This window comes from Cheilinus undulatus, linkage group 12 (assembly GCF_018320785.1).
Source record: "Cheilinus undulatus linkage group 12, ASM1832078v1, whole genome shotgun sequence".
Taxonomy (NCBI): domain Eukaryota; kingdom Metazoa; phylum Chordata; class Actinopteri; order Labriformes; family Labridae; genus Cheilinus; species Cheilinus undulatus.
The window spans coordinates 42505712-43613574 of record NC_054876.1 but is presented as its reverse complement, the minus strand read 5'-3'; the positions used below and the strand labels follow the sequence as shown (position 1 = coordinate 43613574).

At 39.0% G+C, this 1107863-nt stretch overlaps 10 protein-coding genes and 1 long non-coding RNA gene across 29 annotated transcripts; 4 read left to right on the top strand and 7 right to left on the bottom strand.

Moving 5' to 3' along the window:
• Positions 1 to 925: 925 nt before the first annotated feature.
• LOC121518567 (E3 ubiquitin-protein ligase CBL-like) lies at positions 926 to 38938 on the bottom strand. The gene is made up of 15 exons (XM_041800929.1): positions 38395 to 38938; positions 25215 to 25462; positions 23731 to 23877; positions 22203 to 22359; positions 19546 to 19667; positions 19135 to 19272; positions 16889 to 16976; positions 15859 to 15990; positions 15294 to 15503; positions 14978 to 15094; positions 14131 to 14423; positions 13676 to 13843; positions 13231 to 13337; positions 11729 to 11914; positions 926 to 8617 (listed from the first exon to the last, which is right to left on the bottom strand). Exons 1-15 carry the CDS (start codon positions 38536 to 38538, stop codon positions 8271 to 8273), a joined length of 2604 nt encoding a protein of 867 aa, XP_041656863.1. The 5' UTR covers positions 38539 to 38938; the 3' UTR covers positions 926 to 8270.
• Positions 38939 to 39331: 393 nt separating this feature from the next.
• alkbh4 (alkB homolog 4, lysine demthylase) lies at positions 39332 to 45192 on the bottom strand. The gene is made up of 3 exons (XM_041800584.1): positions 45070 to 45192; positions 44468 to 44656; positions 39332 to 42613 (listed from the first exon to the last, which is right to left on the bottom strand). The coding sequence occupies exons 1-3, from the start codon at positions 45184 to 45186 to the stop codon at positions 42092 to 42094; spliced, it is 828 nt and encodes a 275-aa protein (XP_041656518.1). The 5' UTR covers positions 45187 to 45192; the 3' UTR covers positions 39332 to 42091.
• Positions 45193 to 46344: 1152 nt separating this feature from the next.
• lrwd1 (leucine-rich repeats and WD repeat domain containing 1) lies at positions 46345 to 61827 on the top strand. The gene is made up of 16 exons (XM_041800731.1): positions 46345 to 46392; positions 47418 to 47504; positions 47768 to 48002; positions 49990 to 50109; positions 50229 to 50375; positions 50461 to 50553; positions 50774 to 51133; positions 51398 to 51512; positions 51657 to 51760; positions 53284 to 53494; positions 53625 to 53697; positions 54005 to 54148; positions 55411 to 55517; positions 57384 to 57542; positions 57756 to 57865; positions 60228 to 61827. Exons 2-16 carry the CDS (start codon positions 47425 to 47427, stop codon positions 60378 to 60380), a joined length of 2211 nt encoding a protein of 736 aa, XP_041656665.1. The 5' UTR covers positions 46345 to 46392; positions 47418 to 47424; the 3' UTR covers positions 60381 to 61827.
• A 1463-nt stretch (positions 61828 to 63290) lies between these two features.
• bckdk (branched chain ketoacid dehydrogenase kinase) lies at positions 63291 to 95351 on the top strand. The gene is made up of 11 exons (XM_041801228.1): positions 63291 to 63660; positions 68743 to 68811; positions 68927 to 69037; positions 75890 to 75937; positions 79299 to 79418; positions 80372 to 80470; positions 81537 to 81610; positions 81963 to 82091; positions 83338 to 83427; positions 83664 to 83819; positions 86523 to 95351. The coding sequence occupies exons 1-11, from the start codon at positions 63415 to 63417 to the stop codon at positions 86665 to 86667; spliced, it is 1287 nt and encodes a 428-aa protein (XP_041657162.1). The 5' UTR covers positions 63291 to 63414; the 3' UTR covers positions 86668 to 95351.
• Positions 95352 to 99780: 4429 nt separating this feature from the next.
• On the bottom strand, positions 99781 to 112097 carry orai2 (ORAI calcium release-activated calcium modulator 2). The gene is made up of 3 exons (XM_041800594.1): positions 111764 to 112097; positions 103915 to 104147; positions 99781 to 101927 (listed from the first exon to the last, which is right to left on the bottom strand). Exons 2-3 carry the CDS (start codon positions 104140 to 104142, stop codon positions 101361 to 101363), a joined length of 795 nt encoding a protein of 264 aa, XP_041656528.1. The 5' UTR covers positions 104143 to 104147; positions 111764 to 112097; the 3' UTR covers positions 99781 to 101360.
• Positions 112098 to 114308: 2211 nt separating this feature from the next.
• On the bottom strand, positions 114309 to 149860 carry usp28 (ubiquitin specific peptidase 28). Of its 3 annotated transcripts, none has more exons than XM_041801496.1 (26): positions 149707 to 149860; positions 145477 to 145554; positions 143836 to 143956; positions 143176 to 143263; positions 141915 to 142077; positions 139958 to 140044; positions 139630 to 139767; positions 138152 to 138222; positions 137978 to 138054; positions 137738 to 137886; positions 137405 to 137532; positions 137170 to 137265; positions 136921 to 137097; positions 136612 to 136820; positions 134314 to 134384; positions 133806 to 134034; positions 131285 to 131623; positions 126204 to 126346; positions 123248 to 123535; positions 122538 to 122633; positions 121788 to 121966; positions 121238 to 121316; positions 120211 to 120290; positions 119412 to 119535; positions 118226 to 118424; positions 114309 to 116762 (listed from the first exon to the last, which is right to left on the bottom strand). In XM_041801496.1, exons 1-26 carry the CDS (start codon positions 149749 to 149751, stop codon positions 116587 to 116589), a joined length of 3630 nt encoding a protein of 1209 aa, XP_041657430.1. In that variant the 5' UTR covers positions 149752 to 149860; the 3' UTR covers positions 114309 to 116586. The 3 variants fall into 3 exon arrangements, with proteins under 3 accessions (XP_041657430.1, XP_041657432.1, XP_041657431.1); XM_041801498.1 differs by having other exon boundaries at positions 126204 to 126343; XM_041801497.1 differs by having other exon boundaries at positions 145477 to 145551; positions 149707 to 149859.
• Positions 149861 to 152016: 2156 nt separating this feature from the next.
• Positions 152017 to 164455, top strand: htr3b (5-hydroxytryptamine (serotonin) receptor 3B). The gene is made up of 9 exons (XM_041801829.1): positions 152017 to 152050; positions 153396 to 153559; positions 153919 to 153963; positions 154110 to 154219; positions 154732 to 154901; positions 159943 to 160100; positions 161435 to 161645; positions 163332 to 163541; positions 163927 to 164455. Exons 1-9 carry the CDS (start codon positions 152017 to 152019, stop codon positions 164190 to 164192), a joined length of 1368 nt encoding a protein of 455 aa, XP_041657763.1. The 3' UTR covers positions 164193 to 164455.
• On the bottom strand, positions 154100 to 155665 carry LOC121519054. The gene is made up of 3 exons (XR_005992685.1): positions 155534 to 155665; positions 154699 to 154912; positions 154100 to 154197 (listed from the first exon to the last, which is right to left on the bottom strand). It is a non-coding gene; the product is annotated as an uncharacterized LOC121519054 (long non-coding RNA).
• A 7898-nt stretch (positions 164456 to 172353) lies between the features above and the next one.
• Positions 172354 to 181522, top strand: htr3a (5-hydroxytryptamine (serotonin) receptor 3A). Its single transcript, XM_041800882.1, has 9 exons — positions 172354 to 172357; positions 172854 to 173017; positions 173393 to 173437; positions 174954 to 175063; positions 175175 to 175344; positions 176712 to 176872; positions 178524 to 178757; positions 178798 to 179080; positions 181212 to 181522. The coding sequence occupies exons 1-9, from the start codon at positions 172354 to 172356 to the stop codon at positions 181520 to 181522; spliced, it is 1482 nt and encodes a 493-aa protein (XP_041656816.1).
• A 25989-nt stretch (positions 181523 to 207511) lies between these two features.
• Positions 207512 to 517100, bottom strand: zbtb16a (zinc finger and BTB domain containing 16a). 3 transcript variants are annotated; one of them, XM_041801573.1, is made up of 7 exons: positions 516930 to 517100; positions 478808 to 480130; positions 389339 to 389436; positions 320842 to 320928; positions 240172 to 240342; positions 222191 to 222361; positions 207512 to 215004 (listed from the first exon to the last, which is right to left on the bottom strand). In XM_041801573.1, the coding sequence occupies exons 2-7, from the start codon at positions 480043 to 480045 to the stop codon at positions 214775 to 214777; spliced, it is 1995 nt and encodes a 664-aa protein (XP_041657507.1). In that variant the 5' UTR covers positions 480046 to 480130; positions 516930 to 517100; the 3' UTR covers positions 207512 to 214774. The 3 variants fall into 3 exon arrangements, with proteins under 3 accessions (XP_041657507.1, XP_041657505.1, XP_041657506.1); XM_041801571.1 differs by lacking the exon at positions 516930 to 517100 and adding an exon at positions 484138 to 484305; XM_041801572.1 differs by lacking the exon at positions 516930 to 517100 and adding an exon at positions 483414 to 483694.
• A 40294-nt stretch (positions 517101 to 557394) lies between these two features.
• On the bottom strand, positions 557395 to 1070853 carry ncam1a (neural cell adhesion molecule 1a). 15 transcript variants are annotated; one of them, XM_041801697.1, is made up of 25 exons: positions 1070788 to 1070853; positions 1070610 to 1070676; positions 1066685 to 1066797; positions 721906 to 721980; positions 719014 to 719223; positions 717090 to 717233; positions 701693 to 701830; positions 698356 to 698473; positions 691386 to 691546; positions 688844 to 688986; positions 675247 to 675276; positions 661428 to 661578; positions 648711 to 648895; positions 648036 to 648129; positions 639808 to 639975; positions 627018 to 627143; positions 624190 to 624204; positions 617823 to 617870; positions 613732 to 613734; positions 606539 to 606663; positions 602447 to 602627; positions 572378 to 572591; positions 570890 to 571003; positions 567039 to 567488; positions 557395 to 557543 (listed from the first exon to the last, which is right to left on the bottom strand). In XM_041801697.1, the coding sequence occupies exons 3-25, from the start codon at positions 1066734 to 1066736 to the stop codon at positions 557423 to 557425; spliced, it is 3066 nt and encodes a 1021-aa protein (XP_041657631.1). In that variant the 5' UTR covers positions 1066737 to 1066797; positions 1070610 to 1070676; positions 1070788 to 1070853; the 3' UTR covers positions 557395 to 557422. The 15 variants fall into 15 exon arrangements, with proteins under 15 accessions (XP_041657631.1, XP_041657633.1, XP_041657641.1 ...); XM_041801699.1 differs by having other exon boundaries at positions 1070610 to 1070673; positions 1070788 to 1070814; XM_041801707.1 differs by lacking the exon at positions 567039 to 567488.
• Between the last annotated feature and the right edge of the window lie 37010 nt (positions 1070854 to 1107863).

Genomic DNA, 1107863 nt, shown 5'->3' with positions numbered 1-1107863 from the left:
ATCTGGACTAGAGTTCACCAAAAGGCATATGAGAGACTCCATGGCCAGTGGAAGAAAGTTCTTTAGTCTGATGAGACCAAAATTGGTCTCACCTTCACCACTGTGAAGCACGGTGGTGGCAGCATCATACTCTGGGATGCTTCTCTGCAGTTTTCTGCAGCAAGAAAACTATGACTTAAGAGAAGGCTCATTTTCCAGCAATGCAATGACCTTTTTTTACCTTACATATCTTCATCTACTTATAATACTTTGCAGAAATTGGTTTTACTTTGATATAATTTGCCATGCTCTTTCTTGTGTTAATTCAAGTTATCACATAAGAGAGTGGAGAATGACCTGCAGGAAAGGAGCCAGGTCAGATTTGAACCTGGTCCACCTGCTTTGAGAACTACATCCTCCGTACACAGGGTACAACATTATCACTAGGCCATCCATGTCCAACAAACTGGAGGTTTAAGGATTATTTTGGGGGCTTTTGCCTTTATTTGATAGCAAGGCTGCAGAGAGGAAGGATATAGAGGAGAGGTAGAGAGAGCAGGGTTAGGAATAGGTACCAAAAAGGACTTAGAATTGATCCTACAATCAGTGCGTCAAGGAGAAATAAAGCTTCTGTATAAAGGAAATTTTTTATCTGAATATAAACCAAAACTGATGCTCAGTTTGAACTTTCAACTATGATTGCATCCCTGGTTGCTGCCATGTGATTGGCTTATTTTATAATTGTACTAGTGAGCAGCCGAATAAGTGTGAAGGTCTGTGAGTGTATGTGATATTTGCTTTAGTTTGCGTTGCAGTGAACGTGATGCAACATTTATTTACCCCTGACCTCTATTTTAGGGTTTCTAGCCAAGAATGCAAGAAATTACAGGCAGTAATCATGACAAAATAACCACACAGATCAAATGTTAAAGAAAATACTGTTTAATTAAAAATCTTAATGGCTTAGGCATGAAAACATGGCAACAAAACGAATAATGAGGATATTAAAAAGACAATAAATAAAATCATATTTACACAAGCAACAAAAAGCAATGAAGAAGACAACTGTTTAGTAGGCAAGTTGTTGTAAAGGCGAGTTACAATGGTTAAAGCACACTCTTCATTCAGCCGTGGATCTGGACCAAAACTCCAGCTGAGTTTACCCAGTGACTCAGTTATAAGTGAGCGAATGTGTGGGCGAACGTGTTAGACAGACGAGCCTCTGGCAGTGATTCAACACGGCTGCGAGCCTCGAGTGTTTCCTCAGAGTTTCCAAAGTCGATGGAGAGACGACTCTTTCAGGGAAATTAAAGTGGCGGGGTTTCTGTGTAACTAAAGCAGATTCACCGACTTCATTTAGAGCTTTAACTAATGTCATGCTCATTTTTCATAAGGCAATACCTCTTTCTCTAGAGTGGAGATGTATATCATATATATTTAAAAATAAAATATAAATATAGAATTAAATCAACATTATCACTGCCTGACAAATGAACCAGTATCAAGCAATTCATTAAATCCTGTACTGATCAGATGGAGTGATAGCAGAACATAAAGCAGAAATAAAGACAAGCTAATGTGCTATTATTATATAAGTTAGGATTCCTGAAGGGAGTGTATAACTTACAACTCAGTTATGAATATCTTTCAATTACAACCAAGTTATTCACATCAAAAGGCCTTTGTCTTCACTGTGCTATTTTTTAATGTTATTGAATCAGAAATGGTGGATTTAAAGTCGCTGTAAAGCAAAAAATAGTTTGTATTTTAGGTTTGTTGTGGGACAAAGGGCAACGTTACGGACCCACAGGAATAATTCCAATGATGACAAACACCTGAAACTTAGAGATGCCCCTTAGCAAATAATCTCTTCGCCGATTAAACTTGGATGAATCCCGTTCAGCTGACTGAAGCCAGGTAAATTCATTCTCTAAACCAACAATGAAAAGTTGGTTTGTAGAATGTGGCTAACGTTAGCAATGCTATCATCCCCAGCTACAATCCTTTTAGCAGGCTCATGTCCATTATTGTGCTGTATATCATCACATCATCAAAATAGCGCTAAACCGCACTGTTCTCAAGAAATGCTAACTGTGCTATCACCAGTGGTTGGAAGTATGGTAGCAGCTGTTATTTCAAAACTACAGGGGCTACGAGTGGCAGGCGGCTACATTAAGGGTTAGACAGAGCATTCAACTTGAAGTGTAGGCCTGAAATGAGGAAAAAATAATAATTAGTCTATCCGACCCATAATCCTGGTGCCGACTACTGAGAGATTCAACTTCAGTTTAGCCGGCTAACAGTGTGCAGCCCCCACCTTTAATCATTAAAATGAGGCTGTTATATCTGCTCTAGGGTGTTGGTCAGCTGTATGCCATGACAGGCTAATTGTTTCATACTTAAAAGTCTGACTTTCATGATCTTGTCCTGCATTTTAAAACTTCAGGCTTCCTGTTATTTCCTTTTCTAAATGACGTGAACTCACATTTCATTCCCTTCTGAGTTGTTAAGTTGCTGCTGAATACCCTCCTGATGCTGCTCTTCAAAATAAAAGTCTTCTATGAAAATGAGACATGGAGACTTTTTTTGGCCAACTTTGATGGAAAGAGTGTGGCTATCGAATAATAGTGAGAGAGCAAGAACAAATGGCTACTGATTTGAGAGAGACAAAGCCACAACCTGCTTCAAAATGTACTTAAATTTGGGCTTTCTTACAGAATAGCGATACATTCTATTAGAATTTTTGAGATAAAAGTCTAGAATTTCCACAGAAGTTTGAGTAATTTCCTCAAAATGACTTAAGTATTTGCCTTATAATTTTTTCTGGTATTTTCACGAAATTTTTTTGGGGGAGAAGTGTTTGCTTATTTGGAGTTTTGGAGAGATTTACTCTGAGATCTTTAGATACTTTCATGGAAATTTATTAGTAAATATTTGGGAATTTTATTTGAAATATTTTGGTGGAACATCCTTTGACATTTTCCCAAATTTTCATGGAAATCTGAGAGAATGGGTTGGATGTTTGGGAAAATGTTTTTGTATTTTTTCCATGGAATTTGGGAAGAATTTATCTTTAAATTCTACAGGTAAAATTGGCTTTGAAATTCTGAGAATTTGCTTTAAAAATTTGAGTAATTCTAAGGGAGTTTCTTTTGGAAAATTGTGATTTGATTCTTACGGCTTTTTGCAAAAGTTTGACTGAAACATTCTGGAAATATTTTACTATACATTTTTAATGTTTTTTTTTTTTAATGTTAAAGAATTTTCAAACAAATATTTTGGCACTGTCTTACAAATTCTGGCAAATTTGGGGAGATTTTTCATATTTTGGAAATTATTAATCTGAAGGGAAAAGTTCCACTCTGTATGCAATTAAAGAAATGATAACTTTTTTGTGTGCTTTACAGCAATATAAGCCTGCTGTCTTACTTTGTAGACATCATTTTTGGGTGAAAATTACTTCCTGTTCAAAGACAAGGCTCAGGTTTTATACCCACTAATCTCAAATAAGTGGGAGAAACTTAAAATGCATTCAAAACAAAAGCCCAGGTTTCAAAAGATTAATCAATTAGAACTGAAGACAAGTGCGATATTATTTTAAAATCCATTCAGCAGGTAAAGATGTTAATTCCTGCTGTACACAGCTGAACTGACATGAAGAATCCCACTCCAACAATTAGCCTGCACCCTGGCATGACGGTACATTGTGGTGAGGTTGCAGCTGCCCTGCTCTGTCAGAGCAGGAGAGGCAGAAGTCTGGGATTAAGATTATGTTGTTTTCTGTCACAAATTACTGTTTTGTTGCTTTAAATAACCCGTCTGCCACTGTGACTGGTCTGTTTGGCAAATTCAGCCCACAAGAAACAAAAATGCAACATTTAAATAGCGCCTTATTCACACTGAAGGCTTAGAAAATGCCAGACAGTTGGTAAAACTCACATCTTTTATGTTGGTGTACATTGGAGGATGGGATCATTTGTTAGGGGCTTACATGCATCACAAATTCCTACATTTTGCCCTGCTTATAAAAAATCAGTCTTTTCATGTTTACAGAAACTTTTTCCAACACATCTGTGGTGTGTCTGGACACAAATGTCTGATATTGCTTTACTGGGACTTTAAATTAAAGCACATGTTATATTTGTGAAATTAAAGATGTAGTAAATGCATACAGCACAGGGGGATTCTGCAGCACTTTAACAGCTTTTCATGTATTAACAAGTCCTGGATCCTTTTCTAAAACCGATACTACTCAAGACTTTACACTGGTAGGGCAAAACATGTCAGATCTCTACCCATCTCAAGGATCATCGACGTACAAGTTGGCCAATAAGAACAAGAAAATGCAGAGCAGAAAATGTCGACACCGACATTAGAACACTGTCACTTTTCTTTAAATCGGGGAAACTCTGCTGTTAAAATACAGCTTACCAGAGCATTAAAGTGTGACACTGAACTGTAAGAATTAATTCATAATGTTGATGATTTTTGCCTTAGGTGAATGCAGCGTGCCGTCAACATTAAAGCATTTCACCACTTCTGCATTTGTCCAACACAGTCCAAATTTATAGGCTTTAAAAACAAATCTGCAGTGGTTCAACCCTCAAGAATGAATTTTACAGATCAGTAGGGTGTGTGCATTATTAATTAGCTCTTCTCCTACAGTACTAGCCATCTTCAAGTCTCCTGCAGTGTTTCCTGCATATCAAACAACCTAACAACTTAGACTAGAGGAAAAGGGCTCAAATTAAAACCAGAAACTGTGGATTTCCTTTGGCTTTGGTTCGTCTCTATCGTGTGCAGGTCAGGTTTGACAGAAGGCACATTGACATGTTACAGCAGGACCAAAAAAACAAACAACGATTTAGGACCAATTTTTGTAAAGACAACGGAGAAACTGAACCCAGGAGTGCAAGAGGAACATAAAAGAGGAAATGACTGAGACTTGTCTTGCTTCAGTCATTCTTTATATGTTCTAAATGAACAGCCCTCTGACAGCATATGGTGCTTCTCACACATTAAATCTGCATTCTGCTCCTATAGTCCTGGACTCTGATCAGACCCCCTGCTCTGCTCATGACTCACATCTTTTCATCTTTGCTCTGAGCGTGCTCATGATGCTGTGCTTGGCTTTCCATGCAAGAAATGCACTAAAATTTGTGCTGATCAATTCAGTTGATATTAAAGCATGTTTTACTGAACCATAAACAGTTTTCAGGTCATGTTTATTCCAAAGGAAAAGAGCAACTTCCTGGAGCTGCAGTGTCGGCACAGCCAAAATATGATGTTACGCAGGTGTAATGGATGAAAACAAAATATTTAGGTATCATCTAGGGCTGCAACTAACTGATATTTCCATTACCATTTATTCTGCTCATCGATTCATTATGGCAATCAGTAAAACTCCTGGTTAAAATGTCCTGAAACCAAAGTAACTGGTTGCTGCTGTCTAATCAAATCATGAGTTTTGACATATTTTGTTTTAAAAATGACTTTAAGGGTTTAGAACCCAGCATCAGCGCAAAAACACCGTCTATGGACCCGGCCAATAAATAAACAGCTTCAAAAAGCTGCAGATACCGTAGTATCTTACTCTTTAAAAGGGCGTACACCAGCCAGGGATTTTGTGTTTTCATTCAAGCACAATTACATTTAAAAAACTGAACAGCAGAGATGCAAAAGTCTGCATCCAGTCTGTGATATTTGTGGTGTGATAGTGGATTATGATTACTAGACTTGACATCGTAATAGTTCGTAAAAAGAGAAAGAGAACAGATTTCTGGAAAGGGGCAAATTTGACTTTAAAGAGTAACTGAACCCTCATACAGCTTTTATTTCAAATGAAATCTACCAGGATATTCTGTAGTGCTATTGATCAGTTAGGGTCCATATTACTTTTGCACAATTAAAATAACTGCAATTGTAATGTTAGCCTGTGCAACTGCATAACCCTACAAAAGGCTTCACTTAGTTTTGTATTGTGTACTTAAAAGGATAACAAAAATGTCTGCAGAAATTCCTTTAAGTTTACAATAGTGCAACTATTGCACTTTGAAAAGGAAACTATTTTTTTAATTATCCTCTGCGTTTGCTATCATGAGGTGGACTCTTGCACTGAAACCTCACTTTTCCCAATTTGCTTTGCTGACATACTGCATGGATTTTAACCATTGAATATGATAGATAAAAGCCCAAATTTGTGCTCTTACACACATAATAAAGGGGCTGAATTGGAAAAAAAACCTTCTCTCTCCAACTTGGCACAGCACTGTGACGCACAGGCTCATGCAATTAATCTCTGTAAGGAGTGGATAGTCCCAGTGCTTTTTCTTTTTCAAGGAGTCAAAGAGCCACAGAATCATTTTAACTTTTGTTCTTCACAATGCAAGATCGTGAATTTTTGCCATGACTACAAAAAAAAGCACTGGACTGGGCTGGCGTGCAATGTTTGAGCCCATGATAATTTTTTTTATGGGATCACGGATCTGAATAACACCTATTCATAAGAAATTCAGTGTGCAAAGTCCTTAACTTGTGCCATCTAAATGATCATATACCATCATTTCCCCTCTCTTCTGTTGAAAAATGACTGTTGAATTCACTAGTAGCAGCTGAACACTAACGTTACATCGGTAAAGGCAGGCTCAGCTTATCAGGGATGTTGCTGTGACACTTTGGGATTGTGGGTAATGCAGTGCTGTTGCTCTAGATAGTGAATAAACAACATTTTTCTAAAATCCAAGTCTTCTACATGATCATATTTCATCATTTCACACTACATTTGCGAATGGTTATGACATTGTGTCTTTAAATCTGAAAAGAAGCATGGACTGAAGGATGTTGTGGCTGATTGGGAACAGTAGGAAGGAGGAGATGGGTGCGTCTAATCCCCCTCTCTTCCAGCTAAGTTCATGATGATGAACAGGCATTTTTTGGAAATCAGGGTAGATGCATCTCAGTTAAATCTCTGGGTTTAGTTACTCTTTAAAGAATAAAACTGGATGGTGAATGTCAATCCAGTTCTACTGATTTTTTTTGTACTAAGAAATCACGATTTGGCATTTATTATACTACTCATTACATTCAACTATTAATCCAGATCCACCCTCAGGTTTTTGCTCTGATGTGACTTCTCTCTGAATCTGTTCTGGGTACAAATTTGATATAGGAAGAAATCCATGTGTTTCAGAGTCTATTTGTTTTTTAGTCAGAAACTAGAGGAAACTTTTGTGTAAATAAACCAGCCTTCAGAGTCAGACCATCAACAATGACGGCAAGCAACCATGAAACTAAACGACAAATAAACTCCTGAAAACTGAGCCGTTTGTTAGTACTAGACACAGCACGACACCTCATGAGAGTACTTAAACATTAAACTTATTTCATCATCGAATCAGAAATACGGAGTCACATCCGACTTGTCAAATATCATCAAAAACAGAGCGAGCCACAGTGACGTGTACGACATGAAGCCCTGCGATACTGCACCGTGACTGAACATTCACATTCATCAGCATGAGCACACGCACGCCACTGAGTTAATCACTAAGTTCCGTTTCGCTACATATTTTTCGTACGCCACATTTTGCCAAGAAGCCCGTAAAGCACCAAACTGAATGGCTGCCAGCAGCGGGACGAGTTTTAAAAAATTAAAAGGATGATCCCTCCGCTGAGCAAAGTCACTGTAGCTTTAACATATAGCTTAATGAGAGAAAACGATCGTACTGAGACTGAGGAGAAACACCGCCACAGCACAAGAGGACCTCAGCAGAGTACGACAGGGTCATAGCTCGGCTACAGAGGGCTCACATTACAAGGCTTTCACTCTTCATCTATGCTGCGTTCAGGTCATATCAGACATCTATACCTCTATGGACCACATAAAAATGTGTTTCCAGTAGGGCTCACACTCTTTCGGGGTAAAAAAACCCAGATCTTCAAGTGATGATTACGAGTAAACAAGACATTTGGTGGCATTTCCAACCACTTGGCATTAACATTAACAGTATCATGATGATCAAAATAATACATTTTTACAAAAACAAAAAGGAATACATGCTGCACTTCATTTATCATCAGTTAGAAATGACTTTTGATGCCTGTACTTCAAATACCAGGACTAGCAGAGGATCTCTATGTAATCTCATTTGTCTGCATCTTCGGATAAGACTTGAACGCAGCATTTTGCCTTGTGGCCCTGCAGGAAAGTGCTTGGTAAATGCTTAACCGTAATAATGGCACAGAGTGGAGACAGACACATACAGAGAGGGTGGGGTGGGGGCCTGGAGCGACTATGTGGCAATGTGCGCCGTGGAAGGAATGGAGACAAACTCGCGCAGGATGTTCTTGGCCGTCTCCAGGTTATTCTGGGCGATCATCAGGGCTTTCTGGATGTCCTGGATGGAGTAGCCCTGGGACATCAGGCACTCGATCTCCCCGTTTAGAGCCAGGCTTCCAGAGGAGGGAGGAGGAGGAGGGGGAGGAGTAGGGGAGGCAGTGGCAGATGAAGAGGGACCAGGGAGGTCTGGTAAGGGAGAGGAGAAATCACGGTTTGCAGGCCGAGGTCGTCGGTCAGAGTTGGCTCGCCGTGGGAGTGGTTTAGGGGGGCGTTCAGGGTCCACAGTTGCTGCAAACATACCTGGAAACACAGTGAGGGGTACAACAGACATTCAGAGTGGGAAACTGTTGCATTCATAGCTAGGCACTCATTTTATTGGAATCACTTCTTTTAATCATTTGAGTGTGTTTTTATTTAGAACATTTAAAATGATAACATAAGAAAGATTTAGAAAATAGAACAAGAATAAAGGCAACACTCTTCATCTGCAAACATGTAAGCATCTCACTTTACTTGAGCAAGGGGGAGTAGGGGGAAGTGTAAACTTATTCAACTCTACCCCTTTATTTTTTTATTCTTATCAATAACTTCTTTGCTAAAATCTTAAGATAAAATCAGGTTTTTGAAAACCTGGCTTCCTGACACATCGTTTTTGATGCTAGAATTCTCTTGTATCGTGTAATGCTGCTGCACCACTGACTTGCACTGCAGGAGTTGGTGCAATAAATTATGCACCGACTTTATCTACAGTCTTTGTGTTGCCCTGAGAAAGAAGAAGGATCCAAACTGTAAACTGTAGAAAAATTGGACAAAGTCTGAGCGAAGTCAGCTGTTTAATTACTTCAGGAGGCTTTTGAATCCCTGATGGCCGCCATATTTTAAACACTGTTTCAAAATAACCTTAAATCAGCCAAGAAATGGATAAGTAGAGCTGAGGTCTTAAGCCTCTTGAAAAACTTGGAGGTGTATAAAACATGCCCTGAACTATGCAAAACTCGCCTCTTTCCTAAACTATAAAGATATAACTGGAACACTCTGAAAATAAAAGATTATATATATATATGTACATGTTAATTTTGAGAAAAAAAAACAAAAACCACAGAATTTCTGAGGCCACTGTAAAATCTGACTTTATAAACTTGAGAATTTGACGTTTATGAAGTTGTAAATTTTTTAGGAATGATGATGTTGTTCAGAGTCATCTCCTGGCTGCTGTTAGTGTGTTTTTTCCTCTAAACAGCTCAAGTTTAAAGCTTTTCTGCCCAGTCCTAGTAATAAGTTTAATTTGATTAGACTCTGATATGCAGTACTACTGCAAGAAAACTGACTTATTTGGCACTATTTCACTCCATGCAAAAGACTACTTTCCCTCTTTCTATCAGTTCTCTCTCTTAAATTTTCCTATGTTTCCTGCAATTTTACCTTGAAGCTTCTATGTCTGCTCCTCTCTGCTTTGTATTTTTACCTGGCTTGTTTCTTATAGTTACCGTATCTCTTCTCTTCTCCCAGTTATTTTCAGAGCTTTTACCTCCTCCCTCCACTTTCATTGTTTCTACCTCTTACGCTGCTGTGTCCTTTATACCTGATTATTATCGTTATGATTTTATCATGATTAATATTTTACCACTACTAACTTTCTAATTTTTGTATTATGACTCATTTATATCTACACATTTCAATTGTTTTTTTTATTCTGTTTCTTATTGTTTTGATTCATATTCCTTTCTGTCTCTTCCTAATATTTTTAATTCTCTTACATTTCTGGTCCTTGGGTCTCTTTTTATGTAGCTGGGTTCCTGTGTTGCCTGGATTCGTCTAGGTTATTCTGGGTTTTTAGTTTTATTTTCATTCTTGGTTTTTAATTTTATCCTGGAATTTTATATATCTAGGTTTCATGATGTATTTCTGACTTGTCATGTTTTCAGGTTCTATAATGGGTCAACTAGGATGATTATGATGTTGGAGTTACATTGCTGGCTTTATTTTTCATGGGTTTTCCTGTTGATGCGATTTTGTCTTGTAGTTATGATCTTTGCTTGTCTTATGATGCTTTGTTTTAAATGTGTTTTCTTTGTTATTATTATTGCTTTCATCTTTATATTCTCAATAAATAGAAGTTTTTAACTCTCAAGTTCTGAATGTGGTTTCTCACATTTATGACTTTTTGAACTTGAGCATTTTGCGTCTGTTGTCCAAATTTTACAACTTCTTAAGACAGAAAAATGTTATAAACATGAAAGTTCAACTTTACACTCTAAAATATAAAAAGGAATTAACATTTTTAGAAAGACACTGAAATTTTTTGTGACTATGAAATAATACATTTATGAGAACCAAACTCAAAATTATTGAGTTAATAAAGTCAAAAATGGAGGAGAAAGACCTCGACGTTTGAGGCCAGTTTATAAAGACATTAATTCACACCATTTGATATCACCTTGTCCAAATCAGTGTGTTTTCTTCCTAATATCATCTGAATGTGGCAATGTCCCTTTAATTCCAGATGCTAATGATAACCTGATGATTCTGGGCTAAACTATTCCCTTATTTCTCAGTCACAGTAAAAAGTAGAATTTAAATAGGGTCTAAAATGCAGCAGATACGCAAGGCAAACAACTTCATCAGGTATTACTGATTCCAGCCATCAGGCTTTTTTCAGCCTTATAAGCTCACAATTTCAGGTTCTGGTACTCATAAATTTAAGACATTTTAAGCCAAAAAAAAAAGTCTAAAATTCTTAGTTTGTTTTCTTGAAATTAATGACTTTAGTATTATTATTTTCTTGAAAATTAATAAAACATCTTTATTAGTAGACTGGCCCTAAAATACACCATATCAATCTACTCAGGTTGCAAAAATCTGATTTATTACCATCAACATTAACGCTAACTTGTGCTAATTACTGATGGTGATAAAAATGATTATTATTAATTCAGTGAATCAATCAATACCTCTGTGTTAGGTTTAAAACTCCAAAAACAAATCATAGATTGACATTGAGTAGAGATTGTGTTGTTTGCTGCTGTTCTATTAGTCTGACATAAAAGCTGAAGTTATTAAAATGCTTCAAGGACAGCTTGACTGGTGTTTGTTCTCGTCAGTGTGGATGTAAAGTTATTCAGAGATGGCGTATGTGCTGTACTTGTTCCCACATAAAAGAGTCCTGAAGTATTTTCATCAAAGCTCTATACATCACGGTGGTATTTTCCCACCAGCTCTATCCGTCTGCTCAACATGTTGTGAGCTCCATCAGGCATCATGTTTGTTTACCCACAGCCTGAGAACTCGCAGGTAAACATCACGAGTTCTTTGGATTAAAGAGATCCTCTTCACATCTCAGCCCTCTGGTATTTTCACCTCGAGATAGCAAACATTACAGAAAAACTGCACGACTAATTGTTTCACACATACTGGCTTCTACTGGGCCGTCCAGGCTGAGAGTGCTGAAGGCAGCAGAGGGGCCGCTGATCTCTGACATGGCTCTCCTGGTGGGGGCGGGAGGGACGACAGGTCGTGGAAAGTCGTACTCATAAACATCTTCCTCACTGCTCTCCTCCTGTTTGTCCTGGGAAACGACAGCTGCATGCTGAGGGGGGTCTGCAAAAACACACATCAGGATCATGAATACCTGGAGGAAATACTCCAGTTCACAACTAGGTGACCAAAGAAGAAACATCTGTGTGAGGGACTATAATCTGAAATATCAGCTATTAACTAGGAACATTTCCTATTTGTTACACTAATGTGCTTTCATTATCAATATGACATAAAATAAAAAGAGCATCTCCATTTACAAGAATGAGAGGATCTACATGAAGGCAGAAGGCAAGTCCAGACTGTGACCACCCTAATTTATACAGATTTGGATTTGTATGGAAGTTTTCTCCCCAAAATTTTTAATGGAAAATTCATAAATGTTTTAAAAACTTCCTGAGAAATTCCTGAAAGTTCCTCATACTTCCTGTGATACAATTATATCCATTTTGGAAATGGATGTGCAAAATTCCAAAGAGGGAAATTTCTGTAAACAGGTCCTGAGAGTTGCCCAAAAAAATCCTAAAGTTTTGAAAAATTCCAAGAGATTTTTTTGGAAAGTTATATAAAGTTCCTGTGAAAATCCTGGGGAATATAGCAAAAGAAACCAAACATTCATTTTGAAATGCTGATGGTAAATTCCTTAAAACTATCAGGAAAACTACTGAAAGTATCTTTAAATGTTGAGTAAAAGTTCCCTGAAATTCTCTAAAATTAACTGGAAAATTTCCTAGGAAAAAAACAGAAAACACTGAAAGGAAAATATAGGAAAATTTACATTATTATTATTATTATTATTGTGTTTAAGAAACAAACAGTGAAATTCCCAGAAAAAAAAACAATCCAAAATATTCTTTTTTTTGAAGAATAATCTATTCTAATCTATAGAAAAATGAAATATAAAAACATAATATATTAAAATAAATTAAATCAAATTAAATTAAACAAAAATATAAAAATAGCAAACATCCAAAAATCGGAACAATTTCCAGGGAATATTCTCAAAATTCCTATAGAGAATTCCTGGTGAAAAAAACTAGCAAAATTCCCCAAATGTTTAATAAATTCCCAGCAAATTTTCTGGAAAAGTACTGAAATTTCCAAACATAAATTACCTATAAAAAAAATCTTGAACAGTTATCAGATCTCTAGAAAATTCAGAGGAAAAAAAAAACAGAGAAAACACCCTGAAACTACCCAGGAAAATCCTCCTAGCCTTTGTAAGGAAGCAACCTTTTTTTTAATCTTTATTTATTTTTTCTTTTATGGATTTAAGTGCTTCTTCGAAGTTGTCTAATTCCATTAATCTAGTGAATGATATGGGGCAGGAACAAAGATAATGTGTGTTATTTGTGATTATTGTGAGGTTTAAAAGTTACCTATTTCAGGGGACTGTTGCGTTTCTGAGGAACCCGCCTGGGCCTGAATATTACACATGGACTCGTAGACTTGGGGGTCCTCAGAGTCACTGTCCACCACCTCAGTGCTGGGACAAAGATGGAAGAAAAAACATCAAATGACAAAAGTTTAGGCCTAGCTGCATACCAGTAGTTCTGGTATGCAAATCCAGTGCTGCATCATTTTCTGTCATTGTCATGTATGCAAAGACTGTCTGTTTCAAGGACTGCTGTTTTTCACCTCCTTTAGAAATTCAAAGGAGATTTTAAGCAATGCAACAAAGGCAGTGGGTATTTGAGCAGAGAAGTGGGACAGCAATGATTAAACAAACCTGAGGCAACAGAGCCCCCTGGTGGACAGAAAACAACTTCTGTAGCACCAGTACTAAATTTAGGTGCAGCCCTGGACCGTTATCAGCTCTCTTACCTTGTGTCATTGTGGTGGTTTGCCTGCACCGGTGGAGGGGGCACCAAGGATCCAGTGATGACCCAGGGAGCACCTGAGGCGGGGAGGGAGGTGGGACTCATGTACTCGTTCTCCTCACAGTCAGACGTCAGCCTCTCTGCACTCGACATCGCTGATGCTGGTAGAGACCTGGAGGTAAACGGTCAACACAAAGCATGCTGGGATTGTTTCAAGACCTTTTTCAATTCCACAGAAACAAGAAATACAAGCAACAAATAGCAACCATTGATGGGTAATTCTGTTTTTGATTACCAATATTTACATCAAAAGAGTGGCAGACTGTCTGAAATGCACAAATATGTTGGCAACAGTGTTTTTTTTGTATGTTTCTTAGTAGTAACAGCCTCAGTCTAATTTCTGTTATACAGTGTGTGTTATCATGTTTTTATCACTCTCTCTGCAGCAGAGCTCCGTACCTTGCAGCCAGGCAGTAGACCGCGTTCGTAGCTGCCTGGGGTTTGATTCCCTCTCCGCTGGTCCCGTTGCTCTGAGGGATGGGGGACAGGGATGACAGAGCAGCCTTGGATACCGGGCGGGGTACCATGTAGTTGGAGGCCCAGGCGGGCTGGTCGGGGGTGGAGGGCAGGGGTCTCCTCTGGAGTCTAGTGTCCTGGCCAATGAGGGAGGGACGCTCTGGAGGGGGAGGAGGCGGGAGCTCTCTCAGGGCTGGAGGCAGAGGTAGAGGCTTGTCTCTGTGAGTGGCTGATATCTGGAGAGAAACAAGGAGAAGTTACTGGTGCAATAAACCTGAAGACCAATGGAGATGCAAATTCTTTTAACTGTCAACATTCAGATGAATGCGTGCTTCCACATACGTTGTCTGATTCTAAAACTGACATTTAAAAGATTACAAGGTTGAAAATGCATGTGATGACTTTAATAATGAGTCAAATTTTAATTTGTAAGAATGCAATTATTTACAAATAAAAGAGGCTTAGCAATTATGGTCTGCTCGTCTGCTCTTTTCTAATGAAAGCATACATACATAAATATGTCTAATTCATTTATTTTTCCTCTTTATTTTTCCAAACATGCTCTTGAAGAGATGATGAAAGAAGAGGCCTTAAGATTGTATCTCCAGTCTTTCAGTAATGTAGTTTTAGGAAATGACCCCTGCCCTATTTTTACTGAGAGGGAGAACAAAAAGAAAAGTCATAATTGATCTTTAAATTTATTAATGGCAATTATGTTTTGAAACAGACCTGAAATACTTTAAATCAACCTGACATGAAGTCCAAATAATCAGCCCCTGGGTTCTCTTACCTTGGGCGTGGCTCCCTGACTCTGTATGCTGTGTGAGCTTGAGGGTCTCTGCTGTAGGAGGTCCAATCGGGGGGGCACCGGAGGCAGCTGAGAAACCGGAGATGCTGGTCGCTCTACCTGCAAACATAGAAACATATTTACATTTAAAATATTTCACAGGATGATGAAAAAAACATTTAAATGTTGCTTCTATAATCCAAAGTCATATAAAGCATTAAATTCAGTATAAAGTCATCCATCATCCAAAAGAAATACAAGAAATACAGTTGTAAAACAGCTTGTTTTGTCCAAAATTAGTGTTATTTAGACTTTCTACCTTGCTGCAGGCCAGCCTGCTCATGACAAGGTGCTGGTCCTCCAAACGATCGTCCTCCTCATCATCATTCCCGGTAGCTTCTGCTCTGCTGGACCCCTGGAAACCAGCGAAGGAAGCCCCGCTGGCCTTCGGGTGGAACGGGTCCACCACGATAGGCTCTGTGCCTTTAATCTCACAGCGACAAAACGGGCAGCCTTGACCCTCCGACTCCTGATACAGACAGACAGAGAAGTTTCAATTTCAACAGATATCAGACACATCAGTAGATCAGTGGTAATATGACACAACTGCACTAATTTATAAAGATATTTCCATTTACTCACCATTTCTGGTTTGCCTTTTATAGGCAGATTATTTCCAGATAAGCTAATCTTTTCTGTGTAATCTTTTCTTATACAAAAATGCAAAACACAGGATATTTTCAGGTATAATTCAGTTGATAATGCATGATTGAAACCTCAATAACAGGAAGTTGAAGATGGTTTGACTTCCCTTGTAACAAACAGAAAGACCATAGCTTCTCAGAACTGTTGTAATAAAACTTAATAACATGCAGCTTCCTTACCTGCCAGGCTGTCAGACATGAGGTACACATCAGGTGTCTGCAGGGCTCGATCTTCACGTCCTTGTCATTTTCTGCACAGATCTTGCAGAGTTGGAAGGTGGAGCCCATCTCACAGTACAGCTCGTACTGCTCCTGCCAGAGGGAGGAGGAAAAGTGCATAGGTTGTTGAAATATTCTTTATTTAGACGGCTGGAACTATTTGTTTTTATTCACTATTATGGGAAAAATTTAACCTATTCATGATTTAGTAACTCAAACTAAGACATCGAGATGTATCTGCAGGAGTGCATGCACAAAATGACTCACTGACATCAAATGATCCCAGGCTAATGTGATAGCAACTGCACTTCGCAGGAGCTCCAGCTTAGTTCATTTCTCAGTGCATGTAAGAACAATTAAGTAGGCTTTTCTTTGTAATATGTACTAACGCTAACCCTATGCTAAGAGGTGCCAACTTCACTTCCTGTTTGGACAAAACTTGTTTTTATTGTGAAAGAAAACAGGGAGCTTCTGGTAGATTGAAATGATGAAGATAGCTCAAGCCTGGAAAAAAGAACTTGCTATGGACTGAAACATTAATGAAAACAGCTTAAAGTTAAAGGTAAAAAGGGAAATGTTTGATATCATAAAATAAATATTACTTTTGACTTGTCCGCTGATCTGTCTGTTAGTTTTTCTAAAAGTGAAAGGAGACATTTAATGGAGCACCAAAGCCCTTTTTTCTATCACTGAATGATACGCTAGTGAAGGGGGTTACCCACTTGATGATCCAGGCATAGTGCTGGCCTCTTGCAGCCCATCTGTTTGCACGTTTGACTTGTGGAGGCCAATATTAGGACTAAAGTGAGGTTAGGGATCTCTACAGTAAGTGCTGTCAAACTGATTTACGCATTAATGCAGGAAGCCCTTGTATGAAAGACATGACATGGTGGCAGCAGTTTGACAACAAATAAAACAGCTTCCTGAGATTAAACAATGGGGGCTGAGAGGTTTGAGAGATTTGGCACGTGAGAAACAAAGTAAAACAAACCTGAGTGACTTTGATGTGGTCCTGTGGCGAGGGTTCACAAAGCCCTGTGAGGTCTGGGTTCTGTGCACGACCGTCTGGGAACAGATAGCTGGATAAACAAACCCATAGATTTAGGTTAGTATTATAAACAATTTCTTATAAAAAGCTGGAAAAACAAAACCTAACAATAAAAATAAATAAGACTCTGAACAGCAGAGGGAGGAAAAGGCAGTTGAGGTATTAATCATAAGCTCATCGCACCAGAAAGGTTGACTTTCCAGCTTTTTATCTAGTCCTGCAAAAATAAGGATTAAAGCAGCTTTTATGGCATGGGCCTCTTTCTCTTCCTTTACACTGACAACTATCCTGCAACTTCCTGTAAAGTTACACAGCTTATCCATTGTTCCTATTACACATAACTTGTATTATATTGTTATATATCTTTATTTCTACTGTTTATTGTACTCATTTACAGAAGTCCTCTGACAGCTGAAGTAGTCCACCAGTTTCTTACTCTTAAATTACAGGTTTATTGAATGCTTTTTTTTCTCACCAAGACAAAATCCCTGCATTTGTGAACATCCTTGGCAATGTCAAAATATTCAATGTTTGTTCTTTTGGGGCCACGTGCGTAAAATGATAACATTTTTGTAATACTGGTAGTTCTGAAAAGTACTAAAAATTTAAGACCACTATATGTGCAGTCATAGACGTAGGTATTGGCACCCCTGGAATTTTTCCAGAAAATACATTTCTCCCAGAAATTGTTGCAATTACAAATATTTCTGGTATAAACATGTTTATTTCATTTATGTGCATTGGTGCCAACAATTTTGTCCAGCCCATTTTTTCAGTTTTGTGTAAAATTATGTCAATTTTGGCTTTTTTTTAATGTTGTTCCAACAATGCTACAGTAACATCATACTTCATCGACACACTACACCTAGTTATTAGCAGTTAGCAACAACAGCTAAGCTCACCAGGCTAATCTGTGTTTTCCAAAGCAGCACTGAATGACACTGTGAAGTCAGAGTTTCCAACAACTTCTGATCAGGAGGTCACGAGCAGCACGTGATGCTTTATTTGTAAAGACGTAAGCCCAACAGCGGCACTAATAATGGGTACAGGCAGCTGCTGCGGGCAGTGTTCGTAACGGTGTAATCCTCACTTGTCCATTCATTAAAGAAACAGCAGTGCCTTTTAATGCAGAAGTACAGTGTTAAGTTATTCTAGCAAATCAAAGTGGGCTTAGAGCAGTGGTTCTCAAATGGGTGTGCCGTGGTAATTTCTACAACCATGTTGTTGGTTAAAATTTGGTTGTACTTTGGTTATTACAACATGTTAGAAAGAGGATAGTTGGGAAAAAACAGGTGGAAAACCACTGCCTTATAATAAAATAAAACCATTTTTTTTTTTTAATTATTATAAAAACAAGAGCGGTAACAGAGAGGACCACTTAAGTTTAAAAAATGTATTACTGTATTTGAATTAATGAATAGCTAAGTGATTATAAATATATTATTTTCCTTTACTTGGATCTCTGAGGATCTGGATTTAACTCTTCAAAAGTGAGAACATTTAATCTATACCTCTTATGTTATCATCTATAAAAAAATAGAACAGCTGCTAGTGAATTCAGTGTATGACATGTTTATAACAACATGTCTATTAGCCCATTCAATAGCCTGGCCCCTTTTCCTTCCACTTTTTGTAGTATCCATGTAGACCTAGTGCAGGAGTTTGTGTACAACTATTTTGTGATCAAAAGCAGGAGATTATACTAGTATTTCATGGTATTGTAGCAGCCAATAAACCAGCCCAAATAAACCTAAATAAGAGTTGAAACATGACACAATTTTGACGTGAAAAACTCTACTTCCTCTCAGCTTTAAGCAAACTTTAATTTTCTTTAAAAAGGTCTAAAGTTGTTGCAGCACTGATTACAAGCAAGTCCCAGGACTCATTTAGCTCAGCCCTGAACAAAATGAATGATGTGCCAATATTCTAATAGGGTAATTTATGTTACCAATGATGGACAAATGCATCAGTCTGACCCTGTGGTATAAAATACCTGAATTCTTGTTTTACTCAATCATTTAAACATTAAAGACAATAGACCTAATATAATGAATATAAAGGGCATTTTCTGACCTTGTTATAGCAGGTTTTTATCTTTTCAAGCCATCCCAAGAGGCATGTTTGACCTATGACATAATGTCTCCTTAAATGTACAAATTGGTGCATTGACACTGTGTAGTAGCACTCACAATCCCTCTCTGTATCCATCAATGAGGGCTTGGAAGAGAGGCTTGTTATGGGGGATGGTCTGCAGGATGTTCCCATCAGCTGTCACGTAGCCGATCGCCCACTGGCCCAGCCGAGTGCAGCTCAACCTGAAGATGTAGCTGAGAGAAAGACAAAATTATCAATCAATGGAACAAAAGGACAGCTTTTTATTTTTACAATATGTTAAATACCTGTAGGAATTTTGAATTTTGCCTGTCAGAAACATCCGAAACTCAAGAATAACAAAGAAACATCATAAGGAGGATCTATCACTGTAGCATTGCATTCTTCTGATCTGAAACAGGCTGAAGATGCGGATTCGGTGTTTTTAAGTCTTAAGAATAACATATTTCATTTACTGTTCAGTTTCGCAGCTCGTCTCTTTGTCTCACCTGCCAGGTTTGTGGATGAACCGGTGCAGTCGAGCCTTGACCTCGTCGTAGGTTAGGAAGGCCATATAACCCGGATGCGTTACTGCTAAACTGTTCCAGTTCCTTAAAAGAGACGACCACGGCTACACAAACACACACAGAACAGTCTTCATGAGATATCAACTGTTTATGACCCTGCTATAATCAGATTAAGTGATAAAATTAAGTTAAAAACTAGTTATAAATAAACAATATGTGTTAAAGCTGGATTCAAGCCCTGAGGTTTCAATAACATTTTGTTTCCAGTCAGACCGTTCAGGACCAAAATGTCAGCTGAGAAAATAATTCATTAAATTATATGAAAAACTATTTCCCCAGTTTTTTAAAATTTGTTCTTTAATTTTCAATCAGTGTAAGTCCTGATTAAAACTACCAAATATTAAAATATTTTTGGGAATTTAACCACTTAAATATTAGTTTGAATACATGAGGCACCTGTTGTGTTTTGATGAAAAAATTAAAAGTAAATCTAAAAAAAAACAAAAAAAAACGATTTTCCTAATTATTAAATATAATGAATAAAAATAATAAACAATTAAATTAATGAATAAAATAAAATAAAATATGAATAAATAATAAATACAAAATCATAGATATAAAATAAAAAAATAAAAATTTAAAAATTGCAATAATTTGTTTTCTTAAAAATAGCTGGAAGTTATTACTGGGATTTTTTTCAAGCATAGTCCTGATTTTATCCTACTCTACTATGCAAAAACCACTGCAAAAAAACAAAACAAAACAATACAAAAACCAAATATATATATATATATATATATATATATATATATATATATATATATATATATATAAAACAACAATAACAATATTAGTCGTTATAATAATAGTAAATCCCACATGAAAATCATTTTTTGGCTTTGACACATTTAAGACAGTAATTTAAAATAAGTACCCCAACTCCTAGTCAGATATTATATAGAAAATAACTTCTTTTTTCTTATATATCCATAAATCCATATTAATCTGTGATTTCTAGTGTTTTTAAACTGAAAATCTTAAGGGTTAAAATCCTAAAAATGGCTCAATTTTTCATAGTTTTGATCAGATCTTAAGTTGATGTAATAAAAAATGGGGAAATATAAATATAATTTTATCATGAATGTTTTAACAGAGGACATTTTTGTCTGACCACCCTTGACCATAGGCTAATTTAAAAAATTACATTGAAATTTCAAAATCTATCAAGAAAAAAAATCCTGCAAAAAAATAATGGAATCTGCAGCAACACAGAGAAAACTATCACATAATACAAGAAGAAAAATCCCTCTTGAGGACAAAAGTGTCCAGTGATACTGGAGGGTAAATTTTACTTTTGAGGTTTTTACAACCAGTGGCCCTACAGACAAATTCCTGACAATGGATTTTCTATTTTTCCAATTCATAACTGGTACATTTGACATCAGCCTCCTCTCTTTGTTTCAAAAAATGGATAAGTGATAGAATGTCCTGTCTGTATCTAAAAAGAATCTAGCATTTTAAACTTTGTCTGATAATTTAGGAGGGAGAAATCAAGCTTTGTCTAACACTTTACTGTTCTGCACTGTTAGCTGCGATTCTTGATGCTTGCTGGAATTTTACCCCTTGGTTTTTGCTTTGTGCCTCATTCAACTGTGAACAACTAAAGATTCACAGACTCTCCTCCTGACCGTCATTCAGTTCAGAGACATCATTATTATTATCAACTGTTTATGACCTGCTATAATCAGATTAAGTGATAAAATTAAGTTAACAACTATTATTTTTTGTTCTGACATGGACATGTTTCTTTCTCCTCTTAAAGCCATGGGCTGTTTGTGTCCGTGCTGTTAAAACTAAAAGGTTACTAAATAAAACATTAAAAAAATACCCAGTATGCTAACATGTACTGACTGGATGCATGTGCATGCAGTGACAAGTAATGAGTGAGCCTTAAGTAAAGAGGATAATTATTTCAGGTTTTTTTTTAAATTTGATATCTATCTCTCTTGGATGTCCTGATTGGTGCAAACATGAGCACTTTTATCACTTTCATCATGCTTTAGTATCTTCTAACAGTTTTCTTCCTGTATGGTTGTGCTGGTTCATGTTAAGCAGACGTCAGCATTCTCGTCGGCTTCAAAATATTTCTACCTACTGGTAGAAATAAAGTCACCTGAATCTAAACCTGATGTCAACAGATATATGAACGTGCCACCAAAGGTAGACAGGAAGAAGACTATTGACAATAAAAACACAGATGGAAACTATTTTCAAAACAGATTACAAATGTGTTTTGGGTAAAAACTATCACTCAGCAGGATCTCAATAAAGTTGAAAATATGCTGAAAATGATTTTTAATTCTACAGGGTGTTTTAAATTACCAGTAGCAACTAACATAGCAGGACCTCTGTTATTCCCTTAATAAATCAACAACCATGTCAATGATCAATAATAAAAAATAACTTTCAGAGAGAAGAGGACATGTTAGATCTACATTAAAAAAAACTATGGAGCAACATGGAAACACAAAAGCACAGGTATGTGGAGGTCATCTTAATGCTTTATTTAAATAGCCATGAAGAAGTGCTTTCAAATTAAAACATTTACTCCCAGGATGCAATGCTGTTCAGAGCCTTACCTGGAAGAGCCTGGTGAAGATGTCGAACTCAAACACAGAGATGTAGTCGTTGCAGGTGAGGTCGATGGTGGACTTGAGAGCCATGGCCTCCAAACCCGAGCTGATGGGGTGAAACTCATGGAGAGCCTGTCGAAATGTTCTCCAGGGCACGATGGTCCTACAGAACAGAGGAAATAGATAGTAGTCCTGACTTTGATGACAGAGTTAAATCCTGAATTTTAATGGTTTGGGGGGCCTGTAATATTCTTAAGTTATGAAACAAGTTGGTGGATCCTAGTGTGACTGTCTTAGTCAATGCAGAATAACTGGCATACTATTATTATTGTAAAACATTTATTAGACTGTATTGAACTGTATTGTAAGTTATGCATGTGTTATAAGAGGTCAAGTAATAATGTGTCTTTCACTGACAAGCCTGTCCTACAAAACGGCTCTTCTGTCCCAACTATTGCAAGATCCGGTTTGAGAGTCAGTTTACTTTCTTTCATTTTCGTCATTATTTAATGCACATTTAAAAAGTCAAACTGATATCAATTAAGAGATGTTTGGGAGCCAGTTAACCGGCCTTTATCACTGATTAAGATATCTTAAAAAAGTCTGATTTTCATTACAATGAGTGAGGATGTACCAGCTGTGGAAACACAAGCAAAACCGAATTTACTGTACAAAATCATGACAAATTGTCAAGATTTGATTCTTTTGGTGTTTGACTTTTCGCATTGTTAATTGGGACACATGTTGTTTTATATCGCACTTAAGGCTGGGCAATTAATCACAAATAAGATTAAATTGCAATATGGCCAAGTGCAATTTACAAATCGCAGAAGGTGCAATATTTCTTTAACTGAAATATGTCAGAATCTCAGTTTAATGCATTCATTTTTGGGCGGAGCAGAACTTCTGTGCACATTATGCAAACATTCAAGTTTCAATTTTTTTTTAGAATGGTGTACAAAAATCCTACTTTTTGGTTTTATGCATGTTTTTCTTGATCAACACGAGAATGACGTAAAAATGAAAATACCCTTCAATAAAGCAACTGAGATAAAGTTTGCAATAAGAGCAAAATCAACTGCAATTAGATACATTTTTTCAAATCTTCATAAAATGAGGAACCTAATAAAAATCTCATATTAAATCGCAATATTGGGAACAAAAATCACAATTAGATTATTTTTTGTGAATCGTTCAGCCCTAATTGCACTGTATTGTATCATATTGTTTTACATCATATCATATTGAATATAATTGTACTTTCACAAGTAACCCTGCAATTCTCACTCCTATTTATTGTGTTAAAAGCTCAAAATTTACAGCTAAGACCTAAGATATCAGATAGAATATGTGCAACTGGATGGTTAAATCTTTGAGCAATTAGTAGAAAAAAAAGAAACTTTACAGTCAAACTTGAAAATCTGTAAACAAGCTCTATCGATTAAACTCAAGATACAAAATGTTCAAGTTTAGTCAGCACCTGAATTCACACAGTCACATGTTCCTCTTCTGAAACAGTTAATATTTGACTCACTTGTCCCCAAAAGACCTTCTCCAAAATTCTGCAGCATCAGCTTTGGTGATCCTGAAGTTGTCGCCCTGAAATAAGCCATTGGGGAAGATGGCTTTTAGCTCTGCAAGCATGTGACTGAAGATCAGAGACAGCTTGGTGAGGTTTCGCCTGAGTGACAAGAGAGGAAGAGAGAGCGAAAGAAATAAAAACAAGTTAGTGACACTAGAATCAACCAGTAAATCAACGTGATGGACACTAGGTAGCACATTTCCTTTAATACTGGACATTATTATATATGATTATTATTGTTAATATAAATCTAATTTCTCCAGCACACTCCCATTGTTTTGTTTTGTTTGTAAAGCATCTTTGAGTGTCCAAAAAAGCAGTATGTAAATGAGATGTATTATTATTATTATTATTATTATTTTTCAAACTAATACGCACAGAGAGGCAACATGATTCACTAAGTTTCACAAGAGCACTTCTAAGATGTTATATTTAGCTCTAAGCTCTGAATCTGATTTTAACTTGATGAAAAGTTTGATTTATCTGTTCCTCATAATGCCCAGGAGAGTGGTACATCTGCTAACCTTCACAACAGTTGTTGATGCAGAGCATCTGTGAGGAAATGCTTGATAAAAATCTGAGTGCGTCAGAGGAAGGGACTATTGCTTACCAAAGGATTTCTGAGAAGGAGAGGAAGTGGACGTGATTGCGACAGATTAATCTTGACTTTATCAGACATTTGAGCGATTATACTTCTGCTCACTCGCCTGGTCTTTTTTTGGACAAATGATGGAGTTTGGGTTTCATCACAGGGATGGAAAGTGTGAAGAAACTTCTCATAATGTTTCCTTTACACATCAGAAAAAAGGCTGACGGAGCAGAATCCTTCAGTTTCTTTCTTTGGATGTAGTGGTTAGCTGACCTGTTTAAAGCCCACACATGCACTGTAATTATGTCAGTGGGTCGCTGCCAAGTTTGTGTCGACCAAATAGAATAATAGCTGTTCAAAATGAGGCCACTGCAGCATAAATGAGCGCTTTTGCTTTGTTTCTATATTTTGTTTTCCACAGCCTTATTGAAATAACACAGAAAGAGATAAAAATGGACTCTGTTTGCTTACAATTTCCTTTTCTGCTTGGGGATCTTTAAAACAAAACAAACTTGATTTGCACTAAGATTTCCAATTTAGATAGGAACACTTGTCCTTTCTCAACAAGCGCTGAGAGATACCTCTGAACTGCAAAGCCTCTTAATCCATAATAATTTCACTTTAAGACCATACTGCTTTAAACACAGAGGTAGCTCCAGGCAACAGCAATATCCCCAATTAGGCTGGCTTGTACAATCATGATCTTCAGCCAACTCAAACAATGTTAAGCCTGATGATCTTTGCAACATCTGTCACTTAATCAAACGCTTTCCCTGCTTCACAACTATTTTTACCCTGCGGCAAACTGCAGCAGTAGCATAAAAGACATTCATGAGACTGATCCTACCTGGGCTGAGAGTTCTCCTCATACATCCTCTCCTTGGCCTCCTTAAAAAGAGTCATGGTCTGCTTCGTCTTGTTGGTCAAGTTCTCCATGACAACGCGGAAATACTCGTTCTCCCCGAGGATCTCCATTTTGCCCTCGTATCGAGACAGGATGGTGCGTAGGTGCTGGTAGGTATCGGGCAGCAGGTCGAGGATGTAGGGCGGGCTGTTTTTTAATGCTACCTTGGGGTTCTGGCACAAACGCACCACCTGGATAGGAAGAAGGAGTCCCAAAGTTAGAATTAAAGGATTTTCCAAAACAATCACTAACACAGTCTTTGCTTACATGAGTAAGTCATGAAACCCAGCTCCCACATGAGATTTTGTCTATTTTATTTTGCCTTTTTTAGCCAGGTTTGACCCATTTAGGTCAGAGACCTTTTACAAAGGAGGCCTGGTCAGGAATAACAGCTGCAAGTTTCCAAAAAAGAAATAATAAAACAAACAGTAGATTGAAAAAAATGATCAGCAAGAACATCTGCACACAGAAAGCCTGAGCTCAAGAGATTTCCCAGCAGACTCAAAATCATTCAAGGTAACCCAGTTTTGAAATTTAAATCAATCTGCAGATTGTCCAAAGCTGTAGGTGCAGAAAAACCAAAAGCTCTTTTTCCCAACTGCAGTCAGACTTTGGAAATGAAAATTTGCCGCGGCCTACAAAAGCAAGTCTGCTCTTCAATAACAGCAGTAAATGGCATTAGAAAAAAGTTAAATGTAAGAACTTTACTCCTGACTGACTTTAAGCCCCCACCATAAAGCAGACATACTCATCTGAGCGTAGAGCAAATCTGCTCAGCTTCAATTGTTGTAACAGAGTGATGTTTCTTTTACCTGATAAAAATCTTTGGTTCAGAACAGATCGATTAAACCAAACAACAGCAAAGATGTATTTTGGCCAGGGATGCACGAAATTTTCAGCATATCGGTATTTGCATAGATGAAGATTTCTGCTGTTTTTTTACTACTGATTTATTGTTCGTATGTAAACATAAGTTTGTGGAGTTGTAACCTAGAAAACTTTGCCATTTGAAGTCCCTTAATTTTAAGGTTTATTTCCCTTTTTTGCTCTCCATTTAGAAATAAAAGCAGGGAGCGCCAGAAATCAGAGAACAGGGAGAACAAGTTGGACTTGAACCCATGCAGCCAGATTGAAAGACTAGCTTCCATGTAAAGCAAGAAATCTAAATGCTGAGCCACTGAAGCAGTAGCTTAAACTTTAAAGTGCCTTTTAAGGATTGAAGTTTTAGGTCTGAGCTACATGAGTATATCAATAGGAGACCAGGTAAAGTACGGGAGCATATGCCAGTTTGCTGTGTCAGCCTTGGCCTGTACTGCTCTGGCCATCATCCTGTCCCCCACCAGACCCATGCCCCATCTCTCCAGGTATCCTCCCAGCTGCCCCCGAGGCCTCGTCCAACCCACCAGTGCCAAGAAAATTTCCAATATTCCTTACATTTCTGATACTTCAGATATTCTACTTCAAGGCCTCATATACAGTGAGGAGTTGAGGCTCTAGGTGTCTCTCTTCTTCTCCTGGGTTGATAGTCTAAACTCACATTCTTGAGTTAGAAAAGATGCAGTTTGTTCCTATAGTCAAGGTTGTTTCCTCACAGGTTGTGTGTGTGTGAACCTTAGACAGAGACAGTCTGGCTCTAGTACGTGCGCATCACGTCCATCAGTGGAGTCTGCAGGATCATATTTTGAGGTATGATCAAGGGTAAGGTTGACCAAAAAGTATAAAAGGGTGATCTACTTTGGGCTTCGTTGGAAAATCTGGCTTCAACCTCACACTGTGTTGATGTCATTGTTTCTTCTCAGCCGAGACAAAGTAAACAGCTCAACCCAAGTCATCTCAGTCTCATGTGGTTTCTTCTCATCTAAGTTTTGATTTATGAAAGATTTCCCAGGCCGTCCCTATACATGGGGCATGTCTTAAACCACTAGGCCACCTGTACCCCAAATAATATCTGTTTTCTTGGGATCTTGACTTATTTATGTTGTTATTTTGAGTTTATTTCTTTGTATTGTGAGAAACAATGTGAGTATTTGAGTATTAACTTATGGGAATACCAGTTATCTCAAGATAAGATAAAAAAATAATTGAAACAACCAAAATTTGCTTGTAATCACAGGAAAAACAAGTGAAATAAAATGGACGAATACCCGTCCTCCTAAGGCTTGTGTAGCCTGCAAGTGCTCCTCTATTTGTATAAAAAGAAAACACATAGCAGCTTTCTCTGTCGAAGCCTGAGTTTATACCAAACTGTGCCATCGCACTGTCAGAATCAAATCATTTTTTAACTGTGCAGACTTCAATTTCCCTCTTACACACAGAGAAATGCTTACTGTGCAGAGCCTGCATTCACAAGAGGAAAGCAACACCAACAGGCCGAGGTGGACAAAACAAGTTGAGTATGATAAATAAAAGCTGAGTCCAAGAGTCTGGATATCAACACACCCGCAGACTTCAGGGGAATGCGTCCACAAAGTCTGCAGATGCTGAGGGCTTCCCAAAACCACAATTCATCCGGTCTGCAAGGACCCTAAAGTAGACTTACTGCTGACATTCAGAAAGTCTAATCGAGATGCAGACTTCACAGATTTAATTATGCACAGTTCATTTGAATCGGGACGGGACTGTAGCCCACTCCCCTCTCCACCTTAAAGCCTGAGCACAGACGTCACTGACCCAGGCATGCAGTGTGGGAGTTGACAAGAGCCTAAAATGGGACACACTATTGTTACATTACAGACTGCAATGGCAAAATCAACTCTTTACTTAAAGAAACACACCCCACCATTACAGTGTTTATACATACATAAAGCAAAAAAGCCATGAGTGTAAATCTCATGTAGCTATTTGACTGAAATTATAAACAGTGCTTCAACTGTGCAATAAATAGCCCAAAGCCAGATGTTTTCACTTACAGATAAACCTCCTAGCGATCCCCCTTTAGACTCTCCATCACTGCTTTGTTTACATTAAGTGGGGAGCTGAGAGACCATGTATGAGAGATCACCAACAATTTCACTGTGAGCTATGGGCAAGACTTAGAGGCATCTGCAGACAGGCATATTCATGGAAGAGGCTGCAATATCTCCATCGGTATCCATTCCTCATGTATGGAAAATTAACCACTTCAAATGTTGCTTAAATCAGCAGCTTTACCTGCATTAATGACACTCTATTGTAGTGTCAGATTTCAGCAAAGGCACGTCTCATTGTACTTAAAGAGGTGACAATTTGGTGATCACTCAACAAGCCATCAAACAAGCCAAGCTGCAAGAATTTTTGTTCCAAGAGAGGAAAACGTTGCCAAACAGCAATGTGAGAGACTGGAGGAGAGAATGCCAAAATGCATGAAAGCATGGTTTAAATTAGGGGTTATTTCACCAAATATTGATATCTGAGCTCTTAAGTTCAACAGAAGTCTTCTGTTTAAAAATACAAAACAATTTCTTTTATTTGATTACTTGGGGTCTGCAAAATATGGAACATCTTAATATCAAAATACAAATAAAATACAAAAATGTTCATTTTCCTCAAACACAAAACAAAGCTGTTAAATAAAAGAAAACTTTTACAGTGGTCTCTAGGGCTGGGAAACATGGATGAAAAAGTCCCAAATGGAGACACAAAATCTTGATGTTTTTATGTAAAGAAATAAAAATTGATTGTTACAATTAAGGCTGGGCAATTAATCGCAAATCAGATTAAATTGCAATGTGGCCTGCAGCAATTTTCAAATGACAGAGCGTGCAATATTTCTTTTACCTGAAAATTGTGTCAAAAGTTTGCAGCAGAGGCGTTATGCGTTACATATCATGCAATCATTCTAGTGGCATATTTTTGGAATAGTGCACAAGAAAATCCTATTTTCTTAATTTTTAAAATGTTTTTCTTGTTTAATATGAGAATTATATAAAATTATCATTCCTTTTAATACATTTCATATCCAACTTGCAAAATGAGTCAAAAATCATCAAAATAAGATATTTTTCAAAGTTGTTCAGCCCTAGTTTAATTCAATATTTTGTTACTTATAGTTTAGAATTAATTATTGTTTGTTTTTATAGGAAAATAAATGAGATGATGAACTTAAGAAATAATCGTGTATTAAATTGCAATCGCAATATTGAGTGAAAAAAAAAGTCAGAATTTGATTATTTTCCTAAATTGTTCAGCTCTAGTTACAATACACAAATCATTATCTTTGATATGATTCTGAGTAAAAATGTAATGCTACTGAAACTCCTAGACACCCAGCAGTGGGATATTTTTGTTTTAAACTCTCAAAAATTGCAGACAAACTCCTGCACACAGTCTAAACTGTGCAAAAAGACTGGCAACATTTCTGCGTACTGAGACTGTCAGAATTGTATCTACTCAGTCTCATGTGTTTTAAAATAACAAAAGCTCCATTATTTTTCTGATCAGTGGCATCAAGAAATAGAGAAGTTGGTTGATTGTCAATCATACTTTTAACTAAATGGAGAGAATACGGTTTAAACTGCACAAACTGAACTTTGTTTTAAACTGCACAAATACGTCGGCAACATTGGAAAAGTAGGTGGGACTGCAAAGGTGTGAGGTTTCCCTCAACATTAACGTGATATACACTGACAAAAACAACAGCATCATTCCCTTTGAAAACAAACCTATGTATCTGAAAAACTAATATATATATATATATATGTAGAGAGAGAGAGAGAGAGAGAGAGAGAGAGAGAGATAGAAATATAGATATATAGATATATATCTATATCTATATAGATATAGAAATATACATAAGGACCATTCTTTCATGAAGCTTTAGAGCCCGTGTCCACTCAGCTCGTGCTCTGGCGCTGGCAGTGCTCACCTCAGTTCCAGAGTGCTTCACTGGCATTTCTTGCTGCTATTCTGTGAAAGTTCACTTCTGCTTTCTTCATAAGGATGTGTCACACTGTTTTAAAAAAGCTCTGTGTGCTTCATATCATCAAGAAAACATGAAAATTATGTATAGGAATCCTGTCCTGGCGTAGGCAGCAGCAATAAGAAAAATCTACCTGTGTTTCTCTTCTAACTTATTAAAAGCCCCACTCCTTCTTGATTTTGATTGGCCAGGCTTTGTATAAAAACGCTAAGGCTGTGGACTCAGGCCCTTACTTTTCAGTTTGACAGTGGGATAACCATAAACCCACACCAATGTTTAGAAGACATGCACCCCAGAGTCTGTGACTCCATCACCCCATTCACACATTAATCCTGAGGACTTTAAGACATGTGCTGGGCTAGAGCTGGATATGGTTTGGAGTTGGTTCAGTTTAAGGGTTGACCAAAACACTGATGTTGTTTTTCAGGGCTGATGATACTATTAGTAAATCATGAGACTAATATTTAGAACCTGATAGACATCTATCAGGATGAACAAAATGTGCTCAAAGTGGCAAAAGTAAAACTGCATGATCAAAAAAATGAAGGAATATCAATTTAGTCTTACATCTATCAGCATGAAAATCCCAGCAGCAGCAGCAGGAAAAGGGGAAGTGATGCACCCCAGCTTAAATGTTGATTGGCTAGTTCTGGATGTGTGAAGATGATTTGAATTTCAATTCATAGGCTGTGATTTGATTTACTGATGATTCGTTAAAATACGATTTGGTTCAATCTGATTTGATTCAGTTTGGTTCGATCCGGTACTGACCATATTAGATCAAGATTAATCAATTAGTCTAGGTGCCTCTGAGATTATTTGAAAGAGACTTAATCCCAGGCCTCCTGTGCAAACATGACATTATGGCTAAGAAATAAAGTTTTCATAACTGTTCTAATAGCTGACTTCAAACAAATAAAAAGGATTTTCAAATGGTACTTACATCAGGCAGTTGAGAACACATTCAACCACAACATAATACTGAAATACTACTACTACTATTGTGGGTAATTAAATGCATTCCATTTATTATAAAGTAATTAGTCTGTACTGTATATTAGCATCTTATACAGCCTAGCAGCCTCCCTCCGTCATCCTTGAGATGTTGCATGATTACCTTGATTAGGTTAAATTACTGTATAAAACAAATAAAATGTATGAGAGTTCTGCATGCAAGTCCAGAGGCTGAACACAGGGAGAGATTCAGCTGAGGATCAGATTTTGATCTGCTTTATTTAAGCTTATACAGATCCATTAAAATATGTCAGCAGACTATTCCCTGGGATTAGCCCGGGACATCTCTATTATTACTGGTGGAGCTAAAATGTTAGAGTTTGGCTGGATAAAATGATACAAGGTCATTTAAATAAAAAGCGCTTATCCGCCTTTTGGAGCTTAATCGTGCTTGCAAATTTTCACGGTAATCTGCCAAATAGATTATGAGCTATCTTGTGCTAAATTAGGATCTCTGTGCCAGTGATGGCTCATGAGGAAAGGTCAAAAGGTCGCCTAAAATCAAGCACCAAACTCTGGGTATGACTCTGGCACAAGCACAAAAAAAGCACTTGACTCTTATTTCTGAACACCTTTTCTTTCAGCTTTACTAAACCTCATCAGTCATTTCAGAGATTTGGGGGTTTTCACATCTGTCTTGTTTTGCTCATTTAACAATTGGTGAGGGGAGTTTAGTAAAAACAGGAAGGATGGGAGTTTTTCTGCAGAACTGCCAAGTGGTATAAATAAATTGTGAACTTTAATGTTCGCCTTGCTTAACAGGAAGACATTTAAAACAATTACACCAACTTTTATAACTATAGACAACCTGACAGTTTATAGTCCATGAATTCAGTGTTTAAATTAGGTTAAATCAGCAGGATTACAATCATCAATGAGAGAATTAAATCAAAACTGGAGAAAAAATGACAGAAACTAACAACAGTAATGACTGTTTCACTTTTAGACATAAATATGATTAAACTCATCACAAAAATCTTAAATTACTACTTAATCTCCAACTTTTTGGTTATACAATAAATTATAGTTGTACACTTTCACAAATAAAAATGTTTAGGGATAAAAAAACTCTACTAGATTGAAGAATATAGATCTTTAAAAAAGGGCTGTGAAACACTTAAGCTTTCTAAATGCTATTAATCTTGGAATTTCTGCAGTTAATCACAATTAAGCTCCCTAATTTGAATGTTCACTATTTTTTTTACTGTTAAAATCATAACGTTTCATTTTGTTGTTTTGTACTGTGTTGAACTAAAGTTAATCAACTTTCTGTTTGTATACAGACCTGCTTTTATTTTGAAAAGAAAAGGAAAACCAAATAAATTAAGGACTTTGAGGAGAAGATTATGATGTGAACTTAGCTGTGGAAAAACGAACTTGTGAAATAAGAGAACCTTTAAAATGTAAATGTTTGAGAACACAAGGAGTTTTTTAAAGGGAAATGAGAAAGAGCAGTGGTGGAGGTACTGTAAGTCACTGTGGTTGCAGGGATGTGTTGCAGTGGCTCAACAGCATGCAATTAAAAAATAAAATCAATGCAATAATTATGGACCTTAATTGGTCACAAATATTGCATTAATGCTGACAGTCCTGCTTTAAAGCCATCAACAAAATCAAAATCTGTCAGGAGAACATCACACTGCAGGTGTAAATAGGCCGAACACAGCCACCTCTCTGCACTGTAGGCTGCACAGGCATGCACCGTTTTTATTGTACTCTGTCTTATCAGATATATGGCTCTCCTCTTCCTCCAGCTCTCCTGAATTAATCTTTTGTGAAAGCTCTTGTCTCCTCATCTCTCTTTATTCCCTTCTCTCCTGTCTGGCTCGGTTAAGATTGTGCTGAAGATAAAACCAAAGTGACAGCAAGCAATGAGTGAAGTAAACCAAGTCTGTTTTCATAAAAACACACACAGATCTCTCTTGATCCAACACCAAACATGAGATGTCCACCTCCAGGAAGCATCACTAATGTCAAAGTGATCAACAGATTAGCATAGCTGTGACCCATTTTACTGTTAATTGCCCTAATTAGATTATCCATCAGGGACACAGCATACCCCAAATTTGGGGGTTTCATGTTTTAAAGACAGCTTCACGGCTCAATGCTGCGTGAATGACAAAATATATACAGCTTTAAGATAAGACTACGAAAGATAAAGGCTCCCTAGTTCAGGGTTGTTTTTTAAACAGCAGCTCGAGTCAATAAAATAGAGGAAAATAGTAAGAAGAAGACAACACTATGTATTATTTTCTTTAGGGATCCACGATAGTGGATTTTTGCAGATATCCAATCTGACATTGCACTTCATTTTAGCTGATACTAACATACACGTAAATGCTGTCCAGACCAAAAACTTTAGTCCTTAAAACACACTTTAAAGTTTAAGGAATGAGGATGAACAAAGAAAAAGACTCAGTCCTGCCTAAAACTCCACAGTACATCTGGATGATTTTTGCGGCAGATAAAGGCCAATATTTACAGCCGTTACAGTGGTTGTAAATAGTAGCAGAAATGTTCAAATATGCAGAAATTAACTTTAAATTTAGTTTTATAAACATGAAAAAAAGACCACGTCTCTACCTAATCCCATTTCCACTACCCAATGTTTTTTAAGTACGCCTCACTCACCCATATGCCTCTGACTCTGCTTTCACATCCCTCCCATCTAAAAATACCCTTTATTCCTAACTTCTCTCTTTCTGAATACAGGAACCACTGATGGCTCTTTAATGAAAGCAACAAGGAGGTGTCCCCCCAGCCAGAGTCTCTACCCCTCTGGTTCCAGGATGCTGTACCAACAGCAGCGGACACCAGCAAGTCATCAGACCCATCCATCCAGGTCTCAAGTTCTCCAATTTCCTTTGGCTGCAGTTTCGCCAGCTCAAGACAGTCGTTGATCGAACTTAGATAAACCAACAGCACCAACTCGAGTCCCAAGTCTTCAGCTTTCCTCAGATCAGAACAGATCAAGACAGTCTTCCATCATCTCTTTATCCATCTGCTCAGTTCATCATAAATTCATCCTTTCATTCCCTCATCCCTCCATTTCTCTAACATTTCATAATGTCAAAATTAAACTAATCAACTAACAACAGATTTGATTTTTGCTGATATTTACAAATTCATTTTTGCAGACACCAATATTGATACTGATATATAAATGTAGTTCAGACCTAAAACATCAATAATTAAAGAGACACTTCAAACTTGAGGGATGAAAAAAGAAACAAAGTTCAGTCGCTAAAAGGCACTTTTAAGTTTTAGGGTGACAATAAAGAAAGAAAAAGACTGACACCGGTCTGTTGGTGCTGTCCAAAACTCCACCAAAGAAATCTTACACAAGATTTTTACAAATTATACAGGCCAATATTATTATTATTACATTAATATTACAGCCAATAGCCTATCATTGTAAATACTGGCAAAGATGTCCCTATCTGCTGATACCAATATAATGCCCTTAATATGTTGCAGCCCTACTTTTCTTTATACAAAGATACGACTTCAGATGGGTAACTGCACAGATAAGATGAAATCACATGTAAACCTCAAAGAAAAAGATAAAATAAATTGGATGCAGTTCTGCACCGTTCACAAGTACTGCAGTTATTCTGGGCAATAAACTGAATTTCAATTTGGTCATGAAAACAGGATAACTGTGATCAAACAGTACCTTTAGCTACACCCATGATGTCCATAGGCGCTGTCATCTAGTAAATGTTTCCGTTTTTGCTCTAATATTTTGGCTATAAAAGTAATTTTTATGGTCATTTACTGTGGCTGTACATTGTGTTTTTCTATCATTTAATGTCAGCCATTGCTTGTTTTTCAAAGTGTTTGATAATTTTGATCCCAATTCCTCTCAAAATGATAATGATTTGGATATTTTTCCATAATGAAGCAGCTCCAAAAATGGTAATATTAGTCTACTCAGTTATCAGGGAAAATGCACAGAATAATGACAGTTTCAACGTGTATTTCTCTACTCAAAAAATACACATATCAAGTAGGACAAAAGAACAAAACTGAACATTTTTACAGCACTTATTTCAAAATAAACTCCTTTTTATTAGTGTTTACTTTTGGGAAAATAAATTCACTCCTACAAAGTGCAATAGTGGCACTACTGTAAACTTAAAGGGCTTTCTGCTGACATTTTTGCAAACCTTTCAGATATTACTTCATACAAAAATAATTGCAGCCTCTTGTGTGGTTATGTAATTGCACAGCTTGTCATCACGGTTGCAATTAGATTAATTGTGCAGCACTAACTGGATGTGTAAAAGGGAGGGTTGCCAAAATGTACTGTATCCCATTTTCTGTCACAACTTGTTTTAAAACAGTGCAATCCTTCATCATAATGACTGACAGTATTTAAAATACAAAGACTTAAGAGCTCCAGTAGATAGAAAGATAGATCAGCTTTATTGTGTCTGAGAAGTGACAGAAAATCTTCTCTGAAAGGCTCAAACAACACATAAGAACTTAAATAAAGACACACATTTAAAACCACATCTAAAAACTACGGATGCACGATATTATCGCCCTGATATCGGTATCGGCAGATATCAAAATTTCTGCCACTATTTACATCTGATATTTTGGCTGTGAATATCAGCATATATTTATTCTTCAAAATTTGGCCCCATATACTAAAAAATGAGAGGAGTTTTAGGCTGGACCCACAAAGCTATGTAAGGTGAGATCTTTTTCTCTATTCACCCTCATTCTTTAAAATTTAAAGTGTGTTTGAAGAAAAAAAGTTTGTTTCTTTTTTCATCCTCAAACCTTAAAATGTGTTCAAAGGACTGAGCTGTAGATGAACTAACGATTTTACTGGCCTGACTGACTATGTGGAAAAGTTTTGGTTTATTTTTGATGGTGTGGGAGTTGTACCAGGATGAGATGTTGAAAGTGAGAATGGATTCAATGAGTGAGATATAAACCAGGGTCAAATGTGTTTGCTGACAGTAAAAGTCCTTCGTTTCCTCAGCAGGTGGAGGTGCTGGTGTGCTTTTTTTGTAAATAGAGTTGACCTGCTGAGAAAAGGTGAGACAATCATATTTTTAATAAAAGCTCAGAGAGCAATGTTTAAATTGCACAATTAAGTTCCCGGCATTTATGTATTACCTAGATGTTGCCAATCTGTATGTACAATTTAACAGCGGTTGAAAGTAACTAAGCAAATTTAATTAGATTATTGTGATTGAGCAGCTTTTCTGCGTAATTACTTGTTTTTGAGTAGTTTCTTTAATAAGTCAATTTACTTCAGTATATTTTGGGGGAAGTTTACAACATTCTAAAAAGCATTAAGTGCTGAGAAAGAAGAAAAGCCAAAATGTGGAGATCCAAGCTTTCAGTCAGTGACATGAAATTAGACAGTAGTTTGGCTTTGACAATACAGGACTGTCAGTCGCACATGGAGAGAGAATTATTCTACATTTAAACCCAAAACAGCTATTGTCTTACTTAAGCTTAAGTCACACCTTATAATAGAAAACCTTTGTACCTTCAATACTTTGGGTAAACTTGGACTGATGCATTTTTTACATGTACTCAAGCAGATTCATATACTGATACTTTTACTTCCATTTTCATTATTTAAGATACATTTTTAGCCTTTTTTCCTTTATTAAGAGAGGAGGTCAGTTGATAGAGACTCGGGCTGGTCAATCAATCGAACATTAGATTAAATCGCAATACAGCCAGCTGCAATTTTCAAATCCCAGAATAGTTCTTTAACCTGAAATTTGTGTCAAAATACCAGTTTAGAATGTTTTTTTTGCAGCAGCAGAGACATGCATTACATATCAAACATTAATCAGGTGCCATCTTTTCGAATAGTCTGCAAAAAATCCTAATGTCTTCATTTTTGTACTTTTTTCTTATTAAATATGAGAAAGACATTAAAAAATCACTCCCATCAATACAACAATTCATATGCGAATAGATATTTTTTAAAAATTGATCAACCCTTGTTTAATCTAATATTGTGTTGGTTATAAATATAGAATTTATTGCTTTTGTATAATAGAAAACACATAAGATGAGGAACTTGAGCAATAATCACATATTGTATCGCAATCACAATATTGGCGTGAAAAAAAATCGCAACTAGGTTATTTCCCAAATCGTTCAGCCCTAACAGAGACAGAAACGGGGAAGGGAGATTGGGGGAGAGACATGCAGGGAAGGAGCCACAGGCCAGACTTGAACCCTGGCTGCCCAGACCTAACTGCTAGGCCATCTACACCCCTGCTTAAGTAAATTTGAACCAAAGTAACAACTTTTACTGGAGTACAATAGTCCTGTGCTTCTTCCACCTCTGCTAAAATACTTTTATAGAGTTTAGAGCCTCAATCAAATGTTTAATCAAAGGTTTCTGAGAGAGCAATGTTTAAAATGCACAAATAATTTCCAACATGTGTGCACTTCAGTGTTGCCAACTTCTGTTTACAATTTAGACAATGTGCAGGAATCAAGGAATCAAGAATAAACAGTTTCCCATTCATACACTCAAAGGACGTTTTTGCCATGGTATCGAAAGATGTGTTGATAGCAGGGATGCAGAGATACTGATACCAGTATTGTGTCCCAATGCCAAGCCTAAGAACTCATTTTCATAAAACACTTCACTGTAACAGAAATAGTTTCAAGCATGATTTTAGTCTCTTATTATGCGAGGATGTTGTCAAAGCTGGAGCCATGTCTGCAGTTTGGAGATATTTTAACAAACGAGGATGACAAAAGTAGAGGACAGTGAGACTTATGCTCTGAGAAATTGTCAAGCTGAGGGATGAATAACATCTGATGAAGACTAAATTAAATTTCAAAGTAATTCTAAGATATTTAAGAGCTAATGTTTGTACTTGGGATTGGTGAATACCCAAAAGTATGAACTTGTGCTGGTAATGGGTCTGAAAAAAATGTGGTATTGGTGCTTTTCTAATTGATTTCAGTTATGAATGTTAATAGAATAATGTTGAAGATTAAACATCTGGTATTGCGACAACTAAGGGGTATAAATAATGTCAAAGTTAGGGTATAAGATAGTCACACATGAAAACACTTGCCCCATAGCAGTGGAGAAAAAAAGAGGAAAGTGTCAGTGGAAATGTTCTGTAGAATAGATGATAAGAGACAGAACTAAAATAACCCATCTTCAGTTCCTTTTTTCAGTTTTTAAACCCATAGAAACACTGTCATTACCTTATCCATGAGTTTCCAGCATTTCTCCACCATTTTCTTATCGACCACTGCAGGTTGGTGAGGCTGGAGCGGCTGCTGGTGGGGTTGAAAGGCGTCCTTCATCAAGCCGATGAGACCGGCGCCCCTCCTCGGATTTCCGGCCATTAATTCGGTCGGCGACCGGGGGTTAGCCCCGGGGCTGAGGTTGACAACCAGAAATTATTCTTGACGCGTTTTTCCACAAAACAACCGCTGTGTTTTAGCGCCTTGCCTGTACTGAACACTGGTGCTAATTTGTCATGCAGAGGCAGTTGAAGAGCAGAACAAAAAGGCTGTGTATACACTGTACGCGACGCAGCTAGCTAACAAGCTACATCTGAAAAGCCTCTCTCACTTGAACTCCGCCGGATAAAAGCCGCTGACAGACTCGTTATGTCGTTGTGTCTGCTGTCTGATATCCTGCGAGCTCTTCCGAGCGATGGAAAGTTAAACCCCCCTGAGAAATCAACCCGGCTTATAATAAACTCGGGGTGTTAATAAGCGATCAACAAACAGGTTGTGCTGAAGCTCCAGCAGATAGAGTAAACAAGGATGTCCGGCTGAGGCCTTCAAAATAAAGGCATGGTCAAAAGAACAAGCAGAACTGTCCAGGGAAGTGTCATATTTCCAACTGAGACAGCTTTATTTATTTATTCAAGCACTTTTCATGGCACTTTGAAATACTGTATTGCTGAAATGTAATATAAATAACACTACTTCATTTAAACGGGGGTAAATCCAAGTAGGTAAAATGACTAATTTGTAATTGGACAAATAAAATAATTAGCTTTTTGACCTTTATTCGTTCAGAAAAAACTCATTGAAATAAAACAAACTTATTAAAGAAAGTCCTGGTTAAGACAGTCATTAGTAAGGTTTATTATAATTACAAATTTACAAAAAGTCTTTATACCATGGTTATGGTTGTCATATAAATATTATAATTTCTGTGGTGAAATGAATCCGCAGCATATGTCTGAAACAGGTTTTACAGTCTTTTAAAAGTGTGTGTGACATCTGTGAGCTCCAGCAGCACAGCGGGGAGATGATGACCTTCAATTCAGCAGCCACTCCTTTATTAATGATGCTTCTCTCTGCTGCAGCAGCTCCTCCTCAGCTGGAGCCAGCAGTGCTCCTGTGTGGTAGACTTAATATTACAGACAGAAAAGCACTGCTGGGCAGACCAGCTGGTGTATGTTAAAGGCACAACTGAAGGAAGAAAGATAGCTGACGAATTCAATAATAAACTTAAATAAAACAAATAGCAGCTATATGCATGCATATTTAACAGAAAAGAAGGAGTGACTGGATGGATTTAAAATGACAAAATCAATAGAATACAATTGAAAGACTGGAGAAACAAACTAGTAAGATAACTATGTTGATTTTTCTAGATTTTAATTGGCAGCCTCCATGACATTTTTGATTGAAAATACAGTGAAGTACAATTGTGCAAGGTAAAATTTTTCATTTTATCATATAGAAAATATTTATTTTAGCACAAATTATAGCCTGTGACAAACTAATGGACAAATTTGACCTGGATAAACTGAGCTTTGACACCTTTTGGTGGTAATCTAAATCAGTAATTCTCAATGGGACCCTAAAGTGGGCCATTATGCCCCAAAATGTCCATGAATCTATTTTAAAGGGGGCATATTATACAAGAATCACTTTTTCAGGCCTTTCTAATAAAAATATGTGCTCCTGGCCTGTCCACAATTCCCCCCAAGAATCAGAGAAACCCATTCCCTGCCCCCTCTCTATCTCCACCTTTCAGAAAATGTGTGCTAAAACATGCCGTTCTCAGATTTTCCCCTCATGATGTCATGTGGGGAGTTAGCACCGCCCCCAGGCTGGGTTGCCCCCCCCGACTTGGAAGAAAGTTTTACCCTCCTCTCCTGATCTTCCTATCTATCAGCTGCCAGCAGGGGCGGCGTCAGACAGCTCATTAGCATTTAAAGCTACAACCTGTTTTGAGCAGGGCAGAAACAGAGGGGGTTTTTTTAGACATACAAAAATCCTATACTGGAGTGATTTAGCAACAAACTTCACAGGCATGTTTTGGGGAATTCTGAGACCAATATAAACTTGTCTTAAAAGGGTAATCTACGTCCACTTTAAAACACTGTTGACCTGTCTCTGTCTCTTTGTTTTGTCCCATTTTTGTTTTGTACTGTCTCAGATCCAAACTGTATTAGCTTTTATGAAATAAATCTGATTGATCTGAAAATAGAAATTTGGGTCACACTTCCTGCTAAGGAGTTGATGGTGGGTTCTGGGGCTCAACCAGCAAAGAAATACTGAACTGAACAGCTGAATAAAAGCAGTTAAAACATTAAGGTGGGGGAATTTTCACTTCTTTTTTTCTTGCTTAAAGTTTTTTTTTTTAAACACACAATATGCAAAATTCCACTGCTGGGCATATTTACTACAAAGAAAACCATTATTTTGTTTTCATTCATAAATTTGTCACGAGGAATAAATGCACTTAAAAGTGCACTTCTGCATTCACGCTGGAAGCGGTCCCAGAGTGTGAATGTGCTCTGTGATCCAAGGATGCACATGCACTCTTTCATTACTATCAGCATTAATGTAGAAGTGCACTTTTAAATAAATTTCTCCCTCCTCATGAGAAATTTATGAATGAAAACAAGACACCCATTTACTGTTTAGTAAATACGCCATATGATGTGCTGAAGAAACATGGGACTGTGTAGATTTGCATTAGGTTAATTGACAAGATAAAAGTTTTCCTTGAAACTATTTAACCTATCATGTCGCCTTTTTCTCACCAAATAAGGTGTTCACAAAATTAGGATAAAAATGTAGGGATACACAATAGTGGATTTTTGCTGGTATCCAATATTTGCAAACCAATTTTAGCCAACACCAATATACTTATATTCATACCTATATTGAAAGACATCAAGTGAACAAAGAGAGGCTGAGTTAAGCAGAGCTAAAAAAGATGCGGAGAAGTGCAAAGTCTGGCAGTTGTGTTATGTTCTTAAATTTTTCAAGGCTCACTGTGGGCAACCACCTATACCTGATGGTACATTTTATATTCTGCTTGGAACCTCCACATAATGAAGCTATGTCTTTGCTGTTGAGGCACATAGTGGAGAAACGTCTTAAATGTTAGTTAATACTTTTTTCTTTATATTTGGCATCCTTTTGTTTCTGATAGCTTTGTACACTGTGGTAACATCTATACTGAAATATTTCCCAAATACGGAGTACTATCAAAGCTGGGCATTTTTTAAATGATGGTGGTTCTTCATTTGAAAATTTTAAAAAAATAAGGTACAGACCCTGACTTATCAGTGCATTGAGTTTTAGGATCATTGATTGTTCACAGGTATAAAGATTAGGAGCATCACCTGATATTTCAGTGGACAGGAATCTGCCCAACAAAATAAAGCTGCAATCTAAAGTTTGATCAACAAGTCAAACAGCTCCTGGACCAAAATTTAGTTCTGTTTTTGTGTACTAGCCTTATTCTAAGTCTGCAAAACAATACAAAGACATCACAGGATCCCACAGAGGCTGCTTTCTTTAAAAGAAAAAAAATCCTTTAAAATAAAATAAGTTAGGCCTTTTTCTTTAAGTCTTCAAACTGCTCAAGTTCAAACAAGTCAGCAGAGTCTGAAATCCTCCTCTGTCTGATCATTTGAGTCTATATCGGAGTTCCTTTGAAGCTCAAAGCAATGTCCAACAGCTGAGCTCCCATCTCTGCCTGCTGCCCTCCAGGCAGGAACTCTTCAGAGAGCTCTCTGTAGGTGCTGCAGACTCTGCGCTCATTAACATCCTCCCTATGAATGGCATGCTTCCATTTATGCCGTGCCTTGCCGTATAACACCACTAAAGATCTGCGAGGAAGATGCACAGCTACTTGTACTTCCTCAGCCAGTCCCAGCTCTGGCAGACCCTCTTCGAGGGACATGGTTAGTGTGGTGTTGGATAACATGTTGATGGTGACGAGGCGTTCCCCCCACAGCCAGGAGTCATCCAGGTGTGGATCGATGGCTGAACCTCGCTGAGGATGATAATCCAGATTGCACTGTTCCACTGGCTGAAAGTCTGCCAGACTTGGCTCTTGGTGCATTCGGAGGACCAGTTTTTGGCTCAAAGCGGGAAGCCCACAGAAAGCAGCAACACGCACTTTTCTTTTCTTGAAGTTCACCTTTGGTCCAAAATCCTTCAACAATATGAAAGAAATATGTTTTGTCAGACGATAATCACGCATTACAATACAGTAACACTTTAATTCAAAACCCAGGTTTTTATCTCCTTCAGTCAGTGAAATTACCCTGCTCTTATTTGGGACAGGAATCAACATGAACCAGCCTTAAAATTATTCAAACACTGCGCATGTGGCAGCAAAGATGGTATACAACAATAAAACCATATATTAACAACAGAACATTTAAATATCTACAAAATAAGGATATGGATAAATGAGTTTCAACAGCACATCATTGGTTTGATATAGACTTGTAACAGAGTCCATTATGGCAACCTGCTTAGGGGAGAGGGCCCTCTGGGGCAGAGCAAACATTTCAGACTGTCTTTAATTGTTTCAAGATTAAGTTATAGCATGGGTCACATAAGGGTCTAGCAGCCTGGACTCAAGTCCAAATGTATGAACTAAGGTTTTTCAGGGCAGATTTTTTCCCCCTATAATGTCCAAAATAACTTCCATCTCCCAAGTCAGCCCAAGCAGCATGATGCTCTCAGGTAGACAAACTCTGACCTTTTTTCATGGTCAAATGTGAGAAGAAAAGGTTGGCATTCTGGAAGTCTTACACCAAGACAGTATCAGCATCAGGTAAGTTATGTTAAACATCAAAACATCTCTATTTAGAATGTTTACTGTATACACAGTTTATCAAAGAGAGCTTGCTTTGAGTCAAGATCCCAGCCAAGCTTTTGGTATGAAAATTCCCTCTCAGATTGGTGCAAAACAACTTTGATTCAGATCTGTTTGGAATAACACACTGGAAACCAGTCTTAAACAAATAAATACATCAAACCTTGGGATGCACAACTCTGGATTTTGGCTGATATCTGATATGCTGATATTTACAAATGAAATTCGCCAAAACCAAAACCAAAACCAATATTTAATTTTAGTTCAGATATATAACACAATTTAAAGTTTGAGGATGATCAGTTCAAACATTTTCCTAGGGCTGGGCAATTAATCACAAATTATATGAAATCGCAATATGGCCAGCTGCAATTTTCAAATCGGAGAAGGTGCAACATTTCTTTAATTTGAAATTAGTGTCAAAATAAGTTTAATTTTTTTTGCAGCAGAGACATTATGCATTACACATCATGCAATCATTCTAGTGCCATATTTTTAGAATAGTGTACAAAAAAAACATATTTTCTTTGTTTTTGTGTGTTTTTCTTCATAAATATGAAAATAATGTAAAAATGATCCTTCCCTTTAATACAACAGTTCATGTCAAATTTGAAAAGTGAGTAAAAATCATAAACAATTAAATATTTTTAAAAAAATTCTGCTTAGTTTAATTGAATATTTTCTTGGTTAAAGTAAGGAATGAATTATTGCTTGTTTTTTGTTCTAAAATGCATAACATGAGGAACTTAAGAAATAATCGCATATGAGATTGCAATCGCAATTAGATTATTTTCCCAAATCGTTCAGCTCTACTTTAATCAGACTTCCAAGGATAAGGAATTATGATTAATAAAGAAAAAGACTTTGGCTCATGTAGGTCTGTTGGTCCAGCCTAAAGCTGCACTAACTTACTTGTTTGAATGACCAATATTTGCAGCTGTTATAGGCTGACTTTTATGTCCAAAATATTAGCAGTATATTCAGGCAGAAATGATCATATCTGCCAGCATCGCAAGTTACATTTTTAAGCTATCTGCCAATAATACCTTGCATCCATAATAAATCCCATCATTTTGGTAAAATGCATGCAAACTAAACAACACCAAACAGACATTTTTTTTCAATAGTTGAGTTTTGATGTGGTGCAGCTGACATTTAAAAACAAAAGGTGTTCTTTATCACCTGCTTCCTTCGACCAGACTGTGACTCGTTCCACACATCCTGGTCGAAACGGCTTATCAGCTCCTTCTCCTCCTCTTCTGATATGAAATTCTCCCACAGAAAAACACCAGGAAATGGGAAGGACAGACTCTCTGCATTTTGGTGAACTGCAAGCTTTGCATCAGGATTGTAGAGGAAACGATGCACAACCTGAACAGAAAAAAATATGCTGGGTTGGCTCCATATCATTAAGCTACCTTTCCTTACATTTTAAATTCTGGTGATTAATCGCAGTTTGATAGCATGAAATCAAAGTCTGGATATGGCATTAAAATGGTCAAACAATCATAAATAAAGCGTAATGTATATAGCAGAGACGTAATGACAATGTAGCATTATGAAGAGAAACATTGCTTTAATTAGAGAAAACTAATAATGTCGTAATAACGTTATAATACAGTAAAAAAAAAAAAAGAGACCCGTCGAGCTGGTTCACCAGGATGTCCCGAGAAAGCTTCCGTACCTGATTGTGAAAGGCGCTGGCTACCTAGCTGCTAGTTAGCTGTGTCTCTTTTCTTCTGATTACAACTGTGTCAAATCATTTTTCTGTTATATGTAGTTACCTTTGTTTTATTCGCTTCCAACTGTCCCTTTCCTTTTAACTTTTCACATACCAGACACCGTCTAATGCCTTTACAAGCACATGAAGCAGCGCCGTCACTGCTGACAGGAGCCATCATCCTGCATCTTCTTCGGCTACTGCAGCATTCTGTTCTATTTGGTTAATATCGCCACCTAGTGGAATAACTGTGAAACAACAAAGACGCCCTCAAACTACCACCCAAACTCCCTCAGTTGGGACACTAAAATATAAATAAAAACACAATGCAATGATCTGCAAATCTCATAAACCCATATTTTATTCACAGTAGATCATTAACAAAATATCACATGTTGAAACTGAGACATTTTACCATTTTATTTAAAAAAAATATGAGCTCAATTTGAATATGATGGCAGCAACACATCTCAAAAAAGTAGGGACAGGGCAGTGTTTACCGTTGTGTACTATCCCCTCTTTCTTTATTAACTGAAAACATCTGGGAATTGAGGAGACTATAGTTTTGGAAAAGGAATGTTTTCTCATTCTTGTGTGATCTTGAATAATAGCTGCTTAACAGTCCTGGCTCATCTTTGCCAGATTTTTTGTTTAATTATGCGCCAAATCTTTTCTGTGTAAAAAGATTGGACTGCAGGCAAGCCAGTTCAGTGCCTGGACTCTTCTACTGCAAAGCCATGCTGTTGTGATGGATGTGGTATATAGTTTAGCATTGTCTTCCTGAGATATGGAAGGCCTTCCCTGAAAGAGACATTGCTTGGATAGGAGCATTTGTACCACATTTCATTTGTACTTCTCTTTAGTCTGTCAGACAGAGCATCCGAGGAAAATGTTATTGGGAAGAGGGATGTCTGGACCGGCCTGCTTAGCCTGCTGATATGTTGTTTATGTTAAACTGTGAATAAAACATGGGTTTGTAAATGATTGCATTTTTTTAATATACAATATACAAATGTGCAATTCTGAAACAGCTGGCACGTTTTAAACTCACCCGTACTCTGAAGCATTCCTTTTTCCTTGGCGTGCCTTAAACAACTTTTAAACTGAAAATTTTAGCCCTTTCATATCAAGGGTCAAGTATGCATAACCTTCCACTACTGTCACAACTCCTTATTTTCTTAAATACACAGCGTTGACAAAGTTTTTGGTGACGAACTACTGAACTATTAGAGAAACTAAATGTTGCCTGGCAGACTGAATTCAGGGTACGGTATGAAGTTTACGGTAGAATCTATGTAAGCCACACCCACCGGAAGTACGCAGAGTTTCCCCGGGAAAGCTCGGTTTCTACAGCCGTCGTAAGTTTTCTGTTGTTGAGGAAGTGTGGGTGAGTAATTTCCAAAAAATATAAACTTTTTACTATACAAAGTATTTACGTAGATGATGAATATACATTACATTCATTTTAACACCGAGAATCATCGCTTTTTGTCTTAAATTTGTACAAAGTCAGTTTAAAATCCAAAGACGTGGTAGTCGTTGCTTACAACGTGGTTTTCTAACCTCATTGGAAGTTAGAGCTGAACATGTTTACTTACTCAGTAATAGTAACTACATGTTGTTGACATAAACATACCTTTGAAAGGTTAAAATGTATATATAAATCTGGTGTTGATCTTGCCACAAATCTAATGTGGTTAGCTAAAACTTCAGTGTGTTGTTTAGTTGTTGTCTCACTTTTAGAGACATTACATGTTACTGTAGAAATAATGTCTTATAAACTTGACGTTTACGTTTATTGCATTAACTTTTAATTTAAGACAGTAAAAGGGAAGAATATATGCATACATCGTGTTAAATATTAATGTTATAATTATTTTCATAGTGTAATTTTACTCGGTAATATAGGCCTACTGTTACATTAATATGATGCATAATATGTGTGCTTTCCTTAAATTTTGGTTTTGTCCCTTGATAAGATGTAGATATAGTGATATATAAATATTTGTCTATTTTGAACTTCTGTGTGTAAGTGTTGTAGACACACTTTTTCTTCCCTTTACTTTGTAGGTAAAGTAGGCAGGAGAATGCAGGAGGACACAACAAAGATCCCATGCATTTTAAAAACAATCAGATTTCTTCAAACTTTTATGTTTTCAAACCAATATATATTTGAAAAGATGTAAAACCAGGGCTTTATTTCTAGGCATATTTGAATGGCTGCTTCAAAACACAAGGTTATGTGTTAAAACCAACAGTATTCACACTGGGCTGGAAGAGCTGACTGGCCCATCAGTGATACTGGGTCTGTTGAGTTTCATCAGACTTTAATCAGCTCACAGAGGAGGGAACTGGCACTGTAAAGTTCGCAGTTTCCCTGGTATCTTCATTTGTCTTTTGCCCTTTCTACAGTTTAACAATGGAGAAAGTCACAGAGAAACTGATCCTGGAGAAAGCCTCTCCAAAAACCAACAAACTGGAACAAGTCAAGACACTAAAGTAGGCATGGTTTTATTATTCTCTTAGGTCTCTGAAGATGTATTGTTGCCAAAGCTGTGTTTTATTTTCTAAATTTGGGGGTCCTTTTGTGAAGTAGATGGTACGTTTAGGACTCAGATTCTCATTCATGTTCCACCCAGACACACTTGATATGTACATATGTTTTAAATTATTTGATTGGGTCAGTTAAGGCAGAAATTGAAGGCTTTTCCTTTTGATATTTTCTTAATGGATTTACTGACTTTATCCTCTTCAATATTCAGTCTATCTGAGCTGGCACTGAAGCATCAGGACTTGCCAGTCAAGCTGCTTTCCCGTCTTCAGTCTCTGGAGCGTTTGGATCTGTCTAGAAACAGACTGCAGGAGTTACCGAAGAACCTGAAGCTTCCTGTGCTCCGCTACCTGGACCTCAGCGACAACCAGATGGAGGATGTTACGACGCTGGGGTCTCTAGAGGGTTTGGAAGAGCTGAAGATGGAGGACAACCTTTATGTCACTGTAAGGACATGGCTAATCACTAGTTCATAGTTTTGGGTGATTTGTGTCATGGAGTGAATGTGAAAGACAAGATATTTCTAAAAAACAACAGTTGGGATTAATTTCATTAACCCAGCCTCCCTATTGTCCTGTCCATTAAATCCAAAAGGAATGTGCCATTGTGCCAGTTTAACGCCTAAAAACCAGTATAAAGACTCATTGGAGTGGTGGTTAGCACCTTTACATCCCAGCATGTATTTTTTTTAAATTCCTCTGGCTCTGCATGGAGTCTGCATATTCTCACTGTGTCTGTGGGTGTTCTTTGAACAGTGCAGACTCTGCAAAGACATGCAGATTATTCGAGCTGGAAACTCCAGAGCGTCTGTAGGTGTGAATGCTGTTCTATTGTGTCCGTCTAAGGAGAGGTCATCCAGGGTCGTTCCCCACCTTTCACCTGGTGTGACTGTGACAGACTTAAACGGCCAGCATCCTGACGAGGATATTTGTTGTTACCATGCGTAATGGCATTTCTACATAACATTACTGCTGTTGATAATTTTGCCTCGGTACGTTGTCAGCTATACTAGAAGCACATTTGAATAAATTGTAAAAAACAAAGCCATGTCAAATAATGTTATGTATCCATGCAAGGCAGCTAAATTCTTTTTAAATTTTTTTTAGTAAAGCTAATTCTGCTGTATCACTCTAAAAGATTATTATTAGCAGTCATACCCAAAGATTAGAAAATGCCCTTGTTATGTAATGAGTTATGGTTGCACAATATGATTGCCATGATGATTGTCAATATCAGCAGATAATAGCTTTAAAAGTTAATGATCGTATTGACAGATAAAAAAAAAAAAGATGAAGTCCAGTAGATTGTCTAATTGATGAGTTGCTTAATGATAATAAGTAAAATCAATCGAGAAGTGAAAACATACAGAGATACTGGAAAGAAATACGTAAAGCAATAAATAACATTTTAAAGGTCAAAATACCCTTTGGTTTCAAACCATGTATCTTAATTACATCTCCTCTGAAATAAAAGGTATTGATAAATATTTGATTGCTGATATGTTGACAGCAGGTAAAAAGGCTCTTACCAAAAGATGGGTGACACCTGTTGAACCTATAATAAATAACTGTATAGATGTGACAACGGAGATTTACAAGATGGAAAAGAGAGAAATTTTTCTGTTAATTTAAAACTATTTGAATTGCATTGGTCAAAGTGGGTGCAATATGTTAAACCGCTGAGACCTGATTTTGTGAACATTGCACAGTGAGGGAGCGCTTGCCTCATGCATTTTTCAGTGATCATGTCCCTTTTTTTTTCTTCTTTTCCTTAATGCATGATTGTTGTTATTTGCAAATTTGAAGATGAAAACCGCCACTTTTGTTTAGATGGATTCTTATTATTTATTCTTTTCATTATAATTGTTATTTTTCTTTTCTTTTTCTGTATTACTTTCTCTCTGGGTTTGTATAGTTACCTTTACCTGGCTCCTATGAGTAGCCAAAAATGTCCAAGAAATGCATGTCAACAAAGACCTAGAATTTGGATTAAGGTGTTCAAAGGTTTGTAGGAGTATTTGATTGTGCATAATCTTGTGATAATGTACCATTCCTTTTTCTTACCTGTAAATGTAAGGACTGTATCACTGGACAATAAAAAATACATAGAAAAAAAAACAGGCACTGGTAAAGAAAATAAAAAGACCTGTCCCCAATTCACCTTAAAAGGGATCATTAAGTTTGTTGAGTTTTTGATGGAGCCTTGTACATGTCAGTATCCCTATCAGCAAATTTAGTTTGGAAATATCAGCCTATTGGTTATCAGCACAGATCTTATACCCATCCTGAGCCCTGAACATTTTGAATGAAACTCTGTCTCCACTTGACTCAGCCTCTCTTTGCACAGGAAACACTCGGCGTTTTAAACAAAGGTGTGTCTAAATCGACTCACTGGATCTCAAGATATGTGTGTTAATTGTGCTTTCTTCTTTAGGTGAGTGATAATTACAAGATGATGGTGTTGCTACCCAACCTAAGGATTTACAATGGAAAAGACATCACCACAACCGCAAACCACGTACGCTTTGTCTACAGTGAGAACCTAATGACCAGGGTATGGATACAACCTATTCAGACTTTTTTATGATAATAATATTGTTGCATCAGTAATTCAGCTTTAAACATGAGTAATTCTATCGCATGTCTTGAATATTGCTGTTTTGGCTATTTCAGATAATTGCAGTTTGGGAGAAGAGTTTCAGCCTCCCTGATCCGATCACAGCAGAGAAAATGTCCGCCCTGGAAACAAAGTTTGTCAACGATGCACGCCGGCAGGTCAAGTTTGGACCCAGTTCAGTCAGTGATTTCACCAAATGGAGGGTAAGTTCAGGATATAAGAGATCTGGGGATCTAATACCGTTTTTTAGAATTTTTAACCGTCTCTTCTGTGTCATTTGTTTCATAGGTGGAGATTTTGGCCAAGGAGTATCTGCGGTCTCTGACCGATCCAAAGGAGGAAGCAGAGAATGAGAAGTCCAGTAAAACTAAAGAGAACTGTGTAAGATTACATGAAATTTATTTATTCATTCATGTTTTATTTAAATCAATTCAGTCTAACACGCTAAACACACGAAGGCCAAGAAGAACATTAAGGAACTTCAGAAGGTGGGCAAGGAGGGATTTCTGCACAGAGAAGTGCAAAAAGAAAACAAGTTGCTGCGTAAGTACCCTGTGAGGTTGATTTGTTTGAATCTCATAGCCTCCATGTCTTTTCTCAGGATGTCTCAACTCCCTCCAAGAGGAAAAAAACTGGTTCATCTACAGAGAACAACATAAACCTGACACCTCGCAAGAGAACGCGCACAGATCTTCCCTCCTCCCCGGCTGCAGAAAGCCCTCGTAAATCCAGCCTCCGCACCAACCTTCAGTCAGTAGCACAGACCATCAGGTTGAGTCCTCGAAAGCCCGCTCAGCTTCCTTCAACCCCGACCCGAGGACAAGGAGGAGCCTTGACACCCAGAAAAGAATTAAAAGCAGGACAAAATAAAGAAGATGGAGCTCAGATTAAACAGAAGGAGGATGTCGTCAAAAAAGATTTAAGAGCGATTGAGCTGCCGAAGAGCTGCATTAATACACAGGTATTGTAAAAAAGAAGTTAGATATTTAGTCAGGTAGTTGTAGAACTATGAAAAAGGATTACTGGATCACAAAGCAAGTTTCTGATTCCTGGTTGCTTTGGACTTCAATAACAGAAGAGTAAAAGTTGCAATAGTGAAACTTTTTGTATTTGAACGCCTTTTTATCTCCAGCTTTGTGTATGATGTGTCAATCCTCTCTGTATCCTCTCTTCACTATCTCCTCATTCCCTCCTTCCTTATACCCGTGTTTCCTTCCTCTTCCAGCCGGTGCATCTGAAGCCTCTCCATGTCCTCCAGTGTCACAGTAAACAAGACAACTCAGAGGATTTCTCTACTCAGCTGTGGGCCTGTGCTTTCCAGCCTCTGCCGGATTCCTCAGGTACTTTTGAATTTAAAAAGGATCTCTCAAAGCAACTCCAAAGCCTTTCAAATGGTCTTAGATGATCAGATTAAGAATATTTCAAATTTCTAATTAAAAGCTTTGAGTCTGAAATTCAAATACAATCTTTTCTTTTTTTGACAGGCTCTGGAGGAAGCCGACTGGTTGCTACCTGTGGTGGAGACTCTCTTTGTGTGATTGACTGTGAAACAGGGATGGTGTTGAAGAAGTATAAAGTTCCTAGAGAGGTTTGCTCAATTTATCCCCTAAGTCTACAACGTACACTATACAGTGCTGTGGATAGTATTTCTACCTTACAGATTTATTATCTTTTGCATATTTGTCACTCTTGCACACATTTTAAAGGTAGACAAAGATAATGTGACGTAGGCTAAAAGATCTCGAAGAGCAACACATTCTGCAATCTAAAGAAATTCAATAACAGATGAGAAACAAAGTCCCAGATATCTATCAGTCTGAAAGGGTTACAAAGCCATTTCTAAGACTCAAGCAAACCATGGTGAGAGCCATTATCTACAAATGGAGAAAACTTGAATAGCGGTAAACCTCCAGGAGTGGCTGGCCTACCAAAATGACTCCAAAAGTGCATACACGACTCATCCAGGAGGTCCCAAAAGAACCCAGAATGACATCTAAAGACCTGCAGGCCTCACTGGCCTCAGTTAAGGTCAGAGTTCATGACTCAACCATAAAAAAGACACTGGGTGAAAAAGGGCATCCATAGGAGAGTTCCAAAACCAAAACTACTGCAAAAAGAACACAAAGGCTCGTCTCATATTGTACAAAAAACATCCTGATGATGCCCAAGACTTTTGGGGAAATATTCTGTGGACTGACGAGATAAAAGTTGAACTTTTGGAACAAAACCAGCACAGCTTTTCATCAAAAGTACATCATACCAACAGTCAAACATGGTGGTGGTAGTGTGATGGTTTGGGGCTGCTTTACTGCTTCAGGACCTGGACCTCTTGCTGTAATTGATGTTCTCTACCAGAAACTCCTGAAGGATAAAGATTTCTGGCCATCAGTTTCTGACCTCATGCTCAAGTGCACTTAAGTTATGCAGTAGAAAAATGATCACAAACCCACCAGCAAATCCACCTCTGAATGGCTTTACAAGCAAAATGAAGGTTTAGGACTGGCGTGGTCAAAGTCCAGACGTAAATCTGGTTAAGATGCTGTGGCATGACGTTAAACTGGCTGGTCATGCTCCAGAACCCCCCACTGTGACTGAAATATAACATTTCTGTGAGAAAGAGTGGGCCAAAATTACTCCACAGTGATGTGAACGAGTCATTGCAAATTACTGCCAAGGGTGGCACAACCAGTTATTAAGTTTAGCTGGCAATGACGTTTTCCCATAGGGTCAGGTAGGTTTGGATAATTTTTCCCTTATAATTTAAAAACTACATTTTGGATATACTTGGGTTATTTCTGTCTAACATTAAGATTGTTTGATAATGTGAAACATTTAAGTGTGACAGAAGAAGTGACAAGAAATACTTGTTCACACCACTGTAGGGTCCTACCTAGAGAAATCCCTCCTTTTTCTCATGTTCTTGTGCTCGGGACAGTCTGAAGCTGGCATGTTAGAACAGAAAATGTGCATCATAAATAATCTCAAGCTTCTAGAAATAGCTAGATATGTACGTGAGGATGAACAGCCCAAACGGTCTGTGGCATGTCATGATCTTGGTTGTGTTTGAGGCGTTCATACCATGTTGTTCATGACTGTTTTTCCTCAATACAGGAGTTTTTCTCCCTGGCCTGGTCCACAGTGTTGATGTCCAGAGGGGGCGGAGCCTCAGCTCAGCACTGCAGCATTCTGGCAGCTGGTGGTAAGAGAGGACTCGTCAAACTAATCCACCCCAGAAACAACGTGGCCTACGGAGAGTTTAGAGCTAGCCGCAAGTCTCTGTCTGTCCTCCGCTTCAACCACCATCAAGGAAACTTCCTGTTCAGTGAGTTATTATTAACCAGTGTCATCAGTTCAGATATTTGAACAGCCTTTCTTTTCAGAGTTCATGTGTCCAGTAAATAAAAGGATAATCTGACTTAAATTAAACCCTGGTCTTTTTTAACTTCTTGCAGCGGGATCATACGATAAAAAGATAGTGTTGTGGGACATCGGTGGAGTGGACAGCCAGTACAACTTTAAAGTTGTGTGAGTATTTTATAGCAGTATTTTATAGCAGAATTAAGTTTCAGTACTATTTATTTTATCAAATATTTGAGTTTGATAGTTTATTTGGCCCAGATACACAGAGTACCAAACCAGCTACAGTTTCATGAATCAACCTTGTTAATAAAGCTGTGATATTAAGCCAATCAGAGACACTTAAAACTCAACATAAAGTAAAGAAAGGTCTGGTAGAGCATAATTATTCCTGTTTAGTAAAAAACTACTGTGTGTATCTCTTGAGAAGCAGTTATTGATGCTATGATTATTTCTGCTCTGTTTGTCTCTGCAGTCAGCTTCTGATGTTGGAGGTCAGTGCCACCCCTCTGCACCTCTGCCTCCCCCCGAAAACCCCGAACTTACACCTCCTGACGGCCTGCGAGGACGGCCTTCACTGCTACAACACCCAACTGGGAACCAACAACAGCACAAAGAAGTAAAAGCATACTCACTGTGTCCAGATCCTTGTATTTTTTGTATTTTTAGACAATCCCTCCCAGATTTCCCAACAGTGATGTTTATATTGTAGCATTTTGTGATATGGTGCACTGATAGATCTGCTGATAACTAGAATCTACAGATTGATGAACTATCAGACTGCTGAATCATTACCCTATACCAGGAGATCTTCTCATACATAACTGTATTTTTCTTTTGCCGATCCAAGAAGCATTAGAAGTATTTCATGCTGTTAGCACTGTGAGCCAAATGCTAATGCTACGCCAAAGCAGGGGTGTCAAGCTCAGTCCCAGTGGGGGCCAGAATCTGGATTTAACAGTGTCAACATTTTAAACATAAACTGTCATATGGGAAGTAAAAAACAACTTAGCTCTGATGATAAAGGATGTTCAGATTTTAAAAAGTCAAAATGATGTGTTAAAAGGCAAACTTATTAATTCAAAAGTTCAAAACACAAAATTAAAAGAAAAATAGAATGTAAAAAATAATGTATAAGGCAGAGATATGAGACCAAAAGTCAAAATCATGAATGCAAAAAATCAAAATATGAGATGAAATCCACAACTGTGAATTTAAAAGGTGAAATATGAGATTAAATTAAAACGTGTGAGTTTTAAAGGCTAAAATATGAGATAAAATTCAAAATTATGGGTGTTAAAGGTCAAAATATGAGATAAAATTCAAAATCATGAGTTCAAAGGGTCAAAATACAAGATATAAATAAAAAATGTGAATTTCATAGGTAAACTATGAGATGAAATTAAAAATTTTGAGGTAAAAAGGCTAAAATTTGAGGGAAAAAAAATCCCCATCATGACTTAAAAGGTCACAGTATAAGACAAAAATGCAAAAAATATTCATTGAAAAGTTTTAATTTATAACACATTGAATTGAATTTATTTTTTGATTTACTTACATTAAAAACTCCTATTAGTTTTAACAAAAAGGTTAACAAGAATACATGAAATTAAGGGTGACAATTTTCTTGGAGAGAGTAGTTTGAATTAAAATGAGTGAATGTCATGTGACCTGGTACAGTTTGAAAGATTTTTTAAGATAAAAAGTGAATTATTAGTCATTATTTTACCATGAACTCAAATGAATTATCTTTGAAAGACTTTTTTGCTGTCAATGATAGTCTTTTGAAGCAAATGGGTATTTGCAGGTCAGACAAGACAACAAAAAAGGAAAAGCATAACTGGGGCTGACCGGTCACATGGGATGTGTTTGTCTTCTCAGCAGGTCAAAAGAAATGGAGATAACTTTCCCCATTTATAAGAAGGAGGACAAAGACACCAACTACCACACCATAGATGGGCTGAGTTTCCTTACTGAGGACATTGTCGGTAAGTCGATATGGAACAACATGAAAATTTCATATTTTGATTACAGTGACCTAAAGTATCAGGGGTATCAGTGTTATCATGGTGTTGCTGAAATTTGCTGAAAATGTTCAAAAAGCACTGCTGCGTCACTCCAAAATCATTTCATATAGTTTTATTTCAAAGAAGGGGCATAGATGACGTAGTGGTATAAGGTGCATCCCATGCTCCTGGGCGGCCTGGAAGTCCGGTCTGTACAGGGTGTCCCAGGGTCTAAATCTATTCGGTGTAAATAAAGGTTTTTAAAAAGTATGAAAAAGACTTGAATGCAAGGCTATGAAGTCTTAAATTTTGTAGCTTTTGAAATTTTCATTTTGAAACTGTTTTTCTATGTTTGTTTTTTCAATTTTATTTTAATCACTCCAGCTGTCAGTGCATCCTCAAAGCTTAGCTCCGTCTCTAGTTTGAGCTGAATTGCAAAACTTTTAAAGAGGTACTTTAAGACTGCAGTATGGCAATTCTGGGTCATTTCTAAAATAAAAGATCCTGCAATGTCTGTGACCTCATGGTATCAAATTGAGGTCTTTTTCCTTTTCCACATAGTCTTAAAATTCTCTCAGAAAGCTGTATTTTCATACTACAATAACAAATACTACTGACATTTTCTCTTTTCTACATTGTTAATTTTTATCCTACAATCAGCACAAAACATACAAAACTGTGCTGCTAATGAAACTGGTTCGAGGTCTTAAAAAGTACTAAATGTGAAGTCAGATTTTCTGCATGTACCGTGCTGTGGCTGCTGTCCCACATGTCTTTCCCCCACTGTCTCCTCCCTGTTTCAGACTCTATCCACTGTTCTCCTCTATAAGCAAAAGCATAAAAAGCCCAAAAATATATCTTTAAAAAAATTGAAGTTCTATATTAAAGAAGAGAACATCAAAAAAAATTGGCAGCACTTAAATGTTGTTTTGTTTTGTATAAACATTAGGATATTAATATGTATAAGTGAACATGAAAACCGTATCAAATATGCATTAACAAAGCTACTTTGGTGATAAAGTCAAAATTGCCCTTGGGCAGAGTGTTTAGATGTGTTTTATATGTGTTTAGTTGTGCTTGTTTTTCACCTGTTGTACAGTGATCCCTGCTGGGGTTCTTTTGCTCATGTTTTTAGTGGATTGTTATTGAGAACCATGAGTGAAGTAATCCACTGAGTTAGGGTTCTCGCCTGTGACTTTAGATGCTCCTAAAGGATGCATTGTTTCTATTCTTCATCAACTTGCATTGCTTTGAAAAGAGGTTGACTCTCTGCTTTGTTTTTGCCAGAGGAGACCCACCTTGCCACAGGTTTTCAAAAGTACCTGCAGCTCTGTCATATCTTAAAACATTAAATACTGTAAGAGTTTAATTTAACTGTATGTAGTGTTAAATTAAATGCTAGGAGTTTAGTTAACTTTCAATGTTGCTGGTTATTTTACTATGTTGTAGAGGTTTGACTTTACCTGAACAACTAAACCAAACAATCAAAACTAAGCTCACAAAAATGAAACCTCTCGTTGGCCACTTGAGGGCACTGTTGTTTACTTTGATGATAGTTCCTGTATAAGGAGGCTGTGACACGTCTGCTGTTACTTTGACAGTGTTTTTGGTAACTACATTCAGCTTAAACCATGTAAGACCAAGTGTTAAACTCTGTGGTTATTTCGACTCTTCGTTTTGGGTCTAATATGTCAAAACTGTGACAGTTTCCCTTGCTTTAGTTTTCTTTTCTTCAGTTGCATTAAAATTAGGACCAATGCCTCCTTCACATCCTCAAACATCTCCTCTTCTCCTTAAACATTGCCTCTTTTTTAATGATCTTTTAACTCTGATGTGTGAATCTGTCAGCCTCCAAGAACTACCTGCACAGCTGTATTTACTTGTGGAGCTGGAGCAAGACCATGACTCAGCGGCCCGGTAAGAACAAGGAAGTCTGTGCTGTGGTTCTGGCTGAGCTGCAGTGGGCCAGCACTGAGATCCCATACCTAGCTCTCAACACCTGTCCAGGCAAGTTTAATCTAACTTTTGATGTTGACTTTACAAAGCTTATTACTGTAGCTATGAACGTCCTTTTATGGTCCAAACCTCTGTTTATATGCATTGTTTCAGTTTAATTCACTTCAGAAAAACTGAGTCAAAGAAGTTTTGTGTTTGAGTTAATTAACACCCTTTTGTTCTGTTGTTTAAAATTGTACCGTGTGTTCATTTCTTCTTTTTTAGGCCAGGCCTACATAGTGTGTGGTGATGACAAAGGAAGGCTGTGGACATACCACGTCACTGACTTGCAGAAGAAAAATTTCCAGGCTGGAAAACCCATCCGGCCTACTGAGGTAATCATCTGCAGTAATTTTCCTCTATTATCCTGTTACTCTAAAAACCCTGCTTTTACGCGGTATTTTGGGAAATCACATTGCATTGAGTATTTTTCTTCTTGGTAACATTGTACATTATACTCCCTGAGTTATCGGCTGGAAAAGCAGTCCTGAACTGGAAAAATAGCTCATCTGAACTATGGATTGGATCAAAACTACTTAGAACAGTGAAAGTATAACTGTTACCTACTGCTGTAAACAGTCATTACAGTTATTTTACCAACTTTTTTGTCATCTGCTGCACTTACCTTGGTTGTATGTCTTTCTTGTCAGGGAGGATTGCTGATGTTTTGGGTGTGCCCACCTCCCAAACACAGTGGTGTAGATGAGGGCTGTCCAAACTATGGCCAGAGGCCCAAATGCAGCTGGTGGTCCATTTTATTTGGACATCAGCCAATCCTTAAAATATAATAAGATGAAACATTAAGCTTGTGCTTGACTGTATTGTAATTTTTTGTTTTGACACTCAATAAGGCTGCTGTAAACAAACATTTTGACAAGAAGAATTGTCATGCATTTTCAATGACTAAATTTAACCAACAATATAAAACACATTGACAACCAAAATTATAAAAAATACCATGATTCATGACGCCCCAATGAAAAAGCTGGAAAGCTGTAATATAGGCTGTTTATTTATCTTTAATCACATTCATTTCCTGAGCATATTTTAATCTACACTTGATTTTTTTTACTAACTTAAATACAAATAAGATTAAGGTGAGCCATTATCCTTTGTTTTTTCATCATATGGCTCCCAAGAAAAAACGTTAAGACCAAACTGTTTACAGCTCTGATTGTCTTCTTGGTTGTAATGTTGTGGTCACAGACTCACATCTCCACAGCTCTATCCTAAATTAATTATTGTTAATTAGAACTAATTTAAAAAGCTTTTAAATAATGGAAACTAAACCTGGGACTGTAACTCATGCTGGGGTGACATTAAGTTTGTGTGCACACACAAATGGATAGAAAATATTTATCCTTTCAACAACATACCCCCAATTATTAAATCTACTTGCATTAATATGAAAGATGTTAGGCCGCTTAACTCCGTATCTCACCACTCAGGCCTGAGGAGTGTCAATTAGCTTAGTTTGAGTGGTCAAGACCTAACACAACTGTATCTTAGGTCTGAAAATGCTATCAAATCTCTAATATGGATAAATAAAAGTAAAAGTTAAGAGTGTTTTTTACTCCCAGATATATACGGTCCCACAAGGTACACTCAGTGTTTGTGCATCTTTATCTTTTGTGGATAGTTTTTTTGGTCATCTTCTGTATTTTATTTTTTTTAATTTTATTTTATTTTATTTCCCTGAGCATTTGAGTTTTATCCCTACTAAGTATATTACAAAAAGTGAACTTAAAAAAAGAAACAAACCTGCATTAAATCTAATGAAAAATTAAACTAAAATTGAAAAAAAGAAATCAAAGTGAAAAAATTAAGGACAAATTAACAAACAAACTATTAGAACCTTGGGTGACAGACCATCTTGGAGGTGATATATTTATTTTTTATCCCTGTGATCATTTTAATAATTATGCCCCTCTTGATATTTTTATATTCATTGATATTTTATATTTTCCCCAGATCAGCTTTTATTACTTGTGCTAAAGTCTCAGCATTCCCTCAGTTCATTTTTTGAACTTTTTCCCTCCTTTCTTTGCAAAGCGCTGTCAAATTCAGTTATAGCGAGATGCCATGACCCTGAGATTAACTTGTACTTCACATAAACTAAACAAATGCAACTCTGCTTTCTGAAACTCAAAAGTATGATCAGCAAATAATTTTAAAAGGCTTATTTTATCTTAAATATGCAATTGAAATAATAAAAAGATTATTCAGTCATTAAAGATCATAAAAGCATAAATATTTTTATATTAAAAAACATCTGAAATTGCAACATTTCACTAAGATAATAAAATATCTACTTAAATATGTCTGCAGAAAAAAACTCTTTAGACTTTACCCTGTATTTCCACAGAGGGGGAGTGTGTTGCTATCTCATACATAAATGGTCAGTAACACAGCTCTGTTGAGCATTTATTCTAACAAGCTAACACCCTCTGACGTTAAGACCTATTGCAGAAGCCACATATTTTGTTACCATGTTATTTCATCCATTTATATTTATATTTTTATGAATATAATCCTTAATAACTGGGTAGTCCCTTAAGATTAAGATCCCTTTTTTTTCAGGGTAGACCTGAGTAAACTAATCAATGTTGAAATCAAGGCGTTAAGAGAATCTAACTCCACTTTTATCATTTGCTTCTGTCGCCACCAGTCGCTGATGCTTTCTTGTGTTTTCGGCAGGTGTTGGGGTGGCCGGCCCCAGTGAGGAAGGGTCTCGGAAAATTGGAGGGACCCTCCATCAACAGCGTGACAATGGACCCTGAACTCAACTTCCTGGTGGCTCTTAGTGACAAAAACATGGTGATCGTGTGGAAGCGAGAGGAGTCCTCATGAGCTAAATGAACCGAGAGACTGTGAATCATGAACACATTGATACAAAAGAGTATTTTGTTTTGTATCCACAAACATTGGAGAGTTTACCAAGTAATGGTATTTTTGTGGTAAGACAGAAGGTATTGTAGACTGAAGATTGCCTCCTTGGAATTACAGAATCCACAAGAAGACAGACTGTGTTGGATTTTTCCTCCAAATTTCCCCATGATGTGTTGAAGGAAATTTACTTTTATGGGAGTTCTGCTGTCAGGGCAGGAAATGTTCATTCTTTAATGCAGATGTCGACCTATAACTCAATTTTCTGCGGTTGAGATGGACACATGGCCTTTGTAAAAGAATCACAGCTTTGTGACAAATAATTTGATGTTCTGTTTTCGTATCTTTAAAAAAAGTATAAAAATGACTGTTTAAACAGCTGTCAATTTCAGCATCTGATGCGTAGCAGGAAAGCAGCTCTAAATATGAGATAGCTTTTCCAAAGAACTTTTAAGTCTACATTTCTATGATCCTGCACCATGGGTTGCATATGCTGGTTTCACTGTAATGTTCGATTTCTTGTTTATTTCTTTGCTTTTTGTTTTTATTTGAAACTAAAAAAGTGTCATTTGGAAATGTTTTTAGTTTTTCAGCTGCTGTAAAATTCTGCAGGTAAGTATTTGTCAAATTTCTAGAAACATTACTCATAATCAGTTTGCTTATTTACCATAAAAACTCCAAAAGGTCATGAATATGCTTTTATTGCATTGTAAATGTTTTCATTTTTAGTGTACATATTTATGTAAATAACTGTGTTTAAACCCTTCTGCGATTTTAAGGCCAGTGTTCAGACCTTTGTTTTAATTAAACTTGTAGTTTTCTTATGACAATAAGAACTGCATACTGCTGTGAGAAATAAGAAGTTGAACATCAAACCCAGCTCACACTGGTAGGTTTGGAGCAAGATGACAGAGTGTGGCTTTCTTTATTAACCATTGTTATACAGATAAAGTCAAGACTGAGACATGACTCATATTTTCTTGACTCTGTTTTTGTAGTTTTGATGTCTGCTGTAGATCATTTTTAGCCCTACAAGCAGCACAAAACAGTGTACATAGTTTTATTTAGCCTTGCTGAGCCCCCCTTCTTCACTTTGGGAATCACTGTGCATTGGAACACACTAAGTTTTCATGTAAAGCTGTAAAAACACCTTATTCATAAAAAAGCACATTTTTATTTGTAATTCTTTGTGTTGAATCTGGATATGAATTACTGATAAGAAGACCGGTTTTACCGGTCTAAGTATCATGTTTTTAACTGTGTTATTGGTATTGTAAGGGATTTTATTTGTATTTTATTTTGTTTACAACTTGTGAATTAACCTTTGAGAGTTGCATAATGAAGCCTCCAAGCGATGATTAATGCAAGACAATGTGTTCTATGTACTTTTCGATAAAAACACTTCACAGTGTTTCTCTTGCGAGTTAATGGTCTTGGAATATTTCATATGATTACATTTAAGACCCAAATACCTTTAAACCATGTCCTTAATGTTTTGACTTTGTGTTGCTGAGTAATTACTTGATCAAGGTGTCCAATATCTATTGGTAAAACTAGACTTAGACTTCTGTCTAAGGAAACCTTTTAAGCATCTTGAATAATTAAGGATTGTTAGGCCAATTAGCATGACATTTATTTTTAATTAAGAGTTACAATTGTTCAAAAGGATGACTCAAGACACCAGGTGTTGCTTTAGAAATACTAGTTTGTTGCCTAAGAAAATCTGTCATATGCAGAAATTATACCAAGAGGAAGATAAGGCAGGCAAGCCCAGCGAAGTGTTGACTTCTTGCTACCCATTGTTTGGCACAGTTGACTTGTGGAGGGGAACAGTAAGGATTTAAGTGGGGTTAGGGATGTCATCGCTGAGCACTTATCCTTTCTGTACAGTACAGGTATCTTGTATTTGCTTCAAATCCAAATAGGGTAGATTTTGTATGCTTCACTAAATTTTTAAAAGCAAAAAAGTCAAAACAAGGAGGTTCTAGCTCTATCATCAACATGAAACTGGACATTAGTTTGGCTTTGACAACACATGGCATTGCAAGAGAATGATTTCTAATTTTATCACAAACAGCGGTTGCATTATACCTGAAGTCATGCCTTTTAATGACCAAACTAACTGGACATTCATATTGTTTTATTATTGCACATTAAGGAAAGACAAGCTCCTTAGCTATATAAGGAAGCTACTCAGTACTTTGAGATAACTTAAAATAATCTACTTTTTACTTGTACTTGAGTAGATTTATAAAATAGTATTTTACTTCTACTTAAATAAATTTTAACCAAAGTAACTAAGCTTGATTGCAATAGTCTTGTACTTCTTCCACCTCTGCTGATGAGATCAGGGACTTTTGAAGTAAAATTAGATCAGTTAAACCAGCATGCTTCACAAGAGAAAAAATTGACTCAGGGTGAAAAAGAGGGGCCAGTGGAATACCAAAACAATACTTTGTTCTCTGGGTCCTGTGGTTGATTTACATACACCTTTTTATATGCGTTTACATTGTAAGAAGACCCTAGTTAGGGTTTATGTTGCAAGTTATTTGTGTTCTGGGTGGTGAAGTTAAATGGTGGATGCAGAGGCCTGGAGGTTAACACACATGGTTTGTAAACACTCATGTGTACCTACAAACATCTTTAAAAATGTTGCTCCATGTCACTTTGACACAAGTCGACTAAAATACCCGGAATTGTTGTTTACCCACGGAGTTGCTCCCTTGACAGTTAGTTCAGTACAGTGGTGAAGGGGGTTGTTGATGAGGGTTAGCCCCGCCCCGATGTTGCTGATTGGCTCAACCGCCGTGTCGTCACCACAGTTCTCTCTGCCACTGGCCAATACGCACAAAGCCCTTTCTGTACCCTCTCTACTGTATTCAGATACGTGCCTTTGTGCACCATTACGAAGCGACCCCAATGGCCTCGTAGCAACCCTCTAATTTCGCTTTCATACGGGAACAGGGCAGTCCTGTTCGCACTCACAGCTCGTCTCGAAATGCGTCCGGGATTGGCGGGCATAGCGGCGGAGATGCTGAGCGGGGCTACTTGCATGGCCAAGCCGAGGCTCGGCAGCCTCTTGCTGTCTCCCCTCACCAAAACACTGCCGCCGATGTCAAGCACGGGGAGCCGCAGATTTCGGTCCACGTCTTCTATGCAGGGGTTTTCAGAGCTGGCCAGAGAGCGGTCGAAGACTGTCACGTCGTTTTATAACCAGTCTGCCATTGACGTCTCCGCAGAAAAGGTAAAAACGGGACTTTATGCCGGTATACCCGTGTGAAACTGCAGAACTACTACTGTAGCAACGAGGGCGTTAAGCTAGCTCTAGCTTGATGGTACTGCTAGCTATTAGCAAGGCTTGTGCTGCTTTCACTGACGCAGAAAAGGCAGTAAACATGGGTTTCTCCTGCTTTGACGGCCAAACCACGAAAAGATTTTAATAATAATACGCACTTGAATGAAGTTTAAACTTTTAGAGGAAAATTAGATAAGACATGAACCCGGACTGCTCTTTTTTGAATTGGAGAAAAGTGTCGCCAAAAACAGGCATCCTTTAACCGATGCATTTCCAAATAAATAACAATTATTTAAATTATGATTTCATAAAATAGAATAGCCGTTCTAAAAATGAAAATAGCATATTTAAGTTATTGTCTTAGTACAAGATTTACGAAAATTGCCAAGTAAGCCCATTTCTATCGTTCAAACTGCTATTTGTTAGAATGTTCCTATGGACTTGAAGGCACCGCCATAGTTCTTCATAGCAGCATAATGTGTTAGCTGACATTCGTTAATATTACTCATAGTAACACCGTTATATTGTAATTTCTCCCTTCCCTTGCTTCCTTTATCATTGAATTAGCAGCACATTGAAAGGTGTTTACTGTGATAGAACCACAATGCTGCTATTTTTCAGAAAAAATATCAGAGATAATTGTATTTGTTGTAGCGATGAATGTTGACCCAATTAATGGGAACCTTTCTCATGATGTGGCTGTTTCAGTTCTAGCTTTGTTAACTGTAGATATTCATGCCATAATATATTCTGTTCACCTATGATATAGTGAATCTCAAACACCTAGCACTATTTATAAAAGCTAGAAGTAATGCAAATCTATCTGCATCTCTATTATACACATGGAAATGTATTTTGTAATAAGGATGGCACTTTCCCATAACTATAGTTCTGCAACACACTCCTTCCAATTTTTGAAAAAACTTTTCCTTCCTGTTTTTCCCTGTAGAGATCATTCTAATCTAGAGGAACAAAAGTCACATGTATTTCTTTGTTGAAATGTTCTCTGCCTCATTTTGTTTAAAAAAGTGCAAAATTTCTCATATATATTTGCAGCTATCATATTATGCTAAACATGTTAAGCCAATGCACTGGTTAGACACTATGTCTATCACCAGGCAGATCCATTGTGCAAGGCTCAAATCAGAAACTTCTGTGCCCTGACTGAAAAATTACCAGTCCAATCTACATCATTTGGGAACAACAAGGCTGTAGCATCGGGTGTGGTTCAGTTGCAGCTCTGATTAGCCAACATTTCTTTACCAAAAGAAGAGCATAGAACCACACTGAAAGCTTTTCTTGGTGGGAAAGATATTTTTTTGCTCCTCTCCTGACTCACTTTAGCATGAGTTTGATTTGCCACCTGGCTCCACTGCTAGTAAACACAGACAGCGCCTGACTATCCTGCTCACGTTATGTAGTTTAATTGCCTGGGTTGCACATGCCCTAAACATCATACATGTAGTCCTTCTGATAGGCCCAAAATGCATGTGACAGACAGAACGTTGGTCCAATCACCTGCTGAGATGCTTTTCAGAGGTTCTCCCCTTCCCAAATGCATACTATGGGTGGTTTCCCCGATGGATGTAAGACTAATCGCATGGGGTGGATTTATGTAACAGTCTACCTGGCGTGTCAGGTTAACACTACAGGAGTTTGCCAGCAAAATTTGATAATCTCAAAACTATAAATAGCCTATTATTAAGTGCCTCTGGTTTCTATTTTTGTTGTGATATTAGAACAGATACTGATGTAATTTGATTCATACCCTAGTTAAACATTTTCTTATTGTGACAAACCCTTTTCCCAAAAGGTTAAAAGGATACAACTGCATGGTGACTGTGAGTTTAAACAACAATCACCATCTTCTAACAGAAGTAGTTGTTTTATGAGATTGAATCTGTAGAAATGGCCTAAAAATCCAACAGTGTGTTACTGCACGTAGCCTCTGATTTCCAGTCTGTCTGATTATAGTTGGCTGCTGTGTTTGTCTTGTGACTCAAGAGTCACACATTATTCTGGTACAGCGGTTGCAACGCTGGAGCTGGGGCAGCAGGATGAGGATGAGTTTTAGGGTTATAGAAGGTAAAACTGACATTGCAGGTACCTTGATGTCAATGTCATTAAACCTGGAAGAATGAATCCTTTTACTTTTGGTGATATCATGACCTTTTCTCCACACAGACATGGTCAGGTCAAATTTCCACTTAGCTCATTGTGCATTTGTGCGTTCCTTCTCTGCACAGAAGCAAATGTCTCTTCTCTGTTCTTGAGTAAACACTGTCTGAGCAAAGTAAACACAGATTTTGAAATTATATGCTGTGTGATTTAGTCATATCAGTCAGGATGAAATTACATGTGATATAAACCCAGGGATCCATCTTAATGCATGGGTTAAATACTATCACAATGCATTCTGTGTGCATTTATGCTGTTAAATTCTAAGAAAGAGAAATAGAGGGATACATTTCCTTGGCTGGCTCAGCTACACACACAAAGCTGTTAAAAGCTGTTGCATAAACCCGGCCCTAACAAACATGAAACCTCCTCCTCTCCTCATTGAGACATGCCTTACTGATTACTGCAAATTAGGCTTTCTTCCTCAATTAGATTTAATAACTTAAGGCTTCTGCATAATCTTAATACTAAATCTACAGTTTGTTTTTGCTGCGTTTACACCATAGCAGCATCTAACCCCAGGGGAAATCATGCTCATCTGATAAAGTGCTGTCTAGGGATCATTTTGCGCATCAATTTGTCAAAGGTGTTCCTATATTCATTGAGTCAGTGATCTCATTAGAGCCCTCTGATTAAATCACTTTGCTTTGGTTGACTACCTGGTGTTTGGAAGCAGGTCACATGGTTCTCATGAGTATCAGTGACTTTTGATGGCTCGGCTCAGCTCAAATCCCCTAATGCAAAAATCCACTTTTATCCATTCATTCATTTTCCTTTCCAGTCACTATTACAATATCCCAACATTGTGTTTAAGTACTACTTTAGATCTGAATACCTGTGAATAACTCATTGGTTGATATTAATGATGTGAAATAAATATGTGATAAATATGTGATATAAATGTCTTTGATTTGACTCTCCTTGAGCTTAGTTTCTAAAGCTTCTGATCAAGATCTATATGATTGCTGATGATATATTTAGGCATGTAGACAAGGTCAAGCTGATGTGCTATAGTTCAAACTGAGCCTCAGAATGAGATTAAAAGGGGATTTAAGTGACTTTGAATGGGGCATAGTTTTGTTGGTGCTGGGTGGGATGGTCTGAATATTTCACAAACTGCTGATCTACTGAGATTTTTGTATGCACATCCATTTGGGGTTTACAGAGAACTGGAAAAGAAAAAGAAAATATCCAATGAGAACCAGTTTTCAAGGCCAAATTCCCTTGTTGATGGCAGAGGTTGTAGGAGAATTCCCAGTCAGGTTTAAGCTGATGGAAAGGCAGCAGTAACACAAATGACCACTCTTTACAACCAAGGTGTGCAGAGCATCTCTAAACCTGTTAAACCTTGAAGCAGTGAAGCTACAGCAGAAGATTAGACTGGGTAGTACTTCTGTCAGCAAAGAACAGGGAATTAAGGCTACATTTGCATGGGCTCACTAAAATTGGACAATAGAAAACTGATGTCTGCAGCAACATTCAAATGATAAAGCCAGACTTGGAGGTTAAGCAACATGAAAGCCTTCCAGACCACTAACAACCACAGCACGTTCAAAATCAGCCTTTTCTCCATGTTGATGCTCTGTTTGAGTTTGAGCAGACCATTATGACCATGTCTATGTGCCTTACTGCAATGGTTGCTGCCATGTGATTGGTTGATTCGTTATTTGTTGGCAAAATTGGGAAATCGCCAGTCACTGTTAAAGATTTGGGGTGACCAATCATATATCAGAGGGGCCCCGGCTACCACTGGCTCCCTGCCTGCTCACAATAAGAACCACACTATGTGAAGCAGACAGGATAGATGCTCACAGCTCATGTCCACTTTAAGACACAAAATGAAGACAAACTCCACTCCAAACATTAAAGGAGAGTAGGTGTTTAAGAAGGATTATGGCAATATGCTCTATACCGGAGCAAATGTGTGCCTCTAGTGCTGTTTGCTGCTGTAATCCTTTAGTCTTTATTTATCAAGGTTCTAAATAGTTATCCTGTTGTTTTCAGGGTGTTAACCATTAATATTACCATCTTAGTTCAGTCATGAAAAAGGGATGTCAGCAAAATTGTCTTGTCAAAATGTTTGTTTGCACAGTTAACAAAGCAGCACAGCTCAGCTAATGTTAAGATCTAGTAGTAATGCAGTCAAGCACATGCCTGGTGCATATAAGATACAATTTTGGGCTATGATAAAACAAATAAGAAGAGGATGGTGGATAGAATTAGAAACTGGAATGAGAGAGCCGGGGAAAAACATGCTGGAAAGGAGCCATGGGCCGGAGTTGAACCCAGGCCGCACAATGGGGCACAACCTAACCACTAGGCTATCTGAGCACCTCCCCATATTTCATTCTGATTTTTGTTTTACTACAGGCCGTAGTTTGGATACCCCTGATTTAAAACAAATCCCATATTGATAACAAAGTCTCTGAATGAAGCTACCTCTGACATAAAGAAACGCACCTGTGAGTAGCTAGAACACTAATTTATCTGGGTGTGAAACCTGTTTTTGTCCAGTAATGTGTTAAAATCTGAACAGTTCGATTGTTAGTGTTTGCTCTTATGAGGATAGTTTATTCATAAGAGGAATTTTGTTTTCATGAAATGAGTTGCTTATGTTTAAAACAATGGAAAAATAAACACAGGATGAAGCAAGTTCAAGTGTGTAGTAACAGGACTGACTACTTTTTAACATTATAGCTAAGCCTACACATTTCTTAATGAGAGTTTCCAAGAAAATGTTAACACCTGTTTCTTTTGTAATTAATGTTTATGGAAAACAAGTTTTCACTGTTAGTTGACCCCCTGTTTTCACTGTTAATGTGTATGTGATCAGCCATGTTAATATCTCTCCAGGCTTCAGTGCGACTGACCTTAGCGACCCTGCTGTATTCTGGGAAGTCTCCTGATGGACATCACATCTTGGTAAATATTTCAGCCACACTGAGAGAGATGCATAGTCTGTATTTGATGAGAAGCTCTGGTCTCTGTGAATCTTTACTCAACTTCTTTCTGATTTGATGTGTTTGTGTGACCTCAGAGCAGTGCCAAGTACCTACACAAGGAGCTGCCTGTAAGGATTGCTCACCGTATCAAGGGTTTCCGTAGTTTGCCCTTCATCATAGGTTGCAACCCAACCATTCTTCAAGTGGTGAGTACACAATTCAAGACTCACAAACCCACACAACACTACTCTTCCTTTTTGTGGCGTTGCCTAACGTGTCAAAGGGGCAGCATCAGCCCTGCTGTAAATGTTATTATAAGAATGTGACAACTGGGCCACAGCACAGGAGAACAGAGGCTGAACTTTAAATAGATGTCACTGAATTAAGGTGAACGCTCTCCTAAAGCGCTTTCACAAAAGGAGCTGTTACCTATTAGCCTCCATTGTTCCCAAGGATAAAGGGTTTCCCAGGACTCAGAGGCTGGAGCAGCATTCTTCAAAAGTTGTTTTTTATGGTGTTACCCATCATTTCCACATATGTATATGACTGATGTTTGTATATCAGTAAATATACAGTGGATGCTTCAGAGTGTGTGACAAAAGGATGTAAGGCATCTTATTATAGATGGAAATAGGGATGTTCCAATACCATTTTTTCCTTCTCAATACGATTCCAATATCAAAATGTTGGGTATCGACCAATACCGAGTACTGATCTGATTCCAATGTGAACTTTCTGGACTGACTGTGCAGACTAACAAAATATTTTAGACCTATATTTGACTCAGAACATGGCTCAACAAATAGAATTATAATGTACAGCATCTCTGTGACCCTAAAGTTGTTTTCCTGCTGATAAATGAGTTTTACTGCAAAGTATTAAAATAACAATACAGGGGCTGCATCACAGGCTCTCTGTCTCTCCATTATGTTCTGTCGTTATTACGGGAAAGCCTGCAACTGGCTGATAGACCCTCAGAAAGGGTAAACAATATGGCGTTCAAGTTCAAGTTAGCATTTGAGCTAGTAGTAATAAATGATTGTGATTCAATTAGAATAGATAAAAAGACGTTTGATATCAGGTTTACTGGTGTGGATTTAATCATTAAAGTCCCCAAAAGTCGCACAAGTTCCAGGCTCGCTGAAAATGCGGCCGCAATGGATTGAAAGGCATCAAAAGCGTCAATGGGAAGGCACGACGGCTAGCTTCAAGAGGAAAAACAAGTAAGAGGCAACAATTTATGGTTCAAAAGTTATTTAACTTTTAATAAACTGTGTCACTTCTTGTTGTGAACAACAACATTGGTCTTGAAGGCATTTTAACGATTACACTCAGAGAAAAACTGTCCTGCAGCAGCCATTCTCTGCTGCTGCAGTGGCTCCTTTGATTCTTCTTTGCTGTTCTAAAAACGGTAGCTCACTGATGCCGTGTTTTTTGGCAGCAAAGAAGAATTAATTTACAGTTTATAGTGCTAACATTTAGCATGGTTAAACGAAGCAAAATATAAAGCTGAACCAAACTGTATCGGATCAGCGCATGAACTTGTGTACTCGCCAGTACCAATACCTGCATTTTAAACAGTATCGGACGTATTTCCGACACTAGCATCGGAACCAGAACAACCCCAGATGCAAAGAATCTTGACAGAAACTACCTGTAGCCTTGACATGAGGATAATATGGTCTGAGTTTTGCCTCTCACTTGTGTGGAATATGTGTTCAGTGAGGATAAAACAGGACTAAGCCCTTTTCACACCAGATCAGTACTACCTGGGGACCTCTGGTAATTTGTAATAATTGTTTGGGGTGGCTGTGTTTAATTCTTTGTAAATCGAACATGTCTGTAATTTGTAGAGTAAAATTTTGAGGGCAAGTCACCTACCATGTATCAGCACACATAGTCCGCAAATTCAGGGTGGCATTTATGTGTGTTTTTTTTTTTTTTTAAGGTCTGTGCATTTTTCCCTGCTCCTTTTGTGATTAAATAATAAAAGATGCTCTGTAGGAGATTTTGTACAAAGTTTTGACACAAATTGGCTAATGCAGTGCTTTTCAGTTAATTTTATCTTATATTGACAAATGACTTTATTTTGCTTGATTTATTTATTTAAACGGTACTTGCAATGCACCGCTGCTCTCTTATTATGCACAGCGCTCTTGCTCTGCCTCCATCAGCTTCTTTTTATCTGTGCCTGATATTATGTCAATATTATTTAGCCATACATTTCATGCATAACACAACTATGTTTTGAAGTTGCTCAACATTCAGTGACTTCAACAGCTGATCTGCATGTAGAGAGTTGTTACAGGTGCAGAACAACATCAACGGCATCAGCTGCAGAAAATTTAGCAGATGTCAAGGACTGTTTATATTAAACATGAGAGAGCTCACTCTCTCATAGATATAGGGAGGACGGTTAAAAGTACTTGACTTTTTTTTGTCTGATCAGCTGCAGATACAGGTTACACATTCAACCTCAGTGTGTGCTGGGAGAGCCAGGGGAGATTGGTCACTAGTCATGGCTTGTTACAGATTATAAAAATGTAAAAAAAATTAAACTGTGATTAACAGTATGTATAGGATAGGCTACATGAACAAAATATCACCTTGAAAACGCGTACATGGCATTGCATTTTTGTATGGAATTTTGTAGTAAACATTCACCATGGGTTTTCATTGCTGTGCATTGATGTACAGCATCTCCATGTTTTCCTTCAGAAATGTCTGTCAATTCAAGCACTAATGTCAGGGGGTAATTCATTTATTACCCGAGGTCCAGGTAATACTGATCCTTTAGTTAATATTGCAGGTCAGGAATCAAAAGAAGTCGACTGATGTTAAGCCCACACATTTTTTCAATGTAAATCATTTTGCAATATAAATACAAATTAATTTTCTGTTTTTCCCCAAATGCAACAAATTTAGTCTAAAAATGCATCATCTTGAACACATTTTATCAAGCTTTACAATGTCAAATGATGATTTAAAGCTCCTAAGTACACAGCAGACTTGAGTAGATGCTGCAGCAGTCACCTCTTCATAAGAAAAGGAAATGCGTTATGCATTGACAATCAGTCTGTATCCAAAGACAATTGTGAATCGCATTGTGACCCCTAGAATTTGAATTGAATCCAGTCTAATCCACATGTATGAGACTGAAAGATTCACATCTCTAATGCACACCTTAGTTAGGCTCTAGTCTTGGCTCCACCAGTCCTTTAATTTGACTTCTGTCTCTGCCCCAGTGTGCAGGCACCAGGGAGGAGAATCAATTTTATTGAAGTATATCTGACTCTCCTACAGTAGGCTAGTTACTACAGGATTTTCTGCTTGCTGACCTAATGCAAATACCTGATCAGCCAACTTATTGCCAAGTTTATACATTGCATACCAAGGCTAAAATTACTGAGATATTACTGTCCAAAGATATGTGGTTTGTGGTTTTGATGGGCTGAGGCATGCGTTGGATGAAAATCAGTGAAACTGCAGTAATTTGTGTTCTTTATGTACCAAATAAACAGGGATAGAAGGACACTGCTCCTGTGCACAGACTACTGCTTTACTTGTTCAAGCAGGCAATATCATTTAAATCCTTTTGATTTGCAGTTTTATGCCGTGAAACTGACATACCTATGCAAAGCAAGGACTTTAAAGAAGGTTTATTCAGTCCTAGGTGACTGCAGCCGACATTTGCTCTCAGAGTTTAATTTACTCCAGTCTGGTTGCACACACAGCCTGAAAGCATGAAGGACAAAGAGAGTGATAGACTTTTTGTAACAGCTGTCGTTGGCTTTTAAAGGACTAATTGTGTGCTTGTATTATATTTTACAGGTTATTTTTTAATTCATTAGAGATTATGAAGTTTTTCAAGCTTTTTGTGTTGTATTTATTTATGTTGCTGGTATGATGAATGCATGTTTTATAATCGACAACAATAAGAAGTATTCTTTCAGAGATAGAGACAGTTTGTAGAAGCAATAAAAGTAATCTCAAGTAAACAAGTTTGGGAGAAACATCAGTTTTAAGGTGATTATTTGTTTTGAGGCATACATTTTAGCTTAATCTTTCTTCATAAAGTTGTGCAATGAGGTTAGAGGAGGTTGTTCTGAGAATGGGAGGTAGCTGGCGGCTGCTGTGGGTTAAGCTGTACTTTATTGCTGCCACTTATATAGAACATAGAAATTGCAGGGTATGAGACTTGGCAGGGGCAGTTTGTGCCTGATGTGCCTGAGCATGTTTGCATTAATTAGATGAGGCATATTTTATATTTTAAAGAACAGTATTTATATGCTGTCAAAATAATGTGTACATTTGAATGAATTAATCACAGGAAAAGTTGACAGAACAGGTTTATTATAAGGCCAATGCGTTCATTCATAGCTTTGTCAGGACCTGCAGGGTTAAACTGCACACTACTCTCCCTCTCTGTGTACCTCGGAAAGAGTTGAACTGCGGCCAGGAATTCCTGCTCGGTTTATATAATACAGAATAGCATGTGCTCTGGCAGCAGACGTAACCTATAGTAATCAGTATGTGGGTCAGCGTGACATGACCCAATAACGTCAGTCAAAGCTCTTATTCCCTCTGGAGCAGGGATCATCCAAGTGTTTTATGCTCACTCAGTTTAAAGACTTATTAAGACTTGGTACGTCTTAGCAGTTCAAGAACATTCCATGTACCATTCATCCACCTTTTAAACTTTTACACATGCATTTAGAATTCAACCTAATGTCTTTTTGTGACTAGATAGTTTTAATATATATGTCTAATTTCCTGATAAACCCTGGACTTTTCTATATAGCTTTATTTATTCGATATCCTCTGCTTGTTTTATTTAATGCTTTTTTTTTTTAAAAACTCATATTTCTGCTTATATCCCTGTAGTTCCTGCTAATCCCTGGGGATTAACAAAGAAGTTCTGATTCTGATATGCCAGGGTTGTCGAGAATTTTAAGCTCCTGCACAATACTAGTGAAACACAAAACAATATGAAAATGGGATTTAATATCACAACAGCTAAAGTAGAAGTCCTATACACCTATTATTATTTCTTGTTTTAGAGACAAGAAATTGGAAGAAAACTCCTGTGCTGTCTAAAACTAAGACTTTCTGTAGTTATCCTGAAGGGAAATTGAGGTTTTTACTCTGTTTTTGAACATGCTGCACACTCAGAGTTAATGAAAGATCTGTAACTGGCCTACAGTGCTGTGGAGCACTTTTAGTAATGTTTGGGCCAAATATAAAGGCTGAAGGTAGATGTGTAATAACTTGAGGACATCCTCAGCAGGATTGACACAACGCTGGTTGTGCTCTGGATGTCCTTGCACATTACCAGGGGCATGGGAAAATAATATGTTAAAGAAATAATAATGCCTGCACCTTTAGGGCAGAATAAGGGGTGGATATAGCAAGTAAGCATGGCCAAGGGTTCCATCCTGGCAGGTTGCCTCAAGCCCACAATTGTGCTGTGGATTTCCCAAGGGCCTGAAAATTGCTAGTGATCTCCAGGCATATAACCAGGGGTAAAACAGCCTGGACAAAATAAATGCCCTACATGCCAAAAACGTACACACATGATTGTATATGGAACTGCTTCATGTTTTTTCACTGTCAGCGTGTAAAAACATTTATTTGCAAAAAGTTTTCAATTTTGTCTTTATGATCTCAAGAGACAGCGCCCTAAATGGTCCGCTTAGTCAAATAAAGGAGTAGTCAGACACACCATAGGCAACAGAAGTAGATCTTTTTCCATATCGCCCAACCCTATAATCCGATGACCTTTCAGCTGCTAGTTGAAGTGGCTGCCCCACCTTAACTGCAACAGAACATACTGAAACATTGCCAGTATATGAGCTTACATTTGCTAGTGCATCCCTGATTGAAAGTTTTGACAACTTTTGTCTCTGCACAAGATTCATGACAACCCGATTCTGTTTACAATTCACTTCTCTGCACAGCTTGTTCCTTTGTTGCACATTAAATTAATTATATACAACTTATGCAACAGTTCTTCTTCTGTTTCCCTTTTATCCAGGCCCAATGTAATATCTGTTGATACTTAGTGACTGAACTTGTAGTGCTGCCAACTTCAAACTCCTTAATAGGGGCCGTTTCTCTAATGAAAACCATTTACAGTGAAGTCTGTACAAACATCGAGTGCAACCAGGACTCCAGCCACATTGCTTTTGAGTTTTTCAAATGCCTTTCCAGATAAACAAAATTCCTCTGAACCCATCCTGTACCAAAGCGGCCACACAAGCCTTGCATACAGATCTCTGCTCATCATATTGAATTTAGTCAACAAAGCTTTTATTTACTTGTTAATGATTTCTATTCTCCCTGCTTTAAAAGTGCTGTTAGTGATATCCCTGTCCTTAGTTTGCATTGTTGTCTGTGGAGATTACTTGTTGATGCATGTCTGCAATCTTTTACAAAAACAAGTAAAAAGTTGTTCACAGTTGTCTTGATGTCTTGATGTCACAGAAGTTTTTTGCTGTGCAGGTCATAAAACTATGTTTATGGCGAGAACTTGCTGTGCTATTATATCCGAGTGTGCATCTCAATTTTTAATTTATTAATTCAGTGAGTTTGTCTCCAGGGCCTCCATGTTGGAACAGAGATCACACTCCCTTGCTGTTACTTTTCCCTTCAGATCCAATGCAGCACCCTTGCTTGTCTCATTGACAACGAACTTTCACCCAGATTCCCTCCTTTCTTGTTCCTCTGTGCTGATTACATAAGGTGGATCTCCTTTGTGTTCATGTAGGTCATGGTGACTTTACTGAAACTATAAGCTCTTCTGTCAAAAAAAGAAAATGATATCTGAAGCAGGTTTTGAGTTTCAGTTCATTTAAACTTTCTGAGAAACAAAGCTTATTGTTTTGGAGAGGGTTGTGCAAAGATTTCAACATCCACAGGCATCCTGAAACATTAGCCACATATGGTCTGAGGTCCAGTGAGGGGTGGTGTTGTGGCACATGTTAACGCCTGTTTTTATGGCTGATAAATAAGACTCTGTCTAACTTAAGCCCCTACTTTTCCTTTTTTCTGTCTTACAGCATGAGTTGTACATCAGAGCGTACCACATGCTCAGCGACTTTCCTCCGGTGAGTGCTACTTACACACGCTCTTTAACACTCAGGAAACACAAACACATTAGGGTCATCAAGTTCAAGTTCTTCTCCTCACAGGGAGTGTCATTACTTACAGCCATGTACAGGAAGTTCTTGCATTTGCTGCCAGCACTTTTGTCTGGTCTGCATTTTGCAGTAAAAGAATAGGCAGATTTATTTTGTATGTTTCCAATCTAAATGTATAAAGAAATACAACCTGTTTCTGCTATAAAATTTGGTGAATTAAAGCCCCAACTTACATCTGTAAGTTCCAAACTTGGCCCATATTCAACTCCTGTCCTTCAAGCACATCAGATTTTGACGTTAAAGGGGTACTTCAACATTTTGGCAAATTCGTCCATTGCCATAATCCCTGTAGTCTTAGTAATAGGTTTGGTACCTTCAAAGGCTGCAATTGCTTTTTTATTAGTTAAACTTGAAAGGTTTACAAAAATACATGCAGAAAGGCCTTTAAATTTACAGTAGTGCCACTATTGCACGTTGTAGAGGTACCTTTATTTTCAAAACAGGAAAAAATCTGAAATATTAAGTTATTTTAAGAACAGAACTGTAAAAATTTCAGGTTCTGTATTTTTTTGTTCCACATAATATCTAAATGGTTTGAGTTGAGTAATACACACTTAAAAATTTGTATTATTCTGTGCAGCTTCCCCGATAACCAAGTAAGTAGACTCATGATCCAATGTATTTGTTATATAGTTAACACAAAATTGTCCAGTATAAATGTAATCGCATATTATAACCTAATCGTACAGCATTGATAATTTTACAGTCTTAATGGTGATCTCCTTATGTGCAGTAGTCATATCACAGGAAATGTTAGTCATGTGACCAAAAGCATGTCATGCTGCTACTTTTTTGTTAATTTAAAACAAAACTGCGGTTTTAGGAGTAATATACATTAAGAGTCTAATATCACAATCAGCAGTCTGAGAATTGAGCGCTGTGTAGCAGAGTCATGTTTTTTTCAGACGAAGCTACTGCTGTCACAGATACACCAGTGTAACACTCCAGGCAGATGCTCATTTAAGTAAGGCCAATCTTGAGTGCCTGAATTCCCACCACCAGTTGCACCTCGTCCCAGTGACTGTTAATGGCATGAACTGGCTGATTGTTTAATTTACAGTTAAATGTGGGAGAGTTACAGCAGCCTGACACAGCAGGCTTTCCCCAGGTTGTTCTTGTCAACTGGTCGTAACTTTGAAAGATGTGAAAAAAACATAACTGCTTTCTGTGATTTTTCTAATGGATTTTAATTAGAACAGCAAACCAAAGCTATTTTGCCATTAAGCTTAACTTGTTTACCTCATTACAAGAATCCATTGTGCTTAACATGGTGGTTCATGGTGAGTCACTCTGACTAAATAATTGCTTGTTTTCAATGATGAACTTAACCTGCAATATGTCGCAACACAAATGTTTGAAGACCTTTTTAGTTTTTGAGCTACTTTTGACTGAAGTTGTTCAAGCCTTCTAAACAGAAGTATTCATGTAAATGTAAAACAGTATAATTTAATCGACTTCATTAATGAAATCTTCATGATCCCAACTTTCAACAAGAATGGCATTGAGAAACTGTTTCTAACTCTTACTGCAGTAAAGATCCATGTTTGAATCCACAGAAAGCATGACTGTTCACCAAGCCATGCGCACTGATAATGTTAGTATTGGTGCTAGTCAGTGGCAAATATACAGCTCTTTTGACCCCAGAGGTTTCCTCAACATTTTGGAGAATGGGAAGGGAAGTGGAAAATACTGGGAGTCTAACAAAGAAAATTCAGGGGAAAAAAATCAGTTGTCTGCATTTTACTATGTTGCTCATCCAGGATAAATTTAGGAGATTTTCAGGTTTGCAAGCGTGCGATAGACTCATGTTATTGTGTAGCTCAGATGTTACACAAGCTTACACATCACTGAATACTCAGAAGAATAAGAACTTTATTATCTAGGTAATAAAAGTTGTGTAACCTGAGTTTCATAATTAGGAAGGATTAGGTGAAAGAAAACACTAAAAAAGGAGAATGTGGGTCAGTCCTCTCCAGTTATTTTTTGGTTGGCGGTGACAGGATCGTGTAATCCCTCTGTCGCTCTTGTGCCTTTGTTGCATTATTGGCAATATGCCGAGTGTGTCAGCGCGGACTCAGAGTCATGACATACTGCAGGTTGTGACACACCTGGAGAATATGTTCTCTGTTCTGCTGTGTGGAAATAAAAGCACACGTTTCATTAATCACGTACTATCATGTATGACGTAGAAAGTGGCATGTGGCTTTCTACAGCAGCTAAACGCGCATGGGCAAAATGCAGCAATTAGAATCCCTGACTATTTTATCACAAAGTCATAATGGATGTAGTTTACCTTTTTAACCTCTAGAAATAGACAAAGGTTTATATGAAATAGAAATATGTAGAGAGACAGAGCAAACAATTTATAAGTGCCAGACTCCAGAAGGAAAAAAGGCAAGAAAGTTAAGGATTTTAATTACAAGTTTGTATCATTTCTAGTGGCTGTTATAGTTGAGTTCAAATTCATACTGAATTCATTTCAAACAACTTTATTTATTCCCTCGTGAATATAAGTTCAGAGGAGCGTGTGCATGAAAAACACAACATAGCTAAGATATGAGAAAAGATCTAAAAAGATGGCTGATATTAAACACACTAATTAAATAATTGAACTAATAAAAGCAATTGTTCTTTCCCTAGTTTTCAGGGCACTAGTGTACCTTGAGGCAAAGTTTACAACTTTGCTCTCTCTAGTTTCAACCCAAAGAGCCAGCGTGTTCTTCGTTTACACTCCTTTGTCATTTGGGGATTTAAAAAACGGTGTTGCTACCTTGGTTTTCTAATCTACTGCCGTTCAGTCTTGGAGATTGCTTTCACCCAAATGGAGGGGAGGTCACTCTGTTGAGTGGGATGTGATGTTTTACTTCTCTTATCCATAAAACAATGGAAGGACCCGTCTTGATAAAAGGACACAAGGATCAGTGTAGAAGCATTAAAAGTTTTTAAAGAAATATAAAACATAAGGAGCATTTCATAACCATTGCAAAGGGATAAATAATTTGAAATAGCGGTTTGTTTTACAAACAGCAAAAATGTAACATCCCCAGGGCAACAGAGAAAGATCACTCAAAGCGCATGTCAACCAGAATAAGTCAAGTATTCTGACACTTCAGTGTTCTGGCTATGTTCAACTGGCTGATGGATGAAAAGCAGATTTCTTGCTAAAATTGATCGTATTATATTAAAATAAACATGGCCTGTCTTTGAAAGAGCTTTAAAATCAAGTTTCAAAGGCTAAAATGCAGTATTTCCCTTTATTTATTCACAGATCAAGGATCAGGATGTGGAGGCACGTTTCTGTAAGCTGGTGCAGCAGCTGCTGGACGACCACAAAGACGTGGTCACCATGCTGGCCCAGGGCTTCAGGGAGTGTCGCAGACACATCCAGGTAAGAACTGAACCCCCACAACCTGCAGATCATCAAACTGAGCATTAGAATGTCCCACAAGGAAATTATTTCTCACAGATTCAGTCAAAATGGCCAACGTACATAGAATTTTATTGAAAATTGTATTACTCAAATAAGAACAAGGTGGGGAAAGTTTATCTGTGAAGATCCAGCTAGAGCTTTACAAAGTCAGACTCAGACAATAGGCATGCCAGAAGTATTTAAATATGTGACATTTAAGGCCTGTGCCCACTGCTGATGTTTGTAGCGCTGGCGAAGCTCACATTTTCAGAATGCTTCTCACCAGTGCTACTGTCCTTAACATCAGTAGCTCTGTGTGCTTCATGTCTGTATTTTGAGGGAATTTCACCAAGAAAACAGGAAGATGGTGTCAGGGAATCCTGTCCTGCCATAGGCAACATGTGTACACCGAGAAACATTCCTCTCAAAAATATGAGTCGGTTGTGTCACTTCCAATATTGATATTATCAGGAGTCGCGTCACCATGATTGGCTACTCAGTGAGAAGCATCTGCTGTGGACCCAGGCCCAGGCAAAAAGAAGAGCTTTGAATATCCAAGAAAAGAAGTTTGACATAAGGAAATGAATAAATAGTGATTAAATTAAAAGAATAATAAGTGGGCATTTAAAAACCTAATATGTAAAAATGTGAGATTACCATAAAAGTAAATGGATAGCAATCACAGATGCCATTCATTGTCTTACTATCTTTAAAGTATTTCAAGTGCCGTAAATCTCTGTTTATTATGGCACATGTCAAACTTAATGCTAAAACATTGAGTGTTGGCAAAGATTCAACTCATTCCTTTCTTGTAAATTGGGTCTGTATTTAATTGTTTATGGTCATCTGCTTGTTTTGGTGCCAGTGTTTCATCCTGTAGGAAAATTTTGGCCTTCAAGCAGGAAACATTTTTTTATTTCCTACCTCTGCAGGATGAGATGATTCTCCGTAACTTCCTGGATACGACGTTGTGCTCTCGTCTGGGGATCCGAATGTTGGCCACGCACCACCTTGCTCTCCATGAAGACAATGTATGTTTATTTTTTATTTTATTTTTTGCATGGGGCTTTCTGTTTATGAAACAGGATATGTATTGAGCTTAAAGTTATGAATGTTTGGTTTCCAAACACTCTTCACACCTTGTCGGCCAGTCTGAACACCAGAATTTTAAACGTCAGTATTTTAACAGTAAAAAATTAGATATATGGATACCGGGTCGGAACAAAAATCCCAATCCTTAGCACCCAGTACTGGGAGAAAGCTTTTTTTAGTTTAAAATTACACTTACCTTTGCGTTCCACAGTTTTCTGGAAGTTGAACACTGGAAAAAGCTAGAAAGAAAACAAAACAAAGGGACAAGTGCTGGAGCAAAAGCCACACATTTTTGCAACTTATAAGGTCAGCAAGAAGGAGGTCCATGATATCTAGCTAAAATAGGGCATTTGTGATTGCTATTGTTGTTGTCATTGTAAGTTTAACTGAATGAAATGGAAAATTAGACGCTTTAAACCCTTTTGCCCCATGGAAGACTCCAGAAAACAGCTGCAGCTCACATGCTGGGGCGACTGATACTACAGATTTAACTGTATGATTTGGGCAGTGATTTGTCTGATTTAGTGAAGGATATGACTGAAGAACAGATTTTCTTTTATGCTAAGGTGCTTTTTGATTCTACAGGTGGATATTAAAAGGGATTGTATCCTGTAATAATATGTGGCATCAAGAAAGTACCAAAGCATCCAAACTTTGATAATGCTGTGACACCGTTTGGAGCTTACCGTCTGTCTTGGCAAAATGTTTTTCTCTCTTATACATAAATCTCTGTAACAGCATAAAAATCTCACTGTTGTTGTAAAAAGATAGCTTTAGTAGTTCAGTTCTTCAGTGTAGGTCTTTGCAAACACTGCTTTAATATGCAGGAAAAATGCCTTAACCCCAGGGCTACTTTAAACCTTTAGGAAGCTTCAGAAAAGTCGTCTTTGCATTGGCATTTTAAGTAGTTAGAAATTAATAGAATTACCATGTAATGAAGAATTTAAATGATGTTTTAGGATAAATGTCTGAGTAAACTGGTAATTATTTCTGCTCTCATTTCAGCCTGATTTTGTTGGGATCATATGCAGACGTCTGTCTCCTAAAAAAATCATCGAGAAGTGGGTGGACTTTGCGAGGTGGGTATTTTAACACACTCCTTGTTTGTTTAACACGTTTAAATGACTTTGAGCTTCTGTTTGAGCGCTCTGTTGACAGAGAGGTCAGAGTTCAGCTGATAAACATGGATGAGATATGAGCTATCAATACTGTTTACCTTCTATATCTTATCATGTGGGTCCCTGACCTTTATTGACTTCATAAAGTTTACAAAGAGTCTTCAGTTGTTGAAATGTTGGATTTATCCATGGTTATTCTTGGAGCATTTTAGAAGTTATTCAATTGATTGCTTTGAGATTTGCTTCAAACATTTAAGTCACACATTGCAGTTGTTGCTGTAAAAGCTCCTCATGTGTTCTTGATGTTTACCAGGCGTCTTTGTGAGCACCAGTACGGTAACTCGCCCAGAGTGAGGATTAACGGACACGTAGCAGCTCGTTTCCCCTTCATCCCACTGCCTCTGGATTACATCCTGCCTGAGCTGCTGAAGAACGCCATGAGGTTAGACTACTCTCATACTGTATTTATTTGCCATACGTGTAGGTGTCTAATCATTTTCAGCTCATCCAGCTTCAACTTTACATTCAGAAATAAAAAGCTCAAGTTCTTCTGTTTTTCTTTCTTCATTTTTAAGCTTTTGTTTGTAAAGATTTGCTGTTTTTCAAAACATTAGATTTCTACATTTAAATAAAACTAGCACACAGGTGGCATATAATCAATATTTCTTTTTAAACTTGAAATTTCATGCAGACACAGGATTTGTAACCCTCCACAGCCGATGGATTGTCCAGATTCCATGGCTGTCATCAGGCAGCTCCATCTTGTTAAGCCTCAATCTGAGAACTACTTGTTTCAGCACATATTTTATGAGAGGTGGAGAAAGAGAGGTGGGGGGTAAGATTTTTCTGGTACTTGAGGGGATTGTGGACAGGCCAGGGGCACATATTTTTGTTCAAAAATCTTGAAAAAGTGATTTTGCATAATATGTGACCTTTAATCAACAGCTATCTAACATCAGTGATATTGAGAGGGGAAATCCTTGACATAAACATGAAGATATTTAAAGGTTTTCAAGTCGTGCACTGATGAAATGATCTTGGCTTATGGAAAATGAAAACATGAATACAAATCCAAGTTGTCTTTTTTTTGGACGGATGTAATCGATCATTTAGGATGCTCTGGTGACTCTTTAAAACCCTCTGCTCCACCTCATCCTCTAAGGTGCTCCACCTTTCCATCAACAACCATATTTTAAAAAATACTTTACATCTACAGGGAGTTAGATGTAAGATTTAATATGTGATTTCTTCCTGTGTTAGACCTATCAAGTAGTGCAACACCTTAAATGTAAGTAAACCTTTAATTAGAAATAAACTAGTCTACATTTGAAAGTGTTTATCCTTCATTTTTATCGTCTTTACAGCTAGCAGCATGCAAAAAGTGACCAATATCAATCGGTACTATATTTCAATCAGGTTCTGCTCTTTTTTCCAAGTATTCAGTCCTGTTTTCTTTCCCTCCCTGTCATTGTTGGAAGAAAGACTCAACCACTGAGTATTTTTTGCATGAAGAACACAGAAGTTAAACATTAACTCCATTTAAACATTAGTGCAACAGGTGAAAATGTTCTTTGGCTTATTCTGTTTGTCAGGAGCTGCTGGCTCTACAGAAACCTTTTCTGGATGAGAGCATAATGTGCACACTCAACATTTAATCGCCATTTACATCCATCTGTTTGTCCCTTCAGGGCCACCATGGAAAGCCATCTGGACACCCCCTACAACGTGCCCGATGTGGTCGTCACCATCGCCAATAACGACATTGATTTTGTCATTAGGTGAGTGGCTAAATGTCTGTTTGATACTAAGAGACAGCAAGGATGTTATTACAGGATAAAATCCAACATTAAGTCATGAACCACATCCTTAAAGAGCCTCCTCATCTCAAGCATAAATTCAACTTTATAGGGGTTTTATCAGGCAGGATGGTATTTTAACATACAAACATTTAAAAGGACAATGAAGTAATAAAGTTATTGTGAGCTTTTAAGAAGGCCTTGTTCTTCCTTTTAAGGATTTCAGACCGTGGCGGCGGCATCCCTCACAATATTATTGACAAGGTGATGGATTATCACTTCAGCACGGCTGAGGAGAGCGCACAGGACCCCCGCATGAGCAACCTCTTCAACAGCATTACCAACAGTGGAAACCAGTCCAGCCCCATGCATGGGTAGGAGTCTGAATGTGCAGAGTGCTTACTGTAGATTTCAAATTTCTTGTTTCTTTCTGAAACCGTTAAGATGAAATGGAGCTGTCTAAAGCCGAGGTTTTACCATGTTTTCACCATGATTATTGCCTCTTCCTTCAAAGTCATCACATCGGTCGCAAAGCCTGCTCGCTCCCTCCATGCGGTCTGTCAGTCAAGTTACAACACATATGTATGATCATCTGATCTGACACAGTGACTATCATAACAGACAAAAAAGACTGTGTAATCTAGCCTCGGTTTTATACTGCAGTGATGCTTCCAACACCACCAGAGTTGTCCTTTTTGTGAAAGCCTGCCAGCAAAAATAAAAAGATGTGCAATTTTAATATGTGACAGAACTGATAGAAACTAACATGCCACTTGAACAGTGGAAACAAAAGTCCTGCTGCAACATGCATCTAATGCATTACATTTTTAATAATGGCAATCATTGCTTGTGACATTTTCTCTACAAGCTGACTCTAATAAGATTTGGCTAAACTTTTCTAGCAGTGCAAAATGGACTGAAATGTTAAATTTAGGCTTGCTGTGGTCCCCTCAACATAACTCCTTAGAGGTTTGGCCCTATAGGAAAATTACTGGTCTTTGCCAACATGGTGAAATTGAAATGCAAAAATGCCCAGAAATACTGATATGTTTTGACTCTCACCCTCAAATTCAACATACTCCATTTGCACAGCCATCTGCAATCTGGAGCAAATAGCTCCCTTTCTAGTCAATCTTGCAGTTCCACAGCACCTCTCTGGTCCATCTCCAAATGTGGGCTAGGAGTGCCACTATGCTGAATTGCATCAGTCCACATAGGGCAGATTGTCCCAAACAGGAACAAGAACGTACAAAGAATCTAGTTTAAGTATCTTTAGAATGCAACACAATGCACAGACTCCCAAAAGCAAGTCTCATCACTATATAAACACTTTTCCCACCCTCTGGCATGAGCCACAGGTCATCAGTCAGGATACAGGGGTGTTTCAATGCCATGGACAAGGAAAAGTTCAATTTTGAGGTGCAACACCACAGGACTTCATTACAGGAGACCACATACCCTTTCTAGAATCAAAAACAATTAAATTTTCTAATGTACTCACGCATCTAGAAGCGAAATATTAACAGAATACTTTCAACGTGAACATCAAATCAACCTCAAGAAGACAAACTTAACTGCTGTTTACATACTTTTCTCACACCTGACCTGTTATGTTATTTCAGTTTCCATGCAAACTTACAGTTCCCCTTTCAAAACCAGAAATAAACCGAAACTCACAAAAATCTACTGATCTTAAAACTACCTTTTCTCAGTCTTCTGGTTGGCAGTTTCTTGGTTTAGAACGATCTAGTAAAATTACTCCCCAATAAAGGGCACACTGATTACTAAGTATAATTAGTTAAGTATAATTGCTAACATGATGAAATCTCAAGCAGTGTCCTTCAAAGTCATGAGATCTTACTTAACCTGAATAAGCAACTTTTGGATTTTTTAACAGTGTTTTCTTTAAACACCACAGAAAATCTTTTTGAACAATGCTGAACACCCCTACACTGAAATCCAGACACTTTGAGAATCTGCACTGAGAAGCAGTTTAATCCCACCCATCATTATGGGAAAGTGTTGTTGTCTGTGAGCCTGTCACAGCCTGACTTTAACGGCCCAGGCTGCATATACTTTGTCAAGTGTCTGGCTAAAATCTAGTTATAATGTGATGTGCTTTGTTATACTTTGGTGCATCTTTGTCTGCAAGATTATACATTTAATTATGTCTGACTCAGGCTAAGTGAAAATCAGCTGTAGACAAGCCAGGGTTGGTGCAAACGCAGCTGAACCTGGAAAGTAGAGAGAAGTCTAGCAGTTTAGTTACAGTAATGACCTTTTAAGTTTGCAAGCTGGCTATCAAACAATATACATCAGCCAACACACACCAGTGCACACGTTAAGTCATGAATTAACTGCATGAGTAAGACAGAATTATGCTGATCCTCCACTTCAGTTAATAAGTGATTGCATCTAAGAATTGCTTCATCAGCAGGTGATTGTGTTTGCTGAACTGGTTGTAACTTGTTTCTTGTTGCCTCATTTGATGGATAAAACTTATACGTGACATTTCATCACCATTATCCCAGGGAAGAAACAGTGAGAAACAAAAGAGGGGAAATTGTTCAATATTGTAAAGACAAACAAAAATATTTGAGCTATACTGTATACAATTGTAGTTTTGAAGTAATAAAATGGTCCACTACAGTCAAAACAATTAAAGCACAACAAAATTGAGAAAAAAAGGGGAGAAAAGGAATAAGTTTGGCTTGATGGTCAATAAGGGACCTGTCAAAAGTTTAGTGCAACAGGAATTGCCAACCCTTGAGAAACCTGAAATATCTGGGGAAAAAAAAAACAAAACAAAAAAACAGCTTCTTGGCGCCCACGGGAGGTCTGACACTGACTTCCTGGCTCTAGTACCCACCCGTATTTTTTGTTGATGACATTTCACAGTCAGTTCACCCATTTTATTTGTGTTCGGTTTGTTGCTGGAAGTTCCTGTTTTCTCCAAGACTTTATTTCTCCATGCACCTTGGAAGTTGGTGGAATTGCGCAGCTTTACAGATTTTTTGATACTGCTCAATGCTAAACCTTCTAGTCATCTTAAACCATTCTCTCCGTGCTCTCTGCAGGTTTGGCTTTGGTTTGCCTACATCCAGGGCATACGCTGAGTACCTTGGCGGCTCTCTATCCATACAGTCAATGCAGGGCATTGGCACAGACGTCTACCTACGTCTGCGCCACATCGACGGCAAAGGAGAGAGCTTCAGAGTCTAACGCCTGTCCTCCTTATAGATCCTCACCCAGGAAACAGGCTGAGCAGCAGGCAGAGGGTTTCTAACCAGGAAGGCTGACATGGACTTCAGGACTTTGGTCCACAGAGAGATAGCCTACACAGTATGTTGTCAGAAAGTTCCTAAATTCACCTATCCACTACTTTTTCTTTATTTCTTTTGCCTTAGACTGATTATAAGCTATGTTAGCTCTTTAGTTGATGATTCTGGTTGTTCTCCTTTTTATTTTGTACCCTGTGGCATGTTGTTTCAGAGTTTTGAGGGGTGTATGAACTTTGAATGTTTAGGTTATCGGGACAAACTGTGCATGATAGCTGGCATCGATGTTACTGTGGAAGGAAGGAAGGAAGTAAAAAAAAAGAGCTTCAGTTTTAAAGAAGTTCAACTTTGAAGTTACTTGTATAGCCTAAAAAAGTAGATGTTTTGATGATAAAAGTTTCAAATGAAACTTCTGAGACACTCCAACAAACCTGTCAAAATTGCTCAAAGCTGCTCATCTTTCCCACATTGATCAGAAAGACCAGAGTAAGATCATCCATATCTTTTTCTTTATTATAGTCTAAGGTTTACCAGGGAGAATGGATTCAGTGTCCCTGTATTAGCATGTGCTGTTATCCCTTGAAACCCTTTAATTACATCCGTCAAACAAAGCCTTTTCTGAGTCAGGCTGCGGCTGAAAAAGCAGAAGAAAACTGCCAAAACACCAAAAGCTCATTAAGTCATTTCTGTCTGGTTCAGTTGAGACAGCACACGCAGTGATGGGCGTCTTTGTTTAGCAGTGGTTTTTGTGGAGCTTCCAAGCTGGGAAGCCAGCCGAGACGTTCAGTTGCCTTACTGTGTCTTTCTGCATGCAGACTTTTTCTTACATTGTCTTCTTCTGTTGCCTTCATGGATCTCCACCGTGTCGCTCAGTCTCATTAGTTTCATGTCAGACGTTTTTGCACAATAAATAGATTTCCCTGTAAATGTAATGCTCAGCACTTGCACCAATCATAGTTAGCTTTTGACTTTATTGTAATGACTTTAAGAGTAACAATATACCAGAGAAGTATTGTTTAATATTGTCTCCTTTTTCTGTTTTATCTGAATTTAGTTGTTTTTTTTTTGTAGAAAGTGTGTCACTTGTATTTCATTTTGATGTGTTTTTGAGAAAGTTTTGTATAAAATAACATTTCAGGATGGGTCAACAACTGGTTTCTGCATTGTTAACTGTAGAAGTTCACATGAGCTGAAGTTTGAGTCCTTATTAGAAACATTTTCTGCAGGTCAAAACTTGATTTTGTTATTTGCTTGAGACGACAGCGGCTTTCTTTTTAGAAATTTAGGAAAAAATCTATTTATTAAGCAAGATTCACCCTTTTTGATGCATTTTCCCTCTTACATCTCACCTGTGCTAAATGTCTGACCAAATAAGATCAAACATGTCATCAAAACACTGTAGGGTCTTTGTCATTAATGTAATTTATCATACAAATGTTCATTCTGTTACACACTTGCAGACGGCCTCTTTTAAATGTGTCTACAGCGATTCAATGAGTTGATGACAAAAAGACTGATGGGCTTAGCTGTCAAAGGTGTTTATAAGAAAATGTAAGGAAGTCAAATTCTGCTCTCTCATAATCAACCTAACCTTATAGTTCCCACACACAACGGCTGCGCTGTGACCCGTCTGCAACTCTTACTGCGGATCAAATCGCTCCCTCTCTAGTCAAATGTAGCAGCTCCTCTGCCATGCTCCGGTCCCTGAAGCACAACTCCGCTCTGCGTTATTGGTGATATGCTGCAGGTCTTTTTTCAGCGCTGCTACAATGAGCAGTTCCATCCAAACAGCTGGAAAAACGTACAAAGTATCCAGTCAGCTTCAAAATACAACACAACGTACGAACTCCCGATCATAAACCATCACTATATCAACATTATGTCTTGTCCTGTAGCGAGAGAGAAAGGTCACTGAGAGGTCAGTGGGTCACAGAGCTACAACGGCACCATTGATGAGAAAAAGTTAACTTTTGAGATAAAAAAGCCTCAGATTTTACGTGAAACCACTCATCCTTTTAAGCAAATAATAACCTTTTAACTTCATGATGTACTCACCTATGGTGGAAGCAGTAAAATCATGGAATCATGTCGAAATGAATGGCAAATCAACCCCAAAAAAGCAAAATAATCCGCTGTTGAGATACTATTCCTGCATGAACTTGCAGTCTCCATGAACTCCTCTCTTGTCTCAAGCTGAGAAGGGCTGAGCATCACTGTGCCGCGCTATAGCCACACTTCCAGTGTACGAGGTCGCTCGCCTTCAATCGGAGCAAAACTGGCGCTGTGGAGCATGGCACAGCTGTTTTATATGAAAATTGTGGGTAATGTAAGACCGATCTCTAAGTAAAGGGTGTCAAATTGTTATTTTGTCTATTACAGAAATAATTGCAATCTAGATTATGCATTTAAGAAGAGTGTTTTAAGGCCTGTCTGAATTCCTGACAGGCTCTTACGTGGAAGCTCTACTACAACAAAATCCTTCACTTGCTCCCCACCTACTAATACTGCCATTCATGCTAAAAAAAGATTTTATTTTGTAACTCATGCTGTTAATAAATTAAAAAAACATATTCATTAAGCTTTGTCTCTTGACCAAACTGATATAAAACAACAAAATCTGCATCAGACAGTGGAAATGACTAACCTTGCAAATCCGATGGATTGTCCAGATTCCATGTCTACCATCAGGCAGTTAATTTTTACTGTAAGCCTGCAAACAAGTTTTGTCAGGAATGGACATTTCTTAACAAAAAGAAGCGCAAAGAACCACAACAAAATCTCTTCTTGGTGGAAAAGATGTTTTTGCTGTTCTCTAGTCCAGACCAGCTTTGGCAAGAGTTTGACTTACCAAATGACTCCGGTGATAGTTAATGCACGATTTTGGATTTTTGTCTGTATTCAATGTCCCTAAATTTGCGAACTCATTTTTCCTATACGGATGTATTCAACAACTTGTTATTGTAAAGAATACAAAGTCCCTCATGTACTAGAATTGTCCTCTTAATCAAATTAATAATCCTAATTAAACAGCAGGTTTACAAAATAAAACACAATTTCATTTCTTCTCATTTGCAAAAAATACAACTTCCTGAAATTCAGAGCTGTAAAGGAATGAGGATAATAAAGAAAAAGCTTTAGCTGAGGTAGGTCCATTGATTCTGCTTCAAATTCCTTTTTAGAGTGGTTTCTAAATAATTACAGGATTATGTTAAAATGCTATCTCTGTATATCAGCCTTTTTACTCCACTGTTACTGTCAGTTGTCAGAGATTCTTACCCTGTTGAAAATAAAGAAATGTAGAGTACTGTGCAGAACTTTTAGGCATGTTTGTGCAAAAAATTGAGGCTGCAGTAAGGTATACAGTGCTGAATAAATTTATTAGACCACCTGTCTCAGAGACCATCCAGCATCATGAAGTGCTTTAATGCGGACTCCTTCATTTTCTGTGAGCTCTCCACAATTTACCATGTTGAACAGGAATGAGGAATTTGAAACTGAATTCACCTTTTGTATACCCAAATTTGAGCTGGCTCACTGGGCTTCTCTGAGAAGTCAGAAATTAATCAAGAATAACTTTCAACCACTAAAACTCATTTTTCTGTTTAGGAATGCAAGTAAATAACTATAATTTGACATAACACTGTAGATGAAGCTAGCAAGCTGCCTGAGGGCACCATCTGGCAGAAGGATTGACAACCCTGGTCGTGGTCTGGATGTCCTTGCATATTACCAGGAGCATGGGAAAACAATCTGTTGAAAAAAAAAAGTACAAAGTCCTCACCTTTAGGGCAGAGGGAAGGGTGGATGTGGCGAGTAAGCACAGCCTAGGGTACCGCCCCTGCAGGTAGTACAATTGCCATGAGCCCCTGGGTTTACTGAGGATGTCCCAAGGGCCTGAGAACTGCTGGTGGTTTCCAGGATGGTGAATCCTTAGCGCCCTGCATGCCTTAAACTTATGCACATTCCTGATCCTGATCTAAAAAAAATGTACTGGGTGCTATAAGCAAAGCTCCAGAGAAATATGGGTCAATCAGAGTCAGTGTCATGAGGTTTAAAACATTTTACCCCATAGATCCACCTTAAAGCACTCCTCATATTTTATTGAACATTTCCCAGCAAGCATCAGCTCTCCAGCAGCACATCAAGCTGAGTGTAACTGCTGGGAGCACTTTGCTATTTTATCTTTGGGATCCTGTGCTGTATTTAGAAAAACAGTAAATCTATGAACATAACTACAGAAGCCCAGAGAGGACATGCATTCGTACAGTTAATTTCATCCTATTGTCTTGTAATAGCAAGTCATTCTTCTAGCAAGCTGCTTTCTTAAAATTTGGACCTGTCTCATCATCTTGTGATGATGACATTGGTTTTCCTGTGATAAGAAGTTAATTTCTCAAATTAATGATGTTCTTAAGGTCAATAAGTAAAGAAAAAAACACGAGATTTAGCTACCAGTTATTATTGAAAAGCAGACTACAATAAAAAGTATGGGTGCATGTCTTAATTAATAGATGAATGATCAACCTGCAGTTATCTTTACTAAAATTGACTATTTCGAGTTTCTTTAAAGCAAGATCAGGTAAGCAGGCTTTCTTATGGAGAAAAAATGAGAAAATTTGACTCTTTTTTTTTTAACATAAAATGAGACTCTAGCTTGAGTTGTAAGGACAGAAGGGTTTTGCTTTCACTCAAAAAAACAGAACACTTTCTTTGTTTTTCTGATTTAAAAGGATATATATAAGAATTAAGGTTAATTTTTGACAGATAAAATGTGCTCCTAGTCTCTGATTAGTAAGAGAATCAGAAAGAAAATCGCTGTTTTGTTTGAACTACCAATAGAGTTATCCCCTTAACTCAGAATCCTGAAAGAAGATTTTTTTTGTTTTCACAAGAGAACACAAAACGGTCCATTGTGTAAGAAATTGAATCATTTTAGTAGAAATATACCAACTAATATTTTATTTATGACACAAAATAACCCCAGATGTATTATCTAGGAATGAAAGACAGGTGAAGATCAGCTTGTTGGTATAAATAGTATGATAGTATATGATTATTAAATGTTTATTGTTGGTTTGAAGGTCTTTAAGATGTAGTTTATCCCTGGTAAACCAGGGGATGAGGGGTGTTATGACCCTGGGTCATAGTTTTGCATTGTTTCGGTTTACTGCACATTTGCAGCTCTGTGTCCTCCCCTGCAGTGTTGAGTGTGTGTCTCTGTGTCGGTGTGTCTGAGTGATTAGGTGGTGATGCAGGTGGCTGTAGCCGGTTGGGTCATTGAAGAGGAAGGTGCTTCTGCTGATTGGATCTGACCACTTTCCCCCTTATGAACACTAGATTTCTAACCTTGCAAAGCCGTTTCCGTGTTTCTCACATGGTCTCTCACTATTAGGACGATTAGAAAGTGACAGGACCATTCAGCGATGAGGGGCATTACTTTTTGGCGCGGCGAAGTCTTGAAGTAAGCAAGCAGCGACAAGAGGCCGGTGCAAGTATGGCAGAAGAGATTAGCGTTGGTGCCAGCCACAAGCACCAGTTTTATCAGAACTTGACATTTCTTTGTTAAAAGAACAAAAAATAACAGCATTGAGTTGTTTTCTTTTCATAAATAACAAAAGTCATCTACTGACATGTCTACAGTTGCCATGGTTCAACAGCTCGGTAGCGGCTATTTCACATGTTTTGTTGCTCTGATTCACCTGTAAAGATGCAACAGACAGCACATTCATCCCTTTCCCAAACACCATCTATGGAAGGTTTTCCAGGTTTTCCATCTGGTATGTCCGGTTACTAGATTTAAACATTTCCAGGTAAATTTAGAAAATAGATTCACATGTAGGCTGCCAGTGTTGTGTGATGCACATTGTTCTTCTCAGATCTTTTGGACTTTCTCCTCCATCTACATCACCATAACTTCTTCCTGATATTTCTCTTTGCTAAAACTGCAGTTTAAAATTAAAAATGTTTTTAAGGATGGCACTCCATTTGAAGAATAACAATGCAGTGATATGGCAGCCTTCTTGGAGTGTCATCCTTAAAGTCTTTTTAATTTGAACTCTAGTTTAGTTTCAGTGAAAAAGACAAAAAAGGAAGGAGCCACTGGGATGATCAAGGCGAGAACAATCAAAAGATGTGAATTTATCTTGAAATTTCTTTTAACTGTAGAAACATAGTGACACTTGGTACAACGTTCATACAAAAGACACTCATGTTACTCCAGTAAGGTCAGTATGTCTTAATATGCAGGTTTCCCTTTAAGGATGACACTCCTTAGAAGAAGAGCAACGCAACCACTAGGGATGCACAGATGCTTTGGTTTAACAGACATCAGCCGTCAGCAGCTGATGTGTGCATGAACCAGTGCCAGAAACGGATGTATCAGTTAATCTTGGCAGTTAGTACACCTCACAGCTGATTCAGAGAAGAGATTTATGACTGAGCAGAAGATTTCACCTGTTGGTGAAACTCTGATCTGCTTTCATGCCGAAATAGTCAAGGCCTTTGTACACCAGAGGCATTTTTGTACAAATAATCTATACAATTTCAATTGAGCATGCAGCAGGTCGATACAAGCTTCTACACTAGCAGCGTAATTACGCTGTGCAAAATTGCGGCTACTATTTTTTCTAACTGTTGTAAATTTTTCAAAATTTTTGCTCCTGATGAGTAAAGTCAAAGTCTCCTCTGACCTCAGACAGCTAATCACTGCTCCGGGTCAATTGAATCCTGGAAATTACTCCTCAGATCAGTCCGTAACACAAACAGGTGAGCCAACCCCCCCCCCCCCCAGCAGAGCTCGAGTGTGCCTTTAACATTATTATTAATATTTAGTTAATAGGATTAAGGAAAAGTTGGTCCCTCCTCCCAGCGGGCAAAGAGGGAGCAGTGCTGTGAAGGAAACAGTGAACAAAGGGCACTGCCCTCTTACCTGTTTGCACTGCTGCCTTTATGTAGAGAGGCAAAAACCTCATGTGATCATCCGCCCTCTATCTTGAAGGCCTCTAGAGTGTTGCACCAAAAGATGCAATGAAAAAGTAACCAATCATTATCAGCGAACGGCTGAATGTTTTACAGTTGGTGCATCTCTAGCAGCAACTTGACATCACTACCCAGTAGACATCAAACAACGTCAACCTGCATGTGATATTCTAAATTTCTCTAAATGTAGAGCTCTAGTGTGCTTCTTTGTAGAAAATACATACAATAGATTCTAAGATTGACTGAACAAGTACAGTGTGTTTTAATGTGCAGGGTTCCTTTAAAATACAGTGTGTAAATATTGAATTTGGCAGCCAGGCACTCAAGAAGGACGCCATATGAACAGTCTGCCCCCTGCAGGGCTGAAAAGAGAAGTGCAGGCAGACTGAGGGGATAAAAGTGCATCATTTCATTTTCTCAACATCAAAGTTTCTGAGTTTGTATTTTCCACATTTCTGCTTTTGTAACATTTGAAGTATAAACTGAAGACAAACAACAACAAACATTTCAAATCTCCAGTTAAAGCTAAAAGCTGGAGTCATGTTACTGATTAAATGTGCTGCCATAAACTCGACTGATGTTTAGTTTCTCCCTCATGTTTTCTGTTGTGTTCAGGACTCTGTAAACATTAAATTTCACATGGTTGGAAATCTGAGACTGAGCTTTATTTTTGTTCTTATAGTTCATATTAAATCTAAAACAGCACAATCTTTATGTGTTGCCTGTCCAACGGAGGAGGATTGAGTTGTCGCAAGGGTCTTACAGCTATGTGAAAGGCCGTGTGTAAATATTTAAAGTATTCCTGGATCGTGTATTTACATAATGCTGTCCTTCAGGGAAAATAGTTTTACTGACACACATCATCTTCCATGACAGCTACTCAGTGAGTTTGTTTCACCAGCAGGAAATGTTGATTTAGTGCTGTAATCATGCTGCTATACAGCTGACGTTTGACTTTTAGATCAAAATCATGACCTTTAAAATAATAAACTCCTCGTCTTCATTAGTCCGTTCTATTTTTAATGTACATTCAGTAAAAACTGCCCTGACACTTTCTGGAAAATGACAGGACAACCTATCCAGAAAATGTCCTGATTTGCTTGTTTACACTTGTCCCTCACAGTAGGAAGTTTTCCTTAGCCAATGGTGGGTTGGGGGAGGAAAACTACTCATGGGCTGGCAGGAAGATTACATGGTTAAGTTGTTTGCACTCACACCACTAAACTCAGGACATTTTCAGGACTTAATGTCACGGTGAAAATACAAACAAACTCTGGCCTGTTAGAAATGCAGAGGAGAGCCCATGGTGTTTAAAATGTCAAACCTATTAACAGTGAATGCTTTAACTGAAATCTCAAAAAGGAAATCCCTTCAACTCCTCAACTAATGGTTTAGGGATTTACTTTACAGCACAAAAAACAGTAGTCATTGTAAGAGCTTATTGCCATCACACATAAAATACTTTGACTTCATGCCTTTCTTTTTCTGTTTAAAATCCATAATAGGATGAAAGCCTGCCCTTCGTACATTCATTACTGTCACAGCTTTCAATCAAGTTCCTGTTTCCTCTCAAAATAAAAATCTGTTTGTAGCCAAACAAACCTTTGGCTAACCTTTTGAAACTACCAGTCTTTTGCACCCTAAACTACAGACAAATGAATGGATGAATGAATAATCAAGGATTAAAAATGCTGAAAATCCTCTTTAATGCAAACATTTCTACTTCTTCTGAACAGCATAATCACAGACACAAAATGCACAATGAGAGCTTCAATATGTTTTATTTTGGAAGTCTGTTGCAGGTTGTGAGTTTTTTCTTCTAACACAAATGCCCCCATGACGTCTGCAGATTTTATTTAAGAAGCACGACTCCACAAATACAAGACAAAGCAAAATAGCATTCCCCATCTGTACAGCTATGCTACAAGTGCACTTTAGTCTCCTTAGAGGCAGAAACAAAAACATGAGCAACACTTTGGTCCGTCATCGTATTTGGAATGTGAAAACAGGTTGGTACGATTTTTAAAACACAGTAGCAAAACAACCAACACTGTGTAAGTGTAACTCTTACAACACTCACTGAGAGGTGTGTGATTTTATCAAATACAAGAACTTACAAGGTCACGCTGATTACAACATGCACTCTGACAGATCTCACCTCACACTGTTCACCATGTTGACCTTTTCTCCTGCCCTGTAGGCTGTTTACATGTTCAATCTGTTTGTCATGCTAAACTCATTTCCCAGTAAACACAGCTGCTCGAGTTACAACTTTTAACAAAACAGCAGTTAATAATAGACATGCGTCCTGTAAGGCAGACCTACACTCACTGATCACTTCATTAGGTACACTTGTGTAACAGCTAATTAACACAAATCTCTAATCAGCCAATTACATGGGACAGCCCATCCATTTAGGCATGTAGACATGGCCAAAACGATGTGCTGAAGTTCAGAACAAGCATCAGTATGAAGGGAAAAAGGAGATTTAAATGACGCTGAATGTGCCATTGTGGTTTGAGTATTTCACAAATTGCTGATCTACTAGGATTTAAAGACAATGGTTTAAAAAGAGAAAATATCTTGTGAACAGCAGTTCTCTAGGCCAAAATATTGATGGTAGAGACCACAGAATGACTAGGCTGGTTCAAGCTGATATAACAGTAACAATAGCACTATTCTCATGAGATTAGTATTACCAGTGGACCTATGTATTTACTGAAATATGGTAGGTAATTTGCCCTGGAATTTTTACTTCGCAAATTACAGACCTGGAGGATTGGTATGGGATTAAAAACACGGATGTCCTGCACAATTATCACAAATTACCAGAGGCCCCTGGGTAATAGTAATCCAGTGTGAATAGAGCTAATGACTCAAATAGCCAATCGTTACAACTGAGGTATGTGGAAGAGCATCTCTGGTTGCACAACACATCAACTGCGAAGCAAATGGGCTAAATCAGCAAAAGACCTCGACACTGGCTGTAGCTTGGTGGATTGCGGGGCTGTTTTCAGTGGGTCACAAATGTGCCCAGAAAAGGATAGATAATGTATAGAAGCCAAAGCGCCATTTTACCAAAGCTACATTTTGCCAGGATAACGAGTTAAGTCTGGTTGTTCTCTCAACGTCTAGCCTCATTTATCTCCTGAGCTTGGGATGTAAAAGCCGTTTTTCCCATTATCCCATATCAATTTCAAACATGCATGTCCTCCAAGGGCTTCTGTAAGGATGAGCTTTAAAACATGTTTGTTTTTTAGTCTTTTTGTCAAGTCCCATCTGTTCAATCTATAGCTCCTAATTATAATATTTTATTACTTTTAATAATGAAAATTTGGGGGAATTTGTTTTACAAGTTCTCATTAGGTTGGTAGTGTTGGATCCTGATTCTAGACCGGTTGAGAACCACAGAGGTAAGAACAGGAAACTGAGGCTACAATTCACACGGGCCCACCAGAATAAGGCAATAGGAGAGTAGAATAATGTCGTCTGATGAGTCGATTTCTGCTACAAAATTTGATATGGCAGGGTTAGAATTTGGCTTGAACTTCAGCTGGTATTGACCATGTTCACACGCCTACATGCAGAGGTTGCTACCACAGGATGAAGTGGAGAACTCCAGGAAGTGATTTCTGCATAAAGAGGCACTATCAAAACGAGAAAGTTCTGTTTTTTTTTGGCTCTGCCTACCATTTAAACTACAGAAAAAACTGAGCTCTTTTAAAGTCACAAAAGTTGGGACACATTCAAGCAAAAAAGTTTAAAAAGCCAACAAAAAAAGGCGGCAGATATAGATAAAAAGCCTCCATCTAGGGTTTGAAGGAGCACAATTAGACAACGCTTGTGTATGGTCCGTTTCCACCAAGTGGTCCGGTTTGATTCAGCACCAGTTTGTCACTGTAAACTCTGGTCTTGCTTGTGTTCTCACAGCCAATATCTGTCTAGCATTGCTCATTAGGAAGGGAAATATGTCTCGTTTTAGAGACCTGGATCCTTTGGCTTAACTCAGTTACAAGGGTCGTCCTTTTAGCTCCCAAACAGATGTAGTTTGGTTTTGTAAATGTTAATCAAAAAACAACAAAAATCACAGGAAGAAAACTGGATTTCAGACAGGAGCCAGGTCCCATGGTTCACCTGAAACCCAGGGTGAACCCCACACAGTTTACCCGGGTCATAACTATTTCCATTAGAAGCAAGTTTTTTGACAAAACGAAGGAGAAAAGCTGTTAAAAAGGCATATAGCTAGCCTCTTGGCTCAGTAATGACTCCTCAAGTCTCCCTTCATCTGGCTAGATGTGTAGTAGGAGGTCTGGAGGATGAAGTCATTTGTGACAAAGCTCTTCTCAACCCCAGGAATACTGTGAGAAAAACAATTTTTGGTAAAGTGTAGGAATCATACCCAATGTATGTAGAAATTTTCAGATGATAAATGCAGCCTACAGGTCACATAGAGCTTTAACACACTAACATTCCTCTACTTCCATTGATTCCTGACCAGTTTTTCACTTATGGCCCCACATCAGAGTTTCACATGTCATCAGGATCCTGTGACTGCACACAACCTACTGGCTGATTATATATTCGTGTTAATGAACAGTTAAACACCTATCCCTTCTAATGTAATTGGTGAGTGTATATTTGGACAGTAACATTCATATTTAAGCACTTAGAGCAGCAGAATCAGTGAGTTAAACACAGGATATGTGGTCTTTGTAAAAGACAATAAAAGCTATTAAAAAGAAGAAAACGAGTTTGAGGCTTGTTTGTTTGTGTGACAGTTTGGATAGAAAAACAGTAACACCACCTCCCCACACTTCCATAAGAATGTAACATTTGTAAGACTTCGAAGTGTCAAACTGCCTGCAATCTGTGAGAAAAACAGTGAACATTTTCCTTGCAGTGTAAAACACGACTCGACTGCAGTTTAAACAAAAAAGCTTGAAATGAGAGCCTGACGGAGGAACATTCAGCAAACAATCCATGCAACATGGCTGGGTTTGGATCAGATTTGTCTACGTTAAACGACATTAGTAAATCCTAATTATTCAAATCTCTTATTGAATGCATCTAATATTCAATATTTGTGGGGAAATAGATGAATGCATAACATCAAGTCAAATATCAGCTGTGATCAGCTTTGGTTAGAATGAGAAGGCAGAGACACAACAGTCATCTGGGAGCTACAAATATGATATTGTCTACACAATGTTCAACATGTCTCTAGAAATACTTAAATCACAGCTTAAGGTGAAAAACTTTGGCACATAGTATTTGTCCTGAGCACCAAGAAAGTAAATGCCCTGATTCTAAACTTAAATTGATGAGCTTTAAATGCATAAGTATGAGTCTTTTACTGCTAGATTATCAACACTGACACTAATCATGACACACCATGGCCTTTTTTCACAGACAATCAATGACTGAACAGTTTGAAGAGACACTACAATTATGGTCATCAGACTGGGTGTGTGTTTGTTGCATGTGAGCTGCGATGTGTGTCCCTGACTTGTGAACTTGCACACAAAAATTAAAATCGAGCCACGGCACAGCCATTACACAGCCGCCACGCACCCAGTGTTAGGGATGAGTATTGAAATCCAGTACCGACACGGTGCCAGTATCAATACATCCTACACCTACTTGACACTGGTTTCTTTTTCTGATCCCATATTCGACTGGCATCTTATAAGTTAGTCTTAGTTTTAGTATTTAAATAAAATGCATTTTAGTTTAAGTCACATTTAGTAATTTCTATCCTTTTTAGTTTTAGTCTAGTTTTAGGTGACGAAAACTCAAAACATTTTAGTCTACTTATAGTCCATAAAAAGTCCTCACATTTTAGTCTTTACTTTTAGTCCAAGCATTTATTTTCTGGTCTAAATCTGGTACCAAGTCATGGTAGTGTGTTCTCTGCACCCTGCCAAACCTGGGGTCCCTGCTTTCTACAGCTGAGAGGCAGAAGAGATACAGCTGCATTGTTTTTTGACAGATTTACCCACAGTGGAGAAATATTATGGATTTTGAATGTCAGACAAAAACTACATTAAATTTTATTCTACTTTCAATCATCTTGACGAAAACTAAACTTACTTTTTGTCAGTTTTAGTCATCAGATCTATTTTTGTTAGTCTTAGTGTCGTTTTTGTCATGGAAAAAAAGGCTGTCGATGGACATTTTTAGTCGACGAAATTAACACTGGGCACCGACATTGTATACAAAGTACTGATTGGCACTGGTATCAGAAAAAAACCCCAAACAACACCCATCCCTACCCTGTGTCTGAAGCAGAGGTAAGTCAAGTTGCATTTGGCATTAAAACTTCAAATAAAAGCATGGCCCGGTGGTACCCCTTGATTGTATGAAGTAGAAAGGAACAGAAAATTATTGCAAAATGAGCTGTTGTAATAAACACATTGCAAAGGTTTGAATTCATCCAGTAAACAAAAATATGTGATGCAATTAAGCAATGCTCATCACTGATGGTTCACATGGTTCACTTTTTTACAAACATCTAAGCAAATAGTTTCTTTAGTTTATCATAATTCCAATAATTATCATGATACTGACTCATTGGTTTGCATTTTTTACACCAGAGGTTGCTGCTTGGTGTTGTTATATATTTTGACAAATAAAAGCAGGTTTATATCATATACTGAAGTAAAAAAAAAAGCCCAGGTTATTAATTAATGTTTTATGGCAGCTTTAGTTCCCCATTTCTACAGTTTAAAGTGAAGGCAGCTCTTTGTTGTAAAGGAGTGAAGGCTGGTAAAAGATTCAGTAAGAAATTTGTTTGACTGGGAATACAATCTGAATTCAGACAATCTTCAAATCTGAAAGAGATTAAAACTAAACCAGCAATCATATCCAAACCCTTCCATGAAAGCAGACATGGCACAAAAAAATGGCACGCAGAACAAACCAGTAGGGATGCACCAACCTTCTACAGGAGTGGGTCTGATACTGAATTTAAAAAGGACTGCTTCCAAGTGACACCAGTGGAAATCCTGGTACAATCTGTTTACTATTCTTATATCTACTCATGCTAACTACCTCATGTTTGGTGTGGTGCTATCTTCACACAGCTGGTGTTACCTGTAAGCAGATATTTCACATGTTTTTAAGGTGTTTCAGGGATGCAACAAGTTGTGCGACTACTCACTGCATCTGTAAGCCTGGTGTTTTAAGGGGTGGATGAGTATTACAAATTAAAAAAAATACAAAAAAGGAAAAGTAAAGTTTAGATTATGTCACCTAGAGATTAAAGGGTGCTCCCAGTCATTCTGCCTTTTCATGCACATACAGTAGCTCATAAATTAAAGATTGGTATTAGATCAGTGCTCTGACGAAGCTGATAGCCAAAGCATACCTGTCAGTACTGGAACTGTTGAGTCAGAGCGGTGCATCCCTCCATATTAGCCCTTTTTCTGTAAACATTTTTAAACAGTCTCTTGACAACTCATAACAGAGCTACAACACAGACAAGCTAACCACACAAACACTTAACATCTTAAGAATAAATTAGCAGAGTGACGTGCACTGGCTGTTTGTGCTGTAGAGTGACGAGCTTTAAAGCTCACTGTCTGAGGAAGGCTTGAATAACAGTGTAGGAGAGATAAATACGAGATATAAAGTGAAGTCTTTAAAGCTGCTCTTATGTTTTCACACAGTCTGTAGGCCTCTTTCGTGGCCATCAAGCTGCACTTTAATCTTGTGCAGTTCCTCAATCTCCTGGTGGTGGCGCTCTGTCTTGTGGCGCACCAGTGAGCGATAGAAGTGAATGGTGAACACCACAAAAATCACCCCTACCGGCACCATGATGATAGTGGAGGCCAGTGCCGCCTGCCAGCCGCTGTCCTGCGGCACATGTGAGGGTGTGGTCGCTGTAGAGCCACAGGTGGTCGACTTTTTGGTCCCGCAGGAGTCCACGGGCAGGAACTTGATCCAGCAGAGGAGCACCACCTCGGCTAGAAACAGCAGGATGCCCAGTGCTGTGGAGAAACCCCACGCCAGCTCGATGTAGTAGTGCATGCGCTCATGCGGAGACTCACTGACGGAGTTGAGGTTGTGGATGTTGCTGACGGCCTCCACGTTCGGGAGGATGCATGTGCTGATAAGTAGGGCGAAGAGGTGCACTGCCACCAGGACAGTGGTGCAAACACTGAAGGCGATGAGGAGCACAGGTGGGTAGCTGTACTGCATCTCCAACTGCACCTCCACCATAGCAACCTTTGACACAGACACAGGGACTTTAAATAAAGTGACAAGGAAAAAAACATTTCTTTTGAATTTCATAGCTTGTTTGCAGTCACGTGATCGAAAAGATGTTCAAATGCCAGATGGGGACAGAGGTGAAGAACACTGGTTAGGAATCAGTAGGAATAAATCAAAGTTAGCATGCTAAATCACGCTGTGGACCTTTACAGTGTGAACTAGGAGGTTTTCAGAATGTCACAGGCTGGCCCGTCACAAGCAGTGGCGAGTTTCAACTCATCTCGTTGCAAATCTTTGGTCTGAACTGGGCTTGAGGAATGATGTGCCATTCTAGAATGAGCCATTTGGGAGCCAACAGTCCTGCTCTTATTACTGAACTGTGCCAAATGATCCAGATCTCTAAAAAGAGACGACTTTCCAGTTGCAACGAGTGAGGCTGGACAGACATCAGCACACACAAGATCAAAGTTAACCGTTTCAAATTGTTACAGTCTGTAATAAACCAAACAGGACCTCTTTGTGTAACTGGGTCATATGTAAGTGTTGGAAAAAGCTTGTCTGGACTTAATCCATGTCTGCTGTTGTTCCTTTGTGAGCTTTTTAAACTTTTCCCTTGAATGCATCACTACTCTCAGGAAACAAAAGTAGCTTAAGTCTTTTTAATGCCATTTGGACAAATGACACAGTAGTAAACAGAACCAAAATCTGAAGTTTTGATAGCGCTCCTCTATGCAAAAAATCCCTTCCTGTCCCCTATCTGGAGTCCTTCACTGTGACTTGACATCACCTGCGAACATCGTATAAGAGGTCAAGCCTGTGAAAAAGATCCAATCACAGATCTCAAAATGTATTTCAGCCAATAATCTCACATTGTAGTTTGTTTAAGCATTTATTATGGCATCATAACATGTTTGGTGTCAGGCTCTGACTTAATCACTCCTCACAGATTTTTACATACAGAATTGAGGAATGATAAGATAACAGCTTAAACCCTGGGTTGGAGCCAGCAGGTGGATGCTGGGTTGGAAACAGGTTAAAAGCAAGAGCACAGTGCTGATCCAGGACAGAGCAGAGGAAGAGACCAGAAATCTTGCAGCTTAAATAGACTACTAACTTAGGGGGATGTGAGTCATGTGATTTGATTAAGATGCATGTCAGGTGTGAATCATTTAGGGCTGACAGCTTCAAGTCGATTGGTTGATTAATTGATCGGAAAGCTTTAGGTTGACCAAGATCACCCTGGTCGGCGAACCCCGCCCCAAGACGCTGGTCTGGGGGCAAAAGCGTGTGAGCAGCTGAGAAAGAGACCTGCTGCTGGGAACAGGAGCAATGCAGCTCTTGGAATTACAGGTAGAGAAGCACACAAAGCTACCAGAGTGGGATATTTTTTCATATATTACAGCAGTAATGCTCAAATCAAAGGCAGGTGCGCACTGATCGTCTCTCAATTAATTATATTATATAGTAAGACGTGATGAGCCGAAAAGATATATCAATGCTTCCAAAGGCTTGTTACGTTCATTTTAGGATCATTTAGAGTACCAAGCAGGTGCAGTGGGGAGCCTGGATGGATTGAATTAGTCCCCAACGAGGTAACTTTTTATAATGAATGAAATTTTTTACCTGAACGACTGATCGATTAATTGGTGCCTTGGTTGACTACAGCCCTGGAATAATTGTACTCGAGATTATCAACAGAAATAATTCGTAGGCTTCGTTTCATTTTGAGGTGACACTAAAAGATAGTTGAAAGATTTGATAGTGCATTTTAGAAACCTGCTAAACATTAATCATTAGCCTAATAAAGATAGGTCTTTGGTTCTTGTTTTTGAAAGCAAAAACAGGATGCTATAAACCATTTCCTGCCCATAGCTGAACAGCCATAAAAAAAACACAGATCAACTGTGCTGCAATTAATAGAAACTACAAGCTTCAGTGAAACAGGTAGACAAGATAGAGAGAAAAACCTGGTCAGAATGGTGGCTTTGTGGCTTAGACATACCATTGCAAAGCCAGAGAGCAGAGCAGACGTCCTGCTGGAGGCCTTCAGCTTGGCTCGGCTCAAGTAAAGTTTCCTCCAGGACAGGGCCTGCACTGAATGGTGATTGGAGCTGACCAGCTCCAGGTAGCTGCGTCGCACCCAGTCCCTGTAGTCCATCCCGCCATCAGGAGCCCGCTCTGAGGCCCCCGGGGCCGGGGAGCCCATAGGCACATTCAGCTCACTGCTCATGGCACCTGGTGGAAATGATGGAGAGATTCTCATTTCAAGGCCGATTAAAAATCCTCAATGAGACTGCTTCAGAAAATGTAATACAATCACATACAGGTTCAGTATTTTGCCTGCTGTGGCTCTCAACAAGCACATATAACAATGCAAATTTAAAACTGTGTTCTTAGGTCTGTGTAAGTCCCAGTGTTACCATAGCTCAATTACATTGGAAGAGACTGAAAATGCAATATATTTTATTCTCCTGCAATATACTTTATAATACTACAGGAAAAAATATAGATAACCACACTACATAAAATGTAAAAAATGTACAATACATGACCGCACTGTTCAATATAGATGATAGAATGACACGCAGTAAATCAGCAAATATTAAAATGCACATATAAAATATAGCTCAATGTAATGTTTTACCACCAAAGTGGCACAAATCAATGTGAGGGTAGCTGATAATTACCTTTAGCTTCATCTGCCTGAAACAATATGCTATGAAAAAGTCCACAACAGAAAAGAACATGTTATAGTTCAGTGGTACAAAAAAAACTGACATCCAATTTTATGGATGTCAAAGAACTCCTCAATCATAAAGAAAGCAGTAAAGTGAGTTCAGTAAAATGAGATCAGTTCTGTTCATAGTGACTGGAAGGTAGGGCTGGGAATTTAATCACAAATGAGATTAAATTTCAATATGGAATGCAGCAATTTTCAAATCGCAGACAGTGCATTTTCTTCAACCTGAAATGTGTCAAAATACCAGTTTGATACAATATTTTTCCCATTTTCTACACATTATGCAAAAATTCAAGTGTCTGTTTTTTTAATTAAAAAATCCTAATTTTCTTGTTCATGTATTTGTTTTTCTTCATCAAAATAAGAATAACAGAAAAGATCATCCCCTTCAATATAGCAATTGATATCAAATTTGCTATAAGAGCCTAAATTGCAATAAGATTTTTCTTTGTATATATGTTATCCCTAGTTTAACTTACCTATTACTGTGATTGCTATAAAAGGATTTCTTGCTTATATTGTTGAACAACAAATAAGATGAGGAACCTAAAAATAATCGCATATCAAATCTCAATATTGGGGGAAAATTCGCAATTAGATTATTTTCACAAATCGTTCAGCCCTACTGGAAGGACTTAAAACTATCTCATTTTATGCTCATCATCATTAACATTTAAACACTAAACTATTTACTTTAACTAGAGCTGTCAACCTGTTAGATTTTTTTAATTGCAATTAATCACGATCGTGTTATTTCAGCAGTTAATCATGATAAATCTCCCTGTTTTGAAATTACACGTTTGTGCTTCACTTGAGATTTTATTTTGCTGTCTTAAACTAAAAGTGATTGACTTCATGATATGCTTTTATTTTGAAAGAGTAAAAAAATGTAGAGCCGAGGATGGACTGAAGGTTATTACATGAACTTAGCCAGAGAAAAAGTTGACATTTTTATGGATTTTGAAGGAAATGAGGGAACAATAAAAAGTTAAATGTCTGATGATTTTTGATCTGCTCACTGAACTGTCTGTAAATTTGGTATTTTATTTCACCATAGCTGCAGAGACACTTAGTGGCTTAACCAGAGTATGAAATTACTTGCAATAAAAAAAATTAAAAAGAACAAGCAGCTCTCTATTTATAAACCTTAATCGACTGCAGTTAATGCATTAATGCTGACAGCCCTAATATTAACATCATGCATTATATCAGTGATTTCTCTCCTGCTACGACCAATTTATTATTATAGCTTCATTCTTCTACCATAACTCTGCCCTTTTAAGGAAAAAAACAAACACTCCCACAAACTATTCCCACAAGGTCCTGTGGATTTTTGGATATGTTGTCTGTCAGCACAATCCTGTTGTGCTCTTGTACTCTGTCTCAGAAGGAGACAGATGGACTTGTAGCTTGTGAGTATCCCAGTGCTCTCTGTGCATGTCTGTGAGTGAGAGCAGTTCAAGAGGCAGGGACGACAGGAAACCAGAATTACGTGAGAGACAAAGCATGAACACAAAAAGGAGTTATAAAACAGCTGCTACTTGGTTGTCACTCTAAGTGTCCTCACAATAATTCTGCACCAAAAAGACTAGTTCAAGTGCATTTTTAATCATTTAATTCTGATCAAACAAACTAAAATGGTAACTCGAAAGTACATGCTGTGATTGTTACTATAAAATTCAATTAAACTGAAACAAAATTACTGTCTAAATTTTTTTCCAGTTGGATCTACTTAGGAGTGGATCATTAAAATACAAGGAAGGGTGCCACACTATTATTCGATGCTGAAGCCCCAAGAAGAAGAGGCACAAAAGTACAGGAAGTTGAAGTTGTTGCATAAAGTTTTCAAAGCTGATTAGTTTTTTGTTGATTGCTGGATTTTAAAGTTATGTTCAACGATAATTCTGTCCTTTTAGGGGAAGAAATGAAATATTCCCTGAAGGCGCGGTGAACTTCTGAGGTATGTAGTCTGTCAACACAATGATGTTTGCTCCAGCATGACCTTTCAAATTATTACATTTTAAAGGAAAGAAACTACAACTAATGCTTTCAGTGTATCAAGTCTCAGCTAGATTTACGGTATAATACACCACTACTTGAGGCTGCTGTCACTGTCTGTTCATCATAATTTCAACTCAAACTTCAGAACTGAGAAGTTTATTTGCTCCTATGTTATCATCAATTTATCTCAAGCTCATGAACAACATAACTTTTAAACTGATTTATGTATTTTTTGTCACCTGGTGGTGTTTTTCTGTTTAAAAAAATATTCAGAAATTCCTGGGAGCAATTCACAGAAAAATAGCTAAATCATTTATAGTACGAATAGTCTGCAGTTAATGGTGTTTGCATCAATTTTCCTAAAACCTTTGTCTTTTCAGTATCCCATTTTCTCTATTATTGTACAACAAAGGGCATCTTTTTGCTTAATTACCTCTCTTACCAGTACATTTCCGAGGATTAAAGAGCAGATAAAAGAGTACACAGAGTCACTTTCCCCAGGAACTTGGGACTTTTGAGAAACTGTGCTTTCTGACTTAAGGAACCAGGGTCTTAACTGGGTTCTGAGGTACAAAATCTACCCCTTGAAAAATCGCTATTCAGTGGGTAGTATTTCCCAAATACCTGGAAACTATGGGGGTCTGGCTGCAGTGCTGAACATTTCTGATTGATATGTTCACTGCATCCCTCTTGGGGTCAACGACTCTGTCACCGACATTCAGACGACCACTCAGATCATTAGCATTCTAGAGGTCAACTAGGCTTTCATTTCTCTCTGGACCCGGTCAGTCTAACAACTGGAGAAGCCTTTCAGAGAAGAGCGAAATGTCTCCTCCTTAACCATGACCAGTTGATCAATTTGGATCAAGCTTTGGATAACCATGACCTGGATGACTGGAAACCTACACCAACATTTGATAAGATTAGAATTATACATGATAGAAGATATAAATTATTTAATCACGTGATTCCGAAGGTTGGGGGACAGGAAGTGAGGGACAGCTAAATTAAATGAATGGGAACAGAGGACAGTTAGTACTTTACAGCTCTAAATGGACCTGTACGCTGCAATTATTGTGTGAAAATGTCTACATATATTGAGTATTATCCCTAAACTCTAAAAGAAGGTGTTTTGCCCCCAAAGTTTAATTGGTTTACTACATGGAGGTAATCAATATCACAAATTACTCAGTCATACAGACCTTCTAGGGCAGTGGTTCTCAACTGGTGGGTCGGGACCCAAAAATGGGTTGCGAAGCACTTCTCAGTGGGTCGCAGAAAACGTACTCTACACGAGCAGGGTGTGACACCACTCATACAGCTTTAGAGGCTTTTTAAAATTTCTGCATGCTTCCATTTCATAGTGCTTTTTTTTTACTTTACTTACTTTACTTTTTATTTTAGGTGAATGATTCACACAAAATTAATTCATACAAAAGCAGCTTAAAAGTAAGAATGTTTTTATTTTTGCACTCTGAATGCTTTGTATAGTCAAAAACAGCACAAAACATGGCCTTTTTGGTAGCCTTTCTCTATGCAGACACCCCCCCCCCCCAGCTCTTACTGAAGCGTGATGTCATTTGCAAATAAGCTGTAGAGACTGTGTGAGTCCCCCGTTCCAGTCCTCTCTTTAAAATACATCCAAATATAGATTTAAAAAAAAGGACAAATCTGACAATTAAATGTGGCTTATATAATGAAAGCTCCTTGGCATATAAATCTTGGTAAATGATTTGAGAACAGATAATCATATGCTATCTTACAGAAACCTGGCTGTGACAGGACGCCTGATTTGCAGCAGGATCTTCCCATGGCTTTAGACCTTGGTGGAAACACAGACAGCAGACCACAGAAAGAGAGGTTCCTGGATCTATAAGTTCCTGGGACTTTAGTTTGAAAAGCACCTATATTAATGTGTATATATTAAAGCATATGCCACAACTTCCACACATGTAATTAGCAGCTGAGCTGACACTCACGTATATCTGATAATTATCAGTTACAGGAAGTGCTGCTGTGACTCTGTCTATCTGCTGCCAGTGGCTAGGGCCTTTAAGTCTTAAAAACAGAAATCTTTCTGTAACAAAATTAATGTTCGTTAAGAAAGCAGTTTTAAAAAGATCTTTATTTGCTGTTATTTGGACAGGAATGTTGAAGATTGACAGATGTGGGGAGAGAAAGTAGGGGATGATATTCACTAAATGATTCCAGGATTTGAAGTCAAACCTGCAGCCTCAAAACATGGAGTGTCCAGTCCACTATCTGAGGAAAATCAGTGCCTCTTTATGAAAGAATTTTAACTACTTCCCTTCAGAGTTATCTGAAAAAGTTGGTGAATTAACTTTACAGTTTTAGCACGACAACAGCCATGCGTCAAAGCCAGGTTCATTAGGGCAGTGGTTTTCAAATTTTTTTCACCCAAGGCACACCTAAGGTTAAGCTGAAATCTCAAGGCACACCATATTTAAATCAATACAAAAAAAGGCTTTTTAAATAATTTTACAGTCAAGGTGGCCTGTAAGGGGAGATAAAGAGGAGAGCTTTCTGGGGCCCAGCCAACTGGGGGACCATGGAGATGGCAAAAGGTGTCGAAAATGGGTTAAAAGTGATGAAAAAGCAATGAAAAATTGGGCAATAAGTGGCAAAACAAAGTCAGAAATGGGCGAAAATTGGTAAATAGTGGCCAAACAATGGGTTGAAAATGTCAAAACAGTGGCAGAAATGGGTTACAAGTGGCCTATAAGGGTTAAATGTTGTAAAAAGGTGGTAAAAATGGGTTAAAAGTGATAAAGGGGCAAACTGGGCAAAAAGTGGTCAAACAAAGGCAAAAGTGGGCAAAAATTGGCAAAAAGGTGGCAAAATAAATCACACGTGACAGGAAAGTAGCAAAAAAAGGGGTTAAAGTTACTAAAAGGTGATAAAAAAAAGGGGTTAAAAATGGGGGTAAAAAATGGCAAAAATGGCCAAACAATAGCAAAATTGGGCAAAAAGTGGCAAAAAAGGTAGCAAAAATGGGTTAAATGTAGCAAGAAGTTCTAAAAAAGTGGTAAAATAGGTCAAAAGTAGTAATAAGAAGTGGCAATAATACAAAAAAGCAGCAAAATTGTGTAAGTTGTCAAAAGAAGTGTCAGAAATTGGTAGAAAAAATGGTTAACTAGGTTAAAAATAGCATGATTTAATAATTTCAACACCAATTTCAACCCAATAATAGCTTGCCATGCTTTTCAGCTCTTACTGAGGTAACTGTTAGCCAGGATGCTAGCACAAATGCTACTGATCCTAAACACATGCACTGATATCAGTAATAAAACCCAAGTGGGGAGGTCCCATTCTCTTGGGTTCTTCAGGGGTCCAGCCAAATCTATGGGCAGGTCCTGGTTACAGTACTTGGCATAGTAATAGTGTATTGTACAAATTCCCACAGCACACCTAGACTTGCCTTGTTATGGCACACCGCTGTGCCTTGGCACACCATTTTAGAACCACTGCATTAGGGCAAATTCTTATGAAAAACAACTAGGGGTGGACAATATTGAATTATTGCCAATATCCGACAAGCTACTATTAACAAATTAATGTTTTCCAATACAGATATTGAGCCAAATATTTAAATGCATTTCAGAGCTAAAACTTCGGTCCTGAAAACATGCAACTCCAACATGAACAAATAAACAAATCTTGGTCCTTAGAGCACACTTTAAAGTGTAAAGATTGTTAGAGAGTAAAGAAAAAGACTTCAGCTGATGTAGGTCTGTTGGTCCAGCCTAGATTTCCATTCACTTATTTTTTTTCGTATGGTCAATATTTCCGGCTGATATTGACAGATTTTTATCGCCAAAATAATGGTTTTAAGTATTGGCAAAAATGTTCATATCTGCTCACAATGATAACTTACTGTTTGAGCTAATATCTGCAGATACTGATATACCAATAAATCATACCTAAAGAGAACCAATGAAATGATTTGCCTTGTTGGTAGCAGAGTAGTCTGGCAGGCCCAGGCTCTGACTGACCTGCCTGTACTTGTCACACAACATCAGTAGTGTGACAAGTGTCACTAAGCTGATAGTTTTAGTGCAAGGCTGGTGTGAAATGAAAGAGAGGGAAAGTAGTGGTGGTATGTTTAAAGTCACAGGCCAGTTCAACAGGATTATGAGTAATAACAGTCTGAATTGTCCAAATACAATCGGCAACATCCATGCAATTAAGATATTATGCAGGAGTCTACATGCAATATTTAGGATTTACCTAGCATCATACCAGTGATTAAAATTCTGGTATAGTGAGCAAGTTCCTGCAGACTGGTTCAAACACTGAAGTACAGAGAACATAAAAGAAACTGTTATGTTGGTGTATTACTGGGCATACAAACAAGGCGCAAACTGAACAATATTCAACAATAGGGGTAAATGTGCCTGCATTGTTTCCTGTTGTCTACACACATATGAAGCCACTCCTGCTCATCACTGCTAGATGACTTTGACTATGCACACACAAACAACTGGTTCTCCAGGTTTTTAGTGAACCTGTCAAAACGGCAGTAATTCAAAAAGGGCAGACATTTTATCAAGTCAACCAAGACGGGGGCTTTCCAAATCAGCTGGGAAGTGCAGAGCAGGCTCACAACTTCAGCAACAGCTGTGAATGTAAATGAGCACATTTAAATTGTTGCATCACCGGGACTAAATGCAAAGCATGTATTCTTTAATTGAGAGAGTAAAGTTAGGCACAGAGTCCCCCTGTGATCCCTCTCATTTTGCTGGGGTAACACTTCTGCAGTTGAGTGCACTTCTCTATGTATATTTAGAACTGTGGTGAAGTTAGCAGGATCCGTTTACCAAGTTTAGCTAACAGAAAGCTAATCTAACACATTGCTAAGGTTATTTCAATCGATAACTGTCAAACCACAAGTTGACACAAGATGTATAATTAATGCTGAAATGAATATAACACTGTTCATCAGTGATGGTTTAAAGCAACAAAGTGAGAAGTAATCATACAACGTCAAACATCACCTACCAGGGCTAGCTCTCTTTTCAAGCTAACCTTTTAACAAGGTTTCTAGTGAAGTTGGTCACCTTTTAAAACACCTGTATTCCGTGTATCTTACCTGTCTGCCGAAGTGCCGTCTGTATTGTCGGTCCAAACTCCAGAGAGGTCTTCTCACCTCACTGTACTGAACAATAATTGAACGCTGCCTGGACCAGTCCGACTGTTTTGGTTGAACTACTTCCCCCCTTCCGTGGCAGTTACAGCGCCTTCGTTCAGCTTCAACGGTCGAGTTTGTAAACGTTATTCCTCTCCGCCATGTTTACCTCACCTTGGGGAAAGTTTCCTCTCTGTGAAGTTGTGTCACCGGGTATTAATTTTTCTAAGTTTGGTTTCAGGGCGTTGAAAACGCACAGACAGACGTTAATAGAGGAAAACTACAGGCGTTAGAAGACTTCCGGTTGGGCGTGTTGCCTTCAAAATAAAAGCACTAAGTAATTCATAAACGTGTGAAATAAAAAGTGTATTTTCTACGAATAAACCATAAAACATAATTTAAAAAATCTAACATGATGCCATATTTACAAAAATACCGTGCCTGGATCTTGAAATTGTAATTAAGCCAATCTACGTTTGATAAAGAGTGTTCAACAGCGACAGCCAAATTAAGATTTGTTGTTTTTCAGCAGTGTTTCTCAACTCTGCTCCACCAGGGACAAAATGTTTAAAAATACCTTTGCAAGAGAGCCACGTCTAAGTGGTGGAAAAAATGGATTGAAGTGGCAATAAAAATAAGTTAAAGCTGGCAACAAAGGTCGGAAAGCGGCAAAAAAGTGACTTAACTGGGTGGTTAGGGGGAAAATTGGCATAAAATGGCCAAAACTGAGGAAAAAAGTGACAGAAACGGAGAGAAAAAATGACAGAAATGGATGAGATGTAACAAAAACTGAGTTACAGGTGGCACAAATGATAAAAAAAACGGCAAAAACGCAGCAAAAAATGAATAATAAGTGGCTAAAACGGGCAAAAAGCTGGGAAAACAGGCAAAAATCCACAAAGAGTGGCAAAAATGGGCAAACATGGGGAAAAGTAGCATTTAATGGCAAAAGGCAGCTTAAATAGGCAAAAATGGTACAAAAGGAAAAACTGCAAATAGAAAAAAGCACAATAAAAGAAGGGAGGAACTGGATAAAAGTGGCAAACATTGATCAAAAGTGGCATAAAAGGGGATCTCATGCTCATGAGATAGTTTTGCACTATTAAAATGAAATGGTGAGCTACAGTTAATATCAGCATGTAGAGAAACTGTACAAATGTTCCTATTTTCAACAATATAACACACAGTATGTATGGCCCCACATTCCTCCAAGGAAATGATAACAGGCCATGTCCTGACTTGTTAGGACAGCTGCAGACATATCTTCAACAGTACCCTAACTCACCGGGTCCTCACAAGTGGAGAATTAGAGCACTGAAAACAAAGATGAATGAAAATTATAACGTACCCTTGCACAGACTCTGACTGTGTAGCATTATTGTGCTTAATCTCAGTATAATTGCATTTTGATGTGCATTTAACCTTGATTAATGTTTAAGACTATTCTATCATGGACATGCTGGTACATTGTAGTACAGTTTAAATCACATAGATTAAAGTGGCTTATAGGAATTTGGGGAGATTATGTGTGCTGTTGCCAATTAAAGCCATGACAGTAACACAGAATTCCAGCATGGGGGCTGAAACATGGTCTGTGCATGTTGAGATGTAAAATATGCAATGTGTCTACCAGCCATGCAAGTGGTCAACAGATACATTAATGGTAAAAAATAAACAAGTTTCAATGGTGTTCTCCTGGCTTAATCAGTGATATCTGATATTAATTTGATGATTGTGAGGAGTAAGAAGACTTTTCTGTGTATCAGTAATTATGGTGTATTTCTTGTCAACAAAAGACATAAAAAAACAAAAACACCACATTAGTTTGATTCTCAGAGGTATTTTTCCTTTTATGATTTTTCCTAATTTCAGAAAAAAAATTGACTGGTGTGGGTTTTTATCAAACTGCATAAAAACTGGTTTAAACAGTGCATTTGAAGCATAATTTTCCAGCACAGTAAGAGTTTTGTTAGCATAATGGCTCAAAAAGAACAGCAGCGCAAATTCAGTTTGTCATGAGACAGAAGAGAATATTTATCAGTGCATCCATTTAGCTTATTAATGTACCTTTAATAATAAAACACTGTCAGTTATAAGCAACATACGGGCTTTATATATCAGCCGTAAAAATACATTTGTGGATTTTAGAGCAGGATCAACAGACCTACTCGGCTGAAGTCTTTTTCTTAGTTTATCCTCATTCCTTGAATTTAACGTGTATACTAATGACAGAATTTTTTTGTTCTTTCCTAAACTTTAAATTGTGTTTTAAGGATTGAAGCTTTCTGTCTGAAATATTAAAAATCTGTATCAATATCAGCATACATACATTATATACTGGTGTATCGGATATGCACAAAAACCCAATAAGGGCATCTCTAAAATACTGACCTCAGTATTGAAAGTGTGCAAACTATTCTGGCATCAGTAAGAAGACAAACACAGACCATGCAGTAAGCACCTACAAGACCAATTTCAGTTAATAAGATATCCAGAAATCCAGTCAATATAGTATTTAAAATATTTTATTAAGTGTCATCAAAGATTACAGATGATATAGCAATGTGAAATCAGCAGCAGGAGTTGGCAACCAGAGTGGCTTCATGTCGCTGGCTTGAAAATCCCAAATCAGAGAATTAATTCATGATACTCTGCAGTATTTCCGTTTACTTGTTTCCCTTAAAAAGCATCTGCATGATTTATAAAGAGCCCCTCAAAAGTCAAGAAAAGGCACATCTGTAGAGCAAGGTGCTGTCACACTGGTACAAAGCAGAGTTGCCACTATCTAATAGAGGGTAACAGTGTACAGAGTAACTGCGACCTGTGCATTTGCTGGTGCAGTAGTTCTTTGTTTTAAATTGCACTTAACATTTATATTTTTCAGCATAATAGCTCAGTAGATATCTTTATTCCTAGCTTTACCTACATGTAAAAACATCCTAAAATCTGTATAGGAAAATAAAAAGAAATAAAAAACATATATTTAAAAAAGCTCATTAATAGTTTGATATTGTGCAGTACAAATCAAGTGTTTTTCCCCTATTGTGCATTCACACTGCTTAGCAACACAAAAACCAGTCTGGCAATTTTCTGTGGATTTGAGCGGCAGTCTAGTTAGTCCCAGTTTCAAGAGTTTGATGGCCATTAAAGTTTGTCTATGTTTGTACTTGAAAAAGTGTTAGTCAATGCTTCAAGCTTTTCTGATGCCCTCTGAATGTTTGTAAATGCACATGTATGAGAAGCTGGTTGAACCTCTATAGTTCTCTGTACTATTGATAAAAAAAACTGGCCATTATGGTGGCAAGCTGCAACCCCAAAGTGAAAGGAAGTAAAATGCAGAAGCTCTAAATCAGGTGTTTGGGATACTAATCTGGTTGGGAAAAAGCTGCAAAAGGGGCAGAGATAAAAAACAGTTAAGAGTGACCATATTTGGCCTCCTGCATAACTTGCTGCTGCCAAAGGCCATGATGACTGAGGGCACACTCACACTAGGCAATCTGTACCATGCTCTGGTAAACTTCCTTGACCTAGGCATCTTTAGAACAGGTGTGCTTCAGCACAGTTTGGTTGCTCATGCACAAGTGCAGCTGCACAATGTGGACATGACATATTGCGGATGCCACTGTTCCTCTCAACAATTATTTATTAACAATGGCAGAAAAGGGCTTATGCTGGTCCAATGCAGAGGTCAAGTGTTTACTCCAAATTGGACAGACGTGAACATTCAGAGTTAGCTGGACTACATGATGAGGTATTGTATGTACAAGAGGTAACCAGGCTCAGGCTCGGTTGATCTTGGAGCATTGAAAAGGTACTTGAGGCAATCTGTATTGAGCCCAAGCACACCTGAGTCCCAAAGTCCAGTTTGATGACCAGTGTGCGTACTTTGTACCGTTAGTGGTGGAGGGAATACAAGAATTTTGCTCTCAAGTAAAAGTACAGGTACTTTGGTTAAAATTTATTTTAGCAAAAGTAAAATAACAGGTGTATAAATCTGTAAAATGTAATTCAATTGAAGTTCACTCAAAGTACAGACATCCTAAAATGAGTAGGTACTTTTGATATCAGATGGTGCTGCGCCATAAAGAGCTCAGTGCTTTCCTAAATATATGAAAGTAAAAGTAAAATTACAGATTTTAAAAATGGCTCGAAAAAGTACAAGTACACAAAAAAGCTACTTAATTACAGTAATGTGATTAAATGCTTTTCTCCACCTCTGTTTAATGTATACTTCCTTGGCCCTGGCATGGGCCAAGGATGGAGGAGGTGGGCTTCAGCACAGTACAAGCACAGGTGTGCATCATGCAAGTGACTTGTAATCATTCTCTATAACCATTCCTCTCCCAACCAGTTTTAACAATGGTAGAGTGTGAGGGGATGTCTCTTACAATACAATTCAAAATAAATCCTAAAGTGAGTAAAGTCATGTTGTCTATGCCAACTCTGTGAGAGGGTGCGTCATACAAATGAAGGGAGGACACGTCTGTGCTTAGAGCCATGGTATGGGGTATTGGGAAACTGGGCCTAGTGTGAGTGTGCCCTGAATAGAATTGTTAAAACGGATCTATTCAGCTGTAAAGAGTGCGTGCTGTTTTCTGGTATAACATTAAAATGATTTGCATGTACAAGACTAAAACAGGGAATAAAATCAATAAAGAATTTGGTAAATGGAAATCCACCCTCTGTCTCCACCCCACAGTGTGTCCACATAGGGAAATCCATCAGTAAGGTTGCTAGCAGGTGAGACGCACAGTTTAAGGAGGTTGTTGAGGGTCTCACTCTGGGCTTTACTTCACAATGACCACTGAGGTGTTGTGGATGGACTCCATGACAGCAGCCAGGCGACTACACAAGTCGTGAGCCTGGTTGACATGGACTTTTGGTGGGTCTTTAAGAACTACGGTCTCAGCTGAACCATCCAGAACCCTGGGCAGAAACTCACCCAGCTTTATCTGTAATGAGGCTGAAAAAGCAGAAAGAAGAGGAGAAATAGGGGATTATTGTTATGTTTGTCAGTGTAAGTATGTGCTAATTTTGACCAAGCTAAAACCAAACATGAAAAGTGTTTAATTTTAGGATTAATTTGAATATATTTGAATACTCCCCAGTGTCCTGTTGTTTTATATGCTTTCTTAATATTTCCTGGTTAGAGCCTCTCTTTTGTTTCTTGCTATTTTTCACCTTGGAGTTAAGTTTGAACTCTTAAATTACACTTAATTTTGCGTTGTCCTTTGCTGTATCCCTTTAGATGACTGATATAATCCAATGTCTGTATTGATAAGAGCAACCATCTGGGTACTTTGTCAAAACTATGCTGGCCCATGCTTGCCCTTTGGGGATTTAGAAGCTTTAAATGTAAAATATAATCAGTTTAACAGTTTTTAAGAACCCAAATCAAAGAGCCAATGAGTTCTACATAAAAATGCTGACTTTTCTGAGGAAGGACTGGCATCGTAACATTCAAAAAGTAAAATTATAGGTGTAGTTGAGTGTCCTCTCAGACTCTCTCCATCAAACTGGACCAACAGCCCCATCTTGTGACCGAAAATGTCATAAACTGACATCACATACCTTGTTTGTATTTCAACCATGTTAAATTAGTTAAGAAAATTCATCATTACATTAGTGAATCTGTGAAGAATCTGCTAACAGGCAGGCAGACTACAGCTCCTGCTGTCACAGAGCAATCGCTGACTTTAAATAAGTAGGAACACGACAGCGGTCCCACATTTGACCACTTAACTCCTCTCTAGTATTGGCCGTAAGCCACAGAGCTCTTCTCTCACACTCCCTTGTCGATCAATGATAAAATATATGTGTGAAAAGTTATGGCATTTTAATTATTCGTAGCACTTAGTCACATTTCTGTTGATCTCTAATCTACTATTTCAGAGCTTCTTTCACCTAAATGGGGCGGTGTCACTCTAGGAAGTGATGTTGGACTGCAATGTGTTTGTCCTGAATATATAATATTCATTATGACATCTCTACTTGTCGCGTATTACCATAAAATCTAATAACCAGCCTGTCTGTTTGTCACTGAAGCAGCATCTGCCTTTCAGATCTAGAAAGTAGTAGAAATTAAAACTTTCGACATTTGAGATTCAGTGCAAAATCCTTTCTAGATTTTTTCTTTGGCCAACATCTCTCTCTCTCTCTCTCTTCAATCCTGTGTGATTCCTGTCTCTGCAGCCCTGCAGCTCAATGAACTCACATAGGCATTGTAAGGATGCTAGTTAGAAATAACTGGAAACGGTTTCCATTTGAAATGACAATGTCAATTTAAGAAGACAGATGACAACAATTCTACAATTCAAGAACAGCTTTGTGAACCTGAATTAGACTTCTCTTTGGTACAAATTTGAGAAAAATTCCCAGTCGTTATAAAATACAGTCAGCACTGTAAAACAACAAATTAGTTCCTACCATCCATGTCCTGGCCCAGACAGCAGCACCAGTGGCTGCGGATGTTCTCCATTGCGTCCCGGTCCTCCTGAGATAAAGACATGTCTCGGCTCATCAAGTGAAGGCAGGGGATGACGGCCTCGTCCATGATGGAGATGCCCTCCTCCACACTGGTCTCCTCTCCGCTGCAGAACATCTTTGATGCACTTTCATTCAATACCTGAGCCCAAGATGGAGAAAAGGAGAAAGACAGAAGAGAGAGTAGAGGTTGTAGTTTAAAGATTTTTTCTGTACTGGCTCTATAATGTTCTGTGTCTGATAAATTCACAACAAATACCCTTGAATACAGCAGTATGTGAATTCCACTACCAGGGAACTCTCTAATTTAAAACGACAACACAATATGAGGAGTAGAGACCAGCGCTGCTCAGCTCCACCCATATCCGGCTATCTATGCTGTTTACAGACATCTGGTCATTGTTATGTTTGTAAAGTAACCACTATTCTAAATCATTAATTCAATATGCAACCCACACCTTCAGAATAGATTTCACCCATTGATCGTCTCATCTAAGTTTTTTGAAGGTTTTTATCTGATAGCATAACTTGTGTATTAATATTAGATATCATTTTAGATTATCATTCCACTGTGCAGACCAAATGGACCAAAACAGTTCAGCAACTACAATCCAATATTAAAGAAATATGAGATGAACATTAATAAAATCCACACACTGACTGCTATTGACATAAGTTCCTCCAGAAGGTCAAAAATATTGCTTGCGTACAAAAGTTTTTGAATACAAAATCATAAAGCCTATGAAATTTCAATATTCAATATTCATAACTCCTTTAAAAACATGCTATTGACAGTTTCACATTTCTAAGTAGAAAAGCACTCGGAGAGCGCAGACCTCCGCCATTAGCCCTATCTCCCAATAGTAAAGAATCCTTTAAAAAACTTCCTGGATCCAGACGGTGATCCGGATCAGTCCCAAAATCGAATCCGTTTTTCCTTATGCCATTTCTGACATTTCCTGAAAATTTCATCAAAATCCGTCCAGAACTTTTTGAGTTATGTTGCTAACAAACTAACTAACAAACTAAAACCCTGCCAATCACATAACCTTCTTGGCGAAGGTAAATATGGATCGAAAAGGGTCTACTTATGAATCACCAGGCCTTCTACAAGAGCTAGATTACTTACGGTGAGACATTTCCTCCTGTAAACTGCAATAAGAGACTTGTCGATGCCTCGCTTCTCTCCGTTCTTCAGCAGCGTGATGTTGGTCTCATATGCATGAGCCAGGTAAGTCAGTGCTTCTCTCATCCTGAAAACAAACACTCATGAGTCAAAAGTCATCATGCTGTTCTCTATACAATATCCAATGCCACAAATTCCCTATGTTCACATGCATAGCTAAGTGAGCTACTGTTATAGCTTGATAAGACCATTTACTGGATGCCTGTCTTCGTCCCAGCATACAACACAATGTCAAGTTTCTTTATTATCCTGAGCAGCTAAACAGCAGATCCAACCAGAAAGGTATTAACAAATTAAATTGGGAATAAAGTATTAAACATTATTTAAAAGTCTTGATTATTATTCCAAAGCCTGCACTGTTTTCTATCCAGCCCATAGAAGATTAGCTGGACATTATCATTATAAAATGTAAAACTTCTGATTTTTCAAATCTTTTCTTCTTATGCACAAAGTATTAAGATCAGCAGCATTGTTCTGTGGTTACAATTCTAAGAGGATTGAGCTGTTTTTCTTTGTTTTATGTGCAATAGGATGGCTTTGAATGTCAGAAACTTTATTCCTCAAGTTAAGAAAGATCCAAGGAGTCTGAGTTTTTTTGTGAATTATAACAATGCATTTATCTGTGTGTTACTTCTTATTCCCTTTATTCTTCAAGTTTCTTGATTTTTTTGTCTGTTTTACAAGTTTCTCTTCAACAAGTTGTTTGTAAAAGTGACTGTTGTTGATCTTTAGAAAAACTTACTTCCCATTCTGGTAATGCTCCAGTCCTGTCAACAGGTAGACAAACACCGTCCTGAAGAGCCTGTAGTCATCATGCCACTGCTGCAGAGTGGTTGAACATGACATGACAACAAAAAATCAGTTTGTTTGATTTTTTTCTGCTAGATTTTTTTGCTAATTGATCACAAAGCAGAGGTGTAGTTTCAGTTACATACATTTATAAATCATAGGCGATATTTAGTAAAAGGCAACATGCTTAGTTCTGTTTAGTTGTCTGTTTGTGTATGTTGATGAAAGTCTGTCACTACATTTCACATTTTAAGTAACAGTGAGCAATATTCTAAATAACACTGGGAAAAGGCATTAAACCAGAGTCAACACTTCCTAATTTCCAAATCCTGTTTGTGGCTCTCAGCCTTAAGCAAATCTGCGCCTACTGATGATGGGAATACTCTGAGTAGAAAAAGGTTTGTTGGTCTTGTTGTCCAGTTTTCAAGATACAGTTCATAAAGGTGTGCATCAAATATGAGGCATGCATTGAAAACTACTGACAATGAGGGGCTAATAGTGAATAGAAATAAAATAGATTGTCCATACGAAGGACCCCTGGCCCGGCCAGCAAGGTTCAGCCCCAAACCAGAAGTCTTCGTATCAAAGCAAAGCAAGTTTTAAGTTAAAAAAAATTAAAACATTAAAAGACATATCACACTGAGCAAATGAAGACATTGAAATATCAAGCATTTGACAGTTAGGTAGATCCCTAAATCCACATCAACACAATGAAATGGAAAAATATTGTGTAATAAAATGGCATGCAATAATCAAAACTCTGATTTGTAGCAGAAGAGCAGAATGATACACTTATTTCTTCTTTTCATATTTCCTGATCTAGAGAGAGAAACAAAGTAATGTTTGGTATTCATAAAGCATTTCAATGTGCTTTCAATAAGGCAGAGAGAAAATAAACTATGAATACCCCCAAAACACAAACACTATTCTAAAAAACTAAGTTCAATAACGCAGCGATAAGTCCATTTATCAGACAGTACCAGGTACTCATCCATGTCCATGTCCTCTGGCTTGATCAGGCGCAGTTTGGCTCTTGCTTCCCTCATGATACTGATGGCCCTGCATGTGCAGAATAAACAATTATTTTTTTTAACTGACAACAAGATAAAATCAGAATAATATCAAACATTCGTTTTTTTTTTTTTCAACTTAACATTTAATATTAAAATTACTGTGTATACTGGCTGAGGGGAAGACTCGCAGTATGCTGCAGTTCTGTGCTCCAGACACTAGATGGCATTATAGTTCTATTGTATGTTTTGCTTCTGCTCTAAATAAAGTCTGCTTTTGTGACACGATAGAACTTAAACATTTACATTTCCTTTTGAATACCGTAGCACATAAAAAAAGCAGCACAAAGACTCTTTTGTGTTTTCTGATAAATAAAAGTATGTTGCTTGGCTTCACGACTTCATGTTTAACAGAGTTTCTTTTATCATTTTCATCCAAGATTCAGATACCTGTATTTAATGTTTTAATACAGATTTAAAGTAACATTATTCATGTGTTTATCTTCAGGTTTCTCTGCACCTCTCATCAAAGCTCAGGTTGCGGTCAGTAAACTGTTCCAGCAGTGTCCTCTCAATGACACGTTTTGGTGCTTTGTTCTGGAAGAAGTAAACTAGACAGTGCTGCAGACGGACGTCCTCCTGGGGCGTAGTCTCCTCCTGGGAGAGCTCATACAAGCGGGAATACTCCTCATGGAAGGCCTGAAAGAACAGAGGAAATTCTGTCAGAGTTTAATCACATCAAATAGGCGGATACACTGGAAATGCAAGTGTGGTCAATTTAACGCTCCAGGTGCAAGAATTAGTAATGACCAAAATACAGTAGAATATATAGCAATGAAGTCAGGAATTCCTCTCTACTGTTACTGACTAAGTTTACACAAATTGTTTTTTTTTTTTAATAAACATATTAAAAACTCCTTGGAGCATCACATTGATAAAACACATACATGTTTGTAGTTTTTTTAAAAGCATTGTTTGTTTGACAGAAATTACCGTAAAGCTTAATGGATATTTAAAAAGCTTCTTGATTTGTGTAAAGCAATTTTACAATTCTCTCACCAAAATGTGATGGCTTGTACTGACTGTTGTGCTTTATTTTATTTTCTGAGTAAATGATACCATTGGTAAAAGATAACTTTTTAAAAGGGTTGATATTACATTGGCAGTGAAAGTATCTATTTTGTCCGGTCAAACTATTTAGGTGTACAAGTCTATTTCATCAATTTGTGCAATTTGGCATTGATAAGAGTTGTGAGGGATTATTTCATACCTTGATGAGGCCAGCCTCAGGTCCCTCCTTATCAAATATTTGTCTGGCCTTGGCGATGGCCAGAATGACACCCTGCATTGCTGGAGTCAGCATCATCTAGAAAACATTATAATGACGAAAAAGAACAGAACGATGAAATCAAAAACTTAGCAGCAAACAAGTTGGAGATACCAGCTTTAGACCAAAAACATGATGTCGGTCTAACTCAGAGATCAAATCATACGTCTCATGTATTCAATCTTCAATCATTTGTGATTTACCCCCATGTAACCCCACAGTCTCATCGCCATTTCTGACTCTACAAAGTGTCCTCTTTTCTTAACTGAAGGCAAAACATGGTCCCCAAAAAACTTAAAAAACAAAAGAAAGACATCAGAAAGGAAAAATTCAGGAAAAATAAATACCATATTTCCTTAAGATTCTGGTAAATATTTTATTTGTGTAGTTGTGCAGCAATTATTTAATTCACTAGTCAAGCCCAGAAAAGTTTGAGGATAACCTTGGCTGAATTTGAAATTAAAGCTAGACCATTTATCAGCCAGGCAGAGCAGTACATTTTATATTAGATGAAAAACAACAAGTTGAAACCAGCATAAGAAACTCTTGTCTGTGAATGAAGTAAATTTCATCACATTTAAGGGCTCTGGTTTTAAAATTGTACATGTGCAACTATTTTGTTATTAGTCAATGGGGTTTTGTTACACACTTACCTCTTCATTGTATCCATCGGCATCAGCTCTCACCATGATCCTGCCCACGTTGGGGATATCCACCTCTGAGACCTCATTCTCAGGCTGTCGCTGTCTAACTGGCTGGACCTCCTCCCCCTGCTGCTGGTCCTGCTCTTCCTCCTGCTTCTCCTCAGGTTCAGGGGCTTCTCCAGAAGCTTCTGGCTCTCCTTCAGCCATGGGACTACAGTCTGACACTTGCAAATCGTCCTTTTTCTCATGGGTTTCAGATGGTGTCTGGTTGTTGAGCTCTGCCTCAAGCACAGGGGTCTGGCAGAGAAAAATTTCACAAGATTAAAAACATCTTTCTCTTCTAAAATCTATATCAACTTATCCTGTTTAGATTCTTTGGGGATAACACAGTGCCCTTGGATTAGGGGGTAAGGTCTAGCCTGGGGCTTATACATGTTCATTTAAATATTTTGTTACAACTCTTTAGTTCCTGATGGATCCTGTGCTTTTACCAGGGGTCCTAGGTCTGTTTCACATTGTAATTGAGTTTCATTTATTTTTTCATCTTTATTTTACAAAGAACTCTCATTCAGATTAAAGCCACATTCACAACCAAGAGAGACCTTATAAGGGTAGCAGCCTTACAAAATTAAAAAAAATATATATTAGCAGCAACATAAACAACATAACATGGGGAAAAGACTTCAAGAAAAACAATCACATGCTTTATCATCTCACTGTTTAATTTGCGCTCCAAGTCAGTCTAATTTTAGCTCTTATACCTGACTGGAACCAATAAGATTTATAATCAGTGCTGATCATAGCAAAAAACACAAATACTGTGTGTCTAATTGCATCATGATTAGACTGGCTTATGATCAGATTACAAGAGCGAGACTTAAAAAGTGGAGACAGCAGATCTGAGGATAGGTCCATATTTTCTTCACTTTACAGAAAAAGAAAAGCATCCTGACTAAGTTAAGCAAAACAAAAACAGACATCAAAAACATGATTTAGCAGTATTTGCAGTAAGATTTGACAGAATTTCTATTTTGTTTTGACAAATTTTATCTTGTTTGCTGTAGAAAAGCCCTTATTTGGTTCTAAATGAACTGTTTTCAATAATGCCAGGCTCCAGTCTTCAGCTCTATTAGCAAGTGAAAACCGGTTTTAAAGATTTTTCTGATTTTATGCAATTGTCATTCTATTTTCAGTTACAGTATCTCTAGTTTAACTTGCTTTACCTGTAAATCTTTTACTGTAAAACACTTTGTGACATATGTTCTTGATAGGTGGCTTATAATTAAACTCTACTTTTCAAGTCTGTAATATCAGGTAAAGGGCAGGGTCATATATTTATTTCTTTGTTAATACGAAAATGGATAGATGATTGTACTTTTGTGATCAAAAACTGGGAAACTGTACTGTTACAGCTGCCAGTTATCAAGCAAATGAAGCAGCAGGAGAACAAATACATCATAAATTACCACTAAAATCATGCAGAATGAAATATATAAATATAAACACATAGTAGATAAAGTTATGATACAATCTCTGAACAATGGATTTAATTCTGTAAAGTGTAAGCTAGAAATAAACATACCTAGCAAGGAGGTGGACATGTAGAACTGCAAAAATGAATCAGACCTGTTGAACTGTTATGTCAACTGAACTGATTAGGCATTTAAAATGAAAATAGGGTGCGCAAAGATATTTTTTATCAAATATTTTACCAAGGAAATAAATACTGATACAGTAAAACCGATATGAATGTGCAAAAGGAAATTTGGAATAAGGTCTGAAGTCAGTTGCTAAAAATTGGCTAACTAGGACAACAGATATTATCAGGGCTTCATCCAGGGGAACATGTAAACTTCTCTACTAGTATTAAGTTGGTTACAAAACTGACAGCGTCATGACCCCTAACTTGATCAGGCTACACCAAGAATAAAATCTTTTATAGAAGCGGTAGTGGTGACATTAGCTTTTAACTTCCTGAGCTGCATTTACTTTACAAATTAGGAAAGTAGTATTCATTTGTGAAGATTATCTTGATGAACAACATCTGTAGGTGCTTTAAAATTCTTGCCAGATGCCTTATTTTCAAAAATAATTTCAAAACCTATGAAAATTGCTATAGGAATTTTGTTGATGGAGCCCACGTGTTGGTAACTTCTAAGATGGTCTACAAGAAAACCTTTTTCCCTGCATCCCTCCAAAGCAGGACTTACATTGCATGCCTCCATGCAGGATTGAACCTACAGTAGTGTGACAGAAACATTTGTACAAGTTACACACACCTGTGCAGTTCAGTATATATATGTAAAAAATGTCTGTTCAAATTTGTTTCAGTCTTAACTTTGACATAAAACCAAATGCTAACACCCCCCCCCCCCCAACCACCACCTCTTACTGGCTTTGTAAGTGTGAGAAATTCAAACTGTCTATTTGTATTTACAGAAAGGTTGATCTTATTATAAGTAGCCTGTTGGGTCATGAGAAAGGCTGCAGCAGCCTACTTTTAAAAATACACTTTCCTTTACTAAGTAACCAGTTTATTTATAACTATTTAATGGAAAGCCTATAATAATCTGAATAAATATAAAGCTTATAATGAGTTTATGTTGTCTAAAGTCAACTCTATGACCCTTTTTAAAGTTGAAGTTAGCAGAGTTGATAGACTGGACTTTGCTAGGGTTTCTAATACATGACGACAACAAAATCAAAACTTATTAGGTGACAATAACACGATTCGCCTGAACAAGCTGCTGACTTTTTAACAAATCAGTTGATAGCAGTCATTACTCCTGACCTTTAGTTTATCTGTACGACCCACCTGACATCAGGCCTGGATCTCCGTTGCTATGCTAAGCGGAAACATCAGATCCCTGACCCACATGTGCCCACTTTATTTGTGGCCTTGAATTTCTGACCCATATTCCACAGAAGGGAGGCAAGGGGGGCATGGTGTCAGGGACTTGCCCACCTGACTCTGAAGCTCTTTCTCAGCTGTGCTGGAGCTCTGGCTGGGTCCCAGGGTGTCAGTGACTGCTGTGCTTCTGGTGTCGTCTGTCTGGCAGCCAGGGGTCTGTGGTGGTGGAAGAGATGGAGGTGTTGTCTCTGATTCTTCTGGGGTTAAATAAAGAAATGAGAGATGCTGTGAGAACAAATAAAGGTGTCATGGAAAGTAGTATTTGCTGGTAAATTCCTCTTATGGGACTGATAATATCTTCTTTATTTTGTACTGTAGTAACTCAGTAAAGAACAGCTTAGTTTAACATGTGTAATTAAGGAACTATGAACACCTTAGATTAAGGAAGTAATTTTTCAAACTCATGAAATATTCTTAAGGTAACAGGATGGAACAGTTGTTTACTTTCAGCATCTATAAGGTGGCAACATCCATCTATAAAGCTTTAAGGAAACATCCGCATGATTGATTTCATTAGTGCTATCATTAGGGGCCTTAATGTTTGGGTTCTGGACTCTTGTATTAGTAACAGTGTCTTGTAAGCACGTTTTAGGTTGGGAATTTTGAATATGCATGACATAATTACTGAAAATCAATCATCATAGAGAAAAACAAAAGATTTTCAACCATTCCAGCTCTTCTGTCTTATAAAACTTGAATCATCCTTCTTTGCTTAAAATCAAACAGACGCGTAAGGAAATTAAATTCTAAGTGTTTCTAAACAGAGAGAGATAAGGGTCTCTGTTTTTGAGGCTGAGCAGTCAAGACAAGCGGCACTCTCTACATTTGGGTTTCCTGACCATGAAATTCACTTTGCAGGCCTGAAAGATACTTTGGCTTCCAGTACAGAAAGCTTGGTGTACAAATGAGGCAGTGGTGAGTGAGTATGTGCATACAAACTCAGCTTTGTCTGGGGATACACAAGTGAAGACACATTCCCTATTCAGCTGGAGACTGCCACATTATCTCCAAGAGTGGTACAAAAGTGATGTCAAATCAAACATGCATGCAAAGTAGGAAAAAAGCACTGAAGAAAAATGCTGCTTTTTGATTATTTTATAAACATTTTGATCCATCTGTGTCCATGACTATTTTCCAAAAGTAAAAGTACCAGTAGTATATGTTTTATGCATGTTGGAGCAAGAGTCAATTCATGCTTGTCTATTATCTTCAGACAGTTAAGTTTGTCATCTCAAAACTAGTGATACTGGCTTAATTTGAAAGCCCTAGGAAAACATGCATCCAATCATGTCATTTTACTTTGTTTCCCCCTGATAATGAGCAGGGTTTAAGAGATGTACAGAATGTGAAAATAAGGGCTAATATTGATGTTTGACATTACAATTTAGCCAATGCCAACAGCAATACCGATGTTTATACTGTATATACCAGATGCCAGAATAAATTATGGTAGCTGATATATGTTTATTTCATATTATCTGGCTGATGGCCGATGTTTGTTAACAGGGCTGATATCGGTTAATACTGAGGTTAAACTGCATTAGTACTTTTCCCAAAAATTTTGAAAAATTAAGTCCTTATCATTGGAAAACTAGTGTTGTTATCCCGCAATTACCAAGTAAAAAAGTTGTAAATAAGTCTTAATCCTGAAAAGCCCACTGTTGCAGAATTACAACATCACTTTTAACAATTCCTATAAAATCCCTGCAAATGTTTTTTCCCTCAACACCACATGTACATAGTTAATGGGTCCTATTGTTTGTCCTTACAATGCTATTGGATAGAATAAGTGCTTATAGGTCCGGTGATCTGGCCATGAACTGACTCTATTTGAGAATTTCGTGTCGAGCTCATCTCCTTTGTTTGAAAGACTGAATTTGTCAAGATTCAAGTAAGTAAAATCCCTTTAATTTTTTTTTGGTGTTAAGTACAATGTCTTGAACACATACATATTTAGTTATTTTGGAAAACATTCATCACATTTGATTTAGAGCTTGTTATGTCTATGTTGTAACTTTACAACATTGGGTCAGAGTGGTAGTCAAAATATCCTGTTTTTCCTTACACATTACATAAGGACAGTGGACTTCTCACATGGTCAAAATTGAAAAGAATTGTAGTAGAAATTTGAAGTGTTAGATGATTCATGGTAACTAAGTTCAAAATGTGCTTTTCTGTTACATTTTTACTTAGTTTAGCTTAGACCATAATTAAACACAGGAATAAATGGTATGCTATCATCTATAGCAGTATCTGAAACTCTCTGTATCTTTGTAGTTTTTGTTTGTTTTTTACTTCTAAATGATCCTGAGATATTTTTTGAAAGTTTCACAAGTAGCAGTTTGTGGCATTAGGAGATAGAAAAACAGGCTCTGAACGTTCTGGATTTTTTGGGGGGATGCCTGTTGCATTGTTCAGGGACAGGTTTGAATGGTTACCTACATCATTGAATGTGAACCTGTAATTGCTCTGTGGGGATGCATGTGCTCCTTTTAGTATGATAAGTAGAGATCATAAAAGGCCAGTCAGTCAGTATTGTTTGAATGTAGTGGAATTTGTGAAATTTGCATTTGCACTGAAATGATAATATTTTGATGGATGACACTTAGATCTATACCCTCAACACATGGTCTACCACCCTGTCTATTGTTTCAGTTTATCTACTACAATACAAGACCTATATGTTATTCACATATTTCATTTTATTTTTTTTACCTTTTCCATTTCAGAATGTAATCAACTCAGAAAAGTCATCTGTTCAGTGTGCAGGATGTGATTGCTGCAGTCCAAAATGGAGAAAGCGATCTCGAAATGGACTCAGATGACACTGATACAAGTGACGCAGAGAGGGAAGATGCTGGTGAAATGGAAAAAGAACACCACCAACCCTTTGACAACCCAGCCAACGATGATGTGGACATCAAGCCCCCACCACAAAAACACACCGTGCCCTGTGACAGGTTTTTACTACTGATTTTTCTGGTTCAGAAAACACCAATGATGCCACCTCCCTCCTCACCCCACTGGAGTACTTTCAAAAGTTTGTGACAGAAGACATGATTGAGGTTTTGAGAAGAAACACAAACGAGTACAGCTTGCAAAAAAATGGAACATGTTTAAACACTAATAATAAGGAAATTGAGAAGATGCTTGGCATGTATCTGAAGATAGGCCTAATGCAAATGCCTGGAGTCCACATGTATTGGGAGGCAGATACACGGTACACCCCTGTTTCTGAAGTGATGTCCCGCAGCAGATTCCAATCTCTGTTAACATCGCTCCACTTTGTGAACAATTTAACTGTGTCAGCAAAGGAAAAGAATGACAAACTCTGGAAACTCAGACCATGGCTGAATTCATTCAGGGAGAGATGCCTGCAGGTGGTACCCGAAGAGCACAACTCTGTGTATGAAATGATGATTCCTCTCAAGGAAAGATTCAGTAATATCAAGCAATATATGCGTGGCAAGCCATACCCATGGGGGTTCAAACTGTGGGTGAGAACTGGAATCTCTGGCATGCTCTGTGATTTTGATGTGTACCAAGGGAGCGTAGATGGAATACGACAAGCCAAATCTGAACTTGGACTATCAGGTGATGTGATGAAGCTCGCCTCCACACTACCAGAGTGACAAAACTACAAGATCTACGTAGACAACTACTTCACTCCTGTCCCATTGGTAGTCAAGCTCCTTGAGCGTGGAATCCATTATGTGGGAACAGCGAGGCAGGTACGCCTACCCAACTGCAACCTTGAAGATGAGAAGAACTTAAAGAAAAAGGGGAGAGGCAGCTTTGACGAGTGGAGGGGAGCCACAACATCTGCGCTGTCAAATGGTATGACAACAGAGCGGTCACACTTGTGTCATCCTTTGCTGGACCTGAACCTGTGCAGAAGATTCAGCGCTGGGACAAAGCCACCAAAACCATCACTGATGTTGAGAGGCCTTACACTGTTGGTACCTACAACAAATACATGGGAGGTGTGGATTTGTTGGACTCATTTGCTGCCAAGTACAAGTTCCCCAAGAAATCCCACCGCTGATACATTTACATCTTCTGGCACACCATTATCCTTGCAGTGATTAACGCCTGGCTCCTCTACAAGCGGGACTGTAAAGCTCTGGAGATGACTAAGAAAGAGATACTGAACAGGAGACAGTTTCAGGCACAACTTGCATCCTCTCTCATCCTGGTGAACACAGACAACACAACAACATCACAGCAACAATTGTGGCATCAGGGAGCCCTTTGGCTCCTCAGAAGAGACCATCCTTAACAGATGCGAGTCCCCCTGCCAAGAGGTCATCGGACCACCCCCCACTGGATGTACGCAAAGACATGATTGCACATATTCCAGAAAAGAGGAAGAGAGGACGCTGCAGACACTGTAAAAATGGATACACAAACACACTGTGTAGCAAGTGCAGTGTTCGCCTGTGCTTCTCAGATGAAAAAAGACTGTCTTAGGGACTATCACTGCAAGTAAACACAGACTTGTAAACTTGTAAACACAGACCACTTTGAAAGTGATCAAAGAAAAAGGTTTTGTAAGTACATTTTTTTTCCAATATTTTTTTAATAAATCCTTGTTCATAAAACTATGATTGTTTTGTGATTATTACTCATGATATATACTGTTATGGGGCTAAGTAAGCAATCAACCCTGTAAATGAATGCTTAAATGTTCTGTATGTCTGTTCAGACAAAGGGAGTATGACCACAGAAATTCTGCTCCCACCTTGGCCCAATGTTGCAATATTACAACATTTCCCTAAAAACCTACTAAAATGTAAAAATGTTGAAAAATCCTTAATTTCAACATCAGAGGCCTCCTTAAACAATATCTGAGTGGTCAAAAACATTTTTCCTAATTTTTTCAATATTTGGGTCTTACAGGAAAACAACTGACAGTTGTTACTAGGAGAAAGAGTGAGTCAAATAAAATAGCTTTTAAATTTGTAGAAATGATTTTAATTCCTAAAATCTATTCCCATTGGTCTTAACAGCATGTTTGTGTGCCTATGTCTTCTTAGACTGATGATCATGTAGTTCTCTAAATTAAGAAAAATGTGTATATAAAGCTTGAAAAAAAACTTTGTGTATGTCTCATTCCTCTCATGACCACTACACACCTTCAGGTTTCTCTCTGGACTCAGGCTCTGGCTCCTTCTCAGCTTCTGGTTGTGGTTGTGGTTCTGAAGTAGAGCCTTGCTCTTTCACCTCTTCAGTGGCTGGTCCTGACTGGGGTACGGGCTCCACTGGTGTCTGTTCTGTATTTTCTGTATTTGGGTTTGTGGGCTCTGCGGGTGCTGTGGACTCTCCCTGAGGAGCAGCGGTCTGACAGAACTGCTCCTCCCATTCGCTGAGCTCCTGCTGGAACCAGCGGTTATCTTCATGGACAAAACGTCTAAGAATGGGTGGTAGCGAGTCCATGCCATGCAGCACCTGGCCTGTTTCATCATCCGTGTCATCTGGGTGGAGAATGATGTATTTTCAGTAATGTGTACTAAAAAGTCATGAATAGTGAAAGTCAAGTGATGTCACTTACTATGATAACACTTTTTAATAATGCTACCATAGTCAGAAACACATAATTTTAATAAAGAAACCTTTACTGGCCGAGTTGATATTATTACAAAACAAAGTGATAGCTCAGGATTTTTGAAGTAGGGTTGTCTGAGGCACTTGTCAATAGTAAGTATATTAGCAACAAGAGATGCCAATCAGTGAGACTCCTTTAAGAGGTGACCAGTCAAGGTGCCTGCACAGTAGCTAGGTAATAGAAATAACTTGCAGCACTTTGGCCAGTGTTTTTTTTTTTTTTAAATCAAGCTTTAAAAATCAGGGTAAATGTATGCTTTAATGAAAAAAGCAGAAATTTATACCATATAAGCAAAAGTTTGTTAGGGTAGGAATGTGGAGGAACAAGTAAGTCTTAGTATGTCTTAAGTAGTGCAAAACAAAAACAAAGTGGCTCGCTGGTAGAAGAGTAAAGCACAGAGAACTTTCTCAATATAACATTCATTTACCCTTCTGTTGTTTTTGACTCATCCTTTTAAATAAGCTAAATTATTTGGAGCAAACAACCTTGTCAGCATGGCCTTATAACCTATCCTCCATGGTAGTCTCTCTTTAAGGGGGCCACTCTGACAAGCATCTCCTGTGGCTAACACATCAACTATTGACAAGTACATTATCAAACAATCAATCCATCTACACAAGAAATTCAAAGAGAATACAAAGTAATTAAAAATGGAAGAGAGATCGAAAAAAGGACATTAAAATGATCAAAATGGAGATACTACAGTATATACTAATCATACAGTCTGCATAGTTAAGGTAGAATAAAATGCCATTCCTAAAAAACCCCAAAATGGAATAAGAATAAATAAAAAATGTTGTAAAACTAAAATGGTATAAAGTAAATACGTACATATATAAAAAGGGCACACTTATATAACATAGCTGCAAATAGAAGGTTAAAATCCCAAAAGTTGAAAGTACCAATGAAAATCTTGCCTCACATGATACGTTTAACGATGTACTGTATGCTGTAAGGATCACAAGTAATTGGTCTTAATACAGAGTGATAAACAGAGTCAAGTGGTGTAAAGGTTGTAGAGGGTGCATGTCTGTGGATAATGTCACCATAGGCACTGACATGAAAACAGCCTCCACAACCCTCTTCTTATAGAGTGTTGGAAAGTTTAGTTAATTCCTAAAAAAGGACAGTTTTTGCTGTGGTCAGCCTAAGAGGTCATTGACATGACAACTGAAAGTAATTTTTTCATCAGTCCAGATACCATCATATTTACATTCTGTCACTCTCTAAATCTTGTCTCCATTTCTCATTACTGTGCTCCTCACAACATTTTTGTCAATTGCTTTTGCTCTCTGGAGATGATAAACAGTTTTTTCAGCATTAAAAGCTAGTTCCAGTTCTTAAAAATAACTTGTAACTTATTAAAGGACTGTAGTCATATAACTTGACTTCAAAAATACAAAACTATCCTTTTTGACTTCGCTTTTAATATGTGATAAGCTGAGCCACGGCAAAATAGATTCTACACATCATGAAAAGTAAACATGATTTTTTTTGCTTTTTCTTTCAAAATTATTCTTCGTACTTCTCTTTGTTACACAATATGATTTTTACCCCCTTTTGCCTTTTATTATTTATCAAGCCTAGAAAAACATTTCATCATCTACCTAGTACAATACTTGGTTTTCTATACCTATATGTAATGATATCAAAGCAAACAGACAATTACAGGTGTTAAGTAAGCTGTGTTAGCAACTGATTTTTGTTTTATTTTGAAGCAAGGAGCTGCCAAGTATTTCAAACTTTTCTACATGTCAGAGTCTTCCTCATGTGCCAGTATAACACTGTTTTTGCTTTAAAATCTGCACCTGCTGACTCCACCACTGTTATTTGGCTGTTAACTTTGGAGTCATGACCTGTGCACTGAGAAGAATTTGCTTTGCTCACAGGTCCAGTTGCATTTATAACCCCATCTAAGTGGTGCCCATTTTCATTTGAGCCTCTGAGACAGTCTGTTCAAACCAGAGAGAACTCTATTTCTTGTTCCTCTTTGCTGCCAATGTTTAAGGTTTATTTAATCTTATCAAATCAAACTACAGAGATGGATGTACCTGTAATAAGCTGGGGTAGCCTGTCATCGATGTACATCAGACAGTAAGCGCTAGCGTTGGTCATCCCACCAAAGGAGTCTCTCTCCAGCTCCTCCCATGATGACTCAGTGATGCTTATGTCATTGTACTTCATCCAGCGCTTGTTGGCATGGTCGTAGATATAGGCCCAGTAATGACCTGCTGACGCTTGGCCTTCATGGACCAGCACTGCGTGGAGTCTGTAGGGAACCTAACCAAAAGAGGATGCGTTCGTATCAAACACTGAATCCCACAATGCATTTGTTTTCTTTCATTTACCAAGATATGACTGTTAAGCTTGAAAACACTGCAGGCAAAAATCTTCTAGGCTGTTTTTATTTGTATTCTGCTGTACTTTATTATATTATTCTATGTTTCCCTAGAGAGGCAAATAAATTTAATCTAATCTCAGTCTATCCTCTTCTGCAGCTGTAAATGTAAAACGTATAATTGAATCTCTGTTTGTCAGAATTAATTGTGTGAGTCTTACCTGGCACAGGCTGTTGTCTGAGTACATACCCTCCAGCAACTGAGTGAGCTTGTCGATGCTGGCCTTTAGCTCTGGCACACACAAACAAAAACAAAACAAATACCCTATAAAAAGAGCTTAATACAATACACCTGCAGCCTGCTGGAAAATAATTTCTCATATACTTTAACACCTCCTTAGCCATCACATTTCCAATAATAAGAAAACTTGGAAAAGCATGAATGAAGTTAGTAATTATGTCAGAAAATGTGTGTTAATTTAACGACTCACAAGCAGTTCGTTAAAACTATTGTCTGAGACAGACAGAAGTGAAAGAGACAAGTAGAGATATTGGGGTGGGGGTGCCATTTAGGACTGCTGTGTGAGTGAAGTGCTTTGATTAATCCCCTGGCACAATCAGAAAGCACTCTTACATGATTTAATTTTGTTTACACATGCAGTACTTACATCTTTTAGTGACTAAAGCGCTATTTGCACAGGATTGGTTTTACCTGGTAACCTCTGATGATTTGTAAAATATCCCCTGTCAGTATTTAAAGCAAAACATTTGCACATAATAAGCATAATCTCTAATTTACTGACATTTCTGGTAGAAATCACAGAACAAGCAATGAAAGCGATGATGAGAGAGTGGGGGAATGACATGTGGTGAAAGAGCCACATGTCAGACTTGAACCTGAGCTGACCGCGAATATGGGGTGCGATCTAACGACTAGGCCATCAGGGGGTATATTTATCTTTCTTTACATCTTTTGTAATCTGTTGCATGCTGTCCATTATCACTGAATAAGTGAACAATCTTCTTTCCACTCATACTGAGGTTGTCTGTCATCTGTGCATTATCAGCAGCTGATCAGACAAAGAGGAAGAGTAAGATGAACACTATGATGTCCTTCCCATTAAAGTATAAGAGCAGTGAGATGTTCTATGGTAAAAATGAACCTCTTTTGTCATTTTTGTAACAGTTTTCTGCAGATGATGCTGCTGTGTTAATGATGGATGTGATATGTACCAACAACAACCCCCCTCAGCTCTTGTAGCCTAAATATAAATATTGAGTGACATATCTCAAAATGCAAAATGTGTTATACATGATATCTAAGAATTAGTAATATTGAAATAGAATCAGGCAGGTGGAGAAGGATGTTAAGAAGCAGACCAGAAGTGCTGAGCATAGTAAGGGAGCCGAGGTGCGCATGTGCCTTTCAATAGTAGAGTTTAATTTAATAAATTAGGCAAAATAAAGTCATTTGTAAAAATTAACTGAAATGAAAAGCACTATAGATAGCCAAGAAGTGGTGAAACTTTATTTTCAATGTCCCAAGCAGCCTCTAATATTTTTTTCCATCTAAAAAGTACAGACCTCGAAAAACACATTATTGGCACCCCGAACTACCAAGATGCTGATTCACATGGGATTAGTATTACCTGTGGATGTCTGTGTTAAAATCTGATAAGTAATTGGCCATAAAATTTTTACTTTACAAATGAATAACCTAGTTGATTCTAGGGTTGGGTGATTAAATCAAAATGAGATTAAATGGCATTATGACCTGCTGCAATTTTCAAATTGCAGAAGGTAAAATACTTATTTAACCTGAAATATGTGTCAAAATAACTGTTTTGCAGCAGAGATGTTATGCCCTTCACATCATGCAAACATTTAAGTGTCACAGAAATCCTCTATGATCAACAAATTTTTTGAGGTTTCCTGTTAATACCAATCCCCTGCAAATTGGCCTTTTAGGAGGAAGAATACTCATGCAAATTATGTACCTCTACAAGGAATGGATGTTATTATTTTGTCAGTAGCTTTGCAAGTTAAGAAAAAATAGGCCAACTAAAACCTTAAATGTATACATATTAGAATTTCAGGAAATTGTTATGTATATAATGTGTCACTTATTTGATAAAACAACTGAAACCAAGCACCCTATTCTACAGTTCCTAGAAGCCACTCTCTTGTGTGTTGTTCAGCTCATTGTTTTGGTTTTACAACTTATCAACCCAATTTTCATCTACAGAATGCAGATGCCAATGAATAATATTAGTTTAGCTCCAAAAACCAGACAAAACTTACTAAACAGTGAACATCCTGCAGCATTTTGGAGCTGGATATTCAAAAACAGGGCCAAGGAAGCAAATTTAGCCAAGGAAATTACCACTATATAGTCAAACAAAAGGAGAATAAACCTCTCATATAAAGGACTTTTCCTCCTTCGAATCTTACTGTGTATCATAACTGTGTTAAAACAATATTAGTGTGTATTTGTATTAAGCACCATGTCTTTAGCATACCATTGATGTCATTCTCTACTTCAGTCCTCCATCGTTGCAGGCAGGTCTTTACAAAGTGCAGCTCTTCTTCTGTGATGCTATGAGGGGCTGGGTGTGGCGGGCAGTCAATTGGGTGTTTACACTGGGTAAAAGGCTTGTATATGGGGGTCCGCTGGCAACTTGAAACACCAGAAACAAGGCCATCTGCAGAGTCTGTGTCTCCAGATTCACTGAAAAAAAGAAAGATTGAAGGTTTTGTTTTAGAAGAGCCTTGTTCTCCAAATCAGTGCTTTCAATTTTCAGTTACTTTTGGTGCACTTTTTCTTTTACCTGTTGTCTTTGAAGATGGGCTCACTGAGGGGGTGGTTTGTAGACAGTAAAGGTGAAGTTGGTCTCAGATCTTCAGCTGGAGAAACACTTGAAGGCTTGGTGGTTGCAAACTCCAGAACAAATTGCAGCATGTCAGCCAAAGGATACTTGGTAGGTCCTGAACCATAGTTTTTGTAGCTGTGAATAAATAAAGGACACAATAAGTACAATTTCAAATATTCTACATGTTTATCTTTAAAGGAAACTTACCACTCAAGTTTCTGTGTAAGGGCTGCAAGCTGCTCTTTGAGTTTTTTCACTTCAGTTCTCCGCTCATGAGTTTGTTCTATGTTTTTGTGAAGATATCTGTGCAAAGAGAATTGATCAAATTTATGGTGCATCACAGTCCTTTAAATTTAAGCTAAAGTTTAATTTCCTGTGTTGGCACAAAAAAGCATTTCAGTAAACCAGCACAGCCTGGTGTTTTTATCTTTACGAAGCTCACCTGTCCATATAAATAATTTGAGGGAACTCCAGTTTCTTGTGTATCTTTTCAGGACGCCCAAGCTGAGTGTTGAATTCAAATCTCGACAGTTCAAATGTCAAGACTGGTGGTAACTTTTTGAACCATCTCTGCAAATAACAGAAAATATTAGGCAAGCTATCTTTATTTATAGAGCACCATTTATACATACAGCAATTAAAAGGGCCAAAAACAAGACATTTAAAACATCAACATTACTGTCTTAGAAATACATAAAACTGTGCAAACTCTAAAAACACAGCGTGCAAGTATTTCATTTCTGAATGTATCCTGTTTTGTCATAAAATTGGTCACCTCTCGGCCGGATGTGACACTGTGATCTGAATGTAATGACTCAATCTCCTTCTCCACCATAGCACCTTCTAGACATTCATCCAGGTTGTTGAAACCGTTGACTTGCAAAGGGTACTGCCCAAACTGCTCAATGTTACACAAAGTTTTACCTAAACACAGTCACAGATGTAAAAGAGTGAGAACAAAAGATATTTTAAATTTTCACCATTAAGAAATATACAGTATATTCAAAACTCTTACCTTCGTGTTTTCTTTCTGTCACAAAGGTACCATAGAAAAGCTGAACCATGGGGTTATGTTGTTTGTCTTCTGCATTACTGGATGTAAAACATGACGGTGCATTTATTAAATTCAGCAAAAAAGACAGAAGAATATGAATAGTTAATGTACGTGGAGGACAAATCTTTAACTCACTTTCCTTTGGCAGCCAGCTGAAATGCATCCTCTAACCAGTCCAGAAGTTTGTGCGAAAACTCACTGACATCCTGAAAGGAAGAAATACAAACCTTATAAATTGGTTTTGGGTCAGCATTTGTATCAAATTCATAAAGAACATATAGTTGTTTTTGTTGTAATCTTAAGGAACTGATTAAATGAGTGGACTAAAAGGATTGATGAAATGTAAGTAAATTAAATGTACTCGTTCTTCACCCTGAAGTAAGGGTGTGCAATAGGACGACCTCAGATGGTGAGGAAATAGAATGTATTACTGATCTGCCAAAGTTGACAAATGCAGAATTGCTTGAGTTACAGATCTCTGTAGACCCCTTGCCTCCTCTGTTGCTTCCTTACCATGCACAGACTCATGGCTGAAGACAAACTTAAGATTTAGCCCTTCAAAAGAACTCTAACTGGGCTATATGGAACCGCTTCATTTTTTTTCTATAAAGTCAAGGTTATGTGCACAATCTTTTTTGACAATCTTGAGAAAGCATGCTAAACAGTCTGCTTCAAGTCTAACAGGGGAGACAAGATCAGACGCACACAGTCAACAAATGCAGATCTAATACTGTTGTTTTAATGGTTACAGCTCATGATGTTCTGCTCTTTCATTGTTTTACCAAATTATTAACAAACCTTCTCATCTCTTAACACTGAAATCATGAGTAAAACCTCTAAATATTAGCCAGAGGGAGTTGGTGATGTCCACAAGGTTTTGACACTGCTTGTAATCAAAACACATTTTAGATATCATGAACTTTGCTTTTTGTGCATTTATTTCCATAAATGCTCCTCAAAGCGATCTCAGTCAGCAGCTCTTTCTCTCTTCTCTCACCAGAGCAGGCAAGTGTGTCTGACACTAATGTCAACACTATGTGTCTTTCATTCTCCTGACCACTTTGTGAATGAAATCCAGAGTTCCAAATAAAATAAGGCCACTACTTCACTGCCTGACCATGTGTTGCTTACATTAATGCCATTCTGAATTATGTTTAGATTTGCTCATTCTGTCATTCTTGCCACTCTATAAACAAAAATACAATTAACTCTGTCATATAATATTGCATATGAACAGGCTACTTGTATAATGCTGAAACTGTATGAATTTTGCCTATAGTCCACATGTTTAAAAAAAAAATCATTTACAAGTGTGTCACCTGAACACTTAAACAGATTTAAAAATATAAAACACACACAAATAAATTATCATTTTAAAGTGATGGTGTACAGAATGCACAAATTGGTTCCTTAAGACAGATCAGAAAGGGAAATAATAAAATAAATAAATGGCTTTTTGTTTTTAAATACTCATGCATTTACAAACTGATTGTTGCAGAGGAAAAAGAAAAAAATGTTTAATTAATCTTGCCTTGTAAACACAGAAGAGTAAACTTTACTACCCAGATCTTAAAATCCAGACTTTTTGATCATAACAGAAAAAGTGGTTGTACCTGTTGGGCTTCGCTGGTCCTGAAGGCATCTCGCAGTAACTCCACAGCTGCAGAAGGATCCACAAACCTGCGTGTGGAGCCCACCATAAGGGCAAACAGGCAGCGCAGCTCCTGCATGAAAGCTATGTTCCTCTTGTCCTGTTAAGACAAAGAGTCAAACTTTGAATCCTCCACACCATTTCATAGATTTGTTAGTTTTCTTTATGGCTTTGTTTATCCAAACATAAACACAGAAGACTCTCTCTCTCTTCCTAAAATAAGCAGGAAAGGATCTGTCTGTTGTAAATGGTATCAGCACAGTTTGTCATAAACTCAGTGGTCTACTTACAGCATGGCTCTTACACTTCTCCAGGACTCGCTCAGACAGATGGTAGTTGAGAACCAACCTCCTGAATACAGGCAGGTGAAACAAAGACTGCAACCAAAAGAAAAACAAAAGAAGGGCCTTTAATGCAGCTTCGATGTAAAGGTCCGATCTGGAAGCATAAAGGCAGATCAGCAAAAAAGGCTGAAAGATTATTACTGCAGTGGTCACACACTGTAGAAAGGGTATAACTTTCATGATATGCAAAATGAAATTACTGTAGACTTCTTTAATTGTTTTCAGTTACGTAAATAGCACTTCACAAGATGTATCTACGTAACAGTAGAATCGCCTTTTCCTTTAGGTGCATGGTTATGGCCTAACAAGGGAGAAAGGCGGTTAAAAAGTGGTGCCAAATCCTTGCAATCCAGTGTGTATTGTTGTGTATTCTAGCACAATCCAGGCAGTGAAGCAACTACTTGCATTACACAGTGAATGGGTTGAATTTTCAATCCCCTTAGGTCTTGCAGTAATGACGGTGCGTGTTTTTTCCACACTTTATACTGGTATATAAGTCATCCCAGTATATAAGCCACAGCCAACTTTTTAGATAAACATCATAAGATTATTAGATTTATTCATTTATTTATGTAAATAAATATGGATTTCTAATCTTCTACTCTCCACAGGGAATTTATCTTGTTGCAGCTCAAAGCCGTCATCTGCCCATGCATCACAAAATCTCCCCATAGAGTCCAAGCACAAGTGATCTTCTGTCAAGCTATATCATTGTATTATCCTATAATTTGTTCAATAAATAGGGGTCTCTTCATTCCTGTGTCTCTACTTATAATGCAAAGTTTCTCTGATGATGTGTCTTGTGGTTGTGAGTGGAACACTTATGACTATCTTGATCTATATTTCCACAAGAGTAGGAAATTCAATTACAGCTTATCTCAGTTTTACTGTAATTTATACCACAAAGGATAATGGAGGGAATATGAGCTGTTAACTGGATCATGTGGTCACTCAGCCTCGATCTGATAGTATAATTACCTTTTTAGAGGAGAGTGCTTTATCAAGGGCAGGCTCTGTTGAATCTGCAACAATCTGTTCTAATGTAACAAACACTAGTAAAGAAAACAAACACAGCAATATCTTTTAAACATAATTTACATCCAAACAACACTGCCTCGCTTCCTCTTTTCTTCTCCAAGGTAATAATGGGTTTTATTAGGAGAGTTTGACTTCCAAATCAATATAGAAGCATATCTGAGTTCAACAGAGACAAACAATCCCCGTTCCCTCTCTGTACGCTTCAGGCTCAGGGGTAGACCACCTCATCGCTTTATCATCACATCACTGCTATTTAATTATCTGTGCATCTAAGTGAGGGCTCAAGTTTCTACCGAGCCACCTGATAGATCCAATGTATTTTAATGTAATCAAATTTTCAACTCAGAGAAAACTGAATGCTCTCATTTAACAGAAATAAATCCACGTTTTTTTTATTCCAGATTTTTCTGATACCTCTATTAAGATGGAAAATAGCTCATGAAAGGCGACACTGAAGGGAAATTTTTCTGTGGTTGCTCTGTCATCAGTCTAAGACATCAAAATTTCAATCATGTTTACATTAAAGTATTGCATTATCTGTGCACAGTCATTTATTCAGTGATGCACTTCAAAATCTTTAGTTGTCAACAGACTTTGCTAGGTTTCTGATTTATGACTTTGTATTTAAGGCATGATGGCAACTTTGTATGTCCAAAAATTATCCTTCTGCAACACAGTGACCATAGTTTGAAATGCTATGGTTGTATAATGTGTTTTAGGTAGAAAAGAGGCACCATGGTGTACCAATGTTATCCTGTTTTGGACCAAAAACTTTGTATTTTGCTACTGAATTTCCTCTCTGTGTGAATCCTCTTTGATATCAACAGCCAGACACTGATTCTGATGAGTTCCTTCTCTTTCTCACCTGGATGACAGCGCTGAACCAGCAGGTGTTTCCAACATTTCGAATGCCCACGGGCCAGTTGTCCTGACGGATCCAGTCTGCAGGGCTGCACATCTCACTCTGGCCTTCACATCTCTTCCTCTTCATTCTCGCTGCATTCTCCTCAGCGCTTGCCTCCAGAGCCCTGCAGAGCATCAAATTACAGAAAGTTAAGAGAGGAACCAACAACTCAATTAAAACACCTATATTTTGTTAAATGCCTTTTTGTGTATGGATTGAAAAGTAAAGATTAAAATCAAATTGTCGGAAAAAAAAAGCTAATGCATGGAATATGGTCTGGTGTTATCTATCTTCTCATTATTTCCTGATATTATTTATACGTCCTCAGTGTTTTATGATGTTGAATGTCGTTTTTCATTGAAATGGTAATATTTAGCACTTTTTTTTTTTTTTTTACCAAAACAAACCTAGTTTAGCATAAAATACTGAGTACAGGCCTACCTTTGCAGTGATTTGTTTTGTTGAATCTATCAAATTCTATCCACAACAACTCATGGAAGGGCTATGCAAAAAATAAAAAGTTCACCAATGCTTTTTTAAGATTTATTTTGAGCATTTTCATGCCTTTATTGAATAGAGAAGGACAGTGGATAGGGTCAGAAACAGGGATGGGAGCAGGGGGAGAGACACGTGGTTAAGGGCCTCAGGCCAGATTTGAACCTGGGCCGTCTGCTTACAAGGGGCGTGCCTTAAACCACTAGGCAACCTGCGCCCCTTCACCAATGTTTTTAGCACTCAGTGTCTAAAAAACATTTTTGACTGTCTTAGATTTTGGCCAGAAGAATTGCTAAGGAACCTGAGTGAGTAATTAAAATATTTTTATACCAGATTGATTTTTCCCTATACAATTACAGAAGACATGAAATAGCTGCATTGATTTCATGTTTTGAGCTTATGTTGTTAAAATCTAGGCCAAGACCTATACAAACGTTTGAAGTAGTAATTTAGCTGATTGCCTATTCCAGTGTTTTTTCACTACCTCTGATGTAAGACTGTCAACATTTTCTCTCATGTTTGACCATGAAAAAGCACCAGAGTTTGTCCAACAGTTCAGATCTTCTGCCCAAAAATAAATCTCCGTTCTAAACCAGCAGTTATGTGCACTAAATGCCAGCATTACGTTGATTTGAACTGATCATACCATTGCCCATGAAAGTCTGTAGAAAATACACAAATCGCTCTGTATCAAACATGCACTGTAACTGTAATTGTTCTGTGATACCTGTTAAATTCTCTCTCTTCCTCCTGGGCATTGTGGGACTCCTGCAGGCTGAGTTCTATGGCTGTCTGCAGCTCATCTTTAGGAAGGTCTGCAGAAAACAACAACAATGTTCCCACAGCTGTTCTTTAAGTAATTTCAACATGAGCTCCAGCCATACAATTTCTTTGTTGTCATTTGGAGAGCAAAGAAGTTGCAAAATATTTCAATATAAAAATTATGCACTCGGGTGTCAATGAGTCAACACAATTATAGAGTACTGTGCAGTACTTCAAAGTAAAACAGTGAGAATGTTTCATCTTAAGTGCTAGTTCAGTTGTCAATGAAATTATATTGCCTACTTTAAATGGGTTTTTTGTGTTGGAGAGTAAAATTAGATAGAATTAGAACTTCTTTGGTTTTCCATTCCGTACACAACTATCCTCATCTTTAATTGTGTTAACCAGCTGAGTGAACATTGACATAGATGTTGCCCGACAATGACCACTTAGATGCATATGTGTTGTTAAACAAAGATATGCAAAAGCAGACAGATTTCTTAGTAATGGGACATTGATTTATGTGCTTTCAGTCCTATGTTTAGTATTTGATCTTTGCAAACAATTTAAGACAGTCATGACATCTTTCAGAACATTGTGCATCCTTGTTTTGTTGTCAGCATACCTTTCTGGGCCTCCCAGGCTTCTGCAGAGGTCTCTAAAGGTTGTGGTTCTCCAGGGTCCTGAACCTCTGCAGGCTGGGTTGTCAACAGCCCCACAGCATGTCCAACGTCACCCTGACTGGCCTACAAAGAAAAGATAAGGCCAGATATTCGGGATATTTATAGTGTTCATAGAATAAGCAGTGATACGGTTCAGCAGAAGAATTTAGCACGGGAGCAAAATAAGTGAAATACTGATAGATAAAAATACAGCAAACATCAAATATTTAAAGCAAGGCTAATAAAGAAAAAAGCCCAAACATGGGAGGTCCTGCTGTGTTTCTGTATACCTTGGGTATAACAGGTTTTAATGATGACTGTAACACCCTCAGCTATAGTCTGTTTATTGTACTGCTGCCATCACTTTAATGAGGCTCCTTTTAATTTAGGCTCCCAGGGTTTCTTTCTGTTTGTAGTTGTCTTTTAGGTCTAAGCATTGTGCTTTGGTGGACATTTGGCACCCAGAGGGAGCTTTTAATGTAATCAAAGAGTGTTCCTTAAATGTTAATTACATTTCAAGAACAATGGCTGTGGGTTTTGGCTAAATAGCAGCATGGATACATGCATATATGAGCAGTCTGTTCTGAGCAGCACAGAAACTAGGGTCTGACCCATTTCACATCCTCCACTATGAGTATGAGCTTTTACCATCTGGCTGATGACACAGAGTCTCCCAATGCAAATGGAACTTGTTTGTGTCCAACTCAATTAAAAATTTAACTTTTAAAGTTCACGATTCTGATAGAGGCTTTGTGGGGTTTGCAAGGGCATCTGGGTGTGCTCAACTTTTTATTAAAAATGTCATGTTTTACGTGGATCTCATGTAGTATGAGTAATGTGAAATCTGCTGTCTGTTATTTTTGTCATTGGTAAGTCCCTCTTTATTCAAATATGGATTGTGGTTAACTTTAAAGAAATAATAATTATATAACTGTGGAAGCAGCTTACTGTGTGAAGCACTCTAAATCCAACAAAAATTTCCCCAAGGTGACAATTGATTGTTGCGCATAACATCGTATTGTACCGTATTTCTGCAAATTTTCAGCCGATATTCATGTTTTCTAGAGGGAGAGCTAAAACCAACATGTTTATGCTCACAGATAAGGGTCACAAAGCACCTTTCTCTTTGACACAATCTTCAGGGTTATGTTAACCTAAATGCACCATAATGACTTTGAAATTAGACAGGTTTAAAGGATGACATTCCACAGAAAAGGTAGTGGCTATCCATGATAAAAAGGTAAAACCTTTCAATTTAAAACCATGTGCAGTTCAAGCAAACAGGGCATTGAGGAACAAGTGGCTTTAATGTCCATCAAGGTGAGTAAATGTGAAAAGATGTTGAAAGGAGAACAATGCAGCCTGATGACATCAGTACCCAGAATGCACATCACAAAAATGGCCCCCATAGGTGAATCTATTTTGAAATTTACTTGTAAACTTTGTGTATGTCTTTGCACAACAAGCATAGTAGGAGACACTATTGTTAATCTTATAAAGTAAACATGTCTTAGCATGCAGGGTTCATTTAAAGTATTTCAAAGCGCTGATTATCCCTGTACTTTTATAATCAATCAAAGCTTATGATGGTTACTGTGTCTTACATTCAAGGCTTTGTAGAGAATCTGTGGGTCCTGGATGCCAGTGATCTCCCTCAGTTGGTTGATCAGCATTTCGCTCTGCTGAGGGAAGAGATTGGACATAAAAAGTTTAGCCTAAGAGCATATCACAGGTCCTTTAAAGCACTTAGGCAGATTTTGTTAATAAAAGACCAGCATTTATTTCCAAACTAGCCTGAACGGATGGACTTTATCTTAAAGTAGAGCTGAAGGGCTCCAGAATCCAAATCATTTATTGCACCGAAGTAGTGATGTTTCTAGCACTGCCGCTCTTTATCAGACTAAAGGGACAAGTGTATTTCTTTCAGCTCAGCACCTGCCCACGCTCGTTGGATGTGCATGTTAAGACTTTCCTTTGAACTGTTTAAATTCAGCTTGCTACTTACAAACTGCATAAAGCACCCTGTATAATCAACAGCTCTTCAATATTTACCATTAAAAACCTGCTACCTCTCTTTACTCTTGTATGGACTATTTTAACCTTGTTTTCATTGTGTATATGCTGTGTTATACGAGTGTTTATAGGCTAAATGTGCCAACTTTTTTAAGCATACTTCATTCTGTTGTAATTGGCAAATATAAACACATATTGCACAGATTTCGGTGCATGCAAAATAAGAGGATTAAGTAATTCTGGTAGCTATCAAATATGACATTCTTTTCACACAAGAGCTTCATTTGTGGCACACTGCCCTGCAGTGATTCATTGGAAAAAGACTGGGGCCCATGTGCCACCTGAGAAATTTGGTCATAGCTCACTCATGACCTCACTTTTAGCATGTGACCCACAGGAGTAAATCTGGAGCTGAAGGACAAATGTCCGAATGCTAGCCTGCCATGCCAGTGATTATGAGGTCAGTACAATAGCTTGATACATAACAACAGAGCGAAAATCTGTGGCTTCCATGAGAAGCAATAAAGGAATAGTTTATATTTTTGAAATATGATTACGTGGGGTGTTGATGGCCTAGCGGTCAGGTCATGCCCCATGTAAAAAGCCTATAGTCCCCAAGTGGGCAGCTCTGGTTCAAGTACAACCTGTTGCTCCTTTCCTGAGTGTCATTCCACAATCCCTCTCCCCATTCACTGTCTTATTAAATTAAATAAAGGCAAAAAAGGCCCAGAATAAATATTTGAAATATGAAAATGTATCCCATAACTATGATTTTGAATAGATGGATCTATGTGGCGTTCACTACAGCAGTGGTTTTCAAACTTTTTTCACTCAAAGCACACCTAAGGTTAAGCCAAAACCTCAAGGCACACCATTTTTACATCGATACTAAATAGACTTTTTAAATAATGTCACGGTCAAGGTGGCCTATTAGGGGAGATAAAGGGGAGAGCTTTCTGGGGCCCAGCCAACTGGGGGATCATGGAGATGGCAAAAGTAGGCAAAAGTAGGCAAAGATGGGCTAAAAGTGATAAAAAAAAAACATGGCAAAATTGGGCAAAAAGTGGCAAAACAAAGTCAGAAATAGGCGGAAACTGGCAAAAAAGTGGCCAAACAATGAGTTGAAATTGGCAAAAACTTGTTGAAAGTGTAAAAATAGTGGCAGGGTTACATTTTGTAAAAAGGCGGTAACAATGGGTTAAAAGTAATAGAAGAGGGCAAATTGGGCAAAAAACTGGTCAAAAAAGTGCAAAAGTGCACAAAAATGGGCAGACAGGTGGCAGGATAGATTACAAGTAGCAGAAAAGTGGCAAAAAAGGGGTTAAAGTCGCTAGAAGGTGGGGAAAATGGCAAAAAAATGGCCAAACAGTAGCAAAACTGGGTGAAAAATGGCAAAAAAAAAGGTAGCAAATATGGATTAAATGTAGCATAAAGTTCCAAAAAAGTGACAAAAGTGGGTCAAAAATAGTAATAAGGAGTGGCAAAAATGCTTAAAAAAAGTTTAATTTGTCATTTGTCAAAAGAAGTGTCAAAAATTGGTAGAAAAAATTGGTTAACTTGGTTAAAATGTCTGTTACTGAATTAATAATTTCAACAGCCAATTCAACCTATTAATAGTTTGCCATGCTTTTCAGCTCTTAATGAGGGAACTGTTAGCCAGGATGCTAGCACCCATGCTACTGATCCAACATGCATACTCTGATATCATCAATAAATCCCAACTGGGGAGGGCGCATGGGGTTTTTCAGGGGTCCAGCCAGATCTGTGAGCAGGCCTTGTTACATATTGTACAAATTCCCACAGCACACCAAGACTTGCCTTAAGGTACACTAGTGTGCTTAGCCACACCATTTGAGAACCACTGCACTACAGTAGCCTATGTATCTAAGCAACCAGGATGTAAATCTTAAATGCAGAATGGCTTAACATGAAAGGACAGTGTTTATCTGAAGTGATCAGACTACGTTACTGTTGGGCTATTGTTAGTCTTCCAGTAATGCTAAGCTAATTAACTGTACGTCTCAACAATTACAGAAGTTAAATCAGATAAACTCATATTTCTCACCTACTGCACTGACATGCAGCTAATATTGAAGATGTGAACAAAGTCTACTATCTGTAAATTGCAGCCTTGTGTTTTTTAAATGTGCCATGGCATGGATTGCATTTTAAATGAACTACTTATCACTAAACATCCGCACTTGTTCAGCAATGTATTAAGGATACTGCAAACAATCACGTGCCACTTCTGCAAACACGCTAACATCTGATTATAAACACAGACTCTCACATCATACGTGTTGACCTCATTGATGGAACCATGAAGTGCTAAAAAGAAATAACATAGGTCTATAGAGTCAGAAGCACTATATTAAGCCTGCTTTCCCAACAGCAGGTGGACAAGTCAGGGTATCTTTCTCACAAATACACACGTACACACACACACACACACAGGAAGCCAATAGCAGGCTGACCAGACTTATATGGAGTCCAGGGGCTATCTGAAACCCCCTTAGTTTGCCTCTATTTTAGTCTACTGACATGGATAGCTCAGGCTTCTGTTTATCATTCCACTCACCATGCCACCAGACCTGACCGACAAAGGCACTGGGTGTCTCTCTCTCTCCCTTTAGCTCTCTCTCCTTCACAAATACACACACCCCCTTGTCAATACCAAACAGAAATCAGAAGCAAATGTGAATTTTGTGGCATAAATGTAAACAACACATACTTGATTCAAACTGTAACTTTCAACATAACTAATAGTCTGGCTTCATGTACTACTGTATCTCCTGTAATAGTTAAAAAGAAAGGGCTTCTGATAAAGGAGTAAACAACTTGGATGACCACTAAAGTTGTCATGATTTTAGTTATTTTTATATATTTTGAGACCACAATGTATGATATAATAAGATTACATAAATTAATCAAATGATAGATACTATTAAAAAGGACCCAAGATCAAAATAAAACCTGAGCTCTTCAGTTACCAAAAACCTGACAGTTGAGAGCTCTCCTAAAGTTGCACTAATATCTTAGTGAAGTTTTTATTGAGACAAAGAGGTCGCCAATGTATTCGTGCAATTTAAACAGTGTGCAGGAGATAAGCTGTATTTTTGGTCATTAAAACCAAAAAAATTTAATCCCAGGCAGGACTTTTCTTTCTGTTTTTGCAATGGTTATTGAAACCTTAAGTACGATTTTTACTATATAATAGCTGCGTCTCAAATTTTTTATATCATGGCAATGACATTAATGAGCTAAATAATGTGAGTCTTATTCTTATCAGAGTCTGAAATTTTAAGATAAAAATGGTTTAAATCTTTATAGTTTTCAGTTTATGAACCTTCTTTAAAGGATATGCTGAAATAAAATTACTCCAGTGACAACAAAAAAGAAAATTAGCATTAAAATGAATGAAGATACAACACTAAATGTGGGTATGAGATAGGCTACCAGTTAGTTCTGTTTATGTTTGTTAAGCTAACAAGCTAGCAAACAAATCCAACCGTTGAAGTGCTTGCTAGTAAACAGCAATAGCGATTTAGAGTTCGGGATTTTATTTAAACGCGAGCATTTTGGGGAATTTTATCTATGCCGAATAAAAAAGTATTTTCTAAAAGAATGAGACAGTTTCGTGTATTTATTTCTAGCAAGAGTTCAGACGAAATAACAGAGTTAAGTGTTAGTAGATGTGTGCCATTAGCTCGACATCGGGGTGAGTGTAACCGTTAGTGTAACCGTTAGTTAACGTTAGTATCACAGACATTCCAGAACAATCATTCCGGTCTTCGTGTAAAAACAGGCTCCTTTGTGCTCACCGAGTTCGTTGAGTTTTCTCCATTTTCTGTCTGTTCACCTCTCATTGCAGATAAAAATTTGAATTTCTTCCTATTTTCCCCTTTAATGTTATGAGCCCTGACTCCGAGTCAAACCAACTCCATCTGTCAAACCCCGAGAGCGACGGAGCAGCTGCGCGCGCTCACCTGTCAAGACATGCGCGCTCACAGGGACGATGATGCGCGCGGCCAAGCAGCGTGACAGGACAGTTCTTGGTGTAATAAAATACTGTATACTTCCCGTGTCTGGGTCACATCTAAATTGCTTGAACTTTTACCCTTATTTAGATGGATACCTTTCAGCCAAAGCACAAACCGCGGAGACAGATTTCTTTGTTATTTTTCACAACAGAGCAGCAACACTGACTGATACTTTTGTTATGAGAGTTCAATGTTCACATCGCCTGTGTTTGTCACACAGTTTCTTCTTTGGTGTCTTTTCTCAAGTGGCTTTTTGGCTTTCTGTTGACTGTTATAAAGTGCTTTTATATAAAATTAGATCAAAATTGCAATTTCAGCTGAAATTGCGTGGGGACACTGAGTGCTGAATTGTGGAAGAACTGCAGAAAATAGCCAAAAGCACAAAAATAGCATAAAATAGCACAAAATGGCATAAAAGTAGCTGAAAATGGCATTCAATAGCTCAAAAAAGGATAAAAATAGCTGAAAGTAGCCTAAAAGAGCTGAAAATAGCCTATCTGTGGCTGAAAATTGCATGAAAATAGCCAAAAATAGCATGAAAATAGCTGATTTTGGCCTAAAAATAGCTGAAAATGGCATTCAATGGCTGAAAAAGCATAGAATTAATTGAAAATCGCATGAAAATAGTTATTTAAAAAAAAATGCTGAAGTTAGATATGAGAAAAGCCATAACAGTTGAATGACGGAGAAATTGAATTTTTTAAAAGTTTAAACAGTGTTTATATGACAAAGTATGAAGGAGGAGATAGTGGGCGCGGAAGAATAACAATAAACAACATGGCTGACACGAATATCAATAGTGTGAATGCTCAGCATCCCCACTAATAAGTTTAAACATCAAGTGTGAAACCTCTGGAGTTTTTGTTTCTGCTTTGAAATCATATTTACCTCCGCCACGGAGGTTATGTAATCAGGTGGGTTTGATTTCCCACATTTTCTCCCCACATGTTTAGTCTCTCTGCTGTCCTTCACAGATCAAACCAAAAGAGATCAATGAAACAAGAGAAATCAACTCAAATCTGAAAAGAACTATAACTGAAAAGTTCTATATTTTTATTAATCAGTGATATTGTTTTAAATGTACTTTTAAGAACTGCTTGTAAGAGGGGAAAAGGGAACACTTTTTAAACATTGGCCAGTGATGTTGCCATGTGTAAAGTCATGCCAGAACCTGCACATGCACATCTCGAGATATCAGAAAGGAAATGAGGCTTAGACATCTGACCCCAAAAATGAAATTACAACAAACCTTCAAAAGGCTGATCGGGGCCAGGCATGGAGGCTGGTGCTAAGGCAACTGATCCAACATGCACATATTGATATACTACATTTGGAGAGAGCTTATTCTCTCAGCCTGATGGGGTCCAGACATTTCTTTGTGAGAGTCTGCTGCAGACTAAATCTTATAACAGCTTTCTTTTTAAACTTTGAAGTCTGTAAAATTCAGTCAGCCTGACAACATTGCTTGTTACCTTCATACACGATGCAGCCTGAATAAAAAATAAATTTTAACTCTGTATTTCAGAGCATCTTCTCAGAAAAGCTTCAGCTCACGCCATCTGTTTACTGGCCATTTTCACACCAACATTCCTCTTATTACTCAGAAAAATACAGTTCAGCCTTAGGTTCCTTTCCAGCATGTGACTCCCAACTCTCTCTCCTGATTTCATACACTGTCAAATGTAAGAAAGGCTTAAATCCCCAAAAAGGTAAATATGAAAGACTGTATATGAAGAAGGACAGGATAAAAGTTTATTTTCTCTTATTGCGCTCTCTCTCTCTTTGTTACCTTCACCTGGGTCAAACACCTTTATAGATCACCTACTTAAGTGTTTAAGCGCCTCTGTAATGAAGCAACACACTGAACAGACCCTCAGGGAGTTTCCTCTCCAGCCTGTTTCATTATGATATGTATCACCTTACCCGAGGAGTGGAAAATCAATATCAGTGCTACCAAAATGTCTGCACTACCCTGTTCACTGTTCTCCCTCTACACTGAGCATGGCTGTCCTGGAAGCTAACTGGATATTTTGACATTTTAAGAGAGATTTTTTACTGACACTGGTATTCTGAAGGCTGACGTTAAGTCTGATGGCTCTAATTTGGCTGATATTGCTGTTCTCAGGTAAGAACTCTACATTTGTTTATGTATTTTATTCCTAATTTCAAAGTATTTACATCTATAAAGGTTTTCATTTTACAAAGTTTTCCACTTTGTGAAATGTGGTTGAACAATAGTGAGCTTCTGAAAAAGTTTTCATATATGTGAAATTACCATAGTCACCACTCTATTTTTAAGACCCTGTTGTCAAATGTAATGTGATTCATGTAGACTCAATTTGTTTATCTCAGCAAAAATTATAGCACCCATACATTCAAAGAATTGTTTAAAAAATTACAATGAGGTGCCAAAAATATATGTATGAATTTAGTTTTCCCTTGTAATAGCCTGACTGATGAAAATAGGAATGCATCTTTTCCTGGGAACTGGTAACTGTTAATATGTCTGCAAAACCATAAGTGCACCTCACGTCTAAAATTTGAAGTATATTAATAAATGCTTATGCACTGCTGAATTAATCAGCAGGGGTGGAGTTACTGGATAAGAGGGCTGGGGCTACAGATTCATTGAGGGGACCCTGATGCCCCCCTCAACTTTTTCAGTCACTTTGTCTGTCTCTCTGTCTCTCTCTCTGTCAGTCTTTCTGTCTCTCTCTCTCTCTCTCTGTCTCTCTCTCTGTCTGTCTCTCTCTCTCTCTCTCTCTCTCTCTCTCTCTATATATATATATATACACACACACACACACTCACACATATAAATATATATATATATATATATATATTCATTTTTATAATTTTAAGGGGTGTTTTTTATTATTATTGGTGGCTGTCATTAAAGAGCCACCATGACAGACACAACCTGTTTATTGTTGTGAAAATGTTAGATGTATATTGTGTGAAAGACTACAACAAAATTCTTTGGGAACTGATACTAGAAGCTGCTTGTCTGTTGCTATATGCCATCTCATTCATTTTTTGTGCTGCTTATTTTGTGATGGACCAGCAGTATTCTCTGTCATCTGTTGTGAACTCAATTGCCCAAGCAGAGTGTGTTTAGTTTGTTATACACTTTTGACTACTGTGTGAGAAAAGCCCTATTTAAATAAATCATTTACTTTACAACTTAGTTGCCGTGAAAGGCATGTCAAATTGCTATAAAACTTAAGAATTTCTCTAGTTTTGAAAACTGTTGGACATTTTTGGGTAAATGTCAGTATACATGTAATACAGGAGTAGTCATAGATATTTTAGTTGACAATTCTATATGTTGTACCGTAACTTATTTCAACATATGCACCACTTAAGCACAAACATTATTCTAAAAAAGTGAATGTATAGCCATCTTTGGCTTACTCACTGAGGTGCTGATGTTTCTCCTTCACTCAGCTGTTAAAATCTTTCCTTTTCAGCTCATCTGGCTGAATGTGTGCCAGAGAAACCAAAAAGATCAGCTCTGAACCAGCTGACCAGGACCCTCCTCAGGAAATATGACTGTGGAGTTCGACCCGTTCACAACTGGACCAGTCTGACCACCATCTACATAGACCTCATACTGCAGTCTGTCCTTGATGTGGTGAGCTGACCTTCACTTCTCTCTGATATGACCACTCTACTGTGAACATATTTAAACTCCACATATTTAAATGGACCATCAAATTAAAAAAAAAAGTTCACATTGAGCCTCATTTTGAATTCCTTCACATGATACAAGGCAAAAAAATAAAAATTATATTTGACAACTTGATTGCAAAAAAATAGGTCTAAAGCCCTGTTCATTCATGCTGTGTTGAAAATGATCTGGTCACTTTTCTCACATATAAACTCTTTTTATAGGTAATCTAAAGTAGGTTACATCACCTGCACTACATGCAATCATGTGAAAGAAAGGCATGATAAAAAAAAGTAATTTTAAATCTTTCTCCTTTTCAACAGGATGGAAAGACTCAGAGCATCACTACCAGTATCTGGTACAGACAGGTGTGCTTTCTCCTCTTTACCCTGTGCTTTTTTTCTGAGTCCTGTTTTAAAAAGGAAGCAAAACAACAACCACAAATCAACATCATTATACTAAAAACATGAAATCGTACCTTTAAAGATGCTGAAACTTCTTTCTCTTCTTCCAGGTCTGGACAGACGAGTTCCTGGTTTGGGATCCTGAAGAGTTTGATGGCATCACTGAGATCTCTCTGTCATCTGATGCCATCTGGATACCTGATGTCATCGTCAGTGAATTGTGAGAAATTACTCTAAAATACAGTCAACAAGCGAAGAGTCCTTTGGCAAAATCAAGAGTTTAAGTAGAGCCTAACATTTTGTTAATTAATGTCAAGAGATCTTAATGAACACATCATCATGGGAAAACCGGCTCTAGGCAACGAGATAAAGACGTCAAAATCATGGCAAAAGGAGTGAAATTTTAAAAAATGGCTTCTGTGCAGCAGTTGAAAGCAGCTCCCAACCAACCTTTGGGCCCTGACCCACCAGTTGAGAATTACGGTTCTAAAATTGAATGTTACGTTGACATAGCATTTCCAAAACAGTGTTTGCCATGCTTAACACTTTTTCAGGAACCAATATCTAATAGAGTCCATGTAGATTTATTGAGCCCTGAAAGCATTTGGACCACCTTATCGCTACAGCAGTTATGAACAGAGGTCATCCTAAAGGTCAGCCAGGCCACTCTCATATTCTGCACTGTTGTCTACATCTCACCTTACCCCCCTTCTCCGTCACATGTGTCCACAGTGTGGATGAAGGGAAGTCCCCCCCGATCCCCTACATTTACGTCAACTCCTCTGGATCGGTGAAGAACAACCGGCCCATGCAGGTGGTGTTGGCCTGCAGCCTGGAGATGTACGCCTTTCCCTTTGACAAGCAGAACTGCAGCCTCACTTTTCGCAGCTGGCTTCACTCAGGTCAGATTCCTCTGGAATAATGCAAACATATTTTACTCATAAGCAGGAGGATTGTGATGCGATTTGTCTGTTTTAGAACTTCCCAATGCATCAAGGCAAAACACTCCTAACTCAGAGAGAACTTGAGATGAAATCATACAATACCAGTTCCAAAAAAGTTGGGACACTGTAAAATGTAAATAAAACAGAATGACATTTCCTGCAAATCTCGTAAACCCATTTTTCATTCACAATAGAGCATAAACAACATATCCAATGTTAAAACTAAAACTTTTAACCATGTCCAGAAAATTCTTAGCTCATTTGAATTTAATGGCAGCAACACATTTCAAAAAGTAGGGACAGGGCCATGTTAATCATTGTGTAGAATCTTTTAACAACAGTGTGTAAACATCTGGTAAGTGAGGAGACCAGTTGCTTGAGTTTTAGGAGAGGAATGTTGTCCCATTCTTGTCTGTTGTAGGATTCTAGCTGCTTAGCAGTCCTACGTATTGGTGGATTCTTCATTTTATGATGCTCCTAATGTTGTTCAGCACCTGGACTCTTCTACTGTGAAGCCATGCTGTTGTGATGGATGTGGTATGTGAAAGGTTTCAGGTACCAAAAAGACTCAAATGCAGAAATGAGCTTACACAGTTCTCTTTGTCTTTTACTGTCAAAAACTGGATCATTCACAAAAAGGCAGTCCGAGCAAACAATCCAAATCCAATAAACAGGCGAAGGTTAACTAAGGAAATCCAGAAAACTAGAATAAGGCGTGAAGGCAATGTATTCACTAAGATAACAGACAATCTAGCAACTGAGGAGGGAAAACAAAGGAGTATATATAGTGGCTGGCTAATAAGCTGATCAAAGGCAGGTGAGTACTGAGAGCAGCTGCTGGTAATCAAGGAGCTGAGACACCTTGAGGCAGGCACTGAAATGACAGGAGATGTTAGATTTCAAAATAAAACTTGCAATTTTGCAATTTAACTAGATGTTACAGTATGTGGTTTACACTCTTTTGCTGAAATATTTAAGGCCTTCCATGAAAGAGACATCTAAATGAGAGTATATATTGCTCTTAAACCTGCATCTACTTTTCAGCATTGATTGTGTCTTTGAAGATGTGTAAGCCGCCCACACCATAAGCACTAATGTAACCTCATACCATCAGAGATGGATGTTTTTGAATAAGCTGGATGGTCCCTCTCCTCTTTTGTGTGCAGGACAAGGTGTCCATGGTTTCCAAAAAAGAGTTTCAAAGTTTGATTCATTTGACCACAGAACAGTTTTCCATGTAGCCTCAGTATATTTTCAGTGAGATTTTGCCCAGAGAAGACAGTTGCATTTCTAGATTGTGGTCATACATGGCGTCTTCTTTTGCATGATGCAGCTTTAACTTGTATTTGTGGGTGGCACGGTCAACTGTTTAAACAGAAAACAATTTCTAGAATCCCATGCAGTTATTTCCAGTACAGAATCATGCCTGTTTTTAATGCAGTGCTGACTGAGAGCTCAAAGATCAAAAGAATCCAATACTGACCTTCAGCCTTGTCCATTGTGCAAAGAGATATCTCCAGATTCTCTTAATCTTTTGATGATATTATACACTGATGGTGGGATGTTCTTCACATTTTACATTGAGGAACATTTTTCTTGAAATTCTTCCACAATTTTAAGACGCTTTTTTTTGTGGATTGGTGAGACTCTGCCCATCCAAAATTTTCCTTTTATACCCACCTATGTTATTGACTAGTTGCTTATTAACCTTATTGGTTGCAAATTTTCCCTCAGCACTTACTTTTCCAGCCTTTTGTTCCCCTGTACCTACTTATCTGAGATGTGGTGCTTTCATCAAATGCAAAATGAGCTCATACATTTTATGAAATGGTAAAATGTCTCAATTTCAACATCTGATATATTGAAAATCTGGGGTTATGAGATTTGCAGATGATTGCATTCTGGCTTTATTTACATTATAAATAGTGTCCCAACTTTTTTGGCACTGGGGTTAGTAATTTTAAATTTGCATCAGAAGTTGAAGCAGTTTATCAGTTTTGACAGTTGTATGACCTTAAGATGAAAACAGATAAAGCTTTGGCCCTTTTCCTCACCTCATGAATCACAGAGTCAACCTCTTCTTAGATGATTACACCACACATCTTTATGATGTCACATCTAAGGTCACCCACTTTTTATAATGTGACATCTCAGCTGAATAAAACTTTTTATATATATATATTTTCATGGGTCAAAGAATAAAGCCATATTTGTTGAATGGTTTTATTCGAGCCTATATCCCTCCAAAACTAAATTTCATCCCAGTGACGTTCTCTAAAATCATTATTGAAAGAATGTTTCTTGTCTAATCTTGGTCAAATCTAACTGTTGTATAATGATTTATAAACCAAGAGTGAGAGTGAGCCTATGAACATACCAACCCAGGTCACAGCATTGCCTGAGGAAGAAAATCAATGCAAGGAGGCCAACTTTGATCAGAGGCTGGGAGTTACAATTAGGGGTTAATCTGCCAATTACACTGCTAAGTAAGTGACTAATTATTCTGTCTATAAAATGACAGAAGAGTTGAAAATGGCAATCAGAATTTACTTCAGTTAAAGGGGACTTCTTCAAATAGTAAAATCTTTTCCAACCAACACTTTGAAGCCTAATCTCCATATAGAGATCCTGAATAGAATAAAGATCTTGTGTGCAAATGATAACAATTCTGGAAATCTGAACTGCCCTGGTTCCAGTTTTTGCAAGTCTGAATAATATCCTAGTACAAGTGTTGGCTCCTAATGTAGATATTTCTGATCTCTTGTGTTTTTCTTGCATTTTTGTCACACCTAAATGTTTCAGATCATTAAACATATTTTAATTCTGGATAAAGATAACCAGAGTAAATACAAAATGCAGTTTTTATTTGATTATTGCATTTATCAAGGACCTTCCTGGTCCTGTGTGAAAAAGTAATTACCCCCTAAACCTAAAATCTGGTTGTGCCACCCTTGGCAGCAACAACTGCAAAAAAGCATTTGCAATAACTGGCAATGAGTCTTTCACGTCGCTGCAGAGGAATTTTGGCCCACTCTTCTTTGCAGAATTGTTTTACTTCAGCCTCATTGGAAGGTTTTCCAGCATGTTTAAGTGTCATGCCACATCATCTCAGTCGGATTTAAGTCCTGACTTTGACTCAGCCACTCCAAAACTTTCATTTTGTCCTTTAAGCCATTCAGAGGTGGGCTTGCCTGTGTGTTTTGGATCATTGCTGCATAACCCAACTGTGCCTGAGCTCGAGGTCATGAACAGATTCTCCAATTGTATCTTCTGGTAGAAAGGAGAATTATGGTTCCATCAATTATGCAAAGTGGTCCAGGTCCTGAAGCAGCCAAGTGGCCCCAGGCCACCACACTACCTGCAACATGTTTGACTACTGGTATGATGTTGTTTTGATGAAATGCTGTGTTAATTTTATGCCAAATGTAACAGGAAGTTCAACTTTTGTCTCTCAAGTCCACAGAATATCTTCCCAAATCACTTGGGGATCGTAAAGATGTTTTTTATGAGCCTTTGTTTTCTTTTTGGTTAGCAGTGGTTTTTGCCTTGGAACTCTCTCATGGATTCCATTGTGGTCCAATCTCTTTCTTATTGTTGAATCATGAACTCTGACCTTAACTGAGTCAAGTGAGGCCTGCAGGTCGTTACATGTTGTTCTGTGTTCTTTTGTGACCTCCTGGACGAGATGTCAATGTACTCTTGGAGTCACTTTGGTTGGCCAGCAGTGTTAATTTTGTCGACTAAAAATATGACTAAAAATGTTTGTCAGCAGCTTTTTTTCCATGCCAAAAACTAGACTAAAACTAACAAAAATAGATCTGTGATGACTAAAACTGACAAAAAGCAAGTTTATTTTTTTGTCAAGATTACTAAAACTAAACTAAAATGTGACGTAGTTTTCGTCAGACGTTCAAAATCCATTTTTCTCCACTGTGGATGAATCTGTCAAAAAACAATGTAGCTGTAGCTATCCTGCCTCACAGTCTAGTTTTAGTCCATTAAAAAGTCTTCACATTTTAGTCTTTACTTTCTGTCCAAGCATTTATTTTCTTGCCTAAATCTGGTACTAAATCATGGTAGTGTGTTCTCTGCACCCTGCCAAACCTGGGGTCCCTGATTTCTACAGCTGAGACATGAGATAGATACAGCTGCATTGTTTTTTGACAGATTTACCCACAGTGGACAAATATCACAGATTTTGAATGTCTGACATCATCTTGACGAAAAATAAACTTACTTTTTGTCAGTTTTAGTCATCACAGATCTATTTTTGTCAGTCTTAGTCTAGTTTTTGTCATGGAAAAAAGGCTGTCGGTGAACATTTTTAGTCATAGTTTTAGTAGACGAAATTAACACTGAACTAGACTAAAACTAAAAAGGCTAGAGATGACTAAAGTGTGACTAAAACTAAAATGCATTTCATTTAAAGACTAAAACTAAGACTGAAATCAAAAATAGCTGCCAAAATTAACACTGTTGGCCAGCCACTCCTGGGAAGTGTACCAGTGTTCAAGTTTTCTCCATTTGTGGATAATGGCGCTCACCATTGTTTTCTGGAGTCTGGAGTCCCAGACTAAGAAATGGATCTTTAACCCTTTTCAGACCGTTAGATGTCAATGACTTTGTTTATGAAATTCTGTAGATGGCACCATGGTGTGTTGCTTTTTGAGATCTTTTAGCCTACTTCACTCTGTCAGACAGGTTCTATTTAAGAGATTCAGCAGATCTGGCAGTAATCAGGCCTGGGTGTGGCCAGTGAAATTGATCTTGGCTTTCCAAAACATGGTTAGTCACAGTTAATTAATGATTTCACAAGAGGGTAATTACTATTTCACATGGGTTCAGGTAGGTTTGGATTACTTTTTTTCCCCTAAGAATGAATTTCAGCAGTCTTTGAGATTCTTCCCACACTGAGGCCAAAGTGCTGAACATTTTTCTATCTTCCCTTTTGTTTTCTAACCATGCTCTCCTTTTTATATGTCACTCTTTTTCTTTGCAGTGAAGGAAATAGACTTGGCTCTGTTGAGAAGCGCGGAGGCCATCGCTGATGATCAAAAGGAGTTCATGAATGATGGAGAATGGGAGCTATTGTCAGTCCCTTCCCGCTACTGGCAAATCCACCAGGATGACACTGATTATGCACAAATCCAGTTCAACGTAGGTGCTTTTATGTCTAAACTGTCTTGTTTGTTACAAATATTAAGAAGGAAATCCCTTAAATAAGGCAGTAAAATAAAAAACAGAGTATTGCTGCTTTATAGTGATAATACTGTAAGTTTAAACATGTTGTAAGCGTGCTCTGTAACAACAGAGCCAGTAAGTGCACAGTGATGGCTCTGACTGCTTATCGATGGTGAGCTTTAAACTGTAGCCCTCTGTGGGTCTGACCCCTCCCACACGCTGTGCGGCAGGATTGCAAAGTGTTAAGCAATTGGCCGCGACCTTCATGGATCGGGCTACTGAGCTAATGCCAAATGATGAGACTGAGGCTGTTTCTGGCAAGTAAAGACACAGATAGAGAGGGAGGCTGATAGACAGGGGAGGGTGAGCAACCATAATGAGCCTGTCTCAGTGGCTGCCTGATCAATGGACTTCTTGTTAGCACTGAGGAAAATGGCTCCATAGCCCACTGCAGGTGGAGAGCAGGGAGGGTGGCTATTTATTCAGCTCAAAGAGAGAGAGGGGCTTTTTGGTAATGGAACATTTCATTGCTCTCTCATATATTGTTACACTGCTGCAAGGTTATTTTAATCGCTCTAACCAGCTATATGGAAAGAGTTTTCTGTGTCCTACTCTGCCAAATTTTAATAAAAATTTTTTTAATGAAAACAAAACTGTTTTAATCTCATGTGATGTGTTATCTCGTAATTCTACTGATCTTACAGTCTTTATTATTCATTCCTTCATATCTGTTGCTTTATTTTATGCCTTTTGAAAACCCATTGTTTCTATTCTTGTTCCTTCATATGATTTTATCCTGCTTATCTCTTGTTCTTGCCCTCATTTGAATGTGTGGACTACTCTCTTTATAGATAAATCTTAACTCATGGTCCATTTAGAAACTCTTCCTGGAGCTTTGACCTGGTGCAGAGAGAGGTCTGATGACTGATGAATATTATGTGATCTTCCTGAATTCCTGCTCTACTTTACAGTCAAAACACTCTGGACAGATCAGATTTTAAAAGTGTTATACAAATAAAATCATTAATTTGTTATGTTTTATTTCAGTAGGGTTAGAGTGTGCTTTATGTTTGATCTAATGAAGTTATAATTGCTTAACAAGAGCTGAGATTCTAATATTTAGAGAGCAAATTTAGGTAACATCTGTTTTGTTGTTGGGATGTACTGCAATGTGTTTGTCCCTTTTCTTTCAGTATGGAGCTGCTTTGGTCTGTTCTGTTGAACAGATTGAAACTGTCACTAGGGGTCATTAATATTTGTGACATAATTTTGGTTGTGTGGTAATCTCTTTGTGCCACTCTTTTGTTCAGGTGTTGATCCGTCGGCGCCCCCTGCTGTATGTGGTGGGTCTCCTCATCCCCAGCATCTTCCTCATGCTGGTGGATGTCATCAGTTTCTACCTCCCTCTAGACAGCGGTACACGCATTGCCTTTAAGATCAGCATCCTGCTGGGCTACACGGTCTTCAGAGTGAACCTGACCGATGAGCTTCCCTCCACTGCAGTCAGGACTCCACTCATAGGTCAGAGACTTTAGCATTTTACTAGAGTTTGACATTCTTTATTGGTTTGTAGATTTTTTTTTATCAATTGCTATACTGAAGGGACGATAATTTTTTTTAAATGTTATTTTCATTCTGATTAAGAAAGTCATATCGAACAGGAAAAGTAGGATTTTGGTAAACTATTCTGAAAAAAGACACTTGTATGTATGCATAATGTGTAGAGCATGAAATCTCTGCTGCAAAAAAATAGCATCAAATTGGTATTTGACACATTTCAGGATGCAGAAGTATTGCACTGTCTGTGATTTGAGAATTGCAGCAGGCGGTATTTTTATTTTAATCTAATTTGCGATTAATTGCCCAGCCCTATTTTGTATGTAACAGGTAAAGGTCACTGAGCCATAGCCCTGTAAACACAGCTTTTCAAAGTTGCTTAATTTTTTTCAAACTTTGCATACAAGTCCCCTCTGACTCCTGATGAAATGATTTGATTAGGGGGTTAAAGGCCAAGATTCTGTGCTGGTTTACCCCAGCTGATGGAGCAGGTGCCAATATACAGAGGCTACAATCCTTTACACAACTGTTGCAGGATTGGTTCCTGGTTTCCAGCTGTTCTGTACATACCTGTCTCTCTTCAGCTATCCTGTTGGAATTAAGGCAAAAGCTCCCAAAATGTAACCTGACACGCCAGATGGATAGCTTCAATAGGAAACGTTTGAGAAAAGGCAGAGGCTTTGAAAAAAACTCGGAGTGTGATTGGGTGAACGTTCTGTCTGTCACATCTCTACGAGCCAATCAGAGCAACAAAACACGTGATGTAGCCGCTATCGAGCTGCACGTGTGCAGCTACTGAGGAATAACTCGAAACATGGCGACTGCTGACATGTCAGTACACAGCTTTTGTCGTTTTGAAAAGAAAACAACTCATTTCTGTTCCTTGTTCTTCTTTTAACAAAGAAACGTCGTCAAGTTCTGTTAAAACTGGCGCTTTAGCAGCACCCACGCTAAGCTCTTTCTCCATAACTGCACTAGCTCTTACTGCTGCTTGTTTACATCAAGACTCTGCTGCGCTTGAAAGTACTGTCCTTTGTTGCTGATTGGTCCTGTCACTTTCTAACCGGGCCCAAACGGTTCAAATGGGAGCTCTGCAAGATGGATTCACCAGTGAGAAACATGGAAACGGGCGTATCCATCTGCTCTGCAAGGTGAATGGAACTGGATATCTTAAAAGTGCTTTTAGGGATTTTCTTCAAACTTTGCACGGGTATCCACTCTGGCTTCCAAAAAAAATGGAGAAATTTTGGAGATAAAAGTCCAAGGTCAAAAGCCCCTCTTCTTGACCCATTGCTGTACTGTCACAGTCTGGCAATTGTGTACCTCACAGAGGCATAGAGGTGGTAGTTCTAGTTTTTACAGCTTTAGCACTTTTTTACACAATGATTTAAATAACAGAGAATGTAGCATTAAAAACACTTGGGACTGAATAGTATCAAAGTCACAAAAGTTTCAACAGCCCTTAATCTGGTGAAACAACTTTGTGTTGTTAGAAATAAAGACCAGTCTGGGGGTAAATACTGTCAGCTTTCAGCCTGTTAACAAAGAGACAAGAAAATTGGTTGATGGATGCCAAGAGAAGGCCTGTTGTGAATATTCCAGTTAATTCTGATTCCTGTTAATTCTTATTTCTCTCCTGTCTCCATGCAGGTGTGTTTTTTGCCGTGTGTATGGCTCTCCTGATGCTTAGCCTGATTAAGTCCATACTGGTGGTGAAGCTGCTCCATCACAGCGAGAAGGAGGTCAAACAGTTCTCAGTATCGGCCTGCCTGCTGGACAAATACGGCTCTGCTGGTCAGGAGTTCACTGAAAGTGCTTTAACCTCTCTGAAAACCCTGGAATTCATCGACCCGTCTGAAGGTAGGACACAAGACAGAGTTTTAAAAACTCCAGCAGACAGGAGATAAAGTGATTGGAATTATATGAAGCTTAGGCACAGATTGAGTTTTAAATGAAAAGAGAAATCATGAATTTAGATGTGACTGATGTTCTGGAGATGCTTTTAAAAACAGGACAATGTTTGTTTATGTTTTATCCTACCATATATTGTTTACCACCTTTAACAAACAATTGAAACTGAATTTTGTGCAATGAAATAACACAAGTTGACCATGAGTGCAAACATAGTCTTAAAAGTTTTGGTCATGCTGAGCTTTTTGAGCACTTGGCTTTAATTATCCATGTTCATTTCGAGACTCTGCATAAATCTCCACAAATTAAACCAGATTGCCTCATCTCCTTATAGATTACGAGCTCGAGCCCTCACTAGAAGAGGACCTGCTGTCCCTGAATGAGGTCCAACATGCTCCTTCTGCTCTTGAGTGGCTTCTCCAGGAGCTCGTCTCCCTCCGCCTGGCCTTCTCAGAGGAAGACGGCGAGTCATCAGCACAGGCTGACTGGCTGGCTCTGTGCTCTAAACTCGACCTTTTCCTATTCCGCTTTTACCTGTTTGTTCTGGTCCTGTATGCCAGCACTCTGCTGCTGCTCTGGGCCAGCTGGAGCTTTGCCTGAATAAGACATTTGAAGCATAATGTGATGTGTTTTTTTACTCTGTAGCTGAAAGCGCCTCTAACATAGAGCTCCAGAGAAACAATTAGAGACCACTGACAAAATGTATTTCTCTTTTTTCCTCTGGACTCCTCCCATGTCACCTCAAATATTACCTCAATATTTCAGTTTTCAAAATCAGAGAAATTGGAGCTATCCTAACACATGACTTGTTTATTGTTGTGCTGCTTATTTGTGATGACTGCCATCGGTTGTGAGTGCAAATCAGGAACGCCACTTTTAACAGCTTTTCTCCCTCATCATGTCGAATTAATTCATGAAACCAGAGCTTTGGTGTACTATTTAGCCTACTAAACACAGAGCAGAGTCCTGAATTCAGAACAATAGTTAGCAGTACTGGACTGTATTTGTCATATTTTCTAATTGATATCATAGAGACCCCCTGGTGGAGGAATTTACAGTCGTGCAGAAGTTTTAGGCATGCAGGTTGCTTAGGATTCATCATGGGGTCTGCTGTGCCACTACCTGGGCCAGGTCAACTCGACAGTATTTCTTTTTTGCAGGCATTTTCACTCCTGTTAATATGCCTGGAGACCACTGGTGGTTTTCAAGCCATTACAGCATCAACATGACTGGTGTTTTGTGGCAACCCTACCTGCCTGGACAGTACTCTAGGCCCTGCTTACTCACCACTTCCACCCCATACTCCACCCTAAAGATGATCGTTATTTCTTCAACAGATTATTTTCCCGTGCCTCTGGTAAAATACAAAGACATGCAGAGCACCATCGAACTTGTGTTGATCTTTGCGCCCAAAGATCAACCCTTCAGGCGGGCTTACTTGCCGTTATCGCCTTACTGCAGCCTCAGTTAGGCCAAAAAATGCCCAAAAACGTTCTGCAGAGTGCTGTACACACTGTGCATTTAAGTGTCCCTCTGTGGGTGTCTAAAAATACAGTCACCAAAGACAAGGAGCAAAAGAAGCAAGACAAACAGTAAAGTTAAACTTCCTGACTGAGCTGTAACAGTAGCTCAACTCTATTATGCATGTCACATGTGATTTTACTGGCTGATTTGTTTGTGCCACTTTTGCTGCAAGGTATGATCTAAACTAGTGCTGGGGTGATGATCCAATAAGGTGAATACGTCTTCAGCACTTCTTTAAAAAACACATTACTATGAAAAAACTGAAGAATGCATATTGGAATAAACATTTGTAATTAAAAATGTAATGCAATGTTGGCAGTCCACAAATTTTGACATTCACAAAGAATAGAATAGAGCAGTATTCTGCATGCTAATGAGGGCCTGAGCACCAACGTCAGAGTGAGAAACCCATATTTTTCACCATTTGTTTTGGGGGCCTTAACATGTTGAAAAAACCTTCCAGAAAATTGTCCCCAATTCCAGTGCCCAAATGTGTGAAAGCGGAATGGGTAAGACATGAAAATCATCACACATACTGTATGTGTAATGAATACACAAAAGAAAAAGTCGCTTGTGTGCAAGAAGCACACTAAAGACAGTTAAAGGTCAAATTTTGGCCATTTTTGGCTGCTTTGGACAGCATCACTTGTGTCACATCTGAAGAATCTCCTACAGATTTCTTTGAATTGTCTCCAATTTTTGTGCTTATTCTACATAAGATGGCCATCTTAAGTTGTGAAAACTGTGAGTTTTCACCATAGTTTGGTTGGGCTGTGAATGGGGAACAAGATTGAAAAACCTTTTTGAATATTTTTTGACTTGTGCCAACTATTTTGATTCTGCATAACTCTACAGTCCTTATGTCATTCTTTACCTAACTTCCCAGGGATGTTCGCACAATGACCCTGTGACATTTCCTCCACTGAATTGTAATATTTTCCCCTGGTGGTTTTATGCCTCTGTGAGGTTTACAATACCAGACAGTGAGAATCCAGTTGTGGATAAAGATGGTCTTGGTGGTCTTGAAAATCACCATACTCTTTTTATTTTACATAAAACAATTCCCAAACTTCATAGAAAATGGGGTTGCATATCAGTTGAGTTTGGCACATCTGTTTTTTTTAAACTTTTGTCTTTTTTCCCCATCCAACTTCTTTCTAACCGTGCTAAAGAATCCCCAGATCTCACTTATAACTTAGCTGAATCAAATTGGATTGAAAAGATTCAAATGATTCTGGAAAACAAAGAGAATAAAAGTGTTGCTGTCTCAAACTAGGCCTATCCTTTAAATATTCCGTTTGTTTAACCTCCAGATATTACACTGCCCTTGTATAACTACATCACAGTTTGACAGACATTATTGGATTGAGTCTGTTATGTTTTCCCGTCAGTGAAGATTTACTCAGAGTCTATGTATAATATATCAGCTCTCTGGAGAAATTCCTCAGTGCCGGTGTGAGGTTATGATATTGTATTCATACTTTAATCTCCATCCCACCGCCACAGAAAAAGATCAATAAAACCCATTCAGAGCTCGGCTGCTGTGTCTCTACTCCCCGATGGCTTCCTAACAGTCATGATGAGAATATCAAGAGTGCTTCATAGAAAACCTGCCGCTGGAAAAATCCATATTAATGCAATTTTCACAGCGTCTGCGAACCCTCTTCTTCCAGTGGATCTGGTTACACGTTGTTATGCAACAGAGCAGGAGATAAATGTCTAGTCAGTGCTTTGTTACAGTCTGTGTGAGCTATCTAATGTCTGTGTATGTTTGAGCTCTGTGTTGAGAATATAAATATCATCTCAGGATGATTGTATCTGTTCTTTTGGAATAAAAGCAAAGCATTTAAACTGTAAGATCATACACGACAGAAGTGAAAATAAAGCTTTGTAGTGTCACACCAGCTGCTAACCTGCCTATTCTTATTCCTGAAACACAAAGAGAAATCAGACAATTATTAAAAATGAATGGAAGAGCAGCCACACAGCATGGCCACTTCATTAGGTACACCTGCTGAACTGATAGGGAACACAAATGTCTAATTAGCCAATCACATAGCAGCAACCAAAGCATTTAGGCATGTAGGCATGGTCAAGATGATCTGCAGAAGTTCAATCCAAGCATCAGAATGGAAAAGATTTAACAAGCTGTGGATTGGCTGGGATTTTAATGCACAAATATCCAATGATGCAAAGGAAATTATCCAAAGAGCAGAAGTTCTTTAACCTTGCAAAGCAGATGGATACGCCCTGTTCCGTGTTTCTCACTGGCGAATCCATCTTGCAAAGCTCCTGTCTGAACCGTTTGGGCCCGGTTAGAAAGTGACAGGACCAATCAGCGTCAAGGGGTAGTACTTTCGGGCGTGGCAGAGTTGTGACGTAAGCAAGCAGCAACAAGAGGCCGGTGCAGTTAAGGCAGAAGACATTAGCGTGGATACTGCTAAAGCGCCAGTTTTATGACAAAAGCCTTCATATGATACATGTGAAGCACATACATGCATACATACAAACATTATTTAAATGATTCACCAGTGTATATACGAATTAATACACTATATACATATATACATGGGGTACCTAGAAATTAAATAAATATATTTAGGGATTCACAAATGTCCAGCGTTTTCCAAACAATACAAGTAAATTGAAAATATAAAGCTTTTGACTGTTTCCATTTCCATTGTCATAATAAAAAATTACATCCTTTTCGTTTAAACAAACTTCGGAGCCAGTTTGTACATTATAGAGTTGCTCTACAGCCAACCAAAATAAGCGACAATGGAGACACTCATTTTTTTCCCAACTTGTCGTGGTTATGACAAATGGAACGTAAACAACTGGGAAATCTTTTTTTTGCAGACGCATGTGACGTCATTCCCAGTTCCAACTTCCAACCTCCAAGGTAAATGGAACGCAGCATTAGAGCTAAACTTCTGCCTATGAGCCTGCACTGAAGGCAACAAAACACAGTGCTTTTACATGGACAGATCTGGGTACACATTTGCGGTTAGTGCAGCAGAAGAGTTTCAAAAGTCACAGGTGTATCAGCAGCCAATTGAGAGGCAGACTTCACTTGTTATTGACGGCTTGTGAGTATTTTGACAATTTAAAGCAGAAAAGAGTGACTTTTCTGAACCAAAATAAACTGAGTGCATGTTTGTAATTTGGTCTACACATTTGCAGATTTGTGCACGCATTTGTGTACCTTTGTGCACATTTTCACATCTTTATACAAATTTGCAAATCTTTGCACACATTTGCAGATCAGTAACTTGCATTTGCAAATGTGTTTCTGTAAACACATATGCAGATCTGCACATGCCTTTGCAGATCTGTAAACACATATGCAGATCTGTACATGCCTTTGCAGAGTCGTAAACATTTGCAGATCTGTACATACATTTGTGGATTCGTGCATGCATTTGCAAATCTATCTGTGCATGTGCATATTTGTGTACAGGTCTGTGTACACATTTGCAAATAGTTTTGCAACAATAATAGCTCCATAAGGTGCCTTGGATTTCTGCTTTTTGGATTTCTGGGGTATTTTAAAGGTATGTCTTTGACTAACACTATATCAAAGTTTAAAATGATGATCTTCTTCATCAAAGCCTATATGCACTTTTTAATGCTTGTATAACAATATGTAACACTGTTACTGCTAAATGCACATTTTCTTCATTCCATGCAGGCCTGACTTACCCTAAAGAAGTTATATCAGACAGCTACAGCTGAAGAAGTCTGTTTTCTGTCATAAAGGAAATTAAATGTTGTCGTCAGTAATAGAGCCCCACTCTTCACTAACGGTCTGTTAATTGCTCTGAATCAGTGTAACGCTCTGGCCTGATGTTGACATATAACTTAATAAAATGATCAGTCAGAGATGACAGCCTCTCCTCTCCCTGGTTTGAGTTTCAGCAGTCTCCCGGCTCCATTTATCTGCTGCTTTATTGAACAGGGAGGAGTGGCGTCAGAGCCAATGGATACACCCTCGTGAGCTGAGTGACACTAACAAGGTTTTGATAGTAGAAGAGGGTGAGGTGATGGATATGGAGGATACAGCTTTCAGGCAGCTTGTGGATTTCATCAGAGCAGCAGACAGACTGTCAGAGAGAGAGGAGGAAACACGAGTGAGCTGTCAGCATGAGGGTCTCTTCAGCCTGGACAACACTTTTATTCCTCGTGATTCAGGGAGCAGCAAGAGCCTGCACAGGTAACACTGATTCTCTTTTACTAGCTCTGATACGGGATGATGGAGAGGACTGTTTAACTACCATAGTCTGGGATATGAAAAAGTTTTTCTACTTTTTATCAAATCGTTTCAGAAACCTGTTTGTTTAATGAAAAAAGCCGACTGAAAAGATGGATACACATAGTAAAACTAAATAAACTACTCTAAGTTTTTTGCTCACATTGTTTCATTCAAGGTTCACTTCACAGAAGCATTTTAGTCAATTTTAGAAAACAGTAGCAATTTTGCACAATGACATTTAGGTTAACCAATCATGAAAAACTCATTTCAGACACAAAAACACTAAAGATGACCCAGATATAAGGAACTACCATTTCTGATGCCCTATAAATATTTATTTTTAGGCTAAAATAAAGCTGAATTACTGTCTCATAGTATGTTTAATAAGTATACCACTGTGTCTAAGAATCTTTGCAGAAAATTCAGAACAATAACAAAATAAGGCTATAAGAATAACACTGTCAATACAGGACTAATTTTACATGTGAGTTAGAAGACAAAATTATTCAACATCTCAAGAAATCTGAAACCCAATACTGCTGAAAAAGATAAATAATAGTGAGAGTAATGCAAAATGGAGGGTCAGTGATTATTCAGATCATAATAAAATAATGTTAAAACAGAGCTTTTAGAAAAAAAAATCCTGGATGAGAGAACCTCAGAACTATAAAGGCCTATCAAGGCTAATGTAGCTAAAAAATAAAAATGAAGCTAAACAAATAAAAAACAAGGATCACATAATTTCTAACAACTTTTTCTGTTTATTCTTGGGGGAAAAACCAAATTGAGTTTATAACGCTTTCAACTGACAATTAACCAAACTCTGATTTTTTTTTTTATTTAAAAATCTGCAGATTTACGACTTTTATAATTCTGACTTTTTTTTTAAAATGCCAAGTTCATAAACTTGGAAAGCAATATTTTAAAATCATTTAGAAGAAATGAAATTCAAACACTGGTTGGATCAGAGCCGTCTCCTAAATGTTGTCAGTGTATGTTTAATCTTCTGAATAGCCATAGTTTACAGGATTGACTCTTCAGAATCTGGATGCAAAGTAAAAGTAATGATTCTGGTCTTAGATCAAGTATTTCCTTATTGCTCAGTCTCAGTAAATGGTATAATTTGATGATCAACTGCAGAACTGGTGTAAGGCTAACAGCTTCATCTGGTATGGTTTTCTTCTATGTTATAGGCTATTTTCATCTTCACAGTCTCAAAAACTTTTCCTTTAAGTTCCTGAAAAATGTACAACTTTTAAAATTAAAAAGTCTGAATTTCTTTTTCTGGCAAATTAACATCTTTTTATTTTTCAATTTTAAGGCCTAAAATATGTTTCTTACCTCAGGCAAAGAAATTAAATGCTGAATGTAAACTTTCTCTACTTTTCTCTGAGGTAGCTAGGGGCCACCAAATTGTAATCTCACTTAGGCTACCAAAACGGCTAGAGCCAGTCCTGTTTCAATTCCAAAACTGTGTTAAATTTACTGCAGCATAAAGAATACAAGTTAAACAGTTTAAAGTACTAAACTAAAAAAATCACCAGTTTAATTGCTCTTCTTTAATTGTCAATACAAACCTATTCATTATTCAGCTGTCTTGGACTTATTGTGACTGACAGTAAGAACTAATAATTCTTGTCTCATTAAATAGGTACATTACAAATATAAAATAAACCTTATTCAATAAAGTATAAAGTCCATTACTGCTCTACTAATCTTTGAAAGTTAAAAGGAAAGGGAGAATAAATAGAACAATAATGATAAAGTCAAACAATAAATTATTATTTTTTGTAACAATGGCCATTCTAACAAAGATATTTAAAGATCAGTTTTAGATGTTTTTAATAGTAGAATATCATGATCTCTGCACGCTTTCAGCATTAGTAAAGCATTAAAAATACTTGACCCCTCATCAATTGAGGCATTATTTATTTTATAAATTTAGTTAGAAAATGGGGGCTGCACGGTGGCGCAGGGGTTAGCGCTGTTGCCTCCCAGAAAGAAGGTTCCTGGTTCACTTCCCAGTCAGGGCCTTTCTGTGTGGATTTTGCATGTTCTCCCTGTGCACGCGTGGGTTCTCTCTGGGTACTCCGGCTTCCTCCCACCACCAAAAACATGCTCATTAGATTAATTGGTGATGCTAACTTGGCCACAGGTGTGAGTATTCCTGGTTGTCTGTCTCTGTATGTGTGATTGACTGTTGGCCAGTCCAGGGTGTACCCCACCTCTCGCCCAATGACTGCTGGGATGGGCTCCAGCCCGGGACCCTGAATGGGAGAAGTGGAATAGAAAACGGATGGACAGTTAGAACATGCTCTATTTATGCATTAGTAAAGCATTCTATCCCCTAACCCAACTATCCCTGCCACAGGACCCTGGGGCCCTGCCTTCAAAAAACAACCTAGAGTTTAATTGTTTGATAAAACCCTAAAAAAGGCCGATGCATGCTTGTCTTATCAAAAGACCTTTGTATAAACTACTTAATAACTGCTTTATCATGGTTTTAGTCGATAACTGCAAATATATTTTTGGCAGCCTCAGAGCAGACAAAGCCTCACACCCCCCCCAAGATCTTTGGCATCCCCCCAGGGGTCCCGGACTCCAGGTTGGGAACCAATGCCCTAACCCTTACCCTAACTGTACCCCTTAATTAATGAATCAATAAAGCATTTAGAGATGTGTCCATAAATCAATTATTTATTCAGGCTTTATTGCTGATGAACATTGATTAGTGCCTTACTGACGCTTAATAGGGTGTTTCCCATACTATGTTTTACCCCCTTGCCTGTCTTTCAATGTTAATATTGATTTTTTGATTTTTGGTCATTGTTTTAAGACTACAGTATTACTATTATCATATTTACCATCGTGACATTTTTTTGAGGTGCAGGTCCCTGACAGAGGCTGTTTGATGGCAAAGTTTGGGAACCCTTGCACTGGATATTTATTTTTAGCTAAAGCCTATCTAAAGGCTCTGCTTGTAAGATGGGTTAGTCAAGCAGCTAGCTTTGACTTTCCAGGGAGTAAATGGCTAGAAACCCCCATATAGATAGAAACATTTATTACAATACATACTGAATACAATAAAAGTAGTTCAAAAGCAATTAATACATTGTAGCATGAATCTGAAAATGAAGGTACACTATAAAGGAGGAGGCTGGGGTGGAGGAGGTTAAGCTTTGCCAACAGCAGCAGTGTGGTGCATCAGCATTAATACAAGCAGGGATTAGTGAGAAGTAGGTCATAAAAATACACCACTGTGGTGAGAGAAAGAGCTGTGATTGGTTGTGGGAGCTGGGGGGAGATAATTAGGATCAGCGGGCATATGACTACCGTGTCCAGCATGAACTAACACTAGCTTTATTATGGTTGATTAATACTATTTAATTCACGTGATCTTAGATATTCCCATTAATCATTTTTGCTGACTTCTTGTATTGTTCATGATGGTGCCTGTAACAGATGAATATGTTGTTAATTTCTAGTGAAGAAACTGGGCAGCACCACAGGAAGATTTGCTAACGCCACATTAGTGCGTCTGTCTGAGTTTCTGAGTGCGGGCTATAAGAAAGGAGTGAGACCAGTGAAGGACTGGAGGACGTCCACCATAGTGGCCATAGACCTCATGGTTTACTCCATCCTTAATGTGGTGAGTGAAGATGAAAGAAGTCTCGACACAAACGTGCTAAACTCACTGAAACTTGTAGCTCTGGCTTGCCTGTATTTGATTGTACTGTGTAATATTGACCTTAAATTAAAAGAGCAGCATGGACTGATTAAAACACTACTGTGGGTGCAGCATGGAAATTAGCTGCAGGTTCTGTCTTTGTATGAAGAGATACTGTCTGACCTCAGATTTAATGTGTGGTAATCTAGATAAACACATATTTTGGTATAAGACAAACATAAAAACCATGAAAATAACTCTTTTACAGGATTGGCTTCAACATAGGGAACATGTCCCAAATAAAACTACAAATTACAATGAAATCAGAATTAAAATTTTGCTTTTTTTCCACTGCAGGATGAGAAGAACCAGGTTTTAACTACATATGTGTGGTACAGACAGGTAAGTTATACCAAAGCATGTACTCTAAGTTGCACCATATCTTTAGGCCTGTCCAGCTCACGTTAAATAGTTCACTGCTCATGCCCACCATGTCTTAAGTTTTGTTAATCTGACTGGTACGATTGATTGCAAGTTGTTGGCCAGGTGGATTTGAAATAAAACAGTTATGTAAAACATGTTTATGTAACATGTCATGTTAGATTCTCCTGTTAATGTTCTCCAAGTTTGTATAAGGGCCAATCTTGTTGATTGGTTTCATCCAAACTGGCTAATTAAGAATCTCCGGGAAAAGAACTACACCACCCACAATTCCAAACTTCTGTGTTCGGCAGCTACAACTGAATTTACCAGCCTTCTTCTTTTTCAGAGGATTTAAATGGATTTGTATGTTATAAACCACATTTAAAGGTCACATATGTTACCCTTTTAAGACAAGTTTATATTGGTCTCAGAGGTCCCCAAAATGTACCTGGGAGGTTTGCTTGCTGAAAAAACACTCTAGTATAGCATTTTTGCATGTCTAAAAACCCCTCTGTTTTAGCCCTGCTCAGAATGAGCTGTTTCTGTGGCTTTAAATGTTACTGAGCTGTCTGACCCAGCCCCTGACTCCGCCCATCTCAAGAAATGGATGTGGCTCTCCTGATCCGCCCAGGAGAGGAGGGAAATACCTTCTTCCAAGTAGGGAGGGCCAAACGAGCCTGGGGGCGGGGCCAACTCCCCACATGACATCATGAGGGGAAAATCTGAGAACAGCTTGTTTCAGCACACATTTTCTGAAATGTGGAGATGGGGGGAATTTTCTGGTACTTGGGGGGATTGTGGACAGGCCAGGGGACATATTTTTGTGAGAGGAGCCTGAAAAAGTGATTTTTGCACAATATGTCTCTTTTAAAATAGCTGCCATTAGCTCACTGATTGTTTTACCTCCTTGGAAATCTATTCAAGGTCCTTATGTGTCACACACCTGCAAAAACTTAGATCTTAACTAACCAGTTCATCTTTTTTCTAGTTAGAAATACCTCTTTGCACTTATTTTAGGCATCATTCAGCTAACAAATCTAGACAAACATCTATTTTTCAGATATTCAAAACAATTCAGACTTATCAGAGCCTCTTTAATATATACAGTCATTTATTTTTGACAAGAACTAAGTTGAACAAATTTGCAAAGATTTGAGATTTTTGCATTGTGGTGCTGTGAAAACAGAGTTGCAGACACCTTGTTTTTTTGCTGTCAAATGTATTTAAAAGAAAACTAAAATTAAAGAGAGAGTGCTCCTTTACTGCTCAACCTTGCAGGGATTTTTAAATTAATCTTTATGGTCCTCGTCTAGTCTCCGTCTCGGCTTGGCTCAGTCTTGACTCAGTCTTGACCCCTTAAAGTCTTGGTCTTGGTGCACTCTGGTCTTGGATTGTGTGGTCTTGACGACAACACTACAAAACAAATTTCGGTATCACAGTATGCACTGCTTAAAATATATGACCATGTTATCACTTTTTAACCCTTTATTTTCAGTCTTGGACGGATGAATTCCTCGTCTGGAATCCAGAGGACTTCGATGAAGTCAAACAACTCTCTATACCCACAGCTAATGTGTGGGTGCCCGACATCCTCATCAATGAGTTGTAAGAGCTCCTCCTGTTATATTTCATGTATCATTCATATAACATTGACCCTAGCTGGTAGAAATCTGATTCTGCTCTTTAAAAATAGACATTTTTGTCCCTGACCTGCAGTGTAGATGTGGGGAAGTCTCCAGACATACCGTACGTCTATGTGACACATGATGGACTGGTGCGAAACTACAAACCCATCCAGGTGGTCACGGCCTGCACGCTCAACATCTACAACTTCCCGTTTGATGTGCAGAAGTGCAGCCTTACCTTCCAGAGCTGGCTGCACACGAGTAAGTCAAACTCTGATACTAAAAACTGAACTGGACTTTTATTTAAATGTGAAGCAGCACTTATATAATGTTTGCTGCATTTACCAGTATTAGCAGGCTTTGTTAAGCTTTCTTTTGAATTCAAGTGTGATAGAGACATGGGACTCTACCATGGTCAACAGGATTTTATACAAAGTAGTCAAAGCACACAGCAGCAGAAATCGGATTTTATGTTTACATATGATAAGACTTTGCATGAAATATGAAGGTTGGCCCAGGGATAGTGGCACATGAGTTCGGGTTATTTAACATTCACCCACAAGGCATGATAACCTTGCAAACAGATGGATTCACCAGACGCCATTTCTGTCATCAGGCAACTCCATCTTGAGAAGCTTCAATCAACAACGCTTGTACCAAACCGAACTAATTCGATCCAGTCAGTATCATTAGAGGAGAATGAGGCAGTAGCTATGGCTTTTATGGGGTTCAGTTGGACTCAAAGTTGTTTGCAATGGCTGCCGCTAGTGTGGTGATTAGCTCGTATAAAGCTCTAGTGTCCACCTTATTCCAAGCCCCGATTTATGCATGAAAACAACACTAAAAGCTTTTCATGATGGGAAGGATGTTCTCGCTCTTCTGCATGCAATAACTGCTAGTGTAGTGATAAACTCAGATGTAGCCACAGTGGCAGTTTTGTCAGAACTGGACAACATTTCTTTATCAAAACAAGGGCAGAAAGCAACACAGGAAACAACAAAGCTTTTCAGGACAGAAAAGATGTTTTTCTCCTCTTCGGGTCTGCTACGGCATGGGTTTGTGAACATTACGGTTGGGGTTTGCCGGTCTATCCAACAGCTGCTGCCACAGTGGCTGCTGGTTTGGATTTAGCTGCAGGAAAGCAGCAGTTTAATTGAAACACATTTCTTTTTCAAACAACAGTCAGGAGCCACACCAAAAGCTTTTGTTTTGGCAGAAAAGAGGATTTGCGTATTTCCTGACTGGCCTTAGCATCAGTTTTATTCATCAAGAAACTCCGCCATTCCCAAGACAATCAGAAACGCATGTACACGTCATGTTGTCTCGTCGCTCTGATTTGCCCATCTTAAATGTGACAGAGAACGTTCTTCCATTCACTTTCTGAGAATTCTTTGAAAAGTCACACAATCCCACTATTACAAATTTCAATCAAAATTCTTTAATATAATCAGTGATAAAAAAAGAAAAAACTCTCCTTGACTCTAAAAATCATTTTGGTCTAGCCTTGATCAGCCGTTGTGCTCGTGCACCCCTGAACCTCTCCTGCTGTGAAATGTGCTTAGAGAGCTGAGTGCTGAGTGACGGCTAACTTGTTTCATGCTGCTCTTGACATTCTGTTCGATCCACAGTCGATGACATCAACATCACCCTGATGAGAAGCCCAGAGGAGCTCAGCGAGGACAAGAGTGTTTTCATGAACCAGGGAGAGTGGGAGCTGCTCCACATACTGTCCAACTACAAGATCTTTAGCGTGGACAATGATGACTATTACGCTGAGATGAAATTTCATGTAAGTGTCCAAACTGGAGATTTTAGATTACATACAGCAGAACTATGAGGAAGTGCATTTCATACCGAAGGTTTTCTGTTTAGGCTCATTGATCCGAAGACCTGTAGTTGTTGCAGACCTTTTCTTTTTCTACCTTGAATAAAAATGCAGATCCATTCATGAAAATACAGTCATCACCGGCTAATTATGTTAACAGCTAACTTTACAGAGGTACGTATCCAGTGGATCAGTGTTCCTCAGCTGGAGGCCCAGGGGCCACATCAGGCCCCCCAGAGGATTATTAAACTCAGACCATTTGAGAGGGCAAAATATTGTTTCACTTTCTTTCTCAAAGTTTAAATAAAACCTTCAACCTAGCGACTTATCACAAATGAAGCACACACTAGTACTTCTGTAATCTGGCATGGCAAACACATACTTATTATTGTTATCTTGGTTAAGTTGAGGATTTTTGCATCAAATTTCCACATGAGGCTCTTTTAGCACGCGACCCTGCACAGATCTGTTTCCTGTCTGTGTTTCTAGCCAATCACGACACAGCATATTAGCATCAAACTCAGTGATAGGGCTCTAGAAATATGTAGCTAAAATATCTCAATCGCCCTCTTGTGGCTGGGTGTGGTAGGCCGCAGGGACTGGTCTCACTATAAAAGGCTTAAAGTTCCATTCATTTTGGAAGAAATTGTTTTAACGTGTGAGTTAAATAAACAAAAATATTTATTTTATTTCAGTTTATTTCAATTTCTGGCCTCCATAGCGTCGATTAAGAAAAAACTGGCCCTTGTGAAAAAGAATTCGATGACCCTTGTAGTAGAGGTAGCCAGTAGAGCTAATTAGGATTAATTATAGTCTATATTCAAATAAAATAACTGGAGATTTGGCTCAAATATCACTTCTGTCTCTATATGTAAAGTATAAAAAGATAGTAAATGCCCCAAACAGTGGGAGAACAGGTCTAAAATTGTTTAAAATTCAAATAAGTGTATAAAGTAACTGCTTGGGCCTGTTTTGGCCTTCTTCTGACAAAATGTTTAAATAGGGGATATTTGGGCATGCAGATGGTCGAGTGGTTTAAGGTGAAACCCATGTACGCAGGTGGGCCGGGTTGGAATCCGGCCTGTGGCCCTTTACCTCATGTCTCTCCCCCTCTCTTCTCTGCTTCTGAGTCTATCCACTGTCCTTTTATCTAATAAAGGCATGAAAAGGCCCAAAAATAAATCTTAAAAAAAAAAAAAAAATAGGGATATTTGTACTCAACATTGATCCATACTGCTAACAAAAGACACAGAGGACTGTGGACATCGATATACGGCCATGAACATTTATATGGACCTGATTTGAGATAAACAAAGCAAAACCTAATCAGTGATGGATGTCAAGGTTTTGTATAATTATGGAGCTTTTGATGAGTTTCTCTGTATATCAGTGATCCTTTTGCTTCTTTTTACTTTTGCTTATCTGTAATAAGATTTCTCTGCAGCAGTAAAATCTAAGCTGTATTTCTAAACAAAATCAGCGTACTCAGCCAGGTTGATCGGGACCCCAGAGTCTGATAGCCTAGTCATCTTTATAGTTTTCCTGTGTGTTTGGAGATTTGGAGCCTCCTGTCTTTTCTCCCAGCAGACATTTTGACTGAGTGTATTTTTCTCAGGTGGTGATCCGGCGGCGCCCGTTATTCTACACAGTGAACCTGCTGCTTCCCAGTATCTTCCTGATGGTGATGGATATTGTGGGTTTCTACCTGCCACCTGACAGTGGAGAGAGGGTGTCCTTCAAGATCACTTTGCTGCTGGGCTACTCGGTCTTCCTCATTATTGTGTCTGACACTCTGCCCGCCACCGCCATAGGAACCCCACTGATAGGTGACTACGATCTACAATCTGAGGCTTTTACTCATTAACAATTTGTTATTCTCCTCTTCCTAGTGTTTTTTCAGCTGTAAAAACTCCTTATCCCATCTGACCTGCTCCTTAGGTGTGTACTTTGTGGTCTGCATGGCCCTCCTGGTGATCAGCCTCACAGAGACTGTGCTGATTGTCCGACTGGTGCACAAGCAGGACCTGCAGCCCCCTGTGCCCCACTGGGTGAAGTACCTGGTTCTGGAAAGAGCTCCGGTCCTCTTCTGCATCCACAGGAAGCACCGTCTCTGCTCCAGGCTGTCGTCACAGGCCTCTGACATGGAGCACTACAAGGACAACTATGGCACTGGTAAGATACAGAGCTCAGCACATACCAACAAAGACTCATGGAAAGGCAGGGGGATCTCAGAACAGCCATACTGCCAAAAATAAATAATTGTGATCCATACATAATAGTATTAAAAATCAGATATTAATAACTGCACACTGTGTCTGTTTCTTTACTGTGGTCCAGATTGAAAAATAGTATGTGGATGCTTCAGAGCCCGTCTACATGTTTGAAGTGGAATACAGTAAAACTTGGGATGTTCTGTGCCTGAAGAAAGCATCTTTCAGTCAAATTTCAATCCTATTTCAAATGAGTAAAGTGATTGGCTTTCACCACACAATTCTGTTTCTGGAGTTGAATATTTTGAACTTGCATAAGGGCCCAAATTTGCACCCATTGCATGACCAGATGGACACAAACGGTCACATGATGGGTCTGTCACATCACCTGACATTTGTGTCATGCTGTTGACTCTTTATATAATTTCCTAGTATAACAAATAAAATTTGGGCTTTTTGTGAATGATATAGGACAGCCTTCAATGCTCCACTTTGCACCCTCTTAAGTATCAAGCCCCTTAGCTGTGACACAGCGTATGTTTATTTATGTTTGTCTAAAAAGGCCATCTATTTGCACCAAAGCTAAACCATCTGAATCCATGCAGGAAGAGAGAGTGGGGTTTAACTGAGGGGCATGAAGAACAGCCACAAACAAAACAGAAGATAGAATAGTGTTTTGTAGAGGTGGTGCAAAAGATGTCATTAAAAAAATAGAGAACAACTAAAACTAGGGCTGCAAGCAGCACTGAAGGGCCCTAGCACCTGGTGCATGTGGGTTGTGTCACAATCGCAGGCATGTGGCAGAGGTTTGGTGTTAGCAAAAAGGTGCAGTGTGCCGGAGCACATTTGAGAGACCATGTAATGAGCATATTGCACTATTTATATGAGGTAGTACTGCCTGCCAACAGTAGGTGGCAGTATGACAATGATAAGTGGAGGCAATAAGAGCAGGACTGATTTTTATAATGTAAAAAAAAAAAAAAAAAAGATATAAGGCATTATTTAAGAGGTGCTGCCGGTTTCTTACAGTAGGTGGCACTACTTCAAAACTATCGAATTAATATTTAAATACATAGAGGGGCAGACTTTCAGCATACATGCAAAATTTGAAATCAGATGTTTCAAATCAGTCACACCAACTTCCTGTCTTAAATGGCGAGATGTTGAAATGCTCACCATTAGCAGAAAGGCATCCTTTAATAGGACATGCCATTGCTGAGGACAAATATTGTGGCCTTTCTAACAAAATCTAAGCTTGATAGGTTCAGCTCAGTAATAGGGATAAAGAAATGACTCAATTGTGCTACTTCCTGTTGCTGGTAGAGGGTGCTACAGCAAATGAAATTAAGCCTTGATTGTGTAGAGGAATGGACTTTGATCATCATGATGTGAAATTTGAGGGCAGTCAAGTGTATTGTATGAGTTACACATACTTCCTGTCAAATTGGCAAGATCTCGAAATATTTGCTACAACATAAGACTTCTTTCAATGAAACACATCAGTGTTGTGGAACATTAATGAGGATGTTTTCTATTCAAAATCAGTGCCTGCAAGGTTAAGAACAGTGGGGGGAATGAAGACCCAGTAGGGGCACTTTAATTACATTTTTGTATGTGACATATTCAGTGTGATAATATTTTCTTGCCAGACAATTTTGAAGAGCACAGAAGAATATATAAAAACATTAGAGCAAGTAAAATTTATTTGGCACCATTGAAAACGTCCTAAAAAATTTTTGTAGTGCACTTCCTGCACATTTTAGAGGATGGTCCCAAGATACTTTTTTTCATCTAGACCCGATGCATACATGTACTAATTTTCATGCCTGTAGGTCTTACCCAGTCCCTTAACTCAGGTTTGGGGCCACTGCTGGGGCTCTGTGTGACGGTTTTGCACAATTCCACCAAACTATGAAAATTTCCAATGGTGGACATTATTGGGGAAAGTTTTGTGAGGCTAAAGCCTCCAAATTAGTGATTTATTTGCCGCTCTGAGGTCAGCACTTGGGCCTTATAATAATAATGTGAGTGTGATGCAAGGAAATAAGTGATTCAGATAAAGTAAAATGAGCTGTCCTTGTCCCCTTCTGCAGCCCAGTGCACCATCCACCACACCTGTGAGATCGGCCAAAGGCTGAGCCAGCACGACCGAGAGGGCGGCCTACACAGACTGGTCCTGCCCCCATCTAGGGAACCCGCCCCGCCTGTCATGGACAACATCCTGCAGGAGGTGACCGCCATTCGCCACTTCCTGGAGAAGAGAGACAGGTGCCGGGAGGTGGCCAAAGAGTGGCTGCAGGTGGGCTACGTGTTGGACGTGCTGCTCTTCAGAGTCTATTTGGTGGCCGTGGTGGCTTACAGCATCACACTGGGCACGCTGTGGTCGGTGTGGCAGGTTGCCTGAGTTGAACTTGTGTATTGCTGTGGACAAAAGCTCAGTGGGTAAGGCACAGTATTCGAAAGGCCAGAGATCTGTGCTCTGTGTAGCTCAGTGCATACAGGGAAGTATGGAACAGGAAAAAGGGTTCCTAAGGCCTTCACACAGAGGTTGAATAAGGTCTGCCACTATATCCCTGCAAACATTACTGCTGTCTTCACCATAAAACGCTATGATATGATCGTAACTGTTTATAAGTAACTGTTTATTGTGACTTGAAGAGTTGTCTTTTAAATCTGGATTCATGTGGCTCACCTCTTAAGGCAAGTAAAACAAATGTATGGATGCATGTCCTCTTCAGGCACCTGTAGATATTCTTAAATCCAAACCAAATCACACTGTTTTATTTGATCAGTTCATTTTAAAACCTTTAACCCCAAGACCGTTTTTGCTATTTTTGGTCTGTGTGCATTTCTTATGCAAAAATGCCTACAGAATCTCAACCCTTTGAAGCAGATAACTATTTTTTTTTCAGTAGGCCTGGATTATCAGAATAGGTGTTCTGTAAGGTGTCAGATTAATGTATTAAAAGTTATATGACAGAAAAGACCAAGTAAACAAACAAAAAAAAATTTGAATTTCATAGAATTTGACAACTAAAACCCAGATTAACAATGAGCAAGCCTTTTCACATCTGCATTTAACTTCTATAGGCCTCGTCTATCAGGAGAAAAGTATTAACTTGCTAACAAACACACAACTCATCAACCATCTCTGTAAAACCATTTCAGATATTGTCAGCATGTGGTATTCAAGTGTGTAAAATGTACAGGAATCCCATTTTAGGAAATGTCCTCTTTTCATTATTTGAGCAATAGAGAACTATTTTCTTACCTTTCCAAACTGGCAGGTAACTATCTTGCCTATTGTTGAACTTTGGCTGGCTCTGATTGGTCGCTACCGCAAAAGAAAACAGTTAAAAAAGAAATTCAAGCACTGTGATTGGGCGACAGGCTGATAGAAAAGTATTTTCTTTTACATCCAGTGTCAAAATAGAGATCTGATAGCAACACTGTTGCTTTTATTGTGAAAAAACATAAGAAGTAGTCATATGGTCACGGATAAAGCCGTGTGGATTTGTAGAATCAAAGCTCTGAATAAACACCACACTTTGCACCTAGATTAAAAATGCCCTGGGAGGGATACAAATGCCAGGAGCTGTCTGGTACGCCTCAATTCACAATTTACTACCTAGAGATTTGTCTTATGGTTTAAAGGTTGAGCTGTTACTTGATTTAAAAAATTAATCAAGTTAATCACATCACTACGCTGTGATTAATCATGATTAATCACCACATTCTTTTAAATAGTTTAAGTATATTTTTGTTTTTAGATTCTTAAAGGTTTTTACTGTCAAGTGTTTTATTTTTATTCTTTTAATTCTATGTAAAGCACATTGAAAGTGCTAATCTGAGTCCTTACCAATACCACTATCCATACTTTCTATAGTTTGGTGGAAAGACAAACTAGCAAGTTCTGGTCAAACTTAGTCATATGATTTGATTGCCTTTTTATTTTTTTTTAACGCGTCCATGTCAGCCGCCCTATTTAAAAGATATCATAAACAAAGCATGCATTAGAGCTTGAGATCGTCTGCAATCTAATGGGGTTGGGAGAGTTAATGACAGACTGTTTGCTGTGAATAAACATGCAACAACAGCCAAAGATCAACAAGAGCTCACACACACGTGCAACCTTTTTAGGAGAGGCCTTAAGACCTCGGACGTAAGCTTGGTTTGTTTTTAGAAGAAGAAGGGCTCTTTTTGCCATTTTTATAAGAAATACAGTTATTTAAATGTCTACAGTGGTTAAATCTGAGAAGAAGACTGTTCATTAGGATAAAGGATATATATGGAAACTTACAGAAAATGATAGCAGAGCACATTGAAGAGTATATTTAACAAGAGATTTTGGTGACTTTGTTTGACATATCTCACATCACTGTTGTTGCTGTGTACATCATCGAAAAAATATACAAATATAAACCAACATAAATTGAATAATCACCTTTATATCAGTGATTTATTCACCTGCTTGGCACTAAATGTAGAAAAGCTTTGTATGCATGTCCCCTTCTCCTGTCTTCATATCCAACTGAAATGTCCTACTTTATAAATAACCACTCTTATATTGAAGATGAGGTGTTTGTTTTTGTTTCTATATGATGGTAATCTAATCATCAGTAATATTATGTTTACCAATGGAGAAAACATTTGCCCAACTCACAGTTTTAATGACAAAGTATCAACAAGTTTCACTTTACTGAAGCTTGGCTTTTGTTCATGCAGGAAGTCACATGACCAGCTGCAATCAGCTGATTGATCTGTTGGCTCCCAGCACTTGCATCCAATCAAAGCTCATTCTCTCAACAAGACGGCCCATTTAAATACCTGTCCCCTAACCCTGCTCCACCACACTGCTGCTGGTAGAGGTTGAACTCTACTCCCCCAGCCTCCTCCTCTCTAGCTTAGAGCTTTTATTGCACCCTCATGTTCACTTCTATGCTACCATGGAATAGATTGATGCTAAAGTGAGTTGTATTCTATTTTGATGTGCTGTCATTTGTGTATTCATCTACTGATGTGGGGAGTTGGCACTGTGCTCCCTAGAAAGTCAAAGCAAGCTGCTTGACTGAGCCAGGGAGCATCTTTTGGGCAGAGCCTTCACCGCCAAGTAAGTTTTTAGCCGCTTTGCAATAAAGCAGTGATTCTCAACCTTGGAGTTGGGACCCCATTGGGGGTCGTGAGACACTGAGAGGGGGTCACCAGATGCCTTAAAAAACTATAAGAATTTTTTTAATTACACTGTTGCCACTTTACACCGATTTTACCAATTTTTAACCCTTTTCCGTAACTTTTTAACACCAAATTTGCCAATTTTAACACAGTTTTGCCACTTAAAGGGATACCTCAACATTCTGGCAAATTTGCCCATTGCCATAATTCCTATAGTCTTAGTAATATGTTTGTTTCTTTTAGTTGTCGGTGCAAGCTGTTTCTAGATCTGGGGGGACCGTTAGACCAGCTGCACCGCGAACACTATGTTAGCAGACGGTATTAATGCTCTCTCTCATCAAACTCATCAAATACACAATCCAGCAACTCCAAAATCCTCTCATGGACAAGTTGTGACCTGCACATTCATGCTATGAAATAATAACATATATAGTTATGTAACATTACGACACATGAAGCAAATACTCTGAACTATTTCTTGAGTGAACTACTGGGCGGAGTGACACAGTGCAGCAGCCATGTCTAGAGTGTAGTTCCGGCTTTGCATTTAACTTTAAAACATCTCCGTCTAGTAATGTTCCATGATTATTTCATAGCGTGGTGAATGTGCAGGTCACAACCTGTCCGTGAGAGCGTTTTGGGGTTGTTGTAATGTGTATTTGATGAGTTTGATGAGGGAAAGCATTAATACCATCTGCTAACATAGTGTTCGCGGTGCAGCTGGTTTAACGGTCCCCCCAGATCTAGAAACAGCTTGCACTAAAGGAAACAAACATATTACCAAGACTATAGGAATTATGGCAATGGGCAAATTTGCCAAAATGTTGAAGTATCCCTTTAAAACTCATTTGTGTCCATTTTTGGTTATTTTTTTGGCCACTTTTATCTAACTTTGGCCACTTTTAACCCATTTATGTTTGTAAAAAATCCAATGTCAACACCTTTACCACCATTTTTTGGCCATTATTCACTAATTTACACAATTTGTTACCCATTTTAAATAAGTTTTTAACAAAGGTTATTTCAATTTTAGCTTAACTTCCCAATGGACCATGATTTTGCTGACCTCCATGAGCCCCCAGTTTGGCTGGATCCCAGAAACCTTCCACTTTATCCCTCCCTATGGGCAGCCTTGTCTCCACATAACTATTCTTGATTGTGCATGGCTGTGTTCTACCACCTTCAGGTACAGTGGGGGTCCCCGGTCTCTGGCACATATATTTTGGGAGTCCCAGGCTGAAAAGGTTGAGAACCACTGCAGTAAAAGGTTAAATCTATGACAAAAGTCTCCCTCACTGGACAGATATATAACAAACATACAAACAAAACCCACATCACTTTCTTGTGTTTCTTATTTTAAGTATCTGACTGATGTTGTATTATCCAGCTGACATTTTTAATAAATATATTTGTTGCCACGGTGAGATTGTGTTGTGATCAGGTGACCAGTGTTACTTCAACAGATGGATTAAAAATGTGTCAAAATAAAATCGATTATTCTCTGAACAATGCACAGCAATAACACAACAATCAGAACAAACCTGTTGATATGAACACATACTGCTCTGCGGGTTCAGCCCTGCAGTTCATCAAAGCAGCCAGAGGATGGCGCCATACACAACAGCATCAGTTACAGCTGTGGACCACAGTGGCTCTCCATACTAGAAAAATGTTACTGAATCTGAACTGACCTTTTACAAAGATGTAGAGATAGGAGACAGGATCATCTGAAATAAAAAGTATGAATAGCTCACATGAGAGAAGAGAAGAGGCCTCACTGTCCACATGCATCAGTCATAATCAAACTAATGTTCCTTTGAATACTTTAATATAAGGCTTTCCAGAACTATTTAAAGCTTGAATTTCAACAATAATGAACATTATTTACACCTTTGTACTGAAATAAAACACCAGCAGACTGAGAAACAGCTTCTTCCACCTAATGAGACTTTAAATAAATAAATAAAACCTCCTCAATACAACAAGAACACTTCAACCCTCCTGCTCCACTTATACCTCTGTATATGTTTTTATCAGTCTATATATTCTCTGGTGTACATATTTTTCCTTTCCTTTAATTCCACTGCTTTTCATCTATTAAATTCTATCATGGCAATGTCTCTTTTTTTCTCACATTGGTTTATTCAGTTTCTTCAGAGTAGTGTATTTAGTTGCCAAGTGAAGATGTTTTAAAGCAGATACTCAACCACATCCTGGCTTTTAAAGTGAGAAACTAGTTTTTGTTGTTCTCTCTAAATAAACCAAAGTACTCAATAAAAAAGAGCAGTCTAGTCTTATGATGTCAAAGTCAAAGATATTCTTATTCAAAGCATACACGTTTTATCAAAAATGTAATCGATCAAGGTCAAACAGCCTGGTTTAGTTTGGATTTCAAATATCAATGGAAGCCTGAAGAGGACATGCACCCTTGGATTTTATCATGCTATTTCATTTTATTCTCTTTTCCCTTGTAAACAAAGACTAAAATTTGGATGTTTTCTTGAGATTTCACCTGATTTATAATAATGACATCGTCAAACGAGAATGGAAGAGCAAAATGTGCACAAAAAATTGAAAATGACACACAAGAGGCAGTTCAGGCTGGAAGCATGTGCACATTTTTCCTAAATAACAAAGAAAAACACTCATTTTTATAAGATGAGACTGCAGGGCAGTGTGCAAACACAGACCGCACAAAGGAGTGAAAAAAGTGACATGAACAACCACAGTACTTTGCAATTAGGGCAGTCAAGATTAATCACATTAATTATGATGAATTAAAGTCTGTAATTAGTGCACTATTTAAAAAAATACACAATTAATTACATGACTAATTCTTCCTTTCAGCACACTGTGGATAAGCCACACAGGCTACGTTCACACTGCAGTTAAAAGTGACCTGAATCTGATTTTTTTGCTCACATGTGACTCTTATCTGACTTTCATCTGACAGTGCGAACAGCACGTCACACTGAATCTGACCTTTTCGAATCAGAATCAGGCCACTTTCGACTGTGGTTCTAAATCAGCTATGTATCTGATCTTTTGGAAGTTGACTGCAGTTTGAACAGGCAAACAAAAAATTCAGATCTGAGAAAAGATCAGAATTGAGCGTTAAGGCCTGCCGTGTGAACGTAGCCATAGTCTCCACACAGCCTCAGTGATTTAAAACAAGTCAACCACTGCTCATTAAAGTCTCATTTCACTTTAAAAACTCACAGACAGCTCAGTGGACAAGCCAAAAGGCATCTGGAGCTTGTAATATTTTCAAAAATTACCTTTTTACTGCTCCCTCCTTTCCAATCCATAACAAGCTCCTTTTCCCCTGGTTAAGTTTATGTTAAATTTCCAATCTACTTATAAATGTAAGTCTGTTTCCACACAAGACGTCAGTCACCTTTAGAGAGAGACGGATTCCAAAATGACACAAAAACAGCGTTGAAGACAAAATAGAGGAATTTTAAAAAGGACACAATTAATCACGATTACCTACTAAATTTTTGAGATTGTGATTAAAAATGTTACATTTTAGACAGGTGGATGTAGCCCCTCTCCAAATGAGACCAAAAGAGGATGACTTAATTCAGTTTTAAGCACTACTAGTGGATAATAGATGCAAGCTAGAGACACATTCACTGGATGAAATCACTGGTCCAGAGGGGTGTATTCAAGAGGAGTTAAAAATATATAGGCTACATATATATTTTTGTTTAGCAAGTATGACTTGATAAAAATGTAAATTTACCCTAAAACAAGACAACTAAGAATAAAAGATCATCATTAAACACATTTAATCGCCAGTGTGTGAAGATAGGCTTTTATTGTTTAAATAAGTGTCTAATAATAAAACTGAAAAACAGGCAAAATCTATGCTCAGAATTTCACATTTTGCAGTTAAAATCAGATCGGGTTTTATGGAAGAGGATTACGGCCACTGGAAAAAAAAAATTGAGACACAATTTTTTTTTTACTTGTGAGAATAAAGTCAGAATTCTGAGATTAAAGTCATTAAAGACTTTTTTCTCACAAGTAAAAATAAAAAATACATTTCAATTTTTTTCCAGGGCCCTAATCTTTTTCCATAAATTCTAACTTTGATCTCAGAATTCTGACTTTTTTCTCACAAGTAAAAAAAAAAAAAAAAATAAAATTAAAAAAAATTGCATTTCAATTTTTTTTCAGGGCCCTAATCTCCTATGTTGGGTTTAACACATTTTTAAAAATCTCATTTAACACTTTAAAGAGTTTTTAAGAGCTGAACTGAAAAATTAATACCACTTTTTGCAAAGTAAATGGTCAAAAATGAAAAGGAATATGTGAATATTGAATTGAGGAAAAAATGCAGTAAAGCAGAATTAAAATTTTCTCTTATCTTGTTATTCTTAATCTAGGACATTTAAGTGCTGATGAGTGGAAAATTGCATTTTTTATCCTCTCATATCAGCACTCAAATGTTGGTCAGAGTGCTCTGGAGTGTTCTTGAATTTTGTTTTTAGCTCAGAAAAAAATCAGGAATAAGAAAACTTTAAATGGCAGGATCTTAAAAACCGAAAAGACGATTTTAAGATCAAATTTGGTGAATGAGGCCCATGGTTTCTCAGTATCATGAGATAATGCATTTTCCCCATGATTGTGAAAGTCAAAATCTTAAGAAGATTGCATGTCCATTCAGGGCTTCTGTACATATACTTAAATAAACATCTTTATACTGAGATCATAAGCTGAGAGAAGCCTGGTGTCCTGAAGAGTCCTGCATATGTGGGTCAAAGATCAGAGCTGAGACTTCAGACTACAACACAAAGAGCCTCCTCTCTGTTCATATTACCATCCTGACAAACCATTCACAAACCTCTGCCCCTTCCTTCCTAAAACCGCCAAAATAAGATCAAAGTGGCACCAAAGCAGCAAAACCACTCACAATGAGACCCTTTTCTCTCATTTCCTCATTTTGTCTTCTGCCACAACTTAAAAAAGTTAAATAAACAAACAAACCACAAAGCTGTAATATGTTTTTGTTGTAAGACTTTGGAGCGAGTGCATAACTGAACAGAGGTGTCTCATTAGTTTCAAACACACGCAGGGAAATAGGCAGGTCCTGTGTGCTACAGACAGGAAATGAACGAATACACAGGCGTTATTAGAGACACTTTTAATATAAGATTTGTCTGTTGGACACACAGGCCTGTCTTTGTCAAGCCTTATTGGCTCCAAAGTTACAGAAAACCTCTGAAAATGAGCTTTATTACCAAGTTTGATAAAAACAGACACATTAAAGGATCATGACGTGGATTTTTCCATGATCTTTCACTACTTATCAGCATCCAATTTAATTCTTAAGCATTTATAGGATAAAAAATATCATTTATATGCTGTTGTGGGGATTTAAGGATGCAAAGTGAGGTCATTTTTCCCCTGATCATGCCTGGCAGGTGTAAAAGCAGGAACGTCATTAAGTTTTCATCATAATCATTACATTGCGCTGCAAAAATCCCACAATTAGCCTTTAAATCTCAGAAACTTAGACTTAAAGTTACACAAGCACATCTGCCTTTGAAGGTATGAGTCATGAAGATTTTTTAGTGCTGCTAAAAAATACATATTAAAATACATATTTGCACAATTGCCACTTTAAATGTCACTTCTAAAGTTTTTATTGCTCTTTCTTTATCCTGCTGTTTACTTGGGGTTCTTCTTGGATTTGAAGCATCTTGTTTTTTATTTTATCTTGGCATAGTGACAGTAAAATCATCATAAAATCTGCCATAAGCCGCACTTTTACTATGTAGTTTTTCATCTTAAAAGTTGGTTGAGGTTTATATGAAGTGCTGAGACATTACAGTAAGATCGTGCAGCTGCTCCTGTCACACGCTGCATGAGACCTAGCATTATTGAAAAGTAACCTCATTCACTGCTCAGAGCCACTTTTTAACTGCTTTTCTTCCTTGCTGGGTCATAACTTTGCATTTAAAGAAAATGAAAAGTATACATTAGTGTTACCAGAATGTTTGAGTGCTGGTTTCAGTGGAAACACTCCTCAGTAAGGGCAGCAGGTTACAGGAGGAGAAGAGCAGAGCAGGCTTGGGCCTGTCTCTGAACAATCATTGTAAGTCAAGGGTTCAACAACCATATTATAACTAATCGATGTGCAAATTCCACATGCCAAAAACTGATGTTACTAAGAGAGAGACACAGGACTTTGCTGAACAAAATAGAAGTTGTGACAAGTTATTAGTTCAAAAAGTCAAAACGCAAAATTAAAAGTCAAAATAATGTTTTAAAAGGGCAAATATATGTAACCTGACACACCACATGGATTTGTTTCACACATCCATCTGGTAAACCTCTCATACACAGTGTTTGGGAAAGGGCAGAGCCTTTGGAAAAAAACTCAGAGGGTGATCAGATGAACATTCTGTCACATCTTTACGGCCAATCAGAGCAACAAAACAAGAGACATAGCCGCTACTGAGGAGTAAATTCCATAGAGGACTGCATAACGCAAACCATGGCAACTGTAAACATGTCATTTTAAATTGAAAACCACTCACTGCTGTTCTTTGTTCTTCTTTTAGAGAAGAAATGTCGCCAAGTTCTGATAAAACTTCGCTTTAGCAGCATCCACACTGTCTTCCACCTCTTGCACCAGCCTCTTGTTGCTGCTTGCTTATGTCATGACTGTGCCGCGTAAGTACTGCCCATCGACGCTGATTGGTCCTGTCACTTTCTAACCGGGCCCAAACTGTTCAGACGGGAGCTTTGCGAGATGGATTTGCCAGAAAGAAACACTGAAATGGGCGTATCCATCTGCTCTGCAAGGTTAGGATAACTGCACAAGAATTCAGCTCATAGCATATCGGTTGGGTCAGGAAGTTCTGCAGAAACCAAGTTGAAATATCCATTTAAATTCAAGACTAATGCCAGATCATATCTGACTTTACTACATAGACCAAACGTCGTATGGGGTGCAGCTAAGGTAAAGCCAAATCAACGGGTTAGAGGGACATTTATTTTAAAATGTTTACTAACCCAAGGTAGAAGCACAAAAATTCACATGACAGGACAACCAAGCAAGTCCACCAATCTTCAACTCAGAACAATAGCTTCATGTGTTCATGTTTTTAGCACTTCAGTAGAATCTTTCTCAGATGATGGGGTGTGGTTCTGTAATTACTGTGTAAACTTCTTGGCAAATTGCAGCACAGCTGTGATGGACCGGAGACGGACCCAGTGGAAGTCCAAGGTAGGTTTCTTGTCCATGGACTCACTGGCATGTGACTGTAGGAAGTGGGGATTGACCCTACAACCTTCTGGTTGAGAGACAACCAAAAAAGCATGGCATATGATTTCTTCTTAAATGTGCATGGATAGCTTTTTCATGAATGCAGTTCTGGAGGCTCTATATGCACCAGAGTAGTCCTTTCTTTATAGTCAGTCTTTTTCTCAGTATGTGCTGTGTTCTGCTTCCCAGAGGTGCCACAAGAAATATGCTGAGTCTATTTTCCACGTAGCTTTCTTCCAGCAGGCATCGGTCTGCACAGAGAAGATCAACCCAAACAGGAAGACCCATAAAAAAAGTACAGAGAATCCAGTCAATTTTAAATTATAAACCCTGGTACAGACTGGTGTTGGGTTACCTCATCACTAAATCAGCATGTGAAAGGCAAATGAATGGCAGATCAACCTCAAACAGGCAAAGTAACATGATGTCTGTATGGTTCTCTCTCCAATCTCAACAGTAATAATATCCCCAGTATTCAGAAATAGCCATAGTATTGCCTTAATTACCATCATGGAAGAAGGCGCCGCTTAATAAGCAAAAATTAAAGAAATGCTTCAATAATGTGGGACAATAAAAACGTTCTTAGCTCAATATTCGAGAGACAAAGACTCAGTCGAACTGACACACCAGGAAAAGACGTTATTCCAAATCTGTCAGAAAGTTTGCAGGTTAGATCAAATATTGAACATTAAATCTGATTTTAAAGCAACAAGATGAGCACCAGGCAGACCAACATGAGCGACAAGCTGCCACAAAAAGACTCATCTAAAGCTTGTTCAGGTCAATCTCCTCTGAACATTTAGTGTCTCGGCTCGCTTCCTCTGTAATGACAATCATGCGTGTGTGACAGAAGAGGTGCACACATGCTCACGCCCTGCATATCTAATGATGGCGTTTATGACCTCTATGGCACAAGAGGCAGAGCAGACAAAGGGCAGTCAGGCTTGAAGAGCTGCAGTAGTAACCATTAGCTCATCACAGACAGGTGGTGAGTGTGAAACCAGACAGCAGAATGTACTTTAGAGCTGGGAACATTTGTGGAAACGCACACAGCAGACTGTCAGAGAGAGAGTGAGTGGCAGCATTTCAGCCCCGCTGCTTTTCACTTTCTTGCATCAGTTTGTGCTTTAAGGATGTCTCGCTCTTTGAAGGCCTGTGCCGCCCACATGACAACCGAAATCTAAGAGGAATAAACTAGATTACCAAAATGAGTGCACACAAGCCTGAAGAGAAGTTTTAAAGACAGGAAGATTAGAGATTTAAAGACTATAAGGCTGAAGTGAAGCATTGGTGGACCAATTCTCAGAATGGTGCAGCATGTCTGCTCAGGACAGTGATGATATTTCACAATAATATTAAAAAACAATATGAATGAATACAATTCAAACCAATCTGGCAAAAATATAAGTTGGAATACTCATTTTAAATAGCAGAGGGAACTATCTGCTTTGTCTTATCTTACAAAAGTTTGTGGTGACCTTGTAAAGCTGATTCAAACACCCACTGCCACAGGTGTTTAAAATCACCTAACCATGCCGTCTCCATAAGTGATCCTAAATGGGTTGTTCTGAAGAGCTTAGTGACTTCAAGCGTACTGTGATGGATGCCACCTTTGTAATGAGACAGTTTGTGAAATTTCCTCCCTGCTTGATATTCCACAGTCAACTGTAAGTGATATTAGAGAGTGGAAGCATTAAGGAACAACAGCAACTCAGCCATGAAGCTAAAGACCATGTAAAATCACGGAGTGGGGCGACTGCTAAGGCGCTCAATAAACGGCTAAGTTAAACTAAGCCATTTAGAGGATAAAGTCAGGCTTCATAGCTAAGCCATAATATACACAAATGAGAGGATGCCAGGACATAGAGAAGAAAAAATTGAGACAACTTTAAGGAAAATGTTAAATAATTGCAACAAAATGGCAAAAAAGTGGCAAAATTGGATGTAACAAGTCTTAAAAATGGGTTAGAAGTGGCAAAAATTGGCTTTAAATGTCTTGAAAAGGGATTTAGAGTGTCACAAATGGGCAGATAAAGTGATGAAAAAGGTTGAAAAATGGGAAAAATAGCTAAAAAGTAGCACAAATAGGCAGAAAAGGTGATGAAATGAGATAATAAAGTGTCAAAAAGGGAGTTTATAGTGGCAAAATTGGTGAAGAATGGCAAAAATGAGTTAACAGATGCAAAAAAATAGGTGGAAAGTGGGTTGAAACTGGCAAAACATTTAAATAGGTGGTGCAATTTGATTTTAAAAATGGGCAGGAAAAGTGGTGAAAAAGGGGCAAAAATGGCATTAACATGGCAAAAATGTGCAGAATGAGTGGTGAAATGAGAAAATACAGTGTCAAAAAAGGTTTAATAGATGCAAAAAATGGTGGAAAGTGAGAAAAGGGGGTTAAAAGTGGCAAAACATGCAGGAAAGGTGGTGAATTGGATTAAAAAAATTGCAAAATGGGTTTAAAGTGGTAAGAATGAGTAAAGAGAGGCAAGATGTGTCAAAAATGTATGAGTAGTGGCAAATAGAAGTGGCAAAAAAGTGGTTAAAGCACGGCACAAACAATAGCAAGGATGCACGCTAGTATCAATGCTACTGATCCAACACACATACATTGATAGCATCAAGAAACCACAGCTGTGGAGGTCCAGTCTCTGGGTTTGTCAGGGGCTCAGCCAATTCTGTGGGCAGGCCTGGCTCAAATATCCATATAATACGGCCTCCAGCATTGCTGTACCAACTAGAAATTTAAACAGCTACATTTGGAACTTCTCATTCACTTTGACCTCTGCTAGCCACAGGTGAAGACCAGGATATCTGAAGAAGCTAGCCAACAGAGCAACATAACTTCTTAGTTAGCAGGAGGTAGCCAGGCTAGGTAGCTAGCTTAACACCCCAGTCCTACAGCTTCTTACTCAACAGACTCTTATACACAGACATGCTTGATTTAGTTAGAAACACTCACCTTTAACAAGCTCGATAAACTGCAGTCCACTTTGATATTGAGATGCTGTTCTTCTTTGTGGCATTTATGGATGCAAAACGTTCCAAATAAGCAGCAGCAGCCATCTTTGAAGTTTCTTCAAATGCTTGAACATTAAACCTCCCAGTACAGCGTTATCAGCTGTGATTGGCCAGGCAGGGAAAAGACTGTATGGAAAAATGTCTGAACAGAAGAGAGGCAGCTGAATGGAGGTGGTGCATATACAAGTCCTACTGGGACACCACCTTACTAATGCAGACATTTCAGTCTAGTCAAAGACTGTGCCCAAAACCAAGTAGGCTACCATACTGCTTACATATTTAAACACTAGACTATGCAGCATATTAACATGAAGGTTATGTTTTTAGCAGCCATGCTCTTTCCATACTCCATTAATCCCATTTTTCCAGTCCAGGCTTCTAGCCACAAGCTAGCTTGGCCATTTGCCATTTATAAAATTTACCTACAATTAACATACATTAATAACTTAACCATATTAAATGTATCACAGGATGGTTACTGTTATTTGAGCACTTGTAGGTCTACTGATGAGCTTTAGTGATAATCTGAGGAGCTGCCATGCATTGAAGGGTAAATAACCACATTAAAAGCTCATCATACTGAAGAATTTTGGTCAGTCTAGTGCACATCTGAGGAATGTCTTGCAAACTCAAAATGCATGCAAAAGATTGGCACAAACAACATACTCAAGTTGGCGTCACACTATAAGCATGAACTATAAGAAAGTATGCAGTACTGGACATAACTAGAGACAGCTGATCAGGTGTGTAAACAGAGATTGCTCCTGTATTCTACCACAGTGAATATAGGCCATGTTTACTTGTATTATTTTGTATTTCTGTGAAACCATGCTCCCCTTAAAGCGGGTTTGTTTATGTTGCCTCAGTGTTTGTAGCCTAACTGCTGAGCTGTTTCTGTACTGCACACCTCAGACCTCACCTGTCAGTAAAACAGTGAGTGTTTGGCCTGGCTGGCACTCCTCATGTTGTACAGCAGAGAGGTTAGAGGAGGTCACTGTAAACTGCCTGAAGGAAATGTATGAAATTTCTATCTAACTCCCTCCTTCTTGTGCACAGGTTTGAAGGTCAAAAATATAAAAATCTAATCCAGAGGAAGGCCTGAACAGGTGCTGATTGTTTATAAAAGTAAACGAAATGATAGTCTGAGCCATTCTTGTGAATGCGATAGCTCAAGACTGTTTTTAAGAATTTGTAGGGTTTTATTTCAATTTTGCCAAAAATGTGATTAAAGTTACGGAACAAACCCCCCAAAAAGGATTGAGTTCAATTACCCAAAGAAAAAACTATTGTTTTCATCACCCCTACATGTCTAATTTAAGAGATGGATGACTGCTTATAGAAATTTTCCTTGTGTAGATATCACTTTTTGTCAGTTATATATAAAAAAAAAAAAAAAAAAATAATGCATGGAAATGTAAAACTACACTGCAAAGATGATCTTTAAATCATTTTTATCACTTATTAAATATTAAGAATAATTGCTTTGAAGCCATTTGGTTAGCGGACAGAAACTACATGTGTATTCAAGTGTGTGCATTTTAAAATAAAAAAAACAGTATTGATGAAAACTGTTTTAATTTTTAAGAAATAACTGTGAACATCCTGTCCAAATTTGGTGAAATTTTGATCAGAATTTCCAGAGATACATGTGCAGATACAAACTTAACTTTTTCAGGTTTTGATAATTTCCGAAAGAAAACAAGTAATTTTAAAGGAAAAATAATTATATATGATATAATAATTTGAAAACACTATCAATACTTTCTATAGTTTGGTGGAAAGACAAAAAAAGGGCGAATATTTAAACTACAAGTGATCTTAGCTGAGTAATGCTTGAGTTAAAAATCCGTCACATCCACTGTATCTCCCTCAAATATAAACACATAATCACAGTGTATTTATTGACGTTTCCCATCAAGCACTAAATGTCCCATTTTTTATGTGACATTTGAACATATCATAACATATAGAATATAGTCGTCTAATTTACTGAGGTTACTTGAACGCATCATATTTTCCATCTTCAGCTCGTAAAGTTTGCTAATTAGGGCCCAAGCACCGAGTGGTGCAAGGACCTAATTGTATTTGCTAGGATTATTTTACTTATGCTTTTGTCGTCATTGCATGGACTTTTGAGGCCCTTAACATTTCTGAATTCATGGGAAACTTTGCACGTACATCTAGTCTCGTGAAAATTTTGATATTTTTTAGGTCTCCAACATGAAAATTCAGAATTGCAAAAATAGCGCATCCCTAACAGTTTTCAAAGTCAAAGCCCCCTCCTTTGACTTTGTTGTAGATTCATGAAATTTTGTGTGCAGGTGCAGCTTGGGGAGATCTACAAAAAAGCCTCTTGGGCCTACACTCTATCTCCAACAGGAAATCCACCATTTTGAATAAATACGCAAAAAAGGGGCTGTTTTTGGCCTTTTCCAGGGGTCATATCTGGATTAACTCCTCTGAGGGATTTCATCTGATCGACTTGTACTTCGGCACAGAGCTACATGACACATGGATGATGAAAAGTTATCTGGGGTTTTCTCATTAGTCGAAAGGTGTGGCCATGGCGAGCCCTCAAATTTGCATATTTCTTTGGTAAACAGGAAGTAGTTTATAACTCAGCTGTGCATTGTCCGATTGGACTAATATTGCTCAGGAATATTGATGGTCATGGCCTGCATCCATTCATATGGTCAGATTTTTTACACATCAAAGCGCCAACTAGTGATGACAGAAAATGTCAAGGTTTATGGTGCAAGCTAAAGTTTAAAAACTATCCAAGATATCCACTTCAAATTTGTGTCAGGAAGGACCAACAAAGTGGATTTAGCTTTGTGAAAAATAAAATTGACTTTTCGTCAGAGGGCGTGGACTCGGCATGGCGACAAAGTCAAGAGTTGCCATTTTGACTCGCCAAAAAATTTTAAACAGTCAAAACTCTAGTATATATGGTCATATCTGAGACAGATTTCATGTGCTTGATAATAATCCAGGCCAGAACAAATCCATACTTGAAATTAAAAAAAAAAAAAAAAATGTAGTGCCACCTTCTGGCAACAGAAAGTCACTACTCCTGAATTTCACATCACAGTACCTACATGGTTGGACAAATCATTCTGAAATTCACTCAGGCAGTTGGCATTTATTGGCATTATGAGATGACTGACATTAATTTTGTAGGTGGGTGTGGCCTATTGGTCCAGTGGCCCCCTAGAACATTTCAAAAATTCAGCCCCCCACCCCAGCAGGTTTAACCTAGGATTTTGAACATGTGTGGGCAGATGTGTCATGTCAGGAAAAAATCCAGAAAAAATCCTTTTGGACCCATATCTGTCTTGGACAGGACTCCCATGTAAAAGAGATTTTTGTATCTCAGTGGGAATAAATCCTGGTTAAATAAAGGTTTAATATAGTAAGTCAAACAGGAAGTCGGCCATTTTGAATTTTTTGGTAAAACAAGCCATATTTTAGGGGTTGTATTTGAACAAACTCATCTGAGGGCTTCATCCAAACTACTTGATCTTTGGTGTAGAGCAAGAAGAGATGTCTTAGGTCCAATGTTATTCGGGATTTTCCCAGTAGTCGAAAGGCGTGGCCATGGCGTCCCCTTAAATTGAAATGCTTCATCATGTGACAAAAGTGGCTGGTGCTCACTAAAAAATTTCCATTTATTACAAGATTGGCCAAATCCTGATGAAATTAGCCCAGGCACATCCCTCAAGGTTGATATTACTCAAATTTGAAGGTCAAGAGTCCTTACCCAAAATGGTGGGGTAGTGATGATTTTTCATAACCATGTAAAAGGAAGTAGAATTATCTAGTGCTTACAAAAGTTGTAAAGCCATGAAACTTGGCAGAAAAACACCCAGTAGCAAAAAGAGATGATTGATAGGATGATTGTCGGTGGGCATGGCTTTTTGGCTCAGTAACGCCCCCTACAGTAATTTGAAAATTCAGCAGGATTCCCCTGCAGCAGGATTATCTGAGGATTTTGAAAATTCTTGAGCTTATACATCATTTTAAGTTCTACAAAAAAGCCTTCTGACCCATGCCGTAAAACAAACAGGAAGTCTGCCATTTTTATTTTTGTGGTCAAAAAGGAGGCACATTTAGCATGATTATCACTACAGCCATTTTTACACAAAAACTATCCTTTGAGAACAGAATCCCTTTTCTTCTTCTTTTTTTTTTTTTTTTTTTTAGGTTTGGTTTTTAAATGTCAATCAGATCCACTGATGTGCCTGAAACTGCTGTAGTATGCATGCCAGGCCAGTAGATGGCAGTGTGACTGACAATGAAACACATGCATGCACACCTTTCCTTCCTCCTGGTGGTGTCAGCTGACAAACATGGCTGACACACAAATGTTTGTGTGGACAGATGAAGTCGGGTTGCTTCCTAGGGACAATCAACCACAAAATAAACAGATATTTAAAGAAATGGGAACATATAAACATTGGCAGAAAGTGAGCAGCACAAACAAACAGCACATTTTTGTGTGGTCTGTGCAGCACCAGGCCAAGATCAAGTTTCTGACGGACTACATGCAGAACCTGGAGCAGAAGAAGCGACAGCTGGTGGAGAGCCAGGACACTCTGACTGAGGAGCTCGCTAAGCTGCAGACTCACGGTACGCACATTTATATTAACCATTAAAACATCTTAGCTCAAGTAAAAACGGGTTAACTGGATGGAATTTTCCTCTTTGTTTTTCATCAGAGAAAAGACACGAGATGTCAGGAGAGGAGAAGGAGAAGGAGGACATCAGCAGACACGATGGAGATGGGGACATAAAGGTGATGAGAAAAACATCACTGAGGATCTCTGTTACAGAAATGTGAAATAGCTGAATGTTTTTGGGTCTGTTTAAATCAAACTACATTTTTAAAGACGTTAGAGAGCACAGATATAAGAAGAAACACATGGCATGAGATATTTGAATCAAAGTCTGCAGTAAAATAAGTACACTAATTATTTAGACCAGTGTTACTGAAAACTGCTCAACCAAAGAGCCAAATTGTTGAAAAACACCTTTGCAATAGCCACATTTAAAGTGGTGAAAAGTGGCAAAAATGGATTAAAAGAGACATAAATGATCAAAAAGCAGAAATAAATGATATAAAGGTTCAAAATTGGAATAAAATGGCAAAAACTGGGTGATAGGTGTCAAAAAAGGAGTTATAGATAATAAAAATGGTCAGAAAGCAGCAAGAAATGTGCTAAAAATAGTGAAAAGTGACTAAAATGTCCAAAAAGCGGAAACAAAATTAGTTGAAATGCAAAAAATAGGCATTAAATGGTAAAAAATAGGTGACAAGTAGCAAAAATGGGGGAAATGTGATATAAAAAAGGAGTTATGGATGATAAAAAATAGTTAGAAGCTGCAAAAATGAGGTAAAAAATAGTAAAGAGTGACTAAAAATGGCAAAAAGCGGCAAAAATGTAGTAAATATTAATGAAAAGTGACTAAAATGGTCAAAAAGCTGCTAAAATTTGGTATAAAATAGTGAGAAGTGACTGAAATGGCAAAAAGCTGAAAAAATGTGGTTAAAAAATAGTGGATGGTGACTAAAATGGGCAAAAAGATGCAGAAATATGGTAAAAATAAATGAATAGTGATTAAAACAACCAAAAGCAGCAAAAAATGGTGACAAGTTGCAAAATTGGAATAAAATGGCAAAAAACAGGTTTAAAGTGGCAAAAATGGGTGAGAAGTGACATTTAAAAGGAGTTGATGATAAAAATGGTCAGAAAGTGGTAAAAATGTAGTAAAAATTAATGAAAAGTGACTAAAATGGTCAAAAAGTGGCAAAAATGTGGTCAAAATAGTGAGAAGTGACTAAAAAGGTCAAAAGCAGCAAAAAAATTGGTGAGAAGGTGCAAAATTGGAATTAAATGGCAAAAATGGGTGAGAAGCAACATAAAAAAGGGAGTTACAGATGATAAAAATGGTCAGATAGCAGCAAAAATGTGGTAAAAAATAGATAAAAGTAAGTGATTTGGTCAAAAAGTGGCAGGTATATGACAAAATAATGGTGAAAAGTGACTAAAATGGACAAAAATATGCAGAATTGAATGAAAAGTGACTAAAATGGCTAAAAGCATAAAAAAATTGGTGAAAAGTTGCAAAATTGGAATTAAATTGCAAATAAAACAGGTGTAAATTGGCAAAAATGGGCTAGAAGTGACATTTGAAAGGAGTAACAGATGATAAAAATGGTCAGAAAGTGGCAAAAATGTAGACAAAAGTAGTGGATGGTGACTAAAATGGGCAAAAAGATGCAGAAATGTGGTAAAAATAAATGAATAGTGATTAAAACAACCAAAAGCAGCAAAAAATGGTGACAGGTTGCAAAATTGGAATAAAATGGCAAAAAAACAGGTGTAAAATGGCAAAAATGGGTGAGAAGTGACATTTGAAAGGAGTTACAGATGATAAAAATGGTCAGAAAGTGGCAAAAATGTAGTAAAAATTAATGAAAAGTGACAAAAATGGTCAAAAAGTGGCAAAAATGTGGTCAAAAATAGTGAGAAGTGACTGAAAAGGTCAAAAGCAGCAAAAAAATTGGTGGGAAGGTGCAAAATTGGAATTAAATGGCAAAAATGGGTGAGAAGCAACATAAAAAAGGGAGTTACAGATGATAAAAATGGTCAGATAGCAGCAAAAATGTGGTTAAAAATTAGATAAAAGTAAGTAAATTGGTCAAAAAGTGGCAGAAATGTGGTAAAATAATGGTGAAAAGTGACTAAAATGGGCAGAAAGATGCAGAAATGAATGAAAAGTGACTAAAATGGCTAAAAGCAGCAAAAAAATTGGTGAATGGGCAAAAAATAAGCATTAAATGGCAAGAACTATGTGAACAGTAGCAACAATGGATTAGAAGCGACATAAAAAAGGAGTTACAGATGATAAAAATGGTCAGAAAGTGGCAGAAATGTGGTTAAATAATGGTGAAAAGTGACTGAAAGGGGCAAAAAGTGGCAAAATGGGCTAAAAAAATTATGTGAAAAGTGACCTAAATTGTAAAAAGCGACAACAATTTGGTATAAAAATTGTGAAAATTGAGTTAAATAGTCAAAAAGTGGCAAAAATGTGGTAAATTATTGGTGAAAAGTGACTAAATGGGCAAAATGCTGCAAAGAGTGACAAAAATAAAAAGTGTCATTTAATGTCAAAAAGCAGCTTAGATCGGGCGAAAAGTGGCCAAAAAACTGCTAAAAAGGGGAAAGAATTGCAAAAAGCAAAGAGCAGGATGAAAGTGGCAAAAACTATAAAACTGGCAAGATGGGCTAAAAGAGGCAAAAGAGGCAAAAAATGGATTCAAAGTAATAGTTTATATGCAGATATTTATGAAGAACTTGTTTATGCAGGCCTGTTATGCTGGGATTTAGTCAATAAAACAATTAAAAATGATGTTTAATTTCTCAGAGATTGTCCTGGGGGGCTTTAGAGTGTTTAGAGTAGAGGGACCCCAAAGAAAAAAGGTTGGGACCCACTGATGTAAAGATCTATCATTTCAGAAATGTTCTGCCTTGTACCATTTTTGAAGCCAAATAACTGTTTGGAGAAATTTCCAGAAACCAGATGAACAAAATGAATATATGTTGATGTGGTTTGTTGACATTTCTCCAGACAGTTATTCTGTCATTAAAAAGCATCCAATCAGAGCTTAGCGAGCATCTCCTCTCAGTCTGAACCAGGGTCTGCTGCTGGAGCAGGAGAGGCTGATGTCAGACTACAACAAACTGAAGACTGAAGAGCAGGAGAAGGACACTAAGCTGCAGAAACTCATGTGAGTAAAGGACTCATCCGTATGTTTATTTATGTGGAATGTGAGTTCATGTGGTTTTTGTTTGCAGGCTGCTGAATGAGCAGAGGGAGCAGGCCAGAGAGGACCTGAAGGGCCTGGAGGGTCAGGGTACCAAAGTATCATTTATTTTAAAGGGCATTTGAATGTATGGAAATCAAGAAAACGGACAACTTCACTTGTTTTTCGATTCTGGACACAAATTTAAAAACAAGTGAAGTTGTCCATTTTCTTGATTTCTGTATGTTCAAACGCCCTTTCAGAATAAATGATACTTTGGTACCCTGACCCTGGAGGAGAGCATGGTAAGTATTTCCTGTTTCTACAGCAGAGGAGATGAAGTCCCCATGAGGGGCTCAGTGATCATCCATGCATGCAAATAAAGACTCCATCCTGTAAAACTCCTGCTGTGTCTGCGTTTTTGTTGCATAACCCCCTACTTACATCTCTGATGGCTCCCCAGGGGGGCGCTGCACCGCGTCCCCCCTTCTCCATCAGGCATGCCTTGATCCAGGTACCGGCCACAGTGGGGTTTGAACCCCAGCATCCCCTGCAGAACTGGTCTAGTCCAGTCCTCTGTGCCACCGCCGCCATACCTTTCACACTACTGTCTCTTCTCCTGGCGCATTTATCCTCTTTGTTCAGGATGTGGCTTTAAAATTCACTGAGACCAAGATGGGAGTCGAACCTAGAACCTCTAGGCTCTGAGTCAGTCCACTATCCCATTAGGGGCCACGGATCCAGATATGTGACAGAGCCTCAGAGGGGCTTTTCCTTCTTTATTTGGACTCAAATCTTGAAAACTTAAAGACATTGGTTAGATTTGAAAGGCCAACTTCTGTCCAGGTTTCCTGAAGGCTATATTTGGTCTCAGACTTTTAAAATAAATGAATCCATGGTTAGATTTGAACCTGTGAACTCCTGATTCACAGTCAGTTGGCTTCTCCACTAATCCACTGAGACACACATCTGTTCATGTTTCTCAGAGGATCTGATCTCTAATTTTGGGGACTGGACTTAAAAATGCACCAAGAATCAAAACCACAACCTTCCAATTCTATGGCAGTCCTCTTTACTCCTGAGTCAGCAATTTACAGCAGCAGCTTCAAAAATCCCCAGAAGATTTGAATCAACAACCTCATGACTCCAGGGCATTTACCTGTCCAACTGAGCTAACACACAGGCTCAATCTCACTGCAGTTTCTCAGAGACTTCAAATCTGAAGTAGAACATCTCTATGATCCACAGTCTTTGCTGCTGGAGACCATATTTGTACCAGAGTTGCAGATCTCCATGAGCGAAGATCTTTGCTGCTGAAGACCATTTTCATACTGAAGTTGCACATCTCCATGAGCGAAGATCTTTGCTGCTGAAGACCGTTTTCATACTAGAGTAGAACATCTCTACAATCGACAATCTTTGCTGCTGAAGACCATATTCGTACTAGAGTAGAACATCTCTACGATCGACATTCTTTGCTGCTGAAGACCATATTCACACTAGACTAGAATATCTCTATGATCGACAATCTTTGCTGCTGAAGACCATTTTCATACTGGAGTAGAACATCTCTACAATCGACAATCTTTGCTGCTGAAGACCATATTCGTACTAGAGTAGAACATCTAGAACATTTTCACATCTTGAGTTGCACATCTCTATGAGTGATAATCTTTGCTGCTGAAGACCATTTTCATATCTTGTCCTGCACATCTCCATGAGTGATAATCTTTGCTGCTGAAGACCATTTTCTTACTTGAGTTGCACATCTCAATCTTGAAAACTTAAAGACATTGTTAAGATTTGAAAGCCTAACTCTTGTCCAGGTTTCCTGAAGTCTATATCTGGACTCAGACTTTTAAAATAGTTGAACCCATGGTAAGATTTGAACCTGTGAACTACTGATTCACAGTCAGTTGGCTACACCACCAATCCACTGAGACACACATCTGTTTATGTTTCCCAGAGGATCTGATCTCTGCTTTTGGGGACTGGACTTAAAAATGCACCAAGAATCAAAACCACAACCTTCCAATTCTATGGCAGTCCTCTTTACTCCTGAGTCAGCGATTTACAGCAGCAGCTTCAAAAATCCCCAGAAGATTTGAACCAACAACCTCATGACTCCAGAGCATTTTCCTGTCCAACTGAGCTAACACACAGGCTCAATCTCACTGCAGTTTCTCAGAGACTTCACATCTGGAGTAGAACATCGCTAAGATCCACAATCTTTGCTGCTGAAGAACATATTCATACCAGAGTAGAACATCTCTACGGTCAATAATCTTTGCTGCTGAAGACCGTTTTCATACTAGAGTAGAACATCTCTATGATCGACAATCTTTGCTGATGAAGACCATATTTACACTAGAGTAGAATATCTCTATGAGTGATGATCTTTGCTGCTGAAGACCATTTTCACATTTTGACTTGCACATCTCCATGACTGATAATCTTTGCTGCTGCAGACCATTTTCTTACTTGAGTTGCACATCTCCATGAGTGATAATCTTTGCTGCTGAAGACGAGAAGAAACAGTGGCTGAGCCAAGCAGAGCAGAAAGAGGAGCTGTGAAAATGACAATACAGTGATTTGTTGATAATTTGGAGCTGCATTCAAAATTTTCAGGGTGCATGCCTCCTTCCCATTAGTTTTACTGCCAAAATAATGGCAAGCTCTGGAAATTAATGATGGGCATCACCCTCTGTTTCTATGACAGTGTGAATGTTGCAAAGCTCACATTACCCATGGGTGCATCATGCCTTGTTGCTGGCATGCAACGGTTGCTACGTATCCGCTTTAGCGTAACACCTCGACATGCAACGGGTTGCGTGGGCCTGTTATCGCTGCTTGCAGCTTTAATTAACTTTAATTTTGCAGATTCCACCCCAGATTTCTACACTGGATTAATATTGTTAAACAGGACTTGCTCAAAGTTTTGGAGCACTTTTCAGCATTTATCTGAACAGCTGAAGAAGAAAACTGTCCTGAAGCAGCTGAAGAGAGTGGTATGACCATGGCTTGATCCTGTGTTGTTGTTAACATCTTTGCTAACATTAGCATAGATGTGCTTTGCCCATACTAAAGACTCGTGCTTCTGTGTAAAGACAGTTCATCACTGCAGTACATACACACAGTTTGGTTTTATTTTAGCTACCATTCGCCAGATTTTTTACAAAAAAAAATTGCCATTAAGCAGTTCACTGCTGGCAGTGTCTGAGCCACCTCTCACCTCTTCACCCCCAGGCACGAAAACATCCACGCTCTAGGACTACACAAGCAAGTTGTGTGTTTTTTAATGCATTAAGGTTTCAAGATTTATCATGGGCGTTCACGCATTAATGCCAACAGCCCTAATTACTATATGTATATATACAGTGCTTAACAAATTTATTAGACCACCACCCAAAATACGGTTTATGACACAGCTGCATCATGAAGTGCTTTAATGTGGACTCTTTCATTTTCAGTGAGCTCTCCACGTTTTACCATTTTGAACAGGAATGAGGGATTTCAAACTGAATTCACCCAAATTTGAGCCGGCTCACTGGGCTTCTCTGAGAAGTCAGAAATGAATCAAGCATAACATTCAACCACTTAAACTAATTTTTCTGTTCAGGAATGCAAGTAAATAACTATAATTTGACATATTAATCAAGAAATAATAATGTGCTTTACTATTTTTTCAGTTTTTTTGTAAATCAGTAAATTTAAAAATTCATGGATAACAATAACAATTATATTTGAGCATTAAAAATATCATTTGGGTTAAATAGCTTCTACATATTGGTGTATTAACCATTGCAGAAACATAAAAAACGATTTTGGTAATTACCAATGCTGTTAATTTAGGGCAGCTGTGGCATAAACCTTACTTTGGGTGGTGGTCTAATAAATTTGTTAAGCACTCTATATAGATAGATAGATAGATAGATAGATACAAGAGTTTTATGCGCATGAGCTTTGGCCATGTTAGCTAATATAGTTACATCATCTACGTAGCTTGTGCAAATGATGGAGCTACGTAAGAATGTTTTCCTGAGGTTCTGTTCTGATAGATGTGACCACTCAAAGTAATGGCCTGCAACAGTGGCATTGCATAGCCCAGTTCCATACCCCTCTCCAGATTTCTGCAACTTCATATCAGAATTCAGGCCTTGTTTAACATTCTTGGACTTGGACTAGAGAGAACACGTTTCTTGGTCAGTGAGCATGTTGGTCTGCTCAGTGCTGGACATGGAGCTGGTAGGATCAAGCAGAAAACTGAGACTCAATTTATGCTGTTTACGTTACAAAACCATCCCATTATGTTAGTTATTTTTCCCTGGCCTTGTGGCTGGTAGGTTGAGTAAATTCACTTGACACTGCTCAAAAATACCAGCATTTGGCTGGTGGCGGGTGCTAATTTCCCACCCTGTTCTGTTAGGTCACTGGTCAAAGGTCTTCCCAATTCTTATTCACCCCTTGTTCCTACATTTCACACGGCTACAAAACCCGGGCCGACCCTTCTTCTTGGCCCACCATGATGCTTCTATTGTCCAGAAATTGCATCCTTACATATAACCATAAGGTGATAATTCCCATTTTTCCCCTATTTCATAAAAAAATTAGCCAAAGTATTGGAAATCAGTCACAATTTTGCTTTTTAAAACATAAAAGGTGTATAAAAACAAAATTAATTAATTCAATGCCACTCAGGCTGTTAGACTTAATGAGATTGTTATTTATCAGACCATTTTACAGTTAATAACTCTTTGAAGTAGTTTCAGAAGCACTGTATGATATCAGAGAATGGTTCAAACACCCACATAGTTACAATTTTTCTGTTAGATCCCTTCACAATTAAAAAAGATTAAAACAGGGAACAAATAGCCAGAAAGAGGTCTAAGACAGCCAACATGAAGTCCATTTTTTATTTTTTCTAACCGCAGATTGAAAGTATACAACTGAACATCATGATTTGATTTTTATTATGAGACTCATAAATAAAAATACAAAAAATATCCACTACAAAAACAATCTACTGTTAGTAGGATGTAGAAAAAGAAATCTTCTTGATATTTTCACTATCAAAGGCACAACATTGACTTTAGTGACAACATGGAGAAGAGAACCTGCAGCATTAAATCTTTTATTTTTATTTTTTTTTCACACTCCATCAGAGAACACTGAAATGTTACAAAGAGAGGTGTCTGATTCTACATGGAAAGAAACAAAAAAGAACAACCTCTATATCAACAGACGGTGGCTATAGATTGGTGGCACAGCTCAACAGGAAACGTACTGCCACAGGAAAAAAAAAATAAACAAACAAACAAACATAGCACGTTGTCGCTGGAAAAGACAAAGGACCTTTGCAAAGCTCTAATGCAAATTTTTCAAAAACTTATACAACCGACAACAATAAGAGAACAAAAATAAAGAAAATAAAAAATAATAATTGGGCACCTTCTAAGATTAGGCTAAGATTAGGTGCTGAGGTAGACAAAAACTATAACAATTCAAATCATAATAAAAACACTATTTTCTTAATACAGAGCAACTCGACTGGCACTTGTGCTGTCACAACAATGGAGGAGAGAAGTAGCACAGACAAGCCAGGGAAAGACAGAGAGAAAAGCTTTGTTACATAAAAAGCTTTGTTATGCTTGGTCCGACAGGGCAATTGGTCCTCAGTGCTAATATAAAAAATACAATGTCTTGGTGCTTTGTTACTCAAACAGTTTTTAGTCTAGACCTCGATGGCACATGCATTGAAACACTGCATGAAATGGCTACTTTTGTTCTAGAAACACCACACCAAAACACAGAGTGCCAGCTCCAGGGATGCCATGAATCCTCTCTGACAAATTTTACATCCCCCTTCTAAATGCATCTTGTCGAAAAAAGAGGGGAAAGTACTTTAAAATAAAAGAAACAGAAGTATTCTTTACTTTTATTTTGCAAGAGCAATTTAAGTCATCAGCAAACCTGTTGCTGACAAAAAAAAGAGAAAAATAAAACTTGATGGGGCTGAATTTTCTTGCAAAAATACTATTTTAAAGGAGCGGATTGTTAGAGTTTGCTTTTGGATGCCAATCACAGAGTACGGCCAAAGAAAAGAAGCAGATCCCCGCTGCTGTTTCAAAAGCATCGCAGACCTTGAAGGAGGAAAAGCCCTGCTCTATTCAGGATTTAAAAAACAAAAAGAAATCAGGTCAATTTCGAGCGTCATGACATCCCTAGGGTGCTGGAGACACCATTTTATTTTCTTCTGAAAATACAGAAACTAAGCAGATATAGATGGATACTCTTGTTGAACAAATTCCATTTTTAGGCACAAAGATAGTACAGAAACATCGGAGGAACACTGAGGGAAGAACTATAACAATGCCAATGTATATATATATTTTTTCCAACATAGAGAAAAAAGTGGCATAGAATATTTTATTTTGTATCTGATCTGATTAGTGCATTTTTCCACAAACACGCACGTTTGCACACACATAGTAACACACTCTTTGACGCACTCGTTCACCCGCACGAGAAAGTAGAAAACATTCAGAGGACGATGATAGGAACAATGTGACTGATCGCTTTGCATTGTGGTGGTTCAGACTGAGCCGTGACTGTATTAGAGTGGGTGGGTATTACACGAGGGTGGAAAAGCCCCTCAGCTCACAGTGTTTGAGAATAAAATGGCAAGACACCGACGGGACATGCCATCCCTTCTTCTTTTTTTTTTTTTCAAATACAAAAACAAAAACATGGCGACAGTCAAGTTTGATTGAAAAATTGTGAATGACAAGTACTAATTCGTCGGTTTGGCAGCGTCCCCCTGCCGTCCCATATTTTATCATATTTTTTTCAGTTTTTTTCTTTTTTTTGTCACATACACTCACTCGTAAAATTTGTGGCGGATAGATTTAGTCCTTCACCTACAATGCAATTGACATCCAGAAAGCAACACTTATTATTACAATATGTTCACGCACGTTTTTTTGTCCAACAATATCAAAGAGGAGCAAGGCAAAAATGATTCACACCCAGAGAGAGAAAATAAAACAGGTAAAAAAAAAAAGAAATACAAATATTTGTGCCCTGCTGTAACCCTCCACAAATGGAAAAAGGACTGACACTGAATACAAAAATATCACAATTTTTATATATCAAATTGCCTCTGTTGGCTCTTGTTCAGGAATACGCTCATTTCTCAAGAGAGCTTAATCAGCCGAGAGAATCTCTATTTTTAACCTTCTTTTTTCTTTTATTTTTTAGTTGTTGATTACCACTTGCAGTTCCAATTGTCCAACGCACACTGCATCACTGCAAATATGACCTGTCCTCTGCGGTTCAGTTGATGAACCTTTCTTTTTTTTCACATTACAAAACTACACTTCTATTCACATATTTTCAAGTTTAAATTCTCGTTTTTAAACCCTCTTAAAAAGCAATAGTACTTCCTCTTATCTGCCGCATCCCTCTTCCTCATCACTTAAGGCTTCAAAATTGCTTTTTTCTCTGCTCGTCTGTTGTCGGAGGTGCAGGGGGAGACTATAAGAGAAGAATAAACATCCGTTTGAATGACTTTACCAATCCTATCAACCTCTATGTTTGTAATCTCTCACCCTTTATATACACTTTGCTTAAAAACACAATCATAAATCAACTTTTGAAAATAAAAATAAGCATGAGATGAAGTAGCAATGATGAAATAATGCAAAACACAAACACACACAAAAATGTGCTTTTGCCAAAAACAATGAACTTAGAGGTAGCTTTTATAACAAATGACCAAACCTGTCGGCTCATTAACAAGCAGGGTTAATAATACCAAGTTTGGTAACAAATAATGCACAAAGAAATACACAGCATTAGAAAAACAAACAAAAAAATCTCTTCACCGTGGCACTTATATTTTTTATCTGCGTACACATTGCTTCATCATGTTGTGCAATGCATCTTTTCCGACATATCAACAAAATAAAAGTGTACAAATGAAACAAAAGGGAAAAATTAAAAAATACACAAGCAACATGAGGTCACAAAACGCGGTAATTCAAGTACGATGTGTTGAGATCAAACTCAAGGTCAATAATAACAACAGCAACAACAACAACGATTACAACAACAACAAGAACAACAACGACGACAGGAGACGAGAGACGAAGCGCAGGGACAAAACCACAGAGAAAGAGTTGATTTATTCTGTCGTCTTACTGGTCGCCCCCTGAGCTGCTGGGCCGTGTCTCGTCCTGACAGTGATTTCCCCCCTTTTTTTTTTCTCCCACCGGCCTTTTGGATATGTGATCAAACCCGGTAACGCTGTGACAATGCAGTGATGCTAAATAAAGCCAGAGGTTCAACCATAGTATCTGCGGCTGCACAGGAAAAACAGGCCGAACGCTGCTTTTCAGAGAAAAATGTAGAAACTTAACAGTTAATCAGGGCTGCTTTTCATGCACCGAATGCTAAAAAAAAAAATTAGCTTTGTGTCATCTTATAGCACTGAAAGCTAGCTAGATAGCTAGACAGAGAGACAGAGAAAATCATATCACATTAAACAGCCACCATTCTCACAAAGGAGCCATTTTTCTCTGTTAGGAAGCTAACATGCTAGAAACATCTTACTGCTGAGTCCTGCTTTTATGTTGCATAAAAGCTGCAAATTTCATGAACTGTCATCATTTTAAAGTCTTATAATTAAACAAAACTGGAAAGTAAGCTGTTACTGTACAACCAAAGGAACACTCAGCCATGTTTTAGGGTGAAACAACATGTTTGATAACAAATTAGCTAATGTAGCATGAGAGCTAGCATTAGCTCCCTCTAGCTAGCACACGGATTTGTTTGTTTGAGACATGATTAAGAAGAAAAATCTATTTCCAGGCTTTAATAAACTTGTCCGAGATGAAGTTTGACATTTCTAAATTATTTTCTTACAGGGTTCTTACCTTTATTTATTAATTTATTAATCTTTCTTACGACTGAAAGGTTAGCTAAAATAGCTGCTGTTGAATGGACAGGTCTGTTGTGATCAGAGTGCCCCTGTTTGATACGTTTTTCTCAGACAGAAGCTAAACAACTAATTTACACGATTTACCACAAAGTTAGAGCGAGTGGCAGCCTGTGTGGTTAAAAATTAAGTTGAAGGCGAGGCACTTTTAGGGAGACTGTCCTGCAAACACACAGATTTTAACTCTTGCAAGTTAAAATGTCCTGAACCAAGTCATTACAATTAACTGGCAAAGGACAATACAATGTTAAACATGTTAGAATATTGGACTGTTATCCATATGTTATATCCATATGTAGTGCTCAATAGCATGGCTACAGAAGGAAAATTCCCATTCATTTTCTCTATAGCCATAATGTTAGAAGAATATGAGACTTATCAAGAGCTACCTAACAGTAAAAGATAGTATGTGCTCCTGTAGAGGATAAAAGTTTGTCAGAGATCAACCTGTTTTTAAGAAAAACCTAGTTCATTTGTGATCCCAGCCAAAAAATACTACAGCACCCACAATCCTAGAGTGCCAGAGTGATGCCTCTGATTGGTGGAGTTTCCTGCAACTATGAAAATGACTACTGCACCCACAAGGTCTGTTGGCTATTGAATGGCAACACATAGTATAAATTGATAAATATGTAAATTATGATACTTTTGAACATTATTGCGTAAAATGTAAACATTACAATTCTATTAAGTGTAATAAAAAGGTACATGTATGGTTTGAAAGCTTGATAAACTATCCTGTAATGAAGTTATGAATGGGAATAGACTGTTGGATAGGCAGTTCCTTCACCCATGAATAAAAACAGCATTCGAAATTGGAGAAAAAGGCAAAAGTATAGTCTTGTATCTTCCCTCTTTCTCTGTTTTCAAATAGTTTTTGTGGGCTAGGGCACGCAAAAATGGCATTCTGTCTTTTCAGATCTCATTTTTGCACAAGCTACCCAAAAAGAAGAGAAAAAGGCAAGGTAAAGTTTTATACCTTTACTACTTTTTTGAATGCTATTTTTGCACTTAATCAAATATTGCACAGCCATGAGTATGCAGGTAACTGGTTAGCTTGCTTCAATGCTTTGAAAGTGTAAGAATAAGGATTTTGCTAAATGCCTACGGGGGATTTGAATGGCGTGTTTACTTCCGGAATCAGAGTTGCTGAAAAAGTGGGTGGGCAATGTTGAGCTTTATGACTACAAGCAGGCCGGGGCTGTTTCTCAGGAGGCTTAACCCCTGCCTCAGCTTCACCTCTTTGTCTCTTGGTTGATCTAAGGTTAGGGTGAAACAGCATTTCTAATATAGTGACTGCCACTGACTGATAGTGCTCTTCAGTAACCAATGGCTAATGTCACCCAGGCTTTGTCCAATATTGTTTTCCACCTATGAATATATCCCTAAGACCCTTAGGTTGTCACTATTCATTGTCTTTTCAGTTGCCCGTTAGTTGTGAGCGTAAAAGAGGATGCATAACCCTGATTACAGCAGTATGATATTACATCAGTGTTTGAGCTTCCAACCTAAGCCACAGAAAAATGGATACCATTGTGAAGTGAAGTGATAAAAATGCAGTTAGATCAAGGACTTTTAGGTTTCTGGCTTTCAGTGAAAAGCAGCATAACCTCACTGTTCATCCCCACACAGCCCAGTATGAACCCGGCTCACAGTCTTTCACATTCATATTTTTGATGCCGTATAACAGTCTTCAACCAGCCGCGCCACCTTCAGCGCAAGGTGTGCAGCAGCTAAGGCATTCCCAGCACGTCTTCAACATTCACTACGAGCAGTTGAAGTCACAGGACTCCCCACGGAAAGCAGCGGTTTACCATTTTCCCATTTTGTCTTCCATCACTGTGGTGAATGGACAGATCTGTTGTGGTCAGAGTGTTACCGTTTGTGTGTCAGTTTGTGTAGTTCATCATTAGTGTGAGATAGTCATCAAGTTAATGTACATGGATACAAGCAGTCCAGTAATCTATTGCTGAGTATGTAGATAGGCTGGGTTTAATGTGGCGTACTGTAATAGGAGTAATGATGTATTGAAAGAAGATATACTTGCAGACGTCAAACAGAGACTGTTGTCGTGATTTGTTTTACCTGTGCAATCAAGCCATGATAAACAACGATGCAGAGCTAAAAAAATAAAATAAAAGGTATATGATGAAAAAGTGATGCTTGTCAGCCTTTGGCTCTCTGCAGAGAACCATGAATGGCCAGTGGTGACTCGACCGGAGATGCAGAACCAGGAAGACTACTGAGAAAACTGGGGAGACTTCCAACAAAAAAAAGCAGCTCAAGCATTGTTCTCCCCTAAAAACCAAACAGACGCTTGGTTTGCGATATTTTAGTGCTCCCATTCATCCAGTTCAACTGTTTACTCTACCTCAAACCGATTCGGCTGCAGATTCTCAGGGGCTATCTCACTGCCACGCCGAGATCTGAAGGATCTCGTGCACATAGACGGGCAGAATCCTGCAAAAACTGGGAAGATATGTGACTTATGCTTTGGAAGAATTGATGGGAAGCTGCGAAAGAGATACATCTCCCATTCAGGATGTAAAGAAATAGGGGAACCTTTTACCTAAAGCAGTAAATTCAAACTCAAGAGCGTTCATTTCCTAATATCAAGTTGTTTGTTGAGGTGAAACTGATGAAATACACCTCAGTTCAGCTTCCAGATTGGTTTGTTGTGGTGCAGTGAAACCAAAATACGAACAGCTGTTGACATTTGGCGAAAGTGGCTTCTGAAAGCCACAAGGTCTCCAGGTCTTGGGGAGCCAGTGAAAGCTCAAATTCACATATTCTTCATGTGATCCATATAATTTTGATGGAACCAGTTGGATGTAAACAAACAAATACCAATCTAGCATGGAAAAGACTCCAAACCCCCAGTTTGGAGAAGAAATAAGTCATAATGGAGTGAAAGATTCAGTTCCTGATGGTGGACATGTTTCAGTTCAGATAGCCCTTGAGAATCTGCGTTCTCACTCCTAGCAGCAGCGTCCATAAAGTCACTTCCTTACAGCTTGCTTGCTTTCTGGCGCTGCATGAAAATGACCTGAAACAACAAACACAGTTGCAGATGTAGTGAATGACCCGATGAATCCGAACAATGGTGGAGAATCTCTCTCCGTGTCCAAGTCTTCCTCTTCTTAGCACTTTTGTCCCATCATCGCCACCCCTTTTTCACCCCGTCAGTCGGTCGTTGCCGCCTTTGCATGAAAAGAAAAAAGAGAAAACAAACCCTCTTGCTTTCAAGTCTCTTGCCGTTGACATTCCTCGATCATCAACACTCCTCAAGCTTCCCCTCTTTGCTCTATTACATTCTCCTTCACCTCTCAACCCCCTCCCCCTCCCTCACCCATAACCTTCCTCTCTTCGTTCGCTCTTTCCGGCCTCAGACGTAGCAGAGGTACAGGTAGGTCTTCTCTATGCGCCAGTCTGGAGGGATGTCTTCGGGCTTGTGGCCTTTCATGTGCTTCTGCATGGCTGACAGGCTGGGGCAGTACTCCAGGCAGATGGTGCATTGGTAGGGCGAGGCGCCGTTGTGGGTGCGCAGGTGCTTGATCATGGCCGAGTAGTCCCTGGATCGCTGGTGGCACAGCTTGCACTCGAATGGCTTCTCACCTGAGGATGAGAGGGGTGGGTGTGAAGACAACATCAGGGTTAGCCAAGGTGCCTCTTAATGACAGTGTTATGTGCTTTTTAAAGCGTGATGTGACTGTGAATCAGGATATGAGTGCATCTGGAACAGAATTTGATTAAAAAAGTACAAGCTGTTCTAGTCTGCTAAGTATAGAGTACACACTAACACAGCTTAACATTAATGTTATAACACAGTGCACCTAATCAGAACATTTTGTACCACCAATCAGATTTACTGTTTTGTACTCTCTAAAAATAAAGATTGGGCATAAGACAAGGTCTAAAGTACACAAAGGGCCTCAGCCTTTTGTTTTCCTCTTTTTTGTCTCATGTTTTTTTGTCAAACCTCACAGGCTGTACGGAACAAAGTATTGATCAATTGAATCAAATTTATATTTCAAACATCTGAATAAAGTATAAGCTGCACTAACATCAGTAAAAGAAAAAATACTAAGTGAGGGAAATCTATTATAAATCTGGGACTTTTTCTTTATCAAGGAACCAAACCTGAACCTGCTACTGTGAAGTTTGATCATGAAACAAAGAGCAGTCAGTAACAGCTTAGTGAACTTTTCTAAACCACAGTTGTTGGACTCAACTCTGTAGGTGAGCCTGCTCAACATGCTGGCAACAATCTCTAATTACAAATAAAAGCTACACAAAATTTGTCTGATTGTCTGACAACTTCTTTCCACTGATCATAGCATGACACTCAGTGTGACGTCTTTTTTTGTTCTGGTAGAAATATTGGCCAGAGCGACAAAAATAAGATCCACAAAGTAATTAAAGTGACTTTTCCTTTGATGGCAAAATGTTGTCTGTTGAAAGTTTGGACTGCTGGATATAAAACCTGTTGTGTTAGAGGTTATGGTGTCGCTCTGCCAGGCTACAGGAAAGAGAAAAATCCCATCACGCCTAATTTGGAGACCACAGATTTCACCCTGTTGGCTCACAGAAATTCAACTGTTGTTATCATAATTGGATGGAGCACAAAGTTTGTGAGAAGTGAAACCCAGGAGGGAAATCCCGACAGTCTCCTGAACAGCAGCAGCAAAAAGACCGAACAAAATCTGCTTCAACTGGACCAAATAATTGGAAAAAGATAGAAGAATAAAGGTACCGTAGTGGAGTTGGTTCACCTTTGAGAGACTGTATCAATGCAGTGTTGTCCAAGTTTCCCTCTAAAGCTAAAAAACTGATCCTCTGATTATTTATGTGGTTAAGGGGGAGACAACCCTTTATGTTTGGTTGTTATCAAGTCTCATTACGGCTTTTATTTAAAAGGTCCCACTGTGCTGGGATATTCTAACAACCACAGGCTTTTCACGCAGTGCAACAAGATAAATTTGAAAAGAAATGTTCTGCCTTTTAATTGAATATGCAACTATCAAATGTGGCAGCAGAGGGTTTGTTTTAATGACAGCCTTTTGCTTTTTAAAGTTCATTGTCCACTTTGCTTTAATCTCTGTTTGAAAAACCATCAAAAGACAACACTGAGGAGTTAGGACATCAGGATGCAGACCAGAAAGACTCTTAATGAAGCTAATAGCTTCAGAAGAGTGTGAAAAGTGTCTCTAGGCTCCATGTATTTGTGTATTAGCTTTTCTGACAATGCCCTAATATGTCTGCATGTTCCTGGATCTCACTGGTAGTATTGAGACTTGTGGTGGGACAAAGGACTGTTACACCAATGTATGGGCATATGACTTGATACAATTATCAGGTGCCAAATACTGACAGATTAATTCTTTAAGAATACAGCACTTTGAACGGAGTTTCCTGCCTGCTTAATGTCTGTGTGACCACTTTGTGACTCCCAACAGTGGCACTTTAATGACAGTAACATGAAGGGAAGTAAACTGGCTAAACACGAGATAAACATGATGACAAATAGTGGTGTGAAGAAGTTGTAGGATGATACATGCTAAGAGGGGAAACTTGTGGCAAATTTCTTTTGAAATGATCAGTTCATCAGATGTCATTAATAGTTAATTATGATATTATTAACTTGGAAAATGGCACCGTTGGTATCCAATCCCGTTCTCTCCTATCCTTTCCTATCATATCCTGACATACTGTATCACACCTGGACCACACTGCATAGTATCATATCATATCATATCTTATCTCTATTGTATTGTATCGTATCATACTGCACACTATTGCACTGTAGCACTGTACCAAATCATATCATATCTTATTTTGACTATCCCTGGATGATTGCATCTCAAGTTTCATGGGCCATGGATTGTGTACCTGGCCTGTATATGTATTTTATGGTATGGTGTAGTATCATATTGAATGGTATCATAATCTACGCCATGGTTTGGTATAATACAGTATGGTATCCTTATGTATCTTATCAATCATTCCAGAGTTTCTGCATCATGATTGTTTTTTTTTTTTTTTTTTTTTTAAGATTTATTTTTGGGCCTTTTCGTGCCTTTATTAGATAGAGGAAGACAGTGGATAGACTCAGAAACAGGTAAGAGAGCGGGGAGAGACATGCGGGAAATGGTGCCACAGGCCGGACCGGAACCTGGGCCGCCCGCGTACATGGTGCACGCCTTAACCACTCGACTACCAGCGCGCCCCACATCATGATTGTTTAATGGGCAACATATTGTCTATCATATCATAATGTAACGTAATGTAATCTAATTTTTTGTATCGTGCAGATAGCATAGCCTTAACTTTGCATGCGGCGCATGTCACACCCCCACTCTCTCATCCCTAGCCTCTAGCCTCTATACTCCTCTCTAGAATAAAGGCATTAAAAGCTTAAAAATATAACTTAAGAAATTGTCCTGTCGTATTGTATCACATCATTTGTATCATATCGTATCTCATTGTACTGCATTGTATCAAACCATATCGTATCATATCCTGCCATTTCATGTCAACTATGCCATAATTACTGTACAGTGACAGTATCATGGGGCATGTATTGAGTACCATATTGTGTCACTCGCATCTCATCACACTGTACTGTGTCATCTACTGTATTGTACTGAACCATATCATATGGTATTGTGTTACATCAGCTGTTCCAAAATTACTGTATAGGTTTTGTATCATGGGCCAAGTATTGAGAACCATACTGTATCGCATCGTATTGTGTTATTGCTTATGTATTTGGACAGTATCTAACTGATCATCCCAGAATACCCTACCTAGCTTTATGGACCACATGTCACGTATGGTATGGTATGGTGTTATGGTATTGTATGGTAAAGTACATTACGTTATAGTATGTATGGTATGGTACAGAATGGTACAGTATGGCAAGGTATTGTATGACATAGTTTGGTAGAGTATGGTACAGTTTGGTATAGAATGGTATAATATGGCAGGAGTTTTCAAACTTTTCAGCCCGTGACCCCCAAAATAACAGCCTCTAAGATCAGGGGCCACCACCTTCTCTAGAGGTGGTTAGAACGTATGATGCACAAAGCATCATGTACAAATTTACATTTTAGATAGCAATTATACATTTTACTTACATTTAAGCAACAATCTTGCTTGATACCTAAGTTTTTATTTTAAATTTCACTAATTTCAAAATAATGGATACAATTTACCACTTTAAATCATAATACATTTTTTGCTTCTGTGTCTTGTGGAGCCCAGTTTGAGAACTACTGTGGTATGCCAGCATTAAATCCTATTGTTTTTTCTTTTGCTATCACTACATATCATACCCTTTTCATATCGTCTGTGATTACCAGCCCTTAGTGTGGGTATGCTTCCATCGTAAATGTCAGACAGTGTGGTCAAAATTGTGCCATCTGTCTCAAATATGAGAATACTAGAAAAGCCTGTGGTGATTAAGATATGAGTAGTCTATAAAATTTAGGTCTAAATGGAGGAAAAAAACCTGGAATATGTGATGTTTAAATGTCTGGAATCACCTCGTCCATGCTACATTAGACTAAATACAGCTGCTGCCATGGAGAACTCCTAAAGGTGTCATAAATCAAGGTGCAGCGCTGCTTTCTTACGGTATGATTGTGTGTGTGTGTGAGGGGGGCTGCTGCTACGTTCTGGAGGCACATTTCAATTCAGCAACAGCAGCCTTCCTAAATGTGCTAATGATTTGAGTGATGGCGGGGAATAATCCGCCAGCGCTCAAGCCGGCAGACGCAAATTAGACATGTAAATGCTGACCTTTACCAATGGCATTTGAAATGAGCTGTCGGAAGTGATCTGGCCCGGCGCTTGCTGTCACCTTTCAGCTGGGGTGCTCACGCATCTGCACGGGCATAACGGGCGTCCTCGTGAATCAGACGCCTGGTCTGACTGCTGTTATTTTTCTCTTTGGAGGCCTGGTTAACCTTGACCTGTATGCAGGGTTACTGAGCTATTCAGCCAATAAGCATTTAAGATACAGGCCGTCATACATTCTGTGCAGAGATGTGGACACTGGCACGATGTTGATATTGATAACCAGACTGTAAACAGAGTCGCCTCAAATAAGCAGCTAATAATGAATTGCAAATGGGGCCAAGGTATTGATCCGCCATTGGCATTTGGGATGTGTGGAGAGGAGGGGGCGGCGGGTTGAGGTTGCCAATGTCGATGATTCATCAAGCAGCTCCCTTTTGTGCGAGGTGGCCTTTGACTGTGAGCTTGTCACTTGCTCTTGTTATCTGCTGTTGCTCCCCAGCTTAACGTAAAGCCCCCCTCCCCCACACAAAAGGGGAAAGGGTGGACGGAGGGGAGCCAATTATTGGACAGGCTGCCTTGATAGTGTGGCTTAACAGCTGGCTTATTGAATGGATGATGGGAGGGGGCTGCTGCTGTGTGCATGTGTGCATTAGAGAAAAAGAGATGGTGAGGAAGCATAAAGCCTTGGCAGCGTGCCATCCTGGCGAGCGCCCGTGGTATCCTCGCTCAGTCTGCCTCGTAGCGAGCACTCATTCTCCTGGGCACCCAGCTTATCACTGTGTCAACATCTTTATGGGGCTCTAAATATACCGGGATCAATACAAAGTCTTCTGAGACATCCATCTACTGTATCACAGCAACGAAGATATTCATCTGCTCCGGTCTGTGCTGTGCAGCTCGGATTTCCTACAACAGAGTCCCTTAATAGGAACCAAAAGCTGCTTCACTTTCAACGCTGTATTATAAGAGGCAATGAGGCACTACAACACGCCGTACTTGTGTCAAATTAGAAAAAAAGGTGGAGGCATGAAATTCTTTTTTGTTGCCATGATTTAAAAGTGCCAAAGTAGCAGAGTGATACAGGATTTAACGGGGTTAAATTGATGGCTGACAAAAGGTAGAAATATAAAACAGCAAGAAAACGACACATGCATTGCTGTTTTTCAACCATGGTATATTTAAAACTAGGAAACAGAACTATATCTGAAAATTACATTAACACAAGCCATGTGCGACTTGAGTTTAGACCAGTCTGGGGGTTGTTAGTTTAGCTTAGCATAAAGACTATCCACTATATTCCTGGACAGCAACAGGTGCATCTAAAGAAAATCAGAATATCAGGAAAAAGTTCAGTTTTCCAGTGATTTCATTCAAGAAGTGAAATATTTCATGACTTTTTTTGTTTTAATCTTGATGACTACGGCTTACAGCTCATGCAAGTCAAAAATCCACTATATCAAAATACAATATTAAAACACCAGTCCAAATACAGGATTTATAACAAAGAAATGAGACCTTCTGGAAAATTATTCTCATTTATGCTCTCAGTACTTGGTTAGAGCTCCTTTTGCACAAATGAATGCTTCAATGCAATGTGGCATGTTGGCGGTCAGCCCGTGGCACTGCTGGGGTGTTATGAAGCCCACGTTGCTCTGATAGCAGCCTTCAGCTCGTCTGTATTGAGTCTGGTGTCTCTCTCATTTTCCTCTTGACATTTCCTCAGAGATTCTCTATGGGGTTCAGGTCAGACCAGTTTGCTGACCAATCAAACACAGTGACACTGACAGCGTTGACTCTGGACTTGATCAAGACCAGTGGACCAAAAGCCGCAGATGACATGGTACCCCAGACCATCACTGACGGTGGAAACTGAAAACACTGGACTTGAAACACCTTGGATCCTCTCAGATCTTCCTCCAGACTCTGGGACCTTGATTTCCACATAAAATGGACCTTGGACCACTGACCAACAGTCCAGTTCTGTTTCTCTTTAGCCCAGATGAGATGCTTTTAGCATTGTCTGTGGTTCAGGGTTGGCTTGACATTTCCTGGACCCCTCTGTGTGTGGAGGCTCTTGATCCATGGACTCCAGTCTCAGTCACTCTTTGTGAAGCTCCCCTAAGTTCTTGAACCTGCTTTGTTTGACAATCCTCTGAAGGCTGAGCTCATCCCTGTTGCTTGTACCACACTTTTCCCTTCCAGTCATCTTTCCATTATTCTGCTTTGATATAGCCTCTGAGGACAGCCTGCCCTTTCAGCAGTGACCTTCTGTGGCCTACCCTCCCTGTGAAGGATGTCAGTCATTGCCTTCTGGACTTTTGTCAGGTCAGCAGTCTTCCTCATGATTGTGTTTGTGTGCACTGAGCCAGAGTGAGAGAATGGCAGCTCAGGAAACCTGTGAAATGGACTTTTCCACAATATTTTCATATTTTGAGATAGTGGATTTTGATAAAATGAGGTATCTACACGGAGATACCACCTGGCCTACTAGTATTCACTGGCCAGATGATGATGACTGTAAGTAAATGCTACTGAGAGGTCTATGCACGAATATAATCCTTGTAACCCACTGAAAAATGAATCAAATTTCAAGCTGTCAGACATGCATTGATGATCAATGATACCTGATCCAATAAAAATACTGGTTTAATTTAAAAATTCTTTACCTAATATAAGGTTGCAATGATTCTCTATATATAAAACAGCAATATATGCATTATAAAGGCCATGATACTTGGCAAATCGAATGTATTGAATGTATGGAAGCATATTCCATTTACTTTACTTCTCAGTTAATAAGATAATAATCTCAGAATTACAAAAGTTAAAAACTAAAGAAAAATATGCTCTGCGACTGACTATATTTTGAGCATGAGTCTCAACTGTTGTGAATGAAGTGAATGTTCTTGCACTAAACAGTTGGAAATCTTAGATCATCGACATCACTCTGTTTGGCATTTTTCTCCTGATACGTATCCCTCGTCAGCTCTGATCACATTACCTGTGTGCACACGGTAGTGGGTTTCCAGCTGGTGCTTGAGGCTGAACTTCTTCCCACAGCCGTTACATTCATAGGGCTTCTCCCCGGTGTGGATGCGTTTGTGGCCCTTCAGCGTGCTCTCATCTCGGAAGCAGCTCCCGCAGAACTCGCACTCGAATGGATGGTCCCCTGCTGTAATGTGGAGAGAAAGAGGCCAAGTTTACTTCACATGCAGAAAAGATGCTTTGCAAAAAAGTCAAAATGACATATCCTCTCTGAAGGACATGATTGACATCCAACAGAGTATGGATGAAAATGGTCTAAATATTTAATCTAAATATTTAATCTAAATAGCATCCGTATGGCAGGTTAAGCTCTCATCAGTGATCTGAGTATGGTTGGATCATAAAACACAGTAGTAATGCCTAAAGAAAGCCACATTACTGGATGTTTTGTGGTGGATTTGTGCACAATGCCAGAACAATACATGTTTATGCTCGACTAAAAGGCTTTAACACCAGTCCACAAATGAACCAATCTGTATCCGTTTCTAAAAATAACCTTTATTGTCTTCTCTGTGAAGCCTTTAATAATTGTAGGCTGTCATGGCTGTTTACTGGCTTAGAGACGTGTTATCAACTGTGTGCTTAATGACTTAATCAGTGACCCAGCCGATGAACAAATGCATCTAAGTTCAGATTAAAATGATCATAACGAGCATGTTTTAAAACACACTTCAGTAAAAAAGTTAGGACATTATGTTAAATGTCAATAAAACCTGATTGAGACCAGGTGAGTTCAGAATAATGACTTAAAGTGACATATTTCTTCACAGGGCTGTCAGCATTAGCTGCTTTGTGATTGGACAGAGTCAGCTAGTTTTTGCTTGCTTCCACAAGGGTTTTCCTGGAAGAAACTTCCACTAATTTTCCTCATGCATCATGCATTTTTTGTCCACTTGTAAATATTCCTTTACCTGAGTAAATGATGTAGTGATATAACAAAGTGGTGAATGATTCAGACCAAAACTATACAAGCCACAGGTGTGAAAACTCCCTTAGTTAGATGTTGTGTTAGCAATATCTGTCCTGTTTCACCAAGTTCATCTATGGGATTACTGTCATTTTAAAATCTGATTTTAGTTGCCAGGTATACAGACAGTGTTGGGCCTAGATTTCTTATACTAACAGAGAGAAAGTGCCAAATAAAAAAGAGGAAAAGCTAAGCTGGAAAGTCTCGCCTTTCCAGGATCCGTCTCGAGTCAGTCTGTATCAGTGATACTCAACGCGTACTCACATGTGGCTCATTTGTGATGTTTTGTGGCTCTATTATGTCTCAATTTGGAATATTATTCCCCCAGAAAAACTTACAAAAAGGGAAATTTTGACCTCAGGAATCATCCTTGGCAAGTCACATTGATAGGTTGTTTCAGTTGGCTTTAATTGTCAACCTTTATTTTTCGTCTGTATATTTCCATTGCCCTTATTTGCAATTTTTTGCCAATTTTTTCCTTTTTATGCCAATTTTAATCCATTTTCACTGCTTTAAGCCTGCTTTTGACATGTCTTTTGCCACTTATGTCCCATATTTACCACCTTTTCACCAGTTTTTTGCCTCTTTTACCCTGATTTTTGCTATTTGCATTTTTTCTAATTATTTGCCACTTTCTGCTCATTGAAGCTGCCTAATGCCACTCTTTTCCCCATTTTCGCCACTCTTTGCTGCTTTTTGCTCATTCTTCCTACCTTTTTGCCTGTTTAGTCACTTTTACATTTATTTTTTGTCATGTTTTTGATGTGTTTTCACCATTTTTGCCACCTGTAACTTATTTTTGGTAACTTTTCACCAATTTTTGCCATGTGTTGCCTTTAATGCCAGTTTTTCTTCCCATTTTTTTCACCTTTTAAGGCCAGTTTTTTTTTAAAATTCCAGTTTGTGCCATTTTATGCCTACTTTACCCCTTTTCGCTCTTTTATCCCTTTTTCTACGTTTTAAACAATTTTTTTTTTGCCACTTTTAACTTATTTTTAATGTCCCTTTAACCTGTTTTTGCCACTTTTCACCATTTACGTATGGCTCTTGCTAAGGCACTTTTCACCTATTTGGCTCTTTGGTTGCACAGGGTTGAGTTAACACTGGTCTAGATATATACTGTAACTGGTTGAGCATTTATTATGGCAGCATAATGTAGGCTCTGACTTCATCACTCCTTACAGGTGGATGCTGGGGTGGAGTTGGGTTGAAAGCATGAGCACATCGCATCTGTGTCATGTGATTTGGTTACGGTGCATGTCAGGTGTGAAAACAGTATTACAGAGTTGCACTTGAAAACTTGAAATCTAGCTCAGGTGCCTCCAATTTCTCTCAATCATTGCTGAGATGTTGCTACACCTTGTTTGCAAAAATCAAGCGATGAGGTCAAAGCATGCATGTGACATATATGCTAGTCCTTCTGCATCTAGCTTTACATGGACACTCAAGAAACTGTTCCTAAAATTCCACGTTGGCTCCATTTTTCAACATTGCATGACTTAACAAACCTCTGTAGTCATAAATGCTGAACTACAAAGGGTTAGATTTTCTCTTGCTGTATTTGACACCGGATGACTTAATTGTTTTGTAAGTCTTTTATGTTGAAGCGCTAAAATTTCAACACCTATATCTTAAATTTTTAGAACCATGTTTCATGCATTTAAAATAATGTTTTTGGTCTTTTTAATTAAGGTAAAAAGAAGAGAAACTAGACTTGAATAAGCTTTCTGACATACCTTTATTGCCTTTATTTTGAAGGCTTTCCTCCACTACCTGCTTCTCCTTATGCCCCTCCTGTCTAAGTCTGTCCTTCTGTGTAAACATTTCCTCTCTTTTATATTTACAGTACACCTTATTTGCATGCAGAGTCTTATTTTAAACTGGCAGAGGATGAGAATGTAAGCAGATGTGAGAATCTGCAGAGCACAGGGCAGCTTTAATGGATACTCTGATGTCAGTGATCAGGGTTATTATGATTTCCAGCGGTCCAAGGACTAATTGTATTCTGGTGTTTGATGAGGAGCTGCTCCTTGCGTCTATTGCACTCTCCAGCCGACTAATGTTGTGGATATTTATTAATGTATTTCAGTCCAGTGCTGCAGGTTTAAGTCACCATCAGTGACCTATGCCTTTCATTATCTGCCTGTCCGAGCCGCAACGTGCCAGCGAATAAATTGCATTTCTCGTTATGTGTTGCTGCCGCTGCCCTGCTGTTAAGAGACAATTTCCAATCCATCCTGCATATTTATTTAAGATATTTATGCTCTCTTTACAGTTTATATGTTTATTTCAGGTAGGGATAGGAAGGATGAGGAATGAGAGATGGATGCCTTTGGAAGAAAAGCTTTTCTATGCAGTGTGATGTTGGACGCCGTCCCATTAAAGAGAAGCTTTGATAGAGATTGGGGGGTTTGTGGGTGAGGGGGGGATAAAACCGAGACAGGGATGGAGCAGGGGATGTGGGTGTATATGGCGGCGGTGGTGGGGGCGGGGTAAAAAAATCAATAAAAGTGACAGTCTTTATTTGTCTGCGTGAAGTTATCAGTGGCTCCCGCTGTAAGACATTGTGCTCTTTCTAGCGTTTCAACCACAGCAGAGATCACAATCCATCACGGAGCTCGGTGGGCTCGCACAACGCCGCAGGAATAATAATTGAGCTCAGATTCACCTGACTTTAATTAGGGCCTCCGATCAGACTGGCGAGAGGGATGCTAATACTTACAGGAAGACTATGGAGGGTTGTTTACGCTTGATATCCTGCTGGTGCATGAAAACGTTATCAAAACCCTGGAAGTAAAAGGAATGAGCTCACTGTTTGTCTCAAGGTTTTACCTGAAAGGATATACCTATGTGCTTTCCCCATAAAATATGTACTCTTCAAATTTTTAATTCAAAAATGCTGGATTTAAACAATAGAACGTGGATTTATGTCCTTGACAAAAACTGTGGACAGAAAATGTTCATGTTAGGAGGCTTTGATGTGAATAACTCTTCACTTTGAGGCTATTCTGCTCAAAATACTCTTAAAAGTCAAATTCTATCCACTTCAACCCACTTATCCTCTGTACTTCTTTAAACTTCATCTTCATCGTGAAACAGTCATTTACAATGCAAACACAGACACTTTGTTGGATGAATCATTGGGATTCAATGTCTCCAAGTTTTGGCACATCTCCAACACCTTAAAGCACTGGCTCTAAAACTGTGAGGCACAATCCGTGGAGGGGGAAGAGACAAGAAGGGAGGCCCAGGTAAGATCCTGATCTGGGCCTCCTTTGAAATGTGATTGGCTTCTCCAGAATCACAAATTATGTTTGGCTATTTGCCAATGTCAGAAGCAGGCTTACGAATCGACTGTTTGGGCTGCAAGAAGCTCTATTTACATTTCCAAATGGCACATTTCCTTCAGTAAGCCTCTTTAAATAGTAAGACCAGACAAATGTTTTTATTTGGGCACTGTAGAGTTAAGCTGAGAGGATTTAAAGCAGCCACTCTATTACGTTATGTTTCAAAGTTAGAAAAAAATTAACATTTAAAGTCAAAGTAAAATAAAATATTAAATAAAAATAGAAAACTCTAAGTGATGTTCAGCTCTCAGCTATTATTTTAACCATTTAGTCTCACCTGGACTTTCTGTCTTAAAAGCCATTAAAACATTAACCCTGTGGCTCTAAATGTCCTTTTCCTCAGGAAAACTTGGGCTTTAAGGATATGTGTGCTGCAGGAATGTCATTGGAATTTACAGAAGTTATATGGGACTATAAATATATTATAAAAAAAAACTAATCGGAAATTAAAACTCAAAGATTTCTATGTATTAAACACAGTAAACATTAATGACTAAGGGTTTGTTGCAAAAACCTGTTCTTCCATTTCTAGAAAAAAAAAAAAAAAGAAAAAACAATTCTGCAACAGAAAGTCTTCAAACTATTCATATTTTTAGGATAAAAGTCCTTTTCTTTTGGGAATTTAAATCATTTTTATTAACCTTATTTGTGAAATAAGGTTAAAATAGGCAAAAAATTGGCAATTAAAAGTGGTAAAAAATAAGATTATAGTGGCAACAATGAGTCAAATGAGGCAAAATAGGCTGAAAGTGGCAAGAAATGGTTTAGAAGTAGCAAAACAGGCAAAAAAATAACATTGGAAAGGGTTTAAAAGTGACAAAATGGGGTTAAAGTGGCAAAAAAAGTGTTAGAGTTGGCAAAAATTGGTAGGAAAAACTGATGAATACAGGTTAAATCTGACCAAATTTGTGTAAAGAGGCAACAGTGGGTATAAAGAGGAAAAAATGGCTCCAAATTGTTCAAAAATACATCACATGCTACATTTTTAAATTATGAAAAATATTCTTTTTCTAAGGCATCTGAAGACCCCCTCTGAGTGTCTTGTGATTACCAAGGGGGTCCCAACCCAAACAAACAAACAACAAAATGCCAATTGTTGAGTATAGTGCAGGAGTTAGAATCCAGTTTTGTTAATTCAAAACAAGAAATAACCTAATGTTGGCCTCCTAAGACTTTTATTTTGTTGTTTTATTTAAAGGAGACATATCATGAAAAAAATCGCTTTTTCAGGCTTTTCTAACAAAAGTATGTGCCCCTGGTCTGTCCCTCCCTACCTCTCTTTCTCCACCTTTCAGAAAATGTGTGCTAAAACATGCTGTTCTCAGATTTTCCCCTCATGATGTCATGTAGGGAGTTAGCCCCACCCCTAAGTCCAGTTTGCCCCTCCTGCTTGGAAGAAAGTTCTGACCTCCTCCCAGGAGAGCCCCGTCTATTACAATAATACCCAACTGCAGCCGCCGATGCCGTACAAACCACGCCCCCTACAAAACACCCTCCCTACAAAACACGCCCACTTATGCTATTTGCTTAGTTTAAGGTTAACTTAGTTTGGTTTAGATAGGCCTTAATTAGCTTTAGGTTAGGTTTAGCATTTCAATTTCCACTGGTTAGTGTTTGAATTAATTTATTGTATGGATCGACGGGGCGTGTTTTGTACGGAGCGTGGTTTGTAGCGGCTGCAGCTAGATCCTTCTCATTCATTAAGCCACATCCATTTCCTGAAAGGGTGGAATCATGTTTGGGTTCAGACTTCTGTATAGTGAGATTTAAGGTTCACGCTTTCTTTATTAGCACCTAAAAAAAGAAAAAAGGAGTTTTGGTACATCAAAGATGCAAAATAACACATTACAGAAACACTAATTCACATTTTAAGATACAGTCTTACTAAAGAAATGACAAAATGGTAAAACATTGCTGATTAAATCTAAGTTTTTACAACACACTTTTAGAGACATCCACTCTAAAATAATACAGTGACAATCCTAGTTTAGAGAGATGGTGACATTGGATCAGGTCCTGTCCAGCACTGCCTGACTCATGATAAAGACATCAAACAATGCAGAAATTCTCTCACTAGAATAAAAACTCCACTCCGATGCTGTTAAACAGAGAGCAGATAGGAGCTGGTATTATCTGGTTGCCGTCCAGCTCTGTGCTCAGTATGCATATCATGCATGTTATCTCCTGCAGCCACTCGGGGACGCCAAAGTGCAAAGTAGCTCTGCAGAGCTTTAAATAAATCAGACAGGATTCTATAATCACATTGTGAGGATGTAAAGGGCCTGACAGGACTTCATTTTGTAGGGATACTCTCATGGGAAGCTCCCAGAATAATAGGGACGTGTCCTTTGTCCATCCTAAATCTGACACTATTACTTTCCTTCTCTCTACCTATGTCCTCCCTTTTCCTTTATCCTCCTCCCTCCTTTCTCTTCCACATGGCAGAGACACCACAGATGAGGACCCAGCACATCGGGGTGGAACCAGACCACGGTGAGTGGACCCTTGGGTGCCCCCGAGCATCACCACCTGCGTCTCCTGACCCCCTCCCCTCCTAACGTCTCTACACCACATTTACACCCTCCATCTCCTCTTTTGACACCCTAAAGGCCGTCTGCAGAGGGTGCGTGCGCCCGTGGGCACCCTGGGCGTGTTCATTATATACTGTAAGAGCCCGTAAATCACTGGGCGCCATCACTGCCAGCGCCAGAACCGACTCATTCTCTCCCGTGCTCTTTTAAATTCATTCACCGCTCTCTCTCTCTCTCTCTCTCTGGCTGTAGTGCTATCAAATACAGCTGCGAACACAAAACACCCCGCCACAGCAGACAGCAAATTGGCTCCGAGTTTAAAAAAACACACACACAGACACTTACACACAGACAGTGCACAACAACAGAATATTAATGAAGGCCTCGTCTGTGTGGAGAGTCGAAGGCACAGCTGCTATGAATGCCATTGTTAGAAACCCACTCTGTGTGTTTGTGCGGTACACTTTGGCTTACATATATGCAACAGAGATGTATAAGCAAAATAAAGAGGTGACACAGAGCTGATGGAGGCGATGAAAACAGCAGGTAGACGGGAAAATAAGCAGAAAGACGCAGCAGGGAGAGGAGGGAGAGATGACATGATTAAGATGCTGAAATAAACACCATTAAATCCGTTTTCTCTCCCTCGTCCTAAATGGTGATCCAGTGTCAAAGCGGCAGCGGCGAGGCTGCGTTCAACAGATAAGGCGGCAGACAGGTAAAATGAAGCACACGTAATGAATGTCTATAAAAGTGCTTTTTGCTGCTTTTCTGTCGTCGGTTGATACAACGGAGCGGTGATTCAACCAATAACGCTGCTATATCTAGAAAGCTTTCTGAGCTGCCTCGGTCTGTCCATTAAAATTAGAGCTGAATACCTGGAACTGAGATTGTGCTGTTTACAGGGAAATTTTGTCAACACTGACTCCCATTTCTTGAGGAGATGCTCGCAGAAAATTGAGATTTTTTGCACAGGTTTTGCAGCTCATGCATGCATCTTCTTAAAACTTCATTAATACACAATAGCAAGTAAATATTCTGACCCTGAAATGCTGTTACTACCCTGATAAAACTTCATCAACCTTCAGACTCTAGAGTTTTTTTCCAGCTTTCTTTTTTTGTTTAATTCAATAACGGCTGCTTTAATTCCAGCTTTACAGAAAAAACCCCTTCATACGAGTGCGACTGAATCGTCAAACTAAAAGGCTTAAAGATGGTTCAACAGGTGGCTGAATAAAACATTCAAGCCTGCACAACAAAACCAGAATATAGAGCTGCATTCAACAGGTGGAGCGCCGAATGCTTCAAATCAAATCAATTTTACAGCTCGTCATCCAAGAATAAGAGTAGTGATTTAACCGAGTGAGGTAAGTGCCTGAAATCATTGGAAAACATTCAGAGATAAGAGTCCATCAAAAAGGATGCATTTGCTTCAGATGTTACGCTTTCAAAATAAAAAAAGAACAAAAAATGGAAACAGCACGAGATGAGTTATTCTGAACATACAGAGACTAATAGCGTTTTCACTAACACGCCAAACTTCTGCAAACACAAACAAAGTCTTTGAAATCCATCAGCCTGGAACGGGTTACCAAGCCATTTCTAAGGTCATGTTCACACAGCAGGCCTTAATGATCAGTTCTGATCTTTTTTCAGATCTGATTTTTTTGTTTGGCTGTTCACACTGCAGTCCAAAAGATCAGATGCATATCTGATGTAGAACCACATTTGAAAGTGGCTGATTGTCATTCAAAAAAAAACAGATTCAATGTGACTTGCACTGTTCACACTGTCAGAAGAGAAATAGATATAAGTCACATGTGAGCAAAAAAATTTGATTCAGGTCACTTTTAACTGCAGTGTGAATGCAGCCTATGGCTTTGGGACTCCAGCAACCCATGGCGAGAGCCATTATCCACAAATGGAGAAAACTTTGAACCGTGACAAACCTTCCCAAGAGCGGCCAGCCTACCAAAATTACTCCAAAAGAGCTTGGACGACTCATCCAGGAGGTCACAAATGAAACCAGATTAACATCTGCAGGCCTTATTGGACTCAGTTAAAGTCAGTGCTCAAGAATAAGAGACTGGGCAAAAATGGCACCATAGGAGAATTCCTCTGTAAAGGTAAGAATTATGATTATGGTGTCTGACTCGGTCTTCCCAGAAGTGCATATTGGACAGCAGCCACAGGCTAGATGACTCAAAGCCAGAATTTAAGCAAAAATTGTCCTGATTTGTAGCTGTTTGCAATCAATTTCAGATAATCCTCAATTGTTCTACTGCTCCCTATCACATTGCAGCTGTCCTGACTCGTCATGGGACCAGCAATAAGCTATGAGAGCGAGTGGACTGTGTAGTGTCATCAACTGGATGTTACATATTTTTGCAACTGACAAACAAACACAACTATGCTGTCTTCTCAGTCAGCATTCTTTCTGCATAAAGAAGTGCAAAAAGTGCAAAAGTTACAGCGGTGCCAGACTTTTAATTCATAAGAAATAATCATAGGCTACTTTTGAGCTCCAAATACAGACACATTCAGGGAAAAAAGCTCATGAAGAAATGGTAGCAGACATGGGTTAAAAGCCTCCATCTAAATATGGAGCGGTGGAGTAAGAAAACGCCCACATACGGTCCATTTCCAACAGCCAGTCCGGTTTTGCCCTCTGGGACATTAACAGCACAACCCGGGGCTTGTTGCAACCCTACCACCCATTCAGACAGTACTATAGGCCAGTGGTTCTCAACTGGTGGGCCGGGACCCAAAAGTTGGTTGCAGAGCCCTTTTTAGTCGGGTCACAAATGGGTTCCTGGTAACAAAAATTGCACCAAAAAGTCCATGTTTTGTCCTGTCTCTTTGATTTGTCACATTATGTACTCTATGCACTACTGTACTATTTTTCAATAAATAACTCCAAATGGTTGAAAAATATCAGAAATTCGGGTTGCAATTTTCATTGAGGAGTTTATGGTGGATCCTGGGACTGGACCAGTTAGAACTACAGCTCTAGGCCAGTGATTGTCAAACATTTTTTGACAAGGCAAACCATCTTCATATCTATGCAAAATCCTAAGTTTAGTTCACGTAAAGTGAAGCATGGTTATTCAAATTCACAATGCACACCCTGACATGCCTCACTCCAACATTTAGGTACAAGTAGATTACATAAATAAATGCAATATATTTATGTTTTTTGCAGCCTACATTTTAGCCACACCAGCCTTATTCAAAGTCGTTGATTAAATCAATCTGCTGTTGCAAATCCAAACATTTTTTCACCTGTTAATTGCTAATTTTGTACCAAATTATCAATCATATACATACGAAATGAAGGCTCAGTGTGAAAATACAAATAATACCACCAAGAAATAACTAGTTGTCTAAGAGGTTGTCCAATTTTTGGATACCTTATGATATTGTCAGTTTTAAAACTATATTATCATCATAGTGGTAATCTTAATCATTAATAGAATCCAAAAATACCAGTGCAAACTTATGTTAAAATATCTTAGGTTGTTGTAAAGTTATTTAAGTCAGACATGGTTTTACAAATTCCCAAGGCCCACCTTTTGAGACCCACTGATCTGTCATCACATCCACTGCTTACTCCACCCTAAAGGAGTGCTCTTGGTCACTTTTTTCTACAGATTATTTTCCCATCCCACTTGTAATATGCAAAAACATCCAGAGCACCACCGGGGCTGTGTCAGTCTTTCTTCTCGCCCTTAGGTGCCCTTAGATGGCTCACTCGCCACTACGCCTATGTCTATACCCTACATAAGCCTCCCATTTAGCCCAAACAAGCCTAAAAAAAGTCTGAACAGTACTGTATGCAGAAATATTCTAATGTTCAGTGTGCATTTACTTTCCTCCATTCCCATTAAATTGTAACTGATGTTCTTCACTTCCTGCCCCCCATCTGACATTTGTGCTTCTTGGACTCACATGACTACAAACCGCCTGTGCAGGATGACAAGATAACCATCCCTACTTTAAGGAAAAGCACTGATGGTGTTTGATCATTTACACAATAAGAGAGGAAACGGCTCATTCCCATCCATCCTAGATTGAGGGCTGGAACTAAAAACTGTGAATAAGATAACAGAAATAAGCTAAAATAGTTTACATTTACAGCTACAACACCTTTCCTCCATTAGCATTCTTTAGTATCCAGTTGTCATTCATGATTCAGATGAGAGAGGCTCAGAATTGATGAAAATGTTGATTGGCTCATTTGAATCGCCTTCAATTATAACCATTCAGCTCACTGCTATAAACTTTACGAGCAGCAGTAAATACGGGCTCTCCAGCCCTGGGTTTTACCTCTCAGGATACAATACAACAGGCAGCCCCAAGCCTGACTGATGTGTGGCTCAAATTGAAGTATTAAAATGTCATCAAAACACCTGAGAGATGCCCCCTAACACCTTACTTTGATATATATTTGCTGAAGTAAACACTGATCAGAGTTAGTATCTTAAAATCCTGTTTTTATTGGTAAGGATGCAAGGAAAAGTCTATTAAGTCGAGCATTTCTTTAGATTTGGAGTAGAAAATCCAAGGTTTTTGACTTTATTCTGCCCTCTTCATACTGAAACCTGAAGTAAGCACTAAAATAATAGGGGGAAACGTACCGAGTTAAGCCATCTTTAAAACAGAGCCATTTTGGTTGGATGATAAGAATATTTCACTGGCATATCGACCCATGCTCCGTAGGTAAGCTGCAGTCTGATTCTCAGAGGTAGAAATGCAGTCTCACTCTGTTTTTAAACACCGTTCCCGTCTTGTTACTCAGCAAATTGTGAATGAGATTATTAGGATCAAAGTGTAAATGTAGAGGAACACCATGTCTCTCCCTCTCTCTCTTTTTGGAGGGTAAATTAGGACCTATTTCTGGTGCCAGTAATGGCTGTGTGAGTTGCTGACTTTATAATCCCCTGACAAAAGGCTGCACATCATATTTAAACGATTGCTTTCACGGCGGGCTCATTGTGATTTAACACACGCCCGCAGCGGGATGAGGTTCAAAGTGGCACGAGGCTGCAGAGTCTCATCTGCGGCTCAGGAGACGAGCTGAGGTGACATTTGCGTCGCCCGGGTGGGCAGGTGGATCAGGGACGCCGCTCGTGTCTTCTCCAATGTCTGCTAGACGGAGCAGATGTGTGCATCTCTGATACTGTACAGGCGGCTCAAGCAGCATCCACCCCCCACCCCCCAACCCCACCCCCACCACCTCCCCCCTCAGGCCTCTACCACCATCACACACTAATGGTGTATTCGCCTGACTTGTAAATAGGGCCGACTGCTCTCATCTCACAGCCTTTCGTTTCAAATATTTATCCGTGCGCTGGTGAGCTAAATCGGCTCTGACAGTGAGACTGTTATTTAAGGTCGCAGACAGGCGGCTGGGTGAGAGAGCGAGAGGAAAAAAAAAAAGCAGCCATCCCTCGCCACTGAAATGGGATTCATTTCCATGTGTTCATATTCTGTCATGGCTTTTTTTCTTCTTTTTCACTCTCAATAGCCGCATCCGTCAGACTACCTCTGCTCCCTCTGCTACAAACAATGTATTAGTATCCCGGCCTCGCCTCAGCAGAGAGCCGGCGCTCAGAGAATTACTAGTGGACTGAAGGAAAAACAACTGAAAAAAACCCAGCCAGCACTGTAAATAAGCTTGGTCTGACTGCTGCAGAATTCATTCTGCTCTGACCTGGATTAATGCTGTTTATTCAGCTGAGCTAAAGCACCAATGTAACTGGGCTGGCAGAACATCATTCTCTCTCATTTCCTAAAAATAAAACACCACTCTCTACTGTAAACTGCATTTGGTCAAGATGCGTCGTGTTGAGTCAGACAGTGAGGATTAGGAACACATTAACAAGACTAGAAGGTAATTTTCTGATCAGTGATGCCTAAATATGTCAGGATAACATGTCAGAATAAAACAAAAATGTGGGCTATTACTTTAAATGCAAACATCCACAAATAGAAGAAAAATAAAACCTCCTTTCTGTATAATTATCTGGATCTGTTGACAAGTTTACATAATCTAAAAATGAAATATTGAAGAGTTTTTAGTTTGATTTTATCTCTTTAATGTGAAGTTTCCTGTTTCAACTGAACACAGTGTGTTAATCTATACTTTCAGATATTTGCACTTAATCTTAATCATGGCACATACTTCAACACCTTTGCATCTTTTCATGCATTTTCAGTTTCATATTTCAGTTTTATTTTTCTTTCATACCTTTATCTTATCTATGCAGGATCCTCAACAACAGGAGTATTGCTCTTTTGTAGACTTTAACGTCTCTGTGCATTATTAGCACCAAAACTTCAAGTCATATTCTTTATGCCAAGGTTGTAATAGGATTTTCCATCAATTTTGATGCTTTTCTTTCTTTTGTTTGTCACTTTTAGTTTTGTTTCAATAATTTTCCCCACTGGTTACTTACATAAGTTTCAATATTTGAAAATGCTTCATTCAAGTTTAATTTATTTTAGTTTTAGAGAAAGATTCAGTACTGCTCTAGCCCAGGAGTGTCAAACTCAATCACAGCAGGGGCTGAAATCTAAATTAAGGTCCAACCTGAGAGCCAAACAGGGTCAATGTTATTTTCACCAGCATCAATTATGAGGGACAATAACTTGACACTGATGATAAATGGTTTAAAAAGGTCAAAATGAAATGTTTAAAGGCTCAAAATCTGAAAGAAAAAGTCAAACGTAATAGTTCAACAAAATTAAAAGTCAAAATAATATTTGAAAAGGCAAATATATGAGATAGAAAGGTCCACATCATGAGTTTTGAAGTTCAAAATGAGATACATTTATAAATCATGAGTTATAAAAGTCAAATTATAAGTTAAAATTTTAAGTTGTGATTTAAAAAGGTCAAAATATCAGATTCAATTCTAAGTTTTGAGTTTTGAAGGTCAAAATATCAGATTAAATTCTAAATCCTGAGTTTTGAAGGTCAAAATATCAGATTAAATTCTAAATTGTGAGTTTTGAAGGTCAAAATATCAGATGAAATTCTAAATTCTGAGTGTTGAAGGTCAAAATATCAGATTCAATTTTAAATCCTGAGTTTTGAAGGTCAAAATATCAGATTAAATTCTAAATTGTGAGTTTTGATGGTCAAAATATCAGATTCAATTCTAAATTGTGAGTTTTGAAGGTCAAAATATCAGATGAAATTCTAAATCTTGAGTTTTGAAGGTCCAAATATCAGATTCAATTCTAAATTGTGAGTCTACAACTTCAAAATATGGGAATAAAAGTTAGGGTGATGAGGTTACAGACCGGGCATAACTGGGCGGATTTGGCCACTGGGCCTTCAGTGTGGCATCCACCTGCACACTCGGATTTGGGCTTCCAGATGTTATCTGAAATGATCTCAAATTCTGCATGAGAAATAAATGTGTGAGGAGTGAAGAGGTCAGAGCATCAAACACAGACGTGTGATGCTGCTGTAATAAATGTTTAAACAATTACCAACGTGAGCGGACTGACTGAGCCGTAGATGTGCATCAAATATGAGGGATGTTTTTTTGAATTACTTTACACTCGAATGCAAATAAGCAGCATCAAAATAGATTTCAAATATCAAAAATGCACCTTAGCAAACTGTAAGCCCCTCAGACAGTCCCAAAATGTCCTTATATGAAGCCAATTATTGTTGGATACATCCATAGAGACACAGTTTACTGAAGTGGACTAATGGATTCGAGGATTACGCTAAATGTCAAGCACAAACTTAAAAAGAAATATAATTTGTGATATTGCACCAGTAGTTTGCATATATTTTGGCCTGGAGACATGCTGAAATATTTAGATGTGGTGAGTTGGAGTTATGATGCTCTCTGAGCTGATGAGTAAGACCTGCAGGAGGTTTGGGTGTTCATATTTGGGATTTGGTATCTGCTGTAGTTTTCTGGCTCTGTTATCTGAAATAGAGATGCTGAGGAATACTTTGTTGGGTCACTATGATTGTTTTCAGCTGATGGGGCATTCGTCTTTGTCTGAGGACTCGAATAATCACTACATGTTTGCACATGAAAACATGCAAACAAGCTGCAACTCTGTCATGATCACTCTTTTTATAAGCAATAAAACTGAGCTGTTGCCTCCATTAAACATTTCTGATTCAGGATTATGAATTATTTAAAATCAATATTTTGCAAAAATTAATGCTTAAAAACATTAATGTTTGAAACAAACAAATTAAAAGGACACCTTAAGGCTTTTCTCCTGTCACCTTAACACCAGATTTTTTTTTTGAAGCAGCATATTTTCAGAAAAGCTTACAAAGATGGGCATTTAGCCCAGCTGTTATAGAATATAACAATAATACATGCTCAGACTATCAGGCCTGTCTCGAACCAAAGTTACAGACCTTATTTTCATAAGTGTTTTCATTTTGGAGTCTGCTTGTTTTTGTGGGAGGTTGTTTGAGATTTATTCAGATCTTTGTTCTGCTACACTGCTGTGGGCTTGGGGAGCACCGTTTCATCATTTTTTTATTTATGCGATACATAATGAAAATGAAAAATAAACCAAATCTTGAATATTTACAGCTCCAAAAGCGAGTACGAGGGCTTTATTCCTCCTGTTTTGTTTGCACAGCCCTCAAGTAGTTTGTCTTTGTCATAACTCTGACAAGGCTTCAAACATTTATTCACTAACTCTTTTCAAACTGCTCCAGTGGTTGGAAATCTCTGAAATATAATCGGTCAAATGACTCTGATCCACAACACTTGAAATTCTTTTTCATTCCAGCGACGAACCCTTGATGTCAATACCAAACCGTTCTTCACTGTCTGCCGCGCCCCATTAGCAGAAGAAGGACATCCATGAGAGATCTTTTCTGAATTAAAGGGCACAAATGATGATGCAAGTTCACTGCAACTTTTATCCCAGCAAGAGCAACGTGAGTTGAGTAATTTCCTGACCAGAGATGCAGCAGCAGCAAAGCACTGGTGCACCTGATACAGAACAGGTGGGATCAAGGGATGGATTATCAGATGGTAAAAAAATACTGCAAGCTTTTCAGTTCTAAAGTTTTTCACTTCCAAAGGATATCTGGGATTCTTATGACCTGCTTTGGATGTCCTGGATGGTTTACCATCCATACTCAACAGTTTTACTCATGAATTTACTGGATTACTGTAAATAAAGTTGTCTTAACTTAATGCTTTTGCTCTGTATCTGACATCAACTCTGTTTTTCAACAGTCACCTGGTCTATGGACTGGATAGGGGACGCCACACTACTGTGGCTCTGACAGAGGCCTAAGAATGACTGCTGTGTAATATATGGCCCTAATAAGTGACTTAATGCGTTTGTACGGAAAAGGATTAGAGCCACTGAAGAAAAATTACTTGAGATGCAAATTTTTTTTTTACTTGTGAAGAAAAGTCAGAATTTAGAGATTAAAGTCAGAATTCTAAGATTAGAGTCAGAAATGGGGGAAAAAAAGTCAGAATTCTAAGAATATAGTCAGAAATGGGAGAAAAATAGTTAGAATTCCAAGATTTAAATAAGAATTCTGAGATTAAAGTCAGACTTCTGAGATTAAAGTCAGAAATTGGAGATCAAAGTCAAAATTCTGAGAGAAAAGTGAGAATTTCGAGATTAAAGTCCGAATTCTGAATTTAACGTCAAAGTCAGAAGTCAGAATTCTGAGAGATTAAAATCAGAGTCAGAGATTAAAGTCAGAGTCAGAAGTCAGAATTATGAGTCCTAAAAAATGTCAGAATTCTGAGATTAAAGTCATTTTGAAATTAAGTCAGAAGTCTGACATTAAAGTCAGAAATCGGAGATCAAAGTCAAAATTCTGAGAGAAAAGTGAGAATTCCGAGATTAAAGTCAGAATTCTGAGTTCAAAGTTAAAGTCAGAAGTCAGAATTCTGAGAGATTAAAATCAGAGTCAGAGTCTAAGTCAGAGTCAGAAGTCAGAATTCTGACTTTGACGTTGAAAAATGTCAGAACTCTGAAATTAAAGTCAGAAATCGGAGATTAAGTCAGAAGTCTGAGATTAAAGTCAGAAATCGGAGATCAAAGTCAAAATTCTGAGAGAAAAGTGAGAATTCTGAGTAAAACTCAGAATTTCAAGATTAAAGTCAGAATTCTGAGTTCAAAGTCAGAGTCAGAAGTCAGAATATTGACTTCTAAAAATGTCAGAAGTCTGAGATTAAAGTCAGAATTCTGAGATTACAGTCAGAAATCGGAGATCAAATTCAAAATTCTGAGAGAAAAGTGAGAATTCTGAGTTAAACTCAGAACTCCAAGATTAAGTCAGAATTCTGACACCTTAAAAATGTCATAAGTCTGAGATTAAGTCACAATTCTTAGAAAAAAAGTGAGATTCTTGAGATTAGAGTCAGAATTCTGACTGTTTTCTCTAAATTCTGACTTTTTTCACACAAGTACAAAAAAAAAAAAAAAAAAAAAAAAATTGCATCTCAAACTTTTTTTTCAGTGGCCCTAATCCTCTTCTGGACATTTGAACAATATCTCCTGAAGGCCGGAAAGTGATGGTTGATTGCTATCATACATAACAAACAACCTTTTTTAGCAATTGATCCTGTTAAATTTTTAGTGAAAATACTTTTAGTTTTTGTTTTAACTGTGAGACAGCGATGAGTCCACTGGACAGCTCACTAGTGGATGGGGAGTAAGGAATGAGTGTGATTTAGGACACAGCCTTTGTTTGGTGTAAAATACTCCAAAGAAATAAGAACCCAATCAACCTTGAGCTGCTTAGATGAATGGAGTTTAGTCCTTCAAATAGCTACAACCAGCTGGGGAAGAGGGGAAGCCTTGCACTGAGGGACAGTGGAGGGAGACTTGTGCTACATATTCTAAAAATCTGCATATTATACCTTTCACCATCTCGTTCTCTGAAATTGACTGAAGTTGTCTGTCGGCTCTATAGATGAATCCAGCAAAGATTTTAAGCATCATCCCGGACCTTGTAAGATGTCCCTTGACCCTTGTTATCTCAAGTGTCAAATTGTTCTCACGGTGGCTTTCATTGACACTTCAGCTCTTACTTTCACATTGAAGATCGAGTGCTTCCACTGACCTGTGTGAGAGCGTAGGTGACGTTTGAGTGCAGTATGGCTGGGGAAAGTCCGGTTGCATTCACTGCAAATGTAGCTGCGAACGCCGGCGTGGACCTCCATGTGCTGCTGCAACGCTGTCTGGGTCTGGAAACGCTTCCCACAGAGGAGGCAGAAGATCGCCATGTCCGAGCCTGCAGACAGAGAAGATACGCAACAGCAGAGTTACAAAAAGTTCACGTCAGTTATGCTTTTAAAGTTGCTGCAATGTGCTCAGATTTCAGAGATGCAAACAATCAATCAGCAGCTTTTGTTATACCCAGGGACATGCAACAGGTGTTCGATCACAGGCTGTGATATAGAACAATTTAGTAACTGTTCCTGCAGAGGCTTACATGCCGTATTTATGGGATTAAAGGTGCACAAAATACTCGTGTTTCAGAGTGGGTGTGTAGAACGATAAAGATCTCCTATGCAATACTTCAATCGAATCTTGACTCCAGCGAGCACTGTGCATTTTTCTCCAGCAGAGATAAAGAGCGCGCAGTTGCAAGCACACAAACATAAAAAAATCACAAACAGAAGAGACGCACACGCAGACACGCGCTCGGCTTGCACGCTCCCTTGAACACACTCCCTTCACACTTTTTCAATTACCAGGCTGGGGAAAACTCTGGGGAAGGACTGAGTGTTTGGAGCTCAGTTTCTATTTCATCAGTCAATAACACATCTTTGGGGCAAAGCTGACACTAATTTAAAAATCTATGAAGAGCAGCCCGCCTCATGTTCATAACCACTGAAGGAGGAGGAGGGCCCACGACAGCCTCCGCGCCAGATCAATCACTGTCTCGGCTGCTCTGAGCGCCGAAGACGAGGGATGGAGGGAGGATGCAGCGCTGGAGGATGATGATAGGAGGAAAAAGGAGGAGAGGAGCAGCAGGTAAGGATAGGAGATCCAGTTGAGAGCAGAGGAACGTGATGTACAAACAGAGAGAGGGGAATAAATATCTAATATTGGTGCATTTAGAGACAAGAAATAAATATCGACAAACCTTCACTTTTTAGCTCTGTGTTTGATTTGATACAGGAGAGAAAACGGGCGAGCGAAGAGCTTTCATTAGATACTTGTTGAACACTCATGACTGAAAACCTCAGATACCAATCTGTCGCTCTACAGGTGAGAAAAGTACCTGATATGCTGGTGACCTATTGATCTTTTCTCGTTGCTCAACATCTGGGAAAATATCTCAGCTTTTGTACAAAAAAAATCTTCAAATTTTTCTGCAGATTTGAGCTTAGAGTGCATGAAGGAATTCACCTGCCCTCTGCTGTTGTTTTATTTCATGTGTTTTGCATGCACTGACAAATTTTAATGTTTTTGTATAGGGTGCAATGAAGTCCTTGCAGTGTGTCCCATGGGATGACATTGTGGAACACTGCAGTTGGAACCTGTTTATTATAGGATATATGAATTTGTGTAACAAACATCACAACAACTGATCTGTATGCGTTAGGCTGGCCACACACTAGATGATCTTTAAATCTTAAATTATTTTAAAACCGTGGTAGACCACAGCCATGAGGACAGTTTCAAACGATTTTCATCTTTAATCCTCAGAACGCATACACTAGACGACTCAGCCAGATTGGCAGCAGTGTTAATTTTGTTGACTTATGATTTTCGTTATAGTTTTTGTTAATAGCCTTTCTTCCCCTGACGAAAACGAGACAGTAACCAATAAAAACAAGTGCACATGGACAAAAACTAAAACGAAATTAACTGACACTTTAGTCAACAAATAAAAACAAGACGAAAATGTTTGACAGGGGCTTTATCCAATCAGACCTAAATTCGTCATGTAGAAGGTAGGGGCAAGTTAGGCATATATCCAATCACAGCTACTTTGACTGTGTGGAAAGGTGGAATGAGATACAGGGGAGATCCATTCACAACTGCTTTTGCTGCATGGTGGCGGGGTAAGTTGGGGAGAAATCTAATCAGTCGACTAAATTTACTGCAAATTTTGTTGACTAAAATGTTGGGAAGTTTCGTCAACTAAAACTAGACTAAAACTAAAACAATTTAGATGACTAAATTATGAAAAAAACTGAAAGATATTTTTGGCAAAAGACTATAAGAGACCTAAAACTAAATTAAAAAGTGCTTTAAAAATTAACACTGATTGTCAGATCATTGGAGACCACACACCTGCCCATTATGCACCTGATGACCTGCCTACGACCTCATGTGATCACGTGACTTCAGAAAAAACAATTTGTCGATACCATCTTGCTGCTCCTCCACAACAGAGTGCCCTGGCATGTGTTACAGGTGCAGCAAAAATCATAAAACAAGGGAAAGTTTCCGGATGAAATCCTGGCTGGGCTTAAAGGTGCAGTTTGTAATACTTAGCCTAGCAGCATTTAGTGAAACAATCTTGGTTGAATGAAATTAGTGTTTATCCACCTGAAAAATATATATATATTTTATATTAACTCAGAATAAGCCATCTATTCATACATGGGGAGGGTCCCCTCCACGGACGCTGCCATCTTGAATTTTTGCATTTTGCATGTTTCTATGGCGCCACAGAAGTGACCAAATAACAGATACACTTTTTTTTTTTAATTCCACTGGTTGCCACAGTTTTCACCAGAGAAATAAGTGTCACATTCTAGAATTGACTGTTAGATGTTGAAATTCGCAATTTTACACACTGCACCTTTAAGGTACAGTTGTGTTTATTGTTGTGAGCAGTGAAAGTATGTATGATCCGTCTGGTGATGCTACCCGGTGTGCTCACTCTTATTGGTTGTTGTAGGTACTCCGTCAGCTGCATTACGACCTACAGATGTAAATATCAAACATGATCAATGTCTACGATTCAGGGTCTAGGAGGCTACGAAGCTATTTGGAGCAGTAAATTAATCATGTTGACACCACTCACATACAGACTATTCAGACAAATAATCGTTTGCGACGAGGCTCAAGTCGGGACACGCCCCCACAGTCATTGGGGGAGTCAAATGTTGCCTAAAACGGGGCTTAAAATCCTGTAGTGTGTGGCCGGACTTTGTGACAAACTGACACATCATATCACAGCAATCACCCTCAACTATGAGGTCTGGAAACCACTGGTGGCAGAAATTGCAGAAAACTTGCAAAATGACAGCAGAAAAATCCATTTTAACATGAGATAATGTACAAATAAAGAGCAGCAGAATCTTACATTGTTTTCCTTAAACTTACATATATTAATTCTTTTCCATTTTACTTTAATTTCAGCTTACATTTTCCCTAATAACTATGGTTTTAATTTAATCTGAACTCATCTACTGAGTACATTTTTACAACGTTGGGTAAAATATACCATTTGATATCATTTGAAATTTTTTTTTGGAGGGCATCCCTTGACTCAACTCTTATTAACAGCATGCAAGCATCAGGAGAGACATTACATTGCATGCTGCAACATTGCACACTCATTATCACATTGAAAAAGTGCTTTTAGGGTTATCACTACTACTACTTTACTACTACTGATACTTTCTTGTATCAGAAATGCAGGTAAACTCCTGTGGACTGTCTCAATTGTACCAAGACAAACTGTTTCTGATGTTTTTGAGCAATTTAGATGTACATGTGCAGGACTTTGCCTGTTACTTTGATAGACTGTTTCACCTCCTGTACACCCGTGTTATGAAACACTTTTAAAAATCAATGCTTCTGATCAGTAAAATAACAGATAGTGACTTTTAAAACAGGGAATTGAAAGAACATTTAAGAACTGAAAATTCTGAGTGTAAAGGACAATATAAACTGTTTTTAGTATAGCTGAGAATCCTGCAGCTGCATTTTAACTCATCAAGGAGGGGAAGTGTCAGTAAGTGGTGCTCTTTCAATTCAAACTATGACAAATGTGATTGCTCATGCTAACAGCCATTCTTCCTCTGTATTTTCCATATACAATAGAAAAAAAAGCAGCATCTTCTCCTCTGTACAGCTGGACTTCTTCCAAACAGCTGCGGGCTCACTGAGTCTATAACAGTGAATGTAAAAGCCTTTATTGACTGCATGTCTTGTTATTTTAATTGGAATGGCAGACAAAAGAAGAGAAAGCTACGTGAAAATGTTGCAAATGATTCCCTGGATTCTTACTTTAAAATGTATAATGACTGTAAAAGTTATAGACAATGCAATCTCACACCTACATGTAAGTAATGCTAAGCTAGTCTCTTCCTGCTGGTTCCTCTCTTCTGCTCTCTACTTTTATCAATGAAGAGGGCTATTGACTGGGGTCGATTGCTCCAGGAATCCCTCTAGGACTCCAGGTACTTAAGTGGCTCTGATTGACAGGTGTGCCTCCTGTTCACTCCCATTCTCTCTCTATCCATCTCCCTCATTCCTACTCTATCTGAGGAGTATCTTATATGTTTTGGCTCTGTCAGTGGACTTGCACATGCAGAGGTACTTCTTCCTCCAGGCCGCCTTAAGACCACATACTTCATGGTCACATTAGAGGCTTAAAAGAACGCGCCATTATGGCTGCTGTTTGGAGAGAGAGAGAGAAAATGAGAACGGCCAAAGAGGTCCAGAGACGGGAAGAGTTAGGGAGGAAGTTTTTCAAGAGGCTGTGAGTAAATAAGGAGAATTAGAGAGAGCGTTTAGGAATGTAGAAGGTTATCAGACCTTTGACCTGAGGTCTGAGTTCAGGCGTGGACCAGGTGGAAATGTGAAACCCGGATACTGACACCGACGAGCAAACGGAGACAAAAGACAAAAAAGGAGAAGAAAAGGCATTTACTTTGAAGTGAAGGTCATTACAGTGGAGAGATGCATTGAAGTGAATGGTATGTGTCATCAAGTATGCGTCTTCTTCAAAAGATGTACGGACATTTCTGCTTTTACAGTTTCAATGAAACCTGAGACAAAGAAGAGGAGAGCAAAAGGTCACCAGATAAAAGTGGTGATACCTTTAACGATACTCCTGACAACATTTAAACAAGTTGCTTTAGAACAATGTGAGACTAAACTCTGGAGAAACATGAGCCTTGACGTCTGTGAAGGCACACTCACACTATGTAATCCGTATTGTGGCTTAGCACTTTATACCTGCACGAGTACAGGACTGTTCCTCCCAACAATCATTTTAACAACAGCAGAGTGCTAGAGAGCTGTTTCTTACCAAAAAGCCACAAAGTTGGTAAAGTTACTGCCACATGCAACATTTTTTTCCTATAACAACAACATGCCCGCCACACACCAACAGACTCTGCTCACAGACATCCAGAATCCTGACTCACAATCTGGAACCTCTTTGAGGTCAAACACAATGTTAGAGTAAATAAACATGGGGAGCAACGTGCAGGAAGACATGCCGACCATTTGTGGACCTGTTTTTATGACAAAATTCAGAAAGAAAAAAACTGCATGGATTATGTGGTGCATGAGCAACAAGTGAGTAAAATTGTGATTTTCTGTGCTGGTTGGACTACCTCATCTGTTAGCTCTCTTCCCAGTTAGCTATCATTTTGTTGTACATGATGATCAACGGATGGCATGCATGCCTGTCCTCAGGGTCTCCCTGTCTACATAACAGGGTATGTAATAGTGTTGTAGTACTCAAGAAAGGACCGATCTTAAGACCCAATTTTGAATGCCTCGGTCTTGTCCTGGACTCGAGAGCATTTTTACTCTGTCTTGGTCTCGGACTGGCTAGACTGGATTCTCCATCAAGACCGGTCAAAAACACTATTCTTTGACATCATTAATGCGATAGTAAGGAGAAGCACTTGCTAAAACAACAAAATAGCTTCAATTCATGTGTAATTTCACCCCCACCTCCCTGGTCTCCTCCTCAATACTACTTCTTGTTTTAAGTTGAAGCCTCTGTTCAGTCAAAACAGCCCCTCATAAGATGTGTGTAAACAGAAAACTGGTGTTTGATTTCATTCATAAATTTCTCAAAATGAGGGAGAATGCACTTTAAAATAGCACTCCCACATTCACACTGGAAGTGATCCAAAGATGCACATTTGCTCCATTGCAGCCTCCAGTGCACATGTGCATGCTGGGACCTCTTGCTGCATGAACATGGAGATGCACTTTTATCTGCATGTCCCCCTAATTCTGAGAAATTTATGACCTGTTTATTTGACCAGTGTGAGTGCTCTGTATTGCTCTGTGCTGCACTGAAGCTTGGTAAACTTCTCTCTCATGCAGGTGCACAAGCACAGGTGAGCAACATGGATGTGATGTTTCATCCTTATGACTGTTCCTCTTGACCACCATTTTAAGCAGAGTGTTTTTATCTGACCAAAGCAAAAAAAAAAAAAAAAAAAAATAGTCACAAAGTGAGTAAAACTGGTGTCATATTGTCTATGTATTTCTCCATCATGCTGTCTTATCTGTGCCCAGGCGTGACCAGAATTGGAGCAATGGGAGTGCAGGCCAGTGGGGGGCTGCTGCAGGGGGACAAGTGTGCTTTAGCACGGTATGCGCCAACTGATCCTAGCGTGAATGTGCTCTAACTTTGAAGAGATCCTAGGTACAAGCCTCTAACTGTCGGATAAAGACTGTACAACCCTACTGTGCTGAAATCAGTCATGAGTTCTGGTCTGAAGTAAACTGCTTCAAAAACATGGGGCAATGCTGGCTAAGCTCTCCTCATATTTAATTGATCTTCTCAGGAAAATCTCCAGTAGTTCTCAGCTTCTTTCCTCCAGGTGGTTTACCTTCCATATTTGACAGGTTTCCTCTGAGTAAAAAAAAAAAAACTTTACTCTTTTGCTCATGAAATATTTAAACAATTTTCAACCTACACCTAAAATGATCTTAGTTCCACCATATCATTTTAAAGCCATAGCAACAATCCATTTTACTGAAACATGTAAAATAGCTACTCTTTCTTTTGTCTCTCATGCTTGTCAGCCATGTTTGTTGTATTTCTAACTTCGCCATATTGGCCAGGACTCCCTCACTAAAGAGATCTTAAACTCAGGGGACTACTTGGCTATTATATGTATTTTTATTTTAGCAATCCTTAATCTAACAAAGCTTGTTGACTGAGATCAGAAATGTCTCTAACCAGGGAGACATTGGCAAGAGTAGCAGCAACACAGTGACTTGATTAGCAAGCAAACATGGTGTTTCCTTGCATATTTTGGTCTAGACTTTGGAAACAATGTCTTATTTCCATCATCCAGAGTTGGTTCTATGCTTAAATCAGGCCCATTCAGAGAGTAACAACACTAGAAAATAACCTTCTGAACATGGGTGAATGGGCATGTAACAAATACAACTGAAAACCTAAGACAAAACCTGTGTATACAAGCATACACTGTATATAAAGATGGACATAGCATCAGCTGCATTGAAGTGAAGCCAAAATATTTAGACCTTGTTTCAAACTTAGATTCTGCCTTGATAGAGTTTAGTTTATGACCAGCTGTTCATTTTTATGAGTATTTTTTTCATTTGATTGAATATTTAAAGGGATACTTCAACATTCTGGCAAATTCGCCCATTGCCATAATTCCTGTAGTCTTTGTAATAGGTCTGTTTCCTTTAGTTGTCGGTGCAAGCTGTTTCTAGATCTGGGGGAGACCGTTAAACCAGCTGCACTGCGAACGCTATTTGAACAGATGGAATTTTTGCTTTCCCTCATAAACTCATCAAATACACAATCAAACAACTCCAAAACGCTCTTGTGGACAAGTTGTGACCTGTACATTCACCACGCTATGAAAAAATCATGGAACATTACTAGACGGAGATGTTTTAAAGTTAACTGCAAAGCTGGAACTACACTCCAGACATGGCTGCTGCACTGTGTCAATCCACCCAGTGGTTCACTCAAGAAATAGTTCAGAGTATTTGCTTCATGTGTCATAATGTTACATAATTATACGTTATCATTTCATAGCATGGTGAATGTGCAGGTCACAACTTGTTCACAAGAGCGTTTTGGAGTTGTTGGATTGTATATTTGATGAGTTTATGAGGGAAAGCAAAAATTCAAACTGCTCAAATAGCGTTCGCAGTGCAGCTGGTTTAACGGTCCCCCCCCAGATCTAGAAACAGCTTGCACCGACAACTAAAGGAAACAGACCCATTACTAAGACTATAGGAATTATAGCAATGGATGAATTTGCCAAAATGTTTAAGTATCCCTTTAACAGGAAAAAAAAAAACGCAGATGTAACATCATGATGGATAGCTTAGTTGACAAATGTGGCACCTTGCATTATTTTCAGTTGAGAAAAGTGGGAAAGGTGGAAGAAAACCAAGAATCAGGACACATAAATCTGTCCTGCCATGACTGGATCAACATGCAAGTGCCTATTGTGAGGGTATTTTGGCTTTACTCTCTCACAGGAGTTAAGTCAGAGGCACGTTGTCCATATCAAATATAGTAAATGATGTAGACAAACTGCAAACGGTAACAGCAAAGGACTGTGCCTGCTGTTTCACAGAACTCCTCATTTGAAAAAAAAAAACTCTTTCTACTGGCTATCAGCTCTTGTTTCTTGCAAACAGCAGTTTGTAGTAAAGTGTAGAGTGGCCCCCGATTAGAGTGGGACAAAATTAAGTGGTCCAAACTGTACAGTGAGTCCAGGAGATAATGTGTGCGTAAAGCGAGTAAAAAGGTGTAGTCTGACGCTGATAGATGAAGAGAGCAGAGCTAAGATAAAACAGGAAGGAGAGGCTGGAGAAAAGTAGTTGACCCAGGAGGTCCATTACAGTGTAAAATTGAGTCAGCCCAAAGTGACACCTGAACGGAGGAGCTAGAGCGGTGGAGGAGGTGGTGGTGGGGTTCTTAGTCTCAGTCCTGTTCGGCTGTTTTGGAATAATTTACCTCCTCTAACCAGCCTCTCTCTCTCTCCTTCTCTCCGCCATCTATTTATAAAGGCCGGGCCGGTTTGTGGCTGTCTGTGTGAGCGCCCGCAGCAGCGCCGGTAGTATCTTAATGGGCCTGGAGTGGCAGGGCTGCTGTTATTTAAGTGGAGGACGGACGGAGGCTGGTAATGGAGAGGAATACTGCCCGATGGGAGGTGACAGAGGCCGGACGGGCACAGAGGAAAGAAATGGTCAGAAAGTAGAGGCGGGCTACTTTTACTGATTCTGATGTGGAGGAAGAAAAACCAAGTATCTATCTACTGTTTTTAAAGAAAGTATAAAAAGATATTCATTATTAACTTCCAACAGTGTTTTTGATAAGTAGTAGTCTCTATTTTCCTGCTGCGGCACTCATGATTGAAATATAGAAGAGTCCAGAAAAGCCGAATAAGAAATAGCCCAGTCAGTCATGCTGATCAATGAATTGCCTGAAAAGCCACCTGCCTTGTCTTTCCAGGTGAGTGCCAATTGGTGGATTTCCTTCCTTAAAAAATGGTGAGCCTCCCTGGATCATCGAAGGACAAAATGATGCATTGCTGTCAAAGATTTTGTGTGTTTTCAGTGATGAAATCCCATAAAAACACGCCTATACACATTTGTCACGACCAAAACATGAAGAGATTGGGCTCTAGGAAGCTTCCAGTAGCAGTTACCACTGCATTTTGTAGCAGTCTTTCATGGAACATCCAGTGTTTTTATGGCATTGATAAATAAGGCTCATGGCAGTATTGTAACAAGGAATCCTGATGTAAAAAAAAAACAAAAAAACAATATTGTTTCAGCGCACTCCTTTTTATAGTGCATGGATTTTCATTTCTCATTTAGACCTTGCTGTATTAAAGACAAATAAAAAGCTTGACATCATTCCTCTAAAAGCCAACATTTTCCACTCTAATCATTAGTCAATGCAACCCTATCTTAGAGGCTTCATCCAAATCTCTAGAGCAACTCAAGCACCCATTTCGAGATGAGCATCCCAGCCCTCAGGAGCGTGCTCCAAATGCTCCCTGAAAGCTTGTGTTTCTTGGCCTGCAGACGAGACAGTTAAATGCGTCCCGGCTGTGGCCTGCAATGCAGCGTGCTGAACAGAGGACCTGCCAGAGTTAATGAGGCAGAGAGCAGCGGGACCTCAGCACAAGGTGTTCAATCACAGGCCATTACCACAGCCCTCAACCTCTGTTACTGCTTGCTCTTGTCAATAGCAATCCATAATAAGCTATAGTTTGTCTATAGAGCGGGCTGGATGGGACGTAAATGTCGGCTCGTGTTTCTTTAAGCACCTACACAGACTCATGGTGTCTGAGTATGAGGATAATAACTGAAACATGATCCTAAAGTCAACACGGCAACATTTATCACAGTGTTTTTCATCTTTTCTTCTCAATTACAGCTTAAGAAACAGGACTTTCCTTGAGCCTAATGATCTTTTCTGACCTGATAACACTCATTAAACAAAAAAAGTAATTCACAAGCTTCAAAAATGTTGCTACTATCCTGGTAAGAGGTTTCAAATCTTGCTGTCACATTTGTTAAGATGGACTCTAAGAAGAATCAACCTGGTTAGGGATCTTCTTCAGCTCTCAGACTTTGTATCTACTTTAAAAAACTCTACTTAGTGATGTGATCCAATGTGAAATAAAAAAACAAAGCTCTAAAATCTCTAACATCATTATTTTTTTCTTCAAGGATCAGTTTAAAGGAAATAAAGCAACATCTGTGACTGATTTGGGTAATTGATCTGTATATGCATGTTACCATGCTTCCTTTAAATACTGCTAATCAACTTCCAGCTAGTATTTAGTGCTGTTGCTAATGCTAATTCCAAATTTTGGCATTTGAGTACACAGTATTCAACCTGTACATCCCAAAGTGTGGGCTGCAAGAGGTCATTACCAATAAATAAACACCATAAAATAATTCTTAAAACTGAAATAATGTTTTACATAATCATAAAAAACTTCATTACATGTTTATGTTCATGAATAAGGTTCCAGGGCTAACGAGCACAGCCAGAAGTTTTATCTTATGTCACCCTTTAATCATTTATTAGTACAGAGCGAGTGTCACAGTTTAACTGGTGTTGGTTTAGCTGGCTCCTCCATGCCATTTGCTTCCCAGTTCTGAGGATTTATCAGTGCCTTCAGAGAATTTAACATTACTTCAGTCACAAAATACGTTTAAATACAGCAGGAAACTGGATATAGCTGGAAAATTAAGTGACACTAATAAAGCAGCTGGAGGAGCATTTTGAAACTAATTAGGCTAATTGGAAACAGGTCAGTAACATGACTGGGTACAAAAGGAGTTTTTTAGAGAGACAGCCCTCTCTGAAGTAAAGATAGGCAGAGGTTCACCAATCTGTATAAAATGTGGAAAATTTCAGAAAAATATTCCTTAAAATAAAATTAAAAAGGCATTGAATACCCCACCATCTATAGTCCACTATCTCATCATAAGATTCAGTAACCTTGCAAAGCAGATGGGTTTGCCAGACTCCACCTCTGCCATCAGACAAAACCTTCTGATAGCTCCAAAGATTCAGAGAATGTGGAGAAATCTCTGTGAGCAAAGGAAAAGGCCAAAGGTCAATAATGGATGCTCGTGATCTTGCACTGCATTAAAACAGGTATGATTCTGTACTGGAAATCACTGCATGGGCTCAGGAACACCCCTAGGAATCACCGTCTGTCAACACAGTTCACCGTGCCATCCTCTAATGCAAGTTAAAGCTCTACCATGCAAAGAGGAGGCCATATGTGAACACAATCCAGGAACGCAACTGTCTCCTCTGGGCCAAAACTCAATAAAAAAGAAAATGAGGCAAAATGAAAACTATTCTATGGACAGATGAATCAAAATTTTTAATTATTTTTAAAACCACTGAAACCATGCTGTTTCATAAGCACTTAAGAGGAGAGGGGCCATGCAGCTTATCAGCACACATTTCAAAAGCCTGCATCTATGTCTAGGGGAGCTGGTCTCTTTAAATCTTTTTAAAAGTAGATTGAAGGCACTGGAGGATGATCAAGTTATGTGTTTTTAACTGTTACATTTCATGTCTGTAACTGTTCATCTTGCTGCTGCCCTTCTCGTCCAGGACACTCTTGTAAATGAGATTTTTGATCTCAACGAGGTTCTCCTGATTAAATAAAATTAAATAAATTTCTGATGGTATGGGGTCACTTTAGTGCTTATGACGTGGGCAGCTTATTCTTCGATAAGTATACTGCACTCATCATAACAAGGTGCTGAACTTCTCTCACCAATAGAAAACATTTTGTGCATCATGATATGAAAAATCCAGCAAAGAAAACCCAGGACTGTTGAGCAGCTAGAGTCCTACATCAGGCAAGAATGGGACAACATTCCTCTCCCAAAACTCCAGCAACTGGTCTCCTCACCTCCCAGATGTAAACAGACTGTTGTTAAAAGACAAGGGGATGCTACACAGTGTTCTACTGTAAATTGAAAAAGGGTGAAGATTGGCAAATCATTGTTTTTATCTTCATTTTACACAGCATTGTACAACAACATTAGAAAATAAAACATAAGTGACTGTGCAGATGCCTGATTAAAACAAAATAAATGGAAGTGGATCATTAACTGACTCTCTAGCTGTTTCTCAAAGCCCAGGATCTTTCCTCTGTGGGAAGGATCCTCCTGAGTCAGGTCCCTGAGCAAGGGAGACGACAGAGTCCTCCCTGGTAACTCTTGAACACACATTTGGGACAGGCTAGCCTGTGTGCGTTATTAGGAAGTGTCACGCCCATATACACGGCGGTGGCAGAAATCAAAATGAGGGGGGTACTAACAACTTTCACGTTTTACCCAGCACCGTCAAATAAGCTAGCACAGTGTCATATAATCATATAAATCATATAAAATAATCATATAATATAACTATATTATATGCCGCTACTTTTACTGGTCCAGCTTTACTATCCTTCAAAAACGGCCGTTGATTGGCTTTTAGGGTGTACTATTCTTTCTTTCCTTCGTTATTTAGCACATTTAAAAAAGCACAGTCTGACAAAGAAAAGAGAAAAAAAGTAAATCACTTGTGCAGGTGAGGTAGAAACCCACTATGGACTTATCTCAACAACCTCACCTAATGAGATCAACATGTAACAATTAACCACAAAATCAAATACCAAGTTCTAATTGAAATAGAATACACAATAGAAAAAAATAAAATAAAATAAACAGGAAAAAACATTGATGATTGTATCTAAATATAATAGTAAAATATTGACGATTAGAATAGTAATAATCGTAAAAATAATAATAGTAATAGTAATAATATTAGCTGGCGGAACAAAGCCCACACTGTATTGACTAGTCACTGTGAAATCTTGCTGACATCAAGGAGAAACAGCTTCTGACTCCACAAATGCTTTCCTAGTAAGTTTGATGCATCCGAAAACTAAGCGTTCATGCTGAAATTATCTGTGAATGAAATACAAATCAGGAGACATATACTCGTCTTTTAGGGTTTTGGTGAGTCTGAGAATATTTTAAGGTTTCAAATTAGGCTGCAGCTAATCTAAGTTTGGGAAACGCTGCTCTAAGATTTCTGGTAGAGTAGTTCTTTCCCCCAAGATCACAAATACTAGTAGACAAAAGTTTTCTTAAGACAAGCCTGATTTCACATGGACGTATGTCTTCTACAGGTGCCATCATTGCACACTCAGGTAGCTACTGATACGTCTACTTTGAACAGTTGTGCCATTATGGCTAATAATCAAATCCAAAAAGCAGCACAGACAGATGCATCTATGATGGTGATGCATGATGCTAGCAATGGCACAGTGCAGTCAGGGTGCTCATGGAGGCATTCTTCAAGTGTTTCACTGAAAGATTACATTTTTTAAATTTAGGACTCAAGGCTAATTCATGATTTGTCAACAATATTTTTACAAGAAGACTGTAGCTCTGAACCTTTTAAGGTTTGTTTAATAGCAAAGGGAAAAAAGTAAGTGGTGTTAACTGTTATTTTATCAAAAGAAATTATTCATCTGCTGTTAGGGTCACTTCTTTAAAAGCAAATTTGACCTTTTAAGGAGTAGACGTCTTCCTTATTTATTTGAATTTCTAAAGAGCATGCTCCAATAATGTCTAAAGCTGTCCTCTTTTCTAATAAGGTCAGTGTAATAGAAATCATGGCAGAGGTCTGACAAAGTTGTGAAGAAGATAAATGCACCCCATCTGTAAAAGTTTACATCCTTCATCTGTACGTGTGCTTTTCAAAGAGCCATTCGTCCCTCTTCACTTCAGGCCAGGATTGCTTTCCAACAGCTTCAACAATCAGTCACAACAACAGCCGTCCACCCAGGTGCTCTGTTGAGTCCTCAGCTCTGCTAACTGCCAGTCACCACAAACAGCAGTCACAACAGAGCTGCCTGTGTCTGCACGGAGAGGTGTGAGAAAGGAAAGCAGAGGCGACGTTCTGCCGCTCCGTAGATTTGTCTAGACCTCGAGTGTTTGTTGTTACTCTCATCTGCAATCAAGCTTCATCACACATTAAGTTAAAGCTGCTGTGAAAAGGTCGCCGAGCACCTTTTTACCTCCAGCTCTGCAGGGTGTCTGAGGAGGAATGCATTCTGTCATCAACGTATAAATAAATGCCTTCTGTGATTTACTCATGTATGGATTGAAAAGGTCCCAAGTCTAATGTAGGGGTACGTCTCTGAGATGAAGAGCAAACTTAAGTCATCACATCTGGCATTTGCCACGCTAAGAGAACTCCTATGGGTAAACTTAAGTGTCTGTAAATTTAGTTGCAGTTTCACCTTGCATGTGTGTATGTGTCTGGCTGGGTTAAGTCACGTGTGTTACAAGAGGATACCTTTAGAGCAACGGTTCTCAACTGGTTGGGCATCAGGACCCACCGCTACCCTCTTGTCTGAAATCGCAGCCTGTTTTTTAAAACATTTTTTTACATTTTCAATTGCTTATTTATGAAATGCAAATTGGGCTGCACGGCAGAGCAGGAGTTGGAGCTGTCGCCTCACAGCAAGAAGGTTCCTGGTTCGCTCCCCAGTCAGGGCCTTTCTGTGGGGAGTTTGCAAGTTCTCCCCGTGCATGCACGGGCCCTCTCCAGGTACTCCGGCTTCCTCCCGCCACCAAAAAACATGCTCCTTAGGAGCCTTAGGTTAATTGGTGACTCTAAATTGGTTGTAGGTGTGAATGTGAGCATGGTTGTCTGTCTCTATGTCAGCCCTGCGATTGACTGGCGACCAGTCCAGGGTGTACCCAGCCTCTCGCTCAATGACAGCTGGGATAGGCTCTAGCCCCCCGCAACCCCCAAAGGGATAAGCGGTATAGAAAATGGATGGATGAGATGCAAATTGGACATGAACTGTTGCAGTAAAAGGAATGATAATTCTTATACAATTCTCATATTTAACAAAAAAAACATACAAAAATGAAGAAAATAGGATTTTTTTTGTACACTAACTCTGAAAATATGCCACTAGACAGATTACATGATATGTAATGCATAACGCCTCTGCTGCAAAAAGTTTCAAACTATTGTTTTGGCACAAGTTTCAGGTTAAAGAAATATTGCAATTGCGATTTTAAAGTTGCAGCAGGCCATATTACCATTTAATCTAGTTTGCGATTAATTTCCCAGCCCTAGTAGGAACTACAAAAGGCTTTACAGAGCTCACCACAGACTTTGATAGCCAACCGTATTTCCCCATTCTGTCCATTGAAATGGAGAACAGGTTGGCAAATTCTCCGACACAATACATGGGAATAAACACATCTTGATGTTTAGTTTAAGAACAAAGTTTCAGACAGAGCTGTAAGATCAATTTTCACTAAAACAGTCTGACACTAAAAATACCCTGAGTGTCGTGGGAACTCTATTTTCTGTCTGATTACTAAATAATCAGATCTCTAATCGTTTGAGGACTAATGTCTGTTAATTTCTTTTTTTTCCACAGCATCTGTGCTTTCCTCAATGCATTTTCACACCCTCAGAAAACAGAAGATTCTTAAACTGTTAGCATCTAATTTGTGTAAAAACTGAAAAATTTCCAACTCAGAACTTCAGATGTTAAACACTCCTAATCTTTCAGTTGTTTCTGTTCAGTTTGTGCACATTTGGACTGATGGTGAAGGACAGTTTAAACATGGAGCTAACAGAAGCATGTGGACAGAAATGAGGAAATAAGCGTGCTGTTAAAAGGCTTTACATAACTTGTATTGCAACCAAATTACATCACTCCAAATCATCTCCAGTTTGCACCATTTAAACTGTGGCTAATGGTGGCTTTAGGAGAGTAAACAATCTGGGTTTAAGTTAGAAATCATTTCAAATTTCTTTCTGATATTTCCAAACATTTCAGAGCAACTTATTTTCATGTAAGGCTTTTACTGTTCAGCCTGAACATCATTGTTGTTTATCAGTTTATCAGTGTCACCAAAACATTTTCTGACCATTTTAGTAAATATAACTTGATTCATGTTCTAACGGAAGAAAATTCAGAATAAAGATATATCCTTTCATTTAGAGCATCCTCTTTAATTCATTTATTTATTGATCAAACTGTCCAGGAAAGAAAGACTTCAAAGGAGCCCTTAATAACACCTAAATGTCAAGATAAATGTAAAAATTAATATAAGAAAGCAAAAATGCTTCAGTGTTCGTTGTCACTGAAATGTTTCAGACAACCACATTTAAAATTTTCTACTTTTCCATCAATAATTCACCAACAGAATATAAAATAAGCAAACACAAAGAAGAGAAATAAAGCCATTACTTTTCCTATTTCTCTTCAAAAATCAGAGCTACACGTAGAAGACAGGCAGCATTTTATACTGAAAGACCTGCCCGTTAAAACTCACATTTCTTGGTGTGATTAACAAAGCTGTTGGATATTTTGAGGGTTTTGAATCAGAAATGTAACCACATTTGTCAGCAAATTACCCACAGAAGCCAGTCTGTTTAAACCAGTGGATCATAACAGGAGCCGCCCCTTCTGCCACCAAGGGTTGAGAGAAAACTTTGAAGGGTTTTAGAGATGATTAATACGACAGAAAAGCCCTTTAAACAATTATTTTGGAAAATTATGCACATTTCTTCCTCCTATTATCCTGGGGCTTTACAGGGTAAAAATCTGACTGTGCTCAACTGATTTATTTTGTCTGCATGCTGAGTTTGTCATTTCTATTTCACACAGAAGAACAAAGGGAAAAAATTCAATTACTGTACAAAGTGGTAATAACCTGTAGACATAGGCTGTGTCAGAAACCACATACAGCGAATATATACTGAACACAGCATAATAACTGGACTGTATGCTGTTAGCGCCACATGTAAGCAGGTGTTTTTGAACATGGAGGCCTTTGACTTTACCTGCACAAGCAAATGGGGTTTCTGGTCACTGATAATGCACCTTCTTGAAAACTCCTTACAGGGTGAAGATTTGTTGGAACTCAGCAACCCGACCGCTAGGCCACCTGCACCCCACTACATGCTAAATTTTACATTATACTGAGCATGAAAGCAGAGTTCCCATTTGGCCCAGTTAATAGAGCAGGTGTCTTCAGAGGTGACAGCCCCTGATGCAGTGGTTGGAGGGCTGAAGCCTGATCCTGATCTTACTACAATATTTCCTGGCATGTCTGTGTGTCTGTGTTGATTTGCACACCACACTCTTGCTCCAATTGTCCTCAATTCCTCTCAGAAGACTTCTTTAGTGTACTGGTTTAAAACTGGTACCATTAAAAAATCATGAATATGTACAGATTTTCAAATAGAATCCAAAATTGTTTCCCCTTTTGCTTCAAATTGCCCCCCTCCCAATTATTTTTGGGCTTTTAAAAAGTGTTATTTCAAACCTCCAACATTATTTCTGTAATTGTTTAATGGAAGAGTAACCTTTGTAATCATTTTTAAGATTTCAATCTTTGAACCATTTTTTCAACTATTTCAACACTTTTTTTTTTCATGAACTGCACTTTATTACCTCAATTATTCAGACCTCATGCTCAGTATATTCCCCAGTCTGAGGATTTTATTGTCCTTTTGTCAGTCTTTCCTCTGTTTTTAACTGTTCTGTATTCTCTGAATTTCTTCTGTAATTTGTAAATGAGGGTTTCGTCTCAATGATATCTTGAGTATAAATAAAGATCGATTGATTATATCAGTTAAACACAAAGGCTGAATCCCAATTCTCCCTTTAACCCTCAATCTCAAAATGCGTGATCATGCGAAGTGTGAGGGCTGTCCCAATTCTCCCAAGAGTTGAGTTGAGGGGCGAGTGTGAGGGCTTTATCTCCCCAGTTTTAAGATGTTCCTGGAGCTCCCTTGGTATTGAGGGTTATCACTCAAAGAAAGATGGCGGTGAATACAGGGAAGAAATAGAGCTACAAATGTAAATTTCTTTGTTAATAGAGATCTAAAAATGACAAAAACCACTCCAATATCTTAGTTTAATGTTATTTTATGGATTATTTGCCTTTTGTAGCATAACATCTACTTTTATTTTTATGATCGTAAGCTGGTAACCATGCTGTCGCGGACAACCCTACGAATTACAGCTGGTGTTTCGCGTTAGCTAATGGCCAAGTTATATGGTGACTTTCAGCTGAATATGTCCGCGGCTGTGGTGTTTATACATGTTATTTGGTCGAATATTAACACGTTCTTGTTCTTCTCCTTCCTCTGAATCGACAGACTATGCAGTTCTGGCACATTACTGCCCTCTACAGTCTGAAATCATAACTGCTGTTAAAGGGTGTCCCATTTCTAAGTCACGTGATGGCCCTTACACTTGGTTTTGAGAGGCCAAGTTCTCGAGTTAAGACTGAGGGTTGAGCTTGAGGGTAAGACTGAGGGTTAGGGGGAGAATTGGGATTCAGCCATACTCTCAGTCTACCACGATGCTGGAGAGGAGACGGCCTTCGCTCACAAGCTTTGACATAACTGTTGCGGCTACAGCTAAAGCTCGGGCAAAGTTTGATAAAACCTCACATGTCAAAACAAAAGTTAAGATAACTGCAGTGTAGAATTACAACAGCTGTTTGATTGTTTTATCAAATAAAGGCAAAAAAGCCCCCAAATATCTTAAGACAAACAAAAAGACTATGAAACCATAGAGTTTTGGACACAGCCATACTGTATAAAGGGTATCAGAACACAAGAATTTTAAACTTTGTTACTATTCGGGTAAAAATCAAAGACACTGATACCTAAATTGATACCCAACAACCAAAACAACAACAAAACAAAACAAAAATTTAGGTCCTAAGCACCAACATTAGCAAGATATTTTATTTCAACAACTGCAAGCAAACTCCTGAACCAAGTTTAAATTGCACAAATATTTCAATGTTGAAAAACCAAAGGCTTGCCAAGTCTTAGTGCAATTTAGACAGTGCACAAAAAGTTGCTCATAATTTCTAATGGACTTATCACTCTTTTTGAGAACTGTCTTATGAGACAACTGTTTTTTTATTGCTTATCAAAATAAACTAATTAGCTGCCTCCTTGGGCTTATTTTTAATAATCAAACATGGTTTAGTGGGTCTAGAGGTTACAAACACTGTTGCTTCTTCTAAAAGAGGAAAGCACAGACATTCTGTATAATAACTAAAAATACCAAGAATTAAATATGATCAATATCAGAATACTGGGAGGGTTTTAGAATTTGTAAACAGTGAGGAAGCGGGTCAGACAGGACGTTAAAGTGTGGAAGAGCAATTAAACACAACAGAACAAGTCAGCGAATGTTTGTATAGAAAAATATTCCAATAATTTTCAGGCTGATTATGATGGGTCTAATCATGATTTTCAGCCTTAAAACAAGAGGATCAGGCCAGACAAACATCCCCTCCTATTATTCATACGGGGAAGAAACAAGGAAATCAAAGAAAAAGCTGCATCTATTCTAAGAAAAGGCTACAGCACGCTCTGCCCCGCTGTGTTGTTTTGTTTGGTCTCTGCCTCCCGGTTCCATCGGGCAGTGATAATTCACGTCGGGCCCGCAGCAGCGCTGACATTGTAAGATGAACTGCTCGCAGCTAGATTAATGCCACCAGATGCCAGGCGAGATGCCATATTAATTACCCAGAGATAATGTCAGCACAACCATATGGCAGCTCAACTGGCCATTTAGTTGACAGGGAGAGGTCTTTATAGCAGTGCAAATTTCCTCACACAGCCGTGCCATATTCTCTATGTACTGTAGCAACTGGAGCTCTTCATCGCTCTCTGAGCATTATTACTTATGGCGGTAATTTGTGATCTTTAAAATGGTATGAATATGACATTATCAGGAGGAGCTGATGGTCAAATGTTTTTCAGTAATCATTAAAAATGAAGTTTTAAAGCCCTCATCCAAATGTTTTAAACCTTGTAAACACGTCCATATGGTGTTTTTCACCAGCCACAAGATATAAAGGACGAAAGAGGCAGTCAGCTGTCATGGCTGATCATTAGAGCTCTGAATGGACTCAGAAACACAAAATCATGCTTTCATTAACTATAAACAACCAAATCCCCCAACTATTGTGATGCAAGAATGAAACAGTCAGCAGGCAATATAGGGACAGAGGTCTACCCAACATCTGCAAACCAATATTAGCTAAACAATGCTTTGACCCCATTCTTATGTTACTGAAGCGGTTTTTCATTCTTAGTTCATGTTTCTGACTTCTTATGCTGCTTGGGTTAGTTGTGCTGATTGGGTTCTTATCATATTGCTAGTATTATTATGACAAAGTGACATTTAGTAAAACATTTAGTGTCAGACATTTAGCAGCAGACCACTTGCATTAACGATCTTGCAGCAGGGATTATCAGTATTATTGGCGCTGTGCAGCAAATTTTTCACAAGTTTCAAAATGCTTAGCCATTTCAAATTTATGCAACACAGAGCTAATGCTGCTTCCTTTAAACTGATGGTTCTCAACTGGCCTAAAGTCAGCATCCACCACCACCTGCTGATCCACAAATCAGGACTCAGATTTCATAATAATTTCAATCAAAAGAAAGTGTTTGAATGAAAAAAATGGGCAAGCTTGGAATTAAATAGAGAAGAAGATGTGGTAAAACAAAGATCCGGAGACATGTCCTTCAAAATAAAAGCACATCGACTGTTTACACATTTTTTTTTTTTTAATGTACTCGTCTGCAACCCAAGGAAAATGGCTTCGCAACCCACTTTGGGTTGTTTGGATCTGTTTGAAAAGTCCAAAAAACTTCCTCCTAAGTCCTTTCCTGTCCACTTTTCCGTGACCATGATGAAACACATCACAAGGTCAAAGGAAAGGTGTGAATAAGAGGACAGGAAAAGAGAACCACAATGATAAGACAATTTGACTGCTCTTACACCAAGCAGTCGTTAAGGATGTGGTGCAGATGTATCGTACAAAAAATACAATTTACTTTTGACGGACTACAAAAGATGCATCAATCACGTGGTATATTGTGAAGAGCATCGAAGAGCAACGTCTGGCAACACCTGGAAGGTTTTAGATCTTTAATTCAAACTTTCCTGGTAAGTAGCTAGTCCTATGATTTGCTGAGTAACTTTTATGAACATATTTTTGCTGTATTACTTTTGCTGTATTCCTTCCTGGTCAGAGCCTTTCTATGTGGAGTTTGCATGTTCTCCCATGAGAGTTCATGTGTGGCTTCTCTCTAGGTTCTCCAGCTTTCTCCCCCCACAAAACATGATGCTCCTCAGGCTAACTGGTGACTCTAGGGTTACGTTCACACTGCAGTCAAAAGGGACCAGAATCTGATTTTTTTTTTTTTTGCTCACTTGTGACTCAAATCAGATTTTTTTCTGACAGTGTAAACCGTACAAGTCACACTGAATCTGACTTTTTTGAATCAGATTAAGGCCACTTTCATATGTGGTTCTAAATTAGATACACATCTGATGTTTTGGAAGTCGACTGCAGTGTGAACAGCCAAACAAAAAAATCACATCTGAAAAAGATCAGAATTGAGCATTAAGGCCTGCAGTGTGAAAGTAGCCTAAATTGCCCGCAGGTGTGAATGCCTGGTTGTTTGTCAGCCCTGCGATTGACTGGCGACCAGTCCAGGGTGAACACTGCCTTTTGCCCAATGACAGCTGGGATAGGATCCATCACCCTACAACAGTGAATGGGATAAACAGATAAATCTTATCATTTTAACTTTGCTGGAAAAAACAGCTAATTAATAAGAAAAAATGCTTTAAAATGGCAGTGATGTGACTTTTGCCACATTTATGTTTAATATCCCAAAATAGTGTGATAAAAAAGCAGTTTATTGGTTGTTTGGAGGCTGGAATAACAAATAAATAAATCACAAGTTAGTTTGAATGAAAAGTATTCCTCCAGTTCAGTGAAGATGGCATTACTATGGTCACGTTGGTTCTGATTGGGCATCACTTAAAATGAAGTAGATACAAAGCATTGTGGGTCATTTTTTTCTTTTCCGTGTTGGTAAAGGATGCTCCAGTATTTCCTATGCTAAAGGAGATAATAAAGGAGGCAATGAAGCTTCTCTTCATGGTTGACACTCAAATGCTCCCAGGTCATCTCCCTCAGTCAGGACCCTTCTTAAATAAAAGGGCTATTGGAATGGACCCCAAGGCTCTAAACTGGGCTTTTTATTACAACAAACTGGACTGATGAACTTAAGGTGGACATATTTAGTGGTATCAAAGATAGGAGGGAAATGTAATCAACCAATGCCATGGATAGACCAATGACAGAGAATAGATCACACTAAGTGAGTAACTTCTGTCTTTTGTCTCAGAGGATTGATATACAGCATCATATTCCTCCATGCCATACCGCTCCATTGTCATCCAACATTATTTATCACTATATTAATGAACCACTGTTCTATTATGAGACACCTCTTTCCAGAGAAAAGCAGTTTTAGACCTGCAGCCTCATGCTAGTAGGGCAGTGCGACTAGTAAATGACAGCAAATATGGATGGATCTGGCTAAAATGTACAATGTGTATCTTTAGGAGGAAAAACCGATGCATTCACAGCAACAAATCTACATATTTGTGACCCATTTCTTTGAGAATTACATCTGCAGTGGCTAAATCAGCCTCACACAGGGAGGGGAAGAAATCAAGTATTTAAAGATCAAAGAGGACCAAAAAAATAAAAAGGGTTTAATCCTATACAAGCAAGTATTGTGTGTTCAGCCCAAAATAAAGAATCGTATTCCTCTGTGCCGTAGAGCTCCATTGTAAGCCAAAACTATGAAAAATCACATGGCGAGGAAGAGAAGATCAGCACTGATGCTGTCGTAGGTATGAGTCAGCAGGACGAGTGCTGAGAATAATCATGATACATCAGGTGAAAAGTGAAAACTTCATGGATGCATCATGTCCAATCAGATTGCTTGGTTTGCACGACCTGTTGTGTAATGACACTGACACTGTTGCCTTGGTGACATAGTCTTGGATCACCACCTTGGAAATGTAGTTTATTTTTTGGATGGACTGTTTCATATCTCCACTGCACGGGAAATATTTCACATTTAACCTCCCATGCGAAGGGTTTGGGAAGGGCAGGACTTTTCAATAAATTCTCAGAAGGTGATTGGACGAATGCTCTGTCTGTCACATTCATTACGGGCCAATCAGAGCGACGAGACACAATGAGGTAGTAGGCATGTGCAGCTTCAGTAAGTAGCGTGAGCTCAGCAGGCAGGAGCTGTTGTAGTTTTGAATGATGGAGCTTGTTGGTGGATAAAACTCATGCCGAGGCAGAAGAGGGAAAACCATCTCTGCAAAGAAAAGCATTTACAGTGGCTCTTTTCTCTTGTTTAAATAAAGAAAAGCAGTCCAGATCTGATTGAAACTGTCGCTGAAGCTACATTTGAGCTTGTAATTTGACCAGTGACAGTTATTACTGCAATATAACTAAACCTCGCCCTTTAGCTATCACAAACTCATGGCACAGCAGGATGGAGAAGAGCAAAATCTTTCTTTTCTGCCAGAAAAGGCTTTAATGCATGTCTTGCTCTTGTTTTAATATAGAGATCTGGTTCAGTTCTGATAAAACTGCTGCCAAGTTATTAACATGTAACCTGACACGCCAGATGGATGTAACACATCCATCTGGTAAACTTTACATAGACAGTGTTTGGGAAAGGGCAGAGCCTTTAAAAAAAAAAAAACTCAGAGGCTGAATGGATGAACGTCCTGTGTGACACCTCGTTACGGGCCAATCAGAGCAACAAAACATGTGACGTCGTAGCCCCTGCTGAGGAGTTAACTCCATAGAGAGCGGCGTAAGGTGAACCATGGTGACTGTAGACATGTCAGCACACGACTTTTGTCATTTTCGAAAAGAAAACAACTCAATGCTGTTCTTTGTTCTTCTTCAAAAGAAGAAATGTCGTCAAGTTTGGCACTGAAATGTGTTATTTATTATCAATTGTTGCTGACCTCTTGGCCAGGTCACGCTTGTGAAAGAAATCTTGATCTCAGTAAGTTTTATCTGGTTAAATAAAGGTTAAATAAAAGTTCTAATAAAACTGGTGCTATAGCAGCAGCCACGCTAATGTCTTCCACCATAATTGCACCATCCTCATGTCGCTGCTGCTTACGTCATGACTCTGCCAGGCCTGAAAGTACTGCCCCTCGTCGCTGACTGGTCCTGTCACTTTCTAACCGGGCCCTAACTGTTCAGATAGGAGCTTTGCAAGAAGGATTCACCAGTGAGAAACAAGAAAAATGGGTGAATCCATCTGCTTTGCAAGGTTAATTAACATATAGTTGACAAGTAAAGAAGATTGTTTCTAAAGTTAAAATTAGCACCAAGCAATGCTAAATCTGTTAGCCATTAAAGGTAGTTTCCCTTCTGTGTTAGCATCAAGCTAACAAAAGTAGACTTCCATCCTGGTCTATCTCTCAGCGTCTTTGAATTTTCTAGTGACTTCGAGACAATAATTTTCTTTAAAATGCATAAGCTCTTCTTGCAGATACTTGCAGGCAATATATGGTTTGTATATATGAGCAGAAATGTTCCTATCTGCTGTTATGGCTGATAAACTTTTAAGCTAATATCTGCTGATAATGATCATGCTGGTAATATCCTGCATCCCTGTCATTAAGTCAGATTGCTAGTTTAGGTGTTTTAATGCAGGGTTTCTCAAATGATGCGGCACTGATGTGCCTTGAGGAAATTCCTGGTGTGCTGTGGTTATTTCTACAACCATGCATTATCACTACAACTGTACAACAATTTAAGTTACTGCAACATATTTGAGAGGCTGTTTGTTTGGGTGTGGCTATGGTGTGCCTTATGATTTTGTCTTGGTCTTAAGTGTGCCTTTAGATTGAAAACCACCATTTATTGACACAATAAGGACTATGGAATAATGCCTGTTAAATACATAACCATCACAGTACTGAACCATACATGGCATTTATAGAGAGAAAAGAGAGTCTGCATCCCTGTGACACGGTCCCTGAAAGGGTTTTCAGCTCTTAAATACACATCCAAACAATCTGAAAGCCTTTCTTTGTGCGGCTGTGGCGGATATACATCTTGAAATGTCAGTGGAATTTATTTAGCAGCATGTGTTTGTTTCTTTCCTCACCGCCATGCTGACTGTAAAGATCATAAACGACACACGCTGGGAATTAATGTCAGCGTGAGTAACAGTGGCGAGGCCCTTTATCATGATTTACAGTTGCACTGCCGGCCCCCTTTTCTTGTTGTTGGACTTGAGGATCATTTACAAAGACGGACCTTGCTCGCCATCCAATCTGCCTGCCCTCCCACCACCACCACCACTGGAGCACCCACCTACCCCACCCTCCAATCCCCACAAATCCGATTTAATCAGACAACTTGTGCAGTGTGGCTCGGAGTAAGAAAAAGGATAATTAGTAAACAGAGGAGCTACTCGCCAGGCTTCATTGGCATTCGCACCGGGTTACTGTGTCGCATTTAAAATGCAGTCTGATGAAGTCTACAGAATCAAACCATTTGTTACTCCTATTGAGGAGGCTTCGGGCTACTGGCAATTAAATTGGAATTAGCGCTGGGGAATGAGATACGGCAGATTCATACCAAGGAGAGGAGGGAGGGAGGGAGGGAGGAAAGGAAACAGAGAGAGAGCTCTGTCTGGACCTGGCTCGCCTCAACACTGGGTCAAATCTGGAAGTGATTTGCCTTCTTTGAGTTTTGTTTATTTCCCGCGTGACTTCAGATATCATTTTTATACCCAAAACTCTCCACTCAGCCAAGAAGTCGCTTATAAATCTCTTATTTGTGAAGCATTAAACTGATTTATGTGCTTTTAAAAATGGATGCTTAACCAAAAAGGAAAGAAAAGTGGCTCTTCATCAGGATAAAAAAACATAAATGGGCGGATTTAAGTGCCCTTAACATCTGTGGGCTTTAACTTTATAATGATTATATATATGTTTTAGATAAAAACTAACATATGAGAGCACTTTATGTCTCTGAGTGTCTGAGAAAGAGAGTGAAGAAACAAAGAGATGCCATTTGCTCTGCCACAGCTGACTGGGCACAGTGAAGCTCAGCATGGAGAAAGAGCTGGTCCACTGGCAGAGGGAGGAAGAGAGAGGAAGAGGGGGATAGATGGATGGATGAAAGGAGGGAGGGAGGGGGGAGGAGAAGGGGCAGATAAATGAAGTGGAAATGAGAGGGAACAGCTCCTGTGCTACAGCTGGCCTCCCTAACTCTCAGCCAGCCCGGCCGTGACAACTGGCTCGCTATTCCTCTGCCCGTCAGGGAGGGGCTGTGTTTGACAGGAGGGGCCCACACGGGTGTAAGACTGGTAAAGGGCCAGTAGGGGCCAGTAAAGGGGGGATCTGAGTTGAAATATGGATATGACAAAACAAAACCAGGGTTTTAGTGATGGGAACGTGTCTCTAACCCACAAAAAATGAGACATGGAGGTACGGTAAATCACTGTGAAGGCATCCCATTAGCAGAAATGATCATTAGAGATGCAACATGCTTCACCTTGGTAACAGTCGGTTCCATTCTAATCACATGAACATTTCTTTTATTCCATTCTGAGACTTTTTAGGAGGAGTCGAAAGCAGCTAAAGAGCAAATTTATTCAATTAATGTACAGTAATTGTGTTTGGAAGTTCATCTGAGTGTATTAATGGCTGTTTACTATATCTCCAGTTTTTAGAGCCCTGTTTAATAAAGTCTGCATTAGCGCTGAACGATTTGCAAAAATAATCTAATTGTGATTTTTTTCCCAAATATTGTGATTGTTATTTAATATGTGATTATTCTTGGGTTCATCTTATGTATTTTTCAACAAATTCAAGCAATAAATAATTCCATAAATAAGACCATTTGTATTGACAACAATGAATTTATTTCCAAAGCAATTAATCCATAGTAGCAACAATATGAATATGAGGGTGCAACAAAATTTAAGCTAAAAAGGAGGCAGCTGGGGTGGGGGAGGTGAGGCTGGCTACCAGCTGATCGCAGCTGGTGTATGACTTTCGTGAAGTAACACTAGGCTTCATCAGTTTTAGATAGAATGAGCTCACTAATTTTGCTCCTATTACAAATGGGATGTCATTTGCTTTGTTTAAGGGCATTATCATTTTTATGTCACTCATTTTGATTAAGGAAAGCATACATAAAACACAAAAAGGAGGATTTTTGTAAACCATTATAAAAAATTGACACTTTGATGTTTGTATAATGTGCATAAAATCTCTGCTGCTGCAAAAATTGATTTATTAAACTGGTATGTTGACACATTTAAAGTTAAAGAAATATTGCAACTTCTGCGATTCGAAACTTGCAGCAGGCCATATTACGATTTAATGTAATTTGCCATTAATTGCCCAGCCCTAGTCTGCATTAGTGGTGTTCCAAGGCAATTATTTCCCTATCTGCCATGCATTTATTTACAAGCATTTTAAATGCATTTACCTGGCTGGTCTAGAGTGTAAAACGTACAAAAAAACAGTCAAATTCATCACAGGGTCATTGATAGATGTGAGGCTAGTGCACTGAGTAGAATGTGGCTAAAATTAGCAGTTAGCTTCACCAGCCTCCAATCCTCTTTGCAGATTGATGTCATGCTTAATGTGGTTACTCATCACTTTGGTTAGTGGTAAAACATGAGCATAAACCTCAACAGCCTGCATACAACTTTATTTCCATTTTCTAGTAAAAAAAGAAACCTGCTTTCCTATGACATGCTAACCGCTAATCTTCTCATGCTTACATCTGGTGGAACGCTGGTGGACCAACTAGCAACAGTGGCTACTAGGGAAGGAGCCTTCATTAAAATTTTAAAAGAGCATTTGACTTAAAAAAAAAAAAAAAAAACTTCTTTTAACTGTCTGTCTTGAGCCAGCTAACCATGCACATGCCTAGTCTGCATGGATTGAGGATGCACGCAGTTATCAGGATGCTGTTTGCAGCAGGATTACAAGTCGGTCTGCCACTCCTTGCTACAGTTCTCAGTGATTGGTCATCCTGTCATCGTCACATCCAGCGGCGGGGCACTGCTGTGACACGGACTCTGTCCTGTGCTTGTTTTATGTATTTTCATTTGTTAAGTTGTTTTGTTCTCCAAATACTCAGTAGAGTAGCACAGAAAACTGTATCTGAGCCCATCCATATTCTCCATTCTGAGCTTCTGCTTTTACCCCAAGAAAGGAGAGTTCGGGTCACACAGAACCAGACTGAACCGGTAAAAACAATTGTTTGTCTCCGTGTCCATCACACTTTTGAATAACAGGTAATGGAAGATGTGCCAAGGGGCTGTGCAATATGCAAGTCTGTCACTGCTGTCAGATGGTTTTTATGCACATGTGGAAAATTGTGATCTTGTCTTAATGACTACTGCGTTGCTGCCACAATGCTCTTTACTCTGACATAAACAACCGCTAACTGCTAGCATCTTGTGCGGGCTGCCAAAACGGATACCTATATGGTACTGGTACCATCACATCTGATACCCATTGAACTGAACCATGACTTAGATTTAGTCACTTTGTTTATTTACAGTTCATCAAATCTTTGAGCCAAAGATGCCAACCTGCCTCTGCCTTCATTGCTTAGAAAACTGTTCATTATTGCCCTTTAGCATTTGGGTTTGTACATTCAGTACTGAAGCTATGCTCTGATTTTGGTGCAACTAAAACAATCCTCTAACTTGTAAGGATGTTTTAACGCAGATGATAAGCTCCCACACTGCTACACCTTGCACTCAAGGTTTCTGCTGTTTAATTTCTGAATCAAAGCCCAGTTCTGAGTCTGTGGGGTATTTTTTTACACTGATAAGTACCAATTCAGGTATCATTTAGGTACCAGAATCGAAAAGCATTGACTTAGCACTGAAACTGGAAAAACCCAAATGATACGCAACCCTAGTGTCATGGAAACAATGTGGTTTAGCGCCGATTTGATCTGGAAAATGAAGGTAAAGTTGTCCAAACATTGTGTCAGCTTATACTCACCCATAGTTGAGCTTAAGTATTCAACTCAAGAATATGAAGGCAAACCTACAGAGAGGATTAAAGACCAGCTGTGGTGGCAATGCTAACATTAGCCACACTCTGCAACAATGTGACGTTAAGAACAGTTGGTTAAACTGAATCATAATTTACATTTGACCTGCATCCTATGTGTTAAAACCAAGGAGGCAGGGTTTATGGTGTATGCTGCAGCCAATCAGCTGGGAGATCTCTACATATTTTGGCCTCTGCTCCATTCATCTTAATAAACAGGTGCATCTGAAGAATTTGAATATCATGGAACAATTCCTTTTTGATGTAATTTAATTGCAAAACTGAAACTTTCCTTATCCCATACCTCTTACACAAAAAGTGAAACATTTCAAGCCAAGAATTTCTGCATCAAGTCAACATGGCAGCATCCAGCTCATCTGCCTTTTTGGCTCTGCTGTTTCTCATCATCTCATAGATCCTCTAAGGGGTTCAGGTCAGGTCTTTTGGCTGGCCAATCAAACACAGTAATACCATGGTTGGTAAACCAGTTACGAGTAGTTTTGGCTTCACCGTGGGCAGATGCCAAGTCCTGCTGGAACAGGAAATCAGAATCTGCAGACAGTTTCTCAGCAGATGGACGCTCCCGTTCAGTCCACAGTCAGGACAGAGCTTGTTATGGCTGAAAAATTAAAGGTGGTAGAAGAGGGGCTGAAGTCTCATTTACAGGTGAAGGTAAGAAGTTTTAACCCGGAGGATTTACAGCAAAAAAGAGGTTACTCTCATGGGATCTCTAGACTCTAACGCTCACTACATGCTTGGAAATCTAAGTGCTGTATGGTTAATTTTCTTACTATTCCTTTTTGGTCCCTTCCACATGATGTTGCTTTAAGATTTCTATAGGAGCTACATGTAGCTTTATCTAATGTTGCTCTCTCCAGAGTGACGTAGCATTCTTTTTTATGTTCACCTCTATGAAACATATTATAAGCATCAATGTCACCCATAAATACCTTCACATTCAATAACTCTGGCTAACGGAGCATTACGATCTCAGTGCTAAATTAAAACACCAGCTTCATTTTCATTGCAACCTCTCTGAAATTACAAAAAGCCAAACAAAATGTGCTTTTAGAGGGAAAAAATAGTCCGCGAGATGATCATTATCATAGCAAAGTGTGCGTCTGTGACTACATAAATGCACATATGCACTCATATGCTTCGTTCTCAAGGTTAAATACAAAGATGCTGCTCGAGTGGAGTCCATTACTGCAGGAAACCAATGAAAATAAATGACAGCATTCAGTGGGAGGTTGGAGAATCCCACGGAGAAATACGCACAGCTCGCTCATTTGTATACCCTGTTTTCTCCACATAAAATGCTCAATTGTGTGTTTACAGATGAAGCTCCACGTTCGAGTGCCATCCTGTTTTTCTATTTAACACGAAATGGAGACATTCTCGCTCGGAGTATCTCGGTGAATCTGTCGCCTGATGTAAATCCCCGTCACTAAGATTAATGATCTTTAACATGGAAAAAAAAAAACCTTTCAGATCTGTTTCTGAGACCACAGAGTCATTGAGGAGGAGAAACTGCTTCATGTAAACACTGTGAACATAACAGAAGGATTTCACCTCTGGTTTCATCACAAACAGAAGAAGGCAGCTTAAACAAAACTATTTAAAGGACATTAAGGTTGAAGTTTAGAAAGCAAAGGTCAAGAATTAAAGGCAGGAAGAGTGTCAGACTGATGCAAAAAGAGCAAATAATGTCACCTTCATTTGTCATGTCTGTCTTATTCTTCAGTGGAGGTTGCCTTTTCATGTTTACACTTGTATCACTCGCTTTTACAGACGAATAAAGACATCAAAACAGCCTTAAAAGGACCTATGTTCCCCAATCCAACCCCATCCAATCCACCAAGATACCCAAACATGACAACTAAGTAAATAGAACGCATATGAATAAGAATTTACGAGTCAAATTTTTGTGTTTGGTTTTAATACATATATGGTGCTCTTATCATTGGAGCAAACTTTTATCCTCTTTCAAATATTTTTTGTCTCTTTCAAAGCAATATTTTTACAGCAGGAAGTCCTTCAACCCTAAAGATGACCCTCTTTTCTCTCACACACTACAGCACAACCAACAGGCCATTCTGCAGGCAGCACTTCCTTGTTTCAATCAGACGAAAGTAGAAAACAAGAAGTTTCAAACTTTCCATAAACATGTGAAAACATGGTGTTTCGAAGCACATGGTAACAAAAAGGCGAAATCCCACTACAACCTCTTACGCCTACCAATTAGCCCTAAGCTTTCGACTTTGCTAGAAATCTCCATATACATGTAGATACATTTATAACAATGCATATTGAATACAACAAAAAGCAATTAACCCATAGTAGCATGAATCTGAATACGAGGGTGCAACAAGCTTTATGCTACAAAGGAGGCGGCTGGGGAGGAGGAGGCTAAACTTTGCCAGCAGCAGCATGGTGCATCAGCATTAATGCAACGTTGTATTTAAATGGACCCCTGTGCTGAGAGAAAGAGCTGTGATTGGCTGAGGGAGCTGATAATTGGGATCAGCTGACTGTCAGCTGATCACAGCTGGGCATGTGACTTCCATGTCCTGCATGAACTAATGTTAAGCTTCATTTTTACTTATGTGAACTTAATCAAAGCTGCTGTACTTTGACTTTTTTTAGACCTACTGATTGCCCCAGATCCCTTCCTGCACATGAAAATTCTCTGTATTAAGGTTGTTAAAATTTGTAAAACATTGATATTTTACCATGTGATATAATGATAAAATCTGCCAACTTGAAATAGTTAATTGAAGGGCTTAAAAAATACGACATCAGTTACATCACAGGACATGCAATGTTGGTCACATGACCAGAAGTATGCCATGCTGTCTGATGAAAACCAAAACTGTGGGTTTTCTCATTTTTAGGATTCTGTATCTCCTGTGTGTACCATCAGGTGACGCTGCTGCTGCCGTCACAGACACACCAGCATGAGGCTCGAGGCAGACGCTTCATTACACAAAGCCAATCTTGGAGGAGTTTTTTCCCTCTATAAGTGAGAAATCGTCCTAATGCTAATCATTTAGCTAATTTAGTAGAGCAGGCATCCATATGCAGAGGCTACAGCCCTCAACGCACTGGTCGTAGGATCTAATGGTGCATGTCCTCCCTCACTTTTCTTCTTATATTTCCTGTCTCTCTCAGCTGTCCTACTGAATAAAGGCAAAAGCTCAAAACATAATCTAAAAGGTGATTCATATGCAGCCTTGGCACAAACAGCAAGGTCCAAGCCCCTTTAAAAAGCCCCCAAATGTCTTCATAACAAGCAAATTATAATGATGTAGATTCCTCTGGACATACTGACTGTGGATTTCTGTCTGGTAAATAAAAATGTATGATCTGAGGCTGCAGATACTGCACCAATAGTGAGCATGTGTTTCTTTATTTCATAAGACACACAGGGTCTTGAGATGTATTCAAATATTCAGATGCACCGAGATTGAGTTATGATGCTCTTCTCAGAGGTGAAACACCACTACTGCTGAGCATCTGGGTATTTTTATTTCAGATTTCAGTCAAGGCTTCAAAACATTTTGTTCTCTAGCTTTGATTGCTGTTCCCTAAATGAGCAAAGGTGTCAAATTGGTTTTTGCCTCGGGCCTAAAATGACTTAAACCCTCGTACTGAAGCTTGGAAAAACTTTCTTCTAAATTCCCACCCTAATCTCGATGAAAGCTTTGCTATCTTAAGTAAAAGTTTATTACTCACAGCACTTTTCTCTTCCCTTCAGATGAAGTAGGACTCTGTGCAACCCTGACTCACCCGACTCCACCCAAACCCTGTCCTGTCCACCTCCCGTCACCCCCCAACCCTTACCCCCTTGTCCTGCAAAGGAATCCCAAATCTCTCCTCGCCTTCCCAGGATTTATTCTCTCACTGGCCATCTGGACAGTGGGGGCACACAATGTAAAAAGGAAGAGGGGGCTGGAGGGGGGACAGGGTTGCAAACCCACATTAGTCACAGGCTCTTAGGTGCTCTGGCCCTCGCACGCACGCACACATACACAGACGCGCACAAAGCGGCTGAAGCCAAATGACCCCAGCTCCCCCCCCTTCACTTCCCCCCCTCACTGTGGCTGCTGACATCGTCTTTCCTGCTGGACAAAAGGCTTTTAGCACCTCTCTCTACTGTCCTAACCACAACACACTCAGCACCCTTCATCCCTCCTAACACAGACAGGATAGGGTGTTTGTTTTGTTTTCTCAGACGGCTGGGAAGCAGGGAAGGGAGGGGAGGGGTGGGAGAAAAAGAACGAGAAAGGATGAGGGGTGTCGAGGTTTGGAGGAAGAAAAAAATATCTGCCTTTGCAACTTTAAAGCAAATGATACGTGAATGCTCGGGGAGAAGCATGGCCAAATTGCTCCTGAATGATAAAGGTATTAGGTACAATGGGGATGGCATGCTCCTCCGTCGGCTTAATGTAGTTAACGTGGAGCTTTTGTTGAGAGCAGCGGAGGATGAGTACAGGGGTGGAGGTCTGAGAGAGAAGTCACAGAGCACTACAAGTGCCTATTGTTGCCGAGGTTTGCTTTTAACACACATAGAGGAGGTTTTACACAAAAGAAGAAATGCAGGTAGAGGCGACAGCAACATCCAAGGAGTTCCAACGACAATGCAAGATGAAATATAATCATACAACACCTGCGCTCAGCCTCAGCCTTTGTCTGGAGTCTAAAAAACATCAAACTAATGTCCTAGAGTCATTTCAAAGCAAACAATTAGTAGGAAATAAGAAAAATGCTGCAGCCACAAATACCACAGCAGCCATTCAACAGCTAAAGAAGGCGAACAACAGCTTGGGCTAAGACGCACTTCGAGTCTGTATAACAAGTGAGAGTGTGAAGAGAGGAAACAGCAGGAGATGAATTAGTAAGCAGTACGCAGCGGTAAATAAAATAGTAATAGATGCATCAGTGTGCAGCGCTCACACAGGAGGTGAGGGTGCAAAAGACGGGGATGAATTTGGATTTTTAGAATTGGGTTCAACACAGGATATGAGGGCTCTTTCTGCCTGGATCGTAATTTAAGGAAACCTTTCTCACAGATGTAAAATTTAGCAAAAAAACTGACAGGAATATAGAAAAGTTATCAAAAACAAACAAACAAATGAAGGAGATTCTGGACTTTATTGGGGTGAAAAATAGAGTTGCAGAGGAAAAAGGGAAATCTTCCTGTAGCTTCTTTTTACATGAATCATTTGCTCTGTCAGGATGCTTTTAAATTGAAAATGCTCATCCTTTATTGAGTATTTTCTAATATTAGTTCTTATTTTTTTTATTTGATTTCTTTTTATCTTATACTTTATTACACTTCCCTTTTAGTGTATTTCTGTCTGCTGTTGATGCTCTGATATTATAAATGTTCTATTTTAAACTCTTTTAATTGCCTTTTGTATGAGTATTTCTCTACATATTTGTCTGCATTTATTCATCTTCTTTGCTGCCCTTTATAATGGTGAAAATTTGCTCAATAAAAATTATAAAACAAAGAATTTGACTGAAAAAAATGCAAAAGCATTGAGAATTAGGGCAGAGGGTGGCTTACAGCTGGGTTTCTCAAACTTTTCAGTCCCCCAAAAAGAAAGTGCCAGCGACCGGGGATCCCCGCAGTCTCTAACAGTGGGTGAGGAATAGTCGAACACAGCTGTGCACATTTAAGATTTATATTTTAAGGATTTATTCAACTTTGATTTAAGTATAAATCTCACCATATTACCATATTTACATTTAACAAATTCCATATTTATGTTCTCATTAAAAAAATGAGTAAAATATACAACTTGAAATAACTTTAAAAATATTCTAAGTTTTTTTTTTTTTTTTTAAGGGGTCCCCCTCTCTTTATCCCGGGACCCCTCATGTTAAAACCCCTGGTGAACAGGACTCAAGCCACTAACGTCTACTGAGAGCACTGAATCTTTCTGCTGCTGAGTGTTATAATCGACAAATGTACATAGAAATAGACAGAAATAAAAAACATTGTAAAGTTTATAAAGAGTAAATTTGTAAGTTAAACTTAGATTTATAATGACCAATTACAATACTGTGATCTGTTTTCCCTGTTGTTGTACAGAATATATCTTTTACACTTTTTTACACTGCTTTGTCAATACTAACACACATTTTCAAGCCAACAAAGATCAATGAATTGAATTAAATTTAACTGACAAAACAAACAGACCCTGCTAATCAACCAAACTGAAAAATATTTTTTTTCTTTCACTTAAGCACTTATACATACCCTGCATTAGAAAATATACATTTCAGACTGTATTAAACACAAACATTTGCCACATTCATAAATAAATACATGTATGAAAGCACATGTGTTATACTAATTTTCCTTTTTTTGAAAATAAATAGTTCAAACTGTTAACTTTGACAGTAAATCCATGTCCTACCTATGATGTGCAACTTAATATAAACAGTTTCCTCCTTTTCAAGGAGGCAGAAGTGACAGTTATTTCTCTTCAACATGTTACATTATGATTTAAGAATAACACAGAGACTTTGAGAAAAAAAAAATGGATTTTAGAAAATGCTATTTTCTCCACTGGATGTTTTCAGTGTTTATCATTTTTGCCCAAGCGCTGTAAAGATTTGTTGAAAATGTGAATGTTTCTATTTAGGTAACATACATGTTAACAAAACAAGCATCAAACAAGATCATTCTACTCAAGATTTGTCAGTCTGTAACTGAAAAGGAACAGGCTGAAGTCAGCAGATTATTTCAAACTCTCCATCCAAGAATAATCCAGAGAATCAGCAATACACTGGAGAAATACATGTGATAGTTTAACGTCTTAAACTGTCATTCAGTTTCAAATCACACTTTAACCTTTGATTCATTTAAATTTCAAATCTAAATTCTTCAAAGTAGTGTGCACAACTGACTGAAAAGCAAAACTTTACAGCAGCATGGCCTGGACTCTCCTATGGGTCAGTTATCACTATCAGCGGATATAAATATTAAAACCAATTTATTGGCCTTTTCTCACTCTAAATATCATCATATGTACAAAAAAGTTAGTGGAGTTTGAGGCAGGACCAACAGACACACAGCTGGGCTCTTTTCTTTGTTCTTCCTCATTCCTTTAATTTTAAGATTTATCGTTGGGCTATTTTTTTTTGTCTCTATTATTTGAAGAGGATGGGACGGTGGATAGAGGAAGACTGGGGAGTGACACGTCCTGGGCCAGGGGTCAGACTGTCCACCTGTTTGTAAGCCTAGCTTCCATGGTTGGCTTCATTCTGGAAATTCTAGAGAGTCTGTTTAAAGTTTTTGGTTTGAACTAAATCTATTTATCAGTGTCAATATCAGTATTGGCTGAATGAATTTGTAAACATCAACATTTCAGATATCAGCAAAAATCAAATACTTTGCATCATATAATATAATATTAAACAGCATGCAAAATTGGTATTAAGGTTGAGATTTTGTTTAATTTGTTTGAAATAAATCACTAAAATCTGTCATTTAGACATTTATTCATAGGGATCCTTTTGTAAAAGCTACTAATGTTAAAAAAAAATACATAAGTAGCATATGAATGTATACATGCATGCAAACTCACTGATGAAGGTTGAAAAATAACTGGAATTAAAGATTTAACATCTTTGCATATGCACAAACCAACTGCAGCAACATTTCTGCATAAAAACAGATAGTTTTTTTTTAATATAAAAGCAGTTTGAAAAATAATCTGCATGCCAGTTTTATTCTTCTAACTGATGACTGTGTATCTGTCTTCTTTTTATTCACCATGTTTTCCCTCATTGCTCATTTCTCACTTATTGTTGCTGGTGCTTTGTTCCTAGCAGTTGCCTTTTATTTCTGAGCCTGGCCTTGCTTTACCTTGTCCTGTTGTGTTGATTGTTTGTGAAAAAGGAGGCTGACTCATGCTTACCTATGAGTATAAATAAAATTAAATTATATTATCTTTTATTATTTAGTTTGGTAAAAGGAAGTCATAGCAGTCATAACAGAAAAGTTGACATTTAAGCGATCTTTGCCAGTGCTGCAAATAAAAAACCTCTGATAAAATCAGATTTAATAAAAAGGTTTAGTCTGTGAGTTAATTATAAAGTGCACCACAGAGTGCATTAAACATAAAAGTGAGAAACTAAACAAAAAGCCAATGGTTCATGTAATTTTAAGGCCTCGTTTGTGTGAAACATCTGCTGGAGAACATTACTGTCATGCTTGTGTATGAAGTTAAATTGGTGATAATAAAAAAGATGCTCTGGTTTCTGCATCTAAAAATGTTGCAGGGCTCTGAAACATGCATTCATTTGTTCTTTTTACGTGTCCATTTGCAGCGAACAGCACATTTACATTTGCTCGGAGTGCTTTTTAAAGCCGTCTCCTGAACAAGTGGTGAGTGGATGCAATAAAGGCGAGTTCAGGCAGCTGCGACCTTGGAGCCAAACTGCGAGCGGCCGACGTGACTTTGTGGGCTGGAAGAAAAGCTTTATTTATAGATCAGCTGTGTGTCGATCAAACTCCATCGAGGGAGAAACGGCAGCAGTCTGAGGAGGAGGAGGAGGAGGGAGAGGGTGTAAGGGTGGCTCTGAGGGTTGTTTTTTGAAGAACTAATACAGTGGTGTGCCTCAATCTCACTTAATTCCATTTAAAGGAAATTGATTTGGAGGCTGGGGGGATTGAGAGGGGGGAGCACACTGGCTTTTTCTCTCTTTCCCTCCATTACCACTGAGATGAAGTCTCGGCCTTGTTTCCTTCATTCCAGTCCTCTGGTGGTGCTTCATACAGTAGTGGCCTGTTGTGCTGTGATGTACAGTGAAAGGGGAGAAATGGGATGAAGCTTTAATGGGGGGGGGGGGGATCAGCTTCAGCAGCAACAAGTAGGAAAAGTAGAATCTAAAATACTGAGACGGTATAAAAAAGGATTACATTCGGCTGGGGTTCTGCAGAAAAATACATGCAAATGTTTTAAAAGCATGCACGAGCAATGCTGGAGGATAAGGGGGTGCAGAGCAGACTTCCTGATGTCTGTACTCTAGACTTTAACTGGATCTACCAGCCAAATGTTGCAAACATCGCTTAAATAACTGGATTTATTGCAACTTTGAATAACTGAACAAAATCAGACAAACATCAGACGTGTGCTAAGTGATATTTATCAGTCAAATGGGTACATTTATTAGAATATAAGGTAAAATGCTATAATAATAATATTACAAGCAATAAACTGTCAGAACTGTACCCAGCAGTGATGATGCCATGACTGATGCTGCCAGAACTTTTCCCACTTTTAATCTGACCTTTAAAACACAGAATTCAATAAAAACATGACCAAAATCGTCCAGGAGGAACTAATAAAAGATGGAAAACCTGCACTGCATGAATTTGCACAGCCCTAAGTTGCCAAAATATTGAATTAGGGTGCCAGTTTAACTCAGACTGTAGCGCAGGTGCCTGTATACAGAGGCCTGCATGCTTTGATTGTGATTCTCTCTCCATATATCCCGTCTATCTTCAGCTGTCCTTTCTAAATAAAGGCAAAAAGCCTCAAAAATGAAATCTTTAAAGCACTGAATTAAAGATCAATAGAAAGTTCATCACACCATTAAAGCATAACCCAGTGCAAAAAAGTTAGACCGTAAAACTTCTAGCATAAGCCCCTCACAATTTAATGGCCAGCCCATTTTACTGCCCTCATATGGCTGTATATCTAACATATAAAGGCAGATCCACATTAAAAACCATTATGCATCTAGTGATGATATTGTTTGCAGATGAAAAATAAAGACATAAAAATAAAAGTTGAACTTCAACATCAGGGATGACTGCAGCTGTGCTGGCTACAAAGGGAAAGATCTACAACCAATGGTGAAATTATTTATTTGTGGTTTGTTATGCAGAGAAAAATACTCAGACTGATGACAGCCATCCCATGCACGTGTCAGTGTTTATGATAACTTTGCAACACCTGTCCTTTAATTCAGATAAAAGGTAAAACACAAAGGGGAAAGTGACTTGGTATACCAATTATGAAAACTATTATATATATTTCATTGTCCATCTCTCATATGAAGCTTAAAAAGTACAGACATTCTGATATACTTCCACACAGAACTCTTTGGTGATTAGAACAACTACGTCTCCTTCACAGCTGCTGTACATCGGCCGCCTAAGAAAGATCAGATTAAGGATTTACCATTTATTATCTTTATTGATATCATATTACTAAACACAGTGAAATGTTCTGTCTGATACAAATGTACAATTATATAGTGTCAACCATCTTTACTGTGCATGAGTTTTGTTTGAAAATAATTATAGACCACTTTTATATTAATACCTGTCCCAAATAAAGGCTGGCTCATTTTATAGACTGAAGGAAATAAAACAGAAGTTTAACACTATTTAGAATTCGCAGTAAATTACTCTTTTTATTCCTTTTATGTGTCTTTTCTGGTTTGACTTTATTTCAACCCAAACTGCAAAAGGAACACTGTGGACCTACTTAAAACTGCTTCAATTAGTAAAAAGAAACTAGATTAAGTTTTCTCCACCACAAGTAAACAAGCTGCAACAAAAGTAAACTTGATTTAACATCTGTGCTGAAGTTGAATAAACTATAATACACAAGACTGTCCCTGACTGAAGCAGTTTTAGAGTTTTCCAACCATTTTCTTTTACCAGTGCAGTTTCTGTGGCCACATTTTAATAGATTTAATGTTCTTTAATTGCATAATAAATATTATAACAATGTATTTGAATAGTATAGTTAATTATTGTTACTTATTTTGTGTTTTATCAACATTTTAAGAGAATTACAGCAGGAGATCCTGCCATGATTCTCATAAAATGTTAAAATAAACATGATACAAAATAAATGAATCATTATGCATATAATAAATACACACCCATGTACTGTAATCTTCATGCAGACAAATATGGATTGTAAGAAAACTATTTTCACATAAATTCTCAGGTGAAAGCTTTACATTAATTTACATGTTAAATACATGGGTATCGTATCAAGAATTCACGATGAGGTTAAATATGGTTTTTACTTCATCTTTTTTCTCCATATATGCATCAGCAATCATGAATCCAAACCCTCTTGTCTTTTCATTTGAGGATAAACAGGTTTGGATCTGAACCAATGCTAAAGCTATGATTCTGTTCAACACTCTATAAAGAGAATTCTGTTTCAGCAGGGTTCCTACACACTTTAAAAATCTAATTAAGACTTTTTAAGACCTGGAACAAGATTAGTTTCAACTACTTTTTCTTAGCAAACAGTCAAAAATTAAAAGCATGTAAGATTTCTCAGTACTCCAGACCACGACTGAATTTTCTGATTTAATGAAGTTTATGAAATGTCAAAATATGCAGAAAAAAAATGCATTTTTTGGTTGTAAACGCCCAAATCTGATGATTTCTGGCACATTTAACACCTCTATTCTATCATTATACTGCATAGTGATATTTATCATAACATGTTTTCAGGTGTGCTAACCTGGAACTTAACATTTTTGTTATCAAAAAGGAGAATAAATTTTTTTTTTTTTTTTTTTGTCAAAATAAGTAGGGTCTGTACATATTATTTAGAGCACAGGTGTCAAACTCAAGGCCCGGGAGCAAAATCTGGCCCACAAGATGATCCCATATTTCTGTTTTATCTGGCCAATCAGAATGAGGTCTGCAGATTTCCTCAAGTATAAAAATGTAAATTTATCCTTGATGATTTAAGATATCCTTGGTAAGTCACTAAATCTGAAAAATTAAGGAGTAAAAATTATTAAATAAGAAGTCAGGAATGTGGGAAAAGAAATTAATTTGTGTTTTAATTTCACATTTCAATTTAGTATTTCATACTTTGGACTCAAACTTAGGATTTTGACTTTTTATTTCATACTTTAAGCATTTCAACTCATAATATTGACTTCTCATACAACATTTTGAGCTTTAAGATCCATAAATCTAATTTTTAAGTGGTATTTTGACCTTTTTAACCAGTTATTTTGTATTTTACCTCATATTTTCAACTCCAAACTTTGACTTCATAATCCCATAGTTTGACCTTTTAGACTCACAATTTAAAATTTTCAATCATATTTTGACTTTTAATTTCATGATTACACATTTTATTTCATATTTGACTTTTTAAACTCATGATTTTGACTTTATTTCTAATATATTTGCCATTAAAAAAACCTTATTTTTCTATTTCAATTTCATGTTTTGACCTTTTTGAATTAATACATTTACTTTTCTCAGATTGTGAGCCTTTGAACTTATCTTTTTAACTTTTGCAATGTCAAAATCTTTTATCAGCAGTTTTTTGCTTTTTTTTCATATTTTTTTTTTTACCGGTGAAGCAAGGTTGATAGTTTATGGTTAAAAAGGCGACTCTGTTAGGCCATCAGGTTAGTCCTGGATCCAGAGTCTAGCCCCTGCTGTGACTGAGTTTGACACCCCTGATTTTAGAGGAAAACTTGACAGACCCAAGAACTGGATGATGATAAACACAAAAATAAGGATTAAAACAGCTGGTCAGAAAACAAGGGTTTGATAAAGACGTTTTCTTTTTAAATTTAAGACTTCTCACAAGTAAGAGTTTTTATGGCCTTGACTTTCAAAAGTCCAGCTGAAGATTTTAAAGGACTTTTCAAGGATCTGCAGAACCCCTGTTAAACTATTTAAGAACATATGTAGGCGTGTGCATGCTCTGTCAACATGACTCCATAAAAAGTTTGCAAAAAAAAAAAAAAAAAAAGGATGGATTTGGAGAAACAACCCAAAATAAAGCCTTAAAATGCTTTCTTTTTAATGCCAATTTAAATGACCATATTAGGGCACCTCTTATAACTTTATATGCTTCAGAAACCCTTTAAATAAATTATAAAATGTGGCTTACACTTTGCAAACTCTGCAGCTCTCATCACAAGCTCATTACTCACTGACGGACGATAGTCATCCTGCAAGAAGTTTTAAAAGCTGCTTACAATTCTCAATAGACTGATCAAATTCCTTCCTTTTCAACATTTTACCTACAGCAGAATCAAATAAGACTTCTTGGACTTTCAGGAGCAACTGTTAAGGTTTCTGAAAGGTTCAGTGTTGAAATATTAGAAAGCTACAGCTGTTTTTAAAGTAGACAGCAAACTGGACATGTACAGTATGTATTAACACGTGATTATCTAGCCTTCACACAAAGCCAGCTTTATTGAATTTCCTGACAAAGTAAAGTGCTAAGACTTGTTTAAATTGCTGCTTTGATTAAACCCCTATCTTCATCTTTGTTCAGCAGGGAGCTGCTCTCATCCCAGTATCACGGGGCAGTTTGTAGCTTCAGTCCCCTCTCCCTCTGTCTCTCTCTGTGTGTGCACGCCACTGAGGAGCTTCATGTTTTTCCACTTTTATACGAGAGAATCAAAGGCAGACGAGAAAAAAAAAACTCTGTGAGGCTCAAAAGCTCCTCAGACTGAACGACAGAACGGAGAGAAAACAAGCGCGCTGGCTGCCAGGACTGTTAACAACCACCTGTATGTGCCCACCTGTGGTTTCTAACACGGCTCTCACAAAGAGAAGAGACGACACCCGGGAGGAATTAATCTGAAAATCATCTTTGAAAAGGGATGACTTTGGAATCAATTCACTCAAAGACGACAAATGTGCAAAAGATCCATCACTCTGTTAAAGATTGATGTGTGCTTAGTGAGAGTTATATTTAGTAGGGTACAATAAATTCATGAAGGGATCCAAAATGCTGCCAATTTCTGTTGATCTAAGCTGAATATTCTCCCTCATGATGATCACACTGGGATTCACTGACAGCAGAGATGAAATCATTACTGAAAGACCATCATCTTAAGCCTCCGTCTCAGGAGAGAAGTGAGACGCCGGCTGCCCCAGATTGCCTAAAAATGCAGATAAGAAACAATCGTGCTCCAGAAATTGGTCCTGCAGGAGTATTACATGGGAGAGATTAGTGGGAGATAATCATATAATGGCGATGATAGCGCCGATTGCTGCAAAACGACCCCATAAAGTCACCTCTGAATAAAGACGAGGCGATGCACATGAGTGGGGATGAGGCACTGGAGTGTGCAGAGGCTTTGGCTGCCTCTGACCAGCAGGGGGCGCTCCTCCGTCTCCACACAACCCTCACTGGTTCCCACTGGAAAGGGGAGAAGTCCTCACATGACCTCCCAGTTCACAGGAGTTTGCCTCCAGAAAAAAAGCCTCTTATATGCTATATGGTGAGACTTAACAGCCTCAGTGTCCGCCGTGCAGACACTTAACGGCCCAGAATTAAGATTAGAAAGTTGTTTAGAGGGTCAGGTGTTTGCTACATAGCAACAGGGTCATCAAGGGTAAATGCAATTTCACAATATCACATGAGGGAGCACTCATAAATGCTTCTTTTTGCATCAGTAAAGGAGTACAAGCCAGATAAATGCATGCTCAAATGTGTTAAAAATCCACCCAGCTTGCTCTGACTCCATTTATGTTTGTACTAAAAGAACATTTAAAGAATTAACATTAACAAAAAGGCTGCACAATGATGAGGCTTCTGATAATGTTGGTTGACTTCCTGCAAAAAATGCAACATGAAACTGAGCTCTATCTGCAACAAACATCAACTGATTGCAAGACAGATTAAACGTGGCCTTTAAAAACAAACTTAACCCATGCACGACTGAAAACGTGGGGAAAAGTGAGCAAAATGTGCGGAAAAAGCAGCACTCACACGTGTTTAACAATGAGCTGCAGAGTACTAGAATAGTAATATGTTTGTTAATATTGTAGCACCAGTTGGCAGGCCGAGCTGTTCTTGTAAAATTTTCATTTTGCTCCTTTTTAGTTCTGATTGATGGTTTTCTTCAAGCTCAGGAAAGCCGAACTCAATCGTGTTTCACAGATAATTCAAAACAACAAATATGCAGCAGAATACAAATTATATAAAACAGAGGTTCTCCGCTGGTCTAGTGTCAAGAACCACCGCTGCCTCCTTAGAGGAAATCTGGAGACAAATTTATGAAATCTTTATATTCATCAAACAGAAAATGTGACCTAAAATGGACCAGAGCATGACTGAGAGAAGACACGGGACAAATCTAACAGGTTTAAAAAGTGCATCATTACAGAAACGCTGAGAGGACATGGATGCATACACTTTAGATGCTCTAATTTCCTAGGTCAATTTTGCTAATTTTCCAGCAATTTTCCAGGAATTATCCTGTTATCACGGGAGAATCAGCTTGTTATCCTAAGAAAAAGAGATAAATAGGTTGAATGCTTGAGAAAACAACATAAATTTAACATTTATCCTGGTTGCAGAAGGAAAAATGATGTATGAAAGAACTTCCAGGTTTTCACTATTTCTATTCAAAGTTATTTTATATATTTATAAGTCTAATGTATGTCTTTTGTTTTAACTTTGCCTTGTAGGATGACACTGGTGCCATCAAACACCTATAAAAAATAAACTATAATAATAATGATCATAGTAATAATCTACCTAAGGGTATTAAATAAAGTCACAATACAATAATAAATAATAATAATAATAATAATAATAATAATAATAATAATAATAATAATAATATCAACATCAATTAATATTATTATTACATACCCCACATTTTTTTCCCAGGCACACATTTGTGACCCTTTTTCAGGTCCTGATCCACCAGCTGAGTCCTACTGCTTTACAATATCAGCTGTAAGTTAAAGTTTTATTTCAAATTGAGCTGCCAGCATCAGTTTAAATACAATTAGGATCCACACTTAGTGCAAACATTTTTTTAATTTACATTGATATGATGTTGCTAGTCCTGTTCATCACACTTTGGTTAAGCTGCTGCAGCGTCTCTCTGCAGCTACAGTGATGTAAAATAATCAACCATGGCTCCTTAATATCTCATTGCACTTCACACTCAATAACAAGTTCCTTTTTCCTCGGTTATAATGTTTGGTCTACTACAATTCTTTATTTTTTTCAAAATAAAAGCAGGAAGTCAATGACCCTTAGTTCTGACTTAATTCAGATTATCTGTAGTTAATCAAAATAATCAGCCTTTATTTTGGATATTTGTCAGTATTCATTTTGTTGACTGATTATTTTCGTTATAGTTTTCGTTAATAGCCTTTTTTTCCCCCGATGAAAACGAGACAGTAACTAATAAAAACAAGCGCACATAGACAAACTAAAACGAAATTAACTGACGCTTTAGTCAACAAATAAAAATGAAACAAAAATGTCTGACCGAGACTTTATCCAATCAGACCTAATTTTGTCATGTAGAAGGTAGGGGCAAGTTAGGCATATATCCAATCACAGCTACTTTGGCTGTGTGGAAAGGTGGGATGAGATACGGGGGAGATCCAATCACAACTGCTTTTGCAGCATGGTGGCCGGGTAAGTTGGGGAGAGATCCAATCACTTGACTAAATTTACTATAAATTTCATCGACTAAAATGTTGGAAAGTTTCGTCAACTAAAACTAGACTAAAACTAAAACAATTTAAATGACTAAATTATGACTCAAAATAAAAGATATTTTTTTGGCAAAAGACTCTAACTAAAACTAAATTAAAAAGTGCTGTCATAATTAACACTGATATTTGTACTGAATTAAACTAAGTGTAAGTGACTCACTGTTTTGATATAGACGTGCTTTTATTTTGAAAGAAAAAAGGAACTTTATCAATCGAATCTCATGAAATGAATTAACCATGGAAAAGGAACTTGTTATGGATTGAAAATGACATGAGGGAATGGTAAGAGGTTTGGTTTTATTACAGTAAAATGAGACATTCAGGAGCAAAGATGGACTTTTTTACATCACTGTGGCTGCAAGATACTTTGCAGTGGCTCAACCAAAGTGTGCTAAAAGGTATAATCAAGCATGCAGTTAATGCAATCAATACAAAATACACTCAATATGCACATTAATTAATTGTGATAAATGCTTTAACACAGAATGGAAATCCAAAGTGAAAAGAAAACAGTTTAAAATCAAAAACAGTTGAATTTTAAAGTGCAACAAGAAAGGAAATTAACTGTGATTAATGACAGAAATCCCGAGATTAATTGTGATCGAGACTTTTAATATTTGACAGCTCTAAATTTAAGAAAGGAAGGAAACCCTAACTCAAAGACTGGCTGTAACATCTTAAGGTGCAATAAATGACTGTCATTAACTCTTTATGGTGCCTTTAAATGACAGGCTGCAAAGATTCAGAATCTTAAACTTTGATATGAAACAGGTAAAAATATATCTGTCTCTAAACTACAGAAGGAAAGAAGGCCAATATGTGGAGTTTTGATTGTTTTCAATAATGAAGAATTGCTTGTAAGCTCCTGCAAACAGCTAACTAGATTGCATAAATGCTCTAGTGCTGTGACATTGCCAATATATTTGCACAGTTTCAAGAGTCTGCGGGAGTTTTCTCGCAGCTCATTCCCGTCTGAAGCAGCTTTCTTCTCATTTAAGCTTCTGCACTTTCAAAACTGTTTTTCCAAGTAAAAAAAAAAACAAAAAACAATGCATCCTTAAAAATCCTGTTGTAGTGAAAAGTATTCAACTAATAAAAATGTAAACAACCGTATTTGGCATCACTGAAAGAAAGTAGAGCTCTCAGGATGCTGCAGATTCTAATGATAGATTTTCTAAGCTTCCTTGTTTGCCTGAATCTGTTTCTACTAAAAGAAAAAACTCAAACACAGATATTTTTTGTAAATTCTCAGTGCTTTACCATTTGTTAGAACTTCCCTTCAACATGAGTATAAAGGATGTTTCTTCAGGACTGTTTTCAGCAGCAAAGTCATTTTTTCAGCTCTTGTTAGCATTAACAGGAATGTAGAGAAGAAAACACAACATCCTCATCCTTTGTCTGTTTACGCCTTGAAGCAGAATGAGCCTTGAATTTGTTCCTTGAGTATCATTAAGAATTGTAAAGGACTTTCATGAAAGTTATTGTGAGATTTGTGCTTCATGGAAAACAATGTGTAACTTGTTGTCAACATCATCCTCACGTCTGTGGCGGCTCCATCACCTCTATGTATAGCTCTTCCTCTCCTCCTCTACCTCTATGTCTGTGGGCCGCATGTCTCAGTGGACAGAACCCAGGAAATTATAGAGCGGTGTGGGAGGGAGACACCGACAGCTCTCTGACCCAGACTGGCTGCTATAAATCCACACTTTTTTTTTCTCCTTTTGAAGGGGGATTCTCCCACTCAGACCCCGCCGCTTCCTCTTACATGTGGCCTACGAACGAGCACGCTGACACAGATGACAGTGGCAACACGCAAAACACAGGCTCAGACTGCAGGGAGAAAACATACAACTGACTTTTTACATGAGACTGAGGAGAAACATGCAGCAGAGATGGGCTGATGTGCTTTAAAGATCATTCAATGAAGAGCTGTGAAACAATGCAAACACAGTTTTCCATCATCAGTTAGAAGATGGAACAGGGATGTGCAATTCAATCCACTATTAGTAAAATATTTCTCTCTTTCTACTGAGTTTTTATGCCTAAAATTAGGATTATTTAGCATGGATGCAAAGAAGTTGCTGCAGGTACAGAATGCTGAAGAGAAATTCCAGGAGAAGGGGTGAAGACGTGACCTTGAAACTTGTCTGAATAGAGATTTTGAAGTGAGCGTAATTCAGCAAAAGAAGTATTTTGCATGGGTAAAAAGGAGGTTTATTGTAGAAACACCTGAGAAAAACTCCAAGAGAAAAACTTAAGAGTCATGAAGGGACTATAATACTGAAAATTATTGCTTCTTGAAGTGATTTTGGTATAAAAAGTCATTTAAATTATTAGGCATGGATGCTTAAAGACTTTTGGTAGTAAAAGGACAAATACTTCCAAGACAAGAACTGAAGAAACTTTAATGTAAACAGGGATTTAGGAGTGTAAAGTAAACATGGTAAGGGATAAGTTCTAATACAATTAATCAATAGAAAAGAATACTTCATTAATTACAGGCTTTCTAATTAATTGCAATTAATCACATATATTTTTATTATGAGAATGATTGCATTACAGGTCAATTTGATAAAAATGTACAGAAACATTCGGAAAGAATGTGCTGATGAATGGTAGCAGAACTTTTTGCAAGCTTTTCAAACAGCAAAATAGATTTAAAATAAAAGGAAAAGGCTGTGCACCAATATTTATCTGATTTAGATGTAGTCCAGTGTTAATTTTGGCAGCTATTTTTAACTTTAGTCTTAGTTTTAGTCTTTAAATGAAATGCATTTTAGTTTTAGTCACATTTTAGTCATTTCTATCCTTTGATGTTTTAGTCTAGTTTTAGTAAACAAAAACTCAAAAAAAAAAAATTTTAGTTTTAGTCCATAAAAAGTCCTCACATTTGAGTCTGTTCTTTTAGTCCAAGCATTTATTTTCTTGCCTAAATCTGGTACCAAATCATGGTGGTGTGTTCTCTGCACTCTGCCAAACCTGAGGTCCCTGCTTTCTACAGCTGAGAGGCAAAATAGATACAGCTGCATTGTTTTTGACAGATTTGCTGGCTAGTTTAAGTCATCTCGACGAAAACTAAACTTAGTTTTAGTCTGTTTTAGTCATCACAGACATATTTTTGTTAGTCTCAGTCTAGTTTTTGTCTTATGGAAAAAAAGGCTGCCGACGAATAGTTTAAGTCATAGTTTTAGTCAACAAATTAACACTGATGTAGTCTGGATGAACCAGAACATCTCTGCAAGACAGGCAGATACAGGAGGACACATAGTCCTCTTATTGATCCATCTCTAATTCTGTTCATCTCCAGTATGGAGAAATTAAATAATTTTTTATATGTTTGAACAAATCAACAAAGCTGCTGTGGGCCATTGTGTGAAGACATCAGAGTGGGAGAGGTCTGCATATATTTTTAACCATTCTTTATTTTTCTGTGAATAATTATTCCAAAGATTGTAATCTGTGATCACACTTATATTCAACAATGCAAAAGGGTTTTGTTGATAGAAAAAATGAAAATCTTAAAAGGAAAAAGGGAGCTTAAAAAAAACATAAGAAGTCTAGAAGGAGTTTGAGGAGAAAAGTGAGCAAAGCAAAAGATAAATACCAAGAACTTGGAATGAAAAAACTCAAGGTTAGTTCTTCTAAAATAATAAAGAAACAGGATCTTAAACCAGATTTTCTAGCCATGCATGAAATCTGATTTTTGCTGATATAAGATATAGGATCAGAATCAGATTAAGTTTAGATTAATTTAGTTTATTTTATTTATCAAGGGACAGTGTGCAATGACATTGATCATTCATACAAAGTAAATGAAATCATGGTTTCACTAGATTTAGCACGTCACTTATTTCCATCTTTTGTCCCACATAAGACGGACATAAACATACATAAAAGTCCCAAAATCAAGGGCAGACACCTTACAAGACCACAGCTGACAAGACAAAGTACAAAAAAATACACTGCTGATCATTATAGAGGATGGTAAATAAGTCCTATTATGTACAAATTTATTAGCTAAGTACGCTCATGCAACTAGGAATTAACTTCAGTTTGCTTTACCCTTAATGTACAGGGATAAACTTCAAAAAAAAGAAATAAAGCTGAAAAAAAAGGTCAAAAAATAAGATTCAAATATGTGCACACTCTTCCTAGATATTTTAATGGTATATATATATAAGTCGGTGTGCATGGATAGTATGGGTGCATGGTGTGCAAATGGTGTGAGGATGCTAAATGAACAGATTAAAAGTGTAAAATATGCAATAATGTTTGCAGACTTAAATGAGGGAAATAAGATAATTAAGATTCAAATTAGTTAGAGCAAATGTGCATTCGAGGAGAGGGATTTTACTGTGAGGGGCTTTTATTTTGGAGGGAGAACATATCACAGGCAATGTGCCATAACCTTCTGTCTCTTTTTTCATGTTTATCAATACTTTTTTATCTTAAGACCAATGCTATTGGTCAATCTTTACATCTGTCAGTGGGTTTTGAAAATTTTTAAACCAATGAAGAGTGTGAAAAAGATGCTGACTATGACCATTCAGAGATAAGTTATTTGGAACAAAATGATCTTTTCCCCTCTTTCCTGAAAAGTGGTGATTTTGGAGATAAGAGGAAACGGCCTGACAACAGTTATATGTTGACGATCACTACTTGCATGCTCCTTTTATTTAAGGATAATGATTAAAGTACAGACACTGTCTGTTTTCTGACTCAATCACTGGGGTTTTAACTACTGCATTCATATTTGACAAGACACCAAACTAAATCAGACTCTTCATCAACAGTTTCTAGAGATCTATGGTTTATCTGTTCATTTAATCTTCGTTAACTTAAGAAGAGCAGATTTAATTTCTGCATGTTTCTGATGAATAGGTAATGATTATCAAAGCTTTTCACGCTTTAAAGACCCATCAAAGAAATGTGCCTCCTGTAATAGTTTGAATAATGCTCACACTTCAGATGAAGGTTGCTTTCTTTCTCCTCCATGGTTCATATGTGCATGCATACCTTTCTGCATATTCATATGTTTGAGAGCTGCAGCAGCTGCTGAATGCTCCTCAGAGTCTGACACTTAAAGTTCAAACAAAACCCTGATGCCTACATCTACTCCAACAGAGACGTATGAGTATAAAAAGACTGCATGTACTTATTGATGAAGAACAAAGCCTGGTGACGGTCTTTAGACGTGGAATCCAAATGAAATCCTGTCAGAGCTTACATTTAGGGATTTTAAAAGACAGACTTTCCCTTTTTTTCTTTTCCCTCCTTTTCTACCCTGTTTTAGATTCCTGGCCTTTCACCTGACCCCAGGCCTGAGCTCGGGCATTGAGGTGGGGGGCTGCTTACTGGTGGTAGTAGGGGTTAAAGTGTAATCCTGGTCCTGTGACCACAAAGGCTTGGCCCCTGAGGGCCAAGGACCAGTCACATTTTCTGAATTGCAATGTTATCCCTCAGCAAACCCTTTGGACTGACTACATATCAAAGGATTACATCTGACGGCTCTTCTTTGCTCTGTTGTGGCTTTGCTTTGCTTTAGTAGGCCTGGAAAGTTAGAGAAATGCGACTTAAAGTTTGCAGAGACGCTTTCTTCCTCATTATATCACTGCCTCAATGAAACCAGTTGCACATCAATCTATTAAGAAGAGTAATTGCTGCATAGCGTCATTACAAGCGACACATATTTTAAACCATTCAGATGCTGATATCAGGCTGCTAGTGTACTGCTAATTGCTTGCTTAAGTAATCCATTAAGGAGTGTTCTACAACAGCTTGCATGCTCCATTATCATTAGTTTTATTCGGAGGGAAACCTTAACAAACCCTCTTTAACGGCACCGCGCCTCGGCCCTGAGCGCCTCTTTGCATTTCAACCTAAAGGAATTTGCTTTTTTAAAGGAGAAACTTCAGAAGATAGAGAGAAGTGAAGCGAGAGAGAGAAAAGGTTTAATTGACGCCTCCCCCATTTTCCCAGGGTGAAGAGCAGAGGGAGGGGGGACGGGGGAGTAAAGAGGCGAGGGGGGAGATGTGACACTGCTCTCCTGGTGTTGCGACTGTACAAAAGGAAGCAGATTTGCAGAGGAGGTGACCCCTGCCCTCTAAAGCTGCAGAGAGGGTCCTCAGTGGCCCCAGCACCACCCAATCAATCACCTCTGAGAGAGCGCTGGTCAGCCGGACTGTAAGAGGACACCACAGCCGGACTACGGCCCACCCCCCAGACATTCCTCTGTAGGGAGAACTCTTTTGGTCAAGGGTGGGGGGGGGGTTCAGGAATAAAAGGGCTGCTATGTCATTAAAAACTATACTTAATACATCCTGGAAAACTGCTGTACTTCTTCAAATCTCAGAAAAATCTGACATTATTTTTAGTGCTTGAAGAGAACGTTACCCACACTGCAAACTCTGAATAAAGTCACACTTATGAGAACAAACCATGGAAGCACATTAGTTAACTTTATGTGGGTTTCTCTCTGATTTTCCTTAAAGTTGAGATGAGTTTGGTTAAAGCACTCAAACCACTCGCACTCTTTTTCACAAGATCTTCTTTTGTTGTTGAATTTCCTGCCGTTAAGACAAAGCACTTCAGTTGTTGATGAGAGAAGCTCAGGAAATACTTCCTGTGACAGAGTGGACTAAAATTACTGAACCTAACCAGACTTTAAAATAAAAAACATAATATATGCATATTCTTTATGCAACTGTTTGGGCTAAATTCCACTTAATCTGCATTTATTACTAAAGGACACAATTATTCAACATTTATTAACTCTTGACATGGTAAAAAACAACTAAATAGAGTTGCATCAAATGCAATATCAATATTGTGCCATATTTTGCCGTGTTACTTCATTCACTTCAAGCTTCATTTATTTGCAAACAGATTTCTACAAAGTAGTTTCTATTATTACATTTCTATTTTAGCTTTGGGGGGAAACAAACTTTAATTGATGATTCAAATCAAACTTTTTTTCTAAAGTATATTTCATACACAAGGTGGCACAATATGCTTCAAAATTAACCAATCAACCGTTCTCATAAAGGTCTGATTTAGAGGAAAGTTTACAGATCATTTATATCGATTATATTGCTTTAAATTTTACAAAACAAGCAGGTAAAGAGTAAGCCATACTCTGTGATATTATTTAAAAATGAGCCAATGTTAATTGATGCACAGAATTTTTGTCATAACATCAGTACTGGCAGATAAAAGTTAAATAAAACTTAATTATCTGTACTGTCAGCTATGATCATTTCCAATATGTCTGCCTGTCGGTCACACACATGGGCAGAATGTATGACTGGGCTGTGATTCATCAGGCTAGGGCAAAACTCTTCAGGGTTACGAACCATCTATTTATCATTAAAAACTCAGAGAGACAAAACAATATGTACAAAGTGAAATTAATTTGCCATACTTCATACATAAAAATGCTTGATTTCCTTTGGTATTTCATTCATATTTATTTCAAGAGCAAATATTTATCTCCACTGATAAAACTATGACTATGATCTCTTTTTATAGATGATATAATAAATGCAAGGACACGTTTTCCCAACTATTAAAACAAATGCAAAAATGCATTTCTTTAGTATTTTCCCACGTTTGTTCATATGCCCAATGCAATAAATAAATAAATAAATAAATAAATACATTTTGAAGTGTAAAGATGTTAAAAAGCTCTGGTTTGCAACCTTGTTCCTTCCTGACTGCATGTGGCACCGTTCCTTCACTCATCAGAGGTGTGGACGTCTATGCAGGCATCTCCTGTGCAATATTGCATCCATAAACTCGCCTATGCATGTTATCTCTGTGCAATAAAGCATGAATAAAGACATCAGTGCATGCAAATTCTGTGCAGTAAATTAGCTCTATGAATGTTTACACCAGCACTTTGAAAAAACAGGCCTTGGGCAAATATGTCATTTACACAAGCTATTTTTATAATTATGTGCAACACATCAGCACTTCAGCACATTTACACTGCGACACTTTACCATCTGCCTTATGCACATTAACACCATGTGCACTTTAACCTTAGTGGCAACTTTAATGCTGGTCAGTCTTCAGCTTAGTCACACAGATATTGTTATATATGGGTCTCTGTATATTTGTGATGCTTGATCTAGTTTTATGTATATTTTTTAAGTTTCTTCATGCTTGATGTACACTTTTATATTACCAAGCTGCCAGGAACTAGGGATGAAAATTAGCCTATGGCTACAGTCATGCACATTTATATACTCATGTTCATTAATGTGCACTGTCCTCTTTAAAAACAAACAAACAAATATATAATGAATCTGCATGATATCTGCCTAAATCAGCTGTAAACATCAGCCTAGACTGACTTTTAACATTGGCATTTATCACCTGTAAATAACTTCATATATCAGCTAAAAATATCAGTCTTCTTCTACTATATATATATTTTTTTAAGTTTGGAGCCACAGACCTAGGTCAGCTGGAGTCTTTTTCTTAATTCACCATCATTCCTTACATTATAAAGTGAGTTTAATGGACTTAAATGTGTAAATTTTTTCATCCTAATACTTTAAATTGTGACTGAAATTTTAGGTCTGAAAAGTTAAACATCACTATCAGCTAAAACCAATGTCTAATCTCTGCATATGGAGTATTGGAAAAAATAAATATTGTGCATCCCTAAATAGAAATTATTTCAACATTTTTAAAAATGACACGTGCACTTTTAGTAACTGCAAATATACATAAGAATGCCATTGAAATAAACTGTCTGTTAACACTAATAATCTTTAAATTCCAGCCTAAAAGTAAACTGAAAAAACTGAACTTTACAGGGACTAAACTTCAGTTTGCTTTATTGGCATAAACAGAAAAGTTACTGACAAAGCAGTGTAGAAAGTAAAAATGCGTTAAATATTTACACATAATATAAATTTGCATATTAAACAATTCCACAAATAGTCAATGTATAATGAAATAAATCTGATTATTAGATAAAACAATAAGAAATAATAATACAAATAATAGAAATAAAAAAAAATTAAATAAAAAATAAATAAAATTCTGTGTGTTTGTTGAGAAGAGACTGATTGGTTGTTCACTGTGACTAAACATTTTAAAAAGATGTTTAGTTCTCAGTGTAATCTGTATATTTTTATGAGAATAAGACCTGGTCCCCATTTTGTTTCATAACCTATAGTGAAATAAATATTTTATACCCTTTATATTCTTTGAAAATACACAGATTTATCTTGAAAACTTTGCCCAGCCCTACTCTTCAGCTTCTGATCCTCCTGTATAATAATAATAATATTATTATTATTATTACGCTGCCTCCATTGTTTCTAAAGTTAGTCAAGGTCAGCGTGCTGTGAACAGCTGGCTGCTGACTTCTGAGTGTGCCTTTGACACCGTGGAGACTTTTGGCAGATTTACTGGTGAATAAATACATAATTAAATGCTAAATTAATTTTCAAGAGAACATTTACATATTAGAGTCGAGAGAGCGGGAACGAAGGGCAGCAGAGAGGGAGAGGAAAGGCGCTCAGTGACTCAGTGATATCACAGGGGAAATAAAATCACAGCCAAAGATCAGGTAAAGTGTTTTTAAGCTCTTAATAAGCATTTGTTTTATTTATTTTAATTAAATCTAGTCATTAGGAGGGATTTCATCAGCTCTCATGAGCTGTTAATGATCAGTGTTCCCTCTGAGCTTGTATCACGTTTATACTTGCATCATCTTTCCTGTAATCTGATAACAAAACCAAAAGACCTTGTGGTCCTTGGGTAACTTTTGACCTGAAATTTGGGGTGAGTCAAACTGTAAACAAAGGCATGTAAGCCAGATAAGAGGCACGGATCCTGTTGAACCTGTTCAGGGCAAACCAAGCAGACAATAATTATGAACGACCTGCATGTGAGATAAGAGTCTTACCTTTGATGTGACATAAAGGTGGCAGCGTTGGCCATTAGGGAGTCCTACTATGTCCCTCCCTCTCTTTTCTCGGCTTATCTAGCAGCTGTTAGGTTTTATAGTTGCAAACTTTTGCAGCAGTTTTGTTTTATTGGTGGAAAAGTTGGAATAAAGAGGGAGTTTTATAGTGTCTGGTTTGAATAGTTGGAGATTTAATGTTTGACAGTGAAATTAAAGATTTCCAAATCACTTTTGGAGGCGTCTGCTTCCTTTCAGCTGCTTTCACACAACTTCAACAACATTAGGTCATTTCCACTCTATTTATTGCAGCTGCAGCTCGAGAAAGTCACATGATAGCAGAACAAATTGTGCAGGTCTTTATATCCTTAAAGGGTTTGCATCTTAACGCAGGATTAGAAATGATGTCCAACAGAAAAGCAGCATCTCAGTCGGGATAGGTGGAGTGAACAGCATGCAGATCAAAGCATTCCTGGTCACAGCAGTTTGTCCAAACGGAGCACGTAAAATGTGTAATTTGTAACAGGAATGTTGTCTAATCAAGTCGAGTGCTGATTCACTCCTCACACCACACCTGAGCAAACATTCACCAGGGTTCTTTTTTTATTACTGCCAGAAAATAAATAAATAAATAAATACGTGAAAGCAGAAAGTTCAGCACCTGAAACACAGAGCTGACACAAAGCTGCACAATCTGTGCCACACTTTTACAAATATGCCTGCTTCATTGTTCTATCACCATCACAAAAGTGAGATGATTCATCTCTAGTGGTGACCCATCAAGATATTTACGACAACCCCAGTGCCAAAAAAGTTAGGGCGCTGTGTAAAATGTCAATAAAAACAGAATGCAGTGATTTGAAAGTCTCATAAATACATCTTTTCCCACAATAGAACACAAACAACACATAAGATGTTGGAACTGAGACATTTTATGAAAATATTAGCTCATTTTGAATTTGGCAGCAATGCATCTCAAAAAAAGTAGGGACGGGGCAACAAAATGCTCAAAAAGTAAGTGGTACTACTGAAAAACAGCTGGGGGAACATCTTGCTACTGGGTTCATTTTTGGACTGAACGATTTGCAAAAATAAACTAATTGCAATTGTTTTTTTCAGTATTGCAATTGTGATATAATATGAAAATTATTTTAGGTTCCTTATCTTATGTATTATTCAGAAAACACAAGCAAAAAATCATTCTATATAATAACCAACACAATATTCGATAAATTAAATGAAGATGACAGTTTCTAAATTAGGGTCTAGAGATCATTTTTCACTGTCTGAGAATTACAACAAAATATCTTTTTCCTTCATATGTTTTCCACAATTGAGGACGCAGCATTTTCACATCAAACTAGGCAGCCCCAAACTATGTGGCTTAAATATCTCAATCATCCCCTTGTGGCTGACTGCTGTATAACTAATAACTCATAATTCAACTGTGTGAATAGGGACTGATTTCACTGCTAAAGGCTAAAAATAAAGTACATTCAAAGAAAATACAAATATTTAGACAAAATGTTTCTTATGTCCCCTGATGTAAACTATTTTAAAAAATGTGAAAGTCTGCATGATGTGTAGAGCATAACATCTCTGCTGCTGCTGCAAAAATGCAGTAAAATATTGCACTGTCCACAGAAGGCCATATTGCAATTCAACCTGATTTTTGATTAATATCCCAGCCCTTGTTAATTAGCAACAGGTCAGTAACATGACTGGCTATAAAGGGAGCATTAAAAGGGGGCAGAGTCTCTCCGAAGTCAAGATGGGCAGAGGTGAAATAATCAGAAAAATGTTACTCAACATAAAATTGCAAAGATTTTGAATGTCCCATCATCTACAGCCCAGAAAAAAATCAAAAGATTCAGAGGATCAGGAGAAATCTCTGTACACTATGGTGGATGCTCAGGATTTTTCAGGTCTTCAGGTGGCACTGCTTTAAAATCAGGCATGATTCTGTACTTAAATCACTGTATCGGCTCAGGAATGCTTACAGAAATTAATGACTGACAACACTTTGTCATGCCATCCACAAATGCAAGTTAAAGCTGTGTCATGCAAAGAAGAAGCCATATGTGAACACAATCCAGCTGCTGTTTGCTCTGGGCCAAAGCTCTTTTAAATGAACTGAGGCAGAATGGAAAACTGTTCTGTGGTCAGATGAATGCGAGGGCAGCTTACACACCCAGAAAGGCACTATGAATACCTAAAATGTTACTTCTTCCTCACAATAAATAAAAAAATTGAATATTTAGGTTCTTTTAATGATTTTTATTATCATACGTCTTTGAGGTGTGGATTTCATATCAACCACTTGTAGCTCTGTGTCACATCTGCACTTATGCTTTCATATTTTCCATGTGCTCTCTGAATTTTGGTGTTTTAGACTCTAAAATAAAAACAGCTACACCAAACTAATCAAATTTGTACTTTCATTCTGTTTCTTTGTAAAAATTATCATTTTAATTTCTTTTCACCAGAAATTGTAGCTTGTTAAACTCTAAAATGAGTTGTTTGTGAGCTTGTGTGACTTTTTATGTCTTTCTTTCTTTTTCTTTTTCTTTCTTTCTTTTAATATGGACTTGCTGTAAAACTTCAGGTAATAGCTCTGGCTTGTACAAACTAAAGTCTATAAAAGATCATTCCTTTAATTATTTAAAAACAAACGTGCACAAGCATCTTTCTGCTTTGTCGCATCATGTTTCCAATCCAAAAACGATCTCACCACTAAATGCACAGGGGCCTCTACATGAGACTTGCCTTTATCTGTCAAAATGTGCAGAAACACCAGACTGGTAAAGAGAACGGGCCTCGAATTGGGACAGGCTTTTACTCACAAATTTCTACTTGTAGCCGTGCATTTATATTTCCCTCTATATTTTGAAGTTTTGTACTTTTTGCATGCATCAGGTGTACCTAACTGAAAAAAAATCAAACATTCATGTACTTTAACTCTGGTGTTACATATAAATTAGCATTCACAGGATACAAGTTTCTTTCTCCCTCCTCTGCAGGGCTTATCTAACACACTCTTGTGAGTTTTTTCCTCCTGCGCCTGGTTGCAAAGGCCGGACCAGGTGCCATCTATCAAAACAATCTGCTCTCAGGGGGAAACCTGCTATTAACTGATAAGAGCCTGCCCTCGGTGGGGTGTAATGGGTCCCACTTGAGTTTCTTTTCGGAGTATTGTCCTGCCAGGCCACCTCCAAGACAATCCCAACTCAATGACTGCTCTCTGTTTCACTCCTCCACGTCTCAGAGTACAGCGGCTCCTTCAAGACAACACACGGCTGAAAAGAGACGCCTTCAGCCGGCCAGGTCCGGTTATAAGATGTCAATCCTCCAAGCAGAAGAAATTCCATCACAGTGAGGTTTATGTCACTTTTTAAAGATGTTATACTGTGATAGAGTTGACATGACCACAGTGTTTATTCAAGAAAAGAAGATTCCACAAATTAACCATAATTGGGAGATACAACAATAGGGCTGCAATTTTGGTACCAAAATTTTCCTACCCTTTAAGGGAGTCCTGCATGTTATATTGACCATATTAGTGTTAATTCTGACAGCTTTAGTCAAAAGAGGTGACTAAATTTAGTGAAAGCATTTTTTCTCTCTTTAAATTTACTTAAAGTCCCTGTAAAATGGCACGGATGTAAAATCTGAAGCTTGTGTTGTTAAAATCTGACCGTTACACTGTTCACTTATTTCCTTTCCATCCATAACAAGTTCCTTTTTCCATGGTGAAGTTTGTGTTAAAATCTTCAATCTACCTATAAAAGCAGGTCTGTATCAAAGAAGGAAGTCAGTTATCTTTAGTTAACGACGGTAGGAAAATCCAACATGGCACAAAAACAGTTTAAAATGCAAAATAGAATTATAGAATGTGCTTAAAAGGATGTGATTAATCACAATTAACTACATAAATGGAAAAACTAATTGCATTAAAAATTGTATTATTTTTGACAGCCCTAATTTGAACACATGATGACATTTTATCTCTTCAACTTTCATTTTACTGAGCCAGCCTTGAACACATCATGAGCTAACATGTCGCCCCCTTTAAATAGAAATTATTTTTTAATTCTAGTTTAAACTCTAGATTCATATCTTTCACCATGGATTTTAAATGTTTCAGTCCTGCATTAAAGCTTTAGTCTCATTTAGTCCCCTTGATTTAAACTAAGTTAAACTAAGGGTTAGTTTTTAATTATCAAAGTTTTATTTTTCAGCTCGTCTTAGTCTAGTCTTCATCAGGGAAAAAAAGTTGTCAAACATTTTAAGTCTTGACAAATTTGTCTTTTTCTTTGATCATAGATTTTACAGCCCATGCCCCAAATCACAAGCCTGCTATGATCAAAATCCAGGCAGTTGAATGTGTGGGGAACTACAAATATCAATCATTGACTCTAAACTGACCTTTGAGAGAAACTGAGAGGCAGTCTGCAAAAAAGCACACCAGTGTCTTTTTTGTCTGAGGAAACTTGCTCGTTTTGACATTGACAAAACTTTGATGGTTTTATTTCCCTTGTTGTATGGTTTGGTAACTTGTCTTTTAAAAACAAAAATGCTCAAAAAGCGAGCGAGCAAGCTAATAGGTGAGCAACAACTCAACCTATCAGATCTTTATTCCTCGCAGATGCAGCGTAAAGCCAGATCTGTTCTCCATGACTGTTCTCACCTTTTATATTAAGAGTTCCAACTTCTTCGCTCTGGTTGTCACTCTGTTGCTCCTAAAGGGAGAACAAAACGCTACAGGAACACTTTTGTACCTGCAGCTTTTCCACTTCTCAACAAAATGAGCACAAGATGATGCACTTTAACTGGAATGGAGTATGTATTATTTTAGGGAGCCTTCAAAAGCACTTTAGGAGTATTATCTTAGAAAGGATGTCGTCTAGAGCACTTAATCATGACTTGGTTTTAATCTTCAATGTTTGATTTGGCATTTTAATGTCAGCTTTTAATGTATTTTGTGGTTTGTGTCTTGAATTGTGAATCATTGTTGTTTTTTGTCTCTTGGATGCTGAACTCCTGTCTGCACCTTGAACCTTGAACCTTGCATGTGGAACCAGGAAGCACACTGGATCCCTACTGTATGTTTTGGATAAAATTATAAAAATAAACTCACGTGTAGTGTGCCATTTTTGTGCAAAGCATTCTGGGTAGATATATCATTGAGCTGCACTGTTCTTCTCCCTCATTGTCTTTTCCACTATGTCAGCTCTCATGTGTAAAAATAGAGGGTTTAAGAATAAAACTTCTCCAAAAGACTCATACGGCTGCACTTAAATAGAGTTTCATAGTTTTAATTTTAAACCTGAGTGCTGTTTTAGTGGATTAGACAATAAAAGAGAAGTTACTGTGATGTAGATCCAGGTGAATAAAACCAGAAAGATGAAAAATATAGATTGATGGCATTACTACTCATGATGCATTGCAAAACAATGAGAGCCTACATGTGAATCTATATTTCTAAATTTGATCCAAAATGTGGAAACCTAGCTTGTGTTTCTTTGTATAACAAACATATAGAGGAGATGAATGTTAATCAAATTAAATTAACATGTCTGAACAGGCAGGGTTCTGTTTTTGTGAAAGTGAAGAGAAGAAAAATATCTTTATATCCTTTACATACGATATCAAAGTGTACAACATTGAGTTCTAAATTTATGTTTTACTGACCAGAAGGTAGAAAAGTTGACCTCAGTCTGTGCTTAAACTGATAGGAGCTGATAGGAGTGTTAAATAACAGTTTAAGATGTTAAAAAAATTTCTTCATCGGTTTTCAAAGACTAGTAAAGCTAAGTGGATTATATTAAAGCTAATAGGCTGAAACATGCAGAGGTGAACTTTACAGGGTTGACTTTTGAGTTTTACATGAAGTGTTAGCAGAAATGTAAAGCCTCTTAGGTTACTGAAAACTGAGTGAACTCATACAAAAATCCTGACCCCTGTTGTTTGACCTATGAGTTTTAAAACAACACAACCTGCTTTATTTAAAGGGTAAATAGTATTGAAAAGTAACAAAACTTAAAAAAAAAAAATCAAGAATATTCAGTCTTATATCTAATCCAAAGTTGCTGTGAAGAAAAGAGGGCACTTACCACCATGCAGACATATGTATTTGTGCAATTTAGACAAAAAAAAAAGTCAGTATTAGATGTCTAGGACGACTCTATTTTTGCAACTGTATTAAAACAGGTGTTGGTATTGTGTCAAAATTTAAAAATCTGTCATTAGAAAAACTCTAGTGTATAAAAAGTTGAACATACTTCACTGGTGGGAAGAATATCTGTAAAGCAATCATGTTTCTCTCCTGATATTTGACCCCCCCCCCCCCAAAAAAAAATAAAAAATAAAAAATAAAAAATAAACTGTACATGTAAAATGTTTGGTTGTGAAAGGTTTTAAAATAACTGGACAACAAACTAGGAGTCTAATATTATTTTAGTAAAGCTGGTTTGTTTTTATTCCATCTGACCCAGCCTGTTTTCTCACTTTGCGGCGGTAACAAGCTCATTTTCTTTGTATGTCTTATCAAATATGAGCTGAAATTGAATTTATAAAGAGGGATGATTAAAAAAGCCTATTAGCTATTTTCATAATTGTGATGGTCCTGAATCTGAGCTTGTTTTTCTTCTAATAAAATTTCTCTGATTATAAGTAATAAGAAGAGCTATTAGACAACAAATCCATGCAGGACTAAACCTGTTGTGTCCGTCTGATGAGCATGTATGTTTGGATGTTTACTGCTAGAGGAAATCTGTCTGAAGACATGGAAACTCCTCTCTTCACTTCTGTTCTGTTTAGTGAATCCGTCCACGGGAGAGCAGCCAAACTGTCCGATCAGAGATTGACGGGGGTTAAGCTCCATAATCAATATGACACTGCTAAGTGCCCTTTGATTGAGCTGCGCGCCGTGTAAAAGGACATTTCTGTGTGCCCGGCTGCTCTTGCCACCAAGAAATGCAGCATTTGTCCAAAGCTAAACGGTCTTCTGAATGTCATTGTCGCGGGTACATTAACTTTTATATGAGTCTGAGCGACGGACTCGGACTGAGGATGAACGGCCATTTTCATTAACGTGGCTGCTCGCTGCCATTAAGGGCGCTGTCAGACGGACGGGGGCAGACACGGTTTGCATAGGGGTGCAGTAGTAAAAACTGGAGGTTTCACTCCCTCTGTTTAACAGCAGAAAGGCCGGGATGCAAAAGCTACTAAAGACCATGAGAGGTCTTTCTTACTGCTAGATTATAAACCCTGGTGTTCCTGATGATAGAAAAACAGACACACATTTACTGTAGGGGGTGTCTTTTTCAATAAAATAAGACAAAAATATGCACTTTAACTCATTCATGTAGACATTATTCAACATTATTAGTCATCACATACAGGAAACTAATTATTTCACATAAAAACAGCAGTATTTGTATTTGCAATTCCTCTAATACTCTCAGAAAAAGCAAAAAACAACTGGTTGGACCTGATGTGATGGTTATATAATAATATTCTTGTATCATAGACAGATAATTATAGAAATTATATTTGGGGGTGGAATTGTTGCCCTGATCACTGGAAAGTTTGGGACTTTTCTGATAAATGCCCACTGTCATCAATTTTACCAGTATTTTCACTCTAACAGCACAGAGCTGTTTGCTTTTTTTTTGTTAAAAGTATATTTATATTGTTGTTAGTTAATCCTGAAAAATTAAGGTTCACTGCCAGAAATATTAGACACTAAATTAAAGCAAAAGATTATAAAAAAAACTTGCTGCATCAAAGCACCTTTACATTTTTTTTTGATGTTGATATTATTTTTGATATTTTAATTGTTATTTTCTATCATGCTAATGTTTGGTTTGACTTCTCTGTAGAATATTGAGCTTTAATCAGTTACTTACAGGTGAAGATCAGTGTTTTCAGGAAAGAACTCAAAGGGCTGATTCTATGAACTGCTAACTGCAGGCAATTCAAAGAAGAACCTGAATCATACGCGCCACTTTTTGCAAATTGAAAAGGTGCAAAGGTCTAACACTTGAGCACGCTCTGCATCAGAGAGACTCTGACGAAGATGCATGCACGTTAAAATGGTACAGCTGTGTTAGACTGGCAGCGTGTTTTGCTGCGTGCAGCAGGCGAGCGTTTCCGCTCCAGCATGCACCATCACAGTTTTCCTACCAGGTGCGTATGTGTTAGTTGCATCACCCTGCTGTCAAAGCCATATCAGTTTTTATAAGTTTTACCTCAGTAAACCTCCTTACAAGTCAACAGATTCAGTGTAGAGCGGAACTGTTCCAGGAAAGATTCTAAATCAAAGCCTTCTGAACAAAGAAAGGGAGTTTCTCCAAATGCTAAACTGTGTTTTACTTTGGAAAGCACAAACTGGAAGTGTCATTGTACTGTATTTGCCTTTCCTGTGACCTACTGTACCTCTGTGGAAACAGAAAGACTCACTAATAGTAAAAGTTTACATATCTGTGTCCAATGTGGACACAGATATTTGCTACAACAAGGTCAGTATAGCTCTCTCTTAGTAATTTTGCTGTCTACTTTGGCCACAAGCAGCAAGTGGGATAACAGGTGAGCCCTCTATTCTCTAGATCAGTAGTTTTTAATCTTTCTTTGCCCAAGGCACACCTAAGATCAAGCCAAAATTTCAAGGCAAACCACAACCATATTTTTCAAAATAGCCTCTTACATGTTACAGTAAATCCAGCGCATTGTGTTAGTTCAGGCAGACCATGGAATCAAGCGCTGCCATATGGCTGACACTCTAGGAATGCAATTGGCAAATTGTACTCATGCTGCCAAATCAAAAGCCCGTCTATGCTTTGCTACTCCCTCTGCAAGCTTCTTCTTACACTCCTCCTCCACCCCAGCTCCTCCTTTATTGTACCTCTTACTTTATCAGTGTCATTTAAGCCTGCTCTGCTCTGTTTTTTGTTATTGTATAGTTGTATTAACGTATGGTTGTACAAATTCCTACGGCACACCAAGACTTGACTCAAGACACACCAATGTGCCTTGCCACACCATTTGAGAACCACTGCTCTAGATTCCCTATGGGTGAGTCATGGCGGTCACACAGACTGTCTTAAAGCCCTGACCTGTTAATATGCAAATGACATGAAAATCAAGCTGTATTACAGCCAAGATGTGCATCTCACATGTGCAGTCTGAAACAGGCCTTAGTGAATTATCTACAGTTAGCAGTCCATTGAAATTAGCCCCCTGAATGTGGTCTGACATGTTCCCTTCCATTACAATAGGATGAGCTGATCGTCATCCAAAGCAGCCCTTGATCAGCACCACAGAGCGGCACATATATCCTGACTAATAAAAGCCTAAAACCTCCTCAGCCTGGTTTATTTAAACTACCAAATATGTGAAATTTGTTCCAAATGCAGCCTTCTTTATGAGAAATAATTAATACTGCCAAGCAACCAAGATGTAGCAGCCCCTGCAGAAAAATATATTAATGTAGATGCAGCAAAATATGTGCAGTCAAATATTTTCCTTGCCTTTTGTGCAGCGTGTCACCATTTCAAAATAAAATGCAAACTTGTAGGAAAAAAAAACTGGCAGCATTGTAGCTCTGTGCTCAGAAAATGTACACGTATTACAAATGTGAAAACAGTCCAATGCCTGCCGTGGTGTCTCTACTGTTAAGATGTACCACGAGGAGCCGGAGCGGCAAAGGCAGCGGCTAAATTTGCCGGTGTGAAACCGCCGTGTCACTAGGCAACTGGATCTGATGGCTCCTTTGTTTGGGGTGAAAGGTTGGAAGCACTCGTACTAATCTCCTTGCTTCACAATTAAGGAACACAGGAGAGCTGCTCGAACCTCTTCCCGCTCTCAAACAACAACAACAAAAAGAAAAGGATTGAAAGACTCCTTCATTGTGCCTGTTCCTCGGCCCCTGCTCCCCCTCCCCTCTCTCCACGCTAATCGAAAGGTATTTGCACTGTAAATTAAAAGGGCCCTCGCGCGTTGCTGTTTTAACACGGACGCACTCTCCTAAGATGTCCACAAACAGCTCCAATCTAATTACAGAGGGAGATTTACTTCAAACAACAGCATGGACAAAAGGACCCTGGCTATTGTTGACGTGGGGCCACTGTTCCACGTCCCTTTTTCTCTCTCACTCTCTTGGGCGAATCCTTTTATACTCCGAGTCCTCGCCTTGCCAAGGTTAAAATGTGATGGGATATCTGAAAGTAGGAAAACCTCCTGACAAAAGCAGCCCTTTTTATTCCCCGGATGGCGAGGGCCTTCGTTGATTTCCACTGCTCTGTCCATCCCCTTATCTCTCCCCTTTATTTCTTTTTTAACCAAGCAGGTTTGGGACAAAGCCGCAGCGGCCGACATGCAAATGAAACGGGGGAGAAAAGCGGCGTCCAGGGGAGTCGAGATTGTCCGACAACGGGACGTGCTCACCGGGGTTGCATTGTGACGTGCGGCTGAGACACATCCTCAGGGTCGAAGGAGGGAGAAAGGCTGGATATTGGCTGGCCAGATTTGCACTGTGTCCTGCTGACTTCCATTTTATGGCCCGTGAATCGCAGAGCCCTCTGGGAGTCTATAATCCACCCCCCTCCCTCTGCCCGTACCACATCATTTTATTGGCCTCTCTGGATGCTGCTGTCCCTGCTTTTACAATGATCCAGCCATGTGGGGATTCTCCCGCAGCCACACTGTTGCACCACTACGGACATCCCAATTTGCTACTGGATCCCACCCACCTATTTCCCCCCCTTATAACCCCACCACCTCCCTCCCTGACATGCTGTTGTCCCATGGTTTCCTGCAGAGATGCCTCAAAGCGACGGTGCCCACCATGACACTAAGCCTCGGCACTGAGGCTCGATGGTGCGGGGGCCCAGTTGGGTATTTCTCTATGAATGAAACTGGGTGCAGTGCCAACTCTCATTCACACATTTTATCTCATTTACACACAAACCACACTTTCACACAGGCTGCCCCGCATAGCACTTACAGCTACGGCGGATGATTACTACCGGTTTGTTGGTCACACCGCAGCCGCACACAATATCCATCAGGGTCTTCCTCCGCCTGGAAAAACTCATTTAGATCTTATCTGGGGAAAAATTTGTTTGCTGGAGGAGAAGGAGGAGGGGAGTAGCAGGAGGAGTAACTGTAGTCCAGCTACTGCAGCTTGATTTAATTTAGCCCCCGATAGTGTCTCTGACCACTTGTACTCGTCTTATTTTGGAAGGTGAGTTAGAGTGAGCGCATGGAGAGGGAGACGGAGGGAGGAAGAGAGGAAGAGGTTTCTGTTTACTGAGACAGAGATGGAGGAAACCGTACAATCATTTCACATGTAACTAGATATTAGATGCTATAACAGCCATTATGTAAGCAGAGATCATTGTCAGTGCCAATCTAGACGTCAACCATCACTATCTATAAGAATAGTTCCTATAAAATAACGCTGTAAATCACAGCCATGCAAACCTGTAGGTGGAATTAATGCAGCTGATTAACTGATGTGCTGACAGACATGTAATTACTCCACAACAATGCTGATTATCAATCACCTGTTGATCAGAAAATGAGCTGCTTGTTAAAGCATCAAGGGTTGCTTCCATAAACAGTTTGTCATAATTGAATATTTATATTTGCATTAAAGGTTTCTGATAAGCTTTTGGTCCCATGTGTTTTTTTAAAAATGGGATTTTTGTGCCTTTATTGTAGAGATAGGACGGTGGAAATGGATGAAAATGTGGGGACAGACATGCAGGTAAGGAGCCACATGTCTGACTTGTACCTGGTCTGCTAGTTTACATGGGGCACGACCTAACCACTGCGTCATTTTCAATGGTGTCAAGAGAACAAGAATGAATAAATATGCATTAATTAGAACAATTAAAAAAGATAATCAACATGGTTAAAAACATTAAAAAGCAGAATAGTTCAATATCATGATTTTAAACTGACCAATAGGAGCAACTGTTTTGCAAATGTGAAAGCTGCAGAGAAGCTGAAAGACATCCTTCCAAAATGATGTATTTTCCTGTGGAACTTCAAGCATCAGCAACTTTCCAAAAGTGTTACAAGTATTGATTATGGGACTGATTTACATTATATATGATGGCATTTTGTCTATTGAGGCTTTGTAATAAATAAACATTTTTACCCTAGTGCATTGCAATATAGCATCAAAGCATTTTTTTCTTTTTACAAAAACTACATGTTTTAAAGACTGGTGCATTGGACAGAAATAAATTTTTTGCAATTATTACAATGTTCAGAAGTTTCTTTGTTACTTAAAACAAACAATGACCCAATATTGAGTACTTCAGGTTTGAAATTTTGGTTGCAATGTTAAAAATTGCTGATTTAAGTAGGAACTGTAACAAAATAAGAGACTGTCCAGGTTAAGGAAAAAAAGGCATTTAAAATGGATTTTTTTTTTTTTTGCAAAAACCATGGCCAGTCAATATTTTAACTGGTAATAGAGCATTAGTAAAGGGGGGTATGGTAAGGATTAAGGTTAGTGCAAGAATAGTTTACTGATCCATCAATGAACATTGATAGCTTTACCTATAAATAACATCTAAAGAAATGTAGAATGCATTTTGAAGGATGAAGTAGGTATTTACAGGGCTGACAAATTATACAATTTTCAATTTTTGGCTGTATTTTTAAATCCCGCTATTTTGCGTTTGAAACTAGGGATGCACAGATATACCAGTATGAGGTACTGGTGCTAATAGCTTAAATACTAGTATTCATGAACTTTGCAGATACAGTACAGTATCATTGTAAAGCATGTTATCCTCTCAATATACAAGTATGTAGTCTAAGTTAAAGCCATGTCTGCAAGTTTGTTGATATTTTCACATAAATTAGGATGACTAAGTAGAGAATGGTAAATGTGTTCTTAAAAATATGCACTTGGTACAATGTACTTAGTACTCAAATGTATGCCATTGTACTTGTACTCTGGAAAAATGTAGTATCGGAGCATCCCTATTTAAAATAGTTTATTTTTTCATTTGTAATTTTGTACTATTTCTTAATTCACTTTAAGTCATACAGATACCACAACAGATAGATAAATGTAGTTTAGGCCTAAACCTGAAGTCTTTGAAACAAATGGATAAACAAAGAAACCAACTTCAGGCTTTAAAGACTCCTTAAATTTAAGGAATGAGGCTGTTTTATGGTATCTAGAAATCAATGAGCAAAGCCCCCTAGTCATGTAATATTTAAGAGAAAGGTTTGCTGATCAAAATGGAGCTAAAATTTGAACAATGTGGTGATTTTCTAGTTTTCAGACGCATACCCGAGCACACTGCATGTCTGTCTGCAGACTGCTTTCTGCCCGGCAAGGTGAATGCAGCACCTGACACCTGCTGTGACCCAGAATGCCCCCTGTGTGAGCCGACTCCGTCCGGCCCCCGAGCAGACACGCAGACGGACAGACAGATAATCTGCCCTCTGCCACGGACAGCTTGCTCAATCATGAGTGGGATGCTGAAATGCTGGTTCGATAGCCTGCTGCTAATCAGCATTTTGACACGGCAGATGACTCCGGCAGGAAGCTCAATATGCTAACATTTTAGGATCAAAAGGCGTAATGCTAATGCACATCTGGCCTTTAGCATCGCTGAGCTAAAATGGACATGCTAATGTCATCTTTATGGTGATAATTTAACAGTTAACCAGAGTGAGGAGGGAGCAGTAGGTTGAGTGGAATCACATTGGAAATTGCCGGGTCCAGTAGTTTGTGTATTCATATGTGTGAGAGCAGCACGTGGAGCTCTGCCTGCCTGCTCTGGGAGAATATTTGCTTTGCTTATCGCCGCCCTAATGCTCACTGACAACTTAATAACATCACAATTAACTAAATGCTAAACAGATGCCAGTGCAGGACTAATGTGATTGAGACAATCGGCACTTTTGACGTGACCCCTGTGTAGCGCTGCCATTGGCCTAATTTGCTTGAGTGACATGAGTGGACCGTGTGGGTTTGTGTGTGCGTTTGTGTTTGTTTGTTGTAACTGATTGCGAGGCCACCAGTGCGAACAATTTACGAGGAAGAAAAAGAGAAGCTATGACACAAAGAGGTGCTTTTTTCAGACCTTCTTAACCCCGTTGTTTCCCCCTCTTTCGTCTTCTTTTCCTTCTCTGCCTCTCCTCCCTCCCTCCCGACCATTTCTGCCGCTCTCTCTCGCGCCAAACTATTTCTGGCTTGAGAAAAGAAAGTGTTTACTCTGCGGCAGAGGCCTGCTGGAATCATGCTGCGTTCCCACTGGCTAAACCCACTATTGCCACTCCATGGTTTGCATATTTTCCTCTGTATTACAAGACTTTAAAAAAGGACGGAGGGAGATAAAGAGAGAAAGAAAGAATAGAGAAAGAGAGCTGCCTCCCCCCCTCCTATTATATGTGGATTTTCTCTGGCACTGCTCTGTGTGAGTGTCTGTGTGTACATGGAGAGGATCCATGTATAAACAGGAACACCAACAGTCGGACAACAAATTCTTGTGAGGCCTGTGGACTCTGAACTCATTTCTACACAGGTCACATGGGAGATGCAGTCCCTGTCCTTTCTGCTGCTGCTCACAGCTCATGTTGAATAACTGCTCAGGCTGAATGTGGCCTCAGTTTGGGGGATGAATGTGCAGATTGCCATGCAAATTACAAAGTCTGCACTTGTGAATGTATTCGTTTCAGATTGGCAGTTATAGAGCCTGCAGATCCTGCAAAATGCATGAATATCCAACAGCGAAATCTACATTTTTCAAATCAGAAAACAGCCAAATAACAAACCCGAAAAGTACTTTAACTTCATTTTCTCTGTGCACAGACTCTGACCTTTAGCTTTCCTGCACCAAGCTGCAGTTTAATCAAGTGGAATGCGAGTGCGGTGGGTTTACCAATAAAATACAAGAGCTATAAATTATGGTAGGGACCAAAAGAATCTAATAAAAACAGAAATGAAGATAGCTGGAAGAAGAAAAGAGATAAAGAGAGAGTGACTGGAAAAAAATATGTCGTACACAGCCCAAGAGGGAGAGGCTTTACTGGAAATGCAAACAGAAAATGACACGTTAGAGGCAGCCGTGTTTAAATGAGCACACTTTGACAATGGGATGTTATGGTGTGGGACAAAATGTGCATTAAAACAGATCTGGAGACAGTTAGCAGCAGGAATCACAAAAGAGGAACACAGTGTACTGAAAGGAAAGACAACTGTGGCTCTTTGGAGAGAAACTTTGACTTCTGAGGACAGTTTGTCCTTCACTGACCCAGTCTGCAAAGATTTATAAAACAGAAAGTATTAATGACAGTATTAAAAATATCTAGCTCCTTAAATTTTACAGCTAAGTTCAATTTTTAATGAGAAGCATGTTTTATACTTGGTTTAAAAATATATACACGCCTCATTACTTTGTAAAATCCCAATTTCTTTGGAAAAGAAATTCAAAAACACCAGCTAAATGTGATGTTCATAATGAATTAAAAAATACATATTTAAAAAATCTATTGGTGCCATAACTCTGCAGAATTAAGAGTCTGAGCAGATTGGACTTTTCAAGGACATCTGGACTGCAAACTGGCATTTACTCTAGTGGAATTATTATGAAGATCTCATTATGGTGGTTTAAATGTTTGTAGGCACACGTCTATAATGATCTAATAACTGTTCAGAATGTTGTGGATAAAACTGACTGAGAACTATACAAGCAGGGGTATAGCACAGGGTTTATGCATGAATTGATTTAGGAACACTCTCGTCATACATTTTACCATTTTAGAACAAAATTAATATATAGTTTTTCTTGGTGGAGAAGGCTCTGCTCAAAGGATGCTCCCTGGGTTAGTCAAGCAGAATGCTTTGATTTTCAAGGGAGTGCATGGCTAGAAACCCCAACATGGATAGACACATTTATGACAATGCGTACTGAACACAATGAAATTTGTTAAAATCCATAGTTTAATGAATCTGAATATGAGAGTACAATAAGCTTTATGCTATTAAGGAGGAGGCTGGGGTGGAGGAGGTTAAGCTTTGCCAGCAGCAGCAGCAGCAGCATGGTGCATCAGCATTGATGCAAGCAGGGATTAGTGAGAAGTACCTCTTATTCAAATGGACTGCTGTGTTGAGAGAAAGAGATGTGATTGGCTGTGGGAGCTAGGGTGTGAATATTGGGATCAGCTGATCCTGGCTGGGCGTATGACTACCGTTTCTTGTATCAACTAATGATAAGCTTTATAAAATAAACTATATGCATACCCTTCTATAATGATGAGCTTTTTTTCAATCATGTTTTGTTCCATTTAGGGTCCAAACTCTTGTGTTGATGTGCATTCTTACAAATTTAGGTCGTGGTTTCTCACAAGGAGGCGGTGGTGGGTCCTGATGCCAAACCAGTTGAGAACAGCTGATCTAAATCCTCTCTGCAGCTTATTGATTGATGCACATCATATTTTTATTTGTGCATGACCTTCTGTTTTCTGTCTCTCTGGCTAGGACTCTTTCTCACCTCCATCAGTTGGTTTGGTAAGAATATCAGGATAAGCCAGTCGGAGAGTAGGCAGGTCATACTCTGCAGTTCTCTGGAAAATGTAGCAACATGAACAGAGCTGGCGGCTCTACTTTCTATCGGCTTGCATGCTATGGTTGTATGCAACCTCAAGCATAACTAGAGTTTTTCTTCAAGTGGAGAGTCGAAGTTAGCACATTTTGGTTAATTTTGATGCACAATGCTTTTTCTTTAAAGATTATTTCTTGGGTTTTATGCTTTTTTTTTTTTTTAGATAGGACAGCTGAAGGGAGACAGTAACCAGATGAGAGAGTGGGAGAAGACATATGCCAAATGTGACCAGTGCAGTAAGGACTGTAGCCTCTCTTCCCGCTGAGCAAAACTGGCACCCAAATCTGATGTAAGCCTAGGCTTCTGCACCAGGTAAAAGATAAAATGATGTTAAGCCACAGAATTCATGAGTATTGATAGCAGTTTTTGCAAGCTAAACTGTCATTGAAACCATATTTTGAACAACTACAGAACCGGTTTTCTTACGTACCCCTTGCTCCCATCTCCAGCTATAGTTGGCACCAGAAAATAGGCCTCAGTGCAGCTTTCAGTGGATCAGAAATGCGTGCCTAGTTAAAAAATGATGTCAAAAATCACACCTTTGTTCTGTTTTGTTCTTTTTATTGTCCAGACTGCATCTAAATCTGATTGAATGAAACATTTTCAGAAATCTGGGTCATGATTTTTCATGTTCAAAGTGGTGGTGGGTCCTGAGGCTTGGCCGGCTGAGAACCACTGTTTTAAAGTAAATCAGCCTCGGGCTGCAGCCCACAGTGTGGCAGTGGAAACTGACTATTTGGTTGAAATTCTGTGACTACCAAACTACTTGTGGCACTGAGTGGATGTGAAGACTTGTCACTAAAAGCACTAAGAGGACTGGCATTGATGCATCAGTCTTCCCATGATAAGGAGAACATTCTGCTTTTTTCTGCAGATCTCCACATGTGTCTGTATTTCTACATATCAAGTTTATTTCTGCACATCTAATGAAAATGACTAAAATTAGCTTGCAATTCAGAAAATGAGCATTGTTATTTCAAGATAATGGCACTTGAATATATCTCTTAATTGGGGTTGCAATAATTGTTCATTAATAATCAAAGAATGACTGCAATTTTTTAATCTCCATTCAGAGAAAAGCTTTCCTTTCTCAACTGAATCTTAAAAACAGAATCCAGTTTGGGGTGGTTTCATATGAGTGTTGCACATTACATTACACTCTGCTTCCTGTCAATCACATGACAGCCACATGATGAAATGCAAGACTCCAGCAGGAAATCCTCCCTGTAAGCATGTAGACACATGTTTGTCAGAAAAAAAAACTGCAAACAATGCAAAGCTAGGTCTCAAAAAAGAAATGAATTCTCAGCGCATGCGTTGCATAACAATTGTGGAACACCAGACAAAGACGGGAGTAAATAGGCTGCATCTTTAAATGACAGCGGTGTTTCTCTTAAAGGATGAAAGCTTCATGAAAGACAGACAGACTGTGTTCTTTGCTTGTAAAGCCCCGAGGTGAGTCCCAGTTTAAAGACAGAGACACTCTGATGTGATGCCATCCAATTTGGGGAAATATGTGAGGAGAATTAGTCGTCAGTCGATGTAATGCGACTCACAAGTGACTCTGGGCTTGTGAACACAGACATTCCTGGATTTATTTGTGTGTATGAGTTGCAAAACAGCGCCAAAGAAGGGGTTAGTTTACAGTGTGTGTTTGTGCTTGTGTATTTGCACGAGTTCAGTGGGTAAAAACAGCCACATGATGTTTTTGCTGCAAGTTCCCTTGGCATCCTGACCAGTCTCCCCCCCTCCTCTTCAACCCTCGGCCTTCTGCGTCCCCATGCAAGGGAGCATTTCCAATGGGAATGACGACAACTTCAGGAATGCCTCATCAGCCTCCGAACTATTCAACAGATCTGGATAACAGCCCGCTTTACATCCCACTTACAGCAAGCAAGCTCTTGGGTGACATATAGAGGTTTAAAATACACCAAGAGCGGGTCTTTAGAAGGCCAAAGAAGACAGGCGAAGCAAGAGAGACACAGAGGTTTGAGTCAGACCGCAGCTGATCAGACCGGCAGAGGGGACGCCACAATAGTTCCCATTGAGAGCGGCAAGAAACAGCCACAGCTTCAGAGGCCAAATATTGTCATCAGAGAACATTAGCCAAGGGCTGAAGCACTGCCAAGAGGCAGGCAGAGATCAAATCTGGCTTTGATGGCCAACAGTAACCCCATGCTTCCACCGCACGCCCTCTCTGATGTTCTGCTTCTTGGGTACTGTACACACAGACATTTCTGTATAAATAAATCCATGTTTGTTAAGCTTTCTGGCTCAAACAGATTTAACACAGGGGGCTGCCCGTCTGATGTAGGGCCCTTTGTTTTGTCTGTCTCTGTCCCTGTCCTGCTGAGAAATCTTATTCATATTCCCTGGACAAATAAGAATAAAAGGACATTTTTAAACATATCATTAAAATGTAAAACTTTGGTAGATGCCCATAAAGAATGCCATGTTCCCATTCTTCAGTGCATCACTGGATGAAAAACAATTCGGCTTTTTAAAGAGCTGGAGGACTTCATGAAATAAAGGAAGTGTAGAGGACTAAATAAAGGAAAATTCACAATGTAATTAAGGTCAAGGAAATTATTCAACCTCTGATTCTTATTCTGAAAATGCAAAAGCAGTCTTATGAACTGAGCACACATGCTGACATTGATTTCATACGTTACATTTAAAAAGTGCCATCAAATGGCTTCAAAGAGTTTATCCTCTAGGGATCATGAATGTGCTCACTACATAAGATCTGGATGTTGCTGCAGTTGGGACTACTGGGTGAGCATATTAAGAGGTAACCAAACCAAACAGTTATGATCTCCAAGACCATGAATAGCCATGTATTTTTTCTTTTTATGACCTGGTTAGCAGCAAGGATCTGTTGTTTCAAAGTGGTTTGGAAAACTTCAGTGTAACATGGAGCACATTCATTCGTAAAGAAAGAACTGAAAACTGTTTTTAGTTTGGACTTTCTCCCTTGTTTGACTAGACATATACCAAAAAAATTAACTTTTTGGAATTGCAAAATCCATCAAATAATCAGAAATGGATACATATAGACAAAAGTATTGCTCCACCTGTTAATTACTGAATTCAGGTATTCAATCAGACTTGCTGCCACAGGTGTAGAAATCAAGCACCTAGCCATGCAGTCTCTGATAAGGAAAGCCTAAGGAAGGGAGAGAAGCAGCAAAAAAGCAGAGAAAGCATCAGTGACAATAGAATGACACTAATTAGGTCAGAAGCATTATGAAGGAGGAGCTGGGATGAAGGAGGGTTGCAAGAGCAGCTTGCAGAGAGCATAGCCAAGCAAGATCAGTTTAAATAAGGTAGACTGAGAGTGATTAGCCACTAGTGTGCTTCAGCTGATGAGGGCTTGCATGAGATGGGCTGATCAAAATCATGGCCCACCTGAGCTAATGCTATATGCTCAATTTCTTACACATGCCAAAAGTAGAACGATATGAAGAGTATTAAAGTAATTATTTGAAAGAATTGCATTAGGACAGCCATTTCTTCCCTAAAATTGTCGTAAAATTGCTTAAGGATATAGACATACTGGGTCCATTCAGCCTGTACTGTACTAAAGCCCCCCTGTGGAGTCCCAGCTGGTGCGTACTTGCATTATTCCAAGCCCAAATGGGCCTTAGCACAGTTACCTCTTGTACCTATGTCATCAAGTCGTGATGCAACCTATGACCACAATGGCAGTCATGCGGTTTCCCAAAGACCTCTGAGTTCTTTTGGGTTTGATCCAGCTGATCTGAACATTTTGCATAAACTAACCACTGCATTAGATCTTTCAGATCAAACCCTTTGCTGTCACTGCTGAAAATGACTTTAGAGAGTAACTGTTGAATTAATTATATGTGATGTCCACTTCATTCAGTCATGCCAAAGCCAAAGAAGTGTCTAAGGTATGCAGTATTTTCCTGACAATCTAATATTGTGATCTATTTGTTTCAGCATGTTTTCTATCTGATTTTCCTTCTGACATTGATTTTATTTGTGTAAAGAACAGAGAGCTGCCTTTGTGCAACAAATGTACAGAAAAATAAACTTTCTTTACTTTGCTATCCTTCTCATACCAGTTCTGACAGTAAGGCGACTTTTTAATATATACCATGTGATCAAAATACAGGGAACAGAGCACATAAATGATGGTTCATAACTACAGTCTCTATCTTAAGGGTTTTATTGTGCAGCCAGATGAGAGTGGGTTTTACAGTTGGATTTTTCAGTTAGAAAATGATGCATGAATAGACTTCAATGAGAGGTTTTTTAAAAGACTCTACACATCTCTCAGCAGGTGAGGACATCTTCATAGAGAAAGCCTGCAACAATCTTGCATCGCTTCCTGCAGGGAATCACTATAAAACTAAAAGTAAATGTCATACTTTCAGAAGTGAGGCCAAAGTCAAGCGCTCCAATCCAGATCTGGCACTGGTCTTTGATTTACAGTAGCTTCAAGTACAGCAGAGACTGAAACATATGGAGCTGTGAAACTGCCTTGTCATATTTCACTAGAGCCCATTTTTTAAGACTCTGATCCCTCTTAAGGGCTGAACACATGGATGATTACTATACACAGCCGCCGCCGCCGCCGCTGCTGTTCCAGTTGTCTGGCAGGAAAACGCGTCTGGCCTTGGTTGCCACCCCCCCCCTTCCTCAGCCCGTCCATTCGTTCCAGACAGGAATGCCTATATTTAGAGTGCTCCTTTCCGCTGTTATGGCTGCTGGATCATTAGCCTCGTTTAACCCTTCTTTACCTCCAGCGAAGCTGATTGGCCGAGGGCATGCCCCACAGGAGAAAACCCCTCAAACCCTGACTATACCACCCCCATCTTCCTCTCTCAGATGTCTAGGAGGGGTAAGTGGTGGTAAAGAAAGAGTGGATCCAGCGTATGGGAGCTGCTACAGGGAGCCGGAGGGGTCAGGGCTTCAGATGAAGGACAAAACACAAGATGATGATAATGATGATGTCCTGCTATTTTTGGGGATCGGTTTCGGGTTTAGATGTGCGTTGGCAGGACTCGTTTGTCTCCTGTCATTGTGTTTGACAGGCTAGGGCAGAGGAAATGCAGATCAGTTAGTGGGCAACTTCTCTGACCCTTAGACTGGTGCCTCTGCTCGGCAAAGTTTCAGCTTTGAGACATTAAAAACGTCTTTTTAACTTATCAAGGACATGCATATGCATGCTTTCCAGAAGATTTGACTTTTCTAGGTTCAGTTTTTGCTACGAGTGCCTTGATTACCAACAAACAGCCGAATGGAGGTTTAACTTCTTCAATCAACAATGCCAGAGGATGTCACTGAATTTGGAGATCCTGCAGCAATCCCCTCGCTCTATCCTGAGAGCAAAACTTCCACTTGTGTTTGTTATGTTGTTAAATGGTACACATTCTGTTGGAGTCAATTTTGCATCTCAAAGGAAGACTGAACTGTAGTATGTGATGCATCTGTATCAGAACTGTTCAGATTTTAACACAGAGGGCCACACAGAGAAAAATAGAGGCCTGACAGGCCAATTCAATATACCTCACCCTAAGTGTAGTAAAGTTAGAAAAATCGTCCGGGGGGTCTACGATATGCTGGCAATTAAAGACAAAATCAGAACTTTCTAGGGATGCCTGGCAATACATATGTACCTTTGATAGTGTAAAGAATGCCTAGTACAGCATTACTCAATCCTGTTCAACCAAAGAGACAAATTGATGAAAAATACCTTTGAAAGAGCCCCAATCTAAGTGGTGAAAAGTGGCAAAAATGGGTTAAAGTGGCAATAAAATAAATTAAAGGGGGCAAAATGGTCAAAAAGCGACAAAAAAAAAAGGTGAAAAGGGGCTAACTAGGCATATAATGCCAAAAACTGGGTGAAAAGTGACAAAAATGTGGAGAAAAAGTGGCAAAAGGGCAGAAAAGTGGCAAAATTTGGGTGAGAAGTGACACAATAAAGAGTTATAGGTGGCAAAAATGGTCAAAAAGTGGCCAAAACGTGACAAAAAAATGAGTGAAAAGTGACTAAAATGGGCAACAGGCAGCAAAGAGTGGCAAAAAATGGGAAAAAGTGGCAAAAGGCAGCTTATAAAGGTGAAAAGTGGCAAAAAAAGTAAAAAACAGGATAAAAAAGGCAAAAACTGGGGAAAAAGAGGCAAAACCTGGATAATGGTTGCAAAAAGTGGCAAAAAGAAGTGACAAAGGTGGACTTAAAGCAGTCAAAATGGATTAAAAGTGGCAAAAAACTGCAAATAAGGGCAATGAAAATATACCGACAAAAAATAAAGGTTGACAATTCAAGGAAACTGTATAAGTGTGGGGAACAAACTGATTAATGTGACTTGTAATGGGTGACTTGTGAGGTCAAAGTTTCCCTTTTTTAAGGTTTTCTGGAGGAATAATATTTCAAATTAAGATATAAAAGAGCCACACATCATCACAAAAGAGCCACATCTGACTAAAGAGCCAAACGTTGAGTGTCACTGGCCTAGTGTGTCCTGTGCAAGGAGGCTGAGTCAAGCACAGCTGAGAGAAAAGCAGGAAAGTAGACAGTCTGGTGGATGATTTCATTAAGGGCTTTATCAAAAATGTTCAGGGCTCATGGTGGGCGTCTTTAAATGTGTATTTTCCAACATTTAAGGCCAAGATATAATTCATACTGCTGATATGTATGGCTGATATATTGGCTTTGAGTCTCAGCAGATATTTTCTTACCTGCTAACACCAATATTTAACTTTTGAAGACAAAATTTGCAGGAACCAATATTGTGCGGATAATATCGTCCATCCTTACAACTTTCTACTAGTGGCTGAGAAGGTAAATAGCCAATCACTGTTAAGGATTTTGGATTGGTTGATCATATTTCAAAGGGGGTGCTAGTTGGCCCTAGCTATCACTAGATCCAGAAAATGCTACGTGTACACAGAAAGGCCCCGTCTGGCTGGGATTCGAACAAGGAGCCATTTGTCTATGAGGCACCCACTGCACCATGGTGCAGCCATATAAAAAGCATGATGCTAATTTTACAAATTATGTTTCTATATAGAGCAAAACTTTGGATAAAGCAGTTTGAGTCAAAACTACAGTTACCTGCCAACCAGGGCAGAAACTTAAAAATGCATGTTGACCAAATATGGTTGCAAAGAACATCTTATATTAAGGTGGCAAAAACTACTGCTTTAAATAGTCTGTGAAGAATGTTGTTTATGCAACATTTTGGCAGTTAGTTTACAAGACACTAGTCTACAGTACTGGTAGTTAAAAGGTCAGTGTATACAGTGACACATCTGTCAAACTGAAATCAAAGAAAGAAAATTGCTTATCTATTTAAAATAGGCTATTTCATCAAGTTTTCCCCGACTGTTAGATGGTTTCCAGCTGCTCCATGTTCATTTACTTGTCTGTAGTATGACCATGCTCGTGTCAGCATCACTACTTTCTATCTGCAGACGTTGGCATGAACACAAAAGCATAAATTCGGTACTGAATCCTGAGGCACAAACCTTCTCCCAAATCCCATCATCTTCACAGCAAACAGTTGGAAATTTAAAGCAATCCTTACCCCCCAAATTAAAGAGTTCATCAGCGGCAATGAAACTGTTCTGGGCCATCACACATCTGCTAAAGGGGGATTTACTTCTTCCTATTTACATCTTGGCACCTACGTCGTCCTCGTCTTGCCTTCTCCATAGCCGAGCTCTGATAAACAACACTGACCTGCCAAGTTTCCCCCGTTTGTTGATTACTGTTGGGTCTGTCTTGATTTAGGACAAGTGGGACTAATCCAAGATGATGTGATCCATCTATCTGTCAATCCATGGCTCCAGTTAGCCAGAGAGAGCTAAATGAGCCTCCATGCACTAACACAACACACATAAACACCACGCGGTTCGAGTAAACACCAACAGGGAGTTTGAATCAAGTGGGAGCTGATGATTCAATGGGATCTCAATGTTTTCAAGCTGAAGCTTGATCTGATTACAGTAAATAGAAGTTTCAGCAGGACATGTGCTTTCTTTGACTTATTAACCACTTTATTAAACAACATGTTCAGCCAAAATATGCAGATTGTTTCAAAAGCATGATTCCAAATATCAAGAATGAAAACTAGATGAACCTTTGGTGCAAATCAAACTGGTTCAAACATGCAGATGTAGCAGAGAAACCCTCTTGATAGTGTTTATGTAATCCTGATGATATCTTCGTGTATGTGAGTTTGTTTGTGAGTCTTACCAGTGTGGATCTGCCGGTGGGCCTCCAGGGATTCCTCCGTCTGGAACTGAGCACCACACTGATCACAGACGATGGCCTTCTCACCAGCTGGACAAAAACAAGAGACAGGAGAGTTCAAACTTAGTACACAGTGAATTTGTACTTATTTGACTTGCCAGGGACAATGTAAGTGAACATATTTCAAAGTAAAAGAAGAGGCTGTTGTAACACATAGAGTCTAAAGTGTGTGTGTGTGTGCGTGTGTGGGGGTGTGTGTGTGTGTGTGTGGGGGGGGGGGGGTCCATAAAGTTAAAGATGCAGTCTGCAACAAGAGGAAGGCCTGAAAAACATCACATCTGCTCCACACTAAGGGGGGAAACCATTAACCCCGGTGCCAAAGAGCTACAGGCTGCCCTTCTGCACTAGAAACAAACTCTAAACCAGATGTTTTTTATATTTTAGTTTTACATTTAAACAAACCAAAGTATAGAGCTGATGCTTCTGAATCTACTACACATTACTTCTCTTTTACATTGACACTGGAGGTTAAAACCTGCATGTTTGGAGCACTGCAGACTGGGGAAATTATTCTTTTTCCCCACAGGACGTCCCACCCTGAAGTATGATGCAATGCTGAACATAGAAGACAAAATACATCCATTAACTTGGTAAACTGACTTGATCTTACATAAGTCTGACTACCCAAAGCACTTTTAAACCACATATCACATTCAACCATTCACAGACTGATGGAATGGGTGAATGTACAGTATACATCAGTATGAGGCTGTTACAGGAGCAGGGGATGGGTCCAAAATCTCCAAAATGTGAGACCATAGACTCTTCCACTGATCCACAGCCGCCCCTGGCACTTAAACTAGTCCTATCAGTATCAATAGAATCTCAGGCCTAGGTGTCAAGAGTATCAAACTAAAATAATTATTTTGCAAGGAACAGTCAAAAGTGGAAATTCAAACTGTTACACAACCTGCAGAGTGAAATTAGATAACTATGTTGGTGTGAATACAGCTGTTAATGGGAATTTGAGTCAGCTTTTACAACATCTCTGAGTGTATCTTCAGCACAGATCCCCAGATATTCAAAAGACTGTATTAAAGTACAGAAAGCACCAGTAAGTTCAATTTCCCAATACTTTTTTTGGTCATCATTTAATAAAAAAAAATTAAATAAATCATTGACTCTTTATGGCTGTTTGTTTAACTGTTTTTGTCCTATTTTTGTGCAAATTAAGTAAATACCAGGAAGACCTTTTTTTTAGTTTTTAGTTTTTCAAACTGTAAAAATTCCTGTCTGAATGTTGTATTTTTGAATGTTTGTTACTGGTGTATACAGGTGTCCATGTATGACCTGTATGGCTGTTTTGTTTTCATTTATCTACTGCCATAACTATTACATGTTTTACCTTGTCCATTTCATTTTCCTCTGTTTGTATCTTTATTTCTGGTGTATTTTTTGGTCCTTTGCACTATAACCACTTTGTTTACTCAGTAATGCTCCATTTCATATCCCACCATTTAAATATTTATACATTTATTTCTTCTTGTAATCTTGGTCTTCTTTACGCTGTTGTCATTCTTGTATTTTAATTCTTATTCTAATAGTACAGCTCGGTTCACAAACAGATTTCACTTCCAGTATTGGATGACCTCTGAGACTGACTTTTTTTAATCTGGTCACAGTTTATATTTTGTACATAGACATATATACTGTATATATTTTAAATCTTATTTATTCTTGCGAATATATTTTAAATATCTTTTATATTCTTGATTGTGATTTTTTTTTTTTACAGACATTCTCTAGTGTATATTATTCTGCCTTCTGACGTTTCTGCTCTTTGCTTTAGTAATGCTGCTGCTCTAAGTGCCTTGAATTGCCCCCTAGAGACAAATAAAGTTTTCTGAATTGAATTGTTGTTATGTTTCTTGTAGTTTGGGTCTGCATCAGGCAGCAGGAATGGTCTGAGCCAATAAGATAATTTCATGCATGCTATGACTAAAAAGAGTGTTACTTTTAAATATCCATGGGGCTGGACTCGTGAGCAACATGCATGTGGAACATTACTCCTTGTTCTAAGAGTAGCACTTTATAATAGACACTTGACTCCATGCATGTTTTTCAGAAAAGTTCACAACTGTCCTAATCATCTTGTCTTAATGCATGTTTAATTGTTAGTATTGTGCTGTTGTTTCCATGACTGGCTGAGGGACAAGATGTAAATGATGAGTTTTGCCAACACTGGCATGTTGACATATCGTTGCTGTCAGGATATAACCTTCTATCATCAAAATCAACACTTTCAGGGAAGGGGGGAAGGTGCCATATTTCTTTGACCTGAAAAAGCAGTTTAAAACATTTCTTGTGTCATTTTTTTTTTAAATTATTTGCAAAAACTCTTACTTTCCTTGTTATTTTGTATTTTTGTCTTATTGAAAGAGATATAAAATTATTATCCAACAGTTCATATTGAATTTGCAATGTGTTAAATAATTACAATTACATATTTTATTCAAATAGTTAATCCTCAGTTAAATCTACCAAATATTGTTTTCAGCAGAATATATCGAATGATTTATTGCTTGTTAGTTGAGAAATACATGAAAAGAGGTACATTAAAAAACATTGCATATAACATTGCAACATTGGGTGGGAGATTATTTTTCCAAATTGTACAGCTTGCATATTTTCAAACAATCTATTAACAATGAATTTTCACAGGCAAGATCTTTTTGACACTTTTGATTGGTTTGAAATTTGTAAAACAAAACAAAACAAAACAAACAAACAAAAAAAAAAAACACTGACAAGAAGCACTGATTTATGATTTACAAAAATAATAAAACCAGGAAAAAAATGAAGACAGGAGGTTTAGGCCCACTGCCAGCAGTATGTATCATACAACTATGTGTATTAATGTGCTCTGTCCCCTTTAAATAAATAAATACATACATACATACGTATTGAACTCAAATATACAAGATGATTTTCCGCCTTACAGCAGCACTGGTGAACTGTCAGTCAGGTATTCTATATGCACACAGCTTCATCATCTGCAAATGACTAAACATTTTCAGCACAATTTTAATTATAGTCTTCCTTGCTGCAAAAATATCTTACATTTCAGCCAATAATCTCACGTAGAAGTTTGTTTAACCATTTATTATGCAACATAATATGTTTGGCACCAGGCTCCGACGTAATCACTCCTCACAGATTTTACATACAGTTTCAAGAGTGATAATATAACAGCTTTAACCCCCAGTCGGAGCCATCAGGTGGATGCTGGGGTGGAGGAGGGTTGCAAGCGAGAGCACTGCATTAATCCAGGCACAGCGTTGCAGCAGAGGAAGAGAAAGGAAATCTCACAGCTTAAGTAGCCCCCTAGTTTTGGAGGATGTGAGTCATGTGATTTGATTAAGATACATGTCAGGAGTGAATGATTGTGCTCAAGATTACTGGCAGAACTAACTCGCAGGCTTCGTTTCATATTATATCATCATCTAAATTGCATTTTATGTGAGAAACTATAAAAGTGTCATTTAGAGTGTCATACAGGCACACCCTCTTTTGCATAACCTGCATCAGACCTGTTGTGTCAGTTGACTTAGCAGTGTGCTGATGAGATGTGTTGACTGTGTATCATTATGCAAGCTAAATATTTATTATTAAAAAGCTTATTATCTGTTAGAAGTCTTTTTCAGAACTTATGTGGGATTATTCTGCATGTCAATATCAAGTGTAAATTACATAAAGATGTTCATGTGTCCATAATTTGTATCATTTTATTACACAAGGCTGGTACATTCCTTGTCATGACTCAAAGCTATAAAGTTTTTGTTCACTCCACTTTAAGTTTCATCACACTCTGCTTCTTATTATGTAAGTAGATCAAGTATGAAGCCCTGCAGCTACAGTTTGGTTCGCCATGTTTCACCGATGCTTTATGCATTTGTACAACAAACTAGAACAACAATAAAAAAGGAGAGACAGGAGACTGCACACACACATAAGGTGCTGTGTGAGGGTACATCAGATCAGGCCCAGGCAAATGACTTTTACGGCTTGGCAACAACCACTGTACATGCCATACACATCACACATCAAACAGACACACACAAACACTGAGCACTCTCATTTAACATCTGGATACTGTGTGTGAGCAGAACTGGCGTGCTTGTGTGTCTTTGTGTGTGCGTGTGAGCCTGTTTCCAGTGCAAGCACAGAGCGATCTCTCCCCGACCAGACCTTGGTTTGTTCTTGGCACGGCCTCTTGGGTTACGACACCTCCAGAGAGAGAAAGAGAACACAATGAAAACAGGAAGCCAATTCTTAGATGACTGAAAAAAAAAAGAGTCAGGGAGAGATGGCTTGTGTGGTTTTGCAACCGCAGTGACATTAGGGAACGGCCTGTACTGTAATAAGCCCTACCAAAAGCAGAAATGACTCGGAGCGTACATGACAGAGTGTGCCTGCCAGTAGAGTGCTTATGCAACAAGTTATGCAAAAGACGGTGCGCTGCACAAGTGAGCGTGACTGGATCATAAGCCACTCCAAAGTACCCTTTAAAAACTAACACATCCTGGATTTATCTGTGATACACAAGATTTATTTCCATTTAACAGCTTCAGCCGGAATAGACCGAGCCAGTGAGCACTCTTTTTTTTAATTGGCTGCATATGCAGGAGGCATAATTTGTAGTGCGAGCGTATGGCAGGGCTGGTGTCAAATGCACAGATGAGCATATGGCCGAATTAGCCGGCAAAAGCAGCCACTTAACCTTTGGAGAGCAAGACATGTAGTGGAGATGTAGACAGAATCCCCCAACACAGCCGCTCATGTCCCTCATTTGCATTAATCACATTGTAGCTTTGTTACTTCTTTAAGTCCCTGATTCTTCATTATGGGACTGTTGCAGCTGTAATTGTTATTATTTTACATGCTGCTGCTGCTGCTCATCAGGCTGTTCTCATCCTATTGATTCGAGCTCATTGATTGCCCTCACAAGAACCAACTGGGACATTTCCAAGACCAGACACGTGCAGCACCAACTGACCGTCATATACCGGCACAGTCTACTACCACTGCCCAAATATATGCACATTAATGTTTAACAGGTACTATTAAAGGTTCATACTGTGTTTCTAGCTTAGCTAACACATTGAATGAATACTAACCTTTCCAAAAACATGTTGTAGTGTTTTCTATCTTTGGCTAAATTAAACATACAATTAGGAGTTCTTCAGTGGTTATTAAACAGACTCAGATTGTTGTTATACATCTTTGGAACTTCAGTAGCTTATTTTAATACATGTCAGCATACCCAGTAAATCTGATTCAGACCAATGTGATGACAGAACCATGGCAAAAGGTGGGTATATGTCAGATATTATAAGCATGATATCCATATCAGCAGATATTAGCTTAAAAAATAATAATCAGTAGATTATCTGGCCTATATGAAAGTTCTCCAAACATTAACACCTGATACATAAGATGTAAATATCTGCCCCCATCAGTGGTTAATATTGTCTTTTCCTGGTTGTAAATATCTAACTGTATCAGCTGTATATTTGCCTGCATTTTCTAAAAACAACAGCCTAAATCTTCTTTAAATATCAGCCAATATGAGCTGTAAATACTCATCTATATCACCTGTAAATATTGGCCTAAATCAGCTGTACAAATCAGCCTATGTAAGCCATAAATATCAGCTGATATATATGCTGTGAATATGGGTCTATAGTGGCTGTAAATATTGGCCAATATCAGTCATGAATATTAGCCTTCAACTGCTAATATAAGCCTTCATAAGCTGCCAATATCAGTCTATATCAGCTGTAAATACAGGCCCATATCAGTTTTATATAAAAGCCTATATCAGCTCCAAATATCAGCTTACATGACTGTAAATATCAGCCAATACCAGCCATAATTATCAGCCTACATCAGCTGTAAATATTGGCTCTTTTAGCTGTAAATACTGGCCCATTTCAGTTGTACATAAAAGCCTTTATTAGCCTCAAATATCAGCCATGATTGGCTGTAAATATTGGCCTACATCAGCTGTACATATCAGCCTATTTTAACTGTAAATACTGGGCTCTATATGTTGTAAATATAGGTCTATATTGGCTGTAAATATTGGCCTACATCAGGTGCTAATATCAGCATATTTTAACTATAAATATCAACTACTATTAGCTGTAAATATTGGATATATGCCTTTATAAGCTGTCAATATCGACTGATGTCATCTGTAAATATAAGTTAATATTAGTTGTATTTCATAGCCTATATCAGCTCCAAATATCAACTTATATGACTGTAAATATCAGCAAATACCAGCCATAATTATAGGCCTACATCAGCAGTAAATATTGGCCCATATCAGTTGTACATAACAGCCTTTATCAGCTTGAAATATCAACCATTAATAGCTAATATACTATTAATATATATGTAACAGCTGTAAATAACAGCCATATCTATAAATATCCATCAATAACTTTGTGGAGTTTTGGGCTGGACCAACAGGCCGACAACAGCTGAAATCTTTTTCATTATCTATTGAGTTTTATTTCACTTTAAAGAGTGTTTTAAGCGTTGAAGTTTTATGTCTGAACTACATATATATGTGTGTACTGTTACTGTTTTAAATGAATCTGTTAATATCAGCATATTGAATATTAGCAAAAATCCAATATCCTGCATCCCTAATCTGTGGCTCAGTCCCCACTACTAAGTTTCACTCTTGGCCTGTGATTTTGAGCGCCCTCCTACCCCTTGAAACAATTTCTAGAAATTTCAGGGTGTGCATGTGTGAAAATAGCTTGGTATTTCCCCCATAAGCAGGGGACTTTACTCTTAAACGTCTCTGAATACTTCCCTGTAAATGTATTGGGAAGCCTCCAGGTGTTGAATGTAGAAAAGAGTGTCATGTTTGTAACTCTAAGAGATTAGAAAATGAATGAACCCCAGGGAAACACACATTCATAACTTTGGTTTGCTGGATTGCTAAGAAAAGGTGATTTGTAGTAAATCAGCTTAACTCTGGCATGGCCACTTCAAGTAATGACTCCGCCTCACAGACAGTGGAGCAGCACTATTACCAGTCTACTGGGAGGCCAAGAGGCGTGTGCTAAATGGGCCAGGGATAGGATTTTAGTGCAGGGCATGCCCCCGCTTGTGGCACAAGGACATAAATTGTCAGGAAATGCCTGCATGGTGCCTTGCTTCAAGGAGAATGGAGTTGTGTGAGGTCACTGTGGGGCAAGGGGGGAGGAAAAGTGGGAGTACAGGAACTCCGGGTACACACGGCCAGGCAGCCACCCAGCCAGATGCCCGTCACTCTAGTTAGCCAGCTAAGTGCTAACAGGGGGCCCTCAGCTTGGTAACAGCCGCCATCAGCCATTTTCACTGCCAAATTAAAGCCATAAATCCTGAGGCCCCTTTGATCGCAGGAGGGTGAACTTGTTAGTTAGGAAGCGGGACAGAGGAGACTCACACTTGACATCAGCTGTTACTCTTGTTACGTCTGGTCTGAATAATCGTCTCTCTAACTAGGGGTCCGTTTAAAATGACGCTGTAGAGACTAAGAGCCCGGCTTCTACATGAATTTGAGCTTTAATTTTATGTGAAGACATTTTCATTTGCATAAAACAAACATTTAATAGTGGTATCCTCCTGCTGCTCAGCAGGAGACTTCAGAATTCATGAAAATGAAAACGCTCATATGAATTAAAAAAACAATTATTCTGAATAAATAAAAAAGACCAAAGACAGAAAAAGAGTCTACTAATGGATGACTCACCCTCTCTGTTAGCTGAGGGTCCTGTGTTACATTGCTAAAGTTGCACAACCCACACTATGAGAGTGCATGTGTGCATGCTGAGAGGTGAGGAAGGGTGGTGATCAGGTGCCACATGCCACTGCAGCCGCTTCCCTTTTCACTTCCCTCTCTGAAATATTGCACAACTGTTGTTGCAGTGCAGTTATTTCATAAAGGGAGGCAAAGGAGAACAAGCAAAATTGCCAATCAAGTTAGCTTTCACAAAACTCAGGAGCAGAAATTGATATATCGGTCCTGAAGGTACTGTAATATGAACTTACTGGCCCTGCAACTCTCTCATACAACAACTTTGCTTCTAACAGTAACAGTATTTGCTTTCCAGGAAGAAGAGAATCAAAGTGTGCCGTGTTGTTTTCTGAAGACATGGTGTTGCTTATGTTACTATTACTTTGTAAGAGGCATGTCGGATGATAGCAGGAGCTTCCCTTTCCCTGTATTCACAGAAAAGCATTGTATCTTTATATGAACCTGTTTTTTAGGCTTTAGGAAACTTAATATCCAAACAGATGAGGTGAAAAAATTGTACAATGTGTGCCACTAAATACTTTATTAGTACCAAATTTGTTTTTTGAACCAAGCTATGAACAAATATAAATCTGCTGTGAAAAGTGGTTTTGTGAATGGATGTTAATGGACATTCCGTCGCTTTTGAAGCTAGCCTCTAGTGGACACTCAAAGAATTGCAGCATGAGAGAGTGTCTTCCTCCAAGGTTGGCAAAAAAGGACCAAAAAGGTCATAATAGGTAGGTGTTCATAAAAAAAGAAAGCTTTATTAGCAAATTTGCTAATTAGCTCTGACTTTATCTGTATTGCACACCTCATAGAAAGGCATAGAGTCAGGGCGCTTTGACATTAGGCCCAGTTGTTTTTTAACTGTGCCCAGATTCCTCCCCCTCTCCCTTCCCCTGTGCCAGAACTGTGCCAGAGTCCACTTGAATCGCGCCCAAGACCACTTCCCCAAGTGGGCCCAGGCCCGGTGCCCGGGTGCATTCTGTTTGCATTCACACTACCCAAACAAACTGGACTTCGGGCTCAAATGCACTCGGATCAGGGACCGGGCCTCTAGCATCCTTAGTGTGCTTCCAACACAAGAATAATAGTATTTATAATAAAGAGATAAAACTTTAAATACTAAAATATCACAACAAAAATAACAGTTTTACCCATGCTTATCCCTAACCAAATGTGCATTTCAATCAAGGTATGGTTGTAAGAGACTACCTTTACAAACAGAAAAATAAAAGCCTTCCATACCTTGCTGAATTCAGTAAAAACAGACTTGATTTATTCCATTTCTTTGTCAACCATTGATAAAAAGCCCAAAAATACAAGCTGACATGCCAGTTTTTAAAACGGCAGAAAGTGCATAAAGGCTGAAACTAAAACTTTTTATGGTTCTTCTACAAAAGTTGACTGTATGCCAGACACTTTCCAGTTGTCAGCGTCATAAATCATAAGTTACTGTCAAGATAAAGTCAGACTTGTGTGCCCACCATGTGTCAAGAATTCCCACCTCACACTGAAACAACTCCCCCGTCCACATTTCTGTCCTACTTGTAAATCTCTCTCACTCCGTAGTAAAAGGGCTCTATAAATAAAACTTGTGATTACTGTTGGGTCTAGTTGACTCGAGGTACTCTAACCACTTCCCAGGCATTATTCAAGAGTGTTTCACTTAAAGTTAACTGCTGAGGGCTTCCACCGACAGTGGCAACGTTTAGACGTGATGGGGATTGTGGATTAGCCCACTGAGCGGGCCTCGCAGGGGGAGCGATGGTGCATTCCCTCGCCTGTAATTTCCCCTGACATACTAAGTGCCCATTCTCCCATTCGCCTAAATAATGAGCTGTGCAATGGTGCATTGTCCTATTTGCTATTACACTCATTCCATGTGTGCAAATGTAAAGCCATCGTTATGTTATGATGCAGAGACAAAAAAAAAATGTGTAAGTAACCTCAGTGCCCATTTGGGAGTTTGTGGGTATGATGAGGGTGCAATAGAACACACACACCATCCCCACACTCACATCATCCTGCTCAGCTCTGTGATCTCATAATGCCGCCATTCAGACGCTCCTCTCATTCAAAAGAATATGTCAGACGCAGAGAAAGGCCCTGTTTGTTTGGGGTGATTCTTTTTTCTGTGGAAGTCAAAATATTTTTTTCTCTCACTGTACACCAGCATTCACACTTGACACTTGTTGTTCCAACCTACTTTCTCTCACAGGTAGAGCCTATATGAGAAGTTTGCAACAGATGTCCCCCCCTGGGAATCACAGTCTAAACAGAATCTTTCATCAAAGACAATCGCAGAATTAAACATAAGAGTTAGAGAGCCTGTCTTTGCTCACAGCGACACGCAAAAAGTAGGGCACCGTGTTGAGAAGAGTGCTAAACATTTCATACTGAAGAGGAGATAAAAGAAAAACCGGGGAGGAGGAAGAAAAAACTGCTGGTCATTTCTTCACCAGAGGGAGATCTCAACCTCTCCTTCTGCAACACATCCATTAGACAGCCAACTCTTACCGGACAGACTTAAAACCATGAGTGAAAACGTAATGTTGACAAAACCAGGGAAGACAATCAGCAAAGTCATGCAGAGCCTTCTGTTTCCTGCAATACAGTCATAAAAATCAGCTGTCAAATGGTCTCACATGCCTGTTCGCATGAGACAGCATGACACTATTTAGCATCCATTACACAAAAATCCCTAAGAGCTTCCACAACAATAGAGCTGCTCTGTTCTAAGAGAATAAGCCTTGTGTAATACACAAGATGCCAAATTCAACTCCCGACAATTCATCACATTTTAGTACAACATTGTAAACAAGCTGCTGTGCAGCATGGGATTAAATGTGAGGTGTCTGTGTGCTTACACTGAAGCTAGCGTGAGGAAACAACACCTACCTTCTGAAAAAAAGAACATTTTAGTCTTTTTTAGTGAGAACTGGTTGTTCTTCTGGGCTTGTGAGGTTTAACCCTCCAGTATCATTATGGATGTTTTAAGACCAAATAAGTTATTACACATTTTATTCTAAAATTATATTGGCTTAGTTAAAGCCTTAGATTTTTTTTTTTTTTAATATCATGTTGAAACTGCACTGTGAACAAAACCACTATCTTTTAAGGTTGCTGAGCACAAAACAAATCCACTTCCAAAAACATTCAGAAAAAGATGATATATGAATATTTTATGCAACTTTTTGGGTTAGACCTTTAAATCAATGTCAGTCCTGATCAGAACGTTTAAAAACTGAAACACTTCTAGGATTGTAACCCTTTAAATGCCAGTTTGATTGTGGCATCCCTACTGCTCTTTTATGAAAAAAACAAACAGAAATAATTTTTTTATATATAATAAAGATTGGGGACTGTGGGGTTTTATTGCAATCTTGGATAGACCAAAGCAATGGAAAAACATAGATTTTGATGCTTTACTTTTTGCATTTTTGAGTCCAATATAAAATGTACTACACTTATTAGGCATTGGATATCCCATTTTAAAAATATATATATATTTTTTCCATTAAAAATGTGATATTAGGTAATCAAACTGGCATTTAAAGGGTTACAATCCTGAAACTGTTTCAATTTGTGGTTGTTTTGATCAGGACCAAAATTTATAGAAAGATTTCAACCTAAAATGTTGGTTAACAATATTTATATATCATAAAAGGGGACATTTTTGCCCTTAATTGCCTTAATTTTAGTCAGTTATTTCAGAGGGTATAACCTAGCAAATATCTACCATTACTGCACTTTTAGTAATACTAAAGTTGGCTTCATGCTACATTTGTGCTCTTGTAGACTGGAACATGATTAAAAGTGGTCATAAAATGAGGTTAAGGGAACAGAAAAAAAAATACATTTCATGCTCTAGCCTTTCAAGATATTTCATAAGAGAGTTGATTTTACTACATGCACATCTTTTGACCTTTTTTCCCGAGCTATCAGTGTATACATTTCAATATAAGTGCAGGAAAATCAAAATTTATGTTGCTTTTCTTCTCTTTTCATATCACATTGTATCAAATTGCATTGTATTGTATTGCATTGAATTGTATTGCATTGTATTGTATTGCATTTTATTGTATTGCATTGTATCGTTTCACATTGTATCATATCGCATTGTATCAAATTACATTGTATCATATCGCATTGTATCAAATTACATTGTATCATATCGCATTGAATTGTATTGCATTGTATCATATTGCATTTTATCGAATTGCGATGTATCATATTGCATTGTATTGAATTGCACTGTATCGTATTGCATTGTATCATATTACATTGTATCATATTGTATTGAATTGTATTGCATTGAATTGTATTGCATTGTATCAAATTACATTGTATCATATTGCATTGAATTGTATTGCATTGTATCATATTGCATTGTATCATATTACATTATATCATATCGCACTGAATTGTATCACATTGTATCATATTGTATTGAATTGTATTGCATTGAATTGTATTGCATTGTATCAAATTACATTGTATCATATCGCATTGAATTGTATTGCATTGTATCAAATCACATTATATCATATCGCATTGAATTGTATCACATTGTATCGTATCGCATTGAATTGTATTGCATTGTATCATATTATATTATATCATATCACATTGAATTGTATCACATTGTATCGTATCGCATTGAATTGTATTGCATTGTATCATATTGTATTGTATCGAATTGCATTGTATCATATTACATTGTATAGTATTGCACTGTATCTTATTGCATTGTATCGAATTGCATTGCATCATATTACATTGTATCATATCACATTGTATTGTATCACCTGACATTAGATCACATCGCTTTTTATTGTACCGTATCCCATTGCATCACATCACATCATTTTGGAATCTTGATTGGAATTTGGGACTGGATTGGCCTGTATTTCCTGATGTTATTTTCAGAGAGAATCTGTGATTAAAATGTAGGCAAAGTATGAAGTCAGCAGCTTTTTACCATAAGAATTTAAAACCACTGTTGCATTGAGTTAAATCTGTGATTGTACTCCTTGCTGCTCTGAGAGGAAGGAGGCGTTTCCATCTGGCTTAAAAACATGTCCCATGTGGAACTTCCTCCATAACACATTTCCTCTAGTATGGACTGCAGGTCACTCTGACCTGAACACTTAACTTGTTTTACAACAACAGAAGTCAGGTCAAACATTAAGAGACAACCGAGTGGCTGCAGAGGCCTGGAATCCTCATTGGTCGGCTGATTTTTGCACAAGAATGAACTTGTGAAGGTTAACACGACATGAGAAAACGAGTCTGATGTTTCTCACAGTTTCGCTCCTGCAGCTTTAGTTTGTGCAGGTTTATTGTTACTGTCTACAGGATGTGACTGAATGATTTGCTCTGGAGGAGTCAGGGAGGCTAAATGAGGAATTAAAAAGGCTAATTACAGTCTATCTGTCGATGGTCGACCAATATCACACTCAGTGGTTTTTAACACTGTAAACAGAGAGAGAGAAGGAGAGAGAGAGGCAGACAGATTAGGTAGAGAGAGTGTATGTGTGTGACAGAGGGAGGGAGGCAGACAGGCGCAGTCACCAACAAAAACATAGCCTGGCTGTTCACTGAGCCTGCATAAATGGCTTACGTAAGACAGTCCGCTCAGACCCAAAAAACAGCAAAAATCCATAAACACATACAAACGCCCCCCTCCTCCTACTCCCTCACAAAAACACCACTTAAAATACTCTTGTGATCACTTCTATTCATTCCAAAATATCTTTTTAAAACAACTTCATGTCCTTATTTCTTAACTATTTATCCTTTTAAAACCATAAAATCAAACTGTATCATGGGTAAAAAACATATTTATCTTATGAAATCAGTCTCCCAGAATCTGAAACTCAATCTGGTTCACATAGAAAAATCAAAACACATCCACAGGAACACACACAGACGCAGTATGCCGTCAGAACAATGAGTACAGACACCACACGCTCTCTTTCTCCCCCTCTCCTCGCTCTACCTTCAGCCGTATAACGAGCCGTGCTGTACAGTTTTATTTACACCGGCCTCTTATCAGTGGTACAGCAGCACAGAGGCTGCCAATTGGAGAGGACAGGCCACGGTACTGCCTGTACCCTGTAGTGGAGTAGGTGTGTACCGCCATGCTCCCAGCACGTTTATATCAAGCCTGAGAAGAAGACTGGGCCCGTGCCAGGCTGCCTCTCAAAATAATAAAGCACACACTCAGCCACACTCAAAAACACACACAGGTTGAGAGTGCAATAAGTCAGAGGAACTACAGGAGGATTATTAGACCAGTCTGGTCACAGAGGGGTAGCATTTCTTGGTATAATGGGGAAAACTCACCCCAAAGTCAATTTAAGCACCCTTTAATATGCAGGATCAGAGTTTATTAAATGCAATTTGAGCTGAAATAAATCTTAATGTGCACAGGGAAGTGTGTGACAGATGGCGGCTTGCAGGAGGTAGACGAGTTCAAAATCAAATGCAACTGGGACAGAATTTCACTTCATATTTTGGCACAGAAACAGTCATTCAAACTAATGTTAATTTATGTCATAAAAATGTAAATGTTTTCATAAACCAACTGTGATAAATGTCTGTCTAAAGCTCACTGCTCTTAGTGGAAAACTTTTAAAAATGCAGGCAGACAATTCACAAGTCCTTTAAATAACTGAAGTTTTCAGGTTGCTGGTTTGCTTGGTTCACTCATTAAAATTGTTAATTTAAGGATTTTTGAGAAATGTCGTTGGAGGACATGAATGAGGAATTTAATTTCAGAACCAGAGAAGATAAAAAAAAAAAGTGAAAGGGCAGTGTTTAGCTCTGTTGTGTTTGGCTGTAAGAAAAAAAGTGAAGATTAGCAAACAGCTAATAAATAAAGCCAGCTTAGGTACCATCATACTAACCAATGAAACAAATATCTTTGCTAACAAGCTAGCTAGATTTGTTAGCATCCCAAGATAACTTGGAGCTAGGGAGGTGCAGAGGTGTTTTGTTCATTTTTTTAGACTTTTTTTTTTTTTTTTTTTTACATTTTTGTGCCTTTATTTGATAAAGGGAGGACAGGGGATAGAGTCGGAAAAAAAGGGACAAGAGCGAGGGAGATACATGCGGTAGAGTACATGTTTAAACCTTGCTAGTAAGCACCAGGACTTAAAAAAAAGAAAATCAGGCTTTCATGCTTGGTAAATATTTCTTTTGCAACTCAGGCTAACAGGCTCTCTTTTCCTTCTCTACTGCCCAAATGTAAACTAACAGTGGTTGGATGGTAGTTTGCAAAAACTAAGTGGTCTTGTATCGGAGCAGTATCGGAGAATAAGGAAATGGAGATAAAGTTGTATGTTGGCTTTGCCAAGTTAAACTGACGCATGAAAACTCAACAGGAGCAAAGCAAACCAAGCACAGACATGTAGGACAGGGACAGAGAGCTGGCAGTACTAACCAGGGTTGCCAGGTCTGTGTGGCAAAACTAGCCCAAACTAGCCCAACACTGAAATTCAAAATAAGCCACTAAAACCTCTGCCACACCACAGATACAGCATGTGCGTCTGCAGGCATGCTGCTTCTCTGTGTGAGGCGTGTATGTCTGTGTGCCATGTTCCATGTATTCCTACCTCTCTGCTGATTGATTTGGTTGTATGTGAGTGTAAATAAAGTGGTTGGTTATGCTATGGATATTAAATACTCATGCACAAAACATAAAAAAATGGGTCTGCTCAATTCACGGACAAAAAAATCTGCCCTCAGCAGTGCGTAAAAGAAGACCAGTTCTGCGGGACGACCATGGACCTGGCAACCCTGGTGCTAGCACTGCTTATGCTAGTCACACTTGGTTAACCAATTTGCAAGGCTAATGTTTATTTGCAGATGCCGTGCTAACTAAATTGAGCTCAATTTGTCCTGTTTTCTGAGATTTTTCTGCTTAAAACCTGCTTAAAATATTCTGTTAACTTGGTAAAGATTTGGTAATAATGTGTCACAGTGTACACTGGACAATATCGTGATTATGATATAGCACATAAATGGTATCAATAGTCTACATGCTTGGTTATCAACAAAAATTTGAGAATATTGAGAGTTTTGAAGTGTGGATAAAGAAATAAAGAAATAAAAGTTTTCCCTTTAGTCAAAATAACCTGCAAAGTGGAATAGTGACGCTGTTGTACATTTCAAGGCCTTTCTGCAGGCATATTTGTAAACCTTTAAAGCACTTCTTAATACAAAAATAACTGCAGCCTTTCAGCCGTTTATGTAATTGCACAGTCTGACATTGTGATTGTGAATGCAGTTAGATCAACTGTGCAACACTATGAGATAATAAAAAAAAAGGCTTTTAATTGAGAATATCTAAGATTTGTATATTAATTCTCATATAAAGCATGTTTCAAACCTTTAAAATGACAACCATGACTGATTTGGAAATAGACTGGATTGAGGCTATATACTCGTAAAGGAACATCACAGGACAAAATCTCTGCTGTTAATAAAGTACCAGGCAAACACAAAGGCAAAGGAACATCTGTAATGTACTTTAGATGATACTGTAGCAGCTATAAATCATGCACCAGCTCTTCTAAATACCAGTCAGACACACGGACTCACACAGGCAGAAATGACTTTATGGTGTGAGCAAACAGCACTATAGATAAGAGATAATCTTGCTTTCCTATGAGGAGAGGAAAAATAGACAAGCCATCAAAAGCACAGGAACATGTTTGCTCCCGATGATATTGTTATCGACGGAGAGGAAGAAGAAATCAAAGGGAAGCGAGGGAGCGCGAGGAAGAGGGAGGGAGAGAAAAAGGAGGAAACAGATGAAGACAGAGAATATTCAGGTCGCATTTGACAGCTTTACGGTCTGTTGCTCCGAATGGGATGTCTAGGGACGTGGCAAAGCAGACAAATATTGACTTGCAGCGCGTTCGCATGAACACACATACACAGACTCAGACAGTCACACACACAGACAGGAGGAATACACGAGCCACTTCCACTTGAAGCGTCTAAATTCAGCCCCCCCCTCTTCAAAATGGATGAGCTCACATTGCAACATCAGTCACCCTTGTTTTTTTACCCAGCTCAACCTCTTAATCCATTTTGCCTGCAAACCAATTTGTTTGTCCAGTAGGTCACAGACAGTTCCCTGCCCTCACTGTTCGCTGTTCCCTCCTACTGTTTATTTCTCCCTCTCCTTTGCCTTACTTTCTCTGAACGACAAAGCCATTTCCAGAGCTTTTGGCCCCTGGGAGATCGAGGGCATCTCAGTCCACACTTTCAGCCCTCCGCCTCTTTTCTTGTCTCCCTTCTCTCATCTACCTTTCTCATTCCCATCCTCCTTACTGTCTTGACGTCAGAGGAACCTGATTTTTAGTGTGCACTGACACGAACAGGCAGGAAAACATATGCATCATTTAAAACTTTAAATTTAGCTTCTAAACTGCAGAAAACTTTGTGTTGTTGAGACAAATACAAGCAGATTACAGTGCAAGTGGGACTTCATATTTTTCTATTTGGTTTAATAAGCCACTCAACTACTTTAAACAGTTTTAAAACATTCTGATCAAGAAGAAATCCAAGTTAATACTCACATACTGTCCAGCTTTCACTTATTTGCAACATTTTGGTGCTGGTCCTTTAACAGGCAAGTCGTTTCAGCAGGACATCGTAAATAGGAAGAGGTTACACACCAGTCATCATTATGACATCAGATTTAAATCAGCAAATTAACATCAAAACAACAAACATAAACCTCCTGAATGAGAGACTTACTATGATAAAGGACCGCTGAAAGCCTGAAGAAATATCCTGAACAATTCTTTAGTCATACTATCAAATAAGGGGGCGAATGTCCCCAATAAGTTAGATTAAAACCCAAAACAGGAAAACAGAAATGCTATAATACATGACAAAGAGGGGAATCATTTGAGCATGACAAGAAAATCTCCACGAAAAACCTCAATAGGATATTCCCTAAAAGATCAACAATACTGAATGTATCAATAACATATATAATATATAATAACAGACAGATAAGCCTGATTATCTGCAAGCTCACTTTATATGGTGCTGTGTAGAACATTTGGGCATGTTTGGGTCAAAAACTGAAGCTGAAGTAAGGCACAGATGTGACTGTTTAGCCCGTCTGAGGGCACTATGGGGCGGGAAGGAGGACTGACACAACCCTGGTAGTGCTCTGGATGTCCTTGCACAATACCAGGGGCATGAGGAAATAATCTGTTGAAAAAGTAAACAAGTCCACACCTTTAGGACACATAAAGGGTGGATGTGGTTAGTAATTAGGCCTAGGGTACCATCCAGGCAGGTAGTAGGGTTGCCACAAACCCCTGGTTGTGCTATGGATGTCCCAAGGGCTTGAAAATCACCAGTTGTCTCGGGTGTATTACCAGGAGTGAAATGGCCCGCACAAATGAGGAGCCATTGAGCTTGACCTTGGGTGTCAAGGTCAAGTGCAATACGATCTCATTTATTACAGTCAGGCTCAGCAGCCAAGGTCAAGCTTGACACATTTACACATGTGCCGACATGCTAAGCAAAACACTAAAACTAAAACTTATGCAGAGTACCCTATACATCCAAAAATGTCTGGGGAGTAGAAGGCAAAAAAATCTGAAACGAATAATGAACCACTTTATATTTTGATGAAATACTGGGTACATGTCTGTGGCCTTATTTAAATATTTTCATGGGCCCAGGTGGACGGATCCAAAGAAAGTTGTCAGATTCTCAGCTTTCCTCTTGTGTAACCCCAAGGTTGACTTTTGTTTTGTGCTAAATGCCTTAAAACCTCTGATGATGATCTGCCTGGTGCTTTCTTCTCCACAGAGGGCACACTTTGTCACATTAGACCAGGATGCACAACTAATTTTGTTACTTTACTCTTACTTTGCCACACAATACTTTGTAAAAAAGATTGTTTCTCAAGTTATGACAAAGTAAGTTAAGTTATGAGAGAGCAAGGTGCCAGTTTAGCTCATTTGGTAGAGCAGGCAGCAGTATACAGAGGTTGTGGTCCTCAGTGCACTGGTTGTGGCATTGGTTCCTGGTCTCTGCACAGTTCCTGTCTCTTTCAGGCTGTGCTAACCATATGAAGGCAAAAAGCCCATAAAATGGTCAGCATGGCTAGATGGAGTGCCATGATGCCCTGTCACTCATTTACTCTACTGGAGTGAATGAAAGAGGATTCTAAAGTGCTACTCTTACTCTTAATTCCACCAAAATTTTAAACATGCTGTTTCATAGTATGAGAAAGGGAGGGTTAAGTCCTGCTAGCTCATTTATACCAGCTGTCCCTGTTTGGAATAGATATTCTTGCTTCCCAAAGGATGAGTATCATTTACTTAGTTAAGCCCTTATTATTCAGATAACACCTTCATGAAGTCAAAGAGTCAGCTGTTCTTTGTGTGAAGTGCTAATTAACCAACATGAGCACACATGCAAATGTGCTACAACAGATTAGTGATCATAGTAAACATTCTCTGTCATACAGAAATATGTTAGTATAAGCCAGCGTTAGGCTTCTCAGGCCTTTGGTGCTGCTAAAATGGCTGTACACACTCAGGAGTTCATTTTTAGCGTCACCATGGACAGTGATTTTAAATTCAACAAACAGATCAGCACAGTCGTTAAATCAGGCTTTTATCACCTTCGTCTTTGATCAAAAGTTAAGCCGTTTTTATCTTTGTCTTTTATCGTGCACGCTTTTATTTCTTCACGCCTGGACTACTGTAATGCACTTTATACTGGCATCTCGCATAACGCACTTTCACGCTTACAGTTAGTCCAGAACTCTGCAGCATGACTTTTAACGGGAACCAAAAACCGTGAACATATCACCCCAATTCTTGCGTCTTTGCACTGGCTTCCTGTTAATTTTAGAATTGATTTTAAGATTTTATTGTTTGTTTTTAAAGCTTTGAATGGACAGGCCCCACAGTACATCTTGGACCTCATCCAAATTTATACACCAGCGGGTGCTTTGAGGTCCGAGGGCCGGCTCCAGCTCATGGTACCTTAGACGAGACTTAAAACCAGGGGGGACCGGACGTTTTCTGTGGTTGGCCCTAAACTATGGAATGCTCTGCCCCCCCACATCCGAACAGCCCCCACAGTGGAGTGTTTTAAGTCACGTCTTGAGACCCATTTTTATCCTTTAGCTTTTAACACCGCGTGAGCTGTGTGGTCCCCTGTGTCTTTTATTATTTTATTTATTTATATTGTTTTTATCTTTTTTTATGTTTTGTATTTATATTTATTGTGTTTAGCTACTATCTATTGTTTTAATATCTTTTATTGGTTTTATTGGTTTTTATCTTGAGTACTGGTATACCAACTGTTTTGTTTTTAAATGATGTTTTGTGCAGCACTTTGGAAATTTTCAGTTTATTAAATGTGCTATATTAATAAAGTGGATAGGATTGGATTACCATCCATAACAAATTCTATTTACTGTGCCATAATTTTTCAATCTACCCAAAGTTTACAATTTTCTTTCAAAATTAAAGCAGGTCTGTTTCCAAACAGGAAGTCAATCACCTTTAGCTCAAGACAGAACAACCCAAAATGAAATTAAAACAGTTGACATGCAAAAATAGTGGAATTTTAAAATGTCACAAGAAAAGGGAAAGTAAATCGATTGCAATTAATAACATGCTTTACTGTCAATTCATCCTTATTTCTTTTTCTATCCGTAACAAATTATTTTATTATTATTATTATTATTTTTTACTGTGGTTAGATCATGTTGTACACTTCAACCTACCCAAAGTTTCCAAATTTCTTTCAAAATAAAAGCAGGTCTGTTCCAAACAGGAAGTCAGTTCTCCTTAGTTTAATACTTTACAAAAACAAAAAACACAACAAAAAAATAAAAAAATAAATAAAGTTTGAATGCAAAATAGCGGAATTTAAAAATGTGACAAGTAAGAAAGATTAATTGCAGATATTCTTAGATTAACCAACCCTAATTAAAAGAACGTGTTAGACTTGATCATAAGGTTTAGTCCCTCTTTTCTATAAGAAAACACTTTATTCACTAAACTGAAGCCATGGCTTGAGGATATCACTAGAAATCTTTACAGCTTACTCCAAAAGACACTCACAGAAGATGAGTTTGAGGTAAAAGTTTATTGTTGCCTGATGTTTTTAAAGGCCTTTTGGTCTCTGACATAAAAATAGGAAATAGCATCATATCCCTTTGTCTGTCTATAGTAAATAAAATGTTGTCATAAGTCTTTAGAATGATGGTTTATAAGATCCAGGCTGTAAAATCTTGTAATTTTCCCCTGATGTGACAGCCACATAAACCCCATCACACTGTCTGGTAGCAGCGATCACCCCGCTGTTGCCAGACACTGACCAAGTGTTTCAAAACACCCCCACCCTCTCCAAACCCCGTCCTCCCCTCCTCCATGGCTACCCCAAGAGGTGAAAGGTGCCATGTGTTTTCAGCTTTGCTTTCAACCCCCCTCTGTTTTCAAAAAGAGAGGAGAAAATGAGGCTTTGACATGTATCCCTGCACTCCTGCAGGCCATATCTTCAGGGCCTTCGCTGGATGTGTGTATTTGTGGGTACATCCATGTGTGTGAAGAAGTGAAGAGAAGGAAACAAGAGCTGGACGCATAGAGGAACCACCCGGGGCTCTCCTGGTGTGAGGAGGCAGGAAGTGAGTTAGGCTGCTCTAAAATGCCAAAGTGGACCATTTCTCACAAGCCTCGAGGCCTAGTATTAATAGATTCTGGCTGGACAGGGGTGGGTGAGCTCTGGGTGAAATATACGCTGACATGAGTGACCTACTGCAGTTGGAGTCCACCAAAGACAGCTGATAGAAGCCAAAATCTAATATGGCAAACTTTATATCAGTCTAAATACATTCACCCCATGGTTCCTGCTGTGTCAAACTTCTTCATTGAGTACTTCACTACCAACAGAATCTGAAATAACACAGAAAATACAGAGAAAAAATGACAAAACTTGATATCAGGTGAGAGAAGTTTAGAATAATTGTTCTCAATGGATAGGTTAGGACCCAAAAGTAGATTTTTAAATGAGTATAATATCCTTGAGCTGTTTCCACCTCTTCCTTAAATGCAATCTAGGTCTCAGCTCTCGTGTGCACTTTTCTAGTCAGTGATGACTGCATGTGCAGCGTTTATCTGGCAGTGTTAGATAAATTATGGCATCTAAACCTCATTTAATATTACACTCCACCTCTGACAATTTCTGTAGGTTACATAGCTATTTAAATGATGTTGAGCAGCGGGAGCTTTCAGCTGATTTCTACATTTTTCAAATATATTTTTGAACAAGCATTTTCCTGATCAATTAACTGAAAAAAATGAGAGTCTGCTTATAAAAAGAGTTTTAGTGTACACAATAGCATCACTTTGGGAAAGATCATAAAGCATAGAGCAGAAAAACAGTACTGTTTAAGAAAAGACAGATGAAACTCTACAGAGGAAACTTTAAGCTTCTGAAAAAGGAAATATTACAAGAGGATCTACCAGGAGGAGGAGTAACTATTCAAACTATTTTACAGTATTAATCTGGACTGAGAGTAACAGCGGTCCACTAATGAAGACAGTCATCTTAATTTGATCATAATCAGTTAGCATGTCTGGACATTTAAATCCACATCCATGTGCACTAGTGCCGGACAATCAAACAAGTTTTAACTTCAATCACAATTTTGGATCATGAAAACATGATAATCAGGATTAAACGATTCAATTCAATAATTTGGTAATGGTTCATTGTTTGTTTTTTTATTTTGCCTTAAGCGTTGTTTCTATTTATTGCTCTTATATATTATTGTCTTTGATATATTTTTCATATTTTTCTTACTAATCTATTTTCTATTATTTATGCTTGTTTTTTAAAGTGTTAAGAGCATGTAAGTTCAATAATGCACGTGATGCAGAAGTCATAAAGTTGGATATGAATTGTTGTTTATAAACTCATCTTTCTAAATGTGCATTTTTGCATCTTTAAAGGGATATTCCATTGTTTTTAAAGTTGGATTTTATGAGGTCCCTTGCAGAAGTGGCATTACCCTTTCAGTGATTTTAGTGAGCATTGCTCCTTTAAGAAGGACTCCCTGGTTGTACCAGCCAGGAAGCTAGGCTGTTCAGCAGGGGTCAACAACTACATTTTTACAAGGGCTAGTTGTTCCCCTAAACAGGCACTTTGGGGGCCAAACTTTCACATAAACTAAAGTCATTTCTAAAATGGTCTAATTAACGTTTTGTTTTTTTTTTTTTTTTTAGAAAATTTTATTTTCTTTCAAATGTTTGTAATTTTTAGGCTCTAACAGTGAGATCAGTCCTTATGTCACAACCAGCCACAAGGGGGCGAATGAGATATTTTCCCTGAATACTTCTATGGCTGTCTGTTACTGGGTTTGATGCTCATATGCTGTGTATCCATGAGTGAAAACTGCACTCCCAAAACATCTGAGGCCAAAAGTTTCCACTGAAAATGTGAGTTTTTTTTTTTTTTTTTATCATGCATTGACAGATAAAAACGCGTTACACATGAATTAAATGTTTCTAAATGCTGATTTTCTGAAAAAAGGATGAATAAAGTCATTCCTGATGGAACAGTTTCAGTTGTTCTTGGAGCTGTGTAATAGCTGTTATAAAAAAAGGACACCAGAGATACCACAATGTACATTTCCTAAGCACATCTTCTGAATTTGATCACGCATCTGGGGGCCAGATGGGAAGATGTGGGGGGCCTGATGCGGTCTGATGATCAGTGCTATACAGCGTAACAGATGGGTACAGTTTCTTCACAGAATTTAGCGAGTTCTTGGTAAAAAATGGGACACAAAATAATGTTGGCTGAAATGTATACGCTCTTGAAAACTTTTGAAGCATTTTATGTATTTGCAATACATGCTTTTGCATTCTATAGAGCCAAAAACACAGAGACTCTGGGGACATTAAATTAAATGTTTCAAATTTTTTGATAGCGTATTTGTTACAGCTAGGTACCTCATACAACCCAACTTCAACAATCCTGAAAAATCCCTTTAAGACTAGGGTTGTATGGATGCATCGGTCATTTTTACAAACAGGTGGCATGGTAGCACATGGAAAAAAGGCAACATATCTGCGTCAGCCTTTGGCTACATTATTTCCTTAAAAATAGGGCTGGTCTGGGATTTTTACATCAGTGCATCTCGACTTTAAACCCTTTTGATGATGACTCGTCATTCACTAGAGGAAGTCAATCAAGACTTTATCTGTATCTCTGCAGCAGTACTCCACTCAACATGTTCAATCAATGGCGTTTCCCTTTAGGTAGACCTATATATATATTGGTGCTTTATCATTGATTATCAGCTATAGTTTTGTAATCATCAACCCTGTCAAAGACAACGCCTGATAACTGAACTGATTTTGCAGGTCAGGATGACCCAAACTAATCCACATGACTCAGTGAAAGGTCAGTCTAGAGTGACTAGTATCAGTAAATACAATAATGAACTCAGTTAATGTACAACCAGGAAAAGAAACCTGAGGACAAAACAAAAGAAAAGATTCTTCAGTCTATTTATGATGCCTTCATCTGCATCATACATCTGACTGACAGCATATCTATCTTCTACAGTACTCTGCTCTTTTAGTTCCTCCTATAGAGCATAGCTCTGAACCTTATCTCTTTCCTCCACAGCCTGTTAAGTTTCTTGTACAAATAACTTCAACCAGTTTCTTGACTGAACTGTAGGTTTCCAAGGCAGTTTGGCATAAAACAGAAGTTGGCACCACTCCTGAAGTGATCTCACAGCAGTGCTGAATCTGTATTTTATTACAGTGAGAGAAAGTCAGCCATAGACACACTTTTATGAAATGCTTAGAAATTACTAAAAGTTGAGTTCCTGTCAAGTTTTGTGCACAAACTATGGCTAAAGGCATGCATTTGACACTGTGTGGCATTATTGTTCATTTAATTACAATGAAAACAGTTAATAGTTTGTTTATATCCTGTAATGGAGACGAATAAGGCTACAGCAAAGGTAAGCACAAAGGTAAGACGAGGGTTTATCATCTTGAGAGCTTGAATGTGCATTTTTTGGATTTTAAGATTATTTTTGAGGATTTTATGCCTTCATATAGGGGTCAGAGAGTGGTTACAGAAGGAAACCAGGGAAGGGAAAAAGGGGAATGACATGCCAAGGGTCAAAGTTGAACCAAAGCTGCCTGCAAAGACTATAGCTTCTATAGTGTTATGACTGCTAAGCTATCCAATGTACCAAGTTGCAATGTGTAGATATCTGTAGATACATGTAATCAGTCTAAACTTTATAAAAGAACAGGTAATTTGTCTTTCTCTTCAACATATATGTAGAAGTTCATTCAGCTGTCAATCTTTCCATGAGAACAGAAGGAAAAGTTGAACAGAGTAAATCTGGCGTTTGTTTTCACTATCATAAAATGCCTTTTTTTCTGCTAAGGACAGTGTTTCTTTGTCCTCTGGGGAGCATGAAAATCTGTAATTCCATTAAATCTGCAAAGTAAGGCGGACTTCTTTCCATGCCTCAAACTGTTAGAGAGACTGCCATCTTCAGTTTCAGGCCGCGCCACTAGAATGGAAAGAGCTTATTTCCATGCATTATTAGCTTTCTTCTCAGTGCACTGGGACGAGAAGCAGGCAGACCTGAGACTCTGACCAGCATTTGAACCCTTACCCCCATGACCACCGTAGACTGTTGCCCTGCCAGCTGCTGGGAATCCAGCAATTGACATCCTCTTTACAGTGCTGTAAATGCATTTATAGTTCAGGAGAGGAAGGGATGAGATGGCTGCAGGATCGGGGCAGGAAAACTCATTTTGGCTGCGTTTGCTGCCTTGGGGGGTCTGCTAGTGGCGCGCTGAGGTTTAAGGTGATTGCAGCAGTGTAGACACAGGAGCAACACTTGTTGCACTGCTTTTTTATTTCATTTCTCTGCGGTAGCAGGAAAAGATGACTGCCAAAGAGTGCTGGAGAGTGAAACTAAAGGAACAGCCAAGGCAGTCTGTGGGATTTTTACCAGTGTAACAGGAGATACAGAGCTCCTGCTTGTTAAAAAAACAGGATGGTGGACACACAATGCATTCACAGTGTCATGTTGGAGCTGTTATTCCTCTTAGATGTTGTTTTCTACTGGATTATTCATTCATTTATTTAGGGTTTAATTGTTGGTGTTAGATAATATACATCAGCCATCCCATGCAAGCATCAAAGTGTTAACACAGAATGCCAACTGCAACACCCGCCCCTATAAAGCCCTTCTGGTAAAATGGTAAAGTGGGTACAGCATGAAACAATAAAAAGACATTAAGCAGTGAGAAAATGACAGAAAATAAGGCATGAGTGAATTATCCAGGATTAGCTAGCTCCCTTAAGACTGGTGAAATTTGTGACATGTTTTTGTTAAGTCCATTTAAACATTACAACACACACTTTATATAATGGAAAATAAAATGATTATTTTGTATGCAAATTCCACCACAAAACCAAAATATGTTAGAGGCTCGCTGCTCAGCTCCGCCCACCTCTGCTGCAAAGTTCTTGTTTCAAATTGACTCTATCCAATGAATACTGGCCTCTATAAGGTTTTTTTTTTTTTAAATTCATTTTTGGGCTTTTTTATGCATTTATTTGATCGTCGAAGGACAGTGGATAGAGCTAGAAATGGGAGAGAGTGGGGAGAGACATGCAGCAAGGGGACTCGAACCCGGGCCACCCGCGTACATGGGTACCACTGTAGACCACTAGGCCATCTGCATGCCCCCATATGGCGTTTTTACAACACACTAAATCGTTTTTTGGTTTCATGGATGATTTAATGTAATGACGGAGAAAAGCTGTTAAAAGTTGCCTTCCTGGTTTGTGCTGTGAGCTACCTACAAAGCATTTTCAGAGAGCTCCCAGTGTTAATCAGAGAGGCCACTTTAAACTGCTTTTCTCCATCATTATGTGAAATTCATCTATGAAATGTTGGTTTACTGTTTCAGAAATACACCCTGTTTAAAGTCTCCTTGATTAATAGAACAAGTCAGCCCCTGAGGGGGGCAGTGTTAATTTTAACAGATATTTTCAATTTTAGTCTCAGTCTAAGTCTTTGGATGAAATGTCTTTTAGTTTTAGTCACATTTTAGTGGTTTCAACCCTTTATAGTTTTTCTCGAGTTACACATCTTATGTATCTTCCAATAAATACAAGCACTAAATTATTCTATATTATTACCAACACAATATTAGACTAAACGAGGCTTGAACAATTTTGAAAAAAAGCTGTAATTGTGATTATTTTGACTCCTATTGCAAATTGGAAATGAATTGTTTTATTGAAGGGAGTGATCATTTTTGTGTCATTCTTATATTTATTAAGAAAAACCTACAAAAATGAAGCATGATATGCCATGCATAACAATCTCTACTGCAAAAAAAAGTTTTAAACTGGTATTTTGACACAAATTCAGGTAAAAAAATATTGCACCTTATGCGATTTGAAAATTGCGGCAGGCCATATTGCGATTTAATCTAATTTTCGATTAATTGCCCAGCCCTAATATCAATCACATATTAAAATGAACAAAAAACACACCGATTCGTATATTTGCCTTTAATTGTTTATGTAAAACTTCTCATATGCATCACTAAATGCACTTGTAAAAAATATGCAAATAAAATATATTGAAAAGAGTAACTTTCAAGTTCACTGCATTGAAAATGCATTTTGATACTGACTTAATTCTGTTTGCCTCATTAAGTTAACAATTTCTTTTTGGACTTGAGTTTAAAAACATAACTATTAACATGATAAACTATCATGAAAGCAACATATTCTTCATTGCACTAAATCATTAATAATAATAATGGTTAAATGGAGAATATTTAACATTTGCCCCTCTGGCATTGACAATAAAACTGATGCAGCCTTCTTTGTAACCCAAAGCTGGACATCCTAGATTGGAAGTAATAAGGGTACACAACTAAAATGAATCAATTTGAACATTTCAGTGCAAAACATTCCTCATATTGTACCTTCTTAGTATCATATTTACAAAAAAAGTGGCAGTGATGGTGCCTGATTTGTTATCATCCACTTTTTCAACAGGCAATAAGACATATTAAAGCATCAAAAGTACAAAATCTTTTCCATCCTTCTGTCCAATCTTTTCCCTTTCTGAACTGAAGCGGCCATATCACTGCTGCAGCTGTTGCACACCCCCTGCTCCATACACTTCCCCCTCCCTCCCTCTCATGTCCCTGGTCAATAACCTGTAAAGATTTAGTGTTTAGGGCCCATTATTTCCTGCTTTCAAGTCACACGTTGTCAAAGGCAATGCTGAGTTTATTAAGGCTGGAGTCACAGGGCCTGAGTGGAAAGCGGGGAATACAGTGGTCAGATGGGCAGTAAAACTGTGACAAAGGGAAAAAAGAGAAGGGAAAGAGTGTAAACTGGCAGAGAAACACTCTGGGACACTCAAAAACAGGACAGAGTTGGACAGCAGCAGGCCTTTTGGTTCACTCTCTGAGTGAAAGTTGGCAGGCGTTAAATAGTCTTGGAGGAAAATCTGGAAACACTGCACAATGAAGCAGGAATCAAAGGACTGAAAATTATTCAAAATAGAAAACTTAAGTGTCTTTAATAAGTCTGAGTGTTTCCATTTAGAAGATAGTTAAGATGTTGAAACATCGCCTAAAACGTGTTAATATGGGAGTCGGTTCAACTCAGGAAAAAGGGCCGAGCTGAGCCAACAGAAACATGTCAGATGATAGGATGTCCAAACAACAGGAAATGCTTCAAACATGCAGCTTTTGTGCCTTTTTTTTACTGCGTTCAGGTGCAATGATTTACATACTTGTTTATTTTGTTTGATTCCAAAAATCCTCTCCTCCAACCTGTTAAATCTTCCACATAAAATGTAATAGGTGTTGACTTCAAACGGGCAAATCGGATCAATTAGGGAAATCTCACAACAAGAGCTATTTAGGGGAATAAACGCACCTCAAAAATACGGCACAACTCATCGTCATCAAGCCTTCGTTATCTGCCAAATGACACCCTACAGAGGTTACTCGCTCTTTTCCATTAAGTCATCTGTTTTTCTCCAAATGGGGTGTCGGAGTGAGGATATTATATGGAAGGAAGAAAATCCCCATGCATGTTCAGATTTGGTCCAGACCCACAGCACAGATGACATTGAGAAGCAATTAGTTATCATTTATGGGAGCCTGAGCTCAGCTTTCTGGCTGCCTTCATCAGCTGCTTTCATTTTGAGCTACAATAAAGTGGGAAGACATTGCTTACGGCATGCATGCTGCATTATACACGGACACAGAGAGGCCTAAATAGAGCACAAACAAGTAGAAACAGATTCATAACTCCTGTAAGCTAAAAATGTTTGATTGTTGAAAGCAAACCTGCACATCTTTGAAAGGCTTAAAAGGAATAAACCCATTTGAAACTGCAAAATTCTGCAGAATATTCCTCTAATAAGCACTTAAGCTAATAATTTCCCCCTTTCAGCTCAAATAACTTTTTGAAGCAGTTTGTATTTGATGATTTGCCGGCCCTCTTGTTTCTGCACGCTCTCCGCTGTGTGAGTGTAAGGGCCTCACACAGCTCTGGATATAGATACAGCAGAACTGATACTGTAGAGGCAATGACAGCTCTTGGCAGGCAGCCAAAAGTGGGGAAGTGTGTGTTTATAAGTGTGCGGTCGGAGGTGGTGGTGGTGGTGGAGGGGAGAGTTACAATCAGCTGAGGCAGAAATAGGCCAAATGGTGACTGTACGGTTCAAAGAGTTCGCCTGTCCTCTCCTGTTTCTCTCCCTTTCTCTCTGACTATGAAGGATTTTTTTTCTTCTCTTCTCTCCCTGTCACCTTGCTCTCCTATCAGAGGCTATCTTTGTTGGGTAGTCATTATATTGCAGTACCTTTTCACTCTTTATTTAATCCACTTGTGCATCCTAAAATGAAGAATTTGAAAGGCAACAAGTTGATGAATGCATCACCATCACTTGGAAACACTCAAGCTCCTAAGAAACCGTGATTTTTTGGCTGCTTATGAAACATTCTTCAGAAATACTGTTGCCCTTTAATGCCCCGCAAAGAGAAACAAGAACATAACTGTCCAACTGAGTATGAATTATTTCTTTATTGTAAGTATCGTATGCCTGAAACCAATGCCTCAAGGAAGGCATCAGATGAGGCGATTTGCAGCGCACCGCAGGAAGTCACAATGTTTTTACATTTCCCTCAGCAAACATTCACAATAAGTTTGGATGTCAAGCCACAAGATTTTTAAAACTGTAACCAATTTTAAACATGTGGGGCACTTCACAGATTGTGAAAGATAATGACAGATTTTTACCTAGGTTATGTGATCGGATGGGTTTGATCATTTGTTAGTTTGTTAGCACCATAACTCAAAAAGTCATGGACGGATTTTCATGAAATTTTCAGGAAATGTCAAAAATGGCATAAGGAAGAACTGATTAGATTTTGGGAGTGATCCAAATCACCAGCTGGATCCAGGATTTTTTTTTTAAGGATTCTTCACTATTGGGAGTTAGGGCTAATGGCAGAGGTCTGTGCTCTCTGAGTGCTTTTCTAGTTTAAGATTGTTTTTTAGGTGTTTTTGCCTTTATTTGATAGAACAGCTGAAGAGACAGGCAATATGAAGAGAAAGAAAGGGGGAGGACATGCACCAAACACACGCAAAGACCAGGATTTGTTCCCATGACCAGTGCTTGGAGAATTACAGCCTCTGCTTATGGGCGCCAACTCTGACTCAGCACACCACACACTACTTAGTTCATTAACCAATAATCAGTCTCCACTCATTAATCTCCAAATCTTGTGCGATCAAAGTCGACTTTAGAGCCAGCAAACTAAATATGGCTAGCTGTTAGCTATGGGTTACATTCACTGCAGTAGCAATTTTGCTCCAAATCCCTTGTCAATATGATTGTGTAACGTTTTAAAAGACATGTTGTACAAATGCTCATGTTGTCACCACAAATCAAGAAGTTGCACCTCCATCTCTGTAGCCCTAACTTAATGCGTCATGTTAACTATCATTGTCATGGCTGGGTTTGTTGTGCTTCCTCCTTCAGTCAGCTTGCTTCCTGATAGGCTATTGTGCCATTTCACGCAACAATCCTGCTCGCGTCTGCTCTGCTGTCCTCAGTGTTCCCGCCACACAAGACGATTTCAAATCATAAATATTGAACACGTTTGATATTTATGATCTCAAGGCAAAGCTCTGATAGTCTTCCATGCAGGTTGGACAGGGAAAAATAAAACTCTTAACACATTTTACACCACAGGAAAATCTGTCAAGATTTCTCTAGAACCATCCAATAATCAGGCCTTTGCTGACTGTGGTTGGCAGGCTGTGAATCAGCACAGTTATATTGTAATGTGTCTTGTAGGACCAGGCTGTAAAAAGATAGCATGATGAGATTTTTGTCAATAAACTGTACTTGCATATATACTGTACAAAATCAGTAATAAGGTCAAACTGCACTGGGGCTTTAAACTATGACATATTTCTTACTTGTTATACAGTGCTCCCTCACGACTGTCAGCAACAAATATTAGCTTATTTCTGTCCTCTCCTGTTGAAGTGACCTTACAGCTTGTGAGCAATGCATTGCAAAGAAGCACAGCATGAGGTGTCATTTCTACCCCAATGCACCTATCTTCCTTTCTGTCGCTTGCATATTCTTGGAATACAAGGAACAAAAGAGATCAACAAGGGGCTTGAAGTCTCCTACAGAAAAAAAATCTCTTGATTTTCTTTAATTTTCTCACTCAACAGAAAATGCTTGCCTCTCGAAGTGGAGACAGTGGTGCATTAATAATAATATCCATAAGAAACATTATACCATCACCCACTCACAGTATTTATAACGGGAAACTAATTTTGTTTGATTAGTAACTTTATTTTAGTCAGGAACACTCTCGTCATACATTTAACCATTTTACTGCAAAATGGATATACAGTTTTACTTGGGGGAGAAGGCTGTAGTCGAAATATACTCACTAGGTTAGTCAAGTAACATGTTTTGACTTTCCAGGGAGCACATTAGAAACCCCCCTATGGATAGATACATTCATGATAATGTGTTATAAATACAAAGAAAATGCCTCCGATGGAATCAATCTATAGTAGTATGAAACTGAATATGAGGGTGCAACAAGCTTTATGCTATAAAGGAGGAGGCTGGGGTGGAGGAGGGTGAAGCTTGGCCGGCAGCAGCTTGGTGCATCAGCATTGATGCAAGCAGGGATTAGTAAAAAGGCATCATATTCAAGTACACCGCTGTGTTAAGAGAAAGAGGTGTGATTGGCTGTAGGAGCTAGGAGGCGGTAAGTGGAATCAGCTGGCTGTCGGCTGATCACAGCTGGGGGTGTGAGTATCTGTGTCCTGCATGAACTAAACTTCAAAACATACTAAACACATATTACTTTAAAAAAATAAATAAGGTAAGGGGATATTTTGAGTTGAACTGTTACTGATAGTGAATTGAAATTAAAGAATCATATTTTTTTGTGAATAGACATCAATCTAATGCCTTTGTTAATAACCAAAAACAGTGAAAATTGTTGCAAAATCATATTGTGAAGACAAAGTATCACCAGTTGAGCATATTGGCATATCCCCACTCTAGAAGCATGACTGATTTAGTCATTGATGGTCTTGTTTGCTTCAGCAGCTTATAAGGAGAGCTCTGTATTAATTTCCATCTAATATCTAACTAAAAACTCCTCAGAGGATCTTTAAGCAGCAATTTATTACTGAAGAGCTAGCACGATTTGCCTATGGCCTCCCATTACATATCCCTGTTCCCTCCTGAATCTATTTTGCCTTTTCACCAATTAAAATCTCCTTAATTGTTACCAATATCACATTAAATGTTTGGAAACATCTGTTAGAGGCTTGCTTCTGCATTAAACTGGCACATTTTAATCTGAACACCTCTGGGTAATCCTCATTCATGTCAGTGAAAAATGTCAAACATAGGCATTTTCTTGACAGTGAATTTAGACTGAAGTTTTCAAATCTAACCTTTTAAAGATTAAGCTTTAATGATGAGTGTTTAAGTGTGCCACCAGCTGTGAAAATGATCAGGGTGAGACACTTCCACTTGTTTTGAAGCTGGATGTGTGTTTTGATGTTTAAGGAAAACTGATGGAAACCAGTTAACAAAGAATTTCTGCAACGTTTCAAAGGTTTGTGTAAGTCTGAAAGTAGGTGACAGTTTGACAGAAACATCCGTACCGACGCTGTTGTCACGCTGAGCGCACTCATTATGTCTTTGTGCTCTTTCTGTCTCTGCGTTTAACCCACAGAGATGTGTTTATATATTTAGTGGACATCTCATAAAGGGAGGGAACTTTGCACAGAACTTTCACTGCTTACGCTTGAAGGCAGTTCCTTTTACAACAAGTTAATAAAACAAACTGGATCAGTTAATACAGACGTCAGAACTTTGTTAAAAGTTCTAGCAGGAAATGTCAGACTCTGCAAACACGGCCTCAGGCATGTGTGAAAATAGGACTGACAGTGATAGATTATCTCGAGTTTGTTCACTTTCTGACAGGCTTATATACACTTACTGCCATTGAAACTTTAAGAATGACTCATGGTTTTGTTTGTGTGATCAAACAGTGAATAGTCAACGTGAAAGAGACTGTCTTCATCTGCAAACCAAATAATCAATAGGACTATAAATTAGCGGATTTGGTTGGGTTTATTTTCAGTAATTCAGGTCCCACAGGCCACTGTTTATTCAATTATTTGTCTGCTACCCTTAGGGTTTCTTTGGAGATCTGCAGGGTCTGAAACCTTGAAAATAGTGATTTAAAGTTGGGTTTAACTCCTGAAATAATTACACTGTCAAAAGTTTCCTATCGAATTTTACTCCAGGTGGAAAAACTTCATATTTAACTGTTCATTTCATGTTCAAATATGTTTGTTAACATGGCTAAAATGTCAGCTGGCATGAAAAATGCAGTTACACTGAAGTTTATTTGTTCATGGTGATGCTGAGGTGGGCTGAACGCCTGTTAAGATACTGACAGAAAACAACTCAATAAAGGGAATCAGATGGCACTGATAGCATCTCAAACTTCCTGAAAACTTCAAATACCATCTGGCGGTTATATGCCTCTGTGAGTGATAGAAATGCCGGACAGTGATAGTACAAGATGAAGAGCTAGGGTGGTTTTTGTGGTAGTCTGATTGGTAGAAATCACATTTCTTTAATGCTGTAGGTCAGCCCGGGGACAACATGCCAGCCCCCTCCTCACTTATTATGGCCCTCAGGTCAGGTAAATCATGAACACGAAGAAACCGTGACAAACTCTAAACTGAGTTGCCAATACAAAACTATGCACAAAACCCAAAAGCATTAACATAGAATAGAATAGAAATATTTCAATAACTGTGGTTAGCAGGTATACACTTTGTGCTTTGCAAGAAATGAGTAGATATAGAAGCCTGTTATTGTTTCAGTGAAATGATTTCTATGCATTACTAAACACAATTGAAAGACAAAGAAATAAGCTATTTTTAATGTAGTCTTCATCTTTAGATTTTATTATCTTTCAATTTTAGTCACATTTTATTCATTTTTAACCTTCATAGGTTTAGTCGAGCTTCAGTCGACTAAAAGTTCTCAATCCTCCAAGTCCTCCTCAATCAAGCCATTTATTTTCTTTGACTTTATCTAAAAAGCCAAATTGTAACATTAACTGCAATGTTCAATACTTGTGTAAATGCACTATCAATACTTTAATTCAGCCTTTCCCAAACTTCAGCACGCTGCAACACAATCTGAGTGCTTTCATTCACTTAGACCATTGGGTCTTTTCCCCATGACTTTCGACCCTGCAAATCCAAATCAAGCTGTACTGATTTACTTTTCCACGCCAAGCCGCACCCAGAATGGTTCCGAAGTCACATGTTTAAGTCGCAACTGCTGCACCAAACTCTGACATACCTGCCTGATTACCAAGAGAAGAAGAAGAAACTCTGAAAAAGAACGAATGGCCAACTGTTGGACAAGACCTTGCTTAATGAAGTGCAGCTATTAAATGTAATCAACCCAAACGTGCACTCACACAGGTAGCTCCGTTGTGGTGAAAATGCAGATCCCCTGCGGTGCTTGGCTGATTTGCTGAGCCGAGCTGCTTAATGTAAGGGAGGAGTCCCACATGACAACGGTTCTATACATCAGACAAAATAAATGATAAAAAGGTGACGTGGGTTGAATCTTCTTGATGTGTTCGCATACTTATCAGGCTTAAATATAACATGTCATCAAGTATTTTATGGTTGTTCCAGTCTTAATCTAAATTTCAAAAATTGTTTCAATGGTTTTTTATTTTCTGTTAATGACCTTTCCCAGCCCACCTGCCCCTGTGGACCACTAGAAGAGCCACAGCCACACTCAGGAAAGCTCTGCTTTAATTGATTTAAAATATACTGGTGAAAATTGGCATATCTAATATAGTCACAGTGGAGAAATATCATGGATTCTGAATGTCAAGCAGACTTTTAATCACCAAAGATCTCATCTTAGCCTTGTCGTCTTTATGGCAAAACTTTTTTAGTCCGTTTTTGATGACAAATTTAACAGAAATGTGGGCAAAACATAGGCCTACTTTAATAACTTGTAAATATTTTAATGTCATTACAAAAGCAGCTTCAGTTAAAGTGTTAAACTGAGACTAAGCCGCTCTTATAACCGCAGGTGCCCATCCCTGGTGTAGGTGCATGTCTGTCCTCGGATTACAGAGCTGGTTAAGTGTATGGGAGTCAGACTGAATGCTGCTTGCACATAGTTATATTCACAATTTAACACCTTGATTTTTTAACTGAATGGGTGCAAAATTGAATAGTGAAAGACAAATTAAAGCATGGACACTAACCAGCATTCTTGCTGCATGTAATCGATGTTTATTACCAATGTTTTATCTGCAGGGTACAGATGTTTTTCAGCCCTAAAGTCTGCACAGAGTGTTTCAGTCGCTGTCTGTCAGAGACTCAATCTAATAGTTGCAAATCAATACTCCCTCTGCCCCCCTAACCCTCCCCAAAATCCTCCGGGGGTCCATCCAAAAAGCCTGTTTACTCCTGGATTGAAGTGCTCTCCCCTCTGACCGTCCATATTAGTATTCCATGGACACTTGCTTGTGTTCAACAGTTATAACACAATATCCATGCTTCGCTTTTATGTCGCACCTCCCAGTGGAATTAGCAGCATAAAAGCAATCCTTGTGTGTCCTGGCTACTTCCAGATGGCTTTGGGAGTGCTTTTATCTTCTCCCTCTGCCTCGCTCGCTCCGTCTCCCTTTACTTTCTCTTGCTTTCTTTTTCTTCCCCCCCGACATGAAAGTGCCGTCGGCAGATCTTTGCTTAGCCGGGTTCATTCTCTCTTCATCCGAAAATATAAAAGTTTCAAAGAGCATTTCATGAGGGAGCTCTTCCATAAATGGGATTCATAGCTTTCTAATCTGCGCTGCGAAATTGATCTAAAAACTTTCCCAGAGCTATTGGCCAACTTACATAATGCAATAAAAGGTCGTGCCGGAGAGAATATTTACTTTTATTACCATTTGTGTCACAAACAATCCCTCCCACCACTCTGTTTTCCCAAATGGGACTGGAACAAAATCTAGATCTCCTGCACAAAAAAAAAGTCAAAGTGACATTTCATTGAAATTTATAAACACATTTCATGATGCTAGAGTGAATTTAGTGCAAACTGTCAAAAGAATGAGAGGAAGACTTGGAATTTATTAAATAATATAAGACACGGCAACATGAAAAAGCCGGATTTGAGAGTTTAGTTGACTGTTTCGGGCAAAGAATGCGACATTTGTTCTCAAAAATGATTCATACATCTGACGGTCAAACAACTCACTTAATGTATGGAAACATTCATTTATGTAACATAGCAGCGTGTAAATACATTTGCAGCCTTGGGCAGCAGAAAGCTGATCGTTCAAGAGAAGAACAACTGGACAGAACATGTTGAGCTGAAATGTGTGTTAGCACTGTTCTACACTCGTGTAAAACCCGACTAATTACACACACTGTCATGACACAATGAAAGAGCTGTCAGATTTGATCGGCTGACATCCATTCTTGCCGATGTCAGTGCATACCGGGGGCTCATTACAGAAACTGCGACAAGCTGTAGTGCAAATCTAATAGCCGGTGTGAATGTATGACACAGTGTTATAACATTACCAGAACAATGTTTAACTGTGGGGCATAATGCTGCAGAAATCTGAGGTATTTTTTTACAAACAGGAACAGTGGTTTGGCTGTTTTCCTGGCAGGTCATACGCTGTCTGTGTCATGGAATCATTCTCCCTTCACTTCCAGGTGTGACTCCTCCGTCCGGCTCATGAGAGGATGATGGAAACAATCACTCAGTGAGGAAGAGGAGGCTCTGATGTGATGTGATGGGACGCAGGCTGACAGCTGTGGAGCTCACAGCGGAGCGGACAGTTTACGGTACAGACCACGCTCAGACAGACACGACATTTATACTAAGATTTAAGACACATAACAAAGTGATGTTCCTGTGGGTGTCATTTCCAATCCAAAAATAAATGCAGACAAGTATAAAGTCAGGTAAATACATTCTATAAACCAAATTCTTGCTGCAACAGTACAACCACAGCCCACCGAGCAAAGTTGGTCTACAGAATGTGGTGAATACACTTCAATCCTCTTTGCATGTTAACGCCCAGATTCCTGACCTGAATATCATCACTCAGTGCTTCAGTTTTAAGTGAGTATAACCTGACAAAGCCTCTAAACATCTGGTAACAACATAGTACTAGTGCCAACACATCCTGCACCTACTGTACTGAATTACAAGACAGATTTCTGTGCTTCATTTCGGTACCTCCCCACCCCAATCCAATCTCCATCACTCCAAGGAAAGGCACAAAACACAAAATTTGAAGAAGTTACACCTGTTTCCTTTACTTATATGTTCTATTGGCATCTTATTTCTGAATTATCTATAATACCAGGCAGATTGTATTCAGCTGCAGAATTTTAAAACACTTTTTCTCTTGAAAGTGAAGATTCAGGCAAGTGTACATTTCAGACGATTTAGCACCAGCACTGGAAAAACCCAACAATACCCAACCCCATACATGTTAGCACTTAGCTATCTGTTTAGCACTACATTTCTCATTGTGGGATACATATAAGATAACCTTGCAAAGTAGATGAATCGGCCAGATTTCACGTCTGTCATCAGGCAGATCCAGCCTGCAAATTTAATCTCCTCATTAAAGGAGGAACACTGAAAGCTCTTCTTCGCAGAGAAGATGTCTTTGCACTTCTCCTGACAGGCCTTGGCGTGGGCGTAGCACGGGGGTAAAAAGGGTACTGATTACTTTGGCCCACAGCAGGGAGGAGCCCCTTAAGAAGCCTGCAATGAAAACTGTGTTTCTATTTATTTTTTCTTAGTGATTAGTGTCATTATTGAATCAAAAGCAACTAACTGAATCAGTCAACAGACTAAAATTGATATAGAGTAAAATACAATACTGGGGGGCCCTGCTCCAATCTTAAAAATGTCCAAATGTCCAGCTCTGCACAATAATGCAAGTCAATTTAATTTAACCTTAGTAAAATTATTGCTCATAAAGGGGGAAATTAGGGTTCAGATGTAGAGATATTTGTAAAAATGACACGTGTAATGCTAGGCTAGCCAGTTGAGGGGGGCCCAGTGTAATATTCTTTCTGGGGGCCCAAAATCCCTTAGATACGCCCCTGGGCATCAGCATGAGTTTTATCCACCAACAGGCTCCACTGTCCACTCTGATTGGCCAGTAATGAACATGACAGCCAGAACATTTGTCCAATCACCCTCCTTGTGCCCTTCCAAGCACTTTGTATGCAAGGTTTCCCACTAGAATATGAAACATATCCATGCAATGGACATACGAAACAGTCTACCTGGTGTGCCAGATTACATATGAGAAGACAATTAAGAGCATCATAGCGGTCACTCATAACTTGGACAGCACTACAGAATGGGGAATTCCCTAAATAGTGCATTGTATGGCTAGTAAGCCTAAGATTTTGATGGTTTATGGATTTTATGGTGCATTTTTGTACATTTTGAGTCTACTGTAGACTAGGGCTGAATGATTATCAAAAATAACCGAATTGCGATTATTTTTCTAAATATTTCCATTGTAATTTAATGTGCAATTATTTTTAGGTTCCCCGTCTTATGTGTTGTTTAACAAACACAAGCAATAAATCACTCTTTATACCATATTAGATAAACAAAACTAGGAATAAATAACTTAAAAAAAACAAATGCCATTTTGACTCTTTTATTTCTTAATCTGAAATATTATTCACCCAGAAAAACAAAAAAACAAAACAAAACAAAAAAAAAAACTTTCTTTTTTTGCCATTTTCAACATTTTGCCACTTCTCACCCATTTCAGCTATCTGTTGCCATTAAATACCACCTTTTTTCTTTTTTTGGGCCATTTTGCAACTTCTTTTGCCACTTTTTCCCCACTTCTTCCACTTTAATCCAATTTTTGCCCCTTTTCACCATTTTTTGTCCACTTAAGCTACCTTTTGCCATTAAATACCACTTGTTTCTTTTTTTCCCGAATTTTTGCTTCTTCTTTTTGCAACTTTTTTCCACTTTTGCCCTTTTTCCCCCTTTTTTTTTGCCACTTTTTGTCTAAATAAGCTACCTTTTGCCATCAAATATCACCTGTTTCCTTTTTTCCCCAAATTTTTGCCACTTCTTTTTGCCATTTTTTTCCCCATTTTTTCCCTTTTTTTCGCCACTTTTTGGACATTTAAGCTACCTTTTGCCATTACATACCACTTGTTTCCTATTTTTTTGCTACTCATGACTGCTTTTTGCTTATTTTAGTCACTTTTCACTCATTTTTTTTGCCACTTTTGGACAATATTTTGCTATTTTCTGACCATTTTGAATAACACTGCTGTAGAGCATAAAACATCCACTGTAAAAAACTGTATCTGGTATTCTGACACATTTCAGGTTAAATAAATATTGCACTGTCTGCAATTAGAATATTGCAGCAGGCCAAACTGTGATTTAATCTAATTTGCGATTAGTTGCCCAGCCCTACTGTAGACAACACCATTGTTAACAAGACTCTGACAGGATTACATAAGAGTAAAGACTCTTCACTATAAACCACAGTGTGAATATTGAGTAACTCCTCAGGATAAAGGAGGGTGGAGTAACAGTGTGCTTACCAAAAAACCACATGGATTACATTAATGATTAATGTGGAACACACCAGAAGTATGCCAGTGTTACCTGTGAGGGCAGGTCCAATCAGAGTTCAGAATGAACTCAAAGGAGGATGGACAACTGTCTAGTAATAACCATTTATGTCTCGCTTTAGGTAATCTGCTTCCATCCTCATCAGACTTGTCATTATTCTTAATATTAAGAGCTGCAGAATAAGTTTAATATGTTGAATTTAAATGTGTTGATTGTGTCATTTCAGGTCTACCGGCACACAAACACAGCATGGGGAGCAGCTCAGTGCTTTCTGTGAGCTGTCCCGGAAACATGTCCCACTGTGTGTATGTGTGCGTTAGCTGTGTGTGTTTGTGCGTGCGTGTCTGTAGGTTTTTACAGTCGGGCTCGCCACACGCACGCCGCGCGCACAAAGCAACACAAATCCATACTAGCCACAGGCTCCTCTCCAATCTATTTTCTGCTCAGCTGGTTTTAAATGAAGTTATTATGACTCATTAAAATGCCCACAAGCTTGTGGAAGTCGGCCAATTACGATTTAAATTTAGCCTCCTGCTCTCACAACCTTATCTCCCCCCCTGTACTACCCACCTCTCATCGCTGGCAAGGCTTTTTTTTTTCCTCTTTTTCATTTTGGGAGAGGGGGTGTATAAATCCCCCCCACACACCCCCACAGAAAGAGCACATACACGCAGGCTTACTGTGACACAATATACCAGAACAGAGATAAGATAATGGGACTAGAATGATCTGTGTGAATATCTAAACACAGAATAATCATAGAGAAACAAACAAGAAGGGAGAAGAAAATCAAACAGGGTTTTATCCACATGTGCCATCCAGATACACATAGCAGCACCTCGGACGAATGCAGCAGATACCACTAATTACTACACAGAACTACAACTGGACCCTGCCAGGACCGCACTTTTAAGTCTTTACATAAGTGAAGTTTTCCTCTGTAAACTCTGGTTTCCTTTTTAAAAACTCAAACCACAGCAGCCACTATTTTTAAACACACCTCCTTGTTATCAAGGGTGGAAAGAGTACAAGAACACTGGATGGATACCCAAGTAAAAGTAACTCATGTAAAGTTTACTCAGAGTACTGAGTGGTTATTTTTGATACCAGAGGGGGTTGATAGGTTAAATAGGATATTTCCTTTATATGAAAAAGCACGAGGATGTGAGTCTTCAACCATATTTTCTAATTAAATGTTCATATTTCAATAAATTGCAGTGCAACTGCAAATTCTGGATGCCATAGGGAAACTCTGGCTAAGTCTCGTCCCTAACTTTCAACCCTTACACTCATTTCTGAGGGCCTTTTGCCCATTGTAACAGAGTTAAGCGTGGCAGTAGAAGGGCTTGACACTAACACCTGCCGACTTGCCAAAGGTGAGTGGCTGCCAGTGCAGAGTAAGTACAACACAAGCAAAGATCTATACAGGAGGAAATGACATCAGTGAGAGCCACAAAGTGCTTCAGTTTGCAGTGCAACTGCAAATTTTGGATACCACTGGGAAACTCTGGCTAAGTCTCGTCCCTAACTTTCAACCCTTACACCCATTTTTGAGACTTTTTGCCCATTGTAACAGAGTTAAGAGTGGCAGTAGAGGGGCTTGACACTAACACCTGCCGACTTGCCAAAGGTGAGTGGCTGCCAGTGCAGAGTAAGTACAACACAAGCAAAGATCTATACAGGAGGAAATGACATCCCACAAGCCACTTTGGCAAGTTGAATTTATTCATGTGACAGCCTGTGTTCACTCTAACTGTGCATGGCTGTTAGGGCCAGGGTTGTGACAAAGATGCTTATTGCAAAGAGGCCAATTTGCACATAAAGGGGGAAATCTTTCCCCAAAATATCTGCAAAGTGGATAAGCCAGAGCACAGATGCATACCATATCTGTTAGTCAATTGTGTTTTTGTGTTTTGGATTAGCAAAGAAGGCTAGAAATTTGGAAGCATGGTGTTTATTTAACCTTGCAAAGCAGATGGAATAGCCAGACATCAGGAAAATCCATCTAGAAAAGCTCAGATCCACATTATTTGAGCCAAACTGGAAATGATCCTGACCAGTCAGGATCATTTGGGGAGAATCAGGCAGTAGCTATGGGGCAGGTTTTGTCGTACTGTGAGCTGATAGCAATGGCTGCTGCCGGTGTAGCAGTTAGCTTGGATGTAGCTATGGTTTAGCTGCAGTTTGATTAGAATTTGGCTACATTTCATTATAAACGAGAGCAAAGAACAGCACTGAAAGCTTTTCACGACAGAAAAGATGTTTTCTCTCTTCTGTTGGCCTGCTTTGGAAGCCATTAGCTTGGATGTAGCTGTAGAAAAGTGGTAGTTTAATCGGACCTTGACCACATTTCTTTTTAAAAACAAGTGCAAAGAGCCATATAGAAAGCGTCTCTTAGCAGTGAGGATGTTCTTGCATGTCTCTGGATAGGTTTTGGCATGTTCAAATAGTTCAGCAGGGAAAGCCTGTTTGGATAAAACGATATATTGCGTTTCATTTTGAAAAAGTTTTCCCTAAAGATGGGATCATTTCAGGAATTACCTGCGTAAGCACAGAACCACTGAATATATGCCAAGCCTGTACGTGGCGCTGCGTTGCTGCCACGGAAATGCACCAAAAGAGAGAAGAATATGACAGAAAACTGACACAAACTTTCCTCTAGTTGCCCTTCTGGTTGTTCTCCACATTGCATTTAAGAACATCTGGTGTATGTGTTTTTGCAGTGGTGGTAAAGGAGCATCAGATTTTGCTGTAATAGCCATGACAAGCTCAATAGCTTCTGCACCACAAACACAACCCTGTAATCAACCATTGTTGTTTTGGCAGGACCCACGCAGGTGTCTTAAGAGAGCTACGCTATGTGTGATGTAATTGTTTCAAGAAAGATGCGGTTGGCCATCCACACGGAGACAAAACGGTAGTCATTTACGGATTTGGAGGAAATGCCAGTACGGCAAAAAACTTTTGCGTTTACATCTGAATTCATCTCCTTGTGGACGGGGCCTTAGAGTGTGCAGCTGAAAAATCACTGTTGATGGTCCATTTAGCCCTGGTAACTAACTAAGGCTAACAAGAATCGGGACACCCTACCCTTACAAATGAGTGGGCAAAACTCAGGGGTTCGCCTCAAGATTTTCTCTTGCTGTGTAATCCTGAATTCCATGTGGGACCTGTACATGAAACGACTGGCCAGTTTCATTTAGTTGATGGAAAGCTTAAAGCTCCTTTTTGTCTTTAGTTTTTATGCTGAACTTATTGACTGATGCTGTTTAAAATAAAGTATGTTTCTCTAAATGTATAAAAAATGACACCAACAAGCAGCTCGTTTTGCACCAATGCTGTTGTGACATGTGACAATGCTGTACTAAGCATCAGGTGTTTGGAAGATGTCCTGAGAACTTCTACTTCCTTACACAAAAGCTGTTTTGTATCGGCACTGTCAGGCTTACTTTTTTCTCTCCTATCTTGGCAAAGGCCTTAAAAACCAAAGAGTCAGTGTGACCGGATAAGAGCCCTGAGGGACGCACAATCAGCTCTGCACTTCTGTCATGCAGCCGCCCTGAGACACTCTGAAGGACCCTTTGACTAAAAAAAGACACTCCCAGACTACCTGGAGACCAGAGCGAGCTATTCCACCTGATCCTGCTTTAGCCCCCTTGAGCAATGTTCACTATTCAGTCCCTGAAAGGCAGACATGTACACAGAAACGTGACCTAATTTAACATCACACTCTGGTGCAAATAAACGTCTGCAGCCAGTGCATCTTCTCCCTCCTTTCAAGTTAACGGTACACAGAGAGTGCACATGTGTAAGTGTGGACATTTGCTGCTACAGTCATTTGTGCACACGCTCATGTGTGCCTTCTTTAGTATCATTCGAATTTCCAGGAGAGTAAATTAATTGGCAGCCTTTTACAATAATTGACTTTTCCCACATAAATACATGCATGTGCACACATGCATCTAGTACACACAGCCAGCACGCACGCACGCACATGCACGCCACTCTCTGACAACAAAGCTGCTGGGAGGAGGGAGGGATGATGAAGCGAATCCAAAATTCAATCGACTGTGTTCTTGTTTTGAGCAGAAGGCACAAAGTGTACTGTACTGTGAGAGGCCATAAAACTCTCACTCTACACCAAAAAAGAAAGGGGGAAAAAAAAAAAAGAAAAAAACAGCAGCCTTTGGTAGACACAGACGTTTCAGCAATCACCCTCCATCAAAACACTTTGTCTCGCATACAAAAATAAGACTTGGCATCAGAGCGGAATACCAAATCAGGCCCATTAAGGGAGCACAGGGGCACTCGCTACTTAGCAACCAAAAGGATTTAAAGCTGCAATATCCCTGTAATAAAAGAAATAAGATCAAATCCTCCTGTTTTTTTTCTCCTCCTGTCTGAAAATAGAGAGGGCTGAAAAGTCATCTTTGAGCTCTCCTTGTCTAACTTTCTGATTGACAGGCGTTCGGAGGAACTCGGCAGCACAGGAAAAAGGAGTGAAGTAATTTGATTACAAACTAATCTGCAGGAGCTGCTTGTTTGACAAAAGCTCATTACTTGTGGAATTATTTGGTTAGTAGTTTTCATGCTTGAGGGAGGATTTAGCTTTTGGTAAATAAGAGTTGAGCTTGCACAGATGATTTATCGTGTTACTACAGAGACTCTGCTAAGTTGTAGACAAATAGTTGATTTATTGGTGATTCTTTGGATTTTTACCATGGCACCAGTACTTTTGCAATGACAACTGCATAGAATGAACTTCTGTTTACTGCTTCCTCAAGAATCAGCTGCAAGAGTTTTGTATTAATTGCATTTCAACAAATTACCTCTTGTTTACTCCTGCTACTTTTCATTCAGTTCTACTTTATTCAGTAGTGTGGGTTTTTCCTGGAATAACTTGCAATTTCTCAGCATATGCTATATAAAACAGTCAAAATGCCACAGACAATAGCCGTTTTTACACAGAGATTCTGCAATAAAGGCGAAAAGGAATGCCCGTCTCTGTTCCGCACAAAGGTGTAACAGGGCCGTGCACGCCCGAGCTTACACACACACCCCAGCATCCCGTAATCAGATGGCAGCCCCTGCCCGAGCTGCTGCTTTCAATGAAACTCGAAACTCTGGATTTCTCGGTTCAAAACTTTGTCTTTTCTAAATGAAATATGAGGAAAATAACATGAACATTCATTTTGATCAATTAGATCCAACAGACTTTTCTTCCTCCATGTTTCTGAGTTGGAGGTCTGACTTTAAGCAGTGTCACTGTGCACATATTTACGTCGGAGGACAGAAACCTCAGAGTACCGAGCTCACTTGAACACATCATGGAACTTTTCAGACGCAGCTGTGAGCAGAGATGTGTCTGCTCTCTCCTCACCTGTACAGAGTGTGATCAGCTCTCTGACCTCGCAGTCTCTCCAGTTAATCCACATTATTCTTTGTTTTATCTCCCTGTTATTTTCTCCGATGAAATGCCGCTTGATTAAATCGCGCTGGTTTTTAAATCTCCCGTTTATGGAGACAGCAGTGCACACTCGCTGTTGCAGAATGCCGTGATGTCCTTTCACACTCGTTGCAGTGTAGTCTGTTACGGCTCTGATACTACCTCTCGATCCGAATCAGAGGTGGGGCAAGACCGACCCCCCATTGCGGAATGGTTGCTTTCATACAGAATGGTGTTGGGGAACGAAGGCGTAACAGACGCTGAAAAGAGAGGCAGTGTGAAAGTAGCTAATTTGTCTTAGGGCTGCATAATGAATCATGACTTTGTCTTTTTCCCATTAAGAACCTTCTCATCAAACATATTGCAAAGGTGCGTCAAATAAAATATTTTTTTTATAAATGGATCTCTGCGTTGGCGATACCAAGACCCAGAGGCATCATGCTGATGGGTTGTCCGTCTATTCAGGTCATTCTTGCAAATGTGATATCTTAAGTTTATGGGATTATCTTCAAATTTTGCACAAATATACACTCTGACTCAATGATGAACTGATTTTATTTTGAGAGTACAAGGTAGAGCTGCTCAATCGTGGCAAAAATCACAACCTCCATTATTTTGTTTGCTTTTAAAATTGCAATTATTTAACACTATGACAAACTGATTTTAAATCTAAATCTGTGCGTGCATTTCAAATGCTTAGACCTAAGTAAATTGTTGTATTGCCTTAAGATGAAGCCACAGTTATGCAATATAAAGAGTTAAATGACTTGGTTTCATAAATTTCAAAAGGATCCTTTCATTAAAGGAATGTTAAAAAGCTGTGTGCATAATTAATGCACATTAATCAAACACAACAGTCACTCTTCATTTGGTGGTTTAAGTTAGTGTAGGTAGTGCTGCACAACTGTGATTGTGTTATGACTGGATTATGATAGAAAACATAAATGTATCATGAGTCTTCTTGCTCGGTTATCAAGGAAAATACAGATAACAATAATACAATAATAATAACAGTTATAAAATGTGTATTTCTCAACTCAATATATACAAATATTAAGTAGAATAGAGAAAATCCAAAACCAAAAGTTTTTACATAACTGCTTTCAAAATAACATTTTCCATTAGATTTAAGTTTTTCCCTTCTTTAAAATAAAGGTACTTCTGCACAGTGCAAACGCAGCTGTATTGTCAACCTTTCAAGTACTTCATTCAAAATAAGTACAGCCTTTTATGTAATTTCACAGCCTGACGTCTCAACTGCAATTAGAATTAATGTGCAGCACAAGCTAGAGGCAATTTTTTTTTACATGAAAAGTGTGGCATTAGCAAACATACAGGTGCAAAAAGCATGCACTGCAAGAGTCAGAGAAAGTGGTAGAGAGTGAGATGTCAGATTAATGAATATCACCTGTAACCTGATGATTTAAATAATCAAAATAGCTTGTGGAAACAGCCACTGTAAAAAAAACATCATCACATCAAAGGCTTAATCTTAATCTACAGTGAATCCCAAAATGCAGTATGCAGTACGACAGCAACTTTTAGATTGCAAAAGGTGCAATAGTTCTTGAACCTGAAATTTATGAAAAAAAAAAAAAGGATCATCCCTAGTTAAATGTACCTAATATTGTGTTAGTTATAATATAGAATGAATTATCACTTGTTTTTGTTAAAAACACACTAGATAAAAAGTTTACAAATAATTTTAGGGGTGTAGATGGCCCAGTGGTTAAGGCGGCCCCATATATGCAGGTGGCCTGGGTTCAAATCCTGCATGTGGCTCCTTTCTAGCATGTCTCTTCTCTCTCATCTGGATTTCCAGCCCCAGTGTCTTAAAATATTTAAAATATAGATCTTGAAAGCAATAATAATGACAGTATAAATTACTGCATATTAAATTGCAATATTGGAAAAAAATGCAATTATATCCTTTCCCAAAATTGTGTTGCTCTAATCAGAATAAAACCATGGTTTAAAAACACAGATAATCTTACCACAGAAAAAAAAACAGATGATGCTTTTATTTTAAAATGCACTGTACCTTTAAATTCCTACCAGGCCTGTACTGACAGACAGGATGCAGACAGCGAGTCTGCTACGGCACACGCTGGTCTTCAACTATCTGCACCTCACAGAGCATGAACGCTCATTCAGTGGATTCAGAGTGAAATACACTCCGGTGGCATGCTTTGACGACAGCCTCTGTAAATGGGGCTCATATCTTGTGTGTGCACAGCCAAAGTCATGATTATTTTTGGACTAGTATTTGTTTTGCTAGTTTGAGTAACTTGATGCAGTCTCCACCAGAGAGGAGTTTATTTAGGGTTAAATGAGTTCCTTGAGTTAATGTCCATATCCTAGAATAACAGATGGTACACATAGCTGACACCCTCAGCTCTGCAGCTACAGTCAAAACATACTTCACATAACGCAGCGCTAAATGGCATTTGATACCAAAGTATGAATCTGACTACCCTGTAATAACATCCGACCAAACATATCATTAGTGATGCAGCATTTTCAGTCGGTGACACATTTACGGGGGGAGAAGGAGATGATACCCAAACAGGCTCTTCTAGGAAAGCAGCCACAGGTGTCAGGTAGAACCATGGCGAGCTAAACGTTATCTGAGGACACTGTACGCGTAGTTTGAGTGCACCTCCAGACATGTAGCTGTCATCCTGGTCAGCCAGAGAGTGTATCACAGAGAGGATCACAGCTCACATACTGTTCTCTAGGCTATTTTTATGTTTGATTTCTTTTCAAAAACACTGCTTTTCCCAGAAGCCCTCTGCACAGGTACACCGCGTCCTGGCTAAGAAGCGCAGCTGCTCAGAGCAGCACGTTTCCAATGAAGTCGCATTTGCTTTCGGACAGCGGTCTAACAAGTCCAACCCCCCCCCCCCCCCGGCAGGGAAATAAACATATGAGGCTCCCAGAGACAGCTGCTGTTACAGTATACTGAGCTGACCCCCGTGTTGTGTCACATCTTGCTCGTCTTCCTCTCATGTAATAGAAGCCGGTTGATTTTCCAGCTGTATAATCCCTGTGATGTTTGGTGGAGTGAATCAACAGGCAAAGAGGGAAGTATTACAAGAAAGGCAGGGGATGTGGGGGCTTTGCATTGCAGAGGAGGAATGATGTTATGCTGCTAAAGAATGAGCTACTGCTGTTTATCTGCTCCGTCTGTCCCCGCTGCGTTACAGCCAAGAAGATGTCTGGGTGGTACGGAGCCTCAGCTGTGGTGAAAGTATAAATGCAATCCACTTAACACTGTGAATAGGGCTGGGAAATATGGAGCAAAAAAAAAAAAAGTCATTACTTTAGCTAAACAGCATTACATGACATATATCTCACCCAAAATTGGGCATGTTTTTGTTTTAATTAGCAGAGAAATTCCTCTAAACTGTCAGGAAAAATTTGGTACATTGCTGTGGAGGTCACAACTTTTTACAATTTTAGATATCATGTGTCACAAATCAATAAAATCTTAATGTTTCAATGATCAGTGGTCTCAAAAGTACACTTTAACGCTTATATTTTTCACAATTCACTAGATCGTGCAAATTTGAATAAGTTTCTAGATCTTGCAATGAGCAGAGAACAAGCAGCACCTTGCCCCATCCACCCACTTTTCAAATGTTGCCAACTTATTTGTGCAATTTAGACAGTGTGCAGAAGTTTGCCTTTTATTATGGTATTTAAAATGACAGGCCTCATTCACCGACTATTCTTAGGAAGAAATATATATTTTTCAAACCCATAGTTTTCCAGATGATTCTAACATTAGCAAAGTTTACTTATCCTTGTTTTTGCCCAGCTAAATCATACCATTATGTAAAGTATGCAAATTGAATGAAAAGCCTCAGTGGTTTTAGCTAATCGCACAGATCTGCACATGCATGAAGAATTTTTAGAGGAATATTAAAGGGCCAAAAATAATACCCCTGATTATAAGCTTTATCGAATGATTTAGATCAGTCTTTCCCAACAATTTTTCCTTGGAGCCCCCCTACATGTACCTAAGAAAAGCAGAGCTCAAGAGGGAAGAATAAATGACACACTGCTGCCAAAAATCCACACAGATTTTAATTGTTTCACTGAAAACAAAACTAAAAAAAGCTTATTCATGCTTTTCTTATCAAAATATCTTTGTATGAACTACTTAATAACTGCTTTATCATGGTTTTAGTCAATATTTGCAAATCTAATTTTGACTGTCTTAGAACAGACAAAGCCTCGTGCCCCCCTTAAGATCTTTGCCACGCCCCGAGGGGTCCCGGACCCCAGGTTGGGAACCAATGATTTAGATCACATGAAGCCTAAAGAAACAATTTTTTGTTGTAGAATACATCTTATGACTAGATTTTCAATCCATATTTATGTGAAATAATCCTTGAAGTTTTGACCTGATTTTCAAACAGAGGCTAGAGTTTGTCCAACACGTCACATCCTCTGCATGATAATAAATCTCTTCTATTAATAGGTTAGGTGTGCTAAATGTCAGCGTTAAACTGTCAGGACACAACAGATAGACATCTGCCAACAGATAGGCAATGTTGTAAAAGGGTTCAATATCAGCTGATACTGATGCTAAACTGATGGATCTGCATCCCTGATCAGTATGTGATTATGCTCAGACTGACGCTGTGAAATGAACCATTTATATTTTGGTAATTTATACTCCTTTGTCCTCGTGCCTCATCCTGAAATCATCCTCTCTTTTAATTCCTTACTGGAAGGAGCCAAGATATTATGAAACAAAACAAGAAGGGATAAGCAAAAATAAATTGAGAAAGACCCAATTAATACTCAATATTGGTCGTTGAAGACTTTTATTTTTGTTGCTGTGGTATAAAAAATAATCTATTTTTTACAAATATGAAGGTAGCCTGAATATAATATTATGCAACTATATAGTAGGGCTGCTTGAATATGGCAAAAATCTGAATCAGCATTATTTTGATTGTATTGGCATCATGATAATAAAAACATGATTACTAGTTGATGTTTTACAACATCTGCAACACATGCACTTATGCAACTTAGACACTCAAAAGCAATAAATGAAAATGAAAATGAAAATCACCAAGTTAAAGAAATGCAATTGATCAATATATACAGTGCTTAACAAGATTATTAGACCACCCTAACCCTAACCAAACTAAGGTTTATGCCACAGCTGCTCTAAAATAACAGCATTGGTAATTACCAAAACCAGTTTTTATGTTTCTGCAATGGTTAATACACCAATATGTAGAAGCTCTTTAACCCAAATGCTATTTTTAATACTAAATTATAATTATTATTGTTATCCATGAATTTTCAAATTTACTGATTTACAAAAAAACTGAAAAAACAGTAAAGCACATTATTATGTATTGATTATTATGTCAAATTATAGTTATTTACTTGCATTCCTGAACAGAAAAATCAGTTTTAGTGGTTGGATGTTATGCTTGATTCATTTCTGACTTTTCAGAGAAGCCCAGTGAGCCGGCTCAAATTTGGGTGAATTCAGTTTGAAATCCCTCATTCCTGTTCAAAATGGTAAAACGTGGAGAGCTCACTGAAAATGAAAGAGTCCACATTAAAGCACTTCATGATGCTGGATGGTCTTTGAGACAAATATGACAGGTGGTCTAATACATTTGTTAAGCACTGTATAGATGAAATCAATGTAGCTACAACGTAATTATTTTTAATACCAGAGTAAAACAACAAATGCTAAACTTTGACTGCATGACAAATCCAAAGGACAAATTAGCATGTTGCACAGTCATCCTTCAATCAGGATGATCTTGTTTTCATGATCATGGGACGCCAAAATCATTGAAACTGAAACATCAACATAAACTCCATCAATATAGATGACATTGTCTTACCCATGACCTCATTTAAAATACATCACCTAATTTAAAAAACTCTGCATGTTGCACATCCTTCTGTTTGTGTGCATGCACCTCCACTATGATGAATGCTAACCACTTAACACTCTTGAACCATACTTTTATTTTTTCCTGATCTACTTCTTTTCCTACTACATGCTTTTAATAGCACTTTCCCCCCGCTACCACTCCTCCCCCCCTCCCTCCCCCGAGTCTCCTGCCTCTCTTCTCACTCATGCATGCACACACACACACTGAGTCACACACACTCTCTCACACACATTTAGGAATTTGCGGCCTGGAAGGCAGTCAAGTTTCATTAATTTCTGGGTTTGGGTACAGTACAGTGTGTTCCTGGACTCACATCTGCGAGCGATCATAAATGCTGGAATGCTGGCAGAACATCCAGACCTGCCGGCACAAATATGTCGTCATCAGTGTGAGGGAAGAGGCGGCACGACGCCAAAACAGCCGACAGCCACACAGCCAAACAAACGCCACGGTGGAGAGAAACGCAGACAAAGAGCAGTGGGAACGTAGCCCTCACGCCTTTGCAGCGTGCAGGTCAAAATTCTTTACATTTTTCCCCTCGTATGAAGGCTCTGGACATTTATGTGGGCATTTTTTACTCCCACAATGATTGGGATCAGATTGGAGCAGAGCTTTTAAATTTAGGCAGCCAAGATGAACATCTGGTCGGAGACAGCAGGAAACAAGAGTTTTGGCTCACTCTGGCAACTTTACAATAGTGTTACTTAATGTGTTCTGTTCAGGTCAAACTAACTGTAGAGCAAGAGAGAAACTATTTAATGGCTTTCACGTGAAAAGACACTGAAAGATCATTGAATTTGTCTGCTTATAGCTCACATGTATCTCCTTATAGTCCATTTTGGTGCCAATTTACCTCAGATTTGACCATATCTTTGCATTTATTCATCTCTTTTGTTGTTATTTCTGGTAGTTATGGTGAGAAATACAAAACACTGGTAATTACAGTTCCCTTTCTTGCACATCTTTTCATAACCTCCCATCCCAGCCTTTTCTTTTCAGCCCACAACCCAAAAGAATCACTCAGCAGGGAGCCTATAATGCTTTGCAAACCAGCTCGGGTGTCATAAAAACCCAAAGTCCCTTCACGCTGGTCAAAAATGTTATTCTGAAGAGCAAACAGCTCTCTGGTAACACACTGTACTGGCTGACTAACGCACAAACCAAACACAGGCATACCAAACCGATGAAGCTTTGGCTGACACACCAGCACAAAGTGCTAGCATCTGACACCCAGGATGTTAAAGTCAAGTTTCTGTCAATAATGTTGAAGCTAAGGACTGATTTTTTAAGCATTTTTCCATATTTGAAAGCAGCATATAGCCCCAATTTTCTTTGAAATATGACCACCAAATTGTAAACCTGCAAGTGTGCAAGTGAATGCCCTGATGTTTGCACTATTGCTTGTTTCACAGCGTTGTTCTGTTTAACTGGAAGTCAAACAAAGTCCCATCATTTATCTTTGAAAAATATCAGACTCTAAAGAAGCAAAAGACTCAAGAATTTTGCTTCTGGTGGAAACTCCAGTAATTATATCAGTCAATCTTTATTTGTATATAGCCAATTCATAACCACCAATGTTATCTCAACACACTTCAAAAAGAGGGCAGGTCTAGACTGTGCTCTGTCATTTTAGTTACAAAAACTCATTAGTAATCCACCATGAGCTTATGAGCAACATCTATTATCTGTTATCTGCTCAAACTGTGTTGGGAATGTGGTAGGGTGAAATGCAACAAAAGAAGAGGGTGATGCAGAAAGAGAAATAAGGGAAATACAAACAAAAGAAAAAGAATGTGCAGACAAAAGAGCAAGTGGAGAAAACAAAGAGGAAGACACATTAAAAAGAGGAGATGCAATACAAGGTCAGAGGAAAATACACAAAAAGAGAGGAAGATTCAAAAGAAGAGAAGAGAGAGACAGAAGAGAGATGCAAGAAAGAAGGTGGTAAAGAAAGATAGAAAAGGAAGATGTAGAAAAAGAGCAGAGGGATATGTAGGGGAGAATAGAGAGAGATGCAAAGAGAGAGTAGAGGAAGATGCAGAGGGAAAGTACAGGGAGATGCAGACAGAGAGAGTAGAGGGAGACGTAGACAGAGAGAGTACAGGGAGATGCAGAGAGAGAGAGTAGAGGGAGATCCAGGGGAGAGAGAGGAGGGAGATGCAGTGGGCGAGTAGAGGGAGATGCAGGTTGAGAGAGAGAGTGAAGGTGCCGAGAGAGAGCAGAGGAGATGCAGAGAGAGAGAGAGAGAGAGAGAGAGAGAGAGTGGGGGAGATGCAGAGAGAGTAAAGGGAGAATCAGGAAGAGAGTAAAGGAGATGCAGAGAGAGAGTAGAAGGAGATGCTGGGAGAGAGTAGAGGGAGATGCAGAATGAGTGGGGGAGATGCAGAGAGAGTAAAGGGAGATGCAGAGAGGGAGTAGACGGAGATGCAGAGAGAGTGGGGGAGATGCAGAGAGAGTAAAGGGAGATGCAGAGAGAGTAAAGGGAGATGCAGAGAGAGTAGAGGGAGATGCAGAGAGAGTAAAGGGAGATGCAGAGAGAGTAAAGGGAGATGCAGAGAGAGTAGAGGGAGATGCAGAGAGAGAGAGTGGGGGAGATACAGGGAGTGAGAACAATCAGATGCAAGAATGAAGGAGAAAAAATGAAGACCTAGAAAGAGCAAAGAGAAAGATGCAGAAAGAAAGAACAACTTTTAGGTTAATTCATTGCTTTTCTTGCCATTAATTCTTAATTCCATACCAGTGGGTTTAAAGTTGATTATTTTAAAGCGGTTTAACTGCAGATAACCCCATCTATGTCTCTTTTATTCATTTTCCTTGAGCCTTGTGGAAGTTGTTAGGTATTTTATTACCTTTGTTATATATTATGCTTGCCTGCATTGTGTGTCATCTCATGCAATGTGTGAATAATTGGAAAAATCCAAAATAACAATTGTTTTACAAGTTCAATATTTTGTATTCTTTAATTTTGTAAAATATCTTGAATCTCTGTTGTACAGGACATCTTCTGCCTTAAATTCAGGCATGGTAAGCTCCTGCATCAGCCATAAATTTTTGACTGTAGATGTGGAAAACTTACTTAATCAGCAGTTATTTAATGCAAACAACATAGCCAAAGTTAGGCTAGGTTACATAATGAAGTCTTTTAACAGTTTGCCAGAACATTTCCTTATTAAATTGGTCTTGAGCCAATACAATCTGTGTACCAAGATCATGATTGTAATGCATCCTGCAAGTTCTGTTTGCAGACTATAAACAGGTGTGATTGCCTGTTCACAGTGCACTTGAGGATCTGCCAGACTTTCTTTAAATGTCACCTGAAAGTCATTGATTGACCTTTATACAGGTGCTGTATGCATTCAACATTGAGTAACAGAAGTGGAGGAAATAAAGAGGTATATTATAAGCAGGTAAGGCTTTAATCTAATGTGATTTTTAATGAAATGCTCGACTAAATAAAAACCTCCATTCATTTATCATATTGTGCCCTTGAGAAATATCTGTGACTGGTGTTAAAATTAAGATAGATGTGCTTGAAATTTTACACACTTACATATGCACACTCTCCAGTCAGCTAATCCAGGAACTCTTTACTACATACACATACTGTAAATGGAGGATTAACACTCTTAAGCTATAAAGGCAGTGAGATGAAAAGTTGGTGCTAACAGAGATTGGTGATGCAGGCGTTCAGGGAGAGTCTTACTGGTAATCTTATTACGCTGCAACGACTCACTCAGGAAACAAACTGTGAATCAGATCAGACTCCTGCTCGGGTCATGTTTGATTGGCCTTTACTCACACAGCAAAACATACACTCTGACATGCACAGGCCTGATTAGAAAGAAAGGAATGACAGATTAGTCGTGAAACGCTGAATAGCATGTTGGTTAACTGATGCATATTTTACATGCTAAATTCTAAAAAAGAGCTGTGTCCATTTGAAGCTCTGGAGCTAAACTCATTCTAGTGGCAAGTTTACTTATTTTCAGTATTTTGTACTTCAACACTTGGTAAGTTATTTATTTTCATTATGATCAACATTATCAATAACTATTGGAGCCTAAATATCTACATCTCCAAAATTTTACCCAAGTGGTACAAACAAAAGAAAGACAGTACCTTTTAACTGCATAATTCCATTGGCAACATTTCGGTACTGAAATGTGGCCAATGTATTCATGTAATCAAGAAATGTGCAGGGGTGTGCCTGCTTTTTTGTCAGTTACCTAACCCTTAAGCCTGCATGGAGCCCAGCATGGCTCTGCTAACAAGTTCTGTAATAAAGTGCATCATTTAAAAACATTATGCATAATGTACGTCAAAATATACAGAACAAATTAGGCTCCAGGCTCATGTAAACATATTTTTTTCTAAATCAAATACCACTCAATCACCAAGCAATTTAATGACAACCTATAAAAATCTTCATTGCTCACCCTAGTGATACATTTTCACCACTAGCAATACACTACATAGAGACAAGGCATCATATAAAAGCTGAGACTCAGCCGGTTCCACGAAACTCACGATTGTCTTCAAATGGGTAATGCAAATAAGTCTGGTCAATTTGAAAAAAAATGTTTAAAAAGGATCAAAAATGTTGTATTTCGACGTTTTGGACCCCATAAGACATGTGCATAAGTTTTTGCATGTAGGGTGCTAAGGATTCATCACGGGGCCCAATGTGCCACAACCGAGGGCTGGAAGGGGGCCGAGTCAAGCCTTACCAAGGTCAACCAAGGTCAGGCTTGACAGCATTTCTTTTGTGCAGGCCTTTTCACCCCTTGCAATACATCCAGAGACTGATGTCGGTTTTCAGGCCCTTGGGACATCCACAGCGCTACAAGGAGCTTGTGGCAACCCTACTACCCACCTGGGCATGCTTACTAGTCACATCCACCTCTTTGTCCACCCTAAATGTGTGGATTTTGTAACTCTTTCAACAGATTATTTTCCCACGCTCCTGGTAATATGCAAGAGCATCCAGAGCACTATGGGGTTGTGTCAATCCTTCTTCCCGCCTGATGCCACCCTCAAGCAGCTTGCTACATCTGTGCCTTACTTCAGCCTCAGTTTTTGGCCCAAACATGCCTAAAAGTTCTGCATAGTATTCTACAAGTGACATACTGACCTATAGAGTGGCATCTAAAAAATTCCAATGACACAGATGGTGCTGAATGTGGCCAAAATGGCACATTTTGGAGATCATGCCTATATCCACTGTACTAAAACGTCTCTAACTCTGCTCTGGATTGCTTTATTAGCACAAAAGGTAGCACAGGTAATGTTAGGATTCTGGTCTATGGTATGCAAGTGATTTGGGCCTGCAGTGGCATCCTTCCTGGATGGAGATATTCATACTAAACTGTAATTTATGTGGGACAGAGATAAAAAAAAAAAATTGTCTGTGTGCCAAGTTCATTTATCCTGACAGGAGTAACATATATTTTTGAACTTAAACATCTGAATACATCTCATAAGAGTTCTCTTTAATATAGTATTTTGATCATTCTAATAAGCTTACAGTTGCAGAGATATACTCTATTGATTACGAGTATGCAACTTTTAAAGCAAAGACGAAAAGTAGAGGCAAGATTTGCACAGATAAAAAAAAAAAAAGATATAGTCCAATATCTGATGTTTAGGACTACTGGATTCTTCCTAATTGTTTTACAACCTTGCAAAGATTTTAAACACTGTATTAAAGTATTATTTTTCATTATTTTTAAATCAACCTACTTTGAGAAATTTAAGCACACAACCTTAAAGTATGACTGTAACCCTCGTCTTCTCCTAGCCGTTTCATTCTGGGAAATTATCGGTATAAAGAAGATGATTGCAGACTAAGTAAGTATGCAATCTAAAAAAAAATCAAATTCAGATTATGAACCGATAAACCAATCTGTGTTAATTTTACATGGCAATGGAAACAATTAAACTAGACAAATAGGGACTTTAGGTAAGTATTGATCTGAATTTTTAACTAACATTATTTAGAGGTTTTATTGGGTTTAATTATTGTTTTGGGATTAAAAATAACTCAGACTTTAAGGGAACCAAATGTTTGAATTATTCAGGGATAATCGTGATGCATTAAATTAGTCAAAGTAGTTAAAATACAGGCATAATTGTCTATCAAATATGTAAAACTGCTGCTATAATCCAAGAAAATAGCATCTAAGACCTCAACATGCACCCAAAAGGGGCTGAGTCACCACTCTCCACCCTGCTTGAACCCCCATCTGCAGGCTTTGGCTCAGCAAATGCTGTCAAACACTGAACGTCAGGCGGAGATTAAAAAAAAACACAACGTGGAGAGAGGACTGAGACAGACCGAGACGAGAGGGAAAAAAATAAATAGCTGGCACAAGGTAGACTGTACATACTGTACCCTCAGAGGTGGCAGGCAGCCCAGACTGGAGAGCTGCCAAGTGCTCCGTACAACAAGCACAGACAGACAGACAGACAGATAGAGGGACAGACAGAGAGAGACAGACAGAGAGCAGAGGGGAGGGACGAGGCAGCAGCAGCAACAGCAGCAGCAGCAGCAGCGGCGGCTGCGTCTGAAACGCTCCACATCCACGACACGCTGTGCATACCAAAGAGCCCCTCCACTCTCCTGCTTCATCTCCACAATATTCTGTCGTCTCTGAAGCGAGCTGAAGGATGATGGCAGCATCAGTTAAGGAGGAGGAGGAGGTGGAGGGGAGGAGGGGCTGAGGTTGAGGGTTTGGGGACTTGGTGAAGTGTCATCATTACAGAGAAGAGACGATAAAAATCGAGACGCGGCGTCAGGCTGAGAAAAAACCTTGAAAGTCAAACGGTGGAGGTGGAGGTGGAGGTGGATGAGGGGGGTAGAAAAAGACAACAAAAAGTATCAAAGAAACTCTGCCTCAGCGCTGTCTCTTCCCTAACCGTCGCTCGTCTCCACAGAAGCGCTTGTCTCGCCTTTTACGCCAGACCAAAGCGGCTATGAATCAACACTGATGTGTGTAACAGTGCAGGTTGATGTCGTGCGTCAACACAGCCCCGCTCGGAAAGAGGAGAAAAGAGAAGCAAAGAAAAAAAGTTTGTGCACTTGCTGCCACTGTTGCTAAAAATACACTGCCCACATCTTCCGCTCGGTTGCCTCTCTCAAGGTGGAGTGTGCGGTTCTTCCTAGAGTTTTCAATGTTCTCTTTTTTCCATTTGATCTCCCATCAGCACAGTTTTCACCCCATGTCAATGAGCACAAAATGTAGGTTATTATTAAACCTGTTGATATCACAGAAGACAGGAAAATGATCCACTTCTGCAGGAAATCTACTCAAATAATGGCAAGCTGAGTGTATCTCAGATGGAAGTCTGCATTCGTGCTTTTAAAACTAACCACTGTTAAAAATCAATCTGTAATAAAAAAGTACTCATTCCTCTCTGGATTTACAGCATCTTCATACTTGAGTATAAGCTGGCCTTTTCTCCTCATATATCCCTTCAAAACAATGGAAAACTTTAAATTAAATTTTAAATTTAAATCTTTGCCATAAACTGATCACAAAGCAGGTTTCATTTGGTGGACACTGTTTAACTCTTACAGTGTTTACCAGCTATTTGTTCTCTTATATCCTGTAAATGATTTAACACTGATGACAAAGAACACTGGCAAAAATTGACTTCCTTATTTAATTTCTTGTCTCTGTTGCAAAATAAAGAATTTTTACTTCCTTAACTTTCAAGTCTTATCTCAAGTCTGTTTTTGGACATCTTCCATTACTGTAATTTTGGAGTAAAACACCTAAAACTCATCAAGATCATTCAAGATTTGTTCATGGTTGTAGGTTTATGGTTGACAATAATTAAATAAATATATACTTGAAAAATGTGCACAGTTTCTGTTTCTCTCTGACTTCTACGCAAGGAGAACCTAGTATCTGTTTCCCTCTTTATGTGTAAGAACCTTCTTTAACTAGCAGAATAGAAGAAAGGACACATTTAAAATCCCCTTTCAGTAGGGTTTTTGGAGGAAAGGGACCATAACTACATCAATTTCTATGTAATTTTAATGGATCTTTTATGCGCTTAACCTGGCACGCCAGATGGATTTGTTTCACACATTCATGTGGAAAACCTTCCATAGACAGTGTTTGGGAAAGGGCAGAGCCTTTGAAAATAAACTCGGAGGGTGAATGGATCAATGTTTTGTCTGTCACATCTTTACTGGCCAATCAGAGCAACAAAACACGTGACGTAGCCGTTGCCCAGGTTCGCCACTATGGAGGAGTAAACTCCAGAGAACTGCACAATGCAAACCATGGTGACTGTAGACATGTCAGTACACGACTTTCGTCATTTTTGAAAAACAAACAAGTCAACGCTGATCTTCTTTCTCCTTTAAATGAAGAAATGTTGTCAAGTTTTGATAAAACTGGTGCTTTGGCAGCATCCACGCTAATGTCTTCCACCATAATTGCACCAGCCTCTTCTTGCTGCTAACGTCACGACTCTGCTGTGACCAAAAGTACTGCCCCTCGACACTGATTGGTCCTGTCACTTTCTAAGCGGGCCCAAACGGTTCCGATGGGAGCTTAGCAAGATGGATTCGCTAGTGAGAAACACGGAAACGAGCGAATCCATCTGCTTTGCAAGGTTACGTCTCTGTTGTAAAATACAGAATTTAACCTTTCTTAAGTTTCAAGTCTCAGGTCAAGTCTCTTTGAAATACTTAAAATACTGTCATTTGGGAGTAAAACAGTTAAATCTAATTAAGATCATTCAAGATTTGTTCATAATTGCAGGTCAAAGTTTTCAATAAAATAAACAAATATATACTTGAACCATGTGCACAGTATCTGTTTCTCTATGTCTTCTATGTAGGTTGAACCTACAGCATCTTTTCTCCTCTTTATGTGTGAACACCTGCTTTAACAAGCAGACTAGATAAATATGTACGTTTTGTAGCTAAAGAATGTGTACCAGACGTTGCGGTTCCATCAATACGTAGGTTAGTGTGGAGAAATGGTCTGAGTTGCTTCTTGTTTGATGTGATTTGAATTCACATGATGGTGATACAGTGGAAAATTTTGTGAAGGTTAGATGCTTGTTAAAAGTGGATACCGGGGCGCAGGTGGCCGAGTGGTTTAAGGCATGCCCCATCTACGTGGGCAGCCCAGGCTCAAGTCCATCTGTGACACCATTTCCTGCATGTCTACTCCCCACTCTCTCGTCCATGTTTCCGATTCTATCCGCTGTCCTCCTCTATCAATAAAGGCACAAAAAGGCCAAAAATATTTTTATAAAGTGGATGCTTCCCAGTCTGACTCTGTGAGTAAATTCTGTGGTTTCCAAATGTAAGTACTTGTATTCGATCTGAAAATGGCAGTATTGGTGTTTCCCCATAACACTGTATTAGTCTGACAGTTAACATATAGCACATTTAAGTCTATACCCTAAAGGTGATCACATTTTATTCCTATCATTATTAGGCTGCAGAGTTACTTTTTGTGGGCTGAAGAATGATGACGTGTAATTTTAGCTCCATTTTGAGGTAAATGGCCTTCAGTGTTGGAGTTATTTGACAGTGTAAGTGCATTAAGTGTTTGTCCAACTCTGTGAAGAGTCAATTAATCTCAATTCTGCTATTTCAAATCTGGGGGGATATGTAGATAGAGTTTACCCATCATGCCCTTGGGCATTGTGTTCAGATGTGTTATAGATGTATTTAGATGTGTTTTGATGTTGCCTGTTGTACAGTGATTAAGCTGGAATTCATTTGTGCATTTTCTTGATCTTAAAACTTTGCAGCATGAGTGAAGTTATCAACTGAGTTACTGGCTTCCCACCTATGGGAAGAGGTAAGATTAAGGTGAGGATGGAGTGCTCTCTAGCGTTACAATCGTCTCTTAGATTCATACTTGCCAGAGGAAACCCTACCTTGCAACAGGTGTTCAACACAAGGTGGCACTCTTAATATGCTTAAAGTCTATTTATCCATTTTCTATACAGCTTATCTAATTTGGTGTCGTCAGGGGCTGGAGCCTATCCCAGCTGTCATTGGGCGAGAAGAACACCCTGGACTCGAGGAAGTCCAGTACCCACACATACACGGAGTAAAAATGCAATCTTCACACAGAAGGGAACCAGGAGCCTTCTTGCTGTGAAGTTAACCACTGCACCACCATGCAGCCCTTAAATTTGAAGTGCATTATAGTGTTGTAATGTTGTTATCACTTAGAATAAACACCCAAGATGAGAGAAAATAACACTGTGGGTGTTAAAAATCAACACTATGAGACAGTTAAAATATTACCATGTTCCAAAGTGTACATTTAACTCAAAACCAGTGAGAATGATCTAAACTCGGTGTTCAATTTAACACAGTGGGAGTTGAATTTACTGATGATTTTGCTGTGTAAAACAGGTTATATTCTCTCAGGACAGTATACTTGATGTGGTCATGTTAAAATATCCCAGTGCTGTTGCTCTAAACTGGTGGGTTGTGACACATAATTTAGTCACTGGGTCATGGATGTGCACCTGGAGGAAAATTGCCTTTATGATATGCTTTTATTTTGAAGGAAATGTCTTTCTATCATTGTTACATTACAACTTCTGTTTCATCTTCAGTCCAAACTGACCATTTTTTTCATCACAAAGATTTGGTTATTATTCAAGAATGGAAGGATTTTGGGGTGCAGTTTGTCATTATAGAGGAGGCGGTGCATCCTGACACTAAACCAGCTGACAACTATTGCTCTAATGCAGCACTTTTCTCAGTTTCTAACACAGTAAAGTAACAAGTTACTTTTAAAGTAAAGTTACTCGATACTGTTGTGGACATAGAATTAGGAAAGAGGCTTCAAGCACTGGACAATCTGTCTCAAGAAGCTCAAATGGTTCACATTTTCAAACACAATCATTGAAATATTCAAGCTCCAGCATGCTTCTGCGACAGCTTCTGTCTTCTCTGCTTCGACGTGTGAGTGAGAAAAAAGGAGGAGAGTGTGTTTGCAGCAGGGATTGTGAAAATAGGGTATAATTTTTAAATAAACAGTGAATATTTCCTCAGAGCTACTTTTGTTTTTGACACGCTGCGTCGTGCGCGGAGACGTATTCACTGGCACAGCGTGAGTTTGTCATTCATCTTTGTCACAACACAGGCGAGGGTGTCAGCATCCATCTCAGTCATTGTTTAAGTTAGGGTGAGATGTGTACAAACAAACGATCCTGGCAATTATCGTTTTGTGCAAACTGACAGTGTTTCTGGGAACAAATAGTGACAGCAACAATAATGCCAAGTCGACACTCACACCCTTTAGTGTTCCCCGCTGGAAAACAAGCTGGGTACTAAACAGAGAGCTCATTTTCTGGGCCAACATCAACATGTGGATTTGGGGTTTTGTGTGTGCTTGTATGTGTATGTGCATGTAGAGCGGGTTCCCTCAGAGGTCCCATGGCTTTTACAGTGTCTCAATAAACCATCTGCACTTAGGGCCTTAGGAGCACGGAGCTCTTTGCTGCCTATAAAAGACGGTTCATGCCATTAAAACAGCACAGCGCTAAGTAGGCTCAGAGCACAGGGTCTGCAGGGGTGTTCATGTAACCGTGTCAGACCGGACCAATCAATGTGGCCTGTGTTCTGACTTGTGCTGCCTCTCAGACCTCAAATGTCACAGAGGTGTAGGATGACAGGATGATGATGTGCAGGCACCTCGTTGAGTAAAGTTTCCCACAGCTGTGCGGCTCCGCTGGTCTCTGCAGTTATTTAATCCACGAATTAGTGAATCTGGGTTATGCTCCACATTCAACAAATGCAAAACTAGTGTATTTATAGGGAGATGGAGCAGATGTAAGGCAGATCGTCCCTCTGTTCAGCTCTCAGCCAGAAAAACTTCAAATTTGACATCTATTAGGATTACATACACTGGAAAACCTCAAACCTAAGCGAAGGTTTTCCTCCAATTTCATGTCAAAAATGATTTAAAGTCGAATTAGCCCAGCATGTCTGGATGAACATCTTATTTTAAGATAAAAGAAACAAAATTTAGCCTGTATTTCTTTTAGTAAGATAAAAATATCTGCAAATATTGCAGTCAAATTTCATTTATTGAGTGTCTTGAAATGAGACATTCTACCTGAATATGCATGTCTGATTTCAGCATACCTAACAACTTAAATGTAGGGATGCTGGTAGCTGTAAAGTCCATGCACCCAAAACACAGGGGTCCTCAGACCAGATGGTCTCTCTTTCACTTTCCACCCATCTTCACTGTTCTATCTGATTTAAGGCAGAAAAAGCTCTCAAATGGATGTCAAAAGGCCTGGTGGTTAGGTCGCACCCCATAGACCTGTGGCTTCTTTCCTGCATGTCACTCCCCTGTTTCTAAGTCTCTCCATGGTCCCCCTCTGTGAATAAAGGCATAAAAAGCCCCAGAATGAATCCTTTCAAATTATTCCAAGCATGTGGGCCTTATTTTATGGTTTAAATCTTAAAATAAGATGTTTCTCACAAATTGTAAGATGAATGCAGCGTAAAATAGGAGTAATGAGATATATTTGACAAGAAATTTAACTAATCCATGAACAGAATCCTGTGTTTCTGCAGAGTATATCATGCAAACAAATATATTTTGAGAACTGAAAACGTATCTAATGAATCTAGTCACATTGAATCTTTGAATATTTCTTTAAAAGCTTGTGAGATCTCAATGTGGAATACTGCAAGAAACGGATGCAACTGATCTGTAACAGTAGAATTTTTGGTGGCACTATAGGCCGCACTTCTGCAAATTTTTCTACCTTAGAAGACACTTTAGCATGTTTATATACCATAGGGGAATCTAAGAGGGCACTTTTGAACTATTTTTTGACCATTATGGCACCAGCCCCTCCCCTCTCAGTCCGCCTGTCAATGTCGGAATTTGAAATAGTTGTCTTTTGTTGCTGAACTATATGTAATGGGTAGGCATTATTAACACTGTCATTACATGGAGCTGGCATGCACAGAACCTGGGTCTACTGATGGTGGAAGCACTGTTATGAGCTGTTATTGCCATGTGGTAGGATAGGTAAGATAAAGAATGTCATCAAAACAAATGAAGAACGGTTCCCAATTGACAACCCTGACAAAGTCCTGGCTTCTAGCGCCCATCAGTCTGCTAGGTTGACTAGTGAGGGCCAATATTAAGACTTAGTTGGGTTTAGGAATCTCTTCACTGAGTGCTGATCCTGTAAGTAGGGCACACATATGTTGTGTTTACTTCAAATGACAAGAAATTCGACTAATTCCCCAGCTAAGATTTTGCAGAGTTTATCTTGCAATATTGGCTTTAAATCCATGAATATTAGCTTAAATGTTTGAGACCCAGAGTAAAATCCAAAGTTAGCCCCTTTCTCATGGACTTGGTGCAGAATACTGCAAGAAACAGATGCAACTAATCTTTAAAAGCATTCTGGCCTTTTTGACATGTTTTGTGCAACATTTGGAATCCAGATGCATCATTAAACAAATCTTCAGGAGGAAAAACTTGACAAGTTTAAGACTGATCAACTCCTCAGGAGGGAGATAAAATATTCACAGTTACAAAAACATGACAAATATCATGATAACACAAGAGCTCTGATGTGTATTTAGTGTTTTTTTAATGTGGTGGGTTGCACAGGGGAATTTGGACTGTTAACGTCAGTACTTATGAAATCCTGGCTCTGGCCCTGCCTGACGTAGATACTGTATCAGAGTGAGCATCAGCTCGGATTTGATTGTCGGCAATCTTCCATTTGGAAGGCTGTGTACTGTAGCTGTAAATGCAGATGAATTTTAAAAGTAGTGTAGTTATAATGTAATGTGTAGTTAAATGAACAAGATATAGTAGACATTGAAGATCTTAATCAGTGAGGTTACCTTAAAGTCAGCCTCATAATGCACAAAACACTTCATATTTTGCATCGTCTGAATAATGACTTAAGAACCTGGTTTAAAGCAGATCTGGGCCTGTTTTATTCTATTTTCAGCATGTATATGAATGTTTAAGAATATGTTCAATAGGTTAAAATGTGCCACTACGTTTCACTGGGTTACCTTGTGTTTGAAATGGCTTATGTTTGCACAAAGACATATTTCTGCCTTTGCATTGAAGTAGACGATTAAGTTTGATCTAATCTTTTATATTAGAAAAGGAAATCTTAAATAAATCCACAACATGCTTGGAAAGTCTCCTTGGAGATTATGTTGTATTAAAAAGTTAAATGCATGTGTAAAAATTGAGCTGACAACTTTTTAACTGCTACACCACGGTTTTAACAAAGATCTGGATTATCAAACTCTTTTACAACACCTGCATCACATGCATTTAAGGAACTTTAAAACTCAACACCATAAGACCTGGATACTTTGTAAAGAAGCAATAAATGTGGAGAAAATAAATGCACAATGGTATAAATGATTACAAAATAATAATGTTTTTGAGGTAATGCTGATGTGGCAGAAATATAACAACAAATTCTGAAACACTGATCACACATTACAAGTGCATGCAGCACTGTAATCATCTATCTGGATTATTTTGGTTTTACAATCTGAAGAAGCTAAAATCATAACTAAAAGTGAAACTCATAAAGTAACAAGCACTAATTAACTAGGCCTTTCCTCCATCAATAATACCCTGAAACTACAGATGCTCCTGGGCAAAACATTCCACATCCGTTTACATGCAAATTATAGCTGTGTATGGACGGCTAGTCTGAAGTCAACTCATTTTGTAAACTAACTTCATCCTGCACTGGTAATCCAACATCACAGCATAAGAATTGGTAACGTTAGCACCGCTGGCCTTTGATTGTCCTTGGAGGTTAGCGTCCACATTCCTATACTAAATATCATCCCTCAATGCTTGGTCAAATGTGAGAACAAGCCGGCATAGCCTCTAGACCAGTGATTCTCAACATGGGGGTTGGGACACTACGTGGGGGTCCCCAGATGCCTTCCTAAAAATAAGAAATATTTCTTTATGATTTCAAAATGGGACACTACACGGGGGTCCCCAGATGCCTTTCAAAATATAAAGAATATTTCCAAATAATTTTGAATTGTATATTTTTTTTACTAAAAAAACATATCCACATAAAATTAGCTAAATGAAAAAAGAAACATGTCATTTGGTAAGATTTATGTTGAAACCAAAGAAAAGTCCTTAAAATGTTAGTCTACACACAACTATTCTTTGCTGTGCATGATAGTGGTTAATGATACTTCAACCACCTTCAGGTATTGTGGGGGTTCCTGGTCTCAGGCACCTTTATTTTGGGGGTGGTGGGCTAAAAGTTTTAGAACCCCTGCTCTTGACAACTTCATCCCTAGTCCCTAGATCAAAACAGTGCTAAACTGTGATGTTCCATCAAGATGCTATCGATGCTATCAGTTTACCGTTGTTTACATCCCATTAAAGAGCATTATGGCAGTAAAGCATAGCGGCGGAAGGCTGCATTATATTTTTGGATGAGTGTTTGACTGAGACTGTGGGCCTGAAATGATTAAAACAGCAAGAATTTATTTAACCAACTATTAATTTCAGTGCCGACTGCTAAGGGGTTTAAATTTGGCCCACTAATTACCTGGAATCAAAAACATTCCTTAGGGACGTGGGAGTAACCCACTCCCAGAGTCGTTGGACCTTACATCAAGTCCAAATCAGATTCTATAAGTAGCAGTACTGCACAAAGGACTTGACCATTTTCTATCTACAGAGGCCACTGTGTGTAATTTTGTACTTTTGTACATTTTTGCACACAACCTTCAGGTGAGATCAGATTACATGATCTTTTTGTCTGTTATGATAGTCACTGTGTCAGGAAAGGTGACAAAAGAACTATAAGTGATTGACTGCATGGTGGTACCTGACCAATCTTAACAACCAACATGGTTTTGTAGGAAAGGAGAGGGGCAGAAAGAAGACTGTACACACACAAACAGTTTTCACTGTTTATCCAAACATTATGACTGATGCACTCTCTGGGTGCTAATGCTAACAGCAGTTACACTGACATTTCAAGTCAGCATCTCTCTTTTTAACAGTCTCTCAACTTAAGGCAATAACATTCCTGTCTTATGATGCGTCGACAAACTTTTCCTCCATCTCATAGTTCGCTCTCACGGCACCAACTTCACCTCAAATGGAACAATTCATAGAGATAAGACAGAAAAATCGAAAAACGCCGTCCAAGATGGGGCCTTGATTGTCTTTCACTATAGCTATGTTCATACTGCAGTTAAAGTCACTCATATTTGATTTTTTTCTGTCAGTGTCAACAGCAATTGTGGCACTGAATCTGAAATTTTCACATCAGATTCAGTGTGACTTCCTATGTGGTGCTAAATCAGATGCATATCTGATCTTATGGAATTGGACTGAATTGAGCTTTCAGGCCTGCAGTGTGAAAGTAGCCTTTGACACATTCACTACATGGGATAAAACCATACATTTCAAGGGCTGAACATCTGAAAGTTCAGGCTGTGACAGAGCCAAAAACATGGGCTGTCTGTGGCTTAATCATGCACAAACCTGCACAAATGTACAGCATCTACACTAAACTTTTCAATCTTATATTGCATTTATTATCGTATATTAAAGTTCCTAGGCAGAAAGAGAACTGCTGTTTTTTAGGTTTACATCTGAGCTTACTTTTGTGCTCACTGTTTTGCAAGTTAAATTCCCTCTATTGGTCTAAATCCTTGGCTGTAACTGATTCTGGCAGAGAAATAGTAATGTGGATGTATAGAATGGTGTAAATGCTGTTTGTTCAAGGAAATCATCCCATCTGTCATTCTCTGCAATCAACAGGAAATCCATAAATAAAAACAGAAGGTGCTTCTATCTTTACACTGATTGGTGTATGTTGAGTTGCAGGTTCAAGGGTTGGTTTGATTTCTTTACCTGAGTGAGACAGCAAATGCATCCGTAGACGGAGGCTGTCCAGGAAGCTCTTCCCACACAGCTCACAGCCGTAGGTCTTCATTCCACTGTGCATCTTCCTGTTGACAAAGAGAAGAACACACATCTTATTGTCTGGATTGAGTTAAACAGTTCTTTTCAGACCAGACAAACCCAACACTTAAATAGATATCCACATGGATTTTTTTTTCAGCTTCTATCTTAAAACTTTCAGCACAAAAAGGTTTGTCCTGTTGCAATCAGAGAAAAAATATCCCACTCTATCAATCATAGAATCAGCACATAACAGTAACCATCAGTGTAACAAGGCGACCAACAAACCACACATTTTCCTCTGCAGGGAGCAGCAGACCATGAATCGGGGCTGTAAATCACAAGATGCTATTCAAGCAGAGGCATTATCAACTACCTCCATCTCAAGTGCTGCAGATGGATAAAGAGCTATAAAGAGAAATACAATGATTTATTCAAGCAAACACAGAAGACAGCTACTTAGTGTTATGAACCATTTATAGCCTACTTTTTGATTGCCGCTCACTAATCTAAAAAGGTGATGCGTAGCTGGAAGCAGAATCTGATCGGCAATGAATTGCCTGTCCCCAAATAGACAGTCATTAGGCTGTAACGTAGTTTAAGTGCACAAGGTCAGACAAGACTAAGGTTCAATATTTGATTATGTGGGGAAGGCCTTGAAGGTTAGGTAACTAAATAACATCTGACAACACAAAGTCTGGCCTTTCGACTCTCTCTGTTACGAAATCCTCAAAGACCCCACGGCTCAGCACAAAGCGTATTATTCTTCAGAGATATCTGAAAGTGCTCTAAAGCAATTAAGGTGACAAGAATTGCCAAACAACTGCCACAGTGCCTTAAAGCTCCCAAGAACTTCAAATACCTCACCTTGGGTGAGATAGACAAAGGCACACACACCCTCGATTGTAATGATTGTTTGTCAAGTTGCGGCTGTTTCAGATTTAGCGCTTTTAATCTTTTGGAAGAGGTGCTCTTTCATTCAGCGCCTCCAAAAATTTATCTTTCTGAATACAATGCCACAATGAGGTCAAAATGAGGCAGCAGAAAGTTGTAAAAGCCACCAATGATAACACTTTATGCAGATGATGAAGCTTTATACTGTCAAAACGTCCCATACTTTTGATACTTTTTAAAACTTTGATGCCGTGTGTTTTAGTCACCATTTTCATGAACAACATCTTCACAAAATGCAGAAGCTAATCTATGTCATAAGACAGGTGCATACAGGGATGCCTATAGAACTGGCTGGACCCCTGAAAAACCCAGAGAATTGGCCCTCCCCAGCTGTGATTTATTGGTGATATCAATGCATCAGTATTGGATCAGTGCTAGCATTCGCTAACAGTTACTTTATTTTGGACCTGAAAGTCTCAAACTACGATTGGGTTCTGCAGTTGGAATTATTTATTCACACAAATTGTTATCACCATGACTTCCCTCCATTTTTGCCACTTCATTAACAACCCGTTTTTTTTTTACAATCCATATATGCCCCTCCTATAAGCAATTTTATCTCTTTTTTGGTCAAGTTCTGCTGATTTTATCCTTTATATATCACTTCGAATCATTTTTGCTGTCTTTTTCCCATTTGTGCCAGTTTAAATGGCGTTTTTTTTTTTTTTACCATTTATTGCCACTATGTTGCCACTTTATGCCACTTTTTGGCACATCTTTTGGCACTTTTATCCCACTTTTGCCTGTAATTGTCCTTTTGCCTAGTTATACTCATTTTTGCTGCTTTTCACCCATTTTGCCTTTTTATTACTTTCACTATTAACCTAATTTTGCCACTTTTATCTCACATTTACCACTGTTTTTGTCTTTTAAAACCCATTTTGCTGCCTTTACCCCATCTTTTGCCCCTTCTTTTGCCACTTTTTTCCATGTTTACCTCTGTTTTGGCACTTAATACCTATCCTTGCCACTTCTATGATGCACTTTTATCTCTTTTTTTGGGTGAATTTTGTCCAATTTTGTCAATTTCACCCTTGAAATGCCACTTTTTTGCCACTTGAACTCATTTTTGCTGCCATTAGCCTATTTGTGCCACTTCTTATGCCACTTTTGACCATTTTTCCCATTTAACAAAATTTTTTTCATACTGTCGCCACTTAAAACGAATTTCTGCTGCTTTTCACCCATTTTGCCCTCTAATGCCACTATCAACCAATCTTTGCCACTCTTTATAATTATCTAATTCTTTTCTATTAATTTGTTTCAGTTTCTTCTATTTTTTTTCCTAGCATCCTATGCCTATGACCTGAATTTTTGCAGAGATTAAAATAAAACAGGCATCAGTATTGTTTGATTTCACTCGACTAAAGTTTATATTTCTTGCATCATGATAACCCTGGGCATGTTCCAAGATTAGACCAAGGTGCACAACCTGAATGCAAATCTGAAAACTATACCCCAAATCTGCACACGAAGTTTGTGATTCTATATTCAGGTGAGAGTGAGCTTCTGGCAGACAAAACGAAGCATTCTTGGGGAAACAATGCCCTTGATAAGAGATCTGCTCAACTTGGGCGAGATGACAGCCATCCATCTCGGCGTCTCTCAACAAAGCGGCGGAGGAGGAGGGGGTGCCACTCTCCTAAAACATGACTGATTGATGTCAGATGTCGAATGCAAATTGATTTACAGCTCTCTTTTGTGCCTCGAGAGGAGGGAAAGGAGAGAGACAGAGCGGGGATGAGGCAGACGGAGTGAGATTATAGCATTTCTTATGGCAATGGCTGCAGGAATTATTAAGCAATGAAGTCTGCGACGGCTTTGGTGGCAATTAATCGCTACAAAACATCCTTGAAACCTGACAGGAGATGGTGCTAAAAATGCAGGAAAGTTGAAGGTGTCATGGACAATGTGGTTGTTAAAATTTGTGGAGGGACCATGGGAACTCAAGGCAGAATGACAGACTTTGGCGAGCGGGGAGTAATTAAGGGGCTTTTTAAATGTCAAAATTAGCCAGAAAAGGAAAAAGAGGCAACTGAAAGCCAAAACAAGACACAAAGTGACAACTGAAATTAGAAAAAGGACTCTGATTGTGAGGTATCAGTCTGCAGCAGAATGTATTGAATTTGTTGAATGCAACTGAAAGCAGGCTTTGCAATGCAGCGACAAATGTGATCAATCTGTGGCGTGTTATTACACATGTTGCATAAATTATCTTGCATATGCATTATATTCAAGTCAGGTTCCACTGGATAAACTGGCACTTTGACTCTTCTATGTCTATATCCTACCATCGTGATTGGTGCAAAATACCCCAACTAGAATAATTCCATTAGTTTTTAGTTTCAGTCTAAAGGTTGACATCCACACCTGCTGCTTTAGGCAGATAAAATTATCTTAAGTCAATTTGTCTTTCACAACTTATCCACCAAAATTGACCAACAAACTGGACAAAGGAATGGAGCAGGATTCGTTCCTTTAAGGATCATAGGTTGATGTACTCACACACTTTCAATCCGATAAGGGGAAAAGACCTGCAAGCACTAAACCACAACACAACACACACCAAGCACAAAGCCTTTCAAAGGCCTTTTGTGTCCCTCCTCAATCTGACCATTGTGCCCCCCAGACAGAGCACTGATAAGGTATGGATGGACTTATTAAGGCCTCTAGAAGTGGAAGCAGTGCCATGTTTCCCCCCATCGTGGATGTAGTGCTGATTCCTAGCTGAGAGTGTGGTAAGTTTAACTGCAATGACTAGCACTTTGCACTGAAACAGCACATTAGATGATGTTCAACAGAACAGTAAAGGTACCTGCTCCACTCATTCAGTCTGTTAGAGAGGAGGTTGGAACTTTAAGAGGCTTTTCACATGGAAACACCAACTTTTCTTTGAACATTTCAGGGTGGGATTTTCAATGACAAGAACGGCATCAATGTTGGCTACAAATTCTAAACCAGTACCACACATAGAAACAAAAACTTATTCAAAAAGTAAAAAGGAAAGAAAACCCTGATTACCATGTAATGACAGCTAGATTACACTGATTCCTTCTGCAGCATCCTGAATGCCCGCTGCAGTGAGATGTAGCGAAATGCAGCTTGATGCAGTGCAATGCAACATTTTCCCCAATTGTCCCGTTCCTATTTTCCTCTCAGTTGCTCACATTTAGATGGACAAGGAGCAGGGAAAAAGAGAGATGGCAAGGTATCAGGAGTGTAAGAACATTTCTTAGATTTTCTTTCTCATTTCTAATTCAACAGAGCTCACCTGCTAGCTTACAAAGTGGAGATAGTTGTGCATTACTGATGTCCGTATCCATACCTGCCATACAATTACCAATACAAACAGCCACACCCCCAGTTATATTGGTGTAGTGTATATTCGGTGCTTTTCTTGTAGTATGGGAGTTGGAATTGTCAGTATTTATTGTATGAAGTCTTATGATGTTGGATGCTCTTAGGCACCTTATATAGTATAACAGACTCTGTATTTTATTCTTAAATCTTGATGTTTGCACATCAGTGTATGTTTTGAGCTTTGTATGTTGCACTACTGCCCAGGCAAATTTCCCCTCTGGGACAATAAAGTATATCTTATCTTATCTTCTCCGCACTCAGAATAAAAGCGCTTAAGTTATACTATTCACAAGGGGAAACTGAAATTTAAAGGGCAGAGAATTAAACATTCAATGGATCCAGTGTGGACTGCAAGCATGGGGTGCTATGTAATGCCTGACCGTCTCATGGCGTTTCACTTGGTGTAATTCTACAACTTCAGAATTGTACACTTTGGCCCCGTCCATACAGAGACGAATTCAGGAGTATACGCCAAAGTTTTTTGTCATATCGGCATTTCATCTACACGGAAACGGCGTTTTGGGTGACTGTAAATGATGCTTTTTGAAAATGGGTCCCAGAGTGCATAAATCCGTAAACGACTACCGTTTCGTCTCCATGTGGACGGCTATCCGCATCTTTCTTGAAAAGATTACGTCACACACAGCGTAGCCCCCTTAAGGCGCCTGCGCAGGTCTGACCAAAACAATAATAGCGGACTACACGGTTGTGTTTGTGCTGCAGAATCTACTGAGCTTGTTATGGCTTTTACAGAAAAATCTGATGCTCCTTTACCACCACCGCGAAACGCACACACCATATGTTCTTAAATCCAAAGCAGAGAATAACCAGAAGGGCAGCTAAAGGGAAAGTTTGTCTCAGTTCTCTGTGATGTTCTTCTTCTCTTTTGGTGCATTTCCGTGGCAGCAACACAGCGCCACGTACAGGCACTACAGCGTTTTCAGTCATTTCCAGTGGTTTCATGCTTATGGGGATATTTCCTGAAACGATGCCGTCTTTACAGAAACTTTTTTCAAAACGGCAATATATCGTTTTCGTCTCCATGTGGACAAGGCCTTTGTGGTCAAAAACCAGCATAAATTTGTTGCAAGGCATGGTATAATTATAGATTCCAAATGTAAAAATCTTAATGAGATGGCATAAGGTAGTTGAAACAGGAGAAACCCACTGGTAGCTAAAATATCCAACATGGAAGTTTCCAGGTTTTATTCCAGACCTGATGATTATAAAGCACCAAAATCAAAACAGTTACAAAGGTCAAACTCCAGCTGGTGACACTGGATAATAGTGAGCCTTAATGCTACTAACATGGCTATAATGTGGACACTCATAACAGCAAATATGAAAATTTCTGCTGATATGTACACTTAAAGTGTCTGTAAATATTGGCCTTTAGTGCGAAAAGGTTTGCAGAGTTTTAGGTGGGACCAGCAGACCTATGTAAGCTAAAGCCTTTTTCTGTGTCCATCTTCATTCCTTAAATCTTACAGTGGATCCAAAGGGCTGAAGGTCGTTTCTTTGTTTTTGGCTTGGCTAAAATGAATGTGAAAACATCAGCGTATTGGATATTCGCAAAAATAAACATTGTGCATGCCTACTCAAAGTGGCCCCAGCATTTATAGAGCAGGTATAAAATGAACAAAAGTGCATACACCTTCAAAGCACAGTGCAACGTAAGACTAAAGTCAGCTTTAAATAAATATTATCTAATAATGATCTGTGGAGTTGATAATCTACTGTGTTGCAGCTCCAACAATGTTTAATGACGTAAAAGGACACTAAAGTAATGTTTTCTTAGCACAGTGATGTAGCTGGAGTAGACCTCTCCCTCTATACACACTTCCAAATCCCATCATAACTGTCTGCTTTCATGTAGTGCTTCTGAAAAAGACGAAGCGAAGTGTGTGTCTAAGTTTGTGTGAGTGTTTGAGTGTGGTGGGTGGGAGCGAGGGGAGCGAGGGAGGGTCGGTGATTTGAAACAGACTGACTGTAGCCATTAAGCAAGTTCACATAAAACTCTCTCAGGCCATTTACTCAGTTAATAATCGACTTTGTCCAACAGTCACTTTTGACAACGGCCATAAATTTTAAATTTATGTCAACAAAACATATGCTGATCACCTCGCGCAGTGTGCCTCCTCGTAAAAAAAAAAAAAAACTACTCAACCAAGGGGCTGCCTGAATGAGAGCGTATGTGTTTGAAATGTGAGCCGATTACAGGCCTGGGTTATTGAGCCGTAACAGCTTGCCTCGTGTAATTCAGAACTTTTTTTCCCCCCATTTCGCCCCTGGACTTGGCTGGCCATATATCATAACTAGCAGTGCATTTGGTGAAATAAAGAGCCAGACTCCCCCACCTGCCCACCAACTTGTTGTAAGACAGTAAAATAAGGTGACACTGCTGCAACAGAAAAAAATAACCACGGACTTGGAAGGTCCTTTAATGGCTTTGAGTCATCCGGATCTCATATGATTGGACTTCAACAGAAGCAGCGGACCTACAGCCAAAGCTCATTAAATCAAATGACTGTGCTTGAAAACTCACACTGATGCCCTGCTCGGCTCAGATCACCATTTTATACCACCATTTGACAAAAAAGAAAAAAAAGCCAAGCAGAGCCACGCTTGATGACTTGCACTTAAATCTCATTGCTTGCCTATAATCTATTTCTCCCTCAGCAGCCTTGAGCGTCGTTCTCCATCCTCATCTATCCTTTCATCTTTTATTTTTCCATCTTTCCCCTCCATCCTACGTGGGTGAAGGGAGCGATAAAATAACCTGAAATGATGTTCGTAAATAAAAGCTTTGGAGAGGGAGGAATGAGGGGGGTTAAGATGGAGAGAAAGAAAGCAATAAAAGATAAAGGGAGGCAATTGATAAGAGGTGGTAAATAGAAGAGAGGCTGTGTGGCTGTTTGTTCATTAGTTTGCTGGTCAGAAGGAAAAGAACTGATAATTGGAGGAAGGAAGGCCGCTGAATAGGCTAGAGCTTGGACTAAAGTGGCAGACAGATGGAGAATCTGATGTGTAAATCAGACATTTAGTGGCAGTTATAAGAGCGGTCATATACAGTGACTTGCATCCAGGTTTATATCTCTCAATAAACACTGCATTAAAGTACTCCTATTGTTAATTGTTCTTTTCCTTCTTCAATCAAATGCAAGCTTAAACGGCATTATTTCTAGGAAAAACAGGAAAGTGTTACCTGTTAGTGACAACCTGTAAGAATACTTGCATCCTACTTTGCAGCTTTGTGTAGTTTTAAGCCGCTTTCTTACCCCATTATTTCAGTTTTAGTTAGGGTGCATAATACTACCTGCATGATATCAGAATCGGCAAATAGGAACATTTCTGCAGATATTTACCAGCCGTAAAAATGGCATACAAATTTTAAAGAGAAATACTTTCTGAAAGTCACAAGTAAGATTCTGAGAGATGGACTGGGATTTACTTCTCAACTTAGCTTAATGCTAACACATAATAGAAATCGTCTTTAACGCGCTAACAGATTTAGCTTTGCCTGGTGCTGATCTAAACTCAGCCTATTTAACTAGACAGCACTAAGTAAACTAGATAATTTAATTGATCATTTATGTCACAGAATATCACTGGTTTCTTCTATTTTCACTTAATGGCGGCTAGCAACCATCTGGGGGTAATACCGCATTAAAACCAGGCATGACAAATATAATGGAAACAAAGTTTTAAATTAAAATAAGAGATGCAAATCTTCAGGGTTTTTTTGCACTGCATATGGGTAATTATTTGTTTTAGTTTGAGGCAGAACCCTATATAAATCAGTATCAACAAAAGAAATATCAGCATATCCACCAAAAAACAATACTGCGCATCCTTAGTTTAAGTCCAAGTAGGTCAGGAAAAAACTTAACATGCTTTAAGTAGCTTTTTGCCAAGTATTAATAATGACAGATCAAGCAATAAGACTTTTGTACACTGTTGAGCACTTAACAACTAACAAATGTAGCATCTAGCTAGTTTTAGGCTACTTTTTGAGCTAGCAATTAGCCTTTTCTTCCTCAACTACCCCTAGCTAGTTTTGGCCTGATTTCTGAGCCTGAAGTACACGACTACTGTCAACAAAGTTTCATTGTATTCTTGCATACAATAACAAAGTGTTCATCTTGCTAGTACTACCAGTGGTCTTTTCAGGAGACTGTTTTACAAACTGCTGAGGTATTAACAACCACCATATTAGCGCTAACCAACACATTTCCCGACTAGTCTATGGTAGGATACTGTTCTGGCACAAAATGATGAGTAAAGTTGGCTGAAAACTGCACCGCATACATGCACCCTAGCACTACAAGAGAGACAAAGCTAGCAAAGAGCTTCTTCTGTGATTCTGGTTTCACACTGAATGGCAAAGTTAGCTACCTAGCTTATGGTGTACTCCACCTAGCACTAATCAGCAAAGTTAGCAACTAGTCTTTTGTACGTAACCATTCTAGCACTAAATGACAAAGCAACAAGCCTTGTAAGCGCTGCTTATTTAGTGCTAAACAACGTTAGATGTAGAAAATTTTAGCTAGCATGCCTGTTAGCATGAATCTTTTTCAGTTAGAGACCACACAACAAAGTATTACGGGTAAATGTTAAGGGTTAACCTAAAAAGACCATTTTTGTGTTTGAAATTCATGTTCTGTGTCAAGCCAGGCATACTCTGTGTGATTTCAAGTTGACTCTATAACAGATGTGGCTGAATGTTAGCTCATGCTGTGCGACTGAATGGCTTACAATGCACAAAAATTGTGCCAATTTATGCTTTCAAACTATACAGACTGATGGTCGTGCACAACCTCAGTGTTCACACTGTACAAGTGAAGTTGGAGGGGATTGTGTCAAAAATCTGAAGAGTTTCCTTTTTGACAGGAGGATAGTGAAATTTCAGTCTTGGAGAAAAAAGCAGTGAAGACAGTTAGCAGTGTAAATACCAACGCTTCTCATGTGAGTGCATTGACAGAAAGAACTTGTCAAGGCTGCAGGCAGAGGATGATCTGTGGTTATTTCTTTCCCCAATGCAACCCTGTATCAACTGCACACACACAGACGCATTGTTCCCGCTAAATTAGGGGTGAGCAAAATAATAATGCAGCATTGCAAATATATCCATTGCTGACAACAATAAACTAAGAGCCTCTGAATGACAAATGTTTGAAAATATGCAGGCAAAAATGTCAAAAATTTATTTGAAAGTAGTTGTTTCAAATATTTTATCTAAATCCTCTTTTTTGTGAGGGAAGTAGGGCAAATGTTCTTTCAGGGAAAGCTCATTCTTCCACTTTGAAAACCTCTGCTCTAAAAAACTGTGTAAATGAGCTGTGTTGACTAGATGGAGAAAACCTCCCCTGTCTGCTGATTCATTCTTCAGTTAAAGTTTTTCAATGCTTGGTCTCAAGGAGGAGGCTTTTGTCATGATGGAATCCTGTTCAAAGTTAGGGTTAAATGTATGTTAGCAGAGTTAATGTACCAATACTGTTATTTTTACTCGATAATTATGTATGTTATGCTTTTTATGTCCGCTGTCAACATTTTGGTTTGCTGTGAGCACCAGGTGCAAACACACAAAAGCCGGAATGCATACAGTGGAATTGGTTTTTAGCACATTTTGCTGTCCTTATATTATCTGTATTATATAATGCACAATATTCTTATTTAATGTGCAAGATGTGCATATGAAACTTGCATAGAAATAAAGTCAGGTGAAAGCAGTAATGGAGCATGCAACATGGCTTTAATAGCAAACGCAGGTCAGCCAGCATTGCACGATAAACACAGGTCAATATAAAGACTTAAAGTTTAAAAATTACCCATGGTGTAAGTGGGATAATGCACTCTAAAAGTAAGAGGCCAACAAATGGTTCATCCATTTGAAGATAAAAGCACAGGGTGGAAGAGGACCATTGGCACACACGGCTCCCTGTCATGGTGAACAAAGGCAAAATGATGCACGAGGCGATTCGCTGACACTTTGGTGGCTGATCCTAATGTGGCCATAAGTGGCGCAGTGTGCCGCCGCCACCTCTTATTTTGGCTTTCTGACAGAGAGAGCTAGAGAGGGGGGACAGGGGACTTTTTTTATCATGAATTTCCAGTCCATTAGGGGGCTGACCATGTCACGGAGGCAAACGTGGCAGGAGAAGTAAGAGGGTGAGGGAGAAACAAAAGGATCATCAGGATGAAAACAAAAGCAGAATCATGTCTAGACATAAGCGATGCATGTTTATAATGAGGGGAAAAGCTGTAGCACCTCATCTATCGTTGAAATCCTCCACAGAGAGCCCAGTGAGGCACGTTTATTTATTTGGTGATTCACCATGTGTGGGTCTCTTCTGGAGATTCAGGTAAAAAAAAAAACAAGCTCTCTTTCTGTCATTTTATCCCTGCTTTTAAGCCTCCCCAATTCCATCATCCTCCCACCCACCCTCTCACCCCACCCCTCAGTCTTTGCTCAATCAAAATGTATCAGGCAGGCTGGCGTAACACCGGTCGGCGTGGGCTGTTTATCCTGAGTCCTCCCGCACATATCAATGACTTGGCCCCCGTTGTCCCCCCGCCGGGGAGACGTTCATATAAATTCAAGCCACACACGCGAACGCCGAGGCACTCGTGTCGAGCATAGATGAGTAGCAGGGCAAGAGGAAAAACAGGGGAGACAGAGAGAAGGGGAGGGGGAGTGCCACTGGCTTTCATCCTCATTGTGTTATTTATAATATCACACACACTACCACCCCCAAATATGCCCTGAGGCCGTCTTGACAGGAGGAAAAAACCATATCATGTTGCCAGGGTAAAAACAAAGGCACAGTGAACAACGGTTAACATGTTGCCTGACTTGAGTGACACGGTGTCTGTCTCGGCCAATCAGGAACACTTATATCAAGTGTGATTGTGATGCCAGCCATTAGTGCTAGTGACATGTTTCATTTCTCTCAACTTCGTCAACATCTGATCGGTGTGATGATGACAGCTGGTTGTTTATAGAAGATTTATGATATCTGCAAGTTTCATTAAATTCCAATCAGTCATGTTTGAGTTCACCCACTATAGGTGTCTGAAACTAAAGGAATAATTAATGTATGGAGCAAACTTTTTATATAGCTTAACAGTTCAACATAATGCAGTTGCAACAATGCCAGATATTTACAACCCAAATTCCACAAAAGTTGGGGAATTTTTGAGAAATATTAGCTCATGTTGAATTTGATAGCTGCAGCACAACTCAAAAAAGTAGGGACGGGGCCATGTTTACCATTCTGTAGCATTTTCTCCCCAGTCTGTAAACATCTGGGAAGTGAGGAGACCAGTTGCTGGAGTGTTCGAAAAGGAATGTTGTCCCATTCTTGTCTGATGTAGGCCTCTAGCTGCACAATAGTCCTGGGCCTTCTCTGCCAGATTTCTAATTATATAATGCATCAAATGTTTTCTACTGGACTGCAGACAGGCCAGTCCTGTGAAGCCTTGCTGTTGTGATGTATGTGGTTCAGAATTATCTTGCTGAAATAGTCAAGCCCTTCCCTGAAAGAGACATTGTCTGGATTGGAGCGTGTGGTGCTCTAGTGCTGAACAAATTGGGAAAATGATCTAATTGCAACTTTTTCCACTATGTTGCAATTGCAATTTGATATGCAGTTATTATGAAGGGCCTCCTCTTGTGTATTTTCACCATTAGTAAACAATCATTAAATACAGGACTGAATAATTTTGAATGAAGGCCATATGAACTGTTATGTTTGAGGGAACTGTCACTTATGTCATTCCCCTTTTAATAAGAAAAACATAAAAAATAAGGAAAGTCAGATGTTTTGCAAAATACTTTAGAAAAAAATCCCTTACATATTTGCATAACATGCAGAGAATAACATCTCTGCTGCAAAAATGGATTTAACTGGTGTTTCATACACATTTCAGATTAAAGAAATATTGCACCTTCTTTAATTTGAAAATTGCAGGAAGATCTATTGCGAGTAAATCTAGATTTCTATCAAGCTTTACTTGAAAATCTCTTCGTACTTTTCAGCATTGATAGTCTTTTCTTTAAGCTGCCAACACCATAGACACTAATGCAAAGGCATACTATCAGATATGCAGGCTTTTGAACCATGGACCAATGATAAGCTGGGTGGTCCTTCTCCTCTTTGAAATAGAGTTGTAAATTTGGTTGTAAAAACAGTACAAATAAAACTATAAGGATTCATGTTTCTAAACTGCACTACAAAACAGAAGTCTTATATGTACTCAACACTAAATACCGTCTATTTCTCTTATGACAATATCTGTGTGCAGTTTAAAGTGTTTTAAAACAAATTTTTCCAGTACTCAGAGTTAAAATGATGCACTTTAATGATCAGCAGAATTCCAGTACTGGCAACTAAATACACAATTCAGCTGTCGTTATGGTCAAATTTTTCTCAAATTGTTTGTCACAAAAATGTTTCCCCCTAATCTATTTTATGACTAAAGTAAGAAGGAAAATGAAAATTAATGAATAAGACAAAAACAACTTGAGTGCATCCCAAGTGTCAGGTTAAAAAAATGCTAAATTAATGGCAAAATGGAGATGCAGATTTGTCCTATTTAATAATAAATGCGATGACCTTTATATTTCAGTACATGAATATGTCCTGAATGCCTTTATTCTCCTCTGGCATGGGTGACAGAAAGCCATCGCATACATTTCTTCATTATGGCTTTTGTCACTGAGATGTAGGTGTCAATTACTTCAGTTTCATGTGCCTCATTAAGAAATGACAGAAAAATAAGCCTTGATTGTATGAAGAAAGGATATTTCTAAACTTGATTGTAAGAGCTTGTTATTTCATTGCTGTTTTAATTAATGACCATCTTATAGGCAGAAAAGGCTCAGCCCACTAGAAACCACTTAAGAAATTTGGCATCAGTATGATAAGAGAGAAAACAGCTTCATAATTCATCGAATCGTGACAGAATTAGTGTTAGAATCTGAACTATCTTTATTCCAAAGGGGTGGATTCAGGCATTGTGGCTGCTCTTATATAGAACATGCAAAAAGAAATGTAATGGTGTCAAATATAGTAGCAACATGTTATAATCTAAAGTCAAGTCATCGTGCTTATTGGTACATCTTTATCTCTAAAGCCATTCTGGGTAAGAGTCTGCTCTACCGCCCCTCTCTTTTAACCTTTAAGGAGGACAAGTGCATTCTGTTTTCTTGGAACAATCTGCAGACTGATTCTGAACTGCATAACTTGGCTACTCTGAAATCCTTTATGAAAGGTCTTGAATCAAGACCTCCTGTATACATTTGTTTTAAATAAGCCCAAATGAATGACCATATTTGACCAATGTTCATTAAAAATTCATGATCAGAAGAAGGGGTGCGTGATATTATTGCCAATACCTGATGTGCCAATATTTTATAGTTTTATATTTGGGAGTTCACTACAAATGCTCAGGGTTCATGATAGACCTCCTCAAGTATTTGGCACCCAGGCAACCATCCATACCTGAGGGTACAGTTGCACATTTTGCAATATTTAAGGCCGATATATAATGTATCCTGCTGGTATGGCCATAAATATATTAGCGGTAAATATGGAGAGACATTTTCATATCTGCTGATAACTGATATCATGCCAATGAGACTGTGCATCCAGAACTGGTAATAATGCTGGGAGTCACCAATCCCATTACATGGGTAAAACTCTAGTATTTGTGGCCTCTGCTCTTGTTGCTCAGTCCTCCACTTAAAGCAGCAGTGCTACATTTTTCAGACTTTGTTCTGAGTCCCTTTAGTCCAAAAATATTAATCCAGTGTTGCAATCTGTGTTGAGCTCTGCAGATTAAAGCCTGTTAACCATGGCTGTATGCGCATTAGACATAATGTAAATTACAGTGCATTTGAAGCATCAATTGCATAATCCCTGTCTGCTGTTTTTATAGCCTCAATTATTTTTTTCTTCTTCTATGTTTAATTGTTTTTGCATAAAACACCAAGTCAAGATCTCTGTATGTGAAAGATGTAACTGGTGATAAAATAATTTCCTATTCTTCTCTAATGCAGCTGGACTAATGCTCTGAGACTTATTGCATTTTATCTATTGGATTATCTTCACTGTTCATCCCACTGAATAGACCTAATATTCTTTACAGCTTTTCATAATTTTAATTCCTATAAATGAGCACATACACAACTGAATTTCAAACCTTTAAGATGGCGTTTCCTCAGTACGTACCCACGTACATAGTTTCTGTTCTTATAATGTGTTTCATCTATGATACATTGTCTTCCATGATAAGTGTTCCATAAATAAAGTTTGATTGATTGATTGAATCATTACATTTTGTATCCTTAGTTGTCTGTACTGTGGGATACTTGTTGCATTGCTCCTTGGGAGATTTTTGTTCTGCTGAAATAAGGAAGTAAAAGCATCTTGTTGACTCAATGATGGCTTTCTGGCTCTTTTATCAGGTTACTCTTTCTTTCTTAGGAGGTCTTAGGACACTACAAGTCCTAATAGACCGACTGACCATTAAACCAGCTGATATATCAAAATACAAACCATTATCACTATCATATCAGCTGCAATAAACCTGATCAGGGCATCCCTAGATTCAACTGATTATGCAATAGTGTGCACTGTATGAGCTCTAGCTCCATTCTTTGTCAGGTCTCTGACCTTCTGAGCAAGCTGCATCATGGGAAGAATCTCCTTTAAGATAAGCTGTATTCACAGTGATTTGTCTTAAGTGATTAAATGTTGTCTGTATAACAGGAATAGCAAAAAGTCTGTTTTGGAGTTTGAGTTTTTTTTCTGAATACATGTCCCTTAAAAAAAAAATCAGCATTTTAATAATTTGAATTTCTGAGATTAGCCCCATGTTTGTTTTTCAGTGATGTCCAAAAGCATCCACTCACACCCGCACTAATGACCACCACCCAAGCTTGAACGCTGCCTCGGCACATGTTGTTAAAAGAGCCAGGTTCCTCAGGTAATAGAGGGGAAATAATCCAAGAAACTTCTAATTGTGCTTCCTGGGCAGTCAGACACTATTTCAAGCTAATCCCAGTTAGATACCCGGATTCCCCCCAAAGCTGAGAAGGTAGGATTCACTCTCTAATACCCTCAGCGTTACTCAGGAAGCCATTTCAACCTCTCTGCTACAGCTGCACTCACTGTGAAGTGTCTTTGCTATTTGACAAAGCGCTTTTTTGGCAGTAAGAGGTGACAATGAAGGGAGAAAATGACCCTGAGGTTGGAGTTCAAATCCAAAGAGATAATCAAAATTGTGATTTATTTTAATCCTAGTGTCTCACTTCAGGACAAATATTTTAAAATGGGACGATCCTGCAGATAAGTGAGGACAAAGGGCACAGGAATTGTTCAAACACTGCTGCAGGAATTCATAATCTAGTTTGAAGTCAGTAATCAGCCACATGAACTGTAAAACATGCCTGATTCAGGCCAATAAAGCGAGATTAGACTCTGCTCTGTTACTGTGCAGAAAAACTGGGCAGCACACAGGTGTGAGAGTGAATAAGCACAGCTTCCCCTCCAGGTTATTACTATAAATGACAGTGTGCTCTTAGTCAACCAGCACGGTTAAATAAGGATTAGAGGGATGAGGAGAAAATAACTCCACACTTTTGAGGGCAGCAAATGGTGTTTGCAAAGTCTGCAATCAAAAAGTGGAAGCTCGGCTCTTTCCTGCAAATAATTTGACATCCCCACTTTCCCCCCGTTGTGTGATAACTCCTCTTTTCTCATTTTAACTAGACCTAAAGACACTTTCACTGAAGTGTTGGAACAGTGGGAACAAAGACGAAAGGAGGGTGCGTAAGATCACACATGTAAAGTATTTCTGTTAAAGCCCATCTCGGAGACAAACACCCGCCCCGCTGCTCCTTCTTCCCCCTGCCTCTCTTTGGGTTTGTGCATCAAAAGACGCTGCCGTCTGAAAATAGCACGTCAACATTTCTCTTTCGTCTTGTTGTCTCTTTCTTTTTTCTGTCTTCTCGACATTGTTGCCAGTTTGCTAGATTCCTGTTTTTCCTCTGCTCCTGCTCCCTTGATCTGTGAGAGGTTACATCGCATCGAGTGAGACGGTTGGCTCTTTGTATGAGTGTGTGTGTGTGTGTGCAGTAGCAGCAGCTTTGGTGGTCTATAAAAAGCAGCCAGACGAAGTCTTCCCTCTCTCCTCATGCATTATGCATTGGCATCACCTTCCATCAAGTGACAGAAAAACCTCAAAGATGTCTAAGTTTAGCTTCCATTCTGAAAGCCAAACAGAGGAGGAGATGTGTTATTTTGACTGCCACAGTCGAGCTAAGCACCTGTTACATCAATAAAAGCAGCGTTTCGCAACCAGAACGACGACAACAACAACCTGTGTGATGGCACAGCGCTCACAAAAAGGCGGTTAAATGCAGACAGCAGCGGGAGCAGAGAAAGAGTTCAGATTAGGTTTGATTTAACCGGATCAAACTTTGACCTTGATCACAAGTTTCATCCCTGCAGAGGCTGGTTGCAACAAATATGAACATTTTAACAGCTCAATGTGCAAGCACCTACTGTAACCTAAAAAATACCTGACTCTGAGGCAACGGCAGGACAAGCTGGTCTTAAAAAACCCTATAACAGCTGTAATTTGACAATTAGGATGGCCACATTTACCCTTTTTGTGTTTTAAAGTGATAAAATCTATTCTAATTTAACTTTCACTTGTGCTGAAATGTACTGAAACTTTAGAATGCTGCATTATTTTCATCATTCTTTATTATGATAGGGACACAAGCAACTAGAAAACGGTTCCTCCAGCTCTACTGCATTGCTTGATATCCACAAAAAAACTCGAAGTATCACCCACCCACCCTGACCTCTGATTGGCTTCCCTGATATTCTTACTAGGGATGCATGATATTGGATTTTTACCAATATCTGATGTCGATAGTGACATAAAAATTTAGATTAGAAGTAAAACTTCAATACTTAAAACATCCTTTAAAGTTTAAGGTTGAACAAAGAAAAAACTTCAGCTGACATCAGTCTGTTGGTCCTCCACAAATGTATGAATGCATTCAGACAATATTTTCAGCTGATATAGGCTCTTATTTACAGCCGATAAGTTGGTTGTAAATGTCAGCAAATTTTCATATCTGCTGATACCAATACTGAACCGATAATATTGTGCATCCCTAATTCTTACCCAACAATAACAAGCACAAGCTGATTCATGAAAGCCTAAGGCAGCCCATTGCATCCTTGTATACTATGCAGCATATCACTGAATGACACCTCAGGGGCTTAAGAAGTGGATGTACTCTATAGAGACAGCGATGTACAACATGCAGCACTGAAGTAATAATGCACAACAGGATCCATGACAGTTCTCCTCTGTGCATATAAATCATATAGAATATCAGCAGAGATGAGGGGAGAGAGCATTCATGGTATGTCAGTATTTCTGCAGCATAGGTTAAAGGGACATATATTTCCACAATAAAGCAAGTTTATTTTGGTCTAAGAGTTCCCCATAGCATGCCTGTGAAGTTTATACTGAAAAAAACACTCCACTGTTGGATTTTTGCATGTCTAAAAACCCCTCTGTTTCAGCCCTGCTCAGAACAAGCTGTTTCTGTCTGTCGCTTTAAAATGTTATTGAGCTGTCTGACTCCGCCCCTGACCATGGCCCTCTCAGGAAACTGATGACGCTTAATGGTTGCGGCTCTCCTGGAGAGGAGGGCAGAACTTTCCTCCAAGCGTGGAGCGCCAACCAAACCTGGGGGCGGTGCTAAGTACCCACATGACATCATGAGGGGGAAATCTGAGAAAGGCTTGTTTCAGCACACATTTTCTGAAAGTTGGAGGGGGGGTTCTGATTCTCGGGGGGGATTTTGGACAGGCAAGGGGCACATATTTTTGCCCCTTTTTTTGAAAAAGTGATTTTGTAACCCTTAAAAAATTGAAAGTATTGATTGTGCTTTAATAAGAGCTTTTTTAAGATTTAATTTATATGCAAATAGTTCAAAGAAAAGATATGTTTAGAGTAAAAGTAAAGACTAAAATCTAAGGAGCTTAAATCGACTCAATCTGGACTAAAATGATTGAGTTTTTGTTGGCTGAAACTCAAATAAAATGTGACTTATATCAAAGGCATTTCAATCTAATGACTTAAGTTCTTTGCACACTGAGTCCATTATTTTTTTAGGTATTTTTTTCAGATCTGTAGTCAAATAAAACCATCATGCATTCTTTGCACGCCGAGTTCTGCTTATTTAAAAAATTCACAGAATGTAGCACAATGTTCTCTATTGCAAAGAAAATAAAGCAGTGAAGATGTTTCTGTGACTCATTTACCCACTGGAAGGAAAAGCATTGGGTCCATCCAATCCTGACAGAGCCCACACAAACTTAAACATCATGGCTCTGTGCAGAGTTGGACCAAAAGGGTGCAAGCTTTCTCTTCAGTCTTTGTTTTGTGGCCGTGAGTACAAATGTTGTCCTTTATCTCTGATGCTCCATGGTTGATATCCACATAACACACAGGTGTTAAAAGTGAGGTTAAAGTCTGAGAGAGAGAGAAGGGAGCTGCAGCTGCAGCTTTGACATGCCAATTGCTTGGATGCCAGAAAAATAAAAAAATTGAGCCTGTTCTGAAAAAGAAAAACAATTATGGATGAAGGTTTCAGAGTCAAGACTTCATTTGAAATAGCTGCCAAAATTAACACTAATATTTGTCCAAAAAGCTGGCATCGCCAATGCTGATGTTAAACCGATGCATCTGTGCATCCCTAGATTAATGCTGCAAAAGCTGTAAGATTAAATCCAGTTGAGTTACAGCACAGCCAGAGGCTTGTGTCTTTTAGAAATTAAGATGCAAGGCTCAAACATGTTGTAAAGTCTAAATAAGTCTGTGCATGCAGAAGTGCATGCACATGACATGTGATTGCTGCATAACTACTGTTATCCAGATGTTGCTAATCTGGCAAACACTGGCTCACTGTCAATATTTCTTCGACAGTCGTGTCCCAACCTCATAACTCTGCTCAGTGTAAACACTCCTGTTTGTCTGGAAATGGCACTGGGGCCTTGTGATTTTATTATTTGGAGCCAGAGCGAGCCAGAGCAGACCAGTTGACAAGGTGATTATTTTGGTATTTGGACACAGCTTGAAAACTATTATGCAATGCCACTGGGATTGATTTACTGTACGCCTCGTAACGCACAACAGATCACATTCTGGGAAAAAGATAGAGGCCAGCTAGTGTGTTTGTGTGTCTAAGGGGCTGTGTGTTTCCTCCACAGTAACACACATGAGATTATTAGCAGGAAACAATGCTGAGGGAATAAAGGAGTTTAAAAAGGTTAAGATCGCAGAACTTATTTTGACACAGGAGATGTCCGCAGGCAGGTTGTTTTCATGTGCCTGACCTCGGGAACTGTTTGTGTTGTGTGTATTTGTGTGTTAGTGTGTGTGGCGGCGCGGGGAGGTTCAGGTGGCAGCGGTGGCGCTAGGCCATCTGCACTGTCATTCAGCGCACGTCCGCCTTCCAAGAGTTGCACAGCACCCACGGGCATCCCAAACAGCCCCAGCCGGAGCTCTGCGGGGCTGCAGTAAACAAGTCGCTCTCATCTCACAGAGAGAGTGTGTGTGCGTTTCTGTGTGAGTGTCGGTGTGATACTCTATGTTCCTGTACACTTCATAATACCACAGTGTGCCATAGAGTGTTTTTGTTTCCTTTTTCCTGAGTGCTTAGTGCTTCAAACTAGATCAGCATGTTGTGCTCACTTGCTCCAACTGTAATGACTTTGTGGATTCATACACATTGTACTCTCTGCACAATACACAAAAAAACATAGACTGTGTAGGACTAAGCACTGGCAGCTTTAAGCAAAGTGGCAAGGAAAAACTTCTCTCAATAATCAGTCAATTCACTAAAGTTGTTTGGTTATTAAAAAGGTCACTGACTGCTAAAAAAAATAATCTGTTTTTATTAAATCAACCAAAACCTAACCTTGCACATCTAATTCTGAAGGGATTTGTAACTTTCTTTCTAAAGATCAAGGGCTAATGGGAATTTCAGACTGGCAGCGTGTTTTGCTGTGTGCAGCTGCAGTGTATGCACGCTCCGGCACCTTCCATTATGGCTTTCATACCAGGCGCATATGTGCTGCACGCAGGCTGCATCTTCCTGCTGTCAAAGCCTCGTCATTCTTCACAAGTTTTACCTTGATAAACCTCCCTACAGTTGACTTGATTCAGTGAATAGCAGAACTGTGTCAGGAAGAATTCAAAATGAAAGCATTTTGTTCCTCAAAAGAAATGCTAAACCAGACTTCGAAAAGCACAAATTGGAGGAGTACTAGGGCTGCATTCTTCTTTTCACTGTGACATATTGAACCAGTGTGTAAATAGGAAGCTTTACTAATAGCACAAGTGTAGAGAGCAACTTTATTAAACAGATGCATTTTAGCTTGTGGCCCTCATGAGGGTCATCAAAACAGATTACAAACATATTCTTCCAATGTGGACATACATCTCTGCTACAACAAGGCAAATATGGCTCTCTAGTCATCATTTTTTTGTTTATTTTGGCCAAGAACCATGCATGGTGTGTGGGAAAATAAGCGAACCCTCTACTCTCTAGATTCTCCGCCCTTGCTAAGTCTAAAACAGGCTTAAGAATCTGACTCAAACTTAAAGCAGATGCAGGGAGGACTCTACCCTGTCACACAGAGCCAAGGAAGGTTAGAAGCTTTACCAAGTAAGCTCAATGCAACCATGCCTTGCAGATTGTGTCAGAAAACTCAAATTGCACTAACAGAACATCAGCAAAGACATCAGACATCTCACTGTGTCCACAGGGGGTGCCAAAATCAACACAATGCAAACGTTTTTGCAGGAGCTATCGAATAGTTTTTGAAACAGTTTAATAGCAGCTGTGATATGACAGTTTTTCATAGAGGATCGATAAAGCCTGCCATATAATTTAAAAAATCTACACAATATATCTGAACAGTGGAGCCAGGGTTGGTTAATTATGGTAAAGCAAATTGTGTTCACACCTGTGCATAAGTCTACACTAATCACATTTGTATTTGAATCACAATTTTACCTTCTGCAACAGAGATATTCTGGTGCAAATTAGTTTTAATTCTCATTTCTTTCCTTAATTTAAGAAATTTATTTCATTCAATAAAATGAAACAATTTAGATCCAATGTGAAATCTTCAACTTTGTATGAGAAGGATCAAAATTACAAACAATCTTAAAATATCTGCTCAGTATTCAAAAACATTTAAGCATATACATTAAAAATATGTAAGGATTGATTTTTTTTTTTTCGTGCAGAAATTGCAAAAAAATCATACTCATTGATTATGTTTATTGTCTATCAATAATCATTGATCATGTTATATCAATTAAGTTGTCAATCTTTACCTTCAATGATATCAAGATCAAAATAATCAAAGATCTTTTATTTTTTTTTAATCTTTCAGCTTTGGTGTGCAGCCATATTTCATGACTTCCTTGTATTTATTAATAACACAGTTGGACCAACCAGAGCAAAAAAAATCTGGACATTTCCCTACACACACTGCAGGATACACCCAAAGAGCCACCAAGGTATGAAGCATGACCTACTGTCCAGATCAGATCTCATTTACATTATCATTGGGCACCAGTGGCCTAACAGTTAGGCTGAGCCTCATGTTTGAAGGCTAAAGTCCTCCAAGCATGAAGCCTATATATATATATATATATATATATATATATATATATATATATAAAAAGACATACAAGCCCTAAAGAACTCTACTTCACTTCTGTTACTCTACTACCTTTATATGGAAAGAGAAGTGGAAATAACACAACTGCAGCTCTGACACTTAAAGGCCCCTCTTAGAGGCACTCTGTGGGCCCCTACCTACATTGGTGGCCATTCATTATTTCATCTCTGTGCCCCCTCTCACATGGGGTCCCTGTATATTCAGAACCCTTTCCCCCTTAGTCTGACATTCTTCCTCAACTGTGCCTACAACTCTATTTCTAGAATCCAAACTTTCCTTTCATGAAATAAAATAAAGCGTCCCCTTTTGGGAGCAGAATTGTATTAAATATGACTTACTACAGACTAAGCCAACTCAAAGGAGGCAAAAAGATAATGAAGCATGACAATTGCTCCTATTTCTGGCAGCCCCGTGATATTCCCCCGAGATTCTGAACCTGACTTTGGGAATCATCGGTGTATTATTATGTAAGCGCAGCCAGCTCTGTTCTTATTTCTACCTGATGTCTCTTCTTAGCTGCTGCCACGAGGCGCTCTCATCATATCTGACCTCAGACGTGTCGTCAACTATGGATAAACATATTGCCTGTGACTGCCACAGCTTACACTAGTGCCTTCATCTGTGCACAACACGCTGTTAAAGGGGAGAAAAACTTCAGCGAGTGAGTATGACAGCTGAACAGCAGCCAGTGAATGGAGTGGGCGGTCTGTGCCAAGAATTTCTGTCGGCTTGAATCAGTGCCTTTGCCCGCACAGAGGAGGGTCATGTGAGAGTTTAGGTTTGTGTGTGTGTGTGTGTGAGTGTGTTAGAGAGAGAAATATAGCTAATAACAGAGCGATCAGCTGCTTTGCCCACTCTGTTTTTGTTCCACACCAGTGCTGTTTTATAAAGTGGAACATGTTGGCATTCTGGCCAAAAGGGTTAGTGTAATGTAGCAAGTAGAAAAGAATAATGGGAAATTTAATGCATCAGGTCAACCATCAGACTCTAAAGGGCACATCTGAGATCTTAAAGCTGCAAGGAAACTAATTTATAATGAATTTTTGGGCAAAGAAGCCACATTTTGGACATGATAAACCATAAATGTAGAGCTGTTCTCATACTGATGATCATATCTATGCTGGCCTATGAATCCACCAATCAAATGTCCTCAGTCTACATACATTTTTATTCCTATCTACTCCATTTGTAGAAACATTTGGGTAGTAGAGCTTGTAGAGGAGGTCTAACGATCAGAGCTTTAGTTGCCCCAGTTTAAAGGATAAGATTTCATGTAACTTCATTTCAAGGGGCAAGGGGGCATATGAAATTTTGGGGGGGGGGGGGGGTGGTGATGGCTGGCTTAAGAGAAAATTTCCATTTCAAGGGCCATGTAGCCTACACCTCCAGAGCAGCAGTGACAACAGAATAACAGTGATTGAGTCAGAAGTGGAATTAAGGAGGAGCTGGGGTGGAGGCGGGTTGTAAAAGCAGCTTGCGCAGTAGCAGCAAAGACAGCTAGGCTACAGCAGGTAGCCTAAGTGCGATTAGCTAAGAGCATGTCTAATGCAAATCAGATGGCCATCAGTTGATGAAAGCTTGAGTGAAATCAGCTGATCTAATGCTATAAGCTCGAGTTCAGGCTCACAATTCCAGTTAATACTCAATATAAACAGAAATGTAGCTGACTGCCACTAGTAGCCCCTGCAGCTTTGGTTAATGGCTGCTGCCGTGCTGCTGTAATGCTCTTTTGCCTTACTGTAAACAAAGATGAGCTGATAGCACTGATAGCATCTTGCAGGGACTGTGCAGGTGCTTTACACTAGGGAAGTTGGTTTGCAGTATTTCTGGTTTGCAGCAAAACAAACCTGTGCATGCAAGAAATTTCCTTGCATGCACAGGCTCATTGCACTAATGAAACAGTCCTTTCTATAGTGTTCTGTTTTTTGCACATTTCCCCTCCAGGGTTTCATACATTTTAAATGTAGCCATATTAGTATGGGAAATGAATGTGGCTACATAAACAGTCAAATATAAAGAAGAACTGCAGCAGGTTAAATTAGGGAGTGGGACGTCCTGCAGGGTTAGTAAATGCAATATGTAGAAACTGAGATGAAAGGGATTTGAATCAAAGGATTTAACATCTATATAGAAAGATTTTAAGACTTTGTAATTACCTTCAACACCTAACATTGGGTCAGTGTCAGCACTATGTACACAGTGCGAGGGTGGACCATAAAACAAGCGCTCGAACAAGAAAAAGCAGCAGAGCGAGGGAGGGAAATATACTGTGTGAGCAAAAGGATAAAATATGTGCTGACAGCTTTTTGGCCGGAGGGCTCCAACACTGAAATAGTAACGTCTGGGTGTCAGGCCGGGGTCGCTCCTTTCACTCGAGAGCAGACTTTCCCCGACCCTGGCGAGGAACACATCACACAGCTCCACAGTCAGCTGATAATGTAGTATTTGACAGGTAATGAACTCACCTGTCCACCTGTTAGAAGAACTGTCAGCAGTGGAAAATGATTTCATCTGACACAATGAGGAGGGTAAAATAAAAGACGTAAAATAAATAAAACTAATCCAATATTGTCTGCAGCTATTACATAATGCAGTGTTTTGTAATAATTGTGAAGTAATGACATAAGAAGTAACGTAATCATTTTAATGATTTATCATTTTGTCGATTTGTGCAGTGACTTCTCCTGTGTGGTGGTTTGGATCGGGGCACTTTTTCTTTACAGCTGCTTAGAGGAAGCATGAAGGAAGAAATCGATATGACTGCTAATGCTGTGACTCACCACATCCCGTGTGTGTGTGTGTGATTGAGCATGTGTGTGCTTTGCATGGGGAGGGTGGGGTGGTGAGGGAGGACTGGTAAGCTAGACAACAAACAGGACCTTTAAATGTTCTTCATGCTACAACCTGTGACATGTTTATTATTGAATACTGAGGGCAGGCCATAGGGGATAGGAAGTTATCAGGGATTATGTAATCCAGTTTAGTCATAGATTATTCTTGCTTGATTTCCAGCAGTGACCAAAATGGTTTGAAGTGCTCTGAAGTTCACTGAAATATCTCCAAATTTCTCAGAAAAAGAAAGAACTCAGTGATCGTTAGTGCAGCCAAAAGAGTTTACAGGACATGGAGGAGGCCTGGGAGCAACAAAAAGAGAGATTTAAAATGAAGTTTTCTTGAGGAACATCAAGAATCCAACACTATGATTGGCTCTTGGCATAAGCAGGGCTTGTTTTAAAATTTGGACTTTACTGCATAAGGCTGATTGTCTTCTTTGTATTCACAGGGGAACATTTTTTTAATTCATACTGTAACTTTAATTACTGCTCAGTCTGAGTACATTACCTGCTTTTAGAAAACTTTTTTAGACAAACAGAACATTCTGTTGCACTTAGGAATAATTCCTCTGTATTATTCTACATTTACAGTATTAAGTTGACTGTTAAAGGGATATTTCAGTGTTTTTGAAGCTGGGCCATATGAGGTACCTAGCAGTATTAGTGGCATTGGCCTCCAGATTTCAGGCCAGGAAGCTACCAAAAACTCACCAAATTCTGAGAACCTGTACTCATCTATTACGATGTATAGCCTAGCTCCCTGGCCGGTACAACCAGTGAGTCCTTCTTAAAGGAGCGATAGCCACTAAAATCACTGGAGGCTAATGCCACTACTATTGCTAAAGCCCCACTCTTGTCACAACCATTGCTGGTTTAACAAACTTTATCTCCAGGTCGAGACTTTTCCAAGCACTGCGGTGATAGATGATGTTGACTGCATTACTTATGCATGGTTTACGATAAGCATACTTGGGACGTCTGCAAGAGTGACTGAAAATATCCATGTCATCATCTTGGGAGGGTGGGGTTCTTGACAAAGGTCACTTCCTGGTAAGAGTGGGTCTTGACTGAGGCTCCATTAGAAACAATGATAAGAATTTCATTGTACGTTAAGTGTTTATGTTTACATGTGTAACATTTATCATCAATATTCAAATGTCTATTTTGCATCCCCTTGCCTTGATGTAAAAATGTCTATCATCGTTACAGGGGAGTTGTGCTGACTAGGGATGCGCACAGTTATCGAGCAAATTTTGATATCAAATTAGCTGGTTCAAGATTTACAAGTCAATTACATTAACCATCATTTTTTTCATAAGCACAAGCCTGAAATCCTGGTCAAATGTTCTTTTAAAACTGTCATGAAGCCTCCTGCCACTAGTAGTCACTGTAGCTTTAGTTAACAGCTAGTATCATCCTATTAGAGCTTTCCACTGGGCTTAAGAGTTAACATCTCATAGGAAAAGTGCGGTATGGCAGTGTTTTAAACTAGAAAGCAGAAATATATTTGTATGTCGGATGTTGAGGGTTATACTCACTCAGTCGAATTGATGAGTAGTCACATTAAGCATTATATTCAACTGCAAAGAGGACTGATGACTGGCGAAGCTAGCTGCTAACTTTAGCCACACTTTACTCAGCATAGCTGCCTCACATAACTCTTTCACACAATAACCCTGTGATTAATTTGGTCTGTTTATGAGCATTTTCTTCACTTTAGAAGAGTCAGTTAAACAAAATTTAATTGATATGTCCCAAAATAGCTGTGACATATTCTTTAATAATGGGAACTAGTGTTTCGTAGTCTTCAGAAATGATTGTGACCATGCTGAATGACCTTTGAAGCCTTTAGCACGCCATAGTTAGTGTGTTGTATTTAACTGGAGTGAAGTCTTTTCTTAGAACTGTGGTTCTTCTTAATGCTACTGGTTTTTTAAATATGTATCATTTATCAGAAAGTACTGAACATTCAGACAGTTTAAATAGAGATGGTGACTAATGCTGTTGATTTGTGTTATGCACACATGCTTTGCACCATGCCTAAGAACGTCTGTGCCGCAGTTGGGCAACAAGAAAAATCAATTAAGCCTTGCTACACCCCTGGAAACACCTCAAACATGCAATCAGAGACACACAAATAGATGCTGCATACAAGGTGCTTCTGCATAGTGTGGCTGGCCTGTCATATTATTTTATTAATAAGTGAATTACAGCTTTTATGTTGCTGAAAAATTCATAGAAATTTTGTCATAGCTTCAGGCCAATATTTTGTAAAGTTCAAAGCAAGCTTTGTCAGAGTCGCTGAAGTAATGCTTAGTCAGACTGAACAAAGGTGAAGTCAGGCCACCCAATGAGGCAGCACTGAACTAGGAAATTCATTTCTTAATAGGTTATGTGGTTGATTTTGTGTCTTACACTGGCATCGATTAAATGCAGCTCTCACATGGGTACAAAAGTTAGCAGCACACATTTATCACACACAGGCACACTCTGAACACAACATTTTTTTTAAGAACAGCAAGTCAAACAGCTGCTCAGAAATTGTCCCAGCCTACTCGATCAGAGCAGGCATCTTAGCGTGTCTCATGGTTGGTTAAATATCTGCCAGCTGGGATGCTTTTTTCTCTTTTCTCTGCTGCGTTTGGCCGGCTTGTCATGAAAAGCACAGTTCAGGTGCTGAACCAATCATACATGTAGATAGAATCCAATAAGCACAGAGCGAGACTGCAGCTGGGGTCTGCTGGGGAGACAAGAGACAAGAGACAGAGAGAGGGAGAGAGATTCCCATGTTGGCAGTGCTCGCTCTATCAGCCGGTCTCAGCAGATGCCATGTTACAGAGAGGGTAATTAATAGCCCAGTGGGGCCTGGGTGAGAATCGCCAAGACACCCTTTTTACACACATACAGGCACCAAATAGTAATGTCTCCATTTGCCCCCCAGAGCAGCTTTGTGCCAACTAGCCTTCACCTCATTATGCCAATCAAATCGAGCGAGGGGTGTGAAGGGTCGGGAGGAGGAGTGGAGAGGGAGGGGACAAGCTGTCCTCTCTCATTGGCTACTTCTAACTCTCTGTGTGTCCATTATAAAGAGAGATTTGACTTTATTAAGAGCGCCCTTACACTGAGCTGTCAGGAAATGGACAAAGCTCTGAGTTCTGGTTTCTCATCATCCAAAAAGCTAAAAATGTTGGATTTACAGCTGCCAGATCTGAAACTGCAGCTGGGGTTTCACAGCTCACTTTGGGCTTTTTATTCCCTCAACACTGCAGAGGGTAAACTATTTACAGTCTCAAGTACTTTAAAATAATGACAGGGATAGAAGTGGAAGCAATTTCACCACTGGATCTTTGTCATGTCTGCTTAACTTTTGCAGCCACCGCTTTCAACCTCAGTGCAGTTTATCCCTTTTCTTATTGACCTGCCTCCTGTTTCCAATCAGAAGTTCTGCTTTGGATTGTGTTATTTAGAGGACATCTTTGATGTCAGAACAGCACACTGTGGATCGTACTCTGTGTTCACTTATGCAGGACAACATGATCTTTTTATTTTATCTGCTGGAATTTTGCTCAGACAGACGAGAGCTCAGAAACTGTTGCATCAGCTGCATATTTCGACTGTTATTCAAACTATTGATCTTGAGCGCACATTTACAACTCAACAGGCTTGACCCTCGCCAAAAAGAGGAAAGCTCTTCAGCTTTAAGTACAGGGAAAAATCTACTTTTTCATAATAAGAACAGACAAAAAAGCTGTCAATCTACAAGCAACTATGGCCTTGTTTATCTCATTGCTTTGGTTTTTGTTAAATAATGAAACATTTTCCATCTTAAAGATCCTGTGAGGAGTTTTGGCCGATTCTAAAATGCAGTAATGTAATATTAAAGCCCATTTATGAGTTTCAAATGAAGAACCAGATAATCAGAATTAACTTTGGCCATTTCTGATCATGCATTCTTAATGGTTGAAAATGTTGCTGGGGGTAGGTGTTAAGCAGCATGATCAAAAGATCAAGTCAACAGAGAGATAAGAGGTATTTGTCTACAGGGGGCGCCAAAATTGACTCAAACTTGAAGTTCCTCACAGGAGCTTTGAATGACAAAAACAAAACAAAACAAAAAAAAAAAATCAGAAACATTTCTGCATGCAAGATAGACTGCTTCAACAACTATTGGTTCCCAACCTGGGGTGCGGGACTCCTGAGGGAATGCCAAAGATCAAAGTTGGGGCATTGGGCTTTGTCTGCTCTGAGTCTGCCAGAATTAGATTTTATATAGTAACCAAAACCATGATAAAACAGCAATTAAGTCGTTTGTACAAAGATCCTTTGGTTAAAAACAAAAAAACAAAAAACATGCCTCTGCGGTTCCCTGGGTTTTACCAATGAAACAATTAAAATTTATGTTGATCTCTTACACAATACACAAATGTGCAGGCATCTTTTAGGACAAAAAAGATCATCCCCTTCAAAAAGCAGCTGATATCAAATTTGCAATTTGAGCCAAAAACATCACAATTAGATTATTTTTTTCCAAACTGTTCATCCCTAGTTTATTTTACCTTATATAGTGCTGGTTGTATATAATATTGGCTGATTTATTGCTTGTGACTGGTCAATAATACATCAGATCAGGAACCTAAAAAAAAAATCACATATTAAATCGCAATTGCAATATTGGAAAGAAAAAAAATTGCAGTCAGAGTATTTTTGCAAACTGCTCAACCCTAGTCTTGTGTGGGGGCTCACTGGGGGGGCACTGCCATAAATTATGTGAGAGGAGTAGAACCTTTTAAAACTTGGAGGATGATTTTTAACTGGCCTATCAGAAACAAAACATCTGACTTAAGTAGGCCTGCTGAGGACATGCCATGCTCACGACACAATGTGAGCTGGATAGGCAGCCATTGTTATGCCAATAAAGAACGCTTCACCATAAATACATGGAGTCATTAATCAAACTCTTACCAAACCAGGAAGGAGAACAGCAAAAAATGCAGGATAGCAGCCACTTCAGCTAATCCATGCATGTAACTATTCAGTTTTATACATATAGCACACTTCATACCAATGTAAACCCAAATATTACAAAAAACAAAGAGACCCACAGAAACAAAGATGCACATATGAATCAAGAAACACAAGAAAATTCCAGCCATGACAATCAGTCATAATCCACCTTGCAACCTGTTCAGCATTCACTTTCACTAATGATGGGGCCTCCTTCAAAGATGCACACTCAAACCCATACACATTCAACATACAGGGATAAACCAACAGGTAAAGCTTTGAGAGAAAAGCAACATTTTAATTCCACTTATAAAATATCTAAGTGTTTCAACTGACCTCAAGTAAGCTGGCAGTTTGTTCCAGTGGACGCACCGCGGTGACTGAACACACCTCCACCAGGTAGCTAATGCCCCTTTTCCCTTCAATTGACAGTGATTGGTCCGGTCATTCTATGACCAGAAACAAGCCAATCAGATTGAAGCTTTGCTAGGTTTGCTGATAACATAGCGACCTCAGATGATAAAGCATACAAGGAGCATCAGTCTCAAACTTGTCCTTCATTTTTTTCTGCCCCCGGGGGTCAAATATCCCTGACTGCTTGAAACATTTTAATTCTGACTGTATTATCAGTAATACATGCAATATGTGATGAAGAGCATTGCAGTGATAGAATCATAGTAATGTTGCATCCTCTGCAGAAAGGAAATGATTAATTACACCATCTTTCATTCTTTATTTACAACACATTGCATCTAGAATTGTGTGGTAAAGTTGGGCAATAAATAGACAAAAAAGCAAGTCATCTTTGTGCAATCTTTGTGCAACAACATCTAAGTGAATTATTTATACCTTAGAAAGACAAGTGTTGCCTGATAGGCCAAGCTGGAGGGCAAAGGCATTTATTTTTTAAATATTTCCCCTCCTGAGTTTGACTTTCTTTCTTTCTTCTGTGTTTACTGAAAAGCTAAGCAGGCTGACCTGCTGTGTTCAGGCAGCAGGCAGGTATAAGCAGATGTAGTTAGTGGCAGGCGGCCCCTGCAGAGGGTCCTCTCCGGTGTCAGGACGGTGTTTAGAGCGTTTCGGTAAACAGCATTGGTGCATTTCATCCCCTGTAGCCTCATTGAAATCAGCTTCTTAACAAACACATCTCCATCCTCTTATTTTGTCCCTGACCCGCTCCCCCACCCAACTGCACACCCCTCTTCGCACCCGCTGCCACCACCAAACTTCCCCTGTGTGTTACCTGAGACAAGCAATTTACCTTTTTTGTTGTTTGCCTGACCTAGAGAAAACAATTTCAGAGGGGTCTTCCTGCGCTCTTAACAGCCCTTCGTTTGAACAGGTAAAGGCGACTGGCGTGCCACAATGGCTTTTTTTTTCTCCAAGAAGATGAATTGGCGAGCTGTCAGCTTCAGACAGGCCGAGTAGCAGTGTTTCTGTAATGGGACACTGGAAGTGTCTTTGATTAATGGAAGAGCCATACTGAGCTGTTAGGGAACCCGCCGCGGCCCAGCGAGAGCGATTGAGCGGCGGATACATGCCGACAGATGTGCGAGGGAGCGCGGGCCTCGATACCGGCAGAAGGGGAAGAAAAAGGTGCAGGAGGAGGAGGAGAGTAAGCGGTAGTCTGCCCAGTGTGCAGCCATTTTTAACCTGCAGCCTATTTTCCAATCTTCTTTCATCATACAGATTGATTTAGACCTGAATCCTGTCAATTGCTTCACTACAAAGCTACTTACATCTTTGCTTGCTTCAATGCAGCTCTGAAATCCTCTTATTTGATGCTTCACAAATAACCAACGCCTGCAAAAATACTGGAAATGAGAGGGTTTAATATTTCAATAGCAATAAATAACCAGGATGCACTTTTAACATAAAACCAACACAAACATTCCTCAAGAAGAGCCCTTTAACTGGGTTATACAACAGCAAATGTTCACATAGAAGTATTGATCAGGGGGAAATAATTGTCAAAACACTTCAGACATATTCTTCTCGCGATGCTTTCATTTTGACTCGCTTTTATCCTTTTTTGGCAGAAAGCGACCAAGAGCTGCTCTGAAAAGCCCCAAAGCTATAGTCAGGGGACACCAGCCGTCCGCAAACTTTTTGGAGAAAACCCTTGAAGCCAAAGTCGGAAAAGAAGGATTTTTTATTTTCAGCAAGAAGGCTTGAATCACATGTCACTGACTTTGTGATATGTCTATTCTTGCACGAGAAATAGGAGCCATGAGTGAGGCGTTTCCTTTCCAAAAAATGCATCTTTTTTAGATTTGTTGTTCTGTAGCTCCAGCTGACGACTGAATCCAAAACAGATCACTCTGCATGTTAAAACCACTGAGAAAAGTTACTGTATGTCTGTTAAGTAACCTCAGAGAAAGGGGAGGAAGCAGACCTGAGCACAGAGCTGTACTGTAAACACTTTCTAATTCCTCACTGTACAAATTTGTCAGAATAAACACTTATCTCTGAGAACAGCTGAGTCGACTCGTGTGGAATCCCCCCCCCCCCCTCCCTTGATAGAGATAGCGAAATATAAATACCCACATTTTAAATGCTGGCTGATAAAAATGGAACAAAATCATCGGTCCGTGACGACCGCTGTTTACAAGACAGCTGGAACAGAGGGTTCCAGGCCGCGCTCTCCCTCTCTCGCCGCTTTTTGTTTGGAATAATGCTTGTTTATTGGGATTGTGGCATCGCTGTGTTTTAAATGGAAGGAAAGGCATTTTACAAGGTAATTAGTCAGGCTATAATCCCACACTCAGAACACACATACAGCTCTCCTCTGCACACTGCATCCTAATGCTATCATGTGACAAACCACTTTTGTCACCCTTAAATGTGCTGGAGGAGGGTGCAAACACTCATGGGGTAGACTTCTAACAAGTACAGATAAAAACATTGCCAGCACCTGCGTTTTAAAGAGGCAGGACACTTCAATCATACCTTCATCTGCAGAGTTTTCCCAGAATACCTTGTGGCATTGTGCCTTTGGACTTATAGTCAAAGCAAACTGTGTTTAAATGTGTTAGGATATTGCCTGTTATGGACTTGCAAGACTTACTGTTAAGATTCTTTTGCAGGAGTGGCTTTGGGTGAGACACCTTTGCTCCATGAGTGAAGTTACCTACTGATTTAGACAGGTCTGGCCTGTGGAGAGTAAATTCAATACCACATGAATGGTAAACGACAAACACAGTGGGCAGTGGTTCTTAACTGGTGGGTCAGGACCCCAAAGTGGGTCACAGAGGTATTCATAGAGTAATTTGATACATGAACTGTATTTTTTTTTTAGGTTTTCCTATGATCATGCATAAAATTCAGTATTTTTCCTCAAGATTTCTACCTATTTCTTTCCTGTTTGTTGGGAAATAAAGCTGGTTTACCCAAGATAACAATGAGATTCTTTGAAAATGACCAAACTTCTATGCTATCTTGGCAAAATTGAGTAAAATAAGATACATGCATGAATGCAAATCCTGTGATGATGTGCTTTTCTGAAGTGTTTGTTTGGTGCTGTCTTTTTGTTTAATATGTTTTTCTATTTTGGGTCCAAATAGCAACATTTTTTGGAGTGTTCTTCTGTCTTCCTAGTGTAATGGTAGCCAGGAATACTGATAAACCAACATTCATTAAATAAACGAAGAATTTTCTTAAATGAATTGGGTGGTGTTTTCTCTTAAGGAGGAGGTGGTAGGTCCTGATGCCTGACCAGTTTAGAACTACTGGTCTAGAGGTATGAATCTCGCTTGGGGTGGGAGCGGTCCTGGGTTCAAATCCTGGATGAGCCCCCATCATTGTGTTACAGCTAGCTCAGATGCCAAATACAATAATGGGCACAACACAAAGGATTTAAATGATAGTATTTTACTACATTAACAAATCACACAAGAAGACACAAGAAAAGAAAACCTGATGATGAGATGTTGCTGCTGCAAGGTGGGGAGAGAGTGAGCTGATCAGCAGATCTGCCTAAATGGACTCTGGGTAATTGACCACAGTTGCAAGCAACATGGTGAAATCAGCAGAAATCACCAGAGGACGCACTAAAGTAAGACAGGAAACAGCACTTATGTAACACTCATTTTCATCAAGATTGTCAAGATTGTCAAAAAAGTGCATGTGATACTGATGTTGGAAAACCAATAAATAATCACATCTAATCATTGTAATCCCAGTATTGATCAAAAAAAGGGATACTGACTTTTTAAAAGTTTTGTTAACATGAATTTACATGAAAAATTGTGTCAATATAACTTAAATTGCTTTTTGAGGTGATCAGTTTCCTTTAAACGTTAAGCTCTATTAACTTCTTTGGCTTTACATTGTAGCTCCTCTTCCTGTTTCACCCTCATTATCAGCTCCACTAGGGATCGGAGGGATTTAAGGTGAGGGCCACAGTGGGGGATGGGGATGGGTGTTTATATTGGCCCTTGTTTCCAGGGTCGGGAACCATCCCGAGGGACCGCATTCCTCACCCAGAGCATGGCTAAAGGTATGTGAACCATCTGGACAAAGCCATCATCCACAATGGCCCTACACAGGCCCATCCATGTGGTCCGGCGACCAGTCAGCTCTCTCACACTGTCAACTTTTTCATTCCCCCTCTGCACTGGAGGCACGGGGCTAGATATCCATCGGCTCCACCGGGCCATGCTCTACTTCCACTGTTCCTGTGTGAGTGTGAGAGGGAGAAACAGTGTGTGTGTGTGTGTGTTCTGTGGTTCCTTCCTCCTGGCTCAGCCCGGGTGAACAGGGTCGTTTGTGAGGCCCACAGTGATGCCCGCACCGCCGTGTGTGGATGTAAAGAATGCTGCCTAAGGTCGACGTATCGTTAGCTGAGGGGTCAATGAGACGATTGTTTCCTTCTTCACGTGTTTTATCATCATTTCTAATCATCATATGACTCCAGCTCGCAAAAATGGCACAGATACCAGCAATGAATGCACAAGTGACAAATGAAATGCCTGCTCACCAGTTCTTTGGACTAATTTGAGCCAATGGGTCCTTAATAAAAACTCCCTGATCAAGTGTGTCCCAACTGGTCGGGTCTAAGGACGCACCACCACTGTATGAGAAACTGCAACCAGTGTTTCAGAAAACTTTGATCAATTCAAATCCATAAACAAAAAAATGTTCAAGTTTGGAACTTTGATGGACAAAAACACGACTCAAAAAGATACAGGATGAAACAAACATGCTTAAAAAGCACATAGTAGTCTTACTTTTGTCGACTAAAACTATGACTAGAAATTCTTCATGAGAAAGATGGTACCAAGACGAGCTAAAAAAAAAGATATTTGATGACAAAAAGTCAGAAAAAAGGTAAGTTTGGGGCTCATCAAGGAGATGAAAAGGCACAAAATGTCATTTAATTGTCATCAGACATTCAAAATTCATGCAATGAGAGAGCACGAGCTGTTAGGTAGGGTGAAGCAGTAGCTCTACTGCCCTTCAGCTGTAGGATGCAGGGATCCTAGTATTTGCAGGGTGCACAAAAGTATGATTTACCACCACATTCAGGCAAAGAAAATCAATTTTTGACTAAAAACTCTGACTAAAATGTAAGGAAGATTTATGGACTAAAACTGGACAATGTTGTGTTTCTGTTTTCTTGAACCGATACTTGACTTAAAGGGTAAAAATGACACAAATACAACTAAAACTAATAAACATGTTATCTTTACAACAACAACAACAAAAAAAAGCTAATACTTGCTCATAGTTACTGAAGGACATCCATGCACACCTTTTATTTGTACTCAAAATACAGTAGGGACATCTTTATAATTTCTTGACCACTCTTTGCACAGTAAACTGTCAGAGATTAGAGGTATGAGATTTTTCAGTACACTGGACGAGGACTGAATTTTCTGATTTAATGATCAGTTTACAAAAAGTCAAATGGTATGAGGCAAAAGACCCTTTTGGGGTCATAAACGCCGGTCATAGAGCATTCAACACTGACCTCCCTGCAGTGTTAATTTCGTCGACTAAAACTATGACTAAAAATGTTCGTCCACAGCCTTTTTTCCATGACAAAAACTAGACTAAAACTAACAAAAATAGGTCTGTGATGACTAAAACTGACAAAAACTAAGTTTAGTTTTCATCAAGATAACTAAAACTAGACTAAAACATAATGTAGTTTTTAGTCGGACATTCATAATCTGTGATATGCCTCCACCGTGGGTAAATCTGTCAAAAAACATTGCACCTTTATCTGTTTAGTCTCTCAGCTGTAGAAAGCAGGGACCCCAGGTTTTAAATTCTGACAAATCTGAGATCACCCCAGTAAAATGTGGTGACTAAAATGAACATTTCACATCCCTACTGCTCCAGCTCACCTGTTGAAGTGAAAAAAGGAACAATTTTTGATGACTGGTTTTACAGTTCAGTGCCATGGCACCCTGGCAGCTCTAGACACCTTAGGGACATTACAGATCAGCAAGAAAATCTTCACTTTTGTAAATTTAGTGAACTGACCACAAAAAGCAGCTCATTATGCTGTCAGCTGATAACACTGTGATAAGACTGACTAATTAATTAAGATACTGCATCTCATTTTTAAACACCATTTGCCCCTTGGCTTTGAGTTTTAAAAACAACACAGGCCTCAGTTTTGGGTTTTATCTGGACTTTAAGGGTAAATATGGTTTTAATTGGAGAATTAGACTTTTTTTTTTTACTGAAATCCAAACCAGTAAACCCACATAGATATGAGTTTAAAATGTGTGAACTTTTGACCATTTTCTTGCAGAAATTGCAAATTTTTTGTCATTTCTAAAAGTATTCATTTAAGTCTGGTCCAAAAAAAATGCATAAACAGAACATTAAGATTTAACATGTCCACATTATGATACCTCTCTGCTGTTAAAGGAGTGTGGTAAAGGGGATCCACACTAAACCCACTGAATGATAGGGTACCGTGGGATTCATTTGTACCTTTAAAACAGTTTCAAAACAAATCTATCCAAGTGTTTTAACATTAAACTGATTAAATCATGTAAAAAGGAAAAACAGCATTTACCAGAGCTTTAACATCCAAGGTTTATACCAGCTGTTTTGCATGTTTTAGTTCCACAAATGGGCAAAGTTTGCATCAAAATTAACTATCATGCAATGCTAAAAGCAAAGTTCTGCATTGATTTCTGCACAATATTGCTATGCTGGAAAGCAGACTTTGCATATATTAAGTATTTAACTGTTGGAAATTACCTTTTCTACCACAGAGAAGAGGATCGAGCACAAAGCCATGAAATAAAACATAAACTACAAAATGTATAAAAAAGTGGACAACTTAAAATTAAGGAATGTAGAAACTGAGAAAAAACAAAAACACAGTGTTTTGTGCCAACCATTCACACTGTTTTTCACTACAAACACACATGAAGACTGGCTCTCAGCAGACCCTAAATCCCAGAGCCGTCTGAGGTCTGATCGTCTGAGGGTCCGGAGTGATTGTGAGCTCACAGAGGACTCCTTCAGACGATGGGACGAGAGCTGTTCTCACGCTGAGTGTCCTCCTCAGACTGGCACACAGAGCAGAGACGGAGCAGCGCGGCAGCTGCGTCTAATAGAGAAACTGAATTTGATAATCAGCTGAGACAGTCAATTTGCTAATAAGGGATTCTAATTCATTAATCAATGTGCATTTGGTGGGAGCAGGAGCTATTGTCAAGAGCGGTCAAGTGCAGTTTGCTGTGCCTCTCTCTCCCTCCCTCTCTCTCTCTCTGTGCTCATTGCTTAACACATAAGTTGATTTCAATTTCATTAAGCACTCGGCAAATTTTCTCACTGCAGAGAAGGTGGGGGGGGGGCAATTATATGCGAGTGATTCACAGAGATCTGGATCTGCATGAGACTGTGAAACACTTCTGTTGGCCACCAGAGACATTGATGCAGGACTTTTCTGCTGATTTATCCTGAAAACATCACATTTCATTTCACTGACCCATCTGTTTCCACATTATGTGAGCATGCATTGAAGTGTACGATGCAAGAGGAGTTATCACAGTATTTGAGTGTGTAGTTTGAATCTCAAACTTCACTTTAACTGCTGCTCTAACACTCTCTAAATTCCTGGTTTAAATGAGCTTGGTCTGATTTGTTACCAAACACAGAATCGCTCTTTAAAAGCATCTTGAAGCAATAATTGATAACACGCTGCAGCTCCAGCTGGGTTACCAAACCATGAGTTTGATGTGGTAAATTTTCTCTAACCACTTACTCTCATGGAAGTGGAGCAGAGGAGTAAATCCACGCTATCGCACAACTTCTCTACAATACGTGATTTTAGCTTCTGCTCAGTCGTTTGGTTCATGCCAGGAAAACTGATTCCTGACTGAACTTCATTCACAATTAGTGACTGATGTTTGTTTAAACATACAATTATCTTAAACTACAGTCACAACTGTGGTGATGATTCATGACTCTTTCCTCCCGACAGATGTCTTATGAAGCTCTCTGTTTTTGTTATAGAATATTTACACTTTTAAACATGAGTGAGGTGATGGGACATTTTGATTATAATGATATAAATAAATAAAACATTTATAAGATAATTATTGAAGTTTGCTAAGGAAAAACTTACATTAAGGGCCCTACACTGGTGTAAAATTTAGAGGTAATAGTGCACACTTGTTATGAATGAATTTGTAGAAGGATAATAGCTGAAATATTTGAAAACACAAAAAATAAATTATTAAAACAAGTTCTTTAAACTCAAAGAGTTCTACAAGTAAGAAAGGTCAAATGCAACAGTCTTCAAGATTTTTACATAAAAGGGTCAGGGCTACTGCAGCTTGACTGATGCATCAATAAAGCATTTATAGCATCTATAATCCATTAATAATGCTTCGCAGATGAAGAATTAAATCATTATTAATTCTTTATCACTGCTAAAAGTCTGTCGTTGTTAAAAAGTATTACAGAAAACTGACATTATTCTGCACCCTGTGTGTAGCTTTAAACTTCCAGATAAGACCTTAAATATACCTGCGCAGTCACACGGCTCCTCCGCTGCACCTGATGTACTGTGGTAACCCTGTGTTTCAGAACTCTAATGTTCTTATGTGTGATCTTCTTGGCAGGGGTTGTACTGCTTTAGCCTCTCACCTCTCAATTTACTGTTGATCTTTTTTTAACCTAACATCATCCAGATTGCTTGAACACGTAAAAGTACCTTTAAATAAACCAGTTTCATTCCTAATGACAGGATCTGAACACATATGCCACCACTGTGTCAAGACTAAGCCATTTTTATAACAAGAGGTTTTTCCATTATTAATTCCCACTTACTGACAACTAAAAGGTACAGGCTTCACATAATCTTTATGTCTTATTATATACTGCGTAATTTTACACACTGAAAGCTAATGTGTACATTTCCATGCTGAAAACCTCGTACATTTTCTCTCTCCTCCCACACAGTCATAAAGAGCTTCTCTGCTGCTTTCTTATGCTTTTATTTCACAAGTTTCACTTCATGAGTTTTTGCTCAACAATATTTAATGGCTTTATATTTTATGATGTTCTGGTATTTTTCAAAGTGTAATACACTACTACTGTCAATGTTTGATTTTCTACTGTTATGTTTTCATATTGGTCTCATTATGTTCATTACTTTTAGCAGCTATTTCTGTCATCTGCACTAACTAGAGCTGCTCAAATTAAATGTTTCTACGGTGCACTGTGACACAAGTGTGGATGATTTGGCATTAAGTGAAAAAACAGAATCAGTGGTTGCATACTGATGCTGTTTGAACATTTTCCAGTCTCAACTGGACCAAAACTAGAAATTTATTGTGGTTTACAGTTAAAGACATAGATGTTGGCTTCGCTTTCCAAAGAACTTTCTATATTATTAAAGGAGAAGTTCACTTTTATCACTTTTTTTAGCATCATGGCGACACTAAAACGAATCATTGGCAGCAGAAGTTAAGCTCAGTTAGTAGAGCAGGCACCGGCTTACAGAAGCTACAGTTTCTGACGCACTGGTTGTAGGAAACATCCCTTCACATAACCTGTCAGTTAAAGGCAAAAAAGACCCAAACATTATCAATGACAGGATGATCAGTATCCAAACAGATCATGAGACCTATGAAGATGACAGCTCTAGATATACAGTATCACTTTTATTCATCAGCATGTTGAGTAATTGACATAAACTCATTTACTTAACTTGTCTTACTTTTATTTTTTATTCAACACATTATACACTTTAGTCTTTTAAACAGACTTCAAAGTTTACAGAATCAGGATGAAAAAAGACATAAGTATGCTGGCCAAGCTTAAAACTCCAACTATGTATTATTTATTGTATGTGCACAAAATTCACAGTTGATATATGCTGGTATTCACAGTAGGGCTGAACGATTAAGGAAAATAATCTAATTGCGATTACGATTTTGATACGCAATTATTTGTTAAGTTCCTCATCTCATGTATTTTCCCAACAAAACCAAACAATAATTCATTCTAACCTATAACCAACACAATATTAGATTAAACTAGGGCTGAATTATTTTGATAAAATGTTTAGTTGTGATGATTTTGAATCATATTGCAAATTGGATATGAACTGTTGTATTAAAAAGAATTATAGTTTCATATAATTCTCATATCTAACAAGAAAAACACACAAAAATGAAAAAACAAAAATAGGATTTTTTTTTGGACACTATTTTAAAAAATATGGTACTGAAATGATTGCATGATATGTAATGCATTATGTTTCTGCTGCCAAATGTTTTAAACTGGTATTTTGACACAAATTTCAGGTAAAAGAAATATTGCACCCTCTGTGATTTGAAAATTGCAGCAGGTCATATTGTGATTTAGTCTAATTTGTGATTAATTGCCCAGCCCCCATTCACAGCCAAAATATGGGATGTAAATATCAGCAGATGGTGTTCAATATCTGCCTTTTTATGCTAATATCTGCTGATAATATTGAACGTCCTGACTAAAAATGTTAGTGAACTACCTTTATTCCACAAGGAAGACCGGACTAAGACTTGCTAAAAATCAAAAGGAAAACATTTTGAATTGCTTTTCATCTCAGAATTTCTGTAGTTAACTGTAATTAATCACATCCTTTTTCCATCACATTTCAGAATTCCACTATTTTTGCAAAAAAAAAAAAAAAAAAACCCTCAATAACTGTAATTCCAAACTCTACTTTTTTGCATTTAAAACTTACTCCCTGTTTGGATACAAACCTGCTTTTATAGGTAGTTTGAAGATTATGACAAGAACTTAACCACAGAAAAGGGAACTTGGTATAGAATTAAAAAGATAAAAAGGAACAGGAAAAATGTAACTGTTTGATAACACACAGTGCCGATGACCTGACTTTTCTACTGAGCTGTCTGAGAGTTTTTAAAGTGCAATGAGACATTAAGGAGCAGTAGTGGACTTATTTTACATCTCTGTGGCTGCAGGGAGACTCTGCAGTGGCTTAACCAAAGTGTGCCTAAAGCATGTGGTTAATTTAAAAAAATCTGTGCAATTAATTGTGGGACTTCTTTACAATTACAAAAGGACTTTTAACTCATTAAATCCATGATATTCCTCCACTTTGCTTCAGTCCATCAAAACACATGTGTAGCTCCTCTGCCTCTCAGATGCAGAAAGCAGGAATCCCAGGTGTTTGCAGGGTGCACACGGGCATGATTTGGCACCAGATTCAGGCAAATGTGTTCACTAAGAGTTTTGACTAAAATGAAATCACTTTATGGACTACAACTGGACCAGCATGTTTCTTTTAACTTACACTGACTTGCATAATAAAACTATAAAGGGTGGAAATGACTAAACTGTGACTAAAACACAGGAAGATTTTATTCATAAGACTAATACTGGGTCTTAAACCAAAATGAGCTAAATCTGTTTAATGCTGAGCACAATAATTACCTGATCTGATTTAATATCAACGTGAGAAACAGTCTGATTATCAAGGAACCTGACAGGAGCCACTTTCAATGATTACTTTTGTTACTTAAATAACTTGTGAAAAGTGACATGCTTGCAGTATTTTGACACTACATGCTCACTAAACTCTCTATAATGTTAAAGCTAACTTTCTTGAACTTTCTTTTCCTCCTCCCACTACCATCCAGTGACTCCCCTGCTTTCAACTGTCCTTTTGCTGGAACAAAGTATGTTTTTATGGCTTTCCACACTAACCTCAGCAGTGTTAACAGGTGCTGACTGGCCTCATCTGAGCTCTGAGCGTGCTGACTTTAACACTTTGTGACTTCAATGAACACTGGCACTTTGGCTGTACAGTCCAGTTATGTTAGTGTGTGAGGGGCCAGGAGTGTATGCGAGCATTCGGGTTGCCAGGGAAGTTCCTTATGTTGAAGGCAGTAGTGCCCTCTAGGCGGAAACCTCCCCCCACCTCTGCACAGAGCAAATGGCTGTAACGTGCTCGACGAGACACAGAGGCAATGCTCGGCTGAAAAAAAAAAAAAAAGACCCCGTCTTGTGTTTTTTCTTCCTCAGTCGTATGCATGACCTTAAAAGACCCTCCACCGCCTGCACACATATGTTGCAGACACACAGAGGGGGGAAAGAGGGATTTATGTAAGTAATGACCCCGACTCCTTACATATGGTGGAGTTAAGAAAATGTAAACACAGAGAAAGGGCAGAAAAAGTTCCTTTTTTTAGCAGATGTTGCTACATCTATAGCATAGAGGAATGTACTTTTCAAAACTGGACAAACAGCGGACAGACAACAAAGTGCTGCAGAGCTGCAAAGGGAAGGAATTTATAGAGGGTGGGGGGTTATCCTGCTGGTTGTACTGGTGTTGGTGGGAGGGAAGGAGCCTAGTGGTGCTAGGGGTCAGAGATCAGCCTCTTGCACTCAACAGCTGTCCTAAAAGCAGCAGAGATAAGGACTGAAAGCATCCTGTGTGTGTACATATATGTGTGTAAGTGCCTGAGTGTGTCACTAATTCCCGCCACTGGGCAAATAGATACAGTAAAGCTTGACCAACTGGAATCTCTGACGTCTCCACCCTCCACGTCCAACAGGCCGGACACTTTTCAAACTTTAAGTCCTGAGAAAAGCAGCAGATTACCCCACTAAAGGAAGGAGGGAGGAAAGGAGGGAGGGAGGTCAAGGCTTGACCGGTAGGCCAGGTCATTCATCAACCGCTAATGGCCAGAGCTTTATGCTGTCATGATGAATGACCTTTGTCCAAGAGGGAAACGATGCAAAGCTTGACTGCCAGACAATGGCATCGGCAGAGGCATCAATTCTGCACATGTCAATCGAGTTGTGAAGGAAGCTGGCCTGGTTTCTGTGTATGTGTATGTGTGTGTGTGTGAGAGAGAGAGAGAAAGAGGGGAGCACTGTCCTGAAAGTTTGTGTATCAGCTCAAGGCGGTTTCTTATCTGCAGCTCAAACAGGACAAGCAGGCCAGCAGCTTCTTCTGAGGGGACAGGTGGTGACATGGTCTTGTTTAGGCCTGTTTTTGGATAGTTTAGTATTTATGCTGACCCTGCCCTCAAGCTAGACATCACAAAGCTGCAGTCCTGAATCATAAGTGTACTGTATGCGCTGAACAGTGAAATACAGTAGAACAGAATGTCTCTGTTGTCATCATACAAGTAAAAAAAAAAAAAAAATGAGATGCAATCCTCAAAGATGCAAGAAAATCATGTAGATAATAAAACACTAAAACTATCACACAAATATTGTTAAAGGAAGTAAAAACACACATACATGCACATGCATGTATTGCACGATTCAATCATATTGCACATGTTTTTAGGAGATTGCACCAGCTGCAGATGTTCACCTAGCAGGATGTTGTCAGGACGATTGCCAACACACAAACAACCAGAGTCAAGAGCCAGGATATCAAGAAGAGATTAGGGATGGCAGGCTTTAAACTTTGATACTGAACTAGTAAAAAACAAAAAATCTCAATACCTGTTTCAGCACAATGGCAACAGAAAAAGAAGCCCAAGGCCCTGCATTACTGCATTATTACCAAAAATAATCCAGACAAACTTCAAAACACTGTTAAAACTGCACAAAACATTTGCAGCTGTTGGGGATGCACACTATTGCATTTCTGCTGATTTCTGCTTTAAAGTTAAGGAATGAGGACAAACAAAGACAAGACTTCAGCATATATGGCTGACAATTGGAAATATCCACAGATAATTTCATACAGATATCACAATGGTAATACCGTGCATCCCTAGCAAATATCTATTTTTGTGCAGGAGTCCTGCTATTTCTAATGGAGTCACTCCTCCTACATACATAAATGACCCATGAAGCACATGTAGTTTTTCTTAAGCTTCAGATGATCAATCAATATTTTCATAGATGCACTGTGCAAAAATCACATAATATTCTGGGGCAGATGACCTTGCAGTTAAGTTGTGCATGCAACTTTGGCCAGTGGCTCCTTTCACTGCATGTCATTTCCAACTCTCTCCCCATTTCCAACTCTGTCATAGTATTTTGATGACAGTGTTTGGACAGACAGTAAATTTGTGCAGCATCTGACCAACCTCCTTCTCTTGACATCAACTATGAACAGCTAAACAGGGCTCTTTTTGTAAGAAAAACACATGTAAACCTGTTTCTTTTGGGTTTTATCAGAAAGAAAGATGTGGATACTTAAATACAAGCAGGAGAAACAGTTGGGAATCACTAGCCATATCTGACACAGCAACCATCATAAAGCAGATTTTAAAACTGTGCCCTCTGACCTTGACTTAGAGATATTTTGTTTTTCTCTCTGAAAGCTGGAGTTGAAGCTGATAGTCTGAGATCAATGTTTGCAAAAGTTTTAGAGCATAAGTTTACCTTTTGCCTCCATTTTTTAAGGATGGGTGTTATTGGATGTTTGCTGATATTCATTATGCCAATACTTAAGATATTTTAGCCAATCTTAAACAAACATACCCACAATTTTTGTGATATTAAAGAAGACAAAGTCTCTCTTGTACAAGAACTGACCTCTTATTAAAATCAATCAAGCAGCAGGCTTTTATAATGGACCCCTTAGACCTGTGTTTCTAAACTGGTCTGGCATCAGGGCCCAACACCACCTTCTGAACAGCAAACTGTGACCCAAATTTCTTAAATTTTTCTTATTCTAACCAAATGTTTATAATGAAAAATGGGGTGGTTGAATCTTGAGATAGAACAAAATATCTGAAGACAAAAGAGACAGAGGATTGTCCTTCAAAATAAAAGCAGACAATGGACTTTTTGCCACATATTTTTTGAGGGACACATCCACAACCTACTGAAAATGGTTTTCCCAATTCATCAGTTGAGAAGAAACGCCTTAGACAAACGAAGTGCTTGAAATAAAACAAACTAGTTACATGTGCAAAAATTTAACTAGCTGAAGTTTAGACCTGAAGCTTCCGCCATTGAAAAAAAAAAAAAATGAAGAATGAGGATACTTAAGAAAAAACTTCAGCTAAGGTAAGGCAGACACAGGTAGGTTATGTTGCACAAATGTACATCCTTCAATTCTTCCAATCTCAGAAACTTTCAATTATTTCTATGAGACAACTTCGAAACTCAGTGCCTTCTCTCTATTTTCTGTGCAGCATCATGAGTTCTTAATAATTGTTGTTAAACTGGATCTTTTCTGAAGCTTTTCATTAATCTGATAAACTAGAATGATTCTCTCACTGAAGTGTGAAGTGTAAAGTCTTCTCTTGCATACATTTGTAGGTTATTAAAAAGTTTGATTAGTTTTTATTATCAGAATGAGAGCTTAGAGCCAGCTGTGATGGTGTCAAACTCTCTCCCAGTCCCTTTCTAAGCTGCCCACTGCACTCGAGTAAACTCTCCGATGTGCTAAGAATAAAAGCGGCTCATGTGAGTGATTCCACAGAGCCTCTCAAACAGAGCTCCTCTTCCTCCATGTCACTATCACTTCCTCATTGTGAGGTCTGTGCTCATTTCACCACATGCTGAATAAGTTCAAATACTGCACGCCTCTGTTACTGTCGCAGGAAGTTGCTGCTTCCACACACACTTGCACACACGTGCGTGTGCACACTGTTGAATCTTCCTCTGTCTTCTCCCTGCCGTTCTCTGCTTTATTATTGAATCGGATACAAAAAAGGGATTGATTTCAAAGGAGGATTAATTCTGCACAGTCCCCATAAAGGCTGTAAAAACAAACAGCTCAGCGTGGCCGTGTGGATCCAGCCTCCTTATCATTTTATTAAAATGACTCCGGATGCATTTCTGTCTCTGTGATCACAGCGCGGGCGTCGCGTTTCACTGAGCAGGGCTTTTGGCGGGGAGTCCACCTCTCTGATGTGTTTTAATAAACACGACCTTGATTGTTCCCCGGTGTTATTTTGAAGCGTGGAAATGAGCCTCTTTTCAATCGTCTCGGCTGGACTCGGTCCTGTTGGCAAAGTCCTGGTCCTCTAAACAAAGTGAGAGCTGTGACTGGCACAGGCCGTGTCAGACAAAACACGCCATTTTTAATTAGCTTTGTTGAAATATAGAGGACGGCGCGGGGAAATGGATGAGGTGAACATGCCTGAAACACATTAATTGGTTTATTCAGGATCACATAACCTGAATCTACCTGAGCTCCCTCAAGCTGTTCTCTTTAAACTCTTCTTCTCTGCTCAGTTTCTTTCATCCTGTTCCATTTAAACACAATTACTTCCTTTTTAATCAATATTCAAATATAGAAGAGAAACTCTGACCAACTTTTACTGAATAAATCTCCCGTAATAAAACAGATATAGAAGATGAGTGATTAAGTCATATTCCAGATTTGACCCCTTGGCTGAGCCATAACCATCAACATAGCACTGATTTTCTACTTCCTAAATGTACAATGCTTTCATAAAGTACAACAAGTAAGGGTTGGACTACCATATAAGCCCATATGAGTCACATGCAAGGCCGCCCATAAGGAGGGGTAAAGGCAAGAGCTTCTGGGGCCCGGCAAAATTTTGGGCCCATAGAGGTCCAAAAAATCTTGGTCCATTGTAAAGCTAAGCTTTGATAACCACATTTTCTTTTACTTGAATAATAATCACTCTTGTCAAAGCAGCATTTATTTATGCCGTAGTACAGGGGTCTCCAAACTTTTTCTACTGAGGGCAACATACAAAAATCTGAAGGATGGTGGGGCCACTTTCAAATACCACTCCTTTATGATATCAAAGTTTGTCAATCCAGTCCAATTTAGGTAGTCACAAAAAGATGCACGTCAATAAACTGTAGTGTCAACATGTTTGTTTACAGAATTAGCACATACCATCTTCACATACTATAATTTTTTTATTGATAGAAGAGTGTTGTGTTACCTTCCTGGATGAGCCCCCAAAGAGACAAAAATATTCTCGTCTGTTAATAAGAAAACACAGATAAAATTTACAGTCAAGCACAAGCTTCATGTTTTAATGTGGGCCATTTTTCATTTATGCTTTAGAGTTTGCTGCGGGCCAATTACAAATGGGCCAAGGGCTGCATTTGGCCCCCGAGTCATAGTTTGGAGACCCCTGCCATAGTATAAAGCCTTTTAAAAATGTTAACTTTGATCAAAACATATTTAAAGTCAGTTTATAAAAGACAAAAATTGGCGATAGGAGCAGATATGGGTTAAGAGTGAAAAAAATGGGTTCAAACTGGCAAAAACTGGCAGAAAGATGGTGAAAATGGGGTGCAAATAGTGAAAATAGCTTCAAAGTGGCAAATATGGGTGTAACAAACAGTGAAATGCAGTTTCAGTGGAAAGAAAGGGGTTTAATAGATGCAAACAAGAAGTAATGAGAGGCAACAACAGGTGTAAAGTGCCAAAAACACATAAAAAGTGGCAGAAATGGGAGAAAGTGTATGATAATTGGGATTAAACTGGGGTTAAGAGGCAAAAGTCACTGTAAGATGGCAAAATGGGCAAAAAAGATGGTGAAATGAGTTGAAGAAATTTGCAAAAAAATGGGTTTAGTGGCAAAAACTAGCAAAAAGATGGTGAAAAGTGGGTACAAATATTAGAATGAGGTTAATGTGGAAAAAAATGGGGTGAAAAACAATGACATTCAGCCAAAAAAGGCAAAAATAGGTGTAAAGTGACTGAAATTGGTGAAAAAATGTGTCACTCGGGATTAAAAAAAAGTGGCAAAATGGGTTAAGAAACAACAGTGGGTGAAAAGTGGCAAAAATGGGCAGAAAATGTGGGGAAATGAGGTTAAGAAATTTGCAAAAATGGGCCCAAAGTGGAAAAAACTGGCAGAAAATGTAGTTAAAAAGGACTACAAGTAGTAAAGATATTTTTAAAGTGGAAATAATGGGAATAATAAACAGTAAAATGCAGTCAAAATAGGGCAGAAAATGTGGTGAATCAGTTTTAAAAATGAGGAAAAATGGTTTAAAAGTGGCAAAAATATGTTTAAAGTTGCAAAAAGAGAGGCAAAAAGTGACGAAAAGCAGTTAAATGTGGCAAAGGTACAAGCGCTGAAATGCTTCATTGCTAGGATACCACTGTTTACTATTATCAGTTCAGTTTGTAATGTAGAATGAGCATTTCTAAATCATTATTTTATTCCCATGCTAATTTTGATCTCTTAGAGACTTACAATATTAAAGTTCAGCGATGTAATTTCTGAATTGCTGAGTTTATAATGACATACAAAAATGCCAAGATTAGACTGTAATGATGTCCTTTTGAGCCTTTACTCACCACTAAAACTTCTTTCAGCTAAGGTTTAAATAAGGACAACAACAAAAACCTTAGAGAAGATTGTTTTATCATGTTGAATCAGAATGAAGCTCAAGCAGAAGTGATAAAAATGCATTTCCTTGAGTGTCCACTAGAGGCTGGCTTAAAAGTTCTGGAAGTCCCATTAACATCCATATTAAATGGCCCTTTTTTCAGCAGGATTAAACATATTTATAGACTAGTTAAAGAATGAAGTTTGTCTAAATGGATTGTGGCTTTTTTGGTTCACTCCTCACCAAGAATTTTTTTTTCTTTAACTTATCTGTTTTGATTTAATTAAGCCTCAACATTCATAGCTTTGCATAACTAGGGATGTGTGTTTACTGGTGGATGTAGCCGTTTACCAGGAAGCTTCAGACCCATCTTAGCTCCACCTGTTTTGAACATTAAAGTTCTATGCCAAAGCATTTCCAGTGTCCATCGTTGGGCTTCATACACCTCTGCAGACACCAGTGGGTGCCATCACTGAGACTACGTCCATGTTTTATACAGTATACAGTTAGTGTTTCATATTACAGTGCCTAGAGCTCAGACAGCATACATTACCATTTAGTAGTACTTTGATTCTAACTTCCTGAGAGTAAAGCACACAAAGTTAGTCTGGAGTGTGGATTCATGTCTGTGCTACTGTACAGAACTGTTGTAGCCTAAAGCCACTCAGAGCGATCACTTGTAGGCGGACAGAGGATTCTGTTCTTCCACCGCTGAGATGAATATCCAGACAGGTGCCGACTGGCGGCTGCACTGTATATTTCCCCTCGCTAACGCTTCCCTCCCTCGCTCATCATTCCTCTGTCACCTCTCTGAAAGCTTGGTGTCTTTCTCTCTGAGGCTGTTTGTTCAGATGTGGGCAGCCAGGACACTGTGGCATGCCTGGGGCTTACCAATGAGATTAGACGGTGACAGTGACACGGCGGCGAGGCCAAATGATCTCCAAAAACCGCAGGCGGGGGCTGGAAAAAGGATGTTCTGAGCCGTACACATGAGTCACCGCGGCCCTGTTTGCTCTCCTGAGCTGCTGCTCTGCTCTCGTGTTTGTGTTTGGTAAAAATCAGACGCTCGCTTGTTCTAAACAGCGACAGTGAGATGTAAAGAGCCGGTCTCATTAGCTCCATATTTTGGGAAATACTCCCATCGACAAATCAGAAGGTGGTTAGAGAGTGAACTACTTCTGTTACTCACCAGCTGATAGATAATGATGTGAGATGCTGGAGAAGCGGCATCTTAGCTGGAAAATGATCCAGTAATGTGCACCAAAAGAGCTGATTACTGGCTCCTTTGGCATTTAGCCATACAACAGCCTCCCTATAGATGGTCAGATCACAGTTTGCTTCTCCTCTTTGGGAGAACTCGAAGAATATTTTCAGATACTCCATATGACCAAAAACAGCCTAACAGTAATTGGATGACCTTTACCTGTGAATAAATGTCATTTTTGTTATTTTTGCTGTTCTTTGCTGCCGTTTGATTTTATTCAAAAGTCGATTCAAAAGTGTATCTCCAGAGCTTTAGAATTTGTTCAAATTTGGTAGCTCTTTCAGAGGCTCATCTCTGGTGCTGGGGAAAACAAGGCTGACAAAATTCTCGGTCCTTTTTGATATGTTTTAAAATGACAGTCTGCTATTTTAATGATGGATTGTATCAGAAAATGCAAAAGTTCAACAAGACTGAATCTATTTCTCAAGACAAGAGCAGAGGAGAAGAAGGAATCATGCTTACTCCTCCACATAATCTATAATTAATATGTTGGTTTACATTTTTTGTGTGATTTAGACAGTGTGCAGCAGTTTGCCTGTGAATTTGTGATAACTGAAACAAGAATTTATCCACTACAGACCACAACGAACATGCTTCAACCATTTTGAATGAGTCTGTTTTTAAAACGGAGTGTGTTGAAATGTCAGTGTCTGTCTGCTACCGCCGCAAAAAAAAGACCCTAAATGATATAAGTGGTTTTTGTTGTGCACAGTAAGAGGTTTAATTAGTCTCAAGCGTGCTTCTTTTTTTCCCACATTAAATTGGCTTAGGTATTTGCTTCACACATCCATCTGGAAAACCTCTCATAGACAGCGTTTGGGAAAGGGCTGAGCCTTTGAAAAAAGAGGGTGACTGGATGAACGTTCTGTCTGTCACATCTTTACGGGCCAATCAGAGCAACAAAACACATGATGTCATAGCTCCTACTGAGGTGCACCGCTAACAACGAGTAAACTCCACAGAGAGCTGCATAAAGCGAACCACTGCGACTGTAGACGTTTGTCAGTTTTGAAAAGAAAACCACCCAGTGCTGTTCTTTGTTCTTCTTTTAACGAAGAAATGTTGTCAAGTTCTGATAAAACGTACATTTTAGCAGCACCCGCACTAATCTCTTCTGCCATAACTGCATCGGCCTCTTGTTGCTGCTTGCTTAAGCCACAACTCTGCCACGCCCGAAAGTACTGCCCCTCGATACTGATTGGTCCTGTCACTTTCTAACTGGGCCCAAACGGTTCAGACAGGAGCTTTACAAGATGGATTCGCCAGTGAGCAACACGGAAATGGGTGAATCCATCTGCTTTGCAAGGTTAAAAATACATAGAATATCAGCCAATGGTGCTGACCGACACAAACAATAAAAACAACGTTGGTGTAGCGGTTTAGTGAGTGGCCATGTTAGCTGGTGACTACATGCCATTTACATCAGGTTTGATATCAAAAACTGAAAAGAACCCTTCTGTTAAGTTTTTCCTTTAAATTTTATCTTTAAGCATTTATTAGATATAAAAGAAAACATTCAGTGCTTTAACAGTGTTGTAGCTGCAGCAACTAACACTTTCAGCTGGAAAGTCCCCAGTTAACACGGTCACTTGTTAAAACCTAACACCTACTCTCCTACAGCAGCATCTACAATGAAAGCTTTACATTTATGTTGTTTGTTTTTCTCTCCTGCTTTAGCCCACACGATATAGTCATGTTAAATTTAAATTTAGGCAAAAATCACTATTTCTTTATTATTGCAATTAGCTGGAAAAAGACTTCAAATATGATAATAATTCACAGCTCCTTAATGCACAACAGACTGGAGCAGATGCTGAATTGTGGATTGAATCTTGACCCCAGAATTGGAATTGAATCAAACTGTGAGGTACTAAAGATTCACATTCTATCACAGAAACAGATGCTGAACTGTAAGGACTAATACCATTAGGTGCTTAGAATAGCAGAATTTTAAAATTGATGCAAAAATAAAAAACAAACAATATCTGTTTCAATATCACAACAACAGAAATAGAATCCATAACCACAGGATACTGGAAGCTATCAAACTCTTGCAAATTGTTTAAACTGCAGAAATACATAGGAAACAGAAAATTTGCCAACTTATTTCCCCAGTTTAGAGCATTTACAGAAGTCTGCTTGAATTTTAGATGGACTCATTTCTCTTCTGTGCACACATTTTATTGAATGTATGCTGTTTCTTACAAGTTTGGTGCTTTTTGGCATTATCATTTATCAAAATGACCAGGAATCTACCTGATTGGTATCTGAAGATTTTTGATAACCCTAATCGGAAAAGTAAACCAACTCAGCCTCCCACCAATAACAGCAGGGACTACACAAGTTAAGACTGGGATATGCTTGAATGTGGCCAGATGTGCGGTCATACTGATGATGCAAATGAGAATAGATTAAATTTAATTAGTCAGATTAGTCAGTAAACCACAGTTTGATGTTGCAAATGCCTGTACTTGATGCAGGACTACAGCATTATTCAGATGATGGAAGAAAACAGAGCAGATTAACCCCATCTGATATGATTTTAAATCAGAATTCATGTTAGAAATGTGATTAATCTGTCCTTTTTGTTGCAGTGGCTAAACCAAACTGTTGAAAGGGACAATAAGGCATGCAATTATTGCAATCAAAAAAAAGAATGCACTTATTGACCATCACAAATTGTAATTATTGCATCAATTGTGACAGCATTTTAAAGATAATAATGCAGTGACACAGCGCTGATTTTTGTTTGCTTTTTCTCTCAGAGTACACCAAGTCCGATCTAGAGCTCTGATTTCTGTGTGGAAGAAAAAGACTCAGGAGCACAAAGCGACTTAGAAACAGCAGCAAGGTCAGAAAAATATGTGAGAGATATTACTGTTACAACACTGCTGGCCTTTTGGTTTGCATTTGTATTACGGCTTCATTGAATTGAAAGAGTTTGCTGCCGTCAATGCATCGACATGCTTCCATTGTGGTATTGCAGCTGATGAAAAAAGGGTCAAAGTTGTTGAATCTCACCACTCTTTTCTGCCATTTTCAGGCATTTAATCACTGCAACTACTGCAGCAGTCAGTCAGCAATTATTGATTCTTCCGTTCCCACTCCCACAGCTTGTTGTCTTTCCTTCAAATACTATGAATCCATTTGACCAACATTTTGACAAAGCCATTCTAATAATTAGCAAATGTCCTCACTTTCTCTGCCACATCACCAAAAGTGCCGGACGGATGAACAAACATTCACAGGAGGAACCTGAGCATTAGCACTCATGGTCTGAAAAAGCTCTCATTTGGTGGTGAAAAAGCAGCGTGTGACAGGAGCATATTCAGCGTTAACAACTGTAATTTCACTGCGATGCTTTAGAGTGATGTGCCTGCAGCAAGAATGACTTTCCACAAGGTCATAAGCTCACATACTCGAGAGGCCTATTCACAACATTTTAAACAGCTTCTGACATTTTCATTTGTATAATAACACATGAAGGAGGCTTTTCTCTTTCTGAAGCCACGAGTGGAGGACTCGATGTTATCCTGCTCTTAGTCCTCCGTGTAACCCAGCTCTTGGATAAACATTAAATTAAACATTAAAGTGTAAGTGTTTTTTCCTTTTTTTTTTTTTTTTTTTTTTAACTCCGCTTGATCATGATGAGTTCAGTGCTTCACATTCAAGGCAATTTCAGAACCTTCCCTTTAAAGAACAATTACAAAACGCTCCTTCAAAAAGACACATCCACATTGTTAATTCAATCCAAACAGGCAGAAGAAATACTCATGACTGTACTACTTCTGCCCACATCCAGGAAATAAAAGAGCCACTTGTGAGGAGAAGGTTGACACTTTGTGACTCAGTCACGGTTTGAAAATGTTCATAGCTGTTAACATTAACATAAGACGTTAATAAACGTATTTATATGTTTTCAAGTAGCCCTTTGGGATCATCTTTTTAGAAAAATGATATGAAGAAGAACTTAAAACTTGTACCTTGATACATTATATTCAGGACTCAAGCACCATTTATTTTTTACATCTGTATCATGATTAGACAAAAAATCTCTTGGGACCATCCTCTGAAATGTACAGGAGCACACTACAAACAGCAAAGTGTCAAATTTTGGCATTTTTTGAATATTCACGTTTCATATTTTAACAAACTAGTCCACGAGATGTTAGCGAATTGACATCAGATTTGTTTTGGTCATACAAACAACCTGGAGATCTAAAGGTGTTCAATCTGTGAGTTTTCAACACAGGGCGGGGCTGTGACCACAGCCCAAATTTAAACTATTTTTGTGTACATTTGTCACAGTGAAAATACACCAATAATGCCTCATAACTTTTTAATGCTTATGTCAACCATCACCAAACTAGGCTCGGCCTAGGCTCATGATATTTGGTCTGCATATGGGTCATCATAAGACCTACAAAAAAGCCTTGTGGAGTTATGCCCAAATGCAAACAGGAAGTTGACCAGCTTTATCTCAATTTCAAAACAAGGCGTTTTTGATGGTGCCAAATAACTTTGAATTATAACTTAAGTATACAATATTGCTCCATCTTGCAAGACAGAAAACAACCATATGCAGACATTGCATTTTAGCACCCCCTAGTTGCAACAGGAAGTAACAAAAATGGGTCATATCCTCTTTCCTCTTATTTTGCCTAACCTATGGAGCTCTGATTTTGAAAGAATAGCTTCAATATTTGGCCACAACACAGAAATGTTTAATTGAAGTATGTCTCACTGGCAAAGGTAAGCATTTCAATATCTCGCCAATTTGACAGGAAGTATGTGCATCTCTCATACCAAATATCTGAATGCCTTCAAATTTCACATGTAGGATCAAGATCTACCCCTCAGTTTTCAAAAGTTAATCGTTTTGATTTAGCACCCCTACAGGCAACAGAAAGTGACACAATGGGGCCGTTTCTTTAATGGTGAGCAATTTGTAATCTTGCTGTTTCACAGAAAAGTACTGTACTTCTGATATTAAACTTCTGATTTGCATAAAATCTCCAATTAGGGTCTGCCCCTCTACATATTCAAATGTGTATTACATGTTATTGCTAATGTGTTACTTACTGCAAGAAAGCAGAGGCATCTCTTACATGTAATGTCCTGTTTTTTTCTCATTTTACATGATAGATGTAAATAAATGAACTGTCCTAGGAGGATCAACATGCTTTCCGTGCTCTTCTGCAGCACACAGCATAGGTTTCCACCCAATTATTCCCACACGCCCACAGTTGCACCACACCCCGACATGTGCTGTTTGTAGGCCTAGTTTCTATTATTTCTCTACTAGGGGTGTAAGAGATCACTGAGACCATAGTTCAAGTTCATACTCTGGTTTAGCAACATACAGTTTTAAGTCTGTAATCCTTTCAAACTTCACGAAATCAGCTGTCTATTAACTTTCCCTGTGTCTCTCCCAGACATCATCTCATCTGTCTGACCTTGAAGCAGTGCATTCCCTAAAGAAAAACAAATATTCTTTCAATATTTGCTGTTTTTGGCATGTAGAAGGTCATGACGAGGGAGTCATCCAAAATGTGATACTTGTAGGTGTATGAAAAAAAGCCTCTGAAACATTTAAAACCTAAACTACAGCTCTGGATGATGAAATTCAGAGTCATACATGTACGCAAGCATCCACTCCCAAAGGAGAGGCAAGGAAATGTTATTCACTGACTTAAAAATTAAATATAATCTGATATATAACAACTAGAAAAAAATAACCTCTTATTTTGTAAAGCAAAGGTACACTTGTGCTTCTTCTGAAATAAAGGATTTCCAACCATTTCTATGTAATTTGATTTAACTTGGGTTGATCAAGTAATGAGATGTTTTTCTTGTATAAAACATCGTGGCATTGTTTTCCAACCTAAAAAAAAGTTTACATTGTTTTAGTCAGAAAAATAGATCCACAATTTTACTTGGTGGAAAAGGCTCTGCTCAAAAGATGCTTACTGCATTAATCAAGCAGCTTCCTTTGACTTTCCCAGGGAGTGCATGGCTAGAAACCCCCATATGAATAGATACATTTATGACAGTGATATTGAGTACAATGAAATTAGTTCAAAAGCAACTCATCTTTAGCAGCAAGAATCTGAATATGAGGGTGCAACATGCTTTATGCTATAAAGGAGGAGGCTAGGGTGGAGGAGGTAAAGCTTTGCCAGCAGTAGCAGCAGGGCGGCACATCAGCATGAATGCAAGCAGGGATTAGAGAGAGGTACGTCATATTTACATACACCGCTGTGTTGACAGAAAGAGCTGTGATTGGCTGTTGAAGAGGGGATAATGGGAATCAGATGGCTGGGCGTCTGACTACTGTGTCCTCATGAACCAAAACTAGGCTTCATTAAACTTCATGGGCCTTGTTGAACTTGTTCAATCACTAAGACATAAATGAGGAAATGCATGTCTGATATCACCATGTGTCAGCAAGTACAGGGGATGTGACTAGTTGTATCGCTGTCCGCAGCATACACAAAATATACAGACATGTGTATACATGGTATAGACATAATGATTATCATCATCATGAGGAATCACATCTCATGATAGAGTTCAGAAATTTGTTTGAAAAATGTTTCAACTACTGGAGTTGCCCCATGCTGGCTATTGCACCACTGTACCTTTCCAGATCCACAGACTTCATTACACCATCAGTGTTAAAGCTGCAAAACACTGTATTTCCATCCCATTTCTTTATCGTTATCATCATCAACCCATCATCCTAGAGCCTGAGCAAGTGACCTAGACATCAGGCCGAGTGGCATCTCCAGTTCTTATTGAAGAACTGTAGACATCTGAGCATTAAAGTCAAAAAGACTGATTCTAGATGCATGTAAGTGATAAACCTGCTCAGACCATCTGGCAGCTTAGTATGATCAAGTTCTTGAAAAGTCACCTCAGATCATCACAGACTTATCAACAGGTTGAATTTTCTTTAAGACACACCAGAGAGAACAAAAGACATCTGTATCAGCGAGGTTGGAGATTTGAGGTGCAATGGTCACGGTATTACAGCGGGCACATCCCGTCCGTGATGTTAAACGTATAATAACAGCACAGCGCTCCATCACTGTATTGTTGCTACAAGAGGATAAAGTTCATTGTGTCTTATCGTGGCTGTAATTCTTGATAGCCATGCACACATCTGTCAGCAGCTACATTTCCACGGAGGATTATCTGACCGGCAGGCAGACGCTGCTGCTTCTACTGTAGAGGAGTTTATTTAAAGGAGCAAGAAGAAATCTCACATGATGGATTATTTGGCAGCATGCAAACATGGCGACTGAAGCATGAGGTGATGTACTTTGAAGGGAGCAGGTAGACTCTCAGTGGAAATGTGCTGTCCTAGAAAAAGCAAAGAGGTTTGGAGCGTTTGGGGGAAAAAGATACGGCTGGCTGGGGATGTCACAACACGGCCAAGATCCTCCTCTGCTTTCCCCTCTCATCGTACGTCTGCAGAGCTAGCCTCTCAATCATAAGACTAAATGAATATATGTCAGGCATGAAGGTTTCTTTGTAGTCAAAGCTACATAAAATGTCAGCAATACCTGAAAAAATGACTCTTAAGCACTGAATAGAGTAGTCTTTAAAGGGACACTTGAGAAGAATTTGGTTATTTTTATCTTATAATTCAAAAGGGGAGCATTTAAATCTGCTTGTATGCAGTGTATGAGAATCCTTACCTTGACTTAGATGAAGTGTACAGGATAAAGAATCTGCAGGGACATAACTTGAATACTTAAGATATGGTTGAAGAATTGCAGAATGTCAACGAATTTCATCATTCTCAGTTTCATTGGAGAGAAATTCCAGCCTCGACATTAGATGACAACAAATCTGGCAATGTGGCATTGAATAATAAATGTTGTAATTGGGAGTGCGGTGAAAGTACTCTGGAGTCTTTTCTCCTTTGTGCATCATTTGCATTGTGAGTGCAATGTGCTTTAACTGCTAAATGCTTCATCCTGTGTAATAAGAAGTATAATTCAGTCTCTTAATGATATAATCTGTGGTAGCAATATAAGGTAAATACAGGCAGGATTGAGCCAGGATAATAGATGCATTCAAGTTCTCCACCTCCTTCATGCAAAATCAGAACAAGAGGTTTGACTTAAAAAGACAATAAAACCAATCAAAGAGTCAGATATCTTCTTTTACTCTGAAATTCTACTGCATCCATTAAATCAGCATCTAAAGCTTTATGCATGTAACCTATTAAAAGGAGACCAAAGTGTGACTTCATATGGCTTAAGATGATGCAAATATATTATTCTCTATCATTCAAGTATATCTAGGATTGAATAAAATGGACATCTTTATTTCATTGCATACAACATTTCTTCCAAACAAGATTATAAAATTCCCATTCAAGTCTTTTATTTGCAGAAAACTGGTTAAAATAATGATGCCCAAAGTTGGGACCCTGCTCCTAAGGGAGGCCCTAAGTTTAGTTATTTAATGTTATTCTAATCAGGACAAGTGGGGCCAGGAACTGTATGGGAAAACAACTTTTTGATGTTAAAATATATATTTTTTTTAAAACAGATGATTAAGGCTGGTCAAACACTACAGGATTTGAAGCTCGATTCAAGGCCAGATTTGTCTTCCCTGACGATCGTAGGGGTGTGTCCCGAGTGAAGGCTCAGTGCAGACGATTATTTGTCTGAATGTTCCTCAAATTTGTGCTGTTAATAAGATTATTAACCTGACACGCCAGATGGATTTGTTTCACACATCCATCTGGAAAACCTTCAATACTAAGCGTTTGAGACTTTGAAAAAAATTCGGAGTGTGATTGGATGAACGTTCTGTCTGTTACATCTTTACAGGCCAATTAGAGCAACAAAACACGTGATGTAGCTGTGACCGAGGCGCGTGTGCGCAGCTACCAAGGAATAACGCGAACCATGGCGACTACAGACATGTCAGTACAAGACTTTTGTCATTTTTGAAAAGAAAACAACTCACTGCTGTTCTTTGTTCTTTTTTTAATGAAGACTTGTCGTCAAGTTCTAATACTGGCGCATTAGTAGCATCCACGCTGAGCCCTTCCATCATAACGGCACTGGCCTCTTGTTGCTGCTTGCTTACATCATGACTCTGCTGCACCTGAAAGTACTGCCCCTCATCGAGGATTGGTCCAGTCACTTTCAGATGGGAACTTTTCAAGATTGATTCGCCAATGAGAAACACGGAAACGGGTGAATACATCTGCTTTACAAGGTTATAAGATTATATTATTGCTCCAAATTGCGTCAAAGCCTCTCGGACCAGGAATCACAAATATCCGACACATTTGATATTCACCATTCTAGGTCTAAATGCCTCTGATGTCATACCCAAGACAACCAATTAGAGCAAGCGGATATGATAGAGTCACCAGTCAGTTGTACTTTTACAGCTCAAAAACATAAACACAACTGGGCCTTCCTTCCAGCCAGGATTTCATCCTGATTCTTTTCCTTGTTTTATACTTTTTTGCTGCAACTGTCACACGCCAGGTTTGTAGAGAAAAGCCGAGGGTATCGCTTGACATCCATGTTTGTTTTTCTTCTAAGGTCACATGATCACATAAGGTCCAGGAAGAGTAGCTGCAGCCACATGCCCATGCTAATGAGGATTCTAATAAACAATACAACAACAACTGTGTATCATCACACAACAGCGCCTTCCTGGCAGTACTTAAGGCAATACTGTGGCTATTTTACATTCAGATATTTGTCCACTGATTTATCTGACAATGAAATAAAATAATCTAAGTCATATATCAGCAAAAGTAGAGCTATACTAGCTCAACAAGCAGCACAACATTCTTCTGCTTCTCATGACTCACAGACTGAAACCATCATGATCGATGTATAATACCTGAACAACGTCACAGCTGATGTAAACATTCTGACTATGGATCTAAGATGAAGGTCAGGAAGAGATGCATTCATGTAAACAGAACAAACCAGATGAATAGATGAAATCAAGTGAACAACATACTGTATTTGTGTTCTGCTGGACTGTGCAGTATTTTAACAAGCATCTTTAAGAGCTCGCTGAATTCATTTAAAGACAGTAAACAGGGTATTTCTGGACAATAAAAACATTACCAGCATTTTCCACCGCTGCTCATGAGTTTTTAGCAGACGGGTCGTGTAAAGAGAGTTTTTTGTTTTTCAAGATTCACATGACATTGAAATAAAACTACACCCCCTGCGGTCTGCTCAAAACCAGGGAAAGGAAATGTTTAGGATTAAAATATCAAATAATTAGGACTGGAATCCTGGGAACAAGTTCAACCAATAAACCTAACTGGCTCAGAGTTTGTTGTTTGTGTCTGTATTATGTAATTTACAGCCTAAGGATCCTGGCTAACTGTGCCTAAAAATCGAAAGACTTTGCTGCAAGTTCTGCAAGATGCTTCAATAATGACGTTTACATGTCAGTAAGGTTGGACTGAGAGGTCTGATGGTACATTTGCATGACGTCAAAGGAAGTGAGACTGCAAATGGACTTTAAAAAGCATGTAAACATTTAAGTCCAGGGGTGGGCAAGTGACGAATACATATGGCCCCCTCCTTACAAAGCATGGCCTGAAAGGGAATTCTAAATATCAACAAGTTGTTCACAGAGAACACATGAAAATATCAGCTAAGAGACAGTTCAACCTGAGGTGCAAATACGACAACACGTCAGGTTAATGTAACAGGATCTAACTTGTAAGCATAGGGAGGATCAATGAGCTTTTAATTCAGGTAAAGAAGGCTGTCACACTGAGAAAAAAACACGGAAAAAGGTATCCACATGGTGAAAGCTAGGAACGTTTTTTAACAAACGAGGAGATAAAGATTGAGTTGCCTGTACTTAGAAACAGTAGACAGAAGAGCTGTGAAGTTGCCCATGCTTTCAAGGTCCACCATATGAGGTATGTAACCTTGCAAATCAGATGGATATGCCCATTACTGTGTTTCTCACTGGCGAATCCATCTTGCAAAGCTCCCGTCTGAACCGTTTGGGGCCGGTTAGAAAGTGATAGGACCAATCAGCGACAAAAGGCCGGTGCAATTATAGACGAAATGATTAGCATGGATGCTGCTAAAGCACTTGACGACATTTCAACATTAAAAGAAGAACAAAGAACAGCATTGAGTTGTTTATTTTCATAAACGGCCAAAGTCGTGTACTGACATGTCTACAGTCGCCATGGTTCACGTTATGCAGGTCTCTATGGAGTTTACTCATCGGTAGTGGCGCGCCTTGGCAACAGCTACATCATGTGTTTTGTTGCTCTGATTGGCTTGTAAAGATGTGACGGACAGGACGTTCATCCAATCACCTTCTGAGTGTTTTTTCAAAGCCTCTGCCCTTTCCCAAACACTGTCTATGAGAGGTTTTCCTGATGGATGTGTGGAAACAAATCCATGGCATATCAGGATACTTATGACCATAAACCACCTCCCCAGTTCCTTATATACAGATAAAATGACCTAGCAGAGCTACAACAGAGGCTCAACTTTCCTAGGAACCCAACACAATCAAAGAGCAGTCAAAAAAATAGACAGTCTTAATCAATTAGGTTCATCTTTAGCTCTGTCATTTTGAAAAACAAAGCACAAATGAAGGTCTTTAGTGGAATCCCTTCCATTTACAACAGCCAGGCGTCCTGTAGATAAACTGAATCTGTCATGATTCAGTAAGACAGTTCTTGGAAATTCAGCTGTGTCTTGCAAATATGATCCTATCTTCTTAAGAAAAACATTAAGACTCACAGAAAATCATGGATGATCCCAGTTTGATTCCATTTTCATTTGCACATGGCTGCTGATAAAGCCGGGGCTCTTGTGTGACTGCGTTTGTTCACCATTAAAGAAATTCTTGGAAGTCTTCTTCTGGTGTGATTAAAGCTGTTGCTGCAGAAATTCACATGCTGAAAGGAAAATGAAAGAAAACTGGATGCTCAGATGCTTATGTATGTTTCTGTATTTCAGACTGGGAAATGCTTCTGGCATCTGGCAACTGTACACGCAAACTGACTTTGGCGTTTTAACCTGAATATGAAGAGTTTGGGCCAAGTGAAGTTAATCTGGCCTGACGTGCTGAGAGAAGAGGTCTGGTTTGGATGTTTACTCAAAGGAAGGCATCTTATTCCCTACCTGGCTCTCCAGCCGAATAAGACAACTTGACAGAACATGAAAAAGAAGCACAGTGCACTAAAAGAGCACAGTAACAGCTGAGAATACATGATGCAGACACATGCATGCACAAAAAAAGGCAGACAGCCACCGTCTGTGGTGACATTATGAGAGATAGAGCGCCGATAACGGTCCAACACCTTCCCAACAATGCTTCCTCTGACCCAATAAAATCATAAAACGCCTCTCTGGCTGCTTCCCTCTTCTCCGGCATCTCTTTGAACTCAGGTGAGGCTGAAAGCAGCCGAGGAGACGGCAGACGTGACAGTGTGAACAGCAACAGTCTGGTGCTAGACACCACTTTACACCCGCACTGCAAGTCACAGTTCAAAGTGCGAGGCTTGGAGAAAATATTCTCCAATGATGGGAAGAATTACTGATACATGTGCTGAATACAAAGGGGTGAATTGGCGCCTTACGGGGTTAGCAACAAAATGGCGGCGGATGGCATGTGTGGGAAGGTCTCGCCAAGGCGCGAGGTACATAGTGAGTACTTGTCAGTCCTCTTGCGGGAAGAAAAGCGAAACCAATGCCATCGCTGAATGGCGAGACAGAAATCGAAAGCGCAGCGAGAAAAGGGAGGGTGATGTTTTGAAAACAAGCTTGAATGGATGCACATTTACAGTAACACAAAGAAATAAATGAAGCTCTTTGAACACAGAGCTGTGTTTTACCAAAGGAGTGGGCAGAGAAACCAGCAATTTTGCGATTCTTCTTTTGAAGGTTTTCTTCTGTTCGGGGTGGAGTGTTGGGGGGTTTGCGGCACACTGGCAGCTGAGGCAATCTGGGTCTCAAGCACATCTAAGGTTGGGCAATTAGTTCCAGTGCCACTATTAATGTGCTGAAGGGGCGCGCTCGGCGGGGGGTTGAGGGCTCGGCTCAAAGGGCTTCGGTCCTTGCTGGGAGGAGTGGGGGTGAATACGGCCAACAAAGGTGGGGGTCAGGACCTCAGGGCCATGTGAAAGCTGCACCTCGTCCACTGACCTCTGAGAGCCTGTACAGGCCCCGGACGACGAGCAGCAGGCCGACGGACGACGAGCAGGCGCTACTGTTATTACTGTTCACAGCAGCGACTATTTGAGGTGGAAAAGAAGAGTGTAGAAACTTCAAGATCATTAAGAATCTCTGTTCTTCTATGGGCACAACAGCAGCCTTTAATGAGCTGTTTAGAAAGGCCTTGTGAGGGGACCGAGTGATGAGGATTCTCCAGGAACAGAGACTGGAAAACATTAGAAAAGGACTTAAGGACGTTAGAGGAATGAAAGGATAAAATTACTAGAATATCTAAAAACAGGAATAAAGTTGACCAAAAATCAATGCCAATTTCCCATACTGTAAAAAAAAAAATGTTGTTTGCCTTACTTTTTATTATTTTCTATATCACACTGTCACAGCTACAGATTCTTATTAATACTACGACATCATCAATTGTCAGTATAACAAGGATATGCACATTTCCCTTTACCTACTCCTTTTATTACTTTTTTCACTGTAACTAAAAACAAATGTATCATTGTATCATTACTATAGTCCTGTCTGTAAATGTAGATGTTTCTGGCATGATAATTATGATTCATAATTTATTAAATCATTTGAATTACATACCAAACAAAAAGAAATACAGAGATCCCAGTTTGGCATAATTACTTTTCTTTTTTGACCTTTAAAAAACAAATATTTTGCAAAAAATTACAATTTTCCAACAAGTCCTTAACCCTGATAATCTCTCAGACTTGAACCACGATAAAATATCTCTACTTTTCACCCATTTAAACATAAACCGCCTTGAAAAACACCCTCTAAAACAAAAATATTGTTTGGAAACAAGCTCAAAAAAGCCAAAAAATTGAACATAATTTCACTATCTCCTAAAATCATTATTTCAAAGCCTGATTAGCAGATGGAGTCATGAAATATAAGACCTATGAAGGCTAACTCCTGGATCAAATTTAAAAAATTGTTGTATTAAGTTTGTGAAAATTTTTTGAAATCATAAACATGCACCTCTCATTGATCTCATCATCTTAAATACAGCTGTGGGCTTATGAAGCCCCCCCTCGCTGAGGTTTCCAGCCATCACCTTTGACACTGCTCAACTTTTAAAACTTTAACCATTGTTTATTCTGTATGGGAGTTAAAGAGGCTTGAACAAAACCAAAAACAACATTTATTCTATGCACCTTCCAGCGTGCATTTTAGCCACTCATGCTGCAGTTTGTCAGTCACGTGTCTTAGACACAAAAGATCATCCAAAGTGTGCCGATGCTGCATCGGTTCTCAAAGGTAGAAGCACAGCAGCATCTCAACCAGTCTAAATGGGTAAAAAAAAGATGTTAAGTTATTTTTCCTTTGTCAAATATACTATATAACAATTCATGGCACTACTCATGCTTTCTACAATAGTTTTAGTTGAGGTATAATCAAGGTTAGTGAAACTACATATGGGCCACAGCACTGGGCACTAAAACTCCACAGTGAATATTCCTATTGGAAGGCCTTTCCCTGGCCTACATTGTACCTTGACACCCACACGCAGCCCACATCTCTCTCCTGGGCTTTTGATCTCCTCCGTAATATGTCAAGGACGTTTAGGGGACATAAAGCGAGACGCAGACAGAGAAAATGTTAACGGCAACAGGCCCTTTTTTTACGCTGAAGCTCTGCTCTCTGATGCAATGAATCTGCGTGTTGTGCGTGATTTTCCAGCTGCCACAGTTGCTGTAAGTAACGCCAACATGAGCTGTTGACAAATACCTGCAGTAGTGGGCTGGCTGTATTTGAAATAGGGATGCACAATACAGGGGGACATTGCAATAGCTGTCTTTGTGAGATAAATACCAGAAAATTCATAAAATGCACAATTGTGCAGCAAACAAATAAAGATAAAAGAATGCATTAGCTGCAACTCACAGTTTCTGTGCATATCTGTTGAAATGTTTTACACAATACTTGTGTTTGCAATGTGTCACTCCTGCTGTTATTTTCACCACCAATTTATTAGGTACAGGTAGCTAGTCTAGGCTTCATCTGACTGCATCAAGAGTGTTTAAGCATGGTTTACATGGTTAGACAGTCATGTCTTCACCCAACTACACATGCTGGGTAGAAAATATTTGCTTTTTTACGTAGTGAAATTATTTTTCATTATAATGTTTGCATTTTTGCAAATGTGAATATTGTTATAATGACAACACTGCAGTTGCATAACCTGCCACCTTGTATAAAGCATGACTTTTAATGGCCAAATGGGATGTTGAGAAACTTCCACATTTCAAAAATGATTGCTTTATCGATAAACAGTTTACTGAAATTTATTACCAGTTCTGTGACTAAGCATTTTTTTATATCCCATGTTTTCTTGATAGCTTTTCTGTTCTTTCTGTTTATATTTAGGCTGTAGTGGCAAAAATTAAGGTTAATTTGATCTCTTATAAAATAACCCTACCCTGAAAAGTAAATGGAGCATGTAGTCATAGTACTGAATCTAAAATATGAATATCTGACATAGGGCTGCACGGTTTGGTCGTAATTCACAATTGCAGTTATACTGGACAATACTGCAATTTGCAGTTCCAGTTACGTTATAATACATGAATGGTATTATGAGGCTAATTGCTTTGCTTTTAAGGAAAATGCAGAGAATAATAATAGTGTAGTAGTGTGTATTTTTCAATTCAAAACATAAAAATTATGTTTTTATGGGACTGCTTTCAAAATAACTTCATGTTTTCTCAAAAAAATATTTAAAAATAAAGGGACTTCTACAAAGTGCAACAGTGGCACTCCTGTAAACTTAGCGGCCTTCCTGCAGGCCTTTTTGTAAACCTTTCAACACCTATTTAATACAAAAATAAATGCAGCCCTTTGTGTGATTATGTAATTGCACAGTCTTGCATTGCCATTGTGATTAGATTAATTGTGCAGCACTAATCTAAAATAATAATTGACTTTAGGCCGTTTTAGTGTATCGTTGTCCAGAAGAAATCAGGTAAAACACAAGAGTCAAAATTGTACTTCTTTTGCAGCAAGAAGTTCATCTTAGAGCAACAAGTAAAAGAACAGGTCAGTTGTTTCCTTCTCTTTCTACATTTTGGGGGGGGTAAAAAAGCCGTTTGAGAGGCTTTTTCTTTTCTCTTTGTCTCCTCGTTGGTCATTGGCCGTTCCTTCGGCCTGATTCAAACCTGCTGCTGCGGCTTGGCGGGTTTGGCCGAAGCGCTGACCACTAGAGTTTGACAGGAGCCTTTGTGTTCTCTCAGGACAATAGGGGTGAGAGGTGGGGGGTCAAACCAAACTCCTACACACTCCCCCACTGCATCCCGCCTCATCTGTAAAGTCCTCGCCTGCTGACCTGTGACCCCTTCTGTCATTGTCTGAGTAAAAATAATAAAATCTGTTCCGGCGGCGAATGCCTGAGAGCCCTGCGTCATTATTGTACGTCTGTGCTGGCTTCTCTCTCCGTCCTGGTGTCCTAATGTTGAAGGTTGACACTCAGATTATGGGAAGATTATACTGGAGTCTCCTGGCAGATGGTGCTGCTTCTTTTTCTCATGCCAGCTTCTTGGCAACTTCCCATTTCTTAATAAAAGTCAACAAACAGGGTTTAGGTCGGTAACAGATCCACTGGGATTAAGCTTAATAAATGGACTTGACAGAAACGCTTCAATGTGGGGGCAAACATTTTGTTTTTTACTCTGAGACCATTTGGGGTGTCAGAAACGAGAAACGAGCGAGAATTCCAGAGTATTGAATGTCACATGAGAGAAAAGATGACCTAAGTGCATCTGAAGCATTGTGTTACAGCCTGTTAGAGCAAACCTTCCTCATCTTCCAGTGTGTATGTTGCTCCTATAGTCCGGCTGTGTGGTTGTGTATGTAGGTCACTGAGTCACTTCAGGACAATCGGAGTGAGCATGCAGCTATTTGTGATGGTGTTGAATTTTCACTTTCCTGAGCTACACCCTGTCTAAATGAACAACAACAAAACACCTACAGAGTTCTTTGTGCTGCACCATGCATACTTTGCTATTCATTTTGACCAGCTGATGCAAAAAAACAAGAGGAAATCCAAAGAAATACAAGTAAAATTCAAACAACACTAAAACATTTTCCCGCAACAAAAATAAGTTTCCTGGTACCATATATTGGATAATTTCCTTTTTTTTAAGTATCAAAAATTGCTTACGCCTGCAAACCATAGTTTTCTTTTTGGTAGTTTTTGGTTAAAAAAAAAGGTTGTAACTTCAGCTTAACCTAATTTGAAAAAAATGTAGGGTAGATGATATCAGTATGATAAGGTATCTGCAAAAAATGCTCAAAAAGTCAATTATTGGAAATTTCTGCTGATATTTTCAGTACAGGTATCTGCAGAAGGTATGAATAAGTTTGTGCAGGTTAAAGCAGAATCAGTGGACATTAAGCTTACATTTTTACCTCCGCCAAGGAGGTTATGTGATCGACAGGGTTTGTTAGTTTGTTTGTTAGTTTATTAGTTTGTTTGTTTATTAGTTAGTTTGTTTGTTAGCAACATAACTCAAAAAGTTATGGACGGATTTTGATGAAATATAAGGCATAAGGAAGAACTGATTAGATTTTGGGAGTTACCCAGATCACAGTCTGGATCCAGGAGTTTTTTGAAGGATTCTGTGCTATTGGGAAATAGATTTATATTTTTGGGCCTTTTCATGCCTCCATCTGACAGAGCAAGGACAGTGGATAGACTCGGAAACAGGGAAGAGAGTGGGGAGAGACATGCGGCAAAGGGCCACAGGCCGGACCCGAACCCGGGCCGCCCGCACACATGGGTAGCGCCCCAAACCACCCGACCACCTGCGCTTCCATGATGCATGATTTTTAAGGAAAAAATAACACCAACTGTTTTCCTTCAACTTAGCATCAACCTCTTAACAGAGTTAAAACATTCTAATTAAACAATTATCAATGCACCCAATCCACAAAAGCTCTGCAATCTGAAACACATGTAAAATTAATTTTTGAAGAAAGCAAACACTTTCAAGGATTCCATTATCAAACTGCAACATCCAAGTTTTGCAAATTTAAATCCACTTTTAGTTCAAGTCCGTTAATAAACTCTTTGACTGGGAAACGAAATGATAAAAGCCTACCTGTGTTTGAATTCCCGTAGTGAAAGTAAATTTCATTTTTCTCCCTGCACAAGTAAATTATGCAATAAACTGTTATAGCAGAAAGTCTGAGGTTTCAAATGTTGAATTTTTTAAAACTTCAGCTGCTGCAAGAGGACTTCTGCAGAAAAGGGAACTGTTTCACAAAGAATAAGCATCCTTCATGGGTTTTATTTGTCATGAGAGATGCTAAAGCTGTTTTATGGTCAAAGTAAAACCAAAAACTGTTTAGTTAATACTGATATAACAATTATTAATCACTGTTTCTTTCTTTTTCATTTATCATTTAGACACTCCTAAAACATTCTGAACTCTTTGAAAAAAAGAAACCTAAGTGCAAAAGCTAATTAAATATTAAAATAAATAAAGAAAAAACTAAATACAAGAATAAATCAGCTTTGTTAAGGTGAAGGTGATGTAACCGTTGAGGCAAAAACATAACAACAAACCCTGAAAGATTTACTAGATTTAGATGATCTCAAGTAAAACCATTATCATTTTTAATGGCAGCAAAAGATCACTCCTGGTTTCCTTTATGTTAAAAAAATGACAGTGTGCCTCCTTGTGATTTATTTTTTATACTCAGTGCAAGAGCTTTATTGCCAATTGTATCGCCTCATTAACCCAGTTTCACGTCTTTTTTGTACTTTATAGTAAATGTGCATGATAATCATTAAAATTATTTCATGTTTAGAGTCAAATTTAGCAGGAATTGTGAAACATTATTTCAGCTATAGTTATAGTCATAGTCCACCTGGGTCATTTTTGACCTGCCGAGACAACAAGTGATTACATTTACATAGCAACCACTTATTCATAGGATGTGTTGTTCAGAATTATTTAAAGATATCACGCTAAGGGTGTGATATCAAAGAAATACATTTTTATAAAGTTAAAGGTCAAAATAGACTCCCAAAAAAATATAAAGTTGAACCACAGTTTTCTTGTTTTGATGACTGCAGTACACTTTAACTGTAGCTAAATGTCGACTGATTGCCCAGCTTTGCTGCATGCAAGTGTTCATCTGATAAAAGCCTCAAGGTTTGGAGCTTAATCTAGCAGGCATAATTAAATCATATCAATAACTGTTAAAAACCTTCCTGACTTTTGCACATTTCCTGGGCCTACAAAGGGGGGATCTTAAAGAGATTTATGAAAAATAAATCAATAAAGTTTATGAAAGGTCCTTTTTAGTAAAAGAAAAAAAAGGTATCCTGCTTACAAACTTGTATAAAATGTTGTCTTTATGGATGTTTTTTTGCAGATTGCGGTTGCTGGATTTCTCCTCTTTTTATCAATAATTCCAGTGATCAAAGATTTCCATCTCCCTGTCATAAAACCTGCAAAACTGTCTGAGCAACACAGTACATTTCACCACTGAAAAGTTTGTTTTTAAGTCATCACTCCTGGTTTTTCTCTGAAGCCCACCCCCCCTCACCTTTTCTCTTTTCCCTCTATGAAGCAGTACCTCCCCCTCACCCCCAACACAGACAAAAGTCAGGTCTGTAACCTCTGTGGCCCCACCCCCCCGTGCTCTTTGACCTATAGTGGAGGCCTGGCTGAGCACAAACAGTGGTCGTCCCCTAAAGCCCCCCGCACCACCTCCACCTCTACCTCGGGCTCCTGTTTCACTCAGGCAATGAAAGGGCCTACTGTAAATAACGGGGGCCTGGCTGACCCCGGCGTTTATCTGGGCCTGAGACCCCTGCATCCATCCTACTGTAACAGAGCCCACCACTCACAATAGACTCTCTCATGGGTGTTAGACGGTGGGCTCTCTCCCCTCTCTGCCCACTCAGAATGGGGATTAGAAAAAAAAAAGAGAAGGGCCCCTGTCAGGTCCTCAGAGGGGGTCAACCCCCTCCAAACCAGCATCACAACCCCATCCCACAGACACTTTAGCCTTTGTCCCAGTGTGAGACTTGGGAGCAGGGAAGGATGGAGGGAATGTGAAGGTGGAGCTAAAGCCTGAGACCAATCACTCTGACAAAATGTGGGATCAAACCGGCGGCTCCAGACACCATCAAAGATCAGTGTGGGCTGAAAACGCCAAGATGTTCAGACGCCACTGCTGCATAAATATGACTCAGTCTGAGGACAACACTAGACTTTCAGCATGTTTGATTTCTAAATTTAGAGTGGATGATGTTTACCTTAGCATTTGTGTTATTCGACAATAACCTGAGGGCTGTGAGGCTCTACACAAACAAGAGCAACAGATAAGCTGACTCAAGAAATGCGTGGTTAATATTTTGGATAGTGACCTCTGCAAAGATTTGGGGATTAGCAGAAGTGCTGTCTGCATTCAGCCCTTTAAAAATCAGTGGATGTCATCAACTCAGTGTAACTGGACACAGACCTGCTTTTATAGGTGGAGCAAAGATTTTAACATGAACTTATACAGAAAAAAGAACTTATTATTGATAGAAAAGGAAATGAGGTAAATGACAACACAAGGTGCAGATGACATTTGACTAGTATTAAAGATGTTAGAGGGAAAAGAAAGCATGCAATCAATCACAATCTTAAAAAAGAGCACGTTTTACAAGGCTGTCCTTAAGGGGTGATAAAGGGGAGAGCTCGCTTGGGCCCAGCCAAACTAGGGGGGCCATGGAGGTCAGCAAAATCATAGTCCATTGTAAAGTTGATCTGAGATAACCATATTTTATTTTTTACCTGAATAATAACCATTCTCTTATCTAAGCAAAAAAATGTTTTTTTTTAAATTATGCTGTAATACAGTATAGCCTTTTTCAAAAAAGTAAACCTCTTTTCCTAAAACAGAATTACCTTTCTTTGGTAATGTTAACAATGTGGATGGGCACTCTGAACAAAACCATTAGCAAAGTAAAGTCAGACTTCATAGTTAAGGCATGATGTGCACAAACGTCAGGATACCAGAAAACAAAGTAGAGGAGACTGAAATAACGTCAAAGGTAAAAAAAAATAATTAAATAAACTTAAAGGAGGCAGAAAAGGTTAAAGTGGCATATATTAGCATTATTGGTCTAAGAAAGGTAAAAGGGTAAAAAATGGGCTATAAAATGGCAAATGTGTTTAAAAATGGCTAAAACTGGTAAAAAAAAAAGTGTTGAAAAGTGGTTAAGAATGGCAAAAATGGGAAAAGCTGGCAAAAAGGAGTTCAGAGATGCGAAATTGGAGAACAGCGTGTTAAGAAAGTCAAAAATGAGTGGGAAAAGTGGTTCAAAAGTGGCAAAAAATGTGTAGAAAAAATGGTAAAAATTGGTCAAAAAGGGGCTAAAATAGGTAGAGAAAATGGTGAAACTTGGTTAAAAGGTGGCAAAAATGGGCAGAAAAAATGGTGAAAAGCAGTTAGTAGGTACACAAAAATGGGTGGAAATAATGGTGAAATGCGGTTGAAAGGTGGCAAAAATGGTTGTAAAAAAGGGTAAAAGGCAGTTGAAATGTGGCAAAAATGGCTGAAAATAGGCCAGAAATTGGTTGCCTTTTTTCTGGGTTTGTCAGGAGCTCAGACTATTCTGTGGGCAGTCCTGGATGCAGATATTGTAAAATCAATGAGCAATTGCGTTTGATAATCCTGATCTCAATCAATCAAAATAATTAGGATTAAGATTTTTACCACAACTGAGCTAAACTAAACAATATACAGTGTCATTTCCCCCGTTTTTTTAATTTGCAGACTTAATAATTAGCCAGCTACATAGAAAATAATCAACAGTGATGTTTTTGGTAAATGATCGGCTGCCGAGGAGTAACTACGAGGAGTAATATGATGAAAATGGACGAAAACAGAGATATAAGTTAGGTGATGATGATGAAATGTCTTCACACCCTCCTCCTACCCTAGGTGTGTGTGTGTGTGTGAGAGAGAGAGAGATAGAGAGGAAGGTTTTGGGTCAGAGGCTAAGTGAAATATATCCCCACTCTGAGGCATGCAAGAGAGAGGATGCAGGAAGCTGAGGGCCAGAGATAAGGGCACAGACGTGGGCGATAAGCACCCAAACACCTGTTAGGGAAGCTGCAGCTCCTCGCCTCAGACCAACACTCACAAGAGGCAATAAAACACACGCTGGGAAGGAAGGGCAGAAAAAAAAAGACAGTATATGGACGAAACCATCAGAGAGAAAACCGCCGCTGTAATCTGCTTTTCTTCTCCGATAGGTGCAAACTGTAGAAGGTGTCTGCTGCACGTACGACAGGGGGGTGAAACCCCTTCCTGTTTTACACCACGCTTAATGGCATATGGCGGGAGCCTCCAGCATCATTTGTAAGGTCAGCGGCGAGACAGGAGTGGCAGAAATGATGCTGTTTGAGTCATGACATGTCAGAGCCACCCGCTTCAGTGATCAGTCCAGGAAATGGAATGGCTTTTTTTTTCGCTCCTTCTTTTACTATCCCACTCTCGCCTTTCAGGGCCCAGGGACAAACAGACAAACACAAAACAATCTGGAAGCGGTCAAGAGAGACCTTGGAGACGCCTGACAGTCGGGCAGTAAACAAGAAAGAGAGGATTCATAACGTGTCAGGAGGGAAAGTCATGGGCTGAATGTGGCAGGAGAGGCTTGAAATGATGTCCAGGATCACATGGTTCATCAGGGCCAGTGTGGTTACGAGGGACAGACTGATAAAGTCATAATCTATCAGTCAATGATCAATGAATAAGTGGTCAACACTGGCAGAGGGATGAATTTCATCTCTTTATCATGACACAAAACATGCTGCAATGCTATCCTCCTGTTGTAGGACCACCAAGCAATTTTCTCATTCATATTAGCTGTGATGAAACATTTCAGCCAACTTTAAGCATGCATGTATGCTGGCAAAAGAATGCTACAATAATTTAAATACTGGGGGTAAAGATGGCCTAGCAGGTAGGTCCTGCATGTGCAGAATTGGGTGGCCCAACCTGTATCACCTGTCCCTGATTTCCTGCTCTATCCACCGTCCCAGGGCCAAGTTAAATCATTAAAATACCAACTTCTGTTTGAACAGATTGAACCATTGTGATCATTTGGATTCAAAAAAGCTTAAAAACTGTCAGAGAAGCCGTTTCAAACAAAGAAACCCACTGGTATGATCCTGCACACACCTCTGATAATATGTGTATTTATTCTTGGAGTCTGTCTGTTTTCAGACATTCTCGCTCTTCAAGCAGACAAATCTCCCTTCAATTGAATCCAACCCCCACCTCGCATGCAGCCTGTGTGAGGGGGCCGGCCTATCCATCATCAGCTCCCTGCCTCTGGTAATCTCTCTGGGCGTCTTCGGTCAGCAAATACATAAATCAATTATGGTTTTAAGCTTTATGCCATGATTTACCCAACTGATCCCTCCTGGATTACAGCGGAGCTTAAAACGTGTCGGTCGGCGCTAAAGCTCCAAGTCGCCTTGACATTCATTGCACTCCTGCCATGACGCTCGCCTAGTCGCATGTCAAACGCCACAAGTATAGATCTGAAAGACTTCAGAGGAGGCTGACAGGTGGATAGGCTGCTGCTGATACGCTGTGATGTTCATCTTTGCTTGAAAAGTTAGGAGTTCTTTCTTTGGCCCGGTAACAAACGTCTAAACTGTGCATGAGTTTGTGTACTAACCTGTAAAGGGGATTTTTCTCTAAATTACCAGTAAAACAAGTCTGCTTAGAAGCTGCATCCTCATTGACATACGCTGATTACAAAACTTTAGAAACTAAAATCTGGAGAAATAAATAAAGGCAGTGTCCTAAAATGAAATGCTATAGCCACTTAGTTGCATGGTTTAGGTTATTTCTATCTGCTAATGACAGTTTTTGGGCTTCTGTTTTATCAAAACATATTTCAAATGGTTTAATGTTTGCACAAGAACTACAGTAATCATAAGACAAAGAGCTGCACCAATGCATCACTTCAACCTCTGTTGACAGACGTCGGTACATCAGCAAATACTATGGCATCAGTACATGCCAGAGGCAGATTTTGATCTGTTGTATAGTGTCAATTTAACATTAGCATCAAGCGACAGCTGGTTCATGGTTTAGAGATTATCAGGCAGAAGAAGTGACAAAACTGGAATCTTTCTGTCAAAAAAAAGAGAGAAAATGACACCATTTTGGAAGTCTAACACCAAAAAAGTAATGGAAAAAAAATTGCTAAAATATTATTAGAAATATTGATATTGGCCCTGTTTTTCACAATCAGTGCCTCTCTAATGGTTCACTTTCAAGCACATAGCTCATTTAGCCAAACATAAATCTCTGGTTATGTCAGCCTACAATCCTATTTATGCAAAGTTGTTTCAGTCATTTCTATGCAAAATTTATTTTACTGCAATATTGAGGTGAAAAATGTCCTTATTGAGTCCAAAGTAGTTGGTATAGATTGTATAAAATATGGACATAGCCCCAGTGACTTCACCTATAGTTTCTGAGGTGCACTTTTGAAGCTCATTGATGGTGGCTGCCATATCGGAAAAGCTGCCTAAAACTAACTTCTATCAGCCTAGTAATGGGTAAAAAGCTGGAGCTGAGGGGACCTTAAAACTCCTGGCAAACAGCTATGATGCACCCACCTCTAAATATGCAGAATATGCATCAGTCATAAATCAAAACAGATGAGTTATAAGAGATCAACCCATTAAACAGGGAGTGCAGATAAAGTCATGAGCTCCTCAGACCAGACTTATTTGTTGAACCAGGCTGTAAGCATGTTTATTTGTGCTGTAAAGCTAGACAAATCAACATCATTCTACTTACAAATATGACTCATGTCCTAGTGTCATATGCAAGGAAATGCTCTTTTTTTGGAAGGATAGAACCCTGATAAAACTGCCTGTATCCATAGGAAGATGATATTTTTTCAGTTTTTAACCATTTAGTAGCTTGGAATATAAGTTTGGGGTATTACCAAGACAAAAAACAAGACTAATCATGGTTGAAAGTAAGAAAGCAGTTACCGCATGCTGGCTTCAGATGAATCCACCAACTGTGAAACTTTCTCTAAACATTATAGACCATGTCTGCAATACGGAGAAAATCACTTTTACATTGCACCTTCAAAAAGAAAAAGGAGAGAAATACTGAGCAAAATGGGATTGCCACAAATGAGGAGATTATTTATTATCGTCATAGATTGTCAGACTGTTTTTATGTACTGTGTGCTATTGCTGCATTTTCCATATTTACATTTACCGTTCTAAGATTGTATTGTAATTGCCCTAGTCCTGATTGGTTTTATGTTCACTTACAACAAAATAAAAGTATAAAAACAGGATTTACAGTGCATGTCAACAAATAAGTGAAGAAGTTGGCCTGCTTGGAGTGCAGCATTTTGATTTTTTTTAAACGGATGAAATGCTAATCGTTTTTTTTATTTACATTTTACACAGCATCCCAACTTTTTTGGAAGTTAGGTTTCACATTTACCATTTACACAGTCCTCTCAATTCAGTCATGGATAAAAGTGTGCAAATAAATCCTGCTTGTCAAAATGTTTGTTTGAACGGAGCTGAATGAGCTTAGCTAAGCTAACTCATTTAACCATCCAAATGTTGTTTTTATGTTTAGAGACCATTCTTTTGCCTTCTTAATTTTCACTTAAATGCATAAGTGTGTTTCTAACTGCCAAAACGATTGATAAATCATGCTGTATTTCATGCCAAAATGATTCATCTGTCTGTATTTCACTCGTTGTAGCTCGTTGTTAGCAAGCACAAGGCATGCAGTCTCTCCAAAATCCAGCAAAAGTTACATTATTTCCAAAATACTTTCAGCACTTTTCAGATGAAAACATCATGAAAGGAGGAGCTTTGCATGCATGTCAAATATCATGGATATTCCCGTAGAAATTAGTGGACTTTGGGTTGACTCATACTCACACGTATGTGGAAATGAGGCATTATGGGGCTTTTACAGTGAGCTACACTTGTAGCATTGGCTTCATTTTTCAACCAAAGATTTTTCTGCTGGTGATGGTGATGCTTAAATCTTAGTATCTTGTATGTGTACTGCATATCAGTTTGACTTTTTTAACAGGTTTATCAAAACTTTCAGTGACTGATTTCAAGCTTTACTCATCTGCTGCTGGAGCTTGAGAGCTTCTTGTTAGCATTAGCCTAGCATTCACCTGTTGAGCAAACACAGCTCCCCAGCTCTCTAAGGGGCGGATTAACAGCTGACATGGTTCTGCTCTGGCCTCTGTTTCCTACCTGAGAGCTCCTTTGTGACAGGTGATGGTGGAAAAGAATGGGGGGTAATTTTTATGACCAGCTTCTTAGCGTGCTGGTATCACTCCATTGGGGCCCCTTGCCAATCTCTGGCAAACCATTCAAGTGGCAACAAAGAGGCTAATTAGAAGCTCTCTCTCTGGAAGCCCGCGGAGGGCTCTGGTTTGATACTTCCCAGGGAGGCTCGGGGGCCTCTGAGGTGGCGGTGGCAGCTTTTTCACACACATACACACACTTGCGGGACGTTTGTGAGCACACTTGGGTTGGCCCTTTGGCTCTAGCACATTTGCTCATTGTGGCCGTCCTCCCTACGGTCTGCCAGAGCAATAGAATCAGAGAGGGGGAACCGACACATCTTCTTTCATGTGGCGGGGACCCAGAGAGGGGATGCTAATGGGATATCGATGGGATTAGAACCCAGAGCGTTCAGGAGCAAGAGAACAGAGGCAGGGCTCCATGAACTAGAACTAAAACCCACTCAGCTTTAAGGCCAAATCATTCTAATACTATTGACTTTTTCTTTTTTAATGGGAAAGTTGACAAAGACGCATGCACTTTAATACAGTAGAGGAAAAAAAGCCTGCAAAGAGGAGAAAGTCACCCAAATAAAGGTTTACAAAACAAGCCGCTGAAATTCAATCACTCTGCATTTAAAGAGAAACAGTGGCTCAAGCTGATCCGCTGCCAACACTCACAGCAGCTCCTGTGAGCAGAGATACACATCAGGAAGTTAAGGCCGATAACACATTTGCATGTCACCTGATAACTGCCTGTAATTAGTACCCCCACCCCCCTCCTTTCACAACAAAACAAAGCAGAAAAAGAGGAAAAAAAAACAAACCAACACGCTCACATGGACACACACAAGGCCAACTTCCAGTACAGTATGTTATCCTTATCCCTCCCTGCAGACCACAAGGCCCCCACAGGGACAAAAGATAGGGGCCTCAGTGTGTTCGTTTCATAGCAGCCCCTGCCAGACCGCATCAGCAAAGGCCACGTCTGCTGAGCGCTGTTAGCCACACAGAGGCAGCTGGTCGCACCGAGTCAAGCTGCTAACTTTTATTGCACAAGCACCTCCCTCCGCTCTTATCTCAGGGAGGGAGGCGATCTAATCAGCCTCGCCACTGTCTACATATTAACCCCCCCCCCATATCTCCCTTTCTTGGTGTTGGCCTTCTGATTTTTCTCCCAACAAAAATTATCTAGGGTATATAATATATTGACAGAATTTCAAATAATATAAAAGGTGGACACAATTATTTATATCATGCAATGTTGAATTAATTATGTAAAAAAAAAAAAAAAGATGGCAGGCCTAAGGTGCGAAAAAATACTGCTTAACCAAAGAATCACTTCAAAGTTATATGCTTATTGACTTCAAAATCAATACATGCTTGAAATGTTTGGTCAAAATGGAGAATTTATCAAATTTCATTAAAGAAGCATTGATATGGCTGGTAGAAATTGAACAATATTGATATCACAGCAACAAAAGTCCAAGTTCCAAACTACTACTATCCACGAATTTGTTTTAAATCAACAGAAAATGCAAGCAAAGTCTTACATAGTGCCTGAACTGTACATGTATGTTGACAACTTTTAGAAAAGCAAGTTGAAACCCTTGCTTCAAGCCAGTGCAACCTACTTTTACAAATGTTGTCAACAGATTTGTGCAATCACCACAATGCTCTCTCTCTCTCTCGGTTTAAATCATGACTTAAGATCAGGGTTTCTGAAAATAATGGTGCTATTACATGTCAAAATTAGAGAGATTTGAGCGCTTTTAAGCATACAGTGTTCAGACATACCTCAACATATGGAAATATTGCCAATGTTTTCGCCCAGTTTATAAAGATAAGTTTTCCAAAGGGATAGAGAGAGCACTATCTTCACTGCACAAACATACTGGCAACATCTAGAACAAGAAGCAAAGGTTACCTCCATCCAATGTCAGCATCATCCACTTTTCCAACTGTTGCCAACATATTTGTGCAATTTTACAGCTTACTCTCTCTTCTGGTCAAAAATGTAAGTGAAGTTCATTTGGTTTCTGAATGTCATTATACCATTCATCATTAAAATAATGCAGGTTTTAGCATTCTCAAACACATAGTATTTATGCATATGGAGACATTTGTTAAGCTCAATACATAGAAATGTTGCCAATGTTTTTGCACAATTTAAAAATTTATTAAAGGGGGGAGAGAGAGAGAGAGACAAAGAGAGAGCACCATCCTCACTTCATAAACACAACAGCAAAATCTGGAAAAGTGGGTGGAACTGATAAGCATTACCCCATCAAATACCAGCGTCACCTACTTGTTGCCAACATATTTGTGCAATTTTAACAGTGATGGCATCAAAAAGTACAAAAACCAAATGAGCTTTAGTTATATTTTCACCAAAAGAGAGCCCATAATCATTGAAATAATGGAGATTTGAACACTTTCAAAAATATGTTTATCATTTGAAATGAAAATTCGATTACCTAAATAGACAGAAAGGTTGCCAATGTTTTTGGGCAATGTAGAAAGTATTATTTGTCAAAGAGAGAATACTGTACTGCCTAAATTGCATAAATACATTGGCAACATTTGGAGATGAAAGTGGTACTGGCCAAAAAAAAGGCTTGCTCTTTGCAAGTGCAACACACGTTTCCAAATGTTGCCAATATATTTGTGCAATTTCAACAGTGTTGTCTTTCTATCGTTAAAGACTGAAGATCATCAAGTGTCTCCACTTCTTGATTCAGTCAATCACTGAAATGATGATGGCATTTAGCCGTACAGAAAATACTGACAGCCTCAATACACAGAAATGTTGCCAACACATTTGTGCAATCTAGACAGTATTTTGACCAAGAGAGGGAGAGCACTGTCAAGACTACACAAACACATTGACAACATTTGGATAAGTGGTTAGAACTGCAAAGTTGCGAGGGTTTCCAATGCAAGCATCCCCCACTTTTCTGAATGTTGCCAACATATTTGTGCAATTTTGGCAGCGCTGTCTCTCTTTAGGTTAAAATACCACTGAAGATCATCAAGCATCTGCACTTTTTGATAGCATTACTCCTTAGAATGATGATGGCATTCAGCCGTATGGAAAATACTAATAACCTCAATACACAAAAATGTTGCCAATGTGTTTGCACAATTTTAGACTGTGTGTAGGAGTTTGTATGTGATTTGTAGCATTATTATTTTGTATCATTAAAATGGGAGATTATATCATTTTGAAATATGTCAAATTAGAAGTAAAGAAAATTTTGACTAACTGAAGAGACAGAAATGTTGCCAATATTTATGTACAATTAAGACATGCTTTTGGACATTCTGTTCCATTTTTGATCATTATAAATGAAAAATTCCCCAATTTTGGGTATGTAGGACTCCTACTTTTGTCAAAGATTCACTTGAATCCTGTCAAAGTGTATAATTCTGGTTTTGGGACAACCATTTATGTCTTCACAGGAATGAAACTGAAATGTTTACAGTGTATGGGGATTCATCTTAATAAAATGATAGTGCTATGACTTCCAGTCCATCATACCCATCCCTACAATAATCTCAATTCCTTCTAATAAGCAGCTCCAAAAGAAATAAAAGATGCTTCTCCAGCTGACAACACTGCTGGACTGGCCAACAATAAAACGCTCCATCTGTACTGAGGTTTGTGTGTGAGCGAGTGTAGCCCATTCCACATGATGTAGCCCCCTGTGTTAAGTCTTTAATCGATACATCTCCCTATCCTGACAGTGAGGACAGAGCCCAGATCTGAGATCAGAGCGATGGCGGTGTAAATCTTTACGGTTCAACCAGAGCCTTTTAAAGCTTGTCTATAATTGGGCCTCAGCCAGCAGCTGCCTCGGCTGCAGCTCTCACCGCGGGCCTGGTCAAAGCGCCGGTTCCTTGGGGGCATAAACAAAACATTGCACCTCCTATAAGGGCAAAAAAAAGCACCTGTGTGAGGATAAAACGAGACGAAGTGGCAGCCAGACTTAAATAAACCCCTCAGCCCGTGTCTGTGGTTGAGGTATTTCTTGGAGAGATGTTTTTGTGGAGTGAGGCTTTTTGTGCTATTGGATTATTACACCAACATGTACTGTACCTCTGAGTGCGGGCTGGGGAGACTTAGCTCACTGAGTGATTTCAAATAGAGGGTAATCCACTGGCTTGTAATGGATGCTTTGTTGCCGAGCTTCTTTCAGGAAGCTGGAAAATGTTGGCTTGGTTTTGCAGGTTAGGATCAGGGATGAGACACTGTCCCTGTCTAAGGTTTTATTATAGACTAGAGGCCACATACAAACCTGACTACCAACTAAGAAAAACTCAAGATTAGTCATGTTTCCACTTTATAATTCCTGGATAAGAAGAAGGTGAGCCTGATATTACTTCATTTCATGCTGTTGATGATGCAAAAATGCTGACAAAGTACAGCAAACTGTTTAAACTGCACACAAACATTGGCATGTTTTCATTACCTCTCATTGTTAAAATAACAAAGGCTGTATCTATGCATCAAACTAAAAAGATGTCGATTTCACTTTTTTCAAACATGCAGTATTCAGGCATATACAAAATATAGACAGCTCCTCAATATACAGAAATGTTGCCAATGTTTTTGTGCAATTTAGAAACTATTTTTCAACCTAGAGAAAGAGAGAGTGCTTTCTTGACTTTACTAAAACACTGCAGACATTTGGAATAGTCGTGGAAATGGCTCACTCACCAGGTCCACCCACCCACTTTTCCAAATGTTGCCAACATCTTGCGCAATTTAAACAGTGCTGTCTCTCTTTTGGTTGAAAACATGATGGAAGACCATCAAGTGTCAGCACTTTTTTATGCCATTAATCCTAAAATAATAGAATTTCATACATCTTCAAACATATGGTATTCAAGCATATAGAAAATATTGATATCTCAATATACAGAAATGTTGGCAATTTATTTGTACAATTTAGAAAGTATTTCTAATCAAGACAGAGAGAAACAGCATTGTCTTGACAGGACAAATACTTGCTAACATTTGGAAAAGTGGATGGAAATGTCTAGGAGCCAGAGCACTTCCCAGTTCCACCCACTTTTCTAATGTTGCCAATGCACTTATGCAATTTCAACACTCCTCTTTCTTTTGGTTGAAATATGGTGAAAGATCAGCAAGTGTCAGCAACTTTTGATGAAATCAATCCAATAAATAAAAAATATATAAAGAATATCAAACATACGGTACTTACGGTTTAAGGAAAATATTGATTCTGTATTGATTATGTACAGAAATGTTGCCAATTTACTAGTGCAATTGAGAAAGTATCTTTAAACAAGAAAAAGAGAAACAGCATTGTCTTGATAGGACAAATACGTTGCCAACATTTTGGAAAAGTTTGTGGAAATGCTAGTTCCGCCCACTTTACCAAAGTTGCCAATGTATTTTCGCAATGTTGACAGTACTCCCTCTCTTGGAGTTAAGAATCTGACTCGTGAATCATGACGTGTCTGCACTTTCTGGTCCAATCGTGAAATAATGGAACTTTTAAACATTTTCAAACACATGACATTAAGGTTTATACTACAGAATATTAACAACCTCAACGCACAGAAATGTTGCCAATGTATTTGTTCAATTTAGAAAGAGCCTAAGAATTATCATGCAGTTCTAATAATTTAACAGCTCTGTTTTGATCACTAAAGAATATGATTTTATCAGCATGATTTAGAAACAGAATTTGAAAGTGTTATGACATCTTGTACAATTTAGACTTTATTTAGGAGTTGTTCTGCAATTTTTGAAACACAATGTATTTTTTTTGGCTAAGGTAGAGTTTTATATAATCTATCATTAAAATAAGGGTGGGTATCATTTTTAAGCGTATCAAAACAGAATCAAAATATCATAAATCTCACAACCTTAGACAAGAATATTTACAACAAGCAGCAACAATCACAAAGTTTATTTCCATCAGACTTCAATACAAACCCAACAGCTTGTTGCTTCCTGCCAATCATATCTGAACTACTTTTAACCGCCTTGCTTTCACTTCTTACTCAGCAAAAGCACCACAGCCCCTAATTCAAATATAATAATCACTAGCCTTCAAAAAATGTACTGTTTGAAAAGCATCCATCTGAAAGTCTTAGCTAAACAGTACTTAATAAAAAACGTTGAAATTAAACCCACAGAGCCTGAAACCTAAACAGAGGTTGTAGTCTGGGGAAGTAAAAACAAGGAAAGTTTATGCTGAAAGTTTCAGAAACCTGTGGCTCAAGCCAATTCTTTCTTTTCCTGAGCATTTTTCACACTGAACATTTCTAGAAATTTCAGGACTTGCTGTTTCGAGATCTTCCTGACTTGCCTTTTCATATATCACCACTCGCCATCAGTCATGTGATGTACACATCACTGATGCCTCTCACTCATGGTGAAATCTCCTGAATATTTCAGCTCACCCTGACTTCTCAGAGAAATTTATACTAGCAGGCTTCTTGTGTTTACGCATGCAGCTCATCCTGAAACTTTCTTAAGCTTTGTGCTTGTGTGAAAACACTAAACGCAGGGATGATTGCCATGGCACATGGCAAAGTTACATCTGTAATCAAAGTCATGGCTCATCTTTCAAAGAGAGTAAAGAAAGATTTTCTACAAGTGTTTTAAAGCTTGCATCTACCAATGTTTACATGCAAGCTAGCTTTAACCACTTACACAACCATACCAGAGGCCATTTAAGCTGAACTCAGTTGCTCCTGGCTTGAATGTACAGAAAGAAAGCATTGGTTAATGGTTGATAGTGACCAAATCACACAAGTGTCAGTGTGTAGGGAAACCTTCCAGCAGCCTTCGCTCAGCGTTCAGGGTATATATGTGTATGCATACATTGTTATCACCTGAAACAAACGCCACGGGCTGCTATCTTTGCTCAATCTGCTCTTGGTTTACTGAGGAGGAGTGCCAAGGGTTATCTGTCCCACTCTGATATGCACAGATAAGAGCCTTGGGCCCACTGTTTAAACACCTGGGGCCCAGGGTATTAGAGCGCCCTCCGCACCCCCTGTGCCACAAAAGGAGAGGAAATGGAAGAGCGAGCGCCGGCCGCCGCCGCTGCCGCTGAGGGAAATGTGTGTAAAAAGTAATGAACACATGAGTGTGAGCGCGTGTGGAGGTTAATACTGGGGTGATTATTTCTACCTCTCCTTTTTACCCCAACACTTTCATCAATAAAAAAATAACATGACAGAAAGGAACAGAGAGGCGGGTATTCACTGGCTTGTTTCATTCATTCACGCCTCCTTCCACTTAAAAAAACCTACAGCTGTATTATGAAAGACAGCATTAAAGCATTGATGCTTATCATTAATGTTTAACGGCTATATGCTGGAAAGGCGCCCCTTTAAAATAGGCTCTTTTTTCACTTATGTGATGTACATTACAGCGAGGGTCAGTCATTTGCATGAGAATGGACGATTAAGTGAAAGAGATAAACCCAAGGCTAGTTCCCGTGAATTGGATGCTGTGTTTGGAATACCAAGCAGTGGAGTGTTTTTTTTTTTTTCTTTCTTCTTTCCCCCCGCCAAAGCAGAATTAGCCCCCTGCATCATGCATTTATTTTCCCAATAATCACTCAGGCCCTTCCTGTGTTGATTATTTTCTCAGTGCAAGGGTTACTAAAATATTGCTGTAATCCTGTCTCCCTGCAGCAGCAACAACACTCACCCTGGGCTTCCTTTCAGGAATAAATCTGAGGCTTGTCAGTGGGGAGATGGCAGGGTGGATTAGAGGAGGAGAGATGCAGAGAAGTTGTTGTGGGCACATAATACAGATGAACTGCATGGATGCTGTCCACAGAGCTGCAATGGAACCCCAAAAGTCACATCATTTATACTTTTCATTGGACTACAGGGCTGAAATTTACTGACGATGCTGCTATACTGGGGAAAAATTTAAACATTAGCTTTGGCTTGAAGTCAAAACAACACTTCTTTGGTGTTTTACTTTAAAGTCGTTGTGTATTACATATTGTGTAAGCATAAGCAGCCATATAATAACTACATTATTTGAGCAGTATGCTAGTCAATGCACCACTTCAATATAAGGCTGCACTTCTAGTGAAAACTAGGACCGATAGACTTCTTTTGATGCAAGACTTATTGTATCAGATTGAAGTTCATCCAATAGGTGACTGCCTCTAACCAGCTTCTCCTATTTACCACAGTGAAGCAGTTAGGTATTGGCCAATGCTGATCTTAACCTGATGCACTGGTGCACTCCCACTTCAATGCCATAAATACAAATTTCAGCCTGACCCAAAAAGGACAGGTTTCAGGAAATCATCAACCAAGCAGTGATAGTAAAGTGTATAATACCAGGAAAAGTAAACACAATGTTAGCAATCAGTTTTCATCTTACAATTATGGGTATTTTTTTTAAATCTATCTGGCATCAAAGGGATAATTCACATTATTAAGTTTGGGTACTGAAAACCGCATCAGGAGAGAAAACAGGATCTATCTGGTGTTACATTTGCTGAAGTACTTTATGCTTTGATACTTTCTGATACCAGAAGGAAACAGTTTGTTATTTGCCTGATAAACAGCAGTCAAAAATATGTACATTTTATTTAAATCATTTCAACATGCAGGTGCATAGGAAGAGAATGAATCCATCAGTAAACTGCATGCACTGGCAACAAAATTTTTCATGTAATTTAGAGACTGTGCAGGAGTTTGCATGCATTTCTTTAATAATAATACAACGGAAATAACCAAATATTGTGTGCTTATAGAACTAAGGATGGGGATCAAATCTTCACTCCCTTTCTAAATTTCTCAAAACCTGAAAAAATTACTTTTTACCTAGATGTAGATGTAAGGATGAGAAATGTGTTTGTTTGAAGCTGTAAAAGCTTAGCTCAGCTTATGTCACGTGTTCCTGTCTTGGTGCCGTTTGGTGCACAACTTCCCCCCCACTCTCGCTAGCCATATTTCCTGTCTCTCTTCAGCTATCATATCTAAATAAAGGCACAAAAGTTATCTTAACAAAGACATGCACAAATTGTGATAATTAACAGTGTAATAATAAATAATTAAGCTGTTTATGGTTTTTCTAACACTCCTAGTAACAACATTTTCTCTCATATTTGCCCATAAAATCAGATCAAAGTTTATCCAACCTCACCTTTTCTGTGCTGTAAAATTTATCTTTCTTTATTCAGCAGCTAGTTGAACCAAATGCCAGCATAAAATTGATGAACACATTCATGATCAATATCTGTTCAACACTGATGCCAATGTTAAACCGATCATCTGTGCATTCCTATTAAGAATGTATTGTTGTTTTATTTTCCACCAAACAAAATACAAGCATTGATACTGGTATCAACAAGGATTCGGGTCAATAAGGAGTATAGAAACAGTCCATGTCTCACATAGAAGTTAAACATTTTGGTAAAGTAACTCGCTAAAAGAAGTAAAAATGTCAAATCTGACTACATGTTTGTAAAAGAGATGCAGCTCTGCTCTCTACTTCAAGGACAGCATCTCTTGTGCCAAAATGCTCTCACATCTCATCACATTTCTTTCTGCATCCTTGAGCCGAGTCCTCACACCACTCTTGTAACCATCGCACAATGCATTCAGTCTGGTCGGGGTGTTTATTTATGATATAATCCAGGGCTCGGAGGAATGAAAGGGAGCAGTGGCTAAATTTATACAGGAAGTGGGTACTTTGTGGTGCATTCATTTCGACATAGACGCACAGACACAGACACCTCACACCGGCGACCTGTGCCACATCTGGAAACAATTACACCCATGTTTGACTTGACCCGCCTGCACCAAAGTGAACTCTGCCAACTTTTTTTATGTGTTCGTTACCGAGGCAGCGGTGACCCTGACACAGTGGCTGTGGGGAAATGAAGCATAATTAGTCAGAGGTAACACGACTCAGCTCGTCTGAAATTAAACATCTTGTGTTAACATCAAAGAACCAGGCAGCCTGACAGGAGGAAAAAATAAAGCATGGACTTGATATGCTATCAAATGACCCGCATTGGAATTTGTGAGGACACGAGCAGCGTCTGAATTATCAAGCATCTCACAGCAGACCTTTCATGTGCGGACGGCAAAGCAGACAGCGAATGATGCAATGTTTGATTTCTACACTTCAGGAGGCTGTCAGGACAGCGCGTACAATATTAAACAGTGTCGTGTCGGTGTATCAACCAGTCTAAATTAACCCATTAGTATGCTGTGGGGCAAAGCGGGAAGATCAATGCATGAAACGGTTTGGAAATCTCCTTTGATACAAGATTTCCCAGCTTGAGCGGATTGATGAAATTCTTCTTGAAACACAGGCAACCATTTCACACGCCAGACTTTTCTCAAGACAGAGACGAGTGTAGCATGTCCTTAAACACAGCGAGACCACATTACAGCTCTGGAGCTATAGTGCATTTTTAAAAGAGTTGTCTCAGAGAGCTGATAAGTGGCTCAAAAATCACATCGACAGTTTCTCTCTTACTCATAGTGTCAGCCCAAGCAGAGATTCCACTTTTATTCAATGAATAATGAGCTCTCATTATGAAGGCCAAACTAATTTGTACACTTTCAAGAGCAGCTGCCAAAACCACAAACTACAAAGTAACTTACTTCACAATAACTCAGTGTAAGGCTGCAAACAAGGACACATCTCTTTTGAATGAAGATGTTCTGATTTTTTTTCTTACAGGGGACAGATTTAGAAACAGAGTGAATAAAAGCAGCTCTACCCATGCATACCAAGATACTGGCAAAAGAAGCATGAGGAGACGGGTGATGGGGTTCAAATCCTTGGGTGAACTTTAACCACTGTGCATTCCTATTGATTTAAGCAAACATTACAGGGTGAGAAGGTGGCCTTCAAGGCAGAGAAAAGGGCCTTGAGTCACAAGCACAATCTGACGGTGCAAAATGCGCAAAGAAGTGATGCAATGCATTCTACGAGAGGCTTCTCACTATGACTGGGACGATTCTGACGTATGCACAACCCTCTAACATTTCCACATTGCACCATATTACAGCAGCAAAATGAGAGGGATCTTAGGGATGAGATGAAATGGAACAACATAAAATAATCTACAAAGTTATAGACTGATTGAAATATCACAAGCAGGTTTTCACTTGCACACATAAAGTACTAATACTGCTTGATTCAAGTGCAACTCATTACCATCAAGTTAATGCTTGTGAATCAAAGGTAAGGCTGCTTTTGGACTGATTTAATTTCTGAATCAACTAGTAAGAGTCTGAGGCTTTCATGCAAAAATGCAGGAAAGTTCAAGGAAGACAGGACAGGACTTTAAAGTGTGCTTTTGCATGATTGCAGCATGCTTTTTGCATTAAACGTGTGACTTTGCAAGACCTTTCTAAGATGCCAAAAGAGACGAATAATGCTACTTCTGCGCAGTGTGGTCTTGGGACTTTACTGCTTTCATTTCCAATCATCAGAAACGTAAAAGACTTTTGTACATCTTGCAAGTCGCCTTATTATCAGAGTAGGTCCCTGCATATCACTACATTCTTACTATCATTCTAAAGGGCTGATTTAGGTTTAGGGTAATGTAAGGTTTTCATGCAAAAAAAAGAACAAAACCCAAGGGAGAAAGGACAGGAAATGCAATTCTGATGTATACTAGAGGTGACCTTATGCAGGATTGCACCATGTTTTTTTAATTAAATCAGAGACTTTGTAAGACCTTTTTAAGATGCCAAAACAGACACATAATTCTACTTTAGCACAGCAAGGTCTTTCCCTTATTTCCTTTCCCATCATGATAAGTCGCCTCATGATCAGAGCAGGCCCCTGCACACCACTACCCTCTCACTGTCATATCAGTCTTGAAGCAAAATTCCTTTAATGTGAATTTTCTATCTTCTTTTCCTTTAAAAGTTTGTGCATATGTTTAAGCTGCCATACAGGCTGTGAATTGTCACAAGTAAATCCAAAACCAAAATATGATTTCAGAAAATCATATAAAGGTAGTGTAGATTTGACAAAGCATACAGTCAAATTTAAGACTTTTCATGAGTGAGAGTAAAAATTCTAGCTATTCTATGACCTAAAACTATCAAAAAAATCTACTCAAGGATCTGCAGGATCCCTGTTACATATCCTGCATGAAGTTTTGAGGTCTCAAGTTTTATGTACCCGCCTGAAATAGTGCTGCATCGCTTCACTCCCGCTCTCCTGTCCTAGAACTACCTCTACGTCCCAGAGCTCGGGTTCAGCACTCATTTCCTGGACTGACCATCAACTCCAATTATCAGGCTAAGTAAGGGCCCCCGTCGTGTGGTTATATAGAGAAGGGGAGGTGATCGGGGACCAGGATGAGGAGGGGACCACTTTGGTAAGTGTGTGTGATAGCTGCCGCCCACATCTTGTAAGATGTGACTAATGGTCTCAGACAATGTTACGACAGCGCTGCTTCAGCAGGCACCTGAGCTGGCTTATTGAAGGAATGGATGTCTGGGCCTGAGCCAAACAGGAATAAGGCATGTGTGCATCAAAAAACACTTCATTTACAGAGATGAGAGGTGTGTGGATGGTTTACTTTGTCAGTTTTTGATAAGAGAAGAAAATTTCAACACAACATTGCCTCAAATTCCCATGATTAATGAATAAAAAAGCCTTAAAATTTCCTTTTGAAAACAAAAAAGGGGTCTACATCAGCAGAAATCCTTACAACCGACTCCATTTCCCAGGGAAATAATGCAACAGTTTATATTAGTAGGATATCTGGAAAATCTAATGGCTAAGTGTCTTTCCCTTTTGCAGAATACGGCGACTAAGTAATCTCCCATAATCCTTTAAAAATGTGATTAATTAAATAACCCCAGAGCATTGCTTAAAGGATGAATAGCACCTTTCATTTTGAGGCCAAAACAATCGGCAAGTAGCCACTCAAAAGGAAACTCAGCTTACCTGTGCTGCTCCACGGCTTCATTATCTGGCAGTTCTGCACCGCAAACATTGCAACGTTCGTGCTGGTTCCTGCTGTCTGGTTTCATGCCCCCTGCCAGCTCCCCGAGCTTACTGAAGAACTCTCTCTGGATGAAGCTCTGCGGCAGGAGTCCCCCGTAGGCACTGAAGTCCATAGACATAGCCAGGGCCGGGGACATGGGGAGAGCGGAGGCCATGGATACCGGCATTGACATGATGGCATCCGACTTATGATTGATAGGTAGGGAGTAGAGCGAGGCCAGATGTTTCTCCGTCATCCCAGCCATCGCTTCCAGACCCATCTGGCTGACTTCAGCCTGCTGGTCGCTCATGTTTTCATCGCGGACGTAGTGAAGCTCCCGGGCGCTGGTGATTACGCTGCTCCTGGTTGGTGTCCCTGGACCATCTCTGTTCCTGTCCTCTCCACTTCGCTCTCCATTGCTGGAGGCGCTGGACTCCATGTTCTGAGGGCTATCGTGGCCGTTGCCGCCCATGTCGACTTGCATCATTTCGGTCTTGATCTCGGTCATCAGGTGGTGGGAGTTCCCGTGGATGAGCTGTTCTCCTGTGAAGCCCTGCTGGAGCAGAGACTGCCCGATGCTCATCAGGCTGTCCACAGCAGCTTTGGTGGGACTCAGGTTGGAGACACCGAAGGAGGTGGACACAGACGGACTCTGGTCCACCATGCCAGCCATGATGGAGACCTGCTGGTTACCTGACAGATACGGGCTCTCCATGGAATGCTTTTTGGAGTTCTTGGCTCCGTTGTGGCCTTTGCGCTCGTCGTCCTCCTCTGTGCTGCCATCGTTGACATTCACCTCCACGTCATTCTCATCTGACGACTGGATGGTTTCCAGGATCTTGAGGCATTGCTCTTCCAAATACTCAATCTCCAGGATCTCTGCTGCATACAGGAGGTCGTCTAGGTCCTCCACCTTGGCCTGGAGTGTGGCAGTGTAAGCATACTCCAGAATCTGCTGAAAAGTCTTTGGTGAAAGGAAGTCCAGGGTGTAATGCTGGCTGCTGCGGTGGAAGAGGATCTCGAACATTTTGCTTGTGCAGGCGAGCACAGTCCGGTGAGCGTGAAACTCCTGGCTGTCCACCATGATGACCACGTCGCACAAAGTCCCGGCCAGACGCATCTGGTTGGCCTTCTGCAGCAGGGCAGTGGGGTGGTTGGGGTTTTGGAGCTGGATCATACCCATCTTAGTTAAATCCATTATGTCGATGCAAACCACGAGGCCGACTCATGAGGCTCGCCTTCCCCCCGCTCAGCAGTGTTTTTAGCTTTCTTTGTAAACAAATCTGGATGGGGAAACAGAGAAAAACACAATCAGTTCCAAAGTCATACTGAAAAATACACTGACACTTCTAAATCCAACAAATGCAATCAGATTCATGTGTTTTCTTTTGTAATCAAATTAAAAAACTGCACCAAAATTGAGTCAAGATTTCCTGTTTGTCATCTTCCATAAAATTTAAATCATTTCAGAAATAAAACCATTATCAATAGTTAATTGTTCACTGAAAGAATGCTACTACGTGTTTTGTAAATGGTGAGAGAATTCAGTGGATGGTAAACACTCCGTGCAGAGGCATTGTTCATGGAATCAGCGGAGAGTATTGACTGTAGGTTTCTGAAGGGAGACAATTTGCGAGCCGTCAGACAGGCTCACTCTGCATACCAATCAGTCTAACATATGTTATGTTAAAAAGATGTCTTCATTTGCTTATCTGATGAGGATGTACACACATTTAAACAAGTGTGAATTGTCGTTTTTTTTTTTTCTCCACTGCCTGCGTGGCTCACAAAGAGCGTCAGCAGCCTTTTTCTGAAATTAAATAGCATCTTACTCAGTATTCTCATCACAGACGGGAGCAGAGAGCAGCGGCCAGAAATGGATGGAAAGGAAAGCAGGACGAGGCAAAAAAAAAAAAAAAAAAAAAAAAAAAAAAAAGCACACAACGCTGCAGCACCAAACACTCTGCTCTCTCTGTCTCTGCTCTCACCCGCTAATATACGAATAACTGATTGCCTCTGTGACTCTTGGTAATTCCATAATCCCGGTTCACAGGGCAACATGTTGCTTCACCTGAAATCTGCTGCACACTAATCTCAGAAATAGTGGAGTTGAATTGAATTGTCACAAATTTAAATCAATGCTTCTTTGTGCCTCCTGTTGACATGATTATTCTGTAAATTAGACCGACCTGCACTGGAAGAATGCCCTCCTCATTGGTGCAATTTAAAACACCTAAGTCTGTGCTTCTCAGGACCAAATTACAACCCACATTTACAAAAATTTCCAACTATACATACATGTTTATTTAATAACAAATACTGCAGTCTGGATCTTGGAGGGAGAGTCAGGGCAAAACTTAGACATTTTATAGCCTATTTCACCACATTTATGCCCATTTTTGCAGAAACCACGCCACTATATTGGGGAAAGCAGCTTTGTTAAGGAGATAAATGTGAATTAAAGGGTTAAATTTACATAACCACAGATTAATAGTTGAATAAAATGCATGGGTGCATGTCCACGACAGACTTTCCACCAAAAACAGCTTTGCAACCCACTTTTGTGTCCAGACCCTCCAGTTGAGCATCACTAACCTGATTGAAAATGAATGGATGATCACCAAATGCCTCAATCGACCTGCGTGGGTTCATTTGTGTCCATTTTTTATTGATTTACTATATTTGAGATGCAATTCGGCAGCATTTTGACCACAGCTTATGCTTTCAAAAGCTTGATTTCATTTGCAATCTCATTTTTACAGAGCTTTTTTTTTATAAATAAGGCACAAAAAGGGAAGTTTGTCTTTTCTTTCCTTTCTGCTTGAGAACAACAGTCTCAGACAAACACAGAAAAAAAGAGGAAATATCAACAGCTTCCAGCTAGACTCCTCATTGGTGCAATTTGAAACACCTAAATCAGTCCTTCTCAGGACCAAATTGCAACCCACATTTACAAAAAATTCCAACTATACATGTTTACTTAATAACAAATACTGCAGTCTGGATCTTGGAGGGAGAGTCAGGGCAAAACTTACACATTTTACAGCCTATTTCACCACATTTATGCCCATTTTTGCAGAAATCTTAAAGGAATTGTGCCACTATATTGGGGGAAGCAGCTTTGTTAAGGAGATAAATGTAAATTAAAGGGTTAAATTTACATTATCACAGTTTAAAAGTTGAATAAAATGCATGGGTGCATGTCCATGACAGACTTTCCACCAAAAACAGCTTTGCAACCCACTTTTGTGTCCAGACCCACCAGTTGAGCACCACTAACCTGATTGAAAATGAATGAATGATCACCAAATGCCTCAATTGACCCGCGTGGGTTCATTTGTGTCCAATTTCTATTGATTTACTATATTTGAGATGCAATTCGGCAGCATTTTGACCACAGTTTATGCTTTCAAAAGCTTGTTATTTCATTTTCACTTAGCTTTTTTTTATAAATAAGGCACAAAAGGAGAAGTTTGTCTTTTCTTTCCTTTCTGCTTGAGAACAACAGTCTCAGACAAACACGGAAAAAAAGAGGAAATATCAACAGCTTCCAGCTAGACTACGAGTTAAAAAGAATTTAAACTGTAATTCTCTGTTAAATCAGGGAGATGAATGAAGTTGGAGATGCTGAAGAGGATCATGGGGGATAGATTGTGTAAATAAATTGCATTTTAAGGGTGTTTTGGAACCCTGGACTGTGTGGTTTTTGATAAAATCGATAAAAGGAGGCAGGTAACGATGAAAGCACAGATTCTCCTCAGCCTCTCAGTCAACAGAGGTCATACCTAAACCCTGACATTATCTTTATTACAGGTATGCCAATAGTTGCGATTTATGGCCCCGTAAACGATCGATGCCTTGACGCGCTCTGTGGGCTATCAGACAAACTGTGGCTTCACTGGGACACAATGCAAAGTTGCTGTTTGGAGACTTTACAGCTCTCTATTAATACAAGCAGAGCGCTACGTGCGTCTAGACAGTGTTAATATTGGCGAGTCGCACCAGACAAATTATACAGCGCGCTGTGCATTATGCAAAACATCACGCACTACATTAAGTACATTAAGCCGGAGGAGATTTTCTCACTGCGTGGATGGAAAACGCAGCCCCGCTGACAATAACCAAATTAGGCCGACTTCACAAAAAAAGGCAGGAATAATCAATCTGATCACGAGTTGTCTGCCATAACCCAGCCACAACAAGAACAAACAGCGTTCAATATTCCTCACCACGACTCTCACTAATGTTGAAGGAAGGCAAAATGTCTCCGAGGGGGGACAATCAGGGACGTGGAGCGTGCTGGAAGGGAAAAAAGTGTACACGAGACAGACAGCTGCCACAATCTCTCGCCGATTCGAGGCAGCTTTTCCTCAGATCCACGCACAGGTGGACTTTGTTTGAGGAGGGATGAAATACTCAAACACTGGCTCTTTAAAACTGACAAAAAGGAGGGATGAGGTGCCTGAAGGATAACGAGGGAAAAAAGAGTGAAAGGGAGAGAAGAAGGAGATCAGACAGTCTCGATAACAAATCAATTTGCCATTGCATCTGTTACCAGTTCCCCACCTCACAGTCTGCTCCGCGTGCTGCTGCTGCTGCAAGCCGATTATTGGGAACCAATCAAACATCTAGTTGCCTGTCAATCAATTGTAGTCTGACTGTACAGTGGCAAGGTTTGTTTCTCACATTAAAGACCAGTGTCCCCAGCACTCATCATGATGTCATCACGGCTAAATGAGCCACACTGGTGCGTCTGGAGACACAAGGACAAGGCAAAGAGTGTCGCTGTCTAAAAATTGCATAATTTCCATCAAAACGAGCAAACGCGATGTCTCCAGTAAAGTCACATGGAGCGGGGCGTCATATGTTGTCTGGCTCCCGGTGAAACAGCCAGACCTCACGTCCTCTGGCTGCGATCTCCAGCATACTAAAAACCAGACCGAGGCAGAGGGGGGTGGGGGTTACGTCAACCTTAACATCTCTACAATAGACTACCGTGCCTTAATGCAAACTTCAACACCTTGCAGAGCAATCAGGTAAACACTTGTTTTCATCCAGCACTCCAGTGCGCAGAGCCAACTTGCGTGCCAAAGTCGCGTTTGCTGGTAACTTCAGCATGAGGTTGAACGGGGACAAGCGGCACGATCCCCCCAGCGCTATAAACGCATCAAAACATCCACATGGTGAATGAAAGTACACAGAGAAAACAGTGGTAGACGCATGCAGAGTAGCGGGTCTGGCACTTGTCGCCGGGAAACTGCAGCTGCGTTTAGCCCGGTTTGGTACTCACCTAAGTTGCACGTTTTGATTCCGTATAGTGTGGGGGAGTGGGGCTACAGCATAGTAAGGCAGTTCGCAGTACCCGCTCTCTCAACACGCACTAACTCCTTTCTTCTCTCGCCTTAGCAAATCAACACGGCGCTGACGTCAACGCAGCCAGTCAGCCAGACGAGCAGCAGGCAGGCGGGCAGCCGGCGCGGCGCTCCAGCCCGTACAAACGCTAAGAAAGTGAGACACCTAGGGGGCTGTCTCATGTCAAACGGCTGTGTTACAGTATGGCAGTGAAAGGTGAGCGACACTGCCCTCCCTCCAGCTGTTTGGATGCAACATACAGCCTACAGTTGTTCTCCAACTCCATCCAGGAGCAGACTCAGTGGTTCAGCAGCCCTACAGGAAAAGTCAAGTGCTGGTACTGTTGAAGCCCCTTCCAACTATTTTCATTCCTTTCAATGAATTTATGAATTTAGAGCAAAGTGAATACAAGGTGGGAAAAAATAACTTAGATGACAAGAGCAAACATACAGACTAGGGCTGGGCAACATGGACCAAACTTTGTCTGATGATAGCTGAGAGGTGTTACACAGCATATGCATCTCAGTATTTATTTATGAAGAGAATAACAAATGACTGTCACAATACCAGAATTCAAAACTTTGAAATGATTTTTAGTCAACGAATATTAAGCAATGTTATGTTTTGATTGCAAACTTGTGTGAAAAAACCCTACACATTTTGAATTACATAAACTCTGACAACATTTGAGCAATGAAGACAGTGCACTCTTTCAGTTAAAACTTCTCTCTTAGTTGCACAAAAACATTGGCAACATTTCTGTTTATTTAGCTAATCAAATGATCTATTCTCAGAAATACCATGTTTGGAAATTTGTAACTCTCTCATGTGACATCAAAGAGTATATAAACTTACTGATTTTCAATAACATTTTCAATCAAAAGAGAAAATTGCAAAAATTAATTGGCAACATTTGAAAAAAGTGTTCAGAACTAGCAAGCAGCATAGGAGCTTCACACTGCTTGTCAGTTGCGACAACTTATCCAAATGTTGCCAATGTACTTGTGCAATAAAGACGATGCTTTCTTTCTTTTAAATAGACGTACTATTTAACTGAGCAAAAACATTGGCAACATTTCAGAGAGGTTGTTAAAACTTATTATACTCTTGTAAACCACATTTTGGTCATTTCTTGACCAAAGAGAGTGGCAGGACTGTCTCAATTGCACAAATATGTTGACAACATCTGAAAAGGTGAGTAAACAAGGAGCACTGGACCGCCAACTCCTCACCAGATCCACCCACCTCTCCAAATGTTGCCAATGTATTTGTGCAAACTAAAAAGCATTTCCTCACTCTCTTCGGATAAACAAATTCAGTCTAAATTGTTCAAAAATATTAGCAACAATCTGCAAATTGAGGTTGTCAGCATTTTCTATACTCTTATATTCCATGTGTTTGAAAATGTTACAATCTCCATTATTTTATTGAAAAATGGTTTAAAAAGTACAGAAAATAAACCTTGTAAAAAATGTAAACCAAAAGTAAGAGAGCACTGTGTCAGTTGCACAAATATGTTGGCAACTTTTAAAGAAGTCATTGGAACTAGTAAGGAACATTGAATACCCTCGCTGTTCCCCAGTTCCATCCACTTTTCAAAATGTTGCCAGTGTATTTGTGCAATCTAGACTGTGCTCTCTTTCTCTCTCTTTTGGTTAAAAAAAAAAAAAAAAAACAGCCGAAATTGTTCAAACACATTGGCAACATTTTTGCATATTGAGGTTGTCAACATTTTCTCTACTCTTAAATTCAATGTGTTTGAAATGTTGAACTCTCCATTATTCTATTGATAAGTGGTTAAAAAAGTACAGAAAAGGAACCATGTTAAAACATGTTTTAAACCGTAGGAAAAAGAGCACTGTTTCAATTGCACAAATATGTGGGCAACTTTTAAAGAAGTTGTTGGAAGTAGAAGGGAAAATTTTCCAGATGTTGTCAATGTATTAGTGCAATCTAGGCTGTGCTCTCTTCCCCTCTCTTTTGGTTAAAATACAGTCTTAATTGTTCAAAAATATTGGCAACATTTTTGCATATTGAGGTTGTCAACATTTCTGATGGTTTAATACCATGTGTTTCAAAATGTTAAACTCTACATTATTTTATTGATAAGTGGTTTACAAATTACAGAATATAAACTCTGTTATATTATCTTTTAAACTTAAAGAAAGAGCACCTTTTCAATTGCACAAATATGTTGACAACTTTTGAAGAAGTTGTTGGAACTAGTAGAGAAATTTGGACACTCGCTATTTGCCAGTTCCACCCACTTTTCCAAATGTTGAAAATGTATTTTCGCAATCTAGACTGTACTTTCTCCCTCGCCCTTTATATGTAAAAAATATAGTCTAAATTGTATAAAAATATTGGCAACATTTTTGCATATTTTATGGGTTGTCAAAATTTCCTACCCTTAAATAACATGTATTTATTTAAGTCTCCTGTATTTTCATACTGTGGTATCTAAAGATCTTCAATCATATTTGAAACCAAAGTAGAGAATTGCACAAGTACATTGGCAACATTGTTGCCAGTATATTTCTGCAAAAAAAGTGGTCAGAACTGGTAAGAAATAATGGAAATTCTCCCTGCCTGCCAGGTCCAACCACGTTTTCTTAAATGTTGCCAACACATTTGCGCAATGTAGCCAGCGCTCTTTTTCTTTTGATCAGAAAGTTTTGCCTTAATTGGACAAACACATTGGCAACATTCCTCAAAACTGAGGTTGTCAACAATGTCCTGTAATGGTAAATGCCATGTGTTTCAAAATGTTAAAATCTCCATTATTTTATTGATCAGTGCCATCACAAATACAGTAACTCACTGATCTTAAATCATTTTTAACCAAACAAGAGAGAGGGCAATATTTAAATTGCACAAATATGTTGAAAACATTTGACAAAGTGGATGGAATTGGAAAGCAGCATTGGAAACTCTGGCTGCTCCCCAGTTCCACCCTCCCAAAATGTCAAGAACTTATTTTTGCTACCTAGACAGGGCTGAATCACTCTTCGATAAGAAAATACTGTTAAAATTGTGCAAAAACATTGGCAACATTTCTGTTGAACTTGTAAATCCCATGTGTTCAAAATGGTAAAACCTATTACAATGATCAGTTGAATCAAAAAGTCGAAAAATCTTAAAGGTCACATATTTTACCTTTTTAAGACAGGTTTATATTTGGTCTCACAGGTTCCCAAAACATGCCTTTAAAGTTGCAGCCCTGCCCAGAACGAGCTGTTTCTGTGGCTTTAAATGTTAATGAGCTGTCTGACTCCACCCCTGACCAAGCCTCTCTCAGGAAATGGATGAGGCTTAATGGATGTGGCTCTCCTGATCCTCCTCTCTGCAGCTGAGAGGAGGATCAGGAGAGGAAGGCAGAACTTTCTTCCAAGCGGGGAGGGCCAACTGAACCTGGGAGTGGTGCTCATTCCCTAGATGACATCATGAGGGGAAAATCTGAGAGTGGCTTGTTTTAGCACACATTTTCTGAGAGGTTGGGGTGGGGGGGGGGGTTCTAATTCTTGGGGGGATTGTGGACAGGCCAGGGGGCACATATATTTGCTTGAAAAGCCTGAAAAAGAGTACTTTGCATAATCTGTGACCTTTCTTCAATCATATTTTAACCAAAAAAGAGAAAGAGCAACGTCCAAATTGCACAAATTTATCGGCAATATTTAAAGAAGTGGGTTGAACTGGCAAAGGGCCCTAGAAACTCCCTCTAGTTTCACCCGCTTTAAAAAATGTTCTCAAAATATTTCTGCAATTTAGAATGTGCTCTTTTGTGCTCTCCTGATTAGAAAATACCATCTTAATTACACAAAAACATTGGCAGTTTTTCCTTATATTGAGACTGTCATCATTTTCTGCATTGGTAAATACCACGTTTTAAAATGCCATCATCAAAGATCAAAATACTGGGGATAATGACTGTATTTTTTGTAAATATAAACAAAAAAAGACACTGTGTCAAATGCATAAATATGCTGGCAATCATTGAAAAGTGGGTCAAAAGGGTGAAGAGTGAGGGAAAGCCTTTCAGGGCCGGTTTTCTCAATATGTACTAACTCCTTTCCTCTCTCTCCGACAAGCAGCCAGATAAGCAGGTGGACAGCAGCACTCCAGCCCTTTTAAACGCTAAGAAAGTGAGACACCTAGGGGGCTGTCTCATGTCAAACGGCTGTGTTACAGTATGGCAGTGAAAGGTGAGCGACACTGCCCTCCCTCCAGCTGTTTGGATGCAACATACAGCCTACAGTTGTTCTCCAACTCCAGCCAGGGGCAGACTCAGTGGTTCTGCAGCCTTACAGGAAAAGTCAAGTGCTGGTACTCCTGTAGCCCCCTCCAACTATTTCCAATCCACTCAGTGAATTTATGAATTAAAGCGGCAACGGAGAACAGCAAAGGTAGGCTGGAAAAAATAACAGAGTTGACCCAGCCTCCACTACAACATCAATTCAGAATGTGTTTTCAGAATAAGTCTGGATGTTTTAATATTCAGTACAAATGAAAATGGGATGTAAAAACAGGCAAACAATGATGCAATATTGAGGAAATTTGTTGAAAGTCATTGGCACAACAAGTTTTCATTATAATTCAACAGGTGGAAATTTGGTATTCTAGGAGAAAGGTTTGCAAAATGATGTATGCCTGGGTATTTTTCAATACCACTTGTTTCAAAATGATGAAATTTCTGTCATATTGATGGTAAAAGTATCAAAAAGTTCCACAGTTAAAAAACAAAACTTAATAATTTGAAAAAATAAACAAAAAAGAGATGAATCTGCCCATCACAATTACAAGAAACTCCAACATACTGTCTTAACAACTCAGAAATATTTGCAAAATTTGGTAAATGAACATAATAAACGATCCAGTATTGGGATTGCTGACTTCTATTATTGCAACCATGATTTTGGGACAAATCTTGATACTGTTTATTCTTTTTTTTTTTTTTTTTTTTTTTTTTTTTTTGTGGGACTATACCAAAGTTAGAAAATCTGGTGTCAAGTGTTGATGTTCATTTGTTATGTCTTTGGTGGTTTTAATTCAATATTAGTGTCTTTGCTAATCTTTCTTTTTCTACAAAGAAAAATTCTCAACTGAAAATGTTCTATCCCGAATTGTTCTTGAAATGTAACTATTTTAATTCAAAGTAGAAGCTCAACATCAGTGGGAATATGCCACATTGTCCCTGCCCAATTTCGCTGTGACTACAAGAGACAAGAAAAGAACAGATTATAGGAAGTGGTTTAGTAGATCAGCAGGGAATTACATTATTCATCACATAAATGCATAATGTTAAGCTCTACCTAAGTTTAGCAGTGTGCAGATTTCTCATCTGTTGGTGGTGAACCTGGCATGGATTCGCTACAGTAAGATATCTCTGTTAAGTAACAGTCATGTGACAGATAGATACCTCAGCCACAATCCTGAACAGATGCAGGAGTCATGCAACACACCATATGACCACTTATGCCAACAATGCGGCCATGTATCAGCTCTTATGTTCCAAAAGGATGAGCCTCACTGTGACAGACACTGACAATGACACGTACGGTGAATTTAAACCCTGTAAGTGTAGCTTTAGATACCTTATTTGATCCTGTCAAGATGCATTTACTTTGTAGAGTCGTTTTAACACCTGCACTCCATTTCCATTTCTAGAAAATTTCAGGCACGCTGCAGCTTAAATCTTCTTGAGTTAGTTGTTCACACATACTATCCCTGTCAGACGGGCATGTGAGGAGGATCTCAGGAGGTTGGATACAGGCTACAAGACTCAATGTATTTACATACACAGTTAAGCTATAGCTTGATTCAGATCTTTGACTGGGCCCGTGTCCTTGAAACCTTGCATTGCAGATGGATACCCCCATTTCAGTGTTTCTCACTGGCAAATCCATCTTGCAAAGCTCCCGTCTGAACCGTTTGGGCCCCGGTTAGAAAGGGACAGGACCAATCAGCATCGAGGGGCAGTACTTTCAGGCATGGCAGAATCGGGATGTAAGCAAGCAGCAACAGAAGCCATTGCAATTATGGCGGATGAGATTAGCATGGATGCTGCTAAAGCACCAGTTTATCAGAACTTAATGAAATTTCGTCGTTAAAAGAAGCATTGAGTTGTTTTCAAAAACAACAAAATCTGCATAGTGACATATCTACAGTCGCCCTGGTTCGCGGTGTTATGCCATCCTCTATGGAGCTTACTCCTTCGGTAGGGTCATAGCTTGGTAGCGGCTATGTCATGTTTTGTTGCTCTGATTGGCCAGTAAAGATGTGACGGACAGAACTTTCATTCAATCACCCTTCGAGTTATTTTTCAAAGGCTCTGCCCTTTGCCAAACGCTGTCTGTGAGTGGTTTTCTACGTGCCAGGTTACTGTCCTTGTACCAGTGTACAAACTGGGTAAAACGGATTTACTGACACTACGCTAGGTGGCGATATGCCCCTTTCAGCTCGTTCCTGCTAGGCCTTCTTCTGGTTGACCGTGCTTACAAGTTAGCATGCAGCTAACTTGTTGTATGCTGAATGCTGAACATGGGTCAAGGTTGTAGTAGTTTTGGATTTTCATTAGTTTTTAGTTTTATTTCATTTTCAATTTCAGTCTAGTTTTAATTAGTACTAGTAATTAGTGTTGGTTTGTTTGTTTTAGTTTTTTTTTATCTTTAATTTTAGTTTTCCCGCATAGATGTCAGGACTGAGAGATTGTACATTTTTCAAAATCACGTTCAAACTGGCTACTCTTTACTTATCACTTTATCTATTTAAAGATGATGCTTGAACAACAAAAGTTGGACTTTTTACAACTCCAGACATAAAACTACCACTGTGTGAAGTCTTAACCAATCAAATCACACCATTTTACACTCCCCAGACTTGTATGTAGGTGCCAGTCAGTATGGTTGTGTCAAAGACTAAAACTAAGGATATTTTGTCTCTATTTTTATTTTATTCTAGTTAGTTTTGTAAGCACACTATAAAGTTTTAGTTAGTTTTCATTTATTTGGTAAAGGTTAGTTATTATTTAGTTCCAGTTAACTAAGGAGTTTCACGCTTTAGTTTTAGTTATTTAATGAGTTTTAGTTAACGATGATAACGTTGACATGGAAACTTTAAAATTTCGTACATCTTTATGCTTCCCCTTTGGTTCAAATAAATGCACGCTATCCTTCTAGCTTATGGTGATATCCAAAGGCAGGAACCAACATGACTTCTTCTATGCATTGAATTTCTGCTATTTGACTTCCAGGTCAAAGCAGTTTATTTAAAGATCTCAGATTCTGCTACTGAATCTGTCTTATTTAAAGATATTGACTGTCCAAAGAAAAACTCTTACATCTAGAGAAATCAAAGCTTAGTTTCCCCAAACAAGTCCATAATGATCTATAACTTAAACCTCTGTTCATCAGATATTTTTGCAGTGCATTAAAAGCCCCTAGCTCAGCTTTAATTTTCCTCTGGCTGTTTGTGTTGACCAATGATCAGTGATGCAGCAGATGGTACGCCTCATTCTTGTTTGGCCTGATATAACACTTGTAGTCTTTTATGGTAAAAGCATCCTTTAGAGCTACTGGGAAAATAAGCACGATTGATGTTTTTGCCCTAATGATGATCATTGACCGGAGGCTATTTTTTAACCAATGGATTCATTTTACTATGTTTTCATTCTATTGTTATTTCCCCTTAAGTGCTCCGTGTAAGCTCTTAGTTCATGTTCCTGACGTCACAAATACAAATTGTTCCCTGTTTAAGTGCTCTGTTTTTGTCTGTTTGGTTTTCAGAATCATGGCTGAAGCAGAGGAGGGAAGAGGAGGATTGGAGCATAATGATGTGCATCTTTGATTTATATTAATATTTTTCACTGGTGACATAGCAGGTTATGAAGAAGTCACATAATAATATCAACAAGCTTCTGTAAGTGGTCTCATATTTTAATTTCAAATGGCCTTTAGGTGGTCAGCTGAAAGGTAAAATAGTGATAAGATCATAAGGGAAGGAGATTGAAGTGGAAAAAGCAAAGCCAAGTCTCTATCAAGTTATCATTAAAGTCCTTAAATCTGATTTTGGTACAAATAACAAATAAGAGTGGTTTTATATTCTAAGCCTCTGAAACCTGCAACATTTTCTCGAAGTTTTCTAACAAGTTCAAAGTTTCTATCTTCGGTAGAGTATGGGGCTAGATCAGTGTTTGGGCTTCACATTTCTTGAAAGTTGGGTTTTGGTTTTACTGAAGAAATTAACAAGAGAAAGTTTTGTTGTTGTTTGTAGTTCGTTTGTTAGCAACATAACTCAAAAATTGTGGACGGATTTTGATGAAATTTTCAGGAAATGTCACAAATGGCATAAGGAAGAACTGATTAGATTTTGGGACTGATCCGGATCACCATCTGGATTCAGGAATTTTTTTAATGATTCTGTGCTATTGGGAGATAGGGCTAATAGTGGAGGTCTGCGCTGTTACTACTTTACACTGGGAGATGGCAGACATGATTAACTTCAATCCCAGCAGCATTTTGGGTGTTTCTATTCAAAGTTTTGGAGATTATAGAGTTTGAAAGACACATGCCTGTTCGAGGAGACGAGTCGGGGTGTAACAGAGAGAAAGACAGCAAATTTTTGTGAGAATACTCACAATGCTGGGAGGAATAGAGGAATATTCCCCCTCTGCCATGACTTCCAGTCGTCCAGTGAGATCATGGGTGAGACTGTAAATGCATCTGTTGGCACCAGCAGGCAATGCTTCCACCATGACAGTCCACCCATAGCGAAGCCAATGCTTTGCCTCACCATGTTTCCACCCCACCGGGGGGGGAGTGATCGGCGAATGCCATGCTGGGGGGCCTGTGTAATGTCAGCTGTTTGATCACAATAGGCAAACTCAAACAGCTTTTAAAGCCAATCTGTGGCAGCTTCCACATTGTAATCGCTGTCTCAACCAGACTTTGGATCAATCTAACAGCAGACAAGAACCCGCCCACTGAACTTGTCTTCCTGTTAGCTAAGCTATCGCTAAAGCTAGCCTTCTGGGTGACAGGTAGCATCTGCCTGTCAAGCTATCTGGCTGTAAACCAGTGTATTTCTCGAGTAAAAAGCAGCTTTTTAACAGATGTTGTGTACGGAACTTCCGGAGTTCCTGCAGCTAGCCTCAAGTGGACACTCGCAGTATTGCAATGTTTTGCACTGCTGCATTGGCTTCATTTTTCGGGAACCAAGGTAACTGCTTGAGGAAAACATGAAGGTGCTGCATGGCTGCAGCAATGAAAATGTACAATTAATCTTTATTTTCAAAATTCATAAAAAAACAAAAATTGAGCACATCACATTGTGTAGGTGGCATTTTCTACATGTGTCCTATACACGCTGTTAACCTCATGTTAAATATGAACCTCTTCTGTTACTTTAAACAGTTTTTAAGCAGTTGATGCTGCGAAGATTATTCTGTGTTTTATTCACTTTGGATCATTGCACATGCACGGATCAGCTGTTGCACCCTAACTACTGAATGTTGACTGAACCAATTTTTTTATTATGCATGCAATGTACGACTAAATAAAACTGATATAAGATCAGGCACTTGTAAGAGGATGAGCAGAAGAGCTGTGCGGCTGAAGAGAGCTGTGGTGTGCGCACGCATATTTGGACACTAGAGCTTAAAGTTAAGTAAAATAAAGCCATTTTACACATAAGCTGAAGTTACATAAAAGCAGAGCACTGTTTAAAACCTATATGTGTCAAAACATGGCTAACAATGCCCTGTAACGCCTCTAGTATTTTCTGGATTATTAAAAGGAGCAGAAAAAGCCACATAGGCCATTAAAAACATAATGACAACCCTAAAAGACGTCAATTCGTACAGGATTAGAATTACTTGTGGACTTCTGTGTGAGCTGGAACATAGACGGTAGTTTTCCCTGAAATTTTACAACACAAATTACAGACATGTGCAATTCATACAGGATTAAAAACACAGACGTCCTGTGAGATTATTACAAATTACCAGAGGTCCCTAGGTAATACTAGTCCAGTGCGAATAGGCAGGCGAATAGGCTGGGTAAAAGATGGACATGGATATTATGCCTAGGGTTTTGAAGGAGCATTATATATAAAATAATGGTGGTCGAGGCTCACATTTTTTCAGGATGGTCATCGGATTTCTGTAGGATTTCCATGGGATGGGAATAAATTCCACCACAAATGACATTTAAGCATTTATATCGGGCCCACTGTGGCTCAGTAGGTAGAGTTGCTCATCCCACAATCAGAAGGTTGTGGGTACAATCCTCAGCTCCATGTTGTGCAGCTGTGTCGACATATCCTCAGGAAAGTCACTCCTGTTTCCCTCTCAAGTGGTAGCTATGTCATAAAATGTTCTATTCACTTAACTTTCAACCAGTCTAGAGACAAATAAAGAGACTAAACTGCTGTCAGCCTTTGGCTTCACAACTATAAATGTCCTAGCTGAGCTAATTTATGCTTAACCCTTGGGCTGAAAATAATCCAGAAAGTTTGAGTCACAAAATAAATCATCACCTGTCTAGTGTGAATCACAAATGCACTGAACTTTTGACACCAAATTCAGAACTAGGCTATAAACATATTTATTTATGCTGTCAAAACAGGCAGTGCTATTCGGGACCTAATGTGGATTATGTGGCTTTTGGAGCCAGCTCCAAGTGGATTCTTTAGGAACTACAATCTTACACCAATTTAAAAACGGGTGTGTATTTTTGTAGTTTCATACTGGCTTCATTTTTTAGATACCAACAGATGCTGCTTGTTAGTTTTGCATCAACGGCAGATGAAGCAATATTTCAAGGAAGTCATTTATTTTCTACAAGATTTTTTTCAGGCATGCTCTCAAATATATAAACTTCTTGCTGATGAAATAAGATTGCATGCAATGTTTTAATTGTATTTGTTAGTTAAATTCATTCAATGTGACTATAAAAACCCAGAAGATGAAAACACATTGAACTGAGAGACGCTGTCCTCTTTGTGTGGAGCTTTGCCAGTTGGTGAAAAAAACATGCAACAGTTCCACAGTTAGACCGAGACGCTGGGAGGCCTCGTCGTCCTGGATGATGAGTTTAGTCACCTCTGTGCCTCAGGCTCACATCAACACTTCACTGACTGACGCTGATAAAATGGGAGCAGTGGACGCGTCGGGTCAGAGTCGACTATCAGAGGGAGGGTGGGGGTCACTCAGCGTCTGCAACAGATCACTCAACATGTTCAATCAATCAGCACGGGGTGATGGGACGCGCCGTGCTGAGGAGGAAACATTAATATTAGGGAATAACAATAGACGTCTTCAACTAAGACGGAGAGTTTGATCAACAGTGTTCTTCATTATGTTCCAGAGGGCTCTACTTCGACCTCTAAAGGCCTTTTGACTGATGACAGACTAGTGACGGACGAAAGCTTTGGTATGGCATTTCTCAGCTTCACTTAAAGTCTTTATGGACTTAACAAAGCTACTCATAACTGGCGCCTACACTTCTATAAAGGTTCTGCATTTGTTTCCCTGTCTTAAGAAATAATTTTTATTTGTTGACTAGTTTGAAGCAGGTATCCCTGTAAAACAGTTGGACAAAATATATTTAATGAGAAGTCATGTGCAGTAGGAAGGGTCTAATATTTTTAATAGGAACAATGAAAAAATAGTATGAATAGACAGGGGCGTCTACAGAACTGATAAAATGTATAATTATACATTTGATTAATTATAAAGGTGTATTAAAGACACTCAGACAATTCTAAAAGATCTGTTAACTATTGAGACAAAAGTCAATATTTTCAGTTAAAAGAAATTATTTTGCTGACATTATACAGTTGTAAATTTATGAGAAACCAAACTAAAAGCTGGTTTGATCAAAGTTGTCAACCAGATGCTGTCAGCTTGTTGCTTTCATCTGAATATTTCCAGTTTACAGCATTTTTTTTCAGAGTCCATCTGCTGATGATAATGTGATGATTTTAGGCTAAAATCAAAAGTATTTTCTAATTGCTCAGTCCCAGAAAATTGCATAAACTGATCAGGCTCTCAACTGCAGTAGTTTTGCAAGGCAGATGGCCTCATCTGGTATGATTTTCTTCCTTGCCAAGTCAGTTTTTGACTTTTTAGTTGAAGAGTTTTAAGTTTTAGTTTGAGTAAATATACAATTTTTTTACATTTGAAAATATCAAGGTTTTTACTTGTACATTTTTGACTTTCTATTCTTGAGAATTTCTGTTTTATTTAGGTGCATTAATCACGATTAACTATGATCCACTGTTATTGCAAGAAATTTGTTTTAAATTGTGATTAATTTTGATCAATCATGATTTAGTAGTGTCTGAACACACGTTATATAACACACTGTAAGGCAGGGGTGACCAAACTATGGCCCAGGGGCCAAATGCAGCCCAGTCTATTTTCAATTGGCCCGCTGAACAATCTTAAATAAAAATATTGTCCACAATGGAACCATGAAGCTTGTGCATGACTGTAGTGTACTTCTTAGTTTCAGCATGATGTGGTGCTACCATGCTAAATCTGTAAACAAACATTTTGACATCAAGATTTTTTTCCTTAAGTAAATTGAGAAAACACTGAAGATGGTAAACATATTGGCAATTAAAATGAAAATATCCTGATTTATAAGCCTCTTTGATTAGCGTCTCACAGATGGAGCCAGTAGTAGCCGGGGCTGACCAGAGCCCTGATTGGCCTCCCCAGAAAAGTTAAAATGATTTGCTGTTTGACTTGTCAGCCATTAACTAGCCACTTGAGCATATTTAATCACTGAGATTATCTTAACTGACTTTAGATTGGTTTCATTAACTTTAATATCCTCAAGGTGAGGTATATATAAAAAGTTTGACACCCCTGCTATAATGTCTCCCTGCAGCCACAGTGATGAAAAGAAGTTCACAACTGCTTCTTAACATCTAATTTTAGCTCAGTGGACTAGTCAGACGTCAACTGTACCTTGATTTATCAAACATTTTACCTTTATTACATTTTTAATCCATAATGAGTTCTTTTGTTTGGTGGTTAAGTTTATGTTATGAACTTCAGTCTTTCTATAAAGGTAGATCTGTATCCAAACAGGAAGGCTAATTCCCTTGGTTTAAGATGCGAGTGTAGAAAATGGCACAAGAACTGTTTAAAATGTAAAATAGTGACATTTTAAAATGCTGTATAAAGGGCGTGATTAATTCCAATGAACTACGGAAATCCTGAGATTAATCACGATTAAAGATTGTAATCTTTTGCCAGCCCTAGTTTTAAAAAAATATTGGGTGTGGCTTCCCATAAATTTACGGCTTTATAGCCTCAAACATTGTGAGTTGTTCACTAAAATTTAATAATTCTCTATATGTATTTTTGTCTTTAGAGAGGCACTAATTAATTAAAAGTTATGACTTTCTAATCTTTTTTTCCTTAAAAATTAACTGATCCTCTCAATTTTAAGTTTTTAGAGTGGTCTTAATATGCTGTCATACAAAAGGCTAATGGTAGTTAGAACAAAGCATTCTTAATTCCGTTTGTCCCACAAGTAAGACGGATATTTCTGCAGCTATATGAGAACAGCAACAACTCCTTGAAAAGTGGATGATTGGTTAGTTAATCAATCAGTGGGGTTGTGGGTGCTGTAGTTTGTTTTTGCCCAGGATCTTGAGTGAACAATGTTTTTCTTATAACCTGACTGATATCACACATTGATACAGTATTTCTTCTGCAGGAGCATAACCCATCATTTCACACACATGGTAAGTCTATCTTGGATTATGACATCATAGCTAAAATTCAAATCCAGTATGGAGAAAATAAATGGGAATTTTTCCTTGAAGAACCACTTTGTTTAACTCTGTGTACACAGCAAAATCAAAGTCAAGTCTCTCATGACATGGATGGAGCAAAGACCACCTATGAATCATAGACCATCCTCCACTAATGGCTGGATGTGACCAACACAGTGGATAACTTCACTCATGGTGCACAAGTGTTTAGCATGAAAAACAGCAATAACCCACCAGAGACATGAGTAAAGGAACAATGATCACTGACTTCAGGCAAAACACATCCAAACACATCTAAAACACATACACACTCTTCCCATGGGCATGATGGGACAACTCAGCCCCCCCAGATTTCAAATGCCCGTGGGCGGTGCAGATCAGCTGTTTCTCTACAGAGCTGAATTAACACCAAATGGATTAATACTGTTGGTCAGCGCCAACACTGAAGGAACGCTGAACACTGAGAATTCAACACCTCAGTTTTTGCTGTGCATGCTGGATAATGGGAGTTTAAAGCTTACCTCATAAGCTAATTAATAACTAACAACCCAAACATCCCCCTTACAGAGTTGCTGTAACTAGCAAGCTTTATACAATTACAAAAGCTTATAGCTCAGCCTGATTAGTTATTTTATTAAGGCCTGATAAAGAGAAATAAAAACTAAATAGATAAACTTGAATTTCCTCCAATAAAGTATCCATCTAATCTAATCTAACCAAATTAATCGAATCAAAAGAAATATATGAGTATGTTGACAGACAGTTCAGACACATTTACTCAAAGGAAAGTGTTGATTTTAGAATATTATTTATTTATCAAAATGTATCATTTTAACCTGAAATTTAATGGAATTCCTTTTAAGGGGGACATATTTAACCCTTTTAAGACAAGTTTATTTTGGTCTCAGAGGTCCCCAAAACACGCCTGTGAAGTTTGTTGCTGAAAAAACACTCAAATGTTGGATTTTTGCACGTCTAAAAACTCCTCTGTTTCAGCCCTGCTCAGAGCGAGCCGTTTCTGTGTCTGTGGCTTTAAATGTCACTGAGCTGTCTGACTCCGCCCCTCTCAGGAAATGAATGTGGCTTAATGGATGTGGCTCTCCTGATCGAGGAGGATCAGGAGAGGAGGGCGGAACTTTCTTCCAAGTGGACAGGGTCAACCAAACCTGGGGGCGTGGCCAACTCCCCACATGACATGAGGGGAAAATCTGAGAACAGCTTGTTTCAGCACACATTTTCTAAAAGGTGAAGGGGGGGATTCTTCTGGTACTTGAGGGGGTTGTAGACAGGCCAAGGGCACATATTTCTGTTGGAAAAGCCTGAAAAAGTCATTTTTGCATAATATGTCCCCTTTAATGCTATAGCTTCAATCTTATAGAAGTCAAGGCAGAGCATGATATCTTAAGCAAAGAAAAGTTTTTGTATGGCTAATTCATTTTGAATTAATTTAGCCGAGTAACACAGTTAGTGCATTTTCATTCTAATCCATGGGATGCACTTTAACCTGATGAAATAGTGGCTTGACAACATGCACAAGAAATGAGAGTCAAATTTGGCATCACTGATGGTTAAACTGCCACATGGTATTTCTGTTCTTATCCTAAATGTCAATTTACATATGTGTCCCATTTGACCTAGCCTACTTCCCTCTATTCAGATGATCTCATTAGATTTAATCAAATAACTGACAAAAAAAAAACACTAAGGGCATAAAACTTTGATAAAGCGAGCACAAACACATGTCAGTGTCTGACTGAAATCTTCAAAAGGTCAATTTATTCAGCAGACAATGTAATCCTTACTGGGAAAAAGAAACATGTTGATGTTTGTCCAGATTAAGAAACTAAGCAGCTTAGATAAATATATACAATTTTGGCTTTTTCTTCAAAGAATACATTTCCCTCAGTAAGGTGAAATGATTCTACATTCTGTCTTGGTATTTGTTTTATTTTGGAAACAGCAACAGGTCTGGGCTCTCGCTCCAGGTTGTAAGTAATCACAGTAGTTTAAAGCTGTTTCAGAATGGAAAGCATAGGTTTGACGGGGGCTTTCAGGGAAATCTCATTTCCTTTAAAATACAGTGGTGCTCTGGGAATTTTTAGATTCATCCGGGCACGGATCACAGAGTGCTTCATTACCTTTGAGCTGCGTGCTGTGCAGGCTTACCCAGGGATAAAGAAAAAGGCACTCCCTTAATCTGGCAATAATCCACCGTTTTACAGAGGGAAAGGAAGATGAGGGCTAAATTATAAAAACCAGATCATCGCTGCACTTTAAAATAATACCAAGAGTTAGGGAGCGATGGGCTGCCTGGAGGAAGTTTAGGTTTGCAGCTCAGGGAAGAAATTGCACCATTAAGTGTCGGTGAGTAAAAACCAGGCTCAAGTGTGATTCCAGTGCTGGTTCACTGCAGCAGACAGCATGTGCTTTCATTGTGTTCCCATGGCTTTAGCTGCTGTGTATACAAGATTATATTCTACATTTTTCTAACATTATTGTCACCTAACAAGGTCAGCCATCATACATACTCAAATGGATTGTCTGTGGATAATAAGCTTGATAGCAGCGGCACTGTAGAATCAAAGTGACTTACAATTTCTATTTCCATGAGCACATATGCTGCAGTTTTTTAAAGGTCATCTCATACAGATCCTGCTGGAGTAAATATTAACCATGAGCATCAAATGTGTTCAAAGCCTTTGCTGTAAATAACCCCTATAAAATGCACTTTCAAGTTCTGTTTTAGTTAAGTTTTCTGAATATTTAAAGTATAAAAAAGACACATTCAGTCTTTTCTTAAAAATGCAGCTTTAAATAAATTATTATAAACACTTAAGTCTCAAGTTTTGCAAAGCAGAAGAGTGCTTTTTTTTTAAGTAATGCAACCTTTTTTGAATTTTTAGGTGTTCCACTCCATTTTTATTTAATTTACTTCTTTTTTCCTTTGTTGTTATGTTCTGATGTCTGGTGTGAAGCACCTTGAGTTGCCTTTTTGCTTATGAAATACCTTAAAATCATCTATTTACTGTAACATAAATAAAACCTCAGAAATAAGAATGCCTCACCTCATCTGCAGGTAAATCTGCCACTATTAATGCAGATGTTCATCAGGTCTTTTCAGCATTCTTTTAGCTTTTGCACTCCTGCAACCACACCATTAATGCACAAGGCCCTATATATGTTAATTCAAACACTTAAAAAGAGTTTGTACAGATGTAAATATTCATTTTCTTTTTTTTTTTTCATATTTTTTTCAACCACAGTCAGACACCTTGCTGTGATGAGCATCCGTGGCCAATGAATAATTTCGTCTTGCCTTTTCATGGCTTATCTTATTTATCAACTTTAGTCTATTATCTTTGCACAACTGCTTCGTCTTTATCACTGTTAACATTCAGAGATTTCCTCTAAACAAAGGTTTGTGTCTCTATTCTTGTGTAAATTATATGCATTATTAAATCTGGGTAACAATCCTGTTTTAATGCAGGAAAGTATTTTAGGTTAACATATATGTGGGTCTGCTGACCAGAAACCCCCCATTGTCTGTGTCCTGTGTCGGCATGGCGCTTGGAGGAGGTCTGTTAGAGTGTGTGTTTGCGTATGTGCGTTTGTGTGTTGGGGGGTATAGGCCCCACACAGTGGACCTTTGTGAAACTCTGCCCATGCAGCCAGACTGAATGGACTCTTTTTACACTTGTGTAAACCTGGGGGCGTCTCCGGCACCGAGGCCACGCCTCTGTGACCCCTGACCCCCACCTCTGACCTCTGCTGGATTTGGTCGGGATGTAGTTTTTGCTCGCCATGTGCTCTCGGGTACGGCCAAAAATCACACAGTCAGGACTGCAGCACAACCAACGCCTCTCCAAAACACAACTGTGGATAAAGTTTACAACAAGTCCAATTAATTCAGCTCTAAAGTCTTACCAGATCAATTTAGAGCAGGAAGAATCAAAAAAAGGCTTAAAAATCATTTAAAAACTTTGGATTCTATTATTATTCTAATGGCAAATACAGACTTATCTCACCTACATCATTAGTTGTGTATCATATAAGTTTTCTGTAATTTATAATCTATCAAAATTTCTGTCTTCATTTTAGCTGTACAACTCTCTGCTTTTGTACTGTTTATATTTCTAATTATGGTTTATTGCTTTAACTATTAATCATTTTTCACTGTAGTTTGTATTTATTATTAATGTTTATATTTCTTATTCATGTTGCTTTATTTTTTTTTTCATTATTATCAACAGTTAAATATTTTTTTCATTTGTAAAACTCTTGTTTTTATATGTATTATTGTTGTTTACAGGCTTATTGGTGTCTAAAGTGGTTATCCATTTTGTTAAGTTTTGCTGATATTTTTGTGTTGATATTAAAACTGTTTTTTTATTCCTTTAGGTAATAATATTCCTGATGTCATTAATATTTGTTGTATATTTTCTTAATAATATAAATACTTTTTATTTTTGTTTTGAATTGTTATACACATTTTTATACCTAAGTTTGGCATTCTTAAGCAGTTGTCAACATTTATTGCTAATATACATATATTTGCAAATATATATCTATACATTTTCTTTATATTGTTGACAGTTTTTATGAACACTTCTTATTGTATTGGGTTTTATTTTTCTTAATAATGATACTTTTTCTGCCATATCTTTATGGACATTACTACCTCTTGTATTTTAAAAACATTTCTACTTGTAATTCATATTTTTTCTTGTTTAGATCGTAACTGTTTTTATGTTTCTTATTAGTATTTTTCTTTTGAGTTTATTCAAATGATTGTTGAAAACATTTTTGTCATTTGCATTTATTTTTTTTTTTATTTTTTGCTTGTTGAGTTTTTGATAATAATTGTTTATATTTCTTATCAATATTTATATTCCCTTTTTTATATTTCTTATTTGTTGTTGATATGAATATCATTTTTATTGTCTACATTTCTTGCAATACATATTTGTAATTAAACCATTAACCTCCCATTGTAACTGTTAAGTTTTCTTACCAAGATTTTTAGTCATCATTTTTCTTATATTTTTTCTTCTTGCCATTGTTTATAATTAGTGTAAATGTTAATAATTCTTATTGTTTTCTGTATTTCTAGTAAACATTTACACCTCTTCTACTGCTCTCTACTACTATTACTAATTCAATTTATACTTGTTTTTGATGTCCTGTTATGTTCTTGAAATTTGTATTTACATTTTTTATTATAATTTGTATTGATTGATATATCCTTTGTTTTGTTTTCATTTTTATTAATATTTATACTCCTTGTTAATGTTTGTATATCAACATTTATTTTTGTTATAGTTGTCTTCATTTCTTGTTGTTTTCATGTCCTACATTGAACACACCATCCTATTATACTGTAGTTTGCTGTTTATATTGTTATTAATATTTTTACGTGTATATACTTTTACGCTCTGAAAAGTGCTATACAAATAAAATCATTATGATATATCTATATATATCTATCTATATCTATATCTATATATATGTATTTATATCTATATATATATATATATGTATACATATTACTGTTTGTTTTTCTTTTCGTTTTTCTAAACTGTTGTTAGTGTTTCTATTTGTTCCTACTGTACATTTGAATTAGACTCAGGAATAATAAACAATCACGTATCTGATTGTAGAATATGTACCCACATGGTGTAATATGAACTCCAAAATAAAACTAAATGCAACCCAAGTTTTAATGGCTATTTAACTTTCATTCTTAGTCTTCAGAATAAAATGTTCATTAGTTTTCGTCACATTCTAGTCATTTAAAATCTTTATGATTTTAGAGTAGATTTAGTCAACAAAAACTCAAAAACATTTTAGTCCTTAGTCTTTGTATTTTTCCCTGCTATTTTAGTTAAAAGATTTATTCTTTATTAAATAAATTAATACGCCAAATTGTGGGATAAAAAAAAAAAAAACATTAAAACACCCATAACTGTGCACTTTCCCTCGTTCAATTAATTAAAAATGACATTAAGGACTTTAATCTACAGTGAAGAACTTCACAGCAGGGATTGGATCATTGATTTTAACTGATAATGATGCTCCTAAACAATCAAAGTCTTTATTGATAATACCAACACTTTCCTGTAATTTGGTTAAAGATGAGACAAAGATCTGCAGGGAAGCATCTCCTCATCAAAAAACTGAATAAATTCAAGTTTCTCACCTACACCAGGATGTTCTTGTCTTGAAATTACTTTGGAGCACATCATGATGACGTTTAATCCACCTTCATCTAACAGTCATTTTACAGAGCTGTCCTTGCATGCATCATGATGTTTCTTATTGCCTTCTTTAGTTGGCGGATTAAGTTTTCTCCTGCTGGTTTCAACATGCATTTCAACACTGCGTTAATGCTGTTAACTAAGACGAGTTGATATAAAGTTTGGGTCTGTTTACCACAGCGGTTTTAGTGAGGGTGATGAAGAGGACTGTGCTGCAGCTGCAGCCAATACTGAGTCTGTGTGTTAGCATGCAGAGCTGAATTTACACACTATCAGGAAATGTCATGGGTTTTTAATGTCCAACAGTCAAGCTACACTACATTTTAGTCTCATTTAGTCTCCTTGACATAAACTAAACTGAATTTTTGTCAAAGTTTTATCAAAGGTCCATTTTTAGCTGGTTTTAGGTCTTCCTCGTGGAAAGAAGGTTTATAGTCATATTTTCAGTCATCATGATGAACCCTGCTCTGACTAAACCCAGTTCACTTCAAACTTTTCTGACCCCTAAATGACCAAGCTCTTCGTGTTTGCCAAGTTACAGGTTCTCCCACTTTCACACACACTCACACACACTGCGATACATCACATAATGGCCAAACCTGCTTCAGGTTAATGGGTGGAATAGCTGTGTTGACCTAGGTGTTTTATTTACCAAGTGCCTGTTTACTTCTCCATTCCAAGCCTTCAGCTGCACCCTCAGAGGACAAACTACAGCGCTTAAGAGAATCCTCAGGATCAATACTCCTCTTGTCCTGAACGCTAAAAGAATGGCAGCCAGACAAACTGGGTTTGTGTGATCAGTTTCAGGTGAAGAGTGCCTTGACCTACGACTCTGCAATCATCTCCTAACTATGCACTGATAGACTTTTACAACATGGGGGTTTGTGGCAGTGAATAATAGGCAGAGATGAGAAGTTTATGAGTGAATCATTAGCAACTGAAGGCAACATTCTGGTTTAGAAGATAATGTGTTTTTGCACAGCAGAATCTAAATTCTCATGGTGTTTATTTCTTTAACTTTTAGTTAAAAAGCTTGTTAAATTATGCAGTGTTCACCTGACAAGTCCAGAAAACCATCTTACTTCAAGATATCACTAATAAGGTCTAAACTGCTCATTTCTGTCTGGAAATGAGGCGTTGATACCTGAATTACTTCTCTCATCTCAGGACTCCAAAAGGTAAAACATGCTTTCTTTACTGAAAGATATTTTACTTGTTTTCAGCAATTCAGGTCTCACTTTCAACTTTTCATATCAATAAATATGATTTTTATCCACACTTTTTTGGGTGAATGTGGCTTGTAATAAATGCAATGAGATATTTTTCACTGAAAGTTAGACAAAAACACTTTCTAATATTGGAATTTTCCCTTAAAAAGGATCAAAAATATAATTTCCCATGAAAGATTTGGGAAATATATTTACCTGCTACTGAACGGGCTCAATCAGATACATCCTCATGTCAACTCAACATTATATCTCCTGGTTTAATTCTTATGGTTGAAATAATTAACTTAAATTCAGAGCTGCCAGTCTTTGAAAATGAAATGTTTCTTTTCCTGAAAAGTTGAGCTCAGTTGTAGAGCCAAGAAGGGAACGCTGTGACTTCCCACAGTAGAATAAAATAGTTCAAGAGGATCTATTTAACAAGGTGAGATAAAGTTCAAGGAGAAACAACGAATAACTAGGATTTTCTCATGTTATCAACAGCTTACGTCGAAGAAAAATGCTTCTTTTTGATTACATATTTTGGCATTTTAAACCCTAAAAATGTCAGGTGGTGTGACCGTCTGAGTAAATGAACAAATTATTGACACTGTAAGAAATAGAATTTTAATTGTAAGCAATTATATTATACTATATATATATCATACTAATTAGAATACTTCAGCATGATTTTATGGTTGAATTCTATTAAAATTTATTCAGTTGGGACCACGCTTATCATAAATTTGACCGTTTTATTGCAAAACAGATCCACAGTTTTACTTTGCGGAGAAGGCTCTGCTCAAAAGAAGTTCTTGGGTTAGTCAAGCAGCATACTTTGACTTGCCAGGGAGCACATGGCTAGAAAAACCTAAATGGATAGATACATTTATGACAGTGATACTAAGTATAACAAAACTAGTTCTTAAGGAATACATACAACATTAATACATAGAAGCATGGATCTGAATATGAGGGTGCAACAAGCTTTATGCTATAAAGGAGGAGGCTGGGGTGGAGGAGGTTAAGCTTTGCCAGTAGCAGCAACAGTGTGGTGCATCAGCATTAATGCAAGCAGGGTCACTGAGATGTGTGATACTGATACTGAGTGTTTCTGTGGGAATTTTTGCCCATTCATTCTGTAGAGCATCTATGATATTAGGCATTGATGTTGGCTGAGAAGACCTGGCTTGCAATCTCAGTTGCTTAGGTGCTTGATTTCATACACCTGTGGCAACGGGTCAGATTGAAACATCTGAATTCAGTTATTAACAGGTGTGGCCCAATAGTAACATGACACACCAGATGGATGTGTGAAACACATCCATCTGGCAAACCTTCCATAGACGGTGTTTGGGAAAGGGCAGAGCCTTTATAAAAAAAAACTCGGAGAGTATTTCTGAAAATGTACTTTGTAAAGTCAGTGGGTATCATAGTTTTACAAAAGTACTCTACATATAACCAAATAAATATAGAATGTATAATATCTGAATAAAGACAAAGAATGATTTAATATGAAACTAGAAAAGCATTCGGAGAGCGCAGACCTCCACCATTAGCCCTATCTCCTAATAGTAACGAATCCTTTAAAAAATTCCTGGATCCAGACGTTGATCCGGATCACTTCCAAAATCCAATCAGTTTTTTCTTATGCCATTTCTGACATTTCCTGAAAGTCATCAAAATCAATAACTTTTTGAGTTATGTTGCTAACAAACTAACTTACTAACTAACTAACAAACCCTGCCGATCACATAACCTCCTTGGCGGAGGTAATAAACAAAACTTTATTTAAACATATTTTTTCACTCTTTAGGTTGTTAATAAATTCTCGCTTTTAAAATGCGACCACCTCTTGTGGCCATCCTGTTTCTGATCTGTTACATATTGAGTATCAGTCCAGTATTGTTTCAGTATCGAATACCGTGAAACTAAAGATCAAATTTTGGCATCATGACAACACTTGGCTATCCAATCATCCTCTGAGATTTTTTGTCAAAGGTTTTGCCCTTCCCAAACACAAGCTATGGGCTGTTCCCCCGATGGATGTAAAACCCGTGCAGTGGATATGTAAAACAGTTCATCTGGCGTGTCACGTTAGCTCACATTAAATACGGTGGGAGTCTGTGGTGTGACCCTTCTATAGAAGACCTTTGGACGTTACAGCAGCCTTATGGAATAATTGGTGTTCCTCTGTGATATCAAGGCGTGTTACTGAATAAATGTATGATCTAGCTTCACAAGTAGCCACTCTGCTGACTCTAAAACCTGGTGGTATATACATGCGTGACAGGCTGCCACATCCAGGCTGCTTTTTTTCCGGCCCCTACAACATTAACTTGATGATTCATTCCAGTTTTAAGGCTCTACTTTCACTCCTGAGAGCAGATTATTGTGAACAAACAACAAAATAAGAACAACAAAACAAAGGAACAAAAGCATTAGAAGAGACAAGGCAGGCACAGGGAAGAGAAAACATCTTTTCTCTCCTAGCTTCACGTGTTTTTTGGACTTTTGTATCCTTAAGGACAAAGCCTATTCATCTCCTTTCATGTCACTCTTATATTCGCTAATCAAACACTGAAAAGGCTAAGTGTACAAAAAAGACGGAGGGATCAGAGGTCACCAAATTGCTTAGTTGTTTTTAAGAGACTTTCTGATTTAATTTTCTCATGAAAGCGTCAAGGTCTGCATCTATTCTGGTTCAGACAGGTGATACAAGGGAAAAGGAGTCACAAACCTGCCCAGACAAACACAAAACCCCACATGGACTTTGGTGGGGTAATTTTCTCATTAATTATTAACACGTGTGAACCCATTTACACTCTTCACCGATGTGAGCCGATCTCCTTGGTTGAAGAAATCACAACAGAGAGGTGGTGATCCGAGAGGAGAGGAGCCCCGGTTACAGTCTGACAGGAGATCAATTCTCTCCCATGCCTCAGGTAGTCCGAAAGCATTGTACAGTGAGAGTGGATGAGGCAGACATTGACCCAATAAATCAGAGGGATTTCACTGTACATCGAACTCACTCTTTCTGCAGGAAATCTTCTTTCAGAGCCCTCGCCGTTTGTTTGAGCATGTGGGAAGTACGTGGGCCTTTAAAGATTTGGAAAAGCTCTAAAAATGCAAAAGCAAAACGTGCTGAGCCAGTGGGTAATTAGCAGCTGAGACTAAGCAGATTTCAACTAAATTCTATTATCTTTGTTTAAACAATTTATGACTTTTTTCAGCCAAACACTTCGAACCACAGTGAGGAACTGTCGTTTTGTGTCAAATTTGGGAACTCCATGTACAAAGTGATGTATCTTGTCTTTTTGCTGATCTGATCTCATCCTTTATGTCAGGGGTGTCAAACTCAAGGCCCGGGGGCCAAATCCGACCTGTGGAACAGTTAAATCTGGCCCGCAAGATGATCTCATACTTCTGTTATATCTGGCCCATCAGTAAGAGGTCTGCAGACTTCCTCAAGTATAAAAATGTAAACTTATCCTTGATGATTTAAGATATCCTTGTTATCTGAAAAAGTAAGGAGTAAAAATAATTAGAAAAGAAGATAGGAGGGTGGAAAAAGAAATTAATTTGTGTTTTTAATTTCGTATTTTAAATTTTGCATCTCAGAATTAGGACTAAAATTTAGGATTTTGACTTTTCATTTCATACTTTGAGAATTTTAACTCATAATTTTGACTTCTCAACAATATTTTAAGTTTTAAGGTTCATATTTCTAAATTTTAAGTCATATTTTGACCTTTTTAATCAATTATTTTGTATTTTATGTAATATTTTCTAATCAAAACTTTGACTTCATAATCCTAGAGTTTGACCTTTTAGACTCACAATTAAAAATTTTAAATCATATTTTGACTTTTATTTCATATTTTGGTCTTTTAAACTCATGATTTTGTCTTTCTTTCTAATATATTTGCCTGATTAAAAAAAAATTCAATTTCATGTTTTGACCTGTTTGAACTAATAAATTTACGTTTCTCAGATTTTGAGCCTTTAAACTTTTTAACTTTTAAAATTTCAAAATCATGTATCATCAGTGCTAAGTTTCTTTTTATATTTTATTACTGGTGAAATTAGTTTGGTAGTTTATGATTAAAAAGGTGACCATGACCAGGCCCACAGGTTAGACCTGAATCCAGAATCTGGCCCCTGCTGTGACTGAGTTTGACACCCCTGCTTTATGTGCATAAGCAACGTTTTAGCTAGTCTGTCATGCAACTCCCTGCAAAACTTTGCCAAGGAAAATTCTATCGCCTACAACAGACACCAATTTTTTTATAAATCTGCTTCAAGAGGCAAGGGGGCCCATGAAATCAAAGGGTAACACTTTCAGCGTTTTCACAACTCTAGTACATTTTTTTGGGCTGAATCATGGACCGATTTGTTACATTGTTGGATTTTCACATCAGCTTTGGTCTCGGTTCACAAGGGGGCATGCAAAGGCAGACCAGATTGGTTGGACTTTCTTGTGGTTCCTGTATACATATACTAATATGCCTCTTAGACCGACAGGGCTATATGCTGGTTCTCGAACCTAATTCTAAACAAACCGCGAGTTCAAACTGGAAAAAATTGGTTCAGAACCTGATAATTCGTTTTCAAGTGGAACCAAAAAATCATTGGTTGTTGGTTTGGCGTGTCATATTCTAGGTTGTGAAGATGAGTGGAAAATGGAGAAGTGGTCTGCTGAAGATACAAAATGCTTAGTTGCGATCTGGGTTTTGACAGAATTCCAGGTGAGAGTGGTAGAAGGAAGAGCGAGTTATATGCTGAATGTGCAGAAGAGATGATGGAGGCTGGGTTCACCTGAATGCCAGACCAAATAATTAATAAAGTCAAGAAACTGAAGAAGGATTACCGGGACAGCAAGAAAGACTTGGGCTTCCCTATTTCTAAGGTTGCTTTCACACCAATGTTAATTCCGTCGACTATGACTAAAATTGTTCATCAACAGCCTTTTTCCATGAGAAAGACTAGACTTAGACTAACCAAAAACAGACCGTTGATGACTGAAACTGACAAAAAAAAAAGTTTAGTTTTCATCAAGATGACTAAAACTAAAATGTCATTCAGTTTTCTTTCGGACATTCAGGCCCCATCCACAGAGAGATGAATGTAGGAGTATACGCAAAAGTTTTTTGTCCTGTCGGCATTTCATCCACACGGAAACGGCGCTTTGGGTGACTGTAAACAATACTTTTCAAAAATGGGTCCCAGAGTGCATAAATCCGTAAACCTGAAGACGCCTGTGTGGTTCCAACCTAAACAATAATGGTTGATTACAGGGTTGTGTTCGTGCTGCAGAAGCTACTGAGCTTGTTATGGCCTTTAGAGCAAAATCTGACACTCCTTTACAACCACCACGAAATGCATACACCATATGTTCTTAAATCCAACATAGAGAACAACTGGAAGGGCAACTAGAAGAAAGTTTGTGTCAGTTTTCTATGATTTTCTTCTCTTTTGGTGCTTTTCCGTGGCAGCAATACAGCGCCACGTACAGGCTTGGCATATGCACTACAGTGTTTTCAGACTTTTTCAAAACAAAACGGCAATATATTGTTCTCATCTCCACGTGGACAGGGCCTCAAACTAGTCAAGTCTGTGAAACACAATGCATCTGTGTCTATTCTACCTCTCAGCTGTAGAAAGAAGGGACCCCAGGTTTGGCAGGGTGCATAGAACACACTACCATGGTTTGGTACCAGATTCAGGCAAGAGAATAAATGCTTGGACTAAAACTAGACTAAAATAGCCAGGCACAATCTAGAATAGCCATGTGCACACAAGGCTGTCCATAAGGGTGGATAAATGGGAGAGCTTTCTGGGGCCCAGCTAAACTGGGGGCCCATGAAGGTCAGCAAAATTATGGCCCACTGTAAAGTTAAGCTGTAGTATCCATATTTTATATCTGTCTTAGCAAAGAAACAAAAATCTGGTTTATTCGTTTGTGTAGTAAATAGCCTTCTTGAAAGTGTAAATCCCTTTTTAAAACGAAGTTAAAATGGGTTAATAATAGCAGAAAATGGTGGGAAAGGGTCGTGAAATTTGATTTTAAAAGAAGAAATGGGTTAGGAGTGGCAAAAATGAGATAAAAGTGTCAACAAAATAAAAAATTGCAAAAATTGGGTTAAAGTGGCAAAGACAGGCATAAAAAGTGGTAAAAGATGATTAAAAAAGTTAAAAAGTGGCTGAAATGGACTTACAGGGCAAAATTTGGTGAAATTTTTGTGAAATAGGATGAAAAAATGATAAAAACTGGGAAAAATAGGTTAATTGAGGCAGAAAAATAGGAAGAAATTGACAGAAAGAGGTTGAACTGGCAAAAATGGGCACACCAAATGGTAAAATGTGGTTGAAATGAGAAAAAATGGGGTTAACAAGTTGTTAATAGTGGCAATAATGGTTTGAACAGAGAAAAGGTGGTTGAAAGGGTTTTAAATGGACAAAAATGGGTTTAAGGTGACAAAAATGTGGCAAAATTGGTGAAAGTGATGGGAAAAAGTGATGAAAACAGGTTAAAATATGGCAAAATTGGTGTAAAGTCGCAGCACTGTAATTGGACAAATATTCTTAGTGTTTATAAGGCATCTGTAGACCCCCTCTCAGTGTCTCACAACCCCCAAGGGGGTCCCAACCCTAATGTTGAGAATCACTGGTTTAATCAGCATCTTTAAATAAAATCAGATTTCAACTTTGAGCCAGTTCAGCACTGGGTACAAGCTCTCCGTTTGACCCATGCATCCCATAAACCAGCATTTCTGTCAGACTTTCTCCCTCAGTAGAAGTCACTCGCCTTTTTAATGAATTTCATTCACTGGCACGAAATAGACTTCCAAATTAAAAACAGGAGTTTAACATTCATGCAGACTGACCGTAGAAAAAGACAGCATTTATGTTGATGTGAGTGATTGCACATATTTAAATTTCAGACTATTCCACACACTGTAGTGAGACCTTGCTGTTGAGGTAAGACTAAAAGGATATATTCAAAAAAAAAAAAAACCTCTTACACTCTCACACAGCACACATGCACAAGCACACACCTCAATTTCTCCCCAGTGTCACTGTGTGAATTTGTTTGTCTACCTGCGTTCAATTGCCTTCACTTTGATTCCCTCCATCCTTTCTTGAAGGGCTGCTTAATAGCCTCTTTCCTTTCTGAGGAGATTGCATGGACATCCTGGAAGGGCCAAAAAGCCCACAGATAGACTAGTTTAGTACCAAGTCCATGTACTTAAATTAATCTCACATCACTGTAATGAGTAAGGGAAGGACTCGATAGTGAAATGGTGGGTGAAGAAATAAATGTGGAGAAACAGGCAGTAAGGAGAAAAAAAGGAGGATTAAGAGAAAGGGAAAGAGGTTTAAATGTTGGTCCAAAGAATGGGACTACGCTGTATACAATAATTCTCCTAATCCATTACACCCCCTGCAGTCCTGTGTACAGTAAATCTCCGACACAGTTAATAATATCCAAGAGGTGATGCAGAGTTTTATGACTGAGGAAAAAGGCGCGGAGCAAACCTCAGTTATTATTCATGAAAAGAAATTGATGTAAAAACAACATATCCTCAGAAATAAAGGGGATGTTTAGATCAGTCAATACCCCGGCCTCCTCCTCATCAGTCTGCTCTGTTTTTCACTGTTTACTCCATCTTTTCTTCCCACTCAAGTCTACTTTCACACAAGACCCTGTGGTGAGAGAGGCTGGAGGCTTTTCCTGCCTCTTGGACACTGAGCACAGAGAGGTGACCCAGTTAACACAGACACTGAAATCCTTTGAAATTTGGGAAATCCGCCGTTCCCTTTTCAGGCGGAATTTTCAGAAACAAAGTGATTAGTTGGAATAATACATCAGCTCTCTGATGTTGGTGTTACGTTATTGATTAAAGTAGGGATAATCAATATGATCACAGCTACTTTGAAGTAGCAATAGTAGAATTATTAGGCTACTGTTGGCATGATTAGTGAGTATGCAGGATTCAGAGAACATGAATGTCCTGAGCAGCAGTGGTAGCATTTTTTCAACATTGCCTTCTAAAGTTAAGGATATGCAACCCATTGTTAATGTCTTATTTTTCATTAAACAAGCAGGCAGAGTCATATAGATGCAACTGATACACTGGTACAAAATGCTGTGCCTTTGTGACCCAGTGAACACCTGATGGTTTTGCACCCATTTGTTATGCAAGCTGCCTTGATGCTCATCGTGTGCAGGGATACAAAGCAACATGGCCCACACTGCAACTTTTTTAACAGCTTTTCTCCATCATCGGGTTATCAGGCAAATCCATCTTGAAAAGCTCCAATCCACAATGCTTGTGCCAAACCAGCATCATTTGAGGAGAATGAGGTGGTAGTTATGGGCGGGGCTTAGCTGTACTAACTGATACAATGACTACCACAATGTAGCAGCAGCTTTGTAAGAATTTGATCACGTTTCTGTATCAAAGAGTGAAACACCACTTGAAGCTTTTCATGATGGAAGAGATGTTTTTGCTCTTCTGCCGAACTGCTTTGGCGTGAGCTTGTTATCGTTATGGGGTTGTGGTTGGTTGTATTGAGTAGTTGTATACAATGGCTGCTAGTAGAGGGATTAGCTTGGGTGTAGCCACAGCGGCAGTTTTGTCAGAACTGGACAACATTTCTTTATTAAAACAAGGGCAAAGAGCCACGCTGAAAGCTTTTCATGGCAGAAAAGCTGTTTTCACTCTTCTCTCATGTCTGCTTTGGCACAGGTTTGTGATTGTTACAGGTAAGGTCTGCTGGTGTAGCTAAGGGCTGCTGTTAGCTCGGATGTATAGCTGTAGGAAAGCAGTTTAATTGCAACCAAGCTCACAGAAAAACTCCTTTTTTGTCAATTACCCATCTACGTGTGGATATGGCCTAAGAAAACTGACCAGCAGAGGCAGATAGTGTGACTCAAACCTTAACTGATTTTTTACAGTGTGAGAGACTATAAACATGACGACAAATAGTCACTGATTCTCCAATAACAGATTCTGTTCACTGACCACCAGGGTCTCGGCATGGTCTCACCTCTCAAAGTGTCTTGCGCGGTCAAACGTGACTTTAGAGTGAAGAAGCTACTGTGGTTAGCTGTTAGCTACATGCTAAGTTCATTGGGGTTGCCATTTTGTTACAGCTTCCTCCCCAGTCAGTTTATCTGTGGTATGTTCTACAGTGCAAGTTTTGTGCCACAAATCAACAAGTTTCTCCTCCATTTCTGACGTCTATCTAACTCTGCTTCCCATTTACCAGTGCCATCTATGGCTCTGCCTTTCACTATCCTTGCCACAGTCAGCCTGCTTACCGACTGGCTATTCCTCAGTATCAAGTCACATGTCTGCTTCTGTCTGCTTGGCTGTCCACGCACAACAGGAGAGGGAAAATTAACTCCTAACACACCACACAGCACATGATAATCTGGAAAGATAATCTTAAAAATCATTCGACAATTGGGCCTTTGATGACTTTGGTCTGAGGGGAGGATTCAGCCTGACAAACGGCACGATTATCATGTAGTGTGTGTGACACGCTTTAGTTTGAACTGAGGAAATATTACAACAGCTTCAGCCTGAGAAGTCAGCAACTGTATTGGTAGCAAACGGGATGGCAAAGTCCATAAGGTGAGAAAAGGATAGTCAGACATCTTAAAAGAGCTACTGCATACTAAGCTGAACACAGTAGAATTCAGCATGGAAGACTAAAGGCCTTTGCTCACAGAGTCTGCTTTTCTAATCTGAAATTACCAGAGGAAATATGACCTTATGTCATGTTTGCATACTGACACCAAAACTTTTGTCCACTATTATTTTCAAGATGGTGTAACTGCTGACCCCTGCCTTCCGCCGCAGACCACTAGAGTGAGATTTAGCTAGCGCAGCTACATTAGCTTTAGTTAAAGCTAACGTGGCTAAAGCAAGCCACATAAATTACAACAATTCTTTTCTGACATAGGTGACATAGTTTCAATTTTTGTGCTTTTTAGCACCAGTCCAAGTCATTTAAAGGTGACGTATTGCGCAAAATACACTTTCTCAGGCTTCTCTATCAAAAATATTTGTACCTGGCCAGTCCACAATCAGACAAATCCATTTCCTCCCTCCCTCTCTTTCTCCCCCCCTCAGAAATTGTGTGCTGAAACAAGACTTTCTCAGATTTTCTCCCACTTTCTGTGAGGGGTGTGGTCAGGGGCGGAGTCAGGCAGCTCATTAACATTTAAAGACACAGACACAGAACAAGCTTGTTCTGAGAAAGGCTGAAAGGGCTGAGGGGTTTATAGACATGCAAATACTGACACTCCAATACTGGAGTGCTTTTTTTAGGAACAAACTTCACAGGAATGTTTGGGGACCTCTGCGACCAAAATGAACTTGTCTTACAGGGGTAAAATATTGGACCTTTAAAGGCCGTAGCTCCCTTTTGCTCACTTGCTCTTTCTCGCACTGAAACCTCACTTTATACACTGTGATTTGCTAGCTATGTGGATATCAATCACTGAACATTATAGATAAAGGCCAAACTCAAACTCAAATCCACATCACGAAGACTGAATTATAAATTTGTGCTCAATCCCTCCAATGACGCTCAAGCTGATGTATCAAAGATCTCTGCAAAAATGGAGGATGTGTTTTTTCCAAGGAGTCCAAGAGCCACAGAATTATCTTCACTGTGCCTTTCTCTTTGCAGCTGAAACTACTGGCCACATTCTACAAATTTTTGCAGCAAATACAGATAAAATGCATTGGACTCAGTGTGCAGGTTTGAGTGAGTGAACACAGCCAAAAATAAAGGACTAAGAGTACAAAGATCTTTATTCTTTCATGCCAGTGCAACTTGGGGAACACTCACACTAGGCCCAGTTGCCCTGTACTCTGCCATAGCATGATGGTCCCCCTAGCCATTCTTTCACTGGCCTCCACTCAAAATTGCTCCAGGCCCAGCAAGGTTGGAGAATTGATTTGTGATCATGTCCTAATGTGACACACACAGTTTTAGAGCAATGGGGAAATACACAGACAAGATTATAGTGATTTTACTCGCTATGTGGCTTACTTTCAGTTGTTTTTGTCAGATATGGCTCAAGAATACTCTGCCATTGTTTCAGATGACTGTTGAGAGGAAGGATTGTATCAATATGGATTTTTTCATCTGTGCCCAGGCCAAGGATATGTACCATGCCTAAGCACAGCAAGGACCACTCGCACTGGTCAAATAGACTGGAGTTCAGGGCTCAAGCATCCTCGGGCATTTTGCAGATTGCCTAGTGTGAGTGCATCCTTATAGCTCAGAGTTTACAGTGTGTTGAAAGTTGTGGGGAAGGTACTGCAGGTAGAGCAGTCATGAAGGAGAATTACTAATGGCTGAAGTGTTGGTGAAAAAAAGAAAGAAAAAAGAAAGGACTTGTGCAGCAAGTGTAAAGTTTGATTTTCATGTTAGACTAGGCGTTTATTGTGTGAAATCCTTACCAGAAGCAGTTCAAGTTGACAGCAATTTCATCTTCTTGTGCAGAGCTGAGAGGCTGGTCTGAAGCATATTAGCCTGACTTGATGGTGTTGCAGTTTGCCACACCGAAACCCTTTGCTGTAACTCTGCTTTAGCGCCATGCTGCATCTTCTAACTAGCTACATTGCTCCCTTAACTCCTGAATGCAGTCGACAGAACCTAGTTATTTGTACGTGCATGGGGCACAGCCCTGGCACATGAGCATATTAAATTAAACCACTGTGTTCTCTTTCTGCACATGCTCAGTGCAGCCTTTTTCACAGAAGCCATTTTGAAATGTCACATGGGAAGACAAACAAATTGGCCCAGGTGTGCCAGATGGCTCAGTGGTTTACATCACTGACTTTGCTGCAGGAGATTTGGTGTTCAAATCTCAGTCAGAAATCATAGAGTATCTAATGTAAGCTGCTTCAAATAAATGATATCGTAAGAAAAAGATACTCCATGAACCTGAAAAATAAGTTATGTCTTAACAGTGCTAGGTTAGATTTTTTTTCATGTGATGCATCATGAGATTATCTAGTAAAATGTTCAAATAGAACTACATAAATCAAGTTATATTTGCTTTGATTTTATTGGTGCAGTTGTGATGACATCACAGTAAGTGACTTTCAAACACAGTGCTTTGAAAAGTATTCACCCCTTTTTTCATTCATCCCTTTTTTTGCATACTTGCCACACTTAAATGTTTCAGATCATCAAACAAATTCTATTATTAGAGAAAGATGACCTGAATGCTAAATGCAGTTTTTAAATGAAGATTTCATTTACCAAATCTACCTGACCTTGTGTGGAAAAGTAATTGCCTCGCCATTTTTTAAATCATGAATTAACAGAGGTGGGTAGTAATGTGTTTCATTTACTCTGTTACACGTACCTGAGTAGTTTTTTTTTTTTTAAATCCTACTTCTGAAAGTAGTTATTGAGCAGAGTACATTTTACTCCTACTCTGTTACATTTGTGATTGAAAAACTATACTTCTACTCCGTTACATTGGGCATACACTGGTCACTACTTTACTTGTCTATGATTTGTTTTCATTAAGTGTTTTTTTACACTCAGCTGAGCTCTCACAGCAGCGTGAGGTAAAATCCTCAGCACCACAGAGTATCAATAGTTGGAGATAATGGCTGAAGATGTAATACCTGCGTCTCCTTCAGAGGAGCATGTTCATCCCTGGTCCAACATCAAGATAACCTTGCAAAGCAGATGGATACGCCTGTTTCCTTGTTTTTCACTGGTGAATCCATCTTGAAAAGCTCCCATCTGAACCGTCTGGGCCCGGTTAGAAAGTGACAGGACCAGCCAGCGACGAGGGACAGTACTTTCAGGCGCAGCAGAGTCGTGACGTACACAAGCAGGAGCTGGTACAGTTATGGAGGAAGAGATTAGAGTGGATGCTGCTAAAGCGCCAGTTTTATCAGAACTTGATGACATTTCTTCGCTAAAAGAACAAAGAACATGTCTATAGTCACCATGTTTTGCGTTATTCCTCAGTGGCTACGTCACGTGTTTTGTTGCTCTGATTGGCCCATAGAGATGTGACAGATGGAACGTTCACCCAATCATGCACCAAGTTTTTTTCAAAGCCTCTGCCTTTTCTCAAACGTTTCCTATTGAAGCTGTCAGGTAACATCAAGACTCTTTGCCTTTCAAACGACGAGGAACAGCAGCCACATAATGCGTTGCCTACTGTGTCTACCTAAAACGGTGGAGATCTCAAGCTTCAAAAACAGCACGTCAAATCTAAGAAAGCACGTTATGGTAAATAAGCTAAACAAGCTGACAACTGCACTGCTAGTTAGCTAAACATGTAAGTTCAAACTCTGTTTTAACTTGCAGACTGCAAAGACACAGTAGTGTCAGTGATAAATGACGTCACGTGTCCTACCACCTCTGCAACTCTGCCACAAATGTGATTTTACACAGCATTATTTATCGTTACGTCGTAGGTGATACTATTATCGTGTGTGTGTAATATCTCTGATATCAGTGATTATACCTAACATGGTTATAACGTGGGGCTAGTGGGTCAAAGTCGTCTTTGGTTTTAATAAGTTTCAGTTTGGCTTGCCAAATCTGTTGAGTGATAATCAGGATAAAAATTTATAAATTGGAGCTAAAAAGTAAAAATTGAATAAAAAAGGGCAAAAAGTCAGAAATGAGGCCAGTTCATAAGATTAATTTCATAAATATGAGTCAAAAATCATTCACACATGATAGAATGAATATAATGTGATTAAAAAGTAAGAACTGCAAAGTATATATTCATATATGTGAGATTAGAATCATCATGTAGAAATAGATACTGCAATGAGAGAAAGAGTCTGTTTTTTCTCATTATATTGAATTTTTCATCCCATAATTGTGATTGACTGCTGCTTTATGTATTAAGTTAAGCTTTTTATTTCTTTCTCTTTTGGCAAGTTATGCTATTTTATTTATGACAATGTGCAAATGAAATTACTACCCCTGAGTAATATGTTGTAATCCAATATGTTTTAATAATTTGCACAAAATGAAGTTACTCATGAAATTACTCACTACTTGAGTAGTCTTTTAATGAGGTACTTATTTACTCTTACTCAAGTACTTATTTTTATGAGAACTGTTAGTTCTACTTGAGTAATTATTATTGTTAAGTAACAGTACTTTTACTTGAGTACTGTTACTGTGTACTCTACCTACCACTGTGAATTAACCACTTCTCTAGAAAGCTGAGTTCAATTTTATTAGCCACTCCCAGGTCTTATGACTGCCAGACCCGTTGAATTAAAAAAAAAAACCCTTAAATAGAACCTGTCAGACAAAGTGAAGTAGTCAGGAAACAAAGTCACTGACATCAATCAGTCTGGAAAGGGTTACAAAGCCATATCTCAGGCTTTGGGACTCCATTGAACCATGGTGAGAGCCATTATCCACAAATGGGGAAAACTTTGAACAGTGATGAGCCCTCCCAGGAGTGGCTGGCCTACCAGAATGACTCCAAGAGTGTATCAGTGACTCTCCCAGGAGGTCACAAAACAACCCAAAACAACATCTAAAGGCCTCACTTCACTCAGGTCGGGTCTGCATTGGCTTTCATGATCTAGAAATAAAAAAGAGACTGGGCAAAATGGCATCCATGGGAGAGTTTCAAGGCCAAAACCACTGCTGGCCAAAAAGGACATAAAGGCTCATCTCACATTTGCCCCAAAACATCTTGATGATCCTCAAGACTTTTGGTGAAAATATTCTGTGGACTATTGATGTGAGAGACTCATTGCCAGTTACTGTTTGCTTGCAGTTGTTGCTGCAAAGGGTGACACAACTACTTACTAGGTTTAGGTGGCAATAACTTCTTTGAATATGGCCAAGTAAGATTGGATGGCTCATTTCCCTTAATGAATTGAATTCAAAAACTACATTTTGCATTTATTCAGGTTATATTTTTCTAATATAAAAATGTGTTATTTTCTGTTCTTCCTATAGTCAACAGATAGTTCAGATAGTCCAAGGTCTTGATGATGCTTGAGAATATAGATTTAAAATTACTTATTTGCCTGTTTTCTTTACCATAAGCATACAAAGCTTTTATCTTTTTACTCTGCATTGAAAACATGCACAAAAGCACCTCTATAGGTGCATGATAATAGGGTCTGGCATTGTAAAGCTCCTGTGCTGTTTCCATACAATCATGCCTAGGTTAACTGGCTCTTCAGAAATGTTTATTGTATAATGTGTGTTATTTAAGCGCCACAACATACGATCCATTCAGTGAAACAGCTAAATGTACATGTTAGCTGTGTTTATGCCAGCTGTCCCTCTTGCCCAGTAGTGTACACTGCAAGGTCACTGGTAGCTTTTATTCTAAGGAAAGAAAAGAACTTCACTTCCCCCTGGCTGCACATTTTTCCACCATCCTGTAACACTCACACAAGAAAAAGAGGACGCAGTGGTCATAAATGTAACATATAACTCATATAATTCCACATTCATCAAACTTTTGCAGAATGAGAACACTGTTAAGGCTTTCCTGAATCAAAGGCATGTAAAAACTCAGATTCCCATTGTGCCGGATGGAGGCCGTGAAGCTCTTGTGTCCATAGTGCTTAACCACTGGACCGATGGCAAACGACACAGTAATCACCTTACAGTGTTCCCGGTGTTCCTGGGAAAAAGAGGGCCTGCTCTCCACAGGGAAGCGCCTCCTCACAGCTAATCCTTCAGCACATCTCTCTCTTTCTTTCTTTCTCCCTCTCCTCTCTGTCGTGCTGTTTTCAATATCTGTGCAGGAATCATTTACTATAACCTTGATTTGTTTGTCCTCCAAAACAAATACCTGAAAAAACTCCATCATCATTCTTTATTCTTTAGGTGTGATGGAAGTGTGCCAAAACTACACTAGTTTGTAGTTTTTGTCTGTCTCCCAGCTCAAATGACAATCTTGTACTTCTTCACTGGCATCTGTTAATTTAATATCTTGAATATGTGGCCAGGTCGTGCAAAAAAAAAAAAAAAAAAAAAGCAACAAAAAGTAAAATCATGAGGCAAAAACAGCCTCAGGTAAGCTTAACTTCTAGACCGTTATGTTTTATGTAAGCTCCATCATTGAGCTAAATCTGTGTGCAACATCAGATGTGAAATGTCCCCTTTAACTGATAAATTGCTCATAAAATACTTTATTATGCTTTCTTTGGTGTTATAAAAACTTTCCATCTTGTTTTCCTTCTGTTTTCTGGGACATAAAAAGCAAGTTAAATATGAGGAAAAAACATAATCATAAAAGTAGCAGAGATACATATGCAGCGGCATTGAATTCCCATCAAAACATGCCGTCAGTATTGCCAAAAACAATATTTTCCCTGTGTGCACATGTGCATACAGTGTATAAATGTACATATGTATTGTATAAAAGTGTTGCATGTGGAAATACAGCTTATGATTCAAAGGTTTAAATCTTTCTAAGTGACTTAGTCATGCAGCCGAGTTGCAGCCTGCTAATACTAAACATTATCTACTACTGTGCACATATTAGGAGAAAAACAAGACAATGCACAGTGACAGCAGCCATGGTCTGAGGGCTGAGCCAAATGTGGAAGTGCCTGAGGCTGCGATCACACAGGCCAGAGGTGCCACAAAAAGCTGGCTTTCTGAAAATAGCTTAAAACAACCCTCACTCTTACAGTTACTTTAATCCCTGGATGCAGGCCCAGTTGTACCCCATAAGCAAACCAGGTCAGGGCCTGGAGCCCCTGAGCTGTTTGTCCCTAAAGTAATGTCATTACATTGTTTTTAGCTGGAAAGAAGACTCCAGTAGTGCTTTTACAAATTCAGTGTGATTGCAAACAGCCCCATTTTTATCCAAGTTTTAACTACAGTATTTCAAGGCTATCCCCTACGCTGTAAACCATGATAAGTTAAGAGAACTCAAAATAATAGAGGACACGGCTTACCTAAAAGATTTCAAGCAGTACTCACTAAAACAACATTTTTTTCTCACTACAATTTTCCTCCTATTTCTTATACTTTACACATAGTTTAATTTTGAACATTCATGCCACCCTAACTTGAGTGTCTACAAGTCAATTGATGTAAATGTGCAAACTAAAACAAGAGATGCCTGTTCCATTGTGCTTGGCATACCATCCATGCTATAGTGAAGCTGCTCCCCACTTGACCAACCGAGTGGGCAACTTCAGTCATGGTGCAAAAGTGTCTAATGCCCAAAGGCATTTTGAGAAAACTCTGCAGATAAGGGATGATTATAAAGTAATTTGAGTGCAATTGACAACAAATTACTGACTCAATTGTACGCTCTATCAGGCATTTTTGTAGCATTTCATTTTTCACTCAGAAAGCTACTGTGTTTTAATCTGACACGCCAGATGGATGTGTGAAACACATCCATCTGGTAAACCTCCTATAGACAATGTTTGGGAAAGGGCAAAGCTTTTGAAAAAAAAAAACCCGGAGAGTGACTGGATGAACGTTCTGTCCCTCACATCTTTACAGGCCAATCAGAGAAACAAAACACGTAACGTAGCCGCTACTACATTACGCGAACCACGGCGACTGTAGACATGTCAGTACATGACTTTTGTCGTTTTTGAAAAGAAAACCACTCAATGCTGTTCTTTGTTCTTCTTTTAACAAAGAAATGTCGTCAAGTTCTGATAAAACTGGCACTTTAGCAGCATCCGCTCTAATCTCTTCCTCCATAACTGTACCAGCTCCTGCTTGTGTACGTCACTACTCTGCTGCGCCTGAAAGTACTGCCCCTCATCGCTGATTGGTCCTGTCACTCTCTAACCGGGCCCAAACAGTTCAGACGGGAGCTTTGCAAGATGGATTCACCAGTGAGGAACACGGAATCAGATGAATCCATCTGCTTTGCAAGATTAGCTGTGTTTGACACTATTTTGCAATCCAAGCTTCGGCTACCATGCTCTTCCACCTCAGCATATCTGATCAGCTTTAATAAGTCATTTCTTATCAAAGGGGAAATGTACACTGAAATCTCCGGAGGCTAATGGCACCACTATCGCCGGGTAACTCATACAACCCAACTTCAAAAAAATTCAAAATATACTTTAAAGTGATTTAGTGCTGTTTATTTAATACTAAAAATGTGTATGATAAACTCAGATAAGTAGAGCTGAACTAGCTTTTATGGATTTTTAAGTTAACATATTTTTTAAACAAACTTTTGCTGGTCAGTCTTACAGTGTACTTAATTTCCCACACAAAGGTGGAGTGACAACCTGAAAAGGCAGCAGGAAATATTCAGGAACATTTGTTGCAAGCTAGCAGGAGGGAGTGATGACATTAACATCCTGATCTGGTATGCATCAAGTGTGATCTAAGTGGCAACCACTATGGTTGAAAAATGAAGCCGATGCTGAAGTACAAAGAAATTGCAGTTCCTTGTGTGTGCACTTAAAGGCTGGCTGCAGATGTACCGGAAATCACATATACACCCCATCTTCAGATGCAGATTTATACAGCAGAAATGAACATGCATCATTTTGTTTCCTGTCTGCCAGTATCAAATTCTTAGATCTTTTCCTGATGAAGTTAAAATGTTGAAGAATTTAAAGAAATGCTGTTATAGGGCAAAAATTGTTGTCATAGTGTCAGACTGTTGCTTCATCCACTATTTTAATGTTCTTTGCTCAAGAACAACACATGGAGATGCATGAACAGCTTACTCAGGGGCTGCCTGCCAGAAGAGCTCTAATGGAGATGTGTTAAATAGCCAAAGTTTAATTGTGTTCTGGGCTAAAACTTCGTCAGGTATGTCCAGATCTCATCCATTGAATGCACCTTTGAATGTTTGTTTCCAAATGCATTATATGGACAAAAGTTTTTGGCCACCTGTCCATTACAAAACAGGGACTGTAAAGACATTGTATTCAAATACATGTACTTTAATATGGAGTTAGCCCCCCTTTTGCAGCTATAACAGCCTCTACTCTTCTTTGAAGCCTTTCCATTAGATGTTGGAGTGTGTCTGTGGGAATTTGTGCCCATTCAATCCATAGGGTATGTATGAGGTCAGGCATGTTGGACCAGAAGGCCTGACTCATGATCCAGGTCATTCCAAAGGTGCTTGATGGAGTTGAGTTCAGGGTTCTGTGTGGGCCAGTCAAGTTCTTTCATACTGAACTCATCAAACCATGTCTTTATAGTCTTTGCTTTGTGCTCTGGGAGACAGTCATGTTAGGATAGAAAAGTCCTGTCCCCAAATGCCCAAAATATCTTGGTATGCTTAAGCATTAAGACTGGCCTTCAGATAAGGGGCCATAACCCTGAAAAACAGCCCCATACCATTATCCCTCCTCCACCAAACTTCACAGTTGGCAGTCAGGACAGTAATGTTTTACAGATATCCACCAAATCCAGAAAACAAGAAATGGGGTAAGTGACCGAGTAATGATGTGCCAGCCTGTTCTATGAAACCACTCTTTAATGTGAGCCATGGTAGCTAGCTCCTGTTTGAGTGCCAGTTGTCTTTTCTCAATTTTGCTGTTATTCAAGCCACATTAAAAAAAAAAAGTTACCAAATGAAGAGCTGTTTGGAGTCTACTGAGCAGAGCCTAATAATCTGGATCTTCAAAAAGAGACAAATTTTTGTCACGAGTGAGACTGGACAGACATCAGCTGTAGAAATAGAGGCAAAATCAGATCGAGACACTGTTGTCCCTCCCTTAGGGGCACAAAAGTAGCTTAAAAATTAAGAATGTTTTCATTTTCACACTTTGAAAGCCTTGTTTAGTTATAAAAAACAGCTTAAAGCATGGCCTTTTTTCTATGCAGATATCACTTCTTGCGAGTCATTGGGTGTTCTCTGCAGCTGTGTGACATCACCTGCAAAGAACCTGCCAATTCACCCCTAATCCCCCCAAATCCCCCACCTCACTGTTTGACGTATGGAATAGTTTTGGTTTAATTGTAGATAAATTCAAGTTATCCCTCCAACTTTATCTTGTGGTTTCAACAAGGCTCTTCCACAGTAGATGATGTGACTCAACAAAATATTTACCAGGCCAAATCTGAAGCATGTATATTATTTCTTCACAAAATCCAAATGGAACTTGTGGACTCAAAGTTACAGTTGGATAAAATTGTTACTCTGCAGATGCAGCAGCAGAGAACTCCTCTTTGGGAACAAGCTGTGATTTCTGCATCACTTTATTGAAAAGCATAAGTCAGGCGATGGATAAAAAACAAGACACTGAACATCACCCAGAGTTCAGTGCCTTGGAAATTCCATCAAAAATCCATCATCAGGAACGGAATGAATATGGCACATGTGTAAATCTGCCTAGATTGCACAGTGCAAGAAGGAGATTAGTGAGAGAGGCCACTAAAACACCTACTGTATGACTACTCTGAAGGAGTTACAAGCTTCAGCTGCTAAGATGGGAGAGACTCTGCATACAACAACTGTTGCCTGGGTTCACAAGTCATAGCTTTATGGGAGAGTGGAAAGGGAAAGCCACTGTTGTAGAAAACATATTAAATCTGCACTAGAGTTTACCAAAAGGCATGTGGGAGACTTCATGGTCAAGTGGAAGAAAGTTCAAACACACCATCCCCACTGTGAAGCATAGAGGTGGCAGCATCATGCTGTGGGGACGCTTCTCAGCTGTGGAAGTCTCATAAGGTGGGATGTGAAATGAATGCGGCAAAATGTAGGAAAATCATGGAGGAGTACAATCTTATTCAGTCTGAAAGAGAATTACAACTCAGGAGATGATTTATTTTCTAGCAAAACAATAACCCGAAGCATAAAGCGAAAGCCACACAGAAACGGTTTAAAGACAACTAGGTGAATGTTCTGGAGCGGCCAAGTCAAAGCCATGACCTCAGTCCAAAGAGAATTTGTGGCTGGACTTGGAAAGGGCTGTCCACAACCGCTCCCCATGCAGCCTGACCGAGCTTGAGTAATTGTGCAAAGAAGAATGGTGTAAAATTAAAGTGTCCGGATTTTCAGAGTCTTAAAAGCCAAATTATTTTTACCAAATTATTTTATAAAATCAACAGGTAAAGGGTAAAACATTCAAAGGGGTGAATACTTAGACATTTTACAGCCTGATGCTTAATATGCCCATATAGTGTTCTGTTATTATGGATTTTAATGGTGCTTGATGCAGCAGATGAACTTGGTCAGTGCTGACATTATGCTAAAGGATTTTGTTCTCTATTTATAGTGTGATTAAATTCATTCTGTGTTTGTAGGCACCACAATACCAAAAGACTGCTGCTGTGGCCAACCACTAACAAAGGGTTCAACTTCCTCACCAAAAGCATTAACAAATAGGCCGACTTTAAGTTCTTACTGTAACAGCAGCTTAACAGACCAGGTAATCACTGTATCAATGAGCATTTTAACACCATCCGAAATAAACAGAAACACTAACCTTGTTTCACGGTCATTTTCCTGAAGGTGTTTTTAGGTGAATCTTTAGTTGATGATAAACGTCCTGCAGTGCTTTTCAGATTTTCTGTTGTTCATTAAAGAAAGAAAAAGATTCAAACATCTTATCAGCTTGAGCTCTTTATCCTGATGTGAGACTAAAATGCCATCTGAGGTTACCTGGCATCCTGAGGGAATAAAAAAAAAGATAAATCACCCAACACCTTGTCGGTTCAGACGGCGTTGGTGTTGCAGAGACGGAGGGGGGCAGTAATTGCTCTCGTTTCATGTGTGTACCTGTTGTGTTAGCCCCCTCCGTCAGCCTTCATCCTGTGTCTGTGCGCTCTGTGGCCGGAGGACTGGAGTGGGCAACAATACAGCCAGCTGCGGCCACACGCTGTGAGCAAAAGCCATTCATTTACGAGGAGTTTTTGTTCGGCCTAAGAAGTGAAGTGGGAAGTTATTTCTTTGAAGAAGCCTCCTTCTGAAGATCTCCTGATCAAAAACCTGAAGGTTCTGTCATCTGCCGAAGCTCCTGGTGCATTTCTTTCAAAGGTCCAGTTCAATAAAAGAATGCCAAAGGAGGAACGAAAATATGCAGCCAGTCTGCTGAGTTTTAGTAAATACTGGAATTTTCATGATTAGGACAAAAACATCGACTCACAGCCTTAAAATGCTCATATAACTTAAAGATCACTGTAAGCCTATTGATGCATTATTACTTTCCATGTTTACAGTACAAGTTTGTACATTTATTTTCCAATAAAACATTTATAGTCCATTTTGGCTCAAAACAGTCTGTTTGGTAAATGTGCAATTCTTACCCAATGTATCAGTGCACATACTCTGCACCAAAGCACAAAAAGCACGAGTCATGGCTGAGCATAAGAAGAAATAAAGAGATGTCCAGTTTATACATTACCAATTTTTCTCATATCCTTAGAGTGACATATTAATCTTTGCAAATGGATAAAATGTTTTAAAATTGCAGGTTTCTGCAGACTCGACTCCCAGTCCTGATGGAGTCCAGAGCGTATCGTCTTGCACTCTCTCACCCCTCATATCCTGTAACTGAAGGAAGAAGAAAATCCAAGAGAAAACAGCTTCAATTTGACCTAAAAAAAATCACTGATGTAAAACACTTTTGACAGCTTTTACTTTTTCCTAATGCATGCAGAATATTCAATAACACATGAATATGATGAAGTGCAATGCTAGTGCCTGTGTGAGTGTCTGTACTGTCACAAAAATATATCTGGATCAATACAAGCATAGGTGAGACCTTAACCAGAAAACAGCTCCATTAAATCAGACTAATATATTTCTGGTATATTCTCCTTTAGCATCGTTTTTGTCTCCCTTTTTGATTTCTTATTATTTCCTTCAAATGTCACCCACAGGAGAAGAAACATTTCACAGTAAATCACAGGCTCTCTGAATGAGAAAAGGAGAAGAAAGAACTCAGTATAAGATGTCAAAACTTGAAGAATGTGTAGAATGGTATGATCTAAACAGACAATACACATTCAAGAAGACATGGTGAAAGGTAAAAATACCCCAAAACTGCAGCAAAACTGCAACTGCAGTGGGCTTAGCATGTAACTAACAGCTAGCCACATTAGCAGTTTGACTCTGGAGTCACATTTGAATGCATGAGATTTGGTGTTTCGAGAGACGAGGGCAGGCAAAGACTGATAGTGAACAGAATCTATTAGTGTGTGGTGTGCTGAGTTTTTTCTCTCGTTCTATGCGAACAAAATGGTCAAATCAGTAAATATTCAGCGCCATGTGTGGGGTTTCTCATACTGAAAAAATCAGTGCAGATTGTAAACCCTTATAGGGCAAGGAATCAAATATGTTCGCCTCGGTCCACTTCCTTTGTACCCCCCCCCAACTCTATGTGAAACAGTAGAACCAGAATGGTTTTTCTCAGCCAATCAGTGGAGATCAGCTAAGCAGATGGTTTCGCCCGTTTCGATGTTTCTCACTGGCGAATCCATCTTGCAAAGCTCCCATCTAAACAGTCTGGGCCCGGTTGGAGAGTGACAGGACCAATCAGCGTCGAGGGGCAGTACTTTGGGGCACGGCAGAGTCGTGATGTACCAGGCAGCAACAAGAGACTGGTGCAATTATGGTGGATGACATTAGCGTGGATGCTGCTAAAGTGCCCGTTACATCAGAACTTTACAATATTTCTTCATTAAAAAAACAACAAAGAACAGCATTACATTGTTTTTTTTTTCAAAAGCGACGAAAGTCTACAGTTCTCTCTAGAGTTTATTCGTCTGTAGCAGTTACATCATATGTTTTGTTGCTCTGATTGGTTGTGAAGATGTGACAGACAGAAAGTTCATCAAATCACCCTTTGAGCTTTTTTTTTTCCAAAGGCTCTGCCCTTTCTCAAACGCTGTCCATAAGTGGTTTACCAGATGGTTGTGTGAAACACATCCATTTGGCGTGTCAGGTTATGGAGATCAGTCAACATCGTGGACAGTGACATCACAACACCTGACCAATCAGAGTGTCTCAAACTTCCTGTTTCCTGCAGAACTTGAAAAACGCTGTTTTTAGTCTCTTTTGGTCCCCAACAAATCATAACTAACCGGGATAAGTAGATGAAACTCACATTGTAAAGATAAACAGCAGTACTTAGTGTCATGGCTTTTGTTTGCAAATGCTTTTTAGTACAGATATCTTAGGTTGGAAAATAGAGGAAACTTGTCTAGACATAAAGTAGGGGTGTAAAATACTATCTATATTAAGACATATGGACAACCCATTTAGCAAACCATCCTGGGGCTGTTGTCTTGACAAATAACTCATTACAATGGTTCTCCATAGGGTATTTGTGTGTTGCCACAGGTTTGTAAAAAATAAATAGCAATCAAGTGGTAAATATGATGAATTTATAAAAATGTTCAAAGAATAAATATCAAATTGGAGGGGCTTTTGGTCAGTTTTATGACAGTGTTACAGTTTTATTATTATGCAGTTTAAATCACTTTTTATTTTTACTGCCTTCTTTCCACATAAATTCATTCAGACTTGAAATGTGTGTAATTTTTTTATGTTTTCTGTTGGAATTCAAAAGAAAACTAGAATATAAGTATAGCATATATTTGATATAGATAGTTAACTAGATGTGATTTTAGTCAGTTTTATTAAACTTTAAAGGCATAAATCCTTTTTTTTTTTTAATTGGGAGCCTCATCACAGATTTTCAATAAGTTATTCAATATTTGAGATTATTGTAGGTACTGGAGTTATAACAGAAACTGGTGGTACCACCATAACTTAGCCAGTCATGTCCTGCCTTCATAAGAGGTCAGAATCTAAAGGCAACCTAACCATGTCTCATAAAATAGATCATTTGGATTCAAATAACTTTTAAATGTTTCAGTAAATACTCATTAGACTCCATATGTATTTATTTTCCGTTACTCACATTTTCATATGCATACACTTTATGGGCTTTTTTTGTTTGTAAGGGAGCATATGGTCACTTCCATGACCTTCGATTTCACCATAATAATAAAAAAATATATATAAGATATATATAAGTGACAAAACTAAGAAGTACAACAGGAGATTAGGGACAGAGGTGAAGGAAAAACAATGCTGAGCACTTTGTGTAAGTAAAGCCATGGAGCACTACATTGCATTTTTGTGTATGGAATTTAAAAAAAAAATCATCGTGTATTTATTGCAGCTTCATGCTTTCCTTCAGATATGTCAGTAAATTTGTTTACATTGATTTCACTTATCCCGTGTGAATGTACCATGTTACTATATCCTATATAAACTTCAAAGTTTTTTTTTTTTTTAATGAGTGCCCCATAAAGGGTTAAAAATCTTCATGTGTGAGTCAGGCTTTAGTCTAGGCTCCTGCACACACTTTGGTAAATCATCATGCTTTAATATCAGACTTAAAAGTGCAGCCTTCTGCATAGCAAATGAGAAGAAAAAGATCATCTTATCCATGACTTATTTTGGATAACTCTCAATAAATGTCTGCATATCAAACCAGAGCGTAGGCTATATTTTTGTGTTTATGGGACTTTTTACACTTTGGTAAACCTCCACTTTAAAATGTCATGCTTTGTTTGTGACCAGCTGTTTGAGCTCATACTTGAACCATAGATAAACAGAAAACTCTTGGGGTTACTTGGTTACACAAGAGAAAAAAACATCTGTAATAAGCTTGGTTATGATTTGTTCTGAGGTTACTCTGAAGGTCTTCTAACCACATTTATGGCTGTTTTTCTTCATTAAATCAAACATACTGTCATTTTCAGGGATCAGCAGTGGGTCCTTGATGTGGGCGTGTTCATTCTGTGTATGATGAAGCGATGACTTTGAGGAGATACAGTTTGAGTTTTGTGGTAAGTTTTGTTACCATGGTGACAGGACAACTTTTTGAGATAAACAAACAAACCGAAGCATGTCTGCACACATGATCATATTCTCCTTGGCTCAGTTGGAACACTTTGTCCTTCAGACCAGTTCATACTAATTGTATTTGGTTACATCTTCTGCAAAAGATCACGAACAGTGAAACTAAACAAAATGAAATAGGACAAATATTACATCATCTAAAAAAAGCCTCAGAATAATAATGATGTGTCCTCGTCTGATATAATGCAGCGAGTCTTTGCAGTCTATAAAAGGAACTGATCAAATAAATGTGCTTACACAAGCATGGAAATATTCTGCAGATTCACAAACATGGACACTGATATTATGTTTCGTTTGTATATAACATACAATCAAACTGAAGCTTACTAGGTGATCTTAGTTCTGACTTTCTGTCCACTGCAAAACCAATGGATTGGCCAGATTTCATGTCTGTCACCAGGCAGACCCATCTTTCAAGGCTTCAATCTAAAACCTTTGAAGGAATGGACCAATCAGCATTTGGGGAAAGGGAGGTAGACTGGGTTTAGTTTTACTGCAAATCGGTAAGCATTGGCGATCGGTGAAGACAGAAGCTTAGAGATATAGCTGAACTTTTTTCAAAACTGGTCAACATTTCATTAATGGGAGAACAAAAAAGAGTCAAACTGAAAACTTCCTGGGGGAAAATATTTCTTTGCTCTTCTAATGACTGGCTTAGGCATAAAAAAGAGATACAAACTGGAGCTCCTCTGTTGTCCTCAAACCACTGGTGCTCATGGAAGGAAAAGATTCATGGAAAAGATGAAAACGTAGGACCAAAATACATTGGTAAAATAATCCAGGTCCAGGCACTCAAGGAGGTTTTAAAAATTTAAAAGGCCTTTAATTCATTGTGCTAGAAACATAAAAAAAATACATCAACGTGTATTAGCTCTTTTCTGAAACAAGGAGATTAATTACTGCTTCAGTCACCACAGTTGTGTTCAGGGGAACGCATGCGACACCTTTCTCTTGCCTCTAGAAGCATAGCAAAAGGGAGTGTCTCTCTTATGTCCTCCTTGAGTTTCCTGTATTTAACGCATTCATTTTACCCTCTATCTTTACAAGCCTTCCAGGGGTGGCTGCCGAGAAGCATCCCCACAGCATGATGGTGCCACCACCATGCTTCATGGTGGGTATGGTGTGTTTATGTTGTTGGTCAGTGTTTTGTGCCCAAACGTCTTGTCTGATGGCCAAAAAAGCACTGTTTTGGTCCATCAGACCAAAGAACTTTCTTCCACTTCCACTCTTTAGGAGAGTTTTCTTCAACACTGTCTTTCTCTTTCCACTCTCCTGTAAAGCTTTGACCGTGAAAAACCCAGCCAACAGTTATTGTCTGCAGAATCTCTCCCAGCTCAGCTGCTGAAGCTTGGAACTCCTTCAGGTGTCTTGGTGGCCTCTCTCACTAGTCTCCTTCTTGCACAGTCACTCAGTTTGTGAGGACAGCCTGATCCAGGCAGATTCACACATGTGCCATATTCCTTCAATTTCTTGATGATGGATTTAACTGAACTCCAGGGGATGTTCAGTGCCTAGAATTTTTTTGTTGTATACATCTTATGACTTATACTTTCCAATAAGATGTTTTTTTTAGCTTCTTGGAGTGTTCTTTTGTCTTCATGGTGTAATGGTAGCCAGGAATACTGGTTAACTAGTGATGGGACCTTCCAGACATAGGTGTCTTTATACTACAATCATTTGCGACACATTTACTGCACTCAGGTGATCCTCATTTCACTAACCGTGAGACTTCTAGCACGGATTAGCTGGACCTCTGTTGAATTAGGTCATTCACTTTAAAGAGGCTGAATATTTATGCAGTCACTTATTTTACCATTACATATTTTTAATCTATTGACATTACTTTGTAGAAATCTGTTTTCACTTTGACATGAAAGAGTTTTTTGTAAAATTTTCCAGTCAAAAAAAGTCAAATTATATTGACCATGTTGGATTTATAAAATCAATAAAAAGTTAAACATCCAAGGGGATAAACACTCTTTATAGGCACTGTATGCCTGTGGTCTCCCACAGTTTAAGCTCGATTAAGATTTAAAAATCCTCCAGTGTGTAGCCAGATCTATTAGACATAATATGATACTGAACTTTCCTACTACGTTTCTCTGTGGTTGATATTTTAGGACATAAAGAACGAAGCTTGAGTACAGGACAGTTTCTTCTTCTAAGAACAGATAAAAAGTAGAAATGCAACCAAAGCAAAGTTTGAACAAAAGGAGAAGAGAAGTAATAAGATTGTGTAAGGAAAAAAGTTTTTGGCATGGCTGCCACAGCAGGAAGTAAATGTGTGTTGTTGTTGTGTGTCTCTGTGCTATGATGTAACACTGATGTGATTTAAAGGTTGGGAAGCCGGGATGAAGCAGAGTGTTCTGGATAGGAATGCATGGCTGGCTGGCTCAGAATTCAGGCAAAAGTAGAAAAAAAAACCAGGACAAGACAGCAGCAGGCTGAAGAGGAGAGGGCTGAAACGTGGCTTTGCATGAAAAAAACAAATATTCAAGTAATAATAATGTGCAAAATAGAATCACAGAGAGAAAATCTGCTGTGCAAACATGTGCCTGTGTATATTTCTAAACAAGCTGCGGCTCAGTCTCAGGTACATTCAGGCTGCTCTCTGATCCTCTCAACAAAGCTGACCTTGATTAGCAGCGTGCCGTCAGCTTCACTGAATATATTTGACTGTTTACACCAGTTTGGAGGCTTTTACTGTGGAAAATGATTCAGCTGTTGGCACCAAACATTATCAACACTGTAGAATATGATCAGACCGCTTATTCCTCCACAGGCAGATGAAAAAGACACTGTTAGTACACACTACAGAGCCTTTTAGTGCTCAAATCCCAATCTGACAGACAGGACTGCAGCGTTTAGGGAGGAATTTACTGTTTGTTCTGTTTTACCAGACAAAAAGATTGAACTTTTTTAGAGGTGCAACGTGTCTTGCCTTTCAAAACACATTTACAAGAACTTCCACTCAGTATAGTTCTAAACAAAAAGTGTAATTGTGTTTTGTGAGCATGCAAATTTCCCTCTGTTGAATAGTTAAGGATTTAAACATCTGTTCTCAGACATGAAGCAGATATTTTCTCTTTTCATGTTCTGTTTTAACAGGATTTTTTCCCCATTCAGAGCAATTTGAGCTGCATTTCTTGCACAAATTGTTGTTAAAAACTTTCCCAACTTTGAAGGACATCAAACAAAAACGCACATGCATGAAAGTCAGTTCCACTCACTTAAAGCTCGTGTGAAGAACCTTTGGTTTTCGTCAACTTTGGCGCCCTCTCTGGTCAATGCATCACCTTTTGTCTCTTGGTTGATCCCGCTGCATACATGCACAAGCAGTTCCTTCTGATTCATGACAGACATCCATAATCTCTTTTACGTTATGGGTTTTGGGACTAGTGCCCACTTACTCTAATTTTCTGGACTTCAGGACAGATTTGTCATAGAAAATCAATGCTGTTCTACATTTTTTGCATTCATTGCCTGAGCAGGGCTGCACGGAGACAGTGGTTCTAGCTGTTGCCTCTCAACAAGAAGGTTCCTTGTTCAAATCCCTGTTCTCTTTGTGCATACTAGGGTTCCCTCCAGCTTCCTCCCACAGACAAAAAAACCTGATGCTAGGTTAATTGGTGAATCTAAATTGCCTGTAGGTGTAAATGAGATTTTGACTCCCTGTCTTTTTTTTGTATATATTAGCCTTGTGATTGACTGCTGAGGAGTCCAAGGTGTTCCCCGCCTCTTCCCAATGGCTACTGGGATCAGCTACAACTCTCCCACACCCCTGAAGGGGATACACTGTATAGATGGCAAAGGCCAGCTCAGACTACACAAATTTAGCTAGATTTTGACCCGTCACAGCTTGTGGTCAAACATTAGGCCTGAATATAAGCACCACAAACAACAAATGCTCTCATAGTGTGACATAATCGGTGAAGCGTCCAGGATGCCCTGCAACCAGGATTAAATAAGACTAGCATCTGATAATTTTACTTGCACCCATACCTGAGATCAAGGTCATGTGCCCTGGCCCCTACAATTCTGTAGGACAGCATTTCCCCTATCTTCGTGTCAGTATTAGCCAAAATGAATCCTGACTTTTTCTCCCTTCATGGATTTCATGTGTACGTATGTTGATTAGTTAGGCTAGCTGGTATCGTAAAGAGCACTTCTGTTGTAGCTATGATTGACATTCTTTCACCTGCAAACCCCCACACAGTCACAGAGACAGTAGTGGTGTCAGCATAGATGACCAGTTTAGATCACACTTATAGTGTGTCCAGTTTGTCTGCCAACAGTGGGCAGGACTTTTGTTGCTGACATGGTGCCACTGGGAAAGACAAATAGAGTTGGTAACACTTTCTTTTAGTGGGCCGTAACTCCATAGTAATCACTTGGTTATTTTATAGTATTTATTTATCTAGTGATTTTATAGTCATAAGAATTTTTATCTAGTAATTTCCAGGACAAATGCTGTAATTACCTAGTAATAAATGAGAATGTTGCAAACATTAACTTCAACATTTGGCAGTATTAAGTAATAATTTACTAATGTGTTAGTTATATAGTAATTCCTCATATTATTGTGGCAGTTCTCTGGTAATTAGGTGGTATTTTACCCTAACCCTAACCCCTCTAAGCCTAAACTTAACCCTTGTTATTGGGACAATTCTCTGATAATCAGATGTCTTTTTAAAACTAACCCTAGCCCTCTAACTCTTAGCGTAAAACTAACCCTCATATTATTGTTGCAGTTCTCTGGTAACTAAATGGTATTTTACTCAAACCCATACCCCTCTAAGCCTAATCTTAACCCTCATACTATCATGGCAGTTCTCTGGTAATTAGGTGGTATTTTACCCTAACCCTAACCCCTCTAGGCTTAACTTTAACCCTTGTTATTGGGACAATTCTCTGATAATCAGATGTTTTTTTAAACTAACCCTAACCCTCTACCCCTTAGCGTAAAACTAACCCTCATATTATTGTGGCAATTCTCTGGTAATTAGATGGTATTTTACTCAAACCCTTACCCTCCAAGCCTAATCCTAATCCTCATACTATCATGGTAATTCTCTGGTAATTAGGTGGTGTTAACTTATAAATAAGATGAAAATGTTTCCATATACTGTAGGTTACTTGTGAAACGTGAAGGAATTCATTTAGAAATTACCTTAAAATTTTTTTATTTTTTTTTTTTATTTTTATTTTTTTTTGAGGAAAACATTTAGAAACTACATAAAAATCACACCGGAAATATGTGGGAAGGACTCACTTTAATTTAGTTGGCTGATATGCAGAAATTACCAGGAAAAATATTGGAAAATTAATAAGGGATGACTCACTTTTATTTAGTGGGCCAGCATAAAGAAATTACCCTGGAATCATCAAACAACTCATATAATAAAAAGATCTTATTTCTAAGAAATTCCTGGTGAAATACCACCCAATAACAGAGAACTGCCTCAATATTAAGAGGAACTACTTCATACTTCATACTTCATACATTATTAGGAGGTAAAAACTTCCTTAATATACCAAACTTCAATGTTATTGCTTGGTGATTACCTCTTTAGAAATTATTAAATGACTAAAATAATTACTATAAAATTAAGATGTAAACCCTTTAAAATAACTTGGTAATTACTAAAAGGGTTTCCATTAAAATCATTCAGTCTGAGCTGACCTCAGGAGCAAGAACAGCCTCAGAGTTTTTTGTTGCTGCACTCACATCACTCTTGAATGTTTGAAACAGTGAAAATCAGGGGCGGGACTCATGACATCACTGTCAACAACAAAGATGGCTCCTCTTTTTTGAAGAAACTATTTTTTATAGGTTTCAAGCTGCTGCATGCCAGGACATGATTCTTTTATACTGGTTTTATGTTGTTGGCTATAAACAGCCAATTTTTTTTATTTATTTGATCATATTTATTTATTTGTTGTAATTTTTTATTTAAGATTTATTTGTGACCCAGAATTACTTGCTAAAAACTGCAAGAACTTCTGACCAATTTTTCTTGCACATCAAACATTTTGGCCCTGTCTGAACGAAGACCAACTTTGACATAAAAATGTAACAAATCAGTCCATGATTCAGACCAGATCAGCTGATCTAGACCTGTGAAAACACCCTTAAACAGATCCTACAATGATTATGGAAGGAAACTGGAAGACAGTGAGCCAACATAAACCTGTACAAACCTGATACAGTATAAAGGGGCATCAATAATAACTTCAGGATATTTAATTTATATCCAATTAAAAAGTTTAAATCGTCCAGTTCAGAATCACAAGAATAAACTAAGAGTAACTGAGAGTGTCATTAAAAAAATGGTTGACTAAGTGAGATAGCATTTACATAACCTCTCAAGCGTAACTGAAATTTTTGCATTGCATGTTTCTTCCAAATCTGTGATGTGTATGCATTTTTAGAGACTTTGGTGATATTTCCAACATTTTAATCACTTACAGAACATCTTAGAATGTTTTTAACCAAATATCACTGATAGGTTTATTTCATAAACAGGTCTAAACGCTCTCTCTGACAGCTCCAGTCCTCTGTTTTGACGTGTCGGTGATGTTCAGAACAAGCTGGTATCTTCATGCCTGTTGCTTCACTCCCTCGGCTCTCTGAGGGTCTCAGGAAGTTCCTCAACACAAATATCAGCTCTTAGGGAAGTCACTGAGGAAGTGTTGCAACAAATGAAGAAAAGGAGAACTAAGATGTCATGTGAAACAAACCACTTAACCATCTGTTTTTATGCACATTAATCACAGAGGATCTTCATGTCTTAATGTTATATCATCCTCTTAGATAATAGTCGCGCTCTGACTGCTTTTGCTTCCTGCCTCATTGGACTTCACTTTAGCTATGTCATCATGTTATGAGAACTTCTGGCTTCAAAGTGTGAGCTCTAAAATACCTGACTTGACATGTCAGGGATTGGGGATGAATGTGTCAGACTGGTTTTGTCTTGACTTTCAGGCATCTTAGTCTTTTGTGAATTTTGATGCAACAATCAGGGAGTTCCTCTCTGAAATGGATGAATTTTCTGCACGTGATGTCCATTTATTTTTTGTGAATCAGTGCTACAACAAGCTGCATGTGGCACCTTTGAAAATGACAAAAGCTGAACAAAAAGCCAGAAAAATGGCACGAGCACTTTACTAATTAACCCATTTCCACAGTCTGACTGATGTCCCATCTAACCAGCAGATATCTGAGGTGCGTACCAAACAGCTCAGCTCAAAGCTCCACTACAGGCCGTAGATGTGTTTGTGTCTGTGCTAAAGTAAACGTGTGTTCAAACAGGTAACTCGGCTTCTGCTATCTGAGTGTAAGATCAGACCCCGCTGTAGCAGACCACACTGCACCATTGTTACGGTGTGGGGGAGGGACGGCTCCTCTGAAAGGACCCTGAGCTCTGTGTGCAAAAATTTGGTGTAAGATGTGGAGCAGAGAAATGAAGTCTGCAGGAGAAGAGTGGAAGAAAGCTCTGAGGATCATCATTGGATTTAGGCACTGGTGGTTGCTGGACTGAGAGTGCATGTGCGAGCATGTAAATGTGCAAGCTTTCATCGTTTGTTCTGCTGCTTTTTCAGAGAAATCTGTAGACTTGCTCTGCAAAATCTCAAATCTTTATAAGGGTGTTTGGTTTCTAATAAGTGGTCTGGCTTGGTTCAGCACAGTTTGGCACAGTTTGGTAGAGTAAACCCTGATCTTGCTTGTGTTTCCACTAACAGTGTTCCCATAATCTGGCCTGTAGTGACGGGAGATCTGGATCATTTGACTAAGCTTGGTCATAAGAGCTTGTCTTGAGGCTCCAAATGGTTTCTAATTTGATATCACTTGAGCATTTTTATGTCTGTTAAAGCAGTTGTTCTCAACATGTGGGTCTGGAGGTGTTTGTAGAGCGTCGTGAACGGGTGCCTTGGAAAAAAAAAAAGCGGCAAAAAGTCTGAGCCTGAGCCAGCATAAGTCCATAGATTTTATTTACTTAGTTTTCCTGTGATAATTAGTACAATTTGATAGTTTTCTTAGGATTTCAACCTATGTATCTGCTTTTCTCAGAGTACCAAAGCTGCTTCTGTGTTGTTCAAATGAGTTACATAAAAATGTGTCTTTCTGTAACAAAGCACTTCTTAAACATCCATTCCTGGTCCTGTCTATTTGTTCCATGATGTCTTCCCCATCTAAGGTTCAAACGTCAACATTTTCATCATTGTGGATAATTTAAGTTGTTGAAAATGTTTAAAATATGGGTCACAATTTCCCATAGGCTTGTGGTGGTGGGTCCTGATGTCCAAACAGTTGAAAATAACTGTTTTAACCTCCTAAGACCCCGCGTGCACATATGAGGACATAACATTTTAACTTTCTTACATAATAATAATTTCTGCTTTGAATTTTTTAAGGCATTTGTCCAGAATGTCCACCAAAGTTTAAAGGTGCAGTTTGTAATATTTAGCCTAGCAGCATTTAGCTGAACAAACTTGGTAAAATAAAGCAAAACATTTCTAAGATGGTCTATCTAAATAAGTGTTTAGTCATCTAAATTCAAAAATAGCTATTCTGAAAAAAACAAGTCAGAATAAACCTTTAATTCATACATAGAGAGGGTCCCCTCCATGGATGCCACCATCTTGGATTTTTACATGTTTCCATGGTTACATAGAGGAAAAAAGGATAAATAAAGTTATTGTATTGTATTGTATTGTATTCACATTACAGATACACATTAAATTCAACTGGTTGCCACAGTTTCCAGCAGAGAAATGCAATCTAGAACCCACTTCTAGATGTTGACATTCAGTTTTACACACTGCACCTTTAAGGAATTTGCTTAAAATTTGGAACCATAAGCCATTTTCATATTTTCATGGAATTTGCTCATGGAAATTCAGCTTAAAAGTTTTTACATTTTGGAGAGTTTGATTGGAAGTTTTGAGGGAAATTTGCTTTGAATTTTTCTTTTGGTGTTTTCATGACAATAGGGGAAATTTTGTTTGGAAAATGTCAGGCCTTTTTATGGAGATCAAGGAAATTAATTTGAATTTTTTTTTTTTAGGAATTTGACTGGGAATTTGGAGGTGGGGTGTTCCTTAGAATGCTGCAGAATTCCCATGTAAATTTTAAAAGATTTGTTTGAATATTTGGATGTTTTGTCTTTGTCATGAACATTTGGAGAATGTTTTTGTAAAATTTTAGGAAATTGCTTTGGAATTTTTGGGGAATTTTTTTTAGGAATCCACCTTTTTTTTTTGTTTTTTGTTTTTTTGTTGTTGTTGTTTTTTTTTTTTTAACTTTTTTTTAACTGAAGGCTTTATGATAAAGTTTCACTGAAACATTTGGGGATGTTTCAGAGAAACTTTTGGGTACTTTTTAAGGAATACTTTATAAATACGTTTAAGAATTTTAACAGAAATTTTGGGTAATTTCTTGAAATTTTTGGGAATTTGTATGAATTTAGGAAAGGAAAATTTCCAAGGAGCTCGTGTTCAAAGACCAGGCTGATGTTTTAAACTATCAGATCCTACTTAGAAATAAATGAGAGGAACTAAAAATGCTTCCAAAACTATAGCTCAGGTCTCAGGAGGTTCAATAACAACCAAAGGAAAAAGTCTGTCATTGAGGGTCAGGTCCAGCTCACACAACCAGTCTATTTAGGAACAACAACTCTATATGAGCTCAGGAATCTTCATCTTGAATTGAGTTATTTTAATCAGTCCAGTACCCTATAAGGGTTATTTACCAATAGTATATCAAATAAATGAGGGAGCTGTTCGGCTCAGTGCAGACATGGCACAACCAATAAAGAGACTGCAGTGAGTCTAGCTCCGCCCTCCAACAGAAGGCTGCCATTAACCAAGGACGGTTATCTGTAAAACTTTTATACAACTTTTGACAGTTAGGAAGCAAATGCCAGTGCATCCCCAAGAACTGAACTGAACTGAACCTCAAAGCTTGGTGGAAATGCAGCTGTTATTGAACCTGTAGTCCAAAATACATCATTATATTTGGACTTGATTTACAAAATCTGAAAGAGTTAGGGAATAAAATAGTACTGAAACATGTGATATTTTTTTTAAAACTTCTGCAAATTGGATTTATTAAAACCTCTTCAACTTCTCTGGCACTGTAAGAACTCGCTTGCAGAATATGCACAAATTTGGACCATAACAAGTGAGACATCTGTAGATTTCTAGACCTTTTAAAGGCATTTGATACTGCTAATCGTTCATTCTTACTCACAAAGATGTCTGAATATAGATTTAATCATGGCTCAGAAACTATGTTAATAACTTAAGACTATATTGTTATTTAAAATGTCACAAGTCTCAAATAAATATAATTCACTGGGTGATCTTCAGGGATCCATATCAGGATATTTGTTATTTTTAAATACACAATAATATGTTGCATCAAATTCGACATTTTAATAACATTCAGCAGATGAAATCATCCTTTTAGTCACAAATTGAGATTTAAATTCTGTCTCTTGAATCTTAAATGAAGATCATTCAAATAGCTCCACTTGATTTTAAACAAAAAAGTTGTCTTTAAATTTCAAAGTGTTTGTTTCTTTTTATTTTCTGGTAGAAAGAAATATGATTTTAACCAATTTATACTTTATAGATAAAAATCAAATAATCAAAGTTTTTCAACATGTTTGTAGGTATTCAGATTGATCACAAACTCAAAGTTTTGTTTAAAAAAAGGGTTGATAAATCACCTTCAGTCTTAAGAAAAATCAGGTGGTTTCTATAAACAAAACTAAAAAAACCAAACAAACCTTTATTTTACAGTTTAATTCTATCCATTTCTGTTATGTAATACTGTTTGGATGAGGACATTTACAACGCCATAAAATTCTGCAGCCTCAAAAACAGTTTGTTAGTTTAGAAGAACCAGAAATATTAGACGATAAAAACAGAACTAAGTACAGCACCCATCTCTATATGAAATCATCTCTTTCTGAACATCTTTGCATTTCCACTTCTAACCTCTCTGTAATTGATCTACACTCATTTCTTACATTTTATACTTGATGTCTGATAAATAGTTCATAATAGTTGTTTTTAATATTGCCTTCTATATCAGTAGTTCCCAAAGTGGGGGGCGGGACCCCTAAGGAGGTTGCCAAACACTAAGGATGGGTCACAGGATGCCAGCCAAAACCACAAAAAGATATTTAAAGTGATTTAAATCAGTATATTCTATCCATTATTTAAAAAGTTAAACTGGAAATAAAAACCATAGCTATAAAGTGAGATTTGAGCTTATAATGAGATCAAAAACTCTATAAAATGTACATTTTTACAAAATGCTTACACAACATTGTTCTTTTAACCCACCTCCAAGGACAGTGGGGTCCCTGGTCTCTGGGTCTGTTACTTTAGGGGTCCCAGGCCAAAATAGTTTGGGAACTACTGTTCTACATGACCTGGTTGGGATTGAGCCACTTGTAGGCTTCTACCAAATCCTCACACATATAAGGTCTGTTATTCTAGTGTGTTCATTTAAAATAAATAAATCAGCCCTTGTATTTTACTTTCACATCTTAAATAAGATGTTTATTTAGACTTGTCAGAGGGATTTGAGGCGTGAGAGTCATGAGATAATTCTGACTAGTAATTAGAGACAGATATTCTTAGATAAGGTTTTAGTTTTTGCAGTGGGGAGCCCACAACCTGAGTACATACAGGTGGTACATTTATAAAAGTGTATGTAATGAAACAGCTTTGAAACAATAAGCTGAAGTACTACAGTGCTATTAAAGAAATCCTTCCTAAACTATTGGTCAGTTACACCTGGCTTTAGCTTACATGATCTGAATGTTCTATTTCTATCTCTGACTGTCTAATCATAAAGTGCAGAAAAAGTGCAAAATTGTGTGTTTGCTCTGATTTTTGTGCACTTTTCTCCCCCTTTCAATCCAGAAATGTTCCTTTTTTACTTTACAGTATACAGCTCATGTCCTGATTTCACAACCGTTGTGGTCAGTCCTTTAGACAAACAGAAAGGAGATGTTACATCATGATACATATTTTGTATTGTGTTTAATGAAAGGAAGAGGAATGTGTTTGTTTCCTCTGTAGCTCAGAGAGAAATCATTCAGAGTGTTTACATGGGCAGAAACGAGACAGCTTTGTAACAAAATATTTCTTTTTTTAAATATCTGGGTTGAATTTTGTTCCTAATTCAAACATAATTTTCCTCTGCAAACATGGAGATGGTTCTGATAAACTGAGTCAGACTGCCACTCTTTGGACAGATGAGGAACTACAGGAGATCAGAGAGGACTTCCTAACCTGTCCTTCTGACGCTCCTGTTAAAAAAGCAGAATGTGGACAGACTTTAGTCTCAGTCAGCATCCTTTAGATCATCATTATTGATTTATTATTTAACTGTTATGCATGTGAGAAGGATAAAGATGCTGCAGACATTAAAGAACATCCTCTGATTTGGTTAATTTCTAGAAACTTTGTAGAATCAAAAATGAAATAAAATAAAGAATAGAAGCTCTAATTGTTTGTTTTTAAACTTAAATCATTGGTTGTAATGCTTATAATCCATCATATATGGAAGCATGTGAGTCTTGTGAATTAGCTCTTGTTCATCTGTACCCTCGCTCTGTTTCTCTAAACTGGGGACACTCTGCCCTCTAGTGGTCAATGTGCAGAACTACATGATACATGAAGAAATGAGCAGTTACACACTCTCTAAATGACTGGTGATTTCTGTGGACTTGTCCTGTTTTTCTTTTTTTTTTGCTATTGTAATCATTAAGATAGAGGTCAGTTAAAGCCCACAGCTAGACAACCACTAATACAACAGTTACACTAAAGCCTATAAGAACTGGAGCGGCATGATTCATATTTTCCAATGAAAAAATACAGACATGCATGTTTTTCAGATTCAGAACCGATCAGGAATGTGAAGTAGAAATGTGTTTTTCCAACAAGAATTTAGTGTTTATGAGGCTAGTTATCCTTCAGCCAAGGCTGAGGCGTGGGGAAATTAAACTCACATCCTCATTTGTTGAATCACTGAGACGGAGATGCACTCTTAAAAATGTTTGAAACTTTTAACACAGCTTATTTAAATATTAGTTACATTTCTATTGTAGTAGCTACTTTGCCTGCAAAAGCACAGAACTTTCTTTAAATTGCTTTATTGAAAAATTAATGCACTAAAGCCAAGCTTGCAGCAGAAGTATTTAAGCCTTTCCTCTCATGCAAAATGTTTCCTTTAAAATGAAACATTTTACTTATTTTAGTATTTATTTTTCAACCTCCTAAAGCCAAGTCAAGCCAAACATTTAAGAAATCTTTAAATTAAACTATAAAATGTGCTTTGGTTTAAAATCAGTGCCTTTATCTGCATTCTGATGTATTTAAGTACATCTTATTTATCTAGTATAGATCAGTAGTTCCCAAACTTGTTTCCTATGAGCCCCCTTTACTTACATCATAGAGGAGCTGAAGACCCCAAGACTCACACAAACAAAAGGTGACACATGGATATCAAAAATAAATTATAAAAATAATATTATAAAATTATAATATATATTATAAAAAGTCCCACACAAAGGCTTACTTATCACGAGACTTTTGCATGTACTATTCATAAGTGTTTTATTAGGATTTTAGTTTGCATGAGTGAATTTAACCCCTTAAAGCCTGTTGTATCATATTTGATACATGCTTTAATGATATCTCTATCTCATCAATATGATCATAAATTACTAAAAAAAAAAACTTCTGAATACAACCTGAAAAATGATAAAAATGCCCTTAAGTGGATTATCAGTTATCAAAAACACCTAATGTATCAAATGTGTTACAGAAAATACATATGTTAAATTTTATGGAAATTTGGATTTTTTGGATTTCAGAAGAAAGTGAAATAGACATTTCAGTTCCAAAAACTGAGAATTTTCTGGCTATAATTTGTGTTTTCAGGCTTTAAGGGGTTAATTTTGGCAACCTAAAAGTGGACAAAGCCCCCCCCCCCAAAATCTCTGCTGCCCCCACAAGGGGGTCCAAGACCCCAGGTTGGGAACCAATGGTATAGAGGGATTTTGTTCTCATTCTTATTTCAAGCGTACTAAAATCATGAGTGGTCACTGCAGATTAAAATCTCTGATATCTCCCATGATTAATGCCAAGTACAAGCAGAATGCATTATTCTAAGTGGATAAATTTTTAAAAGGACATAATGCCAGAATGTTCCTTTTAACAAGTTAAACCCCCTTTTTCCCAATATTTCTTATCATCACAGAGAGCTAACTATAATTATTGAATGAAAATACAGCTACTTTTTAATGAATTATTCTTCTAACATAACTCAGAACAAGAAATAACACTCTGTATGCAATTTGATTATGAAGCATTATGTCTCTACCCCCCTTTTCTAATAGAATAACAATAACACAGTAACATATTCAGACTAAATTTAGACATTTTTTATTTTTGGGTCACAAAGCTGTGGAATTATCCTGATCATTGCAGAGTTCGAGCATAACTTTACTAATTTATCCAGCAGTGCAGTTAGCGCCTACTCTCAATTATTTTACTAATATTTTACTCTGACAGTCTGAGCATTTATAAGCAGTTTGCTCTTTTTTGGTGGGTAAAAAAAAAACAGTAAGCTTCACAACACCAATGCTGCACCCAGGAGAAATGTTGCAAGCCAGGCAACAGAAACACAACAAAAGAAGCATCCAGCACTATTGTTATTCATTCTTAACATGTTTTTTAAATGTAAATGTCTTTATGCCAGTCAAACCAGTTCTGCCCACACTAATTTAGCATGTTAGTTGAACTGCTCTGTCCCAAAATGATGAGATTAAATTTGTAAGATATGAACTAAATCTGATTTACCAAACCATTCTACAATGATCCATAAGAATTAACAAAACTGCCATTTTTTTCTGAATTTTCCAGACTTACAATGTCCCTGTGTGGATTAATATGCAATTATTTTGGGCTGAATAAAAAAAATAGTTTTTTTTTGTCCAGTCCCAGTAAAAATGTATAATTTGATTTAATCTCAGCAAACAGCTTCATCTGGTCTGATTTTGATTATGAATTAGGCTGTTTTTGAGCATATAATCTCAATAATTCTAAGTTTAGTTTGATTTTTTACACTCTAAAGTACTCAAAAGAACACTTTTTTTTTTTTTAAATTAACAGATCTCTTTATTTTTTAACCCCTTAAAAGTCTTGAGTTAACTTAATTAATTGCCAGAAAATTCTAATTTTTTGGAACTAAAATCTTTTACTTAAACTTCTACCAAAATCCCACCCCAAAAAATCACATACATTTTTTTGTATCACATTTGATACATCATACCTTTATGGCAACTGGAGTCCATTTGTATAATTTATCAGATTGTACTCAGAAGGCTTTTGAGATTTATCAATTATGTTGATTAGAAAGGTTAGATAGGTCTTATAAAAGTGTGTATCAAATATGATACAAAAGGCTTTAAGGGGTTAAGTTTATCTGAATGGCCCTAATACTCAATAATACATGATAGCTGGATAAAAATGATGTGATTTTAAAAAATCTACCATTCAAACTGGCCTTTGATCAGCACCACAGAGCTGCACAATTATCCTAACTGAAAAGAGCCAAAAATCTCCTCAGCCTGGTTTAATTAAGCCACAAATACCTGGAACTGTACCAATAGACAGCTTACATCAGAGGCAATAAATGCTGCCTAGCAACAAAGATGTAGCTGCAAATGCAGGAAAATGAATCAGTGCAAGTGCTGCAAAATTGGTCCAGTCAAAACAACTGTCTGTGCTGTTTCTGGGTAGCAGTGATCACATTTTCTCTGCCTTGTGTGAAATTTTAAAAAATATTTTAAATCAAAATACACACACTTTTAGGAAAAGTCTGACCAGCAGAATTATAATTTTCAACTCAGCAAAGTTCTTTTATTTGACCTTTTGTCACTTTTTTTCTCTCTTGTAAAGCACTTTGAGTTGTTTTGAAATTTGCCTAGTTTATAATCAGTAGTTTTATGTGTTGGTGTTTTTGCAGTGACCTCAGAACCCTTGGAGGTTGTCTTTTCTTTCCCAGACCCTAAAAATTCCAAGTTGCTTTGTCTACTTCTCACAAACTCTGAGCTGGATTTCAGCTTCTGCCGAATGTTTTCTGGCTGAGTCAAGTTCTTCAAAGAGAAAAATGTACAGCTCCTTCTGCGTCACTCCTGCATATTTCAACTATCCGAGCAAGCGGGACTTCCTCACCGCATGTCCTCCACGGATTAATTCAGGAAGTCCAAACAGAAAGAAAAAGTCTGGAGTGACATTTGCGATCGCAGACATCTCCAGACTTGTTTCAGGACAAAAGAGAAAGATCACATGGGTGGGTTTTTTTTTTTTTTTTTTTGTATATTTTCACACTGTATTTCAGCAGAAACAGTAACATTTGCTTTCGACTCCCCTCTGCATTTGTAATTACATTTCAGAGCTTTGTGAAGCAAAAACAGAATTCATTCTGAATCAAAAATTAAGAGTTTGGAAAACAGGACAAGAAACACAACACTTGAAATAAAAAGATCAATACATGACATGAAGCTTTCATCAGTTTTCCATATCAAAAATGTGATAATAATCTCCTTTTCTAATATATTTTGCATGCTTGTTTTGACTAATCCAACAATTTCAGATGTTTTAGACAATATGGGACCTGAGCAAAGAGTCATTGTGTGTTAAACTTGATGTGATGGTTTACTAGATGTTCAAATGAGATGCAAGTTATGCGTCATCATGTCCATGTTGTTAAAGGGAAATTCTGTTTTTTATTATTGTGCATTTTTACAGTATTTCTACCTGGTTATAGTGACACTGTACTCATCAAGTGTTTCTATAGAGCAATCTTTAAAACTGAAATGGAGTGCACTTGACTTTTTTAGTTTTGGGTCTTAAATCCTTGCATTCATGTTTAATCTGAATCTTTCTTATTCTAGCTCGCTTGTTCATCTATCCTTGGAGTCTTGTCCAAGAGACCTCCAATAGAAACAAAGTAAATAAGCGAGAGATTCAGTCGTGACAAAGCGCAACCTCTAATGTTGAAAAATGAAGCAGATGTGGAAGTAAACTGCAGTTCCTAAAGTGTCCACTTGAGGCTGGCTGCAAAAGCCCTAAAGTCACATACACAACAATTCAAAAAGCCTTTATCAAGTATTTATCAGCACACACTGTGCTGGGGTTGAACTGTTAAATCACTCATCTGTTTTAATTTTTTGAAGCTCAAGAATTATTTATAGCTAAGAGTGGTACTGATTTCACCGACCTGTGGGTGAATCCTATCTGTTTGTCCTAAAGCTTAAGGCCCTCCTCAGATCCACCTCTTTGTTACTAGTTTGACTGAAAGTTATCGAGATGGCACAGTGACTTCCACCACTTAACTAACATAACATCCATGTTTATATACAGTTAATGCTAAGTAACTCATTTTGACAGTTTTGGTGCAATATTTGGGTAGTTTAACCATTATGCAAAGGCATTTGCATATTTTCCAGAGCTTCAAGTATAGTCATAACGGGTAGAACTGGGAAATATATCAAGTTTTTCTCTCTTAATGTCAATGCATTCTTAACGAAGTGATTTATTGTTTATAAAAGGGATGCTAAAAATTATTGGCATGCAAGGATCAACATGTATGAACATTTCTGCTGAGATATCGGCTGAGCATATTCAAAAGTCACCAAGAAACTTCAGAGTCTGAGAGATAGACCGGGATGAAGAGCTGCATTTTTTAGCTTGATGCTAACACATAATGGAAACTGCCATTAACAGGCTGCAAATTTAGCATGCTTGCAGCTAAGTTTAACTTAAGGAATGGTCAATTTTTCTGACAACACTAAAATAAATTGATTATTTCATTGATCATTTCGAAGTTAAGCGAAGTTTCTTAGCATCCCAGCTGTGTCACTGGACTGTACTGCTTTCTTCTTCTTTTGTCGTTTAATGGCAGTACTACATAAAAACCAGGCACCTGTACAAAATTGTTTACATTAAGAGAGTAGTTGCAGGAGATCTTCAATGTTCCATGACTACATATTAAAAACGTCTTACTTCACCTTTAGAGGTGAGCATTAAGTTTGTGGAGTTTTAGACAGAACCTTGTCAGCGTCAATACTGGTGTCAGCAAAAATTAAATCAGCATTTTGCATGCTGAAAAAAAAACAATCTAATATTGTGCATCCATAGTTTTAACTGTCAAAATTTGCAGGAAAACTTCTAAACTACACAAATATAATGGAAAATGTTCTCAAATGTTGACAATTTTTTGTCCAATTTAGAGCGGGTACTGCCCCTATTTTGCTAAATCATTAGGGATATGATCATTTTGAAACTCACGGGTTTTAAAAGTATCGGTCATTTGAACAACCCTTAATGTATGAAAATGTTGCAAATGTTTTTGTACAATTTAGACAATAGCTGGGTTTCCATTACGGTTTTTTGCAAAATAAAAGCGGTATTTTAAAAATTCTGATTAGGTACAATTGTGCTTTAAATGTGTTTCTATTGAAGGGAGTTTTGGGCATAGGCCTTGCAATTCTCGTAAAATCTCATCTCGTGTGAATACGCTGCAGGGAAGCTTGACGCTCAAAACCTGTTGGGTGGTGGCACGGTTTTGGTTACATCTACGGCGGCTGCCTTGAAAATTTTGAACAAAAGACGAAGGCAATGGATGATAATTCAGAGGTAAAGTCTGTATGTATGGCAAAAGTCACGCATAAGGGTGTAAGTATGATGTTAAGAAAAGTCTCGTCTCTTCCTCTGCCCGCACGTACCGCGCCGTGTTGTCTCAGAGTGACTGGTCATGTGACACTGTATGTCACGTCCTGTGACTTTTAAATGCAGAAAAAGTGTTTCCATTACACTTTTTGCGATATATTTCTATATTGAAACGCCTGAAAAACCTCTTCATGAAAGCGTAAAAACTTTTTAGCAATTTTTTAGTTTTTTTTTTTAAATTCTGGTGTTTCTATAACCAGTTTTTAATTGCGCTATTTTGATTTTGCTCATTTCCAAGTGTAATGGAAACCCAGCTAGTGTAAAGAAGTTTGCCTGCACTTTCTGACCATAGGAAAATACATTTATCCCTTCTATTTTTGTTGAATCATAATCAATGTTTCACCGTTCAGACTAGAAATATGTACGTATTTGGTTGGTATCACCCAGCCCTAGATTTGGGTACATGTGTCCTGTACTTCTCTGGCTCTTTTACCTGAAAAGAGATGCTTCAAAATATTTTTTACTCTTGCTATAACTGATTTTGCAAACTGCAGAAGGACCACTTGCTAATCTTTATCTGGGGCCTCCAAAATGCTGAACCCCTCCATCAAAAATAATTGCTGCTTGTAAAATGGTTGTTGTATAAGAGCAGTATCATTCTCTGAACTCTGTAGTGACGATCAGCACAGCTGTGACTATTTTCAGCATTGTACCTTTAAGGTAACACTAGCTGTGCTGATATTCAGTGCAACAGCAAGGCTTAGAGTGTGATATTGTTTCAGTAACCTGTTGAGCACAGTGTTCACTATAACAGACATTTTTCTATCAATTTAACATACAGCAGAATTATCCCTTAGGACAGTGGAGATGACCCATCAAACTGACCAGAAAATGTTCTAAATATATGGCACAATATGAAAAAGGCGCTGCATAACTTACACATGTGAAGAGTTGGAAATGAAAAAGCAAATCAGCAAGAATATGGAGATGTGAAACTTTTTAATAGACAGACACTGAGAGGAATGGAATGCATGCCACCATTTTCTTATTCAAAGGCACTGTGTCGTTCCAGTTTGCTGCTGTCAGACTTCTGTACGTTGGCGTCAGGAGCTCTATCAGTTACTATCAGCTACGACTTTTTCACAATCAAACTATCTGCTCGACTCTATGACAAAGGACACAATGGATTCACACATTCACAGTGTACTAGCTTGCAGTCTAAAGAAAGAGAACATTGTACATTAAAAATGGTCAAGCTTGTGTTTGTTTCACCGTACATATCCACAGCAGGGCACTATGGCTGAGAAAGAACATTTTTAAATCCCTTCGATGAATTTCTACCAATTACAAGAAAACTTTTAACACCAGACACCAATTTACATTTTTCTTCTTCATTCAGATTTGTTGAAATTAAAAAAAGGGGGGATCACTGAAAGGATTCGTTTGATGGCTTTAGAGTACATTCATTTATGAGTCTACAAATTTAAGCCAAATTTGAAAGTTTTCACATTGTTTTTTTTCCAAAGGTATCCTCAGGACCTCTGACTGCTTGGGCTCTTTCATGAATTTTAAAAGGCTTGAATGAATTTGGTGGTTTAATATATTGCTTATCTTCTAAATTGGGAACCAATAATGGGAAAAAAGTTGCCTCCATCTTGGTATTTCTGTCCAGTGTGCATCTAAATTGTTTAAAAGCCAAATGACAACATCCAAAACCTAAAACCAAGAGCACAAAGACATTCCTAACAAACTTGATGGTCTGTGACTGATCTTAGATGGACTAGGCTAGTCTGCTACTGGTTAAATCTGGATATTAGATCACAGATTTTGATATTCAACATTAGCTTGTGCTTAATTTGCCTAAAATGAATATAGAGGGACCAGGGTTCACTTTATATTCTGGAACAAACAGTAAAACTGTTGCTGGTAGCTGTTAATGTTCATCACACCAGTGGTTCTCAACTGGTGAATCAGGACCCAAAAATGGGTTGTGGAGCTGGTTTCAGTCGGATTGTTGCAAAATGTCCATGAAGTATGGAAACCATATTTGATGTAATTTTGCAACTATTATAAGTACATTTTGGTTGTTTTCTTGAGAATCTTGACTTATTTTTCTCATTATCTTTGACAACAAAGCTGGTTTTACCATGAAACATCTAGAACAGTGGTTCTCCACTGGTGGGTCTGGACCAAAAAGTGAGTCACAGAGCTGTTTCCAGTGGGTCGCTATGAGTGCCAGAAAAAAATGATATGCAGCAAAAAGTTTATGATGTATGAAAGTGGACATACAGAGCATCTATACTTTTCAGGCAAGACTTAAACTTGTCAATCTCCTATTCCTGGATAACAAAGCTGGTTTCCTAAGACAATTAGGACAATCCACAGGAAGTTGCCGAATTTCCATGCTATCTTGGGGAAAAATGGAGAAAATAAAACCATATGCATACTTGTCCTTCCTTAATGAGGTGCTTTTTAAAATATATTCTATATTCTATAATATATTCATCTCTTACACTTCATTTATGGTCCAAACTGTAACATCTTTCCTGAAATACATTGAGCTGGAGAACATTTTGAAGAATTTGGGCCATGATTTCTCTTAAGGTGGTCGAGGTGGGTCCTCATGCCCAGCCAGCTGAGAACCACTCATCCAGAATACAACCAAAATGTACATGTTATGACAGGATATTCAGTAAAATACTCCTTTAAGTGGTTGAAAATTTTGGGGAAATTTGGGTTGCGATTTGCATTACAAAAGGTGTGGGTCCTGAAGCTAGACCAGTCGAGAACGACTGCATCAAGCTAGCTTACAGCATGTTTTTGGCAGTGTCTTTGCTGGTTAGCTAGCTTCAACTAAGTAGCAATAATTCTAAGAAATAACTACGACTAAACATCTTTTCTTTTGGATGTGTTAATTGTCATTTTTGATACCATCTGCCAACTTTTGGGGAAGTTGGACAGATGTAGGCCCAATCAGACTGGACGTGTCGGTAAAACTGACAAAAAACTGTTACAATTTTGGTGATACATCCAGACATTTAAAGAGGTTCATAGAGATGTAACGGTATCATTTATTTGGCAGTATCACGGTGACAGAAGCGCCTCAACGTCATTATGAGCATGTGACGGTTTAAGATGATAGGTCTTTGGGGAAAAGTGTAGTTTTTTAGTGGAGCAAAAGTAAGAGGGAACTCATCATCCTTTGCATCTCACTTGCTGGCTTGATCTAACAGCGTGAAAATGGTGTAGTGAGGGGGAGCCAAGTGACAAAGTTTTTGACATTTTGGAGGCTCCAGCTACGTGTGGAAGCGTTTTGGTTTCCTGGTGTAAAGAAATGAGAAAAGGCGATGAGGAATTTGACGGGAAATATGAGCGATACAAGGACTCACTTGGCAAATCATCGCTCTGAAAAGATTCCCAAAGATGCAAGGAGAAGGATCCAGACAGGCCAAAAGACTCTTCAGGAAGGGTTCACAATCTTACTTCCCCACAACAGGGCGAGGGCTCAGCAGATCACAAGGTTGATCTGTGAATACACAGCCAAAGACCTTCAGCTAGAACAAAGGTTCTAGAAGGTTAGTAAACACGTATGCTGACGTCACTTTTTCTCCGCAAGGCCTAAATTTGTTGTTTTTGTATACTGCAATAAATACCATACTGTGGACTTGTTATTGAGGTATTACTGCACCATTAGATTTTGATACCGTCACATCTCTATCATATGATATAGGGCTGGACCAGTGTTGTACTTTGCAATCCCTGAAGAAGGCTGCAGGGTTTCAAAATTAGCCAATCATCAAAGCTAATAACAAAGAATGGCAAATGTGCAAACGGTTGTATGAGTTTAGGTTTTGTTGTGGCATTTGAAAAGCTGCTTTTATTCTGCTGATACATGTTTAGATGCCCAGTGCTTGGTTAGGTTTACCATGCTGCTAGCTGTTAGTTGGTACAGACATGACAGATGGACAGATTTACTCAGATTAAATATATAGTGGTCAAATATTCTGAGTTATCTGATATAATGAGCCAACTTGCCCAAAAGACATGAGTGTAGTCCTTTAAAGTGGTACCATTTAAGACCAAAACGACAAAACTATTTTAAAAGAGTGAATGTTAGGTTCTTTTGTGTCTCTGATTTTCATTCTTTTGCCAGGCGTGACAGATAAAGACAACATATTTTAACCACACTTATGTCAAATTTCCAGACTTTCTCCATATATCCAGGAAGTTGACCTTCTGCTAAGAAAATAGTGATAATTTTAGACTAAGTGAAAGTTGGCTCTACAGCTAAAATCCATGTCACACTCATTGCATGAACAAACTATTTAAAGACTTTTCAGGTACATGGTAGAAGCAGAGGTGGCAGACTCCCTCCAGCTGTGATGAAAGATTGGATAAGATGGCTCAGGGATCCAGATGTTTGGTTACACCCAGAGGTGTGGAAATTTTGGCAAACTGAGCCATCAGATCCATCAGTTATTGGCAGTGAACTCTTGTGGTCAGCACACGAAGGCTACAATAGCTGAGGAAGTAGTGAAGATACAGACGGCTACCTCCAAAAAAACGAGACTGACTTGATATTTGAAGGTAACTCATGTTGGGAAGTTGTCAGAAAGAGCCTGTCTTCTTTCTAAACCTGCTGACTGAAACTGTTATGACAGAACACGTACTGCCTTTTGAGTGACTGGTAGCCCAAACCTGTCAGGCAAAGAACTGGTCCCGAATGTTTGATGGAAACCTCTGGAAAAGGTGAGGTGTGAGTGATTGAGAGAGAAGGAGGTGAAGATATTCTCTAACCTTGACCTGAAGAAAACAAAACGACAATATTAACAGCTTATACATGGGCTGTGTCCTTTTACAGGTGCCATCTCTGTCAAAGAACGCGGCGCAGAAGGCTGACAGACAGGAAGTTGAGTGAATCACCTCAGGGGTACCAGTTCTCATCTGAGTTGTCTTATCAACCTTTCATGTCAAATATCAAAAGGGCCAGGAATTGCTGACCCAATAATTGAACTGATTTAACTTTTAACGGAACGACTCAGCCAAAGCTTAGGCGTTGATGCAGACTGAGAGAAGTAAGAGGAATTCTCTGGTGGATTTTAGGGTGCAATAAAGACAAAGGAAATGCAACGTGTTTCATAAGCTTCCTGCAAGACTAGTCAGCATTTGTCCGCAGGAACTACAAACCAATACTGTGATATTTTCAGTTTTAAAAACTGGACTTTGAAAGAGGTGGCTCCTGTTAATGAAACACAGCTATAATCTTTAATGGGACCATTCCCCCACTCTAAACCCAACTCAACCCTGTCTTGTAAAAAACACATCTATAAACAGCACATTTTAAACAGTGAGTAGGTTTTTCAAAGTTAGCTAAGGTCAGAACCCAGTCAACATAAGTTCATATTTATAATGAATTTGTTTGCAAAGAAGCAAAATAAACATTAGACGGACATTGTATTTCTTTATCTTGCAACTAATTGGGACATTAAGCTATAACTCGAGCCAGAAGGCCAACTCCTTTACTGACCTGAGCAAAATTATCCAGATTTAAAAAAAACGGTACATTTCCCATTGCAACAAGCAAGGCTGGGTGAACATTGGCGGTGGAAACACAAGCAAGATCATGATTTACAAGCATTGCTTGACACCGCTAGTCAAGGATTAAAACAACGGTTTTTAATCCATGTCCTTCCCTGATTCTTTGTGAGCTTTTCACCTTTTTTGCGTGAAAATGACGCTTCTTTCAGGACTCACAAGAAGCTTAAATTGTTTTGTTTTCTCTGCACAATTTGAACGATTGGCACGGTCATAAATGGAAGAAAACGTTGGCATTAGGATAGCGTATCTCTATGCAGAAATCACTTCCTGACCCCATCTGGCGTTCTTCATTGAAACTCAAACAGCCTATAGCTATTTGTTAAGCAAGTTGTTCAAGTAGCTACAACCTAACTTAACATGACAGAAAATCTCCAAAATCACTACTTTTCAGAGAAAAAAGCTGTCCTTTGTTGAAACTCAAACAATGCATTGTCAAAGTCAGCATTATGTGTGTGTATATAGTCAGGAACCAGTATGTGCCATTAAGTTATTGATATTATGCCAAAATCCATCTTAAATATACCCAGTTGCAAGGTTTGGAGCAGTGGAACTGGACATAGGGGTTTCAGCTTTGTTTAAGCACCTTTAATCCAAATGAGCTATGATATTTAGCCATTAAAGGCTCTTTTTGATGCTTTTTACTTGTTTGAAATATCTAAATCTAACTGGCAGGCTTAGAGCCAAAAAGCTGGAGACAGAGGTATGAATAACCTTGTGTGCCTGTAATGCATCACAATTACCGCCCTATTAATTCCATATGACTCAGCACTGGAAAAAAAAGCAGAAAATAGTGGCACTAAAACTCATTTTCAGTCCAATAATGTCCCTCCTGTGCTTATGTTTCCGCCTGGAACTATTGGAAGAAACCATTTTGCTAATCTGTGCTGTATAAACATATTTTTTTAGAAAGACAGGGTTGACTTTTAATAGCATATTAAATCCTTCCCGAGCGCCTTTTCCCATTTCTCATAACTTAAGCTAAATAATTTCTGAACTGGAACATTATGAGAAAGCAAAAAAAAAAACAAACAAAAAAAACCCAAACATCTAAAGAGGAACCAAATGACAGCAACATTTACAGAAATACAGTAACTTTGCAAAAACAGGCATGCTAATGTTCTAATCTCTACGCTCTGGAAATAACACATTAAAAAAGCTAAATAGGCAGTACCATCTGCACATTATTTAAACACAACAAAAATATCGACATAAAGAAATAAAGACCCATAATCCATTACCATGATGATGACTGTACTGCATGTATAATAGTAGTATTGGTAATGTACCAGTCTTATATGTGTGTAAATCATGAGGGCAGTAATCAGTGAAGTAAAGCTACAGTCCAACCAAGGTTATCTAGAGAAAATAGTATAGATCTGCTCCGTATTTAACAGTTTATCAGTTTAATATAGCATACGAGAGAGGGTGTATTATGTGTGTAAAATTTTGCTTTTGTGTGACATAAAGAAGTAGAAAATGATGTAAAAGGAACTAAGGCATGTGAATGAGGTCTTTACATTTCCCTGGTCTGAAGACACTGCAGAAAGAGACCCATGATTTATTTTTTTAGCATTTTTGTTGCTTTTTGTTGTTTTTTCTGATGCAATGGGGTGGTGGTGACATTGCTTTGAGGTTTCAGTGACTGTGACCCCCCCCTTAAAACCCCTAAAAATCCCCCACACCCAACCGCCCACCCCTACCCAAAACCACCCTCTTCTTCACGCTGTTTTGGCGAGGAGATTACGCTTTACTTTCATTGCCATTCGCCTGGGGAGCCTCGTTGGGAACTGTCTTCACCTCGGCTGTGGCGTTCTTCACTTCCGTCTCGCCTTTGGTGTTATCGTCCTTCACAGTCTTCCCACTACGGGGACAAAACGCAGCAGCAAGGGGAGAGACAAAAAAAAAAACAACAGAGAAAGGAAATTCAGTTAACAGCAGATCACTAAGTCTGTCTCTCACAGCTAAACTGTCTGCTCTGAGCTGCCTTTTGTGGCATGTTTCAAAGAAAAAAGGAGAAAAAATAGAGGGGAAAACATGCAAGATGCTTTGAGGGAATTTGTTTTCCCTCCTGGAACTGAATGCATTTCACACATAATGGGATCAAGCTCACTATCCTAGCCAGACATCAAATAAGAGTACATGGATGTCACAGCTATTTTCAGGGAACAATGAATGCTGATGCGGAATGAGACAGGGCCGGTACAGTACGCACAATGCATGAAGGAATGAGAGACTGAGGCATAACCTACAACACAAACTACAATACACAAGAGGATTACACGCCGTCTGGACCGAGCCGAGACACAAAGGAAGGAGACTTTAAAGCTGTACTTTAGTTAAGTTGAACATTTTCTGGTGTTAGCGTTTGTACCTTTGTTGGAATATATTTGCAGTTCAGAGCTGTTTGTGCTGAGGCTCCTGTTTTAAAACCTGCCACTTCTCTGTTGTGTCACAAAACTTATCTGCCCTCTGAGCCTGTTCTCAAATAGCAGCTGTAATTCAAATTAATCACTTCTCTTCCTGCTGACACATATACATGCTCTCTGAGGGCCTTACAAAGTTAGACCAAGAACTGACCCACATACAGGATCCAGAAATACATCCAGACTAAGGATAGAAACAGCCCTCATATGATGGCTTTATGTTCAAGTTAATCATGAAAACCTTGATCTCAGTTGTTGCTTTAATAACAGACAGACCTGGAGTGTCAAGCTTCACCATCCTCTTGAGCCAAAAATACTCACTGCATCCCACTTTGTTTAAATATCACTATTTGTGTAATACTGCTCAGGCTGACTTTGAAGTTGTATTTTGCACTGAAAGGAATATAGAGGTGCATCTCAGTAAGTCAAACTCATATATTAAATAGATTCATTACACACAGAGTGAAATATGTAAATAGTTATGGTTTACAGCTAATAAAAACCCAAAATTCAGTATCTTCAAAAATTAGAATATTACATAAAAAAAAAGATTTCTAATTCAGAAACGCTGGCCTTCTGAAAAGTATGTTCATTTATACACTCAGTACTTGGTTGTAGCTCCTTTTGCATGAATCCTGCATTAATGTGGCACTGCATGGAGGCGACCAGGCTGTGGCACTGCTGAGGTGTTATGGAAGCCCAGGTTGCTTTTATAGTAGCCTTCAGCTCATCTGCATTTTTGGGGTTCAGTGTCTGATCTTCCTCTTGACAATACCCCAGAGATTCTATGGGGTGCAGGCCCGGTGAGTTTGCCGGCCAATCAAGTACAGGCATATCATGGTCATTTAAACAGCTCTTGGTTAAATGACCATGATATTCATCTCTATGAAGCTTATCAAAAGCATGCAGTGCTCTAAATCCTGGTCAATGGCTGTGTTAACTTAGACTTGATGAAGCACATGAGACCATCAGCAGAAGATGACATGGCACCTCAAATCACCACTGACTGAGGAAGCTTTACACTGGACTTTAAGCATCTTGGATTCTGTGGCCTTCTGATCCCCCTCCAGACTCTGGGATCTTGATTTCCAAATGAAATACAAAATTTAATTTCATCTGAAAACAGGACCACTAAGCAACAGTCCAGTCCTTTTTCTCCTTAGCCCAGGTAAGATGCTTCTGACGTTGTTTGTGGTCCCGGAGTGGCTTGACCCGAGGAATGTACCAGTAGTAGCCAAATTCCTTCGTACGTCTGTGCTTTTTCTACCACACTTTTCCTTCCACTTTCAATTAATACGCTCGGATATAGCACTCTGAGAACAGCCCCCTGTAGTGATAACCCTCTGTGGCTTACCCTCCTTGTGCAGGGTGCCACTGACTGTCCTCTGGACATCTGTCCAGTCAGCAGTCTACCTCATGACTGTGTAGTTTACTGATCTAGACTGAGAGACCATTTAAAGGCTCAGGAAACCTTTGCAGGTGTTTCCAGTTAATTATCTAATTAGAGTGTGACACCATTAGTTTACAATATTGAACTTCTCACAAAATCAAATTTCATGAGATACTGAATTTTTGGTCTTCATTATCTAAAAGCCACAATCATTACAACTGAAAGAAATAAACAGTTTAAATATCTCCCTCTGTGTAAAATGAATCTATATATATAAGTTTCACCTTTTTGAATTGAACAACTGAAAAAAAATAAAGTTTTCCACAATATCCTAATTCAATAAGATGCTCCTGTTAATGAGATTGTTCAAACAAGGAGGGCCATCCACTTAGTATTATGACAAACATTGAAATATCTCAGTTGTATTTGAAAAGGTTTTCACTTTTAGCTGATATCAGGACTTGACAGAAAGCCTTACTTAGAAATTACATATACTCTGTCTGCAAGATGCAAATTGTGCCATCCCACAATTTGCATTGTGGGATGGCTCCAAGATGCTGGTCAGCTAGATAGTAAACATGCCAGCTTAATGAGTTGTGGGTCGGCTTGAAGAAGGCTAAAGCACAAATGCCTCCTCGACATTTAAGAAGATGAGCATCTGGCCACATTAACAAGAGGGTGTTTCCCAATGTCAAAGTTCAGTGTGTGACCATGTTAACTGTGCCTACCTCCCATTTTTCATTAACATTTTCTTGTTTAGTTCTCATTAAAGACATATACGATGAGCTAGTTTGGATATTCTGATGAAATAAAGAGTCATGCATGGGCACTCTTGGTGTTGGAGACATCTTTCATAAAACTCTGAGAACTGAACCAGCTATTAAACTAGACGAAACTGTAATGAATGTGAGGCTATTTTTATCCTAATTAAAGTCCGAGAGCCACAAGCAGTCTGAGGACTCTTGGATTTCAAATTTTTCTCTCACATTTTAAAAATCAGTTAAGATTTCTAAAGTCTTCAGCGTGTGCCAGGCTTCAGAAAAGTCAGGAAGATCAGCATCATTGCAAATTAGAGAAACCTCAATGATTTCTGAGGCTTAAATAAAGATTTAAATGAATGAATGAATAAAAGCACTCCATAAAAGAATGCTCTTTTCAGTATTTGTCTAGCCTTAATTTCTCAGGGACTCCTGGTTAAATTATTCTAAAACCTGGGTGCATTAATTTCCACTGCTTTAGACGTTCCAGTGCTCAGTAATTTTCTAACTTAGGCTGATGACATTGGGATTTGTCTTGGGTTGCAAAAATGCTTCCCACATGTTATCTTTAAATGCTTTGCCATGTTTAATTCTAACACTTAATTCAATCTCATTGAGGTTAATTATAAGAGAACCTGAGAGAACTGAGTTTCAATGCTCTTGTAAATTAACTTGCTGCAACATCTGACCTTTCTCTTTTAATGCATAACTATCCTTAACTACATCTCTCTGCAGTCCGCGGGGCACTAAATCCCTTTCTGAGTTTTTAATAATATCCATGATGTACCAATGCAGTGCAGAGATAGTCTAGAGTTTTTAAAGTGGTGTTGCATGAGGTACTTGTCAAGAGTGAGCCTATAATCCACAGGAGATGCTGGTCATCGTGGACTCTTTATCAAGAAACTGGTTCAAGGAGCTGGTGCTAAGCTGGGCTATAGACAGCAGCAGATCAGGCTACATTTACCACTGTATTTATCTCATTTTAAGAAAACCTGATCTAAAAACAAGTGATGTAAGTTTATGTTGTATTTAGACATCTTCAGTGCCTTACTCTGCAGTCTGCAAGACACTTTACAGAAGCACTACTTCACTGTAAGCCATACATGTTCCCTGCAGCCAATTTGTAGGCTTTTTAAATAAGTTAAATTACGTGGTAAAGACTGGCTAATCCATAAATTAGAGCTAATAAGTAAATAAGCTGAATGTGGCTAGCTGCTAGCTGCCTGGTATATGCATTTTGGTAGCAATTGTTTCAAATCCTCTCCTTGCCTGTTCAGTTGTGGTATGTTTAACAGCAGTGGTTCTCAACCAGTGAGCCGGGACCCAAAAGTGTGTCACTGAGCTGTTTACAGTGGACTGTTAATGAGTGCAAAAATGCACGTCTATGTAAACAGAAGCCTTCATTAATGATATAACCATGTGTTTTATTGTACTCAGTTTCACCAGTGGATTTCATTTCTAAATTTTCAAATGAATCTATCTCCTTTTCTAAGGATATTTTAACTGCTTTTACCATAATTGAAAATTGCAAAAATGTACTCCTTATTCCAGTAAAATGCAGTAAAAACATGTTTATTCTGTCTTGTTTCTTTACTCAGTCATAGGTTTTGTTAGGGTCCAAACTGAAACATTTTTGTTATATATGAGTAGTTCAACATTTTTAAATGTGTGGGTTGTGATTTGTCATCAGAGAGACTGTGGTAGACCCTGAAACTACACCAGTTGAGAACCATTGTCTTACAGGACAGGTTACATAAACACTTATGTTGAAGCCACAGATCAATAAGATAGCCCTCAATTTCTGGTGTCCATCTATCTTTACACTTTTTATTTTCTATGTAAGTTAATATTAACAATAATAATACATTTTATTTCTAAGCGCCTTTCTCAACAGTCAAGGTCACGTTATGGATAAAAACAAAGTGAGCTGAAGTGTAGTTTTAACTCTGTTCTGAGTGAAATGGCCTTCAGTGTCGAAGCTGACAGTGTTAATCCATTCAGTGCAAGTCCAACTCTTCAGAGAGTCAACTGATCTAAGCTCAGCCCACTGCAATTTAAATACTGGGGGGATATGTCTGTGCAATATTCCCATAATGCCCTTGGGCAGATTGTTTAAATGTGTATGGGTGTGTTAATGTGTGTTAAATGTATTACGATGTTGCATTTTGAACCTTAAACACTGTTAGGAATCATTTGTCCATGTTTAGGTATATTGCTGTTCGGGTGTTAGATGCTTCTGCACCACTGCTGACCGGCATCTCTTATGGCTAATAAATCATTGATAGGTATTTCAAACAGCCTTACAACAAAATCCAAACTATTCCTTTAAAGAAATCTGCAATATTGGTTTCATGAAACTGTTTCAAAAAGCTCAATTGGAAGATAAATTCAAAGCAAAGAAGATACTTTATTTCTCCAGTGGAGAAAAATGAGTCCTGAGAACAAATATGGTACATAAGAAAATCCAATAAACCCACAGGAAACCTGAAAGGACATCCGCTGTTTGGATGCTGAAGAAGGATCACCACTTTGATCACAGGGAGAGCCGCTTCTGTCCCGCCAAAGAAATATGAAGAGAGTCCTTCCAGTGACAAGTTTAGTTACATTAAGGTGATGCTGAGCCGAAAAGACAGAGCTCTGCTTCAAACTAACTCTCCATTCACTCTCGTCCATCTTTGACATCTGCTACCAGTCATCTGAGTAAGCAAAGCTTGAGATGAATGAGAAAGAGACAGGGGACTGTAAGTCAGTGAAGCTCTGACATTCAACTACTTCTTCCTCATCTTTTCAGGGTGTTAGAAATCAAAACATCTGCAGATAAATAAGCACAAAACTCCTGACTTCTGATAAGACACTGCAGTAACTTCTAAATAAAGGCTTTCTAAAGGAACTGAAAAATAAAACAGAGGTGTTTTTGAAAGATTTGGAAATTCGCTTTTTTAAATTAACCTACAATTTCTTTTATCTTTAATCAAAATCAAGTGGATAGAAAAGTGGATGTTTTAAAGGTCACTCCCTAACAGGTCTTTAATTTAGTCGGACAGGCTCATTCACCCTCACATAACTGGGAGGGACAGCACTCCTCTGCATTGTCCTCCAAAAATACGCCTCTGTACTCCTACACAGGATGGACAAAAATTTCAGAATTTGGTGTAGAACTACTTTCAAAGATTATTTCTGCTCACACACTTCAGCTTAGACTCACTGAGCTCTGCATTTGGGAGCCACAATGTTGTCGTAAATAAATTAACTATAGAAAGCTATAAAATGCATCATTTGTAACTCTCCTTACTAAGTTATTTTTGCAGGTAAAATAGCCAATAGCATGCACATAAAGCCAGGCATATAGTGTGCAATTTCAAAGCATCTCTGTAACAGCTGTTGTGGAATGTCAGCTCATACTGTGCCACTAAATCCTTCATGATGTACGACATTTATGCATGAATTATGTGCTCAAACTGTCGGCAGATCTATTGTCTCATTGTCATGCTTAAAACAACTACAAACTGACAAAACCACTCTTGGACACACATTAAACTGAATCGACAGAAAGCACAACGAGCAGCTAAATAATAACAAATATTTTGTGTCAGAAGATGGTCAGCACATAAGCCTATTTCCTGCACATTTATTTCCTTTATTAAAGTCAGGGATGCACATCTCAAATGCATTTCTGCTTTTTTCATGCAGATTTAATAGTGCTGTCAGTGCTGACAGTTTACAAAGGAAAAAATACCCGATAGTTGAGGATTCTGCTCGTGGTTCTGCTCTCACTGTGAGACTAAAAATATCAAACATGACAGAAATCCACCTGAGCAGCCTGGAGCAGCATGTCGGGCTTGGTCAGCTGTTGCATCCCCCTGTACACAGCACGACGAATGATGCACAATCAGGCTGAAACTCGACCCGACATTCAACTGTGTTGTGCAGCTCAAAATCTGTGTCTGAACTGGCTGAAGCTTGCAGTATGCACCTAGCTGAGGAGGCTTACTTCTTGGTTTTCTATAATTGTTCTATTCTTAAAGACCCTGGGATATGGTAGAACCCCACAACTATAACTGCAACGAAATACAACACAGTCTGGGCAAAGGAAAAAATGTTTCAGGATACAGCACTAAGCAGTGGTATCAGCTCTATGTTTTCTATGCTATGTAATAATCTGAATACCACAAATATCAACAGGAATAACAGCAAATAAAAGCAAGAGCCAGATGTTATTAACCCATTTTTACAATTTAAATGATATATGATGATTATGTTTGCATATTTCTGAGTTTTAGATCTTCTAATGCTACAATAACTGGTTGGACAGTGACAAACATTCCTGACACATTTACCTGGAAACCTTAGGTGTGAATTTTCATGTAAATAATCAAGATAAAACAACACGAAACTGAACAGCAGGAGGAAGGTTGACTTGGTTTAGTGAGCAGACAAACAGGGTGAGTGTGGAAGTGAAGGTGGTGGTTTCATGAAGACAGGCAAGCACTGGTAGCATCCCAATGGACTGTGATTGTATGCCATCTGCATTCCTAAAGGACTATTCCACCTGGAAATATTCCTTACCAGTGTGACATCCCTAGAGCTTTCTGGGAGACAATCAATGTTGACAAATCTTTTAATTTTAACATTATTTTTTAAAATATTATGTGTAAGGATTTTAGACTTGAGAAGAGGCTATATGGAAATAATTTACAAGGTTTTGAGGCCCTGCACAAATCAGAAGAACCAAAGAGTTGGCTTAAAAAAGGAATTTCTAGGTCTAAGTCTTGCATTAAACAGTTTAAAGGTGGGGAAACCCCTGTTACTGCCTTACAGTTTAAAATATTTCTACAGAAGATATTTAGGACTACTGATTTTTTTCCTTGTTCTTAAAGTCACAATACATTGAATTTTCTATTATTTATTCATGTTTTTAGTCTTACAGTGCTTCACTTATTTCCTAAAGTTTTCAAAAGCCAATATTTTTTGGACTGTTCTAATCATAACCAGATATGTCTAGTTGTGGTGTCTGCCAAAGGTCATGGGTTCAATCCCCCAAACTCACCTCTGGTTACCGTAAAAAGGAAGACTCAGCTCTGCCCACCTTCGTGGCCTCCTTCTCAATACTACTTCTTGTTTTAAATTCAAGACTTTGTTCTATTGAATTGGTACCTTATACTAAACAGAAAACGCTTTGTTTTCATTTACTTAGCTAAAATGGCACTTCCACGTTCACGCTGAAAGCGGTCCCAGGGTACAGGAAGGAACGCTAGACGGAGTCTTTAATTCTAAACAAAAGTAAAAAGCAAAGATGTGTGGAGCTGAGCAGTGTTGGTCTGTATTTGTCACAGTGTGTTATTATTTTGGTTGAGAGCCTCTTGGTGCCAGAATTTTACATATAGTGTGTTTAGTGTAAACCTTTTCATGTAATCATGAGAAAAAAGTCAAAATTCTGAGATTAAATCAGAACTCTTGGAAAAAAATGAGTTGTGAGGAAACAACTCAGGAAAAATAGGTAGAAATTATTGGAAAAAAAATGTCAAAATTCTGAGTTTAAAGTCAAAATTCTTACAAAAATATTGACATTTTTAAAAATCGACAAAATTGTGAGTTTAAAGTCAGAGTTCTAAAGACTCATCTCAGATCCCTTACATAAAAAATTCTTACAAAACATAACTATTGGATTTTTAAGTCAGATTAATAAGAAACATGTCAAGAATTCTTAAGATTAATGTAAGACTCCTCACAAAAAATAAAAATTCAGAGAAAAAAGGCAGAATTTTTTGAGTTTAAAGCCAGAATTCCGAGGAAAAAAGTCCAAATTCTGATAAGAGCAAAAGTCAAAATCTCAAGAATTCTGACGTTTTTCAAAAAATATGATAAATAAGTGGATTTTTAAAAAGATTTCTCATCATAGGCTCTTATCCTCTGCTGTAATTTTATCTTGTTTTTGCCCAGTCTGTTAACGTTCTGTATTTTCCCTTCTTAATTTTGTAGAGCAACTCGATTTGCTGTATGCATTCATGGCACTCTACAAATAACCCCGCTCTGCCTCGTGGTTTATCCTTTAATCAATAAGTTAAATTGCTCCTGTGAAATATTTTGGGTTTTTATCAGTCAGGGGAAATGAGGCTGCTGTTGATGAGACATTGGTGTCTCTGCCTCTTGTCTTTTCCCTCCAACATAAACAGAATACATTTATTGAAAGTTGATTCCAAGCCCACAGCTTAAATATTTATCAGGCAACAGTCAGTTGACTGAAATGCAGGAGAGCTTAGAAATACTGACGAAAGTCTAACAGACACTTTGTTCTCTTTTTAAATCTTTGAAACCACAGTTTTTCTGACCTCCTTCAGCATTAAATGATGATGAAAACCCTTTTTGATCAAGGCTACTTGTTTGTTTGAGGCTGTTAGCCCCCTGGTTTTTATGTGTGATCAAGCACTTCAATAGATTTTCAAGTGAATGCAAGGTCGATCACTTCTGCTGTTTCTGTGTTTTGGCTCCAATGTTTGTCCTTAAGCATCTCCAAAAACTTTCACTTGTGTTAATTAAAAACATTCTTGCTCATCATTGAGTACTTTTGTAAAATCATTGAAAACCCTGATTACATTTTTCAGAAAAGGTGACGGTCACTTTTGCTCTCTTATCTATGAATCTGGGCCTGTGGAGGGATGCTAAAAAACTTGCAAGGTTAAAGTTTATGGGGAAGTTTTCCTATAAATTGGCACACTAGTGGTCATTGGGATGCTAGCAGAGCAGAAGTGACATGATGTGGAATGGGGATATGGCAGTGTTCATACTCAGTTTGGGCCGGTGTGGTCGAGTCTGTGCACGGGACATTGGGTGCATCCTTGGCTGGTCCGTCTACTTGTAACTCCTGACTCTGAGTGGTGCTGGGGGCTTTGACTGGCTCTGGCTGGCTTTGCTGCCCGTCGGCATTAGCAGAGGGTGGGCTGACTGGCTCTGAGACAGGGGGTGTAGGGTTGGACGAGGGGGGAGCTTTAGGGGTATCGCTCAGGTCAACCAGGGGCCCAACTTCAGGTTGGGTGTTAGCTTTGGACGGGGCAGCAGGGCTGTTTTGGGGGGAGGACTTGGCAGGGGCAGCTTTGGTTGGGCTGGAGGCGCTGGTGGTTAGCGTGGTGCTCTCGCTAGCAGGACTGCTCTGCGCCGTGCTAAAGCTCTCAGCAACTGAGTTAGTGGCAGTGGAGGGGAGCAAGTTCACCACTGTGGTGGTGTCTGCAGCAGCAGGCCTGTGTGGTGGGGAGGAGGAGAGGAAGGTGTGAGGAGTGGAGACGGGGGAGGAAGCATAGAGCAAACAGAAAAGTGAGGGTAAGACAGAAAACAGGGGAGAGGGAGAGTGCAGGTCAGGGCATAAACGAGACAGAGTGAGTGCTACTGTGCTGCAGTGAAAAAAGAAAATCTACACAATCAACATGTTAGCAACAAAACATTTGTGAAGTGCAGAACAAAAATATACCATTAACAATAAAAAAAGATTACAAGGGTCTCAGGATCATAATGCTAGTAGGGTTTAAACTAAAGAAAAGACCAAGAAGAAGGTGGGAGTGTTGGTTTGATCTAAGCTACATTTTTATCTGATCAGACCAGAGGCATCAATATTAGTATGGTCAACTCTAAGTCTAAATAATGAAACCTCAGTAGAAGCTTTGTGTGATTTACAACTCAAATAAACTCTGCATCTATCTCACCCTGGTTTGTATTTTCACACATGCACAAAAATCCTGAAATTTCCCCAATTTAGGGAGGCAACCTGCACATGTCATGCAAAAAGATTAAAATGCCATCCTGGCTTTACACAGAATTTTTCCTGCTGGTGTGACAGAAAAAAAAGGGTTTAGCTAGAATAATTCAATGTGATTTGGGGTGAGCTAAATTGAAAATTCGTTCTTAAAATTTCCAGTGACATGCATGCAGTGGCGATAATTACATCCTGCAACCAATACCATCTTTTGTATGTGAAATAAAGCTTCTTTTTTAGAAACTTTTTTTCTGCCTGTTCTTTATTGCTTGTCCGTTGATATTGTGAACAGATACACTTTATACTATCTGTAACTGCCTCTTCTGTTTTTGTGCACCATCTTCTCTTTTTCTGTCTTTCTCTATCTCCATCTACCTTTGTCTGCACATTCCTCTTCTCTCTCTCTCTCTGTATCTCCTGCTTCTCCTTTTCTGCACTTTTTTCTATTTCTGCACCTTCCTCTTCTCTCACTCTCTCTGCATCTTCCTCTTCTGAATTTTTGCATCTTTCCTCTGACTTTTTCTCTCATTCTTTTCTATCTCTTCACCTTTCTTTGTGCATCTCCTTTTTCCTCTTCTTGCATTTTCCTCTTCTCATTTTCTGCACCTTTATCTTCAGTCTTTCTGCATCTCCATCTTCTCTAATTAATATTCCTCTTCTTTTTTCTCTATCTGCCTCTTTCCTACTTCTTCATCTCCCTTTCTGCATGTCCTTTTTTTTCTCCACCTGCATTTCTCTCTTATCTTTGGCCAGCCACACATTAGAGGATTTTTTAGTCTGAAATGATTTTAAAACCATGAGAGACTACAGGCTTCAGGACAATTTCCAAAGATTTGTTATCTTTACTCCTCTGAACGCACACACTAGACGACTCAGCCAGACTGTCAGATCACTGGAGACCACACACCTGCCGACCTGCCTACAACCTCGCGTGATCACTTGACTTCAGAAAAAACATAAAACGGATGATACCGTCTGACTCCACACATGTGCAGACTACTCAGACAAATAATCATTTGCGACGAGGCTCCAGTCGGTATACACCCCCACAATCGTTTGGGGAGTCAAATCTTGGCTAAAACTGGCTTAAAATCTTGTAGTGTGTGGCCAGCCTTTGCCTACACCTTTCCTTCTCTCTCTCTGCATCTCCCTCTTCTATATGTCCCCCTTCTCTCTGCAACTCCCTCTCCTGTCTTCTTGTGTCTCTCTTTTCTCTTCCTGCATCTTCCTATTTTCTTTTCTGCACCTTCCTCTATTCTATTTCCCTCTCCTGTCTGATTGTGTCTCTTTCATTTCTCTTCCTAACCTTGCAAAGCAGATGTTTCTCACTGGTGAATCCATCTTGCAAAGCTCCCATCTGAACAGTTTGGGCCTGGTGAGAAAGTGACAGGACCAATCAGCATCGAGGGGCAGTACTTTCAGATGCATGATGTATGAGAGCAGCGAGAGGAGGCCAGTACAATTATGGTGGACGACATTAGCATGGATGCTGCCAAAGTATAAGTTTTATCAGAACTTGACGACATTTCTTTGTTAAAAGAAGAATAAAGAACAGCATTGAGTTGTTTTCTTTTCCAAAACAACAAAAGCCGTGTACTGGCATGTCTACAGTTGTCATGGTTTGCATCATGCAGCTCTCTATGGAGTTTATTTGTTGTTAGCGGCGCACTTTGGTTTGGGGCTACGATGTCACGTGTTTTGTTGATGTGACAGAACGTTCATCCAATCACCCCCCAAGTTGTTTTTCAAAGGCTCTGCCCTGTCCCAAACACCATCTATGGAAGGTTTTCCAGATGGATGAGTGAAACAAATCCATCTGGCGTGTCAGGTTATTCTCTTCCTGCATTTCCCTCTTTTCCTTCTCTGCACCCTCTTTTCTTTTCTTTTCTTTTCTTTTCTGTATCTCCCTCTTATGTGTTTTTGTATGTCCATTTTTTGCACCTTCCTTTTACTCTCACCATCTCCATCTCCCTCTTCTTGTTTTCTACATCTTCCTTATCTGTTTTTCTGCATCCTCTTTTTCATCTTCCTGCATCTCCCTCTTATGTCATTCAGTATCTCGCTCTTCACTTTGTCTGCACTTTCCTTCTGTCTCTCTCTGCATCTCCCCCTTCTCTCTACCAGTTTCATCCTCTTCTTTCTCCCTTCATCTCACGTCTCCTTCTCTGCACCTTCTTCTTCTGACTTTATGTGGTTCTCTCAGTTTTCTTTTTCTGCTTTTCCTCAATCCCTTATCAACCTAACACAGCTTTGGAAGTTGTCTATCAACCTGAGTCTGATTAAGCTTGAAGTTAAGTTTTCCTTGCCACAGAAATGTTGCTAAATTTTGCTTAATACTGAGCATATGGTGGATTAATGTTGGGTCTTTGTATTTAATGTAACAGAGAGTACAGTTTAGACCTGTCCTCTCTGTAAAGTATCTCTAGACACTTTAATGATGAATCGAATGCTATATGAATAAAAATTGATTGGTTTACTGAATAACAACTTAGAAAATTTGCTGATGCAGAATATCTTGAAATGTTCAGGAGTGCATGTGTGAAACCAGCCTGTGAAAACCCTCAGTTCAGTCTGCCTGACATGAGTGTTTTTATTTTCACATACCTCCCTAAAAGCTAAATTTCTACTGGTAAGACACTTTTTTGTTTCCCTGGGAATACTGGTTGAGAAGTATCTGAAGCATTACCATATGAGGAGTTTAAAAACCTGGTGTTTACAGCAGCCTGTAGTTTGTTTTATTATCATGCACTGTACTAATATGTACATGACTAAAGATATGGAGCAGCATAATACCCCTCAGATTCACATTTAATAATCTAAAACAGAAACATCAGCCTCACATGAAGCTGTCAGTCGCCTCAGACTGAGGAAGTGGTTTGGTTCTGTACTCACTCAGGATCTGTCAAAGGTGTGGTCTCGTTGGGCTCAGTGGGACCCCCTGTTTGGTTTGGGGTGTTTTCCTCCTCCGTTCTCACCTCAACAATCGGCTCCTTAGACTCATCTTTCCTATTGTTGGAGGGCAGCACACTGTTAGCAAGCTAGAAGGCTAACTTTGTTTGCTGCTCAGCACTGGCAGATCACAGAAGAGCTTAAAGTACGCTCAGGTGTCTTTATTACACATGATCATAATCTACTTCTACAACCACATATGCAATAGAAAAGCCGGTTCTAATTCATCAGCATCCTGGTTAGAGTAAATCTTTTTTAATGAGCTGCAACATGGAAAAACATCAGTATAGTCTTTTAATCTGACAAACACACTCCCTCATTTGATTTCCAACATTTGATCCTCCTCCACCTGCAGCCTGTGATTGGAGTTGTTTCCCTCGGGGCCTGTCTGTTGTCATCACACTGATCTGTGATTGTGCTGAGCTTTAAAGTGTTTGCTCGCTGGGCCCAAATATAAACTCTGTATGCTTCATTATTCATTTTCATTATGTGTGGCTTGTCTAAGCTGCTTAGTTGAAATGTTTGTTTTTTTGTGGTTTTCACTGCTGGTACAATGAAACAAAGTTCGATATATTGAAAAGAATACTTGATCAAACAAAGGCTAACTGCAAAAACTGAAATTTGATCTGAAGGTAAAGACATTTTACTGTCAAACACTTGATGTAAACCTTAATTGTGGCATGCATTTCCTAGTTAGGGCTGGGTCCTTTACTAATGCATTGAGCAGTACCGTTTACCTGATGTTTAGTCTTGAAGGCTGACTTGGGTAAGCTTGACGGATGCAACAACACACCCAATTTACAATGTGCAGTACTGTGCATAACTTTTAGGCAGGCCCAAAACTGAGGCTGAGGCAGCTGGGAGGACGATTGGCACAACCCAGGTCCTGCTCTGGATGTCCTTGCATATTACCAGAGGCATGGGAAAAATCCTATCCCAGCTGACATTCGGAGAGTGGCAGGGTTCACCCTGCAGCAGCCATGAAACTAGCATTGCTATGGTGCTAAAACCTGCTCAGGTGGGGAGGACTGTGTTCTGATGTGAAAGCCAAACCTTGATCCTTTTCTGTACATTGATTCTTTTTGTGCCCACAAATTTTATCTTGTGTAACTGACACACTTTGGTCAGGTTGAAGTGCCAAATACTCTGACTAAGGCAGAGAAAAAGATCATGGTTTGGGCTGAAATAAGAAGGATTATTTGTGCATTTGTGCTTTCACATGAGGGAGAATCTGTCTCTTTGGTGAGAGGGAAACAGTTTGATATGAAAGCGTGACAAAGCTTGCTGAAGTGTCGCTGCTTTGCACTTCAAATCAAAGCAAAATGGTGTTTGGAGGGAGTCTAACCAATAGTTTTTCATAAGAATCTATTGATTAGGGCAGCATTACACCACACATTTAAAAATAATGTGCTTCAACGGGATTTTACTTACGTGAAAGCTGCCTTCCCCTCCTCGATGTCCTTGCTCTTAGCGCCAGGCCCGGCCTTCCCGCAGAAATTCACAGCGATGCACATGAGGAGTCCACACTTATTCAGGAAGTAGCAGGTGATGTCCACGCCCACCAACAGCAGGAAGAAGACCACGATGAGGATGCCCACGATGGCTCCGGTGCCAAGGCCAGAGCTGCTGCTGCTGCCGATGGGATCTACAGGGAAGAGACAGGAAGAGAGGAGACACAAGCACAGCAGGCAAGAAAGACAGGAGGAGAAGAGGAGTTAGGAGGAGGGAGGGATTTAACATGGAGGGGAGGGGAGAGAGAAAGTTAGAAAGAGAGAGGGAGAGACATGATGAGGAATGCAGTCGGCCTTTTGATACAAAGCTTCAGGTTTCAGCAGTCGAGACCTCGAGTGTGTCACTCATTTCTCAGGGAATTTGGAGGTGAGTCTAAACCTCAATAAAACCTCCGTCTCTGCTTTCATGAGACAGACTTCATATTTACTCTTGAAAATCATCACAGCCGACACACTTGAGGTGTTCAATTTCACACACGATCACGCCACTTCAGAAGATTAAAACACCACACACATCTACATCACAAAGAGAAGACAAACAGATCCACTAAACAGTCATAAATCTAAATTAGTTTGTTCAGTGGGGGATATTACTCTATATTACACCTAAATATCACAAAACAGAGTTAAACCTTCAATACAAACCTTTTTATGTTGTTGCACTGCTCTTTGACAAAGATTCTGGACATGTTTAGACACACTTTAACATGTCAATGAACATTTCTGATAGAGATGTGCATGAATACCTTTACCAAAATGAATGACACTCAATCTGAGAGCTGAAAAAGAAGCATCACCAAAGTAAGAAGAACAAACCCCGGCTATGATTCAGTAAGTTATGCATACATAAATGTAGCTTGAGCTACATTTGATCTTGTCTTATTCCTCTTCTCTCAGCTAGTTTAACAATTAATTTTCTAAAAACTGGAGAAAATGGCTGAACTAACTAGATATCAAGGGACATTGTGAACCCAATAAGACAAGCTCTCAACAAACAACACAAGTGTACTTGTTTTATAAATCAAAGTTCAAACATCTCCACCATACCTCAAAAGTCTTGTCCCATAAATTCCCACCTATCCCTCTCCTCTTGCATTCCACATTCCTCTCTTCCACCCCTTTTCTACATTTCTTTGTCTAGAAAGGATTTGCTGTGCCTCCAAGTGACAGCAGGCCCCCTAAGAACCTTCTCTAAACTAACTGCAGAGTTTTTATCATCACTTGATGCAGATTGTCATCTCAATAGAGCAGTTTTTACAGCTCTGGTTCCAGAAGTCAATTCCCCATTTAAATTCATTGTTACCATTGCTGAGAATCCTTATACCCTTACTTTTAATCCTAAAAACAAGGCAAACAGTTATCTGGTTCCTTGTGACAATAGAGCATTTGATTTAGTGCAAAAATTGGGTTGGAAAGGAGAGAAAAAGCATAGACACAAGGCTGTAAAGCTTTTCCATGGAAAGAAGGAACTACATATCCCACAATTATGACGTGTGCTGCTGACCTCTTGGCCAGGTCACCCTTGTAAAAGAGATCTCAAACTCAATGGGTTTTAACTGCTTGAATAAAGGTTAAATAAATAAATAATTCATTGCTGCGTCTGTTTATCGTTGCCAATAAAAGCTTTTCCAATGAGACCAAATAATTGATATTTTAAAGCTCTTCTTCTGATGTTGATCTTTGAAAAAAAAAAAAAAAAAAAAAAAAATAACATTGATTTAAGGGCTTTTCGTGCCTTTATTTAATAGCGAAGGACAGTGGATAGAGCTGAAATGGGAGAGAGTGGGTAGAGACATTCTTTCTTCCTCCTGGGTGTCTCTGCTCTGCTCTCGTCATAGCCTCTATCCCTCATGTCAGATTAATCAGACGGTAAATATGTTGTCTTAAGTCTCTTTAGTGCCTGTTGAAGATGCACGTTTGTCTGTTACAGGTGGAGCAGAGGAGAGAGGCAGCATTATCTCCTGGTCCTAAAAATTCCCCTTCACATCCCAACTTGGACTGATGTCAGCATCACAGCCTAGCACAACACTGACTGATAGAACATGACCAAAATATGAAAAAAATTAGAACTTATAGACTGCATACATTTCCTCTGGTTTATAAAGGATAATTCAGAGGAAATATGTGACTTATATAGCCCTAATTCTGGTATGCCTTTACTGTTAAATGAAACTTTGTAATGTGCAGGTTGGATATAAAACATTTAATGAAATCAAGCATAATTTTTGTGGCAGTGGCATCAAAGCCGGTATCAAAATTGTTTGATTTGAACTGTATTGCATTTAAAATAAAAAAAAAATCTGGTATAATGACAACTTCAGCTGTAGTACTGACAGTGTGCAGTGAACCTTTGATATTTAACTACATAACACTGCCAAAAGTATTCACTCACCCATCCAAATAATTGAAATCAGGTGTTCCAATCACTTCCATGGCCACAGGTGTATAAAATCAAGCACCTAGGCATGCAAACTGTTTCTACAAACATTTGTGAAAGAATGGGTCACTCTCAGGAGCTCAGTGAATTCCAGTGTGGTACTGTGATAGGGATGTCACCTGTGCAACAAGTCCAGTCGTGAAATTTCCTCGCCCCTAAATATTCCACAGTCAACTGTCAGTGGTATTATAACAAAGTGGAAGCAATTGGGAACATCAGCAACTTAGCCACCAAGTGGTAGGCCATGTAAAATGACAGAGCGGCGTCAGCGGACGGTGAGGTGCATAGTGCGGAGAGGTCGCCAACTTTCTGCAGAGTCAATGGCTACAGACCTCCAAACTTCATGTGGTCTTCAGATTAGCTCAAGAACAGCGCATAGAGGGCTTCATGGAATGGGTTTCCATGGCCAAGCAGCTGCATCTAAGCCATACATCACCAAGTGCAATGCAAAGCGTCGGACGCAGTGGTGTAAAGCAAGCTGCCACTGGACTATAGAGCAGTGGGGACCCTTAAACCTTGTGGAAAGCCTTCCCAGATGAGTTGAAGCTGTTATAGCTGCAAAGGGTGGACCGACATCATATTAAACCCTATGGATTAAGAATGGGATGTCACTTCAGTTCATATGTCAAGGCAGGTGATCGAATACTTTTGGCAATATGGTGTATGTTCATGAAGCAAAATGCACCTTGAGGATAGTAACTGGAGAAGACAAAGCATCTGCATGGCCCCTGAACAATTTTAGAACCTCATAGACTCAGACTTTCCCTGGAGGACACTTTTTTTTCACATGGAGTCATCTGCTGAGCATTCATCTTTTGCTACTATCCTTGTATAGAGATGTAAATCCACACTTAAGCACTGTCTAAGAGTACTTAAGAAATTGTTCATCACATTAAAAACATGTCTTGTTTTTCTAGTTCTTTTCCCCATGATTGCAAACAAACATATACCATTGTTACACACTGAGGTCAATTGTGGTAAAGCTACATCACATGGTTATGGCATGATGGTTAATACCAGATTTTACCTCAGGAACCACTGTTGAGCTCTATTCATAATCAATAAATGATTATCAGGTTGCATTCTGTTGATAGTGTGCTCCTTGTTTATAAAACCAGAGTTAAATGCATTGATGCAGGTCCACTTCACTCAGAACATGCAGGCAGTGTTTCATTGTTTGTTGGCATAAAGTTATAGTATTATATAAATTGTTGTCTCTGGCAGATAGGAACAGCAAATGTTCAGTCCAATCTATCTAATGGATGTTGACATATCTCTCTGATGAAAAACAACCTTTAACCTGCTGGTGATAATTCTGCTGTTTGTCAGAGGATTTTGGAAACACTGCCATGGTTCGGCTATTAAACAGTTGGTGTGTTTAAAATGGAGCAGTGTTAAATCTTTGCTGCATGGTAGAGAAGTTAGAAAATTTTTGAGTAAATATAAGATTTAAAAGAAAATGGAAGAGTAGAGGTGCTGCCTTGGTGTTATACTCTTCATAACTTTAAAAGTGTTTTAACCTTGGAGGAAAATACCAGACGAAGTTGGTCTGAAAGTTAATGTTTGTTTCTGAGTTTGTCTGCAAAATGCAATAGTAGAGAATGAAGACTTTTGGCCTTGGACCATATCAGAAAAAAATCCTGTTCAATCTTACATATCAAAGTGAACTTTTCAGTCTCGATATTTTAGCCAAATTGCTCATGGGGTAACATTTCTTTGCATGGAGAGATTCTTGCAGACATCCATGTTCTGACCCGTGATTGTCAGAGGCAGACCACTGGAATAAACAGAGGTTATAATAGCAGTAAACCAGCAAGACAAGAAAGAGAATAATACCTTAAACAGATCTTTACAGTGAGATCAGAGAATGTAATCCATACAGCAGCTCTTTACTGTAAAAGAGCTTTATCCAACCACCAGTTCTCTCTTGTTTCTTGTTGCTGTTCAATCATTTTTAACCACTCCAAAACTTCAGAGGAAACATAAATGTTAAGAGGGGTTATCTGAGCCCCCCGCTTATCTCAACATATGCAAGCAGTCATCACATTTATAATTCCACTTCAAGGCCAAAGAGCAGCGTGGGTTATTTTCTTCCACAGATTATTCCACATAAACAAATACTCATGCAGTCCTGACACAGGATGGAATAAATAGGATTTGGAGGTCCAAGGCGGCTCAGGCTCTGAGGCTTTGCATTTCAACGACAGCTTTCTGTGCTCTCGTCATTCGTTTTTGGCATTTCATGACATTTCAAAAATCGTGGACCAATGAATGGTAGCCAAATTCCCATATTTGTATGCAACCTGAGAGCACGATTTACCAGAAAAATGTCAGATGAGGATTTCTTTGAGGAAAGAATAAAAATATTCAGGAACCAAACTCTCTTATCCCATGCTACTGGTTAACTTTTCTTACTTAATCCAAAAATGCTGCAAGTTTAACATAAAAGAGTGCTGAATCTGGTGCTGATAGCTCCAGACTTCAACACAAGTTCATTTTTAAGGGAACGAAAGTTTGTACTCTGATATAACTTGCTCCCATTTACTTGTTAAAAATCCAACATGACAAGACATGAGACTGAAAACATGTTAACATAGTGTCAGAATTATGCTGCACTGCGCTGAAGCTGAACCTACTTACCACAACACTTCAAACAGGAAATAAAAGGTTTAATTCTGTATTTCTTATAAATCTTGACTTTCAGGCATCTAAATGCTTAAATCTGTGTTTTTCTGCCTCATTGCCACTAAACAGTGACCTGATAAAGTCGTAACTATACCCATCTATCCTTTTAAATGCTTGATTTGTCACACTCAAGTCATTGAAAAACGCTTTTAGACTGATTATAAGACTGGTTAACATATCCACACATAGGATAAATTTCACATCCATGCGGGCAGCATCCCATACATGATGTTGGGGAAGTACACAACCTTTTGAAAAAATCTTGGCGGGTGACTGGACAAACATTTTGTCTGTCACATTAATTATGAGCCAAACACAGCAGCAAAACAAATGACTTAGTAGGTGAGCAGGCCCAAGAAGTAACTCACCATGCAAGCTTTACAAGCAGCATTTTTTACTGTCAGTGGAGCTAGTCGGCCAATCAAACTAATGGTCAAAAGGAGAACAAAAACAGTTTTCACTGTGGTTCTTTGCTGTTCTTTCAAGAAAGAAATATTCATATAAATTGCCAATAAAGCTAAATCTGAGCTGATCTCATCCCTGGCTGCCATTGTTTACTAGCTTGCAGTAAAACTAAACTCTGTCTGTTGGCCCATTAATTCTCGGACCAGGCCCAAACTTTTCACATGGAAGCTTCACAAGAAAGACATTGAATCAGGCCCATCCATTCACTTTGCAAGTTCAAAATCATTTAGTAAAAAACTTTAAGGCATCAACAGTCTAACCTTACAAAGCAGATGGATTGGCCAAATTCCATGTCTGTTATCAGGCGAATCCATTTTGCAAAGCTCCAGTCTGATACGATTGTGCCCGGTTTTAGAAAAGACCAAACCAATCATAGTAGAAAAACGAGGCAGTAGCTACGGGTGGGTTTAGTTGTACTGAAAGACAGAAGCAACAGCTGCTGCCGGTATAGCAAATACCTTGGATGTAGATAAAAGTACAGCAGCAGTTCTATCAGAGCTGGACCACATTTCTTTATGAAAAGAAGAGCAAAGAAAAGCACCAATGGCTGTTCAGCTCCTGCAAGCCAGTCTAATACAATGAATGCTAGAGGAGCAATTAGCTTGTGTGTAGCTACAGCAGCAGTTTTTCAGATCTGAACAGCATGTCTTCATACAAAGAGGTTCTATGGCAAAAAAGATGTTTTTGTACTTTCCAGTCTTGGCATGAGTTTTATCCACCAACAGCTCCTCCATTTAAGTAGCTTGCTGGCCCAAGCTCACGTTACTTACTGGAAATATGCATGTTGACTACCTCATCTTGTCATGTTGCTCTGATTGGCTCATAATGAATTTGACAGAACATTCATCCAAAGGTTTTCCCAGGTGGATGAAATGGATATCTGAAACAGTCTTGGTGTGTCAGGTGGTTGGTCCTGTGCATCAGAGTACGTTAATTGGATGCTGAGTCACCTTCAACTTAACTGCAATGTGCCGGTGGGTGCCTTTGTAGTGTTTCATGGTCGATAAAAGCAGCACCTTGAGTTTCTTCAATAAAAAGCCATGGCAGAGTATCAGCTTGAATAGATCCTTTCAGTATCAATGTGTAGCATCAAGAATATACCAGAGTGCACTCAGTCATCACTGCCTTAAAACACCACTACTGCCAATCAATGGTAATTTCATCCCCTCTAATTGCATTTAATGAAGGATATCATGGTGCTGGTGGTGATATACTTCACTTAATCCAATCTGAAGCAGCTTTTGGTGTGCTGACTCAGTCTTCCTCAAGCTTTTGTGTTTTTATCCAGCACCCAGAACATATCAATTTTGGATGTGCATGCTACTTCTTAAAAGAAATTCATCTACTCTTCCATTTCATAAAACCAAACAATTCTCTTTTTGCATCAAATGATATATACTCTTCTGAAGCAGCTCTTTTTTGTAGAAGTAGACTGTCTCAGTAAGACTGTTTTTCAGAGCCCATTCATTAAAATCAAAGTATATCTCATTAGTTATTGGGGCTTTTAATAAGACAGGTAAGACTGTGGCTATCTGCTAGAATCTGTGAAGGATTGAGCACCAATCAAGCTGTGAGAGCAACAAACATGAGAAAGAGCAGAAATAAGCCAGCTAGCTTATTCGATAAGGAACCTGTTTGATTCAGATAAACACATTAGTTGGAAATAACTTTAAAAGTGTAAAATCAATATATTCTACATATAGAGGACATCTGTAAACTGATTATACCCAGAGTACCTGGAATAAAGAGCAGGAGGAAACACTCTTCTCTGTGAACCCATCTGTGCAAAGGCCTCATCACAGCCTGCAGCATTTTATAACAGCAGTGACGAAACAAACAGGAAAGACATTAAAATTGTAAGGATAACTTCAAGTGATGTTCCTAGAAACTCTGTTCCCCATTTTGTTGTTTTAAGTCTTTATCACAGATAATAAGCCAAATCCAGACCATGAACACTGATGTATTTCCTGCCGCCAACTGCTTTTGTTCTAAATCTCCCTCCTTGGGAGATTGTCACTGTCATTTTACACTGATCAGAGAAGAGTCTTTCCTCACAGAAAATTAAGGGGAATACATTTATCTAGCAAAATCAGCCTCTGTAGGGTGGATTGCAGTTCAACAGGTAGGGCTTCTTTTGCCTTCATGACTATGGTTGACATATAGCACTAAAAGACCAAAAGAAACAAAGACAAACTCTTCACCCAAGTAATCATGAAGCGAACAGCTCCACCAATCAACCAGTCTTGATTTGCACTAATGCGTGTGTATTTAAAAGATTCACCGGAAAAAGCAAGTCAACTGAATCCCATCATTATATCATCTTATCACATAATTTCTCCTATATTAGCTGAGATTATAACCAGCCTTTGTGATCCAGAGGCCTGTACTACGAAGCAAGTTTAACATAACGTACAACTGACTATTGTAACTCTTGTGTCCTCTTTGAATGAAATTTGTTGCTCTGACTTTGTCTTGTTTGTATAACAGCCTCAGTTATATCTAAGTTGAAGCTCTGAAGGTATGGGGACACAAAATTGATACAAAAACATGTGTGGCTGCACCGATTCAAACCAAGCAGTCCTGATTTACTTCTCCAAGACTAGTTTGGCTGTGCCAGGCTAAGCTGAACTGCACCCAGAATTCCCCTGTCTCCAAGTGCGCAGCAGTGATGCCACAGCAGTTTCTCATCATTCAGGGACGCGTGGCAGATTGTTTAAATAGCAACGTTTTTTTTTCAAACATTGAATTACCTCAGGACAACAGCATGGACAGGCATGATGTGAGTGGAAAGCTGAACCAAACAGTAAAAACAATTATGAGGGCCTAATGTGAAATAGGTACGTAACAAGTTTCACAGCTTTGTTGAGTCGAGGGGCTCTACTTTGATACTTTATGTTGGCATAATAAGCTCACTGCTAAAAATGCTTAGTTGGCAGTAGATGTTATCAGTAGAAATATATATTCTAGGTGGCTCATTGAAAGTAGTTGTGCCAGCAAAACTTAGTACAAAAAGTGAGTAAATTTGTGTTTGCTAGATTATTTCTTGGCAAAAAATCTTACACTATTTATTTGCCCTTTCAAAGGTGCCCCATTTGGAAGGATGCATGGGATGAATAGCAGAGCTGAGTATTTGGGTTGAAATTAAATTAAAAATTTGCCAATTCTTTTCTGCCAATGTCAGACGGCTTATTCTGCCATTGGCATGATCAGCACACCCAAGCTGATCCACATGTGGTCTAGGGGTTTGAGGTCAGGACTGCTGGCAGGACATTCCATCCTCTCCACTCCCAAATTTTGGTTGTACTCTGATAAACTCCACTCTGTGGGGCTGAGCGCTGGAATCTTGGAGGATAGAGTTCGGTCCCAGACAGTGGAGATACTGGATTGCCACTGGTAACTGAATCTCATGTCCAAATCTCTCTGCATCGAGATTTCCTCCAATGAAAACAAGCCTTGTTTATCCAGTGCGGCCCCACAGCATCACACTGCCTCCACCAAAAGATGTTACTCTATCAGAGCAGCAATCTGTATAATCAAACAAATATGAGTGCCATGGGTGAAACGCACATACTCAGCTCTGCTGCTCATCCCAAAAATGCATGTTCCCAAAATGTGGCACCATTTAAAAGGTAATTAAACAGGCTTTCCACAGTATATGATTTATTGCCAAGAAGCTTACAAAGAAATAATCTACCAAACACAAATTTCTTTACTTTCTGTGCTAAGTTTATTGAAGTTTTGCCTCCAGAAAATGTTGGCTCAACTCAAATCTTCAGGTTCACTTGGTTTCTACCTTACATAATTTAAGGAAATCAATATAATGTATGATCAAAAATGCATTTTTGACAGTGTTGGTGGTACAGAAATCCCTGAAGTGACCTCTGACCACAAATCCTGCTTCAGTCTGCTACACCCCCAGGAGACCTCTAAGTTTGACCCTTGCTTCTATTATAACTTCATGTATTAACATCTTCATTGGTCCAGTTTATGTGACACATTTATCACTGACATCTAAATATCCAGATTTTACAACTTGACGGACTCTGCCCTGACGCTCCATTAAAAATGTTACTTGTCATAGAAAGGTGTATGAAGGTGACAGTTCTGTTGACACATATTCAGCACTAAAACAGACTTCAGTAAGAGAGACTCCATTCTGACTTGATGCCATATGATTTGTTCTCCTGTTTTTAAAACCTCAGACAGCCACTGTTTCACAGCCTCAGCAGTGATTGATAGTTTCTTTCTAAATTATTCTCTATGCCTCTCCAACGTGTTTGTGTTGACGGAACTTTTACGACAGATATATTTTCAAGTGAAGGCACAGCCCATGGTCAATCTAGACATTCTGTTTATATTCACTATCTCCATCCCCTTGGCTGCATCGTACTTTACAGTTCTTAATTTTCTCTGATGGAAAGAGTGTGCCTCTGCTCCGTCTACTCATAGGTGACTACAGTGTAGCAGACAGCACTTGTTTTTCCTCCGCCTGTCGCCTCATTTGCATTTTAACAGGCACAATAAATCATGTGGCATGTATTCAATGCCGCAGGGGGGTTTTCTCACTGAGGAAGAAAGCACAAATCCACGTGTCAGGATGGACTACACAAACATTTCTCTTTACAGGCCTGTCAGGTACAGTACCCAGGCAGTTCCTGAGAGGAGCCCTGATAACAGACAGAGTGAGATAAGCCTCAATTTCAACCAACGCCACAAATTCCTGAGAAATCAATAACTGGTCCCTGTCCAGCGCAGACAACCTGCCTGACTTGTTTACACAGATATTGGCAGTTAATTTGCATATTATTAAAACACTGACAGATACATTCATTAAAAAACAGAAAAATGCATTCTTATCTAATCTAGCTCAAATATATCAACATAAATAAGACGAACTGTATAATAAAATGTCCAACAATGCATGTACTTAGCATTAAGTGGTGACTGATTGGAGCAGACATAAATAACACAGGAACATTTAAATATCTGTGAGACCATGAATGTAAGGAGCTGTTTTATGTGTGATCACAATAGCAACACACTGAGGCAGAGCTTAATGGGCATGATAACCTGGCAGTAAAAACAATTATTTGAAGCTTTCCGGGGTCCAGCAGAAAGGGAACCTTGCTGGAAAATTCAAGCAATGTTAGCCAGATTTTATTGCAAAACCTTAACATTGCAACCATAACAACAAAATAAGTATTGTATTTGTTGTTGCCTGTTGAAATATACCTCACCAATTGGTACGGGCCTTATCCATTTAACTAATAATATTAATAACAATAATAGAATGGGTGTGCACACTGCATGCAATTTTTATTCCAGTGATGTCAGAGTGAACTCCATGCCTAACCTGAGAACAGATAGACTGTTTTATAAGTTGACTGCTTGGGACAGATCTCACATTCACCTTGGGAACCTCCCATACAAAGTGTTTGGGAAGGACAGGACTTCACAAACAATTCTCAGAAGGTGATTGGGTGATGTTCTGTCAGTCACATTCATTATAGGCCAATCAGAGACAAAATGAGGTAGTCGGCATGCACAGCTCTGGTAAGCATTGTGGTTACAACGGTGGAGCTTGTTGGTGGATAAAACTCATGCTGAGGCTGATAGTGAAAAATGCAAAAATGTCTTCTCCATCAAGAAACTCTTTCAGCGTGGTTCTTTGCTCCTCGTCAAATCAAGAAATACTGATAAAGATTGTGGCTAAAGCTACATCCCAGCTACGAGCTTTATAGAGTTGCAATACAACTAAACCCCCTCATTACCATCGCAAACTCATGTCAAGCAGGTCAGGAGAACAGCAAAAACATCTTCTCTGCCACAAAAAGCTTTTCGTGTGGTTTGTTGCTCCTGTTTTGATGAAGAAATGTGGCCCAGTTATGAAAAAAACTGCCACTGTAGCTACGTGCCAGCTAATCGCTCCTCCAGCAGCTGTTGTTTATGCCAGCTTACAGTGCAACTGCAAACACGTGCAGAAGCAAGCTGGGAGAACAACAAAACAACTTTTGCACCATGAAAATCTTTCAGTGCATTTGTTTTCTCTTTTTTATTAATAAAGAAATGTGGTTCAGTTCTGATTAAACTGCTGTTATACCATAGCTAAACTCAAGCTAATTGCTACACTGGGCACAGTCGTTTACGATTTCAGCCTTGCAAGATGGATCTGCCTGATGACTGACATGGAATCTGGCTAAACCACTATTTTTGCTAGTTTAAACCATATCAGGATCTGAAACAAAAATCAGGATGACAAAAAAGAAAGCAGTAGAAAGTCAGTGGCCACAGCATTTAACCCCAGAAATAAGTTGTTTACAAAGTTGTTTAATATAAGCTCCAAAAGCTGAATGGAGACAGGCTGCAGAGTCAAATTTTAGCCGGTGGGCTAGTGCTAACACAATCATTTAATGTGCCCACAATGATAGGATTTTTGCAAAAGTTGTAGTGCCCAAAGGAGGGATAACAGATACTGCCGTTAGCACAGCAGAGTGATATATGACAGACAACAGTTCTGCCGTGGGCTTTCTCCTCTCAAATCTGATGTCTACGGTAACAGCAACACAGCAAGTGTATTCACTTTGAAAAGCGTCTCTGTTGGTCTAGACGGAGCTTTGATACACGCTGCATGCTGCAGACTGACTCAGTCCATCTTAAGCCTAGCCCTGCAGCATCCTTACAGTAACGGTCGCATCACAGCAGATAAGAAATGAAACTTGAAACTAAAGAAGCTGTTGCAAAGAAGTGACCCCAGAGAGACAACATAGGCATGTTTTGGGGAAAAGACAGGTTGTAACACTGAGTTTGCATCATCTTCTTTAATTTTGTAACACTGCTAAATAACTCTGTTACTGGAAAGAGAAAGAAAAATACTGGTATATGATATTCCAGCCATATTACCCAGACCCAACTGATATAAGTCAGTAATTTAGAACAAGCCACATATACTGGGCTATCAGGGGTCCAAACATGTCTATGACCAGGCCTGTTTGCAGGCATACCTCTCTTTATCTGCCAAACTTCTTGTTCTCTTCTCTTGAATTACCCAGCAGCCTCACTATATGAGATAACCATGTAACCAACTCACCTAAACACTTTTTTCTTTAGATTTCAAAGATTCAATGAGCCAATAACTACCAGTTTCAGATAAACATCAGAAACAGATTGACAAAACCATCATACCTTCTCTTTTTCAATGTGCAACTATTTTTTTTTGATAATATTGGCTCAGTGTTTCTTCAGTTGTTCTCATGTTTCTAAATTTCCCCAGACCTCAGCCACAGTGTGGCACTGCATCCCCATTGTCACAGCATGAACACCTCTAGGCACGTGCAAACACAGTGATGCTGACAGCTGAATCTCTCAGACTGATTAGGATCTTTGGAAGCTTGTCATGCAGAAAGCTGTGTGGCTGGGTGGGATTTTAAGCACTTAAATAAGGATTTCATTTGCTGCGGTGACTTTGAGGAAGTGCAGCATATAAAAGGAGGCTGAATTAAAAGAATGTTTACCTTTGAAGTAACAACAATATGAAACAGAGATAGTTTAAGGCTTTCTGATTGTTTTGTACCTTTAATGCATATGTAATTCTTCCTTCAGTGTTATCTCCATGATAAAACAGAATGTTATCTTTTGCAATAAAAATCAAAATCATGGAAATGGAGAAGATAAAAGATATGAAAAACAATTGAAGAAAGCTCTCTTCTATTGCTGATTAAAATTTGCCGCTTCATTTCCTATACAAATCCACTGATTTGATTTTAATTGAATCTATCTTTACAAACATCCCATTTCGCACATCGAGATAAATAAGTAAGAGCATGTTTTAACTATGCAAAGAGAATGAATCTCAAACTGATAAGCAACGACAGCTGCTCTTGTATGCAGCGGGCGGCTGCACCATTCGCTTCGGGGTACAGAAAAATATTCTGTTTATATGCAACATGAGTACGTGTGATGCTCTCACTCCGATGACGATCCTGATTAACAGAGATGAAAATCACTCAGCACTGATCAGCTCTATCATTACTCAGTAGGCCCTGATGAACAACAGGAGGGACCAACAAGTGACAAAGAACACCTCAAGGGTGTCGTAAGCTCTTGTTATGCTTGTGACAGATCTTAGTTTAGATTAAACAGCAGTGCCAGAGAGGGGAAAAACCTGGAAGAAACAAGAGTTTTATTTAAGATCGAAGCCACCACAGAAAGGAAGACCAGGAGGCCGTTTTTCACAGCCCCAAGAACCTTGGAAGGAAAATATATATAGGGAAAGAAGGTTTCAACTCAAGTCAAAGATCTTTTTTTTTTTTTTTTTTTCCTTCAGGCAAAAAGTTGAATCAAAAAAGAAAGTTTTATGCTGCTTCTGTACTCCCAGCTTCTGTTAGAGAGCCTCTTGAGCAACATTTACCCCATCATTCCCTCTCAGATCTCCTCAGAGGTTCAAAATCTAACCATAAAAACCTTTAACATGAGTCTATTAAGAAGTGAAGTGCTCTCTTCTATGGACCATCCTTGTAAGTTTCTGTAAATGAAAAGTCAAGTACACTGCACGCTTGATGCCTTAAACCCTTAAGAACAGCTTTATAGCTGACCAAACTAAACTATTTTTGTTTTAGGAAGTGGTGAAAGATTAAACTATACAAAGGTGTTTTGTCATTGGCTCTCTTCATGATCAGTAGTAATAACAACCCACCTGCATTTAATTGATTGGTGATATTTAAACAGATGGTTGAAAATCCTGATAATTTACCATATGGGTGTCTTTTGCCTCTAAAGAAAATCACTGTCCTACTTTTATCACAATGAAAGCTTTAAAATGTAGAAAGACACAACAATTCACCATTCAGACCTGTCTGATTACTGAAAACAAATCAGTGCTTTATTAATTTACAATGAACTGCCATTAATTTCTGCTGTAGATGAAACCAGCCTTTCATAGATGTATTGTGTCTCCTATCTCTGCAGGGCTTGAACAGGCTGTAAAGCAGAGTAAATGTTTGAACACATGGAAACTATATAGATGGCTTTAAGCAAGCCACACTCTGAGCTTTGACATCTTTAGGTCTTGACTGGAATAAAATAACTTTTTTAACTTCTCAAAATATTGCTGGACCACCTAAAAGTTATTGGATTAAACACCTAAAAAGAGAGTTTTTTTTAAAGGCAGGACTAGTGTGGAGGAGTTGCAGAGCTTCATAACGGGGCGTCAGTGTGAGTATGAGATGAATGGCTCCATGACTATGAGACAAAACTAGTATGACAATACCGCACAATGAAAAACTATAAAAACAAACAAAAAAAAAAAAATCTATTATAATGCAAAAACCCAATGCAGAGCAATACAACGGAATTATCAGGCAATTCAAATCTATGTAGTTGAAATGTAGCATTAGATAATGACAATAATGTAACCAGAATCTACAAAAAGTATTGTATTGTAATGTCAAGTAACATAAAGTAATGTTACCACATTACTGAACTCAACATGACAGAAGTGAAGATGATGTAATTAAGCCTAACATATCTCAATGTGACATACAGTTATGTGCATACGTTTTAGGCATGTAGGGCGTGAAGGACTGTGACTTTCAACCCCTGGTAATACGCCTGGAGACCACTGGCAGTTTTCAGGTCCTTGGGACATCCGCAGCATTACCAGGGGTTTTGGTAATTCTAGAACCCCAAGGACTAGCTTATTCACCAAATCTACCCCTTACACTGCCCTAAAGGTGAGGACATCGTTATTTTTTCAACAGATGATTTTTCCGTGCCCCAGGTAATATGCAAGGACATCCAGACACATCCTGGCTCGTGTCAGTCATACTTGGTGCTCTTAGGTGGGCTTACTTGCCACATCTACACCACACTTCAGCTTCAGTTTTTGGCCCAAACATGCCAACAGAGCTGACATATCTAAACATAACTATGTCAGTGTAACATACTGTGTTTTAATGTGATGAAAGCCCAACAGCACCATGCCAGACTATGTGACCAAAATCTTGTCCCGTCTTGGCTGACAGCCTGGCCACACTACAAGAGTGGTTGGGACCGCTCAGCGTATGCTGACGTCACCACTGTCTCCGCGACTGAGTGCGAGTTCACAGGTTGTCGGGGGGTGGGCCAAAGAGTGTCATTCACTCTACAACAGAAGCACCCTATTTGATTGTAGCGGTCTTTAGATCAACAAAAAAAAGGGGGAAATAAGAAACAATTATGGATTGGATCATGGATAATAAGTGGACAATATGGACTGGCCCTCCTTCAGATAGACCTTGCATGTGATGCATGTGATAACATAAATTAAAAAAATATATAATGTACACATTAGTTTCAGGGAATAAAAGGGGATAAAAGTGGTAAATCTTGTAAATGATGATGCAAAGATAATGAGCAAATGTTCTTCTGTTGTTAGACATCAGGATTCACGTCGTCAATGTCAGGTCAGGGTGTCAAACTAGATGACGATGTACGAAAAATTCTGACATGCTAGTCTTGTTGAATCGTGGTCATGAGGAAGCGTCATTAATTATGTCACACCACAAGACGGTTTGTCATTCCCGACTCTCAAAATCGGACCCGAGTTTTGACGGCGATATCACAGTCGGGCTTAAATCTGTCTGAATTCGTGTCTGAACCAGCCTTAACTCACAAACATTAATCAGCAAGACATAATTCGTATACTTCACTCAACTCAACGTAACTCAAAACTCAGTCAAGTAACTAAACCTAACTCAGCATAATGTGACTCAACAATATGTAGCTCATTACATACTGTAATTAAAACTATGTAACTCAGATATGTAACATCAGTACAACTCAATACAACATAGCACAGCAGCATGAATTTAAAGTTTTGTAACTAAACGTAACCCAAGGTGGCATAACTCAATGATGCTGATGTTACCAAAATGCAATGTGACTCAAAGTTACATAACTCAGTTACCATACTCATTAAATTACATTACATTTTCGTACATTACAGTATGAAAATGTAAGGTAACACAACATTACAAGAGTCAGTTATGCAACTCAATATAACTCCATGTAACATCACTTAATATAACATAATGCATTTCAGTTTTTATGTACCTCCTAACTGTACACAATGTAACTAAATGCAATGTTACTAAATGTAACACAACTCCGCATAATGTAACTCCGCATAATATCAAGCAACACTGATGTGACTCAAAGGGACAATACTTAGTGTAACATAAGTCAGCATTACGTCACTCAGTGTAATGTTTCTCAACGTTACATAATAACTTCATGAATTATCATATCATAGTCATATATTTTTAACTTAACCGATGTATCACGACACATCACTTCACAATGAAACATTAGGTTTTTTTTCCTGTCTTTATTATAAAGAGGAAAATATGGGTTTGAAAAAGGAATGAAAGAGTGGAAATGAGTCAAAACTGGGCCACCCCCTCCAGGGATGCTTTAAATCAGTGGTTCTCAACTGGTACCGTCTCAGTACCCACCAGTCTGTCTTACAACAGATTGCGACTCAAGTATCCAAAACATTTTTAACAATACATGCTGAGTTGATTGAATACGTTGCAATTTGGAGCATGATTGGACCAAAACACCTTATATAGAGACGAAAAGGGACAAAACTGACAAATTGCATGCCCTTTTCCCCATCATTATGTGTAAACTGTTGCCAATTTTCCAGAGAACTTGTGAAATTACTTCCTTATAATGGGAAAAGTAGCCATTTATTGCAAGTACAGGAGATAAAATAGTCGAAATATTGACCAAATATTTAAATTTACCCAATTTCACAATGAAACAGGGTAAAATAAAAGGTATCAATGCAGGTCAAATAAGGACTTCAGGATTTTTACTACCATGTTTTCTTCAGACACCTATCGACCCACTGAAACCTGCTCCGTGACCCACCAGTTGAGAACCACTACTTTAAATGATGTATTTATATGGAATACACAACTTAACCACTGGGCTTTCTGGCACACTGTGTATGGTGTTTTCTGTATACTTATAAACATGTTATATATATTTTTTGTTTTTTATTCTTGATAAATTTGCAAAAGTTTCAAACTTTTTTGACTTTGTCATTATAGGGTATTGTGTGTAGAATTTTGGGGTGAAAAAATTTAATCCATTTTGGAATAAGGCTGTAACATAAAAAGTGGAAAAAGCAAAGCGCTGTGAATACTTTGAATACACTGCATTAAACTGCTGGATCTTTAGCAGACATCACAGCTAAAATAAAACAAAGCTATACATTTGAATGGTTTGAAATGGAGGTCATTCTGGAATAGATGAGGCTGGATTTTTGCTTGGTTTCTTTCTTTCATTATTCAATAGACTGCCTTAATGATAACATAATGGCTGTTTCCTGTCTGTAATACAACCTAAAGAGTTAGAATTAATGGACTTTTGGGTGCAACTTCAAAACTCTCCCTTTTTAAAAAGATAATGACCTTTTTCATCAACATTTAGAGACTACAGCTCAAAGTAATTCAAAAAGTGCTCAAAAGCAGCAGCAGTTAGTTTATTACTGACAAAAATAGCATTGTTATAGCTTTGAGAACTGTAGGAGTTTATCTAATTATCCAGAAAACCCATGATTCTGTAAAGAAAGGAAGCCATCAATGGAAAAAGGGGGCAGAAGCTGAGGTAGCTAAGCATGAGTAAAATTCTATTTGCCTGTATATGTTATGTACAGTTTATCATTTGTTTAACTTGCTCAAAATGCATATTGTATCCTGTTCTATTAAGGTTTTTCACCTTTCAACATCTGGGTTGAACAGCGGTGTGTGCAGAATACAGACATTTTGTTAAAGCTCCAGAGGGAAACGACTCAGCCAGACAATCCGGTGTAGAACAGTCAGTACGAGTCAGCAGTGTGTCACACATGTCAGCTTGTTTAGTGGCTAAAGCTTCAGGAAGCCATCACTTTCATGAAAGAAAAAGAAACACAATTTATTTCAACCCTACAATGGTTACATGGAAATACACTGATATGTACTTACAAAAAGGTCTCAGAGAATAGAATCATTTCACATTGTTGAAAATGAAATTTTTAGTGTTGAACGGCTGTTGCATTTATGTATTTCAGACATTTCTCTGCTTTCAGGTAAAAAGAGAACATGATTCATCAAAATCAAAAGAAAAAAACAGCTGATTTCTTGTATTTCTTGAAGGTCAGTCTGAAAAGATTATGTACACTTTGTCACAAACATGATTAGTTTATCTGCACAACTTTCTGCTCTCTCCTGACAAGGTGGTTACATAATAATGTGTCTGAAAGTGAGCATTATATAATGTTAAAAAATAACAAACTCAAGTCTCTGAACAAAACCAATCCAACATTTCTCCCTAAATGTTTTTCTTCTTCGCTTTGTACTGCAGGACATTTCAAGCTTGTATCCAAAAGACAGAAATTAGGCACAGCATGTACTCTTCGCCTGGTTAACACATTCATAATGCTTTGACTGGGGAGCTTCAAAGCAGCTGCATAGCACATTCATGAATACTGGATCATGCCTTGTGACAGCTTTCATGCAGTGTTCATGCTTTTGTGTCATTTCTGACATTGCAGTGGAATGATGTGTCCTTTAATTAGGCAATAAATCCCAAAATAAAAGTCTCTTTACTGTTGCCGTTTCTGGTTAGCACATTGTCGACACATAATCAGACGGAGTAAGGAAATTATTCTATTGATCATCCCTCTTAAGATCACATTAAGGCATTATGAATGTGTTACTAATTGCATCTAAAACAAAGCAGCGACACTTTGTCTAATTCAAAAGAGCACCCAAGTCCAATTTTTTACAATAACACCCTCTTATTTTGTCTCTTTCTTAGGCTATTCATTTACAACATGAAAACAGATGAAAACAAATCAGAACAGAATCTAAATTCCCAGAAATTTGAGAATGATGCAAGTACTGAGCACCCTGTAATAACGTCATGAAACCAATGTCTTGACTCTTCATCTTTTTTGTATCTTGTGTGTGGCTGCACAAGGGTCAAAAAGGCATAGAAAGCAAAGGATTCTGGGCCCACAGATTTCAAAGGCTCAGACCATCCTCTTTCTCCTTGAACGAAATCAGTTTATGAGAGCCAGAGCGCAGTCAGCATGGACAGCAGAAGAGCTGCCAGACTGTACGTCACACATCGGCAACCCAGGGTCGCTGAGGTTATGGACCAACCGCAGGAGACGAAAAGGGGTTTCAGTGTCCACATCAGAGTTTTTAAAAAATGATCGTTGAGGTAAAGTGTGACAAGAAAGGAATAAAACACAATTAAACCAAAAAACAGAGAAAGAAATTTGTGCGTATGGTAATGTCATGGTCCGTAGGTGCCCAAGGAGATCACACATGAAGACAGGGTGTGGACACGGAGAGGAAGGAAGCAGGAGAGAAAGAAGGGGAAAAAGGGAGAGATAGAAAAATAAGGTTTAGAAATACAGAAATACAAGTCTGAAAGGTCATCAGAGACTGAACTGAGGAATAAAAAAGGAAGTGTTAGTTGGAGGATCAAAGTAAAAAGAAGTCATAGCATATTAGTAGCAAAGCAGATGACACATGGTGCATGGCAGGCATGAACGGAGAGGCGCAGGGATGAAGGGAATGAGGGATGACAAAAGAAAAGGAAGACATTTCAAAGACACTGCAGTCCAACCTCTTTTTGAAAAGCTTTAGTTTAAAGGAGCGTTTTTGATCAGTCATGGAGCAGATCAGCGGTAGGGTTTAGGACACGATAGATGGAAACCTGGATGCAGAAACACATCCACAAGAGTCAGGCTATAACCTCTCATTCATAATGGCCAGTGGTGTAATGTCAAGTAAATACAGATATATGGTTTCTTACATCTGATTCACATTAAATCACACTTAATTATATATATTCCTTTGCAAAAATGGCTGGTCCTACAACAAGAAGCTCACCCCTGAACTTTTACTAGAGTGACTGGATCAGCAGACATAACCTAGCCAACACTAACATTCTGAAATCATGCAATTATGAAAAACCATTATTGCAGAAATGCATTACTAGTTTGCAAAATTGCATAAAGGAATGTTTTTCATAATTTTTCAGAATGTATGCAAAAATGCTCATAAGTTGGATGCATGTGACTCTGCAGACGCATTCATAACACAGCAAAAATCTATTATTGACCAGCTGCAAACTGTTGCTGTGTCTACTACTGTGCTATTCATCAATCAAGCTACTGGTAAGTTCAATCTATCTGGGTATAATACTGCCCCTGCCCCTATATCTTTGTGAAAATATTCCATTAAAATGAATGGCAGTAAATAGGACAGACTGTATTTAGTGACTTCAAAGCTTACAATTCTAAAATGGCACACTTTACTGGTTTTTAGGAGCTTAAATCCAGTGGCCAGAGAGTTGAACAAAAAAAGCAACTTTACTGAATGAAGATCATAACCGGGAAAATAAGCAAAGTTATAGGTGTATACAGCCGGATATATACTTGCTGTTTCACCTCGCATTCATGTGTGTGTACAGATGCATCATGGGCCTTTTCTGTAAATACTCTTGCCCATACAGAACGCAATGCATGCTACTGGTGGACACTTCTAGAGGACTCACAAGGGAGCTCAGGTATCTACACACACATGGAGACAGTAAATATGGTGCTATTTCTGAGCTCAATATTCAATGGTAAACATTTTCCTCTGCACACGTGTTATGCTCCTGGTGCTTAGGTTGAATTTGTGAATGTGTTAAGTGATGACTGTGTTCGTAGATGTCATCGTTACAGCAGGGTTGTAGACAAAGAGAAGAACAACACAGCTCAGGTACAACCTTCAAAATAAAACTGTTAAGGCTCCCCAGGAAAGACAAACCGCTCGGTAGTACCTTGTACAAAGACCTATATATCCATATACACACAACATTAAATTACATATACATACATCAATAACCACATGAATACACATCAAGGAACCGGGTATTTCTTATCTGTATATGTGGATTTTGACATATGTCTATGTAATTTAATGTATATTTATTAATGGGTATCTAAGGTGTTCTTCCGCTCTTCGTCCACAACACTGAAAAAGAACACGAGTTGAAACTCGTCCTTTGTGACTATTGCCTTGCCTAAATAAAACTATTTTTGAGAAGTTTATTGTTGGAGTTGCTCCTTTTTTACTTTCTTTTAAGTACAAAATGCAATGCAATAGAGCAGTGGTTCACAATCATTTTTCCTTCAAGCCCCCACTATTTGTTTCAAAGACAAGCTGAGCCCCCAAGACCCTCACAAAAAATTATATCGTCATATTGTTGCCAAAAATCAACATCCACTGAATTGTTTCATTGATAAAACCCTTAAAAAGTGGCTCTTCACAGTTTTTCTTAACAAAAGACCAGTATTTATGCTGTTTATTAAGTGCTTTATTGTAGTTTTAATTAATATTTGCAAATCTAATTTTGACAACCTGAGAGCAGACAAAGCCTGAGATCTTTGGTACCCCCACAGGGGTCCCGGACCCTAGGTGAGGAACCACTGCAATAGAGTTCAATCGTGTTGCTGCTTTCTTATCTACTGCCATTCAGTTTTGAAGCTTATTTGCACCCAAATGCACTCTGGAGAGCAGGAAGTAACATTAGATATGTCCAATAAATATGAAACTAGAAGTTGTGCTGTTAGACAGAATACCAGCATGTCTATGATACGGTTATGGGCATGAGGCAGTGCTGATATATAGTAGAACAGCACGAGCTCAGGGATTGTCATTTGCAACAATTGATGGTTATAGTTTCATCTTTCATTTGACTTCACATTGACACTACTTCTGCAGCTTGATTAGAACTGGACAGCTGTCAAAAAACATTAAAAATTCTCCTGCACAAATGTCTGACATTCAAGCATCAGGTGAATTAAGAATCCATTGACAGCTTCTTCCTGATCTGAGGCATCAGGTTAATCAAAAAAACAAGAGTGCCCGCTATTATGTGCCATAGCTGTTTTAGCACATCTGGCAATGTATGACACATAAAGTTGAAGGTGCATGATGCCTTTTGATCAATCAGATCAAATTAGCTGATTGGAAGTAACCATTGTACATCTAGGCTGCTGTAATTTAGCAGAATAGAACGCAATTGAAAATTGTTGAACATGTCATATTTATAAAATATGAACTTTAGAAGTGCTTCACATAAGCAGAAAGTCAAAACAGTTCAAAAGAAAGCAATATTTTGATAGACAACAGTTTTGTTCACACCATTCTTCAGTACCCCAGCTGCTGAAGCGTCTACTGCTTTAGCAGATCTCTTCACCATGCAGGAGCATGTTTGACACATGTAGACAAAAGAGATTCACAGTAAAGCCACTTCTTTAACTACCACTACACCACTGGTCATGGCAGGGAGAGCGGCCCATGCAACACCACACATCCAAAAACAGAAGCTGGTTATGAAGGTCAAGCCTATGATATGGATGAATGATGATCTTATGTTATCAAGACTGCCAAAGTTAATAGCTGTTTTTTTGTAGTTTTACTCCAATGTTAGCTGGGGAGATTTGGATGGATCGGCTGTAAACACCTCTCTCTTTTTAACACTTATTTACAGATTTACAAACTCACTGTGGTTATTGCAACCATTATGTTAGGCATGATACATCTGCCGAAAGATAAACCTGAAGAGATCAGAGACTACAAAAGCAGAATAATTTGAAAAGTTTAGATATAAGAGTAATCACAACACATTTTCCAAAGAGCAGGTAATTTCTTCGAGAGAGCTTCACTCTGCTGTACTTTCAGATCATTTTGATTGATATGTTTTTGTTGTTTTGTATGACTGCTTCCTGAGTATGTGTTTAAAAAAAACTCAACCTCACATCAACCGTAATTTTTGCAATTTGCGTCACAGTGCCAATTTAGTGCACTGAGCCGGTGTACATTTACAGAATGGCAGCTGTTTTAAGGCAGCGTTATCAAGAACAGCTGTGGGACCTAATGGAATTAAGTGCAGATGTCGGAGCTAAAAATAAACCTCAGCAGTTTTCCACATGCCTTGGTGTGAAGAGAAAAAACCCACCACAAACTTTGAAGCAAAAGTAAACAGAACAAAACACAAATTAAACCAAAGTAATTACAGGAATTACAGGGGGCTGACTTGGAAGAAGCCCATGTGAACTTCTGCACTTGTAGACTTTAAGTGATCCAAACCTCCCACTGCTATATGGCTGTTGCCCAGCAAGCGCATGAAAAAGAAAATAACAGGTTTCTTTATGGGCCATGCACTGGCAGCCATTGCTTTTAGGGGTCTCCAGTAAAAGAACATACAAAATTAATCCAGCTGGAAGTGGCACCATGCAAAGATTGTTAGAGGGCTGCATCCCCACTGAACCAGGCCACACAGTGAGTATTCAGGTCAGTCATGGACCCTGAGCTGTAAGAGCCACTTAACCCAGCAGTGGAAGAGAGACATGGGCTGAGGGAAAGAATGAAAATAAGGTGGAAATGGAGAGCTGGATGATTATATCATGACTTATGACAGAAAAAGTAAGCAGTAAATGAGGGGGGAAAACTTTAAAACATTTTCTTTGATTTATAAATCTATTTGCAAGTACACTATTTTTGTTTAATAATGCTGTATTGATTCTTAGGAACTGAAATGGTTAAGTCTTAAACACTTTTACTGTTCTAATTATAATTTTATCAATGAAAAATAATGTAAAAGTGCATTTTTTTGCCCTAATGTACGGTTTAAAGTATACTTTATAAAACACTTCTCTAAGAAGTTCAGCTGGATTTGTCAACTCCATTTTTAGATTAATTTCAACAGTGTACAATTAAAATAAAACAAAAAGATTTTAAATCGTTCTTTTATACATGAGCCTAAAATTAATCTACTTATTTTGGGGAAGTAACTAATTATATATTATGTGTCTGGTTGTTACTGTATCCTTTTATCTCTTCTACAGAAGAGGCAGTTAAACGTGAGCAACACTGGAGTGTAAGGCAAATTTCCTCAAAGGGACAATAAAGTGTACCTTACTGTTCTGTTCTGTATTGCAGTGTTAATTTTGACAGTTATTTTAAATCTTAGTCTTAGTCTTTTGATTTCATGTCTTTCAGTTTTAGTGTAGTTTTAGTTGACAAAACTCAAACATATTTTAGTCTAGTTTTGGTCCATAAAATGTCCTCACATTTTAGTCTTTACTTTTACTTCAAGCATTTATTCTCTTGCCTAAATCTGGTTCCAAATCATGGTAGTGTGTTCTATGCACCCTGCTTTCTACAGCTGAGAGGCAGACGAGATACAGATGCATTGTTTTTTGACAGATTTAGCTTTAGTGGTGAAATATCATGGATTTTGAATGTCGGACGAAAACTATATTACATTTTAGTCTAGTTTTAGTCATCTTGACGACAACTAAACATACTTTTTGTCAGTTGTAGTCATCACAGATATATTTTGGTTAGTCTTAGTCTAGTGTTTGTCACGGAAAAAAAAGGCTGTCGAACATTTTTAGTCATAGTTTTAGTCGATGAAATTAACACTGCTGTATTGTATCAATCATATCGTATCTAATCATATTGTACCATACTGTATCATATATTGCTGTATCATATTGTATCATATCTTGCTGAATCATACTGTATCATGTCGTATTGTATCACATGGCATCATGTTCTTTATTGCTGTATGGTACTGTATTGTATTGTACTGTGCTGTATAATTTCATTTCGTTTTGTGTTGTAACATATCATAACCTACCGTATCATACCGTATCCTATGATATTGTGTCATATTATATTGTATTTTCATTTCATATCCTATTTTATACCATCGCATCGTATCTAATCCTATCATCTTGGATCACATCATCCCTTACCGTACCATACTGTATGGTATAGTATCATGTCAAATTTTATTGTTTTCTGTTGTCATTTTGTATCCCGTGGCATCATATCGTATCAAATCTTGCTGTATGGTATTGTATTATACCGTATTGCATAGTAGTGTATCATATCATATCTAGCATATGTAGGCTATCATATTGTTCTGTATCGTATCATCTGGTATTGTATTGCATTGTGTTGTATCATTTTGCTGTGTACCATATCATACATCAATATCAGTGGTTATCACATGGTCTAAGGTTTGGACCTGAGATGGATCCAAACATTGAACAGAACAAAGACAAGGAGATATTTTCTTTATATCAAAAGTTCATAAAATACTTTTTGCCACATTTTTCTTTTCCAGGTGCACATCCAATATTATATATCATCAAATACAGGGCAGTTTATGTTGGTTTGCCTCTCTAATATGCCTCTCTTTCTCCATACCAGTGCCTCTATTTAGACATGTAGCTCACAACTATAAAGTTTCATGGATGATTTTGTTTTTTAAAGTCATGGGCAATGCAATATTTAACACACATTATTCAAACAAGAGTAAATACTGCATTTAGTATGGGCTGTTTTCATCTGTGGATTAGTTTAGGGATTAAGGGGCACCATTATCATGCTAAAAGTGCATCATAAATTTTACAAGGTTAAGTATTCTTCTATTCATGAGTTACTTTGACTGCATTTTTTTCCACCACAATGCAAATCCATGGGCTGGAAACCAACATAGTTTTTCAACGATTCATAGGCTCTAATGAGCATGAATTTTAAGTTGGTAAAATGAGAGAACAATGATATAATAGATGTTGAATGTCAAAGGGGGTTTTATTTTGGTCCAAAGGCTTGAGATAATGTTTTAAATTACGTTTTCTGAAGAGAAATCAATAAGGATTCATTTTGTGCGTTTTTTTTTCACTGAAATGTGTCTGGACTTAAAAAAATTTGGAAGCAGTAAAGCAATTAATTCTTTCCATATCTAGCCTTTCTTCTTTGAGTTTTTCTGTTTATTCCTTTGGGTTTTTTGACTGCTGAAAGGAAACATGTTTGAAGAAACTAATCTCTCTTTTGTAAGGGAAACACAGACCAAAGAAGAATATCATGAAACTGAAATTAAGGTTAGAAGGAAGTAAGGATGATGCAAAGAGAATGAAAACCTGCCTGAGTTGTTTTTGAATAGAAGATAAAAGACAGCTGGATGAGAAAGAAGTTCAAGCTGTAGTGTAGCTCAGGTATGCTGCTGTGGGGATGCAGCCCAAGTTAAAATGTGCACCTTACACTCACAACAACAACAACAACAGTAGAGCAAAGGCTGACCATGACCACCTGGGATCAGAAATATTTGGTATGAAGTGGAAAAAAAGCTCTGGGTCTGACTGATATCTGCCCTGAAATGACTGCTCGCTGAGCTCGAGCAGTGACGGCTGCCTTATAGCAGCTATTGAGACGCAGGAGAGCAGAGCGCCAAGTTTTATCTGCAGCAGCAGAACATCAAAGAGGAGAGAAACTACAGTAAGTGTGCCTCTGCTCCTCATATGGATTCAATAGTTACTGTAGAGCCTGAGAAGCCTGGCCTCTGAATTTTTGTGGAGAGAGTGCGATGTTTAAAATGCAAATGAGGAGCTCTGTGCATGAAAAACAAAGAAACGTTTTACTCCTAAAGGGAAGGATTAGCTGGGAGGAACATAATTGGAATTGGGCTGAAGTTTAGCAGTTACAGTAGGAGGAAAAGTATGTAGCTTCAGGTTAGGGGTAAAAGGAATACAAACTTTAAATGACCCAGGTTTAACTTGTTTATTCTAGCTGGACAGAAAGTTAATCTTTTCACCAGCCCTACAGGCAAACACGGCACCATGTTTGATACAACTGTGAACTCTTCAATTGCTCTGTAGCATGGGAATAATAACAACAGCTCTAGAGGCTAATATGCATTAACTCATGCCACACACTGAACTTAGGCCTCACTCTGAATTCATCAGTTTCATTTATTTTACCTACAGTTCAGCAGATTCACACTACAAACTTTTGAATTCAATGTTTTACTGTGTGACCCTAAACTTCATAAATTGACCATCTAAATACCACTCAAATGGACATTTATCTCATAAAGGAGGCAGTAATACACATCCCAATTTCCACCCATGGATTTATAAAGTGTTTCTGATTCGGATAATACGTAACACTAAGTCAGAATACTACGCAGACATCTAAAATATTAAGAAAAATAGGGAAAAAAAGGATCTATTGATTTCTGCAGAAAAAAGAGTTTTATTCAATTGAGATTTATTAAGTTGAAGAATTCAAGTTTATATTTGAAAAGGCCCTGTTTGGGACAATGTCTCCTCAAATGCTAATTATAATGTGATGATTCTGGGCTTAAATCACAAGTATTGCCTATTACTTAGTCCCAGTAATTATTATAATTCATAAGGCTCTTAACTGTTGTGCAAGGTTAATCGCTTTATCTGGTGTGGTTTTCTCTATGCAACAAGCTATTTTCAACTTCATAACCTCCAAATCCAAAGTTTTGGTTCTTGAAAATTTGGGACTTTTTAAATATGAAACTTTTCAGGGTTTTTTTGTGAATTCATGACCTTTAAAACCTTAAAGTTTCATGTTTTTGTTCTTTAAAATAAATGGATCCTCTTCATTTTATTTTTTAGAGAAGCCCTAATACACCGGAGTAACAAAAAGCTGAAAATACCATAAAAATATGATCAATAATCACTAAACTGAAATATGTTAAAATACACTTGTATTCTCAAGGTGCAAAAATGCTGCAACTCATGCTTGAAGCTCAGTTCAGACTAAAGATTTTGCATGGAAGGAGCCACTATTTAAAGTGCTATTTGTTTATTTTGGGGTCTTTTTCATCTTTACTTAGTGCTAGAGAGTGACAGGAAATGTAGTGACAGAGAGCAGGTACCAAGCAGCAGTGCACTGAGGACTGTACAGCATCTGGCTGTATGATTCCTGCATGACAGGATTCATCAGGAATGCCGCACGCATGCGTGTTTCTTGCATTAATATTGAAGCATTGCAGCTGAATCTTACTGACATAAAATCACAAAAATGCTTTGCTTGTTCAGTCTTTTAATAACTAAGATATGAGCTGATAAGAATTTTTTTTCTATATTCAAATTTAGCCTTGAATTTCTTTTGTGTTCGCCAGTATCTTGCGATGCATCCTGCTTACATGCACGGCTGATGGAGGTGAGAGGGGTGTTTATCAGGCTGAAGTTCACGTGGAAAAAGTTTATTCAGAAAGTTGTAATAATTTCAAAACTCACAGCAGGATTTGATCAATGAAATATTCTGCTTTGAGAAAATATTTGTTGGCATTTATAGCCTTTCAAAACAAGATGTCCATCTCCCATACACCATTTATCTTTTATATACCGCAATCTGAAAAACCGAAATGCAGGCAGCACCATCAGTCCGTCTGATTCAAGCAGTGATGGCTCAGGTCACATGGCTGCAGCTGCAATGTTACAAAGTGGTTTTGTGAATCTTTGGTCTGAACTAGGCTTCAACAAGTTCAGCTTTACCAAGCAAAAACACTTGATATACTTTCAGAAAAAGACGTTTTGGGCTAGAAAAAATGCAAACTAATACATGCCTTTCATATGGCTTACACATGTTGTGTAATGAATAAACTAAATATGATATGACCATTAAGGATGTGCTTTACTAAGGAGGCAATCTTCTTTAAAGAAGTCAGAGTGGACTTGACCTGCCAAATGTTGCTGGGAGCTTTCTCCATGGAAGATTAATGTTTGGTCTCTATTATAAACTGGCATTGTACAAACAAAGATTTATTTATTTATTGATTGAATCCTGTTCTGCTACATAAAAGCCCTAATGAGAATTAAAAGTCAAAGTTGACATGAGTATATGCTGACGTGAGGCGCCACTGAAAAAAGTGTCTGTTTCAGTACTCTACAGAGAACGGGTCAGCCATTTTCATATTTGTCTGGCCCTAAACGTATCCAACGTTACCCTTATGCACAAGAGCTTTTCTTTCTAACCCATCCAGGAAGTGAAACTTTTTAATGCGACTAGTGTAAAGCAAACTGCTGGTATAAAATTTTTTCAAAGCGGAGGTGTTTCAGCGTATTTTCATGGGTATTTATGACCACAAATTGCTTGCATTTCAGGGTTAGTGCTTATTTCCTAAAGTTTTGACAGACTTTGCTGTTTTTTGCCTTCTTAAATCAATTTTAAATGCCACAACATTTCATGCAATGCCATCCTGCTCTAAGCAAACACAATAGCCCTTTATTTTTAGTCAACTAGATCAACTGTTCTCTTTGTTAGTGGCTGTACTAATAAGGGCTGTAAAAAACACAGCAGCTCCCACACACAGCAGGCAGAGCCAGATGATTCATGTCAGACCCTACAGCCAGCCAGCTTTGAATAAGAACCCTCCAACAGTCAAGGATCCCAGTAATAGTTTTGTGGTCATGGTGGAGGCCTTTGTGTACTGTGTCTGCTGTTTGTGTGGATGCTCGGGGTGGGATGATGAGAATAGTACCTGGGATGGTGGTGGGCTCTGTGGCCGTTCTGAAGGAGAAGATGCCAGGCTGCGACTTGCCCTGCTGGTTCTCGGCCACCACGTGAACTTCGTACTCTGTGTCCCAATCGAGACCGCTCAGGACAGCATAGTCGCTGTCATGAGGGAGGCGGATCTCTGGTTTCCAGTCGGATACGTGCTTCTGAGGAGGAATGTAGAGGGGGAAGAAGAAATCAACACCGGGTAACTGAAGGAGATGGAAGTTATTCTCAATAGGCAAAGACGAAAAGGTCATCTTCTGCTTTTCTGATTCAATAATTGAGAAATTATAAAGATTTTTTTTTTTTGCCTGGGGATATTTCATTAGGAACCTTCAGAAAGAGCTGAAATCAGACACTGATATCTCTTAAAAAGGAATGTGACACCAGAAGCATGGGGTTGTTTTTCTTAAGAAGGTTTGCCTGCACATACTGAAATGTTTCATTTGCCCTGCACCCCATGGACATGGTTTATTTGAAAATCTGTTTTAAATTCTGTTATTATCCCATGTTTTGTACATTTATTTTAGGCCTTTATTGATAGAAGACAGTGAGGAGAAATCTAGCATGACTTCAATTAACCCAGGTATATATGTTTTTATACCATATGTATTTAGTTAGGAGCTATGCTTTACACATAAAAACACAAAGACAGAGGTAGATTTGTCTGAATGTGAAAAATATTGGATGTACATTTACACCAGTCAGATGCATATAAATTGTAGTTTAAGATGCAAATGAGATCCAGTCAAGGCCTGACATAAGGGACAGTTATATAAGCCACTGAATGCAGCAAACTGATTGAGGTTGGGAACAAATCCCAGCCTTTAATACCAGTCCTAACACATGGTATTCATATCAGTGGTCTAGTTTTGAATATGGCATTCACCAGAATGCAGTGAAGGGAAGCTTGTCAGGGTTTGCTTCTTTGTCTGGTCCTTTACTGTATGCATCTCAGTTGGCAACCTCCTCGGTGAATTTTTATTAATATCAGAAAAACTGAACTCTCACGTCAAAGTTCAGAACGGTAGCAGCTTCCATTAAACACTGTTTGCACCAGGTATTTCAATTTCCATCTCTTCAAAATGGTGCACGTTTACATCCCCTCACAGCCAAAGATAACCTTAGAAATTAATTTAAATTGAAAGTTTTTGTCACTTTGGACCCTGAGCAGTGCCTGGAACGCTATTTAAATCATAAAAATAGTAAAAGGTTCAAGTCAGAATTTAGCTCAGTTGTGGGATGCAGGTGGCCTAGTGGTTTAAGACGTGGTCAGCTCGGGTTTGAATCCGACCTGTGGCACTGTCCATGAAAAGACCAAAACAGTAAATCTTTAAAGAAGAGTTTAGCTCACTTATATACTGGTATACCTACTGTAGTGGAGAATCCTTCCCCTTACACCCACACCAGGAATAAAGTCCACAACAGTATGGTCAGTTCGTGTTAACAATGTGGGTGAATCATGCTGCTGTTTGGGAAATGAAGGGAAAGAAATTCTCCACAATGAAGCATAGGTGAGTTCTAACAGGTAGCAATAGCTAGTTCATGTAATTTAAAGTTTGAATCACTGTCAGCTCCTAATCAGCGAATCATTTTCTTTCATTTGTTGGTTTAATGGATTGTCTGTAAAGAACAAAAACAGTCTGAACCAGATAGTTTAAGGGATACTTCAACATTTTGGCAAATTCGTCCATCGCCATAATTCCTATAGTCTTAGTAATAGGTATGTTACCTTCAGTTGTCGGTGCAAGCTATTTTTAGATCGGCGCTGCTGAGTTTGGACTTGCTGTGCCAATTCAATGTAAGCAGACGGTATTCCGGCTTTCCCTCATCAAACTCATCAAATACACAATCCAACAACTCCAAAATGCTCTCGTGGACAAGTTGTGACCTGTACATTCACCACGTGAATATAATATATAATATAATCATGGTACATTATGAGACGGAGATGTTTTAAAGCTAAATGCAAAGCCGGAATGACACTTCAGGCATGGCTGCTGCACTGTGTCACTCCGCCCAGTGGTTTACTCAAGAAATAGTTCAGAGTATTTGCTTCATGCGTCGTAATGTTACATAATTATATGTTATTATTTCATATTGTGGTGAATGTGCAGATCACAACTTGTCCACAAGAGCATTTTGGAGTTGTTGGATTGTGTATTTGATGAGTTTGATGAGGGAAAGCCGGAATACCGTCTGCTTACATTGAGTTGGCACAGCAGGTCCGAACTCGGCAGCGGCCGATCTAAAAACAGCTTGCACCAACAACCGAAGGTAACAAACCTATTACTAAGACTATAGGAATTATGGCAATGGACGAATTTGCCAAAATGTTGAAGTATCCCTTTAAAGTCTGCTCCAAGATTATCGGAGCTGAGCTTAAGGACCTGAGCTCCCTCTGGAAGAAAGGGGTGGTTCAGAAAGCCAGAGGAATAATAGATCAGCCTGACCACATTCTCTCCTCTGACTTTTCTCTTATGCCCTCTGGGCAGGGCTATCATGCACCCCCAAGGAAGACAAACAGATACTCGAACTCATTCATCCCTTCAGCTATCAGGCTGGTAAATGCTGAGAGGTAAACTGAAACGGATTTGTGGCTTATGCTAAATTTGGAATCTCAGGTGTGTCTTGCTTCTCGATGCATCTTTGGACATTGTATTTATTGTATTTATGGCTGATCCTGCTGATCTGTTGGCACTGACATGTGAATGTGGTTGTCTATGTGCTGCTGTGAATGTTTTGCATTTGTTTGTTTTTGTTCCTTGATGGTTTAGATTGTTTAATAAGGCAGGGTAACTGTAAACTGAATTGCCCTTTGGGGATTAATAAAGTCATCTGAACTGAACTGAACTGAGTGTTCCTGTGCTGTAATGTTAGTTAAAGACAGTCATATTTTGGTCAAGTTAGCACAACTCTTGTTGACAAGATTAGGGCGGTTCTTGTTCAGGAAGTTTGCCATTCAAATCCCCTGACATACTCAAAATCCTTAAATCAGTCTAGGAGTTTAGCCAACCAGCTACCAGTATTTGTGTCTATAACATATTTTATTTGGCATAAATATGACATTCGAAAACAGGAAAAAAGGACCAGACCATGAACATATACAGTGTATGTATATACTTGTTTTTAGAAGGATGAAGGAACTCCATGTCCTTCAATCCATTATAATTCATTTTATTCATTGTTACTGATAGTTGTTCCTGAGGGGGTTCTCCATGCCCAGGTGCTACACCAGCTCCCTATAAAGCTTCCCCAAATGATCCCATTGAAGCTGCGCTCAAGATAATTCATCCAATTTAACCAGTAAATAATATTTCATTACATCCTGTTGTTGGTGTCCTTGCTAGTTAAATGTTTACATTGTAGATAATAATGTTGTATGTTACTGTTGTTTTATAACAGCTTACAGTTATTTTTGGTGGGTACAGTAGACATTTCCATAGTTAAAGCCGGCTCCACCAATCAGAGAGGTCGCTATGACACTCCATGATTGTGGGTACCGTACTACTTTTTGATGAGATCATAAATAAACTTTGTTTTTCTTAAAGGAGCTAGATATCTTACTGACTTTTGTCTTCTACAGGACTACATACCATTTTTCACCACTCCTGGTAAGTCTAGCTTGGATATAGTATATGACAATATAGCAGAAAATCAGATCCACCATAGAGAAAATTAATGGAATTTTTACTTCTAGAACCATACTGTTGAGCTCCATTAAAATCTATAGAGACAGCGAAGCGTCTGACAGCATGAATTTGATCAGGATTTGATCATCTTTGTGTTTTCTTACTCTGTAGGCATTCAGGAATAATACAGGCTTGTCTCATTATTAGTTACAGCATCCAGTTAATAAGTGGTTAAAACTCATAGGTTAGCAATTAAGATGGCCAGCTTTCTGGTAGTGTACAGCAGTAGGAAGTCTTTCTTGCCCTCCAGGAGGCAGTTCGATGAGTGTGATGTCAGGTCAAAGCTTTAAATACAGCATAAAAATGCAGAAACTTGGGGAATAAAATCTGCATGTGATAAAAAACACAAAACAACAAGTCACCTCCTTGCCCAGTATACTCACAGCCTTGTATCTGACAAGGTAATGTTTAATGGGAGAACCGCCATCGTCCTGCTTGATCCAGTTGACCTTAAGAACATTTCCCCCGCTCTGGACCTTGCCTTCTAGTTTGGGGGCACTGGGTTCCCCTGTTGGGCAAAGCAAGCAATTATCATTAGTTGGCAAAAAAAAAAGGTTACTGCATTAAATCCTTCCTTATCCTTTTAATGTAGTTTGCCTATTGGGCTTCTAATCTTCCTTCAGTGTTCAAGTGTGATTGTTTCCTAAAGGTTAACTAAGCTCCAACTTTAATTGATTACAAGTTGGACTAGTGGAACTGATTGCCTCTTCAGCCTATACTGGTTTAAGTTGCTTTCCTAAAAAAGGGCTGCAATCAGAGGAAACTGCAGATGTGTAGGCAGTAATCACATAGTGATTAAGGCAGCCTTTGTGGGTCTAACAGGGTTTTTGTGCTGCCATGTTGTAAAGGGATGAGACCATAGGCAGTAAAATGATCAAATAAATTCACTAGCTCGATGCTATCATATGCTAATAGCAGATTCTGCAACATATTACGGAACACAAAGTTTGAGTAATCTCATACCACTTACATAATAATAAAAGCGGCATTATATGAAGTCTGCAGCGACACGGCAAAGTGGTAATTATCATAAAAGAAATGTGGCCACATTTGACTAGTTTATGTAAGAGCCAGAGAAAATTATACGTAATGACAGGAGCTCCAGACAAGCTTTGTCATAAACACACACTGTGAAATGAAAAGCTTTTAGCTTCCACTAACATTTACACAGCAGTGGGGACAGCTTCAAGCATAGATAGGGTTAGAGTCAGGCTAATATTCAGCATGTCGACTGCTTTCTTTCACCCCTTCTTTCACTCTTTTTATAAGCTCTTTTATTTCTCATTACTCCTTTTTTTCCTCATGGTTTCATTCATTTTCTTTAGTCACTCAAAGGTGACTTATCACACCCCTTTTTTCATTTGTGCCGTGCTTTAGCCATAGGAGGTTTTTGACCCTGTATAAACCAGCTCTAAACAGCCTTCTTAGAACCTATGGTTTTGACGCATGTCTCTTTAAATCGTTCTCATCCCACCCCTCTCAACACATAGGCTGTCTATAGATGCTTCTAACATTATAAGATAAAGGCATTGTATTTCTATATAAATCCTATAGTGTTTATTTGATGCCCTTTTGAAGGACAGCTGCAGTTTGCATTGTTTGACTGAGCGTTTTTAAATCGTGCTGTTACTCCTGCATTAGAGTGACTGAGTTTATGGCACCATTAAAACCAGGGTTATGAGCTATTCTGGTATCAAAGACATGTGGCAGCTACTATGTTATAGGAATAAAGAATGGAGCAAAAGGTCTCTGCCATAAATGTTCTCATCCCTTTACAGCTCAGATCAACAGTTTTTGTTAGAACTTGATTTACTGATCGAGCATGGACTGAAGACAAGGAGTACAATTTTGAGTTTGACAAATCATTTTGAAAACTTAGAAAAAACAAACCTCTCAAGCAACTTTATTCTGTTAAATTTAGTTTAAAAGACTAAACCTAAAATAAGTAAACTAAAAAAGGACTAAAGGACTAAATCAAAACAGGGTTAGCATGCTTAGCATGTTAGCATGCAGGCAACACTTGCTTTTGTTAAATATTGGTTTGAATGTTTTCGCTCTTCTTACAAGGTTTGTGCTTTACTGAGAAAAATGCCTCAAATGCTGGGGGATGCATAGCAGCCATAACATCAGAGAAGTCAACAGCAAGTATATTTCCGGCCTATCTTTCTGTTGTACAAACAGGAGAGGCAGTGTCATTTTTCACATCTTGACGAGAGGGGATTTTAAAGAGTGTTCGTCTCTGGCACAAGAGATTTAGGTTTTATGTCCCGCTCCTTATTAATAGTTCTTTAAATCATTACCACAGATTTTTCTTTACACTAAAAAAGCTGTTTTTGATATCAAACTGAACCGAACTCTAACCATGACAGCAGTCAATCTGTGCAAAGCCCAATATAATTAATACTAATTTTGCTTTACTGTACATAGTTTATTATACTTTTGCTTATTTCTGCTTGGTTGATCGTCTTAATAAAATTTCCAACAATGACAAAGTGTCCAACCTTATCTCTTTCCTATTTTAATGATTTGGTATAAGAAAGTCCTAAGAATCATTTCTCCTAGCCAAATGGTAATTCAGAGAAGAAATGTATGAATATGAAGAGCAGCTTTCGGTTGTAGCGTCTCTTTTAGGGCGGCCTGTGTGGACAGAGGGCAGCGTGTCTTCCTCAGACCAAGGTTTGACTCCTCATTATCAGCTCGACTCTCCTGAGTAATGACTGCTGAGCCACCCGATAATGAGCCTGTTGGCCTTGATCAGGCATGTTGGTCAATTACTTTTAATAATATATACATAGTCTGTTGGGAGGGGAGGTCGAGGTGCTTTGTATGTGCTTGTATAATGATGTTAGCTTTTACTTTCATATCACTGCAGGGGCTGTAAGGTAGAAGACGTGGACGGAAATTAATTATAGTCATGTCAGCCTTGTTATTATGTTATTAAGAGGACTACCTCCCGATTTAACATGTTTGTCGTGTGCTTACCATCCTGTTATAAAAGTACATGAGCTACTGGGAGAAAAACAGCCCATTTTTATCTCATATAACCTGAGATATGGTTGAGTTTTGATTGTAAATGCCTTTAAAAGGGAAGTAAATGAGTTTTTGAGAAAAAGAAGAATAAATTGCCATACATTTGACAGAAAACAAGCATTCATGTTTCAGACTGAATAGCATACATTTCAAACATCAGTGTTAGTGGTTGTGGTTAATTGAATGAATATGCATGAAGGCACTTTTTCCTGATCATATGTAATCATCGGAGCCTGAAAACTGCATTCCACTAGACTGGAGTGAGTGTGACAGAAGCTGGAAGTGAATCAGACAGTGTTGGTTAGTAAGAGCAGTAGATAGACATCGGTACATTCAGCATTGTTATTCACAAGCATCATTCAGGGTTAGATCATTGTTTCAGAGGCTAAAACAGAGAAAGGGGAGGTTAGAGGAAGGAGTCTCCATGCAGGCTGGAAGTGTTCATTACTGTTAGGAGGGGAGAAGTGGAGCTCCACCAGTGACATGGTGGGTGTGGCTCCAAAGATTACAGCATCCTCTTTAATATTCCAGCATACATAGTGATAAGTGGACAGAACAAGAGGCACTAAAACATGCTGGTTTTGTAATGATTGTCCCATTTAATACAATATTTGATGTTGATAACCTTGAAAAACCAATAAAAGCGCTAAAATGACATATATTTCCATTCAATTCTGTTTTCCTGTGATCATAAATTAATTTTGATTGTTTTCTTAAGACATAGGCAAGTGGTCACCAGCCTTAAAAATCCACTGTGAGGTTAAAAGAGAAAAACATCTATCCAACATTAATATTTACTTTTCAACTGCATGTTACTCACAATTTATACATATTGCTTTAAGCAGTGAATGCATCTAAACCCTTCAAAACACTACCTTAACATTTAATAACTAATATCCTAACATTTACTTTTCTACTGAATTTGGCACACATTAAAAGAAATATAAGAATTTCTGCAAATAATAAAGCATGCCCACCCAAAACAATAACCATCTCCCCTGTTTACCTCTTGTTTTGAGCTGAGGACTCTGTTCAAGAAAACAGAGGCGTATTATTAAACAGAAAACCCACTTTATGTTTTCATTAATACATTTCTCATAATGAGGGGGGAAAAGCGCTTAAAAGTGCACTTCTGTGTTCATGCTGAAAGCGGTCCCAGAATCTGCAAGGGCTTTCAGATTCAAGGATGTGCATGCGCTCTAGTGTCACTTCCAGCGTGAATGTGGAAGTGCCTTTTTCAGTGCATTTCTCCTTTATTATGAGAAATTTATAAACAAATTCAAGGTGTCAGTTTAGTAAATACGCCTTATGAGGTGCCATTTTTATTGAACAGATTTCTCAGTTCAAAACAAGAAGCAGTGTCGAGAAGGAGGCTGTGGAGGTGGCAAGTGCTGAGCAGTGCCGGTCTTAACTCACTGGGAATGCTGAGTGTGGAGGCCTCCATGTTACAGAGGAGTGTTTGGATGATTAAGGTTGTAACCAGCGGCAGCCATCATGACTACACATGTCCTGTTACAATTAGATATAATCAAGAATGTCTCAGACATTGAAAATTATATATATATAGTCAGTGCTTTACAAATGTATTAGACCACCTGTCATATTTGTCTCAAAGACCATCCAGCATCATGAAGTGCTTTAATGCAGAGTCTTTCATTTTCAGTGAGCTCTCCACGTTTTACCATTTCAAACAGGAATGAGGGATTTCAAACTGAATTCATTTTTAAATTCATATTTAAATTGATCACTGTTTAGACATATTGAAAATTACAACTATGCTTTTTAAATCACAGTTCACAATATAATTCATCACACTGTCTCTATTATTTTCTCAAATATCACTGATGATAATAAAAACATGCTGTTTTTGTTACGTCACCTTATTAACTCCCCTACCCTCAATTACATAAGCTTTATGAATTCTTTGCATCAGTTAACTGTTTCATCTCCTTAAAGCTTTTACGTAGCATTGCAAGTGTGAAGAAGACATGACACTAAAGACAGACACATGCAGACAGGACAAACTTTGGTCTGAACAACAGCAGAACAAGAAAAAGAAGAAGTGGGATGCAACGAGAAACAGAGGGCAGACTTGCATGCAGCAGTAATGCAATAGGCTGCTGTGATCCAAACAGTGAAACACTGAGAGCTACCGTCCAGAACTTTCAGGGGAGAATGAGATCGGTTAGCTCTGCGGGTAGATAGGAGGACCGCTCGACAGTGACTGCGGTGCAGTGAGTGGCACTTGGTGGAGGTGCTCCAGTGATGTTGAAATGTGAAATCAAACGTGGTGAGTGAGAGCAAAACGATAGTTGTACTGATTTCACAAAGACTAATCTGTGATTTTTAATGTTTTGAAAAAGCAAACTTTGCATAAAAGCTTGACAAAGGCAGATAATCTCTGTTTAATTGCCAATTAATGAGTTATTCTTAACAGAAGTGACATGAATTTAAATTTACATTCAAAATCTATGATGTGCAGTAATGCCAAACTACATGTATCTTATCTATCTATAGTCTTACTTTATGTCCTACATAACTTTAACTCTTGATTGATTCAGAATTAAATGATGCTAAATGTTTCAAGCTTACTGGGTCTTTCATAATCTGTTAAATTTCACTCCAATAACTTTGATTAGTGGCTCATTCTGCCATTGCAAACCTAATGATTTCAAGTCCATCAGGCCATTTTATCATAAGCCTGGGTTAAGTTTTCCCTCAATAACTTTGATTTAATAACAAAGGGGAAATAAGCTAAAAATTTAAACAGGCTCATGCATTTGGTTGGCTCAGTACTTTGGCTGAGGAGAGAAATACTCAATCATGGAATAATATGTGTGAGCCAAATTACAAAAAGAATCACTGTAGAGCCTGCTGTATGTGGCACTATTGCAATTATTATAAATTTTAAAATAAAAATAGATATACATTCTGATGTGTGTAAAGTGTCTATTTCTTGAGAAATGTATTGATTAATCAATCCATTACTGTGCAAGAAAATCAGTTCCAAGGTGAGTACTGAAAAGTCTGAATATGTTGATTTGGAATATAGTTGGAGGATGAGAGGGTATGCACTGATATCACTTCCAGCATGCAACATGCCTGTGCAGTCTGGCTGAGTGGTAAAACATTCTGACACAAAGCTGTGTCTACTAGTCTACTACAGACTAAACAATACAATTTAATAAGGACACAGGGGACACTGGACATCCATCTGTGCAAGGCTGCCCATAAGGGGGGAAAAAAGATGTCAGCTTTCAGGGGCCCAGATTTGTGGTGGCATCCATGAAGGTTAACAAAGACATGTCCCATCCTAAATTTAAGCAATAATTAATGTTTACATTAATCCTAAATTATTTTTGATTAAAGCAACAAAAATACACATTTTATTATTTGTTGCAAGTTTCAAATTGCAAACCCCATTTTATAAAAATTGCATGAGCCTTTTTCTTTGTTACAACAACACTATGGCCCATTAGTCGGGGAAACGTAATATCAGCGTGTGGCAATGCTAAGACCTGCAGCACAAAAGCTGATTGGATCAAGGCCCAGAAGGTGAATTCTAACCAAGAGGCTAGTACTAATGCTAAAGATCCACTACCTTATAACTAAAAGTGGCAGCATGTCTGTGTGTCTGTGTCAACTTGCACACCACACTGTTGCTCCAATTGTCCTGGAAACCTCTCAGAAGACTTCTTGGGTTGGAAACTGGTGTCATGAAAAAATATCCTGAATATGTACACAAATTCAATAAAATCTCAAAATGTTGTGCCAAGTCATCATTTGGGGACTTCCGCTATGCTTCATTTATCTCGGAAGTGGGGTGTTGGAGCTAGGAATGATGTCACATCCACCTTGGACAAGTTCTATGTGCTACAAGCTTGGAAGAGTAAGTGACAAAGCCAATTTGTGTTCTGGATGGTAAGAATACAGTAATCTATATGGCTCCAAACATTTCCATAAAACTATCCATCAGCTGTGGATCTACACCGCCAGGGATGAACATTATGGCCATATAAGTATCAAAAAGATGGCACTTTTCAGCTGAAATACAGCCACTTTCTCCCGATTTATTTCTGTCACCAGTTTGAGTTTTCTAACACAGCAGCTGGAGCTGCAGTGACTCATGCTGACTGTGATGTCAAGTGCATACCCCCTATAGCGTAACATGAAAAAGCGCTGGATCTATAAAGGCTAAAAACATGCAGTTTCTAAAAAAGCAAGCAACAAATAAGGCCAAAGATCACATCAAGGTAGCCTGGATAATCAAAATACAGGTCTATGCACTCTCTCTAAAGATCTTGAGGAAGGCACGTAACGGCTCCAAAGAGTAAAAAAAATGATCCTAGTCAGTCAAAAGGAAAGCTTTAAAATAAAAGTTAAAATGCAGGTGATAAAATGTTATGCTCCATGTTTTCAGTTTGTCCTAAAACTTGATGAAAAGTGGTGGAATAAAACTGAAAATGTGTTTAAATGCCCCGCTTTCGACTCTATGTGATCTTAGCTGATCTTATGATCTCAAACTAAACAAACATAAAAAAATTACCTTCTGTTGGCCAGCGAAGACGACATCATCAGCACCATGCAAGCACCACATGACAAAGTCACAAGATGTGCACGCACATGATTGGTTGAAAAGAAAAAAATAAAGGAAAAAGGGGAGGGAGGGGAGGGTCACAGGGAGGGGAAGGGGGGGTAAATGGGAAACATACAAAACATTTTTGAAATGATGAAAACAGTCGACAAAATAAACAAATAAATGAACAAGAATGTTAAACACAAAATGAGACAAAAAAAACACAAACAGCCGAGAGAAATACAGAAATCCATAAACACATTTTTAAAATACACATAAAAAAACATATTGCAGAATATATGAAGCAGTTTCCGGTTTGTAGTTTTGGATTTTTGGAAGATTTAGATTATCAGTATTTTAAAATATAAATCTGCATTATTATTCGTCATATGGTATTTAAGATACGCCCAAAACTGTGTGCCAAGAACTGCCTCATGCATTCAGAGATTACACAGTTTTTCCTGAGATTTTCTTGAGCTATGGTCATCTCTAAAACCATCTAAGATCAATCAAAAATAGAAAAACACAGCTGTATTTGGCTTCACCAGAACACAAAGATGAAATGGAGGTAAAAACAAAAGCAGAGGGAATTCTGCAGCTTTGAGAACACAGACCATGCCGACTAAATTAGATGCACCACACAGCAGACGATGCTATGAACACATAAAACATCATGAGGCTCTAAAAGCGTTCTTGACATTTGCTCAGAGTGATTCCCTTGCAGGAAACACAGAGTAGCTGCTGGAGGAGCATATAAATGATCAACTGCATCCTAGTTTGGTTTAATGTAAGCTGAGAATGCATCAGACAAATTATTAAGAGAGAGGGATGTGGTTAGGAACACTGCAGGGACAAACAAATCTCATATAGTACATCATGATCGCCACAACAAGCAGCAACAACAGACATAAAACGATTACTCCACTCATTTTAAAGGAAACAAACAAGTCGTATTTATTTACACAGTGCAAATCAACCTTAAAGTTGCTCAAAAGTTTCTCAAATTAAAGAAAAAAGCAGGCAGATGGGTTAGTCGCTTGAAGATATTGATCAGCCTCAGTTTGTTACCTGAACAGGATCTCTAAACAGGCAAAGAAAGTATGACTGCATGTAGTTTTTCAAGGTTGTTTTTACAACTTGTCATTGACTGTTCAGGAGTTTCTTTTAAATTCTGTCTGCACAGACGAGCCAAATCCTTAAGGGTCGTGTTAACTGTTCTGACATGACCGTCAGATTATCTGATACTGTGTCTGAGCTGAATGCAGGAAATAATGGGAGAGATTGAGGAGCTTCAACAGATATTTAAAGTGTACTGTGACAGCATGCTTTAGATAAGAAGAACAATATTAAGATAGGGAGATGGTAGGTGGGAGGAAGAGCAGGAAAACTGCTCCAATTTTAAGATTAAAGGTATAATAGTGCAGCTGGTTCAATAATGAACTCATATATCTGGATAAAAGAACTTTAAAATGGGAAATAGGAAAGTCATAACAAATTTGGAAGCCCTTAGAGGACATGCATCTATGGGATTTTTTTTAACTCCGATTTTCTTTAATAATGAGAAAGTTTCTGTGTTCATTGTTTAGCTCAACTTAATGTCTGTCATTGTCTGTTATACCCATGATAATGAGTTAATTTCCACTGTTTTGTCAGGTTCTTGGAAATTAAACCTTATCAAGGGAAACCATTGTTGTAATCCCAAAACAACATGATGACTAAGTCCAGATTTTGAGAAACAACTGAAACGTACTTGTTATTACAGGAAAATGCAACAAAAAAACTGTACAGGTGCTTGTTGAATGATGCTGTCCATACAGATTGGTCCCTTTAGTTATACCCATCAACTGTACTGCATTAAGATGCCATAATCTTAAAAATGTTATAGGTGAAACAGTCTGCAAACTTTCACTGAATGTTAAGTCAGCCATGACGGACCAAAGGAAGTGGAAGGCCAGAGATGTACTTGCTGTCAACTGTGCAGATGCATTTGCATTAAGATTAAAAATTAATTGTGTGACCGTCAACACTCAGCTGAAACAATGACAGCAGAAAGTTTAAAAGACAAACTTCTGAACAAAGTCAACAATCATCCACATCTAATGTATTGTTGTCATTGCTCAGAGACAAACATGTCTGTCAAACCAGCAGGGGCACATGATTTCTGTTAGCAGAAAAAATAAGGAAATTTATGTTCAGTAGGTTAAGTCTCTGCTGCAATGCTTATAGAAATAAATCTTACTTTTAATTTACCTTTCTAATGGTGCCACATTTGTAAGGAACATGCATTTGTGGGATGAGCAGCAGAGCTGAGTATGTGGGTTGCACCCATGAAACATTAGCCAAATCTTCTCTGCCAATACAATAGCTTATTCTGCTGTTGCTATTGACTCTTGTTTTGAGCTTCTGCCAATATTAAATTGCCATTAAATATGCCTTGCTTCTTCAGACTTTGATCATCCAATACACCAAACCACACCAAACATGAGTCAAAGAAAGAATTAGCTGTTTGGCATTGGCAGAGAAGATTTGGCTAATTCATCATGGGATCAACCCACATACTCAGCTCTGCTACCATCCTACAAATCCATGTTCCTTACCAGTGTGGCACCATCTAAAAGGACATAAACAGGCTTTCCAGGGGTTGAGGATTTATTACCAAGAAGCATTGTTACAACATAGAAATGACCTACCTAACACAAATATCCTTATTTTTGCACTGTTTAGAAAATTGAGTTTAAACTTGTAAAGGTGGTCATTTAAGTCTGTAGCTAGTTTGGTGACTTTCACTCAAGTGCGTCTGTGGCCCCTAGTATTGTAAATTATTGAATTCATCCCTGATGAGGACATTTTGACACAATTTGTCAAAAACAATCGATAACAATTTTCAAAAACATGTTTTTGAAGATTTCTTCTTTCATCAGCTGCTTTAACAATGACTTCTATGAATGCAGTGGACTTAAAGTCACCAGTTAACATGGTCGCTTATTAAACAGGTATACCTGGACAATTGTGTCCATGCAGTGAGGAAATATTGGAAAAAGAAGTGCATGGATGCAATGCTCCAGGTGTATGTATTTAACTAGTGACCGTGTTAACTGGTGACTTGCACCCATGCACTTGTGACTTGCGTGCTGACAGAGCTGATCTGCACTTGTTTCTCATTGCATGGACACAATATTCCAGATTCATTTAAAGCATTGCATCCATGCACTAAAGAAATATTGGAGAAACAAGTGCATGGATGCAAGTCACCAGTTAACAAGGTCACTAATTGAACAGATACACCTGGAGCATTGCACCAATGCACTGAGGAAATATTGGAGAAACAAGTACAGACAGAGCTGATCTGAGCAGATTTGTTGTCTCTAATGAATACCATTTTATTCAGTTTTGAACTCAGACTCAACAGTCACCACCTCTGTGTTGGTAGTTTATATCCCACACATCAGATGGCTGTATATAGCGTCAGCTCCTTTGTTGCGTCCTCCAGCAACACAGTAAGTATTTGCATGAATGCTCAAGACACAGCAAATGCAGACACAAAAGCAAGGTGAAACAGCAAGTACATCTCTGGCTTGATGAGCCTTTGACTTTAAATGTGAAACTGACTACTACTAATATGATTTTCACATGTACTAACCTAAAAATGCTCAACATAGCAATTGGGCTCTGATGTTCCAGGGGTTTCACTTTGAAAAGTGGGCTTTCATACATCATACAACATGTATTGCAAATAAAGTGTGATACTGTCAGAGAATTCCCAGGTATGCTCTATGATTATCATATTAGAAAACATAAACACAGTAACACTCATGTTACAACCCACACTACAGTCAGACAGTTAGAAGGACGGCCTTCATGTCCTTGACAAATGTTAGTCAAATCAGGATCTGACAAAGTACAAGACTGTTAGCAGAGCTAAAAGTTACCAAAATCATTTAGCTGTAGTTTCACCCTACATCAGAAACACGCCAACATTTGCATAAACACTGAGTCCAAGCAGGTAAGAGAGGTAGAGGTGACGAGAGACATACTGCACACTGCACGACAGTCATACTCACTACTGGCCATAGTGGTGGCAGCGATAGAGGGTGGTATCTCTGATGAAACTGAAAGATGGTGAAAACATGGTGAGAGGAGCTGAATATCTCCTCAGTTAGTGTAGTGATTAGTAGAAGAAACTCAGCTTTAGTCTGAAACTAACACATCAGGGTGAATCTTCGGGAGCTCCTCTTGTTTTACAGCCTTTACTCACCATGTCTATACCGGGGTCAAGAGCTCATATGCTGTTAAAATGCCACTTTACTAAATAGAATTAAAGAATGTCACAGAGCTTTAACAATTTGCTGCTCTCGTATTGATCAGAGGCTGAAAAGAGAGAAAATGTGGCAGGACAATAGGCCATTTTTTAGGATAAAAATTTTTCTTTACAAATACGGCTTCTATAAGAGTAAATCCCAGCTCCTGCAGTCCACATATTGAAATGTCCTTGGACAAGACAGAATCCCAACCACTCCTGATTGGCATAACCAGCTGCATCTGGATGCGAATGAATGGAATTGGATGGCACTGATATCATTTACAAAGCAGCCTCTGCCATCAGTGTATAAATGTGTATGTGACTAGGTGAAAGAGACAGTGTGAAACGCATTGAGAGGTCAAATGATATGATTAGGACCATGTGCATTCTCTTAACTATTTACTTCAAACAAAATTATCCTTATATTGCATAACCCATAGGCATATAACAACTAAAGTCAGAATCCAACCACATCCTGGCTAACTCCACTGCTGCGAGCAAAATCTAATGTTAGCTATAAAGTAGTAGACTGCAAATAAACATAGCAGCCTAGAGGCAAACTAATATGATGTTTCATCTTCATGTTTTGCCACATATCTCTCCTGATTTTCACTATCCATAGCCTTTACAGCTGACCTGACAAACTAGGTGGAATATTTCAGATATCCAAAGTATGGGACATGGCTCACATCAATCTGGGCAACAGCCCATGCATATTCTGTTTGGGAAGCACAGAACTTTTGAGTTTAATCTTGAAAGGTAATTGGGTGAACGTTCTGTCTGTCTCACTCGTTGCGGGTCAATCAGAGCAACTAAACATATGATGCAGTAAGCATGTGCAGCTCTGCAGGGAAACAGACATAGCAGCTATCGTTGCTAATTCAGTGGAGCCAGATGGTGAAGCAAACTCATGCAGAAACCAAAAAGACTCTTTTCACAGTAATGAAAAAACTTCACCTTGCAAAGCAAAAGGATAAGTCAGATTCCATGTCTGTTATCAGGCAGATCCATTTTGCAAAGCTCCAATCTTAAATGATTGTGCCACGTCAGCGTCATTTGAGGCAGGAGCTGCAGGTTGTTGTTTAGTTGTACTGGAAGCTGATAGCAATGGCTTCTGCTGGTGTAGTGATTAGCTCAGATGTAGCTTTAGTATAGCGCCATTTTTATTGAAACAGGACCACATTTATTTATGCAAAGAAAAGCAAAGACCCACGCTGAAAGCCTAGCCTGGCAGGAAAGATGTTTTTGCACTTCTCCCGACCGGCCTCGGCATCAGTTTTATCCACCAACTAGGTCCACCATTTATAAACTATGACAGCATCTGCCTGCCAAGCGCACATTACAAACCAGAGCTGTGCATGTCTGTTTCCACATTTTGTCTTGTCACTCTGATTGGCCTGTACACAGTCAGTTTGGTGTCTCAGGTTAGATAAAATTGCCTACTATCTTACAAGTTCATCCATGCTAATTGCTACCAGCTTGCAGTACAACCAAACCACACCTAGCTACCGCCTCGTTCTCCTCAAATGATGATGATTGGTCCAGCCATTCTCAGATCGGGCACCATCATTCATGATTTGAGCTTATACTTTTTCACCTGCTGATTAATGGACTCATACTCTAGGCCAAGTCCACTGCTATTTATCTACTTTGCAAAGTTGATGGATTGGTCAGATTCCATGCCTATCATCGGGCAGATCCATCTTGTTTAAGCTTGAAGCTGAACGCTTGTTCCCAGTCAGAGAAGAACCAGACCAATCAGTGTCATTTGAGCAGAAAGAGGTGACAATGAGTGTGGTTCAATTGAACAGCAAGACTATACTCAATAGAGGCCAGTTAGGACAGCAGCATGGATGAAGTGGCATTTTAGCAGAACTGGACAGCATATCTTTAATAAAAGAAACCAGGTTGTCTGTTGAGTGTGGGTTATGTAGTTGGTTTAGTTGGGTGTTGAAGGCCTAATAAGCAGTCTGTAATGACAGTTCAGCGGTTTTATGGTTTCTTAACGTTTAAAGGACTTGCAACAGAGAGCACAATACCATGGCATTAAAGCAGCATAAGAGCTCTTCAACTAGGGTAAGACAGCTGAGGAAATTGGTCACCATGAGAAAGCAAAAACTTTAAGTAATGCAACAAGGACTTCTTACAACTTGCAGCTTTTTGTTTGCAACACCCTGTGTACCACTGAGTGCTGAATGTATATTTATGTTAAAACATAACAAAATAAGCTTTTATCAGTACAGAATGTGCAAAATTAAAGCTTATGCTCCTTGAAGTTCAGACTTGCAGCAGCAGGGAATGAGATGGTATGATTGTTTTGTAGCTCAGCTAGTCTCAGGAAATTTCTTTCCACCTTAAATGTCAACCTGTTATCATCACTTTAATATATCTGAACAATAAAGCTGCATCCAACACCACACATGAAAGCCTTTTGTTATTTACAGATATTTCAGATTTTTATTGAATGTGGCGGAGCCTGCTTACATCTGCAGCAATGTTACACAACTTTAATGGCCTAATAAAAAAAGCATCACGCTTAGCCTTGGACCAAGGTCCTGGCACTAGAACATGAATTGGTTCCTGGATGTTGAACTGTGTCTGCCTACTGCTGTTTTAATGTTTAAGGCCAGATATGCTGAGACAAATGTCCCCAGAGTTACGACTGAATTCACCTCCTGATATTTTTAAAATGAATGTCGGTAAGCTTTGTGTAATTCACAGTGGAACAAAGATAAGCAAGAACAGGTGAACTATTTCTGCAGACCTTGTAAGACTTCAATCTGTTACTTGTTGAGCTTCCTTTTGTTCAGTGGTACTCATTTAGTGGTGAATGTAGCGTGTAAGGCAACGCTGCTTTTGTATCAATCCCAGCTGCCTTTTGTTGTGGTACCAGTGGTTTAATTTACAGCAACAACTATCAAGCTGTCAAAATTTACAAGGTCTAACATACACCCACACTGCAAATACAAACCTTTTATGTGCCTAAAAGAAACCAAACTTAAAAGAAGAGTTTTCAGAAATTCATATAAAACTCCTCAATCCAAAATGGAATATAAAACAGCAACAAGAAAGGATGCAATCATTGCCTTTTCAAATATTTCCTGCAGACTCACTTGAGTCCATTTGTACAGTCATGGGTCATTGTAATTTCTATCCTTGATTGTGCATGTTTTTCACTAAAATTTCTACAATCTTGAAAATTGAAGCTGTCCAATAGCAAACATGTTCAACACCAAAATAAGTCTCTTAACTGGAATACTAGTGTGACAAAAAGATTCATTTTTTGAGCCCGGACACAGTAGAATACCTTTTCCTGGCCAGGGTTTTCATGTAGAAACAAATGAAAGTAAAAATGAAATGCAGGACTAAACCTTCTCTTTAAAGTCAATCAGCACATGAGCTGTTGAAAGAAAGCAGCAGCTCCATTCCACCTGCACCTCTCCTAAAAGCTATTTATAGTCTTTCCAAGTAGGCACCTCTGTGTAACTGAGACATAATTTCGTCAGCTTCATTGGTCTTAATTATAATACTAAAATAGTTGCATACCCTGCATGAGAAAATGAAAAATTTCTAGAAACTGAAGGCCAAATATTTAATCATCACCTTCCCATACCAGCCTGTTTATGCGCTTCATTGCCCAGCTTTTAAGCTCAATTACCAGAAAAACTAAAAACCAATACACAAGTAATTCTCTGTGCTGACTCTGGGACTCTTTCTTTAAAGACCTACCACAACAATGATTGGTTAAACTGATGCAGCACACAAATACCAAATCTTTGAAATTAATTAAAGAATTTGACTGAGCTATACTAAAAATTAAAGCATCAAGAACCACGACAAATAACTCAAAAAGAGCATTCAGACCCCCTTTGTTTTTTAAATTTTTTATGTTGCAGCCAAATACTACAATCGTTTAGACTGAGTTTTATCTCATTACACTTAATACCCCATAATGACAAAGTGAAAAAGAATTTTAGATTTTTTTGCAAATTTATTAAAAAGAACAAACTGAAATATCACATCGACATAAGTATTCCAACCCTTTGCAGAAACACTGTAACTGTAGCTCAGGTTCAAACCATTTCTCTGAATGTTTGCTGTGATGTCTCTACACCTGGATTAGAATCTACCTTTGGTAAATTAAATTGATTGGACATGATTTGGAGCTGACAATTCATATCAGATTTAGAGATCAGATCAAAGAGATTTGATCTTAACTAAACTGTTCTGACATGAGCAGTAGCATCCCACTGGTCAAATCTACCCACAATTTGCTATAGAAGAAGAATTTCTTATTTTTCAACTCCTCCACAGGCAAAAATCCTGGATTGTTATACTTTTGTGTCTGTACCTTATATTATCTGATCAACAATTTTGAGCCCTTTTAAAGTTTCGAGTAAAAAAGTTGTTTCTGCCACAAATCAGTTTTATTTTGATCTCCGCATGTTGCTGTCTGAACAGAAATAACAAAGCCAAAAGACGTCATGTGACATGAGGTAGACATTTGCAGTAAGACAAAAATCGCCCCAAAACAGGGACAGATGATCAGATGTATTGTTTTCATGGAAGCTGCTTTAACAACTATCCACAATCAATAAAGGATCAGGTATTTATTCCCATTACAAGTGGTCCATGTAAACAAAGCTATGTTATGTTTCAGGGTTTTTTTTAAATAATTTTGCAAACATTTCTAAAAGGCTGCAACATAACAAAATGGAATGTCTACAAGTGAACGGGGTCTGAATACTTTATGAATGCACTTTATATACAAATATATAAATATTCTAGTCATCTGCATACAGGCAAACAGCATATGGTTCTACAATAAATGTATTCCTTTTTTCAACAATACACATTTAATAATGAAAAATAAAGAAATTCTTTGGATTACCTAAAACCAAGTTTCATCTGTCTTTTAAAGAATTACAAACACTAATGTAACAACCTGCTAAAAGACACTGAGCAACATAGAATGATAAAAAGAGTGGTGTGCCTTTTTTTTTTTTATCAAACTTATACTCTCAAATAAAATTAATTATCCTGGTTAAACAGGGCTAGCTGATTATCTAAGATAATCCTGAGAACTGCTTGAAATAACACCAAAACTACATTTTTCTTAAGCCTAAAAATTACCAAACCAGCCGTAGTTCTGAGCTAAAGTTTAAGTCCAAAGAGTGGACATATGGGAACGAGAGAATAAAGATTAAAAAAAAAAAAAGATGAAGTGGGGTGTTTTGGTTCTGCCTAAAACTCCACAAATGAAATGCTTCACCCTGTTAGTAAGTCAACAGAAATTTTCACATCTACCAATACAATTCTTAACTTTTAACGCTCTTGATTGCTGATACTGATATGTTGCTGTTGATATTGCTAGCTACATCCCTAACTATGTTAAATCAGTCAAACATGCTGATACATGAAAATGAAAACAAAATAGAGATGTGTTTCCCACACATACATGATACTTGGGCGGGCCACCCAAGTATATTTGCGGACCATTTTCCTCATCTTTTCTGATGTCTGTATTATTATTATCATCCATGTGTCTGACAGCATGTTTCTACAGTAAATGCACCATTTATGACTGCAATATCATGCTAAAAATGTAGCTTCTTATGCTGTTGTTTTTTATTTTTTGCTTGCTGCTGATATTATCCTGAACTCCTGAAACCCAAGATAATGGTTGCAATGTGCTACTTCTTACACGTCGGCCTCCACACGCCCGCCATAATGATTGAATATCAAGTGAAGAGTTTCAAAGGTAGAGATATTTGAGTGTCTTAATGCAGCAAACTGCTGATGAATGTGGTCAAAAAGCAGAAAAACACGACATATAACCTACTAAATGTGGCCATCCCACCACCCAAGTATCTTTCTGTGGGAAACACGGTAGAGAGTTGATAGAGAATGGACTGCCAGCTGGAAGAATTAGTATCACAGGTCATGAAGGCAAGAAAAATGACAATAGTTTTTGGTGGAACTTTCCAATGAAGAGAACATGAAGATAAAATCGACAATATTTCATAACATAGTGAGATGGAACAAAATTCAGTGATTTCATGCACTTTTTTAGGAAAACAAGTTCAGAGGAAATGAAGCTGTGCAGGATGGGGAGAAAGGAAACTTACTTGTGAAAGAATACTCTGAGAAGTCCAGTGGAATACAGAACAGATGGGAAACCATGATGAGAAAACAATACAACAAAAAGGAGAAACAAAGACAATGAAATGAGAAAAATGAATAATGAAAAGAGGGTGACTCTGTCCTGCCACTTCATTAACCCTCTCTGACACTGCTGCTGGCTCTCTTTGAACTTTCTGTCCACATCCACTCTTACATCTCTGTTTTCCAGCCAACTTTGACTCTAATTATACTAGGGCTATATTAACCTGCAAATTAGAAATGTGTTTATTAATGACTTCAAGCTTAGATGTCAGTCCAATTTATTTCTTAAACTGATAGTTAAAGTCTAAGCCAAACTGAGTTTGTTCATTGATAAAGTTAATAAAACATCAGACACAAAATTCTGCTTAAAAACATCTCAAAGTAGGACAAAGCCTCTCTCTTCAGCTTTTGGGAATCATGCAAAGTAAGGATGCTGCAATGAGCTATTTCTAAAGAAGCATTAAGGTGATGCAGCACAGATGGAAGGCGTGACATGGGGGCAGGTACAAACTAAAACAAAGATTTATTCATGACCCTGATTCAAAATGCTGGCAGAGAAATAGGTCTCCAAATTGGGGCTCTGGCTTGGATAGATGGATGAAAGGATAAAACTAGTTTATTATGAGCTGGGCCTTATTTTTTTTAGAGGTTTGGATAGTAACTTCTGCCAACTTTAATAAAATATAACTTGCCAGGTAAACTGGGGAAAAGTTTGGCAGGGTAGGAACATCAGTGGGGCAAGATGGATGTTCAAAAACCAAAAGAAAAACCTGGTCAGCACAGTAAGATATTAAAATGTGAACATATGATGAAAATCTAAGGGCCGGAAAAAACAATTAACGATAAAATCAACATTTTTTGCCCTGGTGTGTGTGGACCACAATGATATGGTGAAAAACAGTATTATATCAAACCTCTAGTGATCAAACACAGAGTTAGAGGCGAACGACAAGCAGGATGACTTGGTACATAGTTACTGGACAACACAAAAAAAAAGGAAACTTATGTATGACAGTGGCAGAGTAAACATGGGTTGCACATGTTAAAGCATGAGCTGGAGGTGAGTAAAAAATCATCCATCCATCCATAGGCAGTAGCCTATCCCAGCTATCATTAGGCAAGAGGCGGGGTACACCCTGGACTGGTCACCAGTCAACAATAACAACTGCAACTGCACTGCACTCAACTGCACATTCACATTCACACCTACTATTTAGAGTCACTAATTATCCACACAGAAAGGCCCTGACCAGGAAGCGAACCAGGAACTTTCTTGCTGTGAGGAAACAGAGCTAACCACTGGGCCTATCATATTACTATTTCATGACATATCTGTGTTGAGGCCTCGCTGGACTTTAAACAATGTGGGTGCAGGCCATCAGGGGATGAGGGGGGCAAGAGTGCTTAGGCAAGGTACAGGGCAACTGGGACTACTGTGAGTGCACCCTCATTCAACAAAAACTTAGACACGTGTTTGGATCTGGTTGGTAAAACTAATGATGCTGAAAGTAAAATCTCATGAACAAACCTGTTATTATAACCATCCTTAAAACTTTATCTCCTATTTGATGCTTCCACACCAGATTGTGATGACTGCTCTGGATTATTATGCTGCCTTAATAATAACTAAAAACATTAACATTGGATTAATGAGAGTGATAACCCTATAGCCATAAAAATGACTGTTCACAACTGTCCAAGATCAAGTGCTCGCCCTAGCGATAAAACTCAAACAAAACAAATACAGTTAATGTGTCTTCACTGGATGTTTTCAGAAGCTCTTTTTCTTATATTGTCAAAAACATCCACATAATTTTTTGCCATTTGAGGAAACTCTTACTGAAGGGATATGAATCACAGCATAGAGATGATTGGGTCTAATTAATAACGTAATTAGAAGGCATCATCTAACATGACTGCACATAAACAAACAGGAAGTTGACACGTTTTATGTCACGGCGACACACTCTGATTTGTTATGACAGGTGGTGCACACCTGCTGTAAGGTTGCAGATGAGGCCATATGTTTAACACAGCTGTGCTTTGACGCCAGATAATTCACCAAGAAAAATCCTGACAGCGAGTCATTTCAGAACAGCCGGCGAACTGGTGCGAGTGTTGCGGCGGTTGACAAACCAATGAGACTTGGTCACGTCTTCCCTCATCCGTCTGACAGGTAGTTATTCTCCTTGTATCTTTGTTAAGGTGAACCATTTTCCTCTCACACTCTCTCACAAACAAGTAAATTGAAATTTCCTTCACCCTCCAGGGTTTCATCACATGCTGCCATTTCCATTAAGAATATATAAACAATCTTCAGCAGGGCTTGACCTCTGGCTGCTGCATTAACAATGCAGACTGTCACTGAACTATAAATACAGAGCTGATACTCCTTCACACAGAGTATAAATCAGCTCTAAGATTGCACACTTTTCAGAAAGCTTCCACAAAATTAGAGTTGTTCGCCAAAAAGGAAGCGCTCTGAAATGTGAAGGGTCTGCCTTACTCAAGCAAACATGAGGAGGAAAGGAGCACACAATACTGTAAAGGGATGGACACACAGGTTAGTCAACACTACGACACAAACTGGATTACGTGGCGGTAGCATCAGGTGTCCTTCCTGGAGGGGAAAAGGGCTATACTGGGGTCTTAGGGTGAGAATAAAGGAGTTAAGGGGTGTAAGCGTCTGGACTCAGCTACACATGAGCGGGCGGCGGGGTGAGAAACAGTGCCAAGTTCACAGCTTTGGGGTCAGAGGAGCAGGGACGGGAGCAGCGAGGGTGGTACTTACGGACTGGCTCGGTCTTGAAGTTGTAGGGCATGCTGCTCTCGCCTTCGCCTTTGCCATTGATGGCGGACATCTTGACCTCATAGTTCGTCTCTGGCTTCAGGCCAACGATGGTGATCTTGGACAAGTCTGTGGGAATATTGATAGACTTTTATCACACAATGAATACATGGAATGAGCAGTCAGTATAAATAATGTTAGATTTTTGGTCTTATGTGTCAGTTAATAAGGAACACATAAAAACTAGGGCTGTTAAGGGTAATTGACCACCTGTTTACAGACCTGCTTCTTCAAGTAGATTAGAGATTTGTGCACAAACGTAACCTCAGACAAAGGAGCTTGTTCTGGATCTGTCTGTGAGTTTTTGTGAAATGAGACTTTAAGGTGGTGCGATGAACTTATTTTGCATCACTGTGGCTGCAGTGACACTGATGTAGCTGCACCAAAGTCTGTTGAAAGGAAAAATTAATCATTTGCAAAAATCAGCAGACTAATTTTGATAGCTCTAACAAAAACCTTTCTTTAAGTTTAAAAAAAACCCTTTTAGTTCCTAACCATATGTCCTGCTGTCCAACATACCACTCAAAGGCCTGCCCACAGAAGTTATTGGGCTCCTTATAGGCTGAATTAAAGTGCTGTCCTCCAATCAGATTAAATACTATCAGTGCGTGGATCAGTAATGTTGACTGAAGCCTCTAGATTATAGGCCTAAAAACCAGGTTCAGATCAACCTTTAAGCTGACTAAAAGGAACAGAAAATAAAAATATGTTAGAAAGTAAAAGAATGGATTATATGTCACTTTTCTCTGTTCATTTTTCAGTATCCAACTTTTATTGGGTCATAATATTTCATCTTATAATATCGCTAATTAAAGAAAGGAAAAGGGAAAAATTATTTTGTTAAAAAAAGCAACAAAAACATTTGGTTATTATTGCTTCAATTTAGGATTGACTTGTTTTGAACCCCCCATGGCTGGGCCCATGGAGACTTCCCCTTTATCCCTCCTCATAGGTCGCCTTCATCACTCACTGTAAATCTTCGGTTTGAAACGTCTGATAAAGGCATGCTTTCTATAGTTCCCTCTGACACCAACTCATGGCATCATTTACAAGAGTTTAAAGAGTATTGGTTGTTGCTGCTGGTCTTGTTTGCTTTTGTAGGCCACAAAGAAGCTTCAGTATTAATGCCAGTCTGCTTCATAAGCAGCCAAAAATACTCTTCAAAGAGGCTGTAACTATTTAAGATAAATTAAAAATTAGTCCTCCAGTTTTCACACAAAATTCCATTGCATTTTAAGAAACTATTGCCTCTTTGTTAATAAAAATGGTTATTAAGCCTCACTATGAGTTAAACCAAATATTGACATGAATATATCTATGTTTATTCTGCTTTTGCATGAACTGTATCATTTTTCTCTATCATCATTTGGAGTGAGGTGTGCAAGCAAGTTCATGCAGGCATCTTCAGCTGCAGACTGGAACCCTCCAGCATCCTCCAGCTTTGTTTAGGCAGGAACATTTACAGTGTCTGTCACTGCCATAGCTGTCTCACATTGATGCCATGCTCTTACTTTAAACCCACTACCACCCCAGCATCCACCTGGGAGTTCTTAGTAACTACTCAGTTATTTATAAAGTTTTTGTTCATAAGTTCACCACATGTGCTGCACCAACAGAATCTGAATCTCAGGATTCTGAACATGTTTACTATTCCATCAAAAACAGTGCAGAAAGAGTCCACACAATCTAAATCTGGTCAAATTTTTAGTCCATAAACATCCATAAAGGTCCATGGACTGATGAGGTAGGCTATAATTTAAAATTTGCCATTTTTGTTCTCTATAGTACACTGTATTTGCAAAACAGTATGACTGTATAAAAAATATATACTGTTAATTATATACTGTATTTGTTTCAGGCAATTATTAGCAATGCTGTGTAGAAAAATGTCTGCTAACTTTAATCTGTTTGGACTCTTCAGTTTGAAAACACCTGGAATTTTCCTCATGAAGACAGGTGTAAAATCCTCGTCTCCTGTTCTATTGTTATCATCTTTGAATCTGAAATAGCTAAGGCTTCATGTTTTTGTCCAGTTGAGTTTTCCAGCTAATACCTCCGAGCAACAGTCATCTACATGCCTCTGTTTCACAATGCAAAGTCAGATAGAAAAAAAAAAATATATTTTTGTTGTATTACTCAACACCAGCAGCAGCTGCAAGGAGTCTGGCAGTTTGTGAAGAAACTTCAAAAAACATATGTGTTAACCCCTTAAATTTACCTGGAATTTAAGGGGTTAACACATATATTCATTTAAAAAATGATTTAATAATAGTTTAGCTCAAAGAACAAGCCTAACAGAACAAAAATAAAAGATGGGAAAAGGCCAGTGCAATGGTGGACCGCAGGAAGGCTGCCAGCTTTCTTTTTTTTTTTCGAGATATGATCGGGAATTCGTGTCAGAGTTGTTAGTCACAGGTATACCTCTTAAAAGGCTCTGTTGCCATACACATGGGTCAACTGAAAGTGTTGAAATGGGGCCCCGTTATCAATGAATTCTGAATTCTTTCACTTTGTTCTTGTAGTCCCTGCTGGGCTATATTTACGTTCCTCTCCATATGCTCTGGTGATACGTCTGTCTATCTATTTGTTGTTTTGTTTTGTTTTCAGTTCACGTCTTGTGTTGTTTTTGTGGGCTTACTGTGGTTGGCAGTCTGCATGTGTGCTGGTTTTGTATTCTATCCTGTCTGTGCATAAATATAAAAAACATAAAAAATAAGACAAGTTTGGTTAGACAAAATTGTATTTTCAATTAGAACCAGAAAAACAGCATGACTAAAGTCATTCCTTTCTAAATTAACTACAATTACTCTTATATTGCCTTTATACTGCAGGATGCAGTGTCTGTTATTCTTCTGTACCTAATCCACACTTCTCAGAGAGCTCATCCGCACAGTCTGATTTTCATTGAATTAAAACTGTATACTGCTAACTTCAGTATACATGTGGATTTAATCACAGAGAGTTTTATGTGCTGCAGGATTTCTGTATGGTGCTGAGCAGAAACGTGTATAGGCAGGAAAAGGGCAATCTCTAGCTGCAGTGAGGTGCTGCCATGAAAAATATCAAATGAGAAATAAAGAGAGTTATTATACTGCAAATATTAACCTTAAATGTAATTTTCATGGCTGAATTGCAGGGATTTAGACAAATATTTTGAGCTCTTACATTAAATGTAGCATGTGCTAAAAGTTAAATACAATTTCTTATCAAAAATGCTACATTTCATTGGACAGACACTGTTATTTCCATTTTAACCAGGCACCACTGAGATTTCAATCAGGATCCATAAATACACACCTGCTTTCCTAGCTTTTGTTCTAAAAAGCTATTTGACTAATATTTCTGTGCAATACAAAAGCGTGTAATTTCATGGCTGAGAACAAATTCCGGCAAAACAGCTGAAGGACATTTTTCGATTACAGTGACTCAGAGAAAATTCTAAATGGGTTTCACATTAATATCTAAATGAGGAGAACTTTCAAAACTAAGCACGCATAAGTGACTGCTCGGGGAAAGTGCAGCTAAAAAGCATGAGGCTAAATGAATCCACAGCTTGGCTTTTAGCAGCAACAACATCAGTAAAAATGATAACGCCCGCTGAAACCATGTTCATGTTCAGATGAGATTTCCAGCCGGCCTGGAGTAATTTAGCGCTGATTACCACACGCTGCTTTCCTCAGCTTCTCTGAAAGGTTATCGCCACAAATCATTACAATTGCTGCAAAATTCCACCGACTTTGCAGTGTTTTAATCATTGTGTTACTAGGGTGCAGACTCACTGCAGCATCAAGGACTATGAGAAAGTGTGGAAAATCAATCATTGAAGGTATAAGGGCTCACTCACTTTAAACAACAGAAATAAATCATTACACCCCAACAGTGCAGGGATCTATTTATAGCGTTTAACAGGTTATTTGCCCAAATCTCTGAGACTTTTGCACCATACAAACAGGATTCAACTGAGAAGAGTTTGATTTGTTCTGCTTGCAGCATTGAAAAACGACTTTTTAATAATTCAGTGATGACAGAAGTGTTTTAAACCCTTAAAATGGCACACTACTGCCATCAAAATGACCTCAATATGACAAGCTTTCAGTGGAACTACTTTCTACTAAAGAATACAAGCTCTATACATACACCGCTGACCAGAAAAAAAAAAAACACTGTGCAAGCCAGACACCAACTGATGATGTTCACATTTTGTAACATATACAGCACATTCAAAAAGTTTTCAGACTCATTTCACTTGTTTTCAATTCTTTTATATTGCAGTCTGGTGCTACAAGCATTTAAATTATGTTTTCCTCATTAATCTACACTCAGTACCTCATAATAACAAAGTGAAAACAGAATTTTTGAAATCATGCAATTGTATTAAACAGAACAGACTGAAATGTCACATTGACATTACTTGGGCAGCAATTGCATTCTCAAGTCTTTTTGAATTTTCAGGCCTCTCCAGAGATGTTTGATAGGTTTTCAAGTCAGAGCTCTGGCTAGGCCACTCTGGGACATTCAGAGTCGTCCCTGAGCCACTCCTGCATCATCTTGGCTATGTGTTTAGGGTCATTGTCATGTTGGAAGGTGAACCTTCAGTCCAGTTAGAGGTCTTGAGCACTGCAGAGTAAGTTTTCATTCGTTGCTTTACCCCATTCAGCTTTCCCTCAAGCCTGACCAGTCTCCCAGTCCCTGCTGCTGAAAAACACACCCACAGCATGCTTCACTGGTGGGATGATATTGGGCAGGTGATGAGCAGTGCCTGGTTCCCTCCAGACATAATGCTTAGAATTGAGGCCAAAATAGTTCAATCTTAGTTTCATAAAAAAAAAAAAAAAAAAAAAAAAAAAGAAAAGAAAAGAAACAAAAATGCTTCAGAACCTAAAAAGTTGGTACTCAGCTGTAACCAAAAAATTGTTGTTTTTTTCCTTGCAAACTGCAATCTGGGCATCAGCAGAATTCCAGGTAAAGCTAGAGAGTAGTACAAGGAAGAGCGAGTGATATGTGGAAAAGATGGCAACGCCAGACCGAATAATTAATTAACTCAAGAAACCACATGAGTAACTGGGGTAATGTCCTCCCACTTTGGTTCCACTTTAACTGCTGTGAAAATGAGCTGGTTTGCCAGAGAGCACCAAGGTTCTGAGACTCCAGAACAGAGCCAGAACCAGAACCGGAACTGTCTGTCTGAAAGCACTATAAGAGTGACCATCAGGTTCGTGGTCATCTCTCTTCCCTGATTGTTCAGTTTTGCCAGGCGACCAGCTCATCTGCACCTTGCAACAATCCTGTCTCTGTCTTCCTTTGACCTCATGGCTTGGTTTTGCTCTAAAATCATTGTCAGCTGTGAGGCCTTCTATAGAGAGGTGTGTGCCTTTCCAAATCATGACCAATCAATTTAATCTAACACAGGTGGACTCAACCAAGGTGTAGAAACATCTCAGCACAGATCCGGAGAAAAGAGATGCTGCAAGTGTTGTTGCAAAGGACCTGAATACTTATGTCAATGTGATATTTCTGATTTTTCTTTTTAATAAATTTGCAAACATTTATAAAGTCCTGTTTTCAAATGGGATCATTCCTGATATTAAACACTGGTACAGAAACATATTGTGCCAGGGCTTTCTACATGTGTGTGGAATTTAACTCAGACACCTTGGTAACAATAGAAGCAGACGTCTAGAGACATTCCCATTTTTAGCAGCAAATCTCATAAAAATAACAGCAACAATGGCTGTTCCTTTATCTCCAATGAGCAACAAAAAAACCTCATTTCTGTCCACTCTGAGACTCAGTTGTTGCCTGTTAACTATTAAAAAGTTATCAATGAACCCCATGCTGTTTTATTACGAGCACAGCAAGTCATTTATTTCTGAGTCAATGTTTCTAACACCTTCCTGATTGGCACAATAGTCCAACAGAAAATCATTGCTTCTGTTATTACTGTTCACTCCTTGCTATTTCTCTATTTAAATGAAACAACAGTGAATGGCCTGGAGCTGGCGACAGAAGATTTAAAAGTCAGAAAGAATTGGGAGAATACAGTGATTTCCAAGGTAGGGGAAAAATGCAAACTGTTTTGAACTTCAAGCAAAGCAAACAATTATTGTGTTAGAGTGTCTATTAAAAAGTAGAATAATACCAAAATGTACTTTTTAAGACACTGTTACTAAAAGGGCCTCATTCATTTCATTCTCACTGCTAAAGGAAAAAGTGTTGAAAATTCTAACACAGTCTTAATAATACATTTATAATATGATTACACAGAACAAACAAATACATAAAGCTTTCAGCATTACTAAAATTTTTAAACTGAAATGCTTTGTTTAGTAAGTTAAAAACAGCTAAAGTTGATTAAAGCAACTTTTTTACAGAATGTTTTTGTATAAATGCACATTTTTTTTGATGCATCAACAGTTATATTCCTAATTTTTTGTCATGGTTTCCTTACATTTTTTCAAATCTTAAACAAACTTGAGGGCTGCTTCGACTGAAGTGTGAGGCCACCAATTGCCCATCCCTGATCTACATGTTTTTATCTTTATATATGTATATAATTTAGAAGAGAACATAAATCTCCAGCAACACTCGTAGTTTAGAGAACAACTTTATTAGACCAACGTATTTCGGCTTGTAAGATGACCCTGATGAAGGCTACAAGCCCAAACATGTCGGTCGAATGAAGTTGTTCTCTAAACTACAAGTGTTGCTGGAGATTTCTGTTCTCAAGACTTTCTTCATCCTTTTTGCCCCTTGGAAGTTGGTGAGGTTGTGCCAGAATTGCCCACTTTAGCTCTTACATACACTATATTGCCAAAAGTCTTTGCTCAACTGCCTTGACTTGCATATAAATTCAAGTGACATCCCATTCTTAATCCATAGGGTTTAATATGACTTCAATCCACCTTTTGCAGCTATAACAGCTTCCAGCTTCTGGGAAGGCTTTCCACAAGGTTTAGGAGTGTGTTTATGGGAATTTTTGACCATTCCTCCAGAAGAGCATTTGTGACATCATACACTGATTTTGGACGAGAAGGCCTGGCTCTCAGTCTCCACTCTAATTCATCCCAAAGGTGTTCTATCAGGTTGAGGTCAGGACTCTGGGCAGGCCAGTCAAGTTCATCCAAACCAAACTCTCTCATCCATGTCTTTATGGACCTTGCTTTGTGCACTGATGGACAGTCATGGAACAGGAAGGGGCTATCCCCAAACTGTTCTCACAAAGTTGGGAGCATGGGATTGTCCAAAATCTCTTGGTATGCTGAAACATTCAGAGTTCCTTTCACTGGAACTAAGAGGCCAAGCCCAGCTCCTGAAAAACAACCCACATCATAACCCCCCCTCCACCAAACTTTACACTTGGCACAATGCAGTCAGACAAGTACCGTTCTCCTGGCAACCGCCAAACCTAGACTTGTCCATCAGATTGCCAGATGGGGAAGTGCGACTCTTTCCTCCAGAAAACGCATCTCCTCTGCTGTAGAGTCCAGTGGCGGTGTGCTTTACACCACTGCATCCGATGCTTTGCATTGCACTTGGTGATGTATGGTTTGGATGCAGCTGCTCGGCCATGGAAACCCATTCCATGAAAATCTCTACGCACTGTTCTTGAGCTAATCCGAAGGCCACGTTGAGTTTGGAGGTCTGTAGCGATGGACTCTGCAGAAAGTTGGCGACCTCTGTGCACTATGCGCCTCAGCATCCGCTGACCCCGCTCCATCATTTTACGTGGCCTACCACTTGGTGACTGAGCAAAATGATGAGTGATATAGAGCTGGATACTAGAAAACATGAGTTGTATCTCACCCTAGGCTTCACCAGTACAACAGGACACACTTTGTCACATGCTACAAGTGGAGGATATGTGTTTTTTTTGAGTCAAATGGAGGTCCAGCAGAAGAAGTTTGGGGACTACTGGACTAACACAATGCTGGTTTTGGACACGATAAGATTTTAACACCAAATAAGAATTCAGATATGATATTACTGTAGTCCATTGCCTCTTGTGGATGCTTCAGTCAGAGAGAAAAAGAGAATAAGTCTGCTGGCATTATGCAATCAAAAATACGGTTATTTTTAGTGCATCTGCGTTATAAATTTAGCTGTGGTATTAATTATTTACTGCAGACCATAAGAGAGATGCACATGGAGATATCACATGCATTAAATAGCATGTACTTGTTAATAGACATTCTAAATAGACATGGTTTAGAGTAAAGCATTTCTGAGCTGTAGATTCCTCTGTGTGCAGACTGCAGATGTAGTTATTTATGTATGGGGCTATAGATGTGGGTGTGGTATCTATACATGGCAGTACTGCTTTCAGACATGTGATGGCAGCCCTGGTTCACTGTATTGTGCAACACACTTGAGACTCAAAAGCCTTTTATTGATGCTTTTCAGCCCCTTGATATTTCTTTATCTCTAACATTATGCAGATGTTAGAGATAATATCAGGACTTTCACACTCCTGATTATTTTAACTAACACTTTGAATATTCTTGAATAAATACACTCTATTTACAGTACAGCAGCCAAGGTCCTTTCAGTGCATGCCTGTTTTAGAAGAGCCTTAAATCTACCCACTGTGGATAAGCTGATGTGATTGTTACTTTGGGTAACAGTCGCTGTTTGTGCGTGGGTGCACGTGTTTTGTTTTCTGTAGACGCTTGTAGACAGGCGGCTCTTGGGTCTTGAGCTGACAGCGGGGCCTGTCAGCTGCTGACTGATACATCCCAGGCTGCAGACATGCGAGAACCATCCAGATCTGTACCAGCCACAAAGCCTCAGTGGGACGGGGATATTATCTGGGGCCTGTCAGTGTCTGAGCTGTCATTTAGGCTACACTGTGTTCCACCTCTCCTCCTGGCATTGGCTGCTGTCGCATTTGGATTAACTGTTGTTGCTAGCTGATATGTTCTGTCAAGTTTTGGTGTGGATTTGTTTCATATAGGAGAGAGAGACCTTAAAATAACACCAACAACAATACTGTACATATAATATGCACCTTTTTTTTGCCATGCCCACACATTTTAAATGTGCAACCTTTTTATGTATGTTTATGGGTTGTTGAATTCCATATACACTTACTAATTACTTTATTAGGTACACCAATCCAATCACATGACAGCAACCAATAAATTTAGGCATGCAAACAATGAGCTAAATTTCACATTAAGCATCGGAATGGGGATTTAAATAACTTTGAACATGCCATGCTTGTTGGTGTTGCAGTACAGGTCTGAGTTTTTCAGAAACTGCTGATCTCGTGGGTCTGCAGGGAATGGTCAGAAAAAGAGAAAGTATCCAGTGAGTGGCTAGGTCTCAGGGCTAAATCGTCTTGTTGATAGAAGAGGTCAGAGGAGTATGACCTGACTGGTTCGAGCTGACAGAAAGGCAGCAATAACTCAAACAGCCACTTGTTACAACTGAGCTGCACAGAAGAGCCTATCTGGATGCACAACATGCTGAACCTTGATGCAGATAGGCTACAGTAGCAGAAGAACAAACTGGGCGCCACTCCCGTCAGTTAAGAGCAGAAAACAAAGGCTATAGTTCAGACAGACTCACCAACACTGGACAATGAAAGACTGGAAAATCATTGTCTGGTGTGAGTCTTGTTTTCTGCTGCAACATGAAAATAGTAGAATCAGAATTTGGCAGAAGGACTTGAGGGTGAAACTGGGTTACTTCTATCGAAGCAAATGCTGATATTTTTTGCCAGGGATTCGCTTTTGTCTGTAAATGGAGATATTCTTGACATTATCTACAGACTTCATCCTCCTCACTGAAAATGTTGGCTTTCAGTGTATTGAGCTGCCTTGCCATTTGTCTCTTTTCTGGGTTTTTTCACGCATCATTGTGTCAGTGAGAAAGTTGGTTGGTCTTCCTTGTACAACAGAGAGATAGAACAAGAGTACAGGTGCATCTCAAAATAATAAACGCCATGAAAAAGTTATTTTTCCCAGTTATTTACTTCAGAAATTTATATTTCCATAAGTTCTAGATTCATCTCATACAAAGTGAAATATTTCATGGCATTTTATGTTTTAATCTTACAGCTTACATTCTCTCATTCTGGTTCAGTACACACAACTACAACCATAGGGAAGACTGCTGACTCCTGCCCAGAGGACAATCACTGAAATTCTCCACAGTGAGGGTAAGCCACAGAAGGTCACTGCTGAAAGGACAGGATGTCCTCAGAGGCTGTGTCAGAGCATACTCATGGAAAGTTGGCTGGCAGGGAAGTGTGGTAAAACAAGGAGCACAAGCAACAGGGATGAGCTCAGCCTTCAGAGGATTGTCAAACAAAGCAGATTCAAGAACTTAGGGGAACTTCACAAGGAGTGGACTGAGGCTGGAGTCAGTGAATCAAGAGCCACCACACAGACAGGTCCAGGAAATGGGCTACAAGTGTTGTGTTCCTAGTGTCGAGTCAATCCTGAATCATAAATGTCATAATCGCACCTGGGTTAAGGAGAAAAAGAACTGGATAGTTGCTCGGTGGTCCAAAGTCCAGTTTTCAGTTTCCGCAGTCAGTGATGGTTTGCGGTGCCATGTCAGCTGCTACTGTTGGTCCACTGGTCTCTATCAAGTCCAGAGTCAACGCTGTCAGCCATCTCTCAGGAGATTTTAGAGCCCTTCATGCTTTCATCTGCTGGGAAGCTTTATGGTGATACTGATTTCCTTTCCAGGACTTGGCACCTGCCCACAGAGAAGCCAAAACTACCAGAAACTGGTTTGCTGACCATGGTGTTACTGTGTTTGACTGGCCAGCCAACTGGTCAGACCTGAACCCTGTAGAACAGGGGTGTCAAACTCATGTTGAGCCTGGGGCCAGATTTGCTCTGATGAGAAGTCCTGAGGGCCGGACTACTTAGGCCAGGATTGTGAAAGTCAATCGCAGATTCTGAATTTAGGCCTTACCTATGAGCCTAACAAGGTCAACATTTAAACATAAACTGTCAACCTTATTTTCACCATTAGTAAAATATGAAAAAATATAAATAACACTGATAATAAATCATTCTGAGATAAAAAGAAAGTCAAAATGATAAGTTTAAAAGGCTCAAAGTCTGAGATAAAAAGTCAAACTTACTAGTTCAAAAGGTCAAAATACAAAATTTAAAGGCAAAAAAATGTTATTAAATGTGACTTATAATGTTGAATTGTGAATCTTGAAGGTCAAAATATGAAAAAAGTCAAAAGCATAAGTTTAAGTCAGAATTGTGTGATGCAAAATTGAAAATATGAAATGACAACATTAATTTCTTTTCTCACCTTCTTGAGTTTTTATCTAACTTCTTTAACTCTTTAATTGTTCATATTTTTGTAATTTACCAAGGATATTTTAGATCATCAAGGTTAAGTTTACATGCTGACTTGAAGAAATCTGCAGACTAGTTATAATAGAAAGATTGTATGATCTTGCGGGCCGGATACAACTGTACCACGGGCCGGATTTGGTCCCTGGGCCTTGAGTTTGACACCTGTGCTGTAGAAAATGCTGACTCTGGGGAAATGTCAAGAGAGAAGAGAGACTCAACAATACAGATGAGCTGAAGGCTGCTATCAGAGCAACCTGGGCTACATAACACCCCAGCAGTGCCACGGACTGATCAGCTCCATGACATGTTGCATAGATGCAGCACATGCAAAAGGAGCTCCAACCAAGTGCTGAGTGCATAAATTAGCATAATTTTCCAGAAGGTTAACATTTCTGTTTTATAAATCCTTTTGTTGGATGGATGTTTTGTAGTATCCTAATATTCTGCGATAGTGGATTTGGATGTTTTGTGAGCGATAATCATCAAAATTACAAAAAAAAAAAAGTCTTGAAATACTTCTCTTTGTAATGATGAATAAAGAATATATGGAAGTTTAACTTCTTTGAATAAAATTAAATCACAGGAAAGAAATGAACATTTTCATGACATTCTAAATTATTGAAATGCACCTGTATGTGCATGCATGGCCTATTATCAATGCTAGTGCTTAATTGGATCCTAATAAAGAAAGAAACAATATCTTATAACTGCCATGTTGCCGCATAACATAGTTTTGTGTTTTTCTTTGCTCAAGTTCAACTATTAAGTATAATATTAGAAATAAACTCTGTGCAAGTTGCAGCATAGAATGTCTCCTCTCTGTTCCCTTTATACCGTCACCATAGCAGTAAGCGGATTACCTTAATTCTCCAAAAGTAAAAATTTAAGTATAAAGAGGAAAGGTCTGAGTTTTTAATTAGCACATTTTTACATGACTTCAAACCGATTTGTGGGTGTTATTTGTCAACAGAAATCTGAATCTGAGCAGAACTTCCTTCTTCATGATGACTTTTGAAGTTAGACGTGTCATTTCAGTGCTTGGGATTTAAACAGCTTTAAAGGTACTAAGGTTTGGCTGATGCTGGTGATGAATCATAAGAGAACTCTGAAAGCACTGCTCCTAAAAAAGAGGATCCTTTGCGTCAGTTATTTTTTGTGGGGCAGTATTTGTTAATGATTTTGGGACTTAAAGCCAAATTCAACACTTATTCATATGAAGTAGAAATATACAATACAGCAGATGTGTTTTATTGATTCCAAGGATAAAAAATAGCGCCTTAAAAAAAGCCTGGTTTGAGGTTTCTTTCTGAATGATGTATAAACTGACCTTGCACAGATTGTTCAGACATGCCTCTGAGAGTCAAGTGGAGGCGAAAAACCTTGGTCAGGGTACATGCATGACTCACCTTCATCAGCATCGTGCTCCTTGCTCATCCAGTCCCTGCCGGGCAAACGCCACTCCACTTTGTACCTGATAATGGGCACTCCACCCAAGGACTCAGGCTCCCTGAAATGTACCACTGCTGTGCTGGAGAAAGGCTCCACCATGTGAACTACAGGCGATGATGGAACTTCTGCAAAAAGAGGAGGTGTAAAATATGTGTATTTTTATTCTCCTCAAAAGCTTATTCCTAGGGTCACAGTGAACAAAATACAAAGAGGTGAAAAGATTCACAAAATGCATTTAACACCCAAAACATCCACTATGACACCATTTACTTGTAATTAGGGCCTGAGCGCCGACCTTGATGCGAGGACCTCTAGAAACTGAAGGCATTATTATCATTTTTATTATATGATATAGTTTAAAGTAAAAAAGCAGAATTATTGCTCTGAAATGTCTACATTTATTGAAAAATGATTACAGCTGTGTTATATTTTGTTAAAATTGTACAAAAGTTTAAAGGGGACATATTATGCAAAAATAAACTTTTTCAGGCTTTTCTAACAACAAAATGTGCCCCTGGCCTGTCCACAATCTCTTCAAGAAGCTGAAAAATCCAGTCCCTCCCCCCTCTCTTTTACCACCTTTCAGAAAATGTGTGCTGAAACAAGCTGTTGATTTTCCCCTCGTGATGTCATGTGGGGAGTTAGCACCGCCCCCAGGTTCAGTTGGCCCTCCCCACTTGGAAGAAAGTTCCAAGATCCTCCTCTTAGCTGCCAGCTGAGAGGAGGACCAGGGAAGCCACATTCATTAAGACACATTCATTTCCTGTGAGGGGTGGGGCCAGGGGCGGAGTCAGACATCTCAGCAACATTTAAAGCCACGGACACAGAAACAGCTTGTTCTGAGCAGGTTTTTAGACAAGAAAAAAATCTAATACTGGAGTGTTTTTTTCAGCAGCAAATGTCACAGGTATGTTTTGGGGACCTATGAGACCAATATAAACTTGTCTTAATAAGGTGAACTATGTCCCCTTTAAAGCCAGATACAATTCTTTATTTTGATGAAACTCAGGACTTGAAACATGGCTTTGCCATGACAGAGCCACTGTGACAGATTTGGTTATTCAAAAACACAAGAGAGTATATCTAAGGTATTCGTTGGCATGGGATTCACGCATTCCATAAATTATCAAGAAAGAAACTCCAAGGTACTCTCCTCAACAATTAAAAAGACCTTGAAAATACGCTTCACTGAGTTTGGCATCAGGCCTTCTTCAGAAAGTCAAACTCAGAGTTTTTGTAATATAAATAAAGGCTTTTTAATTGTTCACAGAGCGTGCCTTAGAGGTTTTTCTTGACAATTCAAGACTTGATTTTTGGATGCAGTGGAAAGGCAGGATGTTACAGGAAAGACTGCTGCATAAGGAAGCATGCAATGCCTCTGAAATTATGATAGGGTGAATAAAACCAATGCACAACGTAGGGCTAACAATGAATCTACACCAGTAGATCAAGTTAGAGATCAAAAAGAAACTAATTTATAAGGAATATAAGAATTTGTTAGAAACCAGCATGCCTTTGTGTTTAGCATTTATTGATATATTGATTGATTGTACTTTATTTACATGTCATGTCAAAAAGTGCCCAAACCTCATGGGTTTATAAGACAGAAATCAGTTTATTACAGTTACAAAGGTGTATTGTACTGCTCAGCAGTAAACAATACTCGCAACCTTTTTTCCAGATAAAATCTAGCTTTGGCAAAGGTTTCATTTCTGATGTGTGCTTTGGGTGCTTTAACAGATAGTTTAATTTACCTGAGATAAATAGTTTTAAGGATATTTACATCAAACATTGCGAAAAAATCTGCAACAGTAAGTTGTTTGCAGAACTCCAGATGGGGGGCAGGAAGTGATTTCTGCATAGAGAAGCATTATCAATATGTCAAGGTTTGTGCAGAAACTTGCAAAAAAAAAAAAAAAAGCCTGAGCTACTTTGGAGTCCTAAAATCACTTGACACATTCAGGCAAAACTGTTTTAACAATTACAGCAGAAATGGCAGCAGGTATGGATTAAAAACATCTCTCTAGAGTCTAAAGGGCCAAAGTCAGCACTCATGTGGTTGGTTTCTACCAAAGAGTCCAGATTGGTTCAGTAATGTCTGTCACTATAAACTCTGATATTGCTTGCATTTTCACAGCTGATGGCTGTCTAACTTAGATTGCTGCAATAGGAATGCTGTCGATTTCGACCATTTGGCCCCCCATTCAGAAATAAGAGATACTATTTTGGCTCTAAAGTGGCTCTTCATTTGGCACTAGGGGACCACAGATTATCAATTTGGCCAATTATCTAGGCTGAATTTTGGCATTTAGCCAATAATCTGTAGAAGCATTTAATTTTACCCATAATCTATGAAATTAATTGATCAAAAAGTGTACTACTTTGGCTCCACTGCAAGGTGAGTCTTCACCTCTGGGTTTGTTTTTACTCTCCACAGTTTCATCAAATGTCCTGTACACGACACAATCTGATTGGCTAGATACCACATGTGTCCCATCCAATCAGAACTTAAGTCTGGGTGCCACTGGCACGGTGCATATGACATTACTCTCTGTTTTCCTGCTGCTACTGTGTTACTGTGCATCGTTTCTCATGCTAATATGGCTGAATTGTTGATTTTCCTTCATTTTTGATCATGCAGTTTTACTTTTGTGACATTAAGTACATTTTTTACATTATAATAAATGCATATTGGTTCCAAATGTCTGTTATCAGTACACCAAACCTCTAATATTTACTATCAGTTGACCCCTATTTTGCGTTATTTTGTTTCTTTTAATGTGTAATAAAAAACAACAAAAATGTCAAGGCCAAAAATGCCCCTGATTATCATGTAGTATGAATCTCTCTTTCCTGTCAAGTAAACTAGCAGCAGTCACCATTTTCTAACCATTTAAATATCCTGGTGTTTTTCTAAAGCTATTTGTTATACTCACTATATGAAAGCAAAGTAACACTCATTGCTTCTGTCACCAGCCTTGAACCACACGATGCTACTTACAGTAGCACAGAGTCATTTAATTCATTACATAGTACATCAATAACTGTAATCACTGCAGGCTTCAAAACACAGCCTGTCATCATACAAACAGCATCAGCATAACTGTGCTTAAGGTGTCTGAATAAAAGCATGAATAGCAGAGATTGCTTCCTTTTTCCATTAATGTTAAAATGACTTAGAAAATTGATACCAGCGACTTAAATACCTGCTGATAATGTACCTATCCACACTACCGGTGTGTCTCTAATACCCAAAAACATTTGGTCACCAATTTACTGAACATCTGTTGAACATGCCTGAATGAGTCTGAAGTGACAGCTTTACCTCAGGCCTGAGTTTCACTCTGATTCATGAGGATGGGACAGAAATGAAACTCTACAGAGTCAATTAAGAAGTCCTCTGCAGCCACTGCCATACCGTTATTTTTATATTAAGAGTGAGTAATGATGGGAATCACAACGCCAGGTGGGTGCTGTGTACATTCCCTCCAGTTTGTCTCTAGTTATTTTTTAATAAAGATACAGTTGCTTATAAATAACAGAGGATTCAAACTAATTGTTCTACTTCCTGGCCTGTCTTCTTATGCTTTTACAGAGACGAGGAAATGCATCCCAGTACAGCAGTCTTGTTCCACATGTAATCCCTCGAATGGCATTGTTTGAAAATTATGACAGCTTCACAGCACTAACAGTTTGATTTCAGCCAGGTATAAATCTCTTAAGAGTTTTCAAATCAGCTAAAGTATGAGGCCATAGTGCCCCTTTTTCCTCAAACAACTCAAATTTAGTCGGTGGTCACAAGGAGAAGCAGGGTTTTTTTTTATTTTTCACAGAAAAACTCTAAATCAGAGGGATGCCCCAGTTCCACCCTTTCAGCCAAGGTAGCTCTTCTTTGTTTTTGACAATTCATGAGGAATGGTTGATCTGGGTAGAGACCCTGGGGCAGAGCCAGAGCTGCTGGAGGGATTATATGCCCCTTGCTTAGCCTGCTGCCACTGCAGCCCGGCCCTGCATAAGCAGAAGAAGATGGATGGATGGATACCTATTTATATGATCTCTACCATCGGCTTGTCAGTAAACGAAAAAGAGGGGTAAGAATGGTCTAACAGCAGCAAAGAAGCTTATTTCTACATGCCAGAAGGCACATACTCAGCCACCATGTACCTAGAGCTATACGTAGCCTTAGAGCCATACATGAGGCCATGAACACAGCAGTTACTACATCTCAACACCTCAGAAGAGATGGAGCTGCTCTCTAGATCAGGAGCAGAGCCAAAGGGCTCAATATCTGGGGTTTGGACCAAACTTAGAAGGAACCAGGGATATGCTTACCCTAAATTTTTATGCTTTTCAGTGTATACAATATTTCAAGAAATTTTTTGGTACAAATTGAGATTTAAAATGCCAACAAGTCTACATATCATCTGGCAAATACAAGCCAGTTTTACTATATAAAAAATCTGTTTGTTTTTAATGTGTGTTCATCATAATACAGCATGTTAAAACTCTATAATTTTAGGGTGCAGATGGCCTAACCACAAGACCACCCCCTTGTATGTGGGATGGCATGGGTTCAAGTCCAGCCTTTGGCTCATATCCCACATGTCTCGCCCCACTTTCTCATCCCTGTTTATAACTCTACCCACTCTCCTCCTTATCCAAAACAAAAGGAAAAAAATCCCTAAATTATATCTTCAAAAAAGTCTATATCTTTCACTTCAGCCCCTTAGAAAAAAACAGTCCAATTTTTATTTTTTAAGTTGTATAACATATAGAGGGTAAGAAATTGTTTTAAAATTTACAACTGGAACGATTAATTAAAAAAAAAAAAAAAAAAACTTTAAAAGCAAAATGTAGGGTTCCAGATATGAAATTATTGATGAAAATGCAAAAATCATTTAATACTGAGGGCGAAAGATTCACAGAACTCCCTGTGAAGTCTGAACCTCGGTTTTGGGGTCGTGGTTTGGTATGGGTTAGTTTCAGCAGTAAAGAAAGGAGCTTCAACTCCCAGATCTATAATTCTGAGTTTCTCTTATGTATGACTTTTACTATTATGTTACTTTTACTGCTCTCATTGACAGAGCCACGGAGTTAAGGAAAGGGACAAGAGACTGGTGGGAACCGTGACCCCTGAATCATAACAGTTCAGGATGAACACAAATACTGTTACACCCCTGTTTAATACAGTATCAACAGTGTGTTTTTTTTTTATTCCACTGTATGTGTAGAAGCTCTGAAAATTTAAACACCAGTGCTGTCCAGTTCCACCCATCTACGCTGTTTACTTCCTGTTTTATATCGAGGAAAGTGTCACCTCATGAGGTGTATTCACGAACAGAAAATAACGAGGGAGAAATGCACTTAAAAGTGCACTTCCACTTTCGCGCTGGAAGCTGTCCCAGAACATTAGTCTTCACTTAGTGGAAATGATGAGTGTGAGGGGGATTGATATCGTGGAGGGGAGTTTGGGCAACTGAACCAGCAACATCTAGCAGCTTCTTCAACAAGACATGTACTGTTACAATGAAAACATTACACATTTTTCTGTCTTTGAAAACTTGAAGTAATAATATCTTGAATTTATATAGCGCCTTTCAAGAAACCCAAGGACGCTTTAAAATATTATATAGAATATTATTTTTAAATGTATACAGTGCTAAAATTCTATACATTGTATCTTTAAAAAAAAAATACAGAATTGAAATATCAGCCAGGTGATCAGCGGGGCCAAGTGCACGAGTCCAGGCAGATCAGGATTTGACTATAGGTAGCAGGACGTGTCTCAGTACAGAGGTAATGGTGCAGGCAGTCGTTGGTTTATAACACCCATGCTACCCAACTAGGATAGTTAGCATGGCGATTAAATATTGGTGATTTCTATTTTTTTTTTCTTCAAAGGTAACTTTTCTTTGACATGTTTAATTAGTTTGAATCAAATCCCAGCAGTCAGTTAGTTAACAGTTTAAAAAAACCCTGCTAATTCTGATATCCACGTGTTCTTCAATAGACGTCTATTCGGTAAAAACAAACACTGATTTATTTTCACCTTCTGTAATCTTAAACCTACCATTTCTTTTCTGTTATAAGAGTATGTAAAGCAAAGAGGGCTTCATTACTGCTGGAAATGAAATGACTTTGTTTAGTGAAGCCTTACGTAACATTTCAAGTGAAACATCACTGTGGAAAACAAGGTGTGAACGCTTCTGAAAGGCTTTTCTTTGCTGCACTTTTATTCCTTCTTCAGTTGGAAGAGGTGACTTTAAGCATACTGATAAGTCACTGAGAGAAACAGAGAAAACGCCTTTAATGGCCTGCAGTATATTACACAGTGGCAACAGAGGTTTTTAGCATAATTAATTCAACTACACTGTATTTAGACAAGGTCCTGTGTGACCTAACTTCTCTAATGGATCCTAAACAATTTGCATACCAAATGAAGCTCGAACAAACCGAATACAGAGCAGAGAAAACTGGACCTAAAGGACAGTCCCTCTGTGGTTTCAAGTTTGGCTCATTACCTGTCTGCGCTGTAGAGTAGCTCACTATTTTTTTCTATTTCTGTGCTGCCTTTGGACATCTCAGACATAAACATACATAAACGTCACTTTGTATGCTGCAATACGCTGATTTATCTTACCCACATCTCTGTTTAATGCCTGAAGGAAATTATGAGTACATTAAATATGCATACAGTCTCCCTCTCTTCAGCAACTTCTGATTGCTTTCAGAATTAACTGACCAAAGTTTCCTCTCACTCCTAAGGGGTTTTACTGCTCATCTCTTCATGCTCCCACACAGGGGGTTAATTTGACCTCTGAACTTTCATTTCTGCGTAGGTGGTTGGACCTGCAGCTCTGGAAACGCTAAAGAAGCCGCTACAAATTTTCCTTCAGTGCAATGGAAGACTTTTTATTCCAGTGTCTACTAAATTTTAATACAGGCACACTTCATACCAGTTAGTATGTGATCAAGAGGAAGACGCATGGCCACAAGCCATGAAAAAAAGCTGGGCTGCATGAATCTTGGCGCCAAGAATGGCATAACCCAGCAGCAATGTGAAAAACTGCTGAAGAGCATGCCAAGACCAGGGAGGGGATTCTAGAATCAGAACTTAGGGGTACTCAGCTCCTTAATACATTTTGACATGCAGACATCTCTGCACGTGGTCAGTGCACTCACCAAAACAACTACTATTTATATCATTTATCTAATTAACAACAATTAAACTAAGTAGCCTAACTATTACCCCATGCTGTTTGTAAAGATTGAATTCTGCACTTCATCATTATTATCATATTGACTTTTTTCCCCTCATGTTTGCCTGCTTCCCATAGATCAGCACCTTTACCTGCCTGATCATATCACCATCACATCCTCCTCTAACAGGTCTAAAATGGTCATTTCATTGAGGAATCAAACTTTTTTAGAGCCCACTTCAATACAATTTTGAGATAAAATTGATTCATTCTAGTATTTAAGTCCTACTTTCTGCCAGCTGTTATATCTCTGCTAAACCACATCCTATATAGATCTGCTTTAATTTCTACTCTTCTACATTAATCTGATTCCATATTCAGGATGATTTAGAACAAAATATAGCAAAATAAAAATAAGTAATCTAATTCAGGAAAAAAAATAATGGGCTGTGAAACAGACTACTCTGCAGTTATGAATAACTAAGGTCAGCCTTATCTTTACAAGCCACCAGCTAGCAATAAGAGATCAACTTATTACTGCATCACTCAGGCCTAATTAAAACAGAATTATAGCATACTATTTTGAAATAATTCATTCAAGCACAAAAAGTAAGGGAATTTCTGGTTGAGACATCTTGAGAGGAAAATCTGAGAACGGCTCATTTTAGCACACATTTTGTGAAAGGTGGAGGAAGAGAGGGGAGGGAATGGATTTTTCTGGGTCCTCAGGGGATTGTGGACAGGCCAAGAGCACATAATTTTGTTAGAAAAGCCTGAGAAAGTTTATTTTGCATAATATGTCCCCCTTAAGATTCAGTTGATTGTGCAGCACTACTGAGCACCAAGAAAAAGCCTACGCAAGCTGGACCATGTTGTTGTGAAGTGCTATTAACTGGATTGTGTTTCTTTATGTTTGATGGTTCCCATTTTGTTTATTTATGTTAAATGCTGACTTAGATTCGGTGCCTTATTTTAGGTGAACATACCTGCTTGGATAAGGAGGAACTCCTTGGACTCGGTGCCCATCACATTGGTCGCTGTGCAGTTGTAGCTGCCAAAGTCATTCTGAGAGGGACTGACCTGAGGGACAGAAACACACAAAAGAAACTGAGACACCAGAACACTGACGTCATTAGGTTTTCATTATAACTAACTGATGTGAGCCATTCTTCCCTGATGACTGTTTACAAGAGCTTCTTTAGGACAATGTTCACAGCACACAGAAGGATATCTACTGTAAGAAGTAATCATTATACACTCATTCATCAGCATAGTATTCAACACTCTGAGCTAAACCGCTTGTCTGCTATTATAAACACTATTCAGAGCGGCTACTGAGCTACTTGTTGGCTGTTCATTATTCAAGAGAGTCACTTGTCTCACTAGAAGTGTTTTTCTGTCATTCAATGAACATGCCCTCAAATTAGTTTTCTAAAACCTCTAATTCATTGATTTAAATTAACTCACAACCTGCACAATGTGCAACAACAGAAACCTTTCTGTCCAAAATGTATATGAAAAATACGAGCATTTCTTTAAATAGTGGATCTTGATCTTTTGTTTTCATCAGTTTTTGTTGATACAAACTATTTAAAGCTTACATCCCTGATAAAGTTGTCTATCAGTAATGTGCTGTTGTGTATGAGTACGGTGAAGCAGACCTCCAGGTAGCTGACGGTTGGTGTGTTGTAGATCTTCACGTTGGTGGCGTTTGCGTGCGGCAGCGGGAGGCCGTCTCTGAACCAGATCACCGAGGCTCCAGGGTGAGCCTCTACCTCACAGCTGATGTTGGTCGGGTTTCCCTCCCACGTGTACCACGCCACTGAACCCATGATCTTTGGAGCATCTGCAGAAACACACACAATGGTACATTATCACAACTGGTACTTTTTAAAAAGCCTTACTAGCTTTACTACCAACATAAATATCAAAGATATGAAAGAAGTTCATAAATTATGCTATTTGATTGGGATTTTTCAATCGGAACAGCAAAACTTGTACAGATTGTTTTTTAATGTTTGTCCTCTTTTCAGTGGAATTTCAGTTAAGATTAAGAGCATATTTGTACTTCAAGGAACCTTGGCTTCAAGACAATTATGTGATCTTGGATAAGGCAACACTTAAAATAAATGATGATAACAAATTTCCCTTGAAATGCTTATTTAGCCCTTTAAGACCTAAGCACTCTGAAAGCTAAGTACTGCTTGAAAACAACAACAAAAGCTGATGATTTTCTGAAAAACTACAGAATTTCAAAGTAAACTCAAATCTCTTTTTTCCACCTCTGCAGCAGATAGAGTTATGAAATAAAAATCACTAGGAAGTCAGAACTCTTGACTCTAATGGTACGAGATTGCATTTGCCTAAAGTGCATTGACATTGAAAAAAAAAAACAAATCAAAACAATGAATTTCTCTGCCTCCGTAGCAGATAAAAATATTTAAATTAAAACAATTAAAAGCTTAAACGTTGAAGTTAAGAAGGTAAATTTGTGATTCCATCAGTTTTTTTTATATATTCATGGTGAAAAACGTAATCTGTACAACCTCAATTATTCAATTTCTCTTCCAAAGACTTAATTTCCTTTTTTTTTTTGTTACACTGAAATATGATGACATCCTATTTCCACTTTTCTAATTGTCAATTTAACAGAGCTGACCTTGGCACAAAGGAAGTGGACAGGAGTGACCATATATGGTTCCTTACCCCATAAAAGGTTAAAGGTTTAGCTATGTAAATTCTGCCTCCAGTCTCAATGGGTGAGATTGACAAAAAAGCAACATCATTAAAAAGTACACAGCAAAATCACGGTACAAAATAAGCCGAAACACCGTATAAGGCAAGTGTGCAAAGCCTGAAAGAGATACATCAAAATGTAGAAAAAATATTTAAAGTTAGAGTTTGAGAAAAAAAGAAAGAGCAAAAACACTGTAAAATGATATGTCTTAGAGTTTGACATCTTTGAGAGTTAGGCTTTGGCTTTAATGCCCTGTTCTATCATTGATGTCAATCTAATAGTTTTAGTTGTAGCTGCAAGTCTTTCAGAGTTGATGCTCTGCTAACACTTCAGGAAAATGTTCGCACACTGAGACTCAAGGGGGCAAAAACCACACAACATCTTGGATTGGAAACTATTTTCTGAAAGTTTCCTCACATCTCATATAGCTTTTTTATATAAATATTCTTACAACTTGAAGACTTGCATTTAACGTATCATACCCCTTTTCCACCTCTTAAAACAACCCCGTGTGGTCTAAATGAGATGTCTGTATCATGCTTGGGTTAAAATATGATATGAATGACGCACCAGAGGAGGTCTCTGACCCTGTATAAACCAGGTCTAAACATCCTTTTTCAGATTGGTTTGTTTGGAATAAAACATTTAAAAAACACTACTAAAGCCAGTTGGAGCAGTTATGTTGATGCCAAGATATTGTATAGTCTCAACAGTAAACAGCTCTAATTGTAGTTTAAGGGCTAAGACTTTCCTATACGGTTCCTTTTGCTTGTTTTATTAAAAACATAACTTAAACATTTTGCTTTTTTATTCTAATGAAAAGCAAACATTTTACTGCACATTCCTCTGCATCAGTGACCTTGCAAAGCAGATGGATACGCCCATTTCCGTGTTTCTCACTGGCGAATTCATCTTGAAAAAAGCTCCCATCTGGACTGTTTGGGCCAGTGACGAGGGGCAGCACTTTTGGGCATGGTGGAGTCGTGACGTAAGCAAGCAGCAACATGAGGCCGGTGCAGTTATGGTGGAGGAGATTAGTGTGGATGCTGCTAAAGCACCAGTTTCATCAGAACTTGATGACATATCTTCGTTAAAAGAAGAACAAAGAACAGCGCTGAGTTGTTTTCTTTTCAAAAATGACAAAAGTCGGGCACTGACATAGTCACCACGGTTTGCATTATGCTGTTCTATATGAAGTTTACTCCTCGGTAGCGGCGCACGCACACCTTGGTAGTGGCTGCGACGTCACATGTTTTGTTGATCTGATTGGACCGTAAAGATGTGACACACAGAACGTTCATACAATCACCCTCTGAGTTTTGTTTTCAAAGGCTCTGCCCTTTCCCAAATGCTGCCTATCACTGGTTTTCCAGATGGATGTGTGAAAGAAATCCATCTGGCGTGTCAGGTTACTGCATCAACTATTACAAAAAAAAAACTGCCTAACATTACCGTCTGACACAGCTAAAGTCCACTGTTATATTGGTTCTCAATCTGGGGTCCAGGACCCCCCCAGGGGGCGCACAAAAGATCTAAGGGGGAGCGGGGCTTTGTCTGCTCCGAGGCTGCAAAAATTAGATTTGACTAAAACCATGACTAAGCGGTTATCAAGTAGTTTATATAAAGGTCTTTTGATAAGAAAAGCATGCAAAGGCCTTTTTTAGGGTTTTATCAGTGAAACAATTAAAATCTATGTTGATTTTTTGTGGCAGTGTGTCACTTTTTCTTCTCTCTGGGTCCTGGGGGGGTGCTGCTTTTCTTAGGTACATGTAGGGGGGCTCCAAGGAAAAAATGGTTGGGAAACACTGCACTATTTAAGATGAATGGAAAACAAACAGGACTCAACAAAGGTCATAATTGAAATGTGTAACCATAAAGTTGAGTTGTGATACAGAAATCCAAGTTCAGCTTTCCCTGGTGGTATTGCAGTCTTACTTTCTATTTACTACTTTCTAATTTTAAATCATTTATGTTGCATTTTTTGGTCTTTCAGTATTTTGTCTATAAAGTATTTTTCTTGAAACTTTTTTTCACTCCTGTTTTTATGTAAGGCAGCTTTAGAGAGTTTAATATAAGGTCTCATATAAATAAAGCTGAGTTGCATTCAGTGAAACAAAAACACAACAATAATTTAAACTAAGGCTCAACAGGAGCTGGCTGTTCCTGTGTTTCTCTCTTTTATTAAATCTGACTCACATCACTGGCCAGTCCTTCTGTATGAACCACAGTACACTTGAAGTGTACTGAGTCATGTGAGATGCTCTGGCCCCTAACAGCCCGGGCTTTACTTCTGACCCTGCATCCTTAAAAAAGTGCGCAGAGTGCAGCCGCTGGGATTGATGGATGAGGCCGAGTCGATAGATGCTCCATCGCCTGCAGCTCTGATTAGACTCTCACTCCTTGTATCAATTCTGCTTTTGGGCCTCATTGACTTCCAGCAGCGCTGTGACCTGACTGTTTGATTTTTGCAGCCCCCTGCTCAGGTCGAGGTGAGATTATTGATATGTTTGGGAATAAGAGGAATCTATATGCTTGTCGGAAAAATACACACAACACATGAGAAATGTGTATGGACTAATTACAGAACCAGGACTAAAGTTAGGTAGAAGTAGACAACTTTTCACACAAATGTATGAATAATATTATTTTTTTGTCAATTGTAAGAGTGGAGTTAAATGTTAAGATTACATTTTTTTTTTCTCCACAAGCAGGATTGTCTGGTGATGAAAAATGAAGTCAGTGTGAAACTTTTAAAAGCTGCAGTTCCCTGACTGTCTGCTTGAGACTGGCTACCCTGAAGTCACCATATAAACCCACTCTAAAGTAACTATTTCTACACCACAAATAAACATGTTTAAGTCATCGGTTTTAGGCACAAATGATAAGAATAATCAGGTAGGTATTTTACTGCGCAAATATCCTCAACAAGCTTTCAGTTTTTTTCTTCTGTGTTCAAAGAAGGCTGCAAGCCCGCCAGTGCACGGCATATCCAGGTAGGCTGCAGTTGCCTATTAGACCGCCTTTGATGATTGATAAACTTATCCATAATTTTTCTCTCTCATTTGCAGCATCACTCGCTCTGCATCCTGGATAATATAGGATCACAGGTTGGTGGCTGGGGAAGGTTTGGGCAAGCCAATATATTTTTTTTTACACTAGAGGTTAGTGCACATGTGGTTATTAGATATATATGTAAAAACATTTTATTCACTCTTGTGTGCACACAGACTTTAATGCTAGTCATGCACAAGTCCAGAAGTCAGTCCCAAGTGCCCCAAAGTTCCTTAGGAAAGTTTAAGAATATGTTTGAGAAAATAACTAATTTCTAATTCCTGCAATGATCAAGCTCATCCAAAATGTAAATCATCTTGTAAATCACAAAGGACATGACAGTCAGCATGCTTGTTTCAAGGACTAATACTAGAGCCATTTTATAGAAATTTTTTCCTGATTTTTGTAAGGACACAATACAGTTCTAGTTAGTTTTTGTTTTTTTAAGTTTAGATATGTCATTAGTTTTAGATAAGTGTCCAAATCCCACCTAGTAACCACTAGGCTCTAGTAAACGTTATTCAGCACTGAGAGGATTTTATGTTGTTTAAAAAATATTGTTTGAAAAAGCAAAAAGGTGAAAATGCAAAGAGCAAAAAGCTATCACCTAAGTCTTCAGTTAACATCAGCCAACAACTTTGCTTTTTCAGTGAGGTGTTAAAACAAAGATTTTCATATAAATGCAAACAACTGTGTGGTTAAAGATTTCCACTCTTAGTTTAAAAGCTAATCTTGTTCCCAGTTGGTAGGGGAGAGAAATGAGGAAGAAGAGTCAATCTTAAGATGGAACTCAGATATCAGCCATTGTTGGATCTGCTGGTATCACTAGAAGTCTTGAAATATTGGTAACAAGAGGCTGAATTGACAAGAAGACAGTAATAGGTCCATAAACTGTGATGATATAAACAAACCACCAGCTTTATAAATAAGGAATGTAATTGAATTGTGGTTGAGTTTGGCACCAACAAGGATGAAGAGCGGAAATTTCTCACCGTGTGTGCCCTGCAGGACAGAGAGGAGTTCAAAAGAGGTAGCATGCCTGCAGCTCAAACAGCTCTTTCATTAGACTTTGATGCTAAACAAACTCAGTCTGCTCACAAAAATGTGCACAAACAGAGGAGAAATTAACACTTTCCTATCAGTCCTTCAGCAGCACCCGTAGACACACTCAGGCCCACTAATGGGATCACGCTGTGCAGCAGATAGGAAGTTCCACGCTCAGATAAGGTCTTTATTGTGTGAGTGGGCGAGCGGTGATGGAGAGGACAGAGAGTGAGAACCGCGCTCAAGACAAAGCACCTTTTCTTATCAATAATTGCTTGGCAACAGTGAATCAGCTACCTGATTATTTGCTGATTACTTGAGCCAACTGCGGCCCTTCATAAGACTCTATCAACGCAATGTCGCGATTATATCTGAGCAAAGCGCTGCTGCATGGAGAGCAAGGCATATTAATCCAATTATGGTTTTACTGGCATATTTAGCTGTTTTTACCACTAATATTCAACGGATTTCAGAATTAGAACAAATATGAGTCAGCTTCTATTATCCTCATATAATCTGAATTTAATTACTTTTAAAGAGAAGCTAGACCATAAGGCCAATTTTCATATTAAAACCTATGTATACTGGGATTTAGTGGTACTGTTGATCAGTTTGGGTCCAAATCTTCACATTTGAGTGCAAAGATTTTAAACTCTACATTTTGAATGTTTTTGAAAATGTTTTACCAAGGAACTCAACAGTTACTATACAATTCTCAAACCTTTGAACAAAAAACTCTAGGGTGACTGGATGAACGTTCTGTCTGTCACATCTTGATGGGCCAATCACAGCAACAAAACACGTGACGACGTAGTTCCAACCTGAGGTGCACTGCTACCGAGAGTAAACACCATATAGAGCTGCATAACGTGAAACTTGGCGACTATAGACATGCAGTACACCACTTTTGCTGTTTTTGAAAGGAAAACAACTCAATGCTGTTCTTTGTTCTTCTTTCAACAAAGAAATATCGTCAATTTCTGATATTACTGGCACTTTAGCAGCATCCACGCTAACGTCTTCCGCCATAACTGCACTGACCTCTTCTCGCTGTTTGCATATGTCACGACTCCACCGTGCCTGAAAGTACTGCCCCTTGACACTGATTGGTCCTGTCACTTTCTAACCGGGCTTAAACGGTTCAGATGGGAGCTTTGCAAGATGGTTTTAGCAGTAAGAAACACAGAAACGGGTGAATTCATCTGCTTTGCAAGGTTAGGATAAACTATTTCTTTCTTAAAACAAGGTAGGGTTGTGCCCAATTAGCCAGTTGAATTAGTTTGGGGCACCGGTTTGGCACTGCTGATAGATCAGGCACCAATAAATTGAGGCTTTAGTGAATGACACACAGATGGGGGGGGGGGGGGGGGGTTTCCTGGTCTTGGTGCTGTTTGGTGTGTGTCTTACCCCATTCTTTCCTGTCTCTCTTCAGCTGTCTTATTGAAGTGAAAGCAAAAAGCCCCCAAAAATAATCTGTAAATGGTTACATTTGGATCACTTTGCCATTGTCACCAGAAGTACAAGTCTGTTAAACTAATCATTGACGTTTTTTTCAGTTCAGGTCCACAATCCTGTCCAAACACTCCTGTAACAAAGCTGCTGCCACTAGCAACCACTCTTGTTGTTCTTAATGATTTCCTCCTTGGTGCAACCTAACCACTAGGCTGTCTGCACTCCATACTATGTTTTATTTTTTTTAATTAAGTGGATAATGTACGATGATTAACACTGGTTTATTATAAGGCCACAGCAGATAGTGCGGTCTAGACCTGCCCTCTTTGTAAAGCGTTTTAAAATATTGTTATGAATTGGCACTATAAAGACAAAGATTGGTTGATTGATTGGAAAAATGTAGAAATTTGGGCTGCGATTTCTTTGTTAGGAAGGCTGTAGTGAGTCCAGACATTAGACCAATTGAGAACCACTATTCTACACGACTATGTCATTGTTTCACACTGTGGTAGCTCACTGTAAGTCTATCTCATTGGTTCCCAACCTGGGGTCCGGGACTCCCCAGGGGGACGGAAAAGATCTTAGTGGGGGCACAAGGCTTTGTCTGATCTGAGGCTGCAAAAATTAGATTTGCAAATATTGACTAAAACCATGATAAAGCAGTTATTGGTTAGTTTATACAAAGGTTTTTTGATAAGAAAAGAATGCATAGGCCTTTTTGTCGGGTCTTATCAGTGAAACAGTCAAAATTGAAGTTGATTTTTGGTGGCAGTGTGTCACTTTTTTTTCTTTCTTGGGTCCTGGGGGGGCTGCTTTTCTAAGGTACATGTAGTGGAAGTAAAAATGGTTGGGAAACACTGTTCTTACTTAAATGATTATGACACTATGGCTAATATTCAAATCTGAAAAAGCTGCACTGACAAAATTATGTTGTAGCTGATCAGCCTTTTTCTACGACATTCTGAATGGACTTTCTGGAAACAGCCAGCCAGATAAACCCAAGCTAAAACTCTGTTTTAGTTACTCTTTCAAGATAATTCAAAAGTACATAAGTGATAGGAAAAGTGACACCATAACTTTAGACTGTTACTTAGTCAGATTCTGTGCTTAAGAGATACAATGTGCCTTCTTACTCTATTCTGCTCTAATTTTAAGGCTTTTACTTCTACAAAGAATGAATAAAACATGCCAAAAAGTGTCTCTTCAAACATTAACCAAAGATAACTGCTGCTGTTGACCCAAAATGGATATAAACACATTTCAGCAATTTAACCCCGCATTAATTTGAAATGTTCTGTTTCATTTAAACACAAAGGCCAAAAAATAGTCAGTACTCGTAAGTTTGGACTGAAGTCACTTTGCAAAATAGCAGAAAATAATCTAGCTTTAGAAATGATTTGTACCCCAACAGACCCTGGCAGTCATACAGACGCTAAAAGTATAATTAAGGCTCCTGACATTCTCTAATGGACTCTGTATAGAAATGTCAGTAGGAGTCAAAAGTTGTTGCACAAGCATTTTACTCTCAAGTAAGGACAATCAAGGACCCTGGTAATTAGACAAAGTCATTCTGAGCCTTAAAAGCCACTGTACCCCGAGGATATGTCAGAACTGAGACCTTTTTGTCTCCATGGAAACTAACTGCAGTGGTACCACTGACCCTGCAAACTCTGCTTCCACTCCTCGCCCACCATTTATCCCCAGAAACAGAGGTGACAGCTTATGAACTGTGTCCTCACACGCATTCCTCTGCTCTCTGAAAGCCCTCCCATTTGTCTCGATCTCTTTCATGAGGGTCTGCATAAATGCTGTCTAGTCACTGGAGCTGCATTTTCAGAGAAATGTTAAAAACAATAAAAACTATACATAAATAAGGAAGTGAATGTTGAACATTTAGAACATATTTATAGCTTCTATCATAAAATATCTTTACATCATTTGAAAGAAAGGAAGCTTTGTGCATCTGAAGACATCCTGTTACACCAGCTGTGCGAGTTCAAACATTGCTTTTTGAGTCATGTGTGCCTGTCATCTTTGCAATAGCTTACTAAGATTAGGTTCCATCTTACAAATTACAACACAAACTTCTGATAAAACTTCTTCCCCCAAGCTAAAAATCTCTCCTTTTAAGCTTTAAGACTGGTGCAGTGATGCTAGAGGATCAGGAGGAGATAGAAAAGTCTTTGATATTTACTCTAGGAGCACATTCCCTCAGACAAACGACATCCCTGCACAGTTATGATGACACTGATGTGCACACACAGTCTTCCATGTCACGGTCGCTTCATGATGCTTAATGTCACCAGAGATTGGAATTGCCTAAGGCACCACTTGGTTACTTGTGACATGAAATTCATAAAGTTAAGCTGTTAACTTCAGCAGAATCCTTCAAGATGGAAGCTTTCCAAAGACCTTCACGGGCTTTCCTATTGTCTTAAACTGTTAAGTAAGCTACCTGAAAAACACAGTGAGAAAAACTGTAATTGCTCTGCAAAAAGATCTGCTTTGTACATGAAAGCTAACCCCCTGTAGAGATGGTGGCGAACCAATTTCTTAATTTTTCTTATTGCTAATCAATTACACTTAGTTGGACAGCTTTGTACTAAAATATTGAGCTTTATTTTGTAATTGCAGAGGTAAAACTTGGCCAGGAAACTCTTGTCAAAGAGAAAATATATTTAGTCTATCATGCCATTTTTAAATGTTTTGAAAGGGGTCTTGCTGCAGACTGCAGCTCTCAGATGCCTCCTCTTACAGACCTCTACTGTGAGACGTCACCTCTGCCAGGACAGAGGTGGTGGGATTTGCTGGTTCAAAGTAATTCTCATTCTTGAAGGTTTTTTTTTTCTCCAATTCAACTTTAGCTGTCTTGCTCTTACTGTTGAACGCTAATGATATTGATTTTTCCACCAACTGTTCAGATCAACAGCTAATGGTGTAAAAGCAGAGACGTCTGCATGATGCTGTTAAGAACTCTTTCAAGTAACTCTCCACACAAAATCAGTAACAATTTAGCTACAGATTGTAGAGAGACTCTGCAGCAACATCAAGGGGAACAGAAAACATAAATGCATTGGTTATATGTTGTCTTTTAAATGAAAACATATTGTAACAATCCGTGTATCATTCGTTCATTTAATATTCGATTGATGATTGAATAACAAATAAATGAAAAATGGATCATTGTTCACTTTTATGTTTTAAAAACCAAGTCAAATATTGAAAATACTGTTCATTTTCTAGGTTTCATTTCTGAAACAAAATCAAATAAACAGGAAATGATGCATCTTTTTGACTTTCGCTATTTATGTCAGGATCAAAGAATGTAATATGGAAAAAACAGCTGTAAGCAGTCAATTTGACTGCAATATTGATTTGCGTAACCTGGTGCAGGTGTTGTGCTTAGAAAGGCATCCTGAGAATAACATCCCCATAGCTGAGGAGTTCATGCTTCCTGTAATAATACACACAAACGCTGGCACTGAGTTAAGGTGCACTCACACTAGGCAATCTGTACTGTGCCTGGGTTTGTTTAAGCCTAAAAGTCCAGTACATTTGACCAGCATGAGTACACTCTTCCGTGCTTGGACGCGGCATGCTTCCCTGGCTCCGGCACAGAAGGACAAGGTGGACCAAAGCATGGCATGAATGCAAATGAAGGAGCTCAACTGCGGGAACGTGCCTTAACTTGGTGCCGGTGTTTGTGTTCCATATATCATTCCAGGAAGTGTGAACTCCTCAGCAATGGGCATGTGATTCTCAGGATACCTTTCTGAGCACAACACCTGCACCAGGTTGTGCAAATAAACATTGAAATCCTACTAACTGCCTGTTTTTTCATATTACATTCTCTGAGCCCAACATAAATAGCAAAAGTCAAAAAGACACATCATTTCTTCTTTATTTTATTTCATTTCAGAAATGAAAACAAGAAAATGAAGCATTTTTTTCATTATTTGTTTTTCAATTATCAATCAAATATTAAATAAACAAATGATACATGGATTTGTAACCCTTAAACAGTTATATTTTGTTTGCAAACACGCCTGCTCTGGATTCATTTGAAAGTTGGTTTCCTTTGAAATTTCAGTTTTGTTATTCAGCCCCATTCAGCCCTACCCTGACACACCAGATAGACTGTTTTATTTATCCATTGCGTGCATTAATTTCACATTCATCTGAGAAAGCTCCCATACAGGTTTTGGAAAAAGCAGGACTTGGAGGATGAACGGACAAACAGACAAATGAAAAAATGAATCCAAAATTAAAAGTCAAACATTTTTAAATGGGACAGTAAAAAATGACAATTAAGACTTTTTTTGCATAAACTTTTTCTCCCATCTCCCAGTGTCCTAAAAGTGAAAAAATAATCATACTATTACAAAAAGTCTTCAAATTATTCACATATTTATGAAAATAGTCCTTGCTTTCTTATATTGGCTGTTTATGAGCCATTACTCAAAGCCGTTCCAGTCTGCAGGGACACAGAGGGCCACATTAAAGCTCTCTGTCTTTCTTCCTCTGCATAATAAGCTCTTTTAAGTGTTAAGACATGTGCAGTTTAACAAAGCATGACATAATGACCGAACAGGCTGCCATTGGTTGCCCTGACCTGTCGCAAAGAATTGTGGGATAAAAAATGGCGCACAGTATAAGCTGCTAATGGCAGGCACAGTTGAAAAATGGATTCAAAAGTGGATAAAAGGACATTCAATGTTGGATTTGCTGGTAAGGATTTAATCTTTAAATGCCCTGGAAAGTCACCTCAGTTCTAGGCTCGCTAGAAAAGCCTCCATAATGGCTGCGGAGGCATGCATGGTACCAGTGGAACGACATGATGGTATGCTTTCAGAAGGGAAAAAAAGGAGGTGGCTCCGATTTGTGGTTCAAAAGTTATTTAACTTTTTACAACCTGTGTCACTTCTTGTATACAAGAACATGGGCCTCAGAGGGTTAATGAAGAAATGTGGTCCAGTTCTGATCAAACTGTTACTATAGCTACATCAGAGCTAATTGCTAAGCTGGCAGTAGCCATTGCTATCAGCTTCCAGTACAGCTAAACCCGGCCTGCAGCTACCGCCTCATTCTCCCCGGATGATTAGACCTGGCACAATTGTTTCAGACTGGAGCTTCGGGAGATGGATTTTCCTGATGACAGGCATGGATTCTGACCAGTCCATCTGCTTTGCAAGGTTAATTCAACTCAGCCAGTGAGCAAGTCTCAACTTGCCTGCAGGATGTTACGGGGAGGCAGGACAATTTGGGAAATAATTATGTGAAATTATGATACATTTAAAAAATAACCACAATTTTTGTAAAATACAAGCACACATATCAATCATGGGTCAAAACATTGCCAAAGTTGTCTGATTAAATGCAGGAGATTTGGTACCAAAAAGAAGAGCTGACTGGGAGCTGAAAGAGCCAGCTTTCATAAGCTGATCCAAGACACAAAAGAGGAGCTGTAACGTCACTACCCTGTACCCTGATCTAGGCACTTCTACCCATCCTAAAACTGAGAGATCATGACTAAATCCAACCAAGTCTTTGACTTTTATTGGCATCTTAGTAGTGATAAGTTAATTAAAATCCCAAACAAATCTTAAAATGCCCTCTGTTGAGAGTTTAAATGATTTATTTTAAAGTTATCAATTTATTTGCCTCAATCCTGCAACTAAGATGTCATGTTATGGAGGATTTATCAATGAAAACCTATGGTAGGAACATAGTCCTGGATTCTTCATTCCTTAGTGAAGAGGTTTTCAATCTTTTCAGCCTCCAAAATAAAGCAGCTAGAGACCGGGTACCCCCACCATACCATGCACATTCAAGAATAATTGTGTGCAGATGACATTTTTTAGAGTTTTTCTTTAATTTCAGCATAAATCTCACCAAATGGCCAGGTTTTTATACATATATTTTTTAAATGTTGCTCTTAGAAGGCATCCCAAGGGGTCCTGACCTCCAACACTGAGGTCAGGACCCCTTGGGATGCGAATAGGGGATAAGTGAATAGGACCTCTCCAAACTCATTGTGTTTTGCACTGAAGTCCTAAAAAGCTGCAGGATGAATAGTAGAAATCTGATGACTTACAGCGGACTTCCAAGTGCACAAGCTGGTCGTCCTGTCCGATGGAGTTGCTGGCGGTGCAGAGATAGAGGCCGGCGTATGTGAACTGGACGTTCTTCAAGGTGAGGGAGGACACCCGTGCGTGGCTGCGCACCACAATGTTTCTATCGAGGCTCTATAAAGAAAAGAGAGGGGAGTAATTGTCACTCACAGAGGCAGACATATTCACAGGAATGAGTCTCGCTCTTCTCTGTTTCCTGCAGCTTGTTTATGACACTTTTATTATTCTTTTAGTCTGCAGACAGTCAGGTTCCCACAAAATAAAAAACATAAAGGGTGAGAAAACAAACCTGGAAGGTAATGTTGGTATGTTTATAGCTCATTCAGAATATAAAATAATGGATAAAACCAAAATAGATGGTCTACTGGGAATGAAAGGGGGATGGAAAAACATTTCGTAGAGACTTTTTGAATCATACAAAAAAGGTATAAGGCTGGAGTTGCTCTTTATTTTTGAGTGGTGAAATAAAAGCCAGATAGAAGATGTTAAAAGTAGGACAATTTAAAAGAAGGACAAACAAATCAATGGTTAGGATTTGTTAAAAATAAGAAAAATATTGAAAAAAAAAACAGCTCTACGGGAAGAAAAATGATGGTGCATATGTTTGAAAAGAGCAATTACTGAATACATAATCCCTTCTTTAGCCTTGATACAAGGAAGGGCATGGAGCCTCAGCCAATAAAGTACAAACTCCTACAGTAAGTCGATTACTGTTCCTAGCATTTAGCAGTCTAACTTTAGGTTTACAGCCACTCTAATTGCAGATGGAACTGTGTAATTGCATTTAGGACAAATGGCTTGCTAAACCATGTTTTTATTTTCTAAGCAGATCTTTTTTATTGCCCAGCCTTCTATCTTGGAGCTGTTGTTTTATGTGTAGGCAGGGTCAGGGAGGATACCGGATTCACAACAGACAAATTTGTACAGCTGAGAACAAGACTCTGCATGTTCAGCAAGCTGTAGCCCTACTCTGGGTCCTGTTGTGTGATTTCTGTCACATGATATGATGCCATGGAGTGAATATAGACTTCCCAACAGGGCAGAAATTGAGCATTTCCTGAAAATATACTGCACAAAGTAAGCAAAAAACACACAACATCAATAATGAATAAAAGCCATGTAAGATGCTTTATATAACGCTGGCTTTTCAAAATATAGAAACAGCTTTTCTTGCCTCCAGGCGACACATGGTTCAACCCAACAAGGGATATACATCTTCCTTCCAGCGGCTATGATTTTTTATTAATATTTTAAGCTTTCCAGGTGCCACAGGGTTTACGTTTGATAAAAAAAGAATGATATTTGTTGTATTAGCATTATGGCAGGCTGTGTTATCCTCTGCAGAGAGAGGAGGGTGCAGATGTGGCAGAAACGTTTGTTCTGTTTACTGAAGATGTGAGGGAGTGTCCTGAAACATTTTGAAAGGGCGACATTAATCTTACAGTGCTGCAGTGACACAGGAAAGAGCTGCACACTGTAGGAATGTGGATAAGGTTAATAGAGAATAATGCTTTGTGATATAACAGAGGCAGAAGTGAACAGGAAGACCTTTGAGCAGGATTTATTCATTAATTCAAATGAATCATTTTAATTATAAAACTGATTTGTCGCCAAATTAATTTAAAAAAAAAACAGCGGACACGTAATGAAAGGCTTGGAAATCATTTTTCACAGTTTCTCCTGTTTGTGCACCCGCTGTGTCTGTGCTTTACCAGGCAGACACCAACTCTCTGTTGTTACATAACCTGTCAATACATGTGTTCTGCTTGTCATACACTGGGAACAACTGTTACAGAGAGGCTGCCATCTGCACAGGCTGCATCTTTCAGGGACGCAGGGATCTATCGCGGGTTACCCTTTATATGTGCTGCTTCTATATTTCATCACCTCTGCACCACAAAGCCAAGCTGATGCTAAAAAAAGATGCTAATGCAGCATTAATATTCGCCTGGCTTTCTTGGAATACAACATGTGGACTGGGAACAGCTGTATGTTTTAGTAAGTATCCTGGTTGTCATAAAAAGGAGGGCACATTAAAATTTTCTGGTTTGAGATGTTCAGAAGATTAAAGGACTAAAGAACTCAGATTTTCAGTGCTAGTACTCAATTTTCGTGCACTAGATTACAACTAGGTCCTACTAGTGGAGCAAATACTGTAGCAAGTGTACTTACTTGTAGCACAAAAAAAATCTCTGAATGTGATTGGACAAACGTTCTGTCTGCCACATTTAAGATGGGCCAATCAGGGTGAAAAGACAGGAGTAATGTAAGTTTGACAGGCTAATTCTGCCCTAGTACATAAACAGACGAGCACGATGTGGATAAAAGTTATGCCAAGGCCAATGGGGAGAAAACCACTGCCAAGAAAAGCTTACGGTGTAGCTCTTTGCTCTTGTTTTAATAAAGAAACATGGCAGAATTCTGATAAACCGCCGCTTCTCTACTGCTAATCCCCTCAGCAGGAGCAGCTATTGTATACACCGGCTCACAGTAGAACTGAACCATCCCCTGTAACGACTGCAAACCCATGCTGAAGCAGCTCAGGAGAAAAACATCTTTTCTGTCTTGTAGAGCTTTTGGTGTGGCTCTATGCTCTTGTTTTCATGAAGAAATGTGGTGAAACTCTGCTGATAACTCTGAGCTAATTGCTAAACAGGAGTGGTAGCCATTGCTATCCACTGAAAGCTGCCTGTAGCGCCCGCCCCGTTCTCCTCAATGAGGCTGACTGATCAGAACCATGTTTGGTGTGGATTGGAGCTTATCAGGATGAATTTGCCCGATGACATACTGGCAAATCCATCTGCTCTGCAAGGTAAGAGACCAGTAACCGATATTTGGAATCTGTATGCATTTATTGTGATGTAGAAAATGTGGTTTGGTTCTGGTGGTTTGGGGTGCGCCCCACATACATGGGCGACCGAGTTCGAATCTGGCTTGTGGCCCTGAAAGCAGGGAACAGGAAGTGATGCCATATACTCATTGTGTCAACGGTACCCTGGCTTAAGATTTGATTGGCTAATTATCCTAAGTTCTTGTAAATGGACAATGATAAATTTCAGTTATTGTACATCTTTGCTCGAAAATCATTCTCTAATTTTATGTGAGCGCTACCATGTCACTGTAAATTATGCTCCTGATCATGATTTTAGAATAATATATGCACATCTAATTTGAATTATGTCAGAACATACAGTGTCCTGTATGCCCCTTAGACTTTATGGGCTTGGAATCGGAGGGTTGACAGCTCAAGTCCCGGTCAGAGAGCTGGCGAGGTACCAGTTCACTGAACCTCCAACAGCTCCCATTAGCACTTACATCACTCTGACATCTCTCCATTAGTGCATGTCCATGGGGATCCTGATTGTGCATGTGTGTTTGCATGTAATTCAGCCTATGCGAGTGTAGCATGTTCAACAACAGAGTGTAAACAGTGAAGTCCCCTTCAGAGATTACTAAAGTATGTCTTTTTCTTCTTCTTCAGTGTTTATCCCCCATTTATACTCTTCAAAAAGGACCCCGATGACTAATATCCCCTGTAAAATTGATATTAATAATAACCTCCTTCAACCCCACTTCAAAGAAGTTGAGCTATCCACTCAAATCTCTTTTCAAGGCAGATATGGACAAGATAGAAAACTACTTCAGACATCTATAGTACAAGGATTTTCTAACATATAAATATATACATATATATATATTTCTAGGACTTCCTTTTGCATTCATTCTGAAAAAAGCTGCTAAAGCAGGTCACTGGGCACAAAATGCCTCGTAAAACAAACTTGTAGTTATGTTCCTCTTGTGTTCCCACTATGATCCTCTAACATGATGATATGCATAGCTTTTTTTTATGTATTCTTGTTTCTGGCAGACAAAAATCTTCTGGCACACCTTGTCCTGTCTTATTGCAGGCTCCAGCTTCTATAACAGGCCTCCTTGCCCTAATTACAAATGAGAGGCAGGGCAAAATCATTTGTATGACTAGCTTTCTCTATTGCTCTTCTATTTTAAAGTTAGAGTTGCCCTTGCCAGTACAGAAGCTGTAATAAATAGCTGGAAACCAGTGTGTGTGTCGTTTCATTTTTCTGCAATGTGATAACACATCTGCAAGAACCATCAGGCTTGACGTCACCCCATGTAACCCCTGGAAGTTCATGCATTTACTCCGACCTCCTGACCAATGCCAAATCTACGTCTAAAAAAGCAGATTCTGTCATCACAGCTGCACCTCAAATATGATTTTCTTCTGCAGCTGAAAAGGGCAAAAGGGAAAATAAATGATAATAGTGGAACAGTGTCCTTAAGAGAGTCTGAGCCTGTCAAGAGGAGCCGACAATGTGGCTGCTGTTCCAAATTCAGCTTATTAATAACTGTCTCCTGATTCAGGGGCCGGATCTTCCTGCAGGATGTGGCTCTTGAAGGTGAAGCGGCACCTCCTACAGATATTAAACAGTCTGCTAAATTCACTCAAGTGGTCCCTGTCAGCGAGAGCCAAAGATTTTGAGAGCCTGGGCCCTGGTGACACCGCTGTGAGGTCACCATAAATCTACAAAACTGTTCACAATGGACAAGCAGTGAATAAAGCACTGTTATATGCTGTATCTATTCATCTGCAATACCCCAACCCTGACTTAGAAAAATTATATTTGCTTTGCATATAAATACACTGCTTTCCACATTATATTTTAGTGATCTTGACTGAGTTCTTAGATATATTTTAGAATAAAAAACTATATTCACATTAACTACTAGAAGCACCAACAGGCAGGCTGGGATTGATGAAACTATCACACCATGATGCACAATGCAGATGAAAGATCATCAGCATTGTCTCCCTCTCCCCAGGAACAACTTCAGTCCTCCTGAAGAGAAGTCCAGGTGCTAACATGGACTGACTGCCTCAGGTTGAGAGCGGGTCATCAACACACACTGATGCTGTTAAACAGCAGTGCATAGTATGAAGGCAGCGGGGCAAAGGACTCTTGTTGCCGGACTAGGAAGAAAATCCTGCAAACATAGACTGAGCATTGCAGGTGTTGACAACTGGAGCTTATACAACATGGAATCGAGTAACTTTCCAATAAAAATAATGATCTCCATCCTTAATGGGCAGGCCTTAAACCACTTGACCATCTGCGCGCCCAATATGTTTGTTTTTTCGCCTGGATCCCAGGGAGACTAGCTGTGCTCCAGTGTACAGCTAATAGAGATCCAAATTAAATAAACAAAACAACAAATAATAAGCTGTCAGTGAACACAGAGCTAAGAACAACAAACCCAGAGGAAGTTTGACTTCCCTCTAAAGGAAGTTGAAATTTCACATTAAAATAATTCAGGCAGGGTTTGATTTTTGCAGATTTAAGATCCAAAATGTCACTTTACTGAACTTGAATAGTGTTTTCATGACTAGAAATGCAACCTCATATTTTAGGCTAAAAAATTTTTTTATATATATATATATATATATATATATATATATATATATATATATATATATATATATATGGCAGTAGTTAAGAATATTTCTGGAAGTTTTGCATCAAAAATTTGCTAGAAATGGGGGATAAATTGACAATATTTCTCCCTTATTTTTGTGAAAAAAAAAAAAAAAAAGGAAAGGAAGCCCGAAGACATTTTCTGCATTAAATTCCCAATGCACTATAATGAGCTGAAAACCTTCAACAAACATACCAAGATTCTCGGAAAATTCATTCATTAACATCTTGCAGAAAGTCTGCCAGTGATGTTGTTTCAGTTTCTTATTTATGATGACTAAGGAACCTTGATCCACTTATCTGGTTAATACATCACTGCCATGGGATCGCTCCCAACTTTAAGAGCTTATTCTGAATGCTCTATTCATCAGAGCTGATCTGAGCAGCATTCAGCAGCAGTCAGGTTGTTATAATCAAACCCTGATCTGATTCAAGTGCTGAGCTGCTTGCTAAAGTGCACTTCTCAATGAAATAAAGACAATCTCTGAAGACTTGGCAGCTCTCTTCAGCATAATACCACCTTTTAGGCTACATTTATCAATATGACTAATTGTAATGCCTGCTTGTTAGCAGCCTGTGATTTATACCTATCACTGAACCCAACTCAGCCAAGATCTAAAACAAGCAAGGCCAAACCATTAACTGAGGATACGGATTCATTTGATCAATGCTGCACTCTTTGAAGTGCATCCATCAACAGGTAATTTTCTGAGCTGGGCTGCATCAACATATCTAAAGTCAGAATGTTTGTTTTTATCTCTGTGCAGAAACATAGACAGACCAAATCTTAACACATAAAATATCAGAGATAGATCATGTTTTTGTGTTTGCTCCATCATTAATTCTTTTATCTTAACAACCAGAAAGACAGATCAGGCTAAACGAATGCTTTCTACTCCCACTCTTTTCCTAGGGGAGGACAACATTGGGAGGAGAAATACAACAATAAATAGTATAGCACATGCACTATAACACTTTTCATTCACTGGAAAAGAGCTTAACTTAACAGCAAAAGGTTACACATGGCATCTACTAATAGCAGCTACAGTAGCTGTTTACAAAAACAAGAGAAGTCTTCAGGAAAACACTGTCAGGGGTTAGTAACCCCTCCTACACAACAAAAACTTCACCAAACGACTGTATTTGGCCAGTTTTGTGTAAAAATATCCCGATACTTAACAGGAGATATGTTCACCTGACAAGACCAGAAAAACAACATCTTCTTTCAAGGCTAAAAAAGCAACAAAAAATCTTTTATTGCATGAAAATATTCTTTGATGGTGCATATACATTTATATGTTAAATGTCTTAAAATGAACAGACTTATTTAGCTGGTAGGAGTAATTTCAAAATGCCTATTTTGCTTTTACTGATTTTTAGCAATGCAGGTTAACTTTGCTTTTCATATTGTCATAAAATTTTTCTGAGGCCTGTTGATACACCTATGCAAACGTTATGTCTTAAGTTATGGTGTAAGGTCAACACTAATCCATACATTGAGACTAGTTCAGTTTTAAATTAAGTTGTCTTTAGTCTTTTATCAATTGCACCATGGAGACATAGGCTTATCTATACTTGTAAAAGGCTGAGTTTCCGTTAGCCGGCATTTGCCGGTCATTGGCCGGTAAAAAGGGCAGAAGTCCGGCAGATAAAAATATAACTGGTCAAAATGTCTGGCAGAAAACATGCCAATGACCAGATAAGTAAATACTGAATACTTGCATATTATATTTTGTGTAACCCAGAAGATATGTTGCGAGAATACTTTAATATAAACTAAAAGTAGACTAACTTACTACACTTACTGTCGTGCGATGCTGAGTTTGTTTATCTCCTCAGACGGCAAGCACATGGCTAATTATGTATGCATGATGACATCAAACCAATTCTATCTCTCTGAGTGTGCTCAGTACTGCTGGAGACTCTGCAGGGACAGTTTGACCAGAACTTTCTTGTAAAGCAGAGTTTTAATTTAAGCGAGGTTTTCCTGGTTAACCAAAGGCTTAGTATCATCAGCAGTATGGAGGGATTTTGAGTTTGTCATCACTGCGAGTAATGAAGAAGCTGAAACAAAGGGAACTGTATAGCTGAGCGTCGTAAACACCGATGCAGCAGCAGTGAGAGAGAAAAGCCTACGCCGAGCAGACTTGTAGTGGATAAAGTGGGATTGTAGTCGACACAGAATCTCATCGTGCAGAACGGCTTGAAGCTGGTAGTGAAAAGACTCCATTTCTCTTCCCCATAGCTGGTTGTTAGTGCTCGGGATGTCCTGGTAAATTAGCAGACGTAGTCTTGGATAAGCTATTAATGAGAGGAGGACTGGACCAGACTATCTGCTGTGTTTAGTCTTTTTGGGACTAGTCCAAATAAACTAGGATGGTAGGATTTCCAGCTTTAGCAGAGGTTACAGTTATATCATCATGAGGACTGATATTAGACAACTAACGGTAAGACTCTTTTTTCATTTGAAATGTAGAGTTCTAACGCAGTGTTCAGTTAACAGAGCACTTTTGTTATGTGTTTGGATGCTTCGTTGTTGTCGGTGGAGGATGGAACTGACTGCGTGTGTAAGGAAAAGCGCGCAGCTTTCATTTTGATACTTTAAACCACTTACACAAAGGAAAACAAGAGAAAGTCTGTGTGCAGTCATTCCTAGGGTTCTAATCATGTGTACATGTCTACCAGTCTGCAATCACAGGGTAATCATTGCTCAGGTTTACTGTTGGCTTGGTTTCTACTGTCTCAGTTTTGGGTCAGCTTTGGAAATAAAAATGTGTCCTCTCTCCCGTTTAGCGCAGACTCGTATGTATTGATGCATCACAGAATATCAGATTTATGTGTTTTGCTGCTGTTAATGCAGCAAAATACTATTAAAGCAAATGTCCGATAGTTGTTCTAAATGGCCGAAATTCTTGAGGACTGCTGGTCCTTTTGACTGGGGACAAAAAAGTCTAGCGGAAACGCTGGTAAAAGGTATCCATTAAACTACCCAAAATATAGTAACTCATGTTTACAAAAATAAGTATACCCACCACCCACTTTTATATTTCTCTAGCTGGGTTTCCATTTTAGAAATGTGCAACATTTAAATAGCGGATTAAAAAACTAGTAATGGAAACACCTTAACTTAAAAAAATAAAAAAATAAAAATCAAATATCGCTAAACACTTTTTACGCTCCTATGAGGAGTTTACCTCAGAGGAGGAGATGAGACTTTTCTTGACATCACACTTACACCCTTGTACGTGGCTTTTGCCATACATACGGGCTTTGCCTCTGAACTATCATCCAATATGTTCGTCTTTTGTTCAAAATTATCAAGGCAACTGCTGTAGATGTAGATGTTATCATAACTGTACAACACGCAACAGGTTTTCAGCATCCAGCTTCCTTGCAGGGGAGTCTTGCGACATTTGACATTTTACGAGAATTGCGAAGCTCATGCCCAAAACTCCCTTCAATGGAAACACATTCAAAGAGCAAGTATACTTAATCGAAATTTAAAAAATATTGCTTTTATTTTGAGAAAAACTATTATGGAAACCCAGCTTCTATTTACCCCTTTCTCTGCATTCCCCTCTTCTCACTTCTTGCTCTTCCCTTACCCCTGCTTTAGCAGATAGCTGTTCATCATGACTCTGGTTCCTTGCCACTGTATCGTTGCTTGAGCTCATGGTGATTAACCTTTTAAGACCTAAGATATTTCTTAACTATTTTGTCTCGCCTGGTCTTACTGTCTTAAAAAGCTTGTAAAACCCTGTGGTGCACAGGCAAGCTCGAGCATCCTCTTTTTCAGGGCAACCTGGGCTCTAAGAATGTGTGTGCAGCAGTAATGTCACTTGAATCTTAAAGAAGTTTTGGGACTATAAGAAAAAAATTAAATCTGTGACACAAAGTAAACAATAATGACCAAGACTTGTTTTCACATCTCTTGGGGACAAAAGGGGTGAAAAAAAATCATTCTGTGACAAAATTCATCAAACTATTAAAATACATACATAAAGAGTCCATATGCCTTCTTAAATTGGCTGTTTAAGAGCCATTATTCAAAGCAATTCCTGTCACAAGTGGCACAGAAGGACACACAGACTCTCTGTCTCTCTTTCTCTCTATTATGAGCTATTCAAGCTGTCTCCACCAGAATCGAGGTGAAAAGACATCTGCAGTTTGGCAAAGCATGGCGCAACGACAGAGCAGTCTGCCATTGGTTGTCACAGCCCATATGGCAACCATTGTGAGACAACAATATGGTGGCTATTGCTAAGCTAGTGGCAGAACAGATAAAAAAAAAAAATCACAAAATGGATTAAAAAAAAGATGGATTTAATCTTTGAAGACCCTGAAAAGTCACCCATGTTGCAGGATCACTAGAATAGCCTAGAAGAACAGCACAACAGTGGGCTTCCAGAGGAGAAAGAAGTGGCTCTGACTTAGGGTTCAGAAGTTATTTAACTTTAATTTACCTCTCTTCTTGTTGTAACAATGTTGGGTTCAGAGGGTTAACGCTGGGTCTTTATAATGATATAAAAATAGAAGTCTAGACCTGCCCTCTTTGCACAGTGCCATGGTTATTAATAGGTGCTATACAAGGGGGTTTGTTATGCCTGGGAGCATGGCAGACCCCTAAACTTCCCCAAACTGATATCAGCAAACATTTCACATCACTGTCTCAAAAGAATACCTAAATGTGTTATTTCCTTTCCAATCCATTACAAGTTCCTTTTTCAGCAGCTAAGTCCATGTTATAATCTACCCAACGTTCCTTACTTAAAAAAAAGATCCATGGGCCTACTACATATAATAATTTAAACACTGAGGCTTCATGAAATCAAAATGGATGAGTCAAAAACAAAAATACCCTGCATACACTGAGTATCAGTAAAATAAATGACTACATTTCATGCCGGGCTGTAAAGGTGCATTCTGGTGTTTGACCAAACTGGATTCCATGACATTTGCAGTCAGTGAAACTGCAGAATTAACACTTCAGTATTGATGTCATTTTTCTGCAGTAAAGGTTCAGACATGTTTTAGGAGAAGCATAAATCAGCTCCTCTCCTTGTTGTGTGTACTTGAGAGTGAAGTTAGCTTGTTAATTCATGTCAGTTCAATCTGAGGGCAGGAGGTCTCACTTCGTGGAGGGCCAAGAGTTTGCATGTTCCTTGCCAAAGATGACAGCAGGGAGCTGGTGTGGAAAAGTGATTGGGATTTATAATTAAACACAGTTGTCATTGCTTTACCGTGGCATGCTGGAGTCTGTTTCTTAAGAATATTTGCTCCATCCCCAGAGGTAAAAGACAGCTGAGAGTCCCTGTAATGTCTGAATGTCTAATGAGGACACTGCAAATGGGATTTCTCCTACTTCTGTCACACTGAGTGGACTGAAAAATGACAAAATATGCAGGAAAAAATAAAAGTAGTGACTAGTTGGTAAAAGGACAGGTAAGAGAACCTCTCTTTTTATCCTGGCGTAAATTGGATGAACTGACCCAGCATGACCATGGTATAAATTGGACCCTAGGTCAATTATTTTCAACTGGCCTCATTGGGTCCCTGAAAGCTAACCAAAACAAAGAATTACTTAAATTCAGAAAACTAAGGTGGAAAAATGTTATGGTATTTGGATCTTTATTTTTAAACACTGACAGTTATTAGAGTGAGTCAAAACAATAACATGATACAACAAGTACAGATGAGCGCTGCTCCGATCTGCCCATCTCTGCTGCTTACTTCCGGTTTTGAATTGAGGACTGTTAATCAAAAATGGCATCCTTCTCCCACGTACCTGTCACACATTCAGGTGTGCAGAAACCTCTAAAACACTGACCATTATGCAAAATTAGGAAAAAAAGCCGCAAATAATGCCCTTCTGGCTTTGCAATGCTACTCAAAAGCATGCTAAGATCACTTGCAGTGTAAACCTGGAACGTTCCTTTTTACAGCTTTCCTAAATATCTAACAATAAAACTGAGACAACAGTTTACTGTTGAGTAAATATACCTTTTATAGATCATAATAAAGGCTTCTTGACTTTATTTAGATAAGATAGTTGAGGATACACGAAATATGGAGAGAGAGGGTTGGGGGAGACATGAACCAAACAGCACAGAGACAAGGAATCCATCCAGGGACCAGGGCGTTAGGGTCTACAGCCTCTGTATATGGGCGCCTTCTCTACCCACTGATCTACACGGGCACGCGGGAGGGTAGTTTTCAATCAAGTCCTCAATTTAAAATAAGAAGTAAGCCATGGAAATTGGCAAGCTGGGCAACTCAACTTGGAAATACATAGTAGGATGCGTTAGGGATGAGGAGGTTTGCCGGTATGGGGTTAAGTTTGGATGATTAAACTTTCAGACATCTGATTACAATTCCAAAACAGTATTTCCCTGGCTCTGAAAACTGTTAGAAACAGTTAATGTAAGACCTCAACTAAAAAAGATAACATAGGAGTAGTCCTTTAGTTGACTAGGGGTTTTTGAGATAAATCACTTATTGTGATAATTAAAGTCCATAATTAATGTCTACTTTCACTTTTTAAACCTCACTGACAGCTCATTGGACGATTTAAAAGTCGTCTGCACTTTGCCTCATTAATCATACTTTTTGACTACCCCCTTATTTCCTTTGTGGTTCATAAACAAGCTCCTTTTCCATGGTAGAGCTCATGTTATAATCTTTGATCTACCTATAAAAGCAGGTCTGCATTCAAACAGGAAGTTGGTTACCCTTAGCTTATGACAGTAAAAAAATCCAAAATAACTGTTGAGACCATGGTCGTAGAGGGTTTTTTGTTGTTGTAATGTTTCTTTATTGTTCCTAAATTTGCTGTGCTGGTGGGGTGTGGCAGTCTGTTGTCTGCTTTGCTTATTTAGGTGATGATTGGCCTGTCAGGTCCCTGGTCTAACAGGTGATAGGCTGCAGCACAGGTGTTCCTCAGTTTAAACAGCAAGATCAACACAGCACAGCAGGAACCCTCCTGGCCATGCCAAAGCTTCTTTGTCTGAGAGTATTATTATATACTTGAGTAACGTAGGGTTAAATATTTATGTAACTAATGTAACTTCTCCTATTTCTGAAAACTGAGGAGATAAGGCTACTGTTCTTTGGTTTATTAGAATAAATACTTTTGATGGCTTTTGTTTGTTATCTTTAGCCTAACTGAGGTAATTTACTTTTATTTTTGTAAATAATTATTCTTGTTTAAAACTTCGAAAACTTAGTCCTCATAGCTGCTTAAAACTTAAGTTATATGGGCCTTTTTCACATTGTTTTCAGGGCATAACATAACACTAAAAGAGTCTTGATTCTGGATTAACTACAGAAATTCTAGGATTTATTGTGATTAAAAGTTTTAATTGTTTTAAAGCTCTAATATTAACATTTCGGTTAAAAGAACTCAACATGTTTGAACTTTAAATTTAACGTGTTATATAAATCCATCTATCAGTCTTTATTGGTGAATATTGAACCAGTATAATGAGCTGCCCATCTATAAATAAGCTTTATTTGCTGTTCTGGTTGTGCAGAGTTGAGACAAGTCTCCCTCTTTTACAGCTAGGATGTTTGGGGTGCCTTACATTAAGACTGAGTATGAATAAGTAGCTTTACAAAGCAACAACAGAAAGTAGTACATACTTAATCAATAGTGTGTTGTCTAGACCAGAATATTTATTCTATTTTAGTTCATTTTAAAGTCCACTCCCCACAGCTTCTGCTTAGAAAAAAGCAGACCCTTTACCAGATGTAGTTTTAGGTGATTTAAGTCCTCATGTGACTGAGTGTGCCAGCTATTGTGGCGTGCAAATGAAGTAGAAACATGCAGACTCTGGAATTATAACATCCATATGCACCATTTAAAACCACTCTGTTAAGATTTAGTAGAGCTTGGTGAGTTTGGACTGACCCACAGCAGAGCAGACAGTGTTTTATGTGTGAGCCTGTAAAGCTGCCAGCCTACTAAATGAATAAATAAGTGAAAAATAACAGCATTCTGGAAGTCTAAATAATAGAACTACTACTTCAAAATAATGTGATACTCTCTGCATCTAGAAATGAAATTCATTAAAAGAAAAAAAAAAAAACAAGGAAAAGGAAATAGGGTGAGTCTAAATGCACACTGGAGCTACGTGGATTAATGTACATATCCATATGTCTACATTTTTAGTGCACAGCTATGTCAAATGAGCATTACATCTACTCTTAGTGACAACACTTCTGCTCTGCAGAAACAGGGTTATCTACAGTGTAAGTCACACTAGTGTCAGGCTACCACAATTAGTAGCAATACCTCATATTTGTCTGGTCTCGTCCATGAAGCCTAAAAGGGAGAAACAGATAGGAAGACAAACATTGGCATCAGGCAGCAGAGTAAGACTTTGTAAAGGATCCATATCACAGACTGGACACACCTGCAGCAAGGATGCAATCATTTCATGTTTCTGAGTAAGATGCACACCGGTGGCTGTGAGAACTCATTGGCTGCACGTATACACACAGCTTTCAATCATTTCACAGGCCACTCTGAGTGCATTTTTATACCTTCTGGGTCATTTTGGATTTGGATCTGTTTAAAAATGCAGTAAAATAATCTTGCAGTAACTGTGAAACTGCCAGGTAAGTTGGCTAATCCATCACGATGAACTTTGTGTCTGCCTTACTGTTGTGTTGTTTATGCTAAAACGTATCTTTGATTGAAACTAATGCAGACATAATTCTCATAACACCGTGACAAATCACTCAACTCAAGTGTGAGAATTGAGTTTTATACTCTAGTGAAATACCCGGACACAAACACTTGCCTGGTTGACAGGATAACACATTCTAATATGTGTCAGGGTTTGTAAAGTGCTGCAGTAATGTGCACATTATCTATGGTAAACAAACTGAAACATGTATGAATAATTCATGCACAGTCAGCATAAATGTAGATAAAAGTTGCAGGAGGGGGTTACTTTCAGAATGAATGAAACTTTCTACCTAAGAACCATGATCAATTCAAAGTAAGGTTTTAAAACTGACAGCAAAGCAAAAATCAAAACGCATAGCCAAATCTAAAGACGGAACAAAGAGTCTGGTGCGCCAAACAGAAACTAGCCAGTGTTCATGGCAAACTTCTTGAGTTAAGCATAGTTTTGTGTTCTCAAGAAGATTTTTTTTTTTTTGCATGACAAGGTTAAACTGTAAAGTGGGTTTTAAGGATGGAAGTTTTAGGTCAAGAAGAGATGTATAAGGGTGCAGGTGGCCAGGGGGATTAAGGCCTAGTGGCAACCTCCAGTCCAACCTCCGGAGTGTCCATTTGAGGCGAGGCTGGCTGCAGAAACACCAGCAGTTCTGTCTGAACACCTGTTTTTTACACTAGCAGCCTGGTTAAAAAACAAACGTGTCTCATTAGTTAATGTTTTCATGTCCTGTCACTGTACGGGGATGAATTTATAGGGACCACAATGGTTTAGCTTATATTTAGGAAAAACCTGTCTGCACACTAACTGGCACATCTCATTTGATTGACTGATTGCTTCACAGGCAGAAGCTACCTTTATGTCAACCACAATGCTAGCTAGCTAGCTGACAGGAAGTTGAGCTTAGCGAGTGGGCCGTTAGGTTGATCCAAAGTTCGGCTGAGACAGTGATTTCAATGTGGAAGTTGCCGCGGACTGGCTTCAAAAGCAGTTTGAGTTTGCCTTTTGTAAGCAGACGGCTGACGTCACACAGGCTTTGTCCAGTTATGTTTAAGGCACCCCATGTAAGCATTCGACCTGGGTTCAAATCCAACCTGAGGCACTTTCCTAGATATCACTCCCCTAGCTCTCTCATCCCTGTTTCAGATTCTGTCTACAGTTCTCCTCTGCAGTGTTAATTTAATTGACCAAAACTATGACTAAAAATGTTTGTCGACAGCCTATTCCATGACAAAAACTAGACTAAGACTAACAAAAATAGATCTGTGATGACTAAAACTGACAAAAAGTAAGTTTAGTTTTCGTCAAGATGACTAAAACTAGACTAAAATGTTATGTAGTTTTTGTCGGACATTCAAAATCTGTGATATTTCTCCACTGTGGGTAAATCTGTCAAAAAAAAACCCAGGTTTAGCAGAATGCATAGAACACACTACCATGATTTGGTACCAGATAATGATTTGGTTGAAATGACTCAAATGGGGCTAAAACTAAAAGACATTTCATCTAAAGACTAAGACTAAAAGTAAAAATAGCTGCCAAAATTAACACTGCTCCTCTTCACTAAAGGCTTAAAAAGCCCAAAAATAATTCTGAAAGAATAAATAATTTAATTAATAAATAAAATAGATGTATATATTTCATCAATACTGGTTTTGGCTAAATTAATTTGTAAATATTGGAATAATGGATATCAGCATAAGCCCAATATTGTGCCCCCCTGATTCTAACCATATTAGAGATCACACCTTATATGACTGTTCAAAGCAGCCGGTCCATAATGGGAAAACTCTACCTTTCATATAAGTCAATAGTTGCTCCATATCTGACCTACTGTGTTGAAGTTTGAGGTAGTGCATGTAAAACATTTACTCAATCAATTTCTATTTTACAAAAAAAGAGCTGTAAGAATTTTCAGTGTAAGTCAAAATAGGGATCAATCAAACCCTTTATTCAGTTACAACTGCTGAAATTTCATGAATTAGATGATAATAGTATTCTGAAAATTATATATAAAGCTCTTAAGGAATTTGAAAAAAGAGAAAATGGCTATAATTTAAAAGTAACAGAGATCTTTAAAAAAAAAAAAAAAGATTTAAAACCAAACTGATGGAACGCTGTGTTTATGTAAAAGGAACCAGTTTATTATTTTTATTATATTTAATATTGACAGAGAAACCAAAGAGTCTAAGTCAAACACTATGTTTAAAAGAAATATTAAAGCTAGTTTGATGACAAAGTATGAAGAAACACGGTCAAATTTGTTTGTGTTGTGATGACATTATCTTGATATTGTGATTGGTGTTCTAACTTATGAGCTGGTATCAGGATTTGAGCAGCTGTTTTGGCCTGTAGCTTGTTTCTTCTATTCTATGTTTTTTATTATGCATGTATATGATTGGTTGATTACTGTTTTGTGAAAACGGGGTGCATATTACAAGGTTATTCTTCAAAAGTGGAAGATTTAACGTTGGATATGAATTGTTTTATTGAATGAAATAAGCATACATAAATGAATAAAATGCAAATACAAAACAGAGAAACAATCAATATACATCAAAATACATCTTCACATGTTGCTTTTTGAATAAAAGCAGACTGCTACTGTTTGGTCAGTATTTCTAATTTGACTCTTTGATTGCCTTCAGGGGAGTTACATGACTGGTCAGACTGCCAAACTGGAGCGTATCGTCCTAAAGCAGCACGGGGGCTTCTCAGTGTGTCATTAATTAATTTACTCTTAAAAAGAGCAGAATTTGGCGGCAGACTAAAGAAAACAGAGCACTGAAACTAATTACGAGAGAGCCATTACCCGTATCTAGGGACATTGTTTTTCTAATCAGCAGCTTTCTCATCCTGGCATTCTGTGTTTTGATTAACTTGTTCATTTATGTACAGAACACTGGCGTGCACCACTTATCTTCCATTAGCAGTATATACAGATAAATCTTATCTAATGGTGTAAAATGACAAATGGTCCTAATTTGTAAAGAACCTCTACATCACATTGAAATCCGATCTCAGGAGATGATATGATGTTAATATTCGCTATACTTTACACAAGACAAGTGAGGTTGGAAAGAAGCAGAAGCAGCCAGAAAAATGACTCTTCTGTCATTTCTCATTATGAATATGTCTGTTCCTTTTGTGGCCTGGCTGCTGAGATGTAGAGCAGGAACGTGAATGGAAGGCAGAGCACGGCAAACAGTAACGTGACGATGATGAATGACGATCCGGTGAAAATTAGTGACAGCTATTACCAACTGATCAGCAGGATTTTCTGATTACAAATGCATTTAATCAAAATTGATCTGACAGTGATAGATAGGAGAGAGAGGGCTGGTGACAGGCTGTGAATGGATACTGGGTGACAACTGCAAGTGGGGACAGGCAAGTTGTGTGTTGCAGGTGGAAGATAAGATTCAGTAGCTCACAAAACAGCCGTGGATACGCTGAATTCTTCCACTGATTGGCAGTCATAAATGGCACAGTTAATGGGAAAAAAACTAGGGACTACGATGAATGAAACCTATGAACCCACTGGTAAAAATGTGGGGAAAAAAAGAATCAAAGACTCAGCTAGAGGTTGATGGAAAATGAGGCAGTAATGGTTTCTATTATTGGCAGAGTTTGCCAATCAAACTTTAAAAAGGCAAAGTTTGCTCTAAAGAAAGAACCAGAAGGAAAGCCATGTTTCAATTCACTTTAAAGGTGCAAAATCTTAGTGTAGCTGGTTTTGTTTTTTCAATTTTAACAATATAATCACACTAAATTTCACAATTCAGAGAAAATCACGACTTTATATTTAATTTTCTTGGAAGAATAATATTTTAATGACATTTTTTTCTCTTCTGTGTTTGACAGCTTTGGCTAGTCTTAGTCTGGTTATCATTATAGAAGAAAAGGCTGTCGACAAACAATTTTAGTCATAATTTTAGTCGATGAAATTAAAACTGCAGGGATCAAATCCAGCCTGTGGCTTCTTTTCTGTATGTCTCTTGCCCATTCTCTTATCCCCATGTCCGACTCCATCCACTGTCCTTCTCTCTGAATAAAGGCATTAAAAAGGCCTAAAACTATATCTTTAAATAAATAAATGAATAAACACAGGAGTTAATGAGTGAAAATGGTGCTTAAATGCAAGTAATATGTGTAAAAACTCCTTAAAATGTGAATTTGTTTATATTCCACAGTGCACCATGATATGCTTTAACCACCTTCAGGGTCTCTGGCACTGTTATTTTGGGTGCTACAAGCTGAAAAGTTTTTGAACCCCTGGTTTAAACAAGAGTGTGTTTTAACTCCTGGCTGGCTTGTTTAAAGTCCATGATGATTCAAAGAACAGACTGTGGCATTAAGCAGCTACAACCTGTGTTGCGCCAAACGCTTTTCTGTATCTCTGCTAAAGCTCAATGAATCAATTAAATAGATGCTATTTCTAACAATTTCGTAAGAATAAAAGTCTGTAGGTTTTAGTTTGCCCAGGTGTTTTATTGTGAACGCCCACATCAAAAAACATGTTGTTGTCAGTAGAAGCCTGACACACCTCAGTAGGAGAGAAATGAAACTTAAAACTACAGGTGCAGTTTCAAAGAAGTGAACCCACAGACTTATAAAATCTTTTTTTCTGATCTTACACAAAGAAATAAGTTGCCATTACAGGCTAGATTTAAGGGGAGAGTGCACTTGAATATGCATTTAAATGTGTTACCCTTTATACATTTATACCACTGTCAAATAAGACTACCACAATGTAAAAAAAAAACTGGAACAAAAATTTGAAGCCGTATCTTCCAGCTCTAGGCTGTAGCGAGAGTTGCATAAACTTGATGCCTCATCCATGGCTGAAATCCCACATTCTGTTCTTGCACACATTTTTGCACTTATTTCAAATTTGGAGATTTCATTTGATTATTTACATGGTGACAAATGTGCAGAAATTGCTTATTCAGCTGAAGTGATTTGCTTTTTCTGTGTCATACACTTAATCAGAGGGTTTTCTAGGTTTGTTTATGGTTTAAGTAAGCCACATTTTCCTTGATTTAAGTTTAAAAAGTCCAAATCTGCTGAAAAATAGAAAATCAACTGTGATGATAGGATGAATCTTTGAATTTGAAGAGCCTTTGATGACAAACAACCATTCAAACTTCCTGCTCCCACTGAAAATGTAAGAAATCTGGATAATTTGTCTTGGAACGAAACATGAAAATACAAAATCTCTTAAATGAGTTTAAGACCAAAAAGGAGCAAAACTTTTCAGAGGTTCCTGTGAAAGCAGATGTTGGAAGGAGGGAAACTAAAACTTCTTTGTTATGGAGAGTTTTAAAAGAAAATTCAAAGAAGCAGTACAGTTTTACTGAATCTATAGGGACTCTCTTATCTTCTCCCTGGAGTATAAGACTGTTAAACAAAGCTCAGGGGAAACATACTGTTATGCTTTTAAGAAAAAATGAGAAAAAGTAACTGACCATCCATTTATTTTAGAAATAAAGCAATTAAATTGTCCAATTCAGTTTTGACAATGTTTTGACATTACTTACATTGCAAAACTTGGATTTTATCAAGTGTGCGTGTCACGCTTCTAGTCCGAAACATCTAATCACAGTATATATAAGCCACATTTATCTGACAACTCCAGATAAACATCTTTTTAAGATTAAAAAGCAAAAATTAAGCTTTTGGGCCAGAGATGGCCTAGCGATTAAAATAGATGCTCCTTTCTTGCATTCCCCTCACTCACTTCAAACTCTATCCACTGTCCTCCTCTATAATAGCTGCACAAAAAAGCCTGAAAATCAATCTTAAAAGCAAATAATCCGCCAATGGAACAAGATTTTTAACTTGCGGAGTGTCTTGCAGTGAAATAGGTTAACTTATTTAAAGTCAAGTCAGGTCAGTTTTATCATCATCATTATCCACATTGTTTATCCTCATTGGGTTGCAGTTGTCTGGAGATGATCCCAGCTGTCACTGGACGAGAGGCAGGGTAGACCCTGGACGAATCACCAGTCAGCCACAGGAGGAAGAGAGGATAATGAGGAATCTTGAAATGAAGGTTAAATAAAAGTCAAGAATGTTCTAAACCAGTGATGCCCAAAGTGGGGCCCATGATCCCTGTCAATTTTGTGAGAGGACTGTCAGGTGAATGCTGGATGTCTACCAGACATTGAAACTGCTAAAACAAAGACAGGAAAAGACACAGTGTCAGGGTGATAGGTATAAATGTGAAAGCCACTTACGGTGGGCGTTTGGTGTATATTGATAGACATGTATGTGTTGATGTATGTAGTGAGAGCTGGTGGTGGGGGGTTGAAAGTGAGGCCTGGTAGAACACACTGACACACTGCTTTATGTACCTGGTGGTTGGACAATGATGCATTAAAAGCATGAAATCAGTGCAGCTCAAGTTGTCTGCTTGAAGTAGACTGCAGGTGTTTCCTCAAATAAAATCTTTACAGAGTCTTCAAATACTTCAACACAACAATTTCTTTAAGGTTCCTCTGGAGAGGCTCACAATCACACTGTCAGTCTGAATATAGATGGATTCTGCTTCTAGTCACAGTCTTTCAAAATGTTAAATAAATCCCCCCACTGTGAACATGATAGCTTTAAGTTAACTAGCAACTACAACAGATAAATTTAAGGATTTCTGTAGGTCTTGCTCTGTCTAAGTCTAATCCACAAACTTAACCCCTGTTCTTGTTGCATACTTGAACTTAAGTGTTTACATCTCTGGATAAGTGCATTTTTCAACTAAAGCTGATCCATCTTAAATCTGTGCAAACCCATCTTTGGTTGTATTTGTTCTCATTCTTATCCAGTACAAGCGTTTTGTCTAATATTTACTCTGCATTCACTTTGAGCAAACTGTACCAGCAGATGTTTGAGATGGCAAAGCATTCATAGCCTTCATAGCCAGTCAAATTTTTTTATAATCTTAAATTAGTCCCACTGACTGTACATCTTCTGCTTTAAATACTAGAAGGTAGAATTAGTCCCCCACAAGGCACAAGGCCCAGCTGTTTGAACACCTGAAGAAAAGGTAAGACTATTTCTTTGTCTGATATGATGGTCTCTGTGCCAGATAAGTCAGAGTAGGATATCATGGAGTCATAAATCTGTGCTATGACTTCAGCAGACATTAGGCACCACTCAGTGGTACCTGACCAGTCAGGGTGGGGCAAGACGACACCCAGAAAGACGACTGTGAATGCACGGTATTTACTGTAATATACTATGTTTATCTATTCTAATGTTATGATGCTTGACGTGCTAAGTTGTTGCTAATGCTAACGGCAGTTACATACCTAGGGCCAAATGCACCAGGTGGTCATATGCCTGGGACTAAAGTTACGTCCACCGCCTGGACTAAAGCTCTCTTAAGCGTAACACCTGGGTATAACTTCTACACTGAGGATGGAGCAGGTGTAAGTTTCATAACTTGACACAATGGCAGCCCAACCTCAATTGGAAATGTCAGGTAGAAACACAAAGTTGTCCTCACCATGCAGGTGGTAATTGCTGAGATTGTCTGCCAACATTTTAAAAACTTCTCTTTGAGTGTTAAAATACTCCATTTAAAGAAAACTGTGATTTATCTTTTTGTAAATCGGCATCAGCTGAGCTAATTTTATTGAAAACGCTCCTGAATTCAAGTCAGCTGAGACGGGCAGATGTGAGGGTTACTTTAAAGACTGTGAGAGACATGTTTGCATGTATCTGACACACAACATTATAAGAAGCCTTTCTTTGGCTCTTTCTTTTCTTTGTGTTGTCAGAATCTTCTGTTCATAGTCAAATAGACATTAGAATGGGAGGGAAGTGGCTTTCTTGCCAGCACTTACCTCTCCACAAATGTTCATGTGAAAGGGCAAGGCAAGACCAGGTGCAGCTATGACCATTCTTTGTTGCACTTGGTATAAATTTAAACCACAAAGCCAGACATAGCTAAGTCAGACAAAGGAGACAACATGGACTTCATTAACACCATGCTGAAGCACTTCAACCCAGGAGTGCATCTGCTATTTCTTGTCATTATTTCTCTATTTTCATTCTGACATCGTAGGTCGTCAACAACACATCTCAAGGGTAGGGACTGCAATGCTCAAAGAACTTTTCCCTCTGTCATAGAGCTCCATCTCACACCACCAACTTCATTATTCTTTTTTCAACTTGCCATTTGTTTTGTTTACGCTTGGGAATTCTGCACATTCAGAGAGGTCTGTGCACCCATTGGTCAATGTCGCTGACATGATGGGACAAATGGCAAATGGCAGAGAAAAAATCAAGCATGCAAGACTTTCTGTCAAGAGGTCCAGAGGGTCCAAAATGTGGCCTTGATTGACATTCACTATGACACCAATGAGGGCTTCAATAATTTGGCTTTTTTTTTATTGGGATATGTTTTGGGAACAGGGATGAGAGAGTGAGGGGGACACATGCAGGAAATGAAGGAAAGGACTTGAACCTGGGTCACCTGCGTACATAGGGCATGACCTAACTGCTAGGCCATCTGCCCCCCTCTTAAATCATCAATTTATGGGGTTGATGGGTCCTGAAACCCTACGACTGCTGCTAAGTCTGACCTTGACATAAAACATTGTTGGTTTTGTTCTTTACAAGTAATTTGTGAGTAAAAGTAGCACCTTTTAGTCCACATGCTCTTCAACAAAACTGCAAGAAAAGATCAAACAAAGCAATTCACATTTCTCTATACTTTGATGATGACATCCATCGTAAAACAGCTCATTTCACAGTGAAATGTCTGAACTATCCATAGGCCGACTTTAATTCCACACACAGCACCATCCAAACACAGCTGTGCAGGACTATGAGGTAAAGTAGGACAGTTTGGCCCAAATACTGTGAAACTCAGTCTCCTCTTGTCCTGTGGGACACACCAGGACAGGAGCTTTACAGCATTGACTGTGCATGTTTCCAAGAATAGAACACCTGTTGTGACATGCATATATCAGTTTGGTCCAATCATAACATATCCCTGCGGCAAGGTAGCAATTTTTAGCACCAACACCAGTCCACAACCCAGGGGATGGACACCTTTAAAAAAAGCACATACACAGCACCTAACTTCCACTCTTTTAAAAAGACTCATGGAGATTTAATGCAGCGGTTAGTGCAGGCTGATGCACCACAATATGAGCTGTTTTTCCTGGATCCAGAAGCGTGCTAGAGGCAGCAGGGTAATTATCTTAACACCATGTATTCACAGCAGAAAATGATCCCTCTGAAGTGACTAATCCATCTACTCCTCACATGATGCACGTTGTCAGAAGAGACCGTTAAGATGGATTTTTCAAAATTATACAGTTTTAATGAACAGATAAGAGCATAACAATAGACTCGGGATGAGATTCTCTCTCGAGTCTAGCGACTGCCAACACACTGTGACCACTGTAATGGAGAATATGCAGAGGATGGGTATTCATAGCACACTTGCTTAAGAAGCCTTTTACAGTGTTCTATAGCCAGCACTTTAATCCAGTGTTATCTTTGCTGCTCCTGAAGGACACCAGGAGAGAAAGGAGGATATATACCGGAGCATGACAAAGACGCATAACCTTTACGTGGCTTTATGTGCAGAGACTTCCTTCCTCCTACATCGTGTTCAGCCTGAGAAAAAGTCTCAGCTCTTTTTTTAAGTGGATGATCACAGAAATATGTCAGAGTGGTATAACTAAGCATTAAACTAACTGTTTTTAAAAAGATAGAGACTGTGGGCAAAGGGCTTTTACACCACCGTAATTAAGCTATATCACTGCAATCACTCTAACTTGTTCCAAAAGTCTCTAGGAATTTCCAATGTGAACTCTACACAGTTATTTCGACAAAAATATTCCCTCTTAAAATGCTAATGATGAACAGGAAGTGAAGTGTTACATATACTTTCAGCGACACTGGGGAATGTCATGCCATGGCACTGCCTGGAAATTGGTTTTCATGGCAATCTGCACTCTCCCCCCTCTAGCATTCATGATAGAAACCTACAGAATCATTAGTGCAATTCCAGCAGCATTGGAAAAGGCTGCAGAAAGTTTAAAAAGTAGGAGAATCAAAACTTTTCTAAAGTGTAAATTTAAGAGGTGATTTAGGATTCTACAAAAGTTTTGAGTGTATGAGGCAGAGAGAGAGAGAGAGAGAGAGAGTGGCCTGAGCTGACTGGCAAACAGACTACTAATAGGCTAATGGACTGACAACAAAGTACAGCAGAGGTCACACTAATTGAAAAATTCCAATCTTTAACAGAATAATTCCTTAAAAATGATTGAAAATCATTCCAAAAGGCTGTCTGTCATTTTCACCAACTGGAATACTGATGTCATTTGGTATCGCTCTCACACAGACCTTTCCTATCTTGCTCTTTAGAACACCATGGAACTGATTAAATGAATCAAAAAGGGTTCGCATTGTAGCACGTGGGCATTATCCCCTACCTTGACACCACAGGCTACATGTCTTATGCAGGTGCTATGCAGGTGCTGACATTGCATTGCATGGCAAAACAGGTCAGTTAAAGTGGGTTGAGGATGCCCTCATGGGGCAGCAGAGCAGCATGGTGCAGGAAAAGGCTACTTAATTAACTCAAAAATCAAAACCATGACTAATTCGTTTGGAAATGAGATCCTGATTATTAAACACAATTACACACTGATTTCACAACATCTGTGTGGTTGCATGAATTTCAAATGATCGAAGCAACAACCATGCACAAAATTCAGCAATTCATTTTGCAGGGTTCCAGGTCTGACTGCTTAAAACCAGTTATTCCGGTTATTAATGACTGAGGCCATTCTACATTTCCCTCAAGTATTGCAGGATTCTCTCCAGCAGCATCAATGAGTGCATGCACTGATTGGTGGTTCATACATACTCAAGAGTCTTTCCTTGTTCTAATAAGCCACTGAAGACACAGGCGAGAAGAAAAAGAAGAGCAGTTCATAAATCTGCTCAATGCAGACAGATTTTCAATGTGAGAGCACATTTTCCTAACTTTGCACATAGATTTGTAAACTTTGGGAAGGGTTTCATAAACTGTATAATATCAGATCCAGAATTGTATTCATTTTATAAAATTATTTTGTGTGGGATAAAAAACTGAGCAGACAAAAACAATATTGCAGTGCAGCCTTAAATCAGGGAGTGTCCAAACTATATATGGCTTGCCAGGACACTAGTTTTAGCCTTCATAAAACTAAAATGATATATGGCCTGGATAGGAACTAACTGTACTTCTTTGTTTTACCACGAGCTGGTGCTGCCATGTTAAGTCAGCAAACAAACATTTTGACCATATTTGACGGGCTTTTTCATGAGTAATTCTGAAGGCAATATTAACTGTAAACGCACAAACAACACCACAAACACTGTCGGGTGCAGCATTTATTCACATTCAACATTCTTTCAATCTGAATGTACATCAGAATGCTTTGCAAAAACAGAAAACACAAACACAGATAACCTTATAATGAAAGTACTCTGATGGACACTTTCCCAGACGGACATGACACATAAATCCTGTGAGAATAATTCTGACGGATAATTGCTGTGGACGGACTCCAGAACAGAGCTGAGATAGTACCATATTTATCATTTTGTGGCCTTCACAAGTCAGAATGTTTAACTCTATGGTATGTCTGTCTTGGAAAAGAGCCAATCAGAGTACTGCAATTGTGAAGCTGTGTTTATTTTTTCTATTAATTCAAAGTATTTTGAATATGCATTCATTATGTGCCCATTTGTGTTTTTTGTTGTAGCAGTTTCCAACAATCTTTTCTGTTAATGCAAAGACTTCTGCAGAAGTGTGACACTTACTGCCCTTCATAGAAATAATGGCTTCTCGATGTAAAATGATCTGATTAATAAAAACAAAAGATGTATGGCAGCAAACAGCAGCATGATAGGCTGTTAGCTCCTCTGTCTCAAGGTTAGATTTACAAAATACATCACGCTTATCATCTTCAAACATCAACACTCCCATAAAATTTCACAGCTTTGTGCATTTTGCTTTTGTTTTGTGTCTAAATATTGAGATGAGCCGTCAGCAGCTGTCTTCTCTGCTGCCTGCATGGAGTGTGGTTCTCATCCTGAACAGGGTGGATCAAGTAGTAGGCAGGGTCAGCAAGGGCCCTCCTGAGATCTGATTAACAACCCCAAAATCCTTAACATTGATCGGCTATTTGCCTTGTCAGTTGTAAAAGTAAAGTTGTTATCTAGGCTGTTTTTTTCTTTAAGCATACTGAATTATAATATATTTACTGACCCTGGATTGGTTTAAAACAGTCAGTGTGAGTAGTGTCACAGTGCCCTAGATATTCTTGCGTTTTTCACTGAGTAAAATCTGGACATTCCTAGGCTAGGGTCTTCAAACTACTACATCTTGATAAAAAATTAGACTATACAAAAATCAGTGATATGGGAAAGAGCACAGCTGTGCTCTACCTTAACATGGCATGACAATGGTCTTACAATATGAATAACCTGTATGACTGTTCTTATTCAATAGCATTCAATTTCTTCTCTGCATTGAATACTTTTAATAAGGTCATATTTCATCATTATTACAAAGGGAACCTCTGAAGAACAGAGATGTAATTTTAAGACTGTGTTGCCTAAACATTTCCATGCAAATATTGATGCATGTTTCAGTAATAGGTCAAAGTCATGCCCTGCTTTTCATGAATAAATCAAAAGTGTAAGTAGAGCAATTCCTCTCGGAGACCATGTGCATATGATTGGTTAACAAGGTCTGCAGAGTGTGTGCTCTATTGACAAATAGACCGTAGATCATCAGTGAGAGCTGGCCCACATTATCTTGCAGAAATTAAAGGCTATAATACAAGCTCTTGATGAAAGGAACCATGGAGGATTTGATTTAAAAAGGAGATTATTTTTCACTTGAATTTGAAAACTTTTAGATGCAGTTGTTTGGTATTCAGCTGTAAAGAGTGTATAGGAAACTAAGCATAAACTATTCAATGTCAATCCGTGAAACTCTATACTTATGTATTGAGTTCTGTTGAAAGAGTTACAATCTGTGTAATTGGATTGTGCTGTTATTAAATGATGTTGAGAGTGGTCTCAAGGGCATTATGCCTTTTACCCTGATAGTAAAATCCCTGCACATTTGAATAAGTGGACTGTTTGAGTGTAAATGACAACTTTTACTACAAGTTAAAAAACTGCTAGTACCTGCTCTCCTTCAGTGAATACTCTGTTTTCAAAACTCCAGGAGATGGTGGGTGTGGGGTCGCCCGATGCCTCGCAGGTCAGGGTGACTTGTTCATCAAACTCTGAGGCAGTCTGGTTATTCAGGTAGGTGATCTTGGGTTGCACTAAAAAAGAGACAACACATGTTAAAGGCAGCAAGGCACTCTTACAAGGGCTTTTTATCACATCAAGTTGCTTTAGAGGACTATTTTAGGTCAACAAACGACCTTGGGTTAAATAAATAGTGATAATTTAGCTCTATCTTAGTCTCTACTGTGTACTGTATATCAAGATGAATGGGGTGACAGCTGACTAGGAGTGAAGCCGGGAAATTTAGGGCTCCTCCTGCTGATGGGACAGGGGTCAAACTGTGAAGTAAAAATGTACCCAAATAAATTCTCATCAACCCCAAATTGTCATGATGGTTATCACAGTTATTCATGTCCAAATATTCATCTTTCAGGTGAAGTTTGTTTCATTTAGTTATTCCATATTAAAAAGTCAGCATGTAATCTAGTGATTGACTACTGACTGCTCTGGGCTGATTTTTAAAGTGGGATCTGATAAAACTGGTGACACAGACAAAGCATGTAATTAATGCAGTTAGAAATAATAATGAACTAATTATGGAGCCTAATTAATTACAATTACTGCATTTATGCTGACAGCCTTAGTAATGATAATAGGAGTTTGACTCTTGAAACTCTATTTGTTGGCTAGGCACACAGCAAAATTGGAGAGTTTACTTCTCAGTGGTAAACATTTCAGATTTGATTTCAATTCTCAAAGTGTAATTTTGACTCTGTTCTGAGTTAAATGGTCTTTAGTGTAGGAGTATCCTGTCAGTGTTGATCCAACAGTGTCAGTCTATCCCTTCATGCTCATGTCGGTCTTCATCGGGCAGTGTTTTAGATGTTTTTTAGATATTTTTAAAATATATTCAGATGTGTTCAGATGTTGCATTTTGTACACTGACCATTGCTGGATTTCCTTTGCTCATGTTTCTGGTGGATTTTTATTGTTTTCATGTCAGACACTTCTGCTCCATGTGTGAAGTTATCCACTGAGTTAGTTATCCCGCCTCTGACAATGGGTGGCATGCTGCTTCTCATCAATGGCACTATTCAAACTCTGTACTGGTCTGTTTTCTCCTTCCTCATCAGAAACGCCATCTTTTAGTATTTTAACTGATCATCTATGTCATTCCCATTTCTTTTAATTGTGCTAATTTCATAGACTTTTGTGTTTCAGTTTTTTTTTATGTTCTATTTGATTATCAAGACTTTCTCTGTTGGTTTATTGCTAATGCGATTATTTTGTTCTTGCTCTTGCTATTCCGTAAAAACACTTTGTAAACATCTGTTTGTAAAGATGCTATATAAATAAAGTTTTTCTTATTATTATATTAAATTACTTGACTTTGCTGCAGGTATCAAATATAAAATATTAATATTTATTAATAATAAGAAGTGCATTGCTATGTGTTTATGATTAAAATTGTAAGTACTTGAAAGGAAGTAAGACACTGCTATGTTAAAATCTTTATTTAAGCAACATTTCCAGTATTTAATGAAGTGATAAATACATATTTACAGCTTACAGTTACCATGAGGATGACCCTTCAGTAGTTTAAAATGATCAACTGAGAGAGTACATTTCTAAAACTATGAAGAAGTGTTGAGCTAAAGTAATGCGTTTGTGTCGGCATTGTGAATGTGTCAGTTTTAACTCAAATATTGCCGCATAACCTTAGCATTTTACCTCTCCATACAAACAAGAATTGGGACATCATACCCCGTGAGCAGACGTGAGCACACAAAATGTAAAGGGTAAGTGTTCAGGTTAAGGGGTGTACTAGGATTAATCTTAAACCCTGGATGTTAAAAATCTGTATTGATTATTGTTAGACAGGTATAGTGCAGAGTGGATATATCAGAGCTTTTTCCAAACAAGACATCAGCCTGCTATTATAGAAATAAACTTGATTATGGTGGAGTTAAAGAGAGGTGAGAACGACCAAAACAACCCATAATTGGCTAAAATCATTGAGCTGTGCAGAGGCAGCTTATGATTCTGGACTACATTCATTCCCATCATGGACAGTCACTGGATCCATTCTTTAAACATTATCATTAGCATGGCTTTATATAGCAGTTACATATTGTTAGCACGGCTGCTGTAAAGCATACAGACAGGCTTCATTAGCGCTGTGGTTTCATACCCCATTGACCCATAATGGAGCTGCAAGCACAAGATTACATAAGGCTGCTGCACATTTCCTCATGAGGAGAAACTCTAGTGTGATATCTTTCAATGTCCTCAGGGGTGGCTTAATTAGTTTTCAATAGCACATACTTTCTTTAAAACCCTATGCTTCACGCTGCGTAACCCTGCACCCAGCCACTGGATAAGCTGTAGAGGCGCGAACAGCAAATGTCAATAAGTACAAAAGAAAAAGGCCAGGGAGAGAAAAGACCCACAGCGTTCTCCATGCTTTTGTAGAGGAATGGAGTTATTCTCTTACCAAACACGTTCAGGCTGACTTCCTCGGCTTTCTCTCCCGCCTTGTTCTTGGCGATGCAAGTGTAATCTCCTTCATCCACTTTCTTGACGTCTTTTATTACCAATTCTGAGCCATCCTCGTTCAGGCTGTACTTATCGCCTGTTTCAAGGACAATGTTGTTACTGTAAGAGAGGGAAAAAAGAGGAAACAGGAAGGTTAGAATCACAAGTGTATGCTTTACAACCAGAGATGCCAAGAAGAAACTTTGCCACTTGCTGACAATGACACGTTGGATTTTTATCTTAGGACTAGACTGGCTGGTACACAACAAAGACAGGGAGACTCAAAAAGCCATCTTGTGCTGAACATCTCTGACATTTCCTGAGCTTTTGTTTGCCTCAGCTCTCCTTTAGCCCTTACAAATCTGTGTTTTTAGAAGGCCATGCACCAATTCAATCATAATGCCTGCTTTTGCAGTTCTTAGAAGCCGAGGATTCGCTAGAGGTTGCAATCCTGTTTGAGGAGAATTAGGTATTTGTATGCCTCCAGTGGCAGCCATCCTGAAGCATTTTGCAGGCAGACAGTGAATGACAAATAACAAACAGAGCCTTCCCCGTCTTGTCTTTCACCCATCTGTCCTCCCTGCAACCTCCCTGCCTGTCTCAAATCTCTTCGGGCAAGGAACTGTAACTCCCTGAACCTCAGCTTTCACGTCACACACTGGCTTTGCTGCATGGACGACAGCTGTGAGCAGCATAAGGGTGTACGTCTCTTCAAAACAGCTTCCTCTGCACAGCAGTGGTGCTGCTGCATGACAGCCGTAAATGATGCACCATGAATATGTAAGCATACTGAGCAAACAGCTTTATGAGGAGAAATGATCGGGGCTTGGTATTTGTCAAACCTGAGTGGTGATCAAGCATCACCAATTTACCCTGAATAAAGTAAGCTGAGATATATTATTCCTGCTAATGTAAAATCCATCACTAGGCTTGTGTTAGTTCATTCCTCTTTTACTGCTTAATTTGAATCCAGAGGGTTCAGAGAGCTGCTGTAGTTGCTGATTTATTTCCAGGTCAGTCAGAGATTGTTAAAAATGCCATTCTGGTCCCATAAAAATCAACATACACTATTTGGATTAGAGTATTTGGCCACACCTGTTAATTATTGAATTCAGGTGTTTTAATCAGACCCATTGCAACAGACCACAGCCATGCGGTCTCCATTTGCTAACATTTGTGATACAAAACAGGTCGTTCTGGAGAGCTCAGTGACTTGAAGTGTGATACTGTGATGGAGGCCATTTCTATGAAACCACAACTGAAACTACTGCTTCTTTCTCCACAGACAACTCTGATTGGCCCAGCCATTCTTTGACTGGGGACATGTATATCAGCTTGAAGCCTTGCAAGATGAACTCCCCTCATGACAGACATGGAATCTAGACAATCTACTTGGCTTTGACAAGTTAAAGGCCTGTCCCAGCTCCAGTTCATCAGCTGTCATTAAGTTGACCAAAAGTTTAGTTCTGAGATATTTCCAATAAGGGGAGTGCCAAGAATTGGTTTCAAAACTCTGGTTTAGAAACCAATGGTTGACATCACTGACACTATATCCATGTTTATACATATACTGTAGTCCATGGTGAGAACTAGCAATGCAATCACTACATTACAAATTAAATCCCTGTTTTTTCGGCCTAAAATAGAGGCTGATGGCACCATAGGGCAGCAAGGAGCACTCTGCATGTCTTTGCGCATTACCAGGGGGGATGTGACAAAATCTGTTGATGAAATTACAATGTCCTTACTTTTAGGGTCAAGAAAGGGGCGGATGTGGCGAGTAAGCCAAGCAAAGGGTACCGTGTGGGCCAGTAGTAACATTGTATGAGCCTCTGGTTGTTCTGTGGATATCCCAAGGCCCAAAAACCACCGGCAGTCTCGAGGTTTATCACCAGGGGTGAGAAGGCCCGGACAAAAGATATGCCACTGGCTTGACCTTGGCTGCTGAGCGACACATGTGTGTTGACATGTGTCAAGCTTGACCCTGGTTGCCCCCCCACCCTCCAGTCCAAGATCAGGCCCTGTGCTGAATTCTTAGTGCCCTACATACTTAAAACTTAAGACAGTATGCCCCCCCAAACTCTTGAGACTATAGATATGATTATTCAACATTTTCTAGAGCAATGTATTTGACACTGGACCCATTTATATGCACATTTTTACTGGAGACATTTTGAATACTGCTATCAGCATAAGATCAACTGTATTCAAATACAAGAGGAAATCTTTATAATACTATTCTCCCCCTAACCTGCCAAAGATCATTTATGAGAGAAAATGCACCACTATTTAACATTTTGGCATGATTGTGATTTGCCTGTCTTTTCGAATAAAAGCACAGATAAAATAGCGATCTATGTTCAGTGAAATGGGGGGGTCATTCAGTCTGCCTGTATCATTTAGAGAATGATGTTTTAACCCACACGCATTAAATATTGATATTTTCAGTTCAACAACCTAATAGTAAGCTGCTGACTTACATTATCCAAAGATAGAGTGGCCTGAGTGCATAAAATTGACTCTATTGCCAAGAAAATGACAACATAATTTGTATGTTTGGATGCATAACTACAGTATACATGTTAACCTGACAAGCAGCCTCTGACAGACATGTGAACCAGTATTATCAGGACTGAAAGTGGACATGTTGTGACTTTAGTGTAGAGCCTTTAAACCTTGTCCATGATATCTGTGTGGGTGGATGAATCAACAGAGTGAATAACTTTAACAATAGCCAGTGGCACTGACAAACATGTCTTACTGATGGGCTTTCACGATGCTATTTTATTATTAGGTATATCTAGAGATGATGCTGTGAAGAGAAGATAAACAAGTTACCTCAACTGGTTGTTGTTGTTTCAGTATGATGTATAAATACAAATTTAAAGCCAATAATACCACACAAATTTACTTTTTATTACAATATAGCTATACTACTCACAAAGTGTGTGTGTGTGTGTGTGTGGGGGGGAGGGGGGGGGTGGGTGGGTGGGTGGGTGTGTGTGTGTGTGGGGGGGCGAGGGGGGGGTGGGTGGGTGGGTGTGTGTGTGTGTGTGGGGGGGGGGGGTTCACGGTGGGCAAAGGCATTAAAGGCTTGTGTTGGGGAGTCTGATAATGGCACAAAATTGGTCAGATTTGAAAGGACCAGCAGGTCACTGGTCTGGGCTGAGCAGGCTGAAAACTGGTCATCCAGCCACCTGTTGGTACACTTTTGTTCAATAGTATTGATCCTGAGTTGTTTACTTTACTTTTAAAGGACATGTGGAAAAGAAAATTGCAGCCTATGATGAATATATTTACTGTGGTAATGTTTTATATCCAAGCCTAACACATATGCAGAGGCTGAGCCAAGTTAAACTTACAAACAGCTTGTGCAACCAGGTGCACATCCCCTACAGAATTGCATATGCATGAGAGCCTACTATTTAACCACACACGAGATGGTACGGAATTTAAACAGTGTGTGTGGCGTGGAAACCTGCCTAATAACACTCATCAGAGTCTATCTGCTCTTGTTGCAGTGATGCAAATATAAATACATGTAAATCTCATCATTTCTCCCACACAACGACTTGAAGGCAAGGCCATGCAAATCCATATTTATGCCCTATTTACAAACACTTTACTACACAAGCTCCCTGAAGTGAATGTGATGCTTATGCAGGCCTATGAACAGGCAGATTCACTTTGAACAAAGAGTCTGACCAGAGAAGCGAACAGCATTACCAGCAAGAGAGAGACTTTAGATTTCATTTATCTGACACTTGTTGAGGAGGCTCAACTTACAGAAGGGCTAAAAAGCTACCAGCCCCAGTGGATTAGTGCTGAACCTGAACATGCAATTTGCTCTTCTGTTTGGTTTTGAAGCGCCCTATCAAAGGGGTTGTTTGGAGCACAACTACATTAGCATACATATATATTTAATGAGCACAGTAAAGAAATGTATGCCCACAGTTCAAACAGGGAAGTTGTAAATCTTTATATAAAACTGAACATCTGAATGTTGCTTCACTGAAGAGAAGGAAAAGGTCTCTCAGCAGGCAGCATCTTTTATTCTACTGCTAAGTAATGAAAAGCTTAAAGTTACCTTAAAACATAGTTTTTAGGTAAAAAGTCCAGGACATTCAGACTAATCCACTCTTATCCTTGGTGTTTGTGCACATTGCCAATGTTACTGCGTCCTTCAGCTGGAGACAGAGGGCACAGATAGTCAAATGACTTTACCCAAAAACTGCCCACCAGATTAATACGCATCCCTACGACATGGGAGACAGAGTGCATCCTGTTCCTGAAGGGCACAGTCCCACCTTTACACAAGTGTCATTGATAAAGCTACACCTATTTCTGCACTAAAGATAAACTGCAGGTTGTCCTAAGGAAGGTTTGTAACTGACTCGACTGACCTGGACTTATCAGCTGCAGCAAAAACATTAGTTTCTTGAATGTTCTTACAACGAAGGGTGACTTCACATTAGAAACACATTAGGCCTGGATCTATGTACCCATGACCACAAAGTCTGGTTACATTTGATAAGTGTGAAAACAATCAAACTGTACTTGGGAGCCTTGCCAGAGTTCACCTGAAGAGGAAGTCTTGGGTAGGATTTATTTGGACTTAAGCGCAGCACTCTAGAGCTGTGAATGCAACCATGCCCTACAGGGCAATCGTCAGCAAGAAGAGCTGCAAAACAGTGGTCTACTCTCAGGACTCTACTTCATGAGAAATCATGACCCTGATCTCCAATGATTTTTATCCACTCACATTTATGCAATCACAGTTTTGACCATAACAGGACAAAAATAAAAACATATTTAACACCCACATAGTTAGAGAAACCCTAAAGGGACGGACATGCATACTTTTTATTTTACTCAATTTTCCTGTGATAAGGTGCACTACAGTTTTCTTAAGATTTTGAGAAACTATCATCAGAAAAGCAGTGTTATTATGCAGATAAAAGGAAAAAGAAATAAGTCAAAAACTCAAGAAAACATCCTGGATCCACTGATTATCATGGGAAATCAGAGTTAAAAGAATTCATATCTGAAATCAATAAAGAGTTCTTGCAGCCATTATCTTTATTTTCTTGCAGACTGTGGCTGTAGTGAATCTGAAAGCTGTTTGCTGACTGCAATCAAAGAAAAAAAGAATTAAGCCGTAATTTTTTTTGATGCATTCAGATGCTAAGAAAGTACCTCAATTTTTCTGATCTTAAGCAGTGATTATTTTACAACATCTTTATGTAAACGATGAGTTAAACAATCTACCTAGTATTGTCAGGGGAAACTGCTGTAAGCAGTGCTAAATCTATCAGCTTATTCAGGCATTTAACATTAAGTGTGAGCACCATGCTAAAAAAAAAAAACCCTTCATATGTACATATCCGTTCATCTCTTAGAACATTCTTTTTTTCAACCAGTTGCCAGAGACTTTAAAATGATCTCTTCTTGATATGCATACCTAGTGCTGTGGAGAACTTTTAGGCATGTTTGGGCGAAAAACTAAGGCTGAAGTAAAGCGTAGATGTGGTATAAACAAAATCAGGCTAGAAGGGGGATTGGCACAACCCCGGTTCTTGTCTGGATGTCCTTGAATAGACCAGGGTTATGGGAAAATAATCTGAAAAAATAGCAAAGTCCCCACCTTCATGACAGTGTAAGGTGTGGATGTGTTATGTAGGCATGGCCATGGGTACTATCCAGACAGGTGGTAGGGTTATCATAGGCCCCTGGTCGTCCTGAGGATGTCCCAAGGGCCCGAAAACCAGTGGTGAAAAGGTTGGACAAAAGAGATGCTGTTGAGCTTGACCTTGAAACGTGTGTTAACATGTCAAGCTTGACTCTGGCCACCCAAGGGAAAGAAAACAACCCTCCCTGCTGAATCCTCAGCACCCTACATGTCTTAAACTTATGCACATGACAGTATGTCCCCTTAGGGCTTCCATAGATCCTAGAAGCTTTGGCCCAATTTATATTCAGGCACACATTCACAACTCACTGAAAACAGCTTTCAAACACAGTTTGGATCCTGACCTGCCAGTTGGATCCCGAACTGCCTTTACAACCACTGTTGTAAAGGCAGTTCTAAACATGCCATGTCTCTTAAATAAAATGTCATAGCCACACAACAGACACATTTCATCCTCTGAGCTCCATGGTAGATGCAGAGGTGTGAAGAGTGATGTTGTAGGTTTCTCAAAAAATTATAAAAAACATCCAAAGTGGCCTGCAGGATGGACTCCATTGTTGGCACAGAGCATAAATACATTTTGATGAGAGTAGTTGCTATGGTTGCCTCTTCTTCTGTCTTCTTCTTGGTGGATTTATAGACCAACTATGGCACACCTACTATATCAGACAGAGTACATATGTAATTGTGTTGGGAGCACAGAGCAATGTTATAAATATGAAAGTAGACCAGTGGTACAGCGGTTAACATCAGGCATAGGAATCGATTGGACCTAATGTGAAAACGGCCTGGAAATTCTGTGAGACCAGCCTTTTATAAACAGAAGTGAAACCCACTTAATCCCATAACTATATGTTCTGGCAACAGACAAAGCAAAAACCAGGCATTTCTTAAGAATGGATTTCTTTTTAAAGTGAAATTCATCTGCATCTTAAAGTTTTCTCTTTTCACCAATGCTGTCTTATTTGGGTTGCCTGACCTCAAACAGGACTGCTGTGTGACTATCAGGATGATTTCACCTGTTTGACAGATAACCTCTGACATCTTAATCTTCAATACCTTCTCCATTCTATTTAAAATGATTCCTTGTGTAATTAATAGTTGATAAAGCCTGTCTGATATTTTCCTCTGAAGTAAAGAGAAAGGAGTTTTCAAAAACAATAATCAATGGACCTAATGTTTGTCCCAGCTCATGTCATCCCATTTTTCAACAATGTGTAAAAAGCAGTACGGTACGTACTGTGCCCAGGTGACGGTGGGTTCGGGGAAGCCGTCAGCATCACAGGCCAACAGAGCCATGCTGCCGATGTCTGCCGTGGCGTTAACGTCTGACTGCCTGGCACGGATGGTGGGAAGAACTGAAAAGACATGACAAGAGATGGTAGATGAAGATCACAATCAGAAGCACATGCAAAGTATGAAGAAAAATAAAGAGGAGCATTCTTTTGCAAAAGTAACAACTTTTTGTTTGTGAAAAAGTATAATTTTTATTTGTTCTATTATTTTCACTTAGAGCTGTATGCATTGCTTAGCCCTGCTCTGATAGCCTTTATATTCAACTCTTAGACCTGCACAGAAAACCACCAGTAACTTTGATTCTCCTGCAGTTTAAATCAAATTTAAACAGTTTTATGCCTTGGGGTAGCACTGATACATGCAGAGGTATATATTTTGATGCTTATAATCTCAAAGCTGTCAGAAGAAATGTGTATAAACTTATTTGCCAGCTTGACATCTCTAGGAATTGAATCGTCCCAGCCCTGACACACTTCAGGTACAGTACGGTTAAATACATGTCAGTTATGGAGTCACTGTTAAAAATTACTTTTTAAATTATAAATGTGTTCATTTAGTTTCTCATAAACTTTATTACCAATATGAACTTTTATCGTACCTTAGTAAAGAAAATTACAAATCTTGTCATCGTTTGTGTTTCTGTATTTTTTACTCTGACCTTTGAGTCCATAATAAAGTCTGAACACATTTAATTGAACTGTTATAGATATACTGAGAGGTAAGAGAACAAAGTGTATTTTTCCTCTTCCCTAAATGTTACATAAACACAGCAAGCTGTCTTCTTGGATTAAGGTATGCAGCCGACCACACAGTCAGCTCAACGTTAAGAAGATCAACAAGGATGTCAGCATTTGTTCTCAGGTAAGGAAACACAGTGTTAGCAAAGTTTGCAGCAAAGTGACATGTGCCTTAAATCAGGTGTTAAACCCACACTTTTAATACTTATTTTTTAATCTTAAGAGCTGTCTACAGCTTATATAGCAGGGCAGCTTATAAACCAGAATAAAGGTGTGTGAAGTCATTATCACATGCTGCATGAGACCCCTTTCACTGTGTTACAAATGGCTGCTTTACTGTTCAGAATGTTCTGGAATACGTAATGATACAGACCAGACTGGCAGGGTTTGGTGCCAATGTTTAACCACTTTTCTTCCTTGCCAGAATCGACACCAATTTCTTTTGGTGTGAGACTTTTACACGGCTAATATTTTCTCTCAAATTAACAGATCAAAGTTGGTGAACAGGTGACTTCCTCCGCCCCACAAAAAAATATTTCAAAAGTAATAAATTTAGTATAATGAAGCGGCCAGGGATTATACAAGCTAGATTCATGTGAACTTAAAATACTAAACTCATACATATTTGTAATTTTTAAACCACTAATGCATATTTACATCTTACTGTTTGTTTGTTTGTTTATTTGATTGTTTGTTTTACAGATGTCAAAAGAAGGTGGACCTAGTAAAGCGTAGGACTACGTCACCAAGGTTCAAGGTTCACTTTATTATCCCTGTGAAGGGTAATTTGCGTTGCAGCCAGCAGTCAAGACATACATCCAGATCAATCATAAAAACAGCATCAACAACACAATAAAGAGAAGCACAAGAGACTGTGCGCAATACAACCATAAACATACAGTAAGAAATAACAGGCACACAACTATCTAAAAAGCCAACAGCAATACGGACAAAATAGTTTTTTAGCCTTTTTGTCTTGCATGCTGGCAGGCTGAATCTGCGACCAGATGGTAGCAGCTTAAATTTAGAAAATAAAGGATGGCTGTGATCAGCCAGGATAGACTGGGCCTTTTTAAGGGTCCTTACTTTGAACAGATGAGTTAGGTCAGTTAGGGTCAAACCTGAAATTTTACCACAGCTTCTTAAAATGCCATGCAATCTGTTGCAAATTTTGATTCTGAGGGACCCGTACCAAATGATAAAGAAAAAAGTTTAAAACGAATCAATAAAACAAGAGTAAAACATCTTCATAAAGTGTTATCAACACTAAAATTCTTTGGCTTCCTTAAGAAGTGCAAACATCGATGTCCAAGGATGCCTCTGGTGAAGCAGACTGTAATATTTTTGCAGCTTACTGCTGTTTTGCAGAGCATTTTGTTCATGAATATTATCAGTATCAACTATCTAAGATAAAATAGTTATAAATTCTGATTCAACACTTATTTTTATTATGATTACTCTGCATATAACTCTAAATACTGATAAGGAACTATGAAGTATTTAATGACTGACTTCACAAAAATGCACAAGGGAAGATGTTTATGAAAATGAACTTTACACTAAGGAATGACAGCTCCTAACATCTGTCCTCCACATGTGCTCTCTCAGTTTTCATCCTTTTACACCCTGCCCACTGGAGGGAAACCCTGGAGGACATTTTATCCCTTATTGTCCACTGGAAGAGCAGCATGGAGGGAAATTGATCAGGTATTGTTCATTTAAAAGGCACCCTTGAGGGAACATTGCCAAATTTTGTCCACTCAGAGGGCATTTTGTCATGTTTATTATTTTTATCTGTTTATAGGGGCATCAGAGAGGACACTTTTGTGTTAATTTTTCAAACATCAGGGCACCAAGGGGGGCGTTTGCTGCTCTTGTCCCCTCTGAGTCCACCACTGAAACAGCATAGAAACCTCTACTACTAACAGCTACTAACATGCCACATTAGTCTGTAGGAGTGTCTGTCAACAGAGGCCACATCAACCAATCCAATATTACATTTCTGCATCAGTGCATTCCTATTTCTACCTGTCTACATGTCAAATTAGAAACAAAGAGCCACCAAGAGAAAATAGGCACAGTGAGAAAATAATTACTGTTTAATATGTTTTTTCTGTATTTCTGAGTTAATATGCATGCCAGAAATCCCTCCATCTATTGCAAAATTCAAAACAGTTCATCATGTTTATCAAACTTTGATATTTTTACACTAACGAGATATTTTGTTGTCATATTCACAAGAAGATTGGATATGAATGATTTAAGGACAATAAATACCACACAAATATCAACATATATAAAGCTACATGATAGTCTGCCCATGGTTATTAGAGATATAAAGCTATGGACAACTGAAACAGACTGGTAGACAGGTGAACCAACCAAAAAGGATAAAAGGGGGTATTTTCACCAATTCTCTAGCTTTAAAAGTACAACTTCAAATTTTACAGGGTCACCACCCCACAATGACGAGCAATTTTTCCTCTTTGATCCAGAGGGTGGGCAGAGAGCAGAGGGTGAAAGTGAAAAAGATGCAGCACTCACCATTAACTACGACCTTGATCATCCTGAAGTCAATCTCTCCCCTGGCCATGACGCGAGCCTCGCAGTTGTACATGCCCTCATCTGTCTTCTTGATGCCTCGGATCTGCAGGTGGCCATTATCCAGGATCTTAAATCGCACTGAAACAGAAAAAGGCAAACAGAGAAATTTAATTAATCAGACACTGCATTCAAGGGATGAAGACTGCACAGTTGAGATCACCAGATGACCTCCTGTAAGCACGTTTTATCTACTTTTCTGATTGGGCTGTAACCTTTAAAAGGAATGATTGAGATAAAATTAATATCTTTCATAAAAAAATATCAAGAGACGGAATTACAGAAAGTAGAAAATCAAGTGTTACATTCACCGTGCTCTTAAACGAGGGAGAAGTTCAAGAGTATAATTTATAGACTGTAAAACTTCACTAAAATTCTCAGACAGGAAGCTGGAGCCAGAGTAAAGGGTGTTAATTATCCCCGGTAATCAAGCAAGTGGTCGGAAGAACGCAGAGAGCCCTGCATGACTCTGTGGCTACTCCAGACGTATTGCAGCCGTGTTCAACACCCGTCATAGCCTGACACAAAAGTGCTGCAGCTATAATTAAAGCAGCCATAAACACACAGTAACAGAGCGAGCCGTTCTAACTCAAACCAGGTGTTGTGTCTCACACGTTTCAGGGGTAGAGGCATCAAGCATTTGGGTCAGACTTGTTTTTTGTGCTTCCAAATGAGGAACAGAAAGAAAAACACATCTCAGACATTTATGACCAACAGAGGAGTACTTTAAAACGCCCTTGATTCAAAGTTGTAAATGGCTATTTTTAGTGTTCTTGTAAGGTGTAACTTTTACAGTGAAGCTGATTCCCTTTAAGGGATGGGAGCTTGCTGCTGGAGTCTGATGTAACCAATTCAATATCCGTGTTAGTGAGTGGGTATGAGCTGTCTGTCTACAGCCAGAGATTTGCTATGAAATTACTCACTTCATATAATTATATACAGAGTGTTTGAGTAGACGTTAGCTTGGGATAGTAAACATTTCTTCTCATCACTTTTCTGCTGTCTGTGTACTTCACTGAACAAACAATCCCACTTAGAGATTTAGAAAACAAAGTAAACTGATGCAGCTCTGAAGTCTACACTGCCTTTGGAAGAAAAAAATGCAGTCCTTATATATATATATACATACATATATATATATATATATATACAGGAAAACATTTGATTACCATGAAAAAGTTATTTTTTCTGTATATTCGAGATTCATCATTACAAAGTGAAATATTTCAAGACTTTTTTAATGTTGATGATTATGGCTTAAAGCTCACAAATCAAAAATCCATCATTTCAGAATATTAGAATATCACAAAAACAGTTTAATGATAAAAAACTGTTCATGATACAGAAATGTTGTCCTTCTGGAAAATTATGCTCATTTATGCACTCAGTACTTGGTTTGAGCTCATTTTGCACAAATTACTGCATCAGTGCAACATGGCATGGAGGCGATCAGTCTGTGGCACTGCTGCGGTGTTATGAAGCCCAGGTTGCTCTGATAGCAGCCTTCAGTTGGTCTGTATTGTTGAGTCTTCTTTACATTTCCCCTTGAGATTCTCTACGGTAGGAGTCATCAAGTACATCTGCACAAGGGCCAGATTTAGTCTCGACAGAAACTCTGGGGGGCGGACTTTCAAACAAACAAAAATTCAATAAATATTTTGGTCTGATTAATTTATTATTGCAGGAGTATTTGTATGTTCTTTCAGAGAAGGGGTAATTTAGTACCAGTATTAACTATTTTTACCACTTTTAACCCTTTTTTGATACTGTTTACCCCTTTTTTTTTCCTCTTGTATGAATTTTTGCAAGATTTTAACCCCTCTTGAACCACTTTTCCTGCATGTTTTACCCTCTTTTTTATCCATTTTGGGCACTTTTTAACCCCTTTTCATTACATTTTTTTAACAATTGTTGCAACTTTTAAATCAGTATTTGCCACTTTTCACCCATTTTTGAAACTTTCCTGCCAATTATTGCCCCTGTGTGCCACTCTCTTACACCTTTCACTGATTTGTCAGGCTATTTTTGCCACATTTTTGGCACTTTTAATCAATTTTTTGCCACTCTTTAACCCCTTGTTGCAACATTCCTGCCTATTATTGCCCGTGTGCGAGTCTTTAACCCCTTTCCACTACTTTGCCAGGCTATTTTTGCTGTTTTTGCCACTTTTAACTCATTTTTGATACTTTTTGCCTCTTTGACTCAATTTTTTTCAATCCTTTAGCCCCTTTTAAACCATTTTTCCTGTATGTTTTATCCACTTTGTGCCACTCTTTTATCCATTTTTGCCACTTTTCTTCTATTTTTTTGCCAATTTTTAACCCCTTTTCATTACTTTCTTGCACTATTTTTGCCATTTTTAACCAATTTTTGATACCTTTTGCCCTCTTTTTTGCCACATTTTAACCTCTTTTCACCATGTTTTCTGCCAGGTTTTGTCCCTTTGTGCCACTCCCCATTATCACCCATCATTTTTGTAACACTTTTGCCAGCGTTACCCCTTTTTCTAAATATCTAATAAGTATGAATGAAAAGTACATTTCAGTAAAAACACACCAAATGTTGAGTCATTCTAAAACTATTTCAATATTAATTGTTTGTGGGAGCTGCAGACATTTAAAGCCAAAGGATATTCTTAAAACCACAACATCTTCTTAACCTCCTTTTCTGAATTTAATGATCTTTCGGGGGCTGGACAGGAAGCTTTGGGGGGCCTGATACAACCAGTTAGCTGGCCAGTCAGACACAGTAACACCATGGTCAGCAAACCAGTTTCTGGTAGTTTTGGCTTCACTGTGGGCAGGTGCTAAGTCCTGCTAGAAAAGGAAATCAGAATCTCCATAAAGCTTCTCAGGAGATGGAAGCATGACTCTGGACTTGATAAAGACCAGTGGACCAACAACTTCAAGCACCTTTGATTCCGTGCATCACTTCTCTTCCTTCAAACTCCGAGACCTTGATTTCCAAATAAAATCCTAAATTTACCTTCATCTGAAAACAGGACTTTGGACCACTGAAACGCTGATGATGTCTGTGGTTCAGGATTGGCTCAATATTAAGAACACAACACCTGTAGTCCATTTCCTTGACCCGTCTGAGTGTGGCGGTTCTTGATGGTGGTGGCTCGGTCTACTCCTTGTAAAGCTCCTCTAAGTTCTTGAATCTGCTTTTCTTCCCACACTTTTCTCTTCCAGTCAACTTTCCATGAATCTGCTTTGATACAGCCTCTGAGAACAGCCTGCCCTTTCAGCAGTGACCTTCTGTGGCTTACCCTCCTTGTGGAGGATGGCAATGATTGTCTTTGGGACATTTGTCAAGTCATTAGTCTTCTCCATGATTGTGGTTGTGTGTACTGAACCAGAGTGAGAGAATGAAGGATCAAGAAACCTTTGCAAATTGGACTTTTCCAGAATATTCTAATATTTTGAGATAGTGGATTTTGTTTAGAGCTGTAAGCTGTAACTATCAAGATCAAAACAAGAAAGTCTTGAAATTTTTCACTTGGACTGAAATGAATCTAGAACAAATGGAAATTTACCTTTCTGAAGTAAATCACAGGAAAAAAATGACCTTTTACATGACATTCAAATTTTTCAGATGCACCTGTAGTTAACCTGTAAAAATTACATGTTAAAATGTAACCCACATTTTAACATGTAAAATTACATGTTAAAATGTAACCCACACCTATATACTCCCTGAAAAGCTTCCTCGATGATCAAATAAAAGAGGAAATAATAAAGTTCACAGCAGCTGTCATACCTCAGAATTGATGTCACACACTGTGATCCATGAACTTATCAGGAGTTTTAAAACTGTATTTGTCTTTTGAGGCCTCAGTGAAGAAAAAAGGGAAACAATTCGACCTCTTAAAGAGCACTGCCAAGGACGCTGAGGAAGACTGTGTTAAAATGCATTCGTCGTGGTCAGTACACTGCCTCTACCCAGAATAAAATCCTCAAAAAGACATGTCTGAGTCCTGCTGACTCTGCAGTTTATTCTAAGCTTCTTTTGAGGCCTGACATGTTGAATAAAAAACTTCTGATCTGTTGGAATGTTAACAGTGTTCTCTTTGTTCATGTATCATGCACAGCCTCAATTCCCAAAAAGTTGGTGCGCTGTGTAAAATGTAAATAAGGTCAGAATGCAATGATATGCCAATCTCTTAAACCCATATTTTATTGACAATGGAACATAAACAACATATCAGAGGTTTAGGCTGACACATTTGACCCTGTCATGACATATATGAGCTCATTTTGAATTTGATGGCAGCAACACATCTCAAAAAAGTAGGGACAGGGCCATGTTTACCATGGAGGAGAGCAGTTGATGGAATTTTGGGAGAGGACTGTTGTCCCATTCTTGTCTGATGTACGATTCTAACTGCTCTACTATGCTGGATCGTGATGTGCTTAATGTTTTCTGTTAGTAAAAGGTCTGGACTGCAGACAGCCCAGTTCAGCACCTAGACTGTGAAGCCATGCAGCTGTGATGGATGTGGTATGTGGTTTAGCATTGTTTTGCTGACACAGTCAAGGCCTTCAAATAAAAATGTCTGGATGGGAGCATATGCTGCTCTTAAACCTCTATCTGCTTTTTAGCATTGATAGTTCCTCTCCAGATGTGAAAGCTGCCCACGCCAAAGGCACTAATGCGACCCCATACCATCAGAGATGCAGGCTTTTGAACTGTGAGCAGATGGTCCCCCTCCTCTGTAGTCCATGGGGCACTGCATCCATGGTTTCCTAATAGAATTTCAGATTTTAATTTATCTGATCACAGAACAGTTTTCCATTTTGCCTCAATCCATCTCCAGTGACTTCTGGCCCAGAGAAGACGGCATTTCTGGATCCTGTTCACAAATGGTTTCTTCTTTGCATGATACAGCTTTAACTTTCATTTGCGAATGGGACAGCAAACTTTGTTGATTTCTGAAAATATTCCTGAGCCCATGCAGTGATTTTCACTGCAGAATCATGCACAATTTTAATGCTGTGTGAAGATTACAAGCATCCAATACTGGCCGTCAGCCTTGTCTCTTGTGCCCAGAGATTTATCTGAATCTTTTGATGATATCAAGGTCTATAGATGGTTGGATATTGAAATTCTTTGTAATGTTATAATAAGAATTTTTTTTTCTGAAATTGTTCCACAATTTCAAGATGCAGTTTTGCAGAGATCGGTGAACCTGTGCCCATCTTTCCTTCTGAGTAACTCTGCTTCTTTAAAATACTCCTTTATCATGTTACTGACCTGTTGTCAATTATTAATGGCAAAATAATCCTCCAGATTTTTGACATTTGTACCACTTACTTTTCTAGTCTTTTGTTTTCCCTGTCCCTACTTTTTTGAGATGTGTTGCTGCCATCAAATTCAAAATGAGCTAACATTTTTCATGAAATTGAAAAATGTCTCATGCCCAACATCTGACATGTCTATTGAGAATAAAACATGGGTTTATGAGACTTGCAAATTATTGCATTCTGTTTTTATTTACATTTTACACAGAGTCCAAAATTTTTTTGAATTGGAGTTGTATATGGAGATCTCTGTTTCTCTGTGTGCATGCAAACACCATATCCCAAATACGATCAAAACCAGGATCTGGCTTAGTGTCGGGACACTGACGTCTGATGGCTCCCATATTATAGCATTCTATCCTGATACAGAGCAGTGCAGCTGTATCTGCCATTATTGCTCACATCCTGCCCAGGGATTGAATTTCATTTCATTTTCTTTCATTTGTTCCCCCAATGATAATGTTCAAAGTTTCCTCAATAGAAGAAAATGACTCACAATTTTAACACATTTACTATCCATAAAAGAGCAGAGAGAAAAAAAAAAACATTTTTTTGCCTTCCCCGTACTTAAAACGCAAGAACAATAGAAATAGATGATCTGTCAAAATGCATTACTCAGCGACCAATATTCAGGAACAGCAAAAGAAACGCAAAGAGCATATTCAGAGTATTTCACTAAACTCCTCCATTTTTATTCTTTTTAAAAGCACACTATCTTCAGTCTATTCATACACTCTTTTAATTATTTCTTTATTTTTATTCATTTCTTATATTCATTAAGACCTTCAAATCATTCAGTGAAGAACTCCATAGCTTGACTGTGAGCACTAAAAAAACCCACATCTGCTCTGTAGTCGTCTGTGCATTCTGATGCTTGAAAATGTGTCCTAAGAGCTTAAAACAAACTGCTACCAGTGAATCAGCAGAAGAGGTGGACAAAGCAGTGGAAGGTTGGCCAATTGGACCACTTGAACTTCCTACAACTGTCAATACAGTGTTAATGTCAGACTTTTTTGTACCTCATTGCAGGTCAAATTTAACTGCTGCTTTATGGAAGTGGTTCTGAACTGGCGGGTCCAGGCCAAAGGTTGGTTGCAGAGCTGTTTATAGTGGGTTGTGAATGTGTGTTGGGGGAAAAAAAATGTCTTTAATGTACAGAGAATCTAACAGGTTATACATTCATTTATTCTAAATAAATGTATATTTTAACATTTGTGTTGTAATTCCTCATTAACGGGGTGGTGGGAGGTTCTGATGGATGACTAGTTGAGAACCACTACTTCAGGGTAGCTAAAAGAGAGTCTTAATGCCAGTAGTAGATAGAGCTCCATCAATGATTTGGAGGTGTGATTTACAGCCACTGCCTGATGTAGTAGTAGTGGTAAAAAAGGACTATCACCGTCATAAATGTACGACTGAATGAATCCTTCTCTAACATTCAGTATCTGCCAACTCTGCAGTGCTCTCTAACATCCACCTGGCAAACACCCAGAACAAGAAAACAGGTTATTTGGATGTGGGCCAGGCTGGATCAGCAGCAGGCACACTCAACATTTTCAAAACTATACTCAACAGATTTTGATCCACTTAAATTAACTCCACTACTGGCTGGTGGTTGAACGTACGCCTCTGCAAGGTATACAACTGCGAAACAGTGAAGAGTACCAAGAGGTTACAATATAGTCAAAAAAACTTTTCACCTTCACAAGTTAAACATGAAATATTGTGCTTACAACATTTGAGATGATACTGACTGTGACTTTTTACTTCCTAAATTTAATGAGCTTATTTTCATGCCCAATCTGACATTTTTTCAAAGTTTGAAGAAAATATGTCAAAATATTTTTGAGATATCGCATTGATAAGCAAGGGATGAACACGAGGTTCTAGTGGCAGCCAGATGTGTGTAGACGCCGCACCGCTGCACCTAACATCACTGCACTCACCACCATTGCACCTAACACCACTGCACTTAACACCACTGTACCTAACACCACTGCACTCGACACCACTGCACCTAACACCACTGCACTTAACACCACTGTACCCAACACCACTACACTCGACACCACTGCACTTAACACCACTGCACTCACCACCACTGCACTTTACACCACTGCACTTAACACCGCTGTACCTAACACCACTGCACTTAACACCACTGCACTCACCACCACTGCACTTTACACCACTGCAGTCAACACCACTAAACCTAACACTGCTGCACTTAACACCACTGCATCTAACACGACTGCACTTAGCACCACTTCACCTAACACCACTGGACCTAACACCACTGCACTCACCACCACTGCACTTAACACCACTGTACCTAACACCACTGCACTTAACACCACTGCACTTAACACCACTACACTCAACACCACTGCACCTAACACCACTGCACTTAACACCGCTGCACTTAACACTGCTGCACTTAGCACCACTGCTCTTAGCACCACTGCACCTAACACCACTGCACCTAACACCACTGCACTTAGCACCACTGCTCTCTCTGAGTTCTGGTGGGATGAGGCTGGCAGAGTGTCTTCCTGAGAGGAAAGCTGTTTTGTACATCTCGCCTGCTGTAGTGGCAGCTCAGTTCGAGAGGACAGAAACAGAAATTAATAAGAATAAGTGAGAGACCTCAGCTGTCACTAAAAGCTTTTCATGATGTAAAAGATGTTTTCACTCTCATGCTGACCTGCTTCAGCCTGATTTTACCATTGTTACAGTTGGGGTTGAGTTGTGCTGTAAGCCGCTAGATACAATGGCTGCCACCCCAGGGCAGTGATTAGCTTGGATGTAGCTGTAGAAAAACGTCAGTTTCATCAGACCTTGACCACAATTATTCATTAAAACAGGAGCAAAGAGCAACATCACAAGTTTCTCTTTGGCATGAATTATGTCCACCAGCATGCTTTGTGCTAGTCTTTAGCACTCCGGTTAGCAGTGCAGCTGTGCATGGCTGCTACCTCATGTTGAGTTGTTGCTTTGATTGGCCTGTCGAGAATGTGACGGAAAGAACATTCATCCAATCACCTTCAGAGAATTTTTGAAAATTCCCACCCTTCCCCAGAGCTTTGTATAGGAGGTTTTCCAGATGAATGTGCAATATACCCATGCAGGTAAGGTTTTATGTTTTTATATCTCTTACAATATTTTCTCTGCTATCCTCACAAATCCTTTTATCTCTTCAGTAGATTATGTGTCTGTTTTTTAGACAAAATCAGTAATTTGTCAGCCTAATTTATACCAGCATTTGTTTTTTAGATCTTGTCTTGTATTTTAGCTCATGCATATTGTTGCTGTGTGTGTCACTGTGTTTTATCTTTCTTTTCATGTACAAGCTGCTCCAAACCAATTGCCCCTTTGAGGGATAAATAAAGTTGTTGGGTTGAATTGCAATGGATTTCTTAAACAGTTTATCTGGTGTGTCAGAGTAGTCATGTGCATGTTGGAAATAGAAATACAACTAAACTGAGCAGTTATAGGGGTCTAGGAGATCATTTATAGTCGTACTGCAACAGATATCAGCATCATTTGAGTATAACTACTATTGCATATAAAAGTGGAATTCTGGCATTATAACAGCTCACTCCCTTTCAGCGTTTCTGAGCTATCATGCTCTAGAAGTTTGGCCTTTGTTGCATCTTTGGCATAACCTTGACTTCTTTTACAGCTACATTTACCTACCGAGTGGGGATATAGACAAAAAAACATATTTTAACTTTTAATCTTTGACTTTAAGACATGCATAAATGGCTAAAAATCTTCACAAGCAGAGCTGTGGACTAAACTGTTCAGCATAGTTCATAACAGCAATGCCAAAAGAAAATCCGTAGAACTCTGGCAGGGCACAGCATCGTATTCAGATGAAAAAATAAGCGTTACGGTCCATTAGCCAGCTGTTAATTCATGATCCATTCACACTTCTGACAATGACAACATTTAGATGGGAGCTGTAACAACGCAGCATGCAGCATACGGTGAGGTCAACGGCTGCTCTGAGGAAAATTACATAAGCAGTTTTCAGTTTTCAGTGTCGGTTACAATTAGTGGTTTTTCCAGAGAAAAACACATTCCTTGACCAGACTCCAAGAATAAAGGCGGGCTTAGCACAACACTGTGGTGACTGCAAACTCTCCAGCGGTCACCCAAGGAGGGGTTACTGCGAGGTTAAAATAGGCCCAGGCCAAGCGTAAAACAAAGGCTGCAGAGTGAATTTTAAGCTGAACTCTCTGAGGTGAAGCAGCTCTGAACTTAACTTTCCTTCTGCATGAACTTAGCTTGTGAAATCATTCATAAAAACTACAAAAAAGTAATTCTACAACAATACCAGGCCCTTTTATGTTAGCAGGAGGAGGGGAAATGTGTATGAGCTATAACCAGGGATGTTAAGTCACTAAAATCTCCGTCATTTACTTCAGATCAGATGCAGGACAATAAAAACCTCATAAACAGTAAGAAATATGAAACAATTTAACTACTTTGCATGCAGCCTGTTTATCGCTACTTGTAAACAGTTGTCACATTATTCTTTGACAAATACAGTTATTTTGAAAGCCACAGAAATGTGTCACACATTGAGCATTACCCATCCCCCCATAGCATCACAGCACATACTTAATAAAAGTTAACACAACATTTTAAACAGTACACATAGCAATAATAGAGCCACACAATAACAATAGTTAGGCCCAAACCAATACTTTTGTCCTGTTCAACAATGATGTGCTCTGTAAGCGTTCTACTTTGTGCTCCTGAGTGTAAAAATCATACAAATGTTGAAGTCTCACAAATATCTATCCCCTTAAAACAGCTAGAAGTTCAATTATCTCCAACAATACAATGTAGCACTTCAAAACTATTGAAAGAAAGAGGGAAAACGAGACTGAAAGAGGAAAAATGAGATTTAAAAAAAGGCGAAAATGGATGAAAGAAGGTGAAAAGCAGTTGAAAAGTGGCAAACATGTGCTTAGGTGCCCAAATTGGTGAAAAGGGTGGAGAAAAGAGGCTGAGAGAGGGAAAACTGGCAAAAAAGGGTTACAAAACTGCACAAAGAGAGCAAAATGGGTAAACAAACAGTGGAAGGCAATTAAAATGTGGCAAAATTGGTTAAAGTGGGCAAAAAAGTGAAAGAATGGTTCACAGACAGTTAAAAAAGACAGTTACAAAAAAATGGTTTAAAGTGCCAAAATTGGGGGGGTGGAGAAAAGAGGTTGGGAGAGGCAAAATGGGATTAAAGTGGCACAAAATGGGCTTCCAAAATTGAAAAAAGGGGAAAATTGCCAATAAGTGGCAAAAATAGGTTAACAAGCAAAAATGAGCAAAAACAGTGGTGAAAAGAGGTTAAAGTGTGGTTAAAAATAATAATAATGATAAATCATTTCAACATCAGAACCCAACTATAGCTTGACATATGTTCTAGCTCCAAATGAAGTAACTATTAGCCAGGATGCTAACACTAATGCACTGAAATCATTAATGAATATGAGCTTGGAACGGCCTATCTCTATGTTTCTCAGGGGTCCAGCCAATTCTGTGGGCAGGCCTGTCAGTGTGTGGTTGTCTGTCTTGGTCATCTTGTTGTACACCAAAAACAAAACTGTTGAAAAGTTATTACATGTTGCCTTATGTGGAGTCTCTCAAATTAAAGAATCAGCGAAGATTTTAAACATCTTTTAGTGTGTGCCAGGCTTGAGTCAAAGTAACTTAATTCAAAGCAAAACCAGAATGCAAACCACAGGAAAAGGACATTTTTGACATACAGTCTTAGGTTTAAATAATTTCTTTAGTAGAAAAAAATCATTTTTACTAATTTCTCATTTAAACTGACAGTGAATAAGAAGTGACCCTGACTTAACTGTTATTACAGTATGAATTCCTGCAACATTATATTATATGAGCTTCCCACTCTGAGAACAATGTCAGAGAAAACGCTCACAGTGTGACTATGGTGAATGCACCTCTGCAGTGCTTGATTATAAGTCAAGCATGTTCAAAATCCTTACACTTGTTCTACAATGGGACTAATTACTGTAGTTCCAATCACAAACACAGCTTTAAATGATGTTTACTGGAAGCAGCAACTTTTCAGAACAAAGGAAACACTACTGAAAAACGTGGGTAATAATGCAGAGTTGTTTGACAAGTTTCTATAGACCTTTCAGTGCTTTTGTTTGCTTCTGATTTTTATTCCTGCTGCAAGCGTGACTCACCAGAGGAATCCATTGTGTAGTGTTAAATTGAGGCTGATTACAGCTTACGTCGTCTATATCTGCAGCAAGATGCAAACTTTTCAAACCCTCCTTTGTAGCCTTAAGGCAGTTATTATGTTATATTTTAGAGAGAGATGGGCTTTAATATTAAAGATACAACAATTAAATTTGGCATTCCTACAACAGGGGTGGGACTACACCCAGCAGAGGCAAACTTCTACATCACACACTAGTGTTCAAAAGCCTGACTGTTCATTCAGACGGCTGAGAGCCCTACTTGTTATTTTTGAGTGCTCCTTTATGCTTTTACGTCGCAGACAACCCTCTTAATAAGAAGATGTTATTTTCTATGAAGGGTTTGCTAAAAGGATATTTTTAGTGCATGACACCAAATACTGTGCAACAGAAAAAAATAGATACCTTTTAGCAACATTTCAATACAAGCACCAATAACTGTGCCAGTTTAAATTTGTATCAGTGTCTTATGCACAACAGCACACACTGACGAGCCAGGCTGCTAAATCCAAACTCTTAGAACCTGGATGACAGACAGAAAAGTATTTACATAGTTGGTATTAGATTAAAGATCAATGAAACATACTAGGGATTGATGAACAATTTATTCAACGATCAGAGGAGAGCTAAGTAGACATAAGAAATATAAAAGATGGCAATATTATTTCAAGCCTGATTGGTAACCATGTCACTGAACAGTAATGAAGTAGGGTTTTTGACTCCTCGGCTGTTAAACTAAATTAAAACTACTAATAAACTATCAAACAAAATTTATCTGTGCCTTAATGTCTCACACTTTCAGACATCAGCCTAACAGCAATTTTGATCATTTTATTCTCATCTTTTGCAGCCAAACAGATTTAATAAAAATAATTAGTGTCTGAATTAAACATTTCTGTGTAGGAGTAGTTTGAAAATACAGAATTATAAAGGTTACAGATTATTTTAGTCAGTTGTTCATGTGCTCTTCAGCAGCTAATATCAGAGATTGAATTATGTTTACAGAAATTTGGTTAAACTGTACACCAAGGAGATAATAATGACAAAGTAATGACCTTTTTTAAAGCAAACACAAGATACTTGTGCTCTACAGAAAGGATAAGCGCTCCTATTCACTATCATTAAGGTTCGTCTTGTACTTTACTGACCTCACCCTAACTGACGGGGTTCCTCCCCATCTACATAAAAGTACTTCTCCACCATCTCCGAGGCTTGATCTTCATACTAGCCCACTTGAGATTCTCCTATATCTCTCCAGTACCCTTCTTGTACATGGCACTGTTGTGGTCACCAATGTCATGTCATCTGTGTAAGCCCTGATTGGTAGGAAGTGCATCCTATTCTATCACCCATTTCGAAGCTCTAATAATGACTTCCATCACCATTGTGTAAGCTAGAGGGGAAATAGTGCATCATGCCATTATGCCTATTTCTAGTCCCTGCCAACCTGTTGTGAAATTTGATGTAATACACATCCTGACGTCTCAGAAATATGCACTGACCTGGCACACCTGGCCTGGCACTCTAAAAAATCCAATGCCCTGCAACAAGTCACCAGGAACTGAACCGAATGCATTTTCCAAATCTAAAAATGCAACATGCAAATCCTTATTCTCTGGCTTAGCCTGGACTTGATGCCAGATCATGCTAGTGTGTTCTGTGCGCCCTGCAAAACTTGGGATCCCTGCTTTCTGCACTGTTGTGTTGATTAAACTACGCCTTTTTCAGTAACTAGTTAGCCTCTGTGCTTCAATACTAAAGAAAGTCTTCTAGCAGTAAATTGGTTCTGAACTGGCACAGATCAGAGGACTTCCTCTCCTTGGGAATCAGGATTCCTACTGCTCTATACAAGATTCTCAGGACTGATTATTTCCCCCATACTAACCTTAGTAATCACCACAGAAATCTAAGGACATCAGGCACACTTTTATAGACCCAGTAGGTGACTCCATTAGGCCCTGGGGCACACCTTAACCACTAGGCCATCTGCACCCCATCTGTGTAGCATTTATGCCTAATCTGACGGATAGCCTAATTCATATACCCATTTGATGGGATATATTTTGGGGGAAAAATATTTTTGTTTCATATATAATATATAAGTTTAGGAAAGGCAGAACATTTTATCACGGGCCAATCAGAGCAACAAGACATGACAAACTTAAACAATCTATTGGTTTGCAAGCTTATTTAGTGTCTGCAACACGCTTCTTGGCCCATAAAATCCTACATTTCCATGATTTACAGTGCTTAACAAATTTATTAGAACACCTGTCTCAGAGACCATCCAGCATCATGAAGTGCTTTAATGCGGACTCTTTCATTTTCAGTGAGCTCTCCACATTTCACCATTTTGAACAGGACTGAGGAATTTCAAACTGAATTCACCCAAATTTGAGCCGGCTCACTGGGCTTTTCTGAGAAGTCAGAAATTAATCAAGCATAACATTCAACCACTAAAACTCATTTTTCTGTTCAGGAATGCAGGTAAATAACTATAATTTGACATATTAATCAAGAAATAATCATGTGCTTTACTATTTTTCAGTTTTTTTGTAAATCAGTAAATTTGAAAATTCATGGATAACAATAATAATTATATTTTTTTGCATCAAAAATATCATTTTGGTTAAAAAGCTTCTACATATTGGTGTATTAACCATTGCATGAACATAAAAATTATTTTGGTTTTACCCATTTTTATCAATGCTGTTAATTTAGGGCAGCTGTGGTATAAACCTTACTTTGGGTGGTGGTCTAATAAATTTGTTAAGCACTGTATTTGCATATAATGGGACAAACATTATCTAAACTAACATCATTATAAAGATTTGTCATTAAAAAAAAAGAAGAGTCATAGGCGCAGGGTTAACTGCGTAGAGCAGGTGCCCACATACAGAGGCTGTAGTCCTCATTGCACTGGTCTAGAGCTCAATTTCCAGTCTTAGCGATGTCTGCAGCATGATGTTCCCCCACTCTCTCTCCCTATTTTCTGTATTACTCTACAACTATCCAGTTCAAATAAAGGGAAAAAGCCCAAAAAGTCTCTAAGAAGCAAAGACTTCAATTTTGTTTGCTTTTTGAATAGAGGGTGGTTCAATCATTTCTGATGCTTTTTAAGTAGAAAGGGAATCTAAACACTGACCAGCTTTTGAAAAACAGCATCAAGCATGATGTTCCCTGTGCATGCATCAATTTGTTGAGAAAACTAAATCATTGTTAGAATATGGTCAGTGGGGGCCACTATGTTGTTAGCGCAGAGAACACGCATTCTGAATTTAGCTGTCCACACAAACTAATACTGCATTACCCAAAGTAGATTAAATTTGTATCTTAATTACTAATCAAATCAATGGCAAAGCTATCTTTAACTGTTGTCTTTTCTGTCTGTTCTTCCCTTTTGCTTTCTAAGATCTTCAATCAGAACATTAAACCCCCTGTGGGAGTCATGCTCTCTCTGTGGGGGGCATTTGAAGTCAAATTTGCCCTCAGACATCATCACAAGTGACAAAATCCACTTCTTGCTCAACCAAAAAATGCAATTTTCATGTTCAAGAGTCATCTACAAGGTCTAAAAGTTCCCTGCTGAAAATGCATGGCTTTGTTCATAGATGATAGACAGCAGGAGATGGAGACGAGGAAGAGTGTGGCAAATTGATTGGAGAGCATGAATTGGCAGGCAGCATTGGCAGGAAGGTGAGGTGGCTGTTCGGGGGAGTCAGAGGGATGTGATGGGAAGGCGGCTTGGAGGTGAGAAAGCAGCTCGAGCGTTGGAAAATTTTTGTATTTCAGTTGGCTCACCGTCTTTGGCAGCCTGGATCTTGGAGCCCTTATGCTTCCAAATGATGGCGGGTGGCGGCGAGCTGACCACATCACACACTAGATCGGCGTCATCGCCTTCATTGAACTCCTGCGGGCTGGGAGCCTTCTGGAAGGTGATCTTTTCTGTTGGGAGAGGAGACAAACACTTAGATTACACATTTAAAAATATTGTAACTATTAGTCTGTCACGTCTAAAGGTGAAAACTCTCATGAGGAAAATTCCCATTGCTTTTAAAAGATGTTACGGTTGATTAGTGGTGCAACACGGCACCATATGGACGTGCATCTGCTTCTCTGTAATACATTTTGTTGGGAAAGACAATCACAGTGTAGGAAGATAGTTCAGGTAGTCTTCAAAGAGTCTTACGTTACTTTCAGACATTAGAACTGTGTGAAAAAAACACAGCGCACATGCACAGATCCAGCACAGCCATATGGGGCCATACTGAGACCTCCAAATATGGTCTAACTGGTGTTTTTTTTTTTTTTTTAAGTTTTCATGGAAGCTCAACAATGGTTTTTCAAGAGGGGTATGTGAAGGAACTCTCTTCTCTTTATATGATCTGCCTAATGAAGGGCCATTGCTTGCCTATTTTATGCCTAAATGAGTCCCAATCAGTATTTAGTTTGGCACCTATCTAAATTTAAGTCTAAAGGGCAAATCTACTAAAGAATAGAATGGCTTTTTGCAAATTTTTTCACTGTGAAAATGAAAACGTGCCTGGTCCACAGAGCACGTGCAAAGGGGGAAATCTATGCTAACTCCACACAAAATGCAAATAAACTGCTCAGCAGAGGGAAGGAGGAATTAAAATGTAGCCCTAAATTGCTCCACTTACATGCAAATCAGCCTCATTGCAAATAGCACCTAATCCACAAAGCCAAGCACCAACAGCAACAGGCAATAAAAGTGGTGCAGTTTAACACCAAATGAAACCAGGTATTAAACTGGCACAATTTCTCTCTCCCTCTCATTTCTACTCTTCTCAACTTAGTCAGTCATTACTATGTATCCCAAGATGAACATTTTATTAACAACAATGGGCTGTGGGACCAATAGGAACTTGGCTTGAGCCACTTTAGAATAAAACATGTTTAAAAACATGATGTTAGTGTATAGCTGCTGTTTGGATATTTTTCTGAATTTAGAAGAAGATTCAGAAGTTACTAAGTTTTCTTTATGGTAGGAAGACATTGTATACTTCGGAAAGTTTCTTCTTTTTTGCATTTTCAGGGGAATATGGGAAATTTACTACCACATTTTGGGGGAACTTAATTGGGAATTTGGGTTAGGGATAGTCCTTAGAAATTTAAGGGAGGATTTTTCTTAGAAAATTTCAGGGTTTTTGCTGTTTCCATTATTTTCATGGAATTTTGAAGAATGTTTTTGAACATTTCTAGAATTTGCCAAGACATTTAAGGGGGAATTTGCTTTAATATTAAGGAAATTTGCTTGAGTTTTTTTCAAGAATTGGGGAAATTTCTATTTGAATTCTAAGGAAAGTTTAAGGAAATTTTAAGAAGGTTATAATGAAGATTTGAAGACTAAAGAAATTCTATGGTACTTTTCATTGGATACTTAAAAAAAATATATTTAATAATTTTCAGAGAAATTTTAGGTTTTTTTTTTTAATTTTATGGAACTTGTTTGGGTTTTGGAAAGTAAAATTTCCAAGAAATTCCTGTTCACACCAAGGCTGATGTATTAACTTATCGGACAGTTCTTATCCCAAATAAATGGGAGAAACTACAAATGCTCTCCTAACAAAGGATCAGGTCTAAGGAGAATAAAATACCTTATTGTTTCATCCACATTTTTGTCAGAGCTTAATTTTAATGTTGTTTAAATCCACTTTAAATATAAAACGTTTCCCAAAAACCTCTTTAAAGCTATAGGACTTACGAAAGATCTTGACTTGGACTGTAGCCTGGGCCTCCTTGTCCCCGTTCTTTGCCACACACTTGTAGATCCCGGCGCTGTCCACGTTGGCGTGGTAGATGGTGAGGGTTGACGTGGTTTCATCACTGCGGCTCACAAAGATGTCCTGCCTGTTGGGGAGGATCTTCTCTCCACTGGGAGCGAACCAGTCTATGTCTTTAGCATCTCCCACCACTGAAAGACACAACTTGAAGTTTGAGACACAGAGAAATGAAACATACAAAATATGCAGCTGCAATAAAAATATCCCAATCAGGAGAACTTTTCAAGATAAAGCTGTGTAATCAAAGGCAAGTTTTTATCCTCATAGCGATCAGTATCAGCTTGTGTGTGGATACTGTTTTCTTCTGCTATCACATTATAACATCTAGCATCACAAATGCACAGCTACTCTTAATTTGCTTGCATGCTTTCGTGATAAACTTTAAGTAGAGCAGAAAGCAAAAGATAAGGAGAAAAGATCATAATTAAGAACCACCAAATCAAACATTATTGGTGTGAAAATAACCATAAAGCATCACTGTTGAATCAAAAGCTTCCCTTCTTATTTCCGTTGGTTTCCTTAGATCAGTCTAAATATTTAAACTGAAACAAAAGAAGATAGGCATAAATAATTTTGGTTTGCTCAGTGTAACAGTGGATTATTTAGTAGCATGCAACTGTCACAGAAAGAGGAATCAAACATCTTTTCAGCATCATTCATGTTTTATATGGACGAATGCAAGCTGAGGCATCCCTCTGTTTCACTGAAACATATTAATGCTGTCTCATCTCTCCAGGACTCAAAGGGTCCTAAATGCATTTTGACATCCTTTTTATGTGAGGATTTTCTATTCAAGCTGGAGACACGCTCCTTCAGAGAGGAAAATATGCCAAGGTTTTATATTCTACATGCAGATAGTTATACAATAGAGACTCTTCAATTCTTTTTCACTGAATGTTCTGAACAAGTAGTGATGTCGCAACAGGTTAGTGGTCAGAGTCTGCTGCTTACTGTTTCTTTACACATTTTCTTTCTTCAAGTGGTGACCAGCAAAATACTTTCATCTTACATGTACCAAATATTAGTGGATGGAAAGTTACATTTGATGCTCAAAACTTACATTAAAACTAGAACAGGTGCATCTAACAGTGATAAAAAAAAAAACAATCAAGGACATTTCAATACAATTGCCCTTCTTCACAAAATGTGAGTTTTTGCCCTCTGTCCTCTCTTGTCATGGTGGTGTGGGAATACAGACACCACTCAACTGATCTGCAATCAGGTGCACGCTTTGTCTTTAAACTTGGTGCAGACTGTTAGAAGTATATGTAACATATAGTGCTCTCACCACGTACGGTCATTCTGTTTTCTCTGACTCTAGTCCTGGCCATGACTGACTGGTGACCAGTAGAGTGTGTATCCTGCCTGATGACAGTGAAGATTGCTCTGCCCCCCATCAACTCCAAATGGGATAAGCAATGTAGATAATAAATGGATGGATGGATAGTCTAGGAACTGCACATTAAGCTGGACTGAGAAACAACCACCAAAAACATTTAGCGCTTCCCCTGCTGGCTGGCTTCACTGGTACATTGCGCGATTTCAAGCTGACTCTGCAACAGTCGTGGCAGAAATTCAGCTCACGCTGTGCATCTGTATTGTTAACAATGCATGACTATCATGTGCATTTATGTGCTCACACTGTACAGTGCAGTGGTCATACTCGACGTGAAGCCAGGAAGGACTGTGACACATTTCAATGGAGGTTGAAGTCATATTGTCTTATTTTCACAATATAAATAGACACAAACAGCAACATCCTGTCATCTCCTCCACAGATATAGACAGAATCCCCAGCAAACAAGCAGCTAAATGACAACAGATATTCTGTTAGCTGGATGTCCATAGGTATGCCTATTTCCTGCCCATTAGTTTCCTTTATTATGAGGAAGATGCATCTTAAAAGGCTTCCTGCTGGTTTTGGGGTGATTTAAGTTGCAGTCTGACAGTCTCAATACTGAAGATTCCAATAGGGCTGACTGATTTGAGACTAATAATTCTATTACAATGTCTTTCCCCTAATATTGCAATTTAATACGCAATTATACTATAAGCTCCAAATCTTATACATGTTTCAACAAACACAATAGCTCATTCAATACCAACATTATATTTGAATAAACCAGGGCTGAACGATTTTGAAAGCATATCTAACTGTGATTATTTTGACTTGTATTGCAAAGTTGTTATAAATTGTTAGATGTGAGCTGTGAATGAAAGATTACCTTTCTCAGGTCTCTTCCACATCTTAACTCTTTTAACTTAACCAGCACAATATTTTACAATATTGCTGCTAACATTGTTTTCTAATCTTCCACCATTCAGTCTCAGTGCTGTTTTCACCCAAACAGGGATGTGGTCACCCTGGAGAGTTGGAGGTGATGTTGGACTGCTCTTATCAGTTGCTTTTGATTACTGTACATAATGTTATAAAGTCAATTAACTTAATGCAAATATCACATTTACCAAAGACAATCTGGCACTGCTCATGTACGACCAACATGGAAAGATAATCTCTCTCTCGCCCACCTCTGCTAAGCCCTCATCTCCACCTGCCTGTGAACTCTTTGCTTCCCACTTCCTACAATCACGCCAGAAAACATCACAAACTCATCTGTGTCTTGTCCTTTGTCTTGATTTGCGATTACACTGAACTTCTAATGAGAGTTTATTGGCTCTAAAGTGGCCTTGTTATTCCAGCTGAATGTTATCCCCTCTATCAAATGATCTCCATTACCGCTGCCTCTGTTTTTATATCCGATGACATTTGCATCAAGCTGTGCTCCATGACATTTGTCTGAGATTAGTCTTACCTTCACAGAGAAAAAATTTGGACTCTCCCACGCTGATTTCACCTTGTGTCGGGGTGATTTGCACCTGGATGGCGGCTGGGTAAAGAGAAAAGAAGACAGAACAGAGCATACATTAGTTTCTGGTTGCAGGGAGATGAACAGTGACACGGGGGGCAGAGCACAAAAACATGCAGCTCAAAATCAAATTGCCTTGGCGGCTCAGAAGAACCACCATATTTCAGATGTGCCTCTCTATGAATGAAAACTCCAGGATGAAATTTTCAAGCTCACCAGAGTGCGACATCTCCATGTACAGATGGCTTTTAGAGTCAAGATTTTTCTACAAGGATCTTGTTGAACTGTAGCATCACTTGTGGAGTGTATATTGGACAGGGAAGGCCAACTAGCAACACCAAAGTTTAAAAGAAAGTTCACGTTGTTTCTGATTTTCCATATGTGAAATCATGACTCTTTAGTGATCTATTGTGTTTGGCTGTGGCTCACTGAGTATGACACCAAACATCACAAAGACATCTTTAGCATGCAATCCTGCAGGATGTTTTAGAGAGTTAGAAACCTAAAATGAAAATACAACTTCTTTGTAAAATGTAATTCTACTTTATTCTGCAAGTTAATCTGATTTTTTTGCATTTAAATGACTCTGTCCATTTCACAAGAACATTTAAAGCAACTAATGTTGTGAAAATTAAAAGCAATAACTAAATGCAGCTAAACAACTTCTAAACAAATAAATTGATATGCATTAACATTAAGACTGCATGACTATGACAGTGCAGTATTAAAGACAGTGCAATCATATCTTGTGCAATAATTAATTTATGGTGCAGTAGTATTTTATCTGCATTGCAACTAATAAATAATATAATTGTCTCCCTTTGTATAAGCACTTTACAAAGCAATGCTGTAAAGTTTTTTCCAATGATACAGGAAATAAAAGGAAAGTAAACAAAACAACAAAGAAAAGGGGCAAAAGAAATATGACTTAAAATGACTGAAAGTAAAAAGAAAGAAATTATTAAAGCATTTTTATATAAGATTAAAAAGAGATTTTCAAAGAAGCTAAGGATGTGAAATGTGACAGTTTTAGGCTATTCAAAGGAAGGAGATTACCTGATATAAAGCTCATATTAACAGACTATTTGTCCTTATAATCCTCAAGTATGTGGTTTCAGTATGAGTATTTCAGCCAATGATCTCACGTTGTAGTTTGTTTAAGTATTTATTATGCAACATAAAATGTTTGGCATCAGGCTCAGACTTAATCACTCCTCACAGATTTTACATAAAGACCCTGGTCAGGAGACCTGAGGGATCGACCAGTGATGAAAGGCCAGAGCAGGTCTAAGATACAGTGAGGTGCCTGTCCATGTAGGGCTTTATAGACATGAACAAGGATCTTAAAATGAATTTGGAAGTTAACTGGGAGCCAATGTAAGGGAAATGAAATTGGAGTGATGTGTGTTGTTCTACTGGACCTAGTCAGCAATCTTGCAGCAGCATTTTGAACCAACTGTAACAGATTAAAGGAGGATTAATTACTATTTGACATGTAAATGTCAAACATATTTGGTATTCATGAGTCCAGGTCTGGCTGCCTAAAACACAGCTCTTTCAGTAGCAAATGAGAGCAAGCAAACTGAGTAGCAACACCAGCTGGATGTTTTAATCTATTACAAACACACAGTACTGGGTTTTTATTTCAGAAAGTCTTGTTGTTTCTGCCACTTTTATGCCTCTGATTGATTATGATAATGTTTAACACATGGACGTATCTTCTCAATGCCTTACATCTTTAGATAGTGTATACTATGTGGCACTGAGATTTGCAAGTCCTTAATTCATCATTGTATTCTGTATGATTGAGTTGGTTGGTCTTCTTGCACCACTCAAAGGCTAAACATCGGCATGTCCTTATTTAAAATGCCTTACTCAACCTCCTTCCACCATACTTATGTGATTTTATACATGCGAAACGTGCTGAAAGTTACAGTCTTCACTTTGTGAGTCAATCACAAAATTTACTTTTGCACTCTGTTCTGAAAGTCCCTCTTCCTGAAGGTAAAAAGGGAGTTTCAGGTGTGGAATCACTAAAGCTGATTGTTATTCTCAAGCTGTTGTAATTTGGGTGTACATTGTGACAATATAAGCACTCCTCTTCTACACTACATGCCACTGGGACTTTTTCTTTCCTTTAGAGACATACGTCTTGTTGTTTGGGATGGCAGTAGCTCAGTCTGCCAGAACTTGCAGGGAACCTGAGGGTCACTGGAGGCACCAAACAACTCTACAAGGAGCCGGTCCCTGTGCAGCCCCCTCACTCTGGCATCTCTCCATCTATACATCCCTGTGGGTCCTGTTTTTGCTTTTAGGTTCATGTGCTTGTGTGTATTTCTCTCACAATAACAAAGTGTAGAGTCCTCTCTTGTTTATACAAAACTTTAAAAACATGAACATGGTCTCTTAACTTTCACTCTTGTTGAATAGTTTTCAAATGACCCACCACTGAAAATCTTTATTTAATGGAAAATGACAACTGAGAAGAAAAGTTTCACATTTTTTAGATAAAAAATGTATTTATTCATAAACCCCACTTCCAAAAAAGCTGGGTCACTGTGGAAAATTGATAACATCAGAAAACAGTGATTTCAAAATTGCTTTTAGCCTATCTTCAATTGTATCCAGCAAAAAGATGAGATATTTAATGTTCAAACTAATGAATCTAATTGTTTCTTTGGAAATATACACACTTTCTGAATGTGATGCTTGCAACAGGTTCCAAAAAAGTTGGGAAAAGGACAAGAAAAGGCTGGGAAAGTTGTGGAATGCTCAGGCCAGTTGAAAACAAGTTGATAACATTAGCACAATGATTGCATAATAAAGGAGCACTCTTGAGAGGGTTAATCATTAAAAGTCAGCAATGCTGGTATGTTCTCCAGTCTGTTAGAGACTATCAGTAAACAAACAAACTGCTCATCTTCTGAGATTTTCACTCTCAACTATCTCTGTGGCTCACAGAGGATGGTCCAAGAAAGAGACCACATCCAGTGGGCAGCACTTCTCCAGGACAAAAGGACTTGTTGATGGCAGATGTCAGGGTAGAATAACCTGATTGGTTTGAGGTGATAGAAGGGAAACAATAACACTTTTATCCACTTATCATGACTGAGGCATGCTGAAGCACACCTCTGAACACACAGCATGTCGGACCTTGAAGCAAATGTACTACGACAGCAGAGGACCACATCAGATGTCTCTCCTGTCAGCTCAGAACAGGAAACAAACCCACATGTTCCACAAACTCTGCCTGCTATACTTTTTGGGCACAGCAGTTCTGCTCCAACCTACGGGCATTTCTGGAGTGATGCGCTGCACTGAGCAGCTGGAGAAGAGAGATCACAAAATCACAGGACAACTACAAGTTTGTCTGGTATTAGAATGTAAACAGCACATCACTACCTTTCTGAAGTAGATTTGCTGGGAATTTCTAAAAAAATTTCTAAAAATGATGTGTGATGCCTTATAAATCCTGTAGTTTTCCAAATCAAAAAAATATTTTTTTCTTTGTCCATGGCATCATATTACCTCTGTGAGCCACTGACAGACTTGACCCTTCGCTAGTGCCACAGAATGAAATGTATTGATGATAAGGAGATGTGACTCACAATCAGGAGTGCCTGCATTGTGTTGAATTTTTAGATTGACTTGATGCTTTATGCTCCTGCCCTCCATTATGATTTCTTGTTAGAAATGTCCCATTTTTCATAGGAGGTAGTGGTGTGTGCTCCTGACACCAGACCAGATGAGAACCACTCCTTCATAAATTTGCAGGCCTGTTTGGGGCAATCTGCTCCATGGAGATTGTTGTATTTTAAGCTGCAGCCTCCGAAAGAGATAGATAAGGATGCACAATACTGGATTTTTGCTGATATGCAAATATTTAAGGATTCATTTTAACTGATAATGGTACTAATTTTCAAATATGTTTTTCAGACCTAAAACTCCTAAACATAAAACTGGTATTTAGAACACACTTTAAGATTTGAGGATGAACAAAGAAACAAACTTTAATCCTTAAAACACAGTTTAAAGTTTAAAGAATGGGGGTAAATTAAGAAAAAGACCTCAACAAGTAGATCTGTTGGTCTAGCCTTAAACTCCACTAATTTATTAGTATATATGGCCAAAAATTACAGTCAATATACACTGATATTCACAGTCAAAATACAGAATGCAAATATTGGCAAAATTTTTCGTACCCGTTAATACCAGTATTTCCCCTTATGTGCTAAGATCTGCTGAAACTAACATCAGGCCGATAACATCCTGCATCCCTAGAAATAGACCTGGCATGTATCTCAAGCAGACTAGAGCAGAGTGGCACTTCTGGTATGTGCTGGAGAAAGACAAGAGTGTGGTTCACCTGCTGATCATTGCACAGACAGCATATGTGGAATTTAAGGGTAAGGCTATAATTCACACATGCTCACAAAAACTGGAAAATAGAAGATTGGAAAAAACACTGACTGGTCTGATGCGTCTCAGTTTCTGCTGTTATATTTAAATGGTCAAGTCAGAATTTGGAGGAACATGAAAAACTGACAGACCAACAACAACTACGGCACAGTTAAAGTCTCCTAAATCAACCTTCTTCTCCATTCTGATGCACAGTTTGAACCACAGCACATCATCTTGACCATGTCTACATGCTTGAATGCAAAGGTTTCTGCCATGTGATTGGCTGATCAGGTATCTGTAGTAATGAGCAGTTGAACAGAATTTTGTTGACCCTCCCCGCCCTTCTGAATGTTTTTATGCTAATAGTGAAAGTTGCCTTTGCAGGACCAGTTCCCTAATAAGGAGCTACACCTCTGGCAACCAGCCTTGCACTCTTGACCCTGTGGCAGTCGGCTGTCTCACACTTTACAAGGTAGGAGCATTAAGTAGTCAGAAAAAGGAGAAGGAGCACTGCAGAGGAGTAGCAACTCTGTGGAAAAATAACTTAAAATAATCTAAAATAATGATTTTGAATGTTGTGTCACTTTCAATAAACTCTGGGTGTGATGATCAGTCCTTTACATCAATCTGAAGCATACATATTAAAGAGTTAAAGTAAGCCACCTGACTGAGCCATTGCAGGGGGTTTTCATAATTGTTTCCTCATCCGTGCGTCTGCTGGCAGATGATTCAAAGGGTATAATGCTGTATTTCAAAGAAAATCCTTTTCCTTAGACTCTAATACACTACATCCATCAGCTAAAGCTAAAGTGACACAGATGAGATCGGGAAGAGCGCAGAGAAACACCTGGCATTTGTTCCTTCCTCCATGCTGATAAATCTAATAAAAAAAAAACCCTGCATGCTCAATGAAAAGTGCTCTAATTTTCAAAGGATTAATCAGGAAGTCATGTCTTGCACGTGCGCCCCAGAATGACAAGAGACGTGATGATTTTCGGATGTGACATGGTTTAATTTCAGACTCCTATCTGCAGTGATATGTGGCAGAGAAGACGGAGAAGCAGCTGAATCGTGATCCGGAGCTTGACAGAGAGATCCTGCTGAGCCTTCAGCGTGTCGCTCCTTCACACGTATGAGTGAGTCAGTCTCAGCCCAATTCTCGCCAGGAGATTCATGGGAATGGTTCGCAAGGACTCACTACTCAAAGTCAGGCAGCCAACTCACACCACATCACAACAAGACATTGGTGCTTAATGCGAAAATCTCATTGCTGTAGAAAAACAGCCGTGACTAAGAAGAGACAGTCGCAGCGGTGGCCTTCGTTGTTCTTTTTTCCCCCTACACACTCTGTATTGTGAGAAGCTATCATCATTATGCTGTGAAGCTAAAGCACAGCCAGAATACTGAGCTTATGACGAGAGTGTAAACAGCATCTAGAACTGTGTAGCTGTACACAATAAGCTTTTGTGTTCTGAATGTTGACAGTGTCGCCATGGTAAGTAGTTAAAAAGACTGGAGGCTCAAAGGAAAGATGTTCCAATGTCAGTAGGGCTCTTAGTCACCCCACTGGTGGTGATTTCAATCAGTTACCTAAACAAATACACAGGCATGTAGAATTATATTCTTCAATAGAAAGTACAGAAGTGATTTAGAAGGTTTTGTGGTGATGAAACTGAGTCACCTGTTCCCACTTTGCCACTAAAAGGAGACACAAAAGATCATATGAAGGGAAAACACACCATCAGTTAAAGCTCCTTTGAGGAGATCGTACCTGGTCATGAAACAGTGTGAATATAACTAATGCCTACATTAAAATGAGACTTTAAGCATCAAGAGTGATCATTTCTGTGTTCTAAGTTTTAATACTTGTAAACACTGGTAAAGGGTGGATGTCAGATGATTTACAGTACAATTAAGACACAGATTCTGTTTATATCTTACATATATTTACAATGAGTGAGACATTTGGCACTCGCAAAGTCTATGAGAACCTCTTTGTCCCAATAGACCAAGTTGAAACACAGCAAAGAATCCTCACGAGAGTTTAAGCATCGACTTATGCAGAGAAGTGAATGCAGGGGTGCAGCTGAGCTCATTGGTTGAGGTGCTTGCACCATAAGCATAATTTGTAGGAAGAGAGAATGGGCAACGATGCACAGAAACCAGAAATTGATCCTGCAACCAGTCCTTTGAGGACTACAGCCTCTGCTTAAGGTCACCTGCTCTTCCTACTGAGTCACACTGGCACCCAACTAAACCTGAATGATTTTTAGGTTTTGAAAATTGCAGTGGTTTTGATCTTCATCCCTGTTAATGAACCATCTGATTTCCAGTGTAGGATCGTATATCTCTTTCAGTCTTTTACCCTGCAGGTCCCTTAAAGCCTAAGTTATATCAGTATTCACTTTTTTAGGTCTTATTGTGTATTTTAGCTTACACTTACTGCTACTGTCTTTGTCACTGTGTTTTTATCTAGTTTTTATTTATTTATTTATTTTGCACAATTATGAAATACACAAAAGACAAAGATGACAAATTATATGAGGTGCAGGGAGAGGCGAAAAGCCCAAAGGGCTTATTTGAAGCCTCCACCTAAAGGATATCAAAGTTACACAATATTATATGCACGTATAACATACAAAAAAAAAAAAAAAAAAAAAAAAATCGATGTTTTTATGTACAAGCTGCCCTGCACCAATTGCCCCTTGAGGGATTAATAAAGCTGTTGAAATGAACTGAATTGGACTGAATTGAGTGTAGTAGTACTCAAGAACAGTTTTGGTCTCAAGACCACGTTTTGAATATCTTAGTCTTATGTCAGAATCGAGAGCATTTTTACTCGGACTGGCCGGACTCAGGATTTTCCATAAAGACCAGTGAAGACCACCACCGATGTGCTATTGTTGATGTCATTATTGTGATAATAAGCAGAAGCCCTCGCTAAAACATCGAACAGCTTCAATTCATGTATACTTATGTAATTTCCACCCCCAAAAGTCACGGTCTTGTCTTGGTCCACTCTGGTCTCAGGCATGTCTTGGTCACAGATATTGTGGTTTTGACAACACTAGTGATTTCAAGCCTTATGGTGCACGTTGTTTCTGACACACGTCTGTAGAACAAGTGGATTTAGTTTCAGACTTCTTCTTAGCAGAAAAATGATTTTGCTTCATACTTTTGAAAAGTAACAAAGTTGAAGTGCCTTAAAGCTTCATTCTTTGTAATGGGAATTTGGAATTTCCTCTTGTGGGACTAACAAAGGAATATCTTATCTTATGGGAAGCAGGAGAGATTCATTTTGTTGCAAAATAAACAACTTGTTTTTAATTGATTTATCACCTGAGTGAATATTGAACTAATTAGTTATAATTATAACTAATTATAACTAATTAGTTATAATTTCAATTATTTTTAAGTATGTTGTCAGTCCCAGAAAATAATGGTCCTATTGACATCATAATTGAGGAAATACTTGGTATGTTTTATTGAAAAGGTTGCCAAAGGGGGGGCCTGTGAAACCAGGGTAAAGACTTAACGGTGCACATCCTGATGTTCTTCACTTGTTCACTTTAAGATCCATAAAAAATTAAGATATCCACTTCAAATATGCAAACTCAAGGAATCTTTAATGTAAAGCTGCCATATCAAAAATGTAAATGTTGAAATAGTCCTTTTTACTTAGGCAGGTTCTGAACTGAGTGAAACGAACCAGAAGTATTTTAGTGCCAGCCATGATAAACTGTTCAAATCCCCTAAATAATAAAGAAAGGAGCTTCATTACTTCCTTTATTATCTCCTTTGGCCTAGGAAACACTGGACCATCCTTTACCAAAGAAGAGATGAGAAAATGACCCACAATTCTGTGCCTCAGCTTCATTTTAAGTGACACACCTGTTAACCCTTCATCACAACAAGCAAGAAAAGCAAATTCACTGTCAGACTTATAATTTATATGATAAACGGAAGGAAATGAACAGAGGAATATTGCTGACGGTTTTTCTTCACCCTGTGATGTTTTTCACCGGGGTTAAGGAAAAGTGGACAGGAAAGGACATAAGGAAAGGTAATTTTTTTGGACTTTTCAAACAGACCCTTTGATTTCAACATAGGACGGCCACTCAGTACACCCATATGGTTTTCTTAGTCATCTCCTGCACATTTATTATCATTGTTATTTGCTTTCTAAATTAAAATGCACTGCATGTATTGTATTTCTCATTCTACTCTGTTTCCTTTCCTTTTTCTTTGCTGTACAATTAAAAATAACAAAAAATGGTACTGGCAAACATGGGTGTAGCACAGGGGGAAAAGGGTACTGATTACTAGTTATTTATTTACTTATTCACTTTATTTATATTTTGTTTGTAATTAGAGTCATTATTGAATCAAAAGTGACAAAATGAATCAGTCAACAGACCAAAATTTGTATCAAATAGAATAGAATTAAATACTGGGGGGGCCTGCTCCTCCCTTCAAAATGTCCAAATGATGTAGTGTAGCACTGCGAAATAATGCAAGTAAATTTAATCTAAACACAGTAAATTGTTGCTCATAACTGGAAATTACAGCTCAAAAACACATTAAAATGCATAGATACTTGTAAAAATGAAACATCTGTCGCTTGGCCAAAGGGGGGCCCTGTGTAATATTCTTTCTGAGGGCCCAAAATCCCTAGCTACACCTCTGCTAGTAAATATCAAAAAATATCAATTTCTCTGATTTCTTGAATTTCAATCACACGACATTCCAGATAATCTCCTGCCCACTTGAATCATACGTATGCATTTTGGTAGAAAAACATTGCTACTGTTTTGTCTAATGAAGACACCTTTTCTCTTTCCCTTGTAGCAGCTTTCAGTTAAAACATGCTTCAGGAGCTGTTGATTTTTCAGTGTCAATACTTTTCAATACCATCAATTATTAAAGTAATGGAGACTGAACTTTTTCACAGCTGGTGCTGTCAAAACTTCTGAAAACCTTAACAAATCTACTTAACAGTGTCTGAATTTTTGACATCATGGGGGGTACATCCACCACCTCTGTATAGCCAAAGTCTTTCCTGCTAAAACACGTCATTAAGCCATTCAAGGAGAACATAACATCTCCCCCATGGTCCAGTCAAGAAGTCATGCAAATATTGATTTGTGCAGCAAAACACAGCTTCTACCTTGTTCCAGGATAACATGCAAGCTCCAGAGGCACAGAGCCCTGCTACCCACAGTATGTTTGCTTGTACAGGCTGAAGGTAGATACAAAGAAAACAACATATCCATTTCCTTCCCTCATCTAGTAAGATCATAGATATCAAGCTGCAAACCAAAGCCATGCCTCCTAAGACTAAGACAACTTGCCAGAAATCAACTGATCATATCTGCAACACTAAAGACAACAAAAAGGAGCTCAGGCGGTGTGGGAAAGATAGCTATTCCCAGAGCCATTTTCTCAGTGTATCTCTCTAAATGGCCACTTGTGCTGTGTCTCCAGGATGAAGTGGCTGTTGAGGCTCATGTGTCAAACTAAAGTGTGACTTTGTGTCTGTGCTGAGAGCGTGGAGAGAGCGGTGAGATCATGGTGTGAAAATGAGAGAAGTGTTCAGGTTTAATTACAAAACTAATGCAAATCAACACCTGTTCATCAAAATTCTCACTCTTTGAATAAACCACTTTATTCCTGTTTATATTATGATCTAAACACTTGAAAAAAATAATTTATTCTCTTCCATTTCATATACTATTTATTGCCCAGATATTACAGCATAAAGCCCTTAAAAGAAAGCCGCCGTCAAAGCCATCAAACAGAGCTGAGCTGCTTGATTTTTGGCACCAGCAGCAGTAAAAGAGACTAGTGAAAAACATACAATTATGCATGAAAGCTGCAATTAAAAATCAGCTATTTCCCCATCAAATATTTGTTTCTGAACTCTTCATTAGTCAAAACACACAATTTTGTTGATTACAAATGAACAGGGAAATGTCTAGATGAAAATATTTATCTGGAAGCTGGTAAAATGCTGTCAACAATAATTCACACCTTTACTCAAACCTGTAGGGAGAGGTGTCTGCTGAAATGCAGAATAAAGGTCAAAATATATGCAGTGTTATTTTAGTTTATGCATCACCTGAGTTCTAACAAAAATAACTGCTGCTTTCTAGCATCACAGCAATCAACAGTCAACAGGTTCTCTAAAAATTGTATTAAAACCACATTCATGAACTGCTGGTTGCTTGAAATGAAAAGGACAAAAAAAAAATCTGCTCACACTTTTTTAACCAGTGTTTGTTTAATATGACTGGAACAAAAGTTACAGCTGTAAAAACAACAATGCAATTACTTTGTAATTACAGCTTTGCACTCGCTCGCAATGGTTTGTTTCTAAATCAAATTTATTTCAGGTATCATAACTAGAAAATCATGCAAAGTAGATAGATTTGCCAGGCTGTCAAATCCATCTCGCAAAGCTCCAATCCAGAAAATTTGTGCAAAACCAGAAACAGTTCAGACTAAATCAGCATCATTCGAAGAGAATGAGATGGTAGCCCACAGCAATGGTTGCCACTGGTGTAGTGGTTAGCTTGGATGTAGCTATACTATAGTGGCAGTTTTATCAGAACCGGACCACATTTCTTTATTAAATAAAGGGCAAAGATCAGCACTGAAGCTTTGATGACAGTAAAGATGATTTTGCTTGTGTTTAACTCTAAGCTGGTGCACAATGGCCAGCCCCGTGGTAGCAGTTAGCTTGGATATACAGTGCTTAACAAATTTATTAGACCACCACCCAAAGTGAGGTTTATGCCACAGCTGCACTAACTTAACAGCATTGGGAATCACCAAAATCATTTTTTATGTTTCTGCAATGGTTAATACACCAATATGTAGAAGCTCTTTAACCCAAACGATATTTTTAATGCTAAAATATAATTATTATTGTTATCCATGAATTTTCAAATGTACTGATTTACAAAAAACTGAAAAAAAAGTAAAGCGCATTATTATTTATTGATTAATATGTCAAATTATAGTTATTTACTTGCATTCCTGAACAGAAAAATGAGTTTTAGTGGTTGGATGTTATGCTTGATTCATTTCTGACTTCTCAGAGAAGCCCAGTGAGCCGGCTCAAATTTGGGTATAAAAAAGGTGAATTCAGTTTGAAATTCCTCATTCCTGTTTGAAATGGTAAAACGTGGAGGGCTAACTGAAAATGAAAGAGTCCGCATTAAAGCACTTCATGATGCTAGATGGTCTCTGAGACAAATATGACAGGTGGTCTCATAAATTTGTTAAGCACTGTATCTGGCGAAAAGCAGCAGTTTAATCAGACTTATACCAAATGTCTTATTAAATAAGTGCAAAGAGCCACACTCAAAGCTCCTCTTAGCAGAGATGTTTTTGTAGTCTCTAAATGGGCTTCAGCGTGAATTATAGCCAGTGATAAGCTCCACTGTTTAAACCCCATCTGCTTCGAGCCTGTTTAGCTCAAGTTAGCACTGGAGCTGCGAATGTCTACCATAGAAATCAACATGTAGAAACTGACTGGGCCGCTGGCTTTCATTGGAGAAAATACATCATGCTGATGCTACACACAAGGGTGAGTAGTGGCAGACAATGAATGTCAGTGAATGAGGGAGGTTTGTCAACGATCAAAATGGTCGTAACTCACTGAAAAATGTAACGACCGTCAAGCAGTTTGTTTTGTCATGGACATCAAACATGCATTTTTGATCCAGGATACTCGATACAATGAAAAACACAGGATTTCATTACAAAATGAAGTGATTTAATGTCACTGTATCATTTGACTGATGCAAAAACATGCATCAGTTCTTGCAAGGGGAGACAAGCTCAAAGGCCATCAGCTTGTTATTCAAATCAAAAATCTTTAATTGTTTGAGACAATATTTTGTCTTTTCTGCCTTGTTTAACTGGAAAAGAGCTACAAAACTTTGTAGCAAGTCCCATTGTTCAAAATGTTCATCCAGTGGGGAAATCTGTGTTGAAATCAGCAAAACAAAAGTTAATTTACACACTTAAGAGCTGATATTTTATAAAGCATCCAAGGTCATGTCAAAATAATGACTATAAATGTAAACAAATGTCACATGATGAAAAAGAACATTGCTGAGCTGAGCTTTGAGGATGAGAAATGTGTTATATCAGGAGTATAAATAGAATAGATGGAATCATGACCTGGTCTTTTTTCCACCAAACAACAAACAAGGATCAATAATAGTATTAAGAAGAACTTGGATCAATAAGGAGAATCAATAGCCATAAAAATTAACAATCTCAATCCCTACTCTTATCCCAAGACAGTTCAGTACTTTGTGTGCATGACAGGAATTAAATACCATTAATAAATCACACATAAGCTATAAATGTTAAAGCAGAGCGTGCACTCAACTATAAATAACGAGGAATCAAGCTTGGTTCAGTGAGCAACATCCAGGTAAGACAAATGTAGTGAGGTGTCTCATTTAAGATGTGTCTCCTCTGTTAACACATCAACAGGAAAGAAGGTGTGTGGAGAATATTGAGGGTTAAAAATGAGTTATGATCAGTGTAACAATGAGACCTTTTCAGATAGAGAAAATTTTATTAGAAATAAAACTTTTATCCAGTTTTAGAATAAAAGAATAGAAAGATCTTTTGTATGGATTTTTTTAAAAAAGGTGGCTTTGCTTCCTGTTGTGGCAATTTGCCACAAATTTCGAAGCCTACTGCCCGAAGAGTTAATTTCCCTATTACCTCCTTCGCACTGACAAAGGGTAATCAGGAAGGAGGCTGTCGACTTCACTGTGCTAAAGATAGGGAGAGACTTCTGCAGGAAAATGGGTTTCCTGTTGAAAAGCTATGACAGGGAAGTGTTAGTGGGTGAGTGTTTGATATGCTTAGATTTTACCCAGGTTTCATTATTAATGTAAATAAATCAAATCTAAAACAGAACATCATTACCCAAGATGTCTGTTTAGAATAAACTTACATCCATCTATCCAAATATGAAAGAATGCCAACTCTTTGCACCACTTCTGCATCTTCTCTAAGTTACTCAACCTTACTGAGATTTATTTCTAACTGATGTAGGAGACTGGTGGTGACAGGTTTCGAGAACACCTGCTCAACATCAAAAAAGGAAAAAGACAACAACTTTGACATTGCTTAGTACTTAAGGCAAGGTCAGGTTCACAGTGATCTGGGTGGCACCTCACTGTGAAGGCACATAAAAACAGACGACTCTCTGCAGTGAGTGCGGTTTTAACTTCAATCATCCTGGCTGCCACGTGGAGGGATGACCTGTTTTTTTAAGCAGGTTTGAGTGAATAAACAGCTATATTATGATTCAATGTAGTTGTCATTATTCAGGTAACATTTCATTATTTCACAGTGTTAGGCTGCAAGTTTTCAGCTTTTTCACCAATACATGAGAAACCAAACTCTCTGGTTTTGGTTTACAGGATTTCTCTTAGTAAGAGAATAAGAAGTTAGGAAAGAATACATTGATTACAGCAACAACAACTGCTTCTATGGTAACCTTCAAGGGCCACATTAGGCCGGAGATATTCTTGCTTTTAACTGGATTCATATTTGAAGCATTGGCTTTGCACATCCTCAAAAATTCACACAACACAGATGCAAGATTTAGTACACATGTTTGGAGGCAGATGAGATGTGACAGTCAACACAGCAGCAGAGCCAACATGACAAAATGATAAACCAAGTCTACAGTTATCCACATCATGTGTTAATGTCACTGCATGGACACAAACATGTCTCTCAAACCAGCTGATGACAGATAAACTCTGTTCTTAAAGTCAGTGTTCATACTGGTGTGTCTGGATCGGCGTGTCGGCTCAATTAGTGACTGTGGAAACATTAATGTTATACTGTAACACTGCATTTTATCAGCATTAACTGGAATATTTCTGTTTGCAGGTCTTGTGGAAAGTTCAGTCTCGACTGACTTGCAACGATGTAAAGAACTAACTGTAAATAAGCTTAAATATGCAAAAACAGCAGTATTATGGTTTTAAGATATTAATTATAGCCCTGCATTTTAAGAGCTGAACTATATTAAAGGACTAAGAAGTAAAGAGAGATGATGAAGCAGGAAAGATTTAGGAGTAGTAGGTGTAGATTAACAGGAAGCACACAGAGAAGTGCTTGGCATAGTGAGCAGAAGGAGCTCGGAGAAAAGATGAAGCTATCGGTGCCCTGACATGTTCACTCTTGACACCAATCTAATATCCATCCACTAAGTCTGTCCCTCACTTTGAGTCCTCTCTAAAGACTCATAAACCTCTCTGTCTACTCTCAAGAGTCCTTCGTCACTCCTCGGCCCAACACTTAGACACGTAGAGTCACACAAGCCTGCTATTTATAAAACAGCACCCCGGCTATTATTCAGCACAGCGGATTTTATGAGATTCAGACATTTTTGGGGGAATGTTGAAAAGAGAAATCTGTAAATCACTGGAGACTTCAGAGAAATATGTGCCTCTGTCTTTAACAACACAGGGCCGTGGGGTGTTTTCTTTTAGAATAACATCCTTTGTATTTATATGCATGTCTGTATATGCTCATTCATATCATACTTGGCAACAAACACTGATCTATTCAAACATCCTTATTCCCACAGTAATGTTGATTTGTTGCCACTAATATTTGTGTTTTATAAAGCACACGTGGTTTGAATTAAAAACAGGCTGTAGATGTGTGACTTGGCTCCAAACCAGCTTTGAAATAAGGATTTGAGACCCTACTTGGAAAAGCACCAATAGAGAAACAAAAACAAACTTCCAGCTAAAAGTACGGAGTATTTTAGCGAGAAGGGATTTGTGTACAAAAGGGTAACCAGAGTGGTCCAATTGTCGTCTCCTAACCCTATATTTGGAAAAACAAACTTTATCGTTATTTAAAGATGCTACATGAGGCTGGACAGCTAGTGCAAGTAAGCTTAGTTGTTTACTGAAGAAGAGTGTGTCTAGTGCAAGCCTTGGGGTTTGTTATTAACAGAGTCCAGCGATAACAAGCAGCAACCAACACTTTGGAAAAATGAAGCCGATGTAAGAGTGCAAAACTCTACAGGTTCTCAAGTGTCCACTTAAGACTGGCTTCAAAAGCCAAAGAATACCTTCAAGGTTCGAGAAGGCTAAAACCTCTGCTAGTATGATATTTTTCTGTTGATTATCAAACTTGACTGTTAACAGTCAACACAGTCCACTCATGTCGACTGACTTCATCTTTAGAGGGTCTGCAGATCTACCTGACTTTGATAAAAGTCCATGTAAAGTGATTTTAAAAAATCTGTATTTTAGGTTTGTTGTATGACAGGCCTTGGTGTTATGAACCACCAGGGCAATTTTCTGTAAAATATCTCCACATTTATAAAAAATTAAGCTACAATAAAATCTGCTCCAGGATGGTGTGGGGGTGTCAGTTGATGAACTGGAGCCACGCCCACTCATGCGAAATACAAGGAGGAGGAACCCAGAGAGAACCCACACATGCACAGAACATGCAAACTCTGCTTTGAAAGGCTCTGAAACGGGAACCTTGTTGCTTTAAGGCAAAAGCTCGGTGCAGGTGTGCAGCCCCAGAATCTAAAAATATGCAAAAATATGAAAAGTAGTCCAAAATACTTCATTTGGTTCATTTGATAATCCGTCCCCCACAGTGTCAAAAGTTGGCCCTTGTACAAATGCAGCTGATGAGCAACATTTGTAGTTCAGAAAACAACTTTTATTTGCTTTATTTGTTGCTGGAGCTTTCTGGTCCTCCAGGATGTCTTTATTCCTCCATGCACTTTGCAAAATGAGTTCCTTGGAGTAGCAATCCCATCCAGTGTCTATCCACACTAACAGTCCTGTGTATGCCATTATTGAATGTTAACACCTCACTGATCTGTGGCAAGTAGCCGATCTGCACACGTGGTTTCATAACAGAGTCGAATTGCTACTAGCTTGTATGCATTATGCATTTTTAGTTGTTTTTGTTAATATGTGAACAGGCTGTGGATGCTGCATGTAAAAGTGGTCTCTAAGCCTTTGCATATTTCTAAAACAGAGATGCCAAACTCAGTCACAGCAAGGGTCAAATTCTGAATTTAGGTCTAACCTGAGAGCCTAAGAAGGTCAACATTTAACCTGTCAACCTTATTTTCAACAGTAAAAAAAAGGGGGGAAAATTGGTACTGATGACAAATGATTTTGAGATACAAAAAAAGGCCAAATGATACATTTAAAGGCTCAAAATCTGAGATAAAAAGACAAACTTGTTAGTTCAAATGGTCAATCCATGAAATTAAATGTGAAAAGCTGTTTTTAAAGGCAAACACATGAAATAGAAAGTGACACTCATGTGCTAAAGATCAAAATACAAGATGAAATTTGAAATAATTTGTTTAAAAGGCTAAAATATGAGTTTACATTTTTAACTGTGAGTTTAAAAAGTCAGAATATGGGATTAAAAGTCAAGTTCAAAACGTGAGATAAAATTGTGAACAAAAAGATCATAATATGAGACAAAATGTCAAAAAATATTAATTTAAATGGCAAAGTATGAAATGAAAAGTCAAAATTATAAATATATCGTAACTGTGAGTTGCAAAATTGAAAATATTAAACGAAAACACAAATTAATCTCTTTTCCACATTTTGACGTTTTATCTAATTATTATTAGTCTTTACTTTTTGCATTTTTCACCACTTAAGAAGAACATTTTAAATCATCAAGGTTTAGTTTGCATTTCCACACTGAAGGAAATCTACAGACCTCATACTTGTGGGCCAGTATGATCTTGTGGGATGGGTATAACCATACCAAGGACCAGATTTGGCCTCCAGGATTTGAGTTTGACACCCCTGGTCTAGACATGGTCATGCAAAGGTAGCATTTCCAATATGGCTGCCACTGTTATTCAGCTTCATAATTCCACCCCAGAAACCACTGAGTAATATCACTGAGACTACTCATGTTTAGGCCGTGGGCACTATCAGAATAAAACACTAACTGTATGGTGTTTAATTTAGATGAAAAGAAGCATTTTAGATGATAATGTTTTAAGGATATTCTTTTGAAAACTATCTATTTAAACAGAGTTTGAGGTGAGTATTGCAGAGAAAATAAAACAAAAGGAGAAGAAACATCTTGTACATTATTAAGAGAACAAACAGTGATGCAGCACCGTCTAATTTCAGCATTTAACTCAAGTAAGGATTGATCTCACTTTGCTGACTGACACTTAAATATTTCTAGCAAAATCAGGCAAAGGCACCAATCTACCATTAATCTAAATCAGTGTTAAAAAGAGACAATAACCACTGTCTTTTTATCATGCCATCTAGCTAGCTCAGGTACTCAGCTAAAAAAAAGTCCTGGGAAAGTGCTTATCTGGTTCACCCTGTACTTTAAGTCATTCCTGGAGAATAAATCTCCGTGCACAGCAGCTCTGTCTCAGACAAATGTTTGTATAAAACTCCAATCTGCCTTTCTCTCCCTGCAGACTTCCACTGCCATGTCCATTGTGTTTCTGGCTTTTGAGGGGCACACAACTGTATAACCAGAGATGACAGTTAGTACCATCAGTGAGCAACCTGTTCCATTTTCTCAAAAACACACACTCAGTAAGACAGGTTATTCCCTGAAACCATCCACACAGGTAATTAGAGGCCACAGCAACCCGAGACGGCACAAGAATTTTTCTGCGTCCACATGGAGGATGATATCCTACTGAGTTTACCTGCAGTTTCTCCTCACAGGCATTGTTTGCCCACTAATATCTCCTTACAAGCCTTGTCTAGGGAAAACTGCACATATAACTCATCCACAACAATGGAAATGCACAGAGAGGGCTTTAAATGAATCCAAAACTGAGCTGGGCTGGAGCTAGGAAATTGGAAAATGCAAGTCCATGAATCTGACTGGGTTTAGCCAATCATTTATTTTCCTGCAGACTTAAAGTTAGAGGTAATATCCTAACTATATATATCATTGAGTAATGAGTTTTTTCTTTGAGGTTTGTTGTTCTCAGCTCTGGGTTTGCACTGACTGGATATCTCTCTCAGAGGCTTAAACATGCTTCATAGATGTTTTATGCACATGGAGGTGCAGAAATGGTGTGCTGGACAATGCAGGTAAAGAAAAGCTTTGTTTCAATTGTATCAACTAGTGCTTGTGCAAATCTTTCAGGGTTTCTAGTCTGAAAGTCACAAATTACAGCCATACAGCAACAGCACTTTCTCCATTCTTGAAATACTGTACAGCAAACACAAGACACTAGAGGATTATAGACAATGTTTAATTTTGTTTTTCAAATTCAGGGCATTCAAAACAGCGATGTGTAGTAATTTAGTCCACACAAAGGAAATGACAGCATTCAGTGGGGGGCAAACTTTAGCCCTAAATACACCAAAATACACAAAAACTCCACATCTTTAATATTGTCTTTTGGCCTTTTAGCCTTTACTAGCCTATGGCAGTTTTTTCCTGCATATAATTTGCACAAAATATATATTTTTTCAAACTGGTTGCAAGTCAATGCAAGCTTCCACACCAGCAACTTAATTTCGTTGAGAGTCTTTAGGGTGGATTTTTTTTTGAACTGTGGTTGATTTTGTCAAAAGTTCACGCCGACTAGAACACATCATTTTATCTTCTGCTCCAGTATTTCCTACTGTTTATCAGAGAACAGGAGAAAACACACCACAGACCTTTGCAGTGCGAATTTTTAAAAAGTGTGCATAAATTATTCACAAAATTACGTCACTCCTGATGAGCATAGAAAGGGACACAATTTGCCTCCAAATTATTCACATTCTCTTGGTGTTAATTCACACCACGCTTAAGGTGTAAAGGACTTTAGGCTGGTTAAACACAAGACGATTTAAACCAGATTTAAGGCCGGAAAAAAACAAAAAACCCTCCCAGGTCCCTATCATGTCAGAGCCTTCCCTACAAAACGTATTGAAATATCAAATATGTTTGATACACAACAGGGCTTTCCACAAAGCAGAAGGGTGAAAAAAGTTCTACTCCCTCGATGACAAATCACCTAGTGTGTGCATTTGGAGGATCATCACGTTAGAATAGGTTAAAACTGCCTCCTTGCCTGTAGTCCTGCATGTCTTTAAAACTGAAAATCATCTAGAGCACTGATCATCAACTGGTGGCCCGAGGGCCAAATCAGGCCCTCCAAAGCTCCCTGTCTGGCCTCCAGAAAATCATTAAATTCATAAAAGGAGGAAAAGAAGATGTTCTAGTTTTAAGAGTATCTTTTGGCTCCACATGTCTGCAGCTGTTAAATCCATCTCAAAAACAACGACTATTAAAATAGTTTTAGAATGATCTGATTTTGATCTGTTTTAAAATAAATTCACTCATCAACTATTATTAGTAAATATCTTTACAAAAATAGGTTAAGACTGGCAGAAATGTTGCAAAAATTGCCAGCGTAAGTGATGAAAAGGGTTTGAGTAGCAAAGTGGGTTGTGGAGTCGCACAAAGGGGCAAAAATGTGCAGAAAAAGAAGTTAAAATATGGAAGAAATTTGTAAATGAGGAAAAAAGGGGATAAAGTATAAAAATGAGTTACTAGTGGCAAAAATGGGGCAAAAAAGCAATGAAAAGGGGTTCAAAAGTGGCAAAAATGGATAGAGTGGCACAAAGGGGGGGGGGAAGTGCAGGAAAAGTGGTTTAAATGTGGTTAGAGAATGGAAAAATTGTTTTAAAGAGGCTAAAAGTATCAAAAATAGCATGGAAAAGGGGTAGTGAAAAGGGGTTAAAGAATAGCACAAAGGAACAGTAATTGGCAGGAAATTTGCAAAAATGGGGTTTAAGAGTGGCAAAAAGTGGCAAAAAAGGTTTTAAAGAGGCAAAAATGATCAAAAATAGGTTTCCATTCTTTGGGATATTTAGGGGACCAGACAATTCTGTAGGCTGGCCTGTCTCTTTGTGGCCTGCTGCATTATAGATAATAGGGATAGATCTCATTGGTAATACCTAAAAAATGCCTGCGTTTTAAGAAGAAATACAAATACTAATGTTAATCAGACCAAAATATTGATTTCATTTTTGTTTATTTGAAAGTTTGGCCCCCAGAGTCTCTGTCAAGACTAAATCTGGCCCCTGTGCAAATGTAGTTGATGACCCCTGACCTAGAGCATTCATTCCCAAAGTCTGGGTTGGGACGGTCTACAACATGATGTTTATTTCCCTATAACATCAACCTCCTCCACCATAATAAAACACAAAACAAAGCTCTGCAAGCCACTGGATGGCAAAAGGAGTCACAGTTTTTTTTTTTTTTGCTTGGCTAGTAAATAGAAATGTATTGTTCCAGACCAGACACTTACTGAGGGCCCAAGGGGTCAAACATTTGAAGAAAGCCTATCTAACAGAGGTAAAGCGGCTTCTTCCTGGCTTTGAAACAGAACGCGCTAGGTCAGGACCAGATCGAGTCCTGAATCAACATAATTAAACCTAGAACCAGCTTTCAGCAGAAAACAGAGTTGTTGATGGCTTGAACCTTGTTAAAAGTGGGTCACCAGAAAAAAGTTTGGGTATACGCTGATCTAGAGAGCCAGCCTTAGAGGACAACAGCCTTCATTTAAAGGCAAACAAAATAACTGCTAGACCAACTGCACTCTACAAATACACTTTAATAATTCAATCCAAGTCAAACCGGTAGGGTGCCGGTTTAGCTTTGGTGATGGAGCAGACAGCCAGAGGCTACAGTCCTTGATGCAATGGTCATGGAATTGATTCCCGATCCCGGCACTGTTTGGTACATGTCTTCCTCCCACTCTCTCCCCCCCCTGCTTCCTGCCCCTCTAAAAGCCCCCTTGAAAAAACTCTTAAAAAATGCAACTAGTTAATTTTGATTCCCATTATTTCTGATTCTATCACTCTTTTGCTTCTTAGGATCTAAACAGACTTTTCATATGAAATGGAGGCAATACAATCTATATTAAATTACCGTGGTATTATCCTTCAATAAACAAAAGGGTACAGTCTTTGCCACCCTCGGAAAGGATTAATTAACTCCGCTCTACACACATATACATCCATGCATAGAAGGCAAACACATCCTCTGTGTGCTTTGCTAAGCTTGCTAGCAGATTGATTGTTCCGGTTATTAATCTGACAAACTTAGGAAGGAAGTTAGATGGAAGGGCACGGTGAAGAAGGAGTAAGCACTGGTGTTGATAAGCTGATAAATACACTGCACTTTGACACAAATATGTCTGTTATATTAACAATGACTGGAACCACAGAGTGAAGATGTGAGTGCTGGCTGCTCTCTAAGGAGAAACTTTTACAGTCTAATACTGTAAATAGGCTTTTAGGATGAAAACCACACAGTTCTTTAATTGCAGTTATGTAACAGCACAAATATTTGTGCAGGCCACACATTCATTATCATTTATTTTAGGGTGTTCGGAGCTGAACAAACAGGAAGAAGTTGGCTCTGCTGTTAAAAAACTTGAAGTTTGAGGCAGCTTCCCTCCCGTCTTGGATCAGGAGGTTTGCATGCCTAATTGGAGCCTGGCAGCCGGTGGTGACTGGCTCCATTACAACGAGGCTACAACAGTCAGCTGTTGGTGCTTAACATGCAAGTCATGTCAGAGCAAGCACACACTATGCAGGGGCAGACAGCACCGTGTAGAACCACACTGGGATGCATATATCTCCAGCACATAGGCGTAGAGAGCAAGCGATGAGGATACTGCAAGGAGAGATCGTGTTCAGTGGCAGAGCTTCACTTTTCTCTCCAATATGCTGGGTTTCAATTTGATTGTGGAGTGCTTGTAAATCCCTGTGGCTTTAAAAAACGGTTAAGACATTAGCAACGGTGACAGAGACCTGAACAGGATCCAAGAACACAGCGACCAAGCTTTCCAACCGGAAACCCTTTTTTCCCAGAGAAGTCTTTTTTCCATCTCCCACACAATTAGGTAGACAGCCCTCGCCTTAATTCCCCTTAGTCAGTGAGGAGGAGGTAATGGAGAAATTAATTCTCGAGATATGATGAGACAATTTAGATTTCAAAATGAAGCCATTCCATGAATAATTTGGAGCCTTTCTGCTATTATTTGACAATTATAAGGGAAGAGGGGAGGAAAAAATCGGAAGAAGCTCAACCCACGCACTCAAAATATGATCCGTGCCAAACATTTCCCTAAGAACTCCACTTGACATGCTGGGGAGGGATTATATTTGAAACCATGTATTAAATAACTGCAAGTGCTGCACAAATAACGGCCATATTTGCTTGTCTTTTAGATCTAAGCTCACAATCTCTTGCAAATGCAGACAGTTACTGGCATAACCAAATCACAGATTTTAAGATTGTTCTGTAAACTCTTACTTGATTAAACGGAGATTTTTATAAGCTGTTGTATGATTGTTTTTCAAAATTGAATCTGAGCTGAGAAAGAGACCTATCCAGGAGACCTGCAGAATAAGCTGTTTGGGATTTATAAACACATTCACCTTAAATATCCTGTAATAAAGCAGACTTTAAAGCACGGTTTGAGTGTTGGCAGGATATCTGTCCCATCTTCTGAATATTGCATCAGGATTGGTCTTTTTTTTTTTCTTTTTACTACTTCAAACCTTAATAAAACGTCATGACTGTTCTCCTAATATGTTGATGTCTTTGAGACTTCTTTGTTATCCTCCACCATTAATAAGCCCCTCTTTGAAAACCTGGAATGACATTTAAGCACTGATTTCTTTTATTCTTAATTCAGTTTGACTGAATATTTTCAGGGCTGCGCAGCGGCCCAGGGATAAGGGCTGTTGCCTCACAGCGGGAAGGTTCCTGGTCTGAATCCTGGTTGGACAGGGCCTTTCTGAGTGGAGTTTGCATGTTATTCCCATCATGCGTTGGTTCTCTCTCTACACTCTGTCTTCCTCCAATAGACCAAACAGCAGTCCCATATTTTCTCCACGCTGTCAGCTGAAAGTAAGTATTTCACCAACAGCCAAGGCCTCAAACATCTCAAACAAAGATGGGGCTACATTTCTGTTTCTGTGCTCTCAAACAGAGCTGCTACTACAGAAACCGAGATGTCAAAAACAGCTAAACTCTCAGGAAAATACTCAGCCAGCTGTGGTCAGCCACACTGGTAGCGTTAAGCCCTGCAGTGCACCTGGTGTGGGTTTGTTCATAAAGTAAAAATAAATGGGGGCAATTGTTTGGATGCATGGATTGGGGGGGGGGGGGGGGTTGGGCATAAAATGATGCCACCAAACTGAGAGACACAATATCAATACCAATAAGCTAAAACATTATTGATTTTACAGTTTTGAAAGATGAAAAAGTCCACGTGGAAAGAGGTTTTGATCTCAATCCCTGTCCACTTTCATACTAAAATGAGAACTGGCAAGTCATAAGCACTTTTCCTCCCTCATTTAGCTCTTAGAATAAAGGAAGACATTTTGAAAAAAATCTTTAAGTTCAAAATTATTTCAAAACATACCAGAATTTTACATTTCCATAGGTTTTCAAGTAAAAATCACACATTATCAACAAACTGGCAACAAAAATAAACATGGCTGCATCCAATATTGGGTAAATGTTTGGTGCTGGGTAACAAAAGTTGAACACATACTTGTGCATACTGTCTAAATTGCACAATCACATTGGCAACACTGCTTTAATTACATATTCATGCAATGTAAACTGCAGGAGTTAGCTGCAATTTCTCATTCTTCTCATCCTTATAAAACAGTAGACGTTTTTGAGAATAGTGTTGATGAAAGAGACTGTCCATTCATCCATAATCCAACCCTGGACTGGTGGGCATGAAGAGACAAACAACAAAGGGCATGCACAATCAAACCTAAAGACATTTAAAGGAACTAATTAACCTGGGGTATGGGAGGAGTGCCAGGGGAGAACCCCACACAGAAAGGCCCTGTCCAGTCTGAGATATGAAACAGGAGCCTTCTTTCTGTCATGCAACAGTGCTGGCTAACGCATCACTGTCAATTTATAATGTGCAGAATCAAAAAATTCTGATTGAGGAACATTTAGAGAATCTTTTCTCATTGAGTCATGTGTTTCATTGTAACTATGGTTATCATGTTATTGCCAGGCTCACTGAGGCAGTAGTTTAGGGGCTAATGAGACATATCATCCAGAAATACTTGCAGTGTCCCTGCTTGCAACCCCACGTGTGAAAAAAAGAAACAAAAGAACTTCAAATGCAATCAGTCATTCAGCTTGATGTACTGTCTTTTGAAAACTTGAAATTCAAAAGGTTAAAAAAAGGCTCAAAAGAAATAATGCATGCGTCATGTTAAAGTGAATGTCAGAACTGACCCCAGATCCAGAGGCCCCTCTACAAAGATTTTCTCCAACCATGTCAGAAATGTGTCCATCAAGTCATGTCCATCTGTATTGTCTGATATGGCGTACATAAGAACATCTCAATAGACTTCATAGACCCACATCCAAGCTTTCTCTCTGACCCCCCTCCAACCCCTGCAGGCCTGAAGAAGCTTCTTCAAAAACTTCAAAAGGATTTCTGGCTGCCATTTCCCAAACCCCCCCCAGTACCAACTCTACAGCGCTGCTCCAGCACATCACACTGTCATGCATTCTTTGTACCGGTTTCCTATACACTCATCAGCCTCTTTCTTCACAACCCTTATTCCTCTGACTCACTCCTCAACACAAAGGGGTCATAATGTTTGTATTGTTTGCCACGCAGAACTCTAGAAGGAAAAACGCTCCTCTTCAAACCCATATAACAGTGAGATCTTATGACTTCAAAGACCAAGCATTCAGTATAATTCACATCATTGTACAACTTGTTCTGCCACACTGTGAACCCTTGTGCCCCCTTCAGAAGGTCATTATCCAGGAAGAAGAGGCAGCTCCCACCAGGACAAAACCTTTCCCTTTCAGTTGAATTATCAGTATGTATTAGTGGATAATACTTCCTGCACAGTTTAGCACCTTGAGAAAGGTTGGAGATTTTATATCAGCATCTGAGATGTTATAAAAATGTACAGCATTGAAAAATTTGAAGAGATGAAACATGTTTGAGTCTAGAGCATTCTGTTGGACTTAGCATTTGTTGTAACCACTTTAAGTTACATATGTTTCTGTCTACCACTCGTAGTCAAGTGCTAATGTCAATGTGACAAGTAAGCTTTAAGAATGATTCATGGCCACATCTCTTGTAGTTGCAAAAATACACTCCAAGTAAGTTGGTATTCATTTGGTTACCACAAAGATGCTTTTGAACACAAGCCTGTTATTGTGAGAAAGATACTAAATTTTATACTAAAAACATACTAAATGAAAAAAGTTTCTAATAACTTTACATGAAATGGCTATTTTATGTGATCCACAGTAGCTAGCTCTTGTTTGAGTGCCAGTATCCTTTTCCCCATCCTTTGCTTTTATTAAATCCACATTTTAAAAAGCCAAACTGTTACCAAATGAAGAGCTGTTGAGAGCCAAACAACCAGACTATTACAGAGTTCAGCCAAATGATCTGGATCGCCTAAGAGATCGGGATTTCCTGGAAGAAAGTGAATGGGCATCAGCTAGGAAATCAGGGTAAGATCAGAGTATAGGTGCCAAACCATGGTAAAAATCTGATGACCACTCAGCAGTCACTGCTGTAATTTTGTCCTTTGTTTTTACCTAGTCCATGTCATATACCCCTGTGTATATTTTCACTGCTATGTTTATATATAGTTTCATCTCACCACAGCCATTTAGTTCAATCAGCAGTGGTCAATTTCACATATGAATTTGTTGCCATGAAATCTTTCTCTCTTTGCACTACAGCCATTCTTGGCTTTCAATTTCGTTACTATAATTGTAAAGTTTATTTCATAAAAAGGACTCAGGGCCAATATCTGAGAGCTTTATCTAAAATTCTCTGTTCATAGTGCTAATTTTTGTATACAGGCTTACATATACTTTAAATAGAGATGCATATTATCGGTCTGATATTGGTATCAGCAGATAATAACATTTCTGACAATATTTACATCCAATATTTTGTCTGTGTATTTCAGAATATATCAACTATAAATTTTGGCCATATAAACTGATAAATTACTGGAGTTTTAGGCTGAACCAACAGACCTATGTTAGTTAAGGTCTTTTTCTTTATTTATCCTCATTCTTTATACTTTAAAGTGTTTTTAAGGACTAAAGTTTGTTTCCTTGGTCGACCTCAAACCTTTAAGTGCGTCCAAAAGGACTGAAAATTCTTGTCTGAAAAGCACATTTAAATATCAGTAACAATATCTGTTTCAGCAAAAAAAAAAAAAAAAAAAAAAAAAAAAACAGGCCGCCATTTTTTGGTCAGCACCGGTAGTGTGACATCATTTAGCTGCAGCACTCCTGGCCATTCCTATGCAGTAACTGCTGTTTCAGACTGGCAGCCAGTGTTAGGACTGCATCTCAGAAATACTGCACATCTCACGCACAGAGAATGTTAAGATTTGAAGTCTCTCCTATTTCTTCTTGCACCATGAGTGGTTATCGGACAAACTAGACAGTTAAATGATAAATAATATTTACCTTGTTGTAGCAAATATGTACGTCCACATCGGTAGAATATGTTTGAAATCTGTTTCTTGATGAACCAGATGAAGGCCACAACCTTAAATCTGTCTGTTTTATAAAGTTGTTCCCCAAACTTCCAATATTTTTGAAGCTTTCTGTTTCAAAACTGTTCAAAATGTTACAGGTATAGAACACTTCCTTTTTAAAGTAAAAACCCACATTAGCATTTCTTTGGAGAAACTCCCTTCATTTGTACAGAATGCCTTTATTTTGAAAAGGTACCAGCACACTTCCATTACACACTGAATCCAGTCACTTGTATGGCAGTTTTCTGAGTCAAACTTAGGAGGAATGACAGAGCTTTGACAGCAGGGAGACAGAGCCAACTCGCAGCTAACTCATGTCTGTGATGAAAGCTTTTATGGCAGCAACAGCTGCAGGAAGAAAAACACACTGCAGTCTGGAAAACCGGTTACTGCGTACCAACGGTGAAGAGCGCTGTGGCTAAGTGACTGACAGTACCAGTGCGGGCCAAAACATGGCGGCCTCCTGGTGAGTTTACAAGCTCAAATTGACTCAAAATATCTAGTGAGGATTCTAGTTCAATATATGGGAGATACAAATATCAGTGCTCATAGTGGATTAATGTTGGGCACGATCTAGACCTGCTCTTTTTAAGTGACTTGAGATAACATTTTTATGATTTGGTACCACAAACCTTTTGACTTCACACAGTCTGTTATGTCTGTTTTTTCAATTTACAACAAAAAGTTCATGCTCAACTAGGAAGTTATTTTGACATTACCACACTAATGGAAACTCATGGTCTTTGTGCTTATAATATCCAACATTTTCCAGGTTTCCATCCAAATGTGCAAATTACAGACACAGAGTGAAATAAATGATGATGATGACTCATTTCCATCTGCTAAGTATATACAAAAATAATATATGTAAAGTATCTTATGATAAACCCTTGGAGGGAGCTTGGCTGCCTCATATATGCAAATAAAAAACAGTGTGATGAAATAATTACAATCAAGTGAGAGTGAAATAATTATGGCGGGCCTACATTTTATTTATATTATAGAAGTGCTCTATAATTAACAGTTGTTATCTGTTCCTTTTAATAATTTACAACAATTATTTTGACAGCAAACAGAAGTGAAAACGCAGGTGACAGAGAGAATATAAAAAAAACAGCTGTTATATTCCACCTCCTCCCAGGACTAACTTTGAGCATTATGTTTCCAATTTGTACTTCAGAGCCAGATAAATTAGCCCTTCAGAAGCACATTCCAAGCTGCCTGCACCACTTATCATTAACCTGCTGTACTTTGAGAAAGTGCACAAAGCATTAAGCAGCCGTTTCCATGTGCTGTGTGTGGGTGTCAGGCCTTAATCAAATTGACACAGACGTGTCAGCTGCTAAGCTCCTTCTCTTCACATCTTTCAGTCATTCTCCAACACAGCTTTGTCAGGATTACCGTTGTTGCCATCATTCCCCCAAACCTGCCACCACTCCAGTTGTCATCCAAGTGTATTATAAGTAGAGGGGAGCAAATCTGGAGGAACACAATCATGCACTGCAGAATCAACAGTTTTTCCCACTAACTTGCAAGTTGAAACTAACAAGCATGAGAGCTTCTGCTTCAAATAGCTCTGTATTTTTACTCCTGCTGATTGAAACAGGGAGCGAAATATGTAGCTCTGCATCATATCCGATTAAACTCCCTTTTGATGCATTTACAATAGCTACCCCCCTGCTGTCATTAATGATATTTGGTTATTAAACAGAGGCCAAAATGTAAAAAAATGTCCCTTTTTCTCTCTGCCTAATTTGAGTTACCTCATTCAGACAGCACCTAATTACTAAACCTTGAGAGAATGCTACACAAAAGACTGAAATACTGAAAAGGGCAGCAGGAGCTACGGCATGAAATCTGGCAGTGAATAGACCACATGCAAAACAATGGGTGAAGAGTGGAATGACTAAAGATTATAAAACACAAGGCAGAGATGTAAAGCCTTGGTAGCTGCACATAGAAGCTGCAGCAGAAAAAAGAGACTGCTGATGAAACTCCCTGGCATGCTTCCTTGACATTAGAAGAGTGGTCAAGCATCAGGACCCACCACCTCCTCCTCTAAGACAGGTCACAACCCAAATTTCATACAATGGAAAATGGGGCAGTCTTGACTTGAAATGGAACAAAAGATATGTTGGAATACAGAGATGGAGACATAGCCTTCAAAATAAAAGCACATCATTTTCCAAGCACACATCCGGGTGATGAATGGGCGGTAATACGGAATACCGTATGCCATGGTATTAAAATGTAATTACGGTATTGCTTTAATTACCTTCCTGAAGACGGAGCAGTGTATTAAGTGCATGTTTATTAGAAAATGCCTTAAGAATACGTCTGTCTCCACCAACAGCCACTACGTGAAAATTGAAAGTGATAAATGAAATCCTGTTGATGATGTCGGTTCAATTTTGAAAAAAAAAAACACACACCGGTGCATACATACTTGGCACCAGGCTATGGTCTTCTCTAAAGTCAATCTGTTAAATGTGCATCGACAGTTGTAATGTGATCTAAAGCAATGTATGTATTTAGAAACACTTTAATTCTTCTTTCTGTGTGATTGGTAATAAAAAATGATGATGTTTAGCTCATTAACAACCATGCATGTTGCATGCTGCAGCAGCAACCAGGCACATTAAACCATCAACAGTTTCTAAAAAAACCTTCACACTTATCTTTGCCCCTTTTGAAAGAAAGGGAGATGAAGTTTATTCTTGCTTATTGGTTATTTTAGGCTTTAAAGTAGTCTCTAACGTTAATAAGCTCCCTGCACCAGGATGGAGCTCGCCATTATTGAGCAAAATAAAATTAAATGATATTTAAGGCCTATCGTCATTTTTTTAAAGTCAACAGAACATTACATCTTAGTCTTGGATCCTGACCAGTAAAAGTTGTGAATTATTAATTTCATACATTCTCATAATAAAAGGTGAAAAGAGTGCATATATTATGAGAAACAGAGCAAGAGAGGAAGACTTTCAGCATTTTGTTAAAGGATTGAATGAAAGATACTTTGCTAGTGTGCTTGCACATACATGCTGGCAGGTGCTTGTATAATGTGGTTTTTGAACACCTGGCGGTAATATCATATACTCCAGTTAAATTTGGGGAAGGTTTAAAACATGAATACCACCAAATTTAAATCTGCAACCCACTGAGCCCATTTCTGGGTCCCACTCCCATTCTGGGTACTGTCTCACCAGTTGAGAAGCAAGGCATTAGAACACAGAATTAGAAAATTTCAAGATTTAACATTATTCAGAATGTCAACAGATTATTTTTAAATTTCCATAAATAAAGTAAATCTTAAAGATGAAAAGGCAGAGCTTTCATTTAGATTAATGATTTAGGACCATGTTTTCTGCAAAATAACTATATTCTTATAAGTTCCAGCTGGCAGAGATTTGTGAAAGATGGTGATGTGGTGAGTTTGAGTTATGATGGTCTTCGAAGAGATGATTGAACACTGTCAGCTATTTGGGTATCTGTATTTTAGAAACTGGGATGTGCTGTAGTTCTGTGGCTTTGTTAGATTAAAAGAGATGCTTTGAAATATTTTTCTCACTCACTAGGTTTGCTACAAGGGTAAGGGGGCGGGGCCTTTGCCAGGGGACTCAAAATGACTAAAACCACCCCTGCACTCCTGCACCTCTCCCACACGTCGTCTCGTTTGTCCTGCCTTCATGTGTAGCTTTGTTTTTCTTCCTCTCCTTATAATGGCATGTCTCAGTAGTGCATTAAAGATCAAATAAGATACCTGTGTTTGGACGTTTCACTCAATATTCCATCATCACAACACATGGTTCATGTGCAGAAACCCATTGATGATGATGACACGTTGCATAATGTTGATCATAAAATATGAGTGCAGGAGAGCAACTGAAGAAAATTAGTAAAACGAGGGAATAAAAAGTCTAGTTTGCACATGGGACAGCACCTCAATCAGTGAAATTACTGGAGTGACGCACCAGCAGCAGACTTTTCTGTGTTCTCTCTACTGCATGTTCCCAGTGCGCACACCTGACATTGATATAACATAAAAGCTGACTATTAAATGGATATTAAAGCTTATTGTCTATGTGTGGAAAACACATTTATTTTTGTCTCTTTTTTAGCATGCCTTTTTCCCCAGATAAACCTTTAATAACTAGTCTAAAACTTTAAAACCAGAGGCTAGACTGACATCTTTTAAAGAGTCTGGTAAAAGCAGCATTACCACAGTTTTTTGTGATTACATAAGAGTGAGCATTCCACTCTTGGGACAGTCTCAACAGTAACATGCAGACTGGCACACTCGGAAGCCTGGCTCTGCATGGCCTTCATTTATCGTGCTCCCTTTTATAAACCCTAATCATTGCACTCTTCAGCCATAGCAGATCATGAAAATTACCTCCAAGTAATTTGCACCAGGTCTGACCTGAATCTGCCTCAGCTCGTACCAATTAACTTCCTGCAGGGTCTTTCTGTCACAAGGTCAAATCCCCTGAAACATTATAATTAACGGCGATACAACTGAGGCCAGGCTATAATTTAGAAGAGGAAAATGTAATTTGTTTTAAGTGGAGGGTGGGCTGAAATTACAGCAGTCTCAGGAAAACAATGATCACATTAGCATTAAGGAAATATCACAACAAAAAAGTGACGAATCTTGTTTTATATTTCAACTTGATTTCTGTGACAAAGTGAGCTTTTACCACACAGACAAAGACATGGACATGAGCTGGTTTTGTCCATGCAGACTCTATTTCTGAAATAGGTCATAGTCTGATCTGTGCTAAGGGTAAAGCCAAACTGCTGTGGTGACTGCTGGCAACTCACTTTCTTTTTTATTTAGAAGAAAAATCCTACTTCAAAAAAAAAACCTTTGCAGGGTGCCTTTTGTCCCCTCTACATTCAGCACTTACTTCTCTCCATCGGATACAGCTAATGGCTTTTAAGATGCCATCGGCAGGGATGTTAGTCTAATGCAATCACCTCGAGTTAAAGAAAGGTGTTGGCTTTCAGTCCAAAGCAGTCTTCAGCGGTAAAAAGACAAGAAATTTTGAAAGATGTTTGTGCCAGGAACCTTTGTCATGAAACACAAGCTTCTTCAGCAGCAATTTCTACAGACAGACTGAACAAAAAAACATCCAATCAGTGCCACAGTCCCATTAAACCAGTAAGGCAGAGTGCTGTTAATGAAAGAAAGATCATGTTTTCATTTGTCAGTGAGAATTTAAAGCACCATCAAATAGTTGAGTGTTAACACACCAGCAATGTTTCCTTTTGTCTTTTTGTTTGCATCGGCTTCTGAAAGGCTGACCACACTGCCATTCACATTTAAAAAGGTCATAGATAAGACGCTAATGTTTGACTATAGTTTTTACTTGACTAAGATAAGTAAAATGTCTTAACTTTTAGCACCAGTGCATTAGGAATAAAAAGAGCTACTCTGAGAAAATGTAAAGCTTTCTTAGCTGCCATTATGAGAAAAAACAATGCGAGGAATTAGTTTCAAGAGCTAATTTAGAAATTAAGAAACTTTTAGAATATGTTATTCTTATTTTCAGCTGACCTGGGCTGCAGAATGGTTTCACCTTTTGTAAAGATCTTAAAAAGTAGATTTGTGGAAATACAGACAGGACTCCTAACACCATGAATACATTTTAATGACAAACATGTCCAAAGTGATGTCTCTTCCTGGATGATTTGCCCACACGTAGCTAAAAATAGGACCAAAATTAGTCCAGTGCCCCAAAATAACTGCAGTTTATTCTCAGTCTAGATCATTTGCAGATAGATTTTGACATCCAAGAAGCAAACTCAAACTTTTTTATAAATTCTCTTGACATTTAAATGGAAATATGCTGTTAGTCACAAGCTGCATCTGTCCCCATTTATCTTTCTCATGCAGGTTTTGTTTTGCTTCCAGCGTACTGGCAAGTCCGGTATCTATCATGAATTTCCTCTATGTACTCAAAGGCCATTGTGAGAGAAATCACCAGTCTGCACTCTAATTAACTAATGAGGCCAAAGGGGCTGAACTGCTGCCCCCATCCTCTTTCTTTGTGTGACCCTGAGGTGGCCCTGCATCTCACCAAGCTGATAATCACTGCAGAGCTGCAGAATGCTCACCAGCATACTAATGCAAAGAAACTAATACACCAAGCACAACAGCAGTCAGGTTAGATCATCCAGACTATATCAAGGTCTTGCTCCTTTAACACAGATCTTCTCACAAGAATATTACCACACTTGAGAAGAAAACACAATCAGCATGTGTAGCTGTGATTTCATCCCCTCTGATCACTTTCTGTTCAGCTTTTAATGAATCACGACCGCACTTCACCTACATGGGATCTATTTTTTCCGCCAGTGGATAAACTTGGAATAAATGATCAAACAAAACTGGTGCAGAGGAAAATTATAGGAAAAAAGAGCATGAACCTTGGGCTGGATGTGGTATTCTGTAGGGCAAGGTTGTGCTTGTCAAACTGGGTCATGCCTTGCCTTGAATACAAGGTGTGTGAATGCGAGCCATGCAATAAATAATACACACAACAAATGAGTGGGTCTGCAAGGCTAGGCTTGTGATCCTGCTCAAAGCTTTTGGTTAAAACAAAAATGTATTTACCACCTTAACACGTAAAAATAGTGAGTTTTGTTTTGCAGAGCTATCTTCTATTATTTGCATGATTGATTTATAATATTAATGAAAGGGTAAAATATTCAAATTCCTTTTATAGGCACTGTATGAATGAAAACTGTCCAAAAGAGAGAAAGTGTCTCTCCTCTATGCATTATTTTTTATGTAACTTTATTTTTGGTAACAATATAAAGGACATTAAGAAGGGTTGGAGTTCTCCAACAGTCACCATCCTACACTGGAGTTCAGCAAACTTCAGTCTGATCTAATCTTCAGCTGTGAGAGCATTTAGAGTTCAGCTGAGTTCCACCCAAGCACACAACGCAAAGATCACTTAGGTACAAATTATCAAACTGTCTTACCTGGTAGGATCACACAACATCACAGGAGGATGAGGGCAGACATGCAAGAGAAAAGACAAGGAACATAAGTGAGTCGATAATTTGTAGAAGTCTGTTTACATTTAGTCCCCTAGGAACATCCCTAGGTGTCATTCTCTTATCCCATCATGTCTATTGGCTAATTCAGCTGTTCCAAAGTATTTCCCAACAGTTTAACATTCATCAGATGGCCATGACTGCAGCCAGTGGACACCACCGGGGAGATATGGCCTAGAGGAAAGTTTTCTGCTTTGCTCAGGTGATTATCAGGCCTTGGTAAAATCCCACAGACAAGTCAATACTAAGGATTTAACATTTGTTTTCATTACACTGCATTTTGAGGTTTATCCCTTAAAGTTGCATTGATTGATTCTCGGCCACGGGGACAGAGGGGCTCCACAGCAAGAAAAGGAAAGCTTGTGCACACTTTGAGCAGATCTATAGTAATGTTTTAGCCCACCTGAAAAATGAAGGCCCTATATTGGCATGTCTTTTAGCTCTGCACAGTAAAATTATTTCACTATACGTCAAGACGAGCCACTTAAAGCTGACTACTGCAGATGCAGGTATGTCTTACTTGGCATAGAAGAAGCATAACATCACATACTAAGTAGCTGTTTAATCTTGGTCAGACTAAACAAAAGATTTAAGCTGTATACATTAACATACATGATAGCTACTCTATAGGAGCAGAGGAGACTATCTAAAACAGTTTCTCTTCCAATCTCTGTCCTTTTTGGCTCTCATATATTTTTGAATAAAAGCTTTCCCAGCTCGCCGGGTGTCTGAGGAGCCGCCGTTGTGTTATCCTTCATGGACCAGCAGCCTCATCTGAATTGTTGACAGTGGCTAAATGACCCGAGAGGCTTTTTTGGCAGTGGGTGGTTTAGATAAACTTGATGAAATGGAGTCAGTCAGAGCTTCCCCTTCAGGCTCCTCAGACAGCCCCTCGGCTCCGGGGTCGGATGGTTATCGCATCTGGTAGTCAAAAAATATAATTCTCCGGATACATGTCACACTTAAATGTTTGCAAAAGGAGGGGATGAGAGTCTGGGTGAAATGTCTTACAGAAAACCAGAAGCAGGAGATATGATTTATGAAAGTCATTCAACTGGAATCATAACAGAAATATGAAGGGACAATGAAATGCGCTGCTAAGTAACTGTCTTCTTAAAGTCTGACAGAAGCTGACAGAACCATAACGTTGAATTATAAGAAGCTTGGTAGACACAAAGACACCCTTGTGGAAGTGGAAGTGAAGGACTGGGGTAAATTTTGTTGTTTTACCAAAAGGAAATGATTCGATCTCTGCCAGGATATTCTACAGTCATCACACTGCACAGTAATGAAATTGGCAGCCTTCTCTTATTACAGTCTGCCCTTTCTTTAAATTGTGTTTTCATATGATTCATAAATGGAATTGCAGAGCAGGAGACATTTGTGTTTGGTGATAATAATGTTTGATAAGGTCAATACCAGTGGTTATGTTAGGCATAATGGATATAAAAATAGTGACAGAGGGTGTCAGAAGTGTGAGAAAACATCGAAAACCTGAGACACTGTGATGTGATTTCCATCTGACTTCAACTTCTAACAAATCCTAAAAGAACCTCTGCATTGTTACCCTTATTGTATCCCATTTAGGCCCCGTCCACACAGAGACAAAAACAATATATTGCTGTTCCGTTTTGAAAAAGTTTTCCGTAAAGATGGGATCGTTTCAGGAAATATCCACGTAAGCATGGAACCACTGAAAACGACTGAAAACGCTGTAGTGCATATGCCAAGCCTGGACGTGGCGCTGTATTGCTGCCACGGAAATGCAAAAAGAAGAGAGAAGAAGATCACAGAAAACTGACACAAACTTTCTTCTAGTTGGCCTTCTGGTTGGTCTCCGGGTAGGATTAGAGAACATCTGATGTATGTGTTTTGCAGTGGTGGTAAAGGAGCATCAGATTTTGCTATAAAAGTCATAACAAGCTCAGTAGCTTCTGCAGCACAAACACAACCCTGTAATCCACCATTGTTGTGTTGGCGGGACCTGCGCAGGCGTCTTAAGAGAACTACGCTATGTGTGACATAATCGTTTCAAGAAAGATGTGGTTGGCCGTCCACACGGAGACGAAACGGTAGTTGTTTACGGATTTGTGCACTCTGGGACCCATTTTCAAAAATGATTGTTTACAGTCACCCAAAACGCCGTTTCCGTGTGGACAAAATGCTGATATGACACAAAATTTTTGTGTATACTCCTGAATTTGTCTCCGTGTGGACGGGGCCTTAATCACCTCATTTGGTCGCCCTGGTCCAGGATTCATCCAGTGATTGTATAGATCATCCTGAATTATTTGGTCTTCGGAGGAAAGAGTGAAACCTTTTCCTGGTATACGAGAAGAAAGCAGCATCGAGGATGCCGCATAAATAATTGAAGGCTATCAAAATATTTGATATTTTGATCCTGCTTGATAGCAAATCTCCGTTATTTCAATGATCAATTATAATTTAAGCTACTAAAACTGGATTTTCCATCACATTTTTAACAAAATCTGCCATAGCAGCACAATTAAGGTAGTGGCAAGAGTTTCCTTGCATGATACAATAATCTATGCTGACATAATCACAACAGCAGGTTCTACCTTTTGATTCTTTGTATTATTGAAGCTTAACATTCTGTTATTGTGACAGCACTTGTCAAGATGAGCCATGAGTGCTGCTGCAGTGCTGCAAGGTGCATAAGGTTGTATTTGGTGAGAATTTTGATTTCCAGTAATGGAAATTACTCACACAGAAGAGCAAAACTGAGAGGACTCAAGCATCTTTTCCTGACTAGCAACAAGCCTCTCAGCCTTGTCCCTGATGCAGCACAGAGACAGTTTTAACATGGGAAAAAAGTCAATCTATGTCATATTATGTCAGCAAACGTTTACTCAGTTTCTGATGGATTTATTCTTCTCCTATGCACTTCTATAGTGGGTAGATGTATTTTTTTCAAACATGAATCTTTAAAATAATGAAGATTTTATCATTTTAAAACATGACAACATCAAGGGTTAGATCATCAAAAAAAAGTAGTGCTTCTCTTGATTGTTCCAAACCTGTGCAAATTACAGAAAAGATGGTGCACACAGCAGACTGCTCTCTTGGTAAGCATGAATGTATGTTAATTGGGGAAAATTGCAAAGTTTGGTGCAAACTCGGTCTCCTTCCACACAAATAGCCACTGATTCAAAGGACAGTGGTCGCTGACACAAGCTTTTGAAGTAGTGCAATGAAATGCCATCCAAATACCCCAAACTATCAATTTTTCTTTCTCTCTTCTCCCTGCTTCCCCAATTTCCACTGTGTTAGATAAACTTCATACCAGTTATCATCAACTGGTCCGAAAAAGACTGTTCAATTCAGAAAAATTTATGTTTTCTTTGTGTCAACTTTCTACTTTAGGCTCTTGGAGAGAGCAATTTTCCTGAGATTTAGAAGAAAAGACGATCAGGACAGCATAGTAGTATCAACCCCAGTGATGGACAACATGGTAACCCCAGAAATATACAGCGACATTATCTCAATCACTTCTTTTTGGCTGGCTGCAATTTAACTCTTTCATCCCCTTTTTCTCTGCAACTAAACAGTCTTCATGAATGAGCTTGGCATCAATGTAAAGATAACTCTTTACAGATTTCAGCAGCTTTCCCTGTAGAAGTTACTTGGACTGATGGAAAATAACATAACTGTTTTTTGTCTGCCTAAAAATGTTAACACCTTTAGAGTAAATATCTCCAATGTCACTGGCATAAAATGTAAAATATTGAAGTGGCCTTGTCTGCAGTAAAGAACTGTGTTTAGACGAACTGTAGTTTTTGTCCTGTTTTCATTCTACTAGTTGTGGTCTGAGAGTTGTGTTTTGTTTACGTGGAAAATGTTGTGCTTGTTAGTTTGTCCTGATCTGTGGGCTTCAAATAGCGTATGACAGGACTCTGTTGATGGACTTTGAGACTGCCTATTAATTTATTTCCTCAGAGGAGGCAAAGCTAGCTCCATATCGGGGCCCTCTCAGGCTTAAAGGGTTATGCAGTAGGGGCTGATCTCATTGTTAATGCTTAAAAATGGAAGGAAATGCAAATACTAATACAGGAATATGTTAACAAAGCTGCTGTAATGGACCAGCACCTGACAACCTGGGGTCTTGGTTCAAGATACAGTAATATGTTCTTTTCATTCATTTGAAAATCTGGCTCATGCACAACTGTAGCTGATAATGCCTGCTTTATACTGACAACAATGGGGAAGTTCATCAATATCTGATAGATTGTTACGGCTGTTTTCTACAGCTAGTTTTCTGAAAATTGTTCCTGAGAGCTAAGTTTCTTCATCCCCCACTGTGTGGCATGTTATTTACAGTATTGGAGTAAATAAAAAAAGATACATGAGCCCGAGCATAACTCGATTTACTAGTAAAAGGTTAAGAACACAGTAGAGTCTCATAACAGACTCATGCTGTCTCATATAAACAACTCTGGTGTGCATTATGGAGAGTGAAGTCTGAGCATCCACTCCTCTGCAGCAAATATATCCTCTCTGGTCTGGTCATTACAAACTGTTATCAGTTTACACTTTGTCTGAATGAATGTGTGTTGGTTGTTCCTAGACTGTTGCAGTGGAAACTGCTGTTAATAACCATGGTTAAAAATAACCCTTACCATTCAAATCAATCAATTCATATTGATTTGTGCTGCAGACGGTTTATCGTCAGGTCAAGAATGACTTCACTCAGCTGCTACTGACTAGCAACTGATTTCCAAACACATAAACTAGTCTGCTTTCGCTGATATTCTAACAAGAACAGTGGTTTGGAGTGGGGGTGGCAGTGGGGTCTACTATCTGCACATTTGTCACATGCATAGTGGTGAAAAAGGTGCAAAATGCACTCAGCTACCAAATGATATGGTGCAAAAACAATGGGAATAGCAGGTGCTGAATCTTTACAAATCTTACTCTATTAGCACACACAATTCACTCTTTGTGGCTGCACCCCCAAGTGTAGAGAGACTAACATGTAAAGCTCAGCAAACTTCTCTGTTGTGCAGCCTAACAAACTTTGACTGTTACATGCTCCTCCATGCTTCCAAACCTCTCCTTGCACCTTTGTGGTTTGGAAAAAATCTCACCTAAATAAAGAGAAAAGCAAAAACAAGATTACCTAAACCCTATATGAACACTTCCTTTATATAGCAAAGGAGGAAAATGCTGTTGTCCATGAAAAGCTGGTTAATACTTCCTCTTTCCTAATCAGTATGCAGATTGGCTATTTCAGCTCTTATCCTTCTTCTTAATCTTTAACAAACATGCCCGGAGCAAGACCCAACAGGAGGAGGAAAGCAAGGGGCAATGTTTTCTTTTTTTCAGCGAGAGGCAATATAGCTCATAGGAAGGGATCTTAATTTGGAGAAACACTCGCAATAACAATCCCCTGATGTGAGAAATAGTCTCAGCCATGTTCTCATTTGTTATGGGTAATTATACAGAGGTATTGCAATTAATTTGACAGTGATACATGAGCATTTAAATATGCTAAACATAGCACTTTTAAAGCAAATTGGGGTTACTTGTATGTGTGTGTACGGGCCAGCTGAACGTGCAGTGGAGGAGGGAGGATAAGACGTGGCGTGTGTCCAAGGCTTGGGCACCTCTGTCTATACAGCCCACTGAATCAAACAGAGCCTGCAGTGGGGATTGGATATGGCAGAATCCATGAACAGAGGCTAACCTTAAATCCAATTGAATCTTTTGCAATCGCTTTACAGCCTCTGGCCAGTTCTGTGCTTATTTCCCACACCATCCCTCATAGGAGCAGAGACACGTCCTCCCCTCGGTAAGCACTTTCTGTATCATCCCCAAACAGACGTAAACGCACACCAAAGAAACTCTCATCCACATACCAGTGGATGATATAATAAGAGGCCAGAGTAGATATTAAGAAAGGGAAACCATAACCGCTGGGATGTGGTTCTGGATTTATAATTGATGGGGATTCCACACTGGCTGCTTGAGATAGAATAAAATTCCTTTACATAATTAAGGGCGGCTTGTTAATTCATTCCTCCTGAGCGTTTCCGTTTGACCATACCCCGGCTAGCTGTGATGGGAGCTTGGCTTGACAGCTCTTCCACAAACAAAGGAGGGCGTTCATCTCTAAGCGTTTACACACACCACCAGGGGCATAAATCTGGGAGTCTGCTGCACAACTTTCTTGTAACCTTTCCTGAACCCTTTGCCGTCCATCACCGGGCGGAGTGATGATACCAATCCCCTGAAATAAGACTTGCTCTTGCTGCTGAGACACAGTCTATTACTTACACACAGCTGCAACTCAGATATCCTTCAGATGTAAAAAAAAAGAAAAAAGAAAAAAAAAGAAAAAAGAAGAAACCTTAAGCCAGGCTTTTGACTTTGGCTGAGCTCCTGCTGTGCATTTGTAATCTCAATCAAAGACAACATCCACAGACCACCATAGGAGACAATAGAGAGGATTCCTCTCCTGCATACTAACGCTGCAACAAGATAGAAATTAGCAATCAAGGACAAAAGCAGACTAAAAACTTGGAACTTAAAGAGGCTGGGGTAACTTTACTCTCTTTGGGTTGCTATAGGGGTGATACATCGATGTCGAGTGATACATTAATCAGTGGATTATCCGAGAGTCTAAACATCAGTTTTGAACTTTCAAACCATCTAGCAGGAAAAAGACAGCCAACAGCTATGGCAGCTGAAATTCAGAGGATGATGAGGATATCCATCTTTCTCTTTCCAAGGTGGACATTCAACCTTTTTTTTCTACTATGGTTGACTTTATTTTATCCTCTTTTTTATCCTCTTGAGCTGCCATCAACTGGGCAAAGGCACAGATGCTAGAATAGACTCGCACCATTTTGAAGGTATAAGTTTTTTTCAGGGGTGTGTTTCAATTCACATGGGAGGCATGGAGCTTAAGGTCACAATCGTCACAAAAACTGAGAGCTCAACTACTATACTGATAAGCAAAACAGCCAACTGGCTACACAGCTGCACAAAAAGCACAATTTATACCTAGTCTGGCCACACACTCCACAATTCTAAGCCTGATTTTAGGCCAGATTTGTCCCTTCTGACAACCAGGGGGGCATGTCCCAAGTCAAAGTTAATAAAAAAATGACCATTTGTCCAAATAATCCTTAAGTAGATGGGGTCTTGCAGGGGTGTCAAACTCAATCACAGCAGTGGCTGGATTCTGGATTCAGGTCTAACCTGAGGGCCTAACAGTGTCAACCTTTTTAACCATAAACCTTCAAACCTCATTCCACAAGTAATTAGATATGAAATAAAAACTTAGCACTGATGATAAATGATTTTGACATTTACAAAGTTAAGAGGTTGAAAAGGCTCAGAATCTGAGAAAAGTAAATGTATTAGTTCAAAATGGTCAAAACATGAAATTGAAATGAAAAACTAATGTTTTTTAAAGGCAAATACATTAGAAAAAAAGTCAAAACCATGAGTTTAAAAAAAAAATGAAATAAAATTTGTAATCACGGAATGAAAAGTCAAAATATGATTCAAAATTTTAAACTGTGAGTCTAAAAGGTCAAACTATGGGATTATGAAGTCAAACTCTGGAGTTAAAAATATGAGATGAAATACAAAATAATTAAAAAGGTCAAAATATTACTTGAAATTTAGAATTATGAATCTTACAGCTCAAAATATTATGAGAAGTCAAAATTACGAGTTGAGATGCTCAAGGTATGAAATAAAAAGTCAAAATCCTAAGATTGAGTCCTAATTGTGAGATGCAAACTTGAAAATATGAAATGAAAACACTAATAAATTTGTTTCCTCATATTCCTGACTTCTTATATGATTATTTTTATTCCTTACTTTTTCAGATTTTATTATTCAACAAATCTTCAAGGATGTGTTTACATTTTATCCTTGAGGAAATCTGCAGACCTCATACTGATGGGCCAGGTAGAACAGAAATATAAGATCATCTTGCGGGCCGGATTTAACTGTTCCACAGGCAGAATTTGGCCCCCAGGCCTTGAGTTTGACATCTGGGATGCAATAATTAGGGATTTTAACACCATATCACCAGGAAAGTGGTCAGTTTCAATATCACAGATATTTAGTTTTAATTTCTAACATCTCCAAAATCCCATCAAGACAGGACTGATGCTAGCCAAATTAGTGCACACATACATCATTTTAATAACACAGCAACTAGAGATACTGTAGCACATCTAAACAGACTGTTTGGCAGGGATATGAACATGGTGTCCCTTGATATTTTGACTTGGTCTTAGATGTTTGAGCGCAGCTGCACTACACAATGTCTTACAGCTGTTTGACACTAAATGGTAACCACAACACTGCTGATTTAGAGCAGATTTAGATTTTACCTCAAACCAACTTGATGTTTCATTTAGTAACTTTTTGCTTAAGTCATATGCCTCAGCTACTGTGGACTGGTGTCTAGCATTGGCTGGTGTTTGACATTTTAACTTCAACTTCATTCTGTCCAGTTTTACAGCCCAGGGCGCCGTCATCTTGAAATACTCCCTGACCATTGCTGCTGTGCCCATAGTGCCTCTGCTTTAACTCAATTCTTAGGTGGATAAAAACATTCACTGCTTGGTCTTCCTGCTGTAGTAAAGCTAATGTAGCACAGCCTGAAGTGCTAACAGGCAGCTGGACTGGTGAAGAAGTACAGTTCATGTGACATTGTTTTTTTTCTGTGCAGCTTGAACTGAAAATCATCCCAAGTTGTCTACATGATTATTTCACTACTCATTTTTGTATCAGTGCCTCCTGAACCTCCAACTGTAAATACCAAACATGTTTGATATTCACGATTTTAGTTTGGAGTGCCTTAAGCGGAACATCCATAACAACCCAGCCAGGGTTTCACACATACTTTTCCTCATTTTCAAAATGTTCCTAAAATTATAATACATGCCAAGACAGCTAGTTCTAGAGCAGTGGTTTCCAAGCTTTTGTTGGAGCACACCCTACTTGTGTCCTGGGAAGGCCCCCCAGGAGGAACACGTAAAAGATGATGCATTGCTGTCAATGGCTAGTGTCATCTTTCATTGTTTTTAGTGACAAATCCAGATGAAACAGGCCTTTACACATTTGCCGCTACCAAAAGACCTTTTCATAAACCATCCAATGAGTCTGTGACATTTTGTCAATTTGTGCAAAAGTAAATGTGACAACCTCAAAGTAGGCAAAGCCATGCATCTTCCAAAAGAACTTGCCATTGGTCTAATGTGACCTGCCTCTGCTGAACACAATGAAAAACCTCACATAGGGCAGTTTAAGCCAGGTTTTCTCCTGGAAATAGCCTGTATATTCTGGTGTAACTTGTCTGGATGTTACTGTAAGTAAATGACTGATCAGTAGGTGTCACTTCAGGCAACAAATGCTTTAATACTCTGATGCTTTCAGGACCAAAAAAATGCACCTTGTAAGTAAGAAGTTACCTCTTCACACGAGGTGATCCAACACATTCTGCTTGAGCCCCTCAGTGGCGGCTGGTGCATTTTTTTTCAGGGGGGGCTACAACAAAATCCCAATTTGATATGTCATGTATGTAAGGTACATCAAAAGATGTTCCTACAACAAGAGTTAAGTTATAGTAATATGCCCTTTTTACATCTGCATTTGTTTGGTTGGTGAACAAATGTTAAAATAAGATGGCTATAATAAGGGTCATCAGCAGCCACAAGTAACTAACTCTTATCACAGTCAACTTAAATTTTAAATTTACCAGGCATAAGGTGCCAGTAGTCACTGCTTCAATAGTGACTGGCTGAGTAAAAAATACATATACCAGACCTGAATGCAGCAAAAATGCTTAAACCCACAAAACTATTACTGATTGATTGATTTACTTCTTAATATTAGTCACAGCTCTGTTGCTTCATCCTGACATCTGGCCAGTCAGGTCCAAGCTCTTCTTGGTCCTCCTTTAAAACGCCTTATTCTTAAACACTCCACTGAGCTTTCTTATTGCATTTCAATGTCTTCCTAGCATCTCTCCATGAGCTAACCAACGAACGCAGGTGCAATACCTGGCAGAAAGCCAGTATTTACCCCGACGGTGCATGACTTCTTCTGTGTGTCTTAACTTATGAAGCATATCTCTCTGCTGCCACCTGTTGGTGCCTGGCGAGTGGTTCGTGATAATCCCTTCAGATCGCTATCATGTTGCACCCCGAGGGCTCCTATCACTTGTACAGAAGAGGAGCGAAGGCGCACACGCAGCCTTAAAACGGCAGTGAATGGGAGGCTCCAGGCGCAAGAGGCCTGCGTCTCAGGGAGGAAATAAGTGAACAGGAAGTAAAGGCAAACGCTTAGAATGTTCGTGATCTACTGATTTATTGCACATTATACATTTAAATCTCTTAATAAAGCATCTTTATGCAGTGCATTATGGAGTTTATCTATATTCATATAAATTTATTGGTATTTAAAGTAAATGTTTCAAAAATTATTCAATGAACTTAAGATCTGTCCTCTCTTTGTGTAGAGTCATGGGGGGGCAGCGCCCTAGCGCCCCCTATTGACCAGCCGCCACTGGCCCCCATAACTCACTTTTTCATTGATTTTTCCTCAGATTTAACGATTTTGTATGCAACTAGAAAATATAAGAACCCAATTACAACCAATACATCTTCATGTCTAATGAGACTATGTTATAGTTTTTCAACTTTGCACATCATTAAGTCAAACTACACTGTATAACGTTTCAACACTTATAAAAAGCCTCTATTGTCTGTGTATGCATTTATTCATTCATTTATGCCCAGTATGTAAATCCTCGCCATCAGAATTCTTGATCTGACTGCAAAGAAAATGCAAATATGAGTTAGAGGTGTAGAGATCATTTTCTCAGTTGTAAGCAGAAAGACATCATTAATGCAGTGATTCTTTTAGATGAACAATGAGTCCTCAAAAGCACGGTGTATCATACTTCACTTATCAGTTTGGTGAACACCAAATGATGCTTTCAAATATTTTACACCAAAGTGGCAGACGGTACAAGTGCTATTTCATGGCTGCTCTAGAGTATATTATCTAGTGGCACTTCCTGCCGAGCACCATGGAACATTATATAACCCTAATGGCTCATAGTGTCCACATTGGCCAGGCCTGATACTTGGAATGACTGTTTTGTAAAGTGGATCCCTCATTGAGGCCATTCAAAGCCTTTAACTATGCCTGTCGAATATATTAGCAAGATGAATTCCAGCCTGGTACACCATCTACAACAGAAGAGAATCAAACTATATCAAAAGCATTAGCACCATGTCAACTTCATTAACCATGCAGCTGTACTTACTTTTGAATAATCAGAGTAGCTGCTGCCATTTATTCCCATCACTATTACCCAAAGTGATTCTCCCAGAATGCCTTTAACATAAACTGTGCTTGCTCTGACAGCGGATGAGGAGACATAGAATATGTATTCAGCATAAAATGTATGCTAACTAATTTATTACAGTGTTTGAAATGCATTAGGCTCATATTCTGCATAGTTGCCAGTCCTCCCTGAATCACTCCAGCTGAACCCTCACCCAATAAATTTGCCTGGTTTTAACATGATTATGAACATTGGAAATGCATGAATACAACTGTTGGCAGCAGGAAAACGGCGTTTGAACTCCTCGGGATGAATGCCGGGCTTTGGACTCGGTGTGCAAACAGGTTGGAAGGGAGGACACACAGGATGGATAGTTTGTCTAAGTGGCTGGTGACGAAAATGAATGATCTGGCGAGTGTGAGCTGCAAAAGCAGAGGGAGTCAGGCAAATCCCCACATTCAATCTAAAGAGATTCTGTTCCTGACAGATTCCATTTTAATTGGATTTCTCCGTCCGACTCTTTTCTGGAATAAATCTTCGTCAGAAGGACACCTGATCTGACACTTGTCATCATCAACAAAAGGCCAGAGAACCATCAATTAAATACCTGATAGCTCTCCCCTTTCCTCAGAATGTAGTTTCATGAGGCCCGGTGGAAGTGGAAGGGAGTGGCTGCTTTTATATGCCCTTTGTAATCTGATGATGGAAGCACTTTCCACAAAGTTTTTCTTTCAGAAAATCATCAGACATGTTTGAGTTATGCATGTTTCATATGTAAGGGCAGAAAGCTCTTGCAGGCATGAGCAGCAGCATCGTCTGCATATAAAGAGCAACGCTGCACACTAATGGTATGCCATGTTTTGACCTTTTTATCAAAGAGGGAAAAAATGTTCTTTTTCATATGAATGAGCAGGTTAATGGATAATCAGCAAAAAAATAAATAAGATACCACTTTCACTGGGACAAGTTTAGTCTTTTTTAAATAGGAGGGTTGATCTAATCCAATCTGACCAATCATTCATGACCCTGATGAAGGCTATAAGGCAAATAAATGGTCCAATAAAGACTTTCTCATCCTCCATGCAGCATGGAAGTTGGTGAAGTTGTGCCAGATATACCTACATCAGCTCTCAATATTTACTATCCATAAACTTGTGAAAAATAGACACCCTTGTTTACGGAATAGTAAAATATTTAGGATGCAGTAACATCATTTTCTTATGATGTTTACTGACATAAAACCTTGGTCTGTATGCACATAAAACAAAGATAAAATCAGATCAGATATTCCTTTATTAGTCTCACAAGGGGAAATTCCAAGAATGAGGCACAGCATGAAAACATGATATCATTTTACTGAAATATCACTTATGTTTTTTTTTTAAAATTTATTTACCATTTAACTTTCTTTGTGAAAACACATCGAGTATAGTGTCTGTTCTCAGTGAAATTCAACTGTTATCCTAAGGCAGGGGTGTCCAAACTATGGCGTGGGGGCCAACTGTGGCCCGCGGTCCAATTTTGGAAACAAATATCTCAACAAGAAGAATTTATTGATGTATTTTTGCGACTAAACTGGGACAACTCTGTACATGGTAAAAATATTGGCAATCAAAATAATATCTTGTTTTCTAATTCCCTGATGAGTTTCAGCAGCAAAAAAGCCCTCCTAAAATCTAATTGGCATCCCAAAAACCTGAAACTGATCATCTGTTTTCCTCGTCAGCCATTAAACCAAGCGTTCAGCGTTAGTTCAGGCAGGCCACAGAGTCAAGGTCTACCATGATCAGCTGACCTAATGCAAGCCCTCATCAGCTGATAGCCAGCTGAATTGCTCTGAGCACGCTATTGGCCAATCGCTCTCATTTAAACTGCTCTTGTCCATGCTCTGTAACGCTCTCTGCAAGCTGCTCTCGCAACCCTCCTCCACCCCAGCTCCTCATTGATTCTGCTTCTGCTTTAACTAATGTCATACACCTCGCCTTGTGGATGTCAAAGTGGCCTCAACATCCTTACATGTTTCCGTATGTGACACTCAGTGGAAAAAGTGTGGACACACCTGTCCTAAGGGATGCACTATATTACTGGTATAATATCTGTATCTGCAGATATTAGCTTCAAAAGTAAACATATCATGACCAGCAGATATGAAATATCTGCTGATATTGACAACCAATAATTTGGCTACAAAAATCTGCCTGTATCAGCTGTAAATACTGGCTGTGTGAACATATAAGTTGGTGGATTTTCAAGCTGGACAAACAGACTTACATCAGCATCCCTACTTATTTCCACTCCCCATGTATTGGTTATAGATATTATGAGCATTGTTCCTCCACGTTTTAATTGTGAGACAGCAATATAGTCATTGTTTGTAGGAGTGTCGATGAGTTTACCTCATATGATGGCCGGGAAGTTTCACACTAATGCACATTCAAAACACTATGCATTAAAAGAAAAGATGACTGCAAACAGCTACAACACATGCACAAACAGGCACAGCATGAATGCATAGTCAAAGCACTTTCAATTAACAAACAGTTAATTGAAACAGTTGTTAATTGAAAGCGTTTTGTATATACATTCATGCTGGGTCTCTGTGTTTTAAGCCAGCTCACTATATAGAGAACAAGGAGGAGGGAACGAGCGTGGGATATTGGAAACAAACTCTGCTTACCACTCACTAACAAGGTCAATCTGAAGAAAGTCTTATAATTATTAGCTAAAAGAGCATGTTTCCACCAGGCCCTGCAGAGTCAGGCATACTTCTGTCATTAAATCATTTCTCCTCCAGGCCTTTTGAGCAACGATGGTAGCAGTTCACTTCAATGTCTGAACCTAGGAATAACTCTAGCTCCACTTAACTTTGCAAAGTAGCTGAGACTAAAACCTCATAAGTGGGTGACCTAATCATTCAAACTGGTCTTGATTTGATTTGTAACAGCTCAGGAAAGCAAAAAAATAATCATAGCATTTCTGCCTTTAAGATCCTTTTGATGCTGGGAGTGTTTGCTGTAGAAAGATTTACCCCGTCACTGAAATAACTGATGCGATGTGTTGTTCTGTCACCTTAGCTAATGACTGTGTTTATTATTAATGGCTCCGTTCTGCAGTCAAAGGCCAACGCAATGGCTGTGAAGGCTGCACACCTGTTGCTGAAGGTAATAATTCCAGACAATGCATGAATAATAACAGTAATTAGCAAAATGTGAGCGTCTACTTTGCATGCTTGCTGCATATAGAACAGATAAACCGATTGCAGGTGCAAGTAAACAATGTAGAAAAGCTAATGTTGAGCTGGATGCGGTGCATTATAGAGGCTTGTGGTCAGTGAAAGAGCCATTTATGGATGTAAAAACACACAAACACTAAAGCAGAAGGTCCTTGTCAGGCTTAATGTGTTGACCAAGACATCTGTCACGAGACAAACACAAGACTGTGACCTTGACTAATGCTGGACACGATCCACTGTCATGTCAAATACAAGAGCCTCACAGTACATCTGCCCTTTGGACTTTATGTTACCATGAACACAATGACTCCAATGAATTCATGAATATAAATAAGGAGAGTCAAATACAGTATTAGATGTGGTCCATTCTGTCAGAAAGACCACTTGGACTGAGGCCTTAATTTACTGTCTTTTGGCAGTCCAAGTGCTTTTGTGTGTTTTCTAAGCAAGCTATTTCCATAAGAATGCGGTGCGATGCAGCTGTTTTGGAGCAGGGGATCAAGGGAAACTTTTGCTAATTTGCTGAAAGGGCGCAGAGATAAAGTCATGTGGGTGGTGATAGAAATATCAAAGATTATTGCAGAAAAGTGAGGTGAGGCACAGGAGCATGACATTCTGCTAAATTAATGCCAGAGAACACATCAGACTGTTTGAAAGAACAGGAAAAAAGGAGTCAGAAGCAACACCTGCTCTCTTTATTCCTAGAATGCAGTGAAAGATACAGAGCATGTTGAATACAAGCTCAACAGTGTGAGCCAAAGAGGAAATAGACAGGGATGGGGGTTTGTCGACAGCAAATGAAATCAGATTCCTGCACCACCTCTCCATCCACCCCATCTCATTTTCCCTGCAAGTATCCCACGGTGAAATTTGTCTGAAATCCACAATCCATCAGTGGATGGTGTCATCCTAATGACACACTTGGCATACTGATGACTCCCATCTGTATTGCCCTGCATCCAGCAGAGTGGATGTGCTGCTAACACATACATTATTTAACCTTCTGAATGGGGTGTAGGAGATTGGCAAAAATAACATGTCTCTGTGGTCCAGCTGGATGCACAGACACTCTATTATAGCATTTTCGCTGCTCAGATCGTTCAATAATGTATGTACATAAGGCAGCAGGGAAGAAAGACAGAACATGTGCCAAGAAAGAGAACAGAGGAAAGAGGAAGATGGGAATAGACAGAGAGAGGAGAGGAGGAGAATTGCAGACTGCAGCCCACTGGTGATGGTGTGAAAAAAAATGCCCTTGAAAAATGAGGACAAGAAGGCAAAACTAGGCTGACTCTAGTTCCCCAGTGAAAAAGTACATATGGTGTTCAGATGTATATATAGAGCTGCTTCCATGTATGGATTCTTTTTAAACTGTGCTTTCCTGCTGGGGATCATTAGTACCTGCTTTGTCAGGTAGAGAAGGCAATGCAAAGACAGCACCCCTTACCATGCACCCCTGAGAATTTCCAAAAAGATTCAGGACAGGCTGCTACTGAAACTTGCATGTTCACATGCACCTCACGGCAGGAGGCTTTCCCTGTTGAACGGGAGGGTGGATATCAGACAGAAAGACACTTTTCTGTTGGAAAAGTCCAAAAAAAAAAGAGTCCCTAGGTCCCTTCCAATCCACCTTCTTTGACCTCGATGAGAAATGCCACAGGGTCAAGAAAAGGTGTGAAAAAAGTAGTTTGCTCAGGATAAGTACCTGTGGACCTCTGAAAATTAGTGAATTACCCCCTGATGTCAGTGCATTCACACAGGACAAGCAAAGCCAAATGTACTTGAACTTACCAACATTTCTAAAGGGAAACATCAAGGGGCTGTTTTACAGAAGCAATGAAAATGTACACTGAGTTTTTATTTCAAAAGTCCACAAAAAAACACAGAGTAGTGCAGATTGCATTTTGAAGTATATATTTATAAACCAGTGATCAATCTCAGCTCACTCTCATACCCACTGAGGTCACATGTAATCTGTGTAATCTGCAGGTGAGCAGACAGAGAGCAGGGTGAGGAATTAGCCCCTGCTACCAGCCAAATACAGGTATTTTTGAGCAGCTTCAGGTGAATTTGCTCAACCACTCATTATTAGCCTGCTCTATGCCATCACTTATATCCCTTTCTATCTGATTGATCCTGCTGACTTTATGTGCAAAGCTGAGTGGACATGCAAACTTAAAAAAATCTTGCCTCTTTCCCCTTGTGTCAGAGCTGCTGTCAAATGTACAGGCAGCTTTGCACAGGGATAATCTGACTCAGTATCGTACTCAACTGCAACTAGAATATCTGCTAACGGTGCGTTTGAACCAGTGTCTTGCTTGCCGCAAGTCCCAGAAAGTTAAAATAAGCCTGAATTTTGTCCTGAGACTGCAGAAAATTCTAGAGGGTCAAAACTTAAAATGCCTAAGAAGCCCCTGTAGAGAACACAGCAAACATTTGCATGCTTGATTACAAGACAAATTTTTCAACAACATGGTTAAAAATAAGCAAAAGTCTGACTTATGTATGGAACAACTCCCTCCTATTAAATAGCCAATAACTTGAATACTGTAAGCCTATTTTTTTTATACTTTTCCTCATTAAAATAAAGCTGCTTGTTAAAATACAGTGGTAAAAAATGTTTGTGGCTGGTAGGTATTTGAATCCTCCAGCCACAATGGCAGGTAGACAAAAAGTTGAATTCCAACCATGACAGAGAGGAAGAGGAAGAGTGAAGACATGTACTGTAACGTCCCTCATGTTAATTTGCAAGAGAGTCAGACATCTCATGTTAAATATGAACCTTTCACTATAATTTTTAACTGTTAACACTACAGTGATGAGAAGGATGTTATTCTGCACTCTTAATTTGGGATTATTATGCACCAACAGCAACCCTCCTCACACAGATGAGCTGTTGTAGCCTAATCACTGAATGTTGAACAACACATTTCAAACATAAATTTTTCTGCATAAAATTCAAGCTAAGAAATACGGCTATAAGATAAAGTACATGTAAAGAGAAGCTGCAGGAGGAAGAGCAGAAGCCTGTGTGTATAAAGAGAGCAGAGCTGCACGAGAGTTTAAATGAAAAACTGAAAGAAAAGAACAATTAACAACCTATCTGTTTTAAAACTTTTTAGACAATGTCCTATGCTGCGTGGATTATTCTTCTGATAAGAAAAATTTGCACACACCACTAGAAAAATAAGTTAATAAATTAATTTACCACTCTAAACTACAAAGATGCCAGGATTAGCTCTGGACCTATGCATGTGCTGAAATAATTTGCCCTGGGAATTTCACTCCACAAACTACTGACATGGTTGATTTGCCCAGGATTAAAAGACAGAGAAAATGCTCATTTATTACCAATTTGCCCATAGAATACTAATTCTGTCTGAACAGGGTGTGAGAGGACAGGAAAAGAGAACCACTTTGGCGAGGGGTCAGACTGCTCTTACACCAAGCAGATGTAATGGATGTGACATGGTTTTACCATATGAAAAGCTTCTAAGGTAACACCCGCACACTGTCCAACTTGCAAAAAAGGATGTATTTATTTACAACGTTTCGGTACTAGACCTTCATCAGGCTGATGAAGGTCTAGTACCGAAACGGTGTAAATAAATACATCCTTTTTTGCAAGTTGGACAGTGTGCGGGTGTTACCTTTGAACTGTTTGCTGGATACCCTGCCCTCCGACGCACCTGTCCTGATAAATAGATGTGCGAAATAACCTTTTTGATTGTGAACCATATGAAAAGCTTAAAATTAATGTTTCCACATCTATTGTTTGGAATTATTGTATAATTCAGTCATGATGACATTACTGCAATCAAGTTGGCCACTTGGTGAAGAGGTGCGTCTCTTGAATGAAGCTGATACAAAGAATTGTGGGTCTTCTTTGGTTCCTTCCTTTCGTAGAGGATGGCTGAGCATATCCTCTGATCTAATATGGAAAGCTCCTTTCCTTATAAAGATAATTCACACATCCCTTATCATGGTCTACTTTTCACTCAGCAAGAAAGGCTATGCAAGTGGACCCATGTTGAAAAAAGATGCTGCAAATTCAAGACTGCAGATTATGCAACAATCAAACACAACAATGACATTTTCTGCATTTATAGTATTGCTAAGTATATGATTGCACACACATAAAGCAATAGCAAAGAACCACTACAGTGCCACTTGTATTGTTTTATGGGATATTTCTGGCTGTGTTCGCACATCAACTCTCCCCAACTTCCATTAGAATTCTGGAAAAATCACCAGAGGGCTGGCAGAAAAAATTCCAGGTAGAGTCAGGGTTAAATATTGGCCGATTTGCATTCATGCATGTAGCCCAACATGAAACTTTTCTGAGGAAAATTCAGCAGATTTGTGTTGTTGTAAAACCACCATTAGAGAAGTAGCACTTCATCAATAATTTACTCTCTAGGGTCAGAAAGTGCCTCCACTGTCTGTGTCCACAGATTCTCAGCCATCTGGGGCTGTTGGTTTTCAGCTTGAACGTCTCAGGACAAAAACTGCAAGTCCTGCTGCCTACTGAGAAAGTCTTTCTAAAAAATTGAAGAGGGGGACTTTATTGCTGACAGTTCTTGTGTGCAACTGCAGCATATATGTGAAGGATAAATGCTCCCTGTGGACAATTATGCAGATCACGCTTTATACCAATGTTATTTCTAACTGCAGGAAGCAGTGTATCCTTTATTAAGAAAGTAAGGGTGTGGATGTAAGGGGGTCAGGGTGGGTCTATGTGGTCTGAAAAACCTTAAACTGTTGACTTTTTCCATTTCACAGCTGTAATCTGAATGTTTGTAGCTAGAATTAATTTATTACAACCACAACCCCCAGTAACCTTAACCACAGCATTTTCCATGCAGATAATGAAAAAGAAAGAGAATAGATCCATTGTACTGAATGTTAACTGAACACTGGTCACTGAGCAGGATCCAAGGGTTTGTGGGTTTGATTTTATCTGTCAGAAGGGTAGAGTATTGAAAGATAACACTGTCGTCCAAACCCCATGCTCATTCATCATTTATTTGTCTCAAAGCGTGGCTTTTTCTATCCCAGGTGGCCACATAAAGATGCCCAGTCGGACCCTTTTGGCGTCTCATTACTACACACAAAGCATCCTTTTGTGTCTCATGGGTGCACATTGTAGTATCTGTTATCTTCCTTTCTAACACACTTTATGTTAAAGGTGTATTTGTTAAGGTTTAGGTCCAAAAACACGAATAAGGTTTAAGGAAATGGGATATGTTTAAACAATGGTTTGAAGTTTTCTTTTGGTCAAACACAGGAAACCAAGTCTCCCGGGTAAAGGTCCTGTGTTGTTAGGTCCATCCATCACCCCGACAGCCAACCCGATGGGAATTAACGGTCTGTCTGCAACATCACTAAGAGTAGTCTCTCTAAGCATCTTATACCACCGCAGATGAGATTAGGCTGGAGTTACTTGGAGATACAGTGGGACCCTACAGCCAATCTAATGCATACTCTCTTGAGTCCTTAAGTCAGTAATGATGATTATTAGTGCTTCAGAAGTACAAGCTGAAAGGAAGATATCTTGGATGTCAGTTTTTTCTTAATGGTTCTTGAAATACAAACGTTTCAATAAATAAAGGAGAAAGCCAGTTTGTATAATCCATGGAGAAATTATGTTTGCACTTAGAAGTTCTTGATAAATGATGTTCTCTTAAAGACACTCTAAAGGAAACACATAAACCAGTATACATCACATCTAACATAAACTCTAAGTTCAGAGAAATATTTGCAGCAAATGTACAGCTAATATAGAATGATATTTACAGCTGATACAGGCCAAAATAAACTTCTACAAGATCAATTATTTAACCATTTCTGTTCTGTAGCAAAAAACAAACATTAGAATGGACTACCATACTTTTCTAGTTGTCTGAAACCACAGGTCACAGTTATCTATTCACACCCATTCACACACTGATGATGCAGACTGTTAGAGTGTCCATCATATTAACAATCAATTCATTTGCTTCCATTGACATTGACATTTGCACTAGGAATACATGTTACTATTGTCAGAAAATCAGTATTGACAGACATGACACAATCTGGTGATCTCTGTAATTATCGGCCTGTGTCAGCTGAAATATTAGCCAATATCAGCTGTAAATATCTTTCAATATTAGCTGTACAAGGGCTGCAAATATTGGCCAATATTGGCTGTAAATATCAGCATATAATGGCTGTGAAGATTTACCTATATTGGCTGAATATATCCCTCTAAATCGCAGTAAATAATGGCCTATATTGGCTACAAATATCAGCTTATACTTGCTGCAAATATCAGCCTAACCCAGCTGTGAATCCCAGCATATCAGCTGTAAATATCGGCCTGTGTCAGCTGAAATATTGGCCAATCTCAGCTGTAAATACTTGCCTATATCAGCTGAAATTTTGGCCTATAGCAGCTGTAAATACCATTCCATATTACCTGTACAATGGCTGCAAATATTGGCCTATATTGGCTGTAAATATCCGCATATAATGGCAGTGAAATGTACCTATATTTGCTGAAAAAATCCCTTTAAATTGGCAGTAAATATTGGCCTATATTGGCTACAAATATCAGCCTATACGTGCTGTTTATATTGGCCTAACCCAGCTGTGAATTTCAGGGTATCAGTTGTGAATATTGGCCTGTGTCAGCAGAAATTTTGGCCAAAATGACCTGAAATATTGGCCTATATCAGCTGTAAATATCATTCTATATTAGCTGTACATTTGCTGCAAATATTGGCATATATTGGCTGTAAATATCAGCATATAATGGCAGTAAAAATTTACCTATATTGTCTACAAATATCTGCCTATACCAGCTGTAAATATTGGTCTGTATCAGCTGGAAATAATGGCATATATCAGTTGGAAATATTGGTTGTCTGTAGGAATGAATTTGTGGAGTTTTCGGTGGGAACAACAGACCTATGAATTTGAAAATATCAGAATATCAGATATCTGCAAAAATCCCAAGGACATTTCACAATTTCAAACACTGTCAAACATTTCCAAACTTGTAAAATTTTGTCCCATCACCCTCTGAGTTCTTTTAAAAGATTCTATCCCTTCTCAAACATGGTCTATTAGGCTCTCCCCTAATGGATGTGAAACATATCTCATACCATGCAGATGTAAAACACTATCTGGCGTGTCAGGTTAGCAGGCGATGCTTCTGTGGTCATAGATGTCTTGGCATGATGCTTTGGGGGGGTCTCTAATATGCAGATTCAGAATGATTCACAAGTTCCTCATGCTTGAAGCTACAACAGTGACAATGACATTGACAGATGCTTACAAATAGGCACAAAGAAGGACACAAGTCCAACATTTTTGTACATTGCTTAATAAGAACATCATCCTACTTCCTCCTTTGCATCATTCAAAAATACTTCAGCCTCTGGACCGCTCTGTTGCTGGGAGGTATGTTTGAGACATGTTCAAACCTCTGATCAGAGGGAAAACTATCTGATAAAGGAATATCAGAAGCTTTCACAATGTTTAGCAGAAAGAAATACCAAATATACCACAGAATCCAGAAACCAGTTTTGGATTATCTATATCAAACAGAATATGCATTAAAATACATTCCAGCGAGCACAGTCTCAGTCTGCAGGCAAGATCTTAGAATTCAGCCTGTGAACGCCTAAGGCCTCATTCTGAATAGTGTCATCCTTTTGCTCCCGAAGCCAACTGCTCTGCTGCTGCTCGCCACATCTCCTCAATCTGCTGTTTGCAGCCTAGAGTGCCAGCCCTGGCTGTCTCCGCTGACCACTGTTATCAACAAAGCAGCAAGCAACACGCTATCTGGCTGCTCATCCTCATGGGGAGATTCCGATAACAGTTACTATGCAGGGCGCCTTCAGGGGAAAGCCTGACTTCTGAAACGTATTCAACTACTTTAATTGCTATATTTGCTCCAGTATTCTCAAGAACATCCTGCAGCAGAGACACTTATATGCAGCACATGGTAAAGACAAGAATATATGCCCTCTTAAACATGTTAGGGTAATGCACAAGAATGAAAAATTCCATTACTTTTTAATACATTTTTCATCAGTATCCAGAACTTTCCTGGCCTAAAACTATTCCTTCTTCCTGGTTTGTTAATGTTGTTTTTATGACAGTTTCTGAAGGGGTAAACAGTCTGGTTTCTTCTCCATCTGGCATGAAAATCATAAGCTCCTCACTGAGATACAGCTTCTATCCTGCTGCCCTGTTGAATCACGTGATTGTAAAATTATCCAAATATGAACATGAACACAAAGTATGTGGATATGCTTCAATGGTCATCGTGTTTTTGTCAGACATATTTTAAAGTCTTCAGGCGTTTGGTGGTATTAGAAGAAGCAGAGAAATCTGTAATTTCATGATAATACTGAGAACAGCTGGTGGCTCTGAGTAACTGCTTACCGTGAGCAGAAAAATTAAGGATAATTTAGGCTTTACTGTTCAGGGCTTACAGCTTAGTGCTGTTCAAAGTGAAGAAGAACTTTGTAAAGGGTTTTTCATTTTCATGCATCCATAGTTGCTCAAAGCAGCTAAAGCATGACGCAACTTATTTAAGAGAATGTTCAGCCACTCACAGCGCTCGATTCTGATTTTGGTAAGAAAATAAAAGAAAGGGAATAATAATTACAAGAATAAAAAGAAGTTGAAGAAGAAAATGGCGCTTGTATGAAAACAAAAATAGTTAAGATCTGATTTTTGCTGCTTTCAAACAATGTGTTATACATGTAAGCATGGTATCCTGTATAAACAGAGACCTTTAAGTCAAAATCCTGATTTAGTAAAACCTATACAAGTCATTTGTATTAAACAACAAGCATCAGGATCTTATAGCAATTAAACACCTTATCTGGGTGTCTGGCCATTTTGTTTTGGGAGAGATTGGACTAAGGTTATAGATATTTATTTCTTTATTATTTCAAGTACTATTTTGAGAATTAAAAGTGTAGAAACTTTGATAAAATAAACTTAGCACAAGAAGTAAAGACATTTGTGTTTGGTAGATTATTTCTTTTGTTATAACAACGAGTTTGCACACTAATCATGAGTGGTGTTAAGGAAGGTAGTATCAGCATTGTCACTACCTGGAGCTTGCAGTTACAAAGCCTGAGGCTGTGAGAGCCATGTGGTAAGATAGGTAAGGTGATGTCTCAGTGTTGGCATGGTGGGTGGTGAGAGCCAGCATGGAGGGGGGTGGCTCTGGGACGCTGGAGATCACTGTTCAGCCCTCTGGAGGTGTCGTGGGACTAACTGGAAAAAATACTGACGAAGGAGGGTTCCCACTTGACAACCCACCCTGGTGAAGTGTGGGTTTCTTACTACCCACGGTCTGCACGGTTGACAAATGGTAATATATTAGGGAATTCTTCACTGAGCGCTGATTCTCTTTATAGGGCACAAGTATCTTGTGTTTTCTTAGCAGTATATCTTTTACTGCTGTAAAACCTGTTTATGCATTTAAATCTTGCACATTTGCAATGAACATGCATTTGGGATGAGCAGCAGAGCTGAGTGGGTGGATGTCAGTTGCGCCTATGAAAAAAAAAGCCAAATCTTCTCTGCCAGTGCCAAACAACTTATTTTGTTGTTGCTATTGACTCTTATTTTGAGCTTCTGGTACCCCCAGATGCCCAGCTGTCATCATAGGAGACAATCTCAGTGCAGAGGGATATCAAGATGAATGGAAATCACGTATCTCCAGTCTGGGGCCAAACTCTATCCTCCAAGATGACAACACTCGCCCCCATAGAGCAGGGTTTATCAGAAACTACCTCCAGAATTTGGCAGTGGAGAGGATGGAATGGCCTGTCAGCAGTCCTGACCTCAACCCCATTGGACACTAGTGGGATCAGCTTGGGAGTGCTGTTTGTGCCAGAGTGACCAACACAACCACGTTGGCTGACTTGCGACAAATGCTGCTTGAAGAATGGGATGCCATCCCACAGGCTGGTGACCAGCATGAGGAGGAGGAGCCAGGCTGTCGTGGTTGTGTATGGTTCTCCCACACACTAATGAATATATTGATAAATTGCCAATATGTCTTGCTTCTTCAAACTCAATCATCCAGCCCACCAGACAAGAGTCAATGGCATAATAAGGTGTTCGGCATTTGCAGAGAAAATGTGGCAAATTCTTTGTTATGGGCAGAACACACACACTTGGCTCTGCTGTTCATCCCACAAATGCATATTCCTTACAAATGTGGCACCATTTAAAAGGGAAATAACCAGACTTTCCAACAGTATAAAATGTTTTGCCACTAAGCATTGCTACATCAAATAATCTGCAATAATAATAATTTCTTTTATTTTGCTATTCTAATATAGTTGCAGGACTTTGCCCAGGATTACTAGAGTTAAAAATAAGGAAATCACCAAATATCAAGTGCCAAGGAATGAAACTTTTGTTGCAGTGGTATCAGAACAGGCACTGATCACCTGAATTGTAACTGTATCAGATCAGAGTTTAAAATTCTGCTAATAAAAGTGACTGAACTCTCGAGAAAGTAGAACATGTCACAGATAAAAGGACACGAATAAGTAGGTTGTCATAAACCAGGTCAACATCAAACAGTGATACTTATGAGCATGTGCACGCACTTGTTTCTCAAAGCACCACAGGAATTGTCAAATTTAGGAATATTTTTGTAGAACTCATATTTTCCAAAACTTAATCCAAGTGATTTCACTGACACAATATTCCACACGGTGCCTGACAAATTTAAGACTGTAAAGATGATTGGTGTAAACAAATAATTCCCTACTGAAGTACACTGACCTGGTAAGCAATGACAGAAGAAGCCATAAGGAAATTATTTGCTGGATAACACTCTGTAAAGCAAGCTTTCCAGCAGTCCCAAGGCTCATTTTAATTGGATATCAGCAAGGACTACTCAGCTTAAATCCAATCCAAGGATCATGTGCCAAGCTTTGGGAGAGTGGATCCACATTTACACTCTGTCTTTTGCTCTGACAGTGAAAGGGAATATCCATTTAAATTAACTCGGAATCAACCTCCAGTGTTGAAGAATGGAGCCAAAGCAGGAGTGCAAACAACTGCGGCTCAAGGATGGTCTGTTGTTGGAATCCAAAAAAGGCAATTTTAGAGCAGGAATAAACAAATTGCTTATTTCATGTTTGGCACTCATTACAGAGGAGAACTTTTCTGACAACGCATCAGTTTTGATTTGTGAAGGACAAGTGTTATTCATATTTTAATGTGTGGCTCAGTCTGATTTATGCCTCTGCATTGAATCTATGCTAGTGCTTCATGATTTGGTAAGAATGTGCAATTGTGATTATGCCAGACAATAATGCAGTTTGAATCAGATAAAACACATAAATGGTATCATGAGTCTATCTGCTTTGTAATCAAGGGAAATGCAGAAAATAATAATAGATTTTTAATGTGTATTTCTCATCTCAAAATATGCAAATATCAAGTATCATGAAAAACATAACCTGAAGTTTTTACACTTCTGATTGGAAATTAATATTTAGAAAAAAAAGTTTTTCCTTCTTCGAAAAAAAGGTATTTGCACAAAGTGAAATATTTTAAACTTGAAGCCTTTCAGGCATTTTATAAAACTTTCAAGAGCTACTTAATAGAAAAATAGCTGAAGTTTTTGATAGAATTGTGCAGATGACACATTGACACATTGCAATAGCTATTAAATTAATTGTGCAGCACTAGTCTATGCCATAGCATCAGCCATAGTTCTGCAAGACCTAAAACTCAAAGCAGAAGCCTATAAACATAACTGATGCAGACTGCAAATCTTATAAGCAGTCCACTGGGTAGTACTGGATCCCTGCCAGTCTGAGGAATTTCTACAGGCATTTTTGTGCTAGAATAAGATGCATGCCTAAAGATGGCGATAAAACTAGTCAAATCTTTCTGCAGACACCTGGCATGTGCTTCTTCTCAGTGGCTAAATTGGTGCAAAAAATCCCTCCTAGCTGATTCAGTGACCGTACTTCTCATCTCTTGTGACGATTTCTCAATTTCCTTCTTTGCAATAACTTTATAGTCCACTACGGCTTAATATTTATCAGCTTTATTGCAAACATTTAAGTTCAGTCTCGGCATGCTTTCCTTTATACAGCCAAGCAGGAAATGGTGTGTTTGGACAGGGAACTGGCAGAAAAATTGCACTACCCAGTAGAATGTCAGCAGAGTATTGCAGGGTAATACAGACATGCCGATGCACAAGTGTGTAGCACTAAAGATGGTGTAGATTTGATGTAGAAGTGTAAACCAGTCATTACAATTTAGTCTGATAGAGTATTTTCAACATGGCAACCACCACTGCGCGGGTTTAAAAGTCGGCTTCAGAGACTACTGGGTGACATTGCTGTAAGAATATCCATGTTTATATACAGTCTATGGTTAAACTGTAAGAATGCGTGCTGAGCGAGGTTGTAATGGTTTGGTATTTTTTCATTTATTTCCATTTCATTTTTATTTTTTGTTTTCATATTCAGTTTAGGTTAAATAAGTCTGTCCTGCTGGTTTGTTAGTTTTTTATTGTTGCTAAATGTGTTGTTTTAGTTTAGTTATGGGGTGAGACCCAATAGGGCCAGAAAAGAAGATGCCATACAATTTTGCAATATATTTAAACAAGCTTCTCTTCACTTTTCATTTTTGCTATTTAAATTGCAATTTAAAAACAGTTCAAGAATTACATCCAACCTTTTCATAGCTTCATTATCTTTGGTGCTGAGCATTTTGCATCAGCTGTTTGAAACATACATTTTTTTGGATCAGGATCTTCTATCATGGAAAAAAATATGTACACTATATTGCCAAAAGTATTCACTCAGCTGCCTTGACTCACATATGAACTTAAGTGACATCCCATTCTTAATCCATAGCGTTTAATATGATGTCGGTCCACCCTTTGCAGCTATAACAGCTTCCACTCTTCTGGGAAGGCTTTCCACAAGGCTTAGGAGTGTGTTTATGGGAATTTTTGACCATTCCTCCAGAAGCGCATTTGTGAGGGCACACACTGATGTTGGACAAGAAGGCCTGGCTCTCAGTCTCCGCTCTAATTCATCCCAAAGGTGTTCTATGGGGTTGAGGTCAGGACTCTGTGCAGGCCAGTCAAGTTCATCCACACCAAACTCTCTCATTTGTGTCTTTCTGGACCTTGCTTTTTGCACTGGTGCACAGTCATGTCGGAACAGGAAGGGGCCATCCCCAAACTGTTCCCACAAAGTTGGGAGCATGGAATTGTCCAAAATCTCTTGGTATGCTGAAGCATTCAGAGTTACTTTCACCGGAACTAAAGGGCCAAGCCCAGCTCCTGAAAAACAACCCCACACCATAATCTCCCCTCCACCAAACTTTACACTTGGCACAATGCAGTCAGACAAGTACCGTTCTCTTGGCAACCGCCAAACCCAGACGCGTCCATCAGATTGCCATATGGAGAAGCGTAATTCGTCACTCCAGAGAAGGTGTCTCCACTGCTGTAGAGTCCAGTGGCGGCGTACTTTACACTGCTGCATCAGACGCTTTGCATTGCACTTGGTGATGTATTGCTTGGATGCAGCTGCTCGGCCATGGAAACCCATTCCATGAAGCTCTTTAAGCACTGTTCTCGAGCTAATTTGAAGGCCACATGAAGTTTTTATGTCTGAAGCAACTGACTCTGCATAAAGTTGGTGACCTCTGCGCACTATGTGCCTCAGCATCTGCCGACCCCGCTACGTCATTTTAAATGGCCTACCACTTCGTGGAAGAGTTACTGCCATTCCCAATGGCTTCCACTTTGTTATATTACCACTGACAGTTGACTGTGGAATATTTAGGAGCGAGGAAATTTCACCACTGGACTTGTTGCACAGGTGGCATCCTACCACAGTACCATGCTGGAATTCACTGAGCTTCTGAGAGTGACCCATTTTTTCACAAATGTTTGTAGAAACAGTCTGCATGCCTAGGTGCTTGATTTCATACACCTGTGGCCATGGAAGTGATTGGAACACCTGATTTCAATTATTTGGATGGGTGAATGAATACTTTTGGCAATATAGTGTATATACGAGTACATGGAAGATGGTGTTGAAGCCCACATTATGTGGGTTTTAAAATATTTTTTGAGTCCACGGAAGCTCCTCTTTACTGGAGGAAATCAGCAAAAACACGAGGTACTTCTACTTTGTACTGCCTTGAAAAGACTTGCTAAAATGTAATGTGTAGAAACACACAGACAAAGAAACACTGTAACTCTGAAAATGCTCTCAACCTTTCATCTTGTGTGCTGCATATCTGTGGTCGACTGTGGGTGGTGTGTTGCAGCATGGGGTGTGTGTCTATTTTTTCTTTGGTTTTATGTTTGTGTGCTTGTTTATGCACGTAAGTCCACACTGTCCAAGACAGTGTGGATGTGTTTAGCTGAAGGATTTATGGGTTGGCGGGCTGCTTACCCTGTGGCAGTGGTGACCATTGCATGGCCCTGGGCTTTGTCATGGTAAGCAGACACCTTTGCTAGTGTGCTTTACCCTGAGAATCCATTGTCTCTAGCTGGCCGCAGAGACAAAGGGAGGCTCCCGAGGGTCCAGATGTACATAGTAAAAGCAGCCAAGGGGGGCCCTGCTCAAGTACAACCTGGAGCTCAGTTTAGCCAGAAAACACTTCATCCACATCCTGTGTCCTGCTTTCTCTGCCTTTGTTTTTGCTGGAGGCTTACCGGGTACAGCCATTTCTGAACACGGAATTTTGAAGACACTAGGTCATGCATGTGAGGTGACCCAAGGACATCTCACTGTATTGGACGGTTAGTGTGAGAAAATGTTCCTTCCAACCTTTGTCATGCTGCCAAGGGAGAAAAAAATGTCTGCAAAACATTCAAACCACAAGGCCATTACTTCTCACAGCAAAAGTCACAATTATAGCTCTCTGAGGGTTAACAGCTCTCACAGACAGACTGAGGCCATCCTCATTACACTGAGGGAAAAAAAAATGGCAAGGGCCTTAAAAACAAACTTAAGGGGCGTTGATAGGCCAGTGGTTATGTCCTTGAAGCGTTTGGCCCAGGTTCAAATTCAGCCTGTGGCTCCTTTCCCACCGGTCATTCCCCACTCTGTCTTTCAAGTTTCTGACTGGATCCACTGTCCTGACTCAATAAAGGCATAAAAGCCCAGGATAGTCATTGGTCATTACATCAGATGATCATTGTTATCACTGATAATTCTTCACATATCGCTGCCATCATCACTGACCTATAGCATTCTTCATTCCATTTGTTATTTATCTTGCCCCTTTTTCTGCATCCGCCTCTTCTCTCTTCCAGCTTTTCCCCTACCCCCTAAACCTTTTAACCCCTGATTTTAGCAGATGGCTGTTCACCCTGAGTCTGGTTCTGCTCGAGATCCCTAACCATTAAAGGAAAGGTTTTCCACGCCACTGTAACATCGCTAAATGCTGCTTAGTGCTAAGCTCATGGTGATTAATGTTGGGCCCTTATCTTACCACTATAATTGGTAGCATATCTGTCTGTCTGTCTGTCTCAATTTGCACACCACACTGCTGCTCCAATTGTCCTTGATTCCTCTCAGAAGACTTCTTACTGTAGTGGTTCAAAACTAGTGGCATAAAAATGATAAATATGCACAAGTTCTCAATAAAATTCAAATTTGTTGCACCTTATGTTTTTATGACTGAGAGAGAATGTGACACAGCTGAAACACACCTACAAAACAACGTATTTGGCATAGCTGTGATGATACACCTGCTCCATGATCCCTGATTAAAGTAAGCTCTTTAAAGCACTTCTCCAACGAGGTAACAGAAATGACGAGAAAGTTTATTTGCTGTCGGATTTGTCGGTTGTAGTTGGTAGTGCTGTATAAACATGTCTGAAGATGTGTCTGTCTCTGTGTAGCCAAATGACGGGATTCTTTGTTAACAAAGTGCACGCTCATAAACCTAATGCTTGCCTTAATATGTTGTGGGCCAATCACTGCAAATATGCACTGGCACACAGAGATGCTGAGCCATTATGCAATCATTTGGGGAAAAGCACCCCTTTCCATGCAAACTGGCCTTACTGCACCAAGCCTACAATGATGAGGACGGTAAAAGCATTGCGTTACTACATTAAGGATTAATCTACTGTCTGTGAGAGCATATGGAAGTGCACTGCAGTTTTTATGGTGTATGAACTTTCCAGAGATCAGGAAACAATTCCACCTCTGTATGACTTAAAAATAAATGATGGTAAATGATGGGTAAATGAGGTCTGTAAATATTGCCTTGATATTGCTAAGACATAACCAGGAGTTAAATTAGTCTGAAGCTGGTGAAGCACCATTATGTATGACGATGACATGAGTGTTGTGGTTGCTTTCTCAAGCTATTCTTCATTCAGGGAGGAAACTTTCAAGGTGGTGATTTCCTGTACTGAAGGCAGCAATGTAAACTACAGAGTTATCCTACCAAAGTGTCTTGGTTCTGTATTGGCCCTATATAAAGATGATTGATGGAACAGGAAGAAAATGTTCACACCAAGAGGTCATTGTTGTCTCTGAGTGAGCTGCTTCAACTACACAGTTAAGGAAGGGCTACTGATGAGACGGCATGCCCCCTTATAGCATGAAACTGTACGCTTTTATGTTTTCATGTGGATGAAGATGTTTTGAAAGAATGTAGCATGTGTGAAAGGGATTATTTTTGTAAACACTGGAGGAAAGCCATATTCACTAATGCATTCCTCTGTGTGGACAATGCCAGAGATGAGGAAATGGGTCCATGCTGTGTGGATAAGATGGTTTCTGAAGAGACAGGAGGCGTTAAGAATTTCCTTTGTAGCTCATCTCACTGTTGAATACCCTGTATAGGGTGTTGTGTTGGAGTCTACATGAGCAGTGCCCAAGACCACCTCTACAAGTGGACTCGGGGATGGTGCCAGAGTACAGTGCACTCATGTTCACACTGATAAAATGGAACTGGACTTAGAAAAAAAAGCCCACAATGATATTTTGCTGCAGTTCCCTTAGTATCTATTTGACATTGGCTCTCAAGCCCAAATAATCCCTGTAAACACCCAGACCATTTATAGCAGAAAAAAAAATGTTTGCAGCACATATAGTCCAGATCTGAAGAGCTAATTAATGCATCCCTACACACAATGTAAGGGGTGAATTTATTGATGGAAAGATTTCAGTCAACAAGGGCTGTGTTTACATGGATTTAAGTAACCCAGTTTCTGTTTGAAAGTAGGATATTCCAGTATACAGTTTTGAGGGCCTGCTGCCTGGAGAGTAATATTGACAAATATGTTTAATCTAGTGTGTAACTATATGCAAATAATTGTATTTAATTCACTTAGAATGAGGTTTTTATTCATACATAAGGAAGGCTCCCCTGCACAGTACAACTGGTTAAATTGGTTACCATAAGACAGGGTCATCAACTCCATTTTCACAGGGGCCAGCTTTTTTCCTGGCCAATGCTGTGGGGGCCTGGCCATTAAACAAACAGAAATAAAATCAACATTTTCTTGTAAATAGCATATTCTTGTAAAAACATCCTTCCAAAGTTAATAGAACATTTTAGGCCTTTAACAGTGAAACCAGTCCCTATCACACATACTGCAGAAAGCCACAAGGGGGCGTGTGAGATATTTTGGCTAAATATTTCTGGACCCTTCTTCAAGTGTCTATCACTGAGTTTGATGCTAATGTTGTGTTGTGATTGTGCAGGAAAACGGATCTTCTGCGAAGATTCCAAGAGCAAGAACTGCACTCTTAAAGAGCCTTATGTGGAGAATTGATGCCAAAAACTGCTACTTTAATCAAGATAAAAACAAGTATGTGTTTACCATTCCGAATTACAGAAATACTAGTTTGCTTCAGGTCTGATAAGCTGTGAGGTTGAAGGTTTTTTTTAAACTTGAAGAAAACAAGTTAAACAAAAGCATGCCATATTTTTACCCTTCCAAACTTTCTGGAGGTAATAATCCTCTGGGGGGCCAGATAAGAAGGCGGCCTGATGTGACCCCAGGGCCTCCAGTTGATGATCACTGCCATTGATTCTCCATCCATCCATCCATCTTCTTCCGCTTATCCGAGATCGGGTCGCGGGGGCAGCAACCTAAGCAGGGAGTTCCAGACTTCCCTCTCCCCAGCCACTTTGTCCAGCTCTTCCTGGGGGATCCCAAGGCGTTCCCAGGCCAGCCGAGCGACATAGTCTCTCCAGCGTGTCCTAGGTCTTCCCCGGGGTCTCCTCCCAGTAGGACTTGCCCGGAACACCTCACCTGGGAGGCGTCCAGGAGGCATCTGGACCAGATGCCCGAGCCACCTCATCTGGCTCCTCTCAACTTGGAGGCGCAGCGGCTCTACTCCGAGTCTCTCCCGAACGGCCGAGCTTCTCACCCTATCTCTAAGGGAGAGCCCAGACACCCTGCGAAGGAAACTCATTTCAGCTGCCTGTATCCGTGATCTTGTTCTTTTGGTCACGACCCACAGCTCATAACCATAGGTGAGGGTGGGAACGTAGATCGACCAGTAAATCGAGAGCTTTGCCTTTCGACTCAGCTCTTTCTTCACCATGATGGACCGGTGCAGAGACCGCATCACTGCAGATGCCGCGCTGATCCGCCTGTCGATCTCTCGCTCCATTCTTCCCTCACTCGTGAACAAGACCCTGAGATACTTGAACTCCTCCACTTGGGGCAGGGTCTCATTCCCAACCCGTAGAGGGCATTCCACCCTTTTCCGACTGAGGACCATGACCTCAGATTTGGAGGTGCTGAATTCTATCATCTTTAAAGCCTGGTGCTTTAACTGTTGCTGCATGTTTCACCAAATAAAGGAAGTTTTCAAAAAGAAGGCCGCTATAAATTTAGCATCCAAAAATATGAGGAGAAAGCAGCAAGATGCAGGGAGCTTAAACAACTGTTGAGGACATACAGAATAATGGCAGTCTGTGTACTAGAGTGAGGAACAGGATCAGTTAGAGATTCATGTATGTGTGCATCCACAAAGAGTGAGCTCTGCCTCTCAGAGTCTGCTGCAGGATGATCTGGATGAAGACAAAAAGAAAGATGGGGAAGACTGCTGCCCGTTCCAGCTTTAGGATGAAAGTAAATTATGCAAACACTTCCTAGAACTCATGCATATCCCAGTACTATATTACATACCTTAAACAACTATTGGCATTTTGATATGTTTCCACAGCTCCATGGGGTAGCACAGCACTGATTTAAGAAACAGGGGTCTCTTTCTCTCTCTCCCACAATCCATCAGGCTGGCATTGATAGTGCATTGTTCAATGTGAGATTAAAGTTGTGATTTTATTCATTCATTTAAAATCCTTGCTTTGTAAACAGTTACGTATTCTTTCTGGTGTAAATGTACAACTTTATAGTCTTTCCTATCTTTGCTGTGCTCTGGCTGTGTTTGAAAATAATTACAGTCTAGTCTTGTATTGATGCATGTTCCAATTAAATGAAGAGTAATTTCAGAGACAGAAGAGGATAAAAGCCTGAGTTTGACAATCAAAGTTTACAGTATAGCCATATGTTTGAGAGCAGTTTTACTTTTTTCCTGCAAAACTGATTATTCACTAAAGTGAAACATTTCTGCTCTAACCGCTGTTTTTCTTCCTCCTTCTATCAAGGAGCAGCCTGGTCCACTATCTGATTCACTGATAAAAACACATCCTGTAGTCTCATCTTTATGGAGTTCAATGTGACTGCAGTGTTCTCCCTGTAAATGGGCCGATGCACACGTTTCCAAGAAACACTTCCTTATTTTCTGAGGAAACTCACAAACTCATTGCTTTCTTTGGTTTTAGCTCCAGTATCTGACACCTCCTTCATCTCTGAGGGGAGCTAAATTTACCCTGGTTCTCTGCTTATGTGGGGTGCGCCCCAATTCCCAAAGCCATTTATATAGACTGCAAACGCTGTCAGGAATTAATCTGAGTTATAGTGGTTACTATAGCAACTCTTACACCAATTATGCATGTATGCATATGAAACAAAGATGGAATTAATTCTGTGCCCTTAAAACAGTTATTCCCTGGGGACATGAACATGCCCCGGCATCTACACCCGCTACTGACAAGGTTTGCATTTCAAAGACACAGGATGAGAAGGAACTTAAAACCTTCAAAACAGACTTTGATAGATTTAAGCACTTTCTGTTGGTTATTTGGGAGGTTGACTCCTTTGTTGCATGGTTTTCTTTGGTCTTGTCCCTGAAAACCTTGGTGCCTTCACTAAAGAGTCCTCTTTGATCAGCATTAAAACAATAAATACAGAAAACCTTGGTTTTGCTCGTTGGCTGTAAGCTATTCTGGCTCAAAGAAAAACATCCACCAAGACAGCAAGGAATGCATAAACCATGGTTGCTCAGACTTGCGGCTCATTCCACAATAAAGCTAATCCATTTAAAGGGTCATAAATTCTCATAAACTCAACATGAGGAGTTAGTGCTAATATATGGTGAGTGAAATAGCAGCCAGAACACCTCATGCATTTGGATGAGGCTCAGAAATGAAGGCCTGGACTTTACAAAGCAGGGGGTGAGGAACTCAAACACCAGGAACACAACAGTTATTCTAGACTGAGTCAACAGTGGAGGAGATTACAATTATGACTAAATGCAGCTCATATGACCAGGATATTGATTCTAATCTGATTGTGTGGGAGAAGCAGCATTGCTTAAGAGAAGTGAATGAGACAGGAGACTATTATGGGATTTGTAAATTTACTGAAGATGGCAGATCAACACATGACAGCCTCAGGACCTTGTCTGGTTCTGGCAGTCCTTAAATACAGAATGTAGATGGTACCACGGCCACCCATAAAGGGGGATAAAGAGGATGGCTTTCAGGTGCCCAGTCAAACCGGGGGAGGTCAGAAAAATTCCAGTCCACTGTAAAGTTAAGCTGTGATGATTATATTTTATTTTTAACCTTAATAATTACCGCTCCTATCAAAGCAACAAAACATGAATTTCATTTATTTATTCATGCTGTAGTACAAACATAAGCATTTTCTAAAATGCAAACCACCTTTCTTAAAACAAATGACCTTACATTAGTAAAGTGAGAATTTGTGGATGGCACACTGAACTAAACAATAAGGTAAGTAATGTTAGACTTTAAAGATTGGACAAAAAACAGCAAAAAATGGGTGGAAACTGGCAAAAGAAGTGGAAAAAATAGGAAAAAAGTTAGAAAAAATTAGTGAAAAGCAACCACAATGGGCAAGACACAGCAAAAATTGAATATAAATGTCAAAGAAAGTGGCATAAGTGGGTGTACAGTGGCAAATTCCTTAGGAATTAGTAAAACGTGGCAAAAAGAAGTGGCAAGAAAGGGACAAAAATAGCAAAATATGAGTTAAAAGCAACTCAAATGGGCAAAACAGCAAAAAGTAGACTAGAAATCCAAAAGACAGTGACAAAAAATGTTGTAAATTGTGAAAATCCTTAAAAATGAGTAAAATCTGGCAAAAAGAACTGGCAAACATGGGCAAAAATTGGCAAAAACGAGTTAAAGCAACCACAATGAATAAGACGCAGCAAAAATGGAATTTAAACGCCAAAAAGAAATGGTAAGCATTGACATAAAGTGGCAATATCCTTAAAAATGAGTAAAAACTGGAAAAAAGAAGTGGCAAACATAGGCAAAGAGTGGCAAAGATGAGTGAAAAGCAACTTAAATTGGGTGAAAAATAGGATAGAAATGCATGAATGAAGAGGCAAAAATGGGCATAAAATGGCTAAAACCTTAAAAATGGGTAAAAAGTGTAAATAGGGATAAAAACAAGTTAAAGTTAAAGAGTAAAAATTTCAACATCAGAGCCTAGTAGTAGTTGGACACACTTTTCCCGTCCAAAATGAGGAAACTGTTAGCCAGAACTCCAGTAACAATGCACACACATCCAACACACTTCCATTACCTCGTAAGATAACATATACATAAGTCACAAAAGCTGATACTCGATCCAAGCACGGTGATGGCTAAACTTCAAGATTTTCTTTCATTGACTTCGACATTTTCTTTCATTTGACCATGGGCTGTAAACTAAAGATGCTTTCAGAGCATTTCCATGACGTTACTGTATAGAAGCTCTGCCGCCTTTAGGCCTTTACACTGACACCACGACACATATAGATGTAGTCAGACATGTAGACAGCACTGTCCTCCCTGATGGCTCAGCTGGTCCCAGTTTCACCTCTGTATTGCTTCTGTCACAACCTGCAAAGACGGCACAGAGGGGCGAACGCCTCATCCCCTTTTATGCCTCCACAAGGCAACGATATTCATAGTGAAGGGGCAATGTGGCAAGGGTGTAGATATAACTGCATTCGACGGTACAGTGAATTAGGCTTTTCATAAATGGAGCAAAAACCTCCAGGAAGTAGAGCCAGATCATAGGGAGACACCCCCCTCAATGATAACAAATGCTATATGGGTCAGTCTGTAAAGTTGAGATGTATGCCATATAGTTTCTCACAGATTTTAAGTGCTTTGACTCATTTGCAGTGTGACACAAAAAGACTGAATATTAAGTCATGATTAACCCCTCTGTTGACCAATGCAGCTCCAGCAGAGCTCACAACTGAATCAGGAGATAAGAAGAGGAATACGGAGGACAAATTTAATACAAACTAAATATATAAGTGAGTAAGTGACTACCTTAAGGTCTATGGTTGTCATCACTCCTGTATAGGGAACCTTGTTCAGCAAAAGTATCAAATCAAACACGTAAAGGCTCAGATGGCCTGATGCAATCATCATCAACTGGCAGCCAAAGGGCCACATCCGGCCCTGTGCAGCTTCCCATCCAGCCCCCAGAAGATAAGAAAACAAATATGTTGTAGTTTTTATGCCTTCTTATTTCTTTAAATCCCTGCAGCTATTTAAGCAACCCCAAAAGTGACTGAGATTAGAGCAGTTTCATCAGGAATACTGTAACAAGTTTTACAGAAATCCACCTGTCAGCTATTATTGGGGAACATTTGACCAAGAGTTTGAGCTACTGCTCTGAAAAAATTCAGTGAATCAGTGAAGCTGAAACAAATCCTCCTCTTTTATGACTGAAATGTTGCATGTGCTTTATCCTGTCGACGGTAAGAATGAAAGCAAACTGGTTGTTCTCTTTAAACAGCATCAATAACAGTGATGGAGAACATAACAGGGCCAAAATCCTCTCAATCACTCCCTTGTGGATAGGTGATAAGGACTGGTCTCACTGTTAAAAGCTAAAAATATATATATTTCAGAAGAAAATGTTGATATTTAAAAGAGAACAAGATAAGTAGACAAAAAAATATTTATGCTGATTTATGTGAAAACCTGGCCCCCGCAGCATCTGTCAGAAGGAAAGCTGGATCTTGTACAAATATACAGTAGTTGATGACCCCTGGCCTAGCCTAGTGGATAAAAAACAAATATCATAGCCGACAGCCTAGGTTCAAGTCTGACCAGAGGCTCCTTTCCTACATGTCTTTGCCCATCCCTGTTTCTGACTCTGCTCACTGTCCTCCTATCTAGTAAAGACATAAAAAAGCCAAAACAAGCCTTTAAAATATCAAATACATCCAAAAGCAAAAAAAGAATACCTTCACCAAAGATGCTAGAATAAGTAAAAGTACTATGATAAGTTAATGCAGCATTAAAACATCTAAAACAAGCAGTCATTTAAAAAGCCATTGACAGCAGAAACAAATAAAGCTTAGCATGCAGGACACTCAAGTAACATGCCCTGCTGCAATCAGCTGACAGCCAGCTGATCACGGTCAATTGCAGTTTAAATTCTTTCAACAAGGCATTCAATTTAAAATCTGACACCCTTCTCACTGATTCGTGCTTCACTGATATCGACAGCAGCCACACAGCTGCTGGCAAAGCTTCACCTCCACCCCAGCCTCTTCCTTTCTAGCCAAAAGCTTTTTGTTACTACAGAGTTGATTCCTGCATGTGTGCATGTGTATGACGTTTTAAATGGGACTTTAAGCAATGCATTTCCTGGAAAGTCAAAGCAATGTTGCTTGAATAACCCAGGGAGCATCCTTTAAGCACTGGCAAGGAAAATTGTAAATCCATTTTGCTATAAATAGTTAGAATGCTCCTGACTGAAGTGAGTTTTCAGTGCCCTGCATGCTTACAAACAAAGGATGACTGATCAGCTCGGCTTGAGTGACTTCAAAACTGCAAGAATATTATAATGTGGAATCTTTGACATTGACAGGAAGTTGGATGTCTGCTGCAGTTAATGGAAGGTGTGTTGCATCAGTATTGTAGTTTGACTCCCCAGCTCCCCTCTGAGCATGTTTGAGCTTCAAATTACAAACCCTGCACAATACGCTGGGGTATTTCTGCTTCAGTTCCGTGCAATAGAAGGAGACCGAGAAGCACTGTTAATTGTAATATACAGATTATGTGCTTCACCACGAAATCATATCTAAACCCTATTTTCTGAATTACCAGTTAGGTATACTGGCTTGTAAACATTAAATTTACATGACACAACATAGACAGTGCAATTGGTGCACATGCATGTCTGTCAATACAGACCAAAACCAACTGTTGAGCCAGTCCATCAGTGCATCCGTACTTCAGACATTGACAAAGCAACTAAAATCAATAGCAGTCAAGAAGAAGTGGCCATAAATATATCCAGGTCAACAGATTTTACTCTGAAGAGAAAATAAAGATGTCTCCCTGACCTACTGCTGTACGGGTGCATTCTTCCTCTTCAGTGAACACCTAACATTTCATGGCTACTCACTCTTTCAGTCCACAAAAAAGCAGCTTTATACACCGTTTAACCATTAACTTTTCACTTCTTGTTTGTGACGCTGTTGCCATGTTCTAAGATCACCCCTATTTCCTTGCATAAGCTACAGTGTGTGGGTGGCTTTACTGTAATGAGATGAAAAATATCTGGCTCAGAGGAGCCATGAATATCATTGATTGCTTCTGGGTTAAAAAAAAAAAAAGAAAAAATTCAATATGTGGCATCATTACCAGCTCTTGTACAAGGCTGTTGTCTTTACTGGATAAACTGTATTCTAAACATACCATACTTAGAAATAAAGATATTTTTGAGGTATCTAAGAGGTCTCTCTGATACACAAAGGCTGACTCTCTTTATCTTTAGCCAGGGGAAATGTTCTTATTTTTGGAGATAGTCACATTCCTTTGAGGACACCTGAGCACAGAACAACATAAGCACAGGGTTTTATCCATCATATCCAGCAGTTTAAAGGCAGTGCCATCTTAAGAGCTCGGCAATTTGTCTTTAGAGCAGCTGCATTCAGCCCTGAAGGGGTTTCTACCAAGCATTAAAACATGTCTTTGAAACAGATGAATCAATACTATACACAGCTGTGTGGACTACATGAAGTTACAAGACCAAATGTAGGAATTATATCACATTGTATTCCAAGAGGACATTCAACAAAACAACTGAATATGAACAGAATGCAACACATTCCTGTTGCGCCCTAATTCAGAGCCTGCATCCTTTGAAGGGCACATCTGAAGAACAATTATGTCTTATCAGAGAATCAAATGCTGTCCTAGGTTCCTTCACATGAAGGGGAAAAATGTATCCTACTTTTTCTGGAACATGAGAACCAATCTGGTGCATCCTTCATCTCCAGCAAAGCCTGAGATTCACCATGTGTTGGTTCAAACTAGATGGTGGTCTTTGAAGCAAATACACAAAGTTGCTTCAATTCATAGATGAAAGTGCTAAATATGAAAGGGGCCTTGAAACTTAGATGTGCCTTTAAAATAATAGGTTAAAGGGTAACTAAACCCTTAGACCACTTTACTCAGATTGAAACCTATGCGCATGGAGTATAGAAGCACTGTTGACATTTAAGCATCAAATATTTAAATTCTGCATTCTGCATTAAAATGAAGGGCAAGGACAGCTACCACAGAAACCTCCATAGACCTCACTTCTGTTTGGTCTGATCATTCTACATAAGCTACAAAGACTGGCTCCTTCAAAGGATGCTATCCCTGGATTGGGACACAGCTATGTGTGACTGAAGCCAGATAAAGTTCCTGCAAGTTCGGTGGTTGAGAAAAATGGATATAAAGTCATTTTCTTCAAAATGATCATTTTTTTTCTCATTTTATGCAAGTCCGACATTTAAACTACTCATTCGATGAAAAAAGTAACACATGTGTGGCATTCAACAGCGTTGATTTTGTATTTTAAAATGCCCTGTTTTCGGAGATGCTGCGGGGAGATTGAGGGGAGGGGAAAGCGAAACTGCGGGGTGATAATTGGCCACTCAGCCTGGCATTGTTCCCAGTTTCGCCCATTGAGATGGACAATAACAAACACCGCATGGCTCAAACGCTACCACTCCACGTAAATACAGCTGTTTCTAGTTATCACCTTTCATTAACAAGCCTCAAGATGCACCCTGCGGCGAAGAAAAGTAGAAGAGACATTAAAGAAGCGGCAAGATTTATCTTCAGACTTGGGACAACTTCAGGATCACTTGACAGTGAAAGTTTGATGAAGGCGAATTTCTATGGGAACAGCTTGGTTTGGGTGGACTTTATGTAAATGTAGCCCTATTGTTCACGCCCATTACCTGGCCTGCCTGAAGGTAGGAAAAGTCCTGAAACTTTGAGCCTGGTTTTCTCAGAACAAACAGGAACTAGAAGTTAACATTCAAATGAGCATATCTTTGTAAAATATTCTCAGATTAGGGTGTGTGATACATCATTTGAAAACTTGAAATCTACGCTTTCATAATGCGTAAAAAACTCAAAAATGACTTCGGACGACTTGCAGGAGTTTTTACCAGCTTTGGTCACATATTATTTCACTCTTAACTGTTCAGTCATCAACATCTAAAGCATGTTTAATTTAATACCCCCCTTCCCTCCCTCTATGAAGCAACAGGAAGCGAGTTATTCCCCATGCAGCAAATGATACAGCCCACATGGACAATAATTAACAAATATGTCTTTTATACCTACTAACAATCCACCTACACCCTCCAATTAGCGAGTCTTTTGAGGACTGCTGTTTATACCATATGTTCTGCTTGATAGTTTCTTAAGCTTGTTATCTGGACAAATCACACGGGCACCAGGAGAGCACAAATGAACACGGAAATGCACTTAGTGGGAGTGAGGACATGACACGCAGTTACATCTCTGCCCTTATGAGAACAGACTGCTGCAGATATCTTTGACACGCAAACAACAATAATTAAAACAACCCGCCACACAGTGTATGGCTGAAATATTTGTTATGTTAATATAAATACTTTAAATGCATGGATAAACAGTGAGATCCTTTAAAGTCTGCCCTAAAAGGATGCCAGAATTTGACACATTTTATGTCTGCTGCTGCTGCAGAAACTGTTGCTTTTCAGTTTTTTCTCTTAGCTTGGCAAAGATGAAAGGTTGAAAAAAAAGCACGGTACAAAAATATATGATTCATTAAGCCAAATATGAGAAATTTCATCCAGATGGCAGTGTGCAGACATGATGGATTCCTGATTACAATAATATTTTCCATCACTCCACTATATCTATTATATGTCTGACTGGCACAATCAACCAGCTGAAGTCTATGTGGGCTGAGAGACATGAGAATGAGGGCTAAAAATGTCTATTTCAATAAATTCAGCTCCTAAAAGGCATTATTAAACCATGTTCAAAATTAAACTGCAGTAGGTGTGCAACATTTCTACAAGAACAGGGCCCAGGAGTTTTATCTAGACCAATGTAACTCAGTCCTGTGCAACCAAAGAGCTGAACTGTTGGAAAAAAAAAGTTTTTAAAATAAAAACGGTGTGTGTGTGTGTGTGTGTGTGTGTGTGGTGGTGGTGGTGGTGGTGGTGGTGGGGGGGGGGGGTACAATTTTTACAAAAATATTTCTATGAATAAATGCAGGGAGCTTGGTTTCAACTTTCATTTTCATGTTCTTTTAATCCATGGTCAATTGAGATAATTACTTCAGTTAAAAGCTAGTCAAACCCATAGTTTTTCATCTCCATTGTTACGTCTGTCAAATGTTTATCAACTCGGTCAGATGATTGTCAACTTCGTCAGATGTTTGTCAATGCTGTCAAATGTTTGTCAACTCCGTAAGATGTTTGTCAACTCTGTTAGATGTTTGTTAACTCAGTCAGATGTTTGTCAACCCTGTCAGATGTTTGTCAACCCTGTCCGATGTTTGTCAACTCTGTCAGATGTTTGTCAATGCTGTCAGATGTTTTTCAACTCTGTAAGATGTTTGTCAACTCTGTAAGATGTTTGTTAACTCTGTCAGATGTGTGTTAACCCTGTCAGATGTTTGTCAACTCTGTCAGATGTTTGTCAAGCCTGTCCGATGTTTGTTAACTCTGTCAGATGTTTGTCAACTCTGTCATATGTTTGTCAACTCTGTCATATGTTTTGTCATCTCTGTCAGATGTTTGTCAACTCTGTCATATGTTTGTCAACTCTGTCATATGTTTTGTCATCTCTGTCAGATGTTTGTCAACTCTGTCATATGTTTGTTAACTCTGTCAGATGTTTTGTCATCTCTGTCAGATGTTTAACTCTGTCAGATGTTTGTTAACTCTGTCAGATGTTTAACTCTGTCAGATGTTTAACTCTGTCAGATGTTTGTTAACTCTGTCAGATGTTTAACTCTGTCAGATGTTTAACTCTGTCAGATGTTTGTTAACTCTGTCAGATGTTTAACTCTGTCAGATGTTTGTTAACTCTGTCAGATGTTTGTTAACTCTGTCAGATGTTTAACTCTGTCAGATGTTTAACTCTGTCAGATGTTTGTTAACTCTGTCAGATGTTTAACTCTGTCAGATGTTTAACTCTGTCAGATGTTTAACTCTGTCAGATGTTTGTTAACTCTGTCAGATGTTTTGTCATCTCTGTCAGATGTTTGTCAACTCTGTCATATGTTTTGTCATCTCTGTCAGATGTTTGTCAACTCTGTCAGATGTTGGTCACCTCTGTCAGATGTTGGTCAACTCTGTCAGATATTTTTCAGATGTTTGTCAACTCCATAAGATGTCTGTCAATCATGACTAAGGGCATGATGTCCACCCCCCCACCCCCAACCCCAAGTATTTGAAATCACAGTGGTTGGAGCTCAGATCAAATAAGTCTTTACAGAGTTGAACAAACACTGCTGGAGCAACACTGAAAAATAACTCCAAAACTGAAGATCATAAATTCAGCATGGAGAAAAAAATCACATTTCGGAAGTTAAAATCAACCCAGAAATGTTTAACCCTGAGATATCAACACTACCATTTTTGCTGTTTTGGCGTGTGACATGGAGTCATTCTCTTTATGTGCTACTGTGTAGTCAACAGAAGTGGAAGAAGTACAAGATAATTGTTGAAGTAAAAGTACTGATTTGATATTGTACTCAAAATAGAACAAGCACCCAAAAACTACTCAGTTACAGTAATTTGAGTAAATGTTATTAGTTACTTTCCAGCCCTGATTGTGGGAAACAAACTGGTTGATGTGACTTCCACTGGGTCATTTCTGAGGTCAAAATTTACCATTTAAAGGCCTTCTGGGAGATTTTTTTTTTCAACTAAGACTAAAAAGAGTAACGTTATCTCAAAAGAGCCCCATATGGCTCAAGAGCCACGCGTTGAGTATCACTGATCTAGACATTCACGTCAAATTGAGTAAGTCACTTTTACTGATGAAAAAAGTCAGAGGGAAAGGTCACGCCCACCCATAGTGCCTGCTGGAAAGGGTCAGAAGTTGCCATTTGCTTCCATGCAATCTTGTCTTCAAATAATACAGAATCAAAACTACAGTTTGAAGAAATAGGGAACTTTAAATTGCTTCTTCTGACCAAATAACTGGAAAATGACATTTACTTTCCTCTTTTGTAAACCTTCTTTAAAAGACACAAAATTTAGGCAAAAGAAAGAGGACAGAAGTTTTATACAAGTGTGTTCGCAAAAATATGTAGTTAAATGAGGCAGAGATAAATGACTGCCTTAAAATCAATGTGTGCAGCAAAACAAGCAAAACCTCAAAACACAAAAAAACTAAATGATTTCTTTCTGTGCTTTCAGCATTCTGACAGCTTTATTCCGCTGTTTTGGCTTTGTACTTTGTCTGAATCAGCCTCCAATCAAAGAGCGTTTAATGCAGCTTAACATCACAAGTGCAATCAAACTCCAGCAGTAAAACCGCTGCCATCCAGATGTCAAGCATGTTGTCTCTGCAAAAAATTAGGCACATCCTGTTTACACACCAGCCACAGCTTACAGTCACAGCTTGCTGTTTTGAAGGTAATGAAATCTTAATAGCCTCTCTGCTAAGCTCATGGAAGTAAAATGAAATGAATTTCAAAGTTCTTCATGGTTTCTGAACACCAAACCTTCTGAAACATTTTCACTTAAAAGAGCTAAAGACGTCTTAAGGTGGTGTGGTCTACTGAATCAGTGTCAACAAAGTGGTCGAAGGTCAGTTCATTTTAATGGAGCTCTGGATTCGCTGGTGGAGGCTAAATACATTTGTATGTTGGTTTGAATGGCTGCTTTGGACAAGTTCTACCTTTGACTATTGGCATTTCTTCACAATATTGACCTTTGATTCAACCTGACATAACCTTGCCCTGCTGAATGGCCAATGAAATGTAAATCAAGCTAGTTTCTTTGGATCCAATTTTCCATAAATGAAACCTGCCACAGACCAATGACTGAAAACATGCCTGACAGTGTTATGTGTTATAACAAGGCCTGAGCATACATGTGACGCTTAGAGGAACTTGATGTCCTTGTCCATAAACTTTTAAAGCACAACTCTTGCAGCATCATGGACATTTTGGAAAAACAAGGGAACCTGTTCTTGTTTAAAAATGCTGTTTTAGACTGAACAGCACACAAACAGAGCCAACTGGAAATGGTGACAGTCATGCAAATGAGTTTGCCAGTTGGGTTTACAGGTACCAATGTGTGCGCTTCCTTGATACATCTTGACCCAATTTCATGACCCTATTCTGGGAGAAGACAATCAACCCAGGCATTGACATGAATACCTAGTGATGCTGATTGTCTTTCCATGCTGGCTGCTGTTGTGCAGTTTCAGTCTCCATTATACAACTGTGCTATTACTGCCTGCATCCAGCATTGGCAACCTACACCACAAATTATCATGTCAAGTAGTCTTAAAGGGTCTTTCTTTACTCAGAGCATTAATGACCAGTGTTTGATCATAATCATTCACTGTAAATCAATATAGACGGTGTATCTCTGTCTTCAATCACACACAAAAAAAGAATCAAAATAACCTTACAACTAGGTGAAGATTGAGACCTAGTTATGTAACTCTACATTATCGAAACCTGAAAAGCATACCGTTTCGGCTTATTGATACTAATATTGACTATTGTATTTTCGGTGGCATAACACACTTTTGTCAAATCACTGGTGCAAAAACATACATCTTTTTTGCAAGGGAGTACAAAGCGTGTCAGCACTGTGCATCAAGTAGTAGCTTAAACTGTTGGCTTAGGGGGGAAAATACTTGACTGTGCAGGAAATAGCATGCACTCAGCAGCTGCTGCATAACAGTTATCCTCCTCATCTTAGATTGGCCATAAAGATTGCTCTATAACTTTGCTGTGGATTCTGTTAGTGAACGATTAGCCTAGCAGTCAAACTAGGGGTTGAAACTGGAAGAAAGAAATGTAATTCACTGATTTACCAAGGTGTTGAAAGTCAGCTCAGTAAATGGCTTTTACTGGTGGATGTAACTCAAGTGTAATGATGTATTTAAATTTAATATGAAGGAAAGGGAAACTCCATTTTTGACAAGAAACTGGAAAAACAATATAAAATAGATCAAACTAATGGATTCATGACTTTTTAACTCAAGCTAATCTTAGTTTATACTACTTCTAAAGTTACTGATAAGTATGGATAGTGCTATCTATGTATAAGGACTCAGATTAATGAGGACAGTCATTAGGATATCAATATCATAAACAAAAATAAAAATAAAGAATCCTTACATCCTTACATTCAACAGCCACTAAAACGTCCTGGGGGTGTAATTGATGCCAATTCTCTTCTGCTAACCAAAACAAATATTTACTGTAAATCCAGTGTTTAACCTGTACTTTTAATACCTGTCAACTATGTCTTTCCCAAATCTACAAAAACACATTCACACCTTTGTTTTTTCACGGCTTGACTACTGCAATTCTTTATTCACCTGCATCAGTCAGTCTGCAATCACTCGACTCCAACGAGTTCAGAATACAGCACAAAAATTGTTAAATTGCCAATATGTCTTGTTTCTTCAAACTTCAGTCATCCAATACATCAAACACCAAACAAGAGTCAATGGCAGAATAAGCTGTTTGGCACTGGAAGAGAAGATGTGGCAAATTTTCCATGGGCGCAACTCACATACTCAGCTCTGCTGCTCATCCAACAAATGCATGTTGCTTAATAATGTGGCACCATTTAAAAGGGTAATAAACAGGCTTTCCAACAGTATAAGATTATTGCCAAGAAGCATTGTTACAACAAAGTTATTTTTGTTCTTTTTTCTTTTTGTTCTTTTTAATTTGTCCCTGTTTGTCTTGTTTAATTCTACGCAATTATTAAAGCACTTTGAAACTGTGTTTTGATAAGTGCTATATAAATACAGTTATTATTTTTATGATTATTATTACCTACTTCCATCTAAAAAGTTAGTTGCTGAATTCAAAGGGCAATTTAGATACCAGCATAAAGTGCTGAGACACACAACATCATTACCACAGGTGTGTGTAGATGCACCTATCACACACGGCACAACACCTAATATGATTATAAATACAACCCCATTCATTGTGTGTTGCAAGAAGTTACTTCAGCTTCACTGCTCAGAAAATGCTGGAATACACTGTGCATCCCTAATTGTGTTCTGCTCTGCTGATCCTGTCAACAGCCCAGCAAAGCACCACAAAAGTTAAGAGAGCTGCTGATCATGATGTTGGACGTACTCATTGTTATAATAAATTTTAAATCAGCAAAGCAGATTTACAAATCAGCATGACAGCTGACAATCAAACAGACTCCTGGCTGTAAAAATACATTCAACATGCATTTCAACTTTATAGTTTGATCCATCTGTTAACATGGAGGACATGGGGTTTATGACCTGCACCACAGCCAGTTAACAGGGAGAGCCTGTTCCACTGTTTCTCTACCCATGTTAAAATGCAATCAGTGGTTTTGAGAGTGCTTAAACAGTTGTTATAATCTTTATGATGCACCATATATGTGAAAAAGGAGCAATGAGATCATTTTCATAAAAATTAATTGAAGCACAAATTTTTTTGAGATGTGAAACTTTCTGAGCAGTAACCTGGCATAGTCTTCACGCTTGTTCTGAACATTCTTCCTGTCTTTGAGGATCATCTGACATTTGGAGGAGGTTACAGGAACTACTGTTAATTATACGATCACCATATCAGGAACCCTCTGGTCAAACTATCAAAACAGGCTGCAAAATAAAAATCTTCCAGTGAGTTTCGAGAGAGACTAGCCGCTAAACCTCCTCACACCACCTACACATCTCACAGTTGTAAGGAGCCTTGAAGGGATCAGGGATTTCATGAGTTCAGATCAGAGCTGACTTTGTGAAGGGCTTCGGAAGGGAGTGTAAGCCACCGTGTCCCTGAGGGATACCATTTTTACTCATTTCTGACTGGAAACTCTCACTGTTTCTATAATTAGACGTTTCATTATTCAAATCACTGTCACTATCTTCAACTATATGTGCGAGAAATGCTTTGAAAGCAGCTGAGGTGGATGTAGATCAGCAGTTCTGACTGAAATGTCTTCCACATGAAAGTATGTGACAGCTCTTCATTAGAAAGTGGAATGCACCAAGCATCACAGCCTGATATGACACGACTAGATGTGGAGGTGGGTGGAATTTTTCCTCTTTTGCATTGTAAACCCACTCATATCGGTAAAAAGCGGCTCAGTGGACGGCTGATAAATAGATGCTAAATGGTTCTCCTCGCTGAGCAGCTCTGGCCCTCAAACTCTGCCTTTTATGTAGCAAGCCAGCCTGTTAACCCTGCCTTTATACTCCGGCCTCCTCGCTCTGATTTATTTCTCAAACATACCCAGAATGCACACTAACCATAGTCCATCTGCATTGCATGTTTGAACACCTAGAGGGTCGATTTATTTCCAAGTTCAAAGTTCGTGTAAAGCATGGAAAATAGATTTTGGTTTGTTACACTTACACTAACTGTCATCAACAGTTTGACCATGTAACAGAAATGAAAAAAACACTCAATATGTAAAAACTACTTTCAAAATTCTGAAAAGTGAATTAGCAATCATCGCTCTGAGATGTGGATGTGTCAATTGAATATGCTGAAACCTCACCTACTCAAAGGAAAGAAGTGGGTGGAAGAGTGAAATGGAAGCTTTTCAAGTTAGGAATCATTGGCAGTGGAGGTAAGTTAGTATGTTAAAGCTCTGGACATGCATGGTGCAGTTATCATCAGATAATATCTACATACAATAGCAATGATCCTTGCATTTTCTTTTGCATGTGTTAACTAATTTAGGAATGTGTCCTGCAGGCTTGATACACAGCAAAAACTGGAGTGTTGATATTCCAGTGTGAAACATTGATGTACTTCTACTTCCATCCTGAGTTACACTGGTGTCAGTGTTGGGAGTTATTTCATATCTGAGGTATATGTGAAAAGAGTTTTCCCATCATGTCCTAAGGCAGAATGTCTACATATGTTTAGATGTTATTTTCTGTAATCACTGCTGGGATTCCTTGCTCATGTTTCTGGTTGTTTTTGATGCTGGGTGCTTTTGCACCATGAGTGAAGTTATCCCCCGAGTTGGTCACCTCCCATCTGTTAGGGTGCTTCCTGGCTCTACATTTGACTTTTTTCTGCATCCTTGTAAAAGGACACTCTACTACGCCACAGATGTTCAATATAAGCTGACAACAGCATTGCAATGCATGAATAATTACAATTAAAAACACTGAAAATCAAACTGATCCAAAGTGAAGGGGGGGTAGCACAATGTTGGGTTAAAAAAGTACACATTAATGAGCATAAACAATACGGCTAGTGTTGAATTGACATTGATGATTTCACTACACGTCAAGCAAGATTGAAGGGAGGCAAGAGTCTTGAGGAACTGAGCCAAGAGGTGAGCTCTTTAACAGCTTTTCTCCCTCATTTTCTCACAACAAAACTTAATAGGAATGTTGATAAACTTTTAAACCTCTTTCATGAGCAACAGGAACTTGCTCTTGTTTGAGGGCCAGTTTCCTTTCTTCCGTATTGTGAATTAAGAGAGCGATTTGTTTACTGTTAAAGATGACCAGACATAAATGCTGTCAGATAGTTTGGGTTCCTTTAAGCAGCAGAAGTACTGAGACATAGACTACCTGTCACTAAATGGGTTCTCTTCATTCATCATTCACTTTTTTACTCTAATGATTTTTTTCACACCACTTTCATATTCCAATGTCTCCTTTTTTCAGAAGTGCTTGGTGAGACTATTATGGGTGAAGCTATTTTCTGATAGCCATTTATAGGGATGTAATTTAAACAAGACCCAAGGGTACCTTAATAGAAAACGGGGTATCTCTGTGGTGCAGAAAACCAAATTTTAGATTCCTTGGGGGGCTTTTTATAGCTACTGGATATCCAGGGAGCTCAAAAAACAAAAACATAAAGGAAGCAGAGAGGTGTGTTTTAATAAGTGAAGATGTAAAACTATCAGTACCTAAAAACTGTCTGTAGAGTTTTAAGAATATATACAGTTTATAATATGCAGACATTTTTGTCTGAATAATTAGTTCAGTAAACAGTAATCTCTGATTGCATAATGACTGAATCCCAGGACTTTTACAGCTAGAGATATATGCAGCTATCTTTACGTTGCTGCTCTCTTCCTGACCTTGCGCTGCACATTGACCAGCTCTTTGGGATGTTCATGCCCATTGCTGAGAGGATGATGCAAAAGTGGGAGGGAAAACGAAATAAGATGGAAGCTTCTTCAGATAAAAGGCACAAGGTGAGGAGTTGAAACAGAAAAGAGAAAAGACTCTTTGACCTTGCAGTAAGAATACACATTCAAAGGCTAAGACTGCTTTCATGGAAAGGTTTTTGAGATTCCAATTCATGACTAAAGGGAATAGCCCGCAGGAAAATCCATCCAAATTTCATGGTAATGTAAATGCATGGCTTCCAGCACATCCCCTGCTAACTAAAGCACAGCCATACAAAGCTCTGGGAAAAAAGACCACACCAAATGTTTTAAAATAAGCATCTCGTCATGAATTCTCTCTGAAGCATTACAAAACAGTAAAGCAAGGTGGAGATCATGCCAAGAAGGATTGAAGCTGAAAATAGCAAAACACCAAGACCACATTTATCAGCTGGAAATTAATCCAGATGTGTAAATTTCAAAGGACTGTTGATCAGATGCACGCAAGATCGTGATACTTGAGTACAAAGTAATTAAATTTGGGTTAGAATATGCTGAATGACTAGCCTTTACAGGATGAAGCCCAGCTACTCATTAGTACATTTCCTAATTCAAAACATTTGTAGTGAAAACAACAGTCAACTTAAGAAGTAACAGCCAATAGCTGAATGTTGTGGCCCCCCACACACATTCAAACACCCCACCCCTTGAGGCTCTATGCTCTAATTTAGCAGAAACCAGGAGTTTGCGTCCATGCAGTTTTTGCAAGATTACAAGATTACTGGAGATCATCCTCCATCAATCATTGTCCATGCCAAAAATCTGCACTTGCACAGTCTGACTTATGCTGTGTTCATGCCAGATTTAAATGGTTGCCTATAGAGTTTACAGCACCAAATTTACCTTCAGTGACCCAAATTCTTTTTAGTTCTTGTCCAAAAGTTCTCCCTGTTTGGTCACTAGACTCAGTGCTTTAGTCTCAATATGTCCCCAAGGTCAACACAGCCTTGTGCTTTCATTAGCTTGAACATCTTTGCAAATGTAAGCATCATCAGGACCAATGACGGAAAAATCCTAAAGTTAATAGTCTTAACATTAACTATAAATCTGTCCAGTTTGCCTCATGCATGGCAGAAGTTAGCAAAGCAAATCCCCGCTTTTTGTGGTTTATGGTTCTGCACCTCCCCTGAAGTCGTGTCACTTCACACTTTGAAAACCACTGCTAGGTCATCTTCACCCACAGTTAAACCAACTACTAAGCCTTTCTATCAGTTCAGACTCACGGTCTTGATCAGTCTCTCTGTCTAAGATATAACACAGCCACCTGCCACTAGTAGCCACTGTATCTGGTCTAAATGCCCACTGCTTTGCTGCTGCAGTGCTCTACAACCCAATGTAAACAACAGGGACCTAATAGCACTGATAGCATCTCACAGAAAACAGCACAGTTTAGCAGTATTTTGATCTAGAACATGGGGATAAAAATGTCCAGAGGCTGTGCCAGATTATAATCCCATATAAGGGAAGCATTGAGTGATGATGTCCTGCAGTGGAATATGAAAAACCTGCAATGAAGATCGAAAGCCGTCAGTGCTAGCACAGCTAAAGCTGGCAACATTCTATAAAACAACATTGCTCCATTAAAACATGAAGCTGTTCTACAAAGTGCATTTACTTTGGATGGGAAATGATTTGTCTAGACCATGCCACCCTGTTTTTATCCTTCAAACAGGGCTGATAATGATGGGGGGCTGTGAGTAATAAAGGAGTGAGTGGACATGTCTTATCTAGTATTGTCCCTGATGTTATTTAGGTTTTTCTGTGAACCCAGTTGATGTATTTCAGTGGAAACTCTGTGGTTTCATCACTCTTTATCTCCTCTGTTATTCAAACGTTGGTATTCTGCAGTTAAAAACGAATATGAGCTTGTTTTCTGCTGCATTATTCTCCAATGAGTTGTGATTTTCTGCAAATAACAGACCAGAGTGGGGATATTGTATTTAGAATTCAGTGAGGTGGCAGAAATCTTTAATACATAAAACAAAAAAAGCCTATTAACTCAAACACACCTTTAAGTAACAGATCCAGAGAAAAACTATTTTGGAGCTGATTGTCATTACCATTATTTTCCCTCTACACAGTGCATTCAGCAAAGCTTTAAAAATGCATTGGATGAGGTTAAAAATGAGAGCCCTATGTGAGTTATCAAGTCTTCCTATCTGCTGCTGGGCCTTCTAATCTCTGCCTCTTTGAGGGCATCCTTGCTGTAAATCCACTGGTGGGGGAGTAGATATCACCATGTCAAGAAGAACCCCTCATTCATCTCACTGTGGGAGACAACCCGCCTTTCTCCTGTAAGCTTCAAATACATTTTACATATGATTCACTGCATTTTTTTCTTTGGTGACCTGAGGAATAAATAGAAAAATAAAAATAAATCACATAGAACAGTGAGTCATTTGTTGGATTGTTATATTTTTTGCTTCTGACTGCTCTGGAATATGTCATACTAATCCATCTGCCGTGTTAACATGCTCATTCTGGCAGCTGGGGCTATTCTGGGAATCGTTGTGAGTTATTTTAAACAGATGGTGCACAGGATGATCTTCGTCATTCTGATATATGATGACATTAAATTATGAGAGTCAAAAATAGAAAAGAACAAATGCAGTGTAGACTTCTTAGCTGGATAAAAGCCAACAATGATATGGAGACTAGGGTTCCATAACGGCACTGAACATGAGGGGGGAGAAAGTTAGAGAAGTTAGAGAAACTTTTACATTTTATGTTGAATCAAGACTGAAGTCATGAAAAGCAGTGCCTGCCAGAATCACCATATGGCCATTCTTTATGATTCAAGCCCAGTGTTTTTACCACCATCCTGTTCCTCAGGGCCTGTGTCCACAGCAGCACTCAATTTCCATGCAAAACCAATGTATTCTAGCGAGTGCAAAGACTCCCCTATAGAGTCACTCTCGGAGCTCATGGCGCTCTCAAGTGAAAAAAGTTAAACTTTTGGAAGAGGGCTACACTAGTCAAAATCACTTCTCCCTCACTGGCCAATCAAAATCAAGAAGGAGCGAGGAGAAACTAATCTGACTCATCTTTTAGAGGGTACAGTTTCCACGTCTGCAGCTGCTGCACATAACAGGGTCTGTCAGCGTTAATGTATTAATCATGATGAACCTCCATCCATGTCAAAACTGCAAGACATGAAGGATTCTGAATACTTTCTAAATGCACTGTATCCCTGCTGCCATTTTTATTAACCGGGAGGCAAATCAACATACTGTTCACATGACTGTCTGTTACACTGCAAATTATTTGGTGCTTACCAAGATTTAAAAACTTAGATTAAGAAGTGTTAGATAATCTATCTTGTTTTAAAAGCAAGTAAGTAATTTCTTATTTTCAGTGTGGAACTTTAAAGTGTAATCTTAAATCAAGCATGATCATATCTTTTTCGTCTCAATTAGTCAGGAAGTCCTTAAATTAAGTAAATAACTGTTAAAATAAGCTACATTAGTTCGCTCACCAACGGTCTCATCCAAATAGATCTAGTTTCAAGATTCAGGAACAAACTCAAGCTGCTTAATTTGAGAATCACACAAAAAGCATCAATAATGCTTCATTGTATGTGTGTATATATATATATATATATATATATATATATATATATATATATATATATATATATATGAAAGTATACTTTAGTTGCTGCCTTAAACATTGCATGGCAGCACCTGCGTCCAATTGGATCTGAAGCACTTTGTGGCACTTACTGATGTTTCTTCTCGTCTAGATCTTGCTTGTGTTGTTCTTGCTCTTGAATGTACATCACTTTGGATAAAAGCTAAATGACACTGTAACATTGTAATAAAAAATGCAGTTCATAAAGCAGAATACTTCTGACTTCAAACACGTTAGAACAATGTCAGAAAGAAATTATATAGCCTGATTTCGGTAGAAACATTAAGATGTATGGTCTAAAAATATGGACTGTTTTAAGTCTTATGGTTTAGTTTTAACATGGATTAAGACTTATTTCAAGATGAGCCAACTTGTTTTAAGACACAGCTTAATCATACTTTACTAATATTAAGTATTTTCACAAAAAATTATAGTATTTTATTATATTATTATAATTTTTCAGCTTAATTTGCTAAAATCAAGAAATAAAAGAATAAATTTGCTTATATTTAGTACAGTTCACTTTTTAGGCTGTAGGAAGTTCAGTATTAAGCAATCTCAGCTTAAAAACAGCATTTTCTGCTTATTTTAACCCTTTGGAAGGGTTCTGCCGACTTACTTATTTCTAGATTTAACAATCTTATTTCAAGATATCTTATTACAAATTATCTTGCTGCATTGGGAAGATAATTTCAGTAGTTTTGAAAACCTTTCTTCTCAGATTTAGTGTTTTTATCTTATTTTAAGCCCACCTTTTTTGCAGTGTACAGACAGCAGATGAGAGAGACAGTGATGTCTCCTGGTCCTTAAAAGTTTTCTTTCGTCCTCACCTGTGGACTTATTTTCAGTTCCCCTCAGTGGACATGCACTTTTTTTTTTTAAATGCCCCAAAAAAAAAAAAATCCATTGGTTGATTCACGGGTTTAATTTCAGTCAGCCAAGGTTTTCTTTGGTCTAATTGTTTTCTTTGGTCCAAAGAGAGAATGCAGGAATCTCAGAGGATGTCATATCTGCTGTCAGATGAAAGCTGGGTAAAAGATGTGAGATGAGGAAGAATGGTAAATAGAGTTTAACAGCTAAAGGAAAAGGACATCGATGTCTATTGTAAACTTTAGTAAAAATGGTTTAAAAGAAAACAAAAGAAAAAATGTATCACATAAAAGTACAGCCACATAAAAATTGGCCAAACAAAGCATGCATGTTGAAATATAAAGCCAGTGTACTGCCAGTGATACGTGCTCCACCCCAGCTCTGTTCATCTTATTTTCATACTTATCGAGTAATTATTCCCTGCGGTGAGTTTTCATGATCCACTTAACCTCTGCAGCTTTCATCACACCCCTTTATTCATTGTTTGGAGGAATAAAGAAGAAGAAAGAAAAATAAACAACATAATGGAAGGAGAAAATAAAGCCTCCAGTTCAATTATAACAGGGTTGGTATTTACCAGCCACTGTTTTGCCATAACAATATGAAGCTGTTTTCCATAATGATGATGTCACCCTCCACTAATTCTCTGCATGCTTCGACAGCATTTTCAGCGAGGGGATTGTCTCAGCGAGTACACCTCTCGCAGATACACTGCCTGTATGCTAAGGTGATTAACACCACATGTTCTTCAGGATAATCCTGCCACGAAGAATTGTCACCACTCGTCACATTGCATGGAGGGAAAAAATGTTTGCAGCAACAAATGAAAGCTTCAAACACAAAGTTGGCAGACTGAATAGAGCTGCATCTCCAGCTTAGCATCCTCCAACCACTTTTATGCATTAACAGACATCTTTCTGTGACTTCACTTTTTCTAATCATATGATGGAGATGATGGTTACTGTGTGCATGTGTTGAAAACTACCACTATTAGACTATTAACCTACTTTCAGTGGAACAACTGGATAGAAAATCTCAAGTGTTTTTTCTGTCTTTCCTCTCCTCCCATGTATCTCTCTCTCACACTCTCAAACACCCACACATGCTCTCAAACACACACACACACACACACACATTACAGCCACCAGGCCCCACCATAGCCACTGCCTGCACTGCAGTTGCCATGGAAACACCTGCATCTCTGGTAATCCTATGAATAGGATGCAATGAGCAAGGCTTCAGGGGGGAAACAGCTTAACATGGTGGCAGGTGGAGACAGCGAGCGGAAGCACGTTGCTCTAAAGGGCACTTGACTGTGATGCTGTCATTTTCCACACACCTGGTCTAGGGGGTACATTATGTACAATTTAGGGGTAAAAATAGGTCTGAAGTTGCATGCTGCTTTCAAAAGTACTGCTGGAAGGATGTTATTTGCTTCATTGTGCCTAAGATCGCAACAAGTATAGGCTCTATGCTGCTGTTAACTCCAGGTTAAAAAAGTGCTCATGGCATCAGCTTCATCTTATGATGAAGATGATGGGGAGTTACGTGTTTAAAAGGTGCTATGCACACAAATTGACAGTAAGCCTAAAACAGAAAACAGAAGGATTTTTAAAATCACACACTTTAACACCACTTATACAGTTTAATATGCTCATCTACTCTCATGCAATTTTCACCAGCATCCTTCACTTGACAGTTGTCAGCACTTAAACTACATTTCTTACTGTGCTTTGTTCATATTTTGCCATACGTTAAGTACAGTGTGTAAATTTAAGCACAAAGTACTTCAGGCTCAGCTAAATGAAGCTTGGCATGAGCTCATGCAGAACACTGCAGTCAAACACCTTGCTGCAATCAGCTGACAGCCAGCTGATTTTAATAATCATCTCCCTGCTCTCACAGCCAATCACAGCTCACTCTCTCAACAAGGCAGTCCATTTAAATATGACAGCTTTCTCACTGATCCCTGCTTCATCAGTGCTGATAACACCACACTGCCTTTGGCAAAAAATGAACCTCCACCTCCACCACCCCAGCACCCTCTTTTCAAGCCTAAAGCTTTACTGCGTCCTCATATTCACTTTGATGCAGAGCAGATTTCTGCTGAACTTAATCTGACTTTATTTCAACAGGCATTGTCATAAATGGATCTGTCTGTGGGGGTTTCTATTAATGCAGCCCCCTGGAAAGTCAAGAATGCTGGTTGACTAACTCGGGGAGTATCTTTCGAGCAGAGCCTTCATCGCCAAATAAAAGTGTCTCAATTGTGCAATAAAATAAATGTATGATGAGTACAGTGCAGTAGTTCATTTTATTTTCACTTTGGATTTTCTGATGCAACAATGAGCTAGTGTTTTTAAATCATGGTATGTGTCAGTAGTTCTCAAACAGTGTGGCAAGGCACACTGGTGAGCCTTGAGCCAAGACTTGGTGTGTCATAGCAACTTGTACAACCATACATAATTACAGCAACTTTACAATGCCTTAAAATCAGTCAGGTCCACTTTGTCAAGAAACACACATAATTTGCAGTCATAAATAGTTTTTCTATTTTAGCAGCTGTGAATTTGCACTTATTGCTGTTATTTATATGTGGCTGTTCTGGGAAGGAGGAGCTGGGGTGGAGGACGGGTGTAAAAAGTGGCTTGGAGAGGGAGCAGCAAAGCATAGCCTGGTGAGAGCAGTTTAAATAAGCATGAGTGCAAATAGCCAATAGTGTGCTCAAAAGAAAATCAGCTGATCGTCAGCTGATGAGGGCTTGCATGAGATCAGTTCATCAATATAGCTTGATTTACTGTAACATATTTTAAATAGGCAATTTTGTATACAGATTTGGTGTGCCCTGAAATTTTGACTTGCTCTTCAGTGTGCCTTGGGCAAGAAAAGGTTGAAAACCACTGGTCTATGTTATTAGGGGAAATTATTTCAGTAAATATTTGAACATTTTCAAGGAGATCATTATAACGAAATAAAGTGAGAAAAGATTTTAGGGAAAATGAACCTAAAATGTTATTTTATTTATCAATTAATATGATTATTAAAAGGGTAGGTTGCACAGGTGGGAATGAAATCGCTTCTTTGTTTGTTGTGGAGTCTGTAGGAGCTTCATGACAAACATTTTCTGATCGTGTTTTAACAGGGTATTTGCAGAAAATCTGACATTAAATCTAAGACTTTTTAAGACCTTTTTGAAGACCCTCTTCACACATTTTAAGACTCTATGACATCTTAACTTTCTAACCTGTATATGAACAATACAGTTACGTACATCTTTGTTCTGATAGTAAGACAAAAATGTGTAAACAGATAAAAGAAAATGCCGGTATTATTTCCTCCTGTAGCGTGCAAATTAGGCTTTCTTGGATGATTTTGAGATTATACTATGAAAAAACCTGCTAAATACCACGAGGTAGCTGAATGGAATGTCTTTTTTTTACTTAAGTGAGCTAAAAGTATTTTACCATAATCTAAAATTACATATTTTCAAGTTTTGTACAGCAATTCAAACTGAAATGTTTACAGCATACCTTTAAGTTTGAATAAACAAAAACACAAGTTATAATTGCCTATTTAAAGATAAATATAATACACCTTAAAATTATTTAAAATATTTTAAAGCCTAAAACCTGATTAGATTACTTAAAAACAAAAACAGCCAAATTTAAGACCTTGTAGTCTTGCATTTAAGACTTTTCAATGCTTTTTAAAAGCTTTAATTGTGTGACTTGATTTATTAACATTAAATACTTTTGAAGACCTCGCAGACACCCTGTTCTTTATTTTTTGAACAAACTTGGTTTTGAATGTTGTATAAGAATGAGGAGACTGGGCACAGAAAAAAGGATAATGAAGTCAACAGATCTGTGACTAATATGCTTCATTTGTGGACATGCATCAGAAATAAGTAATGAACTGGTTCCTACCACCACACTGGTATTAAAATCGCTTTTAGAAAAATGGTCACTACAGTGAAAATAAAGAAACGGCATGAAAGTGTTGATTTAAAATCTTGGAATCTTGCCAAATGATTGGCAGCCGAAACGACCTCAGCATCAGCTGGTTGTGTCCATGTGAACGAATTAATGAATATGATATGTGCTAAAGGATCAATGAGTAAATGACAAGTTTCATGTCTGTTTAGGGAAAGCACGTCAGGATTTTCACACAAGCCCACATGGATTCACAGTCTAACCCTCTGGAGCATATCTGAGCATGATGAGAAAGGGGCGGTGAAGTCACACTAGCAGGACAAAGTGAGAAAGCTGCATCAAGACATCAACGCAAGGCAAGTGAAATTAAGGCAACTTACTTTAAAATCAAACCAAATTGGGGATTTGCGAGTAATGTGCTTCATTTGTGGACATACATCAGAATTATGCGATGCACTGGCTCCTATACAACAGTGACATTTACATCTCTGTTACTGCAGCGGGTTAAAATCACTTTTTTGACTGTTATAGACAATTTCATTTCCTGTTTCTAGCTTACATAGTAAGCTAAACTGATGAGTTTTAGCACCCCGTTTCCTCAGCCAATGTAAGTGATTGGATGTTTTCTTCAAACAGCCTGTTGATCTTTAAAACCAGGGCCTTTGCCCGTGTTTAAAATTCAGCAGAGAGCTTATTTCAATACAAATATGTTTCAACATTTCATCATAATTCCTTTTGTCTGTTTTGCAAATGAGCCATGTGTTTAGAAATATTTAAACTACTAGTCCAACCAAAAATTTTACTAGAATATGTTTCACAAACTGCATATCTGATCTTTCCCAGAATTGTTGTAAGACCCACACTGCTGATTTTTTCTTTCACATCTGACCATGAAAACAAATCAGGTTGTCACCAAGTGATGACTTCTTCTGCTCAGTAGAAAACCTCTTCTCTGAATCTTCAGTTATGAGCACAAGCTTCGAATCACTGGCTTAACACAGCACAACACATCAGCTGCTGACATCTGGACAGAAGCTGATGTTTGTCAACAGGCAAAGCAGAGACCAACACTGATGTTGAACTGTTAAAATCAGTGCATTTCCAAATCTTTGTCTTTTATTTTGTGAATTTTGAGCCAGCTGAAGTTCCACATTGATCCCTACAGAGGAAATGTGGATAGAAAAAGAAGCCTTACACAGAAGGCAAACACTAGTATTTCCAACAAACAGTGAGCATGAGCGTCACCTCTGACCTCTATCAGTTGTGGAATGGCTGGGACAGAGGGAAAGCCTGGATGCTCATCTTTGTCAGATACCGACTCTTGTTATATGTTGCACATGTGCATTTGCTTCTCTTCAATATAGAATAAGAAATCTGTGAGTACAGAGAAAATTATCCCATGAATGCATTACAGACAACCTGTCAGCAGGTGGCACTAGTGGGATACACCTCATGAACTGAGAAATAAAAAAAGCCAGCCATGCAATATCACATGATCAGAGCACAAACCTTATATAAAGATGAATCAAGGCGGCTGATCAGATTTTGTTGATTTGCTACCAAGTTTAAGATCGCCTGCAAGACTGAATGCATGTTGTGTTTTGCTTTTATAGTCTTCTTTTAAGATTATTTTCTGAGTCTTTTGGCTTTATTTAGACAGGATGGCTGAAGGGGAAGATATGGGGACAGAGAGTGGGGAACAAACACCAAACATGCACTGAGACTGGGAATCAATCCAGTGACCAGTGCATTGAGGACTGCAGCCTCAGTATATGGGCATCAGCTCGACATACTAAGCTAAAGCAGCACAAAGTATGCTAATGTTGTTTCCCACAATGCATCTTGATGCTGATGTGGATAATTCTACATTGATGCAGAGGCAGAACATAATCAAAGCACACTGACTGTGCTTGTAGATTTTCCCCCTGCAGCCGGACCAGCAGTAAATGATCAAACCACACATGATGCTACTGAATCAACAGAATCCATTATTCAGACTAGGCTGGATGTGAACACACAAACACCTAGGATTCTAGAGAGAGCAGTCTGCTGACAGAAACAGGGATGAAGAGTGAGCTGGCAAGAATTAGAAAAGACAACAGCAAAAAAGACGTTAATTGAAAAGGCATGCTCTCATATTTTCATTGTCTCCACTGACAGTTTAAACAGTGTCTCTTATGTTTTCAGCTAAGATTTAAATTCTCACGGGGCAATTTTAGGACCACTTTGGTGTCACTCAACAAAAGTTGTGTGAGTGAGTGAAGGACATAAATAACACTTATTTTAATATGCCATTTTCAAAAGCTGTTTTGTATTTTTAATGAAAAGCTGGTTCTAAAAACAAGAAAATATTGATTTTAGGGTTCTTTGTCTGTTTTTACATCATTTAGTAATAAAATAACCACCAGTTTGTAATGGAGGATGCAAGCTATCATGAAAGTGACTCAGATAAAATTGCTGACATGAGAGTCATAACTGAATTGAATCAGGAGGCTAGTGAAGATAATAATAATAACTTTATTTGAATAGCACTTTTAAAAACATGGGTTTACAAAGTGCTTTGACATGTGCAGAAGCAAACAGAAGAACAAAGCAACAAACCCAAACAAAAGACAAGAAGACAAAACGTGACATGCAAACAACATCAGCAGAATCCAAACACTTAAAGAATCTAACCAAAGATATGGTTGAGATAATAATTCATCATCATCAAAATACATCAAAACCTAGATGTCATGTGATGCCATGCAAACTAAGACATCACAGACATCAATCCATCAGAGTGCAGACATGACACATACTACACTAAGACATCATGGACATCACCAGGATGCAGGCAAGACACGGACATCAAGTACCATAAAAACAATAGGAACCCAATAGGAACCCAGGCAATGCAGGGACCCAGCTACACAGGCTGGGTAATACACAAGATGCATACATCTCTGTGTATTACCACAAAGTTATCGATCTCTGCTGGTCCATCCATCCATCTGTCCATCCATCTTCTTCCACTTACCTCTACCATACCTCTACCTACACATCCATTCCCCCAGAAACATTTGCTCTACTTCAAGATCCCTCCTAATGTCTGAGTTCCTCATCATATCTCTAAGGCTGAGCCCAGACACCCTCCTGAGGAATCTCATTTGAATTGCTTGTATCTGTGATCTCATTCTTTCAGTCATTAACCCAAAGCTCATGACTTTAAGTGAGGGTTGGAACACGCATCAACTGGTAAAACAAAAGCTTTGCCTTCAGACTCGACCTCCTCTTCACCACAATAGTCCGGTACAACACCTACCAATCTGCCTGTCCATTTCACAGAATCCACCATTGTCCAGCAGAGAACCATGGCCTCAGACCTGGAGGTTTATTCTCATACTAGTACTAGCTTTGGACAAACAGAAGCCAACAGAACCACAACATCTGCAAACAGCAGATGAAATTCTGAGGACCCCTGAACTGAGAACCCTCTTTCCCCTGACTGTGGCTTGAGATCTTATCCATGAAAATCACAAACAAAATCACTGACAGGGGCTAGCTCTGATAGAGGCCAACACGCACTAGACGGTGATCCATATGTAAGAAACTGTAACCTCTCAGTATTAACATTTGGAAGACTTTAATCAATGTCATGACACAGTAAATCCAGATTCGTGAAGGGGGAAAAACTGACATTGCTGACTAGATCATTAATCCATCTGACCTTCCAGTAACAGCAGCAGTAACCACACACATTAGGATATGGATGGGTGCTGACTCTGCATCCTGACCGTTTCAATTACAATCTGAAATTTCAATTAACAAAACCATACATGAATTGCACTGCATAACAGATGTAAAAGTGTCTGCCCTCCCTCCAACTACAGCAGGCAAAATTAGCTGAGATATGACAGTGCAATCAGAAATGGCTCCAGTGTGAAAGTGTGAGGGCAGCAGAAGAAAAAACACACACCCAGAAATGACTGGAGGCTTGGATTATTATTATGTATGCAGCCCAATCACTTGGGCATGCTTTGTATAATTTTCTAATTTCCCTGCAGGACCCTTAGCCGAACATTCACCATAAATTACAGCCGCCATTAGGAATTCTAAAATCCTTTTCTTATTAACATTGATTGAGAAAGATTTGGAGGTTTTGGCAAGTACATCACTTAAGAGAGGGTTTATTTATCAAGAAGCCAATTTGGGATTTTCTTGTTTTAATAATGAGTGCTTTCTTCATTTGGACATGGCTCAGCCTCAAGGTCTCATTAGTTTGGACTGGTATGGTGGGAAGTTTGAAAAATGGGATGTGAAAAATAAAATACTGAAGAAAAAAGTCATGATTGAATTTTTGATTGAATATTCTGAATGTTTAAATAAGTTAACCTAAAAATACCTCCCCTTTCAGCCATGTTACCTGCTATTGAGTTCAAGCGGTCTGGGTCTCTGAGATTACCGCCATGACCCGACAGTTTACAGCACTGTCTGAAAGCTGTTCGTTTCTCCTTCCTGCCTCTCAAATTGTTCAAAATGACACCCAGAATCCTTTGCTCGGTAACAGCAGAGCACATTGACACACTCTAACAAATGGAGCTGTTTCCCAAAAGAGAACAGACTTGCAAATTAAAAGCATCCCACTATAATTTACTGCCGTCATACCGCTTCCATCTGCCTTTGGAGCAGGTCAATGGCTTTGTCAAAGAAATTAAAAGTGGCTGCTGTTAATGCACCGCTGCAGCTGAACTGTATCTGGGCTCGTCTTGTCAGTGTATTGACCTTGTTTGGCTGATTGTTGTGTATGGTCTCTGCTGCAGACCTCTGGGACAGCATTAGCATTGTGCTTCCTGCTAGGTTTATCTCGTCAGTTAGCATGAACACAACAGAAATCAGAATTAAGAGGCTACAATATGTGATGTCCTCTCTAAGGTAACATTACTACAAGTGTCTGAGGGTGCTTTCACACTAGGGGCCCGGTCCCGGATCTGAGTGCACTTGAGCCCAAAGTCTGGTTCGTTTTGGTAGTGTGAGTGCAAACGAACCGCGCCCGGACACCAGGCCCGGGCCCACATGGGGAGGTGGTCTCGGGCACAGTTCAAGTGGACTCTGGCTTGGTTCGGATGAGATGTGAATGCAACCGTGCCTGGATACGGGACAGAGTGCCGAATCAGCTTTATGACATAATCGTAAAAGCTAAACTTGTTTCCACAGCACAGCAGTTTGTTCACATTTTTCCTCAATAAAGGGCAGAAATCATCAGAATCCAGTCAATAAATGGTCTTTTGTATCTCACCTTACGGATGAACACAAGTTAGAGCCAGTGAGAGGAGTTGCAAAGAAAATAAAAGTCTCCTGTCAACTTAAAAACTGCTGTATCTGCGCAGCATAAGCCCATTTAATCCTCTGAGCTGCACACAGATGTAGAGATACAAAGAGTGACATTGCTGGCATCTTTAAAGTGATTTTAAATCATCCATGGCTGCAGCATGGCTTTTTGCCAGGTCAAAACAAAAACAATGTTTGCTCAGGTCATGACCAGAGTGGTTGCCATGGTAGCTTCTTCTTTCTCCTCCTTAGCAGGGTTGTAAACCAGCTACGTGCATACCGCCCCCTGCTGTTTCAGACTGAGTAAATACGCAAGTGGGCCCGGGCACGGTTCGATATTGCAAGTGTGAAAGCAAGCCTGCAGGGGAACGGGGAGGGGGAGAAATCGCGCGGCGGCACGGTTCAAAACAACTGGGCCCAATTTGAGAGCGCCCTGAGTAACTCTGGAAAGAAGAGTTTAAAAGAAATAGTTTTTACACAAGGAGGATAGTAGAGAAATGATAGAAAGCCTTCAGGAGTACAAAAGGATGACCAGAATGACAGGGAGGAAGCACTTAAAAAAAAGGACTGTAAATACAAGGACAGAAAAGGGAGAAGAAAGATCAGGGCCAAATTCAGTTACACAATGTTCTTTAAAACACACTTATTGTTGAGCTGGAGAGCTGCAGGTGGTTTGATTATTTTTTTAATCACTTTTTCAAGAGAAACCAGTTTAGCTACTTTCCAGTAGGTCATAAAAGTTGGCACTTCTGCTGCCTTTTGTGGCTGAAAGGACTGTCATTAATAGCTCTATATTCTTCAATTTGCTTTTATATCTAAGGAAATCTCACCAAGAAAACATGAAACAATGAAAAGGAATCGTATTTAGACATTTACAGCAGCCTAACCTGTGATATTCACAGGACCACTGCAGAGCCAATCTGCTTTCTCTAGTTCATCCTCGTCTTTCTAGAATGTGCACCACAGTTCATCTCAGGCATGTGACAGAAGCACCGCTCTGCTCTGCTCTGCTCTGCCCCATTCAAAATACAGGGTAAGTATATTTTCAGCTCTACCAATTCTAACACACATCAAGCTTAACACAGCAGACTGACCCTGGCAGGAGGACTGGCGAGGAAACATCCAGTCAGTTTCAATATTAAGCACCAGATGCGAGCCATGAGACATGTATGCTATCACTACATCGTCATATCAAAACAGGTGCGAAATTAACAGCAAGTCATTCTCAGCCTGGTGCAAGTCAAGCTGCTGTGCATAATGTCAGATGGAGCAAAAGTCATGCATGCTGAGCGAAGTGCACACGGCTGCTGCAGGGTTTTAGGTTTTTGACCTAGAAATTGTACTCAAGAAAAGATGAGTCAGATTACTTTCCCTTTTCTCATCCATGTTGACAGCACTGATAGCAGGAATCACACTTTTTCTTGATGTTTGCAAATGAACCCATACTACAGTTATCTTTAGAAAATGTCTACATACTTTGATCCCCACTCCTTCCTCGGTATCACATATAACATAGTCCTGAAGATCTTCTACTACTTGTCTGGCCAGATACAGGAACAAGTCTTCAGGAGTCTTGAACTGAGCTAAGAGGCTAGCTGCACCTTTTTAACAGCTTTTCTCCCTCCTTTTGTTGTACCATTAAACTGCGCTGTTTCCAAATGGCTCTTTGATATAAACCGGCAGCTGTCTCCTGCTTGGTTTCATTTCTTACTATTTTTTAATTACATATTTTAAAATCCAAACTGGCACCAAATGCAGACCTTGAACACATCTTATTGAAGAGCTGAGCTAAATGATCCAGATCTCTAAAAGTAGATGGATTCCCCTTTGCTACAAACAAGGCTGGGCAAAAATCAAATGTGGAAACAAGAAAAATCAGGGTTTACTGTGCCAAACCATTACAAACGGTACTGAAGCAAACATGTATACATGAGTGATGTCAGACACTGCTTGTCTAGACTTTAGGTGCAAACATTTAATCCAATTCTACAATTGTTTCTCGTTTTTTTTTTTTTTTTTTACTTTATTGCCTGAATGCGTTACGAGGCTGGATGGATATCAAACACAAGCTAAATCAGGGTTTACTGTGTCATACTCTACTAAACCAAACTGGACCGCTTGGTGGGAACAGACTACACATGAGCATTGCCTGACTCTACTCATCTAGGCTTTAGACGGAGGGATTTAATCCATGTTCCATGTTTTCTGGCGCTTTTTAAACTTTTTTGCCTGAATGTGTCGTACTTGCGTGAAAAAAGTAGCTCAAGATTGTTTTGTTTTCCCATAATTTGAGCAGCTGGCACAGTCACAAAAACGTACAATATTATAGCATTTTGATAGTGCTTCTCTTTGCAGACATCACTTCCTGCTCCCCATCTGGAGTGTTTTTACTGTAACATGACGTCATCTGCAGACAGCCTTTTGGTTCTTGAGGGAGGAGTGACATTGATGGGCATGGTGGCGTTTCAGAAGTTGAAACTCAACTTACGAAGCTTAGCTTAGGTTTAAGCAGAAAGCCTTTTTCATTTTAATTCATCCTTTCATTCATTAGTGACCACTCACCCACCTGTCCCCCCTGTCCCTACACATGTTCCTTAGTAATCATCAATGGGCGTCTACTCACTTAAGCTTTGAGCCAATCCCTCTCAGCCATGACTTCTCTCAATGCAATCATCCTGCTGTCCACCTCACCAATCTTTCAAGTTCATTAAGACATCACGATGGAGTCTATACACCAAAGACATTTCACAACTCCAAACATTGCTAAACTTGTGAAATAAATCATTGTTAAACTTATACGAGTCCTGATTGAACTGCTGTGAATGCAGGGATAAAATACAGCTGATGCTGAGAGCATTTCCATGCTTGGGATATTGAACACTGAAATTGCAGAACTGCACTGAAACAGGTGCTGTCAGAGCAAAGAATGGCATTAGTGGACACAGGTGCTTAATGTGTAGGAACATGAATGTTTAAGACTAAAACCAGTACAGTATGTTCACTTTAAGGTTTTATTTTGTGAGAAGAATTAAGAACTAAATGACAGTAGGTGATGGGAAAACTTGCCAAAGTCTTGAACCGTCATAAAATCTTTATTTTATAATATGCGGACAAACTCCCCTGAGAGGAGGATATAGCTCTAAATATGAGAGTGACTTTACAAGGCAGAGTCTGGAAGAAGAAGACAGAGGGATCTCAGAGAAACACAACAATGAGGAGTAAGAGCTTAAAGAGCAGAGGAGAACAAAGACGAGAAAGAAAAAAAGCATGTCTTGACAAAGAACCAGAACATGAGCAAGAAACTGTAAAGAGGAGAAATGAACAGAGAAGGGAAAAGAGTGAAATCCAGGCTTTGGATGTTCTTAATTGGACTCTGCAGTTGGCTCTGTCTGAGAGGAGCGGTCAGGTGTCAGCTGGTGATGACAGCCACTTATCTCTTATAGAGCCGAGCTGTTGAGGACATGGTTTTTACTCACAGCAGCACTTCCTAATTCCCATCATGGTGTGCACTCTCTGTTTGCTACCATGACACCACTCACCGACCCTGCTGAGCATCTGCTGATGATCAGACGTGTAAAAAATGACTCCATGAGCCACAAAGAGAAGACGGTTTATTTATGGAAACATGGCTAACACACTGAATCACCTGTGTCTGGTTTTAGAGAGCAGATTGTTATCTATCTGAACTGACTGTGGTGCTGCGTCACAATGACTCAGTGTTTAAACCGCTCCATAAAGTGAAGCTGTTTTAGATGGAGAAGCAGGAGGGGAACATCTGGGTAACATCCATCTTCCTGACAAAGAGTAGCCAGAGGATTTTTTTTTTTTTTTTTTTTTTTTTTTTTTACCAGGGACCCACAAGGACAGTCACCATGTCAGTCAGTAAGTTAAAACAAGTTTTAAAAGTTTACAATCAGCTTAAATATGCATTCTTTATGAGCATAAAGAAAGTAAAACCTTGGCATGAAACTGGTTAAGCAATGGTAAGGAAGGATAAAAAGTAGTAGCCATGCATGATTGCTTACTGTGGTAGATGAGGATGCAACAATACTCCACAACACAATTAAAAATTGATGCATATACTGAGAGTTCCTTTTCTATTTCCTTTCTTTTCTCTTCATAAATTATTTGGACTTTTTTCATGTGGGGAAAAATAACAATGGGTTAAGTTGTGAAATGTCACTAGACTGTCCAACAGTCTTGAATGCACCATGCCAGCAGTGCGAGGAAAGTTGCGACTGAAGACCTTCAATTGATATTTTAAGACTCAGGTAGCGGGAGCTGCCACTGAGAGAATGAGAAGACACTAACTTGGACTCTAGAGCAAACCCAATCCCACAGACTTGAATGAAACTACTCCCTGTTTTTGAGTTATAACCAAACCGAAACTAAAACTGAACTTAAAGGAAGCTTGGGCTCGATGATCACCGCAACGCTTCAAGAGCGAAATAGGCCAGAGGCCCAGAAAACACCAACGTGCATGTGAGCTTATTTATTCCCTGTATGGAAATCCAGTCCTGTTTTCTTCTGACCATCTCTTTTCTTTAATAGACTGGATGTTAGGGCTTTAGATTGTGTCTTTGTTGACTTAGTCGTAACAGAATCATGTTGTTTCCTTCCCGTGTGTTGTTACATCCCTTGAGGTACACATACATTGGTTTGCCTTATGATGGCTGTCAGTTTTCAAAGTCGTCTGTCTTTTGCCTTATATATCTGGTAAAAACAAGGCAATATATACTGTAAACTGTATAGACAGTGCATACTAGAAGTGTCACAATACCACAATTTTTAATTCTGATACAATGCCAGAAGAAAATTAACTACATTGATCCCTTTGTTGATACCATGGCATCAAGAAACAGGCTTCCAGACATCTTAGTAGGAGAAAAGGCGACCCAGCAGCTAAAAAATGTGACCCACTTGAAAACTATGGAACTGTGGTCCCAGCCTAACATTTCTTTATATCGACAGCTTGGAGTTTAAAGAATTGTGCCTTCAAAAAAGCTTTATTCCCAATGATCACAAAAGAGAGCTCCTTGATCAAGGTCTGAAATACGCTCCCATGTCATGGAACTTGCCAGCACTCATCCAGTGTGAGATAACAGATAAACGTAGTCAAAGCTGTGAGTCTGAATGGCTGGACAAGACTGTTTCAGCCATAGGCTGTTTTTGTGTAGGTTAGCTTCACACTAATATTTTTTTCCATAAACAGTAGTAAACATATTAGAGAATACTTTTTATAGCTTTCCATTCACAATAAAAGAATATAGATACAGAAGGGTCTACGCTATCATCGTACTGGTGTCATTCTATGCATCAAAGGGATCATTAAGCATACAGGATTTTTTTCTTTTGATGTAGTTAAATATAGATCGGTTAATTGAATGATCAGATTGTACCGGATCAAATCGCACCAAGCCGAATTGAATCTGATCGGACCGAATCATTCTGTAATTTCATGAATCGTCAGTGAATTGAATCGTAGTCTGTGAATCAAGATTTGAATTGAATCATCTTGAGAAGGAGAGGTTCACACCCTTAGTGATCGCCTAATGACACTCGTAACAGAAAAAAAAAATCCTGTAGTCTGACTAAAGCATAATAAGGATTTTCCTAAGAAAAAAAATACCCAAAATCTTAAACTCCTCTGAATCATCATTAATAAGCCAGAAGAAACAGATAAAGGGATTCTGCAGCATCCCTTTCACTCTCCTCTGCTCTCCATCTCTCTGTTCAGACCCTTACATTACCATGTGCATTTATAAGTCACTTCAGAGACTCAATAAAACATGTTTGCCAACTGGTAAATCAAACCGCCTGCTGAGGAGAAACTGTGACACTGGGAGTAGCAGAGACACAGTGGGCACAAATAAGCATGTTTTTTGCATTAGTGAAGCAAAATCTTGAGCATTCGTCCACATCTGTGCAGAGATGTTGGTATGTTTCTATTGTCATAGGAGTGAAACTGCTGTAAAACACTCAGAGTTTCATCTTATTCCTCTGTATCACTGCTCTTATTGTGTGGACCTGTCCTCCCTCTTTTATCCTCCCTCGGTACTATCAAGCATAAAGATAACTGATATTGTATTGTTGAAAGCCAACAGTGTCTAATGATCTACATTTTGACAACATTAATACATACTGTATTGTTAATCTATTTTCATTTGAAAGTTATCATGAAATAAATACAACAGATAGAGTCTGTAGCCCTTAAACAATACTTCAGCTTCACTTTAACCTCTTAGCTTTGGTCATCAGGCAGACAGATCCAGAAAAAAATGTAAAACCATCTTTACAAAAACCCACAGAATGCTGGCTTCAATCTCCCAGCAAACAAAATGCACAAAGGCCTTGAATCAATGGTTTCTACTTCCTGCTAAGATTGTGGAAACAAATACGTGCATGTGCATATTCTTACTGCAACGCCTTGCAATTGTGGCTGTTGTTCTGTGTGTGATTGTGGGATTTTATTATACAGCAATGATACAATTTGAAGCATTCAGAATACAAAGTATGAAAGTAAAGGGCTGCATGCAGAGGATGGCTAATTTTAATCTCTTGTCCTTTTACATGGACTGTGTAGGCAGCTTAACTGTTGTGGTTGTCACTGTATAATCACTGTCTTTTTAAATAAAATCCATTTCAGCCTGCCCTGTGTGGGTTTTTGGGTAGGATTTGTTTCAGCTGATTCAGCAGAAGACACAGCCAACTTTAGAAAACAACCCAGAGCAATGAGTGGACAGTGTGATTTTTATCTAAGGACGTCTCACAGTGTAAGAATGCAGGAGCGTAGCAGCGCTGATTGGTTTCAGAGGAGTCATTTTGTGAACGCATGATGCCTCATGGCGGCTGTGGAGGTTGCCAGTTAGAGATTAATTGAGCCACAAATCATTTCAGGAGTATTGTTCTTCTTTAATGAGTAAAGCCTGTACTCTGCTGCTCTGGGATCTGCCCTGGGCTCATGTTTGGAGTTCACCTCTACATTCTCTGACTGCAGGCTGCTGCCTTCACTGATATCATGCCAGTGTAACCTAAAAGCCGACATGGCTGACATTTTTATGATTGTGCAAAGGAAGAATGCAGCGTCCTGTGCCAGCATTGCTAACGGCTTCCACGTTGCAGGCCCTTCAGATAATAAATACAAAGCTTTCTAAAGAGAGGCTCCTGGATGTTTCACCAGGCTAAAGCCTTTCTTTTTTGTCTCTTCTGCCAGTGCTCTCCCCCTTTCCAAAAGGTGTTTTTGTGTACATTTCTTTGAATATGAGATAAACTGCTGGAGTGAAAAAGAGTGATGGACACGAGGGGGAACAATGCCAGCTGAAACAAAGAGCAGATTAGACTCTGGATTGCAGTGGCAGGCTCCTGGGAGATAAGGCCCAAAGGAAAGCAATATTCATCTTTTCTTGTTCGCCTCTTGTTTCTGCATCCGTCTAATTGAATCTGCTTTGTTTCATAAGACCGTCTGATTCAACAGGAGTGGAGGGAGCCTCTAATTTGGAATAAACTACGGGAATGAAATTTGAGTTGTTTCCAAGTGTTTGTTTGGAGTCCAGGGAAGGCTTGGCAGAAGTAGTTAAGTGCTTGAGTTGTTTTGTTTATGACTTCCCGTCGTCCTCCACCGCAAATTATGCTGGATATGTGGCGGGTGGGTCGACGCTAAGGATAGTGTGTTATCTTAAAAGCATAACAGGCTGAATCTGCTACTCACATCTGTTGCTCCCCTTTCAGCGATTCAGTTTTGACTGTTTTACTCAATTCATTTGACATTCAGTTCCATTTATAGCTAGAAACAAAAGGAGAGGGGCTTTTTCTTGCCTGGCTTCATGATCTGTGACAGATGTAGAGCTCTACGTTGAATGAATGCAGAAATGAGCAGCAGAGGAGACTGCGACTGCTCCGAATGAGTCCCAGAAGCCTTCTGACTTCATGCTTTGGAGGACGGTTAATCATGTTCGCTGAGTCGGATGTGACTGATGCTGTAACATGCTCTGTGATTTTTATGACTGAACGCTGTAACCAATGAGTAAGTCGTTAATCTTCAAATATAGCTAATATCAAAAGCCCCAGATGAGAAACAGCATCCGCACATGCATTTAATTTCAGCCCAAACAGAATCAGAGGGATAACAGGGTCTGATAAATTAATCTCTGCAGTTTTTGAACTTGAAAAAAAACGTCAATGCAACAGCAGCAGGAGCAGAAGAGCGGCTTTGATTGTTTTCAAAGGCAGCAAGACTGATGGCTGATTCCTAATGGCTGTGGAGGAGCTCGGGGGTTAGGGAGATTAACTTCAAACCTTTCCAGAATTAATTTAAGAATGTTTCACTTCTTAATAAGGGAGCTGCCTCACAAACAAGCACATTTTCTGCTCTGTCCTGGGGTTTCATGTAGAGAGAAGGAGCTGCTTGTCCACAGTAAAAAGCATGCTGTCCAGGATTACTACCCAGGAGTCAGCACTGTGTGGGTTCTCACTTTTCCAGTAAAGTTCATCCCATTTCATCCCATTTGATGTGACGCCACTCCAACAAATTATAGAGGCTTTCTCAAATGCAGTATAATGATTTAACTGAGCAATTTCTTTCAAACAGAATCAAACCATGGGAATTTTATTCACATGTCTACTTAATATCCCAGAAGAAAGACCCACAGAAGGCAAATTCTTACCTTTTAGTAGACATGAAGTGATGATGCAACACAGAGAGGGTTCAGACATCAGCAGGCAGCAGCAACGGGGAGGCAGGGACAGAGAGAAAGGAGAGAAAAAGAGACAGATTATCATACAAAAATATTTCATCTTTTCTTTGAGCGCACATCCATACTCAGTCGTTTGGAATAGTTTCAAAGATGAATGGGTATCATTTGGGGCACAGTTGCAAAGAAACTCGCGAACCTTGGAGACAGCACTTGAAAAAATGAAGGCATGTTCATTGAAGGGAAACAGTTCCACAAAGCCACAGCAGAGCAAAGGTCCCATCTTGAAAAAAGTCAAGGTTTTTTTAAAGACTTTTAAGAACAAGAGAAATGTCCCTGTGGTGAGGTGATGAAGCAGTGCAGCACAGACATGGTGAAGGAAACTGGACAAAGTTAAATCACATGCCACATGAGAAATGCCTACATTTATCCTGATCTAACTGTTCTCATATAAGGAAGTGCTTCTTTCTTTGCAAATTTTCAGTCACAGTTGGTGTTAGGCACTGAAATTGAAGCCTAAACCCTGTGGCAGCTGTTTGTTTGTCTCTGTCCAGTTTTCTCTTTCTGCATCGCCTTATACCCCACTGTCCAAACCTTACACAGTCACAGCAGATGGCTCTTCATTTGGTTTTTGTGAGGGTTCTGCCTGCTGAAGGAAGTGTTTTTCCTTGCCATGTGCTGTTCTCATGGTATTCCAATTATGGCCTCGATATAAAACGTCACATTTTTTAATAAAATGGTGCCATTCACTAAGGTTTGATTGATTGAAAATGTAATTGCTGGAGCTTTTCTCTGCCAATAAAAAAGTACATTCTATAAAAGATAAAATGTGCAACAATTTAAAACCTGAAGTGTAATTAAACCCTCAGACGACTTTATTTTTCAGAGGAAACCTATGTTCATGTGGGTTTAGTGCTACTGCTGATTAGTTAGGATCCAAATCTTCACATTTTAACATAAAGTATTTGAATTCTAACTTTGCAAAGCAGATAAATATGCCTGTTTCCATGTTTCTCACTGGCAAATCCATCTTGCAAAGCTCTGAACCGTTTGGGTCCGGCTAGAAAGTGACATGCTTGGAGGCAGCGCTGGCTCGCTTGGGCCCTGCTCTAGAGCAGGACCATTCTCGGTGCAGCCTGGTGCAGCCAAACTGGTGATGGAAAAGTAAATCAGCATGGCTTGGTTTGGCGCGGCCCAAAGTCATAGTGGAAAAGCCCAACTAGTAGCCCCACGGTCCGCAGCCAAAATTCCTGACTTCACCAATCAGGCACTCAAGGATCATGGAAAATGTAATGCAGTTGCAAATAAACTGTGTCTTAGCGGCAGAAACATACAGAGCATGGGAGTTTTACTCATAAAGGCAAATTCAGCCAATCAGAGACCTCACAGTGACATTCTACGATTGTGAGTTATGTAATGGTGGTGACCTGGATTTCAACATATAAAGCCATTACTTCTAAACAATTATTTATTTTGGTTACTCCATTTAAATCCTCCTTTGTTAAAAAATGACCATTACTAACATTAGTAGCAGCAAAAACATACAGAACAGAGAATTTCTGCTCATAAATATGGGATCAGCCAATCAGAGGCAATGCTGTGACACTCTAGGATTGTGGGTAATGTAGTGCTGGAGAGAGTGATCAGGAATAAACCATATTTTCCCAAAACAAGGTTGATAATATAAACGTGTCTTCAATATGATCATTTATCATTGTTTCACACTAAAGTAGCTCGTGGTAAGTCAGCCTTAAATGACATTATTTCTAATGATGAATTCTGAACAGCAGCATTTAGTGGCCACTCAGGAACAGCAGGAAGGATGGTGTGGGTACGCCTTCCCCCCCTGACTCCCAGGCCTTTCCATGGTGTTCTAGAGGCATTTTTGAAATCCCAGGGTGGCTGCACCTCAGCTGAAGCTCTAGGGTTTAGTTACTCTGGGATATAGCAGATATCAAATGTGCCCTAATTCACTGGGTCCCAGTGTGGGGTCCAGGCCCCTTGGGGAGGTACCAAAGATATCAGGGGGGAGGTACGAGGCTCTGTCAACTTTGAGGTTGCTAAAATGAGGCCTACACATATTGACTTAATAGTAATAAACTTACTGGATAGCTGGATCTCTGCAGAAAAAAAACTGTGTAACATACATAATACCTCTATCAGAAATATTGGTCAGCGACACTTAAATTCAGATTCCAATAAAAAACTAAATTTAAAAACATTTCAACCACACTTTCTCCATGTGAGTTTTGGATGGATACAAGTGAGGGTCATTCTCTTTAGGTTTGTTCTTCCCAGCTCTGTGTTCCCCATAATGCTCAGTTTAAACGGTTCTCTATCTGTGCGTGAAGTCTTCCCCTCTTTTGCTGTCAGCTGTGCCAAAACAAAAGGGAAGACCGATGGCCCTGCCAACTCAAAAATGCTGTTGAGGCACAACGGTGGAGTGTTGTTGCACAAGTAAGGAGATCTGATGGACTTTCCAAACCAAGAGAAACAGCTTTGTTTAGTGTAGAATATTTTGAATGAACAAGAACTTAACAATTTTTGGGCTGTTTGTCAGAATGGAGATCAGCCCTACAAACAGCTGCTCTCTGCTGAGGCCTCTTACAGGCAATCTGTACTGTTCCAAAGCACTTTTGAGCCCCAAAGTCCAGTTTGTTTGACTGTATGAAGGCCTTTGCACACTGGGTCTGATTATTTCGTCAGAATTTTTCGCATGTCAAAAAAGAAAATTGAGCTCATGTTGTTCTAATTACGTTTGCACACTGATGCCAAAATTTTCATCCGCCATATTTTTATTCGGAGCAGGTTTGATTTTATGTGAAATTTCGCATCAGTCCAAGTGATTTGAATGGGTGAGTGATGATTCAAAACATTGCCTGCTGCTTCCTCCTTGCTTGCTCACTCCGCCAGACCCCTCCTTCCTCCCTAGCCCTCTCCTTCTCTCTCGCACTAACCTCACTTTAAACACCAGAGTTTGCTCATTTATTCTGTGGATATAAACTATGGAAATATAACAGATATAAGAGTGGATCATGATTTAGATCAGCGCCCGTTACTTTATTCTCTCTCGCTCACTCACCCCCGTCCAACTCCTCCCTCTCTCCCACTCCCGAACTCTCGCTACAAACACCGTAGTTTTCCGGTGTATTATGTGGATATCAGCTATGGAAATATAACAGATAAAGGCATACGTTGTAACCTACTCACAGCTCATAACAGATACAGAATTATAAAGTTGCTCTTTCTATTTCTCCAACGTGGCTCAGCGCTATTACACATGAATGGGTGCTGAATGAAGCTCTCTGTCAGGATGGATCGAGCAGGATTTTAAAGGAGTGACAGAGACGCAGGCTCGCAGTACGAAACTATTTGCCACATTCTCCGAATTTTCGCAGTGAAGGCAAATAAAAACGCATCAGTCCGAGTGCGTGACGTTTTTTTTGGATTCGAAAAAAATGCATCAGAAAATGACGGACCCAGTGTGTAAAGACCTCGAGTGTCGTGCACCACACTCAGGCTCTTCCTTAGCCCCAGCACCACAACAAACCAATCCAAAATAAGCCCCAAAGTGAGTAAGTTACAGAGAGGTGGAGGATGGTGATGTGCTGAGGAACTAAGAAAAGCTATGTCTGATCTGATAGATCGGTGCTGGAGTGCAACATCTACTTGACATCTACTCCAAAAAGCTGTATGTCCCCTTTAAAGGCGTCATTACATTTGAAAATGTGCAAGAAAATTACAATGTAATCTTCAGGGTCTTTTTTTTACTGACCATTGTTCCTATATGATATGCATGGACTCTATTAGTGAAGTTCAGGGATCCCAGACTATTAAATACCTAGAGGACAAATAGGTGTAATGAAAGCACTGTTAATTGGTCTTATCTGAAAAGCAGTCTTTGTTTTCTAACTCAGACTGATCCACCCTCATCAACCCTCCAAGCCAATAATCTCCAATTAGCAATTTGTACAAGTAGGAACATTCATTTCCTGTTGTTTATTATCTCCTAGGATTGTCGGGTATTATGAAACCTGATGTGTTTGTGCAGGACAAAAAAGAAGTTTCACTATCATGTTTATAGTAAAGACAGCAAGGCCAGGCTTAAGTGTTTTGATTGAAATCCTGAAATAAAATAAACTTAAACTGGATTGTGCGTTCTTGATGAAGGTCTGAGCTCTCTGGGTAACCTTGTATCCTTCTGGCTTCACATTACGCCTCAGTCCTGATCTCAAAAATTGGGCTTTGGAGTATTTTCCATCTGAGTGGGTTTTAATTTAACTCACACAGAAGCAACAATTCAATTTTTCAGTTTATTCTGAGTCACAGTTTGACGCTGCATCTGAATATGCAGAATTAACCCATCCTAACAAATGAAAACATGACTAACGTGTCAGAGAAAAAAAAAACTGTAGGAGAGATGCTTCTGTAGCCAAAGAAGTCTTTACATTTTCAAAACATATAAGGAAAAATATCTAAAGACAGGTTTATAGAAACATTTCTTCCTCTTAGTAACAGCCTTCCTTGAATTTCAGTCTTTTTTCTGCACAACAATAAATATGAACCCTCAGGCAACCTCAATTGTTTCTAGAAAGGCGCAGCTATTTATTTGATCTGATAAAACAAGAGTGGAGGAGGGTCTCTCTCTAGTAAAAGAGCAGGCCTCAGATATTTTTCAAACCTTCACACTCTTTCCAGATGAGCAGCAGATATTAATGGAGAGATGTGGAGTGTGTAGAAATGGCATACTGTGTGTCAAACTATGAGAGTAAACACACACAGCGGGGGTAAAACCGCAGGAAAGTCAAGACAAAAGAACTGAGTCTACTAGAAACAGGAGAGAGAGCATGAAGGTTGGAGAGGAAGGCAGCTGGTTTGAATCCCTTCATGGTTTTGGAGGATCCGAGTGGGAAGGAAAATGAGAAAACTCTCGACACTTCAAAACTACTACTGCTGCTGGGGGAAGCCCATTTAGGAACTACAACTGCGGGTTTACAATCGTGTTTTGGTTTCCACTTCTTCAATTATTTAAGAGTTTGCATCATAGTAACTACTCAGAACTGTCCCGTTGTTTAACTTGGTGTAAGTGCAGTTCTGTTCTGTTAATGGTCAGATATTGAGATGTGTGGTCTGACTTAGTGATACTAAATCAATCAATAAAAAAGACACTGATTGGTTCAAATGAAACACTTAAACATTGAAAAATGTTTCATTTTGTGATGCATTTACTTTATGGTTTGCATATTTGTCATACTTCAGTGTTTTAGACCATCAGAGACATTCTAATATTAGACAAAGATAACCTGGATAAATACAAAATACAGTTTTTAAATCACAATTACATTTATTAAGGGAAAAAAGCCATCCAAATCTACCTGCACCTATGTAAAAAGTAATTGCCCCTTTGTTCAAACATGTACTAGCTGTGATTAACCAAATAATTTTTGGGAAGCTGAGTTCAATTTCACCTTCTACACCCAGGCCTGTTTACTGCCAGACCTGTTGAATCCTAGAGTGAAGCAGGCTAAAAGATCTCCGAAAGCAACCCATCAACCCATCTAAAGAAATCCAAGGAGAGATGAGAAAGTCATGGACATCCATCAGTGTGGAATGTCTTACAAAGCCATTTCTTTGGCTTTGGGACTTGGGACAGCGAATTATTGTGAGAGCCGTTATCCACCACTAGGGAAAACTTTCAACAGTATTGAACCTTCCCAGGAGTGGATGACTCATCCAGGATGTTACAAAAGAACCCAGAACAACATCTAAAAGACCTTCAGGCTTCATTGACTCAGTTAAGGTCAGACTTCATGATTCAACAATAAGAAAGAGACTGGGCAAAAGTGGCATCCATGGGAGAATTCTAAGGCAAAAACCACCCATGACCTAAAAAAACCCAAAGACATGCCAAAATAAACATCTTGATGAATATTCTGTGGACCGACGAGACAAAAGTGGAACTTTTTGGAAGGTGTACGTCCTGTTACAATTGGCATGGAACTAATAACAGTGCAGTACAGCAATCCAGTAAATCGTGTTCTATAAGTTTAAGTCGATAATCACTCCAATAGTAGTCAACCCCTAACATATAATATCTAAAAAGATTTGTCATTGTCAGAAATAATGTTACTGGTGGATTTTCATATTTGTTACTCTCCCTCACCTCTTCCCACAAGGTTTCTGTAACCCCCCCCCCCAGCGACCCCCTGGAGGGTCGGCACCCCAGCTTTGAAAATGATTAAACATTTGAAGCTATTTGACTCCCTGTGTCCTGATGTGTTTTTGTACCAGTATCTGTCCAGACTTTTCTTGTAAAAAAAAAAAAATAATAATAATAATAATAAAAATGCATCTTCAGAGACTTTGCAGCTTTAGTATAATGATTGTTTTGTGTTTTTCCTTACTTTCATTACACAAGTCATGGTCGGTTTATGCAAAAAAAAAACAAAAAAAAAACCAAACAAACAAACAAAAAAAAAAACAGCTATAGCTCAGAGAATGATTATGGTCATGGTTAAAAGAAACCCTAGGATATTACCTGCTGAATTTGCCTGAGACTTGCATACTGTGTTGTAAAACTAATCAGCCAAACCAGCTCTAAGGTATTGTGGGTAAAACACAGCCAAAGCATTGGCAAAGTTTGTGCACGACCAAGAGGTTGATGTAGAGAAGTTTAAACTGGTACTTTTTTTGCAGCTAAAAGTTGAACTAAACTAGAAGTATTCTCCCTAACCCTGGATTTGTGCAGCTGAATTCATTTATAGCAGGAACGCATCATGGATGGGATATGCAGGGCATCAAATATGCATGTCAGGACCATATGCAAGGATGAGAATAAGGGATGAGAAAGATTGAGTGGATCTGTAGAGAGGAGGCCCAAAAGAGGGAAAGGGAGGATGGTGCATGGAAAGTAAAGTGGGAATGTTCAAACAGCCACAGCCAGACTGTCCCTCTCTAATACAGCAAATTAGTGCTGATGAATTAGCCTTTGTTAGAAGCTCCTTTGCAAGCCCTAGGCTAGAGTTATTATAAATGCAGACAATTCAATATCACTGAATTGAAAAGATTAAATTCTGTATTCAGTATTCAGAGTCAATGCTCTACACATGTGTTGAGTCAGTAGCAGTTCAATGTCACCTTCAGAGGGGATACGTGCTAATTGGAATCAGAAAGACCGAGAGAAAGGACTCAAATTAGTTTGATGTCTCCTGACCTCAACCTCAGAGTTAACAGTCCATTTCACTGTTCAAGGACTTTAGATTCTGAATTTCAGTCTCATTGGATATTCACTCACGGTGTTTTTATTCTAACGTATGGTTACAAAAGGTAACTGAAACAATAAAAACTAGAGCTGAATGGTTTATAGATGAAAGCCAAAGTTATAACGATTAAAAGTTAGACAATTTCACAGAGACGATAATAGTAAAAGACACTATCAAACCTGCCTGCAGATATTGCTCTCTCACTCTCTGGCTTTTCTGTATGCAGGCCTGGATAACACTTTAAGAAGTCAACCTGTTGATAACTAAAAGTCTGAATCAAAAAAGTTGATTTTTGGCTGCAACAGTTTAAATCAAAACACAGACAGAAATATTGAAGTAGCATCACACTCTGTGACTGGTGAAAAAAAAAAACTGCAAAAGAAGCAAAAATATGAACAGAAGCTGGCCAACAACACAACCCACAGAGCTGGCTCACAGCCTGCTGAGGCAAAACGGTCAACTGACTGTGCGAGTGTATTTCAAGTCCAAGAAGGAAGTTTTGATTTCTGTTTTTGCCCTGTCTACTTTGAGCATGGATGCAGAAATATTTACAGAGGAAAGAGAGATGCATTGAGACTGTAAAATGCTAAATAGTTTGATCCTTCTTGACATCACTTTTTAAAAATACCCTTTTTGTTTAATAATAGAATACATCAGAAAGCACCAATCTACAATATTCTATTTCAAAGAAAGGCGAACTCCTGCACACCATCTTTATTCCAGGAATACACTGGCAATGATTCAATACTTGAAAGCTGCTAATAGATTTATATATTTATAAAGTGTACAGGAGTTTGCCTGTAATTTTTGATGGAAACAACGGAACAAGAGATTAGTCAGTAACGGGTGTAGGGCTGAATGATATTTTATTCTAGAGTTGCAGCGGTGATGTCTGCATTCACAATAGAACATCCCAGGACAGGTGATGTTAATCATGTGACCTGAATATCAGTCAGGGCCTTTCACTGCTGAGTTTGCATGCTCTACCTTTACATGAGTGAGTTGTCTTTGGATGCTCCAGTTCCCTCTCACAGACCAAAGTTGTGCTTATTAGGTCAATTGGTGACTCTAACCTTGTCGTAGGTGTGAGCGTGAGCATGCCTGTTTGACTGACTGGTGACCAGTCCAGGGTGTACCCTATTTGACCAAATGACAGGTGGGCTAGGCTCCACCCCCCGCGACCCCAAAATGGACAAGCGGATGGAAAATCTGCCATATCACTAACCTGGCATGACAGATGGATTTGTTTCACACATCCATCTGGTAAAACACTCATAGACAACGTTTGGGAAAGGGAAAAAAACTCGGAGGGTGACTGGATGAACATTCTGTCTGCCACATCTTTACGGGCCAATCAGAGCAACAAAATACGTGACGTAGCCGCTACTGAGCTGCGCCCCTACCGAAGGAGTAAACGCCATGGAAAACTGCATAACGTGAACCATGGCGACTTTAGACATGTCAGTACATGACTTTTGTCATTTTGAAAAGAAAACAACTCGAATCAAGAAATGTTGTCAAGTTGTGATAAAACTGGCGCTTCAGCAGCACCCACGCTAGTATCTACCACCGTAATTGCACCGGCCTCTTGTTGCTGCCTGCTTATGTCACGACTCTGGCGTGCCCGAAAGTACTGCCCCTCGATGCTGATTGGTCCTGTCACTTTCTAACCAGGCCCGAAACGGTTCAGACGGGAGCTCTGTAAGATGGATTCACCGGTGAGAAGGCATATCCATCTGCTTTGCAAGGCCACCATGCCACCATTTGCATTAAAAAAAAACTGAGCACTGTGCATGTGGAGTCTGTCTCTTGCATGTGCATTCAGGCTACAGGTGAAACTGCTGATGTCACAGATACACCTGCATGATGTTTGAGGCAGACGCTCAATTACACAAGGCTGGTAAGTGAGTCTTTTCATGTTCTAAGCCACTCTGTCCCAGTGATCATTAATATATGGTCCATTAATGACATGCTAATTCTTCACTTAAGGCTCCAGTTGTGCAATGCAGTGTGAATAGTATGATATTTAATAAAAGATAAACAGGCTGTATGCCTATTTGGATGCATGACTGCTATTCTGGAAGTAGGTGAAACTGAAGATGCGAACTGATACAGCTGGCCTCTTGCCACATTTAGAAGACTATACACACAGGCTCTGCTGCTGACAAACACACTGCAACTAGACAGATCATCCTTTCAACCATTTCCTTTTTTTGTTGCATATGTGCATCTATGCATGATAAAGCAAATGTTCACTTGAGTAAACTGTATGCTACATAAGAGTCTTGGGACTGCAGCGAGACTCATGAGGACTTGATCATGGAAGCAAGACTCTCACACATGCTGTCTAAGATGCTGTCTTGATGCAGTGAAATCCTTAAAAATATAAACAGTCTGGTGAATGTCTGCTTGTGACAACACGGTGAGGTCCTGTTGAATAAGATGTGACACTAATGAGGCTGGTCAGATCGATTTAATGTGATTTTGAATCTCATTAGGAATGGCTGATGACATTTAAGTGACACAAAAATGACTTAAATGCAAAGTTTATGTTGAAAAGAGTCACTTAATGCATCTCTTTTTCTCCTCCTTTGTGTATGTGAGTGCGTCAGAGTTGCTGCACAGTAAGATCTCTGAAAATCAAAAAACAACTTAAAGACCCAAGTAAGAGAAATATTCAAAATTGTTGGTCTGACATTTTTCATACAAGAGACCATATATATATATATATATATATAACATATATTGCATAAAGAAAAAACATCACAGTGTAAGAGTTTTCAGTATTGTTTGGCCTTAAATTAGGTGTAAACATTTTAGTTGTTGTGGTGGTGCAGTATCAATAGGAGTATTGATAATGTTTCATTTAATTTTTATCATATTGAAGTTTAAAATGTATCAGGACAGCCCTAAGCTTACTAATGGAGCTCAGTGAAAGTTCAAACAGGAGGCTGGTTCTGCTCATTCCAGTCACCACTCATTCACATCTCTCCCTTTTCAATTCTTTCTCTCTTCCTGCTCTGACAATCAGCTGATTAAGGGTGTTCACTCTCCTAAGTTCTCAGCTAATCAGATTCTGCCACAACCCCGTTTGTCCAATCATCATGCACATGTCAGATTTTAAATCCGTCATTCTCTCTTTCACAGTCAGCCAGTCATTCTGTGCAGATGCTGCAACCCTCCTCTACCCCAGCCACCTCCATTCTGTTATTCAGCATATGGTCCAGATCCTTACAGGTATCCTGCTCATCTTATCCTGCATCCTGTGTTCCTGGGCAGATTCTCAGAAGTCTACTCCTCATCTGATCCTGCATCTCTCAACACCACCACCAGCGTCTAGACTCCAAGGGGGGTATCCTATTCCTGCCGTTTGCTTCACTACCCATTCAAATATATGATACTGTCACAGTGGAGTCTAATCGCTAAGGACTTTGCATAATTCTCTTTCATTCACTTTGTAAAATAAATATTTGTCAAACTTGTAATAAGTCTCTCCTGATTGAAATGAAATACATCCTGGCAGGAAATCAAATGGGTTATTTCATTACCTTTGTTTTAAGACCTCACGTCTGCAACTGGGTGTCATTGAAGTTGGCAAACTGCTAAACTCCCTGGTTAAGGTCCAATTGGCAAAAAAATACTTCCTCCATACACACATTCTTTTGAGGAAGTATCCTCTGGAGTACCACAGGCAACAAAATATGGTCCCTTTCTATTTAATCTAGATATGCTGTCACTAAGCCAAAGTGCACAAACCAACCAAATAAATTACACTGTTATGCAGATGAGACTCAAATTTACATTGCTCTTTAATTTCATAACTTTTGTGTTATCAACAAATGGCAGTCTCAAAATAAAGTTGTTATTAACACAGTTCTCAACATTTATCATCATGCATATGGAAGTACAGTTGTGCAAAGAGTCAGCCTCCATTCCACTGAGATTCCTCTGCAAACTAGCGATCTGAAAGCAAAATGAATTATCTTGTTCTAAATGAAACTGAAAAAAGGCTTGTTGAGTTTGGCATTCATGTTGAATGTCAGACAAACTTTGTACTCTGTGTTCTCATTAACTGCCTTTATTTCAAACCCAAAAATATTTCTAGATCACAGAGGTTCAAATATGATGTCAAGGAACTGAAATACATTCACCTTGAGTGTAAAAGGCTATTTTCTGAAGGAATTTCCTTTCAGCAAATCAACAAATAGAGTTTGCAAAATGTTGTTGCTGTCATCACATCACCTGCTAGATGAGGACAACTCTTTTCCTTTACACTCTGTGATTAATACTTAATTTATTTTTAACTGCCACTGTGAATGAAGAATGTCTTTCTTTGTCTAGCCTTTTGGATTCATCATGAATAAATCTCTCTCTGTAGTCAGAGTCCAGAGTCTTGTCAGTGTTTGAGCATGTCTTCTCTGTATGACCCATCTGTCATGGCATCCAAAGACTTCTTTCAAAAGCAGAGCAGCTAGCTTGCCTGGTATTGAATCATATAATTTGTTTATTTGCTAAAAGGGCTGCTGAAAGTTTGCTTCAAGTGTTTTTCAGTGTCAAAATCTTACTGACCCTTCTTGAAATAGAGAAGCAACCCTGTGTTAAAAAACAAAACAAAACAAAAAGATAACACAAGAAATTCAAACCAGTGTGAGAACTGACTGAGGGGCAAACAAGCAGGTTACCAAATCTCCAGACGCTACAAACAGTGATAGAGTTCATGTGTCTGTGTCCTTTTGCCAGCCGCGTTTAAAGTGCCAGTCACACAAATAAAGCAGAGCACAGTTCTGGCCTTTGGGAATCTGTTTCAAACCAAAGTGTCACACTGAATCTGTCAATGCTCAACCACACTGTGAGAAAATGGAACAAGAGGAGCCAGCCAGAGCACGGCGGTCAGTTAGGCTGAAAGTGACCTACATGTGAAAGGGAGAGAGGAAATAGCCTCATTATGGAGGCTATTTCACTGAAATTACAAATATGATGCTTTATTGTCATTATTGGGGATGTGCAACACAATAATAGAACAAAATCATGATGTCATCCCCACAGTTTCACTCTTAATCCCTACAATTTCAGACTTAAAACAATATTAAAAACCCATTAAATACAAATCAATTAAGCCACATGATGCTTCAGATGTGAAAATAACCACAACAGTATATGGAAACAATGCAGTGCTAAGGTGTTCAAGTATGCAAGTGGGTGCTCTGTCTGTTCCAAGAATCTTTGGTTGTTCTGTTGTTCTGTGAATGTATGCCAGAGTGACTGTTCTGTCTGTTGTGTGGAGCTTTGTTGTTGCTCCACTGGTGGAGAGTGGAAAATGGCTGGGGGAGTGGGCTTGGCAGGAGGGGTAGTGCTTGTCATACTGGTCAACACTCAGCATCACAAATTTTAAATTAGACCCAGCCTTTGCACAGTCACTTGGTATTCTCACACCTTTCAGTCCTTGGCCCCTCAAAAGAACTTTGCATAACTTCTAAAATATTGTTACTGTTATGTTTTGGGGGGTTACGTAGCTTTGATTTTGAGTATTTTTTCGTTTGACAATACATTTTGGTGAGCGCCCATTTTCCTCTTGTACCATTATCCTCTGTTTTTCAAACCAAGTAAGGAAGTGAGGTTTGATCTTGGTTTTGTTTGGTTTAATAATGTTTGAATAGAAGATGATAAATCAATAATGGTATCCCCCTAAAGAAACTATGGAAAAGACCACAATCCATGCACTTCTAAATATCAACAGTTGGGCAATCTTTACTGCTAAATTGCTCAGATCAAAGATATTTTTTGCATGAGTTTCTCATTTAAAAGGTTGCTTCCATTGTTTTCTACAAATATTTTGTTAACCAGATTTATTTTTATAATAATAAATATTAATAGTGTGTCATGTGTGTATAATAATAATAACAATGTTGTTGTTGTTTTTTAGTATTAATTGTTATTAATAATTATTAATATTATTATTGTTATTATTATTCTTGTATTAATGCTGTTATAAATAATAATATTGTAATAATTATAATAATTATAGTGATAATGAAACATTTAAAAATGGCCAAAATTGTATTTCTATTATAACCTTTATTTATGACATACATCCTTACCCTAACCCACATTATTTTTGTTAATGCTAGCATTACAGTGATGATTGCTTCATCTTTTCACTTCATACTTTCATCTATAATCATTATTAAAACAGTTTCATTGAATCCAAGAGCAATACTACTTCACTGCTATATCTATTAATAGAGTATAACTTTCATTATAATATTGATGGTCAATGCTGGTCTATCATATTGGGCCATGACAGAAAGTACAGTTTTGAAATGCCCTCTGTGTAGAATGTCTTGAGATAGCTTTGGTTATGAATTGGAACTACAAAACAATGATTGGCTGATTGATTGATATTAAAAGACAGAAAGTATTATCTGCATTGACGCTGTACTTACACATCTAATGATTAAGGCATCCTCACACTGATCACCATGGTTATTTACAATCATAATCTGGCACACAAGCAAAAATGAATCACACATGATGATTCATAAACATCCTGGTGAGTAATTTAATTATGGATCAGGATCTCCTCTGTATTCCATGCTCAAATGTCTGTGTGCACAAGCATCCTGACCTCGCTATAGAAACTTCACAAACACGTACGCAGAGTCACAGATGGCGGTTAGAGCGGCGACCTTGGAAGCAAGCAGCCGATCCATTTGGAAAAGTGGGAAAGTGCTTTATCACTGGTTGAGCCGCAGACGTGACAAACTTGCTGTCTGCCAGCAGGTGAAGGAGGGCAATTGATTTTTCAAGAGAGAAAACAAAACCCAACAATTGAATTTTTTGTACACAAATACAGCCCTTACACCCTGTCCCTATCCAGAAATATCAATATATGGAGCTGTGACAAACACATTGAATCATACAAATAACAGAGTCGATGCCCAGATCATCATATTTGTCTTTGCTTAAAGAAACACAAACCCAGACTTTAACTACAGCCTGATTTGTCATCACTCCTATCAGCAGCCCCCCGGCTCAATACTGTGCCCTTAAATCCTTTACAAATTATATTATGTTCACATCTGATCAGAGGTGAAGCCCTGAGCAAGCAAATGAGCCCAAAGCTATCAGCCTCATGCTATCACTCTACATTGTGATAATGTGGTCGTTTGCTTTGCTAATGAACTGACTGAGAGCCCTTATTACATGATTTTTTTTTTCTTAATTAGAAGAACAGGAATTTTGGAAAGGATTTCGTCGTTTAATTTTGTGATAATGGAGTTTGGACAATACGGCTTTAGTGTGGATTTAAAATAATTACTGTCTATTTTAATCCCTGATAAGACTTAAAGGTAGAAAAATGCTATTTCTTTGTTTCTTTTATCACCAACTGAAACTGCAGCCAGTATGCGACAAGCATTTGTTTAAAGCATGTTCTGTTTTCTTTGACAAGGAACCAAAAAACCCAAGAAAAGTGTGCTTTATTTCTCAGCCAAGTCAGCAAGCTTGGAAATGAACAAAGAATATGAAAACCCAGAGAAATAGAGTTGTATGAAAACAGTAATGAGCACATTTATCACTGAGAAGGACCTATTGGATTTTCTCTTGGTTTTTAATCTGAATATTTTAATAATGCCACATTAACTCTGTATTTGGAAAGTTTTTAGTGTTATTATGGGGCATTACAGAGCGAGTAAAGCACATGTTTTGCTTTGTGTGTGGACATTAGCATGTGTATCAAAGTGCCTCACACAAACAGATATGATAATAATTTTTGAGAGTTTTGGAAGCACCTACCAAGTTCAAATATGAATGTAAATGTCAATAAACGCTGTCAGAATTTTCTCTTCCTGGAAGTGTTTTGACACAATGCAATCTCCAATACTCTGGTGAAACCATGCCCAGGCTTATAAACCACATCTGATTAATAAGAAAAATGGCTCAGGGATAATTGAAGCCATTAAAAAATGACATGAGTCAGCAAGAAATGACCAAAGACATGGGTCTGGGACTTTTACTTTTGTTGTAAAACAAAGAAGCTATGAAGAACTCTGGTACTGGGACAACACTGCTGTGCATTAAAGTGTAACCCCAGAGTTTCAGCTGAGGTTCGTCTGCCCTGGAATTAATAAAATAGCCTTTATAATGTCATGATCAGCGCTGAGCGTGATGGGAGAACAAAACTCGGCCACTCCCCCCATTCCTGCCATCCCCATCAGCCACAGCATTGTTCAGTTAATGTCACATTGAAGACTAAGCACGACTACTGAGTGTGAAAGGATGATATATGATCATGTAGAAGACGCAAATTCGTATGTTATCGACTGTCTTTTGAAAGTCATGGTTTATTTGTGATCTTGGGCAATAGCATCATGATCACCATTAAGTAATGCATCATAACATCATCTCTGACTGGTTGAGCCTCCCTTTACCTGTGAAAACTGACATCCTGCTGCTACAAGTGAATTTAATGCCCGTTTTTGAAGAGAAGACCATTTGAAATGGGGAAACACTTAGGGATGCATGCGGTTAGCTGGTTGAATCGTTAAATTCTGAGTCGGTTAAACTAATTATCTCTTTTTTTTTTTAAACACAGGCCTGAAATCCAGGTCACATGGTCTTCCAAAACCATGATAAAGCCTTCTGGCATCAGTAGCCACTGTAGCTTCAATTAATAGCCACTGACTTCCTGCCAGAGATTTACCCTTGCCCTGTGCCAGATGTAAGCATGAGCAGATTAGCGTTTAGCATGTTGTAGGGACAGCAAAGTATGGCAGTGTGTTTTCAAGATATATTTTTGGACTTTTTACGCCTTTATTGACAGAAGTGGAGCGCAGCTAGAGTTGAAAACAGGTATGAGAGAGTGGGGGAGAGATATGCAAGGAAGGAGCCACAGGCCTAACTTGAATCTGGACCATCCACGTACATGGGGTGCTACCTAAATACTAGGCCATCTGCATTCCAAGTGTTGCCGTGTTATACACTAAAAAATGGTACTAAATTTGTATTTAGGCTGTTGAAGGTTAAACTATTATATAATTAGTGATGAATAACCACATTAAACACAATATTAATCTCCAAAGAGGAACGGGAGGCTGGCTCAGCTAACTGCTAACTTTAGCCACACTCTACTTGACATACCAGCCTTGCATTTGTCACATTGACTGTGTGATAAATTTGACAGTTTTCTGATCACTAACTCCACTTCAGACAAGTCAGTTAAGTGTAATTTGAATGCATGTTTAGCAGGATAAGAAACACATCACAATTTCACTTAATTTACGTAAAAATTTGGGTTATATGTGTCACAGCAACATATCTAAACATTAAGCCCCCCTCTAAATTTTACAAAACTTCCATGTTCTGCTACTTGAAGTGAAAGTATGGTCATTTTTTTAAACAGATGATGATTTAGACACGGTAACAATGATTTATGGTCATGCAGAAGATACAAGTGTGTTATCAATTTAAGAAAAACATGGTTTATCTGCAGTATTGGCAAAAAGCACTACACTACCCATAATCCTTGAGTTATATAGCAACAATTTTTGGCTATTGGGCCTGTGGAAAAACTTCAGTTGTAATAGACAGTTTCAGCCTGGAGAGGTCAGCCACAATAACATATTTCTTACATCAAATGTAAACTTTAAATACATTTGGACCCTAATTGATCAACAGTATTGCTGAATCTCCAAATACATATGTTGTTATCTGAAAAATTAACATAATTCAACAATAGATCGGACGGATATAACCAAAAACTGTATCTATACTCACTTCCTCATGAGGAAGTCACACAGTGCAGTGAACAGATGCATCAAAAGGACACAAAAGAATAACTTCAGAGAGGATGATTATGTACAAATCTACATAAAGTGTCTTTAATTATCCACAAAGTACTGTACAGTCCACTCCAGCTGCATGGTAAGTGTTGAAAGCCTTGCTCAAGGGCACTCCATTCAGTCAGGAGGGAGTAGAGAGCAGGGAGAGGGTTACTCATTGACTTTCCCTGCTCAGCTCTGTATGCTGATTGCAATGTTTGACCTTCTGGCCACACTTTCATCTCTCTATCCTCTAGATTTATTTCCTCTCGGTGTGTACATTTTCATCACATAACTGCTCTGCTGCTTCTTCATATTTACCCTGATGATATACAGCGACTGGAATAGCAGGTCCCTGGCTGTGACGACTATCCCCCCCGTTCCATAATTTCGAGTGATTATGGGTAGCGCACAAGATGTGTCTCCTTCAATTATCTCGACGGCTTAACAGCACACTGCGCTCGCTGCGTTGCGCCGTCACCCACAAAAGTCAAACTCCTAGACTTGGAGCTCAGCAGATTGTTTTCTTCTTTCAGCTGGCACACAGCGCAGCAAGTGAACTGGCACTGAGCCCAAAGTGCTGAGAATAATCTCTGTCGTTTTTAAAGTGGGTAAAGGGTGAGCGGGACAGCCGGAGTCGCGGATGTAAACTGACGCTCTGACTGAAGCGCTATTAATCCAGATGTTGAATTAATCATCATCCGGCTCCATTCTGTATGCAGCCCATAGTTCTTTTAAGTCATAATACGCTGAATTATTCACGTTCCCCTCTGAAGAGTAATTTCGCCCTGAATTATTGAATTCCACAATTCTCCCACAGACCGCCTGATTGGTTTGTTAATACAGAAACTGTGCCTTCGACAGCTCACACATTGACTTTTTTGAAATAATTCAGGCCACATTCAATTCCCTTTGAATTCCTGCCATTCTGATTCACACGGATGACTCATCATGCTAAGGATTAAGGAAATATTTCACTTTAGTGTTCCCTTGTTATTATTCAATATGCTCTCCCACTATGGCTTGTTACTGTAGCTGTCACAGCTTGACAGGCTGTTCAGGCATGCTTTACTGACATTTGGACGCACTCTTTCATGTAAAACGCTCTGAATGACTAATATGACTTCCAAGAAAAACACCAACGCTCAAACAAAAAGGGCATTTTTTTTAACTCAATAATACATTCCTAACAGATTTGCGATCACTGGGATATTTCTGGCCCTAATGGGAAACCAGATGTGGCATCAAAGGTGCATTATTATGAGCTTTTAGGTGTCAATGTAATTTGCCCAGGAACGGTAATTCAAAGGGAGAAAAAGAGAAAAACCTGCTCTCTTTATTCTACAAGAATTAAAGGGGCCCCTTTTCATTTTTATTCTGTACATGTAATCAAAATATGAGTGTGAAAAGCAACTCAATTCATGACACAGTGTCTAAAAACATTTTTACACATTTACTCCTAACAGCAGGAGACTTCCCCTTGTGTTTGAGGAGGGTGCAGTTTTAGGAGAAAGGACATGTAGTAAAAGACTGATGCAGACATGGTGGAAAAACCAACAGAGACTCGAGGATATGATGACAGTTTGTGTCATTTCAGTGCAACACTTAGTTTGAATACTGATGGCATATAAGCAAGAGAGAACTTAGGAGGTTACACCAGTCATTTACAGTCTATGGTCGTGCACCTGCGACAGGATAAGGACTAATCACCCACTCTAACCTGCTCGTGGTGACAATTTTCAGCTCAGCTCATCCTGAGTTTAGCTGAAATAATTCAAGCCTGCCAGCAGAAGAAATATCTTGGTGAACATTTAGCATATTCACACATGCAGCTCACCCCAGAAAAGAAACTTTTTTAAGAGTCTTGTGCATGTGTGAGTCAAGCTGTAAGGTTTAAGCTGTAAGGTTTAAGTCCCTGTAGAATATAGGTAAAAATAATTCAATAAACACTGCAGTACTATGTTTTTTTTGTTTTTTTTTTGCAGAAGAGGCACTTAAAAGTTAAATTATTTTTGAACCAAAAGTCTTATTTTTCTTCGGAAGCCCTCAGTCTCTAATGACACCATCCACACCTCCGCAGTCCTTATAGTAGCTTCTCTAGTCAGCCTGGAACTTGGGTGGAGTCCTTAAAGACTTTTAGAAACTCAACCCATTTTTTCAAGAATTTTGACAACCTGGAGCTGGATCTTTAGTACCAACATTTTCTGTCCATGTTTCCTCCCCTCTTTTTGCAGTGTTCTCTTTTCTGAACACAGAAACTTTGGGAGATACTGGAGGAACCTCTGTTGTCTCTTTTCCCTGTAGAATATGTAATGTTACAAGATGGGGTCAAGGTGGGGGTACACATTATTATTGGCTTGTTAGCTGATTTTAGCTTAAAAATGGATTATTGGTATTGGCAGATATAAAAAGACCTGCTGACAATTGCAACCACTATATTGACCATAAATATAAGTCTATATCAGCTGTAAATTTCTACTGCATAAATAAGTTGTGGAGTTTTAGGAAGGACCAACAGACCAGTTTAATTTTTTCATACTCATTCCTTAAACTTCAGAGTGTTTCAAGGACTTAAACTTCAAGTCCATTTAAAGGACTGAAAGCTTAGGTCTCAACTACTTATCTGAATACTGGTGTCAATACCAGTATGAGCTGAAATGGATCTGTTAACATTGGCATAATCCAATATCATGCATCCCTAGTACAAGATATCTTTATTAAAACCTTAAAAGGTAAATATGTTGCACAGATCACACATTACAGCTATACAAATTCACATTCAAGCGGATGTCCAGAGAAAATACATTGAAAAGCAGCATTAAAATACCTAAAAGCAAGCATCATCATAAAATGAAATAGATACTCAAAAAGGTAATCCAGCATACAAGACAAACTACAACTCACTAAAGCAGTGGTTTACCTTTTTGTCCACTAAGACCCCCTTCACATATCTAAGAACAACTGTGACCCCCCTGGACCCACATGAAAAAAGTGGCATATTGATGTAATAAATACACATCTAATTAGATTGTTTTCATTGTTTAAAGCCAAACAAAATAGCCCAAAACACAAGTGTTATTACCAAAAACCCTTGTATGAACCATTCATATGTGTTTGTGATAAAATAGCAAAATCATTGCTTGTTGGACTTTCCTTTTTTCTTTAACGTTTTATTTTTGCTGTTGTTGTAGAGATCAGACAGTGGACAGTGTCAAAAACAGGTATGGGAGAGCAGGGAATGTCCAACTTACATTTGAATATATTTTGTATTTTATTATCTAATTTTTGCTTAATGAAGTTTTCAATGATTTTTTTTCACTGTTGCCCCGTCTGTGTTGCTCAGATGATATAAACTTGCCTTTATGCATCCAAACAGCTCAGAAAAGTTAAGATGAAATTTAATCTAATCTAAGTTTTGACTTTTCCTCTTGTCAGTGAGAACTCATCTGCCCTTACTGTGGCAGTATAACCCTGCAGCAAAGGGGAGATGTGCCAAACCTCAGCAAATGACTGCTAATGGTTCCTCAGCCAAAACCTCATTCTCTCTCAGACATTTCATGCCAAATGGCCTTGATTAGCATTCACATAATGTGTTTACAAACCTCTGTTGTGAGTACCTCATTACACCTCATTTTTCAAGTGCCACGCCCCCCCCACAGAGGTCTGGACAGTGTCCTGCACCCTTCATCCTGCTCCTGGACATGCAGTATCACAGAGATAGATTGGCTGGCTGGATGAGATTATAGGAGGGTACTGAAATATCCACATCATGTAGTTATTAAATGCTCTACCTTTAGGAAGCATTCCAGCTACCTGAACCCACATATGCTTTTTGTATTAGAATATCAGTTAATTAGGATGTAAAATCAGACAGATCTGACATTAGAGGGTACCTGCAGAGAGTGCCGCTAACACTACCTCAAACACGATTCGTTAAGAAGCCAAAGAAAAGCCCCTATAGAGCATCTGTTTGACTGACAGCTGATCTTTGGGAAACGCAGTACAGAGAGAGAACAACAATGAACAAACAGCCCCGAAGACAGGCACAACATTGATGAAACACAGATTACAGTTAACACAACATGTCGACAAAAACCGCCTCCCTCTTGAAAACATCAGCTCCAGTAAATAAAAGTGAGATTGAGGCAGCTGTGAGGTATTGATTTGGCCTTTGTAGATGCAGTAGTGAAGCCCTTGATTATTTTCATGAATTTTAAGAGACAAAACATGGGATTGTATTGTTTGCATGTCAGTGGGGGAAAAAGGAGACATGACACACTGTCAAAAATGTTGAGCAAGAAGGGACCAGGCCTGGAAAAAAGCCTTGCAGTTGTTTCACAGAGTACTCGTCTACCAGCAGCTCTCAAACATCGCCCTCATGAATATGAATGGTGCTTAACCCCTCGGAGGGAAGCTGTCATGTCAGACACAACTGCAGCATTGGCAAATTTCTCCAGACAGATCTCAGAACGAGCAATGACAACTCAACGTCCGGCAAAGGTGATTTGGTCTGCTGCACTTTAACACTTAAAAGCATTCTTTTCACTCTCCTGTCAATGTGTTTTTTTAACTAAACTTTTTTTGAGAGATTGATAATAAGCTAAGGGATGTTGGGAAATTGAGTCCTGATGAAAAAGGAAAACAGTTTGATGTGATACAGATGGGTCATTTTAAATACATGACAGAGGAGACGGGCGTACTTCTGTGCTTTCAAAAACAGTTTGGTCAGTCGTCCAACTCATCAAATAATGATGCTGCAGGTACCACAGTGGGGTAGGTTCTTCATAAATGTATCTAGCCTGTCATTTTTAAATGGTCTTCAGCTTAGATGATGTGGTATAATGAATGTAAAGACTGCAGCCAATTAAATAGTTAAATGCCCTCATGATACACAAAATGTGATGAAGGTGCCCTTCAGGTTGCCCTTCCATTGAGCAAAATGTGATAAAGCATCTTCTTGGGTGTCCTTCCAGTAGACCATTGATAGAGTGCCCTCTACATAAAGTTAAGTCCAGTTTAGCCACGTAAAGTCAAGTCAGTTTTAATTATATAGCACGTTTCAAACACCCAGGGTTAACCAAAATGCTCCAGGGCACCTTCTATGTGGACGAACCTGATAAAGTGCATCCTAGCATTGCATTGGCCAGTATCCAACAGTGGATAAACTGCAATAAAGCATCATAAAGGCTGCCTTCCATGCTGTAAACAGCAAGCAGGGCATATGTGAGACAATATTCTCTAATGGGGGGCCTTTATAATTGAAAATGACAGAGAATATAAAAAAATGTTCTTCATAAATTGTTAATAAAGTTGCTGGCAGGAGGAGTGCACCTTGTTTTCTTCCCTGTTTGTTGTGGTAAACTCATCCGGAGAGGTTTAAGAATTGTCATCAAGTAGAACTTAAAAGCATTAACATATATAATTTAAACCTACAAGGAAACAAATGTTTCTGTATCCATGTGTTTAGAGACACATTTGGGGAAATTCTGTTTACTGGATGGAATATTCTTTTATATTTTCTACAATCCACACTCAATGAGCCAAACCCTCTTTCCATGGTGGATTTAAATTTAATATCCTGCAAGACTATCTGAGGTACATTATGTTGCAATGCTTTATTTCACATTTAAACCATTGCAAAGATTGCATCTTTTTAAAGAAGATGCAGAACTAGAGTGTTAGCATTGGGCCATGAGGCTATGATTGCAAAATGCCAATGGATACTGCATAAAGGAGCTGAACAGGAGCACAGGGGTTAGCGCTGTTGAAGAAGGTCCCTTGTCCGCTTCCCGGTCAGGGCCTTTCTGGGCAGAGTTTGCATGTTCTCCCCGTGCATGCATAGGTTCTCTCTGGGTACTTCAGCTTAATTAGTAACTCTAACTTGGCTGTAGGTGTGAGTGTGAGAGTGCCTCAATATGTCAGCCCTGTGATTGACTGGCCCTGTACCCTGCCTCTTGTCCAATGACAGCTGGGATAGCCCCCATCCCCCCCCAGATGGATGGATACTGCATAAAGCCCTCTCACGAACTACTGGGCCAACACTGTCTAAAGAAAGTAAAAGATAACTGAAGAAGCCTTTCTAAAGGAGAGGCAAAACATCATCAACCTTGACAAAGTCTAGTTTCCTTCTTGGATCAGGTTTTGAATAATCAGGACCTGGCTGAATAACGCACTACACAGACATCAATGTTCACCATACTTAAAATTTAAAGTCCTGTGCAGTTACTGTGGGCTTTCCTTTATTGAGAATAAGAACATGAAAATATGAATCTCCCTCCCGACTGTTTATATAAAGTCATACCTTTCTGATAAAGTGAAAGGCCATAGCTGTTAAAGGATGTGATGCTCCTGACCGTCATATGTAGTCAAAGAAAAACAACCAGCCACTTTTATGTCACTAACAAAGAGAGAGAACCTTCTTTTGACTTAGTTCTCACGAAGTGATGTTTTTTAAAAATACACTTAAGTAAAAGTAAAAAAACAGATTTCACAAAAGGGTACACAAAAAGTCACTCAGTTGCAGTCATTTCAGTACATGTTATTAGTTACTCTCCTCTCACCCCCTGGCCCTCCTGCATAATATAGAGTCATGTGTGTAAGTTTTAGGCATGTAGGACGCTAAGGATTCATGGCAGGGCCCAATGTGCCACAACCCAGGGCTGGAGAGGGGGAGGGGGATCTTCAGCCCGAGTTGTGCGTATGGAGGCTGCCAGTGATTTTTAGGCTCTTGGGACATCTGCAGCACAATGAGGGGCTCATGGCAACCCTACTACCTGTCCAGACAGTACCCTGAGCCATACTTACTTGCTACATCCACCCCTCACTCCACCTTAAAGGTGTGGACTCTGTTATTTTTTTCAACAGATTATTTGCTGCCGGTAATACTCAAGGGCATCCAGAGCATGACCTCAGTTGTGTCGATCTCCCTTTCCATCCGATGGTGCTCTCAGGCAGCTTAACGCCACATCTACACCTCACTTCAGCCTCAATGCATTTGCCGAAACATGCCTGAAAGCTCTGAACAGTACTGTACACAACCACAACTTTTCTCTAAACCTAACCATACTTGTACCTAAACCTAACCATCTGAGACGTTCTAGGGCCACTACTTACAAGTAAAATACCAGATGTGCAATAATGATTTAAATTGCAATAATGATCAAGAAATTTTGGCAAACAACCTATAAATCTCAGTCTTATGGCCAAAGCCTTAAAACCAGGTACTTCTTTACAATCTGATACAAGCAGATAGTTTCAGCTTCAACTGACGTCATCGAAAGTAGGTAAAAGCAAGATCATTTCACCTAGAATTATATGCATTCTATCTGAGCAATTGTTGCACCGCTTTTTAAGGTGTTTTATTATTTTTCATTTTGCATGACAAAGTTAGGCTTTAATGACTGTGTTTATTGCAAATGCTCATATTGCAACAACAATTAAAGCATGATTAAATGCGCAGCCCTTCTATTTATACAACAGAAACTAAAATTTAATGATTTCTGCAGATCAAAAAGTAATAAAAGTCGAATTTATATGGATAGCAATGTGAAGTGTCCAGGTTCAGGCTCTGTCATATCTGCTTCTCTGGCTATTTAAATACACCTTCACCGCTGTGGACTTAGACTTATTCAAAGGTTTCATCACATTCACAGAGCTTTCTATTCACTGCTGGGTTTGTCTTTGACAGAGGATGTCGTGTATGTTCTTTAACAGGAACATGAACAAAAGAAATCAATGTTCTATCTTAACTTTTGATTTTTCCACTTCAAATATCAGTTTTGGTACTTCAGTATTTTAATGTCTAAAACATCAGTTGGCCTTTTAAAATATGACAGTCCAATTATTTGAATTTCTTGACATGCCAGTTCCTTCTTAGTACAACCTCACAGATTAAAAATCTTTTGCTATAAGAAAAAAAAGGCTCCATTGTGGGCCTTCAGGATGTTCTGTAAATTGTCAGCTGCTGTCAGCTGAGCAGTGAAACTTAAAAAAAAGGAGGGTAGAGGTGGTACAAGAAAGTGAGCACAGGTACAGGTACAGCTGTGTGTTCTTAAAAAGCTGAAATCACCTCTTTTGTCATGAAGCTTCTTTGACACAAGCTGAACCTGAAGCAAGGTCTGCAGGACAGAATATACTGGCACGGAGGGGGAAGAAATGATGTTTGTCCAAAAGCTCAGTCACAGAGGAAAGAGCCCACCTCTGATTCATACAAAGATACACCTGCCGCTGAGCTGCTGCCCATGGGTGCTCGGGACAGTTTACAGCTACAAGTCAAAAACAGCATGTGCCCTCAGCCGATGCTTGATGTGGAATGGTGAAGACATGGCTATCCTGATGCAGGATCGAGACAGGAGAAACAAAGGAGGACGGATACTGGGACAAGGGTGCAATCATGTGGTAGGCACTGGAGAGTAAATGATCTGCTATTCTGGGGCGACTTGAAACAAGTTTGTTTACTTATTACAACCAAATCTTTCATAATTCAGACCCTCACAATGTTGGGGGATATTTCCATTTAGAAAACTTTTTAATGAGGTTTGAAAAAAAAAAGGACAATCAGTCATTTGGGCCGCAACAAATGATTATTGTCGCTATCAATTAATCTGTTGCTTTTTTCTGTGAAAAGTGTTCATTTAGTCTTTTATAAGTCAGAGTGATGTGAAAACATTCATCACAACTTCCCGAAGCTAAAAGTGATGCCTTATTCATGGATTTAATTACTATTTACTGACAAATCAACAGTCCAAGACCAAAACTTTTACTTATTCACAAAATGACAAAATGAGCACTAAGCACTTCAGCCCAAATTGTTTTAACCTTATTTAACCAAGAGAAGACCTAATGTGATTAAAAGACAAATCCTTGATGAGACATGTAGTGGCACCAATGTTTATACAAAGACAAGCAACCATGCAAACAACACAAAAAAAGGCAGATGAATGCAATAGAAGACATCCAATAACAACTAAAAGAGCCAGCATTTGTGTCAATCAATGCATAACATCTTCAGCCACATATACCAAACCCCCAAGTCCCTCCTAGACAGATTTTGTCCTAAAGGGGCACCAGTAGCTTGCTGGTTATGTCCATGTGGCCTATTGGGAACCAGCCATGTGAAGAAACAAAACTCAGTCCTAGCAAGCATGTCAGGGTGTTTCTGTAGGCCATGAAGCAGAGAGACTCAGCACCCCAGGATCCTTTGCAGCACCTACAGAGAAAACACAATTTCCCCTCTTAAAGGACCAGATCTAAGGAAAAACTACCTGGGTCCACAGGGAGTAAAAGCCCACGTGACCCCTCTTCATGGCCTTACCATTGCCCACTGGCAGCCTTGCACAGCAGCCGCCTTCCACTGTGTTGCTTTGATTTCCCAGCTTCAGCTTAACTTATAGTGCAGTCAGCAACTACAGTACCTGATTGAGCATCCAGTTTGCTTTCCTCATTGCTTTCCTCAACGTCAAGGATAGCAGAGCTACAGACAGCCCCAGAATCTGAAGAAGAGCATTGAAAGATCTCATCTGCTGCCCCCAGAAAGACAATAGAGCCTTGCTCTCATCAGGAAGTTTATTCTAGACACCACAAGACTTTTTACTAGCTGGAGACACACCCTAACCCGACAGGCCAGATCGATGGTTTCAAAAATCCATTGCATTGGGATGTTTCACATTCTTCTGGGGAAGCTCCTAAAGACAACGCTTGGGAAGGCCAGCTTTCAAAAAATTATCGGAAGGTGACTGGAGGAACATTCTCTCTGGTATATTCCTGCTGAGCCAATAAGAGCAACAAGACAAAAGAAACAATGTATGCATGCTTTTCTCTTGAGCTGACAGGTTACTGCTGCCGTAGATTGTTAATGGTGAATAATCTTGATGCCAAGCCTGGTCGGGAGACTTGCAAAAACATCTTCTCTGTTGAGACAAGCCTACGGTGTGGCTCTTTGCTCTTGTTTTAAAAAGAAATCTAGTCCAGTTCTGATTAAACTGTTGCTACATCAGCGCTTATAGCTACTGTAGCAGCAGGTATACACCGTCAGACCCCACCTGTATCAATGGCAAACTCATGTCAAAGCAGGTCAGCAGAAGAGCACAAACATTTTTTCCCCATCATGAAAAGCTTTGAATGTTTTTTCTGTGTCCCTTGCAGAAACATGGTCAAGTTCTGGTAAAACTGACGCTATGCTAGGGCTATGTCAGAGCTAATCGCAGCACTGGAGGCAGCCATTGCAAACGACTTCAAGCACAACCAAACCCCACCTGTAGCTATCACCTCATTCTCCTCAAATTACGCTGATTGGTCCAAACAGTGATCGGTTCAGCACAAAAGTTGTGGATTGGAGCTTATCGGGATGGATTTCCCTGATGCCAGAGATGGAGTCTGGGATATCCATCTGCTTTGCAAGGCTAGACACACCCAAATGGGAAAAAAACATTAATGGACTGACCTCTGCTCACTCCTGGACTTAGCTGGACATCAGACTCTAATCCTCAGTGATCCCATGCATCCACATCTATCCACTGACAGCTGCATTTTTTGTTTTGTTGTCTCTGCTTATGTGTTGATTGACTTTACTGTGTCCATTTATATCCAGTACAAGCATTAGAGTGACCAGCATTATCTGAGTCCACTGAGTTTCTGTGTGGTGAAGTTCCCATATTGAGTTTGTAGCTGAGTGCTGAAGTTTCCCTCTGCCATATTATCTCCTTTAAGAAATTGCTTGTATTTCAGTTTTAAATCGTGATTTGTTTGGTTAAGTGACATTGGTTCTGATTGATGCATCTTTGTTAAATTAATTCTATCATTCCTTTAAAGAAAAAATTCTACATACCATTATATACTGTAATAATCTACTGTTTCAGAAGGTCGGTGCTCTATTTATTTGAAATATACCAAAATCTACTGAGTAATAGTTGATTTTTCAAATCTGTTGGAGTGATTTTCGCTCCACTTTGGAGATCCATGTCTTCAGGGTGGTGCCAGGTGGTCATGCAGGTGTGAGGTATGATGAGAACGTGAAACTTAATAATGCAGCTTGAGAAAAACATCCTACACAAACACACTTATGAAACTGATAAACACCTCATCAAATGTGTAATTCTTCATCCAAGCACCATGCCAGCTATGTTTCCTTGTTTTAGCTCATTAACAACAATAAAATGTGCTGCACAGCCTCTCCTTCCTCACTATAGTTTGTCATGTTAGAAAAAGCAGACAAATTAGGGTGCAAATGTCAGAAACGGACTTGAAAAGAAATGTGTTGCATTTTTAAATTATTCTTTTCTTTTTTTTTGGTGTTCCCCCTGCAGCATATTTCTTTTCTTTTTAAATATATTCTTGTTTGGGTGGAGAAGGTCATCTGAGGATTTGACATTTAGCTGCTACACAGTATTTCATTCATCAAAGTTAAGTCCAAAAGCCAACATTTTCATTACAATATAGAAATAAATAATGCAAATTACAGCATTTGTTGCATTAGTAAAACTCTGTTGAGTGGCCAAACGGCAGATAAGAGAGTGCTTCAAAGTCCTCTTTGAATGGTTCAGGCTAAGGACATCCTTTTGACACAGGAACTGAAGAATAAAATAACAAAATTGGCATCTTAATGTTCCCTGTGATGAATTACCCATTTGACGTAAGCTTCCGTTCTTTACAGGATGATTTTTATAGCACACTGAAAATAATGGATGGCAGGAAATCAATCAAGAAAATGTACTGCATGCTTTGAAAGGTGTGTAGCAGTCTTGTAAATCAGAGAAATGTGTGGTTTTTAGTTTAAAAAATGCAACCAGAGAAGTTAGGGGAAGGACAGTGATTTTCAAAGTACTCAAACAGTCAATTCATCTGAAAAAAATAAATATATCAAAGACTTTACACCACTACCATCTCAATATAGAACTATAATTCATACTTTTTTTTAATGGTACCTGGTTTTAATGCAGTACCACCCTTATACCGATGCTATTTGCTAACAGTCATTATATCACAAAAGAAGAAAGCACTGGTGTTCGATGACAGCTGAGATGTTCAGTAACTTACTTTGCTTCTCTTTAGTCTGGAACACACTGAAAGATTTTTAAAAAGTCACCAGTTTTCAATCCAATAGACCCCACACATGGAGACATTTTATGACAGATTTAACTGCTTTGTTTTTATGGTTTGTGGTGTGCAAGAAGATGACCAACACAGCACACCATACACTTATAGATTCAATCACCTACAACTAAGGATGTCCCTAAGCGTCCATTTCTGCATTAGGCTAAATGCTCATTTAAATTTGGTATAACTAACTAGTCTAAAGAGGAGAAAATCCTTAGAAAACAGACAAATTCCTCATGGGGTCATGGTGTCAGTGGGTGTGAAGTTAGCCTGATATACGCTCTACAGCAAGGCTAACATTTTACTTCTTAAGCTATAATATCTGTATGGATTGTTTCTTAAGTTAAAATTTATCCAAAGTAATGTTTAATCAGCCCATTAATGGTAATTTCCATTTTTAAACTTGTACATCCTGATTAATCTTTGAGAATCTTCAAATTATTATCTGTGATTAAACAATAAAGTACTACAAGAAAGAAATACACATCCCTTAAAGAAGCAGCTTTATATAAAGTAAATGGCATTCACATAATCCAGTGTTTAATTTTAGTGGCATCGTCTCAGTTTACTAATTAGGAGCTTTGTTCTGACATGTTCACTTTGCAGGTTGCTAATCCCACCACATGTTTAGTGGCTCGGCTCATGTTCGTCTCCCTCTCCTCTACATGTGTACACGGGAGAGCTTAGGATCACCCGTGTCTCCAAAGGCGAAGAGGCAGGTAGAATTTGCTGAGGGATGGAGGGAAGGAAGGATGCGGAGTGGAGGGGTGTTTGTGCAAGTGAGGGATAAGCAGGCCTGGAGACGTGACAAGAAACGGGATCAATGGGAGGAAAGAAAGAGATAGGAAGAAAGAAAATCCCAAACCCTAAGAAGAGACGGATGCTTCACAGCCAGCAGTGCTCCACCTCCAACACAAACATGGATGAAGGATGAGGAGAAGAGGGAAGGAAGGGGAGGGATGGCGGGTTGGTAACAGAGACAGACTGGATGGTGTTAGAGCTGCCCTGAGTGAGTTGCTGTCCATTATCAGAAGAGCTTTAGCACTCGCTCCCCTTTTTTCTTCATTGTACGAGACCATTCACTCGCAAAGCACATTGGCCATTTTAGGTCGTTATAAAAGAAGCAAAAAAATACCTCAATTACCTCAGTGAAAGAGGTTTTTTTAGGTGTGGGCTGGAAGGCCAGCGAGGAGATAAAAGACTGAACAAAGTCTATTAAAGCCTTGAGTCATGGAGGTTTAATGAGCGCATGGTAGCTTTGTTATGGTTTTTGATAACTAAAGGCTTGTTTATTTCCAATTGTCCTCCAGCACTGGAGCAGTAATAAGCAGACACATACACTCATGGACTGTGGTGATCTGGTTAATTTTCATGTCTGGCATGCAGTGTGCCCTGGCTCATTCAGAAATACAGTTACACAACTACGACTCCAAGCTAGAGGCGCAAAATGGGAGAAAACTTTGAGAGGAGTGCAATGGAACAAGCTAATACGGATAGTGCTCTAACAGGTGCTCTAACAGGTGCTAACATGATTGACTTTGTTTGCTTATTGAGTCATCTCTTGGGGGTTGCAGTAGCTGTCCTAGAGCGGTCGCCGTGGCAATCGAGCTCACTGTGCTAATGGCTACGGAAGATGCATCTGTGTCAGGAAGCTGGAAACCGGGATGCCATTCTGGAAGATAACCATTTTTCTGTACCGCTTATCCTGTTGGGGGTCATTGAGAGGGGCTGGAGCCTATCCCAGTTGTCATTGGGTAAGAGGCAGGGTACACCCTAGACTGCTCGCCAGTCAATCGCAACACATATAGAGACAGACAACCAGGCACTCTCACACTCACTCCTACGGCCAGTTTAGAGTCACCAATTAACCTAACGAGCATGTTTTTGGTGGTGGAAGGAAGCCGGGGTACCTGGAGAGAACCCACACATGCACAGGGAGAACATGCGGACCACGGACCTTCTTGTTGTGAGGCAACAGCACTAACCCCTGCGCCATTGTGCAGCCCAGATAACCACTAAAATCATAAATTATCAATTTGGGAAAACCAAAAAAAGAAAAAAAATGAAGCTGAAACCACTAAGATTCTGTTCTTAAGAATGCTGAAAAAGGGCAACTAAAACTAAAACCTTCAAGGAAGTCTGAGAAAACTATCATTGAATGAAACATAATTTTTGTTAAAAGTATTGTGATTTTTGTTAAAATGGTTGTTGAGAATTGTTCATGTATACATGATTCTTCCACAGGATTACCTGAATGATTCAATGCTCTGAATCCACTGTAATGCACTCTGCATGAGCATGTTATTTCTTTACCTCTAATGTAATTCCACATGGAGCAAGATAATGAAAGCTTTGTGAAGTCAGGAAACATGCTAGAACAGCGTGTTGCCTCTGACAGCAATAACAGTGATTTTGAGGGTGTCAACAGAGAAAGAAAAAACAAGCCACTTAACGTGAGAAACAAAAGTCTTCCCAGCAGAACAGACGGAGGAAGACAAAAAAAAAATCAACTTTGTTCCGAGGTGCTTAGCAACAACAACCTTTAGAGGACATGAGGAGTTCAGAGTTGAATAAAAGCTGATATTCCATTATCAGCACTGTTTTTGTTTTTTAATCTGGTGAAATCTCATCACTTAGAGAAAACACCCGTCATCACCTTCTTTTTCTGCTGCATGACCACTTCCTTTGCAATTTTACAGATAGCTCCATCTGAGAGAAAAACCAGGGAGTGCAAATAAGGAGATGACGAATGGCTTCAAGCTTCATGATCGCATCTCTCCCACAGCAAATCTCATTTGTATGACTAAAGATGTCCTGCTGGAGGTTTTTGTTTTGACCAACAGCAAACAAAAGCTTTCTCCAGTGGATCGTGAAAGGTTTGTGATTTCCATCAGTCTAATGTGGCTGCTGCTGTAAAAAGAAGTACAAGATTTCTCTTTTTAATGCCGATACTGCCACTTAAGCTGTGACATGCACTTCAGAGGCGTGGCGTGGCCCTGCTCAACTAATCGTGGTTGTTTGTTTGACAAGCTGTTATCTGTGTGCGGCACATAATGGAACCCTGTTCACTAAAATGAAGCGAGCAGTAACTCTGATAAACTGGTCACAGATGATGACTTATTGATAAAGCCATTATGCTCTCTTCTATTAGTCAGGCTATGTATGTTTATGATAGATGACATGACGCTAAATTGGCGCAGCCTGCCTTTGACTTAAATGATGAATGACAGGACACATCTCCTGTCCAATCCGTCTGGTTATCTGCTGAATCGATTCGCTCACATTATCTGCTGGCTCTGCTATGCTTTGAGCTCGTAATTTTGAATCATCTCCACCTCCACCGCTGTCAATTTTATCTGAAGCATGGATTCATTTCCACAAGTGGTTTCAAGGGTTCTCTGCCATAGAATCTGAAAATTTATAAAAATACCATTTCCTGCATGCCTATGAATATCTATGTAGACGGCATGACTAACACGCTATGGCAAAATGAGTCATTCATTCACATTAAATAGTTGGAGCTTAAAATGCAGCTAAAGGACAGTGTGTTTTGTTTTCACAGAGCTCAGATTTAAATGACTTTCTATTTTGAACAGCCAATTCAAAAGTGGATGGCAAATGGCAAGAAAACAACTCTTAACTGATAGCATTCAATAAATAGCTGTGTCAAACCAAACATGAATCTCTGGCATTGAAAGAAGAGGCCAATGCATGAGCAAAAAAGACTGTAATCTGTTTAAATTGGCTCCAATAATCCTGGAAGTCCCCTGGACACCCATGTAAAAACGCTCATTTTTAAAGCCAAAACTACTGTACATGTTTACAGCCTGGTTCAAAAATGTCTCTCCATCTAAATAGCTCAAAGTTTTATCGGTGCTCACTGTAATGGGATGACTTTTTTTTCTAAGGGCCAAGAGCTAGGCATGACAAGGGGTGTGGCTGACTTGACAGACAGGCAGGGACATTGTAGGTGTTCATCAGGAAGCCAAAGGGAGAATCTTCAGCGTTACCTCTTTTCTTGTTATTATACTGACCAAACACAGTTTTACACTAGGAATGGCAATACCATATCCCGGGATAATAAAAATAGCCATGGTATTGCTTTGATTACCGTTATGATGACAGTGCTGTGTGATAAGGGCAGTTTTTCTTCCAGCAGCACCACTGCCTGTAAGTGCAGATGCTTTGAAAGTGATGAAAGTGCCGTAGTTTGGCATGCCGCTGGCACAGCTCTGACATGGTGTCTTTTCTAAAATCAAACTGTTAAACTTGCACTGCTGGCTATAATGTGATCTACAACAATGTGCATTTGAGAAGATTTTAATTCTTCTTTCTTGGTGTTGATCGGTGATGAGAAATGATTAAACTTATTAATATCCACAGGTGCTGCACCCTGCAGCAGCCTCGACAGGCACAATTAAAGCCATGGAAGGTTTCTAAAAACATTTAAACTTAACCTTACCCATTATGATGTGAAATGTACATGAAGTTAATCAGTGCTTATTGGTTATTTAGGGCGCTGAAGTCTTCTGTAACTTTCTATAAGCTCTGTAATAAACTTATGGAAGGACGGGGCTCACCATTGGAGAACAACACTAAAATAAATACACTAATATTTACGTCCAATCTTCATCTGTTTAAAAGCTCATGGAACATTGCTTCATAGTATGATAATAACTGATTATTATTTCTAATATTACCTCTGGGGGGGCACTTCTGAGATGTTGATGGGAGCTGGCATACTGTGTCATTTCAAGCCGACTCTGATAATCATGTAGGAAATTGCTCAAACTGTACAAGTGAATTTGGGACAGAAGAAAAATCTGGACTTTTCTTTTAAAAAAGTCTCACATCCTGAGGTTCAGGTCGTATTGTTATATCTTGTGGCTCTTGCTTACTATCTCTCACTCATACAGACACAAATAGCATCGCCAGCAAGCATATCTACTGGCTAAATAACAAATATCAGTGGGAGGTCTTTGGATAGGCCTATGTCCTGCTTGTATATTTCATTTATTATAAGGAAGACAACTACATTTACAGATTCCGCATCACTGCAGGATCTGTAAAATTAGGGGAAACCAGTAAAACTAATACGTCTGGGAATTTTTTATTTTTTTGTACTAAATCCTACCTTCAAGTATTCTGTAACTTTGTTAGGAAAAGTTAAAACTAAGAAAGCTCCTAATGACATGGAGTTAACTTACATGCCAGACATTTATTGGCCATAACTAGAGAAAGTGTCTATGAATAAAACACCAAATTCAAATTTAGAAACTAATTTAACTCAAGATTGATCTGTGAATAAAGCGCACTCTCTTAACAGCACCCAAAAGGTCTTTTTAACAGATGCTCTGAGTTTAAGTTGAATTAAAAGTTTCCAGCTCTCATTAATCTCTGCTTTAAATGATTAGGACTTCTTGGCTAATTTCTTGACACCTAGAAAATGTGTTAATAAATTTATATTACTGATAATTTTTTCCTATCATTTAAAGAAACTAAAGGTAAGCTTTTTCAATAACTCAGAGGGAAAGATTGGTGAAACCTCTGGTGGATCTTAATCCATTTCTGACTGTATCTTTAACTTGGCAGCGCTGACATCTTGGGCGGTGAAGCAGCCATCCAGAACATCCCGTCGTTTTGATAAAGAACGATGAAAATCCTCTGAGCCTTGTTAAAGTGGGATGTATTGGCATTCTAATAAAGAGAATATTTCACTGAGTGTGAAATACGATGTGGGGCACGCTGCTTAATAGCGCTTTACTTCTGCTAAAGGTGTTGAGAGACCTGAGGATTGCTCAGCTCCTTGATTCCCATTGTTCTCTTGGGGAAAGTTGAGTGTTCCTTGGTTTCACTTATTAAAACAGGCAAAACTCCACATGATGTTAAATGTATGATTGCCATCAGTCTGACTACAGAGGAAACATGTTTGTTGGTACAGATCATTTGAAACAGGCAGGGTTTTCAAAAAGTATGACAGATTAGAAGCTCTATGTTCTCTATCTTGTAATTTTGGTGCCAACTACAAGGGGATATGACTTAACTGTTTAGCTGGCTAATCCCACGCTTCCATGTTGATCAAAGTGATCGGCAGCGGTGTAAATAAGGATACAATATTCATTCTTGGACAATGATATGATGTTCTCCTATACCAGACAATCTGCCATGATACGACTTCGATTCAATTCAATTTAGGAGCCTACAATCCAAAACGGATATTATTATGCATGAATTTCATACAGTTAAACCAAGAAATTAGTTTTGATGAATTGATTACTAACCGTTTCTGCTTTTTGTGGAAATTAATCTTTTTAACAAAAGGGACAAAGACCAGTGTTTCACTTACTGTTAGAAATGCGATTTTTACATAAAATTGAGCAGTTGTCGATTACCGACCTGGCTGGTTATTTAGGCAGATATTTGGCATTTTGACTATTGGTATCAGCATTGCGTTTTACTGATCATCTGAAAAATTTAATTCTCAAAAAACTGTGCTTATTGGCTCCACTGCAGAATGTTTCTTCTCCCTGGCTTGCCTGTTTTCCTGCTGCTACTGTGGTGATCTGTGCTGTTTCTCATGCTGGTAGAATTAGGGGTAGATTTGCTTTCCATGCAATTTTACTGTTGCCAAATTTATCACATTTTATATATCATAAAAATGCATATCAGTTCCAAATATCCGTTATTACTTTCAAAATTAGGAGCACAACTATTGACATTGGAGTTAGAATATGTTGACTTTAAAACAGCAAACATTTTAAGGATCAAACATTTCTTATAAGTGCTTGACAGCACTACTTTCAGGCAAAGATTACCACCCTTTAAAGGAACAGTTTTGTCATAAAGAAAAGGAGACAGAAACCTCATCAACTAGAACCATCCATACATCCTTTCAGGTATAAATATTTTAACTATTCCAGAGACTGATGTGGTTGCAGATGAAAAACTGGGACACACCCCACAAAGTGACACTGACTCAGTGTGGCAAAGATCACAAACAGATGATTTCCATGAAATATTTTTTTCTCACAGCCTCCAACACAGAGCGGTCTGCAATGGGTCAGCAGTTTCACATGATGAGATTGTCATGTGTGTCCAGTGGTCAATTTCCATTCCTTGTGCAATCCACGCATATTTATCTTTCTTCATCCCTTATTTCCTCGGTGAATCACATTAAATAGTTGGAGCTTAAAATGCAGCTAAAGGACAGTGTGTTTTGTTTTCACAGAGCTCAGATTTAAATGACTTTCTATTTTGAACAGCCAATTCAAAAGTGGATGGCAAATGGCAAGAAAACAACTCTTAACTGATAGCATTCAATAAATAGCTGTGTCAAACCAAACATGAATCTCTGGCATTGAAAGAAGAGGCCAATGCATGAGCAAAAAAGACTGTAATCTGTTTAAATTGGCTCCAATAATCCTGGAAGTCCCCTGGACACCCATGTAAAAACGCTCATTTTTAAAGCCAAAACTACTGTACATGTTTACAGCCTGGTTCAAAAATGTCTCTCCATCTAAATAGCTCAAAGTTTTATCGGTGCTCACTGTAATGGGATGACTTTTTTTTCTAAGGGCCAAGAGCTAGGCATGACAAGGGGTGTGGCTGACTTGACAGACAGGCAGGGACATTGTAGGTGTTCATCAGGAAGCCAAAGGAGAATCTTCAGCGTTACCTCTTTTCTTGTTATTATACTGACCAAACACAGTTTTACACTAGGAATGGCAATACCATATCCCGGGATAATAAAAATAGCCATGGTATTGCTTTGATTACCGTTATGATGACAGTGCTGTGTGATAAGGGCAGTTTTTCTTCCAGCAGCACCACTGCCTGTAAGTGCAGATGCTTTGAAAGTGATGAAAGTGCCGTAGTTTGGCATGCCGCTGGCACAGCTCTGACATGGTGTCTTTTCTAAAATCAAACTGTTAAACTTGCACTGCTGGCTATAATGTGATCTACAACAATGTGCATTTGAGAAGATTTTAATTCTTCTTTCTTGGTGTTGATCGGTGATGAGAAATGATTAAACTTATTAATATCCACAGGTGCTGCACCCTGCAGCAGCCTCGACAGGCACAATTAAAGCCATGGAAGGTTTCTAAAACATTTAAACTTAACCTTACCCATTATGATGTGAAATGTACATGAAGTTAATCAGTGCTTATTGGTTATTTAGGCGCTGAAGTCTTCTGTAACTTTCTATAAGCTCTGTAATAAACTTATGGAAGGACGGGGCTCACCATTGGAGAACAACACTAAAATAAATACACTAATATTTACGTCCAATCTTCATCTGTTTAAAAGCTCATGGAACATTGCTTCATAGTATGATAATAACTGATTATTATTTCTAATATTACCTCTGGGGGGGCACTTCTGAGATGTTGATGGGAGCTGGCATACTGTGTCATTTCAAGCCGACTCTGATAATCATGTAGGAAATTGCTCAAACTGTACAAGTGAATTTGGGACAGAAGAAAAATCTGGACTTTTCTTTTAAAAAAGTCTCACATCCTGAGGTTCAGGTCGTATTGTTATATCTTGTGGCTCTTGCTTACTATCTCTCACTCATACAGACACAAATAGCATCGCCAGCAAGCATATCTACTGGCTAAATAACAAATATCAGTGGGAGGTCTTTGGATAGGCCTATGTCCTGCTTGTATATTTCATTTATTATAAGGAAGACAACTCCATTTACAGATTCCGCATCACTGCAGGATCTGTAAAATTAGGGGAAACCAGTAAAACTAATACGTCTGGGAATTTTTTATTTTTTTGTACTAAATCCTACCTTCAAGTATTCTGTAACTTTGTTAGGAAAAGTTAAAACTAAGAAAGCTCCTAATGACATGGAGTTAACTTACATGCCAGACATTTATTGGCCATAACTAGAGAAAGTGTCTATGAATAAAACACCAAATTCAAATTTAGAAACTAATTTAACTCAAGATTGATCTGTGAATAAAGCGCACTCTCTTAACAGCACCCAAAAGGTCTTTTTAACAGATGCTCTGAGTTTAAGTTGAATTAAAAGTTTCCAGCTCTCATTAATCTCTGCTTTAAATGATTAGGACTTCTTGGCTAATTTCTTGACACCTAGAAAATGTGTTAATAAATTTATATTACTGATAATTTTTTCCTATCATTTAAAGAAACTAAAGGTAAGCTTTTTCAATAACTCAGAGGGAAAGATTGGTGAAACCTCTGGTGGATCTTAATCCATTTCTGACTGTATCTTTAACTTGGCAGCGCTGACATCTTGGGCGGTGAAGCAGCCATCCAGAACATCCCGTCGTTTTGATAAAGAACGATGAAAATCCTCTGAGCCTTGTTAAAGTGGGATGTATTGGCATTCTAATAAAGAGAATATTTCACTGAGTGTGAAATACGATGTGGGGCACGCTGCTTAATAGCGCTTTACTTCTGCTAAAGGTGTTGAGAGACCTGAGGATTGCTCAGCTCCTTGATTCCCATTGTTCTCTTGGGGAAAGTTGAGTGTTCCTTGGTTTCACTTATTAAAACAGGCAAAACTCCACATGATGTTAAATGTATGATTGCCATCAGTCTGACTACAGAGGAAACATGTTTGTTGGTACAGATCATTTGAAACAGGCAGGGTTTTCAAAAAGTATGACAGATTAGAAGCTCTATGAGTGTTGACCAGTGTGACCAATGCAGTGTCCAGTACAGGTTACCACTAATTAAGAGTATGTTGCATCACAGAGTGGTGAAGAAATTACTCCTGAGCAGAAAAAATGATGCAAACTGCAGGCGCTTACTGACTGTGGAAAGGGTCTTGTCTCAAAATAGCCTGGTGGGATAATTAGAGAGTGATTTATGAGTTGCTGAAGGTGTGAGATATACAGCAGCGGTGTAAACTGTCACGGCATACTCCTCGACTATTTATGAAGACTAACACATCCAGCAAATGTCTGCATTGCACCAGGGTGACGACAAGAGCGTATGTTCTCGCCCTGCAACACATTTGAGAGGAACAACATGGCGACGTGGGAGAAAGGGCTGGCTTGTTTAGCGTGGCAGCTTCTATGAGTGCTGAAGCCTCTTTTGTTTGGAGCATGCTTCCTGATGAAGATTAAAACCAGCAGAAAGACACAAAGTACCCAGGAAGGGACTGTGTGCATGCCAGAAGCCTTGTGTCTCAGTCTGAATCCCAACAACAGTGGCAACAGGCCAAGCGGAGCAGCAAAGCGGTACCCGCTGCACCAATGAATGCACTGATAAGAGTCTTTCACCCAGGCAATCGAGTCTCTTCTTCACTCACTTTTGCTTCCAGGGGACGCTGGAGTTCATGTAATGGGTCACAGAACCATCCAAGGATCTGAAGCTCGAGCAGCCAAGATAATTATACAGGCAGAAATGAGCTTTTCAAGTGGATAAAGAGAGTGGTTAGATAGCTGATAAGTTTGCAGCAGAATTTCCGAGTCCCTCCCACAAACTGTATGTGGGAATGAATAATCACATTATGTTAGCAGTAATTTGAATGGATGCTTCTCAAGCACACATTTTTGATTGCTTTAGATTGTGGCCCATGGCACAAACAGACGGTGACATTTCTGCAGAGGTTCATCTATACTGATAAACTGATTATACGTCAGGTGCAGAGTTGTGACCGGGCGAGAAACATGAGCAGGCTGTACACGAACCTTCAGGTAAGCAAAACCTATTTAGAGGAGGATAATCTCTCTAAACAGAGTCATGCATCTGAATGTCTATTATGAAGGTAAAGGGACTCATTTTGTGTCTGAAGCATCCCGTATCCCATTTGTAGTCTGAGTATCATCTTTAACCACAATTTCAGTGGCTTTGATTGTGTGAAGAGCAAAAGAGGTGAATCGTTTTTTTTTATTTCATTTTAAAGGTCAAAAAAACACAGGATTTACTGGCAAACCTGTTTGACATGGGCCACAGTCCTTTCCATGGTATTATAGTCATTAAATACAGTACTTTAATTTGCAAAATAAACAGAATACACAGGTTATACAATTTGCTGATAGTTTACTACTGTTTAAAGCGACCATAGATTTCAGATCAAAAACTTGGGTCCATCAAACACAATTTAAAGTTAAGGAAATGGGGATGAACAAGAGACTTATCCTGATGCAGGTCTGTTAGTTTTGCCTAAACTTCCACTGATGCATTCATACATTCTGTAAATATTCACAGTTAAAATATATGCCAACGTTCACAGCCGATACATTGGTTGTAAATATCCACATAAACTTTCAGATCTGCCAATACCAATATCGTGCCCATAACCTTATGCATCCCTAAGAAATGTCATTACCCACTTTTTAAACATTTTTGTAGATATAGTTGGGTATTCAATGGTATCTACCAACCACAAACTGTGAAACAAGCCAACCCAGTCCTTTGTTTGTGCTCCTCAAATGTCTAAAAAAGCAAAATCTGTAAGTGAGAATCAGTGCCCAGGATGGCATCACATTAAATCCTAATAATACTCGCCTTCACTTGATTATCTCCACCTAGGGCTGGGGAATTAATTGCAAATTAGATTAATTTGCAATATGGCCTGCTGCAATTTTCAAATAGCAGAAGGTGCAATATTTTTTTAACCTGAAATCTGTATCAAAATACTGGTGTAAAACTTTTCTTGCAGCTGGGATGTAATGCATTACATATCATGCAATCATTCTAGTGGCATTCTTTTGGTAAAGTGTACAGAAAAAAAATCAAGTTTTCTTAATTTTTGTATGTTTTTCTCATTAAATATTAGAATTATATTAAAATTATCACTTCCTTTAATACAACAGTTCATATCTAGTTTGCAAAATGAGTCAAAATCATCACAATTAGATGGTTTTTTTTCCCCACATTATCCAGCCCTAGATTAATCTAATATTTTGTCGGCTATAGTATAGAAAAAATATTGCTTGTCTTTGTTGGAAAATACATGAGATAAGGAACTCAAGAAATATTTGCATATTAAATCACAATCGCAAAATTGGGTAAAAAACTGCAGTTAGATTATTTTCCCAAATCGTTCAGCCCTACCTCCACCTGTTAATCGCATCAGCTTTACACTGAAGAGGGTTTTAACAGCAAGGAGTTCATTTGTATATAAAGACACCAAGACCAACTGTTCTGCTTGGAGCCGGTTTAAAGGGTCAAAACCTCCTCTGGTGCTTGATCAACAATTTGACCAAAGCAAGACACAGATGTTTTATTTAGACCACGGGGGACTGTCTTAGAAGATGTAAAGGGTGTGATATGTTCCTTTTAAGTTTCAGAGGGCTTTATCAGAGGATTTGTCTTGATGGCCTCGAGGAAATCTGTGGTCTAGTGCTCAGTCAGCTTGATGTTAGATGAGCCATGGATGCAGCCTGTGAGGAAACAGCAACAGCTGCAAAGCAACCATGAAACCATTGTCTGTCACCAGGTGAAGATTTAGCTCGAATCATTCTTTATGAAACATTTCTCTGACTGATACCAATCTGGTTGTTCAGATTTCACCTCGGTACCAACTCCATTCTCATGACAGTCTGACTGTAACCATGGAGGAGCTCATATTCAAGGGAGGCTCTAGTTATTTTTAAGGCTTATTTGAATAACCCCGGGCTACAGCTGAAGCCCTGAAAAATTCTGTTGCTCCAAAGGGCATCTTTTTCCTTAAATCAGACATTACCTGAAGAGTTTCAACAGAGCGTAAAAAGAAAAATGTTTAAACTTTCAACATGGACTGTCAAGATAACCAGTAAAACCATGTTAATTAACTTACTTTGTGATTTAAAACTTGATAAGGTGGAGAAGCAATACAGTTAATCTACCTTTTAAACAATCATTCTCTTAATGTTGATATTAAGAATGTTCTTCTGTGAATAATTTCACATTTGCTTAAATACAAATCATAATTCTGGTTGCCTGTCTTCTTGAAAGTCAAGCAAACACGTTCTGTAAATCAACTTAAAAACTGTACTGATGCAAAGCTGGTTTACAGATCAAGGCTAATGTTAGCTGTTCTGGCAACAGAGGCCTCTGATCCTCTTTGCAGGTTAAAGTCCACATTCCTGTGCTGTTCATCACTCATTGCTTTGGTCATATGTGAGTTTGACTGACATAGTCTCTGGACAACTTTATTCATGTTTTCAAGATCAAAATAGTGCTAAACCACACTGTTCCCATGAGATGCTATCAGCTGGGATTTTGTTTTGTTTGAATAAAGAGTATTGTGGCAACAAGGCAGAGCATATTAAGAACTACAGTGGTTACTAATGGAAGAGCATTTGACCAGGATTAAAGGATTTAAATGATAATAAAAAATATCAATAGTTGGTTTAACCTATTTGTAATTGTTTGGTTGGTGCAGCGTCTGTACTGGACTGTTGTGGGGAAGAGGGAGCTGAGCCAGTCAGCAAAGCTTTCAATTTTACTGGTCAATCTTCATTTGAACTCTCATCCATGGTCATGAGCGTTGGGTAATGACCGAAAGAATGAGGTTGCAGGTTCAAGCAGTTGAAACGTGATTCCTCAGAAGAGTGGCCAGGCTCAGACATACAGAGGGATCTGGAAGAAGAGCTGCTACTCCGTAGTCTCCAAAGGAGCCTGTTGAAGTGGTTTGGGCATCTTATCGCCTCCTGGTTGCCTTTCTTTGGAGGTCTTCCAGGCATGTCCGAATGGGCGGAGACCCCTGGATAGGCCCAGGACCCGCTGGAAGGATTATATATTCCATCTGGCCTAGAAATGCCGGTAGAGCTGGAAAATGCAGCTGGGGAAAGGGTTGTCTGGGCATGTAATTTTGGTGCCAACTACAAGGGGATATGACTTAACTGTTTAGCTGGCTAATCCCACGCTTCCATGTTGATCAAAGTGATCGGCAGCGGTGTAAATAAGGATACAATATTCATTCTTGGACAATGATATGATGTTCTCCTATACCAGACAATCTGCCATGATACGACTTCGATTCAATTCAATTTAGGAGCCTACAATCCAAAACGGATATTATTATGCATGAATTTCATACAGTTAAACCAAGAAATTAGTTTTGATGAATTGATTACTAACCGTTTCTGCTTTTTGTGGAAATTAATCTTTTTAACAAAAGGGACAAAGACCAGTGTTTCACTTACTGTTAGAAATGCGATTTTTACATAAAATTGAGCAGTTGTCGATTACCGACCTGGCTGGTTATTTAGGCAGATATTTGGCATTTTGACTATTGGTATCAGCATTGCGTTTTACTGATCATCTGAAAAATTTAATTCTCAAAAAACTGTGCTTATTGGCTCCACTGCAGAATGTTTCTTCTCCCTGGCTTGCCTGTTTTCCTGCTGCTACTGTGGTGATCTGTGCTGTTTCTCATGCTGGTAGAATTAGGGGTAGATTTGCTTTCCATGCAATTTTACTGTTGCCAAATTTATCACATTTTATATATCATAAAAATGCATATCAGTTCCAAATATCCGTTATTACTTTCAAAATTAGGAGCACAACTATTGACATTGGAGTTAGAATATGTTGACTTTAAAACAGCAAACATTTTAAGGATCAAACATTTCTTATAAGTGCTTGACAGCACTACTTTCAGGCAAAGATTACCACCCTTTAAAGGAACAGTTTTGTCATAAAGAAAAGGAGACAGAAACCTCATCAACTAGAACCATCCATACATCCTTTCAGGTATAAATATTTTAACTATTCCAGAGACTGATGTGGTTGCAGATGAAAAACTGGGACACACCCCACAAAGTGACACTGACTCAGTGTGGCAAAGATCACAAACAGATGATTTCCATGAAATATTTTTTTCTCACAGCCTCCAACACAGAGCGGTCTGCAATGGGTCAGCAGTTTCACATGATGAGATTGTCATGTGTGTCCAGTGGTCAATTTCCATTCCTTGTGCAATCCACGCATATTTATCTTTCTTCATCCCTTATTTCCTCGGTGAATCGGTTTGAGGCTAGAGTCGCAGAAATGGTGAGTATGCACCAATGTGACCATAGAGGGATGATAAACAGAGTCTCTATAGATGATCTAGGAAAGCTGAAGTCACAGCAGGAATACTAATGCTGTTCAACAGGAAAATATTTCAATTCTCAGAAAGACTAATTTCATTCCAAATGTATTCCTGCCTTTACTCATCTGCCATATGTCAAAACATCCTCAGTGCATGAACAAAGGGTGATGGCTGATTTAGCTCAGGTTGTTTTTGACTTCTAGAAGCCTACTGTCTATGAAAGAAAACATCTGATTCCTCTGCTTAGGACCTGCACATAGGACACAGATCTCACTTGTTTCTAAAATATAGGCTTCAGTTATAAAAGATTACAAATGAGAAGTGGGCCGTCCTGAGGGAGCCGCCTGGCTGTGGAGGGTGGGTGTGATGTGGGTGTCAACTCGACATTCCTTAGGCAAACACAAGCATCGCCCGGGTGAATCTACAGTACATCACTGCTCTCCGTCCCTGCTGGGCCTCTCGTCCATAAAAATGAGACAACTGCCTCCATGACAGACTGGGAGGAAACTCAAGTAGCTTCCTGTAGTGACGGAGGCGTGTTATTCACCCTTGGACGCTGTCAAACAACAACCGAGTTTATCACTTCCTCTCAGAGTTTCCTGGGTCCTCTTGGGTCACCTCAATGTTTTTCAATCTTCTAGCTTAACCCTGAGACAACTTTTAAAGACACAAACTTATTTACCAAGAAGAGCTATTTATCAGTTAGGATTGAAATCTTGACATTTTAGCACAAAGCATTGACTTACTGGACTGAGTTTTTCCTTTAAATTTCTACTGGCAGATCCTCACCATGGAGCTCAACAGTAGCTTTTATACAACCATTAACATTGCTCTTAGCAGCTGACCAATCAGAGATGTTACTTTGACACTCAAGGACTGTAGGGAATGTATTGCTTTTGCATGAGGTTCCCAATAAACTTTCTCCGTCTGAGTCCTTCCAAAGATATTCTTAAGGATTTTTTGGGTAATCACAGGGCTGATGCATCTCAGATGAAACTCAAGGGTTTCTTCAAAGAATGAGTTTGCAGACTAAATTTTAAATAAAGTACCATTTCAGAACATAATCATAATCTATGACCCCTCATTTCAAGTGTAAGCCAATGACACAAGGGCAAGGAGAATCACGAGTGCCTTGTAAAAATGAACTCATTAGCAGACAGAATGATAATCTGTGATCACTGTGCTCCCTGCTTGGCTTAAGGCATGCATATTAAGTGATCATCACAGCCTGAACCCAAGGGAAAACCTCTAATATACACTGTTATAGGGCTTCATTCATTAAAGTCCCTCCCTCACGAGGGGGTGACGATTTTTCCCACTGTCAATAGCAGTTGTGTAACAGAGGAAAATGAGCAGTTCTGGAGAGAGAAGGGGGTTGCAGTGACAAATCAATTCTTCCACAAGGAGTCCTACTTGGGATGCATTTCAATGGCCAGTCTTTCTGGTCTCTGCATGCAAGATTGCACAAGTTTTCAGCTATTCTCCCTTCTTCCAAGGCAAATAAAGCAAAAAGTACAATGCCTGTGTTGAATGTGTGGCTGTGAGTTGTTTAGCTTGCTTGTTTGTGTACTTGGTTGCAAGGTGAGGGTAGGGGAATGATTTATGAAATATGTTTGTTCAGATCAACCGAATGCTCAACAACCGGAAAAGGCATGGAGGAGTGAAAAAAATATATTGATTGCCAACAAAAAATTCTAGCAGAGATGATGGAGCTGCTCTGAATGTCTCTGCTTGTTTATTGACCAGAAAATGCTAGCTGTGTAACCTCTCCTGCAGACAGGAGCCGGGTTTTTCTAAATCTCTCAAGTCTCTTGGTTGTTCTTTATCCACCACTGTGTACTTTCTCTCTTGCAGCCCTTGTTTTGCTGAGAGCACTGTTTAATCTTCTCTGTATCGTCCATATTTATCAGCAGAATAGCCCTATATTTTTTTCTGAAAGCCATTTCATCCCTATGCATGCTGAGGGGATTACTCTCCTTGGCTAACATCTTTCTTATTAAGGCAATTGTAAATGGATGAGCTATGGCTAGAGGTAAAATGCATGGTGGATGATGAACAAAAGTGACAAGTGAACAACAAATAAATTACAGTTTAAGGAAGGGTGCTGCCATCAAGGACAAAGCGAGGCCGGGGGTAACAGAATCAGTCAATGACTGGGTAATATATCTCTCCGTGCGATGCTGTCAAGGAAATATGTTTGGATTTAAACACAGAACTATGAGCAAGCAACACAAGGGCCAGAGAAATGATGAACCGTGCAGATCTCATACTGCATTGCAAATGTAAGCTGTTCTTTATCTGCAAAAGCAAATACAGAACATGACAAAAGATCACAAGCATGTCCGATCTGATTTAAATGAGGCTTCACTATTTTCCACCCCAGAGAGCTTATTAAAATATTGTTTCACATCATTTATCATCATGCATTACACTAAATTCATGATAGCTTGGGATGTCAGAGCCAAGCTTCCTTTTATGCTTTCAGTCCAATCTTTTGCCCTGGAAACTAGGATATATTTTGTCTTAAAAGGAAGAGAACATGAAATCTTTTCCACTAAAAAAAGCAATCACAAGACAATCTACTAACCTTGCTGCACACTGTTCTACAAATTCTACCCTTTCCTTTTGCAAATTACTGATTGAAATTGTTGCAACAAAAACAAAATAATGGAAAAATGTGAAGAGAGAAACAGAACAACAAGTAAATATTGCAAAATGCTGCATTAGTGTTATGTGGCTCAACAACCTTTCATGTTTAGGAAACCGATATGAAATGCTACAAGTGATGGCACGTACTAGAGACTTGTTTGTAGTCTAATCTAACTGGGAACAACTTTCCTGCTCTTATTACAGGAGGGATGATAGCGCCAAGCTAACCAGGCATGAATCCATAAGCAAATATACAGTTACCACCCTGAAAAGATGAGGTTGGTGTGTGCATTATGAGAAAGATTTAACAGCCATCTGCCACTACCCAGGCAGTTTTATCTCGCCACTGTTGCCAAGCTTTTACTTGTTGGTGGATTAAGTTGAGTGTCTGTAAATAATATCACAGCCATTTACTGTACAAAACAAGGCGGTGCAATAATATTGTTCTCCCACGGTTTCATATGTATCTCTGGTTTTGGCCAAGGTTTTCAGATCAATTCTGATGTCCAAGCCATCAGAGGTTTCTGTTTTGGTGCTTCATTCTTCGATGAACTTCACAAGAGCAGCAAGGGGTTAAAGAGAAAAGTCTTTCATTTAATATATAGTATGTGAGATGCCTGTGTCACTGGCTGCTACTGCAACAAGTGCTGTGTTTGACAAAATTAATGAGAAGTGTGTATTTAAGGGCTATCTCTTCAGTTTTTAAGGTGCTGTTCAACAAAGTCTGCACTGATAAGCTGACACCAGGTTGTGGGATAACATTACAGCAGTAAATTGCTGATTGTTGTCAGTTACCTGTGTGATAATTGCAGACATGAGGAGAGAGGCTGGAGGGAGGCAGTTCTCAGCATATCTCTATGGCGCATAGGCACTTGTTGCTGCTTTAATTTCACTGAGAATCTGCACAGGGATTTATTGGCAGTAAATTTAACACCATGATGATATATTTTCATAGATCCATGAATTGCAAGCATTTCACATCAACAACGGAGAATGAGAGAGAGGTTTCTGGGCAGCTTCCATACACTGCATGTAACAAAGACAGACCTTTAGAGTTTTACTATACATGACTTTTGGGGTACAAACGTTGACATGCGCTGTGGCGCAAAGTCCTCCGACATTTACTCAATAAGTGGAAAATCTACCTGCATTTGGTGCTTCACTGATAACTCAGACCCCTGATTAAGTTTTACATGCACTGTGTTTCCTCATTCCAGAGCATGGACTCACAGGCAAATACTCGGGATGCAGTGATGTTCAAAATAACAAGTTAGCCAATGCCTTATACCAGTGGTTCCCAGTCCTTTTTCCTGGAGCACCCTCTATTTATTTCTAAATAGAGGGTGCTCCCCCCAAGAACCACAAAAACAAAAAGTGATCGATTACTGTCAAAAATCTGCATAATTTTTCATTGTTTCATAGACAAAACCCAAAGAAAATAGGTGTAAATGTTTATTACAGCAAATCAGATTTGTATAAACTTTTAAGTAAAGTTTGATCTGAGTTAATATATGCCAATCTAATCTTGACAACCTCAGAGCAGACAAAGACTCGGGCCCCCCCGTGAGATCCCAACCTGGACCCCAGGTTGGGAACCAATGCTGCTGTTTATTTCCTTACCTCTTTTGGTATAAGACCCCCACAATGCCAACCATTCCTCTCATATTTGGTTCAGGCCTTCATTATTTGAAAACGGCCCTTTTTTTTCAAAAGGGCCAGTATCAGCTGATACAGATGTGTAACAAATACGTCTGTACATCCCAAGCAAAAACAAACTGAGCGAGTTTGAGGAAACATGCGATATATATTAAAAAAAAAAAAAACAACCCTGTGAGTCAGTCACGCATATTGGACCATGAAAGCTATACCAAACAGTTCAAAACATATTGGGAATTGTTTAATCCCTATCTGTCTCCATAGTGGAAAAATATCTCAACTGTACTTCCTTTCGATCTGGAAAGAGGTAAAAAGCTGAGGTAGGCCTTAAGGGTCCTGGTTTATGCATAAGGTTTATGTTTAATAAAACCAAAAAGAAAAAAAAGGCCCCACTCAAATAGTAAATACTAAAGAAGTTAAATACCAAACTTTGGTTGGAATCGTGCTGTAAAATGAGCATTTTAATAAAGAACCTGAACAGGGATTTCTCTGCTATTGCAGAATTGGACTCATGGGGGTTCTTACTTAATCCATAGTATTTTCATTTTCATTATTTCATGAGAAATATTTTGATGCAATTCTGCACTGGTTAATCAAACAACTAACTGGTTGATTATTTTTGTTTATGATTTAAAGAGCCAATATATCCCTCACTGAAATGCAGGGAAGTCTTCAACTTTACCATGCTGCTGTCTGGTATACTATTCTATTTTCTTGATGCTTTCACTTTGTATGTACATGCACAGTCCAATTAGAAGAGTCTTGCAGTGTAGTCGGTGCCAGCCCTGCAGTCTTGTCAGGGTAAAATAAATACACTCTGAATTGGGAGCTGAATGAAGAGCCTGAGGTGGTTGATAAGAAAGAAGGAGATGGAAGAAGTTTTCACAGCTTTTTTTCTGCTCTGGCACCCTTTCAAACTTTCTCTTCATTTACAACCCATTAGGGTTGTTGCATATTCATTGTAGAAAAAACAGAGGCACATAATGTGGTCTCACGTGGACTGCAGGGTTAAAAAAGCCCTGTCTGGGTCATTAGAATAGGAAATATACTGCAGCGGAAAGGTGGAGATCAAGAAAAAACATCCTCCAGTCTAATAGAAAATGTTTTCAAGCTCTAAAAGGAGCCAATTGTGGAAGCATTATACAGAAATACAAATAGATGACAGAAAATATGTTGAGTGAAAGATGCACAATACAAATGGATCTTGATTTATTTCAAATGTCCTGTGGTTATGTTAAGAAAACAGGAAATAAGTGTTGCAGATGTCCACCACTGGGAACTACTGTCTCCATGTTTAGATTTAGGGCCAAATGTTCAAAGACACTCATTGATCTTGTGCTGCTATTTCATCAGAAATGTTTCAGACAGACCTACATAATTTCTTTTTAAAGGTTCACTGTGATCTGAAGCATCCTTTCCAAAGGAGCATATTTTAAACAACATTAATATTCCATGCTTTCCATAATTCAAAGTGAGTTTTAGTTAAAAAGCTATCTCTTATGCACTCACGGAGTCATCCAAAAGCCATTATTAATAATGACTCAGATGGGTCTTCATACAGGTTTCACTTATGCAAATGCACATAGTGGAATGATGAGAGCACCGGTTCTGGCTGAAAGGTTTGACCACTTGCGGTAACCACGTGGAGTCCTCAGATTTCCAGAGTGCACTCATTTTTCCTCTATGACTGGAAAATCCAACACAGCACATAAGAAAAGGGAAAATTCTCAGCAAAGATGAGGTATTCCAGATGTAATTTCTTCTTCGCTTCTTCTCCGGCCTCAAAGATTATTGCTTGGACGGACCAATACATATCTAAGCCTTTCACTGCAGGTCCTGCTCGCAGATAAACTTTTCAATATCTGTGTAAAAGCAAACCTGAATAAGCCATTCAAAATGACAATACCGTCTGGCTTCTATGCCACAGAGCTCATCAAAGTTTCCTGAAAAACGCCTTGGGTCGAAACACAGGGACAAGAAAATATGGCAGTGTTTCCCCGAGTGTTTTCCTAATTTCCTGGGAACTCAATACGAACTCAGTCTGACAATATTTTGACTGGAACTGAAAGAGTTGTTTGGAGGCATGAAAGATTCATTTGTCTTTGGAGCAGGAGATGAAGCTCTACAAAACTCAAACAAAACAAAACACTGAACTGAAGAGAGAAACGGGATAAACTTAAGATATTTTAAGTGTTCTAAGCAAGACAAACCAAACTAATTACACTGAACATGTGTGTCCTGTTAAGTGGAGCAGAATGTTTTAAAACAGTCTCATGGCCTCAGGCTTTTGTAGCCGTTCGAATACTGATGTAAGCTCATGACTGGAGTACGAAGCTGCAGTCCATGCAACTAAATGAGACTGCTTTTGCTCAATTAAAAAAAAATAATGGTCTCCTGCGGAGATATTCAGGGTTACTCTCTGTGCTCCCAAGTTAAAAACTGATGATGCTGCATGAAAAAAGTCTAACTTTTATCCAGGAGAATGGGGCTTGTTTTTTAGGATCAATATGGACAGTCAACATTAGTTTAGTCTTACATGAACCCTATTACTGTGTAACTGAAGCAGGGATTGGGATTTTAAGAGTTTTAATTGTAAGTGCTTGAGTTAAATTGCAATGGAGTTCACAAGTATTCAAGAAAAGGAGGCACCAGTTGATGAATTCTGTAGCTGGGTCCCCTTTCAGGGGCTGCATCCTTTGACGACCAGTTGTGTCCCATATACATTTGCATCCTCTATTCCCTGGCCATTGAAGGAACCATGTGGTGCATCCTCCTCAGATTCATTTAGCCCTAAATCAAACAAACTGACTCTGAAGTGGTTGAGTGATACACTATTAGATGTGTGCAAGTTGTTCATATTGTTCAAAGCTACGGTACTAATAAAAAATAAATAAATAAAAAATCAAAAGGGTACCTGACACCCCGAATCATCTTTAGAATAATAGGACTTAAACTAGGAATGGGTGGTGTTACAGTGATTTAGTATCCCATGGTATATAAAAATAGCCACAGTATGATTTAAGAACAGCAATGAAAAAAATATCAGCTTAAAAATGTGTACATTTTTAATAAATGACTTCATTTGTGTCTGTTTCTAGCAGCAGCACCACTGCCTGTTTCTGAAGGTGCTGTCAAAGTGATTAAAGAACTCCTTTTAAATTATGTAGGGCTTATTTTCAAAATGAATTAACTGACAAAAAAGGACAGACATTTGCCTTTTTATAACATTAGACTACTTACATAGTTTAGCCCAGTGAAAAGTTGTAATTTACACAGGCTCATATTTATGTAATGTGATGATGCTGTGATCTCTACAGAAGTAAGACACTGCCATTTGTAATGCCATCTAAGGTAATGTATGGTTTAAAAATGCATTAATTCTTCTAATGCGGCTTATAAATGAAATAAAATGCCTCAAACTTAACTAATAGTAGGACAGAGCTTGCCATTTTAAAAAACTGCAAAACATGTTAGCAGTATAATAGGTCTGCCATGGAGCCTAGGCATATCAATACAAACCTAATGGACTCAGTCCAGTGTTCATGAAGCAAGAGTAAGAAAGAGTAAAAGAGAGAGAACATGGAGCAGAGGGAGAGGAAAAGGAGACAAAACTTAATCCATCCTCTGTCTAATGTTTGTTTGTGTGTCACTGAAATGAACACTTAGTGTCCTAAAGGCTTTAAAGAGTTGGTCAAAGATGCATTTTTCAAAGAAATGAATGAAACCGATGTGGATGCACACCTTTACTCCCTAGTAACATGTTAGGCACATCAGTAAGTGCATGGTCAGACCTACTTCTTGAATACTGTGATTTTAAGACAATAATACCACATACTGCAAGGAAATTCAGGGCTTGGATCCTTTAAAGCTGCAGGAGACATATTACTGGCACTGATATTTATATTCAGTGACTTAGCAGCTGCTCTGAGGCAACAGTGCATCGTCAGTCATCAGAACTTCAGCTTGAAAGAAGAGCAGTCTTCAAATGCATCCTGTCAGTGATATAGAGAGTGATGGGGACATAAAATGTAGATTCATCCATAAGTCTACAGTCATGGCTAGCTTGTTGGGACTTTGCAAATAAGAGCAATGTTTAAAACACTTTTCCAGATGTGTTGAGTTTCTCAGTCATCTAGGTAATTTTGGGAAAAGTTTGACTCAAAAGGCAATTGGAGTTTGAGCACTTGAAGACATATTCACCTCTGCACCTAAAGGATGTTTTCCTTACACGTTCCTTAACAAATGCAGTTAATTAATAGAAGCCTCGTCTCCATCTCCAAACATTATAGGAGTATTTATGGAATCATGTTATGAGCGGCAGATTTTCGTGTCCCTTGTGGACTCATAGTGGCCCATCCTAACATCGAAACACCTCAAGCAAGGCTTTTTTTTTTTTTCACACATGTTCATCATTGCTTTTGTGCATACTCTGTTTGTACACTTTGTTGAAATATTTCCAAACATAACTCTGTTGCCACCCTGGAACAAGCAATATCAAACTGAAGGCTGATTTGTCCAGATATCATACAAGCTACATCACTTTATCCATTCAAAACTTAAATGACTTATAGGTAACATTGTCAGTTTATCCTGATATCTACTACATATCAAATCTGAGCGCTCTGTAAACGGAAAAACAGGCATCTGAGATAAGTATACCTACCCCCACACATTTCCTATTAGCTCCAGTTTAACCTGAGGAAGCCTTAGCTCCAGAGGTTACAGATCACAGACTTGTTCCTTGGAAATTAATGACCTACTTTGCTATTTTTAGTGTGTCAAAGACTACACTCTCATTTTTATAAGCCTGAATCAAGCTGCTGGTCTGCCCCAGAGAAGTGTGTGAGAAAGTGTTAAGTCAGCATGGTTACTTCAACACCCCTAATGAATTGAATCTTTACGGTGAAATACTGTGCCTCCTAATCAGCAGTGACTAAGCACTTGGTCCGGCGGGAGCAGTCCTTAGCCTCTCTTTTGCTCTTGGCACCATTTGATATCTGAATCACCAGCTACCTATGAGCATGTAGCTGCAGTACCTAGAGCCAGCTTTCCTGTATTATTTCTTACTGTGGAGCCACAAGCGTGCAGGGCTGGCAAATGCAGCTGTTAGTTTCCATCCAGGAATCGGCTTGTAACAGCAGTCATGGAGGGAAAATTGGTAATGCGAGACTTGGTGGTGTCATACCCTATCACCCCTAAATACCACCATTTCATTCTGTGCATGTCCTACTGAGCAGGCCTCTCAAGTTCTATCTGACCTAGGTCTAGTGTGGTTATTACACTGCTAACATAATGAGAAATACTTCAGTACAAGTTGCTTTAAAATACGGATATGTATAGGTTTAGCTTGGTTACAAGTTAGTGTTACTGGACATTGAATAACACCAGCTGTATAATGTTATCCCTCTTTAATAAAGAGTTACAGTATCAATACAAAAAAGGGCTTAAGGATAAGATTGAATGATCTTTTCTTACCTGTCCTATCAGTGACAAGCCCCCTTCAATATATTTGCTTGGGAATTATTATGAGGGGACTACTGGACCAAAGATGATGGTCAGAATTGTTTTAGATCTGCAAAAAATTGTTGACTGAATAAGGATGACTTTTGTGCTCTTTTTAACAGGTTACTCTCCCACTTGTAGGAGGTCTCAGTTCACTACAAAGATAAACAGACTGACCGATCACTAAACCAGCTGATACATCAAAACGATTAACATAAACCATATCATAATGGTGATCAGAGCATCTCTAGTTATAGCTCAAATTAACTGTACAAGTATGTTGTGTGATTGTTGCGATGTCTCTTTATGTCTGCAGCAGTGGATAACAAGTCTCTCTGAGAGTGAGTGTATAAAACCTGAGGTGAGACACTGAACCAAGATAAACAGTGAAAAAGGAACAGAAAGACCTTGGAATCTTGAGAGGCAACAGATCTGGCAAATAAACAACCTCACATGGACTGCATGTGTTCTTAGCAGCAGGAAACAAAGACGATCCAACCCACTTTGAAAAATAAATGGAGCTGGGAAATATCCACAAACACAAACCTAGGTACTTTTCCCATCCAATGAGTGCTGTTCCCTGTCTTTGGGATTAGAGTCCACTCACATCGCTGGGCTAAATTTAAGGAGCTCACCCCCTCAGATTTCACGACCCGTTTGTTTCTAATTAAGGGGATCTGTTTTTATAATTTGTGGGCATTGAGGCAACAGACGTCTGGAGGAGGAAAGAATCCTCCAGAACTGTATTTTAACAGATGGTTGTATTAAATTGGTGTTTTCATCTGCTGCAGGACTGGTTGCCACAATGGGGCCTCGGGAGCTCAGGTGGTCTTTGACATGGTTCCAGAGTCCCTTCCATAACTACAATGTGTTAAATAGTTACTGAGTACCTTTGAAATTACCATGTGCAGACTTTTTGGGGGTAGGGCATTGATACCACCTAAAGTGTATTCTAAAATAATGTCACTGGGGCACAAAGTTCTGTAAATTTGACTAAATTAATACTCTGATCTTAGATTCATTTCCTGACACTGGAACAAAGCCTTCACCAAAGGAGGTTCTGATGTTTAACAGAGATCTTTCATGTGAAAACTTTTAAAAACCTGTCTTTCCTGGAGCACAATGTGACTGGAACGTGAGCACAAGCGCCAGAGACGGAAAGAGAACAGTGAAAATGACGCCTTCTCATCGCACCAGATCACTGAAATGCAACTTGGTTGAACTGGTGGGTCCCCATTTGTGCTCAATTCAGCGACAAACTTTAATTGAGACCCAGGGCTGGGGCTGGGGGTGGGGAATGAGGATGACTAAGGGGGAGATAACCTCGCTTTCACAGTTGATGAACAGAGGATGTGTGCAGTCGAAGCTTGCACTGGTGGATCCAGTCTGCGAGCTCGCCCCCTTTTTTTCCCAGGACGGCTCATCAAGCCAACATTAGAGGCTGATTTTTCCCATTGTCAGCAAATGCCAGTATGCATTTGCATCAGCACGCTGCCTCTGAAAAGACACCCAGACTTCTTCAATGCCACCATGTAGCAGTGTGCTGGGATACGGAAATGAAGTGCTGCTTCTATAAATTGATCCTCAACTTTTGCACACCAAAAGCACTAATTAAGCAATCCTTTGAAATGTGTTAATTTCATCATATTAAGTATAGAAATGGCACTTAGTGCATAGCTTTAAGTATTTTAGTTTTTATGTACCATACTTCTCAGAGAGGCTGTTGATCAATATCAATAATACTAAAACTGCAGTTGCTTGTCTGAAACTCTACATTGGATCAAAGCCATCTTATCCATTGCAATTTATATACTGAGCTGGAAAAGTAGCAGAGTCCAGCATAATGAAATATATTTGTGGTGAATGTAAATGAGCAATGAGAGCTGTCATCAGTTTGGCAATAAAATGCCTGGTTGAGGATTTAAACCCTGGACTAAAAATGATGGATAGAGATCATTTTATGTCATGCACAGTTATGAGATAATAGATGTGCAAGCATTGGCGGCAATTGGCTAACACAGCACATTATCCTGAGTCCCTCTGCATCTAAACCAAGGTAATCATCCTTTAGTATGACATGAAAACCTGTTCAACATGACGAACTTCCCTCAAACTGAGCAAATGACAGCATAAAGAAACAAGGAATTAAACCTTTTTATTCAGTGAGTTCATTGGCTGTAAGTTAAGAACTGTGCATGCAAACTGATATGCAGTTTGCCTGACAAAAGAAGAAACAAAAATCCTTCACAAACTTTGCTGACACCCTACAGAATAGCACAACAAAATCCTGACAACTACAAAGGCTGAGATTTGCACAAATACAAAGTGATGCAAAGGTTTTTATGCAATTGTGACAAAGCCTCACATAACACATGATTAACATCTCGCAATAATACAAGAGCTCATAATTAAAGAAAAAAATGTCAGGCAAGACAAAATTATGAGAAACAAATCCCTTTGCTTGGATGGAAGCAATATGCTTCCATTGACAGCCCATGCTACCAAATATACTGCAGTCTAGAAGATATTAAAGACAGGCATCATCAGACAGATTTTATCATGTCATGGTGAGATGAAGGAAATTCGAGGAAGGATATTGCTCCCTTCGCTTCAGATAAATCAGAAACAATATTCACTTTGGCAGCTATCTTTCATCTGGGTATTCCAGGGATTCCCCTCCCTAGACTCATGAAAAGAAACCATCCAGGAGCAAACATTTTAGGAGGCACCAAATGCTGCCTTGAAATGCAGAACAGGCCTATAAATGTATTAGCTCTGCTTCAAACACACATTCATACATGGAGGCGACCAGTGAGTCATCTGCAGGATCTAACAGAATGAGATGTTTTTAAAAATATATATTTTATTTATTTCTTTATTTAAAGTGATGTAGAAGCCATCTCAAAGTTATGTTTTTTTTTCTCCTTAACAACCTTCTTTGTAATGATGTTCCTCAATCTTGAGAGACCAAGAAGCCAATAGAAAGACTGGAGAAGCTAAAAGAAAACAATGAGTTTGATCACTGCCTTGTACCCTGGATCTACAACCCCAATTTCAAAAAAGTTGGAACAATGTGTAAAGTGTAAAAAAAAAAAAAAAAACAATTCAGTGATTAACAAATCTTAATAATTTCATGTTTTATTCCCAATAGAACACAAACCTAAACATATCTCAAAAAAGTAGGGACAGGGCAACAAAAGGCTGGAAAAGTAAGTGGAACTGATGAAAAGCCACTTGAGGAGCATTTTGTAACTAATTAGGTAATTGGGAATGGGTCAGAAACATGGCTGGGTATAAAAGGAGCATTTCAGAGAGGAAGAGTCTCTCAGCAGGAAAGAAAGGCAGAGGTTCACCAGTCTGAGAAAAACTACATCTTAAAACAGTGGAAAATTTTCAAGAGAATGTTCATTAATATAAAATTGGAAAGAATCTGTACATCCCACCATCAGTTAAAAGTTAGCTGTATCGTGCAAAGAAGAAGCCATATATGAACACAATCCAGAAATGCTACCATCTTCTCTGGGACAATGCTTAAAATGGACTGAGGCAAAATGGACAACTGTTCTATGGTCAGATTAATCAAATTTTGAAATTATTTTGAGTAACCATGGTCACTGTGTCCTGTGGACTAAGGAGGAGAAGGCCATCCAGCTTGTTATCAGTGTACAGTTTAAAGCTGACATCTCTGGTGGTGTGGGGTTGCATTGGTGCCTGTGGTGTGGGCAGCTTACACATCTGGAAAGGCACTACCAATGCTGAAAAGTATAGAGAAACATATGCCCACATCCAGACAATGTCTCTTTCAGGGAAGGCTCTCTCTTCTTCTATTATGAATAAAATATGAGGTTATGAGATTTGCTAATCATTGCCATTTCAAATCAATTCAGTGTGACTTTCTCTTGGGATTAGAAGTACGCATCCTTCACACAGCGCCCCAACTTTTTTGAAATTGTGGTTGTACGTTAATCTTACATGGTCCTAACCTCTTACTCTTCTTACTCTAAGGTTTGCCTGTGAACAGATTAGCACCAATAATCCTTATCACAGCCCAGTCGTAAAGGATTCTGCTGACTGGAGCAGTCGTCCTTCCTCAACATCAGTGTTTCTAAGAAGAAAGAGATGACAGTGGATTTCAGGAGAAAATCCTCCCGTCATCTCTCCTGTTGTTATAAATAACCATCAAGCTCTTTAGGCTGTGCAGTGGTAGAACCACTCGCAGGTGCAGTCTTGGGTGAAAAACTGACCTTCGAGCTTCAAGCTTGAATGTAAAAAATGCTGATCAGCGTGAGTATTTCTTTCAAAAGCCTTGCAATTTTTAATGTTTATAACACTTCTGTGAAAATGGTTTAGTTTGATTGAAGCTGTTCTTACTTTCTCCTTGGTTGCTTTGTTCAGTTTACTTAGAGATAGGAATAAAAACAGGCTGAAAAGCAATGCCAAGTGTGGAAAAATTGTATCTTTGGCCTTTAGCGACCTAACACACTTGTACAAACAGGGGCTTAAAAGAAGGCCCAGTTGATCCTATCATTTTGCTTTTGATTTACAACAAGCTTTGTTTCAGTTCCCTGTAGTACATGTCCGGTATTGTTGTCATATCCATAACTGTGTTTAAAGAAGCAAGAGGAATCTCAAAAACAAAGGGTAGCAGTTAGAATTATAACGGAATTGAGCCTAAGGACTAGAAGGACTCTGTCCTGGCTGACTTGGATTTTTAATATAACACGTGCCTGCTTTTCACCCTAAATTTACTTAGTCTACTCATTTCCAATTGCAATTCTACCTTTTTCATGCTTTTATTGTTGGTTGGGTGAAAGTATGTCATGGTAACTGCTAAACAAACTGCCCTCTTACAGGGTTAGAGATAACCTTGAGCCTTGAACCGCATGATCTAACACACATGATCTTTATGTTCCAGTCTCATGTGTTGATGATTACTGGGCACCGCAACCTTGATGCCCCCACCCAGGTTTATGTAGCATCATTCAAGTCATATGATGAATCTAAGGGAATTAGACATGACATACGGGGGCATCACCTGTTAATCACCTACACTGGGTTTAATCTCTTTGATGAGTTTGGACACTTACATAAGAACAACATGTAAGTACAGATGCCTTTGACTCTACTCCATACTACTCAGTAAAAACACAGACATTTCTGTCTAGAATATATGCATGAGTAAGAACGAGGTCCCACAGACCTGCACACTATATGAACTGTGGAAATAAACCACATTCAGACATGCATAAGCTTTGTGTTAGCATCATTAACAGCTCACGCATTCATACATCACACTGTAGCAGTACATCTGGGAGGCTGGTCCTTCTATAAAGCCTCCAGCACAGCAGCCTGAACCAACAAGCAGCACTGTTTTGCCTTTGGCATAAACCAGGGTGAAAACAGAAGGCAGGGGAGCACATACATTTATGCAGAGCACTTTTGACCTTTATGAAATGGTTTACTGAATTGAAAACCTACACAAAGGAAGGCTGAAATGCAGGCAGTGCTTGAGGGGAGATGATGTTAGAGGGATGATATTTATCAACTAAACAATTCATGGACCAAAACTCAAAAATTGCACCAAATAATTTATCAGCCACTATTACTATGTGGGAAATTCAGTAAATTTGTTTCTTTTTTGATGTTTACTTCAAATAAAAAGAAGTCATTATGCATTAATAGATTCAGAGGAATAAGACTGGAAGAGAACTGCACTCAGAAAGCTACAAAGACGATGAGCAAAGAAAGATAAGGCATGCAGCGGTTATGCTTCCCTTTGAAGCTGCTAAATTTAATACCAGGGTAACACAAGGAAACACCATGACCCTAAAGTACAAAAAAAAAAGTACATCTTGGGTAGGGAAGTCAAACTTCTTTGCAGATGACAGTGTTTTCTTTAAATGCATACAACTGAAGAAGTTGGATATCATCAACACCCAAGAACATGTTCTTCAAAGAGAAGTACATAAAAATACTCCATGCTGCATAGAAACCTGACATGCCAGATGGATTTGTTTCACACATCCATCTGGGAACCCTTCAATACTAAGCGTTTGGGAAAGGGAGGAGGATTTGAAAAAAAAACTCTGAGTGTGATTGGATGAATGTTCTGTCTGTCAAATCTTTATGGGCCAATAAGAGCAACAAAACATGTGACATAGCCGCCATCGAGGTGCACGTGCGCAGCTACAGAGGAATAACGCGAACCATGGCAACTGTAGACATGTCAGTACAGGACTTTTGTAGTTTTTGAAAAGAAAACAACTCAATACTGTTCTTTGTTCTTCTTTTAACGAAGAAATGTCGTCCAGTTCTGATAAAACTGGCACTTTAGCAGCATCTATGCTAATCTCTTCCACCATAATGGCACCAGCCTCTTGTTGCTGCTTGCTTATGTCACGACTCCACCACGCCTGAGAGTACTGTCCCTCTTCGCTGATTGGTCCTGTCACTTTCTAACCGGGCCCAAACGGTTCAGACGGGAGCTTTGCAAGATGGATTTCCCAGTGAAAAATAAGGAAACGGGCGTATCCATCTGCTTTGCAAGGTTAGCACTGTAGCCCACCAATGATTTACAAGCAATACAGATTCAACACTAGAAAGATCAAGACAGTCGTTTTGACTGTTTTATAAAATTATATTACAAGCAGCTTTTCTGAATTCAAAGTTACAGTGCAGATGGTCCCTAACTCTTCCTTAACATGACTGTATTTTACATTATATTGTTATTTCAAAAGTAAAAGCACTCCAACCCTGTACGCCACCATTGTTGTTTTGGCTGGACTCGCGCATGCGTCTTCAGTGGGCTATGAATGACGTAATCGTTCTAAGAAAGATGCGGCTGGCCGTCCACACGAAGACAAAATGGTAGGCATTTACAGATTTGTTTACTCTGGGACCCTTTAAGCAAAAACATGTAGTAGTCATATTTTTTTTTATCAGTCAGAAAAAAAAAATCCACATATTTGACACAGTATAGACATTTTTTTACAAAGTCAATGAGTAGTGACTGAGAAGGCATTGACAGAAGCAGCTGTTATAAAAGCCTATCCTGTGTTCTTATCAAATGAACTTACCAACTTCCAGAAATGCAAAGAAAAAGACAGAACCCACTTGTAAGCTTCAAAAATTGCTGTACATTCACCCAACAGTGAATTACATGGTTTTAAATTTCTACTGGCAACAATCCAGTAATAGAAGCACATCTCCTTTTCATACCTTTTGTTCTTAGTTTTTTGGAAAGATAATTTACAAAAACCTCTCAAATTAGATGGGCTCGCCTGAATTGAAACAAACTTTTGTACAGAGTTTGCTTTGAACATCATTTCAGTTATTTTTTAGTAATACAATTCATACAATTTCATACTATGGGAATTTAGAAAAACTGGATCTGTGTGAGCATAATACTCAGCCTTAGTGATGATAAATATGGCTTGTTTTTGTAGTTTTATCATTGAATTTATAGTTGCTTTAAAAGTAGATCCCAACAATTCCACACAAAAGGATATATGAGGAACAACTAATGAGTAATAGATTAAAGGCAATGCCTTATAATCTAATATATTTCTGGATTTAATACCTAATTCACAGAAAAATATAACAGAGCAAATAGCTCTGCACTGCTGGAGTGAAATTATTAGTAAAACTGATGAGAGTAGTTGGTAACTCCATCTACTCCACTGCAGTACTCATCTTGTCTTTTGAATCTAAAAAGAAACTCTTTGGTGCCACTTATAAGTCATTGTTGGACTATGGTGATGTTTTGTACATGCATGCGTTGTCTAAGAGCTTACATGCTCTAGACACAGTGTATCATGGAGCTTTGAGGTTCATAACTAACTTTAAATCCCTCACTCATCACTGTCTGTTGTACGATCGTGTGGGATGGTCTTCATTGTCTTCATTGTCTTGTTTGTCTAGACTAAAACACTGGCATATTCTTGTCTACAAGGCTGTTCTTGGCCTTCTTCCCTCTTACCTTCAGACAAACATTACTCAGAAGAGTACAGGATCTTATAATCTTCGTTACCAGGATCTTTATTTGCTTTCTGTTCCAAAGGTCAGAACTGAACTAGGAAAAAAGGCATTTAAATTTGCTGCTCCTTCTGCCTGGAATGATGTACAAAAGGAGTTGAAACTCAAGGAACTGATCGCATTTGACACTTTTAAGAGAAAGTTGAAAGACTTGGAGGCAGACACATCTGGCTGCAGATGCTTTGATTAGTTCTTAATTATGGCTGATTCTTGAAAATAGCAGCTGCTTAAATTGTTGTGTGTGTACTTTTGCTGCATATGGACTCCATATCTTTTATTATGTTGTTTGTGTATGACTGTTTTTATGTCTGTCTGGAACTCTGTTCACTACTGCTGTCTTGGCCAGGTCACTCTTAAAAAAAAGAGATTTTTTAACTCAATAAGGTTTTCTCCTGATTTAATAAAGGTTACATAAATCAAAATTAAAAGTCACGCCCAAACTTTCCAGTGATCAGGCAATAATTCCACCTCAGTATGACCCAAAACTGAATGATCAGTAAAAAATCTGTTTATGTGACTATGACATTATTATTCTGTTACAAAAAGGGGTTTAAATCATGTTTCTTACAAAATCTGATACACCAGTTGTTGTTTTCTCATTCTGAGTTACGTTAGATAAATTATTGACTGAAAAGTAGGAGTGTTTTCATATAGCTTTCTGTATGTGATGAAAACTGATATCAAAGATGTCTACATGAACTTGCTGCAAACTAAATTTTGGAGTTATTTCACTTTAAAACAGATATCCAGACACAAAAACTACATTCCTGTTTGTTCTGGCTATCTATCATTGGAGATGACAGAGTCTGGAATCTAGCAGTCATGCAGTCCACACAGTCTTTCCAGGAGGTTTGGAAATCTGGCCCTTCCTGTGTTAATCTTGAAGGTATCATGGGAAAGTGTTAAGCACTTGTTCACACATTCTATGTAACTACAGTAAAGCAGAACAAACTGGACATACAGTAGATCTTGTGAGCAGCGCTGATAACATCCATGACAAAGACGGTTTATATGCTGCAGGATTCCTCTACATCTTATTAGTCCCCAATAGGCAGGATTAAAATGCTGCAGTCCTGTCAGATTCCTCTGTAGCTGAGCAAAGCTTTTAGGAAAAGAAGCAGGCTGAATAAAAAACTTTTAAAATGATTGCCTCAAAGTTGCCTGTAGATACAGCTGTCAAAGTTTCCCTGCTGTCCAAAAGGACCGACATCTTTCACTGTAGACTCAGGATAAATCCATCCAAAGCTCTTAGTGGGCATCAAACGTATGTACTCACTGTCAAATGTTCTGCTGCTCACTGCCTGGAGGCCTTAAAAGAGAAGTGCCAGTCTTTGTGTGGTTTCGTTTTTGATGCTTGGTAGGGATTGTGAAAAAATCTTTCTGGCTTGCTCCCACTCTAAAACTTGAAACTGTGCGAGGTTGTGCAGTCTACGGTTACACAATTGACCAGTTTGATCAGAGTGTACTATTTAAGTTGCTCTTAAATATTCATGTAAAGATAGAGCAAAGCTGAAGTGCCAATCCCTGCTGGAACAGTGGAGTATCCCAGAAATAGAAACTTGCAAAACCCTCTTAAGGACAAAAAACAAAACGCTGGCTGTTGTCTATCACTCCCATAATACAGCACTTAGAAACATCAATGGTGTGTCCTCCTTTTTTCAAAGATGTGAGGGGTGGTGTGTACCACTTTCTATCCTCAAAAGGCTCACAGCTTCCTCCCTCCCTTGGGCAGTGTATCACATTACTAATCAGATTATCTCCACTGTTCAAGAAACTCGTTTCACCCCCTCGAAACTCCTCATTGAACAGGCTGGATAACAGGGCTCGGCGTCCTTTCCTTTTGTTGTAATGAAGAGTACATCTGCATTATGGAGCTGTAGATGGACAGTAAATGAGTCGACTGAAAACCCTCTTACACAGCTCTGTATTCTTATTGTGTATTCCAAATGCAGGTGCCTCATTAGGAGTCCTATTTGCACCTAATTCCCCAAATGAAAGCTTTTGATTGAGATTAAAAAGTCGCAGAGCTGAGATTACTCATAGGTTAGAATGGATAAGGTGGCAGGATTTGTGTAACAACTCAGTAAAATTAAACACCATGTTCTAAATTCACCAAAAGAACGACATGAAACATGGATAACTCTTTAACTGATCCCTTAAATCTCCCAATGAGAATGACTCATTTTACAGATCCTTCAGCATACAGTAGAAGGATTTGGTACGATCTGAGAGAACGTGAACACTGAAAAGGGGGATAAGGTGTAAGAAAACAGCTTCATGCATGATTCTATAATAAAAAACCCTGATTGAACACACTGGGTCACACTGGTCAGAAGTTAAGGAGTCTAAGCCTTGGGTGGGCCTCTGAGCTCAGAAGTTACATTCCACCTTAAGGGATTTGGACACTTTAGTTGTCCCAATGCAAGCTTCAATATCACACTGGTTTTACTAGGGATCTACTTATTTTCAAATATTTTCAAATCCATTAAAATGCAAATTATAACTGCGCCTAAGGGGAGTAAAGAAAGCAAACACATAGGAAACAGTCAAAAATGTGGTGAACGATATCACTGCTAGCACCACTCGTATTTTGTGTGGACTGTTGTTTTTGATGTGAATGAATGTGTCGCTTTGCGTATCACTGGCAGTGGACACTCCACTTAGCCACAGAGGTATATCATAAGGTGAAATACATTCTAACATGTAATGAATAGACACTGGAAATGTAAGGAAATAACACCTAAAGTGAAAGGAAATAACACATTGTTGTGTTATTTCCTGTGAGAGTTACATTAATTTTGGTAAAAGTGTTAAATTAATGCTAAGGGAGTTGAAGTAACACTGACAATTTTGCTGTGAATCACACAGCAGGGCTGCTCAATTATAGCAAAAATCATATTCACAATTATTTAAACTGAAATTGATCTCAGGAGTATTAAACAATTCCAAGCTAATTTAACTACATGAGTCAGTGCATATGTTTCAAATAAGTCCCTTGATTCCACATGATGAAGGGCAGCTACAACATGAAACACAATGTGCAAGTTATTTGAACTGTTATAGGTCCGACTCTTTAAAGGGGACATATTTTACCCTTTTAAGACAAGTTTATATTGGTCTCAGAGGTCCCCAAAACATGCCTGTGAAGTTTGTTGCTGAGAAAACACTCCAGTATTGGACTTTTGCATGTCTAAAAAACCCCTCTGTTTCAGCCCTGCTCAGAATGAGCTGTGTCTGTAGCTTTAAATGTTACCGAGCTGTCTGACTCCGCCCCTGACCACGCCCCTCTCAGGAAATGGATGTGGCTTAATGGATCCTCCTCTCAGCTGTGGATCAGAAGAGGAGGGCAAAACTTTCTTCCAAGCAGGGAGGGCTAACTGAACATGGGGGTGGGGCTTACTCCCTATGAGGTCATGAGGGAAATTTGAGAACTGCTTGTTTCAGCACACATTTTCTAAAAAGTGGAGAAAAAGATGGGGGAGGGAATGGATTTTTCTAGTTCTGGAGGGGATTGTGGACAGGCCAGGGGCACATTTAGTTGTTAGAAAAGGCTTTTAGCATAATATGTCCCCTTTGAAAGCAAAGGGTTTTACATCACTGTGGTTGTTTTGTCATTTGTAATCCACACAGCATGCACAGCACAGGCATTAATAGTCTAATCTGGATTGTCTTCTTTTCATAATTGTGAGGAGCTAAAATTTCATTGAAATTGAAAATTGAGTAATTGTCCAGCCCTATGGCATCGATACTTTGATCATATTCGGACTACATCAGAACCCCAAAACAACAAAAATAGAAGTGTTTGGAAAAGTAATTGCAAAAGTGCATGGCCACATTCTGAATCACTGCCATGTATTAGTGCAATTTAGACAACTTTGTCTCTCTCGTAGCAGCTTTAGATTGAAAGTCCAAGCCAAGATCTGTACTCGATCAGTACAATCATTCTATCAACAAAGATATTATCATGTGGTATCATGAAGAATCCAAGCGTCATACATTTCAACCTTAATCGAGACACATCTAAAATACCATGCCAAATATTTCAAAACTGGGATTTCGAGCATTGTTGTAGCTGCCATGAATATTTGAAGAGTGTGTATAACGGTGAGGAATGCTCCAGATATGAAAGCTGAGGTTGACGCAACAGTACAAAATCATCTCATGAATGCTTGAGGGATTTAAATGTGGTCTGGGTGTCTCTGTGGAATTGTTTTTGGATTTAAATCAACACTTAAAATGGGTCTGCATTTTTCTTAGTCCCTGATGTTGTCTCTTGTGTATTTGGCAACTCCTCCTAGTGGTAACTTCCTTAACATTGGATTTTTGTGTCCTCAAGAGAGCTAAATAAAACATGTTTGGGTGCTATGTACTGTACCTGGCCTACGGGGGGGGGGGGTTTGATTAGATGAGTCATCAGTGGAGCTCAAAAATGGTTATATAATGGCGATCAGAAACAGGCATCTTATAAAGAATTTCAAAGCCTCAGACTGTAAAAAAAAACAAGCATGCTGTACCTCTTCAGTGTCTCTGCCTAAAACCATTTCAAACAATCATGAAGCGCCCTGCATCAAAAGCCATTTCTCCACTCATGAGACAATGTTTACACAATGTTACACATGATAATCCAGCTTATTGATGGGAAACGAGCTAAGAAAAGAAACCAGCTATTACTCTTCATGTAGTTGAAATCCAAAACAATGAAGACTGCTGAGGCTATTTTTACACCAGTCTGAGCAAATAGAAGCTCATTATGATGGAGATTTTGAATGACTGCTGGTGTGAAATTTTAAAAACTTCCTCAAGATTCTTTGATTGTGTTTGTGCTTTTCTGAAGAATTGCTTTGTAGAGTTAATTAAAGCAGAATGACAGCTGGGCTAAAATGAATCTTTTTTTGTCTGAACGTTGTGATGCACAAGTTATTCGTCTCTCCGACTTTTTAGGGCCAGTCTGTAACAAAAGTAAATCCAGCTTTATTGATTTCAATTCAATTTTTCACCACCACTTTTATTGGTTTGGTGTATGAATGAAAACATCACCAGAGTGCAGCTCCAATTAAACAGCTTTTTCAGGCCTTTACTGCTAACTGGGTGTGTATGTGGGCAATTTTTAAGAGGTTGTTTTTCTGACTGATTCACTCAATGTTATTGTCTTTTTATGTAACTGTGTGTTCCCATGACTTTCTGGGATCCTAATAAAAAAGGAAGCACTGAGCAAGAGCATTTCTGCACACTTTATGGCTCTTGTTTGAATGTTTCATAGAGGCAGTTTTTTTATTTGTCAAAGAGATGTCCCCCCCAACCTTGGCTGTCGTAGTCCTCAGGGGGGAATTAAACCAAATATCTTGTAATTAACTAAGTGGCTGTAGCTGCTGCCCATTGTTTTGCAGCTCGCCCATCTGTGACCACGCAGCCATCCAATCTCCATGCTGTTGCTAATGGAAAAATATTGATCCTGGCTGTTCCATATTCAGAGAGGGAAAAAAAAAGCCTCACATGAGAGAGTGAGAGGTAGAACTGAGTCAATACTGGTCACATTTGCAGCCCTGCTTTTGTTGCAGTGACAGATAAAGGCATTGATGGGATGTATAGTATGGTTCTATAGGAAGGGGAGCTGGTAAAGATTTGAGGCCAAAAGTTTATCCGGTTCTCTGCTGTCAGAACTGAGACAATGCAAAATCTGTCTGCTCACTGACTGAACTAGGTGACAGAGTGAACTCTGGACAGCTCAGATGTGCACAGCAAAAACCCAAATCCAACCAAGTACATTTGTCTTATTTTCTTGTATACAATATGTAATTAAATATGGAATTAAACTTTAAGCTGCATCCAGCCCGCAGGTCATGATAAAAGTCTTATTCCTGGATATAAAAAGAAAAAAAGCCTGCATTGCATTTAATTGGTAAAATATCTGCAAATGAGGCAAGCAAATGCTGTTAGATGTACTTTGTAAGTATTTATTTCCTGTTTGTATCTTTAGATAGTATCCTTGTTTGGACTATTCATCTAAATGTACCTTAGGAAAGCCATAATGAAAAATTTTAGAGTCTAAATCAGGCTAAAACACTTGCCTATATTTGAATTGCTGCAGTGTCTTTCTTTTACCTTCAAGCAATGACAGATCCTGCTTCAAGTATTTATTTAGGTGCTTCTTTAAATATGGTTTTAGATCTACTGCAACGTCTATAAGGCAATAAGAAAATAAACGGATGCCGGGAGGGTATTTGGTTCAGAATTTGACAGGTCCGATTCAAAAAAGACTGGCAGGTTGACTAAAGAGAAAACACCACCTACATCAACATTTGTTTTAATCTTTGAGAAAACATGATGGGAGAACCCAACAGCAAACTTTTGTGTTGAAAAATGAGGCTAATGCAGAACTGAAAACCTGCAGTTCCTCAAGTGTCCATCAGAGGCTTGCTCCAAAAGCAGAGGAACCCTGTTAGGTCTCATGTTAAGGTTAGGGCTTCAGTATTAAAGCATAAATCAGAATTTATCACAATCCATTATTAGTGAATTTGTTATTAGGGATGCATGTTATTGAATTTTTGTCGAAATATATTAAAACATTCAAATGTAGTTCAGATCTAACAACTTCAGTTGTTAAAAAGCAATTTTAAGTTTAAGGATGAACAAATGAACACATTTCAGTCCTTACAACAGACTTTAAAGTGTAAGCAATGATGATGATGAATACAGAAAAAGACTTCAGCTGGTGTAGGCATGTTCATCCAGCCTGAAATTCAATAAACTTCTTTGTTTATATGGCAATTTTTTATGGTGATTCAAACAGAATTTTATGACCAAAATATTCAAAACATCGGCAGAAATTTACATATCTACCAATAACAGCACCATACCAATAACATGCATTCTTATTATGTTCACATGTAATTAATTACAAGCTTTATTTTCCTTTCCAGCAGACTTGGTTAAACAACTGCACTGTCTCCCTCCATTTACAGTAATGTCAAAATAACTACAATCCTTAACAAGTTCCTTTTGTCTGTGGTTGAGTTCATGCCATGATCTTAGATCTACCCAAAGTTCCTCATTGTCTTTCAAAATAAATGTAGGTCTGTATGCAAACAAGAAGTAATTTACTGTACAAAAATCAAAATAAAACAGCAGTTTAGAATGTAAACTAGAGGAATTTTAAAATGTAATAAAAAGATGAAGACAGTTAAACTTTAGTTTACATACCATAGGTAATGTTAACAGTGCAAGAACTGGCCTTCGATCCTCTTAGTGTGTTAATGTTGACATTCAATTAACTGTATTCCCTTGATGCTTCAGTTGTACACATAAGTATAATCTGACAGTACACAACTTTACAACTAATTTCCTTGATCAAAATGGTGCTAAACTACACTGTTCCTACACGATGCTATCAGTGCTATCATGTCACAGTTGTTTACATTCAGGTTGAAAGAGCATCATGGCAAGCTACTAACTGGAGTTACATTGGCTACTAATGGAGGGTGACTACATTAGTTTAAACAGACAATCTGACAAGGATTTCAGGCAGGACTGCCTGGATTAAGAAGAATTAGGAGAACTGACTAGTCAACTACATAGGGACCAGGCATTCAGCCAGCTAATCATGCACATCCATGGTTGAGTTTACCTAGAGGGGGGGCAGGTTACAGTTTTTTACCAAGAGTCTTCAGGACCAAGATCAAAAGTTAGATCAAGATAGCATGTTCAATACAGGGATTGCAATTGTTAGGATGTCTAACTAAAAGACATCGGATGGCATCCCTGAGACTACGCCCATGTTTTATACAGTCTTTATGGATAACCCTCCTTCATCATGTTGCTAAAAACAATTGGACTGAAAATATCAGCTGCAATAATTTAGAAAAAAGGAACTTGGAAAGAATTCAGAATCCAGCATTGAAATTTCAGCAGGGTTCTGGTGGGAGTGCTGCAAATAAAAATTTTATTCAGCTTGATAAGTTCCCTGCTGCTATCATCACTTAAAACAGAATTTCTCAGCCCAACAATGGCAAAACCTTTCTTTTCATATTAACGGATGTGAGAGAACATTTTGACTCTGAAGCCTTGGTTAAATCCTGTAGAGTAGATTCAAGGTTTGATAATAACTTCGTTCTTTACACAGCAAAAGGCTCTGAGCAGGCCTGCGTGCTCTTTGAAGAAACAAAAATATTTAACCCTGCCTGTTCCTGTTAACCTGCTTTCACCTGTCCTCTTCAGACCTGGGCTTAAGTGTCATGGCTACAAGGTTTTTCTCCATGTCCCAGGATTGCTATTTTCCAGAGTCACTTTGTCATGTCAAGAGTAACCTTTTCAAAGAGCAGCAGAGGCACGCAGGAGAGGCTCTGGGCTAATCGATGCAGCCGCTGAATCATCAATAGATGCATTGTTTACTTGTAATATGTATGTTGCCACTAAAAGGATTTACATTTAATGTCTGATCAATATGTTCAGCAGTGCACTTTTTCCTATCTGATGTGTTCGACTAAAGGGAAGGCTGTGCTCATATCTCAAAAATTAAATTAGAGAAAGGACATCATCTAATGAAAATGCATGATGCATTCAAAATGAATCAGTAATTCAAGACATAAAAAGTGTTTCTGAGTTGAAGTCTGCGTCTTGAAATGTTATTTTCTTTGCATGCATCATTCCCTGTGCAGCTGCTGCAGTGGCTGAGAGAGTGAGAAGAGCTACCAGAGCCAAAAGCATCAGAAGTATTAGAAAGTATGGAGGGTCAATTGAGGTGTAAGTACTGGAAGTAGAAGTGTAAGTTAAAGTGTAAGTGATCCAGTAAAAGCAGCTGACATGTCAAGTTAGTGCAGACACTGAAGAGAGCATAAAGTATGTTTCAGTTAAAGTGTTTTTGCACATAATCTAGTGCTGAATTATTTAGCGTTGGAGCAGCTGTACATTCACATTTTCAGACTAGATAGTTAGATCAACTGTTTACCAGTCTGTTGGGGATGTCTGAGGCTTCCTATTTGGTTTTTACAAGCAAGTTTAAAGTTGTTGCACTCTCAGTTCGTCTCCGAATAGCTGACAAACTCTGTTTGAGCTTTTTTCCATCCGTTTTTACACACTAACACCGAGTGTGTGTCACTCAATCTACTGAATGTTTCATTAAATAAAAAACTCCTCTGACACTTCTTCATAAGTGTTTTTATTTGTCAAACTTGCATTTGCTTTAAATTATATAAGCTATATCTCTACAGGCATATCCATCCACTGACACTGGGTTCAAGGTACGGTTTTATCAGAATTTTTCAAGATTTAACAGAAAAATGAATTCACTTAGAGCCCAGACAGGGAAATCTACTTAACTGAGTAGAGTCACAGCTGGTGTTTCTGGCACTGAAGCACAGATGCTTTACAACAAAAATGTTTCTCAACTTATGCCACCTAATTCAAGTTTTCAATTCTGTTTTTTGAAAAGTTGGAACATTATAACTGGCTGTACGGTGTTAATGATCACCTCAGATCTTTCAACTCTGCTACAGATAGTAATCTCTACAGCTCTAGTGCTTTTTCAAAAGAGCAGGGTTTTAAATCCAATTGAGTGGTGAAATATGTTTAAAAAGCAGGGAAAGAATGAGTATTTCAGCACTTTCAGGGCCACGATCCATGTGGCAAACTGACATTAAGCTACCATGCCCAGGCATGACTGAACCCCAAAGTCTGGTTTGTTTCACTGATGTGAGTGCGCCACACCACGTTCAAGCATGGGATACTTCCTTGGCTCTGGTATGGATGGAAGAGGTGTGCTCCTGTACAGTATGCACGAACATGGACATGACATTAAGTCAACATGGCTAATCCTCTATAACCATTACTAATTATGGTTTTAACAATGGCAGAGCATTCTTGATTTGTACATGACCAAAACTACCATGCTGTCTTTGTATTTCTTCATTGTGCTAACTCTGGATGACCTGGCGTCTAGTAAACTCTCTCAAGTCAAGGTTTGCTAAATATGATTATGATCCTCATGTCACATTTGATCATCCAAGTTTCTGTGAGATCTCATGTGGGGAATCTTTACTGTAAGATTGTCAGTGTAGACGGCAGATGTAAGGTCTCCAAATCCAGCTGAGTCGCCTCGTGTGTGAGTTAGAAGATGAAGAATTATTGAAACTGTCAATTGTCTCCCACTTTTACAAATCATTTATATTTTGAAGGTCATCTTGTGTGTGACCAGCATAAGAAAGAATCTCTTTTATAGAAGAATTAAGAGTGCAAAATAAAAGTTGGAAGTTTAGTGGAGGTATATTAAAGTCAGTTAACTGTTTCCTTTAGAGCCTATTAGCTTTTCACTTTTGCAGATTGTGTTACGATAATTTGTGAGGATTTTCTTAATAGAAAAACATGACAGTGTCATAAACTTAATTATTTTTTAAACTTCTGTGAGTGAGGCACGTGAAAGAAAATCTTTTCAAACACACCTGATTCCTTGTCATCTCCCTCATTTCTTGTTCCTGTCTTAGCTCAATGAGAGTGGCAGAGAGGAAGACAGGAAGAAGGGCAAAAGCACTGACATATCAGGCGGCACTGCTTGCATGCTGCCAATAATGTATGCTTTATGCCAATGGAAATTCTAGGACGCTGACTCCTGAGTTGGCTTACAAGAATGTGTTATCCCAGCAGAACTGTATTCTCAATGTATGTGAGCACCCTCTACTGGTTAAAAAGGAACATTGCCGTGTTTTTTACAAACTGACAGAAGTTGTCCATATATTTTGTCGATTTTTACTGAAACTGTGTGGCATCTCTGTATTTTACCTCGAATGACATTTGGTCGACTGTTTCCCTTGTGTACTGTGATGCAATTATGGATTATTAGAGTCGTCATGATATCATCTTTTGTTTAACTGTCTGACATCCTGTATATACAGTTGCTCTGCTGAACACACTTTCAGTTGCCAAATGGACCCAGTCCAACTGAACCTTCTGCCTGAAACTGATGTGTGACTGTGACCCACTCAGAGTCCTGGTCTTGACGCTCCCAGCCAAATGAAAGTAAATAGGGATACACAGATCACTGTATCTCATATTTATCCAGCAGATGCACAGGGAGCTCCGAGTGAGACAAAATAGAAATGCAGCAGCATACATTTCAGAATAAACTGAGATGTTATGAACACAAATGACTGGTCTATTCATGGGCAAATAAGGACACAAGCTGTAAACAGTCTAAGCAAAGAAAATAAACAGAGTTCTCCAGTTCTGTCAAAGTCAACTTGAGCTGGATGGGACTTGTACCATACTTCTGTAGCATTTCCTCTTTTCTGTGCAACAACACAACAACAAATAAAGCTGTATAAATGAAAAAATGAAGTTGGTTTGCCACTATCCATCTGACCTGAGTCTGATGAATAAAGTCTTATTCAAACTCAGTTTGGCCAAATACCCTTCCCATCTGTCTCTCCATCTTGAATAACAATACCAACCACAAATAACCTTCTGTTATCTTGTGTCAATACAAGCATTTCAAAACAAATTCCACTATTTCATCCAGATGGTACATCGTAGATTTTCAGCCTTCATCACATTATCATTTCAGGTTTTTAGAGAGATATCATCCATTCAGACACTGTGAAAAGAAAACACTTTTCTGAAGGAATATCCCTTATATTGGTAATGTTCACACACAAAATTACTTTGATTTTTGAGAAGATAAGCACTGATACTATTCAAAGCTATAGGCAGGGCATTCTTTATCAAGGGAGCCAAACCAGGTGTCATTAAGGCATTGGAGAACTACTAGAATCAATGTTTTTATAACAACAATGTGTTAAATTGGGTCGGAAAACTTGAGAGAGAATACCGTTAATGGGCACATGGTGTTTGCTGGAATTTCTTCAAGAAAGTTAAGTTGGCAAAAGATAATTTTTAGAATTCCTACACCATGATACTGAGTCTGAGCAGCCAGTTATGCTCAAACAATTCAGACCAAAGCTGGACTAAAACCACATTTTAAGGCATAAGTATGACTTTAGGACCTCTAATTATTTGGTTATTACTTCTAAACGTCAGAGTTCAGTGCTGCATAACTTACCTCAAAAAGCAAAGTCTGTACTTTACTCAAATTTACAGACATAGCCGATTAAAAAAGATGAAATTTCCACTTGGTCCTTGAGGGTCTGTACCACACTGTCCTGCTTAAGCTGTACAGTCTGAGGTCAGACAAACTATCTGCAATGTGATGAGTTGACTCCCACAAAGGCTTGTGACGGGCTGCTCTGCAGCAATTTCAAAGTCTCTGAGTTCAGTCAACTGAAAGTTGTTTTTTTTTTTTTTTTTTTTTTTATATCAGGAATGCTCTTTCATACATTTGACAATTTTACTGCAATACTGACTCACAGTTTTACTTGGTGGAGAATGCTTTGCTCAAAGATACCCCCTGGGTTAGTTCAGCAGCATGCTTTGACTTTTCAGGGAGCGAATAGCTAGAGATCCCTATACGGATAGATACATTAAAGACAATGCATACTGAATACAATGGAATTAGTTAAAAAGCAATTAATACATAGTAGCATGAATCTGAATATGCAGGTACAACAAACTTCATGCTATAAAGGAGGAGGCTGGGGTGGAGGAGGACAAGCTTTACCAGCAGCAGTGTGGTGCATCAGCATTGATGCAAGCAGTAATTAGTGAGAAGTATTTAAATGGGCCACTGTGTTGAGAGAAAGAGATGTGATTGGCTGATGGAGCTGGGAGGTGATGATTGGGATCAGTTGGCTGTCAGCTGATCACAGCTGGGTGTATGACTACCATGTCCTACATAAACCAACACTGAGCTTCATTTATCTCCTGAGTGTCTGTGCAATAATTCTCTTTAGGAGGACAGTACTGCACATTCATTGCTTTGTTCTGTATCTTTATCATCTTGATAATGTGTAACATCAGGCTGTATGATTCCTGCCAGTGACTTTATTACTACCACTGTAGCATGGAAGCAAATTTTCACAACACTTGTCACAAAAATGCTTTGCTAGCTCTGTCATGTTACAACCAAGATATCTAGTGAAAACACTCATTTTTAAATCATAAACAACAGTCAGACAGCCTGAGTCAAGCACAGTTCAAAAAGTTGCAGTTGCCTCTTCAACATTCGGTTCCTCTGGTGAATTTTAGCTATCTTTCTTTGCAAATAGATCTCCACACGGTGTAGTGAGCTGAATGTGCAATCAAAGCACTGCTACAAATTTGTCTAATGAAGTTGAACACAGTCTCCACTATTTCCGACAAGAAAAAGAGGCAGAGAGATTAGACAAAGAGAACTTTTTGAAAATACTACTACCTGAAATTATGATGTGATTTATCCTGATTGTTATCAAAGGAACTCTTTGTTTGGTGAATGTTTGCACAGGAGTTTTCACTTTAAAAATTACAGACATGGACCATTCACATGGGAATAAAAACAGCAGCAGCCTTCAGTAACAATTTTCAGTAGAGATTCACTGATTGTAAAAATAAGGGCCGTTGCCAATACCAATTTTGAAAATAACAATTAAGCCAATACCATATTTTTTCATTAGTCCTTTTGGTGCAATACTCCCATAATGCCAACATTTTCCCTCATGTCTGACCATGAAAAGGCATCAGTTTGTCCACCAGGTCACATCTCCTGCCTTATAAGATTTGTCCTCTCTAAATCTGCAGATAGTTTTGATTAAAGCCAGCATTAAATTGACTATATGCAACAGAAAAACATCTGCTATTGACATAGTTTCATACCCACGTTATTTGCAGATGGCTGATGTCTATGAAAAGGGCCTAGATCCCCTGATCCCAATGTGTCTGTGCATCCCTAATTTTCAGGAGTCCCAAAGTAATACTGATCCTGCTTAAGAGGCTTAAGGAACAAGGTGAACCCTCGCATTTACCTAGACTCTATATCGAATGGTTACATTGGCTTATCATATAAATCAGACCACCTGCAGCCATTACTGTAGTGTCATCACCATAACAAACATGCTCCCTTATTTCAAATCAAGACTTTAATCTAATTTAATTGTCTTTGATAACAATTCTCATCAGTCAAAGGACTTCTGGGTAATGTAGTGAGGAAATATAATTATTGTGCTCATCTGCATCAAATGTCTGTAAGATGATCATTTGGTTCATGATGAGAGAGATGAATCAAGTTATACATTCTCCAAACGCCTCCGTCTGTGTATCAACTCCACATGGGATTGGTCAGATCACAAGAGGTTATCCAATTCCAGGCTTTTCACTCACATATCAGCCATGGTGGGGGTGTAAAAGCAGACAGTAATCAAGCTCAAGAGCACTTGAAGTAATTGCTTGGTATTTGGAATTTTTGCAGGGAAAAAGTTTGAGCGTATGTCCTGCTGTTTCCCCTGAAAGGACTTTTGCTTTTGTTATTGATCCCTGCTGAAAACACTGAAATTCGAAATGTCATGGTATCTCTTCAAGTTGCGATCAGACAAGGTTTCAAAAGGTGCAGAATATCCACACTGAATTCAAAAACAGCCTTGATCCAAAGCTCATTTGAATGGATTCAAACGCACACTCTGGCCTCCTGGGGCTCAGAAAATAGAAGGCCAGAGGGTTTGTGTGTGAGTGTGTGTGTGTGTGTGTGGATGGATGATGATCAGTGCAGTTTTGCTATCAAATCAGCAGCTATTGATTAATCTGACAAAGCAGATAAATAAAGCCGGCCATTCGTGAGACATGCATGCGTGAGAATGTGAGCCTAGAAAAGTGTTTCACAGAAGCTTGAAGCTGGGGTGATCCACTAATGGGCTTGTGCTGCCTTGTTCCTCATTGATCCAGGCATCGGAGGGCTCGCCGATAGCTTATGAGCCATATCCTGCAACCCCAGACGCTGGCATTTACGCCAGTCCATTAAACCTCCTAACACTCAAAATGACCCCAAAGGGAACGTCTCAATTATTGCACCATCAAGGTACTGGGGTCGCTTTTACGTTATTTGGGTTTTAATCACTCGCCCTAATCAACATCTTTACCACAATGCTCCTAATTCCTCTCGTGTAATTACAAAACAACATACTGTAGGGTTCAATTTGCTTGCATTATTAATCAGAAAACAATATTAAATGTGACCAGACCAGATGTCCTTCTGCTTAACGGAGCACCATATTGCATTAAGTCTGTGTTGTATGGCGGTCACAAACCACTGAGCAATGTGCAGCCAAAGCAGAAAACCTTTCTGGTGACTGATTTAACACATGGACACACATGAGTACTATTAACAAGTGTATTATATCCACACTGTATTTGTGTTCATACGTTAAGAGCTTGATTTACTGGCTTGCCTCTAAAAATGTCACTGCCTGGTGAATATTTTTTATCTTACAGGAGTGTTTAATGAAGCAAACACAAACTAGTTCTATTTCGACTGGTGGAAAAGGTCTCAGAATATAAATGATGGTGTTAATCTTTTGTTCAATTGGCTAGAAAAGTCTGTTTCCTTTTCAGGGCTCTCTATTGGTGGAGGTGTCATGTACCCTAGTCAGTATGTACCGCATCCACCTAGTCCTCCAAGTTCACGGCCCGGGTTTGACACCAACCCTTGGCACTTTACCGCACGTTATTCCCCTCACAGCGTTCCCACTGTCCTCCTCTATAAAAAGGCTTAAAAAACTCTTAAACAGAGCCTCTAGTGATGATCTGAGTTATGACTTGCATGTTTTTTAAAACACAAAGGGAAGTGCCCCGCTGTTTTAAGGAGGTTGGAATAGAAGAACAGGTCAAAACAGTGTGTGACTTTGACACCGGAGACACTTCATATTATCCCTCTTACTGACAGTTAACTTTGGTTTTTCTCTGCGGCAAGACAACATTTCCCAAAAGAATCACAAAAATGGAAAGAACTGTTGTGCAAAAACATTCATTTCTCACTCCCAAGGTGTCAAATACCAGCGCTTTGTCACTGCCTGCTGTGTTTCATAGAAAGACACATTGTACCTCACAGCTTCTGCAGCATGCCCAGATAACATTAATGCAATCCAATCTAAACAACATTTGACACTTAAAGGTACAATATGTAGAATTTTCACACCAAAATGCCTGCATTATTTAAAACTGACTACTCCTGTGTTAAACATATTTTGTGGTTAAGTACTTACATTACCCCAAACATTTCCATCAGTTTTCAAAGCCAGAGAGATCCTTCCATTTTTTTAAGTGTACTGGGATGTGTCCTGTAACAGCAGCTACCATGTCAGGGCCTCCATGACAGATACATTTTTATCACTAGCATGAAAATTGCCATGATTGTTTTCTGCCATCAGCTTCCTGTTCTGACTCAAGGCTCTGCAACTGTGCTCACCAAGAGGGCCACATTAATTTCATTGTCAATGCCAAAGCACTGACGTGTTTCAAATTGTTGGATTTTTTTCAATTTAACCACTGTGATTACAAATAATTAAATTAAATGAAGACTATGTTGCTTTTATGATCAGCTTTTGTACCAGCACTCATATTTTCAAACTTAAGTGCAAATAGAAATTTGTAATTCAATGAGACAAACTCAGGTCTGAATTAATTTCAAGCTGTTTTTAAACATGAGTTACTTGAGTTACATGTTTTGCTTGCATATGTATTTGTACAGAAACAACTGCAGACAATTTCTAGACTGATTTCTTTCAAGATCTCAACATATACTGTACCTGCAATCAAAGATTCTGAAAGAACTGTTTCTATTTTCATGTTTAACTGGAAATTTTGTCATGTTTCTAAGTTTATAATTGTTTGGTATTTGAAATTGACTTGGGGTACACATTAAGGGAGGAGGAGGGCTGAATGCGGCCCTGGCCACCAGCTGCCCACTCCTGATCAAACTCCATCCCGTCACCCAGTAGAGATGCACGGCTTAGGTCCACCCACCTCCGTGGTCTACTCATTACAATTGGAGGGTCTTTTCAACAAAAATACATTCCAATATGTGTTTATTAGGAAATTGTGATGACTTCCCTTCAGCACATTTTTGACTATCTTTGGTAAAACCGTGTGTCTAATGCTGATGTGCTCAGGAGGGTGGGGATGGAAAGGGTCACTTGCTGAATACAGAAGCGACAGGTATGCTTCTATGGTCACCTGGTGTACTTTTCCAAGCCTGACCCAGGCCTGGGTCAAACCATATCTCAGGGGCGGCCACATGCAGTAGGGTCAGCTGGGAATTGACACCAGGGGAGATGGGGGCTCAGGCCTGGACTATTGCCATCAGGAGCTGTACAAGGCCAAAGCTGACCCAACAAAATGCTGAACCAACATATCGCTGGCGTCGGGCCAAAACCTTGTATCGCCACTTTTCAGGAAATGAAAAGATAAAGCTGTTTATTTCAATCAATGGAAAACTAAATGATGGGAGTCGGCATCTTTTTGACAGTTTTAACTGCTTTAAATTGGTTAAAACCTACTGAGAGATCTAAAGATTAAAGATTTAAACCACCCATCCATCTGTTTTCTATACCGCTTATTCTGTTCCGGGTTGTGGGGGGGCTGAAGTCCATCCCAGCTGACATCGGGTGAGAGGCAGGATACACCCTGGACTGGTCGCCAGTCAATTGCAGGGCTGACATATAGAGACAGACAACCAGGCATGCTCACATTCACACCTATGGGCAATTTAGAGTCACCAATTAACCTAATGAGCATGTTTTTGGTGGTGGAAGAAAGTCGGAGTACCTGGAGAGAACCCAACATGTGTACGGGGAGAACATGCAAACTCTGGCCGTGACCAGGAAGTGAACCAGTGACCTGTGTGGCAACGGCGCTAACCCCTGCGCCACCATGCCGTTCCCAAACCAATACCTCTGATATGAAAAAAAAAAAAGAAAAAAAATGAAGAAACGAAATTTTTGCCTCACACTAAATTATATGTTCCCGTACCTGATCTGACCTGAAACCATTGTTTTTGGTTCATGGATATGTGAGTGGCATGCTGCACAAATCAGGAAGGTCACTTTGTCTCTCATGATGCAAAAACTATCCATGAAGTAAAAGTAGTGGTTTCATGTTAAGTAAATACGCCTTTTAGTGTGCAGTTACACTGAACAGAATCCACAATTCAAAACAAGACTTGAGCAACGGAGGTGGACAAAGCTCAGCGGAGAAACCAATATCTTTCATTATTTAGATTGAGAACCCTCTAGCTGAGGAATTTATATACCGTGAATTTAACTTGATTTTTCTGCTATTTAACTGACAGTGGTTTCTCAAAGTTCTAAGGAAAGGAGACACGCATGGGGCAATAAAATAGGAGCTACTCCATAGGGGCCGGTGTTGCAGTAGTCATTGCAATATTGTTTTAACCTCACCACTGATGTTTTCCTAACATCAACCATGCTTTTTTTCCTTTGCCCTTTAACCTAAGCAAACCAACACGTTCACCACTCATGAGACAGGAATTAAGTAGAACAACCATGCACTTCTCCTGTAAGTCACCTTTGTCTTAAATCAAAGCAAGCCTTTGTTTTTGAAGTAGAAGGAAAGAAAAAGACCTTTTGTTGGGTACCAGAAGCCTCTGTTGAACAACATGGCCTGTAGACCAATAAAGCACCCTTGTAGCTCTCTCAACATGCTCCATTGGATTACAAAATCAAAATGTTATCCTAACCCCAAACAGAGCAACAGAGCTCATACAAACTGGCTAAATTAACACAGGTTTAGTGATGAAACAGTTCTCATATTCCACCTTGGTATTAACATAAAAAGAGAAGAAGAAAGGGACGTTAATCTGAGCCGTGTTTCTCTTGCATTGAGGTCATAGCTGTGCTGATCTTGTGTTATTGTGCATTAGGTGCTCACATGTCCAGAAACAGTCCAGTTCCGTTGGTCTGATGTAGTTCTTTGATCTGCATGGTGCTTGGCAATCTTACTCAAAATACAACTGTAATACAAGTATTTTTCTATCATCCAAGTAAAGGTTGAAAGGGACCCCCCCCCCCCCACTTGATTTGTATTCTAAAGAGCTAGGCCTGTAACACATGGCTCTGTCAATCACCATTAATTCAGACCAATGTTAACATTTCTTTATAAAAAAGCTTAAGGCTTATTCATAGGTTAAGGCTGTTTAAATCTGTAATAAGGACGGATCCTAAACATTGTCTACCTTCCTTAATCTCTGTCATAGTCAGTTTTGAAAGTCAGATGCATGGCTTTGTTTCCCTGTGATTAGTAAAGATCATGCAAATAACAGTTATTTAATTTGAAATACAAAATGAGACGTAAATCATAACTTATACCAGTCTCATTGAAAGTTGACATTAGGCCTTTAAGCATTTGTCATTAAATGCCCTGTGTGGACTGATATACTCAGTTCAATTTACAGGGAATGATGGGTGACAGAACATGCAGCTGAAGGCTGAGATTAATGGCAGTTCATCACAAATGAGCAGCACAAAACATGAAGGAGATACAGCGACAGAACAGCAGCTTTCAGCAGTAGTAAAGCTTTCTTCTGCAGCAGTCTTTGACCTAACATCAGGGTTTTCCATAAGCAATCTGTGTCTGTCACTAGGACAAGAAATGTCATGTTAAAGAAATAAAATTAAGGATTCTCTGGCTTTGGAAAATGTTGGAAATATTTGAGTTAATGCAAGTCCTGAACTAAAAATGTATAGTTAGTTTCTTTATCACCACCTCCAGTTTTTTCTAAAGTATTCTCTCTCTCCATCGGGGAAATATTCACTACCATATACAATACCCCAACCCCTCCCCCCTCCACAGCTCCAGAATTTCAAGGCTGGGGGAGCAGTAAATGTAAGCTGCATCTGCTACAGCAGTTTTAGAAAACAATCTGGGAGAAGCGGCTGTGTCACACAACCATCAGTCTCTCAACCCACAAAGTGTCACAGGGGAAGCCAGGTGAAGAATTGCATCCAGGGAGCAGCAGAATGTCTCACCTGTTGTACATCTCAAGGAAAGAGGTATTGATTTGAGCACACAAGTGATGTTTGCAATTCCCTAACCTCCTTATGAGTATTAATTATCTGCTGTCATTGTCACCTCGAACACTGCTGAATGTGGAGCAGGGGTGCATATTTATTTTTTGTTAAATTCAACCAGATCTTCTTTTAGGACCTGAGGAGATAAAGGACATAGTTCAATTCGTATACCAATCACACAAGCAGCATATGTGTTTAGTTTTAGCCTCAAAATCTCAAGAGATTGTGCAAACCAGTGGAAGGCAAGTTTGACTTTTACGTTATAGTGGAACTTTAAGGCAAGTTTAACATGGAAACACCAACTCAAAGGAATCTCTCCTCAATGCATGTTTGGGATGGACTGAAACATAAAACTATGCATGCTTACATTGAGAAAGGAAGGTGTTTAAAGCAACTTTTCACAATGTGAAGCAACTTTTACTTCAACTGGGCTGCAAGATAAGGTGTGTTTCTTATCCAAGGTTGGTAAAATGTTTAATACTTTGATAAGAAATTATAATGTATTGACTTTTATGATCAATACTATTAATAAGTCCTGAATTTTTGATCATCTACATCTCTAGAAAATCTTGTCTACATCATAAGACAAGATGAATTAGCTAATAAAAAAAAAGCAGACAAACTTCTGCAGAGTATGAATTGTACAAACATGCTGGTACCTTGCCAGTACTGATAGGTTGGCCAAATATTTGTACAATTAGACAGCATCCAGGAGTTTACCTGAATTCTCTGATACACTACAACAACAACTAACCCCATATTGGGCACTGCAGACTTCTATTTTGTAGTGATTGTATTGAAATATTCCACATTGTCTGAATCTTTCTAGCTAGTCTAAAAACCATCGGGCACAGATGGCCTAGTGGTTAGATTGCAACCCATGTGTGCAGGCTGCCCAGGTTCGAGTCCAGCCTGTGGCTTTTTACTGCATGTCATTCCCCACTCTCTCATTCCTGTTTCTGACTCTATTCACTGTCCTGTCTCTACAATAAAAGGCAAAAATGAGCTCCAAAACAAATTAAAAAAAAAAAAAACATGATTCCATCCTGATGCTTGAAAAATATATTCTTACTTTACACCCTGTCCTAACAGCATCCAAGCGTCAGACAATGTGTCATATTGTGCATATTGCAAGCTCACTGTCCACACTGCATCTGTTAAAAATGCTAATCTCAGCCCTGTGAATTTCAGGCTCCCCTTGTAGAAAGTATGACATCTGCTGCTTTGATTTTCAATGCAGACAAATGGAAGTGTGGTGCTTTTATTGAAAAGTCTTTGAAAGCTTTGAGCTGAGTAGTTTTGTTCTTTGTGTTGACACAAGTCAGAGGATTTTAAACACAGATATGGATATCATTAATGCACAACTACCTCTACTTCACAAAGCTACAAAGCTCTGTTGAGACAGGTTAGTGGAAGAAAGTCAAGAAAATCTTCCTGTCAGACACAGATGATGCCTTGTCATCTCCCTCTTTCCTTGCCCATCTCAGCCACAGGGAGGAGAGAAGAAAAGGGGCAAAGGCGGGTTAATGTTGCGCTGAGTCGTGCTGCAATGCATGCTCTGAGGATACTTCAAGGGAATCAAGCTAATCAAGCTGGTTTAAATGTGAGGACACTGAAAAGAATAATGTGGGTAAGACTTAGTCGTTGATGACTTCCTAAAAAGTTGATTAAAAATTGAAAATATTCCACCATATAAAAGAAAAGTCAACCATCTGTTGCAGAGTAAATGAGGCCAACACATTAAAAGTTCACAGATAATATGGACAGGTCAAATGGCATTGAATCTAACTCCATCTTGCTCCCACTGCAAATAACCAGCTTGATAAATGAGTTCTACATTGACTTTCATTGAAGACCCTTTTGTTTCTCTGCTTAGGGCATTCATTCTTATAGATCTTTCTTTCCTTCTTATTATGATCCTCATTAGCACTAGCACAAGCATTAGCTATTCTTCCTGGGGTCCAACACACAGATGCTTGCTAAAAATGAGACAAAATATTTGGTTTGACTTGCCTGGCCCAGCACTAGTCCTGAAACATTACTGTTTATGACATTAGGACAGGACTCATAAAAAGCATTTCAGCATCGACTAATAGCTGCAGACACAGCAATCAGAACAGATACCAATGTGATCCATTTGCTGATGCTTTCTAGGGAAGTGTCTCACTTACAGATTATGAATCAAACACAAACATATCTGAATGCAAATTTATGCGAGACATCAAACTCTCCCCTGGTGTACTTTTTAGTGATTCAGTTTTTGGATCACAGACACATTGGTGCTGCAGGCGGAAGACAACAGCTTTCTGTTCTGCTTCCATGACGTCTCCCTTTTTAATGAATTAATGATCCCAGCCTAGTCGCTGAGATTCTAATGCTATGTGAGGCCTGGAGAAAAGGAGAGAGATGTTGCGTCGTTATGATTCACTGTGTCATCAGGGCTGTGGATAAGAGAGAGAGAAAGCCCCCGAGGTCAACAGCTCCAACAATTAGAAATCAGCCTTTACCTTTCTCACCGTCATGCACAGAGAGGTCTCAATAAACGTCAGCAACAACAGATCTACCGGTTGCCATGACGACGTCTTTAGCAGCTGAACACACTATGTGAATAACAATATGGCTCTGTGTTGCTGCTGACTTCAGATAATGACCAGCACCGGCGGGCCTGCTAATCATTTTACAGAGTGACTGAGGATCTTAACACTCTGCAGCACCGCTGCCACTTTGACAGGATGTTCCCAGTTTGCCCTTTAAGAGGGAGAAACTTTGAATATATGACAGTGTTGGAACAGCATGTGCTGGAAGAAACCATCCTGAATACTACTGGAGCATTTTTCAAAATACTTCTGATCATGAATCAGACAGAAAAAGTCCTCCCCCTCCAAACATTTCATCCCTGTTAAAGGAACTTCAGCAAATCCATGATTGAGTTTCTCTCTTAAATCCTATTATGAATCATTTTGAGCAACATTATTAATTACTGACCCTTTACTGTAGGTTTCTTTGCAGATTAAGTCCCACAGTTCAGAACTCCAGATGGGGTCAGGAAGTGATTTCTGCATAGAGGGTTCAAAGTGTGAAAATAAAAACATTCTTAGACATATTTTGAGACTTGTTATGCCTTTATTAATTTGTTAGAGAGGAGGACAGTGGATAGAGTTGGAAACAATGATGAGAGATAAGGGGACAGACTTGCTGGAGAGGGGCCATAGGCTGGATGTAAACCCAGGCTGCCTGCATACATGTGACATGACCTAACCACCCAGCCTTCTGCACCCAGAAAATAAAGAAATTAATGCTGATTTGTGTCCAGAGAGAAAGACTGAAAAAGCCTCTGTCTAAAGCCTGGACAAGCCATGTCACAGGACAATCATGCATGGTCCGTTTCGGCAAAGTGGTCTGGTTTGGTTCAGTACAGTTTTGTCATGTTTTAGCTCAGCTCTGATCCTGTCCATGTTTCCTCAGCTGATGTCCAATCCAATGTGGCTCATTATGACAGGGAATCAGTCTCTTCTTAGAGATGTGGATCATTTCGCTCAGCTCAGTAGACTTCGCTGTTTGGCTCACAAACTGCTCTTCATTTTGTACCAGTCAGGTTTCAAAATGTGGATTAAATAATGACAAACATAGAGGAAAGAAAACAGGCACTCAAGCTACCTTGGCTCACATTATTGCTTGGTCTCCTACCCCACAAGATTTATTAAGTTGATAGTTTATCAGTGTGTCAGTTAAGGGCACATTTGTGACAAAATGGGTATAGTCTTATATGTTGAAGAGGCTCAACTAGCATCTTAGCTCAGTACGAGACTACTCAAGACCCTTGTTTCCCCATTATCTCGCTAAACATTACGCACTAAAAGGTCTGCAGCAGAACTTAATGATAATGATCACCTCCAAACCAGGTAAATCCTTTTTTTGTCAAGTATAGGGGTTGTACTCATTGAATGCAGAAGTTTTCTAATGATAATTATAGAGTACAAGTCCATATATCCTCGGTTCCCATTCAACCCAGATGGCTGTCCCGACTTCCTGCCTCCCATGTAGCATTCACGCGTCATTGGGATTACGTGACTGCAAACAACTTATATTTCTACAGCTTGGGCAATATTCTCCAAGGGGAGCTCTATGCTAACAAATATTGGACAAACACTTTTGGACGGGAAGATGATGCTACAGTGCTTGTATGCAAGGACAAATAAGTCTATGTTGTAATTTTTAAAATTTAGTCTACATTTCTTTGTTTGATTTAGCTTTTTTGATCTTATTCGATTTGATTGCTACTCCATTAGGTTTGGTTCCACCGCATTTAAAAGTCTGTTCCACAAACATTCCACATTTCCTCATCTTTTTATATAAGACAGTGATGGCTTAGCGCTGCTAGCACCACTCTACCAGCTGTCCCTTTATCTCCTTGCATCTCTAGATCATATATTTATAGGATTCTCACAACTTCCATTAAAACAATTGCTCTTCCTAGATCTATTCCAACAATTTTATTTCCGCAGTAGTTATCAGTGAAGTCAAGGTTTCTGAACACAGACATGGAGTTATGCCATTTATTTTCCTGGTCCTCTCTGATTCTCTTTCAGACAACGGCGATCTGAGTAAAGACTGCAGCATTTTGCTCCTCGGACCGTGGGGGCTTTAGGTCTGAGCAAACTCACTGTTTCCATCCCAAAGTCATCTCCTCTGCAGACGTGTGTGCACTGTCCACATCCACTGTGTACACTCTGCTACTGTCTAAAATGGTTCGCCATCCCTCCATAGCACAGTAGTTTGCTTTGCAGACAAATCTACAGCCGACTCAGTAGAGCCAGCCTAGAGAAAACATGTGCTGCTGAACTTGAGTTCATCAGAGTGTCTTTCCTTTGACAGAAAGGTGCAGCACACACTGGTACGCTGGCAAAGTAAAGCTGGGTAGAGAGAAAAACAGCAAATCCAGAAGTTTCAGAGGTGCTTTGTGGTTGTGGAGGAACAGAAGACAAAGGTACCTGCTTCAATAAAACAGCTATGGGATGCACCGGCTTTGCAGTTTAAATGTCGTCTAGTTCAAACTCAAGTTCTGACTAACAACAGAGCTAAAACTCTACCAACATTTAAGGTGTGGCAAGTTACAACTTCTATTTTATACCTGCCTCCTAATAGGTGTAAAATTCTCCTTAGAAATGGTTGTTCAGTGAAAGACAGAATAACTCAAGAGGATGACAAGGAGCTGAGGATTTAAGCAGCTTTTTAGTTCCAGCTGTGTGCTCTCAGTGATAAATTATAATTTTTTTTCAGTGAGCAGAGATAGTATCTGCTGACCAAAAATAAAGTCAAAACAGCCCCTCAAGTCTGGAACAGTCTACAGAAGGTAGCGTTTCCCCCACCACGCAGCATATGCTGGTAGATGTTAGTATTATGGACTTATCTTGTGCCACACCCGGGCTCTGCGGGGTTTTAAGGTTCTATCTTTGGAAAGATTTGATGTGGAGTTTGCATCAGACAGAGTTGTTTCTGTGCACAGTTTACATTTCACAGTCACATTCTTGTCCTCTTGTGCAACAACTCCAGAGTAGTGTTAATATATCCACTAGGGATGCACCAAGCAGCAACCTCCAGTCCTTAAAAAATGAAGCCAATGCCTAAGTGCAAAAAATTGCAATATAGTGAGTGTCCACTTGAGGCTGGCTGCAGGAACTCTGGAAGTCTTGTCTGTTAAAAAGCCTTTTTTACACTAGAAATAAACTGGTTTACAGCCTGATTTGAAAAACCAAACAAGTATCATTAGCTAATGTCTTCATGTGCTCTCACTGTATGGGGGACTGCGGACTGATTGAGCGTCTCATTTGATTGACGGATAACTCGACAGGCAGAAGCTATGCTTCTGTCAAGCAGTTAGGTTGATCTAAAGTTTGGTTGAGACAACAATTTCAATATGGAAGCCGCCTACTGTAAGCAGGCAGCTGACGTCACACAAGGTTTGTCTAATTCTTTCCACAGTCTATGGGATGCACGCAGTAAAACTGTTAAATTTGAGTTTGCTCAGTCAGTTATACTACCTATAGTTTTTAATAAACACAGGCTTGACATCCCAATCTATAATGCTCTTTTAAACTGCGATGAACCTCCCACCACTACAAGCCGCTGCAGCTTCAGCAAATGACTTCACCGGACGTAGAAGCTTAGCAGTTAGCGTGTAGAAGGAAACAGCACAATATGGTTGTTAAGTAGTAAATGGAAATAAAGTGGTATGTAGGCTGTCAAGGGTTGAACTCACCGAAGTGAGAAAGCCACATATCAAAGCATAATATTAATCTGCAAAGAGGAATGAAGGCTGGCAGAGCTAGCTGCTAATGCTAAGGAGTGTGATGTGAGCCTGATAAACTCTGTACAGAGTGGCTAACACAGTGACCCTGTGATGAATTTGACTGTTTTCTAAGTTATTTTTTTCCTCTTTAGACTAAGCGATTAAACAGAATTTAAAGAAGTGTTAAGTGGAATGGGGAAATAAACACCTAGGAATATCCCGAACTCCACACATATACAGATGTCCTAATTCAAGGCACTCTGCCGTTTCCCTCTCCGTCCTCCATGGACTTAGGCTTTTGTGTCTGTCACCTGGATCACTGAGTGTTGCATGAGCGCTCAAAAGGGGCTTGTTTCCTCCATTCTTCCATTTCACACATAGTTGGAGGATCTACAGTAATGCCATGACAACATTATTATTTTACTGCAGCTATAAAGTCATTACTTAACTTGCAGCATTAATGCATTACACTACTGCGTTACAGATAAATGTAATGTGATTACAGTAACATGTTCTTTGTAACACATTAAACGCAACACTGGCAATGACACAACTTAAGCTACCACTTAAGGGTTTTTAGAGAGGGTTTAGTGTGGAGTGTATTCTATAACTTAAGACAGAACTTATGCATAGCTGGTGCAACAGGCTGCAGAACTCTAGCAAACCTTTCCATAAGCACCAGCTGTCAGCCACACAGCTGGCTAGTCTCTTTCAAACTATTCCTATTGTTGACTTTAGAAAGTAGCTTTACCAAAAAGTTGCAACTCACTTTTCCTATGTATTCTGGATTTATTTCAACAGCGCATTAACTTTGAATACAGTTGTTTTATATATGTTGATGAAATCGCTCATACCGTACTTAGTGTGGCTGTTTTGTAAGGTTTGTGAGGAACTGAAAGCCTTGATTTAAAATTAAGTGTTTAGAGCAGCAAACAAAACACTTCTCACGAAATAGCCTTCTACATTACAAACCACTAATTTTTCAAATGACCATGTGAAAAATGAAAATCTTGCACCAAAGTTAGTGTCATGCATGAAGTAGAGCTGAATTATTTGTTAATATTAATATTATATTTTTTGGCACCAAAGTTAGTGTCATGCATGAAGTAGAGCTGAATTATTTGTTAATATTAATATTATATTTTTTGGCACCAAAGTTAGTGTCATGCATGAAGTAGAGCTGAATTATTTGTTAATATTAATATTATATTTTTTGGCACCAAAGTTAGTGTCATGCATGAAGTAGAGCTGAATTATTTGTTAATATTAAGTTTAAAACTATTTTCCTTATGCATAACTGAATTTGAACTAAAAAATGTTTCTTACATCATCCTAAAATTGCAGAAAAATAAAAACTGAAAGCTAAATTTTTCTGGGGATGACCCCCAGATTTCTTCTTATTACTTGTGCATCCCTGTTTGAAGAATTGGGGGTGGGGGGAGCTTTCTCACCCCTCTAAGCTGGCAACTTCTTCCCTCCAGGCTGACTACTCCACATGTCTATAAAAAGTCCTGACCCTAATAGACATAACTTCTTTTTAAATGCATATACCCAAAGAAATTATCATGTGCCAACAATACTTTATGAATAACATTAAAAAGAGTTACTGAAGGGATAAAGGCTTCCTTCCAGAAAGTTTTGGCTCTTTATGCCTTTATTTGAAGCAGCAGCTAATGGGAATTTCAAATCTGCAGCTTAAGGCATTTCAGAGCAAACTACCCCATGCTGTCTGAGAAGTTGGTATGCTTAAAAACATTACTATAATACATTCTGAAGTTGAAAAAATCAAAGCTACTGGAACCGAAAGAGAAGCTTTGTGAAGAAATGTTGTGGAAAGTCATTGGAAAGCAGGATGTGTTTGTAGAATGTGTCAAGGCCAAATGGGGGGTTCACAGATTTGTAAAAATCAGGACCTCTTAACTTACTAAAAAACCCTGGCAGAGTTTGTGATGAACATAATGACAGAGCACACGGGTTAATAAGAAGTCAGCCGTGTTTGAAAAGACAGAATCGTGACTAAGCAGCCTGAAGAATTGCCTCTCCATGTTCCCACATCACTTTAAACTAACTCAATAAGAGGGGCAATTTTGCAGGTAGCAGCCCATTGGGTACCTCTCTGACAAAACCAGGCTGCTGAAATTTAAGAGATGTTGTAGTTCTGTTTCCAATTTCAGATCCAAATCGCTTTCATTATAGCCGTGTAACTATGAGAAGGTCATTGTCAAATAAATCCACAGCAACTAAAATATTTAGTATCATGAGTGCAGCTCTAAACCGGTCCCTGTGATGATGATGACGATGATGATGATGATAATGGAGCAGTAGTGTAACAGATGTGAACTTTTTCCCTAACCACAACAAAACAAGACATGGCAAACTAGCTGAGGAGAATGTTCCCGTGCAGCTCCCATTGTGCTTCCAACTATCCTTTTTATTAACGTGAAGTATTGTCGCAGCCCGGCACCAAAATGCCTCTCTGATCCAAAACTCCCCCAGAGAGAGGAAACCAGGGAAAGGGAAACAGAGAGGGAGCAACGGGGAAACAGAAGCAGAAAAAACAGAACAAAGTGGGATTTAAAGTAGAGAAAAGGTGAGAACAAAGAGATGGAAGGAAAACTGAGCAATGGGAGAGTACGCAAGGCGAGGCGATATACTGTGTAAGAAAAGAGAATGATGATAAAAGAAAGAGAAGGCAGACTCAGGCTCTCAGAAGTAGCTTTCCCTGAAGAAGAGGGATTTCAGAGTAGCCAAATTGGCATTTTTTCTTCTTTCTTGTCACAGGTAATAGGGGTATGCTGCTGAGGCTCGGCAATAAACCCTCTGCATGCAGCATTTACATACGCTGTTCATTTACAAAGAGGCTCTGCCAAAGGAAGAGGAGGACTGCAAATTAGAGCACATCACAAAGTCGGGCTGCACGGAAAATAACATGAAAGGTATGTTTTCAGACGTAGCCAACTACAAAGCACAAGCCAAGTAGAGGAGTAATAATGTGTCTGATAAGGTGTGCAGGGCTAACAGGACATCCAGGTGTCAATATGGTTTTTGATGGAGCACAGTCTCTCCATATCAGCCTAGAAACTCAAAACCACTGCACCTTTAACCAATCATAAATATATTTATCTTCACATGAGGATAACTCTAGCAATACTTGCTCATAAGAATGCAAGATTTCTTCACCATTTCTGACAGGATGGGAGGGTAACACAGCAATGCATCAACATTATTTGGCTGTTTTTCTGCATGATTTCTAAAAACTCATGGATGCAAACACTGCAAAAGGATTGTAAAATCCTTGAAGAAAATAATTCTGTTTCTCTGTGTTCTTTGTAATTCCACCTACAATTTTAGGATTCACTTCTGCCGTGTAGAAGTGTGCCAAGCAGCTATTTAAAACACAATATTTCCTCATGCAAGTGTTCACAATGACAGCACTTCAGCAAAATGACAACTTCGGACTTTTATTGTGAAGAACTTGACTATAGTAGTGTGTTCCTCTACGCTTAACTAAGCTTTGACAGCGGTGCCAGTGAGTTTGCACAGCTGCAGAGTTTACAGCTGCTTCTCTGATTATGTTTAGTCCACTTCTTTGACTCAACATGGGCTTAAAACAAGTGAGTCATGAGTTGAAACACATCTCTAAACAGCTGTTGTAAGACCAATCATTGCAGCACTGGGCTAAAAACAAACTGCGACGTTCCAATGCAGCATCAGCGTGTGTTAAAGCCCCAGACAGGACGACAAGGATGCTTTGCAAAGAGAGCACACTTGCTACATTGGTATCATCACAGATATCAAACTTTAGGAGGAAACAGCACACGTGTTACCTGATTACTATGTTGCATGTTGAGGACAAAGACACTTGGCTGACGTTCAAGTAGCTACTGGCTTAACCTAATGCTAGTGTGAAACATGCAGTGGATGTAGTTGGGGTATAGTCAGAGTCAGCCAGAGCTTGTCCTGACAAAATAATCATTATTTTAGGAAACCCAGCAGTCCACCACAAAGGGTTTGTTTCACCCAACCCCCTCTTTTTGTCCAAACCAAGCAAAAAAGCACAATGCAAGCAAGAAAAAACACACAACACAAACGCAGTACAGTGTCACCCCATAATCATTTCAGCGATAATTCCAAGCACCACCACTACCTAAAAAGTCCTAAAGACCCAGAGTCACTCGCTCAGATCCATTTTTTACAGGCAAAGGCAGTCACGCTATTTCCCAACCAGAGTGACACCTACTGTCTTGCATACACTCTTTAAGCAAGAGCCGGCTAGGCGGCATTACCTCACTTCCTCATGGAGAACACCATGGTGAGGCAACACCACAGACCTCCCAAGAGGATGGGGCAGGTGGGAGAAGGCGCACAGTTTTCGCAGACTTTTTACACAAGCTGCCAAGGCTAGAGACAGACGCTAGGACAAACTGAGCCACTTCCGAGATGCATGGTCCTTGGTGAGCTCAAGATCCACACAGTGGAGCACGCAGGTCGCCACAAACATGCTGATGTGCCACTGACTAGACTGAGACTTAGCTGTTGTCTGTCACATATCAGCTTTGCTTATGGCAGTATTTGCAATGCCTCTCGTGTGCCTTACAGCTCAACAAATGAATTTAAACGGTATAGATGGTACTGACAATGGCTTATGGCCCATAAATAGTCAGACAACTAGAGAATGGCGATACAAGCTCAAGTTAAAACATCCTTCCTCTGTTTCGGCAACATTTCTTTTATGCACAGACATAATAATCCTCAACTTGGTCCCATTTAGCTTTGCAGGTGTCCAGTCACTGCAGTACTGGGCTAAAATAAACAGATGATGCAATGCAACATGCAGCATTGCACTGGAGACGCTCAGCAAAGCAGGCACACTCGCTGAATGTTGCTGTTATTGCGGACATCAGACTTGGAGAAGAAAAAACGCACTTTATCTGATTATTGTGTTGCATGTTTAGTACAACAGCATGAGTGAGGTGTCCACACTGACTTCTACATATCTATCGTCATCTCTGTTTAGATCGATTCAGACTGGCCTATTAGTTCCAGTACTGATATATCCTACAGATCTAAGTTATAGTGGGCTTGGACTCCAAAACTTTCTGCCATCGTTGTTCCCGTTTACTCTGTCACATCTTGTCTGTCCCTTCCTTTCTTGAGTATTTTGCATAGTATAGTGTTAGTTTTAGACATTGTTTAGTGGTATTTGGCATACACAGCTGACACTCCAGATGCATTTGTACATTTAGTTGAAACACAGAATCTCTGGTCTTAGTTTTCTTCACCAATATAACACACTAATATGACTAATGTGCAATACTCCTGGTCAGTATAGAGACAGCATGGATAACAAACAGGAAAAAGAACGCTGATAATAAGTCAAGATGTTCAAACATTTACTTCAAAGAAAAATAAAGTGAACCTTAAATCCTGAGGTTAATAGATACTGCAGAGTTCTTAACTAAACATTTGGCTTAATTTTTCATGATATCTGTTTATCCATAATGTTAAGAATCCTCATTTCCTCCATTTTCCAAGGTTAAAGTGCTGCTTCCCCCCTGCAGACACCCTCTCCTTAGGGTGAGACATTCAGGGACAGTATGCCTCATACATATTGCTTACCCAGACAATCCATCACGGTTTCTTGAGAAAAATGTCAGACGTGCTTGCTTTGGACAGGTAGGGGTTATTTGTGCACTCTGCCGTCAAACAACATCAAAGCACTTAGTGACCTTTGGAGAGCTCAAGAAGGATTTTTATCTGCATGCAGAATTCCACCTCGGAGCGAAAAACCCCTCAAAGTGTTTTTGCTGTGAACTGTCTGAGAACATGAAGGATACGAAAACAAAGCCTAAAAAAGAGGGGGGGATACATAAACACAAGCTGCGATCAATTTCGCCTGTTTATGTGTTCTGTTTATGTGAGGAGCAGGCATATCCACAGGGAGCGATTACTTACGATACCCCACATGGGAAGCTATGATAAACAAAATATTGCCTTTCCAGCTACACACTGTAAATCAGATCGTATACTGTTCCATCCACAGACTTTAATTTATTCTGGTTCCCGGCCAAAAAGTCATTCACTACGAAATGCAATAAATCCTCTCATACATTCAATTGATCCCCTTTACAGTGGCGTCATCAATTTTTCAAGGACACAGACCTGCCTTATTCCCAAAATATAACGCTGTTTAAAAGATGAGTGAGAGAAGAGACTGAGTTTATCTTTTCATTTCTTTCACTAGTACACCCATACATATTTCATAACAAAAGAAAACATGTTCAAGTGGGATGTTCGCACAAGTCGATTACCCATAAATGGCAATTTAGCTTGAACATCTATACAAATAAAACACTCACATTTCTCATGCATATTTAGGGAGTAAAGGGAGATTTCAAACAACCCGCCTGTTCATACTGGCAGTGAGCTGATCCCTTATGTTTAGAGACAAAACTCACGGACGCCTCACCTTGTACAAATCTTTCCTGAAGATGAGGAGAAATGGATGTTAAGCCTCAGTCATCAGGGTTCCTCTCAAGCTATAAAAGCCATCACTGTTCTCTCTTTCGGGGTTTTCCTCCTGACATGTGAGGATACTTTCTATTCATTACAGTTGATTTTAGATGCCATGACTGCGAAAATAAGGCCAGTGCAGATACTAATGTTTTTATCATCACCTCTGTTGATGTAAGACTCCCACCAACATTTTTTCTTTTTCACATTTGCTCATAAAAAAAGACCAGAGTTTGTCCTACCGATCACTTCCTTTGCCCTGTAAAAAAACCTCCTGATTGATTCAGCAGGTATGTACACTAGATTCTAGCATTAAACTGATTAAACAGACTAGACAAACACTGGAACTATTGTCTTTTCATGCCACATTTTTTGGCTAAAGACCAACGCTAGTACTGACTGATAACACTGTTAATGCATCTGTACATCCCTAGTAGATTTGCATCAGTTAAAAATAATTCTATAGACATAATATCAACAGTAGCCTAGAGGTATTACAACATATGAATGGTCTGATAGGGCTAGGCCCGAAAATCAATCCTACAAAAGAATTAGCATCTTTGTTTGCATGATAATACATTATCTTTCACGTCCCCCCCCCCCCCCCCCCAATAGGTTGTCTTCACTTATTGTGTCATTTTGGATTCCTCTCCTGTCTTAAAATAAAGGCTATCCTGTTTGGATGCAGACCTGCTTTTTTGCTAGACTGAAGATTATGATATGAACTTAACCACAAAAAAGAACTTGTTATGGATTGAAATGATAGAAGGGAACAGTAAAGAGTACGTTTTGAGCACACAAGGTTCAGACAACTTCAAACTTGTCTATTGAGCTTTCTGTGAGTTTTTTAGAGTGAAACAAGACATTATAAGGAGCAGTGGTGGACTTGTTTTACATCACTGTGGCTGCAGGGAGACACTGACGTGGCACTTATTATGGACCTTTAATCCCAATCACCTGATTAATCTTGACAGTCCTAATTTATACATTTTAAAAAGAAAAAAAAGGAACTAATAACTCAAGTTCAAAAAGGACAGGGGCTAAGGATTCAAATCGTACACAATAATATACATAAATGTGTATATGGTAGTGCTGTTATTCCTGGCTACCATTAAACCATGTAGACAAAGAACACTCCAAGAAACTCAAAATACAAAAAATATTCCAAGACACTCAGCATCCCCTGAATTTCAGTTAAATCCATCATCGAGAAATGGAAGGAATATGGCACATGTTTAAATTTGCCTACATCAGGCTGTCCTTACAAAGAGAGACCGTGCAAGAAGGAGACTAGTGAGAGAGACCACCAAGACACCTTTGACTACTCTGACTCTGCAAACAACAATGGTTGACTCTTCTATACATTATGTAAAGTATTGCAAAGTGTTGTACTGTGAAATATCATGCTATGAGAACTACCTGCCCTGAGCCCTCCTGGATATGAGTGTCTTTTTTAGATTGAAAGGAGGCTTGAAATTAAAAAGTAGTTATTTTTTGACTTTCTGAATCCAAACAGAAAGTTTGAACTTGAGGAACTCAATAATGCTCAGAGTAAATAGCTCGGGTAGCATGAAACTACTGTAGAATGCTTAGCTAGTGTCCCAGAAAAAGCCATTTCAAAACCAATTCTAATCAACCTGACCCTCTCAAAGTTCAGGTGAGATGAAAATAAGTGAGGGAGAAATAGCTCAGCAAATTGCCCTGGATATGGTCTGCTGGGTTTGAACCCCGGTCAGAAACAGCTTTCAGATTGTCAGTACAGCAGTTCTCAGCACATACACGCAGCCTTTATCTGATAACTGACCTAACTTTTAGGTATTCCACTCCCATTTGGTCACAGTCAGTAGGACTGGAAACACTCAAATACAGAGACAAAGAAGAGCATCAAATTAAGACACTGTATGCTTGCATGCAGCCCGAATGCTCTGAGGGATGATCAGGGATTGAAGGACTCAAACAGCTCCCCCTCTGGTGTGTAACGAGGCAAAGATGGCTGATAACTCAATCCAGTTGAACAGCAGCCATGCCCTGCAGCCACAGCACCGAAATGAAACGCTCCATTCCTCTGTGAGCACTAAAGACCAACTCAAACAACACGTTGCGTGTGAGGTGAATGCACAGGGGCCCTGTTCTGCAAAACGGGTCAAAAGCTACGAAAATACACTGCCAATACAAAAATGAGAAGGGCTCAGGGGATTGGCCTTTCTCGGAGGGAAAGAGAGATAAATGGATGAAACGGGCATGTTTATCACACACATAAAAGAGCAACCCTGCACTCTTGATCCAGACATGAATCCTTTGATTGGTATTTCATTATGGTAACACTGCATCAAGATTAAATGTCTTTAGTAGTTTAAAGATATATATGACCCCTTTGGTTTGAATGGAAGTTTACCTCCATCTAACCTTACTTCATACCTTTCACCATGTAGAACATGTCAATTAGCAGGTCATGATTCTATTCAGAATCTATTTTTGGATACAATCAGATTACCAAATCACAATAAATACCTTATTTGTTGCAAAGTCAGGCTTACTTCAGGATCTACTCCAGTCTACTGTGAACTAAGAGGCTGCAAATCTAAAAAGCAGCACAAAATGTGTTTGAGATAATGCAGCTTTTATATTGGTAATGTTAACATCCAGCTGCAATGATGCAAATAAAAAGAGGAATAAATACAGATATATACATGAAATGTATTCAAGCTGAATATGTATACCACTTAAATTTAAAAAAATTAGTGGACTTAGACACAATCAGAAAACTAAAACATTTATTTTTTCATGGCACTTTAAGCAATGATGGATTTCATTTCTTTAAAATGTCTGTCAGATGGTTGGCAGTTCAGTAAAGTGATTCTGTGTGTCTAACTGTTTCTCCACTTACTTTTAAACTCGAGCGAGGATATTTGGATCATTACTGAAGTGCCTATCATTCTGCTGACCTTGCATATTGAACATCTTGGGTTAGGCTTCCTCTTACCCAGGGAGATTGATCCAGCCATACATGATGAATGATGAGAGCTACCTTATGTTAGTAGTGCAGCTAACAAGCCGGGACTATCACATCCACTGCTACAGTGATGTTCCAAATATCTATGGAAACTCTGAATGGATTTAGAATCTTAGAAATTCATATTTGAGATTCTAAACAATATTTTCCAACAAAATCATAAAATTTAAAATTCAACATGAAACTAAAATGACTCAAGTAGTATCGATACCTGTTCAGTTACTTCTTGTAGCCAAGTAGAGTGGGGTAACAGTCTTTGCCACTCCTTGCAGTAACAGTGTTATACTTCAGTTTTACATAATTTAACAGGGGTAATGCATTAAAAGCATTCTTCACCTAAAACAAACTATAGAAATCTCAACTCATGCCTGAGAATAAAATTGCATAAAGATAATTTTACAAGGCTTTCTGTGTTCACTTCTTTGTAACAGCACCTGTGGTTTTAAGTTTCAGGTCTCTCCTGCTGAAGTTTGTCAAAGTTGTTTGTTGTTTGACAGCGCCACATTTCCAGACATGGGCGTTCACAATAAAAGGACTCAAACTATCAACTGCAGATTTTAACTGTGAAGAAATTGTCTGAAGCAGAAGTTTATCACTGATCTAACCTAGCCTTAGCAGAGGTGTAGGGAGGCACAGATACTGATCCCAGTATCAGATATTGGTGCCGATACCAAGCCTCAGTACTCGTATTCACAAAACATGGACGATACTCCACTCGGTATCTGCAGTTTGGTGAAACTTTAACATAAAACAGGATAACAAAAAGAGCAGACTACAAACCAATCACTGGGAAATGCTCAAGAGAGGGATGAGAAACATCTAAGAAAATAAACCAAACTTTTAATACAATCTTAAGACCAGTAATGGTATTATTACTTACTCATATTTGTACTCAGTATGCAGGTACTTGTACTCAGTCTGGAAAAACGTGGTATCGGTGCATCTCTCCAAACAAGTGTACTGAGCCACAGTGTTTACATCTGCTTCTCTGACTTCATTTATCACCACAGCCTGCCTCTTTGAATCATCAGGGATTTAAAACAAGCGAGTCACAAGTAAGAACACAATTCTAAACAGGCGTTAGAGCCATTGCAAAACTAATCACTGCAGCATGGGGCTCAAGACGAACCAAGTTAACCCAGCGCAGCAAACAACTTGTGCCAGACTGTTAATGCTCTGCAATGTGAGCACTCACTTCATCACAAAAATCTAACTTGGAGAGGAAAGAGCATGTTTTACCTCATTGCTGTGCTCTGCATTTACAACACTGACAAGATCATGTGATGTTGAAATCTGTTTCATGATTATACAAGTGACCATGTTGACACCAGTTCATCCCCCACAACTAGAGCTGAGTACAGAAACATTGCTGTCATCCATTTTTCGGGAAACAAAGTGAGCAGGGTTCTCTTTTTCATATTGCTCTTTGCCTGCATCTACATAACATTCACCCTGGTACAACAACAATGCATGCCACTGCTCAAGCATAAGAACTTGCAGGTTGTCTTTGTATTTGATGTAACATGACATGATACAAGACAAGAATCTATGGCATCAAGTGATCCACCTAGGCTGCACACAAAAGAAATAAAGTGTGAGATGAAATAAACATCACAGCTTCTGTTTTTTTTTAGCTTTGTCTCCTCTGAGAGTGTGCACATAGCGAGGAACAGATCTGTACAAGCTTCAATGCAAGTCTATCAAAATTAAAACATGTCACAGAATTCCTGCCCAGTACACCCTGTTTTATTCACCAACGTTCTGAGCCATCTTGCCTTCATCAGGGTGATGAAGGCAGGACAAACACAAGACTGATCCAGGGTCTGTTTGCTTCTCTGACAGACGCCTCAGAATATCATTGTCAGCCGTCCAGCCTCACATGCTGCCACATTTGTCTCAGTTCTGTTGGAGCTTCTATTCCTTTGACCAAGTTTGGATTCTCAGTTTTTAGAACCTCACTTCAAGATGTCTGACAAGGCTGATTTCATGGATGATTTATTTACAAGGCAAATCTGGTTTATTTTTAGTTTAATGAAGATCAAGCGTAGCCAGGAAGCATCTTCTAATCAAATGGATCTGGACCAAGATTAAAAAAATAGGAACAAACATGAACCAGAGCAGTGGATACTGGCTGCAGTGGGGGTAAAAGGAGAAGGATGACTTCGACATGATGTAAAATCCTATCAAATATCCTTTGGACTGGTGATTTGATTGTGCTCTGACCTTGTTAGCCTGAGACTCCAGTAAAACTGAGCGCTCCGAGCCCTGCTGCTCTTACGTCCCACTCAGAGTAATGAAACAATTGGATTGGCAGAGGAAGGGAGGAGAGGCCTCCTCATTAAAAAGTCCTTTATTCATTCTTATTGCATTATAGACATCTTTTGTACCGCTCCCTTTCTCCGGTCCTTCATCTGATGTATTCACCTCCACCCTCTCACTGGTCAGAGGCCACGTAGAGTCAGAGGATGGTGGGTGAGCTGCAGAAAGTGCATGTTTGTATATGGACTATGTGTTACTGTGAGAGTCTGTGAAACTATAAAAGATGCTGTAATCAAAGAATTATGTAATAGTTGATCATTGTTTTGCAGGAATAATAGTCTGTGGAAGAGTTGGTTCTTCACTTCTGTTTTTTTTTTTTTTTTTTTTCCAGTGCTGTAACCACACTTTCTTTTTAAGGACAATAGAGGGATCCAGCTTTAACGGTTTAGCCGGATAATCAGTATGCCTAACCTGACACTGCTTATATTCAATTTTATCTGCATTTCTTTTTGGAACAAAAACTGCCAAGCTGAGCTACTACTATGTGATGCTATCCATGTACTGTGTTTGTTTACATTCAGGGGGCAGAGCACCATGTCTATACTGTGCTAACAAAGTACCAGAACTACTGTGGCTTCAAGTGGCAAGCACAGTGTTTGACCAAGATTGCAGCCCTAATGGGGTAAAAAATAATGATAACATCCAAAAGCATTTTTATCATGTGAACAGAGAACAAATGAAGATACATAGGCTACACAACATGAGATGAATCAGGAAAAATTCAGAAAGAAACAAATTAGTCTGATTTCCACTGTTCAACTGATATTAACTGTCTGCCTTTTCAAAACACTTAACTTTGACTTATGCACTGCCAAATCTACTTGTGCCAAAAAATGTTAATTTGGCCAAGAGAGGGGAGCCTGGTTAGGCCTTAGGTGGGACAAGTGGCTGGCAACCACCAAGGTTCTCTTGATGTCTTAATCCCCCCTTAATGGACCAAGGATTTCCAAAAGACTCATTTCAGAAGTGAAATTGGCTTTGAGCCTGATCCTGGACTGATCAGACCGCCTTTTAAATGCAGAAGTTGGGATTTTCCATTAAAATTTATTACAGTCTGAGTTTTCACGCTGAGAAGATATCAGGGCTACAAAGCTCTTTACAGATGACTCACAAGTTGTGTTTTATTGGGTGTAAAGAGGAAACTGCTCCCTGACATGTCCATGAATATCGTGTATGCAACTCTCGGGTCATGTCAAGTCAGCTTTAAACAGAGGCAGCCATCTGTCTGGCACCTGGATGAATCCCAACAATTGAAACACTTGAGTACATCCAAGTGAGAGCCATGAAATGCATCCTGTTCCACTCCCTCTGCTATGACGTGAATTTGGCATTAATTCAACCCTCCTCCTCATTACCAAACCTGTATTAGCTAGTCTTAGGACTGCGTTTCTATCTTGTCCTCTAAGCCTCTGTGGCTTTAGAACACTTTGCCACAAAAGATACGACTACAGCATGCTAATATTTGCAGTGAGCTCCCTTCAGCCCTCTCGGACAGCTGTGAAATATATTCAGAGGGAAGAAGACGGAGGCAGAGAGAGAGGGAGCGTACTACTCATCCATGTCAAACAGAAACCAGCCTATTGTTTCTGCAAGAGCGCTGGAGACGGGAGGAGAGGTATTTGCATTTAACATGTCCTCTAACCTGCTCTCTTCGTCCTAACCTTCTCTCTCATTTCCTCACAGACAGAAAAATACAAACCCTATAAGTCACCTGCAAGGCCTACTGCAAACACACCACTGCTGTCCATTCAAATATTCCAATCTTTTAATAAAAGTATATTTTCTTACAGGGAGGATCCATTACCCCAGAACATTGTACGATCATGACCGTGATAATCCTGAATATTGCAAAGTAAAAGAAGTGAAAGAAATATGATAGGTTAGTGTTTCTGACATTGTGGGCAAGATGAAGGAAATTGTAATTCAATGCACTCAAGCTTGGCTGCCCAGTCTGTGTAGTGATATTATTAAACCAACAGCAGCCTTGCCCTGTGTGAACCACGACTTGTTAGACTGGAGACAATGAATCCCCACTTGCCTTTAACCAAAGGAAAACCTAACCTGAATTTCAATCCAACCTTCTGAGGATCAGAAAAAAGAGGACAAACAATTAGGTCATGTGAGGCCATATGTGCACTTAGACTCAGACGTGCACACTTTCAATCGATCTCCTGTTTCTCCATGTCCTCTCTCACTTCTTCAACTAGAAGACTTACACTAAAGTAAGCCTGACACTGATACTAATTGTGCCCATAAATTACCATCACTTTAGCCCATTTAAATGTCCTCAAATGGTAATGAAGCCAACAGTTACAGGCTTGTAAATTTGTCATTTCTGTTATAAATGGGTTTTCTTTGGTTTTTGACCTCTTTCTTGGCTGAAAGTCTCATATAAAAGGTAGGTAATGAATAAAATAAGGTAGGAAGGCCAAATGCCATTGGTTTTGAATTGCTTAACTAAAAAATGCAATCACTGGTTACGTCAGTGTTCCTGTGAACTACAGTGATGTTCTTTTGGGAATAGATTTACATCTGGTATAACACATTATATTTGCATTTAGCCGATTAGTCTGAAGCAGGGGTCAACAACCTTTAGATTGTGATCTAGTGGTATTTTTTAACACCAGATAGGCTAGATACATTGCATACAGAAAGTTTTCAGACCCCCTTCACTTTCTTCAACTTTGTTATGTTGCAGCAATCAGCATCAGCATGGCTTTCATTTGGAGATTTTCCAAACTCCAAGTTGGCTTTCATGTGTTTGCACGGAGGAGAGGCTTCCATCCAGCTACTCTGCTACAAGCCCAGATCGGTGGAGGATAACAGTGATGGTTGTCCTGGAACTTTGTCTTATCTCTGTGCAGGAGCTCTGGAGCTCAGTCAGAGTGGCCATCAGGTTCTTAGTCACCTCCCTTACTAAGGCCATTCTCTAAGGCATGTTTGGGCCTAAACCTGGGGCTGAAGTAAGACGTGGCATGTAAGCTGCTCTGGAGCACCATTGGATGGGAAGGGGATTGACACAACCCTGGTAGTGCTCTGGATGTCGTTACATATTACCATGGGCATGGGCAAATATTGTGTCCAAAACCTTCAAGGTGTGGATGTGGCAAGTAAGCATGGCCCAGGGTAATGCTCTTGCTGCTGATGTCCCAAGGACCTGAAAGATGCAGATTGTCTCTAAGTATATAACCAAGGCTCAAAAGGTCCAGACAGAAGAGATGCCATCAAGGCTGACCATGGCAGCTGAGTGACAGATTTGTGTTAAAATGTGTTGATCTTGACCCTGGCTGCCCTCCCCAACCTCTTCAATCCTGTGTTGTGGCACATTGGGCCCTGTGATAAATGTGTTGCATGCGGCATGCCTAAAACTAAAGCACATGACTGTTTTATGCCTCTCTGCATGTTAATGTCCACATTCCTGTGCTGAATATTGTCACTCAATGATTTGGTTATGAAACCTGACACGACCTCTTAGCAATTTCATCTCCACTTTCTAGATTGAAATCGCCGTAACTGTGATGATCATACAAGATGCTATCAATGCTATCAGCTGATTGTTTACATTCAGGTTACAGAGCAGTATGGCAGTACAGCATTAGCCAGTAATTGGAGCTACGGTGGCTCCCAGTTGAAGGCAGTCGGTTGCAGTTTAAACTGAGCATTTGACCGGGATTGTAGGCCTGAATGATACAAATTGGAAGAATAAGGTCAAGATAAAGTAACTCTGAGGCAAACTTTAACTGGTTAGATGGTTAGTTGTAGGCATCCCTGCTATGGACACATACTTTCTGGGTTTTTGGGGTAAGATAAGTATCCTCTAAATTGGACAACAGGTTATTTGTCAATAAAATTAATAGAAGAATATGTCTATTTTAAGCAAGTTTCACAGTGAAAGACCAAACAGAACTTCAGCACCGACTGTAATCGAAGTATGTCAGAACAGGGCAAATTTGAGCTAAGGTTATGACTCAGAGGCTTAGATCGTTCATGTCTGTTTGTTTCCACATTTATTCTCATGACTGTAAAGACTTTATAACTTCAAAAAAAAATGTATGATGTCGATAGAAGTCAAGTCGATTCCAGCAGTACATGCACTTCATTTGTTTGGATCTCTCCTGTTGCAAGTTGTTGAAAAGAAGGAGTAATCTCTGACATGATTCAAATCAGTCTGGTTCAGACGGTGGAATGAGTTCAAAACCAGTTCACTGATATTGTGCGCTTTAAAAAAAACAATTTGGCTTGCTTTCACAGAAGAGGTCGAGCAGTTACAGTCTAGGATGTCTCCCAACAACAAGTCTCGAAGAGATCTTTAACCCCAATGACAAAGGGTCAACGGTAAACACAGTTCTTCCACCACAGAGTAAACAGGCCTATTTGGCAGAAAGTGAAGCTTTCTAACATTCAGCTTGTCGAAAACGGTGCTCCACATAAACACTGTTAATCAGAAAAAAAAATAAAAACATCAACTCTCTGCAGAGTCAAACAGTGGCATATCTCAGAGGATGAGACAAGTAGATGAAAAAGTTGAGGTGGGGGATAGATTTCTCCTCTCTGCTCAAAATGACGCAGGAGAAGCTAAACTAGGACTCCTTTGAACATCACAAAATTCCCACAGAGCCAGCAGGATGAAGACGCAAGGTACAGTGCGCTTGTAGGGCTGAGCCCAGTGCTGAACCGCCGCGAAACGCTCCTCTCTGAACTTGAGAGAGGGTTTACAGACAGATTTGGGAACAGAAACAATAACCTGTCTTTCATGGGTATCCTAATATTCACTCAACTCCCCGCTGCAGGTATGGTATGTAACAACAGGCTCACTGTGGTTTCAGGGACATCTCGGGGCGATGAATGTTGTGGTTCAGCTTTGTGGGTTATGTAGTGTGCAGGCTTTTTCTTGTGCCTGTGAAATGAAAGCAACAAAATTGTAATGGCATAAGGATAAAGTTCTCTTACCTTGAAATGATGAAAAAGGCCAGTCCAGGTCACCACATAGAAGGAAGAGAGAGAGAAAAAAGTACGTCAGCACAATGACAAACTCATGCACAGATTCTTTATACCTAGTGGATAATAAGAAGAGTAACTCAGGTTGTTTAGCCATGTAAATGTTACAGTTAATAGTGTAATAGAGGGTAATTCAAAGGAAAGGAACAACACTTCAGTTTTATGTTAATGCAAGTACTTAGCAAATAAACAAAGTTTTTGCAACAAACAAACAGTGCAACCTCAGCCCAATAACCATATAAACCAATGCAAAGTATCAGACAGAAAAACAACTAGAAAACCATCAGTTCATCACCTATAGCTCTTAATAGAAATTGATCAGTACAGGAAGAATGACGTCTTAATCCAGCTCCAAGGCCTTTATATATGTGCACACAGGATTGAAAAGGAAAACATACAAAGTCTTTACAGGCAAGAAAACTGAGCGGAGGGATTTGGAGTGATGGCAGCAGTAGGAGTTTCAGTGCCGTGCAAGGCGTCTCTGCAGTGCTGTGGTCCATGCTGGCTTCAAATCAACCACCCTCCAGCTCCAAAGCCAAGTCCCTATGGATTCAGCTACAGCCATTCCAGAGTAAAAATGGTAAATGGCCTCTGCTTAAAAGTGCCTTTGCCAACTACTCAAAGCACTTTATCCTGGACAGTTGACCCAGTGTAAACACGTCTACATTTTTCTTCAAACTCACAACAAAATCTTTCAAGGACTACCCTCTAAGTGCCCTTCCAAAGGATTGTTTGGGATCAAACAGACATCAACGGATTAATAGAAGACCCACTTTTAGTCCTAGTGCAGCGTCTTTACCAGAAATAAAAGAAGCACAAGCCTGTCTCTGTATTTTTTTTTTTAAATATAATGGCTGTTGATGTGGTCTAAGTGACATCACCCTTTTGTATCTGCAGTGATGTTTTAGAAAAGACTGATGTCAGTCACTAAATGAAAATGCTATTTCAACCAGGTAGCATCAGTCTGGCATAAAAGTGGACTTGAGGTTAGCATTAAGTCATGCCCTTGATCATGCAATTGATACACAACCTCTGGCTTTAGAAGAACAGATTAGGGATGCATGAGTTTGACATTAGTATCAACTTACAACATCCCTGCTGAGAAACATCAACCATCAGCAAATCAGCTGTCTACCTGCTGTGTCAAACACATGTAAAACTGACATTTAGTAGACATATCTGAATCAAACAAAACATTCTAAGTGAGCTGAGAAATTCCCCTATTGGACAAACTCTGATCTAAGTTTATGGATCTGCACATTGTCATTTCAAACAGGGGTATCAGTATCAGCCCTAATTTTTACAATCAGTGCAGCGCTAATACAGATGACAACAGGGGGAAAAAAATCAACCACTATTTCTGTTTAAATGGCTGAAGAAAGGTCCCAGATGAGCTCCCATTTATGTTAATGCTTCTTGAATTCACTGTACCTAAAACAAGAAAGGCTGCAACACAAAAAGACCAGTACCACATGAAATAAACACCAAAACAGAATTAAAAGTTAAACAAATATCCAAGCTTTGCTACGCTAAATGTAAAATGCAATCAATCAAATTATTAAATCAAACTCAAAGAATCAAAAGGGGTTACAACAGAGATGGAACAGCAGAGATGGGTGTGGCCAACTTAGCAATCGGCCATAGGACCACCCCACCTCCCGAAAATGAAAAGAAAAACTACAAATGGAATCAGCAGTGACCTGCAACCCAAAATAAAACAACAAAAGCCAACAATGTAAACATGCTAGGAACAGAACATTGAAGGGAAAGTTAACTTATTGGAAATCATACATCAAAAAAGGCATAAAATATGAAGGGGTAAGCAAACAGGAGTGGGTGCCAGCCACATGCACTTCTAAACACCCCCTTCTAAGTGCAGCTTAACCTTGGGTGTGCTGCAGGTGGTAGGAGGGAGACTAGAAAGCAAGGGTGGACAGGCTGAAGAGCAGATCACATGTAACAGAGTTATTGAAATAGAGTGCTCCAGGTATAAACATCTTTATTTCTGATATTAAAAGGGGCACATAGGCCGTTGGAGTTCCTTGGGAGGAGCTCCCAAACTATTCCTGAAGTTGTTATTTCCCCCTTTCTCAGGTATTTGATAACACAGCACAGTTTATATTGACACTAATTTTTGTTTTAAAGATCATTTTTGGGGCCTTTTGTCTTCATTTCACCTGACAGCTACAGAAAAAAAGGCATTTGGAAAAAGAGATAAGATGACAGCATGCACCAAACAGCGTCGGGACTTTGAACCATTCATCAACCAGAGAAATGAGGGCTGGATCTGTACATGGGATGCCTGTCCTACCAATGGTGCTAGATTAGACCCCCCAACCTCCAAAGGACCATTGCACATTATACAAATCATGTAACAGCAGGTCAGTGATCAGCATCTCTCAGTCTCAATACAACAAGAATCGAAGGCATCATGCACCAATCATCAATCCTACACCACAACAGTCTGCACTGATAATTGTGTTTTCTTGTAGAACCACAAAAGGACAAAAAAAAAAGAGCAAACATCAGGAAAAATAAGCTGAAAAACTAAACAAGAACAACACAAACAGGGTGTAAGACAACAACAGAATCTAGATGGAGAGCTTTTGGTTTCATGAACTGCAGTTGTGCTCTTTTCTGTTTACTGGCTACTGATTTCCTTTAGCCTTTGGGTGCCATGCTGGCCTGAATCATTCATCACTATTAGCTCAGGCATAAGACCATCCTGTTGCTCATAAAACACTGCGCACATACACACAGAGCTGGAGACATGAGTTGGCTGAGTTCCTGCACTATATGGGCTGTATATCACGGTACATTCACAGTAAAAATGTAACACATGAGGTGGGCTGTATAAACAATGTGAAAAGGGCCATACCAGTCATTTTCCATGGTTTAGTCCATTAACTGCAAATCACATGCACTTCACATTCCTGGTGAGAAATTTCCAAAGCACACCTGAGGTTTTTCTGAGTTTGATTTCTTACTTTCACAGCAGTTTTCTAACATCCACGTATTTCAGAAGGACTCACAGAGACCTGAAACATTTTGTTCTTTTTGACACAAGTTATTCATCACTGACAAAATCAGCCATTAATAGGGAACATTTCCAAAAGAAAATCTTCTTCCTGAGTATTCAAAAAACTGAAGACGCAATTTGCTTCTGAACAGCAATTCAGTCGTTTGAGTGAAAAACATTCCAACCATTTTCCTTTTCATAGTCTTTTCCCTTTGCTAAATTTCGGGGGGTTTTTTAGGCTCAACTTCCCAAAATCTTGGCCTGTGAATGTGACACTTTGTAGTGATGCTCTGAAAGAGTTTTATTACTCTTGCATTTGTTGGCATAAGCATTTCACAGACACATAAATGACAAAAAAGATAATAAATTATATAGTGTGACCCATTATTGCAAGTAGTTATTTTTATAGCATTGTAAAATTAATTCATGCATTGGCCACCTTCACTTTGGATGCCGTCTGAAGGACTGTAAATTATCAAGTATTGATGTGCAAAAGATTCAGGCTTTATTGTAGCAAATAGATTCCCTTTTACTAAAATTGAAAGTGGTGGAGGCTTTACAATGCACTGAATCTGATACACTTTGTTGGTAACATTGCAAAGCACCAGCTCGTCAATAAATCTTAAAAGCAATTTGCATGTGTCAGCCCTGCCTCTTTCCCTGACAGTTACGCTTTTTATAGGGTCATCATAAATCAGAGAGGGCTGAAAGCTGAAAAGGAGAAACATAATATGCAAATGAGTCCTTTAGACCTTCCTATGCAGGGGAAAACTCAAAAGATGGCACTCAGAAAGGGTTTAATTCTGCCTGTGTGCACAAGCACACATGGGTTAGTGAATGGTTGGACCAAGTGGTTGGTGGTCAGAACTAAATAGCAAAGGACACAGGATAAACATTGAATTTAATGACCATGAAAGACTGAAAAAGTTGGTTTTAAATGCATTTTTGTACTTTGAAATGAGATCTCTGAGTTTGAATACCCAAAATTATTCTTATCTGGATCAAAGTAAGTAGAATATAAAATTCTGATTGTTATGTTAACAAAAAATGAAGCATTGAGGAAAAAAGCCTGCATTGGGAAATAAACGCATTCTTCTTCTTCCATTTAATTGACTTTATGTTGCATAATAACTCAGACAAGAGGCTTTGACTGTGGATCATAACAAACTTATGAGAGGCTATTTAAGTTAACAATGGGAGTCTAGAAAGTGAGTTTAAGCACTAAGCATGAGCACTACTTGTCTAAACAATGGTTCAAAGTGCTTTGAAATAAAAACAACAAAAAAGCTATGATAAAAAAGGAGCTATGGCTGCCCGGAAAAGGAGAATTAACATTGTGGTGGAATTTTAATACAGAAACAAACGTGCACATTAAGGATTTAATAGGCTTGATGGTCTTTTCAACAGATCAGTGGTCTTATATATGAGCAAAAAACCTGACACTAAGCGCGACTAATACTCACAGCCTTTTGAGACCAAATCTGCCATATTCAAGCACCCCATTGGATTCAAAGGAAACCAGTAGTCACCACAAAGTAATCAGAAGAAATATTAAGTAGATGCAACTCATGGGATTACAAAGCACAAGAAATAACAAGACTTTAATTTTTCTAACTCCTCAAGCAGCTCATGAAGGCTGAAATAATTATAAAGGCCCAACATATACATATACTGCAGTGTATGCATGAGACTGACATTCAGCTTGAATTTATTTTGCACCACAAAAAATGAGTCCAAGTTGAAACTGAAGCCTGACTCTGGCAAGTAAAAGTAAGGGCCTAAAGTCATCTCTGCATACATGGCAGCATAAACATATGTAGCGACACACAGCCCCACTCCCACTCTCTCATTGCACCATTGCTATGAGGTAAATAAACAACCGTTTTAATGCACCATGTGCAACATATACAGTGGCATGAAAAAGTATGTAAACTCTTTGAAAGGATCTATTTTAATTCATTTATTAATTGATCATCAAATATGATCTGATCTGCATCAAACTCACAAGTGTAGACAGATACAATGTAATAACAAAAAAATTACAATATTTTAAGTCTTTAGTGAACACAACCATTAAACATTCATAGCGTTGCTGGAAAAAGTAGGCGAACCCTTACTTTTTCTATAGATGCAAATAAGTAGGCCAAACAAAGAAAAACCAAAATCACACCCAGGCACCAACCAATCAATTGGTCATTCAGGTAACAAAAAAAAAGAAAAAAAAAAAAGAATTCAACTCATTGGGGACCAGTTTAGTCCATACAGCTTCCTTACTGCACCTGTTTGATAGTCTAAATGATCCTAAATTGAACATAACAAGCCTTTTGAAACAGGCTAATGAATTCAAAAGAGCTCATTGCAATCAAGAGTTAGCACACCTGAAATCCAATAATTTAAAAGAGATTTGAGCCAAACAAGAAGCATCTGCTGATATGAACCATGCCTCACCAAAAAGAGATCTCAGAAGATCTTTGATCAAGAATTGTTTGATTGCATAAGACTGTAAGGGCTTACAAAGTCATTTCAAAGACTTTGGGTAGTCACCAGCCCACTGGTAGACAAACTGTCCACAAATGGAGATGATACGGTCCCTAGAAGTGTGTACCCTGCAAGGTTGACTCTAAGGGTACAGCTCAGAATGCTCAGAGAGGTGGAAAAAAAAAGAACTCTAGAGTAACAGCTAAAGGCTTAAAGGAATCACTGGGACAATTCAGCATCTCTGTTCATGAGTCTACCATACACAAAAGATTGAACAGGCATGGTGTCTATGGCAGGACACCACAGAGGAAGATGCTGCTTTTCAAAAAAGACAAACATCAATGCACACCTGAAGTCACACCTGAAGGAGTACCTTGACACTCTACAACACTGCTGGGAAGATATTTTGTGGACTGATGAATCTAAGGTTAAATTGCACTATGGATAGTGTGAAAGGGTACCAAATAACACCATGAGAATACCATCCCACAGTGAAGCATGATGGCGGAAGCATCGTGATTTGGGCTGCTTCAAGTTTGTCAAGGTATCCTACAGGATAGTATCAGGATGGATCTACCTGCTGAAGCTCAGAAGAAGTTGGATGATGCAGCAGGACACTGACCCTGAACATCAAAGTAAATCTACAACAGCATGGCTGTAAGAAAAGAAAATCCACCTTTTGGAGTGGCCCAGGCAGAGCCCAGACCTGAATCCAATAGAGATGCTATGGAATGACCTCAAGAGAGCCATGCACACCAGAATCCTAAAAATATGGTGAGCTGAAGCAGTTCTGTAAGGAAGAATGGTCCAAAATTTCTCCTGAATGTTGTGCTGGTCTGTTCAGCAGTTACCAGAAATGCTTGGTTGAGGTTATTACTGCCAAAGGAGGTTCAACCAGTCATCAAATCCAGCGTTCACCTACTTTTTCCAGCAGCACTATGAATGTTTAATGGTTGTGTTCGATAAAGACTTTAAAGGTAAGGCATTAGATTTAAAACATTGTGTTTGTCTATAGATGCAGATAATATTGCATTTGATGAACAATTTATGCAGAAAACTAGATGATCTCAAAGGGTTAACAGACTTTTTCTTGCCACCGTATGTTGTACTGAACAGCCCTGAATTCCTACACGACTCTTAATCAGGAAAAATTAAAAAACATCACATGAACTCTTGGTCTTACAACTATTTTATTTAAAATGTTTTTTTAGCATTGTATTTCTTTAGGAAGTGTTTTGTCCTTAATCAATATTACGTGCCAATTCAGTATTTAGCTGTGAGGGAGTTTTTTTGGTGTAGGTTTCATCAATATCAAAAATGAGACCCATTGATATAATCCCTTCTTTTCAGGCAAAGTAAATCAAAATCAGCCTTGGTGGGGACAATAAATACCTGGAGAAAACTGACCATAAGAAATATCTTTTCATATCCCAAAGTGCTGGAGAAGGAATCTTTCATCAGAGGTCACTAAAGTGTACCTTCAATAGAGAATAATATCTCATGCCAAACTACATCTGTCAGTTTATGTGTTGAAGGATTTTCCTTTGAAAAGACTGACATACAGAGGTCCATTCTACCAATAGGATTATTACTTCAAAATGACTGAAACATACATAAAGCATAAAACACTTTCCCTTGAACACAGCCTTGCAAACAAGAAGCCTTTCATCTGAAATAAAGGGAAAAGACCAGGAACAACTTGCATTGTGGTTGCAAAGACAGAGCCTTTGCTTGTATTGCTCCAAGCTCCCATGCAGAGCAAAGTTGTCTTTATTCAGGATGGATCTGAGGTTATCTTCTTCATCTGTTGTTTTGCTCAGAGGAATGCATGGACTGAAACCGTTTAATATCCTCTGAATGTGCTGGCTGCGCCAAATATTATGGTAAATGATGGCCACTTTGATGTTGGCGATTGATTTTACCTAATATCTGCCTGTGAATGCCAAAGAGGGGTTACGGGGATCGTGGTGTGTACGAAGCATTCAGACACTCTGATATTGTTTAGTCGTGCTGGCTCGCTCTGCTCCGTGTGGTCAGTTCTGGAGGGAAACACTCCCCTGTGGATTTTTTGGAATTAGATTAGGAATGCTGTGCGAGGTAGCAAGGTTCAAGGGTTCAATTGGTGCCTCTTAACATCAAAGTTATCCCTGGTGTTCAGATTTAAATACTTAAGATATAAACCTGCACGGACTGGCCGGGTATGGAACAGATTTGAGAGCCATCTGGGTGTACAAGGCATGAAAACAACTACTCCACCAGACACATCAGGGTATAAGGTAGCATTACCTTCTGCAAAAACAAGCTCATTTGTGTCAGTTTGTAGTTCTGGTCATGATTCCTAAGAGTGCAGCATGCACATTTAATTGCTCCGATCAGGGAACTTGTTTAAAAGAAGCAAGACAAGGGCAAGAAATGAGCAGTCAGGGGACCAGACATGTTGTAAACAAACATCAGGCTTGTTTGGAAGAGGAAAAGAAGGCAAACTATGAGGGAATATGTGTGAAAAGAAAGGTAAAAGATTTTTCTGTATGAACTTTATTCAAGAAGCGCCATTGTCTCATTAGCAAAGTAATCATGTGCAAATAAAATACCTCAAAAGAGTCAACTTCTTCACTATTTTTTACTGGGGTTAGAGTAGGAGTCCAGGGTGACAAATGGGTGCAGTGAAGGAAAGAAACACCTGCACCTGATATGCTTCAATTTGTGCAAAACTGTGCAAATTCCCAGAATGACGAGGAGGATTATGAGCGAGGTGACGGAGCATATCAGTTAAGTTTGCCGAGTTCCTTTTGGAGACAATTTTCACAGGGTGCATAATCTTCATTAAGTTCATCCCATCAGCTTTGTTATATTCAAAAAAGGGCAGACTTTTGACCTAAAAGGTGAGCCCTTCTTATTCACCATATATCACTTCATCAGTTGGTATTAGAGCAGCACGATCCAACATTATAAAGCAAAGGGGAGCATCTCGTTCACTAAATGATCACAGATTTAGGGAGAGAAAGCCTTCAGATGCTCCTGATGTGTAATAAAAATCCTTGGAAAATGACAGCAGTGGGTAAATAACTTCATAACAATGTGGTCTTTTATATTGCTGTATTGATTTTTGGGTCAATCCTTTGATATACAAGTCCACTGACGCTGTACGGTATCCGTTTCATTATCTGCTTCAAGACTGCAGAGGCTAAAATATATAGGTAATAGATGCTACATTTCTTCTGTCTTCAAAGGTGGGTTTATTACATCTGAGAACTAATGCCTGCACTGAGCTTGATGTATTTCTGCAAAACATATTAAGTCAGTTCTTCACCTTCCTAATTTGCTGATTCCTGGTAGAGAAGCATACAGGAATATCTCTGCAAAGGAGAAACAGCCAGTTTTCACTGTAGTTGGCAATTCAGTCATGCAGCCTCATCAGTCATGCGGTCTCCTGTGCCAACTTAATCACCCATTAACCGAGGAGAAGTGAACTGTGGACAAACAGCATCAATTCCACAGAGTGGGCAGGCTGAATCCTGACATTATGACTTACACATCCAGAACTGCCTTGTCAGAGGAGATGGATCAAGTGGAACTCGGAGATGAGTCGACATGTTGACGGTTTGTGATAAACGCCGATGCGGAGCTTGCTGAAATATTGGAACTGACAAGAATTGCAGATTCCTATTCGCCTGGTGCACATTTGAAAACCCTCAGGGGAGGCGGGCTGATCTGCAGGCAGATGCTGGTCGAACTTGTTAATAGGCGTCGTGTGATTGGCCAAGTGTAGGTGTTGTGATGGATGGCGTGGACTCTCCTTTTTAAGTGCTTCCAACAAGTACAGCTGGGTTATCAGTGATTAGTAAGGCTGCAGTACAGAGACCTGCAGCTATATCACTGATTGAAATGCCACAGACCTACTCCGATTTGCACAAATTAACATCTGGCATGTGTATAAACACTGGCGGTAAGTGCTCCCTGCCCACAGGGAGTGACAAATGGAAACTTAAAGGTTGATAAACACAAATCTGTTGTGTGCAATGTGATGGAACTAGGCTTTAAGTTCCCCTCCTGCTTTCTAAGCACTTCCCGGACCTCTCTCTGTTGTATACCAGGAGAGGGAATTCATATTGATCCACTCATCGTTTTCTCTTTTTCTGGTTTTTCTACGCCTGTTGCGCTGGCTTAAGGCTCAGTCACACAAAAATCTGAAACAGAGCACTTCAGGGCTGAAATCAAATCAGTGCTGGGGAGATGCTTGAGGAAACAAAGGAAATTGGGGGAGTGATGTTTCGGAGTTCAACTTAGGTGAACTCTGATGAGGTAATTTGTGCTGCTGACCAATGGAAAGAGTCTAAAATAGAGATACCTCACTTACAAAGTCTGCTGCAGCATGCAAAGTTTAAAAAATATGATTGAAAAAGCAGAAAGCAACAGCAGTAGTTCAGTTCATGGATTCTTTTCTGCCATTCACAAAAGTAGACATGGCTTCTCTTTGCTGAACTAATGCACAACTTCTCACAGCATTTAAGATTTTTGCAATCTATCGTGCAAAGAAAGCCTGTATTTCTTCTGCTGGTTCAAACAATATGTATTTCACTTTTAGCAAATTCCAACTTTAATAGTCAGTTAAGAAATCAATGAAACTTTTAATGCAATAAAAATGTGCACAGATTGGTATTTCTGCTTATTTTGACATCCTTTCTCGGTGTAACGTTGAAATGTTTCAAATCCCTAAAATCTCTATAACCTAAGCTTAAAGGAGATGTAAATAAACAAAGTATCAATAATAGATGAAGCACTGGAATTGTGTTTATATCAGATTTAGCAGAATAAAACACACAGCATACTAATTCAGACAATTTTAAATATAGAAACACTGATCAAAAAATGCCAGTGGACTTCAAAACTTATCTGAACTCTTTTAGATGTTTTCATGTTTATCTGCAGAGCACCAAGTACTCATTTGGACATGTTTGCTTTAGCAGCTTTATAATCTTCATAAAACTTAAGTCTGGCCAGTGTGACAGTTATGTAAGGACTGTAAATTATGCTGTGGATTTTAAGGGAGTTTGTACAAACCAAATAATCTCCATTCTCTCCTAGTCCACCCTCTGCAGTCAGCACAAACCACTAGTTTAAACCACCATTGCACCACACATACTGTACTGAAACAGCTAGGGATGGGTAATGATTTCAAATACTATAATAGCCATTCATTTATAAAAACCTAAAGATTTCATGCAACTTTTACTTCATCCTAATATATCTTAACCTTGCAAAGCAGATGGATACGCCCGTTTCCTTGTTTCTCATAGGCGAATCCATCTTGCAAAGCTCCCATCTGAACTGTTTGGGCCCAGTTAGAAAGTGACAGGACCAATCAGCGAAGAGGGGAGGTACTTTCAGGCGCAGCAGAGTCATGACGTAAACAAGCAGCAGCAAGAGCTGGTGAAGTTATGGAGGAAGAGATTAGCGTGGGTGCTGCTAAAGTGCCAGTTTTATCAGAACTTGACAACATTTCTTCGTTAAAAGAAGAACAAAGAACAGCAGGGAGTTGTTTTCTTTTCAAAAACATCAAAAGTCAAGTACTTACAAGTCTATAGTTGCCATGTTTTGCATTATTGCTCAGTAGCTGCGCATGCACAGCTTGATAGCGGCTACGTCACGTGTTTTGTTGCTCTGATTGGCCCATAGAGATGTCACAGACAGAACGTTCACCCAATCATACTCTGAGTTCTTTTCAAAGCCTCTGCCTTTTCTCAGACATTTTCTATAGAAGCTTTCCCAGATGGACGTGTGAAACAAATTCATCTGGCATGTCAGGTTAAATATATCTATTTTCCATGATCTACTGGCACCCAGCTGTATTGCAGTGCTACCACTACACAGTCGCTGTAGTTAGAGAGTCTGATATTTAAAGACTAACTAAACCCCAGAGTTTTATCTGAGGTGCATCCATCCAGGAATTTAAAAATGCCTAAAGACAGGGCTTCCTCCTGTCCCTCATCAGCCACATCCTTCAATCTGTGCTGCTTTTTAGATTTGATTATTAGCTATAGTGTCATAACCATTCAAGACAGACCAACCAAGAGCTACTTAACTTTACAAATAGGGCAGGTCTTGCCCACACACTTTGATACGCTATTTTAAAAACCCAGCGTGAATCACCATGAGCTCATAGCAGCATGTAGCAGTGTTACAGTGGCCAGGAAAACTTTCCCTTCAATGGCAGGAACCTTGAGCAGAACAAGTCATATTAAACAGCTATCTTCAAAGCCAGCTTTTAAGAACGTAATACAATACAATAACTTTATCTATCCCCGAAGGGAAATTGTGCATCAAAAGTCACATTACCAACCTGGGAGCACTGTGGGCAACGGCATTGCATTGCCCATAATCCTAGAGTGTCACAGCGATGTCTCTGATTGGTTGATCCACAAATCTCAGCTGTTGTCCGCTACTACTGAAGTTATCGGAAGTGGATAAAGTGGACAGTAATGATGGAGCTTTGTGGTGATGACACAAAGAACCACATCCATAACTTAGCACCATCAGTGGGCAGAGTCAAGCCTGACACATGTCAGCATGTGTGTGTCAGCATCTCAACTGCATCTCTTCTGTCTTTGGGCCTTTTCACCCCTGGTAATACACCTGGAGACCCACGGTCTCTTAACCTGACATGCCAGATGGACTTGTTTCACACATCCATCTGGAAAACCTCCCATTAAACAGCATTTGGGAAAGGGCAGAACCTTTGAAAAAAAAAAACAAACTCAGACACAATTTTTGGCCCAAACATGCCTGAAAGTTCTGCACAGTACTGCAGCTGATGATGTCACAGACAGAAGTCTGAGCTTTCAGTTGTGAAGAAAGCTAAAGCTGAGGTTATAAATAGTGATGGAACAAAACTGACCTGAAAAGTCAAACATAAAACACATTACATACTACAACATGCACCCAGGCATCACTGTGTTGGCCTGCATTTGAGCTTTGCCTCCCCTTGTTGTCCCTTGCTTCAGCACATACTTGAAGGAAAGGTCACTGTACAGCCAATTAGCAGTGACGATTACAATTATGATTGCTGATGACGGTCAACAAGAGTGCCACTGTGCCGGAGGATTACTTAATCCAGTGTTTGGCACAGGATGTTGAGGAAAAGGTCATTCATCAGGGGAGTGAACAGATCCAGTAGGAAGGAGTAGGTCAAGAAAAGTTTGGTTCTTAATTATGTGTATCAAGTGTACAACATACTCCAGACAGACATAGTGTAGACACAGCAGAAAAAGGCAGTAATTGACCACAGGGGTTTATTTACCTCTCGAGTATAACACAAAAGGAGGAACAAAAGCAACACAGCGTGATTGCCATTTTAAACATGGCTGTGAAAAATTTGATATAGGCTTTGCTATCCTTTCGTGGATTCCCTTCACCACCTGCTAAAGCAAGATAAATTTCAAAACTAGAGAACAGCCACTTAGGTTCACAATGCTATAAAGGATGAAGGCGATGATGTATTTGTACTAAGAAGCAGGGGAAAAAAATAAACTCAAGACTGGCAAGCACAGCTCAGCCCAGAAGAGATGAATTTGCTGCACACTTGCAGAAAAAAAATAATAAAATGAAGAGGTTTTCTTTTCAGCAGAATTGTTTTCCAGGAGTTGTAGTTCAGTGCTGGCACAACTAAGCACTGGTGTAGCTGCTGGATGTTCAGGATATTCAATATTGGCCCTTCTTCTGTATTTTCAACATGCCCCCATGATTTGGGACTGGTGCCCAAAAGCCTTGAGTTCATCCCTGCTTAGAGGTCTCTGAATTGAAGCGTGTTAATATCCTGGTTGTGCTCCTTACTTCACACTGAGAGAAGCATGAGAAATCACACAAAAAATCTCGTGTCTAGACTGTGTTTTACCTCTTCATTCACTCTGCACAGCCATTCAGGCGGACAAGCCTTCACGGAGGGAAGTGCTGACCAACACTAATGAATCCACTCAGCTTAAAACGAGCCTTTCCAGCTTTCTGACAGGCTTTGCCACAGCTTTGGATTGACACAATTTAAGAATTTTTTTTTTCCTGCAGGTATGACTACCAAAGTCTTACTGCAAAAAGCCTGACTCCACAGCTCCAGCTGCTTTAGTTAAAGATTTCAGTTCCACATAGCAGTGGTCCGAAAGTCACGGTTTAGCAGTTGAAACCTTCAGGGAAAAAAGAGCAAGATAGATTTCCCATGGCAAACACATGTTCACCCAGTTACAGAACTAATTTATCTACTGTGGCAGGCGACCAATCTACTGCTGCTGCCCTTCCCCCAATGATAGACAGGGATTTGTGTTGTAAAAGCCGGCCAACCATTCTGTGTGGGCTATACATGCTCAGCGATGTGATGGAGAGCAACGGAGCCCAGATCCGCAAACAATTAATGAGGCAGCTGATTTGGATGGCATCTCCTGGTCGCGATCCAACTCTGAGCATGCCACTTTAAATTCATTTTCAGAGGATTGTTTGCCAAAGATGAGTGTGATTACTACTTCTGCTTAGCCTCGCTTAACTCAAATACTTGCTCCATTTGAAGCATTTCAAAAAATACCAATTATTTCACCAAAAAGAGCAGAAACAGCCCGAAGAAGAAACTGTTCTTTGTTTTTGTATCTTTCCTTGATTGTTAGTCATCTCATGACCACACAGATTTATCTCGGGACTCGTTGCTTTGGGCTGACAGGTAGAAAACAATAAGTACAAAGGTGGTTTCAGAAGCCTGCAACAGTACAAAAGGGAAAGAGAGGATATAATCAAAACCTGTAACAAAGTCATGATGAAAAATCCCACCACAGTCAATAACATTTAAACTCAAACTATATTTCATACTAAGCAGGGAGGCATTGTGATTTAGGCGTGCTAAGTCGTTTACATCAATGAAGGGCACAACTTCTTGAACAAGGGGTATATTCAGAAAATCTGACAGTAAATTTAAAACATTTCAGGCCGTTTCCAAGACCCTCTTCGACATTTAAAGACCAAATCACATCTTTAATTTTTAAGCCATTACATTAACAGCACATTCATGTGTTAATAAGACAAAAACGTTACGACAAAATGCTGCTAGTATTTCCTTAGGAGGAACTTAGAAGAAAAAAAACTGATACCACAAGATAAGATAATAGATAGTTATAAGAGATAAGATAGATGAATGGAAGGTCTTATTTAAGGAACACTGCATGATCAGACAAGTTCATCTTGTTGGATAGATATTTGTATCTCTCAAATGTATATTGAGCTAAAAAACTCACTAGATATCTGCATTTTGAGTAAATTTGAGCTCATAAACTCACCAGGAGGCCGCCATAATTTGGTCCGTGCTGGTAGTGTGATGTCACAGTTCTGCAGCGCTCCCTACGAGCGCTCCTCTCCGTTCCTATGCAGTAACTGTTTTTCAGATGGTTTTTCTGCTTGCATTTGTTGCTGCCATAACAGCTTTCATACCACACATGAGTTTGCTGCATGTTGGTTTTGTCTCCCTGCTGTCAAAGCTCTGTCATTCCTCTTAAGTTTTACCTCAATAAAGCTCCCTACAAGTGACTGGATTCAGTGTATAGTGGAAGCATGCCAGAAGTTTTTCAAAATAAAAGCCTTATACATACGAAGGGAGTTTCTCCAAGGAAATGCTAAAGTGGACTTTTACTTTGAAAAGCGTAAACCCCAAGTGCTGTTATACTGTGTTTATCTTTACCTGAACTGTGTGGGAACAGAAAGCTTCATAAAGAGTAGACATTTGGGGAACAACTTTATGAAACAGGCGCATTTTAGCTCGTGGCCTTCATTTGGTTCATCAAGAAACAGACTCAAACATATTCTAATGATGTGGACATAAATATTTGCTACAAGAAGGTGAATATGGCTCTGTATTCATCATTTTCCTGTCTAGATGGACAGATAACTGCTCATGGTGCAAATAAAAATAAAAGAGACCTCAAATTTTAAAATTCTCTGTGCATGAAACGTGCAGCCCCTCTGAGATGCAGCCCTGACACTGGCTGCCAGTCTGAAACAGCGTAACTGCATAGGAACGGCGAGGAGCGCTGCAGAACACTGACGTCACAGCACCAGCGCGGACCAAAACATGGCGGCTTCCTAGCGAGTTTATAAACTCAAATTACTCAAATTGCAGATATCTAGTGAGTTTTTTTAGTTCAATATACATACTAGAGATACAAAAATCTATCCAACAAGATGAACTTGTGTGATCATGCAGGGTTCTTTTAAGCTGCCTAAACATAGTCATATCACAATCTAGAACAGTGGTTCCCAACCTGGGGTCTGGGGACCCCTGGGGGGGTGCCAAAGATCTCAGAGGGTGTGCAGGGCCCTGTCTGCTCTGACGTTGCCCAAATTAGATGTAGCCTACATATCACTGGCACTGGCCAAAAACCTCATATCTCCAAAATAGCCACTTTTCAGGGAATTAAAGAAGCTGTATCTTTCAGTAATTTCAACACTGAATGATCATAGAGAGTCAGCATCTTTTAAAGACTTTAAAACCCCTTGACATGTTACTTTAAGTGTTTTATGAAAAGTATTTAAAATCAGGAAAAATGGCGATAGAAGGTTTTGTCCGAACCCCAATGAGCTATTTTTTTTTTTATCATGATTTAGAAACATAATGTATGACGGCGTACACAAAGAACATCTTTTTTTTTTTTAAACAAAGAGATTACATTAGTTTCTGAGCAAAGACAAAATTTTTTTTTTTTTTTTGGGGGGGGGAGTAATTTTTAAGATTAAGTCATGTATTTACAAGAAAACTAACTCTGAATTATAGACTTAAATAAGCTGGGAATTTTGGAGAAAAAAAACTTAGTTCTGATAGTCTTAAAAGTTTGACATTAGACACTCAAAATTTTCAAGTTTACAAAATGTTAAATCTATAACAGTGTGAAGTCAAAATTTACAACAAACCAACTGAAAACAGTGGTTGAATTTTGACTTTACGACTTTATAATCCAAAAAATTCTAAATTTTGGTTCACATACATTTATGACTTTCAAAAATATATAATAAATAAATTTAACAACTTTTTAAGCTTGAGAATCTCACATCTTTTCTCGAAAATCAACAGATCCTCTTTATATTTCTATTTTCTATCTCGTTTTAGAGCCTTTTACAGCCTACAACCTCTTTCATTTATTGTAAGGATTAAAAAACAAAAACTAAAAAATAAATAAATAAATAAATTCCAAGTCTTGCATCTAAGACTTTTAATACTTTTGAAAAGCCTTCAATTTGGCTCAGTTGTTTAAAATACTTCTGAAGACTCCATGCACACCCTGGAATAGTAATGTCCTGTTTGTGTGATTCTGCAAGGAATTTCATGATACAAGAATCCACAACTTTGATATGGAAGCAAAAGTCCAACAATCATGAAAACTGTTTGACAACAAAGTAATATTTCAACCAGGAACCCAATATTGAGCAATTTCCTCAGTTACTCTATAGTTACTATAGTTACTCTCAGAGCGTGTTCATGTCTCAGTGTTTTGAAACTACATTTTGCATGCACTGTTGTGCAATTCACCAAGTGTGGAGTCCTTAACTCTGTTTGTTTATTTGAGACATCAACATTTTTGCATCTTTAGAAGAGGCCAAAAAGGCTGGAAAAAGTCAGTGTTTGCTTTTTTGTGAGTTTCCATGTAACATCATTGCACTATTTCTTGCATGCAATGATTTTGGATTAAAAACAGAACTGTAATCAATCATTAAATCATTTTAAAATCACTTAAAAATATTCAAAAGCTATCTAGTTTTAAAATATAAGGTACATTTAAGTATCAAAGTGTTAAAGTGTCTCTTAATAGCCAAAAATGCACATAAAAATCCCTTCAGCTGATTTAGCGGCCATATATACATCTCCTTCCACGTCTCTCTTCTCTTTTCTTCTTTGTTATAACTGCAGTGCAATCAACCTCTGCTCAGTATTTATCAACTCCATCTCTAAAGTAATACCTTGGTTTTCAGTTAACATGGTCTCCTGTACATAGTAAGGAGGAACTGCTGAGTAGATTTTAAATTGGAGTCCTGCAGAACAATGTAAACATGCCAATGGCAAAGTATGTAGTTCTCACCACCACTGTGGTGTAGCTATGGCAGAGATACTACAGTCATTTAGCAGACACTTTGATCCAAAGTTATGAAACATCAGAAAGATAGTCAGGTGTTTAAGGACTGAAGGATCATGCCCAAGGGTCGACCCTGGATATTGATCGTGCACGGACCTGACCCCCAATCTCCTGTACTGAAGTCAGTGTTGGAAATTTAAGCATTTCTACTTGGGTTGTCACAATACCAGAAATGACACCAGAATTTAGAACTTGAATATGATGCAAGGGCAAAATCAAATGGCAACGATACCACCTCCGATTCCATGGAAATAAAACAATCATTTCAAGGCACCCATTTTGGTTAATTTCTTATTTTTAATTACCAAAAAACTGCAAGCTTACTCATGCACACTGTCGAAATTATACAAATAACCTGCCAGTTCTTTGGTATGCTAATGTATTTTGGGCAATTTTAACCCTTCTTGAAGAAAAAAAAATGGATAATTTGTATTGAACCAAAGATTCAGTGAAGGGAGAGAAAGAGATTGCACACAGGTGGGTGATCCAATGAGAGCGAGTACTGAGGAGTGAAGATGTTATTACCATGGCGGCTAAACTCTAAAGAAGTTAGAAACACACCAAAACCTTTTGCATGGACATAATGTAAGATTTGACATATTGGTTGACTGATGCACCAGGTGTTCCTCTACCTGCCCACTGTGAGCCTCTTTGCTCTCTTTTCCCTCTGTCTCAGCCTCTATCCTTGCTAACTGTTTAACTCACCAGTAAGAAAAGGGGTTTTATTAAGTGATTTTAGCATTTATGTTAGTGTCTGTCACAGTTCCCCTTTAAAACCCGGCCTGCAAACTGATGATAGCTTCAAAGGCCTGCACAAACACTGACACTCATAAAATGACCTAAATATGAAAAAATAGAATTTATAGATGGAGCTTAATCACTAAAGACACTTCTTCTGCAGAGGAAATGCAAGCTTTTAGGCAGGCCCTATTCATTATTTTAGGAAATTCTTAATTATTTTCTGCTTTATGGCATTGAACATTATGTCAACTTTTTGTGTATGTTAACTGTATGAAGAACCGTTCTTATGTGCAGATTGCAAAAAAAAAAAAAAAAAAAAAAAAGAATAAATGAGATCTGAATGGGCCACTTCTGCTCCCTCTCACACTCGCAGTAACTTCTGGTTAATAATTAGTCTGAGTATCTGCATTGGTCTTAAAGTTTCTGATCTTTTTGATAGCATTTAGCAGTCAGGAAAACCGGGGAATGTACAACTTTGAAAATAAAAAATATGGAATGGCAGAAAAATATCAAAATTTTTGACAACCTCACTAAAGCGTGTATGGCCAGATTGCACCTCTTACTTAAACAAGCCCATGAATCTGACTCCATGGCCGCAGCTTGAAAGAAGACATTATCTACATGATTAATTTGTGGGTCTAAATAGTTGCTGCTAAATGCACCAAAGGTCAAAGGTGGGGTGACAATCCTTTCCATTGTCCACTGTGGCCTCTGAAATGACCAAAGCCCCCATTGTAACACTTTCCCAGAGATTGTTGGCGCCCTTCAGCTCTGCAGGTTTCCACGATGACCTCCAAACAACCTCTCATCCTCCAGGCTCATAGGGAGCTTTTTACATGGCTGCCTCTTAATTCTATGCCAACCAGACAAAAGTGAATGAGCGGAGTGTCGGAGCATGGGAAGCTCTCACATGCTGTCTGACAATGCTCCGTCAGGAAAATTTGTCAGGACAACGAGGTTAAGTGTGACAAGTGCTATTGGCCATGGGAACTTTGTTCGCTTCTCGGGTGTCTTGATTTGTTATTGTTTCATATTGCCTTGAAGAGAGGGGAGGCTTTGAAAGCACGCCTCAGGGAGTCTCCTCCAACAGAATACCCGCCTAAGAAGTTGACATGGAGATTATAGTTACACTGCTGTGACTTGGTCTTAAAATCTCATTCTTAACTAAACAGTTTAAGATAACACACAGCGTAAGGCACTGATTTTCAACATGAATAATTCAAGAGCCAGACTCCCTTGTGTCAGAAGGCTAAAAATATTTCAGTTTCCTAAAAGATTTCCAGATGGAAACCAATGATTCAGGTCATCAGGAATGAGCTGCTGTAAACCCTTTTTTTTTTGGAAGACAAGTGAAGAAATCTTTAAGGCATCACTGAGGCAGAACGGTAAAATGCCAATTAGATCCTGTGAGGCAAACACATATATTCCAGATGACACTCCGGAATAGTTAACCCCGTCTAGACAGAGGTTAAGAAGTAACTAATAATGCTCCAAGTGCTTCCAAAAGAGCAATAACCATCCACCTCCATGTATCTTTTTCCATCCAATAATAGAGCAACCTTTTCCCTTCTCTTTGCCGTGCCAAACTCCTTAAAGGCAATGCAATATTCCAGTTATCTATCTGGCCTGCATGTGGGCAAATGGAAGGCCTGTGAAATCCAATGCCCCATGAATAGTTTATCAGTTGTAGAGTTTGTGGTTCCAAACAAATCAAGAGAGGTCGAAAGGGCAAGGCAGCATATGGGAGAAAGTTTAGATAAAGAGCTGGCTGAGATATTTGGATTTAAAGGTAAACTTTCCAGTCTTTGTTGAGCGTGTCAGTGGTAAAACAACCCTCTGCTTCGGGGATTTAAATTCAAGGAGGATAGAATGTGTTTGAATAATGTTATTTTTAGACAGACCAACTTAGCTCGAGCAATTTTCCTTTGAAAAGAGAAATTATGACCAATGATCTTATCTTCAATGAGATGTTCAGATAATCCACTGGGTTTTATATAGTCTAAGTGCAAGGCAATTTAACTTTCCAGCCCGTTTGGACTTCTTTCCAGCAATTTGTCTAATGCCCAAAATCAGCCGCCCAAGATGGGAAATAGATATATAAAGATCGAAGATGCAGAGATGAAACAAAATGATCTGTAATGCTGGATTTAACCCTGAAGAACTATGCAGATACATTAGCGAGGAGGGATTTGCCTGTCTGAATAACCGACGGCATGAGTGCAATCCATGCATGGCTGACCAGTTGACAGTCTGCCTCAACGCTGCAAAGCACATGGAAATTGGTAGCAAGCATTGCTGTATGAGAGCTGACCCCATCCCCCACACACTCATTCCAACGCCCCAACTCCCCAAGAGAGCACAGAGCAGAGGTAGAGCAGACATATATTTCATTTCTATTGTGTCATCTGTTAAACTCTTCACACCATGAATCCTCTCAGGCGTTACATCCCCTCCGACTCTGCCATGCACAATATAAGAACGGCGACCGTTGGGGTCTGGTGAACCAATGACATCTTCTGAGATCCTCTTAAGTGTACACAGCTGCATTGACGTGGAGGAGGGTGAGTAAAAAAAGTAGAATATCTTAGCAAACAATACCCCATTCTTGGAATTCAAATAGGAGTCTGTGTATTTCATGCGGACCACAGCTGGGGAACAGTGGGTTCAGCGTGAGCAGACGGTTACTACAGTGTAGAAGTGTGTACATCAAAGCCAGGGGTCCATAATCTTTTCATCAAGGCGAGCTGATACTGCGAGTGGTCACAGCTGGTTTCTATAAAAGAGAGCTGTCGAGGCCACAATACAGAAGCAGAGCAAAGGCATTTTTATTCAGCAGCCTCGTCCTCCTCGCTGGAATTTGCATTCCAGTTGGTGCTGCTTTTTCAATATACATGGAAATCATGTCAATGTGCATAATCATGCTCCACACAGCAACAACAACAACATCAACAAAAGCTTGTGGACTGATATGTAAATAGATATCTGTTCATTTGTTCTGCTAAGGCTGCTTGGACACTATTGAAAGCTTTTGTACACTTTGATGAAAGTGTTACAACACACCACCCACACTTACCCTGCGGCCCCAGAATAGTTACAACTCTTGCTGCTATAGTATTATGTCACTTGTCAGTGGTGCCAGATTTGACAGAGACTAAAAAAGCCTGGGGTGAAATTTTCCACTGGTTCAATGAGACAGACGATGCAAATAGTTGGTGTGTGGATTCTAACTGATCCACTTTAAAGCCCCTCTGGTAGAGAGCAGCGAGAAAAAAAAACCCTACAAAAATAGCTCAATACTTAACAGATGTTGGTCTACTGCTCGCTATATCAAGAGCAACTTATCTCTATGTGCCATGTGATTCATACAGAGAAGAAATCTATACAGCAGGCTGGAAAAATGTAGCTATTAATGTGGGCCTATGGCCTGTGATATGAAAAACAAAGGAGAGAAGTTTTAGCTTGAGTAACTGTACTTTTACGACCACCTCTGTTGACTAAACAAAGCATATAGCAAGAAAACGATTCCACATCACACCCCAAAACAGCAGATGACTGCTGGAGTTCTTTGGTCATATTTCTAAAAGTTTGTGTTTGTTTTTGATGTGAGACACATTTGCACCATGGCTGAAGTTCTTCACCGAGTTAGAGTTCCCACCTGTGACTTTAGGTGTTCCTTTAGGGACGCATTGTGACTATTCAACAGAAGGCACTGTCTTGCTATGAGGTTGAATTTCTGCTTTATTCTTGCCAAGGACCCACCTTCCCACATAGTTTTAAGAGTAACTGAAGCTCTGTCATACTACAAAATTATTCTTTAAAAAGTGTAGTTTAACTCATTAAGTGTGGCCAAATACAGACACTCCTAAAGTGTGGAATTTTACTCAAACGCCAAAGACAAGCCAAGCAAAGTGCTGAAAGTCCTGTGTTTGTCAGTGTAATTAGTGTGAAGCACAGCAATGAGTTTAATAGAAACGTAGAGCGAGTGTTCTCACTTTGCAAAGCATCTCTCTACTGCAGTGAATTGACTTGGTTTGTCTTGAAACCAACCCTGCAGTGAGTCATATAATAATGACTTAAACAACTACACAAGGGTGTGTTTTACCTCATGATTCACTTGTTGTGAGCCAGTGAAGATTTAAAGAAGCAGGCTGTGGTGTTAAACAAAGTTGGAGAAGCGGCTGTAAACACGGTAGCTCCAGACATTCACCAGCAGGGGTGGAAATCCCTAGTGGCCCCACGATAGAAACATATTACAATACTTAGGCCATGATTTAATATTATTGCAATTTTAGCATTTTGCAGTACATTCAGTATTGCAATATTTTGCTATCCAAACCATTTTCCATCTGTTTAGCTTATTTAGCATTAGTCTTGCCCTCACTTTCGCTTTATTTCCACAGTATTTTATTTACATGCAGCATCCCTGTTTGTGTGGAGTTTGCATGTTCTCCCCATGCATGCGTGGGTTATCTCTTGGTACTCTGGCTTCCTCCCACCAAAGAAATGCTCGTTAGGTTAATTGGTGACTCTAAATTGGCCATAAGTGTGACTGTCCCTGATTGTTTGTCTCCATATCTCAGTCCTGTGACTGACTGGCAACCAGTCCAGGATGTACCTGCCTCTTGCCAGATGCCAGCTAGGATAGCCCCCCCCCCGTAGTTATTATTTTTTCTTGGGTGCTTTTACTGTGAATGTCCACAGCAGAAAATGTGGTGTTGTTAGTAACTGCTTGACCCCTCAGCAGGAGAGAACTGAACCCTAAAACTACAGGTGCAGATACAGAGAACTGAACACAGAGACTAATTTTATATTTTTCTGCGATCTTGTGCACAGACATGAGTTGAGAATGCCATCACAGGCTTGTTCTGGGGAAGAAAGGGGGTTAAACCCCCTGAATATGCATTTAAATGTGTTTCCTCTTCTAATTTTGTAAAGTTCAAAACACCTGGAATCCAAACTATGAAGAAATCTGTTGTTTCTTTCAAAGCACCTTAGTATCTTGCCCCCTTAGACATGAAGTATTTGTTTTTAAACCCAACCAGCCCTGGTATGATTAATTAACTATTTTGACGGCAAAAAGAAACCAAACATTTATCATTTAGTGAGTATAACTTGTTGGGAGAAAAAAGAAAAAAAAGAAAAGCAGCAAAAATTCTCATAAATGAGTGTTAACGTCTCTCTGGCCTGAGAGCTGATTCATCTGTGACCTGTTCTAAACCTGTCCTTGACCTGAACCAGACTAATGTGTTCTTCCCTGCGGCCATGAGTGAGGAGGGTCTTAAATCCATTGTGGGGCATTGAACACCCTATCCATCCCATGTGTCTCAGATTCATACGCTCCTTAAGGGGCCCACGTGGAGACATAAATTAAAGGGATGTCTTCTGCCATAAAGCAGCCTCTTAAAATGGGAGTGTGGCTGATGCAGCTGGCTCTCTTTGTTACAAACAGACTAACTCACCCATATAAGGAGCCTGGTTCCTAAGGCAAACTATTTATTGAGTTTAACCAGCCCTGGAGGCACAGATTTCCCTTTTTTGTGAGTGGTTAAAAGCTGTGTTCTGGACAGATGAATCAATGCAAAACAAATTTACAGTGATACTGACAATTCCAAGCCCTGAAATGTTATTATATGTTACGTATACCTCCAAATGGCAGGAGGAAACATTTTAGGACGTTATATAACCTATACGGCAATAGCTCAGATTGCCCTTTAATTCAGTTACGGCGGCAGCTGAGAGAGGTTTTCCCTCCTTCTCGGTGGGTTGGGTTACCAGAACTGAGAGCAAATGTGTCTAGCAGCTGGTAGCATATGGGGTCTCTGCCTTTCACCGCTTGTATGGGATAAGAGTACAAAGACGCCAGCAGTGCACAGCTGTCTAGACAAAAGCAAGCGAGAATTGGAGGGAAAAAACCAATGAAGTCAATGAAGTTAAACTGGACACCAGGACAGAAGGATATACGGCTCACTCCACCGCTGAATGGCCCATGTTGAGAGCACAGGCCTTCATTTAGTTGGACTTTCTGTTTCCAACTGCCCAAAGTTCAATAAGCTCTGAGGAGAGTTATCAGGACTTGTGCGGAGGCGTGAGGCCTAAAAAATGTAACATTACTCCACAACACATGTTTCTGGGCTTCCTTCTGTACAGGGGGGCCAAGGGGTTGGATGAGGATGGAGGAGTGCAGCTAGCCTGAGTGAACAACAACACTGCACATGAAAGAGAATAGCAAAAACACTGGACCAGCTACCAAGTATGCAACCCAAAAACAGCAACCCCCCAGCAGTGGACTGGAACTATAGAACAGCATGTTCTCTGTTGACTGGAGAAAAATAATGAGGCAGGAACAAAGGTGCACATTTTATTTTTGCAGAGAGAAAAGGCATAAAAGGAGCAATGGAGGGTTATGGTGCATGTTTAGAAGGTTTTAATTCTATTTTTAATGATCTCAGTGCACTGCGTGGTCAGTGCTGGTGATCAATAGATAGTGAGATTACTGGCTTTCAGACCTCAGATGCCGCCCTGTGAGTACATTTTGATTCTTTGCTCAAACTCAATTATCCCGGCTCTTATCCACATGTAGTCTGCACCACCATTTTGATCCTATTAGTTATGGATTGAGTGTCTTTCATTTTGTTCCTCACAAGGCAGAGGAAGGCATAAACTCTGGTGAAGAGACACACAAGATCGAGAGCTTTTGGTTTCACATTGACTCAGTAGCTCTGTGTAAATTAACACTAGAAAGACCATAGCAGTCATGAGGACTGGGCCCTGACTCATCCTAGAAGTGTCTGTAATTCAATTTTAAGATAAACAAATTACAAAAAAGGCAAAAAAAATATGTTCTCTTGCAGTACTCTCTAGCTATGCTTACATGGACCACTTGTAATCGGAATAAGTGCCTGATCTGAATAAAAAATGCTTCATAGAAACATTTCATTCAGAATCAAATCCTCTGATTGGCTCATTCACAAAGAAATTTCGTAGTCGTTCAGATCAGCATCCATGAAAACGCTTGATCTGATCATCCCTCCCTGTTAGGGGTGAGGTTCGTCTTACTGCGCATGTCTACTAACCTTGCAAAGCAGATGGATACGCCTGTTTCCGTGTTTCTCACTGGTGAATCCATCTTGCAAAGCTCCCATCTGAACCGTTTGGGCCCAGTTACAAAAGTGACAGGACCAATCAGCGTCAAGGGGCAGTACTTTCGGGCGCAGCAGAGTCGTGACGTAAGAAAGCAGCGAGAGGCCGGTGCAGTTATGGCGGAAGACATTAGTGTGGATGCTGCTGAGGCATAAGTTTTATCAGAACTTGACGACATACACAATAAAAGAAGAACGAAGAACAGCTTTGAGTTGTTTTCTTTTCAAAAACGACAAAAGTTGTGTACCGACATGTCTACAGTCGCCATGGTTTGCGTTATGCAGCTCTCTATGGAGTTTACTCCTCCATAGTGGCGAACCTCGCTAGCAGCTACGCCACGTGTTTTGTTGCTCTGATTGGCCCGTAAAGATGTGATGGACAGAACTTTCATCCAATCACCCTCCGAGCTTTTCTTTTTTCAAAGGCTCTGCCCTTTCCCAAACACTGTCTATGGAAGGTTTTCCAGATGGATGTGTGAAACACATCCATCTGGTGCGCCAGGTTACATGTCTGACCCTGGACGGACCAGACAGAAAAATAAAACCGGCATGCTGCTGAGACAGCTTTTTAACTTGAAACTTTAAAAGAGCACCAAAGTGTTGATTTGATAAAATAAGTTACAGATATGAAATAGTAGAACAATCCAATATTTTGCAGATTATAAAACTGAGCAAATGGCTCTGTGCTGTGAGAGTAAAGATATTGGTTTGATTTATCAGCATGAAGTATTTATCAGCCTAAACTCCTGTGTGTTCAGGAAAATTCCACCCCCAAAGTATGTTTTCTAAGAGTTAATTCATGTTAATTTAACCATAAAGGGGGATAAAAATGAAAAATTTCATCATCAATCTGATGCAACCTGTTGTTATTTTCTTGTTCTGCGGGTACTGGATGAATTATTACCTGTAAATAAAGGCCTTTATATGTGGAATAATTACAGTTTACTCTATGTGATGACAAATAATATTGAAAAATGTTGACATGAATGAGTCAAAATGCACATTTCCTCATTATTTCATTTAAATCTATCATCAGAGAGGAGAGTTTCTGCTCCAGCAGTCAAAATGACTTCTCATAGTCGTTCCAGTAGGTCAGGATGTCTGGCCTTTCTAGTGTTGAAGCTGGGTGGCTGAGGCGGTCCTCACACCAAATGGATTTTTATCTCATTAGCCCGGGAATGCCCCAGCTAACAAAACATTTACCTGTATCTAAAACACGGTATTAAAATAATAGCCCAGAAGCGAGTCTATTTTGAGTTCGTACATTTCCTCTCATTAGGTTTAATTACTTAGTTTCCCACAGCAGAGTGGGAATCATTACCGAAATCATAACAATCTAAATTTGGGCCCGTGAAAATGAGAACTGTCAGCTCATTTTGTTTTAGCGGTCCTCCGGGCTCTCAAGTCATTCTCAGTGTTTATCATGTGCCCTATCAGCCCCCAGACACTGGGAAAATGCACACGAGGAGCCGGCTAAGGTTCCTTTGCTTTGTTCTCCGAGCCAAGTGGCGGAAAGCAAACGGCTTGGATCATCTGTTCCCTGTCTTCGTTAGTGTGGAAGAGCAGAGATCTTATTCCCCTTTTCAAGTGTGATAGAATTAATGCAATCCCTCTGACATGTGCTGTAGATGACCACTGAAGAGAAACCGCAGGAACTTCAAAAAGACCCAGAGTGTTTGCAGAGCGGAGTGGAAACAGATAATCCTGCAGTTCTTTGGTGCAGACGGATGATTGAAGGCAGCAGATTGTCAGTTAAATTAATGCAGTTTGTTTAAGTAAGGGCCATTCTTATATTCTATAGTGATGGATGGATGATATTATTGTTGGCAGGGCTGCAAGCCTCGCTTCTTGATTTATGAAACAATCCTTCACACTGTGGTCTCAGGGATTACTTTTATAAAATAGCTCGCTTTAACCCAGCAGCCAGCTCTAAAAAAGCTATCAGCCTTTTGCCTTCTACCTGAGCTCCCTGGACTCTGCTAAATTCAGCTTGGTTATTCAGACATGGCAATCTCTTCAAGGTGATATTTTGCCAATCAGTACTTCAGAGAATTTCATTACCCAAGGTTGTTATTTACCCCATTTGTTGTAGATCCAAAAGAGTTTGCTTTAACAGCATGTGAGGTTCACATTAAGGAGAACACATTCAATGGTCAGTAAGCAAGCACTTGGATTAGTGTTTACAATTCTTCAGCCTAACCGCACAGGACGGATGGAAAGCTCTAACTACCTCCTAATCCCCACTGCTCCACACCAGGCCACAAGCAAGCATGTACAAATACTCCCTCAGCTACATGGTTCAAACAACTACTGCTGCGAGGGAACTAATTCAGGGGGTTAATAAAAGTTCATTTCAACAACATTGAAAATTAGGTCTCAGAACACTGTGGTGAGGCTCCAAGAGCTGGTGGAGAGACCAGCGGTGGTAAAAACTGCTAAAATCATGAACTTTATTCTATTATAAAACAACTTTTCTACACATTACTGGTTCACAACTAATAACCCTACTTTATACAACAGCTACCTCACAATCTTAAACGGTAAAAAGGGAAGAGACCCCGCTCGGGGCCAGTGTTGAGTTACTCTTTTTTGAGAGGGGCCAAGACATTATGAGGAGAGAGAGAAAGGAAAAGATGGTGCACCAGAGAATCAGTATATCTGCGCCTGCTCTAACAACTGAGCTAAAACGCTTCCTTAAATACTTTTACAGGGACTTGCTATTGCATTACATTAGGATTGGGCGGTATCCAATTTTCAACACTGTTAAGCCATTCTAAAATTTTCCCTGCTACGGTATACAGTCTGACTGCCAGGCTTTAGAAAAACACATTTTAAGCGAAGCAGCAGCTTAAAATCAATCCATTTACAAAATGCAATGATTTTTAAAAACACAACAAAGATGTTTATTACAGGGTCACTGGAGCTGGTGAATAGTTGCAGCATTGTTTTCACAATTTACAGGTAAGCTGACTTACATCAGGACAGAGGATCACATAAAGTTTCACTCTCTTCTCCATATGTGCTCTTCCGTTCCCTCTCAGTGGTAACATGAGGAATAATACAAACTGTTATCAGAACGGAAATGGTAATCTAAAGTAATGTTTCAAGTGCTTTAAAACATAAAAAGACTGGATGCTTTTGTTTATTTTTGCATTACACAACAACGTCAAGCTCTGTCCAGATGTGATTTTGCTGTACAGGAAGCTTATAAAAAGTTGCAGGCAACAAAATCCCCAGCAACCACAGATGAATTTATTTACACATCCCAAAAAATGTTAACATACATTTAAATGTTTTAAATCATGTTTTAAATGTGCTGATGTTGCTGCTGCAGCATGGACATACAGTTATTCACCCCTCATGCCCTAAGCTATTTCCTAACTATTTCGTCTCACTTCGACTTATCGTCTTAAAAAGCGTGTAAAATATCAACTCTGTGGTGAGCAGTCAAGCTCTAAACATTCTTTATTTTAGGTGCTAATAATAAGTTTGCAGTAATATCACTAGAATTTTAAAAAGTAAGGGGACTATAAAGACAAAAGATAACATATGGAGAAATTAAAACTCAAAGATTTTTATGTGTGGCACAAAATAAACAATGATGACTATGACTTTTTTGCACAAACTCATTCTCCCATCTCTAAAGGACAAAGAAAAAGTTAAAAAAAAAAAATCATTCTGTGACAGAAAGTCTTCAAAGTATTGACATATTTACAAAAAAGTCCTTGCACTTTCTTGTATTGGCTCTATTTGTGCCATTATTGAAAGCAGCTCCTGTCTGCAGTGACACAGAGGGACACATCACTGTCTCTCTTTCTCTCTATTGAGTGTTGTTCAGGCTGTCTCTTCCAACTTCTAAGTGTTAAGACGTGCAGTTTGACACAGCATGATGCAACGCCAGAACAGACTGCTGGTTGACAGCATGGCACAAAATATTATGGAAATACAATATTAGCTGCAAGCAGCCGTTAAATGGATGAAAGCATGTTTAATATCGGATTGACAGGGGTGGATTTCATGTTTTAAGACTCTTATAAGACCCCCAAGTAGAAAAACTTCTGTAGGGTAACAAAGGCATGGATAGCATCATTGGAATGGCACAACTGCTAGCTTGAAAAGTGAAAAAAGTAAGAAGTCACAATTTATGGTTCAAAAGTTATTTAATTTTTAGTAACTGGTGTAATGGTTGACTTCTGATCATTTCTCATCATTGGTTCAGCCTTTAAAAGAAGAATTAAGGTGTTTCCAGACCCTCATTTTCAGGGATCACATTGGTGCTGTTTTACAGTATTACTTCAGAGAGGACCCTGCTGGCCATGCCGTGCTGTGCGAGTAGCACAAAGTAAACAAATAAGTCCTTCTTAATACTGGCTCAGTGTTTCATCAATTAGCCCGACATCATTGACAGGAGTTCTGCAATCACTTTTACAGCATCTTCATTCACAGGCAGTTGTGTTGCTGCAGTAAAAGGAAACACACTCCTTAGGCATTTATTATAAACATGCATTCATTACACAGCACCATTTTCATGATGGTCATTACAGCAGAACTGTGGCTATGTTTAGATACCTGGGTATATAGCATGGCCATATTATGGCCCATTCCTACTTTACATAGGTAAGTAACTTATTCAATTATTTCATTGCACACTGACAAAAGTCTGTCATTCTACAACCTGGTCTACAGCCAATAATTGCGCAACTATGCAGCCTTGTCACAAAATAACAGACGTGATAAGCTTTACTGCTCTATAACACACTTTAAATCTAACAAACTGGGCATAGACCACAACAGTGACCATACACTTTCTTACAGGCTCTCATAAAGGAAGTAAAGTTTCCTATTCATTTCCTTCCTTCTTTATCAAGGAACAGATAACTCTGAATACAGCTAGTATCACAGGAATATGTTGCAACATAATCTTTAGAAGCATCAAAATCAGCAGCCTGATTATCTTGTAATTTGCACCTTGCTTAAAGCTGCAGACAGCCCTCAGGAGAAACAGTTTCTCTGAAAATGTCATATAACTTTTACTATATTTATAAAAAATGTTGCATTTGCTGATACAAATAGAACAACTCCATATCACGTTCAGATAAATGTCAACCTTAGAAATGTGCTCTGCTCATACATCACAGTGTTTGCTGTAGTATCTAGGATTTACTGTTTGTGATGTCTCTAGTGGACTTCTTAATGGTTTGTTTTGAAGGTTTGATCACTGCCCCAGACAATTTGCCCATGCTAGAGTGAGAATATTCGTTTTTTGTTTTTTTTGGCAGAATGAGGGTAAAACGATAGGACAGGCAAGTGATACACACCAAATGTGAGGGAGATTTATTTTGACTGCTACCAGTCAGTAAAGCAAACATGCCCCCAAGACATTCCTCTCATCTCAGTCTAGAGCCCTTCTTTTAGGAGAAACTGATTCCTAAAATCAACTAAAGGGATAAAAATGAAGGCAACTCATGCTTTTGTACACTGTGCTTTACTGATTATTCTAGGCAACAGATAAAAAAGTATCCCTTCAGCATTTGGCGCCATCTTCAAGCAAATCCTTATGCGTAGCTCAAATAGTTCCAGGATGAATGCATCTTAACTTAGATCTACCTTTCTGCCTAAACATTGTAAATATAAAACAAGACTCTGCAGCATTTAAGGAGGTTTTTCTCTCCCAGTGCTGCAGTTAACTATCATTACCATCTTAATATCATTACCTTGGTACATGTGATAACAGAAAAGAAATATGCTTCATGCAAAATTATCCTTATCATTAAAACTGCCTCGCCTTCACCATTTTCGTATGTCCCTACAGAACATTTCCTACCTGAGCAAGATGGAATATGCCCCAAAAAGAAGCAAGTTATTTTTCCAAATTGTCAATAGTCTGGGGCAGGCTTTGTATCTTAAAGTAGTTCTCCAGCTTGGAAATACTTTTCACCTTTCTGCACAAACATCTCCACAGGATTTTTAGGCACCGTCTGTGATTGACATGAGCTGCCCTGGAGATTTGCTGTCACTGCTGGCATCTAGCAGTTTTTCCTCGGCTGTCAAGATCAATAATTGCAGAGAGTCTTGAAAGTAAGGGCCTGGGACTTCAATAGAGTTTTCTAGGATGTTGAAGTGAGCAGCAAATTCTGTTTTTACAACTTCTAACTCAACTACTGGAACAGGGATTGGCTTTTACAGATATCTTCTAAGCAGATTATTTTCTACATTATTTGGCTTATTGTGGATCTTGATACAGAGATGCTCATGTTAATTTTAAATGGCACATGTTTAAGGTAAAAATGTGCCATTACCTGTAGTATTAATTGAATGATGCCAGGTAATCTCATTATTAGAGGTGTCCACCGCTTAAACATAATTTTAGCAGAATAATACATTGGAGCCAGGATGCCTATGTCAGGGGTAATTCCTGGTTTTCTGTGTTGTAAAAATGTTGGCAAACTTATGAAACACTGCTTTAACCAACAGCAACAGAAACACCAAAGCTACTAAAACTACATGTTTACTTGTGCCTGTGATAAATCTACATTAAAGTCTGATATCACCATCAGTGGTTAAAGAAGTGATTACTTCATACAGAGTCTGTGTGTTTCCTGCACGTACGTTCAGGCTGCAGGTGGTGCTGTTGCCATCACAGATACAGCGGCATGACACTCGAGGCAGACACTTAAACACATAAGGCCAATCCTAAGTAAGTGTAGTCTCGTTGTCAGCAGCATCTTGTCCTGTTGCTCATTAAAGGTATTTTAAAGGTTATTTTTGGGCTTTTTGCCTTTGTAGGACTGCCAAAGAGAGACAGGAAATACAGGGACAGAAAGTGGAGGAAGAAAAGCACCAAAAATGCACCGGTGCATTGAGGACCACAGCCTCAGTATATGGACACCTGCTCTACCGAGCTAAACTAGCGCCCTAACAAACAGTACTTTAACAGCAAGAATATGCTGATTGTTCACTCAATAGCTTCAGCTGTGCACTGCAGCACATGAGAGTCAACACATCTTGAAGGGAAGCTTTTATTTAATCTAAAGTTGCACTCATGGGGCTGGTCAGGTTGACTAAACGCAACTTTGACGACACTAGAAAGGTTTTCCAGAGCTGCCCACATCACTACGTCAGCGTAAACACCAGTGTGTCTGTTTTCACCAAATTTAGCACCAAATTTAGGCAAAGCTACAAAAATGGAGGATCATGTCACTCTTCAAGTGTTGCTGCTAGGTTTACGGACCTTCCTTTAAGTCCAAGCCACACTGATCTACACTGGTTTTGGCTAAGTCCTGACTGCAGCCACAGAAGCCCCTAATGTGGACTGGTTCTTTACCCTAGACCAGCAAAGAGTTGGTTTCATTCTAGGACTGTTTTATCTGGTACAGAGCCAGTTCTTTGGCAGACAAAGAGCTGATGTTAGATTAAGAACTGGCCCCAAACCAGCTCTGGCTTTGTGGAGTACCCATCCCTACAATGGATAAGATAAAAGTTCTTCAGTAAAGTCTTCCAAAAATATTCCAATACTCATCACTTGTAGTCATTTTTCTGTTTTGAATGTGCACCACATATGTGAGATGGATATTATTTGAATTCAGAGAACAGTATCTAAAGAAAAAAGAATCCATCATCTGCTCTTTCAGTCCAACTGACAGATATTAAAAAGCAATCATCCCCTGCCATAGCACAGACTTACACAACTCACTTTCAAGGCCATCTAACTCTCAAATTTCCTTGTGCAAACTGCAGCCTTCAGTGAATTGAGTCACAAAGTCCCAGCACCAGCTCCACACATATTGAATCAGCCCCTGCCGCACTGAGACAAGAACCAATGGAGCAAACAAAAGTCGATGGTTTGTTGCCACCTCAATCTGGATATCCAAATATTTAACCGAGCAGATATCAGGGCACCTGAGAGACGATTTCCTGGGCAGAAAAACACTTTTTTTTTCTGACAGTGGAAGGACAGCCAGTCCTAAAGCTCATTTTGAAAAGAGCCTGACAATTCCTGCCCTTCAAAGACACTTCCACTCATTACAGATACAGTGGCAGACAAATTAAATTTCAGCATGAGGGCAACCAGCTCTTTCTTCCTCGCTCCATTTCACGACACTGGAGAAGGCGCTGATTATCTGCCATCTGTTCTTATGGCTGCACTGACTTGGATTGAACATTATCATCATAATTATTTTTAACTGAATCCATGGCATTATCTGTAATAAGCTGAAATGTCTTGCCATTGGCCTTCTCTTGACAGCTAATTAATAGGCTTGCACATATTCCTCTAAAAATCAAGTCATGCAGAGACCCAACTGTGTTCTCTAGAGTGTCGAGCACTGATGCTGAAATGCTCAGAGCTGAGTGACAGTCAGTGGCAAAATGGGACACAGTTTGTGTATAGGGAAAATAAAGTTGGCTCCCTTCAATTACTTAAAAGACCAGGGGCAAGAGAATACTCGCAGAGAGCTTTTTGACTGAGAATTCCTCACAAGTAGGCCTGTTCAGGAATGATTCAGAAGAGCTATCGGACACATACTGAGAGAGGAATGAGCAGAAACCTTGATACTTTACATTTCAAGGGGCTTTTGCAGTGTGCAGGGAAGCCATATGGAGCGCAAAAAAGGCAGAAGGCATCTGCCTCGTTTCAATCCAGAAGGCTTCAGTTTGACGAAGGTTTGAATTTGTTAATACACAGTCAAAATCTGCATAAAAAGATGGACAACACAGCTAAACCCCTATTGTACAAAGATAAAGACAAAATACTCCCATGACACAAGCTAAAAGTATGTGATTTTAACTCTGCCAAATACAGGTCAAATACAGACATCACTCTTGTTTCACCTGTTAGGAAGAAGAAAGCAGGGCAAATGACCTATTTGACTTCAACTTTACAAGGTGTTGTGCTGTTCTTTCTTTCTACACTCTTTGATTTCTACAAACATCCATCTGTTTATCAGAGATGCTACAGAAATTTCAGAACTCTTAACTCCAACTTTATACAAGCCCCCAGACCCAACTTGACTTCAAGTTAAATGAGCACAAGACTTTGTCTTTTCTCTCGTCTGCTCCCTGTCTGCCTGTAACAGACATTAACACTGATGAATTTAATGAGATGATAAAGGGACTTAATACTTGTATTAGCTGAATTAAACAGACCACAGGAGTTGCTGTTCAATCGAGGACGGAGGATGGAAGACATACTGTTATTTACAGTGTAACCACTGTGAAACAATCAGAATATAACATGTCCTGGGTCACTTTGTGAACCTCTCTACCCGAGTTGCCAAGTGCTGCATTGCTCCTCTCTGTGTCCTGCTGCGCTTCTCTAAATCAGCCAGCTGTATTTCGTTCTCACACCAGGATCATGGTTGAATGAGAGCATATCAACCCACGGACACACCAACTGAATGGAAGGTGTCTGCCCTACTCATATTGCTCCAGATATGCATGTGTTTACTGGTAGTAATGTTCATAACGAGTCAAGCTTAAAAGATCAAATCAACCCAGACAGGAAGTCAGACAAAGGAACAAATATAGTGTCCAGTGAATTGTTATGGATGCAACTTAGACGACCCCAATTAATGGAGTTGCAGACACTGCCATGAAAACACAACTATGAGCTTAGCAGTAAACCAGAGGCGAATGAATGGCAGCCATGCGTACCTGGCATGAAGTTTGGACCTCGACCACAGCGTCCTTCCTCTGTTGCCTGACGAGCACAGTCTTTGGCGCCCACGAGCTACCAGCTCCATCTGGTTGGTTTCGTCCAGGTTTTGTTGTGTTGTGGTGGAGAGATGGTGAAAATGGTGGTGCAGGTTTAAAAACGCGCAGGCTAAACTCATGCAGCTAAGCGAGCGGTGCAGGCTGAACTACACAACTTCACATTTTTGTCCATCAGATGTAAGAGTGAAGTAGTTCTTTACGGTGTCTCTATATCATGGCTTTACAGGTGCTGCGAATCCCTGCTGCTCTCTGTACAGGTGTCCCCAATTTCACAATCAACTGGTTTTCATACACACAGACCAGAAGTGACGTCTCCCAACACCAGTCTGTGTCACTGGGATTTGTAGTCTTTATTTCCCAGGCTTTACCCGACAATATATTTACACACAGCTGCTGCATCTCTGTTCAATACCAGCTCATAGCTTCAGGGGAAAAGAAAGTAAAAAGAAAAGACCCCAAACCTATCCGTAACAGAATCAAAAAAAACATGAGATACATTACAAATGATACCCCGTCATATATCAACGCAGGTACTAAATAAACAGCATGTCAGTCTCAGAAAGGTAAAGTTACATGGTTTCTTTATTTCTAGATGATTCTGTGAAATAGTGCAGCGTCCCTCTTCAGAGACATTTTCTAGAGAAGGAAGGCTAAAAATCATGGCACAAGCAGATCATGGTTCACACTGATGCTTTGGAGTCCGTGTCAAGTTGAGTGTCAAGCACACAAAAGGATGTCTTGGCTTGAAAAATGCTTAACTGGTCATCTGAAAAGCCTCTAGTTACACTGGAGGCCCTTAAAACTTTACTGCTGCATCGGCAATAAACAGTAGCTGATTGGTTCCATGATGGCAGACACTCTCACCATTCAATCAATATGATGCTGTGTCATTGGTTTTTGTTGTTGTATTAGGCTTTGATACCTTTTGATTTACTGTGATTCATTTTCTCTGATGTGAATGGAAAGACAAAGCTCAAAAGAGCACACAAGAGGATTATCTGCTTTTCTAGAAACATGAGTACAGCCTGTTAAAAAAAAAAAAAAAAAAAAAAAAAAGTTGCTCAGCCCAACAGTTCAACAACCTCCTCCCATCCACAGGCCATGCCCGTTTATGGGATAGAAATTGCTGGGTAGTTCAGGGGTTGAGCTGGAGGGAGGGCGAGACGAATAGCTCCCTTAATGGCTCACAGCCAATAAACACATAAATAAACATTATAGCAGCAGATACTTTTACAGGGGCAGGTGGTGAAAGGCTGCTTAAGTGGCACAGAAAGCTAGTAAAACGGCAAGAGTCCAGCCTTTAATCAAGTTTTGGTGGGGCTCTCAGCAGAGATCTGATTAGATGCAGACAACAAGCTCCCCTATGATGAATGTGGGTGGGATTGGGTGCTCCAACTTTTCCACTCAGTTCTCCACCTCCTTCCTCCACCTCCTTCCTCCAACCCATCACTCTTCAAGGTGCAGGCACAGAGTGGCAGCTGAGCAGCTTCCTGAACACATGGATCTCCAACCGTTTGGATGCACCATATGGCACAGGATATCAGCATGGCTACTGCCACCCTCACAGCACAAGTAAACAGCAAGCTGATTTAAGCTCATTTTACTTATATAGAAAAGTGTGTTTGTTACTGGTCTTCCTAAAAACCATGAACAAACAGTAATGCATAAACCCAGTGACAAACATCTCAAGAGCTGCTGTCTGGCAGGGTTTAAATGGATAGAAACATGGGTTCAGTCTGTTAACAGGCAAGCTGATAAGGATCATTCACTGCTTAAAGATAAATGGATTACAGACACAAGAAAGCTGAGTCACTGAGACATTTGGATTGTGCACAAACAGCAAAGAACAATTTTAGGCACGGAAATTTGGCACACCGGGATGCCAAAATAAGAAACAGAAGTTTTGCAAAAAAAAAAAAAAGCAGCTCAGATTTGGAGTTCTTTCAGTCCAGACTCTGAATTCCAACAGAAAATACTAAATGGAAAACAAAGGTCTAAGGCTGGCTGTTCACTAGACAATTTTAAGCCTTATTTGGGAGGCAGGGACCAATCTGAGGCTCATCACTACTGATTATCTGTCCAAAGCATCCTCAACTAGTCAGTCTCATTACAATTATTTTATTACTCCTGATCGAGTCGGAGCATCCCCAGTCTGGAATCATAGCTATCAAACAGGCTTGGTAATTATCATGGTCAGCATCTCCATCAGCCACCAAACCAAATGATGGACTCTTTGGGATGAGCTATCCTCAGGTGCACATTAGGGCTCCTGATAAGCAGTGAAAAATTAACATATCAGCACTGAAGCTTTCTTAGAGGCTAAAGGGGCTTGAAAAGTGACTATAAATCCTCTCATTAGATCTTTTTTTAAATCAACTTACACACATATGGAATATAAAAACTCTAACACTGGCACATTTGGTCTCCAAAATATTCTGCATGGATTGTAAACGACAGATATCTCCCGTCTTGCAACTAAGAGTGGAGATACACCTCCTGTTTCAGTTTGGATTCATGTATGTGTCCGGTCGGGTCATGTGCATTCTAAATATACCTGCATTGAGCTCATAACTAACATAATACACATCAAAAATCACAAGTAACAACAGCTCAGCTCATTGTATTGTCTGCTGTATTATGAGTGACTTTTTCAACCTGTTCTGAGGCACTCTCACTCAAGATAGTAAGTATCAAACATGTTCATTATGTACGACCAAGAATCCTGTTGCGTGGTGGGCACCAGGGACAGCTGAGCAGATACGAGCATCCTGCAACAAAGCAACAGCCAATTAGGAAGCACTCTGACTGAAGGACGAAGTAAAACGAAAACAAAGCCATGGCAACGATAGTAAACCTGAAGCATAAATGATGGACGTCAGAAATGGAGGAGCAACTTGTTGATTTGTGGCAACAATTTGAGGGTTTGACATACATGTCAGTGAACAAATAAGGGAGGGAGCTGGACCAACCACAATGGACTTAGTGTGTAGCTTACTGCTATCCACAGTAGCTTCTTCACTCAAAAGTCACATTTGGCCTTGCAAGATTTGGCGTTTTAAGAGACTACACCAGGCAGACTCTGGAAGGGTGTGGTGTGCTGTTTGGGGCATGTCTTCCCCCTTCAGAAAATGCTCTAAAAAAATAATAATCTAAAAAAAATGCTTCCAAAGTAATGGGATTTAGACAAACTGTCCAAACGCTGGACAACGCTGCCCTTACAATTTGGCGATGCCAGATTTAGTGAAGTAGAACAGCCTGCATCAATGAAATATTAAGTGGTTGGTCAAGATGAAGATCTGTGGTAGTGTGATTCAGAGAAAGATCCTAAGAAAGGGCTGACAATGAGGCCTACTGAGCTTGACCTCTGGCCTTTAAAAGCTTTATGTTATTCTTGAGTCACAGTGGGCATTAGTGCAAAGTTTGAAGGAAAGGAACTCTCATGAGCAGCTAAATAATTACCTTCTTCTGTTAACATGTTTACATTAATAAAACAAACTGTCCTAATGCTGCCTCTTGTGTCCTAATACTCTGTAAAAACAAGCGTTTTTAATTCACAAGTCAATGCTATCCTGCCAGATTTGACAGTGAAAAACTGTATATCTAAAATTGTCTGGAGAGCAGCTGGGGCTGTGAGGCTCTTCTCAACCATTACATTTAAATTTCACTTCTATTATTTTGCGCTCCATGTCAGTATTACATAAAAAAAGACCCAACAAGGTCCCAGTGTTCTCCTCAGCGGCTGCTTCTCACATTAATGTTTGGAGTATCTCTGACGAAGCAGCTATTGTGTTCTAGCTTGCTGTCAGTCAGGTCCCCTGGCAGCTGTTTTCCATTAGCCTGATATTAGCCTTCATGCAATTAAAGTCTACACCCACGCATAGACTACCGCTGTGATGAGTGCAGAGCTGTTACGGCTCATTCTGACAGCCATGATCTGTGCTCTGGTCAACACGTATGGGGGCAGATGTCTTGTTGTGCTTCCTTTCTGTGCTGTTATCATAGTTGCTCCACACATTCATCACAGTCATAAGTGGACACCGCTGAGAATTCTAATTTTAGGAGCTATAAAGAAAGTCAAGGATTATGTATTTTTATCTTTGTTTTGTTTGCCCATCACATATGGAATAGTTCAAGCTTAAATGATTAATCTTTTAAACTTAGCTCAGAGAGAAGAAATACCACAGTGAATTCAAGTTTAATAAGAACTGAAACTGGACTAATTGCTAGGGCTGAGCAACTGATTGAAAATTAGATTTACAAATCACAGAAGTTGCAATATTTCTTTAACTTGAAATGTGTAGAAATACCAGTTTGATATATTCATTTTTTGCAGCAACAGAGATTTTTTGCACATTATACAAACAATCAAGTGTCAACACAGCAGTCCATTTAAGTATGAAGTACTTCTCACTTACCCCTGCTTGCATTAATGCTGATACACTGCACTGCAGCTGCTGGCAAACTTTACCTCCCCCACCCCAGCCGCTTCCTTTATAGCTTAAATCTTGTTGCACCCTCATATTTAGATTAGTGCTACAATGGATTAATTGTTTCTGAAATAATGCCATTGTTTTTAATAGACATCATCATAAATGTATCTATCCATATGGGGGTTTCCAGCAATATGCTCCCTGAAAGGTCAAAGCATGCTGCTTGACAAACCCAGGGAGCATCTTTAAAGCAGAGCCTTCTGTAGTGATTTCATGTACACATGTCTTACTTTGGTGATTTCCAGCTCCATTTTCCTGTTTGTTTGGTTTTTTTTTTTTGTGGCTAACTTCACTCTGCTTCTACTGAAGCTGCTCTCTCTCCCCGTGGTGCTGAGGCTAACTGATCACACCTGAGACTGCTCTGCAATCAAGCTCTCCCTCAAGAAGGCTGCAGTCTCGTGCCTCAGCGCCAGAGTATTGTTTACCTCTCACTCTTGTACTTTGGCTCACTCTCTGGTTTCGCCACCTGAACATTTTGAGAAATTCTTCTTGTGAACTAGTTTATTGAGAGTTTAACCGTGCCTCTCCTCTTCTTTTCCACTGCCTCAATCCTCGCCTCACATCAGCCCCAAACCCAGCGCACTCTCTCCCTGGAGCCCTTCACTACCCCGGACCTGTGGACCCCCCACCCCCCTGCACAATTCTATTGTCAATAAATCTGCTACATCTCGTCATCCTGGTCTGCCTTCTGGGTTCAACACACCCCACTCGTAACACCTGTGCAAAGTAAAACTGCATATCCATCTTTCAATCGAATGGTTAAATGTATGATGAGTGTGTTCCTGATGGAATGTAGGTTAAAATATAGAATGATTAATTGTTTGAATTTGTTGAAAAATACATAAGATGAGGAATAACAATAATAGAATATTAAATTGCATCACAATATTGGGGAAAAATCACAATTCAATTATTTTTGCAGATTGTTCAGCCCTACTAATTGCCCTGGACTTGTGGGTTTTACTGAACATAATCAGAAATCACCACACATGTAGAAATTTTAATCATTTTTCCCCTGGGAGTCCTGCTTCTTATCTACTGTTGACTCAGCATTTCATTGTAAATATACGTTAATTTTTGTGCCGCTGCCACATTTACTTCATGCAACATTTTTAGGAGATTGTTGGGAGACATCACAGCTCGTAAAAATTGCACCTTGCATACAAAAAAAAATTATACTAGAGATAACTTAAATCTGTGCAGTTATAAAATCAGAAAAAAATGCTGAATATAAATAAATAATGCATGCATATTAAACGGCTGTTATCTTGTTAAGAGGAAATATGTTCTGGATAACTTTAAGACACCGAGTCCTCCTCTTGTGTTTGCACACTGTACGTCATTGTTCTCAGTGAAGTGTATTGTGGTCAGGCTTTAAAGTGAAGAAGACAAAAACAAAACTTTGAGCACCATCAATCATTATGATGACTAACGGAGGAGAGATTAGGGTTGAAAAAGACAAGAATTATCCGTTTACATGGCAGACACAAAGACTTTAGCTGAGCTGTAATCTATTTAGAAGAAAGGGACACAGTTCAATTTGACTTGTCTGAGGCGTAAACAGCTTTCTGTGAGTCAGGCTGGAAAAGCCCAGAGAGGACAAGCCTGTTACGGCTCACACTCTGTTGCAGCGCTCATACATTGGCTTGTAGTGGTTTGAGCTCCGTGCAACAGTCTGGGGATTATAATGTTAGTGGAATAATTAACACTTAAGCATATGCATTAAATACACTGGGCAGGATGTACCATGGTGTTGTTTACAATATGTAATTGGACACTACATGAGCACCATCTGGGAGAGTAAGATCAGTGTTGACTGAGATTCTAGCAATCTTACAGCTTTATTATTAAATCAGGAGTGACAACAAAACCTGTGTTGACATTATAAAAGATATGTTTGTTCTCTGTGTTCATACAGTCAGCAGGATCTTGTCATGTTCTTTAGAGTAAAGATGAAAGCCCCAACGACACCAGTCAAATCCTTGATTCACCCACATTTCGTCTGATCCCTCTGAATAAAAAAACCTCTCCTCCTCCCTCATACTGGCACGCTCAGCAAACCTCTAAAGGTTGTAATTGTGGCTGCTTAAGGGGCAATTTTGAGGGCAGCAGCCCATGTTCCCTTTTTTAGAGGGGGGCAGTGTGAGTGTGGTCGTGTTTGAAAAAAGCAGGGCCCCGGCAATATGTTAGGCAATCTGAGGGCCTTTCAGACTGTCCACAATGTTTTGGCATGTTTCTGTTTTGACTGACAGCTGGTGATGGGTGTGCCAGCCCAGTGGGTGGGACTTGGAAACGATCTGGATGTCTTTGGAGTAGGGGAGTCATTACCGAGTCATGACTGTGAAGGGGTGTGGCAGGCGATTTGACGGGTGGGGAAGAGGGGGGCTGTTGGCGCGACCTGCTCTGCGACTGGCTCAGCACACGGGCGACAGATGGAGGGGAATGCCATGTGCTGCAAGTGGCCGACGCAATCCTTCACAGCTGTCCAATAGGGCGAGGGCGTGCAAAAATAGCAGGGCCGGCCCACAGCAGCTCACGGCGGGTATGTGGAATGAGGAGTAAACATTCTCATCGCTCACTTCTGGCGGGGCTCGCTCTGTGCTGAGACGTCGGCTGATTAGACAGGCCTCTGAGCGCTTTCACAGCGGACCCCCTGCCTGAGCACTTCAGGTCTTCCACCTTTAAAAGGCACTATCTCTGACTGCTATTTTCTGCCCAGCAGCAATGCCCCACTGCCACACCTACTTGTCACCCACTGTGAGCTTTTCAGCATCCAAAAAAATGTGAGTTGAGAGGAAGCAGGAGAGATAACACCAGCAGGACTCCTCTTAAAATGTCAAAAATTAAAGGGAAAAGGGTTAGCAGAGTGAATGCATTAGAATCTTAGAATGACAGAGTTAAAGGATGTATGTAATCATTCATACTAAAGCTGATCTGTCAAGGGAGATTGAAATTACATAACACCGTGATCTATGTAGTACGCCTAGAGCCTTTTGAATAAGACTTAAGCCAAGATAAGACAACCGTGTTCCAACCCTGTTTGGCTTAATAACACTTTTAAATCAAATGCTGCCTACAGAAAAATAAAACTAGAATAAAGTAATGACATTTAAAACACTGGTTTCTTCTACAATTCAAGGCTCTAAACATTCAAACTCAATGTGAGAAATATCTGAGCTTCTTTAGAGGTAGTGAATGTAATATGAACAATGGTTCTCAAAGAGCCAATAATTACAATATAAAACACAGACATAGTCTCAGTGACATCACAACTTTTGTTTTACAAGAGACATTATGAAGTCAATCGACAGCAGTCACCATACTGGAAATGTCGTCTCTACAGACCAATCTAGAAACAGGAAATGAAATGGAGCTGAGGGGGGCAGACATCCTCCTTGCAAACAGCTACAAGGCCTTGATTTATACTTCTGTCAAATTTTCACCACTGCATCTACTGCAGGTCCACACAGCCCTGTATCTGTGCAGCAGCCTGCTTACGGAGTCTGATTTGAACATCCTCAAAAATTTAACTGCATCTCAAAACACAATGGATGGTCATGTCAGTAGAATCATACTTCCTGCTTTTACTAAAGTGTCCCTGTCCTCTGCCTCAGTTGATTCAGCAACCACACATTCCAGCTTCTTATGCTGCCTCTCTTTTCTTCTTTTCTGTAATTGCAGTATAAATGAGAACCTCCAGTCAGACTTCAGTGTTACCTGTGCTGTTCAAACTGTCATGAAAAAAAATCAGGCCTGAATCAAATTAAAATATCATTCATGTCACACTGGCTGCAACCCGGGGATCCTGAGGCGTTCCCAGACAAGACAGGATACGTAATCCCTCCAGCACATTCTGGGTCTTCCTCGAGGTCTCCTCTCAGCCGGATGTGCCCAGAATACCACCTGATCATGATCAAATGCCTGAACCACCTCAACTGGCTCCTTTGGATGGGCCATGAAGTGACACAAGGAAGGATTATGATGTTATTGGAAAACTGCCACCTTAAATTTCAAACTTGCTGCAGTGGAGTTCAAGCACTCGCTTGACCCTGATCTACTGATTGGTTGGTTCTTAAAGTGGGGGTATTATGCCTTTTGTTCAAGGCTTTACACATCTCTCTGATACCCACGTAGTAGCTTCTCATGGTTTACAGCTCAAAAAACTCCTCATGTTTCTCACACTGACGTCCTGAAAAACCCTTATTTTAACCTCCGTCTGAAACGCTTCGTTTTCACTGCTGTCTCTTTAACAACCCTCCTCCACAGACCTGCTTTCCTCCGATTGGCCGATTTCCGGAGGCTGGCCGGCAGCAGGACTCAATGTTTTGTGCCCGCCCCCTCCAATGTGGCTAATTTGCTATGCTAGTACTTGTAAACTTTGAATGAACCGGTCCGACTGAGTAAAAAATTTTGATATACGTCTGTACGTGTTAGACCCAGAGACTGACGCTGATAGTTTGGAGAATGAGGGGGAAGAAAACCAGCAGCAGCGAAGGATAGAGCAGGACGTATCTGTTTGGTAAGTGTTTAATTACTGTGTTGCTAAATGGCTTTGATAATGGTGGACCCTCTGTTCATCTTGTGGGGGCGGTCTGTTCTGCTTTGCCGGCAGCACCTCATCAGTTCGCTCCATCGAAATCCCGTCTCGGGTAAATCTCAGAGAGATTTTCAACGAACCGTTTTCATCGGTTTACACGCTAATTCCAAGATTACTGCCGTATACGTTTATCTTGTGGTTTGAAAATTTGCATATGTGGAGTATGGACACCCAACATTGTGACTTTATATTTATGTTTTAAAAACCGGAAAAGTATAATACCCCCTCTTTAAAGTTTCCTGAGCTTGTACTGAACTTGGCCAAACTGCATTTTCTTTTGAACCAGCTCACAGGACGCCCTCCAAAAAACTCTGAACTGACTGAATCTTGCCCCTTGCTTGCAGTGTTCAGGACCTTGGATTATAGTTACTTTGTTTCCTATTGTTATTGCTTTGATTGATTTCCGTGTTTTTGTTTTTACCAACTGTATTTGATTTTCATTTGGTCTCGTTTGTCCTAATGTACTTGTAATCTCGACAGCACTGAAATGGGGGAAACCTCTCATTTCCAAAGGTTTGAATTGAATCTGAATTGAATATCCTGAGTGAGGGATCGACACAAGCGATTATTTGTCTAAATAATTGTCAAGTGTCTGGTGTCAGCATGATTGTTTTAGCGCTCCAAATTGCGTTGTGTCCTCCCTGATCAAACCTGTTTGATCGGTACAATTCTAGGTCATAATGCCTCCGATAAAATACCCACAACAACCAATGAGCACCAGGGGACTGGGTAGCATCACCAGCCAGACGTTATGTCCTTTCATCAGTCACAAACATAACATCTGTACCTTCATTCCAGCCAGGATTTCATTCATATTTTTTTCCTTGTTTTATGACTTTTTCTGTACCTGTCACTCATGGCAGGACAGAAAGCTGTTAAGGGACAGCAAGCTGAGGATATCAAAAGTCACCCAAGTTTATTTTTATCATGAAGTCATGTTTGATCACGTGAGATTCTGTGAAATCTCATGAGAGGGGAATCTTCACTGTGAGGTTATTGGCGGTCAGCATGTCTGGTCTCCAATGGTCCAATGGTCCTGCTGAGTTAACAATTGTGTAGGCTCAGAGGATTTAGGATGAAAAATTGTTTAAAGTTATCATTATATCTGAGGTCTCCCACATTTTTAAAATTGTTAAAGATTTGAAAATGGTGTAGTGTTGCAAGCCTTAGGTTTTACAGACCATCTCGAGAGGACACTCAAGGAACTGCAATGGTTTGCACTTGGATATTGGTTTTATTTCTCAATATTGGAGCTGCTGCTTGAAATTAACTCATTAAAATATTTATTAAAGCATAACAAAACCTCTTTGTTACTTTAGATGATCAGTCAGTCAGTCGGTTAGGGACTATTCCATTTAAAGAAAGTAGTGTCATAAAATATGAACATCTGATTAATCAGAGCACTTGGTGCTGACTTCTGGGAAAAGCTGTTTATATGAAATATATCTGTTATGTTTTATTCTTTTGAGTATGTGTGAGATTATATAACATCACTAAATTCGACTGTAGATAACAAAGACTTTTAGCCCAGCTTTCACTTTCTTCTCCTTTTCCTAGACTGCAGAATCTGCACATCGGCGGGTAATCCTCGAACAGATATGCCAGCCATGACAGCTTTTAAACAATGCACTGTCATCTTCCTCAAAACATGAAAGCAAAAATGCCAAGATGTTTTGATGCAGCAAAGTGGTTTTTTTTTTCTTATCATTTTAAGTCTTTTCACACACTCTCTTCCTAGGTTATACCCTCTCTGCAATTATCCTGTCTGCCAGCCTAGCCTGAGCACACAGGTGACTGCAGACGTGACGTGCAGGAGATGCAGCCTTGAAAGGAAGCTGTCAATCCGGCCTCAGGTTGATGCATAGGGCAGGCAATCAGTATTCACTTGGAATTGCAATTGTCAGCTCGCTCGTGCGCATCACTCTGAGGTCGCCTACATATTACAGAGAATTATGGGACAAAGCAAACTGTTGTGCTGTGATTATATCAATTAGAAATGTAATTTGGAGTTCAGGGGATGGAGATGATTGCTGAAGTTTGAACTGACTTCCTCTGTGGGCTTGCTGTTCAAGCCTCAGATCACATTCAACAAAAACTTAGGTGGAAAGATGTTGGAGAGTACTTACAACAAATGATAGAGTTCTTTTAGTCAAAACGGCATGATTAAATCTCAGCAGTAACATGACCCTGTAATAGTTAGCTCCGACGTGATGTTAGCTATGACTGATTGCCCTTCCTGTTCCAAAGGTTTGAAGAATAATAGAACAACTTGAAACCAATGGAGGGCAAGAGTGAAGCAAAAGCAGAACAAAACTAAAGCAAAAGCACAAAATGATGTACTTTTGACTTTTATGAAAGACTTACCTCACCCAAAAGACGATATGATCTTGAGCGAGATGTTTCAAATGTTTGCTACTCACAGAATCCCAGCAGCCTATCTTTCCAGAAACAGTGACCTCATTACTCTACATGTAGGGATTATGCGGGCCTAGAAAGGAACCATATTCACGCTGCAAATATTTTCCTCTGAGTGGATGTTTCAGAGCCTCTTGACAGCATTTAACAACCACATACGGCTTTTATTTTTCATGCTGTCCCATTCAATAAGACAATGCATCTCCTTCTGCCTTGACTATATAATAGGCGTAATCAATAACACAGTGGAATTGTGATTTTAATGTGAACAGAATTAGGCATGGTTTATTATGTCTGCTAATGAAATTACGTATTAAGACTGCATACTGGAAAAATTTGTATCAGGAACTGTAGATACATTAACATTTGTTTGTCTTCAAGGCTGATGGATCTCAGTGGTGAACCAAATTTTCAGTATGATTATTAGTATCAGCGTCTCCCCATGCAGCTCGTTATTTCTAATTAGACCCACATTATTAGTTTTTTAAGCACTAGCTTTGAACTGCTGGGTTACTCTGCTGCACAGCACTGCTTTAAACCAGGGGCATAACAACTCTTATTGTCATTTTAATGTTGCAACAGCAACAACTGAGATGAAATCAACTAGAGTTGAGTTTGTTTGGAGGCAGAAATCTCAAAGATAGGTCTCTGAAAACTGAACAACACCTAACTGCATGTTAAAAATCCAGATAGAGATCTGATGAACTGGCTCTGGCTAGACAAAAAATGATAATAACTTTTTTAAAAACACAGCTTGGTGCTTTAAAATGCTAATATTTTTCATCTTTCAAATTTTCAGCAGGGGAGTTCTCCTGACAAGAAGCTAAGTTTAAAACAGCCTTCATGTGGTTTTGTGCAATCCAAGCTGTGAGTGGACCATGATAAATGTGAAGCTGAAACCTTAGTGCTTTGAGCAAAGCTCCATCACGGATCACCTCGTGGAGCAGGAGGTTGACATCCGATACTCCCCGTGGAGAGGACCCTAGACCCTGAGACATTGGTTTTAGCGGGCTGATGGGGCCCCTCTCTCTTTTGAATAAGCGCACAGTGGCGGACTGCCGGCAGCAGACGGGAGCGTTTAAGGAGGGACCCGTGCGGCGAGGGTCTTGGACGACATCCAGAGGCTCTCGCTGGGTAGCTTAATCACAACCAGATTTGGAAATGTAAGATGAAAACAAAACTGGGGAAGCTTGTAAAATTTATGAGGTCTTTGGAAGGTGAGACGGCAACTGTGAGAGGGGCTGTCTATGAGTGTGAGTGTGCTGTATACAGTTAAGCATCTGAAACTTTATCGCTTGAAAATCATTACAGTCATGTGTTATATCCTTCACTAGCTGTCATGTTCACAACATGCCCAACTATGACAGGAACGCTGACAGCTTCATTTCAGCATTATTTACTCCTGTGCATTGATGTTTGCTGTAGAGCCACCCACTATAAGTCACAGTGATATGCTGTTTTTTTTCCCAAATACAGTTTTTAAGGCATCATAGAGTATAGAGTTCTTACAGAAGTGAAGGGTACATTCACTCACATGGAGAACAGGGACATCCTAACTCTCATTTCCTGCATATGGTTAGGTTCAGGCAACACTCTCATTGATGTCAGTTTCATTTTCATTGGAAGAACCTACTATGATGAAAGGGGACTGTGAGTCTGGTTTAGTACTGTAGCCTTTACATCTCTCTTCTTATAACACCAGCAGAGATCGTGCAAAAGTCGGAGCATCACTTCACAAGCAGGAATTGTAAAGTGAGTCTATTGCCTTGGCTCCACTAACCCCTTTTTTGGCAGACCACTCAGCGCTGGTCGACTGTTACCAGTTCATCACCTGCATGCCACTTGGGGTTTTACCTTGGAAATGGTGCCATGGGCCGCTTTCTAATGTGGCAAATCCAAAGGCTTTTATCACTCGGTCATTAGGTCAATCAACAGAGTGTTGCCTCATTTGCTGAAAGTGACTTAATAGGCATGTATTCCAATGGAAATCTTTGAGTTTATTATTTTAAGAGTGTGCTTTGACCACCTGAACATAATCATAAAATAATGCTCATCATCATTCAGTTCAGTGATTCCCAAAGTAGGACCAGTGGCCCATAAGGGTCTATGCCCAAAGTAATACCAGGAGGGCTCAGCAAGCGTAAAAAAAGACAATGCATGCCATTTTGAACTGCCAGCAAAGCATGGAAGATAGGAATGCACAATATTGGATTTTTTCCGCTACTTGATAGGCCAATATTTTCAAACTAATTTTAGCTGATACAGATATACAAACCTATTTTTAAACTGTAAAAAATACCAAAATGTTCAGGACTCATGATGGCCTGCCTTGAGTATGTTGAACCCTTGGCAACTTTATATTCCTTCTATGGTAAATGTGTATAATCTGATCTGATAGATAGACAGATAGATAAATACTTTATTAATTCTGAGGGAAATTTCAAGGCATCCAGTAGCAGCTTACAGACACTTACAGACATCTGACATGACAGAAAACAATTTTCCTTGATGATACTGATATCATGCCAAAAATACTGTGCATTTCTAACGCCAACTTTCGTCACAGCACTTTCTGGAAACTGTTGAGCTAACGATGAATCTAAATGACCACTAAAGAAAGACAAGAAAATAAGACGAGTCATATCTTTCCCTTGGCCTCACCTGTGCAACTGTGGATATTAAAGAAAGGGCCATAATCCTTCCTTGTGTCACATCCTTCCTTTGCAAATATCGTAGCATACAGTGGTAAAGGAAGGTTTAAAAGGGATACTGAAACATTTCCTAGATGTTAGAAAATAAATAGAAGTGTGTAAACTATACATTTTCCAAAAAAAATTCTAAGAACTGCTACATACAGTACATTTATTTCTAAAACGATGTCTTTAATAAATCCTCTGCAGATTTCAAAAATCTTTTCATGAATTTGATCCATAGCCACTATTCTTCCTTGATGAGTTGAACACTCAAATCTAGAAGAATCTGCTTCACACAAAGAAAGTAAGAGCCGAACTTTTGAGTTTCTTTCTCTCTCCCTTTTTATAAATCATAAAATCTGCTGATTAGTCGCAAAATGACTCAAGGTTGAGCTGGCGTGTAGAAAATCACAGAAATTCCTAAGACAGTTTTCAAAGCTCTATCTTTCTTCTTTTTCTCATACAAGCTCTGAACATGATATCAAATGTAATGCCACTAAGACTGCCGTAATAATCTGCCACACAAAAGACGGTCAGACACTGAACTTTCCTGTTTTTAAACTGTCAAACAGCAATGTGAGTCTATAATAAAGTCAAATATTTCATCACAGAAAATAATGGTTGATCATGATATGTATAGGCAATGCAGCAAGATATATGTTCAAGCATACAGGTGTAGTTTCTGGTGATGATGTTTTGAGCATATACTAAAGATGCATAGGTGGCAGAGTACAGGTGAAATATTTGCTCCTGCTGGAGTCCATTCTCTTATCTTAAGAAATCTTGTGTATGAATTTATCTGCCGAAAGGGGTCCTTTGGCTCTGACTGACATCTGATACAGCACTGGTCGATACACATCACCATAATGGAGACATGGGTACAGATGGCTCTTTTGAGTTTAATCTTATTTATATATTATTATATTTTCATATACTGTGCTTAAATTTGTAGTGCTTTGGTACAAACTTTTGTGTCCTGCTGTTGTCTTTGTGTTGAGCTCTTCTTCATCTGGACCTTGAATCTGTAATAAAGTCTCTCCTCATAGAGTTCTCTAACACCTCTGACAATGTGGATAGCAGTATCTTATTGGACCGCCTTAAACCTACTAGGTTTATAGAGCATGCTGTTGGGTGGTTCGCCATCTATGTCACTGGCAGGACTCAGGCTATCTAGTGAAAGGGTTTTACATCAGAAGTAGTGCTACTCTACAAGGAGGTACCTCAAGGTTCAGTCTTGGGACCCCTCTAATTTACATCAGTTGCCTTGGACGCACAGAATATTTCCTATTTCATATTTAAACTACTCTGCCGCTCTCCCTGCAAGCTGCTCTTGTAACCCCTCCTCCACCCCAGCCCCTCCTTTATTCTGATTCTGACTTAATCAATGTCATTCTGTTGTCATTAATGCCTGCTCTGCCCTGGGGTTTTTGCTGCTTTTCTCCCTGCCTTAGGCTTTCCTTGTTGGCATAGGAAGAGCAGAAACATGCTGTTCCTGATTGTGCCGGTGTGGGCCGCGCCCATGACAATTGCAGCGAGGGAGCTGCTACCTACGAAACCTGACCCAGAATCAGGTTGTCTCCAAGCCATTTAGCATCAGGTTCTCCACAAACATGCGGTGCAAGATAGGAGAGAGGCGACGCATCCAACCACACCCCTAGCCCTGTCAGAAATGGATCTACTCACCGGCCGAGGTCTGTTATCTGGGACCAACCGAAGATCTTCAGAGCTCTAGTACTGGTACGTCTAAGGGGTATTCTGACTTACAAGCATTCAGTCATAATCCCAAGGATGGTAGCTCTGCACTTTTCGCTCCTCAGCCAAGCACATACACCAAAGTTTGCACCTGCAGTTGCCCCCCGTACTGAGCTGGATTACTACTGAAAAACCATATCATTGGTAGGGTCAAACTAACATGTCTCATGACGGTCTAAATCTAACTCACATTCCCTATTAGTGGGTGAACAATCCAATGCTTGGTGAAAAAAGCATCAGAATGATAATATGGATCTTAATATGGACAAGTGAGTATAAAACAACTAATTAAAATCACTTTAATGACATAATTTGTGCTTTTTATTCCAAAAACTCACATACTCCTCATCTACCTGTAGTGTCTTGCAATAGACCTGCCTCTGGCAATATGGTGGTGTCGCTTAAGTGTTTATGGCAGTCAGAGAAATTAGTTCTATTTTACATAATATATATGTCTTATGAAAAACTATCAATGACTTTAATCAACTTAATGACAAACTGCCTTAGTTTTGTGTAGTTTGATAAGTGTTTAAGCAAAGTGGCAAGGCAAAAAGAGTGCTTTGACAGGAATATTGCTTAAGATTTGTTCACTTAGGTAAAAAAAACAAAACAAAAAAAACCCCGACATTTTAAAAATGAGGAATCAATCAAAAAAAGCACGTAGAAATGATTGATGCAAACATCTAAAAGCATTTAATGTACTTGTATGATCCCAGAAACACAGTAAGATGATCGAACTCTGTTCAAATGTTATTTAAATCTAAAGCTTGTCTTTGGGGAATATATATATATATCTATTGGTGAAAAAGGCTCTATCAATCATATTTCTTTGTTCTGATGGTGGCAATAGATTAAAGTTTGAATCAAAAACATTCAAACTCAGACTCTAGGGACCATGAATGAACAAAGAAAATTGAAATCGTGACTTTTTTAGACACCTCATACCTGGCTTTGAATCAAAGAGTTGGGCAGACATCCGGCTGACAGACTGAAAACAAACCCTATCTGTAAGGCCAGGCAATAAAGAGGCAAACTGGCATTTAGCAGCAGCCATATAAGTAATGGCTCTTTCTTGTTTCCACAAGAAAGAGTCACCTTGGATATTCACCCTTGTTTAACACAAAGATTTCCCCAAAGGGCTTATTTACTGATAGCAGAAATAAAGTCAAAAACCTCAGATGACTCACCTATTGAAGACACAAGAAGAAGTCAGCAATTGATCCGAAGGAGCAGAGAAGGAAAAGAGACAGAGAAGAAATACAAATTAGTCACATAGTAAACAACTTTCAAACAGTACATGCAGTGCACAAAGTCAGAGATGAAAAGCCTTTCAGATTCAAGGTGAATGAAGCCAAGACGCCTTTGAGCCGAACAGCTTTACAAACAACAAACTGGATTCATTTCCTGAAGAGAGAAGAAAAAAACAGACAGCTATTTTCAGCCAACCTCTGAATAAAGTCAAAGTTTGTGAGTGAACCACAGGTCAGGTCTGAGCTCGTCACCACTTTTTACCCTGCTCAGGGATGAGCATGTTTTCGCATTAATGATAGTCACACAGCAGAAAGGCCATGGAGGTGGAAGGAATAGTTGAAAAGATGAATGTTCACCATGTTTAAACCAACTTTGAAGGGTATGATGTCAGAGCAGCGGTGTTTTTCCAGCTGATAAATCCCTGCAGCACTGCCTGGTATTGTTTGCTTGTTTAATTTAAGTCAGCTTAAAGGATCAACACTGTCTCAGGTTACATCACAACCTTTTAACAACAGAGGTCGCGCTGTAATCACGGCTTCATATGAGGAATTAAATGCACATATTTGCTCCATCTCCTCTGTCTTAGTTTGGGGTCAGTGATCCTGTGTTTCTGGCTGTAAACACTGCACAAATGAGTTTGAAGGGTTTACAAGGCTACATCTCATTATGACACAAGTCAAGGTTCTTTAAAGGTTCAATTCCACACAAATTTCAGCAGGAAATAGTCTGACCACATATGCAATCAACCAGCAAGGACTCTAATTCAAATCTGAATACTATACATGTGGATTGGTCAATACTTTTCCTCCTTTCACACCATTTCCTCCAGCTGAAATCACCATAAAACACTTCCTCATTCATGCTCTCTATTACACAGCAAATTGCGTCAGTATGGCGCGAGTGAAAAGGCAGAGGAAAGTGAATGCCAAGGTCAACCTATTAATCTACCTGAAGAAAAGCCCCCTCTGTCCTTTACTTTTCTAAAGTGGTAATCATCTCAACCCTCTGAAGTGTGCATGAAAAAAAGAGGGCAGACGGAGTGCAAATAAGAAAAAGGAAAAACTAACTTTGATAGGAGAGTAAGCAAAGGCTGAAAGGTCAAAGATATTCAAAGGGAAATGTTTAAAGATGGATCCGCCCTCAGATTTGAATGCACATGGGCAGCAAGGCTTTGCAGCATCCGTAGAGAAGAATTCAGATGCAACATTTACCTAGAAACGTATCTTCACCCCATCTGAACATCTGTAAATGTTATTTTTGTAGGCTACACTATTTTGATCCAAGTCACACTTAAATAAGGACAGTCAAAATCCCTGCTATGATGAAAAATCCCTGTAATTAACTCAACATTCGTGTAGTCAGTGGTACCAGGGAGAATCACACACCTTAAAGTATTAAGGAATGCTGACACCTCATTGACTTTCATTTATGTTTTAACACTACAGAGTGTACAACTACACAAAGGTCTGAACCATACTCAGACAGTGATAACAAATATCCTGCACAATATTCAATACTAGTGACGTTTTAGGATGCTTTTATATATAAAGTCCAGCAAACTCTGTGGGATTCAGGGGTGAAGCTGCAAAATGGTTGCTTTGCTTTGCTGTTTTTTAAGTTCTACTAACATAAATATGTTGAGTGTGTAACATGTTCTTGCTTTTTGAGTAAATTCAACTCATAGTTTTTGATTGACTTGAACTATTTGTGTTTTAAGTAAGCATAACTCAAAAGCTTAACTTAACATTAAGTAATTACAGATTTAAAATAATTAATTCAATGTTTTTTCTATTGTTTCAACATTACTGCATGTGTCTGATGTCAGTAAGGTTATAGAGGGTGTAGTGAGGATTGATATGGATTCATGCAACCTGTTTATTTGAGCACTGTCAGGATGAGGAGTCTATTATGCAATCATAGATTGTTCAAAGAATGTTCAAGAAAGATATGTGAAGGAAGAACTTGTGTAGATTGTATTTCAAAAGCTCAGATTAAAACTTAAGTTAACATAGAAGGTGGGATGAGTAGGAGAGTTTTCATTTAGTTCATTAGATGAACAGGAGAAACACATTAGATTTAATAATAAATCTTAATATAGCTCATGTTAAATATTATGAAATTTCAAGATGCATTGCCAATTCATAAAAATCAGTCATTATAAATAAATAAATAAATAGCAGATTAAAAATCAGATCTGAGCAAAAGATCAGAATTGAGCATTAAGGCCTGCAGTGTGAACGTAGCCAAAGTGGACTGAATCTGATCTGAAAAGATCAAATTGGATGTGAATTGCACTGTTTACACCGTCAGAAAATGTTCAGATTTGTGTCACATATGAGCAAAAAAATCACTCACTCACTTGTAATTGCAGTGTAACCACAGCCAGAGCCACAAATGTGATAGAAAGCAGTGATGCACATCACACAGGTTTGACTGTTATATTAGTGGCTGTACTGCATACAGAGCAGACTTCTGGAAGACCCAGTATACATCTCTCTATACTTGTTCCTAGCTAAAGATCTCAGGGGGCATGAGGTTTTCTCTTCTCTGCAGTGTTAATTTCGTTGACTAAAACTATGACTTAAAATGTTCATCCACAGCCTTTTTTTTCCATGACAAATAGTAGACTAAAACTAACAAAAATAGATCGTGTGATGACTAAAACTGACAAAAACTAAGTTTAGTTTTCATCAAGATGACTAAAATGTAATGTAGTTTTCATTGGACATTCAAAATTTGTGATATTTCTCCACTGTGGGTAATTCTTTCAAAAAACAGTGCATCTGTATCTCTTCTGCCTCTCAGCTGTAGAAAGCAGGGACCCCAGGGTTGGCAGAGTGCAGAGAACACACTACCATGATTTCATACCAGATTAAGGCAAGAGAAAAAACCCTTGGACTAAGAGTAAAGACTCAAATGTGAGAACTTTTTATGGACTAAAACTAGACTAAAATGTTTTGAGTTTTTGTCGACCAAAACAAAAAAGGATTGAAATGACTAAAATGTGACTAAAACTAAAATGCATTTCATTTAAAGACTTAAACTAGACTAAAATTAAACAAAGCTGCCAAAATTAACACTGCTTCTCTGAAGTTGTCAAAATTAGATCTTCACATACCAACTAAAACCATTATAAAAGACTATATCAGTTTATATTAAGGTCTTTTGGCAAGAAAAAAAACACATTCAGCTTTATTCTTAGGTTTCTATTCATTAAAATATGAAAGTAACGTTGATTTTTGACAGCAATGTATCACTTTATTTATTCGTGCATATCCTGGGAGGTTCAAGACCGGATTAGGAAGCACTGTACTAAGTGAATGTGGCCTCTTCATGTCAGACTAAACAGACTCTACTTTCATTTCTATTACAAATCCCATCTGTTACATGTCTGCTGATGTGTGCTGATGTTTCCTTATTTGTGTTACACAAATAACCTCACTACTCAAGCATGAATAAAAGTAAGAGTCCTGAGGGATGTCGATGTTTTGTAATCGCAACCATGAGACTAAAACCAAACAAAGAACATTTCTACCATAATCTGTGAACACCTCATTTGGTGTCATCTTTCTTTAGGTACCCAGTGGGATGGTTTGTTCACTCTTTCTTTGGCTTTAACTTCATAAAGTGTTGTTTATAGGTTCTGGACATGATATAGCATTAAGGAAAAAGCTACTTTCAATGAGGTGTTGGCAAGACAGACTTTACTCAGCTCTGGAGAAAAAACAGTTGACTTTCCATTCATGGCACTATTACAATAAAAATGCAGTACAAAAATGCCTTTTTGGATAGCTGTAACACCAAATCATAGTTAACCATTGTGCAATAAAGCCTTATAATAAACATGAAAATAAATAACTGTCATTGCTGCTGTCTTTACCGTCTGCCAAAGTGTCGGGTAGATCTGATATATGCTGATGATTATGAACTGTCAGAGTGATGGTGCAGCTTGATTACAGTACCTTCTGTTATAAATTGTACTGCACTGAATAGCATAACAACAGCTGATAATTGGCACCAACAGGCAGTATGACTCTGAAATATCAAAACTGCACCTCATTCCTGAAATTTCTGTCTGCAGAAAGACCTAACGGCTAAATTCACAGTCATAGAAAACATTTGGTTATTGTCATAGACTTGAAAAAGACCTGTTGACAGGCAGTGAAGTGAAAACAGATGGTGATAAATGAATTTGGTTTGTGCTGCCACCACGGACCGGACCCACTGTTTGTTTGTGATGTGATGCTGGTGAGTGCTGTTGCACAAGACAAAGCGCAGAGCTCTGATTGCAATCTGAGAATGAGTGTTGAGCTCTTCCAGTCTATAATTTCACAGCTGGCAAAGTCACAGGACGAGTCTTGTGAAACTGAGACGTGGATTGTTTTTATTGTCTGTCAGAGCAAATAAATAAATCAGTGAATGTATTTGGGTTGTGGCCAGCCTGCTTTGATATACAAAACAAAACCAATGGTGGTTAACGGGAGACCATACGTCTGTGGTGTGAAAAACAAATTGGAGAGTTGTGTTCATTATGTATGAGAAGGGAATTAGCACCCTTTCTCCTCATTCTGCTGTGTTAAAGAAGTTAAATGTTAATAGAAGACCATACTATTAGAGCAAACTTCCTCTTCTGTACAAAGCTGCTTCACTTGAACATCTTTTCATTAGGTAGCCAAGGTCTCTTTGTGAAGTAAATGAGCCCTCTCTGAGTAGAAACTGCTTTAGCTTTACTAATTCAGCACTTCTAAGCACTCACACTTTACTCATTCAACAGACATTCTGAGAATTTAAAGCTCTAGTCCAGCAGGTTTTATTCTATACTTTAAGACTTTGCCCCAGCCAAACCTATAATTCTACATGACCTGCTGGTGTTAACCCTCCAAGAGGCTGGCTTGGATGCAGGCTCACTGAATGCCATTGAGGGAATTCAGGTTTATGTCAAAGGCCAGGTAGAAGATAATAAGGGTTCTCATTTCTAGGACTCCCTGAAGTAGCCGGGTAGAAAATTAAAATCCAGTACTGAGGAGGTGGGCTCGACCATTAATATGAAAATTACTTCAGAGGGGAACTGATTGATACGGATCAACAACCATATCTCAGTATTTCCCTACTGAATAGAGATACACAAAGAATATCTTGTCAACAAAAATATCTACAAAAATAAAAGTCCTAGACACCCAATACTGGGCCTTTTCTTAAAATCAAACATTATTGGAAAAAGGCTGACACACTAGGGCTGGACAATAAATCATTTTCCAGCTGTGGTGGGGATGTGTGTGAATGCTTAATAGTAAAGCCACAGAACATACGATGTCAGTCATGTTGCCTGAAGCATGTCAGGCTGTCACTTCTGTGTTGTTGGATAAAAACCTAAACCATGAATTGTCATTTTCAGGACTAACCTACATTAAAATGTGTCTCATATCACCATCAGCAGTCAGACAACTGAGTTCTGTACAGAGATTCTGCAGAATCTATGCGTCTCCTGCTGTCACAGATACACCTGCATGACGCTCGAGGCAGACAGTAATCTATCTAAGTGAGTATAAAGTGATTATATTCTGGCGTTTGTTAACATAAGGTCCTTCACTGACATGTATATGCTAGAGATTTAATGGTATCAGTAATTTCGTGGTATAATTGGTGACAGAAGTGTCTCAGTACCGTTGTTGACATTTGACTGTTTCAAACGATAAGTCTTCAGGGTAAAAAGCTTTGTTTTGTTTAGTGGAGCTGAGTGAAAGGAGTGGGAACTACAGTTACCATCAGCCCTTGCATATCCATCACCTTGATCTAAGAGCACAAAAATGGTGGATGCTACTAGTGCCTGGGGAGTACAAGGTGACAAAGTTTTAGAGATTGTGGAGGCCCAAGAGACTTTTATACCTGAAACATGGAAGCACTTGGTTTCCTGGTGTCAAGAAATGAGAAAGGAGAAAAGGTTACAGACAAGCAAAAAGAATATGCAGACACTGCCAGACTATGGTGACATACTTGATGGGGAACATAAGTAACATAAGAGACCACTTGGCAAATTATCACACCAAAAAAGATTAGCAAAGATGGGAGGAGCCAAATCAAGTCACGCCAAAAGACTCTTCAGGAAGTGCCAGGGCTCAGCTGACCACAAGAAGTATCAGTGAATATAAGCTACAATGGGCAACGAAGGCCAAAGTATATATCTTTAAGCCTAGTGCACACCTACAGCACTTTTTTGCACATATTGTAATATTCAATGATGCAATTGTTGTTTAAAAAATGCCTCCTAAGTCTTCATTTCTTGTTGGGATTGTTTTGATACCTCAATAAATACTGTACCATGGACTCGTTACAAAGTATTACTGTACTGTGACATTTTGATACCATTACATCACTAATGTTAACCTATTGTTTGCTCCTGTTTAAATCTCCTGGTGTGCATTGAAGTGTATGAAATTCAGTCAGGGTGATGGTCAGGTTGGCGTCTTTGAAAGTCATCCTATACTAGTAAATAAATCAAACATTACCATCAAAACTTGATCTGAATTCTACTTTATTTGATAATATCCCGTTACAAAAGGCCTAATAACACTTGTCCCTTACAAAAGACCTTTAACTATCCTAAAGTGTGTCATCAGTATTTAGGCTGGCTATCATACATTAGCAAAAATCTAATTTGACTGTCTCCTAAGCCTTGCCCCCCGAAGAGCTTTGGCACCCCTTCAAGGGGGCCCAGACCCCAGAATGGGAACATAGGTTATAGAATAATACCTGGCATGAATTCAGTAACACTTGGATGCACAGTAGCACAAAAAAATCAAATGACAGTTTAAAAAAACACTATGAACTCTAAAAAGGGCAACATTTAGGAAACCTATGCTACTTCTAAATATCCAGTCAATTGAATGCATAAACTATAAATCAAAAAGATTACGTAGAACTTATGCCTGATATCTAACTGCATCAGCAGTAGAACTGTCATAGACATGCTGTTACTTTCTGTACGCTGCCACCAGTAAAAACAAAATCACAGAGCTGGATGCTTCCTCTGTCATCTATTTATATTTCCAGTACATTAATCAGAGCTGATGGGGTGATTTAAAGGGCAGGAAGTTTCCAGAGTCGCTCTACAGAAACTGGTCAGAAGTCAGCTCTACCTGTCTCAGACAGAAGTTGGCACAAAGTAAATCAAAAGGTAAGAAACTGATTCTTCTTCAAACTGCTGCCCCTTCTACAACAAAAAAGAGCCTCTCTGCTTTGTGCGTTGTGATTTAAAGGAGTCACCACCACGTCTGCTCCATACAGCTCCAACTAACTATGCAGCGGTGTCCAAGCTGACGGCCGAAAACAGGCACAGCAGAGCAGGATGTGTGCCAGTGGCAGAGCACACAGGCACAGATAACAGGATTAAGTGCTGTCTGAGACGCATTAAGACCACAAACTTTTCTCAGCAAATCCAACAAAGGGCCTGACTTAGTACCAAACCGCTCCAAGTCAAGGTCTTCCTGGACATGGACCACTCAACAGCCAGACATCTCTATGGTGACATGGAGGCAGCATTCCTCTTTGAATAGGCCTGAAGAAATATGAAAGTGCACAGCACAGAACTATGAATGGCCATTCGTTGAGTAATCCTTGTCTTTCGACACCTAAGCACTGTTAAAGCACTCACAGCTGAGCACATTGCTACTGTTACTGCTTGAAAGAATTACAAACTATTTAAATTTTGTCTACTTTGGGAAACCAAACTCCTCCCTACTTTCACTTTTAAGCTGCCTGTCAAAAAACTAATCCCTTTAAATGCAAAGAAGAAATAAGTGGCCGAAATTCAACTGCATTGCTTCCAGTGAATGTAAAAATCCACATATTTAAAGAAAAGTCAGTGTGCTTTTGTGTTAGCTTTATTTGTGCCATTATCAAAAGCAGTTCCTGTCTTCAGTGACACAGAGGACCACATTATTAACTCTGTCTCTTCCTCTCCATTGTGAGCTATACAGGCCATCTCCTGACTTAGGATCTAAGTGTAAAGACGAGCACAATTTCCCAAAGTGTGATGTGATGACATATCGGCCTGCCATTGGTTGTCACAGCCCAGCCACAATGCTTGATACAAAATAGACAATGTGGCGGATAGCATTAGCAGCCAGTGGCAGAAACTATCAAAAAATTGATTTAAAAATTGATGAAAAGTTATTCAATCTCAAAGAAAATGGTGTGGATTTGAACTTTAAAGACCCTGTAAATTCATCCAGGTTCCAGGCTCACCAGAAAAGCCTCTGTAAGGGATACGAAGACATGCATAGCGTAATTGGAGCTGCAAAACGAAGGGCTTCCAGAGGGAAAAACTGAAGTGGCTTCAATTTATGGTTCCAACATTATCTTACTGTTTGTAGCTTGTGTCTCGTCTTGTCGTACATAACAACATTGGTCAGAGTGTTAGTAATACGTCATAATACCTAACTAGTATGTTGAAGTTTGACGCTTGGAAATGGCCCAAAACATACCAAATTTGCATCAGAATCAGATAACTAATCAACCACACACCCCCAAAAATAAAAATTCAAGAGAATTAAGTATCAAAGCAACCATCCATGGTACCATCTTTGAAAGTAACTTTTAGGTAACTTTTTCAAAACAGTAGATTTCCAGTTAAATTTAGAGACATGGTCCTCTTTTTTTGTAGAGTTCACTAAGCTGCATTTGCACCCCAAATTTTATAAATCTAGGTAAAACCTGCTTTAAGTAGTGTTTCGTCAAAGCTCTAAATATAACATTGTAACCTATAAAACCTCACATTTTTTCAGAGTTTAAGGTGTGCATCAGTTTTCATGCAAATCAGTGCATTTCTAACGCCCCAAAAATGGGTGGAAGTGGTTGGAAAAAGCAGTTTCAGTTGGGGTCTCAGGCCCTAATTACCTGAAGATCACAAAATGACCCTAATGACATTCCGTACTAAGTTTGACTTCTAACCATGCTTTGTCACCCAACTTCTTTTCCCAGTCAATGTAGTATTTGCCAGTCAACTTCTACTCAAATTTCTCTCATTAATAAGCACCACACTCTTCAAATTCAAACTTTTTTCAGTTAAAACACTCATATCTGACCCATTATTTCAGATGAGGATCTTAGGGACAACAGTAAATTGTTGTATGAGAGTTCTCCCACCCCTAGAGTTTAGTAAAAACAGGAGAAAAACAACAGCTATTGAACTAAAAGCAAGTGTGTCACTGAGACAATATCGCACCAATATTCATCTGGACCTGTAAAACTTTTTAATTTGTGCAAAGCTGGCAAGCCATCCTTCAACTTGTGTTTACCTGTCAGTGGAAGTACTTGGGCATGGACCTGGCACACAAAGAGTAGAGGCTTGAAAATCGATAAGATGTCAGAGAAGTCAGACTAGCCCTGTCCTTAAAACCAGACCAGACTGACTGAGAAGAAAGCAAACAGTCATAAGCGAGGCTGTTTTGTATCTGACGTTTGGGTCAATGGTAAGACCTGAAAAAGAAGCTTATTCGCTATCTCAGAGCTGTCTGCTGGGATGGAGAGCAGACACATCTGCTGATAGGAATGCTGAGCAGACCAAACATTGTTTATCATAAAATATTGATGTGTCTCAGTAAATATAAATGCCGTTTATTAAGTACCTTCAGTTAGAGGAGGATGCCATCACTTTGCATAAACCCCCTGCTACTTCCTGTTACACTCCCTTAACTTGTCAGTGTGTCTCAATGTTCCACTGTATATTTAATAGTCCACGGCTATTTGTAATTTATGGCCAGTGCCATGCAGAAACAAGGTCTTTTGAAGCGTTCAGTGTTGACACAGTACTTCAGAACAACATGGGTAAACATTCAGACGCTAAATTTCATGCTAATGCGTGTGGCACTATTACCATAGTTCTACTGCTGTGAGGAGCTGCCATGCAATCGCAGTGTATTGTTTGAAACAAGACAGGAACACATCAGATTAATTTGTTTAGCCTTTCTATTTCATCAGTGCCTCACATTCAATCAAAAATAATGATCAGTTTTTAGACAGAGAGAGGAGAATTTTGAATTCTGAAATTATAGATGTAATTATCAGAGCTGTTGCACAAACAGTCAATCAGCTTTTCCTCTAATGAGCTTGCTGTTAAAACCCAGGAGGGGACAGTGGAGTGTATCAAACAAGCATGCTGGGTGTTTATCAAACAACAAGCCAGGACTCAGGCTTTTGGGGAGTTATTTTTTTTAACTAAACATTTGAACTTTTATTGCATATCTCATACTGTTTCAAAATGTGTTGAAATAATGCATCTTCTCTGGATCACTCTAAAGCTTCTCATTGTATTTTGTAAAAAGCAGTTTAAAACTGGCACTCTACAAAGATTTGGGAAAGCATAATTCACACTAAAGAGTCTGCGTTAATATCCTTGAGTAAAACTACAACTTAAAATGTTAGACAGTATTTAGTTTTTATCCAGGAGAATCTAATCTAAAGACTTAGACTGCAAGGAAGAGCCTAATGTATACTGTTGGCACAAACTGTTGCCACTGGTGAGGCAAAAATCTTTATATTCATAAATCAGCAAATCATACGCATAGATAGGTAATATCAAGCTAATCTTCTAGTCTATTTTGCATTATTGAGCAGGTTTCAAGAGCTCAAATCTATGGTCTCATCTGTAAAGAGTTACAATGCAACCTTCAGACCTGTTTGGACACACCTCCTTTAACCCTCAGCTCCTACCTCCCCTCCTGCCTCCACCCTTATTCCACACTCCAACCTTGCTTTATCAACAAGTATTTGTGAGACTGAGGGCAGATAATCATCTGAGACCAAGATTCTGGAATCAGTATTATTGTAAAATTGTGCATCCCTAAAATATTTCCTTGAAAAATATCATGTGAACCATGTTTGGGCCTCTGAATGACACATACATTACCTGAAGGAAACATAATCCCATCAGTGAGAACACAGAGCTAAGAACAACAAACTTGGTGAGTTTGACTACACCTTATTTAAAGGATATTAACCCACAATATATTTGCATAAGGGTCTATCAGGTTTGAGCATTTTAATACGGGGAATACTTTTCATAAAGCCTTTTGAGTGAAGTTAGTCTTTTGCCCATTGTAGCTGTTCAATATGGACTGGAGATCCATGGTATTAGGTTTTAGCAAATATGCTGATATTTAGGGGTTCATTTTAGCAAATACCAATATCCTCACCAATATGTAGTTCTGTATTTCAGACATCAAACATTTAGTTTAAGGAATGAGGATAAACAGAAAAAGACGTAGCTGACGTAGTTCTGCTGGTCTTGTCCCAAACTCCACAAACCAAGTCAAACACATTAACAGCCAAAATATCAGCTGATAAAAACTGGCAGAAATGTTCATATCTGCCAGAACTGATGTGCAGATGCTAGTGTACATCCCTTATTTAACAAAAACTGTAAGAGTTCTCCCAGTGTGAGCCATGCTACAAAAGTCTATTCTGTTCTGGTTTAACATGCAAATAGAGTAGAGTTTCTCTTGGTCCATAGTGGCTCAGAAGTACAACAGAGAAAATAAAAAAAAAAAACCTTGCGATCCAAGCTATAAATATCAGTATTTCCAGGATCACAAAATTGAGAACAAAAGCCATATAGTGGCTAAGTGTTCAGACACTAAGGCTCTCTTACTGCTTTAAGTCTGTGATGTTGACTGGTGGTGGCAGAGCCAGTTAGAAACTCTCTTAAATGCTAAAGAAATCCTGAGCAGAGGTCAAACTAAGAACAATCCAGACATCACAGATTTCTTTCAAACATTAGTCAGGTATCAGAGAATAACTCTCCAGGGTCCGTGTCTGAGATTTGTCGATGACCTTTTCAGCTAACAAACCTGGTATGAGCTGGCCTTTGAAAGAGGAGAAAATCTACCACAATTCATGTGTGTTTGTCCTGTTAAATCACTTTCTAAACTGCCAACCTCGAGGCCTCTTGGGGATTATGGAAAATGCAATTATTTTTTATCAATATGACAGCATAATCAACTCATACCTCGGCAATCTCATTATATCCCGGACAGCCAGATGCCTAATCGGAACCGCTATTATCTGTACCTTTGTCTTTTTGTCCTGTACGCCGGCGAATTCAATTGTAACGTCATTAGAGGCTTTTATAGGGGCAATGACCCTCGTGTCTTCCGATAAATGATCTGAAGAACCTACGGCGAAGCTTATCTTTTACATACAGCACAAAAGGTCTGGGTACAGATTCAGATAGGCTTGTCCTAAAAAGGTACTCATTTATCAAGCTGCTGAGATTTTCTAAGAAGGTTAAGATCTTTATTTTAGCCAGTTGAGTTTTTGAAGCACTGCCATGATACATATTTCAGCTGTAACAGTGTTAAGATTTGTGTTTTACCCAATTTGAAAAAGCATCACTGATTATAATGCTTCCAAACTATTTTGAAATGGAATTGCAAGAGCTTCTGATTTGTTCCTTTCATGCTTCAGTTGAATTATATTAGACATTTCCAGTCTTAGTAATGATCTACGGTTATCTTATTTCTCATTACTGTCCCTCGTCTAGACAGGATGGCGTGTATTTGTGTTGTACTGCTGAGAACAGCCAACGTCCCTCCTGCAATTGGAAGTGCTGATGACTGAGCATCACCACACGGCCATCGTCCCTGCAGTAAGCCTCCCGGTCCTGATATGACTGAATCAGGAGAGAAATACACTGCATCGGAAGTGATGAACAATAAAAATGCTGCCCAGTGGAAGCAGAAATCCGTTCAGATATTCAGCACCAGAGGACTTTAAATGAGCAGAATAAATCTCACTGTGTAATCGTACCAACTGGGGGAAAAGCAGGTTTCAGTGTATGACGACTTTCTGTTCAACTGAGTATGTTTACGGTTTTTCACATTATAAAGGGAAAAGTTTTTCACTGTAATGCTATTTTTTGTGATGATACAGCACAATGTGAAACATTTTACAGGCCATCCATACATGGTAAAAGATGGACTGAACGTTAACTGCTTGGAAGTGAAGCCAAAATCAAACCTGGAGTCTGTAGTGAAAGTTTTTTTGTGTTTCAAATAGACCCCTTACTGAAGGTTGTTCTGGAGAGCTTAGTGACACCAAGCACGGTCCTGTGATGGGATACCACTAGGGATGTAACGGTACAGAAAAACTTTGGTTCGGTACGTACCTCGGCTTTGAACTCAAGGTTCGGTACATTTTCGGTATGGTGATAGAAGTCTATAAATAAAATTTGATTTATTATTATTATTTTTTAAATTGTATTAAAATAAATAGGCTGAATAAATTACATTTAAATTACAAATAATGCTGCGACCTCCTTCCAAAAGTTCTTCAATGATTGAAAATATTACTACAAAAATATCTTTTGAGTTACTAGGTTATTTTCATCGATATATTGACGTATTTATACCCATTCTATAAACACTAAAATTTTCCAGTCAACTGAACGGATCATCACACAACCGCGAGTTAGCTTGTTAGGTATGATAATTAACATCTATTCTGCCGATTTCAACACGGACTTCAGCACTGGATTAATTTTTTAACCAATGGGACCTACTACAATGTTTGGGAGAACTTTTTCACAGCCCAACTTGGTGGAGAAAGAGGTTAGAGCCGTGTGAAATCTGAGGATAACTTTACCTATGACGCAGCTGCAGAGTCTCACTCTCACAGAATCTCACTCCTCCGAGGCTGACGGTTGAAGGTAAAATTGCTTTGATTCACAGAGCCAGAGCACCATTGTTATAGTAAAACTACCTTAAAGAATAGGAAATTAATAACTGGCTGGTTCCGCCTCTTTACAGTGATGTTCTTGTTTGAGCCTTTTCAAACGCTTTGATTGGTCCGCTGGACGACGTGCTGTCAGAATCCGCAACTGATATTGGTTTATAACCACATTATTTATTTGCCGATGTCAGACCAGTGCATCTGTGCATCCCTAATTCTGGCCTCACTTTTGTACAATGGAGGGAGACATGTCCATACACAGTTGTCAGTGTCACGTAAATGTCCATTTAAGGGGAAATTTTGAGAGTGAGGACATATCACAGTTTTGAATAGCCAATAATTGATCACATTAAACAAGAAAATTATTCTAGTACCGTCTGGGGCTGAAATTACAGGCACGTTTGTTTTGTCTTACATAATAAGGTACGAGTTAAGTTGTAAAAGGATGACATTCCAGCGGTGTTTTCAGATGTGGAAGCAGCAGAGCTCTGGATGTTTTCAGTGTTAGCTGAAACCCCTGAAATCTGCTGTTTGATAAATTTCAAAAGTGGTTTGTTTTTGGAAGTTACAGGATGTTCAGGAAATGAAGAGAGTTTAAAAAATAAACGGCTCTGGTTTCAGATGTGGGGAATATTTAGAGGTCAAAAAGACACCCGTGTTTTTTTCCTGTTTGATGGAAGTGGCCAAAAACTCGAGGCTTTTACTAGGGAGGCCTTACATGCTACCTGGACACTTGTTTTCAAATCAAAGGCACATGCTCTTTGTCAGTGCCACCTCGAAAATCACTCTTTGTTACTCCAACCCCACTCTGGCTCCAGGAAACATCTCCCTGAGGGTTGAGACAGGAAATAGTTGTGATTCTCATCACTAACCTGTCAGGAACCAGTGAGTGATGGCTTCCAAACCTCGATTTAATATCATTTCCAATCGACCTGCCACTTTTAATGGCATGCTGCTCTAAAGGTTCACCATCAGTGGGCTTTGTTACAGCTGGTTTCATTGTGACAATGAGTTTACCACAGATGGAGAAGGGGATACAAACAGTAATGATCATTTCAGCGTTGCAGTGAAGGAGTAATGCAGTGCCACAGGACACCCATGGATTTTTTGCAGACGTAATCCCTATGGTAACAAAGAATGTCAAAGAATTTCTTCTTAATATCCCCTTTTGCCCTCCAGCATTACAGTTTGCCTTTGAAAAGTTTGTCATTGTGTCTGGAAGTTATATTTTAATGAGGCGTTACCCACATTACCTTTTTAGTGCAGTTCAAAAGTTCAATCTTCTGCATTTTGGCTGCTTTATTTTGGCCGCTGTGAATCCTGTCATTCAAACTCTGCTGCAGATAGAACAAACACAATAAGACTGTAGATCTTTGCAACTTGTTTGATATGATCTAAGAAACTTTCTTCTGAGCTTCTCGTCACTAAAGGTGGAGAAAGAAAAGACCCAGGAGACCGAGGAAACCCTCAGTGTGAACGCCAACTGATTCAGGACTTACAGACATCTGCAACATTTACAGAGGCATGATAAAAACTGTAACAGGAAACCATTTCACAGATCTTTTCCAACTTAAATTGAATTCTAGTGTATGCTCCATTCTCTGGGAAACACTGTTGTAGGTAAATTTTTCTAGCCTCCAAACCACTTATTGACGGGAAGATTGGCTGCTTTAATCCCTTCATCTTTCAACGCTGCCTTAAGCCTCGCGCAATATCTCTATCCATCTGGTACACAACAACGCTCGGGTCCCTTGGCTTATCATGTCTAAACTATCTCCTGCCTCCTACCTCATAGGCAGACTTAATCACAACCTTGCTTTCTTCCTTTCCAGCTGGCCGGTAAACAGATAGAGCCTCCTGCCAGTCTGCAAAGCTTTGACAGCAAATACAAATTCTTCAAAAACTCTGCAAAGATGCACATTGGCAAAGATAGGAGACAGATGCCAAATGATACAACTGCCTGTGGCGGAGTTTAGTCTGGGTACAAGAGCCATGTTTCAAATCTTGTTATTGGATTTTAATTTGGCTTTTTGCCTTCCTATAAAACTAAAAGATAGCTTATTAACTGAGTCAACCACCATAAAAATGATGAGTGGCTTTAATGGAAATTGATTGTTTAGTAATTAATTCTGTAAGCACAAATGCCAATGATTCTCTGAGTCTGACCTCCTAAATGTGACTTTACTTTGTCTTATATCACATTAAAAGGATTGTCATCGTGTTTTAGAAAGTTTATGGGGACAAAAACAATTTAATAAGCAAAGACAAGCACTTAAGGATATTGTCGTGGGCACTTTGTAACTTTTGTACTGATTTAGCAAAAGCAAAATAAATGGGCAAACTCAGCCAATGGCCGGCATGTGCATCAATATTTGACATAATAGTTTAAGATGTACTTTCATTCAACTAAGCCTCCAAGAGTATAACACGTGGGTCTGAAATCAAACCACTGACAATGCAGTCCAAAGTACAGTACGTTAAAGCTAACATCACCTGCTTGCATTGCTGGCAACAGCTCTGGCCTTCTGTGTAAAAGACATTACAAAAGCGACATGGAGTCCAACTGCAAACTAGAGGGCTAAGAAGGTTGAATTTGTCAAGGTGCTAAGGTTAAGTTATTGGTCAAAAGACAAGTTATGATGCAACTGAACCTTTAAAGGCACTGTAAACCAAAGGACATGTTTTTTTCCATTGTGTTGAAATTTAAGACACCTCTATATTCTTATCACAAAGTTCTGCTGTCCACACAAGCACCATCAAGATTACTTGTAAACTGTTTTTTTTATCATTCCTGTATTAATGCAAAGCCTTTTGTATTTCATCTGTGACTGATTAACTGATGACATAGCAATGCCAGAGGCCCAAAGTATCTTTATGAAACGGGGCGGATCTCTGTCAGTCCAAATACCCCTAATTTAAATGGATGTTAGTCTGTTATTCTCTCATTTTCAACTGTTCCCCCCTGCTCAGACACAGTGCATACCCTCTATAGCAGTGGTTCTCAACTGGTCCAGTCTCAGGACCCACCAGTCTGTCTTACAACAGATCACGACCCAAGTTTCCAAAAAAAAAATTCAACACATGTTTAGTTATATCCTCTTCCCCATCTTTATGTCAATTGTTGCCAATTTTCCAGAGAACTTGTGATATTAATTCATTATCATGGGAAAAGAGGCCATTTATTGCAAAAAGAAGAGATAAATTAGTTGAAATATTGATCTAGCATTTAAATTTACCCAACTTCACAGTAAAACAGGGTAAAATAAAAGGCATCGATGCATGTCCAATCAGGACTTCAGGACTTTTGCTACCATTTTTCTTCTCCAACACCTAGTCATGACCCACTGCAATATGTCACTTTTTTCTTTGTAGGTCCTGGGTTGGCACAGCTCTTCTTACATGTGTGTGTGTGTGTGTGTGTTGGGGGGGTGGGGGGCTCAGTGAAGAAAAGGTTGGGAAGCCCCTGTTCTATAGCATCTCGAAGAAACAGCGCAGTTTAGCCCTATTTTGTTCTGCAGGCTGTCATGCTAATGCACAACTGAGGTATTTATAACTCAGAACAGTAATGTGGATATTAAGATGCAAAGAGGATTGAAGGCTGTCAGTACTAGCACTACTTACATTAGACACATTCTGTAAACCAACTCCACACCGTTTACAATGTGGTGCTGTGTAGTTGGTATTAAATTTTGACTGTTTTCTGGCTAATCTCTAAATTTTAGACTACTCAATTGAACACAACTTTAATTTGTGTTTAAATCTCTGAAATTATTCACCAAAGAACATCACTAACATTTCTTCTAAAAAAGTTTGTTTCTTCTAGAGGACACAGGGGAACAGAAAATGACTCATTCTTATTTCACCAAAGGCACATAATAGACAAAGTTTGTCCTGCTCTGGAGAGGCATTAAACCCACCTGGCCTCCACACATTGATCTAAGACTGCCACATAAAACATTGAGAATGTTTCCTGGATCAGTTCCACTTCATACATACCTCTCTTTCCTGTGTTTTAACACCAGGTTTATCAGCTATTTCCTATTCAATCATCTTATATTGGTCTTAACTAACGATGTCTGCTAGGTAGCCCTAAGCACGCTCCTCCTGGGGCCGCAGAAAAAGCACCCTGTCTGTGGCACGTGTGATGAGGTCCTGTCTTGCTTTAGTCTCAATCACTAGCAGATGTTCCTCCCCTCAGATCCCACAATCCAACGTACTGTAAATAGAAGAGCCGCCTGGACATAAACCAGTAAATCTGAAACATACTACTGGATTGTCAGTAGAGCCTGAAGCCCTGAGGCAAGTGGTGCCAAAGAAAACATGCACCATTTGGTTGAACATTTGAGCTATCACAGTCTGCGGCTCAGAAGCCACTTCTGTTGCAGGATTGTGAGTTAGAGGAGATGCCAATTAATACCCAGCAGGTGACAAATTACCTCAAATGAAATATTTAGTCTGTTATTAGCTTTGAGTACTTTCCATTATGTCTCCTGTTTGATGTGATGCCTCAGAACTCAAAGTGGCTTCTGGTCTTCCCCCTGAGGTAAAATAACACTATTAAGTCTCATTAAAAGACAGATTTCAAGTCAGTCTTTTTTATGATATGACATTTGGATCGCCTAAATAACAATAGTTACCACTGGCCAAGAAAGTTTGTTCAAGTTTAGATGTTCAACAAAATCATACTGTTTGCTACCCCATGATTTCCCTTGAAACACCCTGTAAATGAACAGATTATGGGACTAAACAGTGCAAATGCTGCATTATGATTTGGTCCCACAGCCCCATTCACGGTGCAATAATAGGAGTAGGGCTTTACTGACACTTCTTTGGCTGTAGCTTGAAGCCCTACTAAAAAGAAACAATTAATGGTCCATTAATGAGCTAAATGGACCCCCTTTTCAGTAGAAAAGGTAATGGGGCTATTCAAAAGGCCTGAGATCATCCACTGAGAAAAAATGAGTTATTGGGAAGGAATGAGAGTTAATGTAAGAATGCTTTACTTGCATTATGACAGCTGTTTTTTCCATGCTTAATAAAAACCAGAAACCCCAGAACCACACAGGGACTGCTCCTCAAAATTCTCGATTCTTAGTCATAACACTCTTTCTTTATCTATCTGTTGCAGGTGTTATTGTTAAATCGTCCTTTAAAGCTGCCAAAGCCTTCATATCTTTCTTCTTTTGGCTTATTGAATCATTTAGCTGAAAATGAAAAAAAGAAATGAGAATAAAAAATCCCCAAAGTCACCCACACTTCCTCACTTTTTTCAAATTTTTGTGATATCAGGCTCAGGCTGATGCACTTCCTGAGGCTTTGTAAACCTTTGGCCACCAGAGAAATCAGCACAAGCCAAAGTGAAGTGTTAACAGGATGAGATAAAGTCGCATTTACTCCCCCTACGGCTCTGATTAGAAAAAAATGTGTGAATTTGGAACACTGAGGGCTATTTCCATGACCTGAACCGTCCCTGGAAGCTGCTCTTAAATGCACACTCACTAAATTATAATAATAGTATATGATAGCAGATTTATAATTAGAGCTCTCATTAAATCCATTTAGATGGCAAAAATTCTGTACTCCCTCAGCGATGTAAATTCCCCATTGTGTGAATTTGACTCCTCAGCATCTAATCAACTTTTGGAAGCTGTTGCCCATTATAGGCTGCAATCTTGTGTAGATGACAACTAGGTTGGTGCTGTTGAGGTCTGTCTGAGCAAGTCGATTGCCGGAAATTGACAAGGGGCCAGCTTAGCCCCATGGTAGAAGCATGCCCTGATTAATTAGAGCCATGGAAGATGGAAAAAATATCTTGAGCTTAGTACTCCTGTAATCCCTTTCTCTGGAGATCATGTGCTCAGAGCTTGACCAAGCAAAATACGTCAAAGATGACTCGGTTAGGCACAGAGTGGATCCTGTGTGTTCTATGGATCTCTACACTATCATCTCCAGCAGAATTAACTGCAGGAAAACCCAACAGACATTTAAATGTTATTTTACTTGAGAAAACTTTCAAAGACACATGATGTTCCTTTGGATAATGATGAAACGAGAGAAAAATCTACGGTGAAGGAACTAGATGAAATGAACCCTGGGTGTAGTATTTTTAGGCAAACCCCATGAGAGTCTGTCTTTGTTTAGCAATCACACTATTTCTCCCAAACTGCCTGCCTTTAATAAAGTCATTATGCATTGTGATGCACCACACTTTTTCCTGTGTACTCTGTCGCTTTGCACCCGGAAACACAGCATATAATCAAACCAACAGGCCATAAAAACAACTGTGACAGGCATAAAATAGAGAGAAAACTAAACTCGACAGGCTATTCAACAAATAGATAAAACCAACATGGTGAACAGTCATTTGGTGAGTGTTTAAAAAGAATGCTGAAATTGAAATTGGTCTTATTTGTGCTGCTTTTGGCCATCACTGATAATAACACAGTGCTAGCCATTTGTACTGGGAAAAATGAAAACATGGCTTAAAAGGTGTGATGTCTGAAAAAAAAAAACAGTAGCTGAAAGACATTACAATTGTTAAATCAACAGAGATCGTGTTGTTTAACAACATGTAATATGGAAAAGTATCAGAAATGATCAAAAAAGCATGCAGGTATGTTAAGTTTTGACAGCCTTAGTGCAAATCTTGTTGTTAACAGGTATCTGCAATAAACTTTGGTGAAAACATGCAAGTTATGAAAATTATTGAGTGGCAGTTGGTAAACTGGTCTCACAATATCACCATAACGTTTCTTCAACAACATATAGTTTCAAAACTCCACTAAAGTTGTGTTGTTGTGAACACACAAGGAGTAACTGATACCGCACGTAACAGCGGAGAGTGATATGTAACAGACAACAGCTCAGTCTGAGTCCAGTCATCAGCATGTTTTGTTTTGACACAAGCCAAGCGTCACCCATTTGTGTCAGTATAATAACCGTGCAGCACAGTTATCAGGGAAATGTGTTCTCTCCAAGTTCTGTGAATGTGATAACAGCAATATGTATTATAACGGCTTAAAACACTGTTTAAAAGTGTGTTTTAACTTGGGCTGAATGATTTGGGAAAATAATGTACTTGCCATTTTTTCCACCAGCATTGCAATTTTGCGTAGATATGCAATTAATTCTTAAGTTCCTTATATCATGTTTCTTACAAACAAACAATCAATAAATCATTCTATATTATAATCAACACAATGTCACATAAAACTAAGGCTGAACAATCTGGAAAAATATCTAATTTTGGTGATTTGACTCATATTGCAAACTGGATAGGAACTGATTTATTGAAAGGAGTCATGATTTTTATGTCATTCTTATATTTAACAAGAAAAACATACAAAAAATAGGATTTTTGCCATGCCTTCATAGCCCTTAATGGGGCTTCTAGCAACCTTGAACTTGTTTTCTGGGATATCTTAAAATTAAACCCACACCAGTAACTCCAACACTTAATGTCATTGAATCAATTTTTTTCCTGATCATTTCTCAACCATTTCTGATGCTAGCAGCTAATGCTATGATGTTTACAGCTTAAACATGCACCGCAGAGTTGATGTGTTACACGATTTTAAAGCCACTAAGTCCAGGTGAGACAAAATGATTAGAAAATATCTTGGGGCTCAGAGGGTTAAGTCATGACTCACTGGTGTTAAATCCATGATGATTCAAAAGCGCGGGGGTTGAAGAAGCAGCTGTAAACACAGTAGCTCTGTACGCTCACCGGAACCTCTTCTAAAGCAGAATCAAAGCAATGATAAACACTCTAGGCTCCAGTGTTAATTTGGTTGACTAAAACTATGACTAAAACTTTTCATCATCAGCCGCTGCTTTTCATGACAAAAACTCGACTAAGACCATCAAAAATAGATTTGTGATGACTAAGGGCGCATTCACACCAGAGCTGTTTGGTCAGTGCTAAACCAACTCTAGTCTGTTTTCCTGGATAGTTCGGTTCGTTTGGAGTGGTGTGAAAGCTCACATGAACTCTGGTGTGGCCACAACAATCAGACTCTGGTCTGCTTGAAAACAGGGGGTCTCGGTCCACTTCCAAACGATCCCTGGTGCAGTTTGTTTGAGGTGTGAAATCAAGGCGGACCAACTTGTGAACCAAAGGCAGTAAGTGGCATAAAGCGTAATGATATATGGATTTATGTGTGATTTAATACACTCAAATACATGTGGGTACCTCACTTGGCGTCTGTAGCCATAGCAACACATTGTAGTCGGTGCTGATTTCGTCTCATGTAAAGAGCGACATGCTGGACAGCTCACCGCCTCACTGGCTGCCCATAATGTCCCAAACGCAAAAGCAGAAATCCCAAGACAGTGTAGATTCTGTTTTTTTTCATTATGTGGAAGAAAAGACCGGTGGAAGGAGATTGATTTCTGATTTCGTCTTCTTCTATGCCGTCTTTTCTTGTTGGTCACCTTTTGTTTGTGGCGACAGCGCCCCTTAGCAGGTACAGGTTGTAGGTGTTCAAACGGTTTGGTCCATTTGACCAAGAGCAGTGTGAATGCGAACCAAACCAAAGGAAAGTGCGACAATGTTGCCATTTCTGTTCCAACACAGACCAAGTCCCCCAGACTATCAGGTGTGAAAACGACCTAAAACTGACAAAAACTAAGTTTAGTTTTCATCAAGATGACTAAAACTCGACTAAAATGTAATGAAGCTTTTGTCGGACATTCAAATTCCATGATATTTCTCCACTGTGGGTAAATCTGCCAAAAAAACAATGCATCCATAGCTATTTTGCCTCTCAGCTGTAGAAGGCAGGGACCCCAGGTTTGGCAGGGTGCAGAGAACACACTACCATGACTTGGTGCCAGATTTAGCTTGGACTAAAAGTAAAGACTAAAATGTGAGGACTTTTTATGGATTACAACTAGACTAAAATGTTTTGAGTTTTCATCGACTAAAACTAGACTAAAACTGAAAAGGATAGAAATGACTAAAATGTGACTAAAACTAAAATGCATTTCATTGAAAGACTAAAACTAAGGCTAAAATTAAAAATAGCCTCCAAAATTAACACTGCTAGGATCTTCATGATAATTGTCTGTAAGTGTTATTTCATATGAATACTTTGATAACGCCAAGATCAGGAAATGTAGTGTTGCCAGTAGCAGCTTGACACACCTCAGCAGGAGAGAAATGAAACTTAAAACTTCAGGTGCAGAACACAGGAAGACTTATGAAATAATGTTTCTTTTTTATGCTCAGACATGGCTTGTTTTGGGGGCAAAGGGGGTTGTAATCCCTGAAAACGTATTTTAATGTGTTCTTGATAACGCGTTGATATAATACTGTCACTATAAAGGGCAAAAAGTACTGTAGTATATATTTTAGGCATCACCCAGCCCTACCAAGTTGTAATAAATCCAAATTCTCCCTGACATTTTCTGTTTTCTCTTTTAATTCATTGCTGTGCTGACCACTGCATGTTGTTCTCCAAACTTAACATCTCTTTGTAAGAATAGAATGAACAAAGTGATGATTTCAACCAAGAAATATGTGCTGAAAGTACAAGTAAACAAGCTCCTGGCTAGGCTTTCAGTGGCTATTTCCAGTACTTTACACATTTCCTAACTCACTGTGGATACTGCTCGGTCAGTACTCATAAAGTTCTGTGGTTCCACACCCAGCCTTGGTGGTGGGCGAGGGTTTAAGAGTTAGATTTTCCCTTGGGTTCCCTGCTTTGTCATTTGTCTCCTCTCTGATCTTCAGCAATGAACTCCCCACTAGGAGGGCAATAACTCCCATTGACTTCTGTTTCTGTCATCTTGGCTGGCTAAAATTACTCCTCAGATCTATACGCTGCCTGACCCTGAAAAGTGTTTTCAATTACTCTGCTGCTGGTGTCAACCCTCTAGTGCTGAGCTTATTGAAATTGAACACCCCGAACTTTAAACAAGGCCACAAAGTTACACTGTGCTCCTGCTATCAGCTACATGAAATTACACATTTTATAAATGCCTCGCAGTGCCATGCATGGTATAATTCGAGAGAAAATTATGTTCAATACACAGAAAGATCGGCCAAGTCACGTAGAGCCTCATTCAGCTAAGTACAATGAATTCAATATCAGAGTGAAGTAGCTGCTGTCACATTGTAAAGCTCCATTTTTTAGTTGTGCATTGTGCTCTCGGCTAAAGGAAGACAGTTGCCACTTCACAGACCTGCATGAGAAGTGTCCCCCTAGAGATGCCATATAATCAAGGTTGTGAGTCACATGACCCACAACAGAAAGCATCCTTGAGCCTCTTTGAATCGATGCTGGCGGTTGTACAGCGAGACTTTCCATGAGGTGAATGCAGGTCACCAAGGCAACGGTCACAGTGCACCCTTAGGAGTAACGACTCCATGAATGAGTATTGAATATCACTGTGTTTACAACGAGGGGGGAGGAAGACTCCATTCCTCCTCAGCTAGTGATGGATGTAAACAACACTGTCAGATATGGTGCATTTCTAACTCATACTGCTACGGTAATTGAGTCTTTGTCCCTTCATCTGTCAACAACATGAATCAGTCTTACTTGAGCACCCAGACATGGAGGGGAAGGGGCTGAAGGGTTTTACTGACACATTCTTTTGTACCTGTTTCTTCTCTTGGACACAAGATAATTCATGCAAGCCTTTCACAACCTCGTTTAAGCCTTGCAGGGTCAAAAATTTAGTATTGTAGGAACAAAGATCCTTTCCTTGATTATAAATAATGAAAATTCAAAAAGAACTCTTTAAAACGAGGACTGAAAGCAGTTTTTGCTTTATCTGCAATCTGGTTTTTGTGAGTCTGCATGCAACTTGTACAAAAAAATCTCTAATCTAAAAGTAAAACTGTAACTTTTAATGCAGCTGATACATGCAGCTTTGCATTAAAAGTGACCTTTCTGTGAGCATTACAGAGTCACAGGTGGACTTTATCAGCTCCATTGTTTATTAGTTGGAGTCGCACTGTCCCTGCTCCAGTGTCCCTCAGCTCTTCAGGCCTCTTCCTTTGTGACGTCATGTTGTCAGAGGTGAGGACTTTAGCTCTTATTCACTGTGTAAGTGTAAACTTTGCTCACTCTGATTTGTAGTGGCGCTGATAAAGTTCAGACCTCCTTCCTCTCCTCTGTCCTCCTCTCGGAAGAGTCCTTGCCCTGGGCTGTATGCCATGACACGGTGCTAGGCCAGGCAGGACGTTCCCATCAATCACACTTAAGGGAATGAAGTGTGGATGAAGGTAGTGATGCGGCAGTGGTCGCGATAATGGCCTTGAAAAGTCGGGAGCCTGCCAGCCTTCACCGCCTCAATGTATCAGAGATCAAGTCGACCAAGTTCTCAGGGGAGATGAGGATCTCTGCTCTGGGAATACAGCGGAGGTGAGTCATGGAAAATTCCTAAAATACAGCAGCACCCAGCAGTTCTGGGTTACCTTGGCACACCTGCAGGCTTCAGACAAATATGTGGATTTCATGATTCATCCTAGACCAACTTTCATTTAATTACTGTTTTTATGTATTTTACATATGATATTCTCTTCCACTACGGCCACAAACAGTCACAACTTAAGTTGTTGTATTACTACTTATTTAGCTTTTTATAGTTTTAAAACATTTTTGCAATGAAAGTAGTATCAGTATTAAACAAGATAAACACATTCAAGAGCAGTGGAAGAACATTTTTGCTCAGCTAGCCAGATGAGCATTATATTTCACAACTTCTGCCAGCTAAAGTCACTCAAAATCCCTTTTTGGTCTTTGTAGCATGACTGTAGACTTCTAAACCAGTCCTTCCAGCGAGTCCATCGTCATGCATATAGATAAGATTGGAGCAGCTTCACAGGCTGGATGCAAATTTAATTTTCCTCGTGGTTGTGGAAGTAAATAATGAAAGGCTGCAGCCAAACTGCAGCTACATTACCTCAGGGGTGTACTGTACTATACAATACAGAACCTACGACTGAGATAGTTTTTCATCCATCAATATGAAAAAAAAACATTTGCAGCTTTCAAAAGCAACTTTGTGTGAAATGAACATGATGTAAAAGGGCTCACACAGGGCTACCATGAACTTACTTCTCACCAACTCACGATGTGGATGTTGATAAAATACTTGGAAAATCAAACTATTTTAGCACCCACCAAACAAAAGGTTGTTTAAAGAGGATGTCAAGTCATAGCAAGAACTCCAGATGAGAGGCAGGAAGTGAAGTTTAGTGCTGTTACCACCATATGCTAACTGGTCAAATTGCTAAATAAATATACAAAACAAAACAGATTAAAAGTTTCGCATAAAGCGTTGTCAAACATGGTTTAATACCTCTGTCTATGCTTGTGTATAGTCCATCCCACCAAGTGGTCCAGCTTGGTTCAGTACAGTCTGGCACAATAAAACATGATCTTCCATGTGTTTACACAACTAATGTCTGTCCAACTTGCTTGTTGTGATTGGATCTCTCTTAAAGATCAGGGCAATTTCAATCAGCTCAGCAGCTGGTATTTTGGCTCCCAAACAGCTCTCTGTTTGGTACCAGTCTGGCATTTTAAATGTGTTACAAAAATTAAATAAAAGGAAACCCATTCTCAAACACGTGCCATCTGCTAGGGTTCATATAAAAGAGCCAACTGAAGACAAGCTAGTTCATGAACGCACTACTTGATCGCTAACACCACAAAGTCTATTTGGTTGATCGTACATACTGTTCCAATTAAAGCCATGTTTGTGACAAAATGAGGGAGAAAAGCTGTTAAAGAGGCACAGTTTGCCTCTTAGCTCATTACAAGACTCCTTAAGACTCCTGTCTCCCTACCTCTGGATAGATGAGCAGCAGGAGATATGCAGGACTGAGTAAAATGTGATACCAGTCCCCTCCATGCCAGCTAAATCAGTTTACCAATGGGAAAATTCACCTTTTAGTAAAGTGTAGGGATCAAACTTAATATATATATATAAAATTTTTAATGATTAGTGTAGCGCGCAGGTCAATTTAGAGCTTTAATGTACCAACCTCTCTTTGATCCCATTGATCCCTTACCGGTGCTTCCCTTCCTGCCCTCCATCTGACATTTGTGCTTCATCCTGATCAAATGACTGCAAACCTGTACCATGGCAACAAAAACAGAAGTCCCAGGCCCCCAGTGTTGGATAGTTTCTTGTTTTCAATTACCAAGAAAAATTGCAGGAAAATTCTGACTCACTGTCAACATTGCACAAAATGCAATTTATGTGTTTTGGCACCACGACACTGCCAATGATTTTTTGCTTGGATACACAAGCAGGAGTTTGACTGAAATTCAATGGATTAATTCCTCTCCTACACATCTGTCTAATGAAATCAATGTAGTTTCAGCTATTTTAGATACTGTTGATCATTAAAATTACATATACTTAGTTGTTTTTGAAACAAATTGAAAAAGTACTGAAGCATCATTAACATGAACACAGTATCCTGAGGATAGTAAGTAATAAAAAGGTATTCAGGCTATGATCCCTCTCCTCTATTTTAATGTTTGGCTTGATAACCTTACTAGTCAAACTCAATGTCACTCCTAAGCTGATTCCAGTTCATCCCTCGACTGACTCCCCTGAACCTCAGATGAATCAAATGCCAAGGTTTCTATCTGGGCCGGTCTGTATGACAGTGGGATTTGGCAACCTGAATAAATTCATATCCACGGTTTTAGTTTCAGCTATTTTTAGCAACAATGGAGAAGCAATAACTCATGAGGGTCTTACAGGGATGATAGAGACATTTCCTTGCAATTCTAATCTTAATTCTATTGGTGTAACGGGATATTTTCATAGAGAGGATGAGGTCAGGAGCAAGCAGCTATCCACAAAGCTCTCACAGTGGTATAGTCCCATTAAAAATCAAATTCCACTTTATTTCAGTCAAAGCAACATTTTTGAGCTTTTAAGTCTGCAGATACTTCATCTTCTTAGTGTGGATAAGCTCTCACTTTAATGATGTCTTTTAATGCATGCAGAAAAAGAGTAAAATAAGCAATGTGTCTAGAATATTATCAAAGCAAAATTGGACTCTAAACAGCAAACAGGTTGTTTTGAATAATTTAGTTCAGCTTCCTATTACGGTGGCAATGTTCAATCTTCTGATACTTCTAGAACACCTGTTTTAAAATGAGATTATCTCCGTTATTTTAATGATCAAAGTAGCTGAAAAGTAACAAAGCTTTTAAAAAAGCATCTATATCAATAGAAAGGTGTGCTGAGGAGGAATTCATCAAGAAACTGCAGGCACACTCCATCTCATTGTCCAGCCTGCACAAACACTGAAATGTTGCCAATGTATTGGTATGATTTAGACACTGTAGAGGAGCTTGCCAACCTTGTAAAGCTGATGGATTAGGAAGATTTCATGTCTATCATCAGGCAGATCCATCCTGCAAAGCAACAATCTGAAACATTTGTTCCTATTCTGGGAATGACTGGATCAATGTGTGTTATTCACAGAGACCAGGGCATGGCGAAAGGCGTGGTTTAGTTTTATTGCAGGCCGGTAAACAATTGAAAAATAATGGGTTTGACTGAAAAACCTGGCTCCACTGATGGTGAGCAGCTGTCAAGCTAATGTAATGCAGTTTCCTCCCTGAGGCTGCACACTAAGTTGCATGTTTTGTTGCTCTGATTGGCCCATAATCCTCCAGTTTTTTTCAAAGTTTTTGTCTTCCCAAACACCAACTCGGGGCTGTTGTTCAGATGGATGTGAAATATATCCCATGCAATGGATATGTCAGACATCTATCTGGCCTATCAGAATAGGAGCTTGCCTGTAATTGTGATTAAAGAAAACCTGTGCCTAGGGATTCTATTTTTGTTGTTATGTATCTAACAGGTATTTATTGGCTCATTTTTTATCATGTATAAATTTAAAATTTTGGCATCACCATATCCTTTCTACCTGTATAAAAATAAAGCCTGCAGTCAACCAAAGAAAATATTGGTCGACTGAAATTAGCCTACTAGAATGTCTTCAGGTTCATTGCATTAATTTGTAGTGGTAGCTACTAACAGGATCACTTGCTCCAGCCCATGCTGTGTAATTTAAGAGCATGCATCAGATAGCATGCAGCATTTATTTAGAGAGGCGAGGTGAAAAGAAAAAGTCAGTTGGTTGGGAATAAATGACCAGAAGAGCGCTGGCGTGTGCATTTTAATGAGATGATAAAGGGACTTAATACTTGTATTGGCTGACTGGTAAATCAAACAGGCTGCGGGAGTTGATGCTGTCATGGAGGAAAACAAAGAAACTCAGAAGTGCCATAACATGTTCTGCATCACTCTAGGTGCCTCTCTACCAGGACTGTCCAGCGCTGTAATGCTCCTCTTTGTCTCCTGCTGTACGTCTCTCTGTCAGCTGACGGTGCCCACCATTTCGTTTTCCCCACCCACACATGCATGACCAACTGATGAGCAGGATCTTGGTCGGATGAGGGCTCATCAACTCATCAACTGACTGGAAAGTGTGAGCTCTATCAAAAATACTGGAATGCAATAATGCACCCATCAAATTAGCTAAAAGTTCCTGAGGTTTTCTGGTGAAAATTCATATACCACCATCAGGTCTTCCCTGCCTGAATCATTTTCTTCTGGATGTTCTTTGAAAAAACAGAAACACGTCTGAAAATAGATGTGTTGATGTGAAAAACATCTATTTATCACTGAACATCCTGTCAAGATCAGTGCTTACAAAATGCATCTGCAGGGGAACAATGACCCCCATTCAACCACCTCTTTACATTTTGCTCATTTTTGAACAGGAAATGTAAAAACCAGTTGAGGGTTATTCACAGCATTTAGGCCATACACATCCTTGTAGATATTCACTCTTTTATTTAAGCTGCACAAAGTATCTCAACAACTGCACTATTAATGAACTCAATGCAGCTAGAGAACAGAAGAAGAAATCTTCATGTATTTTCCCTGCATTAGTAAATCACTAATATGGTTTAAGTGCAACCATCACTCAGGCATATACTAAAAGCTTGGACTGTCTGTGAAGTCTAAATAGGCAGTGCTAACAGTCAGAGTTGATTTGCAATCATTTGCTTTCCAAGGGAGAAGTTGAAAGCCTGTTGCACTCTTTGTAATTTGCTAGAAGAGCATTAGCTGCCCTCTAAAGAGGACTTTTTTACTCTTAACAGTTCATTTTCCTTTTAAAGCTACAGTAAAGAACACAGAGAATGGTAAAGTGAGTCATGGCAGTTTAGACTTTGTGGATAATAGTGTTTCAGGTTTCCTAAACTGTTGTCTACATTTATAAATGTGTTCTCAAGTAGTTCCCTGGACTATTTTATCCCATCCTTTATATATGAGGTTCTCTGAGGACAAGAGATATTAATGACTACAGTGCAAATTCACTGGAGGGCAGCTTTTCAATACGTGCATGAAAAATTATCACTGACGACCCTAAAATTGGAGAGAATCGAACAGGCAATGAAGCAAGAATATGATTTTGTGCCTTGAATTTGTATCCCGACAAGATGCAAGTGAAACTGGGGGAGATTTACTAAACCCTTCAATATCCAACAAATTGGAGTTTAAGACTCAATTTACTACGTAAATGTAATCCAAAATTACCTCTGACCAAAGGCAGGAGAAAAAGACTGGACGTGAGTCAAAATGGGAGTGATGCTAAGGGAAGTTCAAGACTTGCTCTGAACAAACAGCCACTGACCAAACGAAGCATCATCAGGGTTGGAATTCCAGCAGTCTTCCAGTCAGACAATGGGCAGCAGCTGCACAGAGACAAGCCCATTTATCTGGACCTCTAGGAGGCTGCTAAGTGGGGCTTTTATTTCCCAGCAACTCAAACAGAGTTATGCCATTTGTTCTCCACACTACAGCTGTAAACACTTTATCAGAGATATGAGAGTTCTCTGTTAAAGGCTGCACTTAAGTGAGGACAGAGCTAAGAGACATATGCCCACCTGATTTAATGCTACAGTATGCAGAATTTTTGCCTCAAAATAACCATATCAATTAAAAATAACTACTCCTTTATTACACGTGTTTAGCTGAGTACCTCATTTTTCCAACAGTGTTAAGATCCAGAGAAATTCTTTATATTCAAGCTGTAATGAGACATGTCTTTTTATGGTGGTTGCCATGATAAAACACTGGATGTTATGTAAAAGATGGAATAATGCAATGGCAACTGCTACTGTTGGTTGTTTGTTCATGTTTTGTGCTGTAAAAGTGGGATGGACCACAGTTATTCTCTGCAATCAGCTGTTATTTCAATGACTCAAACTCACTCCCATAATGTGGAAATAATTAACTTCTTCCTCATTGCCCTCCTCGCACACTTAGTTCCAACACTGGGAGTATTAAAGTCCAGCGATTGGAAGTAAACTGGTATCAATACTGCCACCAGTTTTCATCTGCCACAAAATTTGGTTCTGCAATACCATGTTTAAACATATGTGTGTAACAGTGCGTACATGAGGCAAAACAGATTCCATGGTTGCCTTAAACTTTGTGCACGTTCTCCATTACAACAGCTTAAAGTGTTAAAAGTGTGTTTTAACTCATGACATGCTTGTTTTGAGTCCACAATGATAGAAAGCAGTAGGCTGCAACTCTGATGGTGGTCAAAACTCTGCTGTAAACACTGTAGCTCCAGAGACTCCACTTTTTCTTCAAAAGCTAAGGAAGTTCAAAGGAAATAAGTTACTCCAAACAGGTCCTTCACAATAAAAGTCTGCACACATCTCAGCAGATGGTAAATGGAACATAAACCACATTTACCAACTTGTCATTTAAGAAGTGAACTAGTAGAGAATAGCGCAACATCACCATTAAACTGTAAAAGTGTTAAAGGTGTAATTAACCAATTATTCGCCTGGTTTAAGTTCATGCTGTTTTACAGAAATGGGCTGTGACTTTGATGGTGGTCAAAACGCTGCTGAAAACAACAGAGCTCCCCCAAGTAAGTTTGATAGTAACACATTGTTACAGACAGATCCTTCACAATAAAAGCTCCCCCACAGCTCAGCAGGGGGGAAATAAAACATCAACAACAGCTACCAACTTCTGACTTGAGAAGAGAACTAGTAGGGATGCACAATATATGAATCTGTAAATAGCAGCATATCGGAATTGGCAACACTCCAATATCGTGCATCCTTGATTTCCAGTACAACAGTGTACACTGTTAAAGTGTTGGAGTTGTATATAACTGATGACTTGCTTGATTTAAGTTCATGATGATTTAAAAAAGTAGGCTGAGACTCTTATAGTGGTCAAAACACTGCTGTAAACACTCTAGCTCCTTAGACTCTCCATTATTTCTCCAGAAGTTAAGTCAGTTCATTGGTAACATTTTTTCAGAAATGTCCTTCACAATAAAAGTCCCCGCACACCTCAGCAGGAGAGAAATGAAAGATTAACCACAGTTACCAACTTCTGACTTGAGACGTGTACAAGAAGAGACGAGCACAACATTTCCAACATTACAACTGCGTGAAAATGAAAGGTGTGTTTTAACAAGGACCTAAAGATGCCAGCTGTGACTCTAATGGTAGTCAAAAAAGCTGCTGTAAACACTGAAGCTCCATACACTCTCCGCTATCTCCATAAAGTCAAGTCAATTCAATCATAAACATTAGTTCCTGCAGAATAAAGTCACCCACTCCTCAGCAGGAGAGAAATAAACCACATTTACCAGCTTCAAATTTGAGAAGTGAACTCAAAGACAGCAACTTTCTGTGATCTTACGCACACAAGAGCCAAGTGTCATAACACAGTCTTGTATGAAGAGGAGAAGGGGGAAAGTTCCCTAAACTTGCATTTAAATGTGTTTTCTCTTTTAATTTTGTAATATGAGGAAGAAATACTGTCACCTCAAAAAGCACAAAACATATGGTGATAGAAAATTTGAGGTCTCATCACCCAGCTTTACCAAAGTTTAGATAATCAAAGAGTTATCCTTCTGTGCCTCACTAAAGACTTGTTAAAAACAAACAGCTGTTATGATTGTATGAGGTTACGTCTCTGAACAGCAGAGTATCACAGCACTAAAGTGTATTATCACCCTAAAACAGGCAGGTCCCATGGAAAAGCCAGCAGCCTGGTTTAGGGCACTAAGACAAGCTCTGAAACAAAAAACCCAATCGTTTATATCCTGGCATGAGCTGCAGACAGCACTTGGAACTGTGCAGAGGTACATGGCGAGGTTTGTTGGCCCTACCGACAGCATAAATATACCAACACCACATTCCACAGTGAAATTGATCTCCTGCCACTAAAACTGACATATTCTCACCCCCTTCACCCCCACATTGACTCCACATTCCCAGAGCATACACCATCATTCCCGCACTCTCATGGCAAAGGACCACCAACCGAAACTCTCATCTCCTGTTACAGCTCCTGACAGTAATGCAAACGGAGCAGGCAAATTTCACAGAAGCAGGCAAAGTGATATTTTCTTAATATCAACTCTGTGTGCTTATGGAGGTCCTGCACAAACATACCTCTATGCTGGTTCCTCTCCAACATGGGAAGAGTCCAAGGGCCAGTTTTGCTTTGAATTGCAGATTCCTAATGTTTGACTGAGTGCAGTGTCACAGGGAAAAGAATGCAGCGGTTGCAGGGGTCCTGTTTAATTTATGACCTTGACATGCAAAAAGTGGAAAGTCTAGGCTACAAAATTGAATGGCTTTTTGTATCTGCAGTGGTGCAAAATTGCATTTTACTCACAAGTTAATGCAGCTCTGTGGAAAATGAAAGCTATCTTTACAAAAAGACAGAGTCTGTCTGGTAGAGGATGCCAGCAATCCCACGCTTTCACTCCGCTCTTTGAAAATAGAAGGCACATCTGCTTGTCTTCTCTCCAAATTCAGTTTTAATGGAAAAGAGGTGCAACTGTTATCCCTTTTAGGCTCACTGGACTGTGTCGGCAGCTCAGACTGTATGTTCACATAGTTTGCTTGTGCTCAAGAAATAGAAGGGATGTAAGGAGAACAAGCAATTACTGTAAGCTGGTGTGACAGTACACACGAGGCTCTGTCTGAGGCCCCAAATAGTTAACATCACACAAGAACATAGGAAATAGGATTGTATCGATGGGTTCTTTAACCATATAGTGGCGGAGTAAATAAGAGTCGCTGTGCATTATGTGTACACGGAATGAACCATTCCTCTTTATTGCTATTTCCAATGAGAGCCAATCTGAAAGAGCACATCTGTTAGATACTCCAAAAACCTGGCAGCAGCACATACATCTGGTCATAAACATGAAAACCAGTGATGGAAATACTCAGAAAGACTGAAAGCTACCGAGGGATGCAGAACAATGCAACTCTAAGCAAAAGTAGCAATTTTATTGTTGGAGCTGCAAGCACTGAGGGCTCAAACACGGAGAGAGAAAACTACTCTGGCACAGCAAACACTAAAAGATCTGAAAACTTATAAACATGCAATAGAACTGAAAAATCAGTGTTTTCTTCCTCTTTTAGTTTTCTTCTTGGACAAAATCAATTAGTGCACTTTAAAAATTCCTTTTAGAGAGACTTTTGAAAATGCTAGCCTTGACTGCCTTAGCTGCATACCATCTATTAAATATGTTTTAAAGTCAGAGTCAACTTGGGTCTTACATTCTGCTGTATTTCAGTCTGGTTTACATGCATGTTTGGTCAAATTTATTTGATCATCTTTGCTTGTTGGTGTCAAAACAGGAATCAATATCATTCAATTTTAACAAGTATCATATCAAAATTCTGTTTTGTGACAACAGCAATAGGGAGAATATATCTAATCTGTAGAAGATTGAAACGGCTATGTGGAACAGTGGGTATTTTACTATCAAACAAAACAATCCTTTTAAAATGAGCTGAAGGACATTTATCCTGAGACAAAGCCAATTCTGATTTCAAATTATGGTGGAAGCAAATCCTTCCATATGCCAGTGAAGCATCACTTCCCATTGTTATCACATCTCCATGAAGGTGTGAGAACTCCTGAGGAATGAGCTGTACGCCCCGTCTTATCAAGCTTATTGTGTGGATTAATACCGGTACAACCATCGCAGCCAGAGCAGATAAAATTAATGATAAAGCAAGCGGAAAATTAATGCAACAATTTAACAACTTGTCTGAGACAGATACAAGAAGAGGTCTGTCAAAGATGCAACTCAGATGAGAGCAGATTTTACATATTCCACATCGGTGAGTTTCATCTTAATAAATCATTGTCAGAACAGTTTTTTTTTTTTTGGGGGGGGGGGGGCATTTTGCTTTAATATTGCCAAGCCTGCTGTCAATAACAGAAGCCCCAATAATCTGTAAGTGCTTCTTTGAGTCACTCAATATTTCCAGTGACAGTGAAAACCCTGAGACAAAGAAGTCCTTCACAAAAACATGATAATTTTATGGTTAAAGTATAACCTCAGGTAGCTCCTTATAGACTCGATATAATGTCATTAAGAAAATACTGCTGGAAGGTGTCATGACTGAATTACTACCACTCATTCTTTGCCATATTGATCGTCTTTTGACCTTGAATACTTAGCTCGTACTCTTTGCCATAAAGACATTTCTTCAGGGATGCAACTGTTTCATTCTTTGAGATCTGTGTCTCGACGTAGCAAAAGGATTGTGCTGGATTTGGCAGGGAAGAAAATTATGCATGCTAATGAGGGCCGGATGTTACATTGCACTATCACTGGAGGTTAAAAGGGGCAGACAAGGTTAGAGAAGCCAAACTTTCCAACAACTACTTGTGGCTCATGAAAACTTCTTTGAGCATCTCTTTCCAGATTCAATCTCTCACTCTCTGAGTTTATATGCAAAGCTGACTTGTGGTTACAGGTTTATGTGACAGTTTAATTGGATTACCAGCTTTGTCCTAGAATAGATGCACCAGGGGAGAATCGATAAACAAAAGTGTGTCAGACTCCACCACAGTGGGTGGTGAGATGCCCCCTTTAACCTGTTACTAATACCAGTTACTACCCCTGCATTTTGAGCCTACCCCTGCTTAGAATGCAGGACTGGGGCCCAGTGGTCAGGCAAAGGGTGTATTTGGATGCAGCCTTCGTATGATTTTAGTCAGGCTTGCAAATTACATACAGGTATTTCAAAAGTTTTTATTCTCCCCATCTGACCTTCTTTTGCCAGGCCATTTACATCACATATACAGCAATCAACAAACAAGTTAGCAAGCAGAAAAAAGTTCTGTGACAACATGGACAACTTTGCAGCTCTTTACATTTCCTGTGACACAACAAAACCTGTCTCCTCATCCATCCAAACAGGTTTGGTTCTCGCTGTAGAACTAGTTGCCATAGTGATACCTACATCTTTTTCTCCTCCAGGCTTTCTTCTATGAATTTACAACTTTCAGGTCAAAGCTCGGCTTGGGAACTATTGAGCAATGTCAGAACACCTTGGCCAGTTTTAGGCAGGTGGATGGAAAATATCCATTCATTTTCTACACCACTTGTCCAGTTTGGGGTCGCAGGGGGCTGGAGCCTATCCCAGCTGTCATTGGGCAAGAGGCGGTTTGCACGCTGGAGTGGACGCCAGTCAATCGTATACAGCACACCCTACATGCCCTCGTTTTCAAGGCCAGCCTGCAGACCACATGCACATATTCTGGTCTTGCACTCGACTGAACACATATTGGTCTAGCATTTTCATTGCATACTCTATAATGTTTCTAAAAGATGTCTCTCCCAGTCTCATGTGTGCTTTTTTGTAGACTATCTAAGGGAAAGGCTCATAGGATTTACTTTCTGAAAACTTGAAAAAATTAGACACCCTTAAAGGTTCTTGATGAGGTTCTAGACAAACTTGGACCCCCTTTTGAGAGTACTACAGCTTACAAGCACCACTGAATGAGGATGAATAACAGCAAAATTTTGTCTTATCTAATCATTTTATAGTAGGATATAATTGTCCTGTATACAGTCATGGCATATTTGCAATCCTCAGTAGATCATTAATGTTGCTGTGCAATCACATGTGTAAGATTTGGGCTTCAGCGGACCGTGGGGTGAGGGTGGGTTGATGTGGGAGGCGGGAAGAGAAATGCTGTAACCGCTATAATGCAACTACTGTTCTATTTTTGAGTATACTTTTGCTTGCAGTGTATTCTGCAAATAAAATATAATCTGTTGCATTAAAAACTGGTACTTGAGGTTTTTGTTTTCCCCATTTTGTTGGGTAGTAGAGATACTGTCAAAACATATGTATTTTAAGTATATTATTTCTTCTGTTGGCAGCTTGTATAGTTTGATTATGCTTTAATTTTATGTATTAAAACAATATTTCCAGCATCATACCCTTTAAGACCCCCTTTAGCAGCTTAAACTCCATCCAAAACAAGCCTGGCTCCATGTTAATTAGACCAATCTGGCTGGACATGAAAGGTAAAACTCAGTTAACCTCTACGTCCATCAAAGCTGATGAGAGTCCGGCAGTGACTGACACATCATCATCCCAAAGGACTCATATAACCGACCAGTGTGCCTCCATTGCTACCATTACAGATGAAATTCTCCCCTCTCACAGCAGCTGCTGCCCAAAGTGTGAAGGTGAATTGTCAGACTTTTTCCAAACTGTCTAGACTTTCCAGCCTTCCAGAGCAGCATGGGATCCCTGATAGTGGAAATCTATTTTGCAAAATGCTCTGAACTTCTAATGAAGAAATGAAGCATGGAGGAACCATGACGGACCGCGGCCAGGGGGAACCATGCCGAGGGAAAGAGGGCTGCTGAGAGGGGGATGGAGTGAGTGGAGGGTATATGACAGGACATTTTTAAAAAAAAAGTGTGAGTGAAAGTGAGGAGAGAAAATGAAAAACGAGGAAAAATGACTGGAGGTGAACCAAAGAAAACTTAAAGAAACCCAGAGTAGTGAAGCTGTCTACATATTACATTCTTGTTTAACTGTCATGTCTGCAATGACAGTGTACTTGACTAAAAACCTTTCAAATTTCTCTCACATGCCATTTTTGAACAGTTTAAACAGAAACAGATCTGACAAGTTGGCAGACAGTTTGTATGCCAAATTTTGTTGTGAATGGACTTCAAATAGGAAGTCAGTCTTCTTAAAGCTTGAGGACACTGCATAAATATCAAAACTATGATTCGAAGCCAAATATTTAATAGTTCCCTGTATGATTACCCTTTTGACCTCTTATTGATTTTTTTTCAGAAACAAATCTGCCTTTACATAATACTTCAAGCTTTACTTTCCACAAGAGAAGCCTAATCATGGATTTCTTACCTTATCAATTGACTTTTTAAAGCAATGCAAACCTCAAGCCTGAAGCCGCTTGAGGTCTTTATTTTCTTTTACAATTTTCATCTTTTTAAGCTGAAATCTAAATGGCTGAGTGAGTCTCAGCCTGCTGTAAAATCCCAAATATCTGTAACACTGGCATTTAAGAAAACCTTTTGGGGGGGTCTACCAGACTAAACAAGCCTAATCCTGCAGTCTTTGTCATTTGGACTATGCATTTGTTGTCAAATCTGGTCCTGTTTGGTTTCACTGATGTAAAGCATGACAGTACGAAGTGTTGTTTCAACCCATTCATATACATTTTAAACTTTCGTTTTTGTAAAAATGCCTTATTTATATATGACTATTCATTCATATTTAAGCAAATAAAAATGTTGAAATATTTTGACAGTAGCTATAAAAACCATTTAATTTCTGCTGTTTGTAATAATAATAATAATAATCACACTTGTCGTGCTTGTTGGTCACAAAAGACCCTGTCTGGTTTTCTCTTTATAATGCTTATGTATCTATTACCTAATTTTGTGTTAGAGCATAACTGTCAACTTAATTTCAACTTTACAACACATTTTACACTTCTCTTTGTACTTCATGGCCAATATGCATCATCAAAATGAAATCATTCCTTGTTTTAGTGCACGGGTGTCCAAAAGTTTTTCCACTGAGGGCCACACATAGAAATATATAAGAATGGTGGGGCCACTTCCATATACCACACCTTGAGGACAGTTATTAAAAAAACTAACTAACAAAGTTATTATACCCAGTCTAATGAAGGTTAAAATATTCTGATTGAGTGTGCTCACATGGCTAGTTAGTGGCTAACAAGGCAAATAGCCAATCAATTTTAGGATTTCGGCGAGGTTAATCAGATTTCATTGGGCCCTGGTTGGCCCTGGCAACCACCATCCCCAGCCCTGGAATGCTACTGGTGTTGCTATTTGCTTCATCAAATAGGCCATTACAAATCAAGGTATTGTTATAATTCTGGTTTCCAATATGATTAACGTTTATTAAATTCTTCTTGTGAAAAAAATTGTTCACAGAATTAGCATGGTAGCACCATGTGCCACCTAGCACCACCTTGTGCTGAAGCAGTACAAGAGGCATAAGCAAAAGCTTCATGTTCTAATGTGGGCCTTATTTTATTTTATTTTAAAAATTTGCTGCAGGCCAATCAAAAGTGGACCACGGGTCACATTTGATCCTCAGGCCATAGCAACCCTGGGTTATCTTTTAGCCACCAAGAAAACAAACGCTATACATTTTTATAATCATTACCCACTATTACTAACAGATTTTACATCTGCATGTTTGCATACATTTAAATTGTATTGGTCTAAGGGAATGATCCTAAAAGCTTTGGCTGCTTCTACAATTGTGGATTTCATTTCTCTTGACCTCACAGATGCACTCATCCAGGGCTTTAGACTGAGCTATGCCCACATTTTCACTCATGATGAACTGTTGAAGTCACTGTTCACCATATGGCACAACATTGTGCTTTAAAGGGAAGATTTGCTGTTCTCCACACATTACAGCATGAGTGCATTAGCATGTGGTATGATAGCTATTTACTTTGAAGTGTCTTGTTTTCATGATCAGAGAAGTTAAAATCATAGCTGTAATTGAAACTCAATTAAATGTCCTGCACAATATACCACCATTTTCTCTAAATGAATGATGACGGCCTAATGGTGGAGGAAAGTGACGCCACCAGTCTGGTCTGTGTCGCTCTAGCCCAGCATCTTTTGAGCAGTGAAGCAGACACTTGTAGTTTGCAGTGAATTGGGGTAAATGTTTCAATTCCATCAACTTGCAGTGATGGCTGCTGCACTTGTGGCAAAGACGGCACATATCTCAGCATTTTAGACTGGTTTATTATTTTTAATGGTGTTCTGGATGTGACCAACTCTTCAGGTGTAAAAATGGGTAATAAGAGTGTCTTATACTCTGGATTTTCTGGTAGCAGAAGAGCTTTGAAAACCATTCACTAAAAGCAGCAAATTAAAAAGTTAAAAACAACTGATGTTATGTTATGTATTTATACATGAGAAGGTAGTTTTAGTTTTATGCTTTGACAAAGAAAAATGTAAATTAGACCTGTGTGTCTGATGTTTTTCTGTTCCCCAGAGCGAAAAAAAAGGATCTATAAATGCAGCTTAAAAACACACAGTATGTGGAAAATGCACATTGTGTACGCTTGGCGTGCTACATTGTTTGCACTGTTTTCAGTTCTCTTGGCTCAGTATCACCTTTAGCCCCCCTTTGGCACTAATCTGCCAGGCTGACTCATTGTCTCAGGTGAAGTCAAGCAGAAGACATGGCCGCCCCAACCCCTCAGAGCCCCACCTTCCAACACACATCCATGAACAACAAACCCCCACCTCGGTGGCACAACCTCCACCTCCCCACTCCAGGGAGTCCCGTTATTCTACCCTGTCTGCTGAGGCGCTTCTGGGATCACATTGCACATCAGTCTGGCGCCTTTCCTCCCGCCATCGTCAGGAGTCACGTGGAGGGGCCACACCCCTGCTCGGCAGGGCTCGGCATGGCTCGGCATGGCTCGGCATGGCTCAGCACGACTCCTCATACATCATAAACCGTGCATCAGGTCCTCATTATTCATGACATTTCCCCGTGATTATTAATTCATCAGAACTGCATTGCATATTCCAGACACAGTCCAGACACTGTCACATCTGTGGCATCTCTGGAGCCCAGCAGGTCCTGTAGGAGTCAGCCCCGCCCACTCCATCAATCCCCCGTCGCCCCCCTCTGCCGCTGTTTTTCCACATCTCTAATTGGGTTTTGTTTATGGGTTCTGTGATCAGCGGCGACAGCATGATCAGTGCTGTTGCCTCCCCAAGTCTAATGGGGGAAAAACTTGTCTATTTGTCTACTGCCTGCTTCCTTTTCACTAATCACACTGTCAACTACGGCAAAACAATGTTTCCATTCAAGACAAGAGAGCATCTGTAAATATAATAAGAGTCTATGTATTATACTGATGGAGTCTCAAAGCCATTTCCTCCCTCATTGTTCAACATAAAGTATTCTTTAACCAACATAAAATGGCATTTTAGACATTTCTGCTCTTTGTCTGCTGTCTTTTGTTGCTCAGTTGACTGTGTAGTCCAAGGTCAGGGTTACAGTGGTTCACAGAGGGCATATATAATGCTCCACTAATCAATATTTTTGAGGGATCATTTAACTAAAGGGTCAGCCGTAGTGAAAACCCCAGAGAGTATGACCACACCAGCATTTGGTAAATCCTACCCCTTATAGATCTGGTTCATAGTTGTATTTAGCTTCTTGTTTTGGTGTCAGAACACACCCAAAATCTATTTAACAGTGGTTTTTTCCTTCAGTACATCTCTAAGAAAACCTCTCTAAACTACATTCACAGCACTGACTTAAAGAATTGGAGACAGGAAAAAAAAATGCAAGGATAGGCAGAAATATTGGACTTTCATTCATCAGCTGGGCAAAATGCAACACCTAACAGTGGCTGTTCTAACTTTGTGTTCTGTAGCTGCATAAATAGGAAGTTGTCTCATACATTGAACTTGTTAAGGTGAAAATATGTCAGCTGAGATGGCTTTCTCATGTCACAGTTCCCTGAAATCAACACAAATTTTTCAGTATTATCTAGCAAATTAAACTTTTGGGGATATCTTCATTTGCCCTTACTATACAATCCAGTGAATAACCTTCACCTTCACACTTATTTCTTCATGTAAAAATTCACTGAGCAAGCATGAAGTGCTGAGACATGCAATGTTACTGCAAGTGTTTGCAGCTGCCACATAGCAAAAGACATTGTGCAGTTCAAATTAGGGCTGCAGTAACTGATCCACCTTGTAATTGAGTACTCTATGGATTCTTCTGCCGATTAATCGAGTACTCTAAGAAATATTGCTCTTTTTTTCCCAATCACTTTTGCTTTTTTTTTAAAGAGTAGTAGTACTAGACAAATGAGAAAAGGAGCTGGGCCCCTTAAATGAACTCCTTCTGTATTAAAAATTGGTATTAACGGGTCTCTAAAGAAAGTGCAATGAAGCTCTGATGGCAATTCACATTTATTACAGTTACAGGGAAAGGAAGTGAAATAATTACATAAGATTATGTCATATTTGGGGTTAAAGAGTTCCTCGCCCTGGAAATTTATGTTGCTAACATTTAATTTCTTCTATCTATTGCATGTTGTGGACAAAGCCAAACACAATGGAATTTACTACTCAGGAAGGTTTACACTTTCATGTCCTGCAGCTAGTATGCATACATTTTAGATTTCACAAGTTCACACAATTATCCACCAATGATACACATATTCTGCACAGCAGTAGTTTGATGATTTTGCAACCAAAACTTCTTTCAGGGATGCACGATAATCACCGGTAACAATAAATTAGTGGTCAATATTTTGTAGAATCGTATTATTCCAATATGTATTAACCAATAAAAAACCCACAGAGAATAAAGGTGTTTGCTTACAGTAGTAGATGGTGTTCATGGCCCTTCATTAAGCACTAGAGGAGGAGAGTCTGTGAGACCATAGCACAGACTCAACATGTCTTTACTAGTCTTTAGCAGGCTGTACTTTACTAGTGCAGGAGTTTTTCAGTGATTCAGAGGAGAATAACACGATTATGTTTGCAAAACATTCTCCACATGTTTCTGCAAAGTTCCTGAAGGGAGGGAGAAAGTCCTTGAGTTTTAACACAATGGATCTTAAAAGTGGCATATCAGTTGTCACCCTAACGATGGACTTAATGGAAAACAAAGCAGTTGTAGGCGCTAGCATTAGGACCAAACCAAAACACAGTAGTTTCAGCAGAAAGTTAGTCAGCAACAGCCAAAAGACAAATCCATTCATGGCCAAAATTAGTCTCTCAGTCTGATCCGCTGCTGCTTTTCAGACGTGGCTTTTCGATTTAACTTTGCACCTTGCTTTCTTTTTATTTTGTTAAGGCTTAGGTCAGTGTGAATTTTCAATTTTTATAAAAACATCAGCTCTCTAAGCTCTGACTACAAATAACAGCTATTCCCAAACCTCTCCATTTATTACAGCATGCACCACTGAATTTTGATGTTTTATCTGTAGACAAATAAGCAGTGAGCTTTTAGCTCCTTTATTTTTCATTGAAGAATGCACTACTACTTTTAAATCACCTGTTTTCTATAGGGAAACACGCCTGATTTGACATAAATCAGCTGAATTTGTGTTCTGTTGATTGTATTATTAGATATGACAGTTTGTCAGGACATTTATTATAGCAAAGTGAAAAAAAAGTACTAAAACCAGAGTGGTTTCTTAGTTTGTGATGCACTATGGAGAAGAAATGTCCTAGTTAAAGCAAAAAAAAAAAAAAAGTATATCACAGTTGTAAAGTCAGAAGTGTTCTTTGTTTACCATGTACATGCAGTTATTGGTTATCAGCCATAAGAAATGATCAGTTACTGTATCAGTCCAAACAAATACTTATTGTGCATCACTATTTCCCAAACTTTCCATAGATTTCACCTTTCCAGCAGTCACCCCTAAAAATGAAAAATGCTTATTTGGCACAGACAAACTCCACAGTAAAAGTTCAAGTTGCAGTGTTGGACCCGAGATCAACTGTCTTGTCAAAAATTTGTATGAGCAGAGCTGAAGGTATTTTCTCAAAATCCTGAGAGGGCACTCAGAAAGCCAACGAGAGAGTCAGGATCCTGAGGGCGAATGTTAATTTGTTCCCCTTGGACAGTTGCACTCATAACCGGGTTTACTGGTGCATGGCATCAAATGTAAAAGAGGAGGAAAATCTGTCAGACATACTCTTTGGTTCTTAACAAGACAGTATTTGATATCTTGTGCTACACAAGGAGCCTTTTCTCTGTAGCCATGAAAACATATTCAACTCTTTGAAAAGCAACTTAATGCTGAAAATGAAGCCGAGCTGCGGATGCTACGCTATCATCAGAGAGGTTTTAGTATCATCAATAATTCACTAGAGGGTTTATTCCATAATTATGGCTGGAAATTGACCATAATGTACCTAAAAGAGGTTAAAAGGATTTCTGATCGATAGCAATCAGAGCTGGCTTGGATTGTTGTCTCTTGAATCTTACATTTAGCCTTGCATTTAGCAGAGGAACAGTAATACCAATCAACACACAATTCAGCATATTTCAGCAGATACAGAGAAACTGGGCCAGTCCTGACAGTTCCCATATGATACCACAGATGATTTCATTTACAGTATACCAACAAGCTTACAGTTACAACATTGTGTAGGTCAGACACAGGAATGTACCAGTTTAATCACTGTGGACCATCGATTTCCTCGCATGCTTGTCTGGTTTCTACGCTGTGGCTTTGTCATGGAGGCCATTCACTTCTAATGCTCATCACTACCAACCACTTAATCTCTCTAAAAGATTCAACATAAAGATGTAGAAGCAGAGCTTGATGTTCTGATTGCATCAAAATGAATTGAAAGTGTGGATATTATCCCCACAACTCCACTTAATGGTTCAATTGTACACATGCAGAGTGAAAAGGCATTGCTTGCCTCTGTAAAAGACTTTCAGTATTTATTGCATTAAGTTCTGCCTTTTGTGAACTGTTTGTTGAAATGTGAAAAGCGACTATCAGAAAATGACAGAGGATGGATTCGGAGATTACCCAGCACACTAATAAGCATCTTTAGCAGCCAATTAATCCCTTTATAGGGCGCTCATTGAAATACTTGGAAATTTAAAATTTAAGCCCCACAATATCATTGGTGGACATCCCATGACCTTTTTACTTTTGTCACTGAAATATACTTTTTTTTTATTATTGTGCTGGAAATCAAGGTCAACAAAGTGACATGTTGACATTGCTTTTAGATTCTAACCTTTTTCAGACGCAAGACACAACTGACTTCAGAATACTGTGTAAGTTATGGAGGTACCTCTAGTTTGATCTTATAATTCCCACAGGACACCCAAAATTACCACAAATTTTCAACGACTAAATGAATTTCAGCAGTAATGGGGCTAAATTATTTACTTTACTTATTTATGCCTTTTAAGTTCAATAAAACTGTTACAGTGTTGTAATACTGAAAAAAATGCATGTATTTCACTGTTCATACAACTTATTTTTCTTTTTAATTCCAAAATGATTCTAACCTTGCAAAGCAGATGGATGTGCCCATTTTCCGTGTTTCTCACTGGTGAATCCATCTTGCAAAGCTCCCATCTGAACCATTTGGGCCTGGGAGTAGTGACATAAGCAAGCAGCAACAAGAGACCGGTGCAATTATGGCAGAAGAGATTAGCATGGATGCTACTAAAGCACCAGTTTTATCAGAATTTGATGACATTTCTTCACTAAAAGAAGAACAAAGGACAGAAGTGAGTTGATTTCTTTTTAAAAATGACAAAAGTTGTGTACTGACATGTCTACAGCCGCCATGGTTTGTGTTATGCAGTTCTCTTTGGAGTTTACTCCTCGGTGGAGGGGCAGCTCGGTAGCAGCCATGTCACGTGTTTTGTTGCTCTGATTGGCCCGTAAAGATGTGACAGACAGAACATTCATCCAATCACCCTCCGAGTTTTCTTTCGAAGGCTCTGCCCTTTCCCATACACTGACTATGGAAGGTTTTCCAGATGGATGTGTGAAACACATCCATCTGACATGCCAGGTTAACATGAGTCATAAGAAACCTAAGAAGTATAAAATGTCTAAATTACTCTAAGCAGAAAGAAAGCTCACAGTAAAAATAAAAACTGATTTAAACTCCATAAGTATAATAAAATTGTTATAATGTTATAAAACTGACCAAAAATCACACCAATTTTGATAATACCATGAAAATGACTACTGATTAGTAAAATTTACTTGATATTTTTCACATTATAGAGCACTGTTATCCTACATTATAGCAAGTTCATTGCAAATAAAATCCCCTCAGTATGGCTGCTTGATAATTTGGCCAGATTTATTAATATATCACAACAATTTACGCCCCTAAACAGGCGTATGTCCAAATGTAGTTCCTCCATTTGTCATGCCAACATTTCCGTAATTGCTTGAAATCTTGCACATACAAAACCTATCATGGCATTCAGCACTATTAGAAAAAATGCAGTGTATCACAGAGAGATGACTGAAGGAACCATATATGTTTCCTTGCCCAGTAAAAGGTTGAGTACTGAATAAAATAATCAGAAAATATTAAAACATTAAGGATTTCTCTGGTCAAGCGAGCAACCCTCTGTTAAGATTTTTTTTTCACAGCTCTGCTTACAAGACTGTGAAAATCTAAGAACTAAGAGCAATGAGGCTTGGAGAAAAATTATCTTCATATATCGTCTCTAAACTGATGAAGTCTGCAAAGAAACCAAGTTTAATTTGGTAATAAAAATGACGGGTCCTCTGCAGTTTCCCTATCTTTCATTCTAATTAATCTGTCTTAATAAGACACGTTAGCCTCATAAAATCATAATGAAATTCCAGTGGGAATTTGTTCTTTTTTCTTGCTCTTTTATATGAAAACCTCCCTTTAAAAATGAGAAACTCATAAGCGCTCTGCACGAAGAAGGACCAATAGAAAACAAATCTCTTTACCCTGGAACAGAAGTCTCTAAGCAGCCATGATCAGACCAGGCTGAAAACAGAGAGAGACAGCAGCATGTAGTATTCAGAAGAGATAAACCCATCAGCAAAGTCACAGCAGATGTTACATGACTTCAATGTAGGTTAATGAAGTCCTAGTTTAGATTTTGATGAGGATTCAGATCACAGGCCAAAAAAGCACTGATGTCAGGTGGAAGACTTTCATTTTTAGCCATCTTTCCAAGACACCAATCGAGATGAAGGCTAAAGCATCTGAGCATGGCACCAAATCCAACACAGAATTCTCCAAACAGAGACAAAGGAGCCCCTCCACCCATGGCAAGCGAGAGGACAGTGATTAATGAGGCCACACCAGTGGAGAGTGGCTCCGTTATACTCCACCTCCAGTCTTGTCTCTGCTTCGGTCGTAAGACTGTCAACAAGTAACTAATGACTGCCGAGATGTCCGCTGTTATACATTTCCTGGAAACATCACAAGGCTTATCAGTTCTAATGCTGAATTCACACGCTGGTGGTACAGAGCTGGAGGCAATCTACACATTTATTATTTTCAATATGAGGTTATTAGAGGCTGACAGGGGTATTATGCTGCAGTACTGGTAAACATCCCTTCCCCTGTTTTGTACCTCTTATTGCTGGAGAATATTCTTATGGAGGGTTTGATAACTTAAACTCTAAATCAAGCCCATACTTATGTTATGGACCTGATCAAGCTCAACTCAGCTACTGTAGATTTTTCCTGTTTATTATGTGGATTTCAAAATTTAAACCAATAGCCTGAAGCCTCATGGGGACTGTAACTGATGCCAAAAATGAGCAGTAGGACTGCACAATTTTGGCTTAAATGATAATCATGATCATAACAATCTGTCATGCTCATTACAGGCCAATTAAAGCAACAAGACATATGAAGCAGTCGCCCTGTGCTATCCTTGGGAGTGAATTACTTACAGGCAGCTGTTATCATTGTTCACTCTCAGTGGAGCCTGTTGGTGAATCAAACTCATAATAAAGCTGGGCAGGAGAAAAACAATAACATCTTCTCATAGTGGTTCTTTGATCTTTCATAACAAAGAAATGTTTTCAAGTTGTGAAAACAGAGCCACTGTACATTTGAGCTAATCGCTTCACCAGTCGCCACTGTTTACCAGCTTGCAGTATGACAAAACCCTGCCTGTAATCAACCCCCTATTCTCCTAAAATATGTGTCATGATAAACCCTGTAAGACTCTAAGACCCTTAAAATCCCAAACTGAATCATGAACACCTTAGCCTATCCTAATCAACAACAGATAAGTGAAGGAAAAGTTTCCTTAAACTGTTGATCTATTTCAAGTAGGGCTGACAAAAGATTAATTATTAATTGCAATTAATCCAGGATTTCTATAGTTATTTGTGATTAATCACATCCTTTTTATCGCATTCGCAAATTCCACTATTTTGCAATTAAAACTGTAATGGATCTTTCTACTGTCAGTAATTGACCTACAGACTAGATACAGGCCAGCTTTTATAGGTAGATCCCAGACTTAACCATGGAAAAAGGAACTTGTTATGGAGTGAAAAGGACATGAGTGAACACTAAAAAAGGTGAATGTTATATAACACAAGGTTCAGGTAAGTCTTGACTTGTCAACTGAGCTGTCTTTGGGGTTTTTAAAGTGAAATGAGACATTAATGAGCAGTGGTGGACTTATTTATAACATCACTGTGGCTGCAGGGAGACGCTGCAGTGGTTTAACCAAACTTTGTAAAAAGGGACAATAGAGTTAATCATGCTTAATGCAATTAATCTTGGCAGCCCTACTTTCATGTAAATGATATGAAGACCTAGTTATTTAAAATGCTCCAACAAAACCTGATTCAGTCATTTTTAAACATTTAAAATATGAGCTTGTTGTTCACATAGGTCATGCCTCTTTCCCTTGCTTAACCCTATGGAGCAGTAAAGTGACACTATGCCTTTTATTGCATCAGTGAACTTATAATTCTCAACATTCCCATGACAGCGAGATAGGATGTGCACTTTTCAGCCATTCCATGATGCTGAAAAACAACAAAAGCTTCTTTATTAAAGTGACATTAAACTGTCATCCATTCGCACTCTTTAGTCAGCTCCATTATTTTAGCAAGTGCTGCCTTTTTCTGGGAAAATAACTAAATGACTAAATAAGAGACTCGATGGGAATCTCATGAAGTTTGGTCCCTGCACTCATGCTGGTCAGAGAATCCCTCGAGCCACTGATCGAACTGCAATCTCCCTGTTCAAACACAGCTGCATCAATGGGCTTTTATCACACCGCAGCCCCCCCTCAGACTCAGAGATATGCACAGCTGCTGCTCCGTTGCCCAGAAACTGAATGTCATTTCAGGAATACCCCCCATTCCACAAACAGGATAGTGTTACAGGAAGCACTGCAAACAACCCGAGCCTCCAAACTCGATTTTTCCATTTGGGTTCGAGCGCTGCGAGCGTGAATCCATTTTCTGCAGCCCATCCCTCTAATGACAGTTCAGATGTCATTGAAAAAGTGGAGATTGGATGAAAAGAAATACATAATTGCACCTTTCCTTAAGGAGGACCTCGCAGTTATTGAGTTTTTGATATCATTTTGCCATCACTGGAGGCATAAACCACTGTTCAATCAATACAAACCGAGTTGTGAGCTCTGTAATTTTAAAATCACATTAGGGGTAGCTGCTCATTAGTTGAGGGTTCCAACTGAAAATCCTGCTAACAGACATTTTGGTTTAAAGAAAAGGACCCCAAAATTGTATCTGTCATTACTCCCTTTCCTTTTCAGCTCCTATTAGACCCTCAGCTTGGAGGAAAATCTATTTTCCCTATCAAAAGTTTTAAAAATCATTACAAGTGTGACCATTTCAAAGAGTCTGATGCTGTAAAGCAATGGTTGCATCCTATTTCTAGTCCTGCTTTGACAAAGTATTTGGTCCCTTCCTGATTTCATTTTCTTTCCACTGTTTGTCACAGAGACAAAGATAACCAGAGCAAATGCAAAATGCCAATTTGGAATGAGGATTTTATCTAGCAAGTGGAAAAAAACATCTAACCCACCTGGCCCTGTGTGGAAATTGACTGTCCCCCTCGTTAAATCATGAATTAAATTTAACACATTTTTTGAAAGCTGAGCTCAACAGCCACACCCAGGCCCGATTACTGTCATATCTGTTGAATCAAGAAATCCCTTAAATAGAATCTGTTCTTAAAAGGCAACACATCATGCTCCAAACTAAAGAAATTCACAAAGTCACTGACATGTATCAGTCTAGAAAGAGTCACAAAGCCATTTTAGGGCTTTGAGACTCCAGGCAACCACACTGAGAGCCATTATCCACAAATGGAGAAAACTTGGAGGTGAACTCTCCCAGGAGCAGCCAGCCTACCAAAATTACTCCAAAAACGCAGTGCAGACTCAGCCGGGAGGTGACAAAAGAACCCAGAACAACATCCAAAGACGGGCAGGCCTTACTTGGCTTAGTTAAGGTAAGAGTTCATGATTCAACAATGAGAAAGAGACTGGACACCAAGTGACACCCATGGCCAAAACCACTGCTGACCATGAAGACTCCTCTCCTATTTGCAAAAAAATATCCTGATGATCCCCAAGACTATTGAGAAAATATTCTGTGGACTAACAAAGCAAAGTTGAACTTTTTGGAAGGTATTCATCCTGTTATATTCGGAGTAAAACTAACACAGCATTTCATAAAAGAATGGCACAGCAACAGTCAATATGGTGGTGGTAGTGGGGAGGTCTGGTGCTGCTTCAGGACCTGGTCCATTTGTTGTAATTGATGGAACCATGAATTCTGCTCTCTACCAGAAAATTCTGAAGGAGAATGTCTGGCCATCAGTTCATGACCTCAAGCTCAAGCACACTTAGGTTATGGAGCAGGACAATGACCCGAAACAAACCACCTCTGAATGGCTTTTAAAAACAACAAATAAAAGGCCTGGTCAAAGTCTTAAATCTAGTTGAGATGCTGTGGTATGAAGTGAATCAGGCTGTCCACGCTTGAATTCTGTAAAGAAAAGTGGGCCAAAATTCCTCCACAGTGATGTGAACGACGATGCTTGCAGCTGTTGCCTCCAAGGGTGGCACAACCAATTACTGGGTCTAGGGGGCAATTAATTTTTTATTTAGGGTCAGGAAGGTTTGGATGGCTTTTTTTCCCCTTAGTTATGAAAATCATCATTTAAAAACTGCATTTTGTATTTACTCTGATTATCTTTGTCTAATAGTAAAGTTTGCTTAATAATCTGAAATATTTAAGCGTGACAAATATGCAAACAAATAAATCAGGAAGGTGGAAAATACTTTTTCACAGCACTGTTATAGGAGGAAAATAAAATTCCTACCACAGGAACTGGCCTCAGGGTGAATACAAATTCAGTTCTGTGACTTATAGGACTTATTAGGGTGTTAATTTAAGTGAGCACCCTCCTTTAACACAAACTTCATCTCCCCATGCTCTAAAAGCAGACTTTTATGCAACACAGCCTTGTTTTGCTCTCAGCAAACCAACACAGGAAGACAGAAAAGATTTTAGAAAAGATGTGACCACTGGAGAATTTATAAACCAGATGCAAATTCCCCATTTTTCTTCCACTTCAGTGCTAAGAGACTGCCACTCCAAGTTCTTTTGAAACAGGTGCAAATTTGATAAATAAATGCAGGAGGGTTGCTAGGGCTCTCCCTTATTAACCTGACAGATATTTTATATTCTGTACAGTTTGAGGCCTTTCTGCAAGAGAGAGCTGGCATTTAAAGCCCTCCAGAGGCACTAAAGCCATCGGGCTAGTAAGAAGAGCCATATCCGTGAATGAACTAATTAAGCTCCTCAATGTCCTCGGCAAAATGGTGCCCTGAGATTGTTCTCAGCAATAGCAGTAATGAGAAAGAGAGAGACAGGAGGGGGAAAACATGGGAGGAAAAAGCAGAAGGAGGTGGGGGTGGGACCCTGCCTTCAAATGCTTAAGGAGCGTGCACTGTTCAGTGGAAACAGTGGAGGTAGGATCTCTAGCTCTCTCTGGTCCTGTCCTGAACCTGTTACACTTTTGAAAGCAAAGTCCGTATTTTCTTGTCTTTGTTTTCTAGCCTTGGTTGCGGCAAAGCTCATTAAAGTCCATAAACAATGCGAGATGTGCTCTCTAATGAGCAAATGCTTCTGTAAAAGGGCTCTGTCCTTGGGAAGCTGGCCATGTCAGCTCAAACTGTATCCAAAGCCAGTCTCATGCATCTCAGGACTAACAACCGGGCCATTCTCACCAGGCTCGTTTGTGTTCTCCATCTCCCGGTTTCATTGTTCCCTCATTTTCTGTCCTCTACTTCCCATGGAAATTATCACTCCTGCTACCTCCTGACAGGGAGCGGCGTTGAGTCATTTCTGATTTATTTTCCTCTGTGAAAGACTTACAAAGTGCTGGATGCAGATTTGAGACTTCCCCTTCTGCTCTGCTTTGCTCCTTTAGGGGTTGGTCCAAGGAATAGGGAGTCTACAAAGTCCCAGGAGGTTTGTGTGGCAAAGGGTGGCGAACTAAGTGATGTGCTTGGCCGGCTGCAGAGCGCAGTGGAGCTGAATGAAACAGCGCAGTTGAAAACAACAGCAGGCTTTCTCTCTCTCTGTGCAGGCACAACAAAGTATGCTTTCTTTGAGATAGAATGAAAATTTTTAGAGAGATGAACGGTGGAAAAATGGAGGGTGATGTGGCATTTTGAGTTGCTTTTCACACTGACACTGATAAGTGATCTACCTATGGCTCACTAGTCGCAGTGATTCTGAATAATGATATCTGCAACCATGAGATAAATCATCATTATTCAACAGGCACAAAATAATACCATGATGATTTCTAAACAAAGGAGTGCACAGATAAGCTGCACATTCAATACTTACTGCTGTCTTACTCAGAGAAAAACAGATTTTTCACAAAAAGGGAAAATGAAAAGGCAGGAATGAAAAAGCCAGAGACAGAGACTAGCAGCTAAAAGTCCTGCAAGGAGCCCCTAGAGGCTACAATGTTCATTAGAGCCATATCATGATGGTATCATAAAGCATCTCAGAGACTTGCTATTATGGCTGCAGTCGAAGTAATCTTTAGGGTGCCTCTAGAGGAAAGGCTGTCGGATAATTAATGTCCAAACTGTTCTGCCTCCACACATTGGATACCGGGGAAATTTACTGGCTGTTATCTGTCTGTTGGATAATGAGACATCCTTACATTTTACACTGAGAGCTGTCTAAAGGATACATCATATGTAATGTTAATTTCATGCTAATTCGACACTTTAATTTGATGATTTTTTGCACAAAACGATAAAAACTATAGTCATTTTTCTGGGTTATCATCTTTATAAATTTTTTTTTATTTCATACAGGAAAAAAGGGAAGGCTCTTTATAACTCATTATGCACATTACTGCATTGCTTTAAAAAGAAGGAGGCAAACTCAATGGATGTCTATGAACTCAGCCAAGCTCCATGAGCGCCATACCCATTAAAACTCCTGCAACATCTGCTCATAGATTCATTTTGTATCAGCATGATAGAAACAGCAGAGGCAAGCACATGCTATCCGAGTATGTTATTAGTAAAACACTAAGGATGTGCCTCTTGATAGCCGTATTCCAATTATGTCTCACAATGGAGGCATTGCAAGTACTGAACTTCAAGCAAGATGTTTTTCTTCCCCTGCTTTGTCGTTTATGAGGTCTTAAGACATGGCACATTGTACCAAATACAAAAAGAGCTGTGTTCTGCATGAATTCTGAGGATTTAGTGTTAATTTCTTATAATAATCTGAAAGAGGTTTGATGAAAACGGTGCTGTGCCGAAACAATGAATTTCCTGGAGCAATTAAGAATTTTAGCAGTCAGAAAATAAATGTTTTAAGAGTTTAGAAAATGAACAATCACAGTCATTCTCTAAATGAGGTGGCCTGATCAAGTCTGATGTCCTTCTCATCAATCCCTGCTACACCAATGCCAACTACTAGGCACTGCTGCTGACAGAGCTTCGCCTCCTCCACCCCAGCCTCCTCCTTTGTGGCCTAAAAGGAGCCACACTACATGATAAACATGCAGATTGTTGGCCTGAATCCCCCCCTGACCAAAGTTGACAAAGGTCTAATTATTTCATGGTTCTAGGTATTATATTGCCAGATTATCCTGTGGTGTGTTGAGAGTAAACTTTCCCTCTCCAATCTGCTTGGAAGATGATCAGACCAGAAATCCTGTTGTGTGTGGAGGACAACCAAGTAGGCACAGTCAGACTTGTTATGAGGAGTGAAGCAATAGCCAATCAGGAAGCAAGCTGATCAAAGGAGGAAGCACAACAAACACAGCCAGGACAATGAATGTGAACATGAAGCATAAAGATCAGATGGAGATCAAGATTGAACAAGCAACTTTCCGATTTATTGCAACAAAACAAATGTTTAACATCGTACCCTGTACAATACAAGAGAATATTCACAAAACCTGGTATTTAACCAGTTGGGAGATTTTTTTTTTTTTTTTTTTTTTTTTGTGGGGGGGGGGGGGTGAGTTTTCAGAATAAAAAAAGAAATGCAGTGTTCCAGACCAGACAGCCAAGGCCCAAGGATTTGAGCATGTGAAGACAGCCAGTGTGACAGAGGCAAAGTGGCTTCTTCCAGGCTTGTAAAACAGAAAGCACAAGAAATTAAGTTTACGTTATCCAAGCTTCATCAGTTCAACCAATCAGCCAAGGACGGCGCAGACTGCAGACTTGATTAGCGATAACGTATACAAAAGATAAGCTGTTACAATAGCTTTTAACTTGTAAAAAGTGGGTCACCTGTAAAAGAAGTTTGAGAACACGAGTTTAACTAACTGACTAACAAAACAAAAATCCACTGGAATATAATTTTCATGTGGATGAATGCTTCTGGTGATTCTTCAAGTAAAAAATTTGCCATTTAAAGTTTTACAGTGTCAAAGGGATTTTCTTGGTTTTTGCTGTTTCACAAATTTAAAAGAGTCTCAAGTTCAACTTACTCATTTTAAAAGTCTGTCAAAATGAACCCACATCTCACACTCAGTCTTCTTGGCATGAAAATATAGTGCAAGTACATGTCAATGCAATAGACCTGGAGTCAGTTCCTTTCAGTCTTAATATATTGTGTGTGTCAAGAGACAGCTGTCAAGGCGGTGTCAAATGGACCGGCATAAATAAACCTCCTCTGTCTTGCAGCAGAGTGACACTTTAAAGTGGAAAATGCCTGAAAAAGTTCAATTATCTCTCCACGCTGGCAGATTTACAATATGTGCATCTAATAAAAGATATACAGCGACTCAAGGCTATATAAATATATTCAGTATGGACTGCTGATGCTCAGATTGAGTGCAGTGACACTGAGATGAGAGTGCCACTGAGGCATGCCAAGCACATTACAAGTCTTTGAGCAGGAGTCTTTGGACAGCTTAGTCTCTGAGGCCTCTGTTGGCCGGCGTAAAAAGGCCGAGCCCTCGACCCCTCATGTTGAAGCGACTGAGCTCGGCCCATCTGGCTGCCTGCGCTGCGAGCCAGCATCAATCATATGCAGGATGACACACTCCCTTTGTTCCTGCAATGTAAACATATTTTATCCTTCTGGTGTTCAGACACAGCGCTGCTCTTCTTCTGACATTTACTTCAAGTCTGTCTGAATGGAGGTTAGGAATGGAATAAAACAAATAAAAGAGCCTCTTAAATGTCTGAACACCACACAACATTTTACTTTGAAACATTAAGGCTAATTTAACGGGCCTGATTATTCTCACCTTCAGCCTTCATCAAAAATAAACACAGGCATGAAAGCAAACACTTATTTTTGAAACATTCATGTGTCTGCCTTCCTCATTTCAACCATGAGGAAAGGTTCGATGTGTCTGCTCTCTGGTCATGTTCCTTGGCAGGGGGTGAAAGTAGGCGCTGCTGGCATGAAATTAAACATTTAAAAGACTTCAGAGAGCCAAGTTGAAGGTTTATTGATAGGTAAAAAGCTTTTCAAAGAGTGTATTATTCACCCAAAATGCAATGATACCATACAGCAATGAGCTAAGGCTGCAGATATTCAAATTTTTAATTTACAAATTTATATGCAAGGGATTTACATTTAAATGTTGAGTATTCACTGAGGACGTCGTTTGGCACAAACACTGTAAGCTGCCAAATAATGTGGAGGAAAAACTACAAAACAACTGTGCCAAGACAGGAGTGCCAGAAAAAACTAAGAGCACTTCTTTATCAGCTGTCAACATTCATGTATCATCAACAAAACACATTCTGTGCTCCGCTTCACGCAAAAAAAAAAGTCGTCTTGTATCCATTTCCATGTGCAGGCATAATTTCTGAACTGACACAGAGCAAAATAATTACGCAGCTACAGAACTTTGCCGTTACGGTGGCTTATTAAAGCAGCGAAGCAGAGCATTACGCTGAAAAGCCTTGCAGATAAAATAAGACAGCTGTCAGTCAGGAGAGCGGCTATTCATTCCACAGACATAATCAGGCCACCAAACACAAGCAAGAAAGTTGCTCCTTTCTGCTGCAGAACACCAGGACCCCACCTTATTTTGAGACAAGAAGGAAAACAGAGAATCTTGCAAGACTGGGGGGAATTTTCATAGCAAAACTATCTCTTTGTATAAAATCAGAGGGTTTTGAAATCGTGTTTGATTCAGTAGAACATTTTCTTTTAAATGGAGAAACTTTAAAAATAAAACTTTGACCAGAGGCTGAATAGAAAAAACTAGTGATGTTCCAAGGCAAATACTTTCACATCTGATTAAGTACAAACTCTAACTGCAAAACTAGCCTAAATCCAAGAAAACTTCAAATTGCACTCTATTTAAGACAGGATCACTGTGAAAGCTGGTAAAAGCTGTGAAGTTGCTTTACAGAATGCAGCAGACAGAAGCAGTGCTAGCACTGTAGGCCATCCATTTCCTTGCAAGGTTGTGCTTAATAGTGTCACTTTGGTTTCATGTCAGTATTTACCTGACACTAGGGATACAACATTGGATTTTTGTGTTGATATCTGATATGCTGATATTAACAGATTAATGTTAGCTGATAGTATCAGAATTTGTATTTCAGACCTAAAACTTCAGTCCTTGGAAAACATTTCAATATAAACAAACTTGAGTACTTTAAACACACTTTGAACTTAAAGGACTGAGAATAAACTTTGACCTTCACTAGCGTAGGCCTGTTGGTCCAACCTGATATTCAAAATATCAGTTTTAAATATCAGTATGTATTGCCTTTTTAAGCCAATATCTGCCAATGCTGATATCTGACCGATAATATCATGCAAACCTACCTGGCACAGCCTCTGAACAACTTTCTAGATCAAAATAGTGCTAAGCAGCACTGTTCCTATGGGATGCTATCAGTGCTACCACGCCACCATTGTTTACATTCAGCTTTAAGAGTAATAGCCACAAAATTAGCCAGTAACTAAAGCTGCAATAGCTTTCAGAGTCAGCTTTGTTACAGTTTAGACAGAGCATTTGTCCAGAATTGTGGGCCTAATTTGATAAAAATATTAAGAATCAGGTTCATACTAGTAATTCTGGTGCCAGCTTTAACCGTTTAGCCATTGCACACATCCCTTCTAAAGAGACTACTTTGACAGTTTTCGAGGGAAATACATTTATTTTTTTAAATTGGATAACATGTTTAATATCATGTATTTATTTGTCAAAAAATGAAACAGTTTATTTGAAGCAAAAGTCACAATAATAGACCAAAAAGAGCTTCAGCACTGACTGAGATGTAATCAAAGTTTGTCAGAACAGGGCAAGTAAGAGACTCAGGGGCTTAGATGTTTCATGCTGTTCCCTTTTACGTTCAAACTCATGTACGCAAACAATTTTTCATCACTTCAAAACAAAAAGTATGATGTTAAAGGAAGTCGAGCTGACTGCAGCAGTGTCTGTCATTTCTTTGAATCTCTTCAGTTACAAGTTGTTGTTGAAAAGAGAGTAATTTCTGGCACGATTCAAATCAGTCTGGTTCAGAGCGTGAAAGGAATTCAAAGCTAGTTTACGGATATAATGCATTCTTAAAAGATAATTTAACTTGCATTAACAGGAGAGGTTGATCAGTTAAAGTCTAGGATGTCTCCCAATAACAAGTCTCAAAGAGATCTTCAAGCATAATGACAAACCGTCAAGGGTAAACACAGTTCTTCCACCTATGAAATACTATCGGTGCTTTCAATTCACTATTCACATCAGATTAAAGACCATGACCTTGGCACAACCTGTGGTTTGGAAATGTGATAAATATGCACAAAGTTATTCCGAGCAAATTCATAGGCTTGAGTGTAGGCCGTTAATGACCTCAGTGTACCCTGAAGCTCTGAGGTTCATCACTACGGTTTAAGCCCCCACCCATTATTGTTTGTTGTATAAACTTGTTGGATGGTTGCCTTTGTCTTCACACAGACTAAAACATTGGAGAATTATCTAGAAGACTATTCTTGGCCTTCTTCTTCATCTATTCTGAGCTTCATCAGTCAAAAAAGCACAGTAACGTTTTCAGTCAAGGGATCTTTTCTTACTGTCAAAGTAGTAGGCAAAGTAGTCCATTCTGCCACTATGGATGGTTTTTAAATTAATTTCTAAGAAGCCAGCAACATGAGAAGCTCATGGCCTTTGCAACTCTACTGTCAGACTTCAACTTGTAGTCATCCCTTAAGGTGAGTCATAACAGACCATTTCTTGACTTGATTCTGATGAAATCCACTGTTCTAGAAAAATCTGTGAACAAAAATGCTGCGCTATGGAAAGAAGCTTTATTTTTACAATGACCTCATAACTCTCTGTCCTGAATCGGAGCAATGTTGCATTCAGATCTCATTCAAACCGTGCAAGAGTATCACGGCTGAGACCGCCTCCCCAAGTGGGCCCAGGACCAGTATCAAAGCACAGTTCATTTGCATTCACACTGATCAAAATGAGCATACTTTAGGCTCAAAGTACTCAGATCCAGGACCGGGCCCCTAGTGTGAAAGCACTAGCAACAAAAAATGGGATGCATAATTCTATTCCTCAATACTGTGATAATGATAGGAGCTAAAGTTATTGCTATTTACATGTTCTCAAATAAATTGAGCATTTTTTAACCATTAAATCACTCTGAGGGAAGCTGATGCTTACTTCAGTTTTATCTGATGGCATTAAAATGGTGTGCGAGTGTGAGAACGCATTGGTTTTTCTTGCCTAAAATACATTTAATTGTTTACTGTGATGAATTCAAACTTAAATGATGTGTTTATTGTGAAAGCTCATTCTTTCATAATGATAAAAATGTGATTTAATGCACAGCCTTGTTAGAAACAATGTCTAAGATCTGAACTGTAAAGACAGGTAAGCATCTATCAAGACTACTGGTTAATGTGTAACTGATGCTTGAAAAATACTGTTATTCCTGGGTTAAATAAAGTAATAAAAAACAATTTATCCACGTCTTCCACTGTTACTGCTCTCACAGAGCTTTATTACGTGAAATGAGGCCACAGCGACAGAAATAGAAACAATGAATCCAGAGGTTGAAGAGCCCTGCCAGCCCTGTGGTCCCTCCTTGATGACACTTTGCATTGTGTCCCGCCTCCCTCTTGTACTCCGCCCCTCCTCCCGCCTGCTGCCCTCTACCTTTGTCTTGTCTCCCCGGCTCACAGTGAGCCGCTCCTGAGGCTTTTCTTCAGGAGCGACCCTTCCACAATGCTGTTAGTGTGAAAGCCTAATAAATTACAGACCTCTCCTGATCTCATCAAACGCAGCAGCCGGACCATAAACACATAATGGAAAAGGACCTCTTAAAGGGGTTTGTGTAAGGTTAAATTGGGGTGCTTGTTCAAATTCTCTGATGAAACTGGGTTTGCTTCATACATTAAAACCACAAGGGTTACAAAAGAAAGGTGTCAGATCCTTTTTTGTGTGTGTCAAGTGGTTCATTAAGAATTGGACTGCAAAGAGTTAAAACTTTTCAAGTTAAACTACAGAGCAAGCTGAGGGGCATATGGAGAAAATCACTGGCACTGAAAAGCAGATGCACAGCTTATTGGACATTTCAAAGTAGGGGTTTTCAACATATGCATCTAGTTCTTTTCAGTAAAAAATAAAAGCATGGATTTATACTGCAGAAGAAAAAAAGCAGAGGGATATGGGTGCTCGTATCAAACAGGCTCAAAACAAGTCGCATGCAGTCTTGGTCCAATCTCCCTTATTTTTCTGAAGTTATTATGGAGGCATCCACAAAGAACCCATCTGTGTTTGCATTTATTCTAACACACGTATACTACTACCACATCTCTGTAATTCTGAAGGTCAGAGGTCCATATAGAAAGTCTCATCCTCCCTGTCTTCATTTATGTGAGCACCGATCATCAAACTGAGAGCTCAGCATATATATGTATCAGTGCACACAAATTAGAAAATTAATTATTCATCATGGTGTGGTAATCCTTTCGTTTGGTTTGTAAATCCCATCTCTGCATTAATATTTCCTTCTACTGTATAAAACCCAAGGTGAAGTGTAAAAAACACTCCATTGTCAAGTAGATTATTCAGTTTATTACGCTGAAGTTCTCAGGGATCTGCGCTACACTGGGCTTATTATCCAAGAATAAACGTTCATTTCAATGACTTTAAATGATATTTGAATTATTATATCAAAACAAAAAACAACCAAATGTAAGAATACTAGAGTTGGCACAATATACTGAAACAGTAGAGATGTGAATGACTGACAATGCAGAATAACTTTTGGATCAAACCAATTACCAATGAGGAGTAATGTTGTATTATCAGGATACATGTTGTTAACCACAGGTCCGGGTGTCGAAATAGACAATGATGCAAGAAATATTCTGACATGTAGTCTTGTGGTCATGGGTGTCTCAGACGCTTTGTTGATTATGTCACACTTCAACAGCATTATTTCTGAGGCTCATATACAGGCCTGAAGTTTAATGATGAGCTGCTACAATGCAGTCAGGCCAAAGTCTGGCTGAATTTATGGAATCTTTACTCAGGAACTGTAACATCCACAGTGAGTCTTCACATTTCTCTTGGGAAAACAGAGTAATTTAGTAAGTAAGTAAAAACATTTTATTTGTGTAGCACCTTTAACAGTACAGGTTCACAACAGTTAAAATATTATCACAGCAAATCAACAATAAAGCACCAAAAATATCAAACAGAAAAATTACCAAAGACCAAATCAGTGTTTTAGATACTGAAAAGCCAATCTGAATAGATGTGTCTTAAGCTCCTTTTTGAAAACATCTGCTGAGGCAGCAGAGCGCAACTGAAATGCAAGAGAGTTCTAAAGAGTCGGTGCCTCAGATTTAAAAGCATAATCTACATAACTACACTAATTTAGAAGAAGCTAATTGACGAAGCATAAACAGCAAACTTTTGATAGACAGCTTTAGATTCTTTTGATGCCCCCAATACTCATGTAGTTTTAGAGTTTGATGCACAGGTGGTTGGATTCAGGTGTTAAATGTATTCAGCCAGTCCTGGTTCTGTTGTTGACAACAGCCCCTCCCTCCCAGCGGCGGGATGATGTTACCCTGCAACCACCTGCTACCAACCCAACAACAAAAACACCATTTATTTTGATCAGTCTGACCTCATCAGTGTTCACATGTGATTTCCATATGGGCAGCAGCAGGGCTCTGGTTAGATGCAGCTTCCATATTAGATTGTGGGCAGGATTTTTACCAGTTAATTAGATGATATTTGACATATCAGTTTGATCAAACGGTCCACAGAGTCTGTGTTGCATCCGCTGTCAGGTTAGCTCCTAGATCCGCCTCCATGTTTTCACTTGTTTCCATAGCATTACCCTCAGTGGATTTCATAGTAAAACACACAAACACAAATGTGTATTGGGTTAAAATTGCTGAGAGTACACCTTTGTTTTCTTTCAATATTTTGACGCAACTATTAAAATCATTTTAACCATTTTTCTGCAGCAAAAGAATAGTTTTCCTATGAGGTTATTATCTGTAAACACTGGTTTAATATCCCTTCACTGTGAAACAAATGGAAAATTTAATAAAAGTAACTATTCATTAGCTTTTCTTCTTCCCAGCTGCGATTGGTCTTGAGTCTGCTCTTTCTGCACACACAGCCGTTTGAGTGCACAGCAAGACTGCTTATAAAGAGCTCCACAAGTCTTGAATAACAATTGTAAGCCCAGCTTCTTCATCACTAATAGTGGCCACATTTTCATTAAAATAAGGCCTACAGACAGGATGAAAAATATCTGAGACGATGGAGCTTGGTGGACTGTTTGAGTTCTGGCCACCTGAGGTTGTACACCGTCTGCAGTGAAATAAGTCATTCTGGACTTTTGCTGGCTCGGTCTGAAAACACCGCGGAGCCACAGAGGATGCTCGCCTCAAGAATGCGCTCTCTGACGATCGTGCCAATTTAGAAAGTAAACAAGTCACTGAATTCTGCACAGACTGCACATCGTGCTTTTTCTCCCACCTCCCTAAGGATGGACTTTTTTTGTTGTTTCCTTCTCCACACAAAGGCTGGGGCAGCTTGGCACCTGAGGAAGCCAGCCAATCACAGAGCTGGGATGAGCTAAGTGCCATTGCTAGGCATTACATCATGGTGGTGAGTCACTCTGTGGGCCTGAGAGACAGTTAACGCATATACAAATACATTATGGCAGTGCTGCTTCATGACAGTTCAGCCAAATGGAAGAGGGATGATTTATTTGTGATTGTAAAAAACACATGAGAGGCCAGCTCCATCTTTGTGCTCGTAATGTGCGACCAATAAACACTGTTCATCACGAGGGGAAAATCCTCAGGTTGGTCACTCAGCTGTAAATAGTCAGACAACTTCAGGGCAGGTGAACTATGAGAGTGCCAAGACATCCCAGCAAGTGATGCTGAAAGATGCTGAGTTTACAAGACTGGGTGCCAAACTTACACAATGTATTGTCAACACAAAACACTCACAGAGCCCGAGGCCACCTAAATATCCCTAAACATCACCCGTGGCAAGAAAATAGACAGCACAGTTGTGTCACCCCACAGCTTTAATTTCACATCATGCTTACTGTGGGTTTCAGAGAGATGTAATTTAATACAACCATTTTGTCTTCTATATTTTATTACAGTAATTCTTAGAAATGTAATTTAGTAACAGTATAAAGTTAAATCAAAATGAATCCTGTTGTTTTATTCTCTTGTACTAATGGGCATTAGCTCAGCTTTGCAATCACATTGGCTGCAGTCCATTTGGCAAATTTCTTATTTGAGTGGGGGGTGAGGGGTGGGGGGCATTTAATAGAGTTCAGGCTAGAGCCCAACAGATGTGCTGGGTAATACTAGCTCATCATCAATACTTTCTATTGGCATATGCATGGCTCAGGCTACCCTTACAGCTCAAAACACTGGTTACCAACCTGAAGGGCAGGGTGAAAGGCTGTATCTGATTAAAGTTGTCCAAATCATGGGGGCACACAGATGCATCGATTTAACATCAGTGTCATTTGATATCAACAACAGGGGTCAACCAACACTGGTTTATCAGGGCAAATACGGATACTGCCAAGTTTTTTTTATAAGATATATTTTTGGGGCATTTTATGCCTTTATTTATAGAGGAAAACAGTAACCTGACACGTTAGATGGATTTGTTTCACACATCCATCTGGGAAAGCTTCAATAGGAAAGGGTTGGGAAAAAGCAGAGGCTTTGAAAAAACTGTGATTGGATGAACGTTCTGTCACATCTCTACGGGCCAATCAGAGCAACAAAACACGTGATGTAGCCGCTATCAAGCTGTGTGTGCGCAGAAACATGGCAACTGTAGACATGTAAGTACTCGACTTTTGTCGTTTTTGAAAAGAAAACAACTCACAGCTGTTCTTTGTTCTTTTAACAAAGAAATGTCATCAAGTTCTGACAAAAATTGGCGCTTTAGCAGCATCCATGCCAAGCTCTTCCGCCATAATTGCACCGGCTTCTTGCTGCTGCTTGTTTACGTCACAACTCTGCCGTGCCTGAAAGTACTGCCCCTCAGTGCTGATTGGTCCTGTCACTTTCTAACCGGGCCCAAATGGTTCAGATGGGAGCTTTGCAAGATGGATTCGCCATTGAAAAACAAGGAGACGGGCGCATCCATCTGCTTTGCAAGGTTAGGAAAACAGTAGATTGAGTCAGAAACTGGAATGAGAGAATGGACATGGAGGAAAGCGGCCACAGGCTGGACTTGAACCCAGGGCTACAGCATGCATGGGGCCTGCCTTAACCACTAGGCCATCTGGGCCCTGATACTGATGTTTAGTTGTGTGAAGCAAAATAAACAATTTCGCCCTACATCTATTGGTATGAGTAACTGCCCAGATCAACTCAATGGCAGCAGAAAAAACAGAAAGTGATTCCATATGCTCACTGTGTCAGTGGCACCCAGGCTTAATTGGTGATCCGCTTGTTACCTCTAGCCAATCAGATAATGCAGGATATTGGTGAGACTATGGAGAGTGAGAACTGAGCTAGAGAGGAAGACACACTTTGCGGTGAACCCAAAGTTGCAGACTTTTTGATTTTATCAAATTATTGGTAAAATAAAATGCTGATACCAATATAATTGGCTAAATGCCAAATATCAGCCTCAACAATCAGCCAGGCTGTTTATTAGTCAACCCCTAATCAGCAGAATCAAAGAGGTTTTATTATTAGGCAGAAGAAGTCTCCTGTTGGACAATATCCAGCCTGTTTTTATGGTCAAACAAAAGAGTAAAGGTCAGCAAGGAGGAGTCTTACACCAAAAGAAAAATGGGACAAAATAAATACAGAGGCATGAGCATCAATTAAGCTGTTCTTTTAAACATCGGTATCAGCCCTAATTTTTAAAATCACAGTATTTCTGCAAAGAAAATTTGCACATATTACATAACTTCAGTTAAAATAATTCTCTTCTGTGTAGCTGTGAAATACCATAAACTGAACAATACACTGCAAGTCCCACCAGTAAACAACATGCAATCTATTTTTGGGGAGATAAAAGTTTGAACTGTCTTCCTGTGTGATGATATCAGTTGTGTTCCGAAATATCGCTTTCTTACATGGATGCATGATATTAGATTATTGCTGATGTCCGATAATTACAAATTCCTTTTAGCCTGTAACATGTTGATATTGTATATATATATGTGGTTCTGTCCTAACACTTCAGTCTTAAACACACAGGTTAAAGTATCTGCTGATAACATTATCATAGAGCCCTACTTTCTGGTGTGATGGCTTCATTCATTCTGCAGACTAAAGCACTCTGCAGATCTTGACTAGGGGTCAGGTTTTTCATGGCAGTTCAAACATAAAAAGTCACACTAAAATCAAATTTTCTCGAATCAGATTTGACCCATTTTTGTGTCTGAATCCATTGAAGAAATGGAGGAAGCTCATTCAGGCCACATTTGAGAAAGTAATGTGCTACCAGTAAAGTGGTGGAGCTTTAAGCCTTCAGTAACAGACGTTAAGTACGGACCCACAGCCTGCCCACCTCTGCTCAGTTGGCGTCTTAACTGAGGAGTCTTTTCAAACAAACCAGCACTCCGAGGGGTTGATTAACTTAACAGTTTACCACTGTTTTCTTTAAACAGAGAGTTATCGCCTAATGAGGGTGAGAAAAGCTCTTGTAATGTTATTCTACCAGCCTGGTCTGTGTTGCTATGTCTCAAAGTATGTTTTCCGCAGTGAACCTGGTACTTGGGGTGCAAAACATATAGCAGCATGCACCGTGATAGTAGTGACTGAACTTGTGGCCATGATGGAGCATGTCTAAGCATTTCATACTCGTTTTATGGTTGCGCCAATATAAAAGGACACAGGTCACGTTTTAGATGACAGAAAACACTGATCTAAAACTGCATCTCATACACCAGATTTAACAATGGATCATCAGGTAAGAAATAGGGTGTGTTGGCCTTTCCACTGAGATGGTAAAGAAAAAAGGTGGGTCCCAGGGGAGGCTCTTTTTAGATAAGAAGGTAGGAGGGGAGGGAGCTCCAAGAAAAAAAGGTTGGGAGCTGCTGAGTTCAACTTTGGTAAATATAGTCTATAAGGTTTCTTATTAAACTATCACAGCTAAAGTTGACATTTTTAAGTTGCTGGTGTTGCCTTGAAGACACAACAATGTCTGCACTGTTCAAAGTCTCTGCTGTTTGCCATGCAGTTGGCATTCAGGTAGTTTTTTGTTTATCTGCAGCACATGCCGCCTATTCAAGTCGGTAAGCAGCATGTGTTGCTTGTGTCTTGAATTTAAATGCTGCGTAACACAGATCAGCACTACATCAGTTGGGTGTTTGAGTGCTCTCACAAATCCACCGCTTCTATTTATCACACATCCATTTAATGCAAGCAGAACAAAAACACAGGGATTAATGGGTGATATATATAACGCCCAATCAAAAGCAGCGAGGCTCAGTGATAGACTGTCATGAGCTTTCTAAGAACATTAAAGTTCCTTTTTTCCAGGAAAAAATACTAAAACCAGTGAAGATGATAGCAACATGGAAAAGACCTCACAAAAAAAGGAAGATTATCAAACAAAACAAAAATACATTCATTGAGAAAGAAAGAATATATTTCAAGAACAAAGACAAGATCACAGTGAACTGTGTGGAAGAAAGACTGCTGCATGCATCTTAAATGAGCAACAATTATCCCTGTAGACACCAGGTGTACAGGAAAATGAGTTGCTGCTCCAGGTGGTTTGAAAAGCGAGATTTCAGAGCTGAAAATCCTCCTTGAATTGAAGACAAATACAGCAGGTGTGATACCAGAGAGGCTGCTGAAATCCACGAACAAACTGCCTTAGACTGCTGTACACCTTTACTTCATTGAGTCCCTAAGCTGCAGCACTAGTGAAGTAGTAAAGGCAAAAATACTACAGAATTGGCACTCTCCATCACAGTAAGAACTATGAATCACGCAAGAGCTGAGGTAACAAAGCAAATCAGGAAGTGATGCAGGCTAAATATGGATGACGAAGTGTAAATTAAGTCATCCTTTAAGTTAGTGGGTTACCAATGTTGACTAAAATTAAATAACCATGTTGTGCTTTAGAATAAATAGGCCTTAAATGTAAATAAAGTCCCAAAATCTATTCCAAAGTAAACCATGGTATATAAAACACACATAACTTACTGAAGAATCAAATCAGATTGAGCTTGAGTGGCAGGCATATTTACACATTCAAGGCATTTAACTACATAGGGCTGGCACCATACCAGAATTGTAAACTTCTATCAAATACCAGTAAAAATGAAAAGATGTCAATATCCAAAAAAGGATGTAGACTCCCCAGTATGGGCTCATTTTTTGTTTTCAACCTTCTAGAATTGCAAGGTCACTGCTGCACACTGCCAAAACTGAAAAATTTCACTGGAAAAGTTTCAGTTACATTATATTTGTGTGGCCCAATATCTGCTGTAATTATCAGCCAATGTTGGATGCAATTATAGTTCTAAATATCCATTTATACCAGCAGTAGATTTTGCATATATCAGCTGTAGATCTCATAGATATCTGCCTGTATCGGCTGTAGATATTAGCCCATATCTCCTTTAAATATATCGGCCTATATTAGCTTTAAACGTGGCCTGTATTAGCCATAGATATTGGTCTACATCAGCTGTAAATATCAGCCTATATTGGATGCAAATAGTGAGCAATAATGGCTATGAATACTACCAGTAGAAAATGTCCAACACAAGCTGGAAATATCAGCCTATTTCAGCTATAAATATCAGCCGTTATTTGCTGTTTCTATCAGCTTATATAGGCTGTCAAAATTAACCTACATACACTGTAAATTTTTGCCTATATTGGCTGTAAATATCAGCCTATATTTAAAGTAGTGATGCACAATAAGTATCTTTTTTAACCGATAACCGATAATAACAGCTATTTTTTATTTTTTTAATTGGTGATTTTTAAAAATAATTTTATTGGATGTGTTTATGCACATCTTGGGGTAAGAAGGGGTTAATATGTAGTGAGCAAAGATATTTTTAACTAATTCTAACTGGCATGACTCGTGTTTACATGAAATAACAATTCTGACTTTTCAGCTGTTATTTCTTTTGTGAAACATTTGTGTACCAAAGTGCAACATACACAAACAATTGCCATACCTTTTTCCCCCTTTGCCTTGTAATAAATTTAGGTATCTTGACAAGTGGTCAAATCTGACATTTCAGTTAACTAAACAAGGATTCAGCTGACACCTGTAAAATATATGCAATATTGGCCGATAATTTATCGGTGCCGATAATTACTGTGCATATCTAATTTAAAGATACAGTGCTTAACAAATTTATTAGACCACCCTTAACCTACCCAAAGTAAGGTTTATGCCACAGCTGCCCTACATTAACAGCATTGGTAATTACCAAAATTATATTTTTAATATTTCTGCAATGGTGAATACACCAATATGTAGAAGCTCTTTAACCCAAATTATATTTTTAATGCTAAAACATAATTATTATTGTTATCCATGAATTTTCAAATTTACTGATTTCCAAAAAAACTGAAAAAATAGTAAAGCACATTATTATTTCTTGATTAATCTGTCAAATTATAGTTATTTACTTGCATTCCTGAAAAGAAAATTGAGTTTTAATGGTTGAATGTTAAACTTGATTCATTTCTGACTTCTCAGAGAATCCCAGTGAGCCGGCTCAAATTTGGGTGAATTCACTTTGAAATTCCTCATTCCTGTTCAAAATGGTAAAACGTGGAGAGCTCACTGAAAGTGAAAGAGTCCGCATTAAAGCACTTCATGATGCTGGATGGTCTCTGAGACAAATAGGACAGGTGGTCTAATAAATTTGTTAAGCCCTGTATATAAAGATTGGCCTTCATATGTTGTCAAAAACGACCTATATTGGCTTTAAATATCACTCTGTTTTGGCTGTAAATATCAGCCTATATCAGTCGGGCTATGTCAGTTGTAAATGTCAGCCGATAACGGATGTAAAATTCGGCCTACACTGGCTTTACATATCTGACTACATTGGACAGAAGTATTGTTATACATCTGCCGTAAAGATCAGCTTACATCGGCTGTAACTATCAGCCTTTATTGTCTGTAAATATCGGCCTATATCTGCTGTAAATCATAGATATCCTATATCCACAGTAAATCTCGTGTCAGCTGCTCTTCATTAGATGTAAATATTGGCTGTATAAAGTGACCACTAACGGCTACAAATTTTGGCAGTAGACAACGTCCAATACAGGCTGGAAATAACGCCCTATTCTAGCTGTAAATATCAAGTATATGGGCTGTAAATATCAGCCTTTTTTTGCTGTTTAATCAGCTTAAAATGGCTGTCAAAATCAACCTATATACACTGTAAATCTTGGCCTATATTGGCTGTAAATGTCAGCCTTTATCAGCTGTACAGATCGGCCTTTATATGTTTTAAAAACAGCCTATATTGTCTTTAAATATCAGTCTATTTTGGCTGTAAATACCTGCCTATATCAGCTGTATGTATCAGCCTTTTTTGGTTGTGAATATCATCCTACATGGGCTGTAACTATCACCCTCTATTGGCTGTAAATATTGGCCTGTATCTGCTGTGAATATTAACCTATATCAGCCTATATTCACTGTAACACTCGCAGTGTCAGCTGGTCTTCATCTGCTGTAAATATCGTCCTACTTTGGCTGTAAATATTGGCATACAGTAAATTTGTTGTTACTGTTTTAAATTTTTGATGTATAGAGCTAAGTTTGTGAAGTTTTGGACTGATGAAATAATAAAATTAGTTTTCTCTATCAGGTCTTTTTATGCATTGAAGGAAGTTGGAAAAATTGAAAAATAATCTTATTTTTAAGGTCATATTGGAGCATTTTCCAAACCCACTTAAGCTTGTTTAAAATGGATTCAGACACAGTCTGCATGGTGGACAGTGGACCCTCAAGCTGTTCTGTTTACTGAATTGGACGAGCGCCTGGTTTGAATTGTTCACATGTGGAGCTGGCATGTGTAAGTCCAGACAAAAAGGGACAAGCATACCAGGTGGTAGTGCTGCAGGAAAGTAAAGGGATCAAATATTAATTTACTGAGTCTGCAGTGGTATGGCATAATGCCTGCAGTACACCCTGGACTGACAAGACAGACAGGAGTACTTCATAAAAATGCAGTTTGCGCAGTTTTTAGTGGCCAAACAAGACCGTACACTGGGAAAAAAAAAATCTCCTGAGAGATAACACTGGGAAACTGTGAGAAGATGCCGCCTGTGTGTGGGCTTCCACATAAACAATGGGTGTTTTGATGTGTGAAATATGCAGTTGGTATGTGTGGCCTCTAGTCTTTAACAATATATCATACTTCCTGAAAATGTCAACACTCTCTCAACAACACTGAATCGCTTCTCCCACGTATGCATTTATGCATTTCCAGCCATTTAGCTTTAAAGGAGATAACACCTACAGCTGCCAAGCATATGCAGTAAGTGTATGCTTATGTGTTAAAGCAGTAGCAGCACATCTACCAGGAGCACATGGATGATATTGCACTCCTTTAATCACTTAAAAGCTTTCGTTCTCCACTTGTTGCACAGTGAAATTAATGGCAAATAACTATTAATATAATATAATATAAATCATTCCATGCAGACCAACTGTATGAGTGATCACTACTGCGGCTGATACCGGGTTTCATAACTAAAAGGGCGATTATGTGAAGCCCGTTTCCTTGCTTGGTTCAGCTGTTTGGTGAAGGAAAGTAAAAACACATCTGTTTAACTGAGTTTAGAACATAAGAAAACTCCAAAGAGTCTTTGACTTTCACGGTTAAAAATACCGTCTGCTCACTAGTGCCAGTCCTGAGGGTACTACGTTAGAATAGTGACAGACTATAAATAAAGCTGAGCCCCCCTGCTGACAATAAAGAAAAGTGGAACATCGATACAAACAGTATCTATTCCAAATAAAATCGGTGCTTGTAGTTCTCCAGGCGGTTCAGGGAGGACAGAGACATCATGCTGGGTTTCTGTTACGCAGTAAAGTAGTCTGCGTCACCTTGGGCTCCCTCAGCAGACTTGGCAGGCTCACTTAAACAGAGCTCTGCAGGAGGCTGCACGCCAAAGCAGCACAGATCATCAGAGCTGATGTAGAGAACCTGCTGAGGTGAGGCCAAAGGCTCTCTGTTGAAGATGCTCAGTGTCACAGCAAAACAACTGTCCGTTCACCATCACCTGACTCATTCTCTGTGCTCTGTGGGGCTATTAGCCTTCAGGCACCGGCAGCTTCAAAGACTGTTTTGACTCAGAACCACTCCCAGACATATTTTACCTGGCTCAATGTGTTCTCTGGGTACATTCGCATCAAGCATGCTTTATCTGAATCCATTACAAGCTGATATCATTTCTCCCCGCCGAGAGGCCCAGGTCTTTTCAAGAGAACTGAAGGGTTATTTAGCGCAAGAGCCAGGGCAATTCAACCTAGGGCAACCAGGACACGGGGGGCCCAGAACAAGCTCTCCCCTAGTATGGTGACTACAAATGGACTTAGAACTTTAAAGCACATCAATATCAGGCTAAAGTATGTTTGATACTTTAAAGACCGCCAACACAAGTCTGAAGCTCATCTTAATCCATCATAAACTTCCTCTTGAACAGGCATCTTGTTGTAGGCTTTGCAGTTCTTTCATGCAAACTCCCACTGAAAAAGATACAGCTTCACTTTGCATTACATTAAAGCACAGCTCAAACCATCAAAGCTTGTGTTGTTTTGCAAGTTTTGCACAAACTGTTTATGCTGTTATACTTTTCTGCAAAGTGATGTCATGTCCATAAAGAAAACAACCTCAATGAAGAGATGAAAGGTTGTAGAGGGGGGTAGGATAGGCCCCCTTCTGCATTTTCTCCTTTCCCCCTACTTTCTATTCCCTATAGGACGCCATCATTGCTCACACAATGCAAATCACTCGCGGTCCCTATTCATGCAGTGATTAATATGCAGAGACAGCCCATCCTCATCTAACAGTCAGCAGAGAGGAAATATAACAGCCTGCAGAGTCAGTTTGAACTTATCTGTGAGGAACTATCTGCACTTTTTGATTCAGGATGAGGAAGGACTGTGAGATGACATGAACTTATGGATAATTTATCAAAGCATACAGCCTTGAAGTTCAATTCACAGTTATGCCAAGGAGTTATCTGACCTCTGCATGATATTATTTCCATGAAGCTGGGAAACATCACTAATGACATTATGAAAGTTTATATTTATACCATCCCTTTTATCTCTCTTCCTTTTTTAAGTGCAAAAATTTGAAAACAGCTGTTAGTACATGTAACCCTTTATCATTTTCTTTGCCACAGTCTCAAAATTTGTGGACTTAAAGGGTAATGTTAGACAGGAATGCATTGTAGAGCTGTTTCATTAATCTACTATCTATTAGAAGCTGTTGTTGACAGAGCTAAAGTTTTATTTCTCTCACTGTTCATAAACTAAACCAGGCTTTTCTTGCTTTCAAGGACAGATGGATTGATCCTGTTCAGGGCCTTAGAAAAGGCCTAGTTTAGTCTATAAAAGGACATGAATCAGTGATATATAATTTGTGCATTAAATTATCTTCAAACAAGGTATCTTGTGAAATCCTCCACATCTTCGACATTAACTTTCCATGCAATGCAAATCTATCTTTAATAACTCATAACTCCTTAATGGGACATGTTGGGCTATTCATCAATTTGAGCAGCTTCATCAAACCCAATTGAAACACACTTGATCCACACTGATCCAAATTTATTGGTTTCATTAGTTCATTAAATGGCTAAGAGGAAGAGATGCACAGACTGAAATGACAATAATAAAGAAAGTATAAGGAAAGACACAATGCAAATCTATAAAACAAGTTTATGTAAATTTGAGGTGCAGCACAAAATGTACATCTGGCAATTCCACTAAACTTGCAATTATGACTCTGGGAATTCATCTGATGATGTCTTTGCTTTTGCAATAACTGTACAGTAGCAGTTTGGAGTATATAGCCAACTGTGAGCTGAATCCAAAGGGGCTGCAGCTGTAATCTGAGCAGCGCCAGAGCTGATGAGAATTTGATCAATTTATAAGCTGAAATAAATTGGTAAAAATGCGCACATGTCACTATCGATTCAGTGTGGATCTTGTTGAGACTGCAGGGTAAAGTTCTCTGGTTCTGCAGAGACTGGTTATATTCAGGGAGCAGGCTAAAAACGCCTTATAATTTCCCCTTGTTTGGCTTCTTTTTCCAGTTCCCCTACGTCAAAAATAGCCTGTATTATTTTCATAGTGGCTTTGAACTCACCACAGCAGTTAAAGTGCCATATGTTTGCCATTTAAGAATTGTGTATTTTCTCTCCCTCCAGAAGTTTAACTTTTTCTTCTTTTTTTAGGAGTCCAGCTCCATGCTTGGTACATAAAAACATTGTTTTAGATCCAGAGGATCATTCAGTGGACTTTGCAGTTCGCTTTGAGTTAAGATTGAAAAACACACTGATGTGCTTTGCTCTTGAGCTCAGTATCTAGAGTTACATGACACTGTATAAGTGGACTGGCAGGTGCATAGCAGAGACTGGGTGGTCAGAACAAAAACAGTATTTTAAAAAACACAAAGAGCTGCTTCAGTGGGGGGTTTGTTTTCTACAGTGAGGATGAAATGCAGAAATACAAATGAGGAAGTCCAGTTTGAGTCATAGACATACTAGTGTGCCAGACGCTAAACAGTGGACAATAATATCATCAGAGGGGATATTATAGGGGATAAAGGATTCCATAACAAAAGACAAAAATCTGGCTCAAGCTCAGCAACAGACTATTTTTAAAGCCAAGAATCTAAAGGCATATGATCAAAATCAATTCAAAGCTTTCATCATCATTGAGTTTCACTTCTGTCATCCATAGCACTGTTAATACAGCATATAAGACACAGATTTAATACCTTTTATTCATCTAAAAAGTGGGCCGTGTCCTATATAAGGGTGCATCAAATACCAACACAAAATGCTGAGTCACACAATGTCATAACCTCAAGTGCAGCTGGCATAACCCATTGGATGTGACCTGATGCAATTTAAGATTCACCCCTATTCTTTATGAAGAGCGAGCAGCTGCTTCACAGCGAACAACATGACGGGATGCACAATGATTCACACACAAGGCTGGCAGTGCCACATCTTAACAGCTTCTCTACCTCATTAGGGCATAAAACAGCATTTAAAATATAGAAGGTGACACAATAATGCTTGAAATTAACATTAAACCTGCTGATCTGACTGTAAAGACTCATCAGCTAAAAGGCAACAAGTGACCAGAGCAACTCCAGGTGAACTGGTTGCCAGCTGATTATCCTAAAAAAGTTAACCTGCCACACAGAACCGCATTTTCCACACATACGCATTACTCAGGTGGGCCACCCAGGTATATTTGCATTCACCCAAGCATATTTGCCGACCATTTTATCTTTTGGAAATTCATTTGACCATCTACACATGCAAGAGATGCACTGATTTAGGTACATGTTGAAATTAATCTTCATATAAGTGCTGCACCATTCTAAGTGAGACTGGCTGCAGACATCAGACATCCATAAATGCATAGGATCTTGGACATTCATAAACACATGCATGCTGCCAACTATGTTTTTTTGTTTGTTTTTTTAATGAGGTGTCTTTTCATTAACTCCATAGGGTGTATGTACTTTATTCTAAATCAAAGTTTCACTTCCATGGGCAAATGTCCCATTTTGAGAGAGAAACAGTGATTAGACATGCCAAGGTATTCCAGCCTTGCACTGCATTGGATTCCCAAAATGCTTTGCGTGTAGCTCCCATCCAGCAGATTAGCAGCTAAGTGACTTCACCTTAAGGGGTTCAGTTTTTAATGAAAAGACACCTCAATTAATAAAAAAGATGGCAGGCAACACATGTGAGCAAAGCACAACATCCTGGATCGCCACTTGAACATTGTCACTAAGGTGTGCTCAGTGGGGCTGTAGATTATGGATTTTTACAAAACAGTTAAAGAAAATGGATAACAGATTAAAAAAAAAGATAACAGATGTCTAAGTGCACCGATGTTTATGGATGTCAAGGGCGCATATCTTTACGGCTATGTCTGGTGTCTGTAGCCAGGTGCCTGGCCACAATTAGGTACGATGTGCAATTGGGATTATACTGGACAATATTGCAACCTGAGATTGTAATTATCATACAATACATAAATGGTATCATGAGCCTACTTGCTTGGTTATCATTGAAAATGCAGAGAATAATGATAGTTCTGAAGTTTATATTTCTCAACTCAAAACATATGAATATTAAGTAGCCAAAAAAATTACACAACCTTAAGTTTTATAGTACTACTTTCAAAGTAATATTTTCCAAAACTGGTACCTCTACAAAGTGCAAATTCGAAGGCACTGTTGTAAACTTCAAGGCATTTCTGCAGACATTTTTGTAAACCTTGTAAGTACTACTAAATAAACAAATAACTAACCCTAACCCTATTATGTAATTGCACAGCCTGATATCACAATTGCAATCAGATTAATTGTGCTGCACCACTTTATTTGCCATCTTTTTAACTTTTTTTGCAGCTTCTTCCTGCTGAAATAATTCTGTACTCATTTCAAATGGCGGTGAGGTTATTAGAGTGGCCTTAACCAACAGATTATTGATGAAAGCTTTCAAAATAGCAGAAACAAAACTCAAACATAGAGGGTGGCCATCCACCCCCAAGTAGTGTCATTCTGTATGAAATGCTGCAGAAACTACAGGCTGAGAGCTTTGCTGAACACCATGGAAATCGTCACACAGGAAGACAGTATAACTCTTATTCCCACTAAGAGACCCTCCATTACACAGACTGCATCTTAACCACCAGTGTGACTTCTATTGGGGGTTTTATGGTAGGTTAAATCGATAGTTTTGCTACCCAGGGTAGCTTTCAATACTTGCAGAATAATGACCACTTCTCTAATGCAATATCAGACCAGGAATAAGACTGCAGACTCAATCCATCTTGCTGCAAACAACACAAACAAGATGTGCCTCTATCCACATCATATTCTGTTTAAACACGACACTACTCAGCCTTTCCTTGAAAGGTGGAGTGGTTCCCTTCCTGTATTTGTTATAACCTCAAAATTTAATTACCATTGAGCTGGAACAGGAACTGGAAATCAATAAGTGTAATTAAATTGCTAAGCCTTCAGACTGTGTGATACTGTCATTACCCTTTTAATAAACCCCCGGCCTATCAAATAATGTGATCAATTTCTTTGAATTCCTTCCCCTATTGAAACAGGGCAGAGCTAATGCACAGTTGTCTAATTATCTCTCTCTTGGTTCCTTTCACTTTCCCTCTCATATGAGGTGCAGTGAATTGTGGAGGCGTCAGAACATTTCGGCAGGATCATGAATCATATAGAAAAGGATGAACGCATCCAGAGGTCTCGGTGCCATATATCGCTCTCTACTCTGCTAACAATGACGTGCTGACAGTGTTTGGGTTGAAGCGGCAGATGAAATTTAGAAAAGTATCTCAAAAATAACTAAGACACTATTCAAATATCTGTGCAGATCTGCAAACAGCTCATTTGTATATAGAGCAGAGGTTTCTGAAAATTTCAAAGTCAAATATCTACAAGTTTTTGCACATGACGTCCAGTGAAGGGCTGCAAGATTTCCATATTCCTGTAGGCTACCCCAGAAATTGGTCTTGTTCTGGTTCCCTTCAAAAAAATCATAGTCTGCTGTATAAATTTGGATTCATGGTGAAAAAAAGCATGGTGGGAAACAGTATTTTATGATATGGTGCTTTTAGAGAATGCAACTTGAGTAATCTCAGAAGCAAAAAGCTTGTATTACACTGAAAACAAACCACACAATGTAGAAACATCAGGGACACTCAGCTCACAATACCAAACATACAACACTGGTCTTGGTCGGGATGCATGATATTGGACTTTTTCCAACCTAAAACTTAAAACACACAATTTCAAGTCTGAGGATGACAAAATCTCGTCATTGAAACAGACTTTAAATAGTAAGGAATGACGATGAACAAAGACAGACTTCAGCTGAAGTAGGTCTGTTGGTGCAGCCTAAAACTCCACTAACCTTTCTGTTTTACAGCCAATAAGCTGATTTTTATAGCCAAAAAATCTGTTGTAAATATTAGCAGAATTTTTCATATCTGCCTTTACTGATGGTTCACCTTTTTTGGGCGATATCTGCCAACACTGATATCATGTTGATAATATCATACAACCTAGAATACAGTTTTCCAATGATTTTTCAAGGTTTTCTAATTCTTTAAAGATCGTAACCATCTTTTGACTAAAATGATTCTTCTATATCAATCCTCTGGAAATAAAAATGCTAAATATTGGGGTAGTCAAGGATCACAATTTTTACTCAGGACTGACGTCACAATTTCTTTACTTAATCACGATTTATCTCCCTTTATTCACATTGTCAAACTCCACTGTTTTGCATTCAAAATGTTTTTTGTTTCACTTTGGATTTTTGTTCAGTTTTAAACCAATGATAATTGCTTCCTGTTTGCTTAATGAACTGATTTATTTTTTTGGCAAAATGAAAAAAAAACTTTGGCTAGATCCAAAATAATACCATGAACATAACCACAGAAAAAGGAACTTTCTATAGATTGAAAAGAAAAGTAAGTGAACATTAAAAAGTTAAATGTTTCACAATACAAGGTTTAGATGACTTTTGACTTGTCCACTGGGCTGTTTGTGAGTTTTTAAACTGAAATGAGACATTAAGGAGCAGTGGTGGACTTTTTTACATCACTGTGGCAGCGGCTGAACCAAAGAGATCTAAAAACATGTGAATAATGTGATCAAAAAGAGGAATACACTAATTGTAGATATTAGTTAACCGTATATGCATTCATGCTGACAGCCCTGCAAAATATCTTTTCTTTCTTTATTTTCTTTACATGTGAGTACTTTTTAAGACTTATGCAACCATGTAATGGGTCTATCTGTTGTGTCAAATCAATTTAATGCTGCCATGTGGTACCCTTGGTGCTGATTTAAAGAAGAGATTTCTTTTAAGTAGAAGAAGACACCTGTTGGACAAACTCTGGGCTGTTTTGACATGGCAGTAGTATTACACTAAAAGTACAGAAAACCTCATCTGCTAATTGGCTAAGCTGTAGTTTAAAAATCAGTATTGGGTATTATTTTCACAATCCATCTGTTCATCTCTACTTTTTAATTTGGAGGTTGTATAGCTGACAATAAAACAACGCATAGTTTTTCTTTATATACTGAAAAGTGCTGGGACTACTGGTATGAACAGGGCAAGAAGAGCCACAAGCAAATAGCACCCACTGCTGGTTAATAGAGTTTTGCATAACATTTTGTCAAAACTAGTGAAATTCACCACAATTGTAATGATTTTTAATTTCATTGCAAGGCATCATTAAATCCCTAGCTTTGGTGTGTTATAGCCTCAAGCTTGTCTGCGCTTGCTGATCATTTTAACATCCATACTGACCTCTACTGCCTCAATCAGCAGGTTTATGCAAACGTCTTTTCCAAGGACGCACAAGCTTGATACAACTACAATTCTTTTTTAGGCTGCAAGAGTGCATAACTCACATTTCTTTCACTTTCAGACCTCATTTCTGCAGCATGTAATACAATACTGACCCATACAGCAGCCAGGTCAATAAAACTGATCAAGTTTAGCACACATATTCAATACAGTGTCCACTAGAGGGTACTGAAAAGTTCATACTTCAACTTCATAGTGTCTAGTTCATTATAATCTGTTTTTATGTCTTCATTAAGAAATCTGAGGAGCGCCTGGTTAGTATGGCACATTTCAAGTGTAAAAGTCAGACTGGGTGACATGGTGAATAAATACAAAAACAGGAACACTGTTTATCTATAGAAAATGTAAGTGGAGTGGTGAATTCAACACCTGAAGTTAGAATGACCATTCTTTTCTAATAATAATCAAATTAATTTATTAGATTGAACTATTCTTCCCCCCTCTTAGGACCCCTGGGGATCCTCAACCTCCACTTGCAGCACAGGGTTGCAGACTATGGAAAGAGGGGCAGATGCAGGGAGGGAAGGAGGATGAGGAGCAGAGGGGGTGGGGGTTTATGAGGAAAATAGGGTCCCCTCCCGCTCTATAGGCTATAACCATGGGAGCCCAGAGACTGGAGTCTATTGTATACATTGAATGACTATTCAGTCGCCTTCAATGGATGACGAATTTCACCCCCTGCCAACAAATTAAATACTACGACCAAATGTCAACATCATTTTGCGCCAAAAACGCACTGTGTGCGCTAAGAAGTTGGAAACTCTAATGTTCTATTTAATGATATAAAAAACGCAAAGAAACAGAGTGTCTGACACACAAAGGGGGTCAAAGGCTGGTAACCCAGATGATCAGACTGGTGTTTAACTCTAAAATCCCACACTGACACGTCCGCGAAGGATACTGTGCCAAATCCGACGATGACCAGGGTGGGAATTAAAGGCACATCCAATCCAAACCCACCAGAAGTGCTCGAGCGTTTGCTTATGAGGCACAAAAATCGACTTTCATTCGGATGAAATGTCCTTAAATCTGTGTTTTCGTGGTCTGAAACAAAGCATCCTCGAGGAGAGCGAGCGACGCTCCGCACAGACTCCATCCTCGGTGCGTCACGGCTAACCCAGCACAAGTGAGAAACCAGAGGGGGGCTTATGTATGTGAACATATGCCGTTAAGTTAAAGGTTAACCGAGACTGTTTCTGTTCTGAAACAGTGGCTTATAAAGCGGAGATTGTGAGAATTGACAGTGTGTGCTGCGTTAAGGGACCATAAAAGCGTCCCTGCATCACAAGTCCTAATCTCCGCCAGCATCCACTAACCTTTAGCGACATTTTTAACTCTCAAGTCACATAAAGACGCAACAGCACGTGTCGACACTGATTTTAATCGAAATAACACACACATGCAAGGTGTTTTCAACTCAGTGAGGGCAGTGACTGCACTTGTGGTGACACATTGCGCGGACATACTCAAAAAAGGACCGGTGGATAAACTGAGGAGGGAAATACCTCGAAACTACACAAACTGCGTCCCTGCTGCTAGCTTATTTCACGCCTTATTCGGCTCAAAGAAATGTAAAACTCCCGCTTCTTGCAGAAAGTTTTCCGACAAACGTGCTGTATTCTGCAGAGCACCCGCTCTCTAACCTAACGCCACCAGTCCGGAGTCAGTGGCAGGGATGCCTCTGGCGGGACCAGAGGATGCTGCTCCAGACTCAACACAGCTCGGCCTGCTTTTTACAGATTTTTAACCGAGCACAGCCTTGAAATTAACCTGCGCATAACCTCATATGAGTAATTAATAAGTGTGGTTCTCACCTGCACTGCCAATGAATAGCAATCCCCAGATGAGGTCCCTTATTTGAAGCATTGTAATGTGTCACAGATATTCTCCTTGAAGAGCAGACGCACTTTACACAAGCGAGGTGTCTCTACAGCAGAGGGATAAACAGATTTCAGCTTTTTTTTCCCAGGGATAACAACTGCTACCGGACGGAATTTTGGTCCTTGTCGCTACCCGTGTTCGCGGCACAATGAGTGACAAGCAGCAGCCGTAGCACGCACTCGCACACACACATGCACTCAATAGATACCAACACGAATTACTCCGCCCGGTAGGCTACACACAGAGAGACTCGCACATACACCGAGGGGGCGGGCTGAGGTGATGCAGTAACAAAGTAGTGCGCGGAGCTGACAATGTAGACAGCAGATGGTCGCTAGAGGCTCTAATTCGGATTACTGGGTTTACAGGCAAACTAGCTAACAGTGTTTAAGAAATACATGCGGATAGACACTTTGAGGACTAATTAAAGGTGGGATTAAATAATAACTATTTACACATATGGGGAATATAGAAATTTATCAATAAATGTCCTTTAATTTATGTTTTATTTAATTTTTATTCACTTTTTAATTACTTTAACTGATTCTATTGCACTTTTCTTTTTTCTTTAGATATATTGTGGGAAAGCAACTTAACTTTTATTCCCATTTCATTTAATGAAAGTATCTTGAAAAATAACTTTAATTTTCCATAGAGAAACTACATTCCAATGTCATACATTCTATGCCACTTGTATTCTAATTTACCTTAAGTTTCTTCTATCGTTATTTTCTAGCCCTTATAATAGGGTTGCCAGGTCCGCGGTTTACCATAGAATTGGGCTACTTTTTACGTACTGTCGCAGGTAGATTTTTTTGTCCGCGGGTTGAGCAGACCCATTTTTGATCTCTTGTGGATGTGTATCTAATATCCAAAGCAGAATATTTACCCTCAAATGCAACTAAATCAAGCAGCAGAGAAGCAGGAAAACATAGAACACGGCACACAACCAAAGATCCGCTGTGCTACACTGGCACATAAAAACATACAGAAGCAGCACACCCGTACGTACATAAGCAATATATGTGGTGCTGCAGAGGCTTTAAATGCTTATGTTGAATTTCAACATTGGTCTTGGTTTTGGGCAAATTTTGGGCTAGTTTTTATCGGCCATTGGGCTATATTTGTCACCCAAACCTGGCAACCCTGTCTTATAATATTAAACACCTCACTTAACATACATAGAGTGTTTACTTGAATACTGGTGCAGTAAAGATGGCTAAAATAGCTAGCTGGGAGACAAAACAACAAAAAGTAGGCTAATGGTAAAGTGATACCATCAGTTTGTAAGTAGTGTGGAGTTTATAATCAACTGCTGATTAAGATATGATTTAATGGAAATGCTTCTAAATCATCAGTTGATTACAAACTTCACACTACTTACAAACTAACGGTAGCCTTTAGTCTACTGTAGGTTGTTTTCAGCTTGCTGGCTAGCTATTTAAGCAAGCCTTATCGTACCATCCAAATAAACTAGAGTGGTTTTACTTAAGAATTTAGAGCCAAAAAAGATCTAAAACAAGAGTTTAGATATAGTAAATGTAAACTCAACTTAAAGTGAATCCTGTAAACAGTTAGCTGAATTTATAAGACGCTTAATGCCAGCTATAGCTTGCCAAATTCTCTCTGAATGAAAGTGATGTGGAAAAACTTTGACAAATGCTTTTAAGGAAATGCTTCTACGGCAAGTTTTTGTTACATCACTCTCATTCAAAGATAATTTGGCTAGCTGTAGCTATAGCTAGCAGCAGAATAGAAATTCCGCTAACTGTTAACATTAGCATTCGCTCAAAGTTGTGTTTATGCTTCCTTTTGTTGAACCCTTGTTTTAGAGCTCTTTTGGCTCTAAAACTTTAAGTAAAATAACTCATGTTCTAAGCTAGCTTATTCTTGCTAGTAAGCTAACTTTTAACCTGGCGTTTACTTGAATACTGGTTGTGCACTGGTTAAAATAGCTAGCTAGCAAGCCAAAAAGAAAAAACCTACAGCAGGCTAACTGTAAAACGTTAAAGTTAGTTAGCAAATACCACAGAGTAATCAACTGATGATTTGAAAGCATCTCCTCAAAGGCACTTGTCCTTAAAAGCAATACAGCAAGTTTGTCGCATCACTATGATCCAAAAATAATTGGCCATTTGTAGTAATCCGGTATACAGTTAGCTCAATGTATAAACAGATTACTACAAATGGCCAATTATTGTCGCATCACTATGATCCAAAAATAATTGGCCATTTGTAGTAATCTGTTTATACATTGAGCTAACTGTTTGCATTAACATTCACTCAAAGTTTTATTTACATTATTTTTGTTGAACTCTTGTTTTAGATCTCGTTTGGCTCCAAATTATCAAGTAAAATCATTCTTTTACACCTGGATACTGGTCTGGTAGTTGGCTAAAATAGCTAGCTAGCAAGGAACCTTCAGTAGGCTATCTGTAAAATGCGACCGCTGTGTGGAGTTTGATTAACTGATGATTTAGAAGCATTTCATACGAGGCATCTGTAGTTTTCCATATCACTCTTTCAGAAATACTCTGGGCAACTGGTAGTGGTTTATTAATTCAGCAAACTATTAACATTAGCGTTCCCTCAAAGTTATGTACATTTCCCTTTGTTGAACTCTTGTTATAGATTTCTTTTTGTCTCAAAATTGTTTAAGTAATATCACTCTCTGTTTTCCACCTTCTAAGCTAGCTTACATTTGCTAACTCTGTACGCTAACTTCTAAGTATATCTCAAATTGAATACTTCTGGTAATACAATTAGGTTAGTTTTGACCCAGATCCCACACTGCTGATTTGCACTTCAAGCGACAACAGTTTAAACCTCTGTTTTCTTCTTCTACTTCTTTTGTAACAGCAAGTTTTAAACTGGTATAAGGCAATTATAATCACAATTTTCTCGCACTTTTAAATTCATGTAACTTGTATTTTATTGTAACATTATCCCCTTAAAGTAAACAAAGTTATTTTTCCTTAATGCTGCTGTTGCTAGCAACATGTTCGAAAGCTAGCAGATGCTAAAGTCAGCATGTGCTTTCTTGCAAACTGTACGGTTTTGTCCCAAATCATATATCACTGTTAATACACTGTATTACAGCGCACTTAGAGTGACAACTGTTTTCTTCCTCTACTTCTTATTTAACAACACTTCATAAACAGGGGTCAGGCAATTAATCAAAATTTAGAAAGGTATTTTCACTCACTATTAGATTATTGTAACTTGTAATCAGTTTTAACAGAATTTACTTCAAAAAATGAACTTATTTTTCTTTAAATGCCTTTTTTTGTTGTTGTAATGTGCTGCCATTGGTACATGTTAGCTAACAGTACTGCTAACAGTACAATAGCTGCTGCGTCACCAGTATGACAATCGCTGAGGGTGTGAAGTGCCCATCATTCTGCATTCAGTTCTTGCAGTGAGTCCCAAACCACCTCCTGTACTACTAAAGTACTAAATAGCCTACTGTGAGTACATGAGAGTGCTTGCTAACTCTGGTACACCCTGCTCTTCTGTTAGCCTGCTCCTCTGGTCAAATACAACTTATGCTATGGTAAAGAATAAATATTAGTTCAACCACAAATGCTGCTGACTAAAATAGGTGATATAATAGATGAAAAATACACATTTTAGGTATAGAGGCAGACAAGTGGCTAACACAACAAACAAACTGAGTGAACCACTCAAGTTGGCCATGTCAGTAGGCTACTTGAAGTTTGGAACTGAATTAAATGCCACTGTGGTGACATGCAGGATTAAACGTGTAAATTAAAAAGCATATAAGAGTTTGAAATGACAGACTGGTAGCAGAAGTCTTAAAGCTCTTATATCAGAACCAAATAGAATCATTTTGCCAACCTGTGCTGCTGCTCTTCTGTTTGCTGTCTGTTCTTTGCTGTCCATCATCTTAGGGGAATTGCTGCTGCTAATGGCAAAGTAAATGAAATTCAAAATCAGAATTAAAAGTTTTACCTAGTTTAACAAAACTTTTAATCAAATTTCTACACAAGGAATATGTAATTTAGAAATAACTAACTGCATATGTGTAATTTATTCCAGCAGGAGTTCTTCACCCCTCCACTAGATGCTCTCCGTGTGTCAGTAGGCCTATGTCCTGCACACCTGTGGCTCATTCCTCGTTAACTCTCACTGCCTCACCAGCTGCACCTCGTTAACTTCACAGCCAAGCCAGTAGGTAAGCTATTGTCTACATTACTAAAGTTAAACACTTACAGAATAATATCCTTATAAAAGCAGAGGTGAAAATGTAATCAGATTTTGATGCTGGGAATGATAGGTATTAAGACTGTAAGGAGGATTATTTTCAATCTTTCAAGTGCTTAAAGGAAGGGAGGTGTTCTGATTTTCCTGATGCTAGAGAAACTATTGTGGTCCAAAACATTTTTTTTGTGCATATATGAGCACCTACCAGTTGTGTTTATTTAAGATGAACATTTATTAATTGATAGCAGTGGTAGGTAAAAGATGCCTTATTCGTTTCAAATCCTCAAATAGCTTTCAATTAGCCAACTTTGTAATTTACAGCCTTCTCTCCTCTGCTAGCTAGCTGCACCTTCAGATTCTGCTTCCAAAAATGCACTGGTACTCTAATATACCAGAGCCCCAAACCTAGCCTTTAATTATTCATGAGGGTGAATGATAAATTTACTACCTGTAGCAGTCAGTTTTGTACAAGTATCACTATCATTAACAGCTAACAAGTCTTCAAAAGTGGACATGCTTCAGTATGTGAGGGAGCTACTCAATTTGACTCAGTCTGACCTTGATTAGTGTCAGCTGAACTTTAAAAATTCTTCCACTGCAGCTACTCTTCAATGATACAGCTTCACAGCCAGAGATTGAAGAATTACATGCATACTACTTTTTAATGTAGACCTTCATGCTGTATGGAAGAGTTGCTGAAGGATAGACTACACCTTTGTTGGTGTTATGTACGGTGCACCTTGGACTACATTCAAACTAATTCAGTGTCAACAAGTTTGATGAGTTTGTCACACTAGGTATTGACAGATACAGTCACTGACCTTGGTTGCTGCCCTCTATCATCCACCATTTTGTTCAGACTCCTCTGACCATATTATTTGCTAAAGGTACTTTGTTGTTTTTAATTCCAGTTGTTACTCAGCAATTTAGGGTGCTAGTTTCACTCAGAGTAAACATATGCCTGTGAGAGCAGTATGTGACTTAAGAACTGTTTATTTTTTCAGGATTTTGTGTCACCTGTCCACCTTATTGTGTACCTACCTACCCTGCATACTTGTGGCTCAGACCCTCCTCAGCTCCCCCTGCAGACTGCCTTGCTGGCTGTGCCTTGTTAAATCCTTAAATGAGCAAGTAGATATTGTTTACGATTCATGTTCTCCCTCTGCACACTTTGACGGTCTTGTTTGACCTGAGTGCTCACACTGTTCAAGTGAAGTCAAGACAGTGACACGTCAGTGGAGTTTCTCTGAAGAAGTCTAACACATGAAGGTTAAAGTTATATCTCTTATTCATACGTCAAATAGCTACAAACAGCAACAAAACTGCCCTCACACATGCATAAACGGCATTGCCAGCAAGCACAGCTAGCAGCTAAATAGTGACAAATATTCCATGTCAGCTCGAGGCTCTCCTTTCTTTTTCCTTTTATATCATTTCTGTTACTATAAATGGGGAAGGCACATCAGAAAGCCTTTCCTGCTGTAGAGTATCCCGCTTGTGGCGGGAGTGTGTGCAGTCGTACGACTGAAATGTCAAATGTACCAGAAATCAGTTGGTTCAGTCAGGAGTGGTTGGTCACGCTGGGGCTGGCCGTCGTGTCCCCTTGTACACTGCACAACAAACAGTGCACAAAGTCAGCGTGACTTTTAAGTGAGTTGTGCAAGTCAAAATTTGTGTCGTTTGAATTTTTTTCAAAGGAAAATTGCACATTGTATGCCTGGCTTTCCAAATGCATCCTCACCTGCTAAGGCACATTGTGCGTAAAAGTAGCCAACCATCTGTTGATTCTATTGGAGAGTTCTGAACTTCCAATGGCCTTAATGGAAGCACATAAAATGTGCAGCAGGAACTTCATGGAATGGGTTTCCGTTGATACAAGCCTCACATCACCAAATCCAATGCCAAGCATCAGACGGAGTGATATAAAACACACTGACAGTGGGCTGTGGCGCTGTGGGAAACATGTTCAATGGAGTGACGAATCACACTTCTCTGTTTGGCAGTCTGGGTTTAGCGGTTGCCAGGAGAACATTACCTGCCTGACTGTAATGGGCCAACTGTGAAGTCTGGTAGAGGAGGGTTAATGGTATGGGGTGTTTTTTCAGGGTTTGGGCTAGGCTCCTTATCTCCAGTGTAGGACAATCTTAATGCTTCAGCATACCAAGACATTTTCAACAATGCTATGCTTCCAACATTGTGGCAACAGTTTGGAGAAGGCCCTTTTTATTCCAACATGACTGTGCCGTAGTGAACAAAGCAAGGGTTGTAAAGGCATGGTTTGATAAGTTTGGTGGGGAAGAACTTGACTGGCCCACACAGAGCCCTGGCCTCAACCCCACTGAGCACCTTTGGGATGGACTGTAACGGAGATTGTGAGTCAGGCCTTCTCATCCAACACCAGTGCCTGACCTACAGAATGAATGGGCACAAATTCCCTCAGAAACACTCTAAAACCTTGTGGAAAGCCTTACAGGAAGAGTGGAAGCTTTTGTAGCTTCAAAATGTGGATCAACCCCACATTAAATTACATGTATTTGAGCACAATTTTATTGCAGTCCCTGGTCAGGTGTCTTAATACTCTACCAGAAGGTCGAGGGTTCAAGCTCCTGCTGTCACATTTTGTTGTGACCTTTGGTGAGATACTTAACCCTTAAAGGCTCCCATTGCTGCTTCTACCATGTTTGAATGTGACAGATTTTTTTCCCCAGGGAATTAGCTGGAAAATTCTGGGCAAATTTAGGAAAAATAATCTTTATTTCAATGAATCATCACATATGCAGCTTGAAGAGTTTTGTGCCAGTGTTAAAACAACCCAGGACCAAGTTTTATATTTGTAGTTAATTTGCATTTTTGTTTTATGTTCATATGACTTATTTCCGTCTAACTCCCATTATGGATCTTTCTTGGCTTCCTACAACTTCTCTTTGAAACATTTGGCTCTTTAACTTAATGATCCACTATGCTAATGTGTCCGCCCTTTCGCTAGTCAGATAGCCTCCTGTAGGTTTATCAAAGCTTTGTTTTTCTTTTGCAGGAAACTGCCTGCTGCTGTGGGAAAAAGTGTTGTAGGTTAATGTAAGTTAAAATGAGAAAAAGGAATAATCTCAAAATCCCTTCTAGCCATGTCAAGAGATGTTCAAAAGTACTTAATTTAAAATATTCATGTATATCTGATCTGGTTTCAAGGCATAAAAAAGGTCATTAAATTACATCAGCTCTTTCCTCACTGAAACATTCAGACTCCATAAATAGGCATATTTTTATTTGAAAATTGGAACTCGACATAACGTTGACCTTACTGGAGGCTTAGAGATTATGTATTCCACTTATTTAAACTGCAAACCCCTATGCCAAAAATCTTGGTACATCGTGTCGAATGTGAATAAAGACAGAATACAGTGACTTGCAAATACTTTTAATCTTATATTCAATTGAATACAGCTCAAAGATGAGATTTTTAGTGTTCACATGGATAAACTTTGTTTGGAAATATAGCACATTCTGCATTTGATGCCTCCAAAAAAGTTGGAACAGAAGCATGAAAATACTTGGGTAGTTGAATGCTCAGAACAGGTAAGATGGTTGATTGGTGGCAGGTAACAGTGCTATGTTTGGGTACAAAAAGAGCACTGCTGAAAGCTGTAGTTGTTCACAATGAGCAATAGTGCAAGGTTCTCCACATTATGAAAGACTTGGCAAAAAGTCCAACAGTGTATGAACAGACTTCTTCAACGCACAACGTCAAGGAATTTGAAGATTTCACCATCTACAGTCCATAAGAGCATCAAAGATTCAGAGAGTCTGGAGAAACCTTTGCATGTTGGAGGCAAGGTCAAAAACCAACACTCAATGTCAGTGATCTTTGATCTCTGTGCTTTCATCACTACTTCCATGTTATTTCATCAGTGTCTAGGTTAAGCTTAAAGAGGACATGTTATGCAAAAATCACTTTTTCAGGCTTTTTTTCCCCCCGATATTTTTGAGATCTTTAGATTTTTACATGGAATGAGGAAATGAATTTAAAAAGGAAAAACAAAACAACAACAAAAGGGCTTGCATAGTGAGAAATTTAACTACACTGCATCACAGTATTGTACATCTCAAGAAGAGAAAGGTAAGCGGTAAACTATAAAATCTGTTACTCTGTCATATCGACCAAGATGATCCAAAAATGGCTGACAAATATTGAAAAATTTGTTGAGGCTGTCTGTCATGCTGTAACGTATTTTCTCCATGTGTAATACGCCAGTGAGGTCAGTCATCCAAATCTTAAACTGGTCCGATTTCCAGAGATTTAGTATCAGTCTCTTAGCGATGACCATTCCATACATGATAGCGCTCTGCACAGAGAGACTATGATTTTGTAAGGAGGGAGAGTACCCGAATACTGCTATCTCTGGGTCAGGTTTAAACACATAACCATACATTCCATAAAACCAGTTAAATATCTCACACCAAAAATTATACTGTCTTGGACATGTCCAAAAAAGGTGGGACAGAGAGCCCTCAGCAGCCTTACAATGATCACAGTAGAAATGTAAGGAAAAAATGTGTAATTTAGATTTTGAATAACGAAGCCAGTGTATCACTTAAAATTGAATCAACTGATGTCTAGCATTAATGGAACATGATCGGATTCTGCCAAGGCTCTCCTCCCAAGCATCCTCATCTATATTTATCCCCAGATCTTCCTCCCAGGCTCTCTGCAAGGAAAGCAAGGCAAAATTTTCTTGTTCAGAGAATATCTTTACGAAGTCTGAAACTAAATTTTTTGAATCAGGCGGGGCCACCAGAAGCTTGTAAATCCTCCTATCTTCAGTAAGAGACTCAAAGTTAGGCACACATTGGCGAACATAGTTCATTATTTGTAGATCATGAAAAAAAATGCGTAGAGGGAAGAGAAAACTTGTTTTTAAGCTGAGTAAATGATGCAAATTTTTTTATCTTTTTCAGGCTTTTCTAACAAAAATATGTGCCCCTAGGCCTGTCAATAATCCACTCAAATACCAGAAAAGTCCATTCTCTTCCACCCTCTCTTTCTCCATCTTTCAGAAAATGTGTGCTTAGATTTTCCCCTAATGACCTCATGTGTGGAGTAGGCACCACCTCCAGGTTTGCTTGGCCATCCCCGCTTAGAAGAAGAAAGCTCCACCCTCCTCTCATGATCTTCCTTTCAGCTGCCAGCTGAGATGTTGGATAGCTCAGTGGGTTACCCTGCTGATTTTGGGCTGGGAGATTGATGGTTTGTATCCCAGACAGGTACTTAACTTTTGATGAAAGTGTTTGTAACATTGTAACATCAGGAGTGCTACATCCATTTCCTGAGAGGGGTGTGGTCAGGGGTGGAGTCAGACAGCTCATTAACATTTAAAGCCACAGACACAGAAACAGCTTGTTCTGAGAAGGGCTGAAACAGAAGGGTTTTCAGATATGCAAAAATCCTATACTAGTGTTTTTTACAGCAGAAACTTCATAGGCATGTTTTGGGGACCTCTGAGACCAATATAAAATTGTCTTAAAAGGGTAAATTTGTAACATAAATCACTGTTAAACTCTTATAAAGTCTTTCCTGATTGAATTAGTGTATGAGTCCTTGGTTGCTTACAGATTGTTGCTTGAAATTTTGATGCAACATAGTGGTAAATATGCTCATGCCCACATTTTTGGGAATATTTTGTTGGCATGAACATCAGACTGTATGCATATTTTCAAAAAAACATGTCAAATCATCAGTTTGTACATTTAATATCCTGTACTGTTTGCAATTGAATACAAGTTAAAAAAGATTTGCAAATCGCAATTTTCTGTTTTTATTCACATTTTACACAATGTCCCAACTGTTTTGGAAATGAGGTTTGCACGTACTTGACAAGGATTGCCTTCCAAACTTCTTTTGAAACAAAATAATGCATGTTAGTGCAGCCTTACTCGTGCATTCAAAGAGCAGCCTTTTGAAAGTCTGCACAAAAGCATCTTTCTGCAGGGAAAAGGTCAAACTTTCAAGGATAGTAACAAAAGCAAAGCACACTATTGCAGAAGCAGAAGCTTTAATAGAGTTGAGATTTACTGGGATACAAAATCACAAAATAATTTCAGTGTTAATTTCTAACTTCAGCAGTTCAGACAGAAAAATACACTTTTAAAATGATGAATAGTTGAACTCTCAGGCTTGGCAATGCAAACAAAGAAAAGGGAGTTTTACATTTCCTGTACAGGGAATCTGAGTAATTAATGTTGCATCATTCAGTTATGGGTATTAAAATCAGTTGCTGCGTGGAGGAGATCAGTCTCATCATATGGGTCTGAAAAGATGCTTAAATCCACAGCCTAATTAGAGCATTTCTTCTAAAAATAGGACACCCTCTGCATTGTGATCCCATTCTCCTTGAACTAAAAAGTGCTCAGTTTATCTCTTTAAAATTCCCTCAAAGGAGACTAGAAACTGCTTTCTTGTATCATTATTTGTATTAAATCTCTGCACATTAGCGGTTACTATGGGAAGCATTTAAAAAATAGGCAATAGAAATGAATAGGGACAGAATTATTTTAGCTTTATTTTCTGAATCTCAGAATTAATGGAGAGTAGCTAAAGCTCATGGGTACATGCACAAAGTCTAAAAACTTACCTCCCAAGTCCTTTCCTTGCACATTTTAACCAGGCAGATGTTGTGGATGTCACATGGGTCTGCTGTGCAAAAAGTACAATCTACCAGACATAGACTACAGAGAGCGCATCTATCACCATGTTCTTAAAAATGTGAAAGAGTTAGTGATAAATATACCATCATGAAGGCTTTTACAGGTTAAGAGTCCCAATGGCCCCTTGTAGTGAGCCACTGTGACAGTCTGAAGAAATCCCTTTAAACTGCAAATAAACATGCTCTTCCATCACAAATAACTATAGTATTTATTCATGATGGGAAAACTATCACAGTTTAACTGTACATGATCTGTAACATAATTAAAACAGCAGAAATCATGCTTCACATTGGCCGTGATCCAACTTTATTTCATTAATCCACTCAAACATTTGAAGAAAAAATGTTTTTTGAATCAGTGATAATGATATTCAAACCCACAACAATGTTAATCTGTTCCATGAAAGGCTGAGAGTGTCATTTTAAATAAAGCTGGAACAAGAAATTGTGGGCCATATTTTCCTCTCTTCTAGGATTGTCCAGTATATCACAGGCTAATGGAGATGTAGAGGATGTAATGACACTCATTTCTTTATCATTTAGGATATTCAAACAGCTCTTTTTATGGCTGACATTTAATCCAGTGGGTTTCATTTAGTTAGAAACCTTCTGAGCCAAAAAGCATGGTTGAAATGTGCTGAATGTTTATGTTGTGGTTGTGCACTCACCAGTCATGAACTTTCACTACTAGCACCAGTCACAAATTGATCACAGAAGCACAGAATAACAACGCAGTGGGACTAAATGGCTAATCTCAATTTTTGTTGTGGATTTTTAGTCCAAGCTGTATTGACCACTCCGTTATCAGCAGGCTTTGGTGTAGACGGGCAAAAACCTCCATGTGGAAATCAATAGGTGTTAATTCTGGACTCAATCTGGTCCAGACCTGGCACTTTCTGTTGAACAAGTCCAGAAGAAGCCACTTTTCTTCGTTGCTTGAGCCCTTGGGCCTTCAGTGGCTGGAGCAATACATCATTTTTTTTATTAGCCAAGCATCAATAAATGTGACTTTAGAACTTTTGCCACCCAGTGGCTAGTAGATCCTTATATTGAGAGGGTTGATGCTAGGGTGGAGCCACCCATGTGGCCTGTGTGCTGCAGGCGTAAATTTTGCATTGTGTTACTGTAGGAATCTGGGAATGAGTGCTAAAGAGAATCTCTGGGGTAATGTTGAGAGGAAGATGAGACAGCACTCTCAATGTAGACATGCTACAGGCTGCTATCAGAGCAACATGGCCTTCATAACACTCCAGCAGTGCCACGGACTGATTGGCTCCATGCCATGTAAGATAGATGGGAAAATTTGCTAGATATATTTCTTTTTTTTTTGTCAGCTGTAAGCTGTAATCATCAAGATTAAAACAAAAAGTCTTGAAATATTGCACTTTGTATGAGAAAATCTAGACTACATGGAAACTTAACTGTCTGAAGTAAATCACAAGGAAAAAGAATGAACTTTTTTCCATTTTACTTAAAAAAAAAATCCTGAAATATTTGGCTATTTCAGTATGATTAAAAATCTTCATATCATTCACAGTTTTTTTTATTTTTTTATAGATTCCTTTCAAAATTGATTCCCAATTCATGTCAATGGCACAACATTTCTGGGACTTAGCAACAGGGTGCAGACTCCTCAGAAAGAGGTCACAAATTGCTCCTGAAACCACCCTCAAATACATTATAAAGGCTTAAGTACAGAGGCAATCATGTGCTGCTTGTTCTTAACCAGTTGCCAAAGCAGGAGAATTAACCTTTTGCCTGTAGAGAGCAAAATATCACATGGAAATCACCAAATCCCCCATTTGCAGACATTTTCACTGTAATTTCAGGAGGACACCAGAATGGAGGACTGCCCTGGCCACATTTCAGACTCAGACAATATGAAAATGGCATTACTGCTTCAGTATAGCCTTGTGGCACTCATGGTGTGACCTGTTAGTAGTTAGAGGAAGTTACAGGGCAGGCTGGGCACAATAACTCATAACAGCACATTTTTTAAAAGGCAGTAAAATTAAGGCAATTAAGTCAAATGCTGGTATTTTGAATCATAAAACTGCTTCCTATATTGTACATCTTTCTGTTAAACTCTTGAATCTGTGTAATGGTATTGGCAGATTAAGCTGAAAGGTCAACAGTGTAAAAGAAACTGAACTTTAAACTTTAAACATAGGTCTAACATGAACTTTTCTGTACAACAACGAATCACAAACAACAGATTCAAAAGACTATAAGGGTCCAAAGTGGCAGACAGCTAAAATCAAACTGAAATGTTCTTTAAGGTCATAACAATAATCTGATTTTTTCTCTACTTAACAGGAAGTCAGCAGAGTGAAGCCCAGTTTGTGGTAATCATGTGTTGGGAGGGAGAGTGACCTCTGACTAAAGGCAGCAAGGACAAAGATCCAAAAGTCTAGGCTGAGGAAAAACAATCCCAGGTCACACACAGTAATAAATAGCTTTATTTTTCACGATAACTCCAAGATGGAAGACATATCTCTGTTTTGACATGTGGTTCAAAACTTGGGTCACAAAGCAAAAAATACTGCACCAACATTTTGGCAGCAGGGATTGATTATGTGGGAGAGTGCCAAGAAATCTCCCTGAAACTTTTATAGAGTTTGAAAAGTGAAAGAATAAGATGTCAGATGTGGTCTTTTGGAGTTAAACACACAGCTGGTCATACAGATATGGAAAAACGGCAAATTAGTTCCTCCCAACTTAAAACAAATTATTATACATGCACACACAATTTGCATTTTATTGATTTAGTGGCATAAAGAAAGGAATAATTCCAAAAAAAGTTTGGACACAATGACAATGTATGGAGTTTAGTTTTGATAGTTTAACGCTGATTTGTAAGGGTTTTAAACAGTTGTTCTAATGTATGTACCCCAATACCTAAACAGCTGGGATGCTATGTAAAATGTAGATAAAAAAAACAAAATGCAATGATTTACAAATCTCATCAACTTACATTTAAAAAAAAAACACAAATCAAGATGTTGAAACTAAGACATTTTACCATTTTCTGAAAAATACTAGCTCATTTTGAATTTGATGGCAGCAACACATCTTAAAAAAAGCAGGGATGGGACAACAAAAGCTGGAAAAGTATAGTGGAAATGATGAAAAACCTGGGGCCAGGTCGCGGTAGCAGCAGGCTGGGCAACTCAACCTAGACATGTCACTCCTCAGCAAAATTTTCCAACTCCTCCTGGGGGATTCCAGGGTGTTCCCAGACCAGATGAGATATATGATCCCTCCAGATAGTTCTGGGTACACCCCGGGGTCTCCTTCCAGTTAGATGTGCCTGGAAGACCTCCACAGGGAGGCAACCAGGAGGCATCCTGATACGATCCCCGAATACGGAATGAGATTTGTGTCAAAAAGATTCAAACAAAACTTTTTCAGTATCAAACAAAATTAGCATTTGAAAACAAAAAAATGTTTCCAAGCAAAAAAATTCTTCACATCAAGAGAACAAATTTAAAATAGCAACCAAATTATTAGTCTTTGAATTCTGAACATCTATCTTCTTGTTTACAGTTCCTGTTTTTCACTCTCAGTGATCAGACTTTGGCTCTCGCTCCTTGGTTTTGCGTTTTATTAAATCTAACTATTGATTAAACAGGTTTATTTGTCAGTGCAGTTGTAGGCTTATGTATTTTATCTGTTAATCTATTTTAAGTTTGTACCTGACTGAGTATAAACATTTTAAAGAGACGCAACTCAGAAGTAAACATAGGCAGAGATTTATCTATCTCTGAAAAGCTGCATCTTAAAAATTGTGGAAAACGTTCAGAAAAATGTCCCTACCTGAAATTACAAAGACTTTAAATATCCTTACATCTAGAGTATATAGTATAGTTAAAAGACTGAGAGAATCTGGAGAAATTCTCTCTGCACAAGGGTCAGTATTGCATGCTTGTGATCTTCACGCCCTCAGGCAGCACTGCATTGAAAATTAATGTATGATTCTGTTCTGCATGAGCTCAGGAATCATCATCAAAATAGTTTACTGTGTCACCCACAAATGCAAGTTAAAGCTGCATCATGCAAAGAGGAAGTCATGTTTGAACAATCCAGAATCACGTTTAGGCCAGAATTCATTTAAAATGAAAGGAGGCAAAACGGAAAACTGTTGAATGAATCAAAATTTGAAATTCTTCTTGGAAACCACAGATGTTATGTCCTATGGAGGGACCATCCAGCTTGTTATCAGTGCACAATTCAAAAGCTCTCATCTCTAATAGTATGGGGTTACATTAATGGGGGCAGCCTACCATATCTGGAAAGGCATGATTAATGCTGAAAATTATGAAGATGTTTTAGAGCAACATATGTTATCATCTAGACAGCGTCTCTTTTTGGAAATGCCTTGCATATTTCAGCAAGACAGTTCTAAACCACATACTGCATTGATCACAACAGCATGGCTTCACAGTTGAAGAGTCCAGGTGCTGAACTGGCCTGCCCGCAGTCCAGACCTTTCACCAATAGAAAACATTTAGGACATTAGTAAACGAGAGATCTGGCAAACATGACCCAGGACTGTTTAGCAGCTAGAATCCTACATCAGACAAGTGTGGGACAACATTCGTCTTCCAAAACTCCAGCAGCTGGCCTGAGCTGAGCTGATATTTTCCACAGAAATATAAAATGTCTCAGTTTAAACATCAGAGGCTGTTTATCTTCTACTGTGAATAAAATATGGGTTTTTATGTTTGCAAATCATTGCATTCTGTTACAAATTTACATTTTACAGGGTCCCAACTTTTTTGGAATTGGGGTTGTGATGAGAACTAAATCTTTTAGCATAATGACATGGACTAATAATACAGCAGAACATTTTTTAATAAAAAAAAAAAAAAAAATCAAACTTTCACTTGAAATTGTCTTGAACACTGACAAGTCTTCATGCATGATTATACGGCAGAATTAGGTTTTAATGATGCTTAAAGTGAGCAATAATCTCATGATACCTATGGATTTGAGGTATAAATTGTTTTGTAAAGGTAGAAAGCAACATAGAATCACCGCTGTTTTGATTTTTCTTAAATGAGAATAAAACATTATGGAGCCTGAAATTATTTTTACCCCAGAGTCACCTTCTCTCAACACCAATTAGAGGCATGACTAATGATCTCACATTTAAGGTGACACCCTGATAAAGCTGTGTTTCATGCTTGAACTTTTGTCTTTGCCTGATGGAGCGCTGCCTGATTCAGCATGTCATCATCTGTTTCAAATCCTCTTAAAAGTAGTCATGCCTATTCATTATTTAAAATGAAGTATATATAGTCGTACAATGTATATTTAGAGCATGTTCACTGGAGAAAATTAGATGGCTTCTCTAAGGTCCCCTGTGGAGCTTAATTTGGATTTGCTTTGGTAACAAATCCATCCTAATCTGCCATACCCCCTAATTACATGTGTGCAGCATGTTCAGTGCTGAACTTAATAAATGGTTCACTCCTGAAATGACTCAATAAATGCCCTGAAAATGAATTGTTGCTCTAGCAGATTTAGAATAAACTATATATAATTTTCCTTGATCAAGAAGTTTTTTTAAAGCACTTGAAAATTTAATGGTGAACTCTACTGTCCTTAGAAAGTTTCTTTAACTTCTTATTTTCTTCCAGCATTAAAATTCATGACCTTAAAGATGATTCAAAGACTTCAAACACAGCGGAGTGAGTGAATGATACCAAATAACAAAACATGAAAATTCTTAATGCAGAAAGTTTGAATTCACAGAAGTAAAAAACTTTTCTCTGGTTTTTTCTCACTAAGCAGGATTGTGTCGGACCATGCTTGAGTGTTATCGTTCCCCCCTCCCATGCTGGTCTGCTTTCACATTCCTAACCTTATTCCACACTAGAGTACTTGTTTGTGTTAATAGTCTGATACAATAGGTGGCGGTATATTACTGGCTGCTTTTCAAATCCTAGAAAAGATGGAAGCAGAGGCAGCAGTGTAAACCACTCATGTCAGGATGTGTTTATGATCCACCCGCCGGTGATGATGGATGTTCTGATTTTACAACTCTCATCATTAATGAATGCCCTGTACTCAAGCACGGCTGCTTTCACATCTCCCATGCTGTCCTTGAATATGGTATACTTGTGTTCAAACTGGTCAAATAAGCTGAACTTTGGGATCGAGTGTACTCTGATCAAGGCCTCTAATGTGAAACCACCCTTGCTTTTGGTTCTTTATGTTCTAGTAGCAGTACAGGAGCAATTTTTTGACACAGACAAGAATGTCAGGAAACAAAATCTTTTAAACAGCTGATAGACTCATTTAAAGTTCTCTGAATTGATAAGAGCAATCCATGCACAGTGGCCTAAAATATGAAAACCATACAACTGAATGTTTATTGAGAGCCCAAATCCAATGATCTGTGATTGGAAGATATAAAATTTTGAAGACAGATTGCAGTTATAACATTATGAAGTTCAACCGCTCTTGTACTGTATGCATTTTTGTCCAGACTCTTACTGTCACACTCGACAGATGGTCCCATCTTGCGACGGCAGATGTTAACACCGACATCCCATACCTTGTGTGTGTCATCTAAGTTGGATCTTACATTTAAACAGTACGTTACTGAATGTGGTGTTACCGAGCCACTCCCTTCAATTTCCATAAAATGCAGCTCAGCATAAGTTCAGTCAGACTCCATGGTCGTGTGAGAAAATGTCCTCTGGTCTGACACAACCAAAATTGTACTTTATGGCCATCAGACGAGATGGCAAACACTACTCATCATCACGAACACACCATCCCCACTCTGAAGTTCGGTGGTGGCAGCATCATGCTGTGAGGATACTTCTCAGCAGCCGGCCCTGGAAAGCTTGTGTAAAGGTAGAGGGTAAAACAAATACAGCAAATATAGGAACTATATCTATATAGTTTCTAACTATACTAACTTGAAAGGGGCTGTTCACGCTCGATCCCTTTGCAGTTTTGCAAAGAAGAATGGCGTAGAATTGGAGTGTCCAGATGTGCAGGCCTGATTGAGACCTATCCACACAATCTGAGTTCTGTGATTGCAGCCAAAGGTGCATCTACTAATTGCTGATTTGAAGGGGGTGAATATTTATGCTTTCACTTAGTTATAGCACATATTTTTATTTAATGGGCATTGCTTTGTAGAAATGTGCTTTCACTCTGATGTTAAAGAGACCAGATAATATAGACCATGACTGATTAATAAAACAATTAAAGGGTAAAACATCCAGGGGGTTAATTTTTTTGTAGGCACTTTGTGTGTCTTAACATCTTCAACAATACAGCGTGAAAACTGAATTTCCCTTTGAGTCTGTCTTCACCATCTTCTACTTGTAGTTGTTGTTCTTCTAATAAATGTTCACCCTCTGCTTTTAAGGGGCATGTATTTGCACAAAAACTGTCCTTGCACGCCAACTGACAAACATTCTCTCTTCTGTTCTCACCAATAAACGCTGACTTAATGTTTTAAAACCAACTGAGCACTTTATGTGTGACTTATCGATGTCAACAGCTCCTGATTACAAGATTTTTTACATCCTCCAAAAGAGTTGAAAAGAGAAAATTAAGAGAAGAAAGAAGACTGCATTCAACATTTGGAATCACTTTGAAATGCTTTGCTTTCACAAATATGCATTGTGGTGCTAAAAGCATACTTAGGCTTTACCACTAATTACAGTTGTTTCAACAAAAAAGTCACTGTAATTTGGTGATCTTCTTTACAAGAAGTTAACATTCACTTGGGAAAACTTTTAAAAACTAAGACTATACTGCTGTATAATTCAATGTGTTGTTTAAAGTTGGAGATACGGCTCTGATAAAGGGATTTCTCTTGTTTCTGATGCAGAGGTGAGACTTTCAGACCTAAAAAGCTGCAGCAGAATCAGGTCACATGAGTGCATTAGCAGCAGCTCTCAGAGGCATTCAGTCACATATTTGGAGGTTGTGCTTGGCTGGAGACTCAATGGTGCAAAGCTTCCATCTGTGCATGATGGCTCAAATGACAAACTAATTGTAGGAATATATAGAAGTGGTCTTGCATACAGATGTCTATACGTTTATTTCTCATATTCTGGCTTTTGAGCAGGTTATGACATGCTCTTTTTCTCTCTGTCTCTCACACATACAGGCTTTCACACATGCTGAATAGGTGTGGATGAGCCGGGCGTTGTTGCCAGAGATGATGGAGGAGACTGAGAGTATGTTCACACTAAGCTGGGTAAATCTGAAAAAGCCTGTTCCCCTGTCTGTTGTGTTCCATATTCATACCTCACACTAAGTCACAGTTTTCCACACAGAAAAATGAGCTTTACAAAACTCTCTCTCATGTCAGCTTAGAGGCTACATTTCTTCTTCCTTTATCTCCTTTAGCCACCATATCATAAGTCAATGAATTATAAAATGTGCTGCTCTTCTGGTTTCTGACTGCTCTGCTTAACAGCTGTAGCAAAACACAGAGTCAACTTACATTTTAACCAGGTGTTTTTAACCAAATCATTTGTTTACATCACTTTATCAAGCATTTTTAGCTTCATTGCACACTCTAAACTCAGTTTTCATTAAGAAATAGTGACTGTTTGACCTCTTAGGGTTTTCCTTATCTTAAATTGCATGTACATGGGATGTCGAAGCTCAAAAGGTTATTTGAAAGCCACCAGTGCAAAGCAAAGCTTACCAGCAGATGTTCAAAAGTTCCTCAGTCTGGTTGCCTTCCCCCTTCCTTCCCGGGTTTCTGAAAAATTGTGCCCTTTAAAAGTATATTTAAGAATTTCGTTATCAAACAGTTCACAGAGGAAAACAGAGATAGCATCAAGAGCAGGGGATGAAAGAGGCGACAAAGGTTCAAGCTCCATGACTTCTGCCTCTTTAAGAATCTGCACACAAGGGTTTCCTTTAAGACCCTGTTTACATTTAGCATTAACATCCTTGCTGAGGAATCAGATACCAAGGTCACTGCACTTTAGTTCATGTGTTAACAATATGCATTGACAGTACATCTCCAGTGACGACTGGAACTCCCTTTCCCGAGTCTTATGTATATAGCAGCACCTCCATGACTCTCAGACTTAGCATTGGCTTATTAATGCTCATCCTTCCTAGTTTGTCGCTTAATGTCTTGAACTGTGAAATCATTTCAATCTAACAGTTCCCTTTTGATAAATGTATTGTAGTGAAATGAGGGTGGAAAGCTGTTAAAGAGGTACTGCTATACTGCTATACTTCTCCCTGTTCATTAGCTTTGCCAGTGGCTTCATTACATGTAGCTCAACTTCATCTAGCCAAAAGCTAAGAGGCTAGCTTTATCCCCCTGTTTTGTCATAAACATGCTTTTGAAGAAAATGCAGAGTGGCTGGGCTGGGAATTCACATATCATCAAGGAACTAGCAGTAGCTCCTGCTCCAAAAGAGGTGGTCCAGACATCTGATCAGGATGCCTCCTTGGCACCTCCTTTTGGAGGTCTTTTGGGCATGTCAAAATGGAAACTTTTGAGATTTTGGGGTAGACCCAGAATGTGCTGGAGGGATTACATATCCTGTCGGGTCTGGGAACACATCGGAATCTCAGAGAATAATTTGGAAAATGATCCTGGGGAGAGGAATGTCTGATTGACTTGCTTAACCTGCTGCCACCACAACCTGACCCCAGATAGGTGTAAGAAAATGGATGGATGGATGGATAATGAATAAAACCCACATTTAGCATACTGGCAGATGACTGCAAATTGCATCACTTGTCTTGTCAGGTCAGGTGTGGGAGCACATGCTGGTTCAGCACTCCACCATGTCAACCTTGGTGCTGTACTGCACAAACCTCCTGATGGCCATCATCCAGGCCTATGCCAGGCCCATGCTCTGTGTCTCCAGGTATCTTCCCAGCTGACTCCTGCACAATGCACACATTTGCTCCCAACATCTGGATTAGCCCACCTGGTTCAGGGCACCCAGGGCCGTGAGCTGGATAAGGCTTAGGAAAGATAGCCAGGTTCCTTTAAAAGCGCAGCTGCTGTTCCTGAATCAAGCATCTTACCCTTCAAATCCCTGCTCTTCTGAGCACATCAGCACTAGATACACGGTCTTACCAACAATACTCAGAAATATGCCAAAGAGAAGTTGCTGGAAAGAAGTCCAGTTGGCCCCTTGGGCCTCACAAGAATATAGTAATACCAAGAGGACCAAGGACCAAAAGACTCTTGACTGTAGTCTGCATGCTCAGATAACAGGAACACTACACTGTCTTGCTCAGAAAACCCACTGCCCCATGTGCAAGTCCAAGTCTGCTGTTGATCTCAGCCTCGCAGTTAGTACATTGATGGATTACACTGCCAAAGTAGGTGAACTGCCCTACAACTTCAATGCTCTCACCATTCACAGACATAGGTTCAATGGCAGCATCCAGGCATCCACAATGCCTGGTTCTTTGGCCCGGGAGACATCGCTTCAGCCTCCTCACTCAGCAAGTTAAGAGCCCACATAAGGGCAAATACAGTCTCTGCAAGGATCACAGCATCATCAACAAAGTCCAGATCAGTGATCTGGACTTCGTCAAATGTCTGTGTATGTTCTCAGTCATCCAGGTCATGGTTATCCAACGCTGATCAAGTGGCATGTGGAACTTGGAACCAGTCCAGTTGTCACTTGATCAGCTTTGGACATCGTCAAAGTTCGCTGCCCAATTTTACCTGCCCCATTATTCAGACCATACAGGTGTTGAAGAGCATACTTCACAGCACTTCTGTACCAGGATATAAGGCAGATCACCTAACAGGGCAGTTTGTTATGCACGATAGTGTGAGTGCACTACCAAACCCTCACACCACCTCTGTATGCAGTCTAAGCCAATGGATGTCAATTCAGCATCTGTACACATGAGGTGTGATCACACCTATGAGAAGTGTATAAAAGACGTAAACACATTATAAATATCTCAGCATTTTTAACCTTTAGACAGGTAGCAGGCATTTTACTACTAAGGAATAATATCTTCAAGATTTGAGGCAATACAACAGATAGGATGAAATATGATTTTATTAAGTATAATCCACACATCCCATCTCCATGTCAGATGTATTTAAGCACAACTTACTTTTGTTTTATTCCTTTATATCTGCTTTATCCTACATCTGTCAGACCTAAAACAGATTACAGGCAGGAACACTCCTGTCATTAATTTAACCATTCTATTGTAGAATGGATAGGCAGTTTAACTTGGTGGAGAAGACTCTGCTCAAAAGATGCTCTCTGGGTTAGTCAAGCAACATGCTTTGACTTTCCAGGGAGTACATGACTAGAATGTAGCAAACACAGCAAATTCAGGTCACTGGAATAAACTCTGTGCGAGTTAAAATCAACTTAGTCTGAGTGTACGTGTGAGACCATCGAATGAACTCTAGAGCCGAGTTAAAGTAACTATTTTCTTGGAGTCGATTTTTAACTCTTTTCAGGAGTGAAAATAAACTCTTACAGGAGCTAAAATACTACTCTCAGTAAGAGTAAAATTAACTCCCATCTTGACTTTAACTTACATGAACTCTTTCTCAATGTTAGTAGTCAACATTTTATAGTGTTACATATTTTCATGTACAGAGGTTAGATTACAGACAACTTCAAACGCCACCAGTGAAGCTCTACTATGCCGCTATAACCTGCCGATTCCTATTGGTCAGTGTGACTAAGCTTGCATGCTCTGGTCAGAATGGAGCAAAGAGACAGACAGCTTATCATCCTTTAGGAAGGGCCAGTCTTTACCACATGATGGAACTGTATAACTCAATGGACAGTGTCACTTATGGTGCAGATGTGTCTAACATCAAAATCAACAATAATCCACCAGAAACATAAGCAAATGAATTCCAGCAGTGATATCTGTACAACAGGCAACATCTAAACACATTAAAACATCTAAAAACATGTAAAATACATCTAAACACACCATGCATGATGGGAAAACTCCGCTCCCAAGATTTGAAGTAGTAGAGTAGACGTGGCAACAAAGCTATTGGGAATGAACTCAGGAACAGTGTTGATTCACTGCTCTCAACATTGTGTGAATGAACTACTTTCTTTAACACTGCAAAGGAGCATTACTAAGTCGAAGTGCGTGAATGTACTCCGAAAATCTAACTCTTTCACCCTTTCTTGTTTAACTCCTACTTTTTTCACTCTGGGAATTTGCTGTATATGGATAGATAAATTTATGACAATGCATACTGAATAAAATAAATTGGTTCAAAAGCATTAAGCCATTCCATTTAATCCATCTTGAATCTTAATGACATTGCAGCATGCTTTTTGCTACAAAGGAGGTTGCTGGGGTGGAGGAAGTTAAGCTTTGCCAGCAGCTGCAGTGTGGTGCATCAGCATTAATGCAAGCATGGATTAGTGAGAAGTACGTAATATTTAAGTACATACACAGCTTTCCACATTATTAAGCAAATGACATTTTTCTCTTATTTTCCAAAATACTGTATTTATGCAAATGACAGTCAGAGTATTCATGAGCCATTAGAGTATAATTCAAATGTTTTTGGACAAACTTCATAATGATAACCGTTATTTAAAAAAAAAAAAAAAAAACCCAAAATGCACTTTTCCACATTATTAAGCAGGCCACGGGTTTCAAGCTATATAGGAAAGAAAAAGGATCTCTGCTGCCAAAAAGTGTCAAATAGAGTAATGCCTTGGACAGGAAATAAAAACATTAGATATTTCACGAAAAATTAATCGTGATCAACGTACTGTGAAGAAATCTGTGGCTGATTCAGAGCACAGACGGGTTCGTGCAGATAAAGGCATAATGAGGAAGGTTTCTGATGGACAAATTCATCAGCTTAAGAGAGCAGATGCTAAAAAGCCATTACAAAGCAGCAAACAAGTATTTGAAGCTGCTGGTGCATCTGGAGTCCAACCAACCTCAAGGTGTAGGATCCTCCAGAGGCTTACAGTTGTTTATAAACCTACTATTCGGCCGCCCTATCCAGAGCTCACAAGCAGAAACGGTTGCATTGGCCCAGAAATACATGAAGACTCATTTTCAAAGTCTTGCTGACTGATGAGTGCTGTGCAACCCTGGATGGTCCAGATGGAGGAGTAGTGGATGGTTGATGGATGGCCACCATGTCCCAACAAGGCTGTGACGTCAGCAAGGAGGTGGCGGAGTCATGTTTTGGGCCAGATTCATGAGGAGAGAGCTGATAGGCCCCTTTAGGGTCCCTGAAGGTGTGAAAATGACCTCGGCAAAGTATATAGAGTTTCTGACTGACCACTTTCTTCCATGGTACAAAAAAGCAGAGCAGTGCCTTCTGTAGCAAAATTTTCTTCATGCATGACAATGCACTATCTCATGCTGCAAAGAATACCTCTGTGTCATTGGCTGCTATGGGCATAAAAGGAGAGAAACTCGTGATGTGGCCCCCATCCTCCCCTGACATCAACCCTATTGAGAACGTTTGGAGCATCCTTAAGCTCAAGCTCATCAAGTCATCCCAAGACCATTACCCTCCTCATCACTTCATACTTCCATACCTAACTGTCGCAGCTTTATCCCTTCATACTCAACTCCAACCCACATCCTTTCACATCAACGCTTACACTCTTTCTATCCTCCAGCCCTCACTGCTCAATCAAATAAATGATTAAAATAAACAGTTTTAAATCCATATCTTTCTCAGCATGGCCTTGGTTTGTAAAATGTTAACACTGGTGGTTTTTATTCCCATTTGAATGACAGAACAAGGTACTAGGAAGTTAAAAAATTACAATTTATCTCAGGTTCTTTATATTGTCACTGCAGCGGGGCTGAAATGGTATATCAAAGAACTAAAAAATACTGCCGTCAATCTAACAGCAAGATATGTATCATTGATTGACACACAGCAAAGAGGTTAATCCCCAGGAGGTGAACAGAAAGTTTCTTCAGGTGCCTGATTCAGTTTGATGTGATTAATCCATGCAAACGAAATAAGATGGATTGAAAGAGCTGTCAAACAAAACAACAGGCAAAGCAGGGACAGAGACAAGGAGGAATCAAGTCTCAAAAAGTGACATGCAAGAACGGCTGCAATGCAGCAGGGGAGAAGGACCTAATTTACATGGTACATGAATTAACTCTGGGCTACTAGCTTTGGTGATTCAAGTACAGTGTGCTTACTAAGCAGAAAATTACAGCGAGAGGTGTCTGAATGACTAAAACACCCCCACTGTTTGAATGGATAGGATGAAGCCTGAATGGACTCAAGTCTCAGATGGAGAGTAAAGATGTTTGCTTATTTTAATACAGTTGTAAAACACAGTGTTGAAATTGCATGAGCTCTACTATGGCTCTATTAGAATTGGTTTCATCTTTAAACTACTCTCATGCAATCATACATGTCTACAGGGTCTTCTGACTCTGGCCCTTGCTATCTTTCTGTACCTCATCTAGTTTATGCACACAAACAACTTCATGACACATTAAGGGAAAACCAACATGAAGTGTCCCGCTGTTTTTGCAAGCACTTGCTGCCAGAACAGCTTAAATGGTCCTTGACTTTGGTTTTAAAAGTCTCTGAAACTCTACCAGAAGGAAAAGGCACTATTTCCCTAAATATTGTACTTTCCTCTGTGATTCAAAGATGGCGCGCCACAAAAAACCCCAAACAAATTGAGCATATTTGTTCAATTTTTCTGCCCAAAAGTATTCAGGCGCCTAACCATTACACCAACAGGGACTGTAATGACATTGTGTTCAAATACATGTACTTTTACGGAGGTGCCACCCCTTTTGCAGCTATAACAGCCTAAACTCTTCTTGTAAGGCTTTGTACAAGATTTTGGAGTGATTCTGTGGGAATTCGCACCCATTCATTCTGTAAAGCATTTATAAGGCCAAACACTGATGTTGGATGAGAAGGCCTGGCTCACAATCTCCATTCCAATTCATCCCAAAGGTGCTCAGTGGGGTTGAGGCCAGGACTCTGTGTGGGCCAGTTTAGTTCTTCCACACCAAACTAATCAAACCATGTCTTTATAGTTCTTGCTCTGTGCACTGGGGTGCAGTCATGGTGGAATAGAAAGTGCCTTCAGCAAACTGTTGCCACACAGTTGGAAACGTAGCATTGTCCAAAATGTATTGGTATCCTGAAGCATTAAGATTGTCCTTTACCCCCCCCCCCCCCCAAGATTCGCCACTCCATAGAACACATTTCCTGCTGTACTGTCCAGTGTCGGTGTTCTTTCACCACTCTATCTGACGCTTAGCATTACACTTGTCAAAGTGGAAGTTCTGAACTCTTCCCCCTTAACAGTCCCTGACCCCGCTCTGTGACTTTACATGGTCTTTGACTTTGTGGCTGAGTTGCTGTTGTTCCTTAATGCTTCCACATCACTTACAGTTGAAAGAGGAATATCCAGCAGGGATGAAATTTCACAAACTGTCTTATTGCAAAGGTGGCATCCATCACAGTACCACGCTTGAAGTCACTGAGCTCTTTAGAACAACCCAATTTTTACCACAAATGTTTGTAAATGGAGACTGCATGGCTAAGTGCTTGATTTTATACACCTGTTGAAGCAGGTAAGACTGAAACCCCTGACTTCAATGACTAACAGGTGTGGCCAAATACTTTTGTCCATATAGTGTATTTCTGTAATCAGCTATGCAGGCCTTATCAGGACCTTTTCAGGTCAATGTGGCTGAAAAGATAAGAGTGATTAGATATTTTTGTCTGGAAATAAGACAAACACCTGCTCAATTTGAGATTTAAAATGTGCTGACGAGTGAAGCATTTGTTTGGTTTCAGAATAATGGCTCAGGCCTGGATCTGAGTATGCTTGACCCCAAGTTCATGCCATTATGAACACAAGTGTATTGGACTTGAAGAGGTGGTTCTGGGTACGATTCATGGGGACTCAGGCACATGGGAGTTGTGAATGCAACTGTGCTCAAGTACACAGCAATTGTCAGTAAGTGGAGTTGTAAAAGCAATTCTGGGTGTCTCCTGTCCCTATGAAAACCACTGTATCTGTGGGCCCATTTCATGCTCTGGACAGTAGATGTAGAAGTAGGGTCAGTGATGGCATCTCAAATCGATAAACAAATAAATAAAAACCCTCAACTTGAATGGCTGCCACTCATTTTCTTCTGCTTGGTGAATTATCATGAAGTTGCATTGAGATCTGGAGATGCTGCATCATTTCATACTTCTCCAACCACACAGACCCCTTCTGGTGCGACCTAAATTTTCAATGTGAAAAGCCCAGTATAAGAATCTTTCACCAAAAGAAAAAAACAATTCCTGGGAAAACTTTGTAGTGATTTGTATTGAGCCATCATAGCCAGCATGATTCCCCCCTTAGCATAACAGGTCCTGTTAGGCATTCAGGTTTCCTTGATTTATTCTGTGCAGTGCCTCAATTATTTCACAGCTGTCTTTAAAACAGCACATTGATCTTCATGTCATACTAGTGTTCACGGCTCTTTCCCCTGAATCTCTATTTCGCCCTCTTATACATTTATTAATATGTAACCTTTTTCCTGCTCTAAAGCTGCACAGTTGCCGTCAGGCACAATCAAAACAAGGGTGCTCATGTCTCTTCTGTGATGTCAGTCTCCAGCTGTGTCTTGATGAAATGTTTTGTGCAACCTGTCTGCATGATTCTCCTTTGAAATATGTACAAGGACTTTGAGACTGAGAGTGTGACACCAAAATTGATAGCAGCAGAAAGTTTAAATAGGTGGTCATTGTGATCCCTGCAGCACAAATGAAACCCACCTGTGAAAAGACAACATAATAAATCCATGCTGCTGCCTTCATTCATGTCTGGTTTGTAGCTCTGAGGCAGCCATGTTAACCTGGAGTGTTTTTTATTGAGCTTTTCTTTAACCTTAGCTACCCTCTCCTTCAATTTGCCAAGTTGTCATAGATGTCATACAAAAAGGGGAAGGGGAGAAAAGAGGTAAAGGAATAATAAAAATAATAGTAATGCTCCTCAAACCAACAAGTATCTAAAAATGTTTATGCTGTAAATTGGGCCTTTTAAAAATGTAAATCTGTTCCTTAAGACAGAATTACTTTTCTTTGGTACTATTTACAATGTAGATAGGCACAATGAACTTCATGATTTGAAAAGTAAAGTCAGACTTCATAGCTAAGCCATGATGTGCATTAATGTTAGGATGCTAGAAATAAAGAGGAAACTGAGAAAACATTAAGTGAAAAATATTAGATAGTTGCCATTAAAAGTCTAAAGTGGCAAAATGAGTCAACAGTCGCAAAACTGAGTTAAAAGATGTGAAAATGGGTGTACAAAGTTGGGGTGAAGGGTGGGAAAAATGGTTTTAAAGTCACAAAAATGGGCATTAAAAGGGGTTATAAATGGTAAGAGTGGCAAAAGTGGGTGAAAAAGAGGTCAAAATGGTTAATAAGTGGCAAAAATGGCATCCAAGTGGCAGAAATAGATGGAAATGGTGGTTAGATTGGATTGACAAGTGGCGAAAAATGGGCAGAAAAAGTTGTAAAAAGGTGCTTCAAGTGGCAGAATTGGATTTAAACATGCAAAAATGGATGACAAAGTGATGAAAAGGGGTTTAAAGTAGGAAATGGTTTTGAATTGGCAGAAATGGGTCTAAAGATGCAAAAATGGGTTTACAAACTGCTGAAAAGGGCTTAAAAGTGGCAATAAATGGTAAAAATGAATCAAAAAGGGTTTAAAAAGCGGCAAAAATTAGTGGAAAAGTTGGTCGAATGGGAAGAAAAAGTGAGAAAAAAATGGGTTCAAAGTAGCAAATGGGTAGGAAAATTAGGAAAATGGATCAAAAGATACAAAAATAGGACTGAAAGTGGTGATAAGGGGTTAAAGTAACAAAATCAGGCAGAAACAGTGGCAAAATTGGTGTAAAAAATAGCGGAAATGACTTACAAGTGGCAAAATTGGGTAGAATAAGTGGCAAAATGGGTTTACTGTGGTAGAAATTGGCAGAACAGGTTGTGAATTGGGATTTTAATAGAGGCAAAAATGTGTTTAAAGTGGAACAAATGGTTGAAAACAAGTGGTGAAAATGGGTTAAAGTGTGACAAACAAATGGGTTTAAAATGGCAAAAATTAGAAGAGGCAGAAATGGGCAAGAAGTGCCACAAGTGGATGAAACGTGGCAAATAATTGTAAGAATGGTGGGAAAGTGGCTTAAAGTAGTTAATAATAGATAGATAGATAGATAGATAGATGTTTATCAGTCAATCAAACTTTACTAGTTACTATTTCTACACATAAACGTCTGTTACTTTCACACTATGGTCTCATCATTTTAATAATCAAAATACATGTAGGTAAAAGTCTCTAGAACAGTTTTAAAGCATTAAAGAGGTTAACATTGATCATTAGACACACACCCACCTTCAGCATAGGTGCAGTTTCCTTTGCTGAGGTATGTACGGTGGCCTGCTTGGATCCCTATCGCTGCAGTTGCACAATTAACCCACAAGGCGGTGTCAAAGTTACATAAATATGTCAAGAACAATAATTTTGGAGAAATTCAACAATTAGGGCATTTCTAACTCTGTTACACATGCAATAATGGCTTGATTTCCAGTTTAAAAGTAAGATGACTGTTAGCCAGGACACTAGAACCAATGCTACTGATCCAACAAACATGCACTGATACCATCAATAAGTCACAATTAAAGGCCAGTTTGTAGAGGCCAGTTCTTAACTAAAGTTATCTGTAGACACAGTTAAAAAAGAGCAGGTCTATGCTCTACCCAGCAGTAATCAACCATGACATAGCAGCAAGTTACAGTAGTTAGGGAAAAATGTGTTTTAACAGGTGGGAAACCTTGAGCAGAGCCACTCTCATACTGAAAAGCCATCTGCTGCTCCTGGCCTAGAGGAGCGTAAGAAGGAACTGTGAACTCACTTATAAGAGCCAAAAATCAACAATAACACTGACTTTCATGAACTGGCTGCTAGATATGAATAAGTGAGGAAGACTGAACAATATAGCAGGTGAAACTGTGTTGGGGTTGTGAGGGGATGGATGGGGATGCAGACAGGAGAAAACAAAGAAACATCAACAAATAAGACCACAATATAAAGATGGGTTTAAAGCTACAATGGTGCAAGCACATGCAGTATTAGCTGAAACAACTATGTACTATAAAAGGCTAATCATTATCTTTTTAATTTCAACTTTTAATCACATTTATAAATGTTTGCATAAGGCTGGAAAAGTAAGTAGTAATCATGACTAAAAGCTAGAGGAACCTTTTGCAACTTACAGGGTCTGCATCTGCATCTCTGATGGTATAGGGGTGCATTAGTGCCTAGATCATGGGCGGCTTCCTTATCTGGAAATGAACTATCAATGCTGAAAAGTATATACAGGTTTTAGAGTCACCCAGGCTAGTGTCTTTCAGGGGAGACCTTGCATAATTCTATAATTCCACAACAATCTATCACTGTTGAGCAACTAGAATGCCACATCAGGCAAGAATGGGACAACATCCCTTCCAAATCTCCAGCAACTGGTCAGCTCACCTTCCAGATCTTTACACACTGTTGTTAAAAGAAGAAGGGATGCTACACAATGGTAAACATGGCCCTGTCCCTACTTTTTTGAGATGTATTAACACCATCAAACCAAGATGAGCTAATATGTGTGATGAAATGGTAAAATGCCTTTTTCAACATCTATGTTGTTTATGTTTTCTTGTGAATAAGATATGCATTCTGTGTAAATCTACATTTTACCCAACGCCCAAACTTTTTTTGGAATTGGGATAGTACATACATTAGAGTAAACACAATTTAAGCCCTTACAAATCAGCATTAAACGACAAAAATTAAACTATGTAAAAAGATATTTATAATTGCAGCAGTTGAGGTCAGCAGCTCTTAAAAACTGACTTGAACATTTCTAATGTAGACACTATAGGGAGGATTGATGTAGCAGCTGGAGTCCCAGTGGTTTCACAGCGGTAGGTCATCCTCACCAGTGTATCCAGAGGAACCTACAAGACAAGGGGAGACAGGAAGCCCCTGAAAGATATAAGGTCAGTAATATAAATGAATATTTACAGTGACGTGCAGTGGTATGAGGATTTCTCCTTGGATAATGAAAGACAAAGGTAGAGCAATTATCCATATCTCAACACATTTCTTTGAGGTTTATGATTGGTCCTCCTCTCATAGCCTCAATATTTTCAGTAATTAAGTTGTAAATGTCACAGTTAATTGTGAAATATTTGATAGTGTCCTTTTAATCAGAATAATTCCCACCTGTATGACTGAAACATTGTGAAGAATTTATCCTTCCCTCTAGTAGTTAAATGGTGGTTGGTGAGCTTGCAGGTGCATTACTGCCACCTCCTGGCGAAGTTTAGATCACAATGGTTGTCCTGATAAGATCCTCATGTTAACTTTTTTCCTTCTAAATCCCATGAACACCTTTGCAAAATCAAATATAATCCCAAATATCGTGTGATTTCTATATCTTCCTCTCCTGAGGATAATCAGGACAACCAGATTTGACTCTTTTAGTCAACAATGTTCACATCTACAGGCTCGTTAGTTTTGTTAAATTCACTGTTCATCAAACTCTACTCTTGACATGTCCTCCTGGTTCTGTTCTTGTAGTTTGTGGTAACCTCTATATACAGATTCAACATTAAGATGCTGAGTCTGCGAGAGTTTCACAGTGTTCTGGTTTCTGTTTGTTGTATATTTATGATCTGAGCTGTGATGACCAAATTCATATGAACAGGCTTAAAAAGTTTGTTGACCACAAAAATAGGAGGTACTTTGTCTACACTGATAACATACTGCTATGGACAGTATTTTTTTTATTAATTATTTCTCTCTCTAAAAAAAATCTGCATCATTGTGCAGCTAACAACCCATAATGAATGAAGCATTTAAACTTGAGCCACAAATGAGCTTGACACTATAGCCAACAGTCAGATCCCCTCATTACCTGATGCATCAGAAATTACTGAGCCAAACTCCATAAAAAAGTTGTTTTTAGCTCCTTTTCAAGAAATACACAACAAAATTTAAGTTTACAGAGCAGCTAGACTTTATTTTTTCTTAATTGTGAGAAATTTGCATTGACATAACTTTGTTTTTCCAGGAAATGCTGCTGAAGTGAGGGCGAGTAAAGCTGCTGCACCTACATACATTCTACTGAGGACTCATCAGATGAGCAGGGCTACTCCAGGGGAAGACCATCTTTACATTGCAAAAGTGAACACCACACAGACAAGGAAATCATGCCTGGAGGTCACTGAACCCTTTAAAACCAACAGGAGCGCCGGTGCTCCCATTTGCATATCTATTTTCAACTGCAGCAATAATTCTTTTTGCATATAAAACTGGAGGAGTAACACTAACACATCACATAGTCAGTGTGTTCCAGAGCACTGTTCCCATCTAGAAATATCCTTCCTACTTTTGCAGAAATGCAGTACAAAGCACACACATCAAAAAACAATATAATGTAATCCAGGCTATAAATGTGTTTTCTTGCAGGTGAAGAGTCGCACTTATTATTGTTTCAACATGGTCTTCTGCAAACACATGTTTCCTTAAAAGTATCTGGCACATTTAGAGATTTGATTTCACCACTGTAAGTAGTTTATTTTATCAAAAGATGCAGTCTTTTTTCACAAATTGAGCACGATTTCATTTTATTAAATTTATTTATTTATTTTTTTTACCTCAGTTTATAAAGATCAGTGTATTTCAAAAATGAAGTTATAAACAAAATATTTTTTGTGGTTTGAAATGATCTTGTAAAACTTTTTTACAGTCACAATTGTGAGGGATACAGCTATCATATCTCAGTATTTGTGATGTTTTGTGTAAGGGTTGAACTCAGGTGCGGAGACGGAAGCAGTTTTAACAGTTTTATTGTGAGGATAAGTGCACCAGGGAAGGGGATTCCAAGAGTCCAGGAGGGAGTGAGGGAGTGCTGGAGCTGGCTGTGGTGAATTGAGCAGGAGGCACTGGAAAAAAGGAGGAGAGGCACGTTAGCGACAATGTACACAAAATGCAAACACTAGAGATCACTGGAATCATCAAAAGCACAAAGAACTTCTCTGAAGGATCACGAGAAGGAGCCCGGAGACGACGTTTACCGTGAGGTAATGTAGACAAGACTCAGGCGCTGTAGAGAGCTGCAGCCAGTCTTAAATAGCAGGTGTGATTAGAGGATTCGCTGCAGGTGTGCCTCTCCACAGCACCAGGGGGGCAGGGTGAACGCCTCAGGAGAAACAGAGTCAAGTTAACAGCCAGCAACCAGCTCCGGAAACCGGAAGTACCACAAAGTAAAATATTCAATACAAAATAAACACCACAGTACCCCCCTCTCAACGGACGCCTCCTGGCGTCCTGCCAGGCTTGTCCGGGTGCGCCTTGTAGAAATCCCGAAGAAGGTTGTCGTCTAAAATTAGTTTTCTGGAAATCCAGGAGCGCTCCTCCGGGCCGCATTCTCCCAATCTACCAGAAACTGGTAACCCCGGCCTCGAGGTCTAACGTCCAGGATCTTGGAAACGGTGAAGGCGGGATGGTCATCGATGATCCGGGGGGGAGGAGGGGCGACGGTAGGAGGGCTCAGATCACTGGAGGAGACCGGCTTGAGTAGTGACACATGAAAGGTGGGATGGATCTTCATGGATTCAGGAAGTTTGAGCTGTACTGCCGAGGGGTTGATGATTTTGGTGATCTCAAAAGGTCCAACGTAGCGGGGGGTCAATTTCTTGGATTCTGTCTCGAGGGGTAGATCTCTGGAGGAGAGCCAGACCTTCTGGCCAGGGAGATATTCCGGGGCAGGAGTGCGGTGGGCGGCAGCCAGTCTTTTATTGCGCTCGGCCGTGCGCGAGAGTGCCGCCTTGGCTGTCCGCCACACCTCTCTGACGCGCTGGAGATGGTGCTGCACGGAAGGGACGGAGACCGAGATCTCCTGTTCGGGAAACAGGGGGGGTTGATACCCGAGGCAACACATGAACGGAGACATGCCGGTAGCAGCGCAGGTGAGAGAGTTGTGGGCATATTCAATCCAGGGGAGGTGAGAGCTCCAGGTAGAGGGATGATGGGCAGCAACACAACGTAAGGCCGCCTCCAGACTCTGATTGGCCCTTTCAGTCTGGCCGTTGCTCTGTGGGTGGTACCCCGAGGATAGGCTGACTGTGGCCCCCAGCTCCTTGCAGAACTCTTTCCATACACGTGATACAAACTGGGGTCCGCGGTCCGACACGAGGTCGCTAGGAATTCCATGGATACGGAAGACATGGAGGACCAACAGGTGAGCCGTCTCCAAGGCAGAGGGGAGCTTGGGGAGAGGGACGTAATGGACGCCTTTGGAGAACCGGTCCACTATAGTCAGGATGACTGTGTTTCCCTCAGAAGGTGGGAGACCGGTGACGAAGTCCAAGGCTATGTGCGACCAGGGACGACCAGGAGTGGACAGGGGACGCAGAAGGCCAGCAGGGGGTTGATGAGAGGATTTTCCTCTGGCACAGGTGGAGCAAGCAGCCACGAATTCACGGGTGTCTCTGGTCATGCCCGGCCACCAGAAACTCTGCTGTAGGAACCCGAGGGTCCTCTGGAAACCGGGTGGCAGGTGAGTTTTGATGCGTGAGCCCAATGGAGCACTGGAGAGCGAGCTGAGTCCGGGACGAAGAGGCGGTCTGGGGTCCAGTTCCGGTCGGTTGGGCTTTCTGGGCGTCTTTGACTGCCTGGATGATGTCCCATGTGGCAGCACCGGCGATACAGGAGGGGGAAGAATCAGGTCCGGCTCAACACTCTCACGAGATGGGGAGTCCAAACCCGCAAGGGCATCAGGTTTAGTGTTTCTGGAGCCTGGCCTGTAGGAGAGGGTGAAGTGGAAACGACTGAGAAAAAGAGCCCACCGGGCTTGACGGGAGTTGAGTCTGCGCGCCGTGCGCAGATAGGCGAGGTTCTTGTGGTCAGTCCAAATGATGAAGGGCTGTCGCGTGCCCTCCAGCCAGTGCCTCCATTCTTGTAGTGCCCACACCACAGCCAGCAGCTCTCGGTTTCCCACGTCGTAATTGCTCTCCGACGGGGACAAACGACGAGAGAAGAAGGCACAAGGGTGAAGCTTCTTCGTAACGGGGTCTCTTTGCGACAGAACAGCCCCGGCTCCGGTCTCCGAGGCGTCCACCTCCACCACGAATTGGAGGGAGGAGTCAGGGTGCTTGAGGACGGGAGCTGACGTGAACAGAGTCTTGAGCCTGGTGAATGCCTCAGCAGCCTCAGGTGACCACCGGTAGGGGAACTAGGGAGGTGAGCCTAGTGAGGAGCAGCCACCCTACTGTAATCTCTAATGAACCTTCTATAAAAGTTTGCGAAGCCTAGAAATCGCTGGAGTTCCTTACGGTTACCTGGGACGGGCCAATCAGTGACTGCTCTGATCTTAGCAGGATCGGGTTGTAATTGGCCCTGGGCAATGATAAAACCTAGAAAACTGACTGATGGGGTGTGAAACTCACATTTCTCGGGTTTGACATAAAGTCTGTTCTCTAGTAGCCTCTGGAGGACTAAACATGTTGCTGGTGTTCCTGGAGTGACCTGGAGAAGATAAGTATATCATCAAGATATACGAACACGGCGATTGAGCATGTCCCTGAGCACATCATTAATGAGGGCCTGAAAAACTGCAGGGGCGTTAGTGAGACCAAAAGGCATGACCTGGTATTCAAGTGGCCAATAGGGGTCTTAAAGGCTGTTTTCCATTCGTCTCTCTTTAACTCTGATGAGGTGATAGGCATTTCTTAAATCTAGCTTGGAGAAGACCTGGGCTGAACAGAGAGGCTCGAAAGAGGGGTCAATGAGGGGAAGTGAGTATTTGTTCTTTACCGTGATGTCATTAAGTCCTCTGAAATCGATACAGGGGCGGAGTGTGGAGTCTTTCTTTTTGACAAAAAAGAAACCAGCTCCTAGAGGAGACGAGGAGGGACGGATGAGACCTGTGGCTAACGAATCATGGATGTAAGTCTCCATGGCCTCCCTCTCCGGGGCGGAGAGGTTGTATAGGCGACTACTGGGCAGGGACGCGCCAGGGAGCAAATCGATCGCACAGTCATAGGGACGGTGAGGAGGGAGAGAGACGGCTAGGTCCTTGCTGAAGACCGGGGCTAAATCATGGTATTCCTGAGGGACATTGGATAAATCAGGAGGAGTGGGGGTGACGGAAGGACGACTGACCGGTGGATTGGCTGAACGCAAGCAGTGAGAGTGTACGCTCCAATTGGTTATGGTAGTGGTTTTCCAATTGATCTGAGGATTATGTAATTGGAGCCAGGGGAGACCTAAAACAACGGGAGCGTGAGGGGACGGAATAACAAACAGCTGAATTTTTTCACTGTGATTACCCGAGATAATGAGGGTTATGGGGGCTGTCCGGTGAGTAACCTTAGCAAGCAACCTGCCGTCTAAGGCCGTGACGTTCTTAGGAGTCGGTAAGGGTTCAAGGGGGAGTTGGAGCTGTTGAGCTAACGTGTCCTGAATAAAGTTGTCGTCAGCTCCGGAGTCAACAAGCGCACTAATGGGCACGGAATCGCGCCCCCAGAGGACACTAGTCGGAACGGCTATGCGCAGGGGAGGGCTAGAGGAGGAAGAGGTCTGGCTCACCCGAGTGCCCTCGTTCACGGGTGAGCCCTGTCTTTTGGCGTCTGGGGACAAGTAGCGAGAAAGTGACCTGTCTGACCACAGTAGATACACAGTCTAAGGTTAAAGCGTCTTTGGCGCTCACTGGGGGTTAGTCGGGTGCGGCCTAACTGCATGGGTTCATCAACAGGAGTGGGGGAAAGTCACGGAAGACCTAGTGTGTTCAGGAGACTGAAGAGCAGACTGACCAGAGGGGGGAGCTACGGGACGGGAGCTGGAGGGCCTTTGCTGACTCCTCTCTCTGCGTCTTTCTCTCAAACGGTTGTCAATGCGAATGGCTAGTGAAATTAAACCCTCAAGGGAGTCAGGTTCATCCCGGGAAGCGAGTTCATCCTTAAGCTCACTAGAAAGACTCTTAAGAAAAACCCCTTTGAGCTCGGTCTCCCCCCACCCGCTCTCAGAGGCTACAATACGAAAATCAATGGAGAAATCAGCTACTGATTGGTTACCTTGGTAGAGGGAAAATAAACGTTTGGCTGCTTCTTGGCCCTGGAGGTGATGATCAAAAATCCGACATAGTTCACTAGAAAATAACGAGTAAGAAGCTAACACTGGGGATTCTCTCTCCCAAACAGAAGTGGCCCAGCGGGAGGCTTTCCCACGTAACAAATTAATTACAAAAGCTATCTTGGCCCTGTCCGTGGGGTAACTCAGGGGCTGCTGGTCAAACACAAGGGAACATCTTAACAAAACCCACTAGCGCTACCTATTTCTCCTGAGAAGAAATCAGGTGAGGTACATGAGGCTCTCTATAGTGGGGAGGGGAGGAGAAGGTGAGGGATCTACTGAGGGTGGCTGAACACTGACAGGTGGAGGCTCAGGAGTGGGTGGAGTGAGGCTGAGTGGCTGAGAGTAACTGCTCGGATATGGTGGAGACCTGGGTGTTGAGAGTCTGAAGAGATTGCATGATACCTTTTAACATGGACTCGTGATGTCCTAGGCGTTGTCCTTGGTGGGTGATGGCTGTTTTGAGGGTGTCCGATTCCGCTGAGTCCATTTCTGGCCTGAGTCTTCTGTGATGTTTTGTGTAAGGGTTGAACTCAGGTGCGGAGACGGAAGCAGTTTTAACAGTTTTATTGTGAGGATAAGTGCACCAGGGAAGGGGATTCCAAGAGTCCTGGAGGGAGGGAGTGCTGGAGCTGGCTGTGGTGAATTGAGCAGGAGGCACTGGAAATAAGGAGGAGAGGCACGTTAGCGACAATGTACACAAAATGCAAACACTAGAGATCACTGGAATCATCAAAAGCACAAAGAACTTCTCTGAAGGATCACGAGAAGGAGCCCGGAGACGACGTTTACCGTGAGGTAATGTAGACAAGACTCAGGCGCTGTAGAGAGCTGCAGCCAGTCTTAAATAGCAGGTGTGATTAGAGGATTCGCTGCAGGTGTGCCTCTCCACAGCACCAGGGGGGCAGGGTGAACGCCTCAGGAGAAACAGAGTCAAGTTAACAGCCAGCAACCAGCTCCGGAAACCGGAAGTACCACAAAGTAAAATATTCAATACAAAATAAACACCACAGTATTTAGGAAAATGTGTAAACAACCAAACAAACAAAAAACACTTTTTCTTTTTTTTTGGCACTTCTGAGCAATTTAATTTGTAACTATATACTTATAACATACATATCATTTAAATTTGGGTTCTAAGGGTTGTACTGACTTATATCCAATTCAAATACTCAAAAAAAAAAAAAAAAATGATTACTGCCTCCCTCTATAAAGATATACTCTGGCAGACTTGTTCTATGGTAGGTCATAAAGGGTTAACAAAAGCTTCTGGCTTTACCTTAACTAGGGAATGATTCACCCTGTTTCGAGATTACAAAAAGCCTTTATCAGATAATGACAGAAGATGAAAGCTGATGGGCTCTGTGACTGAATCTGTGGCAGCATCAACATGACCTGACCACCAGAAGGACTGCTTCATATATCCATTGCATGTGATATATTTCACATACAGTCATGTGCATACATTTTGGGCATGTTTTAGGCATTGATTTGATCTCATTTTGGTGAAGATGGAGATTGTAAAGATGTGAAATAAGAGATACATGCTATTTAGTGTGTTCTGATATATTTTTTTGTTAAATATAGAAGTCAAAAATACCAGGATGTCTAACTTAATATTGTCACATTTTGCTGCATGCCAGCTTCTGTGCTTTCTTTGCCAATCTAACCCCCAATCCTCTGTGCAGCTGAAGTTGCATCACTCTGACTGAGCCGCTGAGAGAGCACTGACTGGTGCTCAACAGATTGTGACGGATGTTCGAGCACACTGATGAGCGAGTGGGTCCAAGGAGATATGATGAAATAGAAAGTCCCCACTGTAGGAATGCTGCATGTAAAGTATGTTCTGAGTAAAGATGGCAGCATGTTAAAAGATGAAGTTTTGATTTGGAGTGAATGACAAGTAACACCCCCCCCCCCTTTTTTTTAAGCAACTTGAGCACTGAAGGGGAACAAACCACCCACTACTCATAAAAGCTGTGTTTGTGACAATTTCAGTGTATACCCAAGGTGTCTTAGTAATGCCAGAAACTAGCGCCAGAGCATTTATTTGCACCTCCTTTTAGAATATTTGGTGCTAAAGAGCCAAATTGGCAGTTGTGTTGTTTGTGAACAATCAGCTTGTTCTCTATCTCAAAGCATCAGATATGTAGTTTTCACAGCAGATGCATGAGGTATCCTTCTGTGTTGCCATCACACCTTCAGGGCTGTCAGAAAAATGTTATGAAACCATAAAAAGACACAATAGACCCAAAGAAACTGCCTAAACCTAACCAAACTGAGGATTTGACATTATCAAAGAGTTATTGTGTGCCCACTGAAAGCAGTTGATTCATCTGGAGTCATGCTGCCCACCTCTGCAAGTCACTTCTTGTCTTGTATTAAGGAGTCTTTTCATACAAACAGGCAATGCACAGGGTTATCAGATAAAACAGAATATCACCAGTTTTCTTTCCTTTTTGACACTATGGGGAGGAGGGCTGTTTGAAAGAGTTGCATTTGATCATTCTACTAAGTTATAACTGTGTAGATTTCTATAAAGCTGCAAGGAAAAACAAATTTTCTAAAGCCTTTTTTAAATGGATGATTACTGGAATGTCTTAGTGCATTGTGGAGTTTTGAGAAATGTAATTGACCCTCTTTAAAACAGCCATTGGTCAGTCCTACTGTAAGTCTGTAAGCAGCCCTAGCTATGTACGAGGAGGCCTGTCAAGCTTTAAACAGAAGCTAGAATGCTGAAGCAGTGTGCTTACAGGACCTGCAAATTAGTGCTGCACAATTAATCCAATAACAATCATGATGTCGGGCTGTGCAATTGTAGAATCACATATAAGGCCACAATTTCTTTTTTTGTATTAATCAGTACTTGAAAAGTTTATGGAAATGCCTGCAGAGATGTCTACAACAAGTTTAGTTTACAATAGTGCCACTATTGCACTTTGTAGAAGTACCTTCATTTTCAAAAAAGTTAAATTTTTGGATAATATCAAGTTATTTTCAAAGCAGCAGGGTGAAAACTTCAGATTTTGTATTTTTATATTTTGAGTTGAAAAATACACAGTGTCAAAGCTGTCATTTTCATCGATAACCAAGCAGTCAGACTCATTATGTCATTTATGGATTATATCATAATTGCAGTCGCAAAACACATCATTTTCCAGTGTACAGTACATTCAGAAAACATTCAGACTCCTTTAACTTTTGGCAGTTTTGTAATGTTTCAGCATGGTGTTACAATTAATTTATTATTTTTTGGTCATTAATCTTCACCCAGTAACCCATCATGACTAAATGAAAATATATGAAAAAAAAAAAAAAAAAAACCTGAAATATTACACACTGACTTATGTATTCCCTTTGCAAAAGCACTTGAAATTTAGCTCAGATTCATCCCAATTCTCTGGATCTTGACTAAGAAAGATCTCTGATCTGGGCTTGTTGCAGAGTGGCGTTTGCAGCAAATGCCACATTAAAAGCCAAGTGGGCTTCCATGTGATTTGCACTGAGGAGAGGCTTCGATCTGGCCACTCTGTCATAAACCCAGATCAGTGGAGGGCTGCAGTGATAGCTGTCCTTCAGGAACTTTGTCCCATCTCTACACAGGATCTCTGGAGCTCAGTCAGAGGGACCATCAGGTTCTTGGTCACCTCTCTTACTAAGGCCCTTCTCCCCGATTTCTCAGTTTGGCTGGACGATCAGCTCTCGGCAGAGTCCTAGTTGTGCCAAACTTTTTTCCACTTGAGAGTTATGGAGGCCATTGTGCTCTTGGGAACCTTCAGTGCAGCAGAACTTTTTGTAGCCTTCCCCACATCTGTGCCTTGCAGCAATCCTGTCTCTGAGTGCTGCAGGCAGTTCATTTGACCTCAGAGGTGTGCACCTTTCCAAATCATGGGTAGACTCCAATCAAGGTGGAGAAACATCACAGCAAAGATCCAGAGCAATGGGAGGAACCTGAGCTAAATTTCAGTTGTTGTTGCAAGGGTCTGAACACTTATGTCAATGTGATATTTCAGTTT

What these genes read in the sequence shown, in the direction of transcription:
- usp28 (XM_041801496.1), bottom strand. Translation starts at nt 149,751, where the DNA reads ATGAGAGGTGAACAGACAGAAAATGGAGAAAACTCAACGAACTCG. An exon ending in GTGTCACATCCGGCCGAGAG is followed by an intron (nt 137,533 to 137,737) that starts GTGACCAATTTT and finishes TGTTATTTGCAG; the next exon opens with AGATGGTTCAAAAAGTTACC. An exon ending in CTTACACAGAAACTTGAGTG is followed by an intron (nt 137,098 to 137,169) that starts GTAAGTTTCCTT and finishes ATTTATTCACAG; the next exon opens with CTACAAAAACTATGGTTCAG.
- LOC121518567 (XM_041800929.1), bottom strand. Translation starts at nt 38,538, where the DNA reads ATGGCCGGAAATCCGAGGAGGGGCGCCGGTCTCATCGGCTTGATGAAG. An exon ending in GAGGAGAACTCTCAGCCCAG is followed by an intron (nt 23,878 to 25,214) that starts GTAGGATCAGTC and finishes CTTGTCACTCAG; the next exon opens with GCGAAACCTCACCAAGCTGT. An exon ending in GGACGGCCCAGTAGAAGCCA is followed by an intron (nt 8,618 to 11,728) that starts GTATGTGTGAAA and finishes CTGTGTTTCCAG; the next exon opens with GTATGTTTGCAGCAACTGTG.
- orai2 (XM_041800594.1), bottom strand. Translation starts at nt 104,142, where the DNA reads ATGAGCAGTGAGCTGAATGTGCCTATGGGCTCCCCGGCCCCGGGGGCC. An exon ending in TGCTCTCTGGCTTTGCAATG is followed by an intron (nt 101,928 to 103,914) that starts GTATGTCTAAGC and finishes TCTGTGTCAAAG; the next exon opens with GTTGCTATGGTGGAGGTGCA.
- htr3a (XM_041800882.1), top strand. An exon ending in CATATGTGTGGTACAGACAG is followed by an intron (nt 173,438 to 174,953) that starts GTAAGTTATACC and finishes CTTTATTTTCAG; the next exon opens with TCTTGGACGGATGAATTCCT. An exon ending in CAAGGACAACTATGGCACTG is followed by an intron (nt 179,081 to 181,211) that starts GTAAGATACAGA and finishes CCCCTTCTGCAG; the next exon opens with CCCAGTGCACCATCCACCAC.
- htr3b (XM_041801829.1), top strand. Translation starts at nt 152,017, where the DNA reads ATGGCTCTAATTTGGCTGATATTGCTGTTCTCAG. An exon ending in GATGTCATCGTCAGTGAATT is followed by an intron (nt 154,220 to 154,731) that starts GTGAGAAATTAC and finishes ATGTGTCCACAG; the next exon opens with TGTGGATGAAGGGAAGTCCC. An exon ending in ATGCACAAATCCAGTTCAAC is followed by an intron (nt 160,101 to 161,434) that starts GTAGGTGCTTTT and finishes TCTTTTGTTCAG; the next exon opens with GTGTTGATCCGTCGGCGCCC.
- alkbh4 (XM_041800584.1), bottom strand. Translation starts at nt 45,186, where the DNA reads ATGATGGCTCCTGTCAGCAGTGACGGCGCTGCTTCATGTGCTTGTAAA. An exon ending in TGGAAGCGAATAAAACAAAG is followed by an intron (nt 44,657 to 45,069) that starts GTAACTACATAT and finishes TTTTCTGTTCAG; the next exon opens with GTTGTGCATCGTTTCCTCTA. An exon ending in AGTCTGGTCGAAGGAAGCAG is followed by an intron (nt 42,614 to 44,467) that starts GTGATAAAGAAC and finishes ATATTGTTGAAG; the next exon opens with GATTTTGGACCAAAGGTGAA.
- zbtb16a (XM_041801573.1), bottom strand. Translation starts at nt 480,045, where the DNA reads ATGGATTTAACTAAGATGGGTATGATCCAGCTCCAAAACCCCAACCAC. An exon ending in GCATTTGCTGTCTCACTCAG is followed by an intron (nt 320,929 to 389,338) that starts GTAAAGAAATCA and finishes GTTTTTGTCCAG; the next exon opens with CTGGTGAGAAGGCCATCGTC. An exon ending in CCACTACCGTGTGCACACAG is followed by an intron (nt 215,005 to 222,190) that starts GTAATGTGATCA and finishes TCTCATCCTCAG; the next exon opens with GTGAGAAGCCATTCGAGTGC.
- lrwd1 (XM_041800731.1), top strand. Translation starts at nt 47,425, where the DNA reads ATGGAGAAAGTCACAGAGAAACTGATCCTGGAGAAAGCCTCTCCAAAA. An exon ending in AGCTCTCAACACCTGTCCAG is followed by an intron (nt 57,543 to 57,755) that starts GCAAGTTTAATC and finishes CTTCTTTTTTAG; the next exon opens with GCCAGGCCTACATAGTGTGT. An exon ending in AACCCATCCGGCCTACTGAG is followed by an intron (nt 57,866 to 60,227) that starts GTAATCATCTGC and finishes TGTTTTCGGCAG; the next exon opens with GTGTTGGGGTGGCCGGCCCC.
- bckdk (XM_041801228.1), top strand. Translation starts at nt 63,415, where the DNA reads ATGCGTCCGGGATTGGCGGGCATAGCGGCGGAGATGCTGAGCGGGGCT. An exon ending in CTGATGGACATCACATCTTG is followed by an intron (nt 68,812 to 68,926) that starts GTAAATATTTCA and finishes GTGTGACCTCAG; the next exon opens with AGCAGTGCCAAGTACCTACA. An exon ending in GACATTGATTTTGTCATTAG is followed by an intron (nt 83,428 to 83,663) that starts GTGAGTGGCTAA and finishes CTTCCTTTTAAG; the next exon opens with GATTTCAGACCGTGGCGGCG.
- ncam1a (XM_041801697.1), bottom strand. Translation starts at nt 1,066,736, where the DNA reads ATGCTTCAAATAAGGGACCTCATCTGGGGATTGCTATTCATTGGCAGT. An exon ending in ACACCTTTGACAGATCCTGA is followed by an intron (nt 567,489 to 570,889) that starts GTGAGTACAGAA and finishes CCCACCACACAG; the next exon opens with GCCTGCTGCTGCAGACACCA. An exon ending in ACCACACCGGCCCAAACTGA is followed by an intron (nt 557,544 to 567,038) that starts GTATGAACACTG and finishes TTGTCCCCGTAG; the next exon opens with TGGGAAGACTGTGAAGGACG.